This window comes from Hemitrygon akajei, chromosome 12, assembly GCF_048418815.1.
Source record: "Hemitrygon akajei chromosome 12, sHemAka1.3, whole genome shotgun sequence".
NCBI lineage: Eukaryota > Metazoa > Chordata > Chondrichthyes > Myliobatiformes > Dasyatidae > Hemitrygon > Hemitrygon akajei.
In genome coordinates, this window is record NC_133135.1 from 55,001,512 (window position 1) to 56,154,944 (window position 1,153,433).

Sequence of the window (1,153,433 nt, forward strand, 5' to 3'; positions counted from 1 at the left end):
AACATCATCAGCAAATAAGTTAATCTTGTATTCTTCCCGATTAACTCTGAAACCCTTAATATCTGGGTCCATTCTAATCAATTCAGCTAATGGCTCTATCCCCAACACAAATAAAGCAGGTGATAATGGACAACCTTGCCTGGTTGACCTTGTTAACTGAAATGGTGTTGAAATTTGACCATTTGTCACTACTTTAGCTTTGGGATTAGTATTTAAGGTTTTAATCCATTTTATAAAAGATACTCCTAATCCATATTTTTCCAATACCTTAAATAAAAAATCCCATTCCAATCTATCAAATGCTTTTTCTGCATCTAAAGCAACTGCCACGCTCATTTCCTCCCTCTTCTGCGCTAAATGAATTATACTAAATAACCAAGTTACATTATCTGCCGATTGTCTATTTTTAATAAATCCTGTTTGATCCATATGTACTAATTTTGGTAAGCATTTAGATAATCTATTAGATAAGATTTTTGCTATTATTTTATAATCAGTGTTTAATAAAGAAATAGATCTATATGATGTTGGCTTTAAAAGATCTCTATCTTTTTTTGGCAATACTATTAAAATAGCTGTTGAAAAAGATTCTGGAAGTTTATGCGTTCTTTCCGCTTGGTGTATTAACTCCATAAAAGGAGGAATTAATAAATCTTTAAACTTTTTATAGAATTCAGGTGGAAAACCATCTTCTCCTGGAGATTTATTACTTTGAAATGATCCTAGGGCTTCTTCGACCTCTTTCAATGTAAAAGACATATCTAATCCCTTCTGTTCTTCTGTATTTAATTTTGGAAGAGTTATTTGTGATAAAAACCTTTCTATCTTGACATTGTCATTTTGTGATTCTGATTTATACAACTCAGAATAAAAATTCTTAAAAGCTTCATTAATTTCTAAAGGTTTATAAGTAATTTTATTTACTCTTGTTCGAATTGCATTTATTGTTTTAGAAGTCTGGTCTGTTTTTAACTGCCATGCAAGAACCTTATGTGATCTTTCACCTAGTTCATAATATCTTTGTTTAGTTCTCATAATTGCTTTTTCTGTTCGATATGTTTGGAGTGTATTATATCGTAACTTCTTGTTAATAAGTTGTCTTCGTTTTTCTTCTGTCATATTTCTTTGGGATTCTTTTTCTAATTTTGTAATCTCTTTTTCCAATTGATCTATTTCTATCATATATTCCTTCTTAATTTTAGAAGTATAACTTATTATCTGACCTCTCAAATATGCCTTCATTGCTTCCCACAATATAAATTTATCATCAACTGAATGTGAATTTATATCTAAAAAGAACTGAATCTGTTTTCTCATAAAATCACAAAAATCTTGACGTTTTAATAATATTGAATTAAATCTCCACCTATAAATTGATTCCTCTTTATCTATCATTATCATTGTCATTATTAAAGGAGAATGATCTGACAATATTCTTGCTTTATATTCCACATTTTTCACTCTATCTTGAATATTCGTTGATAATAGGAAAAAATCTATCCTTGAATATGTTTTATGTCTATTTGAATAAAATGAATAATCTCTTTCTTTTGGATTAATTCTTCTCCATATATCAATCAAATTTAAGTCTTTCATCAATGATACGAGTTAATTTTACTGCTTTTGATTTTGTAACAACCTTTGTTGATCTATCTAAAACTGGATCTAGACAAAAGTTAAAATCTCCACCTATTAGTATTTTATCATGTGAGTTAGCCAAATTCAAAAAGACCTCCTGTATAAATTTTACATCATTTTCATTTGGTGCATAAATGTTCATAAGGGTCCATAGTTCTGAAAAAATTTGACAATGTATAATGAGATATCTCCCCGCCGAATCAATTAATACGTTTTGTATTTTAATTGGTAAATTTTTGTTAACCAAAATTGCAACTCCTCTCGCCTTTGAATTAAATGAAGCTGCAATAACATTTCCAACCCAGTCTCTTTTTAATTTCTGATGTTCTATGTCTGTTAAATGAGTTTCTTGTAAAAAAGCTATATCTGTTTTCATTTTTTTAATGTATGTTAAAATTCTTTTTCTTTTTACCGGCCCATTAAGTCCACTAACATTAAAACTTTAAAAATTCAGTAGATTAGTCATTATTTTTTTTAATTATATTACTCCAATCTATAATAATACCTAATCTTTCAACTTTCATGGTATCCTGGGAAATCTTTATAAAAATCTCCATGTTGCTATGTGTGTCCCCACCAATCATCCAGGCAAAAAGATAGAAGAAAAATAGAATATAAAGAAAAAAACAAAATACCCCCCTACTAATGTTGTGAAAAAAAAACACAACATTACCCCCCCTCTGTTGTACGGGTCATGGCAATCGCCATGATTACACACGTGAATCCCGTAGTAACCGATCCAAGGCTCCCCAGCCCTCCGCAACATAAAAAAGTATATATATAAGAAAAAAATACTATTCTCAATTAGTATTTCTAAAATTTTGCTTTTCTTCTCTATAATATCCATAAATGTCCATCAGTTCTGTTCGCTGACTCTATCTTCATCTTTAATCCATTACGTTTGGAAGCCACTAAGTCAATAGATGAAAGTTTTTGTGCGAACTCCTCTGCTTTTCGATAATCGGAAAAAAATCTTTTTCCCTCCTCCAAAAAAATTATCAGTGTTGCTGGGTGACGCATTGTAAATTTATAACCCTTTTCCCATAAGGCTTTTCTCGCTGGGTTAAATTCCTTCTTTCTCTTCAAAAGGTTGTAACATATCAGGATAAAAAAGAACTGGTTTCCCTTCTATCATCAATGGCCCATTTCTATTTTTGGCACTTTGGACAGCTGCCTTCAGGATCTTTTCTTTATCTTGGTATCTTAAGCATTTTATCAAAATTGATCGTGGATTTTGATCAGCTTGAGGTCTTGACCTTAAGGATCTATGAGCCCTTTCAATCTCAATTGGAGTTTCTCTTTCCATTTCCAATTTTTCAGGGATCCATTTTTGAAAAAATTTTATTGGATCTTCTCCTTCTATATCTTCTTTAAGTCCAACAATTTTAATATTATTTCGTCTACTAAAATTTTCAAGCTTATCAATTTTTTCCATAAATTGTTTTCTTTCTGATGTCCAAGCAGTATTTTCATTTTCCATTTTGTCCATTCTTTCAACCATGTCTTCCGTTTTAGTTTCCAAGTCCATAATTCTCTTTTCCATTTTTTCCTGTCTCTTTGTCATTTTATCAAGCATAATCTCCATATTTATCATTTTTTTGGAGTACTTTTTGATTACTTTTAATTACTTTTAATGCGTCTAATTTACGCATTATTTGCCTCAAAGTCTTTTCTATATTTCCAGAAGAACTTTTATCTCCCTCTTCATCTGATCTTTCCAGAGAATCTGACTCTCCCTCAGATTCACTATCACTTTCAGTCGCAGTCATAACTGGGCTTTGTAGTTCTGGTTGCTCCCGTTTGTGCATGCTCCTTCCTTCGCGTTTGCGCAGTTCACGTTGGTCTTTTCCTTTAGAAATGGCCGATGTTGCCGCAGTTTCCTGTTCCGTATCGCCGGTGGTATAATGTACCTGAGACCGCGGTTCTTTGGTAGACGTGGGCCTTGCTCCTGCTCCAACTTGCGTTGTCTTCCCGGTATTAGTTTTCTTCATCTTCTGTTTTTGAGGCATAGCTTGAAACAATCCGGAGTAGTTTATAAGTAACTTTTAGAAAGTATTGACTAACTTTTCTTCACTTAAACATTAATTTATTAACTTTTTACGGGAGAGCTGGGTTCCAGTGTCTCGATCCTACGTCATCACGTGACGTCCCCCCTTAGAATGGAAACTTGAAAGATGTTAAGTGTGATGATATCACATGTCACGTGTCAGAACATGATTGGACAGAGTTCGGAGCATGCACAGAAATGAGAGAATGATCAAGACGCGTGGCAGTGTTAAACGTGGTTGCTGTTTGCCGTTAAATAAAAGTTCTAGTTATGTTCTTCCAGAATATGTTTCTTTATGAGTAACCCACGGTATGTATAAAGAACACAACGTGGTGTCAGAAGTCAGTCTGGAAGAATAATACGGAAATGGGAGAATCAAAGATAATCAAAAAAACAGAGCACAAACAGTTTTCATTGTTTGCTAACAGCTTTACAAATGGAAGAGTTGCAACCTCCGAAATCACTTCAGCTGACTGGAAACAGCTGAAAATTGGAAAAAGTTTATACAGCGTTTTGAAATTTATTTATCGGCAATCAGAGCAGAAAATCGGAAAAAAACGAGAGCTGCAATTCTACTCCACATGACAGGGGATGACGCAATTGAGGTATATAACCATTTTACTTTTGAAAATGGAGATAATTTGAATCTAAAAGCGATAATGGAAAAATTCAAAGCATTTTGTATACCGAAGCATAATGTGACATATGAACAGTACAAATTCTTAAAATGCAAGCAGAAAGCTGGTCAAACGAATGAGCAATTTGTTATGGAATTGAGAAACCACAGTAAAACTTACGAGTTTGCAGAGCTGATGGACTCTCTCATTAAAGACTGTGGCATTCTGGATAATGCTCTGACAGAAAGACTCTTAAGAGAACCAGATATGTATTTGGAAAAAGCTTTGATTCTTTGCAAAGTTTCAGAATCTGTGACATCGCAAGCTGAAGAGCTTTTCATTGAGAACAACTTCGTAGATGCTGTGGAAAAGCGCAAACGTTTTAGAAAAAACAATAAAACAAGTCAAGTTTATTATAATTTCGACCATAAACTGCTAGTACAGTACACAGTAAAAATGGAACAACGTTCTTCCAGGACCCTGGTGCTACATGAAACACAAAACTACACTAGACAGCACAAGGCTACACTAAACTACATAAAAAACTGCACTAGACCACAGACCTGCACAGGACTACATAAAGTGCACAAAACAGAGCAGGGCAGTACAATAATTATACAAACAAAACAACAGGCACAGTAGAGGACAAATTACAATATAATAAATGATGTAGATGTCAGTCTGGACTCTGATTATTGAGGAGTCTGATGGCTTGGGGTAAGAAACTGTTGCACAGTCTGGTCTTGAGAGCCCGAATGCATCGGTACCTTTTGCCAGATGGCAGGAGGGAGAAGAGTTTGTGTGAGGGGTGTGTGGGGTCCTTCACAATACTGTTAGCTTTGCAGGTGCAGCGTGTAGTGTAAATGTCTGTAATAGTGTGAAGAGAGACCCTGATGATCTTCTCAGCTGACCTCACTATCCACTGCAGTGTCTTGCGATCCGAGACAGTGCAATTCCCAAACCAGGCAGTGATGCAGCTGCTCAGGATGTTCTTAATACATCTTCTGTAGAATGTGGTGAGGACAGGGGAGTGGGAGACGGACTTTCCTCAGCCTTCGCAGAAAGTAGAGATGTTGCTGGGCTTTCTTGGCTATGGAGCTGGTGTTGAGGGACTGTTACGAATGTGCCATAACTCTGAGGGGCCGAAGGGTACAAAGTCGCCCCCTCCTTCTTGAGAATCACAAGATCGCTATTAATTCAGGTCTTGGACCCAGGAAATGAGTGAGAATCCTCAAGGTTTTGGAATGTGTTCTGGCCCCTCAGCAAGACAAAGCCACGGATAATGGCCATTGTCTCTTGGAGACGGAATTGTGTATTGAGTACTGTACTATTCATTGAAGCCCTCAGGGGATGACCAGAGTGGGCTGGTTGAGGGATTGCATCATCCCAACTTGATTGACATCTGAGACCCCGTGACTAAGGATAAAAGAGGGTCTGGGGAACAACCCCTTCAGACACACCAGGAGAAACGTATGAGACCGGTGGGGACTTGTGTGTGTGTGTCCATCTTTGCCTGGATGACAAGTCCTCCACGGAACGGCCTCGCTAAAGGACGAATACGGATCAAGATCAGATCAAGGAAAGCCGGCAAGTTTCTTTTCCCAATATCTCTCTCTCTCCAACAATTGCAAACCCAGCTGAAGCCAGCAAACCAAAGGCTGAAGCCTGCATGAACTGAGTGACTTTTATATTTCCATCGGACAATACATTATCCCCTAGACAACGATAGAGCTTATTTCTCATTGATTATTATTATACCCGTACTTTCAGATTTAGTATTGACGACGTATATTATCTGTATGTTTGCATTGATATTATTTTTGTGTCTTTTTACTAATAAATACTGTTAAAAATAGTAACAGACTTCAACAGACCTCTCCATCTTTGCTGGTAAGTGACCCAGTTACGGGGTTCATAACAGGACCAAGTGAGATTCTCCGCCAGATGAACACCAAGAAATTTAGTGCTCTTAACGATCTCAACAAAGGAGCCATCAATGTTCAGCGGAGAGTGGTCGTTCCGTGCTCTCCTGAAGTCAACAACTATCTCTTTTGTTTTGCTCACATTCAGAGACAGGTTGTTGGCTCTGCACCAGTCCATTAGCCGCTGCACCTCCTCTCTGTAAGCTGACTCGTTGTTCTTGCTGATGAGACCCACCACGATCGTGTCATCGGCGAACTTGATTATGTGATTAGAACTGTGTATTGCTGCACAGTCGTGGGTCAGCAGAGTGAACAGCAGTGGACTGAGCACACAAACCTGGGGGCCCCCGTGCTCAGTGTGATGGTATTGGAGATGCTGCTCCTGATCCAGTCTGACTGAGATCTCCCAGTCAGGAAGTCTAGTATCCAATTGCAGAGGGAGGTGTTCAGGCCCAGCAGTTTCAGCTTTCCAATCAGGTGCTGAGGAAAGATTGTGTTGAATGCTAAGCTGAAGTCTATGAACAGCATCCGAACGTATGTGTCTTTTTTGTCCAGGTGGGTTAGGGCCAGGTGGAGGGTGGTGGCAATGGCGTCATTTGTTGAGCGGTTGGGACAATACGTGAACTGCAGGGTGTCCAGTGAGGGGGGCAGCAGGGTCTTTATATGCCTCATGACAAGCCTCTCGAAACACTTCATGATGATGGATGTGAGAGCAACGGGACGGTAGTCATTGAGACAGGACACTGAAAACTTCTTCGGCATGGGGACAATGGCAGCGGCCTTGAAGCACGTTGTAATGACGGCACTGCTCAGGGAGATGTTGAAGATGTCAGTGAGAACATCTGTCAGCTGGTCTGCACATCCTCTGAGCACTCTGCCAGGTATATTGTCTGGTCCAGCAGCCTTCCGTGGGTTGAGCCTGCATAGAGTTTTCCTCACATCGGCTGTGGTAGGAAACAGCACCTGGTCATTGGGAGGAGGAGTGGACTGACAGAGAGCAAGACATCATCGGAAAGAAAAAAAATTTGTGATCGCTGTGGGCGGCAACACCAATCTAAAAAGTGTCTAGCGAATGGAAAAATGTGCATTCACTGTGGTAACAGTAATCATTTTTCACACTGTTGCAGATGTAGAAAGGAAATAAAACAAGTAAATGCAGTGCTTGAAAATGAACATGAGGAGCTTTATACTGATGTGCTTTGTGAAAATAAACGAAGTAAGAATGACTGAACTATGCTATTGCAAGTGAACCAAAACATAATTCTGTTTAAATCGGATACTGGAGCACAAGTAAATGCTCTTGCAGAATCTGAGTTTAATGCATTAAAGCCAAGACCAAACTTACATCAGACAAATATAAAAGTGACTGGGTATTCAGGTGCAGACTTTCCAGTTAAAGGAACATGTGTGGCAAAAGTGTCACACAAAAATATTGAGCACATGCTTTCATTTGTGGTAGTGCCAAAAAATGTACAGTCAATATTGGTTTTATCTGCCCGTGAGAGACTGAATTTGGTGAAGAGTCTTAGTCCTGGACAGTGACACAGAGTCAGAATACAGTGACTTGTTGAAAGAGCAAGAGAGAACAGAATTTGATTCCAACATGGCAAAAGTAAAAGAAGTCATAAAGATCTTACCAAACTTGCCGGTACAGTACAATACTGATCTGAAGCCAAAGAGTGACAAGAATCGGGATCCAATTGAAGAAGTGAAAGCACAAGTGAAGGAGTTGAGAAGTTTTATTGAAATGATGAAGTCTCAGCATAAAAAAGACATTACAGAGTTAATGAACGAATTGCGATTTCTTCTCAAAGACCTCAAGAGAGAGCCAACTTCAGAGTTTCCATTAACTGAAGTAGACCAGACAAAACATGAAAATAACAACGAAATACAAGAACTGTGGGAACCACTTAGAAGGTCGACCCGTGTTCGTAAACCCCCAGAGAGACTGATAGAGACATGTTAAATTATGCATTTGTTTTGATTAATGTTGCTAATTGTTGTTCTTTTTAAGGAAAGGAAGATTGGTGATATCACGGGTCACATGTCAGAACATGATTGGACAGAGTTCGGAGCACACGCAGAAATGAGAGAATGATTAAGACGCGTGGCAGTGTTAAACATGGTTGCTGTTTGCTGTTAAATAAAGGTTCTAGTTATGTTCTTCCAGAATGTTTCTTTATGAGTAACCCACAGTACATATAAAGAACACAACATTAAGTGCAATTTGCAATCAATGATCCAGTAACTGAAGAGACAAAGCGATTTGGCAAATTTATAATTGGTTGAAGTTATAACTTAAATTGATGCAAAAGTTAACTGAATGCATAACTTTAATTATGTTAATACTTGATTTTATGAGGTTATTTACACAGGGATACCGGAGTAATGATCTTAATCGAAACAACGTGTAGATCTAGTGTGGTATTAATAATTACAGAAAATGCTGCTATCCAGTTGACATTTACTACATTTTATAAAGATCCGGGAGTCGTTCTACCCTTATATTGCCTGGATTGGGAGCATGCCTTATGAGAATAGGGTGAGTGAACTCAGCCTTTTCTCCCTGGAGCGACGAAAGATGAGAGGTGACATGATAGATGTGTATAAGATGATGAGAGGCACTGACTGTGTGGATAGTCAGAGGGTTTTTTCCCAGGGCTGAAATGGCGAAAACAAGGGGCACAGTTTTAAGGTGCTTGGAAGTAGGTACAGAGGAGATGTCAGGGGTAAATTTTTTACACAGAGAGTGGTGAATGCGTGGAATGGGGCTGCCAGCGACGATGGTGGAGGCGGATACAATAGGGTCTTCCACGAGACTCTTGGATAGGTACATGGAGCTTAGAAAAATAGAGGGCTATAGGTAACCATAGATAATTTCTAAAGTAAGTACGTGTTCGGCACAGCATAGATAGATAGATAGATACTTTATTCATCCCCATGGATGGGGATGTCCCCATTGTGGGCCGAAGGGCCTGTATTGTGCTTGTGCTGTAGGTTTTCTGTTTCTATATTTACAACGCGCAATTAAAAATAAACACAGATACAGCTACAGCTCGATCTGTTTATAGATTCACCTTTAAGATCAGGAACCGGAAACATCGACCAACAAGGAAACGAACGTTTCGGTGCAAGTGAGCAGCAAATGGCAAATTCCTTCACTAAAGGTCACGAACTTATCTCAGTTGAATGCCCACATCGGAATGTGTTTTTCCCGGGCCTTGAAGATGCCATTTTAACTAATATTTTATTCTGGTTAATATGCTTTGCCACGAAGTATTTTTAATGCAAAGATATATCATATACTATTAGTATGAATAATGCAAGCAGGGATCAGTAAAAACATATAACTGCCTAATGTTGCCGTGGTGACAGCGCAACGCGACAATCAGGAGTTATGAAAGATCGCGATAAAAGCAGAGACTGCTCAGAGCATCGCGATATTAGAGAGAGGGGAGTGAGGGGAGAAAGATGGCGTCTAAGCTTAAGTGCAGAGTGGAGAGTTTCTGAACTGGGATGGTGGCGCTGCCGATCCTCGACCCTTCAGCTTTATATGTGCCCGTGATTATTTGTTATCAATCGGTTGCCGTTGCTTTGTAAATCTCCCCGCCCCGCCCCTCCCCTGAACATTGCTCAGCCTTCCTGCCTTCCCTTGGGCTCTCTTTGGTGCCGCCCTCTCCCCACCCTTCAGGCCGCTGTTTTATTCCTATGTTACCGCAGCCTGCGAGCCCCGCGTTTGGTTGCTCTACATGTCGTTGTGTGGCCATCGCGGTGCAACAACAGCAGCTGCAAGTGCTATCGTCAACCTCCGAGTGTGTGCGAGGTTCACGGCAGCAGTACTGCCACCGTGCCCTTTACTATCTCCCTCGTCGTCATGACAGGAGAGAAGGCGGAAAGGATTTCCAACGGTCGCTCGGTGCGTAGGGATCACAGGCTTTTCAAAGAGGAGACTGAGGCTGAGCAAGACGACGAAGCGACTAGGACTAAAAATCGGGCTAAACTATTTTCGAACCACAAACTGATCAAGAGCCCGGCTTCCACCACGGAGGCGGCAGCGGCCAGGGGTGAGGATTTTCCAGTCCACGAATGCGTCTTTAAAGGCGATATCCGTAAATTGTCATCATCGATAAGGACTCACAACATAACTCAAAAAGATCTCCACGGTGAGTTTTGTCACAGCGCTAATGAACTCTTCTGGGAGAGCCTCGAGGTAGTGTTCACAAATTACAGTTGGATGTATATGCTCGCGTGTTTTATAATTTAAAGTGAGTGGTAAATCTGAAAGTGAAATGTTTACATCTTTGTGGAGTCTTAATAAATGATTATGGACTTTTAAAGAAACGACAAAAATAGCGGCTAATAAAATGGAATATTCTTAGAAGGAAAAGAACAGAATCTGTTTAGTAGTAGGCCTTGTGTATCCGTTTTTTGAAAACTACAGCTCTTAGAAAGTTTTCAGAATTGAGGGAGAGTATGACAGACATTCAGGGTTTTGCAGTTAAATGGCGACATTTTCATAATGATTTGGAAAAGGGCAGGTGTTCTTAAGTTTGCTGATGACACTTATACCGAGTGGAAGAACAAATTGTAGAGGATATGTAGAGTCTTCAGAGACATATAGATAGGTTGTGAACTGATAAGGGTCTGGCAGCTGGTAAGTGTTGACAATGTTGGTAAATATGAGGTCACCCACTTGGAAGGGAAAATAGATCAGGTTAATTAGACAGGACACAGTAAGATTATTTAAATTGTGAAAGATTGCCTCATGTTGTATAGGGGGGCTTGAAGGTGCAACAGAAGGCAAATGGAATGCTGGTCTTCATTGATAGATGGATTGAATTTAAGAGTAGGAAGTTATGCTGCAACAGATTTGGACAGATTACTGATAAGGCCACATCTGGAGTACTGCATTCAGTTCCTGTCTCCTTGCTCCTTACTTGGCGGTGGGGGGAGACATATTGGCTTGGAGATGGTACAGAAGAAGTTCATCAGATTGATTTGTTAGCCTGTAAAGAGAGATTGTGTTGTCTGGTAATATACTTACTGGAATTCAGAAGTTTGAGTGGTGATCCTATAGAAACATATACACGTATGAAAGGGATTAATATGTAAGGTAAAGGTGGGAAAGTTGTTTCTACTGGTAGGTGAGACTTAAGGTAACGGACATAGTCTCAAAATTCAAGGGGAATAGATTTACGACAGAGATGAAGAGGAACTGATTTTTCCAGAGAGCAGTGAATCTGTGGAATTCTGTGTGCAGGGAAGCAATAGAGATTACTTCATTAAATATATTTAAGATTTAGTAAGACAGATTTTTGCATAGTAGGGGAATTGAGGATTGTGGGGAAAGGGTAGGTAGATGCAGCTGAGTCAATGGCCAAATCATCCCTGACCATACTGAGTGGTAGGGCAAGCTCGATGAACCAGATGATCGACTCTTGCTTCGATTTATATTCTTATAGTACTTGTCAGTTGGGCTTGTTTCAAAAGCCTTCCACTGGTTATGTTTAATTTGTGCGAATTTGTAAATTATGTCAACCTCTGATGTTGATTTTGTACTATTTTTCTTTAAAAGTAACCACCAGCTGTCGGTTACAAATCTTTGCACCGTGGTTTTTCCTTATTAACTTTGTCAAACCCCTTCTTGACTTTGAACACTGGAGTAACTTCCATAATCATCTTTTGCCTCACTTTCTTTAGTCTCTTTCATCTGAAGTCCAATATCAGTAAATTACTTCAACATTTTCTCTAGGACCTTGACACAACAAGTTTATTGTCCTGATTTGCATAGTTGCATATACAAAGGCTTGGTTTATTGTGGTCTGTGATGAATGAACAACACTAACCATTCATTATTCTTGACCAGATTTTCTATGGGCTTTCACCCTGGATAATGTGGTTAGACTCAAAGTAGTGCAGTCCTGATGATAGGAGATCAGTAACTGCAGTAAAAAGACTCTCAACAGACATTTTTAATGAATCAGGTTAATAAAATATAAAATAAAAACATAAATACTGAAAATACTCGGCAGGATGGGGTGCATCTATGAGAATTGTAACAAAGTTAGAGTTCCTGGTCAAAAACACTGTGTTGAGACAGAGAAGAGCTAAAATAAAGCTTGTTTAGATGTAGGAAAGGTGGTCATTGCTGATGGGATTAAAAGCAGAGTGATCATAGGGGTACAAGAAACTGCAAATGTAATCTGGAGTGAAAATCAAACTGCTGGGTGAACTCAGCGGCAAAGGCCATACTTGCAGAAGCATATCGATGATCGACTGTTCCTTTCCCTCAACGGATGCTGTGAGTTCCTACACCAGTGTGTTTTTGGCTGCCGATAAGTTTTTAATAAGGGTATCTTGTTAATGAGTGAATGGCAGCAATTAGAGAGTGGGAACTTGGACAAAAGAATGTACCTTTCCTCAATAAGTATGTGACTGACTGAAAATGGTTAACAATAGATCATCTACACTCTGGCCACTTTATTTGGTACACCTGTACACCTGCTTGTTAATGCAAAATCTAATTAGCCACTCATGGCACCAATTAAATGCATAAACGTATGCAGACATCATCAGCAGGCTTAGTTGTCACTTAGACCAAACATTGAATGGGGAAGAAATGAGATCAAGTAACTTTGACCATGGAATGATTTTTGGTGCCAGACAATGGTTTGACTGTCAGAATTTGCTGAGCTCCTGAGATTTTCACAAACAACAAACTCTATAGAGCTTAAGAGAATAGTGTGGGGGGAAAAAAAATCCAATGAATTACAGTTATGTGGGTAAATACACCTTGTTGATGAGAGAGGTCAGAGGAGAATGGCCAGACTGCTTAAAGCTGACCAAAACCATGTATTACAACAGTGGTATGCAGAAGACAGTCTGAACACATCAAGCTGAAGCTTGAAGTGGATGGACTACAGTAGCAGAAGACCACACCAGGTTCCATTCCTGTGCGTAACAAAGTGGCCACTGAGTACATTTTGGCCTTGTCTGGTTATCTCCACAGAGTCAGATTTTTAGAAACTGATACTACAAACTGACAGGATACTGGATGCAGCAACGGCTGTGACCTTCGCTAATATTCTGAAGACTTGATCAAGGACTAGGTGCATTTCTAACCAGGCAAATCCAGTAACCTACAATTTTGACATTAATCAGCAAAGTAAAAATTTCCCTGAGATGTCTTGTGTTCTAACATCAGGACACTTCCAATTTTGTCAAATATTATTGTCTATATTAATTTAATTAGCAAAATGATGGAAAATATCAATATTGTTATCAAGTGAGTAATTATTCAGCAGTCACTTTTGCAGGACTTTATTTGGTTTCTTTTAGAACCATTCTGTTCCTGACACCTTTGTAGTCCTGGTCAAAGTAGGAGCAAAAAGGTTACATTCCAGAGAAGAGGATCAGCAGATCTTGATGTTGCACAGCAGGAGATTGGTACAGTATAGTACATCAGGGGTGTCCTAGACCTTCAGTTTCTTATCAACATTCAGCATTTCACACCTCCACAATTCTTTAGGAATAGTAAATGTATTGTTTACATTTTTGAGGGCTATTTGTATTTTCTTCAGATAATAGCTTGTGCACATATGCAGCTTGTCTGAATACTATTTGCAACAAAAACTCAAATATCATTTAAGTATTGGTGGATGAACATAATCATCATTTAATTACCATCTCCACCTCATCCTGACATTCATTTATATAATGTTGGTATTGCCAAAGCTCCTGGCATTGACATACTGTGGGTCACTATTAAACAGAAACTTAATTGAATCCGCCACCTAAATGCCTTGGTTACAAAACAAAACACAGATTGGGTGTTCCTTGTTTGTGACCTATTTCATGATTCCATCTACTAAGCTGATAGAAGTGATGGAATATTTGCCAGAGGCCTGAGTGGGCGTAACTTCAACAATGTTCAAAGCTCAACTCCAGTTAGGTAAGGTAGCTGACTGACCATAATGCCCTACAGTAACTTGTCAAGGTTTTTTCAACTACATGGGCATGGTCAAAGGGACTTGTAGCTGGAGGTTTGTCATTAGTGATATTCTGCATGGCTCTGTACTGGGACCTCTGCTGTTTGTATATAAGTGACTTGAATGGAAATGGGTGGGTTAGTAAAGTTTGCAGATTAGTGGTGGTATGAATAATGTAGAAGATAGGCAATGAGTACATCAGTTGAAGATGTGGGTGGAGAAATGACAGATGGTGTATAACCCAGCTAAATGTGAAGTGTTGCATCTTTTGTAGGTCAAATGCAGAGAGGCAGTACACTGTTAAGTATAAGACCCTAACGGTGCTGATGAGCAGAAGGATCTTTGGGTCCAAGTTTATAGCTTCATCTTGTTACACAGGTTAATAGGATGGTTAAGAAGACAAACAGCATATTTGCCTTTATTAGTTGAGGGATTGAGTTCAAAAGTCAGAATGATATATTGCAGTTTTATAAATCTCTAGTTAGGCTGCATCTGGAGTATTGCATACAGTTCTGGTCATCCCACAATGGGAAGGGGGTTGGAGAGGGTCCGGAAGTGGTTTACCAGGATGCAGCCTAGATTTGAGGGCATGCTCTTTTATGAGAAGTTAGACACACTTGGGTTGTTTACTCTGGAACAGTGGAGGCTTTGGCGAAATCTGATCAGAGGCTTATAAAATTATGAGGGGCATATATAGAGCAGACAGACAACATTTTTTTCCCAGGGGTTGAAATGTCTAGTACCAGAGGGCATGCAATTAAGGTGGGGGGGGTGTAATTTCAAAGGCGATGTGAAGGACAAGTTGTTCTACATGGAGTGGTGGGTGCCTGGAATGTGCTGCCTGGCGTGGTGGTAGAGGCAGAAACATTAGAGACTTTTAAGAGTCATTTAGATTGGCACATGAATGTGAGGAAAATGGAGGGATATGGGCATAGAGTAGGCAGAAAAGATGAGTTTAGTTAGCCATTTGATTATTAATTTAAATGATTTGGCACAACCTTGTAGGCCAAAGGGCCTGTTCCTGTACTATACTGTTCTATGTTCTCTGTTTAACATCTCCTGGATCCATGAGGTACAGCTATGTGCAAAATCCTATCCAAGTCGATCATTTTCTTACTTAACAAATCAGTAAATCCGTGGAGCCTGAATCCCGTGTTAATTTACCAATGAATATTTTCTTGACATTGCTTTGATAGTATAACTGCCATCTCACTCCTTCAACTCAGTATTTATTGCTCTTCACTTGTTTTCTATGGTTAATGTCTGTTTTAATATGCTACTACAATTGTCATAGTAAAATTATTTCAATACAGTGAACCAAAAGAAGACTGCTTATGTACCTTTGGAAAATACTGTTTTTAAAAATGCAGAAGTTTTCATTTATTTCATTCTGCTTCATTGAAATGTTCTGTTTCAGATTAAGTGAGATTAAAATGCTGTGGATTCTGGTTAATTGGGACACCGGACCAGTACATTTTGACCCTATTAAGCAGTTACCCCAATTAGCTGAAGTTTCCTGGAAAGCTATTTTTTTTAAAAAAGGACAAATTGAGTAACAAATTGTGTGTTTAAATGAAATGCAGAACAAATTACAACACTACCAATACTACTACTGTACTATAAGAGTGTGTAATATTTATCAAGGAAGGAGTTCATCCAGTGTTTCCTGCTGTGTTCTTTTTGATTGTCAATACCTTCAAATTCTTCATATCTTGTAACTTGAAGTACTAAAATTGTTTCAGTTTCATGTCTGGCTGTTTCTGACGTCTCTAACTTGAATGCTTGAAACCACAGTGAGCAAAACGGTTCTGAATTATCTTGCTGCTTATTTCTCGCCCAATATCATTGACAGAAATTGGGGCTTTTTGAACACACATGCAACTGATGCTATTTTAAAAAATGTTCTCTTGAAGTACAGTGTAGTGTCTAATGGTCACGCAAGTGCAAGTGACTGATGCTAGTTAGAAACTGTTCGGCAGTAGTCTCCTGCCCCATTTAAATGGCATAGTGTCCCAAATGAAGGTAATCCCAGCTATTTTCTCAATTAGCTGTTGTTCTTTAAGAGTTGTCCCAAATAAGCAGCTGTCCTGATTAACCAATGCCATAATTAACCAAAATCCACTATAAGTAGTTCAGTTATTGTTGGGTATTTTAATTCACTAAGTTTATTGATGCCATTAATAACTACTATGTTGCTGACAATTTTCTACATCTCTATTTCTGCATCTTGTCTTTTCAGGAAACACACCCTTGCACCTTGCTGTGATGTTAGGGCACAAAGGTATGTACTTTTGTTTCAGCATCTCTTTATCAGTGAGGTTGCACTTTTTATTGAACATTCAGCTGAAGGCTAGATTGCGTCAACATTTGATGTGTTGTTGGATGACTCATTTTTCAAGTTTCAAGACATTGGAACTTGATGGAATAATTATATTTTTAGCAAAAAATGTAAGATTTTTTCTATTTTCATTGCACTTGAATGAACTGCAATCATTATTAGAATTTTGAGTATAAGATATGCCTTCAATGTTTTGTATTTACTTTTGTTAATTTTAGTACGTAGAATTAAAAAGATTTAGTTGTTATCAACTGACTTTAAATTTAGCTTTTTTATGTAGTAGAATGGCTCTTGTGATACACTTTCTTGATCCAGTTGCTTCCTATATTGTATTCAGTTGAAATCATCAATTTTGATACCATTAATTTAAGTTTGTCAATAATTGAATTGACTTTATTTCTTACATCCTTCACCTACACGAGTAAAAATCTTTACATTATGTCTCCGTCTAAATGTGCAATCATAGTAATTTATAATAAAAAGAATAGTCAATGTAACATAGAAATACACTCAAATCAGCGTGAGTTAATGGGTCTGGTGGAAGAAGCTGTCCTGAAGCCTGTTGGTCCTGGCTTTTATGCTGCGGTACTGGTTCAAAGGTACAATTTATTGTCAGAGAAATGTATAAAATATATATCCTGAGATGCTTTTTCTTTGCAACCATCCACAAAAAGAGGTGTGCCCCAAAGAATGAATGATAGTTAAATGTTAGAACCCAAAGTCTCCCCTCAGCTCCCCCCCCAACACATAAGCGGCAGTGAGCAGCAATCCCCCCCCTCCCCACACTGGCAAAAAAAAAGTAAACATCGGCACCGCCACCAAGCACTCTAGCGTGAACAAAGCAATAGCAAAGACACAGACTTGCAATTACCCTAAAGACTTCACGTTTCATATGGTATTTAACATCTTGCAGGTTCTGTCCCCCTTATAAGGGAGAAAGAGGTGTCTCCATTTTCCCAGCGAGTGGGGAGCCATAACAAACATCTGGCTGGTTTATGACGTCAGAAGTCCGTTACGTCGCTTTTATCGAACTCTGTGCCTGAAGATCGCAAAGATCCCGGGTCTTCAGGCACACAGCAGATATTCTGACCCCCCCCACAATACACAGGTCTCCTGTTGGGACACTGACCCTCGATCTGCCCGTCTCCAGAGCTCCGAGATCCTAGGCCTCCGAATTCGAGCTGGACTCTTAGGCTGAGCATTTGGCATGCCAAACAATGGCCAGTTATGGAATCCTGAGAGCAGGTACCATTCCTGCAAAGAACTATAGTCAGCATGTTAGGGTCTTCAAAAGAACCGTGAAAGGGAAAAATAGAGATATTAAAGATGGAAATGGAGCTGTTTCCAAAGATGCAAGCAAAATAATTGTCTTTAGGCGCCATTAACTCTTCTAAGATCTCCCGGATGGTAGCAGCTGGAATACATTCATAATGTTTAAAAGACACTTGGATTGGTACATTGTTAGGAAAAATTTAGAGCAATGTTTTCCAATGTGATCCATGAGCTTGATGATTTTTAGCAAGAGTTAATTCCCTACACGCAACAATGCCCAAATGGTTTCTGTTTTTTGTGAGTATGTGGTTTCCTGCACTGAAGCCTCTTTCAACAAGGTAGCAGGATGAAAATGCAATGAAGAGCAGTTTGGCTCTTCTCCAAAGACCAGGAAACCTCTAATGACAGTGTAGCCACATACCACAAAAGCTGACATTCTTGAAAAGCATTTTTGCTGCTATTTCATTCTGAATTTTGATTATTTCTTGCAAGCTCTCCAAGTTCTTCCACCTTGCAAAGAAATGGGTTAATTACCCAGTCTAGAATTTCCAGGTTGTTTAACTCCTTGAATCAGTTCTGAAAATCCTCCTTCAGTGACTGCTGGTGTGAGTAGTACTCTTGCAAATCACCATCTGTGAAAGAGAGTGCCATACTTTCCATGCGGGGAAAATGAGAGAACATTCTTCTCCCAATGTTTTGCTTATAGATTTCCAATTTTCCGATAAAAGTGGGCACTACACTTTTTGCTTGGATTCAATAGAAATTCATCTCTACAATTTGACTCTTGGGTTAGTGTTTGGGTAAAGCTAATTGAGTTTCTAGCTAAACGATTCTGCCAAAAACAGTAAGCAGCTTAGTGGTGAGTAGGTGCTGCTTCATGCACTGTCAGTGGCATCTCCCATCAATGTTATTATTGAGAGCAGACTAATTGGATGGTAATTTGGGCTGGATATTTTCTGCTTTTGTGGGCAGACTATATTTCAGTAATTTTTCCATGTTCTGTGGTAGATGCCTTGTACTGACATAACTTGCCTAGAGGCACTGGAGGAAAAAGAAGTTTTTATTACCACATCAGGTGTGGTATATATGGCTCCATAGTTTTTGCTGCATCTAATGCTCTGAGCCATTTCATGATATAATATGGAATCAATTTAATTGCTGGATTCTGGCTCCTGTAGTGGTGGAGATCTTGGGAGGAAGCCAAGAGGGATCAGCTATTCAGTACTTCTGGATAAATGTAGTTATGGTGCTTGTGGTGGGCTCATTGAGAAGGGGATACCTTGGAGATTCTTTCATTTGTCTCTTTAGTTGTCAACTACCATTGATGGCTAAATAGAACAAAAACAGCAAAATTTCAATCTGGCAACACACACAAAATGCTGGTGGAACACAGCAGGCCAGACAGCATCTATAGGGAAAAGCGCTGTCGACGTTTCGGGCCGAGACCCTTCGTCAGGACTAACCGAAAGGAAAGATATTAAGAGATTTGAAAGTAGTGGGGGGAGGGGGAAATGCGAAAATTTCAATCTAAGGTGTTTTGAAATTGCTTAGCTCATGTTTTAATCGTTTAGCTCATGTAGTCATGTATGCACTTTCACATATTTGAAACTTGCTCGGTAAAGACTAATGGAAAACCCCTTATTCAACATTCCTGCATTCCTCTGTGGCAGACAGGGTTTTGTCACCTTGAGGACACTTCTATCAATCTTATCATGGATAGATATATTTGCGACAGTAAATTGTGGGTGTGATCAAGCATTTTATCCCATCTGTTGGTTCACATGCTACTTGTTATAGACCCAGTCAGTCTCTCCGAACTTGCTCACCTTGGTCAATGCAGTTACTGTCCCTAAACTGGAGAGAAGTCTCTCCCTGCAATTAAATATTAAACTGCCTTTTAGTTTTCTTACCAAAGTGCATGACTTCACACTTCCCTACGTTATCTAATTGGCAATCCCTATAGTTTATCATCACTGGATACCAGGCTCCTTTCATTCTCCTAGCAGATTATCAGCATTTTCATAGAAACATAGAAAATAGGTGCAGGAGTAGGCCATTCGGCCCGTTGAGCCTGCACCGCCATTCAGTATGATCATGGCTGATCATCCAACTCAGAACCCTGTACCTGCTTTCTCTCCATACCCTCTGATCCCTTTAGCCATAAGGGCCATATCTAACTTCCTCTTAAATATAGCCAATGAACTGGCCTCAACTGTTTCCTGTGGCAGAGAATTCCACAGATTCACCACTCTCTGTGTGAAGAAGTTTTTCCTCATCTCGGTCCTAAAAGGTTTCCCCTTTATCCTTAAGCTGTGACCCCTCGTTCTGGACTTCCCCAACATTGGAAACAATCTTCCTGCATCTAGCCTGTCCAATCCCTTTAGAATTTTATACGTTTCAATAAGATCCCCCCCCCCCCCCCAATCTTCTAAATTCCAGTGAGTATAAGCCTAGTCGATCCAGTCTTTCTTCATATGAAAGTCCTGCCATCCCAGGAATCAATCTGGTGAACCTTCTCTGTACTCCCTCTATGGCAAGAATGTCTTTCCTCAGATTTAGGGGACCAAAACTGCACACAATATGCGAGGCACGGTCTCACCAAGGTCTTGTACAACTGCAGTAGAACCTCCCTGCTCTTGTACTCAAATCCTTTTGCTATGAATGCCAACATACCATTTGCCTTTTTCACTGTCTGCTGTACCTGCATGCCCACCTTCAATGACTGGTGTACAATGACATCCAGGTCTTGTTGCACCTCCCCTTTTCCTAATCAGCCACCGTTCAGATAATAATCTGTTTTCCTGTTCTTGCAACCAAAGTGGATAACCTCACATTTATCCACATTAAATTGCATCTGCCATGAATTTGCCCACTCACCTAACCTATCCAAGTCACCCTGCATCCTCTTAGCATCCTCCTCACAGCTAACACCGCTGCCCAGCTTTGTGTCATCCGCAAACTTGGAGATGCTGCATTTAATTCCCTTGTCTAAATCATTAATATAGTAAACAACTGGGGTCCCAGCACTGAGCCTTGCGGTACCCCACTAGTCACTGCCTGCCATTCTGAAAAGGTCCCATTTACTCCCACTCTTTGCTTCCTGTCTGCCAACCAATTCTCTATCCACATCAATACCATACCCCCAATACAGTGAGCTTTAAGTTTGCACACTAATCTCCTGTGTGGGACCTTGTCAAAAGCCTTTTGAAAATCTAATTATACCACAATCACTGGCTTTCCCCTATCCACTCTACTAGTTACATCTTCAAAAAATTCTGTAAGATTCGTCAGACATGATTTTCCTTTCACAAATCCATGCTGACTTTGTATGATGATTTCACCTCTTTTCAAATGTGCTATTATCACATCTTTGATAACCGACTCTAGCATTTTCCCCACCACCGATGTCAGACTAACTGGTCTATAATTCCCTGGTTTCTCTCTCCGTCCTTTTTTTAAAAAGTGGGGTTACATTAGCCACCCTCCAATCCTCAGGAACTAATCCAGAATCTAAGGAGTTTTGAAAAATTACCACTAATGCATCCACTATTTCTTGGGCTACTTTCTTAAGCACTCTGGGATGCAGACCATCTGGCCCTGAGGATTTATCTGCCTTTAATCCCTTCAATTTACCTAACACCACTTCCCTACTAACATGTATTTCCCTCAGTTCCTCCATCTCACTAGACCATATATGTCAAACTCAAGGCCCGCGGGCCAAATCCGGCCCGCGGTGGAATTATCTTTGGCCCGCGAGATAATATCTAATTACTATTAAAGCTGGCCCCAGTAATCGAAGCGCGTATGGCGTATGATATGGCTAATGCTGAGTTTATTCAGGTACCAGGTTTTCAGGGGTTTTAGTGTTTATTCGGCAGTCTTGCTCGGCAGTCTTCTTCATAAGAAACGGAATTTGTAAAGTGAAACACTTTGTAATAGCAGAGACTGAGACACATGAGAGTAGGCTGAAAAAACGGAGGCAACGAAAGCTGCGTTCACACGCGTCCGACTGATCTGGACCGCATGAAGCTGCATTTTGCTCAATCCGGCCCGTGACCTAAAATGAGTTTGACACCCCTGCACTAGACCCTCGGTCCCTTACTATTTTCCTGTTTTCTGTTCCATGTAATTATGCCAAAGATTGCTTTTCTCTTTGATCTGGATCAGAGCTCAGCTACTTGAGGTGTGTTACAACATGGCTTCTGTTGATTTTTGGTGGAAATGGTGTACTCTACCAAATTAAACTAGGTCGGCACTATATTCTACATTTGTTAACATGTCTTTTTTACATATGCATCCATTGTGTACATTTAGAGTCATAGTTATAGAAAAGTACAGCACAGAAACATGCCCTTTGTTGATGCTGAGCCATTTAAACTGCCTACTCCCATTGATCTGCATCTGGACCATAGCCCTCCATACTTCTACCATCCATGTACCAATCCAAAACTTCTCTTAAACATTGAAATTTAACTTGTATACACCACTTGCAGTGGCAGTTTGTTCCACACTCTCATGGCCCTCTGAGTGAAGAGGTTTCCCCTCATGTTCCCCTTAAACTTTTCACTTTCACCCCTAACCCATGACTTCTAGTTGTAGTCCCACACAACTTCAGTGGAAAAAGCCTACTTTCATTTACCTTATCTATACCCCTCATAATTTTGAATATCTTTATCAAATCTCCTCTCAATCTTTTACATTCCAAGGAAGTCCTAACCTTTTTCAGTCTTTCCTTGTAACTTGGGTCCTTCAGACCTGGAAACATCACTTCATTATTCCAAGTAGATACTGAATTGTTTAAAGCTGCTAGGTCTTCATTTAGCAATCAAAGTTGAGCGCTTTCAAAGTTGACCTAGAATGTAGTTTAAGTAGTGAAAGTAGTTACTGTGAAGTGTATTTGATTGGTGTTTTTAAGCTGTTAACTGAATTTTTCTAAAACCATTTTTTGAATATTAATTCAAAAGATGACACAGCTCTTCTGAATTTGTCAACTACATTTTTTGTTTGACCAGTTAACAGCTCCACACGTTAAGAGTGTGGTGAGTTTTTGTGATGCTTTATGCTGGTTAAGGAAGGAATGATTGCTGTTGTTTTTGTCCAGACAATGAAAAAGATTTGCAAAAGCAGGAATCATCGCATAATACTGAGTATAATGATAAATGGGCTAGTGACTTCATTGCTCAATTAACTCTAACTTTTTATTTCCCTCATAATGGTTTGAATTTGAAATGTAGTAACAGATACTTATAATTAGGTTTGCATAATACGATCTTTATTGTAAACTTAGTGATTTGTTTGAATCTTGGCATCACCATTCCAACTACTTATGATCCTTGGATTAAGTGTCTGGAAAAAATGAACTAGGACTGCAGACAGAAACATAGTTTTAACAGTTTGTTAGAGGAAGTTTTAACAGTTTGTAAGAGGAAGATCTGATGCTTTAAGTATCGTTAAGCTTTTATATTGTAACATCTTTTGTAATCAGGAAGTCTTTCAATTATGACATCCTTAAGATTTTACAGTACAGGTATTTTAATGCTTTGTTTTGCAATAATGTTTGTCGTTTTCTGATATGACTTTTAAATGTTTATGAAATGGGCTGGGCAAATCTAGAAAATGATTAAAAGTTTCAAGTGCTGAGAGTTAAACAACTGGAATTTCTTTGCCATGGTGCAGAGCCATAGATTAAGCAAGCAATTATCCTATCTCTCAATAACTATTTGAACAGCAAAGTTCAGGGATATTATAGGAAAGAATTTTCCCAGAAAGAGAACTTATCATAGAGATACGAGAGTGCAAATGCTCTAATGTGGAGCAAGAAAACAAACTGGTGGAGGAACTCAGCAGGTCAGGCGTTGTCTGTGGAGGGAAATGGACAATTGATGTTTCGGGTTGAACCCCTTCATCTGGATAGAAAGATAGAGAAATGGCCATTATAAAGGAGTGAGGGCAAGTGAAGGAGAAAGAACTGTCAAGTATTACAAAATATATCTTGTAAATTTTATAGATACAATGATAATACCTGGCAGCTGATTGACAGCCCGTGAAATGTGATCATGATCATTTCTGGTGAGGCTAGGTGGCCAGAAAGCTCATTGGGATCTCGCTGCTAACAATGTTCCTTCAGTTGACATCTCTGGATAGATTATGAAACTATGTATTTCACTGCTTCGTCTTTTATGTTTGTTTTTCATCTCGATGTGATTCTATAACTGCTGGAGCCTGGAATTTGCAATTTGGCCATTGTTGGAGTGCTTCAGTCCTCTGTGGATTCCAGGAGGCAGAGACACCATGCAGGAACCTTCAAGATGTACTAACAAGCTGGATGAACTCAGCAGGTCAGGCAGCATCCATTGAAAGGAGCAGTCAATGTTTCGGGCCGAGACCCTTCGTCAGGGCTCAAGTCCATCCAGCTTGTTTGTACGTCTTGATTTGACCACAGCATCTGCAGTGTACTTTGTGTTTACTATGCAGGAACCTTGTAGCTAGAAGACTGTGAGCCAGTGTTTGACTTCATTTTGCTGATTAAAGCTTCCTTTGTTCACCAATTAAAGTGATGGGGGAGATTGAAACGCCAGCTGCCTGCCTTATTATTGCTGGTGAGATCATTCTGATACAGGGGAAGCTGCCGTTTTATCACTGGTAAAATTGCTCTGTTACGGAGAGGGAGAACGTTTCCCAGGTTTTCTGCATTTTGGATGTGGACTTGGACTGTGGACTTTTTTTTCCTTCAGTCTTGTGGTTTTTATTTGGTATTCAGTGTTTTTCACCCGGTCTTTCTCATTTTTCTGTGTGTGGAGAGGGGGATTTAGGGTTGATGTGCCTGTACAATTTTTGTTTTGTGCAGGAGGTTTGAGGGATTGATGATCGTGCTGCCATTCTTGGTTTCATGGCTATCTGGAGAAGAAGAATTTGAGTTGCATACTTTGATAATAAATGGACCCTTGCCCTTTGACCCTTTGTACTATATTTAAGTTTGCAAAAGAGAACATGTGGTGCTGAGTAGCTTATCTCTAAAATGTTTGGTGCTTCTAATAAAGACAAGATCTGCTGATGCTGGAAATGTTAAGCAATACACAAAATACTGGAGGAACTTAAGTCAGGCAGCATTTATGGAGGATAGGTGAATGGGATGAGGGAGACATTGAAAATCAAAACAGCAGACACTAGGAATATAAAATAAGAGGTTTTGAGCTGAAATCCTTATTCATACTCTTGTTTTAATTTTACATTTCCGTCTGCTGTTTTGATTTTCATTGTTTGTCTCATTTCAATATTTCCTTCACTACATAAGTATATACTGGTTAAAAATATTCTGGAATGACTGCTTGCCTGCTCTATAACTTGCTTCTGTCATATTGACTACTATGGTTGGTCCTGGTAGCCTGTTCCATGCACCTACCACTGTTTATTTAAACAAAACAATGTGCCTTCCGAACCTTTTAATCTGCCTTTTGCCTTAACTGCATACCTTCTAGTATTCAAAATTTCTACTATGGCAGAGAGGTTCTGGTTTAAATATTGGTGCCTGTATATTTTTTTGTGTATTGTAGGCCCCATCCCCTCAGAAAATCTCTCTGGAGCTTTGTGTTCATGCTGACCATAATTTTTCCCTTTATATTCTGATCAGCACCCAACCTACTCTTTTACTTCAATCACCCTGGCTTCAAATAGCTGTACCATAAGAAAATCATCATTGAAGCCATCTAGAACCCTGTAAAGATAAATCTCTACTGTGTCCAGGGTGTATACTTGTAGTATACTGTACTACAGTGTAATTGACACTTTATCAATTTAGATGTCTTGATGAAAATCCATGATCTAATTAACCACAAATGGGTATTCTGAGAGAAAACCTTGCCGTTCTGAGGCATCTGAAGGCCTAAGTCCAATAAAGACCCCATGACCTTTTTTAAAAAGAGTAGGTGGAAAAAGCATGAGATTTAGAAACCTGTGAATTTTATGATGTGATCAGAGCAATCTTTGGCACACAAGGACCTATCCTGACAAGAGCCAAGAATGGAAGAGGTATTGATGCTTAGGTTTTGGAGCTTAATGATTAGTTTTAAGGAGATGACAATAGGTGCAGGAGTAGGCATCTTCACTGTCCAGGTGTACCAGGGCTGATGAGCCAGTGAGATGGCATCTGCTGTGGACCTGGTGTGATGGTAGGCAAATTGGAGAGCATCCAAGTTGCTCCTCAGGCACGAGTTGTTTTGCTTCATGAAAACCTCTAAAGGCAGTGGATTTAAGTGCTACTGCATGATAGCCATTGAAGCAGGTTACCACTTTCTTCTTGGGCACCAATCTAATTGAAGCCTGCTTTAAGCAGGTGGTCCCTTGCACTACTGAAGCAAGAGGTTAAAGTTCTTAGTGAACAGTCCAGCCAGTTGATTAGCACATGTGTTAAGTAATCAGCTATGTACACTGTCGAGGTCAGATGCTTTCGTGGGTTTTCCCTCTTGAAGAATACTCTCTCGTCAGCTTCAGAGACTGAAATTACAAGGTCATCAGTGGGCTGTGGGAGTTTGTGAAGATGTCTTCCGTGTTCTTTTGGTCAAAGCAAGCGTAAAATCTTATTGGCACCTCCTTGAGTTTACTTTGCATGAGGTGATAGCATTCAAGCCCTGACATGGCTGTTGAGCATTCTTCTGTGATTCAAGCTTGATCTGGAATTCTCTTTTTACATGTGAGATGACTTTCCAGAGGCTGTACCTGGACCTCTTGTACTTCCCTGGGTCTCCGACCTGAGCACCATCTATGTGAAATTGTACTTGGAGTAACAAAATGAATACTGCATTGTACCAGAGTAGTTTGCTAACTGTGCAACATTATGCTGATGGACCTTGAGTATATGACAAACTGCAAAAAAACAAGTGGATTCAATTACTGGATGAATGCCAAGTACATTAATGAAGCAGACTAACAGAATGCACCCTACTCCTGAACTGGCACAGGTAGATAACATTTGTTTATAAAAGTAACAATGCTGTTCTGTTTTTTCGAAGTTACCGCCAGCTCATGTGCAGTGATCTTCCCTTGCAGCAAGTAAAATAAATGTACATTTGATTGATCCACTCTGAGTTAGTTCATTGTTCTTTTTTATAAGACGTAGTTGAAAGGTGCTTGTCACCAATCTAGCTCTCAGCTGTGTATGGCTCTCTTGATTCATCCAGGGCTTCTTTTTGGGAAGACTCTGATTTTGTGGGGGCACACTCATCCATGAGTGATTTTATAAGGTTCGTGACAACAGTTATGTGCTCATTCAGATCTCCGATGAGTCCTTGAACATGGTCCTGTCCACCGACTTGAACCAATCCCGTACCTTTCCTCTCTGCCTCCCATGACCACCTCTTTGTTGTCTTCGCCTCTGGTGCCTTACTTTCTTGCCTCTGCCTGTATGCAGGTAGGAGGAGGGCAGCCAGATGATCAGATTTTCCAAAATGCTGTATAGGGATAAAACAGGCATCTCTGATCGTAGTGGAACAGTGGTCGTGTGTTGGGACTTCTGATGATATGTTGATGATAATTGGGCAGCAAATTCTTCAAGTAATCCTAATCAAAGGCAATAATGTGAAAGGCATCAGGTAGGCTTTCTTGTTTGCTGATCATGGCACTCAATACATCAAGTGCTTGCTTAACATCTGCCTTGGGCATAATGTAAATTGTGGTCAGGATTACGGAGGAGAACACTTGGTAAGAGAATGGATGTACCTTGAAAGTAGCACTTGGCATACCCTTTTTGGTAGTCGGCCCTCCTTAACCGCGGGTTCCACATGCGAGGATTCAACCAACAGTGGATTGGGAAAACCTGGAAGTTGTCTGTCCAGCACTTGTGTTTGAGCATGTACCGACTTTTTTCTTGTCATTATTCCCTAAACAATACTTTATAACTACTTACATAGCATTTACATTGTATTAGGTATTATAAGTAATCTAGAGATAATTTAAAGTATACAGGAGGATGTGCATAGATTATCATGGATCGGGAATCAAAAAAGGAAGTTCTCAAATTTGGAACAGGTACATCCGGTGTTAATTTGCATCAGTTAGTCAAACGTTTGTTTTAGTATATAGTATATATTTTACCTTTCTATGCATATAAAAAAACTTACGAAATGTATGTATTTCAATAATTAAACCACTGTGTTGCTTAGTAATAATTGTAGCTTTCATTGGGGCAGGGCCTTCACATGTTCCATTATTCTCACTTTATCCTTAATTGTTCTGATTGTTGACCTACTGTAGCCCAATGCTTTTCCAATGACCGATGGCATTTCACCTCTTTCCGATCGCTTTATTATTTCCACTTCATTTTCAATCATGATCGTTTTCGGAACAGAAACGCCACAGGCGGCGGGTCCCGAGCTCTGCCGGGTCCTAAAGTCTACTGCATTGAGATGGGTTGTATAAGCTCCGGAGCTCCGCCGGGTTCTAAAGTTCACCGACTGGAGCATCCGTGTTTTTAGTTAACCGCGGGGGATCCTGGAACCAATCCTTCGTGGATAAGGAGGGCCAACTGTACAAGTAATTTTGACTTCTTTTCATTGCAACCTACTTGATCCAAACTCAAAGAGAAACCCTGGGAGCACATAAACTCTGAAGTTCTAAAAATTTTATAGAGAAGCTTTGAATAAATTGTCTTGTTTCTCTGGACTTAGATGAGGATCTTAAGATGTGATAATAGTAATCATTTTAGACATTTACTTGTGGCAACCACGGCGGGGGGGGGGGGGGGATAAGCTGCTTCTGTGCATTCCACTGAAGATTAACATGCCCACTGTCTTCTGATGCTCAAGATTGCTCACTGAATTGAATTTTGGACTGGCTTTGAACTCCTGGAGACAAAATGACAAGGCCTGGTGATAATTCCAAGACAATTTGTATGTGGCCTTTGTTTTTGAGATTGTGTCCAGTAAGAAGGATCGTGGAATGAATGCTCTTGGTTTTGGCTGCCTCACAGAAATTTGTTTACTGAATGCTACTTACCTGTAAAATAAAGTCCATGATGACACCTTCAACTGCATTTCAAGAAGTCTGATCATCTGGCTGACTTCTACCTACATACAAGCAGAAGCTGAAGAGCAAAACTCCAAAGTTAAGGACCTCTGCGAAGATTTGGCACACTATGTAAAACTTCGACAAACTTTGTTGATGTGTAGAGGAAAGTATTGACTAGTTGCATCACAACGTGGTATGGATACACCAATCCCCTTGAACAGAAAAGCCCATTTAAAAAAAAAAGTGGATACAGGCTAATCCACAATGGGTAAAGTCTTTCCCACTATTGAACACAATCACAGGAAGCACTGTGGCAGGAAAGCAACACCCATCATCAAGGACCACCCCCCCGGCCCACCATCCAAACTATGTTCTCTTCTCATTACTGCCATTAGGAATGAAATTTAGGAGCCGTAGATCTCACAACACCAGGTTCAAGAGCAGTTATTAACCCTCAGCTATTGACTCTTGTACCAGAGGGATAACTTCACTCAACTTCAGTTATCCCATTACTGAACTGTTCCTAAAACCAGTGGACTCACTTTGAAGGATTCTTCATCTCGTGTTCTTGATGTATTAATTGTTTATTATTTTTTCTCTTTTTATGCACAGTTTGTCTTTTGCACATTGGCGATTGTACAGCTTGTTGGGGTGTGATCTTTCATTGATTCTGTTGTTTCTTTGTATTTACTGTTAATGCCCACAAGAAAATGAATCTCAGAATTAAACAGTATCTGGTGATATATGTACTTTGATAATTTACTTTGAACTTAGGCCAACACGTATACCATAAATCACCTCTCAACAAAAACTGACATTAAAAATGATGTTCTCCATTGCCTTTGTGTATGGTGTTTGGCTACCTGACAAAAAACATTTTTTTCCACCACTTCCCTCCTCCTGCTTACCTCTCTTCAACATTGTTGAGATGAGCAAATCAATATCTTTTTATTCCCACCCCTTGGATAGCACCCTAAAATTGAAGCTTTAGTTACATTATTTTTTCTGTGGACTGTGTCAATTGCATACCCAACAGCATATTCTTGATTGTGGTTGTAAACTGGAGCACCCTGAGGAAACCCACACAGTCCTGGGGAGAATGTACTAACTCCTTCGAGCCATGTGAGTTGAACTCTGATCTTTCAGTTGCTCGCGATGCAAATCATTATGCTAACTACTACACTGTCTAAAACCCTTAAGAGCCTAAGGGGTATTTTAGAAGCTTTCCCTGCCCCCGCATCCCTTCACAATTTTTGCATTGATAATCTTGACAATATAATTGATGGGATATTTTGTGGCCAATTTCAAACAATAAGTTCCTGACCAATATTTGTTGTTCTCCAAGCTTCTTATTTCAGGGTATTTTGTGTAGCATTGTGTAATCTCTGGTACAAAAACAGGTCTGCCAGCTCAACTGCTCTATCCTAATACCCCACATGAGCTGCCTCTATTTTGTGAGGCAAATTTGCTTCATAGTTGTCTGTTTGAATTGCCCCTCCCAAAATTTGTTTTGACGTGGCTATTAGTAAACTGGTTGGTGGAGTATTACCAAGGTCAAATACTTCATTCAAAACATTATTTAATGACACACTAGGAGGGAATTCTTGAACAGAAGAGTGATTGAATGTGTCACCATCTGTTATGTATTTTCAAATTTCTTATTGTAGCAAAAGTAGAACAAGGAAAATAACTTCGGACTAAAAATTTGTGACCTTTAAGATCTGAATTATGTGACAATCTTAATTGAGATCAGTGTCATTAAATACAAAAATTGGTTAAAACTGCAAATGTTTGTCAGAATTCATAAATTGATAGCTTGGGTATTTTTGTGAGCTAAGTAATTTAAATATCAGTACATATTCAAGCAAATGTAGATTGTTTAGAGTGTCTTTGAAAAGACTTGTTTGTGGAAATGTATATTAATAAACCTGCGCTTATTTGGACAGTAAGGGTTGTGTTCCTGAAAAATGTCTAAGCTGACTCTGTAATTCAGAAATGTCCATTTTCTATAGTAAACCCACATTGTACTGTTACGAACCCCGTAACTGGGTCACTTACCAGCAAAGATAGAGAGGTCCATTGAAGTCTGATGATACTATTTTTAACAGTATTTAGTAAAAATACACAAAAATAATATCAATGCAAATATACAGATAATATACGTCGTCAATACTAAATCTAAAAGTGCGGGTATAATAATAATCAATAAGAAATAAACTCTATCGTTGTCTAGGGGATAAATGTATTGTCCGATGGAAATATAAAAGTCACTCAGTTCATGCAGGCTGCAGCCTTTGGGGACCGCTGGGTTTGCAATGGTTGGAGAGAGAGAGAGAGATTTTGAGAAACTTGCTGGCTTTCCTTTTATGATTTCGATCTGTTGGAGTCTCGTTGGTGTGGCCGTTCACTTGTGGCCTCTCCTTTAGCTAAGCCGTTCTTCCGTGATGAGCCCGCCACCCTGGCAAGGGAGGACGCACACACAAGCCCTCACCGGCTGTCGCTATAAAACGCTGTCACTGGATTTCCAGCGTTTCTCCTGGTGCGTCTAAAGGGGTTGTTCCCCAGACCCTCTTTTATCCTTACTCACGGGGTCTCAGATGTCAATCAGGTTGGGATGATGTAATCCCTCAACCAGCCCACTCTGGTCGTCCCCTGAGGGGCTTCAATGAATAGTACAGTACTCAATACACAATTCCGTCTCCAAGAGACAATAGCCGTTATCAATGGTTTTGTTTCGCTGAGGCCAGGACACATTCCAAACCTTGCGGATTCTCTCTCATTTCCTGGGTCCCAGACCCGAATTAATAGCAATCTTGCGATTCTCAAAAAGGAGGGGGCGACTTTGTACCCTTCGGCCCCTCAGAGTTCCGGCACATTCGTAACAGTACCACCTCATGTATGTTTGCTATTTGTTGCTTGTAAAATGTATGGGAGAATTTGAAGTCAGATCATTCAAGGAGCCCCAGAATCTTTTGACTGGCCTGCTTCTTCCCTCTTGTAAAAGTGTTGAACATAAAACAACATAAAATAAATCATTTATTCTAACCAGTACAGTCAGTGGAAAAGCAGCGATGCCTACTGCTGACATTTAAAAAAAAAAAGTTACTCTCTGCTTGTGGACCTGCCTTTTCCAACATAACTTATTTTTGCATGTCCATTCAAGAGTATCCTTAATGTTTTGCATCAAGCTGGCTAAATGTTGTGCTGAAGAATTCACACAAACAGTAAATCCGGCATTGCAGAAGCACAATTTTTGACTAATGTCTTAAACAGTGTACTAAGTATTGGGACTTGCACAAGATTAAATACAAACTTTATAAAGTACTATTTTTTTCAGAAGTTTTTTTGGAGCTGGACTATTTGCAAAGATCTGATTATGAACTGGTATGCTACTTGAAAAACTTACTCGTTCAACAAAGCTTAATGTTTGCCATTTATTTAACAGTGGATATCCTACAGATATCAATTTCAAATTATGACAAAATGTGAAGTCTTCACCATTGGTACAGCCAAAGATTGGCCAGTAATGCTTAATCACTCAACTACAAAGATGTCGTTACTTGAGTTCTTGCAAGAGTGGCAATCTTGATTGATTTTGTTGACCCATGTGCACAGAAACCAAATAAACCTGATTCTGATTATTATCCGATTTGTTGTGAAACTTGTTTTGTAGTAGCAGTACTGTGCAATACACAAATTTCTATAAATTACAACAAAATATATAAGAATAGAGTTTGAAATTAGAGCAAAATAGTGAAACAGTGTTCATGGACCCTTTAGAAATCTAGTAGCAGAAGGGAAGAGTCTTTCCAAAGTGTTTCAGCCTGAAACATCAACTGTACTTTTTTTCCTATAGATGCTGCCTGGCCTGTTGAGTTCCTCTAGCATTTTCTGTGTGCTGAGCAGAAGGGAAGAACCTGTTCTTAAAATGTTGACATGAGGAAGTTTGTGTCTTCAGACTCCTGTACCTTCACTCTGTTAGCAATGAAAAGAGTGCATGTCTCAGATGGTATGCTTCTTCTTGATTGATGCTGCCACCTTGAGGCATCACTTTTCAAAAATGTCCACGATGGTGGGAGGCTAGTGCCCATGATGGAACTGCTAAGTCTGAAACCCTCTCTGCTTTTTCCAGTCCTGTGCATTGGTGCCTCAATACTGAATGGTGCTACAGCCGTGCTCTCCGCAGTACATCTGTAGAAATTTGCTAGAGTCTTTAGGGTCATACCAAATCTCCTCAAACTCCTAATGAAATATAGCTATTGTTGTATATTTGTAATTGTGCCAATATAGTTGGCCCACAATTGATCTTCTGAGATGCTGGCACCCAGGAACTTGAAGCAGCTCACCCCTTCCATTGCTGACCCTTCAATGAGGACTAATGTATGTTATCTAGACTTCCCCTTCCTGAAGTTCACAATCAATTCCTTGGTATTACTGATATTGAGTGCAAGGTTGCTGTTGTGACAGCACTGTACCAATCAAAATATCTCATTTCTGTACGTCTCGTCACCAATTCTGTCAACAACACTGATGTCATTGGTGAATTTATAGATGCAGTTTGAGCTGTGCTCAGCCACACAGTCATGAGTGCACAGAGAAGAGCAGTGGGGTAAGGATGCACTTGTTGATGATGAGCAAGGAGGAGTTGTTAGTTCTGATCCACACTGACTGATCTGATGAGGAAGTTAAGGATCCAGTTCTAGGTACGGAGGCACAGGTTTTGAAGTTTAATTAGTGCTGAGTTGTAATTATTAAACAGCAGCCTGATGTGGTTATTCTTATTGTTCTGGTGGTCCAAGGCCAAATGGAGAGACTGAGATTGCATCCACTTTAGACTTGCTGTTGGGGTAGGCAAGTTGCTGAGGGTTCAGGTCTTTGCTCAGGCAAGAATTAATGCTGGCCATAACCAACCCCTCAAAATAGCTGTGAATGCTACTGGATGATCGTTGTTGAAGCAGCACACTCTGCTGTTCTTGGGCACCAGTGTGATTAATGCCCTTTTGAAGCAGCTGAGAACCTCTGACTGCAGCAGTGACTGATTGAAAATGTCCTTGAACGTTCCAGCCAGTTCGTTGGCACAGGTTTCCAGTGCCCTGCCAGGTGCATCCTTGAGGTTTGATGTCTTGCTACAGTTAACTCTCTTAAATGATGCCTCAGAGAGTGATAGCACAAGGTTGCCAGATGCTGCAGTGATTCACACAGTTGGTGTATTATTTTCCTTTTCAAAGCGTGCATAAAAGGCATTAAGTTCATCGGGCAATGAATCACCAAAGACATTTATGATGTTAGGTTTTGTCTGCATGTCTCATCCCAACTGAAAGTTAACCTGGAAGCTTGAACTGAAACTTTGTTAACTGTGTTGGGAGTTAACAAATGAAGGATTAGCTTTATCCGCCATGCATATTTTCATGTATTAGGAAACAATTAGAATCTCTGTTGCCTAAATTTGGCCGGTACATGCCACTGCACAACCATCCTCCACTTTTAAAACTTCAGTTCGCACCACAAAAATGCCAGGTTGTACAAGGGAAGTAACAGGCTATTGATAGCAGTCATTGATTTTGAGAAACAGTGTTTTAATAACATAGTAGTTTTGTTTGCTGTCAGTAAGTCATCTGGAACACTTAACACAAAGCCGCCTTAAACACTTTAAACCACATTTTATTCTTTGTATGTACTCTAATCTCCAAGTTTGTCTTAACTATAGTTCTCTAGTCTTCTAATTGTTGAATGTTGTCATCTTTTGTTGCATGTCACATCAACACACCACACATTAGACTTTAGTTTCCTCTGTATTATGCACCCTTAAATCTGAAAGACATGCATATACTTAAACACTGCTAGATGTGTTGGAACCACTTTTTATATATTTAAACTGAAATAGTGCTTTTGTGATTTTATTCTTTTAAATTGAAAGTAATAGTGTGGGTGAATATTTGCCATTCAAGTGAAGCTGGAAAGCATCTTTGTACCTTAACTCATTTCATTTTTTTTTCATTTTCAGAGTGTGCCCACTTACTTTTAGCTCACAACGCGCTTGTAAAGGTGAAAAATGCTCAGGGATGGAGCCCTCTAGCAGAAGCCATCAGCTATGGAGACCGACAAATGAGTATGGATGTTTTTCCTTCTAAGCGAGTTTGGATTACTACATAATGTATTATTACTACTCCCTCCCATTCTGTCTGTTTGGTTTGTCTATGTATGTTCAAAAGATGGATAATTTGGCATTCTACATAGTTATTAGCTGTTAAATTCTCTATATTGGACTGCAGAAAAACAAATAGTTGAAGAAAATCAGTTGATATATAATCTCCACAACATTGTAACCAAGCTGCTTATTATGCAGTCGATATAATAGGAACATTAACTTGCATAGTTTGATCAATTGTATTACTAAGCCTTAATGCATTGTGAGTAAACTTGCCCCCCACAAAGGAAATCTCCGCATCTTCTGTCTCCCACTATTGCAAATTAATTTGGATAAGGCCTTGCAGTCTTTGAATAATGCTGAGTTTAGATGTTGGGCAAATCAGATTCTGAGATTCTCTGAACAGCAGACTGTTGCTGCTGACACAAGATTCTGTAGATGCTGAAATTCTTGAGCAATACACACAAAATGCTAAAGGAATTCAGCAGGTCATCAGCATCCATACAGTTGACATTTCAGGCTGAGAACCATCATCAGGATTGAAAGCGAAGGGAGCAGAAGCCAAAATAAAAAGGTAGGGGAACAAACACAAATTGCAGGAAATGGGCGAGTTCAGATGAGGAGGGAATGTAGGTGGTGGGGAGAGGGATGAAAAGGAATGCTGTGGTAAGCTAGAAGGTGATGGGTTGAAGAGGCAAAGATCTGAAGATCTCTGATTGGAGAGGACAGTAGTGAACAGAAGGAGGGTGGGGAACCATAGAGGTGATGGGTAGATTGTTGGGGTGGGGGATGAGAAAGGATGTAATGACCTCCTTGATGAGGGAAAACAAAGGTGGGGTTGTGGGAGCAATCAATGTTCATGCCACCAACTTGGAGACTACCAAAATGAAATATAAAGTGTTGCTCCTTCAACCTGCTTCTGATTTCATGGCAGTAGAGGAGGTCCTGGCCAGACATGTCCATATTAGAAGATCCTGGATATTGTGGCAGACAGCAAAACATTTGACTAAGATTCTCCACCCCCCCCCCCCCCCCCCACCAATAAGATTCCAACACCACACAAATCTTTCCCTTCTGCCCCTCACCTCGCTTTCTGAAGGGATGGCTCTCTGCAACTCCCTTATCTTCTCATCCCTCCCCCCGATCTCCCTCTTCATGCTTATCCCTGCAACTTTGCTAAGTGCTGCATCTGCCTCTACACCACCTCTCTCAGCACTAGTCATTGCCCAAAACAATCCTTCCAGGTGAAGCAGTGCTTCACATGCGATCTGGGGTCATTTATTGCATCTGGTGTGGTGGCCTCTACATTAGTGAGACTCGACTCGGTTTGGAGACTGCTGCATATCAAACACATTCACTCAATCCACTGCTGTCTATGATATATGTCCATACACAATCTCCTCTACTCCCATGATGGGGCCAGACACAGATTGGAGAAGCAACCACTCGTATTCTATTTGGTAGTCTCCAACCTGACGACATAAAATAGATTTCTATAACTTTCAGTAACCCCATTTCTCTTTTGTCCTTGTTTTTTCTCATCCCAGTGGTGCTCTCACCTGTTTTCTTCCCCTCATGCCTTCATGATCTGGCCATCACTTGCTCTGGTTCCTCACCACCTACCCTTTATTCCATAATCTGCAGTTCTCTCTGAGATTCCTCCTTCAGCTTTTTGCCTCTTTGACCTATTGCCAAGCTTCTCACATCATTTCATTGCCCCCTACATCGCCCACCTACCTTTTCCCTTCTCACCTGGACTCAACTATTTCCTGTCAAAATAAAAATAAGGTTTATTATCACTGACATAATGTCATGAAGTTTGTTGTTTGGCGGCAGCATTACAATGCAATACATAAAAAAAATTTCTGTAAATTACCCCCATCTCTGATAGTAATGAAAGTTGGGCACAGCTTGGATGGTGAGTGTACGTCATGATCGATGCTGCCTTTTGAAGATGTGCTCGATGGTGAAGAGACTGTTCATTTCCCTCCATAGTTGCTGCCTGACCTGCTGGGTTTCTCTTCATTTTTGTGTGTAACTGTTACTTTTAGCAAGTCACACATTTAAGTTTGAAGTTGCTTTAGAATGGCTAATACACAGCTTTCAATAGAATGCTGACACTAAATTGTTCTGCAGTGAATAAATTAGTTAAATAATTTTAATTGGATGGAACGTTTTTAATGTATGTAGGGACCTACTTAGTTTCATTGTCTTTGTAAACGATTGTAGGCCGATGGGGATGGGTGACAAGGTAGCATGAAAGAACTTAATACCAGGTGAAAGTGGAAAAGTTGCTAAAACTGGCAAAAATAGTTGTAACTTTATGAAATGTTACAGTGGACTTATGGCCATGTAAGTGATGGCGTGTTTTAAATAGATTTTCAAGATGTGCGGGGACAGTACTAGTAATCCTGATCGCCAGTCAACGATGTTATGAAATCAGAGATCTTAATCTGAAAGTCTTTGAGAAGTTTAATGTCAAGTAAACAAGATTTGTTGCGTTGCTAATCTTAATTTGTTTTTGTGGTTTACGTATAGTTACAGCTTTGTTGCGAAAACTTAAGCAACAGTCGAGAGAAAATGTAGAGGAGAAACGACCTCGATTACTCAAAGCTCTAAAAGAGGTAAGTTACAGAAATTTTGAAATGTTTATGTTGGCGAGACAATTTTAATGTTGAGTCTAATTTTACATTATTGCTCTCGTTAAGAATGTCAGATATTTTTACTTGTGGGATATTTGTTCATTTAGACATTTTATAAATGGCAATGGCTAGAAATGTGGTAAAACCTTTTGAGATTAAATGGAAGCCTAACTGTTGACTTGGAAACTTTACATCTGATTTCCAAGCACACTCTGTTGAAATGTAGGCAAAGGATAGTTCCTTGTATGTTCGCTTTGTTCCTTCTGACTTTTCCTTGTGAATTCCCAGGGGTTCATTTGGTGTTGGGATTTATGGAATTTGTGCCGCAGAAAGCCTGTAATAATGAGGGGAAATCATTACAAAAATCATGAACATCTCATTTTTTTCCTCTCGATCATTCTTTTTCTGTATTGGTGTCACCTTCATTATGCCCCAAGTCCAGAGCTACTTTGAATTTTGGAAGTTGCATCTATTCTTGTGTACAACTAGAACTGGTTTTATAAACAATTTTCAGCTGTGTAAGTGAAATGTATCTGAAATGTATAATGAAGAATTTGTTCTATGAATAATATAATATTGGCAGTCACCACAAATATTTTAAATAATAACTTCTAAGAGGCATATACAGTGTAATGGCTCCATGTAGTATTGCTATTATCATAAATTCAGGAGCACTGAATTTACTGAGTACAGGATTAATGGTCAGTTACTGAAGAGTGTGGATGAACAAAGGGACCTTGGGGTTCAAATCCATACATCCCTCAAGGTCACTGCGCAGGTTGATAGGGTACCGTAGATTTCGCACTACAGAGCGCACCTGATTAAAAGCCACTGGCTCTAATTTTAGAAAGAAAATCAATTTTGTACTTGTACAAGCCGCACTGGATTTTAGGCCGCAGGTGTCCCACATTGTAATATGAGATATTTACACAGAAAGATATTACACGTGAGGATTTTTTAACTTTTAATTAAATCCATATGGTAACATAAACAAATACATATTGCAAATGCTTTTTTTCGAACCGTGCCTGTAACACGGCTACTTTTAAATATACATACATATCGGTAACACACAAATTACGTTGCGTATACTTTTTTACTGAACAGTGCACGAACAACATTCCAATATCTCCTAACGACTGGTAAAAAATATATATACTGCAGCCTACCAGGAAAAGTTATTGATCGCCTTTAACTTAAAAGCAGCGTTTTCGCTCGGGTCTAATGCCGCTCGCCCCCACCTTCCCGTTTATCGCAAACCGGTATTTCCCACAAGACGCGGCGAAACCGGATGTGACGTCATAGCATCCCGGGATGTAATACAGAAAACAAATATAGTTAAAACACTTCTAACTTTAACTAGAAATTACTAACAAATGAATTACTAAGCGAAAATATAAACTAAATAACTGCCATAAAGGCAGCACAATGCTTTTCTTCGAGTGTTTTCCATGTTGATGAGGGTGAGTACAAATGACTGATTTACAATAATTTAATTGTGAAAGTGCGCTTGATTTATCGTACAATTTCATTGGACCTCTGTGAACTACTCATCAATTTTATTGGTCTACTGTTACGAGGCAAAATGTTTTTGGCGGCATGAAAAAAAATCATGCATTAGCCGCACCGTAGTAAAGGCCGCAGAGTTCAAAGCTGTTCAAAATGTGGGAAAAAAGTAGCGGCTTATAATCCGACATCTATGGTAGTTAAGAAGGCCTATGGGATGCTAGGCTTCATTAACAGGTGTTTGAGTTCTAGAGTAGAGAGGTCATGTTGCAACTCTACAAAACTCTGGTGAGACCGCACTTAGAGTATTGTGTTCAATTCTGGTCACCTCATTATAGGAAGGATGTGGAAGCTATGGAGAGGGTACAGAGGAGATTTACCAGGATTTTGCCTGGATTGCAGAACAAGTCGTATGAAGCAAGGTTAGCAGAGCTGGGACTTTTCTCTTTGGCGCGTAGAAGAATGAGAGGGGACTTGACAGATGTCTACAAGATTATGAGAGGCATAGATAGGATGGATAGTCAGTACCTGTTTCCCAGGGCACCAATAACAAACACCAGAGGGCACATGTACAAAATTAAGGGAGGGAAGTTTAGGGGAGACATCAGGGGTAAGTTTTTTTTTACACAGCGTTGTGAGTGCCTTGAGTGACTTGCCAGGGATGGTGGTAGAGGCTAAAACTTTAGGGGTATTTAAGAGGCACATGGATGAAAGAAAAATGGAGGGTTATGGGGTAGTGTGAGTTTAGTACTTTTTTAAGAAGAATATATGGGTTGGCACAACATGGAAGGCTGAGGGGCCTGTACTGTGCTGTAATGTTCTATGGTTCCATAGTGCCTATGCAATCATTCAGTGCTATTTGTCCAGTGTACCTGAATTAGAGAAGAAGGGAACTAAAATGTATTTCCAAAGCTTTAACTGAGGCAGAAGGTACAATGGAGGCATTTTGAATATTTTCTATACTAGAAATGTCCCATTCTAATAAGGTGCATGATTTTAGCACATACCTAATAAATAAGATGATGAGAAGCATTGATTGTGTGGATAGTCTGAGGCTTTTTCCCCAGAGCTGAAATGGCTTAACATGAGAGGGCACAGTTTTAAGGTGCTTGGAAGTAGGTACAGCGGAGATGTCAGGGATAATTTTTTTTAATGCAGAGAGTGGTGAGTGTGTGGATTAGGCTGCCGGCGATGGTGGTGGAGGAGGATACGATAGGGTCTTTTAAGAGATTCCTGGATAGGTGCATGGAGCTTAGAAAAATAGAGAGATATGGGTAACCCTTGGTAATTTCTAAAGTAAGGACATGTTTGGCACAGCATTGTGGGCTGAAGGGCCTGTATTGTGCTGTAGGGTTTTCTGTGTTTCTATCTATGTCTTAATAATTTTCAGTCAGATTTTAGACGTTGATAAACATGGTTACAGAATATAAAAGTGTCTTTAAATAGATTTTAATCAGCACTTTTTAATTAATAAGTTATTTTCATAACCCTTAAAGTTTCATTATTAGTGACTAAATTGTGGAAGTACTAAGTTCCTAGATGTAACATGAAAGAGTTGGACAGATTTAGAAATTATCTTTGAGAAAGAATAAAGGAGTTGTTCCCTATAAGTGATGCTGTCAACAGCTGACCTGAGGTTACTTAATGCCTATTAATTTCATTCGATAATAAATAACTCCTCCTATAATAACAATTATCCCCAAATTGAAATCTTATCTATCCCTGTCTACAGAACATAATAGAATGGCTGTGTTAAATAGAAGAAATTAGGTCACCCTGCTTAACTCCCCTTAAGATGGCAATGGATCCTCAGTACTTTGCTCTCTTTTTGCACTATTTTATTATATCTTACTGTAATTTATCCAATCCAAAACTAGATTAACTAATTAGTCCTAACTAAAACATTAAAATTTAGCTTTTGACTGACGGTCAGAAGCTTTGGTTAAGTCAATCAGAATGACTGTAAAATCGTTTTCATTCCTCTTGGCCTCTGACATCAAGTGATTAACAATAGCTATATTTTCATTCATTTGGAGGGGCCACATGAATCCTTTCCATCTGACTTCAGGGATGGTAGACTGACAGTGTTTTAGCTGGAATTTTAGAAAATGCACTCAAAGATATTGACTCAATAAATAGAGAATGCATACTGTGGTAACATTCCGATAAGATGGCGATGTGCATGGTTGCAGCAGCCTTTCCTGGTCCAACCAAAGGTATAATTGTTTGACATTTACATCTTTTTTATGATTGCAATACACTACTGGATATTAAGAACTTGAATTACTACAGGTCCATCCATCATTGTGTTGCTTGATAGTGATGGAAATGCACACTGGTATTGCCTGTGCTTGTTGTGTGGAGGCAGTGCATGATCCAACAAATGGTGCAAATTTTTGTTTTGGATATCTTTATTGCAATTGCAAGACCCATTTGACATTGCCAATTTATTGGTGAGACCTGCAGAGAAACTGCATTGCCTCAGTTTTCCAAACCAGACCCTTGTGCCTTCGTGTCACCTGTTTCAGCCGCCCAGGAGAGGAGACACCAGGGTAGTGTGAAAGAGAGCAGAGGCTTCTGTTGGCGTACTGGCATCCATTCTGGGTTGATGGTTGTCCCTCCTGTTGGTGCTGGTGTCAAGTGGAAGACAAGCTGGACTAGAATGACATCCTATGCACCATCAATCTGTAGACATGCTACTCAGGGATTTGGGCTACATTTTTTTCATGACTATATGCTTTTCTGCTCTTGTAACTGTATGTGTTGTGTGCTGTTGGTACTGTGTTTTGCACCTTGGCTCTGGAGGAACAATTGTTTCATTTGACTGTATTCCTGTATGGTTGAATGACAATTGAACTTGAACTGCTCAAATTTTTTGACATTTAATTGGATTGTCCGACTTTGGAATAAGAACTATGTGCCTGTTTTTGACACTAGTTGTAATTTTACCTGATCAACCCCAGTAAAAATATATTCTGGCTAACATCTCCAATTTATAAATTGTATTCAAAGCATGCTGCCCTAATCAGCAGCAGTGTCCCTTTTATAAAAATAGTTGAAAGGGTTTCAACTCTCACCTGCCACAAGAGCCTTTAAGATTGTCATTTTTAGCCTGTGATAAGCTTGGGCTACATTTACTAATATCTACTTAATTCTTTAAAAATCACAAAACAAGATTTAATATATTTTTAGGCTATCCATAATCATGGAACAATGGCCATGCATATGTCCATGCTGGTGTCCCTTAACTCTTCCTAGTTAAAATGTTAAAATTAAAACCATTCAACTTCACCTTCTTGCTAACAACACTGCTTTTACAGTTCACCTTTGACACATTCCAATACAATAAAAGAACAGTTTCATCTCTGAATGGACAATAAACCCATGCACACTACCTCACTATTTTTTATGCATCAAATTTCACAACATAGTAATATTAAACCTGACTCTGATTCAGAAAATAACATACTAAAATCTTGTACTGGGGTGATCACCGGCCTTATTACTAATGATACAATACATTCCTGACCAATATTCTTAGACACATCCTCATGAAATTTGCTAACTCCAATATGATGGATTATCCAGATCTACTTCACCATCGATATCCTTATTAACAACCACCACACTCTTTACACCATCTAGGAATGCCTTTCACCTTTAAGTCAATAGTCCAATGTTTATTGGATATCTGTTTATTAGCCTTGGGATGCAACTCACTAGCTACTAAAATATTGATATTCTTACTTGCATATGTGTATTTTAATTTTAATGTTTCCTCGTTGGTCCAAAAGAATGGAAGCTTGCCTTGCAGAGATGTTATCACCTACTAAAGAATCCAATTTGGCAGGCAGAGGCCTTTAATGTATTTCTAAGTACAGGGTGCGCAAGGTACTCGTGTACCCAAGATCGATTGAAGTTCCTTACCTTGAGCACAGAAATCTAATAAACAAGTTTCCAGTTTGGGGCTGGTCTAGAAACCGTATAGCTCTAAGCTAAATAGAAAACATTGTTTAAATATGATATTAAAAAAATTCCAGTATTGATACCAGTAAAGGCTTAGCACTATTGGTAAGTATTTATAATAAATTTGTATTCAAATTTGTGTTAAAGTACATTGTTTTGGCTCCTTTCATTATTCTGTAAAGACCTGAATACTTAATAACATAGTGTAGTGGTGTGCTACATGCAGCGCTGAAATAACGACATGGTCGATGAACTGCAGTTACAAAAAGCTTTTATTCGAACTTCGCAGCCTTGCTTTAAAGCCTTCCTGATCCCGCCCTCCCCGGGCGCGTATGCTGTAGGGGGCACGTATTCACAGTCCTGTCCCGCGTGCGGATGCTGTAGGGGGCATGTAGTCACAGTCCTGTCCCGCGTGCGGATGCTGTAGGGGGCATGTAGTCACAGTCCTGTCCCGCACGCGGTTGCTGTAGGGTGCACATGCTCACAGTCCTGTCCTGCACGCGGTTGCTGTAGGGTGCACATGCTCACAGTCCTGTCCTGCACGCGGTTGCTGTAGGGTGCACATGCTCACAGTCCTGTCCCACGCGTGGGCTTTTCCCCTTGCTGGTGAAGCAGACTTGGCGCCCTTTTGGGACTGGCCTTTATGCCGGCACACTGGCTATTTGTGAGCCGGCTCGAGTGCGCTAGGAAGTGGGTCGCCACATAACCCCCCCCCAGAACCGGTGATACACCCCCCAATGTCCACAGTCTGGGCCGGACCCTGTTTGGGAGGGCGGCCTCTGCGCCGCGGTGTCGGAAACTTGACCGGTTGCGCCACATCCACATGGGCCGGTTTGAGTCGGTCCACCGTGAAAACCTCCTCTCTCCCCCCAACATCCAGCACGAACGTGGACCCATTGTTTCTGATCACCGTAAACGGCCCCTTGTTGGGCCGCTGTAGCGGTGCCCGATGCCCGCCCCTTCGTACAAACACAAACTTACAGTTCTGCAGGTCTTTGGGTACGCAGGTCGGGTTCTGCCCATGCTGCTAAGTGGGTATGGGGGCCAGGTTGCCGAGCCCTTCGCGTAGTCTGCCCAGGACTGCAGCGGGTTCTTCCTCGTGCCCCCTTAGGGCTGGTATGAACTCCCCTGGGACAACCAGGGTGCGCCGTACACCAACTCGGCCGACGAGGTGTGCAGATTGTCTTTGGGCGCCGTGCGGATTCCAAGCAGGACCCAGGGAAGCTCGTCCACCCAGTTAGGTCCTCTCAGGCGGGCCATGTGAGCCGACTTTAGGTGACGGTGGAAACGCTCCACCAGGCCGTTGGATTGTGGGTGGTAGGCAGTTGTGTGGTGCAGCTGTGTGCCCAAAAGGCTGGCCAAAGCTGACCACAGGCTGGAGGTGAACTGGACGCCTCTGTCAGAGGTAATGTGGGCCGGTACACCAAAGCGAGATACCCAGGTGGTGATCAGTGCCCGGGCGCAAGATTCGGAGGTGGTGTTGGTGAGCGGGATCGCCTCTGGCCATCTTGTGAACCGGTCCAGGGTGTGCTAAGTTATGAGTGAAGTTGAAAACGCATCGCCGCCAGGCTGCCAGGACGATGGGACAGGGTTGGCCGGTGGTGACGTCACAGAGTAGGGTCCTCTCACCTGGGCCTACGGGGAGGTCCTGGAGCTGCAAACTGGAGACTGCGGTTCTGTAACTAGGGATCTCCTCGTCTGCCTGCTGCGCCTCAAAGTCTACCCTTTGGGAAAGGGCATGAATGGTAGGGCAAGAGAGTGCGTCCGCCACGACATTGTCCTTTCCCGAGGCATGCCGGACATCCGTCGTGTATTCAGAGACGTAGGACAGGTGGCGCTGCTGGCGGAACGACCAGCGATCGGACACCTTCGTGAATGCAAAGGGTAAGCGGTTTGTGGTCCGTGAACACGGTGAAGGGCCTACCTTCTAAGAAGTATCTGAAATGCCGGATTGCCAGGTATAGCGCCAACAGTTCCTGGTCGAAAGCACTGTATTTGAGCTCGGGTGGTCGCAGGTGTTTGCTGAAAAACACCAGGGGTTGCCAGCGACCCTCGATGAGTTGCTCCAGCACCCCACCGACTGCCGTGTTAGATGCGTCCACTGTGAGGGCGGTAAGGACGTCCATTCTGGGGTGCACTACCATCGCGGTGTTTGCCAAGGCTTCTTTCGTTTTAATGAAAGCGGCGACGGACTCCTCGTCCCAGGTAATGTCCTTGCCCGGACCCGACAGCAGGGCGAACAGGGGGCGCATGATTCGGGCAGCTGAAGGGAGGAAGCAGTGGTAGAAATTTACCATACCCATGAATTCCTGAAGGCCTTTGATTGTGGTGGGTCGGGGGAAATGGCGGACTGCGTCTGCCTTAGCGGGCAGAGGGGTTGCCCTGTCTGTAGTGATCCTGTGGCCCAGGAAGTCGATGGTGTCGAGCCCGAACTGGCATTTGGCCGGGTTGATTGTCAGGCCGTATTCACTCAGTCGGGCGTAGAGTTGACGGAGGTTGGACAGATGCTCCTGACGACTGCTGCTGGCTATGAGGATGTCGTCCAAATAGATGAAAGCGAAGTCCAGGTCGCGTCCCACCGCGTCCATTAACCGCTGAAACATCTGTGCAGCATTCTTCAGGCCGAACGGCATGCGGAGGAACTTGAAAAGGCCGAAAAGGGTAATGAGTGCCGTTTTGGGGACGTCGTCAGGATGCATCGGGATTTGATGGTATCTCCGGATGAGGTCTACCTTGGAGAAGATCCGTGCGCTGTGCAGCTTTGCTGCAAAGTCCTGAATGTGTGGCACAGGGTAGCGGTCCGGTGTTGTAGCCTCGTTCAGCCTGCAGTAGTTGCCACATGGTCTCCAGCCCCCTGATGCTTTGGGCACCACGTGCAGGGGGGAGGCCTATGGGCTGTCGGACCACCGTATGATCCCCAATTTCTCCATCCTCTTGAACTCCTCCTTCGGCAGTCGGAGCTTGTCTGGGGGAAGCCTTTGAGCATGCGTGTGGAGGGGTGGTCCCTGTGTCGGGATGTGGTGTTGTACGCCGTGTCTGGGCATGGCTGCCGTGAACTGCGGTGCCAGAACCGATGGGAAATCCGCCAGGACTCTGGTGAAGTTGTTGTCGGACAGCGTGATGGAGTTGAGGTGTGGGGCTGGCAACTGGGCTTCACCCAGGGAGAACGTCTGAAAGGTCTCGGCGTGGACCAGTCTCTGCCCCGGCAGGTCGACCAGTAGGCTGTGAGACCGCAAAATATCCGCGCCCAGGAGCGGTTGGGCTACGGCTGCCAGTGTGAAGTCCCACGTGAACCGGCTGGAGCCGAACTGTAGCTGCACCGTACGGGTGCCGTAGGTCCTTACTGTGCTGCCGTTCGCGGCCCTCAGGGTGGGACCCGGTGTCCTGTTGCGGGTGTCGTAACTCGTCGGAGGTAAGATGCTGATCTCGGCACCGGTGTCGACCAAAAAACGGCGTCCCGACCACTTGTCCCACACATACAGGAGGCTATCCTGATGGCCAGCCGCTGTAGCCATCAGCGGCGGCTGGCCCTGGCGTTTCCCGGGAACTTGCAGGGCGGGCGACAGCGGCGGGCTTCTGCGCCCCACCGCTAGTGGTAGAAACACCATTGTTCGTTGGTCTCCTCACCCCTGCCTCTGGGGTTAGCGGGCTCTGCTGCTGGGCCTGGTCTGGTCTGCTGCTGGGAGCGTGGCCTGGTGATCCGTGCGACGGACGCCCCACTCTCCTTGGCTTTCCACAGCAAGTCCGCCCGGGCTGCCACCTTCCGGGGGTCACTGAAATCCGCGTCGGACAGCAGCAGGCGGATGTCCTCGGGCAGCTGCTCCAGAAATGCCTGCTCAAACATGAGGCAGGGATTCATCAAAGCCAATGGCGGTCTGTCCCCCAAACCATCCGGGTGCAGTAAGCGGGCAGCCCGCTCGCGCTGTGAGAGTCCGAAAGTCCTTATGAGCAGGGCTTTGAATTCCGTGTATTTGCCGTCTGCTGGGGGAGACAGTATGAACTCCTCAACCTGGGCCGCTGTGTCCTGGTCGAGGGAGCTCACCACGTAGTAGTAACGTGTGTCCTCCGAGGTTATCTGCCGAACGTGGAATTGGGCTTCTGCTTGCTGGAACCATAGGTGAGGTCGCAGCGTCCAGAAGCTTGGCAGTTTCAACGAAACCACATGAACAGATGCGGCGTCGTTCATTTTCGGCCCAAATATCGTTTGGGCCGTCGGGGTCACCAATTGTAGCGGTGTGCTACAGGCAGCGCTGAAGTAATGACACGGAGTCGATGAACTGCAGTTATAAAAAGCTTTTATTCGAACTTCGCAGCCTCTCTTTAAAGCCCTGATCCCACCCTCCCCGGGCGCGGATGCTGTAGGGAGCATGTATTCACAGTCCTGTCCCGCGCGCGGATGCTGTAGGGGGCATGTAGTCACAGTCCTGTCCCGCGTGCGGGCTTTTCTCCTTGCTGGTGAAGCAGACTTGGCGCCCTTTTGGGACTGGCCTTTATGCCGGCGCGCTGGCTATTTGTGAGCCGGTTCGAGTGCGCTAGGAAGTGGGTCGCCACAATAGTACACCATGAAACAGGATTACTTTAGGGTGGGGGAGGAAATGACTTCTGTTCTTTGTTAGGAAAATATTTTTAAATGGTAGTTCATTGAAGTGCAGTTGATGTTGGTGATACAACATCAAACTAACATCTAAAGGCATAGAGGATGTTTATATTGAATAGGGGGATGATATGAGGCTGTAATTAATTTCCAGTATTAAGTCAAATGAATATAGTTTAATATCTTAATAGTTTTGATTTACTATTTTTAAATGTTAATTAATTTCTTTCACTCAACTTTTTAAGTCACACCGTCTAGCAAACTTTTTTCCTTTTACACGTCATCCATCATCCAAAACATTTGCATCCATTACTGGTGTCTAGTTGCTGCAATGTATACCACATGCATAATGTATATACAGTGGCATGCAAAAGTCTGGGCACCCCGGTCAAAATTTCTGTTACTGTGAATAGCTAAGCGAGTAAAAGATGGCCTCATTTCTGTAGTCAGCTAAGAGTCTTTCAATTGTTTGGGGGATTTTTGCCCATTCTTCTTTGCAAAAGGCTACTAGTTCTGTGAGATTCTTGGGCTGTCTTGCATGCACTACTCTTTTGAGGCCTATCCACAAATTTTTGATGATGTTTAGGTCAGGGGACTGTGAGGGCCATGGCAAACCCTTCATCTTGTGCCTCTTGAGGTAGTCCATTGTGGATTTTGAGGTGTGTTTAGGATCATTATCCTGTTGTAGAAGCCGTCCTCTTTTCATCTTTGGCTTTTTTACAGACGGTGTGACGTTTGCTTCCAGAAGTTGCTGGTATTTAATTGAATTCATTCTTCCCTCTACCAGTGAAATGTTCCCTGTGCCACTGGCTGCAACACAAGCCCAAATCATGATTGATCCACCCCCGTGCTTAACAGTCGGAGAGGTGTTCTTTTCATGAAATTCTGCACCCTTTTTTCTCCAAACATACCTTTGCTCATTGCATCCAAAATGTTCTATTCTAACTCCATTAGTCCACAGGACTTGTTTCCAAAATGCATCAGGCTTGTTTAGATGTTCCTTTGCAAATTTCTGATGCTGAATTTTGTGTTGAGGATGCAAGAAAGGTTTTCTTCTGATGACTCTTCTATGAAGGTCATATTTGTGCAGGTGTTGCTGCACAGTAGAACAGTGCACCACCACTCCAGAGTGTGATAAATCTTCCTGAAGGTCTTTTGCAGTCAACAGCGGTTTTGATTTGCCTTTCTAGCAATCCTATGAGCAGTTCTCTCAGTTTTCTTGGTCTTCCAGACCTCAATTTGACCTCCACTATTCCTGTTAACTGCCAATTCTTAATTACATTATGAACTGAGGAAATGGGTACCTGAAAACCCTTTGTTAGCCTTCTGCTTTGTGGGCATCATTTATTTTAATTTTCAGAGTGCTAGTCAGCTGCTTGGAGGAGCCCATGGCTGCTGATTGTTGGGACAAGGTTTGAGGAGTTAGGGTATTTATAAAGTTTTGAAATTTGCATCACCTGGCCTTTCCTAATGATAACTGAAGAAGCCATAGCCCTAACAAGCTAATGAAGGTCCGAGAGCTTGGTAAAAGTTATCTGAGAGCTCAGAACACTTGGGGTGCCCAAAATTTTGCATGGTGCGCCTTTTCTCCCGCTCTAAAATTGTACAAAAAAAATAATACACTAATCTTGCTTAAAATGTTGAAAAGAATGTTTCATCTTGAACTTTATGACTTCTGGAGATCAGTTCATCTTCTACTCAACTATTCACAGTAACAGAAATTTTGACTGGGGTGCCCAAACTTTTGCATGCCACTGTATTTACTAGCTTTAGCTACTGTGGCACCTGAAAATTCTGACCAGTGAGGCGCAAGCACTTCAGCCATATGAGAATCACAGTCACAATCTGCATATTGCCCTCTAAATTGCATATCTTTCTGACTTGCAATTACAAACATGTCATGCCAATGACTCTATTTTGTTAGAAGTTTGTGGAGATGTGGGTTGTCACCAAAGATTCTGTGCATATTTGTATAGATGTATGGTGGAGAGCATTCTAACTGGTTGCAGCACAGTCTGATATGGAGTCTCCAATGCGCAAGGTCACAAGAGGTGAAGAGGATTGTAGATTCCATCACTGGCACAATGCTTCCCATCCTGAAGAATATTTTGAAGGCAGTGCCTCAAAAAGGATGAGCCCTCAATATCCAGTACATGTCCTTTTCTCATTATTACTATCTTCAGACCCATGTTCAGTGATTCAGGAGCAGCTTCTTCCCTCCAACAGTCCACAAACTCCACCTCTTTTATTTTTGGTTTGCACTATTAATTTATTTTATAGTTTGTAGTAATTCTGTCTTTGCACTATTGCTGCAACAAGACAACACATTTCATATGTAGGATGGTAATATTAAGCCTGATTGTGATTCCTACTTGGAAATATATTGCCACTCCATTTCTGGGTCTAAATCCTGGCACACCCTTCCTAAAAGCATTGTTGAAGTACCTTCAGAAGGACTCCAGCTATTCAGATTGTTAGCTCACCACTGCCTTAAGGACATTTAGAGATGTGCTGTAAATACTTGCTTGCCAGTAACACCCTTGTGTGGGAATGTTAGTAAATGTGTACATTGCTGGAAAGGTCACTTAAAAAAAAATAACTTTCGGGAAGTTAGATCAGAATATTTCTTTCACATTCTCTTCCTATCCTACTGTCTTAAGAGTTTGCTTCAATTTTTCTCAGTTTCACCAGGCAACTCCATCTGTCGGTCAAGCAGACTGTTTAATGAAAAGACAAAAAATAGGTATTAAATGAATTGATAAGTCTGTACATTTGTTTAGTGTACCAGAAGCTCGATATGTTTGACATTGGGTTCAGGCAGTTGGGAAAAATCATTGTAGTCATTAAAGAGAGAACAGCTCCGTGCAACGTTTCTACAACAACAGCATTTCAATTGGTCCTGCTCTCTTGCCAGTTATCTTTTTTCCTGTGTGATATGTCCAATTCACTTTTGATCATCCTTTCAAGCTGTATTATAAGTACTGAATACGTCTCCATCCTGGGGTCATCTCTTGTAATTTTTCCATTTGATGTGAGCCTGTCTTTTCTGAATTTTTATGTGCTCTTACTGTCTTGGCTTGACCTACTGTAAGAAGAATTACTCTAGCTGTTTCAACCTTTTTATACCCTGGACTATGGTGCAGGGTATAATTAGATGCAATATATCAGGTGGGGTTGAACAAATAATTTATGCATTTTGTTTGACTTCCTGGCTATTGTACTCTTTGTTGGCTTATAAAGCCCAGAATTCCATATGCTTTAACCTGTTGCATTGGTTTATTATTTCATGTACCAAGGTACAGTGAAAGCCTGCCTTGCATACTGCTTATACGGATTAATTCATCACACATTGCATTGAGCTAGAATAAGGTATAATGATAACAATGCAGAGTAAAGTGTAAATGTTACTGTAAAAGCGTAGTGCGGGAAAACAAAGTGTGAGTTCATGAGGTAGATTGAGGCCAAGAGTCCAACTTGGTATTCAAGAGGTCCATTCAAAAATCTGATAACCGTGGAATAGGAGCTGTCCTTGAGTCTGATGATAGGTGCTTTCAGGCATTTGTATCTTCTTCCTTGATGAGTGGAAAGAAGAGAGAATGTCTTGGGTTGGTGTCTTTGATTATGCTGGCTGCTTTACTGAGGCAGCAAGAACTTCAGACAGAGTCCATGCAGGAGAAAGCTGGTTCTCGTGATGTGCTGAGTTGTACTCACAACTCTGCAGTTCCTTCTGAACACATGCAGAGCAGTTGCCATTTCAAGCCATTATGTAAACAAAATGTTAGTAAGTTTTTTTTTTGCAGTGATGTCAACATGGTTGGACTAGGGCAGGGTATTGGTATTATTCACACGTAAGAATGTGAAGTACTCAACCCCACAAACCTTAACACTGTTGATGTAGACTGGCTTATGTGCACTACTCCCTTTCTGAAGTCAATGACCAGCTTTTTTGTTGACATTGAGTGAAGGGTTATTGTCATGACACCACGTTGCTAAACTTTCCTATCTCCTTTCTGTACTCCAAACCATGATTATTTGAGATGTAGACCACTACAGTGACATCATCTTGTAGATGGAGTTAGAACAGATTCTGGCATGAGTGTACATGGAGGACAGCAGTGTACGGGGGCGTATCTACGGAAAATAGCGCCTATAGCAAGCACTGGAATTGCGCCCCTGTCCAAACATCTGACACCCATTTTTCAGATAACTTTACCATAATATCAGCTCAAAAATACAAGTCAAGATTGTTAATCTTTTAATTAACAAATTATGGCACTACATGAAAATTAATACTACCCCTTCCTTGCTTTCACTGATGGGAATTGGTCTATAATGTGATCAAGGTCAGTTTTTTTCACTTTCTTCTCTTTCTACACTCAGCAGAGCAAGATCAGAGTCTGCCTTGACCCATGGAGGCTCTCAAATATGAAAGTATTAGTTTTGACTTGCTGAATGATCTCTCACAGCTGGCGATGGAAACTATGATGGTTAGCATTATCTGAATTGCAATGCAAAGATTGGGAAAGATGATCTTATCTCCACACTAAACAATAAATTCAAGAAGCTCTTTAGGTCTTGATATTTTCATGTTGACCCGCCTTGATAGCACCATTCTGCAATCCAAAATTTCTTCAAATAGCTGCTGTCCATCAACATCAGAGCTGTACAATTTGCCCAAATTTTCGCACTTCTTCTTTAGGTCATTACTGTCGACGCCATAACACAGTCCCTCAACATCGAGAAGGAACCCAAACTTGGCATCAGTGTCGTGCAAATGAGCAAACCTTTCGTCCAGTTCTCTGTGAAGACGGTCGAGTGTTCCCTTCATGACTCTTTCCATTTCCTCCTTGGCTGTCAACCCAGCATCTCTCGAGTTCTCATCAGCCATTCGTTTCTTTTGTCTCTGACATCTTTCAACTTCAATATTCCATTCTTGACTCACCGACCAACACTTCTCTTTCATCACAAAAACAATCTTGGAGAGCTTTCAAATCCAGGGCAGTATCGTGGAAGTTCATGCTTGGATCCTGCAGCCTTTTTGAATACGGTCAATGCGAATGTGTACTTTGCTCCAAAATCCTAGCAAAATCAGAAAATCGTAACTCAACATGCGGTTGTACAGCTGCCTTGTGTGACTTCTTGTTTCACTGGTCTCATTTTCATTGTCTATCACGTCCTGGAGAACTTGAAGTATCTCCTCAAGGTACTTGTTGACGGGCTTCACTGCTTCTGTCCTTGCACTCCACCTGGTTTCAGACTCCGACTTAACAACCACAGGCACAGTGCTTTTGAGTTTTTTTCCCAGCGCTGTGTTGAATGAGAGAAAAACACATAGAGAGCTTTGATGGTTCCAAAAAACGTGACCATCATTGTATCCTGCTTGGCTGCATGTACACCCACCAAGTTGAGTGAGTGATTGTCGCAATTCACAAACACTACCAAGTTGTTTTTCTCACTTATTCTTTGATGAACACTACTTCTGTGTCCAGCCATCACAGCAGCGTTGACATAGCACTGTGACCGACAATCTTTTAGCTCCATTTCGTCCTTCTCTAGCTGTTTCAAGGTGTCTTCAACCAAGCTCTCAGCATCATTCTGGCTTATCTGGATAAAACCAAGGAAGGACTCTCTAACATGGACTGTTTTCCCCTCAAAATCAACTTCCACATACCTCACTTCTTCTGACATCTGCTGATGGTGTGCCTGATTAGGAGTCGAGTCGAACATAAAACCATGGTACTTGGCTTTACGAATACTTATCAGTAAACTCTGGCGAACAGTGGGTGCCATCATGTGGATGAATTCATTCTGGACATCCGGTGAAAGACAAGACGTGGATCCAGGATGACTTTCCAAATGAGTGAGGTGTTCTTTTATGACAGGGTCAAAGATGGCCAATAGTTTCAGTAAACCAAGGAAATTTCCCACATTGGAGTCGTCATCTAGCTGAAGTGACTCCCCGTGTCCTCGCTAAGCCAGGTTCTGAGTCGCAAGGAATTTTATGCAGTGAAGGATTCTCGTCAGGATATCACGCCACTTCTGCTTTTCCTTCTCAATCTGTGACTGAAATACCGTGTCAATAACTCCTGTGTTTCCAGCTAAATTTCTATCCATTTCTTTCCACTGTGTGAAGCATTCCCGATGATTTTTGGCATTTTCATGAACACTAATCCTTTCAGGTGCTTTCCACTGGTTAAATCCAATTTCCTGCTCCAATGAGGATTGATGGTCTGAACGGAAATAGAGAAGACAACAGATACGAAATGCAGACTTTTTAGAAGGGGAATAGACCAGCCATGAGCGAGTCACTTCCTCACCACGACCATTTCCCAATTTCCTCATGAACCAAGTTTTGTTCATTGAGCGGTTATTTGTTGGTAGAAAAGGCCCCTCACTGTTCTGGAAATATTTCAAACACAGCTTTATTTCTGTTCTCAATGCGTCAGGCAGAAGTGCTTTTCCAGTATCCTTGTCGAACTTCAGAAGTCCAGTGTCATGCTGTTCAATCACTCCTGGTATGACAGTTTGAGGCTCTTTGACACCATCCAGTTCACTAGGTTCAGTGTTGTCAGGTAAAATCTTGTCAGTAAACTCAGCATCACCACCACCACTGTCATCTTCCCCCTCCTGTCATGTCCACGTTCTGTGGCAGCCTCACTCTTAATCTCATCATACTCGGGTTTATCTGACTTGACTTCCTCCTCGGCTTGTGACGCACTTGTACTTGATCCGCCTTCAGATTCTAACAGACTTGTAGCAGGTGCAGGCGACTCCATGGAACGTGTCGATCTGCATGTTCTGGGCTTTTCAAAGAAGGGCATGAAGAACTTGCTTTACTTGGCTTCCTCTGCCTCCAACTTTCATCTCTTCCATCCTTCAGCTCCACTTTCCTTCATGAAGAAATGTTTCATGGTCTTCTTACACAATGCTCTGAAATAAGACCATCCTAGTGCTTCTCACCCATGATGATCAAAGACAGATCATACATCTGAAGGAAATTCTTTTTTCACTATCCGAGGATGGCTTGTCTGACTTTAATAGAAACTGCTCAGTGCCCTTAAAGTGGCACCCAGGGCACGTGCCATACCTGCCATACTTTAGATACGCCACTAGCAGTGTAGTTTAAGTTATGCCACTTAAAGACTTGTTTACGTACTCCAGGTTTCTGTCTTGCTTCTCCTTTAAAACTGCACTGTTCAACTTTTCTCTCAATTAGTACAAGTTAGCTTGTTGGGGTATCTCAGTCAGGCTAGTTGCAACAAAAAAATTGGCCTGACAATCAACCCGGCCAAATGCCAGTTCGGGCTCGACACCATCGACTTCCTGGGCCACAGGATCACTACAGACAGGGCAACCCCTTTGCCCGCTAAGGTAGACGCAGTCCACCATTTCCCCCGACCCACCACAATCAAAGGCCTTCAGGAATTCATGGGTATGGTAAATTTCTACCACTGCTTCCTCCCTTCAGCTGCCCGAATCATGCCCTGTTCGCCCTGCTGTCGGGTCCGGGCAAGGACATTACCTGGGACGAGGAGTCCGCCGCCGCTTTCATTCAAACGAAGGAATCCTTGGCGAATGCCACGATGCTAGTGCACCCCAGAATGGACGTCCCTACCGCCCTCACAGTGGACGCATCTCACACAGCAGTTGGTGCGGCTTCCCCCGGACAAGCTCCGACTGGCGAAGGAGGAGTTCAAGAGGATGGAGGAATTGGGGATCATCAAGCGGTCCGACAGCCCATGGGCCTCCCCACTGCACATGGTGCCCAAAGTGACAGGGGGCTGGAGACCATGCAGCGACTACCGCAGGCTGAACGAGGCTACCACACCGGACCGCTACCCTGTGCCGCACATTCAGGACTTTGCAGCAAACCTGCACGGCGCACAGATCTTCTCCAAGGTAGACCTCGTCTGAGGATACCATCAAATCCCGATGCATCCAGTCGACGTCACCAAAACGGCTCTCATCACCCCGTTCGGCCTTTTCGAGTTCCTCCGCATGCCGTTCGGCCTGAAGAATGCCGCACAGACATTCCAGCGGTTAATGGATGCGGTGGAGCGCGACCTGGACTTCGCATTCATCTATTTGGACGACATCCTCATAGCCAGCAGCAGTCGTCAGGAGCATCTGTCCCACCTCCGTCAACTCTATGCCTGACTGAGTGAATACGGTCTAACAATCAACCCGGCCAAATGCCAGTTCAGGCTCGACACCATTGACTTCCTGGGCCACAGAATTACTAAAGACGGGGCAACCCCTCTGCTCGCTAAGGTAGATGCAGTCCGCCATTTCCTCCCACCCACCACGATCAAAGGCCTTCAGGAATTCGTAGGTATGGTCAATTTCTACCACTGCTTCCTCCCTTCAGCTGCCCAAATCATGCGCCCCCTGTTCGCCCTGCTGTCGGGTCCGGGCAAGGACATTACCTGGGACGAGGAGTCCGCCGCCGCTTTCATTCAAACGAAGGAATCCTTGGCGAATGCCACGATGCTAGTGCACCCCAGAATGGACGTCCCTACCGCCCTCACAGTGGACGCATCTCACACGGCAGTCGGTGGGGTACTGGAGCAGCTCATCGTGGGTCGCTGGCAACCCCTGGCGTTTTTCAGCAAACACCTGCGGCCACCCGAGCTCAAATACAGTGCTTTCGACCGGGAACTGTTGGCGCTATACCTGGCAATCCGGCATTTCAGGTACTTCTTAGAGGGTAGGCCCTTCACCGCGTTCACGGACCACAAGCCGCTTACTTTTACGTTCACGAAGGTGTCCGATCCCTGGTCGTCCCGCCAGCAGCGCCATCTGTCCTACATCTCTGAATACACGACGGACGTCTGGCACGTCTCGGGTAAGGACAATGTCATAGCGGATGTGCTCTCTCGCCCTAACATTCACGCCCTTTCCCAAGGGGTAGACTTTGAGGCGCTGGCAGAGACGCAGCTGGCAGATGAGGAGATCCCGTGTTACAGAACCGCAGTCTCCGGTTTGCAGCTCCAGGACCTCCCCGTAGGCCCAGGTGAGAGGACCCTACTCTGTGATGTCACCACCGGCCAGCCCCGTCCCGTCGTCCTGGCACCTTGGCGGTGACGCGTTTTCGACTCCATTCACAACTTGGTGCACCCCTCCATCCGGACAACCGCAAGCAGTTGTTTTGGCACGGACTCCGCAAGCAGGTCAGTGAATGGGCCAGAACGTGCATGCACTGCCAGACGGCCAAGGTGCAGCGGCACACCAAAGCTCTGCCGCAGCAGTTCCACCCCACCCACCGGCATTTCGATCACATTCATGTGGATATCGTGGGCCTCCTGACTATCGTGGACCGGTTCACAAGATGGCCAGAGGCGATCCCGCTCACCGACACCACCTCCGAATCTTGTGCCCGGGCACTGATCGCCACCTGGGTGTCCCGCTTTGGTGTACCGGCCCACATTGCCCCCGACAGAGGCGCCCAGTTCACCTCCAGCCTGTGGTCAGCTTTGGCCAGCCTTTTGGGGACACAGCTGCACCACACCACTGCCTACCACCCACAGTCGAACGGACTAGTGGAGCGTTTCCACCGTCACCTGAAGTCGGCTCTCATGGCCCGCCTGCGAGGAGCCAACTGGGCGGACGAGCTTCCCTGGGTCCTACTCGGCATCTGCACGGCGCCCAAAGACGATCTGCACGCCTCGTCGACCGAGTTGGTGTACGGCGCACCCCTGGTCGTCCCCGGGGAGTTCATACCAGCCCCAAGGGGGTAAGAGGAAGAACCCGCAGCAGTCCTGGGCAGGCTACGCGAGAGGCTCGGTGACCTGGCCCCCATACCCACTTAGCAGCATGGGCAGAACCCGACCTGCGTACCCAAAGACCTGCAGAACTGTAAATTTGTGTTTGTACGAAGGGGCGGGCATCGGCCACCGCTGCAACGGCCCTACGAGGGGCCATTTATGGTGCTCAGGAACAATGGGTCCACGTTTGTGCTGGACATTGGGGGGAGAGAGGAGGTTTTCACAGTGGACCGACTCAAACCGGCCCATGTGGACTTGGTGCAACTGGTCGAGTTTCTGGCACCGCGGCACAGAGGCTGACCTCCCAAACAGGGTCCGGCCCAGGCTGTGGACATTGGGGGGTGTATCGCCGGTTCTGGGGGGGAGGGGGGGTTATGTGGCGACCCACTTCCTAGCGCACTCGAACCGGCTCACAAATAGCCAGCGCGCCGGCACAAAGGCCAGGTCTGCTTCACCAACAAAGAGAAAAGCCTGCGGGGGTTTGAGTACGTGCCCCTTACAGCATCCGCGCCCGGGGAGGGCGGGATGAGGGAGGCTTTAAAGCACGGCTGTGAAGTTCGAATAAAATCTTCTTTAACTGCAGTTTACCGACTCCGTGTCGTTATTTTAGCGCTGCATGTAGCACACCGCTACAGATTGTTATTAATGGCATGATTCAGATTATTTGAGTGCTCATAATTTGCAAATTGGAGAATTACTGAATAAACGTATTGAATGCTATAGCTCAAAACATAGTAAATTGACAGACAATGATGGCAGGCAATCTTGAGTTTCCCCTATTCACAAATGAAAAAGATAATAGATTTGTTATTTAGCAGGTAACATTGCTTTTATCTCTTTCAGCTGGGAGATTTTTATTTAGAGCTTCACTGGGATTTTCAAAGCTGGGGTAAGTGATTTCCATATTTTCTGTACTGATTTCAAACTTTTAAAATGTATTATTAATATTCTAACATGCTTAGGATTATTGTGTAGAATATTTGTTTTGCAGTTTGCAAATATTATTTAAATCATGTGTGGTAGTATACAATAGAGGAAACATTTCTGAAAAAGGAAACGAGTATTAAAACGAACAGGAGGATACCAGGCTTCATTTAAAAAAGAAACAAGTCAGTTAATTAAAACTAGCTGATTGTGATAAATCTTCAGAGCACTTATTCAGTTGCTACTGGAGTATAATATTCAGCTGCAGGCACGATTATAGAATCAAAAGTCATTGAGATACACAACTTGGAAATGGGCACTTCATCTATACCAACCAAGTTAGCTGCCTATGTTTGGCCAGTATCCTTTTAACCTGCTCTTATCATGTTCTTGTCTAAATGCCATTTAAACGTAGTTGAATCCACCTCTAGCACTTCCTCTAATAGCATGTTCCACATGTCCATCACCCTGTGTGAAAATGTTTCCCCAGGGTTTTAAATTTTTCTCCTTTCATCTTAAACTTATGCCTTCTAGTTTTAGATTCCCTGCCCTGAAAAATAGATGTGACAATTGTTTATCTATGCCACTCATGTTTTTATATACCTCAAAGGTTACTCCTCATGCTTCTGCACTCCAGGGGGAGTTCAAACCCTCTAGTCCTGGTAACTGGTATACTTATACCCCTTGTTCTATCTGTTCTGCATCATTGGGCCCTCTTCAAGTTTAACCTGTTATTCTTGTAAGAATGCAACACTTCACATTTGCTGAGGTTAGATTCCATCTACCATTCCTTTAGCTCACTTTCCAAATTTATCTAGATCCCATTATAACCTTAAATTCTTCACTGCCCACTTTTCCACTAATTTAGTGTCATCTGCAAACCACCTAACCCTGCCACCTACATTCTCATCCAAAATCATTAACAGATGATGAGCTGCAGTGAACCCAACATCAGACCTCCAATCTGAAAACTCACCTTCCACCATCTCTGACTTCCAGCAAGCCAATTTTATATCCGGTTGGTCATCTTACCCTGATCCCATGTGATCTAACATTCGTCCCAACCTATCATGTGGGACCTTGTCAAAACTTGCTAAAGACCATGTAGATTGCATCTACCACCTTGGTTTCATCAATCATCTTAGTCACGTTTTTTAAAAAAAAACACCACACCAAGTTCATGATGAAAGTCATGATGACTGTCCCTAATCAAAGTTCAAAGTAAATTCATTATTAAAGTACATGTACTTTGTCAAATGGTGCAAGCTGAATCATCTGCAGCTCAACATTAGTAAGACAAAGGAGATGATGATGGACTTTAGGAAGACTAAGCCTGCACTGCTCCCTGTTATTATTGATGGTGAGGACCTATAAGTACCTGGGGGTGCATCTGGATGACAGACTTGAGTGGAGTACCAACACAGAGACTGTACAAGGGCCAGAATTGCCACCTCTTTCTGAGGGGAGACAGAGGTCCTTTGGAGTATGCAGGCCTCTCCTTCACATGTTCTACCAGTCTGTTGTCACCAGTACAATCTTCTATGTGGTGGTCTGCTGGGGCAATAACGTCAACATAGGTAATGCCAACAGGCTCAAAGGACCCTCTGGAAAATCCTGGCAATCTGTGCCACATTGGCTGAACAGAGGAACACTTCTAGTAATAAACAAAGACAGCTGTGCTGTTCCAAAGAGTGCTATATGAGGGCATTCTTACCCTTGTCCATTAGGCTTTGTAATGAGTCAACCAATAGCCAGGGAAGTGATAACCCCATCCTGTTAGACTGTTTCATTTAACTTTTTTTTGTATTCTTTCTTACTTCTCCTATTATTTGTGTATGACACTAATTACTTTTGGGATCATTAAAGTGTCTATTTATCTATAGGTCACCATATACAACTTTAACATTTATTTTCTTGTGGGAATTCACAGTAAATAAAAACACAATAAAATCAATGAAAAACTGCACATACGGCAGGCAACCAAAGACGACAAACTACGCAAATGCAAAATGTAAAGATAATAATAAATAAGCAATAAATCTCGAACCTGATATGAAGAGTCCTTGAAAGTGAGTTCATAGGCTGTGAGAACAGTTCAATAATAGGGTGATTGAGGTTGAGTGAGATTACTCACTTTGGTTCAAGAGCCTGATGGTTGTGGGTTATATAATAACTGTTCCTGAACTTGGTGATATGGGTCCTGAGGCTCCTATTCCTCCTCCCTAATGGTAGTTCTGAGAAGAGAGCATAGCCTGGTTTGTGGGGGTCCTTGATGAATGCTGCTTTCCTACAACAGCACTCCTTGTAGATGTGCTCAGTGTGGGGAGGGCTTTACCCAATATGGACTGGGTTGTATTCACTATTTCTTGTAGGCTTTTCCATTCAAGGGCATTTGTGTTTCCCTACCAGGTGGTGATGCAACCAGTCAGTATACTTTCCACCACACAACAAAGTTTGAAGTACATTTATTATCAAATAATGTGTACTATATACAACCTTGAGGTTCATCTCCTTATAGGCAGCCACAAAACAAAGAAACCCAATAGAACCCATTTTTTTAAAAAAAAACTTTCAAACCACTAGTTTGTCGGGGGGAATCAAATTGTGCAAACTATAAAAGAAAGCAAATAACATTCAGAATTGAAGTTATCGAAAGTGTGTCCACAGCCCCGAAACCAGTCACAGTCAATCCAGGAGTCAGTTAGTTGCAGGCCACAGCCTCAGTTTAGAGCAGAGACAAATAAAACTCATGGACCAGCGAGCTATACACTGGTCCATCCCTCACCTCCGGCACAACACCCTGACCTTTCTCAATCTTGCTCAACACTTAAATCAGCCAATCAGTGGGTCGTCCCTCGCTCATAAATCTGGGCCTTGCCGCTTTGATACTCTGCTGCAGTTGGGATCCACCGCCTCGATTTTGCCTGTACCGAACCATTCCAATTTGGCCTAATGCTTAAATCTGTCACCTCTTGACTTGTTCCTTGCTCTCAAGCCAGGGCTCTGCCGACTCAGTTCTGCTTCACTTCAATTCTGCTGCTTCCAATCACACCGAAGTCTGCTCCAGCAGTCAGACATTGGCTTGTTCCCTGCTCTTGGGCCTAGGTCCCGTTGCCTCAATTCGACCCGTACAAGCCATGCCATAAACATCTTGCACCTTCAAGACTTCAGTTCACACCACAAAAATGCCAGGTCTTACAGGCAATTCCAAAGCTCTTTTTCAAAAGGGGCATTACAGGCTATTGATTGCACTGATCATTTTTGAGAAATTGTGATTAATAAAGTAATAGTTGTGTTTGCTGACAGGAAGTTGTCGCTGTGCTTCACCAGTGCCATCTTAAACTGGAAGATGTCACTTGGTTTTACTTTGTAGGAGGTGATGGCATTCAAGCTGTGCCTCAGCCGTTGAGCATCCTCTGATTCCAATTTAGTCCAGAATTGCATGTGAGATGGCTTTATGCAGGTTGTATCTGAATCTCTTCTACTTGGTCACTAGATCTGAACACCACTGATCTAGCCTTCATGAGATTTTGGAATTCTTGGTTTATCCAGGGCTTCTGGTTGAGGAAGACTCTAAATGATATTGTGGGGATGCACTTGTTAATGACTGACTTCATAAAGTCTGTGACAATCATGGCATACTTGTTCAGAGTCTCTTGAGTCCTTGAACACGGCTCAGTTCACTAACTCAAAGCAGTTCCATAGCCATTCTTCTTCCTCTCATGACCACCTCTTCGTTGTCCTTACTTCTGGAGCCTGCTCTTTAGCCTATGCCTGTATGCAGATAAAGATGGACAGCCAGGTTGTTAGATTTCCCAATATGTGATCTAGGGATGGATCTAGCTAGGCATTCCTAATTGTAGTATAATAGTGGTCAAGTTGGTTAGGACCACTTGTGCTGCAGGTGATGTGCTGATGATAATTGGGCGGCGATTTCTTCAAACAAGCCTGATTGAAAAGATATCGGGGTAGGCTGTTTCTTGTTTGCTTACCACTGCCTCAGTATCTTGAGCTTGTTTACCATTGGCCTTTGGTGGTATGTAAGCTGCAGTCAGGATCACAAAGGAGAATTCTCTTGGTAAGTAGAATGGGCAGTTGGATGTTCCAGGTTGGAGGACAAGAGTGCAACAAGACCACTACGTCTGAGCACCACGAAGAGTTTATCATGAAACACAGACCCCCCCCACTTCTTGCCCTCTTCAAATCTGCAGTCCAGTCCATCCAGTGTATCGAGAAGCCCTTGGGTCTTACTGACATAAGCGGCTTGTCTGGAGTGAGCCATGCCTCTGTGAGACATAGAATGCAGCAATCCCTCATTTCCCTTCATTACAGCAATCTTACCATTTGGTCCTCAATTTTGTTCTATTGTGACTGTACATTTGCTAACAAAATATTGGGTAGAGGAGGTTTTACACCTCAGCATTTCAATCTCACTTAGAGTCCTAAAATTGTACTTTCATCCACTTAAATGTTCCATCACCTGTATCCTAAGAATTGAGTTCACTGAACCCTTCAGGGTATCATTAAATTAGTGGTTCGTTAGAATGTTTTAAAAGTATGCCTCTTGAAGGGAAACTTGATCAGAGATTCAGTCCTTGCCTTTTTAAGTGCTGGTCGATGATGTCCGTCTATTCGAGTAACTTTTCCGCCAGTGATGTTGGGCTCTTCAGCATGTAGTTCCCTGGTTTTCTTCTTGAAGAATAACCCATCTTAAAGGCACAACATTGTCTATCTGGCAGGGTACTGACAATAGACAATGGGTGCAGGAGTAGGCCTTTCGGCCCTTCGAGCCAACACCGCCATTCAATGTGGTCATGGCTGATCGTCCACGTCAGTACCCCGTTCCTGCCTTCTCCCTATATCCCTTGACTCCGCTATCTTTAAGAGCTCTACCTAACTCTTTCTTGAAAGCATCCAGAGAATTGGCTTCCACTGCAATAGGTACTGAGAACCTATGCCAACCAGCTGACTTCAATATTCATGGACATCTTCAACCTCTGTTTGCAGGTGAAGTTTCCTCTTGCTTGAATAGGGCATCAGTCATGTCAGTGCCCAAGAAGAGCAAGGTGCACTGCCTGAACGACTGTTGCCTGGTAGACCTCAACACCTACTGGGATGAAGTGCTTTGAAGAGTCAGTCATGAATAGGATTAACTCCTGATTAAGCAAGAACCTGGATCAGTAGCAATTTGCCTACCACTACAACAGGTCTATGTTGACTTAATCTTTCTGGTTCTCCACTCAGCTTTGGAGCATTTAAATGTGTATCAAGCTGCTATTTATCGATTACAGCTCAGCGTTCAACACCATCACCCTATCAACAAGCTCCAAATCCAGGGCCTCTATGTCTTCCTGCAACTTTACTTCCTTTTAGGTAGACTACAGTCAGTGCAAATTGACAGTCAGCAGTCTAATGTTGGTAGAATCTCGGATGGTATCAAAGTGGTGTACAGGAGTGAGATAAATTGGTTGGTTAAGTGGTGCCACAACAACCTTGGACACATCAGCAAGACCAAGGAATTGATCATGGACTTCAGGAAGGGGAGGTTAAGAGAGCACACACCAGTTCATACTGAGGGGGTAGCAGTGGAACGGGTGAGCAGCTTCAAGTTCCTGGGCTTCAGAGGATCTATCCTGAACCTAAAACTAATACTATCACAAAGTAGGCATGCCAGCAGCCTGACCTCATTAGGTGTTTGAGGAGGTTAGGTATGTCACCAAAGATTCTAACAAATTTCCACAGATGTACCATGGAGAGCATTCTAACTGGTTGTGTCAGTGCTTGCTATGGAGGCTCCAATGTGCAGGATTGGATCACAAGAGGTAACAGAAGGTTGTCAACTAAGCCAGCTCCATCATGGATACAGCCCTCACCATGGTCGAGGATGTCTTGAAAAGACAATGCCTCAAGAAAGTGGCATCCATTATTAAGGGCCTTCACCATCTATTGAGGAAGAGATACAGAAGGCTGAAAGCCCACACAATGTTTTAGAAATGGTTTCTTCTCCACCAACGGATTTTTAAATGGTCAATAAATCTGTGAACTCTTTTTGTGCATCATTTATTTGATTATTGTGATTTATCATAATTTTATATCTTGCACTGAACTGCCGCAAAACAACAAATTTCATGATGTGTCAGTGATAAACTTTATTCTGATTCTGTTTTAAGAATAGGGGAGGTAGTAGGGGATCAAATGGGGTGTAGACAGACAAGAAAGAAAGTAACTGTTCTAATTGATGGGAAGGCCAAGAGCCAGAGAACTTGGAATGGAGGTTTCTGGTAAAGTTGGAGTATGTAATGCAGTGCCAGGAGGTATGGGAACAGACTAGATCTAGCATTCAAATGTGAGCTGCATTAGTTAGTTCTGCGCATGAGTCATAGTCCTAGTTTAGTGTTGGTCCTTTGTGTTAAATGCTATGCTTGTGTAATGTGAGCACAAATTTCAGGCAGAATTTAAATACTCAAATCCCCAAAGCTTCAATTAGTGATTTAAACAAAATTTTTACAAGTTAATTGTTTTTAAAATTTAATGTTTTACGTTCTTTGTTACTTAACCTGTTTGTCAATGAATTAAAGACTGAAAACCATACTGTTCTTCAGTTACTATTGATTTTTGTTTATATAAAATTTAAGTGTAGCAGTTGCTAGATTCATTGTTCCTGTTTTATTTTTTCTTTATTATAGTGCCTTTACTCTCCAGAATTCTGCCTTCAGATGCTTGTAAAATTTACAAACAGGGTATAAACATCAGGTATGTTTGTCATGTGTCCTAATTTCTTAATAAAAATGGTATAGGCGTTACAAACGAGAAAATCTGCAGATGCTGGAAATCTGAGCAAACACACAAAATGCTGGAAGAACTTAACGGTGGTGGTGGGGGGGGGGGGGGTGGAAAGAGCACCAGAGGGAGACAAAGGGCGGGCAAGGAGATGAGGTGAGATGGAAAGGCGGGATGGGAAATGGTGAGTGGGAGGTCATTACTGGAAGTTTCAGAAAACGATGTTCATGACATCAAGTTCGAGGCTACCCAATGGAATATAAGGTGTTGCTCCTCTAACCTAAGTGTGGCCTCATTACGACAGTGGAGGAGGCCATGGATGGACGTATCGGAATGGGAAGTGGAATTAAAATGGGTGGCCAAAGGGAGATCCCTCGCGGTTCTGGTGGGCTGAGCATAGATGCTCGGCAATGTGGTCTCCCAATCTACTTTGGGTCTCACCGATATACAGAGGCCACACCAGGAGCACAGTAAATGATCCCAACAGAGTTGCAGGTGAAGTGTCGCCTCACCTGGAAGGACTGTTTAGGGCCCTGAGTGGTAGTGAGGGAGGAGGTGTAGGGGCAGGTGTAGCACTTGTTCCGCTTGCAAGGGTAAGTGCTAGGAGGGAGTTGGTGGGGAGGGACAAATGGACAAGGGAGTCATGAAGGGAGTGATCCCTGTGGAAAGCCAGAAGTGGTGGGGGGGGAGAGGAGGGAAAGATGTGCTTGGTGGTGGGATCCTGTTGGAGGCGACTGAAGTTTTGAAAAATTACATGCTGGCCAAGGAGGCTGATGGCATGGTAGGGGAGGACAAGAGGAACCTTATCTATGATAGGGGTGGCAGGAGGATGGGTAACAATAGAAGTGGATGTATGCCGATATGCGTTCAGTGGGGCAGAAACAAGATGAAACAGTGGCTCTACCTGGGCAAGCAGGTTTGTGGATCTTGTGGACATCAGACAGTGCTATGAATGTGTGAAATGTAAGAGATGCAGTTGAGGGCAGCGTTGATGGTGGAGGAAGAGAAGCACCTTTCTTTGAAAAAAGAGGACATCTCCTTCATTCTAGAATGAAAAGCCTAATCCTGAGAGCCGATTTGGTGGAGACGGAGGAATTGAGAGAAGGGGATTGCATTTTTACAGGTAGCAGGGTGGGACGAGGTATGGTCGAGGGAGCTGTGAGTCCGTGGGTTTGTGATAGATGAGCTGTCTCTGGAGATGGAGACAGATCAAGAAAGTGAAGGGAGGTGTTAGAAATGAACCAGGTGAACTTGAGGGCACAGTGGATGAAGTCGACGAGTTCAGCATGGGTATAGGAAGCAGCACCAGTGCAGTTGTTGTAGCATAGGAAAAGTGTGGGACATTTAGCAGTGTAGGTTTGGAATATAGACTGTTCCATGTTACTGACAACCAGACAGGCATAGCTGGGCCCCATGTGAGTGTTCATGGCTACCCCTTTTTGAAGGAAGTGGAAGAGATGAGTTAGGCAGAGGAGAGTGGTAGTGGAGAGGAAGTGGTTAAGTCTGGTGTTCAGAAAAAAAAATGAAGAGTTTTCAGGCCTTCCTGGTGGGGGTGGAGGTCTATAGGGATTGGACATCCGTGGTAAAAATAAGATGGAAGCCAGGGAACTTAAAATCCTTGATGAAAAGATCAAGAGCGTGTGAGGTGTCACAGATGTGGGTGGGAAGGGACTGAACTGGGGGGGGGTAAAACAGTCAAGGTATGTCTGTATGAGTTCAGTGTGGCAGGAGCAAACGGAAACAGTGGGTCTACCTGGACAAGCAGGTTTGTGAATCAGTGCTATGAAGTATGTGCACTTAAGAATACAAGATTCGTCATTAAGATATTGATATCATTGACAAGACCAGCCTTTTCTTCCCTACTACCCCTGAGAACCACGACTTTAAAGCATTTCAGTGTAACTGGATTGCTCGGCAGATAAATATGGAGTTAATAGTTATGATTTTAACATGCATTTTCAGGCTTGACACAACTCTAATAGACTTTACTGATATGAAATGCCAACGTGGAGATTTAAGCTTCATTTTCAATGGTGATTCAGCACCTTCTGAATCTTTCGTAGTATTAGACAATGAGCAAAAAGTTTATCAGCGAATACACCATGAGGTGAGTTTTATGCTATTTTAATACTATTCAATCTAACAGCAAGTCTGTCTATATATGAAATGTGTATAGGAGGGATGGGGTACAACAAAGGAAGTATCTCTGATGGGGTCAATTCAAATAATTTAATGGGGCAGTTATAAGCACATTGTGTTTTTGTCCATATAATGCATTGCAAATGGTGCGGCTGTGGGATATGCAGGCCAGAGTTGATTAAGGAAAACTCAGCCAAAGTAATGACTGGCATAAATAGCTAGTTCTGCTGCAGAAAGATTATTAAAGTTCAAAAACATAATATTGAGTCAGAAACTGCAGTGTGCCTAAACTGAAGATGAGGTATTGTACCTCAAACTTGCAGTTAGCCTCATTGTGGTGGCATCCATTAGTCTCGCGAGACCGTGGATCTGCGCCTGGAATGGTTTCCAGGGTGCAGGCCTGGGCAAGGTTGTAGGGAAGACCAGCAATTGCCCATGGAGCAAATCTCCCCTCGCCACGACGCCGATGTTATCCAAGGGAAGGGCAAGGGCTGATGCAGCTTGGCACCAGAAGTCTCATTGTAATAGTGCAAGAATCCACATAAAGAAGGGTCAGAGTGGAAATGAATAGTGAATTAATGATAATTAATGAAGCTCAGTCCAGAAAATGAAATAATTTAAAATAATTTATACAGCTGTCAAGTACAAATAGCTGTTCATGTATGCTGTAAATAAGTTGCCTTTTCAGTGCACATAGAGAATTGGAATCTGAATGCTACATGATCATAGTTTATCTTTAGCAGATTAATTGAGTGAACAATAATTCTGGTTTCTCTTTTATGATTTTATTTCAGGAATCAGAGATGGAAACTGAAGAGGAGGTGGATATTTTTGATGAGCAGTGATATTTACTCAGCAACATTATCTACAAAGTCAATTACCTTTGCACGAGCACAGACTGGCTGGCTTTTCCGAGAAGATAAAACGGTAATGATGGTTTTCGTGTTAACTGACTTTTTAATTAAAGCTCTGGTATAAAAATAAAGCTTTCCAATATATTCAATTTTTAATATTGGATCAAAACTGGATATTTCAATGAGCATTAGATCATTTAACCCACTCTGTACAGATATAAATATACAAATGTACAAATATTGGAAGAGAAGGAAGAAAGAATAAAAAATGTTATCTAGAACAGTCTAACAGGAGGGGGACTTCACTTCCCAGCTATAGGTTGATTCATTATAGAGCCTAATGGCTGAGGGAAAGAATTACCTCATATAGTGCTCTTCAGAGCTGCCAGTGGTCTCGGTCTATTACCAGAAGTGCTCCTCTGTTCAGCCAAGGTGGCATGCAGGGGGTGAGAAACATTTTTCAGAATTGCCAGCATTTTCCATAGGGTTCTTTGTTCTAACACAGCCTCCAGCAGGTCCATTTTGATTCCTATAACAGAACCAGCCTCTCTAATCAGTATATTAAGTCTGTTGGCATCATCCGCGTTGGTGTCACTGCTTCAGCATACCATTTAAACCTCTTCCTGTCCTTTAGCATCTGACTAGCCTAAGTACTATTCTCAGTAACTACTTGTAGTAGAGGTTCCCATTTTCTTGCTTCATTGCATGAGTTTTTTTTCCTGCACCCCTTTTTTTAATCATTTGGTAACCAGTTCAAGGGCACATGGACTAGAGACACGGTCTTCTCCTTTCAAGTGAAGAGACTGTGCCTGATCAGTTTCCTGCTGGGTATGGCCTAACATTTCTTGGATAACCTAATTAATTTCCCTTTCCCTTGCCTTTGACCATATACGGAGGAGAAATGTGCATGGTACTCTTTGCTCATACACAATTTCAGTTTGGCAATTTTGTGTTTTTAAAAAGTAAGCCCTAATTTGCTTTATTTTTGCCTATTTATCTGCATTGCAACTTAATTGAGTTAGGTATTTGTCTTGTACTTTAGAATTTTTTTGCTGCTCAACATTTTTATCCAAGTAATAGACTATCTCAGTTTTACTTTTCAAAACAATGTTGGAACACCTTGATGAAATCCAATACGAATTATTTGCTCATTTTACAATTTTATTAATGTATTTCTGTAATGCTATTTCATGTAGATTAATTATTCTTCCCACAAATAATTTTTATTTGCATATTGATATAAATTCTGATTCTTGTGTGACCCTATTTCCTACCTTCAATTTTATATAATTGCCTTTCTCCCCCAAAAGTGTTCTTTCTATGTTGTATCCACCTACCTGTCCATTTCTGCCATTTACCTCTTTACAGTTGTCTTGACTTTTAGTATTCTGCAATTTTTGATTTGAAGCATACAGTACCGTGATAGGACCCTGCCCTCCACATAATAAAAGCAAACTCTTGCCTTTGTGCAGAATTCTTAATTTTTCTTCAGAGATAACTTGAGAAAGATCACAAAGGAAGCAAGAGAAGGAATTTCATCCACAGTTTAGTGATTTGGCTGTTAAAGAGAAAATAGGCTGGAACTGAAGAAACACTGAGATTCTTGTGCTGAAAAAGATTACATCTAGGAAAAGGTATTTTCATTCTAGTCTACAAGCAATCACAAAAATTTTAGAACTGATTGCTTTTTTATTGGACAAAAACTGGTGTGAAGCTTTTTACATTTTTGCCTGCAAGTATAAGAATAGAAGCCTACCAGTTGCTATTTTCTAAAGGTTAAGGTTCTCTGAAGCATTGGAGACAGGGGAAACCTATTATAAATTTTATAACCTTCTGAGAAGCATAGCCTGTTAATCACTTTCCCAGGATTGAATACTAGAAGTCTTGGCTTTAAGGTGAAGCAGGGAAAGTTTAAATGGGATGTGCAGAGCAAGTTTTTTTTTTTCAGAGTGGCAGGTGCCTGGAATGCACTGCCAGGAGTGGTCGTGGAAGCAGTTAAATTAATGGTGTTCAAGAGACTTTTAGATAGGCACGTGAATATTCAGGGAGTGGAAGGGTATGAATCATTCAGGTAGAATGGATTAGCTTGACTTTGCATTATGCTTGGTACAGATGTCATGGACCAAAGGGCCTTTTACTGTGCTGTGTTAGTTTGTGTAAGCAAACAAGATTTGGCTAATATGAACTGTACACAAATAAAGTCACTGATTAAATTTGGGGAAAATATTCTCTAGGAGCGCGTTGGGAACTTCTTGGCAGACTTTTATTCTGTAAATGGGCTTGTTCTGGAATCCCGAAAACGGCGTGAGCACCTTAGTGAGGAGGATATTCTAAGAAATAAGGCTATCATGGAAAGTCTGAGCAAAGGAGGAAATTTAATGGAGCAAAATTTTGAGGTAAGTTTCATTCTATTCTGTGGTTTTGTTTTGAGGGGTAAGTAAGAACAGTGTAGGATTTGGAATTTTAAGGGACATTTGATTTTCTTTACTGTGGTATATATGGAGTGCATGATATTCATAAATATACCCACTGATTTGTATTCCATTACTTTACAAATAAAGTTCAGAAATAGTTATAGTTAAATCACTTCAAAGCTAAGGTTATGTATCTGATACAAAAATTCTTTTTATTGTTAAGGAATTTGTTTTAAAATATTTCTGGCAATGTATTACATGAAATCTTGTCAATGTGTTGAAAAGGATCTTGTGGCCTCGCTCGTCACCACCAGTCCTTTTATTCCACATGGTTCAGTTATATGTGAATGAAATCCTATCACACCTCATTAGTACGATTAAACTAAAAATGTTCTTTCTGTAATGTCTGTATGTATCAGCATGCTTGCTTGGATGTTCCAAGAACTAGACGTGCATCCTGAAGTGCTCTCGGCAGACAAGACAGTGGATTAGTGTCATAGGAGCGAGTACATCCACCTGCGAAAGCAGACGAGTCTTACTTTAATGTGTTATCCAAAAGTATGTACACCCAGAAATATCCTGGTGAGGAAGTGGGTAGCAAAATAATATGTTACGATATTTAAGTCTTAATGAGATAATATAAGTTAGTAAGAATTGGAAGGTGGAGGCACAGTTTGGGATCATATCTGTGGATGGCTTGTGGCTTCAAATTCCAATTTTAAGTTAGCAAAATCTGCAAGGAGCGATTACCGTAAATAGAGAACTGAAGTAGTTTGGAGTGGGGGGGTGTACGGGGTGGAGAGAAGAATGGAAGCAAAGTGGACAGTCTTTTTCACACCTGCAGCTTTTTGATTAAGCTGGCCTATACATTATAAAGCTTAAGTTGCGTACAGCCCAGAGATAAATAATTGCAAATTCCTCGAGCTTTAAATTGAGCCCAGCTTGTTCTAAATTGAAGTCCATATTTTAAATTCACAGTGGTATCAACATGTTGTCAAGTGTTCATCTTGTCTGCTTCTGACCAGAACAGCAGTTTTGATTCCTTTCTCTATTCTCTATAGTCGATAAGTATCTTTAATGTACTTGAAATCCTTTTAAGCACAAAATTAGGTTTCTACTTCTGAACTGTACACTTTAGCAGCCCAGATTGTTTTATCTGGTCTCTGCTGTAGAGTTAACTATGTCATACAATATAATGAATAAATTTTTGGAGTGATCTTATCAAACAGTAGCTTTACCTTCAAGTAAAATTACTGTTGAAAAATGTTTTTTTCACAAATAATGCATGATATGGTTATGTTAAGTGATTTGCCATCAAGATGCAAAGTCTTTGTATTGTAGCCATTCTCTGCATCTTTTCAGACAGCAGTCTAATTGAGAAAATATTCTTCACTATCAGTTTTATAAGAATGTAAGAATGCACACAAGTTGATACTCCATTAGTTCACTGATTGTAAGTAAGGTTAAATATTGAAAGTTTAGGTTAGCTGAGATTAAGTCCTTTCAGTTGTAAATTGATCATGGCAGACTTCATTATTAAATGTATTTTTTTTTACAGGCATACAGTTGGCCCACTCAGCTTTTTTGTTCTTAACTTAATCTGATGCATGTCATGCTCGGCAATTCTTTTAGTTATGTAGCTTATAGATCCAAAATTCCAAACATAATGTCTGAAACAGGGCTTAGCAAATTGATTTATAAATACAGTCGGCCCTCCTTGTCAGCGAGGGATTGTTTCTGGACCTCCGGTGGATACCAAAAAACGCGGATGCTCAAGTCCCTTATATAAAATGGCGTTGTATTTGCATATAACCTACGCACATCCTCCCGTATACTTTAAATCATCTCTAGATTACTTATAATGCCTAATGCAATGTAACTGCTATACAGTCGGCCCTCTTTATCTGCAGATTCCGTATGCATGGATTCAACCAACCGCAGATCGGGAAAACCGGGAAGTTCTCTCTCCAGCACTCATTGCTTGAGCATGTACAGACTACATTTTTTTGTCATTATTCCCTAAACAATACAGTATAACAATTATTTACATAGCATTTACATTGTATTAGGTACAGGTAGTCCCTGAGTTACGAACGTCCGACTTATGGACAACTTGTACTTACGAACCAAGTAAGGAGAACGCCCATTTTAAGTAGTTGCTGTTGACACTGCGAGTGTTTAACTTTGTATTTGGCTTAAATTTTTCTTAGTAAGATTCACCCTGACCCTGGCCACGCCCCCCCCCCCCCCCCCCCCCCCCCCCCGGTCGGTTGGTGGCGCAGTGAGATCAGTGCCGGGCTGTAGAACGGAGTATCCTGAGTTCAATCCAGTGATAGTCCATTCCCATGCCGGGTTGATGTCGATCCAGTGACTCCCGTACCATTTGTGCTGGGTTGATGTCGAGCTCGCAACTCGACCTCGTTTTAAAAAAAAAAGCACTGCCACCTCCAGTTTAAATTCCCACATGAAATATTGTGGATGATCAAATACCCAAACCCAGCACAGCCCCCACTTGTCCCATTTAGCCTGTCTCAGTGCGGTGGTCCTTAGGACCCAGTGGACCTCGGGAGCCGGCGGAGCTTGGGACCCGCCGCCCACAGTGTTTCTGTTCCATTGATGGGAAGCAATCACAATTGAGAAAATAAAGTGGAAATAATAAAGCGTTTTGAAAGAGGTGAAATGCCATCGGTCATTGGAAAAGCGTTAGGCTACAGTCGGTCAACGATCGGAACAATTTTAAAGGATAACGGATAAAGTGAGAATAATGGAGCATTTGAAAGGCGCTGCCCCGGTGAAAGCTACGATTATTACTAAGCAACGCAGTGGTTTAATTATTGAATACATATGTTTCTTAAGTGTTTTATATGCATAAAAATGTAAAATATGTACTATAAACTAAGACAAACGTTTGACTAACTGACACTAAATAATCCCGAATGTACTTGTTCTGACTTCCGTACAAATCCGACTTAAAGACAGACTCAGGAACGGAACTCGGACTGCCTGTATTATAAGTAATCTAGAAATTACTTTAAAGTACAGGCAGTCCGCGGGTTATGAATGAGTTCCGTTCCTGAGTCCGTCTTTAAGTCGAATTTGAAGTTGGAACAGGTATATCCGGTATTATTTAGCTTCAGTTAGTCAAACGTTTTTCTTGGTATATAGTACATATTTTACCTTTCTATGCATATAAAACACTTAAGAAACATACAGGAGGTGCAGGAGTAGGCCGTTCAGCCCTTCTAGCCAGCACCGCCATTCACTGTGATCATGGCTGATCATACACAATCAGTACCCCGTTCCTGCCCTCTCCCCATATCCCTTGACCCCTCTATCTATAAGAGCTCTATCTAACTCTCTCTTGAATGCATCCCGAGACTTGGCCTCCACTGCCTTCTGGGGCAGAGCATTCCACATATCCACCACTCTCTGGGTGAAAAAGTTTTTCCGCATCTCTGTTCTAAATGGCCTACCCTTTATTCTTAAACTGTGGCCTCTAGTTCTGGACTCACCCATCAGCGGGAACATGCTTCCTGCCTCCAGCGTGTCCAATCCCTTAATAATCTTATGTTTCAATCAGATCCCGTCTCATCCTTCTAAATTCCAGTGTATACAAGCCCAGTCGCTCCAATCTTTCAACATATGACAGTCCCGCCATTCCGGGAATTAACCTTGTGAACCTACGCTGCACTTCCTCAATAGCAAGAATGTCCTTCCTCAAATTTGGAGACCAAAACTGCACACAATACTCCAGGTGGGGTCTCACCAGGGTCCTGTACAGCTGCAGAAGGACCTCTTTACCTCCTATACTCAATTCCTCTTGTTATAAAGGCCAGCATGCCATTAGCTTTCTTCACTGCCGTCGTAAGGCTGCTAGTTTATCTCGGATAATTGAAATTAAACCTTTACCTAGTGGATTAATGGAAAGAAATAGGTCCATAGCATTTTTCGCAGGCATTTCAGGAAAGTTAGGAATTAAAGGAGCAGTAAAGTGTCGGATTTGGAGATATCTGAAAAAGTGAGTGTTAGGCAGGTTGAACTTAACGGAGAGCTGCTGAAAAGAAGCGAAGCGATTATCAATGAAGAGATCTTCAAAATGTCTAATGCCCTTCCTGTACCAAACATGGAATGCTGAATCATATGTAGTAGGTAAAAAAAGGTGATTATGTGCGACAGGGCTAGAAACGGAAAACCCCTGGAAACCATAGCATTTCCTGAACTGAGCCCATATACGCAAAGTGTGTCTAACCAGAGGATTAGCTATTGATCTGGGCAGACTGCTAGGGAGTGCAGAGCCAAGAAGTGCAGATATAGATAATTCTTTAGTGGAGCTCAACTCCATTGCCACCCAGTTAGGGCACTCGGGTTGACCGTGGAAGAAAGACCAGAAGGCAGCACAATGTATGTTAGCTGCCCAGTAATATAAGCGAAAGTTAGGTAAAGCCATGCCACCCTCTTTTTTAGATTTTTGGAGGTGGATTTTATTAATTCTAGAGCGCTTATTCTGCCACAGATATGACAAAATAATAGAGTCTAAGGAATCAAAAAAAGATTTAGGAATAAAAATTGGGATAGATTGAAATAAGTATAAAAATTTGGGGAGAACATACATTTTAACATAAATACGACCTACCAAGGACATAGATAGAGGTGACCATTGTACCAGACTCTGTTTTATAGCATATGAAAGATTGACAAAGTTTTCACGAAAGAGATCTTTAAACTTCCTTGTGACTGTAATTCCAAGATAAGTAAATTGATTATGGACTACTTTAAAAGGGAGATCACGAAATATTAGTTCTTGTGCTTCTTTATTAATTGGGAAAAGTTCACTCTTATGTAAGTTGAGTTTATAGCCAGAGATCTGGCTAAACTGGTCAAGAAGTGAAAACATTGGAGGTAAGGATGTAGACGGATTTGAAAGAAAAAGTAATAAGTCATCAGCATAAAGAGAAACTCTATGCTCAACACCCCCTCTCCAAATCCCGGTCAATTCAGGACAATTTCGAAATGCTATCACCAGAGGTTCTATAGCCAAATCAAAGAGAAAGGGACTTAAGGGGCATCCCTGACGGGTGCCACATTTGAGATTAAATACTTGGGATTTCTGAAAATTAGTTAGAACAGAAGCAGTAGGACACAGGTACAGCAATTGGATCCAAGAGATGAAACTTTGGCCGAGGTCAAATTTTTCTAAGACTGCAAAAAGGTAGTTCCACTCTATACGGTCAAATGCTTTCTCCGCATCAAGGGAGATAACACATTCAGGAGTCCCAGTTGGAACTGAGTATAAAATATTAAATAGACGCCGAATGTTAAAAAAAAGGGAGACGGTTTTTAATAAAGCCTGTTTGGTCATCAGAGATAATGGAGGGAATAACGGTTTCTAATCTATGAGCCAACACTTTAGCTAAGATCTTTACATCAACATTGAGCAGAGAGATCGGCCTGTACGAGGAACACTCTGTTGGGTCTTTGCCCTTTTTTAAAAGAAGAATAATAGATGCCTCATTGAAAGAGGGTGGCAATTTGCCGTAATTAAACGAGTCAGATAATACTGAAAGTAAGTGAGGAGAATGATTTATAAAATTCCACAGGGAACCCATCAGGTCCAGGAGATTTCCCTGAGGACAGTGCAGAAATTGCAAAAGATATTTCGTCTGGTGATATAGGCGCATTGAGTTTGGCTTTGAAATCAGATGAAAGTGAGGGGATATTCAGATTCTGAAAAAAATGATCCACAGAGATATTGTCATTCAGGGATTCAGAGGAATAAAGCCGAGAATAAAAATTTTTAAATGCGTCATTAATTTCTAAATGATCCGATGTAAAGTCTCCGTTCTCCTTCCGGATCTTTGTAATATGTTGTTTGGCTTTGGAACGCCTCAGCTGATTGGCTAGGAATTTACCAGACTTATCCCCATGAATGTAAAAGCGGCTCTTGCTTTCGAGAAGTTGGCGTTCGACAGGTTGAGTGGACAGAAGGTTAAATTTAGTTTGGAGTTCAACGCGCTTCTTGTATAATTCAGGGTTCTTAGTTTGGGCATATATTTGATCCAAATCTTTAATCTGGTTAATGAGGTCTGCTCGATCTGCACGGGATCTTCTATTGAGATTTGCTGTGTAAGAGATTATTTGACCCCTCAGATATGCTTTCATGGCATCCCAGACAATCTGGGATGGCACTTCAGATGATGTATTAGTGTTAAAATAAAAGGTTATCTGGTCCTTAATAAATTTTACGAAATCATCATCCAATAGTAAAGTTGAATCGAACCGCCAGTGTTTGTTCCTCTGAGGGAGACCAGGAAAGTTCAGAGAGAGGGTAATTGGGGCATGGTCAGAGATCAGTATACTCTGATAGTCACAAGAGTGGGCAAATGGGATAAGTTGGTTATCGAGTAAGAAATAGTCAATTCTAGTGAAGGTATGGTGAACATGTGAGAAAAAAGAATAATCTCTCTCCGTAGGATGGAGGAAACGCCATATATCAGAGATAACCAAAATTAGAGAGAAACAATTGAATAGCTAAGGCAGATTTAGTAGGTGATCTGGTAACAGAGGACGATCGGTCCAGTTTAGGATCCAACCAACAGTTGACGTCACCACCCAATTATAAGAGAGTATGAGTTTAAGTCTGGTAGTGAGGAAAAAAACCACTCAAAAAAAGTTAACATCATCAAAGTTGGGGGCATACAGGTTTGCTAGTGCAACTTTAGTGTTATATAGTTTACCAGAAACAATAATAAAATGGCCATTTGTATCAGATATTTTATTATGGAGTTCAAAAGGAATATTTGAGTTAATAAGAATGGAAACTCCCCTAGCTTTAGCGGCAAAGGCTGAATGAAAATGCTGACCCGCCCACTTTGACAGAAGCTGGGAGTTATCAAAACAACGAATATGAGTTTCTTGGAGGAAAGCAATGTCAGCTTTGAGTTGTTTAATATGTGAGAATACTTTCCTCCTTTTAACAGGGTGGTTCAGTCCCTTTACATTCCAGCTCACAAATTTAAGTGCACTAGCCATTATCAATTACTAATGCATAAAAGGCAGCAGGCATATAAAAAAATCAAGCAGTACAATAGCAGACTGGGAGCAGAGATGTAAACATAGATTCGTAAGGTCAAAATATAAACATGTCCTAAGCAATAAAGAGATGTTGGAACTGGAAAACCACCCCACCCGCACAACCCAAAACTAGACGGCTACCAAAACAAGTAGCTAGCTCTACCAAAAAAATTGACCCAAATACAACTTCCAGATCTGTGTCATTAACAACAGTTCTGTATAAATACTATAGCAAATAATAACTAGTTTATGCACTAGAAAACATAACTACAGATTAGAACACCTTCTGCAGAAATATACAACTTAATACAGAGAAAACCAAAACTAACCTACCCGCGAAAAATTATAGAAGAATAAAGTAAGAGAAAGGGGGAAAAAAAGGTAAGAAGGAAAAAGAAAAAAGAAGAGGAAGGGGAAAATTATAAATTCAAGACGAGTATCAACCATTTACAGAGAAGGGAGAGAAAAATTCAGAGATTAGAAAAAAGGGGTGAAGAAAAGAAAAAGATAAAATAAATAAATATTTAAAGCAAAGGAAAAATAAATCAGCAGTTGAACTGTGAACCGACAAACAGGGAGGCCTTCACTAAAGACTTTGAACCTCCAAAACAAGTTAGAATTAGTTGTAGAACTCTGTAGGTAAAGTTACACAAGAATAAAAATAGGTTACACACACACCAAATCCCGGGAGAGATTGTCAACAGCCCTTAAAGTTTCAATGAATAATGTCTGAGTGATTCAAGTGAATTCCGAGTCCAGAGAAAGTAATTTTACTACGAGGAGTACTTATCCACCATTTTAGGAGGTCCGATCAGATTCCAAAGATTAATGGATAGCCGGAAGACTTGCCACAAACGCTTCAGCTTCCTTTGCTGATTTGAACCACTTGAATTCCCCGGTATTAAGCTTGATTCGTAGATCAGCAGGGTTACGAAGGGAAGGTTTGAAACCACGATCAAAAAGCACTTTTATTACGCCTTTAAACTCAGCGCGCATCTTTAAGGTCTGGGGTGCAAAATCTTCCACAAAGCGAATGGTTGTATCCTGGAAAGAAAAAGAACCTCTGCGACGTGCCTCCATAATCAGACTGTGTTTTACCTGGTATTGATGGAAACACAAGACTACTGGTCGCGGACGGGAGCCCAGAATTCCAGGGGGAACGTAAACTCTGTGTGCCCGTTCGAGCTCGGGCGGCTTCGGAAGCAAATCTTTCCCGAATAACTCACAGAGAAACTCGGCGAAAAACTTCACGGTTGGTCCCTTTTCAGTCGCCTCTGGTAATCCCAGAATTCTGATGTTGCAGCGTCTGCTACGATTTTCGAGATCCACCATTTTGGAAAGAAGTTTATTAGATTTTTCCTCTAAGCTGGAACAAAGAGTCTCCAAGTATCGAACACGACTTTCTAAATCTTCAGAAGTCGAATCGATGCGAGATAAGTGTTCAGCATGTTTGTCCACTTTATCGTTGATCCGATCCAGTTTGTCTTCTAACTGTTTGAAAGCGGTTTTAAATTCCTTTAAGATTTCGTCTCGGAGCTTTCCCAGCGCAGCCAGGGTCTCGTCCGACGGGGTCATAGCTTCTTTTCTCCCGGATTTAGAACTCTTGCTAGACATTGTAAGTTAGATATATTCACAGGCAAGTAAGAGTTACCGAAATAATTCCTAACTAAGGTTTAAAAAATGGAGACATTTAGTGCAAAGATAGCGACAGTAACGGAACAAAAGTTCGGAGCAGCTAAACAATCTCCATCTTACCGGAAGTCCCGTTTTGAACCATTTTAAATACTTTTCCACTCAAAAGTTTCGCCACAGACTTCCATTGAAAGTCAGTTGAAATTGGCTCACAGATGAACATTTACTCTTTGATAAATGATCTATAGATGTTCTTTATTTCCTCTGCCATATGTTGATCTTGGACACTTTAACACCAACATAAATATTAAACTATTTAGAATTCAAATATTATTCTATTCAAGTCAAGTCAACTTTTATTGTCATTTCGACCATAACTGCTAGTACAGTGCATAGTAAAAATGAGACAACGTTTTTCAGGACCATGGTTTACATGACACAGTACAAAAAACTAGACTGAACTACGTATTATAAAAAAGCACAGAGAAAGCTATACTACAGACCTACACTGGACTGCATAAAGTGCACAAAAACAGTGCAGACATTACAATAAATAATAAACAGTAGGGCAAGGTGTCAGTCCAGGCTTCGGGTATTGAGGAGTCTGATAGCTTGGGGGAAGAAACTGATATATAGTCTGGTCGTAAGAGCCCGAATGCTTCGGAGCCTTTTCCCAGACGACAGGAGGGAGAAGAGCTTGTATGAGGGGTGCATGGGGTCCTTCATAATGCTGTTTCCTTTGCGGATGCAGCGTGTAGTGTAAATGTCTGTGATGGCGGGAAGAGAGACCCCGATGATCTTCTCAGCTGACCTCACTATCCGCTGCAGGGTCTTGCGATCTGAGATGGTGCAATTTCCGAACCAGGCAGTGATGCAATTGCTCAGGACGCTCTCAATACAACCCCTGTAGAATGTGATGAGGATGGGGGGTGGGAGATGGACTTTCCTCAGCCTTCGCAAAAAGTAGAGACGCTGCTGGGCTTTCTTTGCTATGGAGCTGGTGTTGAGGGACCGGGTGAAATTCTCCGTCAGGTGAACACCAAGAAATTTGGTGCTCTTTACTATCTCTACCGAGGAGCCATCGATGTTCAGCGGGGAGTGGTTGCTCCATGCCCTCCTGAAGTCAACAACCATCTCTTTTGTTTTGTTCACATTAAGAGACAGGTTGTTGGCTCTGCACCAGTCTGTTAGCTGCTGCACCTCCTCTCTGTAAGCTGACTCGTCATTCTTGCTGATGAGACCCACCACGGTCGTGTCATCGGCAAACTTGATGATATGGTTCAAGCTGTGTGTTGCAGCACAGTCGTGGATCAGCAGAGTGAACAGCAGTGGACTGAGCACGCAACCCTGGGGAGCCCCCGTGCTCAGTGTGATGGTGTTGGAGATGCTGCTCCCGATCTGGACTGACTGAGATCTCCCAGTCAGGAAGTCTAGGATCCAGTTGCAGAGGGAGGTGTTCAGGCCCAATAGGCTCAGCTTTGCAATCAGATTCTGAGGGATAAATTTTAGCCTCATTAGACCTACCAATAAGTTCTTTCTTAAACAAAACTCAATTTACAATCAGATCACCAAATGAGCATCAATATTTGAGCATAAAGGAAAGAAACATCAAATCAATTTGCTGAGACACGAGATTTTATAGATGCTAGAAATCCAGAGTAACACACACAAAATGCTGGAGGAACTCAGCAGGTCAGGTAGCATCTATGGAGGGAAATAAACAATTGACATTTTGGGCTGAGACCCAACTATTTCTGTACATAAATGCTGCCTGAGTTGCTGAGTTCCTCCAGTGTTTTGTATACAGTCGGCCCTCCTTATCCGCGGGTTCCGCATGCACGAATTCAACCAACTGCAGATCGGGAAAACCCAGAAGTTCTCTCTCCAGCACTCATTCGAGCATTGTTTGTCCTGTGTCTTGTTCGTTCGCTACTTGATTCCTGTGGAAAAAAATGGCTGCTAAAAAGCAATTACGTGGTCAAAGCAATTCCTCAAAGGCTAAGAGGGAACGTAAAGTGCTATCTCTCGCTGAGAAAGTAGAAATATTAGATCTTTTGAAAATGGCATGTTGCATTCTGAAGTGGACCGCAAGGTTGGTAAGAATGAATCGAGTATTCACACAATAAAGCAGAATTCGTGAAAGTTTTAGTGCTGCCCCTATAATGGCAAAAATAGTCTCTCTGGTTCGTGATAGTGCTTGCAAAAGACTGAGAAAGCATTAAGTGTGTGGTTAGAGGACATGTCACAGAAGCATATCCCTGTCGATGGCAAGATTGTGTGAAAAAGCACTTAGCCTCTATAAGCACTACTGTGAGGAGATCAAGAGGAAGGAGTTTAAGGCTAGTAAGGGATGACTGGCTAGCTATGTAAAGCACTACAGCCTCAGAATGTAAAGCTCACGGGAGAATCGGCATCAGCACTCCCAGAAGAGCTATGATGGTTGCATCTGTACTGAACATGTACAGACTCTTCTTTCTTGTCATTATTCCCTACATAATACAGTTAAAAAACTATTTACATAGTATTTACATTGTATTAAATATTATAAGTAATCTAGAGATGATTTAAAGTATACGGGAGGATGTGCGTAGGTTATATGCAAATACTACACCATTTTATATACAGGGCTTGAGCATCCACAGAATTTGGTATCCGTGAGGTTCCCGGAACCAAACCCCTGCAGCTATGGAGGACCGACTGTATTTATAAAACAGGTGTTGGCAGTGAAGACATTTATCAAAGATGGGATCTTGAACAGTTGGGTAAATGGGCTGAGGAAATAGCAAATGAAATTTAATACAGAGAGGTGAAAAATATTGAATTTTGAAAAGTCAAGGCAGGGCTTTCACAGTAAATAGTGCCCAGGGGAGTATTGTAGAACAGAGACACCTTGGACTTTCGGGTACATCGTTCCTTGAAAGTGGAGTTACAAATAGACAGTGGTGAACTAAACTTTAGGCACACTGGCTTTCATCAGTCAGACTTCTGTGTGTAGAGGTTGGGAGGTTACATTTGAAATAGTTTACATTTGATCACCTGACTACAGGAAAATGTTAACAAACTGGAAATCTGAAATAAACGTAATCTGAAATTTACAAAGATATTGTCATCAATGGAGGGATTAAGTTTTAGGGAGAGGTTGGACAAGTTAAGACTTTTTTCCTTGGAGCATAGGAGATTAAGGGGTGATCTTGTAAAATCACAAGGGACAAACATAAACAAATATACTCTCTTTTCCTCAGTGTTGGGGAATTGAGTATTAGAGGGAGAAGATTGAAGAATAACTTATGGGCAGCTTCTTTTACACAGAGGCTGGTACATACGTGGAATGAACTGAGGAGTAAGTGATTGAGGCAAGTGCAATAACAACTTCTAATTGTTGGATCAGTGCATGGAAAGGAAAGGTATAGAATAATATTTGACTAGCTTGGATGGGCATCTGAGTTCCTTTGTACCATTTGGGCTAAAGGGCCTTTTGCTTTGCTGCATGACTCTTACTCTGTATTGGTTCAGTTGAGCTTTGCGTCAACAGTGACCTCCCAGGATGTTGATAATGGGTAAATTGGCACTATTAGATGTAGATTGTTTGTCTATCCTTTGGAAGGTGATAATCTTTTGATATATCTCTGACACTTGCCATATGTCAGTTGAAGTCTGAACTGTCTAGTCTTGCTGCATTTGAGTATGGATTAGTTAATTTGCTGAGGTTTATCCAGGGATTTATTTACCCAGATAGACACTTAAATGGGTATGGTTGTTCTCCCTGGAACTGAAGAGGTTGCAATCATACCCAAGAGGGAGTAGTATTGAATACCATGAAATGAATGGAGAGAAAATAAGAAAAGAACTTGTTCCCATTTATGTTGTGTTAAAGGACATGGAGTGAAAGTGATTTGACAAAAAAGAATGAGGAATATTGAGGGAAAAGTGGATTTGCACAGCAGGTGATTCAGTATGAGATGTATTACCAGCAATAATTGTGGAAACAGATCAATTATAATGTTCAAAAGGGAATGGGAAAATATCGGAAAGGAAATAATTTTCAAAGGTATGGGGAGCTAGTAGAGAAGAGAGAAACTAGATTGCTCTTGCATTGTGCCATTATAGACTTAAAACTCCCATATTGTAATCATTCTGAAATTCTAGATTGACAATTTTAAACCTGATAAATTACGTTTTTCCATATTCAGCCTGTTCGAAGACAGTCACTCAGCGCTCCCCCTGCCAACACAATCACTTGGGAAGAATACATCTCAGCAGAATCTGGAAAGTAAGTACTTTGGAATTGCAGCAAGGTAAATTATTTTCATCATGGAACAATACTTTATTTGCTCTTTGATTTTAATTTCCATATCTTAACAAAGGCAGTTTCTCTCCTGTTCAATGTGTACTATGCGATACTTACCATATTGGTAGATAAATTATAGCAAGTTTCAAAGATTTTAGAACATACGTAGAATACGCAGTACAGGCCCTTCGGCCCACAACATTGTGCTGACCCTTAAACCCTGCCTCCCATATAACCCCCTACACCTTAAATTCCACCATATACCTGTTTAGTAGTCTCTTAAATTTCACTAGTGTATCTGCCTCCACCACTGACTCAGGCAGTGCATTCCACGCACCAACCACTCTGAATTTAAAAAAAAAAACCTTCCTGTAATATCCCCCTGAACTTCCTACCCCTTACCTTAAAGCCATGTCCTCTTGTATTGAGCAGTGGTGCCCTGGGGAAGAGGCACTGGCTGTCCACTCTAGTCCTCTTAATATCTTGTACACCTCTATCATGTCTCCTCTCATCCTTCTCTCCAGAGAGTAAAGCCCTAGCTCCCTTAATCTCTGATCATAATGCATATTCTCTAAACTAGGCAGTGTCCTGGTAAATCTCAGCTGTACCCTTTCCAATGCTTCCACATCCTTCCTATAGCGAGGCAACCAGAACTGGACACAGTACTCCAAGTGTGGCCTAACCAGATTATAGAGCTGCATCATTACTTTGCGACTCTTAACTCTATCCCTCGACTTATGAAAGCTAACACCCCATAAGCTTTCTTAACTACCCTATCTTCCTGTGAGGCAACTTTCAGACATCTGTGGACATGTACCCCCAGATCCCTCTGTTCCTCCACACTACCAAGTATCCTGCCATTTATTTTGTACTCTGCCTTGGAGTTTTGTGTCAACAATACGAATTAAATTTAGTCTCTTGAATATTAAAGTATTTATGGTTCAACATAAAAAACAGCCACTACTGTTATTATTCAGATGTTGCATTACGCATGTTACCATAACATAACTCAGTAACTGGGGTAGGAGAATGATGGCATAGGATGTGGAGCTGACATATTCCTGCTCAGTGAACTGTTCAGTGAAAATTTGCAGATCTTCTTAAGAATCAGTCTGGTAAACTTTGTTTGCATTCTCTCTATCACAAATGTATCCCTGGGTAGGGTGACAAGATGCCTCAACAAAATCATTGGCGCCCTCTGTAGTTGCAGTAAGATTTCTTGTACTTGTACTCAAATCCTCTTGCAGTAAAATCCAACATGCCATTTGTCTGAATAAATGCTTTCTGTACATGTTAATTGTCAGTGGTTTGTGTACTAAACCACATAATTCCCTCTGAACACCAATATTTATGGCCCCTCACCTTGTTTAAAAAAATTAATCTACTTTTGTTCTTCAACATTGACATACCAACTTTTCTGCATTTTAAATTCTGTTTGCCACATCCTTGCTCATCTACTCACTCTACGTCCCCTTGAGTTCGTATGCTGCAAACTTAGTTCTTACTACAATGCAGGTTTCTTTTATCAGCAGTGTTGGGTATATTATATGTACAAGCAAGCTGGATGAACTCAGCAGGGCGGGCAGCATCCGTTGAAATGAGCAGTCAGTGTTTTGGGCCGAGACCCTTCGTCAGGACTGAAGAAGGAGGGGGCAGGGGCCCCATAAAGAAGGTGGGGGGTGGGTGGAAAACCGATCAGAGGAAAGATCAAGGGGTGGGGGAGGGGAAGCAGGGAGGGGATAGGCAGGAAAGGTGAAGAAGGAATCTAAGGGGAAAGCACTATGGGTAGTAGAAGAAGGCAGAATCATGTGAGAGGTGATGGGCAGCTAGAAGAGGAGACAGAGTGAAAGTGGGATGGAGGAAGGGAGAGGGAGGGAATTACCGGAAGTTGTAGAATTCAATATTCATGCCAAGGGGCTGGAGACTACCCAGACGGTATATGAGGTGTTGCTCCTCCAACCTGAGTTTGTCCTTATCATGGCAGTAGAGGAGGCCATGTGTGGACATGTCCGAATGGGAATGTGAAGCAGAGTTGAAGTGGGTGGCAACTGGGAGATCCTGTCTGTTGTGGCAGACGGAGCGGAAGTGCTCAACAAAGCAATCCTATAAAACACACTATAAACCCACTGACTCCCATAACTACCTTGATTATACCTCTTTACACCCTGCCAAATGTAAAAATGCAAGTGCTATACCTGTCCCTACACCTCCTCTCTTACCACCATTCAGGGCCCCAAACAGTCCTTCCAGGTGAGGCAACACTTCACTTATGAGTCTGTTGGGGTAATCTATTGCATCTGGTACTCCCAGTGCGGCCTCCTGTACATCGGTGAGACCTGACGCAGATTGGGGGACAGCTTTGTTAAGCACCTCCGCTCCATCCGCCACAACAGACAGGATCTCCCGGTTGTCACCCACTTCAGCTCTGCTTCACATTCCCATTCGGACATGTCCATACATGGACTCCTCTACTGCCATGATGAAGCCAAACTCAGGTTGGAGGAGCAACTCCTCATACTGTCTGGATAGTCTCCAGCCCCTTGGTATGAACATCGAATTCTCCAACTTCTGGTAATTCCCTCCCCCCTCCCTTCCCCATCCCACTTTCACTCTGTCTCCTCTTCTAGCAGCCTATCACCTCTCTCATGATTCTGCCTCCTTCTACTGTCCATAGTGCTTTCCCCTTAGATTCCTTCTTCACCTCTCCTGCCTATCCCCTCCGTTTCCCCTCCCCCACCCCTTGATCTTTCCTCTGATTTGGTTTTCCACTGGCCCCCCCACCACCTTCTTTATGGGGCCCCTGCCCCCTCCTCCTTCAGTCCTGATGAAGGGTCTCGACCCGAAACGTTGACTGCTCATTTCAATGGATGCTGCCCGACCTGCTGAGTTTATTCAGCTTGTTTGTACGTGTTGATTTGACCACGGCATCTGCAGTGTACTTTGTGTTGGGTATATTATACTTGGTCCTCTAATCCAAATTATCAATATAAATTGGAAACAATTGGGACTATGGGACTGCAACACCAATCCTCAGGTACAATCTCTTAAACTAAAATTGAGCCATTTATTCTGTTACGTACCCCGTAACTGGGTCACTTACCAGCAAAGATAGAGAGGTCCGTTGAAGTCTGATGGTACTATTTTTAACAGTATTTATTGATAGAAATACACAAAAATAATATCAATGCAAACACACAGATAATATACGTCGTCAATACTAAATCTAAAAGCACGGGTATAATAATAATCAATAAGAAATAAGCTGTATCGTTGTCTAGGGGATGATGAATTGTCCGATGGAAATATATAGTTCGTTCAGTTCATACAGGCTGCAGCCATTGGAGACCCTGTGTGGCAATTGTTGGAGAGAGAGAGACGGGTTAAAACTTGCCCATTCTGTTTATGATGTCAATCCTTCGAGAGTCGTTGAGAGTTGAGTTCCCCGTTGTTAGCTAAAAACTCTTTTTCCGTGGCAAAGGTCACCGATTCCGGGCAAATGGAAGCGGACGCACGTGGCCTTCCACCGGCTTTCGCTATTACGGGATCGCTAGCGTTTCTTCTGGTGCGTCTGAGGGGCTGTTCCCCCAGACCCTCTTTTTATCCTGACTCACAGGGTCTCAGGTGTCAATCAGGTTGGGATGATGCAATCCCTCCCCCAACCTCCTCCTTGGTTCATTGCCTGGGGCTTTGATTGCATCGTCCAGGATGCAATACACAAGTCCGTCTCCAAGAGACAATAGCCGGTATCAATGGGTCCGCCTTTCGGAGGCCAGGACACATTCTAACCCGTTTGTGGATTCTGCATGTCTTTCTCTCATTTCCTGTGTCTCCTGAATTGACTCAATGGTGATCTTGCGATTCTCACAAAGGAGGGGGCTACCCCCGCACCCTTTGGCCCCCTCAGAGCTGTGGTACATTCATAACAATTCTCACTCTCCTTTTTCATCCCATTAACCAATACTTGGTTCATGCAGTCAGTCCCATACTTTCTAACTTAAAGGTGCCACACAAGCTTATTAAACAAAGATCTTCTGAAGGTCCAAATACACCAAATCAATTGGCTCACTCTTGCATATTCTGCTTATTATAACTTTATCACTTAGATTCCTGCCAAAATTGCCAGAGATCACTTTAGAAACTTAAGATCACATAAATGCATCTTTTAATGTATTCTCCCCATTTTCAACTTCTTCATCAGTATTGCTTCCATAAGCTTGCATACTACTTTAAGTTGTGGTTTTCCTTTGGGTGCCATCTCTCTGCTTGTTTCTTCAAATCCATTGCTATTATGAAGACTCCTCAAAACAACCCATACTTGCTGTATTTCCATATCAGTATCCCTTAAGCAATTTTCTTTATCCTTTCCAATATGCTCAAATATCAAAACTCCCAAGTTTAGGTCCACCACATCTTTTTGGCAAGTTCTTGTTTGAGTTTATTTTAGTCAGACTTCTATGTCAGTCACAACAGTAAAATGATTTTAAATAAAATTGACTGTATCTGACTGATGTGACTTCACTCTTCAATGACCTTCCTGCATTCTTCAACGCTTGGGAATATTTAGCAAGGAGATCTTTGTTTTTTTTTGTACTTTTCATGATACCACTTTCATACAATGCATCAAGGGAATCATGCCATAAAGGGCACCAGTTGACTTTTAAAACTGGTTAATGGATTAAAAATATTTACTGAAGAATACAGTTGCAAGAATGTTTGTGAGCCTCTTACAATTACCTGTTTTCTGCATTAATTACTCATAGAATGTGGTTTGATCGTCATCAAATCATGATAATAGACAAACACAATCTGCCTAAACTATCACACAATTGTACTTCTTGTCAATACTGAGTACATCATTTAAACGATCAGTCTAGGTTCAAAAAAGTATGTGAACCTCTGGGATGATGCCTTCTACAAAAGGTATTTGGAGTCAGGTATTCCAATCAATGAGATGAGATTGAAGGTGTGGGTCGTAGAGGTACCCTTCCCTGTTATTTTTTTTTTTAAAAAGACAGTCAAGTTATTGACAGGGTCTGCTCTTCTCAAGAAATATTTGCTTATGTGCACTATGCCTCGATCAAAACAACTTTCAGAGGACCTTAGAAAGGGAATTGTAAAGATGTATGAAGCTTGAAAAGGCTACAAAAGCATTTCTAAAGACCTGAATGTTCATCAGTCCATAGTACTTTTCCTTCTGACATTGAATATTCCATGTAACCATGGAAAGGCAAAGATTTCAAGCACTGGTTATCTGGGACAGTCATTAAACTTGTTCGTGTATTCACATTGTTTCAACAAATCAGTGTTTCTGCCACTATTTTCTAAAGCAAATTCAGAATCCTGGAAAAATGCATTTCACTTCTCAACAATGTTACAGTCACTTGAATTTGACATGGAAAAATGTTGTAGTTATGCTGTCACAACTGCTTAATAAATGTAACTTCAATTTTCACCTAGGGCTCCACATCTTGGAAGAGAACTAGTCTGCAAAGAGAGCAAAAAGACTTTCAAAGCCACAATAGCCATGAGCCAAGAGTTTCCTCTGGGCATTGACTCGTGAGTAGCTTTGTATGGATGTGTACTAGCTGGAAATATGATGCAAATATACAGGTTGTGTATTTGTAACTGAGAATATTTGTTTAGAAAATTGCATAGTAAAAGTAAAATAATTTTCTACAAAGCCTTTGTTTTGCCTAATGACTTTCCACATGTTGCAGTTTTTAACAAATTTTCTTTCGCAAGAAAATTGTGCAATTTTCCTATTCCATTTCTGCCTCGTGATTTCTGTACCAAAACTTTAACAGCCTTATGATTTAAGAAGTATGTATTTTAAGTGAGCTTATCCCTTGTTTATAATGTGTTCTATGTAGACATCGGCACCCAATATCAAAAATTCGCTTGCCCCTCTCACAAAAGCAACTTATGAGTTGATTCTGTCTTTTTCTGTTATTTTAGAGCTAAATTGATTCATATTGCCTAATTTTACATTGTTTTTGTCTCTTACTGATAGATTACTGAATGTTTTAGAAGTCATAGCACCCTTCAAGCACTTTAATAAACTCAGAGAATTTGTTCAGATGAAACTTCCACCAGGATTTCCTGTTAAATTAGGTAAGCAGCCTTGATAATGTAAAGGAATTGCTAGTTTAGTGAATAAACAACAGCAGGTGTTTGGATTCTTCAGGAGTAACTTCCTTTAGTACTTGGTGCATGTGTTTCACAATTGATAAAGTGGCAAAAGATTTGAAATGACAAAATCAACAAATTTATCAACCAAAATCATCCCCACCATGAGATACACTAATTTTAATGTGGTGTTTGATATTTATTTCATATTTCTCTACTGGGTTCTAAATGTCATTAGGAAACAATAAAAAGACTTCTGCTTACATACCGGTGTTCTCTCTCTTCTCCCCCACCCCCACACAAAGGTAGGGCGTTCCTATGAAACCTTTCTTAAACCGAAATGGTGTAAAGCAAAGAACCATTAATTTATATGGGAAAAATTTTTGTAAAAGCGAAAATCCTCTTTGTAATGCAAAAACAGGTTACTAATGCAGGTCTTTTGTAAAAGCGAAGCGGTGTAAAGTGAACATTCGTAAAGCAGGGGACACCTCTATCAATCCTAATACTAAATTATTGAGTGTTCACTGTTAATATCCTAAATTTCTGCCACTGTTATGCAGTTGTTCATCTGATTTATCATGAGTTTACAAATCTTTGTGTGGAAGGATCCCATTGACTGTCTTATTAAATCTCTCTCCCATGTTGTGAACTTCATTTTTTTATTGCAAAAAGAATTCAAACCTGTTTGCCCAAAAGATTCCACTATGTCCATTATGACATAGAACATAGAACAATACAATACAGCACAGTACAGGCCCTTCAGCCTACAATGTTGGGCGGACCATTAAACCCTTCCTCCCCTGTACCCCTCCGCCTTAAATTCCTCCATAAACCTGTCTAGTAGTCTCTTAAATTTCACTAGTGTTTCTGCCTCCACCACTGACTCAGGCAGTGCATTCCACGTACCAACCACTCTGAGTAAAAAAAACCTTCCTCTAATATCCCCCTGAACTTCACACCCCTTACCTTAAAGCCATGTCCTCTTGTATTGAGCAGTGGTGCCCTAGGGAAAAGGCACTGGCTGTCCACTCTATCTATTCCTCTTAATATTTTGTATACCTCTATCATGTCTCCTCTCATCCTTCTGTCCAGAGAGTAAAGCCCTAGCTCCCTTAATCTCTGATCATAATGCATATTCTCTAAACCAGGCAGCATCCTGGTAGATCTCCTCTGTACCCTTTCCAATGCTTCCACAGCCTTCCTATAGTGAGGCTACCAGAACTGGACACAGTACTCCAAGTGTGGCCTAACCAGAGTTTTATAGAGCTGCATCATTACCCCACGACTCTTAAACTCTATCCCTCGACTTATGAAAGCTAACACTCCATAAGCTTTCTTATCTACCCTATCTAGTGACTAACTACCCTATTAGTGACATCTGTCACTAATTATTAAATTTCTCTAATTCCTCCATGCATGCTGGTATTTTTTTTAGATGAAAATAGTCAGAACTACAACGTAGCAAAGACCCTTCAGCCCATCTAGTACATGCCAACCTTTTGCCTTCTAGTCCCAACTACCTGTGCTTGGACTATAGCCCTCTTAGCCTTGTACCTATCCAAACTTCTCATAAATGTTGCAGTCAAACCAATATCAACTAAGGTTGGCAGTTCCTTCCACTATCATACCACCCTCTGAATAAAGAAGCTTTCCTCAGGTTCCCCTTCAATATTTCACCTTCACCCTTAAGCCAATGACCTCTAGTTCCAGTCTCACCTCACCACAGGGGGCTAAAACCAGCTTGCATTTACCCTGTTTATACTCCACATAATTTTGTATGCCTTGAAGATCTCCGCTCCTTCTCCTACACTCCAGGGAATAAAATCCTGATCTAATCAATCTTTCCCTATAACTCCGGTGTTCAAAGCTCAGCAACCTCCTTGTAAGTTTTCTGTGCACTCTCCAAGCTTATTGATATCTCTCCTGCAGGTAGGTCACCAGAAGTGTGCACAATACTCTAAGTCTGGCCTCGCCAACATTTTGTACAACATCAACATTCCAACGACTGTACTCAACACTGTTAATTCATGAAGGGCCATGTATCAGAATCTCTCCTTACGACCTTATTTACCTGTGACACTACTTTCAAGGAATTATAGAATAGATCTGTATTTCCATATCCCTTTATTCTACTGCACACCTTGCTATCCTACCATTTGCTGTCCTACCCTGGTTTGTGCTGTCACTTGTCTGCATAAAGTTCCATCTGCCAAAATATAGAGGGTTAGCTATGTGTTTTTAGAAAAGACCTAGAGTATTTGAGTTCTTATGCTGGATGTTTCTGAATTTTCTTGACTTTCTGCCATTGAGATGGTGTAAATAGATCACAAATATTTACACATGATAGGATATCAAGGAAATTTAAGGTTTGTCAACACCATTCTGTCAAGAGAAATACAGCTCAGTGGTGCATCTTTATTTTGCCAAACAGCTGGTAAATAGTACAGACACAAGTGATAGTAGATGCTGCAATCTGCAGCAAAGCAAAACAATCTGCTGAAGGAACACAGTAGGTCAGGCAGAGAAATGATCAGTGTCTCTGTTTAAAACTCCTCATTAGTACATGCTGACTGACCCTCCTGTAGTTTCTTTTGGCTAAGAAATGCTGCATCCTTGAAATGTTATACATAACCGTTATTCTACTTGCTGACATGCTGCCATGAAAATTGTTCCACTTTTTATTTATGATGAATTAAGTAGATTAATTTATTCAGAGTAAGGAGGCTTGTGTAAATTATTAAACAAAACCTGAGATTTGTCAGGCTGAATGGACTGCTGCAACATTCTGAGCAACATACACAAAATGGTGGAGAAACTCGGGTCAAGCAGCATCTGTGGAGTCTGCTCCTTTCTTTTTCAGTCCTAATGAAGAGTCTTGGCCTAAAATGTCAATTGTTTTTTCCCCTCCATAGATGCTGCCTGATTTACTGAGTTCCTCCAGCATTTTGTGTGTGTGTGTGTGTTGCTGTAGATTTCCGTTCTCGTGTTTAAACCATAAGATATAGGATCAGAATTAGGCCATTTAGCCCATCAAGTCTGTGCTGCCATTTCATAATGGCTGATCCATTTCCCCTCTCAGCCCCAATCTCTTCAAGTATCCCTTCATGCCTTGACTAATCCATAATCTATCAACCTCTGCCTTAAATATACCCAATAACTTGGCCTCCACAGCTGCCTGTGACAATGAATTCCACTGATTCACCACTTTCTGATAGGGGGGAAAAAAACATCCTCCTCCCCATTCTAAAAGGATGTCCCTCTATTCTGAGGCTGTGTCCTCTGGTCTTGGACTCCCCCCACCATAGGAAACATCCTCTCCACATCCACTCTAGTGAGGCCTTTCATCATTTGTTACTTTTCAATAAGGTCACCCCTCATTTTTTCTGAATTCCCATGAGCAGAGGCCCAGAGCCATAAAATGCACCTCTTTCGATGAGCCTTTCACAGAATAATTTTTGTGAACCTCCTTTGAATCCTCTCCAGTGTCAGTACGTACATCTTTTCTTAGATAAGGGGCACAGAACTGCTAGGAATACTCCAAGTGAGGGCTCACCAGTGTTTTATAAAGCCTGGAATGCTACCTCCATGCTTTATACTCCATTCCTCTTGAAAGGAATGCTAGCACTGCATTTGCCTTCCCAAATCTGTTTGCACTTAAGATTTTTTTTAAAATTTCTCCATTTAGAAAATAGTCTATGCTTTTATTTCTTCCACCAAAGTGCATGACTGTACACTTCCTGACACTATTCCATCTGTTGCTTCTTTGCCCATTCTCCTAATCCAAGTCCTTCTGCTTCCTCAACACTACCTGTACCTCCACCACCTATCTTTGTATCAACCAAAACATGGCCATAAACCCCTCTACTTCCTCAAAACCACCTGCCCCTTCACCTGTCTTCATATCAATTACAAATTTTGCAACAAAGCCATCAACTCCATCATCCAAATCATTGATGTACAGCTTAAAAAGAAGCGGTCCCAAAACTGACGCCTGTGGAGCATCACTAGTCACAGGTAGACAATCAGAAAAGGCTCCCTTTATTCCTACTCTTTGCCTCTTGCCAATCAGCTGCTGCTTTATCTAGTTAAGAGCCCATGGTATCTTTCCTGTAATACCATGGGCTCTTAACTCGTTAAGCAGCCTTATGTGCGGCATCTTGTCAAAGGCCTTCTGAAAATCCAAATCAACAAATTCTCCTTTTGTCTATCCTGCTTGTTATTTCTTCAAACAGTTCCAACGGATTTGTCAGACAATTTTTTTTTCTTGAAGAAACCATGCTAACTGCAGCCTATTTTATCATATGCTTTCAAGAACCCCAAAAACCACATCCTTAACAATCAACTCCAACATCTTCCCAACTGCTGAGGTCAGAATAATTTCCTTTCTTCAAGAATGGAAGAGAGGCAGAAGAGTGCAGTGACATTTGCAATTTTTCAGTACCCTAGAATCATGCCAAAATCAATGGATTCTTGAAAGATCATTACAAATGCCTCTACAATCCCTTCAGCCACCTCTTTCCAAAACCCTGCGGTATAGACCAACTGGTCCAAGTGACTTGTCTACCTTCAGACTATTCAGTCTTCCAAGAACTCTGTCCCTAGTAATGGTAACTTCACACACTTCTGTCCCCTGACACTCGCGAACTTCCAGCATACTGCTAGTATCTTCCACAGTGAAGACTGATGCAAAATACTTAGTTCATCTGCCATTTCCTTGTCCTTATTACTACCTCTCCAGCATCATCTTCCAGAGGTTCAATATCTACTCTTGCCTCTCATGTACTCTTTGTATATCTGAAAAAACTTTTGGTATCCTCTTTAATATTATTGGCTAATCTAACTTAGTGTTCCACCTTTTCCTCTATGACTTTTTCAGTTGCCTTCTGTTGGTTTCTAAAAGCTTCCCAGTCTTCTAACTAATTTGTGCTCCATTATATGCCATCTCCTTGGCTTTTATTTTGACTTTGACTTCTTTTGTTAGCCATGGTTGTTATCCTGTCTAGAATACTACTTTGAGAAGTATATATATCCTGTGCCTTCTGAATTGCTCCCAGAAATTCCAGCCATTGCTGTTCTGTCATCCCTGCTAGTATTCCTTTCCAACCAATTTTGGCCAGCTCTTCTTTCATGTGTCTGTAATTCCCTTTACTCCACTGTATCACTGATGCATCTGATTTAACTTCTTCCCCTCAAACTGCAGGGTGAATGATATGGGATTATGATCACTGGCCCTAAGAGTTCCTTTACCTTAAATTCTCTAATCAATTTGTTTAATGCACAGCACCCAGTCCAGAGTAGCTGATCCCTAGTGGGCTCAGCCATGAACTGCTCTAAAAAGCCATCTCGTAGGCATTGTAGAAAATCCCCCTCTTAAGATCCAGCACCAACCTGATTTTTCTAATCCACCTGCATATGGAAATCCCCCATGACTATCGTAACATTGCTCTTTTGATGAGCATTTTCTATCTCATTTTGTAATTTGTAGGTCACATCCTTACTACTGTTTGTAGACTAAATCTTTACTACAATGTTTATGATTTACACCGAACTTCTACTCTTACTGAATTGCCTGACGACGAGTCAGCTTACAGAGAGGAGGTGCAGTGGCTAACAGACTGGTGCAGAGCCAACAACCTGTCTCTGAATGTGAACAAAACAAAAGAGATGGTTGTTGACTTCAGGAGGGCACAGAGCGACCACTCCCCGCTGAACATCGGCTCCTCGGTAGAGATCATTAAAAGCACCAAATTTCTTGGTGTTCACCTGGCAGAGAATCTTACCTGGTCCCTAAACACCAGCTCCATAGCAAAGAAAACCCAGCAGCGTCTCTACGTTCTGCGAAGGCTGAGGAAAGTCGAACTCCCACCCCCCATCCTCATCACATTCTACAGGGGTTGTATTGAGAGCATCTCTGCCTGGTTCGGAAATTGCATCATCTCGGATCGCAGGACCCTATAGCGGATAGTGAGGTCAGCTGAGAAGATCTTCAGGGTCTCTCTTCCCACCATTACGGACATTTACACTACATACTGCATCCGCAAAGCAAACAGCATTATGAAGGACCCCATGCACCCATCGTACAAACTCTTCTCCCTCCTGCCATCTGGGAAAAGGCACCAAAGTATTTGGGCTCATCATAACTAGACTATGGAAGTTTCTTCCTCCAATTTATCAGACTCCTCAATACCCAGAGCCTGGACTGACACCAACTTACTGCCCTCTATTGTGCCTATTGTCGTGTTTATTATTTATTGTTATGCCTGCACTGTTTTGTGCACTTTATGCAGTCCTGGTTAGGTCTGTAGTCTAGTATAGTTTTTTTTCTGTGTTGTTTTCAAGTAGTTCAGTGTAGATTTTGTACTGTTTCATGTAGCACCATGGTCCTGAAAATCGTTGTCTCGTTTTTACTGTGTACTGTAGCAGCAGTTATGGTCGAGAGGAGGAGGAGTATAGGAAACTGATACAGGACTTTGTGATATGGTGCAACTCAAACTACCTGCGTCTCAATATCACCAAGACCAAGGAGATGGTGGTGGACTTTAGGAGATCTAGGCCTCATATGGAGCCAGTGATCATTAATGGAGAATGTGTGGAGCAGGTTAAGACCTACAAGTATCTGGGAGTACAGTTAGACGAGAAGCTAGACTGGACTGCCAACACAGATGCCTTGTGCAGGAAGGCACAGAGTTGACTGTACTTCCTTAGAAGGTTGGCGTCATTCAATGTCTGTAGTGAGATGCTGAAGATGTTCTATAGGTCAGTTGTGGAGAGCGCCCTCTTCTTTGTGGTGGCGTGTTGGGGAGGAAGCATTAAGAAGAGGGACGCCTCACGTCTTAATAAGCTGGTAAGGAAGGCGGGCTCTGTCGTGGGCAAAGTACTGGAGAGTTTAACATCGGTAGCTGAGCGAAGGGCGCTGAGTAGGATACGGTCAATTATGGAAAACTCTGAACATCCTCTACATAGCACCATCCAGAGACAGAGAAGCAGTTTCAGCGACAGGTTACTGTCAATGCAATGCTCCTCAGACAGGATGAAGAGGTCAATACTCCCCAATGCCATTAGGCTTTACAATTCAACCGCCAGGACTTAAGAACTTTTTAAAAGCTATTATTAATGCTTTTTGAGATAGTGATTTAGATGCATATCATATTTTTTACTGAGTTAAGTATTGTATGTAATTAGTTTTGCTACAACAAGTGTATGGGACATTGGAAAAAAGTTGAATTTCCCCATGGGGATGAATAAAGTATCTATCTATCTAAAAAGTGACTTAACTAATGTCATAAAATTAAGAATTTATTCAAGAGCAAGTCTTCCTTTCATTGATTAAGAATAATATATAACTAATGTAGTCTTTGGTACAAGAGAATGTCACCTATTTTTAAGCGATATTTGGTGTGGAAAAGCTCGGTTTTAATTAGTCCTTTTCTCTGTTGAATTCACTTCAGTATTTTATACTCTACATGGCCTAAAACTTTAGGCTCCAGAAAAAATATGTAAAATGAAAGCTGAGAAACAAACATTTTAGTAGAAATAACATAGAAAAAGTCAGTGGGATGAGTTGCAGTGTAACAGGGATAAAATTGAAACGGGTGATGAATAAAGGACTGAAAATGTTATATTTGAATGCAGTATATGGAAGAGGATAGGTGATCTTATAGCACAGTTTAATGTTGGCAGTTATGATGGGCATCACTGAGTCATGGCTGAACGAAGATTGTAGTTAGGAGCTTGACATCTGAGGATACAGGTTATATCAAAAGAACAGGCAGGTAGAGGTGGCATGGCTCTGTTGGTAAAAGATTAAATCAAATCCTTTGATTTGTAATCCCAAGGTGTGGATTACAATGGGAGATAGAAAAGGAATGTCAAAAGGACAATATTACGATTGTGATGGGGAATTTCAATATGAAGGTTGATTGGGGAATATCAGGTTGGTGCTGGATCCCAAGAGAAAGAATTTATGGAATGCCTATAAGATGGCTTTTTAAAGCAGCTTGTGGTTCAGTCCATTAAGATAGACAGTTTTGGATTGGATGCTATGTAATGAATCAGATTTGCTAGGGAGTTTAAAGTAAAAGAAAGCTCGGGAGGTAGTGATCATAATATGATAGAATTCACCCTGCAATTTGCGATTGTGGAGCTTTTAGTAATGATCTTTCAAGAACCTCTGGAAAATTGCAAATAGCACTCCACTCTTCAAGAAGGGAGGGAGTCAGAAAAGAAATTGTAGGTCAGTTAGCCTAACCTCAGTAGCTGGGAAGATGTTGGATTTGATGTTAATGATGAAGTTTGAGTGTACATGGAGGCACATGATTAAAATAGGCCAAACTCAGCATGGTTTCCTTAAGGGAAAATGTTACCTGACAAATCTGTTAGAAATCTTTGAGGATATAATGGGCAAATGAAACAAGGAAGAGCCAGTGGATGTTGTTTACTTGGATTTTCAGAAGGCCTTTGACAAGGTGCTGCACATGAGGGTGCTTAATAATATAAGAGCCCATGGTGTTGCAGGAAAGATACCAGCAAGGACAGAACATTGGCTGATTGGCAGGAGGCAAAGAGTAGGAATAAGCGGAGCCTTTTCTGCCAGCAACTAGCAGTTTTCTGCAGGGGTCGATGTTGGGACTGCTTCTCTTTTAAGCTGTATGTCAGTGATTTGGACAATGGAATTGATGGGTTTGTGGCCAAGTTTCAGATGATACAAAGATAGGTGGAGAGGCAGGTAGTGTTGAGAAGGCAGGAGGACTTGAATTAGAATAGACAAAAGTGGCAGATGGAATGCAGTGTCAGGAAATGTATGGTCATGCACTTTGGTAGAAGGAATAAAGCCACAGACTATTTCTAAATGGGGAGAAAATTCAAAATTCAGAGGTGCAAAGGGTCTTGGGAGTCATCATGCAGTCCTCCCTAAAGGTTAACTTGTAGGTTGAGTTGGTGGGGAGGAAAGCAAATACAATGTTGGCATTCATTTCAATTTGGACTAGAATATAAAAGCAAGGATGATAAGCTTATAAAAGCTGAGGCTTTATAAGACACTGGTAAGGCCTCACTTAGTGTATTGTGAGCAGTTTTGGGTCCCTTATCTAAGAAAGGATGTGCTGACATCGAAGAGGGTTCAGAGGAGATTCATAAGAATGATCCCAGGAATGAGAGGATTATCATATGAAGAGTGTTTGATGGGTCTGGGCCGTACTCGCCAAAGTTTAGAAGAATGATGGGGAATCTCTTTGAAACTTAATCAAATGTTGAAAGGCCCCGATGGAGTGGATGTGAAGAGGATGTTTTCTATTGTAGGGGAGGTTAGGATCAGAGGGCACAGCCTCAGAATAGAGTGGCGTCCATTTAGAATGCAGGTGGAAGTATTTCTTTAGCCAGAGGGTGGAGAATTGGTGGAATTTGTTGCCACAGGCAGCTATGGAGGCCAGGTTATTGGATGTATTTAAGGCAGAAGTTGATAGTTTTTTGATTAGTCAGGGTGTAGAAAGTTAAGAAAATAAGTCAGGAGAGTGGGTTGAGAGAGAGTTTTTTGATTAGTCGAGGTAGAAAGTTAAAAGAAGTCAGGAGAGTGGGTTGAGAGAGAAGTAGATTGGCCATGCTGAAATGGTTGAGCAGACTTGATAGGCTGAATGGCCTAATTTTTCTATGTCTTCTGCTCTTATAACAACTCTGAATTTGGATTGAACAATTTACTTACAGATGATCAGTGTGAACTAATCTGCTTTGTTTCTTTTTGTCCAGACATACCTGTGTTTCCAACCATCACTGCCACTGTGACATTTCAGGAATTCCGTTATGGTGGGTTTGATGACTCAATCTTCAATATTCCAAGAGACTATAGTGAGGACCCCAGCCGTTTCCCTGAACTTTGATCTGGCAGCCTGGTTATGATTGGATGAAGAGAAGTACAAGGTGCTGTGTGCTTATTTTCCCCCCTTCATGAGTTTAACCTCTTTCTTCCTTGGTGATACAAAGCTATCATTTGGAGAAGCTTTAGAGAATTCCTAAGTGGAAGAATGTAAAGTCGTACAGGAACAGACTATATGGCATTTTGTTAATTTGTAAAGTCCTTTTATTAAATTCCTGATCATAAATTCAAAATGTTCTATTTGTAAAATAACTCTTCACTATACATAAATATCATCTGGTTGCTAAAATTTTCAGAGATCATATACTCTGAAAAATTGGCTACATGAAAAGAGGAAACTATTAGAGAATGCATGCCAGTTACTTCCTGAAACATCAAGCTGCTGCTTCATTTGTTTCCAAAATTGGTCTGTTACTATTTTTATATTTATTTGTCACTCCATTTTTGTGTACTTTTTGTGATTAGTTTTTTAAAACACTATTATAACTACATTAATTTAGTTTTACAAGTTTCAGCAAAAACAGAAGAACTGTTCTGAAAGAATATCCCACAAAGTCAGAGGGAATGTTCAGTGTACTGTATGATGGTTGTCCAGGAAAGATGATGGTTTGTTTTACAGTTGAATTTTGCTTAATTAACATTACAAGATTCCATAAGGGAAACATAGTTTTTGATGTAACTGAGCAATTACTGTATTTAAAAAGAATCAATGTGCAGCAAGAATTCAAAGTAGTGGTACTCACAAATGGATTACTTCAACTGGAATTGCATGGAACTTCCAGCAAGATTTAAAGATCTGTTTGGATATAATGTAGTACTGCATTGTTTAGCTATGTCTGATGATAATTATCCCTGATGAGAACACAAATGGCCAGTCAATTTCCGTTGAATAGTGATGATTCCTAACCTTTTCCACGTGGGGAAAACTTTGTGTAAATACGCAGCTAGGCTTCAGCTGATGGGAAATGTTGTATTCAATTCACAATTCTACACAATTTTGAAGTATTTTTTGTATAAAATATTTTTTAAAAACTAATACAATCCAAAAGTTTTGCAGATACTATTCATCCAAAACAATTATTTTGTGGTGAATAGAATTGTTCGTTTAATTAATGCACTGTATATAACCACAAAAGTAAATATTTCTTTCAAAATACTCTTTTCAGTTTTAAAGTTAGAAGCTTGTATAACCACATTGAAAGATGAAATAGGATTATCCAGGTGAGAATTGTCTGAAGGCTACCTCACTTGTGGAACAGAGAAATGTGACTCATTTATAGCCTGAGTTATGTGACATTTCTTACCTTTTAATTGATATATTTGTCTTATTCATGACTGCTGACCTTGTAAGGTTTGCAATTCCCTTCAAGTCTTAGACATTACAAGTTAATTGCAGGGAATTTTATTGTACTCTTTACTTGAAAGGTTGTGTAAAAAGAAATAACATTTCAAAAATTATTAGAATCTTTCCTCAATACTGACAAGATGGGAGCATGAAGCAATGATTAAACATGTCATGATATGAAAATATTAAATTGGATGACTAGAGTTTTTAAAGATAAAGTATCATATTATTATATATCAATATCTTAAGGTATTGATATGATAAACTAGCAAAGTTGTTTACCAAATGTGCTTTGTACAAATAAATATAGTTTAAAAATCCAGTGCATTTGTGCTTGTTTTCTTTAAATTGTTTTTAGGACTTTTATAAAGAATGAGAAATTAGCATAAATTTAGTAACTATTGTTACTATCAAAGACTTGTTCAGTTATGATTCATTTTGAGTGATTTTTTCATCTAATTGTATTTTCCTAATTGTATTTACCATTAAAAAAATTATATAATTAGACTTGCTTGTGGTTGTTTATTTCTTAATTGAACTAAATTAATCCACTGGGTCTACGAAGTTGACGCCTTGTGGCAAAGTGTCTTATATTCACAATGGGTAGTTGTGGAGAAGTACAAGGAGTGATTGATAAGTTTGTGGCCTAGGGTGTAGGAGGAGTCAATTTTAGAAAACCTAGCACATTTATTTTTCCAACATTGTCCCTCCTATATTTACACACAGTCCAGCGGTCGTGGAGCATACGGATCTTGGACCTCCAGAAAGTGTCCACAGCATGGGTGATTGATAAGTTCATGGTCTAAGGTAGAAGGAAATGAGTTATACAGCTCTCGTTACATGCACATGCAGTTCAACTCTGAGTGATTATGCAGAAAGTTTGAAGTTAATAACTCGTCGACAGGCCATGAACTTGTCAATCACCCCTGCTGTGGACCACTTCTGGAGGTTCAAGAGGCCAACTTCTACAAGGAAGGGATCCATTTGTTCCATGACCGCTGGACTGTGTGTGTAAATGTAGGAGGGGACTATGTTGAAAAATAAATGTGCTAGGTTCTCTAACATTGACTCCTACCTTAGACCATGAACTTATCAATCACCCCTCGTATATAAACAAATGTAAAAGCTTTTCCATGTAAGGAAAAGGAGCACTTTAAGACTCTGAGTGTGGTCTGGTGTATCTGTTTGACTCTTATCTGTTTGACAAAGTAACAAACTTTGGAATAGACCATTTACTTTGTCTTATTAGGTGTGACTGAGGAGGAACAAATAATGCATAGATACTTGCACCAAAAGTAGAAAAGAATTTAAAAAAAAACCTTTTGGCCTAATTTAGATCCCCATTTGTAGTAACAATCAGTATTATTGGTAAGTAATCCGTTCAGCATCTGTTAGATTTTTTTGTTCATGTAGTCTCTCAGTTTATTATAGAACTTGTAGCAAAACGGTCTGTCACACCCAATATTCAATCTCCTTACCTGATCATTATGTATCATTTTCTCTCTCCTTGGACTTTAAAAATGCATCTTATTGACCCTCAAGCTAACTTACATTTTCAGAATCAGGTTTATTATCATTGACATTTACCCTATTGGTTTAAAAAAAATTCTGATTAGTTTCTATTTTACTCTGTATTGCCTGGTGTTTGAACATTTTCCACAGTTTATCCAATCAGCTTTCTCAGTCCTCTAATGTTACAAGCAGTATTTTAAAGCATCAGATATCATACTCTTATCATAAATTGCTTTATTGAGTATTTGTCCTCATCAAAATCGTGCATTGTTGGAATACTTTGCCGTCCAATGTTGGTCACTGGAAATGGCATCGGCAGTGTCATTTATACTCAGCTACAGTCACCACCCTTTTTCAGGAATGTTAAGAGATCATTAAATGTTTACAAATTGTTCTGGAGTAGAGCTGCAATGGTTTAAATCCATTAGATTAGAAGAAATTGGGAAATGTACAGAATGAAAATCAAAGGTCCTCTAAAATCCTTTTCTACTTAATTCTATTTGCTTACTAGTATTCACAGAACAATTTAAGCCATATTACTGAAAGTAAATGTTGGGTACTTGCCTTTAGATCATGTTTACAAAAATATTTTGGTTGATCTGCTTGGACTTGGTCACCTTTGAAACAATGTTGGATTTTTCCTGAAAATGTCTCAACTGTTTGGTTAACTAAAATACGTATAATTCCATATGAAATTTTTTAAGTCATCGGATACACCATAGCACAGTTTATATCCTTAAATAATGATTTCCATTCACTCTGTAAAGATATGTTCCCTGAAATTGCTACCTTAATCCCTTGGATGCCAAGAAGCGTTATACTGCCACAATCTACTGCTTTTAATAATTTCAGGCCGTTCAAGCATTTTGTCCCAGGTATTCGTTTTACTGGTCTCCATTTTATGAGTGAGAATTGTATTGGTCATATAGTTCCTGCAACAATAAAATGGTGTAATCCAGTTTGAGGTCTGTGCAAGATTGCTTCATTTGTCTGCTGTCCTGCTATTTACAAGTACTAAGTAATTGATTTGGGAAGGACTGCTGTGCCCCAAAGCTACTTTGGTGTGGATAGTAATACTAATCAAACATCCCACTTCATTTCTCTGCATTTCAGATTAGTTTGTAGTATACACCAAGGTACAGAGAATAAAAATAGAAGACATACATCTAGAAAGATGATGTTTTAGGAGATGTAAAGGGGCAGTGCATTTCTATCTCTCTTCCCCCCCCCCCCCCCCCCCCGTTGGTTCAGAAACTTAGCTACATCTTCCTTTCTTTTTCAGTCCTGATGAGTCTTAACCCAAAATGTTGACTGCTTACTCCTATCCATAGATGCAGCTTAACCTGCTGCGTTGCTCCAGAATTTTGTGTAACTCTAGGTGCCAGCATCTGCAAAATTTTGTGTATATCGTTTAGGTTAAAACTTTGGAAATCTAATTTGGTTGCAGTCATCAACATTTACTGACCCTGTCATCACATCTTCTGATGCAATACAAATTTGTTTCCTAAGTGCACAAGGATCCATTAAAACAATATTCACTGTCCCTTTTGCAGTTCAGTGCTAAGTTTTGTTAGCCACAGCTTGTGGAATGTACTATTGTAAAGGCCTTCTGTTACTTATCCATATTATCAGTATCCCAATTTATTTAGTGATACAGCATGGATTAAGAGGATGCCTGGCTAACTTGTACACAGGAGTGAATGTCCAGGTGAAGTGAAATTCAAGGTATTATGCAACCAATTAAGAGAAAAAAAACTAATAAAAATTGCAAAGCTTACCAATGTAAAATACATCAAGGTAGTGTTACTGTCCAAGAAAGATTTTAGACAAACATTATGAAAATGAAGTCACATTTTTCCATATATTTAAAAGATGCTGCAGATGTATGATAGGAAATCTACAACTGTGCAAAAAAGTTCAGCTGAGGCCAAGTTAAAGAATGTGGATTTTGAAATTTCAGTATATTCCCCTTTATGAATAAGTTACATGAAAGAATATCTGGTGCTGACTGCTTTCAGCTGTTGTAAAAATCAATTAGGTGTATATATATATATATATAGGATGTGGTTGTGGTATATATATATATATATTGGATGTGGTTGAAATCACTAATGCATACCAACCCACCATCCAACTGCAAAATGTCAAACTGAAAACAGTTGGCAAATTTAACTTGGATCCACCACTTTACACATTGTTAATAATCTGGAAAACGGAACCGATAGCTTTGTGGATAAGTTTATGCATGATACAAAGAGTAGGTAGGAATGAGGAAGCGGAGTCTGCATGACTTGGACAGAGTAGGATAGGCAAAGTGTATGGTCATCACTTTGATAGAAGAAATAATGGTACAGATTATTTTCTAAATGAGTGAATTGGAGTATCCAGAGGAAGTTTGAGAATTCCAGGAATAAAATGTATGAGGAGCATTTGATGGTTCTGGGCTGTACTTGGAGTGAGGAATGGATTTCACTGAATAATACAGAATATTAGAACACTAGATAGAATGGATGTGGAGAAGACACTTCCAATAGTGGGAGAGTCTAGGACCAGATTAGTCCTTTAGAACAGATGAGGAATATCTTCAGCCACAGGGCAGTGAATCTGTGGGTTGTGTCATGTTAGTGCAGCACAGGGATTGGAGTTCAATTCTAGTGCTGTCTTAAGTTGATATATTCTCCTGTGAACCATGTGAGTTCTCACCCCAGTCCAGATGTACCTGCTAGTAGGTTAATTGGTCATTGCAAGTAGTCCTGTGTTTCGGCTAGCGTTAAAAGAAGTTGGTGTTCGGTACTGAGACTCATTAGGCCTGTTCTATGCAGTATCTAAATAAAATAAAAATAATAAATTGTGGGTGCCAAGTCATTCGGTACAGCTTAAAGCAGAGGTCAGTAGGGTGCAAGGACATCAAATAGTTGAAGGAAATGACAGCAGATTTGATAGATTGAATTACCTAATTCTGCTATGCCTGTTGCTCAAGACCTAACAGTTAATCAGATGAATGTGGTTTTAACTGCCTGCTAGAGAAGTATTAACATCTAGTTTGGAGAGCATTGCTGCCAGGAGAGGATGGGCCAAGTTATAATTCTGCTGTTAACTAGCTCAATTTCTGGAATCCAAGGAAAAATAAACAGCAGCAGTGGCTCTGTTAATACGCAGCCATGCATTTTGCTCCCTACAGCTTCAGTCTCAAAAAAAACCAAGACTGGAGGCTGAAAATAAAATATTTGAAATATTGTTTAAAATGAACATTTTCTAAATTCTACTGTATTTAAATTCAAGACATTGAATTTCCCCTTGAAGGATCAAAAATATCTGAAGTAAAATAATGAGGATCAAACCTAGGCTTTAAAACAGCTTTTATTATGAAAGCTACATGTAAAACAGAAATTGTTCTCATAAACTGTACAAGACAACAGCACATACTGCAGGCAAAATTGCTAACCTGGTAGACCTGTCAGCATCAAGATAAAGAAAGCTTATTTTTCTTCACAAGACATTGCACAATAAATCAAGTTGGGCAGATGCCATCTTTTGTGAACAATGGGTGATACAAGTGATCAGTTGAAGAGCAGGGAATACCAAAGAACTTTATTTAATAAAGGTACATACAAAAAGCAGACAGTCACTTATAATTAAAAGCAAATAAACGGTTAACTACTGGAACTTAAATCTACAGTCACAAGGTTCATAGGATATATAACTATCTACATCAATATTGATTGAGTCTCTTTAAACAAAAATTACACATTTCTGAGGTTCCTACTCTTGTCAAAGGAGATCCCTGCATACATTTCAGAAAAAAAGCTTCTTACTGGCACACCAATCTGATGCTATAAGAAGTGCAGTTCACTTCCTGAACCAAGTTATCTGTACACCTCTTTCACAAACTCTGGCAAGGCAGGTGCCAATGTCACCACTTTCTGTAACTGTAGAAAATATAATAGAAGGGCGACACTTCAATTCTGAGAGAAAGCACTGCTAAAAATAATCACTTCACATTAGGAATATAAATCAGGTTACACTAAATTTATTCACTCATGTCCATATCTTCTTCATGATGATCATCACCATTGACTTTTGACTCTTTCACTATATCTGTACTTCCCTTGTCAGTTTCTTGTGCTAACTCTTTCAGCTTTGGGGATGTCCCAGGTTCTGAAACTCGCTGTTCTTCCTTTTTATCTTTTTCACTGTCATATCCTTGCTCCTCTTCATCATAATCTCTTGTCACCTGCATCAGTGGAGAACACTCAAATTCAATAAACCAACCCATGTAAAAACATCTGCTTTCATATCCACATTCCCCATAGAATTGGAATGATAAAAACAAGGTAAACATATAAAACTACACTCAGTGGCCACTTTATTAGGTACAGGCATTGAATCCAGTGTGTTCCTGTTCTGCTGTGGTAGCCCATCCACTCGAGGTTTGACGTGTGTTCAGAGATGCTCTACTGCACACCACAAGTGTGGTTATTTGAGTTACTGTCATCTTTGTCAGCTTGAACCAGTCTGGCCATTCTCCTCTGACACCTCTCATTATTAAGACATTTTTACCCACAGAACTGTTGCTCACTAGATGCCTTTTATTTTTCGCAAGAGGCTCTGTAAATTCCAGAGTTGTGTGTGAAAATCCTAAGCGGGCAACAGTTTTTGAGATTCAAACCACTCCTCTGGCACCAACAATAACTCCACAGGTAAAGTCCCTTAGATTGCAGTTCTTTCCCATTCTGATGCTTGGTCTAGACAACTAAACCTCAATCATATCTGCATGCTTTTACGCATTGACTGGCTGTAAGTAATTGGCAGATTGGATATTTGCATTAACAAACATATGTACCCAATTACTTGGCCACCAAGTGTAGTTCACCTTCTAATACTGTATAGTTCCAAATTTAAATTTACCTTAACATCACCCTTTTCACCTTCTGCCTTTTTTTCCTTTTCTTTCTCCCGCTCTTTATCTTTGCTCTTTTTCTTTTTGCTTGATGACCTCTCCCTTTCCTCTACTTCCCTGCTCCGGTCTCTGTCCTTGTCCTTCTTCTTTTCTTTCTTATGCCTGGAAAATAAGTCAATGAACATCTTCAAGCACAGGAGAAAGAGAGGTAAAGGAAAGCAGAAGAGATTAAGTCCTTAATCTATCATTCAAAAAGATTTCTCCAATCATTTGGAGAAATATATTGAAAAATGTTAGCTTACATGGAGTAGCATTACTGCAATTCAGTACTGCCCCACAATCAACATTTCCACTGTTAAACCAAACCACAACAAGAGTTTCACAAAGATTTGCTGTGGTAAATAGTTTAGACACATCACAATGTCAACAAGTAACACGTTATAAAAGCCATAGAAAGCTCAAAGTCTCAAAAATTTACCTTCGAGGAGATGGTGACCGTGAAAGTTTACGTTTAGGCGATCTTGATTTCTTTGGAGACCTTGAAATAGATCTACTTCTTCTACGTCTCCGTTCTCTTTCTCGCTCTCGTTCTCTGTCTCTGACAAAATAAAGGAAGCATCTTAATTATGCAATTCAACAACCATTAAAATAATTCTCCCCTTATTTGAACTTCCATATATTAAATAGCTTCTAAAGCTATCAAGTTTTCTTGCAGCAAAATATCCTTTAAAAACTGAAACCAATTAAAGAAATGCTGCAAAATTAAATCTAAAAATATAAATTACCAATGGTTGTTTCAAAAATAAACCTTCATTTGAAAGGCATCATTTCTGCAATTATGCCATGAATCATTATTTCAAAATATTTCAGATTAAAAATAATAGATTGAAAAGGAAGGTAGTTGTTTAGGCTTTGTGAGAAGATAGCATTTCTATAAATATTCAATTTAAAAGCACTCTGGAAAATATACTCTCTTACACACTGAAACCTTAATATCCTATGCTAAAGCAGTGCAAAGGAAGACTCAACTGAATTTTGTTGTATATAATTGTGACACATTTCTTGTGTCTACTAAATAATGTGGTCCTTTGCCTTCATCTTGTGAAGCAAGAAGTGCTGCATAGTCCAAAGGCCAACTAAACTGGAGGAAGAGCCATGTCCTCTTCTTTACCAGCATTTCCAAAACAAAAGTAGCTTTCCATAAAGTACACATTCATGCATACCTACTGGGGCTGCGAGACCGCCTGGCTGTGCTGTAGCTTTTAGGTGGTGTCTTGGATCTTTTCTTCTCTTCCTTCTTTTTCTCCCTAAAAACATATGCAAAATATACAAAGCTCATGCTCAAAAATAGCTCGTATTACACAAAACCATCTGAAAATTATTACTGATTTGGTAATATATATTAAAGAAAGTCAATACATGACAAGAATATTGCAAAATTAAAGACCTTGGCTTTGATATACTCCTAGACCTCCTCCGCTCCCTTGAGCGTGACCTCCTTCGTCTTGGACTTCGTGATCGCCGCCTGCTTCTAGACTTTGAATGTGAACGCCTTCTAGACCTACTCCTCGAGCGCCTGTTTAAAAAATGCACTTTGTTGAATACTCAGCAAAAGAATGTGAATTATACAAAACAATTTAAAAGCAAAGCTGGAATACAAATTATACAGCACAAGCCAAATTATACAAATGGCTTCAACTTGCACGTAAATTTTAAAAAGAAACGCGAAGCAAAAATAGCCATATTAGCTTAATGAAGAATGTGTGTAACCAATTACACTGCAACAAAGAAAAAATAGAAAGTTGTACATCTGTGGAAGCACAGCAAAACTAAATGGGCACCATTGAAAGATAAATTGCCCCACAGAAGATAACAAAATCCAAGCATGACACAATCACCCAAATGTTAGAACAAGGATTCAAAAGGAAACTTGAGATGAAGGCGTCACGGGTTAATGCACTCAATAAAGACAGATAAACTAGCAAATTATAAACCCAGAAGTACAATGGAGTGCAGAAGTTCAAAACTCACTAAATAAAACTAGGCATGTATTTTATTTTTAAACCATGGTCCATCTCCAAGGTCCCTGTAAGTCCCACCAGTTCTGAATCTAAGATTCACCAATATATACACTAGAATAAACTCTGATATCCTATACCAATTTTATCATGCCAAGGGTCACAAGCCCAATGATTTCAAATCAGGCTTTTGGAAAAAGACAAGATTCTAAGTTCAAAGTAATTGAGCTTTATTTAATACTTAACTACTTTGGTTCTCAAATGTAAGAGGCATTCAAAAGAAGTTAACAATCCTCAAGTTCGACAACAAAAATGGGCAGGGCTTTGATGCATGTTGTAACTCACACCAGTTTTAGGGGAAGAGCTTAATCAGAATTGACAATTCAAATTTTGCTGTTGCTCAGGACTTGTGAATGGATTACACCTAGCAAGGTAGGCACTCTTCACACAGGCCAACTTAAAGAGAGCAGGTCAGTGCTCTCTTGATCAATGATCTGGCCAACTGACTCAAGTAGCTGACAAACTACTAGGGATCCCAAGTGTTCAGTTGGCTTCTGAAGGATAACACAAGAATGCCAAGTAATCATCATTCTAAGCTGCAAAATCAGGCACTTAGTTTACTTGATTGTCACCAAACAATTGATACAAGAGCATACAATCATCACAGTGATATTTGATTCTGCGCTTCGCGCTCCCTGGAGTACAAATCGAAGTAAATATAATAAAAATTTAAATTATAAATCATAATTAGAAAATAGAAAAGGGAAAGTAAGGTAGTGCAAGCCAGGTCCAGATATTTGGAAGGTACGGCCCAGATCCGGGTCAGGATCCGTTCAGCAGTCTTATCACAGTTGCAAAGAAGCTGTTCCCAAATCTGGCCGTACGAATCTTCAAGCTCCCAGAGGGAAGAGTGACAAAAAGTGTGTTGGCTGGGTGGGTAGTGTCCTTGATTATCCTGGCAGCACTGCTCCGACAGCATGCGGTGTAAAGTGAGTCCAAGGATGGAAGATTGGTTTGTGTGATGTGCTGGGCTATGTTCACGATCTTCTGCAGCTTCTCCCAGTCTTGGACAGGACAACTTCCATACCAGGTTGTGATGCACCCTAGAAGAATGCTTTCTACGGTGCATCTATAAAAATTAGTGATGGTTTTAGGGGACAGGCCAAATTTCTTCAGCTTTCTCAGGAAGTAAAGGCGCTGGTGGGCCTTCTTGGCAGTGGACCCTGCTTGGTTAGACCAAGTCAGGTCATTTGTGATATTCACCCCAAGGAACTTAAAGCTTTTGACCTGTTCCACCTGCGCACCACCGATGTAGATGGTCCACTACTCCTTCTGAAGTCAACAACCAATTCCTTCGTCTTGCTGACGTTGAGGGATAGGTTACTGTCTTCGTACCATGCCACCAGGTTCTTAATTTCTTCTCTGTACTCAGACTCATCATTACCCAAGATACGGCCTACAACTGTGGGGTCATCATTAGAGTGTAAATTGGAAATCAGACTCAATTTAGATAAACCATTCAACCAACTATATGGAAAATGAAATGGTTGAAGTCAATTAATATTCTTATAATCAATAGGGCCCATCATGCTTCCCTAACAAGTTCAAAGTCCTACATTAGGAATAATGACATTTCTCGAAAATCACTGTAAAAGAACCCAATCCATTTGCGAATAAATCTCAAAATCATTTACATGGTAAACAGCAATTGTGTACTTTTTTTTCTATTTCAATGTGGTGATTATGAACTTCTAAACTTGCCAGAAAGGATGTAGTATAGAATTTCAGAGGCTCTGTTAAGACAGGAACAGAATGCCCTATGTTTGTCATGGTGATACCAGCAAAGCAAAAGAAAACTGTTCTTAAGAATGAAATATATGCTGCAGTCTATTCTTCAATTTTTTATTACCCATGAAGAAAAATTTTTTTCAACTCAAGGCAATATATCCTTTGTCGAACTAATGTTCCCTTCATTAAATGCATAGTATATTACACAACAAGAAGGCAAGAAGTAGTATGTCTTAATTATGTCCCTTTTCCAAAAGAAACTTCCATTCCTTACCTGTGCCTTGAACGGGAACGAGACCGTCGCCTGCGTGAACGAGACCTTGATCTAGAATGTTTCCTTTTATCTTCTTTTTTTTCTGAAATATACAATGTGGGATTCAAGAAAAAGATAACTTACAATGAAAGGAGAACTGAACCGTATCAAAACTAGGAACTTTTAAATGGAGTGAATAAAAGTTATATAATGATTAGGTACTGAGTACAAGCTGCCTTCTCAAAAAGCAGTAACATTCATTTGAAATTACCGAAAATAGCTACTTCTGCAAAAAAGATCTGGCCAGGTTATTGATGAAGGGAATTTACCTGATCATCCTCAGTCTCAAATTAAAATCTGTATTAAAGTGGAAATGATAGTTTTAGATTTAATTTTGATATTTTTTCTTTGCACTTCTTGTAAAACATAATAAAAATCCTGAATTGCCAAACACAAAGATATTACAGAACGGCCATCAAAAGTGAGATATTGGTATCTGAAAATAAAATAGAAAATGTTGGAACCATTGAAGGTTTCTCAATCTTATTAAATACTTCTCTTTCCAAATTCTATCATTTTCTTTTGTTCGTTATGTAATAGCATTTCTGTTGCATACCTGATAGCACTAGTCAAAAGTCTTGAATCATTACTATTGGCAGTAATGGTGTGAATTATCATTAAATAAATATCTGCTCAATAAAAACAGCACAATTTAGCAGATGAGTTACAGGTCTGTGTGAATTCAGTATGAAGTAATACACTGCTCAGTAAAATAATCCTCTATTTAATTACTCAAGTTTGTTCACAGATCCCTTGTCTAGCAAAACGTAAATTGGTGCTGCCATGTGCTGCTCACTGCTATCCAGATCAAGATAGTTCAATTTGGGTTAAACTTGTACAAAACGTGTCCATATTTAATGTTTTAGGTATAAATCACAAGATTTATGTATTAAACTCTTCCTATACAAGCCAAATGTCTATATTGGTCCAGTTCTCAGCATGTTATACTAAAGCAAACACAAGGTTTCATAGCACCCAAGTGATTCACTATTTTGTGTCTAAGCTGTATAAGTATTACTATCAGAAGCAAAGTATTAGATATAGCAATATTACCTGTTTCTATAGCAGCTGAAATCAATGACTGTGCTTCTTTAACCCTTTTCATTGCTTCTTCTATGTCTTTGGAAGAGGTATCAGATTTCAGGGCTGGGCTTACAATGGCACCAGCAGTATGGTTTAGCCTTAGGGAAAAAATTGCATGCATGAATAAATGGGGTTTTTACCTTTCAATTTACTGAGTGGGAATTATTTACCAAGTGCCATACACTTGAAGAAGATCGGCTAATTCTTTAAGCAGTCAAAAATATCAAAACTATCAGGACTTGTTTGGCTACCACATGCTCAAGTGTTTGGATAGACCTCATGTCTACACTTCAGTATACCAAAATAAAATGTACCACCTAGAAGAGAAGTTCCTATAGGAACTGGAATATCACTATACCAGCAACTTCTTACGTTATCAAAATATTTTACTGACAATAGCAGAATATTCAATCATGAAGGAGCTTGCTCTTGCCATTGCTTATACATACATGCATGTGATCAAAACGCAGTAGTAAATAAGAATAGCATTATTTCCCCCATCCTAATGCAGGGGAACAGAGGCCAACTTGTACAAGTGCTCCTTACTTAATGCAAAACCAAAATGAACATGCATTTTTTTTCATGGCTAAGAATTACCACACATTACAATCCCAAGCAATTGAGAATGTAAACACACCATTCCCCTTCCTCCATGCAAGAACTTTTTCCAGGCACTTAAAATTGAAACAAATGAAGAAGACTGCCTTGGTGACTTCCCTTATAACTGGCACGTACCAATCTCTTTCTTTCTAATTGGTGCAAAATGATACAACTTACTTTGGATCAACTTGAGTGATGAGTTTTAAAAGCTGATCTGCCGTGACCTAAAAGGATATAATAAGCATTACCTCATTGCAATGAAAATGAGATTTACTGTGTACTTTAGGGATAAAAATAGTGTTTACATTTTGTCACTGTAGAACTTAAATTCTGACTCCACAAATGCAGAGTATAGAAAGCACAAACAACTTTTAAACATTTATTGCTCCAAACAAAAATTCAGCACTACCCAATGACTGTACATTTACATTGAAGAGCAGGCTTCCAGCGATCTTAGTTTATCTTCATTACTGAGCTGCTTATATATTTTTCAAGCTTTCCAGAATACAAACTGTTTCACAAAGAAAAACTGAAAATGAAGGAAGATTTCAAATTCTGACAAATACAGCTTAATTCTTACATATTCAAAGATTACACATATCTGGCAAAATTAAGTGTTAAAATTTTAAAATATGAGGCTTTAAGTTGCAAACACAAAATGAAAAATTACATACTGCTCATCTAAATATTCTAAGCTTTCTTTACTTATTCCAAGTGCTTTTTGACTTGTCTATTATGGTTAATACTAATTTACAGTTTACAATTTAATGCTACTTATGTTTTAGAAAATACATTAAGAAAGCAAACTTGAAGCCAGTCATCTACCGACCATTTGACATGACCAGCCAGCCAAAGAGAAAAACCACACAAGGTGTCTGCTTCCAGTTCTTCCCTACAGGCAAACTCCTTTTAAAGGTTTCCTCTATCCCCCTCTTCGCCCAAAGATCTCCAATTCCTCTTTCCCTAGGCATCTGCCTGAAGTGGCCCTGAAGCACCAGTACAAGGCCATAAGCCACATTCTGAACATGCATTTACCCACATTCCCTTTAACACACCAGTGTGCTTTTTTCAAGTCACAATGCATTATGCAGTATCTATCAAACCTTTATAAATATATTAAAGATTTTCAGAATTTAACATTAAATTGTGGTCATAACTGGTACAGCTGACCGATGGTGTAGCAGCATTTGCACTGGACTTCGAGACAAGTGGTCCCTGGTTCAAATCTGGCCAGCTCTTTGCATGCTTTCTATCCATGTTGGGTTGAGCATCTAGCTAGCAACTCTTGCCTCATAAAAAACAGACAAGTGCTGAAAGAAACGGCAAGGTTGCCACTCAATGCACCATGAGGCACGGAGAGGAATAACATTTGGTGTGTTCCACCAAATATCATTAACTCTTCCTTCATTTCTTAATGGGAACAATTAACCTACAGGGAGTGTAAGTATATACAAGAGAAAACTGGGTTAGTTTCTCTCTTCCATAACCTGCAGATGTGGGAAACCTGTAATGCTCCTTCCCATTAATTCTTCAAATATACCATTGTGACAATTTGGGGATACAGTTTCACAGTGAGAAAAGCAACTAACTTGAACAAAATAAACTTGCAGATCAATACATCTAAAGCCCAGATAAAGACAACAGAATAAGCCCGTAACAAAAGAAAAATTGCTAAATAAACAAAATTTAGGTCATAAAGGAGCACAATGCCCGCAGGATAGTATTTCTTGCAAATAGATTCTTTACAACATCGCCCAATAGACAACAGGTTCCCACTAAGTGCATCAATACCAATTTGCAGAAAGGTAAGGACTTCCCACTGACATGAGAAATACTGCTGGTCTGCACAACTCTGTGGTGAGCCTGGCAGCACAAAAAGATCTTGAGACATATGACACAGGAGAATTGCAAGAATGGCAGACAACTACAAGTGTAGCCAAAATCTACTCTTAAAAGACTCCAAATAAAAGCAATGGCAGCTTGTTAGGAGTATTCTGGAGTTGTGTGAATATCGCAGATATTAATTCAAACAAGAACCAGTCTTCTAATTGTAAGCAGTTAATTGAAGTTAAAAGCACACTTTTGCAAATAAACAATACCATCTGTAAGAAATAATGTTTGCAAAATGGTGACCAGGAGACTTTTGAATACGTATCAGCCAAATGTTAAGACAATGGGGTTGTGTTAATTGGCCTACATGAATCCAGGCAACTAAGGGTTTTGTCTGGCACTGTCATCAGACGTTTCTGCAATATCTGTGCTAATTATTTTCTCCCAAAGGCACTTAAACGTTCAGAGGTGCCTTATCACTTACAATGTGCTTCCACTGTAAATTTGTACCTCAAAGGAACCATTTGTCAACCCTGAGATTTGAAGTTAACAATATCTTTGTAGCTATTGAAACTTTGGTCTTAAAAAGTATAAAAATAAGATATACTTTTGGGTTTGTGAGCCTCTACTGAGTATCTTCATGAGAATGCCTGTTCATTATGATGAATGTAGAGTTCTGTACCAGCTTCAGTTCTCTCCAGTGACTTCGATCAGTCACAACACAGCTTTTACACGTACATTACAAAATCAAATAAGTAAGCTTGTGAAACTTGTATGCGTCAATCAGTCCATGATATGAAGTCAACTGGTAACAACTAATTCAGTATTCATTCCATCATAGTTATTGCATAATTTTACCTGTGAATTTAAATTTGCTCCTGGCAATCCAAGTGCAGCAAGGGCAGGGTCCAAGCCAGGATTAACATTCCCAAGAGTAGCAGCCAAAGGAACACCGCTGAGCTGGTTAAAAGAAACAAATGTCAGAAGGAACTATTTACGTGAAAGTACAAATATGAAAATGGCCTAGTTTTATTGTCTACATTGTGACAATACATAAACACGTGGATCTACATTTAGACAGCACCTGCAAAATTCAGAATTTTGTGTTTTACTGTCATTTGCTAATAGTGGGCCATGTTCAGAATTACTTCAGTTCTCAACTGAAGTCAAATATAGGGCCTTCATTCATGTGGATGAATTCAACCTTAAGTCCTTCACCATTCCAGATGTCTATACATAATGCCTTGCTTCTAAAGCAAATCAACACCAATGAAGGTTAATGCAAATGCAAATTTAACACCAATAGCAATTTTAAGTCAAAATTAACTTGGTACAGATATTATAAATCAATATTGACAAAAGACAGTTTCCAAAAATCTCTTTTAACAAGCATTGAGTCTTTGAAAGTTGGTATTTTTCAATGTTATTATGGAAAACTTAACATTCTGGTGTTAACATGAAATATAACGTGTTCTATATACAGTTCAGCGTATAGCAATATTTTAACCTGTTATTACTTTCTTATTTCAAATTACTTTCAACAAATATATAAATCAATACATACTTTAATGTTAAAATTGTCTCCAAATTACCAAAACACACAAATAGTTAATTGCATCTCACTCTTGTAAATAACTACTCTAACACTCCTTTCTTCTCCAACATCCTCGATCATACTGACATTTCCTCAATTTACATCCGTATTTCTTGAAACTTCGCATTAGAATACAGGTGTCCTCCGCTTTATGAATGTTCGCTTTACACCACTTTGCTTTTACAAAAGACCCTCATTAGTAACCTGTTTTCACATTACAAAGAGGATTTTCGCTTTTATGAAAATTTTTCCCATGTAAATTAATGGTTCTTCACTTTACACCATTTCGGCTTAAGGAAGGTTTCATAGGAATGCTCAACCTTTGTAAAGGGGGAACACACCTATACTGTCCCTAAATAGATTTAATGCTATTTTCCATTTTTTTCACCACTGGCCACCTCCCACTCAATTCCACTTTATTCAGTCACAGATATATCATTATAATGTCTGTTCCCACATTTTATCTGACATTACTTTTAACTCAATTTTTGTTGACAAGCAGCCTCTCTGCCTTTATCAGAAACTAATATCAGTGTTTACATGCAATTTGAATGCAAAGCCAATGGAGAAAATGGTCACTAGTTAACCTTGTTTTCAAATTGCTTGCAATTACTTAAAGCAAAATCAGACCTTTTGCAACTTTGCCATTGTACGTGATCCAGTAATTCACTGTTGGATGTATTTGCAACTCTATCTAATGATCTATTTCCGATTCAGCTTGTTCACAATACTCTACAGACCGGCTTTCAAAATTTACCCCTCTTAACAAAAGGACATCCAAAGCAGCACACACAGAATGCTGGAGGAACTCAATAGGTCAGGCAACATTTATGGAAAAGAATACAGTCAATATTTCGGGCCAAGGCCCTTCTACAGGACCAAAGAAAGTCATCCAAGCTACTTCTTGTGATTAACTGACAACTATGACCTGAAATGCTAATATTGTTTATCTGAACTAAGGCAATCACAATATTTTGCACTTCAAAAGAAGCCGATATTCTGCATACAACAGTGATTAATATTTGACAATTTTTGAAGCACCCAGCAAATCTCATTTACATATAGACAACAGCTGATCACAATAAACAGAGTCAAAAAAGTTGAAATTGAAGCTTACTCACTGATGTAAGAGGATTTGGTGTGGGCAAAAGTCCACCTCCGGGCAGCAAACCTGCCACTGCATTAGCTGGTGCCAACAGAGACAAAGCCTTAGATTCATCAGGAATGACTCCTGTAGAAAAATTCAAATCTGCATTAGAACTAACTCTGTGAAGTTGCGAGAACACATACATACACCTAGAAAAACATGGTCTCGCTGTTTTCAGCACCTTAGCTTGTAGAAAGTACTTATAATCTTGCCAAAATAGATTTATGTTTAAGTAATTACAACTGAAGCCTTTAAACTTTTAGAATGAAATGTCATAGATGTAAAATTTGATTTTTCCCTGAATCTACAAATCAGTACATACTATAGTAATAAATAAATAAATATCACAATACACACTACTTTTTTTTGTAACACTGCCAAGATATTATCACCTGTACTCGATTTTTTAGTCATGAACCAAACGTAAGCAAGCACAGTCGGTTCTCCAGGAGTTGTGCTCTCAACTTTTCAAAAGATGTTTTATGAACAAGCGACTCGTGTCGGCTGCTTCACTATAAAGCACACAGAAAAATCAAGATACACAAGACAAAAAAAAGTTTATGATTTAGGGACCAAAATCATGAAAAAGTTCACTATGACTTGTTTAGAACTTACCATTAGACAGGAGAAATTCATGAACAAGCTGAAACATACTGCTCATTATATATTAAATGCTACTTTTTGTGCAAGTGAACCAATTTTTTTTGCAATGTTACTAGATATCAACTTGCCACTGTGCCCCAATGCCCCATAATCAAGTGACATTCTGTAAATATATATACACACCAACTGCATTTCTATCCTTTACAGATAACAGTAATCAGCACTGCATGTATAAGATACTGTGTGGCACCTCAGCAAGAAAACATACAACAAGTAAAGGACACTTAAGAGAAACTGGATAAGCTGCAGAAGGCAAAACTGTTGGGTGGTATTTTCAGCAGGGCCTGGTAAATAGGTCTGGCTGAACCAGGGAAAAGAACTGTAAAACACAACAACAAAAAAAGAAAAACCACTGTTAAACAAAGGCAATGGTTCCACTTTCTGTACTGAGCGGTGCTGATAAAATTAACAGAATGCACTTAGCATAGCGTTATCTGGGTTGTTTACATTGCTGCGATGCTACCAACTGTCATAACTAAAGGCTCATCTTTTAAATGATTTCATAAAATTATGCAGTTCATTTGTACCTTTGGTGTTCATACTCAGATGAAAGAGTAATTTGACAAGAGGGAAAGAACAAAGAAAAAGGGGAAAAGGAAAATAGGCTAAAGAATGAAAGACAACTGACAACCACTATCTATCAGTAAACAGAGTTCCGACATGCTGTAAGTCCTTTCTCAAGCTCAGCAAATTATTGCATGTATTATTTGCTTACCGTGTTTCTCGTTTGTACTTAATTAAAATCTTCATTACAGTACAAATAACAATCACACAGAAATTAAAACATGCAAACAATGTCTCTGCATAGTACTCCAGAAAAGTTAAGATCGTGTTGTTGTTAACAGTAAATGGTACTCAGATTTCTCAGTTATATAAAATTTTCAAAAGCTTTTTAATGAACTTCCTTAAAACAGAAATGCTTTCATCCCAAGTAATTTGCTTTTGAGTAAAATTGGCTTAATGCATCAAATTCTTCACATGTAAGCTGCATACATCTGTAAAGCATTTCTGGCTTTCATATGCAATAAATATTTAAAAACTAAAATAGTTCAGCATTCAGTTGAAAGGATCAACTTGTCTGGAGCCTTGAGAGAAAATTTTAAAGAATGACTCAGTGCTTTATAATATGTGATTGTGAATACTACAAAGCAAGCCACTTTGACATACACAGCTTTGTGTTGCCATTCCTAGCGTGTAATTTGATTCATAAATGAAATTGTTATCAATCACCTTCCGGACCCCTACAAATGAAACCAGAATGAGCCAAAATTACCTACTCTATAGCATATTATCTCTTTCAAATAAATTTCTCCTTTAGCCTGCCCTCTTAAATCTGCTGAATCCTTTCCTTCATTAAATTTAAACTGGATAACATCAAAGCCTAGAAATATAGAAATAGTGAAGAAAAAAGGTAGTTAACAAGAACAAATGTTTACAACAGGACAACACATGGGGACTCTTATGCTTGCTGGCCTTTTGTAAATTGCCTAGAATCCTCTGTCGCTGCAGAGGACCAACTTTTTCAGTCATCGGGGAAGGGGCTCTGCAATTGCCTTCTCCACTATAAAAATCACACACACAGATAACAGAGAGAAGAATTTATTATTTTGGATGATGGTCTGGTTTTTTTAATGAAACAATGTGGTTATTAAAAAAAAACTCCATCATTGCTAAAGTACACAAAAAGCTGGATTAACCAACTTTTTTAAAAAAAACTTTAAACTAAATTTCCCCCCACCCTCCCTCATTAAAAATCCTTGGTATACTGCATTAATATATACTTCCATAGATGCTATTTATTTCTGCAAACAAGTACAATTCCAAAAAATAAGGATCATTCCATTGTTAATTGGGTGTTTATGGCATAATTTGCTTTCAACGGGTCGATACTACTGCCAATTTTTATGACATGGTTTGAAAAAGAATTATGTTGAATTCACAGCCATTTAAAAATTAATACTGCAGTGTATTTAAAAAATGCTTTACAACTATGTTACTAAAGTACTTATTAAAAAGGATGACTAAGGAAATTGAAATTACTTTGAAGCAATTATTCAACATTATTGCAAGGTGTTTATTTTCATGTACTATTTCATTGTGTACTGTTCACTGGTACTGTTTACAAATTAAATACGTGCACTATTGTGCCTTTGGTTTATGAAATTCCTCACTGCTGATATTACTTATTTTTTTTTAAATGTAAACAATGCAGAATTATATATAACCCCACCCCAGATCCATACTGGTCCTATTATAAATGAATTTCACCATACTATGTTAATTAGCCTAAAAGTAGTCTAATGAAAGAAATAAGGTAGAAGTTCCCTGAAAATTTCTGAAAATACACTGCAGCTTTAACAGTCTACATTTCTACAGTATACCAAGGGTTAATATATCAATGACGTTTATCATGCAGATTCAATGGAATTAACTCAGAAATATTTTAATTGATATTAAGGGCCAAAACCCCCAAGCAATAAAACACAAACCTTCTGTGTAAGGTACAACTATCAATGCTCTGTCAATGAAGACCGTGTTTGTCAAATGCTGCGCTACTCCCACAGCGTCAGGATCATGAAACTTTACGAAACACACGCGAGACGTCACTGGTAATGGTGATTCACTGAGAAAAGAAAAATATGGTTGAACCAATGTTGACTTCACATTACAGCTTCTTAAAAATATAAGTAACAAGTGCTACAAGTAAAGCTTGCAATATTAACCATACCAGTTAATAAATATAAACTGTTTCATTGTGGGATAGTTGAAAAAAGATTAGTTTTTCCATAACCTGCCAAAACACAATAAGTACACATAACAAGGGCAAAAAGGAAAACGAAATCTGTTCGACCAATTCTGTATTTACAAAGCATCACCTTAACTTTGCCGGAGATCAAATTCAGGAAAATAATTCTAAACCTGCAGGATGACTGTGGGCAAGAGGGGTGGGGGGGAAGAGAACAAAAATTACAGAACCATTCCAGCTCAGTACTAAGAAACCAATACTTGGGTTTTACCCATTCCTCAAAACAAAATTTTTATAAAGCACAAAGGCCCAAGAATTGATCATTAATATCAGTAATCATGCACATTGGGGCACATAAAATAAAACCAAGCAAAATTTGCCACCATTTTAACTATAGAATTTCATTGCAGTAGCAATGCAATTGGCCTTGGAGTACAATTATAGAAGAATGTTACAATCAATAGGCAATTTAATAATTAATTAAAGAGGGAATTTTAAAAATCCATTGTACAGGAAGCACAAAGGAATGGTTTTCCTAACATTCAGCAGTGTATTGAAAATATGCCCATCTGGAAGCAACTGCAAGATACTGGCTACTTCAGCACTAATAAGTGCTAAATAACTTTTTAACCAATCTTTTTTGACCAAAATATAACTGACAGTTCCTTTCAGAGTACATTAAAAATTAGATACAAGCGAGTTGTAACTAAGACAGGAAGTTAATTATATTTGAAGCTTTCAGAATCAGTGCGCACAACTGTTCAGCCTGCATAGAATATCACAAAACCTGACTACATGTGTAGTCAAGGTCAAAAGATTTCTTTTAATTCAGAAAGATGATAATCAATGCAGGAACAGGAACTCAGTAAAATAAGTGGACCACAAATCTGGCTCTTAGCCTCTGTGCTTCCCTTCTGATTTTTGATTTGCATCTTTGTTGGCTTTCTGTGCATCATCTTTTCCATGCCTTCCCTATCTACAGTCACTGTAGGGAAAATTAATGAGAATCTCATCAACAAGCACCTCCTGCCCACACACAAAGATGTTTAATGAAAAAATATATACATGCAGAAAAGGACTTTTTTTAAAAATTGATACCTGGGTATAGAAGTAATGCTCCAAAAATTCCCTTATCCCTTTAGTATAAACTCAACACTTCCCTGGTTGCCAACAAAATCAAGGGTGGAAGGGAGGGAGAACTAGGGAAATGACTTCAGTTCTAAAACCTTGGTGTCATCTCTAAAATTACCTGGGTGATTCCTTTTGGAACACTATAACATCCTTCATTATGTTAGAAATCAGTTACTATAGAATTCAACTCAAATAAGGTCTTTAAAGTTCAACAAACACCAGATAACTGGAGTCCTGATCTAGTGCTGGTGGGACACTGATGTTTATTAAATTTGAACTAGGCTGGATTTAAAAAGCGCAGTATTTTCTCTAACCCTGTTGATTAGGCTAGCTGGTTATACATAAGCTAAGTCAAATCACCATTCCATTGCTGAGCATCAGTACATGCATCATCCAGATTTTGGGAATCCAAATTCTGACTGTTTGAAATGGAACAGAGGAATGAAAACTGCAGGATAACCCCGGAAGGGAGAGATGGGAAAGGGCTACTGAAAGCTGCTAATATTATTGAACACCCAAATAAGAGCAGCAGCCATTCCCTATGCAGCCTAGCTGCTCAACCCAAGCCCACTGGGTGAACCTTTGGGTCACATATTAAAATAAAAACCAACTGGAGCTTACATTGGAATTTAATCGTAAAAATCCAGCCATACACTGTTAAGAGCACCAAGGAAATATTGTTCCACAAAACTATTTACAACTCTTCATGAAAATCCTATTTTGTATTTTAAATTCCCTTACCATCAATACTTATTTTTATAAACAGCACACCAGTTGGCATTTACGGAAAGTGAAACAGCTATCATTTCATGTTGCATGCCCTATATCAAACCTGCAGATTACCTATTCCTCCTTCCACAGATACTATCTGGTGAACTATATTTAGCATTTACTATTTTTATTTCAGATTTACTGTATGCAGCTCTTAAAATGTTTTAACTGGCATTCTTATCACCAATTTACTTTAAATGCACATAAACCTGACATTCTCAGTACCGAATTCACAACAAGACGAACAGCTGGAAGAAAAAATTCAGTGGGTCAGACAGCTTCACAGATGCTGCCTGATTCACTGAGTTCCTCCAGCAGTTTGTTGTTTTGCACCCTGCTCCATTTCAGCACTTTAGCCATACTTCATGAGTGTTACATTTTAAAGCCAGAGTAAGCAAAAATGTTTCTTTAACTACTCACAAAATATTAGGTCATATTAGGTCTAAAGATTTCCATATGGCAAATACAGGGAGAACTGTAAAAATTTTTGGATGTGGCTGCATTCTTTGATTAAAGCACGCTTTTTAATTACAAGATTACACAGATTTGCAATCCATTCCAAGTAACTGTATATTACCATTATTAAAAAGTTAAAATATTGTAAATTAATTACTCAGATATGATGCATTAATTTTGTTTAGCTGAATCACAAGTGGTCATACTTTTAATAGATAAGGCAAAACAGCAAATGATTATTCGTTAGTTAATACCAAAATATCAATTTTCTTTTACAGCAGCCAAATATAAACTAAAACTTATTTTTTTTAAACATTTTACTAATTTCATGAGATCTGAATTAAAATGTGAATCAAATTCAATTCTTAAAAGTTGTATGAATTTTACTTGCATAAAACAAATGCTTGCAGCATATGACAGCAAACTTAGCTATTCTGCATATCATTTATTAGGTTACAATGTAAAGGAAATTGCATCATTATTGTGCCTTTAATATCTTGGGCTGCCCTCTTAGCCCTATGAGAATCAAGGAATGGCTACTGAAACACAAGTGCAGTGATGTAGATAAACAGTGAAATAGTACAGATATATTTTTAAAATAGCTCAGTTTTGATATTTAATGCATACAAGTTTATGATGTAAGGGGGAGGGTTGCACTGCAGGAAACATATAGATTTACCAATAAGGTTTTTTTTTAATAGCAGATTGTTAGAACCTAAATAATGCAGACAGAAAAACAATTTGAACATGGACATGTAGCAAAATACAAACAGACCATAGCTGAAGCAATTGGGGTGGAAGAATGAAGAGTGGAAGTCTAAAAGGTGAAATATCAGAATCCAAATCATAGAACGTGAGAATAATGAACAACAGATGCAGAAATTCAAGCAAGATTGCCAGGAATGTGTGTAGGTCATCCAAGAGGTGGCAAAGCTTTGCAATGAACAGGCTGCCCTAGATGAAGGAGAGGTGTAGTTTGGGAAACAAAGTTGCAAACAGACATGGCAACAGAAATATAAAATGCAATAATAATAGATCAAATTAAAAACAAAACTTACCTGACGAGGAAGAAAATGGAAAGCAGACCTGGGCAATTCGTACCACAGCTCCACCAGTGGTGGGAAGCCTGCTTACACTGACAGGCAATTGTTTACATATAAATTTTCATCATCAATTGATACAAGGTACTTTTATATTGCAAATATTGAAGAAATAAAGTCAAAAAAATTGTGACAACAGGATACAAGAATGTAGACACTGTGTGCCACACAAAAACTTAGTAAAATGTGTACACAGTTACTTCAAAGAGAGGCAATTACAAATAATAATCTGAAGTATAATGAAGATCTAAATCTTTGGTTTGATACGGAATACAGTATACTTTTCTCAATATTGCGATTTTCTAGCTTGTTCTGTAAACTTATTTTTACTCTGGCAACCAATGGAATATTCAAAGTCATTCAACATCTACAGGGATGTTTCAGTTCCCTTGCAGCACATTGATAAAGATTTACTTCAATTCCCTACTCAGTTAGGGCCTCAAAACAAAGTAAACGTCATTTAATCATTACCATGATCCTTTATTCTTCAATCTTGGAAGAACTCTCTTGTGGAATTTGATACAGCATTTGATTCAAACAAAAATTCTCAGAATACAGCTATACCAATTTACATTGTAACTGCCAACTATACAAATCAACTAAATTAGAATAATCTGGACATTAAAAACTAATTACAGGTATTTTTTCTGCAATCAGCATCAAATAATAGCATAAAAATAGCAGAATTTAAAAAGATAAAGTGCAGACTTATTAAGATTTAAATCCATTGATATAACGGATACAAAACATTAATCTTCTCCAATTAAAAATGAAACTAATTCCGTAACACAGAACACAGTCTTATACTTTTATCCAGTTTTACAGCACATTAATGCTGTAATGTGTTTTACAGCACATTAAGGCACAAGTTCCTAAATCTTTAACTCCACCTACTTATCAATGCTGTAGGCTTAGCAATGAGTGCAATTCCTCAGAAATGCAAACAGAATCCATAAGTATTTTAAATGACATAGATGACTTTTCTCCAACAATAGCTGAGAAATTAGCCATATTACATGGAGACTTGAAGCATTTTCTATGTAACTAAGAACTTCAAAAATTTGATGTTGCATTAAATATATCTACTTTACTAACTCTATTAATGTTGAATTGTATACATGCACAACGAATTGAAATGCATGGTTTCTGACTTTTCAATGTCCATTGCGTTGATGGTTCAAGTGATCTCATAAATTTTCTACATTCCTTTCTGAAATTTCAATTCTCTGCTAAAATGAACAATTCCATCACCGTTGGCTTTTTAACAATGCTAAATTAATAGCACTTTTCCCTTTCTCATTTGCCCCCTGTATTATTCTCATCGACCCCATTTTAAAACTAGAAATGAGCAGGCCATTTAGCCTCACCAGCTTGTTATACAACTTGTGCTTTAAGGTCATTTTATAACTATGTTTGATTCATTGAATAATTTAACAAATGTAAAAATTTGTACTACGATAGTGCCTCCCGGACACAAATACCTGGAGCGATTACCGCCTATTTCTATCGGGTTGTGCCTTTGCATTGGCGGCCATTTTACGTTACACTGATAATAATGCAAATTCAAACTTTGGTACAAAAGATATTTCTTGCTACTTAGATGCATCTTATAACCTCATCATGGTTAAGTGATCAGATTAGCACCCAATCTACTTCAACATCAACGACTGGGCGGAAACGTGGCCTGGTCAGACGTGCGAGGGGGAGGGGGCGACCAGGCAGAAAGGCAGACAATAGTGGAAGGTGCCGAGGGACTCGGGCAGATCCAAGGAAGAGCATCTGACACTTTAAAAATATATTTGTGAACACACGTCAGTAAAGGCGCCGCAGCTGTACAAACACACTTTTCCTCATTAAATGAAAACTTTCAACGTCAGATCATGTGGAGCCGGCGCGGCCCAGGCCCAGGCCCCGCCTGACAGTTTGGAGTTACTCACTCTGAAGGGAAGAGACGCAACTCCTCGATTTTGCCCAAAAATCCGAACAGAGTTTTCATCTGTTCAGAGGTCGCGCTCGGCGAAACATTGGTCACTTGAATCACGTCTGTAGCCATCGTTTGAAATATTATAAGCGTTTTTAAAGGGGAATAAATTTATTTTCCCGATCCGACTTTCCACGACGTTTTCGCGAACCTAAGACATTAAAATAAATAAGAAAACAAAGTGGCACAAATGACAATTTGATGGTAATTAATCGGCAGTGAATATTCGGCCGTACACGCTCGAACAACAACGACAACAGGCAGGCACCCTCTGCAGTATCCCACAATGCCGCGCGCCGCTTCCCAGCAGCCCTTGCTTCAGCAGGCGGGGCGGCGGAGCACCGTGCAGGCGTCGGTGACCGTCCGGCACAGGGATGAGGGAGGGAGGGAGGGGACTAAAAATGAGGGATGGGGAGAGCAGGGGAGGGATTTAGGATGAGGGAGGGGACTGGGATGACGGATAGGGAGGGGTTTCGGGATGAGGAGGGGAGGGAATTGGGATGAGGGATGGAATGGGGAAGGGATTGGGATGAGGGATGGAATGGGGAGGGGATTGGGATGAGGGATGGAATGGGGAAGGGATTGGGATGAGGGATGGAATGGGGAGGGGATTGGGATGAGGGATGGAATGGGGAGGGGATTGGGATGAGGGATGGAATGGGGAGGGGAGGAGATTGGGATGAGGGAGGGGTTTGGGTTGAGGGGAGGGGATTTCGGATGAGGGATGGGGAGGGGTTTGGGATGAGGGGTGGGGAGGGAATTAGCATGAGGGATGGAGAGGATTAGGATGAGGGAGGGGGAGGGGGAATCAGGGTGAGGAATGGCAAAACCAAAGTGGGAGTGGAGTGGGGCAAGGTGAAGAGGTAGTGGAGGATTAGGTTGGTGAGGGAGGGGGTGCAGCAGGGTATCAAGGGGTTGGGGAGGGCAAAGTATGAAAGTGACTCACAGAGCTTCCATTGAAGAACAGAGGAAAACTTCAAAGCAGACCTACTTTGAAGAGGTTTCACAGTGGAGTAGAAAAATAGATGTTTAAGACTGCAAATGCTGCAATTTGAACCTGAAACCTCAATTATGCATTTTCCTCCACAGCTGCTGCTTGACCTGCTGAGTTCCTCATTTGTTTGTTTATTGCTCCAAATTAAGGCATCTGCAGGCTCTTATGTCTCCATGGGGTACCACAGTGACATAACAGTTAGCATGAACCCTATTACAGCTCAAGGCATTGGAGTTTAATTTTGGCATTCTCTGTAAGAAAGTTTGTATGTTTTTTTTCCGTGAGTGAATGGGTTCCCTCCCAGTTCTTTGTTTTTTTTTCTGAACTCCAAAGACCCCATACCACTTAGTAGGTTAATTGGTCATTGTAAATTGTCCTACAATTAGGCTAATTTAAAAAGGTGGGAGTTTGGGTGGTATGTCTCGTGGACTGGAAGGGCCTGTTCTGAGTTGTATATAAATAAAATAAAAGTTATTCTTTGTTTCAACTCTGGAAGCATGGTGGAGAGAGAAGAAAGATTTGAAGATGTACTCAAACCCTCCTTTAAAAATCTCATATAATTTTATTGACCCCTGGGATGCCCTGACCAATGGAAAAGCATTCAGATTGGTGTTGAGTTGGTGCATGTGTCCATTATAAACACTAATAACCCAGACAAATCAAAAGGAAATTACAGTAATGGGGCATTGCTTCTCCCATATCCTAGCAGTAAGCACATTCTGAACTTCACCTAGTAGCAGGGAGTTCCACAGTCACACCACCCTCAAATTCCCTATTGTATCTATAAGACCAGAAGGCAGGAGCAGAATTAGGCCATTTGGCCTATTGAGACTGCTGCACCATTCCACCATGGCTGATTTATAATCCCTCTAAACTCCATTGTCCTGCCTTTTCAACGTAACTGCTGATGCCTTTACTAATCCAAATCAGGTTTAATATCATTGGCATAGGTCATGAAAATGTGTTGTTTTTGCAGCTGCAGTACAATACAATACACAATAAAAGAAAAATAATAAAACAGTTCAATTAAATAGGTAGTGCAAAAATAGAAATAAGGAAGTAGTGAGATAGTGTTCATGGGTTCAATGTTCATTCAGAAATTGGATGGCTGAGGGGAAGAAGCTATTCCTGAATTGTTGAGTATGTGCCTTCCTGCTTCTGTACCTCCTTCCTGATGGTAGCAATGAGAACAAGGCAAGACCTGGGCGATGGGGTCCTTAATGATGGATGCTGCATTTTTGAGGCAACACTCCTTGAAGATGTGCTGGATGCTACAGAGGCTAGGGCTGACTGAGTGTACAACTCCAGCTTATTTCAATCCTGTGCAGTAGCCTCCCCCCACCAAACCAGATGGTGATGTAGCCAGTTAAAATGCTCTCCACAGTATATCTAGAAATTTGCAAGCACCTTTGGTGACATACCAAATCTCCTTAAAAGTCCTAATGAAATATAGCTGCTGTCATTCCTTCTTTGTAGCTGCAATGATATGTGGGTCCAGGATAAATCCTCAAGAGATATTGACATCAAGGAACTTGAAGTTGCTTAGTTTTTCAACTTCTGATTCCTCTTTGAGGAATAGATTGTGTTCCCTCGTCTTACTCTCTCTGAAATCCATGATAAGTTTTTTGGTCTTACTGATGCTGAATCCAAAGTTGGTGCAGTGACAGCACTCAACTAGCTGATAAATCTAGCTTCTGTACATCCTCTCAAAACCGTCCAAAATTCTGCCAACAATAGTTATATCATCAGCAAATTTACAGATGACATTTGAGCTGTGCCTAGCCACACAGTCATGGATGTAGAGAGAGTAGAACAATGGGCTAATCACACATGCGTGAGGTATGCCATTCAGTTATAAGTACCTATCAATCCAATGGTTTGGTCTCCACAGCCGTCAGTGGCAATGAATATCACAGATTCACCACCCTCTGGCTAGAGAAATATCTCCATTCTAAAGTACTCCCCAGTTTTCTATGGCTGTGCCCTCTAGTCCAAAACTCACTCACTATAAGAAATGTCCACTCTAAGCCTTTCAATATTCAATATGTTTCAATGAACTCACCCCTTATTCTTCTAAACTCGAATGAGTACAGGCCCAGAGCCATCAAACACTGCTCATACTTTAACTGTCTCATTCCTGGGATCATTCTCATGAACCTCTGGACCCTCTCCAATGCCAGCACATCCTATCTAGATAAGGAGCCCAAAACTAATCAAAATACTACAGGTGTCTGACCAATACCACTAAAGCCTCAGTATTACATTCCTTGTTTTTATACTCTAGTCCTCTCAAAATGAATGCCAACATTGCATTTGCCTTCCTCACTACTGACTCAACCTGTAAGATTACCTTTAGAGAATACTGGACAAGGACTCCCAAGTTTGCTTGCCCTTCCAATTTCTGAATTCACTCCCAGTTCAGAAAATAATTACACCTTTATGGTCATGCACTTTCCTACACTAAATTCCATCTACCAATTCTGTAACCACTCTCCTAATCTGTCCAAGTTCTTCAGCAGACTGCTGCTTTCACAACTCTGTCTGCTTCTCCACTTATCTTTGTATCATCCACAAACTTGGCCACAAATTCTATCATCCAGTTCATTGACGTATAGGTTGGAAACTCCTATCTGCTTCAAAAGGGAAACAATTGAACCAGTGCCCAAGAAGAGCAGTGTTAGTTGCCTTATCGACTCGTGTAGCAGCATCACAGTGATGAAATGCTTTCAGAGGTTGGTAATGGCTAGAATCAACTGATACCTCAGCAAGAATCTGGACCCACTGCAAATTTGCTTATTTGCACAATTGGTTTACGGCAGATGCAATCTCAATCTCTCATTTCTACAGTCCTGATTGAAAAGCTACAGAATCTGGGCCTCTATACATTCCTCTGCAACTGGATCCTCTCTATACCCATCATTATGTGGCTAGTTATAATTCAAATACCATCTATAAATTTGCTGATGATACAACAATTGTTGGCAAAATCTCAGATGGTGATGAGTGGGCATACAGGAGCCAGGTACACCAGCTTGTTGAGTGGTGTCACAGCAACAACCTTGACTCAAGGTCAGTTAGACCAAAGAGCTGAATATAGGCTTCAGAAAGGATAAGAAGCGGGAACACTAACCAATCCTTATAGAGGGATCAGAAATGGAGAGAGAGAGCAATTTCAAGTTCCTGGCTGTCAATATCTGTGAGTATCTGACCTGGTCCCAACATATTGATGCAGCTATAAGGAAGGCAAGACAGTGGCTATATTTCATTAGGAGTATGAGGAGATTTGGTATGTTACCTAAAACAGTTGAAAACTTAGACAGATGTACTGTGGAGAGCATTATGACTGGCTATGGGGGTGGGGGTACTGCACAGGATTGGCAGAATGGCAAAATTAGTCAGTTCCATCATGGGTACCAGCCTACGTGGTATCCAAGACATCTTCAGAAAGGCAGTGTCTATCATTAAGGACCCCAACCACCCAGGACATGCCCCCTTCTCATTGTTACCATCAAGAAGGAGGTACAGAAGCCTGAAGGCACACATTCAGCAATTCAGGAACAGCTTCTTCCCCACTGCCAAGTAATTTCTAAATGGGTATTGAACCCATGAACAGTGCATCACTACTATATTTTTATTTCTGTTTTTGAACTTCTTATTTTAACTAATTTAGTATATGTATATATACTTACTGTAATTCAGTTTTTTCTTATGTTTATGATGTATTTTACTGCTGCCACAAAGTTAACAAATCTCGCAACATTTGCTGGTAATATTAAACCGGCAGTCACAACACCATCCCCTGCAGAACACCACTGTCGGCCAACCAGAAAAGGCCGCCCTTATTCCCAATCTTTGCCTACTGTCAGTCAGCTAATCTTCTATCCATGCTAATATCTTTCCTGTAATGTTCTTACCTGTTCTAGCAGCCTCATGTGTGGCACCTTCCGAAGGCCTTACAAATCCAAGTAAAACAAAACCCACTGGCTCTCCTCTGTCTATCCTGTTGGTTCCTCAAAGAATTCCAACAGATTTGTCAGACAAGATTTTTCCTCAAGGAAGCCATACCGACTTTGACCTGTTTTAACATGTGCCTCCAAGTACCCCAAAACCTCATCCTTAATAAAGAACTCTAACATCTTCTAAACCTCTGAGGTCAGGCTAACTGGCCTATAATTTCCTATTTTTGCCTACCTCCCTTCTTAAAGAAGTGACACAGTTATCCAGACCCATTTTAGAATCTAGTGGGTCGTGAAAGATTATTACTAATGCTTGTAAATCTCTTCAGCTACCTCTTTCAGCGACCTGGGGTGCAGTCTATTTTATCTACCTTTAGACCTTTCAACTTTCCAAGCACCCTCTCCTTAGTGGTAGCAACCACACTCACTTCTGCCCCTTTACACTTGAATGGCTGGCATTCTGCTGATGTCTTCAATAGTGAAGGCTGATGAAAAAGACTTATTGAGTTTGTCCATCATTTCTTTTCAGCATTCTAGCTCTCCAGCATCATTGTTCAATATCAATTCTTTGCTTTCTTTTTATATATCTAACAAAGCCTTGGGTTTCTTCTTTTATATTACTGGCTAGCTTACCTTCATATTTTATCTTTTCCCTCCTCATTGCTTTTTTAGTTGCCTTCTGTTAGTTTTAGACACTTCCCAATCCTCTTGATTCCCATTAATTTTTGCTATATTGTATGCCCTTTTTTTGCTTTTATGCTGCCTTTGACTTCCCTTGGTTCCTTCATCCTCTCATTATAATACTTGTTTGGAATGTATCTATTCTGCACCTCCAAATTGCTTCCAGAAATGCCAGCCATTGCTTCCCTACTGTCATCCCTTCTAGTGTTCTCTTCCAATCAACTTTGGCCAGCTTCCCTCTCATGCCTATGTAATTCCCTTTACTCCACTGTAATACTGACACATCTGATTTTAGCTTCTCCTCTCAAGCTGCAGGGTGAATTATTTAATATTATGATCACTGCATTCTAAGGATTCTTTTACCTTAAGCTCCCTAATCAAATCTATTTAATTACACAACATTCAATCTAGAACTGTCTTTTCCCTAGTGAGCTCAATCACAAATTGTTCTAAATAAAATCTCATTGGCATTTTACAAATTCCTTCTCCAGGGATCCAGCATCAACCTGATTTTCCCAATCTATATGCATATTGCAATGCCTCATGACTATCATAAGATTGCTCTTTTAACATGCCTTTTCTATCTCCAGTTGTAATTTGTACCCACATCCTGGCTACTATTCAGAGGCCTGTATGTAACTCCCATCAGGGTCTTTTTACCCTTACAGTTTCGTAACTCTACCCCCAACGATTCTATATTTTCGAATCTTTTGTCACCCCTTTCTTTGATTTCATTTTTTACCCCACTCCCTCTACCTATCTGTCTGTCCTTTCAATAAGATGAATGTCCATAGATGTTAAATTCCCAAGTATGATCTTCCGTCAGCTATGATTCAGTGATGCCCACACCACTATACTTGCTGATCTCTAAATGTATTGCAAGCTCATCTGTCTTATTCCATATACTGCAAGTATTCATCAACTTTTTAAAATTTTTCTCCATTTTCTCCATTTTCTCCATTTTTCTCCATTTTCTCCATTTTACTGAAAGTCAAATTCTTATCCCTTTCTAAACTTCTAATTTCTGTTCTGATTTTTAAAAAATTTATTCTAGAGCATTTTGTAACTTCTCCTGCACTCTCCTTCCCTTTTAGCTTATTCTCAGCCTTATCCACAGCCCTAGGCTTATCCACAGCCCTAGATATGCAATATGCTGGAACCCTGGTCCTAGCAAAGTTCAGCTAGAACCTTTCCCATCAGAACAGGTCCCTCCTTCCCCAATATTGTCGCCAATTTCCCATGAATTCAAATCCACTTCTCCCATTATTAATGACTAGAGTGTTCTTGACATGTGGAAACATTTTTTCTGCATTATGATTGGCAAAACTATTGTAAAAATCCTTAGTCATTAGGCCCTGGGTCATGGGTGACCAGTTCCGTGCAAGTCCGGAAGTTGAGGTCCAGAGATCCTGAGATCAGTGTCCTGGTGTGAAATCCAAAGTTGGAGGTCTGCGTCTGTGGGTCCTAAAATCTAGACACAAGGATTGGTCTGGAGGGGGTCTGGGTGTGTGAGTGGGTGGGTAGGAGTGTGGGAGTGATGGGTAAATGCCTTGTTTTGCTGTTGTTTTGTGCTTACTGCTTGTGTTGTTCTGTGGAACATTGTAGGGCATGCTATGTTGGCATCTGAATGAGTGCTGAGACTTGTGGGCTGCCCTGGCACATCCTTGGGTGTGCTGGTTGGTTAACACAAATGACACATTTCATTCTATGTGACAAATAAATCTGAATCTGAAACGCAGAAGCCCAAGGTAAATGATAAAGAATGCATCCAACAGGGGAAATAATTCACTGTTTCACAAAATTCATCTGCCTTGCCCTGTCAGGTACCTTATGCTCCATCTGTGGAAGAATCTGAGGTCCCCACATTGGGTTTATCAATCACGGTAGACCTCATACAGTGGGTGTGGAATCAAGTGACCTTTGATCCCAAGGGAACACCAAGGAGAGAAAAAAATTAAAATTAAAAATTGTTTCAATATTTTGTAACATGGAAACCAAGCTTACGCACAGTACTTTGGGTGTGAATATCAAAGTTCTGAACAGATATAACGTGACCTCTTCGATATTTGCACTACTAAAATGTCAGGTAATGACCGTGTCCAACAAGTGGGAGTCTAATCATCATACTTTACATTTTGAAGCGCTTACTGTGCTCACAATGAACCACAATATGGACAAATTCCATAAAATTGTAGCTACCAGAGCAAGCTAGAGACTGAATATATTGTAACTAGTGATTCACTTAAGTCATCCTGTCAGTTAGAAACGTGATGAAGTATTTGACACTTGCAGCTCCAACTGGCACTGTCCAGGTCAAAACATCCACTCCAGCGTAAACGTCTATTTATTTTACTGTTAACACATAATGGCTGCAGTGTGTATCATTTATAAAATGTACTGCAGTTGGCCAACCCATGTATCCTAATACCAGATGAGAACCCGTTAAAATCTAGTGCATTACAGTATAGGAGAGAACGGCAGATGCAGAGCACCAACATCTATAGATTGCTCTCCACTACAAACGTTATTCAAATTTGGAAATATATTTCTACACCTTCCTAATCACAAGATGTAAATCCTGGAACTTCCATCCTAATTGCGCTGATGGAATACCTTCACATCAGCATTCCAGGAAAGCGATTATCAGCACGTGATTGCCAGTGACTCCCAGATGTCAGAAAATAAATACAGTTGGAGTTCATAGCAGATCAAACGGTATCTGTGAAGAGGGACAATGTTTTTCCTTATAGAAACTCTATCCTGTGTAGCGAGGAGAGAGGTTTAGTTTTTTGTCAACGATTTCATATACTCATGAATATATTAAATTCGCCTTGCGGCCACTAACATTATAGAGAACAAACACCCCCGGAATGAGTTGCAAGAGGCAATTGCAGGTTCCAATTGCTCGTTTTATGGGTCGAGTGCGCCTCAGTACGCACGCGCAGATCAGCAGCAGCAGCAGCGAGCGGCCTTCCCGAACCGGGCGAGGATCAGGCGGCGTGTTGTGCCTGTCGTCGATTCCAGCGGCAATGTCCCGCAGGGGAGGAGGCAGGTTCGCCAATTCCAGGGCAGGATTTCAACCTGCAGTGAAAGAAGAACCTGTACCAGCAGGTTTAATTAAAGCGGCAAGGAAGAGTGGACAGCTGAACCTATCCAACAGAGACTTGAGTGAGGGTAGGTAGGGGCGCAGGGATAAATGGATTTGGTCATATAAGTGATTGGGCATGCAGATTGCTGAAAGAGGCCTGCTTAAAAGAAAAGAAATATAAATGGGATTTGGATTATAGCACTTTGCAATACTTTTGCCAGATCCTACAGAATTTTAATAAATATTTGAGTAAATAAATTTCCAATCCTTCGTAACCATAAGCATTCATATCTATGTAACAAGTTGTAAATGTTTCAACGTTTCCTTAAAAAGTGCACGGGATGTTTTGCAACATTAAAAGGATGCAAAATGATTCCTGAATTTTGTTCGATTTGTGGAGAACCGTTTAGCGTTCTGCCTGATCTGGGGAAAGAAAAATCTAAACAAGTTTCCCCTTTTGATTGTCAACCAGAGACCTCATCTGAAAATAGCTGAGGAGTAGATATTTGGGGGGGTCAAAGGCACTTGAGTGTTAGATAACCTTTGGTAAGACTGGAAAAACATGAGCTAGAATGTGACTACACGTAGATTCGCTGTGTTGTTAACGGAATTGTCTTAAGTCGCTGCTTCGTGGTCTGGAAATGTTTGTTGAAATGGCCAGGCCTTGAGTTCCATTTCAGTTTTTTCGGTAATGTACTCCATGCATGAGTCTTGGGTTTGTGCAGGTAATGTGCATTAGTCGTGTGTACACATACACATTAAGGCAAGTCTTGACAGGCATGTGAGAGTGAAGGTAATACAGTAAAAGCCCCTACTGTGCACCTCCAACACCCTGACTGGTGGTGCTGGACCGGCAGATTTTATGGATGATTGAATATTATTCCTATTAATACTGCAATTTTAATATTTAATTTTCTACAATTTTAATGTTTTTAAGATCTTACATGGTAGTATAGTTAATTATCTGTAAATAACTGATTAAAGGGAGTTTGGGAAAGGGGCATTCTTTTGCCAGCCACCATGAATAAAAATCTCAAGAGATAAGAGCATTTATTTTTAAAGTCTGTGTGTGGTTGTTGCTTAGAAAACACTGCCAAGGATCGTCAGTTATAATATTACAAAGAAAGTTAAATAAACACTGTATCTGAATGTAAAGGATTTGTAGGATAATGTGAAGACAGGGGAGTCGAGTGTTATGGGATGGCGGAAATGTTTAATTTGTATTTAAAAAGCAATTCAAGTGTGGATTTTTGTGTCTGTATTCATGATCCTAATCCTTGTGTCTTTTTTTTTTAACCTCTGGAACTGGGTAAGTCTGGATCTTATGAATGAGTGACCTGCAAACCTTTCAGGTCATGTTCACGATGAACTTGGGTTGTTAGTCCTGGTGCAAGTTCAAGGTTCTAAATAAATTTATTATCAATGTACATATGTCACCACGTACAATTTCTTGTGGGCAATTAGATTCAAAAGTTCATTTTATTATCAAAGTATACAACTCTGAAATTCTTCTTTAGGTAGCCACAAAACCAAGAAAAAAAAAAGCAGGCATGACTATCAACCCAAACTCCCCTCCCTGCACAAAAATGCGAACAAAATGGAACAGGTGCATCAACCCCCATATCCCCCCTCCCCATACAAAAAATCAAACAAAATTGCAACAGGCACATTAACCTCCAAATCCCTCCTCCTGCACAAAAAAACGAACAAAACGGAACAGACACATTACATTAAACAATAGAATCAATGAAAGATTGCACACAACAGGATGGATAACAATCAATGTAAATCAAAACTCTGCAAATACAAAAATAAGAGGGGGGAAGCAGGAACATGAGACAAAGAATCGTGGGTTGTGGGAACAGTTTAGTGGTGTGAGTTATCTCCTCTAGTTCACGAGCCTGATAGTTGAAGTGTAATAACTTCCTGTATCTAGTGGTGTGGGTGTTGGGGCTCCTGTACCACCTTCTCAATGACAGCAGTGAGAAAAGAGCATTGCCTCAATGCTGAGGGACCTAGATAATGGATGCTGCTTTTCTGCGACCGAACTCCGTGTAGATGTGCTCAAAGGTGGGGAGGGCTTTACCTGTCATGGACTGGCTGTATCCACTACTTTTTATAAGCCTTTCCATACAAGGGCATTGATGTTTCCATACCAAGCCACGATGCAACCAGTCAATATACTCTGCACCACACATCTATAGAAGTTTGTCAAAGTTTTAGATGACGTGCAGAATCTTTGCAAACTTCTAAGAAAGTAGAGGCTCTGTCATACGTTTTTTTGTAATGGCACTTTATGTGCTGGACCCAGAACAGATCCTCTGAAATGATAACGCCGAGGAATATAATGTTGCTGACCTTCTCCAGCTCTGATGTCCGATTGAGGACTGGCTCATGGGCCTTCGGTTTCCTCCTGAAGTCAATAATCATCTTGGTCTTGCTGACATTGATTAAGATGTTGTTGTTGTGGCACCACTCAGCCAGATTTTCAATCAGTCTCCCTCCTATATGCTGATTCATCTCCACCTTTGATTCAGTTAGGGATGCCCAAATTTTGATTGTAACTCGTATGTCAATTTTTGGAGTGGCCACTCCAAGTATATGCTTTTAAAAGGGGTAGTTTAACTGTAAAGAAGAAAGGATTAAGGAGCGAACCTTTGCATTTGGATATTTGAGATTGGAATTGCCAATAGTGAGACCGTGTAAACCAGATACTATTAAGATCTGGATTGGAGAAAAGCAGTTTCTTGAGAGTCATGTGGATTACTAAAGGCCTTTGAATAAGGAGGATGGTAAATTCAATGTCAAGTTACTTGGGGACCTTAAACTATGTAGGTTAGTACGCATGGGGTTAATGAGTGAACAAGACTTAAGAGAATTAGAGAGTTCAGATGAGTTTGCTTCTAGAGGATCCTGGAAAAGAACTGCTAATAAATATATAGACATGATTTTCAACAGGAATTTGGGACTGGAGCAGAGGTGGGTTGGTATTGGGCAGACACTGTAGCTAGCATGTTCAATTCAATATTCTGTGCATTTTTTTTCTGTATACTCTTTCCAGTTTTAGTCACGATTGGTTGCAAGAGTTTTCTGATTTTATTATAGGAAAATACATAATTATAAGTTAATTTTAAGATTTGGGTTTAGTTGTCATAATTGTTTACTAAACTATTCATTTTTGCAGTGCCCCAGAGCGTATGGCGGATAAATGTGGACCCACCAGAGGATTGTCATTTGAATGTCTCGTTTAATGCAAGTGATCGGTGGTGGGATCAGACAGACTTAACTAAACTTATCCTGGCTTCCAACAAACTGGAGTCCTTGTCAGAAGAGATTCAGCTTCTACCAGCCCTCACAGTACTTGATGTAAATATGTGCTGATAATTGTATTTTGAAAACTAGTCTGCATCAAAGAATAATTGTGAATAAACTACATGATTATAAAACAATTATTTAAGTGGGAAGTTAGAATTTCTACAATAATTACGGTACTGCCTTTAGGCTGAAAAATTTTCTAACAATTTTAATCACAGTTATTACGCTATTTAAGCCAATGCCAATTGACTCTGGCATGGATAAAGGTTTGCTTGGTGCTTGGTACTCCCATTTCTAGTCTGATAAATAAGGTATTTAAATGACAAAGGATAGGAAAGTTTAGTCAGATAATCCCACAGGCAATCTGCTAAGAAATGGCTATATCAAAAAGGATGCTCAATCAAACTGAATGGTTTGAATACCATTCTCTGAATGCCAGTGTCCTTTTTAAAAGTTACCATGAATGAATTAGTTTGAATTTAATAAAATACTATAATAGAATTATTAATTGTAATTTATGATCCTTAATAATTGAATAATTTTTAATTATCATTTGTACAATTCCCTGTTCATCAAACAAGTAGTTCATTTTCAATTTAAAGTACAAATCCTTTACCTTCTGGGACAAAGGAACAACCATTTTGTACGCAATCACAAGATAATTAAGTACGTGTGACTGAAATTTTCAACTGTTGCTTCTGTTTAAGGGTCCCTCTCTATTACTTCAATGTAATTATTATAGCACTGCTTAATACTTCTGTAATTGAGCTATCTTAGGCAAATGGGGCTTGTCAGCCACATTTAGGAAAAGCAAAACTCTGACCTCAAGCCTCTCCTGCCTTGCAGCTGTACCCTCTCACGGGGAAGGCCTCAGGAATAAACCCTGAGGGAAAAATCTGGAGCTGGAGTCCCAAAGGCAGTCCTAAGTTGAGTTCAACATTGACTGGCAACTCCTGTGAGCCTGCTGGTTCAGACTGTATTGATCTCTGCCATTCCTTTGGATTCATCAGCTGTCTGGAGAGGGGGAGTCAGCTGCATGGGGAAAAGCTTGCTTTCCATATCAAACTGCCCTGGCTTGTGTATTGACTATGTGGGTGGCTGGGACACAACCTCCATGGTTGACCCCGAACAAGAGAGCCCCTCAAACGAGCTATCCCAGAAAAAAATCTCACTAATACAACATGCTTTGCATTTAGAAATTATTAAAAATAAATTTATTTTGAAATGTGGACTTTTATTTCTATTAATCAATATGTTACTATTTGTCATTTTATTGAAATGTAATAGTGACTAATCAAAACATTGAAGTAAAATAAGAATCCACTTAAACCCTTTTTTTAAAAAAATGTATCCATTAAGTGGATGACACTTTCATTAATTGGAATAGTACACTTTGTAATGAATAGTTTTATGTATGCCAAGGTATTGATTTCTTTAAAATTGATTCTAGGTCCATGACAATCAGCTGACTTCTCTTCCTCAAGCAATTGGACAGTTGCTGAATCTCCAGAAGCTCAATGTCAGGTACTGCCTCAGATAAATTCACTTTTATATGTGGATGTGTTTAATATATGACAGAGTAACAAAGCAGAATTAATTTTAGATTAAAATGGCATTTGAAAAGAATGTAAGAATTTTCAAATACTGAAAATGATGATTAAGAGTAAAAGGCCTGACCTATTTCATTTAAAAAAAAACTTCAATCTTCTCTCTTACTATATTAATCAGTTGCAGTTACTTGAATAGATCCTGAATTTGTCCATCTTGAGCTCACTCATTCTGTCCTTTGGTATTTTTTGGCTCAAGGCCTTGATGCAGTTGGCCACCAGTTTATTATCTTTTTGAGTGAAGATCTTGTTCTCTTTCTGAGTTTAAAAAATACGATTATAGGTTCTGGTACATACTATTTCCTTATGATCAATAATTGCCTAGGTCAAATTTCTGACATTCTCTAAACATCAGACTGTTACTTCTGATAAAAGTGATTCTGCAGATGCTGGAATTCTTGAGCAATACACACAAAATGCTGGAGGAAATTAGCAGGTCAGGCAGCATCTAAGGAGGGAAATGAACATTTAACACTTTGGTTTGAGTCCAGGTGAAGGTTCTTGATCCAAACATCCACTGTCCATTTCCCTCCATAGAAGCTCCTTGACTCACTGTTATTCCAGTGCTTTAGATGCCAGCATCTGCAGTCTGTAGTATTAACTTTTTAAATTAAGTTCTTGAATAAGGCAGTTAGGTTACACACCTTTTTTTAACATAATGTGAAATCAAATACACCTAGAAATCTGACAAGTAAATGCTGAATATCAGAATTTTCTGAAGGAAAGCAGAAATAATGGTTCAGATAAATGGCATTTCTGGTGGAAAAAGATAGTCTGCTTGCAAATTTGAATCAGATTTTATTGGCTTAGGCTAACCAACCAACTTTGCTCCCCATGTTCTCTCCTCACCTGCATTTGGTCAGGATGTGGTGATCTGGTCTAAACTATTCCAGATTTTGTGTTCTGATAGAGATCGAAGCTGCAAGAGTGAAGAAATCTCTCATACAAAAAGCCCTTGAAAGTTTTGACAGCTAACAAGGGCTTGCTTCTTTTCTAGCTATAAAAACTAAGAAATTTCAATAGAGTTGCAGTTCATTACTATTTAAAGAATTAAAGTCTGGCATTGTAAGATCTTATCAATTAACTTTTCTTTCTCCGCAGTTCCTGCCCGATTTCCTAAATATTTCCACAGTTTTCTGTTGTTATGCAATTTAAAATCTATATTTCTTCTTAAGCCCATCACCCTTACTGGGCCATAGGCTGCCAACAGCAGCCCACCAGCTTCCTCTGTCCTGGGCCAAAGGTTGATCTGCCCTGTGGTTTCTGCTTTCACCGCACGACTTCATATGTTTTCTAGCCAAAGATCCTTCTTCTCCCAGGGTTGAGGTCTTTGGAGCTTCTGTAGTACTAGTCTTTTACAGGATGGGGTTGGTAACCCCATGCCCAAACCCTCCTTTTGCAGCTGGCCTTAGGACTTTTCATGGTAAAGTTAGCACAAAGTCTTCAGGACTGGAATTTCCTTGGTGGTGGTAGTAGGAGTAGTCTTCCTGTAATTTGGTGACTAACTTCACCCAGTGATCCGGATTGAAACTGATCAACATGTTTATCGATATTTGCTTTGTATTCAACCTTATTTCCAGTATGATCTATGTTGTTCTGAATGTAGACCAGTATTTTATTGCAATTAAGCATATTGTTACTATAACTCAGGGGTGTCAAACTCATTTTAGGTCACGGGCCGGATTGAGCAAAATGCAGCTTCATGCGGGCCGGATCAGTCGGACGCGTGCGAACGCAGCTTTCGTTGCCTCTGTTTTTTCAGCCTACTCTCATGTGTCTCAGTCTCTGCTATAACTACAAAGTGTTTCACTTTACAAATTCCGTTTCTTATGAAGAAGACTGCCGAGCAAGACTGCCGAATAAACACTAAAAACCCTGAAAACCTGGTACCTGAATAACCTCAGCATTAGCCATATCATACGCCATAGGTGCTTCGATTACTGGGACCAGCTTTAATAGTAATTAGATATTATCTCGCGGGCCAAAGATAATTCCACCGCGGGCCGGATTTGGCCCGCTGGCCTTGAGTTTGACATATATGCTATAACTGATCATTTTATGAACAGTTCAGTGAATGGTATTTTCACATAATCCCCAGTTTTGATTCCTTGTTCTTATACTGATTATTTTGATGCACATAAAAACATTTTGGTCATCTGGCTTATGACAATTATTTCAGAAATAAATGTTTTCACCGACTGTATGTGGGATATAGTTAAAAAATACTTCCAAGAAATCTCAGCCAGTCAGAATTGTATTTCACCACGGCTCACTATTTTTTTGAACACTTAACAAATCCAGTGATCACAAAATCATTGTATCTGGGCTAGCAATGTAATAGTAGAGAAATTTCTATAAGCAGAATGTACCCAGATACATGATGCTGCATAGCTTTCAAGCTGATTGTATTGATTAATTTGCAAGGTACTTTAAGCAAAAGTGCAAATGATCAGTCATTCAAAAATAGGATTAGAATATTTGAAGATAAGAATGTTTTAATATAGAGGTCCTAATTTGTTGAATGCTATTTTATTATCATGTGGCTGAGCTTGGAAAATTGTTTACAGTCCGTCAGTTATAGTGGTTTGAACTTCTACAACCTGGAGCTTTTGCAGAAGAAACAGAAAATGTTGGAACTGCTCAGCAAGACAAACACCGCCCATGGAGAGGGAAACTGTTGATCTTTCGGGTTGATAATCTTTCACATAAAGTGCCAGGTGCCTGTTGTCTGAAGTCCTGATGTCTGTGCTTCCTGGCATAATGGGGAAGAATACTTGAATGTTGAGAAATCATTTTTGGCAGTTTGAGTATTTCCAGCTTCTGTAGTTTGGTTTTCAATCATTTTTGAAGTTTGATTTATTAGGCATGTTGTACAGGAAATATTTATAACATAGAATCATGCTTGCGAAAATACAATGTTCTGTTTTTTAGGACAATTCAAACTTTAGCAGCATATTAAATTCATTAAAATGTGTTCTGAAGATTGACATTTAGATTGATAATATCTAGTAATTTGGAATTGTAATAGTCATCAGATGAATGATGATAACATTGTGATTGAAATCTATTATTCTATTTTTAAAAAAAGGAGAACATTGGCTATTCTTCATTCTTCTGGCACCTCACCCGTGGATAAAAAGGATACAAAGGCTTCTTTCGAGACCCCACCAATTTCCTCCTTTGTCTCCTTCAGTGTACTCGGAAAGATTCCATCAGGCCCTTGGGACATATCCACCATAATGTGTTTCAAAACAGTACATCTCCTTCTTGATATCAAAATGCCCTCAAATATCAACATATTTTCCCTAATCTCATTATCATTCATGTCCTTTTTGGTGATTACAGATGTGAAGTATTAATTACTTTTCCCACTTCTTCAAGTTAATGAATAGATCTTTGTTCTTGATCAAACCTTTTTTCTAGTTATCTATCTTACTTGCAAAGACATTTCATAGCCCCTTTTTACTTTTCCTAACTTGTTTCTCTTCTTCTCTCTTTGTTTTCTTTAAGGGTCTTGTCTGCCTTCAACTTCTGAAAGACTACATGTTTTTCATCTTCCTTTTTAACAAAATTTATATTATCTTTTGTCATCTAAGGTTTCCGAACTGTGATATTCTTATCGTTCAACCTTGCTAGTGTTAGTCCAGAACGCTAATCAACTGGCTTTTAAACACTCCCACATGTTAGATCTTGACTTACTCTCAAATAGCAGGTTCCAAACTACTTCCTCCAGTTCTTGCCTAATATTGTTGTAATTAGCCTTCCCCCTATTTAACAGCTTCACTCAAAGAGTTTTCTAATCAGATAAAACTAGAATATCTAGGTTTTGTGCTAGGTAGTAATCACAGGATGGTGCAAAATGATAATGCCAGTGAATATCAATGGTAATAATTTGGACTTAATACCTGGCACTGTGGGTGCTGCTGCTTGCTGTTCAATTCGCTAAAGGGTCTTGTTTGGAATTGAACATTGTGCAGCCATTAACAAATATTTTCCTTCCTACTTTACGATGGAGAGGAAGCTCATTGTTGAAATAACAGATGATTGTTCCCTGCAAGACACTAATTAGAGTATTCTTAGGGCTGGGACCGTTGACCTTCAACATTGATAACAGTTGTTTGCAGCTTTTTCCCCTTGCATAGGTCTAATGCTGGCCTGATGCCAAACCAATCACCATTGCTTCATCTTCGGAAGTCAGCGCTTTAGCTGGTGTGTAAAACAAGACTGGTTTGGAGCTAAGTAGTTGTGAATTGCGCAGGTTATTGGAGAATAAGTTTTGATCACATAGCTGATGATGCCCTCCATGCTGATGATTAAAATTACACTGAATAACAATGATCTGGAATTAGTTTTGTCCTATTTTTGACTGGGACAGACCTGGGGCAAGTTTTGGCATTGTTGGATAGATGGCAGTATTGCATTTAGTGTATTATAGCTTGGCTAGACATACATCCGGAGTCATGGATTTGTACATCTTGGATACAGGCCCTTCAGCTCATCAAGTTGGCACTATCCATCAAGCACTTACTTACCTCACTAATTCCATGCTTTCATTTCCCCACATTTCAACGTCTTGCAGATTGTATCCTCACCCAGGTACTAGAAGAAATTTATAATGTACAATTAATCTACCAACTTGCATGCTTTTGGAACATGAGAGGAAATTGGAGCACTTGAAGGAGACCCTCAGTCAGGTTCACTGGAAGTGAGGCAGCAACACCACTAGATGTGCGCTCCCTTAGTTCTTGATGTTTTGTGGAATGAAGGAAGATTGGCTTCCATTGTGATGATTCATCCACACTTTGCTTCTGTGACACAGCTTTATCAAACTGGTAATTATTCCATCAGATTACTGAAGTAATCAGTCAATGGTGATAGGACTTTGTAAGTGTCAAAGGCCCTCCCAGCCTTCCTGCAATCTCTTTGAATCTTTGACCCCCTGCTGTTAGGAGGTACTGCAGCATAAGAATCAGAACTGGGAAACAGCTTCTTCCCCAGGCTGTTAGGCTTCTTACCACCCTGCAGCCGCTTGGCACACATATATTGTACACCTGTCTGAATGCCCTGGACCCTCCTCCTCCCGGTCCCCAACTCACAGACACGCTGTCATCCTGCTCTGGTCACTTTTCATCTTTTATTGCTGCTGTTTCACATATTTATACAACTGCTTGTTAGTGCCAGTAACATTATACTCTTCTTTAGCCAGAGAGTGGTGAATCTGTGGAATTCATTGCCACAGGCAGCTGTGGAGACCAAGTCTTTATGTATGTTTAAGGCAGAGGTTGCTAGATTCCTGATTGGTCAGGGCATGAAAGGATACGGGGGGTGGGGGGAGTGAGATTGGGGCTGAGAGGGAAAAATGATGAGAAGGCGAAGCAGACCCGGTGGGCCAAAACGGCCTAATTCTGCTTCTGTATCTTATTGTATTATCGTCTGCCTTAAACAGGCACCTTGCACTTTATGTCAAGCTGTCAGTCCTCAGGCCGTGCCACTCAGGGACTTGTGCTAATTTTATTTTGTGATTGTATGTGCTGGATCATAACTACATGTACTGTGTGTACTCTGTTCTGCACCATGACCCCAGAGGAACAATTTTCATATACAGGTAGTCCCCGAGTTACGAACGTCTGACTTACAGACAACTCGTACTTACGAACCAAGGAAGGAGAACACCATCCGCCAATTTAAGTCGTTGCCGTTGACGCTGTTGAGTGTGTAACTTTGTATTTGGCTTAAATTTTTCTTAGTAAGATTCACCCTGACTCCGCCCCCCATTCTGGTCAGCTGGTGGCGCAGTGAGATCAGCGCCGGGCTGGAGAATGGAGGTTCCTGAGTTCGATTTAGTGATAGACCGCTCCCGTGCCGGGTTGATGTCGATCCAGTGACTCCCGTACCATCCGTGCCGGGTTGATGGCGAGCTCGCAACTCGACTTCGTAAAACAAAACACTGCCACCTCCAGTTTAAATTCCCACACGGAATATTGTGGAGGATCAAATACAGTACCCAAACCCAGCACAGCCCCCACTTGTCCCATTTAACCTGTCTCAGTGCAGTGGACTTTTGAACCTGGGGAATTCAGTGCGGTGGTCCGTAGGACTCAGTGGACCTCGGGAGCCGGCGGAGGTCAGGACCTGCTGCCCGCAGTGTTTCTGTTCCGTTGACGGGAAGCGATCGTGATTGAAAATAAAGTGGAAATAATAAAGTGTTTGAAAAGAGTTGAAACGCCATCGGTCATCGGAAAAGCGTTAGGCTACAGTCAGTCAACGATCGGAGCAATTTTAAAGGATAAAGTGAGAATAATGGAGCACGTGAAAGGCCCTGACCCAATGAAAGCTACAATTATTACTAAGCAACACAGTGGTTTAATTATTGGAATACATACATTTCTTAAGTATTTTATATGCATAGAAAGGTAAAATATATACTAAGACAAACGTTTTGACTAACTGCCGCTAAATAATACCGGATGTATTTGTTCCGACTTACATACAAATCCGACTTAAAGACAGACTCAGGAATGGAACTCGTACGTAACCCAGGGATTGCCTGTATCTGTGTACATGTTGAATGACAATAAATTTGAATTTCAACTTGGTACCTTACTTTAGGGTATGCCTGGCACTGCTCCTGCCGTGCTTTTCCGCAAACCTCATTAGATCAGGTTGAATGGCAAAATCAAAGATTCAAAGTAAGTTTATTATCAAATAATGTATAAATTATTTAACCTTGAAATTTGTTTGCTTACATGCTGCCGCAAAGCAAAAAACCCGAAAGAACCCAGTTTAAAAAAAATACAGACCAACCTCCAACCATCTCAGTGCACAGAGGAAGAGGGGGAAAAGAGGACATCATGCAAACGATAGAAGTAAGCAACACAACAACAGCATTCCAAACCACATTGAATCCTTAGATCCACGTCCCCACAGCTGCCCCAAAGCCTTGGTATTCAGTTCATCGTATTAGCAAGCCAAATCACTGCAAAGTTTGCAGACACGAAGCACAGCCACTGGGGACAGTTTCACAATCATAGTGCCGTGGAGAGAGGAGCCCCCAGTCTACCTGGGCCGGCATTTAAATTGTCTGAACAGCGGATTGTACTTCACGTTAGGACCTGGGCTCCTCAGTGGTGAATCACACTGGGCCTAGAACGTGCCACCCAGCAGTCTGCGTCAGTCCTAGATTTCACTGCCGAAGAAGCTATTCGTGATCTCTCCAAATTGACTCGGTGTTTAGAGCGATTCACCCTTGCAGCCAGGTTAGTTCAATGGGTATTGGAGCTCTTCAGCCTCGTTTTACCCTCTCTGAATTGTTCACTCCAACCAGCACAGTTCCAACTCCAAGTGCATTGATTTTGCATTGCACCAGCAGGGCACATCTCTCAAGTTCATTTTGCCTTCACTCGCCTCTTCAGTGTTTCTGGTGATAGTTTACCGCAATTTTCTTCAAAAACAGTTATTTGTAATGTTTTCAATCAAATTTCTTCGCTTTTGAACTGCCAATGAGCTGTTACATGCCTTTGGGAGCACTATCTTAAACCGGAATTATGGGAAGTATGTTAGCCGTGAGGTCATAATTATGGTGGTATATATTTCCACTGCTGCTAATAGTGTGCACCACCTTATTCAGGCCCAGTTTTGAGCTTAGTATGCACTCTCATTTGCCACTGAGAAGGGGTATAGATGACAAGAATAAATTAGAATAAGTCCTGATTTATAGATTGAAAGGTTACAGGAAGGTGATGTTAAATGTATGATGTGTTCCTCTGAAGATGAAAACCAAAATTACTTTCATGAAATTGTTCATCAAATATTGCTGAAGTCATCAGGTGTTAATAGTTGTGAAATTCTAAAGTTTATCTTTTTAAATTATTTTATTTTACATTAAATTCTATTTTTAAAAAGTTTTCCTTTCCATTTGCAAAGCCCCTTCACCATTGACATCTTATATAAGTATTATGCAAGATACTAAACCATATTTGTAAACTAAGTGGGTTAGAAGGCCTCAGAAGAGAGGCCATGAGAATTAAAGACGGAAGTCCAGAGTAAGGGCCTTGGTGTCTGAAGGCCTAGCAACCTGGGATGGAGCAAATAAAACTGAGAATGTTCGAAGACTTGAAAGATGAAACATTAGCTTTATTTGTCACAAATACATTGAAACGTATCGTGAAATGTGTCATTTGTGTCAGTGCCAGCACAGTCCAAGGATGTGCTGGGGGCTTCCAGCAAGTGTTACCATTCTTCTGGTGCCGGCAGAGCATCCCTGCACTTACAAACCCATGTGTCTTTGGAATGTCGGTGGAAATCTGGAGGAAATCCACAAAATCATGGTGAAAATGTACAAACTCCTTATAGACAATGGTGGGAATTCAACACAGGTTGCTGGTGCTGTAAAGCGTTATGCTAGCCGCTGTATGCTAAACTGGGAGGAGAGTGCAGAGGAACGGTCAGACCATAGTAGTATTTCAAATACAAAAATGATAAGACTCTAAAGGAATTGTGTTGATTCATCAGGACCCATTGGAGATCAATAAGCTTGGGTATCAGTTAAGCAGGACAATCTGTGTTAAGAGTACAGGGAATAGGGTTTTAAATGACCATGAATTTGAAGAACTTTGAGAATGGGGGGTTCAACATGATGTTGTTGGAACAGTTCAGCCTTGAAGTAGAAACATAGAAAACCTACAGCACAATACAGGCTCCTTGGCCCACAATGCTGTGCTGAACATTTACTTAATGCACCTATCCAAGTCTCTTAAAAGACCTTATTGTATCCGCCTCCACCACCATTGCCAGCAGCCCATTCCATGCACTCACCACTCTCTGCGTCAAAAAAACTTACCCCTGACATCTCCTCTGTACCTACTTCCAAGCACCTTAAAACTATGCCCTTTCGTGTTAGCCATTTCAGCCCTGGGAAAATGCCTCTGACTATCAACATGATCAATACCTCTCATCATCTTATACACCTCCATCAGGTCACCTCTCATCTGCTGTTGCTCCAAGGAGAAAAGGCCAAGTTCACTTAACCTATTCTCATAAGGCATGCTCCCCAATCCAGGCAACATCCTTGTAAATCTCCTCTGCACCCATTCTATAGTTTCCACATCCTTCCTGTAGTGAGGTGACCAGAACTGAGCACAGTACTCCAAGTGGGGTCTGACCAGGGTCCTGTATAGCTGTAACATTACCTCTTGGCTCTTGAACTCAATCCCACAGTTGATGAAGTCCAATACACTGTATGCCTTTTTAACCACACAGTGAACCTGCGCAACAGCTTTGAATGGCCTATGGACTCGGACCCAAAGATCCCTCTGATCCTCCACACTGCTAAGAATCTTACCATTAATACTATATTCTGCCATCATACTTGACCTACCAAAATGAACCACCTCACACTTACCTGGGTTGAACTCCGTCTGCCACTTCTCAGCCCAGTTTTGCATCCTATCAATGTCCCACTGTAACCTGATAGTCCTCCACACTATCCACAACACACCCAACCCTTGTGTCATCAGCAAATTTACGAACCCATCCCTCCACTTCCTCATCAAGGTCATTTATAAAAATCATGAAAAGAAGGGGTCCCAGAACAGATCCCTGAGGCACCCCACTGGTCACCGACCTCCATGCAGAATATGACCTGTCTACAACCATTCTTTGCCTTCTTTGGGCAAGCCAGTTCTGGATCCCCAAAGCAAGGTCCCCTTGGATCCCATGCCTCCTTACTTTCTCAGTAAGCTTTGCATGGGGTACCTTGTCAAATGCCTTGCTGAAATCCATAAACACTACATCTACTGCTCGACCTTCATCAATGTGTTTAGTCACATCCTCAAAAAATCAAATTAGGCTCATAAGACATGACCTGCCTTTGACAAAGCTATGCTGACTATTCCTAATCATATTATGCCTCTCCAAGCATTCATAAATCCTGCCTCTCAGGATCTTCTCCATCAGCTTACCAACCACTGAAGTAAGACTCACTGGTCTGTAATTTCCTCGGCTATCTCTACTTCCCTTCTTGAATAAGGGAACAACATCTTCAACCCTCCAATCCTCCAGAACCTCTCTCATCCCCATTGATGATGCAAAGATCATTGCCAGAGGCTCAGCAATCTCCTCCCTCTCTTCCCACAGTAGACTGGGGTACATCTCGTCTGGTCCTGGTGACTTATGCAACTTGGTGCTTTTCAAAAGATCTAGCACATCCTCTTAATGTCTATATGCTCAAGCTTTTCAGTCCACTGTAAGTCATTCCTACAATCACCAAGGTTGTTTTTCACAGTGAATACTGAAGCAAAGTACTCACTAAGTACCTCTGCCACCTCCTCTGGTTCCATACGCACTTTTTCACTGTCACACTTGATTGGTCCTATTCTCTCATGTCTTATCCTCTTGCTATTCAAGTACTTGTAGAATGCCTTGGGGTTTTCCTTAATTCTGCTTGGCAAGGCCATCTCATAGCTCCTTCTGGCTCTCCTAATTTCATTCTTAAACTCCTTTCTGCTAGCCTTATAACTTTCCAGGTCTTGATCATTACCTAGTTTTTTTAACCTTTTGTAAGATTTTCTTCTTGACTAGAGTTTCAATTGCCTTTGTACACCATGGTTCTTCTATCCTACCATCCTTTCTCTGTCTCATCGGAATGTACCAATGCAGAACGCCATGCAAATATCCCCTGAACATTTGCCACATTTCTGCCATACATTTCCCTGAGAATATCTGCTCCCATGTTATGCTTCCAAGTTCCTGCCTGATAGCCTCATATTTCCCTTTACTCCAATTAAACACTTTCCCAACTAGTCTGTTCCTATCACTCTCCAATGCTGTGGTAAAGGAGATAGAATTGTGATCACTATCTCCAAAATGCTGAGAGACCCTGACACCTGACCAGGCTCATTTCCCAATACCAGATCAAGTACAGCCTCTCCTCTTGTAGGCTTATCTACATACTGTGACAGGAAACCTGTCTGAACACACCTTCAAAAAACCGCTCCATCTCATCTAAACCCCCTGCTGTAGGGAGATGGCAATCAATACTGGGGAAATTAAAATCTCCCATCAAGACAACCCTATTGTTATTGCATCGTTCCAGAATCTGTCTCCCTTTCTGTGCCTCAATGTTACTATTGGGTGGTCTATACAAAAAAAACCTAGTAGAGTTATTGACCCCTTCCTATTTCTAACTTCCACCTACAGAGACTCAGTAGACAATCCCTCCATGACTTCCTCTTTTTCTTCAGCCATGATGCTATCTCTGATCAGCAGTGCCACACCCCCCACCTCTTTTGCCTCTCTCCCTGTCCTTTCTGAAATATCTAAAGCCTGGCACTCTAAGTAGCCATTCCTGCCCACGAGCCATCCAGGTCTCTGTAATAGCCACAATATCATGGCTCCAAGTACTGATCCACACTCTAAGCTCATCCGCTTTGAAGTTTGTAGTTTACACTTGAAGGGGTGGAGTCAGGTAATCTTAGAGGCACCCAAATCAACTGGCAGGATTAGATCCTAAAAGCAACTCTAAATTTGCAAGGCACTAACAAATATGTTATTTATACCATTTATATACCAATTTTGAATGATTATTGACAGTTAAAGCAATGTTCATGTTTACAGTTATTTGCCAAGTTATTTGTAGTATAGCAAAGGCCCATTGGCCCATCACATCCACTCTGCCATTTCATTATGCCATATTCAATTTTCCTCTCAGCCCCAATCTCCTGCCTTCTCCCTGGTACCCTTCATGCCTTGACCAGTGAAGAATGTATCAACTTCTGCATTGCTCCCATGCTACTTTTAAACTTCTTGTGCTCTGTTCCCATGTTCCATTTAAAATCAACTTAATGTAGTGGTGCGTAGCATCTGAAAAATGTGAAATAAAAGTGTGTTGGTGTATTAATAAGAGTCACATTAAATAATCTGCTATATCTATCAATCCAATATCACTAGAGCCCTAAAAGTGCCATATTATTCATATTTTATGATATTTGTGGTTGTGTACTACAGAATGTTGACTGAAAATATATATGAAGTAATAACTTAGAATGAAACAAACACTTTTAAAGTTCTACATATGAATTAGTTTTTAAATTTTATCTCACAGGCTCACTCTGAATACCTTATTATTTCAAGACAATGGAAGACATGGGAATTGCTTTTTCACAAGTGCCATAATTTTTAAATTTTTTTATAAACCACACAGTACATGTAGGTGTGTTGTCATAGAAAATATGTAAACAGATCAATACGTAAACTTTTACTGTCTTTCTATTCTTAGCCACAATAAATTAACGGAACTGCCTGATGAACTTTGGAATTTAAGGAATTTGAAAAATCTGCAACTACAAAATAACGAATTGGAAAGGATACCAGATGGTATAGGTCATCTTGTTCATTTGGAAGACCTGGTATGTTGAAATTATTATAAAATTTGCTTAAAATATCTCAAACAGCCACAGGTTGCATTTTGACAAAACAATAAATATTAACGAATAACTTTTTAAACTTCCTCTGCCCTTAATGTACATTTTACATTACATTGTCCTTTTTATCTGTGTTGATCCGGAAAAGCAGGACAAATCGAAAGGAGTTCCTTACCACTCAAAATGATTACTCTCAATCATTAGCATTGCATTGGAAGATGTCGTCTGTCATGTTATCAAGCAGTATTTACATTTCTCTCACAGTTGCTCTTAGACCTACTCAGTGACTCCAGCAGCTTTCTGTTTTATGTTTCTAGAACCTCTTTTTTTTTTAACTTGCTAACCCATTACCTGCTTTCTGGCATTTTGTGTTTCATTAGGACTACTTGTCAGAGCCTTGGTCCAAACATGGAAAAAAGTCCTAAAATCCATGTATAAAGTAAAAGGTGACTGCCTTTGACGTTGAGGCAACCTTCAACAGTGTGTAGCATCAAGAAGTCTTGGTGATGATAATGTCAATGAGCAATGAAGAGGGGAACAACTTAGTGGTTAGAGTCCTACTTTGTACAGTTGTTTGTTGGAAGGCAGTCATTGAAACCCTGGGATATTGCTGCAGAACTTCTTTAGGTCAATGTCTTAGGCAAAACCATCTTTAGCTGGTTCACCAGTGACCATGCGGCAAGTACATATGCACCACACAAGTTTATCTAATGAGTCTTTACAGTGATCTCTTGACCTTCTGTAGCATCAGCGTCGTCATAGTTCCTATCAGCAACATTCTTAGTGTAATTTTTCACCAGAAATTTAATTGTGCCAGCCATAATAATATTGTGGCTGCAAAAGCAGGTTAGAGGCTGGCTACCCTGCCTCCTGACGTACAAAAACCTTTCTACTGTTCGCAAGGAATGTGAAGGAATAATGTCCACCTGCTAGAATCCAGCTAAATGCATCTCCAATGATATTGAAGAAATGCAACACCATTCAGGGAAAGCTGCCCACTTCATTTGCATTCCAATCATCATCTTACCATACTCTGCACCACCTGCCATTGTGACTGCAGCATGTACCATCCACAAATGTATGACCTCTACCACAAGCAAGGAAGTGGGCAACCGACATTGGTTCCTTTTATGACACATTCCTTAAATCGGAAATGTATCATTGTTTAAGTACTGGATCTCCTTATCTAAAAGAAGGACCTTCATCAGACACACTGCAGTAGTTCAAGGAAGTGTTTTCCTATCACCTTTCAGAGAATTATTAGCTTTTAATGAGGTTGCAATTTATTGATTATACTTCTGAATTCACCACTAATATCCCCTCATTATGAATCACCAAGTTTCAAACCCAGGATGTCTGTGCCTCCCTCTACAACTGCTTAGTCCACTGCTCTCCTCTCCCTATGCTCATGATTGTGTGGCTAGGCACAGCTGCAGCCATCTATACTGTTATATTCGCTGTTGACGCTGCTGGATGAGGAGGTGTACAGGAGTGAGGCATATCGGCTGGTTGAGTGGTGTTGCAGCAATAACCTTGCAGTCAGCATCAGTAAGACCAAGGAATTGATTGTGGACTTCAGGAGGGGAAGTTGGGAGAACACACACCAGTCCTCAGCATTGGAAAGTGTGAGCAACCGCAACTTCCTTGGGGATTTCACCATCTTAGAAGATCTATCATGGGCCCAATATATTGAATCAATTATGAAGAAGATGCACCAGTGCCTACACTTCATTAGGAGTTTGAGAATGTTTGGTATGTCACCAAAAAGTTTAGCAAATCTCTATAGATGGTACATGGCAAGTATGCTGACTGGTTGTATCACTGCTCCATTGTGGTTACAAGCCTCCTTGGCATTGAGGACAGCTTCAAATGGCACCTCAAGAAAGGTCCCTCACCATCTGGGGCATCCCTTCTTCTATTACTACCATCAGGGAGAAGGTACGGGAGCCTGAAGACCTACATTCAACATTTCAGGAACAGCTTCTCTGCCATCAGATTTCTGAACAGTTCATTAACATTAACTCACTATTTCTATTTTGAACTATAGATTTATTTATTTTTACTGTGACTTGTAGTATTTTGCTGCCACAAAACAAGATCAAGGTCCTCTCCACACACTGCCTGACCTGAAGTTCATCCAGTATTTTGAGTGTGTTGCTCTGGATTTCCAGCATCTGCAAAATCTCTCCTATGTTAAATTTCACAGCTAATGTCGGTGACAATAAGTCTTATTCTGATTATTTTTGTAAATTCCCAGGAGTATTCCAAGTGAGAGATACATGTGTTGCGATTTTGACATCTGTCTTTTTGCTTGTCATCATCATGTTCATTTTTCAATAAGATTCTCTTTGTCAGTTTTCTGACAACTTCTGCAGCAAGTTCATCTCTATAGGTTAGTTTAAGCTACCAAAGAAGAGCAATGTGCATGTACTGTGGCAGCAGGGTAGTGCAGCAAGTGGAACTGGTACCTTGTAGGTGCAGTGATCTGAGTTCAGTCTTGAGTTCCAATGCACTTTGGGTGAAGTTTGCATATTTTCCCTGCAACCGTGAAACCATAAGATTTGTGCCTCATTCTTGACTTCTGGACAACATCTCTAGATCTAAAGATATCAATGGAACATCTTTTGGAATTGATCATAACAAAGACAATGACAGGAATGGTAAACCATATCCACCCACCGGCCATCAATTACTGACACATGATTTCTGTCCTTTAGGCATCTGTTGCTGCCCCACACTTCTGCCTGCTCTCTTACTGTGCTTCTGTAATACCCAACACCTTTCTGAACTGTTAGCTTTCACATACTGAACAGGCAAAAGGAAATACGTAACAGTGATTCAGTAACAATGTTCAGTACTAGAGAGGTGCTTCCAGGACTGAAACAACATTTGGTTTGCATAAGGATGCTTTCTGTGGGGTGCACATAATTTTATAAGCTATTGTCTTCTGACAAGAGGTGGCATGGTTTACCTTGCTGCCATAGACTCATTGTTTGTCTTGAAATTGGCAACCTTTCCATCTGCAAGCTGTTTTCACCAAACAACAGTTCGTATGCTTGAGTGATCACTGCATTTTTTAATATTTAATAGTTCTATTTTCTTGTTTGAAAGGTGCTGACAATTTGGTTGCTTAACTTGAACTGTGTTCCAAACAATATATTGTGCAGCATACAGTGTCACATTCAGATGAATTCAGATGAAGTAGTAATTTTGTGTTGTTACTTTGTAAGTAGAGAGCAATCCCATGTGTGCTTGTACTTTTCATTGTCAAAATAATGAAGCGGTTTTTTTTGCCCTTGTTTCCTGTGTTACGGTTTTTTGTGTAAATAGAATTTAGATAAGGTGAATGAACTCCAGATATTTTTACCAAGTGAAGTCTCCCTCAGTACTCTTTTTCCCTGGGTGTTTCTAGGCCAAACTACTATTAAGTAAAGCTACAAGCACTTGGATCTAAAGATATCCTCATCTCCTTTTGGTATTTTCAGTGGTATCTCTCGCTCTCTCTTCTTGTGTCAATTTTTGCTTATAGTTGTTTATATTGCTAGCTTGCACATAAAATATTATAAAACTATTTAAAGCTGTCAGAATGTGGATATCAAATGAATAAGCAGTTTTAAAAACAATAAGTAAATTATTACAGTCTCTGAAATTACAGAAAAGATGCTTGCACATTATTTGGATTTTCGTAAAAATTAGCTTTAAGAATTTTCTCCTCTCATCCTCAGAATGTTATTTGGAAGTCTGCTGTTTGCTGGTTACTGGAGCACTGATTAAACAATCTATCTTAACAGGATATATCTAATAATCGACTTTCCACAATTCCAAGTGCGCTCGGTGAGCTGGCAGGTCTACTGCGATTTAATCTGGCTTCTAACAAAATGAAGAGCATACCGCCAGACATCAGCAAAATGAGAAGTAAGTTGGAAAATAAGATCAATATAAAAATATAATTTCCTACATTAGGTCTCCATAGAAAAGCTACATTTTAATGTTTTGATATTGTGGTATGTGCTAGCAAACATAAATATACATAATAGTAATATTAATAGCACATTAACATCGCAAATTCTGTGACAATTTTCTTAAATTCTTACAACAGAATATCTTAAAATTTTCAGTATTAATTCCAAAATAATTCTGTTGTAATTGTGGCTTTACATGCAGTTGTCACCAGTAATGGTATACCTCTTGCAGTGAACTGTGCAAACACATTACCTTGAAAGAGAGTGAATTTCTATAGATGTACCATGGAGAGCATTCTAACTGCTGCATTCCTGTCTGGTCTGGGGGTGGGGCAATGCTCAGGATCAAAATAAGCTGTAGAAAGACCCTGAATATTCCCTCTTCTCAGGGAGGAGGTACAGGAGTCTGAAGGCACGCGCTCAATGATTCAGGAACTGCTTCTTCCCCTCTGTCATTAGATTTCTGATAAGTCATGGAACCCATGAACACTATCTTACTATTTTTTTCTCTTTTTATAACCATATAACAATTACAGCACGGAAACAGGCCATCTCAGCTCTTCTAGTCCGTGCCGACGCTTACACTCACCTAGTCCCACTGGCCCACACTCAGCCCATAACCCTCCATTCCTTTCCTGTCCATATACCTGTCCAATTTACTTTAAATGACAATACCAAACCTACCTCTACCACTTCTCCTGGAAGCCCGTTCCACACAGCTATCACTCTCTGAGTAAAGAAATTCCCCCTCGTGTTACCCTTAAACTTTTGCCCTCTAACTCTCAAATCATGTCCTCTTGTTTGAATCTCCTCTACTCTCAATAGAAAAAGCCTATCCACGTCAACTCGATCTATCCCCCTCATCATTTTAAATACCTCTATCAAGTCCCCCCTCAACCTTCTACGCTCCAAAGAATAAAGACCTAACTTGTTCAGCCTTTCCCTGTAACTTAGGTGCTGAAACCCAGGTAACATTCTAGTAAATCTTCTCTGTACTCTCTCTATTTTGTTGATATCTTTCCTATAATTCGGTGACCAGAACTGTACACAATACTCCAAATTCAGCCTTACCAGTGCCTTGTACAATTTTAACATTATATCCCAACTCCTATACACAATGCTCAGATTTATAAAGGCCAGCATACCAAAAGCTTTCTTCACCACCCAATCCACAGAGATTCCACCTTCAGGGAACTATGCACCATTATTCCTAGATCACTCTGTTTTACTGCATTCTTCAATGCCCTACCATTTACGATGTATGTCCTATTTGGATTATTTCTACCAAAATGTAGCACCTCACACTTATCAGCATTAAACTCCATCTGCCATCGTTCAGCCCACTCTTCTAATTGGCCTAAATCTCTCTGCAAGCTTTGAAAACCTACTTCATTATCCACAACGCCACCTACCTTAGTATCATCTACATGCTTACTAATCCAAATTTACCACCCCATCATCCAGTTCATTAATGTATATGACAAACAACATTGGACACAATACAGATCCCTGAGGCACACCACTAGTCACCGGCCTCTAACCTGACAAACAGTTATCCACCACTACTCTCTGGCATCTCCCAATAGCCACTGTTGAATCCATTTTACTACTTCAGTATTAATACCTAACGATTGAACCTTCCTAACTAACCTTCCGTGCAGAACCTTGTCAAAGGCCTTACTGAAGTCCATATAGACAACATCCACTGCTTTACCCTCGTCAACTTTCCTCATAACCGCTTCAAAAAATTTAATAAGTTTTGTCAAACATGACCTTCCATGCACAAATCCATGCTGACTGTTCCTAATCAGACCCTGTCTATCCAGATAATTATATATACCATCTCTAAGAATACTTCCCATTAATTTACCCACCACTGACGTCAAACTTACAGGCCTATAATTGCTAGGTTTACTCTTAAGACCCTTTTTAAACAATGGAACCACATGAGCAATACGCCAATCCTCCGGCACCATCCCCATTTCTAATGACATTTGAAATATTTCTGTCAGAGTCCCTGCTATTTCTACACCAACTTCCCTCAAGGTCCTAGGGAATATCATGTCAGGACCCGGAGATTTATCCACTTTTATATTCCTTAAAAGTGCCAGTACTTCCTCCTCTTTAATTGGCATAGTTTCCATAACTACCCTTCTTGTTTCCCTTACCTTACACAATTCAATATCCTTCTCCTTAGTGAATACCGAAGAAAAGAACTTGTTCAAAATCTCCCCCATCTCTTTCGGCTCCACACATAGCTGTCCACTCTGATTCTCTAAGGGACTAATTTTATCCCTCACTATCCTTTTGCTATTAATATAACTGTAGAAACCTTTCGGATTTATTTTCACCTTACTTGCCAAAGCAACCTCGTATCTTTTAGCTTTTCTAATTTCTTTCTTAAGGTTCTTTTTACATTTTTTATATTCCTCGAGCACCTCATTTACTCCATGCTGCTTATATTTATTATAGATCTCCCTCTTTTTCTGAACCAAGTTTCCAATATCCTTTGAAAACCATGGTGCTCTAAAACTTTTAACCTTTCCTTTCAACCTAACAGGAACATAAAGATTCTGTACCCTCAAAATTTCACCTTTAAATGACCTCCATTTCTCTATTACATCCTTCCCATAAAACAAATTGTCCCAATCCACTCCTTCTAAGTCCTTTCGCATTTCCTCAAAGTTAGCCTTTCTCCAATCAAAAATCTCAACCCTGGGTCCAGGCCTATCCTTCTCCATAATTATATAGAAACTAATGGTATTGTGATCACTGGACCCGAAGTGCTCACCTGACCTATTTCATTCCCTAACAGGAGATCCAACACTGCCCCTTCTCTAGTCGGTACCTCTATGTATTGCTGCAAAAAACTATCCTACACACATTTTACAAACTCCAAACCATCTAGCCCTTTTACAGACTGGCCTTCCCTGTCTATGTGTGGAAAATTAAAATCTCCCACAATCACAACCTTGTGCTTACTACAAATATCTGCTATCTCCTTACTTTTTGCACTACTTATTTAACTTTTTAAACAAGTGTATACTTCCTGTAATTTTGTTTTTATTACTGTGTATCGCAATGTACTGCTGTCACATAACAACAAATTTCATGACCTATGCCGGTGATACTAAACCTGATTCTCATTCTAAAAGTAGAGGTAAAAATGCTTGTGACCATAAGTGGGTGATGAATCAAACTGAGGCCACTTTATATCAATGAATCAACTCCTTGTCTGTAGAGCTTGGTCATTCCCTATTTTGTCCCTCCCTCACTCTCATTTTCTGTTTCCTTTTTTAATCCCTCCATATCTCTACCTCTTTATCTTTTAACAGAGCAAAGTAATGCTAGATTCCCTTTCACAGACTTATCAGACTGCTTGCTTTCCAAACTTGCTAATGAATGTAATTTTCTGTTCAGTCCCCTCTGATCACTGCTAGCATGCTCTATTATCACCCCATGAATGGTAGTAATTCTGGAGTAGTCCATCCATTCATGCTCAGCCTACGAATCAGAGAGTGGTGGGTGCAAGTGGCTATGGTGATATGGAAGCAGAGTTTAGTGGTTGAGAAATGGGGCAGCAAATTAAGTATCCAACTTCATGAAGGCCTGCAGAATACATAAATAATTGTGTGGAACACCAGTAATTCTTAAATGATTTTCAAAGGGAATTAAAATAAATACATTTCTCCCTTGCTAAATTTTAGTGACTATTTCTGAGATGGGTTCCACACTAAAGAAAGAAGGAAATATTCTTTCTGCTTTTTCATAGGTACATGCTATAGTCCTTTAGAGCTTCACCTTATTTTCACATTTCCACATATTTTCTCGTGTTCCTGTAACAGTCTATTCAGCCCATTGAATTTATGCCAGCTTTCAGTGTGATCTCATCAATCACACTCTTCTTACTTCCTTGCATCCTATTTCCTCTCTAATGCTCATCAACTCCACCCAGATTCTTCTACCGTCCATTGATACTAGGAGTAATTTCCAGGAGCTAATGAACCAATGGGATGGAGCAGGAAACTGGGGCATCTGAGGAATTTCAACAGGAAGGCAGGGGGTAGTGGCGGAAGAATAGCTCTCTGATTAGAAGTCCATGTCCAGTGGTGTATTCTAGTGATCAGTGCAAGGACTTGTATATTAATGACTTAGATGTGAATGTAGGAAGAATGATTAATACACTTGTGGCTGCTGTGGGTGGCAAGGAAGATTGTCTAAGAGCACGGCAAGATGTTGACAGGTGGATAGTTAGCAGATGCAATTGAATTCAAACATATGCGGTTATTCATATTTGGAAGTCAAATAGGGATAGAGTATATACAGCAAATGGGACACTAAGGAACATTGAACAGAGGGACCTTGGGTTCTCTGAAAGGTGTTGAAGAATCATAGAGTCATTTAGCATGGAATCAGGCTCTTGAACCCATCTGGTGCATGCCAACCAAAAATGCCATCTGAGCTAGACCCATTTGCCTAGTTTTGGCCCATATACCTATAAAACTTTTCTATCTACCTGTCCAATTGTCCTTCCTGCCTCAACCACTTTCTCTGGCAGCTCATTCCATCTACAAACCTACCTCTGAACGAAAAGTTAAAATCAAGTCACTTTTATTGTCATTTCGACCATAACTGCTGGTACAGTACATAGTAAAAATGAGACCATGTTTTTCAGGACCATGGTGTTACATGACACAGTACAAAAAACTAGATTGAACTACGTAAAAAGAAATAACAACACAGAGAAAGCTACACTAGACTACAGACCTACACAGGACTACATAAAGTGCACAAAAACAGTGCAGGCATTACAATAAATAATAAACAATGCAATAGGGCAAGGTGTCAGTCCAGGCTTCGGGTATTGAGGGGTCTGATAGCTTGGGGGAAGAAACTGATATATAGTCTGGTTGTGAGAGCCCGAATGCTTCAGAGCCTTTTCCCAGATGGCAGGAGGAAGAAGAGATTGTATGAGGGGTGCATGGGGGTTCTTCATAATGCTGTTTCCTTTGCGGATGCAGCGTGTAGTGTAAATGTCCGTGATGGCGGGAAGAGAGACCCCGATGATCTTCTCAGCTGACCTCATTATCCGCTGCAGGGTCTTGCGATCGGAGATGGTGCAATTTCAGAACCAGGCAGTGATGCAGCTGCTCAGGATGCTCTCAATGCAACCCCTGTAGAATGTGATGAGGATGGTGGGTAGGAGATGGACTTCCCTCAGCCTTCGCAAAAAGTAGAGACGCTGCTGGGCTTTCTTCGCTATGGAGCTGGTGTTGAGGGACCAGGTGAGATTCTCCGTCAGGTGAACACCAAGAAATTTGGTGCTCTTCACGATCTCTACCGAGGAGCCATCAATGCTCAGCGAGGAGTGGTCGCTCTGTGCCCTCCTGAAGTCAACAACCATCTCTTTCGTTTTGTTCACATTCAGAGACAGGTTGTTGGCTCTGCACCAGTCTGTTAGCCGCTGCATCTCCTCTCTGTAAGCTGACTCATCGTTCTTGCTGATGAGACCCACCACGGTCGTGTCATCGGTGAACTTGATGATATGGTTCAAGCTGTGTGTTGCAGCACAGTCGTGGGTCAGCAGAGTGAACAGCAGTGGACTGAGCACACAGCCCTGGGGAGCCCCCGTGCTCAGTGTGATGGTGTTGGAGATGCTGCTCCCGATCCGGACTGACTGAGGTCTCCCAGTCAGGAAGTCTAGGATCCAGTTGCAGAGGGAGGTGTTCAGGCCCAGTAGGCTCAGCTTTCCAATCAGTTTCTGAGGGATGATTGTGTTGAATGCTGAACTGAAGTCTATGAACAACATCCGAATGTATGTGTTTTTTATGTCCAGGTGGGTTAGGGCCAGATGGAGGGTGGTGGCAATGGTGTCATCTGTTGAGCGGTTGGGGGTCCAGTGAGGGGAGCAGCAGGGTCTTGATATGTCTCATGACGAGCCTCTCGAAACACTTCATGATGATGGATGTGAGTGCAATGGGACGATAGTCATTTAGGCAGGACACTGAAACTTCTTCGGCACGGGGACGATGGTGGCGGCCTTGAAGCACGTTGGAACGGTGGCGCTGCTCAGGGAGATGTTGAAGATGTCAGTGAGAACATCTGCTAGCTGGTCTGCACATTCTCTGAGCACTCTATCAGGGATGTTGTCTGGTCCAGCAGCCTTCCGTGAGTTGACCCTGCACAGGATTCTTCTCACGTCAGCCACGGTGAGACACAGCACCTGGTCATTTGTAGGAGGGGTGGACTTCCTTGCTGCCATGTTATTTTCTGCCTCAAACTGGGCATAGAAGTTATTCAGTGCATCTGGGAGGGAGGTATCACCCGCACAGTCAGGTGATGTTATCCTGTAATTGGTGATGTCCTGGATGCCCTTCCACTGCGCCTCGTGTCGCCGCTGTCCTGGAAGTGGCTATGGATTAGCTGGGCATGTGCACGCTTTGCCCCCTCTGATGGCTGGGGACAGTTTGGCCCTTGCTGTTGTTAGAGCTGCCTTGTTGCCTGCTCTAAAGGCAGAGTCACGGGACCTCAGCAGCGCACGCACCTCTGCAGTCATCCATGGCTTCTGGTTAGCGCCTATAGTGATGGTCTTGGACAGAGTAACATCATCAATGCACTTGCTGATGTAGCTGGTCACTGATGCTGTGTACTCTAAGTTGGTAGAGTTGCCATTGGTTGCAGCCTCCCTGAACATGTGCCAGTCAGTGTGCTCAAAGCAGTCTTGAAGAGCAGAGATGGCTCCTGCTGGCCAGGTTTTCACCTGCTTCTGAACTAGTCTGGAGCGCCTGATGAGCGGTCTGTATGCTGGGATTAGCATAACAGAGATATGGTCTGAGTATCCGAGGTGGGGGCGGGGCTCTGCCCGGTACGCGTTGGGGATGTTTGTGTAAAACCTCCTCCCTCGTTGCAAAGTCCACATACTGATGGAATTTTGGGAGCACTGACTTAAGGTTCGCATGGTTAAAACCGCCGGCGACAATAAACAGACCATCAGGGTGTGCGTTCTGCAGTTCACTAATAGCCCCGTACAGTTCACAGAGCGCTTCCTTACGAAGGGTCTAGGCTGGAAATGTCGACTGTGCTTCTTCCAATAGATGCTGCCTGGCCTGCTGCGTTCCACCAGCATTTTGTGTGTGTTCCTCTGAAAGTTGTTTTGATCCTGGCAAAGTGCACATAAACAGATATTTCTTGTGAAGAGCAGGCTCTGTCGGTAACCTGACCTTGTGTTTTTTTTTAATAGAACAGGGCACCTGTACAACCCACATCTCCAATCTCATCTCAGTGATTGGAACACCTGACTCCAAATAGCTTTTCTAGAAGGCATTATGACAGCGGTTTACATACGTTTTCCAATAAAACATAATATTAGATTTTTTTTCAAGAAATAAATGAACAAGTATAATGCATTTTGTGTTATTTATTTAATTGGATCTTTATCTAGTTTTAGAACTTGCGTAAAGATCTGATCATATTTTAGGCCATATTTATGCAGAAATAGAGAAAATTCTACAGTTTCCACAAACTTTCTAGCATACTGTAGATGTTCATTTTGATTCAAGAAGCCCTGTTCTTTCCCAAGTTACTCTCTTTTTTCCCTTATGATTATTTTCTTAAAATCCTCCTGGGATTCACTTGATTCCAGCTGCCTGTACCTGACTCACTCCTTTTTTCTTGACCAGAGCCTCATGATCCCTCATCATTTGGGGTTACCTACTCCTGTCAGCATTGCACTTCACTTGAACTGGTACATATAGAATTTGAGCTCAAGCTGCCTCACTTTTAAAAGCCTTCCATTTGCTGGATATTTCTTTGCCTATAAGCAACCTACTCTAATCAACTTTTTCAAGTTCCTGTCTATTATCGACAAAATTTGCCATGCCCCAGTTCAAAACTTTAGCTTGTGATGTGTCACTTTCTGTAACTCATTTTGAACTAACTGGTCCTGGTCACAAACACTGGTCCCAAAATGCTCCCTCCCCCCAGTGGCTTCTCAGTCACTTGTTTCCCAAGAGTATTTCCCAAGTGTTTTCAAACCTGTTTGGGCTATCTCTATATCTATCTATCCATGCCTGCCTTTCTGTCTGTCTATAATCAGTGATTCTGAAAGTGGGGTAGTTGGGGTAGTGGCAGTTTCTGAGGGGGGGGAGAACAATAATGATAAAAGGGATGACGGGGGCACTTAGTAGCAAAAGGAGCAGCAGAGGAATTACAGGCTTAATTTACGAAATGAGCATTTGATTCTCTGTGGCTCATAATCAATTACGTTAATCAGGTAATCACCTCATCTCTAGCTAACCCACCATTCTCTTAGAATGTGCTTCTACAGCATTGTAATTGTTGCAAAGCAAAGTGACACTTCTGTATTTGGCACATCATGAGAAATCTGGACTGAAGAAATTTTATTTCTGGGCCCGAATGTGCACTATTGCCCTTCACTACCATAGTGCAGTGATTGTATGATTCCCATACTCTAATCACGCATTGACGCAATTTCTGTGAATTAGGGTATGGTGTTCAATGTGTGAAGTTCAGAATCTGTCCTTTCAAATGGACTTGATCAGATTTCTCTAGTAGCCACAGCCCAACTGAAATACTGCTGCCCCACTTTATGTACCTTCAGGCAGAGAGCCAGGCTTCGTCTGAGCTATGATGATGTCATAACTTTCCCCTTTTATTATTCTCAGGACTTGAGGTTGGACTTAAACTAAAGACAATTGACCATAGTCATTAGTCCATAACAAAAGTGTCAGAAGCAGACCAATGAAAAATAAGTTTAGACAGTATAGTGTAGAGTTTTGGAAATATGGATTTATACCAACACCAAGCAATCAACCACAACCAATATGCCTATTGCTCATGCTAACAAACATGTTTTGAAGTGTTTTCCATTTCTGAAAATTTTCATGAAATAACTTAAAATAAGCCAAGTTATTGTTTGCTGTATCAGAGTGTATTCTCTTCAAATGTTCAAGGAGCCCGGGTATTATATTGCTTCATGTTTGTTAGCACTTCACAACAAAACAGTGTTAGTTTGCATGCTTCAGACAACATTATTATTGTTCATTGCTAAATCTGGAAAGCTTCATTGAATTGGAGAACTGATTCAAGCAGTAGGGGAGGTTCTGAGTACGGTTTTGCATAAGTTAACAGATACTATTATCCCAGCGATAAATAAAATCAAATTCCACGCTCTTAATTCTCATCTATTTTGAGAGCTTTGTGTTGGGAATGGTGAATAGTTTGAAAGCTTGCTGTTGTACACAGAAATCAGATGGCTCTCAAAAGGAAACTACCTGAGCCACTTTTATGTGTTTTTGAAACTGTGATAAAATTCTCTGAAAATTAGAATGTCTCATTCAGTAATGAACCCAGGAATATTGGGCATGACATTGTGAATAATTCTGAAAAATAAGCTATGTTTAATGAAATCAGTCTTCAATTGCAAGGAAATGATCTGAGGCTACGACCACACTACACCGGATAAATCCGTAACCAAAACTTTTTCTCTTCGTTTTTACCCTTTGTCCACACTAAAACAGCGTTTTTGTCTCCCGAAACCTGAGGTTTTCAGAAACGTTCTCCAGAGTGTGTAATTTTGAAAATGCTGCTTGGCCGGAGCAGTGTGGACAGTGTAACTAGAAAAATCTAAAAACACTCATGACGTGTGGAACAGATGGTGACGGCATTGCGCCATTTCATTGTTTTCTTGAACGCAACCTAACAATTTCAGAACAGACAGCAACGAGACTGAAGCCAGAAGAGTTAGAAATGTACTCACCAAATACTTTGACCCATAACTTACTGGATAAATAAGTATACTTACTTTGCCCTGTTTTCTGTCCTTGCTTGTATGAAGGTGGTTTACCTATTTATGCAAGTACTTCTCTAACAATAGATGTGTAACAGCCTAATGTAACATTGTATGGAAATACAAGATAATACTGATGCATACATGTTTTATACATTTAACAAGGGGCTTTATTAATGGAACAGAGTTTGTCAGTTTTTCAATGTTCGTTGTCATCTGGGTCATACTGTCCGTGAACTCCCTGTCGGTTGCCACCATACGCTCCAGTATTTTTTTTTACTTTTAAGTCCTCCTGCGCGAGTACCTACTGCTGTCCGTCGTTTAAGTTTTTCAAGTCTGTAACTGCACAAACGCGCACTTTCACGGTGAGATTCAACACCAGACATGTCGCTTGTTTTCTGTAGATGTGTTCTGTGCAAGCACAATAGGAGATTCACCGAAATCTCCGTTTTAATGTGGACAGAGTTATTTTTAAAAACGCATAGTGTGGACGCCTATCGTTTTTACGTGAAACCGGCATTTTCAAAATTATCCGGTCTAGTGTGGATGTAGCCTGAATCTTGTCAAAGTTAAATCAATCATCTCCACATTTCTTTCCACGTTAATTGTGCAACATTGGCCGTAGCGATCTTCTCCAAAACAGGAGCCTTTCTGATTTGTGAGAGAAAGAATACCAAATGACGATCTTCAAGTCTACTGTGACCACCTGGCTGAGCTGCAGAAAGACATGTCAGAGAGTTCGGGTTCTTCTCTCAATCCAAGTTCCAAAATGGGTAATAGATCCATTCCTGAACATTTTTAAAATGAGGAATTAATAAGAAGGATGGAGAAAGAACTGATCTTGCTACTAAAAAACTTAGAGCTGAAGCCAAGGTTCAAAAACTCAGATCAAGGCTTGTTTGCAGAAAGACATATCTGAATGCTATCCTGCAATGTGGAAAATGGTAAAGATGTTCTTTATTCATATTTAGTGGAGCATGGTTTCAGTGCAGTCCTCCAACTTCAAGTCAAGTCACTTTTTATTGTCATTTCGACCATAACTGCTGGTATAGTACAGAGTAAAAACCAGACAACATTTTTCAGGACCATGGTGCTACATGAAACAGTAAGACTATGCTGACCTATGTAAAAACAACACAGAAAAAAAACTACACTAGACTACAGACCTACCCAGGACTGCATAAAGTGCACAAAACAGTGCAGGCATTAAAATAAATAATAAACAAGACAATAGGCAGAGTAGAAGGCTGTAAGTTGGTGTCAGTCCAGGTACTGGATATTGAGGAGTCTGATAACTTGGGAGAAGAAACTGTTACATAGTCTGGTCGTGAGAGCCCAAATGCTTCGGTGCCTTTTCCCAAATGGTAGGAGGGAGAAGAGTTTGTATGAGGGGTGTGTGGGGTCCTTCATAATGCTGTTTGCTTTGCGGATGCAGCGTGTGATGTAAATGTCTGTAATGGCGGAAAGAGCGACCCCAATGATCTTCTCAGCTGACCTCACTGTCTGCTGCAGGGTCCTGCGATCTGAGATGGTGCAATTTCCAAACCAGGCAGTGATGTAGCTGCTCAGGATGTTCTCAATACAACCCCTGTAGAATGTGATGAGGATGGGGGGGGGGGGGGGGTTGGGAGATAGACTTTCCTCAGCTTTCGCAGGAAGTAGAGATGCTGCTGGGCTTTCTTTGCTATGGAACTGGTGTTGAGGGACCAGGTGAGATTCTCCACCAGGTGAACACCAAGAAATTTGGTGCTCTTAACGATCTCTACCGAGGAGCAGTCGATGTTCAGCGGGGAGTGGTCGCTCTGTGCCCTCCTGAAGTCAACAACCATCTCTTTCATTTTGTTCACATTCAGAGACAGGTTTTTGGCTCTGCACCAGTCTGTTAGCCGCTGCACCTCCTCTCTGTAAGCTGACTCGTTGTTCTTGCTGACGAGAGCCACCACAATCGTGTCATTGGCAAACTTTATGATGTGGTTCGAGTTGTGTGTTGCAGCACAGTCGTGGGTCAGCAGAGTGAACAGCAGTGGACTGAGCACGCAGCCCTGGGGAGCCCCCATGCTCAGTGTGATGGTGTTGGGAGATGCTGCTCCCGATCCGGACTGACTGAGGTCTCCCAGTCAGTAAGTCTAGGATCCAGTTGCAGAGGGAGGTGTTCAGGCCCAATAGGCTTAGCTTTCCAATTAGTTTCTGAGGGATGATTGTGTTGAATGCTGAACTGAAGTCTATTAACAGCATTCAAATATAAGTGTCTTTTTTGTCCAGGTGGGTTAGGGCCAGGTGGAGGGTGATGGCAATGGTGTCGGCTGTTGAACGGTTGGGACGGTACACAAACTGCAGGGGGTCCAGTGAGGGGGGGGGCAGCAGGGTCTTGATGTGCCTCATGATGAGCCTCTCGAAACACTTCATGATGATGGATGTGAGTACAACGGGACGGTAGTCATTTAGGCAGGACACTGAAGACTTCTTTAGCACGGGGACGATGGTGGCGGCCTTGAAGCATGTTTGAACGATGGCGCTGCTCAGGGAGATGTTGAAGATGTCAGTGAGAACATCTGCTAGCTGGTCTGCACATCCTCTGAGCACGCTACCAGGATGTTGTCTGGTCCAGCAGCCTTCCGTGGGTTGACCCTGCACAGGGTTCTTCTCAAATTGGCCACGGTGAGACACACCACCTGATCATTTGGAGAAGGGGTGGATTTCCTCGCCGCCATGTCATTTTCTGCCTCAAATCGAGTGTAGAAGTTGTTCAGCGCATCTGGGAGGGAGGTATCACCCGCACAGTCAGGTGATGTTGTCCTGTAATTGATGATGTCCTGGATGTCCTTCCACATGCGCCGCGTGTCACCGTTGTCCTGGAAGTGGCTGTGGATTCGCTGGGCGTGTGCGCACTTTGCCCCTCTGATGGCCTGGGACAGTTTGGCCCTTGCTGTTGTTAGGGCTGCCTTGTTGCCTGCTCTGAAGGTGGAGTGATGGGTCCTCAGCAGCGCACGCACCTCCACAGTCATCCATGGCTTCTATTTAGCGCGTGTAGTGATGGTATTGGACACAGTGATGTCATCAATGCGCTTGCTGATGTAGCTGGTCACTGATGCTGTGTACTCCTCTAAGTTGGTAGAGTCGCCATCGGTTGCAACCTCCCTGAACATGTGCCAGTCAGTGTGCTCAAAGCAGTCTTGAAGAGCAGAGATGGCTCCTGCTGGCCAGGTTTTCACCTGCTCCTGAACTGGTCTGGAGCGCCTTACGAGCGGTCTGTATACTGGGATTAGCGTAACAGAGAATTCATTCAAAGCAACGAAACAGACTGCAAATTACTGAACGTAGGGATCTGAGACCCCTCCTGAGTGACATTTGGCCTGACGTTCAGAAGTAGATTATCACTGCACCAAGCCCATCCATCTTAGTGAAAGATGAAAAAGCCATGAAGTAGTGAATAGTAGGACTGCTAATGTATGCTCTAATGTTGTTGATGAAAATTGTTCTTACTGTAATTAAATAAAGAAGCAATATTATTTGTAGCTTTAAATAGATATGAATAATTTTTGCAATTATTTGTCATTGCTTTGAATTTGAAGTTCCTATTTTCTTTCTCTGCATCATAAGTCAGAGTTCTCTATATTTTTTATGTATTGGCCAGAAAGGGAGAGGGGATGCTGCAGATATGGTCTGGGATGCAAGGAGTCTCTAACCCAAAAAGTTCAGGAATCACTGATCTCTCTGTCTCTCCTATATGTGCCCTTATAGCACTGTGGTAGTACCAGTCTATATTAACAAAGTTAAAATCCCTTACTGTAACAACCCCATTATTCTTGCAACTTCTTGCAGTTGCCCTGTAAATTTATTCCTCCAAACCAATTGACTGAGAGTTAGTTATTTAAGTTGTCGGTCTTGTCTCTCCCTTATTACCACTCCCACATAGCTATCCAGGCCCTGAGTTTACTGGCTCTGCCTGTCAGATATATTTCAATGAAATAAAGGCAGTTTAATCCAACAGTCCCTTCATCTGCTGCCTCATTGAATTTTGCATCAACTTCCAGTCTCCCATCTACCTCACTGCTGCTTTGGGTCCCTCCTACCCACCAATCTAGTTTAACCTCTCCCTGGGAACATTAGAAGACACATAACATATTTGCCTTTATAAGTTGGGGCATAGAATATGACATTTGTGATGTCAAGCAATTTCAATACATTGGTTAAGCAGCACTTGGAGTATCATGTGCAGTTCTGGTCTCCACTCTATGGGTAGGATGTAATGGTGCTGGAGAGAGAGGAGAGGAGATTTTCCAGGCTATTGCCTGGAATGGAGGCCTTTAATTATGGGAGAAACTTGTAGGGTAGAATTGTTTTCCCTCCAGTGGAGGCTGGAGAGGTGACCTGATAGAGGTATATGTATAGTAGATAGTGAGAATCTTTTTCCATGTTAGAAAAGGAGATATTTGTTTAAAATGCAGGGAAGGAGATTTAAAAATTAGTAGATGGGGTTACAAAGGAGCTTTACAGGGAGTATTTTTTTTATATACAGTGTGATTGCTGTCTGGAACTCTCTGCCAGAAGAGGTGTGGAATTGTATGCATTCACTACATTTAAAAAGCAGTTAAACAGATTCTTAAATAGGCAAAGCCTTGAAGGATATAGACTTATTCAAATGCATATGCTTCTATGGGATTAGTATACGTGGCAATAAGGTGAGCATGGGAAGCCAAATAGCTGTTTTCTTTGCTGTATAATGTTGTGACTGTGCACATTCCACATAGATGGCATTAGATGCCAGGATTAAACACATGTCACTGGATCTATGAAAAGGCAGCAGTGCCCCTAGAAATAGATGCCTTGTTACACTCTCCAGTTAAATAGAACTGAGTACAAGAAGAGTTAATCCATTTGACTTCAAGCTACTCTTCTAAAGTCAATTTCTTTTTTAACATTGAACTTTTTTACTTCCAAAATGTTTTCAAGAAAGGATAGAAAACAATAGGAATTGTTCAGAATTTCCTAGTTGAACAGGGGCATTGAATGACTCCTTAGACATATATTTATTGTCTGTATCCTGTAATGCCTAGAGATTGCTAGAAAAAGATGTATTATGAGAATGGAAGATGATGAAATCAACTTGGAACCTTCTGGTTGTATTATCTTTCCAAATCGCTGTAGTGTTAAACGAACCACTTGATAAACTTACTTAAATAATTTGTCTTAACTTATGCAGGTTTAAAGTATCTGGATGCAACTCATAATGAACTGGAATGTGTCCCTCCAGAACTAGCAGGCATGGTTTCATTGGAACAGCTGTATTTGAGGCATAATAAGCTTCGCTACCTACCGGAGTTTCCATCTTGTAAATATCTGAAGGTACTTTGATAATACCAAGAAAAAGTTTCCATTTTTAATGCATCTTTTAAATTATCTCAATATTGCTTCTGCGTATTGGTGTTGTTAACCTATACTCCTTTAGATGTAGTTTCCCAATCTGTTTCAAAGCATCAAAACTGAGCTTTGACCTCTGATATAATTGCTGTTCTATTTTAAATATAACAAAAATAGAAATACATTTGCACTATTACAATATTCTAGAAACCATTTGAAGAGCAGTTGAAGATTTTGAGTGAATATGTAAACGTCACCTAACTGCTTGCTTGTAGGGGTGCCTCGGGGCGTCGGAGTTCAATTCCTGCATCTTCTGTAAGAAGTTTGTACTTCCTTCTCGTGGGTGCATGGATTTCTTTCAAGTGCACCTGTTTCCTCCCATAGTCCAAAGATGTACTAGTTAGCAGTTTAATTGGTCGTTGCACGTTGTCTTGTGATTAGACTAGGGTTAAATAGGTGGGTTGCTGGGTGGTGGAATTTAACAGGCCAGAAGAGGCTGTTCTCTAAATAAATAAACAAATAATTTGGAATTACCTATTTTATTTCCTGTGTTTGCGGCCTTTAATTCCTATAAATGGCATCTGTATTTCTATATTTGAAAAATACAATCTAAGAAATGGAATGTAATATTTTCAGGAGCAAAAGTTTATGATTTGTACGTTGCCTGCTGCTCATGTATGAATGACATTTTAAAAGGTGGTTGAAAATAATACCTGAAACAATTGAAAAGAAATGTAAATCACTATCTTGAATTTGATATTCTTTTAAAGTAGTTACAATTGTACTATTGCATCTGCACTTCAGGAACTGTATGTTGGAAATAACCAGATTGAGTATTTGGGGCCAGACCACCTGAGACCTTTAAGTGCTATCAGTACATTGGAGCTCCGTGACAACAAACTGAAATCATTGCCAGATGAAATTCTTCTGCTTCAAGGCCTAGAGCGACTGGACCTCACAAATAATGATATTAGCAGGTACATACAGCAACTACATGATCCTCTTATTTTTATGAATGAGAAATAGTATAGTTCATCTGAAATAATACAAATGCTTCTAATTAGGGTATGGCTGCATTGTTTAGAATGAACTGTATACAGTAAAATTGCCACGCTACTAAACAGCATGTAGGCTGTTACTGGTTACATGCAACTCTGAGCTGTTGTGTAATTTTCCAAAAAGGACTGTTGGACTTGAGCAAATATTTCACTGATAGCACTGAAGTGTGGATTAATCTGGATTCTATGCAATGCAATGATTCAAAGTGGTATGGGGAGGAATGATGTTATGGGATGTAATAAATTAATACTCTGTATTGTCTTTCTTGGCATTTGGGTTTGAAGGTAACCCTGTGTTGAAATTTAGAGGACTAACACTAACTTAACTACTATCATAGTTTATCACATAAAATAAACTGAATACATGATGTAAAAATACTAGTGAGACAAATGTAAAATCTGTACTCTGGTACAAAGGAATGTCTTAAAGTCTATGTTACAGTGTTCTCAATTCTCCAGCTTCAACACTCTCAGTTAAACATAACTGTGTGTTGCTGTGCTGGAGACCTGGTGTGAGCCCCTCACTCCACTAGCGATCCAAGCAAAAGAATTATCCCTGACGCAATGAGGAGAGGCTACCCATGAGCGTCAGTATGAGGTGTGCTGGGGCAAACAGTTCAGCTGTTTAGCACTAAGATGTGGGATTTGGGCTGCAATATGGCAAGTGCAATGTTAATGGCCATTGTTGCAAACTGATAGTGACAGACTACAGGATGTGGGCAGTCTCATTGACTTCTATAGGAAAAGATGGAAGCTACCATCAACCTCTTTTTTTTTGGCCCTGTGAACATCACTGACATAGAATATGGAGCAGTGTACATAACATAGAGCCCTTCAGCCCATGATGCTGTGTTAACTAATCAAACTATTAACTAAATGTCTAACTAAACTAATCCCGTCTGTCTGTGGGAATAAAAGTATCCTTTTCTGGTTGGCTGCCAGTGACTAGTGTTGTTCCACAGAGGTCGGTGTCAGGACCGCTTCTTTTTACGCTGTATAGCAATGATTTAGATGATGGAATAGTTGGCTTTGTTGCCAAGTTTACATATGATACAAAGATTGGTTGAGGGGCAGGTAGTATTGAGGAAATAGGTAGGAGAATGGGCAAGAAAGTGACAAATGAAATACAGTGTTGGAAAATATATGGTGATGCACTTTGGTAGTAGAAATAAATGTGCAGACTATTTTCTAAATGGGGAGAAAATCCAAAAATCTGAGATGCAAAGAGACTTTATAAAGCACTGATGATGCCTCACCTGGAGTATTGTGAATGGTGTTGAATTGAATTGACTTTATTATTTATATCCTTCATATACATGAGGAGCAAAAATCTTTATGTTTCGTCTGTCTAAATGTGCAAGGTGCAATTTGTAGTAATTTATATTAAATAGTATGTACAACAGGACAGTCAATACAACATAGAAATACAATTGTATCAGCATGAATTAATTAGTCTGATGGCCTGGTGGAAGAAGCTGTCCCAGAGCCTGTTGGTCCTGGCTTTTATGCTGTGATACCGTTTCCTGGATGGTAGCAGCTGGAACAGTTTGCGGTTGGGGTGACTCGGGTCCCCAATGATCATTTGGACCTTTTTTACACACCTGTCTTTGTAAATGTCCTGAATAGTGGGAAGTTCACATCTACAGATGTACTGGGCTGTCTGCACCACTCTCTGCAGAGTCCTGCGATTGAGGGAAGTACAGTTCCCATGCCAGGTAATGATGCAGTCAGACAGGATACTCTTAATCGTGCCCCTGTAGAAAGTTCTTAGGATTTTGGGGCCCATACCAAACGTCTTCAACTACCTCAGGTGAAAGAGAAGCTGTTGTACCTTTTTCACCATACAGCCACTATGTACAGACCACGTGAGAGCCTCTGTGATATGTATGCTGAGGAAATTAAAGCTGTTCACCCTCTCTACTCCAATCCATTGATGTCAAAAGGGGTTCGCCTGTCTCTCTTTCTCCTGTAATCCACAACCAACTCCTTTGTTTTAGCAACACTGAGGGAGAGGTTGTTTTCTTGACACCACTGTGTCAGGGTGATGATTTCCTCTCTAGGCTGCCTCATTATTATTTGAGATTAGACCAATCAGTGTAGTGTCGATGGCAAATTTAATTAGCCAATTGGAGCTGTGGTTGCAACTCAGTCATGGGTATACACAGAGTAAAGGAGTGGGCCCTGAGGGGCACCTGTGTTGAGGGTCAGAGGAGCAGAGGTGAGGGAGCCTACTCTTATCACCTGTCGGTAATCTGACAGGAAGTCCAGGATCCAGCTACACAAGGCAGGATTAAGGCCAAGGTCTCTGAGCTCCTTGTCGAGCCTGGATAGGATTACGGTGTTGAATGCTGAGCTGTAGTCCAAGAACAGCGTTCTCACATAAGCATCCTTCTTCTCCAGATGTGAAAGAACAGTGTGTAGAGCTGTGGCTATTGCGTCATCTGTTGATCGGTTGTGTCGGTGGGCAAATTGTAGGGGTCCAGTGTGGGTGGTAGCATGCTGAGGATGTAGTCCTTGACCAGCCTCTCAAAGCATTTGCTCATTCTTGAGGTGTGTGCAACAGGATGCCAGTCATTCTGACATGTTATTTTGGTCTTTTAAGGTACAGGAACTGTGTTGGCTATTTTGAAGCGGAAGGGCACTCTGTACTGGGAGAGGGAGAGATCCTCATCTAAGAAAAGATGTGTTGGCATTGGTTCACAAGGATGATTCCATAAGATATAGGAACAGAATTAGGCCATTTGGCCCATCGAGTCTACTCCGTTGTTTCATCATGGTTGATCCAGTTTTTCTCTTAGCCCCAATCTCCTGTCCCATGTCCCTTCATGCCCTGACCAATCAAATTTCTATCAACCTCTGCTTTAAATATACAAAAATACTTGGCCTCCACAGCTGCTTATGGCAAAGAATTCCACATATTTATTATTCTCTAGCTAAAGAAGTTCTTTCTCATCTGCGCTCTAAAAGGATACCCCTATGTTCTGCGGCTCCGTCCTCTGGTCTTAGACTCTCCTACCATAGGAAACATCCTCTCCACATCCACTCTATCAAGGCTTTTCACCATTTGATAGGTTTCAGTGAGGTCCCCCCTCATTCTTCTGAATTCTAGTGAATACAGCCCCAGAGCCATCAAACCCTCTTCATATGACAACCCATTCCATCCTGGAATAATTTTTGTGAACCTCCTTTGAACACTCTCCAGTTTCAGCACATCCTTTCTAAGATAAGGGCCCAAAGCTGTTCACAATACACTGAGTGAGGTCTCATCAGTGCTTTATAAAGTATCAACATTACATCCTTGCTTTATATTCTAGTCCTTTCAAAATGAATGCTAACATCACACTTGCCTTTTCTTACCACAGACTCAACCTGCAAATTAACCTTTAGGGAAATCCTGCACAAGGACTCCCATGACCCTTTGTACCTCTTTTTTTTGTATGTTCTCTCCATTTAGAAAATGATCATCCTTTTCATTACTTCCATCAAAGTACATGACCTTAGACTTCCCAACACCAGTTGAAAGGGTAATCATATGAGGAATGTTTGATGGCTCTGGGTCTGTATTTACTTGAATTTAGAAGGATGAGGGGGGATCCCATTGAAACCTTTCAAATGTTGAAAGGCCTAAACAGAGTAGATGTGGAAGGAATGTTTCCCATGGTGGGGGTGTCCAGGACAAGAGGGCACAGCATCAGTATAGAGGGGTGTCCATTTAAAACAGATGTGGAGAAATATTTTTAACCAGAGCGTGGTGAATTTGTGGAATTTGTTACCGCAGGCAGTTGTGGAGGCCAGGTCATCGGGTGTATTTAAGGCAGTTCTTGGATTGGGCACGGCATCAAAGGTTACAGGGAGTGGGGCTGAGCAGGGGGAAAAAAGGATGAGCCATGATTGAATGGCGGAGTAGATTTGATGGCCAAATGACCTATTTCTGCTCCTATGTCTTATGGTCATATAATCTACACAATGTCCATATCCCTCCATTCTCTGCACTCTCATGTGCCAATCTCAGAGCTTCTTAAATACCTCTGTCATATTTGCCTCCACTACCATGTCAATGCATTCCAGACGCCCACCACTCTACGTAAGAAGTAATGGCCTGCATATGGCCTTTGAACTTAATGTCAGTCACATGCTCTCTTGTATTACACATTTTGACCCTGAGGAAACATAATAGACAAGTTTCTGGGCTGGAGTGAATTGTGCCACCCTCCCCAAAAGAAGTGAAGAAAGGAGACACAAGAGTGTACAGGTAATGGAATTCTGCAAATTGAGCTGATGGGAGGAATTCAGCAGTGTAGGCACCATCTGTGATGGATAGCTGGTGTTTGCAGTCAAATCCCTTCATTTGGATTGGAAGAAAGGCTAAGGATGAGTCTATAGAATTGGGTTTCTGTCAGAGTCTGCCAGTCCCAATAATGTTCTACATTCATGGTGTTGGCTAGAGTAGAGCCCTGAGATCCTGACTCTGCTGAGTGGCTGTATTGTTTTCTCGACATAGCCTGGGTGATCTATTGTACAGCAACAGTAGTGGAGGGCACTGATTCATGGCAGGTTCCTGGCACAGCAGTGGGATGAGTAGGGGTTTGTAACAAAGCAATGCTGTCAGTAACACATCTCTATAATACCTTTTTCTGGATGCTAAGTGAATTATCAGGGTATGTAGTTAGGAATCCACAACATGACACACAGCATGCTGCACCGTTTCTGTATTTAAGCCAGAAATTTAATTTATGGACATGTAAATAACATAGTGGCAAGAGATGATCTAGAGGAATCTATGACAAGAGATTCATCTACCACCACCCAAAAGATTTTCTACCATCTATAAAAATAAATCCAGAGCGTGTTGGAATACTATCCACTTGATTGGGTAAGTGCAGTTGCAACAATTCTCGGGTAGCTTGATGACATCAAGTTTGTTTGATTAACACTCCATCCATCATCTAAGCATTCATTCCATCCTACTGCTGCTCATAGTGGCTACAGTGTATTCTGCAGTTACTCATTTGGACAATCCCAAAACCTATTGCCTCCTTTACAAGGTTAAAGATAGAAGGTAACGCCCCACTTGTGGGTTCCTTTCTGAGGCACATACCTTCCTAACTTGGAAGTATACCATTAGTCCTTTGTGCCTGGATATAAATCCTGGAACTCCCTACTATCAGCATGGTGTGAGTACTTTCACCAAGAAGAACCAAAACTGAAATTATGGGAAGAGGGGAGCCCAACACCTTTGGATTGATCCTGAGAGTCCAAAACCCAGCAGTGCATCATGACCCATGGAAACCAATACTGACTTCCTTTTGAGTCTGGGAGCATCATGCTGTCAGCATTTCAATTTTTTATCACAATAATTGCTTGTGTTCATAGTGATTAATTGATAATGAACCATTAACTAATTGATACCCTATCTTTAGAAGAGTCCATGGAACATCATTTATTATTTTGAGTCTTTCTCTTATCTTCTAGCACATTAATCTGAAGAATGAAGTTGAATACTTATTTTACATTTATACTAATTTTACCTATTAATGTTAAAGCTACATTCTATTATTAACATTTTCTTCTTTACACGTTTTCCATTGTGTATGAAAAATAGCATTTTTATCCTCCATGACTATAATAGTGGTTACTGAATAAGCAAATGTGATCTATTTATTTACATTTATTTAAAAATCCCATGAAGAGTTGGGATGTAACATTTGCTGGCCTACCTCTTGTTCATTTATGAATTGCTCTTTGACATACAGCTTGCCGTATGAGCTGGGGAATCTTCCGAAGTTGAAGTCTCTGTTGCTGGAGGGCAATCCACTGCGTTCTATTCGCAGAGACATTATTAATGTGAGTATACTTTACCATGTGTTCTTTTTAATAATTAGATTTAACAGCAGCAGGTTGCTTTTAACCTTACAAGAAAGGTTTTTTAAATGATTTAGTAGTTAAATGGCGTTTTAATGAGTGGTGATCATTTTGAGAGCAAAGTTTATATAAACACTGAAAGTGATTTAGTTCATTCTGCAACCTCGATCTTTAATTCGAATAAAGCAAACCATGAAAGTGAGCTGAGTAGGTTAGTTCTCGTAGATTGTGAAATCATCCTGAAAGCTGTGACGATAACGTTAACAAAAATTAATATGTTGTTAATAACTAACATGTATTCCTTTTAAGTTTTAAAAAAGACAGGAAAGGTTGTTCAGCTATAACTAGCAAGACAAATCATAATATTAGATCAAAGATAAAGGCTCAACTACAGGACGAGAGTCTAATGGGATATAAACTATATGCCTGAAAATTTCAGACTTTGGCAGATGATTTGTGCAATGATGGGAAAAGGAAAAATTGAATATGAAGTTGGATATTGAGCAACATTTGAAAAATAGGATCTTAAAAACCTTTGCTGATATGTAAACAGTTAAAATTAACATGCGATCCCTTACAGACTGAGAAAGGAAAAATCATACCAGGAAATGAGGAAACAGCAGAGAAGTTAAACAAATACTTTGTTCTGTCTTCCTGGAAGTTGAGGTAAAAACCTCCCAGAAATCATGGAGGATTACAGATCTAAAGAAAATGGAAGCTCAGAGAAATTACAAGTAGTAATAACTACTCTTAATTAATGGGACTGAAATGCAATTGATCCACAGGCCCGATCACCAGCATGCTAGGATTTTTGATCGTGCTGCTTGTGGAGAAGGTATGTAGAAGTCGAATCCGGATAAAGTCACTCAGAGACTGTATAAGTACAAACTCTTTATTCAAAGCACCTGGGGCTTATTCAGTTAGTTGCTCAAACAGGAACAGTGTGTCTGTGACCGTTCCTGCCCAATTCACCAACTAACTAACAATTCCCCTTACAACAGAGATATATTTGTTCAGATACCTCCCACACAAGACAGGCTGGAGTCAAAGTTATCCACTGCATGACAGCCCCAAAAGACAAATTACAAACTAGGCATTATGGTCAGAACATACACAAACAGGCTGGAGTGGTCTTATCTCTACGTATGAGTGCACAAGGAGATAAGCATCCTGAAACCCCAGCTAGCTACCTTCAAGAAGAAATATGGTTCAGCATGGCTTAGCAGATCTGTTGAACATCAGCCGTTTCTTTCAGAAAAACAGGCTGCTACCGTTTATCAGGTGGATAACCCTGATTACATAGATTCCAGAGTAATTCTCAGCAATTGGAATGTAGCAAATCTTATGATTTAAGGAAGGAAAAGGGGGACAAAAAAAAAAGGAACAGTAGCTTGTTTGCAGTGGACAAATTATCAGAACCTACCCGTACTACTAGGGAAAGATACATCAATATTTGTTTAGAAAGGTACATGGATGGGAGGGCGATAGTCCGGGTGCAGGTCAATGAAACTGGGCAGTTTAAATGGTTCAGCACAGAATAGGTGGGACAAAGGGCCTGTTTTTATGCTGTAGTTTCCTATGACTGTCATTGTACTTAGAAAGCAATAAAAGGATTTGGATATAGTTAGTGTGAACTTATGAGAAAATAACCATGGTGGCAAGTATTTTCGACGCTTTTGCATTTATAACCATATGATATGATATGGGCAAACCAATTGTGATTTCCTAGAATTTTCAAAAAACATTTTGATAAAGTTCCATGTTGGGGATTATTAAATAAAACTGGTTAATGGACAGAAAGCAAAGTGCTAAAATGGTCATATTCAGGCAGTGATCAGTGTTACTGATGCATGGGATTGGTACTGTAGCTCCAACTCTTGAGAATCAACGTCAGTGATTTTAATCAGGGGACAAAGTGATATTCAGGTTTGCTGAAGACACTAAGCAAATGGCAGTGTGGACTGAAAATGATGTAGAGACTTTAGAAAGATATAGATAGGCTATGTGACTAAGAAAGACATGACAGATGGATATTATGTGGAAAAGTGTGATTATCCAGTTCGGAAAAAATAGTTTTTTTTAAATGATAACTGATCAAACTTCCCGGTATTCAAAAGGACCTGGTTGTCCTGGTCCACTAAAATCTAACAAGTATGTTCAGCAAGCTGTTTAGAAGGAAAACAGTATGTTATGTTTTATTGCAAAGTGATTTGAATGCCTAAGATGTCATTCTGCAATTATATACAATAGAGCCCTAGTGAGACCTGAAGTGTTAATGTTCAGGACTGATCTTCTTACCTATGTAGAAGAAAGGAAGATGATTTCATTTAAACATGAAAATTCCTTGGCTGGATGGTAAGGAGTTGTTTTTATCCTGGGTAGTTTGTTGAGATGTAGGGATCATAGCCTCAAAATTAATGAAAAGAAATATCTTCACCCAGAGGTTGGTTAATCTTTTGAATTTGCTATCCAAGAGTTTTGTGGAGGCTCATTGCTATGTATTCAAGACATTAATTTTTATATAGTAATGTTTTCAAGGGATGTGGGATAAGCATAGGAAAGCAGTGCTGAGGTGAAAGATCAGATGTGATTTTCAAAATCAGAATCAGGTTTACCATCACTGGCATAAGTTGTGAAATTAGTTGCTTTGTGATAGCAGAACATCGCAATATATAATAATGAAAAAGCTACAGATTACAGTAACCAATATATTTTTAAAAATTAAATAATGCCAGTGCAAGAAGAGAACAAAAAAAAAGAAAAACAAAGTATTGAGATAATGGACGTGGGCTCATTGTCCATTCAAAAATCTGATGGCAGAGGGGAAGAAGTTGTTCCTGAAACATTGAGTATGTGTCTTCAGGCTCCTGGACCATCTCCTTGATAATAGCATGAGAAGAGGGCATGTCTTGGGTGATGGGGTCCTTAATGATGGATGCTGCCTTTTTGAGGCATCGTTTTTGAAGTTATCCTCGATGCTGGGATAATTAGTGCCTACAATGGAGCTGGTTAAAGCAACACACACAAGATGTTGGAGAAACTCAGCAGGCCAGGCAGCAACTATGGAAAAGAGTACAGTTGCCATTTTGGGCCGAGATATCGACTGCACTCATTTCCATGGATGCTGTCTGGCCTGCTGAATTCCTCCAGCATTTTGTGTGTGCTGCTTGGATTTGCAGTATCTGCAGACTTTCTCTTGTTTGTGAATGGAGCTGGTTCAGTTTGTTATTTTGTGCAGCTGTTTTCAAACCTGTGCAGTCAACTCTCTGTACCAAAATGCACCAGTTAAGAATGCTCTCCGTGGTAGATCTGTAGAAATTTGTGCGAGTCTTTGGTGTCATAACCAGTCTCCTCAAACTCCTAATAAAATATAATGGCTGTCGTGCCTTCTTTTTGTAACTGCCCCGATATGTTGGGCCCAAGATTGATCCTCAGAGATGTTGATACCCAGGAACTTAAAACTACTCACCCTTTTCACTGCTGATCACTCATTGAGGACTGATGTGTGTTCCCTAGATTTCCCCTTCCTGAAGTCCACAATTAATTCCTTGGTCTTACTGATGTTGCGTGCAACACCACTCAGTTGATTTATCTCACTCCGGTACACCACCTTATCATCATCTGAAATTCTGCCATTAGTAGTTGTCTCATCGTCATATTTAATAATTGCATTTGAAATGTGTCCAGCCACACATTTGTGGGTGTAGAGAGTAGAGCAGTCGGCTAAGCATGCATCCTTAAGGTGCACTAGTATTGATTGTCAGCGAGGAAGAGATGTTATTTCCATTCTGCACTCACTGTGGTCTTTTAATGGGGGAGTCAAGGATCCAGTTACGGATTGAGGTATAGACACCCATTTTGGAGTTGTTGATTAGTACTGAGGGCATGATGGTGTTGAACACTGAGCTGTAATCAGTGAAGGTAAAGCAGGCATGAGGCTGGATGTCTCAGCCTACACATATTTTGATCATATTTTGCTGTTTATTTCAAGCCAGTCATCTTTTCCTTCAGTGATTCCACAATGTGCATAGCAAAATACTTAATAGCTATTCACTAGAAATCTTGGGCATAACTTCATTCTGCAGCAATATGCCCACAATGGAACAAACAAATGTTACAATATGCAGCCAACATACAGATATATACAATGGTGCTAGAAAGTTTGTGAACTCTGTCGAATTTTCTCTATTTTTGCACAAATATGACCTAAAATATGATTTGATCTTCATGTAAGTCCTAAAACTAGCTAAAGAGAACTCAAGTAAATAACACAAAAACTTCATACTTGTTCATATATTTATTGCGAAAAATGATCTAATATTAGATGTATTTGTTGGAAAAGTATATGAACCTCTGGGTAATGCCTTCTACAAAAGCTATTTGGAGTCAGGTGTTCAGTCAATGAGATGAGATTGGAGGTGTGGATTGTAGTGGTGCCCCACCCTATAAAAAAATTCACAAAGTGAGGTTATTGACAGAGGCTGCTCTTCCCAAGGAAGATCTGTTTATGTGCACCATACCTCGATCAAAACATCTTTCAGAAGACCTTAGAAGAAGATTTGTAGAGATGCGCGTAGCTGGAAAAGGCTACAAAAGCATTTCAGAAGACCTACGTGTTCATTTGTAGAGAAATTGTCTACAAATGGAGGAAACTCAGTACTGTTGCTACTCTCCCTAGGAGCGGGCATCCTGCAAAGATCACACCAAGAACACAACATGCAATGCTGAAGGAGGTGAAAAAGAGCCCAAGGCTAACAGCAAAGGACCTACAGAAATCTCCAGAACTTGCTAAAGTCTCTGTTCATGTGTCCACTATAAGAAAAGCACTGAACAAGAATGGTGCTTGAGGAATGATACCATGGAAGAAATCACTGATCTTAAAAAAAAAAGCATTGCTGCACATCTCAAGTTCGCAAAAGACCACCTGGATGTTCTACAATGCTTCTGGGACATTGTTCAATGGACAGACGAGACAAAAGTTGAACTTCTTGGCAGAAATCCACATTGCTATGTTAGGAGGGAAAAGGCCACTGCACACCAACACCAAAACCTCACCCCAACTGTGAAGCATGGTGGAAGGAGCATCAATGTTTGGGGCTGCTTTGCTGCCTTGGGGCCTGGACAGCTTGCAATCGTTGAGAGAACAATGAATTCAAAATTGTATCAAGACATGTTACAAGAGAATGTCAGGGTAGCAGTCCATTATCTGAAGGTTAATAGAATTTGGATAATGCAACAAGACAATGATCCGAGAGACAAGAATAAATCAACAGCAGAATGGTTTAAAAAGAAGAAGATTTGTGTTTTGGAATGGCAGTCAAAATCCTGACCTTAATCCTATAGAAATGTTGTGGAAAGACCTGAAGGAAACAGCTCATGCAAGGAAGCCCACCAACATCCCTGAGTTGAAGCAGTTTTGTAAGGAGGAATGGCCTGAAATTCCTCCAAGCCAATGTGAAGGACTGATTAACAGTTATCAGAAATGCTTGATTGAAGTTATTGCTGTACAAGTGGGTCACACCAGTTACTGAAAGCAAAGGTTCACATATTTTTCCAACAAATACATGTAATAATGGATTATTTTTCTCTCCAAATAAATGAACAAGTATAATGGCCTTTTGTGTTAATTTATTTAATTGGGTTGTCTTTATTTAGTTTCAGGACTTGCGTGAAGATCTGATCACATTTTAGGTCATATTTATGCAGCAGTAGAGAAAATTCTACAGGGTTCACAAACTTTCTAGCACGAGTGTAGACTGATCATTTCCAGAAAAACTTTGTCATAATATCTAATGGTGATAAAGTATTGCTGAGGCTTTGTAACAAGCCTCAATTGCAGTTGATTTTAAAAAGTTCAAAGACCAACAACAGGAAGAAAAGTATCATGTTTTGTTTTGAAAAAGAAAGCTACTTTGCTTTTAATAAAGCTGAACATCTTTTTAGTGATTGTTCCCTGGCTATTGCTCATGCTGTTGCAATGGATGAATAAGTACCCTTAAAATATATATTAAAAATAAATAATATTTGGTCATGCTGATTAGCTTATTGACTTAATACACATGATCATCCTCCGGTCAGTGCAAGTACTTCTAATGTTCCGTGCGTAATACGTATTTTGGAGTAGTGGGGTTTGGGGAGTCCACAATTTAAAAAATTTATCCCTGTCACCTTGTCTCTTCCTCAGCATAGTAGTTAGTTTGCAGTGATTTGACTTGCATGCAGCCCATGGTATTTTGATACCTTTTCTAATTATGGTTCATTTTACTTACTAACTTCCTCCAAGTTTAGTTGGCATTTGTTAAAGAGAAACTAACAAATTAACAAACAGTTTCTTCACTGACTTTTGTTTAAAAATGTATTTTATTTACAGAGAGGAACACAAGAACTTCTCAAATACTTGAGGAGTAGAATTGAAGGTACAAAATCAACTTATTTTTTACTCAAATAGCTACCTTTGTAATATACAAAGATTTGTGTGAATTTATTGAAAATGAATACATTTTCCTGAGATGGCACCAGGGACTTCTGTATGTTTAAGTAGCTTTAATTTTGTGGAATAATTCATTTCTTAGCTATTTTGATTGTCATCAGGTTTCTTTATGGTCTTCACAAAAGATATAACAACAGATATAAATATCCTCAGAAAAATAAAACAATGAGTTTTATGGTGAGGGTTTGCAGTCTATCGTTTATTTGATGAGTTCCTAATACTTACATGAAAATGTGTTTAGTAGATGATTAGTGTTTCTCCAGAGTGGGAAGATCCAAGGGGCGTTGCCTTGAACTCCTTACCAGTCACAAGTGAAAACATCCCAGATTCTTTGCCCAACAAATAGACGATAAGGATGTCGTATGTGAGAAGAAAATAACTTGAAAAAGGTTCAGAGACAATAGAAAAAATTAAATTTCATGCATAGTTTATTAATTTGGTAAATTTCCAAAAAATGACTAATGTCAGTTGCAGTTTAATTAACTGAGCAGCTATTAGCTTGTGTTGCTCTGGATATTCTCCTGGGTACATTGGAGGTTATCACTATAATACACAAGATGCACATTTTGCATTTAGAGGTGTGCCTACATTTCCATTGTCTGTGGCATAATTTAAGGGTGTTACTATATATTCCTTTTCTGAATTGAACTGTATAATCATACAAAATATCTCCAGACACCCTCCAAATTTCATCTCCAACTAGCATGTGATAGTGAATCGCATGGACAAATATATATTCTTACAGGTGAGCCACTGATTAGTGGGATATGGCAAATTATCCCAAAGCACCCTATGCTGAGGTCCACAGATATCCAGCATATTGATTAACAACCTGGATGAAGGAATAAAGTCTATATATCCTTGTTTGCAGCTTACTATTATACTTAATGACATGGTGTTAGATGGAACCAGAAGACAATAAAGGGATAACATTTAGTTATTGGAGAAAACTCTAGCAGATGAAGCTCGGTGAGAATAAATCAAAATATTTTCTATAGGGAGACCAGGAGTTCAGGAGCAATGGGATTTAACCTTTCACGTGCAGAATATGTTAGATGCTCACATGTATACAAAAATTATGAAAAATTATAATTGGAATATTGTTCTTTATTGCAAAGTAGATGGTAGAAAATAAAGAAATATGGCAGTTATGACATTGTAGGCCTCACTGAATCGTGGTTGAAGGAAGATTATAGCTGGAAGCTTAACGTCTAAAGATTCACCTTGTGTCGAAAGGACAGGCAGGTAGGCAGAGGAGGTGGGGTGGTTCTGTTGGTGAAAAATGAAATCAAGTCCTTAGAAAGAGGTGACATAGGATAGGAAGCTGTAGAATCATCATGGAGAGAGCTAAGGAACTGCAAGGGTAAAAAGACCCCGATGGGAGTTGTATACAGACCTCCAAACAGTAGCAACGATATAGTCTACAAGTTACAATGGGAGATAGAAAATGCATGTCAAAACGGCAATGTTACGATAGTCATGGGGGATTTCAGTATGCATGTAGATGGGAAAATCAGGTCAGTCTGGATCCCAGGAGGGGGAATGCTGCTAACTTTAGAGCAGTAATTTGCATCAGTCTTCACTGTGGAATACACTACCAGTATGGCGGAAGTTCAGGACTGTCGGGGGCAATAGTAAGTGAAGTTGCTGTGACTAGGGAGAACGTTTTTGGGAAACTGAAGGTAGATACGTGACCTGGACCAGATGGTGTACACCCCAGAATTCAGAAAGAGGAGGCTGAAGAGATGTGCAGCCATAAGTAATGATCTTTCACGAATCAATGGTTCTGGAGGACTGGAAAATTGCAAATGTCATTACACTCTTCGAGAAGGGAGAGAGGCAGAAGAAAGCAAATTATAGGCCAGAAGAAAGGAAATTATAGTCCTTTCTTTTGAGATTTTGAGACTGAAAGGCTTATCATATAAGGAGCGTTTGATAGCTCTGGGCCTGTACTCACTGGAATTCAGAAGAACGAGGGGGAATCTCTTTGAAATCTGTCAAATGTTGAAAGACCTCGATACTTTGGTTGTGGAGAGTATGTTACTTATGGTGGGGGAGTCTAAGACCAGAGGACACAGGGTGAGAATGGAGGTATGTTCATTTAGAACGGAGATGAGGAAGAATTGCGAATCTGTGGAATCCATTGCCACAGGTGGCCAAGACATTGGGTTATAGATCTTTGATTGGTCAGGGCATGAAGGGATATGGGGAGAAGGCAGGAGATTGGGGCTGAGAGGAAAATTGGATCAGACATTGGATCCAATGGCAGAGCAGACTAGATGGGCCAAATGGCCTAATTCTGCTCCTTTATCTTATGGTCTAAGCAAGTGACTACAGATGCAGGAATCTGGAGGAAGAACCAATCTGATGGAAGATCTCAGCAGGTCAAGCAGTGACTCTGTTAGGAAAGGAAATGTCAATGTTTTGGAGTTGACGATCAGAAACTTCCCAATGTAGGGTTCTGACCTGAAACTTAAGGAAATAAATAATGACCTTGTAGGGGATGCATCACAGATTTACTAGAAGAATTCTGTAACTTGAAATTATATGTAACTAATTAGTATTTAACTCTTGATAATGAAGTTTCATTTTGATGCTATGAGCAACTTGACCAGAGAATAATGGCAGAATATAGGTGAAATAAGTGTGACACTGAGTGGCAGACCTATTCTTTTTATCTGTGTACATGGTTCAAATAATGATTATTTTGTGTTTTTTGACAAGAAAAACCAGCTAATGAAGGTGACAATGGTCCAGCAACAGCTATGACATTTCCAAGTGAGTCTAAGTCCACTGTGTACAGCCTAGGATCACACAAGGTTTTAGAATACTGGTATGTAATGTGGAAGAAGAATAAATTTAGCAATATTTGAAATTTCTGTTGAAGTAATTTGTATGTGTTTTGCTATAATGCCCATCTTCATTTTAACTTGTTTTTACTCGATCATAGTACTGCTAAAATCATACTTCATACAAAATCCTCAATACAAACTTAGAACTGTTATCTTGGAATTTTATTGAAGGTTGTTAATCTGTGCAATTGCTCCTATTCAGATATAATGTAGAATTAAATATTTGTAGTTGAATTGTTGTGTACAGTTTTGAAATGGAAGAAACATTATAGCTGCCCCTTTTCATTACTCCAGCCTTGAGAATCCTTCAGGTAATACTTTTGGGAAGAAATGGACATATTTCTTTCTTTGGACAGAAAGGTACCGATATAATCTGCTCCTGAAGTTGAGATAAAAGACTATTGTCTATGAAGATAAATTGAGTTTTAAGACTGTAAGGAATAGAAGCAGAAGTAAGCAATATGGGCTTTTGAGCCTTCTTTGCATTCAGTAAAATCGTGGCTCAAGTTCACTTACCTGTGCAATACCCATATCCTTTTACTGTAATCCAAAAACTCAGGTTTGACTATCCCTGAGGCTGTAGAGAATTCCAAAAGCTTTCAATGTTGAGCAAAAGTGTTTCCCCTATTCTCAGTCCTTAATTGCTGACCTTTCATTCTAACACTCTGCTCACTAATCCTAGACCTCCCACCTAGAGAAAATGGCTTCTGAGCATCTGCCCAATCAATCCTTCTCAGAACCAATGAGACCACTTCTCAATGAGCTTAGGATAGTCCTACTTAAACACTCTTCACACGATACCTTCCTTATCCCACAACGTTGCACTGACTTGAAAGTGAATATATCTTTGTTTTAGGTAAGGAGGCCAAACCAGACTGTACTACACAAATAATATCTCACCAAAGCTCTGTAATTTCATCCCCTGTACATTCGAACAGAATTCTACTTTAAGAGTTTGAGGAGATCTGGTTTGTCACCAAAGATTCCTTCAAATTTCTGTAAATGAATGTTTTGACTGGTTGCATCATACCCTGGTACAGAGTTTGTAATACACAGGATTGCAAAAAACTGCGGTGTTGTATACTCATCCAACTCCCTCACAGGCACAACTCACCCCACCATCAAGGACACCTTTAAGATGCGGTGACTCAAGAGGTGGCATCCATTTCTAAGGACCCTCAACACCTGAGGCATGCCCTCTTCTCATTACTACACAGAGATTCAAGAACCTGAAAATCCACACTCAGTGATTCCAAACAATTTCTTCCCTTCCACCATCAAATTTATGAATGGTCCATGGACACCATCTTCTTATTCCTTTTTAGCTTTTTTAAATTCATTTTTGTAAATTATAGCTATTTTATGTCTTTGCACTGTGCTGTTGCTGCAATACCACAGATTTCACATTGTTGTTGTCAGTGATAATAAATTTGATTCTCAATCTGGACGGGCCCAAAAGTGCAGACTTGATTGTCAGAGCCCAGTAACTGAAATGCTTTGGCATTGACTGACCTGAGTGATACACAGAATCAAAATGTTCAACCTTCTCAACACTCTATCAGAGTCTATCCTTGGGGTGGGAGGTCAGTCCAGTAAACAGTAGTTTTGATTTGCTCTTGGAGTATCCTATATAACTGGAGCACAATATCTCTACTGTTGTACTCAAATTTGTCCTGCAGCTTATGTCAAACTTCAGCTTACCTCTTTAATCACCCTCTGTACTTGATGTTAACAGTCAGGAATTTGGGTATAAGTACATCTAGCCTCATTTGAACAGCAGTACTTTTCAATTTCTGGTTTCATATTGAAATATTATTTTGACATTTATATGAAATTTTACAAATATTTACTTAGAAAAACTTTAACCACTAGAATATCTATTAATTCTTCCTAATCACACAGTAGTAGACCTAAAGCCTTTTTATCTGGAAAGCTATCACTTCTATGCTCAATTGTTTACACTGCAGCTTGGAATTTAACATATGAGCATGAAACTTTACAATGAGAATATTCAGAATTTCCTGTGTAATTATTTAGGTATATGGCATTTGAAAGATGTGCACTTTCAGATTTAGTGATCTAATTTTGCAGGGTTGTTTTACATCACTAAACTGTAGATAAAAAGAGAATACAGGGTCTCTGTACTTTGTTCAATGGAAGTTATATCTTTGCTAAGGTGAGGTTTTTTTACAGTACAGTGCAAAAGCCTTAGGTACATATATATAGCTAGGGTGCCTAAGACTTTTGTGAGGGTGGAGTGACATGGGAGGGGTGCGGGACAGGTGGCAAAATAGGAGTCCCTTGGGCTTGGGGGTGGTGTGAGTCCTGAGAAGCCAGGGAAAGTCACTTGATTCCAAACAGTTGATTTATTGATCACTGCAGAATGTTTCTCTGGTCCTTCCCACACCCTCCCCTCTCCCTTCCCCTTTTTCCAACCATGATTCCCCTCTCCCTGACCCCTTCCCACTCTTAAGTCCACAACAGAGACTCATATCAGAATCGGGTTTATCATCACTCCCATATGTCATGAAATTTGAGGGTTTTATTTTGTGCCAGCAGTACAATGCAATGTATGAAATTACTACAGTACTGAGCCAAGGTCTTAGGCATATATATCTATCTATATATCTATCGAGATATAGATATGTGTATGTGTGTGCACACTCTGTACTTCTGCACAGTACTGTAGAAATCAAACTTTGTCCCGCCATCTCTATGTAACCTTCAGATTCTGTCGGCTGTGTAAGTCTAGGGAAGATAATCTCTGACCACATCAAACATAGGAGATCGAGGTGAAAAACCTGCTATTTGTGTGGATGCTGCATGATGTGTTGCCCTGGTGCACATCAGTACCACGAAATAACAAACAGAACACCATATGCAGTTAAATGATTTGGCTTTATAATTCTTAATTTGACTAAAGGGTTAGTAAAGTAAAACAAAAAGAAAGAGCAACACACACAAAATGCTGGTGGAACACAGCAGGCCAGGCAGCATCTATAGCATCTATATCCTATAATGCTGCCTGGCCTGCTGCGTTCCACCAGCGCTTTGTGTGTTTTGCTTGAATTTCCAGCATCTGCAGATCTCCTCATGTTTGCGACAAAAGGCCCATTTTAATGAAACAGTCTAATGTGCACAAGTTGGAGCTCATGGTTTCCCTTCTGCTGGTCCTCCATCGATTTCCCCCAGGGATTGTCGACTCCAGGGCCCACTCCAAGTCCACTCCCTTCTGGTGCCCACGTCCTCTCCTTCCTGGCTTCTTCTCTCTCCATCTTCCGCCGAACAAAAGACCCAGATCACCTCGATCTCAGGCACACAACACTCCCTTCATTGGACCGCACACATTCCAAAGCCCCCGTTATCTCTAACCATAACCCAAACACTGCTGCTACAGAAAATCATTACATCAGCAGTGCTTCTACAGAAAGACCATTACATTAGCAATGAAACCTTTCCCAGGATGTTACATCTACATTGTCTCATGGAAGCCCTCTGAAATGATTTTGCAAGCCACTCAGTTCAGGGGGAATTAGAGATGGCCAATAATGTTGGTCTTGCCATATTCCAGAAATATAGAGCATTTTTAGATAAAAGGATTCTTCAGTTCTAAGGTAGCAATCTTCACAGGGCCCTAGACATTAAATATTAACAGAAGCAAAGCATTCAGACAATGTCTCATTCTAGTTTTTAACATTAAAAAAATTAACGCAGGAGGAATCTTTTGTGTATTTTTTTAAGCTGGTGAATTTTCTAATCTCTGAATTCCTCACCAGTCTGGGTGGTGTACTTGTCTTTTGGGCTTTTTGAGAAGATAAGTTTTATCCTCATTGAATATCTGCTCTTCTTAATGCATGCCACTCATAATTAAGAATATAACCAAAATGTCCTACTTTTCCTGCTAATGTTATTCTAAAAATTACTGTACAGTTATGTAATTTGAGCCCAGTGTAATTGGCGAACACTTGTAACATTTTGGGCAACACTATCTCCTTGCACTTGTGTTCTTCAGATTAGCCATGTATATACGATAGATGATAGAAACATTAAAAAGTACAGCACAGAAACAGTCCTTCAGCTCATCTAGTCCTTGCCAAAACTATTAAATGCCTACTCCCATTACCTGCACCAGAACCATAGCCCTCCATACCCTACCATCCATGTACCTATACAAACTTCAATTAAACATTGAAATCAAGCTCGCATGCACCACTTGTGCTGGCAGCTCGTTCCACACTCTCACGACCCTCTGAGTGAAGAAGTTTCCCATCATCTTCTCCTTAAACTTTTCACCTTTCACCCTTAATCCATGACCTCCAGTTGTAGTGTCACCTAACCTCAGTGGAAAAAGCCTGCTTGCATTTACCCTATCTGTACCCCTCATAATTTAGTATACCTCTATCAAATCTCCTCTCAATCTTCTATGTTCTAAGGAAGAAAGTCCTAACCTATTCAAATTTTTCTTATAACTCCAGTCCTCCAGACCTGGCAACATCTTTGTAAATTTTCTATGTACTCTTTTAATCTTATTTACATTGTTCCTGTAGGTAGGTGACCAAAACTGCACACAGTACTCCAAATTAGGCCTCACCAATATCTTATACAACCTGAACATAATATCCTATCTCCTGTACTCAATATATTGATTTATGAAGGCCAATGTGTCAAAAGCTTTCTTTACGAACCTATTTACTGTGACGCCACTTTCAATGAATTATGTACCTGTATTCCCAGACCCCTTTGTTTTACCACACTCCTCAGTGCCCTACAGTTCACTGTCTAAGATCTAACCTGATTGGTCCTACTGAAGTTCAACACCTTGCACTTGTCTGGCATTAAGTTCCATCTGCTCATTTTTCCAGCTGATGCAGATCGCTCTGCAAGCCATGTTAGCCTTCCTCATTGTCCACTACACTCCCAATATTGGTGTTGTCCACAAAGTTGCTGATTCAGTGAACCACATTATCATCCAGGTCGTTGACATGGAGATCAACAGACCCAGCACCAATTCCCCTGGCATTCCACTAGTCACAGGCCTCCAGTCAGAGGGGCAATCATCTACTACCACTCTCTCGCTTCTCCCACAAAGCTAAGCCTAATTTAATTTATAACCTGATCTTGAATGCCAAGTGACTGAACTTTCTTGACCAACGTCCCATGTGGGATCTTGTCAAATGCCTTGACAACATGTAGACAACATTCACTGCCATGCCATCATTTACATTCCTAGTAACTTCCTTAAAAAACTCTTATTAGATTGGTCAGACATGACCTAACCACACAAAGCTATCCGGATTATCCTTAACCAGTTTATCTGTACAGATATTCAGAAATCTGGTCTCTTAGAATACCTTCCAATAACTTTCCCACGACTGATGTCAAACTCAACCGTCTGTAATTTCCTGGTTTATATTTAGAGCCTTTCTTATACAGTGGAACAGCCTTGGCTATCCTCCAATCCCCTGATAACTCCCCTGCCTCTAAGGATGATTTAAATATCTCTGCTAAAGCACTTGCAATCTCTGCATTTGCCTACCGTAAAGTTCGAGGGAACACCTTGTCAGGCCCTGGGGATTTAGACCCCCTGATTTGCCTCATAACAGCAAACACCACCTCCTCTGTAGTCCGTACGGGGCCCATGAAGTTGATGCTGCTTTGCCTCACTTCTATAGACTGTCCAGCTCCTGAGTAAATACAGATGCAAAAAAATTATTGAAGATCCACCCCATCTCTTTTAGCTCCACACATCGATTACCATTTTGACCTTAAACAGGACCAGTTTTGTTCCTTGCAATTCTTTTGCTCTTAACATATCTGTAGAAGCCCTTGGGATCCCCTTCACCTTGTTTGTTGCCTTTTAGCCCTCCTGAGCACCTCATATGTTGCTACCTGCCTATACCTGCTATGTACCTCAATTTGTTTTCTTAATCAGAACCTCAATATCTCTTGAAAACCCAGGTTCCCTACACTTGTTGTCTTTACCTTTTACTCTGGCAGGCACATACAAGGTTTGTATTTTTGATATTTCACTTCTAAAGGTGTCAAGGTCCGTTCCGTGAAGTCCGCATTCCAGTTCACGGTCTGGTCCATGGACTCCAGACTCCGGGTCTTCTGGCTGTCCCTTGTTTCATTTGGGCTTAATCATCGGCACCTGATTCTCGTCTTGGGGCCGGGAATATAATTGGCCTTGGGTTCGAGTGTAGGTGCCGGTTCGTCTTGTTGGTATTCTGTCCTCGCCTCTGGGGTTTGTCTTGTCGGTATCCTGTCCTCGCCTCTGGGGGGTAAGTCAGGCCGACTTTGCTGTTACCCTGCGATTGGATCGTCCCTTCCATATCCCTGACTCTTACCCCGGCAGTAATTCCCGTCAGAACTCCCGGGCAGGATGGGCACCTGAGCAAGTGCAGTTGTGCCCGATTCAGGTCCCTGTTCATTATGGACACTTAGTGGCTTCGCTACCTGGGGCTGCACTGTGGATTCAGTCGTTTTCGTGACCAGCTGAGTTGACTGCCGTTTGCGCCACTCTGAGCCAAAGGTACGAATTCTGCCGTTTCCATGGCTAGCTGAGTTTTGCTGGTCCGGTTGCTGCTTCTCCGAGCCGAGACTCGAATGGACTGTAGTTGTTTTGTCGTCTCGTATTCAGCTCAGTAGGCAGGCCGTTTGCCACTATTTGAATGGACTGTCGTTGTTTGTCGTTCCGTATCCAAGTCCAGTCCAAGTCTCAGGCTCTGAGTCAAGTCCATTCCGTGTCCAAGGGTCCGAGGAGGTTCCAGTCCGTGTCCAAGGCTCCAAGGAGGTTCCAGTCTGTGTCCAAGGGTCCGAGGAGGTTCCAGTCCGTGTCCAAGGCTCCGAGGAGGTTCCAGTCTGTGTCCAAGGGTCTAAGGAGGTTCCAGTCTGTGTCCAAGGCTCCGAGGAGGTTCCATTCTGTGTCCAAGGGTCCGAGGAGGTTCCAGTCCGTGTCCAAGGCTCCGAGGAGGTTCCATTCCGTGTCCAAGGCTCTTGAAGAGGTTCCAGTCCGTGTCCAAGGCTCTGAGGAGGTTCCAGTCCATGTCCAAGGCTCCAAGGAAGTTCCAGTCTGTGTCCAAAGCTCCGAGGAGGTTCCAATCTGTGTCCAAGGGTCTAAGGAGGTTCCAGTCTGTGTCCAAGGCTCCGAGGAGGTTCCATTCTGTGTCCAAGGGTCCGAGGAGGTTCCAGTCCGTGTCCAAGGCTCCGAGGAGGTTCCATTCCGTGTCCAAGGCTCTTGAAGAGGTTCCAGTCCGTGTCCAAGGCTCTGAGGAGGTTCCAGTCCATGTCCAAGGCTCCAAGGAAGTTCCAGTCTGTGTCCAAGGGTCCGAGGAGGTTCCAGTCCATGTCCAAGGCTCCGAGGAGGTTCCAGTCCATGTCCAAGGCTCCAAGGAAGTTCCAGTCTGTGTCCAAGGGTCCGAGGAGGTTCCAGTCCATGTCCAAGGCTCCAAGGAAGTTCCAGTCTGTGTCCAAGGGTCCGAGGAGGTTCCAGTCCATGTCCAAGGCTCCGAGGAGGTTCCAGTCCATGTCCAAGGCTCCAAGGAAGTTCCAGTCTGTGTCCAAGGGTCCGAGGAGGTTCCAGTCCATGTCCAAGGCTCCAAGGAAGTTCCAGTCTGTGTCCAAGGGTCCGAGGAGGTTCCAGTCCATGTCCAAGGCTCCAAGGAAGTTCCAGTCTGTGTCCAAAGCTCCGAGGAGGTTCCAATCTGTGTCCAAGCCTCCGAGGAGGTTCCAATCTGTGTCCAATGCTCCAAGGAGGTTCTAGTCTGTGTCCAAGCCTCCGAGGAAGTTCCAGTCCGTGTCCAGCTACGCTTCTCCCTGCTTCTGCTTTGCTCTCCCTCGACCAAGACCTAGTCTGAGCTGCATGTCCTCGTCCTGCCCCCACGTCCAGTCCTCACCTAGATCTGGAGTCCGAGCCCAAGTCAGAGATAAGACCCAGGTTCCGGGTCCCTGTCCAGTCTCTGGCTCGGAGTCCTTGTCCAGGTTCCTAGTTCCCTGTTCCTAGTTCCTTGTCCAGGTCCCTCTTTCCCAGTATAGTCCTAACCCAGGCCCTGTATCCTAGTCTTGTCTAGCGTTGCTTCTCCCAAACTTCCCTTGCTTTCTGAAACACCAGGTCCCACTTTCCCTAGTACTTCAGTGTCTGTGTCTTGCATTTGGGTCTGTTCCCAACACCCACCTGATGACAGAAGTCCTCCCACTTACCAAGTGTATATTTGCCAGAAAACAGCCTGTCCCAGTTACACTTGCCAGATCATTTCTGATACCATCAAAATTAGTCCCTTCTGTAATTTAGAATCTCAGTTCGCGGACCAGGCCTATCATTTTCCATATTTATTTTGAAACTAATGCATTGTGATCACCATATGCACAGTGTTCCCCAACACAAACTTCTGTCACCTAATAGCAGATCAAGTTCTGCACACTCTCTTGTTGGGACTTCTATGTACTGTACTGATTAAGGAAACTTTTCTGAATACATCTATCCCATCTAGTCCTTTTTCAGCATGGGATTCCCAGGCAATATGTGGAAAGTTTAAAATTACCTACATAACAACATTCTGTTTCTTGCAACAGTCTGTGATCTCTTTACAAATCTGATCCTCTAAATCCCTCGGACTGTTGGATGGTCTGTCATTGGATCCGCCATGATCTTGTTGAATGGCGGAGCAGGCTTGAGGGGCCGATTGGCCTACTCCTGCTCCTATCTCTTAAGTTCTTATGTTATGCAGCCCCATTAATATGGCCATATCTGCCTTATTTCTCGGTTCCACCCATAATGCTTCACTGGATAAGTTCTCCAGTCTGTCCTGATGGAACACTGCCATGGCATTTTTCCTGACTAGTAACGCCACCCCTCCTTTTTTAATCCCTCTCGCTCTGTCACGTCTAAAACAACGGACCCTCAGAATACTGAGCTCCCAGTACTGCCCCTACTGCATCCAAGTCTCACTAATCATAATTGCAGGCATTTATCCATATGCATGCTCAATCTTTCGATTCCCGACTTTGTGGAGGCAGATACTGCTAAGGCCTCAGACAATCTCTCCGCAAACTGTTGTGGCACTCTGGTTCCCATCCCCCTGCAACTCTAGTTTAAATGCCACCATGCAGCATTAACAATTAGTCCCACTAGGATATTAGTCCCCTTCCAGTTCAGGTACAAAATGACTCTTCTGTATAGGTTCCACCTTCCCTGGAAGAGAGCCTAATGATCCAAAAATCTTATGCCTTCCCTCCCTCACCAACTCCTTAGACATGAGTTAAACTTTATAATCTTCCTATTTCTGGTCGCACTAATACGTGGCATGGGTAGCAATCCTGAGGTCTCAACCCTGGAGGTCCTGCCCTTTAACTTAACATCCCTGAACTCTCTGTGGAAAACCTCATCATTCTTCCTACCCATGTCATTGGTACCTACATGGACCATGACATCTGCCAGTTCATCCTCCTGTTGAAGAATACTGAAGACTCAATCAGAGATGTACCTGACCCTGGCACCAGGGAGGCAAAATACCATCCAGGAATCTTGTTCTTGCTTACAGAAATTCTGTTCCCCTATCTAATGAACCCCCTATCGCCATACCTTGCCTTTTCTCCTCCCTTTCTTTCTGAATCGCAGCCAGACTCGTGCCAGAGACCCAACTGCCGTGACTTTCCTCTACTAGGTCATCCTCGCCCAATAATATCCAAAGTAATATTTCTGTTGTTGAGGGGGATAGCTACAGGGGTACTTTGCACTGGTTGTTTAACCCCTATCCCCTTCCTGACTGTCACCCAGTTCTCTGTGTTCTGTATCTTGAGTGTAACTACCTTTCTCTATGTTCTATCTATCACACCCTAAGCCACTCGAATAATCCAGTTCCAGCTTCATCTCCTTAGCATGGAGCATTAGAAGCTGCAGCTAGATGCCCTTCTCACAAGTGTAGTTGTCACATTCTGCAAGAGGAGCATTCCATTATCCTGCCTGTCATCTTTACTGTTCTAACTGAACAAATGTTAAGGGGGGGAAGGATAAAATCTCTTACCTACAGCTTTTTTGTTGCCTTCTCTACTGAAGCCTCTCTTCGCTAAAACCTCAAAGAGCTAAAGCCTCTAAAGCTCCATTCTAACTCTGTCCACTCCAACGATGGCCACTCCTCTTGTTCCTGCCTCACTTAATTTGTTCTTGCTTATCAATGCTCAAAGCTCCATTACTGCCATGAGTTGCTGCCTTTAGTACTCAATCAGCAAACCTGATCCTGAGTCAATTACGTCCTCTCAAGCTTTTGATCTCTCCAATGTTCCCCTTAAACATTTCACCTTTCACCCTTAACCATGACTTCTAGGTGTAGAGGTCAGTGGAAAAAGCCTGCTTGCATTTGCCCTTTCTGTACCCCTCATCATTTTGAATACCTCGATCAAATCTCCCCTGAATCTTCTACATTCTAGAGAATAAAATTCTAACCTATTCAATCTTTCCTTGTAACTCAGGTTCTCCAGTCTCAGCAAAATCCTTATAAATATTTTTCTGTACTCTTTTAATCTCATTTCCATATTTCCTGTAGAGGGTGAAGAAAACTGCACACAATACTGCAATTAGGCCTCACCAGCATCATATACAATTTCAACATAACATCCCAGCTCCTGTACTCAATACCTCAGTCTATGAAGGCCAATATGCCAAAAGCTTTCTTTATGACCCTATCTACGTGAGATGTTACTTTCAGTGGATTATGGGCCTGTATTCCTAGATCCCTTTGTTCTACCATACTCCTCAGAGCCCTACTGTTCACTGTGTAAGACTTGCCCTCGTTGGTCCTCCCGAAGTGCAACACCTCACACTTGTCTGCATTAAATTCTGTCAGCCATCTTTCAGCCCAATTTTCCAGCTGGTCCAGATCCCGCTGCAAGCTTTGATAGACTTCCTCACGGTTCCTTACACCTCCCAATCTTGGCATTATCCACAAATTTGCTGTTCCAGTTAAACATCATGCAAATCATCGACATAGATGACAATCAAAGCGGATCCAGCACCAATCCTTGTGGCACGCCACTAATTACTGACCTCCAGTCAGAGAGGCAACCATCTACTACCACTCTCTGGCTTCCCTCAAAAGCCAATGTCTAATTCAGTATATTACCTCATCTTGAAAGCCAAGTGACTGAACCTTCTTGACCAAGCTCCCATGCGGGACCTTATCAAATGCTTTGTTGAAGCCCATCCCCGCCTTGCTATCATCAACATCCTTGGTAACTTCCACGAAAAACTATATAAGATTCATCAAACGCAACTTATGACACAAAGTCATGCTGACTATTGCTAATCAGTCTGTCCACCAAATACTTATATATCCAGTCCCTTAGAATACCTTCCAGTAACTTTCCTGCTACTGATATGAGGTTCACTAGCCTATAATTTCCTGTTTTATTTTTAGACCCTTTCTTGAACAGCTGAACAATATTGGCTATCCTCCAATTTTTCAGTACCTCACCTGTCACAAAGGATGATATAAATTTCTCTACTAGGGCTCCTGCAATTACTGCACTTGTCTCCCACAGGCTCCGAGGGAACATCCGGTCGGGCCCTAGGGACTTATCCACTCTAATTTGCCTCAAGACAGCAAACATCTCCTCCCCTATAATCTATACAGGGTCTATGATCTTGCTACTGCTTTGCTTCACTTCTGTAGACTCTGTGTCTGTGTATTGAGCAAATACAGATGAAAAAAAATGCATTTAACATCTCCCTCATCTCTTTTGGCTTCACACATAGATTACCATTCTGATCTTCCAGAGGACCAATTTTGCCCCTTGTGATCCTTTAGCTCTTAACATATCTGCAGAAGCCCTTAAGATTCTCATTCACCATAACTGTTAGAGCCAACTCATGCTTTCTTTTAGCCCTCATAATTTCTTTCTGAAGTGTTCTCTTGCATTTCTTGTACTCCTCAAGTACCTCATTTGTTTCTACCTGCCTATACTTCCATTGCACCTTTCTTTTTCTCTCAAAAACCAAGGATCCCTAAACCTGCTATCCTTGTCTTGTTCTGACAGACATATACAAGTTTTGTATTCTCAGAATTTCACTTTGAAGGCCTCTCTCTTCCTTAATGATGATACCATCAAAATGGCCTTTCCCCAAGTTAGAATCTCAACCCAAGGACCAGACCTATCCTTTTCCATAATTATATTGAAACTATGGCATTATGATTTCTAGATGCAAAGTGTTTCCCTACACAAACTTCTGTCACATTTTCTTGTTTCATTCTCTAATGGGAGATCAAAATTTGCATACTCTCTTGTTGGGTCTTCTATGTGCTGATAAAGGAAACTTTCTTGAAGACATTTGACAGTCTATCCCATATAGAATGTTTACAGTATAGGATGTGTAAAGTTTTTAAAAGCTTCTGTTTCTTGCAAGTCTACGATCTCTGTACAGATTTGTTCCTTTAAATCCTGTGACCTGTTGGGTGTCCAAAATATAGCCTCTTTAATGTGGTCATACCTTTTTTATTCTTCAGTTCCACCCACAAAACCACACTAGACAAGTTCTCCCATGTGTCCTGACTGAGCACTGAGGTAACATTTTCCCTGACTAGTAACGCCACCCCCTCCTCCTTTAATCCCTCCCACTCTTATCTCCATAACCTCTCCACTATCTGTTCTGGCACTCTGATTCCCATTCTTCTACAACTCTAGTTTAACACCCTGCTCCCAATGCAGTACTAGCAACCACACCCTCTAGGATATTAGTGATGTGCTTTGTTTCCAGGAAGTTTAATTTATCAAAATCATTCAATTCTGTTGTGTATTTTAATAATTATGAAAATATTTGTTGTACATTATAATCATTTAAAACAGACAACATCAGAGAAAGCTGAGCAACACTTCCAACTTACTGGGTTAGATGAATCCACCAGTGTTTTCCTGAATAAGCTTGTAATAATTTACGTATTTAAAATGTAGTGAATTATTGCAAGCCATGAACCTTGAAACAAATAAGATATGGCCTCCTAGATATCTCCTAGGGATCTCAAAGCTCGTTCTTGCTCTCTAGATTGGAACAGGTTATATAAGTGTGTTGTATCTTTTTAGGAAGCCTTTCTGATATTTGAAAACATTAATTATTTATGCATTTCAACAGTTTAACTGTTATATGAGAGCACCTTTACTTAAGCCAAAGATTTATGGACCTAAGCATGATATGTATATAGAATTGATTTATTTATTCCCAGAAGTAACTTTAGCATTTTTATTGTTTGATTTAAACCCTTTCAGTAACTAAGCATTCTTCTTTCTGACTCAGTAACCAGAAGGCCACTGTTGTTCCTGATGACGTATTTGATGCCTGTAATGGAACTCTCATTGCTACTGTGAACTTGAGTAAGAACTTGTTGACTGGAGTCCCTCCTAGGTGGGTCTAATATACCTACTGCCTGTGAGCCTTTTTTTGTTAGAAAGGTTTTTAAAAACCTGTGGCATAACCTAGGATCTCAGTAGTTTATGGACATGAAGTACAGATCAATTGGTTTCAAAGGTAAGTGCAATGTTAGGATTCATTTAAGTAAACTGACCATAGCACTGTGCTACAGCTGGACGAAATTAGATGTTATATGAATCCTGAAGCAGTATTGATATTACGGTTAAGGACACCTCCTCCATACTCATACTAAAGTGGAAGTAAAAGATACAGTTGTAATGATTGATTGTAATGATGAAGAGGTACTGGTGTGACCGTACAGGTAGCTAGGGTAAAAACCCAAGTGGATGTGTAATGTGCAGATGAAACTGGGTGGGAAACGGTTATGAGTCCTGATAACAAGGGAAGAAGGAATGGAAAAGCTGAACAAAGTTGGAGAGAACCTGGATGAATTGGTGGAAAAGAACATGGTTACTTAAGTGGAATATGAAAGTGTTGTTCTTCTAATTAGCATTTGGCCTTGTTATGATTGAGAGTGTGACAGAGAGGTAGAAATATTAGAGAGCACCAGTAAATATATATGGAACATTGGGAATTTTTAAAAATCTGAATGCACACAACATTCTCAACAAGACAAATACACCGAACACAAATAGAAAATAAATATATACATTATGACCTGGTAATACCAAAAAATGTGGCTGGAAATTAAATATTCTAGCTACTTTTTGGAAGGATAAGCAAAAAGGTAAAGATGGTGTGGTTGGTCTTTTAGTAATGAATCAGTAGAATTGTAAGGAGTAAGCATATCAAGTTTAATAATCAGTTTGATTAGAGATAAGGTGCGAGGGAAAGTTGTCACTGATGTTACTAGTCTGTGGGTTCCCTAACAGTAGAGCGGAGTATGAATCAGATAATAATGGATTGCAAGAAACTTTCTCTTCATGATAATTGGAGAAAACAAATTGGTAATAGTAGTATTGAGAAGTAGTGGTTTTGAGACAATTCTTTGAGACATGGTATATAATGACTGAATAATGTTTGAATAATGAGAAGGGATTAATTATCTCATAGTAAAGGACCCTCAGAGAGAGAGAGAGAGAGAGAGTGATTATAACAGGATAGCATTTGATAGTGATGAACTTAGGCTGTACAGATGCCTTATATTTAAATAACGACAATTAAAATATATGAAGGCAGAGTTGGCTAAGCAGACTGGAAAAATTGATTAATAAGTAGTGGCAGATATTTAAGGAGAGATGTTTTGAGTCTCAACAAAGATATATTCTTTTGAGAGAAAAGCATTAAAAGAAAATTAATCAATCAATAATTAATTAAAGAATGATATCAAATTGAAAATAAAATCAAACCAATGTTGGAAGGAATAATGGTAGCCATGAAGATTATGGAAAATTATAGAAATCAGTGAAAGATGACTTAAAAAATGATTTAAAAAAAGATAAACAGATTATGGGAGTAAGCTAGCAAGAATTGCAAAGCAAGAACAGAATGCTCAGTCCCCATCTTCTAGTCTACCAACCTTTGCAATTTCTGACAACCCCAGTAAGATTCCACTACCAAACTCTTATTTGACTTCCCTCTTGGCATTTCATTGGGGTTCCTTATTTGATACTCCCTTCTCTGCTCTTCTGTCTCAGTCTACTGCTCATTATCAGCCGGCAAGTTAAGGTGTAACTGGACGAGTTGTATCGCCTGTCCTAAGACTTCTTCCCATCTGCCATCCACAGATCCCGAATGTCCTTGTAGGTGAATCAGTGATTCACTTGCACTTAGAATCTCGTGTGCTACATACAGTGTTACAGCTCTGCATTAGAGAAACAAAACACGAATTAGGGATCGCTTTGTGGAGTACCTGCATTCAGTTCACAGGAGTGACTCTGAGGCTATAGTTTTAATTCACCAAACCCGCACCACTCAACTCTCCATCTGTGGCCCAACACAAGCTTAAGGAACAACTCCTCATCTTTTGTCTGAGCTCGTTGCAGCCTGCAAGACTCAACTTTGGATATCTGGCTTTTTCATACTGTTTGTATTGACTGGCCATTTTTGACAGTCATCCCTCTCTTCTCTTTCATTTGTATATTCTAGTCTGTCAGAATATGTAGGCCAGAGTATACAACATTTCACTGACATTTTCAACACAATATACAGAAGAAGGAGCTTAAATGCGTCTTAACATCTCACTTTATCGAGATACCTAGGCTAATGTCTCTGTGCTTTGATGGAGCTTCTTGGATCTGAAAAGTTAACTGTTTCTTTTTCTACAGATGTAGTCTGACTTGCTGAGTATTTTCAGATTTCTGCATCTGTAGTTTTAAGACACAAGACCTTAAGACTTAGCCCATAGACAGAATTAGGCCATGCAGCCCATTGAGTCTGCTACACCATTTCATCATGGCTAATCCATTTTCCCTCTCAATTCCTTTCTCTTGCTTTCTTCCCTTAACCTTTCACGTACTGAGTTATCAAGAACCTATCAACCTCTGTCTAAAATACACCCAATGACCTGGCCTTCACAGCCACCTGTGGCAACAATTCCACAGATTCACCACTCTGTGGCTAAAGATATTCCTCCTCACCTCCATTCTAAATAGACATTCCTCTGTTCTGAGACTATGCCCTCTGGTCCTAGACTCCTCCACACGTAGGAAACATCCTCTCCATCTACTCTATCTAGGCCTTTCAACATTTAATAGGTTTCAATGAAATCTCCCCTTATTCTTCTAAATTGCAGTGAACACAGGCCCAGAGCCATCAAACGCTTCTCATGTGCTTCTCATGAAATAAAAGTATAGACTATTTTCTAAACAGGGAGAGAGAACATACAAAAATCAGAGGTGCAAAGGGACTTGGGAGTCCTTGTGCAGGATTCTTTGAAGGTTAACTTACAAGTTGAGTCAGTGGTGAGGAAGGGAAGTACAATGTTAGCATTCATTTTGAGAGGACTAGAATATGAAAGCAAGGATGTAACACTGAGGCTTTATACTGGTGAGTATAGTGAGCAGTTCTGGGCCCCTTAATTAAGAAAGTATATGCTGACATTGGAGAGGTTCAGAGAATCTAGTGATACTTGAAATATCATTACTAATGCCTCCACAATCTCTTCAGTACTTCTTTCAGAACCGTGGGGTGTAGTCCATCTGGTCCAGGTGACTTATCTACTTTCAGACCTTTCAGCTTCTCAAGCACCTTCTCCATAGTAATAACAACTGTAATTACATCTGCCTTCTGACACTCTTGAACTTCCAGCACACTGCTGCTGTCTTTCACAGTGAAGACTTATTTTGTTCATCTGCCATTTCCTTGTCCCCCATTACTACCTCTCCAGTGTAATTTTCCAGAAGTCCGATATGTACTCTCACTCCTCTTTTACACTTTATACATCTGAAAAGAAACTGGCTTTTTTAGCTGCCTTTTGTTGGTTTCCTGATCCTCTAATTTCCAAATAATTTTTGCTCTATGCAATGCCCACTCTTTTGCTTCTATGTTGTCTTTGACTTCTCTTGTTAGCCACAGTTGTGTTATCCTGCCTTTAGAATACCACTTCTTCTTTGGGATGTATCTATCTTGCACCTTCCATATTGCTCCCAGAAGCTCTAGCCATTGCTGTAAAGTTGTCATCTCTGCTTGTTGTCCCCTTCCAATCAAATTTTATATTTGCCTTCATGATAAAAGAAAATCTGTGATGAACTATTGCAGTTACAAGGAAAAGGAACCAATAATAAATATGGGGAGGTAGGCTACAAGTTTGCCACAACTGATGACCTGCATCCTAAAATGCTAAGTGACTGCAGAGATACTATATGAGGTGGCTTTGGTCTGATAAAATTACCTTGATTTTGGAAGGGTTTAGTGGATTGCAAAACAACAAATAACTATCCAGGAAAGAAGGGAGAGAGTGAGAAATTTTAGGGTAGTTAGCCTAACACACGTCATTAGGAAAATTCCGTGATTCATTGTTATGCAGGTAGCACCAGAATAATTCAAAACTCAGGTTGACCCTGCTGAATTGTGTATTGAAAATGAAATTGTGTTGGACAGATTTATTATTAACGTTCTTTAGGAATATAATGAGCCATGTAGATAAAGGGGAGCCAATTGATGTATTTGGACTTCCAGAAAGCTTTTGATATGGTGCCAAGTAAAAGCTTACAAGATATTGCTTGTGACAGTGGGATAATTTATTGGCCTGGTCAGGAGAATGGCTCACTATTAAAGTCAGTGTTAGGATAAGTGGAACATTTTTAGGTTGGTAAGCTTTTACTGATTGCCTTGAAGATCGGTTCTGGGGTCTCAACCATTTATAAATTTTATTAATGACTTGGATAAAGGGGCCAAAGGTACTTTGGAAGCATTTCCTGGCATCACAAAGATAGGTGAATGAACAATGAAAGAGCTAATTATGATTTAAATGAATAAAATGGAAAATGGAATAAATTTGCATAAGATACAAAAGATGGGAAAGCTGGTTGTGAGGAAAGAGTTTGCAAAGAAATCGATTGTTTGAATGGTGGGACATTTTCTTTAGATGGACTTTCATGTGGGAGGTGAGAACGTTATAATTCTGGTAGGAAGAATAAAGCAGAATGTTTACATAGGGAGACTGCAGAACAATGCAGTCAAGAGGGTTCAAAGCTTCCTTGTATGTGACATATAAATTAGTTTTTAATGAAAGCAAATGATTAAGATAGCTAACAGAATATTTAATTTATTGCAAAGATGACAGAATATGAAAATAGGGAAGTTTTGATATAGCTGTGCATGGCACTGATCATGCACACCAACAGTGCTGCATTCAGTTTGGTTTCAAGTTCAAGTTTAATTGCCATTCAACCGTACATGAATACAGCCAAATGAAACAGCGTTCCTCCAGGACCAAGGTGCAAAAAACAGCCATACACAGTACAAGCCGCATATAGCACATATAAGGTAACAGTAAACGTACAGCCACACAAAAAAAATACAGCCCAGGTCCCTGAGTCCATGAATGTTGTCGGCAAGAGCAAGCCTGCAGTAACCTGCAGACAAATGCAATTCAGCTCGTCTTTCACCGAGTGAACACCGGAGGGCAGCACTGATGCCAGCATGGATGCAGAGCCACACCACCTTCAGACACAGACTCTGATGCCTCTCTCCTGGGTGGATGCAAATGTGTGACACCGTGGCGCAGTCCACGTTACAGCCGAGGCCACGCCGCTCCTTCACTGTCGGTCTTGCCAGTGAATCGGACTTGCAGCATTCCACATTACCAGTGTCCAACAGGGTCTTGCAATGGTAAGAAAAACAACTAGGACAATCACTCGCTGTTGGACTGCACACCGCCTTCATACACTGACTCAGGTGCTTCTCGGTAGCAGGCAGCAGCACGGTCTGCACCAACTGCAGCTTCTCCATCAACGAGCAACTCACTGATGGGGTAGACCTGAATGTCCAGCAGTGTCTTGAGATCATAAAAAGATATTTAAAAAAGATAATAAAAATCTATGGTTGGCCCCGTAGAGACCACCGGGTCCAAGGGCACTGCCATCTTACCGGAAGATGGCAGCGGCGTGTTCTTTATTTAAGGAGATAGGTTAGAGATCTTGGTTTTAAGAAGTTTAATAGCATAGATGCTGAGAGGGTGTTTCTTCTTGTGGATTATCTTAGAACGTGAGGTAGTTTTAGAATACTTAAGCTGGAGATGATTAATTTTTTTTCTTCCAGAGTGTGCTGAATCTTTGGAATTCTCCAGCCTAGAGAACTGTGGAAACTTAGTAAGGGTGGCACGGTGTACTCAGTGTACTTGAGGCTGGAAATTAAAAGGTCTTTCATCTACGGGGAATCAAGGGTAAAGGGGAACATGCAGGAAAGTGAGGCTGAGACCAAAATCAGTTCAGACATAGCCTTATTGAATGATCAATGGGCCAGATGACTTGCACTTTCTTATGTACACTGTTTTTAGAGGGAAAAAGTTTTAGTAAAGTTGTTCAAACACGCATAAAATGCTGGAGGAATTCAGGAGGCCAAGCAGCATCTATGGGGGAAAAAAGTACAGTTGATGTTTTGGGTCGAAACCCTTCGTCCCACTGAAGGGTTTCAGCTCAAAACACCAACTGTACTTTTGCCGAAGAGTTTCAGCGTAAAACGTCAACTATACTTTTTTCCATAGATGCTGCCTGGCCTGCTGAGTTCCTCCAGCATTTTGTGTGTGTGACTTGGATTTCCAGCATCTGCAGATTATCTTTTGTTGATGATATGGTACCTGCAGATTTTCTCCTGTTTGTAAAGTTGTTCCTGAGGTTTGAGGTCACATGCAGGTTAATCTGAAAGATTAAAAATGATCGGCCTAATATAAAAGTTAGCAATCCCACTGAAATGACATCATCATTAAATCTCTTTTAAGCTGTAGCTTTTGAATTCATTATTAGTCATTGTATTCAAGGCAACAACTAATGAACATCTGGAATAGAAACAGGAGTAGGCCCTGCAGCCACTAGTGCTTAACTTTACCACTTTCCTGCATGATGTGGTCATTCACAAAATGTTCAATGAACTCAGGAGGTCAGGCAGTATCTATGGAGAGGAATAACAGTTGACGTTTTGGACCAAGATGATGAGTTTTGGCCCAAAATGTCAACTGTTCATTCCTCTCTGTAGATGCTGCCTGACCTGCTGAGTTCATCTAGTATTTTGTGTGTGTTACTCCGGATTTTCAGCATCTGCAGAATGTCTTGTGGTAACATGGTCACTATTTTTAAAGTTAGGATCAATAGTAATTCCGGAAACCAGTGTTATCTTTAAACACATTGATGGCCGAATGCTCTGCATCAATTTAATTTTAATTTCTATTTTCCAAAGCCGTAGTTATTGTTGAAAATGTGTACAAATAGTTGGGTTTCTGTTTTAATAAAAATAAAGGATATTTCTTATCAGTTGCTTTAATAATACTGTAAAGGAAAGTGCATAAATTGTTGGGTCAAAACATTGGGCAAATATCTGTGGTTTACAGTTGTATTTGGTGGGTGAGAATGATTTTAAAAATTAGGTTCCATTCATTAGAACAAAAATTAAGTTAGAATGTTTAACTAGTGTTATATGATAAAGACGCCAAGATGATGCCAATAACATTAGTATTTTTATACAGGATTGCAGAGCTTAAAGCCACGGTGACCGATGTAAATCTTGGTTTCAACAAGCTTGTTTCCATTTCCTTGGAGCTTTGCACACTGGAGCACTTGATACATCTGGATCTTAGGTAGGTTAGGGACTTGTACATTTTTATTGCTATTTCATTTGTGACTTGTAGAGCTATGTAGATCCATCCATCGTTTGCACAGAAAATTAACTTTATGTACTTTTGCTGAATAATGACGCTGAAATTCCACGTGCTACCACATCATCACAGGATGACTCTACTTCAGATGTGCAATTGAAATTCATTAGAAGTAAATCCCAAGTTTAAATTCCTTAAGGCAAAATATAGAATTTTGCCTAATCTCAGTCATAGCATGATTCCAACCATACCTTGGGAAATCTCTGTATTTTAGTATTAATTTGTAACTGACTAAAAAGTTCTTTAAGTAGCTGAAAATGGATTATAATAAAATACTTTTGGATGGATAAAAATGTTAAAGGCAAAATTTTGATTCCTCATCTGAGAATGCATTGCATAACCTTAAGTCTTTATTGCATTTAAAACCAGTTTAGTTTATAAATTTCTCAAGTGGCATGATTTCACAGTAAATTGGTTTATTCCGTACCTAAAGGTTTATTTTTTTATATATAAATTGTCTGCAGTCCACTTTTAGGGATTGATATTTGTATATGGTTTTCTCTCTGTCAAGTTATCAGACTAATCATGTCTTAAGCTTATGGTTTTAAAAGACAAACTGACTGACTGAGACTTGAAGTGGAATTTTAAGGATTTGATTAGTTAAATGTGAAAATTAAACTGCTGTTGCATTACTTTTGCATTCATATGATAGCTTCCTGCCATTGCCTTATTGTCATTTTTTCCTTTAATTCTGAAGAAATAACGTTTTGACTTCATTACCGATGGAAATGAAAAAGCTACAACAATTACAAACTGTAATCCTTTCATTTAACAGGTCTGTATTTTGCTTCCTTTACAATATTAATGTAGTATTCAAATTTTGTTCTTTAGATAATAGATTATCTTCCATTTGTTGGGGCTGGGTTTAAATTTGTTTCTGCATGCAATTTCGAAAGTAGTTTCTATCTGTTCTGAGAAAATCAGTATAAACAGAGCTTCCTTACACAAAAGAGTATTTTAGTGTTCAAAATCAAGATTATCTACAGTACTTTGCCTACATGCAGGTGAAATATTTGCATTCTTAAATTGGGGAAAGGGCCCAAGTAACTTCACAGGAGTCAAATATCAGTTAAGAAAGATAATGGGACAGGTAACCAAAAGCTTAGTTAAAACATAGTTTAAATGGTGTGGTTGTAAGGAAGAAAGATGATGACAAAATATTGAGGGGGATTCCATAGTGTGATATGTGAATGACACTATACCCAACCTGAGGTGTAGAAAGTGGATTAGATTGTCTCTGTTGTTAGATATAACAATTTAATACCCATTATGTTCAGGAGTGATGTTGAATTGCATGAGGTCAAGCTATGTTAAGCTTGTCTATGTGGTGAAATTTGTCAGTTTTCCTCATCTGATTCACTTTCTCTTCTCTTCCATCTTACCAACACCCCGCCCCCCCCCACCAACCACCAACTAATTGAACATAGGTAGCAATATTATTGTAAATTGTTATTTTACCCTTGGTATGTGCTCAACCAGTTTGAGCAACTGGTGAATGGTGAATTATTGGGTAACAATTTTTTTTCTCGGATTTAGTTTTTAAATTTTCACTTCACTTTCTATACTTAGGTTTAAAGAATTCCCTGATGTGCTATACAGTATTCCAGCACTGGAAACTATACTGATCAGCAACAATCAGGTTGGGGCAATTGATTCTAGCCAGTTGCTGCAACTTGACAAACTATCTACACTGGATATGCAAAACAATGACCTAATGCATGTCCCACCAGAACTGGGGAAATGCAGAAACCTAAGGTAAATATTTAAAATTCACAGTAAAAGTGCTTTTCATTTTTTGATAGATTATGGTCCTGGTAATCTATTTTTCGGGTAGATGGAGCTCGTCAGTGTAGGAAGGCAGTCCATCTAAGAGAGGGATAACTCTGATTTCAAACCTACGCTGCCTTGCGGCCACACCCAGTCATGAGAAAGGCTAAGGGAGTAAACCCTGAGGACAAATCTGGAGCTGGAGTCCCTAAGGCAGTCTGACGTTGCCTTCAACCTCGTTCTGGCAACTCCTACGACAGCACTGGTGCCAAGCTGTATCGGCCCTTGCCCTTCCTTTGGACAATATCGGTGTCATGGACAACTGCCGGACACTCCAGCAGACTTTCCAGGCGCAGATCCATGGTCTCACGAGACTAAAGGATGCCACCACTAATCTGTTTTTTAGAACAGCTATAAGTTTATTCTGTACCATTTGGGCACTGCTGTTTGAAAAGTTTTAATGATCACTACTTTGGAGTATGCTCCACTTGATTGTCACCAAGTTAAGAATGTGTATGCCTTGAGCTGGTGATGCTGTGGTTGTTTCTGTGCTCAGTGATAAAGATCACTTGATAAAGAGGCACAGGTGCATCCTGTGTCTACAGAACACTGATGATGGACCTTGACTTTGAGACTAGCTGTCAGTAAAAAACAAAAATTGCATGGTTAATTACACAGACTTGTATTGTAAAATGTTATGTTTTTCAACTTGGAGATTAAATTAAAATGCAGTTAAGGTGTTATTTATATACTGTAAAAAAAAAGTTAAAAACACTAATTTTAAACTGCCAATATTTTTTAACCAGTCAGGCAAGCAAATCTATGACTTAATCTGATTAAAGGAGAAATACAAATGCAAAATAGAAGAAACAGATCGAACATTGGAAGAATGCTATTTTACTTTTTTATACAGTAAATGTCGGGAATTTACTTGTGAAAAATAAATGTAGGATTAGTATAAGAACATAGTCACTGGGATTGTGAGTTATGAATCTGGATATTGACATAGTGACCAGCTTCAGTCACTAATCAATGTATAAACTGGCTTGTGGTGGGCTTTTGCCTTTGACTTCAATTGCCAGTAGAGATCCAGCATATTAATTCTGGAAGATAAATATGATTGCTAATCTATTATGTTTGATCGAACATTGAGTTGATCTAGATTCTGGTTCTATGCTGTGTTTTTCTTGTTAAGTATTCATTTGGATGAAAGTTAATTTAAACCTCCAGTTAATTTTTCTTTTGGATTTCCTTATGGGCCCCTGTGACAGTAAAAAGGGGTATATTATATTGGATAATAAACACAGATCTGTTTGAGATGTTTATATTTATCTGTCAACAAGTGTCATACTCTGTTTTGTTTTTAGAACTCTGCTACTTGAAGGAAATCCATTTCGTAATCCGAGGTCAGCTATTTTAGCAAGAGGAACAAATGCAGTCTTGGAATATCTTAGGAGTCGCATTCCTACATAAATCTGTGTCTTAGAGAATAAGATTTTTCTCAAGGTGTTCGATTATGGGTTCTGTTGATAAAGTTGGCTTAATGCTATAGCTTAATATTTTCTGTGATTTATTTGAATAAGTTTTATTATATTTTACTTGTTTCAGAGGCTTCTTGTTTCTTTAATTATTTCAATTTATACTTATATTGTACTGGGTTGGAATTCTTTGAAATGCATTGAAACTTACTTAGCTTGGATTTTTACAAAATCTTTTTCTATAAAAGGAGAATGCTGTAAAACAGATTTAGCTATTTAGAGATAACCTTCCAATCACTTGTGATATGCTCACCCAGCATTGTCCCTTCTATTTCATCTTCCTTCCATGCTGCCTCCCCACCATTCTCTTGCCCTTTCTACACCCGCTTTCTCACTCCACAAAGCAGTAAGTCTATTTCATATACTATTCACATCTAAAATATATTTATGGAAAAAATATCCAAGATGATAATTGGCCAAACATAGTTTGTAAACTGCCAAATTTGCTCAAACATTTTAGCAGAAACAAAACTATACCTGCTGCTTGACTCATCATCTTAGAGATAAATTCTAATCCATTTAATATGGTGAAATAGAAATTAATATAGACTTACAATGTTGTCTTTTGAGTTGGAATAATGTTTTACACAATTGCAATTTTCTGTGTAGGTTTTGAAGTTTAATTCTATGCAATCAAGTTATTCAAAATACGATTTGTTCTTAAGTTGTATAAAACTATTTTAATCAGTCTTACTTCAATGCAATTTTGAGATTGTTTATGCTTTCAATTATTTAACTAGAGAAAACCCAGTTATATCCATTATTTTGGGACATCAAATAATATTAAGCATTGACTTGTACTGCTATTGGGTAAACGTGGTACTGAGTCATTCAAATCAAAATGAACTGATCTTTAGAAAAAAATCTACAGAGGAAACTATGCTTAATATGTGTAGTATTCCAGTACTTGTCATTTTGAGGTTAATAAGCCCAGACAAAATGTTAGGATCAAGCTTAGACTGTTCATGTTCAACATTGCTTAAAACCACATCATTGGGGTGGGGGTGCATTTATTGATAACTACAGGAGAAGGCATCTCAAAGTTATCGGTTGTTTGGTTTATTTGGATCAATATCCCATCGACTCCCCAACCTTACCCAAGTCTGAAATAGAATTCTGTTCTTATGAAAGCTATAGACTGTGTTTGACAGTGAACGAAATCACGATTACCTGCTCCAGAAATGCAAATCATTAGCACAGTTTTATATTTTGACAATAGCATTAATACATTAAGAATTCATTAATTCAACCTAAAAATTGGGATTTTAAAAAAACAGACTATGAAATTTGATAATGAAACTTATGCAATACGGCATTGACAAGATAAATCCATTCAGCAAAGAGATTATTTACAAATGTGTGACAATTTAAATTAACATCCTTTCATTAAAGAGACTTCATACATTATTCACTTTTTTTAATACAGAAAAAAATCCCAGAATTTCAAAGCCCAAAAATAGCTCTGCTATACTTTGCACCCAAATTGTAAATGAGTAGCTTAATTACTTTTAATATCAGGTAAAATTTCTCCAAGTATGTACATACAGAATATGCAAAATGTATTTTGAACACAGATATACACTGTACCAGTAGAATTGTAAAGTCTTAAATAAAATTGGAAGGATTAGACTTGCATGTGCATTTAAACAAACAAGTTTTTGTCAACTTCACTACAGTCTGTGAAATTAAAAACTGTAAAATCCTGTAAAGTTTTTTTTGTCTTTTGTTGCACATAAAGCAGCTTTCAAGTCAAGTAAAATATTTTTGACTGCAGAAGCAGATGTTTACATTCACAATCTAAATGATAAATTATTTAAATGCCATTGTTGACAGTTATTTACAAAATACTGCAGTTAGACTAAATTGTACCATACTTTCTCATTTATGAATTATGACATAGAAAAGTGACTGTTTTCTTTTACATCAACAAAGCTGCACTTGTGTAAGGGTTCATTTTTACAATGCAATCTGTTCTGTAGTATCTAAACCAGGGTGGCCTGAGGATAGTTTCCCTTCTATCTTTGCATTATGGAAACTCATCCATGCACTATCCAGCTACAAAATATTCACTAAACTTGGATTCCTTTCCTTTTCAACAAGAATGTTGTATTGCAGGAGGTTTCTCTGGTTTCAAATAGCAAGGGCTCTATGGAGAAAATACTTGGACAAATACTTGATTTAAACTTTCCTCTTATTTTTCAATGAATTAAATTTGGAGCTCACTATATGGAAAGCACACCTGGCTGTTATTGGCAACATTCTTCAAAATAGTCTCAAAGAAAAATTGGAAGTGTGACTTTAACTGAAAGTTGATTAAAAACTAATATTAATTAAGTAGAAAAAAACCTCTTAATTGAACAATTAGTCCATCAGAGCCTGAACAAAAAAATAAGATTGTTTAAATTATACTTCTGTAACAGCACATGTTGAAAATCCAAAAAGATATTGATTGAATTAATCAATTTTGCCTTTTAGTTGGAGATGGGGAATCCCCAACCCCACATCTTTAGTGGAGGTGAAAAAAATTAGAAAACAGTAAAACAACATGTTAAAGATACTGGATTTAATTAGTAAGTGCAAATTGGAGTTGACAGTAAAGCTTAAAATTGCAGAAATGAATCTCATGGTAGTATACAGTGACGTATCTGAACTTTGAGATGTAAATGGATTGGTTAGTTGGCAGAAAAATGACAAATAGAATTTAATTAAAGCATGGTAATATTTTTGAGGAGATGCAACAAGATGAAAAAATAAATAGAATGCTCTGGAATCTGTGGATGTGCATGGTTCTTAACATAACAGACAGGTCAATTAAGTAATTAACAGTAATTAAACAATGTAATATGTTATTACCTGTGGCTAAAAATATGAATTGGATGTTATGCTTGAACTGCATGCAAAATGACAGGAAAGAAGTGATCACACAGCCACAGCTGCAGAAGGGATTTACTAGACAGCTCCAGGACTGGGCAATTGTTGTTAATGAAAAAAGATTAATGAGCTGATACAAAACAAGAGGCAGAAATGAAATGTACTAAAGTATGAGGGGCTTTGAATAAATGGGGAGAATGTATTCACTTAGCAGGGAAGTCAAACACCAAGGAACAGAGATTTAATGTAATTTGTACAGGAGACACAAGTAGCAAAATGTTTTCACACAGATGGTGGAGACAGGTGGAACTCAGCTGCGTGGATGACAATGTAATATGTTATTACCTGTGGCTAAAAATAAGGCATAAGAGCAGAATTAAGCTATTCGGCCCATCGAGTCTGTTCTGCCATGCCATCATATCTGATTTATTATCCTTCTCAACCTCATTCTCCTGCCACCTTCTTGTAACCTTTGATGCCGCGACAAATCAAGAACCTATCAACCTCCACTTTAAATATACTCAATGACATGGACTCCACAGTTGTCCGTGGCAATGAATTCCACAGGTTCATCATCCTCTGGCTACAGAAATTCCTCTTCCTTTCTGTTCTAAGTGGTCTTTCCTCGATTCTGAGGTTGTGCCCTCTGTTGCTAGACTCACCCACTATAGGAAACATCCATGCTGTCTAGGCCTTTCAATATTCGATAGGTTTCAATAAGATCCCCCCCTCCCCCACCCTTCTGCTAAACTCCAGCACGTACAGGACCAGAGCCATCAAACACTCCATATGTCATTCCTGAAATCATTCTTGAGAACGTCTATAATGCCACAGCACATCTTTTCTTAGATAAGGGGCCTAAAACTGCTCCCAATACTGCAAGTGAGGCCTCACCATTTCCTTATAAAGGGTCAGAATTGCATCCTTGCTCTTATACTCCAGTCCTCTCAAAATGAATGCTAACATTGCATTTGCCTTCCTCAGCAACAACTCAACCTGTAAGTTAACCTTTAGGGAATCCTGCACAAGGACTCCAAATTCTGTACACCTCCAATTTCTGAATTTTCTCCTTGTTTAGAAAATAGTCTACGCCTTTATTACTTATACCAAAGTGGATGACCAAACACTTCCCTACACTATGTTCCATCTGCCATTTCTTTGCCCATTCTCACAATCTGTTTAAGTTCTGCAGACTCCCTGATTTCTCAACAGTACCTGCCCCTCCACCTATCTTTGTATCGTCGGAAAATTTTAGTAGTACACAAATATGTAATTATCTAGCCATTACCTGCATGGCAACACAATAATTACTGGAGAGGTTTTTTTTTGACTGGCACCTGATGGCCTGAATAGTCTTGGGAGCCCTAGATTTTCCCTGATCCATTGACTAGGATGATACAATGCAGATAATTCCCTTCACCATAGTGAATTTTGAAGTTTCATCTACAGAAGGCAATATTGCACACCAACTGGTGTTGTGAAAAAGAACAACTGCATTTTATTCTTGGACAAATAATTTTAACCCAACCCCCAATTTTTCTCCTATTTGTCCAGGCACTCAGGCTACAAGTGTTTTGGCACATTACTAAAATATCTACTTGCCCAAATGAAGAATGCAAACTAGAATAAAGAAGGAAATTCACATTTACAGTTTAAATCATTGTGTCCATATTAGATTTAGTAAATAGTTAACATGACCTTCCAAAGAAAATGAGGACCCTGTGTGAGAAAGTCATGCATAAATATAAATATTTGAGTGAAATCATGTTCTTTTAATAAAGTCATTTTAGATTATTGCAGTTAAAAAAATTGTTCCATTAGTGCAACACACAAAATGCTGGAGGAACTTAGCAGGTCAGCCAGCATCTATGGAAATGAATAAACAGTGAACATTTCAGTTTGAGGCCCTTCATCAGGACTGGAAAGGAAGGGGGAAGACACCAGAATAAGAAGGTGAGGGGAGCAGAAGAATTATAAGCTGGCGGGTGATAGGGGGAGGAGGAATAAAGTAAGAAGTTGGGAGGTGATAGATGGAAAAGGTAAAGGCCTAGAAAAGAAGGAATCACATAGCAGAGAGTGGACTTGGGAAAAGGGGAAGTGATAGGTGAGGAGAAGAGGTAAGTGGGAAGCTAGAGTGGGGAAATGAAGAGGGAAAGCGGAGGGGGGAAAATTACTGGAAGTTAAAGAAAATTATGTTCATGCTAGGCTACTCACACAATATGAGGTGTTGCTCCTTCAACCTGATTGTGGCAGTAGAAGAGGACATGAACCAAAACGTCAGAATGGGAGTGGCAATTGGAAGTAAAATGGCTAGCAGGAAGTCCAGCTTCTCACGAAGTTGCACGACAAAATGGTCTCTCAGTCTATGTCAGGTCTCACCAATGCAGAGGAGACCACATCGAGAGCACCAGATAAAGGGAGATTGGCAAGTGAAGTGTTGCCTCACCTGAAAGGACTGTTTTGGGCCTTGAATGGAGGTGAGGGAAGAGGTGAACGGGCAGTTGTGGTACTTCTTCCGCTTCCAGGGATAGGTGCCAAGAGGGAGATTAGTGGCGAGGAAAGAATGGTTGTGATTTTAGTATTTCGATAACTCAAAGATTAAAAATTTACAAAAGCAGTTGCATAAGTTTATGGGTGCTATTGTAAAATTAATTCATCTTACAATCTACTGCATATTTGTTTAAACTATTTAAAACACAATAGATTAAGTGCAACTGAATTGCCATCAGTTTCCTTTCACTACTGCCGTATTAAACAAGAAATGTCATTTTTAAAAATAGTTACAGTTCTCTCTTTAATGAAGTTGCATATTTTAATTAAATCTCAGATATGATGATATAAACTGACATGACAAAAACTCCGATTAGAGTTTTTATGATGTATTAAACTGCTCTGCAAAGTGTATAGATTATCAATAGTTATTGTTTTGAGCACCAACTTTTAGAAGTTTCAACATTCAGAACATTATTTCTGTAACCAAATAAATCCGTGGAAATAAGGAAACCCATTGTGTCAAATGTCGTTTCTATAAGTTTTTAAATAGCAAAAGAAATTTCTTTCTATAGACTGAGAAATGGAATTCTAACTGATTAATGGATTCCCTCACCAGAAAAGGAATATTCAATGAAGCAGAAAAGCAAAGTAAATTTTAAAAGACAAATGAACGAGAATGGCTGTAATATTTATTGTAAAATGAAACTTGCATATCAACCTAATGCCAATATCCCTGATCTATACAAAAATATCATCTGTATCATTAAGTGCTCTTGTCTAGAGAGCCAAGAATAATATTAATTAATTCAATATATGGACAACATCATTTATATATGTGGTTTGTTAAATTCAACCACAAATGACTCGTGAAATGAGACAACCTGAGCTTTTGCAGATATTTATTCTCAATATGAATATACTTTTTGAAGAGCAGTGGCTGCCTTTAGTTTATGTTGCATTTAGAAATTAACACACTTCAGAGTACTTTTTTGATTTTGGTATAAGGCTGTGCATATGACAATAGGGAAATGAAATGAGTGTCAGTATGTGAATGAATGCACATCGGTTATTGTAATGCATATGCAGATTAAATTCAATTATTTCTATTAAATGTTAAAGGGAACAAATGTCTAATAGATAATTTGCTTATGAATATTACGCTGATGTGCTTTGAATTTTAATAAAATTTTATCAATGTTGTATTTGAAATAAATATTGGGGTGGTATTCTAAATTTAAAAATAAACTTGTTCTGCTCCAATAACTAACATATTCAGAATTTTTCAGAGAAAGGCAATTGAAAAAATCTTTTACCCTAATTTTTGAAGATGTGTATAAAAACATTTCCAACTTTATGGTTATTTTTGGATTGGTTTCTATGAAACAGATAACATCATTTGCTGAACCCTCCAAGTCCAAATTATCTTTCAATTATTGATAAGAAAATAGTTTTAAATTTCTTAGTTCATTTGCATTTGTTGATGCATTTTTTCTTTTTACAAAAATGGACATGTACAAGTTTGAGGCAGTATTTAATGGTGGTGCAATTCCTCAAGAGCATATGTGCTTTTGGTGCTCAGATACTTAACAAAAAAAAAATCCACTCAGAAAATGAATGATATATGTAATAAATATATATAAACATTTGCACCAAATGACCTGCCATTTCACAGCCTCTAGATGACAGGCTGAAAAATCACCACATTAACATCAATTTCATAAATGATACATTTGTGAAGATAAAATATTAAAGATTATAATACTGGTTGATAAGTACCTTAGTAGTAAGTTTGGCACAAGTGTTGCCATTGGTCCAGCAATTGGCAAAAGAAAATTGGAAAAAATTGCCTGGCTTTCCTCACACAGGAAGCTGCAGTAAAGGATTTTAATCTTAAAGGTTAAACATTTTTCTACAGAAAAGTCATTTAAATTCTAAGTTGTAACCTCACGTTGGATTATCAGATCCACTGTATTCTGGAAACTCTTAAGAAGCGAGACTGCCTTTTCATGTTCCATGTGTATAAAATTATGACCATTGGCCTGCAACAAAAGAAAATACATATATGCATAAACAATAATCTGTCTTTGTAAAATTGTAGTATTTTGTACCTTAAGCAACTTCCCCCACAGTATCTGGAATTCAGGTCTCTGTGGTCCCAGTGGAACCCATATTTAGCAGTTTATTTGTGCACAGCTGTCAATTCTAACAATGCTGAGGACTCTAAAAGAGTCATCCCCTCACCAAACTGCAACCCTTCTCCATTAGGTTAACTTTGTAAAGTAGGCACATCCAAATTCAAGCAACACACACAAAGTGCTGGTGGAACGCAGCAGGCCGGGCAGCATCTATAGGAAGAAGTATAGTCGACGTTTCGGGCCGAGACCCTTCGTCAGGACTAACTGAAAGAAGAGATAGTAAGAGATTTAAGAGGGGGAGAAGTGATAGGAGAAGACAGGAGGGGGAGGGATGAAGCTAAGAGCTGGAAAGTTGATTGGCAAAAGGGATACAGAGCTGGAGAAGGGGGAGGATCATGGGACGGGAGGCCTAGGGAGAAAGAAGGGGGGAGGGGAGCACCAGAGGGAGATGGAGAGCAGGCAAGGAGTGAGTGTGAGAGGGACAGAGAGAGAAAAAGGGTGGGAAATAATAAATAAATGAATAAATAAATAAGGGATGGGATAAGAAGGGGAGGATGGGCATTAACAGAAGTTAGAGAAATCAATGTTCATGCCATCAGGTTGGAGGCTACCCAGCCGGTATATAAGGTGTTGTTCCTCCAACCTGAGTGTGGCTTCATCTTGACAGTAGAGGAGGCCATGGATAGACATATCAGAGTGGGAATGGGATATGGAATTAAAATATGTGGCCACTGGGAGATCCTGCTTTCTCTGGTGGACAGAGCGTAGGTGTTCAGTGAAATGGTCTCCCAGTCTGGGGTCTCACCAATATACAGAAGGCCACACCGGGAGCACCAGACGCAGTATACCACACCAGCCGACTCACAGGTGAAGTGCTGCCTCACCTGGAAGGACTGTCTGGGGCCCTGAATGGTGGTGAGGGAGGAGGTGTAAGGGCAGGTGTAGCACTTGTAATCTGGCGTACTGACCTCTACCTTGCCGAAGTGTTTCCGGTGTGGCCTTCTATATATTGGTGAGACCCGATATTAGGCATTGGTCTAGTGCTCTGAAGGTCGCTAGTTCGAGCCTCAGCTGAGGCAGCGTGTCGTGTCCTTGAGAAAGGCACTTAACCACACATTGCTCTGTGACGACACTGGTGCCAAGCTGTATCAGCCCTTGCCCTTCCCTTGGACAATATCAGTGGCGTGGAGAGGGAAGACTTGCAGCATAGGCAACTGCCGGTCTCCCATACAACCCTGCCCAGGCCTGCACCCAGGAAACTTTCCAAGGTGTAAATCCATGGTCTCGAGGCAATTAATTGAATTAAAATTCCCCGAGGAGTCATGCCTCTCATTTGTTAGTCTGGTCCAATAATTTAACCATTATGCTGCCATATCACAGCTCTGTTACCATGATTTTTTTTGGATGCTCTTAAGGTATATTTATGTCCTTTGTATAGTACCATCATCAAAATTTGTACCTGATGTTTAATATATCTTTATTACTTCCAAATTTTATATCCTAGTAATAAAACAGTCTTTTTTTCTGATTTAAAATTGCCATTGTTGCTGTAATTAATAGTTGCTTAACTTGCATCCCCTGTTCCTTTTCCCATAATACCCCCTTCATTTTTGTTAAAATTTTCTAAGCTGCAGGTGATTTTTCTAATTTTCTTACCAACTTTCATCACCTTTCATTTATCTATGAAAAATATTTCTTTATTAACCAGCTAGTTTGCATGTTATTGAACTGTCTATTTATGCATTCCCATGTCTGTGCACATAAATTGGTAAATCTGTAAGTCATTGTCAGAAGTTTACTGCTGGGGTTTATTTATCAAGCAAGAATTTTTCCCTTTTTATGGGGGGGGGGTGTGTTTGCCTTGCCCCAAATCATTCTATTTGTCAGTAAGAATTGCAGGGTCTTGCAATCAAAGATTCCCACAGAACGTTATGCAAAGATCCTGCTGAGATGATCCCCAAATCAAATTATATGAATGCAGATTCTGGCCCCATGTTAATCAAGCAGAAGCAGAACCAGAATCGAGTTTATTATCACTGGCATGTGTTGTGAAATTTGTTAACTTAGCAGCAGCTTAATGCAATACAAAATATAGAAGAAGAAAAAAAAAAGTAAATCAGAGGATATTGAATAGATTAAAAATCGTGCAAAAACAATATATTAAAAAAGTGAGGTAGTGTTCATAGGTTCAATTTCCATTTAGGAATTGAATGGCAGAGGGGAAGAAGTTGTTCCTGAATCACTTCAGGCTTCTGTACCTCCTGCCTGATGGTAACAGTGAGAAAAGGGCATGCCCTGGGTGCTGGAGGTCCTTAATAATGGACACTGCCTTTCTGAGACAGCACTCCTTGAAGGTGTCCTGGGTACTTTGTAGACTAGTACCCAAGTTGGAACTGACTAAATTTACAACCCTCTGCAGCTTCTTTAGGTCCTGTGCAGTAGCCCCTCCATACCAGACAGTGATGCAGCCTGTCAGAATGCATCTATAGAGGTTTTTGAGTGTTTTTGTTGACATACCAAATCTCTTCAAACTCCTAATGAAGTATAGTTGCTGTCTTGCCTTCTTGCAGCAACATATTGCTGCATCGATATGTTGGGACCAGGTTAGGTCCCCAGAGATCTTGACACCCAGGAACTTGAAACTGCTCACTCTCTCCACTTCTGATCCCTCTGAGTATTGGTATGTGTTACTTTGTCTTTCTCTTCCTGAAGTCCACAATAAGCTCTTTTGTCTTATTGACGTTGAGTGCAAGGTTGTTGCTGCGACACTACGCCACTAGTTGACATATTTTGCTCCTGTACGCCCTCTCGTCTCCATCTGAGATTCTACCAACAACAGTTGTATCGTCAGCAAATTTATAGATGGTATTTGAGCTATACCTAGCCACACAGTCATGTACATATAGAGAGTAGAGCAGTGGGCTAAGCACACACCACTGAGGTGCGCCAGTATTGATTGTCAGCGAGGAGGAGACATTATCACCAATCCGCACAGATTGTGGTTTTCCGGTTAGGAAGTTGAGGATCCACTTGCAAAGGGAGGTACAGAAGCCCAGGTTCTGTAACTTCTCAATTAGGATTGTGGGAATGATAGTATTAAATGCTGAGCTATAGTCGATGACATAGGTGTTTGTGTTGTCCAGGTGGTCTAAAGCCGTGTGAAGAGCCATTGAGATTGCATCTGCCATTGACCTATTGTGGTGATAGGCAAATTGCAATGGGTCTAGGTCCTTGCCGAGGCAGGAGTTCAGTCTAGTCATGATCAACCTCTCAAAGCATTTCATCACTGTAGATGTGAGTGCTACTGGGTGATAACCATTAAGTCAGCTCACACTCACATTATTCTTCTTAGGCACTGGTATAATTGTTGCCTTTTTGAAGCAAGTGGGAACTTATGCCCGTAGCAGTGAGAGGTTGAAAATGTCCTTCAATACTCCCGCCAATTGGTTGGCACAAGTTTTCAGAGCCTTACCAGGTATTCCATCGGGTCTTTCCGCCTTGTGAGTGTTCACCCTCTTTAAAGACACCCTAACATTGATCTCTCAGACAGAGATCACAGGGTCACTGGCTGCAGCAGGGATCCTCACAGCTGTAGTTATATTTGCCCTTTCAAAACAGGTTGAGTTCATCTGGTAGTGAAGCGTCGCTGCCATTCATGCTATTGGGTTTCACTTTATAGGAAGTAATGTCTTGCAGTCCCTGCCAGAGTTGCCGTGCATCCAATGTCACCTCCATCCTTGTTCAAAATTGTCTCTTCGCCCTTGAAAAAGCTCTCCACAAGTCATACCTGGTTTTCTGGTACAGACCTGGGTTGCCAGCCTTGAATGCCACAGATCTAGCTTTCAGCAGACAATGTACCTCCTGGTTCATCCACGGCTTTTGGTTTGGGAACGTACAGCAGGTCTTTTTAGGCACACTCTCATCCACACAGGTTTTAATGAAGTCGGTAACAACTGCAGCATACTCATCCAGATTTGAAGATGAATCCCTGAATACAGTCCAGTCCACCGATTCAAAGCAGTCCTGTAGGCACTCCTGTGCTTCCCTTGTCCATACCTTCTTTGTCCTCACTACTGGTGCTGTAGTCTTCAGTCTCTGCCTATACGCAGGGAGTAGAAGTACAGCCAGATGATCAGACTTCCCAAAGTAAGGGCGTGGAATAGCACAGTAGGCATTCTTTATGGTGGTGCAGGTTGTTGTTGGTCCAGGTTGTTGTTTCTTCTAGTATTGCAAATGATCTGTTGATGGTAATTGCTTCATGATTTTTTTTTAGATTGGCCTGGTTAAAATCCCCCCAAATGATGATGAAAGCACTCGGGTGTGCTGTTTCGTGCATGTTGATCCCATTGCTCAGACCATCTGAAGCCTGACTGACATTGGCCTGAGGTGGAATGTATACCACTATCACAATGATCACGCAAAGCAAATGGAATCCCACATTCTTCCTTCTTTCACGTTGAAATATCTGCCCTTTAAACCCATACTTCCCCTTCCATTTTGTAATCAATTTATGACCATTAAACTATCTGTCCACTGGCCTTCCATGCATTGGTGTTATAGATCTACTATGTGGTATTTAATTTTCAGCTAATATTTATGCTGAGTTGCTTGTTTTAAATGTTCAAGTCACAGTTACAAAAATACAGATTAAAATATAGGTAATGTCATGGGTAACAGATTTCTTTTCTTTGGGATCTGGTCATTGACTCTATCTTGAAGCAAATAGTGTGAAAATACATGTCCATGGAAATTTTTTATGTCAGTTATTTATGCCTCACTAAATTGATAATTTCCATTGAAATTTCCAACATCCTCATCTCACCTTCAGGATTTTGTCTCCAGGCTGTAACAGGTTGGATGCTGGTCCGTCAGGTTGCACTCTAGTAACAAAGATTCCCTGTTGAAGCAAGAGAGACAGTTATGGATTGACTTTATTATGTAGGATAATAAAGTGGCATACAATGTACAATTCCCTATTTTGCTTTTATTTCATTTTTTGTAGATTCTTAGTAGTTCTATTTCACTGAAAGATGCGAAAAAAATTTCTGTGTTGCTACAGTGGAGAACAAAAAAGATGGATCAGTAGAGATATTCCTAAGAGTTGAGGGTATTCTGTACTTGACCTTGGAATTACCTAATATGTGAAGTGGTTACGCAAAACAGAATGTTGCTGCCTCCTACAACGGCATTTCGAAAATTTTGATTATTTTTTAAATTGGATTGTTGTGAATAAGGTTGTGAAATGCAGTTTCCTAACATTTGCAAAATAAAGTGAAAGTTTGTTTTATGGAGGATTTAAAACTTAACAAGGGTAAAATTTCCCATCGATGAATAAGACCATAGGATATAGGAACAGAATTCAGCAACCTGGCCTATCGAGTCTGCTTCGTCATTTCATCATATCTGATCCAATTTTCCTCTCAGCCCCAGTCTCCTGCAATTCCCCTTATCCCTTCATGCCCTGACCAATCAGGATTCCATCAACCTCTACCTTAAATATGCATAAAGACTTGCCTGTGGCAAAGAATCCCACAGATTCACTACTCTCTGGCTAAAGAAATTCCTCCTTACCTCCGTTCTAAAAGGATGCCTCTCTATTCTGAGACTGTGTCCTCTGGTCTCAGCCTCTCCCACCACAGGAAGCATCCTCTCCACATCCACTCTATCAAGGCCTTTCACCATTTGATAGGTTTCAATTAAGTCACCCTTCATTATTTTGCTTTTCATATGACGAGCCATACAATCCTGGAATAATATTCATGAATCTCCTTAGAACCCTCTTTGTATAGCAATTTGCCTTCAATATTTATAAGGACTGATAGTGGGTTCTCTTTGTTTTGCAAGAGCAATTTGGAGCTGCTAGTACAATCCCAGAGATGTAAATAAACATTGCATTTATATATTTTCAAACTCCCATGAAGTCAAAGGCAATGCATACAACTACATAGATTTTGATACATCATTCATCAATCATTGACTTTTCCTTCACCAACTCAAAAATCAACAGAGCTACTTAAATTTATTACTGTGCCAAATGACATAACAAGTGTAAGTAAACAAAAACTAACACAGGAAAGTCAAAGTATAATATTGTGGTTGTATTTTCCATTGTTAAACATAACTGAGATTTTCTTTGCCATTCATTGCATTCGTGTATTTATGTAGTAACTTATAATCATGAATTAAAATTGCAATATGAGCCAAAACACAAATTAGTTGAGTCCCCCCCACCCCCAAAGACTTGGTATACATTAAATTAGTTAATGGCATTGATTAATTCCCATACAAAGCTGATGAAAAAGACAGATATTGAAAGGAAGTTGACATTAAGCTAATTAAATAATGTGAACACAAGCAATAACCTAAATCACTGAGATATATTAGATAGAATCAAATATGGATGTGTAAGGCAATAAATATTTACAAATTAACTATAAAAGAATATTGTTACTTGTGAGTAGCATCAGATTTAACATGCAAGCAGGGCCTGCCAGGACTTTCTGCTGAGTTTGAGCTCAGGGCATTGGGTTATCAGACAATTGGCAAGGGCCATTAAAAATAAGTTGGGGTTATGTGGAATAGCCATTGTATGACTGGACAGAATTAGAGTGGGAAACGAGATTTTGGCTCAAGAGGCTTCAGCAAGTCCAAGGTCCTGGAGTCCATTTTGGAACAGCCATTGTGTGAGTGGGCCAGTGTAGGAGTCTGAAGTGTTGGCTTAAAAGGCATTGGCAAGGAGGCAGAAGTGAGTGCAGATACGAGCAGATAAGAGCAGTTAAGTGTTTTTTTATATAGTAGTTAACTAAAAAGATACCAAAATGTAACTAATTAAATAAAGTAGGATCAGGTGATGTGTTGCAGATGCATGATATGGTTCCTGGTGACCACATCTTCAGCAGTTTGGTTCCTTGAGCAACTTAGGCTCAAAGTTTCAGCACTGCAATGCATCAAGGAGGAGGAAATGTCACCTCTACACCATGTTCCAGAAGGCAATCACACCCATTAGATTAACTACTTCGAATATATGTGGCCAGGGGCAAGAGGGTGTGGCTGTGAGTGAGGTAGGTAGAGGGCTCCAAGAGGTAGTGCTGGAGGAGCCTCAGCCATTGAGTTTACTCAACAGGTTTCAGATTGTTGCTCCCTCAGAAGATGAGAGTGGGGTCTGTAGGAAGGATGAGCAACCAAACCATGGCACTGTGGTTCAGAGAGTCATTCAAGAGGGGGGAGAAAAGAGAAATGTACTTGTAATTGGGTATAGCACTATCAGGGGAATAGACACAATTCTCTGTCACAAGGATCGAGAGTCCGGAAGGTTGTGTTTTCTGGCTGGTGCTTGGGTTCAGAACATCACGACTGACACGCAGAAGAATTCGGAGTGGTCATTGGAAGAACAAGGAAGGAGGTTTGGTTGAGGAAATTTGAGCAGCTGGGGATTAAGTTAGAAGGAAGAACCAGAAAGGTAACAATGTCTGGATTGTTACCTGAGCCATGGCAGACCTGCACTGCATTAATATGATCAGAGAGTTAAATGTGTGGGTCTAAGATTGGTATGGGACAGGTGGGTTTGAATTCATGGGGCACTGGCACCAGTACTGGGGAAGGAGTAGGCTGTTCTGATAGGACATGCTCCATCCAAACCAGGCTGGGGCCTGGGTCCTGACAAATTGCATAACCAAGGCTGAGGATAGAGTTGTAAATGAAACCGTAGGGGGTGGGTTCAACAGCTCAGAAAAGCATGGATAAAGTTAAAGGGAAGGAGAGTGCAGGAGAGGTTATAAAAGTTTCCAAAATAAAGAATATGACTAAAAAAGTTTAGAAAGGGATAAGAATGTAATTTCAAGCAACATGGAGACAAAAATGAAAATATGGGTGGTGAATTCAGGACTGAAGGTGTTACATTTGAATGCACACAGGATACAAAATGAGGTAGATGATCTTGTAGTGCAGTTAGAAATTGGCAGGTTGTGGGGATCAGAGGGCTGAGCTGAAAGATTACATCAAGCTTAGCATCCAAGGATGTTGAACGAACATTGTATCGATAAAGCAGGCAGGTGGGCAGAAGGGGGTGGGATGTACTTATTCATTAAAATAAAATCCTTAGAAATAAGTGACATAGGACTAGAAGATGTAGAATACTTGTGGGTAGAGTTAAGAAACTGCAAGGGTGAAAAGACCCTGATGTGAGTTATATTCAGGACTCCAAACAGTAACCAGAATGTGGGGGTTACAAATTGCATTGGGAGATAGAAAAGGCATTTAAACAAATAAGGGCAATGTTATGTTGGTCGTAGGTAATTCCAATATGCAGGTAAATTGGGAAAAATCAGGATGGTGCTGGATCCCAAGAGAAGATACTTGTAGAATGCCTATGAGATGGCTTTTCAGAACAACTTTTGGTCACATCTCCTAGGGAAAAAAGCAATTCTGGATTGATTGAGTGTTGTGTAATGAATCAGATTTTATTAGGGAGCATAAGGTAAAGGAACCCAGTGATAAAATATGTCAGAATTCATCCTGCAGTTTTAGAGGAAGAAGCTAAAATCAAATGTGTCATTAATACAGTGGAGTAAAGGGAACTACAGAGGCATGAGAGAGGTTCTGGCCGAAGTTGATAGGAAGGGGACACTAGCAGGTCTGATAGTAGAACAGTGATGCCTGGAGTTTCTGGGAGTAATTCAGAAGACATAGGATCAGCTCATCCCAATGAAGAAGAAGCATTCTAAAGGGAGGATGAGGCGACCACGGTTGTTGAGGGAAGTCAAAGACAGCATAAAAGCAAAAAAGAGGGCATACAATATAGCCAAAATTAGTGGGAAGCTAAAGGATCAGGAAGCTTTCAAAAACAAACTCAAAGCAACTATAAAAGCAATAAGGACGGAAAAGAGGAAATATGAAGATAAGCTAGCCAATGATATTGTAGCGGTTACTTTAAAACAAACCAAAACTGCTGAAAGACTAAGCCAGGAGATCAATACTTTATGATGTGCTTCAAAATAACAAAGCTCCAAAGTTGAGAAAGGTACTTTCGATCCTTGATTATGAAACCAGAAAGATGAACAATCTTGTGGTGATGCGAAGCTAATGAAACAAATTAGCAATATAACATTCAAATTAGTGAAGCAATGAAGCTAGCAGTTGAACTAAAGTATTTAAGCAAAGTTAACGTTCCAATAACATCCCAATTAGTTTAACTAAGCGGTCAAATAAATTAGTGTTCTGAATATAGGATAAGGAGTCTTTATATGCACTTTATATGCGATTTAGTATAATGTATTGATATATATATATTTATATATATATATATATTTCTTCCACTCTGTATTCTTATATGTATATTAAAAATATTGGAAAGAAATAAATGTGTACTAACAGTGGTATCAAAATTAGCGGTCAACAAAAAAACTTATTCCCGGCTGCCTCTAACTCTCAACTAGACTAAACAATGAATGAAGTGAGAACACGTAACTATACTCATTTGCTTCTATCATGTCCCAACCCATGTGACAGAAAATAGATACATCCTACATCCCTGTCCCTCAAATATTACACTATTAGAATTACAACTACAAATACTACTAATATAGAAAACATGAAATCTTCAAGGACAAACATCTTAACATTTATACAAATATTCTCTTTCTTCTTCCAGACAAATCACGTAACAGTTACCTAGGCCAGAGGTTACTAGCACTTACCCAGTACAGAGTGATCTTTACCACAGCTCTCTGTCAAGTCAATAAGTCAAGACAAAGTTATGAAGCATCAAGAGCAGTAGCTCCCTAAACCTCTGCCTCCCATAGAAGACAGATCTTGGTTATAGGCCTGTCCAGCGAGTTGATCTTGGTCTAGATGTGCACCTGCCACACAAATCCTCTTCTGTCTGGAAGGACTTGAATAACTCTTCCCACAATCCATGAGTTTCAAAGCGCCGTGTCGTCATCAGTAAGTACAATATCCCTTGGGAGAAAATTGTGTATTGTACCTGACCATTTCTGATGGTCTTGTAATTTTAGTAAATATTCCTTGACCTACCATTTCCAAAGCAAATTTGACATACATTGGAATACTTACATCTACCATGAGAATATATTAACTCTCCTGGTGGTAAGGATGGTAAGGTCTAAAGAAGCAATAGATTGTTTGGTATTAATGCCTCCAAATCATTGGGATTGGAGGATGCTTTAATAATTGGATGACCATTGATAATAGCCTCTACTTCACAAAGGATTGTGTGGAAACCCTCATCAAGATTCTGTATCTTCATGGTGGAATTGAAGACCTTTTGCACAGATCCAATCAATCTCACCCATGTGAACCAGCCAAGGGGTTAAACATCCACTTAAATCCACTTCTCAATAGCTTCTTACAACTCACACTCAGCTGCAATAAAGTTTGTCACATTATTTGAGTGCAGTTCACAAACCTGTCCTTGTCTTGCTATAAAGCATTGAAATGCATTAACAAAACAATCTGTGTCTAAAGAAGAGGCACTTCAATTTGAACAGCCAGTACCTCTTCACTGTACTCCTTCTGCTCTTCAGCTCAAATGGGTCCAACTCCTCCTCAATCTGCATGGCATTCATTGTAACATTCCTCTTGACTTCCAGTCATGTAGCAGTTGTTCTTCAGAACAATCAAAATTCACATGCCATTCACTTTCAGGCTAAAGAAGATACTGAGCCCTGCCACCCAAGTCTCATTCTACAGGAATGCTTTCACCATCAACCTTCCAGAGGCCACATCTGCCAGGTTGCTTGAAGTGTTTATGTTCCTCTCTTGAGATGCCTGTGAGATCTTAACAATTTCTGAAACTCCACTTGCAACGAAAGGTTTGAACCTGGAAGCTTCAATCTCAATGTACTTCAGCACAGAAGTGCCATTGGTCCAAAAAGCGGAGTCATGAAGCTACATAAGCAATCCCTTCCTCCACAATCTGCCCATACAACTTCCCATTGTAGTAACGGTGAGCTCCATACAAGAGATGGAAACTGACTTCAACAGAGCTACCTAGATTTTCCCATGATAAAAGCACCGTGCATCCGAGAGCGCATGCTGTGCAACAATAGGTGAGTCAATGCTCCATAGACATCTTTGCTTACATCTGCAAAGTGATGTAACTATGCAGCAGTAATTTCTCCAAAATCTGAGGGCTTTCAAACATCTAGCAACCTTGAAGTCTTCCAATTGGTAGAGTTCTTCCAGCCTGCTTGTCCACTCATGAGCAACTGATGTTGATATAGGGTCATCCCAGTCAAGCCCTTTCTTACATAGATCTTATAGGATCTTCTTAGCAGACACCATCACCGGAACAAGATTCCTGAAGGATCATAGAAGGAACTAACTGTGGAGAGGATTCCCCTTTTGGTGAGTGGTCTATCTTGGATCGTGATCTTGAAATTGAAAGTATCAGATTGAATGTACCATTGCACACCCAGTAATCTCTCCACTGAAGGTATATCTTGATCCAAACCCAAATCCAAATCCTTCATGTCTTTTGTTCTTTACTCTTCTGGTACCACAGCTAGCACACTATGTTTGTTGATTATCCACTTTGTGAGAAGAAAGCTGCCTTTAGCACAAATGGATACAAGGTCATGATAGAGAGACACTGCGTCTTCCTCAGAGGACATTGTTACAAGGCCGTCATCAACATGGAAGCCACACAAAACTTTATCCACTGTCTCACAGTTGAACTGTTTTTCTTTGTCTTCTATGCATTTCCTAAGAGCAAAATTGACACCGCTTGGTGATGAAGTTGCTCCAAAGCAATGTACTACCATTCTAAAGTCCACCATATCTTTGTTGAGGTCATCATCAGGCCACAAGAGAAAGCTCAACAGATCTGTATCTTCTGCTGGTGCTTTAATCTGATGGTAATTCAATATCTGCCATTATCACCACTTGTTCTTTTCTGGATGTTCTCTTCTCACTACTGCTACAAGAGCCTCAAGACTCGCATCACCAGGTTCAGGAACAGTTACTACCCCTCAACCTTGAACCAAAGGAATAACTTCACTCACCCCATCATTGAAATGTTCCCATAACAAATAAACTCACTTTCAAGGATTCTTCTTCTCATGCTCTCAGTATTGATTGCTTATTTATTTATATTATTCTTTCTTATTTTGACAATTGCACTGTTTGTTGTCTGGTTGAATGCCCTAGTTGGCCATTCATTGATTCTGTTACAGTTATTATTCTATATTCAAAGTTTCCCTTTCCTGGGGTGACAAGCACCATGATGTGGAATATACCAGATTTTTCCTTCACCGTGTTCCATATCCTCTGCTGGCACATTTTCGGTAAAACCTTTAAACATGACATGCTTTATGAAAGCTGTGAAGTCCGTGTGAAATGACAAATCCTCCTTAAACCCTTTTCTTAGGTGTAGAACAGGTTGTTCTGCAACCTTCCTATTATTTGGCATGGTAACCTCCTTCTTTCTCAAAGGTAAACCCATCTGATAGTGGCCATCCACTAGTTTTGCAGAATTCATAGCCAGCTCCATGAACTTGTGATCTTCTCTTGACAAGGCATGTTGTTTATCATTACTGCATTTAAGGAAGTCTGTCTTGCACTGCTGCTGCCAAAGCGTATCCACGTTCAAAACGGAAATGCTGTTAACTGTCAGCTCTGGCTGTACACAGTCTCTTTCATCATCATAGTCTCTTTTCAGTGGTCAATTCACAGTCCAACTCAACATTGTTCTAATTGCATCATCAACACTGTGAATCATTGTCAACAGCTCCTATACTTTAGGTCCCTTCCTTTTCCATAGTTGCTCCTCCTTTTCTGTGTGTGCTCCTCTCGTTCTTCCAATGGATGTTTGTCCTTCAATAATCATTGATGTGCAATTAATGCAGCTAAATCAGCCTCTGTTTTAATGCACGCAGAGGAGGTATTTGATACAGAAGGTGCTCTGCCTGCAGCAGGGCTTCGAGCTTTGTGGATCTACATCATCCTGTGTGCCCTCTGCTATATGCGTAGTCAAAACATGCCTTGGGATTTGAGAAACATTGTCTGATGGAAGGTGAGACACATATTCACTTGTAGCAACATGACCTTCAGTGGAGCACGACTGGTTCAACCATTGTTTCACATCCTCTATGAATGCACTATTATAGCAATCAATGCTTGAAAAACATCTATTTTCTCTTTCCTGCTCGAGTTTGGGAAGTTAGGAGATTAGCATGTGATGTTGCTTAGCAATAGTTGGAGATTAGTCAAGTCCTCAAGATGAGGTTGCACTTGCAAGGTATTTTCTTTAATTTTCATAAGATTGTTAATTGACGGTATTAAACTTTTAATTTTGTTCACATTTGTTTTACATTCCTTTTGAAGACTTTCAATCCTACCGACGAAAGCTTTCAAAGTAAGTTTAATTTCTCTTTTGCCAATCCCAATTCCAGTCGTTGGTGCCAGTTCCATGCTCTGACCCAATCATGTTACTATCTCCTTATTGCGCCATTTGCAATTAACTCTTTGTTCACCCACAGGATTGGCAATATCTTATTCAATAAATGTAGTTACACCAGACCAAACAAACAGCCTTCAATTCAAAGGTTGGTAACCGGAATACTTCAGTACTTCAATAAAACAAAGCGATGAACCCTCAGGCAAACACCCACACCACAGGATCGAACAATGGTTCCCAATGAACAGGCAGCGCTGACCACTTAAAACTGTGTTCAAACCACAAATACACAGCATGAATCAACAAAAGGCCATCACTTGCCTCAAGTTGCTCTGGCTTCTCAGTGTTGTGATTCCAATTTCACCAACAGATCCAAAGGCAATCCTTTGCTGTAGACTGGTGTTCATTTGGCAAAACATTTTTTTTGTTGACAAAATCTAGTAGTTACTTTAAAACAAACCAAATCTGCTGAGAGACTAAGCCAGGAGACACTGTATGATGTGCTTTAAAATAATAACTTCCAAAGTTGAAGGTATGCTCAATCTTTCATTATAAAACCAACAAAGATGAATGCTCATGTAACAAAGAAAAACTAACAAAATTAAATTAGCGATATAATGTTCAAATTCATGAAGTAACAGAGTTAGCAGTCGAACTAACGCATTTAAGTGAAGTTAGTGGTCTAGTTTGCGTTCCAATAATATCCCGATTAGTGTAACTAAGCGATCAAACTAAATTAGCATTCTATACATATTTAAGTGTACTAATAGCGATATCAGAATTAGCGGTCAACAAAAAAATATCATTCCCAGCTGCCTCTAACTCTCAACTAGACTAAACAACAAACAAAATGACAATACATAATTTGCCTCAACCACACTCCAACCTGCGTGACAGAAAATAGGTGCCTGCAATGGACAGAAAAGCGGAGACCAACCGTTTCTTCAGATATACAAAAGAGTGAAAGAGAGGCAAGAGTGGACATCATACTACTGTGAAATGATGCTGGAGAGGTAGTAATGGGGGAATCAAAAATTTGGCAGTTGAACTGAATAAATATTTTGTGGCATCTTCACTGTGGAAGACACCAGCAAAAAGCCTGAAATTTAAGAGTATAAAGGGGCAGAAATGGGTGAAGTTGCTATTGCTAAGGAGAAGGCGCTTCTAAAGCTGAAAAGGTCTGAAGAAAGTTAAATCACCTGGACCGGATGAACTGCACTCAAGGTTCTGAAAGAGTTAGCTGAAGAGATTACAAGGGCATTAGTAGTGATCTTTCAAGAATCAACAGATTCTGGAATGGTTCCTGAAGAATGAAAAATTGCAATTATTACTCCACTTTTAAGAAGGGAGAAGAAAGGAAATTATTGGCTAGTTAGCTTGACTTCAGTGGGTAGGGAAATGTTAGAGTCTGTTATTATGGACGAGGTTTCAGGGCACTTGAAGATAAGTGATAAAATAAGCCCAAGACAGTATGGTTTAATTAAGGAGAAATTTTGCCTGACAAATCTATTGGAATTGTTTGAGAAAATAACAGGCAGTATATGTAAAAAGAGTTTATGGATATTATTTACTTGGATTTTCAGAAGGCCTTTTACAAGGTGCTGCACATGAGGCTGCTAAACAAGATGAGAACTCATAGTATTAAAGGAAAGATGCTAGCATGGATCAAAGATTGGTTAGCTGGCAGAAGGCAAAGAGTGGGAATAATTCAGGTCTTTCCTGGTTGGCTGCTGGTGAGTAATGGTATTCTGCAGGGGTTGGTGTTGGGTCTGCTACTTTTTATGTTATATGTTAGTGATCTGGATGATGGAGTTGATGGCTTTGTGACCAAGTTCGCGTATAATATAAATATAGGTGGAGGGGCAGGTAGTGTTGAGGAAGCAGAGTCTCCAGAAGGATTTGGACAGGTTGAGAGAATGGGCAAAGAAGTGGGAAGTCTACAGTCATGTACTTTATGACTTTATAAAGGAATAAAGGAGTACACTATTTTCTAAATAGGAATGTACTCAGAAATTGGTGGTTCAAATGGACTTGGGAGTCCTAATTGTGGATTCCCTAAAGGCTAATTTGCAGGTTGAGTCAGTAGTAAGGAAGGCAAAATGCATTTTTGCATTCATTCCCAGAGGACTAGAATGTAGAGGTTAAGTTGGGGCTTTAATAAGGCATTGTTTCAATCATATTTGGAGTATTGTGAGCAGGTTTGGCTTCCATATGTAAGAAATGATGTGCTGGCATTGGAGAAGATCCAGAGAAGATTTACAAGAAGGATATTGGGAATGAATGGATTAATATGAGGATTAATATATTAATATTAATATATGATTAATATAATGGATTAATATTAATATGATGGCTCTGGGCTTGTATTCATTGGAGTTTAGAAGAATGAGGGGGTGTACGGTATCATTGAAACCTACCGAATACTAAAGGCCTAAATAAAGTGGACATTTAGAGGATGTTTCCGACAGTGGGGCAGTTCTAAAACCAGAGGGCTCAGCCCTCGGAATAGAAGGACTTCCTTTTAGAATAAAGATGAGGAGGAATTTCTTTGGCCAGAGGGTGGAGAATGTGCGAAACTTATTGCTAGAGATGACTACCAAGCGATTAGGTATATTTAAAGTGAAGATTGACAGGTTCTTCATTAGTAAATGTGTCAAAGGTTACGATGAGAAGGCTGGAGGATGGGGTTGAGAGGGAAAATAAATTGGCCATGATCAAATGGTAGAGGATACTTGTGGGCCGAGTGGCCTGATTCTGTTCCCACGCATTATGGACTTATGGCCTCGAACTGTAATGGGCAGGAGCAGGAAGGAAATTGACTTGGTGATAATCATGGTGTACCAGCATCATCCCAGGCTGGACAAATGATCAGAAAAGCAAAGGGCATATAATGCAAAATAAGGATGTTAATGCTTTAGTGTCTAAAACAAGTTATATTATGTTAATGTTGATGGGTAGAAGTGTGAAACTTAATCTTGGTCACTATATCTCAACAAGCATTAAAACCTATTGGAAAATTAGCAAAAAGGGTGCATATAATTCTGGCCTGCAAGAGCAAGTTATAAACAAAGGCCCAAAGGTTAAATATATTTTCAATGAACAATAGCTGATTCAGGAGAAATATAATTCAATTCTGTAAAATAACAATACATTTTGTTAAGGGAGAAGAGAACTATTTAAGTTGAGTAAACAAGTAAAAACATTAAGCAAGTTTCCAAATCCAGACAGGGTGGTAAAATTGCACAAATTCATTGCTTTAATGAGGACCCAGAAAAAAATAGCAAATAAAGCATTTGAGGAGAAGGTGAGTGTACTGAAAATGTAAGTGGTGATATATAGGCCTTATGTCATCGATCATATGTGGGACTGAGTTAGCTGAATGAACTGCATGATCACTTACTGCTGATGATAGGAAACAGATACATTAGAATTTAGTACAGCAGTAGCTAAAGACAAGAGAATTTTTGTTCATTGTGCAGGGACAGAGAAAGTAAAAATTGGATTTCCTCCTAAAAGTCTTGATCTGCCTTGCAGGCAAAGAGACTGAAATAAATTTTAAATGCAATTTCAAAATTGCCACTTACAGCTAAGTTGAAAGATAATTGGCTTCTGACACAGCAGTAGTGAGTGAGCCTTGAAGCACTTTGCAACTATGGGTGCTTCCAGTTTCCAATTATTTTAATGACATTATTTTCAGCATTTATGTGGTGCCCTGACAATGAGGTAATTTCCAAAATGATAGTCTTAAATCTGTGTAAATCTTGAAATGACTATTGTTCTCTCAGTCCTTGATCAATAAATACCATGTTTAGTGATCCTGAATTAATAAAATCCTTCCAATTCATGCTGAGCTATGTATCTATTTTATAATGCATATATCAAGACAATCGTCATTATTCTATTGATTACCATCTCTGCAGATTACTGGCATGGAAGTTCCACAGTCTGTAAGACCATAATGAGAACCTAGGTACACAAACTTAACAACTGCTTTTTTTCTTACTTTCCAGGGTCACATTATAGGCCTCCCTTGCAAATAACAGACCCCATACAATTGCTGAAAAAAATACAGTTGCTGAGAGCTTCTGGTCTACAGGGTACCAAACACGTTAGCATACCTTGTTCAATACTGGAGTTGCCCATTTCCACTCTGTTCAATTAAGTCTGTATAATTATATAATTATGATCTATAATTTGACCGTATAATGTTGGATTCTGATGTTTTTAATCCAACAACTTCTAGAATACTGGTTATCTTTATCCAATGCATGTTTATGTGAATGTTTATCTTCCCTGCAGTTTTGCCTGCTATTCCACCCAGTTTATAATGTGTCACGTTGAGTAAAGATAGTTGGGGAAAAGTAAACCCATTTTATCATAGATCACATTCATCTACGTGTATTAAGTACATGGTGGTACAACCACCACTACTATCCCAATATAAGAATTACAAAGGCACATTAACTTCCTCACAATGATGGTACCTTCTCAATTTTGTCCACTGCTGCACTTCTCAGCTGAAGACCAGTCCAGAAGACCATAAAACATAGCAGCAGAATAAGGCCATTCAGCCCATTGAATACTCTACCATTTCACCATATCCTATTCAACCCCATACATCTGCCCTCTCACCATATCCCTTGATGTCCCAACCAATCAGGAAGCTATCAACTTACACTTTATATATACCCATGGACTTGGCCTCCACTGCAGTCTGTCAGTTCTTAACATCTGGCAGTTTTGCATTTCATTGTTGTGTGTACAAATGTTAAGTACTCATTACGCCGACACTAAACCTGTGGCATATGGGAGTCACAAAATCTGCATGCAGAAAATGTCATTTTCGAGATCTCATGTGCCCAGATATAAAGGAACCAACAATCCCATTTTTTCATCAACGCTGTCCTTGTTCATCCAAGTCATTGTGAGTTATTCACTTTGACTGCTACATGTGACATGTTTCTAAATTAGCCCACTGGGAGCTGTTAGCACACTGCATTGCCTGAACTGCCTACTCAGTTGACTATCTACTGTCGACTGTCTACTCAGCCACACTGAGCACTGTCTGCCGAGGAATGATGGCACAATGTACTGACTAAATTCAGAGCATCAGCATTCTGTAGTGTCTAAACGATGGAAAGACAGCACACTGAAACAAGAATTACTCTATCCCATTTAGTCCCTCCGATCTATTCTACCATTCAACAGTGTAGCTACAGTCCACACAAGGATAAGGAACAGAATTTGTGTTTATTGTTATAGCACATGGCTGAGTTACTAAGTGAATACTTTGCACTGATATTTACTAAGGAGAAGGATTTGGAGGATACGGAAAGCAGACTGGAGCATTCTGATGTGCCGGGACATTCTGAGATTAGGGAGCTGGGTCTCCTGAAAAGCATGAAGTTGGCTGAGTCCCCAGGACCTAATGGCATATATCCCATTATACTGAAAGAAGAAAGTGAAGAGATTGTTGGGGCTTTAACCAGGATTTTTGTGTCCACACTGGCAAGAGGCGAGCTCCCAGGGGAATGGAGAGTAGCAAATGTTGTGCCTTTGTTCAAGAAGGGAAATAAGGATAATCCAGGTAACTATAGGACAGTGAGCCTCACATCAGTGATATGGAAGCCACTGGAGAGGATACTGAAGGATAGGAATCATGTGCATTCAAAACGCCATGGCCTGCTTAGAACAGTTAGCATGGCTTTATGATTTACAATTAAGTGATTAGATCGAGGATAATCATAGTGTCATAGATACACAAAAAAAAAGTTACAGCTGATTGTGGTTGACTTCAACAGATATGTAATGAATCAGGTCTTTTACTGATCATTAGGGTTAGCTTCTGTACATTTTTCTTTCTTTGTGTCATGCTATCTGGAAGATAGTTTCAAATAGGTTCCATATCCTTGGTTACCTTCTGGTCCCTTACATTGTTTTGTTATAACCATGATGAGTCAGCTTACAGAGAGGAGGTGCAGCGGCTAACGGACTGGGGCAGAGCCAACAAGCTGTCTCTTAAAGTGAACAAAACAAAAGAGATAGTTGTTGACTTCAGGAGGGCACGGAGTGACCACTCCCCGCTGAACATCGACAGCTCCTCAGTAGAGATCGTAAAGAGCACCAAATTTCTTGGTGTTCACCTGACGGAGAATCTCACCTGGCCCCTCAACACCAGCTCCATAGCAAAGAAAACCCAGCAGCGTCTCTACTTTTTGCGAAGACTGAGGAAAGTCCATCTCCCAACCCCCATCCTCATCGCATTCTACAGGGGTTGTATTGAGAGCATCCTGAGCAGCTGCATCACTTCCTGGTTTGGAAATTGCACCATCTCAGATCACAAGACCCTGCAGTGGATAGTGAGGTCAGCTGAGAAGATCATTGGGGTCTCTTTTCCTGCCATCATGGACATTTACACTACACGCTGCATCCGCAAAGGAAACAGCATTATGAAGGACCCCACGCACCCCTCATACAATCTCTTCTCCCTCCTGCCGTCTGGGAAAAGGCTCCGAAATATTCGGGCTCTCACGACCAAACTATGTAACAGTTTCTTCCCCCAAGCTATCAGACTCCTCAATACCCGAAGCCTGGACTGACACCTTGCCCTATTGTCCTGTTTATTATTTATTGTAATGCCTGCACTGTTTTGTGTACTTTATGCAGTCCTGGGTAGGTCTGTAGTCTAGCGTAGCTTTCTCTGCGTTGTTTTTTTATTATGTAGTTCAGTCTAGTTTTTTTTGTACTGTAACACCATGGTCCTGAAAAATGTCTCATTTTTACTATGCACTGTACCAGCAGTTATGGTCGAAATGACAATAAAAGCTGACTTGACTTGACAAATCAAATATGATTTGGTTCAGCAAAAATATTCTGCATCTACTTTCCAGAGTAGATGGTTCACCTAACCACATTATAGACAATAGACAATAGGTGCAGAAGTAGACCATTCGGCCCTTCGAGCCTGCACCGCCATTTTGAGATCATGGCTGATCAATTCCTATCCATACCCGGTTCCTGCCTTGTCCCCATATCCCTTGAATCCCCTATCCATAAGATACCTATCTAGCTCCTTCTTGAAAGCATCCAGAGAATTGGCCTCCACTATCTTCCGAGGCAGTGCATTCCAGACCCCCACAAGTTTTTCCTTAACTCTGTCCTAAATGACCTACCCCTTATTCTCAAACCATGCCCTCTGGTACTGGACTCTCCTAGCATCTGGAACATATTTCCTGCCTCTATCTTGTCCAATCCCTTAATAATCTTATATGTTTCAATCAGATCCCCTCTCAATCTCCTCAGATCCCCTCTCAATCTATTTGGAGACACTTTAATAAGTTAATGGTAAAGCAATGTATGAAGGACTGCTTAATGGAATGGATTACCTAGGATATTATTTAGCTTGTAGATATTTTTATAGGATAATAGTTTTGATAGATTTGTCTAGTTTTGAAACAAGCACATTGTGTTTCAGGTGTGGCTTTTACGTCTTAATGTGTTACAACTGTAAGATAACTCTTAGTGTTTATAGAAGATGGCAACAGAAAGAAAGTTTGTTCATTTTTGCATCAATCTTTGCAGAGACCATTCCACCTGCAGCACAATAATTTCTGCCTATTCCCCTTACCATTTTATAATGGCAAGGAAACCTTTTTCAATAAGAAAGGATAAAAAGAAATAATAATGAATGCCCAACATGGAAGTGGTTTCTTATGGGAGATGGACCTTGTGACAAAGTAAAGAATTGATGCTCTAGGTAGCATAAGAATGCATAACTTTTCAGTGTACTTGAAGGATATAATTTACACTAAGATGAAGAGATGAAAAGATCAAAGTGTGACTAAGTTAATTTCTTTGCAGGAGGAATGAGGAGCTGGGGTGGAGAGAACTCGGGAGTTTATGATGCCAGGAAGATGAGCCATAAGTAGAATAAGAATGCTAACTACCACAGAAATGTTAACTTGTGAACATTTGCAATTAACACACAGCTCCACTATATAGTACATTCTGACTAGATTCTATGATTATATTATTTTAATGCTAATATTAACCCATTTAAAATAAATTTCCTATCAAATTAAAATGATGAACTAATGATATTATCTGGTTTCATGGAGCAAGTTGTGATCTATGCATGGATGGCAAGATGTTAAAAAAATGAATCGGACTAAAGCACCTAATTGATGATTTTTTTTGGTGTTTTGAAATTATGGCTGGATTATTCTAAAAAATAATTAATGTAAAAAACATATTTCCCAGTTTGTGGAGTATTAAAAGCATGCTGTTTATTGTTAATGAAGTACCAGCTTTGCTGACTTACACCATTTCCCTTTACCATCTGTAGCTGACTTCTGCTCATCCTTTGATAGCTGGCATCAACCTATGGAGGGTAGGGCAATGTTACTGTAGCCTATAAATTATCAGGGAAAATGCAATTGCATTTGATTGTTTTCTTTCAGATTACCATATCAGATGGCTTGAATGGATTCCCTTGTCCACTTATTCCTCCACTTATGCTGAAGCCAAGACCAGGGTTCTTCTCTATTCTTACACAAAACTGAGTTAAAAAGTGAAAATAAAAACATGGTTGTTAGTGTAAATACAGCAACAAAGACAATTTTGGAACAATATGGCAATATCAATATGCTTTAATTTATCATAGGAGAAATTCCGAACATTTGTAATGCGTCAATCGTAAGTCTATAGTCCAAAATGGAATTGAGCAATTCTGATCATAAAGGTTCCAGATTTGATTTCGTTTCAGACATTCAACAGATGAAGCACCATCTATATTCTTGATAGGACAGAATAGTTTGAACTTGAAGTTTCTGTGGACTCTAAATATAATTTCCTTGTGCATCCACCCAAAACCAATTCCCTCTACTCACTTAATCCTGTTCCACAGGATATGAAATTCAATGTATGATATTTGTACTCTGCATTAATTTGCATACCTTGAATTTGGTCCAAAACACTTTAAGCATTTATGGTGAAATATCATTCATGGTTACTGATTTTCCTCCGATATCAGGGGCAACCTTTTGATTTGAGCCTAGATATTTATCAATATTGCCATCATATCAGTTGCTGTTTTTGCCTGACATGCATTCACTTTATGAGTGGAAAGCTTACCAGCAATTAACAACAGAATATATATTCATTATCCTCCTTCGGGTTTGGTAATAAGATAGTTGTAGTACCCTATTGCTATCATGACCAAGTCATCATACTAACAAACTGACATGATAGTGAATTTATTGACTAAATGTACAGGAGTTTTATTTACAACTTTATGTTTAACTTTTCTTCACTTAAACTTAAATACACGATAGCCACTTTACCTGCTCCTGGTAACTTTCTGTACTCTTCTGTGGCTTAACGCTCGTTAGACATCTGCTGGGTTGAGCTGCTCGTGCATTGGGAACGTTCTGCGTTGATGAAATGGCAATCTGCAAAGGCTTCTGATATTGCTGAAGCGTTACCTTCGACACAGCTCCTTCATACTGTTGTTCCCTGGATCGATGCTGTAGGCTTTGTGGTGAAGTCCCTAATGCACTTTGCCCTTGATGAGGGTGGCTACCTGCCTGTGGGTAATTCAGCCCATTAGGCAAAGATTCAGGAAGCTGTAAAGGACAATCATTACAACTTACACAGACAGATAAAAGAAAAAAAAGGACACAGGAGACCTAAGTGACGACAACACCAATACCTAGAAATCAGTCTAAAGTGTATATATACAAATTTTGAATATAGCATGGATTATACTGTTTAGTTAAGATGATGTCTTAGCTTCTACAGTTGTATGGGAGATAATTTAAATAGTTTTGAAATGATAATTTTTTTGGAAAAAAATAGATTTATCAGAAGAAGCAACATGCCTTTATATTTAACTAACCTGCTACTGAAATGCATAATGTTACTAAAAGGATATACAATGAGCGTAGTAAGATTTAATTTTGATAGCAGTGATAGAACAGGAAGCCAAGGGTATATAGCAGAATATTCAGTTCATTTAAAAGTAGTAAAATTATAAACTGCCAAAGGAAAACTTTTGTATGAGGAAGTGAAATACATTTAGTAAAATATATTGTGATCTTTCTCATTTGAACTTGGGATGCAACACAAGGGGTTTCTGAGTACTTGGATGAGGAATAACGTAATCAGTGAGGTGAAATGGGAACTCAGTTGGAATCAAAATGAGGCACTAAGTCTGAACAATGGGAAATGAGATAACTAGAGATAATCCTGGAGTGGGGCAGGCAGGCAGCAGATGCAGTCCAAGGCATGAAAATGGAATTAGACTAGTTACAAACTAGTGACTGCAATAACATTTCTGTGACTCAAAATGTCAGCAGGAACACTTCTGGTGGGAGAGGGATCATTTCTGGGGCTAAGCATGTGTATTGTAAGAAGTCAAAAATATTTTAGATGTGTTTCAAACTCTTTGTCTGTGAAATTATTTTGCATTACTTTAAAATTTTTAATGTATTGATTTATTTTAAAGAATATCATTTCACGGTTTCCTTGAGCACATTCATTAATAAAATCCTGGCTTTCCTATGCTTTATTGTTGTCAGTCCTAGCAGCTTGGTATTGTCCAGCAAGTGTGTACTTGCTCTGATGCACACACACCTTGGTCTGAAATGTCGACTGGTACTTATTTCCATAGATACTGCCTGAACTGCTGAGTTCCTCCAGCATTTTGTATGTTTTGCCTTCATTATCTATAATTCAATCTAGAAACTTGAGAATATTCTATGGCATCTCAGAAATGTTGTAACTGTGACAACCATCAACTCAGGAAACATATCTGATTGTGGTGATAATAGATGGGTCTCCCTGTCTCCCTGCTCTCTACCAGGGCTCTTCTCAATCTGCTCCTTTCAGTGGATAAAGAGCTGGTGGTTGAATCACAACACGCTAATGATCCTCACTGCGTTCAAGATGGGAAACATGCAGGAAGCAGCACATTTTCTGGTTACACTACAGCTTTTCTGACTGCGGTACACCCTTCTCAAATGTATCTCAATCTTATATTTGCTTTATGATGAGATAATAATAACCATTGGTTCCACAGCACCAAGAGCCAATCTCAATGATGACGAGTGTCAAACAAGACACCCATCTTTGCCCCATCAAATTAAGCTGAATCTCATCTCCACAAAGTTCCTGTGGGAGTGGAGCTAATCTTCATTGCTATTTATCTAGGGCAATTTATATTCCCACAAACATCAAGGTCACTTAAGTAAGGTAACTACATTTCAGTTTTTTTAGAATATATGTGCATGAGCACACATTTGGAAGCCAAGCTCCAAATTATCATTAACTTGTTAATGAAATGTCAATAACAGTAAGAAAAAGGTGGAGTACTAATCACTTTCTTCTGTGCAAAAATAATAATAAAGTTTGAAAATAAGAATTTCTTCACATCTTGGGGGTTATCCCTAAGTGAAGGCAGAATCGATGATGTAAATCAGCATCTTTTTCCCTATACCAGTACAGCTATTGCATAATTGAGAAAGATGTCCGTGAAGACGTCATTCATCTGTCCTTGGCCTGGGATGCTTTCTGGCCTGGGATGTTTTCTGGCCTGGGATGTTTTCTGGCCTGGGATGTTTTCTGGCCTGGCTGCCTTATGGGGATTGACTCTCTGCAGAGTCCTTCTCACACTTACTGCTTACAAACAGTGGCTGCTCACCTGGGAGAGGGGTAGCTTTCGTGGCCAGCGTTGTGTTGCATGTCTCGAAGCATGCGTAAAAATTGTTTGGAGCATCAGGGAGGGAGGTGTCACTGGTACAACTGACACAGTTTTTCCCTGAATTGTCTGTAGTGCCTTCGATGCCCAGCCACATATGCCACAGATTGTCATCAGACAGGTGTTTCTGATTTTCTTGTGTGTAGGTGGCATTTCTCCTCTAGATGTCTAAGAAGAGGTTTTTCCTGGCTGTCATGGGAGCTGTTCTGTCAGCAGATTTGAAGGGAGCACCCCAGGCTTTTAGCAGGGAGAACATCTCTGCATTCAGGCAGAGCAGGCCACATGAGTTTCATGCCCAGTACCAGATTCCCAAAATAGACACTGAGGACATGGTCAAAGCCTTCTCAAGTATGTGTCACAGCCCTAGTGAGTCCTAGGAATCCTTGTTCCACAACCACTCTAAGTGGAGGAGGAGCATTTATGATAGCATGGAGGACTTCAAGGCTATCTGTAAATTGGAACACACAGAACCCACCTGTCTCACCTATGGAAGAGTCTGAGGTCTCATGTTTGCCTCTTTATCTTAGAACCACAGGGAATTAGACAAATGAGAAAAACAAATTAGCAGGTCTATGAAAAACCTGGGTAATGGGACTAATAAGACTAGTAGCCAGAATGGGGATTCTATCAGCCAAATAGCCTCTCTTGGCATAACAGTACTATTAACATTGTTCTTTCAAGACTGAATAATAAATGAATCTAAATTAATCCTTTAATTCGATAGAACTATCACAACCAACTCCTAATCTGTAATCGCCCTTGACCACTGACCCCTACCCTACCCTCAACCACAGGCTGCACATGTCACAATCTGTACATTGAACATCGATCACTTCCTGAACACTGAATTCCTTCCTGTCCATTCATTGCAAGAAACAGTCTTCTCACTCCATCTAGAGCCAGGCTGATTAACTCCTAATTGGAGGAATGCCACTTTCTACGGGAAGTGGACAAGTGATTGTTCAATAGGATTCAAATGAAAATTGGCAGTAAAAGATTTCCAGGCCGACATCAAAAATCCAAGTGTGAAATTATTTAGCCTTGCTTACTGAAATTGGCCATAAAGGCATTCAAAAGCATGCTGATATAATTAGATCATACTGTATATTCAGAAAAAAAACACACAGAACAAGTACATCAAGTGTGTTAAACTCACCATGTATTTTAAACCATAATGACACAATGAAACTGAATACACCGTCAGAAAAACAAAGGAAATTCAAGGGACAAGAATGAAATCACAACAGATAAGACATAAACTGTCAATAAATCAAATCCACCTTTGAATGGTCTAACCTTTTTTATCATGTTTTCTGGTGGCACATCCCGTCTTCCCAATGCATATGAATTCCACTGACTAGTTGGAGATATATCTTCCAGTTCACTGTCATGAACATTGCCCTGTTGTGATGGTGCCTGAAGACAAAAAAAAAGTTAAACAGGTTGCTGCTTGGTTGCCGCACATTTAACCAACACCATTGATAACTTTGGTTATCACAAAGAGTAAAGGTCCCAGAACAGGTCCCTGAGGCACACCACTGGTCACCGGGCTCCATGCAGAATATGACCCATCTACAATCACTCTTTGCCTTCTGTTGGCAAGCCAGTTCTGGATCCACAAAGCAATGTCCCCTTGGATTCCATGCCTCCTTACTTTCTCAATAAGCCTTGCATAGGGTACCTTATCAAATGCCTTGCTGAAATTCATATTCACTACATCTACTGCTCTTCCTTCATCAATGTCTTTAGTCACATCCTCAAAAAATACAATCAGGCTCGTAAGGCATGACCTGCCCTTGACAAAGCCATGCTGACTATTCCTAATCATATTATACCTCTCCAAATGTTCATAAATCCTGCCTCTCAGGATCTTCTCCATCAACTTAACAACCACTGAGGTAAGACTCACTGGTCTATAATTTCCTGGGCTATCCCTGCTCCCTTTCTTTAATAAAGGAACAACATCTGCAACCCCCGCTATTTCCTCTGGTTCCATCCACACTTTCCCACTGTCACACTTAAGAGGTCCTATTCTTTCATGTCTTATCCTCTTGCTCTTCACATACTTGTAGAATGCCTTGGGGTTTTCCTTAATCCTGTCCACCAAGGTCTTCTCATGGCCCCTTCTGGCTCTCCTAATTTCCTTCTTAAGCTCCTTCCTAGTAGCCTTATAATCTTCCAGATCTCTATCATTACCTAGTTTTTTTGAACCTTTCATAAGCTTTTCTTTTCTTCTTGACTAGATTTATTACAGCTTTTGTACACCACAGTTCCTGTACCCTACCATAACTTCCCTGTCTCAATGGAACGTACCTATGCAGAACTCCACACAAATATCCCCTGAAACATTTGCCACATTTCTTCTGTACTTTTCCCTGAGAACATCTGTTTCCAATTTAAGCTTCCAATTTCCTGCCTGATAGCCTCATAATTCCCCTTACTCCAATCAAACGCTTTTCTAACTTGTCTGTTCCTATCTCTCTCCAATGCTACTGTAAAGAAGATACAAACAGAATTATGATCATTATCTCCAAAATGCTCTCCCACTGAGAGGTCTGACACCTGATCAAGTTCATTTTCCAATACCAAATCAAGTACAGTCTTTCCTGTTGTAGGCTTATCTACATATTGCGTCATGAAACCTTCCTGCACACACCTAACAAACTCCATCCCATCTAAACCCTTTGCTCTAGGGGCAAAATTGAAATGATTTCACTACTTCAATAAATTAGGTGCTATAAAAAATTTGAACATGTTGATGATCATTTTGAATATTACAAGGAAAATGAAGATTTGGTGGATGCAATTATCAATAACATTATATTATCTAAACTAGGTGTCTGTGCTCATTTTATTCATTTACAGTCAATTGAAAGAAAGCAGTAGCATATACTGGACGAATTCCTCTTTTGATAGCTATTAGGAACTAATGAACAGTCTTACAGTACTGTAGCAGTATTGGTAGTGTTCTAATGTGTTCTATGTTTCATTTAAATACATAATCCGTTATTCAGTTAAGTGATAGCTTCCTTTTTTAATATAATTTTTTAACTATTTCCATGAAACTTTGGCTAAGTGGGGCAGCTGCTTGAATGGGCCAAAATATATTGGTCCCAATGTGTCCCAGTTAATGAGAATCCACTGTATAGTAATTTTCCAAGTTTAAATAATAACTGGTTGATGAATAAACTCTTAGGCTTCTAGCTAGGCACAAATATCAATTATAACTGATGCTTCGATGACAAACTCTGCCATCTTCATCAGGGATGATGCCTGGGCATGTCCAGTCTGGTGGTTTTCTAATCTCATAGTCCATCCCTCCTGACTGGTTAGCCCTCATCCAATCAGGTTTCGCTCTCCCACCTTGTTTACAATCAAATTCCAGTTCTTACTTAGAGCAAGACCTTGGTCTTTGTTAAAATTCTTTCCCTCTAGTCTATTTCAATGGCTTCCTTCATCAGGTGGTCCCAAAAACCACTAGCATGGCAGAGTTGTTTTGTGCCATTGAAGTCAATTATGGATGCACTGTTCTGCTACCACTGATTTCTCTGGGTAACCCAAACGGATGCATCTCCTGTATTCCTTGATGCGGGTTTCCAACGTGGGACGACCTGGCCAGTATACACTGCTCTGCATTCACAGGGAATCCTGTTGTCCTGAGTCCTAGGTCATTCTTAACCGGCATAAGATTCCTTACAGGTATGTGGATGGTATTAATCTGGTATTTCTACAGGATCCTAGACTCACAAGGATGTTGCCTGGATTGGGAAGCATGCCTTTTGAGAATAACGAGTGAACTCTGCCTTTTCTTCATGGAGCGACGGAGGATGAGAGGTGACCTGATAGAGGTGTACAAGATAATGAGAGGCATTGATCATGTGGATAGTCAGAAGCTTTTTCCCAGGGTTGAAATGTCTAACATGAGGGGGCATAGTTTTAAGGTGCTTGGAAGCAGATACAGAGGAGATGTCAGGGGTAAGTCTTTTACGCAGAGAGTGGTGAGTGCGTGTAATGGGCTACTGGCGATGGTGGTGGAGGTGGATATGATAGGGTCTTTAAAGAGACTTTTGGATAGGTACATGGAGCTTAGGAAAATAGAGGGTTATAGGTAACCTGAGGTAATTTCTAAGGTAAGGACATGTTCAGCGCAGCTTTGTGGGCTGAAGGGCCTGTACTGTGCTGTAGGTTTTCTATGTCTGTATCTCTAAACCATGGAAATATAGGAAAGACAGGGCTCCTCCTCGCTGTTAGGTTTCCTGGTTTTTCCATCTGCCCTCTAAAGGTCCCGATTGATTTCTTTCACCTTGTAACCATTCTGTACGAACATCAAGCATAATCATCTTATTACTTTGGGCAGACTCTCTGTTTCTGCACGATTAATCAAAGTAGAAAGAACGGCTCTATGTTGGGACACACGATAGTGGCAGTTATTGTTGAGGTGTAAGTCCGTGTGAGTGGGTTTCCAATAGACGATCTGTCTGAGGCAATTGTCCAGTTTCCATTATATCATAATGTCCAGGAACGGGAGAATCAGCATCAGGATCAGGTTTATTATCACCGGCATGTGACGTGAAATTTGTTAACTTAGCAGCAGCAGTTCAATGCAATACATAATCTAGAAGAAAATGTATAAATAAATAAATAAACTAATTGCAGTATATTTATATTGAATACATATATTGAAAAATTGTGCAAAAACAGAAATAATATATATTTAAAAAGTGAGGTAGTGTGCATGGGTTCAATGTCCATTTAGGAATTGGATGGCAGAGGGGAAGAAGTTGTTCCTGAATCGCTTCAGGCTTCTGTACCTCCTACCTAATGGTAACTGTGAGAAAAGGGCATGCCCTGGGTGCTGGAGGTCCTTAATAATGGACACTGCCTTTCTGAGACACCGCTCCTTGAAGGTGTCCTGGGTACTTTGTAGACTAGTACCCAAGTTGGAACTGACTAAATTTACAACCCTCTGCAGCCTCTTTCGGTCCTGTGCAGAAGACCACTCCCCCCACCCCTGTACCAGACAGTGATGCAGTCTGTCAGAATGCTCTCCACAATACATATATGGAGGTTTTTGAGTGTTTTTGTTGACATACCAAATCTCTTCTAATGAAGTATTGTCGCTGTCTTGCCTTATTTATAGCTGCATCGATATGCTGGGACCAGGTTAGGTCCTCAGAGATCTTGACACCCAGGAACTTGAAACTGCTCACTCTCTACAATTCTGATCCCTCTATGAGGATTGGTATGTGTTCCTTCGTCTTACCCTTCCTGAAGTCCACAATCAGCTTTTTTATCTTACTGACGCTGAGTGCAAGGTAGTTGCTCCAACACCACTCCACTAATTGGCATATCTCACTCCTGTACACCCTCTTGTCTCCATCTGAGCTTCTACCAACAATGATTGTAACATCAGCAAATTTATAGATGGCATTTGAGCTATGCCTAGCCACACAGTCATGGGTATAGAGAGAGAAGAGCAGTGGGCTAAGCACACATCCATGAGGTGCACCACTGTTGATTGTCAGAGAGGAGTAGATATTGTCACCCATTGACCACCGTGATTGTGGTCTTCCGGATAGGAAATTGAGGATCCAATTACAGAGGGAGGTACAGAGGCCCAGGTTCTGTAACTTCTCAGTCTGGATTGTTGAAATGATGGTGTTAAATGCATCCTGACATAGGTGTTTGTGTTGTCCAGGTGGTCTAAGGGCATGTGAAGAGCCATTGGGATTGCATCTACCATTGACCTGTTGTGGCGATAGGAAAACTGCAATGGGTCCAGGTCCTTGCTGAGGCAGGAGTTCAGTCCAGTCATGTCCAACCTCCCAAAGCATTTCATCACTGTAGATCTGAGTGCTACTGGGCAATAGTCATTAAGGCAGCTCACATTATTCTTCTTAGGCACTGGCACAATTGTTGCCTTTTTGAAGCAAATAGGAACTTCACCCATAGCAGTGAGAGATTGAAAATGATAATCATTCTTCTCCATCTCTATTGTAAATTGAATGTTTGGATGTATGCTGTTCAGATGGAGGTGGAACTGTTGGAGTACCTGGAGTCCATGAGGCAACACTATGATGGTGTCATTGATATATCTGAAGAAGCATTTGGGGTGTAAGGTGATGAACTCGGAGCCCTCATCTCAAAGTCCTCCATGGAGAAATTAGCAATAACCGACAACAAGGGCAATCCCATGGCCACTCTGTCCATTTGTTCATCGTAGTTCCCCTTGTAGAGGATGTACATCGATGTAAGGGTGGGTTCAAAAAGGTCAGTGGTATCCTTAGCAAACCCTGACCACAGGAGGACCAAGCTGCTCTCAATGGGAACTCTTGCGAACAGGGCCACCACATCGAAACTAAAAAATTATGTCCTCGGTGTTCAGCTGGATGTTGGATTTGTGTTAATGAGGTCAGTAGAATTTTTGATGTTGTGCTCACAGCCCCCAACAAAAGGGGGCAGCACCGTCATTAAATGCTTAGTGAGGAGGTAAGTTGGTGAATCTATCCCACTGACGATAGGCCGCGGGGGAACCCTCCTTTTATATCTCAGGGCCCCTGAGGCTGAAATGTCTTGCATATATCTGCTGGCAGTCTGGAATTTTTCAGGAAAGTGGAGGTCATCCTCACAATTGAATCCGTGGGATCCCGCTGTAGAACTCTGTAGGCAGTATCGTCCAAAGCCTGTTGGACTTCCCTGTGGTATTCCTCAGAGGACAGCAGGAATGTTGCATTTCCTTTGTCTACTGGTAAAATCACGATGGTCGGGTTTCGCTGTAGTGCCTGGAGGGCCAGCTGCTCTCCTTTTGTAATGTTCGGTTTTGGCAGAACGGCTCTTTTGAGGGCTATGCAGACCTCTATCCCTACCTCCTCTGCGGTATTCCGTGGAAGCTTTCGGATTGATTGCTCTACCATGCCAATGTAGTCCCAATAAGGTATAGCTCTGGGGATTGGAGCGAAGTTTAGCCCCTTGGCGAGGACCTTGTCGATGGATTGCCCAGTTTGATCAATGACAATCCTTTCAGGCTTCAGTGGTGGGATGGCTGTTCTTTGTTTGGATATCGGCCAGAAGGGACACACGGTGGAAGCACAGGAGGTGTATCTGTTTTGGTTACCTGGAGAAATTGGCGGTTGCAGACATAGCATTCATAATGGCCATAGGATTGACTTTGACGGCACAAAACTACTGTGCTGCACCATTGTCTTGGGATCACCAAGTGAAGGAAACCATTGAAATACAACTGGTGGAAAAGAATTCTAACAAAGACAAAGGTTTCACTTAAATTAAGAACTGGAATTCAATTGTAAACAAGGTGGGAGAGTGGAACCCTGATTGGATAAGGACTAGCCAATCAGGAGGGACAGACTTAGGGGGTATAAATACCACCGGACTAGACATGCCCAGGCATCATCCCTGATGAAGAAGGCGGAGTCTGTCATTGAAATGTCAATTATAATTGATATCTCTACCCAGCTGGAAGCCCAAGAATGGTTTATTTGTCACATACACCGTGAAAGCACTGGATCCTCTTTTAAAACTGGTTGACATTTATCATTCAGGCTTACACATGGACCGAGTATGGTAAAAATTAGAACATTGTAATAAACATCGATGTTCTCAAACTTCTAGTAATGCCTCCACCACCCCCCCTCACCATTTCCCATCCCCTTGTCCCTCTCCCGTGTTATCTCCTTGCCACCCATCATCTCCCTCTGGTGCTCCTCCCCATTTTTTCTTTCTTTCATGGCCTTCTGTCTCCTTCACCAATCAACTTCCCAGCTGTTTGCTTCATCCCTCCCCCTCCAACCTTCACCTATCACCTGGTGATTCTCTCTCCCTTGCCCCCCAACCTTTTAAATCTACCCCAGCTTTTCTTCTCCAGTCCTGCCGAAGGATTTCGGCCCAACCCATCGACTGTACTTTTTTTCATAGATGCTGCCCGGCCTACTGAGTTCCTCCAGCACTTTGTGTGTGTTGCAATATATATAACTGTGACAGGTCGGGAACTGGGACTACTGAGGCCTTAAGAATTTTAAGTGTTAAGTTGTTCATGCGCAGGCATTCAAAAGTTGACTAATGGTATCTATGTACTAGCTTACTAGGGTGTTAAAGCAGGAAGTTTAATAAACTATAACTGAGCTTCTATAAATTAACAAGCTGCAGTTGCATTTTAAAGCAGTGATTGAAATAGTGACAGTAAATGCTGTGAGATGGGTAAGGCTCAGCATGCACTCTTTTTTCATTTCTACATGTGCCCACTCTGCTTACATGCTGAACTTTCAATTACACCAATTTAATGCTAGCAAGAAAAGGAAAGAACATACATATTGTAAAGACAAGAGGTTCTGCAGATGCTGGAAATCCAGAGCAACACACACAAAATCAGGCAGCGTCTGTAGAAAATAATAAACAGTCAAAACCCTTCATCAAGGCTGGCATACTATTTGTACTAAAATTCTTGTTTTTGTTCAGATAAAATTATATGTGGTAAATTATTCTTCAACTGTATTCTTACCACAGAGGTGGCAAGTCACGTGAATCAAGTCAAGATTGTTTAATGTCATTAAGTGTAAGGAGAACAAAAGCATTACTCTGGATCTGATGCAGCATAAAGACACAAAAAGATAAAGAAACATGTAAAAACACAACAAATATACAGCAAATGCATACGATAGTTCATGTACATAGAGAGATCGCATGTTCATAAAGTGATGCTAGGCACAGGCGTGTTTGTACACAAGGTGACTGACAGGAAATGACAAAGACAAAGTCGTGGCGTGTCAGTGGGTGGAGGTGCTGATCAGCCTTACTGCTCGGGGAAAGTAACTGTTTTTGAATCTGGTGGTCCCGGCGTAGATGCTACGTGGCTTCCTTCCTGGTGGGTGTGGGAAAACAGTCCATGAGCAGGGTGGGTGGGATCCTTCATGGTGTTGCAAGCCCTTCGCTTCCACCTTTCTGTATATACGTCCTTGATGCAGGTACACTGGTGCCGGTGATGAGTGAGGCAGCTTTATCTACCTGCTATAGAGCTTTCCTGTCCGCTGCAGAGCAGCTCCCGTACCAAGCAGTGATGCAGCATGTTAGGATGCTCTCCGCTGCATATCAGTAGAATGACGTGAGTATACTGTAGACGTGCAGAGTCCAGCTCTCTTCGTCCTCCTCAGAAAGTAAAGGCATTGACGAGCTTTCCTGATTGTGTAGAATGTGTTCTGGGACCATGAAGGGACGTGTGTGATGAGCACTCCCAGGAGTTTCAAACTGCCATTTACCCCTTTATTTGAAGGAATGGGTCCAATTATGAGCATAGGAGATGTCCAAGATATGCTTCTGAGGACTGGAGGAACACCGCCCAGAGCTTTGTCATCAGGGCAAATTGCTTGTAAATTATCTCTTTATGAACCCAGGTGTGAAGTTACAATAAGCTGGTCAACTGTGGAGACATCAAACATGGGGCAGCACGGTAGCATAGTGGTTAGCACAACGCTTTACAACACAGGAAACCTGAGTTCAATTCCCATGGCTGTCTGTGAGGAGTTGGTACGTTCTCTCCATGACCATGTGGGCTTCTTCTGGGTGCTCCCGTTTCCTCCCACAGTCCAAAGACATGCTGGTTGTTAGGTTAACTGGTCATTGTAAATTGTCCTGTGATTAGGCTAGGATTAAATCGGGGGATTAGAAACATAGAAAACCTACAGCACAATACAGGCCCTTCGGCCCATAAAGTTGTGCCAAACATGTCCCAACCTTAGAAATTACTAGGCTTACCTATAACCCTCTATTTTACTAAGCTCCATGTACCTATCCAAAAATCTCTTAAAAGACCCTATCATATCCGTCTCCACCATCGTTGCCAGCAGCCCATTCCACACACTCACCACTCTCTGAGTAAAAAACTTACCCCTGAAATCTCCTCTGTACCTACTCCCCAGCACCTTAAACCTGTGACCACTCATGGCAACCATCTCAGCCCTGGGAAAAAGCCTCTGACTATCCACATGATCAATGCCTCTCATTATCTTATACACCTCTATCAGGAACCTCTCATCCTCCATCACTCCAAGGCCAAGTTCACTCAACCTATTCTCATAAGGCATGCTCCCCAATCCAGGCAACATCCTTGTAAATCTCCTCTGCACCCTTTCTATAGTTTCCACATCCTTCCTGTAGTGAAGCGACTAGAACTGAGCACAGTACTCCAAGTGGGGTCTGACCAGGGTCCTATACAGCTGCAACATTACCTCTTGGCTCTTAAATTCAATCCCACGATTGATGAAGGCCAATACACCGTATGCCTTCTTAACCACAGAGTCAACCTGCGCAGCTGCTTTGAGCGTCCTATGGACTCGGACCCCAAGATCCCTCTGATCCTCCACACTGCCAAGAGTCTTACCATTAATACTATATTCTGCCATCATATTTGACCTAGCAAAATGAACCACTTCACACATATCTGGGTTGAACACCATCTGCCACTTCTTAGCCCAGTTTTGCATCCTATCAATGTCCCGCTGTATCCTCTGATAGCCCTCCACACTATCCACAACAGCTCCAACCTTTGTGTCAGCACAGCTCAAACGGCCTAGTCCATGCTGTATCTCAATAAAATAAATCACAAATACCCTAATCCTGCAATAGAGGTGAAATGCTGGTAACTGCAGTAAACAAGGGTCTTTAAATAATGTCTTTTTAAAAATCTCACCTTACTGCTAAAATTTATGCAGGATTATGCAGAGTTTAGGAGGGATAATGGCACCTAATGGTGACTCCTTTGCTTGCATCTTCAGAAACTGCTCTACTTCCACCTTTAATATCTTTATTTTTCCCTTTCAGGGTTCTTTTGAAGATGTGGGCTTTGGTTCTTTGTGGGAATGGGACCCGTTCTCGGGGTTCCACGACTGGCCGTTATTTGACATGCCAAGGATTCGGCCTGAGAATCTCATTCATGTTTGGAAACCTAACACCTCGGGGCTCTGGAGACGGGCGGATCAAGGGTCGGTGTCACAGCAGGAAACTCGTGTGTTGTCCGGGAGGCCGGAAAATCATTCACGGTGGGCCTAAAGACCCGAGGTCTTTGCAGTCTGCAGACACAGAGCTCGAAAAAAGCGATGAAACGGACCTTCAGTATCGTAAACCAGCGAGTTGTTCATATGTCTCCCACTCGCTGTGAAAATGGGGGCACCTCCCTCTCCCTAGCCAGGGAGAGAGAGAACCTGGTGTTTGTCAAATGTCAGATGAAATGCAAAGCCTTTGGGTTAACTTTGGTTTGTGTCTTTGCTATTGCTTAGCTCACGCTTGGGCTCAGTGATGGCACCGATGCACCTTTTTTTTTGCTGGTGGGGCGAGGGGGTTCGTTGCTTGCTGCCACATTCGCGAGGGAGTGGGGAATTGGGGGGGTCTTTGGGGTTCTCAACGTTTAACTGTCGTTCATTCTTTAGGGCACTTCTCTGCTTTCATGGATGCTTGTAAATGAAAAGCATTTCAGGATGTATACATTTTTCTGACATTAAATTCAACCTTTTAACTTTTAAACCTTTGAAATGTAGCACCGAGCAGAATTGGCCTAGTGGAAAAGCCATCATTGCTCTCCAATTGAACCTTAGCTGAAATGACTACGTCCACACACCCATCGGCATAACTGGAACATCATATGCTCAGCTTGCTTGCAGTACAAAGTAGTCCAGCTTAAATCTCATAGAAACATAGAAAACCTACAGCACAATAAGGCCTTTTGGCCCACAAAGCTGTGCTGAACATATCCCTACCTTAGAACTACCTAGGCTTTACCCATAGCTCTCTATTTTTCTAAGCTCCATGTAGCCATCCAGGAGTCTCTTAAAAGACCCTATCGTACCTGCCTTCACCACCGCTGTCGGCAGTCCATTCCATGCACTCACTACTCTCTGAGTAAAAAACCTACCCCTGACCTCTGTACCTACTTCCAAGCATCTTAAAACTACGCCCTCTCGTGCTAGCCAATTCAGCCCTGGGGAAAAGCTTCTGATAATCCAAATGATTAGTGCCTCTCAATATCTTGTACACCTCTATCAGATCACCTCTCATCCTCAGTCGCTCCAAGGAGAAAAGGCCGAGTTTACTCAAAACATTCTCATAAGGCATGCTCCCCAATCCAGGCAACATCCTTGTAAATCTTCTCTGCACCCATTCTATGGCTTCCACATCCTTCCTGTAGTGAGATGACCAGAATTGAGCACAGATCTCCAAGTGGGGTCTCAGCAGGGTCCTATATAGCTGCAACATTACCACTTGGCTCTTAAACTCAATCCCACGATTGATGAAGGCCAATGCACCGAATGCCTTCTTAACCACAGAGTCAAGCTGCGTAGCAGCTATGAGTGTCCTATGGACTCAGACCCCAAGATCCTTCTGATCCTTCACATTGCCAAGAGTCCTAGCATCAATACTATATTCTGCCATCATATTTGACCTACCAAACTGAACTACTTCACACTTATCTGGGTTGAACTCCATCTGCCACTTCTCAGCCCAGTTTTGCATCCTATCAATGTCCCATTGTAACCTCTGACAGCCCTCCACACTATCCACAACATCCCCAACTTTTGTTTCATTAGCAAATTTACTAACCCATTCCTCCACTTCCTCATCCAGGTCATTTATAAAAATCACAAAGAGTAGGGGTCCCAGAACAGATCCCTGAGGCACACCACTGGTCACTGACCTCCATGCAGAATATGACCCGTCTAAACCACTCTTTGACTTCAGTGGGCAAGCCAGTTCTGGATCCACAAAGCAATGTTCCCTTGGATCCCATGCCTCTTTACTTTCTCAATAAGCCTTGCATGGGGTACCTTATCAAATGCCTTTCTAAAATCCATATACACTACATCTATTGCTCTACCTTCATCAATGTGTTTAGTCACATCCTCAAAAAATTCAATCAGGCTCTTAAGGCATGACCTGCCTTTGACAAAGCCATGCTGACTATTCCTAATCATATTATGCCTCTCCAAATGTTCATAAATCCTGGCTCTCAGGATCTTCTCCAGAAACTTACCAACCACTGAAGTAAGACTCACTGGCCAATAATTTCCTTGGCTATCCCTACTCCCTTTCTTGAATAAGGGAACAACATCTGCAACCCTCCAATCCTCTGGAACCTCTCCCGTCCTAATTGATGATGCAAAGATCATTGCCAGAGGCTCAGCAATCTACTCCCTCGCTTCCCACAGTAGCCTGGGGTACACCCCGTCTGGTCCCGGTGACTTATCCAGCTTGATGCTTTCCAGAAGGTCCAGCACATCCCTTCCTTATTACATACATGCTCAAGCTTATCAGCCCACTGTAAGTCATCCCTATAATCACCAAGATCCTTTTCCATAGTGAATACTGAAGCAAAGTATTCATTAAGTAACTCTGCTATTTACTCCGGTTCCATACACACCTTTCCACTGTCACACTTGATTGGTCCTATTCTTTCTCATCTTATCCTCTTGCTCTTCACATACTTGTAGAATGCCTTGGGGTTTTCCTTAAATCTGCCTGCCAATGCCTTCTCATGGCCCCTTCTGGCTCTCCTAATTTCTTTCTTAATCTTTTTCCATAATATCCTTATAATCTTCTAGATCTCTATCATTACCTAGTTTTTTGAACCTTTCGTAAGCTCTTTTTTTCTTCTTGACTAGATTTACAACAGCCTTTGTACACCATGGATCTTGTACCCTATCATCCTTCCCATGTCTCGTTGGAACGTACCTACTCAGAACCCCACACAAATATCCCCTGAACATTTGCCACATTTTTTCCATATGTTTCCCTGAGAACATCTGTTTCCAATTTATGCTTCCAGTTTTTAATAAAAATAGATTTCAAACCAATTTTGATAATGTACAATTCACTGGAATGCAATACATTAACAGTATTAAATTTTTGCTAATACTTCAAAAAACCTTTTTTATACATGTTATTAGAAACAAAACTTGGGTTATAAAGGCTCTATAGCTGTACCTTTGTATTTGGAGGGTTCAGCAGATAATATTACCTAGACAATACAAAAATTAATTTTATATTCAGACTTTTTAATTAAAATTCTTTACGAGAGGAACTTCACTCTTATAGTACTTCAGTACTGACCAAGACAGGATTATCAACAGAAAGATTCCAGCATTTCAGATGTTAGTATTCACTTCCTTGCAGAGTTGTATCTTCTTTCCAAGCAGCGTTATAGAATTGTCCTGAACTCATCAAAGATGAAACTAGGGATAAGTGCTTCCACAACCCTTCTGGGTAGTTTAGTATAATAAACATAATTCTCCAAGAACATCAGGGTGGCATCAGCCGGCATCTCGGAAATTTTCCGACTGCTGGTACACTGCTCCACTACAGATTGAACAAACTGGCCTGTCAGGGCTAGAAAATGCTCAGTTTATCACGAGTGGAACTGCTTCAGACGGGTGACAAGTCCAACGACCAGCGGCGGCCAGTCTATCCGATCTGTGGATTTCCTTGGCTGTTAACGTACTGCACCTTTGGTAACTGAGAAATTAGAAACAGTAAATTCACCACTGGGAAATACGGCAGTCTCTTCGTGGTAATGTAAATCTTACTGAGAGGGTTGTGGATGCCTGCAGCCTCCATGTAGGCTGTGATTTCGTCATGCCAGTGCTTTGCACAGATCAAGGTTATATGGGGTTGAGTGGGATCCGGGATCAGCCATGATGGAATGGTGGAGCAGACTCGATGGGCTGAATGGCCTAATTGTGCTCCTATGTCTTATGGTCTTATAAGTACAGCAGTGGTGCTCACCATGGTGATGGCATCAGTGGCTGCTTGATTGCTACCACTCAGATGGCTGTTGTCTGAGGTTTGGAATATGCAAAATGATGACTGTATTTTTGGGTACAAAGATAATTTTCAAATGCACGAATGTAGCCTGCATCATCTGCAGACCTGTTGTGCAGAATATGGTTTTCTCAGTGCCCATGGATATTCAGGGCTTCACCAGATATAGGGCTATCATGGGAAAGTGTTCCTACTAGCCTCTCCATTATGATCCCCACCAAACCCAACTCATTAGCCCAAACTCAACTCCCATCGATCTACTAATCACTAAACCCAATCTACAAGCATCCCGACAATGAACTACAAACCTTAACTAGAGATTTCATGCTAACCGCCAGACCCTTAAACACAGATTACACCATGACTATTGAGTTCCCTAAACTACCATTAATACAAATCACCCTCCCAGTCCCATCCACTACCAGTCCTACCCCCTTTAATTATCTTCCATGAAAACAGGGGGCACCCCCTGATTATCTAGCCTACCCTTGTCCCAACTACCAAACCTACCATCTTAACCACCCAATGGCTAAGACAACCCCTCAGCTGGCAATCCTACCATCTGCGATGACCTCATATTAAATATCAAGCTCATTTATCTGTTCCACATTGCTCCATCAACTAATAGACAAAGGCTACACCAGACTGGATAATTTTGAAAACGCTGGTTTTGTGTAAAAGTGCACGTTTGTCCAGTTACAGACTAGAAAAACTTAAAAAGAAATTGACAAACGATGGACTGCTGTTGGCTCTCATGCAGGAGGACTTAAAACTAAAAAAGAACAAATACTGGAGTGTATGGAGGCAACCGACAGGGAGTTCATGGACAGTATGACCCAGCTGACGACGAACATTGAAAAACTGACTAACTCTGTTGCATTAATAAAGCACCTTGTTAAATGTATAAATCATGTCTGCATCAGTGTTATCTTGTATTTCCATACAATATTACATTAGGCTGTTACACATCTATTGTCAGAGAAGTACTTGCATAAATAGGTAAACCACCTTCATATAAGCAAGGACAGAAAACAAGGCAAAGTGAGCATACTTATTTATTCAAAATGCTGGTGGAACACAGCAGGCCGAGCAGCATCTATAAGGAGAAGCACTGTTGACGTTTCGTCGGTCCCATATAGATGCTGCCTGGCCTGCTGTGTTCCACCAGCATTTTGTGTGTGTTGTTTGAATTTCCAGCATCTGCAGATTTCCTCGTGTTTGATACTTATTTATTCAGTAAGTTATGGGTCAAAGTATTTGGTGAGTACATTTCTAACTCTTCTGGCTTCATTCTCGTTGCTGTCTGTTCTGAAATTGTTAGGTTGTGTGGGGGGTTGCGTTCAAGAATACAATGAAATGCCACCATCTGTTCCGACACATCATGACAGCGTTTTTAAAAATATCCACTTACCCCGTCCACATTACTCTGCCCAATCTGGCATTTTCAAATTTACACACTCTGGAGGGCATTTTAGAAAAGCTCAATTTTCAGGGGGGGAAAATGCCGTTTCAGTGTGGACGGAGGGTCAAAATATAGAGAAAAAGCTTCGGTTACGGATTTATCTGGTCTAGTGTGGATGAAGCCAAAGAGCCACCACCAAGATTTGTTGATCTAGTGATACAAAATGCCATTGCATAACATCTAGGCTCTCTCTCTCCTGCAATCACCTGAGAAGGTTTTTGACAACTGGAGGTCAAGATGGGTAGTAGTGAATGAGAACCACTGCTGTTGGCCAAATCAAAGGCGATGGTGAGTCAGCATCTGGGGTGGAGATTGAAACTCTGGCTGAGTGGTGCCACAACAACAAACTCTCACTCAACATCAGCAACATCAAAGGGCTGATTATCGACTACAGGAAAAAGAAGTTGGAAGTCCATGAGCCAGTCCTCATTAGGGGAACGGAGATGCAGAGGATCAGTAGCTTTAAATTCCTTGCTCTCAACATATCAGAGGATCTGTCCTGGACCAGTAGGTGAGTGTCATCACGAAGAAGGCATGTTCGCACCTCTACTTCCTCTGAAGATTCTGCATGTCACTGAAAACTTTGACAAACTTCTACAGATGCACAGTGCAGAGTATCCTGATGGGCTGCATCACAGCCAGGTATGGAAACACTGATGCCCAGAAATAGAAAAGGGTACAAAATGAAGTGAATACAGCCCAGTCCATCACAGACAAAGTTCTCCCCACCACTGAGTACACTTACATGAGGCACTGCCATAAGAAAGCAGCATTTATGACCACAGACCTCCCACTATCCAGGCCATGTCCTCTTCTTGCTATTATTTTTGGGGAGGAGACACAGAACTCGTAAGTTCAGGAGTACGGTTACCTTACAACAATCAGGTTGCTGAAGCGACATGGATAACTTCAGTCACCACAACTCTGATCTGATTCTAGAACCGCAGACTCACTTTCAAGGACTCATTTCTCAGTATTATTTTTTTTATTTACAGTTTGTCTTCATTTGCTCATTGGCAGCTTGTGAGTTTTTAAATATAGTTTTTCATAAAATTCTATTGTAAATTGTTTTGGTAAATGCCTACGAGAAAATGAATCTCAGGGTAGTATATGGTAACTTCGATAATTAATTTATTTTGAACTTTGAAAGAGCCAAAAGTATGAACGAGTGGACCAGGGAGTCACAAAGGAAGTGATCCCGATGACATGCTGAGAGGAAAAGATGGGGAAATGTATGTCTGGTGCTAGATTCTTGTGGGAGCTCTCAGAAAATGATTCACCAAATGTGGAAATCAGTGAGTGGAAGGCAAGCACCAGGGGAACTCTTCTTACAGTAGCAAGTGGGATAATGAGTGGGCAGGTGTGAAGGCACAAATATGGGAAATGATGAGGTGCAGTCAAAGACTCTGTCCACTATAGTAGAGAGGAATTCATGATTAAGGAATGTTTCTGTGGAATATTTTGTCTTTGAAGCAAATGCAATGGAGGCAGAGGAACCAAGAATCCATACAGGAGGTAGAGTAGATGGAAATATAATCAAGATATTTATGGGAGTCTGTGGGCTTACGACGGATGATTGTGGCTAGCCTAGCCCCTGAGATAGTAACAGGGAGATCCAAAATGGGAATGAATGAATCAGAGATGGATCAGATGAAGTTCACGACAGAATTGACTGTGAAATTATGAAATTTTCAAGCCTTGCATGAGTGCAGTAAGCAGTTTTTGTACCTGGGAAAGTGTTGGAGGAGTGACTTAGGACAGGTTTGGCTTGGGCCTATGTGAGGGCTATTGTTACATCCTGGATCTGGAGAAAGTGAGTGGATTTGGAGGAGAAACACACACACACAAAATGCTGGAGGAACTTGGCAACTCAGGCAGCATCTACCAAGAGAAATAAAAAGTTGATGTTTAGGGTTGAGACCCTTCAACAGGACTGGAAAGGAAGGGGAGAGAAGCCAGAATAAGGTGGGGGAGTAAAAGGGCTACATCTGCCCCCATATCTCTTCCCTTACCACCATTCAGGGCCCTAAACTATCCTTCAAGGTGAGGTAGCGCTTCCCCTGTGAGTCTTTCAGGCTCATTCACTACACTAGTGAGACCCCATGCAGATTGGGGGATCGCTTCATCAAGCACCTTTATTCTGTCCACTGCATAAGGCAAATTTAAAGTAAATTTATTATCAAAATGCATCTATGTCACCATATACAACCCTGAGATTTGTTTTCCTGTGGGCATTCAGAGTAAACACAAAGAAACACAACAGAAACAATGAAAAACTGCACACAGCAAAGATGGACAAACAACCAGTGTGCAAAAGACAACAAACTGTGCAAGAATGAACAAGAAAATAAAAACACAAAATAATAATAATTATAAAGAAATCAATAGTAGACATTGAAAACATAGATGGTAGAGTCCTTGAAAGTGTGCCCATAGATTGTGGAATCATTTCAGTGTTGGGGTGAGTGAAGTTATCCACTCTGGTTCTGGAGCATGATAACTATTCCTGAACCTGGTGGTGTTGGACTTATGGCTTCTGTACATCCTTCCTGATAGCAGCAGCAAGAAGAGAGCACAGACTGAATGGTGGGGATCCTTTCCTACAACAGCACACCTGATAGATCTGATCAGTCGTGGGGAGGGCTTCACCTGTGATGGACAGGATCGTTTCTACCACTTTTTGTAGGTTATTACGTTCAAGGGAATTGATGTTTTCAGTGTACTTTTCACTGTGCATTTACAGAAGTATGTCAAAATTTTAGATGACACGCCGAATCTTTGGAAACTTCTAAGGAAGTAAAGGTGCTGATGTGCCTTCTTTGTAATGGCATTTACGTGCTGGACAGATACTCTGAAATGATAATGCCAAAGAACTTTAAGGTTGCTAACTCTTTACACCTCTAATCTCCAGATGAGGACAGTCTCATGGACCCCTGTTTTCCTCCTCCTGTAGTCAATAATCAGCTCTTTGGTTTTGCTGATGTAGAGTGACAGGATGTTGCTGTGGCAACATTCATCCAGATTTTCAGTCTCCCTCCTGTGTATATGCTGATTCGTCACCTCCTTTGATTCAACAGCATTGTCAGCAAACATGGCGTCAGAGCTGTGCTTAGCCTCACAGTCATAAGTATAAAGTGAGCACACAGCCTTGTGGTACATCTGTGTTGATGGTGATTGCACAGGGAGGTTTTGAGACTTAGATCTTGGAGCTTATTGATTAGTCTTGAGGGCAAGATTTCCTGCTGACGGTCCACTTCAACATGACTTCCCATTCCACACCAACATGTCTGTACAAGGTATCCTCTACCTCCATCATGAGACCAAATGCAGATTAGAGGAGCAGCACCTCATATTCGGTCTGGGTAGTCTCCAACCACATTGCATGAACACTGATTTATCTAACTTCACTGCTCTTCTCTTTAATGCCGCCCTCTTTTTGTTTCTCACCCACTCTGGTTATACTCTCATTCCTTTTCTTTACCTCCCCTGCTCTCATGATCTGTCTATTCTCTCCCTCTGATTCCTCACTTCCTTCCTTTATTGCACCGTCCTTTTCTCTCAGATTCCTTTTTCAGCCCTTTATCTTTTCCACCTAACCCCTCCTAGCTTGTCGCTTCATTCTCTGCCCTTCACCTATCCACCTTCCCCCTCATTTGGTCTCACCTATTATCTGCTAGTTTCTACTGTTTCCTCTCTTTTTACTTTCTTATTCTGGCTTCCCTTCCTTTCCATTCCTGATGAAGAGTCTCATCTGTAAACTTCCCTCCATAGATGCTGCCTGACTTGCTGAGATCCTCCAGCATTTTGTGTGTATTGCTCAAGGTTAGTTGCAGAATTTGTTTAAGGTGAAGACAAATGAGTGTGCTGGAGGAGGAGAACTTGTGGGGCCTTTGCTCAAGGTAGAAGCAAGGGACTTTCCGACCTTCCTGATGTGGGATAGAGTTTTGGAGGATCAGATAAAAGTCCAACAAGTTGCCCTCCACCAACATTTCCATCTTCTACCGAGAAGATGGACTGATTGAGAGCAGGGAAACAAAAACCATTAGTAGCATCCAAAGTGTTATGGAAGTTAGTGGAAAAGGACAGGAGCAGGGAAGAAAAGATGCAGTAAAGCTAGGAAGAAATAAGCTGGGTTTGGTAAGAGCAGGCTGAACCAATTAATCTGCTGGGACAGTCCATTTTGTTGATCTTGGCAAAAGTATAATGAGGTAATGCAAGGTCAGGGCACCATAAAACTGGAAGCTGTGGAGCAACTGTGGAGCTATGCAGTATCTGCAGATTTTTTATCTTCCGTTTGCTTTCAAATGATTCCCAAACTCCTTAGAGGGATTGAAAGAAAAATGTACTAACAAGTGTAAGCTAATTTTGGAATACACGGAGGCTACGTCCACACTAGACCGGATAAATCCATATCTGAAGCTTTTTCTCTTTATTTTGATCTTCTGTCCACACTGAAACGGCATTTTCCTCCCCTGAAAATGGAGCTTTTCTAAAACGCCCTCCAGAGTGTGTAAATTTGAAAACGCCACTTGGGCAAGCATAGTGTGGACAGGGTAACCGGAGATTTCCAGAAATGCTGTCATGACATGCCGGAACAGATGGCGGCACTTCATTGTTTTCTTGAACACAACCCCCCACACAACCTAACAATTTCAGAACAGACGGCAATGAGACTGAAGCCAGAAGAATTAGAAATGTACTCACCAAATACTTTGACCCATAACTTACTGAATAAATAAGTATACTCACTTTGCCCTGTTTTCTGTCCTTGCTTGTATGAAGGTGGTTTATCTATTTATACAAGTACTTCTCTGACAATAGATGTGTAACAGCCTAATGTAACATTGTATGGAAATACAGGGTAACACTGATGAAGACATGTTTTACACATTTAACAAGGTGCTTTATTAATGCAACATAGTCAGTTTTTCAATGTTCGTCATTAGCTGGGTCATACTGTCCGTGAACTCCATGTCGGTTGCCTCCATACACTCCAGTATTTGTTTTTTTTAGCTTTAAGTCCCTTTGCATGAGAGCCAACAGCTGTCCATCGTTTGGCAATTTCCTTTTAAGTTTTTCTAGTCTGTAACTGCACAAACGTAGACTTTCACAGTGAGATTCAACACCAAATATGTCACTTGTTTTCGGTAGATGTGTCCTTTGCGTGCCTAGTAGGAGGAGATTCGCTCAAATACCCATTTTAATGTGGACGGAGGTATTTTCAGAAACGCTTGGTGGGGACGCCTATCGTTTTTATGCGAAACCTGCATTTTCAAAATTATCTGGTCTAGTGTGGCTGTAGCCTGAGATTGCTCAATATGAGTAGTTTTGGCCTAAAGGTCTAAGAAAGGATGTACTGGCATTTGAGATGATCCAGAGGTGGTTTAAGAGAATGATTCTGGGAATGAAAGGGCTAACATATATGGGATGATAGATGGCTCGGGACATTTACTCACTGGAATTTAGAAGGACGGGGGTGGGGGGGGGGATCTCATTGAAACCTGCCAAATATTGAAAGGCCTAGATGGAGTTGCCATAGAGAGGATGTTTCCAAAAGTGGGGGAGTCTAGGACCAAAAGGCACAGCCTCAGAATACAAGTACTTTCCTTTAGAACAGAGATGAAAAGGAATTTATTTAACTAGAGGGTTTAAAGTTTAAAGTAATTATGAATGTATATACAGCGTATATGTCACCATATACAACCCTGAGATTCCTTTTCTTGCGGGCCTACACAGCAAATCCAAAAACACGATAGAATCATAGAACATAGAAATTTACAACTCATTACAGGCCCTTCAGCCCACAATGTTGTGCCGACCATGTAACCCACTCTAGAAACTGCCTAGAGTTCCCCAAGTGCATTGGTCTCTATTTTTCTAAGCTCCATGTACCTATCTAAGAGGCTCTTAAAAGACCCTATTGTATCCACTTCCACCACAGCCACCAGCAGTGCATTCCACACACCCACCACTCTCTGCGTGGAAAAACTTACCCCTGACATCCCCTCGGTACCCATTTCCAAGCACCTTAAAACTATGACTCCTCGTGTTAGCCATTTCAGCCCTAGGAAAAGCTTCTGGCTATCCACACAATCAATGCCTCTCATCATCTTATACACCTCTATCAGGTCACCTCTTATCCTCTGTTGCTCCATGAAGAAAAGGCCGAGTTCACTCAACCTATTCTCATAAGGCATGCTCTCCAATCCAGGCAACATCCTCTAAAGCTCCTCTGCACTCTCTCTATAGTATCCACATCCTTCCTGTAGTGAGGTGACCAGAACTGAACACAGTAGTCTGAGTGGGGTCAGACCAAGGTCTTATATAACTGTAATATTACCTCACGGTTGATGAATGCCAACGCACCTTACGCCTTCTTAACAACACTGTCAACCTGCGCAGTAGCTTTGACTGTCCTCTTGATATAGACCCCAAGATCTCTCAGATCCTCCACGTTGCCAAGAGTCTTACCATTTATATTACATTCTTTCTTCAAATTGGACCTATCAAAATGAACCACTTCACACTTACCTGGATTGAAGTCCACCTGCCACTTCTCAGCCCCGTTCTGCATCCTATTGATGTCCCACTGTAACCTCTGACAACCCTCCAGACTGTCCACAACACCTCCAACCTTTGTGTCATCAGCAAACTTACTAACCCACCCTTCTACTTCTTCATCCAGGTAATTTATAAAAATCACAAAGAGGAGGGGTCCCAGAACAGATCCCTGCAGAACACCGCTGGTCACTGACCTCCATGCAGAATATGAACCATCTACAACCACTCTTTGCCTACTGTTGGCAAGCTAATTCTCAATCAACAAAGCAAGGTCTCCCTGGATCCCATGCTTTCTTACTTTCTGAAGAAACCTTGTATGGGGAACCTTATCAAGTGCCTTACTGAAATCCATATACACTACACCCACTGCTCTACCTTCATCAACGTGTTTTGTTACATCCTCAAAGAATTCAGTCAGGCTCGTAAGGCACGACCTGCCCTTGACAAAGCCACGTTGACTATTGCTAATCAGTTTAGCTTTCTCCAAAAGCTCATAAATCCTGCCTCTCAGGATCTCCTCCAACAGCTTGCCCACCACTGAAGTCAGACTCACTGGTCGATAATTTCCTGTGTTATCTCTACTCCCTTTCTTGAAAAAGTGAACATTTGCAACCCTCCAATCCTCTGGTACTTCTCCCATCCCTATTTATGATGCAAAGATCATCACAAGAGGCTCAGCAATCTCCTCCCTCACTTCCCACAATAGCCTGGAGTGTATCTCATCCGGTCCCAGTGACTTATCTAACTTAATGCTTTTCAAAAGCTTCAGCACATCCTCTTTCTTAATATCTATATGCTCAAGCGTTTCAGTTCACTGTAAGTCATCCCCACAACTGCCAATGTCTTTTTACCCGGTGAGTATTGAAGCAAAGTCTTCATCAAGTATCTCCGCTACCTCCTCCAACTCCATGCACACGTTTCCACTATTGCACCTGATTGGTCTATTCTCACATGGCTCATCCTCTTGGTCCTCACATACTCTTAAAATATCTTGAGGTTTTTCTTAATCCTGCTCACCAAGGTCTTCTCATGGCCCCTTCTGGCTCTCCTAATTCCATTCTTAAGCTCCTTTCTAGCAACCTTGTAATTTTCTAGAACTCTAACAATACCAAGCTTCTTGAACCTTTCTTAAGCTTTTCTAATCTTCATAATTAGATTTTCTACATACTTTGTACACCATGGTTCTTTAACCCTACTATCCTTACCCTGCCTCAATGGAACATACCTATGCAGACTCCATGCAAATGTTCCCTGAACATTTGCCACATTGCTGTCATGCATTTCCCTGAGAACACCTGCTTCCAATTTATGCTCCCAAGTTCCTGCATAATAGCATCATATTTCCCCCTACCCCAATTAAATGTTTTCCCAAATTGTTTGCTCCTATCCTTCTCCAGCACTATGGTGAAGGAGATAGAATTGTGACCATTACCTCCAAATGCTCACCAATGAGAAATCTGACACCTGTCCAGGTTCATTTCCCAATACCAGATCAAGTACAGCCTCCCCTCTAGTTGGCCTATCTACATATTGCATCTGGAAACCTTCTTGAACACACCTAACAAACTCCACCCCATCTAAACCCCTTGCACCAGGGAGATGCCAATCAATATTAGTAAAGTTATAATTTCCCATCACAACAACTCTATTATTAATGCATTGTTCCAGAATTTGCCTTCCTACCTGCTCCTCTGTTACTATTGGGAGGTTTATAAAAAAAATACCCAGTAAAGGTGTTTTTTATAAATCAATGTAAGACTGCACCAAAAAGGACAAACAACCAATGTTCAAAAGACAACAACCGATGCAAATACAAAAGAGAATTGAATTGACTTTATTACTTACATCTTTCAAAAACATGAGGAGTAAAAATCGTCTCCATCTAAACGTGCAAAACCACGGTCATGCATTTTGGTTTGTTGTTCAATCGAGTCCAACTCTTTGTGACCTCGTGGACCATAGGGTCCATGGGGTTTTCATGACAAGATATGGAAGCAGATTGCCAGGCCTTTCTTCCGTGCAGATACTGCGGCTGCCCAGGTTGGGTTTAAACTCAGGAACATTTGCCTTGAAGTCCAGTGCTGATGCCACCACACCACCAGCCAGCCTAATGCTTATAGTACTAATACATAAATAAATAAGCAACGAACATCAAGAGCATGAGATGAAGAGTCCTTGAAAGTGAGTCCATAGGCTGTGGGAACAGTTCAGTGATGTAGCGAGTGAAGTTATCTCCTCTGGTTTGACAGCCTGATGGTTGAGAGGTAATAAATGTTCCTAAACTGGTGCTAGGGTCCTAAGGCTCCTGTACCTTCTTCCTGAGAGAGGAGAGCATGGCCAGATCGGTGGGGGTCCTCGATGATGAAAGCTGCTTTCCCATGACAATGATGTGTGCAGATGCTCAAAGGTGGGGAGGGCCTTACCCGTGATGGGATAATATAGAGAACAACACAAGATTAAATGTTCAAATCCACTGCCATCATCCACCCGACCACAGTTTGGTTTTACTCTATTAAACAGAGGCTCCACTGGTTAGAAATGAGGCACCTCAGTGGCAGATCCTTTCTTCTCCACAAAATGAACAATAGGCTCTGTCTGGATTTATGATCACATAAATAAAACTACACCTGTGCAAATCCCTGCAGCATCTGGTAACCCTGTGATCTCTGTCCCATCTTTCAATGAGGTAAACCCCTGCAAAGTGTCAGTCCCTGTGGTGCATCTGGTAGGGGTTTGAAAATCTGTGCCAACCAACTGGTGGGAGTGTTAAAGGACATCTTCAATCTCTCACTGATGCAATGGAAAGTTCACAACTGCTTCAAAAGGCTGACAATCATATCAGTGCCCAAGAAGGAAGGGCAAGGTGAGTTGCCTCAATGACTGTCACCCATTACCACTCTTATCTACTGTGATTAAGTGCTTTGGGAGGTTGGTTATGGCTGGAATCATCTTCTGCCTAAGGAAGGACCTGGACCAGCTGCAAATTGCCTCTCACCTCAATAGGTCTACAGTGGATGTAATCTCATTGTGTCTTCCCTCGGTCTACGTCAGGCTGCTGTTTATTGATTACAGCTCAGTGTTCAGAACCATCGTACCGTCTGTTCCATTTAACAAGCTTAAAAACCAGGGCCTCTGTACCTTCCTCTGCAAATGGATCCTTGACTTACTCACTGGGAGACCAAAACCAGATTGAACTCCTTCTTGCTGACAATTAACAGTGGTGCATCTCAAGTATGCAGGTTTAGCCGACTGCTCCACTCTACACCCAAGACTATGTAGCTCAAATACCATCTATAAATTTACCAATGACAAAGCTATGTTGGCAGAGTTTCAGATGGTGATGAGGATGGTACAGGAGTGAGAGAGATCAGCGAGTTGAGTGGTGTCACAACCACCTTGCAATCATTGTCAGTAAGCCCAAAGAATTGATTGTGGACTTCAGGAAGGGGAAGTTGAGGGAACACAGACCAGTCCTCATCAAGGGATCAGCAGTGGTAAGGGTGAGTAGCTTCAAGTTCCTGGGTATCGGCAACTCTGTAGATCTATCCTGGGCCCAACATATTGATGCAATTACAAAGAGGTCATGACAGCAGCTATATTTCATTAGGAGGTTGAGGACACCTTGAATGTCACCAAAGACACTTGCAAATTTCTACAGATGTACCATGGAGAGCATTCTAACTGGTTGCATCATTGTCTGGTATGGAGGGACCACTGCACAGGATCAGAAATAGCTGCAGAAAGTTGTAAACTCAGCTAGCTGCATGATGGGCACTAGCCTCTCCAGCACTGAGAAAATGTTCAAAAGGTGATGCCTCAACAAACAGGCAGCATCTATCATTAATGACCCCCATCACTTAGAACATGCCCTCTTCTCATTGCTACCATCAAGGAGGAGGAGAAGACTCATACTCGATGTTTTAGGACTAGCTTCCTTCTCTCCACCATCATATTTCTGAATGGAGAATGAGTCCATGAACATTACCTCACTACACCTTCCTCTCTTTTTGCAATACTCACTTAATTTTTTAAAATTGAATTTTATAGTTTTTTATTATTATGCATTAAAATGTTCTGCTGCCACAAACCAGCATATTTCACACCATATGCCAGAGCTATTAAACCTGATTCGGGGTCTGACATGCTCTGGTGTTCAGACACATTGTAATGATTTCTGGAAACAATACCCCAAGCTTCAATATATTCTTGTTGTCCCTGAAATAGACATATTATCATGGGAAGACAAGGAAAAAGAAGTCATCTTAACACTATGGATATCTATCCCTTTTTTCATAACAAATTGTTTTCAAATTCTTGGTAAGAAGGTCAATAATGCCTTCTCCCATGAAGAGCTAACGATCAGCTGACAAACAAGTCCTCCACTATAATATCCATAATGCATCATACCCATCCAAGTCAACAAGCTTCTTCAAATCGTCTAGGCTTTCATTTTTGTTTGGCATTTTGTATGGATATTGTTAAATACTTCCCAGAAGTTTGTATGTCTAATAGAGGTCTTCAATGGTTATAAACATTGGACGTATTTCAGCCTGTACAATATGAACAGGCATTCAGGAGACCAGTGGGGTGGATTTACTGGCTAATGCAGGGTTACTCTCTTGTGGCAACATCATTTCACCTTGCAGGGCAATATGAATGGTTGAGTTAGGCACCTGAGGTTTAACTATATAGTGCTTTTGGTTGGTCTATGCTTTATTTAAATATACTGCAGGGCAGCTGCATATCCGACTTGTAAATTGATTGGGTTACAAAGACTTCTGAGGAATGGAACACCTGTTGTAACCTGGGGAGGACCCATAGTTAACTCGAAATTTTCAGCAGGGAAAGTAAGGAATAATGTACCTATTGCAAATTCATTTGGCTTTTACTGATCACCTTATTTTTTGTTCAAAGCTCAGATAATTTATCCTTTTTTGTTCATTTTCCCTAATCACGCCTTTATTTTTGCTATGATTGTTACACATGCAACAATGCAGCAAAAGAGAAAACTAACATCTCCCCTTGAACATTTTGCCCTTTAAGAGCAATTCTTACAATGAAAAGGCAAGAACTTCATTGCAGTGAGAATATACAGATTACAATGTGTGGTAAGCCAGTGCAGGCAACACAAAAAATTCTTGTGCCAAACTCATTATTACAACTTCAATGTCCGACAAACAGAATCCCATCGTAGTGTACACTCATGGTGCCTAGTCAGATGATATAGCACCAGGATGCTGGCTGGTTTAACCTTAAACCTTGCCTACATCTCTTTATGGAGAAGTACTCCTTGCTAAGAAACAGGGCAGAAGTAATTTTATATGCTTTAAAGGCTGATGTAAGCCACAGAAGACCACAAATATAAAAATGCCACAGATTTCAAACTCTGGGTGTTTAGATTAGTGAGAGGAAAGATGGGGAGGACTGGACAGTATTCAGGGGCTCATCTTCAAGTCTTAATGAATATAGCACAGTTGTCACTGAGTTCATTAAAACCTGTGTGTATGAGTGTGTGCCTCCGAGAACATCCCGAATCAAAAGCCGTGGATGAACTAGGTGATTCATAGTCTGCTGATTCATAGATCGGTAGCATTTAAGTTAGGTGATCCAGGACTACACAAGGGGGCGAGATAGGATTTACAGAGGGCTATCTCAAGAACGAAAGAACAATTCCGATTGAGATCAGAGGTGGGATTGGATGCTCGTCAACTCTGGCAGGGTTTGCAAGCCATTACTTCCTACAAAGTAAAGCCTAACATCATGAATGACAACAATGCTTCACTCCCAGACGAGCTCAGTGCCTTTTATGCTCACTTTGAAAGGGAAAATAAACCACTGCTATGGGGATACCTGCAGCATCCAGTGATGTCTGTCTCAGACGGCAATGACAGAACGTCTTTCAAGAGGTGAACCCCTGCAAGGCAACAGGCCCCATCGGTGTACTTGGTAGGTCTCTAAAATCCTGCGCCAATCAATTGGCGGGTGTGTTCAGAGACATTTTCAGTCTCTCATTGCTACAGTCAGAAGTTTCCACCTGCTTCAAAAGGGGAACAATCATACCAGTGCCCAAAAAAAATCAGGGTGGGCTGTCATCTAGTAGCACTCACATCTACAGTGATGAAGTGCTTTGAGAGGCTGCTTATCAACTTCTGCCTAAGTATGGACTTGGACTCACTTCAATTTGACTTTTGCCACAATAGGTCTACAGCTGGTACGATCTCATTGGCTCTTCACGCAGCCTTAGATCACCTAGACAACACTAATACTTATGTCAGACTGCTGTTAATTGACTATAGCTCAGCATTTAATACAATCATTCCTATAGTTCTGATAAAAATGTTCCAAAACCTGAGCTTCTGTACCTCCCTCTGCAACTGGGTCTTCAAAGTCATTACCAGAAGACTACAGTCTGTGCGGATCAGAAATAACATCTCCATCTCACTGATAATCAACACTGCACACCGCAAGGATCTGTGCTTAGCCCATTGCTCTACTCTCTCTATACCCATGACTGTGTAGCTAGGCACAAGTCAAATGCCGTCTATAAATTTACTGACAACAGAACTATTGTTGGCAGAATTTTAGACGTTGACGAGAAGGTGTACGGGAGGGAGATAGATCAGCGGGTTGAATGCTGTTGCAGCAACAACCTTGCACTCATTATCAATAAGACCAAAAATCTGATTGTGGACTTCAGAAAGGATAAGCTGAGAAAGCAGCACCAATCCTCACCTAGGGATCAGAAGCAGAAACGCTGATCAATTTCAAGTTCCTGGGTGTCAGCGTCTCTGAGGATCTATCCTGGGCCCAGCATATCGATGCAGCTATAAAAAAGGCAAGACAGAAGCTATACTTCATTAGGAGTTTAAGGAGATTTGTCATGTCTCCAAAGACTTGCAAATTCCTACATGGACAGCATTCTAACTGACTGCATCACCATCTGATGTGGGGGAGCCACTGCACAGGATTGAAATGAGCTGCAGAAAATTGTGAACTGAGTCAACTCATCATTGGCACTAGCCTTCTAAGCATCTAGGACATTTCCAAGAAGCAACGCCTCAAAAAGGCGGCAACCATCATTATGGACCCACATCACCCAGGACATTCCTTCTTCTCACTGCTACCATCAGGAGGGAGGTACAGGAGCCTGAGGTACACACTCAATGATTCAGGAACAGCTTCTTCCCCTCTGCCATCTGATTTCTGAAAGGATATTGAACCCATGAACACTACCTCACTACTTCCTTTTCTCTTTTTGCACTACTTATTTAACTTCTTAAAAATATATTTACTTTCTGTAATTTACAGTCTTTATTATGTATTGTAATGTACTGCGGCTGCATAACAACAAATTTCACAACATATGCCAGTGATATTAAACCTGAATCTGATTCTGACTTCTGTAAGGAATTCAGCAATTTGCATACAAAAAAAGGTTTAACATAAATGGGAGCCCATACGATTTGAGGAAACCTTTTGACTTGCATATAAGTTTGGAGGCCTGAAATAGGTATATTCCAATATTCAGGTCTCTGCTCTTCATCCACTTAATATCAATACCAGGAGATATCAGGACAAACACCTTTCTACAGACCACTTTGCTAAGGATATGAAAAGAAAATGCTATGGTGACAATGGGAGGGAGCTGTAATTAATTACCATGGTCTGAAGCCATTGTCACAGCACTGAACTGACAGTGGCTGTGGCCATGACCATCGGCTCCTGGATGGGCTTTACCCACCTCTGCAGCCTCGTAGCTGTGGACTTACTTTGGGGGCTTTACAGTTTGATGTTTAATGGTTTGTGTGTTATTTGTTCACGTTTTGCTGCTGGAGTGACTTGTTCTTCTTTTATCAAACGTCTGATGGTCTTGTGTGGGGTTTTTCTTTAAATGGGTTCTGTGATGTTTCTTTGTTTTGTGGCTGTATGCAAGAAAAAATCTCAAGGTGTATACTATAAACATTGATAGTAAATGTACTTCGAACTCTTAATTTCACTTATTTCAGCATTGAACTGGTCACTGAACACAACCTATGCACTCACTTTCAAAGTCTCTACAAGTCACGTTCTCAGTCTTGTTTGCTGGTTTATTTGTTTTGTATTTACACAGTTTGCCTTCTTTTGCACATTGTCAATTTGTGGTTGTATGTAGATTTTCATTAATTCTACTGTATTTCTTTGTGCTACTGTGAATGCCTGCAAGAAAGTGAATCTCAGGGTATATGGTGGCATATATTTACTTTGATAATAAATTTACTTGGACCTGTGAGCTTAAAATATGTGTCAGGAATGAAACCCCATGAATATGAATATAGATGTGGTACAGTTTAGGCTATCAATAGAATTGGAATTATTATTACTGACATATGACAATATGATGGTCAGATCAGCAAATAGATTGTGACCTAGAAGTTCATTGGCTTGGGGGAGGCATGCTCAAAGTTGGTACTCAGCCTCTGATGTGGAAATGATGTCACTTGGACATGCACAATTTACAACCAGTAATGTATAGCATATTGGCGTGTTACCCTGCACCTTACACAAGGAGCTTGGAGTGGTTCAGCTCTAAACTTGACATGGCCTCCTGAAGGAATCTAGAGCGCAATCTTTCCAGAATGCAAACAGTGAGCAGATCCACTTCAACTCTTGCAGATGACAATTGTGCTGCAGCACCTTGCTGACTCTGACCTTCTTGGTGATGTTGATAAGCTTCCACTGGTATTACACACTGATGGGCATTTTCTCAGTTTTCCTGGACACATAAGCAGAAGCCAGTGTTTAAGTACTGCAAATAAAGTCCCTACATTTGTAAACTCTGCATTCAGACTGTTGCCATGAGTCAGACAATAGAGACACAGGAGACTGCAGATGCCGTAATCTAGAGCAAACTGCCGAGGAACTCCTTGACATATTGAGTTTGTTTTTTTTCTCCCCATGAGTCAGACCATGTCACTTTAAGGCACTCTGAAGGTGTTGTTTTCTCTAATTGGTGAGTAAGAATGCTGAGATTCAGTTCCCAAGGTAGCAGTAATGGTTAATGGAATATGAATCAATTCCTCCCACAGGATAACAGCATTCAAAATCTCACTGCTGTCACTTTTACCATAGTATTCCCTACCAAATGTTGTCTTAAACAACAGCATTCTCATAACCTCTGAAGCTCCAAAACTGACCACCAATGAAACTGCAATACATGTACACAGCTAATCCTCCTTCAAAAGTTTTCAACAATCCTGCTAGATGCTGGAATCCCTTTAAATATTATGTGCTCACAAGTAGCTTCTCCATGTTAGGTCATGTTAAGAGCATGAAGGCTCCTTGACGTGCATACTTGCACATATAAAAACATAAAGGATTAAATACAAAGTATATTAAGATGTAACAAGAGATAATACTAAAATGGACTGTACTTAAAGGTGCATTACCTTTCATAAAAGAGATTTACTGTGCCTTGTAAAAGTATTCAGCCGCCAATCCTTTGTTCACATAAATGAGTATTACAACCAGGGATTTTGATCAACTTAACTGAGAATTTTTATTTGTGAATTACATGTTGCTTTTTTCCCCCACAGTAGAGCCTAAAAATAGTGACAATTGTAAAACATGAAAAACTAAAAATTCAAAAGTTGAAATGTCTGAAGTTCAAAAGTATTCATCCCAATTTGCTCAGTGCTTAGTTAAATCACCTCCTGCAGCTATTACAGCCAACAGTCTTTTTGGTTAAGTCTCCATTAACTTTTCACAATGAGATGGATCAAGATTTGCCCATTCTTTCTTGCAAAATTGCTCAAGCTGTGCCAGTTAATAGAGGAGCAGTGATAGACAGCAATTTTGAGGTCTTGCCAGAGATGTTCATTCAGGTTGAGGTCAGGAGTCTGACTTGGGCCACTCAAGGACATCAATTTTCTTCATTTGAAGTCACTCCATGGTTGTTCTTGCATTAGGGTCATTGTTTTGCTGAAAGATAAACTTCCTCCCCATTTTAAGCTTCCTGGCTGGGGCTAGCAGATTTTTATCCAGGATGATTTGGCAGATAAATGCATGGCTGAGAAGCTGGTGCAGGGGGCAGGACTTCAGGTTCTTGGATCATTGGGATCTCTTCTGAGGGAGTTATGACCTGTTCAAAAGTGACGGGTCGCACCTGAACCCGAGTGGGGACCAATATTCTCGTGGGCAGGTTTGTTAGAGCTGCTGAGAAGGGTTTAACCTAACTTTGCAGGGGGGTGGGAACCAGAGTGAAGGGACTCAGGAAAGGACAGATGGTAAAAAAATAAAGACAGCGTGCAGTCAGATCGTCAGGAAGGGCAGGCAGCTGATGGGACTTAGTTGCAGCCAACAGGCTGAGTATCAAATCATTAGGGACGTAGAATCAGAAAGGATAGCAAATATGGTACTCAAGGTATTGTATCTAAATGCATGTAGAATAAGAAATAAGGTGGATGATCTTGTTGCAATATTGCAGATTGCCAGGTATGATGTTGTGGCCGTCACTGAATCATGGCTGAAGGATGGTTGTAGTTGGGAGCTGAATGTCCAAGGTTACACGTTGTAGTGGAGGGATAGGGAGGGTGGCAGAGGGGGTGGTGTGGCTCTACTGGTAAAGAATGGCATCAAATCAGTAGAAAGATGTGACATATCGGAAGATGTTGAATCCCTGTGGGTTGAGTTAAGAAACTGCAAGGTAAAAGGACATTGATGGCAGTTATATACAGGCCTCCCAACACTGGCTGGGAGCTGGACCACAGGTTACAACAGGAAATAGGAAAGGTGAGTCAAAAGGGCAATGTTATGGTTGTCATGGGAGATTTTAACATGCAGGTCTATTTGTTAAATCAGGTTGGTAATGGTTCTCAAGAGAGTGAGTTTGTTGAATGCCAAAGAGATAGCTTTTAGAGCAGTTTGTCGTTGAGCCTACTAGGGGATCAGCTATAGTGGATTAGTTGTTACATAATGAACCAGAGGTGATTAGGGAGCTTAAGGTAAAAGAATCCTTTGGAACCAGTGATCACAGTATGGTTGAGTTCAATTTGAAATTTGACAGGGAGAAAGTAAAGTCTGATGTAGCAGTATTTCAGTGGAGTAAGGGAAATTACAGCGGTATGGTATGAGAGAGAAGCCGGCTAAAGTAAATTGGAAGGAGTTGCTGGCAGGGATGTCAGCAGAGCAGCAATGGCGTGCGTTTCTGGGAAAAATGAGGAAGGTGCAGGACATGTGTATTCTAAAGATGAAGAAATACTCAAATGGTAAAATAGTACAACCATGGCTGACAAGGGATGTCAAAGCTATTGTAAAAACAAAAGAAAGGGCACACAACAAAGTAAAGATTAGTGGCAAGATAGAGGATTGGGGAGTTTTTAAAAACCTACAGAGAGAAACTAAAAATACCATTGGAAGGGAAAAGATGAAATATGAAAGCAAGCTAGCAAATAACATCAAAGTGGATAGTAAAAGTTGTTTTCAAGTGTGTTAAAAATAAAAGATAAATGAGAGTGGATATAGGACTGCTAGAAAATGAGGCAGGAGAAATAATAACAGGGAACAAGTAGATAGCTGATGAACTGAATGAGTATTTTGCATCAGTCTTCACTGTGGAAGACACTAGCAGTATGCTTGATGCTGTAGTGTGTGAAGGAAGAGAAGTGGGTGCAGTTACTGTTACAAGGGAGAAGGTGCTCAAAAAGCTGAACGACCTAAAGGTACATAAGTCACACGGACCAGAGGAACTGCACCCTAGGGTTCTAAAAGAGGTATTGTTAGAGATTGTGGTGGCATTAGAAATTATCTTGCAAAAATCATTGGACACTGGCACGGTGCCAGAGCACTGGAAAATTGCAAATGTCACTCCAATCTTTCAGAAAAAAAGGAAGCAGAAAGGAAATTATAGATCATTTAGCCTGACCTCAGTGGTGGGGAAGATGTTAGAGTCAATTGTGAAGGATGAGGCGTTGGAGTACTTGGTGACACAGGACAAGATAGTACAAAGTCAGCATAGTTTCCTTCAGGGAAAATCCTGCCTGATGAACCTGTTGGAATTCTTTGAGGAGATTACAAATAGGATAGATAAAGGGGATGTAGTAGATGTTGTATATTTGGACTTTCAGAAGTCATTTGACAAGATGCCACACATGAGGCTGCTTACCAAGTTAAGAGCCCATGGTATTACAGGAAAGTTACTAACATGGTTAGAGCATTGGCAGATTGGTAGGAGGCAATAAATGGGGATGAAAGAATGCTTTTCTGGTTGGCTGCTAGTGACTACTGGTATTCCGCAGAGGTCGGTGTTGGGACTACTTCTTTTTATGCTGTATATCAATGATTTAGGTGATGGAATAGATGGCTTTGTTGCCAAGTTTGCAGGTGATACAAAGATTGGTGGAGGGGCAGATAGTGTTGAGGAAACAGGTAGAATGAAGAAGGACTTGGACAGATTAGGAGAATTGGCAAGAAAGTGGCAAATGAAATATGTTGGTCATGCACTTTCGTAGTTGAAATAAAAGTGCGGACTATTTTCTAAACGGGGAGAAAATCCAGGAATCAGGGTTGCAAAGTGACTTGGAAGTCCTTGTGCAGAACACCCTGAAGGTTAATTTGCAAGCTGAGTCAGTGGTGAGGAAGACAAATACATTCATTTCAAGAGGTCTAGAATACAAGAGAAAGGATGTGATGCTGAGGCTTTATAAGGCTCTGGTGAGGCCTCACCATGAGTATTGTGAACAGTTTTGGGCCCCTCATCTTAGAAAAGTTGTGCTGGCATTGGAGAGGTCCAGAGGAGGTTCACAAAGATGATTCCATTAAGGAAAGGGTAATCATATAAGGTAAGTTTGATAGCTCTGGGTCTGTATTCATTGAAATTCAGAAGGATGAGGGGGGGATCTCATTGAAATCTGTCGAATGTTTAAAGGCCTAGACAGAGTATATATGGAAAGGATGTTTCCCATGGTGGGAGGTTCTAAAACATGGGGACGCATCTTCAGGATAAAGGGGTGCACTTCCAAACAGAAATTTCTTTAGCCAAAGGATGGTGAATTTGTGGAATTTGTTGCCACATGCTCCTGTGGAGGCCAGGTCACTGGGGGTATTTAAGGCAGAGACTGATAGGTTCTTAATTGGACACAGGTTACTGGGAGAAGGCCACGAATTGGGTTGAGGAGGAGACTGAATAAAAGGATCAGCCATGATTGAATGGCAGAGCAAACCCGAAGGGCCAAATGGACTAATTCTGCTCCTATGTTTTATGGTCTTATGATCTCTCTGTATTTTAGCAGCATTCAACCCCATCAATTTTGTTCAGATTTCCAGCCTCTGCTGTAGGAAGGCATCCACATAGCAAGATGCTACCTCCACCAAACTTTACAGTAGAGATGGTGTTACCTGGCTGATGTGCAGTATTAGATTTATGTCACATGTACCACTAAAAAAACATATCCTTGTCTGTAAAGACTTTGCAACACTTAGAAGATGCTGCAAAGATATGGAAGATGATGTTGTGGTTGGATGAGACTAAAGTGAATTTTTTTGGCCTCAACATTTAATGGTATGTGTGGTGTAAATCTAATACTGTGCATCAGCCAGGTAACACTACCACTGGGGAGGAGATTTGTTTTTCAGCAGGGCAACGACCCAATACACACAGCAAGAGCAACTATGGAGTGGCTTCAAATGGAAAAAAAACTGATGTCCTTGAGTGACCCAGTCAGAGTATCGACCTTAACCTGATCAAACATCTCTGGCAAGATCTCAAGTTTGCTGCTCACAGTCACTGCCCAACCTGGCACAGTTAGAGCAATTTTGCAAGGAGGAATGGGTAAATCTTGCTCTATTACATTGTGCAAAGCTAACAGTGACTTATCCAGAAAGACTAGTGGCTGTAATAGCTGTGCGAGCTGGCTTAACTAAGCACGGAGCAAAGAGACTTGTAACTGCTGACATCTGTTTCTAAAATTTTAGTTTTTCATGCTTTACGATTTTCTCTGCTTTTTGGGATCTATTGTGAAAAAAAGACTCGTGATTCACAAATAAAAATAAAAATTCTCAGTTAGATTGATCAAAATCCCTGGTTGTAGTACTCATTTATGAGAACAAAGGGTTGGGGGCTGAACATTTTTACAAGGCACTGTAACGAATGTCAAAATTTTTAAGATTTTGTAAATGTCAGCTTGAGCATGTTGATTTGTATATAAAAAGAACGCTGTCCTATTCTAGCAAAGTATGAAGCTATCCCAGGTGAAGTCTAATACTGTATTGCCAACCACAATCTAAAAACGTGTCTTAGCCCAAACTCAGAATAACAAACCCGATTGCATTACTGTGGTATTTTCCATATCACAAACAAGTTCTCTTAGTGGGTTATTAGTGCAACTGTAAATAGATACTATATCTGGAGCAGACTTATGCTAGAAGAATGTGCCAACTGGAAACTAGGAATTTCATATTGCCCACACTAATTTCAAGTAGTGTCATTTTATCAAGCAGACATATTAAAACTTAATCTCAAAAACAGATTTGAACCCTAATAAAACTTCAGATAATGATAAATATCAGCTCTGTTTCACCATCAAGCACATTTCCCAGTTTTACGTCCACTTATACAGTATAGGGAGCTAAATGCATCACCAAGTGAAGGAACGAACCATTCATCCCTCAGCTTCATCCATGACTGTGATGAACTATTCAGACGGGGACATGATCTAGCAATTGGCAGCAAAATTATTGTGAAAGTAACAGTGGCATTTAGCTAGCTCCAGATGCTTTAGATCAATGATCTGTCAGTAGATGAGAGGTTACTGATGAAGCAAACTTCATCACAGATCCTATTTGATCTGCTATGCATTTCCACCAGTTATCTGCTTATTTCAGTTTTTTTACCATCCGCATATTTTCTTCTGTGCCATTGGTAAATGTGTAGGAATCATTTGAGAGGTTGGGATGTCCCTCTCCAGCCTTCTGAACAGCACAACAATTCTAATGACAGTTACATTCAGGAATTAAACTCTGAGAAATAGATGCACTGATACAGTGCAAGATTGCTGCATTGCTGAAGAATTATATAAGAGAATTGGGTAGGTGGGTGGGGGGGCTGTGGTGTGGAATTGCGTTGTATTTTTAAAAGATCAATTAAGTGGGGAGAAAAACAGATTTCTTTCACCTGTTTCAGATTCAATACACACACTGCTGACCTCCAAATGAACCAGTGAAAATAAAACCACTTGAAAATAAAAGTCAAAAATCACTGTCTTAACCTGGTGATTATTCATGGCAGTTACTGTTGATATTTTGAAAAGAATCTGGCAGCTAGATAAGAGATAATTATTTTAATAGTTATTACTGTCTAGAAATGTGTTGATGTAAAGGAGCTATTTGTTGTTGAATTTAATTATTCTGAGATAAAAAGCATAAGAGTCACATTTTATTCATAGTCATAAAAATGGAGTAAAATTAATTCCATGTAATGTAGCCAAGATACCAATAACAGTAGCTGATAGATATAAAGCAGCATTTTTCAGGTTTGCTCATCAATCAACAAAAACATCCACATAGTTAACTATTTTGATTTTGAAGAGAATGGGGTGACCACAATGGAACAGGTCTACCTTACATATCCATAGTCTCCACTGATATACGGTAATGATAGACCTTCACTTCAACACTGCAGGAAGCAACAAATGACACTTTGCTCATAGAAGAATTAGGTTTTATTAACACAAAATGCTCCAGAGCAGCATTTTTTAAAAAAGCTTCCAGAAAGAATTCTCCATCATTCATGGCAGAGCACTACTTAACTTTCAGCAAAACGAACCTCAAGTAAACGGAATCAATCTGGGATCGCAGTCACTGCACTACACAATGATATAAACAGGTCCTTTCTCTTTTTTTTGTGCCCAGAAATGCCAGAAGAAATCCTGCAAATGAGGAAGTGGTTCCATGCTTACCAGGAACTGTAGGGAAAAGGTAACAGATAACATGGATGGGGTGCAGTACCTATCTGCAGGACTTGTGCCTTTCTCTCAAAAACATTGACTGGAAAAACAAAGGCAATAGTTCTAAAAAAGTAACCCTTGCTTGCATTTCTGTCCTCAGGCCATCTCCAGTATAAGCTGTACCAAGTATTGCACTGTTGTCAACGTCAAAGCTGTGCTCCTTCGCAGAAACCTAACCTTAGGACCCTTCCAAGCTGTTTGCTGTTATGTGGCGTGGCACTCTGCTGCTTACTCTTCATTGCAGAAGTTCAAACTGAATGGTGAGGAGCCTCTCAACTTCTGTTAATATAGCCTCAGCATTCAGAGCTGGCTGCGATATTTGCCTGCTTTACCCGATTCCACAAAATTCAGAAAAGGCATTTATGTCAGGAGTGCCCTTCTCTATAAGGATGTCTCTTACATGCATAGTTCTTCAGCAGTTAGTGCAGTTCACTTAGCCCATGTCCTCACTCTAAGCTAAAGACTTCCCTTCCGTCAGTAAAGCATGCACGCCCTTTCAACATGCTCCACAGTACCTGGAAAAAATTCTGTTTGTATTATGATTTGTCCCTCTAAAGATTGCTTCCCGAGGCCAGAATTATTTGCTAGTACCATGAATAATTAGACTACAGACATCCAATGATCTTGAAACTGAGTAAAGTAACAGTAAGGAAATCTACAGGGCTAATGAATTTGACCATCTTTGGAGAGCTTTTCAGAACAATGTTAAGGAGATTATTAATACTGACCTAACATCTGAAAATTGCTGCAGATGAATTTCTAGGCCAATAAGTTAATAGGCAGATGGACATGGAAACTTGTACAAGGAACTTGAGGAGACACCATAATGTGTGCTAATTAAGGAATATCATGAGAGGGACATTTGAGAGGGAGGGGGGTATCAACTGATATTGAAAGACAGAGGGATTTAACACACTATTAAGACGTGCAACATGTGCAAAATGCACATATGCAGAAGTTAGTACGGTAAATCAGTTTTAATTGATGATTTTAACCCGCATATACATTAGGAAAAGGAGAATAGCTTTTGGCTGAAAAACATTAATCTTTGGTGGAGGATAGCTTTATGCAATATTAAGTCCAAGAACTAGCATTGAAACAGGCTACAGTGAACATGAGAATTCAGCTGTTGGCACTTATTGGCCAGATTGTGCTGGCTTTTGCCAAGTAGAATTGCTGGCATTCGGCCACTTAAGTTGCCGTATGTCCTGGACTTCCAGCACCGTGCAGCAAAATCTGAAAAGGCTGCACTTAATGATTGATTCAAAGGCTTCAACAGAGCATTGGTCAAGAACAGAGAGTCAGAATCAACTCTAAAGTATTGAGAAAACTGCTATAAGAAAAACAAAAGTGAAACCTTCAGGGGGAGCAGGTTCATTTATTTGCTAACCACATCAGGAATAATTTGCAGTCATGACTATGGGAAGATATTGAGTAGACATCAGTTGAAGTAGATTGGAGAGGTTAGAAAGGGAACAATGGAATTTTACCAAAATATTGTCAGGACTGCAGAAGTTTTACCTTAAACAAAATAATTGCCTAGATATTTCCTTTATTAGAGAATTCTATAACTAGGTTTATGGGCTATAGGTTTACAAAAAGGTATATAGATAAATAGGCAGGAATAGAAGAATAATGAGAAGAAATGCTTTCATCCAAAGAGCAGAATAGTTACAGTCTGGAGCTAACTACATGAATCAGTGGTGGCAATAGAAATTCTCAATTCATTAAAAGGAAATGAATGGGCATATTCCATCATCTACAAGTCTGTACTGCCTGACCTGGGAAATGGAATTCATCTGAATAGATACAACCAGCAAGAAAGTGACCTCCTTTTGTGATAAAAATTGCTGTAATTTGATGCTAATTGGATCAAAGCACCACACGTTCAATGTAATATTTGAGTGGATTTTAAGCAATTTTATACATATCTACCATTTAGTTAAGTTCTGCATTTTGCATTTCATTTGTGGATTCTTCACAGTATTAATTATTGGAAAATAAGCTGCAAGTTATGCAAGTTGCACAATTAATGAGGTGCCCGACTAGAAATGGTTATTTGGTAATCACTGTCACCCCAGGCTGTCATATCCTTTCTCATTTTAGCTAATATTATTATAGGAATTTTTTGCTAACATATGGATGGAGTCCAGTTTCATGAAAAATAAATATTACAGATGATGTCACTTGTTGAATGGAGGAACTAGGCATGGAGGGGGCGGGGTGGATAATAAGAACAGAAAATAGTGAAACACTTGGTAGGTGAGGCAGAATCTGCAGAATGAGAAATAGAGTTAACAGTTCAGGCTGAAGACTCTCTAAGAAGGAAAGAAGTACTGTGTTAAAAGAATAAATGCTGAATGTATAAGCTTCCCAGTAGCAACAACCCAAATCAAGAGTTTAGGAAAATGGGAAAAGATTCAAAATATGATCTCATAGAAGTGTGAAAATATCCTTTGGGAAAAGTTCTGGTAAAGGACAGTAAAGAAATTTGGAAGTGAAATGCTGGGGTATCGCATACAGTTATGGTCACCACACTGTAGGAAGGATGTGATTACACTGGAGAGGATGAGAGAAGATTTACCTGATGTCGCCTGGGACGGGGCACTTTAGTTATGAGGAGAGACTGAGAAGGGACTTGCTGGGACTTAATAGTAGTATACAAAATTATGAAAGACATAGACAGGAAAAACAATTGGAAACCTTTCAATGTGTCAAAATTAACTAAAACCCAAGGGCAAATATTTAAGATAAGAACTAGAAAGTTTAGAGGTGATTTAAGGAAGAATGTTTTCATCCAGGAGGTCAGGTTCTAGATGGTTCTGCCTGAGTGGGTGATGTAGCCAGGTACTCTCACAACATTCAAGAACTATCTAGACAAGTACTTGAATCACTCAATGAATGAAGTACTAGTAAATGGGAATAGTATAGATAGGTACTAGATAGTTGGCATGGGCTTGATGGGCTGAAGGGCCTGTTTGTGCTGTTTAACTCTATGATTATGACTGTTAAGATGAGTGACCTGATGGCAAAAATAGAAATTACATGGATATAATCTTAACCATTAGAGAAATACATTTGCAAGGTGACCAAAGCTACGAATCCATATTCAAGGATACTGAATATTTTACGAGGTTAGGCAAAAAGGAAAACAAGAGGTGGGATAGCTCTGTTAATAAAGGATGTGATTTTTACAGAAATGAAAAAATAATCTTTGTTCAGAGAGTCATGGTATAAAATCAGTCTGGGTGGAGGCAAGAAAGAGCACGGGAAAACATTGCTAGTGTGTGTAGTCAGCAGGCCCTCTAAGAGTTAAATTATGAGCTAACAATCACTGAAATTTAGAAGAATGTCAGGTAATTTTATTATAATATGCAAGATTCAAAGGGGTCTAACAAAACAGCTGGGTTTCTGTCATGGATAATCCAGACTGGGGATTATAGTTTCAAAACAAAGTTGAAGTAAATTCTTTTCTCTGAACATCATGAATCTTTGGAATCCACCATCTTAGAGAACCATTGAGACTCAGCAATTGTACATATTCAGGGCTGAGATAGACATATGTTTTTGGGTTTTGTGGGGAACAAACAGGAAAGTTAAATTGAGGCCAAAGACCAGCCATAACATTATTGAATACAGAGATAGATTAAGTGACCCCTGTCCCATTTTGCTCTTGTGTTTGGGACTAGTTAGGCCCTCTAAATTGTACCTTAAAGCTTTTCACAGAGGAATTGGATGATCTCCTAATTATCATCTCAGGTGAGGTCAATACAATGTTCATTTAACCTTCATTTCCATACAGTCCAAAATATTGCAGAACGGTAATCATGATAGGAACAATATGTAATATCTGCATTGGTAGCTAAAGACACAGCTAATAAATGAATCGATATCATCCTATTGGTTGAGGCCTGAGATTGAATTATGATCTTCCTGATAGATCAAGTTCACCCCCTCAGCAATCAAAGAATTAAACAAATGACTTCAAGTGATTTTTTTTGAATGAAAATGCAACATTTACACTATCAAAACATTTTGTAAAGAACAAAACACACTCACCCTATCTAACCGTTTTGCTTCTATATGCCTAAGCAGTTGTTGTCTCCAGTCTAGAGGTATTTTAGCGGTGCTCTCATCTCCTTTCAACTGTGAGGACCTGATTCTTACATCATTGCTCGCTGAAGGCTTTTCGCTGTAGTTAGCAATGTTATAATCAGAAGGTAACTTCTCTAACAGAGCAGCCATGGTAGGCCTTGCTGAAACTGGTCTGGTTTGGGAAAATCCATAGCTTTCCGTACTGTAGCTCCTTGCAGACAAAGGCCTCCTTTGAGTCAAAGGCTTATCTTGGAAATTCCTACCCTGATTTTTCAAGTCTTGGAACGTTGAATAATCTTCATCATACCTTTCATTTCTTTTGAGATATTGCGACTCAACCAATGATGCACTGTTTTGATGTTCTAAAACCCCTCGGTAGTGAGTCCTGACATATCTGTCACTTTGGGGGGTCTCTGAGGCTTCATTAGCTCTTCGATGCAATGCCATTTCTGTAGAGGTTGCCATGGAGTCACCCCTCCTTAAGAATCCAATCCGGTCCTCTTGAGCTGAAAACCGAGGATTCATAGGTTCATCATTTACTGCAGCCTGTGAGAATGAATACATGTGTTCCATGGGTTCATAGCCTCTGAAGGAGCATGGGTTAATGACATCTTTTGAAGTATTCTTGTTCTGCTGCACACCATAGTCGACATTATGCGTAAAAGAGGTGGTTACTCGTCTCTCAGGTTTAACACTTAGTACACCTTGGGGATTGAAACTTTGGTCAAAATGGTACACTCTTTTTGTAATCGGAATTTTCTGAGAGATCTTTATGCTTCCATATGCATCTGATAAATCTTCATCCAACATTGGAGCAGAAAGACTGCGTGACATTCCTTGTTCTTGGGGTGGCATCTGCTCTGTTATATCAATGCTACAAGGATTTTCTGAGCTGGAACCATAACCGTCCAGTGGTATATTATAAACCTTGAAGGCCCCAATGTCAATTTCATCAATGCTTTGGGATTTCTTAAACTGACCGGCTTTAACTGATCTCATCATTGGTGCAAGTCTCTCTGTACTCTTACTGACAATAATAGCACTCTTGGCAGACTCAGGTCTGCAGGTGTGTGTGAATTTGTCCATATGACCTCTACTTAAACTAGATTCTCTAGAATTGAGGAAACTCCATGGAGAACCTGATGAAAATGTACCGGAAAAATCTGGAATTCCACGCGTTGACTCTTGCAAATCTTTTCTGTCAGGAATAGGACTGCTGAAAGGAGTAGACTCCAATTTTGATGGAAATGCTGTTCTGTCCTCAAATGGACTGGGTGTTCTGGTCCAGTTTTGCCAAGGATTCCTTGGAGGCACTTCAGTTTCAGGTGTACTTCTGACACTATGTACTGTATGTTCTAATTCCAGTGGAACACCTACAATTCTGTCCTGTCTCATTAAAGGCCTACGCCCCTGGGCAGATGTGCTCCTTGATTTTGTGCTTAATAAAGGGTTGGCACTAGGATTTTCTAAGATCGAAGTGCTTTCTTCTGAGACAAAACCTGTATTATCATAGTGTGAGTTGTCATTCCACTTATCAGAAAAAGTGTCATTTACTGGGTGTCTCTCGGCACGTTGCTGTAGACTTGCTGTCGATGCTGTTTCCCTCTGGCTGAGTAAAGGCTTTGCTTCAATATTTTGTTGAAATGTTTGTGTTAACCTGCTGAGTCAGAAGAATATCAATATTTGAATGCATAATCAGAGAATTACTGATATTTGGAAGCTTACTCATCCACTATAATAATGAACAGCATTATGCGTATACATTTCTAACAGTAGAACACTGGATAACCATTTGATTTTTATGCCTTTCTTTAATGCATTGATCTTGTCTGCTCACTACTTACTGACCTAATGTTGTTCACCAGAAGAAATGGGATCTCCCGGTGGCCACCCATTTCAATTCTACTTCCCGTTCCCATTCCAATATGTCAGTCCATGGCCTCCTTTACTGCTGTGATGTGGCCACACCTTGCATTCTGTCTGGGTAGCCTCCAACCTGATGGCATGAACATTGATTTCTCCAGCTGCCTTCCCCCCGTCTCCTTCACCATTCACCATTCCTGTTTCCCTCCCTCACTTCATTCCTTTCCCTGCCTATCACCTCCCTCTCGTGATCCTTCCCTTTCCCTTCTTCAATGGTCTTCTACCCTCTCCTATCATATTGACCCTTCTCCAGCCCTTTATCTCTTTGGCCAGTGAACTTCCCAGGTCTTTACTTTACCCCCTTCCCCTCTCCCAGTTTTACCTACCACCTTGTACTTCTTCCTCCCCTCACCCCACCTTATTATTCTGACTTCTCATCTCTTTTTCCAGTCTCGGCCTGAAACGTTGATTGTATTCATTTCCATAGATGTTGCCTGTCCTGCTGAGTTCCTCCAGCATTTTGTACGTTGCTTGTGACTGAAACCTTGATTTCAAATTGTCTTACATTCCCAAATGTTCAATGTTACAATCCTAACCAATGTTTTATGGAAGACTGCAAGCAACCATGCTGCACAATAGTACGAAATACTATGAGCCTGTGTATTTGCACAGATGCCAAGTGAAAGTCCAGCATTTTCCCTCAAAATGTTAAGCATAAATCAATGGAGCTAATTGCTATTTAAAATTATCTGAGCAAAAATCAAAGTTGAACTTTTACAATGTGGGGCCAATGAATGGAACTATGCAAGACGCACTTTATGAAGCACCTTCACAAAGAATGGACAGATATTTGAATCCATTAATTCTGTTAACTCAAAGATTAAAGGGCCAGAGCCAGCCCTTTGTATTGCAGAGGATTCATCATCTGCCTCTTAAATAGAAATCCTTTAAGAAAGTTTTATATATCTTAACTTGTAATGGTCATAAAAGATATTTTGTAATTTGTCAAAATTCAAATTAAAAAATAATGCACCAATTTGCCCAACTTTCAAGTGAATCCTGTGCTTCTTATTCTGGAATGTGGACTTCCCATAATGATAGTTGAGAATATACTTCAGTTCCCATACTTCAACCCACCACTGAACTATCTGAGTTACAAGGCTGCTCAGTTAATAGAATATGTGCTTAGGGATATCATTTTGCCTTGCTGTTTTAGCATTTTGTCATCCATTATGAAAAGCATCAAGCTTTTAGTATTTGCTCAATGGTCTAGTTATACCTCCTATGTATTTCAGCATCTTATAACCTATCAATTAAAAATAACTTACTTTTATCCTGTCTATATTTGCAATTTATGATGGAACAAATAAATGCACCAAGTCCACAACTCGGAGTAAATGGTCAATAAATAGAGATATATTAATGTCTTTAATAGAAATTATAAATAATGCAGGCTCATCACTGACCACTTTGGGATTTGTTCAGTTTTGGTTTGTTAATCCAAAAAATGAACCATTTAATCTTTTCTCTCTATTTTCTGTCTGTTAGCCATGCTAAGATATTACACCAACTTTCAATACACCGATTTCAGGATGTAATCTTCTATTTAGAACCTTCAGGAAATCTAAATTTACTGTTTCTCTCTGTTAGCCTCAAAGGCTGCTTGATACTCGGCAAGGAGGTGACGAGCCAAAGGGGGCTCTTTCCGTGCTGTATGAGTTATTGTGCTTTCCATATATCTATCCAAATGTCTCTTAATTGTTGCAGTTGTACCCACCTCAACCATTTCCTCCAGCACCTCATTCCAGGTACTCACTATCCTCTGTGTACCAAAGTTACCTCAATGATCTCTTTTAAATATCTCCCCTTTAATCTTATATCAGCGTCCTCTAGCTTTAGACTCCCCAAACCATGGGAAAAAACTATGACTGTGCACCTTATCCATATCCCTCTTGATTTTATAAACTACTGTGAGATCACTCCTCATCCTCCTTCTCTGCAAGGCATAAGGATCACGTGTAACCAAACTCTCTCTACAACTCTGGTCCTCTAATCCAGGCATCATCCTTATAAATCACTTCTGCACCTTCTCCACTTTGTCAATGACTTTTCTGTGAAAGGGTGACCAAAACTGTACACAATATTCCAAGTGCAACCTCACCGATGACTTATACAACTGCAATGTAATGTCCCTACTCCTAAACTCAGTATCCTGATAGTTGAAGGCTAGTATGCTATCATTACCCAGTCTTCTTGTGCAGCCACTTTCAGCAACTTAACACTGGTAAATTTGCCAAAAATGATATCCCTTTCAATTAAACCATGTTGACTCTTTTTGATTGTTTCAAGGTTTTCCAAACATCTTATTACATTCATAATAATCGATTCTAACATTTTCACAAAGGCAGGTATTAGCTAACTGGACTACAGTTTCCTGTTTCCTGTCTCTCTCTCTCCCTCCTTTCTTGAATAGCATTTGTAGCTTTACAATCATCTGGGACTTCTCCAGAATCCTAGTAAATTCACAAATGAATATTCTATCAGTGCAGCCTTTACTTTAAGAGCCAAGGATACAGGCCACCAGGTCTCTGGGGCTTGTCGACCTTTAGCAATATTAGTTTGCTTAATACTTTTCCAGCAAAAGACTATTGTAAATGCTTCCCTCCTTATAGCTTCTTGATTACTTATTTGTGTGCTTTTAGTGTTTCCAAGTATTACAAAAGATTTTAAATCTCTAGCGTTTCTCTAACTTCTATTATTAATTTCCCAGTTTCATTCTCATCCTCCAATGGACCACTGTTTACTTTATGTTCTCTCCCCATCTTCTCTTTTTTATTAGGTACAGGAGGTGCCCACTGAGTGTGTGTTCATGGTCTTCTGCTGCAGTGGACCATCCACTTCAAGGGTCAACATGTTGTGAGTTCAGAAATGCTCTTCTGCACACTACTATTCGAGCTACTGTTGCCTTCCTACCAACTTGAACCAGTCCAGCCATTTACCTCTGACTCCACTCCTTTATAAGGAGTTTTCACCAATGGAACTGTCATTCACTGGATGCTTTTTGTTTTTTGCACTATCCTCTGTAAACTAGAGACCGTTGTGCATGAAAATCCCAGGAGATCAGCGGTTTCTGAGATACCCAACCACCCCATCTGGCACCAACAATCATACTGCTGTCTAAATAATTTAGATCACATTTCTTCCCCATTCATACACTTGGTCTGAACAACAACTGAACCTCTTGACTATGCACACTTTTATGCAGAGTTGCTACCACATATTTAACTGATTAGATATTTACATTAACAAATAGATGTACAGGTGTACCTAATAAAGTGGCCACAGAGGGTATCAGTTTGCCTGGTTAATCATTGTTGCTTTCTAAGAATTTCCATTCAATCACTTATCTTTGCAAATTTATATGCCCTTTCTTTCAGTTTCCTACAATCCTTAATACCCTTAAAAAGCATTCTTCTAATCTAGGGTCTTTCTTTCTCTGCAATATATATTTGCTGAGATTTACAAAATAACTTTTTTAAACATATCCTCCACTGCTCACCTACCATTTTACACTTTAACACATTTTCCTAGTTTAGCCGACTCTACCTTCATTCTGTTATTATTGTTTTATTTTAGTTTGGGACAACGGTTTTAAATGGTTTGAAACTATATCGTACTATGATCACTCTTTTTCTGGGGCATCTTTGCTGCAAGATCATTAATTAATCCTGTCTTATTACACAGTACCAATGCCCCATTCCTCTTTCTATCCAAGGGTAGAACCTCTGGTCATTCATTTTCCCTCTTCACAGGTTTCTGCAGCCAGTTAATTAGATTTTTGACCCTGGCACCAAGGAAGCACCACACCATCCATATAATAGCAATGCTTCTCTATCTCTCTAGCAACTAGCAGGTGGTAATGACAAAAGGCCGGAAGACTGCAAATGTTACATCTTTGTCAAATATGGGTACCAACCTGTCATCTGCCAATCTGTCATCTTACCTATCAGAGATGGGTCTAAATAATTGTTCCTTTGTCTTCTACGTAACATAAAACTAACTTATTTTCTCTCTTTTTTTCAGTTTTAATGAAGAGTTTGCCTTGAAACTTTATTCTGCCTCTCTATCTACTGATGCTACCGGGTCTAAATATTTTGAATATTTTCTGTTTTTTATTTTGGAGAGACTGAATAGAACATTGAGCAACACACAAAATGCTGGAGGAACAGAACAGGTCAGGTGATGAGCCTGGCCAGGTGACTGACCTTTCAGTGGGTGAGCAGTTAGGGAACAGTGATCACAGCTCCTTAACTTTCAGGGTAGCTAAAGCTAAGAATAGGTATGGTTCTTAAAGGAGAGCTTTAAGTTGGGGTAGGGCAAATTACGAGGGCATTAGGCAGGATCTAAGAGTTAATTGGGAACACCCTTTCTCTGGCAAGTCCACATCAGACATGTGAAGGGTGTTTAAAGATCAATTGCACAGAGTCCAGGAAAGGTATGTTCCTGTTAGAAGAAAGGACAGGGATGGAAAGATAAGAGAACCTTGGTCGTCCAGAGAGGTGATGAATTTAGTCAAGAAGAACAAAGAAAAGTATGTAGACCTTTGGAAGTTAGGATCAAGTGAAGTAAATGACCAGTATAAAGAAGCCAGAAAAGAACTAAAGAAGGGAATTAAGAAAGCCAGATGGGCCATGAAAGGTCATTGGCAAGTAGGATTAATGTGAATTCCAAGGTACTCTATACGTACATCAGGAGGCTAACTAGTGAGAGGGTAGTACTACTGAGGGATAAGGGGGAAACATTTGCTTGGATGTGGAATATGTGAATGAAGTACTTAATAAGTATTTTACTTCAGTATTTACCAAAGAGAAGGATATGGAAGATCAAGAGATCAGTGCAGAGAGTATAAATATTTCAAACCGTTTAGAGATCGCTCTAAGGATGAGGAATTGTTGGGCCTCCTAATGAGTATTAAGGTGGATAAGTCCCCAGGGCCTGATTGGATTCACCCCACGTTATTGACAGAGACAAGAGACGAGATTTCTCGGGCTTCTCTAGGCACAGGTGAGGTCCTCAAGGACTGACAAGCGGGCTAATTTTTTACCTCTATTTAAGAAGGGAACAAAGGAAAATCCAGGGAACTACGCCAGTTGTAGGGAAATTGCTGGAGAAAATTCTTTGGGATAGGATCTAAGAGCATTTGGAAACCCATGGCCTACTTAGGGAGAGTCAGAATGGCTTTGTGCGGCGCAGGTCATATCTTACCAATGACTGAGTTTTTTGACAGATTTATGAGGGTAGGGCAGCGGATGTTGTCCACATGGATTTTAGTAAGGTGTTTGACAAAGTCCCCCATAGGAGCCTAATCCAGATAAAATGAATGGGGTTTGCAGCAAATTGGCTGTTTGGATTTAGAATTGGTTTGTCCATTGAAGGCAGAGGGTAGTGGTTGAAGGGACTTATTCTAGCTGAAGGTCTGCAATTAGTGGTGTTCTGCAGGGATCTGTGCTGGGAACTTTGCTGTTGTGATGTATATAAATGACCTGGATGAAAATGTAGATGGGTGGGCTAGTAAAGTTGCAGATGATACCAACATTCATAGGGTTGTGGATAGTGCAGAAGACTGGCAAAGAATACAGCACGATATGGATCAGTTGCAGATATGGGCAGAGAAATGGCAGATGGAGTTTAACCCAGATAAATGTGAGGCATTGTACCTTAGTAGGGCAAAAGCAAGGAGACAGTACACTGTTAGGGGCAAGATCCTTAGTGTTGCTGAGCAGAGAGATCTTGGGATCCAAGTTCATAGCTCCTTGAAAGTGGCTACACAGGTGGACAAGGTGATTAAAAAGGCTTATGGAATGCTTGCTTTTAATAGATAGGGCATCAAGTTCAAAAGTAAAGAGGTTATGTTGCAACTTTATAAAACTGGTTAGGCCACATCTGGAGTATTGCATACAGTTCTTGTCACCCCACAAAAGGATGGTGAGGCTTTGGAGAGGGTGCCGAAGAGGTTTGCCAGGATACTGTCTGGTTTAGAAGGCACATGCTATCATGAGAGGCTGATAAACTTTGGTGGTTTCACTGGAGTGGCGGAGGCTGAGGGGAGATCTGATAGAGATTTATAAGATTAAGAAAAGCATAGATAGAGTGGACAGGAAGTATGCTTCCCAGGGTTGAAAGGTCTAATACCAGAGGGCATGCATTGAAGGTTAGAGGGGGTAGGTTCAAAAGGGATGTGAGAAGTAAGTTTTTTACTCAGAGAGTGGTAGATGCCTGGAATGCACTGCCTGGTGTGGTGGCAGAGGCAAATACATTTGAGGCAAAAGACATTTAGATAGGCACATGTATGTGAGGAAGATGGAGGGATATGGACATTGTGAAGGTAGGAGGGATTATTGTTTACAGCTTTTGATTTGCCTTTTAGCTGGTTTGGCAGTACACTGTGTGCCAAAGGGATTGCTTCTGTGCTGTACAGTTCTATCTATCTATGGAAATGAATAAACAGTACACGTTTTTGGACGAGACCCTTCTCAGGACTTGAAAGGAAGGGGGAAGTGGGAGGAGGACAAGCCAGTAGGTAATAAGTGAAGCCAGATGGGTGGGAAAGATAAAGGAATGAGAAGAAGACAGGAGAGGACAGTGGACCATGGGAGAAAGGGAAAAAGGAAGGGCAACAGGGGAGGTGAGGCAAATAAGGAGAAAAGGTAAGAGGACAGGGGGGAATAGATAAGAGGAAAGGGGGAGGGAAAACATTACCAGAAGAAGAAATTGATGTTAATGCCATCAGGTTGGAGACTATCTAGGCAGAATATGAGATGTTGCCCTCCACCCTAAAAGTGGGCTCATCGTGGTAAAGGAGAAGACCATGGACTGACATGCCGGAATGGGAATTAAAATGGTTGCTCTCTGGGGAATTCTGCATTTAGTGGATGGAGCAGAGGTGCTTGACAAAGTGGTCCCCCAATTTAGGTCTCAGCAATGTAGAGGAAGCTGTAACGTGAGCACCAAATATAATAGACAACCCCCAAAAGATTCACAGGTGAAGTGTTGCCTCACTTGGAAGGACTGTTTGGCTTCCTGAATAGAGGCGAGGGAGGAAGTGAATGGGCAGGTGTAGCATTTCTCTCACTTACAGGTATATGTGCCAGGTGGGATATTAATGGGGAGGGACAAATGGACAAGAGAATCATGGAGGGAGCGATCCTAGTGGAAACCAGCGAGTTGAGGTAAAGATGTGTTTGGTAGTAGGATCCCCACTGAAGATGTAGGAAGTTGCAGAGAATGATGTGTTGGATACAGAGGCTCGTGGGTCGGTAGGTGAGGACAAGAGAAACCCTATCCCTGTTAATGTGGTGGGAGGATGGGATGAGCACAGATGTCTAAGAAATGGAGAAGATGTGGGTGAGGCCAGTATCAATGGTGGAGGAAGGGAAACCCTGCTCTTTGAAGGAGGAGGACATCTCTAATGTCCTTGAAAAGAATGTGTCATCCTGGGAATAGATGTGGTAGAGACTAAGGAACTGAGAAAAAGAATAACAGCATATTTTGCAGGAGACAGGGTGGGAAGAGGTATAATCAAGATATCTGTTGGAATTGGTGGGTTTATAAGAGATATCAGTAGACTGTTTGTCTCCAGAAATGCGGCTAGAGAAATCAAGACAGGGGAGAGAGCTATCAGAAATGGACCAAGTCAATTTAAGGGCAAGGTGAAAATTGGAGGTAAAGTTGATAAAATTTACGAGCGCAGCATGGGGGCATGGAACAATGCCAATGAAGTCCTCCAAATTCTGCTGAAAGAGTTGATGAAATTGACCAGCAAAGTTGAATAGAATATTTCCAGGGAAAGACTGCAGTGACCAGAGCTGCTGGCTTTTTTGTCTTTTGAGGAAGCTGAGAAAATTTGACAGATGTGGTTAACTCCATAAGCTTGGATGGAGTAAATAAGGAAGAAATGTTTCTAATGAGTGAGGAGTTGAAAATTCAAGGGAACAGATATAAACAAGTTGGTAAATGAATTAAAGTTGTAACCAGAAACAAAGTTTTATACTACTTGCAGTCAGGATTTGAAATTTGTTACTTTATAAGTATAGTTAGGAAAGAAAGATCCAACAGTCGCCATCTAAGCAGATAAATACTTGAAGGGCAATAATTACAGCAATGCGGCAAAAAGCAGTGGACCATGGTGAACACTGTATCTGCTGCGGAATTAAAGAGCCAAATACTCTCCATTTGTACCACTGCATGATTTCACAACATTTCCTTATGTGACCCTAATCACACTCATGCATAGAATATATGGCTCCGAAGTTATTACTTAATGAAGGGTGGGGAAAAAAGGAAAAACATACAAATTATTTTACACAAATATACAAAGATTAAAAAGGTAATTAATAACTTCTATGAGTTCACACACCTGTTTCCCCAAGAAGCTGCAGCTACACCATCTTTTACTGCTGTCTGCAATGTGCTGACTTTAATCGGTGCTGCAGAAGAACCTGAAGATGCTTGGGAAGGTGAATAATCTGAGTAGGAACCTGAGGAGCCACTGTTGTTTATTCTGTCACCCTCTGATTCATCTGTTGATTCTTAATGTACAATATAACATAGAAAAATCATTATCAAAAACAATTAATAAAATCATATATGTTTTATATTGCTAAGTCTACAAATTGCATTTTGAGGATACTATTAAGGAATGTTATTTTTTAATATGACACAGCCAGGTAGGAATTAAATAAAAAGCTTCATTGGAAAGTAAACCAGAAGAGAATTCAATCATTGTGTTTTGTCAAGTTAGGGTAACCACTCCCAACTAAAATGGTACTTAAAATACTTAGACTTTGTGCAGAGGAACACCAATTCCTTTCACAGTGTTGTAATCCCCATTGAAAATTTCAGGACTGTATGAAGTAACAATGCTCACTGTTATCCCCACAATCAATCTCCTTGTTCTTCACCGTTGACTTTACAAATGCGTAAATGCAGTTTTGATGCATTATTGGTAAAACTCAAAAATCCATATTTTTAAAGAAGAGAGGAAGTTGAAATAAAATAAATTCCAGAAGGTAAATAACTGTATCCAAACGACTAGTATTAATTCAATCCTCGGTTAACAAAAAGAATCTTGTTTAATGTAAAGTTTTTTTGTCTAATATTTTGCATAGGGTATCCTACAGGTTTTTATAAATGGCCCTAAGGGTCATTTACAGAGGAATGCAAGTATCTTGTTTTACTGATATTCCTTCCAGCTGTAATTGTGGCCTCAATACCTAAGCAGTTACAGTGTTAATTCTAGTTTCCATAAACCAGTAGCAGAATGAAATTAGGAATTGTTAAAAATTAGGAGTAGGAGTAGGCCACATGGCCCTTCGTACATGGCCCATTATTTAATATGACCATGGCTGATCTGCCCCAGCTTACTCTTTTGTGCGAGGTTCAACAAACCCTTCAATCCCAATCTTTCAACAATATATTAACCTCCTCCTTAAGGATTTCCAGTGATCCAGCATCCACAAAAAAATCCAGAGTTTTATCAGTATCTGTGAGAAGAAATTACTCTGCCCCTCCTTATCTTAACTATGTCTTCTTCTTTAAAACACCCACACCCATGGAAACATTTTAAAATCAATGTTGTCTTGCCCCTTTAGGATATTTTAGATTTCAATATGACCATCCTTATTCTTATAAACTTCCTTTTTAGCCATTTGGGTCAACCTTTGCATCCCAAGCATTAGCTGAGTGAACGTCTTCTAGAATGGTTTTAATGTTATTTCTGAAATAAGGGAACCAGAACTGGATACTGCCCAAATATGGTTTTAACAACACCTGTACAAAATTAGTTCTCTATTTATAAACAGGAACAGCCAACAATGAAGACCAGCATTCATATTTGCCTTTTCACCTAGATCCTCTGATACGCCACCCATTTTCAATCTCTGTTTAGAGAATAGATTCCTCCTTCCAAAGGGCATTACGTCACACTTTAGTAAATTCCCCTTCCCATATTCTTCACTCACTTACTCACCCGGCTTGACAGCGCAAATGTCCCTAATGAAATATGCATTCCCACCTATTTTTACCTCATTGGCAAACCTAGAAATCTTACAAGACACAAGAAATCCCCTCCTCGTCAGCAATATAGATAGTAAATAATTTGCCAAGGATTGATCCTTTGGACATTCTACCAGCTACACTGAGAAAGACCCACTCATTCTGACTCTACCTTCCCTCTGATAACCAGTCGTCGATTCTTGCCAAGACACTATTGACAATATTGCCACAAAACAACAAATTTCACGACACATGTCAATGATAGTAAACCTCATTCTGATTCTGTGGCACTTCACTAAATATCTTCTATAACCCAAATGTTCAACAGTACCGATTTCCCTCTATGAAGTCTGTCGGCTTTATCTTTAAAAACTCTAGCAAATTTGTCAAACAGTCTCCATTTCATAAAACTATATTGACTACATTTGATTATATTAATCTTTTTAAAATAACTGGCTTTTTTTTTCTTGATCGTAGACTCCAATATCTTCTCCAGAAATACTGAGATAAATACCGGTAGCCTAAGTTTTCTACTTTCACCATATTCACAATTTTCCAATCCACTGACACGCTCCTGGAATTCAGGGATTTATCTAGCTTGGCAAATCACTGAATTTGAGGCAATTTGGCTACATTTTCTCCCATTAGTTTTTTTAATACTTTAATCTTCATGATAGGAAAGGAGATCTTGCATAATTCTTCGGAATACTTGCAGAGTCCCCTGTGGGTGATGCAAAGTATTATTATAAGTTATCTATCATTGCTTTGTTTTCCCTCATTAATTCTACAGTCAAAATCTGCAAGGGCCTCAATTTTACCTTTCCCGCCTTCTTTCTTCTATATCAATAGAAGCTCTTGTTATTGTTTTGATATTACTTGTCAGTTTACTCCAACAATCAATCGTCTGCCTCCTCATTAGCTTTGTGTACTCTGCTGTTGGTTTCAGAACAAATCACAGACCTCCCTTTTACCACATTGAGTGCTTTAGTAGTTTGAACTAATATTTTCTTTGACCCCTTTTGTTAACCACAGATGTTTCATCTTCTCAGTGTGTTCCTCGACCTAATTCAGGTCATTTTCTGCTGACTGTTATGAATTGTCTGCTGAAATACCTGCCACTATTCTACTGACCTATTCTTTAGCCTATTTTCCCAATCAACTCCAGACATCTCTTCCTTCAGCCCTTTGTATTTTCTCTAATTTAAGTTGAGGACACAGGTTTTGGACCTGAGGTGTTCACCTTCAAACTATATCTGGAATCCTAAAAGTTGTGATTGTTAGTTCAAGATCATTTATTAATCTTACCTCTTCCCAGATGACTAAATATAAAATAAGCTGTTCCCAGGCAAATGTTTTGCATTAAGAACCATTCCCTGATGCACTCCATAAATTCCCCTTCCTCAATGTCCTTGTCAGTTTGATTACTACTGTCAACGTGTAAATTAAAGTGACTTCTGATAATTACACTCCCCTTTTTATAAACCTTCAACATTTCTACCTTTATGCTTTGACTTACCATGAGGCAACAATGTTGGGGCCTACAGATCAGTCTCAACTTCGTTCCCTTCCCCCTGCTTTATTTCCACTGAAACCTACTCCACAATATGACTCATGGTACCTATATATCACCACCTACCATCATATAGGCATCTTCCTCAATTACTTATGCTACCCCCAACTCCTTTACAGTTTTAGAGCACTGAGTAACCTGGAAGATTGAGTTCACTGAATACATTCTGATGACGCATCTTAAAATTTGACTTCTATCAAATGTTACTCCCTGCACAATTTTCTTATATTATCTGCTCCTTTGATTTTCATTCACCCTTTCGCTACTTGCTCTCCGATTTCTGTTTGATTTATTAAATCTCATTACTTGAGCCCTCTTATTAGCTTACAGCCTTACTGGCTATGAATAGCATACAACATTGGTGCAACTGATACCGGGGCCAGTGTCTTTTTCATTAATTGCCAGAGTTATCAGTAGTAGATTGAATGTCCAATTATTTATAACATTAATATGGTTTTAATTATCTGTTTAGTCAAGTGTTTCAACAACCGGTTAGTCCCCACCACCTCCAATATTATGTTTAAGCTGTAACTCAATGGTTAGATTTCAACTAGAAATGGAATATGGCTCTAGATCATATAATTTGGACAACACACATTATTATAAAATAGAAATTTAGTTCATAACATTGTGATAGGGTTAGCGTTATATTTAACCCCACTTAAGATTTTAATCAAGGTATTAATATATTAAAAATATCTGAGGTGGGGAACCAACTGAACATTTGAATATCTCATTAACTCTAAGCCTTTATATCTGCAGGTGCTGGCACCAACCTCCTGCCACAAACAAGTCATAATTCTCTTAGTTAGGGTCTACAAACAGTATATCAGCACCATTATGGAATCTGCAGTGTTATTCTCAAATGGTATAAATTAATCTGGTTATCAATATAATTTAGTGAATTTGTGATCACTATTAACTGTACAAGAGGGATGGGCTGCACATAGACTGGAGGGGTACCAATATCCTGACCAGGAGGTTTGCTAGTGATACTCGAGAAAATTTAAACTACTTTGGCAGGGGGATGGGAACCAGAGCACCAAGTCAGAAAGTGGAGGGAAGGAGAAGGTGGTAAATGCCAGAGCCAGTAAAAATAGGCAGAAACATAGCAACAGACATGATGGGATGGATAGTTTGAAGTGTGTGTATTTTAATGCTAGGGGTATTATGGATAAAGGTCATGAAGTTAGAGCATGGAACTATGATGTTGTGACCATTAGAGACCTGGTTGAGAGAGATACAGGAATGAGTGCTTAAAGTCCCAGGATTTCAATGTTTTAGGAAAATATAGAGAGGGTGATGTAAAGGGGGGGGGGGGGGGGGGGTTGAGTTGCACAACTTATCAGGGAAAATATTATAGCTGCACTCAGAGAGGGCTCATCCACAGAGTCTATGTGGGCAGAACTCAAAGATAGGAATGATGCAATCACTCTGAGGGGATTGTACTACAGACACCACCAAAAGGCACCGGGAGATTAAGGAACATATGTAGAGATGATTAAAGAAAGATGTAAAAACAATAGGGTTGTAGTCATGGGGGACTTCAACTTCCATGATATAAACTGGGACCTTCTTAAAGAGGTTTCGATGGGACAGAATTTGTTAGGTGGATCCAGAAGTGTTTCTTAAATAAAAATGTAGATAGTCAAACAAGAAGAGAGGCTGTATTGGAGCTGGTGTTGGGTAAGTGACTGACATTTTAGTGGTTCAGCAGTTAGGTCCAGTGACCACAACTGCTTAAGTGTTGAGATAGCTATCGATAAGGATAAGTACAGATTTGTGGGAGAGTATTTAATTGGAGGGCAAATTATGAGAGCGTTAGGCAGGAGCTCTCCCTCACTGGAACAGCTATTTTTGGGCAAGGCCACATCTGACTTGTGGAGGGTGCTTAAAGGCAAACTACACAGATTAAATGAGAGGTATGTTCCAGTAGGAAGGAGGGACAAGGACAGCAAGGGAAGAGAACCTTGGATATTGAGAGAGGGAATGAATTTAGTCATGAAGAAAGTTCATAAAAACCCTTGAGGATTAAAAAGAAGTCAGAAGAGAACTCAAGAAGTGCACTAGGAAGGGAAGAGGGGCAAGTAGGATTAAAGAGAATCCCAAGGCACTCTATACATACATCAACAGCAAGAGGATAACTAGGGAGAGGATAGGTCCACTCAAGGCTAAAGGTGAGAACATTTGCTTGGATGCAGAGGATGTGAGGGAGGTCCTTAATGAGTACTCTACATCATAACTTATTAAGGAGAAGGACGTGAAGGATAGGGAGATAAGAGCCAGAAGTATTGATATGCTAGGGCATTTTGAGGTAAAGGAGGAGGCTGTGTTGGGTCTCTTAAAGAACATTAAGGTTGATAAATCCCCAGGGCCTGATGAGATATACCCCAAATTGCTGGGGCCTTGACCAATATCTTTGTGTCCTCTCTAGCCACAGGCAAGGTCCTGGAGGACTGGCTTGCAGCTAATATTCCATAATTCAGGAAGGAAACCAGGGATAATCCTGGAAACTATGGACTGGTGAGTCTCATGTTAGTAATAGGGAAGTTATCATAGAGAATTATTTGGGATAAGTTTTATGAGCCTTTGGTAAACTATGGCCTAGGGAGAGCCAGCATGGCTTTGTGCGGGGCAGGTCACATTTTACTAGCTTGATTTAATATTTTGACACAGTGATGAGGGTGATTGATGAAGGTAGAGCCATAGTTGTTGTCTACATGTACTTTAGTAAAGGATTTGACAAGCTCCCTCATAGGAGGCTAATACAGTGGATTAAATGCATGGCATTGATGGTGAATGTGTCATTTGCGTTCAGAATTGGTTTGCTCCGAGAAGAGAGGGTGGTGGTTGAAGGGACTTAATCTTGCTGGAGGTCTGTAATCAGAGATGTTCCGCAGGAATCTGTACTGGGACCTCTGCTGTTTGGCATGACTGGATGAAAATGTAAATGGGTTGGTTAGTAAGTTTGCATATGATATGAAGATTAGTAATGCTGTGGATAATGTAGAAGACCGGCAGAGAATATAGCGGGATATGGATCAGTTGCAGATGTGGCAGATAGGGTTTACGCAGACAAATTTGAAGTGTTGCCTATTGGTAGGTTAAACGTAAAGAGACAGTGCACTCTTAAGGGGAAGATCCTTAACAGTGTTGTAGAGCAGAGGGACCTTGAGATCCCTAGAGTGTTAACATATATTGATAGGGTGGTTAAAATGCCTTTACTAGTCAAGGCATTGAGTTCAAAAGCTGGGAAGTTATGTTGCAGCTTTATAAAACTCTAATTAGGCTGCAGCTGGACTATTACAGACAGTTCTGGTCGCCCCACTATAGGAAGGATGGCAAGGCATTTGAACGAATGCAGAAGAGGTTTACCAGGATGCTGCCCAGATTAGAGGGCATGTGCTATAGCGAGAGGTTGGAGGTAATTGGGTTTGTTTTCTCCGGAGCGGTGGAGGCTGACAGGAGATCTGATAGAGATGGGTATATAAGATTGACAGACAATATCTTTTCTCCAGGGTTGTAATGTTTAATGCCAGAGGACAGGTATTTAAAGTGAGAGGGTTAAATTCAAAGGAGATACCGGGACAAGTTTTGTTTTTTTAAACACAGAGAGTGTGGGTGTCTGGTATAGGCAGTCTGAGGTGATGGTAGATGGCACTAGGGACCTTAAGACACGTTTAGGTAGGCACATGAATGTGAGGAAAATGGTAGGACATGGACACTGTGTAGGCAGAAGAGATTAGTTGAGTTGGCCATTTGGTCACTAATCTAATTGATTCAGCACAACACTATGGGCTGAAGGGCCTGCTCCTGTGCTTCACTATTGTTCTATTTTCTAGTCGCTCTGCTATCATACTGTGCTCCTCTAAGTAGTAAGAATCGTGATGCAGCAACACAAAATGTAAATTAATTTATCACATATCTTAGACCATTTGATAAAAAATCCTAGGCTACACAGCTGTATGCTAAAAGATATAACGTTACTTTCACAATCTTTTCAGCAATTTTTTCCCCCAAGAGAAATGTGCAAAGTTGGGAACCCAAAGATCGTATTCTCTATACAAACAAGATGATTCTCTCATTCTCATTTCGTCCCACCAAGATCATCCCTCAAGCAACATCCCTGAATGTTCTTGCCCTCCACCAGTTGGCACCATACCTTTCTTCTCTTTACCTAACAGGACAGCTTTGGGCTTGAACAGTGGAGTTTCGGTAAGTGCAAGTCGCAGTTCTCCCATTCTCAAATCATTTGGCGACTCACCTAATGATCTCTGTGGAAGACAAATGAAGCAGATTTTTCAAGAAAATGAGTCGATGCAATATATAGTCTTGCCTGTGACTTCTACTGTTACTTTGTTTTTATTATCATTTTAATTCTTTCCTCTAGCATTTCCCTGAGGTGTAGTATGTTTCCACAACTTTATTCAAGCTGTTCTTGCTTCTCAACAGACAATGAATGCTAGAGAAATTTTTGATGTATCCAAAGCAGGTAAGAAATTTGGTCATTTGACGATATTTCATAGCCAATACAGTTGGCTTTGTAGTGAGTTTGATGGCATGCTTACACCCCATTCAATTGGTTGCCCATGGGCAGAATTTAGCAAACTAGCAAAGAAAATAATATGAAAGATAAATCAACAGATAAACCTGAATGATAAATAGAGATTAAATTATTTTAAAATTTCATTGATTACCTCAAGTGTAGCTTCTTTTGTTGGCACTGGCCACTTATGTTCATATTTCTCTTTTATAGCATATTCTATACTTGTGGCACCTGTTGAATTTTCAGTAGATCCTTCATGGTTATGCTTTCCTACTAAGTGCTGAACAGATTTCACCATATTTTTCAGGTCTTCTGGGTAAGGGGTAGGATAGCGCTTAAGATTTATTTCAGCCTGAAAGGGAAAATTGAAAGAAATAAATGTAATTGACTGGAAACTTCTTTATTCAATAAGGTTACAGATGGCCATCAACATTATAAATACAACTAGCCTATTGTTTTCTCTCTATGAATCTGTGTTCATTTTACAGCATACATTACCATTCTTCCTCGTACTATCAAATTAATCACATTTTCAACCAGTTTTCATCTGAATCAGTTGGGATGCAAGCAGCTGTCTACTAACTTACTCATGTGATATTTGTCAGTTATAAATTTGTAGCGGGGAAGAAATTATAAGAAAAACTGTTTCCGTGACACTCAGCACAACTCCTCCTGCAGTTTGGTGTCCAATTAGCAGGAGTAAATCTTAATAATAAATGAAGGCAATATCAGCAGTAGTGAATAATGCTTCTTTAATCCACTTTTGAACTACTGACAATGTTGAAATTTAGTTGTAAGGTTTCTTCTCAGCAGCTAAGCCAAAATCAGATTACTCAGACCAAACTAGAGACTGAGTTAAACTCCATAACTAAAAAAAATTAAAGTGTGCATGTAAGCAAGGAGACAGTGGTGGAGCCAAATAAAATAATATTGTTTAAAAGAAATTATGTCTATGGCTTTCTATCCAAAGGTATATAGATAAGAAAGAAATAGGTATCATAGTCTTCAGTGACAAAGTGGGTTGAAAGGCCACTTTGAAATTTCTGTGCTGTACATTTCTATGAAAACTGCTTTTCAAAGGGTGTGATAAATTTTGAAAATTAAAAAAAAATAAAACAGCTTTAGGGACCAATGCAATGAGATGTTAGTGCCCAAAAGTTGTACAGATGAATTTGCACACCATCATATTTGGCAAAATTTAAAACATAAATTAAGTACTCTCAGCAATAACCTTGACATTGCCAGAAGCTTCCTCGTCTTCTTTCTTCTCTTCGAACTCAAAAGCAACTTGCATACGCTGTTGCCTTTGTTCTTCCCACAAGGTTGGATTGAAGCTATCGCTGTCAGAAGGGAAATCTACTAGAAATATACAGACAAAATATAGAAAATATTGTATATATATCATAACATCATGATAAATATTACAATTAATATTATCTAAATTGTCCTTTTTTCTCTTTTTGAGGTTTGAACTCATATTGTATATTCCATGGGAAATCAATGAAGACAATCTCATTTAACAATTATTGACTAATATGGCTCACAGGTACCATTTGCCATCTAGTGATTAAATCTTCTTAATTTTGGAGGATGAGAAATTACAGGCAAGACTCACTATGCTCAGAGTAGGTTGGTGCCTCATTCCTTCACACAGAATCCAGGCAGAAAAATATTTCCTACGACTTGAGTGTGCACAAAAATCAAAAGACACAATCCAAGTTGTGGCTATTTAGTATTTTCATTCTGAAATGTGCACACAAATTTTTAGACAGTTATTTAGGTAAAAAGACATCCTTACTTTTTTCCCTTTCTTTATTAGCAGTGTTGAATTAAGCTTTAATTGCCCTGGGGCTGGCTGCCAATGAAGTATTTGCAGACACATGTAAAGAACCACAAATAGAACGACAGTGGATTCTGCTTAACTGGGCCATCAGTTAATCACAAAACACTTATGTGGACAACTCTTACAGAACAAAAACTAACTGAGAAAATAGCGAGGATTCCCTTTGTTTATTTGGGAGAATATGCCACTTAATTAGGGCTGGACACTGTTGCTAACATTTTCTATCAGTTGTGTGCAGACACAGTGGTATGATTTGAGTGACGAGTTTGCATGTGTCACACATGTCAGTTGTGTGCATTTGTGATTAAAAAGCCATGATATTTGTCACTGATGGTTGGCAAGAAATAAGCAGTAAGACAATTCAAAACTGTTTTGCTCACTGCCGTTTCAAATATTCAGACTTGGAAATGCCAGAAATGACTGGGAGTGAAAATCAAATGTTTTCACTACTCCAGGTTAGGAACTATGAAGAATTTGAAGACCTTGACAATTATCTTGGATGTTATCCTTGGTCCCCTCCAGACACTCAGCTCTCACCCCAGGCTGTTTGCATTCGACAATGGCCACACCTCAGTACATTGCTTTGATAGGCAGCCTAAACCAGGCGAGGGCAGCCGGTGGGTCTCATACCCCGATGATATGGAGACATGCCTGTCCTGTCATGTGAAGTCAGCTCTGGCAGGCAGGCTGATTGAGATCTACACTGAGATCTGATGGCTAGGAAGGAAAGTGGAAGGTGAAGGGCATAACGAGGCACAGAAGAAGTCTTGGTCATCCACTGCAACCGGGGAAGAGCTCAGTTGTGACGCCCACTTGACCCAGACCTGGACTTCCAAGGTCAAGGGAGTGGAACTGTCCCCGTTCCACTTTAACAATTCGCCTGCACAGGTTACTGTTCGGGTATGACGGCCAACCAGCAGTAGTACTGATAGTGATCTAACTTGTTCAGCTAGTTGAGGTAGCTGCTTAACCAGGACAAAATACACTGGTCCTGATGTTTCCCAATTAACTGGAATCCACTGTATTTGTTTGTGTGCCAGTAACTATTTCAGGAAAGAAAGTCATCACTGAAGTCTATTTCTGCTGTCATTTGGTCACCTGATCTATTCACCAGAAAGTCACAAGATATTTTTCAAAAAAGATTCTCTTCAAGAATGCTTTAGATATTTTATCTACTTAACAAATCAGTAAATTAGAAGTTCCAACCTTTGACTAGAAAAAGTCAAGCAATTCTATTACACTTTTCACAACCTCAGTGTAACCAAAAGTACATTGCAGCCAAGAATATTCTTTCTTTGTGGTCACTATTACAATGCAGGGATCAGGAAGCTAATCAGCAAGATTCCACAAACAGTAACATGATAACAGTGAGAGGTTCAGATCTATTAGCAAAACAATGAGCTTCTCAAATCTTCGACAGTTGTAAATAGGAAGCATTACAGAGAGATTGTCCTTAAAATAGTTACAATGGTCTAGAATTTACTCACAGTTGAAAGGTCCCATGTCCCTAGCTCATACAGTCATTAAACCCCCATTTAACTCTACTGGATCAGCTATCAATAACCTCAATGAAGCCAGCTCCAACCTGATTGGTAAATTCCTGTACAATGCCCTCTAGATGTCAAGGTCATCATACAGTAGATCTAAAACTACAAGAAATCTAACAGTAAACCAAGCTAAGCCACACCTGGGGGAGCCATTTTGGACCTTCTACCTTCACATGAATACTGAAATTTCAGTTGCTCATGGACTTAAATGTCAGTAAGTCCAGGCAGAACAACTGGCATTTCTCAATAAAATCCAGGCTCTTATATAATCAAGACTTAATCTCTCTGCAGTATAATGGAGCTGACCTCCAAGAGGACCACAACCTTGTCGTAGGGTTTGGAGACTTGCATGCCTCAATGACCTGGACAGCTATGCTGGCTGGAGTCGAGGCTTTGTGCTCTGGCTCTTGGTAGGGTCACCCGTGCCAAACAGGTCAAAGGGTAGAGGCCAGAATAAGAGTGGTCCACTGGTCCTCCAGGTTTCAGGATTCTGCTCAGAGCTAGCAACCCTGATTGGTCTAGAAACAATTGTTTCAGAAGCAGCAATGAAGAATCATCTATACAGACAAAGATGAAGGATCTTTATTGCTGCCCTAAATGCTAGCGGCATAACATGTAGCAAGTAAGTATAATGGAGCTGAATCCACTGAAATCATTTTAATATCCAAGGCATTGCAAGTTTACCCGTGTCCTTTGGCCCTCCTTTGTCTACAGTGGATAATCAAAGTATGAGTTTACATATTCTGACAATGACCAGTTGCAATGTAGCTCCAAGCTACCTGGTTTGCACTCACAATGCACCTGGCATGTTAATCTGAAGGTCACACAAAAACATCTTTTTCTTTCATCTGTGGAGAGGCAGGAGTGCTCAGCACATTATCTGATTTAATTTTTTGTCCCAAAGTAAGAGATCTGGAGTCCATAATTGAATGAATTTGAACCTAAGTTGATTACTGTTATACTTCGGTAGATAGAAAAATATCCAACAAAATATTAAAATTTTTAATTTGAGAACAAGAGTATAAATAGAAATTTAGGTGGAACTTTACAAGTTGTTGGTTAGACTAGATTTGGTGTGTTGTGTATAATTCACTAGAATGAATACAATGTGGTTTCAACAGAATGCTTCTGAGAATTTGATTATGAAGCACTCAAAAGGTTCTGTATTCAGTAAGACAATAAATGATGTGATTATTAACTCCATTTACTTTCTCTATCTCACTTTCTTTTTCCACTTCTAACTCGCAAAAAATATATTGAGATTTAAAATTATTCATTGTGATATCACCTACTGCCTCTTGTAATGCATAGTTTATCACTCTCTCCCTCCGCATTAAAAAAATTAATACCCAGCGCTGATTTTAACGTAATATCCCGTATCTCCCCCACCAGTGAAAAGGGCTTTCTATGCTAATTAGGTATCCTTAAATCCTTAGTTAAATTACCTCCTAGAACCCAATGTTTCAGGGAATGCAAGCCTAATTTAAGTAACTATTTTAATGTTTATTGCTTAATAAGAATATAAAATGCAGGGGGTGGAATAGCCTGCACAGACTCTTGAACATATTCTGCCATTCAATATGAATGTGGCTGTGCTAAGCATTTCACTTTCCTGCCTGTTTCCCAAAAGGCTTCACTAATATTGGAGCAGCACTTAGGCCCGAGCTACATTGTCAGTGCAAAAGCAATGTTATAATTTGAAAATCCATTCTCAGCACAAAACATACGTACTTAACGAACACAAGATATTCTGCAGATGCTGGAAATCCACAGCAGCATGCACAAATACTGGAGGAATTCTGCAGGCCAGGCAGCATTTACAGAAATTAACAATAAACTTCAGGGCTTAAAAGGAAGGGGGAAGACACCAGAGTAAAAAGGTGGGGTGGAGGGGAAGGGGGATAGCTAGAATGTGATCAGTGAAGCCAGGTGGGTTGGAAAGGCAAAGGGCAGGAGAAGACGGAATCTGATTGGAGAGGAGACTGGACCATTGGAGAAAGGGAAGGAGGGAAACCAGGGGAGGTGATAGGCAGGTAAGAAGGGGTAAGGCACCAGAGTGGGGAATAGAAGAAAAGAAGAAAGCGAGGGAGTTTTTTACTGTAAGGAGAAATCAATATTCATGCCTTCAGATTGGAGGGTACCCAGACAGAATACAAGGTGTTGCTCCTCCAGCTTGAGGGAGGCCTCATCTTGGCATGAGAGAAGGCCATGAACCAATATGTCGGAACAGGAATGGAAATCGGAATGAAAATGTTTGGCCACTGGTAAGTTCCACTTTTGGCGGATAGACGGGAGGTGCTCGATGAAGCAGACCCCCAGTGTTTGACAGGTCTCACCAATGCATTAGGAGCACAATTGACAATAGACAACCTAGCGGATTCACAGGCAAAATGTTGCCTCACCCAGAAGGACTATTTGGGGCCCTGAATGGAGGTGAGGGAGGAGATGTATGGACAGGAGTAGACCTCAGGCTGAAGTGCCGGGAGTGAGATTAGTGGGGAGGGACTAGTAAACAAGGGAATCACGGATGGAATACATATTTAATGACTCAGCATTAACAGTCCTCTGGAGAATTCTAAAGAGGTAAAATCCTCCAAGTGAAGAAATTCCTTTTCCTCTGAATAGACAATCTTTACTCCAATACTCTGCTCTATTTTTCTACATTTACCGTCTAAGAACAAACACTCACATGGCATAAAAAGGGACAGAATTCTTTTTATAAGAGGACGAATGCAACAAGCTATTATGGGACGGTAATTATTTCAAATTTTAAATTCAACTCTTCAGGGTTCTACCAGATGAGGTATTTTAACAACTTACTTTCATTAGTACAACAGAAAGGGTCCATAAGTGACATAACACGATGTGTTCCAGGAACCAGTGTTTGAAGATGGAACAACTAATAGAACACAACGGGTTGAGCAGCATCAGCTGGAGGAAAGCAATTGCTGATGTTTTGGGTTGAAACTCTACATTGGGACTGAGAGTGGAGAAGGAAGATGGCCAGCACAGAGAAGGGAAGGAATCTGAGGTGACTGGCAGACTGAGGAGACACATAAGCTGACAGGCAGTAGGGGAGGTGAGTGGGACTGGAGTTGTAAGATGAACATGAAGAATCATTCCTACTATTAAAGCCCGAACTGGTAAAGCGAAGACCATTTAAGAAGAGAATGCACTGGGATCTTTAAATGTGTCAATGATGTCAGAGAAAAGATGCATCATTTTTCCATACTAACTGAAATACGTGAAACACTGTGAATCTTCATTGACTCTATGTATTACTATAACTCTATGAACAAATAAAATCAACAACTTCAGAATATGCAATTAAGGCAATTTTTTTCTGCCTTGATATCTCAGTTGGTAAGTGCGGTCTCTATTGAGAACGTGCAACATTCTTACCAAGAGTATTTTACGTTTGATTCTCCATAAGTTGCTAAGCTAATTGACCTTGACCAGAGAATGTTCCCATCCTTTGGTATTAACAGAAAATAAATCATGTTGGATTCATACTTCTTTCAAGTAGAGTTAGTGCAATAATAAGCCTATTATTGACGCTCTCTTGTAACAGCTTGTCCAAACTAACAGTCACAGCTAATATAGAAGAATCATGCCTGTAAGATATTCCCAGTTTACTGCAACAGATAGGAATATACTGTGGCACGTTAATGTCGTTAGAAGATGTTAGGAAATGAATTATGGAGTAGTGGCAGGCTGAATGAATAACTACATACAAGACCATAGTACCATAATAGGAGCAGAATTAGGCCATTTGGCCCATCAAATCTACTCTGCCATTTCATCATGACAGATCCAATTATCCTCACAGTCCCAATCTATCGCCATCTCCTCATATCCCTTCATGCCCTCACCCATCAAGAATTTATCAGCCTCTGCCTGAAATATACATATACTTGGCCTCCATAGCTGACTGTGGCAAAGAATTCCACAGACTCACATCTCTTTGGACAAAGGAATTCCACCTCATCTCCATTCTAAAAGAACGCCCCTCTATTCTGAGGCTGTGTCCTCTGATCGTAGACTCTTCCAACAGAGGAAGTATCCTCTCCACATCCACTCTATCAAGGCCTTTCACCATTTGGTAGGTTTCAATTAGGTCACCCCTCATTCTTCTGAATTCTGGTGAAAACAGGCCCAGAGCCATCAAACACTCTTCATATGACAAACCATTCAATCTTGGAATCATTCTGGTGAACTTCCTTTGAACCCTCTCCAGTTTCAGCACATCCTTTCTAAAGATAAGGGCCTAAAATTGCCTCACTAGTACATTATAAAATGTCAACATTACATCCTTGTTTTTATATTCTAGCTCTCTAGAAATGAATGCTAACATTGCATTTGTCTTCCTTACCACAAACTCAACCTGTAAATTAACCTTTAGGGAATCCTACAAAAGGACTCCCAAATCCCATCGTGCCTCATTTTTTTCAGTATTTTCTCTCCATCCCTCTCATTTCTTCTACCAAAGTGCATAATCATCAGTTTCCCAACACTGTATTCCATTTGCCACTTTTTTGCCCATTCTCCTAATCTGTCCAAGTCCTTCTGTGGCCTCTCTACTTCCTCAAAACTACCTGCCCTCCACCTATGTTCATATCATCTACAAACTTTGCAACAAAGCCATCAATTTCATCATCCAAATCATTGACATATAATGTAAAAAGAACTGGTCCCAACACAGACCCCTGTGGAACACCACTAGTCACTGGTAGCCAACCAGAAAAGGCTCTCTTTATTTCCATTCTTTGCCTCCTGCTAATCAGCCACAGATTTATCTATGCTAGAATCTTTCCTGTAATACCATGGGTTCGTAGTTTGTTAAGCAGCCTCATGTGTGGCACCTTGTCAAAGACCTTCTGAAAATCCAAGTACACAACATCAATTGAATCTCCTTTGTCTATCCTGCTTGTTATTTCTTCAAAGTATTCCAGCAGACCTGTCAGGCAAGATTTTCCCTCGAGGAAACCATGTTCATTATGGCCTACTTTATCATGTGCCTCCAGGTACCCTAGTGATTCTTGAAAGATCATTAGTAATGCCTCCACAATCTCTTCAGTCACCTCTTTCAGAACCTAGGGGTGTACACCATCTGGTCCAGGTGACTTATCTACTTTCAGACCTTTCAGTTTCCCCTAGAACCTACTCTCTAGTTATGGTAACTTCACACACTTCATTACCAATAACACTTGGGACTTCCACCATACTGCTAATGTCTTCCACAGTGAAGACTGATGCAAAATAGTTTGCTTGCCATTTCCTTGGCTCCCATTACTACCTCTCCAACATCATCTTCCGGTGGTTTGATTTCCACTCTCACCTCACTTTTACTTCTGATGTATCTGAAGGAACTTTTGGTATCTTCTTTGATACTATCGGCTAACTTACTTTTGCTTTCCATCTTTACCTTCTTAATTACCTTTTAAATTGCCTTCTGTTGGTTTTCAAAAGCTTCCCACTAATTTTTGCTCTATTATATGTCCTCTCTTTGGCTTTTATGTTGGCTTTGACTTCTCTTGTTAGCCATGGTTGTGTCATCTTTCCTTTAGAATACTCTTCCTCTTTGGGATGTATATATCCTGTACCTTCCAAATTGCTTCCAGAAAGTTCTGCTATTGCTGCTCTGCCATCATCCCTGCTAGTGTTCTTTTCCAATCAATTTTGGCCAACTCCTCTCTCATGGCTCTCTAATTCCCTTTACTCCACTGTAATACTGATACATCTGACTTTAGTTTCTCCTTGTCAAATTTCAGGGTGAACTTGACTGTACTATAGTCAACTCTCCTAAGGGTTCTTTTACCTTAAGCTCTCTAATCAATTCTGGTTCATTACACAACACCCAGTCCAGAATTGCTGATCCCCTAGTGGGCTCAACCACGAGCTGCTCTAAAAAGCCATCTTACAGGCATTCTAGAAACTCTCCCTCTTGAAATTCAGCACCAACCTGATTTTCTCAGTCTACCTGCATATTGAAATCCCCATGTCTATTGTAACATTGCCCTGTTGGCATGCATTTTCTATCTCCCATTGTCGTTTGTAGACCACATCCTTACTACTGTTTGGGGATCTGTATGCAACTTCCATTAGGGTCTTTTTATCCTTGCAGTTCCTTAGCTCTATTCATAATGATTCAATATCCACCAACCTTATGTCACCTCTTACTAATTATTTAATTTCCTTTTTTACCAACAGAGCAAAGCCACCCCTCTGCCTTCTTGCCTGTCATTTCAATACAATGTGTATCATTGAACATTAAGCTCCCAGTTGTACTATTCTTTCAGCCATGACTCAGTAATGCATAGTACACCATATATGCCAATCTGCAACTGTGCAACAAGTTCATCTACCTTATTCTGTATACTGCATGCATTCAAATATAACACCTTCAGTCCTGCGTTCGCTCTTTTCAATTATCCCACCTTTTAAAGTGCAACAAATCCTGCTGACTGTAATACTGCCCTAGCAACAGCCTCTCCTCACTACACATTGCCTCTGTTTGTAAAACAGGTACCTCATCTTCAGCACTATCATCCACCATTCCCACAATACTTCTTGCATTGAAATACACGTAGGTAATGATACTCGTCACACCATGCTTTTGATTCTTAACTTTATCTGCCTCTCCAATGTGGTTCTGGCACTCAGGTTCCCACCTCCTTGCAACTCTAGTTTAAACCGAACCATGCAGAATTAATAAAGCTTCCTGCTAGAATATTAGTCCCTCTCCAGTTCTGTACAGGTTCCACCTTCCAACAATCACAAAATCTTATGCCCCCCCTCTTACACCAACTCCTTAGCCACATATTAAATTGTATAATCTTCCTGGTTTTGGCCTCACTAGCACGCGCCATGGGGAGCAATCCTGATAACACAACCCTGGAGGTCCTGCCTTTAACTTAGCACCTAACTGCCTATGCTGAACCTTGTCACTCGTCCTACCCATGGACCACTCCCTCTGATTGTTCACCCTCCCACTTGAGAATGCGGAGGACTCGATCCAAGATGTCCTGGACCCTGGCACCTGGGAGGCAATATACCATCCAGGAATCTCATTCTCGCCCTCAGAACTTCCTGTCCGTTCCTCTAACTAACAAATCCCCTATCACACAGTGTGCCTTTTCCTCCCCTTCCCTTCTGTGTCATAGAGCCAGAGGCAGTGCTAGAGACTCAACCATTGTGACTCTGCTCTGTTAAGTCAACCCCTCCAAGAATATCCAAAGTGATATACCTGTTGTTAAGGGGTTGGCTACAGGAGTACTCTGCACTGCTCCTTAACCCCTTTCCCCTTCCTGACTGTCATCCAGTTTCCTGTGCCCTGCACCTTAGGTGTAACTACCTCTCTATACATCCTATCTATCACCCCTTCAGTCTCTCGAATGATCCAGAGTTCATCCAGTTCCAGCTCCAAATCCTCAATGTGGATTGTTAGAAACTGCAACTGGATGCTCTTCTTGCAGTTGTAGTCATCAGGGACACTGGAGGTTTCCCTGCCTGCCCACATCTCGAAAGAAGAGCATTCCAGTGTCCTGCCTGGCATCTCTACTGTCCGAGCTGAGCAGATATAAAGAAGGGAAGGGAAAAAAAAACTTAACCGAGAGCTTTCCTTTTCTTTGCTTTCACTGACTGACACCTCTCTTCTCTGAAACCTCGAAGAGCTAAACCCTCAAGATATAAATGCTACTAGAAGTTTGACTGGATTATTGTAGTTGTGAGGTTCAGAAAATCACATTGTGAAAATGACAGCAATTTCAGGATTTTTGTGGGTGTCGTTTGATGTAGAGATTCCAAGTTACATGATTTTGTCTTCCTTCACAGGCTGCATAATTTTCAGCGTCTCCACCTCAATCAAATTACATTGGTTCAATGAGAACTTCAGGTCTGAACTAGACAATGACAAAATAACCCCAAAAATTACACTTGTTGGAGGGCAACTGAATTTCTAATTACATATTAAACTGTAATTACTGTTTCCAGACTTTGGACACAAATTTGCTGATTGTAATTCCAGATAAAAATGATCAAAATGTTAAGTATACTTTAAAAGTTTATTCATTTCAGCTTCTACCAAAGTCATATGTATACTCCAATGTTCATTTCTCATTTTATAAAATAGATTTTCAAAATAGCTTCAATCTGTAACTTTTCTTTCCTGGTTTTCTGTTTGTGAAAATTATCTAATAATATTGGTTACCCAGCTGGTTTATCAACATCAAGGCTGCCGGGTGTCAGAGATTCTTTTTAAAATTTGCCTGATGGTTACCTACAGAGTAAAAGAAGATGTCATCAAGTTACTAAGTTTGTGTGGCCAGCTTTCTTTGAATGCTGTTACTTTGTCATCATTAAGTTCAAGATTTGGACGGTAAGAATGCAATTGAACGAGACATTATGTGGAGAACTAAAGGAGCCTTCTCACAGAAGCTGTAGGTTTGAAATTGGACCTGAACACATCATGTGCAGTCACTTTGTCAGACTGTTTCAGACATTGAAGTTAATGAAACAGACAAAGTAATGTGGTGTATAATAGGCAACCAATGTGAAACCATCTGTTTTGCATTGCCACCATGTCCAATTTGTCATAGGTAATAAATACTGTAGCTGAGAATTAAGATAATCTAATATTGGAGAAGTTAGATTAAGAGCTAGAAAGATTTTGTGTTTGACTTAACCATGTAAGAATATTGCGTGCTTGACTTTTAACTACCTCAGAAAATTGAATAGATAAGAAATTATCCATAGTAGTTGAAATCTTGAACGGATTTGAAAAAACCCTCCGTTTTCTGCTGTTACCCATCAAAAGTAATGGAACAAAGATTTTCCACAAATATTATATTTTTCTCTTTTTAGCATTGTTTCTTACCTAGATTGTATTAAGCTTTTAGCAAATTACTAAAATTACAAGGGGACATCGATGTTAATCAGCAAACCGCATGACATTACTATTTGAATTTAGTTCCTCTGTAAACAAGTCAACAAGATGATAGTACTGGATTCAGTGACTAATTCCACCACCAATGCCACCTGTTACTGAGAGGCAGCTCTTAAGATATGAAACACAGTCATGTTTTCCAAGCTGTTATTTCAGGTTTTTATAATTGGAAGCTATTGTGGTATAGTGGAGGTAGGTAAATTGGGGACCATTGGTTTAAGATTCACAGCTGATTTCTGCTCGGATTCTGAATATGCGCATATACAAGGGTTCTCTGTAGATCGCAGCTCAGTAATCAATCTTGATTCTGCACTCTAACAATTTTTTACAGCTGTGCGGTGAAGAGGATTCCGACTGGTTGCGTGACAGACTGGTATGGAACCTCTCAATGCACAGGATCACGAGGATGCAGGGGGTTGTAGATTCAGCCAGCTCCATCACAACCACAGCAATCCATCATGGGCAGCTTTAAGAGACAATGTCTCAAGAATCAGCATCCAGCATGGGGGACCCTTAACATCCAGTGCATGCCATCTTCTCATCATCAGCGAGGAGTCACAGGAGTCTGAAAACCCTCACTCGATGATTTAGGAAGAGCTTCTTTCTCTCCACCATCAGATTTAAGATTGGTGCATGAACCAATGAACTTTCGTTTTCCACTATTTATTTTGTAATTTATAGATTTTTATGGCTTTGAAGTGCACCATTTTCAAATTATAGCAATATTTCAAGTTTTATGTCAGTGATAATCTGACTGATTGAAATTGCAATAGGATTGTGGCTGTCTTTGAAGTAATGACCATGGCAAAACAGGTGTGGATATAGAGAACAGTTAAATGATCTCTCTCTATATGAGCAGCCTACAGAATAGGTACAAGATGTTCAAAATATAAAAGGCAATTCCTCCTTGAGAAATTTACCTCAAGGAGAATGTTAAGTTGAACACAAATGATCAGCAGAGGAATGCATCTGTTAGTAAAAAGTCTGCTGAGTACAAGTGATGCTGGAAAGGATGTAACGTTGACTGATCGAACAAAGTGATTGTTGTGACTTAATACTGATCAGTTGCAGGGGATGCACATCTTATGTTAGTCACCAAGTAATAATAACTGTACATGGTTTAAGAAAACTATCATATATGCACATACTTATTTTAAAATGGCTAAAATTGGATGATATAGATCATGTATAGATAGGCTTAAGGCACAATAATCAATGATTCAAAGTATGTTTGCAGTATACAACCCTGGGATTCTACTTCCCACAGGCAGCCATGAAACAAAGAAACACTATCAAAGAAAACATTAAACACCCAATGTACAAAAGAACAAATAGCACAAACAGCAAAAAAACAAGTGAAAAACACACAGAATATAAAACATCCAAAACCACACAGTCATTGAAACAGCCTAGGAATGCTTAGTTTAGTTCAGTTTAGCACTGTGTCATTCATTGACTGTAGGCCGCAGAGCCAGTCCATTCTGATCAAAATTGCACAAAATAGCAATAAAAAAGGAGTAACCAGGAGCCAGAAGCACATATAACATGAACTGCAGAGTCCAACCACAAACCATGTCAATTAAACCTTGCCCAAAACCCAACACTCTTGCACCATCACGCAAGAGGGAGAGGGAGACCCGGTCAAATGCAAGCTCTTTTCTCCGACATCAGCGAGCAAGGGGGAGGGGGAGACCAGTCAAACGGGGCAGATGGCACTGAATACCCACTTGCCCTCTGCTCTAGTCCTCGTTGTTTTCAATATTGCCGACTCTTTAATTAGCAAGATTGGTGATATCACATGAATTGAAATTTCTAAGTTATTTCAGAGCTTCCTTGCATATGCTCAAATAAATCAGAGAACAAAGGAATGAATCTTCACTGATAAATGCATGTGTAGACTTTGAACCTCCATGTACCAGCCTTGAAGATGAGTGTTCACCAACTATTCTCTTGCAGGGGGTTAGACTGCAGCTTAACTCTGTTCTAATTAGTCAATTGTAATGGCTAATTAATATTAGGAAGATCTTTTTTTTAATCATTTTCAGATATTGGGTCCTTTGGCCAATGACAATATTGGCATTTTTGCTGATATAATTTAATTTAGCATATACTGTACTTTTTAAATTGATCCACAGTATTTGTTGCACACAGCACATACCTCAACAGAGCTGCATAGTAATGCATTGTTGTATAATAGAAATTAAAATCTACATATACGATTTTTCTACAGAGACAGAAACAACAAAAATGTGAAGCTTGGAAGAGTAGCCCAGTTAAAATGGAATATTTTTATACCACAATAGAACAAATAAACAGGTATTACTTGCTCATTATCCAGCTTACAAATGCAAGAAATATCATCATGTAAAGAGGTATCACCTGAACGTATTCACTGGTCTGTGTGGAAAAGTCTCACCTTCATCGTTACGTGGCTGCTGAGGAAACATGTAGTTTGTCAGCACTCTCTGTTTTGTTTCTGGATTGGACTCTGTTTGCAGAGGGATTAGAGCCTTGGACTAAAACAAAAGGATAAGAATGAATTATTTTAACAATTACTGCATCACAGGACAAAAACAAAGGCAATTTATATAATTTTTCTCTGGAAAATCAGTACCTTTTATTTTTGGTAATTAACAGAAGGAGAAATAAATCTTGTATGAATTATTCCAGAATCTCCGTGTTAAAATAATGGTCAGTTAAATCATGTTTAGTTATGGATCAAAAAGACTGTTTTGAAGGATTTAGCTGGTAAGGAGTTACCTTATCAGTCAGAATTTGCAGTCACTCGTAAAACAACAGTGTTTCTCATGGTAATCAAAAAGCTCCCCTGAAATATAATCTCTGCAGAGGGAACCAGGCATTTTTGGCAATTGCTGCAAACAGGCAAGAGGTCAAAGAGAGCTCAGCTCATCAAACAGACTGAGCAATCAGGCAAACAGCATATTAAAGGCAATTTTAATCAAATTAAAACATTACACAGAAGGCTAAGTAAATTTGAGGATATGTGTAATTAAATTAAAAGCTGAAATGTCACAATTAAACTGCAAAAAATTAAAATTTCCCCTATTTTTCCATATTCATGCAAGGAAATTAAAGTATACAAAATTAGATTTTCAGGACCAAATAATTTGATAAGCACTAATAATAGCTTAGCACACTATTCAAATCAATGTAACTATGTGCAAGATTTTCAATATGTTTTACAATGGTAGCTGTTTGGAAGCAACTTAAATTCATATAATTTCTAGTGAATTTATCTCCGTTACAATAGAGGAAGTGGTGAATAGTGTAGCCTGCAAGGGCACAATATATCACAATTAGGAACGTGAGGATTTTCATGTTAAGCTGTTCGTTGTTGGCTGAATCACGTTAATGTTGATAATTTTGTTTGTTACTATTGCAACATATAGGACATTGTTCAATCTGCTCTGTGACTCTTCTATTTTAACTTCTTTCTATTTCAATTATTAAGACTCCTGAATTGCAATGCTTGGGCTGAAATCCATCAATTCACTGTTGTGGTGATATAACTAGCAAGGCCACCAATATGAAAATCAGGTTTAGAGTTTCACCAAAGGAATGTAGGTTCTGGGTTGGTTGCCAGCTGCTCCACATATAGCTCATGATAACATCCAAGGACACTCAAAACACCCAATGCAATTTTGTGTGTGATGTTGATTTCCAAAGTTGGACTTTGCTGCACCTAATAGAAGTGCCTATACTCACAAATGTTCAACAATGAATCAATGTTTGATCAGTGTCTAGTGAGCAATGATTGACCGTCACCACAGCCAGAGGGCAGCATCTCTCTATCAGATTAATTTGTAATTATTAGGGGCGTGCCGATGCAAACTTGCTTCTTATATTAAGGATAACCTGTACCATAAAGAAAGGTACATGAGGGATGGTTCTCATATCCGATATCCTCGTAGGAGTCACAGAATGCTGCACTGGAACAGTCCTAGTGTGTGCTATCTATTTTCCATTTGTTTGTTAATCAGATAGAGGAGTCTGTGCACCACTGGCTCCCCGGAAGTGTTGCACTCATAAGGATCTACACCAATATATCAGTTTGGTAATATCTAGTGACAGGATTTCACCAAGGATGAGCATCATTATTCAAATCCATTGTACGCTGAACATTTTCCACGTAGTACCGTTTGCAGAATGTCTTATGATCATGATATTATCTTGTTGTTGTCATCATAAGACATTCAACAAATGGTAATACATTAAAAATATTAAAACTAAGTCAAAGTCTGTAATAATATTCATCTGTAAAAGAAGGATTAAGTAGTATATATTTTTGAAATCAGAAATTACTTTGCGGCATTTTATTTGCAGGGGTAACTGCTGATGTATTTTTTTCATACAAATCACACTTAGCCACAGGAAAGCATTCAACTCAGGAGGGGCATCAAATATCCACCATACTCTGCATAATTTTCTACTCCTGCCAATAAAATACAAACTAAAATGGGATGTACAATTATCAGCTACTTTCAAAAATCTGTTCCATCTTGCAACTCAGCGTTCAACACAATCGCACTCTCAGTTCTAATCAACAAGCTCCAAAACCTGGACCTCTGTACCTTCCTCTGCAACTGGACCTTTGACTTCCTCAATGGGGTGCCACAGTCTGTATCTCTTCCTCACTGACAATCAGCACTGGTGCACCTCAAGGATGTGTGCTTCGCCCACTGCTCCACTCTCCCTTCACCCAGGATTGTGTCGCTAGGCACAGTACAAACACCATCTATAAATTTGCTGGCAACAGAACTACTGATGACAGAATCCCGGGAGTGAGCTATTTCAGCTGGTTGAGTGGTGTTATAGTAATAACCTTGCACCCAACTTAAGATCAATGAATTGAGTGTGGACTTCAGGAAGGGTAAGTCAAAGGCACACACTACAGTCCTCATTGAGGGTTCAGCTGAGGAAAGGGCAACTAGCTCCATGTTCCAGGGTATTAATTTCTCTGAGGATCTACCCTGGGCCCAACATATTAATACAATTAATAAGAAGGCACCTGTATATCATTAGGAGTTTGAGGAGAATTGGTACATCACCAAAGCTACTTGCTGATTTTTACAGATGTACCATGCAGAACTGGTCGCATACTGTCTGGTGTGGAAGGGCCACTGCACAAGATTGGAAAAAACTGCAGAAAATCGTAAACTCAGTTAGCTTCTTCATGGGCACTAGCCTCCCCAGCATCGAGGGCACCTTCAAAAGGCGATGCCTCCAAAATGCAGCATCCATCATTAGGGACCTCCATCACCCAGGATATACCCTCTTATCATTGCTACCATCAAGGAGTTGTTACAGGAGCCTGAAGACACACACTCAATGTTTCAGGAACAGCTTCTTCCCCTCCACCATCAGGTTTCTGAATGGACATTGAACTTATGAACATTACCTCAGTAATTTAATTTTATATATATATATATACACACACACACACACACACACACACACACACTTCTTATTGTATTTTACAGTTTTTATTATTATGTATTACAATGTACTGCTGCCACAAAACATCAAATTTCAATGCGTATGCCACTGATATTGAAAACAATTTCTGATTTTTATTCTTTTCAAACAGTTCAGCTTTATCAGCTTTTTCCAAAATTTTAAGCAGCTTATTCTCATTATTTAAACCTCTTATTCCCAGTGAATTTAAACTTCACCCTTCAAGGTCAATATTTGCTTCATATAGTCAGTTTTGAGGTAAAAGTTTTAAAATTATTCTAGATGGCATCAAAGCAGAGTTCTGATCAGCCATCAAATCATTTCTAGCCTTTTGTATTCCAGTATTCTTGAAATAAAGGTAATGCTCAAAATAATAACTAGCCATAAAAATAATACTGATAAATAATCCAACACCTATCATGTTAGTTACCTCCTCAGAATGTTCATTAAACCTGACAAAGCAGTTGTTGTTGATTAGCTCAAGCACCCATGCTGTGGCACTTAACTTCTGGAAATTTACCCTTACGTAATCCCCAAATCACTGCAATATGAGAGAAAGTTTATCCTTACAGAATTAATGTGGGGGGAAAATAAATAAATAACCATAAAATGTGAAAGAAACAACAAACTTGTCTACTGTTAATTTATTTTAAAACTTGCACTTCTTAACATAGTCAGAGATTGTGTGTTTTCTTTATTAGTGTAGTAGGTTCATTTCACTGCACAGCAGATGCTTTTTATCCTCAAGAGTTTGGTATATAATTTAACCTAAAAATACGTGAAACAGGGTGAGCAAGTTTAAGTTCAAGCCAAAACAACCACTGTTATTTATTGCGAATTTTATTATTGAACTATCTTACCTATATTTGATATGCTTTTAAATGTATATGTCATCACTCAAACTGAAGGTTAGAAGGTGATAAGCATCTGCATTTGCTTATGTCTCCAAACACAGCTGCTGGCCACTCAAGAGTGCTTTGCCAGTTTTCATAGCAAATTTCTGAAATGCTGACCACCGCTCCACTGTGAAACAACAGCTGCAGTACAACAGCTCATCGCCACTGCTGAGAGACGGACATCCCATAGGAATGAGTCTCCATTTATAACATGGAATTCAAATGGAAGTAGGATTTTGTGCTATGGAAAATTAATATATAGACACTTTTCAAGGAACACAACCCCTTGCAATGCGTAGATCATCTGTATAGCCAAATATTCAAGACACGGTTCATAATAAAAAAATAGTAATTTGCACAGGACCACATTTGAATAAAAGGCTTATAACTTTCAAGTTTATTTATCTTATTGTAAAATTTTGGAATAATCTTAATCAAAAAGAAAATTTAAAAACAAAGATAATCAGTAGAAATTAACAGATAGAGTTTTTAAAATAATTATTCATAAGCAACAAAACAAAATATACTTTGAAAAGTGAAAGTAATAAATAAGAACATTCTTTAATTAAGTTGTCAGTAATGCTAAGCCATCACTGAAACTTAGGCTGTTATCCTTAATAAGAAAAACAGGCATCAGCAACAAATATCACCTCGTTCATTTAGTAGTGGCAATCTCAATCTTTGAACCAGAAAATTCTCACACCAAGCACTTGAGCACATAATCTACACTATCACGGTGCCTTTCTGTGGTGTTGTAAATTGACACTAAGCAGAGGCCATACTTTGTCATACAAAGTATGGAAACTATCTTTCATATTGAAGTGAAAGAGAGAAATCACTTGCTGTCATTCAGTATTTAATCTGCACCTATTTGCCAATAAAACAATATTATCTGCACTTCAAAAGCAATTAATTTGCTATAAATCATTTTGGCTTGTTCTTAAAGCACAGAATTAATATTGTACAGTCATTCAGTAAACCTTATAAACATTGGTTGAAATACAGTTAACTAAGTTTCCTGTATTTCCTGTCTGTCATTGCTTATATTTCAAGATAAAAGATTGTAAATTAAAATATGAAACAAAGCTATCACTCACATCTAATAATATATTCTCCTTTAATTAAAAAATCATTATCTTACATTAATAAATCTGTACTGATTTCAGATTTACAATTTATAACTCTGTTCTGCCTGTGAAAATGGTGGCAGAGCATCACAAGATATTCAGGAACGTTCTTATAACAATAGTGCAAAATATGTACATTTTAGCAACAATCTATTGAAGAAATGCATAGATTTATGTGCAGACTAGAAAGGAAGAGGAAGCATCTACCATTCACTTTGGATGGAAGAAAATTAAATAAAGCCACAACTTCTTCTAGTCTTGTCACTACCACACATAGTTTCACCTGCCATTTCCAGATCGGGACACCAGGGAGACATCGTACTCTGTGCACTGCTCCTCTTGAGAGCTTCTTCACCAATTATCTGATGTAGGGGATGTCTCCATAAGCAAAGCTATGTACCGTAGATTCCGGATTTTAAGCCGCTACTTTTTTCCCACATTTTGAACAGCTTTGAACTTTGCGGCCTATAATCCAGAGCGGCTAATACATGATTTTTTTCATGCCGCCTCGTAAACATTTTGCCTCATAACAGTAGACCAATAAAATTGATGAGTAGTTCACAGAGGTCCAATGAAATTGTACGATAAATCAAGCGCACTTTCACAATTAAATTATTGTAAATCAGTCATTTGTACTCACCCTCATCAACATGGAAAACACTCGAAGCATTGTGCTGCCTTATGGCAGTTACTTAGTTTATAATATTTTCGCTTAGTAATTCATTTTCTAGTTAAAGTTAGAAGAGTTTTAACTATATTTGTTTTCTGTACTACATCGCGGGATGCTATGACGTCACACCCGGTTTCGCGGTGTCTTGTGGGAAAATGCCGGTTTGCGATGAAACGGGATGGAGGGAGGGAGCGCATTACGCGAGCGGCTTTGGATCTGAGCGAACGCTGCTTTTAAGTTAAAGGTGATCAATAACTTTTCCTGGTAGGCTGCAATATATATATTTTTTACCAGTCGTTAGGAGATATTGGAATGTTGTTCAGTAAAGAAGTATATGCAACGTATATTTAAAAGTAGCCGCGTACGGGCACGGTTCGAAAAAAAGCATTTGCAATATGTATTTGTTTTTGTTACCATATGGATTTAATTAAAAGTTAAAAAAATCCTCACGTGTAATATCTTTCTGTGTAAATATCTCATATTACAACGTGGGACACCTGCGGCCTAAAATCCGGTGCGGCCTTTACAATTAAAAAATTGATTTTATTTCTAAAATTAGAGCCAGCGGCTTTTAATCAGGTGCGCTCTGTAGTCCGGAATCTACGGTACATGTTAAAGCTTTTTAAATTAAAGAATAAATTGCAGCAGATCCAATACTCACAGCAAATTGGCGTATACCCTGCTGACGTTAATAATTGCTGCATAATGACTTTACTTTAATTACGAAAACCTTGCCACCGGAAGCTCAAGACTGAATAGGACAAGGCTGTGGTTATTTCAGTATCCAAATTGTTGAAGACTTATGGCTAGTTTAAAGAGGCTACTGCAAAAGTGCCCGAACTGTTAGGTTCATTGCGAAGATAATTACCCTTCAGACATAACGTTCTATCACGTGGTAGAACTTAGGCTTCATTGGGTTTGTTTTATGAGAGCCAACAAAAGAAATCAGGAGTGAATATCTGGTGAGCTAGAAAAAATATGTAAAGGAAATTCATGCATTGTTAATTTTACTAGGTTACTCAACAGCACTGATGTGCAAAGCATCTTGAGATCCAAGTTCAATGCTCCCCGAATGGGACTGGTCAAGATAATAACTAGTATGGCATGCTTGCCTGTATTATTTGAGGTACCCAGTTCAAGGTCAGGAAGTTACATTGCTACTTTTTGTTTGGCCATATCTGGAAACTTGCATTCATTTCTGGTTGCCCCATTACAGGAAGCATATGGAAGCTTCAGGGAGAGCACAGAGGAGATTTACATGGATTAGAGGCAGGCGACACAAGAAGTTGGAGAAACTAGAGTTGTTTTCTTTGGAGTGGTGGAGGCTGATGAGAAATCAGGTTGAAGCTACAAGGGGCAAAGAAAGAGCAGACAACTGGTGTTTTGTTGCCAGGGTCAAAGTGTCTCGCACCAGCCGCCCTGTGTTTAAGGTCAGAGGAAGAACATTCAAAGGAAACGTGGGGCAAGATTTTTTTTTACACAGAGAGTGGTGGGTTCCTGGAATGCACTGCCAGGAGTGGTGGTGGAGGTAGAGATATTTAATAGGCTCTTGGATAGGTACAAGAATAAGCAGAGGGTGCAGGGAGAAGGGATTACTGTAATTAGGCATCATTAGCTTAATTAGTTTCACACAAGATCGTTGGCTGAAGTGCCTATTCTGTGCTCTATGTACTTTTCCAGCAATTTAGCTACCTGCATGATCAAAAGGTTCTTTGCTCAAGTAAGTGATTGTTTAAAATAGCTATTTTAAGTATCCCCTCAGAAGCTGAATTCACAAGCAGTTCAGACAGAACTGGCCGGGGTTAGTGAGAGGATACTGATGATGAGGTGTTGAAAACAAACCATTTTGTTATGAAGCAGGTGGATAGGGTTGTTCCCTTTGAGCTTTTTCATTAAAGAAGTTAAGTTTAACCCTTAGCAGTAGCAGAAATAAGTGTAAACATAATTGGTGGATAATCTGCCACTTCCCATTTACTGCTGCTGCAGGAAATTAAGAACAACCTTCAGCAAAAAAAAGGATTTTTTTTTAGAATTCTCCTAGTTCATTTATCTTTTTATATGATACCAGAAATTCTTGCAATGCTAATCCCTGTTTATTGAGTTCACAAAGACGTTCTACCTTATATAGGCCAAAATAAAAGGGATTTGGCAGGTCATTAAATTCAAGACTTTTCAGAAATACAACAGTTACAACAGAAATACAATTGATAGGAGACTTCAGGAGAGGGAAACCAGAGGTCCATGAGCCAGTAATCATCAGAGGATCAGAGGTAGAGAGGGTCAGTAACTTTAAATTCCTGGGAGTCACTATCTCAGAGGACCTGTCCTGACCCCATCATATAAATATAATTGCAAAGAAAGCACAACAGTAACAGGGATATTGTGGAGCAGATAGGGAAACAGATCCTGGAAAGGTGTAATAATAAGTGTTGTCGTGGTGGGAGATTTTAATTTCCCAAATATTGATTGGCATCTCCCAAGAGGAAGGGGTTTAGATGTGGTGGAGTTTGTAGCTGTGTTCAGGAAGGTGTCTTGACACAATATGTAGATAAACCTCCAAGAGGAGAGGCTGTACTTGATCTGGTATTGGGAAATGAACCTGGTCAAGTGTCAGGTCTCTCAGTGGGAGAGCATTTTGGAGATAGTGATCATAATCCTATCTCCTTTACAACAACATTGGAGAGAGATAGGAACAGACAAGTTACAAAAGCGTTTAATTGGAGTAAGGGGAATTATGAGACTATCAGGTAGGAACTTGGAAGCTTAAATTAGGAATAGATGTTCTCAGAGAAAGGTACAGAAGAAATGTGGCAAATGTTCAGGGGATATTTGTGTGGAGTTCTGCATAGGTACATTCCAATGAGACAGGGAAGTTACGGTAGGGTACAGGAACCGTGGTGTACAAAGGCTGTAATAAATCTAGTCAAGGAGAAAAGAAAAGCTTACAAAACATTTGGAGAGCTAGTTAATGTTAGAGATCTAGAAGATTATAAGGCTAACAGGAAGGAGTTTAAGAAGGAAATTAGGAGAGCCAGAAGGAGCCATGAGAAGGCCTTGGCGGGCAAGAATAAGGAAACCCCAGAGCATTCTACAAGTATGTGAAGAGCAAGAGGATAAGACATGAAAGAATAGCACCCAACAAGTCTGACAGTGAGAAAGTGTGTATGGAACCAGAGGAAATAGCAGAGGTACTTAATGAATACTTTATTTCAGTATTCACTATGGAAAAGGATCTTGGTGATTGTAGTGATGACTTGCAGAGGGCTGAAAAGCTTGAGCATGTAGATATTAAGAAAGAGGATGTGCTGGAGCTTTTGGAAAGCATCAAGTTGGATAAGTCGCCGGGACCTGATGAGATGTACCCCGGGCTGCTGTGAGAGGCGAGGGAAGAGATTACTGAGTCTCTGGCGATGATCTTTGCATCATCAATGGGGACGGAAGAGGTCCCGGAGGATTGGAGGGTTGTGGATGTTGTTCCCTTATTCAAGAAAGGGAGTAGAGATAGCCCAGGAAATTATACACCTGTGAGTCTTACCTCAGTGGTTGGTAAGTTGATGGAGAAGATCCTGAGAGGCAGGGTTTATGAACATTTGGAGAGGTATAATATGATTAGGAATAGTCAGTATGGTTTAATCAAGGGCAGGTCATGCCTTACGAGCCTGATTGAATTTTTTGAGGATGTGACTAAACACATTGATGAAGGAAGAGCAGTAGATGTAGTGTATATGGATTTCAGCAAGGTATTTGATAAGGTACCACATGCAAGGCTTATTGAGAAAGTAAGGAGGCATGAGATCCAAGGGGACATTGCTTTGTGGATCCAGAACTGTCTTGCCCACAGAAGGCAAAGAATGGTTGCAGGTGGGTCATATACTGCATTAAAGTTGGTGACCAGTGGTGTGCCTCAGGGATCTGATCTGGAACACTTACTTCTTGTGACTTTTATAAATGACCTTGATGAGGAAGTGGAGGGATGGGTTAGTAAGTTTGTTGATGACACAAAGGTTGGGGGTGTTGTAGATAGTGTGGAGGGCTGTCAGAGATTACAACGGGACATTGACAGGATGCAAAACTGGGCTGAGAAGTGGCAGATGGAGTTCAACCCAGATAAGTGTGAAGTGGTTCATTTTGGTAGGTCAAATATGATGGCAGAATATAGTATTAATGGTAAGACTCTTGGTAGTGTGGAGGTTCAGAGGGATCTTGGGTTCCGAGTCCATAGGACGCTCAAAGCAGCTGCGGTTATTGGCCTTCATCAATCATGGAATTGAATTTAGGGATCGAGAGGTAATGTTGCAGCTATATCAGACCCCACTTGGATTACTGTGCTCAGTTCTGGTCGCCTCACTACAGGAAGGATGTGGAAACCATAGAAAGGGTGCAGAGGAGATTTACAAGGATGTTGTCTGGATTGGGGAGCATGTCTTATGAAAACAGGTTGAGTGAACTTGGCCTTTTCTCCTTGGAGCGAAGGAGGATGAGAGGTAACCTGACAGATGTGTATAAGATGATGAGAGACATTGATCATGTGGACAGGTTTAAGGTGCTGGGGAGCAGGTACAGAGGAGATGTCAGGGTTAATTTTTTTATGCAGAGAGTGGCGAGTGTGTGGAATGGGCTGCTGGCAACTGTGGTGGAGGCAGATACGACAGGGTCTTTTAAGAGACTTTTGAATAGTTACATGGAGTTTAAAAAAAATAGAGGGCTATGGGTAACCCTAGTAATTTCTAAGGTAGGGATATGTTCGGCCTGTATTGTGCTGTTTTTATGTTTCTATGTAGTGCCTCTACTTCCTCAGGAGTCTGCAGAGATTCAGCATGTCATCAAAAACCTGGCAAACTTCTATAGATGTGTGGTGGAAAGTGTGCCGACTGGCTGCATTATGGCCTGGTATTGGAACACCAATGTTTTCGAGCAGAAAATCCTACAAAAGGTATTGGATTCAGCCCAGTACATCACAGGTAAAGCTCCCCCAACCACTGAGCATATCTATGTGAAACGTTGCCGCAGAAAAGCAGCATCCATCATCAAAGATCCTCACCACCCAGGCCGTGCTCTTTTCTCACTGCTGCCATCAAGTAGAAGGTATGGGTACCTCAGGACTCGGACCACCGGGTTCAAGAACAGTTACTACCGCTCAACCATCAGGCTCTTGCACAAAAGGGGATAACTACACTCATTTATGGACTTTGTTATCTTGTTATCTCATGCTCATTATTTATTGCTATTTATTGTATCTGCATTTGCACCGTTTTTTTACAGTTCCTGATCTTTACTGTTTACAGATCCTGTTTACAATTGCTGCTCTGTAGATTTGCTAAGTATGCCTGCAGAAAAAGAATCTCAGGGTTGTAATGTGGTGACATGTATGTATTCTGATAATATATTTTACTTTCAACTTTAGTTCATTCTTACCAGCTCAATTTTTGATTTCTGTCCCCTCCACTTTTCTGCTGAAATGCTTTTTCTGCTTCTCATGATGAAGTTGTTACTCTTTGTGCCCAGAGTTAATCCAAGCACTCTGTGCCGTGCATTCGCTGGCCCCAATCCTTCTCTATTACTGCTGGTGTGGCCTTTCCTTCATGCACTAAAACTTACTAGCCACCTCCTCCACTCTTATCCTCCCTAACTGCTACCAACGTGTTTTCTTCTCATTTCTCAGTTCCACCTTTCCTTAGCTCTCATCTTTTAGACTTCCCCTCGCTGTCATTCACTCTACCTTCTTTGTTAAATTCACCTATCGCATTTTTATTCTGTCCCTGCAATGCCGTCAATCGTCCCTTTCCTTATTGCATCTTCTTCACGTTCTCTTCTGCTGTATGTTTTCTCACTTCCTCTCCTACTTCCCTTCATTCCCACTCTCCTTATCCTTTGCTTACTTTCCCTTTAACATTTCCAGCTTTGTCTTCTAATCCTTCCGCAAACTTTTTCCATTCCCTTTTCTCACTCACCTCATTTCCCCTTTAGTTTCTGCCTAATTTGTAACAGTTCAGATCTTGATCTTCTTCCCCATGCAACAATTTTTCAACTTGGTGATATTAATGATGCCTATTCTACCTGAATGTGGGCATCTGAGGAAAAGTGAGGAATCTAAAATTCTTCCTACTTTTCCACCTGCTGCAAGCAGAAAAGGTTTTAAAAAGATTTCCTCTACAGTCAGATGCTGAAGTATGTATAATTTATCTTAGAAGCTTTTTGGTATCTTTTTCCTTTGACAATATTTATGTTTCATTACCTGGTTATCAGATAGCCACAATGCTGCCAGTTCTTTAAGTTTAGTAAAACTGAATGGCAAATTCTTCAACCTAAAAATATATAAAAAAACAATTATTTTATAGATCACAGTTCACTGCAGACAAAATTCATTGTTTACCTTTATGATTTTACTAGTTAAAAGCTCTGATGGTTTGCAAATCATTTCCGACAAGCTATGAGTGCAAAAATGCCAAATAAACAAGGTTCTCTTTGGTTTGCCTATGTAGTTCTTGTTGTGTTAAACATACTTCCAAACCAAATAGCAAATTATATAGGTATTTTTCAATTGTTTTAAAAATGCAAGATAGAGTATTCCAACTGTAAAAAATGGTGGTGATTTTCATGTCTTCAAATAAATTATTTTCAACAAGGTATTTTCAAAAAGGTATACTAAAATCAACTTGAGGTAATGACTTAGACATTCAACATCACACCATAATTATTAGACTCCCCATGCTTAATTACACACTGGTTTCTCCAGTACTCAGACTGACAACTATATCCATGCAGTTCTCCACAGAAAGGAGAAGAAAATGACCTAATTGGTGGGCAACTCCAACACACTGTTAGAGAGCCAAAAAGGCATGTGTGACTAATGCTGTGAAAGACCTGTAACCATTTTCCTCTTGCATAGATAATCTAACAGTTGAAAGTCTGTCTATTTGTCTCAGTGGAGACCAAATTTGAAAACAGACCTCCTTTTCAAGAGTTTAACACTCTGGCATTATCGCTGCTGGGTAACCTACTTTGGTTATGAGTTTGCTGTGATGGTGACAAACCTAATCTTTAAGGTGTTTTGTGCGATTCTCACCTCATCCACTTAAGAGGCTCCCCTCCAGTGATGCAACTGATAGGCCATCTGCCTCAAAGAGAAATCCAGGTCTTGTTGCCTGTGTCGTGATTAAAAAACAGTAGAGGATATGGAGGAGTATCTGCATTCCCTCCCAGAATGAAAAGAATGGAGGAGGCTGGCAACTACAAGATAGTGCTACACAAAAAGGATCAATCATCTCTTCTTCCAAAGGAAAGAGCACAAAATAAAAGTGGACTCTTTTTAAAGGTGTAAATTATTACACTGCATTTTAATATTAAACTTCATGAAATGGGCCATACATGATTTTATTTTTAATTTCAATTATTTTTTTCTTCTCAATTTTGTATCAGTTCCAATTGAGGAAGTGAATTCTCTCATGTTGATGACTTTTCCAGAAATGTCAAAAGCACATCTCTGTAACACCTATTTTACTAATACCTGCAGACTCTTCAACTACACACTCAAAAATGTTGTCTGCATGAATGAAGTCAAATACCAACAAAAACCAGTGAAAAAAAATGGAAAAGCAAAACTAAAACATTTTTCCTGAGTGTTTTCCACATGATGTAAACAATAATATTTTTTCCCTCAAATAAAACCAAAGCTAATCAATAGCCATGGCATCTTTCTTTCATCCCCCAGGCCCCTCCCAATACAAGATACAAGACGGCATTGTCCAATTCATCTTTTATGTGGCTGTTTTTCAAGTATACACACCAACAATATTGCCTGAGGTTTTATATCACTGATTTCTAAAAAAAAAAATTGTTCTGTAAAATGATTAGGACCAGGAACCATGGCTGTTATTGCCTCCCTCTTTGATGAATGCAAAGGCTAATTTAGAGGTCAGATAACTGAACGCTTACACTCCATGGCCACTTTATAATGTACCTTCTGTACCTAATAAAGTGGCCACTGAGCACATGTTTGTGGTCTTCTGCTGTTGTAGCTCATCCACTTCAAGGTTTCACGTGTTGTGCTTTCGAAGATGCTCTTATGCGCACCACTGTTGTAAAGTGTCATTATTTGAGTTTTTGTCAGCTTCCTATCAGCTTGAATCAGTCTGGTTATTCTCCTCTGACCTCTGATTAATAAAGTGCTTAGCCCATATAACTGCTGCTCATGGGTAACTTTTTGTGTTTTTTTTTGTCCTTTCTCTGTAAATACTAGAGACTGTTGTGTGTGAAAATCCCAGTAGATCAGCAGTTCCTGAGATACTCAAGCCACCCCATCTGGCGCCAATAATCATTCCGCAGTCAAAGTCATTTATATCACATTTTTTCCCTCCGATTCTGATTTTTGGTCTGAACAACAACTGAACCTCTTGACCACGTCTGCATGCTTTTATGCATGGCGTTTCTGTCACATGATTGCCTGATTAGATATTTTCATTAACAAGCAGGTGTAAAGGTACACCTAATAAAGTAGCCACTAACTTTAAAAAGAAATTGCTTTGTAATGAGGTTATTCAAATTAAATTGGATTGAATTAATGAATTCACCATGTTTCTGATGAACGGTATATATAATCTCTTAGCCAAGGAAATTGCCACTTTTCAAATGGTGTAGATCAACTAAGTTTTTACAAATTGCCATTAATAACACTGACCATGAATCATGTTTCACTAGTAAAACTCAGATGCCTCCAGAAGTACCTTGAGTTCATCTCTTGCATTTACCAAATAACTCCAGTCATTTTACTTGCATACATCTCCCATGTTGATTGTTGCATTATTCATTTGCCATAATGTGTAAATTTACCCAGATCTTAAAAATGCATTAAAAAATATTTGCAACCCACCAGTTAACAACTGTAATACCACAAAGGGCATCTTTGATTTATATGTTTTGACTGGCATGAGAGAATGGTGTTTAATTTGTGCTAACTTTGGAGATATTTTGCAGCTAGCATTATTTACCATATAATTTAACATGATAACAACTTCTGGAAGAAATAATGGCAGCATTTTAATTTAGAAATCAATTTACTATACCAAAATTCTAAATCACATAATATCAAACATTAGCTGTTATTGTGTCATACTCTCTTGGAAATTTATTGTATGCCTTAATCACTGAAACATCAGTGATAATCATTGGTTCACATAAATTTTTAGACTTTGAAATTTAAAAAAACTCTCCATTGTATGTCATTAATTCAGAGAGGAGCTGTGGGTAGAATATTCTATTCATAAAGCAATCAATCTCTGCTATGCCTTATGATGGAGCATTTTGGGCTTAATTCCTGCTTTACATTTTGTTCTTCCACAGAAGCAGGAACAACAAGCAGTATTAAACAATCTCTCATTTGTTTCTCGCCTATATTTTGGCAGTTAGCAGGCACATAACTTCCTACCCAAATCAGTTCCCAATTATATATCTGCTTTTAGGAATTATCAGACTCAAAATGTGTTGTTGCATTTAAATGAGGCACTATTAACACTGTGGTGTACTTTCTACTTTTCTGCCTTTAAATTGTTCTAGGTATTTGCACTCGCATATGATAGAATATCTATAAAGAAGAAAAGAGGAATGAATGTAAGATAGCTAAAACGTACTATTGAAGGATTCATTACAACCTTATTTCTCAGTTAATTTTTAAGCTGGAGTATCTTGGAAATGATCATACTTAACTATTATAACTCTTCCCTGAAACAACTTGACAACATTGCAATCAAAGCATGCCTTGCTTGAGACATATCCGTCAACTTTTTTGATATTGATCTTGCAGGCTTCTGCTTCTCATAACCAAGATGCTTCCCCCCATGTCCAAATTTTCTGCCCCACTGATCCCAACCATGTTCATTGAAACAATATTCATTACTTTGTGCTCTGAAACTGACAGGCCTTGTTGAAGGTCATCCATAGATCCAAATGAATACAGCCCATAATGTGTCCAAGTGCAGCACTGTAACAATGTTGGTCCAGTTATTATCATACTGTTAACACAATACAGGATATGTAAGTCAAATTCTTAAATTTCAACATTAGAGAGCAATGGTCCCAGGCAGTTGTCTTCACTGCTCTTGACTTGAAATAATATCTCTGAAAATAAGCCATTCAATACTTTTATTTCCCTCATTGTTGTGTTGCAATTTGCCAGTATCTTCTTGCCATAGTAGAATTTAGAGAGTGCTTTGACTTTTCTGAGGCTAAATGTTGGTGCCATAACGACATGGCATCTCAGAAAAGGTTCCCTACTCTTATTCACCTCCCTCACATGTTTCCATGCCACTTAAGTGGGCTGTTTTTGTAAGGCCTCTGGAATGTGGTTCCTCTAGTTGTCTAGTGTTTAATAGCATGCCTTGGAAATTTCTTGGATTTTTCTGCATCAAAACCCAATTGAGATAAGAATCCAGAGTTTGAGAAAGTGAAGGTATGCATTTTGCCAACTGACACATAAACAATGCCTGTACTGTATGTCCTTTTTTTTGCCTTAAATTTAAATCTATTTTGCCTCAGGTCCTATTCCAGAAGCATAAATGTTAACCTAGAGTAAGAAATAGGCTGAATATAACCTTATCCCTAATTATGCCAATAACATTTAAAATAATGACGAGAATACAAAAATTGCATGAGAGTACAATGAGAATGAATTCTATGTCCCAGCAACACATACTTTAATGTGGCTGTGCAAGTGTATAGCCATCTGTGATTTAGAAACACAAATGTAATATAGCAGAGTATTAACATGCATGTATTTTACATATTCTACAAGGTCAAAAGTTTTTATTACCTGTTATCACTTAAATTTAACACTTTCAGTTTTTGCATCTGTCCAATCTCTTCAGGCAACCACTCCAGTTTGTTTGTCCGTAAAGACATAACAGTCACATTTTTACAACTTCCAATCTGTATTGAAAAGATATTAGCAAATGATTGTATTTTAATTCTCTTCAGAACCTATCCTCTGAGAAACAATTTCATGCAGTGCCTTTTTAAATGATCACTTACTTAAAATCAAAGTGCATCACAATTACTGTTGCAACCTAGTATTAATAATTATTCATATTTACATTTTGACAATTATAATTATTCAAATGAGACTTCTTTTTATTAGTATGTACCATTATGATAATCTGTGAAAACTTTGTATCAATGATCTTTTGACATTTAGGAAAAGTCTGACATAAAATCTCAATCAATAATTTTGTGCAGTTATTGCCCTTATTTTACTAAAACCTCTCCTGTAGCCTTTAATAAGCCAATTAGTTTGTGAACCTTGGGATACAGTTCATGATCATTCAGGTAATATACATTAATGGATGATTTATATGAACATATTTCACAACATCTGCCAGTGATATTAAACCTGATTTTGATTCTTAATTCCTATATTAGATATTATTCTTTTTCAATTGAAAGAAGGTAAATAAACATCATTTAGAAGGTTGGATTATCTGAACATCACATGAAAGAAAAAACGTGATTGAATAATACACAAATACATAGGCATTTTAGCAATCAGAATTCTAAAATTCCCTAGCTAGTGATGTGTTTCATTTGCTCCCATAGTCTGCTGGATAGAAAAAACAGGAATTTTAATCCAACAGTGACAGGAATCCGATATGTACTTCCAACTCAGGATTGTGTGAGATTTGGAAAGATCATAAGACATGCGATCAGAATTAGATTATTTGGCCCATCGAATCTGCTCCATCATTCAATCATGTCTGATTTATTTTCCCTCTCAGCCCCATTGAGCCTCCTTCTCCCCACAACCTTAGATGCCCTTACTAATCAAAAACCCATTAATCTCCACTTTAAATAAACTGAATGGCTTGGCCTTCACAGCCATCTGTGGCAATGAATTTCACAGATAAAGAAATTCCTCCTCATCTCTGTTCTAAAGGGGCATTCTAAAAGGGATGTTCAAAGGGACGTGCAGGAAGTGGATTCCTGTGCATCATTGCATTTATTTTACTAAGTGGTCATTGGTTTATGAGATGCTGTTGAAGAAGCCTTAGAAAGTTGTTGCAATGCAATGTGCTGGATAGAGAGGGAGCCAATGCTTTAGGTTGCTTTGTGCAATTGGACGCACACTAATTCTGACAAGTGCAAAATATTTAACAGTATTCCTGACTTGTTACATGTAAAGATAGTGGAAAGGTTTTTGAAAGAAACAAAATGATAATTGAATACAGAATTCCCAACCTTCAACCTTGTGTGACCTGTTCAGTTAGGACTGTCAAGAGAGCCTCAACCCTCCCCCCAAAAATGGATATTAATGGTAGGGAATGTGGAAAATTAACGGAGACAGTGACTAGCATGATAATAACCAAGTATCAATCTGTGTTGAATGCTCTCCTGTTTAGATGAATGTTTATATTAATTGCTTCATGACTTGAGAAAATAGCAGACGAGGAACAGAGCAGAAAGTACAGAAATAATGGTAGTGGGATTGTGAAAGGGGTAAGGCCACTGATGAAGCAGTTAAATGGTTGTCAGACTCGGAACAGCATTAATATGCCAGAACAATGCCTTGGAACCAAGATTACTGGCCTACAAATGATTTTGAAAGATGCAAGCCAATAGAAAACTTACCCCTGGATTTCCAATAACTTCACTGTTAAATGTACCTTGATGCTGCCTTCTGTTAAATGCTACTTTGATATCACAATCACTCACCCTTATGTCTACAATTCAGACCTTCTGCCCTTGTTTGGACTAACAATCCTCCATGCTGCCTAAACAAGCATTGTGGAGTAGGTTATTGGTCAGTGTCACATGATAATGTAGCAAATGATACTTCCATCATTCTGTTAATGAATGAGAACAAAATAATGAAGCAATGGCTAACCTGAATGCATTTGTCCTAAATTTCATCGTGATATTGGTCTGTGGGCTTCTTTTCTCCCTGTGATGAAGTTCCTGACCTCCATTTAGCAACATGTTTGATTTGTTTTAAGATCTGGAGCATGTTACTTGGGAATTGAAGACCTATATAATGTTGCAGAGGTTTTGTAAGAAGACTCGAAGAAGCCATTACCTATGATTGAAGCTCCATGTAAAAAGTCATTGACCCTGAAAACTTGACCATGATGACAAGTATGACAAATGACTGCTGACACACTCAGAATTTACTCTCAGTGTTGGTTGAGGACATTGCAGGACTAGTCACATATACATTTGAGAAAAACATTGTAACAACAGTCTGCAGCAAAAGACACAAAAGAGGTGCAGCAGCAACATGAGGGAGTGTGACATTAAGAGTGATCAGAGTATGATGCAATCTCAGCATTAAAAGGGCATTTTCTCAATACCTTTCTGATCATCAACAATGTGTTCCTATTTGGCCCACTAAGTTTTCACAGCTGTTCTTTAACATTGGTTCCAATTGTGAATAAGCCAGAATATTTGAATTGCTGCAGGATGAAAAAAATCAGGACAATTCCTTACGATTCTCGATTACCATCAGCATGACGACTTCCCAATCCTGACCTTGCCATTATAGATGTAGGGAGTCAAAGATAAAGAAAAGTGTTGTGGAAATCTCCTTTCGCTATTCTTTGGCATTTCAAATTCAAGTTTATTGTCGTTTAGTCATACACATGGATACTGCTATATGAGACAATGTTCTTCTGGACCGAGGTGCACAACACAGTACATATACTGAACTCACAAACAAAACGCATAAACTAATATTGCCACAAATAATCTTACAGAAAATAAGGTGCATTTACAACACAAATTAAAATAATGGTACTGATGCTTCATACATGAAGAGACTGGGTGGTGGTAGGGAGTTCAGTAGTCTTACAGCCTGGGGGAAGAAGCTGTTGGCCATCCTAACAGCTCTTGTCCTAAAGCAATGGCATGGAGTCAAAGACATTGCTGGTCAGAGGGGAGGGATATTACAATGATAAGGACCCTGCATACACAGCGCTACTAATAAGTATCTCTAATGGGTGGGAGAGTGACCACCCCATGATCCCCTCAGCAGTACTTGCAATCGTTTGTAGGGACTTGCAGTCAGATGCCTTGCAATTCCCGTACCAGACAGTGATGCTGGTCAGGACAGTCTTGACGGTGCTCATGTAAAAATTGGTTAAAATAGGAGGGAAGGAAGTGGAGACAGAGGTGAGATCGTCCATTATGTGAACTCCCAGAGACTTGGTGCTCCTAACTCTCCCAATGGATGAGCTGTGTTTTAGCAGAGAGGAATGGTCAGCTTGCAGCTTCCTAAAGACCACAATCATCTCTTTGATCTTGTCCATATTGACACTCAAGTTGTTGTGCTCTCTGTATGCCATCTCGTTGCCATTGTTGATGAAGCCAATCACTATTGCATCATCAGCAAACTTGATGATTTGGTTTGAACAGGATCTACAATGTTTCGGCAGCGGGCTGAGCACACCACCCTGAGGAGCTCTGATGCTCAGTGTGATGGTACAAGAAATGTTGCTGTCAACATGAACTGACTGTGGCCTTTCTGCCAATAAGATTTCGTAAGAATTTAATATAAAAATGAACTAGCAGAAGCTGGCCTGGTGTAAGTAATACATAAAGTATGCAAAGAATATATGAGCTTAAATTCTAGATTTACTATCATGGGGAGCATTCTCACAGTAACCAATCGGCATTCTACACAATCTATTTCTGTAAGACAATTCCCCCATTCAGGCAACAATTTAGACAAGATTTAAATAAAAAAGGTCAAGACTGAATGCACTATTCCAACAATGGTCTTGCCAAAGGCTTATCCGGTTGTAAAAACATTTCCAAATTTCTTTCTATGCCCGAGTAAAAACATTGTATTTCCCTTCCTAATAACCGTTGTACCTGCTGCTAAATTTCTGAATGAAGTTGCCGGGAGCCCTCTGATAATGATCATTAAATCATCTCACACCTGTTTCATATTTCCTCCTGGGTCTCACTCACAATTTATTTTCTGCCTCTTTAACATCATTTTGTTATCAGAGAGCATAGAACAGTACAACACAGGAACAGGCCCTTTGGCCCACAAAGTCTGTGGTGACCATATCACCAAAGTAAACTAATCACATCTGCCTGTTCATCTATATCCCTCCATTCCCTCATGTATCTGTTTAAATGCTTTTTAAATATTGCTATTGCATCTGCAGTACATTCTAGGCAACTACTATTATGCAAAAAAAATAGCCTTCCAAATCTACCTTAATCTACTTTCCTTCTCACCTTTAACCTATAGTATGTCCTCCAGTCTTAGCAATCCTATGCCCCCTCTCCAAATGCTCCACATTCTTCCTGTAATGCAGTGACTAGAACTGCACACAATCCTTCGCTGGTTTCTAAAAGTATGCCTAAAGATCAGACCTATTAATCTTTGCAACTTTATAAGGTTTTGCTCTCAAAGCAATACCATCCTTCATTTCTTCAAGTAATGAGGAAAGGTCACTTTAACCGAAAATGTTTTCTTGCTCAGTGGGATGTGTATTCATTGGGAATTATAAAATATATCTTTTCACCTCGGCTACGGTTTTATCTACTATCCTGGTTTCAAAATTCAATCCACTTGACCTTATACCCATGCAATTTCCTCTATTAAAATTTAAGATTCCAGTTTTTGACTTTAAATTGTCACTCTTATTGTGAATGTAAAGTAAAATTGTAAATTGTTATCACTCTTCCCCAGGGAATTCTTTACCAAGAGATGGCTGATTAATCTTGTCACATAAGCTAATTTCAGATAGACTATTCAGTGATGGGATAACAATTTACAATGTACTCTATGATCTCACCTTCAAGACTACCTTTGCCATTTATATCTGGAATTAGAATCCCAGATGATTAATGTATTAGCCTTGTTACAAACCTCCAGTATACGTTGCCTATTCAACAATATTGTATATATTCTGTCTGTTCACCCAAATAACCGCACTTCCTCATCTCTGAGCCAAGATTCTTTCTCCCTAACAACGCTTTCCATTCTTCACATTTTTCTGCAATGTCATATGTACATTTACTTTGAAGCCTTCGTCATCTTACAGAGATGTCTCTGTAGAGGTTACTAGATCAAGTCCCGTTCATCTATATATCTATATGCACTTATTCATCATTATTATTAACAGTAAATACCTTGTGCTTTCAGGTAATTAGCTCCTAATTTGATATTCACAATTCTTCCAGCCCTTCTTTGCTGCTGCACCATTAATTTTATACATTATGTCTTTTTCCTTGTGTATCTTACTCATACTGCTGCATTGCACTATTACTGTCCTTCCTCTCTACACTCCTACATTTCCCCACACTTAAAACAAACAGTTGGTGGTGTGTGGTGGGGGTGAAGGTGGTTGAAGTCCATTATTGCAGCCCTAGTTATTCAATGTGACAGGACAATGATGAGAGCCCACTCCAACAAAACAGTTCCCTCTTCCCCAGCACCAGAGTCAGTGCTCTTTGAATTGAAACATCACAACTAAAAATAAATATTATGAATATTCATAATTAGAATATTGAATATGACTTAAGGACTTTTAAATGTATTGGAACACAGTAAATATTTGTCCATTGAATATTTTAGACCTTATTGTATCAGGAAGCAATAAATTACTAGAAGGCCATGTTTGGCTAATCTATATGCAATGAATAATTTACATTTATACTTTTTAAAGAGAAATGGTCGTGAAGAGTTAGGTTGTGTAGAATTTAACACTGCTCAAGAGGATGCAGACTAGATAATACAAGATACAACATGAGCCTTTAAGACCTCATGTACAGCAGTAAGGAAGCAGGACTTGGAGGAAGGAGCAGTGGATGAAGTGATGGGATGGGGTGGTGCAAGGGTCCAAAGATCTTAGATACCATCTACAATAGGAGAAGGATTTGCAACAGGAAAGTGGAGCTTTGAAGTGTTAAGCAATGGGCTGTTGTCAACAAGTCTGATCAGCATCAAGTTATCAAAATCATCTTAAATATTTCAGGAATAATGGATGACTGATTGCCGGTTGTAGGCACATAATTTCTGAAGTAGTTCCTAATTAGTGACAGGAAAGTTAAAGGCGAAAACGTTTGTCCTGATTTAGCACACCTTTCACCGAAGCTGCAATTTGACAAGTAATTTACTTGTGGTTTTCATATTTTTGATGAAGGAACTTATGTCTAATTTAAATTATTATTAAAATCACATGGTTATACCAAAGGCCACCTCACCTCTCTGGGCAATTCTACCAGGAAGTTCTCATCAGCTGCAAAGGTTCGGAGGCTGTGCAAGTATCCAATAGTGTGGGGAAGTGTCTCAAGTTCATTACAGCTGCAGTCAAACTCCTCCAAAACAGAAAGACTGGTAAAGAGAGGAAAGCATAGTTAATCTACTTCTGAAATCCATTGTGACTTCAGAATCTAAATTATTAAAACATTAATAAATTATGGTTTCTATTTTTAGCAAAATAGCTAATCTAGGTGCAAATTGAAAATTATCAAGTTTCTGCTTACATATATTGCATTTTGTCAAATATAAACTTTGTTATGGATAAGTGCAATTAGAAGTTCTTTTAAATATATCAGGGAAAATCTTTCAGGTTTTAACAGTTCAATTTAATTAATAGAGCTGAAAATAGCTTAGCACAAAAATATCATTTTTGATTACAATATCTAATATTTTAAGTGATTTTAAATAACCAAAAAAATTTCACTAAACTGTGCAGAGTCATCCATTCATTGAATGATGTCATAGGGGCTGAAAATAAACATGTCTACCTGCTGAGACCAGAAACAGGCCCTTCTGCCACTGACCATAGCTTATCCGGTTACATTAATCCTATTTTATTTTTGATACAATTCCGAATATTTGTATCGTAGTCAACTTCTTCATAAGTTAAGAAACATGTATCGTGAAACTTTTAAAACTACAAATCCCCTTATGTCCAAAGGAACCAGCTTAAACTTTAAAATGGACTTGAATCATTCAAACTATAATTATAAGGAACTCCTGAAGGTAATTAATTTGATTTACAAGCATCATTAATATTGTGGTTGCTGCCTGCTTCTAACTTGTTTTGGATTTTGTTCACCTACACTTGCTTGAAATTCCAAAATGTTTTGTATTGGCTTGATAGATTTCAGAAGCAAAGAGGATGAGCACAGCATAGTAGAAATCCTATCCTTCTGCCATACAACGGGATTTGTCTCACTAAAATTTAAGTCAATGTTCAATTTATTTCCACATCATTTGGGGATCAAATCTGAAAATCTAAGATCTACATGAATAGCAATTTAAGCCAAATCCTTAAACATTGATATTACGTAACTGAGCTGGAACACTGGAGTCAAGTGATTATACTTGAGACTATTCTCCATAAGACATCGGAGTAGGATTAGGCCATTTGGCCCATTTAGTCTGCTCCACCATTTCATAATGGGTGATCCATTACCCTCTCAACTCCATTCTCCTTCCTTCTCCCCATATCCTCTTACACCCTAACTAACCAAGAATCGATCAAACTCTACCTTCAATACATGGAGTGACCTGATCTCCACAGCTGCCTGTGCCAAAGAATTCCACAAAGACACTATCCTCTGGCTACAGAAATTCCTCATCCCTGTTCTAAATGAATAATTTTGAGACTGTGCCCTTTGGTCCTAGACTCCTCCACCAAAGGAGACATCCTCCTCACATTCACTCCATAAAGGACTTCCAACATTCAATAGGTTTCAATGAGATTCCCCCTCATTCTTCTAAATTCCAGCACATACAGACCCAGAGCCTTCATATGAGAACTCTTTCATTCCCATGAACTTCCTTTGAATCCTCTCCAATGTCAGCACATCCTTTCTTAAATAAGGGGCTCAAAATTGCTCACAATACTCCACGTGAGGCCTCACTAGTGCCTGGTGCAGCATCAGCATTACATCTTTACTTTTATATTCTATCCTCTTGTAATGAATTTTTCATTGCAGTTGCCTTCCTCACCACCAACTCAATCTGCAAATTAACCTTTAGGGAATCCCCTTTTAGAAAATAGTCCATGTTTTTATTCCTTCTACCAAAGTGCATGCCCATGTACTTCCCTAGACTACATTTCATCTGCCATCTCTTTGCCCATTCTCCTAATTTGTCTAAGTCCTTTTGTAATCCTTGCTTTTATATTCTAGTCCTCTTGAAATGAATGCTAACATTGCATTTGTGTTCCTCACCACCAACTCAACCTGCAAATAAACCTTTAGGGTGTTCTGCACAAGGACTCCCAAGTCCCTTTGCATCTCAGATTTTTGGATTTTCTCCCCATTTAGAAAATAGTTTGCTTATTTATTTCTTCTACCAAATTGTATGACCATGCATTTTCCAACATTGTATTTCAGTTGCCAATTTCTTGCCCATTTTCCTAATCTGTCTAAATCCTATTCAGCCTTCCCACTACCTGCCCCTCCACCAATCTTCATTTCATTTCAAACTTGGTCATAAAGCCATCAATTCTGTCATCCAAATCATTGACATATGACATAAAAAGCAGTCCCAAATCACGGAACACCACAAGTCACTAGCAGCCGATCTACAAAGGATCCTTTTATTCCCTCTCTTTGCCTCCTGCCAATCAGCCAATCCTCTATCCATGCTAGTATCTTTCCTGTAATATCATGGGCTCATATCTTTTTTAGCAGCATAATGTACTGCACCTTGTGAACGGCCTTTTGAAAATCCAATTGCACAAAATACACTGATTCTCCTTTGTCTATCCAACTGGTTATTTTTTCAAACGAATTCTAATAGATTTATCAAGCAAGATTTTCTCTTAAAGAAGCCATGCTGACTTTGGCCTATTTTGTCATGTGCCTCCAAGTACCATGAAACCTCATCCTTAACAATCAGTTCCAACATCTTGCCAGCCACTGAAGTTAGGCTAACTGGCCTATAATTTCTGTTCTCCTCCCTTCTTTAAGAGTGAAGTGAGATTTCAAATTTTCCAGTCCTCTAGGACCATGCCAGAATCTATTGATTCATGAAAAATCACCACAATTGCTTCAGCTACCATTTCCTTAGTAATAGCAACTGCACTCACTTCTGCTCCTTGACACTCTTGAACTTCTGGTATACTACTAGTGTTTTCCACAGTGAGGACTGATGCAAAACACTTATTCAGTTTGTTCATCATTTCCTTGTCTCCTGCCACTACATTATTATCTTTCTAGCGTCATCTTCTAGCAGTCCAATATCTACTCTCACCTCTCTTTTACTCTTCATAAATCTGAAAAAAGTGTTATCATTTTTGATATTATTGGCTAGCTTACTTCCATATTTCATCTTTCCCCCTTATGTTTTTTAGTTGCCTTTTGTTGATTATTAACATTTCCCAATCCACTAACTTCCCACTGTTATTTGCTCTATTACATGCCCTTTCTTTTGATTTTATGTTGGCTTTGACTTCCCTTGTTAGCCATGCTTTTAGAATATTTTCTCTTCTTCGGGATGTATCTATCCAGCACTTTCCAATTGCTCCCAGAAACTCCAGCCATTTCTGCTCTGACTGCTAGTGTCCCCTTCCAAAAAATTTTGACCAGTTCCTCTTTCATGCCTCTGTAATTCCCTTTACTCTGTTACAATACTGATACATCTGACTTTAGCTTCTCCCTCTCAAGCTGCAGGGTGAATTCTATCATAGTATAATCACTACCTCCTAAGGGTTCCTTTACCTTAGGCTCCCTATTCATATGCAGTTCATTACACAACACCCAGACCATAATTACTGATCCCCTAGTGGGCTCAATGACAAGCAGCTCCAAAAAGCCACCTTGGAGGCATTTAATAAAGTCTCTGTCTCCTAGGATCCAGCATCCTTATTGAAAACCCCATTACTAATGTATCATTGTATTTTTGACGTGTTTCTTTTGTCACCAGGCTGTAATTTGTAGACCACATCTTGGCTACCGTTCGGAGCCTTGTAAATAACTCTCACCAGGGTCTTCTTACCCTTGCAGTTTCTTAATCCTACCCACAAGAATTCTACATCTTCTGATCCTATGTCACCTCTTTCTAAAGACATGGTTTCATTTTTTTTGTTACCAGAAGAGCCACTCTTTCTCTTCTGCCTACCTCCCTGTCCTTTTGACAGATTATGTATCTTGGATATTAAGCAGCCAACTACAATTGTCTTTCAGCCATGACCCTGTGATACCTGCAACATCATACCTGCCAATCTCTAACTGCGTTACAAGACCATCTACCTTTTCTTGTATACTGTGTACATTCAAATATGACACCTTCAGTCCTGTACTTGTCACCATTTTCAATTTTGTCCTCCTCTTACACTGCAAACCATCCCACTAACTGCTATTTTGCCCTATCATCTGCCTGCCCTTAACGATAGTCTCACTATACACTACCTCTGCTTGTAAACCAACGTCCCTATAATCAGCTCTATCAGTCTGGTTCCTGTCCTGATGCCAAATTAGTTTAAACCTTCCTCAACAGTTCTAGCAAGCCTACCTCCAAGGATATTGGCTCCCCTCAGGTTCAAGTGCAGCCTGTCCCTTTTGTACAGGTCATACCTCCCCCAGAAGAGATCCCAATGACCAAAACATTGGAAGCCCTACCCTCTACACCAGTTCCTCAGTCACGCAGTCGTCTGCCAAATCATCCGATTCTTCCCCTCACTGGTGCGTACACAGTCAGCAATCCAGAGATTGTTACTACGGAGGTCCTGCTCTTCAGCTTTCTACCTAGCCTCCCTAAATTCTCTCTTTATGACCTCCTCTCTTTTATTTCCAGTATGTGCCAAGACATCTGTCTGCTCACTCTCCCCTTCAGAATATCATGGACATTATTCTCAATAATTAATCATTGACATTTATATTATTGATATTAATTATAGATAATAAATAATAAAAGATGAACACAGTGAGAATTCACAGAATATTTGGCTTTAGGGCACCACAACAAAGCCTGCTACTTACCCTCCAATTGTGTTGGGCAAAACATTTAGCTGGTTGTCATCGACCTTCAGTGTTGTTAGTTTTTTCAATAATCCTTACAAGTAGAAAAAATGAGAATTCAATATTCCATTGAAGACAACCAAGTGCATAACCAATTAAGTCCATAGAATATGTACCTAATAAGGCTGAGCAATATAATATTAATACATTGATTTTTGCTCTACAATAGCCATGCATTCTAATCCATTGATCAATGCTATTTAAAATAAAACATCAAATAAATCCTTTGATGGTCTCCTCAAAATTGGGAAAAACATGAATGTTCCTCAACTTATACTGAGAAGTTAACCTGACCTTTTCAGACTAGTCTTGGTTCATCATGCTATTCAATTACAATTTTAATCAAAGTGCCCATGTTCATTTTGAGCATGGAATACTTGATCAGGTTGATGCTTCTCTACCAAGATATACAGTAGCATTGCTGTGGGTGCATATATTGACTGTTCTTTACTGAGACAACCAGAGGGATTCACAACCACACCAAAAGAATGAAGTTGAGCAAAGAAGCAATGTGCTCTGCACACAAAGGCTCCTCAATCAGACATGAAAAGATGAAAACTAGACAGTCAAAAATTACCACCAGAATTGTTTCCCCCCCAGCAGCTATGCAAAATAAAATGAAATTCTAGGAACTCATTTAATTCAACAAAACTCAAAACATTTATCACATATCCAGACACAACATCTGAACTATTATAATCATTTCACTGTAGGCCTTTGGCATTAATAGTCTCCTTTATCCTGCAAGATGAAGTGACTTGTAACAGAAAATTGTCCCAATTAACCGGAGGGGAACACTTCACATCTCAAAGCTTCATGAGGCTGAAAAGCAGCTTCATCTTCACTATAATCATTGGGTGCAGTTCCAAAAGAAAAAGAGACTGTCACAGAATATTAAACAGTCCTTTGAGGATGCAGTGAACAAGGTGGCTAGAGGACAGATACCCAAAAGACAATTGATAACATGTAAAATGAATGCTTACTGCATGATTAGGAGCTGATAGTGTTGGTGGCGGCAGATACAGAATTGACTAACCAACAGAAAATAGAGAACAGAGATAAATGGGATCTATTTACAGTATGTAGGTCAGCCATATAAGACCTTAGTTAGACCCCAGTTGGAGTACTGAGTTCAGTTCCGGTCACCTCACTACAGGAAGGATGTGGATACTATAGAGAGAGTGCAGAGGAGATTTACAAGGATGTTGCCTGAATTGGAGAGCATGCCTTATGAGAATAGGTTGAGTGAACTTAGTGACGGAGGATGAGAGGTGACCTGATAGAGGTGTATAAGGTGATGAGAGGCATTGATCTTTCCCCTCCCCCCCCCAGAGGCTTTTCTCCCCAGGGCTGAAATGGCTAACATGAGGGGGCATAGTTTTAAGGTGCTTGGAAGTAGGTACAAGGAGACATCAGAGGTAAGTTTTTCACACAGTGAGTGGTGGATGCGCGGAATGTACTACCAGCGAAGGTGGTGGAGGCGGGTACAACAGGGTCTTTTAAGAGACTCTTAGATAGGTACCTGAAGCTTAGAAAAATAGAGGCTATGCAGTAGGGAAATTCTAGGTAGCTGCTAGAGTAGGTTACATGGTCGGCACAACATTGTGGGCTGAAGGGCCTGTAATGTGCTGTAAATTTCTATGTTTTTATGTATCATGTTAGCAAGTAGTTGCCAGTGTGATGCCACAGAAATTGAAGTTGTGAGTTTCAATTATTTACAATGACATAACTGCTTTAGATGAATGGGCCTATTGAATTGTCACTTGATCTTATGATGATGCAATGACAGATGTATCATTTTTAAGAGGTGATAAAAAGTCTGTAGAGGGATAATATGTTAAGTAAATGAGAAAAAATGGCAAAACGAGATTCTCCATTTGATATGAAGGAAAGGAAAGTGACAGGATAAATGCAGAGAGGATATTTCCCATGCGGGGATTCTGAAATTAAGGCACGCAATCCATAATAAAATATAACTGTTCTTCCAGAGGTTTGTGTCATAGAGTTATAAAGAAATACAGGCTATCTGGCTCAATGACTCCATGCTGATGACAGTGCCTCCTGTTCTCCTCCCCACCCTCAGGTAGTCCCAATTTCCTGCATTTTGCCCACATTCCTCTAAACCCCGCCCCTCTATTTACCTACCCGAGGGTTTCTTAAATGACACTATTGTACCTGCCTCAATCATTTCCTCTGGCAGCTCATTCCATCGACTCACCACCCTCTGTGTGAAAAGTTGCCCCTCAGGTCCTTTTATATCTCTGCCCTCTCTTCCTCAACCAATGCCCTACCCAATAGGGAAGACTGTTACCACCCACTTTATCTTTGCCACACACAGTTTTAAACACGTTTATATGGTTGCCCCTCATTTCCCCTATGTTCCAAGAATTAAAGAACTAGCCTGGACAACTTCTCCCAATAACTCAGGCCTTCCAATCCCAGAAACATCCTCATAAAGCTTCTCTGCTCTCTTAGGAGTTTAAACACGTCTTTTCTGTAATAGGTTGACAAAACTGTACACAATACTCCAAGCGTGGCCTCATTAACAACTTGTACAACTGCAACCTAATGTCCTAGCTCTCAACAGCAACCCTTGTGGAACACTGCTAGTCATTGGCAGCCAACCGAAAAAGGACCCCTTTATTCCCACTCTTTGCATTCTGCCAATCAGCCATTCTTTGATCCATGCCAGTACCTTTCCCGTAATACCAGCAGCCTCATGTGCAACACCTTGTCAAAGGCCTTCTGAAAATCCATAGAAATGACTTTGACTGACTCTCCTTTGTCTATCCTGCATATTATTTCCTCAAAGAATTCCAACAGATTTGTCCCTTTAAGGAAACGATCCTGACTCTGGCCTATTTTATAATGTGCCTCCAAGTAATCCAAAACCTCATCCTTAATAACAGACTCCATCTTTCCAACTAACCTTCTGTCTTACTCCTCTGTTAAAGAGTAGAGTGACATTTGCAATTTTCTAGCCCTCAGGAACCATTCCAGAATCTAGTGATTATTGATCACTTCTAATGCCTCCACAATCTCTTCAGCTACCTCTTTCAGAACCCTGGGGTATAGTCTATCTGGTCCAGGCAACTTAACTATCTTCAGAATTTTCAGCTTCCCAAATACCTTCTTCTTAGAAATAGGAATGACATTCACCTCGGCCCCTGACCTCTAGCATTTCTGATATTCTGCTAATGCTTTCCACAGTGATGAGAAATGCAAAATACTTTTTTGGTTCGTCAATCATTTCTTTGTCCTCCATTACTAACTCTCCAGCGTTATTTTCCAGTGGTCTGATATCGACTCTCATCTCTCTTTTACTCCTTATATATCTGAAAAAATGTTTTGTCTGCTCTTTTATATTATTGGCAAGCTTCCCTTTGTATTTCATCTTTTCTATCTTTATGGCTTTTTTAGGTCTTTTGTGGCTCTTATCTGTACTAAAATCTGTTTCCTACACCTCAGCCGACTTCCCTAAATATCTCACCCTAAACCTATGCTCCCTAGCTTTGCACTGCTCCAATTCTGATGCTAATGATAAAGTAAACAGTTCTGCAAGGGCCTCTGAAATTTTTTCTCTAACTATCCTCTCCACCATTGAGCATATCTACACAGAGCGCTATCCCAAGAAGCAACATCCATGATCAGGGACCTCCACCACCCAGGTCATGCTCTCTTCTTACAGCTACCATCAGGAAGAAGGCACAGTTATTATCCCTCAACTATTAGGCTCTTGAACCAGTGGAACAACTTCACTCAACTTCATGTGCCCCGTCACTGAAATGTTTCCAAAACCAATGGACTCACTTTCAAGGACTCTTCATCTGATGTTCTTGATATTTATTGTTTGTTTATTTATAATTACTATTTTCTTCTGTATTTGCACAGTTTACTGTCTTTTGCACATTTTGTGGTTGTCCATCATGTTGGTAGTGTCTTTCATTGATTCTACTGTGGTCTTGGATTTACTGAGTATGCCTGCCAGTAAACAAATCTCACTGTTGTATGTGGTGACATACATGTACTTTAACATTAAATTCACCTTGAATTTTGAACGAATTCTGAGGATGGCCTCGATCAGGACCTGGGGATTTACCCACTTTAATGCACTGTAAGGCTGCAAATACCTCCTCCCTGGTAATATGAATTTTCTCCAAAACATCACCACTTGTTTTCCTTATCTCATGAGCAACCATGATCTTTCTCCTCAGTACACATCAAGGAGAAATATTCATCAAAAATCCTATCCATCTCCTGCAGCTCAAGACATGGACAACCCAGCTGATCTCTAAGGGGACCTACTCCCACTTTAGGCATCCTTTTACTCTTAATGCATCTACAGAACCTCTTGATATTTTCCTTAAACTTACCTACCAGGTCCAAATGATATCCTCTCTTCGCCCTTCAAACTTTCTTCTTGAGTGAATTCTTAATTATTTTATAGTCATCAAGGGATTCACTCATCCCTGACTACTTCCTTCTTTTCCTCAACAGAGCCTAAATATCTGTCAGTCTGCTTTTTCTAAACATGCCAGACTTACTCTTCACCCTCAAAGGAATATGCTGCCTGGACTCTCACTATCATACTGTTAAGCATCTCCCACATGCCATGCATTCCTTTCCCTTCAAGCAGGCTTATCCAATTCTGCTTAAATCTCCCTGCTCCAGTTTAGGGCTCTAACCTGTGGACTTGTCCTATCTTTTTCCATTACTGTCCTAAAACTAATAAATTATGGTCACTAGAGCGAAAGTGCTCCCTGACTTGCCCTGCCTCGCTCGCCTAGGAAGAGTATTGCATCTTCCTGAGTTGGGCCCTCTGGCATTGGAGAGGGTTCAGAGGAAGTTCACAAGGATGATTCCAGGAATGAAAGGGTTATCATATGAGGAACGTTTGATGGTTCTAGTCCTGTACTTGCTAGAAGAATGTGGGAAGGGCGGGGTTGTCTACGAGATAGCTTTTTAGAGTAGCTTGTGCTGGAGCCTACCATGGGAAAGGCTCACTGGGTGTTGTGTAATAACTCAGATCTTATTAGGGAGCTTAACGTAAAGGAACCCTTAAGAGGCAGTGATCATAATATGATTGAATTCATACTGCAGTTTGAGAGGGAGAAGCTAAGTCACATGTATCAGTATCGCAAAGGAATAAAGGGAATTACAGAGGCAATGGAAAGGAGCTTGCCCAGGTGGATTGGAGGAGGATACTGGCGGAGATGACGGCACAGCAGAGATGGCTGAAGTTTCTGGGAATAACTCACAAGGCACAGCATAGATATGTCCGACAGAGGAAGCAGCAGTTCTCAAATGGCAGGAGTAGGCAACGTGACTGACAAGGGAAGTTAAGGACTGCAAAAAGGTCAAGGAAAGTGCATATAAGATAGCAAAAATGAGTGGAAAGTTGGATAACTGGGAAGCTTTTGAAATCCACCAAAAGGTAACTAAAAAAAGCTATAAGAAGGAAAAAGATGAAATATGGGAGCAAACTAGCCGATACTATAAAGCAGGATACTAGAAGATTCTTCAGTTATATAAAGAGTAAAAGGGAGGTGAGAATCAATATTGGACCACTGGAAAATGATGCTGGAGAGGTAGTAATGGGGGACAAAAAAATGACAGATGAACTTAATAAGTACTTTTCATCAGTTTTCACTCTGGAAGAAACTAACCAGAGGTCCAAGAGTGTCAGGGAGTAGGAGTGAGCGCCACCTCCATTACAAAGGAAAAATTTGCTAGGCAAACTCAAGGGTGAAGAAGTCACCTGGACCAGACGAACTTCATTTCAGGGTCCCGAGAGAGGTTGCTAAAGAGATAACGGATGCATTGATCACAATCTTCCAAGAATCACTTTATTCTGGCATGGTCTCAGAGGACTAGAAAATTGCAAATGTCACCCCACTCTTTAAGAAGGGAAGAAGGCAGAAGGAAATCGTAGGCCAGTTAGCCTCACCTCAGTGGTTGGGAAAGTGTTGGAGTTTATTATGAAGGATGAGGATTTCAGGTACTTGGAGACTAATGATAAAATAAACCAAACTCAGCATCGTTTCTGTGAAGGGAAATCTTGCCTGACAAATCTGTTAAGAGTTTTTCGAGGAAGTGAGGAGAGGAAAAAAGGAAAGGCATTTACTTAGATTTTCACAAGGCATTTAATAAGGTGCCATACATGGGGCTGCTTAACAAGATCCAATGGCATTACATGAAAGATACTGGCACAGATAGAGGAATGGCTAACAGGTAGGAAGCATCGAGTGGGAACAAAGGGGCCTTTTCTGGTAGGTAGCCAGTGCCTAGTGGTGTTCCTCAGGGGTCAGTATTGGGACTGCTACTTTTCACATTGTTTGTCAATGATTTAGATAATGGAATTCATGGCTTTGTGGCAAAGTTTGTGGATGATATGAAGATAGGTGGAGAGGTAGGTAGTTCTGAGGAAGCAAAGTGATTGCAGCAGGTCTTAGACAAATTGGAAGAAATGGCAAAAAAGTGACAGATGGAATACCATGTTGGGAAATGAATGATGATGCATTTCAATAAAAGGAACGATAATGCAGACAATTATCTAAAAGGGGAGAAAATTCAAACATCAGATGTTCAGACGGACTTGGGAATCCCTGTACATGACTCCCAGAAGGTTATTTATAGGTTGAGTCTGTGGTAAAGAAGGCAAGTGCAATGTTGGCATTTACTTGAAGGAGAATAGAACATAAAAACAAAGAGATAATGCTGAGGCTTTATAAGGCACTAGCTGAGTCATACTTGAAGTGCTCTTAACACCTCTGGGCCCCATATCTCAGAAAGGATGTGTTGTCATTGGAGAGAGTCCAGAGGAGGTTCACAAGGATGATTTCAGGAATGAAGGAATTAGCATCTGAGGGGCATTTGGCAGCTTTGGGTCTGTACTCACTGGAATTTAGAAGAATGCAGGGGGATCTCATTGACACCTACCGAATGGTGAAAGGGCTCGATAGGGTGGATGCAATGAGAAGGTTTCCTATGGTGGGGTATCCAGAACTACAGAACACTGCCTCAAAATTGAGGGGTGACCTTTTAGAACAGAGGTAAGGAGGAATCTTTTTAGCCAGAATAGTGAATCTGTGAAATGCTCTGCCACAGACTGCAGTGGAGGCTAAGTCCATGGGTATATTTAAAGCAGAAGTTTATAATTTCCTGATTGGTCAGGGCATCAAAGGATATGGCAAGAAGGCAAGTGTATGGGATTGAGTGGGATCTGGGATCAGCCATGATAGAATGGTAGAGTCAATGGGCTGAATGGCTTAATTGTCCCCCTATGTCTTATGGTTTTATGGATCTCATTGAAATCTTTCAAATGTTGAAAGGCCTAGACAGATCAGTCTTGGGTTCCTTATCTAAGAAGGGAAGTCAAAGCTAATGTAAAAGTAAAAAAGAGGGCATACAACAAAGCAAAATGTAGCAGAAGATAGATGATTGGGAAGCTTTTAAAAACATTCAGAAAGCAACTAAAAGAATTAGTCCTACCTTGTTCTGTGTCATCAAGTACTCCATTAGGAGAGAAAAGATGAAAGCAAGCTAACAAACAATATCAAGGAGGAAGGCAGCAGAATGGAAATTATTGACTAGTTAGCCTGACCTCAGTGGTTACACAGATAGATAGATAGATACTTTATTGATCCCAAAGGAAATTAAAGTATTGCAGTAGCATTACAAGTGCACAGAATTACAAATATTAGAAGAGAAGTAAGAACGAATAAAAAAGAAGTTACCTCGAACAGTCTAAGATGAAGGGGTCATCACTTCCCCAGCTATAGGTTGAATCATTATAGAGCTGAATAGCTGAGGATAAGAATGACCTCATATCATGCTTTTTGGAGCAGCACAGTTGTTTTGGTTTCTTACTAAAAGTGCTCCTCTCTTCAGCCAAGTTGGCATGCAGAGGGTAAGAAACATTGTCCAGAATAGCCAGGATTTCCCGGAGGGTCCTTTCTTCTACCATTGCATCCAATGTGTCCAATTTGACTCCTCTAACAGAGCCAGCCTCTCTAAACAGTTTATTGAGCCTATTGGCATCACCTGTGTTGATGCCATTGCCTCAGCAAACCACCCATAGAAGATTGTACTGGCAAAAACAGACGAGTAGAACATATGAAGGAGAGACCTGCCTACTCCAAAGGACCTCAGTCTCCTCAGGAAGTAGAGGCAACTCTGGCCCTTTTTGTAAACAGCCTCTGTGTTGGTGCTCCACTCAAGTCTGTCATCCAAGTGCTCCCCCAGGTACTTGTTGGTCCTCACCACATTCATGTCCTCACCCTCAATAGTAACAGGGAGCTATGCAGCTTAGTCTTCCTAAAGATGTTGAAGTCAATTGTTAAGGATGAGGTTATGGAGTATTTGACACAGGACAAGATAGGATAAAGTCCACATGGTTTCCTTAAGAGAAAATCTTGCCTGACAAACCTGTTGGAATTCTTTGAGGGGATGACACGTAGGATAGATAAAGGGGATGCAGTGGATGTTGCATATTTGGATTTTCAGAAAGCCTTTGGCAAGTTGTCACACATGAGGCTCCTTACCAAGTTGAGAGCCCATGGTATTACAGGATAGTTATAAGTATGGTTAGAGCATTGGCTGATTGGTAGGAGGCCGTGAGTGGGAATGAAAGGATCCTTTTCTGGTTGGCTACTAGTGACTAGTGATATTCCGCAGGTCTTGTGTTGGGACTGCTTCTTTTTATGCTGTACATCAATGATTTAGATGATGGATAGATGGCTTTTTTGCCAAGTTTGCAGATGATATGAATATTGGTGGAGGGACAGGTAGTGTTAAAGAAAAAGGAAGGCTGCATTAGGACTTAGACAAATTAGGAGAATGGGCAAGAAAATAGCAAGTGAAATACAATAGTGGAAGATGCACGGTCAGGCACTTTGGTAGAAGAAATCAATGCGCAGACTATTTTCCAAACGGGGAGAAAATCCAAAAATCTGAAATGCAAAGAGTCCTTGTACAGAACACTCTAAAAGGTAACTTGCAGGTAGAGTCAGTGGTGAGGAAGGCAAATGTAATGTTAACATTCATTTCAAGAGGTCTAGAATATAAGAGCAGGGATGTGATGATGAGGCTTTATAAGATATCGGTGAGGACTCACCTTAAGTGTTGTAAGCAGTTTTGGGCTCCTTATTTAAGAAAAGATGTGTTGGTATTGGAGAGTATTCAGAGGAGGTTCAGAAGGATGACTCCAGGAATGAAAGGGTTATCATATGAGGAACATTTGATGCCCCCGGACCTGTGCTCACTGAAGTTTAGAAGAATGAGGGGGGGTATCACATTGAAACCTTTTGAATGTTGAAAGGCCGAGAGAGAATAGATGTGGAAAGGATGTATCCTTTGGTTGAAGGAGTATAGGACAAGAGGGCACAGCCTTAGGATAGAGGGGTGTCCATTTAAAATAGAGATGCAGAAAATTTTATTTAGCTGGAGGCTGGTGAATTTCTGGAATTTTTTATGACAGGCAGCTGTGGAGCCAAGCCATTGGGTGTATTTAAGGCAGATATTGATTAGTTCTTCATTGGCTACGGCATCGAAGGTTACAAGGAAAAGGTCTCGGAGTGGGGCTGAGGAGGGAGGAAAGGATCAGCCACGATTGAATGGTGGAGCAGACTCGATGGGCTAAATGGCCTATTTCTGCTCCTCTGTTTTATGGTCTTATGGTCTATATATTGACTCAGGAAGCTTTCCTGGACAATTATCGTAAATTCCACCCACCCAGGCCCTTTAGAACTCTGGGTGGCCCAGTGACTACCAGAAAAATTGAAATATATTAGATTATGTTCTATGGTTCTATAACTATGAGCAATTTCTCTACACACTTCCTCCTCAAGTTCCCACTGACTATTGGGAGGTCTATGATACAGCCCCAGTAGAGTGACCCTCCCCCCTTCTTGTTTCTAAGATCTATCCATATGGTCTCACTGGACAAATCCCCAAGAAAGACATCTTTAGGTACTGCTGTTACATCTTCCTTATCAAAAAGGCAACATGCACTCCCCGTTTACCAGTATCCCTGCCATGTTTGAAGTATCTGTAACCTGGAATACTGGGTTGCCAGTCATGCTTTTCTTTCAGCCACGTTTCTGTTATGGTTATAACAAGCCAGTTCCCACAGCCAAACCACACTCTTGGTTCATCTGCCTTGCCTGTTGAGCTACTTGTGGTTTAACTGAGTATTCTATTCCTTCTCATTACTGTGCCCCTGCCGAGCGAGTTCATGAGTGTCATACCCTGCCAATTTAGTTTAAATCCTCCGATGTAGCACCAGCAGATTTTCTTGCAAGGATATTGGCCCTTCTCTGGTTCAAGTGCAGCACGTCGCACATGTGCAGGTTGAACCTGTCCCAGAAGAAATCCAAGCAAACCTGAATCCCTGCCCTCGGCACCAACTCCTCACACACACATTCATCTGGTCTATTGATGTCTAACCGTGCTAGCAGGTAGCACTAATCTGAAAATTACTACCTGCGAATATTTGATTTTTTTTTTACCCAGCGAACTGTGGAACTTGCCTAATTGGTGAAGTGGAATCAACTATATAAGTTAACAAACTTGACAACACATGCCGGTGATAATAAACCTGATTCTGACATTTGTGAAAAATGGACCAGGAAATGGAACGGAAGTCATAATCAGAACAACCACAATCTTGTTGAATGGCAGAGTAGAGTTGAGCAATTGTATGCTCTGCTCCTGAATTTTATGTGTGCAAGTATCTCTAGGGCCTTTGGCATGTCTTTTTGCTTCATAGCAATGGAAGTTTTCTCTCTGTGTGCTTCTCTCTTTGAATATTCCTCTTAACAGCACTGTGCATTCATTCTCACCGTGCAGAGTTCAAGTAGACATCATCTACCCAGCGGCACACAACCGTCTCAACACCTGCATAGGAGCTGTCCTTCACGCAGGAGGACTTGGAGGAAAACATCACATTATTACTAATCACCAGTTCAAATTAGTACAACACACGGGCTCAACAAACATACATCTCATGAGGAGAGAAACCAGAATCTGCTAGCCAAGTCAGAGGGATAGGAAAGCTACTATGCCAGCTTGCCTGCATGGAGACTGCTGTTCGTTTCTGTTCCAAAGGCCTATAATAGGATATTACAAATGCCTGCTTAGTGTATAGCTGTCCTTGCAGGCACTCTCCAAGATGCAACACAGTGGCACAGCGGGTAGCATTGCTGCCACACAACTACAGTGACCTGGGTTCAATCCTGCCCTCCCTTGCTAAGTGCAATTGCAATTTGTGTGTACTCCCAGTTAACTCATGGGTTTCCAATTCATGATCCCGTTTCCGTCCCACATACCCAAGATGAGCTGGTTGGTAGCTGTATTGATTGCTGTAATTTACTGCTGGTGGGTGGTGGAAGACTCAGTGTGAAGCTGATATGAGAGAATACATTGCCGCAAAATCAGTTTAGTAATTGGCAGGCCTGCTGTGTGAGCTGGCCTATACTCAATGGGCGAAACAGCCTGTATTGTAAGGAAATCTGATATGAAGTAACTTGGTGGGAATGCTCCTCTGGACTTTATACAGAAAAACCACAATGGAAGTGGGGCACATCTCTATGCTTGCATGCGTGACATTCCCAAAATGCAGCAGCTGAAAGATCTGCTTCTTTTGAGGCTCAAGAGAAGAAAATCTATTGTCCGCGTATCTCAGGCCCTTGAAAACAGTGCTCACTCAGAGGTAGTCAGCTGCTGTTTCAGAAATAAGAACTCACAGCTGTTATGTTGGAGCTAACTGCTTCCATATAGAATTGGTACTGGTCAGGAGGCACTGAAAGCTGGTAGCAGCCAAGTCCACAGAGTGTTGATGGCACTGTGGACCTAGAAGCTGCTGTTCTTTTGCAGTACCTCATTTCTCCTCATTTGACTGCTCATCACGCCATTGCACACACTCACTGCCCGCAGTTCATGACTCTTTTGGATGCCTGCCTTGAAGTTCCAGTTCAGGCAGCACATTCAGTGAGATAATCTCAAAAGCACCCATGGCAAAGGAGTAATAAGAAGAGAAATGACAGAACACTTCACGCAATGCTGTACGCTGTGGGGGGTGGGGTATGTGTTACCCTTGAATCAGAGAAGGACTAATACCCTTGCAAGAAGAATTTCTAGTGCTACATGGGAGGGTTTAAACTAAATTCACCTTAGTTCCTGGATGCCATTCCAGGAAGTCTCCAATGTGCTGCAGATCATTATCATTCAGGACCGGTATAACTATTATCAGCTATTTCAGTCCATTCATGTCTACCTACTCTTCTCAACTTTCTACTCCAAGTCTAAAGCCCTGGGATGATATCACTGCATTACAATGAAGTTAATCTGTGGAATTCATTGCCACAGGTGATTGTGGAGGCCAAATCTTTTATACTTAGGTTAGAGGTTGATAGATTAGTCGGGGCATGATGGGAGAAGACAGAAGATTGGGGCTGAGAGGGAAATGGATCAGCCATGATGAAAAGACAGGGCAGACTCGATGGGCCAAATCGCCTTCTGCAGCTATATCTTATGTTCTTAAATGTCTCCAACAGACTAAAGAGGTAAGCTCCAATTGTCTGAGTAGCTTTGACATTGTACATTTGCAAAGGAGGCGGTGCTACAAGAACGCGGTTCCTTCTAGTTGGCTGATATTTCTAAAACAGAAAGATATAACCTAATTTCAGTGGCAATGCTTCAAATAATTGTTGCATGACTGACACGTTTCACGTAATTTGCACTCCAAGAATCTCACCTTTTCCAGTGCACATCATGCTAGTTGATGGCTAATTAAATTTCATGAACTGTGAGATATGCATAGAATTACTGCTTTTTTTTCTTGATTTATACCCAAAAGCACAAATTCAATTGCATAGCCAGGCAATTCATTTTCCAGGTCGGCATGTCTTCACCAAAAATATCTCTTCAACACAATTGCAGGATGCATCTTGTAGACAAAAAAAATCATGAAGAATAGTTATGGAAATTGGCCACCCAACCACCGCTGCCTGCTACATCATTCAGTAAGATCAGGGATTGTTTCTGGCATCAATTCTGCTTTCCTTTCCCCTCATTTTTAGACTCCCTTTAGAGTCCATAAATACAGACCTCAGAATTGAACCGATTCAGTGACTGAACAACTACTACTTTCTGGGCAGCTTTTTCAGAAGACTCATAACTTGTTCTTTAGACTTGTAATTGACTATTCCTTATCATGAGATTGCATACTCCTGTGTTATACACTCTTACTAAGGGAACCAACCTCATGGCATCTACTCAGTCAACACCCCTCAAGAATCTCAGTTTAATCTTGAATATTTTAAGCTCTGATTTAGTCATCTACCTCAACAGCTTATATTTCGTTGTCTCATACTGCTGTATTACAGCTAATACTGTGAAGGCTGTCTGATGGCCGTGCTATATCACATTTAGTGAATGATTTTAATGAGTGGGTGATGTAGCATTATTATAAGAAACATCCCTCCGCAGAAGTGTGGAACTCAAAGAAGCCTTGGCTCCAGTCAGAAAGTATCTCTTTTGAAAGTGGACTTACGATCAAGTGTCATTCTCACACAAGAACCATGCTGTGCAATATGTGAAATGCAGGCAATGGACATGATCAAAGGGCTCTTTCATTTAGTCTCCAGATACCAGTAGAATGCATGGCATCTCTCAAATGTTCTTCACGGAGTACTGGAATTGGTTTATTCTTGTCAAATGTACTATCTTGCATACACATCATACTGGTCAAATCATTAGCCAGTCCATTAAGTAAAATAATGCAGAATGCAAAATAAAGTCCAACAGCTACAGAGAGAGTGCAGTGTAGGTAGACAATAAGGTGAAAGATCATAATAAGGTAGATTGTGAGGTCAAAAGTCCATCATATCACACTAAGAAAGCATTCATTAGTCTTATAATAGTGGAGTAGAAGCTGATGATATGTACTTTCAGACTTTTATAGGTTCTTTCCAATTGGAAATGGGAGAAGAGAAAATGTCCAGAGTGGTATGGGTCTTTGACTATGCTGGCTGCTTTACCGAGGCAGTGAGAAGTATAGACAGAGCCCATGGAGTGTGGTTGGTTTCTGTGGTATGCTCATTTGCGTCCACAACTCATTACAGTTTCATGTGGTCACAAGAGGAATAGTTGCCATACGAAGAAGTGATGCATCCAGATAAGATGCTTTGTATAGTGCATCAATAAAAATTGGTAAGGGATGATGAAGGTAATTTTCTTTTGCCTCCTGAAGAAATAGAGGTGTTTCTCGGCCATGACATCTATGTGGTTGGCCCAGGACAGGCTATTGGCGATGTTCATTCCTGGGAACTTAAAGGTTCTGAACCTTCTCGATCTTAGCATCACTGAGCGTGTGCAACACCCCTCCCAATTTCCTGAGGCCAATGACCAAATCTTTTTAAACTTATAGATGGAGTTAGAGCAGCATTTGGACATGCACTCATGAGCATACAGAGAGTAGGAGGCTGAAGATGCAACCTTGTGGAACACCAGCAGTGAAATTAACTGGCAAAAGTGTTGATATCCAACCTTACCGTTTGTGGTCTATTGGTCAAGAAGTCATACAAGTCAATTATAAGGAGATTATATTAGGCTCTAAACAAGTGGCAATGTCTGAAGAAGAACTTGAGTGTGTTGTCCCTGATTGTATGCTTTTGCTTGTTATTGTTTGCATTAGTAATACAGGATAATGCAGATATTGAATATTGCAAATATTCTCTTTAGAGATCCTCCTTTGTAATGTCCATAGCATGAGAAGAAGAACCTAAATATGTTTGATTAATTACAATGGCACATCTGTAAAAGCTCAGCTTACATTCACACTATTGAATTCCCCTGATTTTCAGTGACAAGAGCAGAAAGAACAATCTGCAAAGATCATTCTCTTACCTACTGAAAGCCTTTTATGAGAGATGCCATGATATGGGTGAGACACAGCCCTGATCACCCCTGGCACACCCAAATGAGATTGCAATTTGTGACATTGTGGTGAACTACATATACCTGTCTGGACACGCCCCCTGCTGACTGCTCCTGTGGCTCCTCCCACAGACCCCTGTTATAAAGGTGATGGAGGTCTGAGACCGGCCTCTCTGTCTCCAGGATGTAGTATGGTGGTCAATCACTGCTTGTTCCTTCTTCCAGTCAATAAAAGCCGATATCTCGCCTTTACGTCTCAGAGTGAGTTATTGATGGTGCATCAGACATACTTTTATTACAGCTAAGTTTTAGAACTTCAGCAGGAAATTTTAAATTGTGACTCAAGAGAATTAACTAGGTAACCACTTGAAGTATGATAAGTTCAGCTTTAAACAAAAAGCAGGGAAGGTGATTGGACTAAATGTCTATTTTTGCTTAGCTGACATGAATCCCAATGGTTCAAATATCTTCCTGGTTGTGTCATTAATTTCTATGATTCTGTATTGGAGCCTACCTGATTCTCTTCTTGGTTTTGTTCCTAGTTCTGCACATGAGCCAATCTGCTCAGGTAATATAACTGCAGGAATTTGAAGTGACAACTCTATATAATGTGTCAACATGATGTATAACACTCCTGTAACTTCTGCAAGGGACTTGGAGTAGTCATTGTGGGATTCTTTAATGGTTAACTTGCAGTTTAAGTCTGTAGTAAGGAAGGCATTTTCAATGTTTGCATTCATTTCCATTGGACGAACATAAAAGCAAGGATATAATATTGAGGCTTTATAAGGCATTGATTTGACTGCACTTGGAGTATTGAGAGCAGTTTTAGACCCATATCCAGGAAAAGAATTGAGAGGGCTCAGAGGAGGTTTACAAGAAAAAAATATCAGGAATGAAATGGATAATGTATGAGGGGCATTTGATGGCTCTGGGCCTGTACTCACTGGAATTCAGAAGAATGGGGTGGGTTCAATGTTCAAAAGTTCAAAGAAAAATTTATTATCAGAGCACATACATGTCACCACATACAACACTGAGTTTCTTTTTCTGTGGCCATACTTAACAAAACTACAGAACAGTAATTGTAAACAGGATCTATAAATGTAAACTGTAAACATCAGGAACTGTTAATTGTAAACAAACTGTGCAAATGCAGATATAAATAGCAATAAATAACAAGCATGAAATAACAATATAACAGGGTCCTTAAATGAGTGTAGCTATCCCCTTTTATTCAATAGCCTGATGGTTGAGGGGTAGTAACTCTTCTTGAACTTGGTGGTCCGAGTCCTGAGGCACTTGCACCTTCTACCTGATGGCAGCAGTGAGAAAAAAACATGGCCTGTGTGGTGAGGATCTTTGATGATGGATGCTGCTTTTCTACGGCAACATTTTATGTAGATATGCTCAATGGTTGAGAGGGTTTTACATATGATATACTGGGCCGAATCCACTACTTTTGTAGGATTTTCTGCTCAAAGGCATTGGTCTTCTGATACCAGGCCATACTGCAGCCAGTCAGCACACTTTCCATCACACAGCTATAGAAGTTTGCCAAGGTTTTCGATGACACGCTCAACCTCTGTAGACTCCTGAGGAAGTGCAGGCACTGTCGTGCGATCTTCACAATAATATTTATATGATGGGTCCAGGACGGGTCCTCTGAGATAGTTACACCCAGGAATTTAAAACTACTGACCCTCTCCACCTCTGATTCTCTGATGATTACTGGCTCGGGGACATCTGGTTTCCCTCACCTGAAGTCTACAGGCAGTTCCTTGATCTTATTGACATGGTGTGAAAGGTTATTGTTATTACACCACTCAGCCAAGTTGAGGAGGAATTTCACAAAAGCCTACTGAATATTGAAAGGCATAGATAGATTGGATGTGGAGAGGATGTTTCCAACAGGAAGAAGAGTGTAGGACCATAGCGCACAGCCCCAGAATAGAAAGATAACACTTTCTAACAGAGATGAGGAGGAATCTCTTTGGACAGAGTGTGGTGAATCAGTGGAATTCATTGCCACAGACAGCTGTGGAGACCAGGTCATTAGGAATATTTAAAGCACAGATAGATAGGTTCTCGATCAGTAAAACTGGCAAAACTTATGGGAAGAAGTCTGGAAAATGGAATTAATGAGGAAAATAAATCAGCCATGATCAAATGATGGAGCTGAATGACCTAAATCCTGCTCCTATGTTTTAAAGTCTCAATTCCATTTTACCACCTTTCTCTACAAAAAATGGACTCAACAGTAGGTGGCAGTGTTTTGATGATTTCCCCCCCAACTTGCACCTCCCAGCCAAATTATATTCATTGTTTTTGTCCCTTCGTAATTATTCTACAGTTAAGTCTCCTTCACTTATGAAGAAACTGATTTAATTCCAATAATGGCATAAATATATAAATGCCATGAAGCAGTTTCTTCTACATACAATCGGATCACAGTCGAGTGTTGTAGAAATCAATAATGCATCAGAAGATGTTGGGTAGCATTGTAAATGGGTTTATAGCTTGAGCTCTTTATTTGCTTTCATTTTAATGCACATAATGCCTGTAAGAAGCTTCAAATGTGGCAAATTGTGTGGGAGTGCGTGGTTCATCTTTATCCATAAACCCACAGAGACGTTACCCAAATTATTTCACTAATGGGCAGTATCAAAGATAAGGTTGAGATTTAGAACCTTGTATGATAGACACACCACACTTAGAGCTCAAACTGTTATCTTAGAATTTAGAAAAATGTGAAGGCATTTGATTACAATATTGAAGCAGATCCTGGAGGTTTTGACAAATTCTGAGTGAATTCTGAGAAGATGCCTTCCTTTGTGGAATAACCTACACTACAAAAAGAAAAGGTCACCTGATTGAGGCAGAAGAGGGGAAATTATTTCACATGGTTGTATTCTTCAGAGGGTCATGGAAACAGCCTTTGAGCATTTTTAATGGCAAAGTAAAGTTGATTCTTGATAGGCGAGAAGTAGGCAGGAATGGGGTGTTGAGGTTATAATTAGATCAGCTTTGATCTTATTAAAATACAAAATATGCTTGAGGCACTTATAGTGGCTTACTCCTTCTCCTAATTGGTATGTTTATATTCTTCTCTCCTGAGCTGAAAGGTGTGCAGACAATTATATCAGGGCTGTTGTTTCCCCACCAAGGACGACTTAACTTAGAAGTAACTGGGTATTTCTGATCTATACACACTAGAAACTACATCCATTATTCTGCTGAGTCACAGAGATGAGACTGTTTACCGTTATGTCTTTAATTCTGATAAGCACTACACATAAAAATAGACATGTAGCAATTCATGTCCCTTTTCAGGAAAGTTGAGAATTTTGTTTACTTTGTTATGGTCATCTTTCAAAATCATTGCAAATGTATTAAAATGAAAATTATGCTTCTTAGACATTCACTGTCTCATTTCTCTTTGGATTCTGTACTGGAGCTGATTAAAATTAATGCAAAATAGTAACATTGTTCCTACCTATGGAGTCAGGCAGCTGTTGCAGCATATTGGATGAAAGCAGGAGGTCCTCGAGGCCTTCACATCCAGAAATATCTGACTCAATAGTTTCTATTCTATTCTTCGACATATCCAAGTAGGTCAGATGTTTCAACTTTGCAAGAGGCTGAGAAAGTGCAAAAGAAAATGAAATGTTTTACATTCTATTTTAACATTATTTAAACTTCTATCTTTGCCTCTCTCTTTTTATCACATCCTCCTGAAAATCACAAACTTTGAATCATAGAACCATAGAGAGGGAGGGCTTAGATGAATACCTGACAGGAGAATGGGACACAGAATAAATGTACAGATCAGGGCCGAGGTACAATCAAATGTAGCAGAAAAACTAGACCAATCCAATAAGCAGGAAAGACATGGTCACAATGTGGCACATGGGAGGAATGAAAAGCTATATTGCTTTTAATACAAGCAATCTGACTGCTAAAGCATACCACTGTTCTATGCATAGTAATATGACATTGTTACTTTCAGAGAGAATCTTTGAGAGAATAGAACTGGCATCTCAGCATTCCCAGATAAAATCAAGTGATAATGAGGAGGCAATGGGGTATTTATTAAGAAATAAATATCAATGTTCTCGCACTTCCGGTAATTGCCCCCCCCTGCCCTTACCATTCCCCATACCCGTTTCCCTCTCTCACCTTGTCTTCTTACCTGCCCATCATCACCCTCTGGTGCTCCTCCCCCTTCCCTTTCTTCCATGGTCTTTCTTCTACCTCTCCAATCAGATTCACTCTTCTCCAGCCCTTTATCTCATTCACCAATCAACTTTCTAGTTCTTTACTTCACCACCCCTCCACCCGGTTTCACCTATCACCTACCATCTTGTACTTCTTCCTCCCCTCCCCCCCACCCTTCTTGCTCTGTCTTCTCATCTTTTTTCTCCAGTCCTGATGAAGGGTCTCAGCCCGAAACATTGACTTGTTTACTCTTTTCCATAGATGCTGCCTGGTCTGTTGAGTTCCTCCAGCAGACTGGAGAGCTTAAGTTAAAAGAAGAGACTGGATAGACTAGGACTGTTTCCCTGTGGCGATGGAGCCTAAGGGCTGACCTTCTATAAGTTCATAGACTCACTAGGGGCATCAGTAGGTAGATCATCACAGTCTTTGTTCCCACATCAGGGAGTATAAAACTGGAAGGAACAGGGATAACTTTAGACAATTTGATATAAAGGGGTATTGAGGAGCAGGTTTTCCCACACAGTGGTGAGTACCTGGAGCAAACTGCCAAAGGAGGTATTACGGGTGGGTACAACTAGCAGATTTACAGGTGGCTAAATCCTCACTAGTCTGGTGGTATTTATCCAAGGGGTATATAGGAGGCTAAGGAGGAGATTGCTAGAACTGTGATGTAGATTTTTATAAATATGAGCAAAAAAATGTCAGATGGAGTTCAATCCAAGCAAGCATAATGTCAGATGTAAGAGGAAATCATTGCTAATGGTAGCAGCCTTAACAGCAATGATGTGCAGAGCGATCTATAGCTCACTGACAGTGGCCACAGAATTAGCTAGGGAGGGAAAGAAGGCAAATGCATGCTCATCTTCATTGTTTGGGGTATAGAGTACATAAGTAACGAAGTAGTGTTGCAGTTATAGAAATTGTGCACTTGAGAACATCCTGTGCAACTCAGGTTATCCCGTTAAAGGAAGGAGGGCGAGGCTTTGAAAAGGGTGAGGAAGGGGTTTAGAAGTATGTCTGGATTAGAGTGATATGAACTGAGGAGAGGTCAGAAAAACTTTGTTTTCTCTGGAGTGGCTGAAGAGAAACCTGATGGAAGTTTATAAAGTTTATGAAAGGCATTGATAGGTTAGATAAGCAGAATCTTTAATCCCCAGGGTATTCTGTAAATGTTACGTATTAGAGGAAAGCAAACTGAGGAAAAATGTGCATGGCAAGTTTTTTCCCCAATAGAGTGTTAGTTCCCTGGAATGGGCAGCCATGATGGTAGTAGTGGTGTTTAAGAGGTTGTGGTCCAATGGGCAGAGATGACTTAGTTGCAAGTTATCTGGTCTGACAAACTTGACTCCGTTTTTTGAGGACACAACAAAATCTCTTAAAACTACTGAGGGTACTGAGGTTAATAATGTTTACAGGGAGTTCAGTAAGATGGTGGCATGCTTGGATGCAATGGCCATTCCAGGTCCAATCAAAGATGTATTTGTTCATCTGTATGTCTTTTTCACAACTGCAAGTCACTGCTGGATACTAAGAACATCAAGCATTACAGGACTATCTCATCAGTGAGTTGTTCGATAGCGATGGAGCTGGACACGTTGCATACTGTTGTGCCAAGACGGTGCGTGATCCACCAAATGGAGCTAGAGACTGACATGGACATTTTTACTGTGATCACAAGACCCAGTTTGACGTTGTTAGTATAGAACACTGCAAGTCTGGCTCACTGGTTCATTGGTGAGTATGACAGCAGCGGAGCTGAGTTGCCTCATTTGTGGCGAGGACCAGGACTAGGCCACAGTGTTGCCCGTTGTCGTTGTCCATGGGAGTTGAAATGAGGCAGTGTGGGAGAGGGCAGGGCCTCTGTTCCATGTGCACATAACTGTAGTGGGTTGGGGGCTGATCCCTGCAGTCAGTGCTGCCCTCCAGTGTTTGCTCAGTGGAAGAACAAGCTGGACCAGGAAAATCTATAGTCATGCCACTCAAGGAACTGAGCTATATGTTTTTCTTATGTTTTTCATAAGCTTCAGTTTACCAAGAGCTCTGCTGCCTCTTACTTTCCACCAGTTCCTACATATTACTCTTTTGCTTGCTGTTCTACAATTGCTTCTAATTGTACATCATCACAATTTTTCCTTATGCTTTAGATTTGTCCATTACCACACCCTCTTATTTCTGCAACTTATATCAAATGATATAATTTGTTCCACCAAAGCTTGATATAACTCACTAACGTAACAATGAATTTTAAGAAATATTCCCATATGAGATATTAGTGCTAAAGAACTCACAATGAAAAATACAAACTTTATGCAACATGAAGTGGGTCAAGTTTATAGCAAGGTACAGATTGGTGAAATGGCATAGGACAGTGTGAGACCTGCTGGAAAGTTTGGCTGTGAAAAACTGGCCCAGGAATAGGTCAGTACAATCAGTACTGCAATATGTTCACGTGTTACTTCAATGTATTGAAGCAAAAATTGATAGTTTAGATTTAATGGACTTAGAACAGGACAAAACAGAAAGGCACAGACACTCAAAACATTAAAGAATCACAGCTCAAGATTATTTCTCTTAAATGTATTACCTTTTGCCAGTTTTGCTAACAAATATCAACATCAAGCATTCCTAGAACAGGTAAATCATAATTAGATGCAAAGTTGGTAGGGTTATTAATAAAGCATGTGGTGCGTTAGCCTTCATTAGTTAGGGGACTGAGTTCCAGAGACAGGAAGTAATGTTCCAGCTCCAAAACCCTGGTTAGATCATGTTTTGAATATTGTATTCAGTTCTGGTCACCTCATTATCAGAAGGATGTGAAATCTTTAGAGAGGGTGTAGAGGAGATTTATCAGGACGCTGCTTGGATTAGAGAGCATGTCTTACGAGGATAGGTTGTGAAAACTAGGGCTTTTCTCATTGGAGTGAAGGGTGATAAGATGTGACTTGATAGAGGTGTACAAAATGATAAAAGGCAAAGATCGAGAGGATAGCTAGAGACATTTTTTGCAGGGTGTAAATGGCTAATATAAAGGAACGTAATTTTAAGGTGATTGGAGGAAAGTATAAAAGGGATATCAGAGGTAAGTTTTTTTAAAATCAGAGAGCAGTGGGTGCATGGAACGCCCTCCCGGGGTGCTGGTAAAAGCTGGTTCATCAGGGACATTTAAGACACTCTGGGATAGGAACATGAATGATAGAAAAGCAAAGGGCTAAGCAGGAGGGAAGGGTTAGGCTGGTCTCAGAATAGGTTATAAGGTTAGCACATGACAGGATGAAGGACTGTAGTGTGCTGCAAGGCTCGATGTAAAACACTCTGTTCTCAATCCCGCCTGACTTCATGGGCCAATGAAAACTTCCTCACCTGGATCCAGCTAGCATTTGTCAGCCCTCCTCTCGCATTTTACACTAGATGTCTTCCATCTATTCTTTCAATCCAGATAAATGTTCTAGATCCAACATGTTAACTGTCTATTTCCCTCAGCAGATGATGCTTGACTCCACCTCGTTCTGACAGCAGCTCTTTTTTTTGCTCTAGGTTCCAATATTTGCAGTCTCTGGTATCATTTGGGTGAAGGGGTGTATTGTTTTCCTTTTGGACAATAATCAACCTTGTGTTTTCTCTCAGTGACAATGACAAAGCAAATTCAGTTTGTTGTGGACTGAAATTTAGTTTTGGAACTAGATTGAGACAGCTGAATTTTATTTTGTAGAAAGAAGTGAGCTTTTATCTAATTAAACTGGTCTGGGTTTGAACACAAATTTTAATAGTAAAGGGGCAAAGCGTTGAGCCACCCAATAACCAATGTCCCTTTGGCCAAATATATTTTTGTCTTAAACAATTACAGGATAATTTAATGAAAGTTCACAGATATGTGTTTGTATTAAATTTCTCATGTTGTTTCCAAAATCTTCACTTCGATTCCCCTTATGTCCTTACCAGTTTCTAGCAGAGCAATGTCATTAGCGCCATTTACTTGTGTTTTTCTTAAAGTCTTATACATTATTTAACAGAACAATGCTGAACAAATTCGAAGACAGAAGGAGAAATGTGTGTGTGTGTGTGGCATCCATTAGTCTTTGAAACCATGGATATGTGCCTGGAAGGTTTCCAGGGCGCAGGCTTGGGCAAGGTTGTATGGGAGACTGGCAGTTGCCCATGCAACAAGTCTCCCCTCTCCACGCCACTGACGTTGTCCAAGGGAAGGGGAAGGGCCGATACAGCTTGGCACCAGTGACGTCGCAGGAGTTACCAGAACGAGGTTGAAGACAATGTCGGACTGCCTTAGGGACTCCAGCTCCGGATTTGTCCTCAGGGTTTACTCCCGAAGCCTTTCCCATGAGTGCCTATGGCCTCAAGGCAGCAGAGGTTCGGAATCAGAATTTTCCCTCTCATAGATAGACTGCCTTCCCAGGCTGACGAGCTCCAGTTCCCGAAGCACTAGTTTTAAGGTGCCAGGACCCACCTTCGCCCCTTCTCCTGTCAGTGGAAACAGTTCCGCCAGGCTTAGAGGCTGAGCCACACGAAAAGGCCAGGAGTTGGACTTGGTTGTCAGAGGCTGTTTGAGGCGCATGCTGTGAGGAGCACTTTTAGGTAGTGGGAGCTTGTCCCCACTACCACTCCTCGGCTTGACAACATTGGAAGGAGATAACTAAGAAGATTAATAGATTTTTGGGAAAAGTAGTGTGCAGAGTTACGTGCAAATTACATTAATTCATGGATAAATGGAATTAAATTAACTGCTCATATTGGTGTGGAAACTCACAAATAGAAAATGTTGGTACTTTATTTTTGATGAAACATTAAGCAATAAACTGTTGTATTAACATTTATGTATACAATGAATGTACGTTATGAAAATGTTTTCTAAATATTTTGTACACTTTTATGAAAATTACAGTACTAATTTTTGTTCATGTTGAAAATGGCTAATCTCCCCTGCTAATACTATTAGTATGGCAATAACATATTTAATCTTCTGTCATTTCCAAATGCATACAACTATTAAAGATGTTAAATAATCATTTCAGTTATTAAAAACAATTTTCACTTATGTTTTTTCAGAACACTGCTGAGGCACTTACTTTGTAAATAAGGAAAGAGTTGATTGAAAAATATTAGATCCTGGGGAGTCTGGATACAGTGGATGTGATGTGGATGTTTCCTCTAGTGAAGGCATTCCCAGCCTGGTGTCCATGGACACATTGGTTAATGGTAAGACTCCATGGCAATAAAAATGATCAGGGACCCCTGCTCTAGTGGGAGACTCTGGAACCAAGAACACTTTTATAAAAATGAGAGAAATAAGACAATTGCTTTCTCTCTTGAAGATTTTAGGGACCTAGGATACCCTCCTCGGGGGTGAAGGAGTTTATAGGTTTGCGACCAGGTGAAGACCAGGTTCACCCGCTCAGGTGAAGAAAGTTTTCTGAAAAAAAATCCTTCAGAGAGGGAAGTGGAGTCAATTAACCAAGCAACATGTAGTAAGTAATGAAACAGTAAGGTAAGAGAATTCTGATACTGCTTTACAGATTCTTACCCCAGGTAATGTTTGTATTGAGTTATTGTCCATCCATAGCTCCCTCAGACTTTGCAGCTGTTCCAGAACTTCTGGCTAAATGAACAGAATTTTATGCACCATCAATAATACATTTGAATTAAGATCAAAATTTTAACTTGAATCAATATGGCTATATAACATCCTGAACTCATATAAACAATTTATGTAAACAAGTTATATAAACAATTAAGATTTGACATACAAACAATCAAACACAGCTAAGGTTCGATAAATTTTTTCAATGAATTCTCTGCCGATTTTGTCTGTATGCACCTTCCACTAATTTAAGACTGACTACCTCCTGTTAAAATTGACTCTGGGAAGGGAACTACAATATAATGAAGAACATTTCTTAGTACCAATATTGGTTGAGTTAGGCACGTCCTGAAGCACATAACTATCAAACTGTAAGTTCAGTATGTAAAAACCTATTTGACTTTGTTCTCATCGGACTATCTGCCACAGACTCTATAAATACATTAATGGAATTAACACTGTACCGATCTTGTAAAAGAAAATATTACTTGTATGTTCATATAGTAAAATCACAAACTGCTAGAAACTCTAAACAGATCAGGCAGCATTTGTGGAAAAAGAAACAGGGTTAGCATTTCAGGTCAAACATTTCCAGTTAAGATAGCGTTACTGAATGTGTGTGACAGCTTTCTGATAGCCATAAAGCTAAGAAATCCAACTAAAACATCACTGAAATACCTTTTCTGAGGTAAATTGTGAAGGGATGAGGCAGGATCGAGGGATGAGTGAGATGAGGTGTTGCAGAATCATTGCAGATGGAGTTCCAATGCCCATACAACTGGCCTGGGAGTGAGGTATGATCACTCTGGGTGCCATTAGGAGATGTCGGGGTCCAGGCAGAGGAGATTCGGTGCCCGTACAACTGGCCTGGGAGTGAGGTATGATCACTCTGGGCGCCGATAGAAGTCAGGGTCCAGGCAGAGGAGATTTGGCGCCCGTACAACTGGCCTGGGTGCAAGGTTGGATTGCTCTGGGCGCCGAGCTGATTTGAAGAGCTTGAGACCAGCATCGGGCTAGGCTGCAAAATCTGGGCCTAGAGCAAGTCGCTTGGTGGATCAGTTGCTTTGCTAGTCAGAGGCTGGGTCACAACGAATAGTGCTTTATCTTTTGACCCTCTCAATTGCCTTTCCAGCGTCAAAAAGACACGAGGAACAACATTGTGTACACTCTTCACTTAGCCAAGTGAGTATAGTTCCACCTTCAGATGGTTACCACCTTCAAGAGAAAAAGAATCCACTTGTTTTAGACCATCTTCACCATGTTAAGTATTCAGTCCATCTACACAACACATTTGTTGTGGACAAGACGCTGCTACAAATGATCAAGGCTCCTTTGACATTACCACCTGAAAACAGGCCCCAAAAATGAGTCTGATGACAAAGAGGGTAAAAAAGGAGGGGTCAATGAACACCCCAAGTTCCCCCTTTCTGACAATCAGTGCAGGCACATCTCAAGGATGCATGCATACCCACTGCTCTACTCTTTACACTCATGACTGTGTGGCTAGGCACAGCTAAAATGCCATTTATAAATTTACAGATGACACCATTGTTATGGGTAAAACATCAAATGACAATGAGAGTCTTACAGGAGTCAGATGGATCGGCTAGCTGAATGGTTTTGCACTAACAACCTTTCACTCGCTGTCAACGAGACCAAAACATTGGCTGTGGACTTCAGGAAAGGTAAGTCATGTCAGGAATATGCACATTTAATCTCTGCATTGAGTGTCAATGGTGGAAAGGGTGAGCAGCTTTAAGTTTCTGGGTGTCGACATCTCCGAGGATATGTCTTGGGCACCATACATTGATGCAATCATGAAGAAGACACACCAGGGGCTCTAATTTGTTAGGAGTTTCTGGATATTTGGTATGTCACCAAAGACACTTGTAACTTTCTGCAGATGGACAGAGGAGAGTAAGTGGAGGCAAGTGGAGCTGAAGAGTTGTAGATTCATCTAGCTCCATCACTGGCACAATGCTCCTCACCACTGAAGACATTGTAAAGAGGTGGTGCTGCAAGAAGGCAGCATCCATCATTAAGGACTGCCAGCATCTGGGACATGTCCTCTTCTCATTACTCCCACCAGGAGCCAGATAACCCACATCCAATGATTCAGGAACAGCTTCTTCCCCTCCATCATCAGATTCACCAACAGTCCATGAACACAACCTCATGCAAAACAAAATTTTTCATGTCATATAAGACAATAATAATAAAACTGATTCTGGTTTAATCCAATTTACACGTTGTCCTGACTTGGAAAACATTATGTTTCTTTCATTATTACTGGGTCAAACTGGGAAGATGTAAATTATAAAACTTGAGAACACCTGCAACTGCGATGGTTCGAGGATTTGTCTCAGCCTTTCTCAACAATTAAGTAGGAACATTAAGTACTAATCTTGCCAGTGACAACCATAAGACATGAACCTGTCTGATGTTTGTCATGCTAAATAGCCAATTTTTTCAATCATTGGTCTAGGAAAACACCACTTATTTAACTATAATACAGAAATCCACCAGGATTACCATTTTAATTAACTGATTCATAATTTAATTCACCAAATGATACCCAGTCTCAGTCTATTTGCTATCTATATGTAGTTAATTATAAAATAGCAGACTCTTGTTCACTTGCTGTTTTTGCACTGGAATCATGTAATCAGGAAAAATTTCCAACAATATGAACCAATTTCATATGTTTTTGAAATTCATGAATGAATTTGGTGCGCTATGAAATTTGTTCAAGCTCTCTTTCCCAACAGCATATTACAAGTGGTGGTTGACTCCAATTCTGTTTCCTACCTACCACCAGATAATGGTACAAAATGGAAACATGTTTTTTCAATATTGAAAATAGGAAGTGGAAACATGTACAAGTCTGGAAAATGGTGAAAATCATTACATTCTTACTAAATAAAACAACATCGACCCCTCAGGAACACCGTTCAAAGCTTCAAGAGTTCTTCCTTAACTTAGAATGATACGTGTTGAAGTTTCTTCATGTTTATGCATAAGGGAAGTAAAATACAGCCTCTTTGATGGAGAGTACAGTCACATATTTAAGTTATTTTTGCTGTATTTAAAATTAGTATTGTTTACCCTTAAAATGTACTATTGCAGTATAAATAACTTTCCGTAGCTTTTTTTGATCCTGTGCTGTAGACCTCCCCCATACCAGGCAGTCTGTCAGAAAGCTCTCTATGGTACATCTGTAGAAACTTTTTAGTGTTTTAGGTGGCAAATCAAATCTCCTCAAACTCGTAATGAAATATAGCCACTGTCTTGCCTTCTTTATAGCTGCATTGATATGCTGGGATCAGGTTAGATCCTCAGAGATCTTGATACCCAGGAACATGAAGTTACTCACTCTCTCTACTTCTGATCCCTCAGTGAGGATTGGTTTGTGTTCCCCCGATCTATCCTTTCTGAAGTCCACAATTAACTCTTTGGTCTTACTGACTTTGAGTGCAAGGTTGTTGCTGTGACACCACTCAACTAGCTGGTATATCTCACTGTGGGTACATCCTCTCATCTCCATTGAGATTCTGCCAACAGTGGTTGCCATAAGAGGGTAATGAATCTTCTGACATCTCTATTAAAGAAAGCTGAACGAGCTGCCAAGGAGTATATTCAAGAGGTAGATGCATTTTTAGACAGCAGAGGAATCAAAGCTTTATGGAGGTTGGGCCAGAAACTAATGAAGACTGGGAAGTTTTACAAATCAGGTTTTCAGAATATACAGTATATTTTATTTTATTGTAGATTCTGAAATTGCAACAAGTTTATTTTGAAAGTACAGATGAACATTTAAAATGATTCATATATACACTCAATAATCAAAAATATTCAAAATAATTTGAGGACTCTGAAACCAATTGACAACAATTTTAACCCTTTCAGCAGCTACACTGCAGGAGGAAGATTTCCGAGAGACTATCAATAGCAGTATTTTCCTACTTGGAAAAGCATGAAACACCCAAATTGTATTCCTTTTTTACTTAATAATGGCTTTAGATTAGCACAAATCTGTTCTTTGTATTGGCATAATTTAGAATCTGAATCAATTAAACCCAAAGGAGCAGTACAGGTGTCATTGTCGATTAAACAGACTCTGACAAATTGCACTCATTCTACAATCACTCTATTTACTTGTCACCAAAACATTCTGAAGTCTGAACAAAGAAGTGTCACTTTTATACAGAAATTGACCAGTCAGACACATACTGTATATTGATCCAATAGAAACCTAGTGCACTGTTGAATCCCATCATTTGCATATTCAAGTACCCATCCACAGATGCTGGAAATCCAAACAACCCACACAAAATGCCGGAGGAACTCAGCAGGCCAGGCAGTATCTATGGCAGTAACTGTACGTTTTGCCAATCGTAATCCATGTTTTAGGTGTTAATTAGTAATAAAATCTATGAGTTAAAGGTCAATAATTCTTGAGCATTAGTAAAATAACTGTCCAATAATAAGAGTTCCAGAATCCTTCATTTGCATTTTTGTCTTGTCCTGGTATGCTCAGTGGCCTTTGTTCTGGGCTTGAACAGAAAAGCTGTACTAGAGTTAACCTTTCATGCGCCATGTTCAGCCTGGGTGACTGCACAGTGCTTCTCTCATCTTACAGTCTTGAATGTTGCCTCAGTGTACATCCACACATAAAAAGGTTGCACGAAGTATCTGTGCTCTGTTCTGTTAGCACACCATTTTAACCCTGCCTTACTGCAAATTCCACACAGAAAACCTTAAATATCTAAGGAATAAAAAATCAAGGTGGATAAATTGAGGTCTATTATGAAGTAATGTAAATTTTCTTGGATTAAAGCCAAGGATCTGTTTTACTTTAATCTTAATTTATTTGATCTGGTCATCTGATCATATTGATTTCTACATTGAATCAGGAGAAACACATTTGTGTTTAATTCATCTTTAAGTTATAGTCTCACATTTGAACTCCAGACTACTTTGATGTCAGACGGAATGAGTCATTGCTCTGAAATCAGATTGGAGAAAATAACTCAGCCATACTTGTGCAAGCCAAGCAACTAAGATAATTTACAGACATGTTCTCAATACATGTAGGGTATGCTTGGTTCAGAATCACTTAAAACATCAATGCACATTACATCACAGAAAACAGCCATTCTGCTGATTATGTCTATATTACCCAGTCCTGCGAAGAAGAGTATTTTTCAGGACTGAAAGGCCTACGTATGCAAATATACTTCTAATTTTGAGCTGTAACTTGAGCAGAAAGAAGCAGAAAATCTAGCAAAGGTCTATAATAACACACCCTTACCAACTTAAGTAGATGCCCAATTTCTGCTGTCATTTCCAAAGGTACATGGAAGCATCCATTCATTTGGATGTTGAGATATTTAAATCTGGCAATACGTCATAATGATGCAGTTGTTCAATTTTCTATATTCCCTTTACTTTCAGTTTATTACCTCAGTATAAAAAAGACATCTGCAGTTCAAAGCAGAGGAAGTAGCAGTTATTTCCTGTATGTAGTGAAACCGTTGTAGTTTTGTTGTTCACCTTTGCCTTCTCTTCTGTAACACCTGCCAATTCCTAATTTTACCCTATTTTCAACCGGTTGTACAACAAGCTGCCCATGAGCAATTCTTTTTTCATCTTCGTTTTCTCAAAATGAACAAGAAATGAAGTGTCAACTGTATGACGTATGACATCTGCCATCCAGCGCCCTTAGACTAGGCTAAGCAGATAGTGGAAGATATTGATGGGACAGTGCACAAGAAAAGTTTGGTTTTCCAAAAATATCCAAAGTGAGCCAAAGAGTTACACTACAAAAAAGAAAATAACTTGCATTTTGGTACATCTTAACAGAGTGGTTGTTAGATTTGTAATTGAAATCTACGATGATAAGTGAGGAAATTGTTTAATTTTGTAGAATTGAAATTAAAAATTAGCAACAGACATGTTAACTGTAAAACTATTACGAGTTTCTTTAAATAGCTATGGGGTTCACTTGAGGCCTTTAGAGAAGGATATCAATTTGCCTAAAAAATTATCCCCAAGTAGAACTAAATATTAAGATTAGTCAATATTGTGTTCTTAACCAGAAACTTACAGTACTGAATTTGTAGCATCATTAAAAAGATCACCTAGTTACAAGGTTCAAGTCAAACACCACTAGCTGCTCTGGGTTACATGTAGCTTGAGACTGACAGACAGGTGGTTAGCTCTCAAGTCTTCTAACCATCTTGCAATCTATCCAGATGCATCAAAACTATGATGCACAGAAAGAAAACTTTCACATATAGATAACAACAGTAAAGATGATACCACACCATCTTAGAGTCATAGAAAAGTACAGCACAGAAACAGGCCCTTCAGCTCATCTTGTCTGTGCTAAACCATTTAAACTGCCTACTCCCATCAACCTGCACCCAGACCATGTTGGTATACACCCCACCTCCATGCCTCATAACTTTGTATACATCTATCAAACTTCCCCTTAAACTTCTACATTCCAAGGAATAAAGTCCTATTCTATTCAATCTTTCCATATAACTCAGGTCCTCCAGTCCCAGTAACATCCTCGTAAATTTTCTCTGTACTCTTTCAACCTTAGTTACATCTTTCCTGTAGGTAGGTGACTAAAACTGCACACAATATCTATCAACCTCAGCCTTAAATATACATAATGACTTGACCTCTGCAGCTGCCTGTGGTAAAGAATTCCATAGATTCACCACTCTCTGGCTAAAGAAATTCCTCCTCATTTCCGTTCTAAAAGGACACCCTTCTATTCTGAGGCTGTGTCCTCTGGTCATACATTCTCCCACCATAGGAAACATCCTCCCCACATCCACTCTATCAAGGCCTTTGACCATTTGATAGGCTTCAATGAGGTCACCTCTCATTCTTTTGAATTCTAGTGAATACGGGCCCAGAGCCATCAGATGCTCTTCAATTGACAAGCCATTCAATCCTGGAATCATTTTCATGAACCTCCTTTGAACCCTCTCCAGTTTCAGCACATCCTTTCTCAGACAAGGGGCCCAAACCTGCTCACAATACTCCAAGTGAGGCCTCACCAGTGCTTTATAAAGTTTCAACAGTACATCCTTGCTTTTATATTCTAGTCCTCTTGAAATGTATGGTAACATCACATTTGCCTTCCTCACCACAAATTCAACATGCAAGTTAACCTTTTGGGAATCCTGCAAAAGAACTCCCAAATCCCTTTGCACCTCAGTTTTTTTTTTGTATTTTCTCTCCATTTTGAAAATAATCAAGCCTTTCATTTCTTCTACCAAAGTGCATGACCGCACATTTCCTGATATTGTATTCCACCTGCCATTTCTTTGTCCATTCTCCTATTCTGTAGCCTCGCTACTTCCTCAAAACTACCTGCCCCTCCAGTTACCTCCATATCAACTGCAAACTTTGCAACAAAGCCATCAATTCCAATGTGGTGAACTACATATACCTGTCTGGACACGCCCCCTGATGACTGCTCCTGTGGCTCCTCCCACAGACCCCTGTATAAAGGTGATGGAGGTCTGAGCCCGGCCTCTCTGTCTCCAGGATGTAGTATAGTGGTCACTCACTGCTTGTTCCTTCTTCCAGTCAATAAAAGCCGATATCTCGCCTTTACGACTCAGAGTGAGTTATTGATGGTGCATCATCCATCATCCAAATCATTGACAAATAACGTAAAAAGAATCAGTCCAACACAAACCCGTGGAACACCTCTAGTCACTGGCAGCCAGTTGGAAAAGGCTCCCTTTATTTCCACTCTTTGCCTCCTGTCAACCAACTATTGCTTTATCCATGCTTGAATCTTTCTTGTAATACCATGGGTATATAACTTGTTAAGTAGCCTCATGTGTGCCACTTTATCAAACGCCTTCTGAAAATCCAATTACACACCAACTGATTCTCCTTTATCTATCCTGCTTGTTACCTCATCAAAGAATTCTAACAAATTTGTCAGACAAGTTTTTCTCTTGAGGAAACTATGTTGAATATGGCATATTTTATCACATGCCACCAAGGATCCTGAGACCTCATCCTTAATAATTGAATCCAACATCTTCCCAACCACTGAGGTCATACTAACTGGCCTACAGTTTCCCTTCTTCTGCCTCTCTCCCTTCTTGAAGAGTGGAGTGACGTTTGTAATTTTCCAGTCTTCTGGAACCATTCGAGAATCGAGTGATTCTTGAAAGGTCATTACTAATGCCTCCATGATCTCTTCAGCCATCTCATTCAGAACTCTGGGGTGTACACCATCTGATTCAGGTGACTTATCTACCTTCAGACCTTTCAGTTTCCCAAGAACCTCCTCTTTAATTATGGTAACCACACACTTCATGCTTCCTGACACCTGGAACTTCCATCATACTTCTAGTGTCTTCCATAGTGAAGACTCATACAAAATACTTACTCAGCTCATGCGCTATTTCATTGTAGCCCATTACTACCTCTCCAGTATTGGCTTCCAGTGGTCCAATGTCCACTCTCACCTCTCTTTTACACTTTATGTATATGAATAAACTTTTCATATTCTCTTTCATACTATTGGCTAGCTTACTTACGTATTCCATTTTTACCTTTTTTAAAATGATTTTTTAGTTGTCTTCTGTTGGTATTTAAAAGCTTCTCAATCTTCTAACTTGCCACTAATCTTTGCTCTGTTATATGCCCTCTCTTTGGCTTTTATGTGCGCTTTGACTTCTCCTGTTAGCCACAGCTGTGTCATCTTTCCTTCAGAATACTTCTTCTTTGGAATGTACATATCCTGTGCCTTCCGAATTGCTTCCAGAAAATTCCAGCCATTGTTGCTCTGCCATCATCCCTGCCAGTGTTCTTTTCCAATCAATTCTGGCCAATTCCTCCCTCATACCTGCTTTCTCCACTGTAATACTAATACATCTCATTTTAGCTTCTCCTTCTTAAATTTCAGGGTGAATTCAACCATATTATGATCACACCCCGAAGGGTTATTTTACCGTAAGCTCTCTAATCAATTTTGGTTCATTGCACAACATCCAAACCAGAATAGCTGATCCCCTAGTGGGCTCCACCATGAGCTGCTCTAAAAGGCACTCTAGAAATACCCCCTCCTGTAATCCAGCACCAACCTGATTTTCCCGCTCTATCTACATATTGAAGTCCCCCATAACTATTGTAACTTTGCCTTTTGGCATGCATTTTCTATTTCGCACAATAACTATTTCGCACAATAACACATACTTACTACTGTTTGGGGGTCTGTATACAACTCCCATAATGGTCTATTTACTCCTACAGTTCCTCCAATAATTCAACACCTTCCGATGCTATGTCACCTCTTTCGAATGATTTGACTTAATTTTTTACCAAAGGAGCAATGCCACCTCCTCTGCTTTCCTGCCTATCCTTTCAAGACAATGTGTATTCTTGGACATTAAGTTCCTGGCTGTAAATCCTTTACCCATGAATCAGCGATGCCTATAACATTATACCTGCCGATCTGCAACTCTGCTGCAAGTTCACCTACCTTATTCCATATATTGCACATGTTCAGATACAACACCTTCAATCCTGTATTCACCCTTTTCGATTTTGTTGCACTATACTCAACCTTTTGATTCCTAAGTTTATCTGAGGTCTTACCAACATCTGCCTCCACAACCTCTCCACCAACTGTTCCGGCACTCTGGTTCCCATCCCCTGTAACTCTAGTTTAACCCCACCATGCAGCATTAACTAACCTTCCCACTAGGATACAAGTCCCCCTCAAGTTCAGATGCAAACCATCCACTTCTGTTCAGATTCCACCTTCCCTGAAAGGAAGAATGATTCAAAGATCTTATGCCCTCCTCCCTACACCAACTCCTTGCTAAAGTCCATATAGACAACATCCACTGTCTTGCCTTCATTAACTTACTGGTAAATTCCTCAAAAAATTCTGTGAGATTGATTAGATACAACCTACTACTGACTAGTAGTAGTATCCCTAGTGGGTCCATGTCTATCCAAGAAATAATATATCCAGTCTTAGAATACTGTGCAGTAAGGATTTAGTGCTTTTCTGGTGTATATGATGAATAAACTCCTCTTAGGCTTCCAGCCAAGTAGAGGCATTCATTTTAACTGACTTTCAATGAGAAATTCTGTTATCTTCATCAGGGATGATGACTAGGCATGTCTAATCCAGTGGAAGATATACCCATCTCATCTCTCCGTCCTGATTGGTTAGTCCTTATCCAATCACGTTTCCGGTGTTCTACCTTGTTTACATTTGAATTCCAGTTGTTACTTAGAGTCATACCTTCATCTTTGTTAAAATTCTTTTTCTCTAGTTTCATTTCAATGGCTTCCTTCACCAGTCGATTTAAATATCTCTGCTAAGGCTTCAATACCTGCACTTGCCTCCCACAGGGTATGAGCAAACACCTTGTCAGGCCCTGTGGATTTATCCATCCGAATTTGTTTCAAGACAACAAACACCTCCTCCTTGGCAATCTTTATAGGGTTCATGACCTAGATGCTTCTTTGCCTCACTTCTATTGACTCTGAGTGTCTGACTCCTGAGTAAATATTGATGCAAAAAATCCATTTAAGATCTCTCCCATCTCTTTTGGCTACATGCATAGATTACCATTCTAAGGACCAGTTCTGTCCCTTGCAATCCTTTTGTTTTTAAAGTATCTGTAGAATCCTTAGGGTACTCTTTTTTATTTTTTCTGCTATGACAACCTCATGCCTTCTTTTAGCCCTCTTGGTTTCTTTCTTATGAGTTTTCATGCACTTTTTGAACTCCATAAGTACCTCAAAACTAAGGTTCCACAAAACTGTTATCTTTACCTTTTATTCTGACAAGCTCATACAAGCTTTGTACTCTTAAAATTTCATGCCTCCTACTACCCAAGTACACCTTTGCCAGAAAACAGCCTGTCCCAATCCACACTTGCCAGATCCTTTCTGATACTAACAAAATTGCCGTCCTTCATTTTCGAATTTTATCCCATGGAACAGACGAATCTTTTTCCACGTTTACTTTGAAGCTAACGGCATTATGATCATTAGATGCAAAGTGTTTCCCTACACAAGCTTCTGTCATCTGCCCTATCTTATTCCCTAATAGGAGATCAAGTATGGCAAATTCTCTCATTGGGACTTACACATACTGATTAAGGAAACTTTCCAGAACACATTTGACAACTCTATCCTATATAGTCCTTTTACAGTATGGGAGTCCCTGTCAATATGGGGAAAGTTAAAATCATCTGCTATAACAACCTCACGACTCTTGCAGAAGTCTGAGATTGCTTTACAAATTTGATCCTCTTAACCCCGTGAACTATTGGATAGTCTATAATATAGTCCCATTAATGTGGTCATACCTTTCTTCTTCCTCGGTTCCACCCATCAAGCCTCACTAGACTAGTTCTACAGTCTGTCCTGACTGAGTACTGTCATGACATTTTCCCTGATTAGTAATGCAACCCCTCCTGCTCTGTTGCAAAACTCCGGAATATTGAGCTGCCACTCCTGCAACCAAGTTTCACTATGGCTACAATTTCATAATTCCATGTGTTGATCCACTCCCTGAGGTCATCTGCCTTTCTACGATACTCCTTGCATTGAAATATATGCAGCTCAGGATATTATTTGCACCATTTTCAACCTTTTTTATTCCTGATTTCATCTGAGATTTTAACATCATGTCTCCACAACCTCTCCACTATCTGTATTAGCTCTCTAGTTCCCATCCCTCTCAATTCTAATTTAAACCTCCCCGTGCAACATTAGCAAACCTTCCTGCTAAATTAGTTACCCACCCCTCCAGTTCAGTTGCAAACTGTCTCCTGTACATATCCCTCCTTCCCAATGATCCAAAAATCTGATGCCGTCCCTCCTACACCATCTCCTTAGACACATGTTAAACTGTTATCATCTTCTGGCCTTACTAGCACGTGGAAAGGGCAGCAATCTTGAAATCACAGCCCTGGAAGTACTACACTTTAACTTAGCACCTAATTCCCTGAACTCACTTTGCAGAACCTCATCACTCTTCTTATCTATGTCATTGGTACCTACATGGTTAATGGCCTCTGGCCGCACCCCCTCCCACCTAAGGATGCTGAGGACGGGATCCGAGATGTCCAGACTAGGGTACCTGTGAGCCAACATGCCATCTGGGAATATCATTCTCATCCACAGAACCTCCTTTCTGTTCCCCTTACCAATGAATACCCTTTCACCACGGCTCAACTCTTCACCTCCCCCCTTCAGTTCTGAGTCAAGAGCTGGACTCGTTGCCAGAGACCTGACCACTGTGACTTTCCTCTGCTAGGTCATCCCCCCCAGCAGCATCCAAAGTGGTATACTTATTGTTGAGGGAGATGTCCACAGGGGTACTCTGTATTGGCTTTTTAACACCTTTCCCCTTCCTGACTGTCACCCAGACTCCACTGTCCTGTACCTTGGGTGTAACTACCTCTTTACATAATCCGGAGTTCATCCAGTTCCAGGTCCTTAACGTGGAGTGTTAGAAGCTGCAGCTAAATGATTTTCTTACAGGTGCGATCATCAGGGACATTAGAAGTCTCCCTGCCTTCCCACATCCTGCATGAGGACCACTCAACTATTTTCTCTAGCATCCCTAAAGCTCTAATTGTGCAAATATAAAGAAGGAAAACAATAAATAAACCATGGGGGAAAAATATTCCTATAGCCTTTCGCCTTCTGTCACTTAAGCTTCATCTTGCTGAAACTTCAAAGAGCTAAACCCTCAAATTCCCCACTCTAACACTCTAATTCTCCCCTCCAACAATAGCCCCTCTGCTTGCCACTGTCTTCTTTTCACTTTTATTGCCAATCAATCTTGATCGCTGATTGGCCTCTTTTAAAACACCAATCAATGCCACAAATCAAGCCCTTAGAGTTGGACCAGGCTTAACCATTGAGAAGGAACACGAGAAGAAGTGACAATTTCTTTTAGGTTCCTGGTCAAAGATTAGAAAAGGCAGTGCTTCACATTGGTTTTCGGAGCTGGACTGTGCCCAACCAGTGAACTGGGTTCATTAGAAAGGGCGAACAAAATAAAGCAGGGGCAAGTGAAGTGGCCATTGTTGGAGCAGCCACTGTGTGAGTGGGCCAATGTTAAAGTGGATTTTCTCATCAGGCTTCAGCGAGATTGCACTTGGGCAAAGTAAGTATCTGGTACGTTGCTTCTTGTTATTATTATTTTTTATTCCTCATCTGTTAGGGTACAGTTAGTACAGTGAGAATACACACACACACACACACACACACACACACTCACAAGTTAAATTAAATAAGTAGAACAAAAAAAGTAGTGAGCTAGTTTTTCATGGGGTCAATGTCCATTCAGAAACCTGATGGCAGAGGGGAAGAAGCTGTTCCTGAATCACTGAGTGTGTGCCTTCAAGCTCCTGTGCCTCCTCCCTAATGGTAGTAATGAGAAATGGGCATGTTCTAGGTGTTAGGGTTCCTCAACAATGGATATAATCTTCTGGATGCTGGGGAGGCTAGAATCCACAATGGAGCTGACTGAGCTTACAACTTTCTGCAGCTTATTTCAATCCTGTGCAGCGAGAGAATTAGAATGCTCTCCATGGTACGTCAGTAGAAATTTGTGGGTGTCTTTGTCAACATACCAATCTCTTCAAACTCAGCATGAAATATGGCCAATGTCATGCCTTCTTTGTAACTTCATTGATATGTTCCTCAGAGGTGTTGAAACAGAAGAACTTGCTCACTCTTTCCACTTCTGATCCCACTATGAGGACCGGTGTGTTCCCTTGTCTTACCCTTTCTAAAGTCCACCATCAGTTCTTTGGTCTGACTGATGTTAAGTGCAAGGTTATTGTTTTGAAACCACTCGACTAGTGATATATCTCGCTCCTGCACATTATCTTGTATTCATTTGAAATTCTGCCAATAATAGTTGCATTGTCGGCAAGTCTATAGATGCCATTTGAACTGTGCCTAGCCACATAGTCATGGATGTAGAGAGGGTAGAGCAGTGGGCTAAGAACACATCCTTGAGGTACACCAGTGTTGATTTTCAGCAAATTGGAGATGTTATTTCTGGTCCGCACAGACTGTGGTCTCCCGGTATGGAAGTTGAGGATCCAGTTGAGGATCCAGTTGAAGAGAAAAATACAGAGGCACAAGTTTTGGAGCTTTTTAATCAGACCTTTAGGAATGATTGTGTTAAAGGCTCAGCTGTAGTCAATAAAGAGCAGCCTGACATAAGTATTAGTATTGTCCAGGTGATCTAAGGCTGCATGAGGACCCAATGAGATCGTATCTGCTGTGGTCCTATTGTGGCCATAGACAAATTGCAGTGGTCCTGTTCCTTGCTGAGACATGAGTTGATTCTCAGCATGACCAACCTCTCAAAGCACTTCATCACTGTACATGTGAGTGTGACTGGATGATAGTTGTTGAGGCAGCTCATCCTGCTCTTCTTGAGCCTGGTATGATTGTTGGCCTTTTGAAGCAAGTGGAAACTTCCAGCTGTAGCAATGAGAGATTGAAAATGTCTTTGAACACAACTGCCAGTTGGTTGGCACAGGTTTTTAGAGCCTTACCAGGTACCCATCAGGGCCTATTGCCTTGGGAGGGTTCATCCTCTTGAAAGACGATCTGCGGTTGGCTCCAGGACACCAGGGTTACCAGGTGCAGCAGGGATCCTCAGAGTCATAGCTTTATTCTCCCCTTCAAAGCATGCATAAAAGGTGTTGAGCTCACCTGGAAGCGAAGCATCACTGTCATTCAGGATGTTAAGTTTTGCTTTATAGGAAGTAATAGACTGCAAACGCAGCCGGAGTTGACGTGAATCTGATTCCGCCTCTAATCTCATTCATCATTGTTCTTTTGTTTTTGAGATGTTGAGGAACTGGAGCTGCAGCTTAACGACCTTTGGCTCATACGGGAAACTGATGATATAATAGATTGGAGCCACCTCTAGGTCGCAGGAGGCAGGTAGCTGGGTGACTGTCAGGAGAAGGAAGGGAAATGAACAGCCAGTCCAGTGTAGCCCTGTGTCCATTCCCCTCTATAATAAATTTACCAATTTGGATACTACTGAGGAAGATGGCCTACTGGGGGGAGCTGCAATGGCCGGGTCTCCAGCACTGAGTCTGGCACTGTGGCTCACAAGAGAAGAGAAGAGAGGTGAAGAGGACTGCAGTAGTGATAGAAGATTCCTTAGTTAGAGGAATAGAGACACAATAGAGACACCCAGAGAGTATGTTTCCTCCCAGGGGCCAGGGTCAGGGATGTTTTGATTTGGCTCCATAGCATTCTAAAGGAGGAAGGCGAGCAGCCAGAAGTCTTGGTACATATTTATTCCAATGACTTAGGTAAGAAAGCTGAAGAGGACCTGAAGAGAGATTTTAAAGAGCTAGGTGGCAAGCTGAAAAGCAGGGCCTCCAGGGTAGTAATTTCTGGATTGCTGCCAGTGCCATGAACCAGTAAGGGTAAGAACAGGATGATTTGGCAGATGAATGCATGGCTGAGGAACTGGTGCAGGGGTTCAGATTTATGAATCATTGGGATCTGTTCTGGGGGAGATACAACCTGTACAAAAGGGATGGGTTATACCAGAACCTGAGAGGGACCCACATCCTTATGGGCAGGTTTACTGGAACTGTTCAGGTGGGTTTAAGCTAATTTGGCAAGTAATGAGAACCAGAGTGATAGTGTTGAGGATGGGGTAATTGGTTTAACAACTGAGGCAGTATGTAATGAAACTGCTAGCAAGGAGAGGCTGATAATAGGGCAAAGTTGCAGTCAACAGGATGAATTGCAATGTAAAAGGGGAACAAAATTGAAAAGGGAGATGAATACAGGACTGAAGGTGTTATATTTGAATGCACGAAGCATACAGAATATGGTAAATTACAGATTGGCATGAATGACATGGGCATCACTGAGTTGTGGCTGGGAGCTTCACGTCCTAGGATACACATTGTATTGAAAGGACAGGCAGGTCGGCAGAGAATGTAGGGTGGCTCTGTTAGTAAAAATTGAAATAAAATCATTAGGAAGAGGTGACATAGGATTAGAAGGTGTAGATTTGCTGTTGGTAAAAGTAAGAAATTGCAAAGGTAAAAAGGCCCTGATGAGATTTATACACAGCTGTGCAAAGAACCAGAATTGATTGGAGAGCTTAAGGTAAAGGAATACTTAGGTGTCAGTGATCATAATATGATAGAATTCACCCTGCAATTTGTGAAGGAGAAGCTAAAGTCAAATGTATTACAGTGGAGTAAAGGGAATATCAGAGGCTTGAGAGAGGAGCTGGCCAAAACTGATTGGAGGGAACATTATCAGAAATGGCGACAGAGTAGCAATGGCTGGAATTTTTTGGAGCAATTTGGAAGGCACAGAATAGATACATCCCAAAGTAGTAGCAGTATTCAAAAGGCTACATGATGCAAATAGGGCTGACAATCAAAGCCAAAGAGGGAGCATATAATCGAAGATTACTGGGAAGGTGGAGAATTAGGAGGCTTTTAAAAACCAACAGACGGCAACTAAAAAGGTCTTAAAGAAGGAAAGGATGGAATACAACTTTTATTGTCATTTTGACCATAACTGCTGGTACAGTGCATACTAAAAATGAGACAATGTTTTTCAGGACCATGGCTTACATGACACAGTACAAAAAACTAGATTGAACTACGTAATAAAAAAAACAGAGAAAGCTACACTAGACTACAGACCTACACTGGATTGCATAAAGTGCACAAAAATAGTGCAGGCATTACAATAAATAATAAACAGGACAGTAGGGCAAGGTGTCAGTCCAGGCTCTGGGTATTGAGGAGTCTGATAGCTTGGGGGAAGAAACTGTTATATAGTCTGGTCGTGAAAGCCCAAATGCTTCGGAACCTTTTCCCAGACAGCAGGAGGGAGAAGAGATTGTATGAGGGGTGCATGGGGTCCTTCATAATGCTGTTTCCTTTGCGGATGCAGCGTGTGATGTAAATGTCCGTGATGGCGGGAAGAGAGACCCCGATGATCTTCTCAGCTGACCTCACTATCCACTGCAGGGTCTTGCGATCCGAGATGGTGCAATTTCCGAACCAGGCAGTGATGCAGCTGCTCAGGATGCTCTCAATACAACCCCTGTAGAATGTGATGAGGATGGGGGGTGGGAGATGGACTTTCCTCAGCCTTCGCAGAAAGTAGAGACGCTGCTGGGCTTTCTTTGCTATGGAGCTGGTGTTGAGGGACCAGGTGAGATTCTCCGTCAGGTGAACACCAAGAAATTTGGTGCTCTTTACGATCTCTACCGAGGAGCTGTCGATGTTCAGCGGGGAGTGGTTGCTCCGTGCCCTCCTGAAGTCAACAACCATCTCTTTTGTTTTGTTCACATTAAGAGACAGGTTGTTGGCTCTGCACCAATCCGTTAGCCACTGCACCTCCTCTCTGTAAGCTGACTCGTTGTTCTTGCTGATGAGACCCACCACGGTTGTGTCATTGGTGAACTTGAATACGAAGGTAAGCTAGCCAATATTATTAAAGAGGATACCAGAAGTTTCTTACTATATTTAAAATGTAAAAGAGAGGCGAGGGTAGATATTAGACCACTGGAAAACAATACTGGAGAGGTAGTAGTGGCGGACAAGGAAATAGCAGATGAACTGAGTAAATATTTGCATCAGGCTTCACTGTGGAAGACACAAGCAGTATACTGGAAGCTTGAAAGTGTCAGGCGAAGAAGTAGGTGAAGTTGCCATTACTAGGGAGAAGGTGCTCAGGAAACTGAAAGATCTGAAGTTAGACAAGTTACTTGGACCAGTTGGTCTACACCCCAGCGTACTATAAGAGATGGTTGAAGAGACTGTGGAGGCATTAGCAATGACCTTTTAAGAATCAATGGATTCTGGCATGGTTCCGGAGGGCTAGAAAATTGCAAATGTCACTCCAAGAAGGGAGAGAGAGGCAGAAGAAAGGAAATTATAGGCTAACTAGTCTGACCTCAGTGGTTGGGAATATATTAGAGTTGATTGTTAAGGATGTGCTTCCAGGTTCTTTGAGGTACATGAGAAATTAGACCAAAGTCAGTATGATTTCCTTGAGGGAAAATCCCGCCTGACACATCCGTTGGAATTCTTTGCAGAATTAACAAGCAGGATTGACAAAGGGGAATCAGTGGATGTTGCATGCTTGGATCTTCAGAAGGCGTTTGATAAGGTGCCACACGAGGCTGCTTAACAAGTTACGAGCCCGTGGTATTACAGGAAAAGTATTGGCATAAATAAAGCAGTGGCTGTTTGGCAGGATGCAAAGAGCAGGAATGAAGGGACATGTCAGGTCATGGCCTTATCTACTGTCATGATGAGGCCACTCTCAGTTTGGAGGGGCAACACCTTGTATTCTGCCTGGGTAGCCTCCAACCTGAAGGCATGAACATTGATTTCTTGAACTGCTGATAATGCCCTCCCACCTCTCCTTCACCATTCCCCATTCCTATTTCTGTCTCTGATATTGTCTGCTTATCTGCCTATTACCTCCCTCTGGTGCTCCTCTCCATTTTCTTCCATCCATGGCTTTCTGTCCTCTCCTACCAGATTCCCCCTTCTCCAGCCGTTTATCTCTTTTACCGATCAACTTTCCAGCTCTTTACTTTACCTCTCTCCCTTCCGGTTTCACCTAACACCTAGTGATTCTTCCACCGTGCCCCCCTCCCCCCCCCAACTTTCTTTACTCTGGCTGTTAATCTCTTTCCCCAGTCCTGATAAAGGGTCTCGGCACAAAACGTTGACTGCACTCTTTTCCATAGATGTTGCCTGGCTTACCGAGTTCCTCCAGCATTTTGTGTGTGTTGCCTGGATTTCCAACATCTTCAAATTTTCTCTTGTTTATTAAGGGAGCCTTTTCTGGTTGGTTTCCGGTGACTAGAGGTGTTCCACAGGGGTCTGTGTTGGGAGCACTTCTTTTTACATTATATGTTAATAAAATGGATGATGGAATTGATGGATTTGTCACAAAATTTGCAAACAATATGAAGATAGGTGGAGGCGCAGGTAGTTTTGAGGAAGTAAAGAGGCTACAGAGGGACTTAGATTAGGAGAATGGACAAAGAAGTGGCAGATGGAATATAGCGTCAGGAAGTGTACGGTCATGCACTTTGGTAGAAGAAATGAAAGTGCAGACTATTTTCTAAATGGAGAGAAAATTAAAAAATCTGAGGTGCAAAGGGTCTTAGGAGTCTTCGTGCAGGATTCCCTGAAGGTTAATTTGCAGGTTGAGTCAGTGGTGAGGAAGGCAAATGAAATGTTGGCATTCATTTTGAGAGGACTAGAATATAAAAGCAAAGTTGTAATGTTAGGATTTTATAAGGCGCCTGGTGAGGCCTCACTTGGAATATCGTGAGCAGTATTGGACACCTTATGTAAGAAAGGATGTGCTAATGTTCAAGAGTGTCCAAAGGGATTCAAAAGAATGAGTGGGGATCTCATTGAAATTTATTGAAAAGCCTCGATAGAGTGGATGTGGAGAGAATGCTTCCTATGGTGGGAGAGTCTAAGGTCAATGGATACAGCCTCAGAATAGAGGGACATCCATTCAGAACAAAGATGAGGAGGAATTACTTTAGCTAGAAAGTGGTGAATCTGTGGAATTTGTTGCTACAGGAGGCTGTGGAGGCCAGGTCATTGGGTACATTCAATGGAGAGGTTGATAGATTCTTGATTGATCAGGGCATGAGGGGATACGGGAAGAAGGCAGGAGATTGGGGCTGAGAGAATTGGATCAGCCATGATGAAATGGCAGAGCAGACACGATGGGCCACATGGCCTAATTCTGCTCCTATATCTTATGGTCTTATGTACTCAATCAGCAAGTCTGAGTGAGCTACGTCTTCTCATGCTTCTGATCACTGATTACCACTGCTCTAAAAACCAAGCCGCCGCGAATCGATGACCTGCTATCCAAACACGAGGAAATCTGCAGATGCTGGAAATTCAAGGAACATAACACAAAATGCTGGTGGAACGCAGATGCCTGGCCTGCTGCGTTCCACCAGCATTTTGTGTGTGTTACCTGCTATCCAAGGTCAGTTAAAAATGAGCAAGGAAGATCCTTGTATCATAAATATGCAAAGAATACAATTCATAAAGCAATTTTGGCCTCAGTATGTCCCAGTGACTCATGACTAATGAATAATAGATTAAGTCACAGTTAGCAGCTCGGCAAACTTGACAGCCAGGAGACACAAGGGGCTGCAGATGCTGGAATCTAGAGCAATACACAAAATGCTGACAGAACCCAGTTTTTCAGGCAGCATCCGTGCAGAGAGATGGATAGTTGATCAAGACCCTTCATGTGGAGTGACAAAAACCAGTCTGAGGAGGAGGGAAGATGTATGTAAAATTATGGTGGGTATAGATAGAGTGAATGCAAGCAGGCTTTTTCCACTGAGGCTACGGGAGAAAAAAACCAGAGGACATGGGTTAAGGGTGAAGGGGGAAAAGTTTAAAGGGAGCATTGGGGGGGGGGGTTTCACACAGAGAGTGGTGGGAGTGTGGAGTGAGCTGCCAGATGAAGTGGTAAATGCAGGCTCACTTTTAACATTTAAAAATAACTTGGACAGGTACATGGATGAGAGGGGTATGGAGGGATATGGGTCAGGTGCAGGTCAGTGGGACTAAGCAGAAAAATGGTTTGGCACAGCCAAGAAGGGTTTCTGTGCTGTAATGTTCTATGGTTCTACGTGAAGCAAAAACTAGCAGGTGATAGGTGGAGGGAAGGGGCAGGAGAGTTAAATATTACTGAATGGAGCTTACAAAGTTAAAAAAAATTGTAGATTGGCTCTTATTGCAATCCATATTTGTTCCAGAGGAATGCATAATTCCACTCTTAAAGTGAAGTTCACTTTTTTTTTTACCTTTTCAAGGTTCTTCTGAAGACCCTGACCTGGGGTTACTCTCTGACTTTGGTTCCTTGTGGGAATGGGACCCGCTCTCAGGGCCTCACGACCAGCCGCTTTTTGATATCCCAAAGTTGCGGCCTGGAAGACCAGCGCACCTTCAGGGTTCCAGAGCCACCTGATTCTAGGTGGACGTGCTGATTCTAGGCCGGTGCCCCTGACTGAAGCGATGCGGGAGAACATGCAACATCAGGAGCAGCAGGTTGGCTGTCGTGGGTTGCATGCCTGAAGGGCTGCGCCTTTCTGCGGCCGACTCTCTGGGTGCAGAGCTTGGGAAAAGCGATGCAGCAGGCTTTTAACATTGTAAATCAGCGAGTTGTTTGTTATGTCTCCCCTCTCGCTGTGAAACGGGAACACCTCTTTTCCCCTTATTAGGGGGAGAGAGAGAGCCTGTGGTATGTCGAATACCAGGTGAATGAGTAGTCTTTGGGGTACTGCAAGTCTGTGTCTTTATTGATGCTTTGCTGCATGCTCGAGTGCTCGATAGAGGGTGCAGATGCTTTTTGTTGGTGGGGGGGGATTGTTGCCTTGCTGCTGCCAATACATGAAAGAGGGGAGCTGGGGGGGGAGGGCTTCAGGGTTCTAACATTTAACTGTCATTCATTCTTTGGGGCACTCCTCTGTTTTTGTAGATGTTTGCAGAGAAAAAGAATTTCAGGATGTACATTGTATATTGTATATGTTTCTCTGACATTAAACGTACCTTTTGAAATTGCCACCTACTGTGAATTAGAATACTGAAGTAACACTGAAGCTACAACGCTTAATTTAATTAGAAGAATCTTTTCTTTAAGTACCATTAAAACTCCTCTGGCATTACAATAGAACACTTGGCAATGAAATAGAATCAAAAATGACTTCTCAATATACTCAGATACATATGAATAGCTTCATAAATGCAGATCGTAAGGTACGTCATTCCATTTTCCCTTACAATCTTTTCATACCTTTGTACTTCTTAATACATTCTACATTAAGAGTTCTGACATAACTCATTGACCTGAAATGTGAACCAACTTTGTCCACAGTTGCCACTTCATTTGAGTATTTCCATAATTTTTTTATTTTCAGCAAAAATTAGCAATTGCCTTGGACAAAATGTTCCAGGGTCATTCCACATATGCTTAATAGTTCCACGTAAACTTCAAAATTTCTATGAAATTGAAATTAATTTAACACTTAAATCAAAGGTCCCAACTTCCACTTTGATTTGTGGTTTGAATGACAAAAGGTTAAGCAAGTTTTGTCAAAAGTCCTACCTGTGCAAAAGTGGTAGCCCATCCAGTAGAGATGTAGATAGGAATGAGGCTGAAATGGTAGTTAGTGGACTAGTATGGCCTTCCTGTGAACTGTGGGAGAGCAGGGAGAAGTCGTGTCTTTGACAACGACATTCATAGGGGAGTTTCCAACTGCAGCTCCTCTCAAACTGTGTGAATCAAGTTGGAGCAACAGCTAGACTCACTAAGGAGCATATCGGAGGCAGAAAGTGTCAGAGGTAAAAGTTTCAGGGAGATGGTCATTGCAAATTCAGCCAGTAGAATAAGTAAACCCCAGGATTCCCCCATGTCTAATCCCCTCTCTAACATCACTCCACTCTTCAAGAAGGGGGAGAGGCAGAAGAAAGGAAATTATAGGCCAGTTAGTCTGACCTCAGTGGTTGGGAAGATGTTGGAGTCAGTTGTTAAGTATGTGACTTCAAGGCAAATGGTAAAATAGGCTGTAGTCAGCATTGTTTCCTCAAGGGAAAATCTTGCCTGACAAATTTGTTGGAATTCTTTCAAGAAATAACAGCAGGATAGACAAAGGAGAATCGCTTGATATCGTGTACTTGGATTTTCAGAAGGCCTTTGACAAGGTGCCACACATGAGGGTGCTTAACAAGTTATGAGTCCATGGTTCTACAGGGAAGATTCTGCAATGGAAAAAGCAGTGGTTGACAGGCAGGAGGCAAAGAGTGGTAATAAAGCGACCTTTTCTGGTTGGCTGCCAGTGATTAGTGATGTTCTACATGGCTCTGTGTTGGGACCAATTCTTTCTATGTTGTATGTTAATGTTTTGGATGATGGAATTGATGGCTTGTTGCAAAGTTTGCAGACAAAATGAAGATAGATGGAGGGGTAAGTTGTTTGGAGCAAGTAGAGAGGCTACAGAAGGACTTAGACAGATCAGGAGGATAGGCAAATAAGTGGCAGCTGGAATACAATGTTGGGAAGTGTACAGTCATGCACTTTGGTAGAAGAAATGAAAAGATTGACTATTTTCTGAATGGACAGAAAATACAAAAATAAAGCTGAGGCACAAAGGGACTTGGGAGTCTTTAAAAGTTGATTTGCAGGTTGAGTCTGTGGTGAGGAAGGCAAATGATGTTAGCATTGATTTCAAGAGGACTAGAATATAAAAGCAAGGATGTACTGTTGAGAATTTATAAAGCACTGGTGAGGCCTCACTATTGTGAGCAGTTTTGGGCCCTTTATCTGAGAAAGGATGTCTGAAACTGGAAAGGCTTCAAAGGAAGTTTACAAAAATTATTCCTAGCTTGAGCAGCTTGAGAGCATTTGGTGGCTCTGGGCTATATTCACTGGAATTCAGAAGAATGAGGGGTGATGTCATTGAAACCTATAGAATGGGGAAAGGCCTGGATTGAATGGATGTGGAGAGGAAGTTTCCTACGGTGGGAGTGTCTAAGACCAGAGGACAGCCTCAGAAAAGAGGGGTGTCCTTTTAGAATGGAGATGAGGAAGGATTTCTTTAGCCAGAGAGTGGTCAATCTGTGGAATTCGCTGTCACAGGCAGCTGTGGAGGCCAGGTCTGTATGTATACTTAAGGCAGAGGTTGATAAATTCTTGATTGCTCAGGGAGAAGGCAGGAGATTGGGGCTGAGAGGAATAATGGATCAGCCATGATGAAATGGCAGAGCAGACTCAGTGGGCCAAATGGCCTAATTCTGCTCCTACATCTTATGGTCTAACAAGTATACCATCTTGGATAGATAATCTTGGAGAGAGGGGGTAGGGTGGGGTGGGTGTGAAATAGACTTGAGATGGACAACAATAGCTGTCAGCAGATCAGTGAGACTATGAGTGGCTCTGTTGTACAACAGGGAAGGTCAAACCTGAGCGAGTGACAGTGATGATGGACTCTGTCAGTCGGGGGCACACACAAGCTTCTAAAGTGGTGCATTGTCTCCTTGCTGCAAGGACCACCTACATCTCTAAGCAGGCAGAGGAAGTGCGGTGGTGGACGGGTTTAAATAGTAGATGAGTTAAACTTCCCAGATGTTGGATAGGGCTGACATAATACTCAGGGATTTGACCTGGCAGAATTTTGTTGGCCCAGGAAAGTTTTGTATGGCCCACAGAACAGTGTGACACTTCTGCCCACAGGCCCTTCTGCCCACAGTGATGTGCTGACCTTTTAATGTACTCCAAGATCAATCCAACCCTTCTCTCCCACATAGTCATTCATTTTTCTTTCATCCATGTGCCTACTTAAGAGTTTCTTAAATGTATCTAATGTATCTGCCTCTGCCACCACCCCCAGCAGTCTGTTCCATGCACCAACCATTCTGTGTAATAAGCCTACCTCTGACAATACCCCTGTGCTTTCCTCCAATCATCTTAAAAGTATTAGCAATTGCCACCCTGGGATAAAGGCACTGGTCTCTCTATCTATGCTTCTTATCTTCCGGTAAGGTTGCAGGGCTTCCAGTGCGTTCGATCGTAGCAGTTTGTATGGGGTCAACTCAGGGTGCAACCATCCTTTCTAAATGTAACTTTTATGATCGCAGCATCCTGCTCGACATAAAGAACTGCAGATCTACCCCATGAGCAAATTGCTTATTGCCAAAGAAACCGAGGAGTGGTGCGTGGAGGAGTTGGTGTGCGAAGGAGGCGTGTGGTCTAACAGCAAGTGACCACCTTAGTCACTTCACTTGTGATTGCGAGACCCTTTAGGGCATTGTTAATGTGGAATGCTGCAAGTCCGATTCACTGATTTATTGGTGAACAGCGAGTGAGCTGTGTGGCTTCAGCTGTAGTGAGGACTAGGCCTCAAGCCGTGGTGTCACCTGTTTCCAGCCACCCGGAGAGCGGCGTCGGAGCCGGTGCACCGCGCCGGGGTGCCGTGGTGTGGTGTCCAGGCTAGAGTTGTTGCTGCCTCCCAGTGTTCAGTCAGCCTCAGACAAGCAGTACTGTGGTTGACTACAGATCTCTGAGGCATTCACGGACTCAGAGTCTGGACTTTTTTTTGGCGTGGCTATATTTTTACTGACATCTTACAAGTCTTTGCTGTCTTGTATGTACAATGTGTGCTTTGTGCTGTGTGACAGTTGCTACTGTGGTTTGCACATTGCCCCTAGAGTGACACTATCTTGTTTGGCCATATTCATGGGTATTCATGTATGGTTGAGTGACAATAAAACTTGAATTCAATACATATCCATCAAGTCACCTTTCATCCTCCTTCGCTCCAAAGAGAAAAGCTCTAACTTGCTCAGCCTTTCCTCATAAGACATACTCTCTAATCCGGGCGGCATCCTGCTAATTTTTTTTCTCCATTCTCTCTAAAGCTTTTATGTCCTTCCTAGAATGAGCTGATCAGAACTGAACTCAACACTCCAAGTGAAGTCTAACCAGGGTTTTGTAGAGATGCAACATTACTTTGTGGCTCTTCTGAATAAATGTGTCGTTTCCCTGCAGGAAAGGGGCCACGCTTAATCTCCTCTTTGGAAATAAGACTGGGCAAGTGGTTGATGTGTCAATGGGCAAAGCACACAAAATATTGGAGGAACTAAGCAGGCCAGACAGTATCTCTGGAAAAAACTACAGTCGATGTTTCAGGTCGAGACCCTTCATTAGGACTGGAAAAAAAGATGAGGACTCAGAGTATGAAAGTGGGGGAAGGGGAGGAAGAAATACAAGGTAGTAGATGATGGGTGGAACTGGGAAGGGGAGGGGAGGAATGAAGTAAAGAGCTGGGAAGTTGATCGATGAAAGAGATACAGGGCTGGAGAAGGAGAAATCCGATAGGAGGGGACAGAAGGAAAGAAAAGCGGGAAGAAGGGAGGTGAATGGCAGGTAAGGAGCTCTGCTGTCCTCCAGCCTGGGTGTGGCCTTATCTCGACAGTAGAGAAGGCCATGGACTGACATGTTGGAATGGGAAGTGGAGTCCCAGTGTGACTCCCTTGTCCATTTGTCCCTCCCTATTGATCTTCATCCTGGCACTTATCCTTGCAACTGGAACAAGTGCTGCACCTACCCCCTTACCTCACTACCACTCACAGCCCCAAACAGTCCTTCCAGGTGAGCTGACACTTCACCTACAAGATCATCTACTGCATCCAGCGCTCCCGGTATGGCCTGCTGTATATCGGTGAGACCTGATGCAGATTGGGAGACCGCTTTGCCGAGCACCTACGCTCTGTCAGAAAAAGTGGGATCTCCCAATGGCCACCCTTTTTGATTCCACACGAGAGTCCATGGCTTCCTCTACTGTCGCAATGGGACCACACTCAGGTTGGAGGGGCAACTCTTTATATTCCATCTCGATAGGCTCCAACCTGATGGCACGAACATCAATTTCTCAAAACTCTGGTAATGCACCCCTCCTCCTTCACCATTCCCCATTTCCATTTCCCTTTCACCTTATCTCCTTACCTGCCCATCACCTCCTTCCCTCTGGTGCTCCTCCCCCGTTTTCTTCCATGGCTCTCTGTCCTCTTCTATCAGATTCCCCTTTCCCCAGCCTTTCTTCTCTTTCACCAATCAATTTCCCAGCCCCTTACTTCACTCCTCCCCCTTCCCAGTGTCACCTACTACCTTGTGTTTCTTCCTCCCCTCCCTCCACATTCTTACTCTGACTCCTCATCTATAGCTTGCAGTCCCGATGAAGGGCCTCGGCCTGAAACACAATTGTAGTCTTTTCCATAGGTACTGCCTGGCCTGCTGAGTTCCTCCAGCATTTTGTGTGTGTTGCTTGGATTTCCAGCATCTGCAGATTCCCTCCTGTATGTGATGCGTCAAGTGGCCTATTTTGGGTTCAGGGACCATAATTCTGAGTGCCAAATTAGCAGAAGTCTAATTTTGCCACCGTCAAACAGGAATTTGCAAAAAAAAAAGTTGAATCAGAGAGGCTGTTTGCATGTTCCAGGACAGCATGTGCCTGTTAGCATGAAGGGCAAGGCCAGCAAGATTAAGGAACTGTGATTCACAAAGGACATTAAGCATCTGGTCAGGAAAAATTAGGTATATGTCAAGCACAGGCAGCTGGGATTGAATGAGTCCCCTGAGGAGAATAAGAGACATAGGAAGGAAATTAGGAAGGCAAAAAATGCCATGAGACTTCACTGGCAGACAAGGCAAAGGAGAATCCTATAAGATTCTACATTAACTTAGAGTTAATATATACCATCTGAGAGGAGTACACAGCATCAGTGACCAGCTACATCAGCAAGTGCATTGATGATGTTACTCTGTCCAAGACCATCACTATACGCGCTAACCAGAAGCCATGGATGACGGCAGAGGTGCGTGCGCTGCTGAGGACCCATGACTCTGCCTTAAGAGCAGGCGACAAGGCAGCCCTAACAGCAGCAAGGACCAAACTGTCGCGGGCCATCAGAGGGGCAAAGCGTGCACATGCCCAGTGAATCCACAGCCACTTCCAGGACAGCGGCGACATGAGGTGCAGTGGAAGGGCATCCAGGACATCACCAATTACAGGACAACATCACCTGACTGTGCAGGTGATGCCTCCCTCCCAGATGCACTGAATAAGTTCTATGCCCGTTTTGAGGCAGAAAATGACATGGCAGCAAGGAAGTCCACCCCTCCTACAAATGACCAGGTGCTGTGTCTCACCGTGGCCGATGTGAGAAGAACCCTGTGCAGGGTCAACCCACGGAAGACTGCTGGACCAAACAACATTCCTGATAGAGTGCTCAGAGGATGTGCAGACCAGCTAGCAGATGTTCTCACTGACATCTTCAACATCTCCCTGAGCAGCGCCATCATTCAAACATGCTTCAAGGCTGCCACCATCGTCCCCATGCCAAAGAAGTCTTCAGTGTCCTGCCTAAATGACTACCGTCCCGTTGCACTCACATCCATCATCATGAAGTGTTTCGAGAGGCTCGTCATGAGGCATATCAAGACCCCGCTGCCCCCCTCACTGGACCCCTGCAGTTTGCGTACCGTCCCAACCGCTCAACAGACCATGCCATTGCCACCACCCTCCACCTGGCCCTAACCCAACTGGACAAAAAAGACACATACATTTGGATGCTGTTCATAGACTTTAGTTCAGCATTCAACACAATCATCCCTCAGAAACTGATTGGAAAGCTGAGCCTATTGGGCCTGAACACCTCCCTCTGCAACTGGATCCTAGACTTCCTGACTGGGAGACCTCAGTCAGTCCGGATCGGGAGCAGCATCTCCAACACCATCACACTGAGCACGGGGGCTCCCCAGGGCTGCATGCTCAGTCCACTGCTGTTCACTCTGCTGACCCACGATTGTGCTGCAACACACAGCTCGAACCATATCATCAAGTTCGCCGATGACACGACCATGGTGGGTCTCATCAGCAAGAACGACGAGTCAGGTTATAGAGAGGAGGTGCAGTGGCTAACGGACTGGTGCAGAGCCAACAATCTGTCTCTGAATGTGAACAAAACAAAAGAGATGGTTGTTGACTTCAGGAGGGCACGGAGCAACCACTCCCCGCTGAACATCAATGGCTCCTCGGTAGAGATCGTAAAGAGCACCAAATTTCTTGGTGTTCACCTGGCGGAGAATCTCACCTGATCCCTCAACACCAGCTCCATAGCAAAGAAAGCCCACCAGCATCTTTACTTTCTGCGAAGGCTGAGGAAAGTCCATCTCCCACTCCCCATCCTCATCACATTCTACAGGGGTTGTATTGAGAGCATCCTGAGCAGCTGCATCACTGCCTGGTTCGGAAATTGCACCATCTCAGATCGCAAGACCCTGCAGCAGATAGTGAGGTCAGCTGAGAAGATCATCGGGGTCTCTCTTTCCGCCATCACAGACATTTACACTACACGCTGCATCCAAAAAGCAAACAGCATTATGAAGGATCCCATGCACCCCTCAAACAAACTCTTCTCCCTCCTGCCGTCTGGGAAAAGGCACCAAAGCATTCTGGCTCTCACGACCAGATTAAGTAAGTTTCTTCCCCCAAACTATCAGACCCCTCAATACCCAAAGCCTGGACTGACACCTTACTGCCCTATTGTCCTGTTTATTATTTATTGTAATGCCTGCACTGTTTTGTGCAGTTTATGCAGTCCTGGGTAGGTCTGTAGTCTAGTGTAGCTTTCTCTGTGTTGTTTTTTACGTAGTTCAGTCTAGTTTTTGTACTGTGTCATGTAACACCATGGTCCTGAAAAACGTTGTCTCATTTTTACTACATACTGTACATAGCAGTTATGGTCAAAATGACAATAAAAGTGACTTGACTTGATCAGAAGAGTAGCTGGTGAGTGAGTGAGTGAGTGAGGGAGGGAGGATAATCGTCAATAGATGATCAAGCTTCCAAATTTATAGTTCTTGTCTGTACTTCCATGACACAGAGAAGGACGTGGTGAATTGAGAGAGAACAGGGATGTTCGGGTGCAGATCAACATGACAAAGGAGGAGGTGGAGCTCCTGAAATACATAAAGGTGGGGTAATTACCCAGGACCTGACCGGGTTTATCCTATGATGTTATGGAAAGCAAGGGAGGAGATTGCTGGAGCCCTGGCAGCAATTTTTGTATCTTTGTTAGCCATTGGTGAGGTACCAGAAGACGGGAGGATAGGTAATGCATATTTATTAAAGAGCAGCAGGAATAAGCTGGGGAACTACAGGCCAGTGAGCCTGAAATCCATGATAGTTAGATTATTGCAAGACTTTCTGAGCGGCAGATTATTTGCATTTGGAAATATAAGGACCAATTTGAGATGGCAGCATGGCTTTCTGCGTAGTAAATAATGTCTCGCAGATTTGAAGAGGTGACCAAGAGGACCAATGAGGGTAGGCATGGTTCATCTTGTTTACATGGACTTTAGCAAGGCCTTTCATAAAGTCCCACATGTTGGCTGGTTTGAAATGTTAGAACACATGGGCAGGGTGAGCAAGACAATTTGATACCGTCTCACTGGAAGAGTCAGGGGGTAGTAGTGAAGGGTCACTTTTCAGAATGGAGACCTGTGGCCAATGGACGCACCTGAGGGATTGGTGCTGGGTCTTTTTTCCTGTTTGCCATATATATTAATGATTTGGGCGTAAATGCAAACAGCATGATTAGTAAGTTTGCAGGTAACACTAAATTTGTTTGTATGATGGACAGTGAAGATCATATAAGCTTACAATCGGCTACAGATCATTTGAGAAATAAAGCAAGGGTGTGGCTGATAGACTATAACTCAGATAACTGCAAAATTGATGCATTTTGTGAAGCTAAACCTGGGCAGACATATAGAGTGTTGTTGAACAGAATGACTTTGGGGTGTAAGTGCAACGATCCCTGAAAATAGGAAAATAAGTAGATAGAGTGGTGAGGAAGGTGTTTGCCTACATTGGCTGAAGCAATGAGCTTAAGATTTGCGACTTCATATTATAGTTGTACAAAAGCTGGAGTTAATTAAGCTAAGAGGGTACAGAAAAGAAATTCAAGGATTTTGCAGGATTGGAGAGGTTGGATCGGGTCAGTCTATTTTCTATGAAGCGAAGGAGGCTGAGAGGCGGCATGAGGTAAGATAGTCAGTGACTGCTCCTATGTAGTGATGTTTAAAAGTAATATGTATAGATTTAAGTTGAGAGGGAGGATATTTTCAAGGGAAACTGAGTTAAATTTGTCACACAAAGAATAGCTGGCATTGGGAATAAGCTGCCAGAGGAGGTGGTGAGGCAGAAAGAGAAACAAAATTTAAGAGTCATCTTAATGAGCAGGGCAGAGGGGAATATGGAATTAATACAGGCAAGTGTGATTAGTACAGCAAAGCATGATGGATGGCATGAATGTGATGGGCTGAAGGGACCGTCTATGCTGTGCAACTCTATGACGCCATATGACACCTGACGATATACATTAAAATTATATTAAAATCATTAAATGCTGTAAAATGTAATGAAAATTCAAATTAGGGAAATATATTAGCAACTGAAACTGTAATTTCCCTTTAAGGAACCTGCTTCAACAGCGTTGATTCCACACTCTCTTATAATAAGAACATTGGAATATTAATGAGCGGAGTCTCTGAAGTTGCAAGATTCAGCAAGGTCGAGAAAGGCATCGCAAAATTAGTTTCCTGAATTATTTAAAATAACACAGGCATCTCTGTTGCTCATTACTGATGCAAAACATAGAAACTTAACGAAATCAAGTCGACTGTTTAGTATCATTAACATTCCTTTTGAGAAGTATACCATTTTGATGCATCAAATAAAATAATAAATTCTAGTCTTACTATGTTTTTAAAGTAACGGTATAATATTCAAAATACTGGCAGAAGAAGCCCATGTAAATAATACATTTTGCAATTTTCCAAGAAGAGTGAAACTAAATCTCATTTTTTCATTTTTCTATTTATTAAAAAAATGATTACACCACAGATCACTCATCTTTAAGTACACTTTGGGTGATATCCAGAACAGACAGAAAATGCAAATATCTTTGCCAAATGTACTTTGAGCAAGAATGGAGATAATGGGAGTAACAGTATATTTCAGGCACACTGAAAATAGATACCATGACATCCATGAGCTGGTCATCTCTTCCTGACTAGCCTGTTCTGCCAGATAATATATGATTATGATTATGGTGGATTCCCCTTACCCCTTAATGCCTTTTGGTCTGAAAAGCTACCGCTTCCTTGAAGTTATACCAACTTGTCTTTCAGTTTTTGTAGTAGAGAATTACTCAGGTTTTTCACCAACTGAGTGAACTAACTTCTCATCTCAAGCCTAAACATTTCACCCTGTATCCTAAGACAGCTAAGACAGCCGGCTCCAGCATCCTCAGTCGGGGAAAATTGAACCTGTTGAACCTTGTCAAAATTATGTACTTTTCACATTCTTCAAAACTCCAGTGAATACAGATCCAGTTGACCCAATCTCTCCTCATCTGACAATCCTACCATGCCTGTCAATTTGTTGCATTCCCTCTATGGAGCATTTGTTCTAAATATATCCTTTGTTAGCAAAGGAGACCAAAATTTCATACCAACACACACAAAATGCTGGAGGAACCCAGCAGTTCAAGAAATGAATAAACAGTCAATATTTCGGGCCGAGACCCTTCTTCAGGACTAGAAAGGGAGGAGGAAGATGCCAGAATAAAAATATTGGGGAAGGGGAAGGAGGAAAACTAGAAGGTGATAGGGAAAGCCAGGTGGGTGGGAAAGGTAAAGGGCTGGAAAGAGAGGAATTTGATAGGAGAGGAGAGTGGACCACAGGAGAAAGAGAAGGGGTATCCAGGGGGAGGTGACAGGCAGGTGAGAAGAGTAAGACACCAGTGGGGAATAGAAGAAAAGGGGAGGGGAGAGATTTTTTAACCGGAATTTCATATAATAGTCCACAAAGGTCTCACCAAGGTCTTATATCACTTCTGTTTTCAGAACTTTTGCAAAGAAGGCCAACACACAATTCATCTTCATAACAGCTTTCTGTATGCTTTATTTCAGTAAGTGGTATAATGTGGGCTTCCAGATCACTTATCCTAAGTTCAAGTTTATTATTGTCTGACTGTACATATATACAACCAAATGAAACAACATTTCTCTGGACCACAGTGCACCCACACAACATATATCACACACAGCACATAAACCAAAATCTTATACTATATATAACTTAATAAAATATACTTCAAAATGCAGAATGACAATTTTACAAAATGCAAAGCGCAGCACGGGTAAATAGTGAACAGCTCGCTGTCCTAGTGACAGGACCTCAGTGGTGGCAGGGTATTCATTAATCTCACAGCCTGAGGAATAAAGCTGTTACCCAGTCTGGCAGTCCGAGAGCTTCTGTACCTCCTTCCTGATGGTAGCAGCTCGAAGAGATTATGGAATAGGTGGTAGGAATCCTTAACAAATGCTCTGAGCCCTTCATCTACACACTTCCCAGTGAATGTCATAAATTGGAGCGGGGAGGTGGTGTGTGGAGAGAGACCTTGATGACCATCTTGGCAGATTTTACTACCCTCTGCAGGGTCTTGTGGTCCAATGCCCTGCAGCTTCCATACCACACGGTGATGCAGCCAGACAGGACACTCTCGATGGTGCTCCTGCAGGAAGTTGCTAGAATGGGGACGGGGAGCCTTGCACCACCTCAATCTCCTCAGAAAGCATAGACACTGCTGTGCCTCCTTGACTGGTGAGGAGGTGCCGTGGGTCCAGGTTAGATCATTCACCATGTGCTCTTCACTCTCTCCATGGCAGAGCCATTGATGTGCAATAGAAAGAGGTCAACCTGTGCCTTCCTGATGGCTACAATCATCTCTTTTGTTTTGTCCACAGTGAGACTCAGGTTGTTTGTCAAGCCTCTCTGCCTCCTCTGTATGCCGACTCATTGTTGCTGATGAAGCTGGCCACTGTGGTATCATCAGTGAACTCGACAACGCTCCTGTTTGAGCTGAATCTGGCGGTGCAGTCGTGCTCAGTTCTCAGTGCTCAGCGTGATGAAGTTGCGATGTTGCTGCTAGTAACCCAGTTACAGTGAAGGGTGTTGAGTCCCAATGAGGACAGTTAACCCACCATCCTCTGTGGGTTAAACGTCGAGCTGAAGTGGATGACCAACATCCTGATGTACAAGGCATTGCTTTATAAGTGGCCCGGGCCGAGACTATGGCATCATCAGTGGACTGGTTTGAACAGGCAAACTGAAAAAGACGTTATGTAGCTGGAAGGAAGGGTTTCATAAGATCCATTACCAGATGCTCAAAGCACTTCATGATTGTTGAGGTTAGTGACACTGGGCAGCAATCGTTTAGCAGTTACCATTGCTCTCTTGGGCACCAGAATGATGGTGACTGCCTTGAAGCCTGCAGGGACAGTGAATTGCTTCAGAGAGATATTAAAGATATCCATTAAGAATTTTGTTGGCTGGGCCACACAGTCCCTCAGCACTGACTGGGTATATTGTCTGGCCCATGGATTTACCCTGGCGAGAGTTCTCCTCTCCTCCACTGCGGCCTGCTCTTCAGGAAGAGAGGCAAGCCTTTCTCAATCTCACATCATTCCATTGGTCAATTGCACATAGAAAGCATTCAGCCTGTCAGGAAGGGTGGCATCATTGTCATTACAAGCAGGGTGGATTTGTATACTTTGCCACATGCTCCGCGTGTCCCTGGTGTCACAAAGGTGCTTGCAAATTTCCTGTGCATACTCACACTTTGCCTTCCCGTTGACTCTTGCTGACCTTACAGTCATCCTGTCCCCTGATCTGACCCTTAAGCAGTGCATGAACCTCAGCTGTCAGCCATGGTTTCTGGTTTGCCCTGACAGTGTAGTGGTTAATCATGGTGACATCCCCAATGCACTTTACTAAGCGGTCTGTCACCGATTCCGCACATTCATTAACATTTCAGCCTTCTTTTTTTCCTTAGTAAGTGCATAACTGCATATTTATCTACATTACACCTCATCTTCGCCTACGTTTGTGTCCATGTACTCTGCTTACCCAAGTTGCCTCAATGTTCCTTTGCATTCTGCTCAGTCCCAAGCTTCGTGCCAAGAGCAAATTTAGAAATCTGGCATTTAGTTCCTTCCTCCAGATCACTGTTAAAGAGCTGGAGCTTCAGGCCTGATACCTTTGTTCCTACAGAACACTACGTATCACAGAAATCAGGATGCATTTAGAACTACTCTTTGTTTTCTGTATAACAATCAATTTTCAATCCCTCAATACCATGGCTTACACACTATTTACTCAAGACAATCAAATGTCACCTGAATATTCAAATACAACATATTTGTCTATTCTTCATGATCAATCCCTCCAATTACATACACAAACATTTCCAATACATTTGTCAAATATGATTTCCCTTCCATAAATTCACATCGACATTTTCTAATCCTGCTAACATTTTTACGCATCCTCTTGTCAGGTACATTACTGTACAGTTAAGCATTTTCCGTATAGCCAACGCTAGATTAGCTGTTGTAGTTCCTTTACACTCCTTCCTTTTTTTTAAAATAATGGGGCTACATTTGTCACCTTCTTACCTACAGAATTTATTATCAATAACATGTAACCTACTCTAGAAACTGTCTAGAATTTCCCAAGAGCATAGCCCTCTAATTTTCTAAGGTCCATGTACCTGAGAGGCTCTTAAAAGACCCTATTGTATCATAAAATCTCCTGTTTCTAACTACATCATGTTTTCACTAATCATTTCCTTTTCCCCTTCTTATAGAAATTTTTACAGTCCAATTTTTGTTCATTTTAAGCTTACTCTCATACTTTTCCTCTCTTTATTAATCTCATGTTCGTTTTTTGCTGAACTCTATACTGCTTCATATCTTCAGGCTTGTTAGATTACCTAACAACTTCATTTGATTCCTTTTTTAATCTATCTAATTCTATACATGATTATTTTTGATTGCCAAGGGTGGATCACATTTCTGTTTGTGAAATAACTGGCATTTCAGTTCTGTCTTGCCTCCTAATGGGGCTTCCCAAAATATGCAAGCTAACTTACCTCAATTTTTTGGTATTTTCTTTGCTTCAATTTAGGGCCCTAATTTAAATGGAACTGTTTCACTTTCTATCTCAGTAAAGAATTTTTTCAGGTAATGGCCATTCTTCCACAAAGGATGTCACATAACAAAACTATTAACTGAACCCTTTCTTGTTCTAGCCTAGTCTACTCCCTATTGGCTCCTCAATGTAGTGGTCCAATACTCTCCAAAGTACCTCTGCTCATTTGGTTTGACAAGTCAAGAAAAGGACAACAACGAAAGGTATGAAAGGTGAAAGAGAACCAGATTTGTCAAACTATAGTTAATCAGGTGTAGATTAGGAAGATTCAAGATCTAAGTTTCTCTTTCTTCATCTTGTTCTGTGTTCTTATATTTTCTATCTGCCTAATCTATCACTTCTCACTCTCTTTTTCTTTGCTTCCCTCTGTACTTAGATATAGAGCTATGGAGTCATACAGGGTGGGAACAGGCTCTTTGGACCATCTTGTCCATGTCACCCTTGTACTAATCTACACTAACACTATGTACAGATATATCTGCTTCACCCCGCCAGGTCTTCATACTCTCCACGTTACTATTCAGTTCCAACAGTCCTGCTCTTGACCGATTACTGTTGCACATCTTGGTCAGTTGCCCCTTTGCTCTGTCTATCCCTGTTTCTTGTTTACCCTGCAGGGTCCTCTGGGCCATCACCCTTTCAGGTCCACTTCATCTCCACGTTGCTGAGATCCCTGCAGGTCTGCTTCATTTTTTATCTGTCATATTCCTGTCTCTCCTGTTATCCACTTTATTTTCTCCTTTTCCACAAATTCACAATTGCATAAAGAAATGTTATAAAACAAAGCCACACATGATTGAATTGGGTTGTACCCAATGAGATGCAAAAGACAGATATTACGTTCCTCTGTAGTAACGGAATTTGCAGTAAATTGATTATTTTTCGAAGTCACACCAGATCATCAATCCACATTTTAAAGTTGTAAATCAATTTTAAAAATCTTCTTGCTAGGATGCTCGTATCTGTTTATGATGTTAATATTAAACAGTGTTCTAAACAGTTCCATCGGTCTGGGATGGTGGTGAATATTGGTAGCTCAGGTTGAGGAGTTTGCTGAGCTTGACATTAGCTTGTAGCCGTTTCAGTGCGCAGTTGTTGGCGTTTCTCTCCGGAAGTGCTCATGTTCATATAGGCATCCATTCACTTGCCTTGGTTCTGATCGGCTACCCCTTCAGTTGACCTTTAATTTCTATTATCTTGCATTTCTTTGGCTCTCAGGGGTTCATAGGTGGCATCTATTATGATAAGTTTGTTTACGGAATTATCAGATGAGAACCATGCTTCTAAAAATTCTCAAGCCTGCTTCATTTGCCTATGCCACAGCCTCCCCAGTATCCTGGCTAAAATGGTGTCCTTCTCAGTCTTCACGTAACGAGATCAGCGACAGTGGATCATGCCTCCGTACCGCCATTTTGTGTTCCTCTAAATCAGTTGAGAGTTTACATCCTGTCTGGGCGACATAGTTCTTGTTGCAGTCTCCACAAGTGATCCTGCACACTTTTGTCGGTTGTCTTTACTGGTACCTTGGTTCTTGAGACAAGCTTCCTTAAAGTCGCCCTTGCGAAAGAAATGTCAGCCAATGGAATTCAAAGGTCAGCTGAAGGGGCAGCAGATCAGGACCGAGGCAAGTGAGCGGGGGCCTATATAAATGTGAGCACTCCCAGAGAGAAACACTGACAACAGCGCACTGAGGATGTCACTTCGACTCGTGATGAAACATCTGCAAGCTAATTACCAAGCTCGGCAAACACCACAATGTCAAGTCCTATTGGTGTTGACAGATGCATGACAAGGAGATATATTTTGAGTGCTCAGTTACCTAAATATAAAACAGATGTTAAATGAGCCAACAGACTTTACAATATTGAATTGATTATTCTTTTGGTATATGATAATTGCCAGAGTTAGTGGTACCTGATTAATTTGATTCAACTTATTTAAATTTATTCTTACCAGTTCTGTAAATTCATTACTACCCAGGTCCAATCGATCGATTTGTGTCAGTCTGTGCATTGACCTGCAAAAGTTCAGAAAGAAAGGATTTGCAAATTGTCACATTATTATAATATGCAAATACCATTACACTGCAAGTAGATATTAATAATCAGCAATATTAGAAAAGGAAATAATGAATAATGTTTATCTACAATGATTTTCATCTTTGTGCAATCTGAAATTCTTTGCAACCGGATTGAATTCAGACTCCAGCTCTAACGGAGGGAAGCTGAACAGATCCATACAAACAAGACTATGGGATATATTACCAGCTGTTAGAGGAAGGGATCAAGTGATGAATGTTGGTCAGAGAGGCAAACTATTTCCACCTGCGGCCAAGAAACACATTAGACTTGAGTGAGTGCAGGAATCTTTATCTTTCGTTGGTGAAATACCAAGAAAGATATAACAAAAAACATTGCACACACTGGAGATCAGAAAGAATAACAGAAAAACAATTTAAGCATTTTATAAAAGACAAACAAATTAAATGGTGGGGTTCAAGGCGGGTGAGAGGAACTGTGAATTCATTCATGTGTATTGCTACTTTTAAACTTAAAGATCGCAGGAAAATGAAACAAAGCAGTTGAAGATGCTTGTCCTCGGGGCACGCTCTTAAGAAACAACAGAATTTATTGTCTTCTTCTCTGCCCACCACCCTCCATCTGCAACTGAAAACATGTTTACATATCACTGCTCTACTCTCTTTACACGCATGACAGTGTGGCAAGGCACATCTCAAACACTCTCTTTAAATTTGCCGATGATACAACTGTAGTTGACAGAATCTCAGATGGTGATGAGAAGCCATGTAGGAATGATACAGATCAGCTGTTTGAGTGCCGTCGATACAACAACATTGCAGTCAACATCAGTAAAACCAGGGAATTAATTTTGCACTTCAGGAAGAGGAAGTTGAGAGAACTTGTCATGGGCTTCAATCATCGTGAGCACTTGCTTGTTTGGTTGGTGCAGTACAAGGTTTAAAAAGAGATCCAGACCTCTTGGGACTTGTCAGTAGGCACTTGCCAAAGAGCATTTAAAAGAGGGAGGGTGAACAGCTGGGAGTCATGCTACATATTGGTAGCAACAGTATACGCAGAAAAAGGGATGATGTTCTGAAGAGAGTATGCAAGGAGCTAGATAGAAAGTTGAAAAGCAGGATCCCATGGAGCTTAAGGTAAAGGAAGCCTTAAGGCTGATTTATACTTGTGCGTACAGGCTACACTGCACCCTATGCCGTAACCCTGATTTTCACTTCTGCGTCGCTCTACGCCGTAGTGAGCATACGTTGGTGTGCGCGAAAACGCTAGTTGGCGGTGGGGTTTCTATGCCACTGTGTTGAGTTTCTTCGTGAGAGACATGGACGAGGAAATGCATTTCAAACATTTTCGCATGTCAGCAGGTAGATTTGACAATTTGGTTCATCTATTTCGCATCGGTGTACGCACAGCCTACAGACGTGGCGGAGAAGAAGCAACCGGAAATGTGATGCTACCAAGCGGACCAATCACAGTTGCTGTGGTCTGCGTCGCCGTGACGCGCGAGTTAATTTTCTGGTGAGGTGCACGTCACCCTACTGTGTAGGGTGCAGCGTAGGTACGGCGTAGGGCACGCGATACCTATGGCGTCGATGCGATGCACAAGTATAAATCAGCCTTAAGGTGACAGTGATCATAATTTGATAGCTTTTGCCCTGCAGTTTGAGAGGGAGAAGCTAAAATTACATGTATTCGAATTACAATGGAGTAAAAGGAATTACAAAGGCAGGAGAGAAGATCTGGCTAAAGTTGACTGGAAGAGGACACTAGAAATGTTATAAATGTTTTAAAATCTTCAATAACAGCATATGAAAATGTACTGAAGAGCAGGGCTTCAACAGTGCATCTGCTGCAACCTCATCATCACTGAGGCCCTGAGGCACTGCGAAGTAAAGGATGATTGAAGACGCACATCTGTTTGTGCAGATGTAGGTTGAACAGTTGTGTGGTGCATCTGGACAAATGGAAGAGCTGAGTACTGGACCAAGAGTGCACCCATAATTTTCAACCCCTTCTAAAAGACTAAGTTATGCAAAGCTCTTGTGAGTGAAAAGAGAGTGTGAAATGAAATTGGGAAAGAGAGGTTTGGGAGCGAAAGGAGTGCAGGAAATAGAGGGAATAAAGATTTGATCTGATAACCAGCGAATTAAAGACTTTTCTATATGGCATATAATAAGTTAAAATCTTATTAGTAAGAATATTTGAAGTAAAGCTTTTTCTTTTTATTCAATTAATCTAACAGAATGAAGCATTGTTAGATTCACATCCTGCAGCACGTGAGAGCTGAAAGAATTATCCGTTCTTGGACAGCAACACAACAGCAATTGTCAACTGAAGGAGAGAGAACGAGCAATAGTGTGTATGATACTGCCATACCAAAAGCAAAGAACAGGCAGGCAGATCAAAACACCCTTGAGGGTACCTTACTATTTTAACCAGCATTCAGTTCAAAGTATTAACATGGGTAAAGGACTTCCCTGGGTTTGCAGTCAGACCCATGACCATAGCACCAGTCACAGGGAACAGGGAGGAAAGAGAAAGGCCAAGGGAATATAACCTTTTTATACCTGTCTCGTATTATTACTTTCTCAGTTCCTGAAGCCCTCCAACTTCCATTTGGGGATATTCAACAAATTTCAAATATCATTCTGATTATATAAATTTGAACAGTTGGGAAACAAATATGTAATTTTTTGTATACGTGAACTTACTTTGGTAGAGTTTTCAGATGATTCTCTCTGAGCTCCAGAATGCGCAGCTTGGTAAGTCTAAAAATGCAAAAACAAATGTACTTCTGAAAAATATTAGGATATCATTCTTTCAATCATTTCAAAATATTCTGGGGCTGGTGATTTAATTATGTAACAGTGATATACAGTTGTACTCGTAGAACATTAGATAGATAGCTGACACAATCTATCAAGGGACCCATTTGAACATGTACATAATATAAAGTAGCAGACAGGAAATGATAAGAGCCGACTGGAGTTTTAAAAAAAACTGACCATTTTGTAGTAAAATTCAAGATAAACCTTTTATAGTATAACGCTGAAATATTATCTTTATGTGAAGAATGCAGTGAAACTGCACTGGACAACATTGTATAAAAATTGTATAAAAATGTTAATAATATTTAAAAATATACACATAATACATAACAAAAATGACTGCACTTTAACAGCTCATACTTGGTTGCAAAATACTTGGCAAGTACAGATACCATGGTGTCATGGTGTTGTGTGAAATCAGGTTCGAAGGATTCGGTGAGTGGGGAAAGAAGACACTCTCTGCCGGTAAGTAAATTAACTATTTATTAACAGGACAAGGCAGACACTAAACATTCAGTAACTCATTCAAGTTATACACAGTAGCAAATACAATCTAAAGCATGCGCCCGGGCCCTCTTTACTGCAACACACTTCCACTGTTTGCCACTTCCATGGCACTCGGTCGTAATAGCAGCCCATGATGACCCAGACTGCGAAAAGAGAACGGGTGCTTTCAGTGCGCTAGAATTATACTCTAGCTACACCGGGACGTCATCAGCTGGCACTGGCACCAAACAGCAGCCAGTGAAAGAGCTTCAATGCTCCTTAAATGGGCCAATCCGTAGCGGGCTTTCCATGCAAATTTAAGATGGACACTTACTGCAACACATGGCTATGTTACTGGACTTGAAAGCTGCTTATCAAATGACTGATCCAGAAACACAAGTTCCCACTCAAACATGCATTCTTCACCAGGACAGCCGGAAAAGTTAAATTCATGTAACTCAATAAAACTAGATTTTTTTTTTAAGAAAGGCTGGTCTCAGTAATTTAACAATGATTGCATTATCATTAAAAACTCATGTGGTTTATTAAGGTCCTGCAGGGAAAGACATCTGTTATCTTTATTTAATTTGCTTTTTATGTAACTTCAGATCACCATCATGTCTGATTTATAACTGCATCCTCAAGTCAGGGTGGACAACAGATGCAAGCATTGCCTGTGACATTCACATACCATGAAGGAACAATAAAAATGCTGAGAAAAGGTGCTATTATTGTGAATACAAGGTTGATCTCTCATTTACAAAACATACACATTCCACTGGAAAGCAAGATAAAGGATAGAAGAACAGACGTACTGTAATGGACAATTTGTAAATAATTTAAGAAAAAAGAATAAAGTGCTTTAAAATGCAAGGGAACCACGGCAGACTGAAATGAATATGAAGGCAAGGTAATAAACTGCACAGGTTCACAAAATAGAAAAATGCCAGATCAGCAGAAGCTATTAAAAGAATTGCTAAGCACAAGTATATTTACAACCACCAGTGAAAATAAAACCAATGACTTTTTTTTTAAACTCAAAAGTGAAAGAAGATCAAACGGCAGCTGAATATAAAAATGCATCTCCTTTTCAGTGTTTACAGAGGATATCAGATGAACTATCCCTGGCATGGGGATTGTGAGCCATACCTTCCGATGAACAATAGGCGATCTGAATTGCCCAGTTAGCTGTGCAGTGATCACACTTTTTCTTCCCCAATACGGTATCAACTACAATCTCTTGATGGGAGTTCATCTTCCGGCTGATCAGCAAGGTCCTGTGTAGCACAGTGCCTCTCTGAGTACTTGCCTGGTTCTGTCCCTGTTGTCTTCGAGGAGAGCAGGTATTCTCTCAGCAATTGTCCCAAATGTTGGCAATAAAATAAACTCAGTTGTTTTTAAGTGAAAGTGTTTATGCAACAGACTCAGACCTTGAATAATGAATGAATTTCTGATTATATCACTGAAGGTCCTTTATGAATATTGACATTGAAGAAATGTAGCTCCATTCACAAGCTGAGACACAAGTGTTTATTCTTATGTTAAAATTATGTTCAAATAAATATTCGGTTTGAAATGTCTCCATCTGAAATAGTTAAACAGTTTTAAAATGTTTGACAGATGATATCCTTTGCATGGGAGTTCCGTAGCAAGGTTAAAGGTCTGTTTGCTGATTTGAGCTGGTTCGTCCTCTTGGGTGTGGAGGGTCAGGAAAGTTCATCAGCCACATTTGGAAAATGTAAGTTCATAGAAGGAGGGCACCACAGAAAATGATCCATGCAGTGAGCCAGTCAGGATAGCTCAACCAATGAGGCATTTTTAATGTTTTCTTACCATCACAGGAAAATACTCCAAGTTGCAAGATCCCTCAGACATCTAGCCTGATGGTTGAGGAATAAATGTTTTACAGGATGTTAGGGAGCTCTTTAGTTTTATCTAGAGTGTCATGGGACCTTTTCTATCTACATGAGAACGTAGGCAGAAATTCCATTTAACCACTCATCAACATTCTCCAACGCTTGCTCATACTTCACAGAAGAGTTGCAGTGTTTTATTATTTTCTCAAGTGCCTGGATTAGATTTCAACCACCAATCTTCTAGCTAAGAGGAAACTACAGTGGCAAAGGCATGACTAACACAATGCAGTTTCTACAAAAAAATGCCAAAGTTGGAAAATAGAGACAAATATAGGAAATGCTGTTAAATTGGAATAGAAACAGAAAAAGCAGGAAATACTTAGCGAGGGCAGCATCTATGGAGGGAGAAATCAAGTTGATTTTCAGGGATTGGCTGGAGCAGAAGTAAGATAATGTACTACCCTTGCACTTGTGTTAAGCTTTACTAGAAAATTGTAGGAGGCATTGTGAGTGGGAAATAGGGAACTAAAATGACAGGTGATTAAAAATCTTGGATCATGCCTGCAATCTAAATGGAGCTGTTCCATAAAGTGATAGCCCTGATTCAGTTTGGTCTCTTCATTGTGGCCATATTGTGAGCAGAACAGTAAGTTGGGAGAGTTATAAATAAATACAGAATATGGCACAAATACAGCAAAAGGTTCATGCTCAACATAGCAACTGTAAAAAACCATTACAGTTTTTTGTGACACTAGGCGAACCTAAATTCAATGTTATTCTGGTTGATTTGCAGGTGAAAAATGGATTCAATATGAGTTTTATTTTGTTAAATTATAGCCTAATTTTTGCTTACTTTTGAATAACTGCTAAATTTGTCAGGCTTATTTTAGGCAATTATTGTGCCCATGAGGAATATTGGATAAGATTTGCAGCCATTTTCAGAAAATTCTAGATTGGATTAAGTTTTCAAGCTTTGCTGGTGGTTCCTAATGGAACCACTGGGGTTCACAGAATCCAAATGATAAATGTTCTGAGCAAGGAGTCAAATACAGAAGCAATGCTCCTCCTGACTCCACACCAAGATGATGGGCTGCTATGCTTTGCATTTCTTTCCTTTGGCTTATCTGCAGACTGGCTGTGACTGAATTCGTATTAAATGCTATCTCATTGAAAATTTAAGAATTTACTTAAGCAAATGAAATGGTAATTGAAAGAAGAGATAGTAAGAGATTTGAAAGTGGGAGGGGGCAAGGCAGATCCAAAATGATAGGAGAAGACAAGAGGGGAGAGGGATGAAGCTAAGAGCTGGAAAGTTGATTGGCAAAAGGGATACAGAGCTGGAGAAGGGAGAGGATCATGGGATGGGAGGCCTAGGGAGAAATAAAGGGGGACGGGAGTACCAGAGGGAGATGGAGAGCAAGCAAGGAGTGACTGTGAGAGGGGCAGAGAGAGAAAAAGAAAAAAAGGACAGACAAATAAATAAATAAGGGATGGGGTAAGAAGGGGAGGGGGGCATTAACAGAAGTTAGAGAAATCAATGTTCATGCCATCAGGTTGGAGGCTACCCAGCCGGAATATTAAGTGTTGTTCCTCCAACCTGAGTGTGGCTTCATCTTGACAGTAGAGGAGGCCATGGATAGACATATCAGAATAGGAATGGGACATGGAATTAAAATGCGTGGCCTCTGGGAGATCCTGCTTTCTCTGGCAGACAGAGCGTAGGTGTTCAGCGAAACAGTCTCCCAGTCTGTGTTGGGTCTCACCAATATATAAAAGGCCACACCGGGAGCACCAGACGCAGTATACCACACCAGCCGACTCACAGGTGAAGTGTCGCCTCACCTGGAAGGACTGTCTGGGGCCCTGAATGGTGGTGAGGGAGGAAGTGTAAGGGCAGGTGTAGCACTTGTTCCACTTACAAGGATAAGTGCCGGGAGGGAGATCGGTGGGAAGGGATGGGGGGTACGAATAGACAAAGGCGTCGTGTAGGGAGCGATCCCTGCGGAAAGCTGAAAGTGGGGGGGAGGGGAAGATGTGTTTCACCAGACCTTGTTCCAATTCCAACCTCACTCCTTCTGAATGCTCTGCTCTCCACTCCCCCTGCACCAATCCAAACCTTACGATAAAACCCACTGATAAGGGGGGGGGGGCACTATTGTAGCCTAGTGTACTGACCTCTACCTGGCCGAGGCACAGAGACAACTCACTGATACCTCCTCTTATTTACCCCTCGATCATGACCCCACTAAGGAGCACCAGGCCACTGTCTGCCACACCATCACCAACCTTATCAGCTCTGGAGATCTCCCATCCACTGCCACCAACCTCATAGTTCCCACACCCCGCACTTCCCGTTTCTACCTGCAACCCAAAATCCACAAACCTGCCTGTCCAGGTAGACCCATTGTCTCAGCTTGCTCCTGCCCCACCGAACTCATTTCTGCATACCTCGACACTGTTTTATCCCCTCTTGTTCAATCCCTTCTCACCTATGTTCGTGACACTTCTCACACTTTGAATTTTTTCAATGATTTTAAGTTCCCTGGCCCCCAGCACCTTATTTTCACCATGGACGTTCAGTCCCTATATACCTCCATCCCCCACCAAGAAGGTCTCAAAGCTCTCTGCTTCTTTTTGGATTCCAGACCTAACCAGTTCCCCTCTACCACCACTCTCCTCCGTCTAGCGGAATTAGTCCTGACTCTTAGTAATTTTCTCCTCTGGCTTCTCCCACTTCCTCCAAACCAAAGGTGTAGACATGGGCACCCGTATGGCTTTGTTGGCTTTGTGGAACAGTCCATGTTCCAAGCCTATACTGGTATCCGACCCCCACTTTTCCTTTACTACATCGATGACTGCATTGGCGCTGCTTCCTGCACGCATGCTGAGCTCGTTGACTTCATTAACTTTGCCTCCATCTTTCACTCTGCCCTCAAATTTACCTGGTCCATTTCCAACACCTCCCTCCTCTTTCTTGATCTTTCTGTCTCTATCTATGGAGACAGCTTATCTATTGATATCTACTATAAGTCTACAGACTTTCACAGCTACTTGGACTATTCCTTTTCCCACTGTCTATTGCAAAAATGCCATTCCTTTCTCACAATTTCTCTGTCTCTTCCCCATCTGCTGTCAGGATGAGGCTTTTCATTCCAGGACAAAGGAGATGTCTTCCTTTTTTAAAGAAAGAGGCTTCCTTTCCTCCACCATCAACTCTGCTCTCAAATGCATCTGTCCCATTTCCCGCACATCTACCCTCACCCCATCCTCCCGCCACCCCACTAGGGATAGAGTTCCCCTTTTCTCACCTACCACCCCACCAGCCTCCGGGTCCAACATATAATTCTCCGTAACTTCCGCCACCTCCAACAGGATCCCACCACCAAGCTCATCTTTCCCTCCCCCCCCCCCCCCCCCGCTTTCCGCAGGGATCGCTCCCTACGTGACTCCCTTGTCCACTCGTCCCCCCCATCCCTTCCCACCGATCTTCCTCCTGGCACTTATCCTTGTAAGTGGAACAAGTGCTACACCTACCCTTACACCTGCTCCCTCACCACCATTCAGGGCTCCAGACGGTCCTTCCAGGTGAAGCGACACTTCACCTGTGAGTCGGCTGGTGTGGTATACTGCGTCCAGTGCTCCCGGTGTAGCCTTTTATATATTGGTGAGACCCGACACAAACTGGGAGACTGGTTTGCTGAGCACTGACTATCTGTCTGCCAGAGCAAGCAGGATCTCCCAGTGGCCACACATTTTAATTCCACGTCCCATTCCCATTCCGATATGTCTATCCATGGCCTCCTCTACCATCCAGATGAAGCCACACTCAGGTTGGAGGAACATCTTATATTCCGTCTGGGTAGCCTCCAACCTGATGGCATGAACATTGATTTCTCTAACTTCCTTTAATACCCCCCTCCCCTTCTTACCCCATCCCTTATTTATTTATCTATTTATGTATGTATGTATTTATTTATTATTTTCCCCTTTTCATTCTTTTCTCTCTCTGTCCCTTTCACAGTCACTCCTTGCCTGCTCTCCATCTCCCTCTGGTACTCCCCTCCCCCCTTCTTTCTCCCTAGGCCTCCCATCCCATGATCCTCTCCCTTCTCCAGCTCTGTATCCCTTTTGCCAATCAACTTTCCAGCTCTTAGCTTCATCTCTCCCCCTCCTGTCTTCTCCTATCATTTCGGATCTCCCCCTCCCCTTTTCAAATCTCTTACTATCTCTTTTTTCAGTTAGTCCTGATGAAGGGTCTCAGCCCGAAATGTTGACTGTGCTTCTTCCTATAGATGCTGCCTGGCCTGTTGTGTTCCACCAGCATTTTGTGTGTTGCTTGAATTCCCAGCATCTGCAGATTTCCTCGTGTTTGCGTGAAATGGTAATTGTTTCTTCTGACCAAGAGGTCTAAACCTAAGGGTCACTGAATAAAACCACAAGATGTAGGAGCAGAATTAGGCTATTAGGCCCATCAAGTCTGCTCTGCCATTTCATCATGGCTGATATTTTTATGTCTCAACCCCATTCTCTTGTCTTCTTCTCATAACCGTTGAACCCTGAATAATCAAGAGCCTATCAACCTCCACCTTTAAATATACTCAATAACTTGGCCTCCACAACCACATATGGCAATGAATTCCACATATTCACTCCTTCTGGCTAAATAAATTCCTTATCATCTCTGTTCTAAATAGATGTCCCTCTAATCTGAAGTTGTGGCCACTAGTCTTAGAAACACCCACTACAGGAAACATCCTCCCCACATCCACTCTATCCAGACCTTTCAATATTCTATGAGATCCCCTCTTAGTCTTATAAACTCCAGCGAGTCCAGGCCCAGAGCTATCAGATGTTCCTCATATGTTAGCCCTTTCATTCCTGGAATCACTCTCATTATCTTGACACCACCACCCCCCCCCCCCCGCCCCCCAATGCCAGCACATATTTTCTTAGATAAGGGGCCCAACATTTCTCACAATACTACAACTGCTGTCTGACTGTGTCTTATGAAGCCTCAGCATTACATCCTTGCTCTTATATTCTAGTCTTCTCAAAATGAATTTTCCTACCTTAACACCAACTCTACCTATAAGTTAACCTTTTGGAAATCCTGCACAAGGACTTCCAGGTCCCCTTGCACCTCTCATTTTTGAATTTCCTCCCCATTTAGAAAATAGTCTACGCCTTTATTCCTTTTACCAAACCGCATGACTATACACTTCCCTACACTATATTTTACCTGCCACTTCTTTGCCTATTCTGCTAAGGCCTTTTGCAGTATTGCTTCCTCAACACTACATGCCCCTCCACCTATCTTTGTCTCGTCTGCAAACTTGACCATATTCCATCATCCAAACCATTCACCTATAACATGAACAGAAGCGGTCCCAACACCAATCACTGCAGAGCACCACTAGTCATGGCCAGCCAACCAGAAAATGGCCCTCTATTTCCACTTTTTGCCTCCAGCTAGTCAGCCAACCTTCTGTACATGTTAGTATCTTTCCTGTAATACCATGGACTCTTAATTTAAGCAGCCTCATGTGCAACACCTTGATAAAAGGCCTTCTGAAAATCCAAGTAAACATCATCTAATGACTCTCGTTTGTCAATCTTCTCTGTTATTTCCTCAAAACATTCCAACAGATTTGTCAGGCAAGGTTTCCCCTTAAGAAAACCATGCTGACTTTTGACTATTTTTAATGAGCCTCCAAGTACCCGAAAACCTCATCCTTAATAATGGACTCCAACATCTTCCCAACTAATGAGGTCAAGCTAACTGGCCTATAATTTCCTTTCTTCTGCCTCCCTCCCTTCTGAAAGAGTGGTGTAACATATCCAGTCCTCCGGAACCATTCCAGGGTCTAATGATTCTTGAAAGGTCATTACTAATGCTTCCAAGCACCTTTTCTTTAGCAATAGTAATGGCACAATTTCTGCCCCCTTAAACTCTCACAAGACAAGACAAAGGAGCAGAAGTAGGCCATTCGGCCCACTGAGTCTGCTCCACCACTCAACCATGAGCTAAACTATTCTCCCATTTAGTTCCCATTTCCGGCTTTTTCCCCATATCCCTTGATACCCTGACTAATTAGATACCAATCAATCTCCTCCTTAAACACCCCCAATGATCGGGCCTCCACAGCTGTATGTGGCAACAAATTCCACAAATCCACGACCCGCTGGCTAAAAAAATTTCTACTCATCTCTGGTTTAAATGGTACCCTCTAATTCTAAGACTGTAGCCTCTTGTCTTGGACTCACCTACCAAGGGAAACAGCCTTTCCATATCTACTCTGTCTAACCCTTTCAACATTCAAAATGTTTCTATGAGATCCCCTCTCATTCTTCTATACTCTAATGAATACAGACCAAGAGCCGACAAATGCTCCTCATATGTTAGCCCCTGCATTTCAGGAATCATCCTCGTAAATCTCCTCTGAACTCTCTCCAACATCAGTACATCCCTTCTAAGATAAGGGGCCCATAACTGCACAAAGAATTCCAAATGAGGTCTCACTAGTGCCCCATACAGCCTCATCAACACCTCCTTACTCTTAAACACTATTCCTCTTGAAATGAATGCCAACATAGCATTCGCTTTCCTTACTGCTGATCCAACCTGGTGGTTAACCTTTAGGGTATCCTGCAAGAGGACCACCAAGACCCTTTGCACTTCCGATTTTTGAACTTTCTCCCCATTTAAATAATAATCTTCCCGATTATCTCTTCTTCCAATATGTGCAAATGTACATTTCTCAATATTGTACCTCATCTGCCATTTCATTGCCTACTCTCCTAAACTGACCAAGTCACTCTGCAACCTTTCCAGTTCTTCAACACTTCCTGCTCCTCCACCTATCTTGGCATCATCTGGAAATTTAACCACAAAACCATTTAATCTATAATCTAAATCATCGATATACAGTGTAAAAAGAAGTGGCCCCAACACCAACCCCTGCGGAACACCACTAGTAACCGGCAACCAACCAGAATAGGATCCCTTTATTCCCACCTTTTGCTTTCTGCCTATCAGCCAATGCTCCACCCATTCCAATATCTTCCCTGTAATTCCATGGACTATCATCTTATTAAGCAGCCCCTTATGCGGCACTTTATCGGAGGCCTTTTGAAATCCAAATACACATCATCCACAGCCTCTCCCTTGTCAACCTTATTTGAGATTACCTCAAAAAATTCCAATAGGTTAGTGAGGCAGGATCTTCCCTTCATGAATCCATGCTGGCTTGGGCCTATCTTCTCATGCACCTCGAGGTATTTCATAACCTTGTCCTTGAGGATCAACTTCAATAAACTTTCCAACTACCGATGTCAGACTTATAGGTCTGTAATTTTCTTTTTGCTGCCTCCCTCCTTTCTTAAAAAGCGGAACTACATTTGCAACCTTCCAGTCTTCCAGAACCATGCCAGCGTCTAGTGATTCCTGGAAGATCATTTCCAATGCCTCCACAATCTCCAAAGCCACCTCCTTCAGAACCCGTGGATGCACTGCATCAGGTCCGGGAGACTTATCTATCCTTACTCCATTTAGCTTTCCAAGCACTTTCTCTCTAGTAATTTTGACTGTATCTAATTCTATTCCCTGAGACCTCTGGCTATCAGGTATGTTGCTAATGTCTTCCACTGTGAAGACTGATGCAAAATACTCATTTAGCTCCTCTGCCATCTCTATGTTACCCATTATAATTTCTCCGGCATCATTTTCAATCAATCCTATATCTACCCGTGTCACTCTTTTACTCTTCATATACTTAAAAAAACTCTTAGTATTTTTTTTTAATGTTAATTGCCAACTTCCTTTCATAATTCATCTTTTCTTTCCTAATGACTTTCGTAGTTTCCTTCTGTAAATTTTTAAAAGTCATCCAGTCCTCAGTTTTCCCCACTAATTTTTGCTTCCTTGTACACCGTCTCTTTTGCTTTTATTTTAGCCTCAACTTCTCTCATTAGCCACATTTGTGCCATTTTTCCATTAATGATTTTCTTTCTTGAAATAAATTTTTCCTGCACTTTCCTTATTTCTTGTAGGAATTTCATCCAATTCTGCTCTACCGTCCCTCCATCTAGCTTTCTTTTCCAATCAACTTGGGCCAGTTCCCCTCTCATGCCATTGTAATTTCCTTTGTTCCACTGAAATATCGATACACTTGATACCAGCTTCTCCTTTTCAAATTTGAAACTGAACTCAATCATATTATGATCACTACTTCCAAGGGGTTCCATTACCTCTGGTTCCCTAATTGCCTCAGGTTCATTGCACAGCACCCAATCCAAAACAGCCGATCCCCTGGTGGGCTTATGGATAAGCTGCTCCAAAAAGCCATCCTGTAGGCATTCTACAAACCCCCTCTCCTGAGATCCAGTACCTTCCTGACTTTTCCAATCCACTTTCATATTAAAATCCCCCATAATTATCTTGACATTTTCCTTCTGACACGCTTTTTCTATTTCCAGCTGTAACTTGTAGTTCACATCCCGGCTGCTGTTTGGAGGCCTGTATATAACTGCTATTAGTGTCTTTTTACTCTTGCCATTTCTTAACTCAATCCGGAAGAATTCTACCTCTTCTGATCCTATGCCCCTTCTTTCTGGTGATTTGATATCATTGCTTACCATCAGGGCCACGCCACCCCCTTTACCTACCTTCCTATCTTTCCTATACACTGTGTATCCTTGGACATTCAGCTCCCAATCACATCCATCATTTACCCATGACTCGGTGATGGCCACAATGTCATATCTTTTAACCTGTAGCTATACAACAATGTCATCCACTTCATTTCTAATGCTGCGTGCATTTAAGTACAGTTAGATCAGTATCTGTTACTGATTTTGCTATATTTCTATCGCACAGCAAATTATCCTGTCTATTCACCTGCTGTCCTTCTTGTCATCTTTGCTGCACAGTATCTTTGACTTAGTTCTATTTTCCTCTTCCTCGACCCTAACACCCTGGTTTCCTTCCCCCGCCAACTTAGTTTAACCCTAACAGCTATATTAAACAATCCCACCAGGATATTGGAATCCTTTGAGTTCAGGTGTAATCCATTGTTTTTGTATAAGTCATACCTCCCCCAAAATAGATCCCAATGATCCAAGAATGTGAGGCCCTGCCCCCTGCACCAGTTACTTAGCCACACATTCATCTGCTTTATTCTGCTATTCTTACCTTCATTAGCACGTGGCCCAGGCAGTAATCCTGAGATTACTACACAGGAGGTCCGGCTTTTCAATTTTCTTCCTAGCTCCCAGTAATCTTCCTTCAGGACCTCCTCTCTTTCTCTGTCTATGTCATTGGTACCAACACGTACCAAGACTTCTGGCTGCTCGCCCTCTCTCCTCAGAATACTCTGGACCCGATCTGAGACATCCCGTACGCTGGCACCAGGGAGGCAACACACCATTCGGGTATCCTTGTCCGGCTCACAGAACCTCTTGTCCGTTCCCCTCACTACGGAATCCCCTATAACTACTGCATTTCTCCTTGCTCTCTTGATCACGGCACTGGGCAATGTGCCAGAGTCCCGTTCGCTGTGGTCTTCCTCTGTCAGGTCAACCTCTCCGACAGTATCTAAAACGATATATCGATTTCTGAGGGGGACTGTCACCGAGGTGCTGTCCACTGTCTCTCTATAGGTATTATCAATCACCTCCTCACTTTCCCTAAATAGCTGAAGGTCAGCAAGTTGCAGCTCCAGATCCCTAACACAGTCCTTAAGGAGCCTCATCTCAATACACCTGGTGCAGATGTAATCCTCTCAAATTTCTGACCTACTGCTAGTGTTTTCCATAGTGAAGTCTGATGCAAAATACTTACTGAATTCATCCAACATTTCTTTGTCCCCCATTACTATCTCTTCAGCAGTCCGATATCCACTCTCGTCCCTCTCTCTCTCTCTCTCTCTCTCTCTCACCCTTTATACAGTATATGAAAAAACTTTTGGAATCATCTTTTTCAGGTGAATAGACAGGTTAATTATTGGCTAGCTTATTTCATCTTTTCTCTCCTTATGACTTTTTAGTTGCCTCCTGTTGATTTTTAAAAGCTTCCCAATCCTCTAACCTCACTAACTTTTGCTATGCTGTCATTGACTTCCCTGATCAGCCACAGTTGCCTCCTCCCGCTTTTAGAATACTTCTTCATCTTTGGGATGCATCTTTCTTGCACTGTCCAAATTGCCCACAGAAACTCCAGACAGTGTCATCCCTGCTAATGTCCCATTCTAATCAGCTTTAACCAGCTCCTCTCTCATGCCTCTGTAAGTCCCCTTACTCCACTGTAATAATGAAACATCTGTCTTTATCTTTTCCCTCTCAAACCACAGGGTGAATTTTAACATATTACAATCACTGTCTCCAAAGGGCTTCTTTACTTTAAGCTCCCTGACCAAATCTGGTTCACCCAGTCCAGAATTGCCTTTTCTCTAGTGGGCAAAACACAAGCTGTTCTATAAAGCCATCTCACAGGCATTCTACAAACTCCATCTCTTGGAATCCAGCACCAACCTGATTCTCCCAATCTTCCTGACTATTGAAATTCCTCATGACTATTGTAACATTGCCTTTTCTATCTTCTGTTGTAATTTGAGTGCCACATCCTGGCTAACAATTTGTAGGGCTGTATATAACTCCCATCAGGGTCTTTTTACCCTTGCAATTTCTTAAGTCTACCCACAAGGATTTTACATCTTCCTATACTAGGTCTCCTCTTTTAAGGATTTGATTTTATATTTTAACAACAGAGCCACCCAACCCTTCTGAATACCTACCTGTCCTTTCAATACAAGGTGTATCATTGAATGTTAAGCTCCCAACTATGACCTTCTTTCAGCCACGCCTCAGTGATGCCCACAATGTCATACCTGCCAATCTCTGACTAGACTACAAGAACATCTACCTTATTCTGTATACTCTGTGCATTCAATTATAACACCCTCAGCCCTATATTCATTGCCTTTTTTGATTTTACCCCATGTTGCACTTCAAATCATCCCACTGACTGCAATTTTGCCCTATTATTATTACAAATTACAACAGGAAATAGAAAAGGCGTGTCAAAAGGGCAATGCTATGATAGTCATGGCAGATTTTAACATGCAGGTTCAATCAGAAAATTCAGACCGGGAATGGATCTCAAGAGAGTGAGTTTGTCGAATGCCTTCGAGAGCAGCTTGTCATTGAGCATATGAGGGGATCAAATATACTGCATTGGGTGTTATGTAAAATCTTGCCTGACAAACCTGGTCGAATTCTTTGAGGAGATTACAAGTAGGAGAGATAAAGGGGATGGAGTGGCCTTTCAGAAGGCCTTTGACAAGATGCCACACGAGACTGCTTACCAAGTTTAAAAAAAAGAAAAAAGTCTTAACAGTGCACTGTATATAAATTTGTAAAATTATTTACATTGCAGCCTAAAGCAATATTCCCAGTTTCCTAGGAAAACAGGTTCCCAGTGAGGCAGCATGAAGTCAGAAATGCTTGCAAAAAGTCTAAAGGTTAGCTGCTTGATTTGACGGACTAGAACCTGTAACTTAATGTCAGTATGACCAAGGATTTTATTGTGGACTTCAGGAAGGGGAAGTCAAAGGAATGCACACCAGTCCTCATTGAGGGTTCAACAATGGACAGGATGGACAGTTCCAAGTTCCTGGGTGTGAAATTCTCCGAAGATCTATCCTGGGCCTAACATATTGATGCATAGAAACATAGAAAACCTACAACACAATACAGGCTCTTCAGCCCACAAAGCTGTGCCGAACATGTCCTTACCTTAGAACTACCTTAGGCTTACCCATAGTCCTCTATTTTTCTAAGCTTCGTGTATCCATTCAAGATTCTCTTAAAAGACCCTATCGTTTCTGCCTCCACCACCACTGCCAGCAGCCCATTCCACACACTCACCACTCTCTGCATATAAAACTTACCCCTGACATCTCCTCTGGACCTATTTCCACACACCTTAAAACTATGTCCCCTCATGCTAGCCATTTCAGCCCTGGGAAAAAGCCTCTGACTATCCACATGATCTATGCTTCTCATCATCTTATACACCTCTATCAGGTCACCTCTCACTCTCCATCACTCCAAGGAGAAAAGGCTGAGTTCACTCAACCTATTCTCATAAGGCATGCTCCCCAATTCAGGCAACATCCTTGCACCCTTTCTATAGTTTCCACATCCTTCCTGTAGTGAGGCAACCAGAACTGAGGGCAGTACTCCAAGTGGGGTCTGAGACCAGGGTCCTACATAGCTGCAACATTACCTCTCAGTTCTTAAACTCAATCCCATGACTGATGAAGGCCAATTCACCATATGCCTTCTTAACCACAGAGTCAACCTGCACAGCAGCTTTGAGTGTCCTATGGACTCGGACCCCAAGATCCCTCTGATCCCCCACACTGCCAAGAGTCTTGCCATTAATGCTACATTCTGCCATCATATTTGATTATAAGTAAGCCATACCAGTGGCAATATTTCATTAGGAGTTTGAAGAGATTTGATATATCACCTATGACACTCACAAATTTCTACTGATGCACTGTTGACAGCATTCGAACTGTTTGCATGACCATCTGATATGGAGAGGCCACAGCACAGGATCAGAAAAAGCACTGTACTGCTGTCACAAAACAAAAAATTTCACAATGTCACTGATAATAAACCACATTTTGATTCCAATTAGGACTTAAGCTTAACTGATGTTTGCTCTCTCATTCTGTTTTTCATCTCCTGTCTATATGAGCCACATGACAAGATCTGAATTCCACTACTTAAAGGGCAATTGCACACAGGTTATTTAGAGAAGCTAGAAAAAATTCAGCATGATTTTGGAAAACAAAAACTGGGGCAGCACACAGATTCAGAAATGTTTCTCTTGACCTACTATTGGGCTTAACCAGTAGCCTAAAGGATCTGCATTATACAATGGGAGGAAGATAACTGTGGCAAAGATGGTGAGATGAAGCCATATTATACTGCAATGCAGTGCTAGAATAATGTAGAGCTCCATCTGGTCTAGGAAAATCATTCTATTTGCTGATTCACCTACGTTTTCTAGCAGTGGGCTTATTCTCTTCATTGCTGGCAAATTTTCTTCTCATAACTTTTCTCAGATCCACGCAATTTTCAACAACACACATCCTTTGCCAGTTTTATATACCTTCTAGTATAAATATCCTTTGTTGCCATCCAGCTCAAACATTAGACACTGAATGTATTGTTACTATCGGATATATTAATGAACAGCTCACTCACAGATCTACCAATTTCTCCTTAAAGATGATGAGAGTGCAGAAACAGGAGATACACTGAGGACAGGAGGTAGCTCACCACAAATAATTCACCTTTGCAGTTATAAAGGAAGGTGACATGATGGTAAGTGATACACCTCCATCGTTGTCAATTGGAGATTGAAAGCTCACAGATGGTACGTGACAAAATTAAAAATATCTCTGACACACATGCTGCCTTTACTTATCAGTGACTAAATTGTGGGAAGCCTGAGTGTGAGTGTCAAGACTGTGGCTTTTCTACATCTATTCACATTCCTTTCTTTTGTCTTCTTCACTTGCAGTAAAAAATGTTACAACAAACACATGAAGGCAATTCTCAAAGAAATTCATTATGTCCAGGAGAATACTGCCACAGCTACTACAAGACTAAACTCCAGAAATTAGACTTCATTCATATATGGTCACTAAAGGGATACATTAGGGCTAACACAATAAAGGCACTGGAGAGTATCCAGAGACAGTTGAGGAGAATTATCCTGTGCTTAACTAGAGGCCAATTAGCAATCGGAAGCATGAGAAGATGTAGCTCACGCAGGTTCACTGATTGAGTACATGAGATATTGATTCGCAATAGTTTTGGTGTCTGAACAGTGTTTGGAAGTTTGAGAAGATGCAGCTCACTCAGCTTTGCCGGTTGAGTACATAAGGCATCAATTCATGGCTGTTCGGTTTCTTAACAGTGGCCAATCAGCAATCGGGATTGATTGGCAATGACAAATACGAACAAGGCAGGGGCAAGCAGAGTGGCCATTGTTGGAGTGGACTGTGTTAGAGTGCTTACTTGACGTTTTAGCTCATTAAGGCTTGTGTGAGAGAAGGCAAAAGAAAGCAGTTGGAAGGTTTTTTTTCCAGGTTATTATTGTTTCCTTCTTTACACTTGCACAGTTAGAACACTAGGGATGCTAGGCAGAATAGTTGAATGCTCCTCTTGCTAGAAGTGGGAGGGCAGTGTCCTGATGGCTTCACCTGCAAGAAGTGCATCCAGCTGCAGCTTCTAACACTCTGTGATAAGGAGGTGGAATTGGAATTGGCTGAACTCCAGATCATTTGGGAGGCTGAGTGGGTGATAGCTAGGAAAAATAGAGAGGTAGTTACACTCAAGGTGCAGGACACAGGAGACTGGGTGACAGTCAGGAAGGGGTTAAACAGCCAATGCAGAGTACCTCTGTGGCCATACCCATAACAACACTTTGATACTGTTGGTGGGGTGGGGGGGGGGGGGGGGGGAATGACCTAGCAGAGGAAAATCACAGCAGTCAGATTTTAGGCACTGAGTCTGGCTCTGACTCAGAAGAGAAGGGGGGAGAAAAGGTGAGCCATGGTGATCAGGGATTCATTAGTTGTGGGACCAGAAAGGAGCTTCTGTGGATGAGAATGAGATTCCCAGATGGTATGTTGACTCCCAGGACATCTCAAATTGAATCCTCAGCGTTCTTAAGTGGGAGGGAGAGCAGCCAGAGGTCTTGGTCAATATAGGTACCAATGACACAGGAAGTAAGAGTGCCAAGTTTCTGCAAGGTGCGTTCAGGGAGTTACGTGCTAACTTAAAGCCCTCCAGGGATGTTATTTCAGGATTGCTACCCATGTCTTATGCTAGTGAGGCCAAAAATAGGAAAGTCACACAGTTTAACATGTGGCTAAGGAGCTGGTGTAGGAGGGAGAGTGTCAGATTTTTGGATCGTTGGGCTCTCTTCCAGGGAAGGTGAGACCGATACAGAAGCGACAGTTTGCACCTGAACTGGAGGGTATATGAATATACTAGCAGGAAAGTTTGCTGGTGTTGCACAGGGGGAGGCCTGGAGTTTAAATTAGAGTTGCAAAGGGATGGGAGCCAGAGTGCCAGAACAGAGAGGTTGTGGAGACAGAAGTTGTTAAGACATCAGGAAATTTCAGGAATCTAATGGTTGAGCATGGTGCAACTCATGTTCTGAGCTGCATATATTTCAATGCAAGAAGTATTGTAGAAAAGGCAGATGAGTGCAAGGTATGGATCAACACATGGAATTATTGCAGGAGGGAAATGACTGGCAGCTCAATATTCTGGAGTTCAATCATTTCAACACAACAGAGCAGGAGGGATTAAAGGGGGAGGGATAGCATTGCCGTTTGGGGAAAATATCACAGTAGTGCTCAGCTGGGACAGACTGGAGAACTCGTCTAGTGAGGCTTTATGGGGTGAAACTAAGGAATAATAAAGTTATGACCACATTAAACAGGCTATATTATAGACCAGAGCAGTGCTGGATTTAGACAAACAAATTTGTAGAGAGCTCTCAGACTTTTGCAAGAAACGTAAGGTGCTTGTAGTAGGTGTTTTAAAGTTCCACATATTGATTGGGACATTCATACGTGTAAAGGGACGAGATGGGATAGAGCTTGTCAAACATGTTCAGGAAAGTTTCCTTAATCAGTACATAGAAGTCCTAATGAGACAGTGTGTGTGAAACTCGATATCCTATTAGGGCACGTCACATAAGTTTGTGTAGGGGAACACTTTGCATCTAGTGATCACAGTGCCGTTAGTTTCAAAGTAAATATGCAAAAGAGATAGGTCTGGTCTGTGGGTTGAGATTCTAACTTGGAGAAAGGTCAAGTTTGATGGAATCAGAAAGGATCTGGCAAGTGTGTTTTCCGGCAAAGGTGTACTTTGAAAGTGGGAGTCCTTCAAAATTGGGTACTTCTACCCTAATTGGCCTCAAGGCAAAGCAGCAGAGAGGTCATGGACCCGATACAGATGACAGAGGAGGAGGGGTTTGCTGTCTTTAGGCAAATTAGTGTGGATAAACCCTCAGGGCCTGACACAGTGTTCCCTTGGACCCTGTGGAGGCAAGTGTAGAAATTGCAGGAGCCCTAGCAGAGATATTTAAATCATCTTTAGCGACAAGAGAGGTACCAGAGGATTGGAGGATAGCGAATGTTTTTCTGTTTAAGAAAGGCTCAAAGAATACACCAGGGAATTATAGGCCAGTGAGCCTAATATCAGTAATGGGGAAGTTATTGGAAGGTATTCTAAGGGACTGGATATATTTGGATAGATGTGGCCTGATTAGGGATAGTCAGCATGGCTTTGTGCATAATAGCTCGTGCCTAACCAATCTTATAATTTTTTGTGGAAGTTACCAGGAAAGCTGATGAAGGCAAAGTCATGGATATTGTTTTCATGCACTTTAGCAAGGCTTTTCTCAAGGTGTTTAATGGGAGGTTGGTCAGGAAGGTTCAGCAGCTTGGCATTCAAGATGAATTGAATTAGACATTGGCTTTGTGGGAGGAGCCAGAGAGTGGTAGTAGATGGTTGCCTCACTGACTGGGGGCCTGTCTGGAGTGCCGCAGGAATTGGAGCTGGGCCTGTTCTTGTTTGCCATCTATGTCAATGATCTGGATGATAATGTGGTCAACTGGATCCGCAAATTTGTGAACAACACAAAAGTTGCCAGTGCAGTGGACAGAGAAGAAGACTATCAGAGCTTTCAGCAGGATCTGGACCGGCTGGAAAAATGGGCTGAAAAACGGCAGATGGAATTTAATGTCGACAAATGCGAGGTATTGCACTTCGGTCGGACCAACCAGAGTAGTCTTACATGGTGAATGGTTGGGCATGAGGAGTGTGGTAGAACAAAGGGATCTGGGAATACAGGTCCATAATTTGTTGAGAGTGGCATCACTAGATAGGATCATAAAGCACGCTTTTGGTATGTTGGCCCTCATAAACAAAAGTATTGAGTGCAAGAGATGGGATGTTATGTTGAAGTTGTATAAGATATTGGTGAGGCCTAATTTGGAGTATTGCATGTAGCTTTGGTCACCTCCCTAGAGGAAAGATGTAAATAAGGTTAAAAAGTACAAAGAAAATTTACAAGGATGTTGCCAGGACTGGAGTATCTGAGTTATAAGGAAAGACTGAATAGGTTAGGGCTTTATTCCCTGGAACGTAGAAGATTGATGGGAGATTTGATACAGATATACAAAATTATGAGGGGTATAGAAAGGGTAAATGCAAACAAGCTTTTTCCATTGAGGTTGGGTGGGACTACAACTAGAGGTCATAGGTTAAGTGTGAAAGGTGAAAAGTTTAAGAAAAACATGATGGGATACTTCTTCACTCAAAAGGTCGTGAGTGTAAAATGAGCTGCCAGTGCAAATGTTTCATGCTAGCTCGATTTCAACATACAAGAGAAGTTTGGAAAGATACATGGATGACAGGGGTATGGAGGGCTATGGCCCAGTGCAGGTCAATGAGACTTGGCAGTTTAAATAGCTTAGCATGGACTGGATGGGCCAAAGTGCTGGTTTTTGTGCTGTACTTTTCTGTGACTCTGTGAATGAAAGGGTTAACATATGAGCAGCTTTTGATGGCTCTGCACCTAAACTCGCTGGAGTTTTGAAGAATGGGGTGTGGGGTGAATCTTACTGAAACCTATCGAATATTGAAAGCCCTAGACAAAGTGGATGTGCAGAGGATGCTTCCTATATGAGGAGAGTCTAAGGCCAATAGCACAGACAATACAAGGAGTTTCAGTTAGAACAGAGGAACTTGTTTATCTACTGGATGTGAATCTGTGAAATTTCTTGGCATACATGGTTGGGGAGGCCAAGTCATTGAGCAGAGGTTGATAGGTTCTTGAGAGTAAGGGCTTCATAGGTTACGGGGAGACAGCAGGAGAATGGATTGAGCGGAATAATAAATTAGCATGATGGAATGGCAAAGCAGATTTGATGGGACAAATGGCCTAATTCTGCTCCTATGTATTATGGGATTGTAACTCTGCCTCTCTCCCCACCATGAAAAAAATATTTTGATAAACCTCTTCTGATAAGTCAATTTCTCATCTTTATGAATATTTTCTGCACACGCTGTAGCTTCATCACATCCTTCCTATGGTATGGCAACCTGAAGTGTACACAAAATATCGTGTAGTCTTGCCAGCATCTTGTGCAGCTGTAGCAGAATGTCCCAATTCTTGTACTTAGAGACTCTGCGAATGAAAATCATCACACCATATGCCTTCTTCATCACATTGGCCACTTGCGTTGCCACTTTCATGGAGCTATGTACTTGTTTGCTAAGTCTCTCTGTTCACAGGCTCTGTGTACAGCTTGCCCTGGTTTAACCTACCAAAATGCATCTTTTCACACTGGTTTCAGTTAAATTCTATTGGCCATTCCTTTGCACACTTTTCTAGTTGCTCTAGATCATGGATTCCCAACCATAATTATGCCAAGGACCAACACCATTAAGCAAGGCGTTCGTGGATGCAAAGTTAAGAACCCCTGCTCTCGATCCTGTTGTAACTTTGATCTTTGCTGTTCACCACAGCAGTAATTTTGGTGTTACAGACATGCTAATCATTTACACACATTCTCTTTCAAATCACTAATCTAGTTGACAAACAAGAAGGAACCGACAATGAATCCTGCAGAACACAACTGGTCCCAGGCCTCCGTACTGGAAAGAAAAATCACCTCTACCACCCTCTGAACCTTTCTATCATGCTAATTTTGTATCCAATTGGCTAGTTCATCTTGGATCCATGTGATCTCAACTTTTGGATCAGTGCACCATGAAGGACCTTGTCAAAAGTGTTGGTGAAGTCCATGCAGGTACTGTGTACTGCCCTGGCCCTCTTTAATCCTCTTGAGCACATTTTTGCAAAAAGTTAGTCAAATTCATGAGACACCATTTCCCACACACAAAGCCATGAGGGAGAGGAAAATCAAACAGTACTGGAATTATGAAATGCAGATCACAACAGTTACTAGAGACCTGAAATAAGAGAAAATAATAAAAATGTTTCAACACAGAAGAAAGAAATTAAGGCTGCAAGTGAAAACCTTGCACCCCAACCGTCCAGTTCTGATAAAAACAGGAAATGTTGGGTATTGGTTATCTAAAATTATTGGATTCTATACTGAGCCCTGAGGATTTTAATGTTCATATACTCAAGATAAGGTTCTGGTGCTGAAGTTCACTTTGGAACAGTGTAGGAGACTGAAGGCAGAATACAGAGCAGAGGGGTGATGGAGAATTAAAGTGACAGGCAACTGAATGTTCATGTTTACCCTAAAGTCTGTACAGAGGTGTTCAGCAAAAAGTTCTTCAAATCTGCAATTGGCTTTTACAATGTGGAAGAGAGCAAACTAATGCAACAGATTGGAGGAAATGCAAGTGAATTGTTGATACATCCAGAAGAATAATCTAATACTTTTACTGATTTAAGTCTACATCCTCTAACCAACTCCCTTACCAAGGGAAATACATTCTTCCTATCATGTTGAGGTGTATCACAATTCTGCACAACTTGGTTAAACTTTCCCCCGTTTTACATGTGACAAATTAAATAATCCCAACTAAGTCAAAATCTCAACACTATAATTTACTTGCCTGCTAAAATACTTTGCATGCTCACTACTCCTATCACATGCTTCTTATAGAATAATGCCCAGAGCAGTCCATGATGTCCCCGATATAGCCTTGGTGTTTTAGTCTAATGTGATATTGCTGCTCATGTCTTCAATACCTTGGCTGATAAAAAAATATATACTTTAAGAAATGAGTTCCGCATATTGTGTCACTTACATTAATGTTGTTAATTCACATTTACTCCCTTCAATTGTGAATGTTATAATAGTAGGTTACTCCTCTGTTATTTGCCCTTTACTATGATCTTGCTAAGACCAGAATGGGTCACAATATGACCAAACAGAACTAGGCCACTTGACCCATGATTTATTATCCCTCTCAATCCCAATCCCCTGCTTTCTCCCCTTAACCTTTGACCCCTGGGTCAATCAAGAAGCTATCAACCTCCACTATAAATATTCCCAATGACTCTGTCTCCAAGTCTGTATGTGGCAATTAATTCCACAGTTTCACCATCCTCTGGCTAAAGAAATTAATCTTCATCTCTGTTCCAAAGGTTTGTACTTGTATTCTGAGGCTGTGTCCTCTGGTCCGAAACTCCCTCACTATAGGAAACATCCCCCCCCCACTCTATCAAGGCCTTTCAATATGAGATCCTCCCTCATTCTTTTAAACTCCAATGAGTACAGGCTCAGAGCCAACAAATGCTCCTCATATATTAACCCTCTCATTGTCATGAACCCGCTTCAGACTCTCCCCAATGCCAGCACATCCTTTCTCAGATAAGGGGTCCAAAACTGCTCTGATGAATGCTCTATAAAGCCTCAGCATTGCATCCTTCCTTTTATATTCTTATGCTCTTGAAGTGAATGCCAGCATTGCACCACTTTCCTTATCACCAGCTCAACCTGCAAGTTAACTTTGCACTTCAAATTTCTGAACTTTCTTCCTGTTTAGAAAATTGTCTACACCTTTAGTCCTTCTACTAAAATGCAAGACCATACACTTCCCGACACCATAATCCATCTGCCACTTCTTTTCTCATTCTCCTAATCTCTGTAAGTCCTTTTGCACACTCCCTGCTTCCTCCACTCTACCTGCCCCTCCACCTATCTTTGTATTTTCCACAAACTTGGCTGCAGAGCCATCAATTCTGTCATCCAAATCACTGACATATAATGCAAAGAGAAGTTGTCCCAACACTAGTCACCGGCAGCCAACCAGATCCTGGAACTCTTTCACTAACAATGTGGAGGGTATAATCAGACCACAGGGACTATAGCAGTTCAAGAAGAGACGTGGCCACTACCATTGCAAGGGAAATTATGGGTGGCCTGTAAAGTTCGCATTCCTTGAAGCTGTGAAGCAGAAGCACTGGCAACTGAAGATGATAACAGAACAAAACTGATCGATCCTGGATACACCTAAGAGTGTGTCTGATCTCACCTTTGACTGAACTTAAAGGACACTATTATAGACTTGCAAGATAACAGAAAGCTAGCCAGCACATCAATATGAAACTGCAATGCCGATGTTGGAAACATGCTGAAGGTCAGATGCAAGGGCATCTGGTCTCTTGCTGTAGTCTAGGACTCACTGTTGTTCCAAGGTGCACTCCTTAAGTTGCCAAGCCAAAAGATTGCTTATATTCCACCTATGAGCCCTCAGCTTCTTGCCAGACAAAGCTGATGCACATAAAATGACTTATTCATTTGAGTGGAATTGTTATTCAATTTTAAGATATATTATTTCTTCATTATTTCAATGCATATTAATGTTTCCAACTATTTACCAATAATTTCACATGTCTAAATAAATGCATTAATTTTTATTTTAAAATATATTATCATTAAAAAAACTATTTGTGTTAATTTTCAACAGTTTTGAAATTACTCTGACCATTTTATAGAAACTGAAAAGATCACCGACAATATGAACCGTCAGAAACCTATCAGGATAGTTTGCGGGCAGATCCTGCCACTTGGTTGTTGCCCACTGAAAGGGCACCATGGCAACTCCACGGCAGTGCATTAACATTTGATTAATTGCAAAAATATCCCCCTTCCCTACATGGCAGATATGTCTGAGATCAGAGAGCATACTTCTAAAGCAAGGACAAATAAGCTCACAGGGGACCCAAGGAGTACATTTTTAAACTGAGGATTTGATTGCAATCTGGATCATACTGTCTAACAAAATACTGGAAGCAGACATCCATACAAAATTTAAGCATCCGGACAGTAAATTCAATGTCACGGCATAGTAGGTTGTAGGCCAGGCACTGGTAAATGGGATTCATATAAGCATATACCTGAAGGTCAGCATGGACATGGAAGAAAGAAGTATGTGTACCCAGGCTGCATGACACAATGACTATGTTAAGTGTAAAAAATAATGTTGGTGGTGACCACTAGATGCATGTTGGGATCTGTGCACTAGTCCAATAGTTAAAACATTAGAATATGCACTAAAGAGTAATTATAGTTCTTGTAATATAATAGGCACTGAATATATACTTATATGTTTTACAAAAGAAAGCAATTCATTACCTTCCAAAATTAGCTGGAAGAAATTCCAGAAATGCATCATTTAAGTAGAGCTGCATTAAATTCAACAGTTGGGTGAATCCATCTGGAAGTCTGAAATAATTGGGAAAAATTGTGATTAATACTTGCAATTTCTGAAAAAACTATTTAAAATAATCAACCTCAATGAGACATAAATGCAGTGTTCTTTAACTCTTAACAGCCTTTACAAAATTACAAAATTTAACACAAGTTCTGTTGTATTTTATCTATTTAGAAAATTCTATTACCCAGTCAGAAACAAACTTTACTCAATAAATTGTTGCAGATTAAGCTATAAGCTTCAACTTCAACCATATGGGAGTTACTTTGATCCTTAAAGTTTCTGATTGGTGTAGTTAAGTCTCTCCTATTTTTCTGTTCTATACTGAATATATTCTCCTCAGGTCCTATAGTATGAAGAAACTAAACATATTGAAATTTGCAATTAATTTGAACAAGATGAAACTGTTGGATCCAATTATTTCTGATCAATTGTTTAGCCACAAATTAAAACAACAAGGCTACATCTAGGAATTAGCCTCATAGAGAAGAACAGGGTTTCCCTTCCTCCACCATTGGTGCTGTCCTCACATGCATCTCCCCCACTTGCTCCATCTTAAAAGGGCTAATCTCTTGTCCTCACATACCACCCCATGAGCCTCCGCATCCAAAACATCATTCTCTGCAACTTCTGCCATCTTCAACGTAATCCTGCTCCCAAAAACATCTTTACCTTCCCCCTCCACCCCCACTCTATACTTGGATAGGGGTCACTCCCTTGTTTATTTGTCCCTTCCAACTAATCTCACTCCTGGCACATATCTTTGCAAGTGACAGAAATGCTCATCTGCCAACTTACCTCCTCCCTCACCTCCATTCAGGGCCCCAAACATTCCTTCCAGCTGAGGCAACTCTTCAACTGCTAAGCTGGTGGGGCTGTCCATTGTGTCTAGTGCTCCTGATGCGGTCTCACTTTCATTAGTGAGACCTTAATTAAATTGGCGGAATGCTTTGTTGAGTACCTCCACTCCATCCGCAACAAGCGGAATTTCCTGGTGGCCAATCATTTTAATTTCTATCCCCATTCCTGTTCTGACATCTTGGTCCACACCCTCCTCTTCTGTCACAGAGGCCACTCTCAGGGTGGAGGAGCAACACCTCATATTCTGTTGAGGTAGCCTCCAACTTGATGGCATGAACATTGATTTATCCTTCTGGTAATTTTTTTAAAATGTTCCCCTCCCCTTCCCTCTTCTTCTATTCCCCATTCTGGCCTCTTGCTTCCTTTCCCCACCTGCCTATCATCTCTCCCTGTTGCCCCTCCTTCTTCCCTTTCACCCATAGTCCACTCTCCTCTCCTATTAGATTCCTTCTTCTCCAGCCCCCTACCTGGCTTCACCTATCACCTTGTATCTTGTCCTTCTTACCCCTCACTTTTTATTCTGGCATCTTTCCCCTTCCTTTCTAATTCTGATGAAGGGTCTCAGCCTGAAGCATCGACTGCTTATTCATTTCCATAGATGCTGCCTGATCTGCTGAGTTCCTCTAGCATTTTGTGTGTGTTGCTCACAGAAAAGAGCTTTACCCATGCAGATCCCTGCTTGGGAAACAGGCAAAATACTCTACCTTTAATTCCTTTATCTCTCTAAGGGGCATTTCCAACTGAGTGTGAATGCATGGTCCATTAGGTTACATAGAGTATAGATTTACCTTTTAAATAATAGCTAGAGATTTACAGGTGAATTTTTAATACTGGATTAAAAGCATTTTTGATGCTTAAATCAATCTTACAGACATTACACAACTTGCATAGGAAAAAAAGCTGTTTGCCATGAAATTGAGTGACGTCTTCAAATGTATTCAATCAGAAAGTTTGTTCATTGGTCTACCACCAAGAAATTTACTGGACAAGGAGTCCTTGAACATTCAAGGTCTTGCTTTTATGTTCCCCCACTACTGAGAATGTAAAGAAAAATAAATTTGGGATTGGTGTGCTAGTGAGGCTGAGTAGTGGCACATGTGGCAGGAGAAGTAATGCTGAATCAAACTTGAGGGATGATGTGAAGGCCTCCACCTGCAGCTTGTATGGCAAAACATACACCATTGAGGACATGAAACCATTGTCGAGGAGTGTACTGCATTTGTCCATTAATGCACAAATTCTTGCAATTTACAGGAAGCCTCTGCTTTTCAATTATATTGATTTTTCATGGAAAATTGGATTACACAACAAACAAAAATGTGGTTTGACATGCCTGGGAAAAGGATTCAGGTTGTCTACTGTAACTATGCCAAACATAATCTCCTATCAGGTCCCCCTCAGACTCAGCCACTCCTGTAGAAACCACGCAAGCTTGTTCAACTTCTCTTCATAGCACATGCTCTCTGATTCAGGCAGCATCCTAGTAAACCACCTTGCACCCTCTCCAAAGCCTTGACATCCTTTCTGTAATAGGGCGACCAGAATTTAACGCAATACTCCAGATGCAGCCGAACCAAAGTTTGATGAAGTCGCAACAGAACTGACTCAAACTCAGTCATTCAACTAATAAAGGCAAGTGTGCTATGCACTTACTTCACTACCCTATAAACTCCTACTGCTGTAATTCCTCATGATTCCCATCACTTGTTTCAAATATATTCAGAGACTGAATCTGATAAAGGAAGATTAACTAATGTGACCCTGTATCTAAAAGAGGTTTGCAGAATGGCAGACGAGTTGAGGCAGGATAAATGCTGACAAGCTACTTCCTTTGCTGGAGATCTCAGGATGAAGGGATATTGCTTCCTGATAGGCCAGGTGAAAACCCAAAAGAATCAGTCAAGATGTTACTGAATATGGAAGCAGGATTGAGAAGCCATGGAGAATTTTCCTGTCAGTTTCTTAAAATTTTAAGCCATACTGCAGCTAGCTTTGTGGCATAATCTAACTCAGATAAGTGACTCTCTGTATAGTTGAGACTCTGACAGGGATCTCTGAGAAACAGCACCAGTCATATCCTTCCAAGTACATGTCCTTTGTCTATACTCTAGGGTTCATTCAGTTCCCCAATCTGGGCAGTTATGCCATCTAGTTCAGAACACTTGTCCAGCATTTGACTGAACACTATAGTGTAGATAAAATGTAAAAAAACATAGATAATTCAGCACATTTCCATATTCACAAAAAAGTTGCACATGTCCTTTTGCTTCACTCCAAGGAGGCAGGCCACCTAACTCACTTGGAAATGGGATTAACACTGGCTTCGATGACTGATAAGTATTTACAGCATTTAATATTTTCTGGAAAATCTTGAATACCTGTAGGAAAAATAAAAATGATTATTTTCTGAACTGAAAGCAATGTTAATAAAAAGACACACTATTCACAAGACAGAAATATTTCAATACCTATCACTTTGCTTTCTCCAAAATATATTTTCCAAAAACCATCATGTATGCATTTAAATTAGTCTTGCTGTTAGTCCTATTATCAAAAAGATAGAGTAACTGAGCAACATTTGAGGAATTTTTAAAAAATTTACCTCTGTGTGTTCCTCCTCCCCTGACATTCTCTGTACTTTGTGAAGTGCCCATTCGTTCTGTGTGGCCCAAGGTGACCAACACATGTACTATTGCTAAAACTATGCTGAGTTTCTGGAATTCTCTATAGGATAGGGACACCACTGGCACAGCTGATGTTTATTTACCATTTGTAATTAACTTTGAATAGAAGGTGCAAGCTGCCTTCTTGAAGTTCTGTGTCCTTACAGTGAATGTGTATGGACAATGTGCTGTTGACCAGTAATGCGTATTTAAGTGGTTAAGGACATAGAGGAGGAGTCTGTTTCCACAGGATATCTTCACCATTTTTTAGTTTCCAAGGTTTTGGTGTTTAAGTTATGCACTGAGCTTTGTAGCAGTCACCTGCCTACCTTAATTACCCTTGAGGTGGTGGAGTTGGTGAGCTGCCTTCTTGAACTGCTGCACCCCGATGTGCAGGGAGGGGCTTTTAGGGTCTCTGATAGAGGTCACAGATTTGGAAGATGCTGCCTGAGAAGTCTTTGTGGGTTGTTGCGGCCTGCGTGTGTCAGTGATGGAGTGCAGTAATGGTTGTGGATAGGTGCCTAATAATCCACCTGCTAAGTTTCAAAATCCTTCAGTATTGTTGAAGCTGTGCACATCCAAGCGAGTGGAGAGCAGTGCCTTGCACTCCTGGATTGAGCCTTACAGGTGGTGGGCAGACAGGGGAGTTACAAAGAACTGAAATTAAGCAGCCATCCCCTTTTCTGACCCAATGATAGAGAGAAGTTTATTGTTGGAGCAGCTCATGCCAATGGACCTACGTAATAGTCTTGAGGCACTTGTGAAGTGATCTCCTGGGGCTTAGAATGCTGGCCCTCTGATGACTCTTGTTAGCTACTTAATTGTAAACTTTATAATTGATTAGTGTGGCAGAGCTGTGTGTTGTTCCTTTGATTGTTTCACTGTCACTGGCTTGGTGTATTTTTCATTACACCTGATTCCTTATACATCACTCACTGAACTAGAGTTGCTATGCAGGCATGGTGGAAGGGATCAAGTGAAGGATGGGTTTTGCCAAGAGGTTAAAGATTGTGGAAGAATACAATCTGCTGCTGCTGGTTGTTCATAGAAGGTGATAAATGCTGTTTTGAACTGCTCTTTACACAGGATCAGACAGCAATCGTTACAGGGGAAAGATTTAATGGGAAGCTGAAGGACAGAATCTTATTTACACATATGGTGGGTGGTATCTATGTGGAATGAACTGTCAAAAGAATTGCTTGAGGAAGATACCTTTTAAAAACCCAAGAGAAAATCTGCAGATGCTCGAAATCCAAACAAAACACACAAAATGCTAGAGGAACTCAGCAGGCCAGGCAGTTTCTATGAAAAAGAGTACAGTCAACGTTTCAGGGTGAGACTCATCATCAGGACTGGGGAAAAAGTTGTAGAGTCAGAGTAAAAAAGTGGAGAGGGGAGGGGGAGAAGAACAACAACGTGAGAGGTGAAACCGGGGAGGCGGTGGGGGGGGGGGGGGTGTGGGTGAAGTGCTGTGAAGTCGATTAGTGAAATAGATACAGGGCTGGAGAACAGGAAATCTGATAGGAGAGGATAGAGTGCCATGAAAGAAAGAAAAGTGGGACGTTCACCAGAGGGAGATGACGGGCGGGTAAGGAGATAAGGGGAGAGAGGGAAATGGGAATGGTGAAGAAAGAGGGGGTCATCACCAGAAGTTTGAGAAATCGATGTTCATGCCATCAGGTTGGTGGCCGCCCGGACGGGATACACGGTGGTGCTACTCCAACCTGAGTATGGCCTTATTGCAATAGTAGAGAAGGCCATGGAATGACATGTTGGAATGGGAATGGGAAATAGAATTAAAATGTGGGGGCCACTGGGAGATTACGCCTTTTCTGGCGGATGGACTGTAGAGGCTCAGTGAAGCGGTCTCCCAATCTGCGTCATGTCTCACTGACATAAAGAAGGCCACACTGGAAGCACCGGATACATCAGACGACCCCAACAGACTCACAGGTGAGGTGTTGCCTCACATGGAAGGACTGTTTGGGGCCCCAAATAGCAGTGTGGGAGGTGGCGAAGGGGCAGGTGTAGCACTTTTTCCGCTACAAGGACAAGTGCCAGGAGGGACGAATGGACAAGTGAGTCACATAGGGACCGATCCCTGCGGAAAGCAAAACGTGGGGAGAAGGGAAAGATGTGCTTGGTGATGGGGTCCTGCTGGAGATGGCAGAAGTTATGGAGAGTTCTGTGCTGGATGCAGAGGTTGGTGGGGTGGTGGGTGAGGACAAGGGGAACCCTATCCCTGGTGGGGTGACAGGAGGATGGGGTGAGGGCAAATGTGTGCAGAATAGAAGAGATGCAGTTGAGGGCAGCATTGATGGTGGAGGAAAGGAAGCTCCTTTCTCCCAATCTATGTCGGGTCTCACTGATATACAGGAGGCCGCACTGGGAGCACTGGACGCAGTACATGATCACAAACGACTCACAGGTGAAGTGTCACCTCACCTGGAAGGACTGTTTGGGGCCCTGAATGACTTCCCACTGGCCACCCATTTTAATTCCATTTCTCATTCCCATTCTGACATGTCAGTCCATGGCCTCGTCTACTGATACAATGAGGCCACACTCAGGTTGGGGAAGCAAAACCATATATTCCGTCTGGGTAGCCCCAACCTGATGGCCTGAACATCGATTTCTCAAACTATCGGTAACACAGCCTCACCCCCCTTCACCTTTCCCCGTCCCCTGTTCCCTCTCTTACCTAATCTCCTTGCTCGCTCATCACCTCCCTCTGGTGCTCCTCCCTCCTTTTCTTTCTTCCATGGCCTTCTGTCCTCTCCTATCAGATTCCCCCTTCTCCAGCCCTGTATCATTTTCACCAATCGACTTCCCAGCTCTTTACTTCATCCCTCCCCTTCCCAGCTTCACCTATCACCTTGTCTTTCTCCCTCCCCTCCCTCATCTATTAAATCTATTCATTTTTTTTTCTCCAGTCCTGCTGAAGGGTCTCAGCCCAAAACGTCTCAGCTCTTTCCCATAGATGTTGCCTGCCCTGCTGAGTTTCTCCAGCTTTTTGTGCGTGCTGCTGAGTCCTTCCAACATTTTCTATTTCAAAATTTACAGTATTTGCATTTTTTTTGTTATTTTAATTTAGGGCTCCAATACATTATTCTGCTAATAAAGGAGCATTATGCAAAAGGGTATTGGGACGGATCTGATTATTTCATAGTGATTGAGGTAACAGAATTTTGAAATTGTGTACATGCTGATTAAAAAAAAGTCTGGCTGATTTTCACAAGGACAGTCATGAATATATACAGTCCCATTGCAATCGTAGTTAGTCATATGGAATAGTGGGTTTACTTACAGAGCCAATAGAACAGCATTTATAGGCATTCTTAAATCTTAGAAGAATTTGTACTTAGCATAAATGTTCCTGTGCTGCCTGAATATTAATCCTGGCTGAAAAAAACTAGAAAAGTCCTAAAATATGGATCAATACAATCATAAATATAGTAGTTTATACTCATCTTTAATCTGTACCAGCAGAGAAGTTCACCTATTCACATTTGGTAAAATACCTACTCTCCACCCCTCACTATTTTCATGAAAGCTTTAACTTCCAATATAGAAGGCATGGAGGCTCACTATCTGCCAGATCAAATCTTCAGATGATTATCCTATGTCCGGAAAATACACAGCATGATTTTATTTTTAAGCCTTAAGGCCACAAGCTAAAAAGAAAATAATTGTCTTTGGAAATGAAGGCTTTAAAATTACTGCTTATGTTACAGGCAAATCAGAATATTATAGTGTTTTCCGATTACAATGATGCATCTTTTTACAAAAAATTAAGTGGTATAATGCCTTCTTTGAGAACGGGAGCACCTTACTATCATTTCGCACACAAGGAGCATTTACTACCATAAAGCTATTTGGCAAACCTTGATCTGCCAGTTCACAACTTTAAGGATGAAAATTGTATAAAAATGCACTATCGTGCAAATGTAATCATCCTTCAACACATTCCTTGCATCCCCAAAAAGTGGACTGCCAATCTTTTGTTTTCTGTTAGCTATTATACCTAGAAATTTATCCCATCTGTAGCACTAATGTAGTGAGTATCAACAACATTGCGCTGCAGTCTGCCCAAGAAGGTTTCTGCACTACTAATCAGAGATGAATTTCCTGACATACAGCTTCAAATGATGTGCTTGAAGATGGGAAATAACTTCAGAGTAGATGGATGAGGTGTTATGCAAGGGTTACCGGTGAATAGATAAATATTACAAATAACAAATGGAGCAATTCTGCAAGATGGGAAACTATGACACTTCCACAGTATTTACTTTTTTTCCTTTCCAACCTGAGCCTCTAAATACTTATCCATGAAAGAATATATTTATGGGAAGTATATGAGGTTCTGCACTTGCTACATTGCTTTTTAATTTTCTAGGGGTATCCGAAACACAACTTTATCCCAGTCAATTTAATGGACAGATCAATTCTTCACTTCAAATACCAATGAATTCCCAGAATTGGAACTTTGGACTGTGCTAGGTTAGCTCAACTCAACTAAATCTGGCTTCCAAATATTTTACTCAGTATATTGTGTCTTTTTAAAAAAACACATAATTTCAATCCCTTACAGTTATCAACTGTGAAAACTAGATTACTGCAGTTCTGAAAATCATTCAGGATAGATTGTTGATAAGCTAACACCAAAGGAGTGATTACATTGGTGACATAATAGTAATCAATTGTTGATCTGCACGGTATCATGAGCTGCAGTCTTCAGAAAAGGAAACCATTTAGCAATAAATTCATTGGAGTTACAGTTGAAACATATTGAAAGTAAAATACTATGTCAAAATGTATGTTTTATTCTTACCATTTTTGCTGATGTCTAGTTCTCTTAGATTCACCAAGCTGGCGATGCTGGTGGGCAGATTGGAAAGATCATTGTCTGGAACACTTAGTTTGCGGAGGGCTTGGCAGTTGAACAATTGCTGTAACATTGAGAAACAAATTACATGGGATGTTTCTCTTTCTCTGCTCTTTAAAGCTGAGTTCCATCGTTAATTATCTCCATGGATACTAGTAGTGCTACTAAAGCAACTTTAAAATGAATTTTCAGAATGATCCTTTGGAATTTTTTACAATGGAATATACTCATGACAACACTTATTAAAGAAACTTCCTTTTCCTTACACAACAAACAGAAAAAGAAACATTGTTTTCAGTTTAGGATAGAAGTAAAGCTTTGACACAGGTTGCTTGATGTTCCTATACCAGAGATATTATTGACAAAATTCTTTGAGGTCAACATGTCACTTACGGTTTAATTCACAATGGGAACATAAAATGGGGAGGTGCTACGATCACTATATTTAACAAAGTTTCAATATGTTATTGCATAATATACTTAAAAATGGACAGTGAAAATCTACTTTAATATTGACTTTTATATTATGACACTTCAAGGTATGTTATAAAATGATTAATTCAGATAGTGACACACTATTATATGACTGTGGTTGTACACAGTTTAATTATCTAAGCAATAAATTAATGAATTATGAATAACTTGTTTTTACTGATGGTTAAGGGACAGTTGTTGACTTAGACAAGTAATATTTCACAAGGTCATAACGTATCTTTGAATGAAGAATGCCTATCAGTCATTTGATCTTATTTTTCTAGAGCACTGGCCAGCCCTGAAATTAACACAGAGAGAAAAAAAACTGTGCCCCTTTTGATACAAAAATGGTGTACAAAGCATGATTTTGAGCACGTTTTGAAGTCTTTGTACACACTTTCTGTGGAAATTTCATCCTTCACAAACTAGACTGGGCACTTCACCCTAATACTAATACCATTTTCCCATCAAAGCTGGCACAAAGAATGATAACGCTGAAGTGTGAAGTATGTATTAATTAGCTACTGACAGAAAACGGATCAAAAGATAGTGACTTACAGACTTGCCTCATTAATTCACTGTTCAACAAGGAGTGAACAATGTGTAATTTAAACTGTATCCCCAGGATATCATTCTTCAGAATTAAGTTTTATTTATTTAAATGTTTTTGCTGGTAGTCCTGGAAACAGATTAAAGTTCTTGTGGATGATAAATGCAGTCCACATACACCTCACCGACTGTGCATTGACAGTGGAACATAGACACAAGGTGTGATCACCTTGTTCCAGTCTTATAGCAGGTTGCCCTTGTGAGATCTTGATGCTGGAGCTGCCTGTTCCCCAAATTCTCCTCAGTCAACCATATCCCATTGTTTGTCTCAGCTGTACAGCAAATGACTGCTGTTATCTGCCAAGCAAGTGCCAGTGATTGTGAAAGGTACAGGTGAGGTTTTAAAGTTTTTTAAAGCCACAAACCATGATAACAATTTCTTAAGAAAAGATTCCCCAAATTTTGTGAGAGCAAACACGAGGAAATCTGCCGATGCTGGAAATTCAAACAACACGCACAAAATGCTGGTGGGTCTCGGCCCAAAACGTCGACAGTGCTTCTCCTTATAGATGCTGCCTGGCCTGCTGTGTTCCACCAGCATTTTGTATGTGTTGTTTCCCAAATTTTGTGATATTTTAGTAACTTCTTAAGCATTAGAGCCAGACACAGCTCCTGCCCAGTATTGCACATATGTGAAAGTCTGATTTTTAGGCAGCTTTTCCATAATTGCACTATTTACATGCTTTTAGTATATACAAAGATTAGTGTTCTGGCCAACACCATTCATCTTATTGTCCAGTTGCTGAAGACAATATTTATATAAAAAATTGGCTGTTTCCTGTGATAGAGAAATCTACAATAAAGGGACATAAAACCAAACATAAGAGATCAAGAAGATGAAGCAGTGGAACCATTTTACATGAGGATTAGAGGATTTTGACTGCATGTGTCTGACATAGAAATCATGAAGTCATTTTGAGAGGATTGAGATATCATTAATAATCATTAATGGCTGAATGATGAGATCACTACAGAGATAGGAATCGAAGTAGGAGTAAGGCATGGATGCAAACTCTAATATTTAATGAGATCATAGCTTATCATTTACCTTAATACCTCCTGCTGTTGCTGGACATCTCACAGGTGGTGATGAATCACATTACCTGAACAATATGGGACACCTGACCGAGTGGTGCCACAACATAACCTACGGCTCAACGTTAGTAAAGGAGTTGATTGTTGATTTCAGGAAAGGGAAGGAGGACGAGTATACATTGGGGATCAGTGGTGGAAAGAGTCAGCAGCTTCACATTCTTGAGTATTAACATATCAGATAAACTGTCCTGGCCCAGCACATCGATGTAATCACTAGGATGATACACCAGCATCTTCCCTTCCTTAGGAGAATGACAATGTTGGACTTATCACTGATCACTTAAACAAACTTTGACATGTGTACTGTTGAAAGTATCTTGACATTGCATTCAAATGTGCAGGAATGTAAAAAGATGCAGAGAGTTGTGAACTAGGCCTAATACATGGAGACATCCTCCCTATCAACAGTAATAACTACAGGAGATCTGCCTCAAGAAGGCAAAACTCAAAGATTCCCATGATCTGGGGCATGCCATCTTTCTCCAGCCACCAACAGCCCAAGGTACAGGAGCCTGAAGTCCAGCACCACCGGGTTCAAGGACAGCTATTTCCCTTCAATCATTCTGTTACTGAGCCAACGAGCAAAACCCTAATCCCTTCAGTTCGGCAACACTATTACTACTACAGTCACTTTCCACTAAAATGGGTCTCCTTATTGCTCTGTGTTCACTCTGGTAAAAATTGTGTACGTCTTACATTTAATGAATGTTTTGCTTGTGAACATTGCTTATATGAAGCTATGAGCCTGTGATGCTGCTGCAAGTTTTACATTGCAAATATACATACATATGCTTGGGCATGTGAGTACAAACTCAACTTTGATTTAGAGAAATAACAATCATATCAAATGAAGCTATAATTCTTCACCTACGTTATAACAGTGATTACACTTCAAAATTAATTTGTTGGTTATGAATCATCTGAACATCTTGAGATCCTTTTTTCATACTATTTATTTTATAGTTTATAGCGATTTTTATGACTTTGCATTGTACTGTTGCTGCAAAAGGCAATAAATTTCATGACATGTAAGTCAGTGATAAACCTGATTTTTGTAATTCTATAAATCGCTACAAACTTTTGTTATAAAATACTATTATGCATGCATAATCAACAGGAAAAGCTTCCATCAACTTACAGGCAACATATTCTTTTTAGAAGATCATTGGAGAAAATTGTCAATTGCAGCAAGTTCCTTCAACATTTCAGCACTACAAATGTTTTTGGTGTAAGTGCTGCAGGTGGATGCTGGATAGGGTAGCATGGGAAATGGTGTAGGGTTGAGATCAGATGGGAATGTAAGTGTCAAGTTCACTATCAGGTCATGAATGTGTCAGATTACCGTATGTCCTCTGGGTAAGGAGGAGTTGAGAGGCCCAAATGGGAGCAGTATGAAAGATAATTTTTATACAATATACTGTATTCATTACATACAGTAAATACAATTTGGAGATGACTATTTCATTTATATTGTACTATCACATTAATACATTGCATTTCAATTTGTCAATGACACTCATGTTTCCTTCTAACAATGCCCATTGAAGCATTTGAAAGGCTGTTACACATAGCCCAGCCCTGCAGTGTCCAGTGATGACAAGACCCCAGGCTATGGTCCTTCACTTGATTTTGCAATGGGTTAACCGAGCTGTCGTGTTTCCCCCAACACAAAGCCTAGCACATTGGAAAATGCCAGTGAGCAATATTTACTTATGCACACCTCATTACTCTGAAAGACTAGCAAGTTTCGGGCACAACAAGTGTGTCTCGTATTGAATTGAAGATATTCCAGGTGCAGTTGATGTTTGGCTCAGTGAGCATTCCTGGGAAAAACCTCTACCGCACAGAGTCCTTTGCTGCCCAGATGCAAGGGCTACTGCATCCATTTCCAGAATTTCTCGCACGGTTCACGAAGATGTGATTGATGATTCCATCTGCATGGCAGCAATCTCAAGAACACTGTGCGAGGCATTCTGCCACATGACTTTGACAAACTGCTTGAGAGACCATCCCACAGTATCCATCGTCACCTTTGATAGAGTTATAGAACACTACAGCTCAGAAACAGGCCCTTCAGCCCATCTAATCCTCACGGACCTACTAATCTGCCTATTCCCATCAACCTGCACCTGATCCATACCCCTCTATATCCCATCCATGTACCAATCCAAATTTCTTTCAAATGTTGAAATCAAACCCAAATCCACCACTTGCACTGGCTGCTCATTCCACACTCTCACTACCCTCTTAGTGAAGAAGTTCGCCCCCATGTTCCCTTTAAACATTCCACCTTTCACCCTTAACTCATGACCAATAGTCCTAGGCTCACCCACTCTCAGTGGAAAAAGCCTGCTTGCATTTACCCTATCTATAACCCTCTTAATTTTGCATACTTTTTTCAAATATCCCATCGTTCTCTAACACACCAGGGAATAAAATCCTAATCAATTCAACCTTTCCCTGTAGCTCAGGTCCTCAAGTCCTGGAAACATCCATGTAAAATTTCTCTGCACTCTTTCAAACTTTTTGACAACTTTCCTGCATGTAGATGACCAAAACTGCACACAATACTCAAAGTAGGCCTCAGCAATGTCTTATACAACTTCAACATAACATCCCAACTCCTGTACTCAATACTTCGATTTATGGAGATCAATGTGCCAAAAGGATTCTTTACAACCTTATCTATTGTGACACCACTTTCAAGGAATTATGAATCTGTATTCCCAGATCCCTCTGTTCTACCTCACTCTTGTGCCCTATCACTCACAGTACAAGTCCTATCCTGGTTTGACTTCCCAAAGTGCAATATTTCATACTTGTTTGCTTTAAATTCCATCTGCTATTTTTCAACTCAGTTTTCCAGCTGGTCCAGATCCTGCTGCAAGTTTTGATAGTCTTACTCGCTGTCCAATACACCCTCAATCTTGGTGTCATCTGCAAATTTGCTGATCCAGTTTACCACATTACCATCCAGATCATTGATATAGATGACAAACAACAATGGACCCAGAACTGATCCCTGATCAGTTCTTTGATCACCACTAGTCACAGGCCTCCAGTCAGAGAAGCAGACATCTAGCTTTTCTCATGGAGCCAATGTCTAACCCAATTTACTACTTCATCTTGAATGCTAAGAGACTCAACACTCTTGACTAGCTCCCATGCAGGATCTTGTCAAAGGCCTTACCAAAGACCATATAGATAACATCCACTGCTTTGCCTTTAAAAATGTTTCTGATAACTTCATCGAAAAACTCTAAGTTTGGTTCGATGCGACCAACATGCAAAAAGCCATGACGACTATCCCTAATCAATCCCTGTCTATCCAAACTCCTATATATTGACCTCTTAAAATACCATCAATAACTTACCCACTACTGATATCAGGCTCATTGGCTTATAATTTCCTAGGTTATTCTTAGAGCAGTTCTCCCTATCCACCGCACTTCATCCATGGCTATGGAGAAATCTCTGCCCAAATACCATCAGGGTATAACCTGTAGCACCAGATTCCAACACACTAGACCACTGTTATACTAAGATAAGGAATGCCTATGACTCCATGTCCTGATGGCATTTTGGGAAATCTGATCACTTGGCTGTACTTCTCCTACTGGCATTCAGGCAAAGGCTAAAGAGCAAGGCTCCAGAGATAAGGACATCAAAGATGTGGTCACGGGAGGCAGAAGAGTGGCTACAGGGTGGCTTTGAGTTGCTGAACAGGGCCATGTTCAAGTACTCATCTGTGAATCTGAATAAATACACTATGAGTGTCAAAGACTTTTATAAAAACAGTTGTAGATGAGCGTGTCCCCACAAGATCATTTACTCTTCCCCAACCAGAAGCCCTGGATGAACCATGAGATTTGCAATCCACTGAGGGCCTGATCAGAGGTTCTCAGGTCTGGTGACCAAGCAAATTACAAGAGGTCCAGGTATGATCTCCAGAAAGCCATCTCATGGGCGAAGTGGCAATTCTGGACTCAGCTTGAAATAATGAGGGAAGCTCGACAGTTGTGGCAGGACTTGAATACTATCACCTCTTATCAAGTTAAATCAAGCAACAGAGGCTTCACTTCCAGATGAGATCAATGCCTTCTATGCTTGGTTTGACCATCAAACCATGGAGGAACCATCACAAACTCCCAAGCCCCAGATAACCCAATGATTTCAGTCCCTGATGTTCAAGCAGCCTTCAGCAGGGTGAACCTATGAAAAGCATTCGGGCTAGATGGGGTACCTGGCCAAGTACTTATGACCTGTGCTGATCAACTGGCCGGAGTGTTCACTGATACCTTTAACCTCCTGCTTCAGTCTGAGGTATGTAGCTAATTCAAGCAAGCTTCACTTGTATGGTCCCTATGAAGAATGTGATTATCTGCCTCAATGACTTACATCCACTGTGATGAAGTGTTTTGAGAGGATGGTGATGAAACATACCAACTCCTGCCTGAGAGTGACTTGGATCTGCTCCAATTTGCCTACCCTCACAACAGGTCCACAGCAGATACCATCTTATTGCCTCTTCACTCAAACCTGGAACATCTGGACAGTAAAGGTACATACATCAGGATGCTCTTTATTGATGACAGCTCAGCATTCAATACCATTGTCCCCTCAAAATTAATCAAAAAGCTTCAAGACTTTAGCCTGAATGCCTTGCTGTGCAATTAGATCAATTTCCTCACTTGAAGGCCCCACTCAGTTCAAATTGGCAACAATATCTCCTTCACGTTCTCCATCAGCACCATAAGGCTGCGTGCTTAGCCCCTTGCTCTATTCGCTTTACACTTATGTCTGTGTGGCTAAAGACAGCTCCATATCCCATAACATCCTTAATGCTGATAACACCACTGTTGTAGGTAGAATCAGAGGTGTTGACAATTCAGTGTATAGGAGGGAGATTGAAAATCTGACTGAGTGGTGCTACAACAACAACCTCTCACCCAATGTCAACAAGACCAAGGAGCTGATATATTGACTTCAGGAGGAGGAAATCAAAGGTCCATGAGCCAGTCCTCACTGGAGGATTAGAGGTAGAGAGGGTCAACAACTTGAAACTATTTGGTGTTATCATATCCGATGACCTGTCCTGGGCTCAACACGTGAGCGCCATTATAACCATGTAACCATTACAGCACGGAAACTGGCCATCTCGGCCCCTCTAGTCTGTGCCGAACACTTACTCTCACCTAGCCCCCCCTACCAGCACTCAGCCCATAACCCTCCATTCCTTTCCTGTCCATATACCTATCCTTTTTTTTTTAAATGACAAAATTAAACCTGCCTCTATCACTTCTACTGGAAGCTTGTTCCACACAGCTACCACTCTCTCTCTCGTGTTACCCCTAAACTTTTACCCCTTAACTTTCAACTCCTGTCCACTTGTTTGAATCTCCCCTACTCTCAATGGAAAAAGCCTATCTACGTCAACTCTATCAATCCCCCTCAATTTTAAATACCTCTATCAAGTCCCTCCTCAACCTTCTATGCTCCAAAGAATAAAGACCTAACTTGTTCGACCTTTCTCTGTAACTTAGGTGCTGAAACCCAGGTAACAATCTAGTAAATTATGTAGAAATCACGGTAGCATCTCTACTTCCTTAGGAGTTAGTGAAGATTTGGCATGACATCTAAAACTTGGACAAACTTCTATAGATGTGTGGTGGAGAGTATATTGACTGGCTTCATCAGAGCCTGGTATCCTACAAAAAGTAATGAATATGGTGCAGTCTATCACTGGTGAAGTGCTCCTCACCATTGAGCACAGCTATATAGAGCGTTGTTGCCGGAAAGCAGCATCCATCATCATAGACCCCACCACCTAGGCCATGCTCTCATCTCACTGCTGTCATTTGGAAGGAGGTAAAAGAGCCTCAGGATTCACACCACCTGGTTCAGGAACAGTTCTTACCCTTTAAGCATCAGGCTCTTGACTCAAAGGGGTCAACTTTACTCAGCGTCACTTGCCCCATCACTGAAATGTTCCCACAACTTTCAAGGATGCTTCGTTTCATGTTCTCATTATTTATTATTATTCTTTCTTTTTGCATTTACACAGTTCGTTGTCTTTTGCTCAAGGTTTGAATAACCAAGTTGGTGTGGTCTTTTATTGATTGGTTATTACTCTATAATGGATTTATTGAGTATGCCCATGAGAAAATGAATCTCTATGTTGTATACAGTGACATAGAGTTCCTATAAAAAGTATTCACCCCTCCCCCCCCCCGGAAGTTTTCATGTTTTATTATTTTAAAACCTTGAATCACAGTGGATTTAATTTGGCTTTTTTGACACTGATAAACAGAAAAGACTCGCGTCAAAATGAAAACAAATTTCCACAAATTGGTCTAAATTTATTACTATTATTAAACACAAAATAATTGATTGCATAATTACTCACCGCCTTCAAGTCAGTATTTAGTAGATACCCTTGGCAGCAATTCTAGCCTAATTCTGTGTGGATAGGTCTCTATCAGCTTTGCACATCTGGACACTGCAATTTTTTCCAATTCTTCTTTACAGAACAGCTCAAGCTCTGTCAGATGGCATGAGGTTTGTGAGTGAATAGCCCTTTTCAAGTTTAGCCACAAATTCCTAATTGGATTGAGGTCTGGACTTTGACTTGGCCACTCCAGAACATTATCTTTGCTGTTTTTAAGCCAATTCTGTGTAGCTTTGGCTTAAGCTTGTGGTCATTGTCTCAGTGTAAAAACAAATCTTCTCCCAAGTCATAGTTCTCTTGCAGACTGCATTAGGTTTTCCTCCAGGATTTCCCTGTATTTTGCAGCATTCATTTTACCCTCTTCCTTCACAAGCCTTCCAGGACCTGCTGCAGTGAAGCATCCCCAAAGCATGAGTTTTTTCAACAGTGGCTTTCTCTTTGCCACTCTCCCATAAAGCTGTGACTGGTGAAGCACCCAGGCAGATGTTGCATGCACAGTCTTTCCCATCTCAGTCACCAAAGCTTGTAACTCCTCCAGAGTTGTCACAGGTCTCTTGGTGGCCTCCCTCACTAGTCCCCTTCTTGCACGGTCACTCAGTCTTTGAGGGAGGCCTGCTATTGTCAGACTTATACCTGAGCCATATTCTTTCTATTTCTTGATGATTGATTTAACTGTACTGCACTCCAAGGGATATCCAGTGACTTAGAAATTTTCTTGTATCCATCCCCTGATCTGTGCTTTTCAATAACCTTTTTACGAAGTTGCTCGGAAAGTTCCTTTGTCTTCACGGTGTAGTTTTTTCCAGGATACTGACTCACCAGCGGTTGGACCTTCCAGATACAGGTGTATTTTTACACCTTGACTACTCACAGGTGATCTCCATTTAACTAATTATGTGACTTAGAAAACCAATTGGCTGCACCAGTGATGGCTTAGTGTGTCAGGATGTGGTGTTTGGTGGTGAATACTTATCCAATCTATTAATTTGATTTTTATATTTGTAATTCATTTAGCTCACTTTGTAGAGATCTGTTTCATTTTGACACTAAAGAATCTTCTCCTGATCAGTGTCAAAAAAGCCAAATTAAATCTATTGTGATTCAATGTTGTAAAACAATAGAACATGAGAACTTCTGGGGGGGGGGGGAATACTTTTTATAAGCAGTGCATATGTACATTGATAATAAATTTACTTTGAAATTTGACTGTTGCTCTTTTGAATCAGGTGGACACTCTGACTGCAGCAGTGCGAGACTGAAGATGTGCTTGAACATTCCTGCCAGTCAGTCAGCATAGGTTTTCAGAGCCTTATCAGGTACAGCATCAGGGCCTGACACTTTGTGAGGGTTCACCCTCCAGAAAGGTGTTCTAACATCGGCCTCTAAGACAGAGATCACAGAGTCATCAGATGCTGCAAGAATTTGCACAGGAGTAGTTTTATTCTCCTTTACAAAGCATGCATAAAATGCGTTGAACCATCTGGGAGTGAAGCATCACAGCCATTCATATTGTTAGATTTTGCCTTGTAGGAAGTAATGGCCTGCAATTCCTGCCAGAACTGACGTGCATCCGATTCCTTCTTTAACACCAATCGGAACTGTTTCTTCACTCTTAAAATAGCCCATAAGAACTGTGTGCAAGACTCGTTACTTATCAGAACCATCTTAACCGGAAGGTATTTGCATACATTGGCTGCATGCACAGCTTGATACAGGAACATACATCAGGATGATGACTATATTTAATATTGTTCTCCTCTCTAGACATATACTTTTTAACCTACATGTGCCATCTATTTTGCATCTCCAGCAGAAGTGGAAAGTGACTCATATGAAGGGCGTAGAATTAGCAGAAATATGTTCCCAGGGTTAAATTCTATAGCCTGTGGCATGCTCAGGGAGATCCTCTTTAAAGAACAGTGAAATTGCCCTTGCATGTGCTGTGATAAAGACAGCTGTCATCAATCAGAAATAATAACTCTGTTTCTCCCTTCATAGATGCTGCCTTGCCCACTGAGTAAAACGTTTTTTTAAAAATGATTTTTTTTACTTCAATGTGTCATGAGACCAATTGTACATGATTAGAACAAATGACTGCGAGCATTTTTATTGTGACAAACTTTGGACATTATTGTTCATGTTGTAACATCTCCATGCAATCAATTATCAGATGTATGGAAAAGCTGGAAACAAAATCACAGAATTAACAATCTCAATTTAATTTGGTTTTTTTTAAAACAGAAATTGTGCCATGTGACATAAACAAACATTGAACAATGGTAATTGAAGTTCAGGCCTGTATTAGCTCATATGTTCCACTATGAATTTAAATACAGTTAATTTGGCAATACTTATAGCATTTCTTCTGCCTTGTATATTGTTGCCTCAGTGAGTTTAATCCTGTTAAATGGCTCCCCTTGGATTTCATCAAAATCCCTCCCTGAAAAATTAATCCCCAGTTCCAAGGTCCTCGTTTTATATTAGGCAAATCACAGTCTGAGGTATAAGTGTAATGGCATACTTTTAAAACTCATGCCAGAAGGTAATACCAAATCAGAGGAGACTACTTGCTGCATAAATTCCACTCCATTCGGAGATTTCATCGTACCAATATTAGAGGATGCAGTTTAGAAGAAAATTAAAATGAAATATGACTCATGCAGTATGCAACTAAAAGACTCAATTTGGATATTGTCATTCATTGGAACAGGCTTTCATTCCATCATTCAGAGGGATTAAAATTGTGGCTCTCAAGGTGTATTGAGATATGTCAATTTATCATGCAGCACTATGAGAAAATAAAAAAAGAATAATAAAACAAATTTAAAAACAATATACTAGATGGTGTGAATCTGAAGTAAAAAAAACTAAGATATTGATTTGGGCAACATGGTAGTGTGAAGGGGTGACAGGGCAGTGGTTAGCATAATGTTATTGCAGTGTCAACGACCCGGGTTCAATTCTAACTGCTGTCTCTAAGGAGTTTGCAGGTTAGCCCGTGCTCGCATGGGTTTCCTCTGGGTGCTCTGGTTTCCTCCCTCATTCCAAAGGTAAGTGGTCATATGGGTAGAATTGGGCAGCCTAGGCTCTTTGGGCTGGAAGGGCCTGTTACCATGCTGCGTCTTTAAGTATAAAGTAATAGTGATTCAGGTAGTTTTGGATAATTCAGACAGAGATCCTATTAGGTTTTCGATTAGGAACAAAAAAAGGTATGTTGGTTATATGTAGTGAGTGTCGTGTTCATATTTCAGTCATTTCTTTTCATTCTAGTTCTGAAAAATGGCAATGCCTTAAGAAGTAATTTCCCACTTCTACCTGACTTCATTTGACTTTCTGTTGTCTTCCTGATTTGTTTTTCCTCATTCTGAACCACACAGAGGTAAAGGTTTTGCCACATTTCTTAAATTTGTCTCAAAGCTTTTCCAAAAGAATGCTATATTGCAGTCACTTTGCATTTAACAATGTAGGTGATGCACCATCAATAACTCACTCTGAGATGTAGGAAGCAAGGTATCGGCTTTTATTGACTGGAAGAATGAACAACACTACATCCTGGGGAATGAGGCTGGGCAACAGGCCTCAGTCGCCTTTATACAGGGGTCTGTGGGAGGAGCCACAGGAGCAGTCCAGACAGGTATATGTAGTTCACCACAGTAGGTAAATGCAGAGACAACTCTGAAATCAATGCATTCCCCAAAGCAACATAAAATGAATAATGAGTTAATCAATAAACTTTAAGAAAGGAGGACAGCAAAAGAAAGGAAATTATAGGCCAGTTAACCTAATCTCAGTGGCTGGAAAAGTGTTAGAGTCTATTATTAAGGATGAGGTTTTGAGGTACTTGGTAAAATAAGTCAAAACGATCAAATAAGTCCAAGTCAGCATGGTTTCTGTAAAGGAAAATCTTGCCTGACAAATCTGTTACAGTTCTTTGAGGAAGTAACAAGCAGGGTGGACAAAAGAGAGGGAGTGGATGTCATTTACTTGGATTTTCAGGAGATGTTTGATAAGGTGCCACACATGAGGCTGCTTAACAAGATAAAATCCTATGGTGTTTCAGGAAACGTACTGGCGTGGTTAGCAGAATGGCTGACAGGCAGGAGGCAGTGAGTGGGAATAAAAGGGGACTTTTCTGGTTGGCTGCTGGACACCAGTGATGTTCCTCGGGGGACAGTGTTGGGACTGCTGCCTTTCACTGTCAATTATTTAGATAATAGAATTGATGGCTTTGTTGCAAAGTTTGCAGATGATTCTGTTATGAATGAGGAGCAAATCTGATGGACAGAAGGGTCCAGAATCGCCAATGCCCGCCCCCCCCCCCCTTTTGAGAATCGCAAGATCGCTATTATTTCGGGTCTGAGACCCAGGAAATGAGAGAGATACACATCATGTCAGGAATGAGAGAGAGAGAGACGCAGGATCACAGCAAAGGCAGTTGTTATAGACAACGCAGAATACACAACAAGGTGGAATGTCTCCTAACAAAAGCGGAACGGAACCACTGATTACTGCAATTGTCTCTTGGAGAAGGAATTGTGTATTGAGTACTGTACTATTCATTGAAACCCCTCAGGGGACAACCAGAGTGGTCTGGTTGAGGGATTGCATCATCCCAATCTGATTGACATCTGAGACCCCGTGAGTAAGGATAAAAGTCGGGTCTGGGGAACAACCCCTTTAGACACACCAGGAGAAACGCTAGAAATCCAGTGACAGCGTTTTATAGCGAAAGCCGGTGAGAGCTCGTGTGTGTCCTCCCTTGCCAGGGTGGCGGGCTCATCATGGAAGAACGGTTTAGCTAAAAGGAGAGGTCATACTTGAACGGCCACAACAACGAGACACCGACGGATCGAAATCATAAAGGAAGGTCGGCAAAAACAATAGCGGAAACTGTTCCCATTCTTCTATCTCTCTCTCTCTCCAACAATTGCAACACAGCGACAAACAAATACTGGAGCCTGTGGGAACTGAAACGAACTTTAGATTTCCATCGGACAATTCATTATCCCCTAGACAACGATAGAGCTTATTTCTTATTGATTATTATTATACCCGCACTTTTAGGTTTAGTATTGATGACGTATATTATCTGTATATTTGCATTGATATTATTTTTGTGTATTTTTATTAATAAATACCATTAAAAATAGTATCCCCAGACTCCAACAGACGCCTCTATCTTTGCTGGTAAGTAACCCAGTTACGGGGTTCGTAACAATACAAACATAGGTGAAGGGGTGGGTAGTGCTGAGGAAGCAATGTGCTTGCAGCAGGACTCAGACAAATTGGAAGAATGTGCCAAAAAGTGACAGATGGAATACAGTGTTGGGAAATCTATGATAATGCATCTTGATAAAAGGAACAATAGTGCGGACTATTATCTAAATGGGGAGAAGATTAAATCATCAGAGGTGCAGAGGGACTTAGGAGCCCTTGTGCAAGACTCCCAGAAAGTTAATTTACAGGTTGAGTCTGTGGTCAAGAAGGAAATGCAATGTTGGCATTCATTTCAAGGCAAATAGAATATAAAAGCAAGGAGATAATGCTGACACTAGTCAGGCTGCACTGAGAGTATTATCAACAGTTTGGGACCACATCTCAGAAATGACGTGTTATCATTGGAGAGAGTCCAGAGGAAGTTCACAAGGATGATTCAGGGAATGAAGGGGTTAACATACAAGGAGCATTTGGCGGCTTTGGGCCAGTACTAATTGAAACTTAGAAGAATGCAGGGGGATCTCATTGAAAACTACTGAATTTTGAAAAGACTAGATAGGATGGATATGGAGAGGATGTTTCCTATGGTGGGGGGTATCCAGAACTAGATAGTACAGCCTCAAAATTGAGGGGTGACCCTTCAGAACAGAGGTAAGGAGGAATTCTTTTAGCAAGAGAATAGTAAATTTCTGGAATGCTTTGCCACAGACTGCGGTGGAGGCCAAGTCCATGTGTATATTTAAGGTGGAAGTTGATCGTTTCCTGATTGGTCTGGGCATCAAAGGATATAGCGAGAAGGTATGTGTATGGGGGTTGAGTGAGATCCGGGATCAGCCATGATGGAATGGCTGAGCAGACTTGATGGGCTAAATGGCCTAATTCTGCTCCTATGTCTTTTGGTCTTATGATCTAAACGTATTTGGAGAATGACTCGAGTTTCTGCCTGAGGATCAGTTTCTGAGTCTGCAGAAACTCAGCAGATATAAACACTTCTAAGTCAAAATTGGGACTGAATAGGACATACAGAACACAGCAAGCAATACAGCAAAGGGACAGGCCCTTTGGTCCATGATACCTACGTCAACAACGATGCAAAATGAATCTAATCTGCATTTTCCTGCACGTGATCAATACTTTTCCATTCCTTTTATGTCATGTATCTGTCTAAGCACCTCTTAAATGCCACTATCAACTCTAATCCCATGAATATTGCCTCACCAAATGCTTCCACCCCTCACAATTCATGGACTACCTTTCTCTTCTGAAAGTAGCAACCTGCTTGGCGATGATTGCCAAGGTTGCCATGGTTCATTATCAGCCAACTTTAATTTTCAAGCACTGTTCTTACGTGTTTGCTGCAGTTCATCAATATTAATGTCATGCCCTGACAAAGATTTTAGTGTTGACGTTGTAGGGCATTTCATGTAATGGTTTTCTGTAGAGGCAGTGAGTTCTGCTGGTAGTGTTTGGGTTACCTTTAAAGATAAAAGATGCTTAGGAATGTTGTGTCATCCAATCAGGACGGTGGAATTGGGAGAAGGTTCTAGAGAATGCTGGAGTAGAGGTTTTGTGATGGATACTGAGGTGGGTTGAGGTCTTTTATTGGTGGGAGAGGGAGGGAGAAGAAGCTCAAGAGAACGGGCTGTAGCATTCAATCTGATGGGAATGTGTGATCTGATGGTGCCCAAGAGGGGGAATTCTACCAGGGATCCATGAATATGAGTTGGCATCATGAGTACATTGGACACAACAGTTTTTGGAAGATTTGAGCTCCAACCTGTGCTAATTTGATTATAATGGCCCTTTTGGGTTTTTTTCTTTCTTTAATAACTGTTTGGTTAAGTTAATATTCATAAATATTTTTACTTTATAATAGTATTCAGTGTATGCTCTGTTATTTCTTGCCACCTGGCAATTACATGAGAGCAGTAAGTTACACCGTATTCATACAGTTCAGGGTTCGGGGGGGCAAGACATCCTAACCTCCCGGGTTGGGCAGGACCCAAGTCAAATCTAACCCTGACATAGAGTCTGTATCACAGAGTTTGGTGGCTTTAGCAAGGGGCTAAAGAGCCACATCTCTAGAGATGGCCAGTAAAATGGGGTTTCATTAATAACCCACTTTGCATGTACTTAATACTTTAAACACCTTCTCCATTCTAACCAAGATATCTATCTATTCAGTTGGTCCATTTCCTCTTGGCCTTTTTTAAAAATCAAAGCACCTGTCCTAAGGCCTTCCAAACAATGAAATTGTTCCTACTCCACGACCTGCTCTGCTAGCTCTCTCCAGTTATTCACCACCCTCTGTGTAAAAAACTAACCCATCAGATCTCTTCTAAGTTTTTCACCTCACTCCTTATACCTGTGTCTTCGAGAATCCCAGCCCCAGGAAGAGGACTCTTAAATTCTTTCCTATACCATCTTCACCATGTGCAGTGTCGTATGACATGGATGATCATGGTCTACGTGACCATGATTATTCCTGGCAAATTTTTCTACATAAGTGGTTTGCCATTGCCTTCTTCTGGGCAGTGTCTTTACAAGACGGGTGACTCCAACCCTAACCCTACTAATACCCTTCAGAGATTGTCCACTTAGCATCAGTGATTGCATAACTGGTACTTGTGATATGGTCTAGTTGGTCATATGACCATCCACCACCTGCTCCCATGGTTTCTGTGACCCTGACTTGGGGGTGCTACACCTTACCCAAGGGTGACCTGCAGGCTAGCAATGGGGAGGAGTGCCTTACACCTCCACCCTGCCACCAACATATCCTATATAATGTACTTTATGATTTTCTAAACTTCTAAGGTTGCCACTCAACTTTCTACATTCCAATGAGAATTAACCCTATCTGATATCTCCTTATAACTAAAACCCCCTGTTCTAGGCAACATACCGGTCAACTTTTTCAGCACTTTCTCTATTGCTACCAGGTCCTTCCTGTAGTGTAGCATGTAGAACTGTACACGGGTTGTCTAATCAAATTCCTGTCATGCAAAGAAAAGTCATGTGGAGATTTACATCTGAAAAGACGAGACATATGTAATTCAATGTACTCGGGCTCCATTGCAGACAAAGAATAAATAAGCATAAAATTACATTGATTATTAATTTGTATATTTTCTCTGTAAGCCCACATTTCGAGGAGGGCAAAAATGACGGTGTTCAAATATTGTCTCTGTACTTTGGATTACAAAAAGTTAGATTGGCTTGGACATTTTACGTTGTATGGAAGAAATAAAGTCAGATATTACTACCACCTTTTACAAGGAGTATTAAACTTGTCTAAGCATGAATTACTAAGGCTAGCACTAATGCCGAGAACACTAGTCTTTAAAGTGTATTTTTCAATAAAGCAGATAATTCTTTATAAGACAATGAAGCTGAAGCACAAGCCTAATGTCAAAGGAAATAAAATGCAAAAAAAGCAAGAAAATTGACTTTTTCCAGATATTAACTCTTTCATGCTGTTCGGCTTTGTTAATTTCACATAACAACACTGAGAAAACTCACCAGCACTAAGTGATATTAATAATAGAACAATTAATCTTTCAATTCTGTAGTGCCTTTCATTATTACCTCAAGGTGCTTCAAAACATTTAAAACCACAAGTATGGAGACCTTTTAAGTTTAATCACAATGAAATGTTAGGAACCAGAAAACAATTTGTAAATCCTCAGCTTCCACAAACACCAGTGCAAGGAGAAATAGTTATAAAACTAGGATAATGCTAGTTTTGACAGAATTTTGTTTAATATATGAATACAGAAACAGGCTAATAATACGTGGATGCTATTTGGCAACCTGTTCGGATCCTACATGTGGAGGCAGAAGGCACATACGGTTCAAGTTCTGCTTAGTACACTTTTCCATTATGCCAGAGGATTGGAAGACTGCTCATGATACTGTCCTTTAAAATAGGACAAGGGAATAGACAGTATAATTTCAAGCTAGGCAGCCTACCATGAGTGAAGGGCAAATTATTAAAAAACAAAACAGAGGGAGAACATAAATCTGCAGTTAAGGAAACACAGGTTAATCAGGGACAGCCTATATGTATTGTTATTGTGAAAATGACTTGATTTCTTTTTTAGAGAATGTAACAAGCATAATTTATTTTTGCAGTCTGCATAGATCTTAACAAAACATTTGATGAAGTCCCACAGGGGAGAGCTCACTATCAGAAAAGACTGAACATGTAGTGCCTGAAATGGTGGTGGATGTAGAAATCTTTCATATATTGAAAAGGGGGAGGGGGGGAGAGAGGGAGGGAAGGAGGGAGAGAGAGAGAAGGGAAAGGGAGAGAGGGAGAGAAGGGGAGAGAAAGGGAGAGAGAGAGAAGGGGAGAGAGAAAGGGGGAGAGAGAAAGGGGAGAGCGAGAAAGGGGAGAGAGAGAAGGGGGAGAGAGAGAAGGGGAGAGAGAGAAGGGGGAGAGAGAGAAAGGGGGAGAGAGATAAAGGGGGAGAGAGAGAAAGGGGGAGAGAGAGAAAGGGGGAGAGAGAGAAAGAGGGAGAGAGAGAAAGGGGGAGAGAGAGAGAAAGAGGGAGAGAGAGAAAGAGGGAGAGAGAGAGAAAGGGGGAGAGAGAGAAAGGGGGAGAGAGAGAAAGGGGGAGAGAGAGAAAGGGGGAGAGAGAGAGAGAGAAAGGGGGAGAGAGAGAGAATAGCCTTTTAACTATCCTTTAAGACACTGTTCAATTTTTAAAATTATATTTTAAGTCATAAAGGGCAGAGTATTCCACCTGCAGCAAGTCACCCACATTCACAGCTGAACTCTGAAAACCATTTGAATTTACCACTGAGCAGTCCACCCAGCATCTGATAAAATGAATCATCATCAGTAAGACTGTGCACATCAAAAGGGAACTACAATGTTCTAATAAGATCACAAGGATGCCAAAGCAAGACTTGACCATAAAAAAAGATTTTTAAAAAGTTGAACAACCAGGTAAGCTATATTCTACTTTAGTCAGAAATGTTAACTCTGACAAATATTTAAAATAGTTTAAATAATGACTCCTTTTGTGTAATGCAAAGTTTTGGACATAACACCATAAATGTTATTAAATACAATCAGGTCCTTCCTGCATGAGTAATGCTTTACTGTAATTTGATTTATTTTCTCTATTTGATGTAGGCTTGCATGCATACTGCCATTTATAAGTATATAATTCTTTTGGCCATTTGATTCCACAAGCATCATTACTTGCACTGAAGCTGGCCTTTAGAGTTGAGGTCTGCTTCAGCTTTGAGCACAATAAGTTCAAACTTATTCATCTGTTACTATAGCACAGTCTCTAGCTACTATATTAACCTTCTATTTGAAAAGAAGCTTTACGTTGTTGAATTACATCTACAGAACACCCTTTATGTTTTATCCCTACCTTGGGGAGCTCTTCTATCTGATTTGCGTCCAAGTAAAGTTCTTCCAAAGATCGTTCAAAATTGAATATCTCCTTTGGTACATGTTGAAGGCTGCAATGCGAATAATCCAGCACCGAGATGACTTCTTCTTCACCCCGGAAACATCGGCAGGGCACCAGGCGGCCAATAAGTTTCCTCTTTGTTGTCATCTCCAGACACTGCACTGCAACAAAAGTAGCAGATCTTCTGGTCAGTTAGAAAGAAGCAACGCCTAAGACTGGTGCACTCCTTGACATTAATTCTAAGCAACAAGTTTTAGAATAGCTTCCTAGCAATTTAACCTCCCTTCTTGATTATGGAAAAGGATACTAGTAGTACCTGTCCTAATTGAACATTCTGATGCCCAGGAAGAGTGATTGTTAGCAAGGAATTCAGCTATTGTCATATTAACCAGAAGGTACATCAGTCAAAGATTGGATAAAGAGAGAAATATCAATAGATATTGTATGCAAAACTTAAAAAGTGAAACATTCCTAATTTTGTTTTAGAATTGTTTTTAGTAAAAACGTCACTACTTTAATCTTAATGCATGTGTTCAACTGTGCAATGCAATTCAAATTTCCTAGCCATACTGTATATACAAAGTGATGCTTCCTAATAGGATCCCAGCTCTAATATTATTTCAAGAAAAGGTTTTTCTCTCTACCCTACTGGCTCTTTCGATCCTTTTTAACACCTCAAAAATATTAATTAAGATCTGAGATTCAAGGGAGCACAATTGAACTGTGTAAAATGTTCTCATAGTTGAACACTATTAGCACCAATCTGATGAACTGGTACCATACTTCTGTCATCCTACCCATGCACTCCAAAGTCCAAAAACCCTACCACTGTACATGCTAAATGCTATCAGCGATAGTTTACTATATCACTTTTCAGCATCACCTTTCAGACTTTCTTCTTGTGCACAGGTTTTACTGGTGTACCTAAGATTATGCTAACAATGAAATTGGATTCATATTTATCTATTACTTATGTAAATCATTAATATGTGCATTGAAAGCTACGATTCCAATACGCATCTTCAATTAACTGAAGTGCATATCCTTTATACCTACTTTTTGTCTCCTACTTAATAATCAAAGTTTTAATTATGTTAATAGTTTACTCCTGATCTCATATGAGCTCAATTTTGTTGGGCTGGATCTTGGCAGACCCTAATAACCAATGGCTAACACTAGGCTCTACATATCCAGTTTGTATCTTTGAGCTGACAATTAAGGTCTCTTCAGCAACTAGATTCTGACACTCAGACATTTAAAAAAAAACCAAAATAATTAGCAGTATTTACAGTTTCTTAAAACGTCATTTACCAGTGAATGTATTGAATTTTGCCGTTAATTTCTGTAGTACTCTTTCATTATATTAATTGTATTCTCTAATGATGATCTCCATTTAAAGTCTTTAAAGCTACTGGATGCAATAGCTGAAATCAGCCAAGGTTGTCCAGATTGTTGAATGGTCCCAGGAGACTGCAAAGCAGCAAATAAAGCTGTGCTGTTCAAGAAAGGTGAAGAAAGAACATCGGAAATTTCAGATTATATAGCCTGACAATAATTGTCAAGAAAATACTTGAGCCCATTATTAAGAAAGTGGTTCCAACACACTTAGAAAAATATAATATGATTAGACAAAATCATGGAAGTATATGACAAATTTGTTGGATTTTTTTGAAGATGAGACCAATATGAATAGAGTATACAATAACATATACAGTAATAAGAATGAACAGGAATAGAATAGATCATTTTCAGATTGCAGGCTGTTTCTTGTTTGATGTTACAAGAATAAAATGCTAGTCCTCAATTACTTACAAATTAAATTAGTGACTTGTACCATAGAAAGCATTCTAACTGGTTGCATCACTGCCTGGTATTGATGGGCTACTGCACAGGATCAGAAAAAGCTGCAGGTGGTTGTGACCTCAGCCAACTCCATCAGGGTACTAACCTCCCCAGCATCAAGGACATCTACAAAAGGCAATGCCTCAAAAATGTGGCATTTCATCATAAAGGGCCTCCATCTCCTGGGACAAACCTTCTTCTTATTATTGCCATCAAAGAGGAGATACAAAAACCCTGAATACACACACTGAATGTTTTAGCAACATTTCCTTTCCGTCCGCCATCAGATTTCTGAATGGACAAAGAACCATGAACAGTACCTCACTACGTTTTCTCTCTTTTTGCATTACTTATTTAATTTTCATATATCAAAATTTCTTATTGTAATTTATAGTGGCTTTTTATCTATTGCACTGTTCTGCCACAAAACTACAATTTTCACAATGTATATAGTGACATTAAACCTGAGACTGAACATTTGCTTACAATACATCCAAGCTATTCATAATACAAAGTAAACTGTATAAAAATATAGAGATTTCATAGGGTTAAAGATGAATTAAATAAAGAAGGAAGTGTAGGTGGGTGAAGTTTAATGTAGGCAGCTAAGGTAAACTTTGGTATTCAGAGAGCTCTGCATGAATCACAGAAATATCCAGTTAAAGCAAGCATTAAAAAGGTGAACAACATGTTGGCTTAATGGCAGTGGGTTAGAGTAGATGACTAAAGAACCCTTGTTGTAATTATATGGAGTTTCCATGGTGAGACCATACTTTTTACAGTTCTTTCTTGTTTTTGTCTCTTCTTAAAAATATATATCCATGGTTTTAAAGCAGTGCAGAGACTGATTATGAAGGAAGTTGGGTGGAATGAACCTCTTTTCTCCGGAGTTTAGAAGATTAATAGATCATCTCATTAAAGGATCTGAAGGGGTTGATGAGATGGATGCTTAGGCCAGTCTAGTAGCTAGCAAATTAGATTAGCTCACTACCATTGCAACCATTGTATGCTGCCATACAAGGGAATATACATTTCCCTTACAGACAGAGATAGTCAAATTTATATTAGGAAATAAAGCACGACTCAGGAATTAAACAACTATTTTATGTCTATCTTTATGGCAGAAGAGACATATTACCTGTCAGAATTACTGAGATCCAAGAGTCTAACAAGAACAAGGAAATGAAGGGAATAAGTATTGGTTAAAAAGCAGAGGAAAGGGTGAGAATAAAAGCTAATAAATCCCAAGGATCCAATGATTTATATCCCAGAGTTTTTAAACAGTTGGCCATACAGATGATGAATATTTTGGTTAGAGAATATTACAGATTTTATATGGTTCCTGTTGAACAGATGATAGAAAATGTGATCTTAACATCTAATAAAGGAAAGAGAAAGAAAACAAGGAATTACCTCATTATCCCATTATGGAATCCATAATAAAAAGGTATCATAATAGTAGGAGGTATAATAATAGTAGCTTGATAAATATAATAGGATTGTTCAGTCAGCAATGGATTTAAGAAATGACCATTCTACTGGAGTAGCAGCATGATAGATACAATATAATATTGTACATAAGTCAATAAAGCTAGTTTTTTTTTTAAATGGTAAGAGTTTGGATAGAGTTGATGCCTTTATGCAAATGTACCTTAAAGCTAACTTCAAGACACACAAGGGAAATCATGTGGGATGTTAGCATTCATTACAAACATGATTCAAGTACAAAAGTAAAAATGCCTTACAACAATTACATACTCTTCTGAAGCCGGATCTGAGATGCTGCATATCATTTTGATCTCTTAAGTCAAACAGAATATACTTGCCATTGAAGAATTGCAGCATATGTTCGCTAGAATGATTGCAAGAATGGCAGCGTGCCATCAGGAAAGAGCAAACCAGGAAAGACACTTTGTAAGAAAGAACATAAGAAATAGGAGCAGGAGTAGGCCATCTGGCCCATCGAGCCTGCTCCACCATTCAATAAGATTATGGCTGATCTGGCCATGGACTCATCTCCACCTACCTGCCTTTGCCACATAACCCCTAATTCCCCTACGATACAAAAATCTATCCAACCTTGTCTTAAATATACTTACTGAGGTAGCCACCACTGCTTCATTGGGCAGAGAATTCCACAGATTCACCACCCTCTGGGAAAAGCAGTTCCTCCTCATCTCCATCCTAATTCTACTCCCCTAAATCTTGAGGATATGTTCCTTTGTTCTAGACTCACCTACCAGTGGAAACAACCTTCCTGCCTCTATCCCATCTATTCCTTTCATAATTTTATATGTTTCTAAAAGATCTCCTCTCATTCTTCTGAATTCCAGTGAGTCCAGTCTCAAGTGACTCATCTCTCCTCACAGTCTAACCCCCTCATCTCTGGAATCAACCTGATGAACCTCCTCTTTACCACTTCCAAAGCCAGTATATTCCTCCACAAGGAGACCAGAACCTCACGCAGTACTCTAGGTGTGGCCTTACCAGTACCCTGTACAGTTGCAACATAACCTCCCTGCTCTTAAATTCAATCCCTCTAGCAACGAAGGCCAACATTCCATTTGCCTTCTTGATAGCCTGCTGTACCTGCAAACCAACCTTTGGTGATTTATGTACAAGTATTCCCAAGTGGCACCGCACAGCAGCATACTGCAGTCTTTTTCCATTTTTCCTTCCAAACTGGATGAGCCCACATTTACCAACATTGTACTTCAGCTACCAGTCCCTTACCCATTCACTTAACTTATCTATATCTCTTTGCAGACTTTCCATATCGACTGCACAATTCGCTTTTCCACTCAATTTAGTGTCATCAACAAACTTAGATGCACTACACTCGGTCCCCTCTTCCAGATCGTTAATGTATATCATGAAAAGTTGCTGGCCCAGCACCGACTACTGTGGCACACTGCTAACCACTGATTGCCAACCAGAGTAACACCCCTGTATCTCAACTCTCAGCTATCAATTAGTTAACCAATCCTCTATCCATGTTAATACATCACTCCCAACTCTATGCATCCTTATCTTAAGGGTAAGTATTTTATGCGGTACCTTATTGAATGCCTTCTGGAAATCCAAGTAAGTAACGTCTATCTGTTCCCCTCTATCCACTGCACAAAGTCATCCAGAAAGTTTGTCAAACAGGACCTGCTTTTGCTGAATCCATGCTGCATCTGCCTGATGGATCCATTTCTTTCCAGATGCCTCACTAGTTCTTTAATGATAGCTTCAAGGATTTTCCCATCTACTGATGTTAAACTAACTGGCCTATAGTTACCTGCCTTTTGCCTACATCCTTTTTTGAACAGTGGCATGATATTCTTCGCCTTTCAATCTGCCGGGACCTGCCCAGAGCCCAAATAATTTTGGTAAGTTATCACCAAAGCCTCTGCTACTGTATAACTTCTGCCATTTCTTTCAGTACCCGGGGATGCATTCCATCAGGACCAGGGGACTTATCTACCTTCAGGCCCACAAGTTTGCTCAGCACTACCTCTTTAATGATAGCTATTGGACTGAGGTCCTCGCCTCCCATCATATCTATAATATGTCTCTTTGGCATGTTAAATATGTCCTCCACTGTGAAGATCAACACCAAACAGTCATCCAAAAACTCTGCCATTTCTTCATTACCCAATATCAATTCTCCCTTCTCGTCCTCCAAGGACCCACATTCACTTTGGCCACTCTTTTCTGCTTTAAATAATTATAAAAAACTTTTACTAGCCGTTTTTATATTTTGTGCTAGTTTATTTTCATAATCTATATTCCCTTACTTTATTGCTTGCTTTGTAGCTCTTTTTTGCTTTTTAAAGTTTTCCCAATCTTTCAGTTACACATTACCCTTGGTGACTCTGTATGCACAAGCTTTTAGCTTTGTCTTCTTTTATTTCCCAAGTTATCCATGACTAACTCTCCCCACCTTACTGTCCTTACTTTTAACCGGAATATACTTCTGTTGAGCACTGTGAAAAATCTCGTTGAAAGTCTTCCACTGTTCCTCAACTGTCCTACCAAATAGCCTGTGTTCCCAGTCTACACTAGCCAAATCCTCCCTCATCCCATTGTAGTCTCCATTGTTCAGGCATAACACATTGGTTTTAGATCGAATATTACACCCTCCATTTGTATGAGAAACTCAGTCATACTGTGATCACTCTTTCCAAGAGGATCCTTAACAACAAGATCACTAATTTTACCTGTCTCGTTGCACAGGACCAGATCTAAGATAATACATTCCCTTATAGGTTCATTAACGTGCCGCTCAAGAAAGCCATCACACATGCATCCTATGAAGTCCTCCTCAAGACAGCCTCAACCAACTTGATCCACCCAATCTACGTGCAGGTTGAAGTCCCCATGATAACTGCTGTTCCATTGTTTGATGCCTCAGATATTTCTCTGTTTATTGCCTGTGCCACTGTAACGATATTATTTGGCAGCTGACAGACCACTCCCCACTGGAGATTTCTTCTCTTTGCTATTCCTAATCTCTACCCAGATGGATTCAACATTCTGCACCGTAGATCTTATATCGTCTCTCAATATCGCCCTAATTTCATTTTAATTAAGAGCGCTGCCTTACCTTCCTGCCGATCCTTCCATATTACATGACATCCTTGGATATTGAATTCCCAGTCCTCTCCACCTTGCAACCACGTTTCTGTAATGGCCACTAAATCACACCCCTTTGTACTGATTTGTGCCACAAGTTCACTGACCTTGTTTCGAATACTGCAGGCAGTTAGATAAAGTGTGCTTACACTCATTGCACTTTTAAAATCTTGCAATCTTTTTCTCTTTTGCACTTGACTTTTCTTCAATCCACTCTTACTTTCCTCTGTTATTCTTTGCTTTTACTTTATCTTTATCCACACTTTTCTTTTTTACTTTATCCATACTTCTCCAATCTGTTGAACCCACCCCTCAACTATTTATTTTAAAGCCCAATCCACAGCCCGAGTTATGCGATTCACTAGGATCCAGGTCTCATCACGGTTCAGGTGGAGCCCGTCCCATTTGTACATCTCCCTCCTTCCCCAATACTGGTGCCAATTTCCCATGAATTCAAACCCATTTCTCCAACACCAAACCTTGAGCCACACATTTAACCCTTTAATCTTCTTCACCCTATACCAATTTACACAAGGCTGAAGTAGTAATCCAGAGATTACCATCTTTTTGGTTCTGCTTTTTAATTTGGACTCGCTTTTTAATTTGGTCCCTAGCTGCTCAAATTCCCTCAGCAAAACCTCTTCCCGCAGTCTACCAATGTCATTGGTACCCACATGGATCACGACAAATGGATCTTTTCCTTCCCACTGCAAATTCCTCTGTAAGTTAGATAAGATATCCCGACCCCAGGCACCCAGCAGGCAACACAGACTTGCAACAGACTATTCCGTTAGGTTGCTCACTTTTCCTACAGCCCCCACTCTCATCCACGCAGGGTGCAAGAACCTCAGACGTGTTGGACAAACTCAAGGGCTGAGACTACTTCATCACTGTCTCTTGGATCCCACTATCCACCTCACTCGCAGTTACACCCTTTTGGCCCTGACCACAGACTGAATTTGAGGCAGCAAATCATGTGTGACTACCTCCTAAAACAGAGTGTTTAGGTAAATCTCCCTCCCTGATGTGCCACAGCGTCTGAAGCTCAGATTCCAGGTCATCAATATTAAACCTGAGTGCCTCGAGCAGCCAATACTTGTTGCAGACATGGTCACCAGGAACCACAATGGGGTCCACAAGCTCCCACATCACGCAGCTACAGCCTGATCCCTACTTTATTTGATTAGCTGCAAATTAGTGACTTTTTATTCCACAACTACAAAAGCCTTACCTGTGCCTCCACGCTGAAGCTCTTGAGCCAAAGCCTCAAGTTTCCACTCCTACACTGGTCCAATCACACAATGGCCGCTCCACTTTGACCTTGCTTTACTTTTATCTGCTCCTGCTAATGAACTGCGAATCGATTGGTCTGCCACTAATGTACCAAGCCCCGCGAAATGCTCCTTTTTTAAACTCTTCTCCCCGACCTGTGTGAAGGTCTCTCTCTCTCTCTCTCTCTCTCTCTCTGCAAATTGATTGGTCTGCCGCTAATGTCAAATTTTGTAACTTATAAAATACTCACCAAGCTTATTAGGCTGGATGCAGGGAGGAAGTTTCTGTGGCTAATGAGTCGCAAGCCCAGGGTCAAAGTCTCAGAATAATGGATAAGCCACTTGACAAACATATGGAGGGAATGTATCATTAAAATTCTGTACCCTGGGTAGCTGCAGAGTCCCACTCCTTGATTTAGCATAAAATAGAGATTTATATATGCATTTTTGAGCATTGGAGGAATAAAGGGATAAATGACAACTGGTGGAACAGACTCAAGGTCTGGATGCCTACTGCCCTTTTTTTTAATGTTTCCAGTATTTCCTGCTCCTAGTTCGGATGTCCAGCATCTGCAGGATATCTTTTGGACTATTAACTTCTATAGTACTTTCCTCTTCATCATATTAATTACAATAAATTTCAGTCTTATTCACCCCTTAGTTCCAAACTGTGTCTGTAATGTTTCCTGTGTCTTTCATAGAAACATAGAAACATAGAAAATAGGTGCAGGAGTAGGCCATTCGGCCCTTTGAGCCTGCACTGCCATTCAGTATGATCATGGCTGATCATCCAACTCAGAACCCTGTACCTGCTTTCCCTCCATACTCCCTGATCCCTTTAGCCACAAGGGCAATATCTAACTTCCTCTTAAATATAGCCAATGAACCGGCCTCAACTGTTTCCTGTGGCAGAGAATTCCACAGATTCACCACTCTCTGTGTGAAGAAGTTTTTCCTCATCTCGGTCCTAAAAGGCTTCCCCTTTATCCTTAAACTGTGACCCCTCATTCTGGACTTCCCCAACAACAGAAACAATCTTCCTGCATCTAGCCTGTCCAATTCCTTTAGAATTTTATATATTTCAATAAGATCCCCCCTCAATCTTCTAAATTCCAGTGAGTATAAGCCTAGTTGATCCAGTCTTTCTTCATATGAAAGTCCTGCCATCCGAGGAATCAATCTGGTGAACCTTCTTTGTACTCCCTCTATGGCAAGAATGTCTTTCCTCAGATTAGGGGACCAAAACTGCACACAATACTCTAGGTGCGGTCTCACCAAGGCCTTGTACAACTGCAGTAGAACCTCCCTGCTCCTGTACTCAAATCCTTATGCTATGAATGCCAACATACCATTTGCCTTTATCACCGCCTGCTGTACCTGCATGCCCACTTTCAATGACTGGTGTACAATGACACCCAGGTCTCGTTGCACCTCCCCTTTTCCTAATCGGCCACCATTCAGATAATAATCTGTTTTCCTGTTCTTGCAACCAAAGTGGATAACCTCACATTTATCCACATTAAATTGTATCTGCCATGAATTTGCCCACTCACCTAACCTATCCAAGTCACCCTGCATCCTCTTAGCATCCTCCTCACAGCTAACACTGCCGCCCAGCTTTGTGTCATCCGCAAACCTGGAGATGCTGCATTTAATTCCCTCGTCTAAATCATTAATATATATTGTAAACAACTGGGGTCCCAGCACTGAGCCTTGCAGTACCCCACTAGTCACTGCCTGCCATTCTGAAAAGGTCCCATTTACTCCCACTCTTTGCTTCCTGTCTGCCAACCAATTCTCTATTCTCATCAATATCATACCCCCAATACCATGTGCTTTAAGTTTGCACACTAATCTCCTGTGTGGGACCTTGTCAAAAGCCTTTTGAAAATCTAAATATATCACATCCACTGGCTCTCCCCTATCCACTCTACTAGTTACATCTTCAAAAAAATTCTTTAAGATTCGTCAGACATGATTTTCCTTTCACAAATCTATGCTGACTTTGTCCGATGATTTCACCTCTTTCCAAATGTGCTGTTATCACATCTTTGATAACCGACTCCAGCATTTTCCCCACCACCGATGTCAGACTCACCGGTCTATAATTCCCTGGTTTTTCTCTCCCTCCTTTTTTAAAAAGTGGGGTTACATTAGCCACCCTCTAATCCTCAGGAATCCAGAATCTAAGAAGTTTTGAAAAATTATCACTAATGCATCCACTATTTCTTGGGCTACTTCCTTAAGCACTCTTGGATGCAGACCATCTGGTCCTGGGGATTTATCTGCCTTTAATCCCTTCAATTTACCTAACACCATGATGCACCATCAATAACTCTCGGAGACGTGAGGTGAGAGATAGGCTTTTATTAGCTGGAAGAAAGCACTGTCAGCAGCAAGAGACCATCACACAACATCCTGGAGACTGAGGGAGGAGCAGTGCCTCCAATCGCCTTTATACAGGGGTCTGTGGGAGGAGCCACAGGAGCAGTCAGCGGGGGGGGGGCGTGTCCAGACAGGTATATGTAGTTCACCACACACCACTTCCCTACTAACATGTATTTCCCTCAGTTCCTCCATCTCACTAGACCCTCGGTCCCTTACTATTTCCGGAAGATTATTTATGTCCTCCTTAGTGAAGACAGAACCAAAGTAGTTATTCAATTGGTCTGCCATGTCTTTGTTCCTTATGATCAATTCACCTGTTTCTGACCGTAAGGGACCTACATTTGTCTTGACCAATCTTTTTCTTTTCACATATCTATAAAAGCTTTTACAGTCAGTTTTTATGTTCAATGTGAGAACTGACTGGAAGTACTTATTCAATAACCCCAACACTATCTCTCCCTAGTTATCATCTCAAGGATCCATGCTTTCTATCACTATTCTCTTTTTTAGATATACTTCTGATCTCTCAACCAGGAACACCTGGCAGTAAAGTGCCAACTGTTCTATCTTCTGTGGCAGTTCTCCACCATCATTCTGACTGCAGTCCACATTTCACTTCAGACAGACCTCAAGGTAGCACTTGAGGAACTAAGTGCTGTGATCAGCAAGAAGAAGTAGCATACCCTGATGTCTGTCACATCACGGAGCGAGACTTCAATCGGGCTAGCATAAAGAAGTCTCTGCCTAACTGCACACTAGAGGGCCAAATGCACTCGACCACTGGTACACCACTATCAAGACTGTCTACCACTCCATTCCTCACCCACAGATGGGTAAATCTGACCACCTGGCTGTGCTTCTTCTGCCTTCTTGCAGATGGAGACTAAAGTGTGCAGCACTGGTATGAAAAACTGCACAGTAGGAGCAGAGGAGCGAATTCAGGATTGCATGAAGTCAGTAGACTGCATCATATTCACCTAAATAAATATGCCAGAGTTATCACCAACTTCATAAGGACATGGATGAGTATGTACCTACAAAAACATTATGAGTCTCCCCCAATCAGAAGCCCTAAATGACCTAGGAGATTCAGTATCTGCTGTTGTTTAAATCTGTAGCATTTAGGGCTACTGATCCAGAGTTAGAAGTTCAAAAAGGATTGAAGAGTATGCCATGCATTCAATACATAGATCGAGTGTAAGATGATAATTAGAGAGTGGGTAGGACCACACAAGGATAAAGGAAAGAACATGTGCTTGGAGGCCAAGGATGTGGGCCAGGTCTTAAATGAATACTTTGTACTGGTATTCACTATGGAGGAGGACATAGAGATTAGTGAGATCAGTGTGGAGCATGCAAAGATTGGAAAAGTCCCCGCAGACTGACAAGTAGCTGATGTTCTTTTGTTTGAGAAGGGAGATAGAGATTATTCTGGAAACTGTAGACCAGCAGGCCTCACATCAGTTCCAAGGAAGCTACTCAAGAGGATTCTTAGGTATAGGATTAGAAGCATTTAGAAAAGCATGGAGTAATTAGGAGCAACCTACATGGCTTTGTGGAGGTCAAGCCACATCTTACTGAGTCTTCTGAGGAGGTGGCAAAGCTGAATGACAAAGGTAGAGCAGTGGGTGTGTTCTATATGGACTTCAATAAGGCACTCAACAAGGTCCCTCATGGTAAGCTTATTCAGAAGATCCAAGGCCCCTCATGGTAAGCGTATTCAGCAGATCCAAGGCCCCTCATGGTAAGCTTATTCAGAAGATCCAAGGTGCATTGGATCCATAGCAACTTGGCCATTTGGATTCAGCACTGGCTTGCCATACAAGACAGGAAGGTGTGGTTAATGGGCTTTACTTTGCTGGATTTCTGTGACTAAATTGTAAGTGACTTGGATAAAGATATGGATGGGTGGATTAGTAAGTTTGAAGATGACACAAAAGCAGATTGCATGGTGAATAGTGCAGAAGATTTCCAAGGGATATAGTGGAATACAGATCAGTTGCAGATACGGGCAGAGAAATGGCAGCCTAATCGGGGCAAGTGTGAAGTGTTGACTTCGGGAGATCATATGAAAAGGGAAAGTACACAATTAATGTGAAGACCCTGTCTAACCTGCATTGATGGGCAGAAGGATTTTGAGGTCCAAGTCCATAGCTCCCTGAAAATAGGTGCACATCTTGATAGCTTTGTAAAGAAGGCATATGACATGCTCGTCTTTATTAACTTAAGTATTGAATTCAAGAAACAGGAAATTGCGTTGCTGTTTTATAAAACTCTGGTTCCATTATAGGAAGGATGCAGAAGCTTTGATGAGGGATCAAAAGAGGTCTGAGCAATACACAAAATGCTGGAGGAACTCAGCAAGTCAGACAACATCAATGAAGGGAAATAAACAGGAGTTCTGATGAAAGGCCTCGGCCTGAAACGTTGATTGTTAATTTCCCTCCATTGATGCTAACTTGCTGAGTTTATCGAGCATTTTGTGTATATTGCACTAGATTTCCAACATCTTCAGAAGCTTGTGTCAGAAAGAGGTTTAACAGGATACTGTCTGGATTAAAGGTCATGTACTATAAGGAGGAATGAGTGTTCATTTTTTCTGGTGTGGTGGAGTCTGAGGACAGACCTGACACAAGTTTTTAAAACTACGAAAACTTTCTCCCCAGGTCGAAATTTCTAATACTAGAGAACATGCATTTACGTGAAGGGGTGAAGTTCAAAGGAGCTATGTGGGGCAGGAATTTCTTTGCACAGAGAGTTATGGGTAACTGAAATGCACTGTGAGGAGCGGCGGCGGAGGCAAATAAAGATTTCTTTTAAATATTAGCTTTATTGCATGTACATCAAAATAACAAAGCATTCAATGAAATGTGTCACTGGTGTCAATGACCAACCATTTGAGGATCAACCCAGAGCAGCTGCAAGTATCACCATGTGTCTGGCGCCAACATAACAGGCTCACAAGTTATTAACCCTAACCTGCATGTCTTAGGGACGTGGGAGGAAACCAGAGCCCTAGTGGTCATGGAGAGAAGGCAGGAAGTGAACTTCCATCACTGGTGCCGTAATGCGGCGAGTGCAGCTTTTGCTGCTGTGTTTCATTCCAAGGTTGGATGTGCGACTGAGGCAACAACTTGCAAGGCAAGAAACTAATAAACAATGATCAATATTTTCCATGTCTGGGTCTTGCTGAAAAGTGCAAATTTTTGATCTTAAACATGAATATATAAAGCACAACATGCACCAACCTCCTCAGAAAGCTCTTGAAAATATCAGACTTTCCAAGCTACGTGAATTAGCATAAGATTGTCACTTTCAGAAAATAGAGTAGATTAGAAAAAAAACACATTGTGAATGGAATAAATGGAATGGAACTAAAGCCAACATAAATGCCAAAGAGAGGGCATTTAATGGAGCAAAAATTAGTGGGAACTTAGAGGACTGGAAAGCTTTCAAATACTAACAGAAGGCAACTAAAAAGACATCAAGAAGGTAAATATGGAATACGAACCTAAATTAGCCAATAATATTAAAGAGGATACCAAAAGTTTCTTCAGAAACATAAAGTGTTAAAGAGAAGTGAGAGTGGGTCTTAGACCGCTGGAAAATGATGCTGGAGAGGGAGTAATAGGGGATGTTGAAATGGCAGATGAACTGAATAAGTATGTTGTGTCAGTTGTGATGAGATCTGAAGGATTATTCTAAGTGGACTGTTCCTTTAAAAAGAGAGAGTGAGGGAGCGAACAGTGTGTGTGCTATTACAGGGACAGAGAGCAACAAAAAAGTCTATGAGTTGCCATGGAAACTGAAAGGCAGAACTATATGATGGACAATTCATGTTCAGCACTTGTGAGATATATACAAGGTCAGTTGGCTTTGTAATCAGACACGCCAGACACCAAGGAAGACTGACACTGGTTGAGCTTTGTGTGCCCACGACAAAGGTGGGGTTTTTGCTCACAGGTGTGGACAAAGGGGTGACCGGTGGAACGCTATCGGTGAGTTTAACCTGGGTTGATAGTGGGACCACGTGAAAACAGCATCTTCTGTTTGTGGTCACAGTCGATGACTGCAAGTTCGGGAGCAGGAGGACAACGTGGAAGATTGACGGCATCGGCACTGGGAAGACAAAACAACTCCCTCTCTCTCCAATTCTACTCAAATCAAATTCCAGAACTGAACTGACTACTTACCATACCACCGTAAGACTATCATCTAAGCACCTGAGCTGGAGAAGCTTGGGAACTTTATTTACTCACTTATATATGTGCATATACTCTGCTAACCTGTTTTGCCTTATCTTGTTTTATATTACTTTATCATATAATTATTAATAAAACAGAGTTTATAACGGAAGACTCAGACTCCAGATGTGTCCATTTCTGCTGGTCCTTTTTAACCTGTTAAGGGGTACGTAACACAGTCTTCACTGTGGATGACACTAGCAGTATGGTGGAAGTTCCAGGTGTCAGGGGGCATGAAGATTGTGAAGTTACCATAACCAGACAGAAGGTTTTTGGGGAAACTGCAAGGTCTGATGATAGATAAATCACCTGGACCAGATGGTGTGCACAGCAGAGCTCTGAAAGAGGTGGCTGAAGAGATTGTGGAGGCATTAGTAATGGTCTTTCAAGAATCACTAGATTCAGAAATGGTTCTGGAAGACCGGAAAATTACAAATATCAGTCCAATCTTCAAGAAGAAAGAGAGGCAGAAGAAAGGAAACTATAGGCCAATGGTTGGGAAGATGTTAGAGTTGAATATTAAGGATGAGGTCTCTTTGAGGTGCATGATAAAATAGGCCATAGTCAGCATGGTTTCTCAAGGGAAAATCTTCCCTGACAATCTATTGGAATTATTTGAAAAAATAAAAAGCAGGATAGACAAAGGAGAATCAGTTGATGTAGCGTACTTGAATTTTCAGAAGGCCTTTGATGAAGTGCCATGTATGAGGCTGCTTATCAAGCTATGAGTCCACGGTATTGCAGGAAAGCTTCCAGCATGGATAAAGCAGTGAATCAAAGGGTGGGGGGTAAAGGGAACCTTTACTAGCTTGCTGCCAGAGACTAGTGGTCTTCCACACCGGTCTGTTTGGGACCGATTCTTTTTACATTATATATCAGTGATTTGGAAGATGGAAGTGATAGCCTTGTGGCTAAGTTTTCAGATGATGTGAAGATAGGGAGGTATTTTTGAGGAAGTAGAGAGGCTACAGAAGAACTTTGACAGATTAGGAGAATGGGTAAAGAAATGGCAGATGGAATAGAGTCAGGAGTGTATGGTCTACTTTGGTAGAAGAAATGAAAAGGTTGCCTATTTTCTAAATGGAGAGAAAATACAAAAAGCTGAGGTGCTTGGGAGTCCTTGTGTACGATTCACTGAAGGTTAATTTGCAGGTTGAGTCTGTGGTAAGGAAGGCAAATGCGACATAAGCATTCATTTCAAGAGGACTAGAATATAAAAGCAAGGATGTAATGTTGAAACTTTATAAAGCACTGGTGAGGCCTTACTTGGAGTACTGTGAGCAGTTTTGGGTCCGTTATCTTAGAAAGGATGTGCTAAAACTGGAGAGAGTTCAAAGATGGTTCACAAAAATTATTGTAGGATTAAACGGATTGTCATATGAAGAATGTTTGAAGGCTCTAGGCCTGTACTCACTGAAATTCAGAAGAATGAGGGGTGACCTCATTGAAACCTATCGAATGGTGAAAGGCCTTGACAGAATGGATGTGGAGAGGATGTTGCCTATGGTGAGAGTTTAAAATCAGCCTCAGAATAAAGGGATATCCTTTTAGAATGCAGATGAGGAGGAATTTCTTTAGCCAGAAAGTGGTGAATCTGTGGAATTCTTTGCCACAAGTAGCTGTGGAAGTCATGTATTTATTTATATTTAAGGCAGAGGTTGATAGATTTTTGATTGGTCAGGGCATGAAGGGAAATGAGGAGAAGGCAGGAGATTGGGGCTGAGACAAAAATTTGATCAGCCATGATGAAATGGTGGAGCAGACATGATGGGCCAAATGTTCTAAACCTCTCCTATATCTTATGGAATCAGAAGAGAAGATGAACAAACAGGACAGATCTTCTTGCTTGAAACATTGGAAACATAGAAAAATAGCTCACTACAGGCCCTTCAGCCCACAATATTGTGAACCATTTAACCTACACTAAGTTCCACTCTTTCTCTACCAAAAGCCCTTCATTTTTCTTTCATCCATGTGCCTACCTAAGAGTTTCTTAACTGTCCTTCGTGTATTTGCCTCTACCACCTCCCTTGACAGTGCATTTCATGCACCCACCATGCTCTGTAAAAAAGCCTTCCTCTGACATACCCCTTATAATTACCTCCAAATACTTTAAAGTTATGCCCCCTTGTATTAGCCATTTTCACCCGAGGAAAATGTCTTCTGCTGTCCACTCTCTTATCATCTTGTACACTCTATCAAGTCACCTCTCATACTCCTCCTCTCCAAACAGGAAAGCCCTAGCTTGCTCAACCTATCCTCAAAAGGCATGGTCTCTATCCAAAGAGCATTCCAGTGAATCTCCTCTGCATCCTCTCCAAAGCTTCCAAATCCTTCTTAGAATGAGGTGACCAGAACTGAACACAATACTTCAAGTGAGCTCTAACCAGTTTTATAGAGCTGCAACATTACCTTGTGACCCTTGAACTCAATCCTCCAACTAACAAAGACCAACACACACCTTCTTAGGCACCTTGTCAAATTGCACGGCAACTTTGAGGGATCCATGGACATGGACCCAAATATCTATCTGCTCCTTCACACTGTTAAGAATCCTGCCATTAACCACGTCTTCAAATTCAATCTCCCAAAGTGAAACATTTCATAACTTTCTGGATTGCACTCCATCTTCCACTTCTCAACCCATGTCAGCATCCGTCAATTTCCTATTGTAACTTACAACCTCTCTACATTCATGTCATCAGCAAAGTTACTAACCCATCCTTCCACTTCTTCATCCAGTAATTTAAAAAATTCACAAAGAGCATGGGTCCTATAACAGATCACTGTGAAACACCACTGCTCACTGATCTCCAAGCAAAATACACTCCACCAACTTCCAGCCTCTGTCTTCTGTGAGCAAACCAATTCTAAATCATGCAGCCAATTCTCCCTGGTTCCTGGGTCTACTGACTGCCTGAATGAGACTGCTATGGGAACCTTATCAAATGCCTTACTAGTATCCATATATACCACATTTACTGCTCTGCCTTCATCACTTTCTATGGTCACTTCGTCAAAGAATTCAATTAGGTTTGTAAGACACAGCTTGCCCCTTACAAAGTCATATTGACCATCCCTAATCAGACTAGGTTTATCCAAATGTTCATAAATCTTGTCTCTAAGAATTCTCTCCAATAGATTGCCCACTACTGACGTAAAACTCATAGGTCTACAGTATAATTCTCAGGATTATTACCTTTCTTGAATAAAGGAATAAAATTTGCTACCCTCTAATCCTTGGTACTATACCTGATGCCGGTGGGGATGTATGGGTCATCGTCATCGGCTCAGCAATATCTTCCCTCACTTGCCGTAGTAACCTGGGGATGTCCTGACCTGTCCTGGGAATTATCTATCTTAATATTTTTCAAGACTTCCAGCACAGCAGCCTTTTTTAAGGTAACCTCACATTTGTCGAGATCCTTCTCACGAGTGAAGCGAAGTATCCATTAAGGAGCTTCCTACCTCTAGCCACTCTTTCATCCCTGATCAATTCTACCCTCACTCTAGCCATCCTTCTGTTCTTCACACACGTAAAATGCCTTGAGGTTTTCCCTAATCCTAAATGCCAAGGCCATCTTATTTCCCTTTCTAGCTCTCCTAATTCAATTAAGCTCCTTCCTGACTTCCTTGTAACTCTCTATAGCCCTGGCTGATCTTTGCTTCCAAAATCTTAAATATGTTCCTTTCTTCCTCTTTACAAGATGTTCCACATCTCTCGTCAAACCGTAGTTCCTTTGCCCTACCATCCTTTCCCTTCCCCACTGGGACAAACCTATTCAGAACCCCGTCCCTAAACAACCTCTACATTTCTGCTGTGCATTTTCCTGAGTACATCCTTCCCAATTCATGCACTCGCATTCCTCCCTAAAAGCAACATAATTTGCCCTCCACCAATTAAATACTTCCTTATACTGTCTCCTGTCCTTGTGAAGGATAGGGAGCTGTGGTTCCTGCTTGTGAAATGCTCGGCCACCAAGAAGTCTGTCATCTGACCAGGTTCATTACCTCATACCGGATCAGTACCGTCTCCCCACCAGTTGCCCAGCCTACACGTTGTCAGAAATCCTTCCCAGATTCACCTAACAAATTCTGGCCCTAACAAACCTTTTGCATTGAGATGCCAATCAATATTAGGGAGGTTGAAATCACCTATGACAATAACTCTGATATTTTTGCATATTTCCAAAGCTTCCTCCCCATCTCTTCTGTTGTCTCTGTTGCTATTGGAAGGGGGTGTCCACAGAATTCTCCTGATAAAGTGATTGCTCTCTTCCTATTTCTGAATTCCAGACACACTGACCCATTAGATCATCCTTGATATCCTTCCTTTCTGCGTCTGTGATACTCTCCTTGATTAGCAATACCACTCCCTCATTTCTTTTACATCCCTCTCTGTCCCTTTTAAAATTTCTGAACTCTGGAACGTGCAACAGAGTGTAACCAGCAGCATGATTGTGACCTCTCTATCTTAACAAAGCAGGTTTCTCTTACTATGAGACACCACCAAAATCTTTATGCCTCATAGCACATAGAACTGACCCATGCATCACTTGTCCTGCTATTGCGTTCCTGGCACCTACCACTCTTGTTAAAAATGCATGCCTTGTAAATCTGTTTTAAACCTTCCCCCTTTCACTTTAAGCTGTGTCTTCTAGTATTCAACATTTCCACCCTGGGCATCTGGTTACACCAAACAGAACTGTGTAGACTGTTAATCAGACAGATGATTTCAGAGGCACACTTACCATTAAAGGGAACTTTACTGTCATGCTGATGTTTATTATTTGTAATGTAATGTCTGGAGACATAGACAATATTCATATGAACGAGGTCACATCGGATACATCTAGAGTTTGACTAGTCCCAGTGGCATGGTGGAGAAAAAAATTCTTATCCCCTCTAAAAATGTCAGCATCTGTACCTTCATAGGGAATGACCATAAATACATCCCTCAGCTCACTAGCCTAGGTTGCCAAACAATCTTCCCCACTCATTAGCTAGTGTTTCTATAATCACCAGTTGGTCCTTATAGATCCAGGACTGATCATAGTTATCCATTTTGGTCACCTGTACTCAACCCCATTGAAAGAGAGCAGCCTCTCATTAGCCTGATGACAGCTGAAGGGGAAATGGGACAATGTGTAGTAGTAGTAGTAGTAGGGCCAGCAAACTAAGTTGAGAAGTTGTCACTAAGAGGAAACAAAAGGGTTGCATTAATACGATTATTTAGTCAATATGCATCCTCTAGCTTTAGCAGTCTGAGCTTTCTATTAATCAAAATCTTTCCTTTGATTTATTCTTAACCATTTGCATTCATCTGAGCTGATGGAGGAGGCTGTGCAATGAAGAAGCATTGTATTGTATTAGTCTTTGTGACCTTTAAGTTTTATTTACAGTATCTCTTCAAAAATAAAGAAAAGCATTTTGCTCACTATCTGCAAATTCCAAAGGAACCATGGCATTCTCATTGTAAAAGGGGATGGAACTAGAAAATGTCTGTAGTGAGTTTTCTGGAATGGAGGGTGTACATGCTACTAGGTCAGGCTTTCAAAGATATATATAGATAAGAGCAGAGTAACACGGGTAATGTAGGGCATCAGTCTGAGCAAATGGATGTCAGAGCAGTGCAATTGCTGACATTATAGTGAACACCCATTTAAAGATTCAGTGAGCGTTCAGCTGCTCACCTCAGACATGCAATTACTGCAACTTATCCCTTATCTAGGTTTTCAATGAAATGGGAAACCTCTTCTTTCAATTCATTTAAAGAGCTTAGGAAGAGAAAGAAGGGAGCGGTAGTGATAGGGGACTCAATAGTGAGGGGAACAGACAGGAGATTCTGTAGATGCGAACAGGACACCCGGATGGTATGTTGCCTCCTAGGTGCCAGGGTCAGGGACATCTCCAATCGCGTCCACAACATTTTGGAGAGGGAGGGAGAGCAGCCAGATGTCTTGGTACATATTGGTACCAATGACATAGGAAGGAAAAGCAAAGAGATCCTAAAAAGAGAATTTAGAGAGCTAGGTAGAAAGCTGAGAAGCAGGACCTCCCAGGCAGTATTTTCTGGATTGCTGCCTGTGCCACACACGTGAGAGTAGAAACAGGATGATTTGGAAGATAAATGATGGGTGGCTGAGAAGCTGGTGCAGGGGGCAGGTTCTTGTATCATTGGGATCTCTTCCGGGGAGGCATGACCTGTTCAAAAGGGAGGAGTTGCACCTGAATCTGAGGGGTCCACTATTCTTGCCGGCAGGTTTGTTAGAGCTGTTGGAGAGGATTTAAACTAATTTGGTAGGGGGTGGTGGGAACCAGAATGAAGGGACTCAGGATAGGATGGAAGGTAAAAATATAAAGATAACATGCAGTCAGATTGTCAGGAAGGGCAGGCAGGTGATGGGACTTAGTTGCAGCCAACAGGCTGAGTATCAAAACATTAGGGATACAGAATCAGAAAGGATAGCAAATACGGTACTCAAGGTGTTGTATCTAAATGTGTGTAGAATAACAAATAAGGTGGTTCATCTTGTCGCACTATTACAGATTGCCAGGTATGATGTTGTAACCATCACTGAATTGTGGCTGAAGGATGATTGTAGCTGGAGCTGAATGTACAAGGTTACACGTTATATCAGAGGGATAGGAAGGTAGGCAGAGGTGTTGGGTGTGGCTCTACTGGTAAAGAATGGCATCAAATCAGTAGAAAGATGTGACATAGGATCAGAAGATGTTTAATCCCTGTGGGTTGAGTTAAGAAACTGCAAGGGTAAAAGGACATTGATGACAGTTATATAGTGGCTGGGAGGTGGACCACAGATTACAACAGGAAATAGAAAAGGCAAGTCAAAAGGGCAATATTATGGTAGTCATGGGAAATTTTAACATGTAGGTCGATTGGGAAAATCAGGTTGGGAATGGATCTCAAGAGAGTGAGTTTGTTGAATACCTAAGAGTTGGCTTTTTACAGCAGTTTGCCATTGAGCCTACAAGGGGATCAGCTATACTGGATTGGGTGTTATGTAATGAAACGGAGGTGATTAGGGAGCTTAAGGTAAAATAACTCTTTGGAACCAGTGATCACAATATGATTGAGTTCAACTTGAAATCTGATAGGGAGAAAGTAAAGTCTGATGTAGCAGTATTTCAGTTGAGTAAGGGGAACTACAGCGGTATGGTACGAGAGAGGAGTTGGCCAAAGTAAATTGGAAGGGGGCTGCTGTCAGGGATGTCAGCAGAGCAGCAATGGCGTGCATTTCTGGGAAAAATGAGGAAGGTGCAGGATATGTGTATTCCAAAAATGAAGAAATAGTCAAATGGTAAAATAGTACAACCGTGGCTGACAAGGGAAGTCAAAGCTATTGTAAAAGCAAAAGAAAGGGCATACAACAAAGCAAAAGTTAGTGCGAAGCTAGACGATTGGGAAGTTTTTAAAAACCCACAGAGAGCAACAAAAAAAAACATTAGAAGGGAAAAGGAGAAATATGAAAGCAAGCTAGCAAATAACATCAAAGTGGATAGTAAAAGTTTTTTCAAGTATGTTAAAAATAAAGAAGAAATGAGAGTGGAAATAGGACCGCTAGAAAAGGAGGCAGAAGAAATAACTGGGGACAAGGAGATGGCTGATGAACTAAATGAGTATTTTGCATCAGTCTTTACTGTGGAAGACACTAGCAGTATGTACAATGCTGTAATGTGTGAAGGAAGAGAAGTGGGTGCAGTTACCATTACAAGAGAGAAGATGCTCAAAGAGCTGAAAGATCTAACGGTACATAAGTCACTCGGACCAGATGAACTGCACCCTAGTTTTCGGAAAGAGGAAGCATTAGAAATGAACTTTCAAAAATCATTGGACTCTGGTATGGTGCCAGAGGACTGGAAATTTGCAAATGTCACTCCACACAGCAGAAAGGAAATCATAGACCACTTAGCCTGACCTCAGTGGTTGGGAAGATGTTACAGTCAATTGTTAAAAATGAGGTGATGGAGTACTTGGTGACACAGGACAAGATAGTACAAAGTCAGCATGTTTCCTTCAGGGAAAATCCTGCCTGACAAACCTGTTGGAATTCTTTGAGGAGATTACAAGTAGGATAGATAAAGGGGATGCAGTGGATGTTGTATATTTGAACTTTCAAAAGGCCTTTGACAAAGCCCCACATGTGAGGCTGCTTACCAAATTAAGAGCCCATGGTATTACAGGAAAGTTACTAACATGGCTAGAGCATTGGCTGATTGGTATGAGGAGTAAAAGCAACCTTTTCTGTTTGAGTATATTTAAGGCAGAGATTGATAGATTCTTGATTGGATGTGCCATCAAAGGTTACAGGGAGAAGGCTGAGAATTGGGGTTGGGGAGGAGGTAAAAAAAAGGATCAGCCATGATTGAATGGCAGAGCAAACTCGATGGGCCAGATGGCCTAATTCTGTTCCTATGTCTAATGGTCTCATGGTCTAAATCATGATATGACAGAAGCAAATTACTGACACCGTTCTGAACTTAGAAAGTGGATTTGAAATGTCACTGAAACCATCCAGTGACTGTAATCTTTATTATTTGCATTCCTTGCACTTGTGAAGATTAAAATTTGTGGCCAGCCAGACTCTCTGAGAAGACACATGGCTCAGGAGTCCCTTCATCACCTTCCTGCCTGGCCTCAGAGTTGACGGAGTTGTGCCCTGAGAATAAGAGAGCATCCACACCATTCGAAATGGATTGTGCTCAAGGAAGGGATCCCCAAGAAAATACCATCAAAACACATAATGACATGTAGTAAAAGGGGATTATGTAGCATAGATCAATCACCATGATCTGGTACAGTCCAAAGGCTTTTGAATTCAGCATGAGGATGACCATGACTTTTACAGCAGGGCAGTCTGTGCCCTTGTACCTGTCAGTAGCTGTCAAGATATTAAAAGTATCTGATAATATTTGTGTAGACTCCTCTGGTGACTCCGTGAACATTCTTGTTTGATACAGTTTATGGCCTTTCTCCCCCATCCACTTGAGCCTCTTATACCTCCCCTTCCAGTTCCAGTACTCCTAATGGAATCATCACATAATTACATTTGATAAAAAGATGATACATATGAAGAAATGGCAGCAAGCCTCAACCAAATTCAGTCTGACAGTATGCAGGAGCCTCCTGAAAGACCAGACTAACTTCAATGATTACTACAGCAGAACACAGAAGTTTCAAATGGCTGAGAAGTTCTTTAATAGCACGTCTGCAATGAATGGTACATTATGAAAACATGGTTCACTGAACGGCCAAAAACATTACTAAAGCTGAAAAATGTGATCCAGTTTCAGCTACTAAAGCTCCAAATGAGCCTTGCAGAGTAATCATTTTGTTCTATGCATGTCCTATCTGTTAAATAACTGATGACCACTGGCTGACAGTATAGAAAGCAATGCTGGTTCAACTTCGAACTTTCCAATGTGTGCCTTTTGAATGAATTGTCATGATTTATGCATCAAACGTACTCAGTTATGTAGAGATGGGGAAAAGACCCATACAATTGGATTCCCATGCATTTCTTAAAAATATCTGTGATATTACTGTTGATAAGTCAAATTAAATTCATTATTTTACTCATCCAATTATTATATTGCAATTCAACACAGTTCTAAATCTTAAATTCCGATCCATATATATGTATTTCAAACAGTTAAGCATATGTTCAGCTTCACATCATCACATTTAGGTTGCTATGGGAACTGGAGAAAAATGCACAGCTTGTTGTTCACATTGGTTTATTTTTAAACACATAGTTGCACAAATTATAATTAAGCTGCCATTATCACTAAAACGAAGGCACTGAGGGCTGGACAACGCTTACTTTTTAACTGCTCATTTCAAGGCAGCATTGTTGGCCTGAAAAACAAAATGGGATTACATGAACCATCACAATAAAAGCTATCCGAAAGGTTGCTCTGATATATTCTCTTCCAAAAACCTGTTAATTCATTCTATTGCCCTGAGAACCAAATAGAATTCTCTGACAATTTACAAATATTCATCAAGTTTCCAGGGACTTTGAAGCAAACTCTTTGTGATTTTTACAGATGACTTGGATGAGGAAATAGAAGGGTGGGTTAATAAGTTTGCAGATGACACAAAGGTTGGTGAAGTTGTGCATAGCATCGAAGGTTGTCACAGGTCACAAAAGGACATTGATGGGATGGAGGGCTGGGCCGAGAAGTGGCAGATGGAGTTCAACCCAGAAAATTGCAAAGTGATTCACTTTGGAAGGTTCAACTTGAAGGCAGAGTTCTGGGTTCGTGGAGGAACAGAGAGATCTTGGGGGATCATGTCCATAGATCCCTCAAAGTTGCCGTGCAAGTTAATAGGTTGTTAAGGAGCCATATGACCTTCATTTGTCAGAGGATTGAGTTCAAAAACCATGAGGTAATATTGCAGCTCTATAAACCCCTGGTGAGACCACACTAGGAATAGTGTGTTCAGTTCTGGTCACCTCACTATAGGAAGAATTTATAGAAGCTTTAGAGAAGGTGCAGAGGAGATTTACTAGCATGTTGTCAGGAATACAGAGCATGCTTTCTGAGGATATGATGAGCGAGCAAGGACTTTCCTCTTTGAAATGATAGAAGATGAAAGCATACTTGATAGAGGCATACAAGATGATAAAGGCACAGAATGAGTGAACAGCCAGAGAATGTTTCCAAGGATGGAAATGGCTAAATTGAGAGGACATAATTTTAGGTGATTGGAGGAAGGTATAGGAGGGATGTCAGAGATATATATTTTTACACAGAGAACGCTGGGTGCATATAATGTATTGCCAGGGGTGGAGGTAGAGGCAGACATACTAGGGATATTTAAGAGACACTAGACAGACACACGGATGATACAAAAATGGACAGCTCTGTGGGAGGGAAGGGTTAGACTGATCTTAGAAATAGGTTAAAAAGTCAGCACAACATTGTGGGCCTTAGGGCCTATACTGTGCTGTAATGTTCCATGTTTTATGCAACAATAAATTTACTTGCAGACCTCATAGGCCTGATTTTATTCTCACAAATCAATGAACCTGTTGTAAAAAAAGATCACTCCCTACTTGTACATAGTTCTTTCCTTTTGCTTGTTTTTTCTTTCCACTCTTTTCTATAAGTGTATACCCCAGATAAATACTTTGTGGAGATTTTGTGATATATATGATTATATGATATATATGTACAATGTCTGAAATACATCTTATAGAAATGTTTGTTTGATGAACTTCAATAAAAAAATAAATTACAAAAAAAATTTACTTGCAGAGGAAATGGAGGAGGAATTAAATATCTACTTTGTCTCTATTTTCAGGGAAGACCCAAAAAAATTCCTAGAGACACTAATGACCAAGGGTGCAGTGTGAATTAAAAACAGAATTAAATAATATTAGTGAAAAGCAGTACAAGTGAAGCTGGTAAGTTTGAAAAGTGACAAACTCCAAGGATCCGAAGACCTACAGTGTTCTTAAAGTTCAAGTTCAGTTTAATATCATTCAATCATACACAGGTATACCGCCAAAACTAACAACAGTCCTCTGGACCAAGTACACAACACAGTACATATAACTCACATGCATTACACAAAGTAATATTACTACAAATAAATTAACAAATAATAAGGGGCATTTGCACTACAAATTAAAAAGTGAACTGTATAACACCGTTGGCGTGTAGGGGTGGGGGGAGGGAATGTATTCAACCACAATCACAATAGCAGTGAATAGAAGGGCCTGCACTTCACTGTTAAGAATTCTACCAGAGGTGAACATCATTATCAAAATGTTCACACAGTTACTTCTTATTAATGAAGACGCATACACCTCCACCACGGGTCTTGTCTGAGACTGAGGGAATTCTATCAGCCCAGAAAGGGATGAAGCCCTCTAACTGCTTTGGAGGTAATATCCTGGAGCCATATTTCCATTAGCATGAGTGCACAGCTGTCTTTAATCTTTTAAATTTTATTTGAGATACAGCGTAGAATGGGCCCTTCCAGACCTTCAAGCTGTGCCACCAGCAACCTCCAATTTAGCCCTAGCCTAACCATGGGATAATTTACAATTTACAAATAACCTAACCTGTATGTCTTTGGACTGTGGGAGGAAATCAGAGCACCTAGAGGAAACTCACATATTCCATGATGGGGGGGAGGGGGGCATACAAATGCATCACAGAGGACACTGGGATTGAACTGTGAACTCTAAACTTTGATGCCCCGAGCTTTAACAGTGTCATATTAACTGCTATGTTACTGTGGTGCTTCATCTCACACTGATTCAGTCTGAGTCACAGGTAATCCAGTTTATTTTCTATCAACTGTGTGGTAAACTATGTATACCTGTCTAGACATGCCCCTCTGCTGACTGCTCCTCCCAGAGACCCCTGTATAAAGGCGATTGGGGCACTGCTCCTCCCTCAGTCTCTGGGATGACGTGCTCCCTTTTGCTGCTAATAAAAGCCTATCGTTCACTTCCAATCTCCGAGAGTTATTGATGGTGCATCAAACTGGATGTCTGAAAGACCAACGGACAAGAGAGCTGGCCTGCAGGGTTTCGCCTAGAGTCTCGCACGAATACCAGTGTGCTTCCTGTGCTTCTGTTTTCTTGCGCACTGCTTCCATCGGCGTCTCTCCTGGGCGGCTGCAGCCAGTAACAATGTGGTGAGCAATAAGCCCTTCCCATGCTCACATGCTATCCAGATGATACAGCACGGTAGCGTAGTGGTTAGCACAACGCTTTCCAGTATAGGCAACCTGATTCAACTGGCCTAATAAATGAAGCTTTGAAACGGATAAGGCGAATTTGTGTCTTACTGCCTTCAGCAGACTTTTTAGCATAACAACAAGTGTAAAGGAGAACAAAATAATTGTTACTTCTGATCCGATGCAGCAGAAAAAAAAACACAATAAGATAAAGAATACAATAATAAAAATAACACAATTTATATAAATATATAACTTATATACATAGATTGATGATAGACACAGGAGTGTCTGTACATATGGTGACTCTGACAAGCAATGATAAAGTAGTGGTGAGGAGGAATGGGGGGTGGGGTGGGTTAGTGGGCTGACATGTTGTTCAGCTTTACTGCTTGGAGAAGGTAACTGTTTTTGAGAAAGGTGGGCCTCGCTTGGACACTATGTCGTCTCCTCCCTGATGGGAGTGGGCAAACAGTCCATGAGCAGGGTGGGTGGGATCCTTCATGATGATATTGGCCCCTTTTCAAGACTTTCCTGTATATATGTCCATGATGGTGGGTAGGCTGGTGCTGGGGATGCATTAGGCAGTTTTGATGACTCACTGCAGAGTCTTCCTGGCCGCTGCAGTGCAGCTTCCATTGATGCAGCATGTTAGACTGCTCTGTACTGCACACCTCGAGAAGGCCATGAGTATTAATGAGCATAGTCCAGCTCTCATCAACCTCCTCAAAAAGTAGAAGCATTGGTGAGCTTTCCTGATTGTGTAGCATGTGTTCTGGGACCATGAACGTTTGTGCAATTTGTACACTCCCAGGAGTTTGAAACTTCTCTCAGATTGTATAGCTGTGCCGCCGATGTACAGAGGGGCGTGGGTGAGGCAAATTCTCCTGAACTTGATAACCATCTCCTTTGTCTAGTTGACATTATGGTGGCATCTGTTAGTCTCGCAAAACCATGGATCTGCGCCTGGGAAGTCTACTGGAGTGTCCTCTCCAGGGCGCAGGCTTGGGCGAGGTTTTATGGAAGACCAGCAGTTGTCCATGCTGCAAGTCTCCCCTCTCCACGCCACTGACGTTGTCCAAGGGAAGGGGAAGGGCCGATACAGCTTGGCACCAGTGTCGTCGCAGGAGTTGCCAGAACAAGGTTGAAGACAACATAGGACTGCCTTAGGGACTCCAGCTCCGGATTTGTCCTCAGGATTTACTCCCGAAGCCTTTCCCATGAGTGCCTATGGCCTCAAGGCAGCAGAGGTTTGAAATCCTCTCTTAGATGGACTTCCTTCCCAGGCTGAAGAGCTCCATCTACCAGAAGCACTGGTTTTAAGGTGCCAGGACCCATCTTCGCCCCTTCTCCTGTCAGCAGAAACAGTTCCGCTGGGCTTAGAGGCTAAGCCACATGAGAAGGCCAGGAGTTCAACTTGGTTGCCAGAGGCTATTTGAATTGCCTGCCGTGAGGAGCACTTTTAGGTAGTGGGAGCTTGTCCCCACTACCACCCCTTGGCTTGACAACATTGAGGAAGAGGTTATTTGCCTGGCACCAGGGCTCAAGCTCTTCCACCTCCTCTCTGCAGGCCATCTATTCATTGTTAATGAGCACCAACATTGCCGTTTCATTGGTGAACTTGACACTATGATTACTTGGGTGTTTGGCCATGTAGACGCGTGTGAGCAGAATGGACAGCAGTACAGCAGGATGTGGTGTATCTCGAATTTTGGAAGGCATTCAATAAGGTCCCACATACTAGGTTGGTCAAGAAGTTAAAGCACATGGAATTGGACATAATATACTAAAATGGACTGAGAAATGGTAGAAGGAAATAAATTAAATAATGGAAATAAATGATTTATTTTCACTCAGGCTGTGACTAATGGAATAACACATTGAAATGTTTGAACTCAAGTTATTCATGAATAAAACATTAAAAATGTGAGGTCATTTAATTTGGTGTATAAAACTGAAAAACACTTCTTTTTAAATGATGAGAGATTAGGTAACACATTTTAAAGGACCTCAGTGTTCTTGTACACACATCACTGAAAGCCAACCTGCCAGCACACTCAGAAATTAGGAAGGCAATTTTATTCTGGCTTTTATAATGAGAAGATCTGAATCTGAGATTAAGAGTTTTTAAAGCAATAATGCAGAACTTCTGCTTTACGAACTTTTACCAGCATGATTGAATTTTTTGAGGATGTGACTAAACACTTTGAAGAAGGTAGAGTAGTCGATGCAGTGTATATGGATTTCAGCAAGGCATTTGATAAGGTACCCCATGCAAGTCTTATTGAGAACGTAAGGAGGCATGGGATCCAAGGAGACATTGCTTTGTGGATCCAGAATTAGCTTCCCCACAGAAGGCGAAGAGTGGTTGTAAACAGGTCATATTCTACATGGAGGTCCGTGACCAGTGGGGTGCCTCAGGGACCTGTTCTGGGACTCCTTCTCTTTGTGATTTTTATAAATGACCTGGATGAGGAAGCGCAGGGATGGGTTAGTAAATCTGCTAATGACACAAAGGTTGAGGTTGCTGTGGACAGTGTGGAGGGCTGTCAGAGGTTACAGCAGGTCATCAATAGGATGCAAAACTGGGTTGAGAATTGGCAGATGGAGTTCAACCCAGATAAGTGTGAGGTGGTTCATTTTGGTAGGTCAAATATGATGACAGAATATAGCATTAATGGTAAGACTCTTGGCAGTGTGGAGGATCAGAGGGATGTTGGGATCCAAGTCCATAGGACACTCAAAGCTGCTGCATAGGTTGACTCTGTGGTTAAGAAGGCGTACGGTGTATTGGCCTTCATCAATCGTGGGATTGAGTTTAAGAGCTGAGAGGTAATGTTGCAGCCATATAGGACCCTGGTCAGACCCCACTTGGAGTACTGTGCTCAGTTCTGGTCGCCTCACTACAGGAAGGATGTGGAAACTATAGAAAGGGTGCAGAGGAGATTTACAAGGATGTTGCCTGGATTTGGTGAGCTTGCCTTTTCTCCTTTGAGCGTCGGAGGGTGAGAGGTGACCCGATAGAGGTGTATAAGAGGCATTGATCGTGTGAATAGTCAGAGGCTTTTTCCCAGGGCTGAATTGGCTAACACAAGAGGGCACAGTTTTAAGGTGCTTCGAAGTAGATACAGAGGAGATGTCAGGGGTAAGTTTTTTTTTTTACGCAGAGAGTGGTGAGTGGGTGGAATGGGCTGCCAGCGATGGTGGTGGAAGCAAATATGATTGGGTCTTTTAAGAGACTCCTGGATAGGCACATGGAACTTAGAAAAATAAAGGGCTATGGGTAACCCTAGGTAATTTCTAAAGTAAGTACATGTTTGGCACAGCATTGTGGGCTGAAGTTCCTGTATTGTGCTGTAGGTTTTCTATGTTTCTAACTTTACTGAGGCTGCAATTGCAGTATTGTGTACAATTTTGGTCTCTTTAACTCAGAAAGGATATACTTGCCATAGAAGAAGTGAAGCACAGAACAATTGGACTGGTTCCAGGGACGATGGGTTTGTCACAAATGGAGAGATTGTGCGGATAAGGTTCACGTTCGCTTCAGCTTAGAAGAATGATCTCGGGCACTTTGGATGGAGATGTGGAGAAATTATTTCAGAGAGAGAATAGTGAAGTATTGGAAATCTCTGCCCTGATTTGTTGGTGAAGACTCTGTTGCTTATGTAATGCTCTGGTTAAGACATTTACTGCTATGCTGTAGGTATTTCATTTTAGCAGTTCTGAAAGAGCACTCTATTCTGCTTTTAGTTTGTTTGGGCTTGAGCTAAAGATAAATAGATATGTTGCTCCACTTAGGAATGTTGTGTCAGCCAATCAGGATGGTGGAATTGGCAGAAGGTTCTGGGCAGAGATGTTTTTATGACAGGCACTAGTGTGGGTCGAGATCTTTTTGGTGGTTGCTGGGGGCAGACAGGAGGGAAGATGGCTGACGATGCTGTCCCTGTTGCTCAGGGTGCTTGGTGCAGATGAATGGCTTCGAGAAGGAAGGACCTATAGTCCCGTGGGGAGCCCATTTGTTTGAGGTGGATTTCTAGTGACATTCGGAAGGTCGTGTGTGCTTTTATGCAGACTATGGGTCCAGTGCGTGAGTTAATGACAACTTCAAGATGAGCTCCAAGTTTTGTGCATATTTGGGCTGGGTTAACTGTATTGGGGCTTTTTTGTTTTTTTTCCCTTTTCTTTTTCCTACTAACTGATTGATAAAGCTGATATTTGGAAATATATTTTTCTTTAAAATTGTATGCAGTGTACAATCTGTTATTTCTTGCTAATTGCATGGGGGCATTACTTACACCGTATTTGCGGAGATCGGAGCTTGGGAGATCAAGTCATCCCAATTTCTCAGTTTTGGTGGGACACAAGTCGCACGTACGTCCTAAAGGTATGGAGTTTGAGAAAGGTGGTTTTCTCACCGCTGTTTGTGAGTGGTTAATGAGTTACGTCTCTAGAAATGCACAGCTAAAAGGGGTTTCACTTAGTTGATCATAAACATTGATCAATTAATTTCTCGATATTAAGGGAATGGAGGGTTATGGGGATAGTGTAGAATATGGAACTCAAGTAAAGTATCAACCATGATCTTGAGGCTGGATAAACTATTCTTGTTCCTATTTCTGATGCTCCTGAATCTCATTTGCACCTTCTGTATTATTGTCACATCATTCTTATGGAGTGAAACACCAATGGTACAGACTTTCCTGCTGGTCATCTGGCAGTTTTTGTGGACTACTGGATGTTTTCCTAATAACAGAACACATTTTCAATTCACCTTTTTTAGATGTTACACAATAGCATAATAAGTTTTCCGGAGAACTAGGTGAGATTAAAAGGATAGCAAAAACAATATCCAATGTGTTTAACAGCTGCTGCAGCACATTTAGAGAAGGGGGTGGAAATGGGAACTTGCTGTGTTTGTGTGGACCACAGGAACACGGCTCCAGTGCTTTTAAAGTGAGAATGAAAAGAGGACCCCATTGATTTTCAAGAGAATACAAGAGTGAAGCCCTAATGACCCAAGCGCTGAACTAGCAGAATTTCTGAACATTAGGACAGTGGATTATCAGAGCTTTACTGCAACACATTAATCTGAACTTAATGCACCACTCATGATGCAATCAGACAATTGTTGTGTAGTGTACAGTTCTAAGATAACCTCCCTGCTCTGATAATCTACTCATTAGTTAATTAGCATAGTGACTTCTTAAACAATCCTGATCTGCCCAGATGCCTTTAAAAATGTGAAGTTATTTATTAAAGACTGCTTGTTCTGACATACCACTTACCTTTCTTTTATGGTCCCTTGACTTATTGCACCTCCACAATGCACTGCCTCACATTTCTCCAGACTGAATTGTAATTGCCACTTAACTGCTCAACTCATGCACTCTAAACTTTTCTGTTACACTGTCAGCCACAGTGGCAACTTTCAATTTATTGGCAAACTCCTTTATCAGGACTGCCCATCCCACCAGATCCCTTACATTTAAACCTAAAATGTTATCATACTGTATATAACAAAATAAAGAGGACTGAATATCAAATTTCTCAGTTGTGACAATATATTTCAGTCATGATCTCTTCAATGAAGTGATATCTCAATACTTACTGAGGTGGAGATAAAATTCTTGTTCCCTACTCAGTAAATATAGCTTCTTGCTTAAAGTCCATCTTAGTCATCTGTCCGACTGCATTGGTCCACTCTGTGTAGGGTCCGTTCATTCTCACAGCCATCGTACTTAGCCGATTTCATATCCATTCTATCAATGGCTTTAACACTTTGTACTTCAAATTTGCTAATAGTCTTGATATGTGGCACCTTATCAAAAGCTGTCTAGAAATGTTATTTATTATCATATAGCTCTGATCAATCTTACTTATTACACAATAAAACTCTACCACACTGATTGAACACAGTTGCTCTTCGCAAGTTATGCTGATTTGCCTTAATTTTCTTCCAGGTAACTATCAATTCTGATCCAGATCAAGATACCTCAAAACTTTCCCACCACTGACGTTAAATTCGGTAGCAATAGTTAAATGAACAAAAGGAAGTTTCTGCATCAGCACCTCCCTGTTTATTATTTGAGTAGTCTGCTGGAGCTAAAAGAATTTGTGAGATTCAATAACAGTGTGCCAGATCATGAAGGAACAAAGGTGGTGAAATGGTGAGAGGTAGTGATATTTTATGTCAGTCTTTACTGAAGAACAGGAAGCTAGCAGAATATCAAGGTTTTGTATACTTGTAGCATAAACTTGACTCTCTGTAATTTGATACTAAAGGGCAACATTAGCTACTCACAATATTTAACAGTCTAGACACATGAGTTTAGATCATAGAGTTAGAAAGCACAGAAACAGGCCCTTTCGAAAGCTGTCACCTTACCTGCCTCAATCACCACCTCCGGAACCTCATTTCACACAGATATTACCCTTTGTGAAAAATATTGTTCCACAAGCTTGTCTTAAACTTTTTCCCTCTCGCCTTAACCCTATGCCCTTCAGTTCCTGATTCCACAACCCTTGGAGAAAGACGAAGTACATTCATTCAATCCATACCCCTCATACACCTCCGAAAGGTAGTTTCTCAGTCTCCTATGGCCTCAGGAATAAAGTCTAGCCTGTCCAACCTCTCCCTATAGCTTTGCCCCTGATACCGTCCTTACACATCTGGAGAAGAGGAATGCTTATGTGAGAATGCTGTTCTTGGACTACAGTTCAGCATTCAACACCGTAACTCCCTTCAGGCTCAACAAGAAGCTCAGAGACTTCGGCCTTCATCCTGCCTTGTGTAGCTGGATCCTGGACTTCCTGACAGATCGCCGGCAGGTGGAAAGAGTGGGCTCCCTCACCTCTGCCCCTCTGACCCTCAACACAGGTGCCCCCCAGGGCTGTGTCCTAAGCCCTCTCCTTTACTCTGTATATCCATGACTGTGTCACCATCCACAGCTCCAATCTGCTAATTAAATTTGCTGGCGACACTACACTGATTGGTCTAATCTCAAATAATAATGAGGCTGCCTACAGAGAAGTCGTCATCACCCTGACACAGTGGTATCAAGAGAATGACTTCTCCCTCAATGTCGCAAAAACAAAGGAGCTGGTTGTAGACTACAGGAAGAATGGAGACAGGCTAACCCCAATTGACATCAATGGACCTGGGGTTGAGAGGGTGAACAGCTTGGCATAAACACCACCGAAGATCTCATGTGGTCTGTACAAACAAGACTGTGGAAGAAGTTTGGTAAGGGCCCCCAAATTCTAGGAACTTTCTATAGATGCACAATTGGGAGCATCCTGACTGGCTGCATCGCTGCCTGGTATGGAAGCTGTACTCCCCTCAATCGCAGGACTCTGTAGAGAGTGCTGCGGACAGCCCAGTGCATCTGCAGATGTGAACTTCCTATTATTCAGGACATTTACAAAGACAGTTGTGTAAAAAGGGCCCGAAGGGTCATTGGAGACCTGAGTCACCCCAGGCACAAACTGTTCCAGCTGCTACGGTGGTGGCTTGTGTGTTTACATCAACACGGAATGGTGCAAGAACTCTGTGCTGGTTTCCAGATACTGCTCATTGCTAGTGGAGTTTGTGGCTGTTCGATGCAGACCATTTTATTTACCACGGGAATTCACCACTGTTCTTATATTCAGTGTGTACAATCCTCCCAGCACTAATGCTAAGGAGGCGCTCTGTGAACTGTACGGGGCTATTAGCGAACTGCAGAACGCACACCCTGATGGACTGTTTATTATCACCGGAGATTTTAACCACGCGAACCTTAAGTCAGTGCTCTCCAAATTCCATCAGAATGTGGACTTTGCAACGAGGGGGGAGAACCCGTTGGACCTGGTTTATACAAACATCCCGGACTTGTACCGGGCAGAGCCCCGCCCCCACCTCGGTTACTCAGACCACATCTCTGTTATGCTAATCCCAGCATACAGACTGCTGGTCAGGTGCTCCAGACCAGTTCAGAAGCAGGTGAAAACCTGGCCAGCAGGAGCCATCTCTGCTCTTCAAGACTGCTTTGAGCACACTGACTGGCACACGTTCAGGGAGGCTGCAACCAATGGCAACTCTACCAACTTAGAGGAGTACACAGCATCAGTGACCAGCTACATCAGCAAGTGCATTGATGATGTTACTGTGTCCAAGACCATCACTATACGCGCTAACCAGAAGCCATGGATGACTGCAGAGGTGCATGTGCTGCTGAGGTCCCGTGACTCCGCCTTCAGAGCAGGTGACAAGGCAGCTTTAACAATAGCAAGGGCCAAACCGTCCTGAGCCATCAGAGGGGGCAAAGCATATACACGTCCAGCTAATCCACAGCCACTTCCAGGACAACAGTGACATGAGGCGCATGTGGAAGGGCATCCAGGACATCACCAATTACAGGACAACATCACCTGACTGTGCGGGTGATGCCTCCCTCCCAGATGGGCTGAGTAACTTCTACGCCCGTTTTGAGGTGGAAAATGACGTGGCGGCGAGGAAGTCCACCCCTTCTACAAATGACCAGGTGCTGTGTCTCACCGTGGCCGATGTGAGAAGAACCTTGTGCAGGGTCAACCCACGGAAGGCTGCTGGACCAGACAACATTCCTGGTAGAGTGCTCAGAGTATGTGCAGACCAGCTAGCAGATCTGACATCTTCAAAATTTCCCTGAGCAGTGCCACCGTTCCAACGTGCTTCAAGGCCGCCACCATCATCCCCGTGCCGAAGAAGTCTTCGGTGTCCTGCCTAAATGACTACCGTCCCGTTGCACTCACATCCATCATCATGAAGTGTTTCGAGAGGCTCGTCATGAGGCATATCAATACCCTGCTGCCCCCCTCACTGGACCCCCTGCAGTTTGCGTACCATCCCAACCGCTCAACAGACGACACCAATTGCCATCACCCTCCACCTGGACGAAAAAGACACATGTGTTTGGACGCTGTTCATAGACTTTAGTTCAGCATTCAACACAATCATCCCTCAGAAACTGATTGGAAAGCTGAGCTTACTGGGCCTGAGCACCTCCCTCTGCAACTGGATCCTAGACTTCCTGACTGGGAGACCTCAGTGAGTCCGGATCGGGAGCAGCATCTCCAACACCATCACACTGAGAATGGGGGCTCCCCAGGGTTGCGTGCTCAGTCCACTGCTGTTCACTCTGCTGACCCACGATTGTGCTGCAACACACAGCTCAAACCACATCATCAAGTTCGCCGATGACACGACCGTGGTGGGTCTCATCAGCAAGAACGACGAGTCAGCTTACAGAAAGGAAGTGCAGCAGCTAATGGACTGGTGCAGAGCCAACAATCTGTCTCTGAATGTGAACAAAACAAAAGAGATGGTTGTTGACTTCAGGAGGGCACAGAGCGACCACTCCCCGCTGAACATCGATGGCTCCTCGGTAGAGATCGTTAAGAGCACCAAATTTCTTGGTGTTCACCTGGCGGATAATCTCACCTGGTCCCTCAACACCAGCTCCATAGCAAAGAAAGCCCAGTAACGTCCCTACTTTCTGCGAAGGCTGAGGAAAGTCCATCTCCCACCCCCCCATCCTCATCACATTCTACAGGGGTTGTATTGAGAGCTTCCTGAGCAGCTGCATCACTGCCTGGTTCGGAAATTGCACCATCTCAGATCACAAGACCCTGCAGCAGATAGTGAGGTCAGCTGAGAAGATCATCGGGGTCACTCTTCCTGCCATTACGGACATTTACATCACACGCTGCATCCGCAAAGCAAACAGCATTATGAAGGACCCCATGCACCCCTCATACAATCTCTTCTCCCTCCTGCCATCTGGGAAAAGGCACCGAAGCATTTGGTACCTCACGACCAGACTATGAAACAGTTTCTTCCCCCAAGCCATCAGACTCCTCAATACCCAGAGCCTGGACAGACACCAGCTTACTGCCGTATTGTTCTGTTTATTATTTATTGTAATGGCTGCACTGTTTTGTGCACTTTATGCAGTCCTGAGTAGGTCTGTAGTCTTTTTCTGTGTTGTTTTTTTACGTAGTTCAGTCTAATTTTTGTACTGTGTCATGTAACACCATGGTCCTGAAAAAACGTTGTCTCATTTTTACTATGTACTGTACCAGCAGTTATGATCGAAATGACAATAAAAAAGTGACTTGACTTGACTTGAAATGGTACCGCAGCATAAAAGCCAGGACCAACAGACTTTGGGACAACTTCTTCCACCAGGCCATCAGACTCCTTAATTCATGACGACACAACTCTGTTTCTATATGTTATATTGACTGTCCTGTTGTACATAATATTTATTATAAATTACTATAATTGCAAGTAGCACATTTAGACGGAGACGTAACGCAAAGATTTTTACTCATGTACATGAAGGATATAAGTAATAAAGACAATTCAATTCAATCCTGGCAATATCCTTGTAAATCTTTTCTGCACTTTTATCAGTTTAATAAGATCTTTCCTACAAGTGGGTGATCAAAACTGAATAGAATACTCCAAGTGTGGCCTCACCGGTGTCCTGTAAAATTGTACTATGACCGATCAGCTCTTATACTCAATGCCCTGACTTGTAAAGGTCAGCCTTCTCCACTGGGTCCACCTGAGACTCCAAATTCAATCAACTGTATACTTGTTCTCCAGCGTCCCACTGTTCTACAACACTCCGGGACCCTACCATTCACTGTGAAAATCCTACCTGGATATTACTTTTCAAAAAGCAACAAATTAAACTCCATTTGCCATTTCTGGCCCCACTTACTCAGATGATCAAGTTCCCTCTGTAATTTTCTTAAAAACATCTTCATTGTTCACTATACCATCTATTTTAATATGATTAGCAACGTTTCTGTAATGACGCTATTGCAATCCCACATAGTTAACCAGGCACTAACTACTTTTGTCTCTCATTCTGGATAGCTTTTACGCCATTTAGAACGTGTTCCATATTCTGATGGACACTGAAATAGAAAGTTACCCACTATTAATTATTATACTACTGTTACAAAGGATGAACAACTCTGATGGGCAGAAGGGTACAGAGTCGCCAATGCCCCCCCCCCCCCCCTTTTGGAGAATCGCAAATCGCTACTATTTCGATGCTGTTATCAAGGAAGTAAGAGAGACAAAGGAAATCTGCCAGGGCAGTTGTTATTGATAATAGCTCATGAAAGTTAATGAGAGAGAGACATAGCTAAGAGGTACCACAAAAAAGGAGCGGAACCATTGATTTACTGCTATTGTCTTGTGGAGAAGGATTGTTTACTTGGTGCTGTTCTATTCATTGAAACCCCTCAGGGGGCAACCAGAGTGGGCTGGTTTGATGGGTTACATCATCCCAACCTGATTGACACCTGAGACCCTGTGAGTGGGGATAAAAGTGAGGTCTGGGGTAACACCCCTCAGACGCACCAGGAGAAACGCTAGTGAGCATCAGAACCCCCATGAGACAGGGTGGGAGATCGGAGACTGAACGAAGGGTCGGTAAATTTTAACTCACAGTGTTTTGTAGTGAGACCGGTGGGGGCTTGTGTGTGTGTCCACCCTTGCCTGGGTGACGAGTCCACCACGGAAGAATGGTCTAGCTAAAGGACGGAGGGGTCATACCTGAATGGCCACAACAACAACACATCGATGGATCAAAATCGTAAAGGAAAGTTGGCAAGATAATAGCTGTTACTGTTCACACATTTTCTCTCTCTCTCTCTCCAACAATTGCAACACATCGACAAACAACTACCGCAGCCTGCATGAACTGAACTTTATATTTCCATCTGACAATTCATTATCCCCTAGACAACGATAGAGCTTGTTTCATTAGTGATTATTATTATACCCGCACTTTTAGGTTTAGTATTGCTAACGTATATTCTCTGTATATTCGCATTGATATTATTTTGTATATTTTTGCTAATAAATACTGTTGAAAATAGTATCACTAGACTCCAACGGACACTTCTATCTTTGCTGGTAAGACACCCAGTTACGGGGTACATAACACTACAAGAAGGGGAATGTTGCAGGACAAAAAAGTGGCTGGACAATGGGAGCTACTCAGTAATTACCAAAGTAAATAAAAACAAGAATCAAAATTTAAGCTGTATTCTTGACATCCATTGATATACCGTTTGAAGAAATTTTAGATCCGGTGGCTTGTTTCATAAATTTAAGGATAAACTGGAAGGAAAAATTACATAAATTAAATACAGCTAAAGTTTTAACTAAGGATGAAATTTAGTACCCTTATAATGCAGATGTATATTGTAAAAGTAAAAATAAGCAAATATAAGTTTGAAATATGCTGTTGAATCAGCTCCATTTTGGATCACGGACAACTAAATACAGCAAGTGACCAGAGTCCTGAAAAATAGAATGCTGTATGTCATTGTAGACAGAATCATTAAAGTAATGATAACATATTTCACCCATGCAGTTCAAGATAGCAGCCAGACCACATTTTGGCTGCTCAACTGAAAAATAAGGCAGCTCCACATGGTTGTGAGACAACTTGAGGGACCAATTATGTAACTCAGCTCAAACTGCGGGCTGAATGATACTTTTTTGGCTAATATGATTCATATCATAGTAAACATTAAACGTTAGTAACAGGTTTTGTAGTTGATTACTTATACCCTTGCAACTCCAAACAGAGGTTAAAAATACCAGAGACGTTTTCTGTGAAACAGTGACAGTTTGAGGTGCTGGAGGCTCAACTTTCACACTGTGATGAACAGTTGGGAGATCTGGAATTGTACTTTATGGATTTTGTGCCAGCTGATTTCACAGTCAGGTGCTGAGGCAGAGAGAACTGTAGAAGAGTGCCTGCTGTACATGCTTGATGCAGCACCAAAGGTCTCACAGCAGTTTCTGCTGGAGTAAACTAATCTGTGGTTAGGTCAGATCAATAGGCACTGGCTGCCATAAATGAACTCATTGAGGATCAAGTCTGAAAGTATGCTTTAAGGAAGCTCAGAAAGAACAAGGTGTTTGGACACATGACTCTGAGTGACAGCTGTTTACAATTGAATACTTCCCTAACATTAAAATATCAGTCTGAAGCTCCTTCTTTCTGCATTAGAATTATCACAAGATCAATTAAAATGGTTTCATATTTGATCATAGGCATGTGGACCTATTCAGACTCTGACATACAGATAGTTCAGCGAGTAAATGATTGCATTATGGATTTCAAACTGTATATGTGACTCCAAAGCTCTTTAAAAACATTCATAGACTAAATATCCAGATTGTGTGTGATAACTGGCAAAAATCCCATGATGTGCTCATATCACACATCAGGGAAGAATGGATAATGTATTTTATTCTGAAGCAGTCTGCTGCATTTGCATTATTTCTCGCTCCTCAGTGCACAGCTGAATGATACCAGTTCCAAACTTTTGTCTCACACTCTGTGGCTCGTCATTTCAGTCTGGGCTCCTGGCTATACAGGACAACGTAACTGCAAGCACACCCTTCTAGACCACTCGAGTGTATCATCAGGTCTTCAGAATTTCATTTTATTGTCTGGACTGGCCAGGAACTATCAGTGGGGGTGAGGGGGGGGGGGGAGGGTGTCATTGTTTGCCACAGTACAGCAGCAATTGAATGCAGGAGCAAACAGGTGACCAAGTGGATGTGATGTCATTTACCACATAGGCATGGTTAACATGAAGAACAAATCGACCAGTTCAAAAAACAAAGATGTAATCTCTACCCAATATAGCAATACCTCACCAGCATTTTGACATGGGAACAAATAGCCGATTACCACAATGCCACACAAACACCAAGCAATGACCAGAAACATTAAGCTTCGCCCTGGCTCTACCTCCAGAGGAGAAAACTTCGTGGAATAGGAATAATTACTGATGCTGAAGTAAAGACTCAACTCCTTATTTTGAAAGCTATTTATCCACAGCAGAGTTAGAAGAGAAGTTCTCTATGGCTTCAAAGATAATCTGTATTTAGTTCTGAGTAAATCATTCACCTCATTGGAGATAATGATTTGTACTGTTTTACCACTAACTGCATTAGCTCCACCAACTTTTCACCCAAAGTCCAACAATATTTTGAAGTCTACGGTGTGCGCCATTTTTTAACTAGACAATGACAACTAATGAAGTCACTAATCAAGTAATCAAGACCATGTCAATAAGTTTCCATATGACTATGACATAGGAGTTGAATTAAGCCATTCAGTCCAACACATCTACTCCAACATTCTGACATGCTGATTGTTATCCTTTTCAACCCCATTCTCCTGCTTTTATCCCGTTATATTTGACCCCTTTACTATTTAAGAACCTATCAATCTCCACTTTATATATACCCTATTGTCTTGACTTCCACAGCTCTCTGTGGCAATGAATTCCTCAGATTCACCACTACCTGGTTAAAGAAATTCCTCCTCAGCTCTGTTCTGCACTGGAGGTGCTCAGCACCATGATCAGCAGTCACGAAATAGATGCCATCCCTATCACTGCAGATTTCAACCAGGCCTGCTTAAAAAATTTCTGAACAAGCTACCACCAACATATCGCCTGTAGAACTAGAGGAGACATCAGCCTTGACCACAGTTTTACCACGATAAAGAATGCTTACCATACCCACACTTTGGAAAGTCCCATAACCTGGCTATATATCTACTCCCCACATACAGGCAGAGACTAAAGACTACAGCACCATTGGTGAAGCCCAAGAAGGTATGGGCACGAGAGATGGAGGAGCACTTACAGGTCAGTAAAATGAATAATATTCAGGGATTCATCTTCGAATCTGCATGAGTACAGCACACCAACTTCATCAAGACTGGTGTGGATGAGTATGTGCCTTCAAGAACTTTCCATTCATACCCAAATAAAAGCCATGGATGAACTAGCAGATTTGCAGACTGCTGAGGGCTAGATTGGTTGCATTTTGGACTGGTGATCCAGAACTATGCAAGAAGTTTAGGTACAACCTACAGAAGGCATTTTAAGATTGAAAAAACAGTTCCACTTGGGGTTAGAGACAGAATCAGATGCATGTCAGCTTTGGGAGGAGTTGCAGGCCATTACTTCCTGCAAAGCAAAAGCTAACATCATGAATGGCTGTGATGCTTCACTCCCAGATGAGCTCAACACCTTTTTTAAACACTTTTTAAGGGAGAATGAAACTACATCTGTGCAAATCCTTGTAGCCTTTGGTAACCTTGTGATCTTTGTCTCAGAGCCAACATCCAAACATCTTTTAAAAGGGTGAACATTCGCAAAGCATCAGGCCCTGGTGGTGCATCTGGTAGGGCACTGAAAACCTGTGCCAACCAACTGGCGGGAATGTACAAGGATATCTTCAATCTCTCCCTGCTGCATTCAATGTTACCACCTGCATCAGAAAGGCAACAGCCATACTAGTGCCCAAGAAGCATGGTGTGAGCTGTGTCAATGACTATCACCCAGTTGCACTCACATCTACTGTGAAAAAGTGCTTCAGAGGTTGGTCATGGCCAGAATCAACTCCTGCCTCATCAGGGACCTGGACCCACTTCAGTTTGCCTAGCGTCACAATAGGTCTATAGCAGATGCGATCTCACTGGCTCTCCACGCAGCCTTGGATTACCCGGACAATAGCAATACCTACGTCAGGCTACTCTTTATTGATTATAGCTCAGTGATCAAACAGAATCATACTCTCAGTTCCATTCAATACGCTCCAAAACCTGGGCCTCTGTACCTCCCTCTGCAACTGGATCCTTGACTTCTTCAGTTGGAGGCCACAGTCAGTGCAGATGAGAAATAACATCATCTCCTCGCTGACAATCAATACTAGCGCATTTCAAGGATGCATGCTTAGCTCATTGCTCGACTCTCCTTACACCAACAACTGTGTGACTAGGCATAGACCTGTAAATATACCGATGATACAACCATTGTTTGCAGAATTTCAGATGGTGATGAAGAGGCGTACGGGACCAAGATGGATCAGCTGGTTGAGAGGTGTCACAACAACCTTGCACTCAACATCAGTAAGACTAAAGAATTGATTGTGGACTTCAGAAAGGGGAAGTTGTGGGAACACATAGCAATCCTCATCAAGGGATCAGCAGTAGAATAAGCAAGCAGTTTCAAGTTCCTGGGTGCCATCATATCTGAAGATCCATCTTGGGCCCGGCATATTGATGCAATTACAAAGTAGGCACAACAGCGGCTATATTTCATTCGGAGTTTGATGAGACTTGGTATGGCACAAAGGCTCATGTAAATACCATGGAGAGCATTCCAACTGGTTGCATCCCCATATGACATGGAAGGGCCACTGCACAGGATTGGAGAGAGCTGCAGAAAGTTGAAAATTCAGCCACCTCTATCATGGGTACCAGCCTGCCCAGCAGAGGACACCTTCAAAAGGTCTTGTCTCAAAAAGGTGACATTGGTAACAAAGAACCGCCATCAACCAGAACGCGCCCTCCTCTCATTGCGATTTAAATTTATAGGTTTTTTTTTATTGTGCATCACAATACACTGCTGCCACAAAACAACAAATTTCGTAACAAATGCCAGTGATATTAAACCGGATTCTGATTTTGATGCTAAAGGGACCTCCTCCTATTCTGAAGCTGTTCCCTCTAGTCCTAGACTCCCCCACTATAAGAAGCACCCTGTCCACACCATCACCTACCTAGGCTTTTCAAATATTCAATAAGTTTCAAAGAGATCCTCTCCCCCCTCACTCTTTTAAATTCCAGCGAGTACAGGCCCACAGCTTTCAAATGTCCCTGTGACGTTAACTCCTGTATTCCTGGAATGATTCTCGTGAACCTCCTCTGGACTCTCTCCAATGCCAGCATATCCTTTCTGAAATAATGGGCCCTGGGATAGAGAGTGAAGTACAGAATGCTGACACTTGGAAATATATCTTCCTTTTCTTCAATGCTCACCCATTTTCCTGCCCCCAAAACAACTACGCTCACATTCTGTCAAAACAAGCATGCTATCAGGTCAGAGAGAGGGTTGTTGCTACCCTTAAGCGGAAATTCAGTTGACAAATACATACTACCCTTTTAGTAATTCTCATTAACCCAGAGCAATATAAAAAAAATTAAGAGTAACACAAATTCCATAGGTGACACTGTTCCCTAGATATCCTTCCTCTCTTAATGATGATCTCAGTGTTCTATTTTGCAAAGATCATGAAAGCCAGCACAATGTGCCAAACATTGTTACATATCAATCGAGATCAAAACAATACTAACCCCATGTGCATTTTCTTTCATGTTATAGTTTCTACTTCATGGCTGGAGTCTCTCTCAGAAGGTCAGTTTTTATTGAGTACTCTTAGCTCTCAACAGCATGCTAAATCTGCATATGCTGAGCTTAAAGAGCTTGCAAAACTTCCGTGTGTCATCTGTCCTCTAAAAGGAATGATAATGTCATAGCCATAGCGTCCTTGATTATATAGCAAGGAAATCACCCTTTTGGTCTATTGAATTCACTCAAACCATCAAGCACAAATTTTACATTAATTCCAAGTATTGGTTCCAGATTCCCATCAGCTCTCCCAGATTCCAGCAACCGGCTATGATGGAGGTAATTTGCAGAGCCATCTCTGAGATGTCAGCCTTACCCAGGGTATGGCGGCATCTGCTCAGTGTGCTGAATTACTCCCTGGCTCGTGGCGGAGTTAAATGGAAGCAGTTGTATCCTGTTGCACTGTTTGTTTGCACAGTTCTCAGTAATCCAGAGATTTCCCAATGGTAACAAGCTCAATAGTTGGTAGGTTTTCAGCTTGTGCAGCCAAACAAAGTGGGAGGTTCCACTGCATCCACCAAAATGTGTCATCGACGATGCACCCCCGAGCCCCGCGTCTTAGCTCTCCCAACACCAGATTTTGGCAAAACCTAATTATTCTGTAAGTCACTAAGAATGACTGTTTTGTAGTCAAAATAATTTGCAAATCTCACTACAAACTAAATTGCATAGGTGGACATTAATTGGGGGCAGATTTACTCCAGAAAAGAAAGTCGACAAGGAAATATTTTTCCAAAAAGGTCAGGTGTCACAAGAATATGTAAACGCTGCAATCTGGGGCATCACAGAGGGTCACACATCATCTGCAAAGGTGTAAGAACCATCAATGTTTCTGTTCAGTGGAGAGGGAAGATAGTGTCATAAAGAAGAGTGAGGGAGTAGTGAGACCAAAAGTCAACTTTCTTTATGGACATCAAAACACCCAAGAATGTGCACAAAATTACTCGAACAATGGGCCAAAGTGCCTGTTTTTGTGCTGTGCAATTCTATGACTCTAAACTTTCCCGACCCTGGAACTGAATCTCAGAAACTTAGGACTGATGCAAACACCACCTTCAGGGATATGCTTTTTATTTAATAAGAACCAACCTGCTAGTGTGGTAAACCATGTATATCTGTCTGGATACGCCCCTCTGCTGACTGCTCCTGTGGCTCCTCCCACAGACCCCTGTATAAAGGTGATTGTGTCTCTGCTCCTCCCACAGTCATCCAGCATGGACGTGCTCCGTTTTGCTGCTAATAAAAGCCTTTCAGTATTTACTCTACTTCCAGTCTTTTGGAGTTATTGATAGTGCATCAGCTAGGGTCATTGCTTTGCCAGGTTTAAGTAAGTTTAAAAGATTGCAAATGACCAAATTGAGACATGTATTCTGTTTTAATATTAGTTATCACTCCTTGACTTTGCACTTTACAATCCTATGTGGTTTCTGCAGATTTAAAGTTCATATCAGAGAATCAAAAGTCCAATTGCTTGACTGTTTTGAATTCAAGTGCCATATTTTAACTACTGTATTGCAGTGTGTAAGTGTAGAATTGAGTTACAAAGTAAAAACAGAAGGCAACACAGAAGAGCTAAATCTAAGAGGTTCTGCAGGTGCTGGAAATTCAGAGCACTAGAGGAGTTCTGATGAAGGGTCTTGGCCTGAAACGTCAATTGTTTATTCCTCTGCCTGATCCGCTGTGTTCCTCCACAATTTTGAGTGTGTTGCTCTGAACATGTAAGGGATCTCTGATTGGTACAGCACCATCTATTATCAGCTAAATTAATGATGGATGCTTTACATTTGGTCACACCATCATGGATTTGAAAGAAAACAAATGGCCTGGATCCTGTTCCCCATTGCTTACCCCATTTCTATCAATCTGCTGGATTGAATCAGCTTCAATTATTGCATGGCAGTTATGGGGAAGAGGTTCAGGTTAAACAAATAAGTATTCTGCCGATTATCCTCTGGACTGATCACAGTGTTGAACTACTCATTTCCAATAGACTGATTATTGTGTTAAAAGTTTGATATTCCAATAGAACTGGCTTGCACTTCTGAACTTGCTGCAAGATCACAAAGTTCCGTGTGCAACAATCACATGTGCAACGAAAGCCTGGCAGTGGATTAATGAGATATTGTGATATGGGGGCTGGGAACTAGCAGGGAATCCTGAGTTAGATGGAAGGAATTTGCTGAAGGAGATAAGATCCAAAAATGAGGAGCAGAATTTAAAAGTCAATGATCTGGCAGTATTTTCAGAGTGATAACTGACACAAGGCCTCCTGTGGACATAGATATTATAGACAATAGACAATAGGTGCAGAAGTAGACCATTTGGCCCTTTGAGCCTGCACCACCATTCTGAGATCATGGCTGATCATCTATTATCAATACCCGGTTCCTGCCTTGTCCCCATATCCCTTGATTCCCCTATCCATAAGATACCTATTTAGCTCCTTCTTGAAAGCATCCAGAGAATTGGCCTCCACTACCTTCCGAGGCAGTGCATTCCAGATCTCCACAACTCTCTGGGAGAAGAAGTTTTTCCTTAACTCTGTCCTAAATGACCTACCCCTTATTCTCAAATACTTGAAGAATATTAGTTTCCTGAGTAGCATTTTCCTTCAATCAGTACATTGATGTCATCAGGCTTGAAACAGCTGCCTTTGCTTCTAATTTTCCACTAGATATTGGTTAAGTATGAATGGACAGTCCTTAGATCTGACAGTGCCATGAGTCAATATGTTCAAGAATGAATAGAAATATGAGTGGAAATCAGTACATGGTCTTGCTTTGTTTCAAAAGCAATTTTCAAATTATTGAGATTTAGGAACTTGATAACTAGAGAAATATTAACCTTCTTTTAGGTTAAAACAAAATTATAGAGCTTTCACAGCATACTCTAATAACATATTCATTTCAGCTTTGACATCTGAGTCAGAGAAGGTGATTGGAGAAGAGCTAGCCACTGTAGTTAACAAAGGTTGTTATTGCATTGAACCTTGCTGATCCCTGAAGTCAATATCCAATCAGAAGAAGATGACTACATGCACATGGACAGAAATAGTAAGCTTTGAAGCATAGGCAATAAACGAGCTCTTATGTCCTATTGACCATTTGAATGTATGTGTTTGTAAATCAGATCAAATACAGTTGGACTTGATAATTACTCTGTCCTATTAGGTAAAAGAGCTCAAAAAATAGCCAAATGCCCCAAACCGCAAAATGAATATCACATGCACAGAATTGTGACCTAGCAAAAACAGCTTTAGAGAAGCAATTGGATGGAGCATATAAATAAGACATAGGTCAGTCAGCCCATTGAGTCTCCTCCACCATTCCATCATAGCTGATTTATGAACCATCTCAATCCCATTCTCTTGCCTTCTCCCTGTAACCTTTGATACCTTGACTAACCAAGAACCTATCAACATCCACTTTAAATATACTCAATGATTGACCTCAACAGCCTTCTGAGGCAATGAATTTCACAGATTCACCACCCTCTGGCAAAAAAAATTCCTTCCCATCTCTGTTCTAAATGGACATCCCTCAGTTCTGAGGCTGTGCCCTCTGGTTCTAGACTGGCCTACTATAGGAAACATCCTCCCTACACCCACTCTATCCAAACCTTTCAGTATTCAATAGGTTTCAATTATTCTCCCCCCCCCCCCAATACTTCTAAACTTCAGCAGACACAGGCCCAGAGCCATTAAAATCTCTTCATATGATAACCCATTCATTCTCATGAACCTCCTCTGGACATCCTCTCTAATGCCAGCACATCTTTTCTTAGATAAGGAGCCCAAAAGTGCACACAATAATCCAAGTGTTGTTTCACCAGTGCCTTATAAAGCCTCAGCATCAGATCCTTACTCTTGCAGTCTAGTCCACTTGAAATGAATGCTAACATTACATTTGCCTTCCTTACCACTGACTCAGCCTGCTAGTTAACCCTTAGGGGATCCTGCATAAGGACTCCCAAGTCACTCTGCACTTCTGATTTTTGAATTTTCTCCCCATTTAGAAAATAGTCTGAAAGGATGGATAAAATATTAATAGCAGAGATACATCTTCAATAGAAGCTATATTGCAGTGACAGGACATATATACTTCACTTCCAAACTCTTGTCCCATTGACTTTGCGGGTAAAAATTATATTTTCCATTACCCATAAAAATTGAAGCAAACAGCCAAGTCAAGTGCTATTGAACCTGTATTCCATATTAAGAATAGATCAAAAAATCAATTTAGTTGCACAACTTTGAATTACAGCTAGGAACACTTTGACAACAAAATTCTACAGTAGAAATAAGTCAAGAAATTCACTTCATTTCACTTTGGTTATACCAAACACAAACAAACTAGATTTGGTAAATATCTGTTTCACAGCCACAATAGTTTTATAAACACAACAAAAGCTGCAGATGCTGGAAATCCAAAGCAACACACACAAAATGCTGGAGGAACTTAGCAGGCCAGGCAGAAAGAATAAAATTGTTGATGTTTCAGGCTGAGACCCTTCCTCCAGACTTTTGTTATACATTTAGTTTGATATGCCTGTTTCTAACCTTAGTGACAGGGAACCATTATTTCAACAGGGCAACACTTTACTGAAAGAATAATATCTTTAATGTTTCAGTAAGTTCATTATACAGGAAATACAATTTTCAGCAACTATATAATCTGAAAAAAACTACATGGCCCTTCGAGATGATACTTTCTTTGAAACTTGGTGGTCTCAGTTAATAAATTTTTCTTACATTCCTAAAACGCAGTGTGGGTGAAGCTCAACAGAACTCTAAAATATGCATTGAAAGTGTGATGCACAATTAACCCTTATCAGTTTGACCTTTGCTTGTGTCTTCCTATTTATCATGATTGTAGCAGTTGCATTGATGCATATTCATGAATGGTTAGTATCAGAAAAGATACTTTTGATTAAATCTATACCTGCATAATTAAAAGGAAAAGGTACTTAGTTCCTTCAGTTGTTTTAAATCACTTAAAGTCTGAACATATCAGAACAAACAACTTTTCACATTTTTAACCAAACAGCTTGTTAGTTCTACTGCTCCCTCATCAACAGTTGAGTAACACAAACATTTAGACATTCAACTTTGCTGATTCATAGCACTGGCATTTTCCAGGACAATAATGCACTCTCTCTTGCAGGAGGTGGTTGCATACAATCACGATACTCACACATTACAGCAGAGGGATGCCAATTGTTACCATGACTATTAGCTCATTAGCCAAGGAGAGACTGTTGACTTAAACTGAAGAAACTGCCAGAAAATCTGAAGACATCTTAAATGCAAAATTGCAGAGTATTTACATTGCATGGCCTAATGAAACAATTTATATGCTTCAGGACAGTTTTAAATGGACTAACTGAAGGAGGCTGCCACAAATGGAGAAGACACAGACTTTGTGGAATATGCTCATCTGTCAGCAGCTGTATTAGTAAGTGTGCAGATGACATTATTATCTCTAGAATGGTTAGTTCAAGGCCCAACCAGACCTGAGGGCAGTGTCCCAGGTTTTTAGTAGGGAGTGCACCTGTGTTCAGCCGGGAAACCAGTAGGTTTACAAAAGATGTTGGTAGAGACAGAGACAAGGAGATTGTGAAAGTGGAGAGAGGTATCCGAAATGGATTTAAGGGCAGGGTGGATGTTGGAGGCAAACTTGATGAAATTGACGAGCTCACCATGGGTGCATGAAGTGGCACTGGTGCAGTCATCAGTACAGTGCAGAAAGAGTTGGGGAGCAACCAGGGAAGGTTGGAATATTGACTGTTCCACATTGCCAATGAAAAGGCAGGCATAGCGGGGGTCCACGTGGGCACCCATGGCTACCTCTTAAGCTTAGAGAAAGTGGGAGCTGAAGGAGAAATTGTTGAGGGTGAGGGCTGCTTCTGCTAGACGGAAGAGTGTAGTTGGCTGTGGTGGAAGGGAACTGGTTGGAACTTTAGTTGAGAAAGAAGCATAGAGCTTTAAGGCCTGATCTACGAGGAATAGAAGTGTATAGTGACTGGACATTCGTGGTGAAAATTAGATTGTCAGGGCCAGACAAACTACCTATGGACATCTTTAAAATACCTACCAATTCTCATGGCTGTCTTGAGTATACCTCTTCCCACCCTCTCTCGTGTAAAAATGCTATTCCCTTTTTTCAGTTCCTTCATCTCTGCTGCATCTGTTCTCAGAATAAGGCTTTCATTTCCAGGACATCAGAGATGTACCCCACCTTCAAAGAATGGAGTTTCCCTTTCTCCACCATTGATGCTGCCCTTACCTGCATCTCCTCCATTTCCTGGACATCGTGCTCACTTCAATGTTCCTGCCACAACAGTGTTAGAGTTCTTCTTGCCCTTACCTGCCACCCCATGAGCCTCCGCAACCAACACATCATTCCCTGCAGCTTACGCCATCTTCAACAGGATTCTACTACAGAGCACATCATTACTTCCCCCCACCCCCGCACTCTCCTCCATGATCCCCATGTCCAATCGTCCATCCCCACTGATCTCCCTTTTCTTTCTTTTTTTCTCTTTTCCCCTTTCCTTTCTTTCAATCCCCACTCTGGCCTCAGATCTCTTCTACTCACCTGCCTATCACCTCCCCCAGTATCCCTCCTTCTTCCCTTCCTCCCATGGTCCACTCTCCTCTCCTATCAGATGCCTTTTCTCCAGCCCTTTGCCTTTTTCACCTACCTGGCTTCATCTATCATCTTCTAGCTTGTCCTCCTCCCCCTCCCTCCATCTTTTTATTCTGGCACCTTCCCACTTCCTTTCCAGTCCTAATGAAGAGGCCTGGCCTAAAAAGTTGACTGTTTATTTATTTTAATAGATATTGCCTGACCTGTTGAGTTCCTCCAATATTTTGTGTGTTGCTCTAGATCTCCAGCATCTCGTGTTTATGTATGACACAGTTGCCTGGAATGATGCAATGACATGAAAAGATCTTTGAGATCCATTGTGACTTTAATTCTCACAGATTGGGCATAGCATTGCAGCTGAATTTCTATCTCCAGAAGGTAATACAACATCAAACACCTCCTTAGAGAACCTTGGCTTCAGGGCAAATTTCACCTCTAGTTAGGGTTACTTACAATCTCTGCCTACTGAAGGTTCTCAAAGGATAGGTTCTTCTTGTTATCTCTGTAAATGTAGCTTGGTCTTCAAGACCTTTCCTCATACAGCCTCTCAAACTGGAAGCTTACAGGAAAATGGAATCAAAGGCTATTATCTACTGGAAGTGTTCTAGTCCAACTTAGTATCAGACGTGGTTTCACTCTCTAAATTGTTTCTACAGTAGTCTTGTTCTTGAAATTGGCAAGTCCGTCATATTGAGAATGTGAAGAGGGTAAGGGGTATGTGTAGAAGGGGTGGGTGAGGGGTAAGTGTAGCAAAATATGTAGACAGGACCAGGGAGAGGATATGTCATTGGGTAAGTGTAGGAGGACAGGGAAGATGTAGCTAAAATAAGATGCCAGACAGCATGTGGCAACCACAAAGAAGAGGAACCTTGCAACCACAAGACAATGTGTTCGACAAAGTATTTTGAGCTATATACCTATTTTGAGTGTTTTGCTTGCATCCATACCCATTCCAAGTATTACGCTTGCATCTATGCTTATTCCAAGTATTTCACGTGCTTAGCTATGCAATAGCCAATCAATTGATGAATTTGAATCGGTAACCATATTTGCGAACGTAGTACCCTGTTTTTGGGTATAAGTATGACCTTTGTAAACTGACAAATTGGGAGTTGGCTACCTTACGCCCGAAGTGCGTGGGACTGCGAACTCCTCTCTGAATAAAAACCGCTTCAGAGGTAATTTCGTGTCTCTGGTGTTTTTCCTCAACTGAGCAGGTTAATAATTTCAGGTTGACAATATGAGGGGAGGCTGGGTTGATGTAGGTCATATTGACTACAGCTTCGAAGAATTGAAAAAAAATGAAATTCTGACCAATGAAGATTAAATGGAGGTAGAAGAAATATTTTGCTTGGCTGGGGAGTCAAAAATGCAGTAGTAAAATACAAGGTAAAGTGAGATATTATCTCAGCAAGACTGAAATGATGAGAGCTTTCATCATACCTATGAAATTCTCTACCAGGTATGGTGAAGGATAAATCCCTGAATGTATTTAAGAAGACTGTCAGAGTTCTAGATACAGAAGGTACCATGGGGTACAGGATGTTGTGAGAATATGGTATCAACCATAACACAACAGTGATAGTCTAGGGACTAACTTAAAAAGCAGAACCAAAAAGGTGGTGATCTCTGGATTACTATTTGAGCCACATGCAAATTGGCAAAGGGTCAAGAAGATTAGAGAGTTAAATGTGTGGCTCAAGGTTTGGTAAAGGAAAAATGGGTTTGAATTCATGGGAAATTGGCACCAGTATTGGGGTAGGAGGGAGCTGTTCATTTGGGACGGGCTCCACCTGAACTGTGATGGGACCTGGATCCTAGTGAATTGCATACTAAAGCTGTGGATAGGGCTTTAAACTAAACAGTAGTGGGGTGGGTTCAACAGATTGGAGAAGTATGGATAAAGTAAAAAAGAAAAGAATGGATAAAGATAAAGTAAAAGCGAAAGATAAAAAAAGAGTAAGAGTGGAGTGAAGAAAAGTCAAGTGCAAAAGAGTAAAAGATTAGTGCAAGAGCACTTTATCTGAATGCCCGTAGTATTCAAAACAAGGTCAGTGAACTTGTGGCACAACTCAATACGAAAGGGCCGTGATTTAGTGGCCATTACAGAGATGTGGTTGTAGGGTGGAGAGGATTGAGAATTAAATATCCAAGGATATCAGAATATACGGAAGGCTAGGCAGGAAGGTAAGGTAGCGCTCTTAATTAAAGATGAGATCAGAGTGATAGTGAGAGATGATATAAGATCTAAGGAGCAGAATGTTGAATTAATCTGCGTAGAGATTAGGAATAGTAAAGGGAAAAAAAATCACTGGTGGGAGTCACCTATCGGCCAACAAATAATAACATTACGGTGGCAAAGGCAATAAACAGAAAAATATCTGAGGCAAGTAAGAATGGAACAGCAGTTATCATGGGGGACTTTAACTTGCACATCGATTGGATGAATCAAGTTTGTCGAGGCAGTCTTCAGGAGGACTTCATAAAATGTATCCATGATGGCTTTCTTGAACAGCACGTTACTGAACCTACAAGGGAATGTGCCATCTTAGATCTGGTCCTGTGCAACGAGACAGGTAAAATTAATGATCTTGTAGTTAGGGATCCTCTTGGAAAGAGTGATCACAGTATGGTTAAGTTTTTCATACAAATGGAGGGTGCAATAGTTTGATCTAAAATGAATGTGTTATGCCTAAACAACGGAGACTACAATGGGATGAGGGAGGATTTGGCTAGTGTAGACTGGGAACACAGGCTATATGATGGGACGATTGAAGAACAGTGGAGGACTTTCAAAGAGATTTTTCACGGTGCTCACCAGAAGTATATTTCATTTACAAGCAAGGTCAGTAAGGGTGGGGAGAGTCAGCCTTGGATAACGAAGGAAATAAAAGAAGACATCAAATTAAAAGAATGTGCATACAAACTTGCCAAGAGTAGTGGGAAACTGGAAGATTGGGAAAACTTTAAAAGCAACAAAGAGCCATAAAACGAGCAATAAAGAAAGAGAAGATACAATATGAAAATAAACTAGCACAAAATATTAAAACAGATATTAAAAGTTTTTATAATTATATAAAGTGGAAAAGGGTGGCTAAAATGAATGTAGGTCCCTTGGAGGAGGAAAGGGGGGTGTTGATATTGGGTAATGAGGAAATGACAGAGGCTTTGAATGACTATTTTGTGTCAGTCTTCATGGTGGAGGACACATCTAACATGCCAAAGAGAAATGCTATGGATGCAATGGGAGGTGAGGACCTTGATACAATAGCTATCACTAAAGAGATAGTGCTGAGCAAACCTGTGGGCCTAAAGATAGATAAGTCCCCTGGTCCTGGTGGAATTTATCCCAGGGAACTGAAGGAAATGGCAGAAGTTATAATAGAGGATTTGGTGATAATTTACCAAAATTCTCTGGACTCTGAGCAAGTCGCGGCAGATTAGAAGATGGCGAATGTCACACCACTGTTCAAATAAGTGTGTAGACAAAAGGCAAGTAACTGTAGGCTAGTTAGTTCAACATCTGTAATTGGGAAAATGCTTGAAGCTATCATTAAAGAAAAAATAGCGAGACAACTGGAAAGAAATGGATCCATCAGGCAGATGCAGCATGGATTCAGCAAAGGCAGGTCCTGTTTGACAAACTTACTGGAGTTTTTTGAGGATATAATTAGCAAAGTGGATAGAGGAGAATAGATAGACGTTATTTACTTGGATTTCCAGAAGGCATTTGATAGGGTGCCACATAAAAGACTTATCCATAAGATAAGGATGCATAGAGTTGGAGGTGATGTATTAGCATGGATAGAGGATTGGTTAACAGAGCAGAGAGTTGAAATACATGGGTGTTACTCTGGTTGGCAATCAACGGTGTGCAGTGTGCCACAGGGGTTGGTGCTGAGCCCGCAAACTGTTCACGATATACATTAACGATCCAGAAGAGGGGACCGAGTGTACTGTATCTAAGTTGCTGATGACACTAAATTGTGTGGAAAAGCAAATTGTGCAGAAGATACAGAGAGTCTGCAGAGAGACATAGATAGGTTAAGTGAGTGGGCAACAGTCTGGCAGATGGAGTATAATGTGGGTAAATGTGGGGTCATCCACTTTGGAAGGAAAATTGAAAGAGCAGATTATTATTTAAATGGTAAAAAATGGCAGCATGCTGCTGTGCAGAAGGACTTGGGAGTGCTTGTGCATGAATCACAAAAGGTTGGTTTGTAGGAGCAGCAGGCTATCAAGAAGGCAAATCAAATGTTGGCCTTCATTGCTAGAGGGATTGAATTTAAGAGCAGGGAGGAAGTGCTGCAACTGTATATGGTACTGGTGAGGCCGCACCTAGAGTATTGCGTGCAGTTCTGGTCTCTTGACTTGAGGATATACTGGCTTTGGAGGCAGTGCAGAGGAGGTTCACCAGGTTGATTCCAGAGATGAGGGGGCTAGACTATTGAGTCGCCTGGGACTGTACTTGCTGGAATTCAGAAGAATGAGAGGAGATCTTACAGAATCATATAAAATTATGAAAGGGATAGATGGGATAGAGACAGGAAAGTTGTTTCCACTGGCAGGTGAGATCAGAACTAGGGGACATAGCCTCAAGGTTCAGGGGAGTAGATTTAGGATGGAGATGAGGAGGAACTGCTTTTCCCCGAGGGTGGTGAATCAATAGAATTCTCTGCCAAATGAAGCAGTGGTGGCTACCTTAGAAAATATATTTAAGGCAAGGATGTATAGATTTTTGCATAGTAGCGTTATGGGGAAAAGAGAATTAAGGGTTATGGGGAAAAGGCAGGTAGGTGGAGGTGAATCCATGACTTTATTCAATGACAGAGCAGGCGCGACAGGCCAGATGGCCTACTCCTGCTCCTATTTCTTATGTTTTTATGATCATATTGAATAGTGGAGCAAGCTTGGACAATACAGGCTATTTATGCTTCTATTTTATATGCTTTTGCTTCTTCCTTCTCAAACAGTTCACTCATTGCTGCTGATCTTGTGGATCTTTTTTTACATAATAGAATTTTGGGATTGGGGGACAGTGGAGGGGAATGGGGGTGGAGGTTTTCCTGCTGGTTAGGATACATATCTTGTGCAATTGTGTTAGCTGGTGTGTTGGGGTCTAATTTGGCAGGCCTAACATCAAATCAGCTTTGCATGAGGATTATAATCACCAGCTGCCTACTCTGTAATTTTCCATCTTGTGTACCAAACACACATGACTGTGCATTTCAATTTAAAAATATGCACTTTAGCTTTAAAAATAAGGTTCAGAGTCCCACAATTTTGGGTATGTGGCTATTGAATAGTCAAACTTTCATAAATAAAAGACTGATTTCACAATAGAATGCTTACCTTTAAAAAAATGCAATAGCCTAATATTTGGATACAAGGCACTGCGCATCTCCTCATTCCCAGAAGCAAATAACATTGTGCTTCCTGGTCTTATTAGTTACAAAAATTGATACTGCAAAATTTGGTCTAAAGTAGATCAAGTAAACTGAGAAAAAGACTGACTTATCCATTTACAGTAACTTTCAATACTGTACTACCCGTGTGGGTTGTAATAAGCTGCAGTAATTGATTCAACTGTGTATATAAGCAGACAATAAAAAAGCAGATTCAGAATTTATGAGTAGTCCAAAATCTATGTGTATGGAAATTCAACCACAAAGTGCTTTCATAGATGTTGGAATTACAAGCTAGGTGGAATGGAAATGTGACAGGTAGCCGTTTCACAGCCATTTTTATGTTTTTCTGCCAGAACTGGTAAAGGATACTGAACACACCTATCTAAATATGAGATTACCAAAGCAGATGATGGGAATGTCAAAAAAATTGTTTGCTTTATTTTTTACTGCGATGTATCATATTCTAGCTCTGCTGAGATTCAAAGCAGTAGAGAGGTTTCAAAAATAAAAGCATGGCAGTAGACCACAGAGAGCATGCCAGAAAAATAGAAGATTTGGAAATTAACTAAAATAACCATTCTTTCCACTTTACAATGTAGTATTCTTCTCCTCCCAAGTTAACATGATCGTGAGTGTAGCAGTACCCTTGGGAGTCTGCCCACGTAAGTAAGCTCACAATAAGCTGAGAAACTGAAAAGGATACGTTTAATTTCAAGAGCTAAAAATTCCATCTCATAATTCTAGGCTAACTGAAAACTATGATTTCAACACTGGTGAAAAGGCCGTTTACACACTTCGTACTCAGTTAACATCTTTTCTTTGGTCTGGAAGTATGGAAATCAAGTCAAAATCCATCATCACATTAGATTGTCACAATCCACTGCTTTGCCAGTCTCCACTCTTTCCCAGTGCTAATGTTGAGAGGGTTAAGAGTTTCATGCTCCTCGGAGTAATTTGCCAGTCCTGGCCAAACCACATTGCCACTATGGCCACGAAAGCCCACCAAAGCCCTACTTCCTCAGGAAATTAAAGATATCCGACGTGCCCTCATCAACCCTTACCAATTTTTACAGATCCTATCTGCATACATTATGGTTTGGTATGGCAACTGCAAGAAACTGCAGAGTTGTGGACATAACTCAGCACAAATGGAAAACAGCCTGTCCCTCCATGGATTCCATCTGCACTTCTCCACGCCTCAGTAAAGCAGCCAACATAATCAAATATCCTACCCACCAAGAGATTCTCTCTTCTCACCCCTCATCGGGCAGAAGTAACGGCCTGAAAATGTAACATTAGGCTCAAAGACAGCTTTTATCTTGCTGATATAAGAATATTGAATGTTTCCCTGGTATTAGATGAACCATTGATTTCACAATCTACCTAGTATGACCTTGCACATTCCTATCTGTACTGTACTTTTTGTGAAACTGTTACACTTGAATTCTGTTATTATTTTATGTTGTACTACCTCAATATACTGTTATGATGAATTGATCTATATGAATGGTATGCAACACAATTACATTGTACCTTAAATACATGTGACAATAATAAACCAATTTGCTTACCTAGCTAATCAAGTACTTTATCACAGACAATTGACAGCAAGCGTTTACATTAGACAAAAGCCACTTACACCTCATTTCTCTCAGCAAGTTATAAACATTGTACAATAATAAGTTCATCTCTATCACTGTTAGACTGCTAATAAAACTTAGAGATATTGTAAATGTGAAGCAACCCTAAAGCATTTGCTGTAAGCAACATTACTATATAAATCATAGTGCAAGATTTTGTGTAAAGTATTTCGAGTAAAATGAGAAATAGACTAACATATCCATTTACCCTTACTTTCAATAATTTACTACCCATGTGAGTTGTAATAAAACACAGTAATTGATTGAAATACACATATAAGCAGACACTACAAAAGCAGATTCAAAATTTATGACTAGCCCAAAAACCCTTGTGCTTAGAGATTCAGCCACATAATGCTGGTTTCTTTTTATATTTGATTTTATATTTGATTTTATTTTCTGCCTCCCCACTCACAGAATGAAATGCAACCCTGCTCTCTCTCCCCGACATGAACAACCCTTGCATTCCTGATGTAATTTCTATGCCAGAAGTACTATATCATTGTATTGTTATCCCCTTTGTCAGGCCTTCTGATTGAGAATGACTTGCTGCTAGTTCAGTGTGAATGTTGGATTTGCAGACTGCGCCTCCAGTGAAATAGGTGCCTGATGGGTCACTCTGGTCAGTAGCATGACAGCTGCTGTGGTCTTCTCACTATTTCTTCAGGGTTTCTATGTGCTCCCAAGGAAGATATTAAAGGGCCTCAGTGCACTTAGAATCATTATGTGTTGTTGATTCTCATGACTCAATGAACATACTACTTTTTTTTAAAAAAAAAGAGGGACTAAGAATAAACTTCAACAATTTTCCCTGTCCTCCTGGTAATCTCTCACCATAACAGGGCTCTGTGTGGAGTGATTATTTCAGGAGCCGGGCATCTAAAATATAAACAAGGTAATTGGGTGAAATTATTAAGAATCCCAAAGCTATAATGTTGATCTGGGAGACAACACTAACATGGGTTCAGGTGCACTTCATTTGGAACATTTTACAGAGTGTTGAAGGTGCCTCTCCAATTCGTTGAGGTGCCTGTTGCAGGTGGTCTATGTCTTTGAAGCTAACAGGAGAAATGGGTACCATTGCTGCCCAGTAAATCATGAGCATTAAGGTTGGGTCTGAGGTCCTGATCTTTTGCTTAAACGGTTAAACATTGCACTGGTGATTCATTTCCTGTGCATTGTGGAGGAGCTTGAAACATGTCATCCAAACTGCAACTATCAATGAAGACTCTAAAGAAAGCCTATTTCCCCCAACTTTACACTCTATTCTGACTCCTATGAGACGTCCCATACTTACTGTTAGCCATTCTAGTTCCACAAGTCCTCCTAAGTTAATATTCTGAGATTTGATGAAGGCCACAATCACCAACCTCCTGTTTCCATGCCAGTTTCCCCATTAGCATTCTTAATCTTCAACACAATCAAAGGACTTAGTTCCACTTCTCTTCACCCCAAGCCTGACCCATTGAACAAGGCTCCAATCCTTCTCTACAGTACACAGATCACATCCCTCAGTCCCTCTTCCTAGTGACCACAACACAATCTTGAAGTCACCAGCCATCCGAACATCTCCCATCCCACAACCCTACTAATGCATGGGATATCTGTGTTACTTCATGTGGTTGTTAAACCCCTCAACAACACTGTTTTGGGTGCACTAGAATTTTAGGACTTTAAAAGTAGAAGATAAATGTTACAAATCTGTATTCTTAACAGCAGATTTAATCTATTGGGATAGCACAAGATTTTGTCCAAATAATTCCTTAAGGATTGTGGGAATAGTGGATTCACACCTGGGTAGAATTCTTTGCTCGTTTGATCGTTCTAAATTGCCATTTCAGCAGAGGTTGCTGGATAATGATAAGCGGGTTGTCAAACTGGAGCACGGGGTACGAGAATAGCATGATGCACTTCACTTAGTATTTCAGAGATTTGACTGAAGAAATGGATTTCATGTGGTTGACAGTTTGCAACCATACCTAGAATCTTTGATTAAGACTAACAGTGTAATTAAGATCAACATTGCATATGGTTGTCAGAGTATTATTTCCCTTCTTTGCTTCAATATGTAGCTTCCAATTAAGTGAAACTGGCTGCAAAAGAATTCTGTAACATGCAACGTGGGAGTAGCACAACCAGCTGACTGGGGTGTTGCATTAACCAATATCCACTCAGCAATCTTCAATTCCCTTACTAATCCCAATGTTTTTCTTTTTAGTGCTGTTATTGTATTTCCTATGGTTACTGCTGTATTCGGTAACGATTGGAAAAATCAATCAGCAAAAGTCTGCAGTGACTGTAATTGTAGCTGCTTCAATAAAATGACATATCAATATAGCCTATCAAAGGATCACTAGAATTATTCCAAAGCACTTTAAACACAAACAATATAGTTACTTCAAAACACCCCTGCAAAAGCACATTATAGGTAGTGTAGAGGTTGAGGCAACTCAAAGCAGTTTAGGTAATTAAATATGGGAATGAGTCCTAGGAAAGGGTGCAGATGCAGTTAACACCAAGCAATGCAGAATAACTCCTCAGTACTGAACTCATAAGGAGTGCTCCATGGGTTGAAGGCCAGTGATCCTGCTGGACGGATGTCAGGCTGGCAAGTGCTGCGGGCAAAGACTAGTGAGGACATGGGCTGGTAACGCTCCCAGACTGGCGAGTCCCCCAGTTCAGCGCACTCGGGAATCGCAGGTCCCTGTGTGTCTGACAGTTTGAGAGTCTACTGGAGGCTGGAAGCCCAGAGGTGTTCTGTCCTGGGGTTGGAGGGCTGTCAATGTTTGTGAGCCAGTGAGTGGATTGGGGGAGGGGGGAGGAAAGAGGCTTGTTTTGCTATTGCTGTTTTGTTGCTGTTCTTGTGTTGTTGTTTTTGTTGTTCTGCTGAACATGTAGACATACTACGTTGGGACGGACCGTGTGGCAACATGTGTGGGCTTCCCCCAGCACATCCTTAGGTTGAGTTGGGTGTTAACATAAATGATGCATTTTACTGAATATTTCAATGTATGTATCTGTGATAAATAAACAAATCTGAAAACTGAATACTCCTCCTCAGCAAGATCCTGACCTCTTCACAATCCTGTTCCAACACAAGTGTTGAAGTTATTTTCCCAGCTGCTAAACACCTCAGCTGGCTGGTGGTGTAGTGGCATCAGCGCTGGACTTTGGAGAGAAGGCTCTCGAGTTTGAATCCAGCCGGCTCCCTTGCACGCTTTCCATCCGTGCTGGGTTGAGCATCGAGCTAGCAACTCGGACTCATAAAAATAAGAAAGCCTGCTAAAAAAAACACCATCAAAATGATGTTCCAATGACTCCACTCGGAGTTAAGGGCTTTCTAAATTCCTCCTGATACAATTAGTGCCAATTGATACATACGGGTACAATAATGTTCAATTTTAATCTTTCACACATAGCTTCTTGACCATTCTTGGATTTCTGAAATTAATGCTGGTATCAATTTCATTACAACAATTTTAGTATCACATCTCCTATCATCTGCAGTAAAGATTCTAGGAATAACAAAACACACTCTTTAATCTGGGATTCTGTCAGAGAAACCAGTTTTTATTGAGCAGATTAATACAGTGAAAATAGTTGGCTAATTGAACTATATGGAAAGAGTGCTTGCTGAGTGTGAGAGTGCGTGAGAGGGAGCAAAAGAGAAGATTGCAGATGTGTGGTTAAGAGTGAGCACTGGCAAGAAGTTCACTCTGAGCTTTTTGAGCAATGCCTGTTTCGTGATACAAGAAAGACTGACAACACTGCTTTCCAAACAGCAGCATTATATAATGCTTTAATACTGAGAAATAAAGCAATTGAAATTCCAGGCCTTTGTCACCATTAAATTGTCTATAAAACTTAACTAAATTGCAAATGCTCAAAGGAAAGAAACCTATTATGAAAACAACCATAGACCATAGAATTAGACCACATGGCCCATTGAGTCTTCTCCACAATTCAATCATGGCTGACTTGCCTTCCTTCTCGACTCCATTCCCCTGCCTTTTCCCCATAACTGCTGACACCTTTATTAATCAAGAACCTATCACCTTCCTCTTTAAATACACCCAATGGCTTGGCTCCATATCTATCTGTGGTAATGAATTCTATGAATTCACCATCATCTGGCCAAAGAAATTACTCATCTCTGTTCCAAAGAGATGTCTTTGTATACTGAATCCTAGATTCTAGACTAGGATTCATGATCCTAGACACCCCCACTCTTGGAAACATGTTCACCCTGTGCAAGCCTGTAAATATTCCATAGGTTTCAATGAGAACTCACTCATTCTACTAAACCTCCAGTGAGTATAGGCCCAGAGCTAACACATGCTCCACATATATTAACACTTTCATTCCCAGGATCATTCTCATGAACCTCACAAGAACCTGTCCTTACCTGGTTAGTTACTGTACATGGAGATCCAATGTCACACCCATATCTCCTAAAAAGGTCTATGAATTGCATCAACATACCAATGGCAGGAAAAGAAGAGAGTCCATTATAACTGTCTCAGTTTAATTAACAATGTATAACAAATGTTAATCTTGTCAATCATGTCTACATCTTGAGAATAAATGTGCTTTTATAATTCCTGAGCTATTAGTGAACACATAGTTTCTCTTTGGGAGACTGGAACATAAAAACAATGAATACAGCCAAGATCTGAAGCACCAGGAGAACAATTTTTGTCTTTCTAATGGTGCATTGACATTGCAGCAACAAATTTTGGAGTACTTCTTGTTTTTAGATTGGAGCAGGCTAGTAAGTATACTGCCTGGAAAAGCTGATGTCCTTAAACATACATTATGAAACAAATATGATCCTAATTAAGTTACAATGGTTAGTAGAACAAAGCTTTCATAAAGCTTGAAATGTTACTTTTTAGAAAATCACATACATGATTTCTCTTTACACTTTGTGGCAGCTGACAAGATGGCAGGACTGTGTGAAACCCCATGGTCAGGTCTCAAATCCAAAGACAGAATGCAAACTCACTTATTTTGGAATTATAAGGGCTCATTTTATAAATATACACTACCTGCGTATAGTTTCTGTCTGAAATTTATTCTACAGATTCATGATGTCTCTTCGGTCTCTTTGGTGATGGTATTTTCATCACATACACTGTGAAGATTACTGGAATTTTTTGAAATAAAAAGTACATTTCCTAATTCCAAATTGTTAATATAAATTATACTCAACAGTTCCATCATTGATCCTTAGGGAGCACCACATCCCACGCTTCTGTACATTAAATAACAAGCCTTTGTCTTTCTGTCCTAAAGCCAGGAAACTATTCATTCTGCTTAGAACAAAAATTCATCAGTAACCGGAGACGAGCGTTGTAGATACACAGTTGGTCAAGCAGAGAGAATGGAAAGAGAAACAGAGCCAATAGATATGTTTAATTACATTTCTGTTAATTTACTCTTGATTTCCAAAAATGAGTGGGTGTAATCTGTCTGGATTAGAGGTATAATTCCAGGACAGTTCAAATCAATTTAGTAATGTACAATCAGATTCAGGGAAAGGGAGAATGTTGAAACTGACAATAACAGTGAACTATATTTTTAAACATAAAGAGCGAGAGAATTTTAGGAACCAGACATCATGGAAACAAAACAGCATGGATTTAAACCTTTTGTCTATTGAATGCCTTTGGGAATTGCATTAATTTTGAGTTTCATTATTTTATTTTAAAAAACGCAGTTATATGTCTGATTTTATGTTTATTTATATATATTTATTATTAATTTACCTATGAATGTTTTTATGTACCTGGATAAACTGATTTTAGGAACTATGAAGAAACAGAAGGAATTGACAATCATCTTAAGTGTTACAATGAAAATGAAGATTTGGAGGATGCAATGCACGCAGGCAGTCCATTGTCTGCATTAGTTGGCTGATATTGTTTATTTACAGTCAATCAAAAGAACACGGCAGTGTACACTGGATTAATTAGGAACTAATACAGTTTTATAGAACTCTAGTAATATTGAATGTGTTCAATTTGATCTATTTTCCATTTAAATACTTAATCTGTTAGTTAAACAATAGTTTATCTTTTTATACATTTATACCTATGAAACTTTGAATAGTTGGGGCAGCCGTTTATTTGGGCCAAAATTTACCGTGCCTGGTGTGTCCCAATTAACCAGAATCCACTGTATATTGTTATTTTTCATTGTTGTCATGGGCTTTTACTGAATTGAAAAGAAGATTTCCCTTTTATAAAGTGCCTTTTGCATGAGCCAAAATATAAGAGTGTTTTTTTTTCTAGTATTATTGTAAATAAGAGAAAACAACATACAAGTTAAAACATGCAGGTTACAAATCCATTCATAAAGCTAACTCATAGCAGGTTGAGTTAATATCATTCATTGCTCTTATACCATACTCGATCTTTGCCATGACTCATTATTACCCTGTAACACGTGTCATGTACCCAATAATAGTCCTAACATTTTAATACATATAACATATCTCAACTTTTGTCAGTTTATCATTTCCAGTTCATCAAGATGTGTGCTAACTTATTTACTGCTAGCTTGTTCTGTGGGTATGCTCCATTAGTAAAGATGGCAGATAAACTCAAAATTAATTTTACAAAGATTCTTAAAATTCTCTAGACAACAGATATTTATCCCATTGAGCAAAGCTGAATTTGACCCTATTACCAGAATTGAAAGGACAAAATTTAAATCCAATTCACAGAAATGTTCAAAGTTAATCTGCTTAATTTTGTAATGAAAAATGAATAGTTTGTCAGAACAGCAACTGAGTTTTAGACCATGTTCATATTACACACATGTAGACAGGCTAAAAGATGCTACAGAAACTTATATTGCTTTAAGATTCATGTAACTGCACAGTCACATTAGTAGTATTAGGGTATTCTTGGGTAGTCTAGGGTATTCCAAGATTATCACTTCTATTCATAGCTATCATAAAATTCATAACTTTTAAACCCTTACCGCACGACGGATGAGGTTACTCGTCGGGTGCACTCTTCTTCCCAGGACTATTGCCAAGTACACTGAGCCATGAGCAATCTTGTTTCAAAGCTGAAAAATGTATCAAAAAACAACCGTCAAACTTCGGACCTTTACCATATGCTTGAATGCCCTGAAACCCTATCCAATACTCCAAGCATCTCATAAGTGAGATAAACTTCAATGTGGCTGAAGGAGAGGGGGGGGGGGAGGGAACACAAAATTGATTCCATAAGCAATCATTGGTGTCCCTTACAACATGACAGTATTCCTCAAGTTTGGCGTTTATAGCTATTGACATTCAACTCTGAATGGTTCACTATCTATCAAGATAAATCATGAATACTTTATGAGACAGACAACATTTGCTTACCTGAAGGATACACAAAGACCATAAAGCATATTCTGGTATGAGATGAGAAAACTGCTAATAAGTTAGTTATAAAGATGTAGAAAATACTACTGAATGCTATACATCTTGGAATAAATAATTGCTAAATATTTGTGCACTGAAGACTGCAGCAACTTATTTGTATTTAGTCTTTTTAAGTTCTTGGATTGTGGTTCAGCTGTCAAATGAAAAATTATTTTAAATACTACCTCTGATTTTTTATTACTTAATTCAAGATAAATCAGCAGCTAGTTTCGCTTAAACGTGCAAAACTACTGGTTTTTTTAGTTTCCAGTCGCAATATCATACGTGCTCCTCTAATACCAAATACATTTAATACTTCTTGGTCAGGACTCCCAAGGGTGGAGCAATTCTTTATTGGGAACTTGCCAAAGTTAAATCAATGCTAATGTTCAATGGATATTAGAATTACCTGTAAAGTTCATAATGAGTGTGTCAGAATTATATTTTAAGGATTTTAAAAATCTTTCTACTGTAAATAGAGCATAATTCGCTGATTCTTGCTTTTCCCAGTCAAGATCTATTGCAGCATTGTTTCTGTTACTATCACTCAGATCACTGGGCTGCAAGAACTAGGGATTAAACCACATACCTTTCTAATTTATTGCTAAAATTCCAAACTAAACAATTTTACATCTTCATAGCATAAAAGCAAAAGGTTGATGCTAATTTCTTAAGTAATTGTGTAAGTTAAACCCAGAAATATAATGGCCAGAATTTTTGGCTTTGCAATTTTCTCTTTGTCAAAATGAAGAGTAATAAACATTCAATCTGCAGACTCCTGGTGTGCAAGGTTTGGACAACTGTGTATATTTTGATTCTATACTTTACATTTTTTTTGCATTCTCTCCTAAAAACTGTTAATTCAAAATTACATAAGATTTCTGATACACCAGCAGTCTCCCATTGTTAATCCTTTTTTATATTTTAGAAAGTGATGGCGGAATTAAAACACCATAAGCAGTGTCAAAGCCATCTTATAATCAATCAGCCTTCCATCAGTGGTTATAGAAATCTGACTTGAAGCAGAAATTCTTGCCAATTATCCATTCTCTAGTCTAAGAACTATTATAGCATTCTTCTTATTACCCTGACTTGGATCACTAGTTTGCACAGAGCCAGGATGAAACTACAAATCTCTCCAGTTTGTTGCTAGAATTACACCTCATTCAACTGGGAAAATACCATGGTTATTGTACATTGCATATTGGGTTACACCACAAACACATACCTAAGGTAACTCAATTTTCATTATGGATTAACTGAGATACTAATAGATAATGGGCTGTACATTTTAAGCTGTATGGTCCAATGCACTCAAGGGGAAAACAGCAAACATTTTCTGGATATGCTTAGTGGGGAAGTTGGGGTGGGTGGGGGTGGAAGGCAGAGAGGTACATGTTGGAAAATAAACATCTCTATAAACTGTTATAGCACTTATTCAGCAGGGCATCCACTATGACTCTCTCTGGTCTTCTTTTGAAGGATAGCAGTTACTACCCATGATTCAGACACTATCAATGTGATTTCTATTTAATATGGATTAATAAGTAGGGGGATGCTAGATAGGAGGGAAAGGAAAAATCTAAATAAAATAATATAAACGTGTCTAGGTTTTTGCTAGCAGCTACTCTTGAGAGGGTGCCCGAGGACAATTCAATTTTTTGGACAACTGCAGTAAAGGGAAAATGAGTGTTCAACTGAGAGACTCTATTAATCAAGAGTGATTGATTGGAGGAAAAAGTTGCCTTAACTGTTAGAACCATAGAACATTACAGCACAGAAACAGGCCTTTTGGCCCTTCTTGGCTGTGCCAATCCTGTTCTTGGATCAGGATTCCCCAGATTGCCAGAAAGCAATGTGCATTTAGCAACAGACATAAAGAGAGGAGTGAGAAGGCAGTTGCTTAGTGAAACTAATTTGCCTGGATGCTGACAAGCTAAATTTATAAGTTACTTCTTTGAAGATACTTTGGGAAGAGTGAAGACTTGCACTAAACCTTGGCCAAGAAGATGCTCTGATAACCACAAGTGAGGCAACTGTGGTATAATGTCAAGAAACAAAGTAGATGGTCAATTTTTAATTGACCTAAGGAATGCAATTAAAACTTGCAGACTGCAAAGGTTGGAATATGTGTTAAAATAGAACAAACGATCAGGAACAGTATGCTAATTGAATACAAGAAATGTATTGCTCAAAATCAAATATGAGAAAGAAAACAAAGGGGTAACTAAATGAGTTAATTGCTGGAGCAAGAAATACTTCAATCTAACGAAGTACCCAGACCAAAAGCTGTGGATGAACCAGGAGATTCATAGCCTGCTGAGGGCTACATGTGGCATTCAAGACCAGTGATCTAGAACAATGCAAGAAGTCCAGTACGACCTACGGAAGGCTATTGTAAGGGTGAAATAACAATTCTGACTGAGATCAGAGATGGAATCAGATGCACGTTAGCTCTGGTAGGGTTTGCAGGCAATTTCTTCCTACAAGATGAAACCTAACAGCATGAATGGCTGTGAAGCTTCACTCTCAGATGAGTTCAATGTCTTTTATGCATGCTTTGAAAGGGAGAATAAAATTAGACCTCTGTGAATCTCTGCAGCATCTGGTGACCTCATGATCTCCGTCTCAGAGGCTGGTATCAGAACAGCTTTCAAGAGGGTAAATCCTCACAAAGCTTCAGACCCCGATGGTGTACCTGCTGAGGTGCTGAAACCAGTGCCAACCAACTGGCGGACATCTTCAATCACTCACTGCTGCAACAGGAGAATTCCACGTGCTTCAAAAGGGCAACAATCATACCAGTGCCCAAGAGCAGGGTGAGCTGCCTCAATGCTTGTCACCCAGTTGCACTCACATCTACTGTGACTAAGTGCTTTTAGAGGATGATCATGGCTAGAATCAAATCCTGCCCAAGCAAGGACCTGGAGCCATGCAATTTGCCTATTGCTATAATAGAACTAGTGGATGGAATCTCATTGGCTCTCCATTCAGCCTTAGATCACCTGGACAATAGCAATACCTACATCTGGTTGCTGTTTATTGACTACAGCTCAATGTTCAACACAATCATACCCTCAGATCTAATCAACAAGTTCCAAAACCTGGGCCTTGAAACCTCCCTCTGCGACTGTATCCTTGTCTTCCTCATGGAGACCATAGTTTGTGCAGATCAGAAATAACATCTCCTCCTCACTGACAATCAACATTGGCTTACCTCAGGAATGTGCATTTCGTCCACTGCTCTACTCTCTCTACACCCGCGATTCTGTTGCAAGGGTCAGTTCAAACGCCATCTATAAATTTACTGGCAACACCACTATTGTTGGCAGAATTTCAGATGGTGATGAGGCGGCATACAGGAGCAAGAACGATCAGCTGGTTGAGTGGTTTCACAGCAACAATCTTGCATTCAACATCAGTAAGACCAAGGAATTGATTGTGGACTTTAGGAGGAGGGAGTCAACAGAACGCACACACCAGTCCTCATCAAGAGATCAAAGGTGGAAAGGGTGCGCTGTTTCAAGTTCCTGGGAGGATATATCCTGGGACCAACATATTGATGCGATTTCAAAGACAACGTGACAGTGCCTATATTTCATTAGGAATTTGAGGAGGGTTGGTATGTTACCAAAGACTCTCAGAAATTTCTTCAGATGTGTGTGGAGAGCATTCTGTTTGTATCACGGTCTGGTATAGAAGGGCCATCACACAGGTGCAGAAGCTTGCAAACTCTGCCAACTTCATCATGGGCACTAGCCTCCCCAACATCCGGGACACTTCAAAAGGCAATGCCATCATTAAGGACACCCATCACTCAGGACATGCCCTCTTCTCATTGCCTCCATCGAGGAGGTGGTACAGGAGTCACAAGACATACACTCAATGTTTCAAGAATAACTTCTTCCCCTTTGCCAGCAGATTTCTGAATGAACAATGAACCCATGAATACTACCTCAATATTTGATTTTCCACTCTTTATGCATTACTTAATTATTGTGATATACAGTTTTTTATTATGTATTGCAACATGCTGCTGCCACAAAATAACAAATTTCATGACATATGTCCGTGATATTAAACCTGATTCTGATATGAGAAGCTTATAACCAATATGTTTGTACTCATGGATGTTGTAGACAGAGAATAGATCCCTTAAACAGGGTTAAAGCAATTCTTAAAATTAGGGAAGACATAAAATTAGCACAATCTTACAAACTAACTGTGACTTTAAAGTGGATATGATGCAAATCCTCTGGAATCTTGCTTAAACTGAAGAGATGCAAATACAAAGATTGTACTGTTGATTTTTTTTGTTCTAAATTAACATAATTGGAGACAAGGTCAGGTAACAGGCCCTTCCAACAACACACACAAAATGCTGGAGGAACTCAGCATGCCAGGCAGCATCTAGGAAAAGAGTACAGTCGACATTTTGGGCCGAAACCCTTCAGCAGGACTGGAGAAAGAAAGATGAGGACTAGATGTAAAAGGTGGGATGGGGGGGGGGGGGGTGGAAGAGAAACACCAAGTGACAGGTGAAACCTGAATAGGGAAGGATGAAGTAAAGAGCTAGGAAGTTGATTGGTGAAAGAGACAGAAGGCCATGGAAGAAAGAAAAGGTGGGAGGAGCCTCAGAGGGAGGCGATGGGTGGGCAAGGAGATAATATGAGAGGGGGAAAAAGGGGATGGGGAATGGTAAAGGAGTGAAAGGCATTACCAGAAGTTCGAGAAATCAATGTTCACGCCATCAGGTTGGAGGCTACCTGAACAGAATACACGACAGTGGAGGAGGCCATAGATGGACATATTGGAATGGGAATTGGAAGTGGAATTAAAATGGGTGGCCACTGGGAGATCCCACTTTTTCTGGTGGATAGAGCATAGGTGCTCAGGGAAGCGGTTTCCCATTCTACATCGGATCTCACCAATATAGAGGAGGCCACACCGGGAGCAGCTGACACTATATGACCCCAACAGACTCATAGGTGAAGTGTCGCCTCACCTGGAAGGACTGTTTGGGGCCCTGAATGGTATGAGGGAGGTGGTGTAGGGGCTGGTGTAGCACTTGTTCCACTTGCAAGGACAGGTGCCAGGAGGGAGATCAGTGGGGAGGGACGAATGGACAAGGGAGTTGTGTAGTGAGTGATCCCTGTGGAAAGCAGAAATTGAGGGGAAGTAAAAGATGTGCTTGGTGGTGGGATCCCACTGGAAGTGACGGAGATTTTGGTGAATTATGTGCTGGACATGGAGGCTGGTGGGATGATAGATGAGGACAAAAGGAACCCTATCCCTGACAGGGTAGCAGGAGGATGGGGTGGGAGCAGACGCGTGTGAAATGGAAGAGATGCGTTTGAGGACAACTTTGATGGTGGGGGAAGGGAAGTCCCCTTCTTTGAAAAAGGAGGACATCTCCTTCATTCTAGAACGAAAACCCTCATGCTGAGAGCAGATGCGATGGAGACTGAGGAACTGAGAGAAGGGGTTGGTGTTTTTACAAGGAACAGGGTGGGACGATGTAACTGTGAGAGTCTGTGGATTTATAATAGACATCAGTAGATAAGCTGTTTCCAGAGGTAGAGACAGTGAAATCGAGAAAGGGGAGAGAGGTGTTGGAAATGCACCAGGTAAATTTAAGGGCAGGGTGGAAGTTGGAGGCAAAGTGGATGAAGTTGACGAGTTCAGCATGGGTGCAGGAAGCAGCAGCCTTTCTGGCTCAATGAGCCCACACCGGCCAATTACAACCCTGTGAGCGATTAACCTGCTAACCCAATGTCTGAGGAAATAGGAGCACCCAACAGTCACGAGGAGAACATACAAACGCCCTACAGACATCTGCAGAACTGAACGTAGGTCACTGGCACTATGTGAACGACTGTGCTATGGAAGTTAGAAGTTATAATGTTCAATGGACAACAAAATAGGATTGGAGATTATTGTAAAAGTCTCGAGTTGTTGAATTGTGGATGTAAGTTTGAGGGATAGTGCTCAGCCACAGATATTAATGTGTAAGATTTGCTAAAAGATAAACGAAACAAATGATGTCACTGGCCATGGCAAAAACTTTGGAATATTGAGTTAGAATCAATGACCTGTTTTCTTGTTGAAAGTACACACACCCACATATATTAATCTCCAGCTTCAATATCATTTGTGCTCTTCTAAATTGAATATTTTTAATAATTATTGGCCAGTACTCCTGAGATAGAGGAATTCCTTATTGGGGATTTGTCAAAATTAATCTAAATTAACTTTAAGTCAATTTTAATGCTTGGCAAATTAGAAATACCCACAGAGTTCATAATATCATGAGTGTGTCTGAATTTCATTTTAAGGTTTTTATGTACATTGTACTAATTCTTGTTGAATATCCTTCATTTAGTCCAAATTTCTTCTAAGTATGATGACCCAAATCACTAGAATGCATGGACTAAGGCTTAAATAATGAACCATTTGAATTTTATTACAAACATTTGAAAATATATATATTCGCATTTTCACAGCACAAGAGCAAAATTATTCTGTTAATTTTTTCTAAATTATGTAATTTCACAGAAATAGAATTACAATGACCAGAATTTTTGACTTTACATTCTGCAGACTGCAATTTTCTCCTTGTTAAACTCTTACACTGTGTGAGCACAAAGGAAGAGTATGAAAGTGAATGAATGGAATTGTCAGATCTTTTATTTCTTGAAGCTGATTATGGATGCCATCACGAAACAGTGCCATACTTTTCGTGCTAACAGTGCTAACTGAAAATCAGCAAATGCATACCACTGTTAAGGGAAGTTTAAAAGGGCCTGCAGCCTATTTGGACTTAGCCCCTTTATATTAAAAGATGTAGCAGATTAGTGATTTAGAAATATTCCTAATGAGGCACTGCCTTATCAGCAGGAGATGCTAGAAGAGTAAAATAGCTTCTTGCCAATGGCTCAGCTTTCGGTAGGTGAGGCCTCCAACCATTCGTGCTACCAATTTTCCTACACTGTGCTGCATTTACGTGGTTCCAGTTTATGGGGCTTAACCTGTTGGCAGAATGCAACCTTGTCTCAAGGGGAAAGGCTCTCCCAGGAACCTGTGTAATGTAATAAGTTCACGTAGGTGGTCACCGAACCAGCTACACTCAGAAAACAGCATAGAAATCCTTGGACGTGCCAGTTTTGCTCTCTTTCAAAACTGTCAACTTCTTTTTTAAAGACAAGAAATTCAGCAGTTGTTGGAAATCCAAAGCAACACACACAAAATGCTGGAGGAACTCAGCAAGTCAGGCAGCATCCAATGGGAATGAACATATGACATTAACCCTTTCCCAGGTCTGGAAAGGAAGGGGGAAGATGCCAGAATAAAAAGGTGGAGTGGGGGTGAGGGAAAGAAGGATAGCTGGAAGGTAATAGGTGAAGCAGTTGAGTGGAAAAGGTAAAGGGGCTGGAGATGAAGGAATCTGATAGGAGAGGAGAATAAGAGAGTGGGCCATAGTAGGAAGGGAAGACAGAGAATGAGGAGGTGAAAGGCAGGTGAGAAGAAGTAAGAGGCCAGAGTAGGGAATAAAAGAAGAGGGGAGGGGAAGGAAATTTATTTTACCTGAAGTTCTTTTTTAAATACTTATGAATACTCAGCACATTCAAATACTTTAAAAAAATAAACTCAAATTATCAAAGTTGGTTGAAAGGAATTATTAAATTTTAAAGAATTAAAATGACATCAACTAAAATATTAAAGACAATAAAACAATTATAATCATTCCAGCAAGCATAATAAAATTGCATCTGGGCTTATTCTTGTTATCCACTCACTCCACTGTAGAGATAGGGAGATGGAGAGAGGGGGAGAGAGGGGGAGAGAGGGGGAGAGAGGGGGAGAGAGGGGGAGAGAGGGGGAGAGAGGGGGAGAGAGGGGGAGAGAGGGGGAGAGAGGGGAGAGATAGAGAGAGAGAGATAGAGAGATAGAGAGATAGAGGGGGAGAGAGGGGGAGAGATAGAGAGAGAGAGAGAGAGAGAGATAGAGAGAGAGAAATTCTGACATAGAGAGGGAGGCAGAGAAATTGTGATAGAGACAGAACGTGTGTGTGTGAGTGTGTGTGAGTGTGTGTGAGAGAGGGAGAGAGGGAGAGAGGGAGAGAGGGAGAGAGGGAGAGAGGGAGAGAGGGAGAGAGGGAGAGAGGGAGAGAGGGAGAGAGGGAGAGAGGGAGAGCGGGAGAGAGGGAGAGGGAGAGAGAGAAAGATAAAATTCTGACAGAGGGGGAGCAGGGAGGTGGAGAGTGAGAGAGACACACACACATCAGCCGCACACTCCACAGAAATGAACTGGTCCATGGATCAAGCACCAGGCCCATAGGTAAATTAAGTAAACTCTCCAGATGGAGTCGAGCAGCAGAGCACTGATAGATTTGTGAGCTGGAACCTATCAGGCTCCAACTTAGATATGCAGAAAGACATTATACATTATGAAAATGATTACAGCTGTAGATTATTTCTTTTGAATGATTCAACAAATAAAACCAGATTATATTTTTCCCCAGGCACTTATTCTGGTCTTTATTAGCAAAATTCTAACAAAGCATGTGCAACTATCTAATTTTTACAGAAACAGTCCTATCAGTTCTCTCATATCAGATCAGATCTGTACCTCAGATCCACTTAAGTGTCCATAGCACCTCAACAGCAACAATTCATATTTGTGAAGCACTAATTTATCAATATATCAAAAAATTCATATGGCCATTATTAAACAAAATGTGATATATATATTTATTAGTGAATAGTTTGGTATGAGAGTTATTTTTCAAGCAATGTTTTAAAGAAGGAAAAAGAGGTAAAACAGTTGCAATACTTAGGTGAAAAAAACTCCTTTGTTTGCCAGCAATTCAGAAATGAGTGCATTCATCAACCTTCAGCAATTAACAGAATAATAAAATACGGTATAATCAAGAGGCTAGAACTACAGAAAACTAAAACCGTAGTAGAACTGGATGAGATGAAGAAATAAATCATGGACGTGCTTGAAAATAAAGAAAACATTTAATATCTAGCTATTGCTTAATCAGAAACTAGGTCAATGAGTGCAAGGTTGATGGGGGAAAGGTACTCGTGAATTAGGACAGCAAACATCAGGTTTACTTCAAATTTAGTTGTAACAATAAAGCAACAAAATTCAAATTAATCAATTTCTGCTTCGTTTTCCTTTCCCAAGATGATAATATTTGATATTTGCACCAGGTTTATCCACCTAAAAACAGCTTGAGTCCAATATAGAATACGTTTCTTAATATATTGTTATTTGACTCCTGGATCCTCTCTGTTTCTCCATATATTGCATTTGCTGCAGTGAAGAAAAAATGTATTTCAATGCCACAGCTATTTTGTTATTCCCTGGACATTCCATACATCTCTCATCAATATCTTTCCAGGGCACACATTTTGTTTTGCTCATTCTTTGTTTTTCATAGTTGCAGATGGTCTGACAATTCCATTTTCTAATTCTTGCTAACCTTAATCTCAAATTTACCCTCTTCCTTCAAAAATTCAACCTTTTCATTATTTGTATGCATGGTAGAATGCTGATACATCCATTAAATGTTTCCACATTACCAAATCCTTTATTATTTTTAAAAAAGATTACATTGCCAGTCAATCCTCTAAATTCCAGAATAATTTATACAACTTATTCTCTTCATTTATTTACTTAGGTCCAGTATGATTTTTCTAAATTTGAACAGTACTGCCTTCTAAAAGGTAGTAAAATTTTGACTCAATGCGCCAAATAGGTATCTCATGAAGAACATTGTTATAAAAGCCTTCATTCCATTAGGATTATTGATTACAGTTTTATACCTCTCACAGTTTCATTGATTGCACTTGTGGGTCTTCATATCTTGTTAATTCTCCTTGTTCTTAACACTTCATGAATGAAAACAGTAATGCATCAGGTTTTCCTCCAAGTCACATAATAAAATTCCTGGACTGACGCTGAGCTTAAACATTAAGTCTTCGCCCAACATATTATGAGAATATCTTTAGCTGCAGTATTCGCATCCTAAGGCAATATCTCACCGTATCCTCAAGGGGAGTTGGGGACTGATAATTAATATTGGCCTGGCTAACTCCACATCCCATAAAATAAACAGAAATAAATAAAATTCAAAATATTTTCAGGAAGAGTACAGCAAAGAAAGAGGCCTTTCAACCCAGTGTTGTGGTAAATGAATTAAACTCATGACACCTAATCCTTTCTGCATTCACATGGCCGATATCCCTCCTTCTCTGCTTATGCATGTGCATATTGAACACCTTTACTGTATCTGCCTCCATCACCACCCCCGACAACATGTTCCAGGCAGCCACCACAATATGAATATAAAGAAATCTTGCCCTGCTTTTTCCTCCAGTCCTTCTGAAGGGTTTCCGCCTGAAACGTCAACTGTACTCTTTTCCATAGATGCTGCCTGGCCTGCTGAGTTCCTCCAGCATTTTGTGTGTGTGTTGCCCTGCACATCACCTTTGAACTCCTTCCCACCTCAAATGCATAGTCTCTGGTAGTGGCTCTAACTATATTTTAATATAAACATCGATCAGGTCTCGCCTCAGCATCCACTCCAAAGAAAACAAACCAAGTTTTTCCAACCCTTTCTTATAGTACATTCCCTCTAATCGAGACAGCAACCTGATAAACTTCTGTTGCACCCTGTCTATAGCCTCCCAACACTTTCTATAACAGGTCTCCAGAAGCAGCCGAAGAGAGTTTTATAAAATTACGCTACAACTTCCTGATTGTTGAACTCAATGCCTTGACTAATAAAGTTAAGCTTGTCATACACTTTTTTATATAACCCTATTGACTTGGATGGCCACTTTCAGGGGATTATGACTTAGACCCCAAGATCCCTCTCTATATCAGTACTGTTAAAGGTCCTAGCCATTAACTGTGTACTTCATGGGGAATTTCAATATGCAGGTAGATTGGCAAAATCAGGTTGGTGCTGGAGTTCAGGAGGGGGAATTTCTAGAGAGCCTATGAGATGGCTTTTTAGAGCAGCTCATGGTTGAGCCCACTAGAGGGTCAAATATTCTGGATTGGGGTGTTGTGCGATGAACCAGAATTGATTAGAGAGTTTAAGGTAAAAGAACCCTTAGGGGTTAAGTTATCATAATATAATCAAATTTACCCTGAAATTTGAGGAAAGGCTAAAGTCAAATGTATCAGTATTAGAGTGGAGCAAAGGGAATTACAGAGGCATGAGAGAGGAGTTGGCCCAAATTGATTGGAAAAGAACACTGGCAGGGATGATGGCAGAGCAGCAATGGCTGGAATTTCTGGAAGCAATTCTGAAGGCACAGAATATATACATCCCAAAAAATGTATTCCAAAAGCAAGGTGACAAATGTAGCTAACAAGAGAAGTCAAAGTCAACATAAAAGCCAAAGAGGGAGTATATAATAGACCAAAAATTAATGGGGAGTTAGAGGATTGGGAAACTTTTAAAAATCAACAGGTAACAAAAGTAGTAATTAAGAAAGAAAAGATGGAATATAAAAGTAAGCTAGTCAATGATATTAAAGAGGATACCGAAAGTTTTTTCAGGTACATAAAGTGTAAAAGAGAGGCGAGAGTTGACATCACCTTGCTGGATAACAACGCTCGAAAGGTATTAATGGGGGACATGAAATGGCGGAAGGACTGAATAAGTATTTTGTATTAGTCTTCACTGTGGAAGACACCAGCGGTATGGTGGAAATTCCAGTGTGTGAAGTTGCCATTACTAGGAGGTAGGTTTCTTGGGGACTTGAAGGGTCTGAAGGTAGATGGAGTACACCCCAGGGCTCTGAAAGAGGTGGCCGAAGAAACTGTGGAGGCATTAGTGAATTTCTTTCAATAGGGAATGGTTCCAGAAGATTGGAATTTTGCAAAAGTCACTCCACTCTTCAAGAGAAGAAGAGAGGCAGAAGAAAGGAAATTATAGGCCACTTAGTCTTACTTCAGAGGTTGGGAAAACATTGGAGTAGATTTTTAAGGGTGTGGCTTTGGGGTACTTGAAGGAACATGATAAATGGGCCATTGTCAGCATGGTTTCCATTAGGGAAATTCCTACCTGACAAATTTGTTTGATTTCTTTGAAGAAATAACAAGCAGAATAGACAAAGGAGAATTAGTTGATGTTGTGTATTTGGACTTTCAGAAGGCCTTTGAGAAGAAGCTACACATGAGGTTGCTTAACAAGTTATGAGCCCATGGTGTTGCAGGAAAGATTCTAGCATGGATAAAGCAGCAGTTGTTTGGCAGGAGGCAAAGAGTGGGAATAAATGGAGCCTTTTCTGGTTGGCTGCCAGTGACAAGTGGTGTTCCATAGGGGTCTGTGTTGGGATTGATTCTTTTTACGTTATATGTATGATGGAATTGAAGGGTTTGTTCCAAAATCTGCAGATGAAATGAAGATAAGTGGAGAGGCAGGTAGTTTTGAGGAAGCAGAGTGCCTACAGAAAGGCAGACAGTTTAGGAGGATGGGCAAAGAAGCGGCAGATGGAATACAGTGTCAGGAAGTGTATGGTCATGCACTTTGGTAAAGAAATAAAAGGGTAGACTATTTTCTAAATGGAGAGAAAATTCAAAACTGTGAGGCATAAAGGGACTTGGGAGGGCTTGTGCAGGATTCCCTAAAGGTTTATTTGCAGCCTGAGTCTATGGTGAGGAAGGCAAATTCAACGTTAGCATTGATATTGAGAGGACTGGAATATCAAAGCAAGGATGCAATGCCGAGACTTTATAAAGCACGGGTGAGGCCTCACTTGGAGTATTGTGATCAGTTTTTGGGCCCCTTAACTTAGAAAGGATGTGGACATTGGAGAGATTTCAAAGGAGGCTCATAAAAATGATACCAGAATTGAACAGCTTGAATAGTGAAAGATCTTGATAAAGTAAATGTGGAGAGGAAGTTTCCAATGTCGAGAGAGTCTAGGACCAGTGAACACAGCCTCAGAATAGAGGGGCATCCTTTTAGAACAGAAATGAGGAGGAATTTCTTTAGCCTGAGGGTGGTGAATCTGTGGAATTCTTTGCCACAAGCAGCTGTGGAGGGTGAATGCTTAAGCCAGACGTTGGTGGATTCTTGATTGGTCCATGCACGAAGGGATATGGGGAGAAAGCAGGAGATTGGGGCTGAGCGGAAACAAGGATCAGCCATAATGAAATAGCGGAACAGACTTAATGGGCCAAATGGCTTAATTCTGCTCCTATATCTTATGGTCTTATGATCTTCCAAAGTGCAACACCTTACACTCATTCAAATTGAGCTCTACCTGCCATTTCTCCTCCTACATTTGCAACTGATGTATGCCCCGCTGTATCCCTTAGCAACCTCCTACATTATTCATAACATCACCAACCTTTGCATCATCTGCAAACCTACTAACCCATCCATCTACATTTTATACAATTGACTTACAAACAGCAGAGGCCCCCAAAGTACAGATCTCTGCAGAAATCACTAGTTACATACCTCCAGCCAGAGTAAGAGCCATCAACCAGTACCTTCTGCCTTCTGTGGACATGCAAATGCTGAATCCAAGCAACCAAGTTACTATGGATCCCACTCATTTAGTCCAAAATTACTCTTTTAAAAAAAAAACACATTAAATTCTTCTCTATTCCGTCATTGGCTGAGAGGAGGTTAGGAACTTTCCTTTCACTTTCTTTTCATCTCCCCATTGGCCTTGCTCTTACATATAAGTAATACCTGTTATGTTTTCCAAACTTCAACAAAAGCTGAACTGAAATATTAACTCTGGTTTTGTCCACACAGCTGCTGTCTGACCTATTGAATGTTTTCACATTTTACGTTTCTATAACACATTTCCTGCTTTACATCTTTCTTACATTTAGGTGAACTCCAGATGCAACCAAAAATGGGGGCAAAAATTCCTCAAAACAATCAAGATTTTGTTAACTTTCCATTTGTTAAAGCAGTCAACTTTTTTGTCTCTCTTGCTACAACTAGGTAGAGGATGGAAAAGCTTCATCTTTTCATCCTCTAATCTAGTTTCGATATCTCTTTGCTAAATATATGGAATTCAAAATAAGGTATCTTTGGTGATCCTTGTTCTCATTTATTCCACTGCAGTGCCATGCTGCCTGCATAGTTTTGAATTAGTGTTCCAGTTACAATTTGTTTACTTTCCTAATTATTTGTATTGATGACTTTAATCCCAATAAAGGCCTTACATCCCTTCACATTAGTCTGGGATTCTCCACAAAATACTTCCCTTTGAAATTTTCCAAAATAAAAATCAAATTGTCTTAAATCATAAAGTCTCTCAGAAATAATTCATAGTGAATCACAAGAAAAGCCATCTCCATTTAGGGTGCTGCGGCATCGAATCTCTGTCAAGAGCTTAATACCAACAAACTACGTCTAAAATGGATGACTTTCATTGTCTGGTGATAACAAAGTGGTTTATAATACGTTCTGTGTGACTAAAGAGAGAGAGAGCAATTTGGAGGAAAAATTGTAACAAATTTCCTTTCACATCATTTTTAGCTTCATGGGAATCAGACAATATTATTCCTCATACTAAAGGCTTTTATTATGTTGCAGGATGCATTATTAAAATCAAATTCCCAAATGTGCAACTTACTTCAAATAAGGACTATAATTAGTCAAGGAATCTATACTAGTTTTATTGCTAAGTGGTCTTCACAGAATAAATATGAAGCCCAGCCTTCACTACTGTAAGAGTAAATAAGCCCATAAGCCTTTATTTCATTCATCACCATCACACCAAGGTTTCCCAGCAACAAATTCCAAACCTGCATCTGAGAAGGACAAAGAGAGCTAGCACTAGGATCAACAAGGCCTATAGATTATCTTCCAACATGAGAAAATCGGCAGATGCTGGAAATCCAAAGCAACACACACAAAATGCCGGAGGAACTCAGCAGGCCAAGCAGCATCTACGGAAATGAATAAACAGTCAATGTTTTGGACTGAGACCCTTCATCAGGACTGGAAAGAAAGAGAAGTCCAAATAATGTGGTGGGTGGAGGGGAGGAAGAAATACAAGGTGGTAGGTAAAACATGGGGGGTTGTGGTGAAGTAAAGTGCTGGTAAGTTGATTGGTGAAAGAGATATAGATGGGACTGGAGAAGGGGGAATCTTATAGGAAAGGATAGAAGACCATGGAAGAAAGGAAAGAAGGAGCAGTAGAGGGAGGTGATGGACAGGTGGGGAGATGCAGCGAAAGAGGGAAACAGAAATTGGGAATTGTGAAGGGGGGCGCAATTACCAGAAGTTCAAGAAATCGATGTTCATGCCACCTGGTTGGAGGCTACCTTGACAGAATATAAAGTATTGGTCCTCCACCTGAGTTTGGCCATAAAAGAGGCCATGGACTGACATGCCAGAAACTTGAATTATTTTCAAATTTGCACACCTTACTTTCATCAGCTCTGAGGAACACCCTCACCACAAACTCGAGGATGTAGCTCACCACTATTTTCTTTAGAAATTGGCAAGAGATGCTGGCCTAGCCTGTGAAGCAGCTTCCCAGAAATGAACAGGTAAAAAATGTACGCCCAGATGCTCAAGGTTGTTGAATGCAACAACGCTGCTGTTACAGCACAGCACAATAGAGTCTGCAGGTTTCCTGAGTTATACAATACAGGAGGTGGTACGTATGTCCAAATGGCTCATAATGGTAATTTGGGTGCCATTCCATGGGGCAGAGAGAGGCAGGAAGCGCGGCAATCTTCAGAATATGTGCTTCTCCTAAACAAGCATTCAACATTAGACCAGTACAGATCACAGCATGAATATTAGGGAAAAGTGAAAGTAGAAATGCGATTGTCTTTGTACTCCACAGCCAGGAGGAAATATTGACACTCCTGTAGCCATCAATAGGAGTCTCTAATGCCATTATGCACTGCTGGTGTCACGTTAAATGACACTGTAGGTTCTTGTAAATGAAACAGCAGAGACGTTTTAAGTTCAAGGGAAACTGTAACAATTCCTTTATTGTCCTCCAAACACAGAGCATAAAACATGGTTTAAAAAAAAACTTCACGTAATGAAGTCATCACATCAGACTAGCCTCCTAAAGTGAATCGCAACTCTATGTCGGTGGTTGTGAATTATGCCCGTTTCCACCCATCACATTACCCTGCAGAGGCTTCCCCAGAATTCACTAAAACTGGCACTGTGAGCCTGACCGGAGCCTGGACGAGCCACCCAGCTCGGGTCCTGTGTCCCACGCGTGGAGTAACAGCTGGTGCCTCTGGCTCGCCCAGAGGTGTGATGACATGCTCAAGGTCCTGTTGTGATGCAAGGGGCACAGTAACGGAATCGTCCAAATCTTGGCGGGCCAGTTTAAGGCGTTCTACTGAAATACATTCAGGCTTACCCATGTTATCTATGATAAAGATCTTTCTCTCCCTGACATTGAGCAATGAATGTCCAAGCCACATCTGAGGCCATCATCAATGCTAGTTGGATGGCGTCTGGCCATCTGGTGGTACAGTCCACCACAGTAAGGAGGTGCGTGAAACCACAGGACCGGGGAAAAGGATCAAACAGGTCCACACTGACGTGGTCAAACCATTGCTCGGGGATCTCAAAAGGTACCAATGGCCCCGAACAAGATGGGTTTTCACCGACTGACTCTCAACACGGGCTGCACTCCAATCACCCACGTCCTTTCTCAGGTTGTGCCGCACAAACTTTAATGTAACCAGTTTCTTTGAGGTCCGAATGCAAGAGGCGATGTTAAAAACAGTGTGCCTCCAGTTTGCAGGCACTATGGGGCAAGGGCAAGCAGTTGAGACATCACACAGGAGGGAAGGCCCAGCTTCTCTGAACTTAATGTCAGCCAACCATAGGCCCATGACCACTGTTTGGCAAGCCTGGACTTCTGGGTCAGTAGCTTGGTCAGCTGCCGTGCCGGCCGAGTAATCCCCTACGTGTACGGCCTCAAAAGCTGGCCATGAGGTAATCAGCCATGGCATTATTTTTACCCTTGATATGTTGTATATCCGTTGTGAACTCGGATATTTAGGCCAGGTGGCATTGCTGCCATGCAGACTAAGAGTCTGGTATCGTGATCATTGCGTGCATGAGGGGTTTCTGGTCAACAAACACTGAAATGGTGGCCCTATGGAAGAAAATGAAAATGGCAGACAGCCAGGTGAGAGAGCACCAAGTCCGCGGTCAAGCGTGTTGTACTTCCTTTCGGGGGCATGGTACTGCCAGTGGAAGAAGGTGCACGGTTGCCACACGCCTCTGATCGACTGATCACGTACAGCACCCACAGCCTAGTCCACAGCATCAGTAGTAATGGCTAAAGGTGTGTTGGGTCTGATCATAGGTGATGCTGGCAGCACACTACTTGAGCATCCGTGTCACATAAGAAATGTCGCCCTGAAAGGGCGTCTGAAATGAACATTAGATGACCCTGGCATCTGGAATGCATGGTGTTCACAGACCTCTGACGTCCTAATGCGCCAGCACTGTTAAAGCTGCAAAGCAGTCTGCACTTACTCGCGTTTGTAAAAACAAGTGTGGTAAAAGCATAGACTTGCCGTTATATAATGCTAACACTTACTAATCTTCAGAAAGGGTTTGCTGAACTAGACTAAATTAGGTTGAAAATAGTATCTTTGTGTTTAGCACACAAGGTTATGACTAATGGGAAGAGCACCAGAACTTAAAGATTTCTCTCCATGGCAGCCATGGTACAGAAGCAAAACAAAGGGGAGAAAGGGATGGGGGTAGGGGGAACGGCTATCTTCTTTGGCTCAGAGCACTCCACCCGTAAATGATCTGGCCAAACTAACAATAATGCTAGGAAAGACCCGAACCACTGAAAGGTGTGGGCAATAATCTCAGCTCACATTTTTTTTTAATAAAACTTAGCTGTAATCATGAAGGAAGAACCACTGATCAGACTGTTGGTCATCATTATGAAGATTCACTGAGGTTTGGAGCTGCCGTGTCCAAAATGTTGATAGAATCATAATCATTGAACACTACAGCACAAAAACAGGCCTTTCAGCCCATTTAGTCTGTATCAAACCATTAATCTGTCCAGTCCCATCAATCTGCACACAGACCATAACCCTCCACACCCCTCTCATCCATGTACCCGTCCTCCAAAATATTGAAATCAACCCCACATCCACCTCATGCACTGGTAGCTCATTACACACACACCACCCTCTGAGTGAAGAAGCTCCCACTCAGGTTCACCTTTCACCGCTAACCCATGGCTTCTAGTTGTAGTCCCAACCCAATGTCAGTGGAAAAAGCCTGCTTGCGTTTACCCTATTTATTTATACCTCCCATAATTTTGTACACTTTTCTATCAAATCTCCCCTCAGTCTTCTATGTTCTAGGGAATAAAGTTCTAACCTATTCAAATTTGCCCTATTCCTCAGATTTCCAAGTCCCAGTAACATCCTTGTAAATTTTCTCTGCACCCTTCCAATTTTCTTTACATCTTTCCTGTAGCTATGTGACCAAAACTGCATACAATACTCCAAATTAGGCCTCACTCACCTCTTATACAATTTCAACATATCTTCCCGACTCCTGTACTCAATACATTAGCTTATGAAGGTCAATGTGCCAAAAGCTTTTTTTTTTTAGAACAGCCTTATCAACCTGTGTCACCACTTTCAAGAAATTATAGATCTGTATTCGTAGATTCCTCTGTTGTACCACGCTCCTCAGTGCCCTAACTCTCACCATGTAAGACCTACCCTGGATGGTCCTCCCAAAGTGCAGCACCTCACACTTGTCTGCATTACATTCCATTGGCTATTTTTCAGCCCATTTTCTTGCTGATCCAGATCCTGCTGCAAACTTTGATGGTCTTTCTCGCTGTCTACTCTACCCACAATCTTAGTGTCATCGGATTGTACAGACACTTTAATTAATGCCTCAGTTCCCAAATTCTCTAACAGATATTGCATCTGGTGATATTGATCAAGAGATTCATTGGAAGTCAAGAATGAGAAACGATACTTATGGTTATGGCCATTTTATGAAGTGTGGCAAGAACAAAAAATGTACAAAGAAAAAACAATGAAAAAGCAAAGAAACAGTAGTCACGGTCATCTCATACTCAGAGTGGAGATAATAACACATTCTAGTGTTAACAATTAACCTACAAAATAGCCAAATTCAAGTGGCTACAGAAAATAGAAGCTTCTAGAAAATGCAGACTCTGCTATGCTACAACTGCCAGAGAATATACTGAGCAATTATATGTTATGTAAGCAATTGCATAAACATTTAAAGCATAGCAGAGTTAAACTACAAGGAAAATATAAGAAGAAAAATAACAAATCTGTACCGTAATCCAACAAGAGTGAATAGTGAGGATCATTAGTTTTCCCCAAAAGCTCCACAATCGAGGAAATGTCCACTTCATAATCTACTCAATACCGTCATGTTAAGGGGAAATGTGCACAAAGCGATTGGACTAATATACATTTTATGGGTTCTAAGCATACCCCAAAAATGACTGCAAATGCAATCTAATGAAGCAAATTGTTTGTACTTATTTTGTACTTCAAAGGCATAGAAGCAAGTTATGACTATCTTCTCATATATTGGGGGTTGGCAATTTGGCCAGATTTCTAGGCAATCATGAATACCATAAAATATTGTTAACATTCTTCCACATAAACATATAATATTGCAATAAATGTCATTAAGGTGCAGGTACAATTAGCCATATGAAGTATGAGCTGAAATCAAGACTTTTTTTAAAAAAAACAGACACGAGTTGCTAAATATTAAGAATATAAGTAATAGGAACAGGAGTAATTCACCTGACTTGTTATGCCTGCTCTGCCATTCAGTAAGATCATTGCTAATCTGATGGCTGATATGACCATGGACTCAGCTCCACCTACCTCAATATTAGATGTGCAGAAAAGATGGGGACGAAACAAGCAGAAAGGTTGTCCATGAGGAACACATTATAGTGCTGAAAAGAGAGAATGTCCTTGAGTATTAAGGATAGAATTCACTTGGTTGTTATGAAGCACAAAAAGAACTATTCTGCTAATAGTTGGCTAATAATCAGTGTACTCTAAAAACCAAACAGTTACAAAGAGATGGAAGAGCATACAGGCGGGAAAATTAAAGGTGCAGTGTACACGAGTGGTAATATTGGGGGACTACAGTGATGACTGAGATAATGCTAAAGTGAAGGACAACACTTAAAATGAATATAACTAACAATAGGATAAAATCTTGTCTAGGATAAAGTTAACATAGGATAAAATCATTTAATATGCAGTTATGTAAGTACATAGTCAGAGCATTAATAAAGTAACATTAGCACTGGCATTTTTCCAGTGACTCCATGAACCCTATCAAATAAATCAGGTTACTACAATGGTGCAGGTACTACACCAGTCCTCTTTGCGTTAAAGTTATAAGCCAAATAAGAAATGCCTGTAATGTCTAATCTGTACAAAATCAAAGAGCAGATTCTATGGTCAGATAGCTTAGTCAGTAAGCTAACGATTTTAAAATTTCACGAAGATATCCCAAACTATTGGTACTTACAAAATTAAATGCCAGCATTCCATGTGGAAATGCTAGCATTTCTCAACAAAGCTCAGCCAAAAATTTCTGATAGAATTGTGGATCCATATTCATTATGTTTAAATGTACTAGATGTATTTCTTTTTGGTCTATCAAATGTAATTGAGTCTTGTATTACATTTACAGCACTTTGATATTAATCATGCTCTATTGAGATTCCGCATGTTTTGTGGATGCCTATTTATTGATTGTATCTACAGCTACAATACCTTAATTCCAAACAGACTCATCTCCAAACTCCTAGACTTAGATCTTAGTACCCCACCTGCAACTGGATCCTTGACTTCCAGACCAACAGAGCACAATCAGTAAGGATAGGCAGCAAAACCACCTCAAAGCCAATGCCCTACAAGGCTCCATCCTCAGTCCCTTAATCTATTCCCTATACCCTATAATAGTGACCAGACTCTATTCACATTTTGCAGATACCACCACCATAAGCAGCCAGATCTCAAACAATGACAAGATGAAGCCAGGAAGGAAATAGAGAGCCTAGAGGCATTATGTAAAAACAACACGTTCTCCCTCAAGGTCAGCAAAACAAAAGAGCTGGTCATTGACCTGAGGAAATGGGGCAGAATATATTGCTTTGTCCTGATCAATGGTGCTAAGATGGAGATTGCTGAGAGTTTAAAGTTCTTTGGAGAAAATATCACCAATGATTTGCCCTGAAGCAGATACATGGATGTTAAAGGCAAGAGAACACATCAGTGCCTCTACCTCCTCAGAGAACTAAAGACATTCGGCATGTCCCCAATGATACCAAAGGTATGTATCAGCAGACTACCCTAGTGTTTTAAAACACCTGAACATATGAGTATATACAATGAAGATGAACTGTTCATCTCTCAATCTATTTCATCATGATACGCGCACTTCTTTCATCTACCTGTCTATTTTTTTCTGTAAATGTAACACTATATTCTGCATTGGTTTTTCCCCCTTTTTGAATGACCTTAACATACTTACACATGGAATGAACTGCTTCAATGGCATACAAATAAAAGTTTTCACAGTATCTCAGTATATATGGCAATAATAAACCAAGTACCAGTTAATACAGGGATTGGTCCCTGTGGTTCTCACATGACAATTGATTCTCAAAACCTTTCAGCATCACAATTTCTCAATACGTTAAAGTGTGATATTTTAAATAGGAAAAAATATATCTGGATACAAAACAGCAAGCTTTGAAAGGTGATAAAGGAGCATTGGGAGGTGCTGATTCTCATATGACATGGTAAATCCATAATGCTTAATGTTTATAAATATTAACACAAGTATCATTTTTATTTTATTATTTTATTCATTGATTTGACTATTTGTGATGTGGCCATGTAATAGGAGATATCATTTCTAAGATTTAAACACCTAATACAACTACCACATTTCTGAAGATATTGAGAACTGTAAATATGTTGGTAACAGTTCAGAAACTTTAAAAACTGTTTATTTTTTTAAACATTCTCCTCTTGGAATATTTTTTAAAAAAGTGAAGGCGCATCATAAAAATTCCCTTCCTGAACAACGAAGATAAAATAATAACATACTACTGCCATGAAGAAACAAAGACTAGAAGAACCCAGGACATTAGTAATGGGAATATTAAAGGATATTCCAGGATGCACTATCAGAAGACAACATCTGAATTGCACAGTTGACCATTACGTTTCCATTTCACTCTTAAATTAGGTGATCTCTTCAAATAAACTCACACACGTTATTCTGCAAACACAGCCATCCTTTTTCTATACATTTTTCTATTTATTCACCACTACTATTATTCTTTATCTTTCTATAACTTAAGTCTCTGTCTGACAAGCAAATTATTAACTGAATGAATATCTAAAATTACTGTCATTCAGAGGTCTATTTCTTCCCACTTACAGCAAAGAAAATGAAAAACACAGGGGTAAGTGACCAGAAGGTCGGCCTCCGGAGATCTCACAATTAACAGCAGCAAGGAAGGTGTCCTGGCAGTCACAGCTTTCAGAGATGGGGATGGACTCTGGAGCTTCCTGACAATATATTTCAATGCAATTTTCAAGAAATATTGACCTAACTTCAATTGCCTGTCAAACTTAAACATTCTCATTTCGATGAGTTACACCATTCAGAATCAATTGCTATCACTAATATATAATGCTTGCTGTGCAGCACCCAGTACAGAGCAAAGATCTAAAATTAATATAAATTACAAAAAGTCAATAAGTAGTGCAAGAAGAGGACAAATTAAATAACGTTCGTGGATCATTCAGAAATCTGATGGCAAAGGGGAAGAAGCTGTTCCCAAATCATTCAGTGTGGGTCTCTAGGCTTCGATACATCCTCTTTGATGGCAGTAATGAGAAAAGGATGTCCCAGATGGTGAAGATCCTCAACGATGGATGTTCTCAATGGCAGTGTTTATTGCTTGTGATGGAGCTGGCTAAGTCTCCATTTCCCTGCAGCCACTTGTGATCCTGTGCGTTTGAGACTTCACATCAGACTGCGATGCAATCAGTTAGAATGCCTTCCAACATACACCTATACAAAATTGCAAGTGTCTTTGGTGACATACCGAATATTCTCAAACTCCTAACACAATAGAGCCATTGGCATGCCCTTTTTTGTGATTGCATTGATAGGTTGGGCGCAGGGTAGATCCTCAGAGATGTGGACACCCAGGAGCTTGAAGTTTTCCCAATGCTGACTCCTCAGTGAGGACTGGTGTGTGCTCTCCTGACTTCCCCTTCCGGAAGTCTCACCTCTGTAAGCCTCCTCAATACCACCAGACATTCTACCAACACCTGTTAATAGATGGCTTTTGAGCTACATGTATCCAACAGTCATAAATTTATGAGTGTAGATAGAGTAGGGCAGTGGACTAATCATGCATTTTGAGGTGAGATGACTTGGTCAGTGAGGAGGAAATGTTGTTTCTGATCCGCATTGACTGTGGTCTCTCAGTAAGAAAGTCAAGAATACAATTGCAGAGAGAGATAGAGAAGCCCAGTTTTTGAAACTTGGTTATTTGTACGGAGGGAATGATTCAAGATGTAAAAATTTATTTATCACATGTACATAGGGTGAAATGTATTCAGAATGCTGGAGGAGCTCATCAGATCAGCCAGCATCTATGGAAATGAATAAACAGTTGAAGTTTCAGCCTAAGACCCTTCTTCAGGACTGGAAAGAAAAGGGGAAGACACTTCATTAAGAGACCTGCCGTAATTTGGGGGAGAACTTCATCAAGCACCTACACTCCACACACCAAAAGCACAACATCCTGGTGGCCAAACATTTTAATTCCAATCCCATTCCCATTCTGTCATGTCAGTCGATGGCCTCCTTTTGTGCCACAATGAGGCCACCCTCAGGGTGGAGAAGCAACACCTTACATTCCATCTGGGTAGCCTCCAACCTGATGGCATGAATATTGATTTCTTCTTCCATTAAAAAAAATTCCCTCACCTTCCCCTCTTCTTCTATTCTCCACTTTGGCCTTTTACCTCCTCTCACCTGCCTATCACCTTTTCCTGGTGCCTTTCCTCCTTCCCTTTCTCCTGTGGTCCACTCTCCTCTCCTATCAGATTCCTTCCTCTCCAGCCCTTTACCTTTCCTACCCACTTAGCTTCACCTATCAGCTTCTTGCTAGCCTTCTTCCCCTCCCCCATCTTTTTATTCTGTCATCGTCCCGTTTCCTTTCCAGTCCTGCAGAAGGGTCTTGGACCAAAGCTTCGACTGTTTATTCATTTCCATCGACGCTGCCTGGCCTGCTGAGTTCCTCCAGTATTTTGTATGTGCTGTTTTTCATTTCCAACACCTGCAGAATTTCTCATGAGAGTGAAATGCATTGTTTCTGTTAACAACCAACACACCCAAGGCTGTGCTGGGGACAGCCCATAAATATTGTTGCACATAGTGGCACCAACATAGCATACCCACAATGCTCAGTAGAACAACACAGAGCACAAAAAAAAAACAGAACACAAGCAACAAAACAACAACAGAAAAAGAAGCCCTGTTCTCCCCTCCCATCCATCCTCTAAACTCAAGATAGGTCATATTCTTCAGTTTTCAACTTGCAGTGGGCTCAGCCATCAGACCTTCGACTACCCCAGTGGACTCACAAAGTTTCATAGACCCAGGGCCTCAGCATCCGGACTTCCAATTCAACTGTCAGGCATAGATCCTCAGCACCGACCCCAGGACCCGCCGATGACCAAACACCAGGCTCCAACCTCCAGACTCACCAACGATGGGACCCCAAACTCGGGTCTCACCAATTTGCAAACCCAGGAAATCATCAGACCTTATTCCTCCAACTCCGGAACCCATCGAGAACTCGCTGACCCTGGGGGGACCACCAGTCTTCATCCACACTCTCTGCTGATCCAACATCAGGCCGGACGTCCCAGCCTAGCCTGTGGATATCTCACATCTGCATCGTTTCCCTTCGAATGCAGACCACAGACTTAAGATTTCTGCTTGTCCTCTAAGTCCCCATATTCCAGCCCATAAACACCAACCTGACCCCTAACTACCCTCTCTGTCCTCAAAACCATCCTCACAAATGCAAAATAACTGAGCTACAACCCCAACTGAGGTCATAGCTTGGGCAACTTGAACAGAGTTCAACGCTGGGCTGTAAATAATTAGCAGCAGCATGATGTACATCTTGCAGTTCTTTACATTCTCCAAATCAGGTCAGAGATCCCGTGAGATTGCATCTGCTGTAGACCTGTGGAGGTGGTAGGTGAATTGTAGGAGGTCCAGGTCCTTGCCCAGGCAGGAGTTATTTCTCACCACAACTGACCTCTCAAAACAATTCATTACACTAGAAGTGAATGCTCTGAACATTAGTCATTAGGGCAGCTCACACTGCTCTTCTTGTACCCCTATATAATTCTGCTCTTTTAAAGCAGGTAGCAATTTCAGATTGCAGCAGCAGGAGTTTGAAGATGTCCTTGAACACTTCAGCCAGTTGGTCGGCACAGGTTTTCAGAGTCGGCCATGTACACCATTGAGGCCTGATGCCTTGCGAGGGTTCACCCTCTTGTTGCCTGTTCTGACATCAGCCACTAAAGGTGGGGGACACAGGGTCGCGAGATGCTGTGGGGATTCACACAGCTGTAGTGATACTCTCTTTCTTAATGCATGCATAAAAAACATTGCGTTAAATCAAGGAGTGAAGCTCATTGCAGCTTATGCTGTTAGGTTTCATCTTACAAACCTTGTCATAGTAGTCATGCATCTGACTCTGTCTCAACCCTCACTTGGGGTTGCCTTTTCACTATTATGATAGCCTTCCTCAAGTCATAGCTGGATTTCTTGTAGAATTCTGAATCACAGATCTAGCCCTCAATTGACTGCAGGAAGACGAATCTCAGGGCTGCATACTGTATGCATACTTTGATATTAAATGCACTCTGAATCTTTGAAATCTCCTCATTCACCCAATGCCTTCTGGTTTGGGAAGTCTTGGTACATTCTCAAAAGCACACACTCAACCACACGAGTCTTGAAGAAATCATGAAAGCCATACGCATTCATTCAGTTCCAAGGATGAATCCCTGAATATGGTCCAGTCCTGTGAATGCAACAGTGCTTCAACATCATGCTATTTCTTTCTTTACTTTCATAAACCTACCATTTCTTTCATTTTTCATTCCTCTCCAACAAGACTTCAAAATTTTAGGACATAGGGGTTAATGGAGACCAGGATTGTTAACCTGAGTGTCCAGTCACGATATTCACATCTATCGTGCAAACAAACATAGCTCTACAATTTATCATATAAGTATATTTTCACCTGGTGTTGCACACACAACTGAAATGAAGCAGCAGATAATGAAAGCAAAGACAGTTGTGGAGAGTCCACCAGGGAAGGCTTTTTAGCCCTTCCTGAACTTTGCTCAGCTCACAAGAAATGCTATAAGCCAAAAGCTGTTGACAAAAACTATAATAATTGAGGAATAAAGGGAAGATATGGAAATCTGAAATAAAACCAAAGTGCTGAAAACACAAAATAGGTCAAGCAACACTGTGGAAATGGTTGAAAATCATAAAATACTGTCAATCTTAGAGATCTAAAATAAAATCAGAGAATGTGTTTGAAATATTCACAGGTCTGGACACAACTGTGGGAAAAGGAAATGGGTCAATGATTTAGATCAAAACCTCCTTCATTTGAATTGAGAAAGAGTGAAAAGCAGCTTCTAGATCTACAGAGAGGGTAGAGCAGGGAGACCACAGGAAGAAAGCAGTTAATAAGCATATCTGGTCAATGAACGATTAGGAATTCTTTCAGAATTATTATATAAAAAGAATGCAGAAATAGTGAAATGCACAACAAGATGACACACCCAGAGTATCAGAATGGGCATTTGCTCCACTTGGAAAAATAAAGAAAAAAGTGGGGAAGAAAAAAATACAAACAAGATGAGCCAATATCTCAGACGAATAACTGATACAGGCAGAGAAATCAACTTACCTGAAGTTGTAGAATTCGGAGTCCAGAAAGCTCAACATTTTAGAAGGTCATAAACTGATAAGTCAGAATTGGGAGAGGAGTGGAGAATTCAAGTGGCAGGCAAATGTAAGCTCAGAGTGGCGTCTGCAGAGCTGGTGCCTGCAGAAATGCCCCTTGTTGCATCATGGATCTGAACAAAGCGAATGGAGTTGAAGGACAAGTTGTTCAATGAGACAACAAGTTCACCTGGAAGAATGAGTGAGTTGGCAGAGCGGAACTAGTTGGGCCCTTGCTGAAGGAAGAAGCCCAGGGTCTTCAGACAATTGAAAAAGTAATGTTCAAGTCTCATATTCTATGCCTGAACAGGGAAAGAAACTATAAAGGTATAGATAAGTTGTAGAGGAGCTGAGCGGTTTGAATAGAACAAAGAGAATATCTGTGATGGGGTGAGACAAGACCTTTGATTTTCATTAAGGAAAATACATCACAAGGAGTATCCTTTTGTAAATTTTTAGGTACTTCCTTTTCCAAGGGTAACAGGATAATCCATCAGCATTTCCATGATTAGTTGTCCTCTTGAATTTGACCTTGTAATTGGTTCCTCCAAGCAACACAGCCCATCTCTGTGCTCATTCCGCTGCTGTTGGTGGAACCCACATCTGTAGATTGAAAATGGACACCAGCTCGAGAGGATCGGTGACGAGGGTAAACTCTGTCCCAGAGGTACTGGTTGAAACACTTTCCACCGCAAACCAGATTCAAAGTCTCTCTGTCAATCTGTGTGTAATTTTTCTCTGCAGCGATAAGGGAACATGATGAAAAGGATAAAGGGTGTTCACCTTCATCACTTGTAACATGTGAGTTGACTGCACCTACACCATAAGGTGAGGTGTCACAGGCAAGCTTCACTGGGTGAGGTGAATCATAATGTGTGAGTGCAGTGTCTGACATCACCATTTCCTTAGTCTTTTGGAAACCCACCTCACTGCTTTGTCTGTTTGTCATTTCTTCCCAATCTGTAGTAATAAGTTCAAGGGGTGGAGCACAGTAGCTAGGTTTGACAGGAACCTGTTATAGTAACCTACAAATATTAAAAACGAATGCAACTGTGACACAAACTTTGGCCTTGGGACATCCTCCACTGCCTGAAATCTTTCAGCACGCTTGCGTAAAGCTTGTGCATCAATGGTGTGACGGAGATGATTAGTTTAAAGAATTCACACTTGTTGCACTGTGCTCTGAACCCATGATCTTCTAATCTTTTTAATCACCATCTTGAGATTTTGGAGATGTTTTTTGTTATTCGGGTAACCGAGTGCCTGGGAAGCCTTGCAGCACTTTGTCAAAGCTTTCTGTCAGAGTGCGGGTGCAGATGCCCCTCGAAAAATAAGCCTATTTAGCGATAAAACCCTTTCAGAGTGCTTACGGTGAGAAGCACTTCAGATTCTTCATCTGTGGGAAGGCTTCAACTAAGTTCACTTTGCTTAAGTTTCCTTCCAGAAAAGCTTGCAAAGGTATCCTCTCTCCTGGGCAAAGGATATTGATCTACTTTCAGTGCTGAGTTGATGGTGATATTAAAATCATCACGGATTCTGACAGACCCAGCCTTCTTGACTACTAGAACCACTGGCAATGCCCACGGGCTCCAGTCAACCTTGGAAATAATTCCTTTAGCCTCCATGTGATCTAGCTCACTGGCTACTTAATCACAGATGGTATAGAGATGGTATAGGGTGTGGCATTTTCATTTAACATTATTTTACCCTTGATATGTTTCAGTTTTCCAATGTCATCTTTGAATACTGTTGTGGCATCATCCAGTACCTTTCTCAATTTGCTTTCAGTTGACTCGTTTGCAGGGGAAATAGCATGCAATTGGTGGATGGATCTCCAATCAAGTTGCAGTTGTCCCAGCCAATCACGGCCCCACAATACCTGGCCACTTGCTTTTACCACGAACAAGCACAATATGGCTTGTTGGTTGTTGTACTTCACTGTTACAAATGTCAATCCCACAGTAGAGATCTGTTCTCCAACATAAGTTCTTAGTTGGATGTCTGCAGGTTTCAGTTCAGTATCTTTGAAATGCCATTCAAACTCATTTTGTGGAATGACTGAAACAGCCAAGCCAGTGTCCAATTCCACTTTAATTAATTTGCCATTCACTTCTGGTGTTAGCTATATTGCTTGTCTCCTTTTAGTTTTCACATTGTGAATCTCAAGGCTACTCAGTGCCGTGTCATTCCCAGCATTATCAGATTTTTCACCAACATCATGCAGATTAATGCTCTTTTTGAAACTGCCACTTGACTTTTTCACTTTTTCTCTTCCCTGTGCAGTCCAATTTATTTTCTCTGCCCAACATGTTCTTTGTTTGTGTTAAACTTTGTTGCATTTTCTGCAAGCTTCACCCTTAAACCAGCATTGGTCTGGTGTATGTGAGCCCCTACCATAACAGTAATACAGTATGTTTGGCTAGGCAGGTTTATGTTTAAATGTTGTAATTTTGTGCATGCTCACTTTCACTCCTGACTCCTATTACTGGCTGCTATTTCCATTGATACAGTGATTTCCACTGCTCTATTAGAGTTGTGCTTCAGTTTTGAGCCATTTTTGAATGCTTTGAATGATTCCACAAATGTCTCAGTGCACATTAAGCCCATCACTGAATTGACAATGCTCACACAGTTTCTTCAATTCTGCCATGCAATCTAAAATGGACTTCCTTTCCTTTTGATTCTGCCAATGAAGCCTAAAGCATTCTGAAATCAAATGTTCTTGCATTACATTCATGATATCAGCAAAGCTCATTTCATCGGTTTGGTTCAAACAGTTACACTTCTAAGCAAACTGTACACCTTTCCACCTAATGCACTCAAAAACACGGATGCTCACTTTTTATTGGCTATTTCATTTGCTTCAAAATAATGTTCAATTTATTCAGTATACATCATCTAGTTACCTGCTGTGCAAATGTATGTGCTTATCTTTTTCATGTAGCCAGCCATTCCTGCTCTTTTTAAAATTTGTTATCATTATCACCCGGTATTCACTGTATATGAACCCATGAATTTTGTCTGCTATCTGCCTTTTTTTTTAAACTCGACTGTCTCTCTCCCTCCCCTTCCAAAAAAACACATGCTGTACTTCAACAAATAGGTAGTCATCTTGGGTTTGTTTTAAAACATTATTTTCTGCACTGTAATGTTCTGTAGCTCTAGAAACTAATTGAAAGAAAAACATGGAAGCCAGGATGCAAGTGTACTTAGTTTCTGTTCTTTAGTGAAGTGCATGTGGGGCATAATGACATATGCCATTCACATACTTCTTACATGTAACCCATCATGAATTATGTAAGCAAAGAATGCTTAATCAAATATATTTACAATATTACTCAAGTATTACTGAAATATTAAATCCATTACAGCACCTACAACAAAGAATGAAGTTAATGCAGCCAAAGAAGGAACCCATAAGCTTCTAATATTTCAGAAGTTAATGTGAAAATGTTTCTGAGTAAAATTAAAGAATGTAATAATTCCATTGTTGAAGTGGATTAAAATAGAACACTACTAAATGGATTGGCATCTATTAACTTACAGGGAAGCACTTTGGTTATAGGGTCCCTTAGCAACTTTTTAAAATTTGAATGATTTCCCAAAAACAGCAAAGGTAAACTTGTATCAAATTAACAACATAACATTCAACCCAAAGAGAAGCACACTGGGAAAATCAATCATTCACAACTACTGACTAGATTGTAACTGCAGGACGTTTGTCAAAGAATTGAGCTCACCAGTTCAAGAACAAGTAACAACCAACATTTGATATCACAACCATTTAATAGAATTGCACTAGGTTCTGGCCAGGCATTTGGGTATTGAAGTAGGACTTCAGGTTATCCTTCACATTTTTCAGTTTTGTTACATGCACCTCAATCTCTCCACCTACTATTAGATTCCACATAAAAATAAAAGCAATGAAGAAGACAAAATGCTGCTCAAGAACACAGAAGTTAGCAGTATTATCAACTGGAAATCAATGCAGACGGGAAGTGCCTTGTTGGGACCAGATGGTTTAAACAATTTTGCTGATTCCATGGACTACTGTCCTTGGTAACCAGAATCATCAATCACCATCTTTTACAGGAAATGTGGTAGTGATCACCCAAAAACCAATCGCACTATCTAGTTTTATCACCAGTTAACCAGTGGTAGTAACACTGGAGATTACTGACTGCTTTCAGTTGCCATGCAAGGGTAGGATTCTATGAAAATGGTACCAAGTCCAAGAACTCACCAATACCTTAAAAAACTAAAGTCCAGACTCCCTACTATTGCATTCCATTACCTTTACAATAAGCTGTAGAATCTTGTTAGCTTTCATAATTACGTGCTACATCTGTATAATAGTCTCAGTGGATCACAAAATAAGAGACACAGATACCTCTATCTCCAGCCTCTACAGTCACTTACCATTGAGATTTTTCCCCCTGTCAAAATGAAGAATTTCATTTAAGTCCAACAGGACCTGGAAACTTGTCAGCCTTTAGTACCGTTTCCCTGGTAATAGTAATTTTCTCAAGTGTCTCACTCTCTTCCAATTTACGACTATTTTTGGAATGCTACACACATCCTCCACAGTGAAGACTGATACAAAATACTTGTTAAATTTTCAACTATGTTAGCGTCAGATTATACAGTACAGAAGCCGGCCCTTCAGCCCAATTTGTCCATGCTGAACAAGTTACTCACCTGAGCTCGTCCCATTTCCGAGTGCTTGGCCCATAATTCATTATATAGTATGTTAATCTTCGGTTTAAAAAGTAACAACTAACCTAGCAAAATATTTATCTATTCCATGGTACTTTAATAATTAAGGGTATTGTTAATAAACTTATAGAAGAGACACACGTAAAGTGTCAATCAATGATTTTTAAATGTTTTTTGCAGGCTCAACAGTGGGGGTTTATTGTGCAAAAATACAAAACTTAGTCAATTAAAGTGCAACTTCTGTGCTTAGAAATGTTACAAAGAACTATATTTGAATGGCTAAAAAATAAGCTTTTAAATCATTACTTCTCAGATGCTTACAAATTAATGACTTTTATGACAGACAACTGCAATTTGAGTAATAAATGTTGCAGCTTTGATATCCAACTTTAAAATAATTTTGCAGCCAAGTCAACTATATAAACCAATACATAGAAACATAGAAAGCTTACAGCACAATACAGGCCCTTCAGCCCACAAAGCTGTACTGAACATGTCCTTACCTTAGAAATTACCTAGAGTTACCCATAGCCCTCTATTTTTCTAAGCTCCATGTACCTATCCAGGAGTCTCTTAAAAGACCTTATCATATCCACCTCCACCACCGTCGCCAGCAGCCCATTCCACGCACTCACCACTTACTGCATAAAAAACTTACCCCTGACATCTCCTCTGTACCTCCTTCCAAGCACCTTAAAACTATGCCCTCTTGTGCTCACCATCTGAGCCTGGAAAAAAGCCTCTGACTATCCACACGATCAATGCCTCTCATCATCTTATACACCTCTATCAGGTCACACCTCATCCTCTGTCGCTCCAGGAGAAAAGGCCGAGTTCACTCAACCTATTCTCATAAAGCACGCTCCCCAATCCAGGCAATACCCTTGTAAATCTCCTCTGCACCCTTTCTATGGTTTCCACATCCTTCCTGTAGTGAGGTGACCAGAATTGAGCACAGTACTCCAAATGGGGTCTGACCTGGGTCCTATATAGCTGCAACATTACCTCTCAGCTCCTAAATTCAGTTCCACGATTGATTAAGGCCAATGCACCGAATGCCTTCTTAACCACAGGGTCAACCTGCGCAGCAGCTTTGAGCGTCCTATGGGCTTAGACCCCAAGATCCCTCTGATCCTCCACACTGCCAAGAGTCTTACCATTAATACTATATTCTGCCATCATATTTGACCTACCAAAATGAACCACCTCACACTTATCTGGGTTGAACTCCATCTGCCACTTCTCAGTCCAGTTTTGCATCCTATCAATGTTCCACTGTAACCTCTGACAGCCCTCCACACTATCCACAACACCCCAAACCTCATGTCATCAGCAAATTTACTAACCTATCCCTCCACTTCCTCATCCAGGTCATTTATAATAATCACAAAGACTAGGGGGGTCCTAGAACAGATCCCTGAAGCACATCACTGGTCACAGACCTCCAGGCAGAATATGACCCATCTACAACCACTGTTTGCCTTCTGTGGGGAAGCTAATTCTGGATCCACAAAGAAAGGTCCCCTTGATCCCATGCCTCCTTACTTTCTCAATAAGCCTTGCATGGAGAACCTTATCAAATGCCTTGCTGAAATCCATATACACTACATCTGCTGCTCTAATACAGTGCAATAGCAGAAGAAACCTGCAGCTATACCAAACCATCTAAGCATATAGTGCTTAATAAAACATTGTGCATAATAAAACTAACATTAGTGAGTTTCAAGTTCAAGTTTAGTTTATTGTCATTCAACTGTACACGTATATACTGCCAAACAAAACAGCATTCTTCCAGAATGAGGTGCACAACACAGCACATATAAGTCACACACGCAACACAGTACATAATACAACCACAAGTAAAAAGTGCAATTATGACACAAGTTAAAATGTAAACAGTATAATACTAGTGGTGCTTGATAAGTGATGAGACCAAAGTGGTGACAAGGAGTTTAGTAGTCTTACTGACTGGGGGAAGCAGTTGTTTCCCATCATAACAGTTCTTGTTCTAATGCTCTGGTACCTCCTGCCTGAGGGTAGGGAGCAAAGGGATTGTTGGTCATATGGGAGGGATCATTGCCAATGTTAAGTGCTCTGTATACACAGTGCTCCAGATAAATATCTCTGACAGGTGGAAGAAAGACCCCGTTAATCCTCTCAGAAGTCCTCGCAATCCTTTGCGTTCAGATGCCTTGCAACTGCCCTGCCAGGCAGGGATGCAGCAGGCCAGGCCACTCTTGATGGGGCTCCTGTAAAAATTGGTTAGTATCGGGAGTGAGTGGGAGAGCCTCACTCACCTCAATCTCTTCAGGAAGTGGAGACGCTGCTGTGCTTTCTTGATCAAAGACCATAAGACCATATGATATAGGAGCAGAAGTAGGCCATTTGGTCCATCAAGTCTGCTCCACCATTCAATCATGGCTGATCCAATTCTTCCAGTCATCCCCACTCCCCTGCCTTCACCCCATGCCTTTGATTCCCTGGCTAGAGGTGGTGTTGAGAGACCAGTTGTGCCATACATTGTGTGCATTCCCGGAAACTTGGTGCTCCCAACTCTCTCCACAGAAGAACGGTTTAAATGCAGTAAGGAAATGTCAGCCAGCACCTTCCTAAAGTCCATAATCATCTCTTCGGTTTTGTCCACGTTGAGAGATTGTTGTGCTCACACCATTTTACCATCCACTCCACCTCCTCTCTGTACGCCGTCTCAACGTCATTGTCGATGAGGCCAACCACCGTTGTTCATCAGTGAAATTGATGATTTGGTTTGAACTGGAGCCTGCAGTGCCATCATGTGTGAACAGCAGAGGGCTGAGCTCACAGCCCTGGGCGTGTTGATTCTCAGCGTGATGGAGCTAGAAATATTTCTACCAACATGGACTGACTGTGTTCTTTCTGTCAAGAAGTCAAGATCCATTATACAGAGAAGTGTTGAAATCCAATGGTAGTTCATGTAATAAACTAAGGGCATCTTAACTTTAAAAGCCTCAATGTGTGTTATTATTTTGATTCTGAGAAGGCAAAGAGTTTAATTTACTTTCTACATTTGCTAACCTTTATATTGCTTCTAAAGATAATGACAATCTTTGAGTTTAAATTGAAAAAACTCTTAAGTCTGATTTTATCATTAACACGAGGGCTGAAATGCACATCTAACCAGAAGTTTAATTATGTCATGCAGCACTGCAAATATGGATATGAAATGGATAAATCAACAGGAAAACAGTGTTTCAAAAAAGTTGATAATATGCCATGGAAGTTCAGAAGCATATCATATCCCAGGCTTTTGTCTACCTACAATAAGTTATAAGCAGCGACCATTGGCAAACCATTTTATAGAAAACATCACAAATGAGTCTACATTTGCCTCTCTCTCCACCCTTCTTCTCTTGTTTAAATATGCCTGGTTTATAACTTTTTCCAGTTCTAATAATCAACTCGACCCACAGATATTGCTCAAACTCAGAGTACTTCCAACAATTTTTGTTTTTATTTCAGGTTTCTAACATCTGCAGTTTTTATTTTGCTTTTCAATTCCCTTCTTCATCAGCAGCAATATGATGTCAATTCTACCTCTGCTCCAACCAACATCAGGAGGCTTAAGCATAGAATAGAAGAGAAATTTATATTATTTTCCTTAGGAAATGATGAGTGGGCCTTCATGAATTGTTGCATAATATGTAGTTTGAGAATGGCCTTTCATCATAGCACTGAATAACCTTAAACGTCAAGTTAAAGGTCTAGGTGTAGGATTGGTAAAAGACCAATGAAACCTATTGCTCAAAAAGTATTTCAATTGAATCTGCAATATAAGAAAGATTAGGCTTTAAATCTACATCAACCACATAATTGTTGCATTTACTTCAAGTATGTCTGTTAGGTCTTTTTAAAAACACATTCTTATAAAGCATTATGTTAACTTCTCAGATCCCTCTGCTTTTATGATTATTTCTGATTAAACTGTATTTAAGCTGACAGTATGAGCTAGTTAATTAGCATGTACAACCGATTCAAAACCATCCTTTTAAATTAATCACTGATCTTGCTTATTTTAATTCTGCTGCTTCACATTCAGATTCAGTGGGTTATGTAGGAGATCCAAAACACTATTTGAATATAAATTTCCATTAAATCAATAGACATAATTTGAATAAAACAAATAATAATGTTAATGAAAATTCATCCTTTGGTAGTCTACAGCACAATGGCATGAACGCTTTCTCTAAATTTGAGGGAACCTACTCCTTTTATCCCTCTCACCTCTTCATTTGCTCAGTTACTCCTACATACCTGCTAACACCTCCTCTGTTTAGTTCCACATTCTTTTTTCTTTCAGATACCATCACGCAACCCTTCGCTTCATCTATCACCTCTCAGTTTCTGACACCAGTCCCACACCCCCTCCCCATCCAACTCTCACCCTACTCAGCTGGATCCACCCATTACCTACTACCCTTCCCTCCATCTTTTATATCTTGGCTATCTCCCCTCAACTATTCAGGCCAGATAAAGGCCTTGACATGAAACATCTACTGTCTATCTCCCATCAGAGATGTTGCCTAACCCACCTAGCTCCCTCAGCAGGTTGTTTTTTCAGCTCCGGATTTCAGAATCTGCAGTCTCCATTCATAAACAACAATTCTCAGTTTTCAATCATTTATGGCAAAGGATGCTAACAAAGAAGGGCCTGATTTCCTGGAAATGTCAACCAGTTTAAGAATACTACAATTATTTGCAGAGATTATGCAGTATTTGTATCTAGTTATGTAAATAAGTCTAGAAGTCAGAGAAAGTATCACAAGCATATGATTTATGATGTGAACATCGCTTGTAGGGAGTTTCTGAAGTTGGATTTAAACACCTTTGTTTCAAGCTCCCCCAAACTGTAACCATTGTCAGAAGAACTTACCAGCACTGCAGCAGCATCCAAGATCCACCTTAGGATACATTATAAATGGCGACGCGGATTGGAGAAACTAAAGGAAGAAAAATCAGGGAAAAAAAATCAGCATTTCGCCTTTTAAAGAAGTGTTCTTAACTCATGGACTGAAAACTGTGCAGCGGCATGGAAAAATGGTAAGAAACTGCAGAAATGAGTTCTGAATGTTTAGCCTACCAGTTATAACGTCATTAAGTGGATTCTGTGTGGATCCCAGGGCTCAGGTCAAAGGGAGTCAAAGAAAACTCATGAAAACGGCTTAAAATTATGAAGCAGCCGTAATGATTCTTAAAGCTGTACCCACCAATTTTGATTCAAAATTAAAGCAAGAATGATTGTTCGGTCTGCATAGAGAGAAATAAGTTGAGAGTAAATGTGCAAAGGCACAAGAAGTTCAAAAACGACAGCACTGTTTCAGCACAAAATGAAAGAAAATCAAGCCCAAGCATATGTAGACTTCACAGGCATCTTGAGAATGAGTGTATAATCAAAGTATATAAATCATTGGCATCCTTGAAGTAGACAATGGAGATTTTTTTTCAAGGCAAATAATGTTCTTGAGCTGCTAGACATTGCTGAACATACATAGGCATTGAATGTGTGATGAGGAAAAGGAAGGAAGCAATATTACTTAATAGAAATCAATTCCACAGTGTATTACAACACATTCTCCAACTTAATAACTTCACAGAAAGGCAAGATTTCATTTGCGAAGGTGGATCAGAGATTGGAAGAATTCTTCAACCGACAGTGATTTGTGGGTTGAACTGCTATAAATTCACACACAAATTCAAAAGCTAGGGGAAACCACGAGTGATTATCTAACAGTACTCAAAGATCTAGCAAGGTACTGTAACCATGATTTTTTTCTAGGTTGTGCTTTCAGAAAATTACTGTCCAAGGGACAGGAGAATCCACTTGAAACCTTTAAGTACAAAAGAGCCTTTAGTTTGACTTGGCATACAGGATTGCTATTCACTTGGATATAATCACCAAGAATGTCAAGTAATTCTCTCTGAAGCTAGCTGCAGAGAAGAGTCAAGTGGGTTGAGATGAGTGAGGGAACCAAAGAGTGTCAGTCATTGCTTGAAGCTCATTTATTTATCCCCACTCTGTTTCCTATCAGATAACAAATTCAAAATGTACGTCAGCAAATGATCCCTACTTCCCAGAGCAGCTTGTTGAATAACCACTTGAGTGGGTCTTATCAATCTGTTTCCAACATCCCAGATGCAGTACATCTACTGATTACAATTTTTATGCTTCTAATCACACTCCCGAAGAACGTCTGCAGATTACCTTTCATTGAACTATGTTGCCCCAACTCAATCCTGTTCTTCTTTGAGCAATTATGTCATTGCAAAACTCATGATAGATTCTAGCATTTCCAGTGTCACAGATGCATGGTTAACATATTAGTAGATTTGCCATTTTCTCAGTCCCTTGTTGCTTAAATAATGGGGTCATAGCAAGCACACTTCAATCTACAGGAACAAATGCTGAATCTACAGAACTTTGGAAGATGATAACCAGAGCATTCACTACCTCTAAAGTTGCCTCCTTTAAAATTCTGGGATGGAAATGATAGTGTCCTGGAATTATTAACTTTTAAGTTCACAAATATCTCTCATTTTTATAATAATTGACTCCTTTAGTTTTTTTATTGATAGACCCCTGATCCATTAATATATTTGACAGGTTTTGTGCATCTTTTTCCATGAAGACAGACACAAAGTAATTGTCTAATTCCTCTGGCATTTCCTTATTCCACAATATATGACTGCTTGCCCCTGTTTATAAGCTGACCATAACGTCCCTCGCTTTTGCTTTTTATTTTGATATACAAACTCTTACGCTTACCTTCCCAATCTAGCTCCAAATTAAGTTCTCTGCCTTGCATATGCATCAAAGTCACCCCAGCTGCTGCTTCAGCTTTGGAATATGGAGCTCAAGCTGTTACAACTGGGATGGCTTTTCTCAAGAAGCAGTCACCTGGAACCACAGAAATATTACCACTTCCTACACGTCCGAAATGAATTTCCAGACAATGGTATTTCAACTGAAGTTAAGTGCCATCATTAAGGTTATAAGTTATTATTCCCAGTATGTAGGAGAAATGTGCAAGTTCACTTTCTGGCTAGTCAACACTTGCACCCCCAATGCCAAATCTATTTCATCTTGGCAATACTAGCTAAAAATATTTTCTCTAGGTATATACTGGGTGCTATAGGAACAAAGGACAAAGCTGTCAACCTGCTGATTACATTGCATAGAAATCAGAGTAAAAATTACTGTCATCAGTAGATAATCATCACTAGAAAGAGGTTGCCTACTCAGACAATGAAGGCAATTGATGTAGATTCATTTTGTTGAAACTTTATCATTATAACCACACAGATGGTGAAAATAAAACTAATGGGATTAAACTGGGAAATCACAATAATGCACACTGGACCTGCCCACATCCACAGCAAAAATCATTGCCAACATACTTCTCAATCATTTCTTTCCAGTGGCTGTGAAGCTGTTTCTTAAATGTATCGACTTTGTTCATCTTAAGGTACAGTGGATACAGCCTGCATGGCACAACTCCAAGAAAATTTAAAGGAGTTGGAACTGGAATTGGTTTACTATTGTCACTTATATCAAGATATAGTGAAAAGCTTATCTTACACACTGTTCATACGGATCAAACCACAAACAGTGCAGAAATAGAACAAGTAAAACAATAACAATGTGTTATTGTTAATAAAGTGTAACAGCTACAGGGAAATTGCAGTGCAGGTAAACAAAAAAGTGCAAGATGATGAGATAGATTGTGAGCTTTGAAGTCCATCTTATCACACTAGGGAACAATTTAATATTCTTATAACAGTGTAGTAAATTCTGTCCTTTAGCCTGGTGGTGTGTGCTTCGAGGATTTTGAATCTCCTGAGGGAGGTGAAGAGAGAATGTCCAGGGTGGGTGAGGTCTTTGATCATGTAGGGTCTTTACTGAGGCAGCGAGAAGTATAGGCAGAGTCCATGGTGGGGAAGCTGGTTATTGAGCTGTATCTACAACTAGCTGCAGTTTTTTTGTGGTCTCATTTAGAGCAGATGCTAAACAGGCCATAATACATCCAGATAGGATGCATTCTGCAGTGCATAGATAAAAGTTGGTACCAGTAAATGGAGACATGCCAAATTTCTTTAGCCCTCTGAGAAAGTAAAGGGATTCAAGAGCTTAATTGGCCATGGTATCTATGGGGTTAGACCAGGACAGACTATTGTTAGTGTTCACGCCTAGAAACTTGAAGTTTCAACCTCAACACCATTAATGCAGACAGGGGCATGTGCAATGCTCCCATTCCTGAAGTTAATAACCAACTCTTTAGTTTTACTGACATCGAGAGAAAGGTTGCTCTCATGACACCATGTTTCTAAGCTCTCTATCTCCTTCAATATGCCAAATCATAATTATTTGAGGTAAGGCCCACAACAGTGGTATCATCTGCTTATTTGCAGTTGGAGTTAGAGCAGAATCTGGCCTCACAGTATTGAGTGTACAGGGAGCAAAGTACAAGGCCAAGGACACAACCTCGTGGAGCACCAGTGTTGAGAGTCATTGTGGTAGAGGTGTTGCTGCCTATCCTTACTGATAGTGGTCTGTTAGTCAGAAAGTTCATGATCCAGTTTCAGAGCGTAGCATTGATTTCCAGGGTCTGGAGTCTGGTGATGTATTTCCTTGGAATTATAGCATTGAAGGTGGAGCTGTAGTCAAATTTTCAACCTCACTAAAACCTTCCTTAATTAATGGGAAATGCATCCTCAGATCTGGGTTTCTGCAATAATTTGTTTCCATTTTACCCCGTGTTGACAAAGCAAGCTTCAAAATTAACTTTACAACAGAACCAACTATATCATTACCCCAACACTTCTTTGAAATATTCTTGTGTCATTTCACATTTTATCTCCATAAAACTTCGAACAAACCACAACACCTCCAAAAAAAAAAATGTGAGCAGAGCTAACGACCAAAACTAACATGAACTTGCTCAATCTATGATGACATGTCCAAACCTTAGCTGTCGGGATGCAGTTCCTACACAAAACTTGCATTTGTGCACACAGAGGCTATGATCCAGGTCAATGTCAATTTTTGTTCACTGACATATATGTGAGGAAGAATTTTACAAATATCCACTAACATCCTGCCCCTGAGACTTAAGGAAAATGTACAGTAGCTACCTCTTACCAAAGGTACTAGTTACTCAATAAAGATGATGTTTATAAGACTATGAAACCATAAGACACGTGAGCAGAATTAGGCCATTCAGCCCATCAAGTCTGCTCTGCCATTTAACTATGGCTGATTTATTATCCCTCTCAACCCCATTCTCCTACCTGCTATCCATAACATTTGATGCCCTCACTAAGAACCTACCAACCTCCACTTTAAATTAACCAATGTGATTAAGTTAGATTTATCACCATTTTCATTTGACAAAAAGGGCTTTTCACCATCAGGATTTAAGTTCTGGCACAGAATTTAAAGTAATTTTAAGTAAGGAACAAGCATTGGTTAGGTCACCAAATTTCTGTGTCCATTTCTGAAACAGTGCCATGGCATTTTTTTTACTTTTCAGGAAGAGATTCCTTGGCAGAAAAAATGACTTTTAATACAATGCCCATTTTCTTTTTAATTAGTGAACTTCAGTAATTTTTTAGAACATAAAATGAAGTATCCAAATCAAAATTTTTATAATTGACTGAAACATAAATAGCTTGGAGAAAATTGTATCCACCATAGATTCATACCAATATAAACTGATTAGACCAAATTATGTGCTTCTATGATGTAATCACTTGCTAGTCTTCAAATCAAGTTTTTTTTTTATCCAAACAACTTTCAGCAAAATATAATAGATTTAATGCACATGTGCCTTCTTATAACAGCAATGGCTATTCCAAAAAATTAAAAACTTATTTATAATCAGAATCACTTTCGTAAAACATCGATTTACTTTCCAGATAAATCACCAAATCTACAACCTTTAGGAAGCTATGATTATAGACAAAGTAGAGATTTGCCTTTGAACTAATCACAGAGGGTCACGGTTACATGGAACTAGCTTCCAGAGAAAGTGGAATGGCAGATACAATATATTCAGACAGGTACTTTGACAGGAAAGCAGTAAAGGTTACAGGCATGATGTGGACAAACGGGATTAATGTAGATGTGCATCACAGTCAGTATGGATGTGTTGGACCAAAGGGCTTGTTTCTGTGCAGTACAACTCTGTATGTCTTAACTCCACACCTGGTATTACAACATAGAGGAAGGGTCTCCAGTGCACATCCTCAGATATTAACCTGAGTTTTCAAATTGAAGAAAAGTGATGTCCAACAATTTGGCTTAGATAAAAACAGTGCAAATGTGAATTTCCCATCATTTGAATCATAAACACTCCATAGCAGAATTGGGAAATCTATATCGAGTGGGCAAAATTGTGCCTTGCAGTTGTGCACAATACATACTTAAAGAAAATAAAATTTTCATGTACAGGTTTGCACTACAAAAACCAAAAGTAATTCTTACCATCTATGCTATACATCAGTATCAATGATATTTTAAAATATGCTTACATAGGCAGAACACTTTCTAAATTATTTCTGAAATCAGCAAAACTCACTTTTGCTTCAATTCTAATGAGACATTCTATTGCCATATCTAACAAAAGAACCCTGCAATGTTGGTAAAATCAACAGTTACCCTTCATCCAAAGAAAACACTTTATTTTGTGTTCCGAGTCAGTGGAAGATTTGAAGAATGAAAAAATATTAATCTATAGCTGCACAAAATCATTTTTGTGAGGGAAAAGGTTTTAAAATGACAGTACCTGTCAATTTAAAATAAATATATCTGTAATTTTTTTTAATGTGATTGAGCTCTGCTTAAATATAATTATATGAACTTCTGTTTGGGCTGATATATTGCCCTGATTGCAGTCAACCATGATGCAGTCATAGATGCATCTGAGACACAGTTAAGTACAACTCTCAACTTTTCTAGGGTTACAAAATTGGTACTCAGAATTCTCTATGAAAATGAAAATGTAGTGGATATTCACTTCCTTGGCTAGTTGTTCTCATGTTTGCCCAGCTCAACTTTTTAAACACAGCAGCTGACACTTGTAAGATCAAACAATTGTACATAAACTTCCAACTAACATTGCTTAGCTTCTAGTTATAAACGGGAGCCAGTTTTCAGTTCTTAACATATAAATGGAAAGCAGTAATCAGTTTGAAGTTAAAACAAGCACTGTCTACAGAGCTGCATTTGCAAACAAGCTTTGTCTATGGATCAGACTGCTAAACCACAACGCCTGCTTTACTGCTGCTCAATAGGGGCAGTAATCAACAAAAGGTTATTTAATTTGGCTTGCTTCAAAGCAGACAATGCTGACCAAATTGTTTAGTTCAAGGAAGCTTGCAGACCAAATAGATAACATCTTTTAGCATATCAAAAATCAAATGTATTTATATTTGGAAAGTTTATGTACTCAAGTAAGTGAGCTTCACAGCATTGATTGGGGATATCTGGAGTCTGTGCCTCCGAGAGGCTTTTAAACCTTTTGTGTAAAAAAGGATATCTGAGGAAATGTCATTCGCATGTGAGGTCACCCAAGTGGCAAAGAAACAGTACAGACGTAGAGAGCAGTTCAGGCTTATTGGGAATGAGGTAAGGAACATGAAAGAAACACAGGCTGAACTCAAATCCATTTCTCTGGCTTCAATTTCTGTGATGGACAATTTGTTAATCTGTATTGTTGGTATGCCTTTTTAGTTTATAGAATTGTACTTGTACTTTGCAAACCCTTTATGTTTTAGAAATGGTTTGTAATTCAGAAATTTTTAAGATACAAATTTGTTGTGAGTCTTAAATGTGCTTAAGAATGTTGTTTGGATTTAAACATGGATCGCTGAAAATCCCTTGTTGGGGAGGGAGCACCCACTACTCAATAGTGGGTATTGGCAGTTAAACTCACTGTGGAGAATAAACAGGGAAGTGAACTGGTCCTTGAAGTTTGGGTAGTTACAGCATTATCTCCCTTTAGTGAGGGCACTTGTGGCTATTTATATCTGATAGAGCTTAAGCTCTTCATTTGAATTTAGAACTTTGCAGCCAGCATACTAAATACCATCACATACTTGGCATTTGGAAACTTCACAGTCCCATTACCATTGAAATTGCTAGCTTGTGCAGAACAAACTGCCAGTGGAAGTGGTAGATGCGAGATCAGTTGTAACATTAAGTGAAGTCTGGACAGGTACTTGGATGAGAGAGGTATTGAAGGCTTTGGTCTGAGTGCTGGTAGATGGGACTAGGCAGAAGAAAGGCTGGCATCGACCAGATGGACTGAAGGGCTTGTTTCTGTGCTGTGATGTTCTATGGCTCTATGAATCTACGACAAAGATGACCAAGAATTATTACATTCAACCTTCATAGGACAAGTTATGCCAAAATGAGCAAGTTATAGACATGGGCAAGTTATAATGGGGTTAGAAAATACCTGACCCAATGAAAATACAACAATGGCCAAATTACTAGCACATGTTTTTTAGTCAAGAAGTATTTTTTTAAATGTTATTTAGGTGTGCTTCAATATAATTATATTCAATGTTAAACATCATATAAATGAATAATGTCATAAATATGTGAAGTTTATCTGTATTCTGTTGAAGATATTAATTTATGTTATTTAACCATGATTTTGTGTCTTCTTCTATTAAGTAATTCAGTCCAATTAACTCTTAGCTGCTTCTTCCGCTTGTGCTATGTCCTTTATTTGCTGGAGTTGCATGTAAAAAAGCTACTATAACAATCATGCGTATTTAATTGAAAAAAGTGCTACATTGCAAAACAATTTACAATGTTTTACTTGAAGAAGGAGGTGCAATATAAATAAGGTCATTATTGAACACCAATCTACTAATAAAAATTATAAGAAATATTAAGAGCCTGGTACAAGCAATACTGTTTCAAGAAAGCTTGAGAGTGGAGAATAAAATGAAAAAGAGAGAGTTTCGTCTGAAGGGTATGCCACCAATACTGGACAGAAGACAAGGTGTAATAAGCAAAGACAAAACATTGGAAGGAATGTAAAGGAGAATATGGGTGATATGAAGTGAGGCTGACACTAGAGGAACTTGAACATTGAGGCAAATGCGGAGGAGGCTGTGTTCGCTCTCCACAAAGGCCGTGTTGGGCCAGCGGTCAGGAGGATGGGGTTGGCAGGTTTTTTCTTTTTTGTATGTGGGAGGCATTGATGTCTTTTCTTTCAATTACTTCCATGGTTTTTCTGTATTTCATGGCTGTCTGGAGAAGACAAATCTCAGAGTTGTATACTTTGATAATAAAATGAACCTTTGAACACCAGTGAACTTGAGTTCACTGTACATGTCAGTAAAAGAGATAGCCACTGAGTTTAGGAAAATAGTTGGGAGAAATACATCAGAACACCTACCTACCGCTGATGTCACTGAGGAGCTGCTTGGGACGCAGAGAATAGTGCATGGCTATTTAGAAACAACGAAGCCAAGACATACTTCTGCTGATTATATTTTGGCTACCTTCAGAAAGCAAGAATAAAACCATGAGAGCAGTCCTACAGAGTGGAAAAGGAGAAATTGTGGAGTAATTGCTACAGAGAAACAACAAGGATGAATGAACACAGTTTCAGAGTGGTAGAATGGTGCTTTTGCTATTAGACAAATAATCCAGAGACTTGGTCTAAGAAATACTGGTTCAAATATAATAAAACATTAAGGAATTTAATTTTAGTATAGTTTAAATAAAGGATCAGATTTTTTAAGTTTACCATCAGATAATCATCAAACCCTATTTGGTTCAACAATGTCCTTTAGAGAATGAATTAACAATCCATAACTAGTCTAATCTGTACATGATTCCATATCAATAACAAAATGATGCATGTGAGCTCGACTTCAATGTTTAAGACAAGTTTGGATAGGTACATGGATAGTAAGGGTATGGAGGGCTGTCGTCCCATGCAGGTCAATAGGAGTAGGTAGTTTAAATGGCTTGGCATGGCCTAGATGGGCTGATGGGCTTGTTTCTGTACTGTACTTTTCTATGACTGAATTAAATGAGCTTCTGCAAAGGCTTCAATTATATTAAACTATAACACGAATCAAGGAAAGCCAGTATGTTTCTGTTCGAGGAGATCCTATCTGACTAATTTAATAAAAAATTGAAAAGTTAAAGAAGTATCGCCATGAGAGTAGAGAGGTTGTGTGGTCTGCATACAGCATTACCACTCTGCTAAATGGGTCAAATTAATAACAGATTCAACAGCTTAAAACTGAACATCTGTGGGCCACTTTAGACCAGCAGTTGCAAAACTATTCTAGCCCAACACAATCTGTAACTCCATGACTCAAGTCCGCTCTACGGAACCAGGCAAGACAGGGGAAAAACCTGTTCTGATGAGGAACATAAAAAGGACATGCTAGCAGCCAGACCTAAAACTCAGGTTCAGACCTGGTGAAGTTGCATGCATGGTAAGGAACATAAGCAGCATGCAATAGACATCAGATCAACTCTGGCCGTGCATTCACCTCTAACGAAAAGAGGAGGTGCCATGAACGACTCCATATACAACAACAGCACAGTTTAGCAAACAGTTGCGAAAATACAAAAATGAAAGATGCAACTAATTTCAGGAATAAGTGACAAGTGAATAAATCACCTTTATCTCCATGAGGAGACCACTGTCATACAATAAGTCTTTCTAATTCCCTCATCTGTGTAAAGAAATGACTGTTGCACTGAACTATGACAACGTTGCAGTACTGAACCCAAACCATAAGCTGGCCTTCTTATTTACATATGGAGAAAAGGCAGGACAAGGAGGTTGAGAAGGAAAATAAATCAGCCATGATTGAATGGCGGAGAAGACTTAATGAGCCAAATGATCTAATTCTGCTCCTATTCTTACAGTCTTACGGACATCTGCAAGGGAATGTGGAAAATTGTCCTGCTAACAGACTAGGAACAAATCCACTCCAGTGATTATCCCATAAGTCTACTATCAAATATTATTGTCTCTTCTATCAAGTGATACTTTCTAAACTGGTACTTATTTTGGTCTTGGCAAGACTATTCTGTTCCAGATTATTAGTGCCCATCCATGTTAGGCTCAGTAGTTGCAGAAACACTGCAAACAGACTTCTTTGGCTTCCCTCTTAAATCTACACCCTCTACCAGTTTCAAGGAGAGCAGGCACATAGGAACACTTCCGTCTCCAAATTCGTTTTCAAGTCACATACCAGGGCTGTTACTGTAAATGCATTCTTTCATTAACAGCGTGTCAAAATCCTGCAACTTTCTACTTGGTAGCATGGTGGGAGTACCTTCAAACCAGGAACTGTAAGCAATTCAAGAAGGCAGCTGACTGTATTAAGGTAATAGAAATAACTTTCGCAGGAATTCAGTATTGTCATTGGGAAGGGCTGGTATAGCTTGAGCAAGAACGAAAGAACACAAAATAAAAGCACTGAAGGGGACAGCAGTCTGTCTGGAGATTACTGACCATTAAATCACAACAGAAGGAAAGTATGTCCACACAAGATCAGATATGGTGAAAATACAAATGCAGAATGAGAGAGAAAAGATGCAAGACAGCATGAAAGGGGTGGGTTCAGGAAAGGAAAAATGGGAGGGATGAGCACAGGGGAGAAACAGGGGCAAGAGAGCTGGGTTGATGACCTCTGTTCTCATCCCTAATTAAGCTCATCACTTTAGAGTCTTCTAAACTTAATGAGAATATTTTCAAAAACCAGATCCTTATTTTCTCCTCCATATGACAGTTGTTCATTGTTATTCTGCCATTCCCAATTACCTTTTGATTAAACACAGGGAGCAATTTTGTTGCATTTATATTCAATGTCTATATTGACAATGGATGGACAGTTTGATTTTTTTTCCCTTCTCCGTTTCAAAATAACCATTCTGGTACAACTGAGTAGCAACTAATATGCAATATCATTAGGTTTCTAACCGAAATGAAGTACAATTCTGCTGCTGCAACTCATAGATGCCCTGTGTTTAGCTATCAGATAGGAGTTACCATATTTAGCACACGAGGCCCTACATTATTCGGCTGCTCTCAGTAAGATGACAGCTGCTCCAGGCACACCAGCCACAGCTATAACACTTGCATCACTCACTTCCAGCCAGCCACAGTACTACTTCTGCTATTCAGTCTCTCACTGGCTCCATCTTATCATAGTCATTCCATCAGTCATTTACCACTCACCAGACCCGTCTCCAAGACTTAAAACATGTTCGCTTTCTAATCTTTCCTTGTTCTGATGAAAAGTCTTTGAAGTGAAATGTTATCTGTCTCCCCCCCACACCCCCCCCCCCACACCCCCGGCCCATAGATGCTATCTAGGACTGACTAGTTCCAGTATTATCTATTTCTATTTTGGACCTGGTGTCACTTTGCCCTACTCAAAGTTGGTGTCTGGGTCATTTCAGTTGGTTGGTCTGGCTTCATTTTTATTTGTATTTGATGGTACTTATACACAAAAATGCTTGGTGAACAAATTCACAGGGCAATCAAGAATTGAATAATTTGCTGGGTTCACATATACAGCAGACCAGGTAAAGCTGTTGACTCCCTTGCCTCAAAGGCATTTGTGAACCTGTTAAGTTTTTGAACAACTCAGTAGCTTCAGTCAGAAGTTGCTGAGTTCCTGAGATGAGGTTATTTTCTCCAATTGCAAATTATTCAATTAACTGAATTTAATTGTTCAGATACCAAGTTGGGATTTTTGGCCATTTCTCTGGATTGTTAGGTCATGTTTCAAGATTGCTGGTCCTGTAACTGAAGCAGAGGACACCTCTTTGATTAAACATTAACATTGTTTCTCCCACCAGTGAATTCTCTATAATCTCTTGGTATTCGTCACATCTTGTTTATATTCCAGAAATCCAAATAATGTGATTGGACTGCACTCAGCATGCCAGCTTCTGAGTATACTTGGAAACAAAGTCTGAGGATACAAGATATTGACCAACAATAACCAATGCATGAGCAATTCAAGATTACAATTAACATAGCAGTACTCCATTTAAACAGTTAAGCCTTTTTGTAAATACACTCATGATTGTGGATGGTAATGATTTTACTTCTGAAAAGCACTTTTTATGATAAATTAGTATTTTAGCCTTTTGGTCAGATGAGGATGAACAGCTAACCATGTTGGATAAAAAGGGCTCTTCTGCTGTAAAGATGACTCCCCAGTTTAAATAAATGTACATTCATTTGAAGTCAAGGGAGAAAGCATTCCTATAGTGTTGCATTAAGCTTTTTTTTTTGTGCCTTTTGGAGAGTCATAATGAGTTCACTTAGTGCAGGTTACTGTGATCTGGCTGACATTTTCTGCTTGGTACAACCTGCCCAGGAAATGACGAAGTCCTGATATTTTGCATGCCACCCACCTACCATGAACATTATGCCTGCCCCATCATCCTTCCTCCCAGGAAAACATTGAAGAAAGGTTGTATTTTGACAGAAGATTGTATTGCAACAAATAACAGCACCCATTCATGTTGAATTTCTAAATGTGCAATCGAAACGAGGAGGAAGCTGCTCCTATTGAGAGGTTTCATGAGTTACCTAGGATGCTGTAAATGAAAATCAATTTCATTGCCTTCATTCACAGCAACACATTGATCTGGAGCAGTGATCAGGAAATGTCAGTGCAAATCCCACTGTAGTGGGTGAGGAATTTAAATTCCAGCACCCTGGAAAAGCTGATCATGATAAAGGTAGCTACAACACTACAGGATTGTCATAAGTCTTCAATTGATTCATTAATTCCCTTCAGATCTGGAACCCTTAAACAGTTCAGCCTATATTCAATTCCAGATTCAGCATTGTGGTTGAAGCTTAACTGCATTCTTGGGGTCAATTAAATTGGACAATAAAACTAATATTACTGGAGACATCGGTATCCCCTGAATAAATTAGAACAAGTGCATAAATCAACTCTGCTTCCTTACAATTATTTCTCAAGTGTAGCTCACGTGTGCAATTTGAGTCTTATGTTACTCATTTCTCCAGATTGCCTCATTGTGCTGTACGCATTCAGGTGGTTATTACCCTCACAGATGCAGAACAGTACTGTGGGCAGGTTTTCAGGCTCTTATTCTGGAGATGATAAGAGCTTCTCAATTAACTCTCCACTAAAGTGCATTCTTAGAAATAGTTTGCTAAAACTTAATGCTATTTTGTATTACCTTTATATCACATGTTATGTTTTGTAACTCCAAAACATAAAAACCAATTGAAAGGAAACGCAGGGCTGGGAATGTGTGTCTTAGTTTTGTTTTAACTTCCAGCAAGGCATGCACATATGATGTAATAGCATGATGATGCATGCCTTGCATGTACTTCTACATACAACTCATACTGGATTATTTAAACAAGGTTAAACAAACAAGATATTTCCAATATTACTCAAATAATACTGCAGTATTAAATACAGAACACTGCTAACTGCTAAACTCCAACTCAATATAGAATGCATTTCAACTTGTACACATATACTATATATACAATGTACTATGTAATACTACTACACAGACATACACAGCAAAGTAAATTTTAAATTGTCCAATTCAGTCGTAAAGTGTTAATTGGTATGGATGCTTTCTTACTCTTCTGGGTTAACGTCTTTCCTGACAAGGGTTGGGGTGAGGGGTCACTCTGCTTGTCAGGTGAGACTTGTGGCTGTGAAACAATCTCAGGTTCTGGGGCCTCCTCTAAGGTGGCTGTAGGAGTTGACTCTGGGTCTGCAGGAAGTGGTTCTGACAGCTCTGGACACCTTTTTTCTCCTTCCTCTAAGATCAGTATTTTCATGATTAATTGCCCTTTTGAATTTGATTTAGGAATTGTGCTCCCCCCCCCCCCCAGAAACAGGGCCCATTTCTGCATTCATGCTGCTGCTGCTAGTGGAACAACCTTCCGTGGATTAAAAATGGACAGTAGTGGCTGATGATCTGTAACAAGGGTAAATTCTCTCCTTTACAAGCACTCGTTGAAACATTTTACACCCCGAACCAGACTCAAGGACCCTCTGTCAATCTGTGTCTAACTTTTCTCTGCAGTGGTAAGGGAGCGTGATGCAAAGGTATGGGGCATTCACTTTCATAGCATCTGACATGATTGCACGTGTACCATAAGATGAGGCGAGGCAAAGTTAACCTTCACTGTACACTGTGGATCATTATATCTGAGTATAGTGGCTGATGTCACCATTTCCTTTACCTTTTTGAAAGCCACCTCACACTGCTTTGTCCATTGTGATTTCCTCTCAATCTCTAGTTATGACTTCAAGGGGTGGAGCACAGTAGCCAGGTTTGGCAGGAACCTGTTACAGTAATTCACAAACCCTAACAAGGACTGCAACTGTGACACATCCTTGGGGCATCCACCACTACTCCAATTTTCTCAGCATATTTTTGTAATCCCTGTGCGTCAATGGTGTGATCACAGTAAGTTTAAAGAACTCACACTTGTTGCATCGCACTCTGAGCCGATAATCTTCTAATCTTTTTAACATGTCATGAGGTTTTGGAGATGTTCCATGTCATCCTCACTGTTAACAATGATATCATCCCGGTAATACTGATGCCTGGTCAGCCTTGCAACACCTGGTCCATTGCTTTCTGCCAGAGTGCAGGAGCAGACGCTACCTGAAAAGTAACCCTATGAAAGCGAAAAAGGCCATTGTGAGCGTTTATGGTGAGAAACACTTTGGAATCTTCTTCCATCTCCATCTGTAGGTCGGCCTCAGCTAAGTCCATGTTGCTGAAGTGTTTTCCTCCAAAAAGGTCTGAAAAGATATCCTCTATCTTGGGCAGAGAGTATGGTTCTACTTTCAGTACTTGGTTGATAGTGACCTTCAAACCATCACAGATCCATTCTTCTTGGCTACTGGGACCACTGGTGATCCCCATGGGCTCCAGTTAGCCTTGGAAAGAATTCCTTCAGCTTCCATGTGATCTAGCTCACTGGCTACTTTATCATGGATGGTATAAGGAACCAGGCAGGCTTTGTAAAACTTGGGAGCGGCATTCTCATTTGACATTATTTTTTCCTTGATATGTTTCAGTTTTTCCAATGCCAACCTTGAATACTGTTGTGGCATCATCCGGTACCTTTCTTAATTTGCTTTCAATTGACTCAATTGCAGGTGATGTGGCATGCAAATTATGGATGCAACCTCAAACAAGTTGCAGTTCTCACAGCCAATCATGACTCCACAATGCTGGCCCTCCTGTTTTTACCGCATACAAGCTTAATGGAGCTTGTTGGTTGTTGTATTTCACTGTTACAAATGTCATTCCCATAGTATGTCTTTTCTCCAGTATAAATTCTTACTTGGATATCTACAGGCTTCAGTTCAGTATCTTTGAAATGGCATTAAAACTCACTTTGTGAAATGACTGAAACAGCCAAGCCAGTGTCCAATTCCATTCCAATTAATTTGCCATTCATTTCTGGAATAAGCCTCTACATAGCACCAGCCAGAGACAGAGAAGCAGTTTCAGCGACAGGTTACTATCGATACAATGCTCCTCAGACAGGATGAAGAGGTCAATACTCCCCAATGCCATTAGGCTTTACAATTCTACTGCCAGGACTTAAGAACTTTTTAAAAGCTATTATTAATGCTTTTTGAGATAGTGATTTAGATGCATATCATATTTTTTACAGAGTTAAGTATTGTATGTAATTAGTTTTGCTACAACAAGTGTATGGGACATTGGAAAAAAGTTGAATTTCCCCATGGGGATGAATAAAGTATCTATCTATCTATCTATATTGCTCATTTCTCTTTAGTTTTCACATGGTAGTTTTCAAGGCTACTCAGTCCTGTGTCACTCTGATCATTTATCAGATTTTTCATCAACAGCATGCAGATCAATACTCTTTTTGAAAATGCAACTTGACTTTTTAAACTTTTTGACTTCCCTGTACAGTCCATTTACTTTTGTCTGCCCAATATGCTCTTTGTATGTGTCCTAACTTTGTTGCATTTTCCGTGTTTCGCCTTTAAATCTTCATTGGTCTGATGTATGTGAGCCCCTGCCACAACAGTAAGACAATTTGTTTCAGCCAGGCCAGTTTAAATGTTGCAATTTTGTTCACATTCATTTCCATTCCTGACTGTGACTTAATTGCGTCTTTGTCAGCTGTTTCCATTGATACAGCTATTCCAACTGCTCTTTTAAATATAATTTGTGTTTCAATTAGGTGCAGTTTTTGAATGCTTTCCTGTAAGATTCCACAAACTAAATGATCTCTCAACACATTATTAAGCCTGTCACTGACAATTCTTAAACAATCCCTTTAATTCAACTATGTACACTGAAATGGACTCCCCTTCCTTTTGATTCCGCTTTTGAAGCCTAAAGTGTTCTGCAATCAACAATGGTTTTGATTCTAAATGTTCCTGCATTACTTTCACGATACTATCACAGCTCATTTCTGCTGGTTTGGTTGGAACAGTCAACTACTAAGCAAACTGTATGCCTTTAGACACAATGCACTCAGCAGAACCAGCACTCGCTCCTCATTGGCTATTTCAATTGCTTCAAAATACTAATTTAAAGGCAACACAGAGCTACGTCTTCATTTCAGTTTTACTTTTAGCAAGGCATGCACGTATGACATGGTGGTGTGATGACATATACCATGCACGTAATTTTACATATAATCCATAATGAATTATTCAAACAATGAAGAATGCTGAATCTAACAATATATTTACAATATTACTCAAATATTACTTAAGTATTAAATGTACAACACTATCATAAGGAGGCATTTAATAGAGTTGAATTCCTTGAAAATTTAAATGACTCTCCTCTCCTCCCTTCTTCCATGACAAGTATGATTATCTGCTGTTGGAAAGTGCTCACTGCGAGCTGCTCAGAATGTCCTATTGTTCTCATACTGTCAAAAGCAAATTCAAGCCTGTGCAGACAGATTGTTGCACAATTGATTTCATTTTAATATATGTAAATGGATTCACTCAGTGTTTGCAGGCAAATAGCAGAGAAGGACAAAAAGAACCACAAAATTTAACTGGATCAGTTATGGCATAAACAAGTTATTTCTCATTTACTCCCAAAATTACCCCTACTGGTTATATGCTGAAATTATACAAAAAGTGGAATAAAAGTCCTTGATCAACATCTTGCCAGATTTAATGGACAGCAACATGGGAGATCCATTGATATAAATGCCAACATTTGCATCTACCACATAGTAATTTAGAGTATGCATCTATCACACTCCAAATGCAAAACAATATTTTAAAACTGAGGAACAGATGCTGATTGATTCTGGCATATGCGTGTATCCCCAACTATCCGGATTACCTCAGTATTTTGTTACTGATTACAGTTGTCTAAATCAAGTAATTTAGACCTTTTTTCTTAAACCTAAACATGGGAAAATATTTTCAATATTTTCATATGCTTTCTGAAATAGAAAGAAACCATACAACCTAATCTATGCCACATTTAGAGCAATGCCATTAATTGCATTCCTCTTGTTCCCTTGTAAAGTGAGTTTATTGTGATATACACAAGTATGGAGAGGTACAAGTGGTACTTACAGACACACAGAACACAAATTATACAGTACATCAATTATACAAATCAGTGAAATAAGAAGACTGCAAAACAAGATATTAGTGCAAAAAAAAAGACCATGGTAGTGCAAGAGTAACCAATTCTCACACATACCTACTTCAACCCTACTACTTCTGTAATCCACTTATACTAGAAGAAATAACCTAACAACCAGCACATTTGGGATGTCCAAAGAAACCATGGACATGAAAGAAATCCAGCAGTCATGAGGAAAACTTCCTGCGACTGCTTGGATTTCTTTTTGGTGCCATGAACAGTAGAATTACATGTGCGACTATGAAGCAAGCAGTTTATGTCAAATGGAGATGGAAACTTTAGAAAGTTCAGGGGCAATGTCACAGAAGTACTGCTTCCCCCATCCTCCTACCCCAAAAAAGTTGTGATGATGAGCCACTGGGATCAGAAAGGAACCGGTCAAACAGGACCCAATTTATGCTAAGTTAGACAGCTGAACAGTGATTAGGGTAAATCTATCCTTTGCCTTTTCAGGAAAGGTAACACAACTGGTCTGCATTTTCCAGGCTTGGCCTTTGACCTATTCTTTGAAAGTGCAAGTTCTCATCTAGATACTTAGATTTGTCACAGTCTCTGCCTCTAATACACACTTAGAAAATGCATTCCAGTCACCTCAGTTCAAAACATTCTTCCTCAGATCCTTTAACCTGCCCTTTTCTGCTTAGAAAGGAAGTTTCTTATGATCTACCCTATTGCTGACTCCCCTTACTTTTGTATACAATAACACACATTTTGCACCAATAGCCCAGGTATCTCTAGTTTCAACTTTCCTCAACCTGTTGGGACATACACCATTATTTGCATTCCATTTTGCTTTGATAACTTATGAAAGTTTATAAACACAATAACATTCAGAGATGCTAGAAATCCAAAGCTACACATACAAAATACTGGAGGAACTCAGCAAGTCAAGCAGGATCAATGGAAATGAATAAACAGTCGACATTTCAGGCCTAGACCTTTCTTCAGGACTGAGAAGGAAAGGAGATGACACCAGAATAAAAAAGGTGGGGGGAGGGGAAGAAGGCTAGCTGGAAGATGACAGGTGAAACCAGGTGGATGAGAAAGGTTAAGGGCTGGAGAAGGAGGAATATGATGAGAGGAGAGTGGCCTATAGGAGAAAGGGATGGAGGAAGGGACCCGGGGGAAGTGATAGGTAGGTGAGAATCAGTGAAAGGTCAGAGTGGGGAATAAAGGAAGATAGGAGGCGGGGTGGGGAGGGACTATTTTTTTTTAAACCGGAAGGAGAAATCGATACTCATCTCATCAGATTGGAAGCTACCCAGACAGAATAAAAGGTGTTGCTCCTCCACCGTGACGGTGCCTAATCTTGGTACAAGAATAGGAATGTGAATTAGAATTTAAATGTTTGGCACCAGGAAGTTCTGTTTGTGGCAGATGGAGTGGAGGTGCTCAACAAAGTGCTCCCTCAATTTACAATTGGTCTCAACAATGTAGAAGAAGCCATATTGGGAGTGCTGGACACAATAAACAACCCCAGCAGATTCTCAGGTGAAGTACTGCCTCACCTGGAAGGACTGTGTGGGGCCCTGAATGGAGGGGAGGGAGGAGGGGAATGGGGAGGTGCAGCATTTAGGCCACTTGCAGGGATAAGCACCCATGAGGAGGAATAAACGAATAAGGGAATTACGGAGAGTGATCCCTGCGGAAAGTGGGAGGGGAGGGTGTAGGTAAAGATAGGTTGGAGATGGTGGAAGTTGTGGAATATGATGTGTTGGATGCAGAGGCTGATGGGGTCGTAGGTAAGGTCAAGGGGAACTCTATCACTATGACAATAGGAAGATGGCGTGAATGCAGATGTTCAGGAAATGGAGGAGTACATCATGCTTGCTTCAAGTACAATTTCTGCTGAAAGTTCAGAGAAGGTCTCTATGGTCTCAGAAAGCAGAGCTATGTGGAAGACTCCAGGTAAAGCTAAAACACAGGGCCCCAAGATGACCCCACCCTCACTTCCCTACTATCCTCCCGGCTAGTGTACAGTCTCTGGACCTCGGAGCGAGAGTGCGGTACTGGAGGGACATCAGGGACAGCTGTGTTCACAGAGACAAGGCTCACGTCCAGCAATCCAGACACAGCGCCCTGTCCTGATGGCTTCACCGTCCATTGCTTGAACTGGATGGTGGCTTCAAGTGAAGGCAAAAGTGGCAGCATTTTCTTCACGATTAACTCATTGTGGTCCACAGATAAGGAATTTCTGTCTCACTCCCTCTCACCTGACCTGAAACATTTAGTGGTCAGGTGTCATCTACTCTACCTGTTGCAGGAGCCGTCTGCTGTCATCATGGTAGTAACATACATTCCACTCCTTCCAGACATCAAGCTGGCTTTTTAGGAGTTTAACACCGATATCAGCAGTCATGAGACATTACGCCCTGATCCCTTCCCGGTCATCTCAGAAGACTTCAACCAGACTACCTTGAAGAAGTTTCTGACCAAAACCATCAAGATCATGTGTGGACCAAAAGAGCCAACACACTCAACTGCTTTTATATCACCATCGAAAACACTTATTGTGCCATACCAGACCCACACTTCAACAAGTTACTTGGCTGTACTTCTAATCCTGGCATATAGGCAGGGACTGAAGACCACGGAACTCGTGGTGAAGACCACAAAGACCTGGTCAAGAAACATTTACAGGATCACTCTGAATCAGTGGACTGGACCATATTCAGGGATTCAGTTTCACCAACTTCATCAGGACTAGCATGGATAGGTTGTGCCTTAGAAAACATACCAGGTTTTCCCAAATCAGAAGCTCTGAATGGCCAAGGAGATCCTCGGTCTGCTGAGGGTTAGATCTGTGGCACTCATTCTGGCAATCAGAATCCTAAAGAAGGTGATCATAAGATCAAAAAGGCATTTCCTTGTGAAATTAGAGACACAATCGGATGCATATCAGCAGTGGTAGGGTTTGTATGACATTACCTCCTATAAGGTAAAACCTAACAGCATAAATGTCAGTGATAAGTGTATAAAAATTTATAAGTGTCTCCCTGATAAGCTCAATGCTATTTATGCGGGTTCTGAAAAGAGAATAACACTACACTCATATGAATCCCCATGGCATCCAGCAACCCTGTGTTCCCTGTCACAGAGGCTGCTGTCAGAATATCCTTCAAGAGAGTGAATCCTCACAAGGCATCAGGCCCTAATGGAGCACCTCGCTGGATACCGAAAACCTGCCCTAAGCAACTGGCTGGGTGTTCAAAGACACCTTCAACCTCTCATTGCTGCAGCCTGAGGTCCCCACCTGCTTCAAAAGGACAGCAATCATACCGGTGCCCTCAAACGAACAGTGTGAGCTGACTCAATAACTCTGTGATGAAGTGCTTTGAGAGATTGGTCATTAACTCCTGCTTGAGTAAGAAGTCTAGACCTGCTGCAAATATCCGTGTCACCACAACAGATCCACAGTGCATGCAATCACACCAACTTTTCACTCTGATTTGAGGTAACTAAACAACAGCAAAACATGCATCAATCTGTTATTTACAGTTAGTACAGGTCAAAGTTCAACACCATCATCCCTTCAGTTTTAATCACCAAGCTTGAAAACCTGGACCTCCGTACCTTGCTCTGCAACTAGATCATCAACATACTTATTGGGAAACTGAAGTCAGTATGGATTGGTAATAACATATCTTCCACACTGTCGATCAACACAAACACACCTCAAAGGTGCACGCTGGCCCACTGCTCTACTCTCTCTGAACTCGTGACTGTGTGACTAAGCCCAGCTGAAATACCATACAGAAATTCACAGATGACACGACTGTTGTTGTCAGATGGTGACGAGGCAGCATACTGGAGTGAGATAGATCGGCTGGTTGAGTGGTGTGACAACAGCAACCTTACACCCAACATCACAAGGCCAAGGAATTGATTGCAGATTTCAGGAAGGGAAGTTGAGAGAGTGCATGGGATTTCCCTAAGTGCCTTGTTTCCTCCCACAGTCCAAAGACGTAGTGACTACATTAATTGCTCATTGTAAATTGTCCCGTGATTGGGTTAGGATTAAATCGGAGTTGTCAGGGGTTGCTGGGTGGAGCAGCTTGAAGGGCAGGAAAGGCCTATTCCATGCTGTATCTCTAAATAAAAATATAAAATAAACACACACCAGCCCTATTGTGGGATAGACAATGGAAAAGGTGAGCAGCTTTAAGTTCCCATGCATCAACATCTGGGGGGAATTATCCTGGGCCAACACAATGATACAGTCATGAAAGCAGGAGAGCAGCAACTCTACTTTGTTAGGAGTTTGAGGAGATTTGGTATGTCACCAAAGTCTCATGCAAATTTCCACAGATGTACGATGCAAAGCATTCTGACTGGAGATTCCAATGTACATGATCACAAGAGTCAGCAGGAGATTGTAGATTTAGCCAGATCCATCACAGACACAACCATCCCCACCACTGAGGATATTGTGAGAGGCGATGCCTCAATCACTATGACCATCAGGTCATGTCCATTTCATGTCACTACCATCAGAGAAGTACAGAAGCCTGAAGACCCATACACAAAAATTTAGGAAAAGCTTCTTCCTTCTGATTTCTAAACAATCCATATACACAAAGTTCAAAGTACATTTCTTATCAAAGTATATCACCATATCCAACCTTGAGATTCATTTTCTTGACACTTGAATTCCTTGTTATTCCTTTTTTTACATTATATTTTGTAATTATGTCTTTATACTATACTGCAGCCACATCACAAAGAAATCCACATCATGCTTGTCAGTGATGATAAATCTGATTCAGATTCAATTTCCTCTTGTCCTCAATCAGCTTGTCACATTGTGAACGGCCACTTGGACAAAGGGCCAACAGCATCACGGGATTTAGAAGCTCAGGATGGGAAGCAAAAATCAGAGAGCGGAATCATATTTTGGGAACTTGGTCTGAATGATCTCCCGCAACTTTTATATTTCAAGTTGGAAGCATTTTTTTGGAGCCAAGAACATGAAATTCATGGAAAATATCATTATCACATTTCTAAAGAATTAACTAGTTCCTTGACATGAAGGAGTTCTAATACATACATAATCATGATAACCACAGGAAAAAATATTATGGATCCTGTAAAAGTGTAAAAAACTAAAAAGCTGGAGCTGTTCATCAGGTCAGATGGGATATGTGGAAAAGAAACAGTTAACATCTCTGATTAATCACCTTACATTAGGTTTAGAAAAGGTGGAAATGTGGACACTGAGGTACAAAGCCAGGGAGTAGTCTATACCTGGCAATGGATCAAGAAAGCAATTTCACCCTCTGACTTCCCCTAACCAGTGCCATCTGCTTCTTCAACATATCCAAAACACACTTCATCTGTCTTTTGTTCATTCAATAGAGTGTGTGTCAAACTCTTCAATTAAATATTTAGCATCCTTCACCACAATTTCCTGGTCTTATCTCTCACAGGGAAAGAGATCAAATTGAGAACAAAACTCAGGCAACTGACAATGGATTCCCAAATATTCTATAAAACTGTGGAATCTCTGAAAAGCAAAATGTCAGTATCCAATGCTGTTTGTTGATTTAATGGTTTGAGAATGGAAAAAAACACTAGCAAACAAAGGCAGTCAAACATACAAAATAGCTGCTTTTGGGGCTGCTTAACGTGCTAGCATCTCTTTAACCTTTCTCTAAACTACTGAACTGTGTCACAAAGAAGGCAGAAGAAAATGGGTCACGAAAATCAGCATGAAGGATGGTTATAAGAATTTTACATTGCAAGAGCTGCAATATATCTCTGCCCAAACAGCTTCATTCTCTCATCCACACTTCTAGGCACTTTCTCATCATCCCAGAGAAACACACTCTCTTGTAGTTACAATATACAAAGTCTTTAGGCAAGTCCATTTTGAATGTGAGATCTGGGTTTAGATAAGTTCTACAAAATTCAGTTTGCACATTCTTGGTTCTGCAGACATGGTCATTCAAGATCCTCTTTAAAAGTACTGAAGAGAATCATAACCATATTGCTATAAACGAGGTATTAGATACCATCTGGAGGGGCAGCAAACTGCAGGGGCTACAGTCCTTTAATACTGCATACATCTTTAGCCACAGCAATAGAATGAGGAAGACTCCATGATCAAAAACAGTGCAGTAAGGAGAAGCTCCACAAGTCCAGTAACACCATGGGGGAGAGGAACAGTCCATGTCTTTAAAATCAGGGAGTGTGAGAGAAGCTCCGCGAGTTTGAAGACAGGACAGAGGCTCCTTAAGTTGAAAAATGGTGTGGGAGAGAAAGGATTTCTGAATTCAAGTACAGCTTGGGGCTCCATATTGAAAAACAACATAGGAGCGAAGAGGTCTATGAAGTTGAATCCAGTACAGGGTAAAAATACTTAAGAGTTCAAACAAAATGCGAGAAAATAAACAGCATTACTTTAAAAGCAGAAGAGGAGGGAAAGTGTTCATGAGCTTAAAAAGTAACTTGAGAGAAGGGAATCACAAACATGAGGGAATTTGCAGATGCTGGAAATCCAAAGCAACACTCACAAAATGCTGGAGGAGCTCAGCAGGTCAGGCAGCATCTAAGGAAGGTCTCAGCCCAAAATATCGACTGCTTACACTTTTCCACAGATGCTGCTGAGTTCTCCAGCATTTTGTGAGTGTCGCTGGAGAAAAGCAAATTCCGGGAGTTTTTCTGCAGCATTGGAGACAGGGGACTCAGTAAGGTTGGAAACAGTACAGGACAGAGAAGCTCCACAGCTTCAGTGACGATGCTGGAGAGTTGGGTCTGGATATCTGAAGAGAGCACTGGAGAAAATGCCTCAGAGTTCAACACAACTTTGAAGATGGAAGCTACATTAGTTTTAAAATGACGAGTTTTGATAAAAATGTACGACATGGCTTCTTGAGTTCAGCACGGTGGTAAGCCCGGTAATCACATGCCAATGAGTCTAACATCGGTGGAATGTCTTCACTGGGAAACATTCTGATGGACAGGATCAATCTACACTGCGAAAGGCAGAGATATTTCAGAGATAGTATGGCATGGTTTTGCTGGTGGAAGATCCTGCCAGAATCATCTGAATTTTTCAGAGATAACACTATGTAGAGGAGGGCAGTATGGATTATGTTGGTTATAAAGCCATTTGATAAAATATCACATGAGGCATTTGATAAAATATCACATGGGAGGCTGGTCCAAAAGATTAGAGCCCCTGGGACCCAAGACAAATTGGTTCCAAAACTAGCTTGATAAAATTAAATTGAGAGTGATGGTGGAACATTGCTTTAGTCAATGGCAGACTGTGAACAGTGGTGTATCACTTGGATTAATATGTACTAGGAATGTAACTGTTTTGATATATACATTAACAACTAAGGTGTCAAAGTAGGAAGTATAGAAAACAGAAAAGACCCTTCGGCTCACAATATTGTACCTAACCAATTTTATTAGTAACCAAATGGCCAACTAAACTTATCTTTTTGGCCTACACAATGTCTATATCCTTCCATTTTCCTCACACTCATGCGCCAATCTAAACGTCTCTTAAAAGTCCCTGATGTATCTGCCTCTACCACCACACCAGGCAGCACAACTCTCTCAGAGTAAAATTTTGTCACTCAATCTCCTTTGAAATTACCCCCTCTCACCTTAAATGCATACCCTCTGGAATTAGATATTTCAACCCTGGGAAAAAGATATGAGCTGTCTACTATATCTATGCCTCTCATAATCTTATAAAGCTCCATCAGACCTCCCCTCTGCCTATTCTGATCCAGAAAAAAACAACCCAAGTTTGTCCAAACTCTCATTATATACATACCCTCTAATCCAGGCAGCATCCTCTTCTGTACCATCTGCAAATTCACGGTGACAAGAACTGCATGCAATACTCTAGATGTGGCCTAACTAGAGTTTATAAAGCTGTAGTATAACTTCTTGATTCTTAAACTTAATACATCGACTAGTAACAGCAAGCATGTCATAAGCCCAAAACACCCAAGCAACCTGTGTAGCCACTTCTAGGGAGTTATGAATATGGGTCCCCGAATCCCTCTGCTCATCAACACTGTTAAGTGTCTTGCCTTTGACAATGCATTGTCTTTTTGCATTTGACCTGCTAAGGTGCAAAATTTCACATTTGTCCAGGTTAAACTCCACCGGTCCATTTCTCTGCTCGTATCCGCAACTGATCTATATCACACTGCATTCTTTACCAGTCTTCTATGCTGTCCACAACACCACCAATCTTCATATCATCTACAAACTTACTAACCCTCCCATCTGCATTTTCATGCACATCACTTGTATGCATCACAAACAGCAGAGATCCCAGTAGAGGTTTCTGTGGAACACCATTAATGACAGACCTCCCGTTTGAGTAACCTCTTCAACCTCCGCCCTCTGTCTTCTATGGGCAAGTCAGTTCAGAGTCCAAGTGGTCAATTCACTATGGATCCCATGCACCTACATAACTTTAGTGTAATATGATTACCCTAAAGGACAAAAAGTGGTTATGTTATGAATAGTAAGGATGATGGTCTTAGGCTACAGAAAGACAAATTACATCTAATTGAGATACAGCTATGGCATACGGAATTTAATCCTGTAAAGTATGAGGTGATACATTTTGTGAGGACAACTAGGCTTGAACATACACAGTGAATAGCATGGCCCAAGGGGACATTGAGGAATAGAGAGACCTAAGTGTACGTCCGAAGAACCATGAAGGTAATATCACAGATAGATGAGATGGTACAGAGGTATATTGGAAGCTGGTCTTAATTAACCAGAGCATAAAAGATACAAAAGCAAGAAAATAATGATACAGCTTTATAAAACCTAGGTGAAATCACAAGTGAAATATTGAGTGCAGTTTTGGTTAACAGAATATTGAAAATATGTGATTATTCTGCAGAAGGAGCAAAGAAGATTCACTAGGAATACGCCTGTGATAGAGTGTCTAAGTTATCACTGAATAGGCTGGGTTTGCTTTTTATATAACCATATAACAATTACAGCACGGAAACAGGCCATCTTGGCCCTTCTAGTCTGTGCCGAACGCTTACTCTCGCCTAGTCCCACCAACCTACACTCAGCCCATAACCCTCCATTCCTTTCCTATCCATATACCTATCCAATTTTACTTTAAATGACAATACCAAACCTGCCTCTACTACTTCTACTGGAAGCTCATTCCACACAGCTACCACTCTCTGAGTAAAGAAATCCCCCCTTGAGTTACCCCTAAAATTTTGCCCCTAACTCTCAACTCATGTCCTCTTGTTTGAATCTCCCCTACTCTCAATGGAAAAAGCCTATCCACGTCAACTCTATCTATCCCCCTCATAATTTTAAATACCTCTATCAAGTCCCCCCTCAACCTTCTACACTCCAAAGAATAAAGACCTAACTTGTTCAACCTTTCTCTGTAACTTAGGTGCTGAAACCCAGGTAACATTCTAGTAAATCTCCTCTGTACTCTCTCTAATTTGTTGACATCTTTCCTATAATTCAGTGACCAGAACTGCACACAATACTCCAAATTCTGCCTTACCAATGCCTTGTACAATTTTAACATTACATCCCAACTCCTATACTCAATGCTCTGATTTATAAAGGCCAGCATACCAAAAGCTTTCTTCACCACCCTATCCACATGAGATTCCACCTTCAGGGAACTATGCACCACTATTCCTAGATCACTCTGTTCTACTGCATTCTTCAATGCCCTACCATTTACCATGTATGTCCTATTTTTATTATTCCTACCAAACTGTAGCATCTCACACTTATCAGCATTAAACTCCATCTGCCATCTTTCAGCCCACTCTTCTAACCGACCGAAATCTCTCTGCAAGCTTTGAAAACCTTCTTCATTATCCACAACACCACCCATCTTAGTATCATCTGCATACTTACTACTCCAATTTACCACCCCATCATCCAGATCATTAATGTACATGACAAACAACATTGGACCCAGTACAGATCCCTGAGGCACACCACTAGTCACCGGCCTCCAACCTGACAAACAGTTATCTATCACTACTCTCTGGCATCTCCCATCCAGCCACTGTTGAATCCATTTTACTACTTCAATATTAATACCTAACAATTGAACCTTCCTAACTAACCTTCCGTGCGGAACCTTGTCAAAGGCCTTACTGAAGTCCATATAGACAATATCCACTGCTTTACTCTCGTCAACTTTCCTAGTAACCTTGTCAAAAATTGAGGGTGAGGGGGGGAGGGAGAGGGAGAGGGGAGGGGGAGAGAGGGGGGGAGAGAGGGGAGGAGAGGGGGAGGAGAGGGGGAGGAGAGGGGGAGGAGAGGGGGAGGAGAGGGGGAGGAGAGGGGGAGGAGAGGGGGAGGAGAGGGGGAGGAGGGGGGGAGGAGAGGGGGAGGAGGGGGGGAGGAGGGGGGAGGAGGGGGGAGGAGGGGGGAGGAGGGGGAAGAGGGGAGAGAGAGAGGGGGAGAGAGAGAGAAAACACATTAAAACATCATGAGAGTTTCGAAGCAGCTTGGTACAGGGTGGCTCTGAAAACTAAAGGGAAAGTTCTGGTTTAAAGCATCAAGAAAGCAACTCCTGAAGTGATGACACTGGGTAGCTGTGTGTGACTGGCTGGAAAGTATCACGTTTCTTTTTAAAACTAGGGTGGTGGCTTTAAGTGGGACCAGAGGAAAAAAAGGTTTATAGCAAAACCACACAAATGCTGTTTTAAAATAATAATTGACTAAAGACGTCAACAGATTAAATTAATAAAACTGGTCTACGTTATTGTAAGACAGGTTTGTCAGGATTGCAGTACACACAATATATGGATGATCATCCTGAGCAAACATGTTTGAAGAGATGTCTCCAACCCAGTGGGCTGGCATGCTATCAGAGCAACACATACAAAATGCTGGAGGATCACAGCAGGTTAGGCTGCATCTGTGGATCAAAGCAGAGATACTCCCACACACGAGCTGGGAAATAACTTTGGAACATTTTTGCTCTGTAACACCCCAAAGGAGAAAACAGGGTTCAAAAACAGGAAGCATATCATTGTTTTTTAAAAAAAGCAACTGCATAATCGGGCTTCACAGGAAGCGGGATAGCAGGTCATGTCTAACAAGTATCGGTACTCCCTACTTGTGAAGACTAGGGAGACTGGAGAGTGGAGAGCCACAGAACAGTCCAACGGGGCCCTGGAGGCTGTCCACAGTTGAGGGAAGAGCAAAGCAGAAGCATGATAGTGATAATTATAACTCTATAACTAGGGGGAAAGATAACATCCTCCACGGCCTACCTGGTAAAGGATATCTTACAAAGGCTGGAGAGGAATATTGGAAAAGAGGACACAAACACAAGAAAAACTGCAGGACTGTTGGAAGTGTCTCAGCTTGAACTGTCGACTATTCACTCTTTTCCATGGATTCTGCCTGGCCTGAGTTCCTCCAACATTATGTGGTAAACCATGTATACCTGTCTGAACACGCCCCTCTGCTGACTGCTCCTGTGGCTCCTCCCACAGACCCCTGTATAAAGGCGATTGGGGCACTGCTCCTCCCTCAGTCTCCGAGATGTCATGCTCCCCTTTTGCTGCTCATAAAAGCCTATCGTTCACCTCCCGTCTCCGAGAGTTATTGATGGTGCATTACATTATCTGTGCGGTGCCTTGGAAAGGAGGAAGCTATTCCAGTTGCTGTGGTCCATATTGGAACAAACAGTACAGCCAAAATTAGGAAGCAGTCCTACAAAAAAAAAATTACAGGAGCTAGGCTGTAAATTAAAAATCAAACTTCAAAAGGTAATATCTAGGTTACGGCCCGAAACATGCGCAAACTGGAATTGAAGCAGACAGATAAAAAAAATCAATGAAGTAAAGAAGGTTCTTTCTCATGTGATGATGATGGCAGTAGTTCTGAGATTGACTCCAAATGAATGGAAATGGGGATGGGGGGGTGGTAAAAGCTTTAAACCAGTCAAAAGGAAATAGGGATCTATGAGGAATGCAAGCAGTCGAAGCATAGACACAACAGGAAAAATCAGTAAAGGAAAGAATGAAGTAAAGGAGGGCATTAAAGGATATATTAGTTATAGAACAGGAGGGTACTAAAATAATTAACCATTAAATGTAAGGGAATCCAATTAAAAATGATTAAAATTTGTGTTATAATTTTTTCTCTGATTCCATGAAAAGGTAGCAGATGTATTGCTACACAGTTACTAATTCATTAGATGAAGGCATAATGCCAGATGACTAATGGCACTTGAGATGGCAAACATAACATGTCCTGGAGGTTATAGGCCAGTTAGCTTAACATTATGGGAAAATGGTGAGAAAGAGGAGAAAACATTGTTTGACCAGTCGCTTAGAATTTTCTGAGGAGATTAAAGGGAGAACCAACAGTGATAACACAGCAGCTATAATTTAGCCAGAGTTTCAAAAAGGCTTTTCATGAATTTCCTTCAAAGTACATTGAAGAATGTTAGAAAATGTGGAATTCTAGGGAAAAGTAGCAAACTAAGGATTGTTGGCTGTCTTCAGGAGTGAAGGGAGAGAGACTGGGTGGTGGTGGCCAGTGCCTGGATCACTGTTGTTTATAATATACATTAATAGGACAAGAAAGCAATTTCAACATTTGGGAACAATATCAAGTCATGGAGCGAAGGAAACTAATACACAGGGCAGCATCCAAATAAAGGGAGATATTTAGTTTGCAGAATAGGCAAATCGTTAATGAAGTTCAGCATACGGATAAATGTGTGCTAGAACATTATGGCTGGAGAAAAGGCGCAAGTCTCTTTACTTGGGGAGCTGAAGGTTAAGGGGGTAGAGAAATGAAATGATCTGGGTGTGCAAATACAGGCTGCCCCAAGTTATAAAAGCCTGACTTATGGACATCCCTACTTACAAATGAGCATCTATAATATTAAATTAAAAAGTCCTTTGCATGTGCATAGGAGTGCTTCCATACAGCAGAACTAGTTTCCTCTCTCCTTCACTTTGTTTTTTCTTATGTCTTCTATTTGTGATTTTATGCCATTTAGTACGATACTGTAAAGGTAACCTTATTGAGTGATTTTTGTGTATTTTCTAACTCAAGGACAAAGTAAACTTAAAAGCAGAAATCATTCATTACCTGCCTGTACATCTAATGTTCCACAGTTCGCAGGATCATAAAGAAAGCAAATTGAGCTCTAGCATTTATTTGCTGAGGGACAGGATTGAAAGTTAGAGAAGTGCTACTACATTAATGCCAAGCTTCACAGTTAGACAATTAAGATGCACACTGTTCTGGTCACCATATTAGGAAAAGGATATAGATAAAGGAGATAGCATTCAGAGGGGTTTAAGATACAACAAAAGTTTTAAAATTACACAAGGCTGAACAGAGTCATAGTCACAGAAGAGTATAGCACAGAAACAGCCCCTTCAGCCCATCTAGTCTGTGCTAAACCATTTAAACTGCCTTACTTCCACTGACTTGCACCGATACCAGCCTTTCATACCCCTACGAACCATGTACCTATCCAAACATTTTTTTAAAGTACTAATATTCAATATGTGCTTGAATATGCAGGTACTGAGCCTGAAAGCTGCAGGTACACCCAAGAGGAGTGGGGTGTCAGGGCGAGGACTGAGCCGCAAAGCCACGGTGTTGCCTAGCAGGCATGGGGGGGGCCGGTCGACGGATGTTATCAGGGGGCTGGGTGGTCCGCACTATATATGTGCATGTCTGCATTGAATGTTTTTACTGACATTCTGTATGGGTTTATTGACTTGTACTTACAAGGACTGGGCATCAAGCCATGGTGTCACGGGGGGAGTGGCTGGTGGGCATTCGGACTCTTATTACTTGATTGTGATCTTGTGTGCTCACCGTGTGTCACTATTGGTAATGTGTCTTTGCACCTTGACCTCATAGTAATGCTGTCTCGTTTCACTGTATTCATGAGTACGGTTAAATGACAAATAAACTCGAATTGAATTAAACACTGAAATTGAGTTGCATGCACATCTTGTGCTGACAGCTCATTCCACATTCTCACGACCCTGAGTGAAGAAACTTTCCCTCATGATCCCCTTAGACATCTCACCTTTAACCCGTAACCCATGACCTCTGGTTGTAGTCTCACCCAACCTCAACAAAAAAAAGCCTGCTTGCATTTACTCTATCTATACCCCTCACAAGTTTGTATACCTCTATAAAGTCTCCTCTCAATCTTCTCCATTCCAAAGGATGAAATCCTAACTATTGGATCTTCTCTTATAATTCAGGTCCCAGCAACATCCTTGTAATCTTTCGCTGTACTCTTTCAACCTTATTTACATCTTTCCTGTAGGTAGGTGATGAAAACTGCACCCAATGTTCTAAATTAGACCTCACCAAAGTCTTATACAATTTTGGCAAGATCATAACAAGGTATATTACTGGGTGAAGAGTCCATTTTATCCTACAAGGGAATCATTCAACAGTTTTATAACAGTAGGGTAAGAAGTTGTCCTTGAATCTGGCGATTCGTGTTTCTGGGTTTTTTTTCTCTTCCATCTGATGAAAGGGGAGAAGGGAGAATATCCAGGGTGGATGGGGTCTCTTTGATTTTGTTGGCTGCCACTGCACAGGATCTGAAAAAGTTGCAGGGGCTTGTAATCTCAGCAGTGCCATCATAGGCACTGACCTCTCCATCATCAAGGACAGCTTCAGAAGGCAATGCCTCAAAAAACCAGCATCCCTGAGAAAAGAACGTCGAGTATTGCTTTCAAAATTGTGAATATTTTGATCCAGTGGATATGGAATGCTTTCAAGAGGTGAAAAATATAATCAAAGACAATCATTTTTAAATGACCATTAAGAAGTCTCAGAAGGAATTCAGAACAGACTCCTTTGAGCAATGACGGAAGAGAATGAATGTGGACTCCGCTACCATGTTGAGGTGTAGGGTACAAATATACTTATGTGGAGGTTTGACAATATGGTGGAGAAAATGACATTGACAGAGTTGAGCATAAGTCCCAGGATGGACTAGTTGGTCTGTGTGGCACTTTTTAATGTAAACAACCTAATAGAGTTCACTTTATCTGGCTAGAACCCAGCATATGGCTGGAATTTGCTTTCAGATGTCACCCTATCAACTGACGTTGTTCTTCATGTCAGCATCTGAAGCTATCAGGTTATGCTGATGGGGGATCACAGTAGATGGATGCTTTTATCTGGCAGCGATTACATAGCTTGCTGAATAGTGCTCCTGAGGAATCTCAGTACGCAGACATTTAAAAGATTACACCATCCTAACTTGCAGTTAGAATCACACAACATACTAGGAAAAGACTGTAACCAGTGCACTAGAGGAAGAGAGTGTGGTTGAAATGAATAACTGTCCCAATTATATGTCTATTCTAAAGTCACAACAAAATGAAGTCTACAACTCAATGAAAGATATGTTCCTTGCTGTTATACAGTACTTATTGTTCAAATAAGTAATATTAGTGACTTTTTGAAGAAAGAGCCTGGAGGCACTTTGAACTTGACCTGCAGCTCTGACTCTGGCAAAGCTGATAAGTAAAAATGTGCCACATACAAAGTGCTAGAGGAACTCAGCAGGCATTTACAGAAAGGAATATAATTAACATTTTGGGCCAGGACCCTTCATCAGCACTGGAAAGCAAGGGGAAGAAGCCTTCTTATTCTTCCCCCTTATTCCTCTCTATAGATGCTGCCTGACCTGCTGTGTTCCTCCAGCATTTTGTGTGTGTTGCTCAGGATTTCCAGCATCTGCAAGATCTCAAGTTTATGAATAAAATGTGACAGTATTTATTTATTTGAATGGAGCTGTCAAACCCTGTAGAATAATGTATGTGCAGGTAAGTGATTACTTTAATTGTAATAATTTAAAATTATTTGTTGCAGTTTTAATCTACTTTGTTGATTTGTATTTACTTTTATCATTTTAAAGTGATATAAAACATAAGGAATAGTTTTTAATGTCATTGATTGTTGGATCAATTTAAAATAGAACAAAACCTAAAAGTCCAACCAGCAAGCTAGCTGTCAAGGGCTATCATGGTGTACAGGAGGCAGAGCCACAGTTTAAGATGCATTAAGTCCTCTCAGTACTCATGGTTACATGCATTTCACCTACAACTCTCAAATGCAGGTATTGTGGTGGCAAGTCCAGCTGCAGGCCAGGGCCAGGTTGACCTGGCTCATCATATGGAATGAAAAAACAACAGGTATTCTGGTGCTTTCAAGAAAAATTGTAAATTTCCGAATATCAGACAGCAACCCATAAAGAGATCAGTTGTTTAGTACAAGAATATGAAAAGAGTATGAAGAGCGATGGAGTGAACTGTCAGGTGAAGTAGCTGAGATAGGCTATAGGCCCAACAGAGGCAAATAGGACTAGCTCAGGTAATAATCTTGGTCGGCCTGACCAGTTGGGTGGAAGGGCCTGTTTTTTGTTCCAGGATTCCTTGACTACATGACAGAGAGTAGAGCAAATTTATTCCAACTGTTCAGAGCCCTGGTGAGGTCAAATCTGGACTGTTGTGTACAGGTCTAATTAAAGGAAAGGTAAATGGAATGCAGCATTTAGTTTGGGTGAATTCCCTTTGATCTGATGATCGGGTTAATCAGACTGATTCTCACACTGGTAGGTTTTGTCATAAGTGACTAAGCGAAAAAGGTCTGAGCTCTCGAATTTGAAATATGAGAGATGCATTTATTGACACATACAAGATTCTCACGCATCTTGATAGGATAGATGCAGAGTTTATGAATCTCTGAGCAAGGGGTCACAGTCTCAAAAGGTGAGCCATTCAGGAATAAGTTGAGAAGAAAAGTCTTCACCTAGAAATTGATGAAATTCACTAGTCATTATGTCATTTAAGGCGCAGCCACAGAGTATTTTCAAGACAGAGGATTAAAAATGCCTTTAAATGTTAGGGGAATTAAGAGTTTACATGTGGGGATATGGTGGAGTGGTAAAAGATCAGCTGAGAATTAAATGAAATGCTGAATAGACACAAGGAGCCAAGAGACCTACTTCTGCTTCTATTCTATGTCCTTATACTCTCTTCAACTTGATTACTGGTCCAATGAAGTTTTGCATTTCATTAAACACTCACTTTATAATTAGTGACATCCATTTGTTTCTAAATAATATCCAAATGATAATCTTCACAAAACTAGCCTGCACACTTGGGCCAAAACTTACCTTGCTTTGGAATAGACAATAGCAGTATTTCAATAACAAAGTACTTGGAAATTAGAAATCTGAAGTATACAACCTTTCCAGTAATCATCCAAAAATACCTCAATTTGCATAAAATATCCTTTCCTAAATTTAATTAGCATGCTTCTAAATTATTTCTCTTCCTTAAAGTGTGGTTACCTTTGCTATTATGAAATTTCAGTAAACTGGACCATCCTTTTTCATGCCCTATTCTTCACTCTTGCCTTGGACTTGACAAACTCTACAGAAATCCTTCTACTAGTTCAATTTTTGCACCATATGGTTTGACTCAACGATCACTAACATTATTATTGTATTATCCCAATGTTTTTTTTTGCCATAAGCTTCCCTTATTTTCAACTACATGTCCCACATCAAAGAATGCAATCAATGTAATGAGAGTATGTGGAAGGATTGAACACCTATACTTTGTTCAACTTGATGCACATTCAGAGACAGTGCAAGAAGACTGAAATTTGTGATTCACTAAGTTATGGATAGTATCTTCATGTTAAAAACAGAGAAATAATGTTGTTGGGAAAGTTCTTTCTTGTAAAAATTGTTTAAGTTTTTTTCTTGTGGAGGCTGCTTATATGATGCTATGTGTCTGTGCTGCTGCAAATAAGTTTTTCATTGCAACGGTGCATACGTGCATTTGTACATATAACAATAAAGTCAACTTTGACTGTATTGTAAACAGAGATGCTGTGAGCCTACTAGCAAAGGAAGGATCATCATAGCATTTGTTTAATGTTACACTTGCATTCAAAGTGAACAGAGCTACATACAGCTCAAGTTATCTCAGTTTTTGGTTCTTTGATTTTAGTAAGATAGTAGGAAATGCATTATACTTGACCTTGGTATTATTGACCTGGAAAATGACAGAGGTAAAAAAGTCAAACTTACAGTTTGCAACACTTTCAGCAACCTCTTGAAAAGTTTATATTTGGTATGGAAATAATTTAGCTCTAACGTGACTCTCTTTATTGTTAGATGTCTCAGGAGCAAAGAATGAACTCAAAGGTGAGGCATTTGATAGCACTGGGTTTTTGATGTTGTATTCTACTTTGAATCAGAGGTGGAAAATTTGGAGGGGTTCAAAACAAAAATGAATGCATTTTTTAAAAAAAGGAGTCTAAATGGGCCAACAGAATGTACTTAATAAAAGTGATAACTGTGCCATATATTGGGTATGTACTGTATTATGTTGATAAAGTATACTCAGAGACCTGGAATAATAACAGAGAACTTGAAATCAAGTCCCACCTCAGCAATTCGAAGATACATTTAGAATTCAGGAGTAAAAAACTTTAATAAAAAATAACCACAAACAGTCAGACTGTCATAAAATTCAGTCACCTCACTAATATTGTTCAAGATATGAAAATTTGTTACTCAGCTATCTTATATGTGATTTGAGCCCCACACCAAAGTCAGCTTTTAGCTGACTTTTGATCTGGCTAGAAAACCAGAAAACAATAACTGCTAATTTTACCAGGGATATCTATGTCTCAAGAATGAATTAAAAGAAAATGATAATTTTATAGTTATCAGAAACAGTTAGTCAAAAATGATTGTCATTCCCAGAACTGAAGCCACACAATATGCACCATACAAATGTTGACTATAAATATATATTTTTCTGCTCTAAATGTAACATAGGTCAAGACTCCCAGGAGCCTCTTCAACTTAATGGATGACCCATTAAAATTGTGCTGAAACAGATCTTTAAATATGATGACTGCAGAAGAAAATGATAAAAATTAAACAGATCCATTAATATTATTAATAACTAAATACTGTAATTAAGTAGCTCTCATTTCCCCCAATGTAAAGGAAGATTGTTTCATGTCCCTGCCTTATAAAATAAACTAGTCCTCGATTATAAATAAAATAGCTCAGATATTGAGGCAGAATAAAGATTTATCTGACAAATAAAACTTATTAATGTTAAATCAAAGCACTGTTAATCATAATCATTTTGTCAAAGATTAAGTTGTAGAAGCATCAATGACCTAGATATGAATTTTGCAAAGCTAAGTTGCTGAAAAGCCATGGTATGTCTTTGACTTGCTGAACTTATTTCTTTAACAAAAAATATCAACCTTTAATGGCTGCATTTTCAGTACACAGTAGGTATCATTTGTCTGTTAGCAGATAAATATATCCAAGTATTTTCTTCCAAGTACAAAGTGTAGTAAAGTAGATTGTCAGCTTCATAAAAAAGGTACATTTTAAATACTGCACAACCATTTAGGAGGGCATTTCTAACCCTTGAGTAATACATTTTCTTTAAGCAGCATAGATAATTCTATTACATAGTATATATTTCAGTCAATATTTTCAATGTTCAATGTTCCTATGATATGCTAAGGCTCGATATATTTGCCCTTCCTTTGAAAAATGGTTCTTAGCTTTTCTGAACTAATGCATCATTCAATAGGTATCTTTGTACAAAAATAATCATAAGTTACTGGTTTTCCAAACCTTCATTTTCAAAATGCAACAACTCATTGATTTTAAGCATGCATGTCAAAAATTACTGATACTTTCCAATCAGAAAGCCACTTTAATCAAAGCTTTAAATCGCATACTCACATTGAAAGGTTGAATAATTGTCCATTAGTAATCCAGTTTTAATAAAACACTGATTCAGCAATTGGCAGTTTTACTTCACTTCTACTAAGTCTGTCGATAGCTGTAGCCTCTCCATCTCTGGGGCATCTGCCTGGCGCTAAACCCACAAAACCGATATGGACTCATGTGTAACACGTAGATTTTTATTGAACTAAGCCATGTGCTTGACAGAACTGACAGCATCGGTATGCCCCAATTTCGAAAGAAAGAAAGAAGCCAAAAGAATTGCAGCAAAATGAATCAGTGGCACGACACACATATAGCCCACTTCCCCACCCCCATACACCAAACGTCACTGTTATGAAGTGCTTTAACGTTCTTTCTGCAGTTGCCTTAATGATTCATTATGTAAGGGTCTCTCGACACCTGCTGCCTCTGCATGGCAACGCAGTGTTTCTGTCTCATATTCAGTGAATTAAAATATTTCAACACTACACATGCATTTAATAATTTATGCTTGAGGCTATGAATTAAAAGAGTCTTCATTTCTTGTCCAACATGAAGTGGAGGAAGAGATTTCATTCAGCATTAGAGTCATCTTCTGACAAATAAATTGAGTACATCTTTTCTCATATCTCTATCTGCAGAAATTACCCACTATGGAAATAAAAATGAACAAGGTACATCATTCACATGACCAGGAGGGAAGATTCATTTTCAGAGAAGGTAAAATGATATGATGAAATATGTTAATTATTGACACTTGTTAGAAACTAACAAGAAATAACATTGAGGGAGAAATCTAAACTACAGTCATTATCCTTCCATTCCTCCTACAGACAGGGATTTGGTACAGTCCACTAAGCCATGCAGTTATGATGCATTTTTAGAAGAGATTTCAGTTCCAGATTCACCCACGTGAGATTTCTATCCTTTCGTTAATGTATTTATTTAAAAATCAGTAAATGTATTCTTCTCAGAGACAAAACAACCCTAAATACTGCAATCTTATTGCAGCCTACATTTTAAAAATTATGATTAAATTATTTCATCAAAAAAAATAGAGCTTATACTTTGAAGACATGGCCAGGTATCATTTATTCCTGTTTCATGGCTGTCTAAACACAAGTATACCTCTTACTCAGCACTTCCTTAATGCCAGCGAATAAAGTCACGATTCTTCAGACCTCATGTTTCAATCATCAGTTAGCTGATTTCAGTTCTTGCAGCACCACAGATAGTCTTAGCAATTTTAGAGTTATGGGGCAATACAGTACAGACATAAGCACTTCAGCCCACTGAATCCACGCCAACCAGGTGCCCACCCAGCTAGTCCCAATTTCCTGTGATCAGCTCGTATCCCCACCCTTCCATTTAACTATCCAAATGCTTTGTAAATGCCTCAGTCACTTTCTCTGGCAACTCATCATCTTTGTGAAAAATGTTGCCCCTCAGGTCTGTTTTAAAACTTTCCCCTCTCACCCTACATTTTTTTTTGACTTCCTTACTCTGAGGAAAAGACTATTACCATCCATCTTATCTATGTCTCTCATAATTTTATACGTTACTATAAGGCAACCCCTCATTCTCCTGTGTTCCAAGGAATAAAGATTTAACCTGGACAATCTCTCCCTATAACTCAGGCCTTTCATTCCTAGCATTATCCTTAAATCTTCTCCTCACTGGTCCCAGTTTAACTACAGCTTTTCTACAACAGGGTGATCAAAACTGTGTGCTGTACTCCAAGTGTGGCTCACCAATGATCCATGCAACTCCAATGTGTTTCAGCCGCTATACTCAGTGCCCTGACTGATGAAAGCTAGTATGCTAAACACCTTTATTGCCACCCTGCCCATCCCTGATGCTGCTTTTAACAAACTATGCACTTGCACTCGGAGATCTCTCTGTTCTATTACATTCCAAGTATAAGCCCTACATTGGTTAGACTTTCCAAAATGCATCATTCCACACTTGTCTGTAATGAAATCCATTTGCTACTCCTTGGAACACTTCCCTAACTGTTCAAGATCCCCTCACAGTCTACAGTAACCTTTATCACTATAAAAACACACTCCTAATTTTGTGTCATCCTCAAACATACTGATCAGGACTTGTGCATTTGTAATTAAATCATTTGTATAAATAATGAATAATACAGACCCCTGCAGCACACTAATCACCAGCCTGCATTCTTACAAAATATTTTCAATCACCACTCCCTGCTTCCTACCTTTCAGTCAACTTTGAATCCACTGAACTAGTTCTCCCAGGATTCCACTGGACCTAATCTTGCCGAACACTATCAAGATGACCTTGTAAAAGGCCTTGTTGAAGTCAAAACAGACAACATCTGCTCCCCTACCCACATCTACCGTTTTATTTACCTCTTCAAAAAACTCCAAAATATCTATTAAGCACAAAGTCCTGGTGACTCCTCCGAAGTAGACTCTGATTATCCAAATGCTGGTAGATCCCGTCCCTCTGAATTCTCTGCAGTAACTTTCATACAACTGATGTTAGGCTGACATCAGTTCATTGGCTTGTACTTGCTACCCTTTTCAAACAGAATATTGATAACCTTCCTTCGTGAACTCATCACAAAGCGGATGAGCTTAGAGCGTGGATCAGTACTTGGAGCTATGATGTTGTGGCCATTACAGAGACTTGGATGGTGCAGGGGCAGGAATGGTGACTTCAAGTGCCAGGCTTTAGATGTTTCAGAAAGGATAGGGAGGGAGGCAAAAGAGGTGGGGGCATGGCAATGATGATCAGAGATAGTGTCACAGCTGCAGAAAATGAGGAAGTCATGGAGGGGTTGTCTATGAAGTCTCTGTGGGTGGAAGTTAGGAATAGAAGTTGTCAATAACTCTATTGGGGTTTTTTTTTAATAGACCACCCAATAGTAACAGGGACATCGAGGAGTGGATAGGGAGACAGATTCTGGAAAGGAGTAATAATAACAGGGTTGTTGTGGTGGGAGATTTTAATTTCCCAAATATTGATTGGCATCTCCCTAGAGTGAGGGGTTTAAATGGGGTGGAGTTTGTTAGATGTGTTCAGGAAGGTTTCTTGACACAATATGTAGATGAGCCTACAAGAGGAGAGGCTGTACTTGATCTGGTATTGGGAAATGAACCTGGTCAGGTGTCAGGTCTCTCAGTGGGAGAGCATATTGGAGATAGTGATCACAATTCTATCTCCTTTACCATAGCATTGGAGAGGGATAGGAACAGGCAAGTTAGGGAAACATTTAATTGGAGTAAGGGGAACTATGAGGCTATCAGGCAGGAACTTGGAAGCATAAATTGGAAACAGATGTTCTCAGGGAAACGTACCGAAGAAATGTGGCAAATGTTCAGGGGATATTTGTGTGGGGTTCTGAGCAGGTACATTCCTATGAAACATGGAAAACATGGTAGGGTTCAAGATCCATGGTGTTGTAAATCTAGTCAAGAAGAAAATAAGAGCTTACGAAAGGTTTAAAAAAAAAACAACAACAGTAATGATTCGAATCTAGAAGATTATAAGGCTAGCAGGAAGGAGCTTAAGAATGAAATTAGGAGAGCCAGAAGGGGCCATGAGAAGACCTTGGTGGACAGGATTAAGGCAAACACCAAGGCATTCTACAAGTATGTGAAGAGCAAGAGGATAAGACGTGACAGAATAGGACCAATCAAGTGTGACAACGGAAAAGTGTGTATGGAACCAGAGGAAATAGCAGAGGTACTTAATGAATACTTTGCTTCAGTATTCACCACGGAAAGGGATCTTGGCGATTCTAGGGATGACTTGCAGTGGAATGAAAAGCTTGAGAATGTAGATATTAAGAAAGAGGATGCGCTTTTAGAAAGCATCAAGTTGGATAAGTCACTGAGACTGGACAGGATGTACCCCAGGCTACTGTGGGAAGCGAGGGAGGAGATCGCTGAGCCTCTGGCAATGATCTTTGCATCATCAATGAGGATGGGAGCGGTTCCGGAGGATTGGAGGGTTGCAAAAGTTGTTCCCTTATTCAAGAAAGGGAGTACGGATAGCTCAGGAAATTATAGGCCAGTGAGTCTTACTTCAGTGGTTGTTAAGTTGTTGGAGAAGATCCTGAGAGGCAGGATTTACGAACATTTGCAGAGGCATAATATGATTAGGAATAGTCAGCATGGCTTTGTCAAAGGCAGGTTGTGCCAGATTGAATTTTTTGAGGATGTGACTAAGCACATTGATGAAGGTAGAGCTGTAGATGTAGTGTATATGGATTTTAGCAAGGCATTTCATAAGTTACCTTGTGCAACGCTTATTGAGAAAGTAAGGAGGCATGGGATCCAAGGGGACATTGCTTTGTGAACCCATAACTGGCTTGTCCACAGAAGGCAGAGTGGTTGTAGACGGGTCATATTCTGCATGGAGGTCGGTGACCAGTGGTGTGCCTCAGTGATCTGTTCTGGGACCCATTCGCGTCATGATTTTTATAAATGACCTGGATGAGGAAGTGGAGGGATGGGTTAGTAAATTTGCTGATGATACAAAGGTTGGGAATGTTGTGGATAGTGAGGAGGGCTATCAGATGTTACAATAGGACATTGATAGAATGCAAAACTGGGCTGAGAAGTGGCAGATGGAGTTCAACCCAGAGAAGTGTGAAGTGGTTCATTTTGGTAGGTCAAATACAATGGCAGAATTTAGTATTAATGGTAAGAGTCTTGGCAGTGTGGAGGATCAGAGGGATGTTGGGGTCCGAGTCCATAGGACACTCAAAGCTGCTACACAGGTTGACTCTGTGGTTAAGAAGGCATACAGTGTATTGGCCTTCATCAATCGTGGGATTGAATTTAAGAGCCAAGAGGTAATGTTGCGGCTATATAAGACCCTGGTCAGGCCCCACTTGGAATACTGTGCTTAATTCTGGTTGCCTCACTATAAGAAGGTCGTGTTCTAAGGTAAGGACATGTTCGGCACAGCTTTGTGGGCCGAAGGGCCTGAATTGTGCTGTAGGTTTTCTATATTTCTAACTCCAACAATGACTAATGAAGCAAATATCTCCACAAAGGCCTCAGTCCTTTCTCCTCTAGCCTCCTATAAAATCCAAGGATGCACTCAGTCATGGCCTGGGATTTATCAACCTTAATGCAGTGTAAAGCTGCAAATACTTTCTCCCTGGTAATACAAATATCTTCCAAAACATCTCCACATGTTTTTCTGCCACCTGCATCTTATGGGAAATCATGATTTTCCCCCACTCGGTAAACACTGAGGAGAAATATTAATTAAAAATCCCACCCATCTCCTGCAGCTCAAGATGCAATTGGACCTGCTGATTTTTTTATTCTTTGTACAGCAAAGGAACCTCTTGGGATCTTCCTTAACATTATCTTCCAGATCCATCTTATATGCTCTCTTTACCATCTTGGTTTCCCTCTTAAGATTATCCTGAGTCCTTCAAAAGTTATCAATGGATTCACTCATCCCTGACCTTGTAAACCCAGTATATGTTTCCTTTTTCTTGACCAGAGCTTCAATCCCTCTGATCAGCCAAGGTTCTGTAAAACTTGCCAGATTTAGCCTTCACCTTCACAGGAACATGGTATGCCTGGACTCCTAATATCACACTCCTACAAGCCTCCCCCTTGCTACTCATTCTTTTCCCTTGAAACAGCTCACCCAGTTGAGCACTGCTGGATCCTGCCTTATTCCCCCAAAATTAGCTTTGCTCCAGTTTATGACCCTAATCTATGGACCTGCCCCATCCTTTTCTAATACTTCATAAAACTAATAGAATTCTGATCAGTAAAGCCAAAGTGCTCCCTGGCTGCCACTTCAGTTACTTACCCCACCTCATCTTCTCAGATAGTATTGCACACCCCCAAAGAGGGCCCTTGAAAAATTGCTCAGGAAACATTCCTGAACACATTTCATAAATTCAACTCATTCAGGCCATTAACACTCTGGATAGTCCAGAGAATTATCAGGGAAATTAAAACCTGCCATTAACACAATGCTATTGCTCTTACAACTATGAGCAATTTCTCTACATGCCTGCTCAAGTTCCAGTTGAATATGGGAGGGGGGTGGTCTATAATACAACACCACTGGACTAACCATCGCCTTCTTGTTTCTACGTTCTACCCAAAAGGCCTGAAGATACCCCCCACCCAAAAATAAAATCTTTAAGTACTGCTGTTCCATCTTCCCTCATCAAAAAGGTGACAGTACCTCTTTGTTTATCTGTTCCTCTGTCACACCTGTAGCATTTGAGTCATGGAATATTGAGCTGCCAGTCATGCTGTCCTCTCAGGCATGTTTCTGTTATTGCAGTCCATACTCTGAGTTCGTTCACCTTACCTGTCAAACCTTACGCATTGAAGTAAATGCAATTTAACTGAATAGCCTTTTCCTTGCATTTACAGTGACACTGGCTAGTCTGACTACCTGCTCTTGCTGGCTACTGCTCCTTGTCCCAAACCCTTCCAGTCTAGTTTAAACGCTCATGTGTAGCACAAACAAATTTCCCTGCCAGGTTATTGATCCAAGTGCAACCAACCCAGCAGTCCAAGAACTTGACTCCCTGTTTCCTGCACCAGCTCCTCAGCTGAAAATTCATCTGGCCTATCCTTCAATTTCTGACCTTAACATCACATGGCACCAGGAGTAATCTGGAGATCACTGCCCTCAAGGTTCTGCTTCTCAACTTATTTACCCACCTCCCTATACTCATTCTGGAGGATCTCGTCCCTTCTTCTAACAGTGTCATTTGTATCAATATGTATTGTAATGACCTCTGGCTGCTCACCCTCGAGTTTTTTTGAAGGAGAGTCAGTGGGAATTTCGAATGGAAGTGGTGTTTAAGTATTCCATTCCAACTAAACAAGGCACGTAAAGGCATTGAGCCTTTTGCCTGGGTTTGGATGTAAGGCATCTCACAATTCCTCCACAACCCAGAGGTTAAATAGTTCATGGACATTCAGGACTAAACTATTCATCAGAATTACCTTACCATCAAGAATGCAAACAACTTTCAATTTTCCCATAATCTCACAAAAGTAAATTAAATCCTCTTTATAAAAACAACTTGCATTTTTATGTATATCACAGGCGACAAATCAGTCAAAATTATATTAAACTAACAAAGAAAATTGAATCAGATATCTCCACAGAGTTAATAAGCAATCTTATAAAAGGGAAATATTGGAAGGCAGTCACCAATGGGAATGAGAATTGAGGGACTGTACTAAAAATGGAATCGAGTGAGATTTTGCAGGGATTTGAATATGGGGATCAGAATTTTAAATTCAATGGCATATAGATCAGGAAGCACATCTACAAAAAGAACAGGCGCAAGTAAGAAATTTATGATCAACTAATTTTAATTAATGTTTAAAATGTCAGGAGGCCCGGATGGATCAGATATGCTCGAGAAATACAGAAATGGGGTCAAGGGTCAGGCAGGCTCACGACAAATACTGAAATGGGTAAGGAATCACACACTGCCTGACATTTAATGGACTGATGTGCAGATTCTGTTGGTCTACATGAGAGAAAAGAGTGAAGAACTGTCTAAGTGGCAATCATGTGTGTGTGTTACCTGGGAACAGGTAGCTGTGGAATGCCAATACCCTTTGTGCAGTGTAAGTTTGGGCAAAGCTTGAAACTATAAAACTTATCCCATTTGCTCCAGGCTAATTGATATAAAGAATAATGTTTCATTAGTCCTTTATTTTTGGTATCTATCCATGAGATTTTAAGAGTTTTTGCACAATTTCCAAGTTTCTTGCCATTTACAATGTACTACCTTTCTTGGTTCCACATTAGTTGAATTCAAAATATTAATTATTGCTTATTATATAGTTGTGAAAGGTAAGCTAGCTAAGATGCCTATAAAATTATATTGAAAGATATAACAGTAAATGGGTTATGAAATATATTTAAGGAAATAGCAACTTGTATAGAACAAATCTCTCGAGGAATATAGTACACAGAAGAGCACTTAAGGAAGAAATTAGGAAAGTTACCTTAGGAGGTTTATAAAAATTTATGAGGGTCATAGATAATATAAATAGTCATAGTCTTCTGTGTTCGTAGATGTGCTAGCTGAAATATTGACTCCTCACCACCAATGCCTTGAATTTAAAATACTGATCCCTTTATTTAAATCCTTCCATCATCTCACTCTATTCCCATCATACATTATTTATACTATCAATTTAAATGAGATTGCAGGTGTCATGTTCTGTAAATTTGCAGATCATACAAAAATTGCTGGTACAGAGGACAGTGAAGAAGGTTGCCAAGATTACAACAGGAATTCAATTCCCAGTGGGCAGGGGATTGACAAATGAGATTTCAGCTAAATGTGAGGTGTTGCATTTTCAATAGACAAATCAGGGCAGTACTTAAAAAGTAACTGGTAGGGTGCTGGGAGTGTTGTTTAACAGAGAGACCTAGGGGTACAAAAACATAATTTCCTGGAAGTTCCAGCACAGGGTGGTGAAAATGATGTTTTGCCTACTTGCCTTCATCAGTCAGGTTATCAACTACAGGAGTTGTTTCATCATCTGCTACAGGAAGGATGTCATTAAGCTGTACAGGGCACAAAAAAGACACAATGGGGTGAATAACAACGAAAGATTTAAGTCATAAGGAGAGCATCAATTATCTTTTTGTCCTGGAGTAGAGGAGGCCAATGGATGGTCTTACAGAGGCTTATAACATCATGAGGGGCAAAGATATGGTGAAAAGCCACAGTTATCTCTCCCAAGATAGGGGAGCTCAAAACTAGTGGACCAGGGTTTAAAGTGAGAGTGGATTGACTTAAAAGGGGTCTAAGAGAAGCTAGACTGGACTGCCAACACAGATGCCTTGTGCAGGAAGGCACAGAGTCGACTGTACTTCCTTAGAAGGTTGGCATCATTCAATGTCTGTAGTGAGATGCTGAAGATGTTCTATAGGTCAGTTGTGGAGAGCGCCCTCTTCTTTGTGGTGGCGTGTTGGGGAGGAAGCATTAAGAAGAGGGACGCCTCACGTCTTAATAAGCTGGTAAGGAAGGCGGGCTCTGTCGTGGGCAAAGTACTGGAGAGTTTAACATCGGTAGCTGAGCGAAGGGCGCTGAGTAGGCTACGGTCAATTATGGAAAACTCTGAACATCCTCTACATAGCACCATCCAGAGACAGAGAAGCAGTTTCAGCGACAGGTTACTATCGATGCAATGCTCCTCAGACAGGATGAAGAGGTCAATACTCCCCAATGCCATTAGGCTTTACAATTCAACCGCCAGGACTTAAGAGCTTTTTAAAAGCTATTATTAATGCTTTTTGAGATAGTGATTTAGATGCATATCATATTTTTTACTGAGTTAAGTATTGTATGTAATTAGTTTTGCTACAACAAGTGTATGGGACATTGGAAAAAAAGTTGAATTTCCCCATGGGGATGAATAAAGTATCTATCTATCTATCTATCTATCTAATGCTGACTATTTCCACAGTGCAACACGTGTCATGAAATAACCTAGTAGAGCAAGTCTTAGAGGAGGGTACAATTATAACATTAAAAAAATTGGACAAGTATGTGGATAGAGGAGGTTTTGGAGAGATTGGGCCAAACACAGGCATATGGGATTTAGCTCAGTCAGGCAACATGATCAGTTGGGCTAATGTTCCTGATTTCCATACCATATTGCTCTATGATTATAAAAAGGGATCATGAATAATTCTTGGCAAGTAAGTCTAAGGATAATCCCAAGACGTCTTTAAGTATATCTGGAGCAAGAAGATGGCAAGGAAAGCATGGGTTCCCTGAGAGACCAAAAGGGTTATCTATATGCAGAGAGTTGGGCAATCTGAGCAAAGTCTTAAACGAATACTTTTCACCTGTATTCAGGAAGAAGTATTTAGAAAATGGCAAGCTCAATGAAGAGAATGTTGAAAATCTGAAGCTGGTCAGGATGAAGGGGGAGGAATGGGACACATAAGGGTTGATAAATTCTCAGGGCTCAATATAATTTATCACCAATTGCTGTAGGAAGCAAGGGGCAAAATAGCTGGGGTCCAAACAGAGATTTTTTCCAAGTTTCTTGTCACAGGTAGGTGTTGTTAGACTGGAGAATAACTATTGTTTGCTCTTTTATTTGAGGACAGCAGGAATAGGTCAAGAAGCTACAGCCCAGTGAGCCTTTCTTCAATGGTAGGGAAGTACTTGGGAGAAAATCCAAAGGAGTAAGATTTATATACATTTGGAAAAGCAGGGATTGATCAGGACAGTTAATAGGACTTTGTATGTAGGAAATCCTCTCTCACTAACTTGATTCAGCATTTTGAGATGTAACTATGAAGTGATAAATGTAGAGTGGTAGACACGCATCTGACAAGGTCCCACATGTTAACTTGGTCCAGAGGTTATCTGGCTAATCGGATTTTTTAAAAAATGGCTTGGCGATAGGAGGCAGGAGATACTGATGGAAGGATGTTTTTCTGATCAAAGCCTTTTTCCTGAGCTGCAGGGATTGGTGCTGGTGGCCTTGTTGCTTGTGATATACAGTATAATGAAGTGGATGCAAATATAGGAGGTATAATTAACAAGCTTGCAAATAGCATGAAAGTTGGTGATGTAGCAAGTAGTGAGGAATGCTGTCTACAGCTGCAGAAGGATATCGATCAGATGCAAAGTTGGATGCAGTCTTGGCAGATGGAATTCAATCTCAAACAGAAGGCAAATTACTGCTTGATGCATATAGCAAATTATAGAGAACCAAGTAATGTTGTTGGAAAGAGGGAGCTTGGAGTTCAACTCCGTAGTTCCTTAAAATTTACAACACAAGTAGATGGGGAGCTGAAAAAGGCATAAAGCACTTCTGCTTCATAGGTCTGGGTGTGGAATATGCAATGTAGGATGTTACCCTGCATCTTTACAAAATATTGCCTATATCACATTTGGAGTATTGTGCACAGTTCTCGTTCTACAAGAAGAGAACCTGGAGAGAACAGAGTAGTTTCACCAGGATGTTGGCTCGATTGGAAAATTTTAGTGATTGGATAGGCTGGGCTAGTTTGCCTTGGAGTGAAGGGGGCAGAGAGATGACCTGATATAAGTATATGGAATTTTAAGAGGCATTGGACTTAAGTATGGGATTTTAAAGTAATTAGAAACAAGTTAAAAATCAAAATGAAATTTATCATCACTGACATATGTTGTGAAATTTGTTGTTGGTGGCAGCAGTACATTGCAAGACATAAAAATTAACTCTATGCCTTAATAAAGGCATTAAATAAATAAGTAGTGCAAAAGAGAGTGTGAAATGGTCAGGGATTCTAATGGTGGAGATGAAGAAGCTGTTCCTAAAACACTGAGTGTGGATCTTCAGTCTGCATCAACATGGCGAGCCAGGATAGCTCCTGAGATGTTGACACCCTTTCTACAACTGAGCCTCAATGAGGATTGGTGTGTGTTTTCCTGCCTTCCCATCCGTGGAGTTCACAATCAATTCTTTGGTCTTGCTGACCTTGAGTTCAAGGTTGTTGTTCTGACACTATTCAGCCAGCCGATCTATTTCACTCTTCTACCCCTCTTCATTGACATCTGAGTTTCTACCAATAACAGTACTGTCATCAGCAAATTTATTGATGATGGTTGAGCTCTGCCTAGCCACACAATCATGAATGTACAGAAAGTACAGCAATGGGCTAAACCTGCATCCTTGAGGAGTGCCTATGCTGATTATCAACAAGGAATACATGTTATCACCAATCTGTACTGACTGTGGTCTCCCCATGAGGAATTCAAGGATCCAGTTGCAGAAGGAGGTACAGAGGCCAAGGTCTAACCAGAGGATCAAAGCAAACATCTAACTTCAATAGATTTTATGGCTTCATAGTGGGATTAAACTATACACAGTAGCTAGAGATTTTATTGACTTATTTAATAACAACCAGCAATGCTTTTGAGGAAGAGTTTCAAAGACTTGTGATTGAAGATCTCCAGTCTTATTTAGTATTTGACTGAAAAACATGCAATAGGGACGTGAAAGGTGAAGTATTCCTACTGCTGGGAATGCGAAGAGAAACAAACAAAATCCTGGAAATACTCAACAGAGGCTTGTTGATTTTCCATCACATATAAACTGAGGATAGCAAGAGGTTCCACTCTGGTGTTATTAGGCTTTGTGCTTATAAAAAAGTGTTTTGGGGGAAAAATGATTTCAAATGAAAACACTGTTTTGTTTTCAATAATCTGACCAGTATAATTAATTATAAATAATTTGGCCGTTTAGTTTTGCAATGACTGCATGTAAAATGTTCCAATTCTGATGTAATCCAACAATGAATCACAGAAGATCCAAACCAGGGACAACAAATAAATTTATAGTAGCAAAGAAGCACCAACTCAGGATTCATATAATGTAAGCACACAACTGGAGGAAAGAGGGCATCAATTCAAACAGAATCAAATTGATACTGCATTTGTTATGCAAAAGCTATTAACAGAAATGGATCCATTTTCAGTGCCGAATCAAGCTGACCGTAAACAGTGACCCAAAAAGAATGCCAGCATCTTGCCCATTGCAGGTGAGTACAGCCTAGAAGTTTGTGGACCCATTGCAAGCCCAGGACAAACTTCATTGTCTGTTATTCTATATCTGTCACACTGCATGGCCACTTGACTCTGCATGCAACTCAGCAGCAAAATCTGGTTATGGGGGAGTTTTCCAACCTTCAACTTGGGAACTTGCTTCTGGAATATAGAACAGTACAACCATTCTTGTGTTGATCTTGATGCTCTCCTCCTGTGATTCATCCATATCCCTCCATATTCATGTGTCCACCTAAAAACCATTTAAGCTCCACCAAAGTACCTGCTTCCAGTACTTGAGATGATAACCTATTCCAGACACTGACCACTGTGCATTAAAAAAATTGCCTCTGACTTCACCTTTAAATTCCACCACCCCTCAACCTTAAAAGCATGTCCTTTGGTGTTAACCATGGAAAGGAGTCTGATTTCCTATGCCTTTCACAACTTTAAAATCTTCTATCAGTAAATACACCACCCTGTTCCATGCTGCATCTCTGAATAGAATAAATATTAGACTGTTGTTTATTGACTACAACTCTGCCTTCAATTTTGTAATTCCAAGCAAACCCTTCAGCAAACTCTGGGTGTCACACCTCCCTCTACAACTGGATCTTTGATTTCCTGATCAGATTCAGTAAGGATAGGTAGCAACACCTCTACCACAATTATTCTCAGTACTGGTGCTCCACAGGGCAGCATCCTCAGGGCCCTACTCTTCTTCCTGTATACTCATGACTGTGTGGCCAGATTAACCATCTGCAAGTTTGTACAGGATACCTCTACAGTGGCCTGCATATCAAATAACCACGAATCAGAGTATATGAAGTAAATAGAGTTGAGTAACATAGTGAAAAGTGAACAAACTTCCCCTCAAGGTTAGAGCTGCTCATCGACTTTTGATCACGTTCCTGATCAGTGGCACTGAGTTTGAAAAGGTTGAGAGCTTCAGGTTTCTCCGAGTGAACATCACCAATGGCCTGCCTTGGTCCAACCACATAGATGCCATGGCCAGAAAAGCTTACCAACAAGTCTGCTTCCTCAAGAGTGAGGAAATTTGGCATGTCCCTACGACCAATGCCGATTTTCATAAAGCACTACAGAAAGCATCCTGTTTGGATGCATCACACTGCTATGCCGATGACTGCAAGAAGCTGCAGATTTGTGCACACAGCCCAGCACATCATGAAAACCAGCCTCCACTCCACGGACTCGATCTATACTTCCCACTGCCTCAGTAAAGCTGTCAGTATAGTCAAAGACCCCGCCCACTCCAAACATTTTTTTTCAGTCTTCTCTTCTAGGGCAAAAAGATGCAAAAGCCTGAAAGCATGTACGACTGGGCTCAAGGATAGCTCCTACCCTGATGTTATAAGACTATTAAATGGTCCCTAGTACTATAAGATAGACTCTCAACCTCACAATCAACTTTGTAATGATCTTGCACCTTATTGTCTACCTGCACTTTCTTTGTAGCTGTTACACTTTATTTTGCATTTGGTTTTACCTTGTACTACCTCAGTGCGCTGTGTAATGGCTCGATCTGTATGAACAGCATGCAGGACATGTATATGTGAGAATAATAAACCAACCCAAGTGTTCCCCACTGAAAGGTCCATCAACCAAGGCTGGAATGTTTCTTAAAACAATATGTGGACAGATCCATACAGTGCCTCATTAGGCTATACACGTACTGTTTTAGGGAACTCCATTGATGCATATAAAACAACTGCAGGGAAAATATTTCAATGGATTAACAGGGAAGACAATGGATTAATATGCACAGCCCTAAAGAAACAGGAGAGAGGATCTTCAAGCAGGCTTACTTTACTTTCTTTCACATGACTCATAAGGCCATAAGACCTAGTAGAAACAAGCTATTCAGTTCATTGAGTCTGCTCCACTATTCCAGCGTGGGTGTTTTTTAAAAATCTCTCTCAACCCCTTTACTCCTGTCTTTTTTCTATATTCTTTGACATTCTTATTAATCGAGAGCCTCTCTACCTCCACTTTAAATATACCCAATGATTTGGCCTCCACAGCTGTCTGTGGCAATAAATTCCACAAATTCACCACCCTCTGGCTAAAGAAATTCCTCTTCATCTCTGTTCTAAAAGAGACATCACTGTATTCTGAAGTTGGCTCCTCTAGTCCTAGACTCCCTCATAGTAGAAAACATCCTCTCCACATCCACTCTCTCTAGACCTTTCAACATTCAATAGGTTTCCCCCTGATTCTTCAAAACTCCAGCTAGTACAGGCACAAAGCCATCAAATGCTCCTCATACATTAACCCTTTCCTTCCCAAGATCATTCTCGTGAACCTCCTCTGGACCATCTCCAATGCCTGCACATCCCAAAGCTGCACATCAATCTCCAGATGTGGTCTGACTCAAGCAATACGGCTTATAAATGGACGTTTATGTGTTGCAGAAGTGTGCAAATGTATGAAGTGTAGTTAATAAGAGGAGCATTTTCCAGGTGCAAATATTCATATGAAAATATCATTTAGCATGACAATCAACACCTGCCTCAAAAACAGAAAGGATCAGATGCTTAAAATTCCTGAATTCAGTGAAGAAAGAGAAGGGGAGGGAAAAGATTGCAACAGTTGTAATTAAGGGTGATATAATAATGCTAGAAAGAGAGAATGTTCTACAGGGATCAAAGATAAAATTTATTTGGATTGGATTTAAATGCCAAAACTTAAAAAGAAACATTATCTCTCCCATGTTAGTGGTTATCAAATAGGGAGGAGGAGGAGCAGACTGGCACGGAAATTAGGCTTCACAAAAGCTAGATTTCCAATACCGGAAGAAATTAATTCTCCCAATATTGACCAGAACAATAATTGTGTTAAACTCGAATAAGGGCATGAATTTCTAAAAGGAAAATTTCTAAAAGGAAAACTTTCTTGATCAATATGATTTTTACTCCAAAATGATGGAGGCACTGCTATAATATAGTACCCAGGCAATGAAATGGGTCATGTGGAGCTACTTCAGATGAAATAGAAACAGAAACAGAAATCTTTTTATATTTTTTTTATTTTCATTGAGATGCAGTGCTGAACAGGCAGTTCCAGGCCTTCAAGCCGTGCCGCCCAGCAATCCTCCATTTAACCTAATCATGGAACAATTTACAATGACCAATTAACCTACAACTGGTACCTCTTTGGACTAAGGGAGGAAGCCAGAAAACCTGGAGGAAACTCACATGGTCCTCACAGTCAGTGGCTGGAATTGAACTGGGGTTCCTGGTACTGTAAAGTGGTGTCATGCTAACCACTAGGCCACCATGCCACCCTATATTGGAGCTAGTGGCCTTCCGTTACTATTTAACATTTTGCTAATGAAGAAGCATAATACAGATGTAATGCCCAGTAATCATTATTCCAAAAGGTAATCAAGAACTGATTATAAAGGTAACCAAATGCTTGTAGCAGTGGACAATAGGATAAAGAGGAAGGAAAATAAAAGTGAAGTAGTAAATAGTTAAAACAACACACACACAAAATGTTGGTGGAACACAGCAGGCCAGGCAGCATCTACAGGGAGAAGCGCTGTCGACGTTTCGGGCCGAGACCCTTCATCAGGACGAAGTTAGTAAATAGTTATTACCCCTCGACCATCAGTCTCTTGAACCAGAGGTGATAATTTCACTCATTACAACACTAAACTGATTCCACAACCTATGGACTCATTCTTTGGTCCATTCTCTTATGGACTTACTTTTGAGGACTCTACAACTGGTGTTCTCAACATTTTTTGCTTATATATGTATTAATTTTATTCTTTTCTTTTTGCATTTGCAGTTTGTTGTCTTTTGCACATTGGTTGTTTGCCGTCACTGTCATGTGCAGTTTTTCCATTGATTCAATTGTTTCTTTCTATTTACTATGAATGCCCACAAGAAAATGAACCTCAGGGTGGCATATGGTGACATATGTACTTTGATAATAAATTCACTTTGAATATCAGCATTGCTGTCAGAGGAATCATTTGAGATATGGATGGCCCAAAATGAGGCATACTTGGCACATTAGTTATGCCAGATATTTTTTTTGTTTGAAACAGACTACTGGATGACTGTTGATACAAAATACATTTTAATTCACTTTTCTTAGGTGTTATAAAGTATTACAATAAATATATCAGTGAAACAGGCCAGCTTAAGGCCATGCAGTAACTGGAACCCTGCAGAGTGGAGTTGAGCATGGGAACTGGGTTCCTAGTGAACTTCAAGAGCACTTAAATGAAGGTTCCAATGATTCTCAAAGGAGCACAAGAAGGACTCAGCACCCAGTGAGCCAGGTGCCTAAACATTAGGAAATACAAACACATGGATAGCAGATTATCAGATTTTCACTTCATGCAGGTGGGGCAGAGTAGTGTTTTATGTCGTCAATATTAACCACAGTCTCAAGAGTCTTACAGCATCAAATAGAATGCAGGTAAGGAACCCTTCTCCTGACTCCTAGCTTTCATCCACCTTCAGTTAATAATTACACATATAATGAACATTAATTTGAAAGATGCACTGAAGGTAGCCAGGGAACAAAACTACTCAACATCATTGACTTGAAAAGCAAACTGTTTATCTCTGTGCAGTTGTTGCCAGCTTAATGGATTTACAACATTTTAGTACACTTTTGGAGATGGAAATAGGAAAATTTCCCCTTGTACCCACCCTATCCAATATCCAGGCACACACAATGGGCCCACTGCAGCAGTAGTTATGGCAAAGCCTCAATAATATAGAGTCATGAAAAAGCACAGCACAAAAGCACACACTTTGGAGCATGCAGACCATGCTAAGCCATTTACACTTGTTACTCCCATCATTCCATTGACTTGCAATGGGACAATACCCTCCATACCCTTATCATCCATATACCTAACCAAACTTCTCTTAAACATTGAAACCAAGCTCGCATGCACCACTTGTGCTGGCAGCTATCTCCACACTCTCAAGACCCTTTGAGTGAAGAAGTTTCCCCTCATGTTCCCCTTAAACTTTTAACCTTTCTCCCTTAATCCATGACTTCCTGTTGTAGTTCCACCAAACCTCTGTGGAAAATGCCTGCTTACATTTACACTATCTATACCACTCAATTTTGTATACCTCTATCAAATCTCCTCTCAATCTTCTCCATTCCGAGGAATAAAGTCCTAACCTATTCAATCTTTCCTTATAACTCAAGTCCTCCAGACCCAGCAACATTCTTGTAAACATTATCTGTACTCTTTCATTTTTAATTTCATCTTTCCTGTAGGTAATTGACCAAAACTGCACTCAATATTCCAAATTAGGCCTCACCAATATCTTATACAACTTTAACACAACATCCCATCTCTTTTACTCAATACTTTGATTTATGAAGGCCAATGTGTCAGAAGCTTTCTTTATGACCCCTCAACCAACCTGTGACATCACTTTCAATGAATTATGGGCCTATATTCCTGGATAACTCTGTTCAGCCACACTGCCCAGGGCCCTACCATTCACTGTATAAGACCTACCCTGGTTGGTCCTACCAAAGTGCAAAACCTCACACTTGTCTACATTAAATTCTATCTGACAATTTTTAGCCCATTTTCCAGCTGGTCCAGAGCTCGCAAGCTTTGATAGTTATTCTCACTCTCCACTTACCCACAATCTTGGTGTCAACTGCAAATTTGCTGATCCAGTTAACCACATTATCGTCCAGATCATTGATATAGATGACAAACAACAATGGAGCCAGCACCAAACACTGCATCATTCCATTAGTCTCAGGCCTCCAGAGACAACTACTCTCTGACTTTCAAAGGTAGACTCAATTTCTACTGCAAATGACACGTGATGTCTTAATATCTAACATGTAGCAGGCATTGCATCCAGAATTGTATGGTTATCTTTAGCCTGTATCATACAGTTGAGAATGATTGAGTTTCTGCAATTCACATATAAAACATCAGAACTTAGTTGCAACACACTCAAAATCATAGTACTATATGATTCAAGCTGTGAACTTGTGCTGATCCAGATTATACCATGCAATCAGTTACAAAGCATTTGGCCTGCATTAGGCATTAGCTTCAAAATGCTGTCCTTCAATAATCATCTAGTATTTGTCAAGCTGCTGATAAATGAATAAGTTTGGTTTACATCGTAAAAGGTAATTCAGCTTTGAAGTCTACACACGCCACGCAATTTATAAGGCAAAAAAAAATCAAGTTTTTAATTCACTTCCTAATGATAATTTAACTACATTTGAATGGTAAGCAAAACTCTGCTCACTGTTGAGCATTAATGATTTAATTGTTCCTTATACCCTTCTGTAATATCTTACTTTGGTATTACATCTGTAAAGGAAGCATGACCTAATTAAAACCTTGATAATCCAGCACGCTTGGGACTTCAGTGGTGCCAGTCTGACAGATTTTTCAAACTATTGCATGTTATTTTTATTAATACGCCAGCACATTTTTATGCTAAATACATTTATAATGAATTTTCCAGCAAACTAGCTGAGTGAAAAGGGGGTACAGGAATTGAGATTCCAAAGAATGCAAATTAAACAAGTTATCCTGTGAGCCAGATACCAAAGTATCAAAATTTCTGAAAAGTCAGTTTTGCTGAAGCTTAGCAAACTGCATAATGCACATAAATTTCTCCCATTTTATAAGATTTGTTGTACACTAAGCAAAACCCAATCTTCTCCATCTATGGTGGCCCAAGAATTTGTTAAAAATTACAGTTTAATAAATGTATACATACATCCTGCACAAGGTATCAATTTGGTAACACCAGTCAGGTATTTGGATACAAACATCCTGCAACTTCCCATCCTCTAGTTTGCAGAAAACTGTGATTTGTATGGTGTGTCCAGGAGGCAAACTTCCCTGCTGAGATTATGAAAATAACATTGTCTTATCAATTGTTTTTAATCTTTAATCTCACAATACCAAAGGAGAATGATGAATGTTCTTATAAAGGAATTCTTCTAGATTGTAAGCTTCAAACACTATTGGAATTTATCCAAATAGGAAAAGAGAAGTAAAAGACTTTACAGGGAAATAGAAATTCTACTCTCCAAAAGAATTTTGCAGATAGATTAGCAAAAGGCATGCAAACTTTTCATGTTTAAGTTAATGTATGCAAGTTATTTACACATGTGGACTAGAAATTATACTGCATCCTGAAAAGAGACCTAATATCATGCTACTTCAGTAAATTTGCACAAGGCCCTTTTATTTGTACAAGAAAAATCATCTTGTACTAGAACCAAGACCGGAACATTAAAAGTCTTGTACATTATGTCTTCATTAACGATCCCTCTAATTTTTCCCCATAGCTGCATGGACCAACCCTTGCTCTGAGCAGGAAATTATTACACAGCCTGAAAACTGCATGGCCTTTAAATGTTTTTTTTTGTAATATGCATTATAAATACTTAGAATATACAAAGTTTGTAAATTGAAAACTCACATAGTTTGAATTATTAATCGAAAGGTATAACGAAACAGTAAAACAAAGAACACCTTTCACATTTTGTACCAACTTTTTCTCATCATCTTTATTATAAATTTATTGCCCATAAACACTATCCAGTTTAATTTTGCATCCAGAGGAAAGATAAGTCTTAATCCTCATTAGCTCATCCAAATGTTCCACTTCTAGTTTGACTCTGGATTTACGTTTGATTAAATTCATAAGACTGAATCTACCATTCACATTTGCAGTCAGCACTAGAAGCTTGAAATCTTCCAGCAATGTCAACAAGAATTGACAGATCTCTAAATTCTTTGTTTCTAAGCACATAAAGTAGTTCAACCTGTCAGTGAACATCTTAATTGAACTAGTCTTAAACTTCTCAGAAAAGAGAAATTTGAAATCAAAGTATTGCTGCGATATTTTTGAGACAATGCTTTTGTCGTAGTTTGTAATAGTAGCTGAGTTTTTTTTTGTCAGTCTAACATCATCTTTCCAACATTCAAAATTGGTAGTGTTTGCAAAGGCACCATTGTTAAAAGGTTGCCATTCTCTTAACTCATTGTCTGGTCAAGCAGCACCTGCCAGAAGAAAGGAATAGTTGATAGTTTCAGTCAGAACCTTGCAGTCCTGATGTTACAATGCCCACAAAACTATCCGATTGTCATGGAAACCTACTTAACTCACTAATATCCTATTGGGGAGGAAATGATGTCAGCTCTATATGGCTATCAACTGCTAGTAAAAGCCAATAGTTATATCATTGGAACTTATTGTCTATCTGCACTGTATTTCCCCTGCAGCACAATCACCATCAGCACAGATGCACACAAGGCTGTATGCCTAGCACCCTCTCTACTTGTTTTATACTTCAGGTGGCATATACGTACTTTGTTAATAAACTTACCGGTAATTTGAACTGTTACACCTTGTTATTCATTCTGTTTTTATTTTACCTTGTACTACTTCAGCGCACTGTATAATGAAATGGTCTGCAGGAGCAGTATGCAAGGCATGTACCTCAGTACAATAATAAACCCTCATAATATTCCAATTCCATCATAACATCTGCATCTTAAAGAGGAAAATGATAATGGAGATATTGGACTGTAGAACACCAAGAACATCTGGATGAACTCAAACAGGATCCGTGCAGGCAAAGGGTTAATGAAGACCCTTCATCAGTGTGGAAAGCAAATAGGCAGTATAAAGAGGTGAGAAAGGGCTAAGTGGCAAATAGAATCGGGGGGAGATGATGGGGAGATGCATGGGCCAGGAGGAGTTGACCAGGTAGCTGTGGAGAGAGTGATGCTGTAGAAATCATAAAAGGGGTGGGGAGCAATAGATATAGCTGGTGGTGGGATGACATTACAGCTGGCAGAAAAGACGAACGATGATGTGTTGATCTAAAGGCTAATAGGATCAAAGGTGAGAATCAAGAGAATTCTATCTCTGTGCTCTCTGGATGGGTAGGGTAGGGTAGGGTAGAGCAGTTCAAGATACGGAGGAAATACAAATGAGGACTCCATCAACCATAGTAAAGTGAAAACACACTCAAAAACTTGAGGAAGTGTGTTTTCCCTCCACTATGATTGAAGAAGCCCTCACTTGTATCACCAGCATATGCCGTGAAACTTGTTGTATAGTGGCAGCAGTACATAGTAATGAAAACCATAACTTACAGTAAGTATATATAAAAAATAAACTAAACAAGTGGTGCAAAAAGAGAGGGAAAAATACTAAGGTAGCGTTCATGGGTTCATTGTCCATTCAGAAATCTGATGGTGGAGGGGAAGAAGCTGTTCCTGAAACATAGAGTGTGTCTTCAGCTCCTGTACCTGATGGTAGCAATGAGAAGAGGGCATGTGCTGGGTCATGGGGATCATTAATGATGGATGCCACCTTTTGAAGGTGTCTTTGATCCAGGGAAAGCTAGTGTCCATGATGGAAGTGGCTCAGTCTACAATCTTCTGCAGATTTTTCTGATCGTGTGCAGTGGCCTCTCCATACCAGATAGTGATGCAACCAGTTAGAATGCTCTCCAAAGTACATCTGTAGAAGTTTACGAGTGTCTTTGCTAACGTACCAATTCTCCTCAAACTTTTAATGAAACACAGCCGCTGTCATGGCTTCTTTGGTAAATTGCTTCAATATGTTGGTCTCGGGATGGATCTTCAGAGATGCTGACACCCAGGAACTTGAAATTGCTCACCCTTTCCACTACTGATCTCTTGATGAGGACTGTTGTGTGGAACCTCAACTTCTCCTTCCTGAAGTCCACAATCAATTCCATGGTTTCACAATGGAAAGAAAACCCTCTGCAACCTGTGTCTTTAGAGTCTCGTACATCCTGATGGTCCAGAGACAGAAGGACAAAACATGTCCAGGTCAGAGATGTCTCGGAGAGGCTGCAGGGCATTCTGAAAGGGGAAGGTGAGCAGCCAGCTCTTGTGGTGCATGTAGGTACTAACGATATAGGAAGCAAGCAGGATGAGGTCCTAAAAGCTGAACTTAGGGAGCTAGGAGATAAATTAAAGAGTAGGACCTTGAAGGTAATAATCTCAGGATTATTACTGGTGCCACGTGCTAGCCAGAGTTGGAAATAACAGGATAGCTAGAATGAACATGTGGCTTAAGCAGTGGTGCAGGAGGGAGGGTTTCAGGTTCCTGGGGCATTGGAACCGCTGCTGGGGGAGGTGGGACCATGTGAAGGACCAGGTTAAGCATAAAACTGGGAGAGAAGGTAAAAGGTGAAAAAAATAGGGGTTTTATTTACCCAAAATGTTTACAAACTGAACAGAACTGTTCTAGAGTCCAAACTTGAATCAGTGAAACAAAACAGAGCTTGGTTACAACAACATAGTAAATACTCCTCAAACCAAGAGACTCCACTCAGCTCCTGACTGCGGGTTTATATTCAATGCTGGCCAGTCCATAGTAAATTGCAGGTGAGAGAAAACATTCCTTAAAAAGGTACAGTATAAATGAAGCAGCTCCAGAGAACCCCCCTCTGGCTGTAGCAGAATGGCACAATCCAATTATCCGGCCCCATCTACTGAGACTGGTGTAATGCAACAGCTCCGTCGTTTGCCAGATCATCAGGAAGATGGTCGGCTACAGGACACTTCCATATGCCCGGCTGATGGTGCGGCTGGTAATTGTAGCCGCCACAGACCCGTACCATCCAGGCGGTCTACATCTGGGCCAGACCAGAATCAATGTCTTAGGGAGATTGTTTGCTAATGCTGTTGAGGAGGCTTTAAATAAATACGGCAGGGGGATAGAACCCACACAGAAAAGAGGGAAGTGATGCAGAGACCAAAGCTAGCGTTAGTGAAGAATAAACTAACAGTAGAGTGCATAAAAGTAAAAAGCAAAAATCACATAGGTCACTGGATTCTAAAAGGACAATGAGTATAAAGGCACTTTATCTAAATGCCCGTAGTATCAGAAACAAGGTTAGTGAACTTGTGGCACACATATACCAAGGCATATGATATAGTGGCCATTACAGAAACTTGGTTGCAAGGTGGAGATGACTAGGAATTAAATATCCAATGGTATATATAACAGTTCTTTGAGGAGGTGACCAAGCATTTAGATGAGGGTGGTGTAGTGGATGTGATCTACATGGATTTTAGTAAGGGATTTGACAAGGTTCCACATGGTAGGCTTATTCAGAAAGTCAGAAGGCATGGGATCCAGGGAAGTTTGGCCAGAGGGATTCAGAATTGGCTTGCCTTCAGAAGGCAGAGGGTCATGGTGGAGGGAGTACATTCAGATTGGAGGGTTGTGACTAGTGGTGTCCCACAAGGATCTGTTCTGGGACCTCTACTTTTCGTGATTTTTATTAACGACCTGGATGTGGGGATAGAAAGATAGGTTGCAAATTTGCAGATGACACAAAGGTTGGTGGTGTTGTAGATAGCGTAGAGGAGTGGCAAAAATTGCAGAGAGACATTAATAGGATGCAGAAGTGGGCTGAGAAGTGGCAGATGGAGTTCAACCTGGAGAAGTGTGAGGTGGTATACTTTGGAAGGACAAATTCCAAGGCAGAGTACAAAGTAAATGGCAGGATACTTGGTAGTGTGGAGGAGCAGAGGGATCTGGCGGTACATATCCACAAATCCCTGAAATTTGCCTCACATATAGATAGAGTAGTTAAGAAAGCTTATGGGGTGTTAGCTTTCATAAGTCGAGGGATAGAGTTTAAGAGACATAATGTAATGATGCAGCTCTATAAAACTCTGGTTAGGCCACACTTGGAGTACTGTGTCCAGTTCTGGTCGCCTCAGTATAGGAAGGATATGGAAGCATTGGAAAGGGTACAGAGGAGATTTACCAGGATGCTGCCTGGTTTAGAGAGTATGGATTATGATCAGGGATTAAGGGAGCTAGGGCTTTACTCTTTGGAGAGAAGGGGATGAGAGGAGACGTGATAGAGGTGTACAAGATATTAAGAGGAATAGATAGAGTGGACAGCAAGCACCACTTCCCCAGGGCACCACTGCTCAGTACAAGGGGACATGGCTTTAAGGTAAGGGGAGGGAAGTTCAAGGGGAATATTAGAGGAAGGTTTTTTACTCAGAGAGTGGCTGGTGCATGGAATGCACTGCCTGAGTCAGTGGTGGAGGCAGATACACTAGTGAAGTTTAAGAAACTACTAGACAGGTATATGGAGGAATTTAAGGTGGGGGTTTATATGGGAGGCAGGGTTTGAGGGTCAGCACAACATTGTGGGCCAAAGGGCCTGTAACGTGCTGTACTATTCTATGTTCTGTGTATCAGGTAATACGGAAAGATAGGCAGGAAAGCAAAGGAGGTGGGGTGGCGCTCTTAATTAGAGATGAGATCAGGGCAATTGTGAGAGACGACATAAGATCTACAGAGCAGAATGTTGAGTCCATCTGGACTCAATAATTTTAAAGGGAAAAAAAAAAATCACTGGTGTGAGTTGTCTGTAGGCCACCTAATAAAAATATTGCAGTTACAGAGGCGATTAACCAAGAAATAACTGAGGCTTGTAAGAACAGAGTGGCAGTTGTCATGGGGGATTTTAGCTTCCACATAGATTGAGTGAATCAGGTTGGTCAAGGAAGTTTTGAGGAGGACTTCATAGAATGCATCCGCAATGGCTTGCTTGAGCATCATGTTAATGAACCTACAAGGGAAAATGCTATCTTAGGTCTAGTCCTGTGCAATGAGACAGGTAAGATTAACAATCTTGTAGTCAGGGATCTTCTTGGAAAGTGTAATCATAGTATAATTGAATTCTGCATTCATATGGAGGATGAAATAAATCTAAAACTAATGTATTAGGCTTGAGCAAGGGAGACTACAATGGGATGAGGGAGGAGTTGGCTAATGTGGATTGGGAGCACAGGTTATTTGGTAGGTTAGTTGAGGAACAGTGGAATACTTTCAAAGAGATTTTTCACAATGTTCAACAAAAGTATATTAAAGTCAAAAGTAAGGACAATAAGTATGGGGAGAGCCAGCGTTGGATAACTAAGGAAATAAAAGATAGCATCAAATTAAAAGGCCAAGTGTACAAAGTCACAAAGAGTAGTGAGAGACTGGAGGATTGGGAAAACTTTAAAAAGCAACAAAGAACAACTAAACAAGAAATAAGGAAAAGGAAGATAGAGCATGAAAGTAAATTAGCACAAAATATAAAAACAGATAGCAGAAGTTTTTATAAATACATAAAGCGGAAGAGGGTGGTTAAAGTCAACGTAGGTCCCTTGGAAGATGAGAAGGAGAAATTAATGTTGGGTGATAAGGAAATGGCTGAGGCGTTGAATGACTATTTTGTGTCAGTCTTCATGGTGGAGGACACGTTTAATGTGCCAAAGAAGGATGTTATGGACAAAATGGGAGGTGAGGACCTCAATAAAATCACTGTCACTAAAGAGATAGTAATGAGCAAACTGGAGGGCCTGAAGGTAGTTAAGTCCCCTGGTCTTGATGGGAAGCATCCCAGGGTGCTGAAGGAATTGGCGGAGGTTATAGTAGACGCATTGGCATTCATTTATCAAACTCTAGATTCTGGGCAGGTCCCAGCGGATTGGGAGACAGCAAATGTCACGCCACTTTTTAAAAAAGGATGTAGGCAAAAGACGGGCAACTATAGGCCAGTTAGCTAAACATCTGTAGTCGGAAAAATACTTGAAGCTGTCATTAAGGAAGAAATTGTGAAACACTTAGAAAGGAGTGGTTCCATTAGACAGATGCAGCATGGATTCAGAAAGGGCAGGTCCTGTTTGACAAACTTACAGGAGTTGTTTGAGGACATAATGAGTGCAGTGGCTAGAGGGGAACAGGTGGATATCGTATACTTGGATTTCCAGAAGGCCTTCGATAAGGTGCCGCACAAGAGACTTATAAATAAGATACAAACGCATGGAGTCGGAGGAACTGTATTGGCATAGATAGTGGATTGGTTAACCAGTAGAAGGCAGAGAGTTGGTATAAATGGTTTATATAATGGTTGGTTTAAGTGTTTCTCCAGCTGGCAGTCAGCAGTGAGCGGGGTGCTGCAGGTGTCGGTGCTGGGCCCGCAGCTGTTTACTATTTACATTGATGATTTGAAAGAGGGGACTGAGTGTCACATAGCAAAATTTGCTGAGTGGAAAAGCAAACTGGACAGAGGATGTGGAGAGTCTGCAGAAGGATATAGATAGGTTAAGTGAGTGGGCCAAGGTCTGGCAGATGGAATACAATGTTGGTAAATGCGAGATCATCCACTTTGGAAGGAATAATTGAAGAGCAGATTATTATTTAAATAGTAAAATATTGCAGCATGTTGTTGTGCAGAGGGACTTGGGAGTGCTTGTTCGTGAATCGCAAAAAGTTGGCTTGCAAGTACAACAGGTAATTAAGAAGGCAAACAAAATGTTGGCCTTCATTGCTAGAGGTTTTGAATTCAAGAGCAGGGACGTCATGCTGCAACTATTCAGGGTACTGATGAAGCTGCACCTAGAGTACTGTGTGCAGTCCTGGTCTCCTTACTTGAGGAAGGATATACTGGCTTTGGAGGCAGTGCAGAGGAGTTTCACCAGATCCAGGGATGAAGGGGTTAACCTATGAGGAGAGATCGAGTTGCCTAGGTCTATACTCTCTGGAGTTCAGAAGAATGAGAGGGGATCTTATAGAAACATACAAAATTTTGAAAGGGATAGATAAGATAGAAGTAGGAAAGTTGTTTCCATTGGTAGGTGAGACTAGAACTAGGGGACATTGCCTCAAGGTTCAGGGGAGAAGGTTTAGGACAGAGATGAGAAAAAATCATTTTTTCCAGAGAGTGGTGAACCTGTGGAATTCTCTGCCCAGGGAAACAGTTGAGGTTTCTTCATTAAATATATTTAAGATACAGTTAGATAGGTTTTTACATAGTAAAGGAATTAAGGGTTATGGGGGAAAGTCAGGTAGATGGAGCTGAGTTTACGGATAGATCAGCCATGATCTTATTGAATGGTGGGGCAGGCTCGATAGGCCGGACAGCCTACTCCTGCTCCTATTTCTTGTGTTCGTGTTGCTAATTTACTCCTGGAGATGACACCATGATGCACCATCAATAACTCTCGGAGACATGAGTCGAGATAGGCTTTTATTAGCTGGAGGAAAGCACTGTCAGCAGCAAGAGACCATCACACAACATCCTGGAGACTGAGGGAGGAGCAGTGCCTCCAATCGCCTTTATGCAGGGGTCTGTGGGAGGAGCCACAGGAGCAGTCAGCGGGGGGGGGGGGGGTCCAGACAGGTATATGTAGTTCACCACACACCAGCATGCTGCTTCTCATTCTATTGGCCCTCAGATGTACAAGCCAACAGATTGAGAGAACAAATGGTAAAATTAAACGTGTTAGACTCTGGGAAGCTTGCCGTTCACAAGGTAGTGTACTATGAAAATCAGTTGATAGGATATTACTTATTCTGTTCATAATTACTGCTTCTTTTGTAAGATCTGCTGCAAACTCTGATAAAGCTGCTGTTCTCTCTTTGATGTTTGCATTGAAAATGTTTTCCTTATGTTTGCAAAAACTCAACAGTCATTACACAGTACTATGTAACACATATAGCCCAGAGTGCAGCCATTTTATCCAGCAGGTATATGCCTGTATTCACTTGCTACACAGGCTTTTTGCACTTTGCTTCACCTCATTGATTAAAATGAATATTCACAAATACTTGGCATTTCAGTAGGATCAGTAGAAAAGAAAATTGGCAGAGTAATTCTGGTCATAAAGGATATGATCACTACAGTAACAAGGAATGATATTGACTTAGAAGCTCAAGATGGATAGAAACATAGAAAACCTACAGCACAATACAGGCCCTTCAGCCCAGAATGCTGTGCCAAACATGTACATACCTTAGAAATTACCTAGGGTTACCCATAGCCCTCTATTTTTCTAAGCTCCATGCAACTATCCAGAAGTCTCTTAAAAGACCCTATTGTATCTGCTTCAAACACCATTGCCGGCAGCCCATTGTATGCACTCACAACTCTCTACATTAAAAACTTACTCCTGACATCTCCTTTGTACCTACTTCCAAGCACCTTACAACTGCACCCTCTCGTGTTAGTCATTTCAGCCTTGAGAAAAAGCCTCTGACTATCCACACGATCAATGCCTCTCATCTTATACACCTCCATCAGGTCACCTCCCATCCTCTGTCGTTCCAAGGAGACAAGGCCAAGTTCACTCAACCTATTCTCATAAGGCATGCTCCCCAATCCAGGCAATGTCCTTGTAAATCTCCTCTGCACCCTTTCTATGGCTTCCACATCCTTCCTGTAGTGAGGCGACCAGAATTGAACACAGTACTCCAAGTGGGGTCTGACCAGGGTCCTATATAGCTGCAACATCACCCCTCAGCTCTTAAACTCAATCCTACGATTGATGAAGGCCAATGCACCGTATGCCTTCTTAACCACAGAGTCAACTTGCGCAGCAGCTTTGAGTGTCCTATGGACTCAGACCTCAAGATCCATCTGATCCTCCACACTGCCAAGAATTTTACCATTAATACTATATTCTGTCATCATATTTGACCAACCAAAATGAACCACCTCACACTTATCTGGGTTGAACTCAATCTGTCACTTCTCAGTCCAGTTTTGCATCCTATCAATGTCCTGCTGTAACCTCTGACAGCCCTCCACACTATCCACAACACCCCTCTAATCTTTGTGTCATCAGCAAATTTACTAACCTATCCCTCCACTTCCTCATCCAGGTCATTTATAAAAATCACGAAGAGATGGGGTTCCAGAATGGATCCCTGAGCCACACCATTGGTCACTAACCTCCATGCAAAATACGACCCGTTTACAACCACTCTTTACCTTCTGTGGGCAAGCCAATTCTGGATCCACAAAGCAAGGACCCCTTGGATCCCATGCCTCCTTACTTTCTTAATAAGCCTTGCATGGGGAACCTTATCAAATGCCTTGCTGAAATCTATAGCCACTACATCTACTGCTCTTCCTTCATCAATGTAAGAAATTGTAACAGTAAGAAGTCATTAGTGGGTGCAGTAAATAAAGCATTTCACAGCAGCTATACTGTAGCAGAGCATATAAATAAAGACATAATGGGTTTCTAATAAATATTTGAATAATAGACAATCCCATTAAATGAATTGGATAAATAAATTGGCAAAGATAGCCCTGAGGACTGGTTAATAAAATGTATTCAGGATCACCACTTAGAACAATTTCTAAAGTTTTTTTTTAAGCTTTGATATTACAGAAGTCCGATATTTGGAAACTTTAATAGTTCTCTACTTGGCTCACTGACTGATGTTTCCCATGCTCCTTTTAAACTCACTGACACTCCTTTCAATTTACTAAGGTCTGGCTTCGTGGACTTCTTCTGAACACCCCAGGAAGCTGTTTGCCACATTTGTCCTTTAAAAGGTCCATTCCCACTGTGGTGAACTACATATACCTGTCTGAACACGCCCCTCTGCTGACTGCTCCTGTGGCTCCTCCCACAGACCCTGGTATAAAGGCGGTTGGAGGCACTGCTCCTCCCTCAGTCTCCAGGATGTTGTGTGGTGGTCTCTTGCTACTAATCGTGGTCCCTTGCAGCTAATAAAAGCCTATCGTTTGCCTCCCTTCTCCGAGAGTTATTGATGGTGCATCACCCACACATCCTTTGAACTCTCAAGATTTTGTTGATCACAGTCCCTTTAAACCCACCTGGTACACTGAAAAAATTCTAATTCTCCTGTGTAGCAAGAAAAAAAAGAGGCAAATTAAAATCTAATAATGTGCAATATTCAATAGTTCAAAAAAATCTGCCAGTCCTGCATTACTAAAGCTCTGAATGTCCCTAATTATCAAAGTTTTAGTCTCTTGGAGGATGCTGCTGAGAATTTTAAAATGAGAAATATAGAAATGTCAAAGATTATGTATAATTATTTTGAATTGATCTTTATGAAGACATCCTAATGATAATAGATAATCAAAGCTATGCAGATGAAGGGCTATGCAAAAGGGATTATAGACAGCATGTTCCCTTGACGCAATAGTTGTTGACAACCAGGAACTTGAAGTTGCTTACGATTTCGATCGCTCTCCTCTCAGTGAGGACTGGTGTGTGTTCTCCTTACTTCCCCTTCCCAAAATCCATAATCAATTCCTCAACCTTACAACCAATCCAACTTCTTGCTGATGTCATGTGGGAGGCTGCAGTGGCAACACCGCTCAACCAATGCCACTTCTGTTCCCTCCTCATCACCAACTGAGATTCTGCCAACAGTTGTGCCAGAGAATTTATGGTTGGCATTTGAGCTGCACCTAGCCACTCGGTCATGAAAGTAGGGAGAATAGAGACGTGGGCTAAGCACACTTCCTTGAGGAGTGTTGATTGTTAGTGAGGAGGAGATATTATTGTCAATCTGTACTGACTGTGGTCTCCCATTAAAGAAGTCAAAAACTCAGTTGCAGAGGGAGATAGAGAAACTCATGTTTGAAGCTTGTTGATTAGTACAGAGAGGATGATGATGTTCAACATGGAGCTGTTGTCTGGAAGCTTCAGATCTGAGTGGAGAGCCAGTGGGAGTTTGTTTGTTGTAAACCTGCTGTGATAGGCAAAATGCAGCAGATCCAGTCCCTTGCTCAGGCAGGAGTTAATTCTGGCCATGATCAACCTCTCAAAGCACTTTATTACAGCAGATTTGAGTGCTGCCGGGTAATATTCATCAAGGCAGCTCATCCTGCTCTACTTGGGCACCAGTCTGATTGCTGCCCTTATGAAGCTAGGAACCTCCAGCTGCAGCAGTGAGAGGCTGAAGATATTCTTGAACACTCTAGCCTGTTGGTACCCTGCTAGGTACACCCTCTAGAAAAGAGTGTTCTGACATCAGCTTCTCTGAAGAGATCATAGAGTTGCCAGAGGTTGTGGGGATTCACCCAGTGTTTTACCCCCTTTCAAAGCAATATTGGATCAGCCATAACCATACAGAATAGCAGAACAGTTTTTAGGGATCAGATGGCCAATAACTTTTCTGCTTCAAAAATTGGCAGTGTTGTTTATTGTAAGGATTTTTGGGCCATAGAATGATATTAATCAGATGAGAAACTGGACAGGACAATGCCAGTTGAAATTTAACCCTGTTAAGTATAAGGTGATGCATTTTAGGGATCAAATAATGATGACACATACTTTGAAAGATAGAGAACATGGTGTTTGAGACCAATATCCCTTAAGGTGGCTGAAAATGCAGGAGGGCTGGTGAAGGTATCATGCAAGATACTTACTTAAATTAGCTGGAGCATAGATAATAAATGCAGAGAGGTCTTGATATAATTTCTTAAAACAGTGAGTGGCCCACAGCTGGAGTATTATTTGCAGTTCTACCTGCCACAATATAATGAAGAGGCTACAGAGGAGGTTCACCATGATGTTGACTGGGATGGAAGTTTTCAGTTATAAGAGACTGTAGGCACACTTTGTTTTCTGAAGATGATCTTTTTCACCTTGAGAGTAGCTGCAATCTAAAAAGTAAACTGTGATAACTCGGTTGAGGCAGGTACTCTCTCACAACATTTAAGAAGCATGAGCAGGCAACTGAATCGCCAAGGAATAGTAGGCTATGGAGCAAGTGCTGGTAACATGAGGAACTTGATGGTTAGCAAGAACATGTATGAACAAATTTGCTACATCACATTGTGATTATTGATCCCCTTGTATTCCCTTCTAGCCTTCATGTTGCACCGGTAATAATGCCTCAATTCCACTTCCAAAGCCATGTGTACTTTCCTTCTCAGTTTCCACTGTGAAGTTAGCACATATTCACCCACTCTTCACTCCCTCAAACTCTATGAATCATCTGGTATCACTTCCTAGCTAATGCCAATTCCTCCAAGTAAAATTAATTGAGATGATGTGTAGGAGTGAGAAAGCAAGTGACATAGGGAGAGTGTTTCAGGGAGTTGGAGGGAAGGAAATCAAAGCAGAAAATCTCTGCCTAAGTGAACTGAAAATATTTGCTAACATCTAATGTTTTCTTTCTCTCTCACATGCATACACACACACACTCAATCATCTGCCTCATTATCACAAGTTCCTTTCCTTCCTGTTTTTTCCCCAATACCCCTCCAACACCCAACATTACTATTAACTTACATCTTTTGTGCCCCAATCTTTAAATCTTATTCTGGTTTTGCAGGAATTGAGAACACAAATTAGTTACATGTGAGTAAGAACTCAGTCAGATAATGACACAAAAAAAGGAGTCTCAGTGTCTGGTTGTGGGTGCCATGGTAACCATGCAACTTACTGGTCATGTCACTGCTCCAGTGCCATGCTCAGAAACAGCCAATTAATGCATTACATTTGTTTGCAGTCAATAATGTTAATATTAAACTAACAGTACAGAGCAACGGTCTTCCTGTTGTGGACAAAGGGGGGGAACGGGCAGCTAGGCCACAAGATACCAAATTAATGCTCTCTCAAGGGCATTCTACACGAGTAGCTACGCAGTTGCTTCATTTCAAGATTGACGAGACCATTATTTTCCACAGGAAAAATATGATGAGCTGGCAGGATATTTGTTTGGGCAATGTCACAGTGTAATTTGGAAGGTGGTAGAGAATCATCACAATGAAAATATATCCCATTCATTTTCATGGATAATCTGTTCCACTGCATTACAAAAGTTGATTGTCTCAAGATATTCAGCTATACGGAGTACAAAGTGATAAGAGACTGCAAAAACAAAACAGTTTCACTGGAAACTATGCACAGTTGTTCATAGTCTTATTTTCACCTTTAAATTTAAAAAGTACAAGAAAACGTAGCAGGAATAGGAATTGGGTAAAACTATGCCACATTATCAGATAAAGACAATACGAGGGAAATAACTATTAATAACAAATCAATGTGTCTCTAAGGGAATTAAGTGACATTATATCAAGAATAAGTAATGACATAGTCTTTTTAATCAGTTAGTATCATTATTCCTAATATTTCCAAAAACACCCTAGCAACTCCACATCTAAATAATCATATTTCAATTTGAAGTATTATGGAAAACAACACACAAGTTCAAAATTATGATAGAGTATATTTTTCATTTTCCAATTAAATGGATGGCATTTCGAAAAATTCAAGTCTGTCATTAATTCAAATTGTGGTACAGACTTCCTCTTTCATTGTGCTGATTTTCTAAAATGTTGCTGTAAACCAAAAGCTGCTTGCATTGAAACCTATCACTAACCTATGCGTGATCCAATTCTACAATAACTTAATATTTAATGGCCTCAAAGCAACTCTGAATGAACAGTAAACATCTTGCAGCATTATTTTCATCATAAATGCAAAAGTTCAAGACGGAAAATCAGCCAGTCAGTCAACACCTGAGAAAAGATTAACAGGGTTGGAGTTTCAGATAAAGAGCAATCAAAAAAAGCTATTTTTACCTTCAAATTGCCAAGGCTAATGCTGGGATAAGTAGTGGTCAATGCTGACAGTGATAATACAAGCAAAGGAGCGCAATATGTTGAATGATATAGCCAGGATGTGCGAACAGCTTTTCCTCTTTTTCAATATTTTGATAATTTTATTGATTTATCAACACCTAGTGGAGTAGGCCCTTCTGGCCCTTTGAGGCAGGCCGCCCCTGCAACCCCTGACAACGATGATTAACCCTAACGTAATGACGGAACAACTAACCTACCCGGTACATCTTAGGATTGTGAGAGGAAGCTGGTGCAGCCAGGGAAAACCCATGCATTCCACGTGGAGGATGTACAGAGACATGTTAGAGCGTGCCAGAACAGAACGCTGAATGCCAACACTCCAAGCTGTGATAGCATCGTGCCAACTACAGTCTATGGTGCACTACAGTTGCATGACTTCATCCAGAAACAGAAGTATAGAGTTAGAAACTGACCATGTGAAGGTGAGAATAAGGAGGCAACTGGTAACAAAAGTGCTGAAATTTTCAAGTTCTGTATGAATGCAGGAATCAGCATCAACAAGTTCATAACAAGTGGGCCTGGACTGGACTGAACCAAAAGAGTTCTGATCTCCAAAAAAAGGGACATGCAGCTTGGGTCCACACATGTTCCCATAGCTACACCATTGCTCAAGAGATACTATTCAATGCAAGACTAAGTTCAACTAGGCAAATGCATGTGTGTACTGGTGGAGGCAAGATAATTGGGCCTCTGTTTATGGAAGTGATGAGTCCACAAACTCTTCTGACGTGGGGTGGGGCACTGGGATATGTTATGTCCATGGTAAAGATTAGCCAGCTGGGAACAAGGAAATAGAAGTGTCAAAGTGGTGGGAAGCAGAAGTATCAGATGTATAAGTGGACAGCGAACAGAGTCGAGGTAGGAGTTAGAAAGTTTGTAGGGCAAAAGCAGATTGAAAGAATGTATCAGCCCTGTGAGTTCCATTTGTGGACCTTGGAGAGGAGGTCAAAAGACTTCTCCCTTTCTAGTTGTTAAAGAATCTTCAATGGGAAATATTGTTGCTCTTTCCTCCTGCTCAGTATTTCCAACACTACTGTTCTTATTTTTTTGATATATATACCTGTAGTTTTGGTCTGGTTTCCTAAAAGACTTCTTAAATGGAAGACAGCCCATATTCTTACTCATATAAATTAAAGAAAGCAAATAAGAAAGCAAGTAAAATAATATTGATCCTGAACTACAACTTTCATGAAACCAGTTAGAACTGGTATTTCTAAAGACGAAATTTCAAAGTTATTAATTAAAGGAAAAGGAAATCAAAGCAAAGGTGATCAGAACTAGCTTCTACAAGCCTGTTGCTTCTGTACGAAATCAGTTATGGTTATATTTCTCCCTGTTCCAGTTCAACTATTGAAGCAAAATGTATTTTGCCCCATCACTTCATGATTTTATTTCTTTCAATAAAAATAACTCTCAATTTGAAGGTGGTGATTCATTCTGGTCTGCTATTTCACTGGCACCAACAGCTCTCTGATACAACACAACCATCAATCTAGTTGAATAATTTTATACTTATGTAACTTTCCCTTTAAGATCACATTCACTTAAAACATGGAGATCAATGAACCCAGGAGAAATTGGCTTTAGGAGGCATTAAACAAAGAGGTGCCAGGCAGTGTGGTAGTAAACAAAAATCAAGTTGCTTGTGGCTTGAAAGCATTGAGCAGCAGAGTTCTGGCTTTTCAGCCAAATAATTTCTCAACAACTTTGTGAAGAGGTGTCACTTACCAATCATTGTTAAATGATATGGCTATTTAAATTGTATGACTAACAAAACTGTTAATGCAGTTTTTCCAAAAGGAGCTCAAGGTTCTAATGCAAAAGAATGTTTTCCCCATTTTGTGATGAACCAAGCTAGTTGTAGTGATCTTGACTTTATTTTCTATATATTTCAATTTTCATTGCAGGAAAGTGAAGGACAGCTGAAAGCTGACTCAAAACAAAGATGAGCTGTTAGCTGTTCTTAGAAAAAGTTTCATAAAGCAAGGAAAGACGTAATAGCAGAGTGATTGTGAATGGGAGTCTGGTGAGGTGGGAGCAGGACAAAAGTTCTAAATAAATTAGTGAAAGGAAAATACAGTATATCTCACCATATACAACCCTGAGATTTGTTTTCTTGTGGGCATACACAGTAAATCCAAGAAACACAACAGAATAAATGAATGAAATAAAAAATATATAATAAATAAATAAATAAGCAATGAGATGAAGAAACCTTGAAATTGAGTCCATAGGTTGTGGGAACAATTCAGAAAAGGTGCAGGAGAAGTTATTCCCTCTGGTTCAAGAGCCTGATGATTGAGGGGTAACAACTGCTCCTGAACCTGGTGGTGTGGGTCCTGTGGTTCCTGTACCTTCTTCCTAATGGCAGCACTCTGTGTAGATGTGCTCAATGGTGGGGAGGGCTTTACCCATTACAGCCTGGGCTGTATCCTGCTTTTTGTAGGATTTTTCTATTCAAGGGTGTTTCTATACCAGGCTGTGATGCAACCAGTCAATATACTTTCCTCCACACATCTATAGAAGTTTGTCAAAGTTTTAGATGTCTTGCTGAATCTTCACAAACTTCTAAGTAGAGGCATTGCCATGCTTCCTTCATAATGGCTCTTACATGCTGGGCCCAGAACAGAGATGCTGAAATTATAATATCAAGGAATTTGAAGAAGCTGACCATCTCCACCTTTAATCTCCTAATGAGAACTGACTCATGGACCTCTGGTTTCCTCTTCCTGAAGTCCATAACCAGCTCCTTGGTCTTGCTGACATTGAGTAAGAAGTTATTGTGGCACCACTCAGCTAGATTTTCAATCTCCTTCATATACGCTGATTGATTCAGCAAATGACAATAGTGATATCAGAAAATGTAAATATGGCACTGGAGCTGTGCTTAACCTCACAGTCATAACTATGAAGCAAGCAGTGCAGGGGGTTAAGCAGACAGTGTTGATGGAGATTCTGGAGGAGATGTTGCCAATCCAAACTGACTGGAGTCGCCAAGTGAGGAAATCGAACAAGGAGGCACTCAGGTCAAGGTTTTGAAGCCTATTGATCAGTTTTGAGGGGAAAGTAGTATTGAATACCAGGCTGTAATCGATAAAGAGTGTCTAGTTGCATGCACCTTTGCTGTCCAGGTGTTTCAGTGTTGAGTGACGAGCCATTGAATGGCAGCTGCTGTCAATCTGCTGTGCAGGTAAGCTAATTGGATTGGATCCAAGTAACTTCTCTGGCAGGAGTTGATGTGTTTCATCACTAACCTCTCAAAACACTTCATCAAAGTGGATCTATGCAGCAGTAGTGAGGGTCAAGAAGCTATGGACAAGAGAGGGGCAGGAGCACTTACAGGAGTGCTTTGAATTGGTCAGCTGTACTGTAATCAGGGATCCATCTTCAAGTCTGAAAGAGTATGCTACAACTGTCACTGACTTTATTAAAACCTGTGTGGATGAGTGTGTGCTTACGAGAACTTACTGTACATACCCAAATCAAAAGCCATGGATGAACCAGGAGGTTTGTAGTCTGCTGAGGGATAGATCTGTGGCATTCAAGTCTAGCAAACCAGATCTGTATAAGAAAACCAGGTTAAGACATGCAGAGGGTTATTTCAAGAGCCAAGGAACAATTCCGAGCGAGTTTGGAGGCAAAAATCGGATGCACGTCAACGGGCAGGGTTTGTAGGCCATTACCTCCTAGAAAGCAAAACCCAACATCATGACTGGCAGTGGTGCTTCATTCCTAAACAAGCTCAATGCCTTTATGCTCACTTTGAAAGGAAGAATAAAACTACAGCTATGAGAATCCCTGCATCACCCGGTGACCCTGTGATCTCTGCCTCTGAGGCCGACCTCAGGCTGCCTTTCAAGAGGGTGAAACCCTGCAAGGCAACAAGCTTGATGGAAGACCAGGTAAGGCTCTGAAACCTGTGCCAACCAACAGGCGGGGGTGTTCAAAAACATTTTCAGTCTCTCATTGTTACTGTCAGAAGTTCCCACCTGCCTCAAAAAGAGCCACTGTTATACCAGTGCCCAAGAGCAGGCTGAACTGCCTTAACAACTATTGTCCAGTACACTCATATCTACGGTGAAGTGCTTTGAGAGGTTGGTAATGGTGAGAATCAACTCCTGCCTCAGCAAGGACCTGATGCCACTGTGATTTGCTTATCACCACAATAGGTCTACAGCAGATACAATCTCATTAGCACTCCATACAGCCTTGGATCACTTGGAGATTACTAATAACAATGTCAGGATGCTGTTCGTTGATTACAGTTCAGCATTTAACACCATTATTCCCACTGGGCCTCTGTACCTCCCTCTGTAACTGGATCCTCAATTTCCTCACCAGAACACCACGATCTGTGCAGATTGGAAATAATATCACTACCTCGCTGACCATCAACACTGGCGCAATTCAGGGATGTGTGCTTAGCCCACCACTCTACAAAGAAGAGGGCGCTCTCCACAACTGACCTATAGAACATCTTCAGCATCTCACTACAGACATTGAATGACGCCAACCTTCTAAGGAAGTACAGTCGACTCTGTGCCTTCCTGCACAAGGCATCTGTGTTGGCAGTCCAGTATGTAATTAGTTTTGCTACAACAAGTGTATGGGACATTGGAAAAAAGTTGAATTTCCCCATGGGGATGAATAAAGTATCTATCTATCTATCTATCTACTCTCTCTACACCTATGACTCTGTGGCTAGCTCAAATGCCTTCTGTAATTTTGCTGGTGACCTAACTATTGCTGACAGAATCTCAGATGGAGATGACAGGGCATACTGGAGTGAGATGTACCATCTAGTTGAGTGGTGTCATAGCAACAACCTTGCACTCAACGTCAGTAAGACCAAACAACTGACTGCAGACTTCAGAAAGGGCAAGACAAGGGAACACATACCAATCCTCAGAGGGATCAGAATTGGAGACACCAAGCAATCTCAAGTTCCTAGGTGTCACTATCTCTAAGGATCTAACCTGGACCCAACATATCAATGCAGCCATAAAGAAGGCAAGACAGTTGCTCTATTTCACTACAAGTTTCAGGAGATTTGGTACATCACCAAAAAAACACTTACAAATTTCTACAGTTGTATCGTGGAGAGCATTCTAACTGGCTGCATCACCTTCTGATAACAGGGGGTTGGGGGTTGGGAGTACCACTGCACAGGATTGAAGCAAGCTGCAGAGAGTTGTAAAATTAGTCAGTTCCATCATGGGCACTAGCCTCCATAGTATCCAGAACATCCTTTATTATTTATTGAGATACAGTGCAGTTGGCCCTTCTGGCACTTTGAGCCTTGCTGCTCAGTAATACCTCAATTTAATCCTAGCCTAATTCTGGGACCAATTAACCTACCAACCGGTATGTCTTTGGATTATGGGAGGAAACCCACGCGTTCAGAGGGAGTACATACAAACTCCTTACAGGCAGCAGCAGGAATTGAACCTGTAACTCCTGTAATGTAAGGCATTGTGCTATCCACTGTGCCACCATACCACCCTATCTTCAAGGAGCGATGCCTCAAAAAATTGGCATCCATCATGACAGACCCCCACCACCCAAGACATGCCCTTTTCTCATTGCTCCCATCAAGGAGGTACAGAAACCTAAAGGGAACACTCAACAATTCAGGAACAGCTTCTTCCTCTCTGCCATCCAATTTCTGAATGGATATCGAACCCATGAACACTACCACACTACCCCTTTTATATTTTTTTACACTACTTATGTATATTTAAAAAGCTAACTTAAATAAATAAACAAATAAATAAATAAATACTGAAGAGACAGGTCTACAGCAAAACTAATCAGTAAACTCCAAGACTTGGCCTCAATCCAACCTTGTACAATTGGATCCTGGATTTCCTCACTTGCAGAGCCCAAGTCAGTTCAGATTGGTAAAAACATCTCCTACACAATCTCCATCAGCACAAGAGCACCACTGGGATGTGTACTTAGTCCCCTGCTTTACTCACTTTACACCTCTGACTGTGTGGCTAAGTACACAGACTGACGTGTACCTGATGGTATTTGTCACCATATACAAGTTCGTTGATGACACCATTGTTGTGGGCTGTATCAAAGGGTGTGATGAATCAGCATACAGGAGGGAGACTGAAAACTTCGCTGAGTGATGTAATAACAATAGCTTTTTGTCAATGTCAAAAAGACAAAGGAACTGATTGTAGACTTCAAAAGGAGGCGGCCAGAGGTCCATGAACCAGTAATCATCGGTGGATCAGAGGTGGAGAGGGTCAGTAACTTTAAATTTCTGGGTGGCACTATCTCAGAGGACCTGTCCTGGATCCGTCATATAAATATTATTGCAAAGTAAGTACAACAGTGCCTCTACTTCCTCAGGAGTCTACGGAGGTTTATCATCGGAAACCCTGACAAATGTGGCAGAAAGAGGTAGACTGGCTGCATCACGGCCTGGTGTGGGATCATCAATGCCTTTGCATGGAAAACCCTAGAAAAGGTAGTGGATTCAGCCGAGTACATCACAGGTAAAACCCTCCCAACCATTGAGAACATCTACATGAAACATTTCTGTAGAAAAGCAGCATCCCTCAAAGATCCTCACCACCCAGGCCGTGCTCTTTTCTCGCTGCTGCCATCAGGTAGAAGGTACGGGTGCCTCAGGACTCACACCACTGAGTTCAAGAACAGTTACTACCTCTCAACTATCAGGGTCTTGCACAAAAGGGGACAGCTACACTTATTTAACAACTCATCTGAGGTCTCTGTAATATTGTTATTTTATGCTCATTATTTATTGTTATTTATTTACACCTGCATTTGCACAGTCTGTAGCTCCTGATGTTTACAGTTACTGTTCCACAGATTTGCTAAGTATGCCCACAGACAAAGAATCTCAGGGTTGTATGTGGTGACATGCATGTATTCTGATATTTTACTTTGAACTTTAATTTACTTACAGTCATTCATAGCTTTTTCCCTCTATTATCATGTATTGCATTGTACTGCAGCCGCAAATTTAACAGATTTCACGACACACAATGGCGATATTAAACCCGATTCTGATCTAGACGCAAGTGCTACTTGGCACTAGTCATTGAAGCAGGTTTCTACGTTCTTCTTAGGCACCGGTATCATTGAAGCCTGCTTGAAGCAGGTGAGTACCTCAGACTGCCGAAGCAAGAAGTTATCAGTGAACACTCCAGCCAGTTAGTAAGCACAGGTCTTTAGTACTTGGCCAGGTATCCTGTCTGAGCCAGATGCTTCCCTTGATTCACCCTCCTGAAGGAGGCTCTCACATCTGACTCAGAGACTGAAATCACTGGATCATCAGAAGCCACGGGAGTTTGTAAAGTTTAATCCATGCTTTGACGTTCAAAGTGAGCATCCAGAGACAGAGAAGCAGTTTCAGCGACAGGTTACTATCGATGCAATGCTCCTCAGACAGGATGCAATGCTCCTCAGAAGAGGTCAATACTCCCCAATGCCATTAGGCTTTACAATTCTACCGCCAGGACTTAAGAACTTTTTAAAAAGCTATTATTAATGCTTTTTGAGATAGTGATTTAGATGCATATCATATTTTTTACTAAGTATTGTATGTAATTAGTTTTGCTACAACAAGTGTATGGGACATTGGAAAAAAAGTTGAATTTCCCCATGGGGATGAATAAAGTATCTATCTATCTCTATCTATCTAGAAGGCAGTGAGAAGATTTGGGAACAAAGCCTTGTTGTCACCTATTTCGTTTGATTTCACTTTTTAAGAGGTACTGCATTCAAGCCCTGCTATAGCTGTGGGGCATCCTTCAGTGATTCAGGTTTGGTCCAGAAGTGTCACTTCAAATGTGAGATGGTTTTCCAGAGATTGTACCTGGACCTCTTCTATCCTACTTAGTCACCAGACCCGAATGCCACTAACCTGGCCTAAGTATATTGCAGATTGCATGGTTCATCCAGGGCTTCTGGTTGGGGAAGACTAAATCTTGTGGGTATGTGCAGAGTGGCTGCCATACCAAACTTATGCATCCAGACAGAATGTCCTCTGTGCTGCATTCAGAAAATTGATGAGAATTAAAGTGGAAGCACCAAATGTCTTTAGCCTCCTGAGGAAATGGAAGTGCTGCTGAGCATTCTTGGCCATGGCGTCAATGGGTTTTTATCAGGACCGGCTATTGGTAATGTTCACACTGAGGAACTTGAAGCTCCCAACCCTCTCAATCTCAACACCATTGATGAAGACGGGCACGTGCATGCCCCTCTTCTGAAGCAAATGACCAGCTCTTGTTCTGCTGACATTGAGTGAGGGAAAGGTTGTCATGACACCATGTCATTAAATTTTCTATCTCCTTCATGTACTCAGGCTCATTGTTATTTGAGATGCAGCCCACTAGTGGTCTCACCTGCAAACTTGTAAATGGAGCCAGAACAAAATCTAGCCATGCTTTCACAAGTCTACAGCTAGTAAAGTAGGGGGTCGACAACAAAACCTTGTGCAGCACAAAGTGTTTGGAATAATCACAGCAGAGATGTTGCTGCCTATCCTTAATGATTGGAGTCCATTGGTCCGAAAGTCAAAGATGTAGTTGCAGAGGGAGGCATTAACTCTCAGGGCCTGGAGTTCAATGATGAGTTCACTTGGAACATAGTACTAAAGGCAAAACTGTGGTTAATAAACAATAGCCCAACATAGGTGTCTATTCTGTCCAGATGCTCCAGAGATGAGCATAGGCCCAAGGAGGTGGTGTCCACTGCAGATGTTTCAGTGATAGCTAGCTGCAGTGGGTTGAGGCTGTCTGGAAAGATAGAATTGGAATTATAACCAGCTTTTCAAAGCACTTCATGTTAGTTGATGTTACAGCCACTGGACAGTAGTTATTAAGGAATGTTATCTTATTTACACAGGGAGAACTTAAAAATGTGTGCAAATAACCCTGACAGCCAATCCACACAGGATCCAAAGATTGGGCCTGGAACAATCCAGGCCCAATGTTTTTCACAAGTTCGCCCTCCAGAAAACTGATCTTACGATCACAACAATAACTGTAAAAAGCTGTACCCATGATGGAACTGGGTAAGTCAGCACTCTTTACAGCTTCTCCTTATATTCCTGTGCGTTGTAGTTTAGACACCAAGCCATGAAGCAACTAGTTAGAATAGCTCCACTATATCTCTGTAAAAGTTTGTCAGAGATGTCATTATCTTTACTTAGGTTCAATAGTAGATTTGAATGAGAAAGCAAGCAATTCGACCATCGAAATAAATAAATATTTTTGAATGTTGACAATATTCTTATTTGAGTGAATTCCAGACCAAAATTACAACCTGTGGAACTTCTATTGTCTCCTTGACTCTTACAAAATTACATGAGATTTCTGGTATTGTGGTGTAATTAAAAAAGATTCAGAAGTGTCACTTGATCAATAAGTCAAAAGGCTGCTGAATTATTGAATAAAAAATCTGCTTCCAACTTTTTTGGAACAATGCAAAAAAATGCTAAAAAGTGATGAAAACTAGAATGCTCATCAAGAGCGTGCTAATAAAGACTTTGAATCTTCTTTTTAGCTTTTCTTTTTCTCGAAAGCAGGAGAAGATGATGATTTTGGTTGACCTTAGCAGAAATTCCAAAGGACTGGATAATTGGAAATATCACTCCATTCTTTAAGGATGGAGGCAAAAGGCAGGAAATTATAGGCTAGATAGCCTGACTTCAGTGGTTGGCAAGACACTAGAGTCCATTATTCAGGATGAGGCTTTGGGAGCTTGGAGGCACTTGACAAAACAGGCTGAAGTCAGCAGGGTTTCCTTAAGGGGAAAGATGGTGTTAACTTGGATTTTCAGAAGTTCTTTGATATGGTACTGCTGCACATGAGGCTGCTTAACAAGAGAAGAGCCCAGGGTATTACAGGAAAGATATTAGCATGGATGGAAGATTAGCTAACTGGCAGGAGGCAAAGAGTGGAAATAAAGTGGGCTTCTTCTGACTGGCTGTTGGTGTCTAGTGATGTTCTACAGAGGTCAGTGTTTGATCCACTACTTATCATGTTATACATTAATGACCCAGATGATGGAATTGATAGCTTAGCGATAAAGTTTGCAGATGATACAAAGGCAGATGGAGGAGTGGGTAGTCTGCAGGTAGAAGAAGTATAGCTTCTGCAAAAGGATTTGGATGGACTAGAAGAATAGGCATCGAAGTGGAGATGCAGTATAGTGTTGGTAAGTGTGTGGTCATCCACTTTGGTAGAAAGAATAAAGGGATTGACTATTTTCTAAATGGAGAGCAAATTCAGAAATTGTAGATGCAAAGGGACTTCAGATTCCTAATGCAGGATTCCCCAAAAGTTAACTTGCAAGATAAATCGGTGGTAAGGAATGCAAATGCAAAGTTAGCCATTCACTTTCAGAGCACCAGAATAGAAAAGCAAGGATGTGAAGCTGAGGCTTCATAAAGCATTGGTTAGACCAAATTTGGGCAACTGTCAGCTGTTTTGTGCCCCATATGAAAGAAAGGATGAGCTAGCATTGGAGAGGACCCAGAGGAGGTTTATGAGAATGATCCCAGGAATCAATGGGTTAGTGTCTGAGGAGCATTTAACGGTACTGGGCCTGCACTTGCTGTCTGTACTCAGGTGGGCAGCTGAAAGTTGTGATACATATTGGTACCAATGACATGGGTAGGAAAAATGAGGAGGTCCTGAAGAGAGAATATAGGGAGTTAGATGGAAAGCTGAAAAGCAGAACATCCACGTTAGTAATCTCTGGAATGCTGCCTGTGCCAGGCACCAGCAATGGCAAAAACAAGATGATCTGGCAGAGTAATGTGTGACTGAGGAATTGCTGCATGGGACAGGGTTCAGTTTTCTGGATCATTGGGACCTCTTCTGGGGAAGAAGTATGACCTGTACAAAAAGGACGAGTTACTGCTGAACCCGAGGAGAGCCAATATCCTCGTGTGCAGCTTTGCTAGAGCTGTTGGGGAGAGTTTATACTACTTGCCAGAAAGATGGGAACAGAAATGATAGGGCTGAGGATGGGGCACATGTTTGCAAGTAGATCCAGTGTGTAGTGAGACTGCAAGGAAGCACAGGCAGATAATAGGGCAAAATTGCAGTCACTAGGAGAAGCTGAAGTGTAACATGGGGGGCAGAATCAAAACGGTGATGAATACAGCATTGATGGCATTATATTTGAATACATATAGTTTACGGAATAAGATTGGTGACATTTATTGTGCATTTAAAGATTGGCAGGTATGACACTGTGGGCATCACTGAGTCATGGCTCAGAGAAGATCATAGTTGGGAGCTTAACAGGGGCGCCGCAGGGAACCGTACTCTCTCCGGTCCTGTTCACCCTGTACACATCAGACTTCCAATATAACTCGGAGTCCTGCCATGTGCAGAAATTCGCTGATGACACGGCCATAGTGGGGTGTGTCAGGAATGGACAGGAGAAGGAGTATAGGAAACTGATACAGGACTTTGTGATATGGTGCAACTCAAACTACCTGCGTCTCAATATCACCAAGACCAAGGAGATGGTGGTGGACTTTAGGAGATCTAGGCCTCCTATGGAGCCAGTGATCATTAATGGAGAATGTGTGGAGCAGGTTAAGACCTACAAGTATCTGGGAATACAGTTAGACGAGAAGCTAGACTGGACTGCCAACACAGATGCCTTGTGCAGGAAGGCACAGAGTCGACTGTACTTCCTAAGAAGGTTGGCGTCATTCAATGTCTGTAGTGAGATGCTGAAGATGTTCTATAGGTCAGTTGTGGAGAGCGCCCTCTTCTTTGTGGTGGCATGTTGGGGAGGAAGCATTAAGAAGAGGGACGCCTCACGTCTTAATAAGCTGGTAAGGAAGGCGGGCTCTGTCGTGGGCAAAGTACTGGAGAGTTTAACATCGGTAGCTGAGCGAAGGGCGCTGAGTAGGTTACGGTCAATTATGGATAACTCTGAACATCCTCTACATAGCACCATCCAGAGACAGAGAAGCAGTTTCAGCGACAGGTTACTATCGATGCAATGCTCCTCAGACAGGATGCAATGCTCCTCAGAAGAGGTCAATACTCCCCAATGCCATTAGGCTTTACAATTCTACCGCCAGGACTTAAGAACTTTTTAAAAGCTATTATTAATGCTTTTTGAGATAGTGATTTAGATGCATATCATATTTTTTACTGAGTTAAGTATTGTATGTAATTAGTTTTGCTACAACAAGTGTATGGGACATTGGAAAAAAGTTGAATTTCCCCATGGGGATGAATAAAGTATCTATCTATCTATCTGTCTATCCAAAGATACACATTGTATTTAAAGCAGGCAGGGGGAGTGATAGGGTGACTCTGCAAGTAAATAATGAAATCAAATCCTTAGAAAGAGATGGCATAGAATCGGATGATGTTGAATCCTTGTGCATAGAGTTAAGAAACTGCAAGGGTAAAAAGACCCTGTTGGGAGTTATGTACAGGCCTCTGAACTGTAGCCAGGATGTGGAGTATAAATTAAAATGGGAGATAAAAAAAGGAATATAAAAAGGATAATGTTATGATAGTGATGATTTTAATATGCAGGTAGGTTGGGAAAACCAGGTTGGTGCTAGATACCAACAGAGTGGAGTTATAGAATGCTTATGAGTTGGCTAGTTAGAACAGTTTGTGGCTGAGAAGGGGAAAGGCAACTCTGGATTTGGTGTTTGTAATGAACCAGATTTGATTAGGGAGCTTAAGGTAAAGGAACCCTTAGGAGTCAGTGATCATAATATGATAGAATTCATCCTGAATTTTGAGAGGAAGAAGCTAAAGTCAGTTGTATCAGTATTACAGTGGAGTAAAGTGAATTACAGAGGTATGAGAGAGGAGCTGGCTAAAGTTGATTGGAAGGGAACACTAGCAGTGATGATGGCAGAACAGAAATCGCTGGAGGTTCTGGGGCCAATTTGAAAGGTACAGGATAAATTCATCCCAGAGATGAAGTATTCTAATGCTAGGATAAAGCAACCATGACTGACAAGGGAAGTCAAAGACAGCATAAAAGCAAAAAAGGCACATAATATAACAAAACTTGATACAACAGAAGGCAACTAAAAAAGCCAAAGAGAAAAAATGAAATGTTAATGTAAGGTAGCCAATAATGTAAAAGAGGACACCAAACATTTTTTCAGATATATAGAGAGTAAAAGAGAGGTGAGAGTGGATATTGGATTAATGGAAGTTGATGCTGGAGAGGTAGTAACAGGAGAAAGAAATAGTGGACAAACCTAATAAGTATTTTCTGTTAGTCTTCACTGTGGAAGACACTAGCAATATGTCAGAAATTCAGGAGTGCCAGGGGCAGAAGTGGATGTAGTTGCTATTACTAAGGAGAAGGTGCTTGAAGCTGAAAGGTGTGAAAGTAGATTGTAGTAATGTGGACCAGATGAACTGCAACCAGTATTCTAAATGAGCTGGCTGAAGAGATTGTGGGGGCATTAGTCATGATCTTTCAATAATCACTAGATTTTGAAATGTTTCTGGAGGACTGGAAAATTTCAAAGGTCACTCCACTCTTTAAGAAGGGAGGGAGGCACAAGAAAGGAAATTATAGATAGTTAGCCTGATTTCAATGGTTGGGAAGGTGTGGAGTCCATTATTAAGAATGAGGCTTTGGGGCTCACGGAGGCATGTGATAACATAGGCCAAAGTCTGCATGGTTTCTTTCAGGGGAAATCTTCCCTGACAAATCTGTTGGAATTATTTGAGGAAATAATAGGCAGGATAGACAAAAGAAAGTCAGTGGATGTTGCATAGTTGGATTTTCAGAAGTTCTTGACAAGGTGACGCACGTGAGACTGCTTAACAAGGTAAGAACCCATGATATTACAGGAAATATACTAGCATAGATAGAAGACTGGCTGACTGGCAGGAGGTAAACAGTGAGAGTTAAGGGGACCTTTCCTCATTGGCTGCTGGAGTTCTGCAGTGCTCACTGTTGGGACTGCTTCTTTTTATGTTACATGTCAATGATCTGGATGACGGAATTGATGGCTTCATGGCTAAGTATGTGATGATATAGGGATAGGTGGAGGGGCAGGTAGTGTTGAGGAAGCAGGGAGTCTGCAGAAGGACTTAAGGCAGATTGGAAGAATGGGCAAAGGAAGTGGCAGAATGAATTTAGTGTAGGGAAGTATATGGCCATGCATTTTGGTAGAAGGAACAAAGGCATAAATTATTTTCTAAATGAGGAGAAAATTCAAAAATCAGAGGCCCTTGAGAGACCTCGTACAGGATTCCTTAAAGGTTAATTTGCAGATTGAGTTGGTGGTGAAGGTGGCAAATGCAATGTTAGCATTCATATAAGACTAAGTATGTAATGCCGATGCTTCAGGCGGCCTCACTGGAGTTTAGAAGAAAGGGAGGGGGAAGTCTCATTGAAACCTATTGAATACTGAAAGGCCTAGACAAAATGGATGTGGAGAAGATGTTTCCTTTAGTGGGGAAGTCTAGGACCAGAGGGCATAGCCTCAGAATAGAGGGATGTTCAGTTAGAACAGAGATAAAGTATTTTTTTAGCCATGGAATGGTGTATCTGTGGAATTCATTACCACAGGAGGCTGTAGAGGCCAAATCACTGGGTATATTTAAAGCAGAGGTTGATAGGTTCTTGATTGGTTCATCAAATGTTACAGAGAGAAGGCAGGAGAATGGAGTTGAAAAGGAAAATAAATCAGCCTTGATTGAATGGCAGAGCAGACTCAACGGGCTAAGAAATCTAATTCAGCTCCTATGTCTTATGGTCTAAGTGCTGTTCCTTTATAACATGTAATAATGATAGAATGGATAGGCTTGCATGAAAAGAGTGTTACTTTTCAGGCAATATGACTAATATTTACCTGATTTTATATGCATGAATGCACCAGCTTAAAATCTGAGGCATTTTTCTTTGAATAACAAAAGATAAATAATTGAGAAATTACATTACTGTACTTTCTACAGAATATTTTACTGCATGGGGACTTTGGGCTTTGAGAGATTGTGTTCTTATCTTGCCTCTTGTGTTTTATTTTTTGAAATGGTATTATCCATTAACAAATTCCAATTTGACTGCTGATCATCACCACTAAGGTACCAATCCCAGTACTTTCAGTTTTTATTTCTCTGCTCAATTTATTGAATAATGTTCTCCATGAATTCCAAGATAATTTGAAATAGATTTCCACAAAGAAAGCTTACTGATCTTACTACTGTGCTTCCAGTTAATAAAATGTGATTACTGCATTCATTAACTGTAGCTTCCTTTGCGAATTGAGAATTGTTCTTTAATTAATCATCGACTTTGCATACCATAAATGCACACTCAAATTAAATTGTTCAACCAACATGCAAGGCTAGTAACTTTAGCATTTTCAATTTATATAGTCCTTCATTTCCACCTAATATATATTGACACAGTAATGTGACAGTGCAGAGAAAACCCAGCTTTCGCAGCACACAAACAACAATGTACTACTTTTAAGTTTGCTATGTGTTCTAACATTTTAGTCTGAAGGTCATTGTGACCTCTTTTGTCTCAAATAATTCCATGTTATCTAGATATTAAAGGGGCAAATTCCATTTAAGAAAAACCTCATGTTGGGGCATTGTAAACTCAGCTAGCTCCACTCTGGACACTAGCCTCCCCATCATCGAAGACATCTTCAAAAGGTGATAGCTCAAGGTAGCATCCGTCATTAAGGATCCTCACCACCCAGCATATGCCCTCAGGGAGGAGGTACAGGACCCTGGAGACAGCTTCTTCCCCTCCATCAGATTTCTGAACAGTCCATAAAATCATGAATACTAACTCACTATTCTGCTCTCTTTATTTGCAAAATATATACATATTTCTTATGGTATTTATTATAAGGTGGATATAAATTACAACAAATATGATATATTTTTTATTTTAATATAGTCCATTATGTATTGCACTGTACTGCTGCCACAAAACATTTTACAACATACATCAGTGATGAGAAGCCTGATTCTGATTGAATATAACTTTGTGCATATTTTATGCAAGGTAGCCAAAGGGCGCTTCAAGAAGTTTTGCCTCCGGGTTCTTTAAAAGAAGATGGCATCTATTAAGGTGAACTGCCAGACTTTGTATTTATTTTAAGGTTCACACCATCTCCTTCTCCTCCACTCTCATCGCAACCAGCTTTGCTTAAACACAATTCACATTCATTTCCTGTTGCAGTTACAATGACGAGACAGTTCATCTACATTCCAGCACTCAAGCTATTCATTTTACAGTACACATTTCCTTAACCCTTCCAGTTTATTACACACCTTAGATTCACCAGAAGAGATTTAATCTTCACACATTTCTGGCCTGGAAAAGCAATGCATGCTTGCAAGGCCAGACAATGATCAGCTGCTGCAAAAGACATCCCTCCGCCTGTGAAATCATCTGCCATAGTATCCTGATTTGCCTCTGAGCACTTGTGCACTCCCTAATTGGTGCTTATTCAATACTCATGCACTGCTAAACCACATACAGCACACTACACCTTCAGAAGTAGGCACAAACAGTTCTTTAGAAATTGTATCTAATCAGCCCACAATTGTTCGACCTGCAAGTACTTGGTTCAGGACTTCCAGGTGAATTCAAGTCATGCTAATAAGCAATTAGGTTGAAAATTGTGCACAAACTCAACATCTCTCAGTTAGGCAATTAACACAATTGCCTTTGACCAAAAGTAACACATTGAACATTTTTCTCAATTAAGTATAATGTGCAGTCAGTACACAATACATGGTTATTTTCTTGATTGAGAATGCTATTTAAAAAAATGGATCATATGTTACCAAGTAGAAATAATGCATGCCAAGTGAGGAAGTGAAAACCCAAGAATTATGAATGACCGTACTTGTTTGCACTTGGAGATCAGACGTGAAAAAAGATCTTATCTTTGACTTCACTACATATTCTATCAAGTTGCTGTAGTTGCACATTAATTAGTCATTAAATTGACACAGAAAATTAATTCTAGCAATTATTGTAAATATACTTTAAAAAATATATTTAAATAAAGGACACAGCATTGCAATAAGTTAACCACTAAACTTTGATTTCTCGGAGTTGGATTCAAATCCAGAATATAGCGATGGGACTTTGTATGTGTAATCATCCTACCAATCAGCAAATACTTAGGGAACAAAAAAATCTTCAAGTAGAAAGTAATGGAAAAATATCGCAGCAGAATAAATCTGAATTTTGAACTGTTCAGTTATAACAACCGAAGGACAACTTACAAATCCCAAGTACACTGATAAACGTTGTCATACTGATTTGCATATGACATCAGAAGATAGTTGCCTATGTCCACACAAAAACATGGTACAGATGACCAATCAGTAAAGAACACATGATCTCAGTAGCCAATCAGAAGCTGATAATGTGTGTAATAGGTATAAAGAGAAGGAACAAATGCTGGTAATGCTGATCTAGTCAACCAAGATGCAATTAGATTTGCAATTGAGTTGGATAGTGGAATTCAAGAACATACATTTAGTCCAACTGACTGTCTGAGAAATAATCATTCACAGCCTATGTCAGTTAAATTGGAGTTTATGAATAAAATAAATAGAGATTTGAAAATGGAATAGATTAAGTGCTTCATATCAGTGATTAGAGTATTCATATTACTCATGAAAGCTGTAATATACCAACTGCATAAAATTCAAATGTCTTTACATGCCTGATTCTATTTCTATCAAAACGATATTTATTAATGAATGGCGATCAACTTCTTTTTCCCCCACAACCAATACAATTTTAAGCCAGATATTTCATTTTTCCGGATTGCAAATCAAATTTAATTTCATGAAACTTTTACATCTTTTAATCTCTCTCATCAAACATTCTTGCCCAGTGTTTGATATGACATTGAATTCACCCACTCAAATTCACACTCCTTTGGAGCTCTTCCTTTGTTTACTTCTCAATCCTTCAATCTCAGTGATTAAGAATATAGACTGTGTCCCTGTCTAACAGGTTCCAACATTTAGCTATGCTTGCCGCACCATTTTCAGTGAAGGCAAAAATTATAAAATCTAAAATACAATTTTAAATCCAACTGATGGCATATGCCAAAAGCAGACCTGTTCCAGCAAACACTAGGCCAAGAGATCTGGCAAAGCCAAAACATGCATCATATTATCATCTCAGGAATACATTTCATTCACATCATAAACTTGTGCAATAAAACAATTTTTGTCAATTTCTAGTAAAGTGTTACATAATTACATTTAATATCAAAATTACAGATTCAGCCAAATAATGACTCTCGCAATCATTTCCTCTCATGTTGAAAGTTCGAGAGTTCTTCCAAGTCTGCCCTTTATATCTGTCTAGATATGCATCAGAAAGCAGAATGAGTTTGCCCATGCATGACCTGCCAACGGGTGCATTTAAAAATCACAAGGCCTCAGCTGAATGCCTTCACAGCTATAACATCATGGTGAGCATTTTAACGGATTGCACCACAGCTTGGTATGGAGCCCCCAATGCACATGATCACAAGAGGCTGTAGAGGCTCATAGACTCAGCCAGCTCCATCATAGGCACAACTTTCACAATCACCAATGACCATTTGAAGAGACTTTGCCTCAAGGCGGCAGCATCCATCACCAGCTCTCACCATCCAAGACATACCCTCTTGTTGTTTTGACCATCAGAGCCTGAAGACCATATTCAACGATTTAGGAACAGCTTCCTTCCTGATGCTATCAGATTTCTGAATGGTCTGTGAACACTGCCTCATTATTCCTTTTATTTGCACTTTTTGGTTTTGCAATTTATAAATATTATGTCTTGCCCTGTATTGCTGGCACTGAATATATTTCACATCATACACCAGTAATAATAATTCTGATCAGATTTAATGAACCACAACACAAGTATAGTGCCTTGTGAAAGTATTCAGCCCCAACCCTTTGCAATACTCATTTATATGAACAATCAGAGATTTTGACCAATTTAACTGAGAATTTTTATTTATGAATCACATGCTCCTTTTACATTGTAAAGCATGAAAAACTAAAAATTCAAAAACTGTAAAGTATTCATTCCCCTTTGTTCAGTACTTAGTTAAACCACGTCTGGCAACTATTACAGTAGTGGTCTTTTGGATAAGTCTTTAATAGCTTTGTACAGTGTGATGGGGCAAGATCTGCCCATCCCTCCTTGCAAAAGTGCTCAAGCTGTGCCAGGTTTGCTGGGGAGCAGTGGTGGACAGCAATCTTGAGGTCTTGCCAGAGATGTTTAATCGGGTTAAGGTCAGGACTCTGACTGGGCCACTCCAGAATGTCATTTTTCTTCAGCTGAAGCCACTCCATGGTATTGCCTGGCTGATGTGCAGTATTGGTATTGAGGCTAAAACATTCCACTTTATTTTTATCCAACCACAAGTCACCTTTGACATCTTTACAGTATTTTCTAAGTGACACTTCACAAAGCCTTTACGGGCAGGGAGATGATATTTTTAGCCACTGTTTCTTTTATGCCATTCTTCCATAAATATCTATTTTTGTGTAAGGCCTTAGAGATTGTGGAGCCATGAATTGTTGGCATCATAGTACCCTCTCTTACAAGTGCCATTATTCTCCTGTGTCTAAGTTTAGAGGGGCAGCCTGACCTAGTCAGTGTGGCTGTGCTTTCATATTTTTTTCCATTTTTTCACTCTGATGTACATTCAGTGCCTTTCAAAATGTACATTCAGTGCCTTATCAAATCACATAATTTCTTATATAGAAAATCGGAGGATTACCTGAATAAATACCCCCTCTTGTACTTGTCCAAGATGGTCTTGTACCCTTCCCCAGATTTGTCATTTCCCTGATTCGCCTTGAATGTTCTTTCGTCTTCATTTTGGTTTGGTCTACTGAAAATCTACCATACTGTTAGACCTTACAGAGAGAGGGGGTATTTATTCAGGCAATCCTCCGATTTTCTATGTAAGAAATTATGTGATTTGATAAGGTAAAATACAGTATTGCACATGAGTACTTCTTCAGCTAATTTGTCACAATTTTGTTTTTAATTTTTAGTAAATTGTTGATAGGTTTTGGAATTTTTCTTTTGATTTGACATGATGGGCAATGCTTTTTAGATCAACTCAAAAAATCCTACTTCAATATACTTTAAATTTAGAAAATGTGATGGTAAAATGTGAAAATAGTTGTGAGGGCTGAATACTTTCTCCAAGGCCCTGTATCTATTCAAGCTCAGGCAATAACTTGCTACAAGAAAATGTTGTTTGATACACCGCAATTTGAATGAGCACAGTAATCACCAGAAGCATTTCAAATGGGACACAAAGATTGTTATCAATAGCTTTTGGAAGTAGTTGTAGGAATTGTGATGCATAGTTGCCAATGCAACCCATACATTGCAGTCTTCTCATTACACCAATTAGATTCTTTTTAAACTAGCATTAATTGTGCTATGTTGGCTGCAAGATGCCGCAGAGGATCACTTCTATTTACCACTATTTGATTTTGGCCTTTATTATTCAAACCAGCACTGGCCTACTTAAAATAGACAATGCACTGTGGTTGCTGAAATTTCAAGATCTTTCAAAAAATGTTATACATCAAATGATAGTGGCTGACCAGAGGATCCAGTGTTCAAAGACTCTGCTTCCACTTTGATGAAGAGTGCTTGTAATATTCCAGAGAGAAATCTTAAATGGATGGCCTCTTCTTTTTCAACAGTAAATCCTGATCTAGATTATTCCTCTGGAGAAAACATCCTCTGCAATCCACTATGTCCAGATCCCTGGTTCTGAAGGATAGTGGATCTTAAAGACAGAGTACAAGAATAAGGAAATCACAGTAAACACTGATATGGAGCATTGTGACTACAACCAAAGTTCTGAGTGCACAAGGAATTTGCAAACATAATTCCAGGGATGTAGATAGACTTCTGGGCCAGGACTGAGATCTTGAAACACAAAAAGCTGCAGGGGAGTCTAAAGAGAAATTTAATGTCATAGAGTGTATAAAGAGTAGAGAGAGAAAAATTGTTTTCATTGGCTGAATAGTCAAAACTATAGGAACTGCAATGTAAGCAATTTACAAGTTTTTTTAAATTATACCAGTTAGGGAGTGGAATTGGAATGCACATGGTAGTAAGAGGTTGATTCAGTTACAGTATTTAAGAAGAATAAATATCAGGATAAGCATCTAAAAGAATTTGCATGGCAATGGTATGAACAGGGTAGTAGGGCGAATCAGGTTGGTTTTACATGGAACTTATTTTAAACGCCTTCCATGCTCCAAGTCTCGTTTCTCCCAATGTATTACTCACTTTTTGAGAGTTTCTCAAACTGATGTGTTGCCGTTAAATGGCGCACAATAGATTTTTTCCATTTGGCTCACTTAAGCTTCATTCCTTCATGTATACCTTGACTGAAGCAAGCATTGGCTTCACATCACTTGTGTAAATATACCATTTTGAAGCAAAGATCAACTTTTTCACCCAGGATTAATTTTTGAAATCCTGCAGACAGTGCTGTAAACAGTTTAACGAATATAAATGTTTATTACTGAATACCAGGGCTCACCAAATTAATACATTGCCTGCCAGAACACAGGTCATTCCAACATCACAACAATCACTGCTCTATAACCAATTTCTAGCAATCTATCAGATTTCTTGAGTCTTGATGCAGGTTTACAACCCAAAAAATATCACAATTCCTTCCACATTACCCCTCCCAGCATATTGTTTGTTGCTTCATCTGGAGACTCTTGTTTCTGCAATCTGAACTTGTACCTTATACCATACTTACCTTATTCTTATACATTGCTGCGAGCTTCACAGCTAAATTGCCATGCTAGTTCATAGCACTAATTGTTCAACCAAAGGCACACAACCCAAACATACTGCTCGACTCACACTGATAGATTCCACTTTCTTGCAGGATTAGTTGAAGAATTTCCAAAGGTCTTACTCCAAATGGATTATTGATTTCGGCTACAACCCAAGATCCCCAATATTATAGAAGTTGATTTTCAATCATTTTAATTCACTCCACCTGATAAAAGGAATTGGCTGAGAATAACTGAAATCAATCATCATTCCAAATGTGGTACAGAATAACAATCAAATTCTCAACAAGAAATACATCTACCCATCATATGCCATAGTATGCCTTTCTCACAAGAAGCCACCTTTGCTAATAGATCCACACCAAATGCCCATCACTAACTACCTTTCAACAGGTACTAAACAGCTTGTTGCAAAACATATGAAGGAATCCAATCTGCCATTGATCAGGGTCTCTAGAATTGTAATCCAGTGACTAGTAACCACATGCTCATTTCCAAATGAGCATAACATATAACCTGGAGGCTCCCTTGTAAAAGATTGCAAATTAATTGCAACCTTCTCCTTCCTGTCATGCACTGCCCAGGAAGACTTGGCAAGTGGGTGCATTTGTTTTGTAGCTGGTACTTGTTATCTTTGCAGTCCCTGATTTCAGCAATAACAGAGAAAAGGTTTTAGTGAGCACATTGAAATATACCCAGGGACCACTTTAGTAGATACAGGAGTGGAATGTGGTGTGGTCTTCCACTGCTGTAGCCTACCAACTTCAAGGCTTGATGTGTTGTGCATTCGGAGATGCGATTCTGAACATGGTATTTGAGATATTGTTGCCTTTCTGTCATTCTTGGTTGGTGCGACTGTAACGAAACCCAATTTCCCTCAGGATCAATAAAGTATGTCTGTCTGAACCAGTCTGGCTATTCTCTTATGACCTCTTTCATTAACAAACAAAAGAAAATCTGCAGATGCTGGAAATCCAAGCAACATGCACAAAATTCTGGAGGAACTCAGAAGGCCAGGCAGCATCTATGGAAAAGATTGCAGTCGACATTTCGGGCCGAGACCCTTCAGCAGGTCCTGATGCTGCCTGGTTTGCTGAGTTCCTCCAGCATTTTATGTGACTCTCTCATTAACAAGGCATTTTTGTCCACAGAACTGCCATTCACTGAATGTTTTTTTTTGTTTTTTGCATGGTTCTCTAAATTCCAAAGACTGATGTGTGTGGAAAATTCCAGAAGATCAGCAGTTTGAGATGCTCAAACCACCCCATCTGGCACCAACAATCATTCCATGGTCAAAGTAACTTAGATCACATTTCTTCCTCATTCTAATGTTTGGACTAAACAACAACTGAGCATCTTGACTATATCTACTTGCTTTAATGCATTGAATTGCTGCCACATGATTGGCTAATGAGATATTTGCATTAACAAGCAGTTGTATAGAAGTGCCCTAATAAAGCAGCCACTGAATGTATATCATTATGATATCCCACCATAATTGAATACTTGACTGTGTGCAGAAGCCATAATAAGTACATGTGCATTGCAGGAATGTTTGAGTGTGTGCCAATGCATTTGAACATGAGGGAAGGGTGTTGTATGCCTTGACGATAGTGGTACAGTTGCTGGAAAATGTGATTGATTGACATATTTTCTGATGTTAATCACATGTGTAGTCATTTTCCAGATTGTTAGCTCATCATTTCTTGCATTGATATCTTACCACCCTTTTCCACTTGGGCTGCAATAGCAATCTAGAGAGTTCTACATCACTGCACATGGAGACACCCCCCACCCCCACTTCTCCAAGTTCTTCAACTGAGCTCTCGTCCACCACCTGTGAAAAAGGCCATCTCTCACTTAGTTTTCAACTCCTTCAATAAAATTACATAAAGCTGTGCAACAAATCTGGCCGTGTTCACAGAAAATAAGTAGTTCCCCTTTAATAAAAAAAAATGCAAGGATTACATCAAGAACACCAGTTATTTTCAACAGCCTTGGAGAACTGCTGAAGTTATTCCTCACAATTGTGCAAAACAGCATGATGGGATTTATTTGAATGCTGTAATCATGATACTCAGGTGTACAAAACTCCGGATATGCAAGCAGCACCAGGTCAACTTGGCAAATATTCCTTGTGTATTCAGAATCAGAATCAGGTCCAAAATCATTGGCATATGTCATGAAATTTGTTGTTTTGCAGCAGCAGTATATTGCAGCACATAATAATAATAATCTATAAATTAGAATAAGAAATGTATTTGTTAAAAATTAAATAGTGCAAAAAGAACAAAAAACAATTGAGGTAGTACTGTATAACGAGATCATTGTCCATTCAGAAATCTGACGGCAGAGGGGAAGAAGCTGCTCCTTAAACTTTGAGTGTGTGTCGTCAGGCTCCTTTAGTCCTCTCTGATGGTAGCAGTGACAAGTGTGATTGCCCTGAGTGATGTGGGATGCCATCTTTTTGAGGCATCACTTTTTGAAAGTGTCCTCGATGGGAAGGCTAGAGCCCACGATGGAGGTGGCTCAGTTCATAATTTTCTTCAGCTTTTTCCGATCCTGGGCAGTCACCCCTCCATACCAGACAGTGGTGCAACCAATTAGAATGCTCTCCACGGTACATCTGCAGAAATTTGCTCCAGTAATTGGTGTCATACCAAGTCCACTCAAACTGCTAATGAATTATAGCCACAGTCATACCTTCTTTGTAATTACATCAATATATCGGGGCCTTGGATAGATCCTCAGAAATGTTGGCACCCAGGAGCTTAAAACTGTTCACCTTCTCTACTCCTGATTCCTCAATGAGGACTGGTGTGCGTTCCCTCAACTTCCCCTTCCTGTAATCCACAATCAATTTCTTGGTCTTACCGACTTTGAGTGCAAGTTTGCTGTAGTGACATTACTCAACCGATTGAACAACCCTCCTGTGCATCTAAAATGCTGCCAACAACGGTGGTGTCAGCAGCAAATTTATGGGTGACATCTGAGATGTACCTAGGAACACAGTCGTGGGTGTAAATAGAATAGAGCGGTGGGCTAAGCACACATCCTTGAGTTGTGCCAGGTTTGATTGGCAGTGCAGAGGAGATGTTATTTCTGATCAGCACTGACTGTGGTCTCCTGATAAGGAAGTTAAGAATCGAGTTGCAGAGGGAGGTACAGAGGCCCAGGTTTTGGAGCTAGTTCATAAGTACTGAGGGTATGATGAGTTTGAATGTTGATCTATAATCAACAAAGAGCAACCTGATGCAGGTACTGCAATTGTACTGCACATTTTCTGGTCTGTTGAATTTCCAGGTCCTTATTTGATTCATATATGATAGCCACCAGCATGAGTTACCAGAAGCTTGCTTGATGATGTGAAACAAAGACACAATGGATTTACCAACTCTTCACAAAAAGAATTTGTAAAGAAATCAGGGAATGAAAGACACAGGGTATTTATCTGATAGAAAACTGAAGAAGTCTGGAATTAACTGGAGCAGCAATGATATGAAATGCTCATTTTTTATATAATCAAACAATTAATACAAATTGCTGCATTGCTATTTGTTGTATATATTACAGTAACATTTGAGTAATATTGCAAATATATTGTTTGATAAAGCATTCTTGTTCATTTAAATAATTCATCATGGGTTTATATGTAAAACTATGTGAATTGCATTCTTCATGATGCCACTACATGATACATACACGCCTTGCTTAAAGTAAAAAGCTAGGACTTGCATCTCTCCGCTCCCTTTCAATTAGTTTAATGTATTGGAGTTACAGGATATCACACTCTTGTAGAGGGGAAGATGCTAGAGTCCATTATTAAAGATGAAATAGTGGCACATCTAGATAGCAGTGATAGGATTGGGCTGAGCCAGCATGGATTTACCAAGGGTAAATCATGCTTGACTAATCCATTGGAGTTTTTTGAGGATGTAACCAGGAAGTTAGACAAGGAAGATCCAGTGGATGTAGTGTACCTCGATTTTCAGAAGGCATTTGATAAGGTCCCACATAGGAGATTGGTGGGTAAAATTAGAGCTCATGGCATTGGGGGGAAGATAATGACATGGATAGAAAACTGGTTGGCAGATAGAAAGCAAAGGGTAGCGGTGAATGGGTGTTTCTCGGAATGGCAGGTGGTGACTAGTGGGGTGCCGCAGGGCTCGGTATTGGGACCACAGCTGTTTACGATTTGCATCAACGATTTAGAAGAAGGCATTGAGAATAACATCAGCAAGTTTGCTGATGATACTAAGTTGGGTGGCAGTGTGACATGTGATGAGGATGTTAGGAGAATTCAGGGTGACTTGGATAGGCTGGGTGAGTGGGCAGATACTTGGCAGATGACATTTAATGTGAATAAGTGTGAGGTTATCCACTTTGGGAGTAAGAACAGGAAGGCAGATTATTATCTGAATGGTGTAGAGTTGGGTAAGGGAGAAATACAAAGAGATCTAGGAGTCCTTGTTCATCAGTCACTGAAGGTGAATGAGCAAGTGCGGCAGGCAGTGAAGAAGGCTAATGGAATGTTGGCCTTTATTACAAAGGGAATTGAGTACAAGAGCAAGGAAATCCTTTTGCATTTGTATAGGGCCCTGGTGAGACCACACCTGGAATATTGTGTACAGTTTTGGTCTTCAGGGTTAAGGAAGGACATCCTGGCTGTAGAGGAAGTACAGCATAGATTCACAAGGTTAATTCCTGGGATGTCCGGACTGTCTTACGCAGAGAGGTTAGAGAGACTGGGCTTGTACACGCTGGAATTAAGGAGATTGAGAGGGGATCTGATTGAAACATATAAGATTATTAAGGGATTGGACAAGATAGAGGGAGGAAATATGTTCCAGATGCTGGGAGAGTCCAGTACCAGAGGGCATGGTTTAAGAATAAGGGGTAGGTCATTTAGGACAGAGTTAAGGAAAAACTTCTTCTCCCAGAGAGTTGTGGGGGTCTGGAATGTACTGCCTCAGAAGGCAGTGGAGGCCAATTCTCTGGATGCTTTCAACAAGGAGCTGGATAGGTATCTTATGGATAGGGGAATCAAGGGATATGGGGTCAAGGCAGGAACCAGGTATTGATAGTAGATGATCAGCCATGATCTCAGAATGGCGGTGCAGGCTCGAAGGGCCGAATGGTCTACTTCTGCACCTATTGTCTATTGTGGCCTGCAACTGAAGGGTTCCTGGATCATCTGCAGCACTGACTGGCTTCGTGGTTGTGGACTCACTTTCATTCATTTCAATTCTGAATGTAATTTGCTTACTTTTATTTTTTTTGCATGATTTGGTTTTTTCTGCACATTGTTTTTTTTTAAATAGCTTCCATCGGGTGTCTTTATTTTGAGACAACCTGTAAGGAGACTAATCTCAAGGCTGTATCTAATAGACATACTTTGATGATAAGTGTAGTTTGAACGTTGAAGTAATCTGATGTGTTTTTGCATCAAACTAAAGGATAATACAATAGATAAGTGGTTGACAAACACAGGCAGGTGTAACTTATTAACCAAGTGCAAATCATAAAGAATATCACACGGGAAAATGCAAATGCAAGAAACCTGTAGCAACACACAATATGCTGGAGTCCTTATGAAGGATCTTGACCTGAAACATTGACTGTCCACATCGCTCCATGGGTGCTGCCAGACCCACCAACTTCCTAGCACTTTGTGTGTTACTCGAAAAGGACAGCATTCTCTTTCGTGCAAGTTATATCTTCAATAAGTGAAGCATACATAACAATCATCACTGCAAAAAGTATCATGGAATATTGCTTTTAGAATTGTCTACAAAAATAAGAGACTATTTCAACTTATTTTTCAGCTGAGTTTCGCTTCTGGGGAGACAGTAAAAGGAGTGACAGAGCAACCACTTCTATTTAAACTAGCATATAGGCAAACTGCACAGTTTGAGAAGTAAACATACAAGGAATAAATGTTTAAATTATTTTAATAATTAATGCAATGCACAGATTTCCCCTTGCACAGTTTGTAACTATCAGCTATACAACCAGGGGGAAAAAAAATCATGTAGTGGTTAAATAGCATTTTTCATGCTCAAAGCATTTGTTTAAATAGCAATTTTCTTGCCCGAAGCATTTGTTTCAGCATCTTCAATAACTGTATGAATTTCATGCCAAACTAAATACATCTTATTATTAATATATCACCAGGCACTTTTCTAGGGAGTACCACTTAAAAAACAATCCAATTTTACTCATTTTGTGTTATCAATGTAGGCTAGTCTTGGGAGTTTCCAAAATATCCTCATCTTGATATTCATTTAAAAATATTGTTCAGGCTTGTCTAACCTTAAAATGCACTCTGAATTTAAGCAGGCCACCAGGTGCAGTCTTCCACTAAGAAACTAGCCGCTAGCTGATCAGCAGGACCCAGCATATATCAATGTATTCAGCTGCTAATGCCAGTCCTTTCCACAGAGACGAGGATACCCAAAATATCTGAAGATACCAAAAGTTTCTTCAGATATACGAAGAGTAAAAGAAAGACGAGAGTGGATATCAGACTGCTGGAAAACAGTGCTGGACAGGTAGTAATGGGAGACAACTAAATGGCAGGCGAATTGCGTCAGTCTTCACTGTGGAAGACACTAGCAATATGGTGGAAGTTCCAGCTGTCAGGGGGTATGAAGTGTGTGATGTTACCATACTAGAGAGAAGGTCTTGGGAAACTGAAAAGTCTGAAGGTAGATAAGTCAACTGGACCAGTTGGTGTACACTCCAGAGTTCTGAATGAGGTGGCTGAAGAGATCATGGAGGCATTAGTAATAATCTTTCAAGTATACTTATGGAGTGGTTCAGGAAGACTGGAAAATTGCAAATGTCACTCCACTGTTCAAGAAGGGAGAGAGGCAGAAGAAAAGAAACTATAGGCCATTTAGTCTGACCACGGTGGTTGGGAAGATGTTGGAGCTGATTATTAATGAAGTCTCAGGGTACTTAGAGGCATATGATAAAATAGGCCTTAGTTAGGATGGTTTCCTCAAGGGAAAATCTTGCCTGACAAATCTGTTGGAATTCTTTGAAGAAATAATAAGCAGGAGAGACAAAGGAGAATTGGTTGAAGTTGAAACGTTTGGATTTTCAGAAGGCCTTCGACAAGGTGCCACACATAAGGCTGTTTAACAACATGGTATTACAGGAAAGATTCTAGCATGAATAAAGCAGTGGCTGATTGGCAGGAGGCAAAGAGTGTGAATAGATGGAGCCTTTTCTGACTGGCTGCTGGTGATCAGTGGTGTTCCACAGGGATCTTAGATGGGACTGCTTCTTGTTACGTTATATGTCAATAATTTGGATGATGTAATTGATGGCTTTGTTGCAAAGTTTGCAGGCGATATGAAGATAGCTGGAGGGACAGGTAGTTTTGAGAAAGAAGAGAGGCTACAGAAGGACAAACAGATTAGGAGAATGGACAAATAAATGGCAGATGGAATACTTTGGTCAAAGAAATGAAAGGGTTGAAGGGTTGACTTTTTTTAAGTGGAGAGAAAATGTAAAAAAACTGAGATGGAAAGTTACTTGGAAGTCCTTGTGCAGGATTCCCTAAAGACTAATTTGCAGGTCAAGTCTGTGGTGAGGAAGGTGAATGGGATGTTAGTATTCATTTCAGGAGAACTAGAATATAAAAGCAAGGATGTAATGTTAAGACTTTATAAAACACTGGTGGTGAGGCCTCACTTTGAGTCTTGTGAGCAGTTTTGGGCCCATTATCTTAGAAACGATGTGCTGAAACTGGAGAGGGTTCAAAGGAGGTTGATTAAAATGATTCCAGAATTAACTGGCTTGATGTATGAAGAGTGTTTGATGGCTCTGGGCCTGTATGCGCTGGAATTCAGAAGAATGAGGGATGACCTCATTGAAACCTATCAAATGGTGAAAGGCCTTGATAGAGTGGATGTGGAGAGGATACTTCCTCTGGTGGAAGAGTCTACGATCAGAGGACACAGCCTCAGAAGAGGGGCATCCTTTTAGAATGGAGTTGAGGAGGAATGTCTTTAGCCAGAGAGTGATGAATCTGTGGAATTCTTTGCCATAGGCAGCTGTGGAGGCCAAGTCTTTATGCATATTTAAGGCAGAGATTGATAGATTCTTGGCTGATCAGGGCAAGAAGGGATATGAGGGAAAGGCAGGAGATTGGGGCTGAGAAGAAAATTGGATCAGCCATAATGAAATGGTGGAGCAGTCTCGATGGGCCAAATGGCCTAATTCTGCTCCTATATCTTATGGTCTGATGGCCTAACTGCTGTGGCATGCAGTTAACCCCTGCTGCTAGGTTTACCAGCTGTCAAAACTAAAGAAAAATTGAATGTTTGTGAATATTTTAAAATGATTAAAAATCGAAAGTAGTACTAAAATTGTAAACGTTATTCAAAATTAAACTACTTTAAAACACTGGAAAACAAATTCAAATCAACTCAAATCAAAAATGAATTTATGTATTTGTCTTAGCCTTTCCTTCCTATTCATATGAGGTGAATATCTGGATGTATTTAATGCATGCAAAGGATGTGAACATTTCTGAATGCTTGCATTATATTTCTCTTGTTGCCCCAAATGAAGGAGGCAGTTAAAAGTCAATCTTATTGGTAGAGCTGTGAGTCACATATCGAACAGCCTGAATAAGGATAGCAAATTTCCTTCCATGAAGAATACCAGTGGGCCAGAAGGTTTTTTTTTAATATTAGAATCCAGTAGCTTCATGGCTGTATTAGTGGTTTATTGGGCTTATTCTAGCAGGAATTCCATGATGTGCGGTGTTCCACAAGGATCCATGATGGGAACTCTGCTGTTTGTGATGGATATAAATATCTTGGACAAAAAAAGTGGACGGGCGAGTTAGTAAGTTTGCAGATGACTCAAAGGCTGGTGGCACAGTGAATAGTGTAAAAGATTACCAAAGGTTACAACCAGATATCAATCAGTTGCAGGTATGTGTTCAGAGATGACAGATGGGTTTTAATCTGGACAACTATGAAGTGCTGCACTTTGAATCAGACTTGTTATCACTACTATTGGACTGCGGTGCAGACGCAGTAGAAATGTTCCCGCGCAAGACCAGAACAGAGGTCGAAAAACCCATTCTCCATAGAAGAGAGGTACTAGCGGAGTGGTCATCATCAGAGTGATCTGAGTCAGAGTGGTAAGGCTTTGGCTCAACAGGCTTTGGCGAGAAGAGATGGAGGTGAGCTAAGTAGGGAAGTTTATTTCTCATTTCTTTTTCCTATTTATCTCTTGAAAGAATAGGGGGTATGTCTGCAGGGCCAGTGTTCTGTTCTGGGTGTCTGATGTGCAATTCCCAGGAGACTTCCAGCCTTCCCCAGTGGCCACAGCTGTACCAAATGCATCGAGATGCAGTTCATTAGAGACCACGTTAGGTGACTGGAGCTGCAGTTCGATGACCTTCTGCTTGAACGGGAAAGTGAAGCAGTGCTACAGGAAGGTAGTCACCCCAAGGCTACAGGAGACAGAAAAGTAGGTGACTGTCAAGAGAGGGAAGGGAGAACTTTAGTGGGGAGCATCCCTGTTGCTGCCCCCTCAACAATAAGTACTCCCTTTTGAGCACTGTTGGGGAGGTGGGACAAGGAGGACCTACATGGGGGGGGGGGGGGCAACAGCTGCAGTGCCTCTGGCACTGAGTCTGGCCCTGTGGCTCAGAAGGGGAGGGAAATGAAGAGGATGGTAGCTGGAATAGGGGACTCTAAAGTTAGCAGGACAGACAGGTGATTCTGTGGATGTGAAAAAGAAACACTGATGGTAGTTTGCCTCCTAGGTGCCAGGGTCCACGATGTTTCTGAACACATCCACAATATCCCAAAAAGAGAAGGTGAACAGCCAGGAGTCATGGTTCATAATGGTATCAACTACATAGGTAGGAAAGGGAGGAGGTCCTGAAAACAGTTAGGAAGAAGCAGGACTTCAAGGGTAATAATCTCGAGATAACTGCCTGTCCCACGCAACAGTGAGGATAGGAATAGAGTGAGGTGGGAGATAAATGTGTGTCTGAAGAATTAGAGCAGGGGCAAGAAATTCCATTTTCTTGGTCATTGGGACCTCTTCTGGGGCAGCTGTGACCTGTACAAAAGGGATGGGTTGCACTTGAATCTGAGGGGGACCAATATTCTTGTGGGCAGGTTTGCAAGAGCAGTTGGGAGTAGTTTAAACTAATATGGCAGGGGGATGGGAATCAGGATGACAGAGCTGAGGATGATCCAGCAGGTTTACAATTAGATCGCAAGTGTAATATGAATGTAAGGAAGGACAAGCTGATGATTGGGTACAAATATGGACAAGGCAAAGAGTTAAATTGTACCACAGAGGCAAAATTCAAAAGGGCAAAGAATGCAGGACTGAAAGTGCTGTATTTACATGCATGTAGTATTTGGAATAAGGTGGACAAACTCCTGGCTTGATTAGAGATTGGTTGGTATGACGTTGTGGGCATCAATGAATCATGGCTGAAAGGTGTTCATAGTTGGGAGCTTGATATCAATGGATATACTTTGTATTGAAAGAACTGGCAGGAAGACACAGGTGGTGGCGAGGCTCTGTTGGCAAGAAATGGAATTACATCTTTAGAAAGAGGTGACATAGGGTCAGACAATGTCAAATCTTTGTGGGTGGAAAGAAAATGCAAGCATAAAGAAAACCATCATGGAATCATCTATAGGCCTTCAAATAGTAGCCAAGATGTAGGTTTCTTGTTGCAAAGGGAGCTGGAAAGGACATGCAATAAGTGTAATGTCAAAATTGTAATGGGGGACTTCAATATACAAGGAGATTGGGAAAATCGGGTTGGCGTTGGATGGCAAGAGAGTGAATTTGTTGAATGGCTACAAGATGGCTTTTTAGAGCAGCTTGTCCTTGAACCTACTTGAGGAAAGGCCATCTTAGATTGGTGTTGTGTAACAATCCAGATTTTATTAGGGAGCTTAAAGTAAAGGATCCCTGAGGAGGTAGTGAACATAATATGACTGAATTCATACTGCAACTTGGGAGGAAGAAGCACAAGTCAGATGTATTGGTATCACAATGGAATAAAAGGAGCTTGCCCAGGTGGACCGGAGGGGGATGTTGGCAGGGATGACTGCAGATCAGAAATGGCTGAAGTTTCTGGAAATAGCTCACAAGGCGCAGGATAGACGTGTCCCACAGAAGTAGTAATTCTCAAATGGCAGGGGTAGGCAACCACGGCTAACAAAGGAAGTTCAGGACTGCACAGAAGCCAAGGAAAGAGCATATAGGGTAGCAAAAGTGTGTAGGAAATTGGATGAGTGGGAAGTTATTAAAATTCAACAAAAAACAACTAAAAATGCTGTAAGGAGGGAAAAGAAGAAATAGGAGGGCAAACTAGCCAATAATATAAAGCAAGATACAAAAAGTTTTTCCAGTTATATAAAGAGTAAAAGGGAGATGAGAGTTGATACTAGACCACTGGAAAATGATGCAGGTGTAATTGGGGTCAAAGAAATGGTGGATGAACTGAATAAATGCATGGCATTAATCTTCACTGTGGAAGACACCAGAATGTGCCAGAGGTCCGTGAGTGTCAGAGAGCAGAAGTGAGTGCCATTACAAAGGACAAAGTGCCAAGCAAACTTAAAGGTCTTAAGGTGGATAAGGCACCTGGGCCAGATGAACTACATCCTAGAGTCCTGAAAGAGGTTTCTAAAGATGTAATAGATGCATTGGTCATGATCTCTCAAAAATCACCTGATTCTGGCATGGTCCCAGAGGACTAGAAAGTTTCAAATGTCACTGCACTCTTTAAGATGGAAGGGAGTCAGTAGAAAGGAAATTATAGGCCAGTTAGCTTAAACTCAGTTCTTGGAAAAGTGCTGAAGTCTATTATTAAAGATGGGGTTTCAGGGTACAGAGACTAATGAAAAAATAAGCCAAAATCTGCATTGTTTCTGTAAAGGAAGCTCTTGCCTGACAAATCTGATAGAGTACTTAGAGGAAGTAACAAGCAGGGTGCAGAAAGGAGAGGAAGTGGATGTCATTTACTTGGATTTTCAGAAGGCATTTGATAAGGTGCCATATCTGAGGCTGCTTAACAGAACAAAATCCGAAGGCATTACAGGAAAGATACTGGCATGGATAGAGGAATGGCTGACAGGCGGGGGCAGGGAGTGGGAATAAAAGAGGCCTTTGCTAGTTGTCTGCCAGTAACTAGTGGTGTTCCTCTGGGGTCGGTATTGGGACCATTGCCTTCACATTGTTTGCCAATGATTTAGATAATGGAATTGTGGCAAAGTTTGCAGATAGGTGGAGGGGTAGGTAATCCTAAGAAAGCAATGTGATTGCAGGAGTTTGATAAATTGGAAGAATGAGCAAAAGAGTGGAAGATGGAATAGAGTTGGGAAATGTATGAAAATGCATTTTGGTAAAAGGAACAATAGTGTGAACTATTATCTAAATGGGGAGAAAATTCAAACATCAGATTGGACTTGAGAGTCATCTTGCAAGATGCTCAGAAGGTTAATTTACAGGTCGAGTCTGTGGTAAAGGCGGCAAATGCGATGTTCACATTAATTTCAAGAGGAATCGAATACAAAAGCAAGGAGATAATGCTGAGCCTTTATAAGACACTAGTCAGGCTGCACTCAGAGCATTGTCAACAGTTTCGGGCCCCATATCTCAGAAAGGATGTGTTGTCATTGGAGAGAGTCCAGAGGACGTTCATGAGGATGATTCCTGGAATGAAGGGATTAACACATGAAGCGCATTTGGCAGCTTTGGGCCTGTATTCACTGGACTTCAGAAGAATGCAGGGGAATCTCATCGAAACATACCAAATGTTGAAAGGACTAGATAAGGTGGATGTGGAGAGGATGTTTCCTATGATGGGGGTGCCCAGAACTAGAAGGCACAGCCTCAAAATTGAGGGATGACCCTTTAGAACAGAGGTAAGGAGGAATTATTTTAGCCAGAGAATAGTGAATCTGTGGAATGTTCTGCCACAGGCAGCTATGGAGACCAAGACCATGACCATGGGTCTATTTAAAGTGAAAATTGAGAGTTTCCTGATTGGTCAGGGCATCAAAGGTTATGGCAAGAAGGCAGGTGTATGGGGTTGAGTGGGATACGAGATCAGCTATGGTGGAATGGTGGAGCAGACTCAATAGGCTGAATGGCCTAATTCTGCTCCTATGTCTTATGGACATGGGTCATAAAATGTTTGCTTTGCGGCATGTGTCAGTGATAATAACTCTGATTATGATTCAAAGTGCAACACCTTATACTTGTCCTGATTAAACTCCATCTGCTATTTCTTTGGTAGGCAAATGTAAAAGGAAGGTGCACAATTCATTGCAGAACCCTTAACAGCATTGATATTCTGTGGGATCTTGGAGTCCCAGTCCATAGATCTCTGAAAGCGGCTGCACACGTTGATCAGATGGTAAAGGTGGCACCTGGCATGCTTGCCTTTATTTGTCGAAGCATTAAGTTTGAGTCAGAAAATTACACTGCAGCTTTATAAAGTGGCTAGGGTCATGTCTAGTGTATTGCATTCAATTCTAGCCATCCTCTTCTGAGACGGCATCGAGAGAGTGCAGAAGAGATTTACCAGAATGCTGCCTGTAATAGAGGGCATGTGCAATAGTGACAGGTTGGACAAACAGGGGTTGTTTTCTCTGGACTGGCAGAAGATGAGGGGAAATCTGATATGATTTTATAAAATCATGAGGCATGGATAGAGTAGACAGCAAATATCTTATTCCCAGGGTCAAAGCTTCGAACACAAAAGGGCATGCATTTAAGGTGAGAGGGGCAAGGTTCAAAGGAGATGTGCAAGAGAAGTTTCTGTTTTCACACAAATTGGTGCCCAGAATGCACCATCAGGGATGGTCACAGAAGCAGTTACGACAGAGACATATAAGATGATTTATTTGCTTAAATCTGCAGAGATTGGGCGATATTGACTATATTCAGGCAAGGAAGAACCAGGTTAATTAGTTCACACAACAACATGAGCCGAAGGGCCTTTCCCTGTGCTTTACTATAAGTTTTGGGCCATCAAAATAGATGAATCTTTGTTCTCCAGTACAGTGACAAGAAAGTATAGATACAGCATATTTTTCCAAATTTTATTAAAGTATGCTACAGTCACTGTTAACTTACCAATATGCAGAATCAAGAGTCCATTATGGAAACAGCCTACCTTGTCCTATCCATTGATCAAGTAAAAGCAATACACCAAGTCACTCATAATCACTACCTTGAACTGCTACTGCTTACGTTTGATTTTCTTCTGCATTTCCCACAGTAGTTTTTAACTAATTAAATTACTTCTTGGGGGTTTGATACATTACTCTCAATAAAACCTGAATTCTCTCCACTATGGTTGTTATTCACACTATTTCTCCCTTTATTTCTGCAAATCCAATGGGTGGCATAATAATTATTCCTGGCACATAACTGATTCATCTATTCATTAACACGAATCCGGCACCTTCAGGACGCCAGATTTTTGTGACTCTGGAGACAGGCTGATTCAAGGCCGGTGCCCCTGACTGAGGCATCGTAGAAGAACCCAGAACATCGGATTAGCTGCCATGGACTGTGTCCAGAGACTCGAGCCTTCTTGGGGCCGACTCTCTGGGCACAGAGGTTGGAAAAAGTGACGCAACCAACTTTTAACATCATAAATCGGCTAGTTGTTTGTTATGTCTCCCCTCTCGCAGTAAACGAGGATACCTTTTTTCCCTTATTAGGGAGAGAAAGAAAGCCTGTGGATTGTTGAATTACTGGGTGAACGAGTAGTCTTTGGGGTACTGCAAGGCTGTGTCTTTATTGATGCTTTGCTGCACGCTTGAGGGCACGTGGGGGATGTCGATGCTTATTTTGCTGGTGGGGAGGGGGGTTCATTGCTTTGCTGCTGCTTACGCGTGGGAGGGGGAGCTGTGGGGGCAATTTGTTCTAACATTTAACTGTCATTCACTCCTGTTTTTGTGGATGTTTCCAAAGAAAAAGATTTTCAGGATGTATATTGTATACATTTCTCTGACATTAACTGTACCTAGAGTTCTTTACCTTCAATAATCTGTTTAAAGGCCCCTCATGAACCCATTTCCCAAATCAAACAAACCAGAATGAAGATGCTCTGAATCTTACTCCCATGTCTCTCATTTCTCCCCATGCTCTCTTCAAGTTGTCCTTTTTACTTCCTTGTTCCCATTAAACTGTTATTTATTGATATGCTCATCTCCCAAATAACTAAATGACTTTCTAACTACTCACCATCTTCACAGCCATTCTTTTCTATTTCAAAAGCATCATTGCAATCCCTCAGCAAAATCTCCTTCAGCTCAATCCCTGAACATATAAAACTCTAAAACTCTTGCTCTTTCTGCAACTTTCCTCTCTTCTCCAAAAGAAATATTTTTAAACATGTTTGCTACCAATTCTGATTACGTATTTCATAGCACTGAAATGTTTCTAATTAATTCCAAATAACATTGTGTTCAACTGCGGAACAATTTCCTTCTTTGTATTCCTCAAAAGAACCTTTGAAGCAATTAACCAAAGCAAGTCCTTCTTCCATTGCCCATTCATTGGAATTAACCACACTTTGGCCCATTATTAACTATGTAGAAACATGAGCACTTGGACCAATCTCTTCAATTTTGTCATCCCTTTCAGCAATATGCTGTCCAATAAGGCAGCACAAATACAAAGGCCTGGGGTAATTAGTGGTGCTCAAATTTACTTTTTCATGATCTTTTCTCCTCTGCCTCCAAGATGCTGTATTGCCTGTTAAGCCTGCAGCACTGGATGAGGCGCAATTTCCTCAAGTTATTCCTTGGAAATATTGAAGAGATTAAGATTGGCAAACACAATAAATTTGGGACCATGTGCAGGCAGAAAGGATTAGGTGTAATTAGTTTCAGCACAACGTTGTTTATTTCATTGTCTTGTTTTGCTCTTCCCTCAGTTAACTGGACTACATCTGACCCCCTAATTAGAAGAATTCCCTTCACAAATTCCACTTATTTATGCTTCCAAAACAAAGGCCCAACCTTTGCCCACTTGGTGCTGAAATAACATCTATGCTTCTGTTATCTCAACTATGTCAACGTCTGCCTGGTCTTCCATTTTCCATACTCCTTCAAGTTCATTCCATCACCTTTCTATTCTGAATAGGTTCCATTCATGATACATTTTCTTCCATCTTCAGCCTCCAACTTAAATTTTCATCCTTTTGTTTACATCCTTCATTGCTTTATCTGCACAGTCCAACTCTTCTTTTGTGCACTGCAGCTACTGCTCCTCAGAATTGGGGAAATCTTACTTCCATACTGGTTTTGTGTGTCCTGCAGCTGCTAACAAAGCTGATATGGGAATCACCGACTCTTCTGCAGATGAAGCAATTAGTACTCAGACTGTAGGGTACTTCGTGAAATTGTTCACTCCTTCCATCACTGATGCTGGACCTGCATGCTACAGATCCATTTCAAATGCTCTTTCTCCACATTGAATGGTCATGGCCCAAGGATTCCCAGGAGTCAGTGAGTAGGTGGCATTTCTGCAAGGCAACTCTTCCACTGTCATTCTTATAAACTCTTCCCTGAGAGAGCATGGAACAGAATGACTGATTCAAGTCTCTGATTTTGCAGATAGTACCTCCCCGAGTGATGACTTAAACACAACCTCTACAATTGGAACAACTATTTAGGAGATAGATGAGATGGTTGAAGTTGAATTTGATAGCTGTTGTGCAGACATTTTCTGGTGGGTGGCAACAGGGCACTTCTGCATACCTGCTCTCCCTAACTACCACAACAATCAAGCACCAGACTGAGCCAGGCGCATGGAGTAGACTCACTCGCTCACTCACTGAGTCAGCGAGGCCAGCTGGTGGCTGCTCTCTCTCCTATCACAGCTGTTTCTGTGATCCTATCCCAAATACTGTGACTTGTAAGAAAATTAAGATTCTTAACAGTTTTCAGAAAAAGAACACTGTTGTAAGCCGGGAACTGCTTATACATGAATGATGTGTCCTTCCTAATCCAGCCATCTGAGTGTATCCAAAGCCACTATACTCAAGGCATTGCACTGGGGGAGGGCACTGGAACTGGTTAACCTTCTCCAAATATTTAGTGAACTTTTGTGGTAGTTTTCCAGTGCCCTGAGATACATGCTGTAATAGCCCACAGGCATTGCTGCTGCATACTACACCCATGCATTTTCTAGGAACATAGAAAAACCTACAGCACAATGCTATGCCAAACACGTACTTTAGAAATTACCTCGGGATACTCACAGTCCTCTATTTTTCTAAGCTGCAGGTGCCTATCCAGGATGCTCCTAAATGACCCTACTGTATCCAAATGCCGCAACAGATATCCGCCAGATATGAAGTCTTGATCTCAAATATCCTTCCCCTCATTTGACCAAAGACTGATGATACATTGAGGCCAGTAGTCCATTTCATGAAACATCCCGGCTTCCTTGGCTGCGAAAGTCGAGGGAAGACAACCCCTTGGCCCCGCCAAACTTTAGAGATTGAGGCGCACTGGATCCCATCCCAAAGCTCGGTTTGTGTGGATGCTGTGTCATTTGCTACCCTGTTACAAATTAATGCCATGAAATAATAGACAATATACTGCATGTGATTAAAGGAATTATATTTATGAATCTTAACTGAAGGGTTAGGAAAGAATAACAAAAAGAAGAGGGCCCATTCCAATTAAACAGTCAAATGTGCACAAGTTGGAGCTCATCTTGAACTTCTCTGTCACTCAGATGCTGGACCTTCGGTCAATGTGAAAGCACACACCAACTTCCGAACGTCACTCACAATCCATCTCGAACAAGCGGGTCTCCCACTGATCATATGCTACAACCGGTTATCTCCAGCATCTTCTCTCTTCATCTCCTCTCAAACAAAAGCCCAAGACCAACCTTACTGTCCCTCACTAAAAAAAACTCCCGCTACGCTAATTGGATGGCATACATTCCACATCATCCCTCATCTTCAACAATAACCCAAACAGGCTGAAAGTAGAACAAACAACTCTCACAGAGCTGCACAAAATGAAATACATAGAGCACAACAGTAAAAAAAAATATGAACCATCTTCAATGAGAAAGTAGTCCATGTTTCCAGGGGTCACCCCAGAACTCTTCATGCTAGAGGGAAGTGTAATGTAGCAGCAGCAACACCTTGGTAGAGAACTTTGGTCTTGCTGATATTCAGTGTAAAGCTGATTGCTCTCTAAGGCTTTATTGAAAGCACAGATAATAACTTATCATCACCAACACCAACTATCCAAGTTTCAATTGTCATCCTCAAGTATTTTACAACAAGACAATTTTCTGTAGATCTCCCTGTTGTTACTGTATTGGGATTTGCCAAAGGAAGCAAACTGTCTATTGCACAAATATTGTGTTTGCAAATTTTCAGCTTCTTAATCAGAAAACATTCTGAGGAACTATAGACAAGTCTGTGGAAAGTGCAGTCAATATTTACCTATTAAATGCATGTATTAGAAACCAAATAGGCTGGACACTGCAACCAATGATGCTAGAGTTTACCTTGTTTTACAAAATAAAAGTGAAACTTTTGCTCCACTTTTCATACCCCCTCTCCCCCCCACTCAATGTACCAATTAGCCCTAAATGAGCTGATTGTATATTCTTGTTAAGGAACAGTGACATGTAATTTTAGGTATTCTGCTTAAACCCTTGTCTTTGATACACTACATGCACTTAGATAACATTCTTACTGTAATCAAATATAGAACACTTTAGGGGAGAGAAAACACGAGGAAATCTGTAGATGCTGGAAATTCAAACAACACACTCAAAATGCTGGTGGAACACAGCAGGCCAGGCAGCATCTATAAGGAGAAGCACTGTTGACGTTTTGGGTCCAGACCCTTCGTCAGGACTAACTGAAAGGAAAGATAGTAAGAGATTTGAAAGTAGTGGGGGGAGGGAGAAATGCAAAATGATAGGAGAAGACCGGAGGGGGTGGGATGAAGCTAAGAGCTGGAAAGGTGATTGGCGAAAGTGATACAGAGCTGGAGAAGGGAAAGGATCATGGGATGGGAGGCCTCAGGAGAAAGAAAGGGGGAGAGGGGGAGCACCAGACGGAGATGGAGAACAGGCAGAGTGATGGGCAGAGAGAGAGAAAAAAAAGCAAACAACTAAATATGTCAGGGATGGGGTAAGAAGAGGAGGAGGGGCATTAACGGAAGTTAGAGAAGTCAATGTTCATCCCGTCAGGTTGGAGGCTACCCAGTCAGTATATAAGGTGTTATTCCTCCAACTTGAGTTTGGATTCAGTTTGACAGTAGAGGAGGCCATGGATAGACATATTTGAATGGGAATGGGATGTGGAATTAAAATGTGTGGCCACTGGAAGATCCTGCTTTCTCTGGAGGACCGAGCGTAGAGGGGAGAGAAGCTTTGGAAGAACTGGGGATATGGCTGAAGATGTAAACAAAAGGTATTTTGTAAACCTCCTGAAAGCACTAGGAAAATACCACAAAAAGCTTGTGAGGAGACTTTGAGAATATTGGACCAAGATAACTGAAGGCAAACATAACTAATAATAAAAAACATCAGAAATTAAAATTGAATTACCCAATTTGACCTTGAACTTTCCTTTCCACCAATAAAAAGAATTGAATTCCTGATCAAGAACAGATGGCACACTATCAACAACAGCATTTATGATTGGCCAAGTCATGCCTCCTGCTTGTTGTCAAGGCAGCAATTTTTTTTAAAATACATCTTACCTGTAACATTGCAGTAACTATTCTACAGTAATTAATTTAAATCAAAACAATAACCTGTTTTCTCTTTTTGCAAGTATCTTCCGCTCTTCCTCCAAATTTTCTGCATTGGGAGATTTCTAAAGCCTTTGTCTTTCAAGCTCCTGCACAACTCTCTTTCGCCTCCCAAATGGCAATTCTTAACTCAAGAGGTGAAAATGTGGTCAAGGAGTGCTGAAATCTGAATGGGTCATTGCCCTCTTTCATACACTATTCCCTCTGCCCCAATTACCTTCACTATTTTGGGGATTTGGGCAGAAATAAAGTCAAAGTGAAAAACCAAAATAAAATTCTGTAAATTCACATTGTGGTTTCTATGACCAGTTTCTTAGCAACAGTAAAATAAGCAGATTCTGCTGCTATGTGGGTGGGCAAGCTGGCAACATGATGGCAAGAAAACAGAATTAATTATACATAAATTCCTATGAATTCAATGCACCTAAAAAAAACAAATGTTACCTTTGATCCCTGTACTGAATATACATGTTGTAGCTTTGCAAATCCACCACTAATCAAGTAGAAAGCACTACTTCTGTTTTGCAAAAACAGTTTTTTTTAAAGTAATGAGCCTTCTCTAATAATCTTTTTTTTAGCTTGAAGGTGCTTCACATTCACATTCCTTTATGGCGGATGAAGTACAATATCGTCAGAGATACTTCATCACCCTAAAGGGCAGCAAATATGTCAGAAATAGAGGTATGTCAAGAATTAACTTCTTGGTTTGAGTGCCCACCTATTCAACTAAACTGCTCCAAGGTCAGCACAAGTTGCACAATGAGAATAAATGTACAACTGTAAAACCATTAACAATATTTTAAAAAACACCTTAGCGATACTCATTTTCTGTGCAGAGAGAAACATGGTTAATATTTTAAATTGATCGTCTGAAAGGTCAATTACTGGAGAAGTTATCTGCTTTCCCACAGATACTTAATGTTTCTAATGTTTTCAGATTCTATTTCAGATAACCAGTCTGAGTATACATGTTGTGTGCTGTCCCAATTTTGACCTCAGTGCAAATAAAGGTTTTGTGTTGTCTAATCTGTATTCCAAGAGACAACTCACTGAATCCAGATTCCAGCATCTGCAGTCTATTGTGTCTCCAGGAAATGATTTGGTTACAGCCTGCTGTTTCATGAGGCCATTCCTCTCATTCTACTGAATCTTGAGGGGTTATCATCTTACAACTAATGTACTTAAAAAGTTACCACTGTTCTCTACGCTGATTATACATGCAGCATCTATGCAAACACCCACCTTACATCAACATTTAACATTAAGTAGAGAGCAGTCTTGTTATAAAATTGCAGCATTATAAGTGCATTGAGGACTCAAATATACATACAGATGTCAATTTGCAACTGAATTAGGCCACTCAGGCCTGGAGCTTATTCTACCATTTAAAAAGATCATAGAACCTCAATTAAGCATACCAGACTACCCATAGAAATCTTTCATGCTGCTATCTACTTCTGCCTTAAAAATATTCAATTTAACCTTCAATTGCTCTTTCACAAAGTGAATTCCAGATATTCATGGACCATAGGGAGAGAATTTCACCTCATCACAGTCTTAAATGGGTGATCCCTTATTCTTAGATACTGAACCCTAATTTCAAATTGTTGCACGAGAGGATAAAACCTGCCCACATCCATTCTGTCAAGGCCTTTTAGGATCTTGTACACTTTAGTCAGTCATCTCTAGCTCCAAAATTTCAGTGTATACAAACTTATCTGTCCAACCTTTCCTCATAGTACATTACTGCCATTCCAAGAATTAGTTGAACAGACATTCTATGAACAACTTGTATCTCATTCCCATGCTTCATAAATAAAACTCTGTAGGAAAGACTCAAGTCCAGTCTTATCAAGTCCTTGATAACTAAAGCATAATCTCCCTACTCTCCTATTCAACTTCCTCAGCAAAAAAAAGTGTAACATTTTTCAGCTTTCCTAAATATTTGCAGTACCTGCCCACCAGCCTTTTGCAAATCATGTTACAGAAAACCAAGACCCCCTCTGCATTTCAAATCTCTCACCATTTGCTGAATATACTTTTGTAATTTTATTATTTTTGCCCATTATACTTAATTTCCAAGATTTTTTGTCAACTTAAAACTCTGATACTCTGACATGCACATTTGATGGTGGCAGATTGGCAAATTTTCATTTAATTAAATGTTATATCATTCAACTCAATAAGTTTAGGGGCAACACATGGTCCAAGCCCTAATGAATCAGGGGCAAAGGCCCTAGTGAGAGTTGGAGAGAATATGAAGAATCACCTGGAGATCCAGAAGCTGAACCATTAGGATTTTTGTCTGGTCAGATTGCAGTATATTGGAATTTTGCTGTATATCCCCCTGTACCTTCAAATTCTCATAACAATTTACTTTATTACCTAGAGAGGTACAGCAGTGGGCCATGCCATTCAGCACATGATGTTGTGTCAGACTAATCAGACACCTAACTAAGCTAATCCTTTTCTGCCCATAGGATGTCCATATCCTTCCATTCTCTGCACATTCGTGTGTCTATCTGAGAGGCTCTTAAATGCCTGTCGTATTTGCTTCCTCTACCACCCCAAGCTCATTCTAGGCACCCAATGTATAAAGAAAAATCTTACCCGCATATCAGCTTTGAACTTTCCTCCTCTCCCCTTAAATGCATGTACTCTCATATTAGGGATTTAGACATGGGAAAAAAGATACTGGTTGTCTGCTGCGTCCATGCCTCTCGTAATCTAATAAACTTCTATCAGGTCCCCACTCATCTTCCGCCAGTCCATTGAAAAGAGCCCAAGATTGTTTAACCTCTTCTTATGTCCACTGATCCATGAAGAATTCAGGTAAACCTCTTTTGTGCCCTCTCCAAAGCCTTTACATCCTTTCAAAGGAACAACCAGAATTGAATGCAATACTTCAGATCCAGCGTAACCAGAGTTTTATAAAGCTGCAACAAACTTCCTAACTTTTGAACTCAAAGCTGCATTAATGAGAAAGGATGTGATCCTATCAACCTATGCAGCTTCTTTCAGGGAGCAATGGACCTGGATCCCAAGATCCCTCTGTATATCAACTCTTTTAAGATTAACTTTACATTTGATCTCTCAACATGCAACTCTTCACACTTGGCGGGATTAAACTCCATCTGCCATTTCTCCACCCACATCTACATCCCACTGTATCCTTTACTAATCTTTTACATAATCCACAACACCACCAATCTTTTTTTTAAACCTGCAGACTTACTAACCGGCCCATCCACATTTTCATCCAAGCCACTTATGAATGTATATATCAGAGGCAAATGTGGTAATTGTACCCTTCAGTACCCAATCTATATCTACAGTATTAAAAAAATGTAAAAAGTTGAGGCCCCAGTTGTACTCATTAGATCTTGCCTTCTGGAAAAAGACCTATTAAAACACCTACTGTCTTGTTAGCCAACTTACAGTACCTTCTCTAAACATCTGTACACTACCTCCTACACCACAAATGAGTGAGATTGCAGAGCTGTGTATCAGATCCTGTGGTTAGCAGCACAGGGAACTATACTGCCCCCCTTCCTGTTCGCTGTCCACACCTCAGACTTCAGATACAACTCTGAGTCCTGAAACCTGCAGACATTTTCGGACAATTCAGCAGTTGTGGCTGTATCTGCTACTTTACTTTATCGTCACCAAACAATTGATACTAGAGCGTACAATCATCACGGCGATATTTGATTCTGCGCTTCACGCTCCCTGGAGTACAAATCGAAGTAAATATAATAAGAGTTTCAATTATAAATCATAATTAGAAAATAGAAAAGGGAAAGTAAGGTAGTGCAAGCCAGGTCCAGATATTTGGAAGGTACGGCCCAGATCCGGGTCAGGATCCGTTCAGCACTCTTATCACAGTTGGAAAGAAGCTGTTCCCAAATCTGGCCGTACGAATCTTCAAGCTCCTGAACCTTCTCCCAGAGGGAAGAGGGATAAAAAGTATGTTGGCTGGGTGGGTCGTGTCCTTGATTATCCTGGCAGCACTGCTCCGACAGCGTGCGGTGAAAAGTGAGTCCAAGGATGGAAGATTGGTTTATGTGATGTGCTGGGCTATGTTCACGATCTTCTGCAGCTTCTCCCAGTCTTGGACAGGACAACTTCCATACCAGCTTGTGATGCACCCTAGAAGAATGCCTTCTACGGTGCATCAATAAAAATTAGTGAGGGTTTTAGGGGACAGGCCAAAGCTAGGTTCAAGAGGCTGAATACAGAAGAGTGTTGGACAACTTTGTTGAATGGTGTGGGCTGAATCACCTGCAGCTCAACATCACTGAGACAAAGGAGTTGGTGGTGGACTTGACGAAGGTGAAATTCCCATCTCCATCAAGGGAACGGATTTGGTCTACAAATACCTGAGAACTCACCTGGACAATAAACCGGACTGAACTAAAAATTCAGGGACAAAGCCGACTGTATTTCCTGAGCAGATTCCGGTCATTCAACGTCTGCAGTACTATGCCAGCAGTCTATTCTACACTGTAGTCTGCTGGGGCAGCAGGGTGAGAACAGTTGACAGCAAGAAGATCGATAAGCTCATCAGGAAGGCTGGTTCTGCTCTGGGGGTGGAACAGGATTCCATGGTGGTTGACTGAGAGAAGGATGCTGCAGAAGCTACGGAGCATTATGGACAATCCCTTTTACCCCTTCCATGACATACTGGACAAACAGAGGAGCACCTTCCGTAACAGACTGGTTTCACCGGGGTACACCACTGAACACCACAGGAGATCCTTTCTCCCTGTGGCTCTACGACTCAACCTAAATATTCAAATATAACATTATATTACACACCTGCATTTTGCACTTTTACTTGTTAATGCACATTTTGTATTCTTTTTCATACCTAAATGCTCCCATTTTGGATTTTAAAGTATATATTTCTGACTGAGCAACCTTGCAACAATAATTTTCTTCAGGATAAATAAAGTTTTGTCTTATCTTCATCTTCTGCAATAACATCTGATGTGGTACCTTATCAGATGCCTTCTAGAAATCCTCGAATAGTATATCCACCAGTTCCCCTTCACCCACAGCATGTTATTTCTCCAAAGACTTTAAATAAGTTGGTTACATTAAACCAAGTTGATTACCTTCAAATTTTTTAAGCGCCAATATAAAAGGAGTATTCATCTCAGGTACCTTCTAACCATTTTGCTTTCATGAACAATTTACTCTGCAATCTATTTTTATAGAAAGGCAGACAAAAGTTGCAATTAAAAGAAACAACCAGGTAGTAGAGTTCTTGCTGAATAAAGCCATCATTTGCACCAAAAGGGTGGAAGACTTGCCCGGGCATCCCATATGGATAATCATCAAAAGCTCCCTGACTACAACATCACAATCAATTTTGGGAGCGAATTCAGTTTCTCCCTTCCCCACTCTGCCAATAAAGCAGAATAAATACAAATCTATGAAAATTGGTTCTGAATGGCTTCCACTGGTAGTGGAATCTCGTGATTTCCTAATGAAAGAATCCCCACAAGCCCCTTAAAAAGTTGAGAGATGGCAAAGCAACAGACAGCAAGTTGAGCATCCTGAACAGCAGGAGTTTCCTCTTTCTCTCAGATCCAGTATGTGTGTGAAGATTGATCTTTCATGACACTATCAGAAGAAGAAAGTGCTTTGGTCTCTTGAATAAAATACAACTTTTAAACAAACTAGAACCTACTTCAGCAAGTTAATGGGAACTTAAAGGCTAGGTCAGGGGAAAACCTGAGAAACCTACTCATTCAACCATGGCTAAGTAAAAATCAAAAAGGTAGATGGTCAAATCAAATCTGTGCCTAACAGTGTTGTAGTTTTCTGCTTGTTTGGCAAAGGCAACCTCTCACTGATTTCCACAGAAATTCACCTTAACCACAGATACCCTAATAGGGAAAGTCAGGCCTTCCTATTCTCAAGTAGAATCCAGGGAAATGAGCAGTTCCCTCATTTAAATACGAGAAATTCTGCAGATGCTGGAAATCCAAAGCAACACACATACAGAATGCTGGAGGAACTCAGCAGGTCAAGCAACATCCATTGACATAAACAGTTGATGTTTCAGGCCAAAACCCTTCTTTGGGACTTTTCTGTATTCTCTCCCTTTGCTGGACAGGTGAATTTCATAAGTTTTACAGACAGCAGCCCTGGAGCCCAGTCTACTTGGTTAAAATGAAGGCATGATTGCTACAGTGGTACCTTATTGATATCTACAGCTTTCTGGATATTTATAATCATTTGGGTAGAATAAAAACCTTTTCTTTTGGCTTACGTAATAGAGACATGACATTCTAGGCAATCTTACCTGGTTCAAGTACAAACTTTGTACAAACACAAGATATCCTGCAGATATTGAGAGTGTGTTGTGTTCTATCATGTTGTAGCCACTTTGCCATGAACACCATATAGGAAGGAGATATTGGATATTGCCAAGCATAATCGCAATAGATTCTTATGAAGAGGAGAGTAATGGAAGCAAGCCCTCCTCCTTGTATATGAAGAGGGAAGGTAAAATAATACCCAAAATGTATATCAGAGATCAAAGCACATTTATTAAAGTATGTATACTTAATACAACCATGAGATTCATCTCCCAACAGGCAGCCACAAAAAGAAACCCAAAAAAGCTCGCTAAAAAAAAGACCAAACACCCAATGTGCAGAGAGAAAAAACAACAAATCATGCAAACAATAAACACAAGCAAACAGTGTTCTGAACTGATGTATGCAAAGAGAGTCTGTCCACAAACCCTTACTTCAGGGCAGAGTGGAGCAGTGAGCTCCACTTCCCTGTAAAAAGTTTGTACATCCTTCCCATGAGTGCATGGGTTTCCTCCAGGAGTTCCCGTTTCCTCCCACAGTCCAAAGATGTACCAGCTCATGGATTCTTGATTGGTCAGGGCATCAAGGGATATGGTGAGAGGGCAGGTATGTGGGGTTGAATGAGATCCGGGATCAGCTATGATGAAATAATGGCCTAATTCAGCTCCTGTGTCTTCTGGTCCTGTGAGTAGACTAGCATTAAATAGTTGGGCTGCTGAACTGCTTTTTGGCCCTGAAGAGCCTGTTCTGGGCTGAAAAATAAATAAATGCTGCTCAGCCAATTGAGTTCCTCCAATATTTTGCTTTTTTCTTTAAAAAAAAACTATACCTGGTGTTAAAGAGTTAAGAAAGTGCTTACACAATATCACCAGAAGTAGATAATAAACACAAGAAATTCAGCAGATGCTGGAAATCCAAAGCAACACACACAAAATGCTGGAGGACTTCAGCAGGTCAGGCAGCACCATGGAAATGAAGTCGATTTTTCAGACTGAGATCCTGCTTCAGGACTAGAAAGGGGGAAGATGACAAAATGAAGAAGTTGGGGCAGTGGAAGGATGGTAGCTAGGTGATAGATGAAGTCAGGTGGGTAGGAAAAATGAAGGGCTGCAGAGGAAGGATTCTGTTAGGAGAGGAGAGTGGACCATAGACGAGAGGGAGGGAGGCAGGGACCCAGGTGGGGTTGATAGGCAGGTGAGAAGAATTAAGAGGCCACAGTGGGGAATAGAAGAGGGAACAGAGAGGGAAATAAATTTCTACTGGAAAGAGAAATCGATATTCATGTCATCAGGTTGGAGGCTACCCAGATGGAATACAAGGTGTTGTCCCTTCATCCTGAGGGTGGCCTGATCATGGCACAAGTGAAGGCCAAGGACCAGGTGTAGTGGATGCGCTCGACGAACCATTCCCACATTTTACGATGGGTTTCATCAATGTGGAGGAGGCTGCATCATTAGCAGATAATGTTTGAAGTAATGAATGGGATGGAAATTGAAAATCAGGACATGAAGGAGAAATTGGCTATGCATAGAGTATACAAGTCACTCTGTCTGGAAGGCTTGCACTCCAGTTTGCAAGGGGAACTGGAGTTGAAAATAACAAATGGATTTCTAATCTTCCCAAGAGGAATGGGCCAAATGATTAACAAGGTGCAAGTGTGACACCCTTGTTTAAGAAGAAATGTGCAAACTTCCTTAGTAAGTACAGTCTAGTCAGCTTAACACTCGATTCCCTCTTTCTCAGTTCCGATAAAAGCCCTTCAACCTGAAATGTTAACTGTTTCCCTTTCCACAGGTTTCACTCAACCTGCTAAGATCTTTTAGCATTTTCTGTATTTATTTAAGACTTCCAGTATCTACAGTTTTGGTAAATTCCCATTTTAGCAGCAATGGTGTGAAAAAAACATTAGAAAGGATAATTTAGTGAAAATTCAGTTGGCACTTGGGAGATTGCAGGTAACCAAGAGAAATCAGCATACATAGATTTCCAGCACATTATTTGCTGCAACTTCTGCCATCTTCAGCAGGATCCTACCACCAAGTTCATCTTTTCTTCCCCCCAACCTCACTCTCTCCGCAAATCCTTTTCCCATTCTTCCCTCCTCACTAATCTTCTCCTGGCACTTATCCCTGCAAGCAGAAGTAGCACCAAACCACCCCCTTCACCTCCTCCCACACCACCACTTAGGGCCCTAAACCTAAGCAAATCCAGCCGAAGCAAATCTGTTGGAGTCATCTTCTGTATCTGGTGTTCCTAATGCGTCCTCTTCTACATTGGTAGGATTTGACATAGATTGGGTAACACCTCGATGAGCACCTTCTCTCTATATTTGCAAAAAAGTAGGATTTACCAGAGGCCAGCCATTTTAATTCCAAACCCCATTCCTATTCCAACATGTGGGAAGGTCTATGGTCAGGCCACTCTCAGGTAGGAGGAGCAACATCTCATATTCCATTTGGGTGGCCTCCAACCTGATGGCATGAACATCAATTTCTCTAACTTAGTAACTTTCCCCCTTGTCCCTTCCCTCTTCTTCCATTCCCCACTCTGTCTCCTCCTACCTCTTCTCGTCTTACCTGCTTATCCCCTCCCACTGGTGCCCTTTCTCCCTTGCTTCCATAGCCCAATAGCCTCTCCTGTCAGTTTCACTCTTCTTCAGCCCTTGACCCTTTCCACCTATGACCTCCCAGCTTCTCATTTCATACCTCCTTCCTCACCCACCTGTTCTACCTTCTAGCTTGTAATCCTTCCCCTCCCCTCAAATTCTTATTTTGGCTTCTTCTCCTTTCCTTTTCAGTCCTGATGAAGGGTCTCTGAAATGTCAACCGTTCATTCCTTTCCATGGATGCTGCCGAGTTCCTTCAGCATTTTGGGTGAATAACTCTGGATTTCCAGCATCTGTAGGATCTGTTATGTACAGATTCTTTGAAGGTGGTGTGACACAGCAAGAGAATCATTAACAACTCTCATGGGAATTTGGGCTCTATAAATTGAGGCATTGAGGAAAAGACCTAGTTGAGACATTTTGTGAAGATTTTGTTAATCCACAGCAAGAGGATGAGTTTTATGTTTAGTTCTGATCACCACACTTTAGGAAGGGTATGAAGGTTCGTGAGAAGGTACTGAGGAAATTTATGAGGAATGAGACTTATTGACCGGAGGATTAAATTTTTAGCTGCTGGGTTCTTATTGAAGCAAAGGAGGCAGTGAGGGGATGTATTACAAGGTGTACAAAGTTAAGCCAAGTTGACAAAGGAAGGTTATTTTCATCAGCTAATTACATAATACAAAAGGATACAGATTTCACGTTTGGGGTAAATCTACAAAGGAAGAGTCTGAGTCACACAGAATACAGCACAAAAATAGGCATTTTGATACAGAAAGTCCATGCTGGCCATTAAGCATCCTTTCTTTTATTTTAAACACCAATCCTGCTCTATTTATTCTCCCCACATTCTCATCAACTCTCCTCACAGACTCCACCATTCAATCATCTGAAGGCAATTTACAAAGGTCAATAAACCAACCACACTTTTGGGATATGGGAGAAACCAGAGCACCCAAAGGGAAAACACGTGGCCACAGGAAGAAAATACAAATATAAACTAACAATCCCAGAGGTCAGGACTAAACATGGGTCACTGGGCCTGTGAGACAGTGGCTCTAGGTATGCTACTGTGTCACTCTTAACTTTATTTAATGACAATAATGATAATGACCCAGAACGTTGAATCTTACACTAGTGGAAACAAAGACAAGCATTGATTTAAAAAGGCAAACTTCCAAGAACACTGGATAAAGCAGGATAGTTAGACTCTGCATTTATGCCAGCAAGAACTTAATGAATAATCTCCAATTTTAATCACTCAAACTTTGAAATTAAAATCTACTATTAATATAAAATGTGATTGTGAAGTTCTTTAGTTCAAAGAATCCATATGATTCACTAATGTACTGTAAATGAGACAGGGCAACCTTTGTCGTATGAAACTCCAGTAGATCTTCATCCTTAACCAATGTCAACTCCTAGATGTAAAGGAATTTATCAAAACACTACGTTCAATGAATTAGCCTGCTAGCTCAGGAACAATGAAAATGCACTGCAGGCTAATCTTGCCAAAAACACTCAGTCCAAGAATAAATAATTTATAAAAATTTGTCCAAAACTCAATTGCAATTTGGTGGCTAGAAAGAGTGGTGGTAAAGTTTAACACTGTGATTATTTTCTCATTAACCACTAAAAAAATTCTCTGACAATGATCCAGCGGTCTCATTTCAGAAAATGACATACTGTAAATGGGAGCAAATTTCCTCCTAATTAATGTGTATTCTATCTCAGCTTCATCTGAAGATCTTTATCATCACCAAAATCAGTGTTCAGCTAATTCAATTTACTTATCAAGAACATTAGAGAAAGCAAAAGGTCCTGGAAAAATATCCTAACTGGAATACACCAGCCATATTGTCCCAGTAATGTTACCAATATCCACTCCGGGCTTCACATAGGACTACTCCATTCCTCGTCCAAACAAGAACTAAAGAATTAGATGTGAAATGGGGGTGAATAGAATATGACTTCTCTTGACATCTAAACCTTTGACTGAGTGCGGAATCAAAGAGCTCTGGTAAAAATAATGGGCATCAAGAAGAAAACACTACAATGGATGGAGAAATACTTTAAACAAAAGAACATGCCTTGAAAGTTGATCCTCCTGGCCTTAGGGCACACTGCAGGTCTTCCTCAGGGGGATTTCCTTGCTTTGTCTCCCTGCACAGTAGGTTCAGAAATATCAATATAGAAGCAGCCCAGGATTTACGATTTCCACTTTGAGAGCATACCTACTTTCCAATGTCTGTGGAATCCTTCCTTTGCTACCTTGACTTTGGGATGGATAAATGAATGGCTAATATTCAGTTCTATTCATAACAACTCAGAAAATTAAGCTGTGTTTGCCTCATGCAACAACACCTAAACAACATTCAGACAGGGGCAGATAATTAGTAAGTTACACTCATGTCACTCAGGTGAGTGGTACTGACCATCTCCTACAGGAGTAACAAACTTCCTGACATTCATTGACAATACTTTTACTAAGCTTCCATGCATTAAAACCCAAGAGTTTGACGCTGACCACAAACTCAACAGGACCAGTGAAAAAATTCAGTACCTGCACAATTAGGACAGAGCTACACACAAAATGCTGGAGGAACTCAGCATGACAGCCAGCATCTACAGAGGGATTAAACACTGGACATCATAAGACATAGGAGCAGAAGTAGGCCATCTGGCCCATCGAGTCTGCTCCACCATTCAATCATGTCTGATCCTTTTTTTTTTTCTCCTCCTTAACCCCAGTTCCTGGCCTTCTCCCCATAACCTTTGATGCCATATCCAAATAAGAACCTATCAATCTCTGCCTTAAATACACCCAATGACCTGGCCTCCAGAGCTGCACTTGGCAACAAATTCCACAAATTCACCACCATTTGGCTAAATAAATTTCTCTGTATCTGTTTTGAAAGGGTGCCCCTCTGTCCTGAGGCTGTGCCCTCTTGTCCTAGACTCTCCCATAATGGGAAACACCTTTCCACATCTACTCTGTCTAGGCCTTTCAACATTCAAAAGGTTTCAATGAGATCCTCACTCATCCTTCTGAATTCCAGTGAATACAGACCTAGACCCATCAAACGTTCCTTGTATGATAACCCTTTCATTCCTGGAATCATCCTTATGAACTCCACTGGACCCTCTCCACTGCCAGCACATCTTTTCTAAGATGAGGGGCCCAAAACTGTTCACAATACTCAAGGTGAGGAAGTGCCTTATAAAGCATCAGCATCACATCTTTGATCTTGTATTCTAGACGTCTTGAAATGAATGCTAACATGGCATTTGCCTTCCTCACCACCGACTCAACTGTTTATTCCCCTCCATAGATGCTGCCTGACCTGCTGAGTTCCTCTAGCACTTCATGTGTTGCTCTGGATTTCCAGCACCTTCAGAATCACTTGTGTTCAGAATTGGACAGAGGCCCAGGATGGTGCTGACAACATACGGCAAGAGAGCAGCTGACAAAACTAACTTTTCTCCGCAATATACTGCACTTCTGTTCCACAATTACTGCAATCTGCAGCCTGTAATTTTCCTTTGAAGTTGTGCTTTGGAACCATCTGAACATCCTGCGATACCCTGACGGATTCGGCGAACTGAGCTCTTGAGAATGCAGTTATAGCCATGGCAGTCATTGCTGGAGTGGACTTCAGGCCGGATCTGAAGTGATGGGACCAGGCCCGAGAGCAGAAAATGAGCCAAAGTTTAACCAATTTAAGTGCTGGGCCAGATTAAAAAGATGAAGGCATCAAGGCCAAAGGACAAACTGGTTCAGCTCAGTACTCCATGATGCTTTACTGAACTGAGTTGCCTGCAGCCATTGGGTTTGCATTTCGCCTCAGAGCTGAACTGGCTCCATAGCTGTGGACTCACCCTTGGTGGCTATGCAGTCCATGTCCTGTGTATTTATTTTACTTTTTTTTTTTAATTGTTTGCATGATTTGTTCTTTTTCACAGATCGGATGTTTGACCGTCTTTGTCATGTGGAGTTTCTCATGGATTCTGTTGTGTTTCTTTGTTTTGTGTCTGCTTGCAGAGAGAAGAATCTCAAGGTTATAAATGATATTCACACTCTGATAATACAAGTACTTTGAACTTTGATCCTGCGGCAAGTGACTCACCTCTAGTCTCCCCAAAGCCTTTCCACCAACTACAAAACACAATCAGGAACATGATGAATACTTCTTTTGTCTGCATGAATTCAACTCTAAAAACACTGAAACAGCATGATCCCCATCCAGGACAAACTAGCTCATCTGTTTATAAGCAATTGATTTTATGTCTTTATTCCTAATAATGCTAGCAATCTGGACAATTGCTTCCGTAAGCTACTTCCTCTACCATCAAAGATAAGAAAGAAACCACAGGTAAAGTGGAACACCACCACCTGCGTACTATTTTGCATACTATCCCAAATTGGAAATGAAGCACTGATCCTTTGCTACTTAAACAGCATGCAGTGCTTCAAATAAATAAATAAATAAATAAATAAAAAGAATTGGAGCTGGGTAAGAAATGCTCCATCCATTAAAATTAAATCAAAAATAAAATGAAGAGCACAAAAGAACAATTCCCCAGAAACAGCAAAGCAGGTATGCCTGGGCTACAAAACACAAATCCTGGGCTGTTACTTGATTAGTGCTAGACACCCAACATTTAAGTACACTTGCCTTTTATCTTTGCCCTATATGTGCACTGTAGTAATTTGCCAACATAGTTTTTTTTCAGAAGCACCTCTCACCCACATCCGAGACCTTCTAGAAGGCAAGGCCATCATTTCCAAGTTACTACCTTTGTTTAGGCAACTTGGAATTCCTTCAAAGATGCTCAAGTCAAAATGATGAAATGTCCCACCAAGCAGAGATATATATGAGGATCTTTACTGTCTGTCATGGCTTGTGATCATTCCCTTCTCAACTTGCATCATAACTAGTCACACTAGTGGCAACCATATCCCATTAATGAAAAAAACTGGCACTTCAGAGTGCTGCTTCAAGAATATTTGAATGTTGCTTGAAGTCTGGACAGGGTCAGCTTTAATGTCTTCTAAAAGAAATATCAAAGCCTTTAGACCTCCACAAAATACACACTACAAAAAAAAACACAAATTTGCAATGAAACCATTAAGGCACTTTCCAGAGAACCATTCTCTGGCATGAGTCAGTATCGCTCATGAAGGATGGGGGGGAAAAATCCAAGGGTTGGGGGTGGGGGGTTCAGCGAGAAGGAAAGGGAACTGGCGGTATACTTATCAAGCAAGTATGCATTTCAAACTATTAATGGGTGTAACAATATTCGTTACTGACAGATTTCACCATAAGGATTAAACTGCAGTACTGCATGCTTCTTCACTTACAGTATGTTGGCATGGAAACAAGAATCTCTGATCAACACGAAAAGCATTGAGGGATCTGTTAGTCCTCACTTCTCTGCAATGCAGCCCTTTACATTCTATAAACATAATCTTACTGGTTTTGACAGAACCCATGGAGTTAAACATTTTAAAAATCATTAATGCTTCCAAATTTTTCATCCCACAATCTAAAAAGATGAATTTCCTTTTTTGAAATCTTAAATCTATTTTATTGATTGTATCATGAGTACAAACAATAAGGGTCATTTACACAAAAATACATAAAATGTTGCCAATCTAATCCAACTCTCTTGTCATATGCTACTAACTCTATGAATGATGGCATACATTATATAAACTTCATTACATCCAATTGCCCATAGGTACTCACAGTCATGTCTACTCTTTTATTTACATAGGAACATTTCTAAGTAGTACTTATAGGCTTTCCTTGTGTGTTTGAGGATTATAAAACAATCTTGAAATGCACCGCCAGGATAATTTTCAAGCATCAAAATCAACTGCTGTTGTTAAAGCCTTACAGCACTGTAAGACCAGCACAGGCTGATTATTATTCTGCACCTAGAAACTGAAGATCACTTTACAGTCATTTCATATTTACAAACTGATTCCCTTTAATGTTCGTGGCTTCAAGGAAAAATCTTCACCACATAATTTCTAATCAGATAAAAGATGACTTACTATTTTGTAGCAATTTTTTATCCCCCTTTAGTCCAATATGCAGAGTGTCATTTGGTGTCAGTGAAATACACGTACTGAGCAGTAGCTCCCCCTGGTTTTGGAGCCTACAGCAGCACCGTCATACTATCAATAGTTCAGCCTTGCACTTTATCAATACTTGAAAATAACATTCTAACAGTCAAAACAAAAATATTATCTAACCAAAATTTTATTCAGTAAATTTATCAAGTACTTCAAGCAGAAATATTACATGTAAAAAAGGGATTCCAGGTAAGGTTGTAAAAATAACTTGTACTTAAGGTGGACACAATTAAGTCAACATGACAGTAAAGGTGGTGCTGGGTGTCTTAAAATGTATAAAGGTAGACAACACACACACAATGAAGAGTCTCTGTCTGAAATAGCGACTGTTTATCCTCTTCCATAATGACTTCCAACATTTTATGTGTGCTGTTCAAGACTGCCAGCATCTACAGAATTTCTAGTGCTGAAGGTAGGTAAATCTCTGGTCCCGACCAGCTATATCTAACAACATTGTGGGAGACCTGACAATGATTTGCATCATTGTTAGCCATGGGTGAGGTACTGGAAAACTGGAGTAGAGTAAATGTTGTGCTGTTATTTAAGAAGAAAACATTGGGAAATATTGGCCAGCAAGCTGAATATTGTGGGTAGGTAAGTTACTGGAAATGATTCTGAGGGATAAGATATACATGCATCTAGAAAGCCAGGGGTTGACTAGGGGTAGTCAACAGGGCTTTGTGCATAGTCTACATGGACTTCAATTAGGCCTTTGATAAGAGTCCACATGATAGGTGACTCTAGAAGGTTGGATTGCATGGAATCCAGGGAGAACTGACTAACTGGATGCACAATTGGCTGATGGTAGGAAGCAAAGGGTAATGATAGAAGGCTGTTTCTTGAATTGAAGGCTCATGTCTGGTGGTGTGCCTCAATGATCTGTGCTGAGCCCACAGTTGGTTGTCATCTCTGCTAAAGATTTGGATGACTATGTCCAAGATATGTTTATTAAGTATGCAGTTAACACTAAAAAAGGTAGTGTGGTTAATGAAGATGGTTATCAGGAATTTCAAAGGAATCTTGATCATCCGGGTAAGTGGGCAGGGAAACAAGAAATGGAGCTTAATTCAACATGTGACATATTGCATTCTGTTAAGTTGAATCAATACAAGACTTTCACAGTAAACGGGAAGGATCTGGTTCCCTAGTAGCATGCTGGCTTTCAACCGTCAGGACATTGAGTATGGAAGTTGGCAGGTTATATTGCAGTTGTACAAGATATTGGTGAGGCAGCACTTGGTAGTATTATACATAAAATGCTAGAGGATTTAACAGGCCAGGCAGCATCTATGGAAAAGAGTGGAATAGCTGACATTTCAGGCTGAGGCCCTTCATCCATCCTGATGAAGGATCTCGGTTCGAAACATCTTTTCCATAGATGTTGTCTGGCCTGCTGAGTTCCTCCAACATTTTGCGTGTATTACTTTGATTTCCAACATCTGCAGATTTTCTCTTGTTTGTTTCTTGGTAGTATTATGTTCAGTTTTCGTTGCTATGCTATAGTAAACATTATTAAACTGGAAAGTGCTGAAAAGATTTACAAAGATGCTGTCAGGACTTGAGGAACTGATTTATAGGTGGAGGTTTGATAGGCAATTACTTCTTTTGACTGGAGCAAAGGACACAGAGAGATGGTCATGAAGAACAGAGATAGGATGAATGAATTCAGTCTTCATCCGGAGTTGGGAAATCAAGAACTAGCAGAGTGACATTTAAGGTAAGTGGAGAAAGATTTAAAAGTAACTTGATGGGATTTTTTTTGGTAATTTATTTTTTATTGAAGTTCATGATCAAACAAACATTTCCATAAGGTGTATTTCAGATATCGTACATATACATCATATAGTCACAAATCTCCATATAATATTTATCTGAGGTATACACTTACAGAAAAGAGAGGAAAAGAAAGAACAAGCAAAAGGAGAAAACTATGTACAATTGGGAAGTGATTTTTTTTAAAAACATATTCATTGATTTGAGAGGATAAAAATCAGGCCTATGAGGTATTATGTAGTTAAACCATTCTCCCCCCCACCGCCCCCGAGTGTGAATCAAATTGTTCCAACTTATGACTAACAGATGCTGTTATCTTCTCCATTTTGTTAATGTCCATTGTAGTTTTTTTTTAAAAGCACATTAACGGTGGTAGGTATATGGAATGAACTGCCACGTTCAAGGGTAAGGCAGGTACAACACAGTTAAGACTGTTGGATATGTACTTGGATAGGAAAGGTTCAGAAGGATGTAAGCCAAATGCAGGCAAATGGTTGGGCATTTGGCTGGCATGGACTTGGTGGGCTGAAGGGCACATTTTCATGCTGTATGACTCATTGAAACATAGAAAACCTACAGCACAATGCAAGCCCTTCAGCCCACAAAGCTGTGCCAAATATGTCCCTACCTTAGAACTACCTAGGCTTTACCCATAGCCCTCTATTTTTCTAAGCTCCATGTAGCCACCCAGGAGTCTCTTAAAAGACCCTTTTGTATCCGCCTCCACCACCGCCATCTGCAGCCCATCACCACTCTCTGCATAAAAAAACTTACCCCTGACATCTCTTCTGTACCTACTTCCAGGCACCTTCAAAATATACCCTCTCGTGCTAGCCAATTCAGCCCTGGGGAAAAGCCTCTGACTATCCACGCGATCAATGCCTCTCATTATCTTGTACACCTCTATCAGGTCACCTCTCGTCCTCCGTCGCTCCAAGGAGAAAAGGCCAAGTTCACTCAACCTATTCTCATAAGGCATGCTCTCCAATCCAGGCAACATCCTTGTAAATCTCCTCTGCACCCTTTCTATGGTTTCCACGCCCTTCCTGTAGTGAGGCAACCAGAACTGAGCACAGTACTCCAAGTGGGGTCAGACCAGGGTCTGATATAGCTGCAACATTACCTCTTGGCTCCTAAACTCAATCCCATGATTGATGAAGGCCAATACACCGTATGCCTTCTTAACCACAGAGTAAACCTGTGCAGTTGCTTTGAGTGTCCTATGGACTCAGACCCCAAGATCCCTCTGATCCGCCACACTACCAAGAGTCTTACCATGCATGGAGTGTAGACTCTATGCATCCAAGTGGGCAAAAATCCTGATGATTCTGACTCCATGGCTGTAATCAAGGGTATAATATGGCCACATGCAATTCTTCTGGCCAGTTGAGTCCAGAGTACTCAATAGTCACACCAATGCAAATTTCATACTGTTGATCTTCTGGATTTGGATAGCTGCATGCCACGACAAGAGACAATAATCAGATACAGGAGCACTATACAACAAGACCTTTCTACATAGAGTTTGCACAAATTGCACATTCGCCGTATTAGCTCTCTGCTGGAAAATTTTGCCTTTGGCCTGTGTCTTTCTGCTATTCTGTCACACACGTTCACCACAATGCCCCAGATATCTGATCCAGAAAGGAGAGAAAGAGGTGGCGAAGCAAGAAAAATAGTAAGTGACATGGAACACCCTGCAGAGTTTATGGGTTGTCAGCCCACCCTAGAGAACAGTACTTTGTCTTACATCCAATTAGAAATCACGTGGTGAGAAGCAGTTTGCAGGTCAATGGAACTTGCTCCTGGGCTAGATCAGTCAAAGGATAGATTGCATTTCCCCTGCCCCACTATGAAAACAGCAAAGCTATCAAGCTGGACTTTCAGTATTGTAACACACTGCTCATTCTCCGTTTCTCAGTGAAGAGTCATGGCATATGGCATCCAAGGACAGCAGCTGGTTTTTAACAAGAACCACAGGAAGTCATTATTATAAGCAGGTATAAATGTTTCCAAGTATAAAGAGACCTTTTGTAGCTAACGCAGTCTCTCCATCCCCAAGACAAGCATGCCTATTTTTTTTGCAAATTACCATTCTCACCAAGTGTCAATATTACTTTTCCATAATTTTGACTGCATTCCAATGTTCCTGTGATTTAAGTTGTTCTTCATTGCACACAATCACAAGATTACCTTAGCTTCTCTAAATATGCTAAAGTAACTAAAGTAAAAATTAATAGAATTTAATGCGCAAATTCATACAGGAAAAATGTATGGAGCATGGAAAAGAAATGAAACAGATTTTTAAAATACTTATTTAGAGAGACAGCATGGTAACATGCTTTTCCAGCCCAGTGAGCCTGTAGAACCCATTTACACCTGCGTGACATATTAAACTACTAACCCATACGTCTTTGGACTATGGAAGGAAATCAAAACACTTGGAGGAAAGCCACATGGCGACGGGGAGAATATGAAGCACTATGCAGACAGCAGAGGAATGGAACCCAGGTCACTAACCACCCTGCTACAGTGCCACACCATTCTCACTAAGCACATAGAGGAAGGAGTACCATGGGCTTAGAACAAATAAATAATAATTTTGTCAAGGTAATATCAGAAAAACTAATATTAAAATATTTAATGGATACGTTAATTCCATAGAACCAATAACCTATTCGCTACAGTTTTGAAGGTTCCAAAGGTAGTCATAGCTGAAGGGTGGTGGTGGGGATGAGCTCCCACTGCTAAATAAATGCTCTTCATGGCGTGCGTCTCAAACAGCCTCTGACAACCAAGTCCAACTCCTGGCCTTCACATGTGGCATAGTTCTTATGCCCAGCGGAGCTGTTCTCACTGACAGGAGAAGGGGCAAAGGCGGGCCACTGGCACCTTAAAACCAATAGCTCCTGGCAGATGGGGCTCATTAACCACGGATGGTAGCTCTCTAGGAGAGGGAAAGCTCCAATTTCAAACCTTCACTGCCTTGTAGCTATACCCACTCACAGGAAAGGCTTTGGGAGTAAACCCCGAGGAAAAATCTGGAGTCAAAGTCCCAAAGGCGGCTGACTGCTGTACCCAGCACCGGCACAATAGACAATAGGTGCAGGAGTAGGTCATTCGGCCCTTCGAGTCAGCACCACTATTCACTGTGATCATGGCTGATCATCCACAATCAGTACCCCATTCCTGCCTTCTCCCCATATCCCTTGACTCTGCTATCTTTAAGAGCTCCATCTAACTCTTTCTTGAAAGCATCCAGAGAATTGGCCTCCACTGCTTTCTGAGGCAGACCATTCCATAGATCCACAACTCTCTGGGTGAAAAAGTTTTTCCTCAACCCCATTCTAAATGGCCTACCCCTTATTCTTAAACTGTGGCCTCTGGTTCTGGACTCCCCCAACATCGGGAGCATGTTTCCTGCCTCTAGCGTGTCCAATCCTTTAATAATCTTACATGTTTCAATCAGATCCCCTCTCATCCTTCTAAGTGTATACAAGCCCAGTCGCTGCAATCTTTCAACTCCTGCAACACGGCAACTCCTGCGATGCTGCTGGCACCAAACTGTATCGACTTCCATCGTTCCTTTGGACCTGTCATCAGCATGGAGAGGGGGTCACACTGCATGGGCATAAAACAGATCTCCATATCAACTCTGCCCTGGCTTGCGCCGAGGCCACTCCAGCTTTGCTTTATAGCGTCGGACAAACACGGGAAGCAGCAGTTACCGGTTCCAAGTCATAATGCTTGGGTAGCCCGCAGGCAATAAGGTACTGTCCCGCCACAGTCAGTCTTCCTCATTGGGTGCATGGATTATTCCACGAAGAGCTGACTGTAACTACTGCACCAGACAAGAAAAAACAAATCAAATAAGAAAACACCCCTCAAGTTGGGATGTTGGAATGTCCACACACTGATGACTGGACTTGACCAAAACCTCAAGGACATCGAAGATGCACGAGAAACAGCAGTCATCAACAATGAGCTACTAAGGCTCAAGGTAGATATAGCTACCCTACAAGAAACACGTTTGGCAGAGTCAGGTACACCAAAAGAAAGGGACTACACATTTTTCTGGCAGGGAAAGAACCAAGATGAGCCCCACGAGCATGGAATGGGTTTTGCCGTTAGGAACTCCTTGTTGCAAATGGTGGAGCCACCAGAAAATGGATGAGAACAACTTATGACACCTACACACCAGTCATGGCCCAGTATCTCTCGTCAGTGTGTATGCCACCACCTTGAACTCCACCTCTGAGGCAAAAGACATGTTCTATGACAAATTAGAAGCTGCTGTCAGGAATATTCCCAGTGATGAGCAACTCGTTCTCCTTGGTGACTTCAATACCAGAGTGGGAGCCAATAACGATTCCTGGCTGTCTTGTCTTGGCCACTTTGTAATTGGCAAAATAAATGACAATGGACAATGTCTCCTGGAGTTCTGCTCCTATCACAGTCTGTGTGTAACTAACTCCTACTTTCTGATGAAGTCACAGTACAAGGTCTCACGGTGACATCCACGGTCTAAACACTGGCACCAAGTAGACGTGATCATCACCAGGCACTCTTTCATCAACTCTGTACTAATTACCCGCTCACACCACAGTGCAAGACTGCAATACAAATCACGCTTTAGTATGTTGCAAGATCAAACTACGTTCAAAGAAAATCCACCACTCCAAACAAACTGGAAAACCTCGCATCAACACAACAAAGATGAAACAGTCAGAAAAGGTTGACCTGTTTGCCAAGTCAGTACAGGGTGCTATGACTACCTCCTCACAAGGAGATACTGCAACAGAACAATGGTCATACCTTCGCGACACCATCTGCGAATCAGCACTCTCTATCCTTGGAAGACCACAAAGAGCAGTGACTGGTTTGAGGCAATGTCCAACATCATGACTCCTGTCATCGAAGCCAGCGTGCAGCTCTCACAGAGTGTTTGGCGCTCATCATCCGACCAAACAATCCAGGCACTTTGAGCTGCTAGAAGCAAACTGCAAAAGACTGCAAGCCGGTGCGCAAATGATTACTGACTCCAGCTCAGTGAGGACATTCAGACAGTAGCTGTGATAGGCAACATCAGATCGATGTATGATGGTATCAAGAAGGCCCTTGGCCCATCGCAGAGTGAGACAAGACCCCTGAAGTCATCCAGCGGTGAAATAATCACCAATAAAAGCAAGCAGATGGAACACTGGGTAGAACACCACTCTGAGCTCTACTCAAGGGAAAATGGTGCTGTTAGCTGAGCCATTGATGCCATCGATTGTCTACCAGTCATGGATGAACTCGACTCCATACCGACCGTTGAGGACGTCAGCAAGGCAATTGACAGTCTGGCCCCGGGGAAAGCTCCTGGCAATGATGGGATTCACTGCAAGAGCTCACTCCTCCAACCTTTACACGAGGTCCTCTGCCAGTGCTGGAAGGAAGAAGCCATACCACAGGATATGCATGACTCCAAAATCATCACTTTGTACAAGAACAAGGGTGATAGGAGCAACTGCAACAACTACAGGGGTATCTCCCTCCTGAGTATTGTCGGCAAAGTCTTTGCTCGTATAGCTCTGACATGTCTACAAACTCTGGCAGAACAGGTCTACCCTGAGTCCCAATGTGGCTTTTGCGCAAGGAGGATAACTGTAGACATGATTTTCTCACTCCGTCAACTCCAGGAGAAGTGCAGGCAACAACAGAAACCCCTCTATGCCACTTTCATCGACTTGACCAAGGCATTCGACCTTGAGAGCAGGGATGGGCTCTTTCAGATTCTCCTCAAGATCGGCTGTCCCCCGAAACTCCAAACTATCATCAAGTCATTTCATGACGACATGAGGGCTACTGTTCAGTACGATAGCAGCTCATCAGAACCTTTCGCTATTCATAGTGGAGTCAAACAAGGATGTGTGTTGGTCCCAACATTATTCGGCATCTTCTTCTCTCTGCTATTGAAGCACACATTTGGGACATTGACAGAAGGCATCTACATGCACACTAGGTCAATGGATGGCTGTTGAACCTTGCTTGCCTGAGAGCAAGAACAAAGGTGCGGAAGATCTTAATACATGACATGCCCTTTGCCGACAATGCTGCTATAACCTCGCACACCAAACAGCAACTACAAACTCTCATGGACTGCTTCTCTAAGGCATGCAAGGGCTTCAGGCTTACCATCAGCCTAAAGAAAACAAATATCCTTGTCCAGAATTTAGTGGAGACACCAGTCATTACCATCGACAATTACGATCTAGAAGTGGTCCACAAGTTCACATACTTGGGGGTCGACCATTAGCGACATTCTCTCCCTCAATGCTGAAATCAATAGGTGAATCAGTGATGCACCATCAATAACTCTGAGATGTAGGTTAAGGTAGGCTTTTATTGGCTGGAAGAAAGCACAAGCAGCAAGTGACCATCACACAACATCCTGGAGACTGAGGAAGGGTCTGTGCCTCCAATCGCCTTTATACTGGGGTCTGTGGGAGGAGCCACAGGAGCAGTCCGCAGGGGTCTGTGGGAGGAGCCACAGGAGCAGTCAGCGGGGGGGGCGTGTCCAGACAGGTATATGTAGTTCACCACATTCACCCCCCCTTTGTTTTAAAAGAGAGTCCCCATGGGGCAAAGTTTCTCACAAGTATATTTACAGGTTAAGTCTATCAGGTGGTCAAATCTGTCACTGCGATCTATGTAGCACTGGCTGTGATTGCACAGGAGCCGATGGTGATTGCACCGGAGATGGAGGTTGTGCTGGTTCCGGCCTGACTGCAGGTGTCAGCCCACTAGGCGTCAGTGACCCCTCATGCGCGTGCGAGGCACCTGGTATATGCGCGTGCGAGGCGCCTGGTATAGGAGTGTCGTGAGGAGTCTGTGTAGGGCTCGGTGTGCGCAGTGTCACCTTGGGTACAGGGTTCATAGTTACTGTGGAGTGTTCGGGGTAGTGGTCTGCTGCTCCTGTGGGCACCAGGTCGCAGACGGAGACCGTGTCCTCCCGCCCATCAGGTAAGACCACGTAGACATACTGGGGGTTCGCATGTAGTAGGTGAACCCTCTCGACCAGCAGGGAGTATTTATTGCTCCTCGCATGTTTCCGGAGCAGCACTGGCCCTGGGGACGTCAGCCAAGCCGGTAGGGTGGTCCCAGTGGCAGACTTCCTGGGAAAAGAAAATAGGCGTTCGTGAGGGGTGGCATTGGTGGATGTACGTAACAGAGAGTGGATGGAGTGGAGTGTCTCGGGGAGGACCTCCTGCCATCGAGAGACCGGCAACCCTTTTGACCTAAGGGCTAAAAGTGTGGCCTTCCACACTGTGGCATTCTCCCTCTCCACCTGTCCATTTCCCCGGGGATTATAACTCGTGGTCCTACTAGTAGCAATGCCCCTAGCCAGCAGGTAATGGCGCAGCTCGTCACTCATAAAGGAGGACCCTCTATCACTGTGGATATAGCAGGGGTATCTGAACAGAGTGAAGAGCTGGCGCAGGGCTTTTATGACGGACGTGGCAGTGGTGTCGGGGCAGGGGATGGCTAAGGGGAACTGCGAGTACTCGTCGATAATGTTGAGAAAGTAGACATTGTGGTCGGTGGAGGGAAGGGGACCCTTAAAGTCAACACTCAATCGCTCAAAGGGGCAGGTGGCCTTGATAAGTTGCGCCTTTTCAGGATGGTAGAAGTGCGGTTTGCACTCAGCGCGGACTTGGCAGTCCCTGGTCATCGTCCTGATGTCCTCCAGGGAGTACGGCAGGTTCCGGGCTTTGACAAAATGGTAAAATCGGGTGACCCCCAGATGGCAAAGATGTGCACGAAGGGCATACAGCTGGTCGAGCTGTGCGCTAGCACACGTTCCCCGGGATAGGGCATCAGGGGGCTCATTGAGTCTGCCAGGCCGGTACAGGATATCATAGTTGTAGGTGGAGAGTTCTATTCTCCACCACAAAATTTTATCATTTTTGATTTTGCCCCGCTGTTGGTTGCTGAACATGAACGCAACCAAGCGCTGGTCAGTCAGCAAGGTGAACCTTTTGCTGGCGAGATAGTGCCTCCAGTGCCTAATAGCTTCCACTATGGCCTGGGCTTCTTTCTCCACCGCAGAGTGCCAAATTTCAGGGCCTGAAGGGTACGAGAAAAGAATGCTACTGGCCTGCCTGCCTGATTGAGGGTAGCGGCAAGCGCGAAATCGGAGGCATCACTCTCTACTTGGAAGGGAATGATCTCATCCACCGCATGCATCATTGCTTTGGCAATGTCCCCTTTAATGCGGCTGAAGGCCGCCCGGGCCTTGGCAGAGGGGGGAAATGTGGTAGACTTGACCGGGGGCGGGCCTTGTCTGCGTAATGGGGGACCCATTGGGCGTAATAGGAAAAGAAGCCCAGGCACCGTCTGAGGGCTCTGAGGGTGGTGGGAAGAGGGAGTTCTAACAGGGGGCGCATACGGTCGGGATCAGGGCCAATGACCCCGTTCTCCACGACATACCCAAGGATAGCGAGTCGGGTGGTTCCGAAGACACACTTATCCCTGTTATAAGTAGGGTTCAGGGCTTTGGCCACTTGGAAAAATCATTGGAGGTTGGCGTTGTGATCCGGCCAGTCGTGACCACAGATGGTGATGTTATCCAGATAGGGAAATGTGGCCTTCAGTTGGCACTGGTCCACCATCCGGTCCATTTCCCTCTGGAAGACCGAGACACCATTTGTGACACCAAAGGGGACACGCAGGAAGTGATAGAGCCTGCCGTCCGCCTCGAAGGCAGTATAGGGGCTGTCGTCCAGGCGGATGGGGAGCTGATGATAAGCAGATTTCAGGTCTATTGTCGAGTACACCTTGTACTGAGCTATCTGGTTGACCATATCCGCGATGCGGGGTAGGGGGTACGCGTCAAGCTGCGTGAACCTATTGATGGTCTGGCTATAGTCCACGACCATCCTATTTTTCTGCCCGGTCCGAACAACAACCACCTGGGCCCTCCAAGGACTTGTGCTCGGCTCAATGATCCCCTCCCTAAGCAGCCGCTGCACCTCTGACTGAATGAAGGCCCTGTCCCCTGCGCTGTACCTCCTGCTTTTAGTTGCCACAGGTTTACAGTCGGGGGTCAGGTTGGCGAACAGCGGTGGGGGAGGGATCTTGAGGGTGGAGAGGCTGCAAGTGGTGTCAGTAGCGCGGCTGTTGGCATGGTGTTGGGTGGGATGTGCGGGTCGGTGTGTGTGTGTGTGCAGTAACGGGGTATATGACGAAGTCCCACAAAACTGAGGATTCCTGACAGTGAGTGGTGGGAGGGGCCCGTCATATGCCATAGTCACACTTTTTAGGTGGCTCTGGAAGTCGAGCCCCAATAGCACAGGCGTGCACAGTTGAGGCATAACCAGTAGCGCAAAGTCCCGATATTCTGTGCCCTGCACCACCAATGTCGCTACACAACCCACCCGGATGTCTGTGGAATGCGATCCAGAAGCCATGGTGACCCTCTGGCTTACCGGGTGTGTCACGAGTCCACAGCGTTGCACCGCGTCCGGGTGAATAAAACTCTCAGTGCTGCCCGTGTCAAACAGGCAGCTAGTCCTGTGCCCCTCCACCAGGATGTCCATCACTGACCTTGCAAGCTGGTGTGGGGCGCTTTGGTCGAGGGTTATGGAAGTCAGAGTTGAATCGCCGTCCTGGTGCCCGGTAAGCACCCGTGGGTCGGAGGCAGGGCGAGGTGGCGCTGACAAAGATGGCCACCCCCATGTCTTGCACGAGGCGGGCAGGCAAGATGGCGGTGACCACGATGGCCACCCCCATGCCTCGCACGCGGCACTGCTCGACCCCGCTCGTGGTTCAGACTTACAGACCTTGGCGAAATGGCCCTTCTTTCTGCAGCTGGAGCAGGTAGCTTCTCGGGCCGGGCAGCATTTTCGGGGGTGCTTTTCGAGCCCGCAGAAGTAACACTGCGTGGACTCGTGAGTGGCAGCAGCGGTTGTCGATTCGCTCGCAGGTGGCGGGGTCTGCAGTGTCCACGGAACCGGCGGGGAATCGCGCGGCTGGACAGTGTCAGCGTTGTGCAGAGCAGCCTCTAGCGTGTCGCCCATCTCGATCAGCGTAAGGTAAGATCGGCATTTTCCAGCAGCTGCTGGCGCACGTACACTGACCTGATCCCCGTAACGAAGGCGTCTCGTACTAGGAGCTCCGCATGCTGTTCGGCCATCAGTCCTTCGCAGTCACAAGTTCGCACGAGTGTCTGTAGGGCTCGGAGAAACTGCCCGCTTGACTCGCCAGGTCGCTGCCGCCGCGTCGCTAAGCGATGAGTTGCGTAGACGGTGTTCACCGGCCGCAGGTACTGTCTTTTGAGGGCATCCAGTGCCCCTTGGTAGGTTGGCAGGTCCCTGATAAGTGAGTAAACTTTCGTGCTGACCCTGGAAAGGAGGATTTTGTGCATAATAGCGGGCTCAGTCACGGGAATCTGTTCCAAGTACGATTGGAAGCATACAAGCCAGAGTTCAAAGGCAAGAGCTGCTTCTGAGTCTTGAGGATCAATGTCCAATTTTTCTGGACGTAAAATGCTTTCCATGTTTTAAAACTTCCAGCCAATAAAATTGATGCACCATCAATAACTCTGAGACGTGGGTTAAGGTAGGCTTTTATTGACTGGAAGAAAGCACAAGCAGCAAGTGACCATCCCACAACATCCTGGAGACTGAGGAAGGGTTTGTGTCTCCAATCGCCTTTATACCGGGGTCTGTGGGAGGAGCCACAGGAGCAGTCAGCGGGGGTGGCGTGTCCAGACAGGTATATGTAGTTCACCACAATCAGCAAAGCAGCATCGATCCTTGCTCGACTCTCCTCACAGGTCTGGGAGAATCTGACACTCACTACAAAGACCAAGACTGCTGTGTACAGTGCATGCATTATCAGCACCCTCCTGTATGGTAGCGAGACTTGGACCATCTACTCCAAACAGGAGAGGAAACTCAATAGTTTTCACCTGCGTAGCCTTCGCCACATCCTCTGCATCACCTGGAGAGATGAAGTCCCAAACTCTGAGGTCCTCTCCCGCGCTGGACTTTCTACAATGTTCACGCTTTTAAGACAATGCAGACTGCGCTGGCTGGGCCACATCCATCGTATGAAGGATGGTAGACTGCCAAAGGACATCCTCTATGGAGAAGTAGCAACAGGCAAGAGGAACGTTGGTAGACCCCAGCTTCACTTCAAAGACATCTACAAGCGCGACATGAAAGCCTTAAAAATCAACGCAGAGTGCTGGGAGGATACAGCAGATGACCACAACAAATGGCGAGGTACTCTTCAGCAACACTTAGAGCAAGGCGAAGGAGTGATCCTGAGTGAGTTTGAGGAGCGGAGAGCACAGCGGACAGCAATTCCACAACGCCCTACACATGCAGCAACTGTGGCAGAGCCTGTCGTTCCAGGATCAGCCTCAATACCCACAGTCAATACTGTTCGACAAACCAGTGACTGCCAGAGGCCCAGTACCCATGGTCGACCACGACCGACGGAGGCCACACACACACACAGTTTTGAAGGAGGTGAACATGAAGTGGAGGGTGAAGAAGTTCTCCAGATTTAAAACTCAATAGATTTTTGATTGCTTTTTACAGACTGGAAGATGGAAAACAAAGTTACAATTTAAGAATGAAGGCAGAGGGAAAATAGGAAACTCTGGACCAATTATACACCATAAATACATGTGAAAGTGCTGCAAGCTATGATTAAAGAAAACAGTTACAGACATTTGTATAACAGGTGCTTACTGACAACAAACTTGACTAGAAAACCAACACCAAGGCTGTTTACAAGAAATGGAAGGCAGACTATTTTCTAAGGAAGCTGAGATCCTTTAACGTGTGCAGCAGGATATTGGAGATCTTTTACTAGTCTATTGTCATGAGTGCAGTCGTCTTTGCAGCTTTATGTTGGGGAAGCAGCATCAGTGCTGGTGATGCAAAAATAAACTCATCAAAAATGCTGGATCTGTCCTTGGCTACAATCTGGACTCGTTTTGAGTTAGTGGAGGAGAGGAGGTCACTAAACAAACTGTTACCCTCATGGACAATCAGGCACATCCTCTCCATATCCTACTGACTAAGCAGTGGAGCACCCTTTCAAACAGACTCATTCAGCTCCACTGTCACAAGGATCGTTACAGAAATTCTTTCCTACCAAATGCAATAAGCATATACAACAGTTCATCTCTGTGTGACAGGAAAACTCACATCATAGTACAGTAGTCTCCATTTTATTATTTTGTACATTACTGCACATTGGTAAATTATTCTGTATATTATTCTTACTTTATTATTAGTTAATATTATTATTTATTATTATTGCTAAGTGTTTTTAAATGTTGCTGCTGTAACAAAATAATTTCCCACTTGGGATCAATAAAGTACTTATTATTATTACACAATGATAATATCCTTTTATTTTCTGCACATTCATGGGCCTATCCAAGAGCCTCTTAAATGCCTTCACTACCATCACCACTGGTATCATATTTCAGGTGCCCACAACTCTGTAGATTATAATTGATTCACACATCTCCATTGAAATTACTCTTACACCTTAAATGCATGCCTTTAAGTAATGGATACTCTGATCCTGGGAAAAATTTATCTCTGTTGAATATCTATTCCTGTCATAGTGTTTTAAAGTTCTATCAGGTATCCAATGTCACCGTCACTCTGATGACAAGCTTTGTCTGTCGCCGCATCAGAACGTGTGAGAAACCCAAGTATATGAGCACCTATTACTGCTATTGCCAAGGTTCTACCCGTCCACGATGTTGCTGCACAATATCCCAGTCAGCTGAATGTTGCCACGCTACCTGCCCTTCATAGAAAAGTTCTTCCAAATCCAACACCACTGACCACAAATCCAGCAGAAACTGTACGAGGACTCAATGGACACAGTGCCAACTACCCAGTGCACAGTTCCCTGAGCAGACTACCCAGACCATCTGGAAAAATGCCTCATCGCTAAATCTCACCAACAGGCAGCACGACCTTGCGTGGCTGGTGGTGATAAGGGCCCTCCCAGTCAGATCCCACCTGCCTGCCCAGAGTATCACTCCTGCTGTGCGCTGCCTGCAAGATAACCGTAGTGGGGATGAAGCAGACGTACGATTCCTTGCAGACTATGGGTTTGCAAAGAGTGTGCAGAGACAGATGCAAGGGGACAGTGCACCCCGAGCAACTGTGAGACAGAGAACTCTCTGATCTACAGGTTGTTCCCAGGGACATTCACAGAGTCAGACATCAAGTGCTGCTGGAAGATCACCAACTTGTTAGTCTGCCAGCACATCAGGAGGTCCACTGAGGGCCTTTGCGTCCCTTGGCAATCTTCTACACTACCTATAACACCAATTTTCATTTTATCAGCAAATTGTCTCACATTTTTATCCAAGTCATTCATATACATCACAAACAGCAGACTTCCCAGTACAGATCCCTGTGGAACACCACTAGTCACAGACCTCTGGCTAGAACCAGTCCCAGCGAACCCAACTCTTCTATCCAAATCATCAATTCACCAAGGACTACATATTGTACATCTTAATCTTATGGATTAGCCTCCCGTAAGGGATATTGTTAGACACCTTACTAAAATCCATGCAGACAACATCCACAGCTCTACCTTCAATCATTTTCATTACCTCCTCAATTACTCAAGTTATTACGATGTAACTTCCAATGCATAAAGTGATGCTGACTGTCCCAATTAGACCATCATTTTCCCCATGCTCATAAAACCTATACACAAGAATCTCTCCAATAGCTTAGTAGGCATCTGGCTTAAAAAAAAAAGAAACCCAATACCACCTCTTTATCGCAAAATACCCTGACAAATTAGCGCACTCCACACCAACTTTATCATGCTCCTCGTCCTTCTCCTTGGTAAATACAAACACAAACTACTCATTTAGGACTTTGCCTATATCCTGCACCTCCAAAGCATATGTTCCCTCTGTTATCCTTGAGTGATCCTACCCCCTCCTTAATTATCGTCTTGTTCTTGATACACGTATAGAGTGACTTTAATCCACCCCCATGGACCTTTCATCATCCTTTTTGGCTCTCCTAATTCCCTTCAAGTTCTTTTCTAGCTTCTTTATTAAAGAAAAGGAAATTGTATTTGACAAATCTTTTGGTTGGTTGGCATAACGAGCAGAACAGGGAAGGCCTGAACCAATCAATGTGGTTCATTTCCACTTTCAAAAAAGACTTCAGTTAGGCACCACTCAGGTTATTAAAATGAATTACAGCACATGGGAGTAGAGGTAATTACATCCAATTGACCACACAATCTATCTCGTTATGATCTTGCACTGTCTTGTTTACCTGCACTGCGCTTTCATACTCTGACTCATCTTTTCTCCCCAGTCCTGATGAAAAGTCTTGGCCCGAAATGTCAACTGTAATCTTTCCCATAGATGCTGCCTGGCCTGCTGAGTTCCTCCAGCATTTTGTGTGTGTTGCTGGGATTTCCAGCATCGGCATTCGTTCTCTTGTTTGTGATAGGACTGCACTTTCCCTGTAGCTTTTACACTTTATTCTGCATCATTATTTTACATTGTTTACCTTGTTTCACCCTAATGCACTGTGCAATGATGGCATCTGTACGAACAGTGTGCAAGACCAGCTTTTCACTCTATCTTGGTACAAGTGACAATAAAAAACAATACCACTAAAATGTATTATTTATTTTTTATATTTCTTATTGTAGCTTACAGCAATTTTTTATGCATTGCATTATAGTACTGCCACAAAACAAGTTTCATGACATATGTCAGTGATAATAAAACTGATTCTGCAATCCTGACAAATGGCCTTGAGGTTCCCCATCAAAACCCACCATGCTCCTTCACTTGTTTGCATTGCCGTGAACCAAAATTTCCCAGGGGCCCTGGGGGCAAACCACTTCACGAAAGCTTTGAGCACATAGTTAAATAGTTTTCTCTGCTATTTGGTAATCTTCGTCGATAGGGCTCAGAATAAACTAAGAGTATTTTAAACACATCTGGTATCAACATCCCTGGCTATCAAAATTGAGATAGGAGGGAAATCTCCAGGTTTATTCTCTTGACGTAAATTAAGTTTTTTTGTTAAAATCACAATTGTAATGTTATATTAGAATTAGACTGAAATAAGTCTGCTAATTTTAAAAGATGAGCAATAGGCAGTCAGTTGATATTCTGTAGGATCATATACAAGAGTTAGTGATTTGAGGAAATGAGTAGCTTCAGGAAAGAAAGCAACATTTTGGTTGAACAAAGCAAGTGTCCATTTACAGCTCTAATAGATGTTATAGATTATGTCTCAAAACAAATTGAAAGCATCATAATACTTACACAAGGAATATCTGAAAGCAGCTCCTTGATAAAGAGAATAAACACAAGTAAACCAGGTTGAAAGTGACAATCATTCTGCTAAATTTTCTGTTTTTCTATTTACTTCCTATTTCTAAACCTGCTGAAATAGATCATTCTGTTTATCATGGGAGGAGAAAATACAGAATAAGAGGTAATCTTGCTTTATATACATGCACAATTTGTTCCATTAATTAGGAGTAAATAAGTTACTTCAGCTGAAGTAATGTTAAATTGCAAATAATTGCTTGATGCCTATGATTAGCTTAAATACTGAGTTGTTCAGATTATATAACACAGCAAAACACACAGCAAGTTTGCCCCATTTTCAGGCAGAATTTTCATGGAACAGTATTAACTTTGGAATTTTTCTCTAATCTTTACATTAGAAATAAATAGCTTTTTTTAAAACTCATCAGTACATCACACCATATTTTATCCAACAGGGAGCAATTTAACAAATATTTGTACATTAAGGCCATAGATCTATGATGGGATTACCACATCACTAAGAACAAAATTTTAGACCTTCACCTGTGGACTTTATTCAACAATCATTCATAAGGGAGTGGAGATGGAGATAGAGGGAAAGAGGAAAGGAGAATAGAAAAAACTCAGGAAGGCAAAGCTGAGACAGCAATATCCTCAGAACAATCTGGAAATGCCTCACCAGGTCCAGTGCTGTGAAGAGAAACACAGAGTCAACCTTTCAGGTTGTAGATCATTCAGAAGATAATTTCTTTTCACAGATGCTGTCTGATCTGGTGATCATCTCCAGCATTTTCTATTTTTAAATTTCAAATTTCCAGCACCCATAACTTTTTTTTATTTTTATAAATCATATCCTCACCTCTTATCAATATAAGAACCCATTACTTGTAGGATAGATGCACCATAGAAACCATCTTAGCCAGATGCATCACAGCTTGGTATGGCAACCTCTCTGCCAAGACAAGAAGAAACTGCAGAGTTGGGAATGCAGCCCAGTCTATCATGAAAATCAGCCTCCCCTTCATTAACTCTGTCTACACTTCCTATTTCCTCAGGAAAGCAGCCAACATAATCAAGAACCCTGTTCTCCCTAGTCATTCTCATTTCTTCCCCTCACCCATTTGGCTGAAGATAGAAGCAGCCTGAGAACACGTACCACTTGGTTCAAAGACAGCTTCTAACCTGCTGTAACAAGACTCCTGAACAAACCGCTTCCGCAATAAAAATCAAACTCTTGACCTCACAGTCTACCTTGTTGACCCTTGAATTTGTCTTCATGAACTGCACTTTTCCTGTAACAGTTATATTCTGCATTCTGATTGTTTTTTTTGCTATCTCAATGTACTTCGATATGGAATAATCTGTGTGGATGTCATGAAGACAAAAGCTTTTTAGAGCATCTCTAAGTGTGACAATAACAAACTAATTACTAATAATGATTGGAACTGAACAAGATTTTGCACCTTTATTACTGCATTCAATTATAAGAGATGAACTAATGTTGTAATGTGAGCCAATAATGAATTCCTCGGTAGCTATGCCTAGCAGGGACTATGTGCTTATGTTTCTCCTCTTTATTCTTTCAGGCATTATTCAAGTCCTTTCATTGATCTGTTTGAATAGCTCACATTTAATTGTAAATCACAATTAGTGAAAGCATACAAAAGAAAATTACAGAGTGCGATGAGTATCAGCTTCCATAGATCTATTGAAAATTTGAGACGAACTTCCAGAAGAAAAGCATTAGGCCTCAGAAAAAAAGAGAAACATGGCAATAATAGTGGTATAGATATTTATTTTTCCCAACTTTCTTTGAGCAAGATACTTATGCAGTCATATTGGGAAGGTAAAATCTGAAGGAACACTCTGAAACATGGCCAACTCTACTTTGATTAATGAATACACAGGACCTAAAGCAAGTTTTCCATAAAAAACCCTCAAGTTTTCTTATCCACTGCACCTAGCCAAATTATTCTTGGAAACTTTGAGTTCCAACTTAATTCACTTGTCCCTCTTGTCAGTGTACTTCCTGTCATCCACACATACACATTACCATCCACATTCATCTGCCCCTCAATCATTTGTCTTAAATGGCCTCAGACATTTTTGTCCCTAATGGCAAGATTATTTTATTATAAAAACCTCTGCTGCAGCTTTTCTTTACCCTAATCCATGAACAAAACATTTCCCCATGAATTCCGCTTCTCTCAAAGCTGAACCAACACATTGTCCTACTATCTTCTACAATATCTACTTCAACCTCATCTTGTTTGCAAGGACTACCTTCTATTCCCATCAAACCACAGTCCAATTAAATTCCCTTCCGATGATCACATATGCCAATATTGTAGAAGGTTCCTTTTCATCTGTTACCATATGCTACTTTTCAAATTTGCCTCCATCACCCACTCCTACAAATAAGCCTTTATCAGCACAAATTATTACCCATATCTGATCTGCCATTACTCTTCATGGTCAAAGAATGTCACCTCAAAAATCTCTGCCATTTTTCCTGAACCTTATCTGTCCCCAGGGAAAAAGCAGCAAGTTAAAAATTACACAAGAATCAAATCACTTGATATGGCAACCTTAAGGTTATTATAGCCAGGGGTAGCAATGGGATCAAGCTCCCATTACCTATAAAATGTTCCCAATGGCGTGCGCCTCAAATATCCTCTGACAATCAAGTCCATCTGCTGGCCTTCACACGTGGCTTAGCTACTAAACCTGGCAGAAGCGTTTCTACTGACAGGAGAGGGGGCAAAGGTGGGTTACTGGTGACTTAAAAACAGTCGTTTCAGGCAGATGGGGCTCGTCAGCCATGCTTGGTAGCTCATCCTATCTCAAACCTCCGCTGCCTTCCCACTCACAGGGAATGGCATCAAAGCACAAAAGATTTATAACAAATAATTACTAACAGTAGAGCAAAAGAGGAAATTGGTTCTGCTGTTCATAGGACTTCTCAATGTAATAATATGGTGGGAATTCCTTTCTATGTAAGGTAAGCAATCAACATGGAGACAGCACGGTCAGGATTTCCAAAAAGTCAAGCAGGAAGTTAGCACAGTAGTTTACGATTTCAGCCTCTGTAGAAGTCCTGGATTTGTTTCAACTCAAGCAGGCAATGCCACTGTTTTCATTCATAAAGACCAACAGTTAAAAGTTTTAGACCAGGTTTTAGGGCAGCATGTTCTCAACCAGAAATAGAACTGGTCATAAAATATTTAACAATGTGTAAAGAGTCTTCTCTTTCAGTTTCCTGGAATGCTATTTGGGTGTGAAATCTCTCTCTCAGATCTGTCAGCCCATCGTTTGAACTGGGATTCCTAACCTGAAGATTAGGCTTAGATAGATAAAGTAATTGTGTTTTATTTATTTTGTTTTAATCTTTCACAATTAAATGCATTATTTAACTTACAGAATCATTTTAATGTTATACAAGCATCACAGCAGGCAGCACATCTGGACGCAACACGGAACTCAGCTCCAAAGATAACAATCATTCCAAACAAACTATGTTGCACTAAAAAAGCAGAAAAAAATACACATTATACAGCACAAGTTTCAAAATCTCAATTCTTCACAAGATAGTACTCCTGAAAGTCAGTTGGAGTTCAGTACTGGATACCTCACAACTGGTATATCCTTTACTCTGCACTTAAAGTATCATCAACAAGAAGGTACTTCCATGCTAACTGATCTGCTAAAGTCATCATAATGATGATCAGAACAGTCAAGAAATAACTGCTCATCAAATATACTCTTCCTTTTCAAGGTAATTAAACAGTATTATTTATCTAATCTAGTGGAAAGCATTGAAGATTGATCAGTAACCATAATACCATTCCACACAAATACTAAAAAGTTAACAGGAAAACATAGAAAACATACAACACAATACAGGCCCTTCGGCCCACAAAGCTGGGCCAAACATGTCCCTACCTTAAAACTACCCATAGCCCTCTATTTTTCTAAGGTCCATGTAGCCATCCAGGAGTCTCTTAAAAGACCCTATCGCATCCACCTCCACCACTGCTGCCGGCAGCCCATTCCACACACTCACCACTCTCTGCGTTAAAAAAAACTTACCCCTGACATCTCCTCTATACCCTCTTCCAAGCACCTTAAAACTATGCACTCTCGTGCTAGCCATTTCAGCCCTGGGGAAAAGCCTCTGACTATCCACATGATCAATGCTTCTCATTATCTTGTACACCTCTACTAGGCCACCTCTCGTCCTCCATTGCTCCAAGCAGAAAAGGCCAAGTTCACTCAATCTACTCTCATAAGGCATGCTGTCCAATCCAGGCAACATCCTTCCTGTAGTGAGACAACTAGAAATGAGCACAGTACTCCAAGTGGGGTCTGACCAGGGTCCTATTTAGCTGCAACATTACCTCTCGGCTCTTAAACTCAATCCCATGATTGATGAAGGCCAATGCACTGTATGCCTTCTTAACCACAGAATCAAGCTGCACAGCAGTTTTGAGTATCCTATGGACTCAGACCTCAAGATCCCTCTGGTCCTCCACACTGTCTTACCAATAATGCTATATTCTGCCATCATATTTGAACTATCAAAATTAAACACTTCACACTTATCTGGGTTGAACTCCATCTGCCACTTCTCAACCCAATTTTGCATTTTATCAATGTTCTGTTATAACCTCTGACAGCCCTCCACACTATCCACAACACCCCCAACCTTTGTGTCATCAGTAAATTTGCTAACCCCTCCATCCACTTGGTCATCCAGGTCACTTATAAAAATCATGAAGAGTAAGAGTCCCAGAACAGATCCCTGAGGCACTCCACTGGTGACTGACCTCCATGCAGAATATGACCCGTCTACAACCACTCTATGCCTTCTGTGGGCAAGCCAGTTCTGGGTTCACAAAGCAATGTTCCCTTGGATCCCATGCCTCCTTACTTTCTCAATAAGCCTTGCATGGGGTACTTTATCAAATGCCTTGCTAAGATCTATATACACTATATCTACTGCTCTATCTTCATCAATGTGCTTAGCACATCCTCAAAAAATTCAATCAGGCTCGCAAGGTATGACCTGCCTTTGACAAAGCCATGCTGACTATTTCTTACAGAGATTGTAAGGAGATTGATTACAGTCACCACTTAAGTATTTTTAAATTTGAAGATTGACATGTGACTCTTACAGCACGTATAAAGGAACCAAGCATAATATTGTTAATCCCATAATGCATACTTTTAATTATTTTTCATCCAAAATACTGCTAACCAAAATAATAAGTGGTGCAACTGAGTTTCAGAATTTCAAAATTTGTAGAACTAAGTTGATCAATTGAAGAAATTGAAACAGTTCTTCCACTTCCACAAAAGAAACAAACTTGCGTGAAATTTATATGTATATCACTTACCATGTATATATATGAATGGTTGAATTCATTCTTATTAGGTGTAAGGAAGACAGAGTGCTTCACACATGGAGAACAGACTAAGTGTGTATCATCAGTCTGTACTTCAATTTATCCATCTTCAATTTTCCACAAGTTCCACAAGAAATAATGATGACTGGTGTCAGAGCAGAGCTGAACAGCATCAATGATCAGCAGACACTGGAAAAAAATTAGGTAAAAAGAAGCTGGTTAAGAATCCTTCACAAGATTCCCTAAAATGAGAGATTTTCCCCCTCAGGATGCAAGTCTTGCTATCTATTCAACTGCCCTTAAAATTGAGTGGTGAACCACTTTCTTGACCCACTGCCTTCCTCTGGTGAAGTTAGTCCCATAATGCTACAAGTATGAGAGTTTCTGGATTTGAATCCAACAACATAGGAAAAAAAATAGCAATGTATTTTCAAGTGAGGATGGTATGCAATCTGAAAGGAAACATGGAACTGCCCTTCCCGGTGGTTGAGTTTGCAAATAAGAGGAGGTGCAGCGAGAGGAGAATAGACAAGTAACTACAGCACAGTTTGCAAATGCTAAACTTAGCAGTCATTGTACACCAGTTACGGAGAGAATCCGTGATTACGTTGATCAAAGGGGTTATAATCAAGCAGACTGCTTTGTCCCAGTTGTTGCCAGACTCTGTGAGAATTCATGAAGCTGGGTTTATCCAGATAAGTTAAGTATTTTGTCACAATCCTGAGCCCGGTAGATACTGGCAAAGTTTTGTCAAGTATGGACAACAGTCATTCGCTCATAGATATGAGCTAGCTCTGACCTATTCTTACAACTATATTTTTTTTAATGTGGCTGGTTCATTCAGGATTCTAATTAATGATGGCTCCTGGTGTACTGATTGTAAAGTTTAGTCATAGAAACACCACTCCATAATAAGAGTGGATGATTAAACTTTCTCATTGTAGATGGTGATTATCTGGCATATTTGAGGCATGCCCATTACTTGTCATTTAAAAAAACTATGCCTCAATTTGTTTTGATTTTACTGCAAGTGTTGAGTTGCTAAATGAAATTAACTTTATGCAATCAGAAATCATATTTCTGATACCAGGACAACGACTGATGGATGGGTTCAGGAGATGCTGCAAGGAAACTGTGCAGCAATGTCCCGAGAGTTGGATTTCAACAACTTACCACCTTCCTTTAAGACTACAACCATTGGATAATTTTTCACGTGGTGCTCATTTACTTCAGTTTTACCCAAGCTTTTTCAAGATTTTCTTTATAGCCATGTAATCCAATCATGGACCAAACAGCTAAATTCTTGGATCTGATCTGAGATCCACTGTCCTGACATCAAGGGTGCATTCGGTTGAGAATAGCATCAAAAGGCTCTGGTAAATGGGGATAAAGTGGGAAATGCCTTGTGTTCTCATTAAGCTAATGATGATCTCCTGATTTGATTTTAACACAAGAGTGAAGGAAGTGTCAGGCCATGGAGGGTTTTAAATTCTAGTGATGACCAACAGCACCCCATGGATGCACAGTTTTGAGCTTTTCCCAAGTCTGTGCTATTTATAACGTAACAGCTGTGCCAACAATATGATAGAGATACTCCTATCATATCATATCAATATGATACTCCTGAATGTGAGTATTGGACTTTGTCCTGACATGGAGAGTTCCATGGTTGCTTCTGTTACTATAATGGAGAGATGCATATGCCCGAAGGAGATTAACAAGGACTAGATCATCTCTTTGATTAGTTTATTCCTTACCCGCTATAGACCCAGATTGTCAGTACTTCCTTCAGGATTCGATCTACTCAGTCAATGATGGTGCTATCAATCTACATCTGCTGATAGAAATTGTGGTACTTCACCCAGAGCACAATACTACTTTCAGTTCTTTACCCCCCACCCCGCAAGTGTTGCACAGCACAGTGGATTGCAGTTAATTGGAACACATCAGGCTGGGTAAATTTTGGCCAATTAAGCAACTGCTGCAATTGGCTGAAATTTCATGGAAATTGTTAAAAAGGTATTAAAAAGGCAAACTACCATTTAAGTAAGTAACAATTTATGTATTTAAATGAAATACAGAACAAAATAGAACACTATCAATACCACTGCAGTATTATGGATCTGTTCCTAATAGAGGAATTTCTAGCATATGCTGCAGTGTTCTTTTGATATATAGTAACTGAACAAAATCAGCACAGACACCTAGTGCAGATAATGGACAGGTTTCATATCTTTAACATACTCCTTTTGGCCATCAATTCTTTCGATGAATACATCCTCCAAATCTTCATATTCATTGTAACAATCAAGATGATTGTCAATACTTTGAAATTCTTCATAGTCCCTTACTTGTTGCAGTTGTGAAATCATTTCATTTTCTCTCCCGGCTGCTTCTGGCATCTCTAAGCTTGAATGCTTGAAACCCCAGTAGGTGAAACAGTTATGAATTGCCTTGCTGCCTATTACTCACCAAACATCAGCGACAAAAAAAAATCACTGCTTTTTGACACAATTCATGCGACTGATGCTAGTTCAAATCTGTTTGCTTTAAGCACGATGTAGTATCAAACAGCCATAAGACATGCACGTGACTGATACAAGAAAGAAACTATTTGGCAACACTCTCCTGCCCAGTTAAGTGGCATAGCATCCCAAATAAACAAAAGGAATCCCGGCTATTTTCTCAATTAGCTTTTGTTTTTTTTTTGTTTTTTTAAAGTTGGCCCAAATAAGCATTGCCCCAATTAACAGATGGCCAATAAACCGGAATCCACTACACTCCTTTCTTCTTAATGTTTTAAAGGCCAGAATGGTCCCCAGACCTCAATCTGCATACTGAGCCTTAAAGGAAATGGTCACAGAGATAATGGAGGTATGCTTCTGGAAGTTCTGGGATCCTTCCATGATCCCAGAAGAGTGGAATACATAAATTCACAAATCAATAAAGGGGGAATACAGGAAGCATGAAACTATGGTCAGTTAGCCTAATGCTATCTACTAGAAAAATGCAGGAATCAATTAATAGGGCAGTAAATAGGGGGACATTTGGAAATTCATATAACAATCAAGCAGAATCAAAATGGTTTGATTCTTTTCAAAAAGAAAAGATGAGCGTGTTTAACATATCTGTCATTGTTCTTTGACACTGTAACAAACAGGGTAGATAAAGGAGAAATCAGTAGTGTACTCAATTTCCATTTGATTAAAAGCCAAATAACAGATTACAGTACAAGATAAAAGTGCATGGGATTAGGGCAAGTATATATGAAAATGGGCTATCAAGTAACGAAGAGGACACAGGATGTAGATTGGTTAAGTAAATGGAGAAGACATTGCAAGATGGAGTCTCATGTTGGAATGTAAGAGGCTACCCATTTAGAATGATATATAATGATCTTATCGAATGATGGAGAAGGTTTGGGGACTGATTAGCTGCTTTCCACTCCTGGTCTCATTGTTCAAAGTGGAGATGCACTGACTTTTCAGCTAAGGGGAGACCGTTGGAAATCTGGACATTTCCAGATTTTACCTGAACTCTTAGCTCTGGAATCACTCCTCACAACTCCCAGATATTTATTTTCATTTTTGTATACAATTATGTTGTCCCTCTGGTTGGACAGGGCCTACCCAGGGGTTATGATGGAGGAATCTGGTGCGTTGTCAGGTATAATTTGTTCAGGTTGTTGCTTGACCAGTCAATGGAGCAGCTCACACACCTTGGACACCAGTTGCCACAAGTTTATAAGGTAAATTTGTAGTGTTTTCTTCTCCTGTATGAATTCAGCATCTTGGTCAGTTCTGGGTGGTGCAACTAGTTTTAGTCCTTCTTTATGAAGAGCTTTTGGTACAACTGAGTAGCTTACTCAAGCATTTTAGAAAGTATTAAAAGGGTCAAACAAAGAGGTTAAGGGCATGGAGAGGAACCTGGAAGAGATGGTGTTTCCATGCTGCCCATCATCTGACTTGAAAAGATATCACTGTTCTTTCTTCATCACTTGCAATGATGATGGGTTAAATTCATGGAAGTCTCTCAGTAGTAGCACTGTTGGAGACCCTTCACCAGAAGGGCAGCAGCACTCTACGAAGGTGACTCACCATGATCTTCTCAAGGACATTTTAGGATGAGCAATAAATACTGGTCTTGAGAGTAACACCCAGATTCAGAAAAATGAATAAATAACAAGTGACAGCCTTGGTAAAATCTAGTAAAGACCCAAGTGACGTATTGACAAGGCCTAGTAAAGATAGATATACTCCCCAACATCCATTAATGAACCAGTTTTATTTTACGATGCAATGGTTTTATGATAATTACCAAAATTACTTATTAACTGAATTTCAATTGCAGAAATGCTATGGTAGCTTTTGAACTCGTCTCTATGAGCTATTAATCCAGGTCTTAAGTATTCACTACCTCCACCAGCGTATAAAATTTACAAATATCTGCAATTACTCAACAAGCCTATTCCAATCACATATCTCAATGTCATAACCTACACCACAAGAGTAAATCATGTATGAGAATAACATCACCTCCAAGTCTCCCCCTCAAGAAATACACCATGATCGAAGAGGTCTCGAATAACAAAGTGCAGGGAGAGGAAGGAGATCAAGCTGGCAGGTGATAGGCGAGATCAGGTGAAGGGGAATGGAGATGAGTAGAAGAGAACAGAGGAGCAGCAGTAAATGATTCTGACTTCAGTCACTATCCTTTCCAGTCCTGTTGAAGTGTCTTGGCCCAAAACAATGTTTATTTCCCTCCAATGATACTGCCCACCTTGCTCAGCTCCTCCACCATCTTGAGTGCATAACTCTAGCTCATCCATTAATTTATAGGTATAGTGCCTATAAAAAGTATTTACCCCCCATTGAAAGTTTTTGTGTTTTATTGTTTCACAACATTGAATCACATTGGATTTGATTTGGCTTTTTTGACACTGATCAACAGAAAAGACTCTTTCATGTCAAAGTAAAAACAAATTTCTACAAATTGGTGCAAATTTATTTCAATTATTAAACACAACATAATTGATTGCATAAGTACTCACCCCATTCAAGTCAGTATTTAGTAGATGCAACTTTGGGAGCAATTACAGCTTTGAGTCTGTGTGGATAGGCTTCCATTAGCTTTCCACATCTGGACAATGCAATTTTTCCCCATTCTTCTTTACAAAACTGCTCAAACTCTGTCAGATTACATGGGGATTGTGTTTGAGCAGCCCTTTTCAAGTCCAGCCACAAATTTTCAATTGGATTGAGGGCGGGACTCTGACTTAGTCATTCCAGGACATTAACTTTGTTTTTAAGCCATTCCTGTGTAGCTTTGGCTTTATACTTGGGGTTATTGTCTTGCTGGAAAACAAATCTTCTCCCAAGTCACAGTTCTCTTGCAGACTGCATCAGGTTTTCATCCAGGCTCTTCCTGTATTTTGCTGCATTCATTTTACCCACTTACTTCACAAGCCTTCCAGGGCCAGCTACAATGAAACATCTCCATATGCTTTATGGTAGAGATGGTGTGTTTTTGATGATGTACAGTGTTTGGCTTATGTCAAACAGTGTTTAGTCTGATGGCCTAAAAGTTCAATTTTGCTTTCATCAGACTGTAAAACCTTCTTCCAGCTGACTTCAAAGTCTCCCACATGCCATCTGGCAAACTCTAGTTGAGATTTTGTGTCCATTTTTTTCAACAGTGGCTTTCTCTTTGCCACTCTCTCATAAAGCTGGTGAAACAGCTAGGTAACAGTTGTGGTATGCACAGTCTCTCCCATCTCAGCCACTAAAGCGTTAAAGTTCTCCAGAGTTGTCATGGGTCTCTTGGTGGCCTCCCTCACTAGTCCCCTTCTTGTACAGTCACTCAGTTTTTGAGAACGGCCTGCTCTAGGCAGCTTTACAGCTGTGCCATATTGTTTCCATTTCTTGATGACTGACTTAACTCTACTCCTAGGGATATTCAGTGACTTGGAAAATCTCTTGTATCCATCTCCTGCCTCATGTTTTTCAATAACCTTTTTGTGGAGTTGCTTGGAGTGTTCTTTTGTCTTCATAGTGTAGTTTTTGCCAGGATACTGACTCACCATCAAATGGACTTTCCACATACAGGTGTATTTTACTACAATCAATTGAAACACTCACTGCACACAGGTGATCTCCATTTAACTAATTATGTGACTTCTAAAACCAATTGGCTGCACCAGTGATGATTTGGTGTGTCATATTAAAGGGAGTGAAATCTTATGCAATCAATTATTTTATGCTTTATATTTGTAATTAATTTAGATCACTTTGTAGAAATCTTTTTTTCCACTTTGACATATGAGTCTTTTTCTGTTGATCAGTGTCAAAAAAAAGCCAAATTAAATCCACTGAGATTTAATGTTGTAAAACAATAAAACATGAAAATTTCCAAGGAGGTGAATACTTTTTATAGGCACTGTACTACATTCCAATCATGGCAACCTCTTGATGAATATTCTTTGCACCAACTCCCCCCCTCCCCTGCCATCAATTTGCTGTAACATGGTGAAGAATACTGGTAAATTAGTCATTATCACATGTACCAAGGTACAGTGAAAGGCTTATCTTGGATATTATTCAAATAGATCAATTCAATACAACAGTGCATTGACATAGTACTAGGTTAAACAAAATCAAAGTGAATAAATCCCTAGAAGCTTCACAGAGACCAGATCTTGATTTCCTGGAAAGGTCAGGTTCACGTGATTTAAATGCTGAAGTCTTAGACTGATTTATCTGTTCACCTGACTTATCTGTGTTATCAGGTTTGGGGACAGCCGGATTGTCCTCTGTGGCACACACTTGATGATAAAGTCTGTGATGGTGGTGACATACTCATAAGACCAGAAGTGGTAAAAGCAGAATTAGGCCATTTGGCCCATTGAACCTGCTTCTCCATTTGATCATGGCTGATTTATTTTCCCTCTCAACTCCATTCTCTTGCCTTCTCCCCATAACATCTGACACCCTTGCTTATCACTTAGGCTGGGTTGCTGAGTCTTTGAACAAAATCCAGTCTATTGACTTAAAGCAGTCACATAGTTCATCTATTTATTCAAACCAGCACTGAATGACTTCCTGCACTGGATCCTCCCATTTCAGCTTCTGTTTCAGTACAGGGAGAGGGAACACAGCAGGGTGGTCTGATTTGCCATAATGACGTTGGGGGGGTGAACGTTGGCCCAATAGGCATCTTTAATGGTTGTATAGCAAAGGGTGTTGATGCACCATCAATAACTCACTCTGAGACGTAAAGGCGAGATATCGGTTTTTATTGACTGGAAGAAGGAACAAGCAGTAGTTGACCATCATACTACATCCTGGAGACTGAGAGGCCGGGCTCAGACCTCAATTGCCTTTATACAGGGGTCTGTGGGAGGAGCCACAGGAGCAGTCAGCGGGGGCGTGTCCAGACAGGTATATGTAGTTCACCACAGGTGTACTGTACACAGTATTGAAACTGCTGCCCGTGTGTTGGGTACAGTCCTGGCACAACCTCACAACCTCCCTCGTCAGTACTTTAACTAGGTCCAAATCATTAACATACATTGCAACTTGCACCTTTCAGCTCCTTCTTTACATTGGCAGCACAACAGTGATAACTGCAGCACAAGTGAATCTGCAGATGCTGGAAATAAATAAAAACACAAAATGCTGGCAGAACTCAGCAGGCCAGACAGCATCTATGGGAGGAGGTAGTGACGATGTTTTGGGCCGAAACCCTTCATCAGGAGTGAAGTAACATGGGATGGTCGAGGGGGGGATAAGAAGTGGGGGGAGGGATAAAGTAGAGAGCTGGGCAGAGGTAGGCTGAAGGGAAATGGACTAGGGGGAAGGTGGAGAATTATGGGAAATAAAAGAGAAAGAAAGGTAGGGCTGGGGGGAGATTATAGTGAGGGGGGGAAGAGAGAGAGAAAGAGAACCAGACTAAAATTATAGATAGGGATGAGGTAAGGGGGGGCAGGGGTATCAACGGAGGTCTGTGAGTTGAATGTTCATGTTGGCAGGTAGGAGGCTACCTAGGCGGGAGATAAGGTGTTGCTCCATCAACCTGCGTGCAGCCTCATCTTGACAGTAGAGGAGGCCATGGACAGACATATCGGAGAGGGAGTGGTCTGTGGAATTGAAGTGTGTGGCCACAGGGAGATCCCGCCACTGCTGGAGAACTGAGCGCCGGTGTTCGGCGAAACGATCTCCCCGTCTGCGGCCGTTCTCCCCAATGTACATTTATACATTGGCAGCACAACAGTGATAACTGCAGGCAGTTTCAAACCCCTAGGAGTGCACATCTCATACAACCTCTCATGGTCCCAGAGAATGAATGACAGGATCAAGAAAGCTCAACGAATTTTCTACTTTCTGAGGAGGCTGAAGAGAGCTGCACATCAGTACTGATGACCTAGTACAGATGCGCAGTAGAGACCATCCTACCAAGGCAGACAGGAAGGCTTTACATCAGGTAGTCAAACCTGCCTAACATATCACTGGTACCAGCCTACCTGTCATAAAGAACACGTATACAGAAAGATGCCAAAAAAAGGGCAGTAATATCATGAAGGATCCTACCCACCCTGCTCATGGACTGATTGACCGACTCCCATTAGGGAGGAGTATGCAACATCCATGCCAGGACCACCAAACTCAAAAACATCTACTTTCCTCAAGCAGCAAGGCTGATCAACACATCCACCCGCTATCCCACCCGATCACACCCCCTACCACCACTACTTTATCTTTTCCTGTCAGAGTACGGACACATTATGTACATATTAATAAATACACAAGCTATTTTACGTATTTATATTAATTGTTTATTAACATTATGTTCTTTATCTGTGTGTTTTTTTTTAATTCTGCATTTGATCTAGAGTAACAATTTCTTTCATTCTCCTTTAAAATCATGTATTAGAAATGACATTAAACAATCTTGAATCTTGAAAAATCAATGGACTGAGTACTGATCCCTGAAGAGCTGCGGTGACAAAACACAAAAACCATTCATCAACTATTACTTAATCCTAGATTCAGTTTGCCGCTCGCCAGTTGATCCCCTATATTTTTTAATTTTTGGAAAACCCTACTATGTGAAAGCCTGGCAGTGCCTTGCTAAAATCTATGTATACCACTTCAAATGCATTTCCCTCACCAGCCTTCCTTGTTACCTCCCCAAGAATCTTATTATTTGTCAAAAGGACCTCCCCTTAACAAATGCATGATTTCTGTCCCTGACCAATCTGTGCCTCCCAAGCAAAGTTTAATACCAAGAGGTTTTTGCCAACCAAAATTAAAGTGAACTGGCCATTAACTACTTACTTTAATAATTCCTGCCCTTTTGACAATGGTAAACATAGCTGTCCTCTAACCTTCTAGCATCAATCTTCAATATTCTTTATGCTAGTTAGAGTGCACTTTGAGTATCGTACGCAGTTCTGGAGCCACACTCCAGGAGATATGTGGTTGATCTGGATACATTTAAACTAAAATGCTTCATATATTCAATATGTGATTTAAGTACAAGGCTGAACAAGATATATTTGAGCCAGGTCCATGAAGGAAGATGGAACTTTTCCTCTTCACTTGATCGTTGCAAATGTTGTTTGTTTTAACAGAAATAGAAACATCTATACAGAATTTGAACATTTTTCTTCTGTTCAAAGGTTCCAAAAGGGAAAATAAAGAATTAATACAATTATATGACGGCCAACTCTGGAAATACAGCCATCCTAAATCATGATTTCAAGTAGCATCATATATGATGTTATGTCAATGATACATGCATATAATTTTTACAAAAAGAGATGTTATTAAAATATCTGATGGCTACAGTTCCTTAATGCCTGCTGTCTGTCAACACCCCCATCTCTTCTATTTCTGCCTGTCATCAATTGTTGTGTAAATGTTCAACACTGATGACTCACAAGCATGAGATAAGTTTTGAAGCATTTCTTTATCATGTTAGATTAAAAACATTAAGGATATGCAATGCAATAAATTGGAATAAACTGCAAAAGCTGATAGTCAAAAGAAAGCAAATATAGGAGGGAGCCTGAAAATCTGGTTGAATGGTGCACTCAACATCAGGAAACCAAAGAGCTGATTATTGACTACAGGGAGAAGCCAGAGGTCTGTTCGGTCAGCGGAGGTGGAGAGGGTCAGCGGAGGTGGAGAGGGTCAACGGAGGTGGGGAGGGTCAACGGAGGTGGGGAGGGTCAGTGGAGGTGGGGCGGGTCAGTGGAGGTGGGGAGGGTCAGCAGAGGTGGAGAGGGTCAGCGGAGGTGGGGAGGGTCAACGGAGGTGGGGAGGGTCAGTGGAGGTGGGGAGGGTCAGCAGAGGTGGAGAGGGTCAGCGGAGGTGGAGAGGGTCAGCGAAGGTGGGGAGGGTCAACGGAGGTGGGGAGGGTCAGTGGAGGTGAGGAGGGTCAGCGGAGGTGGGGAGGGTCAGTGGAGGTGGAAAGGGTCAACGGAGGTGGGGAGGGTCAACGGAGGTGGAGAGGGTCAGTGGAGGTGGAGAGGGTCAACGGAGGTGGGGAGGGTCAACGGAGGTGGAGAGGGTCAGCGGAGATGGAGAGGGTCAGCGGAGGGTCAGCGGAGGTGGGGAGGGTCAGCGGAGGTAGGGAGGGTCTGCGGAGATGGAGAGGGTCAGCGGAGGGTCAGCGGAGGTGGGGAGGGTCAGCGGAGATGGAGAGGGTCAGCGGAGGTGGGGAGGGTCAACGGAGGTGGGGAGGGTCAGTGGAGGTGGGGCGGGTCAGTGGAGGTGGGGAGGGTCAGCAGAGGTGGAGAGGGTCAACGGAGGTGGGGAGGGTCAGTGGAGGTGGGGTGGGTCAGTGGAGGTGGGGAGGGTCAGCAGAGGTGGAGAGGGTCAGCGGAGGTGGAGAGGGTCAGCGAAGGTGGGGAGGGTCAACGGAGGTGGGGAGGGTCAGTGGAGGTGAGGAGGGTCAGCGGAGGTGGGGCGGGTCAGCGGAGGTGGAGAGGGTCAGCGGAGGTGGGGAGGGTCAGCGGAGATGGAGAGGGTCAATGGAGGTGGGGAGGGTCAACGGAGGTGGGGAGGGTCAGTGGAGGTGGAAAGGGTCAACGGAGGTGGGGAGGGTCAGCGGAGGGTCAGCGGAGGTGGGGAGGGTCAACGGAGGTGGGGTGGGTCAGTGGAGGTGGGGCGGGTCAGTGGAGGTGGGGAGGGTCAGCGGAGGTGGAGAGGGTCAGCGGAGGTGGAGAGGGTCAGCAAAGGTGGGGAGGGTCAACGGAGGTGGGGAGGGTCAGTGGAGGTGAGGAGGGTCAGCGGAGGTGGGGCGGGTCAGCGGAGGTGGAGAGGGTCAGCGGAGGTGGGGAGGGTCAGCGGAGATGGAGAGGGTCAATGGAGGTGGGGAGGGTCAACGGAGGTGGGGAGGGTCAGTGGAGGTGGAAAGGGTCAACGGAGGTGGGGAGGGTCAACGGAGGTGGAGAGGGTCAGCGGAGGTGGAGAGGGTCAACGGAGGTGGGGAGGGTCAACGGAGGTGGAGAGGGTCAGCGGAGATGGAGAGGGTCAGTGGAGGTGGGGAGGGTCAACGGAGGTGGGGTCAGTGGAGGTGGAAAGGGTCAACGGAGGTGGGGAGGGTCAGCGGAGGGTCAGCGGAGGTGGGGAGGGTCAACGGAGGTGGGGAGGGTCAGTGGAGGTGGGGCGGGTCAGTGGAGGTGGGGAGGGTCAGCGGAGGTGGAGAGGGTCAGCAAAGGTGGGGAGGGTCAACGGAGGTGGGGAGGGTCAGTGGAGGTGAGGAGGGTCAGCGGAGGTGGGGAGGGTCAGCGGAGGTGGAGAGGGTCAGCAAAGGTGGGGAGGGTCAATGGAGGTGGGGAGGATCAGTGGAGGTGGAGAGGGTCAGCGGAGATGGAGAGGGTCAGCGGAGGGTCAGCGGAGGTGGGGAGGGTCAGCAGAGGTGGAGAGGGTCAGCGGAGGGTCAACGGAGGTGGGGCGGGTCAGCGGAGGTGGAGAGGGTCAGCGGAGGTGGGGAGGGTCAGCGGAGCTGGAGAGGGTCAATGGAGGTGGGGAGGGTCAACGGAGGTGGGGAGGGTCAGTGGAGGTGGAAAGGGTCAACGGAGGTGGGGAGGGTCAACGGAGGTGGAGAGGGTCAGCGGAGGTGGAGAGGGTCAACGGAGGTGGGGAGGGTCAACGGAGGTGGAGAGGGTCAGCGGAGATGGAGAGGGTCAGTGGAGGGTCTGCGGAGATGGAGAGGGTCAGCGGAGGTAGAGAGGGTCAGCAGAGGTGGAGAGGGTCAGCGGAGGTGGGGAGGGTCAGCGGAGGTGGAGAGGGTCAGCGGAGGTGGAGAGGGTCAGCAGAGGTGGGGAGGGTCAGCGGAGGTGGGGAGGGTCAGCGGAGGTAGAGAGGGTCAGCAGAGGTAGAGAGGGTCAGCGGAGGTGGAGAGGGTCAGCGGAGTGGGAGGATCAGTGGAGGTGGAGAGGGTCAGCGGAGGTGGAGAGGGTCAGCGGAGGTGGAGAGGGTCAGTAGCTTTCAATTCCTTCATGTCAGCATATCAGAGGATCTGTCCTGGCACCAGCATGGAACCGTAATCACAATGGAGGCGCAACAGCACTTCTACACTCACGGATTTGGCACATCACCTAAAACCTTGATAAACTTCTATAGATACTAACTTGTTAAATTGTGGCCTGCCACGGAAACACATTCCCAGAAACAGAAAAGGCTACAGATAGTAATGGACACAGCCCAGTCGATCAAGGGTGAAGCCACTGAATATATTAACACGGAGTCCTTCCACAAGGAAGCAACATCCACCGAAGACCCCGAACATCCAGGCCACCCCCACTCCTTGCTACTACCATCGGGCAGGAGCTACATAAGGCTTAAATCCTGCACCACTGCTTTTAAGAATAATTCGAGGATCAACTTTATTTACCATATGCATTTACATGTGTTCAGAATTTGCTGTGGTGTACTAGTGTGACAAAGAACAACAAAAAAATTCAACAATTATAAAAAGTAAAGAATTACATAAAATAATGTTGGAGGTTAAAGCACAATATTGAATAAAATGTGTGTATATACTGGCATGTGTCTGCAACATAAAATGGATTATTGAAAAAGTGGCTAAAAGTGTTTAGTACAGTGTAGCTGTTACCCTACAACCACATTCTGTCACATACTGATCCACATTGATAACTTCAATCACAACTGCTCAGAATATCAATGAAGGTTCTCAGTCATCCAGATCAATGTACATCAAGCAGTAGTGAACACAAGGCATCTGGACTTGCTGTGTTGTCTAAAAGCCATTTCACCACTCTGCCAAGAGGCTTTTTCAGTTTGGATCTACGGTGGGTAGTCTTCCGGTTTATAAACTCCGTAAATTGTTTAATGGTATAGCAATCGCATGAGGGCCCTTAAAAGTCATAATAGTAATGAGAGGGTCTTATCTTTGCATGAATGGAGGTGTGAATTGTGGAGACATCAGGGTAGAGATCTTTGGACTACATTGTAAGTAGCTGATAGGTGGTGTCGTACCCCACCCCCTCTGTTCAGAGATGGGTTTTCCAGTTTGATAAAGATGCTTCTTTAACCCCTCTTTCAAACCACCTGGCCTTGCTGTTCAAAATGTGCACATTGTTATCATCAAAGGAGTGTCTCTTGTTCTTTTGGTGTAGATATACAGCTGGGTCTTGACCTGAGGTGTTAGTCCTCCATGTGTGAAGTGGTTGTTTTGGCTCTCCAATATACAGATCTGTGCAGGTCACATTGAACTGGATAGCATACACAATATTACTCTGTTTATGTTTGTGTGTAGGATCCTTGGGGTGGACAAGTTTCTGTCTGAGTGTGTTGATAGGTTTGAGAACACTGGGATCTGCTGTTTGTTGAAAATCATTCTGAGTTTCTCTGAAACTACAAATGGAAATGACTCTGTTCTTCCATCTGCTTTGCTCCTTACCTCTGTCTGTTGGACTGATGTCCCCGCTGGTTTTTCTTGCTCTCTTGATGAAAGTCATTTCAGGGTAGCCACAAGCTTTCAATGCTTCTCTCAAATACTTGGGTTCCTTGTCTTTAGCTGTAATGTTGGTGGACACATTCTCGGAGCAGTGACGTAGTGTTCTGATAACCCCCAACTTATGTTTTAAGGGGTGATGAGAGTCAAACCGTGGGTACTAATCAGCATGGGTTAGTTTCCTGTAAACTTCAAAATCTATATATCCATTTTCTTTGATAAGTACTGGACAGACTAAAAATGCCAGACTATTATTCTTGATGTCTTCCTGTGTAAATTTGTTATTATTATCCATCAAGGTAATGTATTTTGTGAAGGCTTGCACCTCATGAATTTTGATCTTGACCCAGGTGACATCCACATACTTGAACCAATGACTGGGTGAAGTTCCATGTAAGATGTTCAAGGCTGTCCTTTCTACTTTTTCCATGTATAAATTGGCTACAATGGAGACTCCGGTGAACCCATGGCACAACTGTGTTTCTGCTTGTAGAAGACATCTTTGTATTTGAAATTGGTAGTGTTCAGACAAAGGCTGAGTAGAGTACATACCTGATCCGAGTTGAGTGTGATTCTACTGTCCAGGGTACTATCCTGATGTAGCCATTTTCTTACTTTCTTGATAGCTATCCAATGCAATGAGAATTGCACAAATCTATATATCAGTGAGACAAAACAACCACTTCACACATGGATGGCCCAGCATCAGAGGGCTAACACCTCAGGTCAAGACCCAGCTGTATATCTACACCAAAAGGACAAGGGACACTCCTTTGATGATAACAATGTGCACAGTGTTGACAGCGAAGACAGGTGGTTTGAAAGAGGGGCTAAAGAAGCCATCTTTGTCAAATTGGAAAACCCATCCCTGAACAGAGGGGATGGGGTATGACATCACCGATCTGCTACTTACAAAGTAGTCCTAAGATCTCTACTCTGGTGTCTCCACAACAGTTCACACCTTCATTCATGCAAAGACAAGACTAATGACCCTCTCATTCATTACCTCTGTGACTTTTAATGACCTTCATATGATCATTATACCTTGAAACAACTCACAGAGTTTATAAGCCGGAAAACTACCCAACATGGATTAGAACTGAAGAAGCCTCTTGGATGAGTGGCAAAAGGTTTTCTGCACAACACAGCAAGCCCAGATGCTTGATTTATTATTTCTTGATACACTATTCAGAACTGATCCTGTGACCTACAGACTAATTTTCAAGTACTCTTCACAACTCATGTTCTCAGCATTAATTTTTAGTTGCACAGTTTGACTTCCTTTACACATTGGTTGTTTGTCAGTCTCTGTCTATTTATGTATGGTATTTATCTATTGCATTTCTTTTACTGTAACTGCCTGCAAGAAAATGAATTTTAAGGTAGTATGTGGTAGCATATATGTACTTTAATTATAATTTCAACATAAATTTTCCCTAATTGCTTGCAATTTATCATTTGCATCTATTACTTATAACCAGACCTCAACAAGTGTAAAATTCATTCAATAGTTTGAACTCCAGTGCACATTAAATTTGCTGGCATCCAGTTTGGTTGCCAACACACTCAATGCAGAATGGGTTGATACTGGTGGTGGGCAAAATTCTGGATGTGGTGAAAAATCTGCAAACCTTGTCAGCTCCCCAGCACTATACTATGGTGTAGTCTGATACAAACACTGAAAGAAATGTAAGTTTTATTTTACTTTAAGTAAGCATGGTATCATGAACTGTAGACAGGCAATTTAATGAAACCATTAGCTGATGTTACTAATATCCCTTGTAGAAGCAGGAGGGAGCCAGAGGCAAGGATATTCTGGGTTGCAATGTTTTGACATTAGACAGTAAATAAATAATGCTTCTACTTGAGAAAAGGAAACAACTTTGTGAAAGCCTCCTTAAGGAAATGCAACCTCCTTGGAAAGAACTCTTTAAATTTTCAGATAAGATGTTCTGATGTTCTGGATTGATCCATTCTGTTGGGAGTGATTAAGATCTCTGTTTACTCATCTCCTTCCAACTCCATTCTATTGCCCCTGTTCCTCTTCTTCCTAATAGTGGAAATGTCAGCAGAAGTGTTGCCAGACACTTGTTGTAAACTTAAACCCTTAAAAAGTCAGTAGGCATTCAGTCCCCTGTGTTCGCTCTACCATTCATAGCAAGATCAAGGCTGATTCTGTGCCTCTTTCCTGCACTAACTCCATATCCCTCTATTGATTTAATATTCAAAAGGACCATCAATTTCCATCTTCAATATACTCAGCGATTGAAACTCCACCATCCTCATAGTTGAAAATTCCAAATTTCACTGCAATCTTGATGTCAAGAGTTGAATCATTTGCCATAGAATGCCCAGCATCTAACCTGTTCATTTCCACAGTACCTACATGGGTTATACAAATAATTTTTAAGTCACTTATGTCCTTTCGCGTGTTGATAGGTAAGGACTGGTGGTAATGCTGCTGAATATTGAAGGAACTCTTGTCAGCTATGGTCATTAATGAGTACTTTTAGAACATTGATGTTACTCTCAACTTATCAGCCATTGTCCAAATGTAACCTGGACTCATCACATACAAGCACTGATGGCTACATCATTTAATGAGTTACAAGTTCATCAATTTTCCCATCTGTGACTTAATGGTGATCACCGAGGCAGCTAAGGATGGATGGGACATAAAGAACTGCTGCTGATATGGCACGAGGTTGAGATAATTGACCTTCACAACCTTAACCATATTCATATTCCATTTTCCAAGGCCCAGTTCTAATTATTGTGGTGTTTTCACTTATTGTCCACTGGTTTCACTTTTCATTAGGCTCCCAGATGCTATAACAACCTAATGTTTTCATGATGTTAAGGGCAGTTCTTCTCACATCACCTGTGAAATGCAGAACTTTGGATAAAGGTTATGATCAGGTCTTAAGTCAAGTAGTCCTGGTGAGCATCCATTAATACATGCTACTTAAGATGACCATCAACAACACCTTTCATTACCTTCCAAACTAATTAGTCAAACTTGTTGACTAGATGCTTGTACCATAATTGTATTGGAACAGTTTGGTTTGAAAATTTGGTTGGAAACAGTCTGGAACACAAATCTTCAATGTCCCATTGTCTTTCCTGCTTTCAATACTCTTATCGATTTATTGATATCACAAGTGAATTCACTGAAGATAGTAAGAATGCATTTCTATATTATTAGAGACAATATTAACCACCATTCTAAATTCCACAATAAAAGAAAATACAAATATACAACAGTTTACATTATATTTCTGAAGTTGCATTTAATTAACCCCAATGAAAGTTCTCAATCATAAACAAGAGAAAATCTGCAGATGCTGGAAATCCAGAGCAACACACACAAAATGGTAGTGGAACTCAGCAGGCCAGGCAGCATCTATGGAAAAGAGTAAACAGTCAATGTTTTGGTCCAAGACCTTGATGAGATTCTGTTGATGGTTTACTTTCTTCCACAGATGCTGTCTGGCCTGCTGAGTTCCTCCACCATTTTGTGTGTGCTGTCAATATCTATTTACAGTATTCCATCCTCAAGAAGATCCAAGTTAATCATCCACCGGTAACTCCTCTGTGAAATCTGCCATTGGTTATGCATCCCATGAGTGCATTTATTGAGAGCACCAGAAGTTAACAATATGATGTAACTGGCACCAGTTTTGGGCTTTGTAATGCAAATAAACTTGTGATGAATGTACGCACAACAGTTATTTAATGAGGTGTATTAATGTGGCAGCTCGGAAAAACATCCTTTAAAGAATTGTTTCTTTAAATCAAACTTAGTTAGAATTTAAATGAAAATGAAAAGTGAAGTAGTTTAACAAATCAAATATGGAACACTCAACAGATCATGCGGAGAGAGAAACATTGTTAGTGTATAGAATAATGACCCTTTGCCATAGCTGGGAACTAATTAGGTTTTAAGATGCATAAAAAGTGGCAGAAAAGTAAAGATATGGCAGAATTCAGGAAAGAATAAATGACAAAAAGGATGATAGCACAATGTAAAATAGTAGTGAGCAAAGAAAGAAAGGAACAATTCAAAGTGTAAATTGGAGCAAAACTTGCCAAAGTTATAAAACTATGAATATTGCAATTCTGAAATTAAAAATGCTAGAAATGCTCTGTGAAAAATCAGATTTAAAAGCTAACTGTTGCCAGCTATTGAGGTGGGCTGAAAAGCATGACTCAGTCATTTACTCAGACAACATACTTAAAGACCAGAGGAACACAATTTACAGCAGCTTCTGCCAATAAATGCAGGATAATTCTAAGCATGTCGAGAGTAGAGGAAAAATACGTTTAAATTATGTGCATAAAATCAACCTCTGTCCTTTACAACAAACTAATCTCCAGGCTTAACTGACACTCAATCCTCTTCTGTCAGAATGGATGAAATGTTGCTACTTTATGAAGCCTCAAAATATATTTAGGAAAATATAAAGGAAAATATATTTGGGGAATTTTCTCAAAAAATAATTCTCTAGAGGAGTGAGAGTCTGGAAATCACTCCTCTACTTTCTTTAAAAGATTATAGTAAAACATTATGTAATCCAACACTGACTTTTATGATGCATCAACCTCAGGATCCTGAGTTACAAGGTTTCCAGAAGAATAGTGCTATTTATTTGTTCCTACTGCATTTTGTCAATTTCAGTGTGCACCACAGTGCTGATTTATCACAAGTGTCACAACTACATGAGAGAAGCAAACCTACCAAAGAGCACTGAAGGAATTCAGCTATAAGTGTGTGCCACCTGATCAAAGAATGGATGCAACATTGATGGATGAAGACCATTTTCAGCAGGTCAGAGTAACAATCTATCTGGTGAAATATAGCACTCGTATGAGGCATATTATTCTTGCTGGGGTACCACTCAGGCACTCATGGCGCGGATTTACCAGGGACATTGTGGTAAGAAATGGTGCGACTTTAATACAAATAGCATTTTGGAAAAGGCTGAAATTCCATAAAATCTCTGTTCACTTAGTACTCTTCGAGGTTTGAGTGTAAGAGTTTCAGCAACTTTCAAACAGTAGATAACTACAAGGTGTTTATGTAGTGGAGATCAACGGCAGTCTGGAATGACCCGACGATGGCCTTTCTGTTGAACACTGCAGGCAATGCAATTCAGACAGACGAGAACATCCACTTTTCAGGTCACGAGGTCACAGACTTTGCAGGATTTGGTATGAGGTCTGGGTCTTCAGATAGCAGGTTTTCCAGGGACAGGATCACTAAAAGTTGATGGTTCTCTGCATACTTATGCACTCTCAGTTTTCACATCTGTGAATTTGGAAGCCACATTGGAGACAAATTGAGTTTTAAACAACAGTTGATGCCACTTGAAGATCTATACTAATTAAAATCCTGCAAGCCAAGGGTCAAAGTTTTCTGCCAGACGATGAAAGACTCAGAAATGGATATAATTTTGCTCTAAATCTGGGATAAGAATACTTTTTAGCAGCAAAAGATACAGTAAAATGAAGGAAATTCTGAGATAACAACCTGGAGAAGAAAAAACAGCTTTTTTGTTAATCACCCTGTTTCAAACCTATTCAAGTCACAATTTGATTTTGTATTTTAGGATTTGCCCAAAAGTTCTGACTAGCTGAGACCCATCTGTATTTCCTATGGAGGTCTCCACCATCACTGTATTGTGGTACAGTGTTTGAAAACTGACATAAAGATATGAGCCCAAAGCCATCACAACAGCAAGGAGCTAAAATTCAGATAGTTAAACAAACCTGGAATTTAAAAAATGAACAACGGCAACAGTCACACCTGAAAAATCCAGAAATGGATAAAAACCACTGGTGTGTTTCGTAGAAGATCCTCCAGGGAAAGAAATATGTCAAACATATCTGAACTGGCCTGAATGAGACTCCAGAATGAGCTATCTGGTTGATTCTTAAATGCTACCTCATTTGAGGGGAACATTATAGATCGATAATAAATGCTACCATTGCTCTGTCATCTTGCCAACTTATAAATTCATTCCTGTAACCAGGAGTCTGTAATTCTAAACTAACAATCCAAATGCCAGACTTCAAATCTTACCGTGGCAATTGTGGAATTCAAATTCATTTACTATCCCAAAATGCTGAAAAGAAAATCATTAGTAATGATGACCACAAAGCTACTGACATTCACAAATGTCTTTCAGTCAAGGAATCTGCTGTTCTTACTTATTCTGACTTATACAACACCAGCCCCACCAATGTTATTTACTCTTCAAATCCTCTCTGAAGTAACAAGCCAAACAATTAGAAATAGGCAATAGCTGGTGGCCTTGCTATTCACAAGTAGATCATGAAACATGAAAAAGTCTTCAGAAAATTCAATTCATTGCATATTTGGCAAGATAAAGCAAGAGCTTTGGAACAAGGCAACTGTGGTAAACCATGTGTATACCTGTCTGGACAAGCCCCTCTGCTGACTGCTCCCTCAGTCTGTGTCTCCTCCCACAGACCCCTGTATAAAGGCGATTGGAGGCACTGCTCCTCCCTCAGTCTCCAAGATGTTGTGGTCACTTTTGCAGCTAATAAAAGCCTATTGTTTGCCTCCCATCTCCAAGAGTTATTGATGGTGCATCAATTTTATTAGCTGCAATTTTAAAACATGGAGAGCATTTTACGACCAGACAGATTGGACATTGATCCTCAATCTCCCGAAGCAGCCATTGCCTTTGAACTCTGGCTTGCATGCTTCCAATCGTACCTGGAAGAGATTCCCGTGACTGAGCCTGCTATCATGCACAGAGTTCTCGTCTCCAGGGTCAGTCCGTGAATATACTCCCTTATTGGAGACCTGTCGACCTACCAAGGGGCACTGGACGCCCTCAAAAGACAGTACCTGCGGCCGGTGAACACCGTCTACGCAAGGCATCGCTTAGCGACGCGGCGGCAGCGGGCCGGAGAGTCGAGCGCTGAGTTTGTCCGGGCCCTACAGACACTCGTGTGGGCCTGCGACTGCAGGGGACTGATGGCGGAACAGCATGCGGAGCTCCTGGTACGAGACGCCTTCGTTACGGGGATCAGGTCAGTGTACGTGCACCAGCGGCTGCTGGAAAACGCCGATCTTGCCTTACAGTCGGCGATCGAGCTAGTCGACACGCTGGAAGCTGCTCTGCACAACGCTGACGCTGTCCAGCCGCGCGATCCCCCGCTGGTCCCATGGACGCTACAGACCCTGCCACCCGCCGGCGAATCGACCACGGCTGCTGCCAGTCGCAAGTCCGCGCAGTGTTACTTCTGCAAACTCGAAAAGCACCCCCGAAAACACTGCCCGGCCCGAGAAGCAACCTGCTCCAGCTGCAGAAAGAAGAGCCACTTCGCCAAGGCCTGTAAGTCTAAACCATGAGTGGGGTCGAGAAGCACCGTTTGCGAGGCATGGGGGTCGCCATTTTGCCTGCCCGCCTCATGCGAGGCACGGGGGCGGCCATCTTCATCGCTGCCATCTTGCCTGCCCGCCTCGTGCGAGGCATGGGGGCGGCCATCTTTGTCGGCGCCACCTCGCCCCGCCCCCGACCCATGAGGCACCAAGACTTACTAGACACCAAGATGGCAGTTCAACTCTGGCCTCCGTAACCCTCGACCAAAGCGCCCCACACCAGCTTGCAAGGTCAATGATGGACATCTTGGTGGAGGGGCACAGGACTAGCTGCCTGTTTGACACGGGCAGCACTGAGAGTTTTATTCACCCGGACACGGTGCAACACTGCGGACTCGTGACATGGCCGGTTAGCCAGAGGGTCACCATGGCTTCTGGATCACATTCCACATACATCCGGGAGGGTTGTGTAGCGACATTGGTGGTGCAGGGCACAGAATATCGGGACTTTGCATTACTGGTCATGCCTCAACTGTGCACGCATGTGCTATTGGGGCTGGACTTCCAGAGCCCTTGTAAGTGTGACAATGGAGTATGAAGGGCCACTCCCACCAATCACTGTCAAAAATCCTCAGTTTTGTGGGACTTCATCATATACCCCGCTACTGACCACACACACACACACACACATACACACACACACACACACACACACACACACACACACACACACACACACACACACACACACACACACACACACACACACACACACACACACACACACACACACACACACACACACATCCCACCCAGCACCATGCTGACAGCTGCGCTACTGACACCACTTGCAGCCTCTCCACCCTCAAGATTCCTCCCCCACCGCTGTTCGCCAACCTGACCCCCGACTGTAAACCTGTGGCAACTAAAAGCAGGAGGTACAGCGCGGGGGACAGGGCCTTCATTCAGTCGGAGGTGCAGCGGCTGCTCAGGGAGGGGATCATTGAGCCAAGCACAAGTCCTTGGAGGGCCCAGGTGGTTGTTGTTCGGACCGGGCAGAAAAATAGGATGCTCGTGGACTATAGCCAGACCATCAATAGGTTCACGCAGCTTGACGTGTACCCCCTACCCCGCATCGCGGATATGGTTAATCAGATAGCTCAGTACAAGGTATACTCGACCATAGACCTGAAATCCGCTTACCATCAGCTCCCCATCCGCCCGGAGGACCGCCCCTATACCGCCTTCGAGGCGGGCGGCAGGCTCTATCACTTCCTGCGCGTCCCCTTCGGTGTCACAAATGGTGTCTCTGTCTTCCAGAGGGAAATGGACCGGATGGTGGACCAGTGCCAACTGAAGGCCACATTTCCCTATCTGGATAACATCACCATCTGTGGTCACGACTGGCAGGATCACGACACCAACCTCCAACAATTTTTCCAAGTGGCCGAAACTCTTAACCTCACCTATAACAGGGACAAGTGTGTGTTCAGAACCACCCGACTTGCTATCCTTGGGTATGTTATGGAGAACGGGGTCATTGGCCCTGACCCCGACCATATGCGCCCCTATTGGAACTCCCTCTCCCCACCACCCTCAGAGCCTTCAAACGGTGCCTGGGCTTCTTTTCCTATTACGCCCAATGGGTCCCTCACTACGCGGACAAGGCCCGCCCCCTGGTCAAGTCCACCGCATTTCCCCTCTCAGCCGAGGCCCGCGCGGCCTTCAGCCACATTAAAGGGGACATTGCCAAAGCAACGATGCATGCGGTGGACGAGACCATTCCCTTCCAAGTAGAGAGTGATGCCTCCGACTTCACACTGGCTGCTACCCTCAATCAGGCAGGCAGGCCAGTAGCATTCTTCTCTCGTACCCTTCAGGGCCCTGAAATTCGGCACTCCGCGGTGGAGAAAGAAGCCCAGGCCATATTGGAAGCTATTAGGCACTGGAGGCACTATCTCGCCGGCAAAAGGTTCACCTTGCTGACTGACCAGCGCTCAGTTGCGTTCATGTTCAGCAACCAACAGCGGGGCAAAATCAAAAATGATAAAATTTTGTGGTGGAGAATAGAACTCTCCACCTACAACTATGACATCCTGTACCGGCCTGGAAGGCTCAATGAGTCCCCTGATGCCCTAACCCGGGGAGCATGTGCCAGCGTGCAGCTCAACCAGCTATACGCCCTCCATGCAGATCTTTGCCACCCGGGGGTCACCCGACTTTACCATTTCGTGAAGGCCTGGAACCTGCCTTACTCCCTTGAGGAAATAAGGACGATGACCAGGGACTGCCAAGTCTGCGCTGAGTGCAAACGGCACTTCTACCGTCCTGAAAAGGCGCAACTTATCAAGGCCACCCGCCCCTTTGAGCAACTGAGTGTCGACTTTAAGGGCCCCCTTCCCTCCACCGACTGCAATGTCTACTTTCTCAATGTAATTGACGAGTACTCACGGTTCCCCTTTGCCATCCCCTGCCCTGATACCGCTGCCACGTTCGTCATAAAAGCCCTGCGCCAGCTCTTCACTCTATTCAGATATCCCTGCTATATCCACAGTGATAGAGGGTCCTCGTTTATGAGTGATGAGCTGCGCCAGTACCTGCTGGCTAGGGGTATTGCTACTAGTAGGACCATGAGCTATAATCCCCGGGGAAATGGACAGGTGGAGAGGGAGAATGCCACAGTGTGGAAGGCCACACTTTTAGGCCTTAAGTCAAAAGGGACTGTCGGTCTCTCGCTGGCAGGAGGTCCTCCCAGAGGCACTCCACTCTATCCGCTCCCTGTTGTGTACGTCCACCAATGCCACCCCTTATGAGCGACTCTTTTCTTTTCCCAGGAAGTCTGCCACTGGGACCACCCTACCGGCTTGGCTGACGTCCCCAGGGCCAGTGCTGCTCTGGAAACATGCGAGGAGCAATAAATACACCCCGATGGTCGAGAGGGTTCACCTTCTACATGCGAACCCCCAGTATGCCTACGTGGTCTTACCTGATGGGCGGGAGGACACGGTCTCCATCCGCGACCTGGCACCCACAGGAGCAGCAGGCCACTACCCTGAACACTCCACGGTAACTATGAACCCCATACCCACCAATGTATATATATATATATATATACCCACGAGACCCCGTGCACACTCCCCTCTCAGCCGAGGCCCACGTGCACACCAGCCCTATGCAGACTCCTCACGACGCTCCCATACCGGGCACCAGGCACACGCATGAGGGTTTACTGACGTCTAACGGGCTGGCACCTCAAGTCAGGCCGGAGCCAGCACAACCACCGTCACCGGTGCAATCACCACCGGTGCTACGTAGATCGCAGCGATGGACTCGACCACCTGATAGACTTAACCTGTAAATATATTTGTGAGAAACTTTGCCCCGTGGGGACTCTCTTTTAAAACAAAGGGGGGGTGAATGTGGTAAACTACATATACCTCCCTCAGTCTCCAAGATGTTGTGGTCACTTTTGCAGCTAATAAGAGCCTATCATTTGCCTCCCGTCTCCGAGAGTTATTGATGGTGCATCACCAACATTTTGTTGCAATGCGGTAGAGCATCTCAAAGTGGACTATGTTTCAAATCAACCAGCATGCTTACAATATTGACATCCACTGGAATGGGGAAATCTCCCCATTTATATGCTGCCAATTTTTTTTTTTGTAAATCAGGGCAATATTCAAAGTTCAAAAGGTCAAACTAAAAACTAAATTTATTATCAATGTTTATATGTCACCATATACAATACTAACCTGAGATTAATTTTCTTACGGGGATTCACAGTGGATTGAAAGAAACACAAAAGTATCAATGGAAAAACTACACAGAAACAAACAATGTGCAAAAGACAAACTGTGCAAATACAAAATAATCATAAGCATAAGATAAATAAAAATAAGTAATATTCAGAACATGAGTTGAAGGGTCCATGGGTTGTGAAATCAGTTCCATACTAAGGTGAGTGAAGCCATCCATGCTGCTTGAAAGGTAATAACTGTTCCTGAACCTGGTGGTGTGGGACCCAAGGCTTCTGCATCTCCATCCTGATGGTGGCAATGAGAAGAAAGAATGGCCTGGATGACAGATACTACTTTATTGTGACCACTCCTTGTAAATGTGCTCAATGGTGGGTACCTCATGATGAAGGGAAAGGTAAACTTAGATAGGGGGATAGGGAGATGGGGGAATGGATTAAGGGGTATGATTAGCTTATGATCAATTGTCTTATAGGTACCTTATGTTACTGAGCAGTCAGAAAGAAACTCTACCTGGCAACAGGTGACACTCTAGGCATTGTTCTCTAAAAGTGCTGAGCATTACTAAATATGGGTATAGTACAATTGAAGGGGCATCTCAAGGCATAAATAAATATGGGACAGAACGTTCAAGAGCAGGGGGAAGTGTTAGGGGGAGGTGCCAATATGAGGAAGTTAAGTTGTAACCAGGCTAGTCTTGGCAGGAATAATTATAACTAACCAATAATGATTTTACATCTAATTGTATCTTAGCATGTGATCGAAGCTATTCTAAAACTATATTAACTCGCGTAATTATAATATTTCCTGTAACGATCAAAGTAATAAATTGTGTGGAATTGTGTTCAGGGGTAGGCAGTGTCCGGACTATCTCTTTGGGAGATCAGTCCGTAACTTCCCCCATAGCATGCTATGAATAAAAAGTGAAGTTTGACGAAGTGAAGCTTGTTTTATGGTTTTATTGAATTCGTGGTACCTTGCGTTAATGCATCGGGTCAATCCGCCTTTGACACACAGACTGTCAAATCAAGAGGTTAAAGATGTGCGTAAACTGTACAGCCAGTTGAAATAAAATGTCTATAATAAAAACTACTGAGCATCTAAGCTTAATAGGGACAATAAGTAACATTCACCTAATAACATCTCTGGCACACAAGTTTCAAACTATACCAAAAGCTCGAAAGTGAAGAAGTAATCTTGTAGGGTAAAGTACATTGGTGGAAATGTACATAATTCACAACCACTAGCATTGAGTTGGAGTTCACTTTAAGAGGCTGGTCTGAATGATGACATATTTAAATAAAGTACTTTTTACTGTGTATTGTGTTCAGTGTTTGGAATACCATAAATGAGTTATTACCATTTTTTTCTTTATAAAATGCCTCACACCATTTTATTTGCAAAAACCTACACTGGTCACCCCAAGGCTCTCGAACTATTCCAGAGTTATTGAACATATCAGCCAATGAAGTTGCTTGGAAACTGCTGGAGTTTTGGGAGCAAAATACCATTGCTTGGCTTAGACAAGCAGAGGTCCAATTCACACTGCGAGAAGTCTCTGCCGATGACACCAAATTTACTACATGTTAGCGTCATTCAGCAACTTCACAGCTGTGAGAGTGGTGGGTCCACTGGAACATAATAAATACCGATTGCTGAAAACTCACCTTCCTACAGACATCTGTCTATACTATAGGAGGCTGAGCACACCAAACAACTGGTCTCTTTGCCTGGCCTCGGGGATGCTAATCCGTCAGAGCTAATGGACCACATGCTTTCTCTCCTGGGAAATCACCAACCTTGTTTTATTTACTGTTCATGCAGCAAATGCCTGATCAAATTCACATTGCCCTCACTAATGCACCCAGGAAGGACTATAGGAAGCTTTTGCTAAACTGGCTGACAGTCTACACTCAGCCAGGCAGAGATGCACCATTCCTCCTCCTTTCCCTGCCTCAATAAGCCCGGTCAGCCAGGCCTCCAGCATAAGGAATGCCCATGGCTGCAAAGAGACAAAGCCAGGTCTGTGTTTTAACTATGCTCGCTTTGGTATGAAAACTAGGAAGTGCTGACTGCCTTCCAGCTTTGACAGTGCCAGTGCATCAGAGGACTGTGAACACCATGAGTTCCAGCTGCTAGGGATGTCTACAATTCATTTCGGCCCCCCTTTCAGGGCAACACCTCTTGTGCAACACAGGTGCTAAGGTGAGTGTGCTACCAGCATTGCCAAATGATGAGAAGGCAAAGAGCAATGAACCTCACTGGAGGCCAGCCAAGGCAGCAGGATCCAGACTTACACCACAGGCAGCAGGATACGACAGGTGACACTCTGCTTTAGTGGGCGGCATTGCGCATGGGACTTCATCCTGGCTAAAGTGTCTAAACTTCTGCTCAGTGCAGATTTCCTGTGTGCCCAAGGACTATGAGTTGACCTTAAAATCTGCCGGCTTCCCAGCCCTCATCAAGCGTGCACTCTCCACTACAGTCACAAAACATGGGGTCGACCGCCATATTTCCACAACTGGTGTGCCAGTCCATGCCTGCGCATGTAGACTGGATCCAGAAAAGCTAGCAACTGCGAAGGCTGAGTTTGCCAACATGGAAAGACTCGGCATTGTACACCAGTCAAATAGCCTCTGGGCTTCCCCCTCCATATAGTTCCCAAGTCCAATGGTGGTTGTAACCCACATGCTGATTACCAATGCCTTAAGGAGGTCACCACCCCTGTTCGTTACCCAGTCCCACACATCCAAGACTTTACAGCATGTTTAGCCAGAAACTTTACATTGTCCAAAGTAGACTTAGTCAGGGACTACAATCAGGTGCCCGTGTGCTCAGAGTACATTCCCAAAACAGCTGTGATAACCTCGTTTGGCCTCTGAGTTTCTGCACATGCTGTTTGGGCTGAAAAATGCAGCACAGCCACTCATCTTCTTCAGCCGGCAGCTCCGACCCCCCCCCCCCCCCCAACCCCCGAAAGAGAAATACAGCACGTTTGCCCCTGACCTTTTCTGTCACTATCTGGCTGTAGCTCTACGCCATTTTCCTTTTCTTCTAGAGGGTCACGATTTCAGAGTGTTCATTGACCGCAAACACCTTGTGCACATGATGGCCAAAATATTAGACCCTTGGTCTGCACCTGGCCTGTATATCAGAGTTCACAACAGATGTACAACATATCAAGGAGGAAGATAATGCCATGGCTGATTACCCCTCATGGCCAGCCGTTGAGGCTGTACACATGGGGTTGACTATGTCGGCATGGCAGCTGACCAAGCTACTGACCCAGAGGTCCAAGCTCACGGGCCTGCGGTTGGCTGACATCAAGTTCAGGAAAGCTGGGGTTTCTCTCCTATCTGATGTCTCAACCAGTTTCCCTTGCCCTGTAGTGCCCACAAACTTGAGGCCTACTGTTTTTATTTACATGCATGGACAATCATATCTGGGTCCTACGGACTCGGAGAAACTGGTTGCACTAAAGTTTGTGTGGCGTGGCCTAAGAAAGGACGTGCATGATTAGAGTGCAGCTTGTGTGGTGGTGCCAACAGAAAAAAAAAAATCACCCATCATGGCCGGGCACCATTGGCATCTTTTGAGGTCCATGAACAACGGTTTGACCACATCAATGTGGACTTTGATAGTCCTCTAACTCTCTCCCGCGGTTTCACGCTCCTCCTTACCACGATGGACTGTACCACCCGGTGGCCAGAAGTCATCCCTCTAGCATCGATGACGGCCACGCAGGTGGCTCAAGCATTCATCAGCACCTGGGTTGCTGGGTTTTCACTCCGCCTGATATTTCCTCTGACTGCATTTCAGACCTCGGCGTTAGGCTGTGTCGCCCACAGTCCCATGGCCTATGCCAGCTGTTTCACCACTCCTTAAAGGCTGCTCTGAGGACCTCCCTGACAGAAGAGTGTTGGCACAATCAGCTCCTGTCCCACTGCGGCTCAGAACAGTTCCAAAACAGGATCTGCAGTCGTCTGTGGCAGAGTTGGTATATGGGCAACCTTTTTGAGTGCCTGATCGGCCCCGCAACATTGTTCCATCCTCGTCAGTGAATTCAATTCCTTTTCACCTATCCCTACCTCCCAACACGGCATACAGCACCCTTGGGTTCCTGTTGACTACATTCCGCCTCATTCGTTTTCGTCCGTCATGATGCACACCAGCATCCTCTTAGGCCTCCTTACAATGGCCTGTTCCATATTTCAGAACAGAAAGAAAGACTTTTATCATCGATAAGAGGGGTAAACCTGAATGTATTTTGGGCAATTGCCTTAAACCAGCCCACCAAAATCTGGAGGATTCTGTCACTATGCCCCTACCATCATGACACGACAATGAGCATGTCAACACACCTCGGGTTGAGCCAGAGGCACCTGTTGTTTCTCGACCCATGGAACACAGGACGGCTCGTCCACGGTCCGGACAGGCTCCCAGTGGCAGCTTTAGTGAATTCTGTGGGGGCTGAGTGCTGCGTACGGTAATGTAATTAGCGGAAACATACATAATTCACAACCACCAACATTGAGTTGAGGTTCACTTTAAGAGGCTGATCTGACGTGATGATGTAATTGTGAGTTTCTGTTACCTCGCTTTGTTTTCAACGTTTGGAGTGCAATAAATGGGTTGTTACTTTTTTTTTAAAAAAACATAAAATGCCTCACGATGTTTTATTTGCAAAAATCAACACTCTCCCATTCGATACATTTGCATGGCAATTTTGTTCTTGTACCAAGGGCAGCATTTAAGCAAAAATCAATAAATGAAGTAATTGAACAAATACTAAGATATTCTGCTGCCATGAATGATACAACACAAATACAAACTGATAATACTATTGAAAATAACAGCACTTCTCTCTGTCAGAGAGTTTCACTTCCAACTATGACTGAGTATTTGACAACTTTATAGTACATGTAGAAAAGAGGTGATTTTTAACAACCAATGGAAGCTCAAGATTCCAACCAAAGTTCACAACTTTATTCTGACCATTACATAAGCAAATATGCTCCAAATCACCTTGCAATGCAACAGGTCTACAGCAGATGCCATCTCATTGGCTCTTCACACAACCCTGGAACATTTGGACAGGAAAGGTGTATATACCAGGATGCTCTTTATCGGTTACAGCTCAGCATTTAACACCATCATCCACTCAAAACTAATCAGTAAACTCCAAGCCTTGGGCCTCAATACCCCCTTGTGCAATTGGATCCTGGATTTTCTCACTTCCAGACACCAGACAGTCTGGATTGGCAAAACATCTCCTCCACAATCTCCACCAGCATTGGAGCACCACAGGGATGTACATTTAGCTCCCTGCTCTACTCTCTTTACACCTATGACTGGGTGGTTAAGTACAGCTCCAACACCATGTACAAGTTTGCTGACGACACCACTGTTGTGGGCTGTATCAAAGGTGGTGATGAATCAGCACGCAGGAGAGAGATTAAAAACTTGTCTGAGTGGTGTAATAACAACAGCCTCTCATTCAGTGTCAATAAGACCAAGGAACTGACTGTAGACTTCAGGAGAGGCGAACCAGAGATCCATGAGCCAGTAATCATCAGAAAATCAAAGATGGAGAGGGTCAGTAACTGTAAATTCCTGGGTGTCACAATCTCAGAGGACCTATCCCAGACACGTCATATAAATAAAATTCTGAAGTAGGCATGACAGTGCCTCTACTTCCTCAGGAGTTTGCAGAGGTTCAGCATGTCATCAAAAACCTGGCAAACTTCTACAGATGTGTGGTGGAAAGGCTACATTACGGCCTGGTATCGGAAGACCAATGCCTTTGAGTGGAAATTCCTATAAAAAGTACTGGACTCGCCCCAGTATATCATGGGTAAAACCCTCCCAGCCTTTGATCACATCTGCATGAAATGGTGCTGTAGGAAAGCAGCACCCATTATCAGAGATCCTCACTACCCAGTCCAAGCATGTTTCTCACTGCTGCCATCAGGTAGAAGGTACGAGTGCCTCAGGACTCGCACCACCAGGTTCAAGAACAGTTACTACCCAGCAACCATCAGGCTCTTGAACAAAAGGGAATGACTACAGTCTTTTAAGGACTCTTTTACCCTGTTATTTCATGCTCGTTATTTATTTTTATCTGCATTTGCACGGTTTGTTGTCCATTGCTCTTGTTTACAGTTACTGTTCTATAAATTTGCTAAGTATGCCTGCAGAAAAAGAATCTCAGGGTTGTATGTGGTGACATGTATGTACTCTGATAATAAATTTTACTTTGAACTTCAACTTTGAAATCCCTACACGGCAAATACATGGGCTGGTCATGCTGGATCTGGCTTGCTGCCGTGCTCTGTTATCCCAACCACCACACTTACCTGTGGTAGGTACACTATATCCAGGCTCCTGCCACCTTATCATGCTGAAGAGGCTTGTGTGATCCTGAGAATCTGAGAGCTTAGCTCCTGGTCAGGTCACCCATGGCGCTAAGGTGAAGGGGTAGGATCCAGATGAAGTACGGTCCAACTAAAACCTCAGCGGCGGAGCAGGTGGAAGACGATGGTTAACTAGAGTCTCCGGAATCTCAGAACCGTGAGGACCACCACAACGGCTGTGAAGATGGAGGAAGGCTGCAGCAGAAGAGGCCCCCAATCATCTTGGTCTCAAAGCCATTGGATTCCGGCCCTTTCTCTGTCAAGGACCATGTGGTGGCTGCTTGTGCATCAGTCTCCCCACGGTAAAAGACCTCACGCACAGCCATTTCTCCTGGTTTGGTAATCTGATCGACCAACTTGGACAAAGCCCTGTGGCGATCAGGAAGTGATGATAGGAGAAGGACAGTGAAGTCTGGGAGCTCCCAGCCATGACGTGGCACACAAGCAGTGAGTGTTAGATACAGCCATCTTGCTCTTGGACTGAGGCAGATGGAGCTTTTGGCAGCTGCACCCATGACTGAGCAGCCCTATTCAGGACCCACTCTGCTTACCCACATGGGGAAGGGGCTATAAAAGGTGACCTAATAATAGCCTGCCTCCTCACTCCTGACTGGATTACTGCATCTAGTGGGATCACCAAACTGTAGTATGAATCAAAAGCATATGAATTCTGGAGCCTGGTATATGTGGACACTGATGGACAGCGAAATCAGTGATCGTGGTGAAAGACATACTGCCATCATCTCAAGAGAGCTTTTATAAAGTTTAACAGTGCACAGACTTTTATGTATATTTTTATCTTCTCTTCTTAAGTGAATATGTTTTTTTCTAATTACCCATTGTCATCCATCAGCTTTTTTCTTTGGTAGTTGGTAGGGGGTTGACTTTTTTTTATATATAAAAAATTTCTTTTATGATGTATGACCTATCTTTAAATTTTTGATTACAGAGTGGTATACCTTTATGTGTTATGCTATAACATTTTGATCAATTTTATTACAATATATGAATGTACACAAGTTATGTTGAGATGTATCTATGTGTTGCACTCTGTAAATCTTTTTTTTCTGAATAAAAATAAAAATATTGTAAAAAGAAAAAGAAAAGAGAGCTGAGAAGATTCCAGATTGACCTTGTCGCCCTCTCTGAAATGCGATTTGCCAAGGAAGGACAATTGAAGGAGAAGGGTGGATACATCTTTTTCTGGAAGGGGAAATCAGCAGATGAATCCAGAATCCAAGGAGTTGGATGTGCCATAAAGAACAGCATCATCAATCACCTCTTCAAATTGCCAGCTGGCATCAATGAATGCCTCATGACCGTGCCCCTTCAGCTCACTACCAGACAAATGGCTCCAGCTGTGAGTGCCAATGCTCCAACCCTAGACCCATCAGATGATGCTAAGGAGACCTTCCATCCCGACCTAGACCACATACTATCAGATATTTCCAAAGAAGATAAGGTCATTCTTCTTGGAGACTTCAATGCTAGAGTTGGCAGGGACAACGATTCCTGGAAAGGCACAAATGGGGAGGAAGGTGATGGGAACATCAACTCCAAGTGTGCTCTTACTCTCCAAGTGTGCTGAACGTGACCTGACCATCACCAACACCATGTTCCGCTGGAGAAATAAGGTGAAAATTTTGTGGATGTATCCCCATTCTAAGACATGGTATCTTATTGATTGTGTCATTGGTTGGAGGAGGGATCACAGAGACGTAAAGAATATGAGCCACAATCAGTGCTGATGATGGCTGGACAGACCATGAGCTTGTTTGCTCACAAATGACCATCAAAATCATGTGGAAGAGTAGAGTGCAAAAGGAGCTGAGCCGTCCCAGGTTCAACATCCAGAGCCTAAAAGACACAGCGAAGGTACAACATCTGCAGGCTGCCCCTTCTGAAAGGCTTCCAAAGCAGCATCCAAAGGACAGTGAAGCACTCTGGACCACACTGAAGACCACCATCCTTGATACTTGTAAAAACATTGTGGGATACAAGACCATGAAAAACAAAGACAGACTTGATGAAAATGACAATGAAATAGGAGAGTTTGTCAGGACTCCTTAATTACATTCAGCAGAACTCACCCAGATTGCTAAGGGTTAAGTTTGCTATGTACGTTACGTGTTGCGTTGTACATTACCTACGTTTTGGGGCAGGGTTTTTTCTTATATGACATTATCATTTGTTGCCTTAGGAACAAAGTGCATGTTGGAAGTAATTACACTCGTGTCGATTTTTGTCGACACTCCTCCAAGCTAATCAACAACAAAAGAAATCTGTGTCTCGCAGAAGGATATCAACTGCAAGGCAAAAAGAGAGTCCACTCCAAAGCTAAGGCCATAGTCCAGCGTAGAGTAAGGCACATAGAGCATCAATGGTGGACTAAGAGGGCCCTAGAAATACACTGGCTTGCTGGCTCTGGTAATATCAGGAGTTGCTTTATTCCCATCAAGGCAGTGTATGGCCCACTGTGGCCCAAACCCCCTTCGCTCCAAAGATGGGTAAAGGCAATGGTGCCATCAATTCTCGATGGAAAGAACACTTTCAGGAGCTACTTAATCATAACACCACTGCTGACATTGAAGTAATCTACCAGATCCCACAACCACCCATGAAGGAGGACATGAGTAACCCTCCTACTATCAAAAAGGTTTAGACGGCTTGCAAGAAACTGAGGAGCAACAAGGCCACTGGGCCTGATGGAATTCCAGCAGAAATCCACAAGGAAGGTGGCACAGAACCTTTAAATCATGTTCATGATCTGCTGGTCAAGACCTGGGACTGGGAGAAGATTCCTGGTAAACTCAGGGACACCCTGATTGTCACACTCTTCAGACAACGCTGACTGCAGAAATTATAAAGGCATCTCCTTCCTCTCTACAACAGGAAAGGCACTCACCTGAATTTTATGTGACCAGCTTTCACCACTGGTAGAAGATCACCTGCCTGAGTCTCAGTGTGGCTTCTGTCCAGACAGAGGAACATCTGACATGATTTTTACAGCACATCAATTGCAGCAGAAAGCCTATGAACAAAATCTCCCACTTTATATGGCCTTTATACACCTTACAAAAGCATTTGACTCTGTAAATCTTCCTGCCCTTTGGTAGGTACTGTCCAAAATCGGGTGCCTGGAGAATACCTCAAGATCCTGCAGCTCTTACACAGTGATATGAGTGCAACAGTCATCAGCAACAGTGGCTCTGGGACTGCACCTTTTAAGGTTGAGACCGGGGTCAAACAGGGGTGCATCATTGCCCCAACTCTGTTTGCCGTTTTCATTGCAACTATTCTTCACCTCACAGGCCAAGACTTTCCAAAGGGAGTCCAGATTCTCTGCAGGACAGATGGGGGGCCCTTTAACCTTAACAGGTTCAAGGCAAAGTGCAAGGCGTCAACTACTTCCATTAGGGAGCTCCAATATACAGACGACAACACCATCGTAGCTGACTCTGAGGAGGATCTGTAGTGCGTAATAGATGCTTTTCCTAGAGCATACAAACTCTAAACGTCAAGAAAACCCAAGTCCTGCACCAGCCTGTTCCAGATCAAACTCCTAAACCTGCAACAGTCCAATTTGACAACATCCCTCTGGAGAACATTGAGCATTTCCCGTATCTTGGCCGCCTTCTCTCTTCAAGAGCCAACATTTACCTTAAATCACAGAATAGACTGTACAAGTGGAACTTTTGCCAGGCTGAGAAAGAGGGTTTTTGAAGATCAGGATATCAAGACCAACACTAAGCATCTGGTCTATAAAGCTATAGTCCTCCCCTCCTTGCTATATGGAGCACAGTCATGGACAACATACAGCAGGCACATCAAATCTCAAGAAACTTGCCATCTAAGATGCCTCTGAAAGATTCTGAGAGTTAACTGGATGGACAGGCATACTAACTGCAGCATCCTGGAGAATTGTAACATTAGCTCCATAGCCTCAAATGTGACTGAACACCAATTGCAATGGTTTGGCCACATCATCCATATGCCTGACTCCCATCTCCCTAAACAACCACTGTTCGGCCAACTCAAGGATGCAAAGCGTAATCTTGGAGGGCAGGAAAAGCAGTTCAAGGACAAGATTAAAACCCACCTGAGGAAGTGCCACATCAACCTGAATGGATGGGAGAAATTAGCACAGGACAGGGAAAGCTGGAGAAGGACTGTCTATGATGGAATTGTACAGCTCGAAGAATACCTCCACAGTGACGCTGGGACTAAACGGTTTCAACGTAAGCAGAGACTAGGAAAGGTCCAACCACTTCAATGACCTACACCTGCCAACACTGAAAAAGGACTTTTAGATCACGGATCAACCTCTTCAGTCATCTCAAGATCCACAAGTGATTAGATCAACCACCAGGAGAAGAATCATATTCGGCTATGAGTGATGATATCCAAGAAAAATACTCAGGAAAAATCTTAGTTGGCATAGTGAACAGGTTGAGTGACATATTACTTAATACTTGGCAGATAATGACAAGGCATGGATCCTGGTATCCACTCTCATGATCTTTATAGGAGTCTTTCAAGGAAACGAGGCAATAGGTGCACTGCTTCAGTATCATGATCTGAAATGTCCCTTCCACCAGCTTGACTTTGACTTTAAGCCAACAATAGATGTATGTGCTCTCAGAAAGCATTAAGAGCCATATTGTGGCTGGTTAATCCTTGCCAAATAGTAGCCAACTTCTGATTTGACAGGATAGTTCTGTTGCAGGTGTAATAGTGATAAATAAACAAATCAATGCCAGGATAACGTGCATTCAGCTGAAAGATACGGCCAGCTGCACGTGAAGGGAGCAAAACCACTGCAGTTCATCAATCTGTATGTAAGACAAAGTTCAAAGTGAATTCATTGTCAAAGGGCATAAGTGTCACTAAATATACTACCTTAAGATTCACTTTTGCAGAATTTACAGGAAAATAAATAAATACAACAGAATTTATGAAAAACTATAAATAACAAAGACTGATGAACAACTAATGCGCAAAAGACAAATCATGCAAATAATAAAAGAAAATTAAATGAATAGTACTTGATGGAAGAGTCCTTGAAAGTGAGTCTATAGGTCTATGCAAACACCGGAGCCCTGCAACATGGGGAAGCTTAAGGTGAGTGCAAAGCCTCATGCTAACTCTGATGTTTGTATCTGACAAGGAAGGAGAAAAAGAAAATGTTTTTCTCTGCACCCGACGGCACAAAGAACTCCTTCATGCGAAACTCCACTTCAAATAGTGAGATGAGTTTATATCTAGACTGGAAGTATCCCAAAGGATAAAGCATTTTTAAACCCAATGTTAGCATTCATTTCAAAAGGACTAGAATGTAAAAGGAAGGATGTAATGTTGGGGCTTTATAAAACACTGGTGGGCCTTCACTTGGAGTATTGTGAACAGTTTTGGGCCCCTTATCTATGAAAAGATAGACCATAAGACATAGGAACACAATTAGGCCATTTGACCCATCGACTCCACTGTGCCAATCAGTCATGGCTGATCTTTTTTTCCCCTCCTGACCTTCACTCCCCAGCCTTCTCCCCATAACCTTTGATGCCATATCCAATCAAGAACCAATCAAGATCTGCCTTAAATACACCCACCGGCCTGGCCTCCACAGCTGCTTGTGGTAATAAGTTCCCCAAATGCACCGCCCATTGGCAAAAAAAAATTCTACATATTCCTACACATCCATAAATGGATGCCTCTCTATCCTGAGGCTGTGCCCTCTTGTCCTAGACCCCCACCATGGGAAAAGTCCTTTCCACATCTACTCTGTCTAGGCCTTTCAACATTCAAAAGGTTTCAATGAGATCCCCCACTCATCCTTTTAAATTCGAGCAAGTACAGACAAAGAACCATCAAACTTTCCTTGTATGATAACCCTTTCATTCCTGGAATCGTCCTTCTGAACCCTCTGCAATGCCAGCACATCTTTTCTTTGATGAGGAGCACAAAATTGTCCACAATACTCAAGGTGAGGCCTCACCAGTGCTTTAGAAAGCCTCAGCATCACATTCCTGCTCTTGTATTCTGGACCTCTCGAAATGAATGTTCACATTGCATTTGCCTTCCTCACCACCAACTCAACCTTCAAGTTGACCTTTAGGGTGATCTGCACAAGGGCTCCCAAGTCCCTTTGTATCTCAGATTTTTGGATTTTCTCCCCATTTAGAAAATTAGCTGTACATTTATTTTTACTAACAAAGTTTGTGACCATGCATTTTCATTTGCCACTCTCTTGCCCATTCTCCTATCCTGTCTAAGTCCTTCAGCAACCTTCCTGTTTCCTCAACACTACCTGCCCATTCACCAATCTTCATATCATCTGCAAACTTAACAACAAAGCCATCTATTCCACCATCTAAATCGTTGATATACAACATAAAAAGAAGTGGTCCCAACATCAAGCCTTGCAGAACACTACTAAGTCACTGGCAGCCAGCCAGCCAGACAAGGATCCTTTTATTCCCACTCGCTGTCTCCTACTGATCAGCCAGTGCTCCAACCATGCCAATAACTTCCCTGGAATACCATGGGCTCATAACTTGGTAAGCAGCCCCACATGTGGCACCTTGTCAAAGGCATTCTGAAAGTCCAAATATACAACATCCACTACATCCCCTTTATCTATCCTACGTGTATTCAATGATGTGCTGACATTGGAGAGGGATCAAAGGAGGCTCACGAAAATAATTCTGTGATAGAGAGGCTTATCATATAGAAGCACTTGATGGCTCTGAGATTGTACTCAGGGGAATTCAGAAGAATGAGAGGGAGATCTCATTGAAACCTATCAAATGGTAAAAGGCCTTGATCGGCTGGACACGGAGAGGATGTTTCCTTTGGCAGTAGAGTCTAAGTCCAGAGGACACAGCCGTAGAATAGTGGGTTGCCCATTTAGAACATACGTGAGGAGTAATTTCTCCAGCCAGGGAGTAGTGAATCTGTGGAATTTTTTGCCACAGGTGGCTGTGGAGGCCAAGTCTTTGGGTATATTTAAGGTAGAGCTTGGTCAATTCTTGATTAGTCAGGGCATGAACGGATATGGGAGAAGGCAGCAGATTGGGGCTGTGGGAAATGGATCAGGCATGATGAAATGGCAGAGCAAATTCGGTGGGCCAAATGGCCTAATTCGGCTCCCATATCTTATGGTCTTCTAAGACAAGGGTAATTCAGAAGTTATGACATATTTATTTATTGACTCTCTGAAATTCAGAGTCATCATAATGCTCTTTGTTCAACAGGTTTGTAAATAGTAACAATAATCCAATAAAATTTGCCTTTTACTTTGCAGCCACAATACTGTACCAGCCCCAAATCCTTTGATATCAACAAAATTCAGATCATTGGCATGCAAACCCAAAAGATAAGGTCTTGATCATTTCTCAGAGGAAATATTAAGTCACATTTTAGCATTCTCATGGGATCTAAAAAAAAATGACTGCTGCGTTCCAAATTAGTCCTGACCCCCAGCACATTGAAGGTTTGTTTTCTTACCCAATCTGTTGATTAGACACAAATGTTTTATAACTCATTTACCAACTACCATATTAATGGCTGTAGCAGTGTCTCACCGCTGACCGTATTTTCCCCTCTCCACCCTTTTCCATCCTCTTGCTATGAATCCCTGGTCGGCTCATTCTTCCCCACCAACCCTGCACTGACTGCTGGCACTTTCCCCTGCAATCACAGGAGGTGCACACTTATTTTTTCTACACTTCCTTCACACCACCATCAAGGGACCAAAAAACTCCTTCCAGGTGAGGGTACCTCAATAATCTCCCTTGGCAGATGGTCCAGGCATCTACTACTCACCGTTAGAAAAAAAAACTTTCCTCACACCTCAGACCTATGCTCGCTAGTGCATAGGATTTCTACCTTGCGAAAAAGATCAAATTTGCCTCTCAATTTTATATGTGGCAGCACTCCAGAGAAAGCAATCTGAGATAGTTCAACCTCTCCTTGTTGTTAACACATTCCAATCCAGGCAATATCCAGTGTAAATATGAGGAAATCTGCAGATGCTGGAAATTCAAACACAGCAGGCCAGGCAGCATCTATAAGGAGAAGCACTGTCGACGTTTCCGGCCGAGACCCTTCGTCAATATCCAGTGTACCTCTTTTACACCTTCTTCAAAGTCTCTACATGCTTCCTATAATGTGGTGACAAGAACTGCACGTAGTTCTCCAAAGGTGAATGAAGTAGGGTTTTACACAACTGCAACATGGTTTCCTAACCTTTATACACTCAGTGTCCTATATGATCCAGGCAAGAATGCTGTACACATTCTTTACCACCCTATCCACTTGTGTTGCCAATTTCAGGAAGCTGTGGTCTTGCACCCCAAATCCCTCGATATATCAATCTTGCTCCTAATTCACTTAAGTATAAAGATACCGTAATAAAGAGAGAACTAAGATGAGGCAAAATATAATTTATATTGAGGAAAAACAGGCTGAACCAATGCAAGACAAGTCAATCCCATTTCAAATTCCAAAGCAAAAGTTCAAAGTAGGATTTACTATCAGAGTACAAACATGTCACCACAAACAACCCTGAGATTCTTTTTCCTGTGGGTTTACTCAGCAAATCTGTAGAATTGTAACTGTAACAGGATCAATGAAAGAGCAAGAGCATAGACAACAACAAATTGTGCAAATGCAAATATAAATATAAATAATTAGTAAGAAATAATGAGAGCATAGAATAAATAAGATAAAGAGTCCTTAAGGTGAGATTATTATTTGGGGGAACATCTTAACAGATGATTCTTTGGTTGAAAAGTCTGACGGTTGAGGAGTAGCAACTGTTCTTGAACCGCATAATACAAGTCCTGAGACACTTTTGGCTTCTACTTGATGGCAGCAGCGAGAAAAGAGCATGGCCTGGGCGGTGAGGATCTTTGATGATGGAGCTGCTTTCCCTGACAGCTTTGCTTGTAGATCTGCTCAATGGTAGGGAGGGCTTTACCCATGATGTACTGGGCCAAATCCACTACCTTTTGTAGGATTTTCTGTTCAATGGCATTGGTGTACATTAATGTAGATTTGTAGATCAAGGAAAAATAGATAGAAGTTGGAAGGAACAATTATTCGATGTACAAATATTTAAGAAAATCAAAGATTTTGGAAAACTCAAGTATCCATTGTATATTTTTACTGGAAACTAAATCAATTGATCAAAAAGGAATTTGAAAGTTCCAATTATGAAACAATTACAAGCTATCAAAAAATTGAAGTTTCTATTGACTTTTAACATTCCTATTGTGAATGGCAAATGTTCTTGCAAGTAAGGAATTCAAACACACAAAGTTTACCAAATAGTCAATATCTGTAACCGCTAGTCAATTCAGTATAAATAATAGCATTTATTTATTCTGACTTCAGAACATTGTGGTGACAGGAGCATGTTGTTTTCCTTGTGCACAAGTAAAATAAATGTGATTGAGGGACAAGTGTAAGTTTTCAGTGTCCAGTTATCGGCGACAACAATACGAGTAATATTTAAAGGTACCTTGAAGGAAATGACAGGGTGAATCACCCTGTACAACTGGAAACAAGCTCCTGCAAGAGATCACTGGAGTGGAGGTACATTCAGAATCACAATAAGAGAGAAGTATGTGAGCTGAATTCACAGTTAATAGCTAAAGCTATACATCATAGTTGGATTATAGAGATCAATGCATCATACAGCACTTGATTCATGCTTCCACTCAATGAATCCACACCAAGCATCAAGCACACAGTTACACTAATCCCAATTTATCCTTCCTGTATTCCCATCAACTCCCTCCAGGTTCAACCAATCACCTGCACACAAAGGGCAATTAGACTATCAACCCACGAGGGAACTGGAGCAACTGGAGGAAATGCATGTGGTAAGAGGGAAAACATAAAGACTCCACACAGTTAGCACCAGGGGTTAGGACTGAACTCAATCTGATGGAGCTCTTAGGCAGCAGCTCTATGAGCTGTGGCACTGTGATTGTGTATAGCAAAATGGTGAACTGTTCTTTGGAAAAAGTGGGAAGAGATCCCCATCCTCAGCAACAGGAAGGGCCTTCATCTAAAGTGTTACAAACCAGACTGAAACAGTGGCAAACATTTTCAACTAGAAATATGGAATGCATGGTTTGACTGTAATGTTCTCTGAAATTCCTTGCATCAGAGAAACTAGTTTTTAACAGATTTGATTTGCTCCAAAGAAAAACGACTGACAACAAGGACACTGAGAATTGCAAACACTAAAGCAACTCAGCAGGTTAGGCAGCAATTATGGAGGGAAATAAACAGTGTACATTTTGATTTAAGATCCATTATCTGGACTATATTGTATGGTGCAAATCAGATTGGGTTCCCTCCATAGATACCGCCTGATTCACTGAGTTACTCTAGAAGTTTGATTTTTACTCCACATTCCAGCATCTGCAGTTTCCTGCATCTCCAATGTAGGAAATTTCTTAGGGATGGTGTAAGTTGAGTCAGGACATATTAAATCAAAATAATCAGAGTGAAATACATCTACTTTCAATCATCCAAACGATGGAAAATACAGTCCCGATGTTGGCTCACCATCATATCCTTGAAGCCAATTTAGAGCAAGTGGTATATAATGAAAAAATAAATTATGGGTAATCTCCTCATGACTGATGAGCAACTTGTAGAGAAAGGGTAAAGATTCATCTGACCTGATATATCTAGGAAGCAAGAATAATATAAAGATGATATTCACTGGATTGATATTTGAGCAATATGTAAAGCAGTTGTCACTATCATGTGCAGATGGTGATCATCCATGACCATGATTGTTCTTGGCATATTTTTCACAAGTGGTTTACTATTGCTTTCTTCTGAGCAGTGTCTTTACAAGATAGGTAACCCAGCCATTTTCAATACCATATAACCATATATAACCATATAACAATTACAGCACGGAAACAGGCCATTCCGGCCCTCCTAGTCCGTGCCGAACTCTTAATCTCACCTAGTCCCACCTACCCGCACTCAGCCCATAACCCTCCACTCCTTTCCTGTCCATATACCTATCCAATTTTACCTTAAATGACACAACTGAACTGGCCTCTACTACTTCTACAGGAAGCTCATTCCACACAGCTCATTCCCTTCAGAGACTATCTACCTGGTGTCACTGGTCGCATAACCAAAATTAGTGATATGCACCAGCTGCTCCTGCAACCATCTAGCACCTGCTCCCATGGCTCCACTTGAGCCTGATCTGCTAAGTAAGTGCTACACCTTGTCCAGTGTTACCTGCAAGATTGCATGAGGAAGGACTGTATTACTCCTCCTTTGATAACTCCATCCCTGCCACCCAAATGTAAAGCAGGACAATGTACAGGGCAAAACAATGTGAAGGAAAATATTTCAGATCATATGACACTGCCACCAGTCTGGAGAGAAGGAGGAGCTGTTCCATTGGGAAAGTATCACTGGAATGGGGCTGAGTCTTATTTGGATTTCAGATAATCAATACAATAGTATACAGAAAATTCAGAAAATTAAGAGTGAAAGTGATAGGACAGCATAACAAAGGGGAATTTACTGAGCAAAGCATATAGACTGTAAAAGTGTGGAAGAATTTATGGGGTGTAAAGAAACGTATTTCTAAATCAGAATATCAAGAAACATACAATGGGATAGGTTATTTTAGATCAACTATTGTGCAACAAATAAGGACATTGATTTATCTGGTAATTAAGTATTTTTAGGAAATAGTGAGCAAAATGTGCTCGAATTTTATATTAAAATTTCAAAGTGATTTACTTCAAACTGAAAAAAGAATCCTGAAGTGAACAAAGCAGAACTACAAATCATGACACACAATTTGACTATGGCTGACAAAGAGATGACAACAGAAAGGCAAGACAGTGGAACAGCAATAGCTACCTTATAAAACATTAAATATTTACATGCATAATTCCTTTAAGACAAAATAAAATAGCATTAGTTCAAAGGGAAAAGGCTTTATGACATTATTCAAAAGCAGCAAGTTTGAAGATTTGTGGATATTTCAGTATTTATCAGGGGAACCAAGATATATATAAGAAGAAAGCATATAATCGAAAAACAAGCTAACAGTAAGCATTCATTTATTTAGAGACAGCACAGTAACAAGCCTTTCCATTTCAAAGAGCCTGCACTACCCAATTATACCCATGTGACCAATTAACTTTGTAATGTGGGAGAAAACCAGAGCAACCAGAAGAGACCCACACGGTCACAGAGAGAATGTACAAACTCCTTACAGACAACGGAGGGAACTGAACCCAGTTCAGTGGTGCTGACAAAGGGTCTCGGCCCAAAACGTCAACAGTGCTTCTCCTTATAGATGCTGCCTGGCCTGCTGTGTTCCACCAGCATTTTGTGTGTGTCACTGGTGCTGTAATAGCTTTACATTAACCATTATGCTATCCCTTAAAACAAAGCACTGGAATTACTATAGATTTGTGAAAAAGATTAGTTAAAGTGAATGTAGCTCAAACTGATTAAGACAAATTACACCGGAAAGGGTGTAATTTCACTTTAACTAATCTTTTTCACTAATCTATACTAATTAACTAATCTTTTTCACTAATCTATAGTAATTCCCTTTGGCCCATCTAGCCCATGCTGAAGCCATTTAAACTGCCTATTCCCATCAACCTACACCAGGACCATAACCCTCTATACCCTTACTAACCATGTACCTATCCAAACTATTCTTTAATGTTGAAATCAAGTTTGCATGCACCACTTGTGCTGGCAGCTCACTCCACACTCTCACCACCCTCTGAGTGAAGAAATTTATCATCATGTAACCTTTAAGCTTCTCACCTTTCACCTTTAACCCATGACCTCAGGTTGTAATCCCACTCAACCTCAGTGGAAAAAGCCTGCTTGCATTTACCCTATCCATACCATCATAATTTTGTATACCTCTGTCAAATCTCCTCTCAATCTTCTATGTTCCAAAGAATACAGTCCTAACCTATTCAATCTTTCCTTATAACTCAGGTCCTCCGGACCCGGCAACATCCTTGTAAATTTTCTCTGTAGTTTTTCAACCTTGTTTACATCTCTCCTGTAGGTAGGTGACCAAAACTGCACACAATACTTCAAATTAGGCCTCACCAATGTCTTATACAACTGCAACATAACATCCTATCTCCTGTACTCAGTATTTTGATTTATGAAGGCCAATGTGTCAAAAGCATTCTTTAAATGATGCCACTTTCAATGAATTATGGCCCTGTATTCCCAAATCCTTTTGTTCTACCATATTCCTTAGGGCCCTACTATTTGCTGTGTAAGACCTATCTTGGTTGGTCCTAACAAAGTTCAAAACCTCGTACTTGTCTGCATTAAATTCTATCTGCCATTTTTCAGCCCATTTTTCCAGCTGATGCAGATCCCTCTGCAAGCTGTGATAGCCTTCCTCACTGTCCACTAGACCCCCAATCTTGGTGTCACCCGCATTATTTTGGAGAATTAATTCTCTGGCAGAGAAATTAATCAAAACTTTTAATAGCGATCTTCATATTGACAACATTAAAACCAGGTTGTACTGGAAGAACGCAGGCCTTTTTGTAAATGAGCTAATCAAACAAGTCAGCATTATTTAAACAAAAGATTAGAAGATTTGATGTAATAAACACTGATCAGTCTCAGGACCTGATGATCTGAGTTCTAAGAGATGTTGCTATGCAAATTGTACAGGCAATGTTTGTCACCTTTCAAAATTCCAGTAGCACCATTTGAGGATAGAGGGAGAAATCAGGACTCTGTACACAAGTTAGCCTGACATCAGTAGATTTTTCAAACAAGTGGCACGAAAATTAGCAGTCACAGGGATTAAAAACAGGCAAATATTTTGGGATTTTTGAGATGTGGCGTAACCGTGGACATGGGGCATTTGGACTTACAAATACATTTCATAAGATGACTCATAAGAAATTATTGAACAAAATCAGTGTTGGGGTTAAGACAAACATTCAGAGTAAATTTATTATAAAAGTACATACCTCTATGTGTCAAAGTACATAAGTACACAAGATTCAAAGTACATAAAATATCCATCTTTAGATACTGTTGAGGGGGATGACCGACTGGGGGGAGCCACAGTGACCAGATCCATGGCATTAAGTTTGGTGCTGTGGCTCAGAAGAGCAGAGGGGTGAAGAGGGCTGCAGTGTTGATAGGAGATTCGAGGAACAGGACGAAATTCTGTGGGTGCAATAGAGATACCCGGATAGTGGCTCCCTGGTGCCGGGGTTAGGGATGTCTCGGATCAGGTCCATGGCATTCTCAAGGGTGAGGGGGTAGCAGCCAGAAGTCTTGGTGCACATTGGCACCACTGACATAGGTTGACAAGGCAAGGAGGTCCTGAAGAGAGATTTTAGGGAGCTAGGTAGAAAGCTGAAAAACAGTATCTCCGGGGTAGCAATCTCTGGATTGCTGCCTGTGCCATGTATTATGGGGGTAAGAACGGGATGATTTGGCATGTGAATACGTGGTTGATGAACCAGTGCAGAGGACAGGGGTTCATATTTATGGGCCGTTTGGATCTCTTCTGGGTGACCTGTACAAAAGGGATAGGTTAAAACTGAACCCGAGAGGGTCCAATATCCTTGTAGGCAGGTTTGCAAGAGTTGTTCAGGAGGGTTTAAACTAATTTGGCAGGGAAATGGGAACCAGAGTGATGAGGTAGTTGGTTTACAATCAGAGGCAGAGGGTTGCAAGACTGCTAACAAGGAGGAACTGATGATAGGGAAAAATTTCAGTCAACAGGATGATTTGCAATGTAAAAGTAGACAAAAGCAAAAGGGGGAATACAGGACTGAAGGTGTTATATTTGAATGTGCACAGTATACAGAATAAGGTAGATGAACTTGTGGCACCGTTACAGAATGGCATGTATGATGTTGTAGGCATCACCAAATTATGGTTGAGATTATAGCTGGGAGCTTAATGTCTAAGGAATCACATTGTATCGAAGGGTTAGGCAGGTAGGCAGGGGGTGGTTTAAAAAAATGAAATTAAATTAGGAAGAGGTGACATAGGGTCAGAAAATGTTGAATCGTTGTGGGTAGAACTAAGGAACTGCAAGGGTAAAAAGACGCTGATGGGAGTTATGTACAGACCCTCAAATACAGTAGTAAAGATGTGGTTTACAAATTATAATGGGAGATAGAAAATGCATGCCAAAAGGGCAATGTTACAATAATCGTAGGGAATTTCAATATGAGAGTAGATTGGGAAAATTAGGTTGGTGCTGGATCCCAAGAAGGAGATTGTCTAAAGTTCCTATGGGATGGCTTTTTAGAGCAGTTGAGCCCACTAGAGGATCAGCAATTCCGGATTGGGTGTTGTGCAATGAATCAAAATTCATTTGAGAGCTTAAAGTAAAAGAACCCTGAGGAGCAAGTGATCATAGTATGATAGAATTTACCTTGAAATTTAAGAAGGAGATGCTAAAGTCAGATGTATCAGTATTACAGTGAAGGAAAGGGATGAGATTCATGAGAGAAGAGTTGGCCAAAATTGATTGGAAAAAGAACACTGGCAGGGATGATGGCAGAGCAGCAATGGATGGAATTTCTGGAAACAATTCACAAGGCACAAAATACATACATCCCAAAAGAGGAAGAAGTATTCTAAAAGCAAGATGACATAACTGTTGTTAACAAGAAAAGTCAAAGCCAAAGATACGGAATATAATAGAGCAAAAATTAGTGGGAAGTTAGAAGATTGGGAAGCTTTTAAAAACCAACAGAATATAACTAAATCAGTCATTAAGGTAAAGATGGAATACAAAAGTAAGCTAGCCAGTAAATTTACAGAGGATACCAAAAGTTTCTTCAGATACATTAAGTGTAAAAGAGGTGAGAATGGATATCGGACTGCTGGAAAATATTGCTGGAGAGATAGTAATGGGGTTCAAGGAAGTGGTGAATGAACTGCATCCGTCTTCACTGTGGAACACACTAGCAGTATGGTGGAAGATCCAGAGTGTCAGGTGTCACAACTGTGTGAAGTTGCCATTACTAGGGAGAGGGTTCTTGGGAAACTTATCTACCTTAAGACCTTTCAGTCACCTGGACCATATGGTGTACACACTAGGGTTCTGAAAGAGGTAGCTGAAGAGATTGTGGAGGCATCAGTAATGATCCTTCAAGAATCACTAAATTCTAGAATGGTTCCAGAAGACTGGAAAATTGCAAATGTCATTCCACTCTTCAAGAAGAGACAGAGGTCAAAGAAAGGAAATGTTTGACCAGTTAGTCTGACCTCAGTGGTTGGGAAGGATTATTAAGGATGAGGTTTTGCTGTATTTGGAGGCACATGATAAAGTAGACTATAGTCAGCATGGTTTCCTCAAGGGAGAATCTTGCCAGACAAATTGTTGAAATTCTTTGAAGATGTAACAAGTAGGATAGGCAAAGGAGATTTGGTTGATGTTGTGTACCTAGATTTTCAGAAGGCCTTTGACAAGGTGCTACACATGAGATTGCTTAACAAGTTAGAGCCTATGCTATTATAGGAAAGATATGAGCTTGGATAAAGCACTGGCTGATTGGCAGGAGGCAAAGAGTGGGAATAAAGGAACCTTTTTCTTGTTGGCTCCTGGTGACTAGTGGTATTCCACTTGGGTCTGTGTTGGGACCAATTCTTTTTACATTATATGTCAATGACATGGATGATGGAATTGATGACTTTGTCGTAACGTTTGCAGATGATAAGAAGATAGGTTGGGGGCAAGTAGTTTTGAGGAAATTGAGATGCTGCAGAAGGAATTAGACAGAATAGGAACATGGGAAAATAAATGGCAAATGTTATACACAGTGTTGGGAAGTGTATGGGCATACACTTTGGTAGAACAAATGGAAAGAAAATTCAGAAATCTGAGATGCAAAGAGACTTGGGAGTCCTTGTGCAGGGTTCCCTAAAGGTTAATTTGCAGCTTGAGTCTGTGGTGAGGAACGTAGATGCAATATTAGCATTCATTTCAAGAGGACTAGAAGATAAAAGTAAGGATGTAATGCTGAAGCTTTATAAAGCACTGGGGAGGCCTCACTTGGAGTACTGTGAGCAGGTTTGGGCCCTTTATCTTAGAAACGATGAGCTGAAACTGTAGAGGGTTCAAAGGAGATTCGGAAAATGATTCCAGGATTGAACGGTTTGTCATATGAAGAGTGTTTGATTGTTCGGGGCCTGTATTCACTAGAATTCAGAAGAAGAGGGTGTGATCTAACTGAAACCTATCAAATGGTGAAAGGCCTTGACAGAGCTGATGTGGAGGGGATGTTTCCTATGGTGGGGAACTCCAGGACCAGAGAACACAGCATCAGAATAGAGGGATGTCCATTTAGGACTAAGATGAGGAGGAATTTCTTCAGCCAGAGAGTGGTGAATCTGTGGAATTCATTGGCCAAGCCTTTATGTATATTTAGGGCAGAGATAGATTTTTGATTGGTCAGGGCATAAAAGGAAGAAGAGCAGGAGTTTGGAGCTGAGAGGAAAAAGAGACCACCCATGATAAAATGGCAGCACACAATCTCAATGGCCAAACGACCTAATTCTGCTCCGATACCTTATGGTCTAATGTCACCATATACAACCCTGAGATTCACTTTCTTGCTGACATGCTCAAAAACCTATAGAATAATAACCATAACAAAATCAATGAAAGACCATCTGACCTGGGCATTCAACAGAAGACAACTGTGCAAACACAAAAAGAAAGAAATAATATTAATAAGTAAACAAGCAATAAATATCAAGAATCTGAGATGAAGAGTGCTTGAAAGTGTGCCCAGAGTTTGTGTGGACATTTCAATGATGGAACAACAGAAGCTCAGTGAAGTTATTCCCTTGGGTTCAAGAGCCTGATGGTTAAGGGGAAATAATTGTTCCTGAACCAGGTGGTGTGAGTCCTAAGGCACCTGAATCTTCTTCCTGATAGCAGGAATGGGAAGAGATCATATTCTGGGTGGTGGGGATTCTTGATGATGGATGCTGCTTTCCTGTGACAGCGCTCAGTGGAGATCGGCTATAAGGCTCACATCACCAGGGTCAGTAATAGTTACTACCCCTCAACCACCAGGCTTGTGAACCAAAGGGGATAACTTCACCCAACTTCACTTGTTCTATCATTGAAATAGTCCCACAACCTATGGACTCATTTTCAAGTACTCTTCATCTCGTGTTCTGGATATTTATTGCTTATTTATTTATTATTATTATTTCTCTTTTTTTTGTATTTGCACAATTTGTTGTCTTTTGCACTCTGGTTAAATGCCTAGGTTAGTGTAATCTTTCATTGATTCTATTATGGTTATTACTCCATTTTGGATTTATTGAGTATGCCCACAAGAAAATATATAACAAGATTGTATACGGTGACATGATTGTATATGTACTTTAAAGTTTAAGTTGGCTAAAGATTCAAAGCCAAATGACAGTGTGGGGTTTGAGAAGGTGATGGGAGGCTAAAAGTCAATTAAGTGATTGGACAAAGACACAGCAGATGGAACTAATGTGGGAAAATGTGTAATCATTCACTTTGGTTGAATAAAAAAGTTGTTTTATTTTAAATGAGAGACTAAAAATTTCTTGGAATTCTCCACTTATTACAGAAAGTTAGAAGCAGAGCGTGCTTATAGCAAAATCACTGGTACATAGGGACAGACAATGCATTGAATAAAAATTATACAAGGCAGTGAAGAAGAAAATACTGTGCAAGAACAAGACCTCAATGCAAAAAACACAATCAGAGACATGTCTATGATTATGCAAAAGGAGGTCTATAGGGTTCCATTGCTGAGGTAGGGCTAAGGTTGTACAAGCCAGTTCAAGGACCTGATTGCTATAGGAAAGAAGCTGTTCCTGAACCCAGCAGTGTTGGGCTTCAGTCTTCAATACCTCATACCTGATGATTGTAGCAAGAAAAAGGATAATCCAGATGGTGTGGGTTCTTCGAAGCAGTACCTCCTGTAGATGGTGTCAGTGATGGACTGAGCTGTATCCACCATTCCCTGTAGCCTCTTACACTGGAATTGTTGTAGCAGGTTAGTGTAGGAAAGGGGCATCAACTTTGGTCTAGCAGGGCAGATCAAAAGCCAGCTCCTACTATTCCATAGGTTACATTCCTGTGCTAACATTTGAATGTCAAATGTGTTCATCTTTCTAAACTCTCTATTTTTAAAATGCCATGATTAGAACTCTGGGAATACCTAAGTGTCCTTACCAGGAAATTCAAAATTAAGTATTTTTAAATAGTTTTCATATCTCTGCCAGATGCCTTTGAAATGCATTCTTAAGACTTCATTGTCCTATTTAACAAGAATGACAATGAATAATTATTATAAGCGAATATTCAACCATATTAAGTATTCCCACGAACACTAACCTAGATAACTAACAACAACGAACTACAACTTCAAACAAAATGACACTAATCTCTTCATCCCACACCCCCTACCCTTTACCCCCCATACACACAAACACACATACACCTTCCTAAAATAATGAAAACTGAAGCACATGGAGATTTGCCTTACAGATTTCACATCCATGACCATCCCAATACAAGAATTAGAAATGCTGTAAATACCGCCTCCCTATATTACGGATTTCAGACAAATTCTGAAGGTTAAATTGGGCAGGAGAACGCACCTGAATGTCCTAACCCTTATGAAGTATTTTCGGCAGAGGTCATTCCAGAAAACTCAGTTTCAGATCGAAAGAAGTTAAGGGTAACTGCATTCCTACCCTTCCCTTCTTTACTCCATTTTTTCCCTCATCCCACAGTCCCTTAGCAAGCAGCTTTGTCTTTCTCCTCTTCACTCACTGCAGTCCTTTTCCTTTTCAGGTAACCAAGAGCTACAATGTGCCAAGGTGATGGGGGAGGATAAAGTCACTGATACTCAATTTACAGCCACAACCTACATCCCAGACTTGCACATAATTTGGCATGTAGGCTTGAGGCAAAATATGTTTGGTGCCAAGGGAGGGGAGAAAATGATAACACAGCACATGCAAGCTTGTCAAAGATGAGATGGCATACATAGAACAGTACAGCATAAGACCTTCAGCCTAAGATTCCTGTGGCTGTCACATTGCCAATTTAAGTATGTATTTGTCTGCAGAGTCCATATTATGCAATTCCTTGGCTGTGCATGTGCCTGCCTAAATGTGTCTTAAACATTACCATCCTTTCTGCTTCTACCGTCTCTCTTTGCAATGCATTCCACGCAGTCAGCAGAAGTTTTTTTTCCCAAATGCCTTGTGAATTTCCTTTCATCTTTATCCCACTGACATTAATTATGTCCTCTGGTACTTAGCATTTCCATCCTGGGAAAATGTCTATCTACCTGATCTGAGCCTCTCATATATACTTTAACCAGGTTACTTCTCAGCTTCTAATGCTCCAGAGAAAACAGTCCAAGTTTGTCCAGCCTTTCCTTATAGGTAATCCAAACAACATTCCAGTGAACCCCTTCTATGTCCTCTCCAAAGCCTACAGATCCTTTCCGTAACAAATCGAACAGAACTGCACAAAATATTCCAAATATGGTCTGACCAAAGTTTTATACAGCTGCAACATGGCATCTGAGTTTTCTAGTCAACTAGACTGATTAAAGCAAGCACCCTCTATGCCACCTTAACAACCGTGTCTACTTGTGTTGTCGTGTTCTGTACATCAAATCTTCTATGTGGCAATGCCATTTATTGTATATATTTAACCTCCCAAAATGCACACCTTACACTTGTCTGAATTAAACTCCATCTGCCATTTCTCTGCTCACATTTGCAACATATCTTCAAGATGGTGGCACATCCAATCGCAGTGCCCACTCTGGCTGCAGTGGTGTAATTGCTCATCCCTTTACATCTTTCTTATGATCGCAGGACACTGCTGGATAATCAGAACACCAGGACTACTTCACTAGGGAGTTGGTGGATAGCAGCTGAGCCCCTCAGCGAGGGCTTATTGTGAACCGTGTTATTGCCACGCAGGACGGATGCCATCGGAAGCAGAGCGCAAGGAATCAGAAGCACAGAAAGCACACTGGTGCTTGTGCATGACTAAAAGATGAAATCCTGCAAGCCAGCTCTGCCATCAATTCTGCTCGCGAACATTTGATTACTAGAAAATAAACCAGATTTCCTGTGTCGAAGACTGAATCAGCGTGAGATGAAGGACAGCAGCGTGCTCACCCTGACCTAAATGTGTCCAGGATACCATCCCTGAGCAACCATTCAGCTGGAGGGACATCAGAATTCCTGCGATCTCGGCAAGACCCCAATGCAGGTGTATGTACCTGCTGTACGTTAAGAAGAACTGGGGTGTGAATGCTTCAGCAGTGATGACCCACTGGTCATCTCCAGTAGAGTTAATAATGAAGTGCAGGCCTTTCTATCACATTAGATCTGCTTTATACCAACATCCCTGTGCAGAAAAAGCTGATCTCCGCCATCACCTTTGTTTCTCTGACCCGCTTGTGCTTATTCCTGCAGATGGCCCACTGATGAAACATGTCAACCCAGTTCAATGGAGATAAAGACCTGGCCAGGAGGAGCGTTACAGGATTGCTTTGAAAACAATCAAGGAGGTGAAACAGTGTTCAGGGAGGTTGCTACCTACGACCTACATATTTAACGTTGACGTACGTGCGAGATCTGTGACTGGCTACATTCAGAAGTGCATTGAGGTTGTCACCACTATTAAATATGTCAATGCGAGGGCAAATCAGAAGCCATGGCTAACAACAGAGGTCCCAACACCTCTAGGAGATCAGGATGCTGGCTTCAGATTGGGGGATAAGACAGCACTCATGTCAGCAAGAGCCGTGCTTTCCCACACCGTCAGGAAGGCAAAACAGGCTTATTCGCAGAGAATTTACAGCCATCCCTGTGACACTGACACGAGGTGCATGGAGCTGGGTATTCAGACCAAAACACACGCAAGTCCACCATGCATTTCAATGACAGTGATGGTTCTCTTGCTGATGGGCTGGATGGCTTTTACACTTGGTTTGATGCACAGAATGATGTGCTGGTGTGGAAGGCCCCCCTTTACCCCAAGGACCAGGCACTGTGCCTGACCACAGCTGACATGAGAAAAACCCTAACCAGGGTCGATCCACAAAGTTGCGGGGCCTGATAACATAACTGGTTGGGTGCAACCCAGTTAACAGAGGTTTTAATAGACATCTTCAACATCTCTCTGAAACAGTCCACTGTCCCCTCAGGCTTCAAGATGGACGCCATTATCCCAGTGCCCAAGAGGATAACAGTAACCTGCCTCAATAGTTACCATCCAGTGGCACTGACATCAGTAAAGTTCTTCAAGCAGCTAGTCATGGATCGCATTAAATCCCATCTTTCTGCTACATCGTCCTACTGCCCCTTCTTCTGTCTCCAACCCTCCTCCTCTTCTTGGACACCTCACTCAGGTTCTCTGCCAGCTCTAATTGCCGATGAGACAACAACCATCTCAATTTCAACACTTATCTCTCCTCCTCCAACCTGACCCCTTCCAAACGCACTGCTCTCCACAGCAATCCTAACCTTACCACCAAACCCACAGACAAAGTAGTGTGGCACACTGACCTCTACCTCGCTGAGGCCAGGCGGCAACTCTCAGATACCTATCCCTCAAGGAGGACCCCACTCCACACAATCAGAAAATTGTCTCCGACTCGATCACTGACCTCATCCACTCTGAAGAACTCCCAAACACTGCCACCCACCAAACTCAGTTTCCTGATGCCACATTGTTTGCTTCTATCTCCTTCCCAAGATCCACAAACCTGAGCTTGTGTCATCTTAGCTCAATTCCATTAGAATCACTTTGGTTCAGTCTCTTCCCACCTACATCAGTGACACTGTTCATGCCCTCGATCTCCTCAGTAGCTTTCAATTCCCTGGCCCCAACCACCTCATCTTCACCATGGATGTTCAGTCCCAGAATACTTCTATATCCCATCAGTAAGTCCTCAACGCCCTCTGCTTCTTTCTTGACAAAAGAACCAACCAATCCCCCTCCTCCATCTGGCAGAACTGGTCCTCACCCTCAACAATTTTTCCTTTGGCTCCTACTTTCTCCAAACTTGAGGGGTAGCCATGGGCACTCACATGGGCCCAAGCTATGCCTGCCTCTTTGTCGCCTATGTAGAACACTCTATGCTCAAAGCCTTTCCCAGTTCTACTCCCCAACTCTTCCTCTACTACATTGGCACTGCTTCCTGCACCCATGCTGAACTCGTCAATTTATCAACTTTGCCTCTAACTTCTACCCTGCCCTTAAATTCACTTGGTCCATCTCTGACACCCTCCCTCCCCTTTCTTGATCTCTCTGTCTCCATCTCTGGTCCCTTCATGATTCCCTTGTCCACTTGGCCCTCCCTACTTACATTCCTGCAGCTATTTATCCTTGCAAGCATACTAAGTGCCACTCCTGCCCATACACCTCCTCCCTCACCTCCATTCGGGGCCCTTAACAGTTCTTCCAGGTTATGTAACTCCTCACATGCAAATCTGCTGGTGTTGTCTATTGTGTCCAGTGCTCCCGGAGTGCCCTTCCCTACACTGGTGTTACTCCTTATAAATTTGGGGACTGTTTCATCAAGCAGCTCCTGTTTCATCCACCACAAGCAGGACGTGCAGGCAGCCAAACAGTTTAATCCCTATTCCCATTCCGACTTGCTGATCCACGGCCTCCTCTTGTGCCAAGATGAAGCCACCCTCAGGATGGAAGAGCGACACCTTGTATTCCATCTGGGTACCCTTCAACCTGAAGGCATGAACATCGATTTCTCCTTACACTGAACAAATTCTGTCCTCATCCATTTCCCATACTGACCTTTCACTTCTTCTCACCTGCCTATTACTTCCCCTAGTCCCCGCCTCCTTCCTTTTATCCTATTGTCCACACTCCTCTCCTATCAGATTCTTTCTTCTCCAGCTCTTGACCTTTCCCATCCACCTGGCTTCACTTGTCACCTTCCAGATTCTGCAGCTCATCTGTATCAGAAAGAAGGAAGTGTTAGGATGTAAGAACACATTAGGATGGATAAATCTCCAGCATCTAGCAAGATCTATCCCAGGCTGCTAAGGAAAGCAAAACAGGAGAATGTTGGGGCCCTAACAAAGATTCTTCCAGCAAGTTATTTTTTGCTCCAGATTCCAGCATCTGAGTCTCCATTTATCAAGATACTGTCTGGAAGAGAGATTTGTGGTTTTAAGACGTGGGTGGGGAGGGGGGAGATTGAGCAGTAACGCTACAGAGATTTATAAAATTATGAAGAGCATAGATTGGACAGATCAGAGTCCTGTCCTTTCCTCCAGGCAGGGGCGTCTAGAACTCGAGGGCACAGGTATGAGGTAAGTAAGAGGCAAAAGACTGAAGGTGATGTTTTTCCCCTATACAGAAGGAGGTCATCTGGATCAAGCTGCCAGAGAAAGGAGTTAAAAATCAGATACAATTACAATTTTAAAAAGAATTATACAGGAAAAGCATAAAGCATAAAAGATATAGGCCTAATGAAGGCAAACGGGATGAGTAACAATAGGCATCACAGTCAGCCAAGATGAGAGAAGGCAGAAGGACCAATTTCTGTGTTGTACGAATCTATTGACTAGTGAGTATTCATACACAGGTGTATATTGAACGTAGGCCTGCAGGGTTTTTTCAACTTCACAAAATAAGACAAAGACATTTCATAATATCAATTTATGCTAATTTGACATTCACTTTCTTTTAGAATGATTAATTGATTCAACTTTTGCAGAAAACTTGTTTTATATATTTAATATTCTCTGGGAAATTAGACCAGCAAAAGCCACAGAATATACACATCCGAGGTCCAATCAGTGTTGGGAGCAGAGCACTTTGAGGAGGTTACTCGCAGGTCAGTGAAGCTAGTATAAAAAGAGAGCTTCGTGGGCGTTCGGACATAACAGAGCTCTAATCATTGTTGGGAGCAGACAACTGTGAATTAAATAAAAGTACGAAAGGGGCGAGCGGGGCAGCCTAATAGTCATAGGGGACTCGATAGTTAAGGAGATTCTGTGGCAGCAAAAGAGACGCCAAGATAGTGTGTTGCCTCCTGGGTGCTAGGGTCCAGGATGTCTCTGAGCAGTTGCAGAATATTCTGGAAGGGGAGGGTGAGCAGCTGGAGGTCGTGGTGCATGTTGCTACCAATGACATAGGCAGGAGAGGGGTAGAGGTCCTGCGCAGTAAGTTTAGGGAGTGAGGAAGGAGGCTGAAGAGCAGGACGACCAAGGTGGTAATCTCCAAATTACCCCCAGTGCCACGAGCTAGTGAAGGTCAGAACAGGAAGGTAGCGTAGATTAGTGGTCACCAACCTTTTTAAGCCCAAGATCCCCTACCTCGGCCTTAGTGAAAGGCAAGATCGACCCCAAATCAGTTAGTTACACGAATACGCACCAGGGTAGAAAAGACCGGAAGTAAAACCCCGCAACCTGGAAACAATCTCTCAACAGTATTTGTGTTTTGTTTTTTTTTCGGGATCTACTGGCAAAGTCTCAAAGATCGACCAGTCGATCGCGATCGATGGGTTGGCAACTACTAACATAGACAAATGAGTGGCTGAGGAGATGGTGCAGTGGACAGGGTTTCAAGTTCTTGGATCATTGGAACCTTTTCTGGGGAAGGGGTGACCTGTACAAGTGGGTTGAGTTGCACCTCAGCTGGAGGGGAACTAATATCCTGGGAGGGAGGTTTGTTAATGCTATTGGGGAGGGTATAAACTAGATTTACAGGGGGTTGGGAATCAAAGTGAAGCATCAGAGGATGGGGTGGTTGGCGCACAAGCAGAGACAGCTTGTAAGGAGTTTATGAGGAAGGATAGGCAAATAATAGAGCAAAGAAGCACTCAGTCAGATGGTTGGGATATGTCGATTTTAATGCAAAGAGTATCATAAGCAAGGAAGGTGAACTTAGATCGTGGATCAGTACGTGGAACTGTGATGTTGTGGCCATTCCAGAGACTTGGATGACTCAGGGGCAGGAATAGCTGCTGAGTGTGCAGGGCTTTAGATGTTTCAAGAAGAACAGAGAGGGAGGCAAAAGAGGTGGGGAGTGGCATTGCTAATCAGGGATAGTGTCATGGCTGCAGAAAAGGAAGAAGTCGTGAAGGGATTGTCTACTGTGTCATTGTGGGTGGAAGTCAGAAACAGGAAAAGGGCAATAATTCTACTGGATGTTTTTATAGAACCCCCAATAGTAACAGGGATATCGAGGAGCAGATGGGGGGCAGATTCTGGAAAGGTGCAATAATAATAGGGTTGTTGTGATGGGAGATTTTAACTTTCCTAATATTGATTGGCATCTCCTTAGCGCAAGCGGTTTGGATGGGGTGGAGTTTGTTCAGTGTGTTCAGGAAAGTTCCCTGATGCAATATGTAGATAAGCCAACTAGAGAAGAGGTTGTACTTGATCTGGTATTGGGAAATGAACCTGGTCAGGTGTCAGATCTCTCAGTAGCAGAATATTTTGGAGATAGAGACCACAACTCTATCTCCTTTACCATTACACTGCAGAGGGATGGAAGCAGACAATTTGGGAAAACATTTAATAGGGGCAGGGGGCAATATGACACTATTAGGCAGAAACTTGGGAACATAAATTGGGAGCAGGTGTTCTCGGGGAAATGCATGGCAGAAATGTGGTAGATGTTCAGGGAGTACTTGTATGGCATTCTGCATAGGTATGTTTCATTGAGGCAGGGAAAGGATGGTAGGGTAAAAGAACAATAGTGTACAATGGATGTAGAAAATTTAGTTAAGAAGAAAAGCTTATGAAAGGTTCAAGAAACTAGCTACTGTTGGAGCTCTAGAATGAAATTAGGAGAGCTAGAAGGGGCCATGAGAAGGCCTTGGTGAGCAGGATTAAGGAAAACTGCAAGGCATTCTACAAGTATGTGAATAGCAAGAGGATGAGCCATGTGAGAATAGGACCAATCAGGAGTGAGAGTGAAAACATGGGCATGGAGCTGGAGAAGGTAGCGAAGGTACTTAATGAATACTTTGCTTCAGTATTCACCAGTGAAATGGACCTTGGCAATTGTAGGGATGACTTACAGTGGACTAAGACATTTGAGCATATAGACATTAAAAAAGAAAATGTACTAGAGCTTTAAAGGTATTAAGTTAAATAAATCACCAGGACTGTATGAGATATACCCCAGACTACTGTGGGAAGTGAGGGAGGGGTTTGCTGGCGATGGTCTTTGCATCATCAATAGGGATGGGAGAAGTACTAAAGGATTGGAAGATTGCAAACATTGTTCTCTTTTTCAAGAAAGGGAGTAGAGATAACCCAGGAAATTATAGACCAGTGAGTCTTACTTCAGTGGTGAGCAAGTTGTTGGAGAAGATCCTAAGAGGTAGGATTTATGAGCATTTTGAGAGACATAATCTGATTATGGATAGTCAGCATGGCTTTGTCAAGGGCAAGTCGTGCCTTACAAATCTGATTGAATTCTTTAACAAAACATATTGAAGAAGGTAGAGTAGTGGATGTAGTGTATATGGATTTCATTAAGGCATTTGATAAGGTTCCCCATTCAAAAAGTAATTCAGAATGAGGCTTACGATCCAAGGGGACCTTGCTTTGTGGATCCAGAACTGGCTTGCCCATAGAAGGCAAAGGGTGGTTGTGGATAGTTCATATTCTGCATGGAGGATGGTGACCAGTGATGTCTCCCAGGGAACTTTTCTGGGACCCCCCCCCCCCTTTGTGATTTTTATAAATGACCTGGATGAGGAAGTAGAAGGGTAAGTTGGTAAGTTTGCTGATGACACAAAAGTTGGGGTTGTTGTGGATAGTCTGGAGGTTAGGATGCAGAACTGGGCTGAGAAGTGGTAGATGGAGTTCAACCCAGAAAAGTGTGAAGTGATTCATTTTGGTAGGTCCAATTTGAAGACAGAATGTAATATTAATGGTAAGACACTTGGCAGTATGGAGGATCAGCAAGTTCTTGGGATCCATGTCCATAGGACACTCAAAGCTGCTGCACAGTTGACAGTGTTGTTAAAAAGGTATGTGGTGTGTTGGCCTTAACCAACCACGGGTTTGAGCTCAAGAGCCATGAGGTAATGTTACAGCTATGTAAGGCCTTAATTAGACCCCACTTGGAGTACTGTGTTCAGTTCTAGTTACCTCATTACAGGAAGGATGTTGATACTATAGAGAGTGTGCAGAGGAAATTTATAAGGATTTGGCCTGGATTGGAGAGCATGCCTTATGAGAATAAGGTTGAGTGAACTCTGCCTTTTTTCTTGGAGCAATAGAGGGTGAGAGGTGACCTGATAGAACTGTACAAGATGGTGAGGGGCATTGATCGTGTGGATAGCCAGAGGCTTTTTCCCAGGACTGAAATGGCAAACACGAGGGGGCATGGTTTTAAGGTGCTTGGAAGCAGGTACAGAGGGAATGTCAGAGGTAAGTTTTTCACACAAAGAGTGGTGGGTGCGTGGAAAGTATTGCCAGTGAATGTGGTAGAGGTGAATGCAATGGGATCTTTTAAGAGATTCTTAGCTAGGTACATGGAGCTCAGAAAAATAGAGAGCTATGCCGTAGGGAGATTCTGGACAGTTTCTAGAGTAGGTTACTTGGCTAGCATAACATTGTAGGCTGAAGATGCTGTAATATGCTGTATGTTTCTATTAGCTGCAAAATATATTCTTTTCTTTTTCCCATTTAACAAATTAAAAGGCAAAATTCACTACCACATAAATGAAAATATAGGATTAGTATCAGTAGAATTACTAGCCCATAGAATTCTACAACACAGATGGAATACAAATCTGCATTAGCATAAAAAATGCAGAATATTTAATAAAATTTCAGTTATATTTTAAAGTGGCATGCACCAAACAACAGGCAGATTCTTGCTCTAAAACCAAAAGAAATTTTTTTTTTAAATTTTTTTTATACGTGTGGGCAGACACTCTTTTTTATAAAATCCTAGATGCCATTTTCCAATCATGTGTGTTGAATAGCCAGCTTCTTGAAGCTTTTGAGGTAGTGTTACATTAGTAAGGGGTATGCAGTTGGGTTGTCCAGCCCTTATGATAGAGTGTTGAAGTCCCGTGTGTATCTGATACCTAGCGAAGATGTGGACATGGACAGACAGTTCCAAACAGGGCGAGGCTCCAGGCAGAGGCAGGGCAAGGCAAGGCTCCAGGCAGAGGTGGGGTGTGATGAGGTGAGGCAAGGCAAGGCTCCAGGCAGAGGCGAGGTGAGGCGGGGCGGGGCGAGGCGAGGCAAGGTTCCAGGCAGGAAGGTGAAGGGAAGGGATACAGACAGGAGGTTTGGACGGGAACAATCCAGTCTAAAACCAAAAGAAATTTGTAAACCTCCATCATTGTACCTTCCTACATCCACCCCACCACATCCCCACCCTTCCCAATCCCCCAACTGCACTGATACACTGTATTTGTACTAAACTTTACGCAATGGTACAGGTACCAACAAAGGTCGGATGCTCACTTGTCCTAATCTGCACTAATGCAAGACATCCCAAAGCAGTTTCTACGACCTAATAAGTACCTACTTCTCCGTTGCAATGAGGTAAGATTATAGGTATCTTTTTAATTTAATATAGCTACAAGAGGAAGAGAAAAGTATAGAGGAAGACCATTTTAAAATATTTGATCAAATCAATCCTCATTTTTCAGAACTCCAAAAGAACATAGATTTCTTTTCTAGCTGCTCCTGAGAGTTAATTAGAGAATTAATTAGAATAACATTCAATCTGCAGTCTGACTGAAAGTCCTAAAGCTGAATAAATGGAGTTTTACTGTACATCTCACACACTAGCATTACTATTGAACTAAGGTTTCAAATTTGGTTCAATAAGAGTGATAGGGCATATACTGTACCTCTATTTTATTATTACATATATACTTAATATTCTACATTATTATGTATCAACAATGGCAAAACTGCACCTCAGGATATCCCTATGATAATAATCAAAAACCAGCAAGCAACGGACAACAATATAGTCAGTGGATCGGATCAAAGATCTGCAGTCACGCAAGTCAATGATTCATGCTAATAGATAATTAGAGGAGGAGGAGACTTCTCAATCATCCTCATGGATCATGAGCCAATTAAGTTTAATAGATATGCCTGAAGAACATGCTGCCTTCTGTAGCCATAAGTGCTTATCTCAGCTGATTTTCAAGGTCCCCATCTTCCCAAAGAGTTACAAGCTCCAACAACTTGGTTGAAAGGCAGGAGATTAGCATTTCAAGTCAAGCTCCGCCAAGACAGTTAGAACAGATTCTATCCAATATTGAAAAAAAATCCACAAATATCCTAACCAAAACAAAATCAATTCAATCCCACTAGTTCAAGTCAAGTCAAGTCAAGTCAACTTTTATTCTCATTTCAACCATAACTGCTGGTACAGTGCATAGTAAAAATGAGACAACGTTTTTCAGGACCATGGTTTACATGACACAGTACAATAAAACTAGACTGAACTACGTAATTAAAAAAAACAGAGAAAGCTACACTAGACTACAGACCTACACTGGACTGCATAAAGTGCACAAAAACAGTACCAGCATTACAATAAATAATAAACAGGACAGTAGGGCAAGATGTCAGTCCAGGCTTCAGGTATTGAAGAGTCTGATAGCTTGGGGGAAGAAACTGTTATATAGTCTGGTCATAAGAGCCCGAATGCTTTGGAGCCTTTTCCCAGACGACAGGAGAGAAAAGAGATTGTATGAGGGGTGCATGGGGTCCTTCATAATGCTGTTTCCTTTGCTGATGCAGCGTGCAGTGTAAATGTCCGTGATGGCGGGAAGAGAGACCCTGATGATCTTCTCAGCTGACCTCACTATCCGCTGCAGGGTCTTGCGATCCAAGATGGTGCAATTTCCAAACCAGGTAGTGATACAGTTGCTCAGGAAGCTCTCAATACAACCCCTGTAGAATGTGATGAGGATGGGGGGTGGGAGATGGACCTTCCTCAGCCTTCGCAGAAAGTAGAGACGCTGCTGGGCTTTCTTTGCTATGGAGCTGGTGTTGAGGGACCAGGTAAGATTCTCCGTCAGGTGAACACCAAGAAATTTGGTGCTCTTTACGATCTCTACTGAGGAGCCGTCGATGTTCAGCGGGGAGTGGTCACTCCATGCCCTCCTGAAGTCAACAACAATCTCTTTTGTTTTGTTCACATTAAGAGACAGGTTGTTGGCTCTGCACCAGTCCATTAGCCGCTGCACCTCCTCTCTGTAAGCTAACTCGTCGTTCTTGCTGATGAGACCCACCACGGTCGTGTCATCAGCGAACTTGATGATATGGTTCGAGCTGTGTGTTGCAGCACAGTCGTGGGTCAGCAGAGTGAACAGCAGTGGACTGAGCACGCAACCCTGGGGAGCCCCCGTGCTCCGTGTGATGGTGTTGGAGATGCTGCTCCCGATCCGGACTGACTGAGATCTCCCAGTCAGGAAGTCTAGGATCCAGTTGCAGAGGGAGGTGTTCAGGCCCAATAGGCTCAGCTTTCCAATCAGTTTCTGAGGGACGATTGTGTTGAATGCTGAACTAAAGTCTATGAACAGCATCCAAACGTATGTGTCTTTTTTGTCCAGATGGGTTAGGACCAGGTGGAGGGTGGTGGCAATGGCGTCGTCTGCTGAGCGGTTGGGACGGTACGCAAACTGCAGGGGGTCCAGTGAGGGGGTCAACAGGGTCTTGATATGCCTCATGACGAGCCTCTAAAAACACTTCATGATGATGGATGTGAGTGCAACGGGACAGTAGTCATTTAGGCAGGACATTGAAGACTTCTTTGGCACGGGGACGATGGTGGCAGCCTTGAAGCACGTTGGAACGGTGGCGCTGCTCAGGGAGATGTTGAAGATGTCAGTGAGAACATCTGCTAGCTGGTCTGCACATCCTCTGAGCACTCTACCAGGGATATTGTCTGGTCCAGCAGCCTTCCATGGGTTGACCCTGCACAAGGTTCTCTTCACATTGGCCATGGTGAGACACAGCACCTGGTCATTTGCAGGAGGGTGGACTTCCTCGCCGCTATGTCATTTTCCGCCTCAAACCGGGCGTAAAAGTTATTCAGCGCATTTGGGAGGGAGGCATCACCTGCACAGTCAGGTGATGTTGTCTTGTAATTGGTGATGTCCTGGATGCCCTTCCCAAATTTAATATGAAATGTCTTGAGATGAAGATACACTCAGTACTATCACTTGGCTACAAGTTGCTTTATAACCTTGGTCTAAACATGAACCAAAAGAGCTGAATTATAGAGAGGAGGCAAGAAAAACTTCTACTGATATCAAAGCAGCATTCACCCAAATATTGTATCAAGATGCCCTGATAAATCTGAATTCAATGGGATTTTGGGGAGAGAGGGGTAACAAAAAATACTTCATTGAGATACTTCTCTGAAAAGAAAGATTTTTTGCAGTTGTTGGAGATCAATCCCGGTAGCCCTTGGGCATCAGTGCAGGAGTTCCCCAGAGCAGTGTCCAGGGACACTGACACAATGCTCTAACCCAGAAGTCACATATGACAATCATCTTCAACAAGATTCTTGCCACCCGCCAAGCAACCAAATTAATTGGCACCTCTCTCGCACCACAAAACTGTCGCTGTTCACCAGTGGCTGTAAATTTTATCATTTAGAAAATGTATTGCAGCTAATTGCCTCAGCCATCCTGACACCATCTACCAAACTCATGATGTCTACCACCATATAAAAACATTAATATTAGCAAATGCATATAGGTACGCCATGACCTTTAAGTTCAGGTCATATACCATTCTAAATCAAAATGCGCTTGCACTCTCTTACCTTCATTGGACCTAAATCCAGGAATTCACTGCAGCAGCACTTTTACCAGAAGGACTATAAAAGTTGAAGGTAACAGTCTAGGAGAAGTTAATGATGAGAAATAAAGACTTGCCTGTCAATAGTGGCCACATCCTGTAAATTAATTAAAGTAATACTCTATCTGTAGAATGCAGATTATTTTATTAGCATTAGAACATTTTAAATAGATTTATTTGTAATTCACAGCACAGAAGCTTGTAACATGCAGTGCACAATCTTCACATCATTTTCACATTTGTAAAATAAGAGAAAAAATAAAAGATGTGTTATTGAATACTTTCATGTCCAACACCAGTTTCTAACATTGCTCTGAACAACAGCATCATTGGTAGATGTCAAATGCATGTGCATGTAGAGGAGAGAATTGCATGAGAAACAATCACCTTTGTGCGTTTCCTAGTGATAGAATGATACATCTTGCGATGCACTCAGGCACATCAGTGATGTAACCTGGCTGTTTCAGGGTTGATCAGATCCCGAATCGTGTCTGAGTACCACTCTGCCGTGGATCAGTCCTCCTGATCCACAGCCAACTCAAGGCTCGCTCTGCTGCTTCTGTGCTGTTCCTGATGGCTTTCCTCTTCTGGGCTCCTGAGATGCCCATCCAGCTGTGACCAGCAAACTCTCTGCAGCCCACCTCTATGGGCGTACAACAACTTGGTTAAAGGGCAGGGGATTTGCATTTCAAGTCAAGCTATGCCACCCCTTGCTGCAGCACCCCTCCACTAAGTCTTGGTACTTTGTCTTTTTCCTTTCATGGGCTTTCTCCATCTGGTCTTCCCACGGAATGGTCAGCTCCAACGTGACCAGTTGTCTAGATGACTCTAACAGCAACACTATGTCTGACCTAAGCATAGTCGAGGAGATGTTCTCAGGGAATCTGAGCTGTTTCCCTAGGTCGACTCTCAATTGCCAGTCCTTCGCCCTTCCTAGGAGGCCGGTATGCTCCTTGGATTGGTTTTGAGCCTTCTCCCCTGCCTTGATAAAAGCAATTGCTTGCTTTGCTGGGTAATGGCTGTGCACAAGGCGTCAGCAACTGTCTTCAGAACCTGGTCGTGGTGCCAATGATAATGCCCTCCCCCAGGGCTTTTGGGCAGCAGCTGAGGAAATGCTGTAGTGTTCCCTTCCCTCGGCCTTACCCCAACAGTAGAGGTTTGCTGGGCTTGGGAAGACGTCATGTGCTGACTGGTTCAGCTCGGCAAACTTCCCCCCATGAGATGTTGCAGTACCTGGTCCCATCTTGTCCACGTGCCTTGTTGCTGCACACCAGCAATCTTGCTGGCACGCAGCTCCTCCACAGTAGCTCGCACCTCCTGCTGGCCCAACTGGCGCCTCGCTCTTCCTCGCAGATTATCGTGGCGGAGAGTTGGGAAGCAGCCCAAGCCCGCCAACACACAACAGCGCAGCTATCCTGTGCCCTCCACCTCCTGCCCACCCGCACCTCAATGCCAGCGCGCTAGACCTTCATGTCACTGGACTCTCTGACCATGAACTCCTTGCTCACACTGCTGGTGAGGAGTTTCAGTCTGATTCTTCCCACGTACAAGGCGACGTTGCTTTGGCTCCTAGGCACACCCAGCTACCTCTGTAGGTGCTTGCTGATTTTTCACTAAAAGGCCTCAGCTGTTGACATTGGGACACCATAGACTAGCAGAGGCCACAGAATCCAAGGGTGAATACCACGCCGTTAACTCCTAGACTTGGGGTGGGGGCCATTGCTTTGCTGCTGCTTATGCATGGGAGGGGGAGTCGAGGGGATCTTTAGGGTTCTAACATTTGACTGTCATTCATTCTTTGTGGCACTCTTCTGGTTTTGTGGATGTTTGCGAAGAAAAAGAATCTCAGGATGTATATTGTATACATTTCTCTGACGGTAAATGTACCTATTGAAACCTACTGAATTTCCCTGGTAGTTAGTCCTGACTTTTCCACAGCAGTCAAACATTGCTGCAGCTCTTCCCTGGCTGCTTTGATGGATGCTGAGTCTTTCAGTGGGCTGTTAAACACCTTGCCATGGCTCTTCACCAGCTTCTCTGATAGGCTTGGAATTTGGGCACCTCCCCATTTAAAGCAGAATTTGTCAACCACCTTTCCTCTCTTAAGTACTAAGGATCTGGATTTCTTAGGATTGAAGCTCATCCTTGCCCGAGTAATGGGCTTCTCCAGACCCTGAAGCATCCACCTGCATCCCGGCACTGATGTCCTTGTTACAGTCAGTTCATCCATGAATGTTCTTATTGGTGGCTGACGGGCACCAGACCTGGGCAATGAGCTCTGCACTCGACCTCGGCTGACTTGGCCAATATGTTCATCACCAAGGAGAAGAGGGTCACAGACACTCTACCTCCTGTTATGATTCCCTTCTCAAGAAAACTAAGAATATGCTTTGAAAAGACTACAACACTGGAGAAGCCACATGAGAGCAAATATTTAATAGGCCTGAAGGAGTTTATGTATTTATTGAAACTTAGAGGATCAGACAATAAAACTTATTGCACCTCAGTAACAGCACCATTCTAAACATGCTTGTTCCTACACATTTCAGGCTGCATGAATCAGTCGCTTGTCATTCTAATTCACACAAATGACGCAGATTGCTAATAATCCATTTTTCCACCCAATACTAAAGGGAGCTGAATTCTGGCTTTAGAAACATTACTATCATGCTGACATGAGAAGGAGAAACAGACACACAGTGCTCTGATCAGTCCTGCCAGTGTGGAGGAGTCTCTTGTATATTGGCTACCCTCAATAATATTTTCAAGTCTTCTGCCAGATCAAGTTTCCCCATTTTTCAGCTTTGCTGCTACCAACAGCTAATTTATACAATGCTTTCCTATCACTGTTCAAAAAAATGATATTCTGATCAAGAAATATTTACTTATTAATATGTGGACAATGGAAAAACATGTGCATGCTATCATAATTTCTTTAATGCTAAAATGCCATAAAAAGTCAACTGTGAAGTACTCATCCCCAACTTTGTGACTTATCCACCTTCAGAATGAAATTGTCTTTGTCTGGATAGAAAAGAGTACATCAGACAGGTTATTAGATAGATAGATAAATAGATAATTTATTGATCCCAAAGGAAATTACAGTGTCACAGTAGCATTACAAGTGTACAGATATAAATATTAGAAGAGAAGTAGAAAGAATAAAAAACCAGTTGCCACAAGCAGTCTAAGAGGAGAGTGTCATCAATTCCCCAGCTATAGGTTGACTCATTGTAGAGCCAAATGGCCAAGGGTAAAATTGACCTCTTATAGCATTCTTAGAAGTAGCGCAGTCATCTTAGTCTACTACTAAAAGTGTGCCTCTCTTGAACCAAGGTGGTTTGCAGAAGGTGAGAAACATTGTCCAGTAATTGCCAAGATTTTCCGCAGGGTCCTTTGTTCTACCACAGCCTCCAGTGTGTCCAGTTTGACTCCTGTAACAGAGCCAGCCTTTCTAATCAGTTTATTGAGCCTGTTGGCATCACCCATTTTGATGCCATTGCCCCAGCACACCACCGCATAGAAGATTGTACTAGTGACAACAAACTGATAGAAAATGTGAAGAGAGGGCTGCATACTTCAAAGGACCTCAGTCTCCTCAGGAAATAGACGTGACTCTGGCCCTTCTTGTACACAGCCTCTGTGTTGGTACTCCACTCAAGTCTGTCAACCAGGTGCATCCCCAGGTACTTGTAGGTCCTCACCACATCCACATCCTCACCATCAGTAGTAACAGAGCAGTGCAAGCTTAGTCGTCCTAAAGTCCATCACCATCTCTTCTATCTGACTGATGTTCAGCTGCAGTTGATTCAGTTTGTATATTTGACCAAGTCCTTCACCAAGGCCCTGTATTCCTCCTTTATACACCCAACTATTGCCGAGTCATCAGAGAATTTCTGCAAATGACATGACTCAGTGTTGTACTTAAGGTCAAAGGTATACAGGGTAAACGGGAAGGGAGCCAATACAGTTCCCTGTGGGGCCCCAGTGCTGCTTAGAGCCATGTCTGACACACAAAGCTCTGAAGCCACACATACTGTGCTCTGCCAGTCAGGTAGTCCATTATCCAGGATACAGTAGAAGTGCCAACCTGCATTGAATGGAGCTTTTACCCCAGCAATGAGGGCTGTGTGACATTGAAGGCACTTGAGAAATCAAAAAACATGATCCTCACAGTGCTGCCCTGCTTATCCAGATGGGAGTAGGATCTGTTCAGCAGGTAGATGACAGCATCGTCAACTCCAATGTGCTCCTCGTAGGCAAACTGCAAGGGTTCGGGGGCTGATCTGACCAGGGGTTGGAGGTGAGCCAAGACCAGCCTCTCCAGGGTTTTCATGATGTGTGAGGTCAGGGCCACTGGAGGGTAGTCATTCAAGACCTTTGGTTGGCCCTTGTTGAGTACCAGGACCACACGTGACATTCTCCACACAGTCGGGACCTTTTCCAGGCTGAGAAAGATATTCTGGAGAACTCCACACACTCCCTGGGGTTCACACCATCTGCTGAGTCTGAGCTTCCCCAGAGCCCTTCTCACCTGCTCAGTGGCGAAGGTGAATCCATGATGACTGGCTTAGTATCACAGGAACTAGGAGGAGAAAAAATACTAACATGCCTCCCCATCCCCAAGCTACGTACTCTAATCAGAAAACATTTGCATATACAAATGCAGAGGCTCACGTGCCCACCTTAGGAAGAAAGCTGAAAAGAAACAAAATCAAATCCAAATGAACAAATTGGTAACTGTGGGTATGATTTCTCATTTTGAAAAGCAGTACATAAAGAGTGCAGGTGAACAAGTATCCTTGGAGGCAATACAAAGAATTTCTATGGGTTCTCTGAATACTTTTTGGCTAATGCTTCTGAGTCAAGCAATGACAATCATGCACAGTGACACAGATGTAGTCAAACTGGAACATTACTCCTAATTTTTAAAAAGATGGCTCATAGAACCACAAATACAAGTGTAGGAAGACAACTTAAACAGATAAAGGTGGTCACACTATGATGACAATTCAAGGTGGATTACAATATGCTTATAATCCATCTAATGGCCCCTTGGAATTTCATTTAAGACTTTCACAGCATGATATAACTCTTGCTCCATGTAGCCAATAAAATAAAACAGCAATATGTCTATCTTTTCTGGTTTACCACAGCCATTTCAATACACAGTATAAACTCTTCCTTCCACTGAATCTGTTCCTTAGATAAGTAACATGCAGGGATCAGGCATACTCACATGTTCCATTATGTACACTCAATTGAATTGCATAGCTTGCTGCCTCTGCATGGACATCACATGTTGTCCAAATTGGAAGGGATTCATCTTCTATGTTTCGTACTCCAAGTCAAACATCTCAATGAAGAGGAGCAGCCTAGCACTTCCAATTTGGTGCAGCTTGCATCAAGCTAAGCCTTTCCAGTTCAGTTATAATTTTCCCATCCACTCACTGAAAGATCGCAGATACCTCCAGTCCATAAAAAGCAGGTCTAATCCAGCTAACGTCCACTCTGTCAATCTATTCTCAATCAATAACAAGCTGATGGAAAGTATCATTAACATTCCCGTCTGCTGGCCCTCCCTCCCTTCTAACCTCCTTACTCTTGCTTAGTTTGGGAATCACTAGAGCATCTGAGTTCCAAACCACGTTACACCATTTGGCCAAATATGGTCAAAGGAGTTAAATTTCACTGCTAAGTTGAGCAGGGAACCCTTGACAGTCATTAGGCTAACTTCAAAGAGTACAAGTACAGTCAAGAGCAGAATTTCCTTCTGAATTTGAATCATAGTAAATACAAAGGAAGAAGAATATAATCTTTGATGAATAACTGTTCCAAATTGGAGTGCTGCTACAAAGAGTTCCTCTGAGCAGCAAAATATGCCTTATTTTTAAGTTGTTCAATGCCTCTCCTCAGGACCAGATCAGAAATGAATGGTCACTGATAAGAGCATTTCCAGTTCTTAATGAAGCAAGCCACCTCTGAATGTAGGATCAACTCAATAGTCATGGCATAAACTGATGTGGCAAATAAGGTCTGCATCAAGCATCTACCAGGCAATAGACATCTCCAAAAGGAGGGAATTTTTTCTGAGTCTGCCAACTGAATGCTGTTTACAAGAGCAAGTCAAAGCTGGGTACCTTATGACAGTGAATTCAGTTCTTTTTCACCATTATTTGGCAATTAGAGTACGGAATACTACCCACTTGCCAGGAAGATTGTAGATCCGATATGCAAGAAGCTGTGTGAAATTCACAACAATGCAACCTACATGATCAGTAGCTAACCTACTGCCTTTAAAATTCACTTCTTCTATGACTACTGCACCATGGCTGCCATGTGTAACTTTGCAAAATGCACTGCAGTAACTTAATAAAGTTCTATGGAAATAAGTTGAAATTACAGCACAGGATAAAGTCAGCATGCACATGAGAATACTACCACTTGCAAGCTTCACTTCTAAACTGATTTCGAAATACATCACAGTCCCATCATCACTAGCACTAAATACTGGAATTCCCCCATCCAACCTCAATGAGCATTATATCACTACACGAACTGCAGCAGTTCAACATATAAATCGTCATGACTATCTCATGAATATTTAGGATGGGAAATAAAGAAGAGTTAGCCAGCAAACCCCATGCGTGTAAATGCATAAAAAGAAGCATTAGAAAAATGAGGGGTGACCTATTTGAAACCTATCGAATGGTGAAAGGCCTTGATAGAGTGGATGCGAAGAGGATCTTTTCTATGGTGGGAGAGTCTAAGACCAGGTGGCACAGCCTTAGAATAGAGGAGTGTCCTTTTAGAACAAAGATTTCTTTAGGCAGAGTGTTGTGAATCTGTGAAATCATTTGCTACAGGGAGCTGTGCAGCTAAGTTTTTATGTATACTTAAGCCAGAAATTAATGGATTCTTGATTGGTCAGGGCACAAGGAGATACGGGGAGAAGGCAGGAGATTGGGGCTGAGAGGATAATTGGATCAGCCATTATGAAATGGTGGAGCAAACGCGATGGACCAAAATGGCCTAATTCTGCTCCAGTACTTTATGATCTTATTACTACCCAAAATGCCTCCTCTGCGAGTGTCATTTGGTTTTCTGCAACTGATCTGACATTTAGACAGCAACCCCTTTTTCCTTACCAGGCCACCACCTTTTCCTCTAGTTAAAACCGGTCCTCCAAACAACAATACATCCTTTTCTTATTCCCTCCTCTCACTGTCTCCCTAGTTCACATGTTATAAAGCCAGTTAGTAGCTAGTCACAAACTAAAAACATTCCAAACATACAAGTATTTCCAATAGTACTTTTTATATGAGTCCATGCATTCTAAGATTTAACATTCTTTAAACACCACAAATGCCCAAAAACGTTCACATGGTGCAAGTGATAGAGATTGGCTGCTCAGAACTTGTTTCCAGTGACCAAGGTAGTCTCAACCAATATCCTGTTCTGAAAAGAAAATATAAATTCAAGATTCAAGATTGTTTAATATAATTTTCTGTACACAAGTGTAAGGAGAATAAAATAACTTATTTCTCTGGATCTGATGCAGTACAAAAAAAAAACACAAAAGATAAAGAACACAATAATAATAATTTTAAAAGGCACAATAAAGATAGTTATATACATAGATTGATTATATGTCCACAATGTGACACCTGGCTGTACATGAGGTGACTAACAGGAAATAATAAAGTAGTGGTGGAATTAGTGGGTGGAGATGTCAATCAGCCTTACTGCTAGAGGAAAGTAGTTGTCCTACTGCCATCAGGGAGGAGGCTACATAACATGCACGTCAGGACCACCAGACTCAAAAACAAAGAGTACATGAAACAGGGCGTGTGGGATCCTTCATGACGTTACTGCCCCTTTTCTGGCATCTTTCCGTATATATGTCCTTGATGGCAGGTAGGCTGGTGCCAGTGACATATTGAGCAGTTTCACTACCCGTTGCAGAGTCTTTTTGCCCACCGCCGTGCTGTTTCCAGTGATGCAGCTTATTAGGATGCATCTCTAGAATGACATGAGTATGTACTGAATGTGCAAAGTCCAGCTCTCTTCAGCATCCTCAAAAATTCGAGGCATTGGTGATTTTTCTGGACTGCATACGATGTAAAGTTCTAGTCATCGTCATTGTGTGCAGTGTCACATGATGTAGGTGTTCATGGTCTCATGACCATGATTATTCTTGGCAAATTTTTTCTACAGAAGTGGTTGCCATTGCCTCCTTCTGGGCAGTGTCTTTACAAGAAGGATGGCCCCAGCCATTACCAATACTCTTCAGAGATAATCTGCCTGGCGTCTGTGGTCACATAACCAAGACTTGTGATATGCATCAGCTACTCATAAGACCATCCACCACCTGCTCCCATGGCTCATGTAACCCTGAGCAGGGAGCTAAGCAGATGCTACACCTTGCTCAAGAGTGACATACAAGCTTGTGGAGGGAAGGAGCACCTTTAACCTCCTTTGGTAGAGATGCATCTCCACCCCACTACCCAAGCTCCAATGTCATCTTCAAATTTGCCTATGACATCACTATTGTAGATAAAATCACAAGGAGGCATCCAGGAGTGAGAAAGGATAGGTTGAACAGTGTCATAACAACAATCTTGCACACAAAGTCAAATAAACTGAGGAAATGAGTGCGGACTTTAGGAAGGGGAAGTTAGGCAACTAACATCTCAGAGGATGTATCCTGGGCCCAGCACATAGATGCAAACATGAAGGTACACCAGTATCTTTACTTTCTTAGAAACTTAAGGAGATTGAACATGTCAACGAAGACCTTGAGAAACTTGGAGTGGAGGAGGCTACAGAGAGTGGTGGATTCAACCACTTCCATCATGGGTACAATTCTCCCTACCATCAAGGACATATAAAAGAGGCGATGTCTCAGGAAGGTGACATTGATCATTAAGGGCCCCACCATCCATGCAATGCTCTCTTCTCACTGCTGCCATTCAGGCAGGAGGTGTAGGAGCCAGAAGACCCACACATCTTCCCCACTGCCATCAGGTTCTCGAAACAACCTGAAAAATCCTAATACTACCTCAGAACATCTTTCTTTTATTTTTTTCCCCTTCAACATGCACTAATGTTATGTTTACTTCATTTTGTGTGAAATAATGGGCAATTTATATCAATATCAATTTACATTAATACAGTACTGTTTATAAGTCTTAGGCACTCTAGATTTCTTTATAGAAATTTTGTTTAAGATGCTTATCTTTTGCATTAGTGTGTCAGTAGAAATGAGCAAATTTTAAATTTCCAAACATTTTCCAAAAAAATTAAATGGTACTTCATTACAGAAAGTAACATATTAAGTAATAGACAATTTTTCAATTAAGTGATAGACCTTGATTACTTTGTAGGTATATAGCCCAGTGCATGTTTGAACAAAGATAACAGGTGCTAAAGAGTTGAATGAACTAAACTGATTAATTGAAACAGGAACAGGTGGAGAAGAAATGGAACTGGGTGAAACACGACCAGATGAAAAGGTGAGGGTGTGGCAGATATGACAGTTTAACCTTCAAATCATCAATTCTTACACCATGGCAAGCGTGAACATAGCAACAGGACACAAGGTGGTCACCCTGCATCAGCAAGGTCTCTCCCAAGCAGAAACTTTGCAGCAGGCAGGAACTTCCAGACGTGTGCTGTCTAAGCTCATTTGAAGAAACACACAATGAAACAGGCAAAGTTGAGGATCGGAGATGTAGTGGTTGGCCACAGAAACTGAATGCAGCAGATAACAAATACATTAAACTGAGGTCCCTTATAAATCAGAAGAAGTCCAGCGCCAATATCATCTCTGAACTCACAGAAACCACTGTAACTGAAGTATATCCCCCTATAGTCCAAAGAAGTCTTGTCAGAAGTCGTCCTCATAGAGGAGTTACCACCAAAAAGCCATTCCTCTAAAGTGGAAATAAAGCCAAGACTCACATTAGAAGAAAGAAACACAAGTAGTGGGGTATTGAACAATGGCAGGAAGTTTTCTTGTCTGACAAGTCAGAATTTGGAATTATTGGCTCAAACAGGAAGCAATTTATCGGTAGAAGAGCACTGCACACAGCCAAACATGAAGCATGGTGGAGGTTCTGTGCACATCTGGAGCTGCATTTCTGCAAATGGAGTTGGTGATCTGGTCGGAATTAATGGAATCCTCAATGCTGAGAAGTACAAGCAAATTCCATCCCTCACGCAGTACCATCAGGGAGGTGTCTGATCAGTCCCAATTTCATTCTACAACAGGACAATGACCCCAAACACATGGGCAAAGACTTAACAAACTATCTTCAGTGAAAAGAAGAACAAGGAGTTCTGCAACAGATGGTATGGCCTGCACAGAGCCTTGACCTCAATACCGTCAAGACTACCTGGGATTATCTTGAGACAGAAGCAGGCAAGACAGCCAAATTCAGCAGAAGAACTGTGGCACCTTCTCCAAGATGCTTGGAACAGCCTGCCAGCATATTTTCTTATAAAACTGCATGATAGTGTACCTAAGAGAATTGATACAGTTGTAAAGGTAAAGGGTGGCCACACCAGATATTGATTTGGTTTTGTTTTTTTACTGATTACTGCTCTTTACAGTAAATTTTTTGATATATAGAAACTTTTCATTTCTTGTGTAAGTTTCTTCGCTTAACAATTTTTTTTACATGCGGCGAACACTTTTGCACAGTACTGTATGTTTGTAATGTACTGTGCTGCTGCAGAAAACAAATTTTGATAGCATTTATATCTTGGGTGTACATATGTCCATATCAATAAATTTGATATGGACACAAGAAAGGAAGAAAAAAGTAAATTAGAAACTACAAATAAATTTGATAAAGCCAACACGGTTTTAGAGAAGAAATATTTCAGTCAGCGTTCTTTGAGCATATATTATAGAATAGTTCCAGTATATCTATTTTATTTGGACTTCTAAAAGCAAAGATATTTTTGTACAAGATATTAAGAGGAATAGACAGAGTGGACAGCCAGCGTCTCTTCCCCAGGGCACCACTGCTCAGTACAAGAGGACATGGCTTTAAGGTAAGGGGAGGGAAGTTCAAGGGGGATATTAAAGGAAGCTTTTTTTACTCAGAGTGGTTGGTGCATGGAATGCACTGCCTGAGTCAGTGGTGGAGGCAGATACACTAGTGAAGTTTAAGAGACTACTAGACAGGTATATGGAGGAATTTAAGGTGGGGGGTTATATGGGAGGCAAGGTTTGAGGATCGGCACAACATTGTGGGCCGAAGGGCCTGTAATGTGCTGTACTGTTCTATGTTCTATGTTCAAAGGTATCCTTTCAGAATTTATGGAAACAGGAAATGTTGGAAATATTTAAACATCGTACAGCTTCTATGGAAAGGAAAAAGAATTAACTTGCCGATTTATCCTAGTTTTGATTAAAGGTATCAATTTAAACTGTTATTTCCATTTCTTTCTCTCTCTGCAAATGCTGCCTGAATAATTGACTACATCCAGCATTTTTCTATTTGTATTTCAGAATTTGAGCAACTGTGTTTTATTTTGCTTTTCAAATGATCATAGAATTAAAGTTAATGTTATTTTGTATTGAAGATTGGCTAACTGACAGAAAACAAAGGGTAGAGATGAATTTATTGTTTTCAAGTTGACAAGCTGTAACCAGTTGGGTGGCTCAGGGTAATGTGCTGTGGCTAACTTTAAGGTATTGACCTTTTCTGACAATAGAAATGTAAGTGCAAAGGTAAATTAAGGATGACACAAAATGCCTGTGAACTGACTGAGTGAATTTAATTGTGTGGGTAAAAAGATTGCAGATGAAGTCCAATGAGAAATGGGAGACTTCCTACTTTGGTAGGAAGAATAGAAAAAGCTAGGTCATTTCAATTAGTAACTGTTGCATGAGGGTTAAAAGTATATCTGCAATATAGTGAATTTGTCAGCTAAAAGCATTCAGGTTGAACATACAGGCTTGTCTAGAAAAATAAGTAAATCTTGGGGCATCAAATCATACAGCTACAAATAAATCATGAGCCCTGAAAGCATTTAGCTGTAAAGACATATGGCAGTAAAATAAGACAACGTTTTTCAGAAGGAGTAACAAAAACTAGCCCTATCCTGGTGCAATAAATAATAAATAGTCTTTTTTAAAAAACAGAGGACAACTAATCTTAAAAGTACTTGACAGTTGTTTGCAAGATTAAAAACTTGTGGTCTTATTAACTTTAAGAATAAGCTAGCTCATCGAACATCTTGGACAGGGATCATGAACACTGCCAGGATCCTTAACGTCTCCAAATCAGTCAGCAGGCAGAAAGTTGTGTGACTCATTGTTTTATTAATATTCTAGTGACTTCTTGCTTCTTTGTTTTAATATTTAGTATTAGTAACCTCATACCATCGAAGCGTTCTTTTTCTCTCACTGATCTGAATCCTCAATCTACTTAAATAATCTGAAAATGTTTATGTTTGGTGCAGTAAATAAGAAAGCAAATGGAACACTGGTCTTCATGGGAAGGCAATGGAAGACAAGAGCACAATAATCTTGCTGCAGGAATTTAGCATGAGTTATATGTACAATATTTGTCTCCTTATTCCAGGAAAGATATATTCAGCTTAAGAGCAGTGCAAGAGAGTTGGTTTTTGGGCAATGGAGGGATTATCCTGAGAAAATGGAGAATAAATCAATATTCTCTAGAGTTCTGAAAACTGCAAGGTGATCTGATGGAAGCAAACCTATGACTCAGAGAGAACTTGCAGAGAGATAAATGTGATAACTATATTTCCTCTGCTGGAGTATGGTAAGAGGGAGAAACATCCTCAGGAACCCACACTGCAATGGTGAATTAACTCACTTCACAAGTATTTAATTGCTTGTGAAGTATTCTTAGCATCACCTTAGATAATGGGGGAAAATGTTAACCATAAATGCTCCTAGAAATGGCCACCGGGAAGTCAGTGCTGAGATTCTGCAGGAACAGCTTGGTGAGGAAACAGGAGGTTAATTATGCTGCACAGGTCTTTTGCCATACAACCTACTGAGGCAGCTTCGACTTTGTTCAGGCACAGTTACAATCAATATAATTCTCCACTTAAAATTCATCAACATTTGATTGTTGTATAGTACTTTTGATTAAATGCTGACCTTCATTAGTCTGGGGAATTGAGTTCATGAGTTCAAGAGCCACAGGGCAATGTTGCAACTCCATAAAACTCTGGTTAGACCAGACTTGGAGCAGTGTTCAGTTCTAGAGGTCTCATCATGAGGAAGTGGAAGCTTTAGAGAGGGTGTGGAGTAGATTCACCAGGATGCTGCCTGGATTACAGAGCATGTCAGACAAAATGTTGAGTAAGCTAGGCATTTCTCTTTGGAGCAAAGGATGATGAGAGGAGACTTGACAGAGACTATAAGATTAGATATCTTCACAGAGTAGACAGCCAACACCTTTTTCCACAGGGTGGAAATGGCTCACAAGAAAGGACATAATTTAAGGTGTTTGCAGAAAAGAATAAAGAGGCATGTCAGAGGTAGGTTTTTTTAAGAGTGGTGAGTGCATGGAACAAGCTGACAGGGATGGTGGTAGAGGCAGATAAATTAGAGACATTAAGAGACTCTTATACAGATGAAAGAAAAATTTAGGGCTATACAGGAGGGAGGTATTATATTGATCTTGGAGCAAGTTAAAAGGTCGGTGCAATATCGTGGGTTGAATGGCCTGTATTATGCTGTACTGTTCTATGAATATGGATCTGCGTGTCAGTTCCCAGCATATTTTTCCTTAGCATCTACTGTTTGACATTGTAGATATTCATGTCTGGTGTCACTACATCTTCGTCTATTTCGGATGCGTATTTAATGAGACGTACTTCATTTTTAAATTACATTTTCTACGATGAGTAGCAAACTGAATGACCTTGTAGTTAATTCCAAGTTGCGGACTATCACGGTGGGAGCTTACTCCGTTGAAGCCTTGCAGCGCTGGGAGCACACGGTGAATTTTCACTGGAACAAGTATAAACCTCGCAGCATAAGGCAAAACTGCAATGTGTGGGTGGACACATGAAATGAACCTACAATGCTTCTACATAAACACCTCTATAATTAGTCCTCAAAAATCTAATTCCATTAGTACTGCTGCCATTATAAAAACGCAAAAAAAAAACCCGTTTCTAATCTAGATTGTTAAACGGGTGGAAAAGAGAAAAAAAAATCCCGATGTGGGGGACAGAATCAAGAAAATTCACAGTATCGTGTTGCCATGGCATACCATTCCAGTATCAGACAAGTCTATGACTTACTTAAATTTGACTATCACGGCCATATTAAGAGAAATGTACTTATTTTCCGCATGTTCAAAACTATATTATCTGATATAAATAAGACATTTCCTTATGACTAAGTATTTTCATCCTTTATATTCCTGTAACACGAATTCTGAAAACCGATCACGACAAACATCGGCTACTCGGTAAACCGGTATTCCGCTGTCAAACCACAGTTGCTCGAGTCCCCGATCCTTCCATACAGGATCCGCACATACCTGATCCCCCTTTGACGCCAATATATCACCTTCAGAGTCATCGGCATCTTTTTGTCGGTAAGACGCGATTTAAAATTAAACTTTGGTGCTAAATCTGTAATCTACATGAAACCACGTGGTAATAATTTAAACTGCACCAAACCTACCGTTCAGCGGTGATCTACATATTTGTACATGCTCCCAAGGTCGCAGCAGAGATGCGACTGATGTGCAATTCCTTCTCAATCCAGGATCGTAATGAAGTTGATTGAATTGCAATTTTCACTCGCCAATTATATGATTTGGATATTAACACATCTTTTTACACAGACATTCACCGGATTTCCCAATTATTACTTTTTCCTGGCTGCTCGCGAACATAATGCGGTTTATAGGTGTGTTCTCACGATCACAGCACTATCCTGCGGCTCGTGGGAAAGGATTCAACGTTCAATTGGAATTAGGCCGTCAATCACACCATTTATTTACCGAAGTCTTGCCCAACTCATACCACGATTGGCTTTTCAAGCGAAGCGTCATTCCAATGAGTTACTATCGGAATGGTCTTTACAAGGCTTGCTAATGTAGAAGAATCCTGGGACTTGTCACTCGTACACTGAAGTTAAGTGCATTGTGTTGACGGAGCTGTTTCTTTATTTATATCTAGGTTTAGAACCGACAGCCACTCAACGGTAACTTGTTGCTCTCGCGTCACCTAATATTATTTCAAATAAACTGGGCTTATGAATGAATATAAGTCACCTGAATTTGGGAAATTGATTTGCAAACGTGTATTTCTCAAAAAGGCGACGGCAGGTAAGAAAGAGATCGTTACCCATTTTTAAATACCCAGAAATAGATTTCTGGCTAATGAAATAGTTTATAGTAAAACTATTAATAGAAATAGAAAAGTTTTTAAAGGTTTATTTTTGTTTCGAGTACCTTGTAGTTGAAGAATAAAAAGCGATTTCGGTCCACCACACCCTGAATGTTAAAACAGAATACATGCTGCATTTCTCCCTCCTCAGAAGTAGCAAGAGCAGGGGGACCGGTCCGTTAGCCCACCACCACGATGCCATTCGAATTAATTTTATTTCCCTGCACATGGTCAGTCTGTAGTACCTCTGAAACGTTTCGTCCCTCCGCCGCCCCCCACCCCCAACACACACTTTCAACCTACTATGTTCCCTAGCATTGACCATTCCCATCCTGGGGAGAAGGCTATCTCCGTCAGCCTCTGGCACTCCAGAGAAAACAATCTAAGAGTCTCCACCCTCGCCTAAAGCAAACCAATCGAGCAAGCTGGTACATCTTCTCCGAAAAATCCAGATCCTTCCTCTGGTGTGACAACCAGAACTGCAAACGGTGTTCCAAATATGGCCCAACCAAAGTTTTATACGGCTATAACCTGACTTACCGACTGATATATTCAATACTCTAATCAATGAATGTAAGCATGCCATACAATTCCTTTGCATCACATCTACCTGTGTTGCCACTTTCCGGGAGCTGAGGAATCGCGTCTGAACATTCCTCTGTGCTTCGATGCTTCTCAGTGTCCATCCAATCGCAGAATCCTTTCCTCCTGCACTTTACTTCCCAAAATACATCACCTCACACTTGCCTATATTAAACCCAACATCCTTTTCTAAAATTTCAAAAGTAGTCGCTATTTGCGATTATTTAAATCAACGTACTTTGTGACCAGCGGTCTCCCAATTAAGATATGTTAGAATTAATTTCATGTAAATTATAGGCTCGTTATCCTGGCAAGACTGAGTAAACACAGTTAAACACTACTGCCCCCTGCAGTCTTACTTGATTGTTAATCCAAAGTGATAGCTCTGAACTAGACTTCTACTGGTTGACAATGTCACTTGAGTCATGCGATTTATTTAAAGCTGTAGGGCATGATTAGATTATTTTTAATGTCAATGTGTCAAAAAACATATTTTATGAAAACACTTTAGACATTACACAGTTGGTGCATTGGGCTGGTGCAAAAACTTTAAAACAGAGGTTTCAGTTCCCCGCTCTCATCCAACCCACCAGCAAATTCAAGGTGGCAGAATCTGTTTTCCCACTAAGGAAGGACACAAACCAAAATGGGTTGATCGGCTGAGTGGCACCTTGGAAAATCCCCATCAGTACAGAGGGCCATGTGGGTGGCGAAAAGTGTGAAAATGTGAAGACAGCAATGGAAACAGTTGTAAAGAATTGAAAGTCATTGAATGGTTTATTGTATATAATTTATTTTTGAATAAAGTGTATTTTGTTTAATAAAGCAAAAAATCAGTACAGCTGAAGAGTGAACCTATCCAAACTGATTTAAGCATCATACTTCACTAGAATGACACCATGTCTTACTGAGTTGCAGTAAAAAGAAATGTTGCATAACATTGTTTTATTAAGGTGTGATTAGATAAGGTGTTCAAAAAGTTAATATAGTAGAAACAAAACACTATTTTCCCTAATGAGGGAAATCCAAATTAAGGGAATATAATATCAACCACACACAAAAAAATGCTGCTACAGGCCAGGCAGCATCTATGGAAAAGAGTTAACAGTCAACGTTTTGAGCCGAGACCCTTCATCAGAACTGGAGAAAAAAGGTGAGTCGTCAGAGTCAGAAGGCGGGGATAGGGGAAAACAATACAAGGTAATAGGTGAAACCAGGAGGGGTGGAGGAGTGAAGTAAAGAGCTGGGAAGTTGATTGGTGAAAGAAATAAAGGGCTGGAAAAAAGCAAATCTGACAAGAGAGGACAGAAGGCCATGGAAGAAGGGGAAGGGAGTGGAGCACCAGAGGGAAGCGATGGACAGGTAAGGAGATAAGATTGGGGAGGGAAATGGGAATGAGGAATGGTGAAGGGGGGGGGCATTACCAGAAGTTTGAGAAATCAATGTTCATGCCATCAGGTTGGAGACTATCCAGATGGAATATAAGGTGTTGCTCCAACCTGAGTGTGGCCTCAGCCGGCAGTAGAGGAGACCATGACTGACATGTTGGAATGGGAAGTGGAATTAAAACAGGTGGCTACTGGGCAATCACACTTCTTCTGGCAGATAGAGCGTAGGTACTCAATGAAGAGGTCTCCCAATCAAAATGGTTTGCCCTTTTATTTCTTGTACCAAAGTGCATGACCATACACTTGCCAACACTGTATTCCATCTGCCACTTCTTTGCCCAATCACCTAATCCGTATGTAGTCTCTTTACTTCCTCAAAACTACCTGCCCCTCCACCTATCTTCATATCATCTGCAAACTTTGCCACAAAGCCATTAATTCCATCAGCCAAGTATTGACATATAACATAAAAAGAAGCTGTCCCAACACAGACCCCCATGGAATACTACTAGTCACCAGCAGCCAACCAACCCTTTACTTCACCCCCTCCCAGTTTCACTTATCACCTACCGCCTTGTACTTCTTCCTCCCCTCCCCACACCTTCTTACTCTGACTTCTCCTCTTCCTTTCCAGTCCTGATGAAGGGTCTTAGCCTGAAACTTCGACTGTTTACTCTTTTCCATAGATGCTGCCTGGCCTGCTGAGTTCCTCCAGCATGTTATGTGTGTTACCTTCAATTTCATCTTTTCTCTCCTTATAGCTTTTTAGTTGCCTTCTGGTGGTTTTTAAAAACTTCCTAGTCTAACTTCCCACTAATTTTTGCACTATTATATGCCCTGACTTCGGCTTTTATTTTGACTTTGACTTCTCATTAGCCACATTTGTGTCATCTTGCTTTCAGAATACTTCTTGTATATATCCTGTGCCTTCCAAATTGCTTCTAGAAATTCCAGCCATTGCTGCTCTTTTGTCATTCCTGCCAGTGTTCTTTTCCACTCAATTTTGGCCAGCTCCTCTCTCACACCTCTATAATTCCCTTCACTCCACTGTAATACTGATACATCTGACTTTAGCTTCTCCTTCTCAAATTGCAGGGTAAACTGGATCATATTATGATCACTTGTCCTAAGGGTTCTTTTACCTAAAACTCTCCATCAATTCTGGTTTATTACACAAAACCCAATCCAGAATAGCTGATCCCCTAGTAGGTCAACCATGAGCTGCTCTAAAAAACACCTCGTAGGCATTCTATAAATTCCCCCTCTTAGGATCCAGCACCAACCTGATTTTTCTAATCCACCTGCATATTGAAATCCCCCATGACTATTGTGACATTGCCCTTTTGATGTGTATTTTCTATCTCTTGTTGTAATTTGTAGACCACATCCTTACTATTGTTGGATATAATTCCTATCAGGGTCTCTTTACTCTTGCAATTTCTTGGCTCTACCCACAACGATTCAACACCTTGTCACCCTACGTCTCCTATTCCTAATGATTTGATTTCATTTTTTACCAACAGAGCTATGGCACCCCATGTACCTTCCTGCCTGTCCTTTCAGTACACACGTATCCTTGGACATTAAACTTCCAGCTATAATCTTCTTTCAGCCATAATTCAGTGATGCTCACAACATCAAAGATGACAATCTGTAACTGTATTACAAGTTCATCTACCTTATTCTGTATTCTGTGCACATTCAAATATAACACCTTCAGTCCTGTATTCACCCCTTTTGATTTTGTCTGCCTTTTACATTGCAACTCAACCTGTTGACTGAAATTTTGCCCTATCATCAGCTTCTCATTGCTAGCAGTCTCACAACACACTGCCTCTGATTGTAAGCCAACTACCTATCACTCTGGTTCCCATCCCCCTGCCAAATTAGTTTAAACCCTCCCAAACTACTCTCGCAAACCTGCCCACAAGGATATTGGTTTCTCTCAGGCTCAGGTGTAACTTGTTCCTTTTGTACAGGTTGTACCTACCCAGAAGAGATCCCAATGATCTGTAAATCTGAACCCTGCCCCTGCATCAGTTTCTTACCACGCATTCACCTGCCAAATCATTCTGTTCTTATCCTGGTGTGTGGCACGGGCTGCAATCCCACAATTACTACCCTGGAGGTCCTGTTTTTCAGCCTCCTCCCTGATGGTAGTAACAAGAAGAGGGGCTATCCTGGATGGTGAAGGTCTTTATGTTGGATGATATCATCTTGAGGCACTACCTTTTAAAGATATTCTCACTGGTGTCTTGAGATTGTGATGGAGCTGCCTCTGGCGATCCTTTGCATTGGAGCCTCTATACTAGGCTGTGATGCAGCCAGCCAGAATGCCTTCCACTGTAATCTACTGAAATTTGATGGAGTCTCTGGTGACATTCCGAGTCTCGTCAAACTCCCAACAAAGTCGAGCCACAGGTGAGCTTTTTTCACAAGTCATCAATTTGGTGGTTCAGGTTAGATGTTGACACCCAGGAATTTAAATCTATTCACCCTTTCTACCTTTCACCCCTCAGTGAGAACTGGTACACGTACTCCTGACTTCCCCTTCCTGAAGTCCACAATCATTTCCTTCATCTTGTTGATATTAAGTTAAATGTTGTTGCTGCAACACCACTCAACTAGACAATCTATCTCACTTCTATAAGCCTCCTTGTTGCCATCTGAGATTCTACCAATCGGAGTCTCATTGGCCAATTTATAGATTTCATCTGAACTGTGCTTTGCCACACAGTCATGGGTGTAGTGACAGTATGGCACCTAGCCAAGTATGCACCTGTATAGATAGTCAGTGAGGAGATGTTATTACCAATCCCCGGTGACTGTAGTCTCCCCATGGGAAGTCAAGCATCCAGTTGCAGAAGGAAGTACAGAGGCACAGATTTTGAAACTTGCTTATTAGTACTGAAGGAATTACAGTGTTAAAGATTGACGAGGTAATAAATTATATTACCTTATCCTTTTCATCAATTGCCAGAACTTATTTTTGTCATGGATTTCTGATACAAATATTGAAACTATCTGATCTCTCTCTGCAACTTCTCTTCCTTTCCCTTTCCACTGGGCCAAATTTATAATGCTGTTGCACTCACCACACCCAATCATCTAAATCACCTTGTCCTTAAGAATTACCTTCTTCTCCTTCAGCTCTGATCCTAATAAATCAATAAACACCAAACTCCTCACTTTTGTTGACATTATTATCAGTTTTCTCTTGAAATCTGATTGAAACTCCTCTCCTCAAAGCTAAAGAACTATTGAACACTGAGTGACACACACAAGATACCAGAGCAACTCAGCAAGTCAGGCAGCATCTATGGAGGGGAATAAACAGTAGATCCTTCATCAGAAATCGAAAGGAAGGGGTTATTAGCCAGAATAAGAAGGTGGGGAGGGGAAGGAGTACAAGCTGGCAGGTGATATGTAAGACCAGCTGAAGGGGAAGGTAGGAAGGTTGCTGAGAGAGGGGGGAATTAAGAAAGGAGCTGGGAGGTAAGAGGTAGAAGAGATAAAGGACTATAGAAAATGCAATCTAATAGGAGAGGACATTGGATGAAATGGAAGGAGAACGGGAACCAGAGGGAAGTGATGGACAGATGAGAAAGTATGAGAGAGTAACCAGAATGGAAAGTAGGAAAAAAAAATGGGGAGGGAGGAGCAGTTATCAAAAGTTAGAAAATCTATGTTCATGCCATCAAACTGGAGGCTACCCAAGTGGAATATGAGGTACTGCTCCTTCAGCCTATGTTTAGCCTCAATGTGGCAGTAGAGGAATTTCTGGACAGACTTGTCAGAATGGGAATGGGAAGTTGACTTGAAATGGGTAGCTATATGGAGATTGTCTTTGCGGCAGGTGGAGCAAAGGTGCTTGCTGACGTCAGATATCATTGGTGTAGAGCAGGTTGCATGGGGAGCATGGATATAATAGGTGACCATGAAAGACTCACCTGGAAGGACAGGTTGGGATCCTGAATGGCGGTGATTAAGAAGTATAAGGACAGGTGTAGCACTTGTCCTGATTGCAGGGGTAAGTGCAAAGATCATTGGGGAGGGAAAAGTAAACAATGGAGTCATGTAGAGTGCAATCCCTGCGAAAAGCAAAGAGGGCACAGGTAGGGAGAGATATGCTTATGGGTTAGATCCCATTGCAGATGGTGGAATCCTCCCCTCCAGCACATCATTCTCTGCCTTTCAAGGTAGGGCACAGTTGGCATCGACTCCGTTGAGACCATTGTGGATGAGTGTATACTTTTGAGAACATGCTGGACATACCCAACCCAAGAGCTGTGGATATACCAGCAGATTCATTGTCTGCTGAGGACTAGATCCATGGCATTCAAGACTCCTGACCCCGAACTATACAAGTAGTCCAGGTACAACCTATGGAAGGCTATTTTAAGGGCAAAAAACAATTCTGATTGACATTACAGACAGAATTGCATGCACATCAGCTTTGGCAAGGTTTGCTGGCCATTACTTCCGGCAAGGCAAAACCTTGTAGGAAGACATCATGAATATCTATGATGCTTCACTCCCAGAGGAGCTCAAAGCCTTTTATGCAAGCTTTGAAAGGGCGAAAACTGTGTGAATCCCTGCAGCATCTGGTGGTCCTGTGATCTCTGTCTTGGAGGCCGAAGTCAGAACATACTTCAAGAGGTTGAATGCTCACAAGGCGTCAGGCCCTGAAGGTATATCTGGTAGGGCACTGAAGGTCTGTATAAACCAACTGGCAGGAATATTGAAGAACATCTTCAGTCTCTCACTGCTGAATACAGAGGTTCCCACTTGCTTCAAAAGGACGACATCATACCAGTGCCCAAGAAGAGCAGGGTGATCTGCCTTGACGAGTGTCGCTCAGTTGCTCTCACACCTACTGTGATGAAGTGCTTTCAGAGGTTGTTCATGGCCAGAATCATCTCTTGCCTCAGCAAGGGCCTGGGCCAGCTGCAATTTGCCCATCATTACAATAGGTCTACAGCAGAAGTAATTTCATTGGCTCTCCATTCGGCCTTGGATCGCCTGCACAATAGCAATACCTACATCAGGCTGGGTTTTATTGATTACAGCTCCACCATTAACTCAGTCATAGTTCTAATCAAGAAACTCCAAAACCTGTACCTCCCTCAGTAACTGGATCCCTGACTTCCTCATTGGGAGAATACAGTCAGTGTGGAGCAGAAATAACATCTCCTCACTGACAACCAACACTGTCTCACCTCAAGGATGCATGCTTAGCCCACTGCTCTACTTCCTCTACACCATGACCATGTAGGTAAGCACAGCTCAAACGCAATCCAAAAATTTGCTGATGACACAACTATTGTTGGCAGAGGTTCAGATGGTGGTGATATAGGTGTGAGATATGTAGGTCAGCTGGTTGTGTGGTGTTGCAACAACAACTTTGCACTCAACGTCAGTAAGATCAAGGAAATGATTGTGGACATCAGGAAGAAGGAACACAAACTAGTCCTCATTGCGGAATCAGCAGTGGAAAGAATAAGTAGTTTCAAGTTCCTGGGTGTCAATATATCTTTAGTTCTATCCTGGGCCCAACATATTGATGCAATCACAAAGAAGGCACAATGCTGGTTACATTTCATTAGGAGCTTGAGGAGAGTTAGTATGTCATCAAAGACTTTCGCAAATTTGTGCAGATGTACTATGGAGAGCACTCTAACTTGTTGCATCACAATCTGGTGTGGACCAGTGCACCTGATTGGAAAAAACAGCAGAAAGTTGTAAACAAAGCCAGCTCCTTCATGGGCACTAGCCTTTCTAGCATCAAGAACACCTTCAAATGGCGATGCCTCAACAAGAAGGCAACATCTATCATTAAGGGACCGCATCACCCAGGACGTGTACTTTTCACATTGTTACCATCAAGGAGGAATACAGGAGCCTGAAGATACACACTGAGTGTTTCAAAAACAGTCTCTTCCCTCTGCCATCAGATTTCTGAACAGACAATGAACCAACCCAGGAACACCACCTTACTTTATTTTTGCTCGCTTTTTTGCACAACTCACTTAATTTGTGTTTATATACATTCCTTATTGTAATTTATATTTCTTATATTTATTATGTATTGCAATGTACTGCTGCCACAAAACAACAAATGTCACAACATATGCCGGTGATATTAAACCGAATTCTGATTCTGACCTACGAGTCTGTTGGACACAGACTGCAAATCTCTTGGTTCATCCACAGCTTCTGGTTTGGGTATGGTTGGTATGTTCTTGAAGGCAAACACTAATCCACACAGGTCTTGATGAAGCCAGTGACAACTGTGGCATAGTCATTCAGATGCAAAGATAAATCCCTGAATATGGACCGTCCACTGATTCAAAACAGTGTACGTGTTCCTCCCCCTCCCTTGACCATACCTTCGCTGACCTCACTACTGGTGCCGTGGTCCTCAGCTTCTGCCTATATACCTGGTAATCGAACTTGCCAAAGTGGGGGCACTGGATAAAATGGTAAACCTTCTTGATGGTGGTGTAACAGTGGTCAAGTGTGTTGGGTCCTCTGATCCATAGTGACATGTTGGTGGTAGTTGGTCAGAGTCATCCTCATCGTGGCCTGGTTGAGGTCCTCGGCGATGACTGGGAAGGCATCAGGCTGTGCAGTCTTGTGACTGCTGATCACAGTGCTCGGCTCCTCCAACATTGCCAGCCTGATGTTGGCCAGGAATGCAACTAACACTGCAACCAGGATGTCGGTGGAAAACTCGCTCAGCAGACAAAATGGATGACACTTGACCACCAGATATTCCAAGTGCTCCCTTACTGAGGCTTTAGTCACCTCATTTCCCAATACGAGGCCCAGCATTGTCCCCTCTCTAGTAAGCCATTTACCAATTGTTTGAGGAAACTTTCCTGGACACATTTTAAAAATTGCACCTCATCTAAGCCCTTCAAATATTCCATTATTATTTATCCAAGTATTGCCACAGAATAATCAGCAAGGGGCTATATGACTCCTTTAATTCCCTTCACATATTCTGCCCCTTCTCAATATAATCCAAAAATATTGATGACACCTAGTTTAACAAGACCACGACCTTCACTATGACAAAATTGTCAAAATGTTGGCCTAATTTTCAATGTTAAATAAACTGAAATATTCTCCAAGTATGGAAAACATTGTGAGTTGTGATCACAGACTCAGTACCATAATACTGAAACTGTCCATTTTCCTAGAAAATGTTTGAAATTAAACTGGTCTGTTGCAAACTTGTTGTCATATTTAAATCCAAACTGAAAAAAATCTCTGTGAACCTAGATGGTGGGAAGGGAAAGGGCAAGAGCAATGTATCTGTTGTTTCTGGGGATGGGGTTGAGGTATTATGGAACTGAGAAGACTATAAAACATAGGAGCAGAGATAGGTGATTCAACTTCTCGAGAATGCTTTGACATTCCATCGTGATTGATTTATTATCCCTCACAACCCCATTCTCCTGCCCTCTCCTCATAAACCTTTGATCCCTTACTGATCAAGAACCTATCAACCTCCACTTTAAATATACCCAGTGATCTGCGGCAAGGAATTCCACAGATTCACTACTCTCATGCTAAAAAAATTCCTCTCCATCTCTATTCTAAAGGAACGTCCTTGTATTCTGAGGCTGTGCCTTCAGGTCCCATACTCCTCCACTTTAGGAAACATCTTCTCCATATCCACTCTATTCAAGCTGGATAAAAACAACAGAAAGAACTCATGTCTGGTCAATGTAAAGCATGCTATATAGTAGAAGAGGGACGGTTTTAGGTTTCTTAAAAGCCATAAAGAGGCAACGGATTGCTCCATTTCATCAATATCGCATTTATGAAACTGAACAAAAAAGTTCTATTGATGAACATAGAGCTTAATGGCATTGTATTAGCAAAGGAATCCCTTAAAAATCCACCCATGAGTTTGGAGTGGTTGTAGTCAGGTAGAACTTGTGGAAAACATGAAAAGACGTGCTATTTCTGTTCAAAAAACCCCAAAGCAAAGTGATGATATAAATATAATCCAGTTAACACTGTACCTAAACAAAGAAACTCTGCGGGTGCTGGAGATACAAAACACCACAAACAAAATACTGGAGGAATTCAGCAGATCAGTCAGCATCTATGGAAATGAATAAATAGTCGATGTTTCAGGCCGAGACCCTTCTTCAGGACTGGAAAGAAAGGGAGAAAATGATTGAATAAAAAGGTGGAGGAGGGGAAAGGGGATAGCTTGAAGGTGATTGGTGAAGCTGAGTGGGTAGGAAAGGCTGGAGAGGAAGGAAGAGAGTGGACCATGGGTGAAACGGAAGGAGGAGGGGACCCGGGAAGTGGGGGGGGGGTATTTGTTTTTTACTGGAAGGAGAAATTGATATTGGAGGCTACCCAGATGGAATACAAGGTGTTGCTCCTTCATCCTGAGGGTGGCCTCATCATGGTACAAGAGGAGGTCACGGACCGACATGTTGGAATGAGAATGGGAATCAAAATTAAAATGTTTGACCACCAGGAAGTTCACCTTTTGGCAAGTGAAGAGGAGGCGCTTGACAAAGTGGTCGCCCAATTTACAACAGATCTCACCAACGTAGAGGAGGCCCACATCAGGAGCACCGGACAGAATAGACCACCCCAGCAGATTTGCAGGTGAAGTGTTGCCTCACCTGGAAGGACTGTTTGGGATCCTGAATGGAGGTGAGGGAGGGGGTGAATGGGCAGGTGTAGCACCAGGAGGGAGATTAGTGGGGAGGGACAAATGGACAAGGGCATCAAGGAGGGAGTGATCTCTGCAGAAAGTAGTGAAGAGAAGGGAGGAAAGATATGTTTGGTGGTAGGATCTCTTTAGGGATCGCAGAAGTTGCAAAGAACACAGGGTGATAGGTAAGGACAAGAGGAACTCTATCACTGATAAGGTGGCGGGAAGATAGTGTGAGCACACAAATTTGGGAAATGGAGGAGATGTGGGTGAGGGCAGCATCAATGGTGGAGGAGGGGAAACCCCGTTCTTTGAAGAAGGAGGACATCTCTGTGGTACTAGAAAGGAAAGCTGCCTCCTTGGGAACAGATATGGTGGAGATGAAGGGAATAGCATTTTTACAGGAGACAGGGTGGGAAGAGATACAGCCAAAATAACCATGGGAATCGGTGGGTTTATAAAAGATGGCAGTCAATAGTTTATCTCCAGAGATGGAGACAGAGAGATTGAGAAAGGGGAAGGATCTGTCAGAAATGGACCGAGTGAATTTATGAGCACGGTGGAAGTTGGAGGCAAAGTTGATTAAACTGATGTGCTCAGCATGAGTGCATGAAGCACCAATACGGTAGTGAATCTAGCAGAGGAAGAATTGGGGAGCATTACCAGGGTAAGCTTGGAACACGGACTATTCTACATCGCCAACAAAAAGGCAGGCGTAGCTGGGGCCCATGCCTACTCCTCAAGTCTGGAGAAAGTTGGAGGAGTGGAAAAAAATTGTTGAGGAGGTAGGAGCAGCTGTGCCAGACGCAGGATGGAGTGGAAGTGGTTGGTTCATTTATTAAGAAAGAAGCAGAGAGTTTTAAGGTCTTCATGATGGGGGAGAGATGTGTACAGGGACTGGACATCCATGGTGAAAATGAGGTGGTCAGGGCGAGGGAATTGAAAGTTGGTGAGGAGATAGAGGGGATAAGAAGTGTTACAGATGTAGGTGGGAGGAGGTTGAACTGAGGGGCTGGAATGGAATCAAGTTATGAGGACTTGAGTGCAGTGGGGTAGAAGCAAGCAGACAATGGTCTGCCTCACAGTCAGGTTTACGGATCATGGGTAGGAGGTAGAAGCCAGCAATGTGGGGTAAGGGAACTGTGAGTTGGGTGGCAATGGATGGGAGTTTTCCAGAGTTGATGAGCTCAGTCTTGGTGTTGGAGACAGTTTTCTGATGGTCCTGAGTGGGGCCCTCTTCAAGGGGGAGGTATGAGGAGTCTGAGAATTGCCCTTGGTTTCAGCAAGGTAGAAGTCAGTGTGCCTCACAACAACAGCATCTCGTTTGTCTGCACGTTTGATGGTAATGTTAGGATTAGTGCAGAGAGAGTGTGTTCAGAGGGAGTAAAATTCGAGGAGTGAGGAGTACTGAAGTTGAGTGGATTGATGTCTTGTAAGCTATTCGAGATGAAAAATCCAGAGCAGACAGAGAGCCAAAGCGGCGTGTCCAGGAAGGCTTGGAACATAGACTATTCTACATAGCCAAGGAAAAGGCAGGCATTGCTGGGGGCCATGGGGTGCCCATGGTTACTCCACAAGTCTGGAGAAAGTGGGAGGAGCTAAAGGAAAAATTGTTGAGGGACACTGTTCACAGCGGAGACCAAATTCAGATGTAAACTCTGAACTCTGTAATAGTATTCCATTAAATATTACACATTAAATATTTCCACAAGGTTATCTGGTGCCACTATAACTCCTTACACTTATGTCAAATCTGCCGACTATTTCTAGCCTTTATATTTTCGACTTCCTGCACCCCTCGGTATTTCACTTCAGTAACACATTGACGGAAATTGTAAAAGAAAAGCTCTTGGACTTTTAACACGCAGAGCTACAAACGGCCACTTTCCATATTTGGTGACGTCACGTGGGGGTTTCAGCCAATGAACAGCGAGAGAGCGTTCGAGTTCGGGATTCAAACACTCGCAATGGCTGAAGCTGGCTTTCGCTGTTTGCCGTTGTGTCCGGCTTCTGTGGTTGGAAATGTCCAGCGGGTTTATCACTGATCATTGCCGGGTTTGAACGTCAGCTGGAAGGTTATGGAAAGCCGGATCATCTCGCCGGGGCCGTATAGGGCTACGAAGCTGGTAAGTTATTTCAGGGTATCTGCAAGGGGGAGAAAATGTTCTTGACTAAGTTGTCTTAGTTTTGGAGAGGAATTGGGCTCCTGAATAGGAGCAGGGTTGAGAAAGTTCTCCCCATTGGAGAGCAGCGCTTTACTGGCAATACATCGGATGGGTACACAGCACTGCATCAGGAACGGTGTGGAGAGAGGTCGCTTAAGAGAGAAGAAACTTCTTGTTTACAAAAAAAGGGTGATTGTGAGTTAACATAATTCATAGTCGTGTTATTGGTAATATCAAGATATTGGGATTTGAGAGTCGGTGTAAATTAGAAGTAGCGCAAGACAATTTCACCAATAATGCCAGTCCAAAGTGGGAGCATATTTAAAATGATTTTCGGAACAGTCAGTGGTCCTTGTAGGAGCAGAAACATCTCCAGAGTGCCGGCGAACTTAATAGAAGTGGGGAGCAGAAGAAAAACCCCAAATGATGGATTGCGGAACAACGGCACAAGTATTTTAACTGTTCTGATCGTTGTTCACGGGCGCTACCTGACGTTGAGCTTCCGACATTTCCTGTTTCTGTGCTCATGCCTGATGACATCTCGCGTTCCGGCTTGTTGAGAAAGAGTTTATCCTGGTTTAAGTTGCCTGGTTTAATATTCTGTTCTGTGTGCCCGGGTCATACCTAGAAAACGTCATTATTTCAATGGTGTGCTTTTCATTGCACTGGGAAACCAAAGAGCTAATTATCGGCTGAGAAGGAAAAAGCCGGAGATGAGTGAGCAGGTCCTCATTGGCGCATCCCAGTGGAGAGGGTCAGTAGCTTTATGTCCCTTGGTACCATCCTATCAGAGGACCTGTCCACACAAGCGTCATCACAAAGAAGGCAAGACCAGGCCTTTCCTTTCTTAGGAGTCGGTGTAGATTCAGCTTGTCACCAAAGACTGGACGTTCATAACTGGACTATGCACATCTATACTCACATCATTCTACAGATGCGCAGTAGACACCATCCTAACAAGCTGCATCATGGCGCGGTATGGAAACTGTTCTACTGCAGGCAAGAAGGTCCTACAATGGGTAGTCAACACATCACTGGCACCAGCCTACCCTACCCACCATCAAGACAGAAAGGTGCAGGAAAAGGGTTGGTAACCTCACGAAGGATTCCACCCACCCTGCTCATGGACTGAGGCTACAGAGAATCCACACCTGGATCGCCAGACTCAAAAGCAGTTACTTTCCCCAACCAGTTAGTCTGATCAACACCTCTACACCCCAACAACCACTACATTATCATTTCCTGTCAGTCACCTAACGTACAGACAATATATATGCAATCCTTTGTATTTATATTTGTTTTTTATTGTTATTGTGTTCTTTATCTTTTTTTGTGCTGCATCGAATCTAAAGTAACAATTATTTCATTCTCCTTTACACATAAGTACTGGAAATGACATTAAACAATCTTGGATGCTGTATGTATGTAAAACTTTGAAAATTTCGATAGATGCACAGCGGAGAGCATTCTAACTGGTTTCATCAAGGTAATAAACCTGGTATTGGTTGTTTGAGATATGCCTGCTACTGTGGTATCATCTGAAAACCCTCGAGGATGGAGTTGGAGCAGAGCCTGTCATGAGACGACAATGAGTAGAGAAGGTTGAGCAATCAACCTTGTGGAGCAGCATCGTTTAGAAAGATCATGGTAGAGGTGTTGGTGACTATACTTGTGGTCTATTGATCAGAAAGTCAAAGATTCAGTTGCAGAGGGAGATTTTAATTCCAGAGTTTGGTGATGGGTATGCTTGGAATGATATTACAGTGGACTCCAGTCAATCAGGGCAGCCACTTATTTGGGATAACTCTTAAAGAACAAAAACAAATCAGGAAAGTAGCTCAGATACCCTTTGTTAATTTGAGACACTATGCTGCTTAATTAGGACAAGAGACGGTAAAAAAATAATTTCTAACTCACATCGGTCATGTGCACATCGTGCGGCCGTAGACACTTCACTATGGTTAGAGCGAACAGTTTTAAGATCGTGCTTTTGCATGATTGTGGTCTAAAAGCAGTGATTTTTGTCACTGATAGTTGGTGAGCAATAAACAATAAGATAACAAGGAGCTATTTTGCTCACTGTGGTTTCATGCATTCAAGCTTGGAAATGCCAGAAATGGCTGGGAGTGAAAATGAAATGATTTCACTACTTCAAGTTAGGAACTACAAAGAATTTGAAGGTATCATCGATCATTTTGAATGTTACACATTAAGGTGAAGATTTGGAGGATGCTATTTTCAAAAGCATTGTTTGAAGGCAGTCCACTCACTGCACTAGGTGTCTGCCAATTTTGTCAATTCTTCTGTTGATAACTATTAGGAACTAATACACATTTTTAGAACTGTAGTAGTTTGGATACTGTTATAACTTATGTATTCAAATGATATACAGAATAATTTGTTTCTCAGTTTTAACAGTAGTTTTCCTTTCTTAAACCTTTTCAACTATTTCCATGAAATTTCAGCTAATTGGAGCAGTCGTTTAATGGAGCCAAAATGAACTAGTCCCCGAGGTGTCCCAATTAACCAGAATCCGCTATTGAAGACAGAACTCCAGTCAATAAACAGTTGTCTGCTATGGGTACCTTTACTGTCCAGGTGGTCTGGAGAATAGTGTAGTGCCAGGGAGAAGCCTTGGGTCCCATACCAGCAGGTTCAAGAACAGTTATTCTTGAACAGTTCAAGAAATGTTAAGGCCAGTTAGCTTAACATGTGTAGTCGGGAAAATGCTTGAAGCTGTCATTAAGTAAGAAATTGCGAAACATTTAGAAAGGAATGGTTCCATTAGACAGACGCAGCATGGATTCAGAAAGGGCAGGTCCTGCTTGACAAAATTACTAGACTGCTTTGAGGACATAATGAGTGCAGTGGATAGAGGGGAACACGTGGATGTCGTATACTTTGATTTCCAGAAGGCATTTGATAAAGTGCCGCACAAGAGACTTATAAATAAGATACGGATGCATGGAGTCAGAGGAGATGTGTTGGCATGGATAGTGGATTGGTTAACCAATAGAAGGCAGGGAATTGGTATAAATGGGTGTTTCTCCCGTTGGCACTTAGTGGTGAGTGGCGTGCCGCAGGGGTCGGTGCTGGGTTCACAGCTGTTTATCATTTACATTGATGATCTGGAAGAGGGGACTGAGTGTAGCATTGCAAAAATTGCTGATGACACTAAACTGAGTGGAAAAGCAAATTGTACAGAGGATGTGGAGAGTCTGCAAAGGGATATAGATAGGTTAAGTGAGTGGGCCAAGGTCTGGCAGATGGAATACAACATTGGTAAATGCGAGATCATCCACTTTGGAAGGAATAATAGAAGAGCAGATTATTATTTAAATAGTAAAATATTGCAGCATGTTGTTGTGCAGAGGCACTTGGGAGTGCTTGTTCATGAATTGCAAAAAGTTAGCTTGCAGGTACAACAGGTTATCAAGAATGCAAACGGAATGTTGGTCTTCATTGCTAGAGGGTTTGAATTCAAGAGCAGGGAGGTCATGCTGCAACTATTCAGGGTACTGGTGAGGCCGCACCTGGAGTACTGTGTGCAGTCCTGGTCTCCATACTTGAGGAAGGATATACTGGCTTTGGAGGCAGTGCAGAGGAGGTTCACCAGGTTGATTCCAGGGATGAAGGGGTTAACCTATGAGGAGAGATTGAGTCGCCTGGGACTATACTCTCTGGAGTTCAGAAGAATGAGAGGGGATCTTATAGAAACATACAAAATTTTGAAAGGGATAAATAAGATAGAAGTAGGAAAGTTGTTTCCATTAGTAGGTGAGACTAGAACTAGGGGACATTGCTTCAAGATTCAGGGGAGAAGATTTAGGATGGAGATGAGGAGAATCTGTTTTTTGCAGAGAGTGGTGAACCTGTGGAATTCTCTGCCCAGGGAAGCAGTTGAGGCTTTCTCACTAAATATATTTAAGATACAGTTAGATAGGTTTTTATATAGTAAGGGAATGAAGGGTTATTGGGAAAAGGCAGGTAGATGGAACTGAGTTTTAAGGTCAGATCAGCCATGATCTTATTGAATGGTGGGGCTCGATGGGCTGGATGGCCTACTCCTGCTCCTATTTCTTATATTCTTATTACCTTAAAACCATCAGGCTCCTGAACCAGTGTGGATCACTTTATTCACCACTACTCTGAACTGATTCTATGATCTACAGACTCACTTTCAAAGAGTCTTTACAATTCATGTTCTTGGTACTATTTTTGTTTCCATCTTTTTGTCGTCTTCTGTACATTGCTGTTTCTCATTGCTGTTTCTCAGTCCTTGTCTGTTTATGTAGTCTTGCGTAAAATTCTATTTTTTTTTCCCTGTAAATGCCTGCGAAATGAATCTCAAGGTAGTATTTGGTAACTTATGCATACTTTGATTATACATTTACTTTGACAGCATTCCCTATTTTCACATATCCACAGGTACTAATGCAAAGGACTTCATATAGGTACAGCTCAAATGTCATCTATAAATTTGCAGACGACATCTATTTTTAGCAGACTATCACCATAAGAAGAATGAGAGGGGATCTTATAGAAACATACAAAATTTTGAAAGGGATAAATAAGATAGAAGTAGGAAAGTTGTTTTCATTAGTAGGTAAAACTAGAACTAGGGGACATTGCCTCAAGATTCAGGGGAGAAGATTTAGGACGGAGATGAAGAAAATCTGTTTTTCCCAGAGAGTGGTGAATCTGTGGAATTCTCTGCCCAGGGAAGCAGTTGAGGCTTTCTCAGTGTGGTAGAGTGGTGTCGCATAAACAACCTTACACTCAACCTGAGTAAGACCAAGAAATTGATTGTGGACTTCAGGAAGGGGAAATCGAGCATATAAACACCAATCCTCATCTAGGGATCAGCAGTGGAAAGGGTGGGAAATATCAAGTTTCTGGGTGTCAATATCTCTGAAGATTTATCCTGGGCGAAATATTGATACAATTACAAAGAAGGCACAACAGTGGCTACATTTCATTAGGAGTTTGAGGAGACATGGTATGTCACCAAAAACACTTTCAGATTTTTATAGCCGTACCATGGAGAACATTCCAATTAGTTGCAATACCGTCTGGTATGGAGGAGCCACTGCAAAGGATTGGAAAGAGTTGCAGAAAGTTGCAAACTCAGCCATCTCCGTTATAGGCACACCTCCCCAGCATTGAGGACATCTTGAAAAGGATGAAGTTCATCATTAAGGACCCCCATCACCTCGGATGTGCCCTCTTCTTATTGCTACCTTCAAGAGGGAAATACTGAAGACAAATACTCGAGTTTAGACAATGAGACCATGTACACCAGCTTACTTATTTAATTAAATTTTGTATGTATATGTTTCTTATTATAATTTACAGCTTTTTATTGTGTACTGCTGCAGAACAAAAAAATTCAGGACATATCTCATGATATTAAATATGATTCTGATTCTGAGCTGGCTTGATTTTTCTCCATTAAATCAAGTGTCTAGTTTGATACCAGCATTTTTTGTTTTGTAAGGCTTTGATATAACCAGGTAACTTAATACTGTAGATCTTTTCTGTTGTAATGTGAGTATTATTAAAAGTAAGTTAATACTAATTGGGGAGCTGTTGGTAGCAAGAGGCGGGATCCGGGGTTGGCGGGGTCTTTACTTCCGCTCTTTTTACTCCCAGTATGCATTGTATATAGTTCCATCACCCAAGCCGCACGAGGTACCAGGAAGCCTCTGTATTGTAAATATCGTTTGCCGTCCCCGATGAAGATGTTCTTTTGGCCATCAAATTGTCGAGTGGTCTTTTTGTAAAGTAGAAGTTACCACATTTTCAAAGATAATTTACAATTTAACCAAATTGTTGTGAGTCTGTCATATGGTTTGTTCATAGCTGCGGTCTGGTGGAATAAATAGGTTTTGTTATGTTAGCCGTAACTTCCATTAAATTTTGGGCATTCAGAAAACTACCTCAGCTCAACATTGTTCATCAGCTCTGAGGACTTGGTTAGTTCCAGTGCTAAGACTTTGAACTCGTACAGCACTGGCTGACTGGTGTTTTTTGTGTGCTGTTCCCGCTCTGCTTTGGCTGGAAGTTTGTGGACAGAAGGCAATCACAGAGGGCATAAGAGGAGACGTGTAAAAAAAAAAAGAATTAAAAAGGTGCTGTTTCAACATTAGGTGACAGATTTTTAAAATTGGCTTATCAGTGAAATGTTTTGTAGTTTGATTTATTTATTTATTTATTTAAATGGTTCTATGTAATTTCTATGTTTCCTCGGTGCTGACATGAGAAATAAGAGCAAAAGCGGTCAATAGGGTTTTCATGACAAGATACGGAAGTAGATTGCCAAACCTTTCTTCCACACAGATACTGCTGCTGCCCAGGTTGGGACCCAGCTGGGTTTGAACTCAGAACCATCTGCCTTGAAGTCCAGTGCTGATGCCACTACACCACCAGCTGGCTCTTGATAATACCACTTTTGAAATTAATAATAAATTTAATTTGAGCTTTGAACTTTTCCTTAAATTAAGATTTGCTATGTGCTGAGATTCGGCAATGATGCTTAATTGAGTTCTAGACATGAAAATATGCCGTATAAGTCCATCCACTGAGCTCAAGAGTTGATCAACATACACCTCTGCTCCATCTTCCTTTCTTGTCTTTAAATTGAATTGGCATCTTTCTTATCGAATTGCTTAACTTAAATTGAACTTATGTAGCAAACACACCAAAATTTCTTTAGAGGAATGTTATCTGACAAAGTTTGAGTTAAGGATTCAGAGACACAGACCAAAGTCTTAGTCAGAAGCAGGCTTCACCTCATGTTTCAAAGATTTTTGGGGACTAGGTATTTGGCAGCTGAATGTTTGTCTACTCATTATGTACTATTCAAAACAAGATATCTACAGGAGCAAAGGTGCAATAGTTGTAGGGTTAAAGGAGATTGGATTGGAGCTATGGAAGGATTTGGGAATGGCAGTGTTATAATATGATGACTTCCTAGATCAGGAGTCAGTATAGTTTATTCTGAGAATACAAGGGTGATCATTGAAAGGAGTTTTCATAAATTAGGATAATGACATTCTTGTATGAGATTACATTAAAAGATGGTAGAAGATATGAGGTCACAATGTACAAATCCTGAGAATCCAAAACATCAGCTCATGAGCATTTTCTGTAGAAGTGGAGGTGCAGTATAAAGTAACCATCAGTTAGAAGGGGAGTGCAATGAGAAAACTTCTTTATTCACTGATAATGATAGGAAGGATTGTTTCTCAGAAAATGTATCAATGCAAAGTGGGAGACACCAGAAAAGTTATGGAATCTGTATCTGCTGAAAAATAATGCATTGGGAACTGTATGTTGGTCTGAAGTTGTGACTATTATTACTCTCAAAGAAATCACTAATAACATCTATGATGATGCAGTAAGTGAAGTGACTGATCTGTGTTGCTCTTGTTCAGGATAAATTTAATTAATAGATTTCATTATTGAAATTCATACTTGAAAACTGGAAGTATTTTCTTCTGCCTTGTTTTATGTTGTGCTTCAGATTTAATTTTACATGTGTATTGCAATTGAAATGTCACAGAACCATAATATTTATGTATTTTCTTTATTTTTTTTCTCTCCAGTGGAATGAATTAATCAAGCTGTTTAGGGCAGGAATGCCTTTGAAGAAACATAGTGTGCGCTTGAAAAAGTACAATAATTGTTTTACTGCTTCAGAGGCAGTTGATTGGCTACATGAGCTACTGAGAAATAACAGTAACTTTGGGCCAGATGTGACTAGACAGCAAACTCTGCAACTGTTAAGAAAGTTTTTGAAGAATCGTGTGATTGAGGATATAAAAGGAAGATGGGGAGCAGAGAATGTGGATGATAACAGTCAGTTATATAGGTAAGAAAAGGGGGTGAATCCTGCACTTGAATATTTTTAGTGAATTTCTTGGAATATCTGAGAGTGCTTTACAATGAGTTATTTTAGAATCACGTTTGAACTGTAGGCTAATGCGTACAGTGAAATCCCATGATGTTAGGTGGAGAATCTCATTAATCTAGTGATATAAGGTGCATGTCAAAGCTTTATTTTTTTATTTTGGGTAAAGGGATACATTTTTTTGACCCTGAAATAAATTTAATCACCCCCAACCCCACCACTTACTCCATTACTTTCCCTACCCACTCTGAGGCCAAACTAGATAGTTTGCAATCTTTAGAAACATTTGCCCTGAAAGTAGACTTCATACTGCATCTGTAAGACTCTCCATTTGTCACTTCATGCTGTCACTCAATCCTATCAATTCCTTAGTTGATATGCGGACTGTCCTTATTCTCTCTCCGCTATCTTTTGGAGGTGTAATTATTTGGCAATACAGTGTGGAGTAGGCCCTTCCGATCCTTCAAACCTCTCTGCCCAGCAATCCCCAACATTCCGGATTTAGCCGTAACCTAATCACAGGACAATTTACAATAGCCAATTAACCTTCCGAGTACATCTTCGGACTGTAGGAGGAAACCGGCTCATCCGGGAAAAGCCCACACATTTCACAGAGAGGATGTACAGAGACTCCTTACCGATGGCACCAGAACTGAACTCTGCCCTGAGCTGTAATAGCATTGCACCAACCGCTACACTACTATGGTGCTCCATGGTAGTCTTCATAAACCTGATGTCATCCTGTATCTTACTATACATCCATTAAATCTTCTTGTTAAATTTCACTGGCTTCCATTGCAAATGCCTTGATTTCAGGTGCCTTCAAATCTCTTCATTGTCTCAGCTGTTCCAATATTTGTAACCTCCAATCTTGCAGTCTTCCAGGAGATGTGCATTCCTCTTATTTTGGCCTTCTCTCCTTTATTTTAAGCTCTCAACTGGTGTCATGCCTCCAGCTATTAAGCCAAAGATTTGTAATTCACTCTATAAATCTCCACACCATCTTCTCTTCTCAGATATTTAAAATCAACTGTGATCAAGATTTTAAGTAATGTGACTAATATTTCTTGCTACTCAGTCAGATTTTCTATGAAATGGCTTGTCATATTAAAGTTGTTACATGAAAGTCATTTACTATCTTCTTCAATAATATCCTTTGATGAAAATAATGTGCTAATGTTGTGTTAAACAGATTTCCTGCTACATCTCCATTGAAAGTTGTTCCTAGCCAGCCTCCATTTTACCAAAAAATTACAACTGGAATGAGCAACGCGAAGAAAAGTGAATTTTGTCCATTGCATAAGGAGGCTAAAGTTCCTCAGGTATTATTGGATTAACATTTTTTGATCTAGAAATTATTGAATGGGATTACACTAGTAGCTTATTTTCAAAACTACAATTTTTTTTTCCAGAAAAAAAGTTCAATTGTTTTATTACAGCAATGTCAATTTAAGCTAGGTAATTTTACCTTTGCAAATCCTATTATGTGATATTATTTTCTTTGTTTCCATTATAAATTGAAATTATGGGTAGTTGTCTCTGTTTGATTTGCGTTCCACCCTGAACTTTCAATAGATTTTATGCCTCTATCATATTGCACTGTTAGTCAAGGAATTTATTACTCATATTAAAATAATAAGGATATCCTAGATGACTCCCCAAAGGCCTTAAGTTAGGGATTACAAACAAAAGGGTGTATTACATAATACATAAAAATCAACAGGTAATAGAAGAGAAGAACAGATATGTAGGCAAATAGCAAAGAAATGTGATTTTTAGTAAGAGTTATAGACAAGATGATTTCAATTTCTCAGATGTTAACTGGGATTGCCTTAGCATAAAAGGTTCGGTGTAGAGGTGTGCACAAATAGTTTTCATCACAATATAGAAACGAACCAATGAAGGAAGGAGCGTTAATGGACGTTGCCTTGGGGAATGTGGCCCCAAGTGTTAGCCTGGGAGCATTTTGGAAACAGTGGTCATAAATTCATATATTTCAATGTGAATATGAAAAAAGATGCGGATAGATCAGGGATAAAGAATAAGGGTCTTGTCGGGCAAAGCCAAATTCATAGAAGTAAGACATGACTTGGCAAAGGTAGAGTAAGAGCATCTGCTTGCAGGTTAGTCTGGGAAATTTTTAAAAGAAAAATAGCAGGATTTGAGGACTGTAAGGCTTATATAAGGACGAAAGCCAAGGGAGACAAGTTCAGATAAAGAAGCAGCATATGGCAGGTAGAATGATATAGCACAGAAATAGGCCCTTTGGCTGAACTGGTCCACGACATCCAAGCTAGTCCTGTTTGGCGATGTTTGAACCATAAACTTCTTGAATCCATGTACCTATCCAACTGTATTTTAAAAGATGTTATTATGCCTGCCTCAACCACTTCCTCTGGTAGATGATTCCACATAAATACCACCCTTTATGTTTTTATAATACGAGGGGTGATTGATATGTTTATGGCCTAAGGTAGAAGAAGTCAATTTTAGAAAACCTAGCACATTTATTTTTTGACTTTTTTTTTGTGGAGCGTATGGATCTTGGACCTCCAGAAGAGTCCACAGCAGGGGTGATTGGTAAGTTCATGGCCTAAGGTAGAAGGAGATGAGTTATACAGCTCTTGTTACATACACATGCAGTTCAACTCTGAGTGATTATGCAGAAAGTTTGAAGTTAATAACTCATCTCCTTCTACCTTAAGCCACAAACTTATCAATCACCCCAATGAGTTATTAACTGCAGTGGCCCACTAGGACAAACCAATACTGTCACTGGCAAACCCACAGGTAATTATCCTTGTACGACATGCCCCTCCGTTTAATCCAATAACAATGTTCCACAGAGTTAAAGAAGAGGATTTAATTTGGCTTTTTTTCTTGACACTGATCAACAGAAAAAGACTTTTGTGTCAAAGTGAAAACTGATCTCTACAAAGTGATTTAAATTGATAACAAATATAAAATAAAATAATTGATTGCATAAGTATTCACCCCCTTTAACATGGCACACCAAATTGTCACTGGTGTAGGGAATTGGTTTTAGAAGTCACATAACTAGTTAAATGGAGATCACCCTGTATGCAGTGAAGGTGTTTCAATTGATTGTAGTAAAAATACACCTGTATCTGGAAGTTCCAACTACTGGTGAGTCAGTATCCTGGCAAAAACTACACCAATAAAGACAAAAGAACACTCCAAGCAACTCTGCAAAAAGGTCATTGAAAAGCACAAGTCAGGAGATAGATAGAAGAAAATTTCCAAGTCACTGAATATCCCTTGGAGTACAGTTAAGTCAGTCATCAAAAAATGGAAACAATATGGCACAGCTGTAAATCTGTCTAGAGCAGAACTGTCCTCAAAAACTGAGTGACTATGGAAGAGGGGTAACACCAATGGACCTATGACCACTCTGGAGGAGTTACAAGCTTCAGTGACTGAGATGGGAGAGACTGCGCATACAACAACTGTTGCCCGGGTGCTTCACCAGTCGCAGCTTTATGGGAGAGTGGCAAAGAGAAAGCCGCTGTTGAAAAAACTCACATGAAATCTCGGCTAGAATTTGCCAGATGGCATGTGGGAGACTATGAAGTCAGCTGGAAGAAGGTTTTATGGTCTGATGAAACCAAAATTGAGCTTTTTGACCATCAGACTAAACGCAATGTTTGGCACGACATCAAAAACACATCATCCTTACATGGTGGTGGCTGCATCATGCTGTGGGGATGCTTCACTGCAGCAGGCCCTGGAAGGCTTGTGAAGATAGAGGGTAAAATGGGTGCAGCAAAATACGGGGAAATCTGTTGCAGTCTGCAAGAGAACTGCAACTTGGAAGATCATCTGTTTTCCAGCAAGACAATGACCCCAAGCATAATGCCAAAGCCTCACAGGAATGGCTTAAAAACAATGAAGTTAATGTCCTGTTAGTGGCCAAGTCAGAGTCCAGACCTCAATCCAATTGAGAATTTGTGGCTGGACTTGAAAAGGGCTGTTCACTCACAATCCCCATGCAAACTGACAGAGCTTGAGCAGTTTTGTAAAGAAGAATGGTGAAAAATTGCAGTGTACAGATGTGCAAAGCTGATAGGGACCTATCCACACAGACTCGAGGCTGTAATTGCTGCCAAATGTGCACCTGCTAAATAGCACCAAAGGGTCTCAGCCCATAACGTCAACTTTTCCATAAATGCGGCCTGGTCTGCTGGGTTCCTCCAGCATTTTGTGTTTTGTGTGTGTTTCTACTAAGTACTGACTTGAAGGATGTGCAATCAATTATTTTGTGTTTAGTAATTAATTTAGAACACTTTGTAAAGATATGTTTTCACTTTGACACCAAAAAGTCTTTTTCTGTTGATCAGCGTCAAAAAAAGCCAAATGAAATCCACCATGATTCAATGTTGTAAAACAATAAAACATGAAAACTTCCAATGGGTTTGAATACTTTTTGTAAGCACTGTAATTAAGCAAAATTAAGTGGTCAGAAAAAGATATGACATCTGTCGGTCCCCAACTCTAAACTGCCTAGAATAAAGCATGAATATATGAATTCTCTTTGTTTTACTATGCCCCCTTACACGTGACTAACTACCATAATAAGCATGCGCCACAGAGTATGCTGATAGAAAATAGATGAATGGCTCCTACAGTGTGGTTTCTTGATTAATGCAAATAGTTCAATTTGTTCTGTCTTTTCATGCTTTGAGGTACCAATCCATTTTGCCACCATGCAGGCAAGGTTTCGGCCCGAAACGTCAAAAGCGCTTCTCACTATAGATGCTGCCTGGCCTGCTGTGTTCCACCAGCATTTTGTGTGTGTTGCTGCATGCATTTTAAAAGTTCATTTTGTAACTCCAAGAAATTAGAAGGTTTTTGGAAGTTGTCCCGAAACACAATTGTGTGTACGTTTTGGTACCAATTAGAAGTACAGGTATCCCCTGCTATTCGAAGGTAGAGCATTCCTATGAAATGGTTTGTAAGCCGGAATGTCGTAAAGTGAAGAAGCAATTACCATTTATTTATATGGGAAAAATTTTTGAGCGTTCGCGGACACAAAAAATAACCTACCAAATCATGCCAAATAACACATAAAACCCAAAGCAAAAGTAACATAAAGTAAAAGCAGGAATGATCTGATAAATACACAGCCTAAATAATGTAGGAATACTGTTCTGCAATTATTGCAGCACTGTCCACCGCAGCGAAAATCTCACACAAGCGCTCTAGGCAGTGCTCCCGGCAGAAACACACGGCGTGAGTGCTCCTGGCAGAAACACACAGCGCGAGTGCTCCCGGCAGAAACACACAGCGCGAGTGCTCCCAGCAGAAACACTCTTTCCCGTAACCTTTAAGCTATGAGGCTATCAAGTAACACATAAAAATACACAGTCTATATAAAGTAGAAATAATGTATGTACAGTGTAGTTTCTTTTACCGGAATCGGGAAGACAGTCAGTACAACTGATGGTGTATTAGGCTGAGTCATCGGGGGTTGGATTGGTGGGAGGTAGAGGAGACTGGGGTGTCATCTCATTGTCGCCTATTTCCATCAGGGCAGGCAGAACACCTTCTTCTATGTCTGCCTGCCTCAATGTCAAAGGTCGAGTTTCATCGTCTGCTGTGGCTGATGTGGAAGGCTTGAAAAACAACAGTATGCTTGACTGCTTAGCCTCGTGCATTTTTCTATCATACAATTCTTTGTAAGCACTCAAACCATCCTGCAAATATGCCCTAAACCTACGTACCCTTTCAAAATTAAAGTCATACTTTTCTGCAATCATTGCAGCGTTGTCAATCGCAGCGAAAATCTCACGCAATTGCTTCATGTTCAGTTCCTGGACGTCTTCACTTTCGGGCCGTTCGCTACTGCGTTCGGCTTCAATTGTTATCCTTTCCTCTTCATCAGCTCTTCATCTGTCAGTTCTTGGTCATGGGATGGCAAAACCTCTTCAACGTCATCTTCGTCAACTTCCACAAACCCTTAGCCAAACTCACTACAGTATATCCTTACTTTGTTCACCACAATCAAAAGGCTTAATTATGTCCAGCTTTACGCTAAGTGAAACACCCTTACGCGCTCTTTTAGGCTTTTCTGATACCTTGGAACTCATCTTGCTAACAGATGCACAAAATAAATCAACGTAAAGCACAGATGCTCACAGGCACGTGTTTAAGCAATGCCGGCTAGAATGCAGTTCCGGGGGAGGAGCTTGGCTGCTCGGGGTACGCGCTGCCTTTTTTCGTAACAGTGAGAACACCTTCTGTTAGCAAAAACAGGTAACTAATGTAGGTCTTTCATAACAGCAAGGTGTCATAGAGCGAACATTCGAAAAACGGGGGACACCTGTACTAGCATTGTCTAGTCAATTATCCAACATCCCTATGCTACTTAAGGTGCTGCTCCATGAACGTAATGAATCATTTCTTGCTGCTGTAGTTTGGGTTTCCTTCTATCTGGTATGGATAAGTAATCAGGCTGCATTTACCATATTTTAATATTTTAATTTAGAAAAGAGGTAGTTCTTAAACTAATTATTGTTGGTCGTGTGAAATTTGTCTATTTATCACAAGGTGAATACTGAAGAATTGGATAAGGAAGTTCCAGTGGTCTCTTCTGACGAAGAGTGGACACACGCCAGGCCAGTTACTCAGAGTGACATTGAAGAAGCTTGGAGAGAAGTTGTACTTAATCAGTAAGTCATGATGTAAAAAATAGACAAAATATAGAATGATAGACCATTATGAAACTTCTGAAATGGAATTGTTCATGGTTAATATTAGTCAAGATTGTATCAAGACTTTTATTTTGTAATTTATTTAATTCAATTTATTTTAAATAAAATTTTCTGCATTCTGTTTTAGTTCTTTAGTTTCTCTCCATCTAATTTTACAGCTATTCTGTGCTTTAAAATGTGTATAATAGTGAAAGCTCTATGTAAGCAACTTTTTCTCCACATAGCCCTTGCTTTTTTTAAAAAAAACTGCTCTACAGAAAAGTCCTAGCCAATTTTATATGACCATCCCTAAAACTACAAATGAGCTCTCCAATTAGAAAGTGACTTAAGTGTCTAGAATCAACCTAGCTTTCTGCATTTTACCCCTCTTTTGAGTGAAACTAATGCAGTCCATTTTTACTGTAAACATTTAATCTTGAGGTAATATTTTTACGCTTCCAGTCAATTCTTTAAAGTTTCCAGCTGGAGTTGGCTATAGTAGATTACAAAACTGCATTCACAGTTATGACAATAGACTTTTCATGGTTAAATATTTAAGGTATTAATGCACATTTTACTACAAAAACGGAAGAAAACTGATCCAATAGGGGCTAATGAGCAACGTTAAAAGTACTAACAGATCAAAGGAAAAGACTTTGGCCACGTTGTATGAAAAGAGCAATGAGTCTGATTGGGAGATATTCAAAATTTGAGAAAGAAAGACTAATACACAAGGAAAGAAAGTATATTGAGTTTTTCTGGTCGGCTTCTATTGGTATGTTAAAAAGAATAGACGTTAATATGGAATTCCTACAGACAAATTGGAAGAATGAAATTAGTGAACATTGAAATGGTAGAAGTTAAAATATGTTATGTTTATCCCCACAGAAATCTCATGGAAATAATGGAGAATAATACGTCTAGAGTGAAAGAGGATTTGAAGGAATTTAGAAAGATGTTCTCTTTTAAAATAAAAAGATATGAAGAATTATTCAGATTTGAAGCCATTAAACCCCCCAGAAATTGACTGTCATTCCAACATTTTGAAAGTAGAGGCCAATAAAAAATGAAGTCTTTACCATCATCTTCCAAAATTCCATGCATCTTAAACACTTTCCAGAGACTGGAAGATAGCAAATCTAATCCCACTGTTTATGCAAAAAGGAGATCAGAGAACCAGAAATTAGTAATCCTGATATTTTAATAAGGAAAATGCTAGAATGTTATTAAGGAAATGATAGCAGAACATTGGCAAGTCAGAGTAGCATGAGAGGACCTTTTTAGGGTGAGAAATAATAGCTGTTTTGAACATAATGAGCAATACAAAATTTGAGATTTTGCTGGTTTGGGCCCTGTCTGAAATTATTAGTCTCATACTAATGACAAGCATCAGATGGATTTTAAATACCCTATTTAGTTTCATTCAGCTATGTTTATTTTATCAATGTGCACGGAGCTTGGTATTTTTAAAAAAGGTTACAATGATGGATTGCATTCTTAAAGTTCCAAAACTGTCATGTATGTGGAAACTTCATTTTTCATTTCTCATCATTACAACAGGTACAATAAAATTGAGAAAATAATTATTTAATTTTAATAAACTGTTCTTATCACATGAAACCCTGGCTAGTTAGGATATAGCTACGATGTTGAAGATAATAGATTATTTGAAAACAAATAAGCTTTTTTGCATCAATGCTCTCCCCACCAAAAAATGTAGTTGTCTTACTCTTGTCTTACAAGGCCAAACATATGAATCCCTACTATATAGTCATATTTGCATTATATTCAAGCATGTGTCTAGTGTACATTTCTGTTTTTATTATCTTTAAGTTTCAGTAAGATTAGTGTATTAAAAGATATTGTAAATACAGAAATTTCAAATAACTAGAGGTAATTACTTGCAATAATCTGACTGATAAAATGTAATTGAAATTATAGTTATCTCACTATTGATAAATTTTATAAACTTGTAGCTTGTACTTGTGATAGTGAAATAATTGCTATAAATCTTGACATTCCAAGTTTCTGTACCATAATCTGTTTTGTTCCAGCCTGCAGAAACTCTTAGGCTTAGCTTCACTGGATGAAGTGCTGGATCTCTCACAAGTTATTTCTCAGAATATTGTATACAATGTATGTAACATCAGTAAACATGGCGTTGTTGTATTACAAGACAAATCAGGTGAGACTACCTTTTTTTGGGTCTCTAATCCCTTGCATTACATTCTGAGGATGGCAAAGACTACTCATAGTGGTGGCAAATTGCTTGGTATCTATATGGGAAATACTAGTCTCCATTGACGTTATTAGTTATGGTATCACAGAGTAATACCGCATTGAAAACAGACCATGTCCAGCATACGCTGACTATCTCTATTGTTCCCATGTATCAGCACTCGGTTCATTGCCTTCATTACTTCAGCAGTTCTTGTTATCGTCAATATTGCGAGAGTACCTGTCACAGTCATCCAGCAGGCAATGCATTCCTGATTTCATTCACCCTCTGGATGAAAAAAATCTTCATCTAACCTACCCTAAGCCACTTATCAATTGTCTTAAATGTATGCCATTTGATTATATACAGCTCTGCTCTGGGATAAGTTTCCAATATCTGTCCTATCAATGCCTTTCATAATTTTGTATACCTCTATCAGGATCACTTCAGTCTCTCTGCTCCAAGGCAAATGAACCCGGTCTATTCATTATCTTGTCATAACTGGAATGTGCCATACCGTACATCGTTATGGTGAAACTCCGCTGCAAGTTCCCCAGTGTCCTTCCTACAGCACAGTGACCAGAACAGTACGATCTACTTGTATCCTGACTAAATATCAAAGATTCAAAGCTCCAGTTTAATGTCAGAGAAATGTATACAATATACATCCCAAAATGCTTTTTCTTCGCAAACATCCACAAAAACAGAGAACTGCCCCAAAGAATGAACGACAGTTAAATGTGAGAACCCCAAAGTACCCCCCAACTCCCCCTCCTGCGCGTAAACCAGCAGCGAGCAACAATCCCCCCTCCCCCCCACCAGCAAAAATAAAGCAAGCATCGACACCGCCACCAAGCACTCGAGCGTGAGCAAAGCAACAGCAAAGACACAGACTTGCAGTTACCTCAAAGACTTCGCATTTCATCCGGCATTCGACAAACCACAGGTTCTCCATAAGGGAGAGGGAGGTGACTCCATTTTCCCAGCGAGCGGGGAGACATAATAACAACTCGCTGGTTTACGATGTTAAAAGTCCATTATTTCACTTTTTTTCAAGCTCTGTGCCTGAAGATCGCAGAGATCTCAGGTCTTTGGGCCCACAGCAGTAGATTTTCCAACTCCCCCAAGGACACACTGGTCTCCTGCTGTGACACCGACACTCGATCCACCTGTCTCCAGAGCCCCGAGATCTTAGGCTTCCAAATATGAGTCGGACTCTCAGGCCGAACCCTTGGCGTGCCAGACAACGGCCAGACCTGAAACCCTGAGAACAGGTCCCATTCCCACAAAGAACCGGTCTGTGTGTAACTCCAGGTCAGGGTCTTCAAAAGAACCTTGAAAGGGAAAAATAAAGATATTAAAGATGGAAATAGAGCAGTTTCCAAAGATGCAAGCAAAGGAGTCGCTGTTTAGTGCCATTTTAACTCCTCCTCCATCTCCATCATGTATGATAACCTCCACACTCTTGTACTTTATGTGGTCTGGTCAATGAAGGCAAACATCCCATACACCTTCACCACCTTATCTACCTGTACTGCCATCTTGAGGGACCCCCGTCATTCATAGTACATTTCCTACGTTATTAGCTTTCCAAAAATGCATTGCCTCCTACTTATGGGAATTAAATTACGTCATTACTTTGTCCAGATGATCACTGTTTTTCTAAAGCCCAAGAATACCCTATCAACAACACTACCAATATTCAAATCATCTGCAAACTTACTAACCCTATCTTCTATGTTCAAGTCAGTAATGTATATAACAAACAGTAAGGGTCCCAGCTCTCAGACATGTAGTACACCACTGGTCACAGGGTTCCAGTCTCTAAAGCAACCTTTCACTATCATGTTCCGTCTCCTATTACTAAGCCGGTTTCGCACCCAATTTACCAATGTATCATGGGCTGTAACCTTTCGGACCAGCTGTCTGATGCTGCCTAGTAAGTTAGCAGAGTTTGTGTAGACAGCATCAGCTGCACTGGCCTCAGTAATAAATTTTGTTGCTATTACAAAGCAAATCAATCAGATTGGTTAAACATGATTTCCTCCAAACAAAATTATGCTGACCATCTTTGATTAAGCCCTGCCTTTCCAAGTTCTGATTAATCCAGTGCTCCTGAATTATTCCAATACATTTATACCACTGACTTGAGATACCCATTTCTTTATTATCTGGCTTATCCTTGATGCTCTTCTTGAATAACGATATCAACATTTGTTGTCCTACAGTCATCTTGCACCTTGCCTTCAGTTAGAGAAGTTTTAAAAATCCTCATATCGCAGCCCAGGATACCAGGATACATTGTAGGCTGTAGGGATTTATCCACTCTTATGGCCACTGTGACATCAAAGCTGCATCCGTTCACATTAGACTCCAGGTTATCACCACCCTCTCCCTGAATACAGATGTGACGCGTTCATTTAAGGTTTGACTCTGTGTCTATGTACAGATTGCCATATTGGTGCCCCCCACCCCCCAGGCTCCTTCCTTTGTCTAGTTACCCTCATGTGTTTAGATTGGATAAGAATTTTTTTTGTCATATACAGTATAAGAAAAGTGCAATGAAATTCCTCGCTGACATGAAGTCAGAGTTAAATGGTATACATGGTAGTAATAAAGACAGTGAGTGCAAAAACAGAATAGTGCAGAGATTGTAGTGCAATCAGAAGAAGTGGAAAAATACTGAATCAACAATAAAGGAATGGTGAAATTCAGATTCTGAGAATGTGGTAGCATCCGATAAATATGAGGCTGTTCGTATAGAAATCTGATAGTGGTAAAGAAGCTGCTCCTGATCATTAACCTTTCAGGTTCCAGCATCTTAGATTACTAAAGCGAGAGGTCAAAAATGTCAATGGCCAATTGATTTGTGTACAATTTCAGAAAGTATCCAGGGACTACATCTGTTCTGGCAGTTTCAGTGAATTTTCCTTCAAGAAAGCAAATTTAACTTCCACAAATGAGATGTAAGACAGGTCGATGGGGAATTTGTGCCTTGTGGAACTCTGTTTTCAAAGGTTTCAAAGATGTCAGAGAAATGTATACAATATACATCCTGAAATTCTTCTTCTTCGCAACCATCCATGAAAACAGAAGAGTGCCCCAAAGAATGAATAACAGTTAAATGTTAGAACCCCAAAGTCCCCTGCAGCTCCCCCCTCCCACGCATAAGCAGCAGCAAAGCATCAATAAAGACACAGACTTGCAGTACCCCAAAGACTACTCGTTCACCCGGTAATTCGACATACCACAGGCTCTCTCTCTCTCTCTCTCTCTCTCTCCCTAATAAGGGAAAAGGAGGTGTTCCAGTTTCACGGCGAGAGGGGAGACATAACAAACAACTCGCCGATTTACAATATTAAAAGTCTGTTGCATCGCTTTTTCCAGGCTCTGCCCAAAGAATTTGGGTTTCTGGGCACACAGCCAGCTCACTGCTTTCCATCTTCAGTGTACTCCCACGACGCATCAAGCAGCGGCCCCAACCTCGAGTCTGCCTGCCTCCAGGGCCACGAAATCCCGAAACCCTGAAGGCGCGCTAGTCTTCTAGGCCGTGTCCTTGGGATATCAAATAGCAGCCAGTCATGAGACCCTGAGAACGGTCCCATTCCCACAAAGAACCAAAGTCAGCGTGTAACTCCAGGTCAGGGTCTTCAAAAGAACCCTGCAGGGGGAAAATAGAGACATAAAAAAATAAATTACAAAAAAGAAATAGAGCTGTTTCTGAAGATGCAATCAAAGGAGTCACCGTTGGGTGCCATCATCTCCTAAGCTCCTGCTCAAAATGACTGTTAACCCCATCCCTTTGACTTGCAAAAGCAGAAGACACACTGGTTGCATTTGGAGAGTACGTTACTGAAGTTAGCTTGATTTGGTGTCCCCAGTAATGATGAATTAACCATCATAGTTTTCTGTCTCCAGAGTTAATTTCCAGGTATAATTCATTCCTTGCCATGAGGATACTAGCTTGAAGTGATTCATAAACTGCTAACAAAAGATGGACATGAATTCCCTCAGTAGATAAAAGGGGCAGCAGTTTGAGTTGGTATTCCAGGTCAGAGAAGCAGAATACAGCTAAGACTGACACATCTATGCACCGCAAAGCATTGATCATTGGATGAGGGTATCATACAGTCCGTACAAATAACGGAGAAACCATCAGATTGTATTGCAAGATCAGGTGAATCATGCGTGAGCTATGTTGCAGTGAAACAAAGAACATAGCATTCCTGATCTCCCTTTGAAATAGCAACTTTGCTCTGAGCTTTTCAAGCTTATTTTCAAGTGAATGAACAGTAGCTAGAAGCATGCTGGGATGGAGCTGAAGTTCTCATAATTTCAGCCACTCCTGGGGCCACCCCTCTGACTACCAAAGCTGTGCCAGTTGCAGTTGGTCTAATAAGTATCAGTAGTTCCACAAGTTCCTCTCATTTAATTATAATTAACATGGGACTTTCACCACTGGAACCTTGTCCATGTTGGATCTGATAATAAAGGGAAATTATCAAAGAGGCTGGTTTAATGAGTTGTATGCAAAATAACACTGCTCTGTAGCCAGTTTTTTGTCTGAAAATGGCTTGGAATTTTCTTAATCTTGTCCAGCCAACAATTTTTTTTTTGTTTTTGTTTGTGGTCCTTTATCAGCCTTAAGTATCTCCCTGTCTTCAGTACTCTGGATCTGCCATACGCTTCCTTTTTAAACAAGCAGTCGATATCTCTTGACATGCAGAATTTCCTGAATTTGCTTTCCTTATTGTTCAGCCGTCCACATTGACTATAAAGTCTCATTATTTCCCTTTTGACTTTGTGGCAGATGTGTTGTATTGTTCACATTATTGAATTCAGAATTTTACCCACAATACAGATGGGGTCTAAATACACCAGGTGTGCAACCTGCCTTTGGACTTCCCGACCAGGTAGTCAGAATGCACAACCGCTCCTCCCTCCCTCCCCCATCATTCTCAACATGGGTACCCCACCAACCCCCGGGCTGTGTACTGAGCTCATTGCTGTTCATTCTGCTCTCACATGACTGCACAGCCAAACACCCGAGTAATAAGATTGTCAAGTTTGCCGAAGATACAGCAGTGATGGGACTCATCACCGACAACAATGAGGTGCCTACAGAGGTAACGTGGAAGCGCCCATGTCCTGGTGCTAGGCAAATAACCACTTCCTCTGTATCAACAAGACGGAGAAGGTGCATATCAGCTTCAGCAGAACTAGCACCACTCACATCCCTCTTTACATCAGCAGTGGAAACTGCGAGTCGTTTCAGACTCCTGGGAGAGCACATCTTGCACAACCTCTCATGGCCCCAGAGCACTTTTTCATGATCAGGAAAGCTCACCAATATTTTCTGGAGGCTGGAGGGAGCTGGACTATGCACATCTGTACTTGTGTCATTCTACAGCTGCTCAGTAGAGAGCATTCTAATAAACTGCATGGTGAGGAGAAGGCACTTGAACAGACAGGAAGGTTCTACAGTAGATCGTCAAAACTGCCCAGAGCATCAGGAGCACCAGCCTAGCTGCCAGAAAGGACATACCTACAGAAAGGTGCCAGAAAAGGGTCAGTAATATTATGAAGGATCCCACCCACCCTGCTTATGGACTGTTTATCCCACTCCCATTAGGAAACAGGCTACATTGCATCCGTGCCAGTACCACCAGACTCAAAACCAGTTACTGTCCCCAAGCAGTAAAGATGATAAACACCTCCACCCCTGCATGCCCCCAACCACCAATATTTTATCAATTACTGTTGTGACAGACATTCCTGTGCCTAGCATCACTTTGTGAACGTATAATCAATCTGCGGATATAAGCTATTTTATGTATTTCTATTTAATGTGTGTTTTTTTATTATTATTATTATCCTGTTCTTTATCTTGTGGGCTTTTTGTGCTGCGGCGGATACAGAATAACAATTATTTTTTTCTTCTTTACACTTGTGCACATTAAACAATCTTAAATCTTGAATGTTACGATATAATTTAATAGCATGTACAAATATGTAAACAGATTTTAACTCTGTTTTTGATAAGGACTGCTATACTGTATGTCCAGAAGTAAATATCCACATGCATTATTTAATACCTCTTTAATATGCAAAATTATCTCAAGATACTCAAGGAGGTATGGCACAGATTTTAAAAAAAACAAAGCACTGGAGTTTGGAAGTGACAAAAATCTTGGTTGTTAGCACAATTTCTTGCAGCGATTTTTCCATTATAACTTGCCGAAAATGGGTACTACTCAACTAATTGAAACAAGAAGTCCTTTTCACCTTTGGTAAACTGAAAATTATATTTTCATGTTCTCAGTTTCAAAATATTTGCAGTATTTTCCCTTAATTCCATTTTGCATTTCCTGTTTTTCCTTGCATGTGTAGTTGATAATCACTTTCAACTCTCTCATAATCTAATAGTGGCTCCCCTATATAGAGAAGTCTTCCTTGAATAAAGATCTAATTTTAAAAACAGTTCTGTGTAAAAACATTATAATTTTATTCATTTTCGTTTTGAAAGATATGGAGAGGGTAAAAAGGGTTTTGTTATTGGGTAGACTGGAAAAGATGGGCGTTATTGATCTTAGAGAAAGCTAAGAAGAGATTTGGGAGAGAATTTTAAATCAAAGCAAATATAAGTACTGTAAATGAGAAATCTAAGTCATTCCTGCCTGCCGATTTTCATCCCCTAATTTAAGTGATTGTAGTTTCAACTTCAGCAAATTATCAAGTTGTATTTTGAGTCTTGGCATGCCAGACTGTGGTGGGTGATAAAAGTTAAAACTGAGTATATGGAATTTGATCCTTAAATACCTGTTTCTTTGCAGAAGATCTACCTCATTGGGTGCTGTCTGCTATGAAGTGTCTAGCAAACTGTAAGTCAATAATTTCCAAAAACACAATGTGGCTAATGGCATTGAGTTATCAGAATTGATACAAAATTGTCCTTAGTAGCCATGTAAAATGCTGGATGTGATGGAGAAGTAGGGAATGGTAAGTTGCTCAGAGGTGGATTTTGATGGAATGTGTGAAGAAGAGATGATGTATCAGAGAAATCGATGTGGAAGGAATATGGACAAAGAATGTATGGAATGATTTTTTTCTGTCATTTGTTTTTACTGAAAATGGCATGGATTATGTGGGCGGAGTATGTGATTAGAAGCAAGAGTGCAGTAGTAATGGGGAGGGGGACTGAGGAGGGATGGCAAGTGATATGGTCGAAGAACAGCTAGAGTGAGAATGATTAACATGGAGCATGAAGAGAATAGCCATGTGTGGACCAGGAGGGAGAAAGAAAGATGAAGAGTAGATTGCAAGTGTGAGTAAGGTGCAGAGAGGAACAAATATCATCAGCAGTGAAAATCATCATGTGCTGATGTAGTGGATTTGCTGAGAGTGACACAGAAAAGTGGAGGAAGTATCCTTGAAGAAAGTGCTCTCATCAGAGCAATGAAGGCGAAGGAAGTATTATCTTCTGCCCTTTGGTTGGGACTGTTCACTAGACGTTCCTCAGTACCGTTATGTCACATCTTGGCTATGCTATGCAGATTGGATAGATGGCCTCTAACAAGTACGTGTGCATTGCATAGGAATGAATATCAGAACAATACTGTTACACTCTTTTCACGGAAGGATTGCACCAAAGGTATGATAGATTAGGAGGTCATTCTATAATGAGTCCTAATCTCATAATGTGCTGACTCAAATGATAATAGTACAAATAAAACAAATGAAGTGTTAATGTTTATTTAATTAATAAGTAAAAGTAATTATCTCTTTACAGTTTGAAATCTGACTTTGACTTTATTTTAAGTTGAGCTAGTAATTCTCATTTCCCTTCTAATTTTTTAGGTCCTCGGAAGTGATTTGACTTTATTAGTGTGCAATGTTGCATTACGTTTTTTATTGCTATTTATGACTCTAATTCAGGGCCCCGGCACAATGACCTGAATCAGCCAACATATCCAGGTTTTGAGCGAGATGTATTTAAGACTGTTGCAGATTACTTTATCAATCTTCCTGAGCCACTGCTTACGTTTGAATATTATGAACTCTTTGTGAATATATTAGGTAGGTACTAGTAAAGCCAAAATAATCTAAACTCATAAATGGATTTTTACACTAGTAGTTGTGCGACTGCTATTTGTCTCATTATGAAAGATTTATTATGCCTAGCTAAAGGTTTATTAGTATATAATTACTTTGATGGGATTTTTGCAACTGCTTTTGTGGGAGGTAGTTAAACAATTAAAATAAGTTTTCATACCCTTTATAAATGTTAATTTCCACATTTTTTTCAACTTGCTCTGTGCTTTTGATGTCACTAACACATGTTGCAAATGTTTGTACATTGCCTTTGCTGTACTCCGAGTGCCTAGTATTTGTTTGTAATCTGTATTAAATTTCTTTTGATTTTCTGCTAGTTTTGTGTGGTTACATCATGATCTCAAACAGACAACAAGGAAAACGCAAGAATTTGGATGAATTTGGCTGTCCACAGCCAGCAAAATCACAACACCTGAATAGCCATAAAACCTCTTTCAAATCGACTGAATGCTTGTTGCTGAGCTTAATTCGCAAAGACATTTCAGCGAAGCCCACGCAACAACAGGAGGAAGTCAATATATCTGAGCAGAAACTATTTCGAAATGAGCATAATCTTCAAAAAGGATGTGCTAGACGTCTAAATCAACATGTGAAAAGCAATAAGAAAGCTGATATTAAAGATCAATTAATAGGAGGCAGCTATCAAAACCTAGCTCACTTAAAAAATGATCTCAGACAGCGCTGCACAATCATGTCGAGGCACCACTCAGTGGGACACATTGCAAGTGGGGATAAGGTACGCAAGCCACTGAGCCACATTAACCTGAATGTGGCAAGGCCTCAGAATGGTACTGAACAGCCCCATATTCAGGGCACCCAGCCCCTCATTAATAGTAGACCTAAAGCAGAATCAATGTCAAATCTGTATCTGGAAAGTGGCAGACAGCAAGTTTCTAATTTCAGCACCATGTGCAGCTCAGCATGGACTTTGGCTGAATCCAGTAATGAACCTCGGACTAAATATACAAATCAAGAATTGGCCACTGGAGAGGCGACCAATGCAATTGACCAAAAATCAGTTCAGGGTCAGGATCAACAGAATCAGGATTCACAATTTGGAAGATTGCACTATTTTTCAAAAGTTAATTACCATGAGCTTAATACAGCAAATAACTATAAGATATCCAAAGGCGTGGGCAGCTGTTTTAACATAAATGCTCCAGTTGCTGAAGTTACAATGAAACCCCATTGCTCACCTCAGCTAGGATTAAGAAGACCAAGTGCATTTAGTTTGGCCAACACAGGAACTGGATATCCAACTGCAGATGGAGTCATGTTCCAGTGTTATAAGTATACTGTGGATGGATCTGAGAACTGCTCTTCAAATGACTGCCGTTCAACCTTTGCAGAATGTTTGAATGACCCACAAAGTAAGAATGATGCTTAATACTGTATGCATTGCTTGTTATTTTTGTCCAAGCTTTTGTGTTTTTGTCACTTCTCTTAAAGGGCCAAATATGTGGAAGTTAAGGGTGTGTCTTTAATATTGCAAGTGGATTTTTGACATTACAATAGCCCAATGCTGATAGCTAAGATAAAATTGAAACCTATAATCTGTTAGAATTACTGTATTTAGATTGGGTAGGTGGTGAATTAGCATTTGTAGATAGAGTACAGAGATAGAATCATTGTGGAAGTATCTTTTCCAAGAAGTTAATTAAGAAAATATGATAAAATGTTCAAATTTAAATCCTGAAATAACTGGTTAAATAATTGGTACATGTAATATTTGGATTAAATGAAGATGTGAAAGAATATAAATTGATTACCTGTTTATGTATCCCAGGTTTATTGCAACCTCATCTAGAGCAGGTTGCTATAGAAGCTCTCCAGATATGTTGCCTTCTTTTACCTCCACCCAATCGCAGAAAACTGCAACTACTTATGCGCATGATATCTCGTATTAGCCAGAATGTCGATATGCCACAGCTTCATGATTCTGTGGGAACAAGGATGCTGGTATGTGGCTATTTCATTCTCAGAGGACTTGGTGTGCTGAAATATGGCATGATGTGTCTTGGTACTAAGCTGAATTTGTCTGAATTCTCATATTGTAAAAGATAAGACAGGTGGTAACTTGAAAGAAGATGGGATGTTTTCTACTCACAGTAAGAAATGATACGTACCCAATGTTGACATCGAGCAATGGCTAACTTGAGAGGGCACAGTTTTGAGGTGCTTAGAAGTAGGTACAGAGGAGATGCCAGGGGTAAGTTTTTTATGCAGAGGGTGGTGAGTGTGTGGAATGGGCTGCTGGCGACGATGGTGGAGGCAGATACAATAGGATCTTTTAAGGGACTCCTGAATAGGTATGTGGACCTTAGAAAAATAGAGGGCTATGGGTAACCTGAGGTAATTTCTAAAGTAAGTACATGTTCAGCACAGCATCGTGGGCCAAAGGGCCTGTATGGTGCTATAGATTTTCTATGTTTCTAAATTCTCAATTAGACACAACCATGAACAGTAAAGGCCCTTTTGTTGATGATCAATGGCATTCCTAACACTACTCACTGAAAAAGTAACCTGCTTGGTACCATTGTGTTTATTTTTTGTATTTTTGAGACTAATGTGTGAAATTACTAGACTAGTGCTACAATTGGTTCTCTGGGAATAAGAAAGAGCAATAAGGTAAAAAAAAAAATCCAAATGTGAAGGTAAGCCAGCCAGTATATAAAAGATGATACCAAAAGTTTTTTACAGGTATATAAAGAGTAAAAGAGAGGTAAGAGTGGATATCAGACCACTGGAAAATGACACTACAGAGGTAGTAATGCTAAACCACAGAATGATGAACTTAAGTATATTGTGTCAGTTATAATACTCAATAAGTTTGCCCAACTTCCACCAGGCACACTACCAGCAGCATGCCTGAAATCTGAGGAAGTGTCAGGGAGCAGAAGTAAGCGTAGTCACTGTACTGAGAAGCTGCTTGGGAAGCTGAAAGGTCTAGGTGTAGATAAGTCATCTGGACCAGAAGAACTAGACACCAGGGTTTCTGAAAGAGGCAGCTAAAGGGACTTGGAGGCATTAGTAGTGATCTTTCAAGAATTACTGGATTCTAGAATGGTTCCAGGGTACTGGGCAATCACAAATGTCACTCCATTCTTCAAGAAGGGAGGGAGGCAAAAGACAGGAAATTATGGGTCAGTTATGGGCCAGTGGTTGGTAAGATGTTAGAGTCCATTATTAAGGATGAGGTTTCAGGGTACTTGGAGGCACCTGATTAAATATGCCAGAGTCAGTATGGTTTCCTGAAGGGGATATCTTGCCTGACAAATCTGTTGGAATTCTTTGAAGAGATTACAAGTAGGATAGATAAAGTTGTATATTTAGATTTTCAGAAGGTCTTTGATGAAGTGCCACACATAAGGTTACTAAAATAGATAAGAACCCATAGGATCATTGAAGAGATACTATCACGGACAGTCGATTGGCTGACTAGCAGAAGGCAAAGATTGGAAATAAAGGGGACCTTTACTGGTTGGCTACCAGTGACTAGTGGTGTTCAGCGTTGGGTTCACTACTTTTCACATTTTTTGTTTATGATCTGGATAACATTATTAATTGCATTGTGGCCATGTTTGCAGATGGTGGAAAGATTGATGAAGGGACTGAGGAAATGGAATCTGCAGAAAGAGTTGAGAACAGGCAAAAAAGTGACATGAAATACACTGTAGGGAAGTATACGGTCATGCACTTTGGTGGAAAGACTAAAGGCATAGACTATTTTCAAAATGGTGAGCAAGTTTAGAAATCAGATGTGCAAGTGCAAAGGACTTGGGAGCCCTAGTGCAGGATTTCCTAAAGGTTAACTTGAAGGTTGAGTTGGTGGTAAAGAAGGCAAATACAATGTTATCATTCATTTTTAGAGCACTAGAATATAAATGGAATAGAATACAGGATGGAGATGCGTCTCCACCAAAGGAGGTGTAAGGTGCTCCTTCCCTCCGCTAGCCTGCAGATCATCCTTGGGCAAGGTGTAGCACCTGCTTAGTTTCCCAGTCAGGGTCATGTGAAGCCATAGGGGTTGGTTGTATGAGCAGCTGGTGCATATCACAAGTCCTGGTTATGCGACCACTGATGTCAGGTAGACAATCTCTGAAAGTGTTGATAATGGCTGAGGTCACCCACCTTGTAAAGACACTGCCCAGAAGAAGGTAATGGCAAACCACTTCTCCAGAAAAACTTTACCAAGGACGATCAAGGTCACGAGACCGCGATTGCCTATGTCATACGACACGGCACATAATGCCGATGATGAGAATATAAGTGTAAGGATGTTATGCTGAGGCTTTATAAGGCATTGGAGTTTTGGGCATCATATCCCAAGAAATGATGTGCTGACGTTGGAAAGGGTACAGAGGAGTTTCATGAAAGTGATCCCGGGACTGAAAGGGTTAATTATGATGACTATTTGATGGTTCTGGGCCTGTACTTGCTGAAGTTTAGAAGAATGAGGGGAGAATCTCACTGAGTCCTATTGAATATTGAAAGGCCTAGATAGAGTGGATGTGGGGGGAATCTTTCCTTTGGAAGGAGAGTCTGTGACCAGAGGGCACAGCCACAGAGTAGAGAGGTGTCCCTTTAGAACGATGAGCTAAAACCTCTTTAGCCAGAGGGTGGTGAATCTGTGGAATTTGTTGCCGCAGATGTCTATGGAGGCCAAGTCATTTGGTATATTTAAAGCTGTACTTGATTGATTCTTAATTAGTTAGGGTGCTTTTTCATTTGTGCAAATCTTTCCTTCATTGAAAATGCATTAGAAATGTATAACTCTCGCAGCAGATATTGTCACCCTATGTCAAGTCCTTCAAAAGCTACTCATAATGAATTACATATTTTAAAAGATCCTTTTGTGAAAGTTGTTTTTAAGTCTTGTTTAATTTCCAGCTTAAACTTAGATTGATAATTCATGCGCCAGTGGAAATTGTATATTTTTCAGGAAAGCAAAATTTTTGAAATGCTTTCTTGCATGCCATGTATTCCCAACCAGCATTATCTAATCCTTTAGGCCATTATTTCACCTCAAATCTCACCAATACCATGTCTAGGAGTGATATACCTCACAATTCATTGTTTATATGAAATAAATTAAGGCTAGATGAGATCATTAGCACTATTGATCAACCTGATACAGTTTCTGGCACATAACTGCATCATTACCATGACTTGCTCAAGTGGTCCATTAAAACTGATAGATTTGATATACCTGAAAAATTGCTATTTGAGTGATTTACGGGTGAGCAGTATTACTATATTGGAATTATTTCTGACTGAGAAAGTTCAATTTTATTGTCATGGTCTTGTGCACTGTATTTATGCTATCAGACCAAAAGACATACGATCAGAATTAGGCCATTTGGCCCATTGAGTCTGCTCAGCCATTCTATCATGTCTGATCCTTTTTTCCCCTCCTTAGCCTCACTCCCCAGCCCTCTCCCATAATCTATCAATCTCCACCTTAAATACACCCAACGCCCTGGCCTCCACAGCTGCCTGTTGTAACAAATTCCACAAATTCACCACTCTCTGGCTAAAAAAAAATCTCCGTATCTCTGTTTTAAATGGACGTCCATCCATCCTGAGGCTGTGCCCTCCTGTCCTAGACTCCCCCACCATGGGAAACATCCTTTCTACATCTGCTGTCTCTAGGCCTTACAACATTTGAAAGGTTTCAATGAGATCTCCCTTATCCATCTAAATTCCAGCAACTCCAGAGCCATCAAATGTTCCTCATGTGACAACCCTTTCATTCCCAGAATCATCCTTGCAAACCTCCTCTGGACCCTCTCCAAAGCCAGCACATCTTTTCTTAAATAAGGAGCCCAAAACTGTTCACAGTACTCAAGGTGAAGCCTCAGCAGTGTCTTATAAAGCCTCAGCATCACATCCCTGCTCTTATATTCCAGACCTCTTGAAATGAATGCTAACATTGCATTTGCCTTCCTACCACCAACACAACCTGTGGGTTAACCTTGAGGGTGTTCTGCACAAGGACTCCCAAAACCCTTTGCATCTCAGATTTTTGTTTTTTTTCTCCATTTAGAAAATAGTCTGCACATCTATTTCCTCTACCAAAGTGCATGACCATGCATTTTCCAGTATTGTATTTCATTTGCCACTTTCATGCCCATTCTCCTAATCTAAGTCCTTCAGCAGCCTCCTTGTTTCCTCAACACTACCTACCCCTCCACCAATCTTCATATCATCTGCAAACTTGTCAACAACGCCATCTATTCCATCATCTAAATTATTGATCTACAGTATAAAAAGAAGCAGTCTCAACACCGACCCCTATGGAATACCACTAGTCATCGGCAGCAAAGCAGAAAAGAATCCTTTTGTTCCCACTCACTGCCTCCTACCAATCAGCCAATGTTCTAACTATGCTAGTAACTTTCCTGTAATACCAAGGGCTCTTAACTTGGTAAGCAGCCTCATGTGGCTCCTTGTAAAAGGCCTTCTGAAAATCCAATATACAACATCCATTATCGATCCAACTTGTGGTCCCCTGAAAGAATTCCAATAAGTTCGTCAGGCAAACTTTTCCCTTAAGGAAACCATACTGACTTTGTCCTATCTTGTCCCGTGTCACCAAGTATTCCATAATCTCATTCTTAACAATTGACTCCAACGGCTTCCCAACCACTGAGATCAGGCAAACTGGTCTATAATTTCCTTTTGGCTGTTTTCCTCTTTTCTCAAAGAGTGAAGTGACATTTCCAATTTTCCAGTCCTCTGGCACCATGCCAGAGTCCAATGATTCTTGAAAGATCATTACTAATGCCTCCACAATTTCTACTGCTACCTCTTTCAGAACCCTGGGCACAGTTCATATGGTCCAGGTAGCATGTGTCTTTCAGTCTTCCAGTTTTTTGAGCACCTTCTCCCCTGTAATAGCAACTGCACTCTCTTTCTTATCTCATACCCTTCAACACCTGGCACACTACTGGTGTCTTCCACAGAGAATATTGATGCAAAATATTCACCTAGTTCATCTGCCATCTCTTTGTCCCCATTATTATTTCTCCTGCCTTGTTTTTTAGCGGTCCTATATCCACTCTCATTTATTTTTCATTTTTAACTTACATGAAAAAACCTTTACTATCCACCTTGATACTATTTGCCAGCTTGCTTTCATACTTCATCTTTTCCCTTCTAGCAATTATTTTAATTGCTCTCTGTAGGTTTTTAAAAGCTTTCCAATACCTCTATCTTCCTGCTAATTTTTGTTTTGTGTATGCTCTCTAATTTGCTTTTACATTGGCTTTGACTTCCCTTGTCAGCCACAGTTGTACTATTTTACCATTTGAGTATTTCTTTGTTTTTGGAATACATCTATCCTGCACCTTCCTCATTTTACCCAGAAACTCTCACCATTGTTGTGCTGCTGTCATCCCTGCCAGCATCTCCTTCCAATTTACTTTGACCAACTCCCATCTCATACCACTGTGATTTCCTTTATTACTCTGAAATATTGTCAGGTCTGGCTTTACTTTCTCCCTATCAAATTTCAAGTTGTGATCACTGCCTTCTGAGGGTTCTTCTACCTTAAGCTCCCTAATCACCTCAGGCTTATTACATAACACCCAATCCAGTATCACTGATCCCCTGGTAGACTCAACGTTAAACTGTTTTAACGAACTATCTCGAGAGTGAACAAATTCACTCTCTTCAACATGATCTTCCTAACCTACCTGCATGTTAAAATCTCCCATGATTATCATAACATTGCCCTTTTGACACGCCTTTTCTATTTCTCGTAATCTGTAGTCCACATCCCAGCTCAACATTTTCACATTTTTCTAATGATTTCATGCCACTCTTTACTAGCAGAACCACAATACTCCCTCTGCTTACCTTCCTATCCCCCTATACAATGTGTAGCCTTGGATATTCAGCTCCCAACTACAACCAGCCTTCAGCCATGATTCTGTGATGGCCACAACATCATACCTGACAATCTGTAGAAGTGCAACAAAATCATCCCTCTTGTTTCTTATACTCCATGCACTGAAATATAACACTTTGAGTACTGTATTTGCTACCCTTTTTGATTCTGCATCCGTAATGCACTGATACTCACCCTGCTGTCTGAAATTTTGTGCTGTCATCTGCCTGCCCTTCCTGACGGCGTGTCTGCATGCTATCTTTGCGTATTTTAACCAGCTGTGCTATCCTGAGTCCCTTCAATCCAGTTCCCATCCCCCTGCCAAATTAGTTTAAACCCTCCCTAACAGCTCTAACAAACCTGCCCGTGAGAATATTGGTTCCCCTCGGGTTCAGGTGCAACCCATCACTTTTGTCCCTCAGTAGAGATCCAAATGATCCAAGAACCTGAAGCCCTGTCTCCTGCACCAGCTTCTTGGCCATGCAATTATCTGCAAAATCATCCTGTTTCTGCCTAGCTCTCTAAATTCTCTCTTCAGGACCTCTTTGCTTTTCCTTCCTATGTCATTGGTACCAATATGTACCAAGACATCTGGCTGCTCACCATCTCCCTCCAAAGTGCTGTAGATGTGATCCAGGACATCCCTGACCCAGGCACCTGGGAGGCAACATACCATCCAGGTGTCCTGTTCACGTCCACAGAATCTCTTGTCTGTTCCTCTGACTATTGAGTCCCCTATCCCTACCACTTCCCTTTTTTCCCTCGTTCTCTTCTGCACCTTGGACCCATGCTTAGTGCCAGTAACTTGGCCTCTGTGGCATTCCCTTGGGAGGTCATTCCCCCAACAGTATCCAAAACGGTGTTCTTATTGAGGGGAATAGCCACAGGGGTGCTCTGTGCTAACTGTCTGTTCACCTTCCCATTCCTTCTCCTGACGGTCACCCAGCTACTTGTCTCCTGCAGCTTCGGGGTGACTACTTCCATGTAACTCCGATCGATGATCTCCTCACTCTCCCATACAATCCAGCTGCTGCTCCGGATCCCTAACACAGTCTTCAAGCAGCTGCAGCTGGATGCACTTCACGCAGATGTAGTTTCCTGAGAGGCCCAAGGACTCCCAGGATGCCAACAACTGACGTGAAGAACACACAACAGCCATTTAAACTACACTAAGTACTCCTGACACAGTTTTCTTTAAAAAAGGAAAACTTAACAGAAACTTATCCGGAGCTAATGCCTCTTCTTCTGAGCCAAAGCCTGACACTCCCACTCTCAAAACTGGCCCACTCCCAATGATGGCCACTCCCCTTGTCTCACTGTACTTTTATTTATTCTTCTCTGCACCACTCCCGCTGCTGATTGGGCCACCAGAATGACACCAAACGCCCTTGAAGCTCTCCTTGTAAATGCTATAAAAATTAGTTTTTACTGTACTGCAGTACAAGACAAGGGCAAACATATGTTAACATAATCAAATTAACATAAATCATACACATGTGCAAAATAAAGTAAACATGATGACATTATTGCAAGCTTGAGAGAGGAAAAAATAAGTTTTATCAAGTTGGTTCAAGAACCTGAAGGCAATGAAAAAGAAGTTATTGTTGAACCTTGACCTGTGGGTCTTCAGGCTCCTGTACCTTCTGCCTGATGCAGCGTCATGAAGAGGGTATAGTCCTGATGATGGAGGTCACGTTTCTGAGGCATCACCTTCTGTGGGTGTCCTCCATGGGAGGGGAAAGCTGTATCCATGCTGGAAGTGACCAAATGGAGAAAAAGAAGAAATAAATAAAAGAGCTAAATTTGCAAATTGTTTCTTCACTGTAATTCTTTTTTTACTTTACAGGTGGTTAACACTTTTTCACACTGTATATTACGTTGCAAGAAAGAAGTTGACCTTGATGAATTGTTAGGTATGCGACTTGTTTCTTTTATACTGGACCACCATCAAGAGATTCTACAAGTACCATCTTATCTGCAGAATGCTGTAGAAGCTCACATCAACCATCTCCAAAGAGTTAAGGTACTTAATATTTTTAACAAATAAAATATTTAGAAACAGTGTTAGATGTGTTTTAATTTGCCGCAAAGTGGCATCAATTTCATCTGTTGAATTAGAGTGAAATATTAAAGTATGTTCCTAACTTATCCTCACTGTGTTTCAGATTCAGTATCCATGTACAGATGTGAATCCTTCAGTCCCAATGTATACATTCTGCCAACAGATAAGCAATAAGGAATTTGAAGAACAAAAGGTTACTATAGCTCAGTGTGCCATGGCTGAGTTATTGGAAAATATTGTGGAAGACAAGAAATTATCAGTCAAAGACAAGAAAAAAAAACTTAAACAAGTAAGCAATGAAGCATTGTGTGTCTTTTATTTGACGGGAGTGGAGGATTAAGCAGAGATAATTACACCAAAAGGAGCCAGTCTGAGAAGTGGGAAAGTAAATGAGCTCCTTGAACATTTTGCAAATTATGGCACTCTTCCCTAAACTCAATGCACCTTAAAATATTGTTCACTCATATTGCACAAATGATTCATAGCACTTCTTTGAATTAACATACTGCAGAACAAATTAACAAAAAAAAAGAATTCTGTACTACTTCTTACAAATTATCTTGTTAAAAGCATAATAACCTCTCACTCGCCCCCAGTCTGTCCCCACCCCTTTCTTCACCCATTGTCTTTGCACTCTCCTCCCTAGACAATATGCGAAAGCTAAAGGCCACGCTGATTTTCTTCCAATAGCCACTTATGCTCTCATTTTGCCCATATTTTCCTTTTACATTTCCAGATATTTATTGCATTTGAGGGAAGAGTTGATTGAATTAATGTGTCAGTTAGAAATCTACTTTAAATGATAGTGATCCAATGCCCAAGCTGAAACTTGGCAATGGTGGTGGCATCTGTCGGTCTCGAGAGGCCATGGATCTGCGCCTGGAGTTTCCAGGGCGCAGGCCTGGGCAGGGTTGTATGGGAGACCGGCAGTTGCCCAAGCTGCAGGCCTTCCCCTCTCCACGCCACCGATGTTGTCCAAGGGAAGGGCACTAGGACCCATGCAGCTTGGCACCGGTGATGTCGCAGAGCAATGTGTTGTTAAGTGCCTTGCTCAAGGACACAAACACGCTGCCTCAGCTGAGGCTCGAACCAGTGACCTTCAGGTTACTAGTCTGATGCCTTGCCCACTAGGGCATGCGCCAACTTGGCAATACTTCAATGATAAATACAGGTATTTTCTCTTATGCTATTAACAAACCCAAGTAGTTTGGCCTCATTGTGGCATACACATTTTATTGCCACAGTACTGGGTGGCAGAAATGGGATACATCAAGCTACAGTACTAAAAGTGTAGAATCATTTGCTCAATTTAATCCAAATATGGAAACAAGTATTCAGTAACATGTTTTGCACATCTGGGTTGCATCCAAAGTTCTTGCATGTGCAAGCTGCACCGGCAGTAACAGCCAGACCAGACGAAGTACAATGTAGAATAGCAACCCGAGTATCCAGCCACCCTTAGCTTCGATGGGATCTGCCAACGAGTTGAGTAATGATTTGACAATATGGCTGCTGTTCTTTTCCTTTCCCTTTCAAGTCATTGGAAATCAGACAAGATGGAAAATAGGTGCACCCTTTCCACCTGAAATGAAACTGTTTAAGTTGACTCCTAGTTACATGGTCAAAAACGATGGTGTATACACAGCAAAGCTGGAGAGGTTTTAGTCGTATTGGATGTAAATTTCTCTCTGGACCTGTGTACCTAGTGGAGTACGCGCAATAATCATGTATTTGCACATGCAACCTGGACAAAAGCCAATGTTAAATTGCCTACTTTAGAACAAGTCTTAATAAAATATTTTGTTAAGGAAAAAAGAATGTTAAAAATTGGAGTTCTATTAACCTTATTTTCTGTTCACCTTCAGTTCCAAAAGGAATATCCAGAAATCTATCAAAACCGCTTCCCCACGTCCGAGTGTGAGATGAAGCTCTTTCAGGATAGACCCAAGATCAAGCCACCATTGCTGATTATAATGAAGAAACCACTTAAACACCAGCAGAAAAAGCAGAATATCAGGAGCTGAACTAAATATTTTCAGAATTTTAAGATTATTTAAGGCTATTTGCACGATTCCTCAATTCCTTGATCTAACCATATGAAGTAAAGATTTCTTAAATTGTTTCTGGAAGGTAGAGAATTGAATCCAACAATGGAAGTTTAATCAACTGTAAATAAATATACAAGATTTTCAGGCAATATTTAGATAGGCATTTGTGATCACCTCTGTTCCTTTATAGTTGCTGAGATAGTAGGTATTTCCCTATTTTCAGATTTCAAACACTTAGACTATACTCCTGCAAAATTAGTTTTTATTCTGCAATGTTTCAGCATTCTTTGAAATGACTAATTTATAATGTATCAATGCATTGACATACTTTGCCTTGCAGACAATAATGAGTCTGTTTTAAGTCTTGATGAAACTGCAAGGCAGAAATGGGATTGATGCATTGTTGATGTATAATGCACGATTTTCAGTGCCACTGTTTTATATTTGAAATCAGAAATGCACTACCAAAGTTATAAAATACAGAATTACCATCAGGGAAATGTTTGACTCATTCTCATTATAATACCGTAATCCTCGTCTACAGTATACTCTGTAACCGGCTTTCATTGTTAGTGCTTCTGCATTTTTTAGAATTAGAATCAGATTTATTATCACTGACATATGACATAAAATTTGCTGTTTTGCAACAGAGACATGCTATAATATAAATCTTGTTAAAAATTGTTAAAATAAATAGTTTAATCGACACTAGAAAATACAGAAGCATTTGTAATTTTGTTTTATTGCCTCTTGTTTGATTTCCTTTGTTTTTATTGAGTTGGACAGAAAGGTCTAGCTTAATAATACTTAATCAGATTTTTCCAGTTAGAAATGTACAATGAATCATTTTTGGTGGTAATGCCTTAACCTGGAATTATTGGCATAATTGATTCAAAACCTCAACTACAAACTTTGTAATACAGCATGTTCTAAATTAAATTGTAAAGATAGGAACATTAAATTGGAATGTTGGAAAATATTTAGTAGATGCATGAGTGTGCAGACAAGTGCCTGAGTTGTCCAAACTTCTGAACTCCAGCTGGCTACAATGAGTAATATAGGGCAATTCTTAAGTTGCTTTGTTTATTTAGCTCCTCCAAGGTCAATGCTATAGCATGTTGCAACAATTACACCACAAAATTTCAGAAGGACAGTGATGATTGGTCATCTGGTCCTGACTGACAGCTACATATAGCTTGCAGCAAATGTCTATCTGCTGTCTGATGCCAGTTTGAAAGCAGTGGAATTACCGTATTTCATTGCTGCTCTCATGGAGGTCACAATATATTAATATATTAACACCTTGTCAAAGGCAATTGGATATAGATTGACAAGTACAAGTAGAAATAACTTCTGAACTTATTTTGAAACCAAACCAACATTTTCATGTAAGTTAAAGGAAATAAGTCTCCAACACCATCAGGATTAGGTTGGACTGCTTCAGAGAGAGAAACGGGTCTGATGGGCTGAATTCCTCGTTTGTGCAGAAGACATTGACCACAGCCATGCAAGTCGCTTTGGGTGGTGTCAATTATTTTGTATCCTGTTTTGCTGATTTAGCTACATACTTGTGCTACAGAGCTATGCACACAGACTCTGTAGAGATCATGTATACCTATTTTCCTGTTAATTGTTCTATAATTGTAACTATTTCATCTACGAACCTGAGCAGAGATTTATTTTGCTATAAACGCACGACTCCGCAGATCCTGAGTGACACATGCTAAATGCTGGAGGAACTCAGTAAGTCAGGCAACACCTATGGAGGGGAATATAGAGTTGACGTATCAGGCTGAGACCCTTCAGAGACTGGAAAGGAAGGGAGCACATCCAGAATAAGAAAATGGGGGGAGGGTGAAGTGGAGAAGGAGTACAAGTCGGTAGTATATGCAGCCAGGTTGGTGAGTGGGGAAAGGGGTGATGAAGTGAGAAGCTGCAAGGTGATAGGTGGAAAAAGTAAAGGGCTGAAGAAGAAGGAATCCGATAGGAGAAGAGAGTAGACCATGGAAGAAAGGGAAGGAGGGGAATGTTGAAAGGTACCCAGACAGAATATGAGGTGTTGCTTCTCCAACCTGAGAGTGGCTTCATCGTGGCAGCAGAGGAAGCCATGGACTGACATGTCAGAATGGGAATGTGAAGTAGTGTTACAGTGGGTGGCTACCAGGAAATCTTCCCTGTTGTAGCAAAGGTGCGCGATGAAGCAGTGCCTCTATTTTCGTCAGGTCTCACCTACGTAAAAGAGGCTGCTCTGGGAGCACTGGATACAGTAGATGATCCCGACAGACTCTCAGGTGGTGTGTTGCCTCACCTGGAAGGACTATATGCGCTCTTGAATGGTGTTGAAGAGCAGGGTGTAGAACTTGTCCTGCTTGTAGGGTTAAGTGCCAGGAGAAGAGCACTGGAAGGGATGAATGGACAAAGGGAGTCTCAGTGGGATGCATGGAAACAATTCAAAGCCATGTGGAGCAGGATGGTGGTAAGTTCCCAGGAAGGGGATGTGGCTGTGGGAGTGAATCTGGATGTGCACATGATTGAAGAGTTGGAGGGCAACACAGAGGGAGCAGTGAGCAAGGGCTCTTTTTTATTCTGGCTTCTTCCCTCTTCCTTTCCGGTCCAGATGAAGGGCTTCAGCCTGAAATGTAAACTATTTATTCCTCTCCATAGATGCTGCCTGACCTGCTGAGTTCCTCCAGCATTTTTGTGTATATTGAGAGGGGAATTGATTTGTAATGCATGGTTACATTTAGTTTCTCTGACTATCTCTATTTAGTTCAATTGGCTGATCTCAGATCAAGCCACTTTAATGAATGGCTTTATATTGATAACTAGTTTGGTCACTTTTTTTTCAAGCTTGGATATATTTTGCCGGTATAAAAACTGCTGCAAAGGACAAAAACACACATGATATTTTGCTTCGTCTAAACTTTTAAAAAGTACTACTGTTTTCCATTCTTGTGACTAAATTTTGTGCTGGATCTTCTTTCTTGACTCATGGGTGCATCTAGTTTGACCATTTAAACCAAAGGCTTTAGTACTTTACCTGTGCTGTGACGATTCGCTGGAGCATGAGTAAAATGTCATTTTGAAATCTTAGCACAGAGGGGCCATTCAGCTCATCATACCTCTGCGATCTTAATTTTTTCTTTTAAATGTTGTTTAATACTGCAACTTGGCTTTCTTTTCCTGTACCCTGCAAGTATGTGCCTGGATATTTTATTAAGATTATATAAAGGATAGGTGATCAGACCAAGGGTGGGATGTCAGATACTAGAGGTTGGGATTAAGGAGGTTTAGGGTGGGAGGACTAAAAGGAAATTTGAGATCTTTTTTACAGAGTGTGACAGGTGCCTGCAGCATGTTGCCTGGGGATGTGGAAGCGGGTATAATATCAACAGGCAGGTAGATGATTGAGGAATATAGACTATGTACAAGCAGATAGGATCAGTTTGTATTGGTGCTGTAGTCAGCACAGACATTGTGGTCCTCAGCGCTTGTTCCTACATTGAACTTTTCTGTGGCGTATGTCATGCAATCTGATTCCACCAATCTTTCAGGTAGATTTTACAGATCTTGCTTAGATCTGTTTAAAATAAGTTCTAATTTGCCTGCCAGCTCCTTTGGTAGTTAATATACTGTAAATCCTTTTTACTAGAGAGAAGTTTGTCCCTCGGGGTTTTGTATTGCACCGCACTGAATTCCATTTTTAGTCTTTCCCATTCTCTGTCCCGAGGCAAATAATCCCAGGATCTCCAGTGCCTTTAATCACCCAATATGCTGCTGAGACCTATTAGTGAGATGGCATAATTTCCTCTGTTAGGTATTTAATTACACTGTAAAGTTAAATATCCCTTGTGCTTTCTTGGCCATCTTTGTTGGCCGCTCTTGCACCAATTCAGACTTTTCCCATCAGGATCTGCTACTCTGCATTTGTTTCCCCAAGACATCTCCCTTGATATTTTCCTACATTCCGGCGCATTTGTCATGTTATAACTTGAAATATTGCAGCTCTCTCTGCTTCTGAGTTTCTTGTTATCCGCAGAATTTGATATTGTTCTCTCCACAAGTACATAATTCACACACTTGCTAGACCTGGTTGGTTTGTTTGGCATCATCTCTCTACCTGTTTGACTGTCGATGCTCAACTGAGGTTTGACCTCCATCTTTTATTTATACTCTATATTCTCAGACCCACTCCTCCCAGTTTTGCGTTCCTGGAGAACCGTTAGTATCGAGATGTTCTGCAATGTAAAACTAAATAAATTTTGTGTTTGTATGTTTACAGATTTTCATACAAGTTCCATGAAAATGAATTTTATTCTTTGTCCTTAAAATATTAAGTTACAATTAAACATTTTATATTTTGATTTATTCATTTATTTAGAAACTTCAGAAACTTATTTGCATGAATATCTTAAGTATATATTTTAGGGTCTTAAATACCTTATCTATCATTTATGTCTTGATGATATTTTTAATCTATTTGCAATAGATGTGGTTTTGCATTCATTTGTAATGGATCCATAGAATAAATTAGAACCAAATGTCTGTTTTGCAGTATTAAGTGTAAAAATGGGTGGAATTTTTCTAATTTCAGTTGATGTTATTTAATGCCAGTGTTGTAATGATGATGTTAAAAATTATTGTTGCTTGATTTATTTTCGATTGCTTTTCAAATCATGGTAGTGCATTAATATTTTCCAGAGAGCCTGCATTATTTTATACTTTGTTTCAGCCTGTTACAAAAGCAGCATAGTTTCCTTGTACTGTTTGATAAATCAAAGTGCCAAATAGATTGCAGAACAATTTAATAAATTTTCTTTTACATTTATTTCTAGTTAAAAATAGTTATCATCTTTAGTTGTACTGCATATAGCCATTTTACAGGAGCCAAGTCAAATTTGTACAATGGGTCACATTCTGTTATTCTTGTCTATTTCTTGCATAAAGTGGTTGTAAAATCATATAATGCAGTACTTGGCGATGAATCACAAACATAAGACAATCTGCAGATTCTTGAAATCCAAAGCAACACACAAAATGCTGGAGGAACTCAGCAGGTCAGGCAGCATCTGTGGAAAAGAGTAAACAGTCAACATTTTGGGCTGAGTCTGTTCACGTTTTACCAACGATGCTGGCTGACCTGCTGAGTTCCTCTAGCATTTTGTGTGTAAATTGGGAATGATTATTTGTTTTCCTGGAAAATTTGGCTGGTATAATTTAAGATTACAATGAGGAGAAATTGTATGTGGCATTAATCTCTGCACCCCAGAGAACCATAGATGTGGAGTCATTGAATATATTCAAAGTGGAGATTGAAAGATATTTAAATACAAGGTGGGTAGGAAGACAGTAGGGAAATGGTGTTGAAGTCAAGGTTGGATTATCAATGATTATGTTAAATATTGAAATAGACTGAAGAAGGCATTTGATACACTCCTGTTTATGTTCCTATGTCCAATCATGCATGTAATACTACATTATAGCTTTGAATACGTTCATTGTCAGATTGTTCATTTTGAGGTTTGAGAAAGAACTTTTCTCCAATTTCAGGTGTCTTTCCCTTCTCTTTTCAATGGATCAGGTGAGTTTACAGAGAACCAGGAAACCAAACAGAGTTTGTAAAGAGACCATAGGAATGGAGTCCCTGTTTACTCAGGTGTAAAGCTGTCAGGATTTCTAAACAAACAGATAATGGATTCTTGGGGTTTCAGTCTATTGGGAAAGTTAGTCGGGGAACTGGGATAATGCTCTCCCTCCTATTTTTATTTTTATAATGACAGATGCATCACCAATATTTCCAACATTGCTTTGAAAACTACATCTTTATTATATTGGTTACATGTACAGCATAATTGTGCAGAACATGGGTGAAATACACAATTTGCCACTCAATCCATTAAAATTAAATAAGCCCTGGGAATTAAAATTATCTAAGCTATTTGCAAGAATGATTTTGTTGACTTCCTAAATGCTTAGTTTCAATCTGGCTTGGGGTTTCAAGGGCAAATTTCAGTTCAAATATTACCTCCTGGTATTTTAAAATGAAGATAAATGCAAATGAATGGAGGAAATAGAAGCGTATACTAAATGCATACTTAATTAGGTCATAACATTCATGAAATAAATTTGGGAAAGAAAGCAAAGTCTTGCCATGATTTTAAAAGTGAATTATGATCCACGGAAAGTATCTAATACAAAAAATCAATGATTAATTGAATTCATTGTAAATATCGATGCTTTAAGCATAAACGTGTTCACTTCAATTGTTTATTTTTGAGAAATGAAACAAAATTTGAAACACAAATTCAAACCTACAAGAAAAAATCATGGGATGGATTGGGAAACTGACTGACTGGGATCAACAACTGCCACGATCAGAGGGGTGGGATGTGAGGAGAGGACAAAATCAGGTCCACTTGGTTTGGCTACATTAAGCTAAATTTAGCTAAGGTGCAATAAGAATACCTTGAAAATTCAATTGTATAATTTGTTTGCAACATTATGCAAATTGCATTGGAAATCATTCTCCATTGTGAAATAAGCATTTCTTGATCTTTGCATCACTAAAAATGTGAATCAACTCAAGTTCAATTTGCAATGAGTCACCCTTCTATGTCATTTGCTCGTTGTGGACTTCATGGGATGAAAACATGCAATAGACAATCCCAGGCATAAAAATAATGGGATCTGTGCATGTTCAATTGAGATCACTGAAGAATGGTAATCGTACGTAATGTGCTTGATAGAATCTCATACCTCAAGCCTTCACAGTGTAATTGTGCAGAGAGCTTGCATTAGAAATACTAACACAAGAAACACAAACTTTGCAGTGGAATCTCCTGCCAAAACAAGAACTTTCAAGCCATCAGCATGCAAATAAATAAATAAATAGTTTCTACTGATAAGGGCCTCTTTGAGGTGAGCGTGCACTTGACGTACAGATTGGTAATGGCCACAACTACCATAACTGTTTGAACAGGAAATGGTGGGGGTGGGGGAAGCCAAGAGAGGAAGAGAAGTGTGTGAGAGGAGAGGGGTGGGTATGGAATTTAGTCAAGAGGGGAAGCAGTTCAAATCCCATTATGCTAGCTATCAGATTTAAATTCTGAATTTTGTGGGAGGAACAAAAATAATCAACAATAATAAATTTTAAGAACGACTGGAGTAATAAATACAAGAGATTCTGCAAATGCTGGAAATCCAGAGCAATACACACAAAATGCTGGAGGAATTCAGCAGGTCAAGCAAAATCTATGGAGAAGAATAAACAGTCAACATTGACTGTTTATTCATTTAGTAAACCCATATAATTCACTAATATACTTGAGGGAGAAATTCTGTAACCCATGTGTAAAATAAGTGCCCTCTGAAATGGGCCAGCAAATGATCTATTCCCCTCTTAACTGTTAGAAACCGCTTTTTTAAAAAATAATACTTTTTAAATTTTCTACTTTTTAATCAAACATTTATTTTTTCACACTCACTGGCAGAAAGCAGTATAGCTGCTAAACTAACAGTTTATCACCTTTCCCATTTTTCATTGACTAAGTACTAGCGCATTACCCACGTGATGTAATTGTTTTAATTATGTGGCGTATTAATTAATTCATTCTTATATAAGGAATTTTCCTTATCTTTATTATAAAAGTGATAGATTATTTAGAGGTGCCATCTTAACTTGGCTTCTTTATTTCTTTGTCTTTGCATCCATACGTCTTAGCTCTATATTTAGTCTGTAAAGAGAGTGAACCCTTGCAAGGCAGAAGGTCCCGATGGAGTACCTGGTAAGGCTCTGAAAATTTGTGCCAACCAACTAGCCGGAGTATTCAAGGACATTTTCAACCTCTCACTGCTAAGGGCAGAATTTCCCACTTGCTTCAAAAAGGCAAAAATTATACCAGTGCCTAAGAAGAATAATGTGGGCTACCTTAATGACTATCACCTGGTAGCACATACATTGACAGTGATGAAATGTTTTGAGAGCTCGGTTATGACTAGGCTGAACTCCTGCCTCGGCAAGGACCTGGACCCATTGCAATTTGCCTATCACCACAATAGGTCAACAGCAGATGCAATCTCAGTGGCTCTCCACACAGCTTTAGACCACCTAGACAACACAAACACCTACGTCAGGATGCTGTTCATCGACTATAGCTCAGCATTTAATACCATCATTCCCACAATCCTGATTGAGAAGTTGCAGAACCTCGGCCTCGGTACCTCGCTCTGCAATTGGATCCTCAACTTCCTAATTGGTAGACTACAGTCTGTGTGGATTGGTGATAACATATCCTCCTCGCTGACGATCAGCCTTAGCACACCTCAGGGGTGTGTGCTTAGCCCACTGTTCTACTCTCTATATACACATGACTGTATGGTTAGGCATAGCTCAAACACCATTGACAAATTTGCTGACAATACAACTATTGTTGGTAGAATCTCAGGTGGTGACAAGAGGGCGTACAGTAGTGAGATATGCCAACTAGTGGAGTGATGCCACCGCAACAAACTGGCACTCAATGTCAGTAAGACGAAAGAGCTGATTGTGGACTTCAGGAAAGATAAAACAAAGTCAAGTCACTTTTTATTGTAATTTCGACCATAACTGCTGGTACAGTACACAGTAAAAATGAAACAATGCTTTTCAGGACCATGGTGCTACATGAAACAGTACAAAAACTACACTGAACTACGTAAAACAACACAAAAACTACACTAGACTACAGACCTACCCAGGACTGCATAAAGTGCACAAAACAGTGCAGGCATTACAATAAATAATAAACAAGACAATAGGGCAGTAAGTTGGTGTCAGTCCAGGTTCTGGGTATTGAGGAGTCTGATGGCTTGGGGGAAGAAACTGTTACATAGTCTGGTCATGAGAGCCCGAATGCTTCGGTGCCTTTTCCCAGATGGCAGGAGGGAGAAGAGATTGTATGAGGGGTGCATGGGGTCCTTCATAATGCTGTTTGCTTTGTGGATGCAGCGTGTGGTGTAAATGTCTGTAATGGCGGGAAGAGAGACCCCGATGATCTTCTCAGCTGACCTCACTATCCGCTGCAGGGTCTTGCGATCCAAGATGGTGCAATTTCTGAACCAGGCAGTGATGCAGCTGCTCAGGATGCTCTCATTACAACCCCTGTAGAATGTGGTGAGGATGGGGGGTAGGAGATGGACTCTCCTCAGCCTTCGCAGAAAGTAGAGACGCTGCTGGGCTTTCTTTGCTATGGAGCTGGTGTTGAGGGACCAGGTGAGATTCAAGAAATTTGGTGTTCACCTGGCACACATACCAAAATGGAGCACGTACCAATCCTCATAGAGGGATCAGAAGTGGAGAGAGTGAGCAGCTTCAAGTTCCTGGGTGTCAAGTTCTCTGACGATTTAACCTGGTGCCAATGTATCGATGTAGTCATAAAGAAGGCAAGACAGTGGTTATACTTCATTAGGAGTTTGATGAGATTTGACATGTCAACAAATGCACTCAAAAACTTCTACAGTTGTACTGTGGAGAGCATCTGACAGGCTGCATCACTGTCTGGTATGGAGGGGCTACTGCACAGGACCAAAAAGAAGCTGCAGAAGGTTGTAAATCTAGTCGGTTCCATCTTGGGTACTAGCCTACAAAGTACCCGGGACATCTTCAAGGAGCAGTGTCTCAGAAAGGCAGTGCCCATTATTAAGGACCTCCAGCACCCAGGGCATGTCCTTTCCTCACTGTTACCATCAGGTAGGAGATACAGAAGCCTGAAGGCACACACTCAGCGATTCAGGAACAGCTTCTTCCCCTCTGCCATCTGATTTCTTGAAGCTTTGGATACTACCTCACATTCTTAACATACAGTGTTTCTGTTTTTGCACATTTTTAAAAATCTATTCAATATACATAATTGATTTACTTGTTTTTTTATTATTATGTTTTATTTTATTTATTCTTTCTTTCTCTCTGCTAGATTATGTATCGCATTGAACTGCTGCTGCTTAGTTAACAAATTTCACGTCAGATGCCAGTGATAATAAACCTGATTCTGATTCTGAGTTTATTTAGTATTTGTATGTTTGTTTGTATTCTAATATAAGCTGAAATCTTGGAATTAAGAATGCTTATCATTCCTGATTCACTGAAGGACCCTAAGGATCAGAAAATAAACAGAGACCCCACACCCTAACCAACCACTCTAGAACATTCCACACAGCCAAGGTTCATAAATGTCAGACAACTCCAGTAGACCTTCACCCAAAGCCTTCACTTCACCTTTGATTAACAAGTCTCAGTTCCAAAATCCTTCACTGAGCATGGTCCAGCTCTCAAACTTGCCCACTCCCTGCAGTAGTGCTTCAGGTAATCGAAAGGTCTTGCCTGTGTACAAGACCGTTTGATGGAGCCCAGCTTTGGGCATCTGACACAGTAGTACAATGGCCAATAAAATTTTAAGCAATTATTTATCTTCTGCTATTTGGTATAATTTAATATCTTACTGCTTATAGATGCTTTTGTATGTTTCCATAAATTTTAGCTTTTGAGGGTGGCAGGGTGGATATACGTCTCTGTCAAAAGAGGTTTAAGGCATTCCTTCCCTCCACTAACCTGCAGGTCACTCTTGGGCAAGATGTAGCACCTGTTTAGCATCACCCCACCTCCCCCACCCCCCCCACCTCCGCTCCCAGATCTGGGTCCAGCGAAGCCTTGGGAGCAGGTGGTGCATATCACAGTTCCTGGTTATGAGACCACTAATGCAAAGTAGACAAACTCTGAAGAGTATTGATAGTGACTGGGGTCACCAGTCTTGTAAAGACACTGCCTCGAAGAAGGCAATGGCAAACCACTTCTATAGAAATATTTGGCCCAAGAAAAACCATGGCCATGTAGACCATATCATACGGCATGGCATATAAAGATGATGATGAGGTGCCAAAGCTGTGTTTCATTAAATTCATAAGAAGATCGTTCATTCGGGGACTATAGCAGTGATTTTCTTTTTATTCAGGAATGCAAACGTCAAGAGCAAGGCTAGCATTTATTACCTATCACTGTTTGTCTTGTGACTTTTAGGCTATTTCAGAGTACAGTTACCAGCCACATTGCTATAGATCTGAAATTACCTTACGGCCTGGCTGATCAAAGAGCTAAAGAACACTGAGCCAGCTGTTTTTTTTAAATCACAAGAGATTCTGTAGATGCTGGAAATCATAAACATTGGACTCATTTTATAATATAACCATATAACAATTACAGCTCAGAAACAGGCCATCTCGGCCCTTCTAGTCCATGCCAAACGCTTACTCTCACCTACCTGCACTCAGCCCATAACCCTCCATTCCTTTCCTGTCCATATACCTATCCAATTTTTTTTTTAAATGACAAAATCAAACCTGCCTCTACCACTTCTACTGGAAGCTCGTTCCACACAGCTACCACTCTCTGAGTAAAGAAGTTCCCCCTCGTGTTAACCCTAAACTTTTGCCCCTTAATTCTCAACTCATGTCCTCTTGTTTGAATCTCCCATAACATGATAACATGATAGTTTCATAATCAGAGTAACTAACACCAGTTTTTATGATCGTTAAAGCATAATTGTAAGTTCTAATATAAATATAGATGGAATAATACTCTTTGAGACATTTCTAAATTAGCATCTTCCTCCTCTTCATCATTTCTTGGGGCATTTTACTGGGAAGACATTCTCAGAACCAGTCGAGGGAATTGCTGAGACAAATTTTGAGGTTTCTAATCTGAGAACAGAATGTTTTTTGGTTTATTGTTGGAATGTAAATTACATTGTGAAAATATACTTTGTTAATTTAATCTGATTGAAGGAAAACAAGGAATAGGCCATTCAAGAAAATTCTAAGATTCTTTAAAGTAGTGAAATAAAGCAGGCAGATTTGCAAACTGAAAGCAGCTTTTGTTTTCTTAAAACTTGGTGATTGGCCAAAATGTCCGTCTAAGTCTCTTAAGTCTACAACGTGATTAAACATTGTCGTATATAATTACTGTTACATTGAAACAAACACGCTTGGTTTGCTGAAAGTGGAGTTGCCTTGAACTGACCTTTACAATGGCAAATAAGTAAGTAATCATTTCTTGTTTTGTTAACTTACATCATACAAAATTGGAATACTTTAATGTTATAGTTTCAAAATATTGGGAGTTAATAGTAGTTTGGTAATTGTGTCAATGAAATATTTAATAATGTACTAAAATTTCAGAATCGAACATCCAAGTTGTGGGTATAGGAAGTTGTTTGAAACAGTAGAGGAAACGGCTCAGCCATTGTCAACCTGCATACGAGGTTTGTTATTTAATATTCAAGGTTGTTTTTAGAAATTTAATTTTGAAATTTTAATGCAAATAGGTTCTTGTATATTATTTGTGATTTAGCAATTTAAAAGTTTAATTTTTGTAGTCTTATTAATCAGTCTCATTAACATTAATCAGCGTTCCACAAAGTCGCAGTGACTTCTGGAAAACATTCGTCTGCTCCAATTATGTAGCTTTGATTCAACCGAAAATGAATTTCATTCGCTATATTTTTTTCCAAGTATTTCTGTAGAAATGTATTTTACCTGTCCAAAATAGCAAACCCAACAACCATCTGAATACAATGAAGGGGAAACTTGGAAATAATAGCCTACTACAAAATTAATTAGTGTGTTGGAAAATGTAGATCGATAAGTAATGGGCAGTACATCTTTATTACAGACATCTTGACTAAATTTAATGAAGTAACAAGAAAAGCTGATGAGAAGAATTTACATGATATGTGTATTGACTTTCAACAGCCCCAGTTAAAAAAATACCATTTAACAGGCTTGCTAAAATTTGATTTCTGTTAGAATTAAGGGGCAATAAATCTATTAAGAACAAAAAGCAAAGTTGTAATGAAGAATTGTTTTCCAAAGTGGAGCAAAATAGTATGCTGCCATCTGGTGGTCTCTTTTAGCAGCTTTTTAATGTGAACAATTTTAAATTTTGCAGTTAAAATTCAGAAATACAGTTAACAATGAGAATTTTTTTATGGTAACAGACTTCACTCAGGAGAACTAACAACACTAAAAGAAACTCTTGGCAAATGAAATTTATTGCAGGAAAGTTATAATGCACTTTAGAAGAAAGAACAATAAATACAAGCTAATAGAACAATTTTAAAATGCATAGGAAAGACATACGCACATGCAACATTGAGAAAATTATTATATTGGATATGGGATACTTGGCTTTGTGAATTGAGAAGGAAGTCGTGCAATATTTTGACAAAATAAAATGAGGTCTGTCAGTATACGAGTCAGAGAAGAGCCTGATGTACAGAGGCCGAGGGTTCCCTGGCTCAGCCGCAGGGTTCATTCTGGGCCATCTGTTGTGACTATGCCTACAGATTGAATGGCTGTGCCTTGGGTACTTCCAGTTATTGGCAGGATTAATTAGTATTTGGCACTATAATGTATTCTGGCCCTTCCCTGCATTACATTTGTTCTTGAAATGGCCACAGAGCACAGCTTTACCCAAGTAATCTTGCAGTATGTGCTACCCTTAACCTGCTCTGTAACGACTGCAAGGGTCCTGCTTATTCCCTAATCTACTACATATCTGAAGGATGCCATTGTTAGTGAACACATGGCCCCAAATAACCCCAAGGATTTTCACTGATGGAGAAAACCATTCAGCATTCACTGCTGCTAGGAGTACACGACCACGATGATACAGAGAACACCAGCCATATAAGGAAAGCCAGAGAAAATGACAAAGGCTTCACCATTTCTGGTATTGATGGCTAAGAGAGTTAGTGAGATTGGAGCCAAAATTGCAGAATGATCCCTGTTGTCTCGACCTTTTTATCGATATGGATTTTGAGTGGGATGTTAGTTCCTTTTAATGAGGCAATTGTTTTCTTAGACTATAAGACACAGGAGCAGAATTAGGTCATTTGGCCCATCGAATCTGCTCCACCATTCAGTCATGGCAAATTAATATTCCCTCAGCCCTATTCTCCTGCCTTCTCCCCATAATCTTTGACACCTTTACTATTCAAAAACCTGTCAACATCTTCTTTAAGTATACCCAGTGACTTGGGGTCCACAGCCATCTGTGGCAATGAATTCCACAGATCATTCTCTGGCTGAAGAAATCCTTCCTCAACTCTGTTCCAAAGGGATATCCTTCATTTCTGAGACTGTGCCTTCTGGTCTTAGACTCTTTATTATTAGAAACATCCTGTCCATATCCACTCTGTCTAGGCTTTTCAATAGTCTGTAGGTTTCAATAAGATACCCCCTCATTCTTCTAAACTCCGGTGAGTACAGATCAGAGCAATCAAACACTCCTCATACAGTAACACTTTCATTGCCAGGACCATTCTTGTAAACCTCCTCTGAACCCTCTCCGATGCCAGCACATTTTTATTTGGATATGGCACCCGAAACTCCTCTTAGTGCTTCAAGTGTCATCTGACAAATGCCTTTGAAGGCCTTAGCATTACATTCTTGCTTTTATATTCTAGTCCTCTCGAAATGAATGCTAACTTTGCATTTGCCTTCCTTACAACTAAGTTAATCTGCTAGTTACGCTTTAGGAAACTTGCCCTAGGACTCCCAAGAATCTTTGCACCTCTGATTTCTGAATCTACTCCCCATTTAGAAAATGGTCTACGGCTTTACACCTTCTACCAAAGTGCATGGCTGTACATTGCCCCAATTTATATTCCATTTGCCACTCATTTCAAAGTTCAAAGTAAATTTGTATTCAAAGTACATGTATATCACCATATAGAACCCTGAGATTCATTTTCTTGCAGGCATTCACAGTAAATACAAGAAACATGATAGAAGCAATGAAAGACTGCATCCAAAAAGATGGACAAACAATCAATGTGCAAAAGATAGCAAACTGTGAAAATACAAAAAAAGAAATAATAATAAATAAACAATAAATATTGAGAACATGAGATGAAGAGTCCTTGAAAGTTAGTCCATACGTTGTGGGAGCAAATCAGTGATGGGGCAAGTGAAGTTGAGTGAAGTTATTCCCTATGGTTAAACAGCCTGATGGTTGATGGGTAATAAATGTTCCTGAACCTGTTGATGTAGGTACTAAGACTATTGTACCACCTATCTAATGGCAGCAGCAAGAAGAGAGCATGACCTGCGTGGTGGGGGTCCTGGATAATGGATAACTGCTTTCCTGCAACAGCGCTCCATGTAGATGCCACCAGCACCGGCAGCCCATTCCATGCACTCACCACTCTGTGTGTAAAAAAATTTACCCCTGACATCTCGTCTGTACCTACTTCCAAGCACCTTAAAACTATGCCCTCTCGTGCTAGCCATTTCAGCCCTAGGGAAAAGCCTCTGACTATCCACATGATCAATGCCTGTTATCATCTTATACACCTCTATCAGGTCACCTCTCATCCTCTGTCACTCCAAGGAGAAAAGGCCAAGTTCACTCAGCCTATTCTATTAATGAATGCTCCCCAATCCAGGCAACGTCCTTGCAGATCTCCTCTGCACCCTTTCTATGGTTTCTATGTCCTTCCTATAGTGAAGCGACCAGAACTGAGCACAGTACTCCAAGTGGGGTCTGACCAGGGTCCTATATAGCTGCAACATTACCTCTCAGCAATTAAACTCAATCTCACAATTGATGAAGGCCTACGCACCGTATGCCTTTTTAACCACAGAGTCAACCTGCGTAGCAGCTTTGAGTGCCTTATGGACTCGGACCCCAAGATCCCTCTGATCCTCCACACTGCCAAGAGTCTTACCATTAATGCTATATTCTGTCATCATATTTGACCAACCAAAATGAACCACTTCACACTTATCTGGGTTGAACTCCATCTACCACTTCTCAGCCCAGTTTTGCATCCTATCAATGTCCTGCTGTAACCTCTGACAGCCCTCCACACTATCCACAATGCCCCCAACCTTTGTGTCATCAGCAAACTTACTAACCCATCCCTCCACTTCCTCATCCAGGTCATTTATAAAAATCACAAAGAATAAGGGTCCCAGAACAGATCCCTGAGGCACTTCACTGGTGACTGAACTCCATGCAGAATATGACCTGTCTACAACCACTCTTTGCCTTCTGTGGGCAAGCCATTTCTGGATCCACAAGGCAATGTCCCCTTGGATCCCATGCCTCCTTACTTTCTCAAGAAGCCTTGCATGGGGTACCTTAATAAATGCCTTGCTAAAATCCATACACACTACATTTACGCTCTACCTTCATCAATGTGCTTAGTCACATCCTCAAAAATTCAATCAGGCTCGTAAGGCACAACCTGCCTTTGACAAAACCATGCTGACTATTCCTAATCATATTATGCCTCTTCAAATGTTCATAAATCCTGACTTTCAGGATCCTCTCCATCAACTTACCAACTACTGAATTAAGACTCACTGACCTATAATTTCCTGGGCTATCCCTACTTCCTTTCTTGAATAAGGGAAAAACATCCACAACCCTCCAATCCTCCGGAACTTCTCCCATCCTCATTGATGATGCAAAGATCTTTGCCAGAGGCTCAGCAATCTCCTCCTTTGCTTCCCACTGAAGCCTGAGGTACATCCCGTCCGGTCCCAGTGACTTATCCAACTTGATGCTTTCCAAAAGCTCCAGCACATCCCCTTTCTTAATATCTACATTCTCAAGCTTTTCAGTCCACTGAAAGTCATCCCTACAATCGCCAAGATGCTTTTCCGTAACGAATACTGAAGCAAAGTATTCATTAAGTACCTCTGCTATCTCCTCCGATTCCACACACTCTTTTCCACTGTCACACTTCATTGGTCCTATTCTCTCACATCTTATCCTCTTTCTCTTCACATACTTGTAGAATGCCTTGGGGTTTTCCTTAATCCTGTCCACCAAGGCCTTCTCATGGCCCCTTCTGGCTCTCCTAATTTCATTTTTAAGCTCCTTCCTGCTATCCTTATAATCTACTAGATCTCTATCATTACCTGGTTTTTTGAACCTTTCGTAAGATCTTCTTCTTGACTAGATTTACAACGGCCTTTGTACACCACGGTTCTTGTACCCTACCATCCTTTCCATATCTCACTGGAACGTACCTACTCAGAACCCCACGCAAATATCCCCTGAACATTTCCCACGTTTCTTCCCTACGTTTTCCTGAGAATATCTGTTTCCAATTTATGCTTCCAAGATCCTGCCTGATAGCGTCGTATTTCGCCTTACTCCAATTAAACGTTTCCCTAACTTGTCTGTTCCTATCTCTCTCCAATGCTATGGTAAAGGAGATAAAATTGTGATCACTATCTCCAAAATGCTCTCCCACTGAGAGACCTGACACCTGACCAGGTTAATTTCCCAGTACCAGATCAAGTACAACCTCTCCTCTTGTAGGCTAATCTACATATTGTGTCCAGAAACCTTCCTGAACACACCTAACAAACTCCACCCCATCTAACCCTCTCACTCTAGCGAGATGCCAATCAATATTTGGGAAATTAATATCTCCCACCACAGCAACACTTATTATTACTCCTTTCCAGAATCTGTCTCCCTATCTGCTCCTCGATGTCCCTGTTACTATTGGGTGGTCTATAAAAAAACACCCAATAGAGTTATTGACTCCTTCCTATTCCTAACTTCCACCCACAGAGACTCCATAGACAACCTCTCCATGACTTCCTCCTTTTCTGCAGCCGTGACACTATCTCTGATCAACAGCACCATGCCCCCATCTCTTTTGCCTCCCTGTCCTTTCTGAAACATCTAAAGCCTGGCACTTGAAGTAGCAATTCCTGCCCCTGCACCATCCAAGTCTCTGTAATGGCCACAACATCATAGCTCCAAGTACTGATCCACACTCTAAGCTCATCCGCTTTATCCATGATGCTCCTTGCATTAACATCTCAAAACATCGGACTGAGCGCGTCCCTTCTCTATCACCTGCCTAACCTCCCTTTCGCACTGTCTCCAAGCTTTCTCTATTTGTGAGCCAACCTCCCTTTCCTCCGTTACTTCAGTTCGGTTCCCACACCCCAGCAATTCTAGTTTAAACTCTCTCCAGTAGCCTTAGCAAACCTTCCCGCCAGGATATCGGTCCCCCTGGGATTCAAGTGCAACCCATCCTTTTTGTACAGATCACACCTGCCCCAAAAGAGGTCCCAATGATCCAGAAATCTGAATCCCTGCCCCCTGCTCCAATCCCTGAACCATGAGCCATGCATTTATCCTCCACCTGATTCTATTCCTATACTCACTGTCACGTAGCACAGGTAGTAATCCTGAGATTACTACCTTTGCAGTCCTGCTTCTCAACGTCCTTCCTAACTCCCTATAGTCTTTTTTCAAGACCTCCTCCCTTTTCCTACCTGTGTCATCGGTACCAATATGTACCACGACCTTTGGCTGTTTTCCTTCCCACTTCAGGATATCATGGACGTGATCAGAAACATCCCAGACCCTGGCACCTGGGAGGCAAGCTATCATCCTCACTTCTTTCCTTTGTCCACAGAATCACTTATCTGACCCCGTATCTATAGAGTACCCTATCACTGCTGCCATCCTCTTCCTTTCCCTACTCATCTGAGCCACAGGGCCAGATTCTGTGCCAGAGGTGCAACCATTGTTGCTTCCCCCAGGTAGGCCATCCCTCCCTAACAGTACTCAAGCAGGAGTACTTATTGTTAAGGCGGACAGCCATTGGGGTACACTCTAGTACCTGCTCCTTGCCCTTCCCTCTCCTGACTATTACCCACTTCTCTGTTTCCTCTGGTGCCTATAGCTCCTCTCTATCACCTCCTCACTCTCCCTGACCAGATGAAGGTCATCGAGCTGCAGCTCCAGTTCCCTGACATGGTCCCTAAGGAGCTGCAGCTCAACACACCTGGTGAAGATGTGATCCACTACTTTTTCTACACTCATCCATTCAAAGGCATTGATGTGTCCATACCATACCAGGCCATGATGCGACCAGTCAATATACTCTCCACCATGCATCTAGAGAAGTTTGCCAACATTTTAGATGTCATTTCAAATCTTCACAGACTTCGAAGAAAGTAGAGATGCTGCCGTTCTTTTTTCATACAGGACCCAGGACAGATTCTCTGAAATAATAACACAGAGAAACTTAAAGATGCTGGCTATCTCCTGCACTGTGGGAGTTCATGAAGGTTCCTCCATGTTTTGATGGTCAAAGTGAGCATAGAAGGCATTGAGTTCACCTGGGAGTGAAGCCTTCTTGTCACTTTGTAGACGGTGATAACATTCAAGCCTTGCTACAGCAGTTGAATATTCTTCCATGATTCAAGAGAGGTCCGAAAATGCCACTTCAGAATTGCACATTCTCTTAATCTCTGCCTTCTGGTATGGCTGCAATAAGCAAATAGATGAGCAATAATTACCTAAAACTAAATGAAGATAAAATTGAAATACTTCTGGTTGGTCGCAAAGCCAAAAGAGAGAAACTTGGGAATTTGGCTTCCCGTGAAAAGTCAGAAGTAACAATCTCCCTATGCCCCTAAACTGTGGAATTCAATAGACAATAGACAATAGGTGCAGAAGTAGACCATTTGGCCCTTCGAGCCTGCACCGCCATTTTGAGATCATGGCTGATCAACTACTATCAATACCCGGTTCCTGCCTTGTCCCCATATCCCTTGATTCCCCTATCCATAAGATACCTATCTAGCCCCTTCTTGAAAGCATCCAGAGAATTGGCCTCCACTACCTTCCGAGGCAGTACATTCCAGACCCCCACAACTCTCTGGGAGAAGAAGTTTTTCCTTAACTCTGTCCTAAATGACCTACCCCTTATTCTCAAACCATGCTCTCTGGTACTGGACTCTCCCAGCATCTGGAACATATTTCCTGCCTCTATCCTGTCCAATCCCTTAATAATCTTATATGTTTCAATCAGATCCCCTCTCAATCTCCTTAATTCCAGCGTGTACAAGCCCAGTCTCTCTAACCTCTCTGCGTAAGACAGTCCAGACATCCCAGGAATTAACCTCATGAATCTACGCTGCACTTCCTCTATAGCCAGGATGTCCTTCCTTAACCCTGGAGACCAAAACTGTACACAATACTCCAGGTGTGGTCTCACCAGGACTCTGTACAAATGCAAGAGGATTTCCTTGCTCTTGTACTCAATTCCCTTTGTAATAAAGGCCAACATTCCATTAGCCTTCTTCACTGCCTGCTGCACTTGCTCATTCACCTTCAGTGACTGATGAACAAGGACTCCGAGATCTCTTTGTATTTCTCCCTTACCTAACTCTACACCGTTCAGATAATAATCCGCCTTCCTGTTCTTACTCCCAAAGTGGATAACCTCACACTTATTCACATTAAACTCCATCTGCCAAGTATCTGCCCACTCACCCAGTCTATCCAAGTCACCCTGAATTCTCCTAACATCCTCATCACATGTCACACTGCCACCCAGCTTAGTATCATCAGCAAATTTGCTGATGTTATTCTCAATGCCTTCATCCAAATCGTTGATGTAAATTGTAAACAGCTGTGGTCCCAATACCGAGCCCTGTGGCACCCCACTAGTCACCACCTGCCATTCCGAGAAACACCCATTCACTGCTACCCTTTGCTTTCTATCCATGTCAATATCTTCCCCCCAATGATGTTAGGCTGACAGGATGATAGTTCTGTTTTCTCCCTCCCTCCTTTCTTAAAAAGTGGGATAACATTAGCCATTCTCCAATCCTCAGGAACTGATCCTGAATCTAAGGAACATTGGAAAATGATTACCAATGCATCCGCAATTTCCAGGGCCACCTCCTTTAGTACCCTAGGATGCAGACCATCTGGACCTGGGGATTTGTCAGCCTTCAGTCCCATCGATCTTCTCATCACCGTTTCCTTCCTAATTTCAATCTGTTTCATTTCCTCTGTTACCCTATGTCCTTGGCCCATCCATACATCTGGGAGATGGCTTGTGTCTTCCTTAGTGAAAGCAGATCTAAAGTACTCATTAAATTCTTCTGCCATTTCTCTGTTTCCCATAACAATTTCACCCAATTCATTCTTCAAGGGCCCAACATTGTTCTTAACTATCTTCTTTCTCTTCACATACCTAAAAAAGCTTTTGCTATCTTCCTTTATATTCCTGGCTAGCTTGCGTTCGTACCTCAGATTTTCTCCCCGTATTGTCTTTTTAGTTAAGTTCTGTTGTTCCTTAAAAACTTCCCAATCATCTGTCCTCCCACTCACCTTAGCTCTGTCATACTTCCTTTTTTTTAATGCTATGCAATCTCTGACTTCCTTTGTCAACCACTGTGGCCCCTTTCCCCCCTTTGAATCCTTCCTTCTCTGGGGGATGAACTGATTTTGCACCTTGTGCATTATTCCCAAGTATACCTGCCATTGCTGTTCCACTGTCTTTTCTGCTAGGCTATCCGTCCAGTCAACTTTGGCCAGCTCCTCCCTCATGGCTCCATAGTTTCCCCTGTTCAACTGCAACACTGACACCTCCGAGCTGCCCTTATCCTTCTCAAATTGCAGATAAAAACCTAAAATTATAAGGGATGCAGACCCAGTTGACATTTTTAAATGCCAGCTCAAAATTTATTTAACCTTGCTTTTAAATAACATCGTTTTGCCTTTTACTTTCATGTTTATTTTAATTTTATTTACATGTTTGCACTTTATCCCATTGAAAAGCACCTTGAGCTACATCATCTGTATGAAAAGTGCTCTATAATTACATTATTTTTATTCATCTGTTAAGTCCTTCTGCAGACTCCCTTCTTCCTCAACAATACCTGTCCACCTATCTTTGTCTCATCTGTGAATGGCTTCCTTGCTTCGCAAGGTAAGAAGTGAGGAGTTTACTGATGATTACGTCATGTTTAATTCCATTTGCAATTTCCCCCCACAAACATTCAGACATAGACTGATGTGATAACTAGTGGTAAATTCCTGCCACTTATATTACGCGAACATCTCCAACAAATCTAACCACCTGCTCTTGATACTTAAATAATATTACTATTACTGACTTTTCTTTTAGGCACTGTTCCTTCATGGTTAACAGGCAGCCTGTTACGATGTGGACCTGGGTTATTTGAAGTTGGCTCAGAGCCATTTTATCATTTATTTGATGGACAAGCTCTCCTTCACAAGTTTGATTTCAAGAATGGAGAAGTCACCTACTACAGAAGGTATTGTATAATTTTCCATTTTCTGTTCCTCTCCAGACAAATGTGCAATTATTTTGTACACATAATAGTATAATCATTTGGTGAGAAACTGAATAAATCTGAAGATAGAATGAAAGTACATACGTTTGTATTACACATCACAAAATACAGGCATCATTTCTAAATTAAATAAAAATACAGGCTCTTCTTTGGAACAAACTTACTTTGTGTTCTCCTGAGCTTATTCACACAATATTATCTTCATATTTTAACTAAGTTATGAAATTTGTACTGGAAACACTTCTAAAAATTAATTCAGCTGTCTTGGTTGTGCTAGCTGACTTAGCCAGGGAACACGTGGGATGATAACACAGGGCAGAGGGGAATGTTAGGTTCCTCTGCTCCTAATAGTTCAAACAAGTGGTTCCTGCATGGTGCTTACATGTGTAGTTTCCGGAGAGAATGGAGTTTTACTCATCTATGATGTTTTTCATAATCAGTTTGGAGATGCACATGGATGAGGTTATGGAACCACTTCTGCTCTGGTATCCACCCAAGTTCCAAAGATGTAGAGGTGAAAGTTAGTAAGTTATGGGTATGCTAGGATGCTGCTGGAAGCATAGCAACACTTGTGGGGTGCCCCGTGCACATCCTCAGACTGTGCTTGTCATTAATGAAAATGTTTCAATGTACCCATGACAAATAATGCTATCCTATCTTATAATGTAAGTTGGCACATCATCATGGGCCAAAGGGCTTGTACTGTACTCTTCTATATTCCAAAATTTTCACGCCTGTAGAAAATATGAGATTAGCAACTTCGGAAGAAAAGAACTTGGAAACACTTCAAATGGGTAAACCAGCATCACTAACCTGTAAATTAATCATTATTTTTGCCAGGTTTTCACTTGCTCAGTTACAAAAGCATTTCTTCCTTGTATACATTTGATAATTTTCTGAGAAAATGTTCAACAAGTTTTTTTTAGCCTGATCTACAGTTCCATACAGTCTTGAGAGGCTGCCCTGAAGGAATTTTACCTTGTAGTTAGGTCCTTGCAAAGCGTTCCAATGAAACTCAAGCTGTTGGTAAAATTGTAATCTAGTCTTGTATAATATGGTAAAATGTTTCAGGGAAAATAAAGGCTAAAATGTGTGATCTGGCATTGATGGTTTATACATCTTTATACCTTTCTCCTTTACACTGTGAGCTCAGATCACCTTACTGCCATTACAAATTTAACATTATATTTATATGGACAATAATATCCACTCCATCCATAAGTTTCTTCTGAAATGTCTGTTCTCTCTCTTGTTTTCAATGATCATATTGACATCCTGATTATTATTCAAGCTTAGCTCATGGATTTTCATCTTGATCTCACCCACAGCCTCCTTTACTTCTGGTTAAAATTTTCAGTAGCTGTTTTGCCCGGGTTATGGTGGGATGTGACATTTATCTGGGCCATTCTTCCTTACCCTTTGGCACTTTCTCTTTCAAGGATTCAGTTCACAAAAAAAAAATCTTTATTTTCTATTGACCTACAAGTCCCACCATGAATATTTACACAAAATACTTCTAACTCGGCAAATAAGTAATTTCTAATTCTGAATGATTATTATATAATCACAATAACAAGACTCTTTCCTCCAAGTTAACTTCTCTTGTTTTTCCCAAATGTGTCATTGCATCTTAAGTCAGAATCAGGTTTATTATCACCGGCATGTGACGTGAAATTTGTTAACTTAGCAGCAGCAGTTCAATGCAGTACATAATCTAGCAGATAAAAATAATAATAATAAATAAAATAAAAATAATAATAATAAATAAATCAATCAATCAATTACGTATATTGAATAGATTTTTTAAGTCCCAAAACAGAAATACTGTACTGAATTTTTTTTTTTTTAAAGTGAGGTCGTGTCCAAAGATTCAGTGTCCATTCATGAATCGGATGGCAGAAGGGAAGAAGCTGTTCCTGAATTGCTGAGTGTGTGCCTTCAGGCTTCTGTACCTCCGACCTGATGGTAACAGTGAGGAAAGGGCATGCCCTGGGTGCTGGAGGTCCTTAATAATGGATGCTGCCTTTCTGACATACCGCTCCCTAAAGATGTCCTGGGTTCTTTGTCGGCTAGTACCCAAGATGGAGCTGAATAGATTTACAATCTTCTGCAGCTTCTTTTGGTCCTGTGCAGTAGCCCCTCCCTACCAGACAGTGATGCAGCCTGTCAGAATGCTCTCCACAGTTGTGGTGAACTACATATACCTGTCTGGACACCCCCCCTGCTGACTGCTCCTGTGGCTCCTCCCACAGACCCCAGTATAAAGGCGATTGAGGTCTGAGCCCGGCCTCTCTGTCTCCAGGATGTAGTATGGTGGTCAACTACCGCTTGTTCCTTCTTCCAGTCAATAAAAACCGATATCTCGCCTTCACGTCTCAGAGAGAGTTATTGATGGTGCATCAACAGTACAACTATGGAAGTTTTTGAGTGTATTTGTTGACATGCCAAATCTCTTCAAACTCCTAATAAAGTATAGCCGCTGTCTTGCCTTCTTTATGACTACATCAATATGTTGGAACCAGGTTAGATCCTCAGAGATCTTGACACCCAGGAACTTGAAGCTGCTCACTCTCTCCACTTCTGATTCCTCTATGAGGATTGGTACGTGTTCCTACCCTTCCTGAAGTCCACAATCAGCTCTTTCGTTGTACTGATGTTGGGTGCCAGGTTGTTGCTGCAGCACCATTCCACTAGTTGGCATATCTTACTCCTATACACTCTCTCATCACCATCTGAGATTCTACCAACAATGGTTGTATCGTCAGCAAATTTATATTATCAGTCTTCATATTGTTACGTACCCCGTAACTGGGTCACTTACCAGCAAAGATAGAGAGGTCCGTTGAAGTCTGATGGTACTATTTTTAATAGTATTTATTGATAAAAATACACAAAACAATGTCAATGCAAACATACAGATAATATACGTCGTCAATACTAAATCTAAAAGCGCGGGTATAATAATAATCAATAAGAAATAGCTCTATCGTTGTCTAGGGGATAATGTATTGTCCGATGGAAATATAAAAGTCACTCAGTTCATTCAAGCTGCAGCTTTTGGGTTGGAGAGAAAGACGGGTTTAAAACTTGCCCATTCCTTTTATGATGTCAATCCTTCGAGAGTCGTTGGGAGTTGGTTTCCCCGTTGTTAGCTAAAAACCTTTCGGCCGTGGAAAAGGGCCCACCGATTCCAGGGCAAATGGAACCGGACGCACGTGGCCTTTCCCCTGGTTTCTTGCTATTACGGGATCGCTGGCGTTTCTTCTGGTGCGTCTGAGGGGCTGTTCCCACAGACCCTCTTTTTATCCTGACTCACAGGGTCTCAGATGTCAATCAGGTTGGGATGAGGCAATCCCTCCACCAACCTCCCCCTCGTTTCATTGCCTGGGGCATCGATGCATCGTACAGGATGCAATACACAAGTCCGTCTCCAAGAGACAATAGCCGGCATCAATGGGTCCGCCTCTCGGAGGCCAAGACACATTCCAACGACTTGTGGATTCTGCATGTCTTTCTCTCATTTCCTGGGTCTCCTGAATGGACTCAATAGTGATCTTGCGATTCTCACAAAGGAGGGGGCTACCCCGCACCCTTCGGCCCCGCAGAGCTGTGGTATATTCATAACAATATAATCATTGAAACTCCTTCAACTTTTTGATCCATACTTGCTCCATCCATGATCTTAACAACAAGGCCATGACTACTTGCTTGAATTTCTCCCAACCACATTCATGGACTTTAGTAAATCCTTTGACAATGTCCCTCCTGATAGGATCTAGAGAATAAGTTACATGGCATCCATGGAAAATTGATAGATTGGATTCAAAATGCACTTGGCTATCGAAGATAAAGAAAACTGGTGGAGGGGTGGCTCTGTAAGTGTTGGAGGGGTTTGTGACCAGTGCTGTTCCGCAAGGATCGGAGCTGGGAGCTGTTGTTTGCAATATATGTACATAATTGATGAAAATGTAGCTAGGTTGATAAGTTATTCTGCAGATGCACAAAAGTTGGCAGAGTTCTGGATAGTGAGGGAGATTGACAAAGGGTACAACAGAATAATAGATCACTTGGAAACATGGGTGAGAAATGGCAGATGAATTTAATCCTGACAAATGTGACGTGTTCAAAATAAATTTATTATAAAAGTACATACATGTCACCATATACAACCCTGAGATTCATTTTCTTGCAGGCATACTCAATAAATGCAATAACTATAATAGAATTAATGAAAGTCCACACCAACAGGGCAGACAATCAGTGTGCAAAAGACAACAAACTGTGCAAGTAAAAAAAGAAAGAAAAAAATATAATGATAAATAAATGAACAATAAATATTGAAAATATGAGATGAAGAGTCCTTGAAAGTGAGTCCACAGGCTGTGGGAAAAGTTCAGTGATGGGCCAAGTAAAGTTGAGTGGTTATCCCTTCTGGTTCAAGAGCCTGATGGTTGAGAAGTATTAACTGTTCCTAAACCTGGTGGTGTGAGTCTTGAAGCTCCAGAGCATTCTCCCTGATGGCAAAGCAAGAAGACAGCATGGCCAAGGTGGTTGGGGTCCCTGATGATGGATACTAATTTCCTGCAACAACACTCTGTGTAGATGTGGTCAGTGGTGGGTAGGGCTTTACCTGTAATGGACAGGGCCATACCCACTACCTCTTGTAGGATTTACCATTCAATGGCATTGGTGTTTCCACACCAGCTGTGATGCAACCAGTCAATATAGTCTTCACCACATATCCATAGAAGCGGGACGAAGTTTTAGATGTCATGCCAAATCTTTGCAAACTTCCAAGGAAGTAGAAGTGCTGCTTCTTTATAATTGCACTTACTTGCGGGACCTAGGACAGATCCTCTGAAATGACAACACTGAGGAACTTAAAGTTACTGACCCTTTCCACCTCTGATCCCCCGATGACGACTGGCTCCTGGACCTCCAGTTTCCTCTTTCTGATGCACTTGTGAAGTCAACTGCAAGAGGAAAGCATCCAGTAAGTGATAAGACCTTAAGGTCATTGACATGCAGAGCAACTTTGGACTGAAATAGGTTCAGATAGCAAGGCAGGATCCTCTTGCCCTAACCTACCACCCTATCAGCCTCCGCGTCCAACATATTACCCTCTGCAACTTCCGCCATCTCTAAAGAGATCCTACCACTAAATATATCTATTCCTCCACCCGCCCCCGCTTTCCACAGGGATCACTCCCTCCATGATTCCCTTGTCCATTCATCCCTCCCCACTAATCTCCATCCCAGCATGCCTAAGTGCTGCACCCACATACCTCCTCCATCACCTCCATTCAGGGCCCCAGGCAGGTGTGGTAACACTTCACCTGCTAATCTGCTGGGGTTGTCTATCGTGTGCAGTGCTCCTGATGTGGCCTCCTCTACATCAGAGAAGCCTGTCATAAATTGAGGGACTGCTTCATCGAGTGTCTCCGTTCCGCATGCCATGAGCGGGACTTAGCAGTGGCCAAACGTTTTAATTCCAATTCCCATTCCATTGTGCCAAAATGAGGCTACCCAAAGAGTATTCCATCTGGGGAGCCTCTGAACTGATGGCATGAACATCAATTTCTCCTTCTGCTAAGCAAATTCCATCCCTCCCCCCCACCTGTTCCCCACTTTGACCTTTTACCTCTTCTCACCTGCCTATTATTTCCCATTGGGTCCCCTCCTCCTCCTCTTTCTCCTATGGTCCATTCTCCTCTCCTATCAGATTCCTTCTTCTCCAGCCCTTGACCTTTCCTACCCATCTGGCTTCACCCATCGCCTTCCAGCTAGCCTTCCGTTTCCCTTCTGGCATCTTCCCCCAGCTTCTCAATTCTAAAGAAGGGTCTCAGCCCAAAATATTGACTATTTATTCATTTCCATAGATGCTGCCTGACCTGCTGAGTTCCTCCAGCATTCTGTGTGTGTTGCAGAGGGAAGTGTGTCTACTCCAGACGGAGCTGCAGCAACTTCTTCCACAGTCGAAGCGAGTGGATGTGAGGAAGGAGCTATGAGAGCTGAAAAGTCAGCAGGCTCAGCTCTTCCAAGATCTTCTTCTGTTCCAGGATCCAGACCGAAGCAGGATGAAATGTGCTCATTCTTCTTCTTCAAAAAATTTTCACGGGGGGAGCTCTGTGATCCACAGCCATGATTACGTATATCTATCTCAATAATACATTTACTTAGAATTTTGAATGCACAAACTTAATCTGAAAAATAAAATTGGCAAAATTATTATTTATCAGGAAAACCTTTTTTATTTTGCAGATTTATTCAAACTGATGCCTATGTGAGGGCGATGACTGAGAAGCGAATTGTGATCACTGAATTTGGTACTTTTGCTTACCCTGATCCATGCAAGAACATCTTCTCCAGGTTACAAAAATATGTGTTACAATTTAAATAAGAATGTTCATATGTCACAGAATTAGCTCTATGTGTTTCTTGTATTATTGAATCATTTTGTTTAATGCATTTCCATTCCAAAGTTATCAAAACAAAACAGGCTGAAAAGTTGAAGAGTTATTTTTTATATCAATTCATGCTCTGTTAACTGCCAAATAAATCATGTAATCAAAATACATAAACTGGAGTAAGCAAAGCAGTTTTGATCTACCAAGTTTCTTCAATATAGCCTGTACTGTTTTTAGCTTATTAATTAAACCCCCCCCCCCCCCCAACACCCCACCACTCCAAGGATCACAATTCCATCTTGTCTGGAAGCAATCTGACAGCACTATGCACAATATAGGAAATGCAGGAGTTCAAAATTGTAGCACGTGGGTGAAACTTTTAAACTTCTTTGAATCTGTGATCAAAATGATAGCTTAAAATAATGTCACTTATGCATTTACATCATTAATGTAATTAATTTTTAATATTAGAATGTTTTGCCTTTCAGAATACTTATTCATTGCTGATATTAACCAAGAGACCTGCTTTGCTTTGCACATGTGTTTTCCCTTGCTTTTATGACTTTAATGCAGGGGTCACTGTTCGGTCTCCTTATTTTGAAACTACTTCTGTTATCCTCTCTTTGGTAGTCTACCTCTGCATCTTACTTATAGATAACCATGCTGATTGTAGTTGTTCCACAAAAGACATCAATAGTAATGTTTTTATTGCCCTTCCTTTCCTACTATGTAGCAGTAATTACACTGTAAATATTCAGTGGCTGAAAAGCAGTTTGGATACTGAGGTTATAAGACCCACGAAGGTGCAAACGTTTCCTTTTTTATCGCCCAACATTACTTATGATCTTAATTGTGCTTACTTCAATCTGTAGTCATTATAAAAGACAATTTCCCCAAGGAAACTACATCTTCCATGAATCAAAACTAGTATTTTTGAACAATACATAACTGGGCTAGTATGGGTTTGTTAACGGTGCTCTTTGTGATATATTGCACCAGAAACCCCATAGGACATTAAGATTTTCCTTCTAACTAAAGTGAAATGTGGTAACAAACGTATCAAAATAATGTACAAAATCAAAACATTTATTTACCTACAAATAGCACTATAGATACAATAAGTAAAATCACATAAGTAGCAGCATGCTCACATATATTCAAAAGTTGGGAACTTCTATTGTTGTTTCTGGTAGCTTTTGATTAAATCTCCACAGACACCTATACAATGACATGGAAGCTGTGCCATGAAATCGAGCTCTCATCCTGAACACTGATGGTTGCTTGCTCCCAACCCTCCACGTGTAACTGCTACCTGGAGTCCCAGCTAATTTTAAATCCATCCCCTCTTTCACCTCAACCTGGTGCTTTCATATGGAGCCTGGTAGGAAAGCCCAAACAAAATCTGCCGAAGGAGGAAGAGGGCCACACAGCAAATTTACACTTAATTTTGTTTTCTGCTCATCTGTAAAAGATCCTAACTGAAGTGTTCAATAGGAAAGACATTGTGGACTGTAAGGATTCTATCTGCCTTTTCATTACAGCACTAGCTTCTCTGCCTCAGGGTTGCTAGTTGCCTAGATTCCTATTGCCTAGGTGACGGTTACAATTCACACATCTCTACTGCATTCAACATCACTGGATACACATGTTAATAGACCTTATACCTATGAATGGCAAAACACCTTTATTTCACAGTTATCAAGTAAATGCTGAGTACAATTTAGAAATAAACCACTTTTTATAACAAATAAACTCTTCTTGGGCTTCCAGCTGGGTACAGCTATCAATTATAACTAACAGTATTTAAAGACTAGACATGCCCAGGCATCATCCCTGAAGAAGATGGCAAAGTTTTTCATCAAAACATTAGTTATAATTGAAACTTGTGCCCGGCTAGAAGCCTGAGAAGAGTTTGTTTGTCATATACGCCGGCCGGGAAGCGCTAGATCCTTTTTCACATTTTTGTAGTTTGAAATCAGGGTCTCATTTTTGCTGTTGTCATTAAGGAAAGAGAAAGTAGAGCCTCCTACTGAAACAGAAAAGCTAATTTTATTCGGAGCTGAAAGATGATTGTCCAAGAGCACATATTATAAATCACTTCCATTATGAAATAAAAGGGATATATTAAAATTTATGTATTAAACTATATAAATTGTTTAAGTATTATAATACCTAGCAATTCTCACAAAATAAGTATTGTCCCAAGTCATCCTCCTACTTTTTACCTGTGTGCCCCCAGAAAACTATTGTTATAATAGGAATTAAGATATATAGTACAGAATTTTTCAATTGTGTTCTTTTGCTGCCTTTTTTTTATTTCTCCTTATTTTAGGTTTTTCTCCTATTTTGAAGGAGTAGAAATTACTGATAATGCTCTGGTAAATGTGTATCCAATTGGAGAAGACTTCTATGCCTGTACTGAAACAAACTACATTACAAGAGTCAATCCAGAGACACTGGAAACGATACAAAAGGTCATTTACTGCTATATGTAATGCATTTATTAATGGTTGGTTTAAAGAGTTTAGTCAACATCAAATGGTGATAAATAGTGTTCGAATTCTATGCTTAATTATTAAAATGTAGCACTGTAAGCTGGATGATCAAAGTGTGGTTTTAATCCATAGAACAAGCCCTTCGTCCCATAATGTCTGCGTAGAGTATAATAACAGATTAAGCTAATCCCTTCTGTTAACATGTGATCCATATCCCTCCATTCCCTGAATACTTACGTGCCTATCTAAAAGCCTCTTAAATGCTACTATTATATTTGCTTCCACCACCACCCGTGGGAGCGTCTTCCAGGCACCTAAAGTTCAAAGTAAATAATTTACTATCAAACTATGTATACCATATACAACCTTGAGTTTCATCTTCTTGCAGGCACCTACAAAGCAAAGAAACACAATTGAATCTATGGAAAACCACACACAACAAAGACGGACAAATATTCAATGTGCAGAACTACTCTGCAGATAAAACAATCTTGCCCTATACATCTGTTTAAAACTTGCTCACTCTCACCTTAAAGTTATGGCCTCTAGTACTGTATATGCATCTTAAATCATCCTATCAGCTGAAGTAGGCCAATGACCTTTGTCAGCACTGCTTGAAATGAGTGAACTTGTTCCTTTTATTTTTAGGAACCAGGGTTCAGATTCAGCTGAGATGGATACATAAATGATCTTAAAACAAACACCACAAGCTTTAGTTTGTGTAGTCATGTGTAAGCTTGCTTGTCCAAGCCAAATGCAATTTCTGATGCGTAGTATCTCATGGTATAAAGCTTTCTAACATTGATACATTTCTCTTTTTGGTATTGTACTGCCCTCTCAATGAGAACAATAGCTATACTCTCTTTAAGAGATGAACAGTTTTGTACATTGCTATTGTAGGAGCCATCTTGGGTTTCAGCTTTCTCCTGGAAAACATATTCCTAAAACATGCACAGTAATATCTAGTTAAGCATAACCATAAACATACAAATAATATTTAAAGAATTTGAGGTACAATAAAATAATAAAAAAATTTAATAATATAATTTCTAAGATAGTATTAAAGGAAAAGATTTATGTTATTGAAAATACATTGAAGAAATAAATGGGCAGACTAATATTTAGATGGGGAGATAATTCAAAATGTAGAGATGCAAAGAGACTTGGGAGTCTTTGTGCAAGATACCCTAAAGGTTAACCTCCAGGTTGAGTTGGTTGTGAAGAAGGTGAATGTAATGTTGTTATTCATTTCTAGAGGTATAGAATATAAGAGCAGGGATGTGATGTTGAGGCTCTATAAGGCATTTGTGAGACCACACTTGGAGTATTGTGTGCAGTTTTTGGCTCCTTATTTTAGAAAGGATATACTGACATTGGAGAAGGTTCAGAGAAGATTTACAAGAATGATTCCAGGAATCATTCCGTATGAGGAATGTCTGGCAGCTCTTGGGCTGCATTCACTGCAGTTCAGGAGAATGAAAAGGGATCTCATAGAAACATTCCAAATGTTAAAAGGCCTGAACAGATTAGATATGGCAAAGTTATTTCCCATGGTAGGGAATTCTAGGACAAGAGGACACGACTTCAGGATTGAATGACATCCTTTTAGAACAGAGATGCGGAGAAATTACTTTAGTCAGAGGGTGATAAATCTGTGAAATTTGTTGCCATGAGCGACTGTGGAAGCCAAGTCATTGGATGTATTTAAGGCAGAAATCAATAGGTTCTTGATTAACCACAGCATCAAAGGGTATGGGGAGAAGGCAGGGGAGTGGGGATGACTGGATAAAGTGGATCAGCCCGTGATTGAATGGCAGAGTAGACTTGATGGGCCAAATGGCCTACTTTTGCTCCATATCTTATGGCCTTATGGTCTAAAAGCCCCATGATATAGAGGCATTAAAATATTTCCAAATTTGGCAAATGAGGATTAAAAATATTAATACAGAAGGAGAAGGTAGAGATGAGAAATATCATGGACAAGTAAAAATACACTGCAAATGTTCGTGTAGATTTATTAAAAAGAAAAAGAATACACAGGTTTGTGCGAGTTCCTTACAAAGTGAGGCAGGATGGTTTACATTTGGGAGTAGAAAAAAAGCAGCAAAATTAAATCAAATATTTTGAGTCAGTCTTCAGTAAGAAAGCATTAAAAAACCCCTGGAAACATTTGTGAATGACAGCTTGAGTGAAAGTGAGGAGATGAAAGAAAAGACCATAAATGATTGTTATTCCAAATATTTTTATTACCTGAAGTTGATTAATCCCAAGAACCTGACTACCTGAATTTCAAAGTTTTTAAAGAACTGGCAATGGAGATGGTGAAAGGCTCCATGGAATGGAAAACAGCAAATGTAACTACAAATAGTTAAGAAAGGAGGGAAGACGAGCAAAAAGCTGCACACTAGTTAGTAGCCGTCACATATTGGAATCTGTTTTTACAGAAAATAACAATGGGATTTGTCAGAATTAGAACAGATTTAGAAAAAGGAAATGGTGTTTCACAGGTGTTACTGGTTTGATGATATAACTAGTAGAAAATATAAGGGGCACCAATGTATGTGGGGCATTTGGACTTCAAAATAGCCTACAAAAGGTGGCTAAAGACCAAAAGAACATGCAAGTTTCTGATAATTTACTGAATTGAGGTTTGGTTGACAAACAGAAAAAAAGTCTTAACAGACAGAAAAGGGCAGATTGGGAGGTGTTGAAGTGCTGCAAGGATCAGTCTAGAGTCCAGCTCGTCACAATAGTTTAGTTGAAACAAACAAAAGCAAAACAGCTAAGTTTCTGATAGAAAGCTGGGTGTCTATGTAATATGAGAGAAGGACGGGTGGCATCAGGGGAACTAGACTGAGCGGGGAGGTGCTGGTTTAAAAAAAAGTAGCAGAGATGTTTTTCAAAATGATTGAGAAATTTAAGGCACTGGTGTTTAAAGTAACCTTAGTGTCCCAATACATGAATCACCAAAATTAACTCAAACAGTTGGGAAAGCACCAGAACAATCGACCTTTATTGCAGTAGGTTTGGAGTTCATTTGTAAAGACATCTTGTTGCTGACATAGACAACCCTGGTGAGACTTTATTAGGAATATTGTGTACAGGAATGGTCTCCCTGCCCAAGAAGCTACTTGTGATAGATGGAGCAAAATGTTTTTTATCTATTATTATTAGTCATACAACACAGAGTAGGCCACACCATCTCAGCAACTCCAACAACCCCAATTTAACCCTAACCTAATCACGGGATGATTTACATTGACCAATAAACCTACCCCAAACGTCTTTGGGCTGTGGGAGGAAACCTGAGCACCCGTGGAGAACCCACACATTCCTCAGGGAGGATGTACAGACACTCCTTACAGAACAGTGCCAGAACTGAACTCTGAAAACCTTTGAATTTCACCAGAGATCTACGCTGTGAGGACAGATGGAAAGATTTTTGTATATCTAAGCTAATCAAGAGATATGGGAGTATCGAAGGAATGTTGCAGTAAAGTTGATCTTATCAGATGGCAGGGGGGGTACAAGGTGAAACCTTTTCTCATGTTCCTACAGCTCCACAGCCTTAATGTGCATTCACCCGGGTCACTGCTGAATTGCTTCTACATGTTTTTTAACCCAGACTTTAACAAGTGTGACTCATCCCTAGTCTCCAAAATTCATTAGGTCAACTAAGATTAAGAACAATACTGAGAAAGCAAAGAGCACTTGGCCTTTAGCAATTCTCTTTGGTGATACTAAATATGAATGCACATTAGTCCTTTGTACTTGTTATTTGTATAAAAAGTTATCCTTACTGACTTAAGAGTATTTCCACAGACTTATTTTAATAGTAAGGTAACAGTCAGTCGGTGTGGACAGCAACGTCTCTAGTCCCATTACACTGATCACTGACACTCCCCAAGGCTGTGTGCTCAGCCCACTGCTGAGTGACTGTGTCACAGGACCCAACTCAAACTGTGTCATCAAGTGGTCGCCCTGATCAAGAGCGATGACGAAACGGAGTATAGAGAGGAAGTGGATTGGTGCAAGAAGAACAAACTAAGTCTGAACATGGGAAGATAAAAGAAATGATTGTGAACTTCAGGAAGGTGCAGACAAGCCATCCCCCTCTACGAATACATGGCTCCTCCAAAGAGAGAGCTAAGTGCACTAAGTTTCTGAGAGTTCACATTATGGATAAGCTTACCTGGTCCCTTAATATCACCTCATTGAACAAGATGGCACGGAAGTGCCTCTACTTCCTAAGACTGAGGCAGGCAAGGCTCCCAGCCCCCATCTTAACTGCGTTTTACTGGAGCACCCGACAAGCTGCATCTCCATCTGGTATGGGAGAAGTCGAGCATCGGACCAAAAGACTCTACAAAGGACTGTGAGAACAGTTGAGAGGATCATAGGGGTCTCCCTGCCATCCACTGAGACATTAATCAGGAGCATTGCTCAAAGACAAGAACGGACAGGATGAGAAACAATTTCCTCCCCCAGTCCATTAGGCTTCTGAGCTCCCAGCCACATTATATTCAAAGTGTCGCTGGTTAATCTGTTCCGTACCTTCCAATGTTTAAAATTAATGCACTTTGTTATTTATGTGTGATTCATCTGTAGATTTTACCTATACCTTCATAAGTCATTGTGTGTTGTGTACTACTGTGCTTTATACCCTGCTCCAGAGAAATGTTGTCTCATTTCTATATATTATATGGTTATATACATGTATATAGCTAAATGACAATAAACTTGACTTGATGTGCTATATTCAAACTAAACTATGACCTTAATCTCAAACAAGAAAAAATCTGCAGATGCTGGAAATCCAAGCAACACACACAAAATGCTGGAGTCCTGCTGAAGGGTCTTGGCCCAAAATGTCGACTGTTTACTCTTTTCCATAGATGCTGTCTGGCCTGCTGGGTTCCTCCAGCATTTTGTGTGCGCTGTCTGGAGCTTCATCTACTCCTACAAAGGGACCGACCACATGATGGGAGGATTCTGACCTCCACAGGCCAGTGCTGTACTGCTTTGGAGGGAAAGAGGCATTAGTCTGTTTTTGCTGTAGTTGTTAAAGGAAACCATGCTCATAAAGTGCATCCAGTAGTTTCTGTCCACCTAATTTTTCTATTAAAACAAATGTTTCTGTGCACATTTGCTTTATGATCATTGCATGAAAATAATAACAGAAAAAACAAAGGTGCAATATTATTGTTGGTGAGTCAAGATTTTCAAAGTTTTAGTTATTATAATGATTAGCATAATGATAACTGTGGCCTTAATTTTCTATCATGCAGTCACATGTATAGTCAACACACACAAAATGCTGGAGGAACTCAGCAAGTCAGGCAGCGTCTATGGAGGGGGATAAACAGATACATTTCAGGCTGAAGCTCTTCATCAGGACTTGCTGAGTTCCTCCAGTATTTTGTATGTGTTGCTCAAGACTTCCAGAATTTGCAGGATCTCTTGTGTGCATACCATGTGGCAGTGACTGAGTGGTAAAACATAAACCACCGAATCACAGGAGAAAATTTTGCAAAATTTGTGTAGTTGGAAAATGATGCAAGTAATCAAATTTACTTTTGAAGTTTCTGTTTCAAAAAGCTTTCAAATTTTAGTGTACATTTAAAATGCATTTTTTTCTTGATACAGGTTGATCTTTGCAACTATTGTACAATCAATGGTGCAACAGCCCACCCTCACATTGAACGTGATGGAACTGTCTACAACATTGGCAATTGCTTTGGGAAAAGGTTCGCATTTGCCTACAACATTATTAAAATACCTCCACTACAGTCAGGTATATAGTCATTTTTAAAACCATTATGGAAATAAATATAATCAAAAACTTGAATGGAGGAGGGACTGGGTGTGTTGTTTTTAGCCATGTGGATGGCATTTTAAAGGAGTTAGTAGTTGTTGAAGAATATTGCAATAGCAATTCCTAAAGCAATGGGTCTGTATTATATGTTCACGGGTAATAGCTTAGAAAAATAGAGGACTATGGGTAAACCTAGGTAATTTCTAAAGTAAGTACATGTTCAGCACAGCATGGTGGACTGAAGGGCCTGTATTGTGCTGTAGGTTTTCTGTGTTTCTATGTTCAACCCAGCACTGATAAAGGCTGTCTGTAGTTGCAGGCGAGCTCCTCTTCAAAGCTGTAAAGTGCAAATGACCTGGCCAGAAACATGCCGACATTCCTCAGGGACAGCTCTCTCCTAGTATTTTAAAGAAAAAAACCAATGCTAAAAACCAGTACAGAAGTCTTTAAATGCTGGATTCTTCAAAAACGTTCCATATTCAAAGCTACAAGTGATTCCACATGGTTATTGCTTACCATTTTCATATGTGTTGTAGTGTACACATAGATGCGTTGAAATCAACCAGTCTAAAAGTTTATCCACCTTTCTAGGTTGCTTTGAAACCTCAATGTCAACAATTGCTATTTTATCAATTGTTGAAGAATGAAGTTTCAGGGTACTAGGAGACACATGATGCAATAGCATGGCTTCCTTAAAGGGAAATTGTGTTTAACAAACCAATTGGAATTTGAGGAAAGAAAGTTTATGGATTTCAGCAAGGCATTTGATAAGGTACCCCATGCAAAGCTTATTGAGAAAGTAAGGAGGCATGGGATCCAAGGGGACATTGCTTTGTAGATCCAGAACTGGCTTGCCCACAGAAGGCAAAGAGTGGTTGTAGACGGGTCATATTCTGCATGGAGGTCGGTCACCAGTGGAGTGCCTCAGGGATCTGTTCTGGGACAGTAAGTTTGCTGATGACACAAAGGTTGGCGGTGTTGTGGATAGTGTGGAGAGCTGTCAGAGGATACAGCAGGATATTGATGGGATGGAAAACTGGGCTAAGAAGTGGCAGATGGAGTTCAACCCAGATAAGTGTGAGGTGGTTCACTTTGGTAGGTCAAATATGACGGCAGAATATAGCATTGATGGTAAGACTCTTGACAGTGTGGAGAATCAGAGGGATCTTTGGGTCCAAGGCCATAGGACACTCAAAGCTGCTGCGCTGGTTGACTGTGTGGTTAAGAAGGTATATGGTGCATTGGCCTTCATGAACTGTGGGATTGAGTTTAAGAGCCGAGAGGTAACATTACAACTATATAGGACCCTAGTCAGGCCCCACTTCGAGTACTGTGCTCAGTTCTGGTCACCTCACTACAGGAAGGATGTGGAAACTATAGAAAGGTTGCAGAGGAGATTTACAAGGATGTTGCCTGGATTGGGGAGCATGCCTTATGAGAATAGTTTGAATGAACTCGGCCTTTTCTCCTTGGAGCAGCAGAGGAGGAGAGGTGACCTAATAGAGGTGTATAAGATCATGAGAGGCATTGATTGTGTGGATAGTCAGAGGTTTTCTCCCAGAGCTGAAATGGCTAACATGAGAGGGCATAGTTTTAAGGTGCTTAGAAGCAGGTACAGAGGAGGTGTCAGGGTTATGTTTTTTTATGCAGAGAGTGGTGAGTGCATGGAACAGGCTGCTGGTGATGGTGGTGGAGGCAGATACGACAGGGTCTTGTAAGAGACTCCTGGATAGTTACATTGAGCTTAGAAAAATCGAGGGCTATGAGTAACCCTAGGTAATTTCTAAGGTTAGAACATGTTCGGCACAGCTTTGTGGGCTGAAGGGCCTGTATCGTGCTGTAGGTTTTCTATGTTTCTATGTTAACAGATTGACAAAAGAGAGTCACTGGATGCTGTTTATTTGTATTTTCAAAAGGCCTTTGTCAAGGTGCCACACACGAAGGTGCTAAACTAGATGAAAGCCCATGGTATTACAGGAAAGATACCAGCATGGATAGAGGATTGGCTGACTGGCAGGAGACAAAGTGTGGGAATAAAGGGAGCCTTTTCTTGTTGGCTGCCTATGACTAATGGTTTTCCGCAGGGGTCAGTGTTGGGACACTTCTTTTCATGTTATATCTTGATTTGGATGACGGAATTGTGGCTAAGTTTTCGGACAATATAAACATAGGTGGAGGAGCAGGTAGTGCTGAGGAAGCTGAGGAGGTGGTGCTGCAGAAGGACTCAGATAGGAAAATGGGCAAAGAAGTGGCAACATAGTGTAGAGAACTGTATGGTCATGCACTTTGGTAGAAGGAATAAAGGCCTAAATTATTTTCTAAATGGAGAGAAAATTAAAAATTCAGAGATACTTAGGAGTCCTCATGCAGGTTTCCCTAAAGGTTAACTTGCAGGCTGAGTCGATGGAACGGAAGGCAAATGCAATGTTAGCATTCATTTTGAGAAGGTTAGAATATAAAAGCAAGCATGTAATGCTGAGGCTTTATAAAACATTTATAAGACTGTGCTCGGAGTATTGTGAACAGTTTTGAGCCCTTTATCTATGAAAAGAAATGCTGGCATTGGAGAGTGTCAGGGGAAATTGAATTGGAGAACGTCCAGAGGAAGTTCATGAGAATGATCCCAGGAATGAAAGGGTTAATGTGTGAGAAGCATTTGATGAAGAATGAGGGGGATCTCATTGAAACCTATTGAACATTGAAAGGCCTAAATAGAGTGGATATGGAGAGGATGTTTCCTATTGGGGGGGGGGGGGGGGGGGGAGTTTAGGACCGGGGTGCCTAGCCTCAGAATAGAAGTTTGGCCCCTTAGAACAGACACAATAAGGACTTTCTTTTGCCAGCATGTGGTAAATCTGTAGAGTGCTTTGCCACAGCTGGCTCTGAAGACCAAGACAGTGGGTATATTTAAAATAGAGGTTTATAGGTTCTTGATTAGTAAGGGTGTCAAAGATTATGGGGAGAAAATAGGAGAATAGGGTTGAGAGACATAATAAATCAACCATGATTGAATGGTGGATCAGACTTGAAGGGCCAAATGGCCTAATTTTGCTTCTATGTCTTAGGGCTTTATAGTCCTAATTTCCTTTTTTAATTTTACTTTAAAATAATTTTCTAGAAGTTGTTACTTAAAATACAGTGCCCTTTTGTTCCTTTCAGCCCATGTCAGCTCCCAACCAAGCAATCCTAGTGCATCCCCCTTCTTTCCCTGCAACCTGTTTTCTCTTGCATGTCCATCAACTCCCCTTTAATTCTTTTCCTCCTCAGAGCTGTATTTTCAGAACCAATTAACCTACCAGCATGTCATTGCAACTTGGGTAAAAACTGCAGTACCAAAGATAAACCCATATGGTCACAGGGAGAACTTGCAAACTCCATACAGACAGCATTGAACCTGGGTCCCTTAAGCTGAGAAACATCAATGCCTTCTGCATCATCGCTGTGCCAATGGCACATAGGTGTATCGTCTGGAGAATCAAATAGATACTACAACCAGTACACATCTCTTAATATGTTTATCGTTCTAAAAGGAAAACGGTTTGTGCTAGTGTTTCTTCACAGAAGTTTTTGATAACTAGTGGGAATATTTCAGTGAAGCACCCAATGAACTTACTTGACCAGAATCCAGGAATTCTCTACAAAATGCATTTATAGGAGTGACATTGCCAATACCAAACTAAAACACTCAGATCCAGATCTGCATGGCTTTATTGACGGAGATTTTCATTTTGACTTTTTGGGGGAAGAGTCAACCCTTGGCTACATTTGGACAGCAACTTAGCAGCTACTTACACAGTATCCTTTCCTGCTTTGTCAAAAAAATTAAAAACTGAAAGTATTAGTATTCTTGTGTTTCACAAGAATCTCTGTGTTTTCATGATCAGTTTCCAGGAGCCACTCAAAGATTACTCTCTTTATAGAGTAATTCAATGAAATTTCATATTCCACAGGTATGGAAATCACAATGAGATTTATCATCTTGGTATCTATGGAATATGTTGCTGATGAAAAGGATAAAATCTGAATGGAGTTTCTAAGAAGTTGAGGCTCAACATATGTACAAATGTTTACTATTACAGATAAGCAAGATCCCTTGAGGAAAACAGAGGTGGTTGTGCAGTTTCCATGCAGTGACAGGTTCAAGCCTTCCTATGTACACAGGTTTGTTTAATTTCGGAGGAGTAAGGTTTGTCTTGTTTGATAATCCTGTATCAGTTCTGAATGCAAATCTGCCAGCAGAGTACTTAAGCTTTTTGTTTTAAAATCAAATTTAGCAATAATCTAACTTCAAAGATTTTTGTGTGTTTTATTGACTTTGAATAGATCTAACACTTCACATTACTGAAATAGGAAAAGAAACATTTCCTACTGATGATCATTTTCTTCCTTATGGCTAATCGACTTGATTTCAAAATGAAAATATTACACATGCTGGAAGTCTGAATTTTAAAAAAACACAAAGTTTTAGAAATATTCTGCAGATCAAAGTATATCTTTAGAGAGAAAAAAACAGCCAATATTTCAGTTCAATGATATTTATCAGATCTTGCTGAAACTTTATGCAGCTAATACAAATTTATTTCCCTCACTCTATGTACGGCCTGTGCAAGTGTGCACTGGTTCTGAATAAAGATGAGATTGGGCACAGTGTTATTGCTCAGCTCCCATGATTAAACAATTTACATAATTTCAAGTAGTCACTTGATAAGCTAGTAATAGACAATTACCAAGAGCTAAGATCATATATAATCTCGGGGTGTATACTCACAGTTAAAGGACAAATACTCAAATGTTTCAGCTCTGTTCTATAATATGTGATCAAAAGATTTACAGGGTTGTTTTAAAAGAATGCTAATTTAGTTCAAATTTTTCATTTTGTTAAGAATGCATGTCCATTAATTATGGTTATGAATTAGATCACAGCTGTTTTCCCCAAAACATGACAAAAGAATAGGTCCATAAATCATCTTGCAATATCTATCTCTATTTATCTATAATTGTTGTTATTGAACTCAATGCTAATTCAGACTTTGATTGTCTTCATCCATTCAGTTTTGGTTTGTGTGAAAACTACATTGTGTTTGTGGAACAACCTGTCAAAATTAACCTGTGGAAATTTCTCTCATCCTGGAGTGTGCGAAGTGCTTCCTACATGGACTGCTTTGAATCAAATGATTCCATGGGAGTAAGTAATGGTTTTATTCCAGTAAGGAAGGTGAAGAGCTGAATTACTGGGTAAAAAGTTAATCCTGTTACTGTACTGGTGCGGCACGGTATCGTAGCCGTTAGCACAATGATTCAATTCCTGCTGCTGTCTGTAAGGAGTTCATACCTTCTTCCCGTGACCACGTGGGCTTCCTCTGGGAGCTCCACTTTCCAAAGCCATACAGGTTAGAGTCCACATGCTACATTGGATTCTGAAGCATAGTGACACTTGCACGCTGCCTACAGTACACCCTCGACACAGACACACTGTGTGTGTTGATGTTCGTGTAACAAATAAAGCTAATCTTATCTCTCCTTTTGTGCTGTTGTCTGCCCATCAACCTTTATCTTTTCTTTCAACTTCTCCTTAAAATGCTGCAATTTTTATGCCGCAGTAATGCATTCATTATCTGAAACTCTCTAAATAAATGCATTATTTCTGTCTCAATACGTCTTTAGGTGGTAATTTTAAATTGATGTTTTCAATCCCACCTTGGGCCATGTACAATCCTTATAATATAGGATGCATTGACCATTGGTATGGTAAATTGGTTTCTTCTTGTCATGCGTATAGACCTGCAGTGAAAAATGTGTCTCAAAAGCATCCATACAGATCAATTTATTATAGCGGTGCATTAAGGTAATATAAGATAAAACAATAACAGAGTGCACAATAAAGTGTTACATTTGGACGGGAATATTGTAAAATTTCTACTTTGACAGAAAACATTCTTTGCCTCCTACTCCCAGACATGGTTCCACGTTGCAAACAAGAAGACTGGTGAATACAATAAATTCAATTACAGGACTTCAGCATTTAATATTTTCCATCACATTAATACTTTTGAAGACAGTGGTTTTATTATTGTTGATGTTTGCTCCTGGAAGGGGTAAGTGAAAACTTAATAAGAAATGATGATTTATACCTTTCCAAATCTTTCACCAATAACATTAGAAACTGATATGGAGAGACTTGTGATCCACTTTGACTTCTCGTTTTTCCAGGACATAAATGACAACAAGCTATCCAATTATAGAATGATGCAAAATAGTTAAAAGCCAATCAGCCTGGATATTGAGGGAGCTATTTTAAATAACCATATAACAATTTTCCTTATCATTCTACAATAATCCTTATCATTCCCAATTTTTCCCCACAGACTTGTGATTTTTTTTACACGTCAAGTGTTGATTTAGTTCTCCTCTTGGAAATTATAATGAATCTGCCTTCACCATCCTTTCAGGCAGAGCCTTTCTGACTACAATAACTCTGAGGGGAAAAGAGGTTCTCCATACCAGCTTCTCTTATCTTTGTCATTCATAAATCAGTTTCCTTGGCAAAGAAGGAAACTTCTTACTTAACCTGATACATTTCCTGCCAATACATCAGCAACTGAAAGCTCACAACAATAAGTCAACTCTCCATTTGATTCTTTATCTCTCTCCTTCCCTGACCTGTGTAATAAAGTGCAAACTTAATGTGCTGTGATTCCTCTGTGGTAAAATTAGGGAATGAGTGTGGAGAAAGATTTACAGATATAAATATTTGTTCATTTTTAAAGATAAATGAATAGTTAAACCACTGTACATTTATTTTTAATCAAATTAATTTGATAATATTTTATCCCATTTCTGTCTTGTGAATTTTTCCTCTCAATGCAGGTTTGAGTTTATATACAATTACTTGTGGCTTGCCAATTTACGTGAAAACTGGGAAGACCTAAAACTGAATGCAAAAAAGGCCCCTCAGCCGGAAGTTAGAAGATACGTTCTACCACTGGACATAAACAATGTGAGTACTAATTAATGTAATGCTAAAAGACAAGGATTTCTGTTACAACAGGCTATGAAAATGGTTAATAGTCAAAGATAAATTGATACCACAAGAACACAGGAAAAAGTACTGGGCCATCCGACCTGTCATTCCTTGTGATCAAGGGGCCAATCTCCACTTCTGTGCAAGTCCCCCACAGACCCCCCTGATATTTTCTTTTAATTATCTATTCTTCAAATACCTCCAATCATGTAGGCTCTATAATTCTCCTTCTGGAGAATTCCAAGACACACTACACTTTATGAGAAGAAATTCCTATGCACTCTCAGTCTTTAAGTAACTGCCCCTTATCTTCTATATCCCTTTGCTTGAGACTCTCCCACTAGAGGAAACATGTCAACGTCAACATTAAGTTCATCACCCCCCCCCCGCCCCTTAGAATTGTGTATCCTTCAGCAAGATTAATGTTCATTCTTCTAAACTGCAAAAAATACTGTTTAACTCAATAGCAGGCAAAAGCAAAACAGAAAGTGCACATCAAGAGTTTAGATGGAAAAAATTATGCAACAATTTGATAAAAAGTCTCATCATATGAAACTCTCTACCTTTTTAGATGCTGAGGAATAGAGTAAAATTCCACTGTTTTCTGTTTGTATCTCAGCTACAATTGAGACTGTGAATGGATGCCAGCAGACTGGCAACCAAAATAATTTAAAGACAAGGATTAGAATTTTTAAATGCATTCACTTGCACAAAAGTCATTCGGCATTCAAGATGAAGTAGTAAATTTGATTTGTGAGAGAAACCAGAGAGTGGTAGTAGGTGGTTGCCGCTCTAACTGGAGGTCTGTAACTAGAGGAGTGCCACGGTGATCGGTGCTATATCTGTTGTTGTTTGTCATCTATATCAATGATCTGGATGATAATATGGTTAACTGGATCAGCAAATTTGCAGATGACATCAAGATTGGAGGTGCAGTTGACAGCAAGGAAGACCATCATGGCTTGCAGTGGGATCCAAATCAGCTGGAAAAATGGGCTGAAAATGGCAGATGGAATTTAATGCAGACAAGTGTGAGGTGTTGCACTTCAGTAGGACCAACGAGGGAAGTTCTTACACAGTGAACGGTAGGGCTCTGAGGAATGCTGTAGAACAAAGGGATCTGAAAATACAGGTCCATAATTTGGAGTATTGTTTGCCGTTCTGGTCACCTACCCACAAGAAAGATGTAAATAAGGTTGAAAGAGTACAGAGATGTTGCTAGTTCTAGAGGACCTGAGTTACATGGAAAGATTGAATAGGTTAGGACTTTATTCGCTGTAACATGCAAGAATGAGAGGAGATTTGATAGAGGTATACAAGTTATAGATGGGGTAAATGCGAGCAGGCTTTTTCCACAGAGGTTGGGTAAGACTACAACCAGAGGTCGTGGGTTAAGGGAGAAAGGTGAAAAGTTTAAGCAGAACATGAGGAGAAACTTCTTCACTCAAAGGGTCGCAGGAGTGTGGAATGAGCTGCCACGCAAGTGGTGCATGTGAACTCTATTTCAATGTTTAAGAGAAGTTTGGATAGGTACATGGATAGTAGGGGTGTGGAGGCTATGGTCCCAGTGCAGGTTGATGGGAGAAGGCAGCTTAAATGGCTCGGCACGGACTAGATGGGCTGAAAGGACTGTTTCTGTGCTCTACCTTTCTATGACTCTATAATGTGTCCTTTGGTGAAGTTAGTACGTATTTGTCTTCATACGGATCACGGCACTCCACAACAGGCTAGCTTAATTCACAAACTGAACCTGTAGGTTTTTGCAAATAAAAATGGTGGAGGTCTTTGATGTCTAAGAAAAACCATAACAACTCATTTATTGTACTTCAAACACTGAACACAAAAAGCACAATAACAGAACTTCATGTAATACTTCATCGCCTCAGACCAGCCTCTTAAAGTGAACCCCAACTCAATGTCAGAGGTTGTGAATTATGTACGTTTCCACCAATTACATTACCCTATACCAGCTTGCCCCAGAATTCACTAAAGCAGCATTGTGAGCCCGTTCGGAGATCATACAGGCTGCCCAGCTCAGACCCTGCGTTCCATGGGTAGAGGACAGTAGGTGCCCCTGGCTCATCCAGAGGTGTGATGGCATGCTCATGGTCATGACGTGAAGGCAGGGGCATGGTAGCCGAATCACAGTGGGCTGATTTAATGTGATCTACCAAAACACATTCAAGTTTACCACTCTTATCTATGATAAAAGTTTTTCTCTCCGTTCCAAAATGCAGAACAGGCTGTCATAAGGGAGCCTAAGGAGATGTTGTGCATCATGGTGGATGAAACAAATGAGTCAGAATATAGGTCAACAGGAATCTAACACCCCGATGGGAGGTCGGAACAGGTGAAAAGGAATTGAGTTCACTGATGAAGGTGGAACGATGCTGAGAGGACAACCAGGTGGTCATGGCATCAGGAATGTAATCACCTGGCACTTGTAATGGATGCCTGTATACCAACTCAGTCACGGACATCTGCAGGTTCTGCCTCCCAGCAGGACCCACAGGAGATGATCGTGCCAACACTGATTTCTCAGAGTAGCTGTTAAGGAGCAGTGAACCCACTCGCATTGGCCATTGGACTGTGGGTGATATGCTGTGGTGTGATGCAGCCTAACACCTTTCTAAGGCTGTGCCACACAAACTTAAGTACAACCAGTTTCTGTGAGGCCTTCCGGCCCAGGTACAAAAGGCTGCGTATGGAGTTAAAAACAGTCTGCCTCCAGTTTGCGGGCACTATGGGGCAAGGGTGAACAGTTGAGACATTGCACAGGAGAGAACCCCAGGTTTGCCAAACTTAATGTCTGTCAACCACAGGTCTGTGACTGCTGTTCGGTAGCCTGATTGGCTGCCGTGCTGGCATAGTCAACCCCTATGTGTACGGCCTCAACAGCTGGCCATGAGAGGCAATCAGCCACAGCATCATTTTTCCCCTTGATGTGTTGTATATCCGTTGTGAACTCTGATATGCAGGGCAGGTGGCATTGCTGTTGTGCAGACCAAGGATCTGACATTTTGCCCATTGTGTGCATGAGGGGTTTGTGGTCAACAAACATTGCAAAATTTACAACCCTCTTGAAGAAAATGAAAATGGCGGACAGCCAGATAGATGGAGAAGCTCACAGTCAAATGTGCTGTACTTCACTTTGGGAGATGGAGCTGCCGGCTGAAGAAGGCCAGTGGCTACTACAACCTTCCGAACAACTGTTTGTGCACAGAACCCATGACATGGTCTGAAGTGTCAGTAGTAACAGCTACAGGTGCATTGGGGAGTGCGTGCACCCATAGGGTCACATTTGAAAGAGCTCATGTGGTATCATCAAATGCCCTGGCCACGTCCGCTGACCAGTCAAGCACACGATTAGCCTTTAAGCGCACCATGCAGGGGAAGCATAAGTTCAGCAGTTCATGGAATGACTGTGATAGAAATTCACCATGCCTCCTGTAGTTTACTGGCACGGGGTGATGGGAAATCCAAATTAGCGGCTACTTTTGATGAGAGGGGTTTTGCACCTTCTGCAGAGATGCAATGGCCAAGAATGTATTGGCTTAAGCACTGGAAAGGTGTGTGGAGATGAGATATACGTTCAGGTTTGGATGCACTGGCAACAAGTCTACCATCAAGGTAAACAAAAAGAACATCTAAATCTTTTAATACAGAGCCTATCAGCCATCGGACAGTCTGTGCTGCATTTTTCAGCCCAAATTCAGAGGCCAAGCAGGATTATCACAGCCGTTCTGGGAATATCCACTCAGCACACTGGCATCTGATGTTAGCCCCTAACTAGCCTGATCTGGGAAAAATTAATTTTCTGACTGAACATATCCAGAAGTCTTGGATGTGTGGAACTTGGTGGCAATCAGGGTGGTGGGGTCATTAAGGCCTTGGTAATCGCACATGGGCAGCAAACTTAGGGACTATGTGGAGGGGAAAGGCCAAAGGCTATTTGATTGGCTTAGCAAATTGGAAAATTCAACCTTCGCGGTTGCCAGCTTTCCTGGGTCCTGTCTATGTGGAAGAGCATGGACTGTTGGGCCAGTTGTATAAATGTGGTCTCAATTCCATGCTCTGTGACTGTAGTGCAGAATGTGAGGTTTGGGAATTCCCCCAGCAATCAAGTAAACTCATGTGTGGCGGTGCAGGTGCTTGACAGATTCACTTGGGGAACTTACTGGGAGAGTAGGGTAATGACCTAAAGTCCTTGACATCCACAAGCCGGCAATTCTTAAGATCAACTAGTAGTCCTTGGGCACATAGGAAATCTGAAGCGAGCAGAGGCCCTTTAGCCAGGACAAAGTTCCATGTGTCACATTGCCCACTGAAGCAGGCGTCACCTGTCGTATCCCATGAGTCTGGATCCTGCTGCCATTGGCGGCCTCCAGCAAGGCTTCGTCACTTTTTGCCTTCTCACCAACAGGTGATGCTGGCAGCACACTCACTTGAGCACTCATGTCACACAGGAAGCATCACCCTGAAAGGGAGTCCATAATGAGCAGCAGACACCCCTGGCAGCTGGGACCCAAGGTGTGCATAAACCTCCGATTTCCCAGTGTGCTGGCACTGTTGAAGCTGCAAGGCAGTCAGCAGTTCTTAGCGTTCCTACCAAAGCAAGCACAGTAAAAACATGGGCTGATTTCGTCTGCTTCACAGCCACAGGCAGCCTTATGTTGGGGCCTTGCTGACCAGGCATACTGAGGCAGAGAAAGGAGGAGGAATTATGAATCGCTGCTAGCTGACTGTAAACTATCAGCCACTTTAGGAAGCTCCTTATGTCCTTCAGGGGTGCATTAGCAAGGTCTATACCAACTCGATCAGGCATTTGCTGCGTGAAGAGTTCTTTAAAAATAAAGCAAGGATGGTGATTTCCCAGGCAAGACAGATTGTGGTCCATTAACTGCGATGGCTTAGCATTGCCAAGGCCAGGCAAGGTGAACAACTATTTGGTGCGCTAGACTCCAATAGTCCGAAAGTCTGTAAAAGGTGAGATTTCAGTGGTTAATATTTATCACATTGAGCTGAGTGTTCTAGTAGACTCACCACTCTTGTGGCGTGGAGTTGCTGAGCGATGCTACCACATAGAAATATTTGGTGTTATTAGCAGAGACTCCACAACGTGAATTGGGGCTTGGCTTCTACAAACTAAGCGACAGCATTTTACTCCCAAACCTCCGGCAGTTTCAAAGTGACTGCTTTGGCAGACATGTTCAATAACTCTGGAATTGTTCTAGAGCATCGGGGTCACCAGTGTAGGTTTTCACACATAAAAATGGCGAAGGTGTTTTATGTTTAAGAAAAACCATTACAACTCATTTATTGTACTCCAAACACTGAACACAAAAAAACGTGGTAACAGAACTTCACATCATGTTAGACCAGCCTCTTAAAATGAACCCCAACTAAATGTTGGTGGTTTGGGAATTACGTATGTTTCTGCCAATTACATTACTCTACAAAGCCAGTAGGTTACTGTCACATTGTGAATAAGTAGTATCCTGTTTCGAAAGAATCATGATCACAAGAGATTGCTTGGTCCATGCTAACAAATACAGATACTTGGGTCAGGAGAGGGAGTGTGGATTTGTACCTGTCGTTATTGCTGGACCCAACTTGTGCAAAGTCAGGGACCCATCATTTATTTTCCAAGCTATTTACCGACCCTGGATCTCTCAGGTAGAGGCGATACAAACCCATTTTTAGGGCCAACATTTCGTTCAATCAGTATCTTTGCTCCAAGAATTCTGTTGATTTTTTCAATAAAGTACTATTCTAGAAATCTCGGAGAAGACATTAAGTGAAGCATTCTTATCCTCCGCACTGAGAACATTAGGCAGTAGAGTTCATACAGTAAACTGTTTTTATACTTCATCCAGGTAGAACATGGAAAAAATTTAATCTCTCTCAACTCAACAACTGCCACTGCTACAGTTCGGCAAGATGGGACAATTTGGTTGGAACCAGAAGTACTTTTCTCAGGACCTCGGCAAGGTGATCTCTCTTTTTAAAAAACATAGAAAGCTTACAGCACAATACAGACCCTTTGGCCCACAAAGCTGTGCTGCACATGTCCTTACCTTAGAATTTACCTAGGGTTACCCATTGCCCTCTATTTTACTAAGCTCTGTATACCTATCCAGAAGTCTCTTAAACGACCCTATCATATCCGCCTCCACCACTGTCACCGGCAGCCCATTCCACACATTCATCACTCGCTGCTTAAAAAAACTTACCCCTGACATCTCCTAAAAGATCTGCAGAGGATCTTTCTAGGGTCTAAACTTGTTTATTAAGAGTGTTTGAAATTTGCATAAAACGTGTTCTGTGTTACAGCCTTCGAATTTCCTCAGATTAACTATAAGAAATTCAATGGAAAGGATTATACATTTGCTTATGGACTGGGGCTGAACCATTTTGTTCCAGATAAGGTAAAATTGGGTTTGGTGAAGAGGCAGTTGTAGCTAGCCAACTTAAAAATAAATTGGACTTCATAAACATATTTTTCCTTCCATGTAGATATACAAGTTAAATGTGAAGACCAAGGAACACTGGGTGTGGCAAGAACCAAACACATATCCATCAGAACCCATCTTTGTTCCACATCCAGATGCACTGGATGAAGATGATGGTATGAAATGATTGATAGATCTGGTTGTAAGCTTCATTTTTTATCATTAAAAGTCTCCGTCAAAGCAAAAATTTCCAATTCGACTTTGCTTCCATTTACATTGAGAGAATCAGAATCAGGTTTAATATCATCGGCATATGTTGTGAAATTTGTTGTTATGTGTCAGTAGTACATTGTAATACATAATAAAACTGTGAATTACTGTAAAGTATATATAATATTATTAAAAAGATAAATTATGTAAGTAGTGCAAAAAAGAGTAGCAAGGTAGTGTTTATGGGTTCAATGTCCATTGGGCAGAGGGGAAGAAGCTGTTCCTGAATCGTTGATTGTGTGCTTTCAGGCTCCTGTACCTTTTTCCTGATGGTAGCAATGAGAAGAGGGTACATCCTAGATGCTGGGGTGGCTAGTGCCCACAATAGAGCTAACTGAGTTTACAACTTCCTGCAGCTTATTTTTATTCTGTCCAGTGCCCCCCCCCCCCATAAGAGATGGTGAAGCAGCCAGTTGGAATGCTCTCCACGGTACATCTGTACAAACTTGCAGGTGTCTTTGGTGACAAACCAAATCTCCTCAAACTCCTAATGAAATACAGCTGCTGCCATGCCTTCTTTGTAATTGCTTTGGTATGTTGGGCCCAGGGTAGATCCTCAGAGATATTGACATATCTGATAACTTGAAACTGTTCACCCTTTTCACTTCTGATCCCTCTATGAGCACTAGTGTGTATTCTCTTGACTTATCCTTCTGAAGTCCACCTTCAGTTTTTTGATCTTACTGATGTTGAGTGTAAGGTTTTTGCTGTGACACCACTCGACTAGTTGATGCATCTCGCTCTTGTATGCCTTCTCGTCATCATCTGAAATTCTGGCAAAAATAGTTGTCACCAAATTTATAGCTGTCATTTGAGCTACACCTAGTCACGAAGTCATGAGTGTAGAAAGAGTAGAGCAGTGGACTAAGCACACATCCTTGAGGTTTGCCAGTGTTGATTATCAGTGAGGTGATATTATTTCTGATCCACACAAACTGGTCTTCTGGTAAGGAAGCTGAGGATCCAGTTACAGAGGCCCAGGTTTTGAAGCTTTTTGATCAGACCTGTAGGAATGATTGTATTAAATGCTAAGTTGTAGTCAATAAACAGCACGCTGGTGTAAGTACTAATATTGTCCAGGTGATCCAAGAACGCATAAAAAGCCAATGAGATTGCATCTTATGTAGACCTATTGTGATGATAGCCAAATTGCAGTGGGTCCAGGTCCTTGCTGAGACATGAGTTGATTTTAGCCATAACCAACCTCTCAAAACACTTTATCACCATAGATGTGAGCGCTATTGGATGATAGTCATTAAGGCAACTCACCCTGCTCTTAGGCAATGGGAATATTGTTGCCCTTTTGAAGAAGGTGGGAACTTCTGACTGTAGCAAAGAGGGATTGAAAATGTCTTTGAACACACCTGCCAGTTGGTTGGCACAGGTTTTCAGAGCCCTACCAGGTACCCATCAGGGCCTGTCGCCTTGCACCCTCTTGAAAGACGATCTGAAGTTGGCCTCCAAGATAAAGAACAAAGAGTCACCGGGTGCTGCAGGGATCTTATAGCTGTAGTTTTCAAAGGTTTAAAAGGTACACTTAATGTCAGAGAAATGTATACAATATACATCCTGAAATGCTTTTTCTTCGCAACCATCCCGAAAACAGAGGAGTGCCCCCAAAGACTAAATGATAGAACCCCAAAGTACCCCCCAGCTCCCCTCCCTCCTGTAAGCGGAAGAAAGCAACAATCAGCCCTCCCCCTCACCAGCAAAAAAAAGCATCGGCACCCACCACCGAGCACTCAAGTGTGAACAAGGCAACAGCAAAGACACAGACTTGGAGTACTCCCAAGACTACTTGTTCACCTGGCATTTGACATACCGCAGGCTCTCTCTCTCCCTAATAAGGAGAAAGAGGTGTCTCTGTTTCACAGCGAGAGGGGAGACATAACAAACAACTCACTGGTATACAATGTTAAAAGTCCATTGCTTCACTTCTTCTGAGCTCTGTGCCCAAAGATCTCAGGTCCCTGGGCACACAGCCTTAGATCTTTCATCTCTCGCAACACACCAATCTTCTGCTCGGACACTAACCTCCGATCCCCCGTCTCCAGAGCCACGAAAACTCGGTCCTCCGAAGGCGAGCGGAGCTCTTAGGCTGAGCCCTTGGTGTGCCGAACAACAGCCAGTTGTGAAACCCCGAGAACGGGTCCCATTCTCACAAAGAACCATAGTCAGCATGTAACTCCAGGTCAGGGTCTTCGAAAGAACCCTGAAAGGGGAAAACAGATATATTAAAGATGGAAATAGAGCTGTTTCCAAAGATGCAAGCAAAAGAGTCGCCGTTAGGCTCCATTAACCCTCCTTAGCTCCACCTTCTTTTTATTCTCCCTTTCAAAGCATGCGTAAGTGGCATTGAGCTCGTCTGGGAGTGAAACATCACTGTCATTCATGATAAGTTTTGCGATATAGCAGGTAATGAGAGGACCAGTGTAATCTGTTACTGTGTCCTGAGTAGTCTGTCTTTTAATTACAAATGATTGGGAAGGTGAGAATCTGAGCAGGCAGAATTGACTCTAGTTTGGCAGAAGTTGGCACTATTGTGTTTTGGTCATCTGTGCAGTTCTAATTAACTAAGCTCCACAGCATATTTGCACACAGGTTTTGGAAATATTTTAGGTCTTTTGAACCTGCACATAAATTCTGTGGACTAGGGTAGCTGTAATGTTCTTTAAAAGGAGAGGGTGTGCTTTTCTCCATGATCGCAAACAGAATTCTTGGCAGCATGATTTAGTGTCTTGCATATGATTTTAGACTTCTTTATATTGAATTGTTGTATAATGCTTGTCTTTGCATTGGTGGCTTATTTATAACTAGCTTTGCTGGTACAATTGGCCTCACTTGAGCGAGTCTGTTCCTGTGAAATATTAAATAGACCTTTCTTTTTCATAAAAGCAACCCAAAAAGTCAGCAATGAAAATTAAAACCGAACATCCATACATCTCACGTGATAAGCCATCTGCTTAACATGAAGCTTTGTCTTATAAGGACTTGAGTGGGAGCCTGGAGTTCACAGTAACAGGCAGGCAACAGGGCAAGTTGTGTGAGTTTAAACTGTGCCCTGGTACAAAAAGAAGTTCTTGTCTGAGAATTCTTTCATCATTTATGTGCACTGACAATTTTCTTTCTGTTCACAGGAGTGTTGCTGACATCAGTTATTAGCCCAGGTTCAGGGCAAAATCCTGCCTTTCTTCTAATTCTGGATGCTAAGAATCTCAGTGAGATAGCAAGAGCAGAAGTGGAGATCAATATCCCTGTTACCTTCCATGGAATGTATAAACCTTAATGGCATATTACCTGGTGGAATGCTGCAATGTGAGATAAAGCAATATATGTCAAACAGAGTAAAAACATGCTATTACACTACCTGGTATGAAAATAAATGTCCTAGTTACTTAATAGTTTTAAATTGCACAATAAATTGAAATTAGTGTAAGCCAATATTGGGTTTCTGCATGAAACCAAGCATTCACTCTATGACATGACAGCTTAACAGAGCAACAAAGACGTTAATGTCCCAAAAAAAAAGGCTAGATTGTTAGTTGCTTCATTCTTAAAGTTATGTTCAGCAAAATGACATCAGAATTCCATGCTCCTTGAGCTATGCCATTTGCATTCCTCTGGATTTCAGCCCAAGTGAAAACCTCTGTATGTAACACAGCTACATCAAACCTAGTGGAGGAAGCAAACATTTGTGCATTTGCATTTCACTAAGAGACCTTTAATTAAGTCAATTAATTAACTTAATTAAATTCAATTAATTAAATTTAATTAAGTAATGGGAGCCTTGCACAACATGCTGCCAAGAGAAAGATGCGAATGTTCCATGAGTGAGTCTCCACATCTCCTATTAGATTATCATTTACAGAGAGGGTAGATACCTCTGTCTTTCTGCAGAGACAGGGAGTACCCCTATAGACACTTGAGCAACAATCTTAACCATAGAATTTGCAATAATTCAAGAAGAATTCTAATAAAAACCCTTAGAAAATAAAGGAAAAAAATTTAATTGCCTTTCTTCATTAGCAAATACCTGTGGCAACAGCAAGTTAACTACTGAAAAATTCTGTCTCGATCATTGCTATAGAATGCGTATTCTGATGATAATCCATCCCTTCAAGTTGTGCAATTGTGAATCTATGAGGCTAACCTAATGAGTAAACGACAAGAGATTGCTTAGTTCTGTTTGACTGAGTTAGTTCCTTAGTCAGCAGATCTGAACAGAATGTAATCTAAGGCAAAACAGAATGGTATAGTTGGATTTGGTACTTAGGATAGAGGAGGAAGACCCAGTTGGTTCTTATTCTTGCATTCTGTGTGCCCCACCACACTCTGTAACTCATCAATAATCACTGAGCCTCATGCTGTATATATAGAAAATAATCATGTAGCTCAGATGCACCCCTAATTTGCACAATCCATTAATAAGAGCAGAATGAACCATTATCATTAAATGAGATTGCCAATATGATAAATGAGTCTAATTGCATTAGAATTATTATATCATAAATACAGATGGAATTTTTGATATTGAATAATTTTGTGTTTAAAATACAACCTTTAGCTGAGGACTTCATAATCAAAAACAAGGAAGGATTTCCATGTTTCCATGTATTCCATTCACCATCGGCTTTGTCCTAAAACACAAGAAACATTTACAATTTTATTTCTAGAATCTGAGCTTTAGATGTTATGGTTCCAAGCAACTTTCTGGTCCCAACATTTCACCTTGACCCCTTCTTTTCTCCCATAATCTCCTCAAGACTCTCCAAGTACTGGCTATCAATACTAACAACTTCCTTCTCCTTGAAACCTCCTCCATTGCTTCCTGAACACTCAGATGCTTTCTCTTGTACTCACTAGTAATATAAACAATTCCTTCAGATGATTCTCCCTTTTCAAACCCTGTCCCTTTGAAAGTACACCTCATCTTTATCTACTCTTGTAAAATTCACTGTCTATTTTTATTGCATCTGTAAAGTGAGGATACACTGATCAAAATGTCTGTGTTTGTTGTATCACTTCAATTCATTATGCTGCACATTTTTACAGCATGACAAGTGGAATTTGTCATCCTCTTCCACCTCTGTTATTTCATGGCTTACTGTATAGTTTCTTGCCTTTCTTGTATAGCACAGCCAGCATTTCTCCAGCAGTGGTTACACCTCCCACAAGCTTATGTCATCTATGTTATACGCAAGGTTCCACTATCAGTTTCTTCTGAATGGTGACAGCTTATGGCATGCGATAAACTTTAATATACATCATTTACATTCAGTTATACTTGAACACCTCACCCCCTGATCCCCAAAGCACTCTTGCAGCAGTCATTCCACCCATTAGAATCTAGCTGAGTTGAAGTTTGCTCCAATTATTGGTAAGAACAAGGTCAATAAATTTTGCTCCTACTATAAACTCTGTACTAATTTCATCTTCATCCCCAACTGTTCATTGGTGCATCTCCATGAACTAATAGTGCTTTCCATTCTAATTTCTGCATTCAAGGCATCAGCGTAACAACTTTTCATTTGCAAAATATTGCTTGCTGCAAAAACCAAAATAATTCCCATTTTCAAATTCTTTTTCTTGCTTTGTCATCCAATATGATTTTAACATAGATCATTACAGCATAGTGCAGGCACTTCAACCCACAATGTTGTGGCGACTTTTTAACCTACTCTGAGATCAATCTGACCCTTCCCTCCCATGGCCCTCCATTTTTCTATTAAATGTTTATTTTGAAACTGATTACAGTTCTTTTTTAAGAGCTGTATTTTAACTTTAAATGAAATTTTTCCATGTTTGTGCCATTTTTTGGGAGGACTTTTCAGGAACCATTGTGGGCAATGGGATAGCAGAAAGGGAGCCCCTTTGTGTATCACCCATGTAAGTTGCTTTAAATAAGTAATTGTAACTTTCTTAATGCCTTTGCCCAATATTCCTGTGTTCTACCCTTTCTAAACTTCAGCTCACCCAGAAGTTCATTCACTTGTTGGTTCAAATGCTCTACGCCTATTGTCCTGACTAAATATTCTCCAATGCATTGATTTCTGATTCTGTGCCCCTTCCTCAAGGTACCTCCCTATTCTCATTTAACCCTCTCTTTCTAACTTCCTTCCCACTTATTTCTTCTAGCATGTGCTTTATTCTTCATTTCTAGTTCTGTAACCATTCATGCACCTAAACTATTCTCTCTTTTTTTCCTTTGCAACAACTATAAAGGTAGAACTCTGTGACCATTGGCACTACTGTCTTGCAGGCCTTATTTCAATTCTTCTTACGTTTTCCAATCTCTCAAAGCCTGTGCATATCAATATAACTTTTGAGTGTCCATATTTCTTCCTTTTGAAGATTTCCTACACCAAAAAGAAGTATGTTCAAGGCAGTTAGCACTTTTCCCCATATAACTGAGAAAATAAATGCAAACAGTAAATACTAAAACAAGTCGGGAGGATGAATGTATGAAAGAAACCCAGTAAGCATGTGATTTTAGAAATTTGGAAGCAAATCACAGTAATTTCATTAAACACAGCTTAGAACCTAATACTTTGCAGAGTTGTAATTGTTGAGGATCATCAAGCTTAGGTTCTTGTTATGCAGATAGTGTACTGCTAGTTTCCATTGACCTACTTTTGCACTCGTCTCAATGTTGCTTATTTTGTAATGTCTTGCACAATCATTCCTTACAAAAGGCCATGAAATCTTGATATTGTTACAAAGAAGGGCTCATTAATTCTAACGTTATTTAAAAAAACTGCTAAAGCTATGACCAACTTAAATGGAAAAAGTCAACAAATTAAAAGTTTTACAATATGTGATGCTTTACTGATCATGCCCTGAAAGTGAACATTAGTTTACTTGGTTTCATAAACAGTTCTTGTTAGTGGCAATTTAAACAAAATTAACAGGCAGCATCCATCCATGTCCTTTAAATGAAACTAAATTGCTATTGTCTTTTTAGCATGTGCTGTTGGGCAAAAGGCTGGAATTCATATCAGTGAAGCTGGATTAGAATTAAACCTAAACTCCATTTTTGACTAGAGAGTGGCAACATATACAAGCAGATAGCAATCCATGTTTGATTAGTCTCATTCCACTCAGTTTCTAAGAATGCCTCTCCACTAGTGGCATGTGTTCCCTTTGTAAAAGAAATCATCTGGGGAACAGGGAAAACAGGTAAAAAGAGAAAACTACATTTGAATTAAAATTGCAAATTAATTTGCTGTGGTGTGTGAAATTGTAATTATTCACAAACTAATTAAAAAAAACTTTTCCACCTAATTGTGAATGTTGTTTTTTCACTATGTATACAGAACAAATGTTTTAAAAGGTTCACATTTGTAGCTTTCTTAGCAACGAACAAGCTGATTTATCTGCTTTCAGTCTGGAATTATTATTGAAAATTTTAAAATGAAAATTTAGGAAGAATCTTGATTTGAAATTGATTATATTAATATGATAAAGAGATTATATGCCAGTTGGACCATTTTGACTCTGTTTTAGAACTATTAATATTTAATGGTTTAGAACTTCTCTAAGTTATCAGTATCACAAAACACTGTCTTAATATCTCACCATTGTTAATGTGATTATAGTCCAAATGATAAGTCATAAATTTAAAAAGCCAAATTAGTTGAGGTAGTTCACATTCATATTTCTAGAAAAATTAGAAAATCAGCAGATGCTAATAATCTGTCCTGGTAAAGGGTTTCGGCCCGAAACTTCGACTGTTTACGCTTTCCCATAGAAGATGCCTGGCCTGCTGAGTTCCTCCAGCATTTTGTGTGTGTTGCTTGGACTTCCAGCATCTGCAGGTTTTCTCTTGTGACCATTAGTAATTCTGGTGAATTACATATACCTGTCTGGACATGCCCCCCGCTGACTGCTCCTGTGGCTCCTCCCACAGACCCCGGTATAAAGGCGATTGGAGACACAGACCCTTCCTCAGTCTCCAGGATGTTGTGTGATGGTCACTTGCTGCTTGTGCTTTCTTCCAGCCAATAAAGGCCTACCTTAACCTACATCTCAGAGTTATTGATGGTGCATCAGTAATAGTATGATTTACAGTATTAAAATAATTAACAAGTTCCTGTTCATTAGGTAATTTGATTGGCTTGTTTACATTTCTAATTCAATTGATTTCCAATTGTTATTTCCCCCACTGCTTCTGGATCATCCTTAAACAAAATCAAAATTCAAGGTTGGGCAAGTTGCACTGCTCCTAGGCCTCCATCACTATGGCCTTCATACAAGTTGCTTAAATAATTCAAACTTGCCATACTTTACATGGTGGGCTCCTGCCACTGTAAGTGATGTATTCTTGAAATCAATTTATACACAGAAGAGCATTGCCAATTGAATTTTGTGCACATTCTGCTTTATAAACTCAGGCTGGGAGATATATTACCTGTTCTGTGTATTCATACACACCAGTTCAGATACAACACAATTAGGCAGAACCAGCTGGTTACTATGGTGTTCTCAACCTGTAATTCAGTCCTACAATAAGAATTCCCAACTTACAAAAATGTTGATTATGATGTGCACACTTGGCCCTTTGTACAGAACTGAATTTCAAAACTCACAAGATTGCTGAAACCAAATGATAAACTGTTTTTAACCCATCCTATTACACCATATTTCAAATATACATCCAGACATTTCAAGCACAATTCAGATTCCTAATTGAACCACATTTGGTTCTGTTCTGATTTGTACTCATCATGACCATAATTTGTGTCTTTTTACTTTGGATAAAAACACCTTTCCACAACACAAACTATGAGATTAAAGATCTTTGTATTCCTTCAGTGATAGTACATATACGAATTTATTGATAACAAATATTCCACATTACTCAAAAGTTTAAAAATATAATCTTTTGTTGATCTATAACAAGTTTCTCTCTAGTACTGCGGTGTCTGTCTTGACCGAAGCTCTGGTTGCCCTCACCACCTCATCCAACTTGTCATTACGTATTCAAGTCTGATGAACAGATTCTTGAATTACGACTTGGTTAAAAAGGACAAAGTAGTGTGGTGGAGTTGCAGAACCAATCCTGAATTCAAATTCCAATGTGGCAAGTGATAAATCTGGATGTGATCATTTTCTGGAGTTCCATCAGGGAATATTACATAAAAGTTTCTAGTCTCTCAAACTTCACCTACTTCACCAAAATCTTTCCACAGCACAATCCCACACCAGGTGATTGACTCTTAATATTTTATTAAGTAGTATGTCATATTAATTGTTGTATGCCTTTTCGAAAATTAAGCTTGCTGGCCATCCTTCATCAACAAAAGCATAATTCCAACTTCATTTTTTCTTCATTGGGACGATTTCCATGTTTATGTTCTCAATATAACCTGCCTTTCTATGCGAGAACGAAACCAAGGTTTCTGTTTGAAGATATTTAAACACCGACCAATTATCTGTAATATAGAAACAGCTCAATTAGATTTAATAATCAGCAACACATTACATTTCCTTCAAAGCCCTGTACTTATTCACTTAGTCATGAAACAAGTTCTTTCAGTTTGGCAGAAACTTCGATTCTATAGAATTGGGTGTAGTTAAATGAAACAAATAGGGTCATCTTTAAAACCAAGAAATACACAATGGAACTAGAAAGTTCATGTGACAGAGAGTACATCAGGTTCACCTTTTCAAGCTGCTAATAGACTTGTGGGTTTATGATATTTGCAGATTTTAGCAGTTGCATAACAAAATGACTATGATATTCTTAAGCTGCTAAGAACATAACTGATTTGCACTCAGTGTCAAAAAGAACCAAGAATTAATTGTGGACTTCAGAAAGGGTAAGTCGAGGGAACACACCTCAGTCCTGGGATCAGAAGTGGAAAGAGTGAGCAATTTCATCTGAGTGTCATCATCTCTCAGGATCTATCCTGGACCCAGCATATTAATGCAGCTACAAAGAAGGAATAACAGCAACTATATTTCATTAGGAGTTTGAGGAGATTTGGAATGTCTGCAAATTTCTATAGATGTTCCATAGAGCACTTTCTAAGTGGCTACATTACCGTCTGTTATGGGGCGGGGGCTAACACACAGGATCAAAATAAACTGCAGAGATCTGTGAACTTAGTCAGCTCCATCATGGACACTATCCAGGACGCCTTCAAGGAGTGATGCCTCAAAAAGTTGGAATTCATCATTAAGGACCCCCATCACTCAGGACATGTTCTCTTCTCATTGCTACCATCAGGAAAAAGGCATACTCTCTATGATTCAAGAATAACCTCTTCCTTCTGCCATCAGATTTACGAATGGGCACTGAACCCATAAACACTACCTCACTACTTATGCACAGTTTTTGCACAGCTTATTTAATTTAACTATTTTATATATATTGTATTTCATGTTTTTCTATTTTTATGTATTGCATTGTACTGCTGCTGCAAAGACAACAGATTTCACAACATATGCTGATGATATTAAACCTGATTCTGGTTTAAGATTTACAACCAATTCTGAAAGCCTTCTGAAAGTGCATCCATATTAAATCTATTACAGGTGAGCTGAATGGTTGAGATTTTGAAACTGAATGGAGTTTTACTGCAAGAGGAGGAGGAGGAGGAGGAGGAGGAAAGTGTTATTACAAACACAGAAAACAGGAGAAGCTCAAATCACGATGCAAACTATACAAAACATAAATGGCTGGGATTATATCAGGCAAGCAATGCTAGTGGAAGAATTGAATTGAATTAGTTGGAATATTCAGAGGAAATAATCTTGCAAGTAATTTTTATTTTGATATGAAATCTTCTGAGTGCCTTCTATCTACAGCCAAATAATAGATGGGAGGATTCCAACATGGAGAGAATATGAATACACAGAAATTCAGCAGATGGATCAATAACGCAATAATCTTGGTTTGTTAGAGGGCATCACCATGTTCATCTTTCTCCTTTCCAATGTCTCCAATTGCTTTACCTCAATGGAACTTAAATGAACTCAGATGTTCACACAAATCAGAATGTTCAGGGCAGTAATAATTAATCCAGGCTAGTAGAATTACAATTCTGTTTATACCTGGGTAGTTTATGTAAGCGGCAATGGTAACAATGATACTTCAATAAGTTTCAGTGCCTTTGAGTAATAGAGGGGAGAATAATTCACCATGTTTATTCATTTGGAGTTGAGCCCCATAGGGAGGATCATATAGCAGGATCAGTATTTGCCTTGCACAACTGAAGAGTTTGTTACTCTGTGGGGCAACATACACTGACATATGAAGAATGAGCTATTCGATTGTAGGAGAACTACGACTGGTGCCCTTGGAATAATTTTCTAAGCATAGCCCTGCTTTTAGAAGACAGCAGAAGGGAAAATTGTCAAAACTTATATTGCTAGGTTCCATGCTTATTTATTTCCAGAAGCACAGATTTACTCTAGTTCACCAAAACATTTCATCTGTGATGTAGATGACATTACATCCGAAGTAAAAAAAACTCTCAGGGACAACATTCAGATGACCTCCAAAAAGTCTTGATCTCTGGAAAAGTTAATAAACCCAAGACACGCAGCTCATTTGCCAGCTTGGAACTCTAAATAAAAACACATGTTGTAAATAATCCCTGGGCTATGATACAGAAATATCTCGGCAATAGAAGAAGAAACATGCAGAAAAGAAACTTTAAAGAAATAGAGACTTTGGTGAAAGTGCAAGCTTACCGTCCGAGTGTCTGCAGGAAGTATGATGCCATCATCCCAGATCCGAGAGGAAGAGTGAAAAGCAGAGCTTTCAGCCTCCAGCCTACAGAAAAGAGAACTATCCAATCAGAAGTTTCTAAACTTGGTTGAACATAGTGATGAATACCTATTTTGGTACAATCAATTGAAAACTAATATATCTTAATTCCATGAAAATGAAAAATACGAAGTTTGTATTTCAATCGATGGATGTTTCATATACAGTGATGCACAGTGGATAAATTATTGCGCCATTAACCTGTGCTGAAGAATTTGATACAATTTACATCAAGGAAGCTGTTAGTAAGTAGAATTATAAATCTGGAATATAATAAAAAGAATCTGCCTTAATAATAATGACCACAATAAACCCTACTTTAATTCATTAATATCCTTCAGGGAGAATATCTGCTGTCCTTCACCATTCTGGCCTGTTTGTCATATCTGTAGCAATGTGGTTTACTCATAAAGTGCAATTTGAAATTACCTTGTGAAGCGCTTTATTCTGGGAAATGAGTCTCAGGGTGCAAAGCAAAGCAAATATAACTTTACAGTGCATTTACATGAAAGTAAAACTAAATCAAGTTTGATGGCCTAGAAATAAAGTTGCATACTTGTTTATATATTAAGTAAATTATTTGTTGTTGTTGTTGATGTAAATGACAGATTATTTTTTTCTCTGCTGAAACAGCATTAATACTAACCTTTCTTTAATGATCTCCCACTGTCCTTCATCTGGGATCTCTCCATCATTTTCCAGGAACTTAGAGCAGTAACTTGAGTTAACTAGTCCGATCCTGGCATTCGGCCACAGGAAAAGGAAGTTTGGATCAAACGATCTACCACACTGAAATATAAAATGAAAAATTTCATTGAAATATTATTCATGAGTCAGAGTGCACATTGTATCAGATGGTGGCCAATCCAACTTTCTACTAGTATTCCTTCAATTCATACAGCCAGAAAAAAATCTGTAACAATGGGCTAACATAACGGCAAAACCACCACATTAGACCAAATCCTACCTTTACTATTACCATACAGAGAAGGAAAACCTCCTACTGAGACGTACAGCTATGAAGGCTATGCAGAGAAACCGAATAACATATAGCATGTAAACAGCCCAACTCATCCATGCTGACCATGGTAACCACCAAACTAGAAAAATAATTTGATTTTACCCCAGTGTGTGTGCTCCATTCAGCAGAAGTCACTATTAGAGAATGAAAAAAAATAATTTGTGCTCTGTTTACTTTCTTGTTTAGTTGTCTGCGAACAACTTAAATATCCATAGCACAATAATGAGCAGCTAACTGATCGGGCATTGAACCCAGATTCATTCTGTATTGTATAGTTCAAAATGTCTACAGTACCATTTCACCTACTGAACCACTGAAATCTTATTGAAGAACTAAACCCAACTCAAAGGGAAATGTAGGAATATAAATTACATATTTAACAAAATGAATTACCAATATATTCATATACCTCAACAAAGTATCTCTCCATATAGAAAAGTAATTCACTTATACAAATATCATACAGTAAAACTTCTAGAGTATACCATGGCAAAACTTTCAGCACCATAGCATCCTCCAATTACAATGGTTATCTTGGGAACAGAGGCACATGCCACAGATGCTATCATGGAGCCTTGGGCCTTAAGTTGGTTCGTAACATCTTCAGCCTATAAAGACAACCATTAAGGAATTTGTCACATTGTATAAAATTAATGTGCACATAATGCATGATATAATCATTGCAATGTTTAATATCCTTTATTTTAGACCTCCAACAAGACATAAAGAACATATATTTTTCACATTGTGCAAAAGAATACATGCATTATTATTTTAAAATATTTAGATTATTGTTCAATTCAAGGGGAAGCAGACTTCGAAAATCAGTATTTTCAGTATTAGTAGGTCTTTGATTTCCAGCTACTGTAAAACAAGGATTTAATACACACATTTCCTGTATTTACTCTTGACCACCTACAGATAACCCCAGTGTTAAGCTGTCTTCATACTAACTACAATTTCAGTGTCCTCATCCAAATACTATGTCCAAGCTGTTGGACGTAGAGCCCTCAACCAAAGAGTCTATGAAAAATTAATAATCCTGTTAACTTCACAGACCAGACAAAGGGTGTAACTTTGAACTAATTTTCAAAGATTCAAAGGTTCATTTTATTATCGAAGTATCTATGCAGAATACAACTCTGAGATTCGTCTTTTCCAGAAAGTCATAAAATATAAAAAACCATGGAAGTGTTGAAAGAAAGACATCAATCACCCCGCACAAAAAGAGAAAAAGAAACAACCCTAAGCTCCAACCCCTCCCTCGCACAAAAACTAACAGATCACGCACATGGAGAAACAAGAAAATCAAACTCCAAACTCCTAGCCTGTTAGTCAACAAAAAAGAATGGGCAAGAACACAAAAAAGAAATAGAATTGAAAGAGGCCAATATGAACTACAGTCAGTTTGAACTATAGTCCAATCCATAAATCTCAGAATTTCATTAAGATCTCCAAGAGCATTGACTTGAACCAGCGGCTCCTCCGAGGGAAACAACTGAAACCAGTGGCCCCTCTAACAGCTGCGACTCGAACCCAGTGGCCTCTCCAAGAACTACTCGCTCTCCCCCGCATTTGCTTCAATGTTTGAATCTTCCTTGACGCTTCAATCGGTGAGAAATGTAGTTGATCATGGCCCCACATCTCATCTCTGAGCTTCCCCTCATGGTAGCTTGTGCCTGCATTTCTCTCCTGTAGTTTTCTCACAGACAGCAGAATGCTAGCTCACTCGTTCAAACTACAGACTGTAAGTCACAGGCTCCAACAGTTTCAAAAACAAAATTAAGCTAAAAAGAATAAGTAGAAGATGTAGAAAAATTGAAGTAATTGACTATCTGGAAGATGTCGCCTGAGGAATCACTGTTTGCTGGTGCCATCTTGACCGGAAGCTCTTAATCATAAGGTATTGAATCTAATAAGATGATAGATCCTTTGATTTGTGCACTATATCTGCATTCAATGGTCCATATTTCTGTCTAATGGTAGCAATCAAACCATATACTCAATTCTTTCCCTAAGACTGCTTTTGTACTGAGGGAGGAGTTAACCAACTTGTAATGTATATAGCACCCAAGATCAAAGAAGTGAGGAAGAGTATTCATAAGGAAACAACTTCAGTCCTAACTACATGTAGAGAGAAAGACAGTTACCCATTATTATTGAAACCTTCCCAGTAAAATCCCATCCGAATCTTGGAGTCTTGTAATTTTCATTCTACTGCATATTTCCCACTAGGTGAATACCCAGTGAAGAGAACCAGGGACTGGATAGGTGCATACTTCTATGCTTCTCATATAGCTGGAATATTTAAGTGTCTCAGCATAATTTTGTTTTGTCAAAACTCCAAGTCCTTTTATTTGTTGATGATCTTCTACAGTCTCCTTCAACAACCTGAACTTTCACTTCCACTGCTGCTTAACTACCACTTTCCATATCTTTTTGTTGCTGAGGATAGTGGTTGCCACTCTACACTCCACCGTAACTCAGGCTATATTAGACCATTCTAAAGCTGAAATAGGCATTAGCACATCACTTGTATAGGAAAAACCTGATAGGTTGAAAAAAAGTACAACATTTTCAAGCAACAGTAAAGACATAATTTCTTCAACTTTTCACCATTCAGCTTTCTCTTAAACCTCTCTGGAGGGCATTGACTCAAGATCTGGTACATCATGACAGATCTTCAACATCTGCCTAATGATCACTGCTTAACTATGAGCTAAGACAGTAAAGATTGTCAGGCTATTTGACTACTTCTTAAATGAAAAAAGGCCACTGAATTTCATGGCACTTTCAACTCACTGCTGTTCCAAGCTGGAATCCAAAATGCAATCCAAATCTTTTCTCATCTTGAGACAGAAAATCATACCTATCCCCAAATCAATTCAATTCCATCCTAGCAGAGATCGTTGTTGCAGATCATTCAATTAATCCAGGCTCTAATTGGTCTTTGAACTTCAGGTATATACTAAATATTTTTAAAACATTGGATTAATTTTAACACTAATGTGCTTTACTTTAAAGAATAATCTCCCAAAGCATTAATAAATAAAAATATAGAGATTAACTCTTGATGTTGTTACGTTTTCTAACTACCAAAATGATTACCCTCACGTTTTCAGAAAAGAAATAGAACTGCAATCCAGATACATCAAATATTACTCTTGTACCTTGGATATCGTCCCTGCCATTGAAACATTTGGTCTTGTATTCTGAAGAAATATAATAGGAATGCCTCTCTGGTCACAAAGTTGTACAAAATGGCTGCCTTTTAATGAGGCATTATGTGTGAGTTCTCCGTTGTTAGCCACAATTCCAACAAGATGACTGAAAACAAAACACATTGTATTCACAGTCAGGTGTCACAATGTGCACATAATTCAGCATACATAATCACAGTTAACACCTCACTCTGAAAATCAAAAAAGGAGTCTTGAGGAGATTCATATTTAACAATTAAGCCTCAACAGTTCTTTTGGTTCCAAAGATTCACTACTCTCAGGGTGAAGAAATACCTTCTCAACTTTGTCTCTAATGATAAACACAAGAGATTCTGCAGATGTTGAAAGTTCAGAGCAACATATACAAAGTATTGGAAGAACTCAACAGGTTAGGTAACATCTGTGGACATTTTGGGCCAAGACCCTTTATCAGAACTGGAAAAGGAAGAGGAGAAGCCAGAATAAGAAGGTGGATGGAAAGGAAGAAGAACAAGAAGGGGATGGTGAAGCCAGGTGGGTGGGGAAGGGAATGAAGTAAGAAGGTGGGAGATGATAGTTGGAAAAGGAAAAGGACTGGAGAAGAAGGAATCTGATAGGAAAGGAGAGTGGACCTTGGGAGAAAGGGAAGAATGAGGGGCACCTGGGGAGGTGATAGGCAAGTTAGGAGAAGAGATAAGGAGGAGCCAGAGGGGGGAACAAAAAAAAGGGGAGGGGGAAAATTACCAGATCTTTACCTTCCCTACCCACTTTCCAGTTTCTGCAGGGATTTCTCTCTCTGTAATTCCCTTGCCATTCATCCCTCCCCACTAATCTACCTCCTGGTACTTATCCCTGCAAGCAGTAGAAGAGCTACACCTACAGATTTACCTCCTTCCTCACCTCCATTCTGGGCTAAATGTGACAGTACTTTACCTCCAAATCCATTGGAGTTGTCTACTGTGTTGAGTGTTCACGATGCGGCCTACTCTACATTGGTGAGACCCAATGTAGATTGGGGACCGTTCTGTCGAGCACCTTCGGCCCATCTGCAAAAAGCAGGATTTTCTGGTGGCCAAGGTTTTTAATTCCAGTCTCCATTCCCATTCCGACATATCAGTCTGTGGCCTCCTCTACTGCCACCATGAGGCCAATTTCAGATTAGAGAAGCAACACCTCAACTACGACTTGGGGACCTTGAACCTGATTATATGAACATCAATTTCTCCAACTTCTGTTAATTTTTCCTGCTCTTCCTATCCCATCTCCCCTCCTATCAGATTCTTTCTTCTCCAGCTCTTTAACTTTTCCACCTATCACTTCCCAGCTTCTTAGTTCATTCCCCATCCCCCACCTACCTGGCTTCACCTATCACCTTCCAGCTTATACTCCTTCCCTTCCCTCCACCTTCTTACTCTGGCTTCTTTCCCCTTCCTTTCACTCCTGAAGAAGGGTCTCTGCCTGAAAGTCAACTGTTTATTCATTTCCACAGATGCTGCCTGACCTGCTGACTTCCACCAACAATTTGTGTGTGTTCATCTTGAATGGCTAACTCTCTATTTTGAAACTGTGAATCCAATATGGACACTAGATTAGAAAAATATTACATCTAGCTTCTTAAGTTTTGTACTTTCAGTAAGATTACACTCATTTTTAATTGCTAATAAATTCAGACCTTGTCAGCAGTGTCCACATCATACAAAATGAAAAAATAAAAGTAAACTATGTGGTTTAGTACCAAACCACATTCTGGTTGTTATTGCTGCTCCCATGCTTCTCCCAGACTGGGATTCCTAAATGAGAGGCTCATAACAGGTATCTAGAGTGCTGGATATTCCAAATGCAATGCAAGCATATTACATCAAACACCGAAAACTTTCAACTTCCTTCTAACATCAAAGAATCCACAAGCAATGGCAAGAAATTTGTTGCTCTGGCTGAAACCAGATAATCACAGATACATTTTCAAGCCCAATCCACATTTTGACATTTTGGGGAACTTGACTATTCCTAAATCTTTTAATTTTTCCGAAATTAAAGATGCTAACTGAATATTTCTTGCATTGAATCAATTTTTATATATTGCACAGAGATTAATATTATACCCATTAAATGGCAATGGACTCATTTATCAAATCACTTAAAAAAAGAACAAATTTAAATGCAACATTATTCACCAAACCAGAAAACCTAGGTGTAAATATGAACATACCTGTCTACTTTTTCATTATGTTCCACATGCTACTGCATGAGAGCAGAAAATGTAGGGTAAACTAAATCTACACATTACAGTTTTGGATTTTTAAAATTGCAATATTTTCTTAAAGAATTAATAAATGCATAGTACTTAATTTTTCACTAAATATTTTTGTGTTTTACTGAATTTTACATTCTTATGCAAGCAAATTATAGGCATCAATAATGAGCTCTCCTACAATTAAGAAATATATTGCTTCATATTAAAAATTTGTTCCCATTAATTCATACATTTTCTGAAACAATGAAATGTAATCCTTTATGTTTATTTTTTAAAAGCGTAAGAAAAATTAAAACTTTGACAGCTATATAAATTTCGGCAAAACACCTACACCAAAAAAGGATGTCAAATATAAATAAAACCAAATCTTAGAAGCATTTCAATATACATCAGCTATTATTTGAATATTTAGTGATTATGACTAAGGATTCATTTCTATGCTGTAAATGCAAAGCGTAAATTGGCACTCACATTCACAAAATTTAATACCAGCTAAAAGGAGTATGAGAAAAAATATATAACAGTGTGTTAGTATATGAGAGCTTTGTCAAACTGAATTAAAGTGTACTTGTTTTATTGGCTGCTATATTTCTTTCTGGTTCATTTTACTGGATGGCCAAGACAGAACATGTTCGATTTTGGCAACTTTCACTCCAGTGTGCATATATTTTTGATAAAAGGAAACATCAAAACACATTTTTGTTTAACTTCAAAATATATTCTACTTGAATAATCCATTCACAAGGTTGTTCTTGCAATATTCTTGCAATCTAAGAAAACTAAGCTGAAGGATCAAGACAGCAACTCATGTTGTATTGTTGTAAAATATTTTCGGTTTGCTTTGATACCGATTACACAACCTAGAATAGGTACAATCCAAGTTGAATCACTTTGTGTTAGATTATTGGGCTAGTTAGTGTAGCCATTCTGATTACTGCTTCAGAGCTAGGGAAGTGCAAAAGTAACCAAAGACACATCTCCAACGGCTGTTCAATGATTCAAACTGAAAACTATGTATATAGTGTTGCCAAGAGAAGATGCAATCACACTCTGCTGTAACATATTCTGTGATTGAATGACCTCCAGATGCTCATTATGGTAATTCACATGTGTTTAGTTACTGAAGAAGAGTTATGGGATTGCAATTCAGAGAGATTTGACTCTTTTACGAGACTATTTAAAAAGCAAACAAAATAATTGTGATAATTGTTAAGTGCAACAGATCCACCTAAGGAGCCAAAAAAAATTACAGTTTGTTCTTACAATGATGTGAATGAATTAGTATTATTAGTATGCAGATCTTGTCAGAGAAATAATTGGCAAAAATTAACTGTTAAAGCAGAATTTTCCCTGTTGCCTGACTGTTACAAGCTATCCTGTATGATAGGATATATTGAGAAAAACAAGCAATTAGAGCCATGGAAACAGGCCTCTCCACCTAGCTGGTCCACATTGACCAACATTCCTATCTAAGCTAGTCCCACTTGCATGCATTTGGTTTGCATACCTCTAAATTGTTCCTATCCACGTGCCTAAATTGTTTCGATCCTTGTCCAAGAAAAGATCAGCTGGTGCTTTCACTCTTGATCAGCATGCATTGACTTTGGTTGGGGCAAAATTTATCTGAAATATTTCACGCTATACAGTACTCATCCCTAGCTGGTTCCCATTGCCAAGCTCGTGTGAATTAGGCAGCATCACATCTATGAAACCGCATCCTAGGAAGAGATCAACATACTAAGAGAAATATACTGTTTCTGTCCTTATTGATGCTACATGACCTGCTGAAAATTTCCCCGCAGTTTGCGCTTATTTCAAATTTGCAACTTCTGCAGCATTTTGATTTTCTATTAGGAGAAACACATTGTGCCTGTGTGATCCTATTTACTAATCTATGCTTGCTTGCAACTGGAAGCCGGAATCAGTTTAAACTAATTAAATAAGGTTCATGAATTTTGGCACTCAACCCTGGCGCTCATATCCTCTCTTAATTTGCAAATATCTATTACAATGGGATTTTCGTGTTATGAAACAGATAATCCTCAACTATTACACAAGCTTTTATTTATCAAGATGAAGCATCAAGAATGACAAGGCAGAGTATAGGCAAGCTGAGAAACAGAAGAATGGGTAAGGTAAAATGTGAAAAGTGACTGAAGTACCTAGCTTGTGCGATAAACCCCTGAGGATTAGAAATATTAAATAAGGGAAGAAAGTAAGCAGCTCTAATTAATCCTGGGAAAGAAATAAGTTACACTAAGAATCTGTAATAATGTCTTTCCTTTCGCAGGGTAGTGTAATAGGGAACAAAAGCAAGTTTAACATATCACATTTGATATCTATAAAAAATCTCTAAAATATTATTGTCAATATGGAAAAAGATTTGGTACTAATTTATGATTTGTCACAAAGAGGTCTAGAGTATCAGCTGTACTTTGTAACATTCAATTCGGTGAGGAAAAGGAGGAGTGGGAAGGAAAATATTATATCCCCAATGATAATATTTTTCTTTAATTCAATCCAAGAGCATTTGAGACTTGCTATACATATGCCCGCAAATAGGAATAATATACAAGTTGTGGATGTGCTTACTTAAAACAAAAAATTGGGCCTGGAACTTGTGTATCACTCTCACTGCTCAGAACATAAAAACACCATTAAGATCAACTACAAGAAACAAGAGCAAGGGTCAGCCACTCAGTCCCTCGAGCTGGCTCCACCATTATTCAATTTCATTGCTGATCTTCTATCTTAGTGACACTTCCCTGCACTATGCCTCGTCCTTTGATTCTCTGAAAATCCAGAAATTTATCCATCTATCTTTGAATATAGGCTGAGCTTCCACAGCCCTCTGGCATTGAGTATTTCAAAGATTCACCACCCACTGTGCGAAGAAATTTCTCCTCCTCCTCCCTGCATCCAGCCTATCAAGCCTGTAATTTAAATCAGATCACTTCTCATGCTTCTCAATTTTTGAGGCTACTGCTCAGTCTGCTCAAGTGTTCTGCATGCAGCAAACCTGCCATCTCTGGAATCAGTCTGATAAGTCTAGTCTGCACTTCCTATATGGCATGTGCAGACCAAAACGCTACACAGTGCTCCACATGTGATCTTACCAAAGGCTATGCAACTGCTGTGAAATGTCCTTACACCTATGTTCAAATCCTTTTATTATAAAGAATAACACACACTTTGCCTTCATATTTTCAGTGCTCACTGTCTTTTCCCAGGGTTAGTGGATCAAGAACCAGAAGGCATAGGTTTAAAATGAGAGGGGAGAGGGGCAACATTTAAAAAGAACTTGGACATAGATAGGAACAGATTAAAGGAATACAGACCAAGTGCAAGCAAGTGGGCCTGGCTTAGACAGGAATCTTGGCCGAAAGGCCTGTATCCATGCTGTATAGCTCCACGACTCTAATTGCTTGTTGCACCTTCAGTGGCTTATGTACAAGCATACTGAGATTTCTTAGAATATCAATGTCACTTAGAATATTCTGTTTAAAAATACTGTTTTGATTACCTCACATTGATCCACATTAAATTCCATCTGTCATGTTTTCACCCACTTTCTCAGCTTGTCCATACCCATGAAAGCCTTTTCAAAGCTTCCTTTGTACTCAATTCATTTACTATCATCGACAAGCTTAGACATATTACACTTGAACACCTCAGCCAAATGGTTAATGAAGGGTGTGAGGAGCTGGGCCCAAGCATGGATCTCTCACCAATATCAGCCTTCTTGCCAAAGAAGGCTCAGTTGATTCTCACAATAATTGAAAATCGGCCTGACCTGTTGAGTACTCCCAGCATTTTCCGTTTTTATTTCAGTTTAATCCCACATTTTATTTTCTGTCCGATAACCAATTTCTACTTTCTGAGAAGTTTGCAAAGATCTGGCATGTCATCTAAAACTTTGACAAACTTTTATAGATGTGTGCTGGAGAGCATATTGACTGTTTGTTTCACAGCCTGGTATGGAAACACCAATGCCTTTGAATGGAAAAGCCTACAAAAATTAATGGATACAGCCCAGTCCATCACGGCTGAAGCCCTCCCTACTACTGAGCGCATCTACATGGAGAGCTATCGCAGGAAAGCTTCATCATAGGCCCCTACCATCTATTCTATGCTCTCTTCTCACTGCTGCCATCAGGAAGGAGGTACAGGAGTCTCAGGACTTACAACCATCAGGCTCTGGAACCAGAGGGAATATCTTCACTCACACCACCACTGAACTGTTCCCACAACCTATGGACTCACTTTCAAGGACTCTTCGTCGCATGTTCTCAATATTTATTGCTTATTTATTTATTATTATTATTTTGCTTTTTTTGTTTCTTTGTATTTATGTGAAAGCCTGCAAGAAAATTAATCTTGAGGTGGTAGATGGTTACATACAGTATATGTACTTTGATAATAAATTTACTTTGAACTTTGAATAATCAATCCATTTTAGAATTTTCTTCCCAATCCTATGTGTTCTAACCTTGGACTCATAGAGTTGTACACTACAGCACAGAAACAGCCCATGAACCATGCCCATCAATAAGCATCCATTTTATTCTCCCCACTTCTCAACTCCCACCAAACTGTACCACTGACTGACACACTAGCACAAATTACGATGGCCCACTAGCCTAAGAAACTTCATGTCTTTGGGAGAAAACCCAAAGCACCTCGAGAAAACTCACACTTTTTGGAGTGGCTGTTGTGAGATTGCCCAGTATAAAGGTGGGAAGTCAAATCACAAACAAGAGAAAATCTGCAGATGCTGGAAATCCAGACAATGTACACAAAATGCTGGAGGAACTCTGCAGGCCAGGCAGCATTGTGCGTGTGTTGTAACGGTGGGAAATTGAGGCTTTGACAAGGAAAGGTAAGGTTTTATTTTCCTGTTCATCCTTAGCAGTTGACTCAGTGTAAGCAGGGTGACAGTTAAAGCACTGGAATGCTACTTCTGCAACATGTGGGAAGTCAAGGATCCTCACTGGTCTTCCTGATGATGACATCTGTGGGAAGTGCATCCAGCTACAGCTCCTGACAAACTGGACGCGGAAAGCCTTATAAATATGATTTTGGAACAACAAAAATATACTGGCTTCAGTATATTGACTGAGGTAGTCACATCTAAGGTGCAGGCTTCAGATAGATGGTTGACCACCAAGAAAAGTAAAGGGAATAAGCAGACGGCGCAGGGTCCCCTGTGGCTATTCCTCTCACAAACATGTATAAATACTGTTGACGGGATGTTCTTTCTGGGGTTAGTAGCAGTAGTCAGGTTTCTAGCACTGTGAACATATCTGAGGCTCAGAGGGAAAGGGTGCAGTTAGACTGGGGGAGAGTGATAAGAGACTCAATAGTGAGCTAGTTAGACAGGAACTTCCGTGCCCGCAGAAGAGATGCCAGAATGGTGTGTTGCCTCCAGGATGTGAGGTACAAGGATATCTCTGAGTGGTGCAGAACACCCTCAAGCAGGAGGGTGAACAACCACAGATCATTGTACATGTTGGTACAAACAACAGAGGTAGAACAAGAGATGAGGTCCTGTAGACTATGTATCGGGAGTTAGGTAAGCAGTTAAAAAGCGGGACATTGAGAGTAGTGATCTCCAGATTACCCTGATGCCTCGAGCAAGCAGGGTCAGAAATTGAAAGAGGCCAGATGAATGCATGGCTGAGGAGTGGATGCAGGGACAGAGATTCAGGTTCTTGGACAATTATTATCTCTTCTGGAATACAGGTGTCTTTACAAGAGGAATAGTTTGCATTTGAACTGGAGAGGGGCCAATATCCTCGCAGGTAAATTTACTGATGTGTCACAAGAGACCGAAAAGCTTGAGCATGTAGATATTAAGGAAGGGGAAATGTTGGAGCTTTTGGAAAGCATCAAGTTGGATAAGTCAACTGGGGCTGGACAGGATGTACCCCAGGCTACTGTGGGAGGCGAGGGAGGAGATTGCTGAGCCTCTGGCAATGATCTTCGCATCATCAATGGGGACAGGAGAGGTTCCAGAGGATTGGAGGGCTGTGAATGTTGTTCCCTTATTCAAGAAAGGGAGTAAAGATAGCCCAGGAAATTATACACCAGTGAGTTTTACTTCAGTAGTTGGTAAGTTGATTATGAAGATTCTGCGAGGCAGGATTTATGAACATTTGGAGAAGCATAATATGATTAGGAATAGTCAGCATGGCTTTGTCAAAGGCAGGTCATGCCTTACGAGCCTGATTGAATTTTTTGAGGATGTGTCTAAACACATTGATGACGGTAGAGCAGTAGGAGTAGTGTATATGGATTTCAGCAAGGCATTTGATAAGGTTCCCCATGCAAGGCTTACTGAGAAAGTAAGGAGGCATGGGATCCAAGGAGACACTGCTTGGTGGATCCAGAACTGGCTTACCCACAGAAGGCAAAGAGTGGTTGTAGGCAGGTCATATTCTGAATGGAGGTCGGTGACCAGTGGTGTGCCTCAGGGATCTGTTCTAGGACCCCTACTCTTTGTGATTTTTATAAATGATCTGGATGAGGAAGTGGAGGGATGGATTAGTAAATTTGCTGATGACACAAAGGTCGGGAGTGTTGTGGATAGTGTGGAGGGCTGTCAGAGGTTACAGTGGGACATTGATAAGATAAAAAACTGGGCCGAGAAGTGACAGATGGAGTTCAAACCAGGTAAGTATGAGGTGGTTCATTTTGTAGGTCAAATATGATGTCAGAATATAGTATTAATGGTAAGACTCTTGGCAGTGTGAAGGATCAGAGGGATCTTGGGGTCCGAGTCCATAAGGCACTCAAAGCAGCTGCGCAGGTTGACTCTGTGGTTAAGAAGGCATACGGTGCATTGGCCTTCATCAATTGTGGGATTGAGTTTAGGAGCCGAGAGGTAACGTTACAGCTATATAGAACCCTGGTCAGACCCCACTTGGAGTACTGTGCTCAGTTCTGGTCACCTCACTACAGGATGGATGTGGAAACCATAGAAAGGGTGCAGAGGAGATTTACAAGGATGTTGCCTGGATTGGGGAGCATGCCTTATGAGAACAGGTTGAGTGAACATGGCCTTTTCTCCTTGGAGCGACAGAGGATGGGAGGTGACCTGATAGAGGTGTACAAGATGATAAGAGGCATTGATCGTGTGACTTTTTTCCAGGGTTGAAATGGCTAGCATGTGAGGGCACAGTTTTAAGGTGCTTGGAAGTAGGTACAGAGATGTCAAGGTTAAGTTTTTTTACGCAGAGAGTGGTGAGTGCGTGGAATGGGCTGCTGGTGACGGTGGTAGAAGAAGATACAATAGGGTCTTTTCAGAGACTCCTAGATAGGTACATGGAGCTTAGAAAAATAGAGGGCTATGGGTAACCCTAGGTAATTTCTAAGATCAGGACATGTTTGGCACAGCTTTGTGGGCCGAAGGACCTGTATTGTGCTGTAGGTTTTCTTTGTTTCTATGAAAGTTTAAACTAGATTGACAAGGGTTGGGACTCTGAGCAGCAGCAAATCATGAGATAAAGCAGTAGCCTACAAGAGTAAGTTTAGCAATTAGGATAGCCAGAGGGATAGTATAAGGAGGGAAATTAATACTCAGCTAAACTGCATTTATTTCAAAGCACATACTTAACAGGAGGCAGTCGAACTCAAAGAAAGGATTGGGTCTGGGGACTGGGATGTCATAACCATGACAGAAACTTGGCCGAGAGAAAGCAGGGATTGGCAATGCAATGCTCCAGGATACAGATCATACAGACATGACAGAGGTAGAAGTCAGTGAGGAGAGGATTGATGTTTTTTTGTTAAGGGAGGATGTCACTATAATCTTAAAGCCTGTAGGCCAAACGCAGCAAATTGTGACTAGCTGGCTGGACAATGTGATTGGCTGAAGGGTCTGTATCTGTGATGTATTGCTCTATGACTCTACAGATGTGGACTCCAGAGAGATAGCACTCTATTTCAGGACCAAATCCAGGTTGCTGTACTGTGAGACCACGGCTCTACTAACTGCACCATTGTACCATTTTTAATCGACCAGTCTCCCATATCGGATCTTCTCAAAAACATCTCTAACATCTAAATATCAAGAACATTAACACCTGAAGGAAGACAATAGCTGAAGCCATTAAAATTAGTTGTGAAAGCTGTTGGTTAGATTAATGAGAGGTGTGAAAAAAACCATCTGTTTCTGGCAGTAAAAGGTTCTAGTTTATTTTGAGAGCTGTGCCTCATTACTACACAGACATCAAACTGCACACCCTGAACAGATATTCTATAGCAGCACACTTAATGGCACAATACTACACGTCACTGGGGACAAGATTGAAAGATGGTAGCTTAGTGCTGTGGGTGTGTAGAAAGCTGATCATGGAGGAGTGGGCAACAAAGTACCTTTGTTCTTTTGGCATTCCTGTTCCTTCTAACACCAATATCATCACAAAATTAAATATTCATTTACAATATGAATTGTCACTTTCTTCTTAATACCACCTCCTCTCTAGCTTCAACTGAGCAAAATAAAATTGGGTCCCGAAGGATCTTTGCCCAAAGCGTCAACTGTTTGTTCATTTCCATGGACGCTGCCTGACCTGCTGAGTTCCTCCAGCATGTTGTGCGTGTTGCTATAGAAATTGTGTATATTAACTGTTCACATTCTGTGGGATTGTCCATCTAAATCACCTAGAAGTACCACATAATTCATAGGACAGTGATTTAAATAGTGGAAACACTGAAGGGAATGCCCCAATTTAGCCAGAATGGTGCACAATGATTTCATTTCCACTATGCCCTATTCCTATCAGACAAACCAGGTTAATAATCAGCCCCCATTTCTGAACAACTAAAAGGATTGCTGCATCTTTTAATAATCTCTTCACTTGTTTAAATACGCTAGATAAAGTAGTTCAGCACTATGTTATGGGAGGAGCATTAAGTACAGTTATTGTTTTTTTCAATAAGACAGGAAGTGAAATCCAGTAGTTAAAAACATCAAATGTAAAGGAATAAAAGAAGATGTAGAGACATCAGATACCTTGGAAATAAAATGAAGTTATTCAGCAAATAATCTAATAGAAAAGTCATAAGAGTGTAAGATATAGGAGCAGAATTAGGCTATTGAACAACTTCTTCAACAGGTTCGACAGCTCAATCTCATCCTCACCACAGAAATCCACACCAGGCTTACTTCCCTCACAGGAAAATAGCCACTCACAGGAGACCTTGCCCACGCCCAGGATTACGGCTGCACAGGTGGAAGGTCAACTGAGGAAGATCTGTACCAGCAAGGCGGCTGGACTGGATGGAGTTTCCCCACGATTACTGAGGGCCTGTGCGACTGAGCTGGGAGAACCACTACAGCGCATCTTTAACATGAGCCTGGAGCAGAGAAGAGTACCCAGACAGTGGAAAACATCCTGTATTGTCCCGGTACCGAAGAAACCACAACCAAAGGAGTTGAATGACTTCAGACCTGTTGCCTTGACGTCGCACGTGATGAAGACCATGGAGCGGCTGATAATACAGAATCTGAGGCCACAAACCAGGCACGCCCAGGATCCTCTTCAGTTTGCGTATAAGGAGAAGGTGGGAGTGGAGGATGCTATCACGTATTTGCTGCACAAATCACTCTCTCACCTAGAGGGGGTCAGTTGTGCGGTGAGGATTACATTCCTTGACTTCTCTAGTGCCTTTAACACCATCCAGCCCAAGATCTTAAGGCACAAACTAACAGAGATGGGAGTAGACTCTCACATGGTGGATTGGATAGTGGACTACTTGACAGATAGACCTCAGTATGTGCGGTTGGGAGACGGTAGGTCTGACACGGTGGTCAGCAGCACAGGGGCGCCGCAGGGAACCGTACTCTCTCCGGTCCTGTTCACCCTGTACACATCAGACTTCCAATATAACTCGGAGTCCTGCCATGTGCAGAAGTTCGCTGATGACACGGCCATAGTGGGGTGTGTCAGGAATGGACAGGAGGAGGAATATAGGAAATTGATACAGGACTTTGTGATATGGTGCAACTCAAACTACCTGCGTCTCAATATCACCAAGACCAAGGAGATGGTGGTGGACTTTAGGAGATCTAGGCCTCCTATGGAGCCAGTGATCATTAACGGAGAATGTGTGGAGCAGGTTAAGACCTACAAGTATCTGGGAGTACAGTTAGACGAGAAGCTAGACTGGACTGCCAACACAGATGCCTTGTGCAGGAAGGCACAGAGTCGACTGTACTTCCTAAGAAGGTTGGCGTCATTCAATGTCTGTAGTGAGATGCTGAAGATGTTCTATAGGTCAGTTGTGGAGAGCGCCCTCTTCTTTGTGGTGGCGTGTTGGGGAGGAAGCATTAAGAAGAGGGACGCCTCACGTCTTAATAAGCTGGTAAGGAAGGCGGGCTCTGTCGTGGGCAAAGTACTGGAGGGTTTAACATCGGTAGCTGAGCGAAGGGCGCTGAGTAGGCTACGGTCAATTATGGATAACTCTGAACATCCTCTACATAGCACCATCCAGAGACAGAGAAGCAGTTTCAGCGACAGGTTACTATCGATGCAATGCTCCTCAGACAGGATGAAGAGGTCAATACTCCCCAATGCCATTAGGCTTTACAATTCTACCGCCAGGACTTAAGAACTTTTTAAAAGCTATTATTAATGCTTTTTGAGATAGTGATTTAGATGCATATCATATTTTTTACTGAGTTAAGTATTGTATGTAATTAGTTTTGCTACAACAAGTGTATGGGACATTGGAAAAAAGTTGAATTTCCCCATGGGGATGAATAAAGTATCTATCTATCTATCTATTTGGCCCATCGAGTATGCTCCGCCATAACATTATGGCTGATCCATTTTTCCTCTCACCCCAATCTCCTGCCTCCCCCCCCCCCCCCCAATTTCTTCATGCCCTGATCAATCAGGAATTTGTCAATCATTGCTTTAAATATACATAAAGACTTGGCCTCCACAGATGCCTGTGGCAATGAATTCCACAGGTACACCACTCTTTGGCTAAAGAAATTCCTCTTCACCTCCATTCTATAAGGACATCCCTCTATTATGAGGCTGTGTCCTCTGCTCTTAGACTCTCTCACCAGAGGAAACATCCTCTCCACATCCACTCTATCAAGGTTTCTCACCATTCAACAGGTTTCAATGAGATCACCCGTCATTCTTCTGAATTCTAGTGAGCCGGAGCCATCAAATGTTCTTCAAATGAAAAGCCATTCAATCCTGGAAATCATTTTCATGAACCTCCTTTGAACACTCTCCAGTTTCAGCACATCCTTTCTAAGATAAGGGGCCCAAACCTGCTCACAATATACCGAGTGAGGTCTCATCAATGCTTTATAAAGTATCAACATTATATCCTTGCTTTTATATTCTAGCCCTCTTAAATGCTAACATCGCATTTACCTTTCTCACCAGTCTCAAGCTACGAATTAACCTTTAGGGAATCCTGCACAAGGACTCCCAAGTCCCTTTGTACCTTATTTTTTTGTATTTTCTCTCCATTTAGAAAATAGTCTACCTTTTCATTTCTTCTAGCAAAGTGCATGACTATATACTTCCCAACACTGTATTCCATAAAGTATATAATGCTTGGTTAAATTCAGTATTATTTTAAATAAAAAAAGAAGAAAACTGCAGTCTATTATTCCTTACCCTTTAATTTGAGCAAAGCCAGTTACCAGTGTGGTCCCATACAAAGCTTTGAACTCCAAGAATTTACTTCCATCTGTCAAACGACTTAGTATCTGTAGAATAATAAAAACTTTTAACATTCAGTATTTCATTACTCAAAAATGCATGTGGCTAAATTGATGCTACAAGGAAATGGACATAAATTAATTTAAAATAATAGCGAAAACCACGTCTTTTTTCATTCATTACTTCAAATGCAGAAGACAAATCAAAAATAGCATAAGTTCACCATTATGCCATTTTCTTTTCAGTTTGATGAGCAGGATTGCCATTCTGTTTGAATGCTTTGCATATGCAGATTCTGCTCAATCCAGTCAGTTTTTCCAGCTTTCAGGGTTTTTTGTTCCAGGTTCCAGCATTTGCAGCCCAATTATTTTATACTACCACACAAACATTTACAGAAACTAAAGCTTTTACAAGTTGTGTACCCTGAGTCAAATATTGCAATAAATGCTTCCATGAACGACTTTCTAAATATATTTCCTAGCTGCTTCTGAGCTACATGACTAAATATACCCAATCCTTGCTATGCAAAATTATCTGATCTCTCTTGGTTATCGTTGGGTTATGCTCTTGCTCATTACCCAATGTCTCTTAGTATTTATTTCATACATTCTCCTAGACAAAGTACCGGGTAGCACATATATTGTTAGAAACAACCTCTTATGTGGTTAATTAACTTGAGAAGTAGAGTACTGGAAGAGAAAACAACTGAGCTAAATAATCTAGTGAAGTGCAAAATACATTTTCTAAACAACAGGTACAAAAAGAATTTCTCCCTCATTATCCTTTGAAGATTGAAGGACCAGACACCAAGCAAATGAGGTAATACAGTGATTAACTCATTCTGAGCATAGTAGATAGCAGACCGAGAGTTAATGGAGATATGCATATATGACACTGAGTGTTTTTTGTGACTGTACAAACACTACCTACTGCTGTTGCTGATCAGTTTGGAGTACAGGGATTCCAGAAAGACCCACATTTATGCAAAACTTTCCACGATCTTAGGACAATCCAAAATATTTATGGTCAACTCTATATTTTTGAAGCATTGTCACCGTTGTAATACAGAAAATGTGGCATTTGGGGTATGCAGAAAAAGTAACGGAGTAATGACCAGATGATCCAAGTTTAGTGATCTAGATGTTCAATATTGGCCAAAACGCAATTGAAAAAAGAAAATGTCTCACGAAGTACAGGAGCAGAATTAGTCCATTCACCCCATTGAGTCTGCTCTACCATTTGATCATAGCTGAAATATTTTCACTCTCAGCCCCATTCACCTGCTTTCTCCCCATAACTTCTGATACCTTTACTAATCAAGAACCTATCAACATCTGCTTTAAATATACCCAATGACTTGGCTTCCACAGCCAAAGCAGGTACTTAAAGGATGCTCCAAATCATGTTGGACAGCTACTGTTTATTACTATGCAAGATCTGATTTTAAATTATGACAACTTGGAATAACTAGTAATTTTCTAATACACCTTTAAACTGCAAAGAGGAGGAAACAAGTTAGTTTCAATCACAGCTAGAATTTCCCCATGGGGATGAATAAAGTATCTATCTATCTATCTATCAATATATATGGATATATGGTATGGATACTAACATTACTCTAGAAATAAATAGGCACATTACTGAAACATTGTCAGCTCATGCCTGTAGAGCAGGGGATCCCACTCTTCTTTTATGCTATGGAGCCCTATCATTAACCAAGGGGTCTGTGGACCCCAGCTTGGGAACCCCTGTTCTAATGTGACTGGAGCTGATTTGAAACATCCACGATCACTTTCCATCTGTCTATTGCAGGGGTGTCAAACTCATTTTAGGTCATGGGCCGGATTGAGCAAAATGCAGCTCCATGCGGGCCAGATCAGTCGGACGCGTGCGAATGCAGCTTTCGTTGCCTCCGTTTTTTCAGCCTGCTCTCATGTGACTCAGTCTCTGCTATAACTACAAAGTGTTTCACTTTACAAATTCCGTTTCTTATGAAGAAGACTGCCGAGCAAGACTGCCGAATAAACACTAAAAACCCTGAAAACCTGGTACCCGAATAAACTCAGCATTAGCCATATCATACGCCATAGGCGCTTCGATTACTGGGGCCAGCTTTAATAGTAATTAGATATTATCTCGCGGGCCAAAGATAATTCCACCGCGGGCCGGATTTGGCCCGCGGGCCTTGAGTTTGACATATATGGTCTATAGAGACAGTTAATAAAAATAATCTGTAACTCAACAAGGAATTAATGATGAAGCAAATGCAGGAAATAAATATTGTAGGTGATCTTAACTGTACAGAAAACAACACTGAGCCCCAGAGAAGTTAGATAAGAAAAAAACTGTCAGGCTAGGAGGAACATCTCCTAACTCAACAAGGCACAAATAAAAGATCACTTCTGGCCTGGCTCCGTGTGTTCCTGCAGCATGGAGTTGAGATTCTTAATAGTATCATAAGTGCTTCTTTCCCACTAGGCTCTCCAACTTTTAATCAGTAACTATTTTCCCAAACTGATCTTACTATTTCTCGTCTAACTCTTGACTTCTATTTTATTTGCTTTCCTGCCCTTTAATATCTAAAGATATAATATATTCATATTCTCACAAAAAAACTTCCCATATTTGTGATTTTGTACCTGCATCAATTATACTTCATAACTACCAAGAAAAAAAACAATTAACAAGTATTTGAACCCCTATCACAAGCAAAAAATATGAATTAGGCGCAGGAGTAGGCCACTCAGCATCTCAATCCAGGTCAGCCATTTAATAGGATCACAGCTGAGCTGATTATAACCTCAACTATTATGCCCTACTCACAGTGGCCTTTCACACCTTTGCTTTGAAAAAATCATCTCCCGCTGCATCTAGTACTCTTTGAAGAAGAGTTCCAAAAAAAATCACAATCCAATAAACTGGGCAGTACTTTATATTTAAACAGTGACCTAGTTCTTGATTCTCACAGGAAAACAAATACAAGACTGTCTTGCTAAACAGTAAAATCTGTCTACTAGTGAAGGATAAACTTAATAACATCTTCTCTTTGTAAAAAGGAGCAACTGCTGACACCTATTGATATTGTGTGCTTGTAGATGAGGATGCAAGCATCATTTATGACTGTATCATGAAGAAGAAGCAAACTAAAGTCTGTTTTCTGTGAGACTGGGCTCAATGGCTGTTTAAAGTCCCATTCTTCACCTCTTATATATTACAAGGGTTTGACAACATTTTATCTGTAAGCAGAAGAGAGATGCCAAAGAAAGAACTTGGGCAACATGGTAGTGTTGCAGTTAGCACAATATTATTACAGCTCGGGACACTGGAGTTCAATCCCGGCACCAAGCAGTCTGCACATTCTCCCCACGGAATACATGGATTTTCCCTGTTGTCCAGCTTCCTCGCACATTCCGAAAATGTACTGGTTGGCAGGTTAATTGGCCGTTGTAAATTGCCCCATGGTTAGATTAGGGTTAAGTCAGGGGTTGCTGGGCAGAGCAGGTTGAAGAGCCGAAAGGGCCCGTTCCATGCTGTACCTCTAAATAAACAAACACACACTAAAAAATAAACCTTTTGTTGTGCCCTTGCTTTAATTCTTCCCTGCCTGCCCGCTGGTTGTAAGCAAAGGAATATTAAAATCATGAAATCAACTTGTCTTCCAGTCATCTGCTGACAACATATAGTAAATCTAAATGGGCTACTGCATTTGTGCTTAAAATTTCTATTGTACATTGACTAATTTTATAGAGTCTAGAATGCTCTACTTAAACTCATGTCTTCCCTTTGTGTGCGTTTGTCTTTTCTTACCCATTTTGTGGTGAAATTAAAGCAAACTTAAAAGGTTGTTCTCTAGTACACTCACAGCAACAATTAAAAGAAAAAATAGAGAATCTGTTTCAGAGCAGATTGATGCTACTGACAGAGCACTGAATGCTCCTGGAAAAGATATGAGTTTACTAATTCCACATCACAGAAATATCAGGAAATTTCTGGAGTTTCCACTCGTCACCTGACATCTCACAAATTTTGTGAAATCAATCACTGAATGCCACTCAGGAATAGAAACCTTTTGGGCTTTCAATCCTCACCTATGTACAGTATCTGAGTTCAACTCCAGGACACCTAATGATGAACTTTAAGTTCCTGCTCCGTACCTCAAAAAGCAGAGCAGTTACCCATTGAACTTCAGAAGCTGGATCATGATCTACATGCAAAATTGATAGGTTATGGGCGGTGACCGTTTAAGAGCTGGTAAGGACATTTTTGTATCCAATTGGCTAGATCCACTGTCATCTAACCTTCTGGACCAACCTACCGGTTGGTATCCTATCAAAGATCATTCTAAAATTCATGTAGACAACATCTACTACACTCCCTCATTGAGCATCTTGGTTACATCTTGGTTACAGACTCAATTAGGTTTGTGAGATATGGTTTCCCCTACATTGAGTTAAGCAAAGTATCCATAATCAGTCCTTGACTTTCCAAATTAATGCAAATCTTGACTACCTAATTCTATTTTCACCTTCTATATTAGCAAATACCAGAAAAGATAGATAGATAGATACTTTATTCATCCCCATGGGGAAATTCAACTTTTTTTCCAATGTCCCATACACTTGTTGTAGCAAAACTAATTACATACAATACTTAACTCAGTAAAAAATATGATATGCATCTAAATCACTATCTCAAAAAGCATTAATAATAGCTTTTAAAAAGTTCTTAAGTCCTGGCGGTAGAATTGTAAAGCCTAATGGCATTGGGGAGTATTGACCTCTTCATCCTGTCTGAGGAGCATTGCATCGATAGTAACCTGTCGCTGAAACTGCTTCTCTGTCTCTGGATGGTGCTATGTAGAGGATGTTCAGAGTTATCCATAATTGACCGTAGCCTACTCAGCGCCCTTCGCTCAGCTACCGATGTTAAACCCTCCAGTACTTTGCCCACGACAGAGCCCGCCTTCCTTACCAGCTTATTAAGACGTGAGGCGTCCCTCTTCTTAATGCTTCCTCCCCAACACGCCACCACAAAGAAGAGGGCGCTCTCCACAACTGACCTATAGAACATCTTCAGCATCTCACTACAGACATTGAATGACGCCAACCTTCTTAGGAAGTACAGTCGACTCTGTGCCTTCCTGCACAAGGCATCTGTGTTGGCAGTCCAGTCTAGCTTCTCGTCTAACTGTACTCCCAGATACTTGTAGGTCTTAACCTGCTCCACACATTCTCCATTAATGATCACTGGCTCCATATGAGGCCTAGATCTCCTAAAGTCCACCACCATCTCCTTGGTCTTGGTGATATTGAGACGCAGGTAGTTTGAGTTGCACCATATCACAAAGTCCTGTATCAGTTTCCTATACTCCTCCTCCTGTCCATTCCTGACACACCCCACTATGGCCGTGTCATCAGCGAACTTCTGCACATGGCAGGACTCCGAGTTATATTGGAAGTCTGATGTGTACAGGGTGAACAGGACCGGAGAGAGTACGGTTCCCTGCGGCGCCCCTGTGCTGCTGACCACCGTGTCAGACCTACAGTCTCCCAACCGCACATACTGAGGTCTATCTGTCAAGTAGTCCACTATCCAATCCACCATGTGAGAGTCTACTCCCATCTCCGTTAGTTTGTGCCTTAAGATCTTGGGCTGGATGGTGTTAAAGGCACTAGAGAAGTCAAGGAATGTAATCCTCACAGCACAACTGACCCCCTCTAGGTGAGAGAGTGATTTGTGCAGCAAATACGTGATAGCATCCTCCACTCCCACCTTCTCCTTATACGCAAACTGAAGAGGATCCTGGGCGTGCCTGGTTTGTGGACTCAGATTCTGTATTATCAGCCGCTCCATGGTCTTCATCACGTGCGACGTCAAGGCAACAGGTCTGAAGTCATTCAACTCCTTTGGTTGTGGTTTCTTCGGTACCGGGACAATACAGGATGTTTTCCACTGTCTGGGTACTCTTCTCTGCTCCAGGCTCATGTTGAAGATGCGCTGTAGTGGTTCTCCCAGCTCAGTCGCACAGGCCCTCAGTAATCGTGGGGAAACTCCATCCGGTCCAGCCGCCTTGCTGGTACAGATCTTCCTCAGTTGACCTTCCACCTGTGCAGCCGTAATCCTGGGCGTGGGCAAGGTCTCCTGTGAGTGGCTATTTTCCTGTTACCAAATACCTGTCAGGAGCAGATACTTCTGCTGAATAAAACAAATCTCTGTCCAGGGCGATGATGTTCAAATTGTTAGTTCAGCCTAGTTCAACTAACTTCAAACCAAAGTTGAACCAGGCTCCCTTTGCTGTTTATTTCATTGGATGCTTAAGTACTTGTAACCTCCAACTGCTCAGGCATATACAAACTCACCAATTCGATGTTTAAGGTATGTGCATAATCTTTTGGAGCAAGACCATTTAGTTCTTCAGCTGCGTAGAGCGGCTCTTCAAAATCAGTTGGCGTGTTTGGTGAAAGTTCAAGATTTAAACTGGCTATGATGTTCCTGGTGCACTTGTATGCTTCTTCCTCTGTAGCTGCGAAATGATCAATGCAACCGCTAAACCTGGAAAGACACAAGAGAAATCACCAGTTGTATAATTTAAATGATGGACTGAGCAGGGCTAACTAAATTCAAAAATATAAGCTACAGAATGATAATAGGATGGGGAAAAGAATGATCTGTAAAATAATAATGAGCAGAATCATGCTGTCGGTGCCTGGTGGTTTAGAAGAAAACAGCCAGTGTTCAGCTATTCTCAAGCAAATATATCAGAGATTTAGTGTGTGACAATGCTGTCAACTCCACATCTTCGGACACATGAATTTACAATATGCAGCACTGCCTCAATGATGGTTTCACTAAAATACAAATATATTATCTCCACTACATTTCTACACGTATGAAATATTGCAAAGGTCTGTCCATTTCTGTCATGTAATGATGCTGAAAAACTAACTTACAGCTTTATATCAAATAGACTAGATTACTGCAATGCACTTTTTACAGGCCTTCGAAAACAATTTATTGACAATCTTCAACTCAGTCAGAATGCCGCTGCTAACTTCTAACTAAAACCAGGATGAGGAAGTACTGTGTATCACTTTTGTCCTACCTACCCTACATTGGCTTCCTGTAACTTTTAGAATCGATTTTAAAGTTCTCTTACTTGTTTTTAAAGCTCGCAATGGTCTGGGACCAGAGCACATCACAGAATCATTTTCATTTTACAATCCTGCTCGGAAGTTCTAGGTCTTCTGCCAGTCTCTTAAATTTAAACAATCTCCCTCAAAAGGTAATTGGAAGGTGAGCTTCTTTGAACTACGCTCCTAAACTATGAATTCAATACATAAAGCTGAAAGTGATGGAGAGTTGGTACTTTTAAATGTCAGCAAAGGCTATTTACTTAACTTTGCTTTTAGCCAGCATCTTGATTTTATTTTCATGTTTGCACATTATTCCATTGAACTATATCATCTGTATGAAAAGTGCACTATAAATTATTATTATTATTATTATTATTACATGACCCTTTTCCCCCCCATTCTGCTCCTTCTTCATCAATCGAGGAAGACTGTTAAGCTGACCTTAGCTTTTGAAATCAGCAGACAGTTCATGACCCACTTCAGAATTTAGAAAACAAAAATCTAGGCTGCCCTCTAGTGTTACAAATGTATTCCAATGTTGGAGTTAATATTACAGTGACAAGCTTGACTGCCTGCTCAAGTGAATATAAAAAGAGAATTTTAAAGGGAAGTACAGAAATTTTTCCCAGTTTCTTGGTCAGCATTTATCACTCAATCAATAAGCTGAAGCAGATTACCTGATTATTATCATATTGCTGTTAATGAACACTTGCTGTGTGCAAAATGTCAAATTTCCTACATTTCACGTAGCCACAATACTTTACAAAATAGTAAATTATCTATAAAGTGCTTAGAAGTGTCCCAAGGTGACAAAAGGTGTAGTAAATAAGCAAGTATTTTTTCTTTCTTTCAATTACCACCTCATCTTATTGTAATTGTGGTTCATGTAGACTCCGATATAATCTATTAAAGGCTTGACCTCTCACTCTGCAAAAATCATCAATATCCAAGAAAATAATGATCTCCCTGCAATTTCTTTTTTACCACTGTCCATAAATCATTTTCATTATTGTCTATCTAATCAAGAAGAGTGTGGAGCTCATTAACTCATCTATTACTAAAATTAAGACTATCTTTTCAGTTGTCTCTGCTATATCCACCCTTATTCTTACCATCAAGGAAAACCTTCCTCCATCAAACTCCTCTCAATCAACACTTAAACTGGCCCCCATCTACACAACTATGTTCCCATTTCCCACATTCTCTTCAGGTTCACCGTATCCAGGTGACCCTCCTGCTCCCATAACTTCATCCTAATTAAATAGGCGATCAGACCACACTCCAGCTCGTTCTCAATTTTAGCAGACATATAAAAAGTTTTCTTTCTTCCTTTCCTCTATACTCCACCTCCTATCAATGCAACTACAAAAAAGGCACGATGTCGGCTATATTTCATTAGGAGATTTGGTATATCACCAAAACACTTGTAAATCTCTACAGATGTATCATGGAGAGCATTCCAACTGGCTGCAACACTGTCTGGTATGGGGGGGGGGGGTGGAAAGCTGTTGCACAGGATCAAAGTTAAGTTGCAGAGAATTGTAAACTTAATTAGCAACATCACGGACACCAGCCTCTGTAATATCCACAACACCTTCAAGATGCAATACCTCAAAAAGACAGCGTGCTTCATTAAGGAACCCCACCACCCAGGCTGTGCCTTGTTCTCATTGCTACCATCAGGAAGGAGGCACAGAAGTCTGAAGGCACATACTCAGTGATTCAGAAACATTTTCTTTCCCTCTGTCATCTGATTTCTGAATAGACATTGAACCCATGAACAGTACCTCATTACTTTTTTATTTATTTCTTTGTACTATTCATTTACCTGTTTAATATATATGTATATACTTACTGCCATTTACAGGATTTTTTCTATTATGTATCGCATTGTACTGCTGCTGCAAAAACAACAAATTTCAAGACATATGCTGGTGATATTAAACCTGACTTTGATTCTTGTGATTCTGATTTCCAACCTCTTCACCCAGCTATGAGAAGGATATCATTAAGCTAGAAAAGGTGCAGAAAAGATTTCCAAGGATGTTGCTGGGACAAGAAGGCTTTAGTTGTAAGGAGAAAATGGACAGGCCTGGATATTTTTCTCTGGAGACCGGGGGGGGGGGGGGGGGGTGAGGAGTGCCCTTACAGACAAATATAAAATCATGAGGGGTATAGATTACATGAGTGACCACAGACTCCTAGCAGGGGAGGGGAGTCTAAAACTAGAGGGTACAAGTTGAAAGGGGAAGAATTTAAAAGAGATCTGAGGGACAACAATTTTCACAGAATCTGTTCGGTAGATGGAAAAATCTGCTGGAGGGAGCTGTAAAAGTATGCATAATTACTATATCTAAAAGACACTGCGACAAGTACATGGATACGAACATACTGACTGGTTGGTTGTATTACCACGTGATACTGAGGCTCCAATGCACTGCACTGAAAAAGGCTGCAGAGGGATGTAAACTCAGTCAGCTTCATCACAGGCACAAGCCTCCCCACCATTGAGGACATCTTCAAAAGGTATCATCCATTAAGGACCCTCACTATCCAGGATGTGCTATCTTCGGAGGAGCCTGAAAACCCACTCTCGATGCTTTAGAAACAATTTCTTCTCCTCTGCCTTCAAATTTCTGAACAATCCATGAACACTACCTCACAGATCCTTAAGGTTCACACAATTTATTTATTTATTTTAAGTTACAGTAGTTTTTATGTTTGCACTGTACTGCTGCCACAAAACAACAAATTTAAAGACAGTGATCATGAATCTGACTCTTATTCTGACAGAGGGATACGGGCCAAACACGGACAACCTAGGTAGCATAGACAAGCTGGCCTATAGGGCCTGTTTCCATGCTGTATAACTCTGTGACTTAATAAGAGTAATGAAGATCACAGTCCACAAAAGCAAAGGACTGTTAAATTTATTTATTAAACCTGCTTCTTCAGAATTACTTGTTTACCTGAATAGTTTTCAGTCAATAATTTTTTAGAAAACGCAACTAATTTTTCTTTTAATCTTCTTTCCATTTCTTAAGGACCTCTGGCCTGTCATTTCAAATGACTGTTCCTAACATGCAAACACTTGCAGCATCAAATCAAAAACTGAACCAATGGTACACAGGTTTGTGTGCTTTTTTAGGTATTTCTGAAAGTAAGACATTTTTCAAAGGTGATTGAACTAGAAATTCTACAAAATTACTTTGTAGAATCTTTTTGAAAATTGTATCAATTCTCTACATGATTTATTAATATAATTTTGGTGAAAAATTTGTGTCTGGAAAATACTTCTCAGTAAATAACTGAAGCAGCAATTAAAGTTTTTGATACAGATATTTTAAAAATTGCTTGCCAGCCCATAAATAATTACTAGCTACACCTATATATTGAGGATAAAGTATGTGCAAGTCATGAATGGGTTTTGTTTTTACAGGCATCCATAAGTCAAAAATACACAATATTCACTCAATATGGTAACCATACCTCCACAATATGTAATGAAAAACATCAACTGCATGCAAGCCTGCTAAGAAAGAAAATTACTAAAGGTGGGGAGAGACATAGACAGACGGATAGAGACAAACACAGAGAGACAGAGAGAGAGACAGACAGACAGAGAGAACTTGTTCTGCCAATTATATGTATGTATATTGGACTTTTAAATTTAATCACATAATAGGAGCTTATTTTTATATACAGGTGTTTCTAAAGGATGGTCATAATCCAGGAATTTGGTACTTACTTTGCATGCAAGGTTGCACCTCCCAGCTCCTCGGGGCTAGTATCTTCCCCTGTTGCTGCTTTAACTAGTGGAGGCCCAGCAAGGAATATTGTCCCAATCTTGTCCACCATGACTGTTTCCTCTGCCATGGTTGGGACATATGCCCCACCAGCTGTACATGAACCACACACAACTGCCACCTTTAAAGTACATTCAAAAATTGAAATAACTGCATTCAAAATAAATTACATTCCTAATCAGCATATAAATGTTTTATTTACTCCTTTTGTAAATATTCTTCCTTTCCAACTTTCCTGAAGCTGAAGAAAGTGTCTTTGATACTTTCAAAGTCTTGAAAAAGCACTTTCAAAGCACTGAAAAGTCTTTGATAGTGATTTTTTTGTTTGTTTAACACCCTGTCTGGCTTTATTTTACAATGATTAGTTTCTATAAAACGATGGGATATATAGTAGTTGCATTGTGCAAATTGGCTGGAACACTTCCTTCATTATAAGAATGTCAAGTACTCTATTGATTGTTAAGTACTTTGAAGTCGTAGTCATTTACTGATTCATAAATACTTCGCACTACCATAACAATTCCATTCCCATAGAAACATGATTTTAACTCTTAACCACATATCTGAAAGTGTTAAGGGTTAAAATCTTGAAAGCTAATATTGTGCTGCATTCCCAGCCACCCAAAGTATAACTACAATGTTCAATCCATCAAGGTAATGTCAAAGACCTACTTAAAACTGTAACTGCATTATAGCAGCATTCTAACTGGCTGCATCACTGTCTGGTATGCAGCGACCGCTGCAGGATCAGGAAAATAACTGCTGAACGTTGTGAACACAGGCAACTCCATCATGGGCACCAGTCTACCCAGCATCATGGACATCTTCAAAAGGCAAGGCCTTAAAAAGGTAGCATCATCATTAAGGACCCCCATCGTCCAGGACATGTCCTCTTCTCATTGCTACCATCAAGGAGGAGATACAGGAGCCTGACGACAAATACTCAACATTTCAGGAACAGCTTCCTTCTCTCCGTTTTCTGAATGGACAATGAATCTATGAATATTACCTCACTATACTTTTTTCCTCTCATTTTGCACTACATGCTTATTTAAAATTTTAAGTCTATATTTTTATTTTATAGTTGCTTTATTATTACATATTACAATGTATCTTTATCGCAAAACAACAAGTGTTATGAGATATGCCCGTGATATTAAACATGATTCTGTTTCTGCTTCTGAAATATAGTGGCTTGAAAACAAAACATCATCGACTCAGAGGTGAAATAAAAGACTTAAATAATTAAAATGGAAACGGATAAAACAAAATAATCCAAAGATGGTAGGACTCTGAAACTCAATCTTTAAAAGCTGGGAAAGGAAAAAATCCTCATCACATTTGAAATCATATATATATACACACGCAAGATTACTCAAACATTACAGAAATATTAAATGCACAACACTCCTCCTGCTTAGCTATAAACTCCAACTCAATATAGAATGTGTCTCAACTGGTTGGTATCGTCTGTCTCGAAGGACAATGGGCGATGATGATCATCACAAGCCTGGGCAGAAGGTAGGAGACCCTAGGATGCCCATTTGCAGCCAGACCCCTGCTTTTGTCACCTCCATGCTTCCTCTGAGCAAGGTCCTTCCTTGGTCCAATCTGCTTTCCAACCAGAGGCACAGAGATTGGCACCAACAACTGCTTGTCCTTTACTGGGGAACAGCTCATGTGTTTAGCATGGAGACAGTAGTGACATCATCCAGTACCTTTCTTAACTCATTTTCAGATGGCTTCTTTGCAGGGGACGAGGCATGCAAATAGATGGATCTCCAATCAAGTTAGAGTTGTCTCAAAGCCAATCATGCCACACAATATACCTTGTTGCCCATGTTAAGTTTTGTCACTCTTTAAACATTAAAGTAATTCAAAGGAATACACAGGAGTCTGGGAATAGGGGTCTAGTTCAAGTTTACTTTAAGCAAGGTGCACATGTATCATGTGGTAGCGTGGTAACGTATGCAATTCATGTATTTATACATATAACCTGTAATGGGTTATTTACACAACCAAAAATGCTTAATCAAACAATACATACATACAAGATTACTCAAATATTATTGAAATATTAAATACACAATAGCCATAAGTCAAGTCCATTCTGGGGCAGATGATTCACCTGAATCAAATCAATACTGTACCTGGCAGGAAGGTCACACCAACAAGAAAATCTGCAGTTGCTGGAAATCCAAAGCAACACGCACAAAATGCTGGAGAAACTCACCAGGCCAGGCAGCATCTATGGAAAGGAGTAAACAGCCGATGTTTCAGGCTTAGACCCTTCATCAGGACTGGAAAAGGATAGAAGTCAAGAGTAAGAAGGTGGGGGGTGAACTACTCTTTTCCATAGATGCTGAGTTCCTCCAGGATGACCACTCACTGCCTTGAGCTACTCAGAGATATGATTACCTGTATTCAGGACGACGGGTGTTGTTCTTTTCTGTGCCTTGTTGTGCATCAGGCAGCAACCTTGCCATTTCTTCAGTATTTTTGCCTGTTTTTTTACAAGGCTGAGTTGCTGCCTCGATGCTCTACACAGCACAGCTGGAAAGCATGCAGGGAGCCAGCTGAATTCAAACCTCGGATCAGTCACCATGAAGACTGGTGCAGATGCCACCAAACCATCAGCTGGCATATGTTAGATAGGTGGGGGTCAATTGTCTCATCGGTTTAGATCAGGGGAAGATCTTTGAAGGACATCATGCTCAAACCTAGCAGATGTGTTCTCTATAATGGGTTTTGGGGAAGGAGCCTGTATTGGAATACAACTGATCTACAAAAGATAAAGGTATCAGGTGTAGGGAACCTTGGTTTTCAAGATATTGAGGCCATAGTTAAGGGAAAAAAAGGCGCATTGCAGATATAGGCAGATAGGAACAAATGATGTGCTTATAGAGTATAAGAAATCCAAAAAAAACAATTAAGAAAGAAATGAAGAGGGCAAAAGGAAGATATGTTGCCTTAGCAGACAACATGAAGGAGAATGCCAAGCAATTCTGCAGTTAAGAGCAAAAAGATTGCAAGAGACAAAATTGGTCCTCTGGAAGATTAGAATGGAGTCCATGTGTGGAGCCAAAAGAGATGGGAGAGATCTTACATGCATTTTGTATCTATATTTACTCAGGATATGGACGCAGAGTCTATAGAAGTAAGGCGAGCGGCATCAACTTCATGGACTGTATACAGATTACAGAGGAGGATTCAAGATGAGGTAGTAAATTGGATCAGGCATTGACTTCAAGGGAGAAGCTAGAGGGTAGTAGATGATTGCCTCTCTGACTGGAGGCCTGTGACTAGTGGAGTGCCACAGGGACTGGTGCTAGGTCCATTGTTGTTTGTCATCTATGTCAATGAGCTAGATGATAATGTGGTTAACTGGAGCAGCAAATTTGCAGATGACATGAAGATTAAGGGTGCAAGGAAGACTATGTTGCTTGCAGCAGGATCTGCACCAGCTGGAAAATCGGGCTGAAAAATGGCACATGGAATTTAACGCAGACAAGTGTGAGGTGTTGTGTTTCGGTAGGACCAACCAGGATAGGTCTTATACAGTGAATGGTGGTATACTGAGGAGTCCAGTGTATTGAGTACAGGAGATAAGATGTTATGTTGAAGTTGTTTAAGACATTGGTGAGATCTAATTTGGAGTATTATGTGTAGGTTTGGTCACCTACCTACAGGAAAGATAAAAATAAGGTTGAAAGCACACAGAGAAAATTTACAAGTATGTTACTGGGTCTGGAGGGCCTGAGTTATAAGGAAAGATTGAATAGGTTAGGGGTTGATCCCTTGGAACACAGAAGGCCGAAGGGATATTTGAAAGAAGTATATAAAATTATGGGGGGTACAGATAGAGTAAATCCAAACAGGCTTTTACCACTGGTTTTGGGTGGGACTACAACTAGAGATTATGGGTTAAGAGTGAAAGATGAAAAATTTAAGGGAAACATGATGGAAACTTCTTCAGTCAGAGGGCCATGAGAGTATGGAATGAGCCACCAACTCAAGTGGAGCATGCAACCTCAATTTCAATGTTTAAGAGAAGGTTGGATAGGTACATGGATGGTGGGGGTATAGAAGGTTATGGTCCCAGTGCAGGTCAATGGGAGTAGGCAATTTAAATGGTTTGGCAAGGACTAGATGGGCTGAAGGGCCTGCTTCTATGCTGTACTTTTCTATGACTCTAAAGAGCCATTAGACCAATCCAAGTCAACAAGTGGGAAACAGAAAGCTTTTGGATCGAATCTGAAGTCAGCCAAGCTAATGTCTCTTCTCTGTTTTGTATGCTTGTTGTATTTTGCTGAATAAGAGACATGATTATCCCAAACAGACAGGGAACTTAAGTCAAGCATCCCTGTACATAGATAACGTTGCCATTTTCCGAATCGACCCACTATCAATCTTCAAAGTTCAAAGTAAATTTAATATCAAATTTGACCTTGAAATTCTCAATAAATCCATAATACAATAATAGCCATAAAAGAATCAATGAAAGACCAAACCAACTTGGGTGTGGATAATTTAAGTGTTTGTAGCCAGTTAAAAAGGGCATGTTCTTTGGCAACCAATCTAACTGATCCTTTGTACTTTTCACCATCAAGTCAGATTACCTCATGGTGCTGGAAATGTGCTTCAGGATAGCTGGGGCATAAGGCAAGAACGGCCTGGAGTGAACAGGCAAGATGAAATAGAACACAGAACCAGAGAAGGAGAGAAAATTACACTAATATAGCCTTCATCTTGATTGTCTTCTTTGTGTGTGGTTGTATCAAGCCTGGGTGCTCATATACCAAGTATCACCACATGCATAAGTTGTATCTATGCATGGTGTTGCAGAGGATGAACCTGGCAACAGTGCCATGAAATGTTCTATTCAGTTGGAATGTGCTACACCACCTGTCCATCATGGAAAGGTTTCTGCAGATAAAGTTGTTTCACCACAAGTCAGTCAGGCAGTGATCTATGTAGAATGACTTTGAGGCTCTTTGTGCAAAGGAAATGCTGGATCCTGAAGAATAATTCCTTGGTCAGATGATCTGGTGAAACATCTCATCAGCAGAATTCTTAAACAAGGATCAAGAGCTATGACTTGGTGAGAAGGCCCTCCAGCACAAATCTCATCCCACCACTGCAGACTGAGAGATGGGCCCTGTGTGGTCACCACCCAAATATTTCACTGATGGAAAGTTTGAGAAATATTAAATAACCATACACCTGTTGTAAATTTTGTAATGAAATGTAAGGAAATACTTGGCACACTGAATGAAGATAATAGTTTGTATAATTGTATCATTTAGAAATGAATTATAGGCAAATAAAAACTGCTTCATTGACTGGTGTAAATATGATGGGCTGAATAGCTTCCTTTGTCATATATTTTCTATGACTCAGTCGCAAGTTCAATGTTAAGTCAGGATATTTGTCAGACATTCTGCTGTGGAGCAAAAGGTCCACGATGGAAGGAAGCTACCAGCCAGAAGAGATCATGATTAAAGAAAGAAAATATTTTGCTTCAACACTTTGTTGGTGGGAGTGCTTCAAGCACTCTTTAGAAAATCCCAGCCTCCCATATCAATGAACAATCTCCTGTTCTCAATTTTGAAATAATTTTTGCAGTCTCAAAGGAAACCATTTCCTCTATTTGTGCATCACAGGAAAGGACAGGGATGAAAAATGAGTTACCTGTGGAATGCCTGCAGCAGACATCATTGCTTCATTGTAGAATGTTCTACCTCCATGATTCTCATCTGGAAATATCTCTGCCTGAAAAGGATACATGCACAATTTCTTTAATACGTCCAAACTCCAACAAGCCATTGAAGCAGATAACTGCATGTCAATGCATTTTGAAGAACGCTCTCCATAACAGTGGTGCCCAAAATGTAGCTCAGAGCCTATCTGTAGGATCCAGTATTCCTGCCTTTCTCTATGTTCTTGGACTCCTTACTGACTGTTGCTTGCAGCAGTGCTGCAGTAATTGAGCAATTGGTCCACTGCCCATTTTGTTCTTGAAGGAAAGTAAGAAAGAATCAGTGGGAGTGATTATACTTATAAGGCAGAAAACAGTGTATTTTATCCAAATTTATTATTTGATAGGTACTGTCAGTAAAAATAAATCCATTTACACTATCTCATGACGAAGTGTTTTACAACCATAAAAAGACATTTTTGTCACTTTGATAATGTAGGAGGTGTTGCAGCCAATTTGCTAAATCTGTATTCCCACACACAATGTCATAATGATAGATACACTGTTAATTGGGGGCTAGCATTAACAACGACCGCATACCATAGGGTCATCAGTGTCTTTCGATAGTACATGGTGCCACATTTTGTTGTCTCAACCAAAAGGCAGTACCTTTTCACACTGCACTTAGACTTTTTTAGTACTCAAAACTCTGAAATCAGATTCAATTTCACACTTCCTACGTCAGCAACAAATATATTCATCTTTGAGTTTTCTCTGATAGGTCAATCCTTCATGGATATCTTTCAGTTTATAAAGATTTATTTCCTATAATTAGCATTAATAACCCATACATTTTCCTCTCTCAAATGTGGGTACTTTGGATAGCCTCCATTTGACAAATGCCGAAGGAACAAGCTATACACTTGTGGGTGCATAATCTAATCCTACTACTCTGAGGTACAGAAGCCTACAATAGCAAAAGACCTGTGACCAAAAATGATCCTCAGCGTATAAAGTAGGTAATTTCTTGTAAAGCCTCCTAACTGTGCAATCCAAGTACTCTACCTGAAGTGGCAAAAATGCTCCTCCACTGTCCACCAAGTATATGCAAGGCAGTCCATTCTGAATTGCAATGTCTTGGGCTCTCAGCTGTTTCTTCACTGTAACTGGGTAAACTGTCCCTCCTTTGACTGTTGCATCATTAGCAATGAATACGCACCAAATTCCACTGACTTTACCTATTCCTATATGAAATCAATGTCGTAAAATAGATATGTATTAGCTGATAAAAGTTATATTAACATTTTTGCATATTGAAGATCTATTGAACTATTTCAAGGATTCAAGACATAATGAAACCCTTGTCTAAACAGAGAGAAGCCAAAATAAGCAAAGTGTTTAGTACAGATACAATGCTGATGTGTGAATATCAAACAAAGAGTGATTTGTGATACTATACCAGTATTCTGGTGATCCTGTTTACACTTGTAAAATATTCCTATGGACATCAGTTACATTAAATGCAAAACTACCATTTTAAGTAAAATAAATTAAATACAATTATTTTTTGGCCTGAGCATTTCACTCTGAGAATGAGAGATTATTTCAAGATTACCTTGACATGTAGTTATTGTGTACAACCTCAAGCATTAGTCCGTATGAAATAGTTGGGCCCCGCACTTTGATCATAGGTGCATTCCAGCACAGTGGCTTAGCCCAACCTATCCGTTATTACTTCAGAATATTCCCGGCATACTGGAATTAAGAATTACTTAAGAAGAAGAATGGTGTGCTTCATCAGAATTTGTAACCAATTTGATATTGCTAGCAATGTGTATACTCACAAAAAACAGAAATCACTTGGACATTGTTACGTATGGGGACTTAAGGTTTTGTTGTCACAACTTGCACTAGATATTTCAACTCTTGCTAAAACCATCAAGCTCAAGGATCACATTGATATCAAAGCTGCTGTACAGTACATGGGTACTGTGTAAGCTACATTTGAAGATAAATAAAAATTTACAGCAGAATCATTTGTCTCATGTTAGCATGTGGTAGATGAGCTTTTACACTACTGGGGCACCGCAAAGTAGATTGTGCCTAAGAGAGGCCTTGGCAAGTATTACAGTGCTTTAGGGGGAGTGTTGGGCTAAAAGTGGTTGGGAAATACTGGCATAGCTGGTGTAAAAGTTCAGACATAATTTTATTAAATTACAGATAAGGATCAAGGAGTTGTACTGGCTATTCCTGTTCTTATTTCTTATATTCTTTACTCTGTTACTCCCTCCCTTAAACCAGATACTTCACTTCAGATCAATAACAAAACATTCTTGATCTTTAATCTGTTGATCTGAAAGTACAGGCTATAGGAAGACTGAAAAATATTTAAATTTGATACTGGCATTGACGTGGAGAAATTGACCACATGTTGCTGTTATGGAGAGAAAGATTTCCAAGATATATCTCACAATAACTCTAGCAAGCATGCAACAGCAGTAGGGAAAGAAGCAACTTCTGGAAATACCTTGTCTTTGATTTAAACAGAGAACAGTCTCCACTAATTTAGGGAAGGCATTGACAAATTACAACTTGATCAATATTGTCAATGGCTGCAGAGGGAACAAGGAAGGATGATAGTTCACCTTGGAGATTTTCTATTTTACTGATTAAGAGTGGTCAATTATCTTTGAAATGTTTTGCAATATTCTGAAGTTATGAAAGATACATTTTTAATGTAAGTATTTCTTTAAAATACTTCACTGCAACTTAGACAAAACATTTAAGGCCTTTGGAAATTAAAGGAAGGACAAAGACATAATCAGATTGTAAGGACAAAGGCTATCAAGGCAGATTATTTGTGAGGGGATGGGTAAAAATGTTAGTTTCAAAATACTGAGGGATTGTACCTACAAAGAAAAAAAATTATGAATAGGAAAAGATGTTCGGTGATTTGTAGTTTTGAGTATATCAGGACATGAGAGCAAAGGTTAGTTTTCATATGTTCAAAGAAAGGATAAACAGAGACACAAAACAAAATAGAGAAATGCATAGGATCAGCGTCAGGGAAAATGAACCATCATTACTGCAACAATAATAACATAGGTGAAAGTGACTAAAGGGTTGACAGATGCAGTAGTATTATGGCAAAGGTAGATATAAGGGCAACATGATGCAGAGTTTAAAAATGAAACTGTAAGAAATTCATCCTTTTAAGATTCACTGGTTGGTTAACATTTATCAATATATATCTGTAAGGGTAATAGCTATTTCTCAAAATCAATATAACATAAATAGTGTACCATTAACACAAATTATTTTTCCTAGTTTGGTAAAAATAGATTTTTCACATGGCCATTAAGCAAGAATGCTAATTATTAGAGCTAGATAAATAATGTTACTTCGTAATCCAAGAATAAAATGCCTTTCAAGAGAGAAATCAGACTAATATTTATAATGCTCCTTTTTAAAAATTTGACCTCAACAATATTACCAGTTAAACAGCCAGCAGCAGGAATATCTCCATATGGCATTCCTATTCCAGCAAAAGGAGACAGTTCCAGGATCTCTTCTGTGTCCAGAAGCAATCGTAAACGTTCTCGGACCAAAAGTTTTTTATTCCTCTGTGTGTGTCTCAGAATCGCTTTTTCATCTCCACCTTTCTGCACGCGTTTCATCAGCTCCAAATACCTGTTTCATGAAGCATACAATTGAAATGAAGTCTCTCATATCAGAATAGAAGTGCTAAGGAAGATATGGAGATGTGGAGCAGGAAAGAATGATTGGCCTGGGTTTCTAATCTAGTCTCTTCCATTTTCTGGCAAAAGTCATTTAATATCAGATAGGCTAAAACTGTGTCCATCCACAACATCCCCTAGGTCAAAAAACTTGTCACAATCATTACTTAACTCATAAACCAAATGATAGATGGTTTTTCAAGTTCCAAAGTCCTTCAGTCATCCTCTGAACTAAATCACAGAACAGTAGAGGTAAAAGAAAAATAAATAAAATAGAAATAGAGCTAGAACTATGAAATTTTACCAAAAACATTTCAAATAAATTTTTAACTACAAATTAAGCCTTTTGAGCCATCCAATAGCTATGTTTCAACACTGAATAGTAGAATGAAACAGGCTCGGTGACCTCCAATTTGGTCCAAGTACATTCTTAATTAGATAATCACCACCTTACCAGTCCCAGTATTGGTAAAATCCTTGTAAAAGTGAAGTGAGATCCAGTGGAGAGAAGTAGAGTGGAGTTCCTGGATACATTTCATCACCCAATGATCTTCATTAGAATCATCATATAATCATAGCCATTGTAGACTATTGCCATGGGCACCATGAAAATGCATAGGTAAAGCAAGTGCTGCATATAATAAATATATAATTGTTTTCTGGTAAGTCCACACAGAATTGCAATGGATACCAGCTGAGCATTAGCAGTATGAATACTGTTGTGATAGTAAAATTTTGTTTTAAATATTGAAAAATAAAATTGTTTTTATTATAAACAATTGATAATTATGTAAAACATTAATTTGGAGGTATGTGTTTAATTTTTTTAAAACAATACAATTTATGAATTATAACATATAATGTAAGTGATATAAATACTAGCATGTAAAGACTGAAATTTAGTATCAGAAAATTGAATAAATCCAGCTAAAAAAAAAAATGCCCATTAATTTCAACAAGCAGAAAACGTATGCTAAAATATTTAAATAAAACATCTTGATATAAAATAATAAAGAAGGGGACCATCAGTTGATAAAATGGTAGTGGGAATCTAACATATGAAATCAATTTACAGCGTAAATTTACAGGAGGGAAGGAAAAGGAGCGGGAGAGCTATAGTGATAGGGGATTCGATTGTAAGGGGAATAGATAGGCGTTTCTGCGGCTGCAAATGAGACTCCAGGATGGTATGTTGCCTCCCTGGTGCAAGGGTCAAGGATGTCTCTGAGTGGCTGCAGGACATTCTGGAATGGGAGGGTGAACAGCCAGTGGTCGTGGTGCACATAGGAACCAACGATATAGGTAAAAAAACGGGATGAGGTCCTACAAGGTGAATTTAGGGAGTTAGGAGATAAACTAAAAAGTAGGACCACAAAGGTAATAATCTCTGGATTACTACCAGTGCCACGTGCTGGTCAGAGTAGAAATAGGAGGCTATTTCAGTTGAATACATGGCTTGAAAAATGGTGCAAGGGGGAGGGATTCAAATTTCTGGGGCATTGGAACCAGTTCTGGAGGAGGTGGGACTGGTATAAACAGGACGGTCTGCACCTGGGCTGGACTGGAACCAATGTCCTAGGGGGAGCGTTTGCTACTGCTGTTCAGGAGGATTTAAACTAATGTGGCAGGGGGATGGGAACAAGTGCAGAGAGACAGAGGGGTGTAAAATGAGGGTAGAAGCAAACAGTAGTAAGGTGAAAAGTAAAAGTGGCAGGCAGGCAAATCCAGGGCAAAAAGCAAAAAGGGCCACTTTTCAACATAATTGCATAAGGGCTAAGTGTGTTGTAAAAACGAGCCTGAAGGCTCTGTGTGTCAACGCAAGGAGCATTCTTAACAAGGTGGATGAATTGAATGTGCAGATAGTTATTAATGAATATGATATAGTTGGGATCACAGAGACATGGCTCCAGGGTGACCAAGGATGGGAGCTCAACATCCAGGGATATTCAATATTCATAAGTGATAGGAAAGAAAAGGAGGTGGGGTAGCATTGCTGGTTAGAGAGGAGCTTAACACAATAGAAAGGAAGGACATTAGCCTGGAGGATGTGGAATCGATATGGGTAGAGCTGCATAACACTAAGGGGCAGAAAACGCTGGTGGGAGTTGTGTACAGGCCACCTAACAGTAGTAGTGAGGTTGGGGATGGCATTAAACAGGAAATTAGAAATGCGTGCAATAAAGGAACAGTAGTTATAATGGGTGACTTCAATCTACATATAGATTGGGTGAACCAAATTGGTAACGGAGCTGGAGGAGGGATCTTTGGGGTTCTCACGTTCAACTGTCATTCATTCTCTGGGGCACTTCTCTGTTTTCGTGGATGTTTTGCGAAGAAAAAGCATTTCAGGATGTATATTGTATACATTTCTCTGACATTAAATTGAACCTTTGAACCCACAAAATAAATAGATCCATATAGCATTCCTACATCTTGCAATCTTTGTTTTCCATTTCTCATGAACTTCCATTGCTCCCTAATCTTATAATCATGGGAAGAGTGGAAGAATGCAACTTCTCTTAAATCATGACAATGATTAAAGAAAATAACCACAACAACAACCTTGCATTCAACATCTGTAAGACCAAGGAATTGATTGTGGGCATAATAAGGAAGGGGAAGCTGAGAGAACACACACTAGTCCTCACCAAAAGATCAGCAGTTTGAAGTTCCTGGATGTCAACATCTCTGAAGATCTTTCCCGGACTCAGCATATTGATGCAATTACAAAGAAGGCACAACAGTGGTAATATTTCATTAGGAGTTTGAAGAGTCTTGGCATGTCACCAAAGACACGTGCAAATTTCTACAGATACACCGTGGAGAGCATTCTAACTGCTTGCATTACCATCTGGTATGGAGGGGCCACTGCACAGGATTGGAAAAAGCTGCAGGAAGTTGTAAACTTAGCCATCTCGATCATGGGCATTAGCCTCCCCAGCAGAATCAGAATAATAATCAGGCTTACTATCACTGGCGTTAGTAGTGAAATTTGCAGCATCATGGACAACTTCACAAGATGATGTCGCAAAAAGCTGGCATCCATCAATAAGGTCCTCATCATCTCTTCTCATTGCTACCATCAAGTAGGTGGTACATGAGCCTGAACACACACATTTCAGGAACAGATTCTTCCTCTCCACCATCAGATTTCTGAATGGACAATGAATCCATGAACACTACTGACTTTTTTTCTTCTCTTTCTGTACTACTTATTTATTTATATGCGTGACTGTACGTGTGTGTATATACATAAACAAAACAACAAATTTCAGGGCATATTCCAGTGATATTAAACCTGATTCTGACAATTAACTGTTTACTGCTAGGAGAAACAAAATGACACAAGGGCCACGCAGGCCCTTAGATTCTACATAGGTTTGGGAATTATGCATGGATTAACCTCATGGAACATCCTCTGACCATTTCAATAAAACCCCTATTTAGTGAAACATAACTTTACCTTTTACTGTGGATCATACTGTTTTGTAAATTAGATTCAAAGACATGTTGATGAATTGGATGAATTTTCCCATTTAAAACAGGATACGCTTTGGTCAAATACGTCCTTACCAAACTATTAAACATTAAACTGTGAGGGAAGGAAAGTAACTTCATCCACAGAGTTGTTTTCCCAAGAATGTGATTTCTGAAACAAATGTTGGCTGTCCATGATCTTCCCACATCAGAAGTGTAATAGGTTCGTCCTTTTTTGCAGCTATTACATGTTTCCTGCTGTGTTTTCAGATATTCTTTAAATATGAAACTGGATTTTGGTGTCGATCCTGAACCAAATCGACCTGCAAACCTCCTAGACAGAAAAGAATGAATAAAAATAAAATTCAGTAATGAAATTATGGCCTTTCAAGAAAGTCAACGATAACACATTGGAATTACTATTACATAATATCTGTGGCTAACTATATACCTTTTTGATACAGACTTTTGCCCAATCTTTACTTTTATTTCACTTTAATTCTTTCACCTGACTAGCTTTTTGATGTCTGCCTTTAAGAGGACAGACTATTGTCTCATTACTCTTTGATAAACTGTAAATTCTAGATAATAATAAATGAGTGCATAATTAACTAATCATACCAAAATTGTTTCCCATCATCAAAAACAGCAACAAATACTGGCTTAGGGAATGGTTTCCTTATCAACAAAAACACTGCATTTCTTTAAAAAATTGTTGACAGATTTTTAGCTATAGCGGGAAAGAAAAGTTATTGAGTTACCTTGGGAATGTGGCAGAGCTAAAAGATTAGCCATGACCATTTCAATGACAGAGTAGACACAAGAGACCTAATGATAGAGTCCTGCTGCTATTTCTTATGTTTATGTTCCAGATTAATTAAATACACAGAAATATATTCTGATACAAAAACTTAAAGTAAGTTTAAACTGAGTTACTATTTCACAGTCAAAATTCTTGATCTATATCATTTATGGATGCATAAGCTATTACTAGTATTAGGGAACTATTGATTTTTCAACAAAGCCTGTATTTAAACCCAGCCCAGCCTTCTATAATAAAAGGAAGCTTTAAATTAATTGGACCACTTAACCAGACTGGATAACATTGCAATTAATCTCCAGTTGTTAATAGTAAGAAGGGTGAACATAAAGATGGTCAGTGTCAAAAATAACTTATTCCTTTTGCATCAAGAGGTGAAATTATGAGACTGAGTAAAGCTCCACTGGTAAAACAAATAATGGCTCTGATTATTTTGTATAGATAGAGATCAGTGCACAATTTTGAAAGGTTTACACATTGTTAGTAAAGCAATTCATTCTACAATATTAATGATTTGCTTTGTGCTATATCTTATCTGATAGGGTTCTGTATTGACAACAGAAAACAAAAGTGGAATCTTTCTATTTCACAGGTCTAATGTCTTCACCAACGGCCAAACAACACCAAAAGGATATAACTTAATTTAAAGGCAAGATTCTGCATTTTTCCGGTTACTTTTTACTGTTCATGGGTAATCAATAGTTAAAATCTAATTTTTATGAGTTTAGAATTGGATTTGCAGCAAACATTAAATAAAATTTCCCACATATTTAAGAATTGGGTTATGCAACATTTGGAGTGTTGTGTACAGTTCTGTTTGTTGCATTACAGGAAGGATGCTGTGTGTTTGATATTGGAGCCAGTAAGGAAACCTGGAGCAAGGATGTCTAAAGCTCAAAGCTTTAATACAGGAACATTTTGGCAATGAGCAGAAAATTGCATCAGTCCACATGGAAAAGGCTCATCCCAATGATTTGTAAGTGTTAACACCCAATCATCTGTTGCTTCTGAGGACCTCCTTACCACCAGGAGAGTTCCAAAAGGAAGATGTTCATGCTCGTTGTAGATGGAAGCAAGTCCAATACATGTCAAACTTGTTTTTGAAATGGTAGGTCAAGGAATATTTACCCCAGCTACAGGAACATCAGAAGTGGTCAAGTATAAGATCCAATTTTCTCCTAGGAGCTATTGTGCTTATAGATGATGACACTGCACCCTGAAACTCATGGATCAGAGGAAGAATCATCCAAGTTTTTCCAGACAGACGAGCATTTGTGCGGCAGGTACTCATCAAGCGAAGACGAGCTGTTTGGATCAGTCTGTAACCAAGATCTGTATTCTACAAGAGGCAGAGGTTTGAAGAGCTACAACTCCAGAAGCTTCCTGATCTTATCCTGTTGGAAAACGGTGGCAAGCAATCACTCTGTACTGGGCTAGGTGCTGGTTACCTCTGGCCTAGATGAGTGTTGCATGACTTAATAAAGAGGACATTTGTGTGAATGTTAAGCTTTCATGCTTCCTATGTTTTGTAGTTATAATTATAGTACTATAATTAGGGGGCTGGGATGTAGGAGCCGTGCACCCGATTTCTATCTGCATTGCATTTTGTGTTGCACATTTATAATTTTTAGTAGTAGTTACTCACATGGGTGTGTGCATGGTAAAAGCACAGAGTTTAGTTATGTCTTCATGCTTTGATTAGGGTCAGTTAGAGCCGGGTGTGATATCTTTTTTGTTGAACGCATAACTCCACTTAAGTACGCTTAAGTGAAATCAACTGTCCTGTTGTACATACTATTTATTATAAATTACTATAAGTTGCACATTGCACATTTTGACAGACTTAATAAAGATTTTTACTCCTCATGTATATGAAGGATGGAAGTAATAAAGTCATCTCAATTCAATTAACTTCTCTTCATTCTGTTTGATTCCATTTAATATCACTAGTTCTGGTTTCATTAGTTTTATCACATCCAGATTGCTTGATTTATTAGTTACTTAATAAAGGATCAAATACATTTCTTTGACTTTGAACATTATTATTATTGGATAAGAGCATCATACAGAGGCACAGAGTCGACTGTACTTCCTTAGAAGGTTGGCGTCATTCAATGTTTGTAGTGAGATGCTGAAGATGTTCTATAGGTCAGTTGTGGAGAGCGCCCTCTTCTTTGTGGTGGCGTGTTGGGGAGGCAGCATTAAGAAGAGGGATGCCTCACGTCTTAATAAGCTGGTAAGGAAGGCGGGCTCTGTCGTGGGCAAAGTACTGGAGAGTATAACATCGGTAGCAGAGCGAAGGGCGCTGAGTAGGCTACAGTCAATTATGGAAAACCCTGAACATCCTCTACATAGCACCATCCAGAGACAGAGAAGCAGTTTCAGCGACAGTTGCTATCGATGCAATGCTCCTCAGACAGGATGAAGAGATCATTACTCCCCAATGCCATTTGGCTTTACAATTCAACCGCCAGGAGTAAGATATGTTAAAGTGTCGGGGTTAGGACTCAATGCATTTAAGTAAACTACTTAAGAACTTTTTAAAAGCTATTATTAATGCTTTTTGAGAGGGTGATTTTAGATGCATATCATAGTTTTACTGAGTTAAGTATTGTATGTAATTAGTTTTGCTACAATAAGTGTGTGGGACATTGGAAAAAATGTTGAATTTCCCCATGGGGATGAATAAAGTATCTATCTATCTATCTACAGAACATTTCCCCGTGTTTGGTCTTGAACAGTGGCATTGGTTTGTTCGTGCAGCCACTACATTTAGAAAGTGGTGATGTGCACAGCCAATAAAAAGAATTCACCCCCTTGGAAGTTTTCATGTTTTATAATTCACAGTGGATTTAATTTGGCTTCTTTTTGACACTGATCAACAGAAAAAGTCTCTTTCGTGTCAAAGTGAAAACAGATCTCTACAACGTGATTTGAATTAACTACAAATATAAAACACAAATAATTGTTTGCATAAGATTTCATCCCTTTAATACGACACTCCAAATCATCACTAGTGCAGGTTGAGTCAGTGGTGAGGATGGTAAATGAAATGTTAGCAATCATTTTGAAAGGACTAGGATATAAAAGCTAGGATGTAATGTTGAGGCTTTATAAGGTACTTTTGAGACAATTGTGAGCAGTTTTGGGCCCCATATCTTCGAAAGAATATGCTGATGTTGGAGAAGGTAAAAAGGAGGTTCACAAAAATGATTCCAGAATTGAAAGGTTTTTCATGAGGAGAATTTGATGGCATTGAGGCTGTACTCACTGGAATTTGGAAGTATGAGGGGGATTTCATTAAAACCTAACAAATGTTGAAATGCCTCAATTGAGTGGTAGGGAGAGGATGTTTCTGATGGTGGTGGAGTCTGGACCAGAGGACACAAACTCATAGAGGGACATCCATTTAGAATGGAGATGAGGAGGAATTTCTTTAGCCGGACAGTGGTGAATCTGTGGAACTTATTGCCACAGATGGCTCTGGAGGCCATGTCATTGTGTATATTTAGGGCAGAGGTTGATAGATTCTTGATTAGTCAGGACAGGAATGGTTACAGGAAGAAGGCAGGAGATTGGGGGTGAGAAGGAATGGCAGAGCAGACTCGATGAGCCAAATGGCCTGGTTCTGGTCCTATATGTTATGGTCTAAATGCTAATGAGAGCACTACACTCAATGTTATCTATATGGATTTAGCAAAGGCTTTTGACAATATCTCACCCATATTGCAGACTGAACCAAAATCACCGAAGAGATAGTAACAAAAATGTTCATAGTACAATTATGTCTGGAAGGCTATTTCCAGTGAACTCCCACAGAGTATAGTCTTCAGTCTAATACTTATTTTTGTTATGTATTAATGCCACAAACTTAGATCCTGAAGGCAGGATAAAGAAACTGCAAGGGTAATACAAAAACTGGCCATGTGGTTAACAGCGAAGTGAGAAACTTTATACTGCAGGAATATAGAGATGATCTGCATCAGCTGGGCAGAAATAATTGCAAATGAATTGTAGTAAAGTGGTGTATAGCTCGGCTCATCTTTTACTCTCCAGTCCTGCCGAAGGGTCTCAGACCAAAACATCGACTGTACTTTTTTTCATAGATGCTGCCCGGCCTGCTGATTTCCCCATAACTTGTGTGTGTTGTCTACATATTGATTGTTTTAATTTCATCATTTAAGGCATTTTGGATTTTGGTCAAGCATCAATTTCTGCTGATGAAAGGACTTGAAAGGATCTTAAGACAGACTCCAAGATAAAATAACTTTTCTAAAAGCAGCTACAAAATTCAAAGTGCATTTAGACTGCAGTACTGATATATAACTTGTTCAGCTCACTTTCTCTCTCTCACACACACAGATTTTTTAGGTCTCCTTTGTCAGCTTAAAACATTTAACACCTTTTTTCTTTATTCCTTTACAACAGTTACCTCTCATCTCTTTTCTTGAAGGCACTTACTAATTCCTATATGAAATTTAAGGCTGCTCCCTTAATCAGCCTTTTCTTTTCTCCAAATCCGAGCAGCAAGAATTTAAGGTTTTTGTAGAGGCAGCACAATCTGTACACAATGTTCACTGGACAAAAACAGGAATGCTGGCAGATTTCCAATTCCAAAAACAGACTTATTCTAGTGATGAGCTGTCACCCAGTCTGAGATTAAATGACTCATGAGATCAGACTAGCACCTTCCAGATTTGTGTGACTCATCCATTAATTCACTGATTCAGCCAGACACCAAGGATGTCTTATTGGAAGTTTAAAACATTTGGGTAATAACACAGGTACACCTTAAATCAACAGAATCAGTGCATAAATCACAAACATATTTTTAAAAATTGAAAGGTATTCCTGGAAAGGACAGAGATGACATATTAAGAGCATTTAACACTGGTCAAGACTAGAAAGAGGACCTAGAAAATGTGGTAAAGTGATATTAGACAGGATAAAATAAAGAGCATGCCCTAAAAGGTTTGGTAATCCTGAAAGCTGAAAAGTCAACTGGATGAAACGCATTCTAGACTATGGGGGAACAGATGGAAATCGCTAAACGCTCAGACCCACAGTTATGCTAAATGGGTTCATGGACCAAAAAGAAAGGAAACGATAACACTGAAGAATCACTGAGCTGAAGTTTTACCTCTGCTCCTCTTTCCATATTTGATGCCTGACCTGCCAAGTATACGCAACATTCTCTGTTTTTGTTTCAATGTTACAGCTCTATTTCAAAAGGGACAGGCATAACTATTGCGACTGCTGGGCAACCAGCTCAAAGTCAGAGCCTAAGTATCTTTAAGCAATAACAATCTACGTAGTTAACTTGTGTGTGCTTATATAGGGAAATAAATAAAAGCTATCAATTATCAAAATATAAAGTGTATTGCAATGACTTGTATTTCTGATTAAATAACAGGGAGTGCCGATAAAAGTAACGTGATTGATGGCATTGTGGCATGTTTGTGCCATTTCATAATATAGACCTGGTTTCAAAATTAAGGCATTAGAAATCATGGCTGCAAAGATACTAAACTATGAGAGGGGAAAGAGAATAATACTTAATGGCTGTTTTTCAGGATGGCATTCTGCAGTGTTCTGTAATGAGACACATGATCTTTTTTCACGCATACAGGAAGCCCCTCGGTTACCTGAGGGTTCCAATCCTGAGAACTGTCTATAAGCCAATTTCTCCATAACATCTGTTTTTTATAGCTACTCATATCATATCACTCTATATACACTTGCTATAATTCTTTCATTTCACTGAATAATTATCAATAGCAATAGCCATAATTAAACTCATGGAATATATACTATACCTGGTCACTCATGAACACCACTAAAACATTTTATTATTAATAGCTTCAAAAATGCTTTAAAAATGTGCATCAGATTTCTGTGCCATAATATTCACAACTCAGGGAACCTATGTATGTTAACAGCACAGAAACAGGCCCATCAGTCTAACTTGTCCACGCTGACCAGAAAGTCAATCCACTGGAACTGGATGAACTCCGGATCATTCGGGAGGCTGATAGATAAGACATATATGAAAAGTAGTTACACCCAAGGTTCAGGAAGGGGAAGGGGATTAAACAGACAGTGCAGAGTACCCCTGTGGCCAGCCCCCTCAATAACAAGAACACCACTTTGGGATACTATTGGGGGGAAATGACATAACAGAGGAAAGTCACAGCCGTCAGGTCTCTGGCGCTGAGTCTCGCTCTGTGACTTCAGAGGGAAGGGGAAGAAGAGGTGAGCTGTGGAGAGGTGAGTTAGTAAGGGGAACAGGAAGGAAGTTCGGAGGACGAAAACGAGATTCCCAGATGGTATGTTGCCTCCCGGATGTCAGGGTCGGAGACATTTCGGACTGAGTCCTCAGCATTCTTAAGTAAGATGGTGAGTAGCCAGAGGTCCTGATCAATGATATACATAGGAAGAGTGATGAGGTTCTGCAAAGTGAGTTCAAGGAGTTAGGTACTACATTACAGGACAGGGCCTCCAAGGCTGTGATCTCAGGATTGCTACTGCTTCCACATACTAGCGAGGCCAGAAATAGTAAGATCATACAGTTTAACACTTGGTTAAAGAGTTGGTGTAGGAAGAAAGGCCTAAGATTTTTGGATTATTGGGGAAGGTGAAACGTACAGCAGAAACAGTTTGCACCTGAACTGAAAGGGGACTACTATCTTAAAAGAAAGGTTTGATAGTGCCAGAGCAGATAGTGGAGAGGTTGTGGAGAAAGAAGTTCTTAAGACCTTAGACAAAGTCAGGAACCAAAAGGTTGAGCATGTTGCAACTAAATTTCTGAGCTGCATATATTTCAATGTAAGAAGTATTGTAGGAAATGCAGATAAGCTCAGGGCATGGATCAACACCTGGAATTACGATATTGTAGCCATTAGTGAGACTTGGTTGCAGGAGGGGAATGACTGGCCCCTCAGTATTCCAGGCTTCCATTGTTTTAGATCCGACAGAGTGGGAGGGATTAAAGGGGGAGGGGTGGTGTTATTAGTCAGGGAAAATATCACAGCAGTGCTCAGTCAGGACAGTGAGATTTTATGGGTGGAACTGAGGAATAAGAAAGGTATGACCACGTTAATGGGGCTATATTATAGACCACCCAACAGGATTTAGAGTAACAAATTTGCAAGAAACATAAGGTTGTTATAGTAGGTGATATTAAATTTCCACATATTGACTGAAACTCCAATACCATAAAAGGACTAGATGGAACATTTTCCTTAATCAGTACATCAAAGTCCCAACAAGAGAGTAAGCAATACCTGATCTCCTATCAATGAGACAAGGCAGGTGACAGAAGTTTGTGTAGGTGAATACTTTGCATCTAGTGATCGTGATGCCATTAACTTCAAAGTAAATATGGAAAAATATAGGTCGGGTCCGCAGGTTGAGATTCTAAATTGGAGAAAGGCCAATTTTGATGGTATCAGAAAGGATCTGGCAAGTAGATTGAGTCAGGCTGCTTTCTGGCAAAGGTGCATTTGGTGGGATTTATCCACCCCAAATGGCATCAAGGCAAAGCAGCAGCAAGACCATTGTCCCTATACAGACTATAGAGGAGGTGGTGTTTGCTGTCTTGAGGCCAATTAAGATGGATAAATCCCCAGGTCTTGAAAGATGTTCCCTCATATCCTGTGGGAGGCAAGTGCAGAAATTGCAGGGGCCCTAGCACAGATATTTAAATCATCCTTAGCAACAGGTGAGGTACCAGAGGATTGGAAGATAACTAATTTTGTTAAGCTGTTTAAGAAAGGCTCTAGAGATTAACCACAAAATTGCTGGCCAGTGATCCTGACACCAGTGGTGAGAAAGTTATAGTAAGGTATTCTAAGGGATTGGAAATATGAGTATTTGAATAGACATGGACTGATTAAGGATAGTCAGCATTGGCCTTCTGCATGGTGGTCATGTCTAACCAATCTTATAGAGTTTTTCATGGAAGTTACCAGGAAAGTTGATGAAGTCAAGGCAGTGGATGTTGTCTACAATGACTTCAATAAGGCATTCGACAAGATCCCACATGGGAGGTTGGTCAGAAAGGTTCAGTCACTTGGCAATCAAGATGAGTTGGTAAATTGGATTAGACATTGGCTTCAGAAAAGGGAAGTCATGAGAACACACACCAGTCCTCATTAAAGTGTCAGCAGTGGAAAGAGTGACCAGCTTCACATTCCTGGGTGTTGACCCAACACAGTGACACAATCACCAAGGAGGCATGCCAGTGACTCTACTTCATTTGGAATTTAATGAGATTTGGTAAAGACTCTTGCAAATGTTTATAGATGTACACTGGAGAACATTCTGCCTGGTTTCATCACAGCTTAAAAGGAGCTACCAACACACAGGAGCTGAAGAAGCTGCAGAGGGTCATAACCCAGCCAATTCCATCACGGGCACTACATTCCCAGAGGAGGTGGTACAGGAGCCTGAAAACTCACACTCAATGTTTTAGGAACAGCTTCTTCTCCTCCGCCATCAGATTTATGAATTCATGAACCCATGAACATTACCTCAATTTTCATCTTTTGCACTATTTATTTTTGTAACTTATAGTAATTTTTCTCTTGCACTGTACTGCTGCAACAAAACAACACATAACATATGTCCATAATAGTAGATCTGATTCTGATATTAGTTGAATAGAATGCAAAGGTGAGATTATGCAAAAAGCTTTTATTGTTACACAGTGAATTATAGAGATCTGAAGGAAGGAGGAAGATGCCAGAATAACAGAGTGGGGGAGGGGAAGAAGGACAAGGTTAAGCCAGGTGGGTAGGAAGGGTGATGAAGTAAGAAGCAGGGAGGTAATGAGTGGAAAAGCCAAAGGGCTGGACAAGAGAGTGAATTATGGGGGAACGAGAAGGTGGAGGGTCACCGGGGGAAGTGATAGGCAAGTAATAAGAAGAAGTGAGAGGCCAGAATGGGGACTAGAAGATGACGGATGGGAGAGGGAAATAAATTTGGGGTGACATGGTAGCATAGTGGTTAGCTCGACACTTTACAGTACCAGTGGCCTGGGTTCAATTCCTGCTGCTGCCTGTAAGGAGTACGTACGTTCTCCCTGTGACTGCGTGGGTCTCCTCTGGGTGCTCTGGTTTCCTCCCACAGTCCAAAGACATACAGTTAGTAGGTTAATTAGTCATTGTACATTTGTAAATAGTCAAATGGTTAAGCTGAGATTAAATGGGGGGATTGCAGGGCACCGAGCTCGAAGGATAGGAAGGACCTGTTCTACGCTATATTTCAATAAAATACATTTACCAGAAACTGGAAATAACAATGTTCATGCCATCAGGTTGGAGGCTACCGAGATGGAATATGAGGTGTTGCTCCACCAACCTGAGAGTGGCCTCATCATGACAGAAGATCATGCCATGGACCAACATAGCAGAACGGGAATGGCGATATGAATTGAAATGCTCGGCCACAGGGAAATTCCACATTTTGCAGATGGAGCTCAGGTACTTGACAAAGCAGTCTCCCAACCTACGTCAGGTCTCACCAATGCTGAGAAGGCTGCATTGGGAGCACTGGATACAGTAAGCAACCCCAATGGGTTCAGAGGTAAAGTGTTGCCTCACCTGGAAGAATTGTTTGGGGCCCTGAATGGAGGTGGGGAGGAGATGAATGTGAGGGTGTAGCACTTCTGTCTCTTGCAGGGATAAGTGCCATGAGGGAAATTAATGGCGAGGGATGAATTGACAAGGAAATCATGCAGGGAGTGATTCCTGTGGAAAGCGAAGATTGGGCAGGAGTTAAAGATGCACTAGGTGATAGAGTTTTGTTGAAGATGGCAGAAGTTGCGGAAGATGATGCGTTGGGTGTAGAGGCTCATAGGTGAGGACAAGAGGAATTTTATCCCTGTTAAGGTGGCGAGAAGATGAGGTGAGGGCAGATGTCTGGGAAATGGAGGAGATGCGGGCAGCATCAACAGTGGAGGAAGGGAAATTCTGGTCTTTAAAGAAGTAGGGCATCGCTAATGTTCAAAGATCAATGTAAATTTATTATCAAAGTACATATATGTTAACAATTACAACCCTGAGATTCACTGTCTTGCAGGGATACTCAATAAATCCACAATAGAATCAATGCAAGACCACACGAACTTGGGCATTCAACCAGAGTGCAAAAGACAATAAACTGCAGATACAAAAGAAAGAAATAATAATAAATCAATAAGCAGTAAGTATTGAGAACATGAGATAAAGAGTCCTTGAAAATAAGTCCATAGGTTGTGGGAACATTTCAAAGATGTGTAAAATGGAGTGAAACTATCCCCTTTGATTCAAGATCCTGATGGTTGAGGAGTAATAACTGTTTCTGAACCTGGTGGTGTGAGTCCGAAAGTTCCTGTTGCATCGTCCTCATGAGAAGAGAGGATATCCTGGATGGTGGGGATTCCTGATAGACACTGCTTTCCTGCGACAATGCTTTGTATAGATGGGCTCAACAGTGGGGAGAGCTTTACCACTGATGGACTGAGCCATTATCATGACTTTTTGTAGGATTTTCCGTTCAAGGGGATTGGTGTATCCATACCACCCTGTGATGCAGCCGGTCATTATACTCTCCACTACGCACATATAGAGGTTTGTCAAAGTTTTAGATGTGATACGAAATCATCTCAAAATCTTAAGTAGAGGTGCTCCCATGCTTTCTTTGTAATTGCAGGACAGGTACTCCAAAATGATAACACCAAGGAATTTAAAGTTGCTGACCCTCTCCTCCTCTGATCCTCCAATGAGGACTGGCTCATGGACCACTGGTTTCCGCCACCTAAAGTCAACTATCCTTAGTCTTGCTAACTTAGAGTTGTAATTATGGCATCACTCAGCCCGGATGTCCTGGAAAGGCAAACATCATCCAGGGCACAGATGCAGCAAACAGAAAGTAACTGAGAAAAGGGAATGACATTTTTACAAGAGGCAGGGTGAGAAGACATATAATTAAGACACCCAAGGGAATTGGTGGGCTTATAAAACATATTGGTAGATAGTTTGTCTCTTGTGATGAAGACAAAAGAGGTTAAGAAAGGGGAGAGAAGTGTCAGAAATGGACCAAGTGTATTTATAGGTAGGATGGAAGTTGAAGGCAAAGTTGATGAAATTAATTAACTCAACAGGGGTACATGAAGCAGCAACCAATGCAGTCATCAATGTCACACAGAAAGTGTTGGGGAGCATTACCAGGGAAGGTTTGGAATGCGGACTATTCTATGTAGCCACTGAAAAGGCAGTATAGCTGTGGCCTATAACTACACCTTGAGTTTGGAGAAAGTAGGAGGAGCCAAAAGAGAAATCATTGAGTGTGAGGACCAGTTCCTCCAGACAGAGGAGAATGGTGATGGAGGGAAACTGGCCAGGTCTGTTGACAAGAAAGAAGCAGATAATTTTGAGGCCTTCTAGATGCGTGATAGAAGTGTATAGGGACTGGACATCCATGGTGAAAAGAAGACGATCAGGACCAGGGAATTCGAAGTTACTGAGAAGATTGAGAGCATGTGAAGTGTCATGGATGTAGGTGGGAAGAGACTGAAACAAGAAATTAAAATGGAGTCGTTTTGCAGACACAAGTTCAGTTGGGCAAGAGCAGGCAGAAATAATGGGCCTACCAGAACTGTCAGGTTTGTGAAGTTAGGTTCAAGATTTAGGGCAGATCAAGGGAAAAATTACATAGTTTGGTTGGAAGAGTGGAGTATGTTTCCTCTTGTTGGAGAAACAGAACTTGGAATCACTGTTTAAAAATAAGAGGTTGCCAATTTGAACAAAAAATAAGGCAAACTGTTTTATTTTCCTCAGAGGGTCATAAATTTATGAAACTCTTCTTCAATGAGCAGTAGATGCAGAATCTTTAAATATTGTTAACACACACAGATGCTTGGTAAGTTATAGGGTGAAGGAGTACTGCAGATAGAAAGAAATGCAGAGTTGACGGAATAATCAGAGTAGCATACTCTGATTCCAATTCATGCCATAATGAACACAGCAGTTGTAAACATATATGGATCACTATGCAGTTATGAATCAGAATCAGGTTTATTATTATTGACATATGTCATGAAATTTGTTGTTTTGTGGCAGCAGTACAGAATACATAAAAATGACTATAAATTACAAAAATATACAATAATTAAATAACGCACAATGGGAACAAAATAGTGAGGTGGTGTTCATGGGCTCATGAACCATTCAGAAATCTGATGGCAAAAGGGAAGAAGCAGTTCCTAAAATGTTAAGTGTGTGCCTTCATGCTCCTGGACCTTCTCATTGATGGTAGTAAAGAGAAGAGGACATCTCCTAAATGACAAGAGTCCTCCATGATGGATGCTGACTTCTTGAGGCATTGCCTTTTGAAGATGTCCTTGATTATATAATGTTAACTGCCGCTACTTCAAAAAGCAGAGGTGACAAGTGAGGGAAGTGAACTTAAATTTTGAGAAGGGGGGAGTATAGAAACTTGAGCAAGAAAACCCCTTTCTGAAAAAAAAACTATGATTTTTGTTTTCACATCATGCAATAATAGATTTTTTAAAAAGGCTAACAGATGCTGCTGCCTGGCCAACTAAGAGGGAGCTGAGAGAAACCATGACTAAAGGGCATGCTGGTAGATGTTGTCTACACGGACAAGGTGCTGCATGGTAGGTTAGATCTCATGAGATCTCGGCAACCTAACGAACCGGAAACAAAGTGGGCTTGTGGAAGGTATCAGAGGGGACTGCTGGAGGGTTATTATTCAGAATGAAGGCCTGTGACCAGAACTGTGTCTCATGAATCAGTGCTGGATCTTCTGTTGTTTTGTCATTTATATTAACAATCTGGATGACAATGATGTTAACCTGGGTGCTAGTGAAGGGTTTTGGCCCAAAATGTCCACGGTCTATTCCCCTCTATAGATGATGTCTGACTTTCTGAGTTATTCTAGCATTTTGAGTGTTGTTAGCATAGTTAATAAGTTTGCAGATGTCACCAAAGCAGATGTAGTGGACAATGAATAAGGTTATCTAAAATTATGGCTGGATCTCAATGAACTAGATAAGTGGGCCAAAGAAAGGCAGATGGAATTCAACCTGGGCAAGTGCACGGCTTTGCATTTTGATCAGTTGCACCAGGACAGGACATACATAGTAAATGGTAGGGGACTAAAGAAACACAAAGACCTAGGAGTACAGGTAGACAAGTGCCCAGAAGTGGCAACACAGGTACACACGATAATGAAGAAATGTTTGGCATTTTCTGCACTCTTTGAGCTGGAAAGGGGACAAAACATATTGAATAGCATTTGTTAACCGGAGAGGTTGTATAGTCTGGGACATATTCCCCCGTACTGCACAGACAGTTAAAGATGACATTACAGGGATACATCAAATAATGTGGGTAGTAGGGAAAGCGGATGGCTGTAGTCCTTTCCTAGGGTAGGGGAGTGTAGAACAACGCATGGGTTTAAGGTGAGAGCAGAAAGACTGAAATGGTATCTGAGCAGTAACTTTATAACGCAGAGGCTGTCGGGGTAGGTATAACTGCAATCATTAAGAGATTTAGACAGGTACACGGATAGGAAAGGCCTAGAGGGATATGGGCCAAATACAAGCAAATGGAACAAGCTACGGTAAAAATCTTGGTCGGCATGGACTAGTTAAACAAGAATGTCAACATCAAAATTACTTAAAATTTAATGTCAGCGTGTATAATTCTCGAATGACTCTAAGTTAAAACGATAAGCAAAGCACTTTTGTGTAAAACAGTTTACTCGATTTGCGAGCACCGACAGATAACGCAGCTGTAGCTCCCGCAGGAAAGTGGCGGAGCGGCAGCGGCTCTTCAACTAACGCGGGGATTGGGCCCAAGTCCCGCCACTTACACTGCCAATTCACGGATCATTTCCACCGACAGATCCCGGTCGTCCCGCCGCGGGGTAACTGACCCGGAGCCGCCGGAAGTCAGCGGGTTCGCGGCTCCCGAGTCCCGGCAGCGCAGAGGCCGAGTGTGAACCTTGTCCCCCCGGGTCCAAGCGTGAACCTTGCCCCGGCCCGAACCCGCTCAGCCACGAGTCAGTGTCCCGACCCCACGTACGCCTGAAATCTGTTCTCTCACAATGTTCATCAAATGTTTTCGCCCTAATTACAGGAAGGAGTAATTTAAAATCAAATGACTGATCTCACTAACACTCAGTCCTGTTTTTTGGGTAACGTTTAATGGTAAATATTAATAACAGACCCACATCAAGTACACTATCGCCACCTACTGAGTTGGAGTGCGGAGCAAAGAGACGGGAAGTATACCCACGAAATTCCCCTGCCCAGAGAAAAGCAAAACGCCTCATACTGTTCGGAAAGTCAAATACCCACTTGTGTACATTACGATGGCAGTGATATCCGAATAAACTTTCCATGTTAAACTGTGTCTGTCCCAAAGAGCTCCATTTAGCAAATAGTTGTTTCTTTTGCACCTCATAGGAACTGCGTTCAAACAATATATGCTGCACCGTTTTTTCTGACAAGTACACTCCCTACAGGTGACAGTAATGTGCATATTAATTCTCACAGGTAATTATTCAACCTAATAAGTCCAATATATAAACGTATAAGTATAACTTCTTTTATACCCATCTACCATTTGAGTTCTCACCATCCTCAGAATTTTATATAAGTTCCACCCTTTTCCTCATCCCAATTTTGTTGCTACAGTGACTCAATAGACTTTTTAAACTATGGTTTTCATCTCCCCCTTATGCAAAGGCACCACTAGATTTATATCCATAATTTTAAATGATCGTTTGACGAGAATCATTTCCTCATTTCCTTCAACCCCAATATAGGCAGGAACACATATGAAATTTATACACAGGCCTAGACCCTGCAGCCTCAACAGATGTTGTCCAATTGCAAGAACAAATGTCTGGCCTACAATTTGAAGTACCTGTTTTAATCGATGTCAAAACTGAGAATGAATCAGAGCACAGAAATACATAATCAGGGTGTACTTGGTTGATCCATTCTAAGGCTAAAATGATAGCAACCATCTCAGACATGAATACTGATAATCTTTTCTAAGTAGTTACCTGAAACTCTGGAACAGAAACAGAAGCACCTGTACGACTTGTCACCGGATCTTTTGAACCATCTGTGTAGATATGAAAGAATCCATAATATCTACCTTGCATTCTTGCTGAACGGCCTGTGTCATTGATAAGCATTGACCTTTTCCTGAAAGCGCAAATCAACCACAGGCAAAGGTAAAACCATGGAGGAGTTGACAGAAAGGGGTCGGCTGGGACCATAATCCACGTTGAACAATACAAGATTTTGTGCCCATTCATTTCTCATCCACCCAAAATCGAAGGCCTTATGAATACAGTACTCCCAATACTCTCTTATGTCCTCTTATATTAATCCAATAAAGCAATGCTAACTGTAACCTGCGTAGATGTAAAGGTAGTTCACCCATTTCTACCAGTTATGCTGAAATTGGGGATGATTTAATAGCACCACAACATAATCTCACTGCTTGAGCTTGAACTTTATCTAGGGGCTTTAAGACCACTGGTGAGGTTGACCCATAAGCAACACATCCATAATCAAAGACAGATATACATTTATTTAAGTGACCTCCTACTCGCAACCCAGTCACACCAAGCTAAGCACCTGAGCACATTAAGAGGTTTTTACGCTTCTGTAGAATTTTATTCACATGCACCTTCCATGCCTGTCATCCATCAGCGATTCAGGAACAGTCTCTTCCCTTCTGCCATCTGATTTCCAAATGGACATTGAACGCATGAACACCACCTCACCTCACAACTTTCTTTTCTTTTTTTTACAACTTAGTTTAACAACTATTTATAGACATATATATATATATATATATATATATATATACACACACATATATATATACACTTACTGTAGTTTATTTTTTCCTCTATACTTTTTTATTATGTATTTCATTGTACTGCATTTTCCTAACTATGTAATTTACATTCCTGCCTCTCTTCCACACTGCACCATCATCAGTATTATAATGATTTGGAAATATCTGAGCCAATATTTAATATACAATATTAAAAAGAAACAGACTATACACACTCCCCTGTGAAGTCCCATTCTCTATCTCATACTCCTTAGAGATTGGTGTTCCCACCCTAACTTGTATCTTTCTATCACATAAAATGTCTTGAATTCAATTGAACATTCTAGCACATATTCCCATCTTGTCCAGTCTAAGCAGATATCCTTATTTCTATAACATATATCAAAGAAAACTGCTACCACTTATTCTTTACTAACTTGGGACAATGTAAATTTGACATCTATGCAGGAGTTGGAAAATTCTTTTTTCTCAGCAATTTGAGGGTTGCTTGCCAAAACTGTTTTTCTGTAAGACCACTCTTCTTTACTTAAATTGACTAAATACTGACATGATTTTGCTAATAACTCAGCTCTTTCAGAGTCAGTAACTGCAACCTTCTCCCCACCAAACAAAACCAGTAACACATCAAGTTTTCTATCACCCCAAACTCCTCCTACCTGGATCTCTTTCCCAATGCTATCACAATAGGGTCTCCAATACATTTTCTTTGCCCTTCTCACTATTTTTCTAATTATAGCTTGAGCTCTTCTATATTGTATGAAAGATGAATAGGAGTAGCATTGCCTAACTTTCCGGAAAGCTCTATTCTCCTCCTTCACAGCTCTTTTATATTCATTCATCTCCCAACAATCTGGGAATTGATGCCTTAGCTATTGAGTTGAGTACAGACCATAAGGTATTATTATTCAACTTGATATCCCTCAAAACCAAACATCAGGAAGTCTACTTTCACATAAATGATCAAATACATCCCAATTTGTCTTTTTAAAATTTCATCTGGGGATATGACAATCTTTGCTCTGATACTCATCCATTTCCATTGTACAGATAATGAGGAAATCATCACTCCACACTGTTGTATCATTATACACTTCCCAGTTACACACCCTTGCTACATCCTCAGATACCAGTGTAGGATCTATAGCAGAAACAGAGTTGTTAAAAAGTTTTATCCTTTTACTCCTACTATCGTTCAAGATCACCAAACATTTTGTTCCAGAAAGTCTTCCACCACCATCCCATTTACATTTGTGACACTACAACCCCACATAGTACAATGACAATTAAAATCCCCACACCATATCACCTTATTTTTCCCATTTTCCAATACATCAGCTGTTAACCTTTCACAGCTCTGTGCGCTATTCTACTTTTGACAAAGGTAGCCACTCCTCCTCCAATGCCTATTTTCTGATCACATCATATATCAACATAACCTTGTATCTTAATATTTCAACCAGCTTTCCTGCATATATATAACATCAGGTTAATTTGGTAAATACTCAATTTTTTTAAAACTCTTAGCTAAAAGGCTTCTAGTGTTCCATTGTAGGATTAAATAAAAACATCAACAACCCTCCTTTGAAGGCTGAACATTATTTACTCGTCCATAGAAGGAATCATTAATAACCTCTAGAGTTACATCTTTAATCTCTAGTTGTTTTTCTGCAACTTTTAATATAATTGTAATTTTTTTCTGTCCCACTTTTAGTTTGTGCTGTACAAATTACCACATCTGCCATGAAAGTGACAAACTTCAGTTTATCATCAATCAGTGAATCCTTTGTTACACAATTATGCACTTTACACACTGTCCTTAAAATATCTATATTCTGTATATGAATATGTCTCATTGACACGGTCTTCAGTACTTTCTGCTGAGCCTCTGCATATAATATTCCTATCTCCACCCAAACACACCGCACTTCCACAGCTTTCTTATATACAGGCACCCTGCATAAGCAGAGCTATCTTCTTCTCCACAGTTGCTACGTTGGAGAATTCCTCTCCACAATTGTCATAGTCATGTTCTCCACCACATTTTACCCTTACATATAGGACCAAATTTTTGTCATTGAAAACATCTCAGAGGGAGCAGCACATAGACTCAAACTATATAACTAATAACCTAAATTAACCCTAACCGGCAACTTTTTTGATCAAATTTAATCAATTCCAATAAGCTATCTGTTCCAACTGCACCACAAAACCCTTTTAAATGTTTAGCATCCTCAACTTTTCCCCCCAGTTAAATTATTTTTAACTTGGTCCATAGATACATCTGGTGGAGCTCCTGTGATTACTCCCCAAAGCCAATGTCATTGAATAAAATTTATTGGTCTTACTTTCCTGCCTCCTACAGCTTTTAAACCCAAAGCCTTTTCACATTGTTCACTATCTTTACAAAACACTAAGAGTGCCCAATCTCTTAAAGGTTTTACACCCACAATACTGTATCTCTTAATGATTTTTAAAAATCCTTATTGAGTCTAATTGGATTGATATCAGAAACAGGACCACATTCAAACATCAACAAAACCTTAAACTCTTCCTTCCTTCTTTTACTTAAATTCTGTCTACTGCCTTCATCACTGCACAATAAGCTACTACAATACTCAGTCGACTGCTTTTCCATTTCCCAGAAGCTGGCCATTCACCATCCTGCATACAACTCCCATCACCCAATACAACTTCCTGTCTGCTACCTCCTTCTTCTCCATTGCATCCTGCCATCTCTACCCTCTCTTCCTGCCTGAGAGAAAACTCCTAACAGCAGGATCAGTCCTTCAGTCCAACCCCAATCAGCTTCACCACATCCTCCCTGGATTCAGAACTGCACCTAGCAAGCCCCACTCTTCCTCTCTCCCACTCAGCCAGTCAGTCACGTCAGCCATTTTAAAGCAGTCATTGGGAGAGGCTGGTATGGAATTTATTCATTGTTTTATGAGACAATCCTTCATGATTGAGGATGACTTGCTTCCGCGGAGACTAAAGAGATCAATCTAGGAATAAAGAAACATAAGTGATTTGAAGATCAGTTTCCAAGTAAGAACCTGTGCAAGTGTTCATTACATAATGTATACTGTACTGACGGCAGGTTATTCTGGAGTGGAGATGATTTAAGATTCAATGGTTTTCCACTTGTGGTGCAGATAAACTTTACTCTAGATGAAGGCTTAGAGATGAATTGGAGAATTTCATCAAGAAAGATTGAGAAGAGGGTTGATACGAAGACATAATCTTGCTTGACTCCTATCGGCACTGAGTTTAAGTATGTTTATAGATCTGTTGATTTGCATTAAGGCTGTCACGTCATCACATAGTAGAAGTGGCATGTTAATGAGTTTCTCAAGAAGTCCAAACTTTAGAGGTTTTCTGCTTATTCCCTCTTAGTTAAAGTTTTTTGCAAAGTTTGCAAAGGTCTTGTGTAGTGACGGGTGCTGCTGCCTGAGCAACACGCCGGAATGCTGGAGGAATTCAGCAGGATCAGGCAGCGTCTATGGAAATGAATAATAAACAATCAAATGTTTTGGGCTGAGACCTGATGAAGGGTCTCAGCCCAAACATCAACTGTTTACTCATTTCCATAGACACTGCTGACCTGCTGAGTTCCTCCAGAATTTAGTGTGTATTGCTCCAGATTTCCAGCATCTGCAGAATCTTGTATCTTTACGGTGCTGCTGCCTGACTTTTTTGTTGGACTTATTGTGCAGAGGAGATTCTGCTTGCAGTACATCTTGATGGACAGATTCTAACTTGTGATTGAGAGAATGTAATTGAGAGTGTGTGCAATACTTGACCTCCTAATAGGGAATGAGACAGGGCAGGTGACAGAAGTTTATGTAGGGGAACACTTTTCATCTAGTGATCATAATGCCATTAGTCTCAAGAAAATTACGGAAAAAAGATAGGTCTGGTTCTCAGGTTGAGATTCTAAATTGGAGAAAGGTCAATTTTGATGGTATCAGAAAGGATCTGGCAAGTGTGGATTGGGACAGGCTGTTTTCTGGCAAAGGTGGTGTGCTTGGTACGTGGGAAGCCTTCAAAAGTGAAATCTTGAGAGTACAAAGCTTGTATGTGCCTGTCAGAATAAATGGCAAAGATAACAGGTTTAGGAGCCTTGGTTTTCGAGAGATATTGAGTCTCTGGTTAAGAATAAAACAGAGGTGTATAGCCATTATAGGCAGGTAGGAACAAATGAGGTGCTTGAAGCATGTAAGAGATCCAAGAGAACACTCAAGAAAGAAATCAGAGGGATAAAAGAAGGCATGAGGTAGCTCTCATAGACAAGGTGAAGGAGAGTTCTAAGGGCTTCTACAGATATGTTAAAAGCAAATTGATCCTCTGGAAGATCAATGGTAATCTATGCATGAGGCTAAAAGAGATGGGAAGATCCTAACTGGAGTTCTTCCATCTGTATTTACTTGGGAGATGGACACAGAGTCTATAGAAGTGACGCAAAGCAGCGGCAAGGTCATGGACCCTGTACAGATAATGGAGGGGGAGGTTTTACTGTCCTGAGGCAAATCAAGCTGGGTTAAGCTCCAGGGCCTGACAAAGTGTTCCCTTGCCCCTGTGAGAGGCAAGTGTAGAAGTTTCAGGGGCTCTAGCAGAGATATTTAAATCATCCTTAGTGACAGTTGAAGTACCAGAGGAGGATAGCTAATGTTGTTATGCTGTTTAAGAAAGGCTCTAAAAGTAAACCAGGCTATTATAGGCCAGTGAGCATGACATCAGTAGTGGGAAAGTTATTGAAAGGGATTCTAAGCAACCGGATATATGAGTATTTGGAAAGACATGGACTGATTAGGAATAGTCAGCATGGCTTTGTACATGGTAGGTCATGTCTAACCAATCTTGTAGAGCTTTTTGAGAAAGTTACCAGAAAAGCTGATGAAAGCAAGGCAGTGGTTGTTGTCTGCATGGAGTACAGTAAGGTATGTGACAAGGTTCCACATGGGAGGCTGGTCAGGAAGGTTCAGTCGCTTATCATTCAAGATGAGAAGTCACAAAGTGGCAATAGACGGTTGCCTCTCTGACCAGTGGAGTGCTGCAGGGATTGGTACTGGGTCCACTGTTGTTTGCCATCTATATCAACGATCTGGATGATAAAGTGGTTAACACACACAAAATGCTGGAGGAACTCAGCAGGCCAGGCAGCATCTATGGAAAAAAAGTACAGTTGACATTTTGGGCAAGGGTTTCGACCCGAAGCCTCAATTGTAAGTTTTTCCATAGATAGGGAAATTTTCCATATGGAAATGAACAAGCAGTTGACATTTCAGGTCAGGACCCTTCTTCAGGATGACTGGAGAAGAAGGGAGAAGACAACAGAATAAAAAGGTGAGGGAAAGGGGATGAGGATAGCTAGAAGGTGATAGGTGAAGCCAGGTGGGTAGGAAAGGTAAAGGGCTGGAGAAGAACAAATATGATAGGAGAGGATAGTGTACTATGGCCTAAGAGGAGGCCATGGATTAACATGTTGGAACAGGAATGGAAATCAGAATTAAAATGTTTGGCCACAAGGAAGTTCTGTTTTTGGCAGATGAAGCAGAGATGAAGCGCCCCCCCCCCCCCCCAATTTCTGATAGGTCTTACACATGTAGAAGAGGCCACATTGGGAACATCTGACACAATAGATGACCCAGCAGATGAAGTGTTGCCTCAACTGGAAGGACTCTTTGGGTCCTGAATGGAGAGGAGGGAGAAGGTCAATGGAGAGGAGGGAGGAGGTCACCTGTGCAAAAGCCAGAAAAGATTGTGAAATTTCACTGTCAGTTACAAAGCCAGAGATCAGCAGAACAAATAAAATGGTGGTAAGCGGTGATTTACCAATGTGATTACTCAAGTGTATATAATTTCTATAAAAAATAAAGCAAATCATTTTACACCTGTTCATAATCATTCCTTTTGACCTTTTCTTATTGCAGTCATCATTTATGGCTCTGTGATAAAGTTGGTCAAAGTCTCCTGATGTTTGTATGAATTATGCTTATAATTTGGAGTTCAGTATTTCAATACTTTTTCCATGAAAATGATGTCAATGTACTGATTGGTCTCTCTGTTTGAGATAATTATTACCAAAACAATCAACCTTCAGGTATGCAAAGTCATAGAGTTATACTGCATAGAAACAGGTCTTTTGGCCCATGACAAGATGCCTTCCTGAGGTAGTCCCACTTGGCTGCATTTGGCCCATGTCACTCTTTACTTTTCCTATCCATGAACTTTTCCAAATGTCTTTTCAACATTGTAATTGTACCCATCTCTACAACTTCCTCTGGCAGGTACTAGCCTACAGGACATCTTTAGGGAGTGGTGTCTCAGAAAGGCAGTGTCCATTATTAAGGACCTCCAGCATCCAGGGCATGCCCTTTTCTCACTGTTACCATCAGATAGGAGGTACAGAAGCCTGAAGGCACACATTCAGCAATTCAGGAACAGCTTCTTTCCCTCCGCCATCCAATTCCTAAATGGACATTTATTTAATCTTTGGACACTACCGCTTTTTTTAATATACAGTATTTCTGTTTTTGCACTCTTTTTTAATCTATTCAATATACGTAATTGATTTACAGGTTTATTTATTTTATGTATTATTGTTATTTTTTTCTCTCTGCTAGATTATGTATTGCATTGAACTGCTGCTGCTAAGTTAACAAATTTCACGTCACATACCGGTGATAATAAACCTGATTCTGTTTCTGATTTCTTCTGTGTGTAAAATCTTGTCTCTCAGGCCCCCTTTAAATCTCCCCTATGTCCTCTTGTTTTAGAATCCTCTATCCTGGGCAAAATACTGTGACCATCCATCTTTCTATGCCTGTTATGATTTAGTAAACCGCTGTACAGTGTAGAGACTTCCTGTGATCATCTGAAAGGCTAAGTTTTAACACAACACTAGTATTTTGAATCCCATGAGATGTTTGCTTTTACACATTAAAGAACTGGAGTGCACAATTAACATTATTCTTGTCAGCAGTTAGAGATCATTCTGGCGGAATAACGTATGGGTAGCATAATTATGGATCAACTAAAATGAGAACCAGTCTTCGAGAAATAAAAAATGGACACAATTTTTCTGTCCTACCGAAGAGCTTCGGCCGGAAACGTAGACAGTACATTTTTCCACAGATGCTGCCTGGCCTGCTGAGCTCCTCCAGAATTTTGAGTGTGTTGTTTGGATTTCCAGCACAATTGTTTGTTCACAATTTAATTTAACTTCCAATTAATACTCTGCAGCTAGTGAAACCGATCACGGGATGTGGGACATTCTGATTCTGTTGCATTGAAACTACATTGGGGAAGACAATTCATGAACGTTCCTGCTATTAGCACATTATTAAAGGTGCTAATAATTCCATTTTATGCACAGTTCAGGACAGCTCTGTTTTGGTGTGCATGCCTTCTAATTAGTTGTATATTCACAAAGCCATCCTTTAACTCTGTAACAAAAGGTTTACATTTTCTGTGTCTGGAGCTTGTATGCAGAAGCTTTTGAAACCAGATTTGAATATTGAAAAGGGTTTGGCTCATTGGGATGTGCTACCATTGTGGATATATAACCATATAAATGTAACTCACTATTCAAAATGTTATTGTTAAATAGGTGTTTATAACAATTGAAACTGTAGTTCATCATTCATTGTGTTGAAGAAAGATAGTGTCAAGAGAGTGAAATTATCTCAGTTTCTCTTGGACATTCACTGTGTGAATAAAGATTTTTGAATTTTCCAGTTACAACTACAGTGTGGCTCAGTTTTATTCGGTCGCAACAACAACTGTTGCAAGCAAAAGCAAGAATTCAAAACCAAATTTTAGAACAGGGCACATAAGACTGGTGACAATACACATAATTATCTCTAAATAATAACCATCTGATTTCAAAATAGTAATCTACAAATCCAGAGTTAAGGTGTCATTGTAAACAAAAATGAATGTTGCTTTTGAGCTCCTTTAATCTGCTGTTTTGAATTTATTGCAATTTTCCATTCTGAATGAAGTTCACTTGTAGTGAATATAATTTAAGATTTGGTGTCAACATTTCTTCCTCAGCATTTGCAAAATTATCTCTCACTAAACTTCTCTAATTCTATGCCTCTCATTTTTCCCTTTGTAATAAAGCCAAACCTATGTAATTTTGGCCCAAATTTATAGAATGTTGTTGTGATATCTCCTAATTTGGTCATATTCCATTTGCTAACTCTCCCATGAATCGCCTTGTTCTACTTCACTACACGAAGATCACTAAATTAAAAATGTTGCTATCAAACTCAGATTTATTTGCCACAATATTTAGAGGGTGTTTTTTGTTAATCTTCTGTACGTTTATACAGTATAAAGCAATAGACCAGTATTTACAAAGTGCACAAGAGTCATACAGCATGGAAGTGGGCTCAACTGCTCACTGAATTCACGCCATTGAACACTATAAAAATCACAGTTCATTCTCCCCACATCCTATCATTTACTAACATGCCCAGGGTTAGTTATGGCAGCCAATTAATCCACCAAAATCTCGACTTTGTGATGTGGAAGGAAATCCATGTAATCACAGAAGGAATGTGTACTTCCCACTAACAGCACTGGAGGTCAGGATTGAACTTGGGTCGTTGGTGCTGTGAGGCAGCAGCTGCTCATTGGTGCCACTGTGCTGCCAAATTCTCTCATCATTTCTATCAATTCTTTTATTATTGTCTTCATCCACTTTTTTTTCTGTATCTCATCATTTTCTTGTGCAGCTTTTGGTGTGCTGGGGTCACTCCAACATTTCAACAGAAAAAATCTCATATGAGTACTGACTTATTCAACCGTTGAAGTGGTCCCACTGATCTCATTCCTGCATTCTCCTGACATCAAAGCATATACACTTTCTGTTGCGATAGTAGTTGGGAGCATAATCCATAGCGGATTATTCCCTCTCCTTCAATTGGGAAAATTCAGCAAAACTGGCTAAAAATTCTGAGATGTTCCATTGTGGGTGGTAATACACACTGGGTATGGTATTGCATTCTTCTCAGATGCAGTCAACATAGGACTAGTGATTTGATGAGATCTACATTTTCTTTGTGTAATATAAACACCAGAACGCAGTCTAACTGAACTTCTAACACTGTGATAAGTGATTAGTACTGAATATCCACTGCATAAAAAACTAAATATTCTTACAGCATAATAAATGCCTTCTATTTTAGTTATTTTCTAAGGTTTGTTTAAAAAAGTTACAACTCCATTATCTTAGATGAACCAATCAATTTCACTTTTTTAAAATTTAAAAAAAGTTAAATAAATTAGCATTTTGTCAGTCTGCTTGATTATTTAGCTACCTTAATGATTCAACTGTTGCTTTATTCTGCAAATCTCCTCCAGAAAGTGCTTGATTGTGAATCACCTCAGTAAATTAAATCTACACCATGAAACCCTCTCAGTCTCTGTGGATTGGTTTCATCAAAGTTAGTGGCAATTGCTACCTCTTTTCCTCTACCTGCAATTTCCAGGGCATTGCCATCAGCTAACTCACCACAGTTCAAATCTGGACTTCTAAGCCTGCTTCACTCATTTTTTCAAAGATTGTATGGTGAGGTTAGCATGTGTCTGTTCTGTATTTTATAACCTTGACATATTCTGATAACATAATGCCTCAATTGTTATGACTACTTAGTGAGAAATAAAGTTCTCTCCACCCCATTTCAGAAAAAGGGTCCGAATCTTAATTTTGATTCAGATTCTGTTCCTACAATGATGTCTGAACTGTTGAGTGTTTTGAAAATTTTCTGTTTTTGTTTAGTAAAGTTGGAGATTTGTTTCTGTGTGGTGCTTAGTTGCCTAATTTCACTGGACAGTGGTTTGAACAGTACCACGAGCCTCTTTGCCAAGGATCAGTGAGAAAAAAATTTATGATTGTTATCCATTGATTCTTGTTACAAAATGTATTGTAAATGTCACAAGAAAATCAAAAACTGCAGATGCTGAAAGTCTCAAATAAAACATAAAGTGCTGTAAACTTTCAGCATGTCAGATAGCTCCTTTCACAGATGCTACCTGATCTGCTGAATGCTTCCTGAATTTTCTGATTTTAAGAATGTCACGTGAGCAGGTTTAACCATGAGTGGCACTCATGAGGGATCTGGATTGCAATCAAGTGCCAATCCTTAAGAAAAGTAAAGAAGAAAAATATCTGTGGGATGTGGTGGGTGTGGTGTAGGGAGCATGTGATAAATCTGCTAGAAACTATATCTAGAGAAATTTTAATGGGAACAAAGAGATAATGGGGATATGTCTGCCTGTCTGGTGGAAGTAACAACTACATCTGGCTTTGGATATCAGAGCTACACAAAATTGTAATGTAGTCCCACAAAGGATGACCAAATAGATGAGCAAAAAAACAGAAAAAAAACAAAGCAATGTCAAACAGTATGTTGAATATAGAAATGCCACTCTGAAGATGGCACCATTTTTAAAACAATGATCTGATGAGGTATGGGGCCACATGAACAAGAGCCAAGAAGGCAGCGTGACGCAGCTTGCAGCGGCCACTCCAGAGCTGATTATCTGTTATTTGTTAAGCGGGGTGCCGTACGCAATCCTAATCTGATTAAAAGTGGACGTGGGAGCACGGAGGAACATCTGGAAATCTCCAGGAAGACCCTCTTTGTTGCTGCTGCTGCTGTGAGGTCCGGGTCTCTGCTGAGAAGAACAGGCCCCCAGTCCTCGGGGTCACATTACTGGTGGCCATTGGCGGGGGGGGCGTCTTAATACGCTCGGCAGAGGATGGTGCTCAGAGAAGCTGTGCCGGAGGGGATGGTCGGAGGCTCGGAGGTTCAATGGACTCGGAGCCCGCTGCGGTCAGGTCGCTTTCGGTGTGTGCTATGTCTGCGAGGCTGGGTTCGACAGAGCTTTCACTGTGTGCTGTGTCTGCGAGGCTGAGTCATTCGGCACCGTGGAATTCTATAGCGGGGATATTCCCTTCTGCCACCTGCATGGAATGACGAGTCTATCGGGACCCTGAGGACTTGTGGAAACTGTGTGATTGTTTCTTTCGAACTTATAGTCTTTTAACATCTTTGGACTATTTTTACTGTGCCCATGGTCTGTTTTTTATCAATTATGCTATTGTAACTATGTGGTTTTGTGCAGGTCTTGTAGCTTTAGATTTTGGTCTTGTTTTGTCTGGTGGCTTTGGAGCTCCTTTCCGGGGAATGCGCTAAGATGGTAGCCCGATATTAATACGCAGCAGCCTCTCCAGACTCTGGATTGGGGATTGCCAAACATTATGTGGATTTTCTGGTGTAGTCTGTTTTGTCATGTGCTTTTATGGTATCATTCTGGAGGAACGTTGTCTCATTTTTTAACTGTATTGCATTTGTGGTTTCTAAATGGCAATAAACTGAATCTGAATCTGACATGGATTTGTACTTTCATACAGATTAAAAAGAGCCCACTTCACCCACCATGTCCATGTTAATCAGTGGGGTCCCATTAGTATTAACCCGACCTTCCAGAACTTGGCCCAAGGGCTTTATGTCTAAGCACTTCAAGTTCTCATCCAGATATTTAAGTGCTACAAGCAACCACATTTTCATCATTCTCCCTGGCAATGCAATCCAGTAATTCTCCACTCTCTATATAAGCTGACATTGTTCAGAATGTACTGACCAGTCAGAGATAAGTCTTTTGCCACATACGCTAATTTTAGTGGAAAATAGCTTTCAAACACTGATTGCCCTAGTACTTAGAGCACTTCGCATAAAGCAGTTCCACTGAGTTTGCCTGGCCCATTTTCTTTTGTATCAGCAATGGCAATAGTCCTGCTTGCTGACACTCACAGACCTCTGGCACACTGCTAGTGTCTTCCATAGTGAAGACTGATGCAAAGTACTTATTAAGTTCATCTGCCATTTCTTTGTCCCCATTACTACCTCACCAGCATTATTTTCCAGTGGTCCAATATCAACTGTCACCTCCCTTTTACTCTTTATATAACTGAGAACTTTTAGTATCCTGCGTTATATTATCAACTAGTTTGCCCTCATATTTCATCTTTTCCCTTCTTACAGCTTTTTTAGTTGCCTTTTGATTGATTTTAAAAGCTTCCCAATCATCCAGTTTCCCATTCACTTTTGCTACCTTATATGCCCTTTCCTTTGCTTTTATGCAGTCCTCAACTTCCCTCGTCAGACATGGATGCCCTCCCCTGCCATTTGAGAACTACTTCTTCTATGGGACTTATCTATCCTGCACCTTGTGAACTATTCCCAGAAATTTCAGCCATCTCTACTCTGCCATCATTCCCTGCCTGTATCCTCCCCCAATCCACCCGGGCAAGCTCCTCTCTCGTACCTCTGTACTTCCCTTTATTCCATTGTGACTTATGCTTCTTCGCAGATTGCAGTATAAATTAAATCATATTCTGAACACTGTCTCCTAATGGTTCCTTTACATTAAGCTCCCTAATAAGATCTAGGTCATTAATATCTTTCCTCTTTTTTGGTATCACTTTATTAGACATATCCATCACTGCCTGTTTAAATTTCAACTAGCTTGGTGAGTTCTCCACTGTCAGAGCTTCAAATCTGTTCTTCACTGCTACAATGTATTTCATCTTCACACCCAATCTTTCAAGCAAACCAGGTCTAATTTGGTATTACCCTCGGAATTATTTAACAGTCTAAGCTTGAATGAATCTGGAACATGGTCACCTTCACAGTCCATTCCTGGGTATGCCTTGGACTATTATGAAATGCTTGCTGATTGTGATGTACTCTATTTGATTGCAGTACCAATTTTCTGGGCTTCTCCAAGTCCACAACCCTCTTATGTGCTGCTTGGACCATGTTTTTGATATTACCTGATCATTTGCCTGACACAAGTCTATGAATATCTCAATGTTAAGCAGATGCTACAACTTGCCCAAAGGTGACCTGTAGGATAGCAGAGGGAAGGAGCACCTTACACCTCCATTGGTAGAAACATATCTCCAACCCACCACCCTTGATGTATATACCATCGCTCCAGTAGTCAAACCCACATCAATCCACACCAGTGGTACATAAGAAGAGCTACCTTTTAATCAGAGTGTTGATTGAGATTTCAAAGGCAGAGTTTCACGGCAGATTCTTTGAGCTGAGAGGCGACCATTCCACAAGAGGGATTCATTAGAACGGATCAATAAAAAATAGCTCAGGTGCTAGTGGAGTGGCTGTTGTTTTGGAGTGTAGGAGATCAGACTTGGGTGAGGTAAAGTATCTAGTGTTGCTCTTATTTGTTCATTCCTCATCTATTAGTGTATACTACAGTGGGAATGGCTCCAGGGGCAGTGTTTTGTACTGTGTGTGGGATGTGGGAAGTCTGGGAGACGTCCAGGCTCCCAGATAAACACATCTGCACCAGGTGCACTTAGTTGCAGCTCCTAAGAGAGCAAGTTATGGAATTGGAGCTTGATGACCTTCGACTCAAGTGGGAGAACGAGGAGGGGATAGACAGGAGTCACAGGGAGGTAGGTACCCCAAGGTAACTGTCTGACCATCAGGAAAAGGAGGAGAAATACACAGCCAGTGCAGACAATACCCAGGGCCATCCCCTCAATATTAAGTATTTAACTTATCAGATACTATTGAGGGGGGGCAGCCTAGTGGGGGGAGCAACACTGACCAGGTCTCTAACACTGAGTCTGGTGCTGTGGCTCAGAAGAGCAGAGAGGTGAAGAGGACTTCAGTGTTGGTAGGAGATACTTTAGAGGAACAAAGACGAGGTTCTGTGGGCATGATAGAAACACCAGGATGGTATGGTGCCAGGATCAGGGATGTCTCAGATCATGCTCATGGCTTTCTCAAGGGTGAGTGTGAACAGCCAGAAGTCTTGGTGCACATTGGCACCAATGACATAGGTAGACAAGGTGAGGAGGTCCTGAAGAGAGATTTTAGGGAGCTAGGTCGAAAGCTGTGAAACAGGACCTCCAGGGTAGCAATCTCTGGATTGCTGCCTGTGTCACGTGCCAGCAAGGGTAAGTATAGGATGATTTGGCAGGTGAATGTGTGGCTGAGGAATTGGTGCAGGGGACAGGGGTTCAAATTTATGCATCTTTGGGATCTCTTCTGGGGAAGGAACAGTATGACCTGTACAAAAGGGATGGGTTACACCTGAACCTGAGGGGGTCCAATATCCTTGCAGGCAGGTTGGCTAGAGTTGCTTGAAGAAGCTTAAACTAAATTTGCAGAGGGATGGGAATCAGATTGATAGTGCTGAGGGTGAGGTAGTTGGTTTACACACTCCCAGCAAGGAGAGGCTGATGATAAGGCAAAATTGCAGTCAACAAGATGAATTGCAATGTAAAAGGGGAACAAAATCGACAAGGGTGAATACAGGTCTAAAGGTGATATATTTGAATGCGCGCAGTATACAGAATAAAGTCAATGAACTTGTAGCACGGTTACAGATTGGCAAGCATGAAGTAAACATCACTGAATCAGGCTGAAAGAAGATTATAGCCGGGAGCTTAATATCCATTGTATTGAAAGGATAGGCAAATAGACAGAGGGGATGGTGTAGCTCTGTTGGTAAAAAACAAAATTAAATCATTAGAATGAGTTGACATAGGGTCGGAAGAGATTGAATCATTGTGGATAGTGCTAAGGAACTGCAAGGGTAAAAAGATCCTGATGAGGGTTACATACAGACACCAAACAGTAGGAGTCCTGCTGAAGGGATCTGGCCAGAAAAGTCAACTGTACTCTTTTCCATAGATGCTGCCTGGCCTGCTGGGTTCACCCGGCATTTTGTGTGTGTTGCTCGGATTTCCAGTATCTGCAGATTTTCTCTTGTTAGTAGTAAGGATGTAGTGTACAAGTAACAATGGGAGATACAAAATGCATGCCAAAAGGGCAATGTTAAAATAGTCGTGGGGGATTTCATTATGCAGGTTGATTGGGAAAATCAGGTTGGTGCGGGATTCCAAGAGGGGGAATTTCTAGAGTGCTGACAAGATGGCTTTTTAGAGCAGCTCGTGGTTGAGCCCACTAGGGGATCAGCAATTCTGGACTGGGTGTTGTGTAATGAACCAGAATTGATTAGAGAGCTTAAGGTAAAAGAACCCTTAGGAGAGGTGAATATAGTACAGTCAAATTCACCCTGAAATCTGACAAGGAGAAACTAAAGTCAGATGTATCAGTATTACAGTGGAGTAAAGGGAATTACAGAGGCATGAGAGAGGATTTGGCCAAAATTGATTAAAAAAGAACACTGGCAGGGATAAAGTAGAGCTGCAATGGCTGGAAGCAATGCAGAAGGCACAAGATATATACATTCCAAAAAGGCAGAAGTATTCTAAAAGTAAGATGATGCAATTGTGGCAAACAAGAGAAGTCAAAAGACAACATAAAAACCAAAGAGAGAGTACGTAGTAGAGCAAAAATGAGTGGAAAGCTAGAGGACTGGGAAGCTTTTAGAAACCAACAGAAGACAATTAAAAAGTCATTAACAAGGTAAAGATGGAAACAAAAGTAAGGTAGTCAATAATATTAAAGAGGATATCAAAAATGTCTTCAGATACATAAAGTGGAAAAGAGAGGTGAGACAGGATATCGGACTGCTGGAAAACGATGCTGGAGAGTGAGTATTGGGGGACAAGGAAATGGTAGATGAGCTGAATCATTATTTTGCATCAGTCTTCACTGTAGAAGACAATAGCAGTATGGTGGAAGTTCCCGGTGTCAGGTGTCATGTAGTGTGTGAAGTTACCATTATGAGGGAGAAGGTTCTTGGGAAACTGAAAGGTCTGAAGGCAGGTAAGTCACCTGGACTTATGGGTGACTGAGGAGTTTGTGGTGGCATGAGTAATAATCCTTCAAGAATCACTCTATTCTGGAATGGTTCTGGAAGAATTGAAAATTGCAAATGTCTCTCCACTCGTCAAGAAGGGAAAGAGGCAGAAGAAAGGAAACTATAGGCTAGTTAGTCTGACCTCAGTGTTTGGGAAGATGTTGGGAGTCAATTGTTAAGGATGTGGTTTTTGGGGTATTTGGATGCACATGATGAAATAGGCCAAAGTCAGCATGGCTTCCTCAGAGAAAAATCTTGCCTGACAAATCTGTTGGAATTCTTTGAAGAAATAACAAGTAGGATGGTCAAAGGGAAATCAGTTGATGTTGTGCATTTGGATTTTCAGAAGGTCTTTGACAAGGCGCTACACATGAGGATGCTTAAAAATTAAGAGCCCATGGTATTTCAGAAAAGATGCTAGCATGGATAAAGCAGTGGCTGATTGGCAGGAGACAAAGGGTGGGAATAAAGGGACTCTTTTCTGGTTGGCTGCCGGTGACTAGTGCTGTTCCACAGGGGTCGGTGTTGGGACTGATTCTTTTTATGTTATATGCCAATGATTTAGATGATGGAATTGATAGCTTTATGACCAAATTTGCAGACAGTATCAAAATAGGTGGCAGGTCAGGAAGTTTCAAGGAAACAGAGAGTCTACAGAAGGACTTTTAGGAGAGTGGACAAAGAAGTGACCCATGGAATACAGTGTCAGGAAGTGTATGGCCATGCACTTTGGTAGAATAAATTAAAGAGTTGACTATTTTCTAAATGGAGAGAAAATACAAAAAAAAACTGAGGCGTGAAGAGACGTGGGAGTCCTTGTGCAGGATTCCCTAAAAGTTAATTTGCAGGTGGAGCCTGTGGTGAGGAAGGCAAATGCAATGTTAGCATTCATCTCAAGAGGACTAGAATATAAAAGCAAAGGATGTAATGCTGAGCACTGGTGAGGCCTCACTTGGAGTACTGTGAGCAGTTTTGGGCTCCTTACCTTAGAAGGAATGTGCTGAAACAGAACAGGGCTCAAAGGAGGTGAATAATCCCAGAATTAAACGGCTTGTCATATGAAAAGCGTTTGATGGCTCTGGGCTGTATTCACCAGAATTCAGAAGAATGAGGGGTGACCTCATTGAAACCTATTGAATTGTGAAAAGCCTTGATAGAGTGGATGTGGAGAGGATGCAGGGCCGGATTAACCTAGTAGCAAAAGTAGCATATGCTACGGACCCCGTACTAAATGCTTGCAAGCTGCAGTCTGGTGAAATCGGCATCTCTCACCGTATTCTTGCGTCGATCTGGCAACGCTGCTGTTTTCATGTCGGGGGAGCTGCATGGTATGTGTGTGCAGGCGTGTGTTGGCTCCTTGCTGTGTTGTGATGACCTTTGTGCTACCTCCCACGTTCCCAAGCCGCTGCAGCATGCGCTATTACGCCGCTGGAGGGTGCACGCCGCGGTGAGCCTGCGACAAGGAATGTGCGTCTCAACAGTTTCATGTGACCCAGTTCATGATTCCTCATTTTTTCCTGATTTTAGGTAGTCTGAACCAGCTCAGGAACATACAAGACCGGATTAGACTGTGAGTTTCGTGTCGCTAAACGTGTCAGTTCCCACCTTGTGTAAGAAATGGAGACTGAACAAAAGTATTGGCGCACACTTCTAGAGCAAATAATTGAAGTTGTAAAGTTTTTAGCAGAATGAGGGCTTTCATTTCGTGGTAGTGATTAAACTGTTGGCTCTCCTCAGAATGGAAATCACTTGGGGTTGTTAGAATTACTGGCCAAGTTTGACCCTTTTCTGGCAGAGCATATGAATGCTCGTGCAAACAAAGGAGGGGGACATAAATCATACTTATCTAAAACAACATGTGAGGAATTCATCAATCTGATTGGATCCAGCATACTGGATCCCATTATCAGTGAAGTGAAGAAATACAAGTATTATTCTGTTTCATTGGATTCTACTCCGGATATATCTAATGTGGACCAGCTGACTTTGACTGTGCGCTACGTTTTGCTGTCTGGAGCAGTTGAAAGATTTGTGAAGTTTTTGGATATGGAAGGTCATAGTGCTGAACAGCTCGCTCAAGGTTTACTTGACTTTTTTTAAGGAAAATGACATTGATAGAAAAGACTGCCGTGGTCAAAGTTATGACAATGAATGTCAGCAACATGAGTGGCAAGTACAGTGGCTTACAAGCATGAATTAAAGAGCTGAATGAGTTTGCAGATTACATTCCTTGTTTTGCACATTCACTAAATTTGGTTGGAAAATGTGCTGCTGAATGTTGTCAAGAAGCATTAACTTTCTTTCAATTTGTAGAAAGCCTGTACACGTTTTTTCTGCTTCTACTTATCGGTGGGATCTCCTTTCTGCTGCATTATCTGATGGTGGTGCTCATTTGCCCGTTGTGAAAAGGATGTCAGATACCAGGTGGTCAGCTCGTGCAGATGTAACAAAAGCACTTTTACACAGCTTTTCTGCAATAAAACAAGTCTTGGATGACATTTCAAATAATAATGATCAGAAGGCAGAGTGTCAACAACAGGCTCGTGGACTACTTTCAACCATGATGAAGTTGGACACAGAAATAATGGTCATATAGTGGGATCAAGTATTACAGCATTTTAAAATGACCAGTGTTTCTTTGCAATTTTCTGGCCAAGACTTGAACACAGCTTGTGCACTCTATGAATCCTTGCATGGATACATTCAAACTATGCGGTCTACTTCTTCAGACATTGAGCAAAAAGCCAAGGATCTGACTAAGTGTGAAGATTATCAATAGCAAACTCGAAGAAAGCACAAGCAAAATTGCGCATATGATGATTTCAGTGGTTCCAGCGCTCTTGATCCACTTGTTGAATCTCAAACACCTTCTCAGAAGTTTAAAAGCTGAACATTTCTTGCCATTATTGACAGCTTGCTTTCTGCCCTGTCAAAAAGGCAGAAAGATTATCTAAAGGTCAATGGTGTTTTTGGATTCCTTCATCAGTTACAGCCGTTTACACCTGAAGAGATCGTAAAGAGGTCATCAAATCTTATTAAATCATATCCGGAGGATCTAGAAGAAAGTCTTGATGAAGAATTTGTGCAGTTTACTGAACTGTTGGAAACTGATCTTGCTTCTCATATTGGTGCCAAACAAGACCTTGTAGAGGCACAGTTGTACCGTTTGATAACTGACAATTCTTTGGAGTCAAGTTTTCCAAATGTAGAAAATGCCTTGCACATCTATTTGTCAGTCATGGTTACCAACTGCAGTGGAGAACACTCATTTTCAAAACTGAAAAGGATTAAAAATGAACTAAGGAGCACCATGGGTCAAAACAGATTGAACAATCTCACTCTAATGAGAATTGAATGTGAACTTCTGCGTGAAATAGACATTTCCAGAATCATCAACAAATTTGCTCATGCTAAATCTAGAAAATATGACTTTTAAGTTGTAGTTTATTTACTTTTGACATTTGAAATTGATACCTACATGTAAGTAATACTACTACTGAAGTGTCAGACATTTGTGATATTATCTGGCTGTACAGCAAATGAAAAAATTGAATTACATTACTATGCAAGTAAATAATTTATGTTTTAATACTTACGTGTATTTTTAAAATTTAGGGCCCCTTTGTAACATATGCTACAGGCCCCGCACTAGCTTAATCCAGCTCTGAGAGGATGTTTCCTCTGGTGGGAGCCATAGAAGTGGAGAAGGCAGAGCCTCAGAATAAAGTGGCATCCTTTTAGGATTCTGATGAGGAGGAACTTCTTTAGCCACAGATTAGTGAATCTGTGCAATTCGCTGCCACAAGAAGCTGTGGAGACCAAGTCTTTATGTATATTTGAGAGGCTGATAGATTCTTGATTGGTCAGGGCACGAAGGGATGCAGGGAGAAGGCAGGAGGTTGGGGTTGAGAAGGAAAATGAATCAGCCATGATGGAATGGCAGAGGACACTGGATGGGCCAAATGTCCTAATTATGCTCCTGCATCTTATGTTATGGTCTTATGAGTTCACAGATGCTATTAGGTACAAACCTTCCTACTCACGTACATTTCTGTTTTCCCATAGTTTCATCTAGATTGCAATAATCTGATGAAGTTATCAGGAATGTCTTCCTCCCACCACTCCACCAAATATCACTAATATGCTAGTTTTCTTCTTTCACAGAGCTAATTAAAAAAAGTGTAACCTACCCACATCCTGATTACAAATCCACAGAGGTTCAAGAAGATAGCATGAGTCAGATAATGGCATACCGTGTATTGTGATTCTGTGTGGAATAGGGAGAATCAGCTGAGTAATGCTGTCTCTGCTGGCCGTTAATCTGCTAGGCCCAATGTAATTGTCTGAAAGTCGGACATAGATGGAACTGCAACCAGCTGTGATGGTGTCTTTGTCTAATGGTATGCCAATGTCAAGACTCTCATAGACAATGTCCATTCAGCCATGATGGCCAATCCTAAGCAGGTAAAATGTGCATCATAAATGAGGCAGTGATTTAAAGAAAAAAAAGAAACTTACTAAATAAAATTAAAATCATTCTGTTAGTGCTATTAGTTGTTAGTGATTAGATATATTGTATAATGGTAACTGGACAACCGACAAAAGGTCAGATCCAAAGATGTGATTTTTTAATTTGCACTTGGGAATTTAAATTAATTAAAATAAATCTGAATTAAAATATTTCTGTTATTAATATTGTCCGTGAGAATTATAGATGATCATAAAATCTAGTTAACTGATGTCCTTCAGGGAAATCTGCCATCCCTATCTGGTCCAGACTAAGTGTGAGTAAAGTCCCAGTACAGAATTTGAATTTTATCTGCCTTTTGTAATAGCGTAGCATGCCACTCAGAAATGGAAAGGGTAAAAAAAAGCTGGGTAATAATGGCCACATTCTGTCAATGAATATATTTTAAGAAAGATTAAGGGGAGACGCGAGAGACTACAAATATGTACTACAAGAACACAGTGGGTCCGTTAGCATCTGTGGAGTCAATAAATAGTTGATGTTTTGGATCAAGTGTAAAGGGTTGATAGCCAGTATAAATAGGCGAAGGGGAGGGGCAGGGCTTATCTTCTCAGTGCTAAAGGAAGTTTGGGAGGTTTAGTTGAGGTGAATAAAATTATCAGGATAGATGAGATGAATAAGAAGGAGCTATTTGTTAGTAGAGAAATTAATAAGTAGAATACATAAATTTAATTAGTAGATTGATTGGAAGGGATTTGTGGAAAATTGCCTGGAAGAGTAGTAAAGGCAGAAATCCCTGATGCATTTTTAAAAATCAGTGTGAGTGCTTGAAAAGCTGCAACCTTGGAACTGAGAGTAGGTTTAACCTACATTAATCCTTTTCCATCTGACCTGCATACCGTGGGCTGAATGGTTTCTTTTTAATTCTGTCAACCTTATGAAAAATTAAGGAGCATAAATGCTTGTTTACTTTTTACTTATTAGATATCCCTTTCAACAATAGACTGGATATTTAGAAATCTCAAGTTTGTTGTTGTAAATATTCAGTGAATAGATTAACTACAGCTGTTGATGCTCAGAAACATTGACTTTCTGTGATTCATAAGAGTTCTTACCATTGTGATTACTCATTAATTGTAAGCATTGCAATGAAAACATCTTGTACGTATCTTCATGCTGATTCAACTCAGCTAAAAAACCACATTACCCATCTTGTCTCTATTAAATGGACTGATTTTGTCTGTGTCAATTTAATAGGGGCTCTTTGGACTGTAGTGTTTTCATGTGTTTGGAACTGATTTTTAAACCATTCCTGCTGTTTTTTCTACAAAAGTGATTAAATCTTTTTTTGTTGTTGTTCCTTTATCTTCTACATTTCCTTAGGGATAGAGCAAGTTAGAATTGTTAAATAATAGGAAATGAACTTGCTTGTAGCAAAATTAACAGAACAATTACAGCGGTATGAATTAATATGTCATTCCTTTTTTAACTTGGGTATTTTCAGCTTTCCATTGTTTTATTTTAAATTTGCAACATTCCTTAATTTTGCCTTTAATACTTGGCCCTTGGCAAGGAATCATCTGGACTGATCACGTTCAGACATAATGGACATTTATTCCCTCGCTTCATTAAAAACATACTACAAACATTCAGTTCTTCTTCAGTCACCTCCATACGTTTGAACCAGATATAGTAGCTGAAAAGCAGGAAGAAAGAGGTGTATTGAGAGAATTCCATTGGGATCAGAGTTGGGAGCATTGGAGAAAGTTCTGACAAGGTAAGCTAAGTAGAAGCATGCTTGGGAGACAGGGAGGGGAATGAAGTTAACAGTTCCAATAAAGGGGCTTCAACTGATACTTTGACTCTTTCTCAATCCACTTGTTACTTGAACAGCATGCATTCAGTGGTTATGTTTTAATTTCAGATGATAGAAAGATTAGAAAGCAGTTGAGAGGGAAGAGAGAAGTAATGAGCTTGCATTCAGTGTGGCGGGGACATTTCCTGGACAAACCATAAAAGGAAAGCTGATTATGTTTTTATTTGCAAAGTGAAGACGCATGCAATCGTGGAGACCAGACAGTATAAATCATCCACATTTAAGGTCTTGGGCTCTGAGAAATGACATCAAATCAGCAGAGAAAGAATCAGCTTGCAATGTCTCATTTTCTGGTACATATTTGTTTGTGGAAAGATTATGCCTATGGAACTGAATTTAGGGGATTTAATCCTAGTTGGGTATTGTCCAAGAGAGCTAAAAGATTAGTGAAGAGTTTAACTACATAATGCCTCATAGGCCTGTTTTTATTCTCACAAATCAATGAATCTGTTGTAAAAAAAAAGATCACACTCCCTACTTCTACATACCGTAGATGTCGGATTATAAGCCGCTACTTTTTTCCCACATTTTGAACAGCTTTGAACTCTGCGGCCTTTACTACGATGCGGCTAATACATGATTTTTTTTCATGCCGCCAAAAACATTTTGCCTCGTAACAGTAGACCAATAAAATTGATGAGTAGTTCACAGAGGTCCAATGAAATTGTACGATAAATCAAGCGCACTTTCACGATTAAATTATTGTAAATCAGTCATTTGTACTCACCCTCATCAACATGGAAAACACTCGAAGAAAAGCATTGTGCTGCCTTTATGGCAGTTATTTAGTTTATAATATTTTCGCTTAGTAATTCATTTGTTAGTATTTTCTAAGTTAGAAGTGTTTTAACTATATTTGTTTTCTGTACTACATCGCGGGATGCTATGACGTCACACCCGGTTTCGCCGCGTCTTGTGGGAAAAATGCCGTTTGCGATAAACGGGAAGGAGGGGGGGAGCGCATTACGCGAGCGGCATTAGATCTGAGCGAACGCTGCTTTTAAGTTAAAGGCGATCAATAACTTTTCCTGGTAGGCTGCAGTATATATATTTTTTACCAGTCGTTAGGAGATATTGGAATGTTGTTCAGTAAAAAAGTATACGCAACGTATATTTAAAAGTAGCCGCGTTACAGGCACGGTTCGAAAAAAAGCATTTGCAATATGTATTTGTTTATGTTACCATATGGATTTAATTAAAAGTTTAAAAATCCTCACGTGTAATATCTTTCTGTGTAAATATCTCATATTACAACGTGGGACACCTGCGGCCGAAAATCCGGTGCGGCCGAAAATCCGGTGCGGCCTAAAATCCGGTGCGGCCTGTACAAGTACAAAATTGATTTTATTTCTAAAATTAGAGCCAGCGGCTTTTAATCAGGTGCGCTCTGTAGTGCGAAATCTACGGTAGTTCTTTCCTTTTGCTTGTTTTTTCTTTCCACTCTTTTCTATAAGTGTATACTCCAGATAAATACTTTGTGGAGATTTTGTGATATATATGATTATATGATGTATATGTACGATGTTTGAAATACATCTTTTGGAAATGTTTTTTTGATGAACTTCAATAAAAAAATAAATTACAAAAAAAGATTAATGAAGAAGATTTATACATTGACTAAACTGATATACCTTAGGTCTTGTAATTAGATATATCAGTTTAGTCAGTAATATTAGGTATGTCATCAGCTAAATAGAAATACATTCAGTGGCCACTTTATTAGGTTCCTCCAGTATCTAACAAACTAGCTACTGAGTGTATGTTCATGGTCTTCTGTTGCTATGGTCCATCCATTTCAAGGTTCAATGCTTTGTGGGGTCAGAGATGTTCTTCTGCATGGTTATTTGAGCTACTGTCAAATTCCTGTCAGCTTGAACCAGTCTGGCCATTCACATTTACAGGGTGTTTTTGTCTGCAGCTCTGCTGCTCACTGGATGTTTTTTAGTTTTTCGCACCATTCTCTGTAAACTCTAGAAACTGTTGTGCGAGAAATCCCAGAAGATCAGCAGTTTGTGATATACTCCAACCACCCTGCCTGGCACCAACAATCATTCCACAGTCAAGGTCAATTACATCACATTTCTTCCCCATTCTGATATTTGGTCTGAACAATAACTGTATCTCTTGACCATATTTGCATGTTTTTATGCATTGAGCTGCTGCCACATCATTGGCTGATGAGATATTTGCATTAACAAACCTGCATACAGGTGTACCTAATGAAGTGGTCCCTGAGTTTATGTATAGAATATTGCTGGGAGGATTCAACAAACTCGAGAAGTGTGAAACAGATCCATGAATAAACCAAATGGCCCCTCAGACCAACTGTGCCATTCAATATCATGGCTAATGACTTACCTCACTGACATTCCCACCTGTCTTCCAGATTCTTGACAATTCTGTTCTTTCATTGATAGAAATTACTTATAATTGCCAAACTACTTAGGAAGAATTAAAGTAAATTTTATAGCAAAGAGAATAAGAATAGATGGAGGTGTTACGTACCCTGTAACTGGGTGTCTTACCAGCAAAGATAGAAGTGTCCAATGGAGTCTGGTGATACTATTTTCAACAATATTTATTAGCAAAAATATACAAAATAATATCAATGCGAATATACAGAGAATATATGTTAGCGATACGAAACCTAAAAGTGCGGGTATAATAATAATCACTAATGAAACAAGCTCTATCGTTGTCTAGGGGATAATCAATTGTCAGATGGAAATATAAAGTTCAGTTCAGTTCATGCAGGCTGCGGTAGTTGTTTGTCGATGTGTTGCAATTGTTGGAGAGAGAGAGAGTGAGAAAGAAAACGTGTGAACAGTAACAGCTATTATCTTGCCAACCTTCCTTTTCGATTTTGATCCGTTGATGCGTTGTTGTTGTGGCCATTCACGTATGACCCCTCCGTCCTCTAGCTAGACCATTCTTCCGTGGTGGACTCGTCACCCAGGCAAGGGTGGACACACACACAAGCCCCCACCGGTCTCGCTACAAAACACTGTGAGTTAAAATTTACCGACCCTTCGTTCGGTCTCCGATCTCCCACCCTGTCTCGTGGGGGTTCTGATGCTCACTAGCGTTTCTCCTGGTGCGTCTGAGGGGTGTGCCCCAGACCTCACTTTTATCCCCACTCACGGGGTCTCAGGTGTCAATTAGGTTGGGATGATGTAACCCATCAAACCAGCCCACTCTGGCTGCCCCCTGAGGGGTTTCAATGAATAGAACTGTACCAAGTAAACAATCCTTCTCCAAAAGACAATAGTAGTAATCAATGGTTCCGCTCATTTTTGTTAGCTGTGTCTCTCTCTCATTAACTTTCATGAGCTGTTATCAATAACAACTGCCCTGGCAGATTTCCTTTGTCTCTCTCACTTCCTTGATAACAGCATCGAAATAGTAGCGATTTGCGATTCTCCAAAAGGGGGGGGGGGGGCATTGGCAACTCTGCACCCTTCTGCCCATCAGAGTTGTTCATCCTTCGTAACAGAGGGAAATAAACAGTCGATGTTTCGAGTCAAGACCCGTTCATCAGGCTTTTCATGAAGCACTGCCTTGAGAAGTTGGCACCATCATTAAAGACCCTCACCATCCAGGACATGTCCTCGTTGTATTACTACTTGTGGAGGAGCTACAGGAGCCTGAAGGTCCACACTCAGTGTTTTATGAATAGCTTCATCCCTCCCACCATCAGATTTTCTGAAGATTCCATGAATGCAATCCCATTATTAATCTTTTTCACTATTTATTTATTTTTGTATCTTACAGCAATTTTTTTATGTCTTGGACTGTACTGCTGCCACTAAACAAGAGATTTCATGTGACACATCAGTGATAATAAATCTGATTCAGCTCCACCAATCAATGAAATCAAGGCTAGTCTTTTATCTCTACACTACTGTACTGCATAAACTCCATATAGTCGTTACACATAGACCAGACAAATTGCTGGGAAAGGAGCCTCCCTTCCTTTTTATGATTAGTGAGTGTCATTTTCCTAACCGGTATCAGCTCACAAGTTGCTGACCAATAAATTGTGCAATGGGGTGATTTGAAACAGGGAGTCAAACAACGAACAGTGAAGTGCCTACATCATTACTGATACTTAACCTCAGCCTATATACAAACACAAATACAAAGGTGATTGTCTAACAATATTAATACATCCTTTTTGGTAAATCACACCTATTTCTCTAAAATTTTTGGTGACATTTAGTATCTGATCTTATGCCACACCTCCAGCTTCCCATTTAAATTCCTTATTTCTATGACCTATCTATTAACATATAAAAGAAATTAATTGAGTTATCTTCACTTTCCTAACTATTCTTATTCTCAGAGACTTAAACCTCATTCATAATTCACCTTGCTCTCTAGTTTCTAAGTTTGTTAATGTATTATTATCCAAAATCTCTCTGTGTAACTTCCCCACTACACAGCCCCATTATTCCCATTGTCTCAAACCCCAGAAACCTGAATTAATAGTGGGAAATGCTGGAGAAATTTTACAAGTTCGGAAGCAACTCTGGAAGGAAAACAAAGTTAATGTTTCAAATTGATGCACTTCCATCAGAACCGTGCAGTTAGAGATAAACTACAGCGCAGTACAGGCCCTTCAGCCCTCGATGTTGTTCCGACCCATATATTCCTTAAAAAAAGTACTAAACCCACACTACCCCGTAACCCTTCTTTTTTTCATCCATGTGCCTGTCCAAGAGGCTCTTCAATACCCCTAATGTTTTAGCCTCCACCACCATCCCTGGCAAGTCATCCCAGGCACCCACAATCCTCTGTGTAAAAAACTTACCCCTGATGTCTCCCCTAAACTTCGCTCCTTTAACTTTGTACATATACCCTCTGGTGTTTGCTATTCGTGCCCTGGGAAACAGGTACTGACTATCTGCCCTATCTATGCCTCTCATAATCTTGTAGACCTCTATCAAGTCCCCTCTCATTCTTCTACGCTCCAAAGAGAGAAGTCCCAGCTCTGGTAACCTTGCCTCATAAGACTTGTTTTCCAATCCAAGCAACATCCTGGTAAATCTCCTCTGCACCCTCTCCATAGCTTCCACATCCTTCCTATAATGAGGTGACCAGAACTGAACACAATACTCTAAGTGTGGTCTCACCAGAGATTTCTATTCTTGAACTCAATCCCCCTATTAATGAAGCCTAGCATCCCATAGGCCATCTTAACTATCCTACCAACCTGTGCAGTGACCTTGAGGGATGTATGGATTTGAATCCCAAGGTCCCTCTGTTCATCCAGACTCTTAAGTAACCAACCATTAACCCTGTGCTCAGCCATCTGGTTTATCCTTCCAAAGTGCATCACCTCACACTTATCCGGATTGAACTCCATTTGACATTTTTCTGCCCAACTCTGCATCCTGTCTATATCCTCTTGTAACCTTTGACAACCTACAGCTCCATCCACAACTCCTCCAATCTACATGTCATCCGCAAACTTACTCGCCCATCCTTCTGCCTCTTCATGCAGGTCATTTATAAAAATCACAAAGAGCAGGGGTCCCAGGTCAGATCCTTGCGGCACTCCACTAGTCACCAACCTCCAGGCAGAATACTTTCCTTCCACTACTACCCTCTGCTTTTTTCCTGTAAGCCAATATTTTATCCAAACAGCCAAGGTTTCACTGATCCCATGCCTCATGCCTCGTGTTAGAGTGAGGGGATAAGAGGCAATAAAGAAACAATTATTATCTAAACTTACTGATGAAACATATTAAAAAACAAAAAACACAAAATGCTGGCAGAACTCAGCAGGCCAGACAGCATCTATGGGAGGAGGTAATAACGACGTTTGGGGCCGAAACCCTTCATCAGGAGTGAAGTAACATGGGATGGTTGAGGGGGGATAAGATGTGGGGGGAGGGATGAAGTAGAGAGCTGGGAAGTGATAGGCTGGAGGGAAAAGGGCTAGGGGGAAGGTGGAGAATTATGGGAAATAAAAGAGAAAGAAAGGTAGGGCTGGGGGGAGATTATAGAGAGGGGGGGAAAAAGAGAGAGAAGGAGAACCAGACTAAAATAATAGATAGGGATGGGGGTAAGGGTGGGGGGCAGGGGTATCAACGGAGGTCAGTGAGTTGGATGTTCATGCCAGCAGGAAGGAGGCTACCTAGGCGGGAGATAAGGTATTGCTCCATCGACCTGCGTGTGGCCTCATCTTGACGGTAGAGGAGGCCATGATGAAACATACTGTTTATTTCTGATTTTCATTTATATTATTTTTCTTTAATTTCAGCTGACTGCAAGTTCGTCTCTCCAAAGAAAACAGATTTTTCTATGATGTTTCCCCTTCCAACCTATCCTACCTTGCACTGTCATCTGCTTTTGTCATTTTATCTTTCCTGAGTTCCATTTTATCACAGACCTTCCCTCTTTGTTTTGTTGTGTTATGTTTTCCCTTCAAGTATAGGTGCAGCACACCTCCCCACCCCACCCCAATATAACGTTCAATCAGCTGCTATTGTGAAGATGACACTTTAATGTTGACTGAGGTCAACGTTCAACTGTTTTTCAAGGTATGGGCAAAAGCCTGGGTCATCTTGCCTTTCTTTTAATTAATACCTACATGCTTGTGATGCTGCTGCAAGCAAGTTTTTCTTTGTACCTCAACATTCTTGTGTACATGACCACAAATTCAACTTGACTTGAGTCAATGCTTACCTCTTTTGTATTTCAGAAGCCATAGTATATTCCAAGCAACTGTTTCCATCTCACTGCACTTTAGTACAATGTAAAATTTGCAATTATATTTGAAGGACAGTAACTATCTCCTGAGTGCTCAGATTTTTTTGTCTGATGAGATATGACAGTTATAAGAGCAAATCAGATAAACTACCAAGTTTCATTCCTCCAATAGTAAACAAAATTAATTTATTTCTTAAAATTTTCTACACTCATAATCAATTAATTCAGCCTTGAACCTGGGATTTCCCTAACCTCACAAGGTCAGTGTTTAAATTTATTCTCTCCTCTTCTGGTATTTCACATTTGAATTGCCTTCCCCTGTGTACACCTTTCAGTTAGCATCACCACCAGTCTCCCACTAGGTTCTCATCATCGATCGTCTCTTGCCCACGTTGCCAAACACAGCTTTTAGCTCTCTCTCTCTCCCTCCTCCCATTTTCCCTGCAATTTAAAACTTGTTTCCTTTCTAACTTTCTCTTCACAGGATCATCTCAGCAAATGAACATTTTCTGTTTTTATATTGTGAGGTATTGACTGATTCTCTGGAAAGGGCTCACCAAAAGACAGAATGATCGAACATGAGCTCTACGTTCAAAAACAGAGCTCAGTCAAAGCCATTTGACCTTTTAATACTGTACATGATCTTTTGAAGTGTGGTCAGCTCCACACTTTGATCTTTCCTCATGTTCTAGCAACTATTTTCTCCTTTAACCTTTTTTCATTTGAATCTGCGTCCATTATCCCAAGGGGCAGCATATTGCAAATCCTAACTGTATTTTAAATAAATCTGACCATCTAGTTATGAGAGAATAACAATAAGATGTTTTCTCTTTATTCTCAAGGAAAATTCAAACTTCTGCAAGCTGCCCATTTAACAATTTCATCATTCCAGGTATTATCTCAGTATAGATCTTTCATCTTTCATCATCCCCTCAAAACTAATTAATAGGCTCCAAGACCTTGGCCTCAATACCTTATTGTGCAATTGGATCTTCGATTTCCTCACTTGCAAACGTCAGTCAGTTTGATTGGCAACAGCATCTCCACGATCTCCATCAGCACAGGTGCACCACAGGGTGTGTGCTTAGCCTCCGCTCTACTCACTTTACACTTATGACTGTGTGGCTAAGTACAGCTCCAATCCCATATTCAAACTTGGTGAAGACACCACTGTATCAATCAGCATATGGGAGGGAGATTGAAAATCGGGCTGAGTGGAGCCATAATAGCAACTTTTTACTCAATGTCAGCAAGAGCAAGGAGCTGGTTATTGAATTCAGGAGAAGGAAACAAGAGGTCCAAGAGTCAGTCCTCACCAGAGGATCAAAGGTGGAGAGGGTCAGGAACTTTAATTTCCCTGGCGTTATTATTTTGGAGGACCTGTTGTGAGCCCAGCACGGAAGTGCAATTACAAAGACAGCACGGCAGCTATTTCCTACTTCCTACTTCCTTAGGAGTTTGCAGAGATTCAGCATGACATCTAAAACATTGACAAACTTCTATAAATATGTAGTGAAGAGTATATTGATTGGCTGCATCACAGCCTGGTATGGAAACACCAATGCCCAAATGGAAAACCCTATAAAAATTAGTGGATATGCCCCAGTCAATCATGAGTAAAGCCCTCCCCTCCCCTGAGCACATCTACATGAAATGCTGTCGTAGGAAAGCAATATTAATCATCAGTGACTCCCACCACATGCTCTATTCTTACTACTGCCATCAGGAAGAAGGTGAGCTTTGGAACTCACACCACCAGGTTCAGGAATAGTTATACCCCTCAGCCACCAGGCTTTTGAACCAAAGGGGATAACTTCGCTCATCTTCACTTGCTCCATCATTGAAATGTTCCCACAAACTATGGATTCACTTTCAGGGACTCTTCACCTCATGTTCTCAATATTTATTGCTTATTTACTTATTATTTATTGATATAATATATATCTATTTGTTTGTTTGTTTATTTTTGTATTTGCACAATTTGTACTCTGTTGCACACTGGCTGAACACCCATGTAGGTGTGGTCTTTCACTGGTTCTGTTATGGTTATTATTCTATGGATTTATTGAATATGACCACAAGATCCTTGACCTCTCAGAAATGAATCTCAGGCTTGTATATAGTGACATATATGTAAATTTGATAATAAATTTACTTTGAGCTATGAACTTTGAGTTTTCCTTTGCAAGGTTTTCACATCTTTTCTAAAGCATGATCCTCAAATGTGAATAGAGTGCTTCAATTGTGATTGAAACAGTATTTCAAAACAGGCTCAGCACAACTTCTTAATGTTAATATTCTGTGTCTATTCATAAAGACTACTTATCCTTATAATTTATTAATTTATAATTATATTATAATTATAGTTTATAATTGCACCTTTAAAACTATGCCCTAAACCCAAGATGCTGAAGATGTTCTATAGGTCAGTTGTTGAGAGCGCCCTCTTCTTTGTGGTGGCGTGTTGGGGAGGAAGCATTAAGAAGAAGGACGCCTCACGTCTTAATAAGCTGGTAAGGAAGGCGGGCTCTGTCGTGGGCAAAGTACTGGAGAGTTTAACATCGGTAGCTGAGCGAAGGGCGCTGAGTAGGCTACGGTCAATTATGGAAAACCCTGAACATCCTCTACATAGCACCATCCAGAGACAGAGAAGCAGTTTCAGCGACAGGTTACTGTCGATGCAATGCTCCTCAGACAGGATGAAGAGGTCAATACTCCCCAATGCCATTAGGCTTTACAATTCAACTGCCAGGACTTAAGAACTTTTTTAAAGCTATTATTAATGCTTTTTGAGTTAGTGATTTAGATGCATATCATATTATTACTGAGTTAAGTATTGTATGTAATGAGTTTTTGCTACAACAAGTGTATGGGACATTGGAAAAAAATGTTGAATTTCCCCATGGGGATGAATAAAGTATCTATCTATCTATCTATCTATCTATCTATCTATCTATCTATCTATCTATCTATCTATCTAACCCATCTTCTTGATTTAAATTTCTGCATTAAGGACCAAGACCCAATGCTGAAATTCTCCTCTGTCATAGACAACCTGAAGATGATAGTCATAGACCAATAGAACGTGCAGGCTTGTGACAGACAGGTTCTAGATAAAATTCAATGCAGAAAAATGTGACACGATACAAGGAATGATGAAAAATTGTGTGAGGTAAATGATACAATTCTAATGGGGATACAATATTTTAAGGGTCTTGTACGGCAGCAGAGAGAAGAGAGAATGGCCCGAGTGTGGTGGTCCTTGATGATGAATGCTGCTTTCCTGCAAAGGCACTCCTTATAAATGTACTCAACAATGGGGAGAGTTTTACCTGTGATGGACTGGGCTGTATCCACTAGTTTTTCTCAGTTTTTCCATTCCAGGGCATTGATGTTCCCATACCAGGCCGTGTTGCAACCAGTCAACATACTCTCCAAGGATGCACTCCACCTGTAATATCTGGGTCAAACACATTAAACTCTGCTAAACTTCTGTGCTTCCTCTTTATCCCATTAGGTCCAGGAGTAACCTTGAAAAGAAGCAATATTATCAATCTGTTTCCTCTCTTTTTCTCTACAAACTGTTTTGCTGATGTAGCTCCTCTAGGGCGTTCTTTGATCTCTTGTCACGATGCTCATTCTTCATAACTGAGCTCAAGTATGAAATATTGACATAATATTTGAGCTTTGCTTCATCCTTACTTAACTCTGCCCTCAGTTCGTACTAAACAACATTCAGACCTTCAGGATATTGGACAGAAATTGAAACTCTACAGAATTTTCTGCTCCTTGTGCCAACAGGCTAACTCCCACTCCATTGTTTTCAGCTGCCATGATTGCAGAGGTCAAGGATCTTGTCCCCTAACAGGGACCAGAGATAGGGCTTTCGTCCTCTTGCAACTCAGTTATAAATATCTTCACCAACTAAGTTAGAGTTTGGAAAATTTAAAAAAAAAACTCAGATTCTACAGAGCTATAACTTTGATGATGCAGTTCATGCATTTTTATATTTACTAGGCTGAGCGGGTGAAAGTTAGGACATATAGAGAGGCATTTACACCCAAGTTGCAGGACACAGGAAACTGGGTAACAATCAGGAGGAAGGAAGGGGGTAAAACAGCCAAAGCAGAATACCCCTGTGGCCAACCCCTTCTGCAACAGGTGTACCTGTTCAGATAACATTCTGGGTGGATGACCCAGCAGAGGAAAGTCACAGCAGTCAGGTCTCTGGCACTGAGTCTTACCAGAAGGGAAGGGAGAAGAGAGGATGCATTTGTTAGGGGAACAGAAATGAGGTTGTGTAGATGAGAATGAGATTCCCGAATGGTACGTGGCCTCCCAGGTGCCAGGGTCCAGGATATCTCGGAATGAGGCCTCAGCATCATTAATGGGAGGGTGAATAGCCAGAGGTCATGGTCCTTGTAGATACTAATGACATAGCTAGGAAGAGTAATGAGCACAGGACTTCCAGGGTTGTGATCTCAGAATTTCTACCCATGCCATATGGTTGTGAGGCCAGAACTAGGAAGATCGTACAGTTTAACACTTGGCTAAGGATTTGGCGTAGCAGGGAGGGCATCAAATTTTTGGATTAATGGGCTCTCTTCCAGGGAATGTGGAACGTGTACAGAAGAGATGGTTTGCCCCTGAACTGGAGAGGGAATAATATACTAGCGGGAAGGTTTGCTAGTGCTGTACAGGGTTGGGGGGGGGGGGGTTAAAACTAGAGTTCCAGAGGCGGTAGGAACCAGAGTGCCAGAACAGATTGTGGAGAAGTTTTGGAGACAACTGTTGTTAAGGCCTCAGACAAAGTCAGGAATCTAAAGGTTGAGCATGGTGTAACTAATGTTCTGGCCTGCATATATTTCAATGCAAGAAGTATTGTAGAATGGGAAATGAGCTCAGGACATGGATCAGTGCATAGAATTATGATATCGTAACTATTGATGAGGCGGTTGCAGGAGAGACAGGACTGGCAGCTCAGTGTCCTGGGGTTCCATTGTTTTAGGTGCGACAGAATGGGAGGGATTAAAGGGGAAGGGGAGGTGTTACTAGTCAGGGAAAATGTCATGTCAGTGCTCAGTCAGGACAGACTGGAAAACTTCTAGACAGGCTTTACGGGTGGAACTGAGGAACAAGAAAGATATGACCATATTGATGGGGCTATATTATAGACCATCCAACAGTCCACGGGATTTAGAGGAACAAATTTGTAGAGAGATCACAGAGTCTTTCAAACAACATGAGGTTGTGATAATAGGTGATTTTAACTTTCCACGTATTGACTGGGACTCCCAGACTGTAAAAGGACTAGATGGGATAGAGTTTGTCATCTGTGTTCAGGAAATTTTCATTAATCAGTACATAGAAGTTCCAACGAGAGAGTTATAATACTTGATCTTCTGTTAGGGAATGAGACAGGGCAGGAGACAGAAGTTTATGTAGGGGACCACTTTGCGCCCAGTGATCACAATGTCATTAGTTTCAAACTGAATATGGAAAAGGATGAGTCTGGTCCATGTGTTGAGATACTAAATTGTGGAAAGGCCATTTTGGATGGTATCAGAAATTATCTGGTAAGTGTGGATTGGGTCAGCTGTTGTCTGGCAAACACAGAGGTGTACTAGATAAGTGGAAAGCCTTCAGAAGTGAAATTTTGAGAGTACAAAGCTTGTATGCGCCTGTCAGAATAAAATATAAAGAATACAGGTTTTGGGAACCATTGTTTTCAAGAGCTATTGAGGCCCTGGTTGAGGAAATTAAGGAGGTACATAGCAGGTATAGGCAGGTAGGAACAAATGAGGTACTTATGGAGTATAAGTAATGCAAGAGAACACTTAAGGAAAAAATCAGGAGAGCTAAAAGAAGGCATGAGATTGCCCTAGCAAACAAGGTGAAGGAGAATCCCAGGAGATTCTGCAGATAAGTTAAGAGCAAAAGGATTGCAAGGGACAAAATTGGTCCTCTAGAAGATCAGAATGGTATTCTATGTGTGGAGCCAAAAGAGACAGGGAGATCTTAAAAGGTATATTTTGCATCTGTATTTACTTGGGAGATGGACACAGAGTCTATAGACGTGACGCAAAGCAGCAGCAAGGTCATGGACCCTGTACAGATTACAAGGGAGGAGATGTTTGCTGTCTTGAGGCAAATTAGAGTAGATAAATTCCCAGGGCCTGACAAAGTAATATCCTCGGACCCTGTGGGAGGCAAATGCAGAAATTGCAGGGACCCCAGCAGAGAGAGTTAAATCATCCTTAGAGACAATTGAGGTATGGGAGCATTGGAGGACAGCTAATGTTGTTCTGCTGTTTAGAAAAGGGTGCAAAAATAACCAGGAAATTATAGGCTGGTAAGCCTGACACCAGTAGGAGGAAAATTATTGGAAGGTATTCTAAGGGACCGGTTATATGAGTATTTGGATAGACAGGGAATGATTAAGATAGTCAGCGTGTCTTCATGTGTGGTAGGTCATGTCTAACCAATCTTATAGAGATTTTTTGAGGAATTTACCATGAAAGTTGATGAAGGAATGGCAGTGGATGTTGCCTACATGGGCTATAGTAAGGCACTTGACCAGCCTCCAGCATGGGAGGCTGGTCAGGAAGGTTCAGTCACTTGTCATTCAAGATGAGGTAGTAAATTGGATGAGTCATTGGCTTTGTGGGAGTAGGCAGAGAATGGTATTAGATAGCTGACCCTTTGACAGGAGGCCTGTGAATAGTAGAGTGTCACGAGGATTGGTGTTGGGTCCGTTGTTGTTTGTAATCTATATCAATGATCGTTATGATAATGTGGTTGACTGGATCAGCAAATTTGCAGATGACACCAAGATTGGAGGTGTAGTGGACAGTGAGGAAGACTATCAGAGTTTGCAGCAGGAACTGGACCCGCTGGAAAAATGGGGTGAAAATGGCAGATGGAATTTAATGTAGACAAGTGCAAGGTGTTGCACTTTGGTAAAACCAACCTGGGTAGGTCTTACACTGTGAACAGTAGGGCACTGAGGAGTGCAGTAGTTCAGCGGAATCTAGGAATACAGGTCCATAATTTATTGAAAGTGGCAGCACAGATAGATTGAGTCGTAAAGAAAGCTTTTGGCACATTGGCCTTCATAAATCAAAGTACTGAATACAGGACATGGGATGTTATGTTGAAGTTGCATAAGACATTGGTGAGGCCTAATTTGGAGTGTCATGTGCAGTTTTGGTCACATACCTATAGGAAAGATGTAAATAAGGTTAAAAGAGTACAGAGAAAATTTACACGGATGTTGCCAGAACTAGAGGACCTGAGTTATAAGGATAGTTTGAATAGATTGGGAGTTTATTCCTTAGAATTTAGAAGACTGAGGGGAAATTTGTTGGAGGTATACAAAATTATGAGGGGTATAGATAGGGTAAACATAAGCAGGCTTTTCCCACTGAGGTTAGGTGGGACTACAACTAGAGGTCATGGGTTAAGGGTGAGATGTGAAAAGGATGAGGGGAACACGAGGGTAAGCTTCTGCACTCAGAGGGTCATTAGAGTATGGAATGAGCTGTCAGCACAAGTGGTGCATGCAACTCAATTTCAATGTTTAAGAGAAATTTGGATAGGTAGATAGATGGGAGGTGTATGGATGGCTATTGTCCAGGCGCACGTCAATGGGGCTAGGCAGCTTAAATGATTTGGCACAGACTAGATGGGCCAAAGAGCCTGTTTCTGTGCTGTTCTTTTCTACCCATTTATTTCTAAACCAGAAGGAGTTAAACACAAATGTTTAAAACACAAAGTTTGCCGGCAATCCACAATTCGGAGAATGGAGTCCATCAAACAATAAATGTCTGGTATGAAGAATCTGAAATCCTAACAAAGGGTTAAAAGCCCATGGTAGGTCTCTGTTCTTTTTAAGACTCTAGTTAACTATGTTGTGCTTAGTTATTCTGTGTATCATGTCCCCCTTGGGCATTCACAGAAAACAGAACTGCTGCCTCACCCTTACTAAATTAGCAAGTACTGAAAGAAGGTTTTTTTTACCCATAGCAGGGAAACTAGGGAATAATCCATTGAATGTTGTGAGTTTCAGAGGATTTTTTTACTCAACTGCACCCCTATCTCTCACAGCTGGTGCCAAGGGACATTGCCACATGAAAACATTGCTGTCAACAGCAATCAATATTACTTGCATTGCTACATTCCAGGCACTCCTATGGCCTCATTTAGCTCCCTTACTGCTGAAAAAGCTCCCCTGTTGCATTACACTTGTGAATAGATTTCTTATTTCAGATAAAACGTGACTGAATATAATAATTACCTTGAAATTGAATTAAAAATTATGGGTCAAGTCAAACCAATGCCCCGTTGTTCAGAACACTACTGAGGTGATAGAGCGTGAAATAGGAATTAAAGAGCTAAATCGTTGAGGCTGGCAATTCCAAAGGAAAGACATGGTGTTCCCCTTGTGGTCTGCAATAAACTTATGTGGGTCCTGTGCATGTTAGGATATGCTGAGCAACAGATAATGGTGTACCTTTCATTCCACTTCATCGCTGGATTCCAACAACAGAGCCCAGTCTTGCTAAAATTTTCCATTGTAACTTGGGGAAATGCATCTCTCATCATGTACAAGTCAGACCCGACATACGGGTGAAACTCCTGTTCATTTGAACCCAATTTCAGGATTAGTGAGGACTTTTTTTATTATTCACATCAAATTTTTAATCATTGCTCTGTGCTTTAGTATGCCTTTATTTTAATTTTAATACATATTGAAATATTTTCACAAATATTTACAGCATTTTAAAATATTTAGATGTTTGAAACACAGAAAAGTTGCTCTCAGAGTTTGACAGAAAGTTATCTCCATCTCCAGCGTCATTCATCTTTAAGTAAATTAAGAAACAGGAACTGGGTATCACCAGTACATGCTTATAGCATCTGTAGAATGCAGAATGTTACTCCCCATCCTTCTATAAGTGAAGATATTGATGTAGTATATGAAATGTGAGAATCATTTTGTCCATAGCAATTTTCCATAAACACTGACATGAGAGTACCTAACGTGGCTTTATGATGTTTATTGATTTTATAAATTGATTTATAAATTGGCCTGGATACCTAGGACTTGTTTCCAAAATATTCACCTGGATCCACAAGCTGTGGAGAGACAAGAGAACACTGATTGGGCCAGACACCGATACACCCGTAAGGAGTCCACAGCCTTTACAGCTCTGATCAGAATAAGTGAATGTGGTGAGCCGGGGTCAATGGTACGTACCTTGTGTGAGACTTCGGAACTCTGGAAAACCTCCAGATGACTACGCCTACATGAGCTGCACCTGGCTGCAGCTGCTTACAAACCATGTTAGTTTGTGCACATGGTTGATCTTCGGCTCAGACGGGAAAAATGAGGAGTTGATAGACAGGAGCTATGGAGAGGCAGTCACCCCTAAGTTGTAGGAGGCAGGTAGCTGGGTGGCTGTCAGAAAAGAGAAAGAAAATCGGCAGCCAGTGCAGAGTCCCGCTATGGCTATTCTCCTCGACGATAAGTCTTTGGATACTGTGGGGCGGGGGAGCGATCTACCAGGGAAAAGCCACAGCTACTGGGTCTCTGACATTGAGTCTAGCTCTGTAGGACTTCAGGAGGGCACAACGGCTCCTCAGTAGAGATCGTAAAGAGCAGCAAATTTCTTGGTGTTCACCTGGCGGAGAATCTCACCTGGTCCCTCAACACCAGCTTCATAGCAAAGAAAGCCCAGCAGCGTCTCTACTTCCTGCGAAGGCTGAGGAAAGTCCATCTCCCACCCCCCCATCCTCAACACATTCTACAGGGGTTGTATTGAGAGCATCCTGAGCAGCTGCATCACTGCCTGGTTCGGAAATTGCACCATCTCAGGTCACAAGACCCTGCAGCGGATAGTGAGGTCAGCTGAGAAGATCATCTGGGTCTCTCTTCCCGCCATTACGGACATTTACACTACACGCTGCATCCGCAAAGCAGACAGCATTATGAAGGACCCCTCGCACCCCTCATACAAACTCTTCTCCCTCCTGCCGTCTGGGAAAAGGCACCAAAGCATTCGGGCTCTCACGACCAGACTATGTAACAGTTTCTTCCCCCAAGCCATCAAACCTCTCAATACCCAGTCTGGACTGACACCAACTTACTGCCCTATTGTCCTGTTTATTATTTATTGTAGTGCCTGCACTGTTTTTGTGCACTTTATGCAGTCCTGGGTAGGTCTGTAGCCTAGTGTTGTTTTTTTTTCTGTGTTGTTTTTTACGTAGTTCAGTCTAGTTTTTTGTACTGTGTCATATGACACCATGATCCTGAAAAAGCATTGTCTCATTTTCACTATGTACTGTACCAGCAGTTATGGACGAAATGACAATAAAAGTGACTTGACTTGACTTGACTTGAAAGGGGGAAGTAGAGGAGTACAATAGTGTAAGGGGATTCCTTAGTAAGAGAAGCTGACAGGAAATTCTGTGAATGTGAAAGAGACTCCCCGATGGTTTGTTGCCTCCCAGGTGCCTGGGTCAGGGATGAGTCTACAGCATTCTAAAGACGGAGGGTGAACAGCTGAAAGTCATGGTACATATTGATACCAGTGACATAGGCAGAAAAAGGGATGAGGTCCTGAAGAGAGAATACAAGGAGCTCGGTAGAAAGCTGAAAAGCAGGACCTCAAAGGCAGTAATCTCTGGATTGCTGCCTGTGCCACACACCAGTTAGGTGTTGATGAAAGAAAGGTCATCAACTCCCTCCCCCACACGGAAAAGAAAAAGGAACAAAACTCACAAACCCCAAACAGAGAAAAACAGTGACAATAACAATCCTCGACCACCTCATTTGCAAAGAAGTACAGTGACAGTAGCATCAGAGCCCCCAAACCCCCTCTTGCACGCACAAAGAGCTAACAGCTTACCCACCCGCCAATCAGCCACAAGAAAGAAACCACCAAAAAATAACCTGAAAGAGACCAATATAAAGAACAGTCCAACAATCACATAAATCTCAGAACATCAAATAGCCCTTCCATGACTCATAACTCATGCCTAGTCCGAACGTCACCAACCAGGCTACTGATCCGGTAACCTCCGTTAGGAGCAAACGCTGACCCCCCCCCTCCCCCGTATGCTCCTTGACGGCCTCCATTGAGAGTGATCACTGACAGTCTGGCCTCTGTTGGGAAAAATCGCTGATCCCCTCCGGGAGTTATACAGGCCTCTGAACAGTAACCTGGATGTGGGGTGCAAATTCCAATGGGAGATAGAAAAGGCATGTAAAAAGGGCAGTGTTACGTTAGTCACCGGGGATTTCAATACGCAGGAAGATTGGGATTGGTGCTGGATCCCAAGAGAAGGAATTTGTAGAAAGCCACAAGATGGCTTTTTAGAGCAGCTTGTGTGGCTGAGCCCACTAGGGAAATGGAAATTCTGGATTGTGTATTATGTAATAAACCAATTTTGTTTAGGGAGCTTAAGGTAAAAGAGTTCTTAGGAGCCAGTGATCATAATATGATAGAATTTACCCTGCAGTTTAAAAGGAAGAAGTTAAAATCAGATGAATCAGTATTACAAACATGAGAAAATCTGCAAATGTTGGAAATTCAACCAACACACACAAAATGCTGGAGGGTCTCAACCTGAAAATCAACTGTACTTTTTCCCACAGATGCTGCCTGGCCTGCTGAGTTCCTCCAGCATTTTGTGTGTATCAGTATTACAGTGGAATAAAGGGAATTCCGGAGGCATGAGAGAGGTGCTGGCCAAAGTTGAACAGAAGGGGACACTAGCAGGGACAACAACAGAACAACAATGGTTGGATTTTCTGGGAGAAAGTTGGAAGGCGCAAAATAGACACATCCCAAAAAAGAAGAAATATTCTAAAGGGAAGATAAGGTAAGCGTGGCTGTCAAGGAAAGTCAAAGACAGCATAAAAGCAAATGATATGGTATATAATACAGCAAAAATTAGTGGGAAGTTAGAGTATTGAGAAGCTTTTAAAAACCAACAGAAGGCAGCTTAAAAAGCCATACACTAGCCAATAACATAAAAGAGGATGCAAAAGATTTTTCAGATATATAAAGAGTAAATGAGAGGTGAAGATAGATATCGGACAGCTGAAAAATTATACTGGAGAGGTAGTAATAGGTTACAAAGAAATGGTGAATGAACTTAATAGGTCTTTGCTTCAGTCTTCACTGTGCAAGTTACCAGCAGTATGCCAGAAGTTTGAGAGTGTCGGGAACAGAAGTGAGAATAGTTGCTAATATGAAGGAAAAGGTGCTTTGGAAGCTGAAAGGTCTAAAGATGGATAAATTATCTGGACCAGAGGGACTACACCCAGAGTTCTGAAAGAGGTAGCCAAAGAGATTGTGGAGGCATTAGTAGTAATCTTTCTAGAATCACTGGATTCTGGTATGCTTACGGAGACCTGGAAAACTGCAAATGTCATTCCATTCTTAAAGAAGTGAGGGAGGCAAAAGACAGGAAATTCTAGGCCAATTAGCCAGGCTTCAGTGGTTTGGAAGACATTTAAATCCATTCTTAAGGATGAGGTTTGGGGTACTTGGAGGCAAATAGACTGAAGTCAGCATGGCTTCCTTAAGTGGATATCTTGCCTGACAAATCTGTAGGAATTCTTTGAGGAAATAACAGGCATGATAAACAAAGGAGAGTGAGTGGATGTTGTTTACTTGGATTTTCAGAAGGCCTTTGACAAGATGCCGCACATGAGGCTGCTAAACAAGATAAGCACCCAAGTTATTAGAGGAAAGATACCAGAATGCATAGAAAATTGGTTGATTGTCAGGGGGCAAACAGTGGGTCTATATTGGTAGGCTGCCAGTGACTAGTGGTGTTCTGCAGGTGTCAGTGTTGGGACCACTTTTTTCAGATTATATATCAATGATTTGAATGATAAAATTGATGGCTTTGTGGCCAAGTTTGCAAATGATAACAAGATATGTGTAGGGGCAGGTAGTGTTAAGTAAACAGGAAGTCTGCAGAAGGACTATTTGGGACAATGGGCAAAGAAGTGGCAGATGGAATAAAATGTAGGGACATGTGTTTTCATCCACGTTAGTAGAAGGAATAAAGGCATAGACTATTTTCTAAGCAGAAAGGATAATCAGAAACCAGATGTGCAAAGGAATTTGGGAGTCTTCATGCAGAATTCCCTAAAGGTTAACTTGCAAGTTGAATCAGTAGTAAGGAAGACAAATGCAATCTTAGCATTAATTTTGAGAAGACTCGAATATAAAAGCAAGGATGTAATGCAGAGCAACACACACAAAATGCTGGTGGAACGCAACAAGCCAAGCAGCATCTATAGGAAGAAGTACAGTTGATGTTTTGGGCCAAGACCCTTTGTCAGGACTAACTTCTTTCAGGTTGTCGTGACGAAGGGTCTCGGCCCGAAATGTCGACTGTACTTCTTCCTATAGATGCTGCCTGGCCTGCTGAGTTCCACCAGCATTTTGTGTGTGTTGCTTGAATTTCCAGCATCTGCAGATTTCCTCGTGTTGATGTAATGCTGAAGCTTTATAAGGCACTGGTCACAACACACTTAATGTGTAAGCAGTTTCGGACCCTTTATCTTAGAAAGGATGTGCTGGCATTGGAGAGTGTCCAGAGGAGGTTCACGAGAATGATCCCAGGAATGAAGGGGTTAGTGTATGATGAGCATTTTATGACTCTGGGCCTGTAGTCACTAGATGTTAGAAGTATGAGGGGGGATCTCATTAAATATTGAGAGACTGGTATAGAATGGATGTGAATAGGATGTTTCCTATCGAGTGGGAGTCTAGGATCAGAGGTGCAGACTCAGAATAGAAGGACTTACCTTTTGAAAAGAGATGAGATAGAATTTATTTAGCTGGAGGTTGGTAAATCTGTGGAAATAACGGCTGTGTAGGCTAAGTCATTGGATATATTTAATGTGGAATTTGATAGGTTCTTGATTAATAAGGGCATCATAGGTTACAGGGTTAAACCAGGAGAATGGGATTGGGAGGGATAATAAATCAGCCATGATAGAATGGTGGAACAGACTTGATGGGCTGAATGGCCTTTCTGTTCCTATGTCTTATGGTCTTATGATCTTTTGTGTAATCAAATCAGTTACCAGAAGACACAAAATGATTACTTAGAATGGCATAATATATTAGTAGCTGAGAATTACGAATATTTTTCTTATTTACTTTTTTCTACAACATTCCCCTACATCCTCCGTCACTTCAAAATATCTTTGCCTGCACTGTTGTCCCATTTCTCCCCAATTTCACCCATATATGTGGCATCATCTCGTCTGAGTTATCCATGCACAATTCTGGACCATTGATAAAACAATTTTACCATCATTTCTAATCCTTTATGTTAGTTTCCCTCATCAGCTTTCTGCATATTTCCCTTCCTCATCGTTACAAAAAACTACTCAGTGTGTCAGGCAGCATTCTTAGAGAAAGAAAGACTGAAAAGGTGAGTTGTTGTTCCTTATGTTACACAGATTCACTGAAAGATGTAGAGGGCTGGGGACGGTGATTGAATGGGAATAAGACAAAAAGTTTGTGACAGGTGTCTGAAAGTCTGGCCTAATGCTTGTGAATTGAATTTAAACATTTTTAAGCAGCCACTCAGTGTGTGTGTCCTCTAGCTTTCTCTATCTCTGATATGGGGAAGCATTTCCTTCAGGCTACCCTACCCTGACTCCTCTTAATTTAACATACCTCAATCAACTCCTCTCTAACCTTCTCCATTCCGGGGAAAACAGAACTAGCTTATACTATCTGATGAACATCCGGATGAAGCTCCACTGCACCCTCTCCACTGCTGACACATCTTACCTATAGAATGATGATCTGAACTGCAGGCAGTACTCAGCTGAGGTCTAACCAAGGTTTTATAAAGCTAGCCTGGGTTTATGTCAGGGGAAACTAGGACTAGATTTGGTTGAAGTTCCTCTGATGGTCATATGGTGTCATCTGCTGGGAAGCTGACTGAGATGGAACATCTCTACCAAAAGTGCAGTGGAGAAATGCACTTAAATTGCTTTGTACCGAAATGTTATTTCAACAAGATAAAAACAATGACAAAAATTTGTAGAAGTTTAGGATCACAAATGTAGAATTTTGACAAGCTACTGAAGAGAATGCAGAGTCACCTGGTTGAGTGGTGCCGCAAAAAAAACTCATGCTCAGCGTCAGCAAAATTAATGAGCTGATTGTTGTGTTCAGGACTATGAAGAAAGAAGAACGTGCCAGTCTACATCGGGGGATCGGCAGTGGAGAGTGTCAGCAACTTTAAATTCCTGGATGCTGACATAGCAGATGATCTGTCTTAGCCTAGCACATAGATACAATCATAAGGAGAGTACACAAGTGTCCTTACTCTCTTAGGAGGTTAATGAGGTTTAGTTTGTCACTGAAGATGCTGACAATCTTCTACTGATGTACTGCTAAGGCATCCTGGCTGGTTGCCTCCTTGTCTGGCACGATTCAAAAGTGTAAGAACATAAGAAACCCCAGAGAGCAGTGGACTCTGCCCAGTACATCATTGTCATGATCCTTTGTTTTTGTTCATCTTTTGTCTTAATTGTGTTTCTTACAAAAATTGTGTATAATTTATGCTTAATTGATATTTTTCTTGGAAATGTTGTTTATATGATGCTACTTGCCTGTGATGCTGCTGGATGTAGGTTTTTCATTATACCTGTATGTATATGCACTCACGTGCATGTGACAATGGACTCAGCTTTGACCTTAACTTTGAGTGTGTTGAATTGGAATTACAACATTAAAACCTTCACCCTGAAATTGTTCAAAGATTGTTGCCAGCATAGGGTAGTTGCCTCACAGACCTAACGGGAAAAAAATGGTAAAGTAACAGACAAATGATTGTTTATATGGACTGGCATATGGCATTCAATGAAGTTTGTCATGAGAATGCTGTGGCTTCTGTATATGGTGTTTCATTAGTTTTATAACTTAGTAGTAGGTATAACTTGTCGTCTGTCACATGTAATAGAGAGAAAGAAGGGTAAGTGCACGAGGAAATAATTCAGAGCCCTGACGTCAATGAGTCTGTTCAAAGGAATGGGACTGCTGTCCCTGGGGTAAAGCTAAGGGGTGCATATGTTTTACAGCCAGCTATTCTCCTCAGCAATGATGAACCCAGTGGCACCGCAGGACGTTTGGAGTACTGTATTACCATCCAACCACCTGCTTGTTGAACTTCCACGCGTGGTCAAGGAAGCACGGAGGTCCAAGGCATGACGCTGAGGTCCAAATGGATTGTGGTCATCAGTTCCCAAAAGATCCTCCATCTATCTGTTAATTTGATTTGCCCCTGTAGCTTGAACTACTAAATGCCAGGAGTTAACAGTGTGATCAAAAAAGTGGTGTACATTTTTCATAATGCTAATTCAGCACTGAATTTAAATGTAAAGTTCTGAGCCATTTAAGATCATTTGGTATATCTTTGCCTGTCAGTTTTCCCAGTGCATTTAATTCAACTTGAGACATGGTAGTTACAGAATCAGGTTAAATTGAACCTTTTTGATGGAGCCGATTCCGGCAGGTGCCAACCTGCCAACCATACAGGCTGAGTGCAAACAAGCTGCCTCCAGCAAGTTTTAAAAATTGATACGTATTTAATTTTGGATGAGCCTACATCACAAACCTTTTACATGCTGTATTTAAGATGGAGGAGGCTCAGTCTAGATTAAAGGCTTGAAATTGAAAGGCATGGTGTGGTTTGAAAAATACCCAGTGACACTGGGCATGTCTGAAGCTGTGGCATGGATCTAAAAAATGTCTTTTTTTTAAAAAACTGCGCAAGCGCTGGCCAGGATGGAAATGATGCAATAATTTGATACAAATTATGTTTAAGATCACATTCTTATAAGTGACTGGGATTGATCTATGTATATAATTTGTGTAGAATTATCCTTTACATGCTGTTGTGTTGCTGATAAGCAATCTTGCAGTACCAATGGGACTGATTTGCTTCAGTACTGGGTTTTTGTTCGGTAAATTAAATCCAGCAGTTTTGCTTTGCCTTGAACTCATTGGCTACCGCTGTGGCATCAATGTTGTCGGTGTTGCTTAATTGTTGTTTTCTTTTTGACTGTATACTTCGTCATAATGGAGCAAGTCCATGGGACTCTTTCGTGCGTTACTCATTTCACATGATTGAGGTTAGTGAGGGTCAGCAGCTAATCTGATCAAGCTGAGAGGAGAAACGTTGTGGGGAATTGCAGAGACTGGAATGCAATGTCTGCGTGATAGCCTAGTACATCAACTCTGCATTTTCAGGAAGAATCACTGGAAAGTACATTCAAAAGGCTAAAAGCAGGCGTGGAGATGGCAATGAAAAATTGGCCTTTGCCCATTGCTTTTGACACCACAAGTTAGTTTATAAGATACCCTTGTGCAGGTAGTGTGATTCACACTATTCATCTGTTACCTTTCTCAATAGGGAGTTATTCTATGTGTGGCTAGGGGAAATGACCATTTACATCTAACCTTCCCTCCCTAAAACAGCTGACTGTCTTAAAGGGACATATTCTCCGGTGCAGCAGGGAATTTTAGGCACTTGAGAACTTATTTTGATTTGGGAGAACATGAAGAATGGTGCAACAACATAGCACCGATGTCAGAATTCTACTCCTTGGATATAAAATTCCTAACTGGCTCATTTGGCAAGAAAGCTTTGCTTTACAGTTAAGCAAGCTTCTTTTTCCCTCCCTCTCCTCTCTTCGCCATTAAATCCTTATACAAAGTGGCCTGCAAAGTTTGTGAGTGGTCCAAGCAATCTGGTCTGTGAGTATAGGGACACAAGCATTTCTGTCTTAGAGATGATGGTATTCATTACCTCACGATTCCCTTGAGTCAAATCTGAGCCTTCTCAGCCTAAAGCTTCTCCAGATCTTCTTCCAAGGACCAGTTTTACCAGTTGTGCTGCCACCACTGTATAAAGGCACTGGTATATTGAAGGTAATACAGAATGCTGGTCATTTTTCAATTCTCTGCAACATTCTAAACTTGTCCCTATAGTTAAGAATGTTTATTTTCTTTTTTTGATATTTGTTCTTTATGGCTAAATTAAAACTGATGTTCAGCAACGAGGAATGTCTGGGACTTCTGGTAAACATGAAACTGTGGTTGTGATGGGATTCATTCAATTACATGAGTTTTTCATGGGCAACATGGCCAGATATAGTCTCTCTAGTTTGATTGCTCCTTTCCTCTTCCTGCTCATCTTACTCCTCATCCTCCTGCCCCCACTCCATCAGCTCCACTGTTGTTTGCTGTACAGCTGATGCCGTGGGCTGAGCCATTGATGCAGAGAGTTTGTTAAGCATAAAACAGGCCTCTGAGTGCCATCAATCATTTGCTCTCTCACATTTTGATTGAGAGCATGGGGTATCATCACACTCTGGATCGTATGTACAAGAGCACATCTTCATCAGATACTTCTCGCAGGCTGGAGCAATCGTTTGGTTCATCAGTAACCATGGTTTAAATGCACTTGGACAGAGATTGCCACATAATGAGGGGTGTAAGGTCTGCTTTAGAGATACTGGGCATTCTCCTGCATGGTAACACAGCTCAAAATCAAAATTCAAAGTTCAATGGAAATTTATTATCAACGTACATATATGTCACCATGTACTAACCTGAGATATAGTTTCTTGTGGACATTCGCAGTAAATACAAATAAAAACACAATAGAATCAATCAGAAACTGCACACAAAATGGACAAACACCATTGTGCAAAAGACAAATGTAGAAATAAAAAAACAAAATATAATAATAAATAAATAAGCAATAAATATTGAGAACATGAGATGAAAAATCCATGAAGGTGAGTCCATGGGTTGTGGGAACAGGTCAGCGTTGGGCTGAGTGAAGTTCTCCCCTCTGGATCAAGAGCTTGATGGTTGAGGGGTAATGTCTGTTTCCGAACCTGGTGGTGTTTGACCTGAGACTCCTGTACCTCATTCTGATGACAGCAGTGAGAAGAGAGCATGGTGCTGGTCCTTGATGATGAATGGTGCTTTCTTGTGGCAGCAATCCTTGTAGATGGGCTCAGTGTGGGGAGGACATTTCATGCATATCCATACTTTTTGTAGGCCATTCCGTTCAAGGGCATTGGTGTTTCCATACCAGGCCATGATGCAACCTTTTAGTATATTTTGCACTGTGCATCTATAGGAGTCTGTCAAAGTATTAGATGATATACAAAGTCTTTGCAAACTTCCATTTAAGTAGAGGAACTGCCATACTTAATTTGTAATGGCACTTACATGCTGGACACAGGACAGATCCTCTGAAGTCATAACGCCAAGGATCCTCTCCACCTCTGATCCCCTGATGAGGACTGGCACATGAACCTCTGCTTTCCTCCTCCTGAAGCCAATAATCAGCTCTTTGGTTTTGCCAACACTGAATGAGAGGTTGTTGTTGTGGCACCATTCAACCAGATTTTCAATCTCCCTCCTATATGCTGATTCGTCACCTCCTTTGATTCAGTCAACAACAGAGGTATCATCAGCAAACTTAAATTTGGCATTGGAGCTGTGATTAGCCTCACTGTCGTAAATATAAAGTGAGTAGAACAGGGGGCTAAGGATGCAGCTTTGTGATGTATGTGTGCTGATGGTGATTGTGAAGGAGATGTTGTTGCCCATCTGAACTGACTGGAGTCTGCAAGTGAGGAAGTTGAAAGTCCAGTTGCAATGCAACAGGAAACTGAGTTAATCAAGTGCCTTACTTTCTGGGTTCACCTGTGAAGAATGTCCATTTGGGAAGAGCAACATTAATCCAGGAATGTTTATGGCATTGCATCTTGGCATGTCAAGCTAATGCTCTAAAGGTAAATGGGCATAACATTTTATAAAAGGAAAATAAAATTGTCATTCTGCCAATTCAGTAAACACAAATATAGCAAATGGCTATAAAGATGTAACTTTAAGCTGAAGATCTTCAAAAATTCTACATAGAGAATAAAAGAATATTTTTTCCATCCTTGAATTTTTTATGATTAATTCACTTTCACCATTTGCTCCTGAAGCATTTGTTATATTTCCAGTAGCATCATATAGTTGACAGTAGTTAGCTCAGCATAAGCTGCAAAATGAATGTGGAATCTTGTTGGTTTGCACCTTTTGGGCTAGCCAATTAATAGGGTAATCAATGACAGAGGATTTAGAAAGACTGAGACCTTCATGCTCAGTATGACTCATTAATTCACTTGCTAAATCACTGAGAAACTTTCAGTGTTGTTTCAAATGTAATAATCTGCAGAATCTGAAAGCACATTGATCATGGTGACAAAATAAATTATCAGTAGTGCTACTCCAAATAATCTGCTTGAGTCACATCATCTCCATAAGTCTAGACAAGTGTTTGAAATAAAAATGGAAAAAGCAGGTTAAATGTCATCAGTAGAAAAGAAACAGCACTGAAGTTACAGTCTGAGTGTTTTGCATGGTCTTATTGTTCAATTTGCAGCTCCCAGAAGAATCTTGTCAATGGTTCTGTTTTAAATCTTTATGACGTGCGATTAATCTACTCAGAACTACATTCAGGACCATTCGTACTCCCTTTTTATTGCGCTATCCTGGTGGCCAATTCTTTAAGAATTTGACCCAGTTATGTTGGGAGCAGTGATGCACCATCAATAACTCTCTGAGACTTGAGGCGAGATATAGGCTTTTATTGGGTAGAAGAAAGAACAAGCAGCAATTGACCACCATACTACATCCTGGAGACTGAGGGCAGGGCTCAGGCCTCAATCGCCTTTATACCGGGGTCTGTGGGAGGAGCCACGGTCAGTGGGAGGAGCCACAGGAGCAGTCAGCAGGGGGGCGTGTTCAGACAGGTATATGTACTTCACCACAAGCAGCATTTCTCAATCCAAGCACAAAATGCAACTGATCTGTTCCCAAAGTAGTGACCATAATTTTCAATTTTTTTCTGGCTGTGCATCAGTTGCCAATACCTTCGTGCTGGGAGTAACAGCCAAGTCCATTAGCAGTTGTGCACAATTCTTTCACTATCATGAAAATTTGTGGCATCGAACAAATTCACCTTTAGTGGCAGTTGTGCACATCCAACATCCTTGGTAGTTATACATACAGTATTAACCTTTCGCAGTCAGTTATATCTATTCACCACTTGGTCCATTATACACTTCACTATCAGGATTCATCGTGTTTACTGTTGGTAGCAGTTGTATTGTCATGTACACACAACCCTGTAAAAGTATCAGCAGCAATAGAACACACCTGGAGTCTGGTTTTGCTGTTAACAAAACACTATTTCATTAGTAACTACATCATATAGTAACTTAAACCAGGTAAATCAAGAGTTAACAGTGTAATGCATATATAGCTGTATAACAAAATAAAGTTCCCAAACTTATTCAAGCTCAGGTGGTAAGAGTTACAGTCTTACGATGGTATGTAAGAAAAGTTCAGTTCAATCCTCAGGTTAATTAATGTGAGATGTTTGTAATTCAAAAGTGAATGTTGTGAGAAGGCAATTACATTGATATTCCACAGATTCCACGATAGCAATGCAAATTAACAATAGCAATAGGTTTTATCTCCGAAGTTGTTCCACTCCACACATGAGGTATCACTGACAGTGATCTTCAACAAATATTCTTGAACATCCTTTCAACACAAGTGAATTCAGCAATGGGACATCTCAAAGTGGTGGCCACAGGATACTCAAACAGAATCCACGTATCACCAACAGTAGCTTATCATGAAGGGGACCATCTTCAAGGGAACCACCACCCAGGCAAGGGTCGACACACCGGTAGATTCCACAAGGTTACCCCAAACACACAACGTGATAGCCCCTTATCCAGTTCTACGACATATGAAATAACTCCAACAGTGATTTGCCACAGGGGTGCCTTTCTTCAGTGAACTACCACCCCCAGACAAAGGGTAAACAAACATGTGGTATTCACAAAGGTTTCCCCTCACCAGAGAACCCACTCCTGTGGATTAACTATGTGACAATTGCATTTTGGTATTCGAATGGAAACAAATTCACCCGCACGGGCTACTTGGAGTGAGAGTCCAAACAGTGATCTCTTTGTCACTGGGTTTCTTCTGTTTCAAACCTTCCTCTCTTCTCCCCTCTCTCTGCAAACTTCTTCTAGTTGCAGCACATGTGAGAGTCATTTATCAATGCTCTGGATCGATCTCAACTCACCCCTTTGGACTACTGAAAGTTTAAAACAGCGACCTCACTCACTGGTGTCTTCCATTGAGCGAATCCATCTTGACTCTAACTGTGTGTTTCTGTGTGTCTGTGACTGTCCTTGTAAAAAGCAAACAAGCTGCAGAGATACCATAACATCGATTGTCCATCAAATAACGCCACCTCTCTCTCTCTCTGGAGCAGCTCAAACTGTTCAAAAGTCAGTCTCATTCTCTCAGTGCTTTAAAGTGACAGTCCACAGAAAAAAATGACCCCTGGGGGTATATAACAGTATGCATTCACTCTGTCACAGTTGTAAAAGTTTTTGCCATGTCCATCATTCATACTCACCACTGGTGACAATTATATACAATTATCATTGTTGGCAGTTGAATGGCTTCACCCTTAGTGGCAATTGTACACATTTATCATCATTTGCAGTTGTATAAGTTCACCAACATGGACAAATGTATACATTGTCTTCTAGTGACTCCTGTATACTACTGATTACCGTCATATATATTCTCCATCAATTACCACCAGTGTCAGCTTCATGTGCAATCATAAAGCACAGGGGGGAGAAAACCTTCACCACACTGTGTCTAAGCCAACCACCAAGTCTCTATACTAATCCCATTTACCAACACTAGGTCCATTCCCTTCCAGGTCTTGGGGATTCAAGCACTAGGTAATTAGTAAATGTTGTGAGCATACCATCACCTCAGGCAGTGATTCCAACCAGCCTGTTTATAAAATCTCATCCTTATATCTCCCCTAAATCTCTTACCTCTTTGGCATTTGGCATTTTGTTGGGAAAATGTCACTGGATAGCAAATAAGATGAGACCCCACATGGATTATCTTCACCCAAGCTCCTTTGCTCATATCAATTCTGTATTACTCTTCTACATGAAATGAGTAACCTCAACCAAGTGATTGACTTCTGGTTTGTTTGTCGCAGTTCTTTTAATGTTTGATCAGAGACCTACTGCGGAGCCCTCCAGATGCATTCTGTGGAATAAGTGTCAATAGCAAGTTAAAGCATAAACAATGGAATGAAGTTAAAGAACAAGAAGATATTGCGGTTCCATGTTAGCTTCCCGGCCAGTCTCAGATGGTGACTGTCCAATCCTAGTGATTTAGAACATATTTCAGGACTGTTCAGACAGGGGTGATATCCTTTGGGTGAAACACCACTTCTAGAGCTAGCCAGCCCTGTTGGTGGATGTGAAGATTCTGTTGCATTATCTTGCAGAAAAGAATACATATCCGGGCTTTATCTCACTTCTACTCTTAGACTTGAAATGCAGATGTTCACCACTGAGTTAATCATAAAAGTAATAGTTATATTTTGAATGTACTTAAATGGCTTTGTTGCGTAGTGGAGTTCATGTCCATTGTGTCTCTTAAAGGACAGAATCCACTTTGCACCTCTAGGAGAATCTGGTTGAGGAGAAGTTTTCCAATGATTTACCCTGTGGTGGTAAGGAGAGAGATCACTCCATAAGTAATACAGACTTATCTCTTTTAAAGATGGTCATGATTACAACATCAGAGGAAATGATAAAGTGGGTGAGGTGGTGGCAGAGCAGTTAAACTGACAAGTAATCCAGAGGGCTGGACTTAAACTACCCCATTTTTGTAAAATTCACTAAAGTGAGAAAATCGGCCTCCTCTCCTACCCTGTGTATGACACTGGATGGTTGTTGTGGTTGAGTCTTAAAATGGCCAAGCAAGTCACTCCAGGGAGTGGGACGGGGTTGCACAATTAATGTTGCCCTTGCCAATGATACCCAGATCATTTGCTACTGGCCTTTTTAAAATTCGCAAAAGCCTTTAGCTCGGTGTCGGGAGGGGGGTGATTATGAAGAAAACTTCTCAAGGTGGGCCATCCTCAGATATTTGTTACTATGCTAAATGAAACCTGCGATCCTTACCATAGTCCCTATCCTGGTTTAGACCATTGTGAAGCAAGGCTGCCTCGTTACACCAATCATCCTATTTCCCCCCACTGGAATATTCCAATTCACCCCTAACAAATAGATTGGGTGAAAGAGAACTTGTTTCACCTTTGCCAACTTCCTTCTTGAACAATTTTCAATCAAAATGTCATTGATTTCCGGTATACAGACAATGCTTGTGTTGGAAAAGGATCTAGTGCTGGTGTATGTGTAACACTCAGAGGCTGTGCTCCAAATCATCGCTGGCTCCAGCACTGAAATCTCTAAAAGTTGGCAAAGTGTGAGTAGGGAACCGCTAACTGGGTGGCCATGATTTGGAGCCATTTGGAACATTAGGTCAGTGGCTGAAGACTTTCCCAAAGCTTCTTGGGAGAGGTGTGGGGTGGCTACACTTGACTGCAGACCTCAAGCAACACCACTCCCTTGACTGAAGGGCAAGGGTGAATGGCAAGTGAGGAGCAGCCCTAGACAGGGCAACTGACTAGGAATTGGTCTTACCCTGGGAGGGAGTGAACGGCCAGCACTGGGGTGGGGGAAGAATAGTGGTAGGCTGGAATAGGAAAGGACGGTTGTAGGAAGGAAACTGTTAAGAGGGAAGAAAAAGTTGAGAAGAGGGGACTGAGGAAAGGAGGGACACTGAGGGAGGAGTATAGGAAAGGGAAAAGGGTGGTGAGGCTGGGATTGGAAGAAGAGAAGATGAAGAGTATGCGTTCATCTACTTCTGTGTAAATCTGCATGTTTGTGTGTGTACGGTCAGAGCACCCCTGTGTGTGACAGATTCTTTGGACTCCTATAGTCCTCGCTGTCTCAGTAAAGCAGCCAGCATAATCAAGAAAAAGATCCTGGCCATGCTCTCTTCTCCCATCTTCCACCAGGAAGAAGATGCAAAAGCACAAACCACCAGTCTCAAAGGCATCCCTCACAATGAATGGTTCCCTATTATGCTACAATGGACCCTTGATCTCACAATCATTATCAGCTTGCACCTTATGGGTACCTGCACTGCCCTTTCCCTGTAACAGTGGAAATGCCATTCGTTTCACCTTGTAACTACCTCAATGCACTGCGTAAGGAATTGAACTGTGTGAACAATGTGCAAGATAAGCTTTTCTCTGTACCTAGGTACCTGTGACAATGGTAACAATCCATTTGCAAAGTGGCCGATGGTTCAACAGTCAGAGCTTGGATCCTATCCTAGCTCTACAGCACACCTTTCAAAATGTGGATTTTATAGCAGAAATCCCAGAAAAAAGATTAGAAACACATACTCCACATTGAATTATTTCCTCCCTAAATTCAGGTCATTAATAGTTCTTAAAGTGTCCGGCAGCATCACTTCTCCATACCACAGCAGACTTGACCAGACTTCCACATTTGTAGGCGGATGAGTCTTTAAATTGGAAATACGTTGAATTTTATCAATCGACACACACGTGGCTCATACTGTAGCAATAGGCTAAATAGGATTCGGAATCTGGCAAGTCATGTGATTGATTTTTTTGTATGTTGTATTGTCGGTTTCCCACAGCGCCCCTTTAAAAAAAAGCTTGAAGGAAGAAAGAGAGAGAGAGAGAGAGAGCGAGAGAGCGAGAGCTCGTTCGCAGAATCACAGCTCCCGACACTGGAGCTGCGACAAGATCCTTGCTTTGATTAAATTGACTCTAATTCAATTAGTTACTGTTACGGGCCGAAAAGAGTGAAAACAAGATAATAAAAGATGGCAGGCGCAATTATAGAAAATATGAGCACGAAGAAGCTGTGCATTGTTGGAGGGATTTTACTGGTTTTCCAAGTAATTTCCTTTCTGGTAGGAGGTTTAATCGGTAAGTGGCTTCTGCTTGTCGTTTTCTTTTGTTAGCTATTTATTACAGTATCGGTAGCAACGTACTATGATCTAATTAGTCCTGCCTTTGTACTTGGGGAGAGAGGAACTGCATGGGCTCTTTGTAGCGGTTCAGTCTAGTGCGTAAAGTGGAAGAAAACTTTTGGCCTACTTTCAGTATCAACTACTTTTTTAAAAAGGGCAAATTGAAGCATGGCGACAAGGCGGCGAGGGAAGGCAAGAGGCAATATTGTAAACCTTTAAACTCGGCATCATTGTCTTTTTGAAGAAAATTAATGGCAGCATGAGATGATAATTCGGGGTGTGGGGTGGTGAGGCTAAACCTTAGAAAGTTTATCCGTCGAATTTTAGTTACGCCTGTATGAAGAGGGCTGCAGCCGGCGCGAGTGAATTGCGCTGATTTTTATTTCGTTTTGAAACTAATTCAAAATTTAGAACGCAAAATTGATAACTAGAATGCGCCTTTTTTTTTTTATTTAAAAGTCCTTCAAAAAGTCGCTTAAAAATGAACACTTAATTGTTTTTAGACATGGTAAGTTTTGGAAGTTTTCTTTTGTTCAGTGCCACTCCAGTGGAGTTTCGAACTTTTTTGGCTGCTCTTGAGTGCTTTGAATCGCGATCGAGGCAAGCTATGTATGGTCTAACAGAAACCAGGATGTTTTTGAGGGCGTTCCCTAGGCACTGGGGGGTTAGGAGGGAACCGGGAGACCGTGGAAAAGACTGGATTGAGCCGCGGTGGGCATGACAGGGGATTGTTTTAGGCATTCCCTAAATTCCCACTTCCCTGAATGTGCTTTTGAGCGTAAGGTTGATGGCAGTACCACCCCCTCCCCCCCCCACCCCGCCAACAACACTGCCTCGGGATTAATTCCCCAGCTAGCTACCTCAGTGAGTTAGGAGGTTGATCTCAGTTCGTATTTCTTGTTGGGGGGGGGGGAGGTGCAGCGTAGCCCCCTCCTCTGTGACTGCGCGGTTCCAACACACCATGATTGGGACCCCGGCCGAGGCACAAAAGGGGGGGCAGATGGTTTATAGGCATGAGAATCTGCCCTTACTAGATATGGCAAGGTGGGTGGTTGGTGTGGGGGGGGGGCAGATCTATAGTGCAATGAGTAATTTTTCCATGCAAAAGAAAAGGACAAAGATCTGACAAGGAGATCCCTGGCCTTTGTTCGGATATCTACTTTTTAAAGAAAGATGTTATAATTTAACTGCAATCCTCCTCCGCTTTTCTTCCTCCTTTTCTAGAATTAAATCTGCGTTGGCCCGCGGGAATAATCTTGCAATTTGTACAATGCTTAGAGGCAAATAAAAACGTTGCCAACCTTTTGTCAACATGAGATGCTTTTGAAAAGAGAAGAAAAATGTAGGGTTCTAAATATTTTTGAAATGCGCCTGTCTAATTAAAACAAAACAGCTTTCCCTTTAAATCTTATTTTCTCTCTCTGAATGCTGTTTATTTTTGCTGAGATAAATCTAAATATGGTAGGTAATCTGTAATTTCCTATTGCTCTCATCCCTTGATTCCATCTATCCATTAGTATGTTAATCTGTTCACAAACCTGAGATATCAAATAACGTGAACCCTCCTTCACACCCATCCCAAACAGTTTAATAACCATTGAAATTAATACCTCCAGAGATTTAGACATAGCAACACTGGTGGAATACAAAATTTTATTTTCCTAAACTCTTATAAATATGTTACTTTGACTCAGACTTTCACACCTTGTTAAACTGCTTTGATCCTACTATTTTCATTCATGACATTTTTGAGACAGTGCTAGGTTTTTGTATCATTAAATATAGAAGACACGTCAATGGCAGAGCTGAAAAAATAGTCAGCTACTGGAATATGTATATTTGTAGCTAAACATATGGAATCCCAGCTCTTGGGTCTTATAAACTCCAATTGCAACAGCTCTAATTATGTAAATTGCATTAGCTAGAAAAGCTTGCTTTGCATGTGAATTATCTGGAATTTATGGTTTGTATTCTGCATTTTTTGTGTTCATTCTTCTAAGTAATATTTTTTTTGAATGGCAAGCATGTTTTGATACTCACAAGTTAGGTCCCAGCAAGATTTTTCACTGGAATGATTCAACCTCAGTGGTGGATATATTAACTGGCATTGACAGGCTGTTATCAAAGAGGGCAGACCAGTGGGAACATCGCCATTTTGGTTCTTGGATGGTTGGCTTAGATGTAAAGAAGTTACAGGGCCAGCCAAGTGCCCATCCCTTTTCCATTCCTGAATGAAACTGCTCAGTTGGCCCGATGCCAATGCAGTATGTCACGCAGGAAGTTTGTTTGAACTAAAATAGAACTACTTAATTAGAATAGAGCTAAGTTCAGTGGGAGGAGATCTGGCTAGGCTAAAGCGGAACCAAAAGTTCAAAAAAAATGAGGCAAAAATCAGATGCATACCAGGAGAATTATTTTAGAAGCCACTTGGCCCAATGGAAAGTTTCAGTCACCAACAGAAGTGAGGCGGTGGGAGGTGTAGTGCAGTGGAAAACAGCAAATGTTTTTGTTCAGAGAGGGATACAGGGTCATTGAAGCTGAGTTTTTTTTTGTTATATGCACTGGTGTAATGAAAAACTTACAGCAACATCACAGGCACATAGCATCAAAGCAGCGGAGTTCACAGGGAAAAAAAACAAACGCATTATATGCAATTTTACAAGAAAGAACAAGTTGATCTTACCTAGCAATTGGGGGATAGTTAATTCAACTTTGGTACAAGGAAGTTGTTGGAAACAGTAACCAGAGAATAAGGCATTTGTAACAGAAGTTAATACGGAGAGCCAGCACTGATGTAATAAGGGCAATTTGTATTTGTCAAACCTGATTGAATCTTTTGGTGAAATGAATTGATGAAGGGAATGAAGTAAATTTCATCTCTTTGGATTTTTTAAAGATATTTGTCAGTAATTGTACGTGAAATGCTGATTAGCAAAAATTGCAGCTTATGATAATGGATAAGAAATATAGCTTTGGTTAAAAGCAGAGTTGTGATAAACAGATATTTTTATCAGAGATTATGGTGTTGTGAGGTGGGAAGCTCAGATTTAGATATACAGAGGAGAAATTACAGATGGGTCAAAACTTGAGGTGTGAACATTATGGACCATAATAGGATGAGACAAATCGCAAACTAGTGGCAGAAGTACTTAATACAGGGAAGTGATTAATTTTATTACAAATAATGGAAGAAGCAAAATAGACTAGTATAATACCAAAGAATTTACAGGAACTGAAGGAACTTGCTCGTTATCTGTGCATAGATTGTTGGAAGCTACAGAGCACTTTGAGAGAGTAGTTAGTAAATATAGGATTCTGGGTTCAAAGGCAAGGACATTTTCATAAATATGCAAAGGGTGCAGACAGGATTCTTTATAAAATTGCTTCAATTCAGGCAAAGATTCTAAAACGTTTCAGGAACATTTACAAGAATGATTTCATTAGGCAGAGAAATTGGTGTTGCCTTTGCAACAAACAACATTAAGAAGGATTTGGTAGAAACATGTTGGATCTAGGCATATTTGGATAGATTAGATAGAAAGCTTTTCCCATTAGCAGATGATTCAAAAACATGTTACAGAAACAAAAACATTCCTCATAGTGAAAACCATTCTAACTCCAGATGCTGGAGATCTGAAATAAAAAACGAAGTGCTGAATAGACAAAATCAGTAGAAAGAGGAGCAGAATTAATCATTTGGTTTGAAGACACTTTGTCAGTTTGCAGTATTTTCTGCTATGATCTCTATCTGAGTCAGAATGTTCTTCAGAAGGCATGAGGCCCCCACAGTTTACCTGGCTGGCTACTGAAAACCTGTGCTGGTCAACTGACTGGATTAGTCAGAACATCTTGAACTACTCATTGGTGCAGTCTGAAGTTCCTCCTGCTGCGCTGCTTCAAAAGGGCAGCAGTCTTTGTCCAATCAGTGCCGAAGAAGAGCTGCCTCAATGAGTATCACCTGGCAGCTCTCACATCCTCCTCACTGAGGTGCTTTGAGAGGTTGGTCATGGCTAGAATTAACTCCTTCCTGAACAATGACTTGGACCTGCTGCAATTCACTACTGCCGCAACAGGTATAGAGCAGATGCAATGTCATTGGCTCCTAGACAACTGCAAGACATATGTAAAGCTACTGTTCTTCGATTACAGCTCAGCATTTAAAACCATAATTCCCTCAGTGCTTATAATCAAACTTCGAACCCTGTCCCTTTGCACCTCCCTCTGCAACTGGATCCTCAACTTTCTTATTGAGAGACCAGACTCGAAACAGATCAGAAATAACATCTCTTTAGTCACTGTCAACAGAGGTGCATCTCAAGGGTGTTTGTTCAGCCCGCTGCTCTACTCTCTTTAGACTCATAACATTGTGGCCCAAGCACAACTTACACCATCTATAGATATGAAGATAACGCAACTATTGTTGGTAGGATCCCAGATGGTGTTGATGAGGCTTACAAGAGTGAGATAGATCAGCTGGTTAAGTGGTGTTGCAACATTAACCTCACAGTCAACATTAGTGAGGCCAAGGAACTAAATGTGAACATCAGGAAGAGGAGTTCAGCTGAACATGCATCAGTCTTCATTTGGGGTCAGCAGTGGATAATATGAGCAGCTTAAAGTTCCTGGGTGTCAACATCTCAGAGAAGCTATTCTGGCTCAATAGAATGATGTAGCCATGAAGGCATGCCAGTGGCTCTACTTTGTTAGCAGCTTGAGGAGATTCGCAATGTCACCAAAGATTCTTGCAAATTTCTATAGATGTACAAGAGAAAACATTCTGACTGGTTACATCACAGCCTAGTTTGGAGCCGTCAATGTGCAGGATTGCAACAAGCTACAGAGGGTTGTAGACTCAGACTGCTCTGTCATGGGTGCAACTCTCCACCATTGTCCACATCTTAAAGAAGTAGTGCTCGAAAAGATAGCGTCCATCATTAGGGACTCTCACCATCCAGGTTATGTCCTCTTCTTGTTAATGCCGTTGGGGCAGAGATACAAGAAGATTCATACTCAACACTTTAGGAACAGCTTTTTCCTCTCTGCCTTCAGATTTCTGAATGCTACCACATAATTCCTTTACTTTGCATTATTTATTTATTTATATTTAGAGGTATTTCATGTCTTTGCAATGTTTTGCTACCACAGTACAACAGATGTTGTATTCTATGTCAGTGATAATAAATCTGGTTCTGGCTGTTTACTGTACTTCACATCCACTTTCCCATTGAACTAAGAGAGATGCGTCTGATGTCTGTATATGCTATCCAGTAATACATAGACTAATAAAAACTGATGCTTAGTCTTATTTTTGCCCATCTCATTTACCAAGGTCCATTTTGTAGAGCTCTGCTTTTTAACACATTGGGCCTTTTGTGGTTTATGCGGTTCATTTTCAAACTTATCAATGCAATTACCCTTTCAGCCATTGGGGAAATTAAAAATTTAAACCTTTGAACAAGTAATTGACTTATTACAGACAGATAATTAGGAACTAAAGATGGATGTGTAATGTTCACATTTTATCCCTGTGTTACACATTTTGTAGTATTTACTAAGATAAACTGTTGTCTAATTAATAGCTACAAATCTGAGAATAGGATCTTGATTGGATGTAATGCTCTCTGTGATTTGAAAACCTTGCAGCCGTATAGATAGCTTGGAACTCAGAGGAAGGACTGGCACTTGGACTTACCCTGACCAGTGAGAGTCCAAACCTTAGAGAAGTGGGGAGATATTTTGGAAAAGAAGATTGAGCAATTCAGTATTTTATAATTCAAAAATGTGCTTAGAATACCTGCACACAATTCTTCCACTAGGAATGTTTTTTTTAAGTATCTCTTGCATTGTTTAGTTCTTGATCTACAGGGAGCCAACAATAGGAAATGAAAAGCACCTCCATTTCTGAGCTGCTCCGCCACCTGCTGAGCCTATTTCAGTGTGCAATGCACTTTTTTTCCAATCAGATTATCAAAAAACTGCAGAAGTTGATTGTGCAATAAATAAATTATTTTGTTACTGATTACAGATAGCATGCATTGTATAGTGTTGTGGCTATAGTTTATGAGAAATATTCCTCTCTCTATGACCGGGGTTTTTGGTTCTGGTTAAACATTTGCATTGTAATTAAATAGCACTGTAGGATTCCCCAAAAGGCTCAAGAGTTTATCCAGTGAGCATTCAAATCAGGAACCTTCAATTTAGCCAAAAGGATCCAGAGGATCAGACATGCAAGTCTAAATGCCCACTCCTTGCTGAGTAGCATTTAAAGTCTCAACAGTAATTAAAAATAAAATTCAAGAAATGTTGAGCAAGGACGATGGTTTGGAAATCTTTGTAGAATGAAATCTGAAAGATCGGTGCTTGTCCTAAGAGTATCTCGGTAAGACAATCTAAAATAGCCTATAGCTATGCAGTGTCCAAGAAATCAATCAGTACAGAAGTGGGTGAAAAAAACTGAAGATTATTTTTCTTTTAATAAAGCTTGTCTCGAAAGCCTCTGGGGCAGGTAGGATTAGAAACCGCAGTTTTATTCTCTCTGTGTGTAGCATATGTTAATCTTGGCTGGGATAGTTGTCAGGATTTTACAATTGATCACAGAAATTTTGAGGTTTTCTTTTTGCAATATTGTGAAGGAAGAAGTTGTTCTAAATCATCGTCCGGTGTCCTCTGCTAAGTGAGAATATTTGAGGTTATTGGGCCAGAGGTGAATTATGCATTGCATGGTTAAGGAGTTGTCTGTGGCAGAGCCCTAATCTGCTCAGAATTGAACAGAAGACCTTGATCTCCGTGGCTCTTAGTGCATTTATCTACTTGCTCAGGGCAATAGGTAGAGAACGATGGAAGTTTTGAGTTTTTAAGTTGCTAAATGTTCATTTTCACCAACTTTTTGATGCCACATATTGACATCTTGGGAATGTAAACCAGAGACATTGCTCATTTACAGCTGGGAATTATGGGAATGAAAGTGAAGCATTTCTAAAAGCTGCTTTGCGCAGTTCGTCTAAGGAAAGCTTTGCTGTCTTGCTTCTTGTCTGAGATGCTCTTTAGGTTTCCTGACTGCTAAATTATTGTCAGTTTCTCTCTGCAGCAAGTTGGTGAAATGAAGCAGAAATTTTTATTTGCTTGTTCAGTTGTTATACACATTGAGCTGTGAAATTAATTGAGTAGAAAGACTGGCATAAAACCCAAAACAATGTGCCACAGGGACCAAGACTTTTTAAGCAAATTGATGTGCTTAAAGTGAGACATGAAAAGAGTGAATACTAATTAAAAGCTGATATTTTAACACCAGACCTATTCAGAATAATCTTTGAAAGTTGTTGCTTAAGGAATCATACATTACCAAGTAATCTCTTTCAAAAAGTTAGGGAGATAATGTGAAGTAAAGATGTATGAGCCATTTGAGCCAAAAACCACATTGATGTCTCTGAGCAAACCACCAAGTGAAATTTGGGGAAAATACAGATTCAGATTTGTACTTATTATCACATGCACATTAGAACACATAACGCAGTGTGTCATTTGTGTTAACAACCAACACAACCCAAGGATGTGCTGGGAGCAGCCTGCGTGTGTCCCCACAAATTTTGGCACCCAGCGTAGTGTGCCTACTGTGTTCAGCAGAACAAATAAACAATAGCAAAGTAAACACCTTTCCTACCCATACTCACAGACAGGTCGTAACCTCAGTATAGGCCTGCAACCTCTCGTCCTTGGTCCAGGTCTTTCAGTCTTGGACAATGGGCCTCTAAGCTCTGGTCCCTGACCTGGTCACATAGATACTGAGCCACCAAGCCTCATCCTTGGAGACCCTTGTTTGTCAAAGAATGGAGATTTGGGAAAGAGATTGTGTTTATGGCACGGATGTTGCTGCTGTCTGGGTGTTTAGTGCATGGTATACTTGTTTACTGCAACTAACTTGGAATTTTGTTTGCCTACTGTAAGTTAAAGTTGGGCTGGAAATAAAATAGATCAGTTTTCAGTTGATCTTGCAGAATAAGTCCAATCCAGCAGGAATCCATTTTGGTCCTGTCACACGGCCTCTCTTGACCCCTAGTCTACACCAGAAACAAGTCCATAGTGGGCCCATTATTTACAGATTGATACAGTTGAGTTACTTTTACATTTGATACCATGGAGTTTGGTCAACAGGAGACGGGGATCAGTGGGGTAGAATCCATGTTCTGTACGATTTCCCTCTATCTTATACTAGCTATCCCTCACTCTCCCTTTCAAACCTTTGTGCTTTAGTGAACACTCTACTTCAGTGTCCTTTTTTATTCTAGTCACCTCATCAGATCTCTGGACTGTTCCAGTTCTGACACCTGCGTTCCTGTCTTCAATACCACACTGGCAAATATGCTTCAACTGCTGAGTTCCTAATCTCTGGAAATTCCATTCATTATCTGTGTCCTTTATCATGTTTTTCTTAAAACTTAAGTAATTGAAATTTTTCGTCACACATCCTGGTATCTCCTTCTGTGTCAAATTTTATTAATGTGGCTTGGGTTAGTTAATTGCTTCAAAGGTGTTTTATTTTTAAAAAAAACCTCATAATTATCCCCAAAGCAGATCCATGCACTGAAAAGGAAATAATAAAGCCTCTTAATGGTTCTAATAATGAATTAGGAATTAGAGTGACAGGAAGAAATTGAAGTATAATGTTGTAATGCATTGGGTTAAATGTGGGTAGTGCAATATATTGATACTACAATGGACAAATAGGGTAATGACGGTGCAGTGTGTAACATAAATAGAGCTAGGAGAAGCTACTTTGTTTTTGTGACTGTTTTACCTTTCTGTAATAGCTGATTTTTGTTTTTACTTTGGAGACAGACTCCTCGAATAGCACCATAACCCTACTTCTTTAGTATCCAAAAGTCTATCAGTGTCTCTGTTTTGTAATGATGCCATGCCCATTGGAAATTAACCCCCTCCCACCCCAGCATATGACTGTCTACCTTTCTTGAGTTAACATATCGGCAGAAGCCAATTTTAATCAGGCACCGAGATACTGAATGCTGCCATCACTGAACGAGAAACAGCCCACCCAACACATGTCAGATCATAGTGAGGGACTTCAATCAGGCTTGTTTGAAGAAACCTCTGCTCAATTATCATCAACAAATAACTTGCAGCATGGGGGGTGGGGGGGGTGTCCCAACACACTCTACCACTGCTATGATTAGGAATGCCAACCATTCTGTGCCTAGACCCAGTCATGGGAGGCAGAGGAGCATCTATGGGGTTGGGATTGCTTCAAGTAGGTGGACTGGGCTGTGTTCAAGGACGGATCAGGGTGGAATTAAAACCATTTCTAAAAATGGTTATGGTTGAGTGTCCCCAATTGGAAGCCCCCGTTGAAACAAGAGACCTGCAATCTGCTGAGGGCCAGATCAGTGGCATTCATGTCTGGTGACCAAGTAAGACACAAGAAATCCAGGTACGATCTCTCGAAAGCCATTTCACATGAGGAGTGGCAACTCTGGATCAAACCTGAATCACTGAAGGAAGATTTGGCAAACTGAAACTAAACAACATGGATGACATCAAGGCAACACTCAGATGAGCTCAATGCATTCTATGCTTGCTTTGGCCATCAAAACATGGAGGAACCTTCACAAACTCCCACAGCCCTCAATGACCCAGTGATTTCAGTTTTTGAGGCTGACGTGAGAGTATCCTTTCTTCAGGAGGGTGAACCCACGTGGCCCAGATTGGGTACCTGTGCTGATCAAATGGCTGAAGAGTTCACTGAAATCTTTAACCCCTCGCTTCAGCAATCTGAGGCACCTGTGTCAAGTGCAGTGCAGGTATACGATAAGGTGTAAGATCATAATGAAGTAGATTGCGAGGTCAAGAGTCTTTCTTACCTACTGGGAAACTATTCAGTAGTCTTACAACTGCGGGGGTAGAAGCTGTCCTTGAGCAACTCACGGGAAAGTGCTGGAGGAACTCGGGCAACATTGGTCAATGTTTTGGACCAAGACCCTTCATCTGGATCACCCAATGCTGTCCTTGAGATGGTGGGACGCGGTTTCTCCCGGAAGGAAGAGGGGAGAAGAGAGAATGTCTGGGGTTGGTAAGGTCTTTGCCAGCTGCTTTACTGAGGCACCAAAAAATCCATAAAGGGGAGGTTGGTTTCTGTGATATTCTGAGCTCTGGCCACAAATCTCCGCAGTTTCTTGTGGTCATCCTCAAAGTAGTTGTCCTTGGGCATGATTATTCCTACCTAAAATGCAAAAGTATTGTAGTTGTAAATAATTATTGCTTTCCAATATTTAATTTTTCCTAATTTCTCCAAAAGCACATATTAATGTTACTTGATGTGAATGTCAGAGATATTGCTCACTCTGGTGCTACACCCATTTGCCAGTGTGATAGCATAGCTTTAGGCAATGCCAAAAGGAAATCATTGTTATCTAAGACTGCTTTCAATTGTCTTTGTAGCATGGTCTGCTGATTCAAATGTTAATTGAGTAAATTATTTGAAAATAGCCCAGAAGTATTCAAAGTTAAGGAAAGCTGTTTCCTTTCTTTTCATCTTCATATCCTCTCTAGCCAGAAGTGAGCCCCTGGAGGACAGGCAAGAAAACTAAAGTTGTTGCATTATTCAAGAAGGGAAATAAGGATAATCCTGTAAACTATAGCTGAGTGAGATCTCATTAGTGAGGAGTAAACTCTGCCTTTTCTCCTTGGAGGGACGGAGGATGAGAGGTGACCTGATAGAGGTGTATAAGATGATGAGAGGCATTGATTGTGTGGTTAGTCAGAGGCTTTTTCCCAGGGCTGAAATGGCTAGCACAAGATGGCGCAGTTTTAAGGTATTTGGAAGTAGGTGTAGCATGTGTGTAGGCCTCCGTTAGTCTCGATAGACCATGGATTTGTGCCTTGGAAAGTTTCCAGGGTGCAAGCCTGGGCAAAGTTTTTTTTTATATATGGAAGACCGGCAGTTGCCCAAGCTGGAAGTCTCACCTCTCCACGCCACCAATGTTGTCCAAGGGAAGGGCATTGGGACCCATACAGCTTGGTACCGGTGTCGTCGCAGAGCAATGTGTGGTTAAGTGCCTTGCTCAAGGACACACACGCAGCCTCAGCCAAACCTCGAACTAGCGACATTCAGATCACTAGACAAATGCTTTAACTACTTGGCCATGCGTGTGAGTACAGAGGAGATGTCAGGGGTAAGTTTTTTATGCAGAGAGTGGTGAGTGCATGGAATGGGCTGCCAGCGACAGTGGTGGAGGCGGATACAATAGGGTCTTTTAAGAGACTCCTGGATAGGTACATGGAGCTTAGAAAAATAAAGGGCTATGATTAAGCCTATGTAATTTCTGAAGTAGGACATGTTTGGCACAGCATTGTGGGCTGAAGGGCCTGTATTGTGCTGTAGGTTTTCTGTGTTTTTATGGTAGGGGAGTTATTGGAGAGGCTTCTTAGTGTTAGGATTTATGAGCATTTGGAAACCATGCCCTAGTTAGGGACAGTCAGCACGGCTTTGTGTGGGGTAAATCGAATTGTATTAGCAGAATCACCGGCATATGTTGTTAACTGTTATTTGGCAACAGCAGTACATTGCAATACATGATTTAAAAAAAAACTAAATTACAATAAGACATATTATGTAGTGCAAAACAGGGGATCTGATGGTAGTGCAGAAGAAGGTGTTTGTAAAATGCTGAGCATCTGTCTTCAGGCTGCTTTACCTCCACTTTGATGGCAACAATGGGAAGAGGGCATGTCCTGGGTAAGAGGGGTCCCTAATGATGAATTCCACCTTTTTGAGGCGTTACATTTTGAAGATGCCCTTAATGCTGGGGAGGCTGATGCCTATGATGGCGCTGGCTGAGTTTACAACTTTCTGAAGGTTTTTCTGATCCTGTGCAGCAGCCCGTCCATATTAAATGGAGATGCAAACAGTTAGAATGTTCTCCTTGGTACATCTGTAGGAATTTACGAGAATTTGAGGAGAGTTGGTATGTTACCAAAAAGTCCTAATAAAATATAGCTGCTGACATGCCTTCTTTGTAATCGCACCAATATGTCGAGCCCGGGATAGGTCTTCAGAGATGTTGACACCCAGGAACTTGAAACTGCTCACACATTCCAATGCTGATCCCTCAATTTCTCCTTCCTGAAGTCCACAATCAATTCCTTGGTCTTATTTATGTTGAATGCAAGGTTGTTGTTGTGACACCACTCAACCGGCTGATCCATCTCACTCCTGTATGCCTCCTCATCACCATCGGAAAATCTGTCAACACTGGGAAATTGATAGATGGTGTTTGAGTTGTGTCTTGCCACACAATCATTGATGTAGAGAGGGTAGAGCCTTGGACTAAGTATGCATCCTGAGGTGCACAAGTGTTGATTTTTAAAAAAATTATTTACCGTAGATGCCGGATTATAAGCAGCTACTTTTTTCCCACGCTTTGAACAGCTTTGAACACTGCGGCCTTTACTACGGTGCGGCTAATACATGATTTTTTTTCATGCCGCCAAAAACATTTTGCCTCGTAACAGTAGACCAATAAAATTGATGAGTAGTTCACAGAGGTCCAATGAAATTGTACGATAAATCAAGCGCACTTTCACAATTAAATTATTGTAAATCAGTCATTTGTACTCACCCTCATCAACATGGAAAACACTCGATGAAAAGCATTGTGCTGCCTTTATGGCAGTTATTTAGTTTATAATATTTTCGCTTAGTAATTCATTTGTTAGTATTTTCTAGTTAAAGTTAGAAGTGTTTTAACTATATTTGTTTTCTGTACTACATCCCGGGATGCTATGACGTCACATCCGGTTTCGCCGCGTCTTGTGGGAAAATACCGGTTTGCGATAAACGGAAAGGTGGGGGCGAGCGCATTAGACCCGCTGCAAACATATGATGCAGCTTTTAAGTTAAAGGCGATCAATAACTTTTCCTGGTAGGCTGCAGTATATATTTTTTTACCAGTCGTTAGGAGATATTGGAATATTGTTCGTGCACTGTTCAGTAAAAAAGTATACGCAACGTAATTTGTGTGTTACCGATACGTATGTATATTTAAAAGTAGCCGTGTTACAGGCACGGTTCAAAAAAAAGCATTTGCAATATGTATTTGTTTATGTTACCATACGGATTTAATTAAAAGTTAAAAAATCCTCACGTGTAATATCTTTCTGTGTAAATATCTCATATTACAACGTGGGACACCTGCGGCTTAAAATCCGGTGCGGCTTGTACAAGTACAAAATTGATTTTCTTTCTAAAATTAGAGCCTGCGGCTTTTAATCAGGTGCGCTCTGTAGTACGGAATCTACGGTACTCACTTATGGGATGTGAGCATCACCAGCTAAGCCAGCATTTATTGCCCATCCCTAGTTGCCTTTGAGAAGGTGGTGATGAGCTGCCTTCTTCAACCACTGCAGTTCCTGAGGTATAGGTAGACCCACAGTGCTATGAGGGAGGGAATTCCATGATTTTGACCCAGCTACAATGAAGGAATGGTTGATTGTTAGTGAAGAGGAGGTGTTACTTCAATCTGCACTGACTATGGTCTCCTGATGAGGAAATCCAGGATTCAGCTGCAGAAGGAGGTACAGAGGCCCATGTTTTGGAGCATGTTGATTAGAATTGAGGGTATGATGGGGTTGAACACTGAGCTGTAATTAGTAAACAGCAGCCTGACATGGGTATTGCTGTTGTCCAGGTGATCCAAGGCCAAGTGGAATCCCAGTGAGATTCCATCCTCTGCAGACCCATTGTGGCAATAGACAAATTACAGTGGGTCCAGGTCCTTGCTTGGGGAGGAGTTGATTCTAGCCATGACTAACGCCTCAAATCACTTCATCACAGCAGATATGAGTGCAACTGGGTGAAAGTTGTTGAGGCAGCTTACCTGACTCTTCCTGAGCATTGATATGATGGTCGTGCTTGTGAAACCTCCAACTACAGCAGTGAGAGATTGAAGATGTCCTTGAACACTTCCGCCAGTTCAGTAGCACATATTTTCAGCATGCTGCCAGGTGCACCATTGGAGCCTGACACTTTACAAGGGTCAAACTTCCTTCTTTCCTTTTTCCCGTGGTCCACTCTCCTTTTCTATCAGATTCCTTCTCAATCAGCCCTTTACCTTTCCCACACACTTGACTTCACCTATCACCTTCCAGCTAGCCTCCTTCCCCTTCTCCCCCACCTTGTTATTCTGGGATCTTCCCCCGCCTTCCCAGTCCCAAAGAAGGATCTCTGCCCGAAACGTCGACTGTTCAACCGCTTGCATAGATGCTGCCTGGCCTGCTGAGTTCCTCCAGCATTTTGTGTCTGAGCTTTAAGGGAAATTTGAACAAACTTGAGTTTGTTCTTCTCTGGAACAGCAGAGACTGAAAGGTGATCTCATAGAAGGTTAAAAGATTGAGAGGCATAGATGGAATAGATGACTAATATATTTTTCCCAGGGTTGAACTGTCTAATACTAGAAATCATGGATGTGAAAGGTGAGAGAGGCAAGTTAAAAGCAGATGTGTAGGGCATGTTGGATGCCTCTAAAGTTCTCACTGGGATGGTGGTAGGGGTATTTAAAGAGACTCCTAGACAGGCAAATATACAGGAAATGGCATGATAATGGAGATTGCATTGGCAGAAGGTATTAGTTTAGTTGGGTATTTGATTACTAATTTAATTATTGGGTTAAAGGGCCTGTTTTTTGGGCTGTAGTGTTTTATGCTCATCGGTATAAAATGTCCATTGTAGCTCAGTAGTAAGTACTGGTAGACTACTGCAAATGCGGAATGAGTGGAATCTGTGCAGTGCTCTATTAATGATTTTGCTGAATCACAGGTGGTTGGGTAAGGATTAAATAACAAACACCTCTAACCCACTTGATGATCACCTCACTCTATCTTTAATGCAGCCTGTGATTTTGACAAATCACAGGTTGTTGGGTTAGGATTAAATAAATAAACATCCAACTTATTTGATAATCACGTCCCCTTTCCTTTAAAGTACCTTGTGAATGGGAAATACCTGACAAGGTATTTGTATTTATAGTGCTTATAAAAAGTACTTGCCCCACCACACTTGGAAGTTTTTGTGTTCTATTGTTTTATAACGTTGAATCACAGTGGATTTAATTTAGCACTTTTCGATACCGACCAACAGAAAAAGACTCTTTTGTGTCAAAGTGAAAACAGATCTCTACAAAGTAATCTAGATTAATTACACATATAAAATACAAAGTAATTGATTGCATAAGTAGTAGTCACCCCCTTCAAGTATTTAGTAGATGCACCTTTAGAAGCAATTAGAGGTTCCCCCGTTATCCGTAAGTAAAGCGTTTCTATGAAACCTTTCGTAAGCTGAAATGGTGTAAAGCGAAGAAGCAATTACCATTAATTTATATGGAAAAAATTTTGAGCGTTCCCAGACCCAAAAAATGACCTACCAAATCATACTAAATAGCACATAAAACCTAAAATAACTCGAACATATAGTAAAAGCAGGAATGATATGATGAATATACAGCCTATATAAAGTAGAAATATTGTATGTATGGTGTAGTTTCACTATCAAACTCAGGAAAACAGCGAGCCAAAATTGATTTGGGGAAAAAAAATTGGCACGTACACGCATACGCAAATAACTGCTCGCACAAGGCTTCACGGTCATTGTAGTCTTTCTCGGGGTAAACACACATATAAAGCGGGCGTCTTTTTTCGTAAAAGCGAAAATCCTCTTTGGTTAGCGAAAACAGGTACTAATATAGGTCTTTTGTAACTGTGAGCTGTCGTAAAGTGAACGTTCGAAAAACGGGGGCCTCCTGTATAGTTTTAAGTCTGTGTGGATAGGTCTCTATCAGCTTTGCACATCTGGAACTGCAATCTTTCCCAATTCTTCTTCAAAAAGCTGCTCAGGCTTTATCAGACTGCATGGGGATCATGACTGAACTGCCCTTTTCAAGTCCAACCACAAATTCTCTTTTGGACTGAGGTCTGGACTCTGACTTGGCCACTCCAAGACATTAACTTTGATTGATTTTAAGCCATTCCTGGGCAGCTTTTCTCTTGCAGACTGCAACAGATTTTCGTCCAGGATTTCTCTATTTTTGCTGCATTCATTTTGCCCTCTACCTTCATAAACCTTGCAAGGCCTGCTACAGTGAAGCATCTCCACAACGTGATGGACCCTCCACCATGCTTCAGGGATGGTGTGTTTGTGATGATGTGTGGTGTTTGGCTTGCAACAAGCAAAACATTTTGTCTGATGGCCAAAAAGCTCAATTTTGGTTTCATCAGACCATAGAACCTTCCAGCTGTCTTCAGGGTCTCCCACATGCTTTTTAGGCATCTCTAGCCAAAGTTTCATGTGAGATTTTTTTCAACAGTAGCTTTCTCTTTGCCACTGTCCAATAAAGCTGTGACTGGTGAAGCATGCAGGCAACAGTTGTATGTACATCCTCTCTCAGCTCAGCCACTGAAGCTTGTAACTCCTCCAGAGTTGGCATGGGTCTCTTGGTGGCCTCCCTCACTAGTCCCTTTCTTGCACGGTTGCTCAGTTTTTGAGGACTACCTGTTGTAGGCAGATTTACATCTGAGCCATATTCTTCCTATTTCTTGATGACTCCAAGGGATATTCAGTGACTTGGGAAATATTCTTGTATCCATCTCCTGACTTGTGCTTTGCAATAATCTTTTTGTGAAGTTGCTTGGAGTGTTCCTTTGTCTTCATGGTGTAGTTTTTGCCAGGATACCGACTCACCAGCAGTTGGAACTGCTGGTACAGGTGTACTACTGTCAATTGAAGCACCTGTTCTTAGAGACCTGTGTGCAGTCAAGATCTCCATTTAACTAATTGTGTGACTTCTAAAAACTATTGGCTGCACCAGTGATGATTTGGTGTGTCATATTAAAGGGAGTGAATACTTGTGCAATCCATTATTTTGTGTTTTATATTTGTAATTAATTTAGATCACTTTGTAGAGATCTGTTTTCACTTTGACACAAAAGAGTCTTCTTCCGTTGATCAGTGTCAAAAAAACCAAATTAAACCCACTGTGATTCAATGTTGTAAAACAAGAAAACTTCAAAGGGGAGGGAATATTTTTTAAAGGCACTGTACTTGCATCAGAAGGTTGGTTATTGCTACTTCCAAAGTAAAAAGTTGGATTGTACCATTAAGTGGAGTTACATGTCTGAAAGTTGGGAGGGGGGGGGGTCATCAGGATTGTCTTTGTTTCTTTATATCATGGAAAAGCTGATGCTATACAAGTCACATGCTTTTCATAGACACACCAGGGTTGAGCTTTTTCAGAGCTTCCACCTTATCTTGTATAGATGATGAATGGTGTTTATGCTTTACACCACGAGAAGCACTTCCTTTATTTAATGACGACGTGACTGGGGCTAGATAAGCACAGGTTATAAAAATAAATGCAGAATAACACAGTAACAACTTGCTTCATTTAAAGACCATGCCAACAGCTGATTCTGCTAGCGGCGGCTTTGGAGATTTGAAATTAGGCCGGCGAAAATGATGTCTGAACCAGCGGTGGAACTGGGTTACTGATGGCCAGATTTGAGGTGGTCGACCTGTAGAACTCTGAGGATCAGAAGATCTAGTTCACATCCAACTTGAGCAGGGACCCGTGGGCAGCCGCCTCGGTGCAGTGTGGTTTTGTAGATGAGCCATTCAGCTCTCAGTTAGATGCAAGAGTTAATTTTGAAGAGTGGCAGAGTAATCCTTGGTGCTCTGCCCAACATTTGTATCTGAATCAGTATCACAGTAAAATGATTATCTGATCATAATTATATTGGAGATTAAACGTAGTGAGAGAAGTGTAGATTGGCTTTATTTATTTGTTGCATGTATATCAAAACATACAGTGAAGTCCATCATTTGCTTCAAATCAAATCAGCGAGGATTATTTGGAGGACAGCCATGCTTATGGTGCCAACGTAGTGTACCCATAACTTGCTAACCCTAACCATATGTCCTTTGGAATGTGGGATGAAACCAGAGCACATAGTGGAAATGCATGCGGACATAAACTCCTTTCAGACTATGGTGGGAATAGAATGCCGATCGGTGTTTGCTGGCGCTGTGAGGTGATTACATTAACTGCTATGCTAGCATGACATGTAGAGGATCTAATAGATGGGTCCACCATTAGTGGCTCTTCTCCCCCCCCCCCCCCCCCCCCCATTGTTACCACCGCTGTTGGAGTAATTTTTGGGTTTAGGTCATTTACACTTCGCAAATGGCTTTGGCCACCAGTCTTCTGTTCCTAAAAGCTGGGAATACCAGAATCCCAGTCCATTTGTAACAATGCATTTCCTAAAAGCTGTGAATACCAGTCTGGAGATGATGCTGGTGCCCATGGAGTGGGTGTAGACCAGTAGGTGTGAGGTTTGCATGTAGTTTCAAAGACAGCATTATCTATACTTTGTAAATATGGATTGTCCGCATGTAAAATACCAAATAAATGTCTTGTGGATTCAGTTTGGAACAATGGATTCCTGAATACCAGTCCAGATGCTGCTGGCGCCAGTGGGATGGATGTAATTAGAAGGTGTGAAAAGTTTGTATTAACTTCAAAAGAAAGCATTGTATATACTTTGTAAAAATGGATTGCCCTTTGTTTGGCAAATAAATATTGAGCCCCACACTGGGCCAACTGACCTTTCTACCGAAAGCATCTTGGTATGATGTGATGCCTTGTTTTGTCAAATAAAGAAGTTGCTTTGTATCTACCAGTAACTCTCTCTCCGGTGATTTCATTCACACAACAACAACCACAAAGCAGTGGTTGGAACATAGAAAACATTATTATAAGGAGGTAGTGTAATGGATAGAGAAAGATTAAAAGGCTCTATGCCCAAACACCAATACTATCACTTTTCTCTTGAGCGATATTTATCGAACTTGAAAGGCATTTTAAGGGCATTTTATTTTAATTTGGTTTGCAATTTCCTCTATTCACTTGAAATAACTGATAGAGAAGGCAAGAATCGAGGGAAAACTTGGGAAGCGGCAATAATTCCAATAAGTCAGCACTTACAGAAACACAGTAGGTAACCTGACCTCATACCTGTGCTGTATTTCAGAATTGCAGTTTTTTTTTCAAGCCCCTTGTCTCTTTAACCCCCTAAATTAAAGTTTGATATAAATGGTAAGTTCTTTTCCTTCTCAAAATCTACAACATTTTCTTAAATTAATTTGCAATACAATTTCTGTATCCTTTGCTGCCTGTATCCTTTACCAAACCTCCTAATAACTGTGCTCATCATTCTACCAATTCGGTGGTTTCAAGAAATTTCAGTATTATTTTGTTCCTATGAAACAGAGAAAATTCTATATCTGTGGCACATCTTTATTTGTAGCTCAGTTTGTAAATAGCACCACATTGGCACTTTTAAACACTTGACCTGAAGCCTCAAGGAAATGCTGCATCAAACAGCCAAAGATTTGGTCAAATAGGCAGGTTTGAGGAATATATTAATGGACAAAATGGAAGTGGTGAAGCAGAGTTTTAAGAGCCTAAGAAATGGACTTCATCACCATTCACAGAGATCATGGATAATCTTTGTTCTCACTTCCCCATAGTGCTAAATTCCAGCGCACTCCCCTAGTTCAACATTCCCTAACAAGGGGAAACATCATCACAACGTCCTTCTGAAAAGCTACCTCAAAACCTTGTGTGCTTACTTGATCTCTTCCTATTTTTGTAAACTCTTCAGAATATTGCCTTGTTCTTCGTAACACAAATTCCTCTTCCTTGGAATTAATCCAGTGACACAAAAGATTCTGCAGATGCTCGAAATCCAGAGCATTACGCACAAATGCTAGAGGACCTCAGCAGGTCAGGCAGCGTCTATGGAGGGAAATCAAAAGATAAAGCCTCAAAAAGGTGGCATCCATCATTAAGGACTCCCATCACCCAGGATGTGCCCTCTCCTCTTTGCTGCCATCAGGGAGGAGGTACTGGAGCATGAAGAAACATGCTCAGTGTTTTAGGAACAGCTTCTTCCCATATACCATCAGGTTTCTGAACCTACAATGAACCACCCCATCAACACAACCTCACAATTTCTTTGCTGTCTTTATATACATCAAATTAAATAACAATTTCACAACATGTGTCAGTAGCATATGACACATCCTGATGAAGGGTCTTGGCCAAAAATGTTGACTGTTTACTCTTTTCCATTAATGCTGCCTGGCCTGAGTTCCTCCAGCATTTTGAGCGTATTACTTTGATTTCCAGTATCTGCAGATTTTTCTCTGTCTGTAATTTTAAACCTGATTTTCCAGTACCTTCATCAGGACTGGAAAAAAAGAGGGCCCAAGTCAGAATGAGAAGGTGGTGGGGAGGGTATAAGAACAAGCTGGCAGGTGATAGGTAAAGCCAGGTGAGGAGGAAGGTGGATATGTGGGCAGGGGCAAGATGCGAGAAGCTGTCTGTAAGACAAATACATCATTCTTTGTTAAAGCCAGACACGGCTTTTGCCAAATTTCTGCACTATTATTGCAAGACTCCATTCCTTTTTGAATGCTAGTTTTACATAATCTAGCATCATTTAACTAATTTCTTTTTAATTCTTTCGGTCAATGTGGATAACTTAGCATTTTTCCAGATTGTATTACATCTCGGCTAATTTTGCCCATTCTTATCTGGGTACTCTGTACAGTTTCTATCCCTTTAAAGAGTTTTTGTACTGTCCTCAGAATTTATTTACCATCTACTTGTGCATCATCCGGAAACTTGAATCTATTAATACAATTTAGAAATGGCTGAGGTGTCAAGCTCCAATTCCTGAGGCACTCAACCTGTAACTGACCCATTTAGTCTCGCTGTTTTTTATTTGTTAAGCAGCTTTTTCCCTATACCTTGTGCAGATGTAGCAAGCAAGTTTTATGAAATACCTTATGACATCATTTATAGAAATCGGAATTCCATTGACTACAATCACTGGGAATTAACTACCCTATGGAGTAGAAAATTCCAAAGATTCACAGCCTTTAGAGTGAGGCATTTGCTCTTCCGCTTAGTTCTCGATTGGCTAGTTGAAGGTATTCTTGTGATTTTGAATCAGATGTTAAGACCCATACTTCCTTCATTGAGTTGACTGTTATTTTAAGTACCATTTAAGCTTTTGTCAGAAACTACCCAGGTTTTGGTTGGTGAAGTTGGTTGCTACCTTACAATTCATTTTGTTGGAGGCACAATAGACTGCAGATGTTGGATATGTAAGCACCTCACAAAGCTCCTGGAGGAGCTCAGCAGGTCATAAGATAGAAGCAGAATTAGGCCATTCGGCCCATCGGGTCTGCTCCACCATTTGATTATGGCTGATTTATTATCCCTCTCAATCCCATCTCCTGCCTTCTCACCATAACTTTTGACACCGTTACTAATCAAGAACCTGCCAACCTCTGCTTTAAATTTCAGCCTCCAAAGCCATCTGTGGCAATGAATTCCACAGGTTCAGCACCCTCTGGCTCGAGAAATTCCTCCTCATCTCTATTCTAAAGGGACGTCCTTCTATTTTGAGTCAGGCAGCATGTAAGGAGGGAAATGACAAATGTTTCAGGTTGAGACTCATCTGATCTGGAAGGAAAGAGGGGAGACGGCTAGTATAAATCAGGTTCCTTTTAATGTGGGTAATGGCTGAGGATTGGATGATTCTTTATAGGGATGCCCCTCAGAATGCCTTGTCTTGCATTTTTCAAGTGAATAAAAAACTGGTCAGATGACTTGAGCAGAGTCATTCCTGAAAGGATGTGAAGTGCTGGGAGAGGGGGCAGAGTGGAATTACCAGAATTGTCCCAAAGGTGACAGACTTTGATTTTGAAGATAGACTGTGGGATCTTCGAATGTTCTCCTTGGAGCAGGGAAGGTTTAGGATAGCTGGATTTTTATAAATAACTGGATCAAGGGTACGTATGTAGATTTAAACTAGATGGTTAAAGATCCAGGTGAGGAAGTGTAACGTTTCCTTCATTCCACTGGAGTTTATGGAGCCAGAGGTCACAAAATACTTCTGGGAAGAAAATTAGGTGAAATTAATACAAACTTAAACGTATTTCTAATCATGCGCTTCTGGTTTAAATTTTTCAGCTCCCCGTCCTACTAACGGACTTGAATACCTTGCAATGAAATGTGTGGATGTCAGGAAACATCATCAGAAGTCCAGATGGTTCATGCCGTGGGGTCCCAACCAATGTGAAAAGAAAATCCAGGAGTTCTCTGAAGCTATGAAACAACAGATTGAAGCCAATGATATTGTGTTTGCAGTGCATATCCCACATCAAAACTTGGAGATGAGCTCCTGGTTTCAGTTCCTGTTGCTGGTTTTGCAATTTGAGATTGAATTTCAAATAGACAACGAAATAGGTAAGTTCCAGCATAAGAGGGGAGGAACATAAATGATATTTTTTCATGTAATATGTATGACAATTGGATCCTAAATGTTAATTTGATGTTCTTTCTTCAAGCTGGGCATGCTGTACTTAAAAAGCGGAGTAAATTTTATTCGACTGAGATTCCAGATATTTGATTTGGGGAAAGTAAAGGAAAATTAGTAGGCCAGTCAACTGGCTGACCCAGTGTTGTCCTCAACACCATCTTTTTGTGCTCTTCTATTGTGAGCCTTAAATATCTTGTATTTTAAAGGTCTGTTAAGATTGATCTTGAGTAAATTCAACAATTCCACCTCTACAGCCTTCTGTGGAAGTTAATTTACTTAGAATTCTCTGAGAAGATATTCTTAAATGCCTGCAATTGAAATGAATACCCCCTCCCCCATTCTGAAACTACTAGAGTAACACACAAAATGCTGGAGAACTCAGCAGGTCAGACTGTATCTGTGGGCGAAAGAGGACAGTCAACATTTTGGGTTGAAACCTTTCATCAGGACTGGAAAGAAGAAGGGGAGTAGGGGAAGGCAGGGAACGGAGCAAGAGCTGGTAGTTCATGGGTAAATCAAAGTGAGAGGGGAACATAGGCAGATGAGGGAAGACAAGAGTGGGAAGCTGGAATGTGGTTGGTGGAAGTGACAAAGAATTGAAGAAAATGAATTCTGAACAGTGGACCATGGAATAAATGTTAAAAAAGTGAGGAGCGGAACCAAATGGAGGGACATGTGGGTGAAGAGCAGATTGAGCAGGTGGGAAATGGAAAGTGATTGGATTAGTAGAATAAGGGAGAACTGGAGTGGAGGGTGGTAGACGGGAATGGTTACTAGAAGTTTAAAAATAAATCTCCATGCTGTCAAGTTGGAGACTGCCAACACAGGTGCTGTTCCTCTAATGAGTCTAGCCTCAAGTTGGCATTGGAGGAGTCGTGGAGAGAGATATGTCAGTGTGGGGGTGGGAAGTGGAATTAAAATGGCTGCCACCAGGCGATCCTGGCTGTTGTGGCAGACAGAGTGAAGGTCCTTGATGAAGCGATGCTCCAATCTTTATTGGGTCTCTGCAATGTGAAGTAGGGGTTCCCAACTTTCTTTAGGCCATTAAGCAAGGTGTCCATGGACCCAGTTTGGGAATCCCAGATGTAGAGGATGCCACAGCAGGAGCAAGAGATGCAATGAACCACACCAATAAATTCACGTGTGAAGGGCTACCACACCTGTAGGACTGTTTCAGTCCCCGAATGGTGTATTCACAGGACTTAACTCTTCACGAGGTGGTGGGGATAAGTGCCAGGAGTGAACGATGGGGAGGATTAGTGGCAAGGGAGTAACAGAGTGATCCCTGCTGAAAGCTGAGTGGGGAGGGGATTGGAAGATGAGCCTGGTGTGGGAATCCTGTTGGAGATGGCAGGAGTTGCGGAGAATGGTATGTGGAATACAGAGGTTCACAGGATGGTGGGAAAGATTCTATTATATTCCCATACTGATGTGTCTGTCCATAACCACCTCTACTCTAAACTGAAGCTTGGCGTGGATGAGAGGAACAGCATGTCACATTCTGCTATGGTAGACTCCAAGCTGATGGCATGAACATCAATTTATTACTGGTAATCACTCCTTTCTGCCTCTCCTTTGTTTTTCCTTTATCAAACCTGCCTCACCAGCCCTTCTTACTCTCTCCGCTCACCTACTTGATGATATGCCCATCACCCACTCATTCCTCCCTCCCATATCCCTACTCACCTCTTTCCCTTTCCTTCCCTTTATCCTATGCTCCACTGTCCTATCAGATTCCATCTTCTTCAGCCCTTTGGCACTTCCCCATGTCACTTTCCAATTTCTGACTCATTCCTGCATTCATCCTATCACCTGCCAGCTTTTACACCATCCCACGCTCAGCACCCTTTTATACTAGCCACTCTTTCTTTCCAGTCTTAGTCCAGACCCAGAACATCAGCTGTTATTTCCCTTCATAGATGTTGCCTTGATCTGCTCTAGATTTCTATCACCTGCAGTCTTCCCAATATGGGAAACATTTTCATCAACCAATCCTACCAATCCCCCTCAGAACCTGCTGAGTTCCTCCAGCATTTTGTGTGTGTCCCTTCAGAATCTTGTATGTTTCAATAATTTCTCCTCTTGTTTCTCTATTTCACAATAACTATAGGCCCAACCGACTTAACCCCTCTTTATGGATGAACCCTTCATCATGGGAATCAGTCCAGTGATACATGTTTTTTGGTATCAAGAGATACACTCCACAGGATACCTACCTTCGTGAATGTTACCTGTCACTGTTTAGTCCATGTTTGAAGGCTGAGTGGCTTTTGCTACATGCAGGCATGGACTGGTTCAATGTTTCAGATCTTTGACCTGGTGTGAAGGGGTTGCTCCTATTATTGATCAAGATAAGAGTTCTTAGCAAAGCATCCTGAACTGAATGAAATACTGAGCAAGGCTGGAACTGGATGGCCTTACTCAATCTGAACCTATAAAGTTTTTTTTTTACAGACTATACACTTGAGCCAAAGAGCTAATGGCTCTGATTGGAATTGACATTGTGTTGGTCTGGCAAAGAACGACACAGGCACAAACTGATCTTTTCCTCAAACGTGATCTGTGCAGAGTTAACATTTTCTTTGCAACTGTGTAGGTTCTTCCTAAAGAAGTGTCGTTATGCTGTTAGATAATTTTGCTCCTGTAAGTGCCCTCAGTGGCAGGAGAATTGAGGGAGATAAGAAGGAAAAGATTATAAGGAACTAAGTGGGGGTAAATGGGTGTGCTTGGAGAGCTCACATAGATTTGGTGGGTTGATTGGCCTGTGTCACAAAATGTTTCCTACCAGCAGGTATTGTTGGGTAGCCATTATTCTGATTCGTGCCCCTATCCCTAAAACTTTAATAAAATGTTACTGTACCTACAAAATTGGGGAATTAATTTGAAAGCTTTCTGATTTATAGTTTTTTGCTGTTTAAGTGAGGATTCTGGCCTGGAGGTTCAAAATACCCTAATTGTTATACTTAGCAACTTTGGATCATGGACCACTTTGGTCATGGTCTGCTACCTCTCGATGGACTTAATACTTTGAAATGTGCCACTGAAGATAAATTAAATCATGGTTTGCTTTGACTGAGGCTTAGAGCTGGGTCAGCAATTGGTCAGGTTGATGGGCTTGGAGTGTTCTGGTTGTGAGATGATGGCGATTCGGGCCTGGGGGATTGGTGAATGGTGATGGGAGTGGTCATTTGGTGATTACGTTGGTAAGGGACTCCATTACCAGAACACAGATTGTGAATGTGGCTTTTTTGAGGTGGAAAGCGGGGTAGGGAATGGGTAGCTAGATATAGGAGGGTCTGAAGGACAAAAGGTTCAAACTTAATGTATAGCTGTGAGCATCTTTTGGAGCAACATAGTCCAGATTTCTCTCTCCAAAAAAATGTTGCATGGGCAATGATATTTGATTGTCAGATGCCAGAGGTCACATAAAGTGATCTGAAAATGTTTCCTGTTAACAGTTTACTTGATGGTATTTGGGCTCCCCTCAATTCTAGTTTTTTTTTACAGTATTATGTGTAGACTCGTTTCTGTTAAAGAATCTGAGTTTATAATTTGGTTCAAAATTGTATCACTAGAAAATGTAATTGTTCTTTTGCATTTAAGATTTTTCTGGTTGAAGTATGAATTTGATTTTCAGGTTTATAAAACTGAGGGATTGCTTCAGCATAATGTTAGTAAAACCAAAGTATCTCTCTGTCTTAATTAAATAGAGCTTCTTGATGACTAATACTTTTCTGTCTGGCACATAGCTTGACTTTTAGATTCAACAGCATTGATTCGTAAATAATCTGCAGTTCAGACAAAACACATAGAAAGTGGAATCAACATTTTGGCTCACTGAATCTGCTTTACGATTGTTGCTTTTGGTGTTATTGCTTCTGGGCTTTTTGTTTTTAAACTACTAGTGCCTTTTGTAATATGTGTTTGTTAGATTGAAGTTGGAACTCATTCCCGTTCAGCAAGTTGTATTAACTAATTGGATGACATCTGCAGAGTGGCTGGGGTGCACTGAGGTAGCTCCACACACAAAATGCTGGAGGAACTCAGCAGGCCAGGCAGCATCTATTGGGGGGGGGGGGGGAAGTACAGTCGATGTTTCAGGCTGAGACCCTTCCTCAGCACTGGGGTAGCTCAGTGGGCTTGAGGACAATATAAGGATGGGGAAATTGATAAATCATTAAGTACAAATGAATCTAGAGATTCTGTTTCTAATTATCATGTGCATTATGTACATAATTATTTTTACTAGCGTGGTATAATCTGTCTAGCCTAGAAACTGTTAGCTACTTTTCATTTGATTAATTGTGTTTGATCTCTCTTCATTTGCATAGTTATTCATTAGGCCAGAAACGGACTGATTTTTCGACAGGCTTCTCACCCTAAACAGATTTTCACTTTCTCCAAACCTGAGCAGTAGCCATGGGCACTTGCATGGGCCCAAGCTGTGTCTGTCTCTTTGTCTGCTATAGAACAGTCGATGTTCAAAGACTTCCCCGATTCTTCCTCCGCTACATTGACGACTGCATTAGCGCTGCTTCATACGCTCATGCTGAACTCGCCAATTTTGCCTCTAACTTCCACCCTAAGTTCACTTGCCCCATCTCTGACACCACCTTCCCCTTTCTTCATCTCTGTCTCCATCTATGGAGACAAACTGTCAACCAACATCTTTAATAAACTGACCAACTCCCATGGTTATCTCAACTGTACACTCCGACCCCGCTTAACGCTGAGGATGTGCCCCACAGATGTGGAGTGCTTTGTAAATCAGCTCTAGGTGGGGTGATTATAACATTATGTAAATGGACATGTCTGATTTTAAAAAAAATCAAACCAGATATATCTGATATTAATGTATACACAGTGATTTGTGAAATAACAAACATGCAAATAGGCCTGACCTGTACATCGGTGGAGGGAGGCAGGTGGTGGTTGCATCTCAGAGGAGGGACCAGGCTGTGGGTCTTCCTGTAACTTAGCTTCTTCTTCAAGAAGGCTGCCTTTTCTTAAGTTTCATCTCTCAAAGCAGTTCTTGGGAGTAGGAAATCATGTCAGGAACACCTCTCTTTGCTTTTTTGCTTCGCTCCCAGTCAGAGTCATTATCGATGAGCACTGAAAATTTCAAAGAGGCACCAATATCAACTGGATGGTCACCAGCTTCCAAACAGTGTATCACTTGCAGTTTCACATCGTGCTAATGCTTTTCCTAGACATCTGAGCTACAGGCCGTTTTCCCAGCATTATGGGTGAAAACAAAATGGACTAAATTGGCAAGGGTGGAAGAATATTTACACACGCGGGGGAGGCAGAGCATAAACTAATGTGTGATTGGCTTTGAGTGGCTCGGCCTATATAAAGTACTCTCATTGGCTGATTGAATGTTTAATTGTTGTTGCTCTTGAGAAGTTTTAGGTGTTTAGAATGAATTTTTTCTCATTTAAAAAACTTTCAATGAAGAATTGGATAGCCAAGTTGTAATGAATCAGCACTATGTCGGGTAGTGTTTTGTGGGATCTGAGTGTACATCTTCCCACCCCATCTCCTGTAAGAATGCTATCCCCTTTTCTCAGTTTCTTTGTCCCCACCACATTTGTTCCCAGGATGTGGCTTTCCATTCCAGGACATCAGAGATGTCTTCCTTTTTCAAAGAACGGGGTTTCCCTCCCTCTACTATTGATGCTGCCCTCACCCGCATCTCCTCCATTTCCCATACATCCTGCTCACCCCATCTTCCCAGAGCCATCATAGTGATAGGGTCCATCTTGACCTTGCCTACCACCCCATCACTCTCTACATCTGCAACCTCCACTATCTCGAAAGGGATCCTACCGTTAAACATATCTTTACCTCCCCCATCCCGCCACTCTCCGCAGGGATTGTTGCCTCTGTGATTCCTCGGTCTATCTGCCCCTGCTATTAATCCCCCTCCAGGCACTTACCCCTGCAAGCGGCCTAAGTGCCACACCTGCCCATTCACTTCCTCCCTCACGTCTGTTAAGGGCCTCAGGCAGTCCTTCCAGGTGAGGCAGCACTTCGCCTGTGAATCTGCTGGCATCACCCGTGCTCCAGATGCGACCTCCTCTACATCGGTGAGACCGGTCGTAAAATGGGGGAATCGCTTCGTCGAGCACCTCCACACCATCCGCCACAAGTGTGACTTCCCAGTGGTCGAATATTTTAATTCTGATTCCCATTCTGACATGTCAATCCATGGCCTTGTGCCAAGTTGAGGCTGCCCTCAGGATGGAGGAGCAACGCCTTATATTCCAACCTGATGGTAGAATAAATATCAATTTCTCCTTCCAGTGAACAAATTCCCCCCTTCCACTTTCTCCATTCCTCATTCTAACCTTTCACTTCTCACGTTCATATTACTTCCTCCTGGGTCCCCTCCAACTTCTCTTTCTCCTACTGTCCACTCTCTCCTGCTACCAGATTCTTCCTTCTCCAGCACTTGTCCTTTCCCACCCACCTGGCTCTACCTGTCAGCTTCCAGCTAGCCTCGTTCCCCTCTCCCACCCTTCAATTCTGGCATCTTGCCCCTTCCTTTCCAGTCCTAAGAGTCTCAGGGGGTCAGGCAGCATCTCTGGAAAAGAGTAAATGGTTGACATTTCGGGCCGAGTTCCTCCAGCACTTTGTGTGTGAGGTTTCCATTTTGTCCACAGTTTTCAATTTTATGTTATTTTGTCCACAGTTTTCAATTTTATGTTAATCAGAGAAATAATATTTCATGGGATCCTGGGATTGCTTTTTACACCTAGAGTTCAAGAAGAAGCAATAAAGCTACAGCAACAAAAATGTTTTGTATCTACTTGTAAAGGAAAATGGAACCTAGTCTATTGACCTATCTTATTTTGTGCTCTGTGGCTATCCAATGAAGCCACAAGGAACCTGTTTAAGCCAATGATGCGCTAATGAATTCCATTCCTTTTATCTTCCATTGGAACTTCTGTATTTCATACTTGAATATCGGTAAAAGAAATTATTAGTGTTTCTTGGTTAATATCAAGTAAGCACCATTCTCAGGTTTCAATCTAAACAATGACCACTTGCGTAAACAAAATACAGACAATATTCAAGTATAGACTGCTGGTTTTAAAAGAATTAAAGAAAATTTGAAGAATTATCATAATTATTGCACTAAAATAGTTTTTGTCCAAATTGTGTTATTTCTTGTAAAATTTGGTGTAATGTATGTTTTTTTGTGTGGATGTTGTTTATTTGGTCATGTGTGGCTGTGATTCTGCTGCGAGTAAGTTTTTTATTCCACCTGTGCATAGGACAATAACCTTAACTTCGACTTTAGTATTTTCTCCTTCATTCCATCCACGGCATTCTGCTGTTAATTAGTCACAAGGCTGGATGGAGAGAAAATTAATATTATGACCAAAGTTATACAAAATGATCTTTTTAAAAAAGAAACTTCAGATATTGTTGGATCCACATCTTAGACTGCTTGAGTTTTGATTGAGTTAGAAGGTAATTGATAAAAGAGTTAGCAAAATCTGCAAATAGTAATCATATCCCTTGTGGGCGAAATGAAGCTTATTCATGCAATCAAGATGAAATAAATACTCTGCTTCAACAACATTTGGCAGTTCTCCAGGAATAACACAGCTGTTCAAGTGGATTAGTCGTCAGGGGTGACAGACACAGTGGAGTGACATTATGTTAGATTGGCATGCACCTCAGGCTGTGGAGAACTAGCATTAATCAGGCATTTGCCCGCAAGTTTTCTGTACTGTTTTTCTATAAAGACAACCTACACAAAAAGGTTTTGTTTCAAACATTTCTAATCTTTCTTGATGCACTTCTGTTTTGACGTGTAGAAATCCTTCATTTGAATTGGTATGGACCTTGTCATATATTGAAAATTAAAATAATGAAACTTGGAAAAATATTTTCTTACTTGTGATCAAGAAAAATTATCTACGGGGGTTTGCGTGACCTATGCAGGCTGCTGGAGTGCTGTCTTACGAAGCAGCAGTAACTGCTTTCTATTACCATGTGCATATTGAGCTAAATCAGCACAGACAGAAAATTATACAGTTAATCATGGTTTGTGTGGCCTACGCAAATACTGTGTCTCAGGAAACTTAATATGGTTCCAAATGTTGGTGGGTAGCTTAATAAAATTAGCGCTATATATAATCAAGCTTTTAAAAATATATGTACTTTATCATTTGGATCACGTAGCATTAAAGCCACTTCCATTTTGTGGCTTTGTATATGAGTGGTGTGAATGTGGATAGTGTGTTGGCAACCCCATTCACAGCTCAATGTCTGCTCTTGGGGACCAGCCTCACAGGTAATGCCATTAATGCTAATAGGAGATCTGGTGCCCATGAAATTAGATTCCAGCAAAAGCCAATCACTTCAGGACTGTCGTCAAGGATTAGTCTTTTTTTAAATCCAGTGCCATTTTATTCCGAAATAGTCTGTACTGCTGATAAAAGTCTATAAATGGATAACACATCTAACAGCAGATAATGAATAGTGTGGTTCACTGGTAGATCTCTGTAATATGATCCTCTATCATTGCAGTACACAAACAGCACTGGGTGACCTTGTGTTACTGAATTCCCTCTGCTATTTCTCAAGTTATTCTTGTATAGAAAAGCTCCATTACAAAACAACGGTACTGACCTGATGAGGGGTCTCGGCCTAAAACGTCAATGGTTCACTCTTTTCCATAGATGCTGTCTGGCCTGCTGAGTTCCTCCAGCATTTTGTGTGTGTTGCATGTTTTTTTAATGTTTATATGAATCGGAGTGTATTTTGTAGAAGGTTGGTGCCCTTTCATTTAAAAAATGAATAAATACACCTATTTTTGTATTTAAATGATTGCATTTTGAGATTCATTTCAGATTGCATTAGCTAAAGGACAGCACAAATGTGATGAGCTGAATAGTAACTTTCATGTTAGTTCTTGTGCTCTCTCTAAGCTGCTCTGAAATCACTGTCTGCAGGTCTATTTTTAAAGTGAGAGGTTAGACTGTGGGTTTGGGCTGTCTGATAGCAGTTTGGTGACAAGAATGGTTGCAGGATGGTAGTGAGGAACTGGAAAAGGAATAAAGTACAACATTCCACTGTTTGATCACTATGACAGAGCCTTCTTCCTCAATTGAGATCATTAACTACTTGAGCTAGTGTATGTCAATATAATTGTAACCCACAAGGTTCCGTCGGCTGCGTAAGTCCAGGGAAGATAATATCTGGCCACATCAAACATATGAGATTGAGGTGAAAAACCTCCTGTTCGTGTGGATACTGCATGATGTGTTACCCTGTTACAAATCAGTGCCACAAAATAACAGACAGTACACCATATGCAATTAAACAATTTGGCTTTATAATTCTAAATTTGACTAAAGGGTTAGTAAAGTAAAACAAAAAGAAAAGGGCCCATTTGAATGAAACAGTCCAAGGTGCACAAGTTGGAGCTCACGGTTTCCCTTCCGCTGGTCCTCCATCGATTTCCCTGGGCTCCGTCAACTCCTGGCCCCACTCCTAATCCACTAATTTCTGGTGTCTATGGCCTCTCCTTTCTGGCATCTCCTCTCTCCATCTTCCGCCGAACAAAAGACCCAGATCACCTCGATCTCAGGCACACAACACTCCCTTCATTGGACCGCACACATTCCAAAGCCCCCGTCATCTCTAACCATAACCCAAACACTGCCGCCACAGAAAAACCATTACATTTCCAGTGAAACCTTTCCCAGGGTGTTAAATAATGAAACTTAAAATTCTGGGAAATTGTAGGAGGATGGAGTGGCACTGCTCCAGTAATCTCAGTATCATCTAAATCTCCCGCACTGTCTGTGGAATTTGCATGTTCTCCCTGTGATCACAATGTCACCCTGTGAACCAGCTTCTTACCGCAACTTGACGATATGCTGGAAATTTCCTTCAGTGTTGATCGGTGTTGTGAGTCGATGTGTGAGAGAAGCAACTGCTTATCTGAAAGTAAGTGGAAGAGGGGAAATTGATGCTTTGAGAACTGGCAGAGAGTGGATAGAGTAAATGTCCTTTTATGTTAAGGGAAATATTTAATTTATGGATAGGATACCTGTCTCATTTTAGTTTTGTCAGAATCCTGGTCTGTGGATAATTAACTTATTGAGATGCAGCATGGTATAGGCCCTTTGAGCCATGCTGCCCAGCAACCCCCGGTTTAATCCTTGCCTAATCCCAGGACTATTTGCAATGACCGATTAACCCACCAACCGGTACGTCTCTGGGCTGTGGGAGGAAACCAGAGCACCCAGAGGAAACTCGTGTGGCCACGGGGAGAACATACAAACTCCTTGCACGCAGTGGTGTCTGGCTCGCCTGTACGGTGAAGTGTATTTATATTCGAATGCGCGCAGTCGATGAACTTGCAGCACAGATGCAGATTGGCAGGTATGATGTTGGAGGCATCAGTGAATCACAAAGAAGGTTAGAGCTTCATGTCGAAGGATACACATTGTATCAAAAGGACAGGCAGAGGGAGCAGCATTGCTCTGTTGCTTAAAAAAGGAAATCAAATCATTAGGAAGAGGTAACATAGGGTCAGAAGGTGTTGAAGCATTGTGGATAAAGCTAAGGAACTAAAAGGGTAAAAAGATCCTGGTGGGAGTTGTATACAGGCCCCCAAACAGCAGTAAGGATGGGATCTACAAATTACAACAGGAGATAGAAAAAGCATGCTTAAAGGACAATATGACAATAATCATGGTGGATCTCAATGTGCAGGGAGATTGGGGAAAATCAGGTTGGTGCTGGATTCCAGGAGAAGGGAATTTTTTTTAGCATGACTACGAGATGGCTTTTTAGAGCTGCTCATGGTTGAGCCCACTAGGGGATCAGCTATTCTAGATTGGGTGTTGTGCAATGAACCAGAATTGATTAGAGAGTTTAAGGTGAAAGAACCCTTAGGGGGGTGATCACAATATGATCGAACTCACCCTGAAATTTGAGAAGGAGAAGCTAAAGTCAGATGTATCAGTATTACAGTGGAGTAAAGGGAATTGTAGAGCCACGAGAGAGGAGTTGGCCAGAATTGGTTGGAAAAGAACACTGGCAGGGATGACGGCAGAGCACCAATGGCTGGAATTTGTGGAAGCAATTTGGAGGGCCCAGGATATATACATTACAAAGAGGAAGAAGTATTCTAAAGGAAAGATTACACAACCGTAGCTAACAAGAGAAGTCAAAGCCAACATAAAAGCCAAAGAGGCGTCATATATTAGAGTAAAAATTGTTGGGAAGTTAGAGGATTGGGAAGCTTTTTTAAAAAATAAAACACACACAAAACAGAAGGCAACTAAAAAAGTTTTTAGGATAAAGATGGAATATGAAAGTAAGCTAGCCAATAATATTAAAGAGGGTACCAAAAGTTTCTTCATATACATAAAGTATAAAAGAGAGGTGAGAGTGGATCGTAGACTGCTGGAAAACAATGCTGGAGAGGTAGTAATAGGGGCAACAAAATGGGTGATCAGCTGAATAAGTACTCTGCATCAGTCTTTACTGAGGAAGATACTATCAATATGGTGGAAATTCCAGATGTCAGGTGTCATGAGCATGTGAAGTTACCATAACTATAGAGAAGGTTCTTGGGAAATTGGAAGGTCTGAAGGTAGATAAGTCACCTGGACCAGATTGCGTACACCTCAGAGTTCTGAAAGAGGAGGCTGAAAATATCATGGAGGCATTAGTAATGATCCTTCAAGAATCACTAGATTCTGGAATTGTTCCGGAACACTGGAAAATTGCAAATGTCACTCCACTCTTCAAGAAGGGAGAGAGGTAGAAGAAAGGAAACTATAGGCCAGTTAGGCTGACCTCAGTGGTTGGGAAGATGTTGGAGTTGATTATTAAGGACGAGGTCTTAGGGTATTTGGAAATGCATGATAAAATAGGCCATAGTCAGCATGGTTTCTTCAAGGGAAAATCTTGCCTGACAAATCTGTTGGAATTCTTTGAAGAAGTAACAAGCAGCAGAGACAAAGGAGAATCAGTAGATGTGGTGTACTTGGATTTTCAGAAGGACTTTGACAAGGTGCCACACACGAGGCTGCTTAACAAGCTACGAGGCCATGATATTACAGGAAAGATTCTAGCATGGATAAAACAGTGGCTGATTGGCAGGAGGCAAAGAGTGGGAATAAAGGGAGACTGTTGTCATTGGTTGCCAGTGTTCCACAGGGGTCTGTGTTGAGACCAGTTCTTTTTATGTTAAAGTCATTGATTTGGATGATGGAATTGATGATTGCAGACAATATGAAGATGGGTGGAGGGGCAGGTAGTTTTGAGGAAGTAGAGAGGCCATAGAAGGACTTGGACATCTTAGGAGCACGGGCAAAGAAATGGCAGATGGAATACAGTGTTTGGAAGTGTATGGTCGTGCACTTTGTTAGAAAAAATAAAAGGGTTGATTATTTATAAATGGAGAGAAAATGCCAAAAACTGAGGTGGAAATGGATGTGGGAGTCCATGTGCAGGATTCCCTACAGGTTAATTTGCAGGTTGAGTCTTTGCTGTGGAAGGCAAATGCAATGTTAGCATTCATTTCAAGAGGACTAGAATATAAAAGCAAGGACGTAATATTGAGACTTTATAAAGCACTGGTAAGGCCTCTCTTTGAGTCTTGTGAGCAGTTTAGGGCCCCTTGTCTTAGAATGTGCTGAAACTGGAGAGGGTTCAAAGGAGCTTCACGAAAATGATTCCAGGATTGAATGGCTTGTCACATGAAGAGTGTTTGATGGCTCTGGGTCTGTATTCACTGGAATTCAGAAGAATGAAGGGTGACCTCATTGAAACCTGTCAAATAGTGAAAGGCCTTGATTGAGTGGATGTGGAGAAGATGTTTCCTATGGTGGGAAGAGTCTAAGACCAGAGGACACAGCCTCAGAACAGAGGGGCGTTCTCTTTGAACAGAGATGAGGAGGAATTTCTTTAGCCAGAGGGCGGTGAATCTGTGGAATCAGGAGGCCAAATCTTTATATACTTAAGGCAGAGGTTGATAGATTCTTGATTGGTCAGGGCATGAAGGGATACGAGGAGAAGGCAGGAGATTGGGGCTGATGGGTAATTGGATCAGCCATGATGGGCCAGATGGTCTTATTTCTGCTCCTATATCTTATGGTTTTATGATCTTCTATACTGTGAAGTTGAAATAGCTGTTATTTTTGTGTCAGCAATAGTCTCTGGTTCATTTTAATCCTAGCCATCCAAACTGTAGTTAGGTGGAAGTCTGATCAGTCATATTTTTTCTGTCACATTCATTAGGAGCAGATGACAACTATGCCTTTTAGTACTGTTGCTGAATTCATGTTGAATATATGATGTGGCCACGTACCAATCAATCTATATACTGGCAGGATTCTCTATATATTACAAATGTTTTGTTTACATTTTAATTCCTCTGACTGGGACCTTACAAGTATCAGGAAGAACCAAACACTGAAGATCAACTTGCATGTACGATAATTCATTGGAACAATTACATATTTCAACATCAAAAACTAACCAAAAATTGAATTCCTTTCTAAATGTCAAAACTATTGCAAATGGGCAGAGGTAAAATATTGGTAGATAATTTACCAAAGCAGTCTTTTAAAATTGTTGCTTTAAAGAATTTTATTGGGAAGTCCAGAGAATTCGCTCTTCAAATTCCCTATCCGTGTACTTGCCTTTACGGAATTTACTCATTTCTACTCAAAAACTTGAGATGCAGAATACAATTCTCTCTGTAGGGATTTGTGTATGGAGGGGGAGGAAGAAGTAAGTAAATTTCAATTTTTTTCAGCTTGTATCTCTGGGTGCATGTGCAGATGACGTAGCATTGTATTGCAGAAAATTTCGACATTGCACATTTTCCTCAAAACCCAGCCCCTCCACCCCCCCCCCGCTAATAATGTAGGGCATCTGTTTAAGATTTTTGAGATTTCTGTGATAAAACAACTTATTGATGCTTGCCTCCTGTGCCAAACAACAAATAACTCCCCTGAGATATTAACATCTAAAAGTATTTGATAGGAGAATAAGTTGGGTAAAAAGTTAAAGGTGATAATTTAGAATAGTTTCTTCCCTCAGTTCCTACCTCTTCAGTAAACTTTTGTAAAGAGATGAAAGACATTTATGTAAATACAAGATTGTATGTTATGGTAATCAGCAGCTTGGTAATAGAAACTGCAATGGTTACAATATCTACATCTTCCATGCCTTAATGGCACGAGGGCATCATAATTACCTCTGGCTGGTGACAGCCAATTATAAGGTAAGGTCATGCTGGGAAATAGCAATCCTCACCGAAAGCAGTTGATAACTGATGTGTTTTACAGCCAGTCATCCAATCTCAAAATTCGGATGTGTCAAATAACATGCAGCCGTTATTGTAGATTTAATCCTCTGCTCAGACTTTTTTTAAAAATTAACCAGTAAGTGAAGAAACATTATCACAGCATCCTTATTATATTTTAACATTTTATTGATTTCAGCTATCCACCTTTACAAACTTGAATAAAAGAGGCGTTTGAAGAATGGGTGGGGACAGGGAAGGTGGGGTTGGAAAGTCTGGGTGATGTGAAAGCAGACAATGGGGGGGATAGGATGGAGCTGGTGGGGGCTGCTGCTGGAGGGTGATGGGTGAAAACAAAAATTATACCAGCGTTGGAGTCTGATAGGTGAGGAAGAAGAGATTGGGAATCATTAAAGGTGAAGAACAGATGGAACCACATGTGGGAGAGGTCCATGGGTACTTCATGCATGGAACTATGAGAGGGAAAGGGTTGCTAGATTGCTAGGTTGCTAGAGAGGAGGTTTAGGAAAGGGATCAAATATTAGAGGACTGGATGTGGTTTGGAAGGAGAGGTGGTGAGCACAGGAGATGAGGATTGCTTGAAATTAACAATTTAACCATTCATCCCTTTTGGGTTGCAGATTACTTGGGCAGTATACAAGTTGATGTTACTCAAGTTAGTGTTGGGCCTTGCCTGTCAGTGGAGAACTCCTCATTTGCACACCAGCCTATCTGTTCTTGGCCTCCTTCAGGTTACCCAGCTCCGTACAGGACTGTGTGTTTGCATAGAAAGTCTGGAGAAGGATGCAATATTCATCGTCACAGTTCATCCCGAGCAGCTGCAGAGCAATTTCCGATCTTCGGTCTGTTCTCAGGGGTATCACAGAGATTGACATCAAGAACTGATAGTAGATGATCATCTCAGTGAAAGCCCCTCATTGATCTATCTGTACAACGAGATGTCTGTGAGAGAATGCTGGTGTATTTGCTGAGAGACACACTGAAACTCAGGGCAGGCAATACCCAAGTGTTATGGGGAAGGATGGTAGTCAAAGGTTCTTCTGCCAGTAGACTTTGAGGGGGCTGAGTCTGGGGTAGATGCTGCTCAAGTCTCTTGAAGTGTGTATCACACCAGGAGGCTCTGAGAGGCAATGGCGTTACCTGCAGAATGTGCAGACACTCTGGAACTGTTAACACTGACAATGTATACACTGATGCCTCCATTGGGTAGGGTTAACCATGGACATTGCATTGTAGCTGGTCTACATGATACACAAGCCAGGGCAGTACGATATGGAGAACACGCTGTTGCCCATGCAGTAGGTTCCCCCTCTCCATGCAGCTAATGAATCCAAACGAATGGCAGAGACTGCTAAGAGTTTGGCGTCATGGGAATTGCCGGTCGTGCGGAACTCAACGCAGGACTGCCTTGGGGATTCCAGCTCCAGATTTTTCCTTGGGATTACTCCCAAAGCCTTCCCCGTGAGTGGGTATAACCACAAGGCAGAGGAGGTTTGATATCAGAGTCTTCCTTCTAGATGAGCTGCTAACAATGGCTGACAAGCCCCATCTGCCTGAAGCAACTAGTTTTAAGTTACGAGTAACCCACCCCTTTTGCCAGTAGAAATGGTTCCACTGGGCTTAGTAGCTAAGCCACACATGAAGGCCAGGAGCTGGACTTGGTTGTCAGAGGCTATTTGAGACACATGCCACTGGGTGCATTTAATAGGTAATGGGAGCTTATCCCCACCCACTACCTCCCCTGGCTATAACAACCTTAAGGAACCTTGTATACTGAACAAAACTACAAATGTATAAAGCCCTGCACCATTTCTTTGTATGTGTATATTTTTTTAGACCAGAAGATATAGGAGCAGAATTAGGCCATTTGGGCCATCGAGTCTGCTCCGCCATTCAATCATGTCTGATCCATTTCCCTTTCAGCCCCAATCTCCTGCCTGATTCCCATAACCCTTCATGCCCTGACTAATTAAGAACTTGGCAACCTCTGCCTTAATGACTTGGCCTTCACAGACACCTGTGGCAATGAATTCACAGATTCACCACTCTCTGGCAAAAGAAATTCCTCCTCATCTCTGTTCTAAATAGATGTCCCTCTATTCTCAGGCTGTGTCCTCTAGTGCTAGACTCCCCCACCACAGGATACATCCTCTCCACATCCAGTCTATCGAGGCCTTTCAACGTTCAATAGATTTCAGTGAGATTCTACCCCCCCCCCCCATCATTCTTCTGAATTCCAGTAAGTACAGCCCAGAGCCATCAATTAGTCCTCATATGGTAACCTTTTCATTCCCAGAAACATTATTGTGAACCTCCTGTAAACCCTCCCCAATGTCAGCACATAATTAAAATTTTATATTTTATCAGAAAAATAACTTTACAGTTGCTGCTCAACCTGCAGAATATCTCCAGCACTAATATTTTTGTTTCCAAATATTACCGACATGTAATCCTGAAAATTAACTTCCACACCATTGCTGGTTGCCAAGACCCCAAAGAAGTTTTGTACAGGCAGAAGATAAGTCCAGTGTAATTTCTCGTATCAATGCCTGGACAAAATCTTGACTGACCCACATGTCATTTCAACCTCCAAAGCTTGTGCGTACTTTCCTTGGATTTTTGCTTTTTTAAAAAAAATTTATTAGTGTCCCTGTCAAAAATACTCCAGCCCTCCTGCAAAGAATTCACTATGCCTTGAAAAAATTCTGTTTCTCTCCATCTTAAATGTCAGACTTCACTTAGTTCGAGGTTTACCTTTTAATCCTAGGTTTTCCAGTGAGCTGAGTGGCATCTCAGCATGCGATGCTCGAGTGATAAGCGCACGATTTGAGACTTTGTCTATTGCATATCAAAGAACACAAGCCTGTTTGACTGAATACAACTGCAGTTATCACAGTGGCAGATGGGAAAAGAGGCCTTTTGTTTTTGGAAACATATTTTCTGAGGTCTTTCCTATGTCTTGAAGAAATCACAGCATCAAATTCAAGATGGATACCCCACACCTAATGTTTCTCGCTTTTTGGTAAAATTCTGAATTTACTTCAAGGTTCCTTTTGCACTCTGTGCAAGTGTCCTTAAGGATGAAGACCTGGGGAGCACATTGCTGTGTGTGAGCACATTCCTAGACAAATGAATAGTGTTTCCTTATTTGTGTGAAATATCTCATTGTGTAACGACAATAATTGATTTCTGAGAATAACCGCCAGTGCTTTTATTTCCAGCTGACGACGCTGTGGTTACGTTGAATGTTTCGCTAGGCTATCGTGATGACCGTATCAGTGAGTGGACTGAGATGGCCCATTCGATTGAGAAACGGAAGCTAGATTGCAACTTCTCACCTCCAAAAGTATGTTATCTCAGTTCTACACTGTTCCATTAATGTTGAACATCAAAACCTGCCGATGATGAACCCAGAGCTGCTAGGGGCTTCTAGAGTTTTCTGTTTGCACTCTATTCATGATTGTTAATGCGTTATTCAATTGCTGGCCAGGCTGACATTTATTGTCTTCTCTAACTGGAGACTTTGGAGAGAGTTCAGAAGGGATTCACCAGATTTTTAACAATAATCTGATAATTTCACACTCACCATTCCTGACATGGGGTTTTAATTCCAGAGAATTCCAGTATATACAAACCAATCTCTGGATTAATACAGAGGTCTGGTGTACAAATGAATATAAGTTGCACACACTTCTCAGCAACTTTATGAAGCTGATTTATTAACTAATACACTATTCCATGAACTAATCTGAATTCAGTAGGTGGTACACTCTGGGCTTTTTAGTGATAAGTTTAGTTGATTTTAGGTTTAATTCCTGGCCTCTGCTGAGTTTGTTGGATTTGGACAAGATACTACAAAACAAAGGATTAAATCTGCGGGGAAACTAGTCATGAATACTATAGTGATTATTTCCACATAGTAACTTGCATTTTTATGGGTATCTCAGACCCACGGCTGTGCCATTTCACCACAACCAACGTCACTCACTTTGTACCAAATATTCATTATGCACACCCAATTCCAAAAGCTTATTTTGCAAATCTGTTTGTGACAGGGTTCACATTTTGAAGTGCCTGTTATCAAGTTAGTCGTTTCCTTTGAGACGATATCACACCTTTTGAAATGTTTGAGGGGGACACTTACAGTATGGTACAAAATCTTCTGAATCCTGCGGCATGGGACGTGATGAATTCTGTTTCCTCTTTTGAACAGACTCGTGACAATCAGGGGCAGCTGTATGACTGTAACCTGCTACCCTTCATGGAATTGGGGAGCGTTGCGCACAAGTATTACCTGATTAATATTCGACTTCCCGTTAATGAGAAGAAGAACATCAACATGAAAATTGGAAAACTCAGGAATGTTCAGCTGGTGGTAATGTCCTGGTTGCTCTGTTCTGATGTGAAAGTATACCGGGGGTTTAGTACTAAATCTTGGGAGCTAGCTATTAATGAATCATCAATTCATTATGAAATGTCCAGCGAGCTATTACATTTTCCCTTTTATTTTTGGCAGAAAATAGTAATAAATATTGACTGAGTTTTATAAGAAACCTGGTAGTCTTCTAGTGCTTTGCCAGACTGGGAGAGACAAGCAGGACATGTGTTCAAAGAAGAATTAATATCTGAGCATAATCATGTATTCCACTTTTGGAGACCCAGAAGAGAATGTTTTTTTGTTCAGAAACCCACCTGGAAAAGTCCCCTTTATTTCTAATGTTTCCTATCTGTCAACCAGTTCAGTCCCATGTGCTTTTTTAATTTGCATACTAATTTCTTATGTGGGACCTTATCAAAATCCTTCTGAAACTGAATACACCATATCCACTATTTCACTTTATCTGTACCTCTATTTGCATTCTCAAACTAAATTCCAGATTAGGTCCTGGGACTAAAGCTGGTAAAGCTCATTTGGCATATGTAGACTAAAGATGGAAATGAAATGGGATATTTTTATTTGTAATATTATTAGCATACAGTGACAATAATGCTGTCTCTTACTGGGAACTAAAATTGCAGATTACACTGCAAGTGTCAATAAATGCTCAAGTAGTACTAGGTGTAGCAATCATTCATGGAATGATACTTTGAAAAAGATGTCATGCTGATCAGATGCCAGATCAATGGGGATGATCTCAGACTGTCAGCCCTTTTAGCTAAAGGCTCTAAGAACCAATTTGCCCTTTAGATCTTGACCCAAAACTTAAATCATCCCTTTAGATGCCGTTTGACCCGCTAACTTTTTTGCTACCAATTCCATCATCTACAGTCTCCTTGTAACTGTATCCTTCAAAGCCTGGTGCTTCAGCTGTGATTCCAAAATCAATCAGGACCAACTGAATGATGTTTTTGAAGAAGAGAAGATTTACATTCTATCTAATACATTGAAGGCTTTAAAACTTTTGAAAATGTTCATTGGAAAGGAAAGCAGAAAATATTTTCACTCGTTGAGGACGCCAAAGCTAAAAGCTACAAATATGAAATAATCTGTTACTCAAATAGTAGTTAGAATATAGAGCCAGATTCGCTAAAGACTAGTGAAAAGGAAAGCACGGATGCTTTTAAAATTAGCCAGTTCAACACCTGTGAAGAAAAGAATAGATGATTATCACAGATGTTGATGAGGGTTGGAAGGAGATGAAGTATAAGCACCAATACATAGTGGCTGAATGACCTACTGAGTGATGTATGTAACAATGATTGAACCCAGGTGCTAGGCTTAAAGCCACATGTTGCGTTCAGAGAAGGTTGTAGTGAAAGAATTATTAGGAATGCCACATTCTATTAACTCTCCATTTTATAAGGACTTTAATGATAGTTATTTGATTCTTTTTAACAGTCAATTCATCAGAATGGGGGATTCACAAGGGTCTGGTTTGCAATGAAAACTTTCCTGACTCCCAGTATTCTCATCATTATGGTCTGGTATTGGAGACGAATTACAATGATGACTCGCCCACCTGTCCTCCTGGAGAAGTAAGACCAGTCGTGAATGTAGTTTTATGGATGTGTGGTATGTTTCTACATACCATTTAGTTCTCTGGTTTTCCTGTTTACAACATAGTCTGTTTAAATATTGTTTCTTTTCTTTCTTTTTCTCTCAATGTCTGGCAATGGAAATTATTTAAGTTGGGATCCTTTATCTTCACCATTAACAAAAAAAACTTCATAAAATTCAAATAAAATATTTTAAAAATTCAACAAACCTGTAGATCATTTGGTAAGCACACTAATGAAACAGGCCCATACAAGTCAGAGGATGTCACACTGAATTTCAAATCGAGAAGTTAATTGATGTCGTCTGCGGCACTAGTTGTAAGAATTCTAAGAATTTGGTGAGAGAAGTTTAAATTAACTAAGTTGGCCAAATATTCTTCCTGTAAATTATATATGAAGTTGTGACTCTATAATTAAAGAACATATCTAGAGCTTAATAAAGTGATCCTGTAACTACTAATTTTAAAAATGGGAGTCATGCATTTTAAGGAATTGGTATGCCTGAGGTGGGATACATATGCAGACAAATTCAATGCAGTTGCAAGATCAGCTAAACATGCTTTTCTAAGCTACATCACAGTGTTTCTGCTGGAACGAATTTCATAAGTTGTTAATATTTTATTTGCAGAGTTATTTTTGCACTTGGAATCTCAATGACCTTTATAAATATCCCAGTGGAATGGTTTTCCATCGGATTTGACTGGACGTGGATGCTGCTCTTCGGAGACATCCGACAGGGCATTTTCTATGCCATGTTGCTGTCATTTTGGATTATCTTCTGTGGGGAGCATCTCATGGTTAGTTTATTCTGCAGAATACATACTCATTTCAAGAAATCTTTCTGAGTCAATTTCCAAATGAAAGGTGTCGTTACTTCAATTTTTAGTAATTTTCAGATGCAATCCATTTAACAAGAATTAAAAATTACTGTGATAACTAATGATGAGAAAGTTTTTGAGAGATGCTATTGCTCAATTCTCACATTGAGCTGTTACATAAAGATGATAAGAGTTAAATTACTTGGGTACATTTTATTCCGGATCAAAGAAAATTGATGACCATGGTGTCCATTTAGCCTATTGTTTCTGTGACAGCAGAACCCCACATAATCCCACCTTTCATTATGAGAACCACGGCCATGCATTGCACAGTGAAGTGCAGGTTAAAAATAATAGTAGTTTTTGTGTTCACTATCCTTTTAGAATCATGCTCTGGGTGATTCTTCCCTCTCCCCACCCCCCAATCATTCATCTGCCAATTACTTTAAATCTGCTCTCTCCTTGTTGTGTTATCTTGGCTATTCCAGTCCTGAAGAAGGGTCTCAGCCTGAAGCATCCACTGTTTATTCATTTCTATAGGTGTTGCCTGACCTGCATTCCTCCAGCTTTTTGTGTGTATTGCCCATTATTTTATTCACCTCTTAAGACTTTCATCAAGCTTCTTTATTTCAAAGAAAAATAACTTTAGCTCACCAAATCTTTCTTCTGAATAACTGCTTTTCACTGCGTCATTTACATTAACTTTGTTTAAAAATCTTTTGCATCTGTTTTTACCTCCTAGGACCAGAATGAAAGGAATCGACTATCTGTTTACCTGAAGCAGATTGTGCCGATTGGCTTTGGTTCTTTCTGTCTCTTCATTTTTGATCTATGCGAGAGGTAAAGACTTGTTAATACATTCATTGAAAGCTTCAGTTTAACTCTGCCGCTTAACCCGATTCTATTAACCAGCTCTGGAAGAAAATTTTCATCACCATCAATGTTAAAGGATTATCTTGAGTTGAGCTTTCTTCCATTTTGGCATTACGGTTGGGGTGTGTTTGTGCGTTTCTGTATCATACGCTGTCCAGTACACGTAGAGCAAGTGTTAACTAGTAAACTTGCATATTTGAAAGATAACTCAAGTAAAATGTTTTAAAAAGTTAGTTATTAACTCCGTGTCAGTCTTTCCCAGTATGTGTATTGGCTCTTCAGGTTGCTATACAGGGAGTCCCCGAGTTACGAACGTCCGACTTACGTACTTACGAGGAAGGAGAACGCCATCCGCCATTTTAAGTCGTTGCTGTTGACACTGTGTTGAGTGTTTAACTTTGTATTTGGCTTAAATTTTTCTTAGTAAGATTCACCCTGACCACCACCCCCATTCCGGTCGGCTGGTGGCGCAGTGAGATTAACGCCAGGCTCAAGAACGGAAGTTCCCGAGTTCGATCCAGTGACAGACCGCTCCCGTTCCGGGTTGATGTCAATCCAGTGACTCCCGTACCATCCGTGCCGGGTTGATGTCGAGGTCGCAACTCGACCTTGTAAAAAAAACACCATCACCTCCAGTTTAAATTCCCACACGGAATATTGTGGAGGATCAAATACAGTACCCAAACCCAGCACAGCCCCCACTTGTCCCATTTAACCTGCCTCAGTGCAGTGGACTTTTGAACCCGGGGAATTCAGTGCGGTAGTCCTTAGGACGCAGCGGAGGTCGGGACCCGCTGCCCGCAGTGTTTCTGTTATATTGATGGGAAGCGATCATGATTGAAAATAAAGTGGAAATAATAAAGCATTTGGAAAGAGGTGAAACACCATCGGTCATTGGAAAAGCGTTAGGCTACAGTCGGTCAACGATTGGAACAATTTTAAAGGATAACAGATAAAGTGAGAATAATGGAGCATGTGAAAGGCCCTGCCCCGAAGAAAACTACAGTTATTACTAAGCAACGCAGTGGTTTATTTGTTGAAATACATACGTTTCTTAAGTGTTTTATATGCATTTAAAGATAAAATATATACTATATACTAAGACAAACGTTTGACTAACTGACGCTAAATAATACCGAATGTACTTGTTCCAACTTGCATACAAATCCGACTTAAAGACGGACTCAGGAACGGAACTCGTACGTAACCCAGGGATTGCCTGTACTATAAGCACAGTGTTTAGTGGCAGAAGAAAAAACAAGTACTTGATGGGAGTCTATGCAATTGGAAACACTAACCCAGTCTACATTAGAAAAAGCCACTAGGGTAACCTGTTGTGTGAAAGCAGATTCAGTGACTTACTGAAGTACAATTTTCAAACCCCTCAACTAGGAAATGGTAGAACTAAAATACCCAAGCAACATACTAAAAATGTGAATTGCAAAGAATGCTCTTCCTCTTGGTTAAAAATAGTAATTGTGGCATGTTTTGAATACCAAATTTCTGATAAAAACCTGCGTAATTTCTTCCAGGGGTGTGCAGCTGACAAACCCTTTCTACAGTATTTGGGCCACTGATGTCGGCACAGAATTGGCTGTATCCTTTCATTGTGACTTTTTTTATATTAAACAAATTTATCTCTGAATTCCAGGAAATGATTAAAATAATTGTGGTTAATAGCAAAATGAGGCTAAGTTGTTAGGTAGGCATTGCCCAGAAATGTTACCACTTTTGATTTTGTTGGTCAGTTCTTCGTTATATGTAAAGGATTTAACTTTGGATGACGATACTAGTATTGAATTTGGTCTTTGTGACCGTGATTTAGAGCATGGGGTGGTGGGGGGGGGGCAGAGAAATGGGTATCAGGCATTGGTCATCTTGATGCTGTAATTGGCAGAATGACCTATACTGGGCAGTGATGGGATTCTTCGCTTCTCATTGAATCCGAGGTAGTAATCGTGATTGTTTTCCCTTCGGTGGTGGTGTTCATGATACTGATGCTTATGTTTTGCTGGTGAAAGGAACTAATTGAAGAGTAACAGTAACGGTTTGACAATATTATGTTAAATGCATGGAATATGTTCCCTTGCTTCCAAAACTGCTGAGATGGAATTTAAGATGTTAGCATTTGTTATTGAAATACTTGGAAAGCTAAGCTTTAAAAGGGTGCCTGTCTCTCTTATGTGCAGTAGAGATAAGCTGCTGTGGTTAATTGCTGTTCCTTTGAACATGAGCAATATTTTGTGGCAATGGTTCACTGTACGGAGCCAATTTCAGCTCAGCCCCAAAGCAATTAGTTGCAATATTTCATTCGCAGAGCTTTAACCAGTACACTCGATTGGTAGAAAATTCAAGCTTTTCCCTTCTGATTTCACACTCTCTCCTGCAGAAGTTTCTGACTCGCTAGTGATTTACAGTTGTGTTATTCATCAATTAGCCCCAAATAGCTTTTACTTTGTGGCAGATGGGTGTATCACATTGAGTCCAGTTCTACTTGCTCAGGCCTCTGGATACTGAGCAGGATGAGACAGCCCAATTTAAATTTCTCCAATGCCTCCCGTACACTTTTTGACAGGGTTGATCATTTGAAACTTAATTACTTTTCCATCTCTTTGGAAAGATAAAAGGTTACATGGGAATAAATCTTCATCAGATCATAGTTTTTGTTTTATTTGGTGGTGGGGGGTGGTGGTGTAGTATTCAGCATCAACGCCATAATTTATTGCCTTTCCAAAGTTGCTTTTGGGAAGGTGGCAGGAAACAGTCTCTTTAAACCACTGCAGGCATACCCCTAAAGTGCTGTTCTGTGGGCGGGTCTGGAATTTAGACTGGGGAATAGTGTGCAGCTTGGGGAAAGGTGGTGGAGTTTGAGTGGCTCTTGTCGGTGATCAGAGAAAGCAGATTTGGGAGCTGCTGCTAGAGCAGACATGATGGGAAACTGCGAAGGCAAGTGACTGTAGGTGCTGGCATCTGGGGCAGCAAGTGATCTGCTGGAGGAACTCAGTGAGTCGAGCTGCATCTGCTCGAGGAAAAGAACTGTTAACTGTTAGTGCATCAAAACCCTGCACTAGGACTGGGAGTGGAGAGGGCAGACGGCCAGTACGAACAGGCAAGGTGGGAGGAGGGGTGAGCGGTGAAACAAGGGTTTGAGGTGGAGTGAGGAGCAGTGTAAGATGGCAGACAGATTGCACCAGATGGCGAGGGGAATGCAACTGCAAAGGAAATAGTGCATTGATTGCCGAATAGGGTCATAAACAAACCGGGCATTGTCAGTAAAGCCCCTCTGTCAGCATCAGGAACTCTTGTTCTGTGAGTTCTCGTGTGGCAGCTAGCGCCAATGAGGCAAACGGCAAGTACTCTGCCCCGCTATCAGATTTCTGAACAGTCCATGAACACTTCCTAGCCATTCTACTTTGGCACTATTTGGGCAGTTTATTTTTATTGTAACTCTTAGTAGTTACTTTTATGTCTTGCGTTGCACTACTGCTAAATCAACAAATTTCGCAGCATATGTCAGTGATAATAAACCTGATTCGGACATGCACCTGTAGATGGTGGAAAGATAGGGTATTGGAAGCTGAGTTAACTCTCCACAAGACAGCTTCTGAACTGCCCTTGAAGTCACTGTATTTTTATGGCTGTTTCGGTTGAGTTTTGGCCAATTTTGAACCCCCCTCCTTTCGACCCAGCTAAGGATGAGGGGTATGGGTGCAGGTGGTCAGTGATGATAATTACATTGAACATCAAGGTTGATGGTTTAAACTTTAAGCTCTTCTTGTTGCCTGGCCCAATTAAGGCAGAAGTTATTAACAGGCTACGTTAACCTATGCCTGAATGTTGTCCTTGGAACTGCTGCTTGTGGTTTTCAGTACATCACCTGTAGGGAATTCAGAAGAAACCACCTGAAAAGTTGCATCTGAGGCAGCAAAGGGATGGTCAATGCTTCTTCTCTCTTGTGCTCTGACTGCCCCCCCTTCACCCTGTAGATGAGCTCCAGGCCAGCAGGAGGTGAGGTGCAAGTGTCTGAGGACAATCAGAATTGTGGACCCTCTCAATTTAAGTCAAAGGTCAAAAAGGCTGTGTACACTTGGTTCTGCTCCCTGCCTGTTGCACAATGACCCACAGAATCCACACTGATTTAGGACGCCAGCTTTTTCTCATGGAGAGGCCTCTCACAATGATTTCATGAATGTTACTCACTGGAAGAGCCTATGCCTGAATGTTGGGTATGTCTTGCTGCAAGATATAGACTACTGGTTGGAAGCGAAACGTTCCTTAGAAACATAGAAAATAGGTGCAGGAGTAGGCCATTCGGCCCTTCGAGCCTGCACCGCCATTCAGTATGATCATGGCTGATCATCCAACTCAGAACCCTGTACCTGCTTTCTCTCCATACCCCCTGATCCCTTTAGCCACAAGGGCCGTATCTAACTTCTTCTTAAATATAGCCAATGAACCAGCCTCAACTGTTTACTGTGGCAGAGAATTCCACAGATTCACCACTCTCTGTGTGAAGAAGTTTTTCCTCATCTACGGTCCTAAAAGGCTTCCCCTTTATCCTTAAACTGTGACCCCTTGTTCTGGACTTCCCCAACATCGGAAACAATCTTCCTGCATCTAGCCTGTCCAATCCCTTTAGAATTTTATACGTTTCAATAAGATCCCCCCTCAATCTTCTAAATTCCAGTGAGTATAAGCCTAGTCGATCCAGTCTTTCTTCATATGAAAGTCCTGCCATCCCAAGAATCAATCTGGTGAACCTTCTCTGTACTCCCTCTATGGCAAGAATGTCTTTCCTCAGATTAGGAGACCAAAAGACATTCTTTTGGTTCCAAAAGACGTTCCTTACCTGAAAGACTCATGAAAATGTGGAACTTGCTACTGTTGGGACTGACTGAAGCGACTAGTTTCAATGTATTTAAGAGAAGGTCAACCAAGCAAATGAGAGAAGGAACGAGGGTATATGTTGATAGATTTAGATGAAGACTCCAGGACCAAAGTGGAGATTGATTGGACAGTCTTCTGGTCTCATTATGTTTATCTTCTGAGCAGTTTATATGAAATAAACCAAAATGTTAATGAGCCTCAAGCAGCGAAGACATGGAAGATGCTAGAATCTGGAGTAAAATGAATTAACTGAAATAGATAGTTGAGTTTGAGCACTCTCCAATGACTTCTGCTGGGGTATGTCTATAATATCAGTGTCAGGCCTATATCGGGCTAGGGCTGGAAGTAACACTGCACAGATTTCCTGACAACACTCTCATATGAGCAATGACCTTTCAACATGTTATCAAAGAGGCAGTCGTGAAGTTAAACTTCAGAAGCACTTGGCACCATCACAGTTAGGGGAAACACTGGGGGGGGGGGGGGTGGTAAAGAATGCTTTTGAAACAAAGAAAAAAATCTCATCTGTAGTCTACCCTAAGGGGGTTGAGCATGTCTGAACTGCTGTAATCTAATTCTGAATATGTAGCAAATATTTCACTTGGGCGTAGCACAGCAGTTTGTTTTAAACCTTGGCTAAGACTGCAGTGCCTTCATTTCCATATTGATTTCACTGCTTTGTCCAGTCTGTATTTGAATTAAATGCAGATGGAATTTACTTGTTACAGCATCCTGAAGTTTCAATCGCTGTTCAATTTTACTAGAGCTCACTTCTATGGAAGATTTCTGAGTTGAAAGCCTGCTGGCTTAAACCCTCCCTTCCTCCTCCCACCCCTCTCCTCCTCGTGAGTCTTTCATACTCACAGATCCCACCGTGGAAGTAGAAACAATGGGCTTGTTAAATATTTTAAGACCACACAATGGCTGAAAGAATTGCAGGAGCAAAGAGAGTGTCCTCTATACAATAAGCTCAAGGTGACTGACTGCATCTAAAAAAAATGACTTGAATTTTAGCTCCCTTGATTACTTAGTTCATCAACACAACATGTAGCTAAACTGCGCGCATCAAATGCTTTTCTGATTTCAGTATCTGCATCTGTCCATTGCTAGTGTAAGGTGGTGCAACTGTCAGTAGCACTGGCCGCAGTATTTGTGGGTCAGTGAGAGAGATAATAATCATCTAGCTTTGGTTCTTGATTGTTTTCAGTTACCACCTTCTGGAAAGATGCCCTTGCACACCTTCTGCACAGAGTTAAATCATCTCACCATTCCGACTTGGAAATGGTATCATCATTGCTGGCTCAAAATCTGGAACTGTCTCCTTAACAGCATTGTTAATATACTCCCACCACAAGGACTCCAGTGACTGAAGTAGGCAGGTCGGTACCGCCTTCCCCAGCACGATTAGCAATGGGCAATGAAGTGCTGGCTTGGTCTACAAAGTCCATGTTTTGAAGGAATAATGTTTTTTAAATCTGACTATACAAGTTCTGGAGTGTTCAGTATGCATGAAACTCGGCAAGACATCAGACTCAATGGGAGAAATGTGTTTTTGAATACAAATTATTATATTTTAAAGCTCTGTGATGCAGAATTTCCTATTCTGTAATGTGTTATTTTGGTAAGGATGGGTTCAGCCTTGGCTACGAATCCTGATGCTGTCACTGGTACACTTAAGATTATATCCCAGTACAATTCATCACAAAAATGTAAAGTGGGCAGGGTGTGAGGGTCCAAATCTGACATGAGATACTAGGACTCTGTTTGCTATCTGTATTGCTGGCTTTCTGTTTTGAGGGGTGGGGGTGGAAATCATCTCTTCAAGGGTAATTTAAACCACAGAATTCGTGTTTACCTTGACAGCCACATGTTAGATGGCCTTTATCATAGTTGCAGGCATCTGCGCATGTCTGTATTTCTTTTTTCTCTGCTTCATGGTATTCCAGGTCTTCCGAAATATAAGCGGCAAAAGATGTTCACTCCCAGCCATGTCCAAAGCAAGGAGACTGCACTACGAGGTATAAAAATAACATTGCACCAAATGCAGTGCCGATTTGTTATTGTCCAGAAAAACAAGATTGCATTATGTTTGCATGAACTGTCTGAAAGCTATCCATTTAATCCTTTCCCCATCCCTTTTTCAGGTTTTACTTTCAAATATTTATGACTTTCCTTTTAAAAGCTGCTAGAAATTCAGCCTCCATCAATACCTAATCAGGCATTTCATTTTGTAAGTTTTGTGCTATTAATTCTTAATCACTCTTTGATGTCAATTTTTTTGTTCTCGTAACTTTCTATCAAAAGAGGTTATCTTTATCAATCCCTTTATTCTCAGAACTACTTTAAACAGATCCTATTTGTACCGAGTCAAATCCATTAATTTTCTGTTCACTACTCATAAACCGAAAGAGCCTGGTACATGGCAATTATGGAATATCGCTTCAGCACATTGAGGCAATGTCATTTTTTTATATGAAGCAATGCAATAATTCCTCCCACTGGAAGCCTCGCGTTAGACTGGCGTCCTATCCAGGGGGGAGGGGAGTCTCGTACTCTCAGTTGCTTCCCGCCACGGAAAGCAGCCTAAGCACCAGCCTGATAAGTCTATAAGGCTTGGGACAGACTTTAACTTCTTAACTTCCACTGTAAGCATAATAATCATATCTAAAGCTGCACACACAAAATGCTAGAGGAACTCAGCAGGTGATGCTGTGGCGACCCACTTTCTGCGCAGGCGAACCGGCTCACAAATAGCCAGCGCGTGGGGAGAGACTTTGGTAATGCACCTCTGACGTCATTTCCGCCCGGAGAGGGCGGGTGCTAGGGATTAAATGCCAGCGCCGCAAAGTTTGAATAAACTAGTCTCGAAACGACTTATCGACTACGTGTCGTCTCTAGCTCTGTATGTAGTACATCGCTACACTGGTGACCCCAACGGTCCAAACGGGATTTGGACCAAAGATGACCGACTCTTCATCTGTTCACGCAATTTCGCTAAAACTGCCGACTTTCTGGACGCTGCGACCACGCGTGTGGTTTAGCTAAGCAGAAGCCCAGTTCCAGATTCAGCAGATATCCTCTGATTCCACGCGTTACTACCACGTGGTGAGCGCCCTTGACCAGAAGACGGCCGCCCAGGTTGCGGATTTCATACAGTCGCCCCCGGAAGAAGGCAAATATGAAGCATTCAAAGCGCTCATTGGGACCTTTGGCCTCTCACGGCGTGAGCGGGGTGCCCGCCTGCTTCACCTGGACGGTTTGGGAGACAGACTGCCGTCAGCATTGATGAACGAGATGTTGTCCCTGGCTGACGGACACAAGCCCTGCCTCATGTTTGACCAAGCGTTCCTAGAGCAACTGCCCGAGGATGTACATCGCTACAATGCAATCATATCTATTTTACCGCAAACTCTGATTTTTTACTTGTGCTTCATGTGAAAATTCTATTATCTAATACAGTATATTTTTTAATCAATTGTCTTACCTGTATCATTTGCATTGAGGCACAGAAGGCTATCTGTTGATGCATTCTTTGTTCTGAAAAGTATTCTCTCAATTATTTATAGTTCATTCATGCATTCACTTTATAAATGTGTGTGCCTCTTCCCAGGATCGTCTTTATTACACCTCACAGTTTAAGATGGCATTTTTTATCAAATGACATTTAATATAGTACAAAGCAGAGCAGTAATTTGCATGATTTGTATGCATGTAAGAGCAGAAACGGCGTATGATAGTGTATTTAATGATTAAAAGTGCTTATTGCAGAATTTTGTCAGAAAATCAGTGTCAGGTCAGAGAAGCAAATATTGATCAAGGATTAGTCAGATGTTCAAAGTAAATTTATTATCAAAGTACATGTATGTCCCCATATCCAACCCTGAGAGTAATTTTCTTGCAGACATACTTAATAAATCGATAGAATAATAATCAGAATTGATGACAAACTACCAACTAGGGCTTTCAGCCAGTGTCCAAAAGACAGCAAACTGTGCAAATACAAAAGTAAATAAATAGCGATAAATAATGAGAACATGATATGAGGAGTCCTTGTAAGTGAGTCCATAGGTTATGAGGATATTTCAATGAAGGAAAGATGTATCTTTCAATTTTAGAGGGGATGGAGAGACAAAAGTCTAGAAACAAACAACATTGTTTAATGTCATGTCCAATAAAGAAGACAAAACTATTGTTACTCAAGTTTACAGAAATGGGTATGCTAGATGTAATGTTGGGACTTTATAAAGCACTGGTGAAGCCTCACTTGGAGCATTGAGAGCAGTTTTGGGCCCCCTGTCTTAGAAAGGATGTGCTGAAGCTGGAGAGTGTTCAAAAGAGGTTCATGAAAATGATTCCAGTATGGAATGGGTTGTCATATGAAGAGGGTTTGATGGCTCTGGACCTGTATTCACTAGAATTCAGAAGAATGAGGGGTGATCTCTTTGAAACCTAGCAAATGATGAAAGGCCTTGATAGAGTGGATGTGGAGAGGATGCTTCCTATGATGGAAGAGTCTAAGACCAGAGGACACAGCCTCAGGCATCTTTTAGAACGGAGATGAGGAGGAATTTCTTTAGCCAGGGAGTGGTGAATCTGTGGAATTCATTGCTACAGGCAGCTGCGGAGGCCGAGCCCTTTTGTATATTTAAGACAGAGGTTGATAAATTCTTGCTGATCAGGGCATGAAGGGATAGGGGGAGAAGGCAGGAGTCTGGGATTGAGAGGAAAATTGGATCAGCCATGATGAAATGGCGGAGCAGACTCGATGGGCCAAATGACCTAATTCTGCTCCTATATCTTATGGACTTAAGTACTTTCTTGAAAACTGCCGTTTTTTCATTGTCTCTGAGATCCCTTGGCATGCTTTCCTCTTCCCAGTGAGGTAGATGAGAGCATTCATTTCTGTTACCAGTACTTGTCTGCCAGTAATTTAGCAGAAATTGCAAAAGTTATGGAAACTTTGTTGTTTTTCAATTGTCTTCAACTTTGGTCCAGGTTGGGGTAGCAAGAAGACTGAAATGGAGTCATGGATACTTGCACTGAAACTTGCCTCAACCAACAGATCATCTCCATTTGTGCTTTTGAGCTAGGAATTGGAGGAGCATATTCTTGATATGCAGAGAGGTCATCTTGTTATTAGATAGAGAATCTATTGAAAGTCACAAATGAGGACTCTTTCAGTGTGGGAGGAGCAGAAACATGGGTGAAAGGATTCATTTTAAGTCAGAAGCAGCAGGAATGGATCTGTGAGAAACAATGATCAACAGAGACAAGGTGCTGGTTTTATTAAAGGGCTGATGAGTCCAGTTCTGAAAAGAAGAGAAAACTTTAGATGAAGAAACTTATGTGGTCTTTGTTTCCATCTTATCAGCATTACAAATAGACAAGAGTGAGGAAAAACATGTTCCTTACACTGGCATTCATCAGTCAGAGCTCTGATGATAGGAAATGGCACATTCTGTTGAAACTTTATAAGAATTGGGGTGAGATCACACTTGGAATTTTGGTCACCCTGTTATGGGAGAGACATGGCTAAATTGGAAAGAGAGCAAAAACAAAGAGATTTATGATGAGATTGCCAGGAATAAAGTGCCAGAGTTGTTGGAAGAGGTTCACCAAGCTAAGTTATTCCTTGGAATGTAAATGAATGAGGGGGCAACCTTGTAGAAATGTTTCAAATTCTGAGGGGTATAGATAAGGTGGCTGTTCCCCAGGGGAAAGAAGCCTAAAACTAGGGAGCATAGGTTTGCAATGGGGAGAAAGATTTAAAAGGGACCTGGGAGGCAACATTTTCATGCAAAAGGTGGTGAGTATATGGACTGAACTGCTAGAGAAAGTGGTTGAGGCAGGTGCAATAGTATCATTTATGAAACACTTGGAGGGAGGAGCCTTTAAGGATATGGATTGATCAAAGGAAATTGGAGCTAGCTAGGTTGGCGACATGGTCTGTATCCGTGCACAATGACTCTTAGGCTATTATCAGTTTATGATAATTATTTTCTCTTTTTATTTCAGGGGTTAATATTTCGGTTCAAGTTCCTGATGCTTGTCACGCTGACCTGTGCAGCCATGACCATTGTGTTCTTCATTATAAGTCAGGTAAAGTGAATTAAATTACCAGGTGTAATCAGGATTTGCATTATGCTTTTAATATTAATTGAGACCAAACAAGCTGATAACTGCTATTTGGACTAAAAAGCACAACTGAGAAAGGACTCTTAATTTTTAAAAAAATGTAGGAGTTAATCCACTCCTCCTTGCCCTTTCTGACCAGTTGACACATTGAATCTCCAGCCTCAGGTGGACAGAGTCCAATTTGGTTGCCAGTTTGCAGTTTCCTTTCAAAGCATGATTGGTTTCTCCAGGAGGCAAAATCTGCCTGAAGGGGGATAAAAGGCTTAAAGTGGCTGAGATAGGTCTTCTATAAAATAAAATTTCTTGAGGGAGTGGATGTGCTCATTATGACCCCATGATAAAAGCTTTATCTTTAGCATTTTCTCCTACCTGAGGCATTTCTGAGATCTCCGTGTTCTGGAATTACTGTGACTAGACTGATTCCTTCGGAAGAGAGGCTGAAAATGACCTGTTGTCTTGAGGAAACATTTTGCCTGCACTGTGGCAAAGCCCAGGTCCTAATGGGAGGTATCACCTCCATTTGGACAATTTAAATGCCAGCCCAGTTAGACTGGAAAGGCAGGGTGTTGAGATCGGAGGTTAGGATCTGAGGAGATTTTGCTCGCTCTGCCACAATGTTCACTCCTATCTCGGTGGCACTGAGGTTGTGAGATTGCGCCGGCTGCATGTCTGTAAGCTTCACAGCAATTTCTCCTGCTAATATGATGAACTGAGACCAAGGCTTCAGGCCTACACCAGGCTGCTCCGGGAATTCGGGTCTATTGACTCCGTTTGGTTGGGAGTGCTGTTACTTCTATTGTTGGAATGATTTGTGTTTTTTTTTCTCTTTTCTCTGCGTGTTGGGTGTAGGCCTTTTTTAAATATTCGGGTCTTTCTAGTTTATTGCTCTGTGGCTACCTGTAAGTAGACAAATCTCGAGTTGTATAATTTATACATTTTTGATAATAAATCCTTTGAATTTTGTGCATGGGACAGGGAACTCACAGAACTTTAAACCTTGCCACTTATCAATGGCAATTGTGAAACAAGAAGAGGTGGGGGAGATATTAAATGGATTTTTTTTTTTGCATCTGTATTTACTCAGAAGATGGACACAGTCTGGAGAAGTGAGGCAGAGGAGGAGGTCCTTGCTGTATTGAGGCAAACTAGGGCAGATAAATCCCCAGGGCCTGACAAAGTGTTCTCTCAGACCCTATGAGACACTAGTGCAGAAATTGCAGAGGCCCTAGCAGAGACGTTTAAAATGTCTTCAGCCATGAGTGAGCTGAGGAGGACCTTAAGATAGCTAATGCTATTCCATTGTTTAAGAAAGGCTCTAAAAATAAGCCGGGGTATCATAGACCAGTGAGCCTGACATCAGTAGTGGGTAAGTTATTGGAAGGTATTCTAAAAGACCAGATGTATAAATATTTGGACAGGCAGGGATTGATTAGGGATAGTCAACATGGCTTTGTGTGTGTTATGTCATGTCTAACCAATCTCCTAGAGTTTTTTTTTTGAGGAAGTTACCAGAAAAATTACTGAAGCCAAGGCAGTGGATGGTGTCAACATGGACTTTAGCAAGGCCTTTGACAAAGTCCCACTGTTGGTCAAGAAGTTCAGTCACTTGGCATTCAAGATGAGGTAGTAAATTGGATTAGACATTGGCTTTGAGGAGAAGTTAGGGAGTTGTAGTAGATGGTTGCCTCTCTGACTGGAGGCCTGTAACTAGTGGGGTGCTGTAGGGATCAGTGCCAGGTCCATTGTTGTTCGTCATCTAAATCAATGATCTGGTTGATAATGTGGTAAACTGGATCAGCAAATGTGTGGAAGGCACCAAGAGTGGGGGCAAAGTAGACAGCGAGGAAGGCTGGCAAAGCTTACAGCAGGATCTCCACCAGCTGGAAAAATGGGTTCAAGAATGGCGGATGGAATTTAATGCAGACAATTATGAACTGTTGCACCTTGGGAGGACAAACCAGGGTAGGACTTGCACGGTAAGCAGTAAGACAACGAGAAGTGTGGTGGAACAGAGCCATAATTCCCTGAAAGTGGTGTCACAGGTAGCTAGATGGTAAAGAAAGCTTTTGGTACATTGGCCTTTATAAATCAAAGTATTGAGTACAGGAGTTGAGATGTTATGTTGAAGTTGTATAAGACGATAGTGAAGAGTACTGTGCGGTTTTGCTCACCTACCTACTGGAAAGATGTCAATAAGATTGAAAACATACAGAGAAAATTTACTAGGATGTTGCTGAGACGGGAAGGCATGAGTTATAGGGAAAGATTAAATAGAAGCGTGTTTAATAGAGGCAGCAGTATAATAAGTAAATATCTAAATAAGTAGCACAAGAAGAGAAAAAATCCTGAGGTATTGTTCACAGGTTCATAGTTCATTCAGAAATCTGATGGTGGAAGGAAAGTAACTGTTCCTGAAATGTTGAGTTATGTCTTCAGGCTCCTGTACCTCCACCTTGATGGTAGCAATGAGAAGAGGGCATGTCCCGGGTGATGGGTCCTTTATGATGGATGCTGCCCTTTTGGGGTATTGCCATTTGTAGGTGTCCTCGATGCTGGGGAGGCTAGTGCCAATGGTCTAACTGGCTAGTTTACAACCTTCTGCAGCTTCTTCCAGTCCTGTGCATTGTTCCCCCCCCCCCCCACCCACATACCAGACAGTGTTGCAATCAGTTAGAATGCTCTCCAAGGTGCCATTGTAGAAATTTGCAAGTCTTTGGCATACCAGCTCTCCTCAAACTCCTAATGAAGCTTTGTTGTGCCGCCTTTGTAATTACATCAGTGTTGGGCCCAGGATAGATCTTCAGAGATGTTAAGTCAATTCCTTAGTCTTATTGGCAATGAATGCAAAGTTGTAGCTGTGACAACAGTCAACCAGCTGATCTACCTTGCTCCTGTACACCACCTCGTCACCATCTGAAATTCTGCCAGCAATAGTTGTGTCAGTGGTAAATTTATAGATGGCGTTGAGTTGTGGGTGTAGAGAAAGTAGAGCACTGGGCTAAGCAAGTATTTTTGAGGTGCTTCTGTGTTGATTGGCAGCGAGGAGGAGATGTTTTTTGATCTCCACAGACTATGGTCTCCCAATGAGGAAGTCAAAGATCCAGTTGCAGAGGAAGGGACAGAGGCCCAGGTATTGGAGCTTGTTTTCTTACAACTGAGGGAATGACTGTGTTGAATGCTGAGATGTATTCAATAAGCAGCAGCCTGATGTAGACATTGCTGTTGTCCAGGTGAGCCAAGGCCAAGTGGAGAGCCACTGAGATTGCATCAGCTGTAGATCTGTTGTGTCAATTGGCAAACTGCAGCTGGTATAGCTCCTTGCTTAGGCAGGAGTTGATCCTGGCCATGACCAGAGTACTTCATCACAGTAGATGTGAATGCAACTGTGTGATATTTGTTGAGGCAGCTCGCTCTCTTTATGGCACTGGTTTGATTATCGCCCTTTTCAAGCAGATGGGAACCTCTGCAGCAGTGAGAGATTGAAGGTGTGACCCTCCCGCCAGCTGGTTGGCATAGATTTTCAGTGCCTTATGAATATACCACCAGGGCCTGATGCCTTGCAAGGGTTCACCCTCTTGAAGATGTTCTGACATCGACCTTAGAAACAAAGGTCGGGGGGTCACTAGTTGCTGCAGGGATTCGCACAGGTGTAGTTTCAAAGCATGCATAAAGGGTGTGAGCTCGTTTGGGAGTGAAGTATCACAGATTAAGCATCATAGGTTAGAACTTTATTCCCTAGAGTGTAGGCAAATGAAGGTAGATTTGATAGAGGTTATCAGAATTATGGGTGGTATAGAGAAAGTAAGTACAAGCACACTTTTCTGCTGATGTTTGGCTTGGGCTAAAGTACGAAGTTCAAAGTAAATTTACTATCAAATTACATGTTTGTCATGATATACAACCCCGAAATTCACTTTTGTGGGCATTCACAGTAAATTCACGAAAGAGTAAAATCAATGAAAGACCACTCTCAATAGGACAGTCAAACAGGTAACGTGCAAAAGACAACAAACTTTGCAAGTACAAAAATCAAGAAAAAATTAATAATAACAAAAATATGCAGTAAATATCGAGAACATGAGATGAAGTTCTTGAAAGCGAGAGTGAATCCATAGGTTGTGGAAACAGTTCAGTGATGGGGTGAGTGAAGTTCTCTGGTTGAAGAGTGTGATGGTTGAGGGGTAATAACTGTTCCTGAACCTGGTGGTATGGGTCCTCATGCTCCTGTACCACCTTCCTGTTGGCAGCAGCGAGAGGTGACTGTGACCTGGAAGACCCCCTAGATGATGTATGCTGCTTTCTTACAACAGCGCACTATACAGATATACTCAATGGCTTTACCATGAGGGACTGGGCTTAACCACTACTTTCTATTGTCTGTTCCATTCAAAGGCATTGGTGTTGCCATACAGAATCTTAGAAAAACATCTAGAACTTGAGGTCGTGAGTTAAGGGTGAAAGGTGAAATGTTTAAGGGGAACATGAACGGGAACTTCTTCACTCAGAGGGTGGCGTGAGTGTGGAATGAGCTGCCAGCGGAGGTGGTGCTGCAGGTTCAATTTCAAGTTTACGAGAAATTTGGATAGATAAGTGAATTGGGAGTGTTATGGTGGACTATGGTCTGGATACAAATCAGTGGGATTAGGCAGATTAATAGTTTGGCATGGAATAGATGGGCTGAAGGGCCAGTTTCGGTGCTGTGTTTTGTGGCTCTATGTCTCTACGCACCTCTGTAGCCAAAGTAGCAATAGGCATGCTTTCAATTCTCACTGCACTGATTATCAGAAACTGCAGGGCAGCTAACACTGCATCATCAAGTAAATAGTATATTTGCATTACCACAGTGAGTTTAACAGTTACATTGCAGCTGAACAAATGACAGGCACCCACTTGTTAAATGTCAACTATGACACACAAAAAGAAAACAACCAAATTTGATGTAAATTCTCTCTTTTGGCATTCATCTGGAAATGGTCAGTTCTGCTTTTTATGTTGCGTGCAAAATGGGTAGGTATAGAACATAATTCCTGTGGCAACAGTAATAACTTTGGGATCCTATGTAATAAAAACTGAATTCAAAGTGTTTAGTCACCATCAGTTAGCCTATTTGTGCGTTTGTGTACCTTGATCTCCACACATGTCTGTTTGGAAGGAGAGGTAGTTTTTCATCAGCTTTATTGAAGTTGGCACCGAGCAATCTGACACAAAAACATTTTTAGACAATTCACAAACGAGAGAATCTGCAGATGCTGGAAATCCAAGCAACACATCAGAATGCTGGAGGAACTCAGCAAGGCCAAGCGACATCTATGGAAAAAAGTACATTCGACATCTCTGACAGAATCCCTTCGGCAGGGCTGGAGGAAAAAAGCTGAGGAGTAGATTTGAAAGGTGGAGGGAGAGAGAAATGTCAGGCGATTGGTGAAACGGTGGTGGGGTCGATGAAGCAAAGAGCTAAGAAATTGGTTGGTGAAAGAGACAGAAGGCCATGGAAGAGAGGAAAAGGCGGGGGGGAGCACTAGAGGGAGGCAATGGCCATCAGGTTGGAGGCTACCCAAACAGAATACAAGCTGTTGTTCCTCCAACTTAAGTGTGGCTTCCAATTTGATGGCATGATAAGGCCACACTTGGGTTACAGGAACAAGACCTTGTATTCCGTTTAATGTTCATGCCATCAGGTTGGAGGCTACCCAATTTCTCAAACTTCCAGTAATGCCTCCTTCCCCCACTTCACCATTTCCCATCTCCTTTTCCCTCTTTCATGTTATCTCCTTGCCTGCCCAATGCCTCCCTCTGGTGCTCCTTCCCCACCCCTTCTTTTCCTTTCTTCCATGGCCTTCTGTTTCTTTCACCAATCAACTTCATAACTCTTTGCTCCATCCCTCCCCCTCCAAGTTTCACCTGTCACCTAGTGTTTCTCTGTCCCCTCCCCCCCTTTCAAATCTACTCCTCGGCTTTTTTTTTACTTCAGTCCTGCTGAAGGGTTTGAGCCCGAAACATCGACTGTGCTTTTTTCCATATACCAACTTGAATTGGAAAAAACATATGATGTTTCAATTAACATGTAGCCTACAGTTTTTATATTTATTTGTCTTGCTTTGTAAGCACCATACAAAACCATGACATAGAGGCAAATTTCGGCCATTCAGCCAATTGAGTTTGCTCATTTCATCATGGCTAATTTATTATCCCACTCAACCCCATCCTCTTACTTTCTGTCCATAACCTTTGATGCCCTGATTAATCAAGAACCTATCAACCTCTGTCTTAAAGATTCCACAGATATACCACCCCCACCCTCTGGCTAAAGAAATTTTCCTCATTTCTGTTCTCCAATGCCTTACAAAACCTCAGAGTTACATCTTTGCTTTTTCTATTCTTGTCCTCTCGAAATGATTGCTATTACTGTATTAACTTCCTTACCACTGACTGAACCTGCAAGTTGACCTTTAGGAATCCTGTAAAATGGCTTCCAGTTCCATTTGTACCCCTGATTTTTGAATTTTCTCCCCAGTTGAAAAATAGTTTACACCTTTATTCCCAAAAAAGAGAAAATCTGCAGATGCTGGAAATCCAAGCAACACACATATGGAAAAGAGTACAGTTGACGATTTGGGCTGAGACCCTTCATCAGGGCTAGAGGGAAAAAAGATGAGGAGTCAGAGTTGGGGTGGGGTGGGAGGGGAGGAAGAAACACAAGGTGATTGGTGAAACTGAGAGGGGGAGAGGGGTGAAGTATAGAGCTGGGAAGTTGATTTGTGAAAGAGATACAGGGCTGGAGAAAGTGGAATCTGATGGGAGAGGACAGAAGGCCATGGAAGAAAGAAAAGGGGGATACCAGAGGGAGTTGATGAGCAGCTAAGGAGATATGGTGAGAGAGGGAAAAGAGGATGGAGAGTGGTGTGGGGGGGCATTACAGGAAGTTCAAGAGGTCCTCCAACCTGATGGCAAGGACATTGATTTCTTGAACTTCCAGTAATGCTCCCCTCCTTCACTGTTCCCCATTCCCTTTTCCTTCTCTCGCCTTATTTCCTTACTTGCCCATCACTGCCTGGATTGCAACAGATTTGTCGGGTAGGATTTCCCCTTTAGGAAACCGTGCTGAATTTGGCCTAGCTTATCATGTAACACACACAAAACGCTGGAGGAACTCAGCAGGCCAGGTAGCATCTATGGAAAAGAGTATAGTTGATGTTTCAGGCTGAGACCCCTCATCAGGACTTGTCGTGTGCCTTCAATACAAGTATCTCGACACATCATTCTTAATAATAGATTCCAATATCTTTCCAACCACTGAAGTCAGGCTAATTGGCTGATAATTTCCTTCTGCCTCCAAAACTGTTTTGTATCCTCTTTCATATTATTGGGTAGCTTACGTTCATATTCCACCTCTTCTCTCCCTATGGTTTTTAGTTGCTTTCCTTTGGTTTTTAAAAAAAACTTCTAAATGCTCTATTTTCTCTTGATTTTTGCAACATTATATGCCATCTCTTTTGCCTTTTTATACACTAATGGATTCTCTGTGCAGGTGAATGATGGGTACTGGAGGTGGGGAGAATATGCCATCCAGGTGAACAGTGCTTTCTTCACTGGCATTTATGGCATGTGGAACCTGTACGTCTTCGCCATCATGTTTCTCTATGCTCCTTCCCATAAGTGTTACAGTGATGCTGATCAGTCAAATGGTAGGTTTCACTTTTTAATCAGTTCTTGCATGTTGAAGAGCGTTTCATATTCTAGACGAGATACTCTAGACAAATATGAAAGTTCATTGGGAAAGTTGTTTAGATATCACCAAAATTGTAGAAGTGCTCTCTGCATGATAATGAATCTTTATGCTGTTTTTAATATAAAGACTGATTTTTGTTAGTTAATGATCAGAGGAAAAATGAATAAATTTGCTTAAACTTGTAAAGAGTTGTATCTATCTATATTTTAAAATGTGCATAACATTCCCTTTTAATAGTGTCCAGAATCCCAAATTCAACATATAACTGACGTGTTGTGGAGGTTTTATTTTGCAGGCATAATTTTATTTGATAACTGGTTGATTGTTCCAAAGTTGTATCATAAGACTTAGTAGTATTAGGCCATTCAACTCAAGTCAGCTCTGTTATTCCATTATATTTTCCCTCTCAACCCGATTCTCCTGCCTTCTCCCTGTAACCTTTGACACCTTTACTAATCAAGAACTTATCACTTTACTAGGCATTAAATGTGCCCAATGATTTGGCCTCCACAGCTGTCTGTGGCAATAAATTACACTGATTCATCACTCTCTGGCTAAAGAAATTCCTCCATCTCTGTTCAAAAGGAACACGCTTGTATTCTGAGGCTGTGCACTCTGGTCTTTGACTCCACCACTATTGAAAACATCCTTTGCACATCCTTTCAATCTAGGCCTTTCAATATTTGAGATCCCACCATATGGAAGGAAAACTTCCAGCTATATTAGTCATTATACACACTAGTCACAGTTAAAATTTTGTTCCAAATGCACATTATGTGCTGTATTTGCATCTGAAATACTAAAGTATTAGCTAGTAAATTAATGCTTTTAAAAACCCAGTTGATTCATCATTAGTTTTTTTTAGGATGTGAGAGGCAGTCGGCCATCTTTGCTGCCTAATCTGTTTGTTATACCTGTAACTTCTTTTGGTGCTCTACGCATAATTGCATTGTGAATTCTTCAGGCAAAATACTTGGGACTTGATAAAAATCTGACATGAAGCACAAATAATACTATTGAAAACGAAATCATTGTCTGGTGCAACCACTAAAAGAAGCCAGAGCACAGATAAGAGTCAGATCCATTTTCCTTCAATTCCGAGGGATGCCACAATATTTTGTAGTGGGCCATCTCTACACAGTCTTCCTCAATCCTACATCAGTTAACCTTAAACACATCTGACCACCTTGACAGGAGAAGCAACAGAATAAAGACCGGTTTGTTGGACTGATTTTCTATGACATTCATCCTTTCAGGTGACCTGGGAGTGAATGGCGGTGAGGAACTGCAGCTGACTACCACAATCACCCATGCTGATGGACCAACTGAAATTTACAGACTGGCTGGTAAGGAGGCGCAGGAGTAATGGTGGGACTGGAATTGGGAGAAGTCAAACCAGCAACAAAGTCCAACCATGCAATTCCCCATTGGAAGAGGGGAGGTATAAATCTGCTGTGTCATGTGTGAACTGAAGTCATGTTTTAGGAATTTAGGCCTGTTTTAATTCCTGTTGCTGGTTAGAGAGAACTCCTGCTTCCAATAATTTTGCTCCAATTTGTATAATCTGTGGAAGATTCCAGAACTGTGCCTTTTCTACAATGGGACGATACTCCTTTTTTTCTGAAAGCAGTCGTGTGCACATTTGCTTGTCAAAACAAAGTACCATCATTGTAGTTTATATCTTTTCAGAGCATTAACTTCTGTGACTTTATTGTAGTGTTACGACTGTATGTGAGCAGAAACTTTAGTTGCTCAAGGGATTGCCAGATTGTGTGAGGGGTTAAGAAAGAACTGAAATTATATAGCATCTTAAGTCCTCGGGATGCCCCAAAGTGCTTTGCATCTAGTGACCTACTTTGATGTAACATATTTAGTTCTAGATTTTGCAATAAAGGCATACTTGCAGACTCTGCTCCTGATGGAGACCAGCATTACTGTCATATAGTAGTCCATTTAAATACAAAATTGCTCAAAGTATTAGCTGTGTACTCAAACATTTATTTTAGATCATTCTAAAAGCTCAAGTCCTCTGAAAGTGGAAGAGAAATATGAAGAAAACCTGAATAGCTTGCTTAATTTGAGACCCTTCCATCATGTAGAACGGTTACATTGTGTACAGGCAGACTGTAACCTTAAACCAGTTGTATACATAATGTATTTGGGTAATCCACATAAGATAGCAACTTTGCCTGGAAGATCTCCATACACTTGAGGATTTTGTGTATATACATCATGTGGGCTTCCATTCACAGCTGGTTTGATCTTCAGTGCACATCTTGTGGATTGAAATTAAGGAAAATTATTATAACATTGATTAAGCAAATTTAATTTTTCACTTAAGGCCAGTGAGTGGGGAAGGGGTACGAAGTAAAAAACAGTAAGGCTTTCCTCTAGTCTCTAGAGGAACTCTTGAAATTATCAATATGTACATCTGGTACTATTCGTTTCTCGCCTGATGTTGCTGCAATATATTAACCCAGTTAGTGAGCAACATCCAATAACCATCCTGAATGCAGTTCCTGGGCACAATTGTCCATGCAAAGGTCATTACATAATTGTCAGATTCAGTAATTGTGACAACTTAATATTCCTTGGAACTCCCTTCCCTTGTGTGGGTCAGCACTTCACCATCCTGCGAGTCACTTAAAAGCTGTGTTTGATACTTATCTCACCTAGTTACAATCTGGCATCAATTTCCAGGTGTCAAGTAGGACTTCTGACATTGGCATGCATTGGTAAAGGCATTTAAAACACAAATCTGAGAGTTATTGCAGGCATACATTACATTAAGAATAGATTGCACAACACATTTCAGAAGAAAATAATTCTTATAATGGCCCATTTTATTTTGAAATAAAAGGGATGTTGCATGTCTTTTGACACAAACACTAGGGTAAAAACTGTACTCTTTCAGTGGTGTAGATAATTTATGATATAACTGTGTAGAATGAATCCATTTTAGGTGTTGAAAGGATTTATTTTAACTATGAAGTAGATTGCTTGTATGCTAATTTTAAATAAAGTTTGTATAGTGTGATTGTGTGCAGCCTTGGTCACTGAGATTGCCTTGGACAAGTTAGTTGTCCGTGCTGGTGCACTAATACGCTTTTCTTGCCCACTTGCTACAAATGGCGTTCCTGCAAGACTGAATGTGAGGGATACAGCTTCAAGCAGAAGACAGATTATTTCCTTTTGGAGAACAGGTAATGCAGGTTTTACACCTGGGAGGCAAGTTGGAAAGCTGACCCATTAGCAGTATTTGGAAACCCTCTGAAGACTTTGTTTCAGTCTGGTCACTGGATTACTAATACTTGGCAACTTCAGGCCGCAGTCTCCAATAGATTTGTGTGAACCCGACATCAGCACGTGCAACTGTGCATGGGGACCCAATATCTGAGTTGACTCTGCACGTGTAGCAAGTGTAGCCTGCAGAAAAGTTCTGTCACGTGGTCTCAGTAATTTTTAAGATGGGTGCATGAATATTGTCCAAAACCAGGAACTCTTCAGTTGTTCAAACTATATCCGTACCGCATACCTAAGATCCCAATTTCAGCCACAATTCAGATTCAGCCACTATAAAGATTAGCTTTATTTGTCACATGTACTTTGAAACATACAATGAAATGTGTTATTTGCATCTGAGGGCAGTCTGCAAGTGTTGCTATGCTTCTTTCACCAAAACAGCATGCTCACAACTTGCTAACCTAACCCATACACCATCAGAATATGGGAGAAAACCAGAGCAAATCCTCGTTGCCTCTCCTTACAGACAGTGGAGGAACTGAAACCAGGTTACTGGCACTGTAATAGAGTTGCCCTAACTGCTCTGCTACAGTGCCTCACTCCCACCAACACCCTCAGTAACAACTGGACATCACAAACATTGGGGTAAGGCAGTGGGCTCACTGGCAAATGTGCCCAACCTCTGCCACCCTTGATCAGATCTGAAGGAAGAGGAACCTGGGATCGAGCCCAGAAGTACAAACGGGTAAAGTTCAAAGAAATGGCTTTGATTGAACCACTTCTGGGCCTGGACTCTCTGGTTGTCTGCATCTGATACGACTAGCATCCTCTTACTGACCACGACTTCAAATGTCTGTTGCTGCCTGACAGAATCTCATTAGCATAGAGAGAGTGAGACACTGTTGTGAGCAGGTTAAAGTAAGATTTTTGAACTGCCTACTCACCCACCTGGTTTCTGCCATTTGGTACGATTCAGAATTGCCTCGAGTGTTGACCAGAGGTCCTGCTCTGCCTGCTTCAGATCCCCAGCCTCCCACTTGTGTACCTGGGCACTCCTGCAATTTGACTGAAGTATCTATAAATTGGGGTCTCTGTGCGAGCACGTTAAATTACTTCACAATCTTATCATCTGCTCCAAGCGGAAAATGATTGCTGCCTTGTCAGAGTGGAAAGTGAACCCAGAAGGCAGTTGAGAACTATATTTCTTACTGCTTTCTCCTGTTGTATGTTGGTAACTCCATTTGGTCCAAAAGGTACGTGTGGGATCTGCTAATCTGACTTGCACATCAGAATCTGGTTCACTATCACTCTGTTACAGTATATGATGTTGAATTTGTTGTTTTGCAGCAACACTACATTGTAAAGACAAAATTACTATAAATGAACGAAATAAATAGTGCAAAATTAAAAGGTATAATGAGGTAGTGTTCATGGATCGATGTTACTGCCGTTTCTGGTGTGCTGAGTGGTCAAGTGTCTGCCTTCATTCCACATATCAACAAATATGTGTTTAAAAAAAAAAAAAAAATTTATAAAGTCCTTCTATTCATCTTAAACCTAAGCTGTTCTTGATAGGCCTATGTTCTTGTGTATTTCTATCAAGTCATCCCTTGGCCTCCTTTGCTCAGTCTATTCAATCTCTTCAATCTGAATTGGTGTTAGCAATGGTTTTCTGTTCTGAAATACTTTTTTCCAGCCTTGTATCTGCCACCATCAGCCCACTGTTTTAACAAAACCTTATATCCCATTTCCAATGTGAAAACCTCTCTGAAACTCCAGTAACTTGGACCAGACCAAGCACAATCCCTGAAATTATGTATTTGAATTCCTCCAAATTAGATTTTTGCCCAAACTACATAAGCAAGCAATAATTGAAATCAAAATTGAGTTAAGTCCTTCTGACAAAGGAAATCAGTTTCTCCTTGCACCTTTAGAACTCTCCATGGGATTTTTAGACCATAAGACATAGGAGCAGGAATAGGCTATTCAGCCCATCAAGTCTGCTGATTTATCATCCTCCATGCATTCTCCCCATAACCACTGAAACCTATCAATATCCACTTTAAATATACCCACAGTCATCTGTGGCAATGAATTCCACAGATTCACTACACTCTAGCTAATAAAGTTCCTCTTCATCTCTGTTTTAAATGCACATCCATTATATTCTGAGGCCTTGTCCTCTGCTCCTAGTCTCTCTCCCCCACTATAGGAAGCAAGTAAGATGCAATTAGCTATAGTATTAAATGTGTAAGGAAGTAGAATGTCAACAAAAAGAAAAAAAAATGTTATGTGGGTCTTCACAGATTCTTTCTGATTTAAGTATGGATCAGTGGGATTTCGCTTGGAATGGTCAAGATTCAAGTACATTTATTATCAAAGAATGTATAAATTATACAGCCTTGAGATTTGATTGCTCACAGGTAGCCACAAAGCAGGAAACTCACAAGAACCCAATTAAAGAAAAAATTAAAAACTTAAGACCAACACTCAATGTACAAGAAAGAAGAAGAAGAAAAAATCATGCAAACAATTGAAGCAAACAACAGCATTCCAAACCAAAATTGAGTCCTCGGATCCAAACCCAGGAGTAGGCCCAAAGCCTCACTCATCGGTTCATCATATTAGCAGCACGGAGCACAGCAGCCAGGGCAGCCTTCATAGCCTTAGTGCCATGGAGATCACCATTGTGGAAAGCGAGCAAAATCAGCTTTCGTCCTGACTGACACCCTGTCTTTTCAGTCCATCTGGGTCAGCATTTAAATTGACCTGACAACGGAACAGTGAAAGGCTTTGGCGCCCCAGAGAGAGGATTGAAGATCACAGTGAGCAAGCGAAATCGGCACTCGCCTCTGAACATGGGCCGACGTTTAAATTGTCTAAACAGTGTAAAGTACCTCGCAGTAGGACCCAGGCACCAAGCCTAGACCACATCACCCAGTGACTCACTCCAGACCCAGATTCCGTAACCCAGCCCAAAGCCGCTGTCGAATTCTTAGCTCCGCCCAATGCCCAGAGTCAACAACTGGAATAACAGATTTTAAATATGTTAATCAATGTAAATATTGGTAAATGTTTGAAAATAAGAGACATCAGCTTGGGTGTGAACAGTTAATAATACTAAAGCCCATTTATTTAAGGCGAAAGGGGTAAGTCCAAAGGAGATATGTGGGGAAGTAGTTTTTATATGGTGTGCTGGTGGTTGCTAGGGATAATGGTGGAGGCAAATGTGAGAGAGGCATTCAAGATGCTTCAGATAAGCAAATCTATGTGCAGGGAATTGAGGGATTGGTTTAACTGGACATTAATGCAATTACAAAGAAGGCACAACAGCAGCTATACTTCATTAGGAGTTTTGAGGAGGCTTGATATGTCACTGACACTCTTAAATTTCTACCAGTGTACCGTGGAGAATATTCCAACCAGCTGCATCCCCATCTGCTATGGATGGGCCACTGCACAGGATCAGGAAAAGCTGCAGAAGGTTGCAGTGAGTCAGCTCCATCATGGGCACTAGCCTCCCCAGCAGCGAGAACATCTTCAAAAGGCAATGCCTAAAAAATGCAGCATTGTCATTAAGATACCCCATCAGCCAGGACGTGCCCTCCTCTCATTACTACCATCAAGGAGGAGGTACAGGAGCCTGAAGACACACACTCAATGTTTTAAGAACAGCTTCTTCCCCTCCATCATCAGATTTCTAAATACACAATGTACACCACCTCACTTTTTTCTCTTTATTCACTCTCTTTTTGCATTACTTATTTAATTTTTTATATATTATTGTACGTTATAGTTTTTTGTATTGCAATGCACTGTTGCCACAAAACGACATATTTCACAGCATTTGCCGATGACATTTAACCTGATCCTGCTTCTAGTTAGTGGTTCAGTGTTGCAGCACAACCTTATGGGCCAAAGGGTTTGTTGCTGTGCTGTACTGTTCTATGTTCCAATATATTTTATCATAGCTTGGTAAAAATCATTGATTAGTTCCATTCCATTGGTAGTTCATACTAACTGAAAGCAATAACAAGCCATTCTTACTTCCTTATGATGATGTAGAAGGAGGCTATTCTGCTAATCAGGTTGGTACAATTCTCAGCAAAACAATCCCATCAGTCCCATTCCCTCTTTCCTTAATTCCCTCAACTCCTGCAATTTATTTTCACACACTGGCTCTTCTGCCACTTACCTACACCACAGGATAACCTACAGCCAAGCAACACACACAAAATGCTGGAGGAACTCAGCCGGCCAGGCAGCATCTATGGAGAAAAGTACAGTCGACGTTTCAGGCTGAGACTGTACTCTTTTCCATAGATGCTGTCTGGCCTGCCGAGTTCCTCCAGCATTTTGTGTGTGTTGCTTGTGAAACACCCTGGTTTCCTTGGCTGCATAAGTCTAGGGAAGATGAACTCTGGCCCTGCCAAACTCGTGAGATTGAGGCGTGCTCGATCCCACCCTAAACCTCGGTTTGTGTGGATGCTGTGTCGTTTGCTATCCTGTTACAAATTAATGCCATGAAATAACAGACAGTACACTGCACACGATTAAAGGAATTATATTTATCAATCTTAACTGAAGGGTTAGTAAAGAATAACAAAAAGAAAAAGGCCCATTCGAATTAAACAGTCAAATGTGCACAAGTTGAAGCTCATCTTGAACTTCTCTGTCACTTCGGTCAACGTGAAAGCTCACACCACCTTCCGACCGTTGTTTGCAATTCATCTCGAGCAAACGGGTCTCCCCCTGTCCCTCTGCCTATTGCACTAGAATACTACAGCACAGTACAGGCCCTTTAGCCCTTGATGTTGTGCCAACCCATATATCCCGTAAAAAAAGTACTAAACCCACACTACCCAGAAACCCTCAATTTTTCTTTCATCTATGTGCCTGTCCAAGAGGCTCTTCAATATCCCTAATGTTTTAGCCTCCACCACCAGCCCTGGCAAGTCATTCCAGGCACCCACAACCCTTGGTGTAAAAAAAAAAGTAAAAATAATTTTTTTTACCCCTGATGTCTCCCCTAAACTTCGCTCCCTTAACTTTGTACTTATGCCCTCTGGTGTTTGCTATTCGTGCCCTGGGAAACAGGTACTGACTATCCACCCTATCAATGCCTCTCATAATCTTGTAGACCTCTATCAAGTCCCCTCTCATTCTTCTACGCTCCAAAGAGAAAAGTCCCAGCTCTGCTAACCTTGCCTCATAAGACTTGTTTTCCAATCCAGGCAACATCCTGGTAAATCTCTGCACCCTCTCCATAGCTTCCACATCCTTCCTGTAATGAGATGACCAGAACTGAACACAATACTCTTAAGTGTGGTCTCACCAGAGAGTTGTAGAGTTCCGGCAACTCAGGCCCCTCTGCCACTTGGCTGAGCTCAGCTTCATTCCCAGTTACTTTAGAGCCCAGACCCACCTTCATCGTCCAGCTGCAAACCTGCTTGTCCACAGACAGTTCTCTAGGTTTCACCTGCCTCAGCTTTGAGAAGGGTTGGGAATCTCTTCCCCATTTAGTGGTGAGTTAGCAAAAGGCAGCATATACCACACCGCCATTTCCTTGTCCTCTGAATCCGTATCCCATTCAGGGGCAGGGGGCAGGTCTAATCTTTCCTGCAGTTGATCTGTCAGTCTCTCCACATCACCGCAGAGTCCTCTTACTAGGTGTAGGGTCCAGATCAGGCTCTGGGTCAACACACACCTCTTGTCCCAAAGGAAGAAGGTGGTTTCGATGGAGAATCTTGACAGCCCCATTCCCATCCTCTGGTTTCACCTGGAAAACTGGTACATTTGGCATCTGAATCTCCACTACATATGGTGTAGCTGCCCAACAGTCAGCCAACTTATGCATCCCAGGTGGCCCCAAATTCTTTATGAAGACTTAGTCTCCAGGCATGAGTTGAAAGAACCTAACTTTTTGATCATACCTCCTCTTATTTCCTTGATTCTGCTTATCAGCCAGGAACTCAGCTAATTCATAAGCCTTTTTCAGCTCCCTTCTCATATCAGACAGGTACTTCAGATAAGTCTCTTTATCAGCCTCACTCATGTGTATCTGGTAATACCCACTCCTCAAGTCCAATACACTGAACTACATCACACCATTCAGGCAGGCCAGTGCATCCTTGATTCTCGGGACTGTATACTGGTTGGGGACTGTACGCCTGTTCAGAGTCTGATAGTCCACCAACATCCATAACTTCCCATTCTTCTTCCTGGCCACTACTATTGGGGACTTGTAAGGGCTTCTGGACTCAGTAGTAATCTCAGCTCCTTCAACTTCCACAGATGCTGCTGAGCATCCTCCACCTCTGCAGGTGACAGTCGCTGAGACCTTTCTCTGAATGGGATGTCCTCGATCACCCAGATGGTGTGATGAGTGCCCTTGGAACAACCCACATTAAACTCATCAGTAGAAAAGACATCTTCCAGCTTCAACATTTTCTCTATCAACCTCTTCTTCCAACCTTCAGGTATCGAGAAGTCTCCAAAGTTGAATGAATCAGCAGTTACCTTTCCCCTTTTCAGAGAGAGTTTCTCCCCGGCTTGTCTCACAGGGACACTAGACATTACCTTCACCGGAAGAGGTGCTCCATTAGTATCTCCTGCTTGAGGGTGACCTCACACTCTGAACTGTTCCTGACACTCACTGTCTTCCTGTTTACCTGTACAACAGAGGGCTTCTGCAGTTCGGGCCTCACCAGTACCCCAGCATTAAAGCCAGACTCCTCTTCATGGTCTTCCGGATCCTCCACCAAGAGGGCCTCAGCCTCAGGCATTCTGGGAAATTTGGAGTTTCCCATCACTCTCACTACTTCCCCAGGCCATAACACGACTGGTTTAGACTGGGTGAACCACACAGTCCCTCGTTTATGCTCATCATCCAGCCCAGTACGGCCACGCACTTCCTCAAAAGCAGCTCGGACTGTAGGGTGAATGGACAATGCTTTCAGAAAGCTCTCCAACTTTATCCTTGCAGGCTCCCACTAGATCCTCACAATAGGAGGAATCATCCCCACGAGAACTGAAGCTTCGTCCCTCTTGACCTGGTCAGGACAAACCAGCACTAATGTATCAAGGACCTCAGTTAGTCCCACATCTGTCTCCGAAAACTCTGGCTTCAATGACAAGTAATTGTCATACGGATAGTCATCCATATTAAGAGCACAGATCTCTAGCGCACTGAGTGGCGGCAATGGTAAATGCGTCAAATACCGATTGTAAAATGAATGGTACAGCAGAGTAACCTGAGAGCTGATGTCAAGTATGGCTCTAGCATAAATACCCTCAATCTGTAGTGATACACTGGAGCTTGGCCCCACTAAGCCTTCAGGAATAGGGCTTTTTGCTTTTGGGGGTTCCTGGATATACTGCTGGGAACATGTTCCCCTCGAGATGCCAGGCAGTTCCCTCACTGGGTCTCTCCATTTAAGTACCAGGGGCTCACACTCCAAGGGGTTTCCTGTCGTTCACACTCCCGCCTGAAGTGTCCATCTTTAGCACAGTTATAACAGACGACACTGGCCGCTCCCCTTCTCGCGGGACCCCGGCCACTAGCAGCCCTCTGCGTAGTCTGTCCCCATAGGGTTTCCGCCCCCCCCCCTATCAACTCTATCGTATGGGGGGGCAGTTTGCAACTGCTGGCAACAACCAGGACATCTCAGTCCTAAACTCTGCCATGAACTCCTTCGCCACTCCCCGGGGTGGGTCACCTCAGCCAAGGGAACCACTACCAAGGACTGTACCCTGTGGTCGGAGGCCTCCCACGCTTCCATCACATTCTCCTCCTCTCCTACTTCCCTGATCAGCTCGACAAACGAGGGAGGGGAGGTGCATCTTACGAGATATTCAGAGACCCCAGACGATCAGGTCCAGCGAATGGGCGCCTTTCGCCACTTGGTCCATTCTTAACTGATTCACCTAGCCGGCTCAATGGCCCCTCTATGCCGCGAGCAATTTAGCTGCCACTCTAGCTGAAAAATGAAGGCAGGAAGCTTCTCCCCCCACCGAAACGTATTGTGAAACCTTGTCATAAGCTTCAATGGGCTTCCCGTCACACCAAACAGCTTTTCTGGTGTTTGCATGTAGGCCACAGAGGTAGCAAAGGGGTTCTGTGTCTTTACGGTTCTCAATACATCTACCTCAAACTTACAACCAATCGCTGTCTTTTATCATCATCAGAGCACTGCCCCTCATCCAGCAACAGAGAGATCTGCTCTGCCCAAGTCTCCTCTTCCCCTTTAGGGGTGGGCTTTGTTCCTGAGAACAGGCTGAGTCTACGATAGCTGTGACTTTCAACCTGGGCATTTTGCTATTTATTTGCCAGGAGGTAAAGGCTGCTACCAACTCAGAATGCTCAGCCCTCACTGGAGGACTCATTAGACCTTCTATATCAAACCACTCCTTCCCCTCGTTCCGCAGAAACGTCGTTAAAGTCTCCGTCCCCCAGCAATAGTAAACTCGCCTTCTCTTCCCTCCTCCCAGAAAGTATGGACAGCTCACGGCCCCCACTCCCAGGCCCCCTGCCAGGCTGTTCTACTGTCATTATATCAGTGCTAGTCTGAACTAGAACAAAGTCTTTGCCCATCATTTTATCAAACCTCCGCTCCACCCCAGGAGCAGCCATTCCCACATATTATAATCACTTTACCAAACAATAGTTTAACACAGACCCTAAACACACAACCCACTGGATCAATGCTCAGGGCAATCACACAGCATCCAACAAAATCGATCCCAGATGATCCCTCCACAGTGAAACACCCTGGTTTCCACGGCTGCATAAGTCTAGGGAAGACGACCTCTGGCCCTGCCAAACTCGTGAGATTGAGGCGTGCTTGATCCCACCCTAAACCTCAGTTTGTGTGGATGCTGTGTCATTTGCTACCCTGTTACAAATTTCTATCACAAAATAACAGACAGTACACTGCACACGATTAAAGGAATTATATTTATCAATCTTAACTGAAGGGTTAGTAAGGAATAACAAAAAGAAAAGGGCCCATTCCAATTAAACAGTCAAATGTGCACAAGTTGGAGGTCATCTTGAACTTCTCTGTCACTCATGCACTGGGCCCTCGGTCAACGTGAAAGCACGCACCAACTTCCGAATGTCACTCACAATCCATCTCGAACAAGCGGGTCTCCCACTGATCATATGCTACAACCGGTTCTCCCCAGCGTCCTCTCTCTTCATCTCCTCTCAAACAAAAGCCCCAAGCCCAACCCTAGTGTCCCTCACCAGAGAAACCTCCCCTTAATCGGACCATCCTAATTGGATGGCACACGGTTCTCCTCATCTCTTATCTTCAACAGTAACCCAAACAAGCATGAAAACAGAACAGACTGCCAGGTGAAATACATACAGCATGACAATAAAAATATGAACCCCAGGGCATTACACTTGGATTTCCAGCATCTGCAGATTTTCTCTTGTTTGTCATCTGCAGTCGTGTCTTTTGGATGGTGGAGTTGAAACCAAAGCATCAAATTAGTCATGTATTTAGTAAACATTCATGTTAGGTTGCTTTCCAACAAGATGGTTGTACTTCCTTTATTATTTGAAGTCCAGATAGCTATCTATGTTACTAATGTGGTGGAGGAACAACTTTAAGACCGATCTATCTAAAGGCAAGTTCTTTTCTCGAGTGCTATAAAACTGTCAGAATCCAGCAGTCGGCACTGAGATATGTGTTAAATCAATTTGTGCCTTTTTATTTCTGGCAAAATAAACAGCCTATTGTACTTGGCAACCTCACAGAAGTCTGTTTTTAAAAATTTCACCAATCCTGAATTTATGTTACAGCTTATCTTCCCCCAACTCTCACTCCACCCATCTGTTTTATTCACAGTACTGAAGCAGCATTGACTTGATTCCTAAACTGAACAGTTAGTATGTGAAGATGTTGCTTCCTCCCACTGAGGCTGGCATTCCCACCATTACATCACTCAGTCTTCACTTAGTTAAAAAGGCGGCAGGACTAGGAAAAGTCTCTGTGACCTGGGAAGTAACATGAGGGGTGTGCTGGTGTCGCATGGTCGGTATTTTGATTAGTGGGAAGACTTTTGAAGTGTTGATTGTGTGCATAAATTTTACCAATGCTGTCGGGGAATTTAAATATAAGTAACCAAATAAATCTTTCATTTCATAGAAAAACTAGTCTTAGTAATGGTTACCATGATTGTTGCTAAAATCCATTTAGTTCACCGATACCCTTCAGGTGCCATTCTTCCCTGATGTGATCCCGAATCTGTCAACCTGGTGACTCTTAACGGCAGTTCAGGACCATGTTGGGATGAGAGTTAAATGCTGATATTGTCAACGACAACCATATCTCATGGCCATATCAATGAAGCTGGTTTTGTGTTTGGCTTGCTGCTGCATTGGTCGGTTTTTCGGTAGGTACCAATGACAATGGCACTCCTTGTTTGACTCAGTGGTGTGGTCTAAGCTGCTCAATGACTTCTTCACCTAAAAGCAGCTGATTCAACATCAGCAAAAGGACAACTTTAAGCATTCCTGGACTGTTTATCTTGGCATAAGATATAGTCAACCAATCCACTAAGCCATTGAAATTGCCATTTAATGTTGATACTTATGTGTCCATATTGATGAAGTGTCAAAGTTTCTTCTATACAGATTCACTATTGAATTCTCCAATAAGCACAACCACAACAGTGAAAAGAAAACATCAGAATAATTTTAGACCGACTCCAAAGAGAAAATGTTACTTATCGTGCAACTTTGAATTATACAATTAGAGCAGAGCTTGAATAAAGAAATAGTGCAGCCCAGAAACTCTTTCACCGTCCAATGGGAGACAGCATGCGTCTCAGTTTGCAGTAGCAGTATGAGAATGGCTAGCAAGCTTCTGAACATGGAATTGATTCCAGAGGTCCCAGCAGGTGTAACCTCTCAGAAAGAGACGAATGAGATAAGTCTATGAACTATGAACGATCAACCCCAACACTTGTACAGCATTTACAAATCTTTCCTGAATCCACACCTTCTTAGTTCAATATTTATTTTATCCAATATTATTTTTAAGAATAATATTGGATAAAACTATTATTCATCTAGAAAGATGTAGCTTCTACAGATTTGTTAACGCTCTATGTGGCAGGTTTAATAGTGCACAAGTGGTTCTGTGAGGGACTCGAGAGGAAATGGATGAATTACACGTGGAGCAGAACAATGAAATGTAAAGAGTAAGGAGAGTAAATACAGACCAAGTATTTAAACCTAGTGTGCGTCGTAAATTTATACAAACTGGTAAAATAAGTTAGTAAAATTGAAAAGTAGAATACCTTTTCATATACAAGAGCACAGAAAGTGATAGGAAAACTATAAGCCTAGGCAATGGACTACATAAATCACACATAAGAAGCATCTTGTACACATTGAATTGAATGATCTCATTTCTGACAATTCCTGACCCTTAGGAGATTAGATGGGATATGTCTTGTCAGGACTTGCTCTAGTGCATGTATACTTCCCCACTGTACTGTATTTTGTGCAATTAAAGACATTGATAGAAATTGTAAGAGCTGATTGTGGACTTCAGGAAGGGTAAGACAGGGGAGCATGAACCAATCCTCATAGAGGGATCGGAAGTGGAGAGAGTGAGCAATTTCAGGTTCCTGGGTGTCAAGAGGATCCCAACATATTGATGCAGCTATAAAGAAGGCAAGACAGTGGCTATACTTAATTAGGAACATAGAACATAGAGATCTAAAGCACATTACAGACCCTTTGGCCACAATGTTGTGCCGACCACGTAACCTACTCTAGAAACTGGCTAGAATTTCCCTATCACATAGCCCTCTATTTTTCTAAGCTCCATGTACCTATCGAAGAGTCTCTTAAAAGAACCTATTGTATCCACCTCCACTCTTTGTGTGAAAAACTTACCTCTGACATCCCCTCTGTACCTACTTCCAAGCACCGTAAAACTGTGTCCCCTCGTGTTAGCCATTTCAGCCCTGGGGAAAAGCCTCTGACTATACACATGATCAATGCCTCTCATCATCTTATACACCTCTATCAGGTTACCTCTCATCCTCCATCACTCCAAGGAGAAAAGGCCAAGTTCACTCAACCTATTCTCATAAGGCCTGCTTTCCAATCCAGGCAACATCCTTGTAAATCTCCTCTGCACTCTCTGTATAATATCCACATCCTTCCTGTAGTGAGGTGACCGGAACTGAACACAGTAGTCTGAGTGGGGTCTAACTAAGGTCTTGTGTAGCTGTAACATTACCTCACAGCCCCTGAACTCAGTCCCATGGTTGAACTTACCATACGCCTTCTTAACAACACTGTCAACCTGGACATGGATGCCAAGATCTTGCTGAATCTCCACAGTGCCAAGAGTCTTACCATTAATATTATATGTCTTCAAATTTAACCTACCAAAATGAACAACTTCACACTTATCTGGGTTGAAGTCCATCTGCCACTTCTCAGCCCAGTTCTACATCCTATCAATGTCCCGCTATAACCTTTGACAACCCTCCAGACTATCCATAACACCCCCAACCTTTGTGTCATCAGTAGACTTACTAACCCATCCTTCTACTTCCTCAAACTGGTCATTTACAAAAATGACGAAGAGGAGAGGTCACAGAACAGGTCTCTGTGGAACACCACTGGTCACCGTCCTCCATGCTGAATTATGAACCATCTACAAACACCCTTTGCCTTCTGTGGGCAAGCCAATTCTGGATCCACAAAACAAGGTCTCCTTGGATCCCATGCCTCATTAATTTCTGAATGAGCCTCTCTTGGGAACAAATGCCTTACTGAAATCCATATCATATCAAGTCAAGTCAAGTCACTTTTATTGTCACTTCGACCATAACTGCTGGTACAGTACATAGTAAAAATGAGACAACGTTTTTCAAGACCCTGGTGTTACATGACACAGTACAAAAACTAGACTGAACTACGTAAAAAACAACACAGAGGGAAGAAAAACACACAACTACATTAGACCACAGACCTACCCAGGACTGCATAAAGTGCACAAAACAGTGCAGGCATTACAATAAATAATAAACAGGACAATAGGGCAGTAAGGTGTCAGTCCAGGCTCTGGGTATTGAGGAGTCTGATAGCTTGGGGGAAGAAATTGTTACATAGTCTGGTCGTGAGAGCCCAAATGCTTCGGTGCCATTTCCCAGATGGCAGGAGGGAGAAGAGTTTGTATGAGGGGTGTGTGGGGTCCTTCATAATGCTTTTTGCTTTGTGGATGCAGCGTGTAGTGTAAATGTCCGTGATGGCGGGAAGAGAGACCCCGATGAACTTCTCAGCTGACCTCACTATCCGCTGCAGGGTCTTGCGATCCAAGATGGTGCAATTTCCGAACCAGGCAGTGATGCAGCTGCTCAGGATGCTCTCAATACAACCCCTGTAGAATGTGATGAGGATGGGGAGTGGGAGATGGACTTTCCTCAGCCTTCGCAGAAAGTAGGGAAGTTACTGGGCTTTCTTTGCTATGGAGCTGGTGTTGAGGGACCAGGTGAGATTCTCCATCAGGTGAACACCAAGAAATTTGGTGTTCTTTACGATCTCTACCAAGAAGCCATCAATGTTCAGCGGGGAGTGGTCACTCTGTGCCCTCCTGAAGTTAAAAACCATCTCTTTCGGTTGTTGGCTCTGCACCAGTCCGTTAGCCACTGCACCTCCTCTCTGTAAGCTGACTCGTCGTTCTTGCTGATGAGACCCACCACGGTCATGTCATCGGCGAACCTGATGATGTGGTTTGAGCTGTGTGTTGCAGCACAGTCGTGGGTCAGCAGAGTGAACAGCAGTGGACTGAGCACGCAACCCTGGGGAGCCCCCGTGCTCAGTGCGATGGTGTTGGAGATGCTGTTCCCGATCCAGACTGACTGAAGTCTCCCAGTCAGGAAGTCTAGGATCCAGTTGCAGAGGGAGGTGCTCAGGCCCAGTAGGCTCAGCTTTCCAATCAGTTTCTGAGGGATGATTGTGTTGAATACACTACATACACTGCTCTGCCTTCATCAATGTGTTTTGTTACATCCTCAATGAATTCAATCAGGTTTGTAAGACATGACCTGCCCTTGACAACGCCACTAATCAGATTACGTCTCTCCAAATGCTCATAAGTCCTGCCTCTCAGGAACTTCTCCAACAGCTTGCCCACCGCTGAAGTAAGACTCACCGGTCTATAATTGCCTGGGTTATTTTGCCTCCCTTTCTTGAACAAGGGACCAACTTTAGGAGCTTGAAGAGGTTTGGTTTGTCAGCTAAAACACTCGAAAACCTCTATATATGTACCATGGAGAGCATTCTGACAGGCTGCATCACTGTCTGGTATGGTGAGGTGAGGGGGCTGCTGCACAGGATCAAAGGAAACTACAGAAAGTCAGCTCCATCTTGGGTACTAGCCTTTGTGATATCCAAGATTTCTTCAAGGAGCAGTGCCTCAGAAAGGCGGCATCCATTACTAATGTCCCCTATCATCCAGGGCATGCCCTCTTCTCACTTTTACCATCAGGTAGGAGGTACGGAAGCCTGAAGGCACACACTCAGCGATTCAGGAACAGCTTCTTCCCCTTTGCCAACTGATTCATAAATTGACATTGTACCAGTGACACTTTTTTATTATTTGTATTTTGCACTACTATGTGTAATGCATCTATTTAATATACAATTACTGTAATTCGCTTATTTGTTTTTCTATATTTAACTAGTATTGCATTGTACTGCTGCCACTAAGTTAACAAACTTCATGACATGTACCCAGGATATTAAACCTGATTCTGAAATTGGTTCAGTGCATCACAAAATATGGACTCCATTGCTCAAACACAATTAACACGAAGGATTATATTACATGTTATGCAGGAGCTTTACTTGAATTAGATGCTGCCTGACCTGCTGAGTTCCTCCAGCATTTTGTGTGTGTTACTTGAATTACTCCTTTCTTCTGTCTTGTTTTCTCCAAACACATTCTCTCCCCTTCCCCCAGTCTGTCCAATGTTTGGGGTTTAGGTACACAGTTGTGAGGTCTGGCAACGTCTGCTATCTGTGAATGCATAGTTCCGCTTCTAATACTTTTAAACATGAGTAAACCACCACTATGATTCTTAAAGCAAAGGCGTACCAACTTTTGGCAGACTTTCAATTTTTTGTTAGGGCAGAGCATGGATCCTGCATAGCACATCAGTGATATCGTTAGGAAGGGTGACAAGTCATTGAAAAAATGCAAAAGGAATGTGCTATTGTAAATCAGAGTAGAAAGACTAAGAATTCATAGAAAAGCTTGTTTTGTATAAGGCTTGTTTTGCTTGAGGCACAGTTTTAAGGCGCTTGGAAGTAGGTACTGAGGGGACGTCAGGGGTAAGTTTTTCACGCAGAGAGTGGTGGGTGCATGGAATGCACTGCTAGCAACGGTGCTAGAGGTGCTAGGGTCTTTTAAGGGACTCTCAGTCAGGTACATGGAGCTTAGAAAAATAGAGGGCTATGTGCTAAGGAAATTCTAGGCAGTTTCTAGAGTAGGTTGTATGGTCAGAACAACATTGTGGGCTGAGAGTCCTGTAATATGCTGTAGATTTCTATGTTTAAGTTGACAAGATTAAATGGAGATTTCACTGAAGGAGTCAAGATTTTGGAGAGCTTTGTAAGTAAGGAAAAGCCACTGTTTTGTGGATCTATGAGCCAGTCCCCTTTCTATCCAAGTCTATTGAAACATAATGTCAGGTTGAATTCCAAGTTGAAAAGTCAACCAATACTTTTTGGGATCACCAGTTATCTCTGTTGCAGGATGGAAGAACAAGGAGAACATAACTGTTCTTTTTTGTTGCTAATTCTAAACTGTAATCACCTAATGCAGTGATTCCCAATGTGGGGTTCTCAGTTAATGGGAGGGACCCATGGTGTTAAAAGGGTTGGGAAATCCTGTTCTAACAAATCCTGAAAACCATGATACAATGAATCCACTTTCACAGACTCTGTTTCTCTGAGTCATTGAGATGGGTTGCAGCTTAATTAAACATAATAAGAGTTAATTAATTGAATTATTAGAACCTGTTAAACATATATTTGTTGCCCTCTCAGTCTCCAGGAACTAAACACAATGATCAGTCTATGACACCACCTAATTAAGAATAAATGAAAGATGTCTTTCTTCATATGGCAATTCATTCCTGAACTAGAATGGTTCTGAAAATCAATAGCAGATTCCGGAAACTTCAAGTAAAAACTGTGAATGCTGTGGACAGAGGGACTATTAATGTTTCAGGTCAAAGATCCTTGGTCAGAACTGGGAAAGAGAAAACAAGAACAGGTTAGTTTTAGGTTGACAGAAGGGAGAAAGCAAAACCACTGAGGATGAACAAAGGAAAAAAGGTAGCTAGAAATCCTGTCAGAAAGAGAGGAGAAAACTTCATATCTGAAAGCGAATTGGCAGTGAATTCAACAGTAAATGAAAATCAAAATCTACAGATGGTTCCACGTTGTGCCAAAACCTTGTCCCAAACATTTAAATATTTCTGAACATTTCAAAACTGATTGAGGCTAGAACAATTGAAACCATTCATGTTGGTCTGGTTCTGATTTTATTAACTTTAGGCAGAAATATAACTATTTGGTCTTCAGAGTGTGCACAATGTTTAAATGCACAGCAGGAAAAGCAGATCTTGATATTCCTTCGATCTAAATTGACAGCGTGAGCACATCTATTGAAACATCCGACAAAATAAACATTAGGCCTTTACCCCTCCATTCATTGAAACTCGTTTTTTGGAACTGTTCTTTGGAATCAGGGGGTTTATTGATGCACCTTTGAAGATGCAATTCTTAAAAGACCAAATAACAATGAATTTGACCTCATGTACACTGTTATTCTCAGATGACGTCCATGTGTGCACTTCAATTGCAATAGTGATATAGTACGTTGAATGGAACATGATAACTCAGTGCCAACCAGGAATCAAACCTTCAGTTTAACACTGGGAGATTTTAGTTCAGCTCACCTAGTTGAAATCAGGCATTTGGACTGTTAAAAAGTATCAGTGCTGGGGCCAATAATCACAAATCCTGCTGAATAGGCAACATTAACAGCCACCTAAAGTCAGCCGGGTCCTTTTCATCTTTGGAATAAATGCATTCCAATGACATTACTAAGAGCTGACAGTAATTTTCAGTCGGTAACCATGGGGAGAAGCTGCTATCTCTACCAGTCCACAAGCCAGCTAAATTACTGAGAAGACAGGGATGTGAGATCCAAAAAGGTAATTTTTTTAAAAACTTAAATACTCTGAGGAAGGGGAGAGCCTTGGCTTATCCTGCCAGTCACACCTAATATTTTAAATGCAGACCTTTCTGGGCAGACCTGTCTTTGTGGACACCAAATAGTGTTCAATGTCAGGAACTCACATGATCTTCCTTTTTTTTGACCACCGCATCTCACTTTATGTTTCCATGATACTATCTAATGCCATGCCAGCCTTTCACAATTGTTCTCTCACTTTTCAGCAGAAGACACAGGTAGTGGTGGAATTTTTGTCTGCTGTGGCCTTCGTTAACACTATACCTAAAATCATCTGATTTAACATTGAAAAAGAATCTGTGAAGGAACATTCCCAATTTAAATTCACTCTTACCCACTGAACCATTATTTACTCCATGGATTTATTTGTATCTCTAGGCAGATGTATGAATGCTCAAAATTAACATCCAAATGATTTCAGAAATGAAATGGAACCTATCTCTACAATTCCAAAATTTCCAATAAAAAAATCAAGTAATCTTGTGAATTTATTCATTCACCTTCTGTTTTTTTGTGCTCTGTGCCCACTTACTTCAGTGTTTGGTGCTCTGGAACTAAAAGAAACATTACTGCCCATCCTTTAGTGCAGGAGTTCCCAACCTAGAGTCCATGAACCCCTCAGTTTATGGTTGAGGTCCATGAACCCCATGGTTAATGGTTGGGAGCCACAAATCCCTTGGTTAATGGTTGGGAGCCACAAATCCCTTGGTTAAAAGTTGGGGTCTACGAACCCCCTGGTTAATAGTTGGGATCCACAAACCGCATGGTTAATGTTGAGGTTCACAAACCCTGTGGTTAATGGTTGGGGTCCACAAACCCCTCGGTTAATGATTGGGGTCCACGAACCCCTTGGCTAATGGTTGGGGTGCACAAGTCCCTTACAATTGGGAACCCCTGCTTTAGAGAGAAAGACAGAATAATGTCTGTCAACATTGAAAACAGATCCAAAACAATTATGGTGTAACAAATTCAATGTATTACAAGTGATGCACCAATGAAGCATAAAAAAAGAATAACATGTCTAAACAATGGGATTCATACAAGATAAGCAACAAGTAAAACATATGATAGCTGAAAGATCTTTTCTGTACATAAATATATTATGCAACAACTTATAAAACCAGAAATGGCCATCGCTATCACTCAGGCCAGCCTGAGTGTACAGGAAATGTAATTGCCAATTATTATTGGTCATATGCTATGAGTGAAACCAAATCACACATGCTGTCTGCACATTTTACACCAGCTTGCAGTGGTTGGTCTCAGATTATTTGATATGGAATTTGAAAAATCCATCTGGAGACCCCATTCCAGCTCACTGTCCCGTCAACCAAAGGCTGCACATCAGCAGTTAGTGCTGCTGCCTCCTAACTGCAGAGACCCAGCTTTGATCCTGATGTTGGGAAGCTGATGGTGTGGAGCTCGTGTGTTCTTCCTGTAGTTGTATGGAATTTGTTGGGTTCTTTAGCTTCGTCCCACACTCCAAAAGCATGATGAGGTTTATTGGCTGATGTGAATTACACCCTAGTGTAGCAAAATAGCAAAAGGATCAGAGAGGAATTTAAAGAGCAAACACGAGGAAATCTGCAGATGCTGGAAATTCAAACAACAGCACACACAAAATGCTGGTAGAACACAGCAGGCCAGGCAGCATCTATAAGGAGAAGCACTGTCGACGTTTCGGGCCGAGACCCTTCGTCAGGACTAACGGAAAGGAAAGATAGTAAGAGATTTGAAAGTAGTGGGGGGAGGGGGAAATGCGAAATGATAGGAGAAGACCGGAGAGGGTGGGATGAAGCTAAGAGCTGGAACGGTGATTGGTGAAAGTGATACAGAGCTGGAGAAGGGAAAGGATCATGGGACGGGAGGCCTCAGGAGAAAGAAAGGAGGGGGGGAGCACCAGAGGGAGATGGAGAACAGGCAAACAATTAAATATGTCAGGGATAGGGACATTGGAAAAAATGTTGAATTTCCCCATGGGGATGAATAAAGTATCTATCTATCTATCTATCTATCTATCTTATCCTTGTAAACGGAACAAGTGCTACACCTGCCCTTACACTTCCTCCCTCACCATCATTCAGGGCCCCAGACAGTCCTTCCAGGTGAGGCAACACTTCACCTGTGAGTCGGCTGGTGTGATATACTGTATCGGGTGCTCTGGGTGCGGCCTTTTATATATTGGTGACACCCGACGCAGACTGGGAGACCGTTTCGCTGAACACCTATGCTCGGTCCGCCAGAGAAAGCAGGATCTCCCAGTGGCCACACATTTTAATTCCACGTCCCATTCCCATTCTGATATGTCTATCCATGGCCTCCTCTATTGTCAAAACTAATCCAAACTCAGGTTGGAGGAACAACACCTTATATACCGGCTGGGTAGCCTCCAACCTGATGGGATGAACATTGACTTCTCTAACTTCCGTTAATGCCCCTCCTCCACTTCTTACCCCATCCCTGACATATTTAGTTGTTTGTCTGTTCTCCATCTCCCTCTGGTGCTCCCCCCCCCCCTTTCTTTCTCCTGAGGCCTCCCATCCCATGATCCTTTCCCTTCTCCAGCTCTGTATCACTTTCGCCAATCACCTCTCCGGCTCTTAGCTTCATCCCACCCCCTCCGGTCTACACCTATCATTTCGCATTTCCCCCTCCCCCCACTACTTTCAACTCTCTTACTATCTTTCCTTTCGGTTAGTCCTGACGAAGGGTCTCGGCCCGAAACGTCGACAGTGCTTCTCCCTATAGATGCTGCCTGGCCTGCTGTGTTCTACCAGCATTTTGTGTGTGTTGTTGTCAGAGGAATTAATGGGTATCCAAAGCAAATAGTTGCAAGGTTACAGGGAATTAAATAGAGAGAGAATAGGACTGAAAGGGTTGCCCTACTTTGAATCAGTAGATCCTTGATGGACCAAATATTGTCATTCTGTTTTGTCATAAGAAAGTAATTATACACATGAGGACAAGTGGAGAGCAGAATCGGGCTGAGCTTTGATCACTCCTGCCATGTTCATCTGCAAGATCAAAGAAGAATCCGACTGAGACCCTTGCTGCCAGTGCGCACAGTCTGAAGCCCTGTCTTGAAGGATATAACTATTGTCTGATGCGTTTCAACAAGCTGCTCGACGTGGTTAGGTTGATCTGATCCTGTGATACTTCATGATCTTAATCTTCTCACTATGAGTAATTATTCATCAAAGGCAAATGACTCTTGATGGGAGAAGGAAATGCATGGACTAAGAAAATGCAGTGAAACGATCAACCGTGTAATTTTGTTAAGTTCTGTTCACTTGTACAATGCCAGTGCCACCTTTCTCTCTCCCAGTAGGATTCCATAGCTTTCTCTCACTAACCAGGAAATAGAAGAAAGGGGAAGTGCCCGAATCTTGGTTTTGCTGACATCTGAAACCTAACGTGTATGTGAACAAAACCATGGAAACACATGCATGTGAAAATTAATGATGAGGGGTCTCGGCCTGAAACGTCGACAGTGCTTCTCCTTATAGATGCTGCTTGGCCTGCTGTGTTCCACCAGCATTTTGTGTGTGTCATGTGAAAATTACTATTGGCTAAGCACCATAGATAAACAGGTAATAAGTTGCCTAACACTGGGCTGGTCTCAGCTTGCTACCCACAATATTGTTTCACCATATGCAAGAGAATGGAGGAAGGGTTCATGGGCCCAGCAATATCAATATCACGGGAACACAATGTCATTAAAATGTACTTCATTAAAGTGAAATAAACCTAAAAGATCAAATATACTGGGCATTGTGTCTGGAACGCTTCACAGTGCTGATTAAATGATGTACAAAAATCTTTCTCCTCATGCCATAGTGTAGAGAAGATTATCTTCAGGTCAACACCCTTTATACTTACGACAGAAAATTTTATGACTGAACGCTGTTTTTATTGGTGAGGAGGCAGGTTAACAAGCACACAAGATTCATCACTTGTCCCTTCTCATTCTAGCTGACCATATGCCAAGGTACAATACTATGGATTCCAGAACAAGCTGAGGTGGCAAGCTTTTTTCTTAACCAAGGGAAAGATAAGGTGAAGAAAAATATTCCAGCCAATTCAGTCCTTGATTTAGCTTTCTTTATTCTTCCAAAAGAGGTGCTGGATTCCAGTAAGCAAGGTCTCCTGTCGATGCTTTCCTCACTAACTATAATATTGCTTCTACAGGATTTTTGCTTCACCTTATTTTATATCATGAGAGAAAACTCCAGATACATAGCAACCTTTGAACCAGTCCATGCTAAAGGTCATCTCCCTCATGAATTGTCTATTATATTCTAGCCTTTGAGAGTATACTGGAGAAGTCTCTGGCAGCAGCTGTGAAAATACTTTTAAACCATTTTTCTGAATAAACTTTGTTGTGGGGGTTATGACAATGATGATGTTGGCCTGATTTCTCTGGCTCCAAAATTATTTACCCGAGAAATACAAGTCACTGCCTCTGGGATAATTGGAAGCAGAGTCAATCACACTTTTAAAATGGAAAAGGATGGGCATTGAGGGGAAATGGATATCAGGACTATGGGAGAATGGGATTGACTTGATTGCTCATTCAAAAGCCATAGATGCCCAATTGACCAGCGCAGTAGTGATGCTGAGTCATTTTTGGTAGAATAAAAAGGGGAAGAGAAATAAACTGATAAGAACATTAGAACATAAGAAATAGGAGCAGGAGTCGGCCATCTGGCCTGTTGAGCCTGCTCCGCCATTCAATAAGATCATGATTGATCTGGCCATGGACTCATCTCCACCTACCTGTCTTTACCCCATAACCCTTAATTCCCCTACTATGCCAAAATCTATCCAACCTTGTCTTAAATATATTTACTGGGGTAGCCTCCACTGCTTCACTGGGCAGAGAATTCCACAGTTTCACCACCCTCTGGGAAAAGCAGTTCTTCCTCATCTCCATCCTAAATCTGCTCTCCCAAATCTTCTAATCTCACCTACCAGTGGAAACAACTTTGCTGTCTCTATCTTACCTAATGATTCCCTGCATGTGGAAATCACAAGTGTGAGGAACTGCAAATATAGAAAAGTTTGCAAAGTGGTTGAAAGATGAAGTGTTTATAAAATCATATACTACCAATCTACAATCCTTTCAAATGTAAGCTTTGCAGAATACATTTGTAGCTCGGCAGGTAAATGAAAATCAGAAGGTCACTGCTTGATTCCTGGTGATTTAGTTATCAACTAGATCAGTGATTTCTGCAGCTGGTATCAGGATCACTGGACTGGGGGGTGGGGGATAGATTTGTGTGCTCTGCTGATTACCGGTAGAAATGCCTATGTGTGAATGTAGATCACTGCAGTGAGGGTAGTTTAGTAGTCACTGCCATGCAGCAGGTACTGAATTATCAAACCCAAAATCAATCCTGAGATCTGAGCTGTAGAATGTAAACTCGGTAAATAATATGGAAAATCTATAAATAGTCTTTAGGCACAAGCTACTGGGATGTCATTAAAAACATCTCTGGTTCACTAAAGCCTTTCAAGGACGAAAACCTGTTATTCTTAGGTCCTCAGGCCTATAGTAACGCAAGTGTTGTAGTAAGCCACCAACGTCAGATCATCCCCCACCCCCCAGTCCAGTGATCCTAATACCAGCTGCAGAAATCACTGATCTAGTTGATAACTAAATGTCAGATCAAGACATTTGAGGGAGAGCAATGAATGCCGGCCGAGCCACTGCAGGCCGTATCTTGAAAGATAAATGTTTAATAAATCAAGTGACCCTTTTGTAGGCTAAACTCACTCTAAAAGTTTTCTAACAACTGATGACCCAGGATTAGATGGCATCGTCCATGAAGAAGTCATGTAGTGGGAAGAAAGTTGCTCAATAGAATAGGGAAACAAACAGAAAAAAAAGGGAATATAGAATATTTCCAAAAATATCCTGACATTTCATCGTATAAGCAGATAACTTTAAGAAAATACGACTGCAAAGAATCTTGAGTAGGATTTCACAATGTGCCCATTTTTACTGTTGTAAGGCATCGATGTATTGTGGAAAATAGATGTAAAGTGACTAGTTGTATTGAATGTAGTAAATATGGGAGGAAAAAAATTAATATTGGATGCAACACACACAAAGTGCTGGAGGAACTCAGCAGGCCAGGGAGCACATATGGAAAAGAATGAACAGTTGACATTTCAGGCCTAAACCCTTCATCAGAACTGGAAAGAAAGAGGAGAAATCAGAGTAAGGGGGGAAGGAATGGAGGAAGAATTACAAGGTGGTAAGTGATACTGGGAGAGGGGGAGGGGTGAAGTAAAGAGCTGGGTAGTTGATTGGTGGAAGAGATAAAGGGCTGGAGAAGGGAGAATCTGATAGTAGAGGACGGAAGTTTATGGAAGAAAGGGAAGGGAGCGAAGCACCAGATGGAGGTTATGGACAGTTGAGGTGATAGGCGGGTAAGGTGAGAGAGGGAAATGGGAATAGGGAATGGTGAAGGAGGTGGGGGGCAATTACTAGAAGTTTGAGAAATCAATATTCAAGCCATCAGGTTGAAGGCCACCCAGACAGAAGATATGGCGTTGTTCTTCCAAACTGAGTGTGGCCTCAACATGACAGTAGAGGAGGCCATGGACTGATGTAACATGGAAGAGCAGGTACAAGGATCCAATTTGTGAAACAGGAGTCGCAGATTTAAAAAAAGGGTACATGAGGTGTTTCCTTAAGAAATGAACAGTGAAACACTAAATCGGGCAACTAGCTAAACAAGTGTTCGTCTAAGCTACCCAAAACCACTACACCGTATTCTGCTAAACCTCCCCAATTTATAAAACCCAAGAAATCAGCATGCTATGGACAGGTACTTAACTAAACAAACTGTGGGGGGTGGGGGGGGGCTGTGGTTGTCTATGTCTGAAAAGTTCTCTCTCAGTGATCCTTCAGGACTGGTTGCAAATTCAGCTTGAAGTTGGGCCTCGTGGGTGGCAGGAAAGCAAACCCTCTGTACGTACTATCTTTTATACCTCAGGGTACCCAGAACCAGAGATGGGCTTCATTGCGCCCATGAGCCAACCAATGGGAAAAGAGCATCACAAACTTTAAACAGACCAATCAACACAATGGAAGTGGCTTTGAAATTGAACACACTATGCCCTGCAGAGGACGACTGGCATGTCGGACGATGTGAATGGAAAGTAGAATTGAAATGGCTGACCACTGGGAGATTCCGCTTTTTCTGGAGAATAGAGCGTAGGTGCTCAGTATAGCGATCTCCCAATCTACGTCGTGTCTCACCAAAATACAGGAGGCCACACCGGGAGCACCGGATACAGTAGATGACCCCAACAGACTCACAGATGAAGTGTCGCCTCACCTGGAAGGAGAGTTTGGGGCCCTGAATAGGAGTGAGGGAGGAGGTGTAGGGGCAGGTGTAGTACTTGTTCCACTTGCAAGGATAAGTAGCAGGATGGAGTTCAGTGGGAAGGGACGAGTGGACAAGGGAGTCATATAGGGAGCAATCCCTGGAAAGTGGGGGGGTGCGGAGAGAGAGGGTGGGAAGATGTGCTTGGCGTAGGAACCCCCTTGAGTCGGTGGAAGTTACAGAAAATTATGTTCTGGACTTAGAGGTTAGTGGAGTGGTAAGTAGGTGAGGTGGTAGCATTGGGCCTTTAGTTCCTGAAGTTCTGCAGCACTGGGGGTGGAGGGGTTTGTTGTGTTATTTCTAGAACAGTTGGAGACATTATAGTTATGAATACAGCTCACTGTAATGAATCAACCCATTACCCACTACCAGAATGACAGAATGCAAACCTTTAAGTTTCATCATTCCTTTGTTCTGATGTCTACCCTGAACATAAGGTCTAGCTTCTTGTTGCCAAATTATGCCACCTTGTGGTGAATAGATATACTGCGCACTCAGATGATCACTTTCAACACTGTACCACATTTTCCATGTCCAAGACGACATTCGCACCATTTACGTTAGAACTCTTTGTTTCATTTGTATCCTTATGAACATGTATTCAGTAAGTTGCTACAGTCTGATATCTGTGCTGTTGTTTACTTCACTTATCCTGACGCACTATCAAGTCGAGTTCAAGATGATTGTCATCTGACTGAACATATACAATATACAACCAAATGAAACAACGTTCCTCCTGACCACAGTGCACCCACAATACATGTATCACACACAGCACATAAAGCAAAATATTACCAGAAACATGTTAATAAGATATAATTCAAAATGCATGTGAAATGCCTAGCCCAGGTAAACAGTAGATGGTAGAGAGCTCGCTGTGTTAGTTTCAAGACCTCAGTGGTGGCAGGATATTCATTCGTCTTACAGCCTGGGAGAAGTTGCTTTTTCCAAATCCTTGTCCTGAAGCTCCTCTACCTCCTTCCCGAAAGTATTAGGTTAAAGAGAAGAGAGGCAGGGATCTTCAAAAATGCTTCAGGCCATCCAATGCCGCAGAGACCTGCAGACGACCACGACAGAGCTTCTCTTCTGCTGAGCGAACACCGGGGGGGGGGTTGGGGGCAGCTCCGACGCCAGACTGGGCACTGTGCCATGCCAGCACCAACGCCAGTCTCCTGCCGGCTGTAGAAAGGCGACACCACAGCCTGAGGCCTAATCCTCGCACATACAAGATGGCAAACACATATAGGATATCAGTAAAATACAAACACGTAAAATGTATATGTACATACATACATAGTTCAGAAGTGTAGAGCGTATACAATGCCTTCGGTAAATATCACAAAAGGGGACATGGAGACCCCAGTGATCCTCTTGGCGGCTTTTACTATATTCTGTAGAATCTTGTGGTCCGATGCCTTGCAGCTTCCATCCCACACAATGATGCAACCATACAGGACACTCTCGAAGGTGCTCCTGTAGAAAGGTGTTAGAATAGAAGCAGGGAGCCTTGCATGCCTCAATCTCCTCAGCAAGCATAGATGCTGCCGTGCTTTCTTGACTAGTGAGGAGGTGTTTCGTTTTGTGTCCAGGTTAGATCACCCGCCAAGGAACTTTGTGCTCTTCACTCTCTCCATGACAGAGCCATTGATATGCATTAGGGAGAGGTTGACCCGAAGTCCACAATCATCTCTTTTGTTTGGTCCACGTTGAGTCTCAGGTTGTTGTTCTCACACCATTTGACAAAGCTCTCCACCTCCTCTCTGTATGCTGACTCATTGCTGCTGCTGATGAGGCTGTCCACTGTTGTATCATCCGTGAACTTGATGATGTGGTTTGGGCTGGATCTGGCAGTGCTGTCGTGAGTCAGCAACATGAACAACAGTGGGCTAAGCACACAGCCCTGGGGGCACCAGTGCTCAGTGTCATGGAGCTTGAGACATTGCTGCCAACTCAGACTGACTGGGCTCTTTCTATCAGTATGTCCAAGGTCCAGGCACAGAGTCCAGTGTTGAGTCCCAGCGAGGACAGTTTACCCACCCGCCTCTGAGAGGTAACAGTATTAAGCAATGAGCTGAACTCGATGAACAACATCCTGGCATACGAGGCATCATTTTCTATGTGGGACAGGATGGAGTGGAGGGCCGAGGATATGGCATCAGGAGTAGACTGGTTTGAGTGGTAGGAACCAATTCCAGCTGAAAGGTGGGATTTTATACAATTCATGACCAACTGTTCAAAGTACTTCTGGATTACTCAGGTCGGTGCATCGGAATTACAACCTTTCTCTGTGCTGAAACCCAGGTAACATTCTAGTAAATTTCCTCTGTACTCTCTTTATTTTGTTGACATCTTTCCTATAATTTGGTGACCAGAACTGTATACAATACTCCAAATTTGGCCTCACCAATGCCTTGTACAATTTTAACAATTGTACAATTTTTGCCTAATAAGTGTAAATAACATATTTACATTATACACCATTTCTACCTCAGCATTATTTAGAAATCTCATTTGAAAGCTGAGTCAGCCTGAAGTAATTTCTGTTTGATACCTACAAACAAATTTAGATCACAGACTTCATCTCTTGGTTTACGAAACAATAGTTGTATTAAATCGATCTTCAGTTTTCCTCAGAGCTCTTTCATTGCACTTTACTAAGTTTAATGGAGACTAAAAGGAAACATTTGAGATGTGTCTCTCAGTGGCTCTGCAAGAAGCATTCTTCCCTCTCAAGTCAGAGGTTTGTGGTTTTGAGTCTAACTTCAAAGACTTGAGTGCAAAATCCAGGCCGTTGTTTAAATATGTTACTGAATTAGTACTGCACTGACACGAGCACTTCTCAGATGGGACTTTGTAGTGAAAGGTCCAGTTCTCCTTCTCAAGGTGGCATACAAGGTCCTGTAGCATTATTTCTAAGAGCAGATAATTATTTTTGTCCTGTCCAGAACTTATTTTCAATGATATGATTAAATCTCACTATCTGTCATTATTAGATTTTGAATGCTTGAGCTTTGCTATGTTCCTGTATTACCTATGTGACTGCATTTCAAAAAGAACTTAACTGGGTGTAAAGTTCTTTGGACTGTCCTGAGATCGGAGAAAGGGCACCACAGTCACGTAATGGTCAGCACAACAGTATTACAGCTCATGTTGGGGGGAGGGGGGGGGAGGCTCCAGAGATTGGAGTTCAATTCCAGTCCCATCTGGACGCAGTTTGTATGTTCTCCCCGCGAACAGGTGCTTGAGTTCTTCCCCACGGTCCAAAAACGCACTGCTCAGTAGATTAATTGGTCATTGTCCTGTGATTAAATAGGTGGGTTTCTGAGTGGTGAAGCCTGTTGGGCTGGGAGAGCCCGTTCCGCACTGTATTTCTAAAAAGACCTTTTTCAATGCAACTCCTTCTTTTCTTGATGACAGCAGATTAAGTGAATTATTTGAAGTATTTTTGGAAGGCAAAAGGTTGTTACATTTGCAGGATTTTTAGAATAAGTTAGGATCCAGGTTAAACACGATGTCCTTCTGAATTCATCCAGGCAATCCAGGAACATCTAGTGTGATATTTTGATTTAAAAATATATAGTTCAGTTACAAATTTTGCAAACACACTCTGCAGTGTCTTCACTTCATTTAAGTACATTAGTCTCTTTGTACATGATTTTGATCAGCAAAGTCTGGAGGGACAGTCTCTGAAGGGATTTAAAAACACTGCATTTACTTTTGAAGGATCAGGGATTTGTGGGAGATACGGACTGGCAGAGAAGAGCAGCTGAGGCCTGTGGCAGAACAGCCATGATTCACTTTGAATGGCGGGGCAGCTTGACAGACAGTGACCTACTCCCGTGTATCTTGTGAATGGCGGGGGAAGGGCAATTATCTGATCTGCATCACACTGAAGGTGGTGGAAGTAATAGTATTTTAAAATTTGAAGGCAAATGAAGGTAAAGGTGAGGGCATTTACTTTGGCAGGTGGAGATGGGGTGAGAGCAGAAATGGAGGCAGTGGATGAGATCTGACTGCAAACTGACAACTATGGTGGGAGAAAATGAAGACATCTGGGGCATAACTTTAAGGTGAGAGGAGGGAAGTTTAAGGATGTGTGGAGCAAGTTTCTTTTACATAGAGAGTGGTAAATGCTTGGAACTGCTGGGAAGGGCAGTGGAAGCAGATATGAGAGGCATTTAAGAGGCATTTTAACCAACACATGAACATGCAAGGAATGGAAGGATGTTTGGTAAGACTGAAATAGTTTTATTTGGCATCATGGTTGGTACAGACATCATGGGGGATACAGTACTATGCAAAAGTCTTAGGCACATTTATATAGCTAGGATGCCTAAAGCTTTTGCATATTACTGTAGTAAATTTATGTAAAGCTCTGTACTACTGCCAGAAAAATTAATTTCATAACATATGTGAGTATTGATAAAACTGATTTTGATATGGTTTCTGTTATGGACTGGGAGTGGGAAGGACAGCAAAACTGAGTGGGGAGTTGGATGAGTGGGAAGCTTTTAAAATCCAACAAAAGGCAACTAAAAAGCTATAAGAAGGGAAAAGTTGAAATATGAGGGCAAACTGGCCAATAATATAAAGCAGGATACTCAAAGTTTTTTCAGTTATACAGAGAGGAGAAGGGAAGTGAGAGGTGATATTGGACCACTGGAAAATTATACTGGTGAGGTAGTAATGGGGGGGGCAAAGAAATGACAGATGAACTTAATAGGTACTTGGCATCAGTCTTCACTGAGTGTAGAAGATACTAGCAGTGTGTCAGGGAGCAGGGGTGAGTGCCATTGCTATTACAAAGGAAAAAGTGCTAGGCAGCCTCAAAGGTCTTAAGGTGGATAAGTCACCTGGACCAGGTGGACTACATCCTAGAGTCCCTAAAGAGGTTGCTGAAGAGATAACGGATGCATTGGTCAGCATCTTTCAAGAATCACTTGATTCTGGCATGGACTCGGAGGACTGCAAGATTGCAAATCTCACTCCACTCTTTAAGAAGGGAGGAAGGCAAAAAAAAAACAACAAATTCGAGGCCAGTTAGCCTAAAGTCAGTGGTTAGGAAAGTATTGGAGTCTATTATATTAAGGATGAGGTTTCAGTGTACTTGGAGATCCATGATAAAATAAGTCAAAGTCAGCAGGGTTTCTGTAAAAGGAAATCTTGCCTGACAAATTTGTTAGAGTTACTTCCTCAAAGGACAAGCAGGGTGGACAAAGGAGAGGCAATGGATGTCATTTACTTGGATTTTCAGAAGGCATTTGATAAGGTGCCACACATGCAGCGGCTTAACAAGATAAAATTTGATGGCATTACAGGAATGACTGATAGGCAGGAGATAATGAGTGGGGATAAAGGGGGCCTTTTCTGGTTGGCTACCAGTGACTAGTGGTGTTTCTCAGGGGTCAGTATTGGGAACACTGCTTTTCACATTGTTTGTCAGTGATTTAGATAATAGAATTAATGGCTTTGTGGCAAAGTTTTCGGATGATACAAAGATAGGTGGAGGGGTAGGTAGTGCTGAGGAAACAATACGATTGCGGTAAGACTTAGACAAATTGGAAGAATGGGCAAAAAAGTAGCAGATGGAATACAGTGTTGGGAAATGTATGATAAATTCTGATAAAAGGAACAATAGTGTAGACAATTATCTGAATAGAGAGAAGGTTCAAACATCAGAGGTGCAGAGTGACTTAGGAGTCCTCGTGCAAGAATCCCAGGAGGTTAATTTACAGGTTGAGTCTGTGGTAAAGAAGGCAAATGCAATGTTTCAAGGGGAATAGAATATAAAAGCAAGGAGATAATGCTCAGCCTTTATAAGACACGAATCTTATGAACCCACACCACACCCCGCCCCAGTACTCCTCCTATGCCACCTGTCCCATGCCCTTCCTGCAGTGCACCACCCTGGTCATTCCCAACATCCTTTACTCCCACCAGATTTACAAACTCGCTCTCTGCTCCACGTTGACAATTACAGCACTGTACAAAAGTCTTAGGCACCATAGCTACATTTTTGTACCTAAGACCTTTGCACCGTAGTGTGGATAGGATACTCTGAAGGAAACCATTTCCCGTATAAGATGTAGATAAAACTAAAGGACACAGCTTCAGGGTAGAAGGTAAGAGGTTTAGCACGGATACTCTTTGACCCAGAGAGCAGCAAGTTCCAGGAATGCATTGCCAGAGAGAGCGATGGATTCAGCATTGCTGACAGCATTTAAATATCTAAACACAAGAGATTTTGCAGATACTGGACACACACAAAGCTGAAGGAACTCAGTAGCCAGGCAGCACCCATGGAACTGATGCCTCTGTATTTGGAATTATATTCTATCCTGCACCATGCTTCCCTCTGGTGGGCTTTTCAGATCACTACATATCTTCACCACCAGATATTTGAATATTACTCCATTATCCTCTTTTGCACAATTTATTTATTTTGTAATTTGTAGGCGTTTTGTAATTTGCACTGTACACCAAGCTAAAAGCAACAAATCTCAGAACATAAAAGTGATTGACGTTAAACTGAGCTAAGACACAGATTGATGAGGTATTTACTTTGGGGTAGAAAAGATGAAGTATTTGTGTATGGGAGTGTCAAACACAACGACACGTTGCTTCTGTGTCAGTCAGTTCACCAGCTCTTGAATGCCACCAGCCCTTGAAAGTGGAAGAGCAGATGTTTGAGAAGAGAGCGCACCAGTCCGAGCACGTGTTCAGTGTGGGGAAGAGATTGAGATGAACCAACCTGGAGACAAACCTGTTAAATAGTCTTCAATTCGTAATACCAACCTTTTAGTTTTCCATTCTCATCATCATCACTGGCTGCATCACCATCTGGTATTGGAGGGTGAGGAGCTACTGCACAGGATCAAAACAAGCTGCAGACAGTTGTAAACTTAGTCATCTCCATCATGGGAACTAAACTCAGTAGTATCCAGGACACCTTCAAGGAGCGATGCCTCTAGAAGTCGGTATCCATCACAAAGTATCCCCATCACCCAAGGACATGCCCTGTTCTCATTGCTGCCATCGGGTAGGAGGTACAGAGGCGTGAGAGCACACACTCAGTGATTAAGGAACAGCTTCTTCCCCTCTGCCATCTGATTCCTGAATGGACACTGAATCCATGAACACTACCTCACTCTTTGTCATTTTTTTCACTACTTATTTAACTATTTAACATATACTTAACTGTAATTCAGTTTTTTCTGTTATTATGCATTTCATTGTTCAGCTGACACAAAGACAGATTTTGCAACGTACGCCAGTGACATGAAGGCTATGTGGTAGGGAAATACTAGGCAGTCTCTAGAATAGAACACATGGTCAGCACAATATTGTGGGCCGAAGGGCCTGTAATGTGCTGTAGATTTCTATGATTCTATATCTGTACAAGTTAGCAGTCATGTTTTATCTCAGGATTGCTACTGAAACTTGCTGGACAAATGCTTACGAGTAGGAATTATAGGAAGTTTGGTATTTACCAAAGCAGTGCATTCTTGGAATCCAATTTGGTTTAGTTTTAAATTTTTCATCAACAGTATCTCTTTTGTCTGATTACATTTGGCTCAGGCTTTCTGATGATGTTATATGCCATCTTTCAATCTGATTGCCCTGAGCACTATTACTCTGTACTAATCCCAATTCCAGCACTCTGCTAATAATCATACTTGGAGTTTTAGGTACACATGCTACATGCGCAAACACTTTCTGCAGATTTCAACTATCATGGGCATAGCCTCCCCACTATAGAGGCACCTTCGAAAGGGGATGCCTCAAGAAGGTGGAATCTATCTTTAGGAAACTCACCATGCAGACGTGCCCTTTTCTCATTTACTGTCAGGGAGGAGGTACAGGAGCCTGAAGATGTACAGCCATATAACAAAGTACAGCAGGAATCTCGGTGGTACATCTCTGGTCATGTGTAGCCACAAAAGCAAGCCTGTAGCTTGACCCTTTCCCTCCAATAATTGGATCCAATTTGCTAACTTGTCCAAGAGTTTTACTTTAGGTTAGCATCGGACCTGAGCCGGAGAGTAATGACCAGCGGCAGGAACCTCGGTTTAACCTAAACCAGATTAAATTCAGTTCTGCTTACCCTAACTCCATTCGCTCAATCCATCCAGATACTGTTGCAGAATTTCATTATCCTTATCACAACCTGCCATTCCACATATTTATATTTCACCTGCAAATATGGAAACCTTACATCATGTTCCTTCCTCCAGGTGAATAGTACACTATTACAGAGAAGGTAATAAATGAATACATTGCAATAGTATTGACCAAAGAGAAGGACACAGTGGGTAGTGAGATCAGTGTAGTGTACTTAATATTTCAGTAATATTTGAGCAATATTGTAAAAAGTATTGTTTGGTTAAGCATTCTTTGTTGTTTACGTAATTCATTGTGGGTTACATGTAAGAAATACGTGAGTGGCAAATGTACGTCATTATACCACCATGTCATGCGTGAGTGCCTCACTAAAGAAAACAGGTAAATACACCATCATCCTGGCTCCTTGTTTTTCATTTGGATAGCTTCTGGAGTTACAAAACATAAAAGTGGTGACGAAAATGTTTTAAAATAAACCCAAGATGACTACCTACTATTGAAGCCGTACCCCCCAGCTACAAGTGACTTGCTGGGAAGGACTGTCCAGACTGTTATGGTACACACCTGACCACGCCTGCCTCCAAGGTTTAGATGAACCGATTCTCCAAATCTTTAAAGATTCTGGCCCGATCCACTAATTGCCAGCCATGCTGCGGTGCCAAGAATTGGATATTTAAAGAGCACCTGAACTCAGTTTCAATGCTCAGTCATTAGCTCAACTTTGGTTTGGTCTTCGATTGCATTTAGGATTTCTGTCTCATTTGGATTCTTGTCTAGTCTGGTCAGGTTCTTGTTTGGCATCTAGTCAAGAACCCTGTTCCCATCTCAGTCTCGATTCTAGTCTTGAATTCTCCAGCACTGGGGTCCTTACCGTTCTCGCCTCGGCCTCTCGCCACAGCACGGTTGAGCTAACGCAGACCCAGCAGGGTATCAGAGTCCCTTGTCAGCTATGGCCAGCCATAGCAAGTAGATCTCAAGAGCAGGCCTGGAGATAAATGACCTCCAGTTCGTCTTGCACCAAATGTCGATAGGAGAAAGCCTGATTGGCTCAGGTGAGGGCTTTGGTCGCACTGTAACGTCAGTCCATCCTCTGACCCCGGAGAGATTTGGCGGTGACCCAGGTTCGTTTTGCAGCTTCTTCACACAGTGCTTGTTGATTTTTGAACTCCAGCCATCCTGGTTTCCTACGGAGCGCTTAAAGAGGCCTTCATGATTTCCCTCCCAACCGAGAGAGCTCTGGTCTGAGCCACTACTGTTTGGGAGCAGAGGTCGGGGATTTGCTCTGGTTTGGAAGAATTCATGAAGAGGGTGTTCCATCTCCTCGCAGGAGCAAACAGATACTCGGACCGTCTGATGAAGGTGCGTCAAGGTAGTTGGTCAGCTGCTGACTATGCAATTGTTTTGGATTTTGGCCGAGGAGTATGGCTAGACTGAGGAGGCCTTGGCCACTCTGTACCACTACGGACTTCGAGGTGAACTAAAGAACGCCCTTGCTTTGGGAGTGTCGGTAGAGGACTTAAAAGCTCCGATTGATCAGTCCATCTGTCTCAATAAACCCTTGGCAGAGCAAAAGTGGCCGACAAGGAGGGTAACCCGAAGTCTTCAGGAGACTCAGTCGTGCCTCCAGGAGTGGACAAACAAGCTCCAGTCAACTGAATTGTGCAAGCCCTGACCCTGTCTATTCAGAGGTGCGCAGGAACTGGAGAGAAAGGGTCCTAAATTCAGGAACAAACCAATAAGCCTGCCAAGTAAGTGCCCAAGAGCTCTGGAGACCTAGCACCCAGGCCTGAGGGTACCAGTCACCAGGTCCCATCTAAGGGAAAGGCTCCTAAACATAGATCCTCAGAGCATAGTAGGAGGACAAAGACTATTCATAGTGCCTCATTGCCATCGTCGGAGGATACAGATGAAGATTTTGACTCTGATTTGGTTAAGTCTCTGGAGTTGGTTAAGGACTCATTTTGGACTCCGTTTCAACAAAGGACTGTAATGAACCTAGGGAGGAGAATAGCCTCAGTACCTATGGAGCCTCAGGAGTTGTCCTTGCAGGGATATTCAGGGGTAGTTGCAACACCCTGTCCATTTGAAATTCACTCCATCTACAAGGATTTCGAACAGGTCTTCACCATAAAGAAACTTCTGGATTCACGAACCGTTCAGGTTGTTTGGCAGTTCCTCGTAGACTGTGTAGGGTTTGGACCCGAGGAATGATGCTGAGTCCAGAAAGGGACATGCTAATCCCAGCACTGATCCATGATTACCATCAATGTCCTGGGCTGTCAGGAGTTGGCCATAGGAAAAGGGGTCCTGTTATGGTACACACCCGACTGTATCAGCCTCTGGGGTCTACACACTCCATTTCTCCAGAGTATAGATAGCTGGCATGGTCCCTTCGAAGGTTCTGGCCCACTCCACCAATTGGCCATGTTTTGTTGCCAAGATTCAGATATGTAGAGCACCTGAACTTTACAGAAAGTATTTGAGTTGAGAAGCATTCTATACTGAGTTGGAGATTTGATTTTGTTTTCTACCAACAAAGCTAGCCCACCTCCTCTGCCCACCTGCCTGTCCTTTCAATACAATGTGTATCCTTGGATGTTTAGCTCCTAACTATAACCTTCTTTCAGCCACAACTCAGCGGTGCCAACAGCATCATATCTGACCAATCTTTCACTACACTACAAGATCCTGTACACTATTTGCTTTCAAATATAGCACCTTCAGTCCTGAATTCATTACTCTTTTCAGTTTTGTTCCCATGTTGCACTTCAATCCATCACACTGACTGCAATTTTGCCCTATTGTCTACCTGTTCCTCTCCACAGTTTCACTACACATTGCATCTAGTTGTATACCAAATGCTCCATCTGAACCCTATCCCATCGCCAGCAGCTCTACAAACCTGTCCACAAGGATATTGGTTTCCCTTGGGTTCGGGTGTAACATGTCCTTTTTGTACAGGTCATACCTTCCCCAGAAGAGATCCCGATGATCCAGAAACCTGAAACAATGCCCCCTGCACCAATTCCTCAGCCACACAATTATCTGCCAAATCATCCAATTCTTACCTTCATGGGTGCGTGGCACAGGCAGCAATCCAGAAATTACTACCCTGGAGGTCCTGCTTCTCAGCCTTCTACCTAACTTCCTATATTCTCCCATCAGGACCTCCATCCTTTTCCTACCTATGTTGTTAGTACCAATACTTCTGACTGCTCCCTCTTCCCCTTTAAAATACCATGGACCTGATCTGAGACATCCCTGACTTGGGCACCTGGGAGTCAATATACCATCTGAAATACCAGTCGGTAAACTGCTGCCACTTTTATCTACCGACCATATTCACCTCTACTATCTTGTTGGTGTGGCCAAGTGGTTAAGGCGTTGGACTAGCGATCTGAAGGTTGTGAGTTCCAGCCCCAGCCAAGGCAGCGTGTTGTGTCCTTGAGCAAGGCACTTAAACACACATTGCTCCAGTCCACCCAACTGAAAATGGGTACTGGCAAAATGCTGGGGGTAAACCTCACGATAGACTGGAGTCCTATCCAGAGGGGAGTCTCATACTCTCAGTTGCTTCACGCCACGGAAACCGGCATAACCACCAGCCTGATGAGCTTATAAGGCTCAGGACTGACTTTAACTTTAATATCTTGTTGGTGACACAACCTCAATCCAAAGCCCTTTTATTAACCCCCACACCCCTTCGATGTACCTATCCAAATTTCTCTTAAGTGGTGATATCAAACCTGCACTCACCACTGGCACTCTGGCAGCTCATTCCACACTTGCACCTTCCTCTGAATAAAGAAATTCCACCTCAGTTTCTCCTTAAATATTATACATTTCACCCTAAACCTAAGACCTCGAGTTATAGTTTCACCAACTTCAATGAAGAAGTTTGCTTGTAGTTACCCTATCTATACCCCTGATAATTTTGTAGACCTCTATCAAACATCCCCTCTGTCTTCTGCACTTCAGGGAATTAGGTCCTAACCTGTCCAACCTTTCCCTAGGACTCAGATCCTCAGGTCCCAGGAACATCCTTGTAATTTTTTTCAGTACTCTTATTGATATCTTTCCTTTAGGCTGGTTTTCAGAACTACACCCAATACTCCAAATCTGATCTCACAAATGTCTTATACAACTTCAACATCTAATGAAAAAGTGAATTAAACATGTATTAATGAAATAGCTTGTATGACAGTCTGGAAAATCTGTTCATCCTGCAATACCAATATGCTGGATGATCAGATTGCTGCAATCACACTAGGACCTTATTCCAGTCCAAGTTTTGACAAGAATATATGACCTGTATCAAACATTTACTCTATAAAGTTATCCAAAGTGATAAAGTAGCAGAAATGCTTACATATTCTAATTTCCAATCATGCTCTAATTGACTGCTGAGCCTTTTTCTATCCTCTGGGTCTGCTTTTATACTCTATCTGAACTATAAAAGTAACAAAGGTCTCGCAATCCATTTCCTAAGAGGCTGTCAACCCAAATGCTAGTATCATGAAGTTCCCATATACCCTGCTCAGTTGAAGAGCATTGCTCTGAGATCAGGCCTGTACAAACTATAATGTAGTTTCTCCATCTTCCTTTTAAAAACAGTTAGCCTGTTCCAGCCAGCTGACATCACTTCATCTCAACTGAAAACTGCCTGAGTCACAGCTTCATCAATTGCAATTATAATGGTAGCTGTTCCTTTATTGTTGCTGGGTCTACATCAGTGCTTCCAAATTTTTAACTTTCCTAATGCCTGCACTCTCTCAGAGGGGACAAATGTGTCTGGTGCTGAGATTGCTTTGTAAATGTCAAGTCTGAGATGGAAATTGCAGAGGATCAGCAACTTGTGAATGTGAAGGCTGGCGAGGACCAGGGAAACTCCATCATCATCACAGAGTGAGGGGGGGAAGTGGATGAGATGTGCTCAAGGACCTTCAGAAGAACAAAAGAAGGGAAGCCACGATTCAAGAAGAAGGAAAACATTTTAGGGACGCTTATGTGAGAAGTCTCATAACCTGAGCCAATGAGATGGAGGATGTGGGAGAATGGAATAATGGAATAGACTCCTTACAGGAGGCAGGGTGTGACAAAGAGGAGTCAACACAGATATGGAATGTGGTGGACTTGTAATGGATATAAAGGTTATCCAAAGGTTTTTGAACACCACCCCCACAACATTTAATGGCGGGAAGGCCTTCGCCTGTGGCTTTTCCCCACTGAGTCCCTGCTGCAGTTGAAACAGGCTTCAGTGTGTACCTCAGCATGTGACAGTGGACCTCAGAGTGCATCGCCCTCCAACACTAAGTTGTGGACACTAGGAGATCCCCAAGTTACAGGCACCTTAGGGAGCATCTTGCAGAGAGCGGCTAATCCTTCCAAGAGCAGTTCACTGTGTGGCTAAATGCAGCTCAGTTGCCGTGTATTAATTTGCTGGTCCTCTTCTCATTACTACCATCGGGGATGAGGCACAGGAGCCTAAAGACCCACATTCGACATTCCAGGAAAAGCTTCTTCCCCTCTACCCTCAGATTTCCGAACAATCCATGAACAATAACTCACTATTTATTTATTTTATGTTTTATTGTAACTTATAGTAATTTTCTATGTCTTTCACTATACTTATGGAACAAACATAACAGATTTCACAACGTATGTCAGTGATAATGAATTTGATTCTGGTTCTGATTCTTGACTGCTTGCATCCCGGAGAACAGCTCATGTAAATCAGGGTCCTTTTTTACACATCTGTATGAGACAAACCACAGTAAGGACCACTACATCACTTTCCAGACCATCCTGACAAATGGAGAAGCTTTGCTTTAACAATAAACTCAGACGTTACTCCAATGCATGCAAAAAAAAACAGATTTTAGATTTTAATAGTCTTAATGTTACCATTGTTGTTTGTGCCACTAAAACTTAATTGAATTGAATTGACTTTATTACTCACATCCTTCATATACATGAGTAGTAAAAATCTTTACATTACGTCTCCGTCTAAATGTGCCATGTGCAATTTATGGTATTTGTAATAAACAGTATGTTCAACAGGACAGTCAATATAACATAGAATTACAATCGTATCAGCATGAATTAATCAGTCTGATGGCCTGGTGGAAGAAGCTGTCCCAGAGCCTGTTGGTCCTGGCTTTAATGCTGTGGTACCGTTTCCTGGATGGTAGCAGCTGGAACAGTTTGTGGTTGGGGTGACTCAGGTCCCCAGTGATCCTTTAGACCCTTTTTACACACCTGTCTTTGTAAATGTACTGAATCATGGGAAGTTCACATCTACAGATGTGCTGGGCTGTCTGCACCACTCTCTGCAGAGTCCTGCGATTAAGGGAGGTACAGTTTCCATACCAGGCAGTGATACAGCCAGTTAGATTGCTCTCATTTGTGCCCTTGTAGAAAGTTCTTAGGTTTTGGGGGCCCATACCAAGCTTCTTCAACTGTCTGAGGCAAAAGAGTCACTGTTAATGCTTTTTTCACCACACAACTTCAGGAAATGCGATCCTGTTGATGCAGATGTGTATCAGTTTGGTTGCAGAATGAAGCAGGATGCATCAATAGCTCCCTTGGTGAATATCAACCTGAGCAATCAATGCTGGAAAGCCAGCTGGAGGTATGAAGGATTGGATTTGTCCTTACCGGTATGAAGGTGCATGCTCAGCATCTCTTGGTACCTGGTTATTCTAGCCTTCTCTCTAATTCGTTTTGACTAAAAAAAAACATAAAATAATGGTAATACTTCCAATTAGAAAACCATTTTGTTATTTTTTTAACATTGAGATTGAGAGAAACCATGGCCCTCACTGCAGGAAACACAGAAGTAAACAGTTATTTGCATCTAAAAAAGAAGAAACTCTGGAAATAAATGAGAAACAAGCATTTTATGTATCTTCTCACAGCTTGCACTCTTTAATTCCACTGTCAGCTTTGAATGTTGCCTAGCAACTAGCATGAGTTGATTTCTGTGTGTGGTTATGCCAAGCATCACTGTGGCAGTAATCACCAAAAATAGGACATGGGGCATCAAAATGGCACCCTAACATCATGCACAGCAGCAGTCAGAGAAGGCATCACCAAGCTGATCAAACAGCATGACAAGAAAAGTCCAGCCCCGCATCCCTGGGACTGAAATACAGGAAGTCTATGAAAAATAACAGTCTTTTGCACAGATTCTGGTTCTATTTCTAAGGGAAACACGATCTCCTTTTAGCATTCTGGGCACATACCTATTTGCCTTTGTTTTTCTACTGTACCACTCAGCTAAAGCACATATTTTTTCAAATGATGAATGGCCGACTGGTACACCATGCGTCAATATGGAATGTCAGCCTTTAGCCTCTCCATTCAAATTCACCCAGGCAGCAAGGGGTGGATCCTCCCGTAGTGAGAGCTCCACAACGCTTGGGGATGGGCAACAAATTTTAAAATCTATGGAATACGTTATTGGTAATGGAGTGGGTGGTTTAAAAAGGACTGAAAATCGTCAGTGGAACATTGTGCTGAATACTGATAATGATCTTCAACTATCATGACAGGCTAAAATGTGTGTTGCATCGATAATTGTGCTTTTGAAGGGTGTTCTAAAAATCTTCAGGGGATTTTGTTTCAAATTTGAATTACCCAGGTCTGCACTGGCTCAATGGATAATTTCACTGCCTGTTGTTGTATCAATCAGGCCAGAAGCTCACAATGATTTCCTAGACTGTGACAAACCCAGGGAAATAAGTGGCACTCTCCCCTAATGCCATCTAGCTTGAGTTTTTACAGGGCCCACATAAGTAATGTGGAGCAACACACATAAAACACAACGAAGTCAGGCAGCAAGTCCCTGGAGAAGATGTTTGGTCGGCATGGTAATGTAGCAGTTAACGTAATGCTGTTACAGCACCAGCCTGTTCACTCTGCCATTGTATATAAGGAGTTTGTATGCTTTCCCTGTTTCCTTCGGTTGCTCCAGTTTCCTCCCACATTTCAAAGTCAGACGTGTTTGTGGGTTAATTGGTCACGCAGGTGTTACTGGGCAGCTCAGGCTCATTAGGTTGGAAGGGCCTGTTACTGTTCTGTATCTGGAAATAAAATAAAAATAAATAAATAAAATATTCCATTGCTCATATTATTGATGAGGAATTCTTATTAGATCCTTAGCTTCTTGATGTAAAAGTGTGTTCCCTTTTCTTTTGATCAACATTGACATCTTCATCTTCTGTTCTAACTACTAATGCATAGACTGATTTCTCCTCTGGCTTTTCTAATAGTTACCCTGCATGAGTCAGAGAGTGATTGAATGAATTGTGAACTACAGACTTGATTGCACGTAACCAGATCTGGTTTTTCTTCATCTCCCCGGTCTCAGGGAAAGTGGATTAATGGTTAGAATGTATTATAGAAGAGAATGATAAGAAATGTTTTACTGTAAGATATCTAGTCTCAGACCTAATTTTGTAAGTACAGTAACTTTGATTTCTGGGCAATGGTGGCCTGAGAGTGACGGTAACCCTCAATGTCCCCACTTCAGTTCCAGTCTCTCCTCCGTGCTCTTTCAAATTTGCCTGTTGACTTGAAAGTTCAATTTGTTTTCTCTTGCAAAACACCTTGAGATATTTTGTTAGGCATTAAATATTTGTGAAAGGTGTTACTGAGAAAATTAGCAATAACCTTGGTGGTGTCAAGTGCAGGAAAACCCAGCTGACAGCATGGGGTGCGATGACAAATGGATGTATGGGGCAGGAAGGGAGGGATTTACTACAAGGGAGTTCCAAGCATCCATATATTAAAATTAATGACTGGACTGATTCTTAATACAGAATTCAGCTGCTATGTTCACCCATATATTGTTAGGGGTAGAGATGTTATAGTTAATGGAGAGGTTGGGGATGCTAGGTCAAGAGATATAATCAGTGCTGCTGCGACTTATCCAGATGGTTTCTTTGGCAATCGGAAGAGCTGCAAAGAAATCCCCCGTCGAACGTTACATATGGTATGAGTGAATCAGAGTTAAAGAGTAGATCTAATGAGCGACAGTCAATCTGAAGGGTCTCGGCCCAAAACGTCGACTGTACTTTTTTCCATAGATGCTGCCTGGCCTGCTTGAGTTCCTCCAGCCTTTTGTGTGTTTTGCAAAATTAACGTCTTGTTTGGAAAGTTCCTTCCAATTGCCGAGAAGGGAGGTCATTAATTTAAAATGTTACTAATGTAGTAACAAGAAATTTCTCTACCACAATAATCATTAAAACATGGAACCAGCTAGATTATATGGAACCAGTAAATGATGACAAAACTACCAAAGTTTGCTACCAGTACTCCATTCACACTGTCACTTCATCATCCTACCTTGTCAAATGTGAATCTTAAGACTGAGACCCTGCTCTCACTGACCCGTGCATCATTCCAATCTGCGCAGTTTGCAGACTGCTTCAATCCAAAGGGGCTGAAGTCATTTAAATTGAAGCAAATTTGGTATTTTGTGAACTGGTCCAACTGTGAAAAATCTTAAAATACTTAGTTAAATTCAGTTCATGTGAATTGTTAATGGCATGCTAAGTTATTATTATTGCCGAGCAAACTACCTTTCCTAAATATCTAATTGTGTGCATTTGCATTTGCCTTGCATAAATACTTCAAGGACTAAAGGATTTTGGGGAAAATACTTTATTATGATATTTCTACTTTAATTATATTCATGTGCTCCAATCTGTATCTAGCACAATCTGATGTTTCAAAAAATAATCCAAAATATTTCCTCAAGATCCCTCTGAGAATTGCCTGTTTTGTCAGTTTGAAGATATCTAGGCTTCTGGACCCCAGATATCCCTTTCAACAAATATTTTACAGAAATACCCATTGGATAATGGAAAGCTCACATCACTGAGATTGCCAGCTCATTTTCTCCCATCATTTTATTGCAAACTACAAATTCAGAGGCATTTTTTGTACTTCCAACCCTGCTATTGACACATTTAACCTACTGAGCCAATGCAATAACCCCTTTTGCCAAGTCACTAAGGTATAAATTATTTATAAATCATAAAATAATATTCTATTATTTATGCTCGATCATTACAAATATTAATATTTGTCATGGAGTGAGGCTGAAGGAGTACATATCCTGAAGGAAGAGAATTCTACTACATTGAATCAGTTCCGACCAATTTCACTCCTGAATGTAGAGGGGAAGATTATGTTTGGCACAAAAGAATATCTTCATTTGTGATAGAGAATGGATTGGTAAATACATCTGTGCAGAAGGCAGGAATACCAGGCTTTCCGGGATGCCTTGAACATACTAGTATGATATGGCATACCATCCAGGAGTCGAAAAGGTTGAGCAGAAATCTGGCTGTAGTTTGGCTTGATCTTGCAAATGTGTATGGTTCCGTTCCCCATGCCCTGATTGAGTTTGCGCTGGAATTCCTATGGATTCCTGCTAAGGTGAGGAACTTCGTTATGCAGTACTACAACGATTCCCGGATGAGGTTTTCCACTCAGCAGAGCTAGGTGGCAGAGCTTGAATGTTGGAATCACAATGGGATGTGCGATTTCACCCATCCTTTCTGTGTTAGCCATGGAGGTCATTGTGAGGGCTGCAGAATCAGTGGAACCAGGTGTCGCACTTGTTGGCGGAGGGGAGTTGCCACCAATACGTGCGTTCATGGACGATCTCACCTTTTTGGGTCTTAGCATGGAGGCAGTGGGAAGTGTACTATCTAGACTCGAGGAGCTAATGGATTGGGGAAGAATGAAGTTCAAGACCAAGAAGTCAAGGAGCCTTGTTCTTAGGAGAGGAAAGCTGGTTGACTTTCATTTCACCCTTTGTGGAGAGGAGATTCCATCCATTCAGGACCAACCAGTTAAGCGCCTTGGGCGATGGTACACAAGACACCAAGAGGGTTCAAGAGACAGGAGAACAGATCAGCAGAGGTCTGATCAGACCTCATTTTTGATGCTTCGAGACTCAAAAGACCCTGTCATCAAGAACATCCAGCTGGATGTGAGATCAGGCAGGAAGTGGTCAGCCCGGGCAGCAGTTGATGAGGCAGAGTCTAGACTGAAGCACAAGGAGACAATTGGGGCTACCCAGCTAGGCTGCCAGGGACTTGGATGGACGACCCACAAGTGGTGGTCATCTTCTACAGGTAAGGAGTGCCGTCAGCTTGTAACGCAAGAAATTCGAGAGGTAGAAGAGGAGAAGAGGTTAGCTGAAACAGCTGCCCTGGCCAAACAAGGGGCTTGGACCTGGTTGGAAAGTGTTGAACAACGACATCTATCTTGGAATGTTCTGTGGCAGATGGAACCGCTCCGCATTTCTTTTCTATGCAGAGCAGTGTACGACCTGCTTCCAACACCTGCCAACCTCAGCACCTGGTACGAAGACAAGACAGACAGGTGTGCTGCTTGTGTCGAGAAGGGAACACTTCAACATATTTTGAGTGCTTGCAGAGTCAATCTTTCCAGCGGCATGTACACTTGGAGACATAGTGATGTTCTCATAGTTGTAACTGAAGCGGTTGAGCGGAGAGTACTGCAGCACAACTTATCTCATGCCCCATGCTGCACAGAACATCACACATCATTTGTGAAAGAAGGCTCCAAGTCAAGGGTGTACAGTTCAAGCCCATGATCAAGCATACTTTCTTCAGCCAATGATTGGTGTGTCAAGGCTGACCTGGATGGGAAAGGCAGTTTCCCGGAACAAATAGCTTTCATCACATTGCGTCCAGATATAATCGTCTGGTCTGACACCAGTAGAGAAGTGGTTATTGGTGAACTCACAGTCCCCTGGGAAGACAACATTGATAAAGCCCATGAGCACAAGTTACCCAAGTATGCAGAATTAAGATCAGAGTGCAGAGACAGAGGGTGGAAGGTCTCATGCTATCCATTTGAAGTAGGTTGCCGTTCACTTCCCAGAAGTGGCTGCGTGACTTTGGCTTCACTAGAAGAGAGACCAAGTCAACCAGCAGGGCTGTAGCTAAGGTAGCAGAGACAAGATCATCATGGGTGTGGACCAAGTACATCCAGAGGGGCAGATAGTCGGACAGTGTATCCATCTTCAGTAGTTGCATAGACACCTGAAGAGTAGACTATCTGTTGGATGGAAGTGACCAACAACTGTGCTAGAGGCCGATGCCAAGTCTTTAAGCTCACCAGGGGGAGGTGGTGCTTTAGCCCACCAGCTCGAGGGAGTCTTGATCGTAAGCGGGCCGAAACTCCTGAAGACAGGTGGCAGATCAACTGATGATCCCACTAGTGATAGCATAGGACAGTTAACATCTTAGTCCACACAAACACGAGGAAACCTGCAGATGCTGGAAATTCAAGCAACACACACAAAATGCTGGTGGAACGCAGCAGGCCAGGCAGCATCTATAGGAAGAAGCACAGTCGATGTTTCGGGCCGAGACCCTTCATCAGTCCTGAAAGGGTCTCGGCCCAAAACGTCAACTGTGTTGCTTCCTATAGATGCTGCCTTGCCTGCTGCGCTCCACCAGCATTTTGTGTGTGTTGCTTGAACATCTTAGTCCAAGTATATTTTCAATTCTTTTTAATTCTAAGTTCTTCTGTAGAAGTAAAAGATTGCAAGTTCATTTTTTAAAATTATTATTGCCAAACTAAACAAAATCCTTTCACTGTATCTCAGTACATATGACAATAATAAACCAATACCAATATTTATTTATTTGTATCATTTACTGTTTGTCCGTAATTGCCCTTGTATGGAGTAGCCTGCTTAGTCATTTCAGGGCCCCTGCTTCCTTGGAGATAAAATACCGCCTAGACTGAAGGAAGAGCTTCAAGAAATTATGGCTGAATTGCAGACAAGACAGACAGTATTACTGGAAGAAATGATATTGACTTTTTATTATTAGTGTTAATTAGCAAAGGTCAGTAGACTAGATAATCACATTTTATAGCCACTAATGATTGTGTTGTCTCGTGGCTTCTGTGGGAAACCAGCTGCTCTCTTTCCTTTGCCATTAGCCAAATTTCTTCAGCGGGACCTAGCACGTGAGTAGGGCCACACAGTACTGATGGCCTGGAGGGTAGGGGCTACCACTCAGTCACACTGGTTCTAGTGTTGGCATGGCCCCAGACTTTGGCCTGATCCACTCCTGGAGACAGACCCTAATGGCTTATTGACTGCCCCTCACTGCTGGGCTTACTGTCAACAACCCCTGCAGCCAGTATACCACGTTCATTATATCTTTCCCGATGTCTGCTGGTCACTGACACGTGTACATTTAACTCTCCACATGGTCACCCCACCCCAACCTTGACCTTGCACTATTGTCATCTCTCTAATTGTTTTCTGTACTGGGCATCTGTGAGAGACAAAAATAAATCAAAAGCCGTGTTTATTGTCCTCTGCAGAAGTACATGAAAGTGCAGGAGCAATGAAGAACTTGCTAGCAGCAGCATCATACAAGCAGCATTCACAAGCATATTAAGCAAAAACTATACACAATTCTACAACAAAAACAAAAACAAAACAAAGCCTAGTTTAATGCAAAGTGCTGCCATACCAGACCATGCTACAACCAGTTGGCATACATTCAACAGTGAATCTTAAAAATCTGTTAACAGTTGAATCTCCATAACCTCTTAAGAAAGTAAAACGATTGGTGTACTTCTTTGATTCTATCTATGTGCTTGGCCCAGGACAACATCAGGTTTGTTAATGGCCGGAAATGTAAAGCTGTGACTCTCCACCACCCCAGTCCCTCCCCTTCCAGAAGCCAACAATCATTTCTTTGGTTTTGCTGACATGGAATAAGAGGATTTTGTTGTGACACCACTCAATCCAAGTGACATAAAGATGATTTGTTGTGTGAGAGAGCAAGCAACATATGTGACAATAGGTTTGACTCCCAGATGAGCTTGTGCTTGCTTTGACTGACTGAACATGGAGGCACCTTCACAAACCTCCACAGCCCCCGATGACCCTGTGATTTCTAAGGCTGACATGACAGCTTCCTTCAGGAAGTTGAACCAACCTATGGAAAGCATCTGGCCCAGACAGTGTACCTGGCTGAGTACTTAAAACCTGTGCTAATCAACTGGCTGGACTGTTGACTGACATCTTTAACCTCTCATTTTCACATTCGGAGGTATCCACCTATTTCAATCATACCAGTGCCCAAGAAGAATGTGGAAACCTGCCTCAATAACTACCATCCAATTCCACTTACCTCCACTGTGATAAAGTGCTTTGGAAGGTTAACCATGAAGCATATTAACTCCTGCCGGAGGAGTGACATGGATACACTCCAATTTGCCTAACAATACAATAGCTCAACAGCAAAATTCCATTTCATTGGCTCTTCACTCAGCTCTGAAACCTCTGGACAATGAAGATATACACATCAGAATATTCTTCATTAACTACATCTCAGTATTCAACGCTATCATCCTCTCAAAACTAATCACAGTGCTCCAGTCCATAGGCTTCAATACCTCCCTGTACAACGGGATCCTCAATTTCCTCACGTGCAGTTCTCAGTTAGTTCGGATTGGCAACAACATCTCCTCTACAATCACCATCAGCAAAGGTGCTCCACAAGACTGTGTGCTTAGCCCCTGCTCTACTCACTTCATATGTATGACTGTGAGGCTAATCACAGCTCCAATGCCATATTTAAGTTTGCTGATGACACCACTGTGTTGGCTGAATCAAAGGAAGTGACAAGGGAAATTGAAAACTAGTTGAATTATACCACGATGACCTCTCACTCAGCATCAGCAAAACCAAAGATCTGATTATCAACTTCCGGAGGAAGAAACCAGAGGTCCATAAGCCAGTCCTCATTAGGAGATCAGAGGTGGAGAGGGTCAGGAACCTTAAATCCCTTGGTTACCATATCAGAGCCGTATGCTCTAAGAGGATAATATACACATTGAGAAGTATATATACTGGCATATGGAAGTAAACACACATAGTCAAGTGGGCTGCTTGCTTATGGACGATACTGAACTTCTTGAGTGCTGTTGGATCTGCACTCATCAGGCAAGTGGAGAGTAATCCATTGCACTCCCGACCTGTTCCCTGTCGGAAAACTGTTGGGGTATCGGGAACAGATTGCTCTGTCGTTTCTTGTAGCCAAGGCACTTATGTGACTGATCTAGTTGAGTTTCTGGTCAATGGACACCCCATGATGTTGGTGGTGGGGAGCTAGCCACGGTCACACCATTGAATGTCAAAGAACACATGGAGTTGTTCCTGCATTGGGTAACCTACACAGTACTACTGGGAAATATGTATGGATCACAAAGCAATGCAATAAAGGAAAGGCGCACTATTTATTATCGGCTTTATTCAATATTAGTACTCTAATTTACAACAAGAGAGCTTCAATCGCATTGTTTGTTCTGATTCATACTGTGAGGAAGTGGAGCTCATTTACCCAGCAGGAAGGGAAACCACAGGCGAGTGGGTTGCAGACTCCGTTTTCGTTACAATGTGAACGTACAGTACAATGGACGAAATGTGACTCTTATTTTGAAGTTTTCCTGGTTTGTGATTTAATCTGGAAGGGACATGCTGATCGATCCACTGCCCACACTAAGTAGTACATATCTCCAGAGCTTTCAGGCTTCACGCTGTTAGTATATAAAAGAGTTCTCTCCAGCAAATTGCAGGCTTCACGATTTTTAAAATACAAATGACGCGTTTGTTTCTAATTCCTGGTAAGTGTTATTAGAATTGCTCCCAAGGTCTGGAGCTACTGGTGTCTGGAGTTACTGCTGTTTTGTTATGATGCTATCTAAATCAATGGGAGCTTGTTTTGTATTTAGAAAAAGATACTTCGGCCAGTATTGATTTTATTATTTTTACGTAAAGCTTAACATCGTCATATTGCGTATAAAGAATTATACCAATATAATTTGTTCTAGGTCAGATGGTTATTGTAAATAGGTCAGGGCTGGTTTAAATGTTGAGCAAAATCTCCAAAACCTTTCATGAATTTCGAATCCCACAGGAGGTACACGAATTGTTTTTTTTTGTAGAACTTTGTCAACGTATTAATCAACGATTAGGGAAGTAGGTTCTGGTACCCACACATTTAGGTGTTTTAGGGAGTTTCCTCGGATTACTCGCAAAGTCTGATATCCGTTACTTACCTCACACAATTCAGTTGCTTAAATGCTGATGGATTTTAGAATGGTTCTTACCTATTATAGAAACCAGGTTACACCAAGAGGTGGTAAAACGGGGTCCTACCTATTTCATATTCCCATATTCCCAGGAGCCTCTGAGCACTTCGTTAATGAATTGTGATTTGGTGAATTCGAGGTTTGAGACGGGGTTCGCGGGGACCTTGTTTACAATCCGCATTGGCACCATCTGCCTGACTGTGAAAGCTTGAGCAAGGAACGATTAAACCGCCTGAACATTTGCTATTAGCGATCCCGCAGAAACTGATTTTGCGATTGCAAACACCTGCAGAGAGCCAGTCCCTGCGAGTATGTTAATATCTCCCAGCAAATCATTCATTTTTCCCCGTGCTGGACATTCGGAGGACTACTATACACACATTCAGTATTAGAGCAACACCCATACTCAATGTGCATAATCCACGGGCGCTTCAGAATGAGCGGTTCAGCGACTGGAGCGTTAAAACTTGATAGAGAAATGTAATATGATTTTCTGCAATACTTCCGTTGCAATTTTGGTTACTTCACCAGCAGCAAATAGTGTAGTTTATTAGCAGAGCGATTGTTTACAACTTATAAATAGACCCTTGACAAGCAGCTTCAATCTTTTTTTTTAAATAAGGCGGTTAAAAACCACAGAGTAGCAAATACAATTTCTGTAACAAAATATCTTATAGATTACATCGTGAATTTCACTCTTTCATTTTTACTTTTTGGAAAGGTTTCATCACAAACATGTTTGTCATTATATTCAGACAGTTGTTTTGTCATTTCGGGCAGTTTGATAACCTTTCTCCTGTCATCTATTGGACAGGAATTGTTCACATATCACATTCGTCAGCAATGCCAGGAAATTTGCCATTCATGTTTTTCATATTGGAATTAATCACTTTCTGACTAACATATCGTGCTTACATATTTACATAAGCACTCGTCCAACGTTGCCTCACAACCAAAGATAAATTTCTTCATTTACTTTTCCAGATAGCGGACCAGTAAAATATCTGAACCCAGTGCAGGTTTCTGCCGCCCTATTCTACCCCCATTTTTCAAACTTGCCATCAAAAACTTTAAAAAAAAATTCCTGTTAAATTTATCCAACTCTTCATTTTAGGTGGGTAAGACTCGGTAGATAGTCTTTTAATATAGCAGGGGAATGTTTTTATTTGTGTTTTATTTATTTAGAGATACGTCGCTAAACAGGCCCAGCCCTATTCAGCCACAGCCTAATCACATAACAATTTACACTGACCAATCAACCTACTAATCCGGCATGTGGGAGGGAACAGGAGCACCAGGAGGAAACCTACTCGCTCACGGGAAGGACGCACAACCTTCGGACGTACAAATGGACGGTGTCGGAATTGATCTCCAAACTCCACCTCCCCGAACTGTAATAGCATCGCGTTAACCTAAGCTAACGTGGAATTAACGGTTTAGGAGAAAAGCCAGGTAGATGAAGCTGATACCACGACCAGATCAACTATGATCTTATTGACCCTATATTTATTCTTGTGACGGGCTATTCAAGTGAAGGAAACATGACAAGTTAGAACTAGATGGCAGGCCGTTTGATCCCTTCGATCATATCTACATGGGGGGGGGGGGGGGGGGAGAATCCCTACTGACTATGAATGTGTTTGTTTTCTTCCACTTATCTGTCAAGAAAATAATTCCAACTGGCAGAATCTTTGAAATTTGTCCTAATCACAAGTCTTAACCAATCATTCCAGGATCATGACACTCCTTGAATTAGTGTTGTCTTATTTTTAGGCCGTTTTAATATCATGTAAATTTCCAGAGGTCCCATTTTTTCCCTTTTCAAGGCTGAAGAATTTAATTTCTTTGTTTTCTCCCCATAACTTAATATTTGGTACATATATTAACTTTGTGGCATTTCACTCCATTACCTACAAGTTTTAAAATCTGCACAACTCGGTGTACTTGAAAACATCCATTTCTCCATTCAACCTTGTAAATGTCTAACTTGAATACAAATCTGTGTTGGGTTAGTGTAATGATTCCATTGCTTTGCTTTATATCCTGCAAAACTGCTTTTAGGAAGTATTCCGCCACCTAATCAAATATCAATACTTTTTATCCACTATGTTTCAGAAATTAACAGTGCTAATTGCATTCTGCCTGTCGCAGATAAATACATAAAACAAAGAGGATACAGAATAGTTCTCACCATGGTTTCCTTTCATCACAGGTGAGCCCAACATTCAAAGTTCAAAGTAAATTTAGTATCTAAGTACATGTATATCACCATATACACCCTGAGATTTGTTTTGTTGCAGGCATACTCAGTAAACACAATACAACCAATGAAAGACCGCACCCTACAGGGCAGACAAACAACCAATGTGCAAAAGACAACTAACTGAGCAAATTAAAGAGAGTGAGAGAAAAAAAATAGTAAACATGTAAGCAATAAATATCAAGAACGTGAAGTGAAGAGTCCTTGAAAGTGAGTCCATAGGCTGTGGGAACAGTTTAGTGATGGCTCGAGTGAAGTTATCCCTGTACTTTCTTTCCGATGGCAGCAGCAAGAAGAGAGCATGGCCTGGGTGGTGGGGATCCCTGATGATGGATGCTGCTTTCCTGCAACAGTGCTCCACGTAGATGTGCTCATTCGAGGGGAGGGCTTAATGCATGATGGACTGGGCTGTATCCACCACTTTTTGTAGGATTTTCCATTCAAGGGCATTGGTGTTTCCAAATATTCTTAACATACTTAACATTCACTTAAGCTCATATCGTGAGTAGAAGAATCTTACCAATTATTATTCCATATCGTGTCAATACATCCAATCAAGGTTAAAATCGAGCAAGAAACAATTAATCAACTTAGTGCGGGCACACGGTGTCTGTTTTCCATTTGTGCTTGCCTGTTGTGTAGATTTTGGGCAATCCTCCCTCAACAGCTCTCGCCACACTGGGGGAGGATGCTCTCTTTAAGCTGTGAAATGTGACTTTCAGCTGTTTTGCACTGAGATGATTTGGCAGCTTGAGCCTGAGCAAAAGCTCGGAGGATCGAAAATGGCAAGGGCAGAAGTGGCAGAGTACTGGCAGATTATATATGCCATCAGCCTGAAAAAGGAGAAAAGCCCAAAGCTCAAGCTGAAGAAAGGGAAAGTGTTCCTATACCATCTGCATCTTGAAAATCTGAAGAGTTGTAGCATGAGGGGAACTGAAATAGGAACATAATGTCATTCCCAATAACTTATGTGTACCTATCGTCCACTTTCTTTGTGGCTACTACCCCAATAATGAGCAGCAGCATCATATTCAGATCACCAGGCATGTGTTCAATGTATCACTGCCTGCCCGTCGCTGCTTGCAGAGGCTGTGTGAGACAAAAGGGGAAGAGTATTAATTAGTGTGTTGCAACATGCTTGGCTACCTGTCTGCTGTGGTGTGTGTGAGTGCTACAGTAGTGGTGTTGTGTATAGGTGGGGGGAAGCGTCTGAATGTTAATTGGAATCAGGATTGGCAGAGCTTGTTGTTGAGCAAGATATAAAGACGTAAAGCATTGGACAATGTGTGCGATGTTTGATTTGTAATTAAACTTTGACGGACATTCCATTTTTGATGGCTCTCTTCAGATAGTGATCATTAAAAAAAATAATTCTCTTTTGGAGTCTGGCCATTGCTGATAGGGCCAGTATTTATTGGATAACCCTAAATGTCCTTGAGATGGTGGTAGTGAGCCACTTCTTAAACCTCCTGCAGTCCAGAATGCTGTTGGGTTGGGTTCCGTATATTACACCCAATTACACCGAAGGATCAGTGATATATTTGGGTGAAAATGTTTGCAACCTGGAGAAGAAGTTGCAGGGGGTGGTGTTCCTAGGCACCTTCTGCCTTTGCCATTTTTGGTGGCCATGGACATGGGTTTGGGAGGTGTTACTGGAGTAGCCTAAGCAAGTAACAACTCTGTATTTAATAGATGATACACCATGCAGCCACTAGGCACCGCTGGGAGGAGGATGATTCTCAGAGTGGTTGATCGGCTGTTCTGGATGGTACCAGGCTTCTTTTGAGTTATTGCTACTGCACTCATCGGACAAAAGGAGGACAATCCACCAGACTCCTGACTTGCGCCCTGTAGATGGAGGAAAGAGTTTTTACTGCCAAGAGATGAGTTACCCAGCATCGGATACTAAGTTACTTACCTTACTAGCCACAGTGTTTCTGCAGCTAGCTTAGCTGACCCTCTGGTCACTCCTAACATGTTGAAGTTAGGAGGCCTCTTTAATTGACAAGTGTATGTGATTTTCACTAAGGTCTGAAATAAGAGGGCACAGTAACAAAATAAAATGTAGTCGTTTGAAACTAGAGTGCATGGGAATTTCTTCACACAAATAGTGGTGAATTCTGGAATTCTCTGCCCAAATACTGTGGAAGTTAGTTCACTGGAAGTATTTAAAGTAGTAGATAGATTTTTGAAAGATCAGAAAATTGAGGGCCAAGGAGTTGAGGGCTGGTCAGATCAGCTACCATCATATTGAATGGGTGAGCAGGTTTGACTGACACAGCCTACTCTTGCTCTCACTTTCATATTGGACATATTCATGTCCTCCCATTTTGCTCCGTGGCCAAACTGGAGGACTTCATGGTTCCCTGGGCTTAAAGAATCTTTCTTCAAGAGTGGCCCCAAAGGGGGGCCCTGCCTGCCCTGACACAGCTTGCATCAGGATCTCCAAAACTGTAGGGTGGACATCCAGCCATGCTTCGCTCAGCACGGCTCTTTTAGAAAGTTCAAGGAGTTTAGTTCAGTGCAGCCATTATACTGTATCTCCGAGTTAATCTGCGCTGTTTCCCTCTGGCACCAAGGGGCACCAGTACAATTTAGCGCCAACTCCAATGCAAGCAAATACTGCGCTCAATGTTTGTTTAAAGTGTGTCTCATGTATGACTAAGTACTGCCGGAACCATCTGCTTTTCAGCATAATTCACCCTCAGAAATCTGAGGTTCCTCATCAGTTATCGCGAACACCCCCCCCCCCCCCCGTAATCATTGGCGCTCAAATGAAATGCGTTGAAGTGCGGTGGATGAAGGTGTGTGGAAGCGGTGTAGATTAGATAGGGCACTGCATGTCGACACCGATTGATGGGGTTGAGCTGTCTGGTCCCCCGGTATTAACTTCTGTGCCTCTCCGACCAACCCCTTCAACATCGCTCGAGTTCCATGAATGGGCTGTTCCACACACACAAAATAATGAATGAAAAACGGGGTGGTTTCTTTCCAAAATCGATATGTAATCCCACTTCTTCCCTCCAACCCCACATCAAAAATTCTAAATGTAGAGAATAGGAAAGAAATTACAACCTCTGTAAACAAAACTCGCCTTAATCTGCTTTAAATGAAGTAACTGTTATAGTTTTGACACTTTATGTACAGACACACAACTGTCCCCTATATGGGAATAGACTATTCCAGACCCTGCTCTTTTTGAAGGCAAGTAGTGTTCGCAGGAATTCTGTTTACGTGATTTTAAAAATTCATTATGAGGTACGTACAAGCAGAAAGGTAAAAGAGTGAGATGTTGTTTGCAAATGAAGAGATATAATGATGTTTTAGCTGCAAATGATTTAAAATTATGTATAATTCCAATACGTCCGTAGACTACTCGTGAAATAGCTATTATTGTCAGCTAGCTGCCTGGCTCTTGGGGTGTCTACGTGCTGAAGGTAAACAGAACGAATCTCTCTTACGGTTTTTAAAATCTTTTTAAAATTAAAATTTATTTTATTTGTTAATGTAATTCCAGCGTTAATATCTGCTCCCTTGGTCACCTCTCGAGCGGGTGTCGAAGACTGCATATTTCACTGCTCTGGGGATGATATATATATATGGTTTGCAATTCGTTTGGAATCGTTGCACTAAAGCAAGGACGGGGCAATATTTTATTTTCGGATCGTGCTGAGCAGCGAGCAGAATTACTTGTATCAACTGTTTTGTATGCAGAATGTATTGAACAGTTGTCGGATTTAAAGACAAAAATAACTCGCAGGACAAGGGGGATGGAAGTGGAGGAATAAAAGAAAGGAAGATAAGTGGGCGGGAGGAGGGGTAGAGGAAATGAAGGTTGCTGGAGGCGAGAGGGATCGGAGATGAGAGTGACGTGTGGGCTATTTTGGAGCGTATCAGGAGCGGAAAAGTACATCACAGCGATGGAGGAGGAAGGGAATCGACCCCAAGACGGGACTCAGCAACTGACGTCAGTCCCTTGGGTGCTCCTCCCACCGCTCTTCCTTCAGTCATTTCCAGGGATCTCCTCTCCCCGGCGCCCCTTTAATGCCCGCTCCCTCCTTCCAGTTTCTCGGAGTAGCTGGCATTACGTGGGAATGCTGGTCCCGAAGTTTTTGAAGAGCTGCCAGCTCTCAGGAAGGTGCGTATTTCTACTGTGGGCGCACCGGCGCCAGACAGCGGCTGCATGGTCATTCCTGTCCGGTGAGTACCTGCCTGCAAAGCAGCGCCACCAGCGAAATCTGTTTCGCCTTTCCTTCTCTCACTTGTCCGGGCATGGGGATGATGCCTGATTTGGACCCACCTTTTACTGGGGCCGCTGAACGATCGTCCCAACTGTTGCGCAAAATTTGCACCGCCGGACTCGGCAGACCGAGACTGGACGATGCATTGAGGCTTGCATTCTAAATGAGTCCAGCCTCTGAAATGTAGACTGATTCTGCATTTTGTCATGTGTCGCGACCTCAACTCAGACTGAAGGAAGGTGCGGTTCCCCCTCGCCAGAATACGTTATAGTTAGGGCCACAGTGGGGAAAAACGTGAAATTACTTTTCCGATGCGTACGATTCTGTATTTTTTGTCAGCGTTTTGGAGTCCCGTTCTGAGACTTTGTAATTGAAATACTTGTGATTACAGGAAATTATACTGCCGTTTTTGGGATTAGTGCTATTTTAATGTTTCTTTTGTGAAACTCACACAAACCAAATAATTTTTATTACAATTATTTGTTTTTTTTAAATGTAGCTAGTGGTATTTTAAAATTCAACGTGTTTTTATTGAATATACTGCAGCGTTAATAAACTATATATATAATAAATTTATTGTACATTATTGGCGCAACTGTGCATTAGATGGAATGACCTGGACAGTTTGTTCTCGAGCTGGGTAATTTCCTGACATAGGGGCTGAAATTGATGACCTCTCTGTAAACTGATACTGAAATGGAAAAAAGGGATTTTGCATCCAATCACCTGTGCTTCCTCTAATCCCTTCCTCCACCAGTGGTGTCGTTCATTCACCATGCTCCGGACATCTCCCAAAAGATCTTTGTCAACCCACCTCATGCTTCAGTTTAAAACCTTTGGATGAAGATGGGTAATTTGGTGTAAATCGTCTCATCCTTCCCTTGTAAACAATTGAGAGATGTTAAATAGGAGCTGTTAAATAAGATGTTAAAATGTCAAAGGAGCTAAATAATGGCACATTTTTATCATTCTGAATAAATTAATCACCAAAACAAATTTGCATAGTTTGCTGTTTTCCCATTTCTAACGTGGGCTGAATGTCACTCATTTTGCAGAGAACATCCCAGAGAAACAGAATGGATACAGCACAGAAGGAGGCCAATTGGCCTATGAAGCCAAACTGATTTTGAAAGATGTAAAGGCTTTGGAAAGGGTGCAGAAGAGATTTGCCAGATTGAATCCAGGGCTGAAGGAATATTATGATGATAAACCCAGGAATCTGGGATGTTCTTCCTATACAGAGTGAATGTTGAGAAGACCAGATACAGACTTAAAACAATAAAATGTACAGACCATGGGAAATAGTTCCCGTTAGTGGAGTGGACAGGGAGTAAGAAATATAGAATGAAGGTGATGAGCAAAAGAACCAGATGTGACATGTAGAAAATTGTTTTAATGCAGAAAGTGGTTGGGGTCTCTGGGGCAGTAGAGAAATCAGATTCAATTGTTGCATCCGTAGGGAAGCAGGTAGTGAAGGTCAAGAATTTGAAGGATGGCAGGTGGCATGGATCTGTTCATCGTGTGTGTGTGTGTGTGTGTGTGTGTGTGTGTGTGTGTGTGTGTGTGTGTGTGTGTGTGTGTGTGTGTGTGTGTGTGTGTGTGTGTGTGTGTGTGTGTGCCTGTCTGTCTGTCTGTCTGTCTGTCCTTGGAACAGAAGGCATGGAAGGTGGCTGGTGGCTGCATTGCCTCACAGTTAATAGCACGAATAGCTTCATGGGATTGTGATCACACAAAAGTTGTCACCAAGTCAGAGGGAAAAGTATGATTCAAAGGTTTTATGAAAGAAATAAAATTTATTCTGGCAACAGAGAATGGGTTATAGTGCAATGTGGGCAAAGGGTGCATGCAGATTTGGAAAGAAAGGGTTTAAGCTATGAAGGGATTTGAGAGAAGTGTATGAATGTTAAGGTGAGGCATTGATGGACTGGGAGCTAATGTGGGCCGACAAGCCCATTTGGGATGGTGGATGATTGTGACTTTGTGCAAGTTAGAATATGGGCATCAAGTTTTTGAATGAGCTCAGTTTCAGGGAAAGTAGAAAATAAGAAGTTTTACTGAAGACCGTTGGGATAGTCAAAACTGGTTTTAACACAAATATTGAAGACAGCTTTCCAGCAGGTGTGCTGATGTTTTGTAGCTATGGGCAGTATTATAAAGAAGAAAATGGGTCATTTGTGAAAGAGAGGATACGAGACTAATTACATGTTTGTTCTTTTACAGCTACATAACATCTGTGGGAATGTCAGAAACTAACATCACATGCCACTAAAACAAACCCTAATTGCAAAGAATACTGCTTTTTCACACATCTACAGTTAATCTTCTGAAATGCCGGAGCAAAGCAATGATTATAGGGTGGTTGTATTTGGAGCAGCAGGAGTTGGGAAAAGCTCTTTAGTTCTCCGCTTTGTTAGAGGGACTTTCAGAGAAACGTATATCCCAACAGTTGAAGATACATATAGGCAGGTGATCAGCTGTGATAAGAATATATGTACTCTACAAATCACAGACACTACAGGAAGCCATCAGTTTCCTGCAATGCAGAGGTTGTCCATTTCCAAAGGGCACGCATTCATTCTGGTGTACTCTGTGACCAGCAGGCAATCCGTGGAAGAATTACAACCCATCTATGAGCAGATATGTGAAATCAAAGGAAACATTCAAAATATCCCCATCATGTTAGTGGGTAACAAGAGAGATGAGACTCAGAGAGAAGTGGAGGCCACCGAGGGAGAAGCACTGGCCTCGAAGTGGATGTGTTCTTTCATGGAGACCTCGGCCAAACTAAACCACAATGTGCAGGAACTTTTCCAAGAGTTGCTTAATTTGGAAAAGCGGAGAGCAGTAAGCCTCCAAGTGGATGGGAAGAAATCCAAACAACAGAAAAAACGAGACAAACTGAAAAGAAAATGTTCCCTGATGTGAAGCATTGTCTAATTGAATTCTGTTTACTGCATGGTACAACCAGGCATGGATTTCACAGACTCCTGTGCCACATGACCCACATTTGCACAGAAAGTCTCATTTTAAAATAGCCACAAATCAGATAATAAAGTCTTAAATCAACTGTACGATCAATGAATCAAAACTAAATGTCAGATCTCTACGATAGATGGACTCCATCATGAGCTTTGGTTGTTGTTTGGACAAAAAAAAAAGCTTCCTGCATTTTCTTATTTAAATCATAATTTCCTATGTGCATGGTTACTGCAACAAAAATATATTAAAATTTATCTGCATGAATGACCAGAGAACTTCTGTTTTATTTTAGATTAGAATGCTTACAAGTAAGTAAACCAATATTAATTGATAAATAAACATTTATTTTTCTCTCCAGTTTTCTTCTTTCAAGGTAGTTGCTTACTCTGGAGTGCAGTGTCATAGGACTGGCTGACAGCCCCTTCTCTTCTTCTTCACTACCCTCATGATCTGCCTCCATTTCCCCATCTCTTTCCCTTTACTCCACTGTCCTCTCCTATCAGATTCCTTCGTCTTCAGCCCTCTACCTCTTCCAGCTATCACTTCCCAGCTTCTCAAATCATAGCCCTCCCCTGCCTACCTACCTTCCACTCACCAGGTTTCACCTATCACCTGCCAACTTGTCTCCTCCCCCTCTCCCACTTTCTTATTCTGGCTTCTGCCCCCTTCCTTTCCATCCCTGATGAAGGGTCTTGGCCTGAAACATCAACTGTTTATTCCCCTCCATAGGTGCTGCTTGATTTGCTGAGTTCATTTAACATTATATATGTGTTCCTTAAGGTTTTTCAACATCTCGAAATTGTGTCCGCTGGCTGTCATACTGTAACTGAACCAAGATGGTAATGACTTTGGACATGCTATTTGAACCAGAGAGATATTAGAATCTAGCTGCTACCTAGTAGCCATGAATGTGCACTTTTCAATAGGAACAGACTACCACTGGAAACAGATTAATTGTTTGCTTTATTTAGCCAGAGGCAATTACTGCATCAAAACTGATAATTTATCTGATATTACCCTCCCATCCTCCATTCCAACCCAGCCCTATTTTTTCCCACCTCGACAAAATTGTGATAAAACAATGCATCAACAAATAATTTCAGGCTTCAATTTTAAATTAGTCATCAATATTCCAGTGATATTTCTACCTCTGAACTTCCATTCAGGTTTGTAAAAAGACCCAGCCTTATCTCAACAAGTCTCCACAAAAGAATTCTGGGTACACATGAAAGTTTGCCTAAGTATTTTCATCCAGTTAATAATCCCACAACATAATTCCTTCTCTAAGGTTCACTGACTTTGCAAAAAAAAACAAAAAACTTTGGGGTAAAGGAAAAGAATTACTTTGCCCTAAGTTGAGGTTTATGATACAACTGAAAGATAATTTGCATTAAGTACTTGAAAGAGACTCATTCACTTCAATTAGTGAAAGCCGGATTAGTAAAAAGAAAGGTATAATACATGTCCAGTGATTAAAACATGAAAATCAAGATCTACTGTTTCATGTTGTATTGAAGGAATGCTGCATTGTTGAAGATGCTCTCTTTTGAATGAAAAAATGATGCGTACGATTCTGTGAAATTATTTTGCATAAGGAAAAGTGCATTATCTCCAGTGTACTGGACAATTGTATGATTCAATATTTCTGAAACACTTTGGTCATTACCTCATTTTAGTTTGTAAGAGCATTCTGTGCACAAATAGATTTCCACTATCCTACATCACAGTAGTTGGCTATAGAGCAAGTTATAACTTCAAGAAAATGTTGTGAAAAATGCATAATTTCCAAGTCTTTTCTATGGTAAACCAATTAAAATATTGCAAACAGAAATCTTACATTTAATTTTTGTTATAATCTGAGAACTTCCAATTACATGGAAGCAATTGCATTAATGCTGTATTTTAAAATTTAGTTTCATAAATTGGAATGCCTTTCTTTAATAAATCAAAGTTTGATTTAGATTTAGTAACATCCCTGTAATACAAACAAATTTCCAGATTTTCATAAAGCTATTTTGTAGCATATCCTTGTTTTCTAACTCACCCAGTAATTCAGTTATTGAATCACTGCCATGCAACTGTGTGCTGTGTTAGATAAGAACAATGATGAGACCGCAAAAATAACCTCTGTTGTGTTGCATTAGAAATAGATTTAGACCTGAAATTATTAGTTTCATGGAGACACAAAAGACTACAGGTGGTGGAATCTGGAGGAAGAAAAGTGTTTGACTAGCTCAATGAATCAGGCAAAAACCCTGAAGTAAAAGGGATGTTTGATGTTTTGGGTTAAGACCCTGAATTAGGACTGAGAGTCCAATTAGTTTCAGATTTATTGAATTTCTTTATCTTATCTATTACCAATGCATCCCATTTTGATTTGCTAAAGGGGAAGATAAAGCCTTATCACTTTAGTTAATTAATTGATAATAATGCTTTCCACTTTTCCAAGCACTAGTGCCAAGGTGAATCATTCAGTCCTTCAGATTTTTCCACAGTCAAGTGTGAATAGCATCAAACCATTGACAACTGAGAGCTCACAATCAAAATCCCATCTTGCCCAAACTAAAGCCTATATAAATATTAGTAATCAACTATCACACCTATTACTACATCATGATTCTGTACATTAAGCATGGTGATTCCAATTGCCCAATCTTTGCTGCTACAACAGTGAAAATAAGTTACTGTAATACAGATTTTCTGAATCCTCAAACTTACATGGCTTAGTAGTGCAGTAACACGGAACAGCTTATGCACTTGCTCTACAGACGTTTGGAGGGTGGAGTCTAAGGTTTCCACAGTTTATTGATAATCACAATTTTCTGAGATTCTTCAGTACTGTGAAGACCATTTATAATCCATACACCAAGGATTAACCCCAGCAAGAGTTAAGAATGAAGGAGAGATTATCAGGACAGAGAGGAAACTACTAGATGAAGCATTTTGAAGACCTTTTCAGCCTGGAATCAGTACTTGATGCAACTATTTTGAATCCATCCCCCAACACACTAAAATAGTTAAATCTGAACCAGCACCCCAGACTGATTTGAAGCTTAGAAGGCCAAACAGCAATTGAAAAACAAGAAGGATTTGGGAGAAGATTGTCTTCCTGCTCAACTTTTAAAACTTAGTAGAGAGAAGCTTATCTTATTAATTTACAGGCTCATCTTCCCACACAGGGAAGACAAGGATTTGGTAAGAGAGCTCCAAGATCCTTGAATCATGACCATCTTCAAGAAAAGAGATTATTATGAATGTGGTAAATATTAAGAGTAAAAAAGGTTGACTATTGTTGTATCCACAGGGAAAATCATTACCACGGCTGTCTTCAATTGACTTCTCTCAGAGGGCCCCCAAATCACACTGCACATTTTTTCCATCTTGATATTCAATGGATGTGATCTTCAATAAGTGACAATTTCAAGAGAAGTATATAGATCACCATTCACATGGTTTTTAGTGATCTTGGAAAAACCTTTGGCTCTACCAACTGAGTGGGACTGTGAGGAATCCTTCCCAGATCTGGCTATTAACTGAAATTTGATCTGCATTCTTCAATTCTAGCCAACAGATGCACACCAGACCCAGTGGAGACTGGAGTCTAAGCAGGTCTTATTATCAGTCCAACCCATTTCCCAATCATTCATTTCCCATCATTGCACTTCACCTTCAACAAATCTTCTACTGAGGTATAGATAATCTGTAGGGCAAATAGAAACTCATCACACTACGTCACCTCCACTCAAGAACCAAGGTCATCCAACCTCAGTCGCTGAGCTGCCATACAGATAATGCATCTTACACACATTTTCAGAGGCCAGACTCCCAGTTAGTCAGTTTGTTCATTGAAGCATGTGATAGAATGAACCTTACCTTTACCAAAAGAAGTGCCCCCACTGTCTAGCAGCACCTTCTCCTCCTCACAATAGAAAACCAGACTATAACCCAGAAAATGAAGTGCTGCTCAATGAAGGCAGGTATCAATAAAGAAATTCACCATGCCAGCAGTGCAATAGCAGAGCTTTTGGCCATCTGAGAAAGACTTTAGACCTAGCACAGTCTATGAACAGTGATCCCCACTC

At 40.9% G+C, this 1,153,433-nt stretch overlaps 9 protein-coding genes across 34 annotated transcripts; 6 read left to right on the plus strand and 3 right to left on the minus strand.

Annotated features, from left to right (window-relative positions):
• The first annotated feature begins 9,668 nt into the window (after positions 1–9,668).
• Positions 9,669–101,391, plus strand: ankrd13c (ankyrin repeat domain 13C). Its single transcript, XM_073063116.1, is given in 14 exon segments — positions 9,669–10,387; positions 16,452–16,493; positions 34,828–34,932; positions 37,510–37,595; positions 58,287–58,332; positions 65,054–65,120; positions 67,110–67,254; positions 68,081–68,116; positions 68,118–68,213; positions 70,375–70,536; positions 83,448–83,527; positions 89,003–89,101; positions 89,556–89,656; positions 99,413–101,391. Coding segments are annotated over 14 exon segments (1,485 nt in total). The 5' UTR covers positions 9,669–10,098; the 3' UTR covers positions 99,544–101,391.
• Positions 101,392–105,738: 4,347 nt separating this feature from the next.
• On the minus strand, positions 105,739–126,811 carry srsf11 (serine and arginine rich splicing factor 11). 4 transcript variants are annotated; one of them, XM_073063119.1, is made up of 13 exons: positions 121,209–125,320; positions 121,061–121,123; positions 120,822–120,955; positions 117,644–117,753; positions 115,787–115,888; positions 113,276–113,322; positions 112,469–112,596; positions 111,377–111,458; positions 108,744–108,872; positions 108,520–108,603; positions 107,775–107,894; positions 107,305–107,458; positions 105,739–106,630 (listed from the first exon to the last, which is right to left on the minus strand). In XM_073063119.1, the coding sequence occupies exons 2-13, from the start codon at positions 121,084–121,086 to the stop codon at positions 106,427–106,429; spliced, it is 1,320 nt and encodes a 439-aa protein (XP_072919220.1). In that variant the 5' UTR covers positions 121,087–121,123; positions 121,209–125,320; the 3' UTR covers positions 105,739–106,426. The 4 variants fall into 4 exon arrangements, with proteins under 4 accessions (XP_072919220.1, XP_072919218.1, XP_072919219.1 ...); XM_073063117.1 differs by lacking the exons at positions 121,061–121,123; positions 121,209–125,320 and adding an exon at positions 126,474–126,811; XM_073063118.1 differs by having other exon boundaries at positions 121,061–125,320.
• Positions 126,812–135,108: 8,297 nt separating this feature from the next.
• Positions 135,109–213,713, plus strand: lrrc40 (leucine rich repeat containing 40). Its single transcript, XM_073063141.1, has 15 exons — positions 135,109–135,322; positions 138,421–138,602; positions 140,002–140,075; positions 152,433–152,562; positions 156,369–156,492; positions 171,551–171,693; positions 172,513–172,685; positions 178,520–178,610; positions 184,999–185,044; positions 187,843–187,951; positions 201,253–201,360; positions 208,511–208,621; positions 209,397–209,474; positions 210,269–210,454; positions 211,834–213,713. The coding sequence occupies exons 1-15, from the start codon at positions 135,178–135,180 to the stop codon at positions 211,937–211,939; spliced, it is 1,806 nt and encodes a 601-aa protein (XP_072919242.1). The 5' UTR covers positions 135,109–135,177; the 3' UTR covers positions 211,940–213,713.
• A 132-nt stretch (positions 213,714–213,845) lies between these two features.
• Positions 213,846–798,123, minus strand: lrrc7 (leucine rich repeat containing 7). 18 transcript variants are annotated; one of them, XM_073063123.1, is made up of 27 exons: positions 797,904–798,123; positions 718,806–719,003; positions 530,786–530,875; positions 465,705–465,907; positions 446,418–446,535; positions 441,223–441,301; positions 437,984–438,073; positions 413,305–413,361; positions 410,511–410,574; positions 372,785–372,859; positions 366,527–366,671; positions 348,055–348,127; positions 343,318–343,447; positions 336,923–337,038; positions 332,354–332,423; positions 320,367–320,466; positions 306,848–306,975; positions 305,768–305,968; positions 305,233–305,344; positions 297,864–298,035; positions 287,549–289,244; positions 245,969–246,088; positions 242,259–242,540; positions 241,382–241,474; positions 241,238–241,297; positions 224,326–224,400; positions 213,846–219,407 (listed from the first exon to the last, which is right to left on the minus strand). In XM_073063123.1, the coding sequence occupies exons 4-27, from the start codon at positions 465,891–465,893 to the stop codon at positions 219,300–219,302; spliced, it is 4,353 nt and encodes a 1,450-aa protein (XP_072919224.1). In that variant the 5' UTR covers positions 465,894–465,907; positions 530,786–530,875; positions 718,806–719,003; positions 797,904–798,123; the 3' UTR covers positions 213,846–219,299. The 18 variants fall into 18 exon arrangements, with proteins under 18 accessions (XP_072919224.1, XP_072919226.1, XP_072919228.1 ...); XM_073063125.1 differs by lacking the exon at positions 797,904–798,123 and adding an exon at positions 797,758–797,845; XM_073063127.1 differs by lacking the exons at positions 718,806–719,003; positions 797,904–798,123 and adding exons at positions 567,956–568,022; positions 681,215–681,242 and having other exon boundaries at positions 465,705–465,902.
• A 13,097-nt stretch (positions 798,124–811,220) lies between these two features.
• Positions 811,221–853,218, plus strand: LOC140737033 (DEP domain-containing protein 1B-like). Of its 2 annotated transcripts, XM_073063139.1 has the most exons (12): positions 811,221–811,398; positions 819,045–819,310; positions 820,542–820,671; positions 825,917–826,038; positions 828,114–828,244; positions 835,111–835,158; positions 836,213–836,353; positions 836,707–837,759; positions 838,176–838,348; positions 846,127–846,303; positions 846,446–846,631; positions 848,208–853,218. In XM_073063139.1, exons 1-12 carry the CDS (start codon positions 811,351–811,353, stop codon positions 848,364–848,366), a joined length of 2,634 nt encoding a protein of 877 aa, XP_072919240.1. In that variant the 5' UTR covers positions 811,221–811,350; the 3' UTR covers positions 848,367–853,218. The 2 variants fall into 2 exon arrangements, with proteins under 2 accessions (XP_072919240.1, XP_072919241.1); XM_073063140.1 differs by lacking the exon at positions 836,707–837,759.
• Positions 853,219–860,389: 7,171 nt separating this feature from the next.
• LOC140737036 (retinoid isomerohydrolase-like) lies at positions 860,390–906,316 on the plus strand. Its single transcript, XM_073063143.1, has 14 exons — positions 860,390–860,457; positions 860,598–860,680; positions 870,386–870,536; positions 876,837–876,944; positions 879,315–879,456; positions 885,124–885,271; positions 889,372–889,453; positions 890,345–890,477; positions 891,248–891,387; positions 892,160–892,289; positions 898,190–898,304; positions 898,647–898,741; positions 898,830–898,941; positions 902,173–906,316. Exons 1-14 carry the CDS (start codon positions 860,447–860,449, stop codon positions 902,319–902,321), a joined length of 1,599 nt encoding a protein of 532 aa, XP_072919244.1. The 5' UTR covers positions 860,390–860,446; the 3' UTR covers positions 902,322–906,316.
• Positions 906,317–907,817: 1,501 nt separating this feature from the next.
• Positions 907,818–967,864, minus strand: LOC140737035 (biotin-dependent 3-methylcrotonyl-coenzyme A carboxylase beta1 subunit). The gene is made up of 13 exons (XM_073063142.1): positions 967,526–967,864; positions 952,814–953,161; positions 949,107–949,303; positions 946,679–946,857; positions 945,607–945,687; positions 939,858–940,036; positions 935,336–935,528; positions 928,932–929,023; positions 915,000–915,156; positions 912,315–912,437; positions 911,455–911,597; positions 910,733–910,814; positions 907,818–908,466 (listed from the first exon to the last, which is right to left on the minus strand). Exons 1-13 carry the CDS (start codon positions 967,543–967,545, stop codon positions 908,383–908,385), a joined length of 1,878 nt encoding a protein of 625 aa, XP_072919243.1. The 5' UTR covers positions 967,546–967,864; the 3' UTR covers positions 907,818–908,382.
• A 56,250-nt stretch (positions 967,865–1,024,114) lies between these two features.
• wls (Wnt ligand secretion mediator) lies at positions 1,024,115–1,090,680 on the plus strand. The gene is made up of 12 exons (XM_073063144.1): positions 1,024,115–1,024,400; positions 1,046,545–1,046,820; positions 1,064,426–1,064,550; positions 1,065,418–1,065,579; positions 1,067,044–1,067,180; positions 1,067,830–1,067,998; positions 1,068,762–1,068,859; positions 1,070,425–1,070,488; positions 1,075,654–1,075,797; positions 1,079,795–1,079,878; positions 1,087,443–1,087,599; positions 1,088,900–1,090,680. The coding sequence occupies exons 1-12, from the start codon at positions 1,024,295–1,024,297 to the stop codon at positions 1,089,007–1,089,009; spliced, it is 1,632 nt and encodes a 543-aa protein (XP_072919245.1). The 5' UTR covers positions 1,024,115–1,024,294; the 3' UTR covers positions 1,089,010–1,090,680.
• A 48,702-nt stretch (positions 1,090,681–1,139,382) lies between these two features.
• Positions 1,139,383–1,149,662, plus strand: LOC140736582 (GTP-binding protein Di-Ras2-like). 5 transcript variants are annotated; one of them, XM_073062402.1, is made up of 2 exons: positions 1,139,383–1,139,403; positions 1,148,593–1,149,662. In XM_073062402.1, the coding sequence occupies exon 2, from the start codon at positions 1,148,701–1,148,703 to the stop codon at positions 1,149,295–1,149,297; it is 597 nt and encodes a 198-aa protein (XP_072918503.1). In that variant the 5' UTR covers positions 1,139,383–1,139,403; positions 1,148,593–1,148,700; the 3' UTR covers positions 1,149,298–1,149,662. The 5 variants fall into 5 exon arrangements, with proteins under 5 accessions (XP_072918503.1, XP_072918500.1, XP_072918502.1 ...); XM_073062399.1 differs by lacking the exon at positions 1,139,383–1,139,403 and adding an exon at positions 1,145,307–1,145,389; XM_073062401.1 differs by lacking the exon at positions 1,139,383–1,139,403 and adding an exon at positions 1,145,420–1,145,568.
• The last annotated feature ends 3,771 nt before the right edge of the window (positions 1,149,663–1,153,433 follow it).

Coding starts and splice junctions, on each gene's coding strand:
- srsf11 (XM_073063117.1), bottom strand. CDS start 126,589: ATGGCTACAGACGTGATTCAAGTGACCAATGTTTCGCCGAGCGCGACC. Junction 120,956..126,473: donor TTGCGTCTCTTCCCTTCAGA/GTGAGTAACTCC, acceptor TTCTTTTCTCAG/TGAATCACCATTACCAGTGA. Junction 108,873..111,376: donor CGTTCCCGTTCAAGGCACAG/GTAAGGAATGGA, acceptor TTTTTTAAACAG/GCGCTCGAGGAGTAGGTCTA.
- lrrc40 (XM_073063141.1), top strand. CDS start 135,178: ATGTCCCGCAGGGGAGGAGGCAGGTTCGCCAATTCCAGGGCAGGATTT. Junction 135,323..138,420: donor CAACAGAGACTTGAGTGAGG/GTAGGTAGGGGC, acceptor TCATTTTTGCAG/TGCCCCAGAGCGTATGGCGG. Junction 171,694..172,512: donor CATCTTGTAAATATCTGAAG/GTACTTTGATAA, acceptor TCTGCACTTCAG/GAACTGTATGTTGGAAATAA.
- lrrc7 (XM_073063123.1), bottom strand. CDS start 465,893: ATGACAACAAAGAGGAAACTTATTGGCCGCCTGGTGCCCTGCCGATGT. Junction 366,672..372,784: donor CAATACAAACATTACCTGGG/GTAAGAATCTGT, acceptor GCACTTTCTCAG/CCTCTTGCAAAGTTGAAACA. Junction 343,448..348,054: donor TTGCCCAACACAATTGGAGG/GTAAGTAGCAGG, acceptor TCTCTTTACCAG/TCTTTCTGTTTTGGAGGAGT.
- LOC140737033 (XM_073063139.1), top strand. CDS start 811,351: ATGGAAAGCCGGATCATCTCGCCGGGGCCGTATAGGGCTACGAAGCTG. Junction 820,672..825,916: donor AGGAGGCTAAAGTTCCTCAG/GTATTATTGGAT, acceptor ATTTATCACAAG/GTGAATACTGAAGAATTGGA. Junction 826,039..828,113: donor AGAGAAGTTGTACTTAATCA/GTAAGTCATGAT, acceptor GTTTTGTTCCAG/CCTGCAGAAACTCTTAGGCT.
- LOC140737036 (XM_073063143.1), top strand. Junction 879,457..885,123: donor CACTGGAAACGATACAAAAG/GTCATTTACTGC, acceptor TTCTTGATACAG/GTTGATCTTTGCAACTATTG. Junction 898,742..898,829: donor ACCATTTTGTTCCAGATAAG/GTAAAATTGGGT, acceptor CCTTCCATGTAG/ATATACAAGTTAAATGTGAA.
- LOC140737035 (XM_073063142.1), bottom strand. CDS start 967,545: ATGATCCGTGAATTGGCAGT. Junction 945,688..946,678: donor GAGCATTTTTGCCACTTCAG/GTAGAGTACTTG, acceptor TATCCTTTTCAG/GCAGAGATATTTCCAGATGA. Junction 929,024..935,335: donor ATACCTTAAACATCGAATTG/GTGAGTTTGTAT, acceptor ATTATTCTACAG/ATACTAAGTCGTTTGACAGA.
- wls (XM_073063144.1), top strand. CDS start 1,024,295: ATGGCAGGCGCAATTATAGAAAATATGAGCACGAAGAAGCTGTGCATT. Junction 1,024,401..1,046,544: donor TCTGGTAGGAGGTTTAATCG/GTAAGTGGCTTC, acceptor TAAATTTTTCAG/CTCCCCGTCCTACTAACGGA. Junction 1,075,798..1,079,794: donor CAAGGAGACTGCACTACGAG/GTATAAAAATAA, acceptor TTTTTATTTCAG/GGGTTAATATTTCGGTTCAA.
- LOC140736582 (XM_073062402.1), top strand. CDS start 1,148,701: ATGCCGGAGCAAAGCAATGATTATAGGGTGGTTGTATTTGGAGCAGCA.